The sequence below is a fragment of the Hermetia illucens genome, chromosome 4 (genome assembly GCF_905115235.1).
Source record: "Hermetia illucens chromosome 4, iHerIll2.2.curated.20191125, whole genome shotgun sequence".
NCBI classification, from domain to species: domain Eukaryota; kingdom Metazoa; phylum Arthropoda; class Insecta; order Diptera; family Stratiomyidae; genus Hermetia; species Hermetia illucens.
The window spans coordinates 134526568-135611425 of NC_051852.1; the positions used below are offsets into that span (position 1 = coordinate 134526568).

Below are 1084858 nucleotides of genomic sequence, written 5' to 3' on the forward strand. Positions count from 1 at the left end.
CCTAGAAAAGCCCCTATAATCGATAGTTGCTAACTGACTTCGCCGCGATTAAGTACTTTCAACTCTTTATCAGTTTTTACTGACAATCGACCACTGGCCTAAGTCGCACAGCAACGCTTGGGCACGGCCTCGTCCAGGCATCCCCGCCCTGCAGCACCAGGTAGTCTTTATGTTTGCCAAGGGAATGAACAACCGGGTAGCGGGCGGCCTTCTGCGTATGCGCGCCCTGCATATGCCCTCAACAGTCAATGCGGAAGTCGTCGTTGAAGCTCAAGCGAGCGACGACAAATACAGCATTTACTCTGAAACCTCCAGGATGTCACAGCAGATATTTTACCTAAAAAAAAAAATAGGATTCATAGTAGCTGTATTTATTTAATTGTAAATTATTCAGGTTCAGAGCTTCGGGGAACGTCCGATCTCCCTTTTATCTTGTGATGTGTAATCCTTCCTCCCTATATATCTGCCGTGAAAGGCGCGATTTCCAGAATTACTCCAAATGTAAAATTTATCAACATTATTCGATCATTCAATGAGGATATTCGTTTTTATATTTCAATCCTATATCACATATGGTTCCGAAAGGTGTGAAACCTGCTTAGGTGGGTGATGTAAAATAGATTTCTTTAAGCGTACTGTACTCGAAGCACACTTTTCGCACGTTGAATGGTCCATTTTCCTCCAATAAAATATAGAAATTAATCGTTCCCTTGCCAAAGTAGATTTATCTATTTTTAATGGAAACTTTGTCCCCTGTTGCGTTGTGTTTTCGAACCACGACAACCATTTTACTTGATGTTATATGTCTCACGTCCACAGAGCCTGCTATTCATGCCCCATTTACTTCCAAGCTGAGAACTTTGTGGATGAATGAAGACGACCACATCTATAATAATCTGAGTAGCTCCAACTAAAGTCAAACGTCATTAGGTAAAACTCTTCAAAAGAATTTCAAAGATATCTTGAACTGCTGATTGGGTTCTTTCTCTCTTCTTTCAGGCATCGAATAGAATTAAGTAATCAACTTCTGACTCAGCACATAACTAAATTTCGACGCTTGGAAAAAAGACGAAAAAATTACTGTCATTAATACTGATTGTTTTTAAATATATTATATTACTCTCAAATATTATATAATATACATTCCATGATTAGTAAAAAACCGACACAGAATACGATAAATACAAAACTCGATCATTACACAAACCATCATCCTATTGCTTGCAAATTCTACTTAAGTTTAATACAAGGTTTACTAGATAATAAGTATAAATATACTGCAATATCCCTTGAGATTTTCGATATAATAACAAATGTTGTAAATTGTCTTCTAAAACCCTGACAATTGGAGTCATCTTTTCAATATCACTATGAAATCTTTGTATGGCTATCATATAGTTTAATTTTCTTTGTATGGGTAAAATACGGAGTATAACTTTCCAAAACTCCGGGTAGGTTTGACATACTGGTGAACTTAAATTTTCTATACGCATTCAGAACATATCTGTAGTTGCTACTAGTTACCATATTGCTGTGGGAAATCACGTTTCCATTGAGCGTCTTTTCACTTTGATTCTAGTTGTAATACTGTCATACCTTTCCATACAGAATTCAACGAGAACATAAAGGGTTTTTTAAGCAAATGGACGTAATATCATTAATTAAATACTTGATTTTGAAATTAATCTTAAATGATATACACTTTGTCGAGAAAACTTGAAACCACGTAATTTTTCAAAGTTGTACCTGTAGCAGTTGCGTAGCTATAATAATTCTTTTCGTTACGGCAAAAATAAACATTGATTTGCTGATAGAACACATCTACGTCTAGAGAAATTGATGGTTTTCGCCAAATAATGTTAAGGCTTCAAGTTAGCGCACTTGTTCCCTAGTTATTTGGCCGGCAAGATATACCGCGATATATATCACCAGAATTTTTCGCGATTGGATCAAAGCCTAAAGTATGATTAAAAGAGTAAGACTTAAAGCACTTCTAAGTTTAGCAAAAAAGATGCAAAGCTACTGAATATTAAATGATAAAGTTGTTACTGTTTTAAATGTGTTTGATAGCGATTTTCCAAAGTGAATTTGTAAATTAGAATAAGAAAAAAAAAAAATTAAAAGAATATCTAAATGTTTTTCGATCTGCTCCTTCAACGGGTAATAGCAAACATTTTGTTTACTTTTAGTTTCCATTAAAAACCATTGAAAAGTTACGTGGTCTTAACCTTTTCTATAAAAAGTAGTTTGCAAGAGCATATATACTTAAAGCTATTAAAGGAAATAAATACAATATCAAAAATCAGGTGCTGAGATTCTGTTGTAGTGAGTTCGTTTCAATATTTTTGAGATGCATCTTCGCCTTACGTTCAAAATGACTATTATGATGATCGCAATAACAATCCAAATTAAGTACAATGCCAGAAATATGAAGCGGCTCAGAGTCCAAAGAACTGTATAGCGCAGAACGTTGCCATTATCTGTAAAGATATATTTTTGAAATAAATATTTTCAAAATGCAGTATATGTATATTAAGGGGGAAACACTAGGAGATTTCCAGAATCGACTTTTTTATTATCTATGTAATTTAGCTCCAGATTTTTATAAAATTACCAATATGAACCAATATTTGGGATGATATAAATTCCCCTGTCCCTGTTCCAAGTATGATATCAAAATCATACTTGAAGATTTCAACAGTCAAGTAGGTACCTGGTTTGCGCGGAAAGCAGTCCACAAACATAAGTCGGCCTCCCCAGACGGGATCACTTTCAACCAAATTGACCACGTGCTGATTAAACGCCGCCACCTTTCACCTGATGAATGTCAGAACATATAGGGGGGCCAATATAGACTCGGATCACTATCTCGTTGGCATAGTGCTCCGGGCTCGAATCACAACACCAACTACAATTCCCTCTGATAATCAGGTGGGATCGAATACTGAACCCATTCACAACACAGAGATGCCTCCGTAACACCTAAAAGGAGAAAATGGATGCCGCAATAACCACAGCTAACAGATGCGTTATCATTGATACGGCCACAAACATACTTGGCCCCAGCCGCAAGAAGGTCGGAACGGCTGGTTCGGCAATGAATACAAAGTAGCAACGAAACGGAAGAATGCTGCATACCGAGTAATGTTGCATTCTCAAAGAACGCGGGCACGTGCGGAGACTTACCACGAACTCCGGCGAGCGGAGAAGCGAATTTCATCATCATCATCCTCAACGGCGCAACAACCGCTATCCGATCTAGGCCTGTCTTAATAAGGAACTCCAGACATCCCGGTTTTGCGCCGAGGTCCACCAATTCAATATCCCCAAAAGCTGTCTGGCGTCCTGGCCTACGCCATCGCTCCATTTTAGGCAGAGTCTGCCTCATCTTCTTTTTCTACCATAGATATTGCCCTCATAGACTTTCCGGGCTGGATCATCCTCATCCATACGGATTAAGTGACCCGCCCACCGTAACCTATTGAGCCGGATTTTATCCACAACCGAACGGTCATGGTATCGCTCATAGATTTCGTCATTGTGTAGGCTATGGAATCGTCCATCCTCATGTAGGGGACCAAAAGTTCTTCGGAGGATTCTTCTCTTGAACGCGGCCAAGAGTTAGCAATTTTTGTTGCTAAGAACCCAAGTTTCCGAGGAATACATGAGGACTGACAAGATCATAGTCTTGTACAGTAACAGTTTCGACCCTATGATGAAACGTTTCGAGCGAAACAGTTTTTGTAAGCTGAAAAAGGCTCTGTTGGCTGCCAACAACCGTGCGCGGATTTCATCATCGTAGCTGTCATCGGTCGTAATTTTCGACCCTAGATAGGAGAAATTATCAACGGTCTCAAAATTGTAGTCTCCTATCTTTATTCTCCACGTTTGACCAATGCAGTTTGATGTTGTTGGTTGGTCGGTTTTTGGTGCTGACGTTGCCACCATATACTTTAGTCTTGCCTTCACTGATGTGCAGCCCAAGATCTCGCACTGCCTGCTCGATCTGGATGAAGGTAGACCGCACATCTCGGGTTATTCTTCCCATAATGTCATATCGTCAGCGTAGGCCAATAGTTGAGTGGACTTGAATTTGCTTTTAGTTTCTTTTTAGTTTTCTTCAACAGTTGAATTATCCTTCTTAAAATTTCATTCATTCATTTTATGAATGGTTAACCAGTTGTTGAGGTCAATTTCTCGCATTATAGTAATTTATTTTTGTACACTTACCACACGTGTGCGTGATAATGCATTGTTACATTAATGATGGTCGGATATGCTTCACTACCACTGGCCAAGACTCTGCAGGCTACAGTACAAGCTCTAACATTGTGCCTTCAGTGTTCGCTGTTGAAATGATAATTGTGATTGCTTAGCACAATTACACACACAGTGGTGGTTTTGACATTCCGACATTCACGTTCTTTTTCAATGGTATGCCTGCATCATGGTACAATAGCGCTGATTAAAAAGGACGATCGTTTTCCCTATAGACAAACTAAGTCGAGTCTATTAGTATGACGACAGTAGAATCTTGAACATTTTGAACCTATCATTTACCAAAATTCTTTATAGAGTTCAAATGGACTAGGTCAAATGTTAGACTTGATGCTAGAACTACATAAATAAGTTCAGTGAAAAAGACAGCTTTCGCTGTAAAGTAGTGGTGAGAACTGGAAGGCAGAAATTAAACGTATCCGTATACAAGGACCTAGAACAGGGCAGTTTGCAGGATGATATTCTCGTCATCTGCGAAGGACAATTTGAACCTCGAGTAAGCCATAGAAGGCCTACCGAGGGATACAGACCGTTGTTATAAAAGAGATCTAAAGAGATGCTTTAGATGCCTCGAACTCGACCACATCAGCGGTTAAGACAAGTTTCTCCGCACTTCCGCAACTTTTCGCCATACTTAATACTGTGCAGTATAAAGAAACTGAAGTAGTCTCACTGAAAATGAAAAATAAAGGAAAAAATAATACGAAAGAAGAGGTTGTGTGAATACTCTGGAGAGATAAATTAGGTTATGTCGCCATATGATTATGTGGAAAATAGGTTTTTAAGGAAACCATGGTGCTCAAAGCGGCAGTCAACGGCGATTAAATTTACTGCAAAAATTACATAATAGATACAACGAAATTTGCGATTAAAACAAATTGTTGGCAATTCTAGGGGAAGGGCTAAGGCTCAATTATTAATCTAATCTACATCAATGTCTTCTTGATTGGGAACTGGACTGAGCACTACACTTCAACATCGGCGGCGGAAAAATTGACAACGGAAGGCGTTCCTCAAATAAGAGAGACAGGGTACCTAGTTGATTTGTGGAGAGTTTTGAAAAGAATGTATTCCTGTTGACTTTGCAAGAAGGTGATGTCCCGAATGACGACAGATTGCCTTCACGCGGAGTCTAGGTGTGGAAAACAAATCCCAACTTTTCGTTCCCTCCTTAGCCAGAAATTGATTTAGTGACGAATCGGAAAATTGTGAAGTTAAAGTCGCATTGTTTCTGAGCGGAAACTCTTTCCAAAGGACAGAAAGAAGTTGGATCACCAGGAGCTTGATCAAGAACATTAGGACTACTGAGGTAATCTTAATCGGACCATAGGGAGGAGGAACACAAATCGGTGGGGCGCTGCCTACAAAGGTGCGTGAGCAAAAAGAGCATCAAGTGACTTATTCGTTGCTCTTCTTGAAAATAATAATTCCCAGTTTTCCGCAGAATGAGAAAGATGAACCTCAGGACGGGATATTTGATGTATTGGGGCAACAACTAGTACTTTTAATGTTTCTGGTCATAAACCAGTGAAAAAGACAAAAGTTAAACTTACTCTGTCATTAAGACACGATGGCAACGATAATATAATAGGCAACCCTCATTCGTCCGACAATTGTTGAGTTGGTGCTACAATTTCTAGCACGAGACGTGATGGCCTTCGGCATGTGATGCTAAGGGGAGATAGTAGACATTAAATTGCGTTTAGTTATCTCTCGGAGAATCCCCTGCAACGATAGGGTGATAAGGGGCCCAAGGAGATCATTGTGATGGCAGAAGTTCCTTAAAATTCTGTATTGGTGTTGCTTTGACGGAATGCAATGTTTGACGGAATGGTCAATTCCGGCGTTTCAGAAGATACAACAATGATCAGAGCACACCGAGAACTAAGAGCTTTACCCAAGTGAAACCATTCATACTATAAAATTATCGTCTCGAACGGTCAAATTGCATCTGGCTGAGGGAGTGTTTACCACCAACTTTACAAATACTGTTGAGGTTGAAGACAACGAGGATATCTAGAAATTCATGACTAAGTACCTCGTGACGTAATCAATGTTAGATTGAGATTCCAAGGATATTTGACATGACAATGTCTAAAATCAAATGATCGAGATGCAATCGTAGGCTGTTCGCGGTCAGTTCAGCATATCTTCTTATCGGTTTCAGAATGCAGTGCACTTAGAATCATGTCGGGTAAGGCGTTGTGCGTCATTGGGCAAATTAGCCTTATACTATTGACTATTGAGGCACAGTAATTTTACGGGAGAAGGGGAACAAATCCATCCGGCGTGATTGTGAAATTCCGAAGATTCACTAGGAAATAGTTGTACCGCAGATGTCAGCTAAGGTGCGATAGCTCTGAAAAATGAAAATCAAATGGAACAGGGAGAAAAAAAAATAAGGATACGTATAGCCTAAGGATGCCTTACATTATATAAAGGCGATACAGAATCTGTTGCAAAACGCAAAAAACATGTGCGACGTTCTGACACTGTCCGATCTGCAGAATTTATTCAAAAAGTGCAAATGATTATTGACAAGGACCCTTCAAAATCTCTTCAAAGGCCAACCGCAGAAATGACAGATGGCTCTGTTACGATCGTACAGAGGTTCCTGTTGTCATGCACACGAAGTTTCCAGCTACTTATGGTTTTGAGTGTTGTGAGCAACAAAGGACATGTCATGCCACCTCATTTCTTCGCTCAAGGACTTTGAGTGAATTTTGCTGCATACATCGAGGTTCTAGAGACAGTAGTGAAACCCTGGATTGATAGTGTTCGCGGTAGCAGCCAATATATGTCAGCAAGACTCTGCTTCTTCACGCAAAGCGATGGCGACACAAGATTGGATGGCTGACCACATAACACCGAACTTATGGCCGCCTAGCTCCCCACCGCAGTTGAGCGTGAAACCAGCAAACATCCTCATAACACAATTTCTTCTCTGAAGGCTACAATTAATACCGTTATGGTCAATATGAACAAGGAGCATTTGATTCGAGCATGCCATCGTTTCCGGACCCGGATCGAGGAGGTTATTGCAGCTAATGGAAATTTTATTGAATGAGTTTATCGACATATTGTGTAAAAAATTTGTCAAGTTTCATTCATTCATGTTCAAACTAAAAGCTAATTAGTTTTACTCTCAAGTTGTCCTCAAATACCGTACGCACCCTGTATAAGACTTAAGAAAATAAACTTTATACGTGATCTACAAACTTACCTATAACAGCAAATCCATATCCGATCCTTAGTTTTCCCATTCGATAAGAAGATGTTGGTACAGCAATTTCTAAATATTCTTGACGCGATTTAAATGAATCTAACGCAAAATATTCAACACGCCTCTCATAGAAGTGACTAGAACCTGGACTAGATGACGGATAAATGTAAATTCGAGAATCATGCCAATGGGCGGAAAATATAACATGCGGATCGATGTCTTTTAACACATTACGCAATACTGGGCCGCCAGCCCAAAGTATGGGCATATGCGAAACGGCAATACGTAAGCGATCCTTGTTTGTTTCAACTTGTGGATTCGAAATATCCAACAACATGCGATTTATCTTAAAAAAACGTATTCGATCTTGATAATCAAAAATATCGTTGTTCATGAATTCGATTTCGAAGCGACGAATGTTTGAATTTGATATATATTCGCCATTCTCACCACCGATGTCGTTGTCGCCAGGAATGTGAACAAACTGAAAGGGCAGGAATCATTTATTATTTCCTTCATTACATTGATTTCATATAACATTTGATATACCTTTATATTGTCATCGATGTGGAAAATTGAATTGAACCTATCCACATAATTTTTAAATTGGTCATTAGTTGCAACACTTCCTTCATCTAGTAAATCTCCCAGAAAGCATACTATATCGGGTTTCGCAAATTTCAAGGCTCGCTTGTATGTCATTCTTACGTACCTGCAGAAATATGGAATATAATGTCTAACAGATCTTTTAAATTTTAGCATTTAATATGCAATGATAATATAGGAATGAGGACATTTTTTGAAACAAGTCGGGAAACCGGAAGCTGGGCGCTTCAGGTATGAAAGGTTTTGTTTGCTTCTTCTGTGAGTATATTTGAGTGTAGAACTATTACATTTATACGTAGCCCGTTATGTATTTGCATTTAACATGTCTGACTACCCACTTTAATGTGATATTGATATTTAGTTGCAGTAAATTTACAGGGGAGAGTCAACATTGAGCTACTGTAACTTTGTTAGTAATAGTATGATTTTGATCAAATTTGGGGATAATATGCTTCATATTATAGTTTATACTACTACCAATTTTTATAACTCTGGGATAAACTTAAGGGGAATTTACTCAATTTCTCAAAAATATGGTAATATACTATTATTGGAGAGTATTTTGTGGCCTGGACACCTGATGTTCTGAGCGTATGGGCCTAAACGACCTAGCAAGATAGCGGACAATATTTTATAGATGGTACTCAGCAATGTGATACCTCTATAATTGCTGCACTACGTGACATCTTATTTTTTATGTAGGAGATAGATAATGTCTCTTTGCCAGTCGTCAGGCATTGATTCGCTGTCCCACAACTTGAGCACAAGTTGATGAACCACTTGCTGTAATTGGTCGCCTCTATATTTTACCAATTCGGTTGTAATTCCATCGGCTCCTGATTTTTAAGCCGATGAATTGCACGAACTGTTTCTTCTATACTTGGTGGTGGCAGTATTTGTCCGCCGTCTTCAGTTGGCGGGACCTCCAACTCGCCGATGTTCTGGTTGTTCAGCTGTTGATCAAAGTACTCAACCCATCGCTCTAATATGCCCATTCTGTCGGAAATCAGATTTCCCTCTTTGTCTCGTCAGGATCAACATCGAGGTGTGTAAGGCTTCATCCTGCTGACTTTGTTGGTAAAACTTCCGCGCCTGGTGCGGTTGCTCCTTGTAATTTTCGAGTTCCTACACCTGTTGGTTTTCCCAGGCTTTTTCCGTCTGTGAAGTCGCTTCTCCGCTCGCCGGAGTTCGTGATAAGTCTTCGCGCGTGTCCGCGTCCTTTGAGAATTCAACATTACTCGGTATGCAGCATCCTTCCGTTCCGTTGCTAGCTTGCATTCATCGTCAAACCAGTCGTTCCGACTCTTTTTGGGGCTGGGGCCAAGTATGTTTGTGGCCATATTTATGATAACGGTCTTCAGGTGATTGTGAAGATCAGTTGTTGATGCTCCATTTCCAGGATCTCTGTTGACTGCGGTTATTGTGGCATCCATTTCCTTCTTATAGATGTTGCGGAAGGCTGTGTTGTGGATGGCTTGTTAACGTGTTAACTCTCACCTGATTGTCAGAGCGGTTTGTAGGTGGCGTTGTAATTCGAGCCCGGACCGCTATGCCAATGAGATTGTGATCCGAGTCTATATTGGCCCCCCTATGTGTTCTGACATTCATCAAGGCTGAGAGGTGGCGGCGTTTGATCAACACGTGGTCAATTTGGTTGAAAGTGGTCCCGTCTGGAGAGGACCACGTATATTTGTGGACCGCTTTCCGGGTAAACCAGATACTTCCAACAACTATTTCGTGTGAAACTGCTAATTGAATAATCCGCAGTCCGTTATCATTTGTATTTTGATGTAAGCTATGAGAGCCAACGTATCGCCTGAATACGGGCTCCGTGCGTACTTGGCTGTTAAAATCCCCAAGTATGATTTTGATATCATATCTGGGACAGGCTTCGAGCGTTCGTTTTACTGCCTCGTAGAAGGTATCCTTCTCCGACTCTGCAGTCTCCTTTGTAGGGGCGTGAACGTTAATGAGGCTTATATTTCTAAATTTGCCTCGCAAGCGCAGAGTGGACAGCCGTTCGCTTATGTTTTCAAAGCCAATAACAGCAGGTTTCATTTTTTGGCTGACTAAGAAACCTACTTCGAGCACATGGTTTACTGGATGGCCGCTATAATACATGGTGTAGCGACTCTTCTCCAGGAAACCGGTTCCTGTCCAACGCATCCCCTGTAACGCTGTTACATCAGCCCTATATTGCAACAGGGTATCGGCTAGCTGCTTGGTATTTGCATCTCTGTACAGGGAGCGGACGTTCCATGAGAAAATGAGCAAATCGTTATTCTTTTGTCGTTGTGTTATCCATTCAGTCCGAGGCCCGTTTTTAGGCCGGGAGACTTGCCTTCATCCTAAAATATATGGTGTCTAATATTTATGGCCAAAGCATCTAATCATCATCCAGTTGTGGAACGCCAAGTGGCGCCAATGCGTGAAGCAATTTCATAGCGCAGTTCTCCATTGGCTGATAGTATTGATCCGAAATATTTAAATTGCACGGTTCTGGGTAGGTCACTGCAATTGACAATGATAGTGCTTGTTTCATGGGGATCGGTTGTTAAAAATTCATTTTTATTCATATTCAATATGCAACCGTGTGACATGAGGTGATCATATATTTTTGGATAAGTTGTTTGAGAGACGCCAGGAAAACAGCATCTACATGAAGCAGTGTATAGGGCGCTGGGCGTTGGATGTCTCATGTGGCAGTGTCTATAACCAGAATAAAGAGGAGTGGAGGGAAGGCGCTTTTGGAATATATTAGGTTGGTCTTAAGTAATTGATACTGAGATACAAATAACTAAAAAAAAAACTTACGACCCGCCGCTCATATGAGTTCACTTTGTATGATGATGATATCATACACGTCATTCTAAGACTCGTGAAATAGCAAACTTTGATCATCTTTAGCTTTGTTAATAATGGTTGGATTCGCTTCAAGTGGGAGTGATGGTCATATTCAGTGGAAAAACATTTTGCACTCCCTTTAAACTCAACCGAAACCGGCCCCACTTGCTATATATAAAGGGATTTGTAATGTTATTAGTGGAATAGGAGATCAGGTCGATCATCCTGAGTGGCCGATAACGACCTAGAGGGCAGAGCTATCCCAAAAATCTAGACAAATTGGCTAAATTGACCGTGAAGGTCCGCCCACAAAGATTGAAGCTCCATCAAAGTGCTCGGTCGACACGTTCTTGCACGCCTCTGTGCTAGCCAGGCTCGGGAATGTGGGGGGGGGGGGTCCTTTGAGCGCTTTGATCCCTCACGCTTCATTACTCAAAACAACGTGCCTTTTCCGATTCGTGGGTCCGCACCGGATTCTAAATTTGACATTACGACGGATTTCGCGACGGCCTATCGAAGGACAAACAGAACGCGAACTAAAGTTGGAAATAAAAAAAAACCGGCTCGACCGCGCGCGTGGAGCCGTAAGTCTCCGGACCCGAGTGCCGCGATCAAGGAGGGGAAGATCCACGACGGATCACCGTCTCAATTGGTGTCTCTTCCGCCTCAGATCTTGTATGAGGCGCGGCCTCTGAGGGTCCCACCCTTTCTCGACATCCTCAGGCCACTCAGGATGATCGACCTGATCTCCTATTTCCACTAATAACATTACAAATGGCGCCCAACGTGGGGCACAACATTTCCTGGATTCAAGCCTAATTTATTATTATTTACAAATTTCCTGAATCAAGTGGAAGATAGCCTATTCCGGCTCACAACTTCGTTTGATGGTGTCGGATAGAGAATCAATAGATTCTTAATATTGTTCCCGGCTAGGCTCCACGTAGACTTGCCTTCAGATTTCTAGTTTTAGGTTTCACGCCTTTTCCCCGGAAGCAAGTGTTCCTAAGCCTCAGTTTCCTTTCCCACCTTGTAACGTAGAGTTTCCTGCCCTATCCTTGGTAGAATACCATAAGAGCTAGTCGTTTGTTGTTTTTGTCTTGAGACATCTCGTAGGTGATTGCCTTCCAGAAGCCTCTGGATCTACGGGCCTTTGCGGCTATAAGCTGAAAGGTATTGCCGTCCGAGCTTCTGAGGAGTGTCCTTCCCTACCTTTATGTGAAATGGCTATCTCTTCGTTTCAGATTTGAAGAAAATTAAATATTCTTTCTTCTTCGTAGGGATGAAGTGACGGGTGAGATGGATCCTTGATGGAATACGGAGGTATTCGGCTATATGCTGTACCGTTCCGTCCTCAATGATTCATCTTCACTTTGATCTCTAACTCCAGACGAGGAAGATTGAATTCTCGCGATCCTTTTTTTTTTTGCTTGTTCTTTTTATCTAATATTCTGCGACGGGGAGCAGCTCGATTGTTGTCTCTTCTTGGAAAAACACTGTGTGTGGAAGTTTTCTGCACACAGATGAAAAAAAATTTATGAGGTTGGGATGGCTTTTTGGTCATCCGGAAGTTCTGCGGGAGTTGAATATGGAGTGACAATTTGGAGAGAGAGGAGTCCTCGTAATTAATTTTTCTTTTTTTTTATCGCGAATGTATGATTAATTGGTTCGATTTACATTATTAGATTTAATTTCTTTTAATTTCCTTTCCCTTGCCTTATTTTTTTTTTTCTTCTTTTCATTTCTTCTTTTCGCTTGATTTGATTTTTTTTTTTAATCCTGTTTATATATATTTCGTTTCTTTTTCCAATTTATCCCTTCTTTTCGCCTTTGAATTTTGCTTCTTTTTTTTTATTGGACTTCCTTTTGGTCGTTTCCAATTTTATTTTATTTTTTTTAAATTTTAATAACGATATGTCAACGAGATCACGGGTCTCGCGACCTTTATCGCCTTCCTTCCACGCTACCTCCAGGTCAATGGAGCTCAGCTGAGCTTGACCTGCCAACATGCCGTGACGACTGACGGTGGCGTGAGGCGGCGAGGAGAGATCCTGTGGGTTGGGTTGATCCTTCCACGCGGAATTTCTAAAAGGGACATCCTCAAAGTGAATAACTGGCCTGAGGATGTCGAGGAAGGGTGGGAACCTCAGAGGCCGCGCCTCATACAAGATCTGAGGCGGAAGAGACAGCAATTGAGACGGTGATCCGTCGTGGATCTTCCCCTCCTTGATCGCGGCACTCGGGTCCGGAGACTTACGGCTCCACGCGCGCGGTCGAGCCGGTTTTTTTTCTCTTTTCTATTTTCCAATTTAGTTCTCGTTCTGTTTTTCATTCGATAGGCCGTCGCGAAATCCTAATTAGTGTCAAAGCGCTCAAAGGATCCCCCCCCCCCCCCCTCACATTTCCGAGCCTGGCTAGCACAGAGGCGTGCAAGAACGTGTCGACCGAGCACTTTGATAGACCTTCAATCTTTGTGGGCGGACCCTCACGGTCAATTTAGCCAATTTGTTTAGATTTTTGGGATAGCTCTGCCCTCTAGGTCGTTATCGGCCACTCAGGATGATCGACCTGATCTCCTATTTCCTCTATTATCATTACAGATTAACAGACTACAAGTTCACATCAAATTTCGTGATAAATAATAATTCTTTCTGTTTTGAGTCAATTGGTTGTGACAGACAGACAGACATTGATTAGATTTTAATAATGTTTTGTTTCACACAAATAAGATTTCTGAAAATAGTTGCAACTAAAATTAGCTAGAGGAACCCTGAAAACCATTTCATCAACAAAGCATTGTTAGTTACTCATTTATATTTGGAAATTTTCACTTTCAGGGAAGAATTACTTCCTCATCGGTAAAAGTGCTGATTATCCACAAATTACTTTTATCAGTGTTGATAAACGTGTGGTTGTTCACATAAAGAAATTCTGTTTATATTTCTTATCTTTGCAATGACTATTACTTTTACTTGTTTAACACTTACCGATCCGAATCAGCAGTCTCAATCCATTTGTAGATGGACTTATCAAAATTTTCTCCGAGAAGTTGAGGATCTGCTACGAGTAGTATTCGGGTGCAGTTTCCTTAACACAGAAATGGGGTTTTCAATAAAGTAGACATATTTTGAAATTAACACCTCACCTGAATTACACTCGATGGATTTCCAAAATAGTTTATGCAGTTCATATACGAAAAGTTCATTCCAAGCTATTAAAACAATCGTCACAGTAATTAATAACCTAACCAGCGTTCTGGAAGAAGCAAAAGAACATTTATCATTTGGGAAAAATCTATTAGCTTCTATATGTGAAGATAATTATAGAAAAATAAACAGTTTTTATAGTAACCTTGTGGAACACAATCGCGCACAAAATCCCTTACAGCTAATTATCACTTTTTTGATTGTGTTCATTTTGAATAGTCATTTATCTTCACCGTGTGAAAATTCAACTTTTTTTAGTGGCTAAATATGGAAAGTTTCTTAAGAACTAACAACCTCACTTTCACTTAGTATTGATACGTTCATGGAGCTCTACTGAATAAGAATCACTATTAAGGCCAGAAAAATCTTCCGAGCCGATTACGACCACAATTTTACAACATTAAATATTGGTATACACCAGGTTGCAACTAGTTTGGTTCAGATGATGAGATGGGTGCTTTTTCTAAATAAAAGAAAACCAGCGAGAAATTTTCGAAAATTTAAAGAGATTTTTCCATTGGCGCGGTTATGTTCCTTTTCAGTAAATGAATAAATTTTGTAGCGCAAAATTTATCCGCTATCTTGCTTCATTCATTATATGGATCTGACTAAGACGTTGTCACCCTCGGGATTGTAAAATGATCAATCTAGATAACGTTTGGATTTGTATTAGAAAATCTAGAAATAGATTCTCGATACGATATGCGAAAATCCACCAAAGACTGTTAAAAATCGACTGTGGGCTTTGCATAATATACATTTGGGAAGCAGCTTTTGGAAAGATAGTCTGGTAGTAGATTGTAATCAAAATTCTTGTCCCTTTAAATTGATAATCAACTGATACTTTTTTTCTTGACAACGTTCAATGAATTGAAGATTACATTTTTGTCTCAGCTGGTGGACAGTGAGAACATTTAATATTTAGAGATGATTTCTTGACTTCATTTACATTATCATTTCGCACCACAGATGTTTGGTGAACACCAGGTTGCAACTGGTTCAATTCAGTTGATGATACGAATGGTTCGTTTCCAAGAGAAGAATTCGAATCATTAATATACTGTTATCTGTTATCAATAATGTTTTGTGTGGAAAGTTTGTACTAATTATAGTTACAATTAGAACGTTACAAATATTATACTATGTGGCCTAATATTTTCCCTTGGCGCGTGATTTACACTAAATTCCTACAACAATGTGAGAGATTGTTTTCAATTATGTAGTGAATTTAGATAGAATATCCTAGACAAAGTTCCGGATTGAAGGGGGGAAAGGTGACTTTTACCTCACTACGACCTGATCTAGTTGTGCTGCATCGAGTTACATATGTACATATTCGAGAGCTTGACGCTTCAAATATGAAAGGTTTTCTGTTTTTATTGTTGTGTTTCTTGTGTATTCAGCAGTAGATTTAGGATTTGCCTTCTGGATGTGTGCAACAAGAGAGGGGCTAACATCAGCGTCGAAGGGACCACCATTTTATGGTTGCTTACGTTCGCTTGCGTGGTGCGTTTGCCACTTCTCGACACCCCTCAGTTCAGCATGGATCACTTGTATGATCCAACTGTCATTAGACCGTGGGAGAGCTAATCTTCCTGATCGGACGGCACATACCCTGAGTAATCCGCTTGATCAAACCGATGAGCATTGGGCCGCCATCAAAAATGCTCTTTTTTCGGGTGCCCCGGAGGTGATGGGCCATGTCCTGAAAGGGCGTCACAAAAGCTGGCTGACTGTGGAATCGTGGAAACGGATTGATGAGCGGAAGGGATTGGATACTTTATTGACTACTGCGAGTGATGGCAGGCGTATAGCGATTGAACTCCAATACCGTGCAAAAACCCGGGAAGTTCAATGTAGTATGCGCCCTGATAGAAGAAAATTTCTCATTGCGCTGGTTGTGGAAGTGAAAGATGCCGCAAAACGCAATGATTTCAGAAGTGTATACCACATTACGAAGGAACTTACATGTGATTGCAAACTTTTCGATGGTCCTGCGAAGGATGTTATCGAGAGAGTTGAAGAAGGGAATGATCGTTAAGATTCCAAAGAAAGGCACCTGTTTTGAATATGACAATGGGAGCTAAATAATCCTGGAACACATCAAAGAAAACCTTGAAAACTGAATCGACAGAGAGCAGGCTAGTTTCCAATCCGGATCCTTCTGCATTGACAATATCAAGACTCTACGAAACATTTTGGAACAGTGCGCAGAGTTCAGCTCTTCGTTTCACTTGCTCTTCATCGATTTCGAGGAGTTTCCGACAACGTCGCGGGAAGTATATTTGGCGTGATTTTCGCAGCACCAGTGTTCCGGAGAAACTAATAGCTATTGGAAGAGTGATATGGCGTAAAATATCACGTGCTGCATCGAGGTAGAATTTCAGAGGATATTTAAGTCTAAAGCGGGGTCCGCCAGGGTTACATCTTGTTACCGATATTATTTTCTCCGTTGTCGGTCATATTCTTCATGCTGCCTTGTCCGGAGGACCTGGAGGATTTTAATGGACTATGACATTTTGCCTCAACCACCTCGACTACGCTGATGACATCTGCTTGTTCTCAGCCGATCATGGTCCTTGACCAAATGGCTATGGATTTGGAAAGAGAGGCAAATAGAGTCAGACTGAAGATAAACACCACCAAAACCAAAGTTCTCAGTCTGACGGTTCATCGCACTCTCCCTATCTGCATTAATGTGCAGAGTATCAAAGGCGTGTCGCTTTCACTACTTGGTCTAAAGTCTGGAAATGCAGTTATCTCAACACTAAGATCAGTTTGAGACTGTTCTGTGCTAGTGTTCTTTCTGTGTTGCAATATGGGAGTAGCACATGAAAAGTAAAAGCTAGTGTTACTCAAAAGCACCAAGCTTTCGTGAACACCTGTCTGCGTCGCATCATCGGAGTACCCTGGCCTGATACTCTCGTAAATATAATACTTGGTCGGCACACATGCCCGACACTCGAACGCACTGTGATCTGAAGGCGGAAGTGGCAGTGGATAGGAAACACACTTAAAGAAGGGCGACTATGGAATTGCGCGCGACGCCATACAGTGACTGATTTGTGGGTCGTCCTAAGGACACTTAGTGCAGAGCAGTGGAGATGTGGGAAGTCGTGGGAGAGCTGAAGGGCATTTCAGGCCAGCACGAACGATGACGTGTAGGTGTAACTGACGCGCGATACCCCACCAAGAGGTAAATGGCAACCATATGTATCTTGAAACTTTGCTGAAGGACTAGAATTACAAGTGGAACTGGAATCAAATAACCGTCAAATTCAAATGTGGAATTGCTAAGAATTATGTGGCATGGAATCTTCAGCAAATGAAGCTTCGTGTTACGAGTCAGAACATAGAACATTTTCGGACATCTTAGAGGCACCTTTCATGCACAGAGCGCAATTAGTAGTGTTTTTAATTTGTGATTTCTCAGAAATGATTTAGCATATTATATGGTTGCCATTCACTCCTTGGTGGGGTATAGTGCGTCAACGAACCTACGAGCCATCGTTCGCGGTTACCTGAAATGCTCTTTAGCACGCCTTCCATGCTCTACAAACAGATAAACGCGGTTTTAATTAAAAGCATATATCGGTTAAAAAAATGAATTTTGGCAGCTTTTAAAAAATTAAATTTCAAAATCGTCATCATTTTTTTTTGGCTAAAACAACCAATAAGTTGGAATACTGGAAGCTGGACGGTTCGGGTATAACGGTTTTGTGTTCATCTTATGTAAGAAATTTTCTATGCACATTTTTCCATTCGTGCATAGCCAAAAATATTCCTTGATATATCCAACTCCGGCGTTTATATGAGTTCACTTTATATGATCATGACGTCATACATGTCGTAGATTGCGATAAATCCACGTGAAATCCAAAATTGTTAATGATGGTTGTAATTTGATAACCGGCTAATGAAACTCACCATTATATCAACTGATTGCACTATTCACTTTTTAACCGCGTACGCACCACAGACAGGTCGACCTGATGCCGAGAAAGATGCCTTCTGACAACTTCTCATGCAAAGATTTGAAACATGCCTGCTGATAACTATATCATTGTCGGGTACTTTAATGGTCATGTGGGTAAAAAAGCAGACGGTGATAGATACCATTGGGGAAAGGGGTTTGAAGCGCGCAATGAGGGTAACGAGCGTATAATCGATTTTACGGACACCCATGACCTTGTACTTATGAATACATAGTTCATCAAACGATTGTCTCATTTTCCTACATTTTATAACGGGAATAGTAAAACGTAAATCGACTATATTCTAATAAGACGCCGACATTTATTCCCATCACTGATTGCAAAGCCTATGAGACCATCGCATTTCAATATCGGCCGTTGATTGCCGTCCTGTGAATCGAGCCACCGATAAAACAGCGCGAGGAACGCGCATTAAATGGTGGCGATTTCGTGAGAAGAAAGAGGAAATGATCTCACTTACGACATTACCAACCATTACGATTGTGGAAGAATCGTGGAACCAAGTTTAACACACCATTCACAAAGCGGCCTTTGCAACCGCCAGGCTCACTAAGCCAGGTAAGCGATACATCAACCGAGATATTCGGCTTTGGAATGACGATGTTAAAATGAAGGTCTGCGAAAAGAAACGCCTCTATTATAAGTTTCTCGACTATAAAACGCTCGCCAATTGGCAAATTTATAAAAATGCCAAACGGGAAGCAAAGAAAGCGGTCGCTGTCACACGAGCGGTCCAGTACAAAGATACTGGCGAGAGAGATCTGTATCGACTTGCCAAAAGCCGAAACGAACGCACCCAGGATATCGACCACTTCTGTTGCCTTAATGACAAGAACGGTACTTTGCTTATCGAACGCTGAGCCGCGACGGACAGATGCGAGAATGTTTCGAGCAGATCTCAACTGAAGAATTTGTTCATCCTCCACTTCCACAATCATTGCTGATATTTGGAACGGTTTCACCTATCAGCGCAACTGAAGTCGACGAAGCAATTAAACGAATGTAATCGGGGAAAGCCACAGGACCTGAGGACATCGCATATGAGCTCTGGAAAGCGAAGAACTGTGACCCAACACTCTGGCTCAGTGAATTCTTTAATCGAGTTATTCAAAAAGGTAGAACACCATCTCACTGGCAAGAAAGTACCACAGTTTCAAAATGGAAAAAGAAAGGGAGTCCAGCAGAATGTTCAAATTAACGAAATAACCGTGAATCAAGCCGGATTTGTCAAGAACTGCGGAACTATTGACGTAATACACGCTGCGCGGTTACTCATGGAGAAACACCGCGAGAAGCATCGTCCTCTTTGCATTGCATTTCTGGATCTAAAGAAAGCTTTTGACCGTGTGCCACACGAACTCATCTGGTATGGTCTGCGACAACACTTAGAGCCAGAAGAACTCGTGCCCTGGGTCCAATTGCTCTACCACGATCCGAAAAGTAAAGTTCGAAGTTTGGCGGGTGTATCAAAATAGCTTCGTGTCTCTGTTGGTGTTCATCAAGGCAGCGGCCTCTCACCTCTCCTCTTTGTTCTCATTACACGGGAGATCCAACGTCCAGCGTCATATACACTGCTTTATGCAGATGATGTTTTCCTAGCATCTAGTAGCAAAAATGATCGTGAGTAACTTGTCCAAAAATGGAATGATCGCCTAATGCAATACGGTCTCAGATTGTATCTAAATAAAACTGAATTTTTAACGACCGATCCCCAAGAAACAGACACAATCACTGTCAGCGGCGGTGACCTGCCCAGAACTGAGCAATTTAAATATTTCGGGTCAACGGTATCAGCCAATGGAGAATTGCGTTATGAAATTGATCCACGAGTTAACGCAACCTCACATCCGAAGTGATCGGTGATCGATATGGAGTTGCACCGATCGTGAAAAAATTGCGAGAATTTATTCGTCAAGATTGGTCTGAACATTAAAGTTGCTGGTAAGCGACCAAAAGGCCGGCCGGAACAACGATGGATTGATACGATGGATGGCGATTTAAAAGCCTCGCGATTGCATTTGATAGAAGAAGAAAGAGACACCGTTTCAGTGCGGGTTAAAGTTGCGAGATATTAAGAATTTTAGTCCGCCAGATTCAGGATGAGATGAGTTAACTTTTGAGGATTTTGTTCACGTTGACGATGACATCGGTGTCTACGATGCCCTAAGCGAAGCTGAATTGTTTTGATCAACCTGTCAAGATGAGGATGAAGAAGATGACGAAGAGGAACATATTCCAAATGTAATCACATTAAACGGGGCAAGATCATCTATCCATACCCAACGGACCTATGCCTTCAGAACGGAAAGAAGATATGGATTCTTTTCAGCTGTCATTACCATCGAAAATTCGCGGGACAATGCTAGATCCCTTGAGTCTCAAATTATCGAGAGTTTGAAGTTCGATTTCCTTCAAATTTTCCATAATTGTAATATTATCGTTTATCCTTGAATGAGCTTAAGGGAGTTTGTCGGGTAAATTTCGAAAATATGGTAATATGTCATTATTACCTTATTTAAGAGGGTAATACAGTGTAGAAGATCAAAAAAATCTTCATTTCTTCCTGAACAAAACGCGGGCACTCCGAACGCTGCATTCAAAAAAAAAAAATCGCGCCGTTACAGTCATTGTTTGCAAGCGCGCGTCGTCTGTTTTGAACTTTCTGCTTGTCGGCTGATCCGCTGGCAGCCACTCGTTTTCCTTGAGTAGGGGAGAAAAGGACGGGACCTTTCCTGCATGGTGGGGGTTGTACCCCTTTTATAAAAACTAACCGAACTAGGTGTTCGTGCTATTTATTAAAAGGCTGCTGTTTGGTTGGGCCGTTTACGTTTGTGAAGTACCACCGTTTTGGAAAATTTTTATTAATTCGCAAATAATAAAAATGTCCGAAGTTCGTTCGATCGATCGGAAAGGAACTAAAACATGCTCCAAAAAAGAAAATTCTACGGGAATCAATATTCCAAGGACGAGGAGGAAACTAGCTAAGCTGAAACTACACCGTCTGCAAGAAAGCTTCAACTTGAAAGCAACGCAAGCTAGGCCGGATAGTCCCATACGCTCAGAACATCATTGGCCCATACCAAAGAGGTTTCACGTCAGGCAAATCAGCAACGGTCAGATTTTCTCTCTGCTACAAGCGATGGAAAAGCTGTTGGAATATGGACAACAGTTGCACCATCTTTTTATCGACTTTAAAGTTGCCTATGATAGCATAGCCAGGGTAAAACTGTACACGGCCATGAGAAAATTCCGTATTCCGACGAAATTGATAAGACTGACCCTGATCAATGTGCGAGGCCATATAAAAAGAGGAGGATCACTCTCAAGACCATTCAACATCAACAACGTGCGTCCGGGCCCTTGAGAAACCGATCCGTGATGCTGAGGTGAATGCAAGAGGTACGACCCTCTTTAAGTCCACCCAACTACTGGCCTATACTGACGATATCGACATCATGAGGAGAACCACCCAAGACGTACAAACTGCCTTCATCCAGATCGAGCAGGCGGCGCGAGATCTTGGACTGTACATCAATGAAGGCAAGACAAAGTATATGGTGGCAACGTCAGCACCGAGGACGAACCAACCAACAACATCAAACCGCACTGGTCAAACAGGAAGAATAAGGATAGGAGAATACAATTTTGAGACCGTTGACAATTTCTCCTGTCTAGGTTCGAAACTCACAATCGATAACAGCTACGACGATGAAATCCGCGCACAGTTGTTGTCAGCCAACAGAGCCTATTTCAGGTTACAAAAACTGTTTCGCTCGAAACGTGTCAGCATAGGATCAAAGCTCTTACTGTACAAGACTATGATTTTGCCAGTCCTCATGTATTCCTCGGAGAGCTGGGTTCTTAGCAAGAAAAATTACGAACTCTTAGCCGCGTTCGAGAGAAGAATTCTCCGAAGGTTTTTCGGCCCCCTACATGAGGATGGACGATTTCGTAGCCTACATAACGACGAAATCTATGAGCGATACCATGACCATCAGGTTGTGGGTCACTTAATACGTATGGATGAGGATGATCCAGCCCGAAAAGTCTATAAGGGTAATATCTATGGTAGAAAAAGAAGACGAGGTAGACCCTGCCTGAGATGGAGCGATGGCGTAGGTCAGGCCGCCAGACAGCTTTTAGGGATATCGAATTTGTGGACCTCGGCGTAAAACCGGGTTATCTGGAGTTCCTTATTAAGGCAGGCCTAGACCGGATACCGGTTGTTGCGCCGTTGATGAATAGAGACTTGTTACATTTTTCGGGGTACACATTTTGAGCGCTTACTCCCTAATGTTTCACCCATTTTCAGAAATAATATCAGTTTAACTAATCGAACGCTTTCATTTGATGCCCTACATGACTATATACTACCCCGCTTCGTATGTATGGGGAGCCCCTGAAATCTTTATTCCTAAAATCACATGATGAGTGAATAGATGACCGAAATAATTTGACGTTATTCCTGAATTAAATTCCCCGTAGAGAATATTTTCCTAGAAACCGCACGAGCTTCTTTAATTTTCGGCATTAAAAGTATACAATTTGATTTTGATAAGATATATCACATGTGTAATCACAATTTCAAATTGTCTTGCAGTGTATGCCTCTTCTTTTAGTGAAAAAGAAAATGTTTCACTGAGCAAACATTTCACGGTTATTTCCGGAGTCATAAAGCGCTTTTTTTATCCCACACGAAAGCGAAATTTATTGCATTCAATCTTGTTTCGTTCGGATTCCTTATCTGCGTAAGTACTTGGAATCATAAAAATTACAATCGAAAGACAATTTTCAGGACAATAATCGCAAACTAAAAACAGTTTCCGCGAAGATACAATCTCATCCAAATAGATATCAAGAACATTTTTATGATTCCAAGTCTGCGAATTTTCTCTTGAAAGTGATAGTGGCTAACAGCCTTTAATGATAATAATGGAATTAGCAACAAAGTCTATTGCTCCACGTAAGTGGTCGAACGTCTGGTCTTGCATGTATCATTTTATATGCTTGAGAAAGGTAAAAATAGCTCGGCCAACTGAGGCGCCACAGACCTTCACCGGCAACTTGAACCTAAATTCGAATTAGATTTTCTACAAATGCCACACTTTAACGATCCTCTTAGGCATGCTGCCGAAATAATATAATTCAATAAAACCACGGGAATGAATAAAAACTCCATTTGGAATAAAATCGAACAATTACCTGTGCAGGAATCGTGTGATGACCATGGTTCCGACCGACGAGAAACATCCACTTCCATACTTACATTGAGACTGTTGTTATTTTAAGATACAAGCCGCGATGAACATAAATAATTCTGAAGCAATTGAACATCTGAATAAAAAAATCTTTGTAGTTGTTGTTGATATGGGCTTGGGGTTGCACGGGGACTGTTACCTCAAAAGCGCTCCATCCGCGGATGATATCAACTTTCCTGGGTAATTGCGTGTGAACCGTACACGAGAACTTTGCCAATTGTACTCATTTGGGTGAGGTGGAGTAAGCGATTCACCTTAATTGGAGTTAATTCAATTAGAAATGCGCTAACAGCTCACTAATTCGTTCGCGCCCATTGGGGCTTATTGCTTCCTCACGTCGTTTGTTTACAAATAAAGAAATGACAAGTGTGGGCATTGTGTAGTTTAGTTTGATGCTAAGCAGTGGTGAATATTAGGTGGTGGCTTTTGTGTTGGAAATTGAAGAGCGGGCATTTGAATGGAAGAAGAATATGGAAATTCGGCATTAAAAGGATTCTAGGATATAAGCTAATTATTCAATACGCAGATTGCAAATAATGTCAATAATGGTCTTTGTGAGTCCGAACTCATACTTAATTGCGAAGTAGAAGTGAGCATGCAAAATATATTGCTTTAATTCCTATTGCGACAAGGATTTTGCGTTAAAAACTTCAATATACAAAGTAAAGCTTATAAAATTTGTAACTTCAAAATGAATCCTGCTGCTTAGAGTGTCGATGGTGAGAACTTTGCAGATTAAAGCATTAGTTGCACAAATGACATCTATTCGCTTCTCAGTATATCGAAAATTGAATGTCTTCTACGCTTTATATAGCGGAGGTAGGTAGGTATCAGTGGCCGCTCCGAGGAACCTAATTAGCGCTGTAGTGCGCCGTCTTGATGCCACAAACTTCTAAGACCGTGACTGCTGCTGTAGGGAGGCAGAATCGAGCCAGTTCAGATCTTCAGAGCCAGCCCGTAGCATTCACGAAATAAAGCAGCTCGCCCACCTTGCAGCTAGAAATTCTTCTGAGGTCCCCAAGGCTGTTGGTCAGAATGGCTATGTTACGCTTAGGGCTCGGATCATGCTCTAGCTATCGGCAGACTTCCAGTATTGCTAGTGCCTCCACTGGGAATTCACTGGTGAAACCTAGGAGGCCATACAACTCGAATACACTGTGTGTTTGAGAAAATCCCTGCACCGACTCTACAGACCATCTTTGATCCATCGGTGAAGAATACTGTGTCATAACCTTGCAGCACGTTGTCGGACTTTCACTCTGCCCTGATTGGAAAGTCAACAGCAAACTTTCTCGTGAAGTTCAGCTTGTGTGTGGTTTAGCCGGTGGGGAATGCCCAGATTCTCTGAGGTACTCTGTCTAGGATGTTATTGTGGTCGTATGGCTTTGCTGTCCAGCATCCGGATTCACGTAGTCTGACACTCAAAGCACTGAGTGCTTTGAGCCTCGCGGATAGTCCAACCAAGACCGCCACTTGGCCGACTTGGACTTCTTCAGGCAGTCCTTCATTCAGACCTACATTCCACCACGGTGGCAGTGTCTTCCTACTGTATTTAGCAGGGAGCGAGATTTTAAAGGCAGTATCGAATGCCACACATCACATTTTTCCATTCGTACATAGCTAAGAATGGAAAATATTCTGTCATATATTGCCCAATAAAATATGCGTATGTACATGCAAATTAAAGGCAAAATTGGTCTAACGCATATTCACGGATTTCCACTTTACTCTGTGCACCAAAGCATGCATACATATACGTCCATCTTATTGAACATAACCAAGAAATTTTATTAACATATACGTATGCACACACATGCCTGTCTCTAGTAATTGGTGTGATATCCAAATAACTATTATAAACAAGTCGGGAAACCGGAAGCTTGGCGCTTCCAGTATAAAAGCTTTTGTGTTTCCCTATGTGAGGAGCATAACGTAGTTTTCCATTGACTTATAGCATTGACTCGAGATATTTAAATCGCTCAGTTCTGGGTAGGTTACCACCATTGCCAGAACTCAGCGATTTAAATATCTGGAGGGGCAGATTACTGCCATTGAAAGAACTGAGCGATTTAAATATCTCGAGTCAATGCTACCAGCCAATGGAGAACTGCGTAATGAAATGTTTCAAGCATTAACGCCACCTGGATGAAGTGACATTCCGCAACTGGTGTTCTTTGTGATCGACGTATCAGCGCACGTCCCAAATCTAAAATTTACTGCACTGTCGTCCGTCTGTAGCTCTCTATAGTTTGAGTGTTGACTATAAAGGACAATGAACGGCGTCTTGCGGTAATGGGGACGAAGATGTTGCATTGCACTGGTGGCGTGACACGTTTTAATCACGTCTGAAATGAGAATATCCGCGATCGATATGGGTTTGAACCTATCGTGGAAAAACTGCAAGAGAGGCGTTTTCGATGGTATGGTCACGTAATTCACGCTAACGAGAATTCAACAACCAGTACTGATCAGAACATCGAAAGCAATGGTAAGCAACCAAAAAGACGGCCAAAATAATGGTGCCTTGATACGCTGGATGGGGATTTAAAGGTCTCGCGATTACATCCTGATCAGGCATTTGATAAAATAAAATGACGACATCGATCATCACGAGCCGACCCCACTTGTGAAGGCTGAAGAAAAAGAAAAAGATGTGAGGAGCGACGAGTGCACGACAGCTCCGTGTAATATAGCTAAAAATTCCATTGCTCTCTATTTTCTAGAAAGCGATTTAAATAAATCATTTGATGGAAAGCCCCGTGTTGATAATGGTCAACCTCATACGCTTCACGCTCTCAGTTTAATATTATTAGCGAATGAAAACAATTTAACCAACATCAAATATAAAAAAGGGCTAGGGAGAATTAGATTTTTCTTGAATGGAATTTTAATATTTCACTCGAATTTCAATTATTCTCGTTAATTATGACGTCAGCATCTTATTTGTATGGCTTAGGATGCTGTTAATTAGCACGAAATTGATAAGTTTGAACTGCTATAACTTTCCCACTAATAGTTGGATTTTCATGAAACCTGGCATGTGTATGCACGAGGCTGTCCTCTATGTCGGTGCAAAATTTAGTACATTTAGGATGAACTTAAGGGGAGTTTTTTAGTCTATTTCTAAAAGTTGATAATATACTATTAGTAAATTTTTTCAGCAGATACCGGAATGGGACATCTCTTGAAGATTAGATTTCACATAAGTGTTTTACACAAAACCTTAAAAAGGGCTGCAGATAAATAGATTCTTCATAAATGTGACTTTAATATTCCACGCGAATGTCAATTATTCCGGGTAATTATGACGTCAGCATCTGATTTGCATGGCTTTGGAAGCAGTAAACTCGCGCGAAATTGCTAAGTGAAGTAATTAACGCCAAAGTTATAGCAGTTCAACTTTGGCGTTAATTACCTGATTTCCATGAAATTTAGCACATATATACGAAATATTGTCCCCTATGCTGATACAAAATTTGGAAGTCCTAGGATGAATTTAAGAAGGATTTTTCAGTAAATTTCTAAAAAGTAGTAATATACTATTAGTAAGTTTATTTGAGCAGATATGGGAATGGGACATATTTTGAGGCCTAGATTTCATCTAGGCGCACCACCCTGATTTTTTTCGGGTTTTTAGGTTGGGTAGTTTCCGAAAATGAGTCCTGTCTCACTTCAAGTGCGTACATTTTGACTCCTTACGCACTTTGCAATTTATGCCGACACTAATGTCAGTTTCGGAAAGTACAAATCGAGACCTTTCGTTTGATACCCTACACAACTATATCCGGTGAAAAAAATTTTTGAATCCCCCTTTGCATGTATGGAGAGCCCCCCTTTAAACTCCACTTAAATTTATGCCACTCGCTGTATGCGTGGGATTTCATAGTTCCCATCTGTCCACCAAATTTCGTTCGGATCGGTTTAGCCGTTTTGGAGAAAAATGCGTGTGACAGACAGACAGACATTGAATCGATTTTAATAAGGTTTTGTTTTACACAAAACCTTAAAAAGCTAAAAAAAAAGCGAAAGTGTCTCCAATGACCCCGCCGTTCACGTAAGTTCACTTTATACATATGATGATGACCTCACACGCCTCCAAGAATGCTATAAATTTACATGAAATGCAATATTTTGACTTTCAATAATTTTGTTAATAATAGTTGGATTGCATTCAAACTTTCTAGAGTTATGTCCTATATTATCGCCTAAACTTTGTACTTCTAGAATGAACTTAAAGGGTTTTCTGGTAAATTTCCAAAATATGGTTATAGTTGTTGTCAATTTTATTTGTGCAGGTATCGATGTATTTTGAGGCCTAGATTTCATATAGGTGCAGCGCTGTGAGTTTTTTAGATTTTTCGGCTCGATAGGTTCTGAGAACGAAACCTGTTTCACCTTTTGGGGCACAAATATTGAGCCCTCATTCCCCTCGGCATATAATGCTACAAGTGATTTGGATCTGGAGAAGGAGGCATTCAAGCGAAGTACGACTTGACCGACCGGTAACAAGACCAAACAAAGAATTGAAGATCGTTGGACGACAAAAACCGTGATAACACCCACCGCATATGTTCAATATGCGCGACAGTAGGAGGTACTCCAGAACCAAGAACGGAATCCATTCAAAAGAAGTTCGTCAACTATGAGATCTCCAAGAATGTCAAAGAAGGTAAAGGGTAAGGTGCAGGCAAGGTCAATAAGCACCCAAAGTGAAGGAGCGTATAAAAGGAGTAACCCTGTCGGGGCTTATGGAGAGCAGGGTCCCGATCCGGAATTACCCTTTACCCAGCTTGGGGCAAAAATAGTTGAGTTGTCCGAATTTATCAAGGACCAGCACAACGCGCACCAAGCAATAAAGAATATGGTGAGGGCTATTAGAGTCCTTTAAAATAGATCGCGGATGGAGGAAAATAATACTAAGGATACGTCGAACCATGCTGCGCCAATAGTGTCACAAGCAACCCGAGTGACGCCTAACTGTACTACCGTCGAATCACGGTGAAATAAACTATAATGAGCAGGCGTCTAAGGGAAAAAAAGGCGGATAGGACATTCTGAAAACCAGCACCAATAGCAACGATTGTAGGAAAGTCGATCAGCGTTGCAAAGCCCAAGGCGAACGAAAACGATGGATGGACTAAAGTTACCAGCAAAAAGCGAAAGGAAAACCAAAGTGCGAACTCGTCTAGATGCGATTGTTATCTCCAGTAAGGGCAATCTGTCCTACGCGGAGATGCTCAGAACGGTCAAAGCTCATTCGGACCAAAAAGGTCTGAGCGAAAATGTGAACAGAATTCGAAGAACCCAGAAAGGGGATCTCATGTTCGAGCTGAAAAGATCCAGCGTATGTAAAACTGATGGCTTTCACACGCATGTCAAAATCTCACTTGGGGAGAATGCCGCAGTGCATGAGATCTACATTGTATGTCAGGATCTCGATGAAGTGACATCGAAAGGAGAAATTTGTACTGCTCTGAAGGAGCAATTCAAGTTGGAAGGATTTACCGAGGAATCTGTTGTGGGTGTACGAAATGCTTATGCGGTACTTAAAGGACCACAATACGAGTACCAGTGGAAAAAGCGCAAATGTTGTTGGCTGCTGGAAAAGTTCGGTTTGGATGCGTTGTCTGCCGTTTAAGAGAACAAACTTTACTAAAGACGAAAATAAGTAGTATATATGTATACAGCTGCTACGCCCCACCAAGTATGACACTGGCTGAATTTAAGGATTATGCTTGATAATTTTATTCTCAACGCAAGGGGATAAAGTCCAAAGGTGATTGCTGGTGATTCCAACGCTTGAGCCCTAGAGTAGTATTAGAAGCTTTTGCGCAGATGGACATAGTTTTGGCTGACGAAGGTGCTGTAAACACTTTTTAGAAAGGGGGGTCAGGTTCTGTTGTAGACCTGACCTTTGCCAGCCTTGCGCTGGCGCGTGGTATGTCCTGGTACGTCAGCGAACGCTATACCCAAAGCAATCACCAGACAATCTTCTTTGAGATATGAGTCTAGCCACCGTGCCCGAAACCGAGAAAGATTTCAACTTTGGATGAGCAGGCCTTTATACAGGTGTGGGTAAATAGACTTGATATAACAGGCGCCTCTAGGGAAAGAGCCGTCCATGTGGCCCAATGCATCGCCAAAGCATCTGACGCGTCCATGCCTAGGAGGTGCTATACGCAGTAGAAGACCAAATTACTGGTGGAATGGTCAACTGGCCGCCCTTTGATCAGCCTGCCACCGAGCAAGAAGAGCGGCTCAGAGGGCGGTAGTAAAGCCGATCAGGACAAAAAGAGCGCGCCTATAAGGCTGCCCGCAAAACCCTCAAGCTCGCCATCCAGCGAAACAAGAGCAAATGCTTTAAGGAGCTCTGCTCAGAAGCGGATGTTAACCCGTGGGGTAGTGCTTATAGAATCGTGATGGGACGATTCAGACCCGTTCATTTCTGCAGATCACGTGTCCTACCCCCTTTTGAAGATCATCTCCCAGCAAGAGGAGGGCATCGACACATTCCGATCACCTCTGAATGTGAGCTGTTGGAGATCTGCGGTAGAATAGGAGACAATAAAGCGCTGGACGAAATACCGCATAAGGCCCTTAAGCTTGCTTAAGCTCCAGACCGGGCATGTTCGCTGAGTTGTTTGAAGCGTGCATGTCCGAGGAGATATTTCCAGCGGCATGGAAACGGCAGAAGTTGGTACTAAGCCTGGTAAATCTCCAAGTTAACCATTCTCATACAGACCCATATGTCTTTTGGACACTGTGGGGAAAATAATGTTGTTGTTCAGAGTCAAGGCGACCTTTCAGATCGTCAGTATGGGTTCCGTAAAACCAGATCAACCATTGATGTCATCAAATTGGTTACTGGCTTGGCCGAAAATGCAATCCACGGAAAGAGTAGTACCAGCAAATACTCCGTGGTTTTAACTTTGGACGTGAAAAACGTATTCAATTCGGCCAATTGGAATCTAATATGCAAATCTCTAGCGAAGGTTGGTATTCCCGCCTATCTCGCTGCTATCGTCGATAGTTATGTAACTGAAAAGAGGCTCTGGTATGACACCGGTGACTGTTATGCCATCGGTGTAGAAGACCTCCGTGAATCTCGCCATGCATTCCTCTGGGTCTACCCAGTTCTTTCTATGTTTCAGGGTAATTTCATATCTTCAGATCAGATGGGAAATACATCAGAATCAGAAGTCATTGTAAGAACTGAATTTCAATGCTCTTTGCCCTCACGTGCAGTGCTTTGAATAAATAAATCCAAGGGTTGTAAATTGAGTAATGTATTTAGTTCTGCGCCGCATGTCCTGCTCATGGTACCGGTAATACCCTGACAGGAATTTCCACGCTTGTAAGCGTGTTGGTTTTCATTTAGTGGGTGTGACGCTCAACCAGCCACTTCAGATATTTCAGTGGAAATGATGTTTTTGGATTTAGATAGTCATCTTTCCCAGCCTTAGATATGAAGACTACCTTAATCTTGTCTTAAGCGTAGCCTAGAGCAGGACATCCACGAAAAATATTTTTTCGAAGTTGCTCTATGAGGTCTATACCCTCCTTTAGCGTCGCGGGATAGATGCTATCATGCCAGGTGCTTTGAACTCTTCAAAGGAAGTTATAGCAGCTCTCGTCTTTTCATTGGTAACAACAACTTTCAACTCCGGGTGGTGGACTTCCAAAAGAGTCTGCATGGATTCAACTCTGGAGTTCGTGAAAGTTCTATCCGGTTTTTTGAGAGAGTTCAACTTGGCTCATCCTTTTTAAGGACTCCGCACAGCCTGGAGGTCTCTCTTTCTCCTTCTAGTTCTTCACAGTACGCTCTAAAGGAGTTTTGCTTCAAACGTTTTATGAGCTTCTTACATTCACGTTGCAAGTTCCGGAAGTTTAACCAACCTTTATTCTTATTGCGTTTATAAGCACGATTCAGAAGGCTTTCAGTTGTTTTCCTGATTCGTCTAACAAATTCGGAGGGCAGATTGTTGAGTCGATTACTTCACCTATTTTTGACCTCATGAACGTACTTTACATTGGGGATCATCAGACCAGCTGCAGTGATGAAATCATCCTTTTCTCTAGGATTATATTCGCTACTGCCCCAACAAATATGCTAAGTGTTTGCACCATAATCTGTTAACAGTTCAAGGCCATCAGATTTTGCATACGCTCGATCCCTTAGTTCTTGCGTTGGTGGAGGACGCAAAAAATGATAGGGTAAGTAAGCAGAGACAACTATGATGTTTCTCCTCTTGCCATTAACCTGATATTGTAAGTTGACAGGAACTAGGTCCTGGAAACAGAAATGTCTCACGTAGGTTCTCCGTCTCGAGGATCTCTCATGGAAGAAGATCATAGCTTGTTCACTGATGCTGCACCACATATTTTGTACCAGAAATATATAAGAACAGTTCTGCAGTCAGTAGATAGGAATGTGAAAACTGGCACTAACTGAAAAGTCTGCTTGGCCAGTGTGGGTCTCACTGGGGTTACCAGCCTGTCCCCAACTTCCGCCAAAAGTCCTGCTTTCTCGGGTTCAATTTCTCTGGATATTCCTACACTTAGCGGTGTAGCAATACCCATGCTCCCATTCCCAACAAGTTTCGCCTTCTTTCGCAGTACCATTCGTTGTCGTGGGCTGGAAGCTTTCCCAGGTCCACGGTGTACGGGCTGCATGGATAAGTTTCCACATATCGGTATTAGACCAGTCGTGTCCATATCACCAGGTTCGCTTTCTTTTGCTTTTCCTGGTAAAGGCGAAAAAGAAGGTTCTGATAAGCCCTCCTTTGCGACTGAACAGAGAAGAATTACTCAACGGTGTCACTGGCAGGTCGGCCGTTAAGGGAGTTGCTGTATTCTCTTTTCTAGCTGACTGCGCCGTAGACATTGGGTGTAGGCTTTCCACTTAAGGGCAGAGCATGCCTTCCACAGATTTCTCCGATGGGAGACATGAATTTGGTGTGGACTCCAACATCCGTGACTCGGCAGCGACTTTGTTGTTCAAAATCGCGGGTGGCTTCGAAGTCCGTGTCTCTTTATCACTTGGAGAGTTCCAGTCCGTTGCTTCCATCTTCATGTGACTCGGACCCCTTTGTGCAGTAGTAAAATACTATTGGTTCCTCCTACCAAAAGAAGGTGGCGTCTGTGGGGGCGCGAAGCGAGGGAGACTGTTGATTGTAGTTTGTTCAGAAGTGTGTGTATAATTGTACGATAGGTAGGATAAGGAGAACTAGAATTTCGAGTTTGGGAGGTGAACCTATTAAAGCTCTGAATTTGCAAGAAAGGCAAGGCCGGATACAGTTACTAACTTGTACGGAGTATGTAATGCCGAAGGGATCTTTCTAGATAGAAGTGGCAGAAGTCTATGGTGGTACTTAGAGCTGATAAACTTCCAGGTGAGCCATCATCTCACTGTCCTATACACCTTTTTAGCATTATAGGGAAAGTGCTGAAGCAATATATTGTATAATATTTGATGCCAGTGGAAACTTTTCAGATTGACAGTGACAATTAAATCGTTCTTCTTATTTGTTGAGAAGTCAAGTTGTTATTTTACCCATTGCAAGTTTCATCCCTTTTTTTTTGGAAATGCGCCCATTGACAATATGGAATACCAATTCCATTGGTTAGGTCTGCATTTTTCTCCGAAAATACCTTTCAGGAAATTAGATTTGATTCACACTATCGATATATGTATGTTCGCACATTTAGGGTAGTTTTGCAGTGACCAATAACGCAAGGATGTTTTGATAGCTAAAGGTACACACCAACTTTTCAAACTTTTCGGCAACGCTCTTTATTACAAACATGAGGACAACCTTCGGAAGCCATCCTTGATGCCTTCGTGCAGTACACATTTAACCACTACTGATTGACCAAGCACAGTTCCCTTCAGGGACGGTCATTGGCGGTTAGAAGTATCCCTCGAACGAGATTCAAATGAAAGGTGAAATGGTCATTTCTAAGGTGTGATGTGCATTTGGAAAGGGGATAATTTCGAGGGGAGTTAAGCGGAATAGTCACCCATTTCTGAGCCTCTTTTGTCGGCATATATGTTCGCATTTCAGATACTCCATATACAAATCAATATTGCATTTGGTTCAAGGGATTATAAGCTTAGGAGTAAGTGGTTGTCGTGGAATCCATAGAGTCGGCAGCGAAATTTGGTATGTTGATGTGTAGATTTTGGTTTCACTATTTGAGCGTTAGGATTCGATGAGTAGTGCGGAACAGAAAAGGATCTAGTGCTGTTCATGGTGCTTAGTGCAAACAGCAGACGGATATGTTTTGAAAATGTTAGCCCAATTGAAGAGCCTTGTAAACAAAATGCCGGCATTGTTGACAGAAATTCGGTTCACGACCTGGAATTAATGAAACGTTGCAGTCGGAAATATTTCATCAGAATGGTAGGAAGTTCAGTGCAACAGCTTTGTTGAAAGTTTGCAATATTTCTAGAGTTTTAATTGAGTGTCAGGATGGGTTTCATGGCTGTTATTTAACTAGACATTTTTATAAATGTATTCAGTTCCGTTTTTGAGGACCATCGATGTGAATTTTCTCTTACAAAATGTAGTTTTGAAGTGCAGATTATACCATATAGCTGAATTGTGAGGGACACAGATGATCGATTGGAGTCGTTTCATTTTCAATAAATTCTCCTTTCGTAGCTTTAATCAGAGGCTGAAGGGTATCGAGTCAGGTGGATTTAAGGATATTACGAAATATGTTGCATGGATATCCCTAGCGGAAAAATTTAGCTCTAATGTTGAACAAGAAGAGTGGTATCTGTGTTTAGTCGTAACTGCGATACTATATACATCTACATATACCGTGGGCCAAAAAGTTCGTAGTCTAACACACAGATGGCTACTAGTATTAAATCTGTATGATCTTTAGTTAACACTAACCTCCAAAAGACACATGTACAAATTTGACAGACTATTAGTTTGAGGGATAGAGCATTTTGAGTGAAACAACTTTTGTTAGTTTGAGGAAAATAGATAAAAAGAAATTTAGTGTGTTAATAAAGCATTGCTTTTTGGCGAAAAAAAATATTGTTGAAGCCAAGGCTTAGCTTGGTAAACATTATTCGCATTTTGCATCAGGAAATATAAAAGCTGAGAAGTGGTTTGCTAAATTCAAACCAGGCGAAATGAGCACCGAGAACGGAGTGGACGCTCTAAAGGGGCTGTTACCAACGAAAATATTAAAAAAGTCCACAAAATAATTTTTGATGACCGCAAAGTGACGCTGATTGAGATAGCTGACGCTCTAAAGATATCAAAGGAACGTGTTGCACATATAGTACTTGAATATTTGGGTAGGCGTGTTCAAAGTGGGTATCGCGCGAGCTCACAATCGACCAAAAACAGAAATAAGTTGGCAATTCTGAGCATTGTTTGAGGCTCTTTCTCCATAAAAAACCCGAATTTATACGTCGACATGTGGTAACGGACGAAACATGGCTCCATTGTTTCACAAAAATGATTGCTATCTGAGTGGATTGCACGTGGAGAATCGACTCCTAAGAGTGTAAAGACGCGACAATCGGATGGCAAGGCTATGGCATTGGTATTTTGGGATGCGCATAGTATAATATTCATTGACTATCTTGAGAAGGGAAAAACTATCAACAGCCATCAACAGTATAACTGGAGCGTTAAAAGGATGAAATCAGGGAATTTCATGGCAATAGGTGCAACCGTTTCTGAGAAAAGTGCCGGTGACAGGCAGATAGAGCTGTGAGTAGTTCCCAGGCCTTCCATCAGGCGTGACCCCAGCATACCTATTGATTCTTTTTAGACTATGCATGGAGACGTATTTGCTTATCTCTCGTGCGTGGACCAAAATGGCTATGAGAAGGATACCTAGAACATAAGACCAACATGGAAGATGAGAGAAGATATTAAGTTGCAATGCAGGGGCTCAGAACACGTGTACCGGCGGTTTTTGAGAGTGGGCTCCCGGCAGTCGATATCTCTCGACCGCAGTGTCTCAATGGTGGGAAACTTGGCCACCGCGACATCTAATGCTGCAAATGTCTTAGATTTGGAGAAGGAAGTGGTCAAATGAAGCATCCAGAACACAAAGGCGAAGAATGATGGGATGAGAAGAGATGGCTAGGCGAAGAAAGCTTAAAAGGTACCTCAGGATAGGGAAACGTTCCCATGCACCCATTCAGAAGAAGCTCATCAATTTTAAGATCTCATCCGATGTTAAAAATCGTAAAAGAAAAAGGTCATGGAGGCTTAGTAAATGATAAAGGTAGCATCTATAAAAGGAGTAATCCGGGCAAGATTAATCAAGAAGAGAGAACTGATCCGAAAGAACTGCCTTTTATGCAGCTTGAAGCTAAAATATATGAGCTGTCCAAATTTATCGAGGACAAACACAACGTGCACCAAGATATAAAGAACATGGTGAGAACCATGAGCGTATTTGATAAAAGTTGAAGTTTGCTGTTATAACAATGCTGCAGGCGACCCAAATGGCATCAAATAGCACCGTCATCGACCTTTCGCTAAGAATAGAAATGAGAGCAAAGATGGAAAATTTCTAGAGAATCAGCAAGTGCCTAAAAGTAGAAAAGGTATCCTGACCGATCCAACACAGCAAAAAGTTTGGAAGGAGGAAAACATGTGCCCCAAGTCGGAACGTCGGCTAACGAAGCGGGCCTGAGGGTAAATAAAAACCGTGAATGGTTTCGGATAAAAAGAGGAAGAAGAAGTCCAAGGAGTGAATTTGCCTAGAGGCAGTGTGGAGACATTGAGAAAGGTCAAAGTTTATCCCGACCTAAAAGATCGAGGGTCTGCTTAGGGAGAATATAATCGTACGATATGGTACCTAAAAAAATAAGGTCTATATATAATGCAAGGATTTCGCTGAAGTGACATCCAAATGAGAAATTTGCACTGCCTCGGAACAACAATTCAAGTTGGAGGTACTCAAATGGCCACAATGCGACTGCCAGTGAAGGCAGCGCAGAAATTGGAAGGTCTAATTAGAGGGATTTTTGCCAGCATTGGTCGGTTCGATCGAAACCGAAGATGTGGGGAGTAAGAACATATTTCCAAGGAATGAAATAGGGATCTCAAACCTCGATCATTGCTGAATCGTATAGAATTTGCTTGCTCAGACAATCTATGAGTCCGAGATGGTGTCATCATAAGTGAACCCTACAAAAACTTCAACGGTGGTGTATGGGTCACAGATTCGATGGTTGGAACGGCGATATGGCCGTGCGGTCTGCCATAAGTCAGGCGACTAGTGGCTGTGTATGGGCAAATATCTGAGGGAATCTTTCTTCCAGTATGAAATTTTTAGAAGCTGGAATTCTTCCTTAAGACTGGTATACCTCCAGGTGAACCATCCTCCTATAGACCCATATGTCTTCCAGACACTATGGGGAAAATGTTGAAGCGCGTAACTTAAAATAGATTACTCCCGGTTGTCAAGAACCAAGGAAGCCTTTCAAATTGGCAGTATGGGTTCCGCAAACTTAGAACAACCATCGATATCATCAATTTGGTTACTGCCTTGGCTGAAAATGCAAATCATGGAAAGGATAGTGTCATTAAATACAGTCTGTAGTCTCAGTTTGGGGAACTGTTCTGCATGTTTTACGTGACGGACATAAGATGAGTGCATCTCGGGTGACGCGGCGTTGATTAACCAGAGAATGATGCCGATTGACTTTTTCTTAAACGAGATGAAGGAGGTCCGTCTCTCCTTTATTGCAGGTGAAAATAGCCAAAAGGGAAATATTTTTAAGTAGATGGCGTTAGCAATGGGATCACTCAGTAAGGGTCGTTGGTTGATCTTTAAAACAGTTGGACCTTAAAACCGTTGGTTGTTGGTTTGATCTTTAAAATCGGAGAGTGCCTGGAGAGAAAAATAGCCGTCAATGCCTGTACAAGTTTCCACTGCCAACTGCTAAAGCGTGTCGTCCCGGAGGATCCAGCACACGTGCTCTTCCAATGCCCAAGATTCGTGGAAGAAAGAATTAGTTTAGAAGAAACTCTTAAGTCCATGATCGCAACAATCCAGAGTAAATTGCGAAAAGCGGAAAAAGCCAGGAAGGCGCAGTTACGAATATTAGGAATAAGGAATTTCATTCTTGAACGTTGAGTACTAGACCAGCCTTAGACGCTGAAAAATAGACTTAGAGGAAGACACGACCAGAACATCATCCAAATAAACGAAAGAAAAGTAAAGGTTTCGTGGACAGAGTGGATGCATTTTTGAAAGGTTTGCGCCGCATTACATAGCTCAAAAGTCAACCTAGTGAACTCGAATAGTCCGAAAAGTGTAAAAATACGGCAGACTGTGATAGAGTGCATAAAATCGTGGATGAGTTCAATGGGGTATCGGTCTTTTAGACGCCTGTAATCGCTATTCTCCACTGAATGCCTCAAGGTCTGCAAATATCTTGCTTAAGAAGTTCTTCGAATTTTTTCAACTGCTGGCTTCTAGTGTCGTAGGTCCAGTAGCACATGCTATACATCCACTAACAGTTCTATATTGCAGATTATGTCAGGGACCTCAATCGTTACTCCATAGTGGAACTACTAACTGACAAGATTAACTTCTCCTAATTCTTTATAGAAGTCACAATTCGATGTAAAGTAATGAAGAGGATCATAAGTTGTTGCCGAAATACGTACGTGTTTGAAAGATTAAAAAATTTTAATAAAGTTAGGTAGGTAGATAGGGAAATTATACGAGTCTAGGATGAAAATTATGCGGATCCACAATTATCCTCTTTGTCCATTGAAATTTCTGTGCTGGGCCACCAAGAAAATTCCGAGCCAAGAGGAATCCCCATCTTTTTCCACTCACCCTTGTCAGGTCTAGTTTTTCAAGTTTTGGTCCGGTTCTAATACACTGGCAAGATGACGACTTGTGGGAACTTTATAAATGGTGGAAGAGGAACTGGAGTGCCCAAAAGGACCCTTCCCACAATCTTGAGGCACGTGTGCTAGTCAACGTGTCGACGTGATACTTCAATCACCTGCAAGGACAACTCAGCCACATTTCTTTAGGTTTCTGAGGTAGCTCAGCTCTCGGGGTTTGCCATGGAAAATCTTCATGGTCAATTTGACTATCTCCAACTTTACAGTTCGTTACAAACCGGAGGGGTGTTTACGTTCCTCCTGATGTTGCATAGATTAGCTAAAACATTCTTGGAAGACATTAGACAGCATATCGAAAACTTGATCAACAGAGAAGAAGTTGGTATACACTCCCCCTCTACCGACCAAATTGACATCCTTCGAATCATTCATCTGCTCTTCATCGAATGCGAAAAAGCTGTCGACAGCGTCAATAGGTAGCGTATTTGAAATGTTCTAAGGAAGAGGAGTGTTGTGTAGGAACTGACAGTAGTTATCAGAGCGACATGCGATCGACGGCAATGGCATAGCGGTTTACGCCGACCAACACTTCCCCCAATTACTACTATTTTGGAATGTTTGCCTTTCGGGAAAGTATATAGTAATCGTCCACTTGTGAGTGGATCTTATAGTTTTCCGTCTCTTTCCTATTGCTACATATGTATGTAACAGTAATCTAAAGGATTTGATTTTCATTCAGAAATTTGTTTGAATTTACTTTCAAACCACATCTGCTTCATTGTATACATATCCGTTGTCTTAAAATCGTGTCCTACCTTCTGTTTGCAATGTTATGTTCACTATCAAAATCTGTGACATTATCTCACTCTGCTCTAGTAACGAGCATATCAAACAATTCAATCTGCTTGAATACGAGTAGTTCCAACCGTCGGATATCGTCCCAGATTATGTTCAGTGTTCAAACAATGACATTGTCGACCTGTTCTACTCGTGCCTCCTTCTCATCCTGGAGCACCGTCATCGCTTTAAATTGATCCATTTATCTTTTCGATAACATCACTTCATGTTGAATTATAAAATTACTCGTATTTTATGATAAAATCTAATTAGGATTTAATTTTATGGATAGCTTGTCGGATAGGCACTTATCCAGGCTTAGTAGCTGTTACGCTGTCCTCCAGGTACATGAAGTCGGTACCTGTCTTATTGTGTTGACATGACATTGTGTCCCATCGATGTTGTTTACTCTGAAATTAAGTTAAGATTTTATCGACTTATATCCAGCTAAATGGTATGAAACACAGAATCAGACTTACACGGCTGCGGTAGTTAGGAGCGCCATTTCCATGTTGTTAAGTGAACAGAACTAAATGCTGGTAAAGTTTCGTTCAATATTATGGAGAATAATCGTAGAATAAGATGTACATGCGATTAAGCGATTCCAATGGTTAAAACTGAAAGGGTGTTTCCTTATTAGTGTTGACAACTACTTGTACTAATGGCTCATTTAGCGAGGAAAGAAGTACTTAGAATTAAGCTTGATGATGCCATTGAGAAAGTATTCCAGGATAGTGTGGAGAAACGCATTTTGAAAATATTGACGTTAGGCAAAATTCTAAGTAATGGCAGTAAGCCACAGCGCATATGTTGCATGACAGCAGGGCGAGTATTTAGTATTGATTCAAAAGAACTGTTTGCAGTTTTTTACCCCCCCCCCTTCGCTTATATGGGGACCTCTTCTTAACCTTCAAACAAAAGCGTGCCTTTCATAAAATGCGTAAGATTTCATAGCCTACGTATCAATAGTTGTAATTGATCCCGAGGTAGATAGAGAAAGACACATAAAGGCTGATCAGATCGACAAGTCAGGTACAGTCAAATCAACTATTGACCCTACTAAATTCGTAACAGGCTTGGCTAAAAACGCAACGCACCGAAAGTTTTGTACAAATAACTATCTCGCAGCGATTATCCTTGATATGCAAAGCACATTCAAGTCAGTCAATTGGAACGTAGTAAGGAGTTCTTTTTTGATTCTTGCTTGAAAACGTCACGTGAATGTGGAGTTGATTTTTTCGTGCGGCTCTTAAAGCGACCGGTCCGGTGAAGGAAAATTCGTTGGATCAAGCGGTGAGGCTGCACCACTAGGTCTGACTACAAAGCAGCCTTCCTTTTCATTGACCAGTGCAGACGGGTTTTGGTTGTCCTTCATTAACAAAATAGATTTCATTGTCGTTATATGTGACAACGTGGACGCTTAATTATTTTCATAAAATTTGAATCCTTCATAGAGGATAGATTTTCGTCTGCTACTTGTAGTCCAGCCCAAAATTAATAGATAAGGGGTAGCTTCCTCCAAACTACGATTTTTAGTTTTAAACGTAAATATATATTTCGGGGGCAACTTACTCCTTTCTAAAAGCTAGCTTTGTACTGAAGAAGGGGGTAAATTGCTCCCGAAATATATATTTAAGTTTAAAACCAAAAATTGAAGTTTGGAGAAAGCTACCCTTTGTCTATTAATTCTTTCATTTACAAAGTCTCTCAATTTAAAACCGAGTGAGCACTACAGTGGTGACCCCAAAGAAGATCGTACCCTGCGGAACCCAAGTCATCGTGCTCAATCATCCTGGGTAAACCTCTAGTGGCTGCACCCCAGCGTTGGATTGTCACATCGCCAGCAAGTTCTACTACTTCTACGGGAGCGAAGAAATCAGTTGCTTAGGGAAATGAAGCAGCTGGCTGAGGACACGGTGAGAACGGCTCTGTTGCAATCTTTGCTGGCGACAACCGCCGACAAAATCCATAAAGCGCGGCCCATGGTTTATGAGGTGTTGAATAATGCGCTGGACTACAACTACAACTACAACTTCAATGGTCGCATTAGCAACTACTGTAGCAAAATTAGCCGACACCGTTGCTGCTCTCCATCCGGGAGGAAGCTCGCGAAACAGGTCAAGATCCGTTCCTCGAAATAGGTGCTTGGGTAGTAGGTCGCCAGAACCCTCGACAGCTACCGGGCTACGTTGGTACCACTGAACGTTCGCGGAAAGGCCACAAAATGTACCACCTATTGCGCTTTTGCAGCAAAAAAGTAAACCTGTTGGTAGTCCTGGCGACAGCTACCCGAAGCAAAACACCACGTCGCTTTTCCGTTTACAATCCGCTGAACAGACGCAACTGATTGATATAGGCGCTGACGTTTCGGTTCTCCCTGTATCCAAGTACCATCGATCAACGCCTAAGGCTTTAAAATTGGCGGCAGCAGATTCATCGTCGATCCGCACTTATGGCTACAGGCAAGTGGACCTTTAGTTTGGGCGCACGTATTCATGGCATTTCATTATAGCGGACGTTAGCACTCCCATTTTGAGTACATACTTCCTGTGCTACTATGGTTTGTTAGTGGGTCTGTAACACCAGTTCCTCATTGATCCCACAACCAACCTTACGCCATCAGGGACAATCTCCACCTGCTCATCGGGCACTCTATCTATCATTTTTCAAGACATTACCAACCCCTGCGTTCGTGCACTTCTTCAAAAATATCGCTACATAGCTACTGAGCGTAGCCTCTCCGAGTCAGTAAAACATCATGATCAGAACCACATCAACACCACTGGTTTTCCTATGTTCTCTAAGGTGCGTCCACTACCACCACAGAAGCTTGCTGTTGCACGAAAAGAGTTTGAAGCAGGGTAAATGCAGACCTTCAAATAGCCGTAGGTCTTCGTCACTCCACATGGCCTCTAAACCAAACGGCGGATGGAGATCTTGTGGTGACTATAGACGTCTAAATGCTCAGGCTATTCCGGACCGATATCCCATACCACTCATCCGTGACTTTGCGCATTTTCTCGCTGGTAGCCGTATTTTTTCTATCTTGGATCTAGCCAAGGCTTACCACCAACTCTCTGTAGCTCCTGAAGACATTCCGGAAACGGCAATATGCACACCTTTCGAACTCTTTGAGTTCACCAGGATAATTTTTGGGCTGTGTAATGTGGCGCAAAAGTTTCAGAGATCCATCCACTCTGTTCTACGAAACTTTTATTTCGTTTACATGAGTGATGTTCTGGTCGGCTCCAGGTCGCAGGTGAGATTTCTCGACTACACACCTAATGACATCCAACTGGACCCGAACAAGGTGCAAGCAATCGCGAGTTTCCCGCTTCCTAACTGAGAAGGTCCTTGGGCATGCTAAACTTCTACCGCCGTTTCCGTTCAGGGGCGCCCATCATCAATTGATCCTTAACAACCATATGTTCGGGCCGAACACCAAAGACATTCAACTGATTGAGTGGTCCATACCGCTTATCCAGGCATTTGAGTCAACCAAACAACAGCTGGTGGGCGCCCCGCTTCTGCCATTTTCTCAACCAGATGCACTCCTAGCTGTTTTCATCAATCTCCCAGATATCGCCATAGGTGCTGCTCTTCACCAAAAGGTGAGCTAGCAACCGTTGAGCTTCTTCTTGAAATATTTGAACCTTTCGCTTTCGTATTTACGACCGTGTTAGCGTATACCTCGCAATAAAATAGTTTCGCTATTCTCCAAGATTTCTGCCACAATCGATTTCACGGCAATTGCGAAGGTGCTGAAGGACGACGTCTGAGGAGTAACTCCAAGTACACTTTCAGGAAGGTCTCCTTTTTCGGCTCGACTTCTACATTATACTGTGAGACCTTATAACAGGGACCATACATTCCGGCCGCTTTACACAAGTGAGTATTTAAAGCCGTTCATCTGGAACACCCAGGCATCCGGACAACGAACCGGTTAACCACAGCGAAATATTTCTGGTCTCCATGAACAAGGACATCAATTAGCCCAAGACAGTGTGGCCTGAGGTGATTCCCCTGAAAGACATTACGGCATAATAATTTGCCAAGGCCATCAGTCGAGAGCAAATTCTACGCTTTGGTATGCCGGCGATTATCATCACTGAATCCTCTCTTTTCTCGGAGTTAGGCAAACTCCTAGTTGCCACCGGGCAACTGCCTACCACCCTCAGTCTAACGGGGTGCTCGGAAGATGGCATAAGACGCTAAAGGCCGCTATAATGGCGCATGACCATCCCTCCGTCGCAAGTCCTGCCTCTTGATCTTTTTGCGTTGGATAATCAGCCGCGAGGAAATTTGTGCAAGCTCGCAGAAGAATTAATATGTTAAAAAGCTCTGATACATAATTGGTTGAATTTCAAATTCATTCCGAAAAAGGTCCTTCGAATCCAGCGGGATCATATATGGTACACAATAAATGTCAGTTTCCTCTTTCTGACCACTAATGCAAAAGTAAGGAAATCCTTTTTAAACCCCATTATTGCCATGATGGTATTCCCATTATAGTTGGGTAAACTGTAGATTATGGCTATAATAGCAGGGACGTGACAAACTGCTTTTAAAAGAAATTAAATTTCATCTCATCTCATTTTCCATGACCAAATAATTTCGAATCATCTACCAGACGAGTTTTGGATGCCAGGAATACAATTGTAATTTCAGGTGTGACTGATGCGGTTTATCACTGATATGCAAATAACATTATGCTTCCTACTACCTTTCTCTGAACTCAAAGGTAATTCTGGGATTAACACACAGTGACCAGTCATAAAATTATTTGTGAGATTCAGTAGCTCATAAAATGGAAAAGATTTATCCCCTCATGGAATGATTCATATGTGATTGCTTCCGATGTTGTTGATGCATTACACTTTTAGCATAATTTCATGGTGCATATTCGGGATATGGTGCTATCAATGCACTGTGGAGTTTTGTGAACTTGTGAGATAATTTTATTTAAGGATAATATTTTGAATTGGTCTCGTTTTCAAAAGTATATGAAATCACTACATTAATTTAATAACAATTTGGAATTGAATGAAAGGTTTCATAGATCTTTTATGTAAGGATATTTCGGTGAATGACAGTTAAATTTGTGCATTCATAGTTCGTAGTATATATGCATTAAGCATGTCAGACTAAACACTCAACATGAATCTGATTTTCAATACATGCCGTAGGTTGCAGCAAATTTACATCAAAGAGATAATTTTAACCTACTATAGTTTTGGTAATAATGGTAGTGTTTCTACCAAACTTTTCAATAACGAACGACATACAATAGAACGTGCTATACTATTGTTTAGTTTCATGATTTTAGGGTGAACTTATGCGAGGAAATAAAGTCATATAGTATTATTGACTTTATGTGAGTAGTTATCGAATTGGGGAGCATTTTGAGGAAATTATGTCATGTCAGATTTTTTTTTGGCTGGGTATAGACCCTTGGCTTTCCCCCTTTAAAAACTAGCAGCTCAAACCAAACAAACTCAAGAGATAGCGTCAGGAAAAGTAAGGTTGTGAAGAAAAGGAACCCCGTTACAACTTTCAGGACTTTTCTCCAAGTGGAGCAAGTAACTCCAAATACAAACAAGGGTCCAGCGTTTCAACATCTTGCCTACTTTATAGTATCTGAGTATCAAAAACTATTGCATAAAAATGATGCTGGTATTTAACAAACTGTATGATAGCCACGAGCACCTAGTTATTTCAGACGAGATACAGTACATCAGAGTTATGACAGAAAAGTTGAACAACTTTCGTGCTTTTTATGGGAAATCCCAATGGTAGGGATCTTGCAAAGGATAGTTAACTCTAAGGATGGCGCTACCAGATTTTACAATTTAAACAACATCGACATTGTTCCCCTGCAAGAAACCTATGACATTTACTTGTCTCCGGTTTTCAAGGTTATAACAGGATTTTATTTAGTGTCCAGATTGAGAGATGATGGTTATGGCGGAAATAGAAAACTTAATTTTGACACTGAACATGAAATACTGCAGAAATACTAAATTTTATTAAAACGTCGCCTTCAGACAAACTCCAAACTACGAAAATTCCTCAGGACCAAATATGCAACTAAATGATGGAAGGAGGAAATCAAGAGGGCAAAAGAAACTCATCAGGAAGAGTCCAGACAACTTACATCATGAGATAAAGACAAGAAACAAAAATTTCTCACAGAAATAGAAGGTAACTATGGTAAAAGATCTGTTCCCCTCAGACACAACACGTTAAGCCACCTATTGCTATTCGCTTTTTACGGAGCATTGCTCTGCGTACAGAAAAGGGAAATCGACCACGACGTGCTTGAACGACCTGTTGCTGAAAATACTTGTAGCCAAGAGTAAAGGCAGATTGGTGAAAGCGGTGTCTTTTCACATCAGTAAACCGTACGGAAGAGTGGACTTACTCCTTCTTGCCGAAACTATGAGAGAGAAAAACATGTCATCTGACATACCCTTGGACCCTGCGCTTTCTGAAAAACAGGGAACTGAAGCTGGATGAGTGGTCGTGCTCGGTAAATAGTGGCTTACTCTGAGTGTTTTAAGCCCCGCACTTTTCAGTATGTATACCACCTCGTTTCACTTCAAACTTGGTGACTCAACTGACATCTACAAATACTGACCTTATCATCCTTGCTGTGGGGATAGGAGATGATCAGGTGGATAGGCTACTGCAAAAACAGGTGGACCTTTTTGTGAATAAATGTAACTCTTTGAAACTCCCAGTGAACAGAGATAAGTCTAAGTCATTGCTTTTAGGAGAATTAATGGCAAACCATGTAAAATTTTAGTACATCAGTCCGCTTTAAAACAGGTACCGGAGATAAAATTTTTGGACAGGACAATTACGAAATCCCCATCCCTGAAAGAAGATGTCAATAATACAATCATAAAGGCGAAACAGGCTTCCCATGGGGATTAAAACCTGAGAGAGCCGTAAACCTGTTTAGGACCAGCTTGATTATGCTGTTGCCTCCACGCTCTTGATGCCTAAATACCTCGGCAAGAGAATAGCCACGATTGGGGAGTCTCAGGTGAAAATATGCTTAGGTTTAACTAAGTTCTTCATGTGGATCATGCTCTGGCTGGCGAACTCAAATCAAAAATCAAGCTTGACTATGCGTCCAATCTCGCGTCTGATTTCATATTTCTTTTACCTTGTTTTTTGTGAGAAAGTGCTTCTGCTTTGGGAGCTCCATCACTGTAAGTCGGAGCCAGATATTGGTTGATCCCCTTTCAACCTTTCGTGTAAAACCTAACTTTAATAAAATTAACCCGACTGTCTGTTTGTCCATCTGTGTTTTTTTTTTTGAGGAGACGGAAATTTGAAAAGACACTGTTGTGGACACGTTAGTACTTATGCATTGCAATTTGGGCAATTAGTTTTAAAATATACTGGCGATATCCTTCATGCTGAATCTGGGACAGTAGAAAACCATTTGCCTTGGGTCTTCCGGGGGTCCAACAAGATGATGAATGCTACATAATCTGAGACGGCAGAGCACATCCATAGAACAATTTTTATATGTTGTATTAGATATGTAACACCGTTCCCTAAACTGAACTCTTCGCTAATAGAAGCAGCCTTTAAGTATATCGTAGCCCTCATACGTTCGACATTATTTCTGTCACTCGTAGAGGGAATGTATTTCGTTGGTCCTTCATCGATATCATATCAAAGCCTCCATTAGTGTAAGTAGCTATCAACAATTGTATCTAGATAACTGGGAGAAATCATCGCTATAAGAAACTCCCGTATAATGTTCCATTTGGCAGAACTGAAATCATTTGAGGAAACTCTTAGTCGTCTTTCTTTTGCGTACTTGGGTGGTATGCCCCAAACGAGGGGTCTGTAGACCATCAAAAGTGAGAATAAGTTGCTCTTCATTTGGTCCGGTCCAACATCAAGTAGATGTGGACTTAACATCTCTCTTATCTCATACTGAAATCAATTTTTACCTTCAGGGCTAGCACCACACAATATTAGCTGATATTTTCCTTTCTATGAATCGTGTCAATTTGTTGGTACAAATGATTCATCCAGATTCACCGATCAGAAAGACCACCAATTGGAAAAATTCAGTTGTAGATCAACTTCCCCAAGAATTTCCATAAGTGTAGTATTGAGAAGATATAGGGGTCTATGGGAGGACGGCACGGCTGGGAATTTACCAAACTTTTCTATCTCTACGGGTTGACTGACGTTCATCGAGCAGAGTCCCTTAAAGCGCCTTTTCTCGCTTCGCTGGATAACCATACCTTTGTGGGCTCCCTGGGTTCTTTATTATGGGTACTTGAGTATTACTACCTGCTTTTCTTAAATTTACAATGGATTCTTCACCAAGCTCCTCTAATTTAAACTGTTCTACAATATTCTCCTCGAGTGAGTTGGGGTTTGATTTTGAGTTCCTTTTCCGAGTCTTTCGGAATTTGTTGATATTTTTGCCTAGGTCGTGGGGTCTTGTCTTGCCTTTTTCAGTATCTTGGCGTAGAACAGATTGCCTTTGCTAGGGATGACAATTGCTTCAGGCCGAATTCGCAACTTCGCTTTCTTCGTTGTTTCTTTGTTTAGGGCTCCCCTTGGCTTTCTTTATGTTTGCTGGCGGTCGCAATTAGAACAATCTCTCCTGCCATCCGAATTTTTAGTGCTAGTTTTCTTAAAGCTGCGGTATATCTTTTGGATTTTTGGGCAGCTGCTGAATACCTGGAGGACCACCACTATTCTCTCGGCCGTAAGTCGGTGGTTACTTGAGTCGCCTGTTTTGGCTTTTTCTTTGCACCTCTTTCTTTCACCTGTGATCTACTATGAAGGATCCCTCATTGTGTTTTTTTGTTTTTACGTGTTGTACTGCTCCTTAAGACAGTGGTCCTCAGACGTGCTGAAAAAGCAGACGAGGCAGCAACCCTGCCTACTGATTCAACACAAATGGCCAAAAGGGAACCTGGTGGCGCCAGGAAAACTGCATTTACTTCGACATAATCTTCGTGATGAAGTAGGGGAGTGCCTTGAGACCTATTAGGACGATCAGAGTAGAATCTGCATGGAAATCGTCTGTACCTCTTGTCACGAGGCTCCACTCAGGGGATAGCCCTCTGAGATCGTATGTTTCAGGCGAATTCCTGGAAGATGTGTTCCCTGTCTGGTTATTTGTGGTTGGCTTCTTAGGGGGAGTTTAATGGTGGCTGTAGTTGATGGCCTGAGCCTGCACTCAGTTTAAATCAGTACGGTTGCACCAGTTACGGTGGTTCTCTGATTGTTTTCTCAAAGTCAATCCGTGTCTGAAGAAGACCATGGGGTTAGCTCGAAAAGGTAGGTACTCACGTTAAATCACCGAGACCAGATCCACTTTGACAATTTTTGCTTTAAGCTGCACCTATTACTTATTTTAGACACCCCTCTATACAAAAAGAGCGCTTAAAATAGTTTTTCACCAAATATAGGTTTGTGCGGTATCGAATGAAAGGTGTCGATTAGTACGCATTTTACTTTCGATAGGTAGCTGCAAACTTTGGTGGAGGGGTAAGTAAAAGCTAAATTAAATTCCGGGAAATTCTCAGATGGCTTGATGATGCCTCTATATCTCTATGCATATATATAGTCTCGATTTCATAATAACCTTCGTAGCGATATCTGCTGAAATAAAGTATCTTTTCTTGAACTTTTTATCAGTTCAGTAGCAGGGTCAGTCCTAATTGAAATTGTATTTATTTATTTTTCAAAAAATATATTTCGTCGAAAATTATAATTTGGTTTTGACGGTTGCGATCGCAGGGCAGAGGCGATCTCATTACCCTGCCTGGTTAGAACCTAAACTGGTTTAAGCTAAAAAAATGACAATTTTTTGTTTGGGATGAGTTGTCCTGAACCCACCATCTACTTGATGGCGGGCTGCACATATTTGAGAAGCAACTTACTTCTGCTATTCGTAAATTGGAACCAGGTATTGGTTGCCTCCTTTGTATTGTATATTCACAAAGATTCCATTATGGCGAATTATATGGGAAAAGAAATTCCTTGGTTCGGGCCCAAACTCGCCAATGAAGAATTGGTTTTTTGAGGATTGATGGCGTCCTAGGACCTTATCTTTTGATGATGGATCGTATTAATTGGAGTGAAAGTGTCGCCAATGTTTACCAAATAAGTGATAACAGCTTTCAGAAGATTTAGGATAATTAGGATTGGACCTAGTATTCCAGTCCAAATAAAATTTGCACCAATTCTTTAGGGTATGGACATGTTATATGCTATGCACATATGCGTTCATTCCTACATCCTTGCTTCAACTAATTTACATTTATTTGCAAAGTTTTTATCTTTATGTAGCAAGTTTGAAAAAACAGTAAATTTGAAGTGTTTCTGGTTATCTGATGCTTCCCATTGGACTTATCCTACAAATATTCCTGAATGTCCATTTCCCTATAGATCTCGTGGTCGATATCATTTTGAAACAACCATAAAAAAATTCATTAAATTCTCATTGCAAAACATCCACATTACTTTCACCTCAAACAATGGTAAAAAGTGATCAAACCCAATGAATTAATAGCAAGGAGCAAACATTAGAGAACGGAGACGCTAACAATATAACATAATGGAACTAAACAGGAAAAAAGCCTCTCCTGGCAGGGAGAAATCAACCAGAAGGCAATTTTCTCTAGGTAACGACACCCTGATAGTCGCCCATAATAGCCGTAACAACTTCGATTCGCTGCCGACAGAAATGGGTCAAATTAAACCCTTGAAGCAAAAGACATCCTATTAATGCTGCGTGAAACCAATTGCCCAGAAATTTATTGCCGGCCCAAGGATAAATGAATTCTTAAGTGGAAAAGGTCGTCAGGACGCTGAGGAATTGGTCCGGTCGATAAACTTTCAAACTTCTTCATAAAAGTGTATAGAGAAAACACGATAATTTTCATGAAAACGTACAAACGGAGGGTTGGGGATGCGGACGATGTTGATATTGGCTATATGACGATGCTGCAACTTCTTCGTTTATCCTTTAATTGATAGACGGTTCCGATGAAAAGCAACATTCCATATATGTCCAAGTATATTTTCAGAATATATTCATTAGGAGGCTATCCTTAATCAACAAATTTATCGTAAACTGGTTTTTCCTAAAGAATATTGTCGCCTCCTTATGGACGATAGTGTTTTGGACTTTGTGCTGATGCTGCAAATATGGAGATTCCAAAAATCACTAATGAACCAAAACAAATATTTCCAGGGAGAAGGGTAATTATGATATTTCTGGTAATGACTTTTCGAAATATATTTAATAAATGATAAAATGTTACAACTCGGCATCCAGGATGACGCCAGTCATGTAGAGGAGATGAGAAGTGTTTCCAAAATTTCATGGGTTAGACAAAAATTTATTTTTTTTGTACTAAAATATAAAGTGTGCGCGCAATATTCTCATATGTATTTTGAGAAAATTATGTTGACTGGCGGGAACCACTCAGTTGTTATATTAACGAACTAAGAAGTTTCCATCCTTCCGTTAATAACTTGTTTCCTCTTGGTTAACTCATGATGGAAGCAACTTGCTGACTACTTTTTGTTTACAGTGGATACTGTTCAGAAGTTATTAAATGAGGACTACAACAAATCAACCTCAATGTTGCTTGGAAGTTACAAGCTTTCGTCAAAAGGGAGAACTTGGCCCGCTAGGTAGCTGTGGACGTGGGATAATAAGCTGGAAGAGGCAGTGGATAGGTAACATGTACAGAAAGGGTGACAACTCCATTGTGGGTTATGCCATGCAACGGAGCGCACTATTCTGGGGTTGCTGGCGAGTGCGTCACCTTAGAACTACGTGGCCTAGAACAGTGGGAGGGCTGATGGCTTCCTTCTGGCTTCTCTCTGATCTGTCCGTGTATACTTTGTTATGGGGGTGCGTAAAATTTTGAAAGTTTTAGTAGAGTTTTTGGCTTTTCGTTAATTTTGTCCTTGGTGCTGTTTCCCAACATTTATTGCCAGTAATGGTACTGACTGGTTGTCAAAGGGTAGTATTGGTCCACGGGGAAACGTGGATTGGTACTCACGGTGGAGTATAAAACCCGAGAAATGCCTGCTGCACCTACACCAACAGCTCTACTACCAAACCTTATCTCCACCGCCAAGCGGTGACCGCTGGAAACTCTTTCTTAAAGAAAAGCTGCAGACGGAGAAGAACGAAGGCGAGTCTCCCGCATCTAAAGCAGAACAAATTGTACCAATTACTCCTCAAGGTTGGGGGTGCCCTACCCCACCCCTAAAACCCTACATGGAAAACAACTTGTTACGAAACCACAAAGGGAGCTTCGGACTGGATTGGCAACACAATGACGAACCCGGAAATGTAAACGGAATAACGATATGCGCATTTTCTCAGTAGAACGAACCCTTGAAGCCTGTCCCAGATATGATAGTAAAATCATACTTGGGGATTTTAACAGCCAAGTAGGGAAGGAGCCCGTATTCAGGCGATACGCTGGTTCCCATAGCTTACACCAAAATACAAATGATAACGGACTGCGGATTATTCAATTAGCGGGGTCACACGAAATGGTTGTTGGAAGTAACTGGTTTGCGCGGAAAGCGGTCCACAAACATACGTGGGCCTCTCCAGACGGGACCACTTTCAACCAAAATGACCACGTCTCAACCTTGATCAATGTCAGAACATATAGGGGTGTTAATATAGACTCGGATAACTATCTCGTTGGCATGGTGTTCCGAGCTCGAATAACAACACCATCCAGAATCCCCTTTGACAATCAGAGTAGAGTTAACACTGAAGCCATCCACAACACAACCCTCCGAAACACCTACAAGAGGGAAATGGATGCCGCAATAGCCGCAGTCAACAGAAGACCTGGAGATGAAGCATCAACAAATGATCTTCACAACCACCTGAAGAACGTTATCATTGATCCCCCCACAAACATACTTGGCCCCAGCCGCAAAAGGAGTCGGAACGGCTGCTTTGACGATGAATGTAAGCTAGCAACGGAACGGAAGAATGCTGCATACCGGGTAATGTTGCATTCTCAAAGAACGCGGGCACGCGCAGAGACTTATCACGAACTCTGTCGAGCGGAGAAGCGACTTCATAGACGGAAAAAGGAAGCCTGCGAGAACCAACAAGTCTGTAAACTAGAAAAGTACAGGGAGTAACCGCACCAGGCGCGGAAGTTTTATCAACAAGTCAGCAGGATGAAGCCTTATACACCTCGATGCTCATCCTGCCGAAACAAAGAGGGAAATCTGATTTCCGACAGAATGGACATATTGGAGCGATGGGTTGAGTACTTTGATGAACTGTTCAACAACCAGAACATCGGCGAGTTGGAGGTCCCGCCAACTGAAGACGACGGACAAATATTGCCACCACCAAGTAGAGAAGAAACAGTCCGTGCAATTCATCGGCTTAAAAACCATAAGTCGACAGGAGCCGATGGAATTGCAGCCGAATTGGTTCATCAGCTTATGTAGAAGATGTGGGCCCTTATCGAGGCATTATCTGTCCCATACATAAAAAGGGGGATATCACGCAATTTAGGAATTATAAAGGTATAACGTTGATGAATACCATCTATAAGATATTCTCCACTATCTTGGTAGGTCAGATAGCCCCATACGCTCAGAACGTCATTGGCCCATACCAAAGAGGCTTCACTCCAGGGAAATCAGCAACAGATCAGATTTTCTCTCTGCGGCAAACGATAGAAAAACTGTTGGAATATGGATATCAGTTGCACCATTTTTCCATCGACTTTAAAGCCGCCTATGATAGTATAGCCAGAGTAAAATTGTACATGGCCATGAGAGAATTCGATATATTAACGAAATTGATAAGACTGACTAGGCTGACCCTAACCAATCTGCGAGGCCAGATATAAGTAGCAGGATCAATCTGGAGACCATTCAACATCAACAATGGACTAAGATAAGTCCTGGAAAAAGTGATCCGTGATGCTGAGGTAAATGTGAGCGGTACGATCCTCTTTGAGTCCATCCAACTACTGCATTTGCTTACGATATTGACATCATATTAAGAACGACCCGAGATGTACAAACTACCTTCATCCAGATTGAGCAGGCGGCGCGAGGTATTAGGCTGCACATCAATGAAGGTAAGCCAAGATATATGGTGGCAACGACAGCACCAAAAACCAACTAACGAACAACGTCAAACCACACTGGTCAAACGGAAGGAAAAACATTGGAGATTTCAATTTTGAGATCGTTGATAATTTCTCCTATCTAAGGTCGAAAATCACAACCGATAACAAATCCGCGCACAGTTTTTGGCAGCCAACAGAGCCGGTGGGGGGGTCACTTGATCCGTATGGATGAGGATGATCCAGCCCGGAAAGTCTACAAGAGCCATATCTATGGTAGAAAAAGAAGATGAGGCAGACCTTGCCTGAGATGGTGCAATGGCGTAGGTCAGGACGCCAGACAGTTTTTAGGGATATCGAATTGGTGGACCTCGGCGTAAAAACCGAGATTTCTGGTGTTCCTTATTAAGGCAGGCCTAGAGCGGATACCGGTTGTTGTGCCGTTGATGATGATGAAGATACTTGAGACGATATCGCCTACTGAACACAAAGGAGAAGATGTGTAATGGCTTAATGGATTTGGGAGTCAAAAAACTATAAATTCGGCAATATTGATCGTGAAGGTCAGCTTGGAATCTGAAAAGCAAACAAACGACGGGATATCGCGGATACCTATCGGAAGTAAACACATGCGCTAAGCTTGAAAATGGAACAAAAAAGATTAACGGTCTGATCGCGCGTGGAGACGTTAAGTAGGGGACCCCAATGCCGCGATCGAGAGAGAAAATTTACGACGGATCACATTCTCAATCGATGCTTCGCTGAAGCGGCATCTTCCAATATTATGGTTTGAGGATGCCAAGAAAGGTTGGGACGCGCCTCAACTGAGGAGGGAAAAGTATCGATTGAGGATGTGATCCGCCGTGGATCTTCCTTTTCGATCGCGGCGCTCGGATTCAGATTTTTACTGTTTCATACGCACGATCGAGTCGTTATCTCCAGCTTTAGTTTGCGTGTTTACTTTCTATAGGTGCGCGCATGTTTGTTTGATTTTCAGGTTCCGGTGTTAACCCACGCATCGGTTCCAGGACACGTGGAACACATTCCTGAGCCTGACGAGCAAATACGTATCGAACTTCAATATTTGTAGGCGGACCTTCAAGGCAATTTCCACTCTTGGTTGCCCCGGCCACTCAGAATGGTCCCCTGACCATCAATCAAACCAACTTAGTCATTACAGATGGTATTTCCAGATATATTAAATAATATATTAAATAATCGGTGGGCTCACTACACGATGAATCCAATAAGTATAAGCTATTACTGTGTCATGATCGAAAACATGAAAATATGGTCTAATTTACAAAATGGTAACAAATCGAAGTTGAGTTGTCTGAAATAAGTATTCAAGTGGTAAGGTTGATTGAGAATTTTCTTTTGGGGAGGATACCTGATGTAGTACGAACGATAAACTTAGGGATTCTTCGTGGCAGTGGGGTACTACAGGATTTGGTACTAGGTCTCTGCTGTGGACTACAGTGTCCGCGGCTTCTTAGCATCCGCATCATTTTGTGCTCCCTGCCCTGTGGTGAGCGGATTAGAGATTAATTTCCTTGTATGTAGCATATTTTCTTTTGTCCTGCTTGACTTCCTTCAACACCTTCTTTTTAATTTTAACTTCCAACAAAACCCTCAATTGTTGTTAGTATCTCCGGAATACCTTTTTTGTGGAAAGCACCCCAGATATACCTCCTGTTGACGTTGTCCGAAGTTTGCTAGAAATTTACGAAAAGCAGGCGGGGTGGGGATTAAAAACTGCGCACATTGCTTCACAATGATTCAGGGGGTGTTGATGTGGTCAGTTCAGAAGTGTCCAGAGTGGAATCAATTAAGTGCTGTTTGATGCGTTTCAGGATTATTCTAGCTATTATTCGTGCGACTATTACACGACTAATGTAAGGACTTGGGTATGTCAAGATTTTTTTTTTGTATCTTAACTAACCGGGGATTAGAAAATGTTGAGGATTTTCCCGGAATAGCTTCAGAGTTAAGGCAGGTCCAAATATTGTTAGAGTTTTAGGTGAGGTTTACCCCTAACGTGCCGATATGCCTCATGTTGACTTTTCTAATTTGGAAGCTCCGTAGCTTTTCCGTCGTCCTTTTTCTAATCCAGCACAAGCGTATACATATGGAGTTGATTAGCTCAACCGAAGATCCATTTCGAGTAGGAATATCTCCGAATCAACCATACGTTTATATATCAATGACTGTTTGCGATCCCGCTTAAGTAGTACTTTAGCAGAATTCAGTCTTTCTAGTGATGGTTCATAATCCTTGAGAGTCGAAAACTAGGAGGTTACTCCTCCGACTAAGAGTGCAACTACAATTTTCAACATGTGCTTCTAGTGGAACTATTTCTCAAATTGGTATGAGCCTTTGGCAATTTTCTGCATAACTCAATCTACTGATTCTATTTCAGAACATTTCTGATAGATGTCAAGTTTGTTAGGATATTTTGCCCAAGGAGCAAGGCCTCTAAAACTATCCGGATGTTAGCACATGTGTCATTCTCATTATGCACCACTTCCAGATAACTGAATAGCTATATGTTCGTGGATATGCTGGCCAGAATGTTTGCTTCCACTTCTAATTGTGTATTCAGGTCCACACTTTGTCGCCTTAATTAAAATTCCTTGCGAAGGCGTGAAGTGTCAAGTTTGTATTAATTTGCATATTTATATACACACGCACAGTATGGCTTCCTGTATCTACTTGGTGTATCTTATGTTCACTCCTGATAGAAATTCAATGCTGCTAATGTCGAACTCGATGATTTTGAAGAGTACATGGCCAGATAATGTCGTGTGGCATGTCTCAATTTTGTACCTTCTTTGGAATCAATACTATGCATGTAGTACAGTATTTCGAGAAGGAGGCCGTTTTCATCAAATATTCTTGTATCTTTCAAATATTGTGTTGTAATTATTCTGTACAAATTACCCTGACGGATACAAAACGAATGTAACCTTGTTTGGTACTAAGGAAACCACTAAGGTAAAACAATACTGTTGCAAAATTAAACGAAACCGAAATTGTTTCCACTCGATATCTAACCGTTTTGGGATAAAATCCTGTCTTGATCCTGAAGTTCGTTGGAATGAAATTTTGGATTTGAATCATATTGCGAAAATGTCGAGCTTGGATTTCTTCACAAGCGCGAATTCTTGGGAATTCGGCCACTTTATATTCAAATATCATCTAATGTGTTAAACGCTTTCGGTGTATGTCAACAAAAAAAAGGTGGGATGATCATAGCAAGCTGGAAAAGCTTGCTTTAAGTGAAAAAGTAGGGGTGGAGTGAACCTTAATATATTTTATTGAACTAAATTTCATTCAACATCACAGTAGACCCTTTGAAGACGAAAAGAGTATAGGTTGAATGTACAACTCTAATCCCGGCAGGGGTGGAAAGTTTATGAAGGAGGAGTGGAGGTCCCGCTATTTAAACCCTTAAAAAGTTATGAACCCTCAAAGTAAAGTTTGAAAATTTAACCCTACTCCGTGAAAGGGGAGGATGGGGAGTATATGAAGGAAAAAGCAGGAGATCTTCTCCCGCCAACCTTGTTAGAAAATCGTGTCGGCCACATCATTCCTTTAAAAAGTTATGGTGCTGTAATTGGGAAGTATTTTGATATCATCATGTTAAAGTTTGATTTACCAACTCCTCCCTGTTAGAGGAAGCAAAAGGGTCTGGGTTTTTACCTCCACTAGAAATCTATAACGGTCACTGCTTCTTAAAAAGTTACTGTGCCCCGAAAGTGGACTATTTTCGTGTCATTGATGAGCATACCCCCTCCATACCTGCGCGGATGCGAGAAGGAGCAGAAGGGCAGGCCTCCTCTGTAACCCCTCATGCACATTGACCGATCAACGACCGACCGACGATTACCGATCAACTTATTAATGATATGAAAATAGCTTCATTTGGGACCCTACAACCTTTCAGCGGGGGATGACCGCCACAATTCTTTAACGGTGTTAGAAAGGCGCTTCTTCTTCTTCCTGCGTACCCTCGTTATCTCGTCCCTCTCCGAGGCTGACCCTGGCAAATCAAACTTTGGCACGGTGATATCAAAATATTCCCAATTTTAAAGTTAAGCCTGGGGGTATCCATCCTGATTTTTCAACGGGGTTTAATATAAAAGATCTCGCGCTTCTCTCTCCATACCCTCCTTTCCGCCTGCGGGGATGGGGTTTAAAGTTAACCCTACCGTTTTGAGATGAAAATGATCCCACTTTGAGATGCCACGACTTTTTAAGGGTGGATGGTTGTCGTAACTTTCCAAAAGGGTTAGAGAGGGGCATTCCCTTTTCTCTTCCATACCCCCTTTACTTGATAAGGTTGAAAATTCAAATTTTAACATGATGATATAAACAAGTCGGAATACCGGAAGCTCGCGCTTCGGGTATAAAGGTTTTGTGTTCATCTTATGTAAGAGACGCACATTTCTCTGTCCGTATATAGCTACAAATCCAACATAATCCTTCATATTTTTCCAAACTACGAGACATACGTACATATTAGAGCCATAGATATCACGCTCACCCTAAACAAACAAACTGCCTATTACCTGCTGTACACATATATGCACGTATCTAAATTTATCGTACCCATATTTCCGATTTACGTCTTATATCTATCTGAATTAGGCACTAGCCGCAAAGTTCATTAGCACGCATATATTATATACCTACATATACACATGTCTGGTTGACAAATAACTAAAAAACTAAAACAAAATAATTGTCTGCGACCCAATTCATAAGAATTCATTTCGTTGTGGAATTCACGAATTGATATGTGATGATGACGTCATGCGGGTTGTAAAGTGCACGAAATTCACAAAAAATTGTAAAGTTTCACCCCCAATAACTTTGTTAATAATAGTTGGATTTTCTTCAAACTTGACCAAACTGTGCATTATACTCTTCGTTACACTCATACCAAATTTTGTATTTCTGGGATGAACATAAGGGGGGGTGCCGGGTAAATTTCTAAAATGTGGAAATATACTATTATTAACTTTATTTGTGCAGATATCGGAACCGGATATATTTTGAGGCCTAGATTTCGTAGAGATGCACCACTGTGATTTTTTCCAGATTTTTCGGTTGGATAGGTTCTGAGAACGAGACCTGTTACACTTTTTGTGGGTCATATTTTCAACCCTTACTCCCCTATGTTTCATCTAATATCAAATATTGAACCAGATTCGAAAAGTACTAGTTGAGACCTTTCATTTGATACCCTACTTGGCTACATTCTGAGAAAAAAAAATTTGCACCCTCCATTCACATGTACGGAGAGCCCCCCTTAAACTTAACGTAAGATGGCGCCACTTACTGCATGTAAAGGGATCACCAGATTACATACTCTCACCAATTTTCGTGACAATCGGTCCAGCCGTTTCTGAATAAATCGGGTGTGACAGACAGACAGACAGACAGACAGACAGACAGACAGACAGACAGACGGACAGACGGACAGACAGACACCGTCACCATTCTAATAAGGTTTTGTTTCACACAAAACCTTAAAAAGTCATTCTCAGGGGCTATAACTTTTTAAGGGGGGGGGGGGGTGACCTCCTGGAGTTTCCATATGAATTAGAGAGGAGGCACTTCACCCCTCCCCTTCAATGAACTCCTCGTATCCTCTTGGGATGAGGTTGAAAATTTAACCATTATCAATAAAGAACTAAAAAGCGGCCAACTGGTTGCTTCAAAAATAGTAATGCCTTCTTTGGCAGTCAAAGGGTCTTAAGGTCGTCAGCATAGAGCAAACAGGGACAAGTAAGGGGGGGCGGTTTGAAGCTCGTTAAAAAAAATAAAAATAACAAAGGGCCCAGAATAGATCCCTGTGGCACGCCAGAGGAGGGGGAGAAGGAGCGGGAAGTGCAGCCGCCAAAAGAGGCGCGGAAGGATTGTTTGGAAAAGTAAGAAGCAAGCCTTAAAACAAGTGGTATGGGAACGCTTAACGACGAGCGTTTGGATAGAAGTATCTTGTGATTTACTGTGTCGAAGGCTTTAGCGAAATCAGTGTAAATGGTATGTACTCTTGCCGTGAATTTAGACATTTGGCGACAAAATTGGTAAAATCGAGCAGGTTGGAGGAAGTGGACCTACGGCTAACGAAGCCGTGTTGCTCTTTCACTATGTGGTGGCCAAAGTGGGCGGACAACCAGTCGCTGACATATCTTTCCAGGATTTTGGAACAGCAGGAGAGGAGGCAAATGGGACGATAATTCTCGGCAAGCACATGATCGCTGCTTTTGTGTTTGGGGACGATGAGAGCCTCTTTCCACAAGCCGGGAAAATGATTCTCTTCGAGGCTTTTGTTGAAAATAAGATATAGAGGAGGAGAGATGGACTTACCAATTTTGACCAAAAAGAGGCTTGGAAGACCATCGTAGCCAGGACCGACATTGGCATCAAGTTTGCCAATGAGGTACTCGACAAGGATAGGGGTAAGAGGAGGAATGGTAGGCGATGCGGGGCAGGCTACATCCACTATCGGGAGGGATTCGGAGGAAGAGGGGGGAATATAGACTGAGGAAAAGTTGCGGCAGAGTAAATCACAAGATAGTTGGGGGGAGTTAAGTGAGGAGGCAGAGAATTTAATGGACGGAGGGGATAACTGGGCAGGAAAGCGGGAGTTTCGAATGTGGGACCAGAAACGTTTGAGGTTTCCGAGCTTTAGTGAGTCTTCCGCACTGTTCAAATATTCGTTTCTGAACTTACGCATTAAGGATTTGACCGAGGAACGTACAGATTTGAAAAAAACTAATTTAGCATAGTTTCCAGCAGTCTGTTTTTGACGTAGTTTTTTGGTGAACTTCAGTGGTGAAACAGACGGGGTAAGAGGGTAAGCATTTAGGAGAGGAAAGAACGTAACAAGGAAGAAGATTAGATAAAATGGTATTGAAGGTGTTGAGTGCTTGGTTACACGTAAATGGCGAGAGAAGGGGGACCCAGTTGATTTCCGCCAGGGCTGAGTTCGCCATACGAAAGTTGAACCTGGTACGCTTGCGAGCGACAGGCGAGTGGAGTTGGGATATCTGAACATCAAACTCGAGAGCAGGATGATGGGCGCCAGGGGCAACGTAAGACGGGCCATGAAGGGATTGGGAAAGGTAACGCATAGGAAGATTAGAGAGGATAAGGTCAAGAGTGCAATCTAAGTTGTTTCTAGAGAGGCTAACTTGGAGGGTGCTACAAGTGTACATGAAAGTGGATAGAGGAAGGGAAGGGTGGGTGGATTTATTAGGGAGGGAAGGAAAGCTAGGAGTAGTGGGCCAGGAGAGTATGGGAAGATTAAAGTCTCAACAGAGGATGATGTTTCTAGAGAGGCTAAACTGGAGGGCGCTACAAGTGTACATGAAAGTCGATAGAGGAAGGGAAGGGTGGGTGGATTTATTAGGGAGGGAAGGAAGGCTAGGAGTAGTGGGCCAGGAGAGCATGGGAAGATTAAAGTCTCAACAGAGGATGAACGGAAGTGCTGAAGTGAGGGAAACAAAATTATTAAGACCTCTGATAATCTGTCGTACAGAGAAGGCGGGCTGAGGCTGGGAAAATATACACCCGATATGATAAAGAGCATACGTTTGGCGGAATGACTCGTATGGTGACAGAGTCGTAGGTGGAGGAGGAGGAAAAGATGATTTCGGCACGAAAAGGGGACTTAACAGCTATTAGGGCACCTCCGCCAGTTGTTTTGCCAAGCGCAGTGCAGTCTCTGTTACAACGAAAGACAAAGTAACTTTCGAGGAGGTCAGAATTTAAAATCCTGTCATTCAACCAGGTTTCAGAAATGCAGATGACATGATGTTGGAATGCTAAGGCAGACAGTTTGAAATCCGACAGCTTGGTTCTTAGATCCCCTATATTTTGATAAAAGAGTGTATAGTTGTCGGAATCATTTAAGTTCGGCGAGGCAGGCAGGTGGCCCGGAAATTTTCAAGAAGCTTAGTCCTTTGATAAGGCTTGACGAAGACCCCCCGTGGCCAAAAGCAAGATTGGGCGATAGCTTCGAAGTCGTGGGGATATGTAATTTTGAAGGAAGCTATCACTCGGTCAGGAGAGCCATTCTTCGTCAGCTTCACACATGAAAGAGGTGACAAAGTTGAGTTGGCTTTGGTTCTAATATAGGCCAGAATTTCGTCGGATCTGGTGGAGTACGCTCGCTTTGCCACGAACAGCTGTTTCGGCGGCGAGGCGACGTTCAATTGGGGCCGCTCGAGCGACATGAGGTGGGACAGGCCAGCGGTTCAGCGGTGCCGGGCGTTGATGATGCACAAGAGGAAGCGTGTGGTGGTGCTAATGCAGCGACAGTAGAGCAATCGCCAGAAGTGCGTAGCGCAGCCGATGCTGAGTAGGGAAATGTCCCTTGGATGGAGGACGATTTTTCAGTTGGCTAGCGGACGTCGTCAATCTTTTATAGACGCACTGGAATAGTGCGTGGCAGCTAGAGGCAGAGAATTAGTCGACCGGGGCGACGCCAATATTGTTGGCCGCCGTCGTCGCCAGGGTATAAGCAGAGCCAGTCAGCGGCGTCGCAGGAGCTGAGGCTGCGCTGGTGCTCGATGAAGAAGCAGCTTAAGGGAGCAGAATTGACGGTGATTTTAAAACAGAATCGACGCCAAAGTCGCCGTGTTTTGATGCAGCAGTTGAATTGCATCAGATAGGAATATATTATAATATTATAACTTGAATTCCTTTTGGCCTACTTTCCTGATTAATGGGATGAAGTTTTATTGAACTTTCAATCCTCTGCTGGAAACATCGGAATCGAGCAGGTAGGGTTTATTTCTAATTTGGTATATGCATTTTGACTATTGTTATTCTTTAGATGATTTTTCTTGGAAAATCGGTCTCGGAGTTGTTATAAAAAACATTGAGGCGTTCCTCCTCTGGGGATCCTTGCTAGTCGCATTTTCGCATTATTTCCGTAGTAATATTTGAATAGCGTTGAACATTAAATATATTACGAAAATTCTGATATGAGAATCTGCAAAATTTTTGTTTCCACACGTTGTTCATGTGAGCACCATTACACTCGAGTGCATGATTCACTCATTACAACAGATAATAAGCAAGGAATGCCTACAATGAGAAAGCATGCGGATATAAAATTACAATAATAAAGCTTATTTTGCACACTCCAATACATACATATGTGAACTCTTGAAGCATCATTACTCAACTTTTTGTTGGTGTTTACTTGGAAATTAACTTTATTGGATCATTCAAGCGGCACTAATGCAATTTATATATTGTATTTTCCACTTGCGAACATTCGAATTGTTGAGGAAAAACTTTTAACTCATAACAGATACATTTGATAAGATAACACTTTGATATCTCTTTTACTACTTTCAACTGCTATTGAAAGAACTTTACACGCTTCCATTGTCTTCACAGTTTCTCCGACATGGAAAAACATTTAATATCTGCAATCATAGTCATTTCCCTTGCCCAAATTGGGTACAGTGCAACAGGTGACTGCTACGGAAGCATTCTAATTTACTTCCCCTGTTCTTGTGAAATGTAATTGTAAATTTGTGAAACTGTATATTGCAGATAGTTCCAATCAGGACCAGCCGGATTATCTGCTGTACCCATATTGTTTCCGGTTTACGTGGCTTGGACCCAAGTACGATGGAAACAGCATCATAGGCAACGCTACTTGTAGCACAATCTTGGAGGACGCTAAGGATATTCCATGCAAACTGCCCTTGATTGCCACAAGTAAGGTGTTATTGTGTTCTTTCGCAGGAAGCATATAAAAGCAAATAAGGAACCACATTTCCTCATTAATCTCAGATAATAGCAACCTTCCTGATACTGACTGGCTGTGGGAGAATCATAAGTCAAAGCCCACGGAGATAGCTTGTCGTTTATCTCGCGGGGATGTTTGCGTGAAGTATTCGTACATTTATAACAGTGCTGGTAAGTGTTTTTTGTCCAAAATACAAAGAATATCAGAATTTAATTCCAAGAACGTTAAAAATTCTTAAATTCATTCCAATTCCAGTTCAAAACATAACCTATATGTGCACAAAAGTAACTATCGACGGAGAAGGGGCAGCTAAAGTTGGAACTTGCTATTCACAGATTGAAAATGGAAAGGAAGTAGAAGTCTGTGTTTGTGAATCAACGGTCGGCTCCAAGCCATGTAATCACTCAATCAAAAGTTGTTACGTGAATTTTCTTCTCGTAATTTTCTCAAGTTTTCTGATAACGACTGGAAGTGACCTAGTATGGAACAAAAGTAGATATGGAACTTAAAATATATAATGTGACAGTGATAAAATCATAATATTAAAACACTCCCCTAAATTATTTCCAGTTTTTCAGCACCATGTATTATTTTCATAGATATATAGCGCTGGATTATATAGCATTAAAAAATACTGTAGAGAAAATTATTCATTTCATAATTACCCATATTGATAGAATTCGATCCCTTTCATTCTTCTGGAATATTTTTAAAGTTACTTAGATTTAAGAGTAAGCCTGTCTTATCAACCAAGTACGCGACAGTTCAAATCGGACCTTGGTCTCCAGAATACATTGCTTCCAAAAATCTCGACCGACTGATTATCATTGTCATTATCAACGAAGTAACAACCGGTATCCGGTCTAGCTCTGCCTTAGTAAGAAACTACAGGTACCCCGGTTTTGCGCCGAGGTTCATCAATTCGATATCTCTGAAAGTTGTGTGGCGTCTTAGCCTACACCATCAATCTATCTGAGGCAGCGTCTGCCGCGTTTTCTTTTGCTACCCTTATAGACTTTCCGGGCTGGATCAGGGTCACCCATACGGATTGTATGACCCTCCCACCGCGACTTATTAAGCCGGATTTTATCTACAGAGTGGGATTTTATCTACAGAGGGCCAACAAATTTTTCGGAGGATTCTTCTCTGGAACTTGCCCGGAACCCAGGTCTCCGAGGAATACAAAAGGACTGGCAAGCTCATAGTCTTGTACAGTAAGAGCTTTGACCCTATGGTGAGACGTTTCGAGTGAAACAGAAATATGCTCTGTTGGCTGCTAACAACCGTGGGTGGATTTCATCGTCATAGCTTTTATCGGTTGTGATTTTCGGATAGGAAAAATTTTCAATGGTCTCAAAGTTGTAGTCTCCTATTTTCATTGTTTTCGTTTGACCAGTGCGGTTGTGTGGTTTTTGGAGCTAACGTTGCCACCATGTACTTCGACTCGATCTCGCACCGCCTGGTCGATCCGTATGAAGGTAGGCTGTGCATCTCGGGTTGTTCTTCCGTAGGCTAGTAGTTGACTGGTTTTGAGGAGGATGGTGCCTTTCGCATTGACATCTGCATCGCGAACCACTTTCTCCAGGGTCAAGTAAAAGAGAACATATGATAGGGCATCTATTTGTCTTGGACCGTTCGTGATATTGAATTGTCTCGAGAGTGATCCTGCTGTTTTTATTGGGTCTCGCACATTGGTCAGAGTCAGCCTAGTCAGTCTCATCAATTTCGTTAGGAATTCTCTCATGGCCGTGTACAGTTTTACCCTGGCTATGCTGTCATAAGCGGCTTTAAAGTCGATGAAAAGATGGTGCAATCGATGTCCATATTCCAGCAGTTTTTCCATCGCTTGCCGCGGAGAGAAAATCTGATCTGTTGCTGATTTGCCTGGAGTGAAGCGTCTTTGGTATGGGCCAATGATGTTTTGCGTATGGGGTTATCCGGCCTAGCAAGATAGTGAAGAATATCTTATAGATGGTACTCAGCAACGTGATACCTCTATAATTGCTGCACTGTGAGATATCTTCCTTTTTAAGGTTTTTGTAAAAAAAACCTTATTAAAATCGATTCAATGTCTGTCTATCTGTCTGTCACACGCATTTTTCTCCAAAACGGCCAAACCGATCCGAACGAAATTTTGTGGACAGATGGGAACTATGAAATCCCACGCATACAGCGGGTGGCATAAATTTACGTGGAGTTTAAAGGGAGGCTCCCCATACATGCAAAAGGGGAGATTCAAAATTTTTTTTTATAGCAGTTCAATTTCGCGCGAATTTACTGCTTCCAAAGCCATGCAAATAAGGTTCGCCTGAAATATTAAAGTCGCATTTATGAAGTCTGTGTCATGTTAGCTTGACGTTTCAGCATATGATATTTAAATCGCTGAATTCTGGCAACGACAGTAACCTGCCCAGAACTGAGCGATTTCAATATCTCGGGTCAATGATATAGACCAATGGAAAACTACGTCATGCTCCTCACATAGGGAAACACAAAACCTTTTATACCTGAAGCGTCGAGCTTCCGGTTTCCCGACTTGTTTTATGTATGGGACAGATAATGCCTTGTTGCCAGTCTTCAGGCATTGCTTCGCTATTCCACACCTTGAGCATAAGTTGATGAATCGCTTGGTGTAGTTGGTCGCCTCCATATTTAACCAATTCGGCTGTAATTCCTTCGTGACTTATAGTTTTTAAGCCAGTGGATTGCAGGGAATGTTTCTTCTATACTTGGTGGTGACAGCATTTGTCCGTGGTCTTCAGTTGGCGGGACTTCCAACTCGCCGATGTTCTGGTTGTTCAGTGGTTCATCAAAGCACTCAACCCAACGCTCTAATATGCCCATTAGTCTCGGCAGGATGAACATCGAGGTGTGTAAGGCTTCACCCTGCTGACTTGTTGGTAAAACTTCCGCGCCTGGTACGGTTGCTCCCTGTACTTTTTGAGTTAGCAGATCTGTTGCTTCTCCCAGGCTTTCTTTTCCGTCTGTGAAGTCGCTTCTCCGCTCGACGGACTTTGTGATAAGTTTCTATGCGTGTCCGCGTTCTTTAAAAATGCAACATTACTCGGTATGTAGTATTTTTTCGCTCCGTACCTGACATTCATGGTCGGACCAGCTGTTCCGACTTTTTTTGCGGCTGGTGCCAAGTATGTTTGTGGCCGTATCAATGATAACGCCGTTCAGGTGGTTGTGAAGATCATTTGTTGATGCTTCATCTCCAGCACATCTGTTGACTGTGGTTGTTGCGGGATCCATTTCCCCTTTATAGGTGTTACAGAGGGTTGTGCTGTGGATGGCTTCAGTATTCACTCTCACCTGATTGTCAGAGCGCTTTGTTGGTGGCGTTGTAATTCGAGCCCAGACCACTACACCAATGAAATTGTAATCCAAGCCTATAGTGGCCGCACTATATGTTCTTACATTCATCAAGGCTGAGAGGTGGCGGCGTTCGATCAGCACGTGGTCAAGTTGGTTGAAAGTGAGAGGCCCACGTGTTTTTGTGGATCGCTTTTCGCGCAAACCAGGTACTTCCAACAAACATTTCGTGCGATACTGATAACTGAACCATCCGCAGTCCTTTATCACTGGTATCTCTGTACAAGCTATGGAATTCAACGTATCGCCTGAATACGCACTCCGTCCCTACTTGACTGTTGAAATCTCCAAGTATGATTTTGATATCATACTTGGGACAGGCTTCGAGGGTCCGCTCAACTGCCTCGTAGAAGGTATCCTTCTCCGACTCTACAGTCTCCTCTGTAGGGGCGTGCACGTTTATGAGGTTTATATTTCTGAAATTGCCTCGCAAACGCGGAGTGCATATCTTTTCGCTTATATTTTCAAAGCCGATAACAGAAGCGTTCATTTTTTGACTGACTAAGAAACCTACTCAGAGCACATGATTTACTGGATGGCCACTATAATATATGGTGTAGTGGCTCTTCTCCAGGAAATCGGTCCCTGTCCATGGCAACTCTTGCAACGCTGTTACATCAGCCTTATATTGGGACAGGGTATCGACTAGCCGCTTGGCAGCTCTATCTCTGTACAGGGAGCGCACGTTCCATGGGAAAATGCGCCAACCGTTACTCCGTTGTCGTTGCTGAGTTCGTCGTTTTAAAGTCCATCCTGTCCGAGGGTCTTTCTGTGGTCGGTTTTCCGTGTAGGGACCCCCAACCTGGAGGACCAGTTGGTACAATTTGTCCCATTTTTAGGCGCGGGAGACTCGTCTTCATCCTTCTCCGTCTTCAGTTTTCCATTAAGAAAGGACTCCCAGCAGTCACTACGTGGAGGTAGAGATAGGCTCTGGTAGCGGAGCTATTGGTATTGGTTCAGCAGGCGTTTCCCAGGTTTCGTACTCCACCGTTCATGCCAATTCACTTTTCTCCCTGGGACCTATACTCCCCTTTGCCCGCCATTTTGAATTTACTAAGTCATAACGGTTTAGAGTTCATCTAGTTGGACCTAAACACCTGAATGTTGGTTAGGATTGCAATATTCTGTTCCATATAGTTCCTTGGGAAGTTAAAGCAGGCACGTTTATTTATGGTGTATACTGTAACCTGAAACATATTAGAATACTTAGGAAGTATATGTTCTTTGAGCTAATGATTTCTATGTCTTCTCCCTCTGGTGTGAGCGACCCATCAGTGTACCAGTCCAGGCTTAAGTCGTAGTCGCCATGATTTCCCAATCTATTGCTCCATCTTGTTTCAGATTTCCTATCGAAATGAAACATCATTGCCATTCTGTCCTTCCATATTAGGAATTCAGGATACTGCCTAACAAGAATGTCAGCCTCTTTGTTTCACACAAAACCCTATTGAAATCGGTTTACTGTCTGTCTGTCAGTCCGTGAAAAGCATTTTTCTCAGAGACGGTTGTAGCGGTTAAAATCTCACTCGTGCAGTGGAATTTGTATCGTGATTTGACGTCGGATACCAGTCGACTCAGCTGTGAATGAGTACTTGAGTCTGAGTATCTACTCGGATCGTGAGGAGTTTGCCTTCGGACTTTCCTTTGGTTCTGAATACTCTGAAGTTATAATTCGCAAAACACGACAAGGGTGCAAAGTATATTCAACGTAAATCCGCCCACAGTTCAGACCAAAGCTTGGCCGGAGCTAGACAACTTTTTTAGGGATTGGAGAATCCTATGTCCGTATCCACTTGATGCCGGATCGGACCAAATGGAGAGCTCCCACTTTTGATATTCCATAATGGTTATAAAAGGGAGCGCATAACAGCTGCGAGCCGTTTCGGCCACGCTGCTCCCAGGGCAGAGGTGAGGCAGCGTCTGAAGAGTAGCTTCTGTCCTGGTAAGAAAGAGGACTTAGGATTCTCCAATCCATAAAAAAGCTATTACACTTAATTGAATGCATTGTTTGGGCAAATTGCTCCCGGGAAAAGGCGAATAGAATACCGCTCCTACCGCTAAGTCGCGGACACAAGGTGAAACCTGCGTTTCTCGCATGAAATTGCCACATGACACTTGCACTTGCACTTTCTCCATTACTGCTCTAATATTGGACAAAATAATCTCCGTGTCCGATTCCCGATATTTTGGAATAAGTAGTGCTTCTTACTACGTTATAAAAACACCCATAGACTATGTATATTGCCCTGGTTTCGTGCTGCTACTTTCTTCCCTTAGTTAACTTTTGAGTCGCTTACTTAAAGAATCCTAAATGCCCACCATCAAGCCATTCTTCAATAGATGCTCCTTCTGAACGCGTTTAACAATCTATTCTATGAACGAGCATGTATCTAATTGAAACAGAGGCGCCCCGCCATTAATGACATAAATTGGAGGAGTCAAAACTCTCTAAACGCGATTTGAATAATGCCATTAAACTTCATGGGTTATGTTCTGTGAATATATTTGTTCATAAGATTATCATCCTTGATCCTGTACAATACCCCACGAAGAAGTTTCTCACAACTCATATTACATTTCTGCGGAGCAAAGCCTCCTTAGTCTCGAGTACGTAAGCAACAAAGGCCCCTTTATTCACGCCATCGCAATATTAACACTAACACACTTCCATCGTATTACTTCTACTAAGTAATCTAATCACAGTATTTAATTAAAGCAACGTAGTGAGTTATTTTAATTACGAACCATACAAATAGAATCTTAAAAGCTTTAAACCTCTCCATTTTTGGTATAGGAAAATATAAGATACTTACAGAGATATGTAGATACATTCACCCGGAGAATCCCTAAGGAAGAGGAAGATGAATATGTGCTCTTATAGCAATCACTACAATAAATTTTAATATTTAATGACTTCAAATTATGTGTGGTTCGTTTTGGATCAATTATAATACTTCAGGCGTGCAAGTTCTAGGTTCATTGTTCTTGGGAATTAAACCGTGGGGAGGGCATCTTTGAATTAGTTGGACGCGCTTTCCACGCGCTATTATTTGGCGGATTTTTAAGCGACTTCCAAAGGATCATAATAGTCAAGTCCAAGTTCCGAGTGTATTTTCAGCACCGGAATCCTGAAATAATTACGGACAATTAACAATTGGTTTCTTGAAGTGAATACCAATCTCAAAATTCCACTTTTGTCCATGAGTTTCCAGCTGAAAATAATTTTCGAGGTTTCTGTCCAGTTCAGTTCTCCGCTTCTGATATTATGAGCCGGATCCTGGGATTCAGTGCATTTTTGTGAAATCTCATAAACGATATCCAACGTGCATATCTACACCGACCCTTCTAATCTACAGTGCCATAAAGGATACAACAAGGGTATAAGATTGACTGGAGAGGAATGGTCCACAAAGACGGTCGGGGGAGACTACGAGCCGAGTAGAAAGGCAGCAATTTCCGCATCCAGTAACATGTTTAATTCAAACGACAATACGGAAAGGCTTTTGTAAGGCGAGGAGCGAAAATTCAGTCTCCGAACACATTATGTTCAAATGGAACGACAATTATGGCGGAAACTGCTCTCTGTTAACAATACAAAATTATGTTTAATGCCCTAATGAAATTGCACTTAAATTTTATCATATATAAACAATCGGAACAATTAGAAGCATAGATGTCCCTGTGGTGGTGAAATGGGATTTCCAAACGCTGCTGGAAGGAAGGAAATTAAGGACCGAAAGATGTGCTTGAGTAAGTCGTGTTGTATAGGACATAAAAAGTCAGACCTCAATTTTAGTGGGAGATTTAAATTTTGAATTGGAGTGAACGTTGTAAAAGGCATAACTATAAGGATATATCTTTTCTATATGAAGAATGATAGATCACATACTCTTCATGAGTTATTTTTTACGTTCCGTCAATCTGTCGAAATTTAGTAAAACTTAGTTAATTGCTAATTTGAGGATGAAGGAAATATTTGAGAAAAGTGTACGAAACCGTTCCTTTGTTAATAGAAAACAAAGTTTTTTTCCAAAAACTTTTTATGAATGGGTAGTATAGAGTGTAACACGGACTGGTACTCATTTCGAGCATGAAACCTAGGTAAAGTGTGTTGAACCAATAACAAATCCTATCTCCACGTGGTAGCCGCTAGGAGTTCTTCCTTAATGAAAAATAGCAGACGGAGAAGGATAACGGCGAGTCCCCTGCGGGACAAATTGTACCAACTGGTCAATTGACAACCCTACGTGGAAAACTAACCCTACGGAGCCACGAAAGGAGACTCGGACTGGACGAATTCTACAACCCCGACCGGCAACGAAAATGAGCGATCGATTTGCCCATTTTCTCATGGAACGTGTGCTGCCTGTATGGAAAGAGAGCTGACAAGCAGCTAGCCGAAATCCTGTCCGTATATAAAATTGACGTCGCAGTATTACAAAAGATGCACTGGACAGGGACCGGTTTCCTGGAGATGAGCCACTACTTCATATATTATTGTGGCCATCCAGTAGATCATGTGCTTGGAATAGGTTTCCTAGTCAGCAAGAAAATAGATTTTCGTGTTATCGAGTTTGATAACATAAGCGAACGGCTATGGACTTTGTGTTTGCGAGGTAAATTTCGAAAGGTAAGCTTCATTAACGTTCACACCCCAACAAAGAAGACTGCAGAGTAGGATAAGGATACCTTCTACGAGGTAGGGTAGCGGGTTTTAAGGACCCACCCCAGATATGATATCAATATCATACTTGGTGATTTTAACACCCAAGTAGGGACGGATCTTTCAGTTAGAAGTTTCGCTCGATATGTGTTGGAATTACCTGCTTTGTTTGTTTCTGCAGCTGCTCTGATGACTGCGAACGTAGGCTGGGCCCAAAAAGGAGTGAAGTAATTGACCTAAAAGTTTGCACTTCAAAGTTGTTAGAATTGATTAGAGATCAATGAGCAGAATCTTTAATAAGGATGTGTCAGCCAAGTTGGACTCTCTTAGAAAACCAGATGGTACTTTCACGAACTCCAGAGTTGAGTCTATACAGACTCTCTTGGATTTAGACCACCCGAGAGAATAGGTTGAACGTATTCCAAGGGGAATCGGGTCACTGCGAGAATGGTTGTTACCATTAAAAGGCAAGAGTTGCTATACTATCCTTTGAATACTTGAGACCACCTGGTATTGATGGTATCTATTCAGCGAGGGTGTAGAGCAGCTTCTAAGAAACATTTTTCGAGGATGTCTCGCTTTGGGCTACGTGGATTCTTCTTGGCGGATGGTTAAGTTAGTTCTCATACCTAAGCCTGGGAAAGATGGGAGAGATGAATTTCCGATGAAATCTCTGGAGAGACTGTTTGAGCGTCACATTCGGGAGAAGGCGCTAAGGTCGCACACACTAAAGGACGTGGAGCGCTGTGTGCTGAAATGGGTGTTGATTGCTACTTAATAGCGGAAGTGACGAAAGGCTGGCCTCATGGAGATGTGCTATCTGTGGAGTATGTCGACGGACTCACTACTATACGAACTGAAAAAGCTGCCAATACACGCTCAAGCTTATGCGGATGACGTGGCTGTGCTAATTGTTAATCGAAATCTCGGAACGGTGTGTTGAAATACGCAACGGGTCGTTGATTTGATTGACAGTTGGTACCTCAGGTATTATTTACAAAAAAGAGGAAACTGGATGGTCATTGTCTCCCAGAGATGAGGGGTACAACCCTTCAACTCACCGAAGAAGTGAAATATCTGGAAGTTATTCTAGATAAGAAGCTTCTCTGAAGAGAGGTAAAAATGAAACCAGCTTATAAGTTGTGTAGGCGGACCTTTGCCTCCACGTGGGCCTCATGGAGTAATTTGGATATATGCACCGCAATCTGTAGCGATAGTTAAGCTTCATTGAGGGCGTTGGGCAGTCTTTAATTACTTCAAAAATCGTTCAGGAATGTAGAAATCGATTGAACTCTGTTTTTAGATTCAATACGGTGGGGCTCCCTATATAGATTGAATGCTGCCTAGCAGATAGCCGATATCATGTTCCAATATAGCGTTATAATAGATGCGTTGGACAGAAATCGGCTTTCTGGAATGTAGTGGTCATCCATTAACCCACGTGCTCAGAGTAAGTTTGTTAGTCAGTCAAGAAATGAAACCTGTTGTTATGGGATTTGAAAACATAAGCAAAACGCTATGCACTCTACGCTTGCAAGGTTCGAAGTCTGCCCCAGCTTTCATATAAAAGTCATGCTTGGAGATTTTAACAGCCAAGTAGGGACGGAGCCCGTATAAAGGCGATAGGTTGGCTTCTATAACTTATATAAAAATACCAAAGATAACGGATCGCGGATTATTCAATAAGTAGTTTCGTACGAAATGGTTATTGGAAGTACCTGGTTTGCGCGGAATGCACTCAATTAACAGACGTGGGGCCCTCCAGACGGGGCCACTTCAACCAAATTGACCACGTGTTAATTCGACTTTGATGAATGCCAGCCGCAGAAAAAGCTGAAACGGTTCAGCTACAGGGAGCAACCGCACCAATCGCGAAAGTTTTAAAAGCAAGTCAGCAGAATGAAGTTTTATACACCTCGATGCTAATCCTGCCGAGACAAAGAGGGAAATCTGATTTACGACGAAATGGGTATATCAGATCGATGGGTTGAGTATTTTGGTGAACTGCTCAACAACCAAAATATCGACAGGTTGGAGGTCCCGTCAACTGACGACGATGAACAAATGCTGCCACCACCAACTATGGAAGGGACAGTTGGGACAATTCATCAGTTTAAAATTCATAAGTCGCTAGGAGCCGAAGGAATTACAGGCGAACTAGTTAAATATGGAGACAACCAACTATACCCAGTGGTTCATCAACTTATAGTCAAGGTAGGGGATAGCGAATCAATGCTTGATGGCTGGCAAAGAGGTATAATTTGCCCTTTACATAAAAGGGATGATATCACCTAGTGTAGCAATTATAAAATTATCATGTTGCTGAGTACCATCTATAAGATATTCTATGCTATCTTGATGGGCCGGATAGCCCCATATGCCCAGAACATCATCGGCCCTACCAAAGAGGCTGCAATCCAGGCAAATCAGCAACAAATCCGATCTTATCTCTGCGGCAAGCGATGAAAAAACATTTGGAATCTAGCCATCAGTTACACCATCTTTTCATCGATGATGAAAAAGATGTTATGGTGGCGACGTCAGCACCAAAAACGAAAGAACAAACAACATCAAATCGTACTGGTCAAATGAGAACAATAAAAATAGGAGACCACAACTTTGAGATCGTTGATAATTTCTCCAATCTAGGGTCGAAAGCCACGACGACAAAATCGTCGCACGGTTCCCGACAACCGTGCAGAGCCTATTTCAGCTTACAAAAACTGTTCCGCCCCTAAGCGTCTCACCATAGGGTCAAAGCTCTTACTGTACAAGACTATGATCTTGCCAGTCCTCATGTATTCCTCGGAAACTTGGGTTCTTAGCAAGAAAAATTGCGAATTCTTAATAGCATTCGAGAGAAGGATTCGCCGAAGAATTATTGGCCTCCTACATTGGGATGGACGATTCCGTAATCGATATAACGCTGAAATTTATGAGCGACACCATGGCCGTCTGGTTGCGGATAAAATCCGTATGGGGCGATGGCGTATGGGGGAGAATGATCTAGCTCGGAAAGTCGATAAGGACAATTTTCATGGTAAAAAAAGGAGGTAGCAGACCTTGCTTGAGATGGAGCGATGGCGTAGATCTTGACGCCAGACAGCTTTTAGGGATATCGAATTGGTGGACCTCGGACCAAAGTAGGGATATCTGAAGTTCCTTACTAAGGCAAGCTTAAATCAGATATCTGACGTTGCACTGTTGGTGATGATGATGATAGGTCATATGCTGAGTATTACAAAAGGGAGACACAGAACCCTTTCATATCTAAAACGTCCAAATTTCAGTTTCTCGATTGTGAAGAATAAAGTCCAATTGTTCAAAATCGGACTGGCTGACGGATTGCTGAAGGCAATTGTCCCAGTTCCAGGTTAGGCTACCTTCCAGTGTATGCGCCTAAGGAGAAATCAGAGAAGTAGCCTTTTGGAGAGGCTCTTAAAGGAGGTTGCCAAAGTAATTAAGTACCGATTGCTTCAGACTTCTCAGAACAGCTTCTCGTAATATGGTTGCCTTTATCTATATTTTAGAAGTGAGGCATGATGCAGAATGTGTTTAGCTCCCAGCAAGTTTTCCTGAGAAGTTTGAATACATAATACGAAACTAGGACTACCCCAGGGTGTTATTTGTAGATGTTTTCGGCTTTCCAATTTGACATATTCCTTAGAATTAGAAAACGGTAAAAGACTGAGCGGGCCGAGCGCCTCTATAATCTGGAAAAATGTAAATGGGGTCACTATGAAGGTTAACTTTATCGGACTTCAAGAGTCAGCGATAAAAACGATACGGAAATTCTACGTTATTAGTTTTAGTACGGTTATTAGTCTACCAGTGGAGGGTCCTTGAAGTGTGTTAGATCACTTCATTCAAAACCGTAACGGTACACTACAGTAACACTGTAGGAGGCAATGTGGTCAGCATTGCCTTTCGCCCTGATTTAACTCAGGTACTCATTCAAAACTGAGTCGACTTGTATCTGACGTCAAATCACGATACAAATCCTACTGTCACCAGAGAGATTTGAACCGCGACCTTCTGTACGACAGCCTTGTGCTGTAACGACTCAGCTATCCGGACGCATTGAAACGGTACTTTAAATACCTTGGCTTCAGTCACATCGCGAAGAGATGTAACAGAGTGACTGACAGCGCGAAGTACAGTTAGACATGTGTAGCAGGAGATCACATAAGCAAAGACTATGGAGCTGGCTCAAATTGTCCACTGTGGAAAAGGAAGGGGACTGCACGACAAGCATGTTATGGACAACAGCAGGTGCTCGGAAGAGGAAAAGGCGTCGCAGAATTCACTCTCGCAAACCATCCGCGAAAAAGATATCAATGCTCCGATAATTAATGAGTTAATTCTAAGTGCTTTGGTTCTAGAAGTGAGAGGACGTTGAAGTGAATGAAGTGAGCCAGAAGAGTTGCTTGATAAGTTAGTGAAGATTACACTCACAGAGACTACCTGGTAATCTTCGTGGAGATCAAGGGAGAATCGAGCTCCAAAAGTAGCGCTTGCAGAGTGTTGGGTTATCCGAATGGACGGGAGAACCTTTCGAAGGGGAAATTTTTTCTGCGGCGCTCGAGCCTGACACGGTCGTAGGAAAATTCACCCAGATCAACCAATGGGAAACGAGAGCTTGCGATACTATTATGCCCAGAAGGCGGCAGTTTCCCAATAACAATAAATCGTAACTTTTGCGAGGGATATGTTTCGGGGTAAGTGTCCGGATGGCTTAAGTGGTTAGAGCGCTGGGCTAGCGTAGCGGAAGGTCGCGGTTCAAATCTCGCTGGGGGCAGAGGAATTTATTATCGTGATTGGATGTCGGACACCAGTCGACTCAGCTGTGAATGAGTACCTGAGTCAAATCAGGGTAATAATCTCGGGCGAGCGCAATGCTGACCACATTGCCTCCCACAGTGTACTGTGGTGTACCGTTACGGTCTTGAATGAAGTGCTCTAACACACTTCAAGGCCTTGATCCAATATGGATTGTTGCGCCAACGATTATTATTATTATTATTATTATGTTTCGGGGTAAGGAGGTTTTACCAGGGACCTAAATAAAAACATGGTAGCCACAGTCGACAGGAGAAACACAAACAACTGTTGGGTCGCTTAAAAGAGGCGATTCGCAAAAGCAAAAAGAACTGTTTCAAACAGTTGTGTGGGCTTATAGAGTGGTAACGAAAAGGCTGCAAAGATCACTCCAAGTGACCTGTCCGCGCCTTATGAAAGCAGTTGTAGCCACCCTGTTTCCTTACCACCAAAACCACGAAAGGCAAACAGTGTCCACCTCAACGAGTGTTAAGCCTTCAATAAAGGGAAATGTTAGTAAAATCAGGAACAACAAGGACCGAGGGTTGAATGGCATCCATACCGGAGCTTTTAACCTGGTAGAGAAGACTAAGCTCAACCTTTCGCTAAAATCTTCAAGGCGGACCTAAAGGAAGGAATATTCCCTGCTCAGTAGAAGAAACAAAAAGTTTGTGCAGCTTCCCAAACCCAATAAGCAACCTGAATACAATAGAAAATGATGGAGAGAGCCATTAACAACAAATTGCTACCCTTTATCGGAAGCGGTGCATTAGGCAGTATGGGTTCCGGCGCGTCCACTCAACGGTGGAGGCCATAAGGTGGTGAGTTTGGCAAACGACGCACTGAATTCCAGCGGTTGTTGTCCCATGTTGGCACTGGATGCTAAAAACGCATTCAGTTCCCTCAACTGGAGACGAATTAAAGGTCCATTGGCTGGCATAGGTGTTCTTGGATATTTGGCGAGGCTGGTGAAGAATTACCTCCCAGAGAGGACCAAGGACTGTTGAGGGTTCCAAAGAGTGTATCTTGACCATGATAGGTGTTACATGGCTCGGTACTGAATCCCCTGCTGTTAAATGCCATGTATGGAGTGCTTGTGATTCCTGTCTCAGAGGAGGCTGCGATTGTTGACATTGCGGATGATCGGATTATAGTTGTTGTAGCAAAGCACTCGGTGCGGAAGTTTACGTGACGGAAAGAGTGAGAGCGATGGCCGTAGAGCAAACAGAAACGATCTCCATAACGAACTGATGGTTATGAAGGTTGACACTTTTAAAACCAGACTAGAAGAGGTCTGATCCGAGTTGATATTCTTGCAAAAGAAATGAGGTTGCTGCACCATACGTGACATATGAGGGGGCGCACAGAACCCAGGAATGTAACGAGATCAGAGTCGTGTGGTCTCTGGCAAAGCAGGTGCAGCGAGTTTTCGAATGGTCAATGAATGCTTGGGCTCACTCTCAAAATTAGGATGGGGCTTCCACACGGGACACGGTGGTTGCTACAAGCAGTATCTGCACCAATTTGAGCTGGATGATTCGCCGAATTACACTTTATGCAGTCTCTCAATGGAGGATGCAGAACATTTTACGTTTCATTGCCCAAGGTTCGCGATGGAGAGACGGAACTTGAACCAAGCGTTGGGAAAGTACATGAGTGGGGAGTATAGTTGGGGAGATCCTGGAGAACTTGTTTATGGTTTCCTGTGCAATGGTAAGTGTGTAGAACGAATTGCTGGAGGTAGCAACGAGTAGGAAAGCTCCAAGGATGAGAAGTACGAGTGTCTGAAGTCACCGCGAGGTAATACTTAAATGGTAGTCCCGCGGGGCTGGAGCTGGAGAGACCGGGGCTGGGGCTTCCACTCTATCTCAGACGGTTACATGTCTTTCGATGATTTTTACACTTCTGGTGAATGCGGCGCACATTTCCTTTAATAATTAATAGAGTACAGACATTTACAATTCGATCGATATTATAAATAGCGAACTTTCCTTGAGAAACTTTTTGCGGTAATGAAAAGGGGTTTTGTATCATTTGTCTGGAAGTTAAGATTTGTTTTGAGTCCTGTGGGAATCCATATTCAGTGATAAGAAATTCAGTGTCTGAACAGAAGAAAGCTGCTGGTGGAGTTAAGTCTCTGGACTTCCTTGGGTTTTACTCTTATGGAGTAAACATAACAAACGGCAAAAAAGGTAACTTCAATTTTTACTGAAGCTAGAATAAAAGGGGAGGAAAGTTTGCAACAATAATAATCAGGCTTAAAATCAAGTGAAGCCATGTATGGAGAGATGTAGTTACCTTCTTTTTTCAAGGAGATACTCACTCTATCCTTCATTATTTCTTATTCATTATATTTATCTATTCTCCAAGCTTTAGGGATTATTCCTTTTACCAAGAACGATTGTTATGGGCACATCAAGGATAGAGATGATTATAAACTCGGCGCCAATCATATTTGAGTTGTGCAAGACATTAAGGCTCACTTACTCACTAGGTCGAACAAGACTTTCGGCTTGGATATTTGTATTTTCCACTAATCATGGAGTTAATCCATTTCCAAAATCCAGGACATTTGGCACTAGATAAAAGATTTATATTGTTTTTTCCATATCATAAACCACGAAAAACTTTGCACTTGGTCTCATAAAGCGAATTAAAGAGACTGGACCGTGCTAAGGTATCTGATTACGCTTCTAATTCAAAGATTTCTTAATTATGTCCTTGCGATATAACTTATATTACTTTCAAAAAGCAAAAAAGTTTTTTTTATTATTATCATTTATTGCAGTCCTGATAAGATTTTATTTGCTTTTGCTCCTCTTTAAAAAGTAGACGACGAGGAAACTTGTAATGAAAAACTGCGGGACGATGAAATAGCATCCTGAAATAATTTATTAAGGAAGTCCTTTCCAACTCCGATTTCTTTTTGACTTTGGTATCTTCTTTATTTTCGGTTTTCTCGTTTGGCAATTTTAATTTTCTGCTGAGTAATTTCTAGGAGCCATTATGGCCGTACTGTAGTGTACAAGTACAAGTTGCGGTTGTCGGGCGAGGGATTAGAGTCGTATTTGACTCCATTATTTAATGTTTAATTATTATTGTCTATTTAGTCCGAATGAGGGTGGCTCGACATGAAATTGGAACTTTATGTCTGGTTCTATTTATAGAAATTTATGGTATTGGGAATACTTAGTACTCTGACAAATCGATTGGTTCGCTCTTTGTGAAGAGCCTCTTGTACTATTTTTGGCTTTTGGGAACGAATGGCTGTGCAAGATTTTGTATGTGTGTACAATGTGTGTAGGCGATTTTAGAAAGTTAGAATGCCAAAGACGTGCTTTTTGCCTATTTAATAGCAACTTTCGGTAAACTGACTCAGTTTTTGTCCGTCTTAGATATGAAACTGAAGACGAGACCAGTGGAATGGTATTTATTCTAATTTTACTTCACAAAGAAAATTGGCTAGAATTTTTCTAGTTGAAAAGGACATTTCATGATAACCTTGTCCACACGCCTTTATTGTGATGTTACTGGGGACTGGGAATTAGCACAAACTTGAATGGTGGAGGTTGGTTCTTTATTGGACGAATCAACCTGAGAAGGATTCTTAATAAATATGAACAATAATAATAAGAGCAAGTTGGTTGTTCCTCTGGACCCTCCTGCAGCGCCCGAGTGAATACTCTGGAAATTATTGTGTAGTTGTGTATGCTGTTTTGATCTTCTCTTCACCTGCTCTTCGTCGTTCTCGAGAAGACTTTCGACAACCTAACTAGGGAATGTATCTGAAATAATAAAAAAACTTGTTGTTTCTTTTCCGATGGTGTTGCAAATACCGATATTTCGGGAACCGCTTGTTCCCTTCATCAGTGCTAACAAGTCCCTGTTACCTGAAATAATAAAAAACTTGTTGTTTCCTTTTCATTGGTGTTGATATCTATTCTTGCAAATACCGATATTTCGGGAACCACTTGTTCCCTTCATCAACAACAAAGACTGGTTAGCACTGATGAAGGGAACAAGTGGTTCCCGAAATATCGAACACGGACTTGTTAGCATTGATGAAGGGAACAAGTGGTTCCCGAAATATCGTTATTTGCAAGAATAAATGAATATAATTAATCGTTGGAAACACCAGGCAACAACAGATAGGGAATGTATCTGGAGTGCTCTATCAGAACGATATCTGATGGAATAAAACGTCAGGTGCTGTATCAAGGCAAAATTTCAGAAAAATTTGGAGTCCAAAGTATAGTCGGGAAAAGTATTTTCTCGTCGGGAATAGTTGCTATTCCAGACGTTCTTCATCTTACCTTGCAGAGGGTTCAATGGATCATGAGATCCTTCCTCAAAAGCATTGACTTTTTCTCCTTCTTCAGCCTTGTCCCGTTCAGAAAGGGAGTTCATTCGTCTTGATCGGTTGCATCCTTTTTGTTGCGTCAATGGCCTGATGTCGATGCAGTCGCGAGGCTATGAAATCACCATCCAGTCTATCAAGTCATCGTTATTTCGGCTGGTTCTTTTCTCACCGACTTCAATGTTCTAATTAACAATTGAGTTTTTATCAGCATGGCCATGCTATCGAAGACGTCATTGGACTAGCGCAATGCTATATCTTTGTCTCCATTACCGTGAGGCGGTCTTTGCCCTTGATACCCGACCAGCATTCAGAAACATTGAAGGCGACAGGGGGAGCGACGTTGCGGCAAATTTTGGAACTGAGACATTCGTTGATGAGTCGATCAAAAAGAGCGCCAGTTGTTGAAACCTACTTTATCCAAGTTACGCTGGTGCATAAAACTATTGGTTCACCATTGGCTGATAGCATTGATCCGATATATTTAATTTGCTCAGTTCTGGTCAGGTCACTGCCATTGATAGTGCTATTGAATGTTTCATTTGCGTCGGTCGTCGAAAGCTTTGCTTGAGGCGATCATTACATTTTTGGATAAGTTACTCGAGATCAGTTTTGTCATAAGTCGCTAAGAAAACATCATTTGCGCTGAAGTGGTGAGACGGCGCTTAGTGGATGAACACCGACAGAAAAACGAAGACGATTTGATATATCCGCCACACTTTGTACTTTACTTTTCGGATCATGGTGGAGCAATTAGACCTAGCGCACCAGTTTTTCTGACACTTGGTGTTGCTGCAGAGTATATCAGATGAGAAGTGCAATGGACGATGCTTCTCACAGTGTTTCTCCATGAGTAACCGTGCAGCGGGTATTACGTCAGTAGTTTCGCAATTGAAGAATGTGATTGTCAAGAATGTGTTCAACAATCCTCACGATATGAGACACTACCCGGATCGGACGGAACTTTAAACATTCTGTTTGAACGGTGGTGCTTTTTTTCCAGCCAGGTGGTGTTTCGCCGTTCTCAATAACCCGATTGAAAAAGTCACTGAGAAACACTGTTGGGTCCCAGCTCTTCGCCGTCCAGAGTTCAGATACATGTTTTCAGATCCTTTTGTTTTCCTTGATTTCATTCATTCGGTTGCTTTCTCGTTTTCAGTGACAGCTGACTGTTACTTCCTGGTGGTTTAATGTGAATACTCGCCGTGTTGGTCTAACGCTACCGTTGTCTGTTCTAAAGCCTCGCTGTGAAAAGCTCAATGCAGTTTACACTAAGTCAAGGTTCAGCATTTATGTGGTGGATGCAAGACCTACCTAAAGCCTCTAATTAAGAACTGCCCAAGTTGTACAGGGCAACATTACACTTGAGACCTGAAGGATTCTATCCGGCGTGTTGACTTAACCACAACCACCATAAAACTCCCACTAGGAGCCTACCGCAAATGATCGGTCCGAGAACACATGCCTCAGAAAAGCGCTTGCTTCAAATGTTGACAGCGTTTCTAGAAGTCGAGGATGAACAAATTCTTCAGTTAATATCTGCTCCCATCATCTATCTATTGCCGCTCGTCGATCGGTAGGCAAACTACCGTTCTTGTCATTAATGCAACAGAAGTGTTCGATATTCCGTGTGCATTGGTGTCGGTTTTCGAGAAGAGATCTCTCTCACCGTCCCGAATGCCCAGTTTATGGTAAAGTTTTTTGTAATGGACTGTTCGGGTGACAGCAATAACTTTCTTTGCTTCGCAGTTGGCATTCTTGTAAATTTGCAAATTCGGCAGCGTTTTATCGTTGTGATAGAGATATTTCTTTTCACAGACCTTCATTTGTATATCGTCATTCTGGAGCCAAATATCTGGATTGATGAACAGTCTACCAGACTTGGTAACCGCTTTGTAGATCGTGTTCTTAACTTAGTTCGACGATTCTTCGATAGTCGTAATGGCTGGCAATCGCCATGTGATGGTCTCGTAGGGACCGCCTTTGCAGTTAGTGACGATGATAAAATACCGGCGTGTTACGAAGATAAGTCGATCTCCCTTTTACTACTATAAAATGTAGGAAGATGAGATAATCATTTGATAAACCATGTTTTGGCAAGTACAAGGTCATGAGCGTTCGTAAAATCGACTATACGCTCGTCACCCTCATTGCCTGTTTCAAACCCTTTCCTTCCATGGCATCTGTTGAGTCTGCTTTTTCACTGTAATGGCGGTATACTCATTGGCAGGCACGTTACAGGTATCTTTCTCGGCATCAGGTCAACCTCTCTGTGGTACGTATATGGTGTAGAAGTGAATCTTGCTATCCGTTAGTTTAATGGTAAACTTCATCGAAGATGGTGATACCCACGCACTCACGTGGGCTACCAAAATAGGGAAGTTTATATCCATTTTTATCACGTTCGCGTTTTATGTCGTAGCTGTTGGCACCATGGTATTGAGTTTCTTGTAGAACGCAAATATCAATGCACCTTTTTCCGATGAGGTCTTGTGAAAATATTGAAATGCAACTTCTTCAATATCAACATCCAATTAAGGTTGCGTTACGCAGTTAAATTCACTATTCCGGGGTGGCCGGTGAGGAGATCGAACTTGGAATACATGGCGCAGAATAGGAGTGGAGGAGTGTAGGTTTCTGGGCAGGATCTGGAGGAGCTGAAGCATATTTTGTCGAACCGGCAAAGATGGCGTGTACGCGTGGTGAACGCTCCATGTAGAGGATATTGGCCACTATCTTTCTTTTCCACCAGTTAAAAAATACGCTGCAGTTTCCTAATTTTACTGAATTTAAATCTTCCCATGAAAAGTGGGTTATCATATGATGATTGTGCTTGAGCACATTCACGCTCTTTTGTGCAATTTGAACAGCAAGCTGAAACCATAATATTTAGCATTTATGGAGCTACAATTCATGCTATTCATCAAGCACACGAACGATGTCCCCTGTCTTCCTTTGCGGACTGCGTATCCAACATCTAATAGCTTCGACGGCTTCACTCATTTAGTCATTTCCTTACACGTCGTTCCTATTGCGGCAGGAACCGCGGAAGATCTGTTGCTCTCACACTTTTTGTGTCTATTGCTGCTGCCCGAAGAATCTGCTACATTTGACGTTAGTTTCCCCGGGGTTGTTAGGTTGTTCTCACTTTCCGCCGAAGGTTTCGCTTCCTCTATTCCTAAGCAGCTGCCCTCCCTTTCGTAGTGTGTTCCTTTGTCATCGGCTGGGAATATTCGCAGGTTCCATGTGTCAACTCTGCATGGATTACTTTTATACATCAGCTTTAGACCAGTTGTGTCCACATTATCAATTTTCTTTATTTGGCTTTTCCTGATAGTGGTGGAGGAGAAGGTTCTGACAAGCAAGGTTTGACCTGTAGTTCCCTTCTTTTGTTGTGTCTTCTTCTTCATTTTATTGAAGATTTAGGCAATAGTGCTGCAGATGGGACGGTTTTAACGGGGTTTCCAATGCCTTCCATCATGGGAATCATAGTAGCGAGTATGTCTTCCAAAGATTACTCCGTGGAGGAATATGAATCTATTGAGACCTCCAAAATCTGTGCCCCATACTGAATTAATTATTTATAATCGCGGATGGATTTTGCAGTTTCTTACTACTTGGAAAGTCTATATCCTTAGCTTCAATATTCATTTTTTGGTTATTTTTAGTGTAGTAGTGATCAATTATAGGCCACCGAAAGACATCAAAGTTGTGTCGAAGAGAAGATGACACATGTTATTATTTTTGAAGTGTTATTCGCAAAGCTACTTCTATTTCCAGGTGCTTGGTCTTCTGACTTTATCTTTTGCTTGCTTGATGCAGAGAAGTGGAAAAAAATTAATTTAATTTAAATTTAAAATGCATTCCCTGTAGCAAGAAGCACTGCTCAAGTCACGTCAAGTGGATGGACAGTAGAAAGATCACCAAATCTGGGTTGAAAGATAAGGTCTTACGTTGTGCAGGCGTAATATTCATGTTGGTCAATGCGAGGATTATCGGACGTCTTCGCAACAATTGAGGAGTTCGTCTTTGTAAAGCCTAATTCACATATCATGCCCAAAAGGGTTCTGTCAGCGATATAGGGGCAACCAAAATTATCATAATCGGTCTGAAGCTTTTCTGCAGCGTATTCTCTCAGAGGGCATCTTGGTCCCCATGGTACCAGATAAGTCTCTAGTGAAACTTCTTCGCACTTGCCATTTCGAATAAGCCCTTTATTGACTCGGATTCGTTCGCCTTTTTTGAGAGTTTGGGCGAAGAGAAAAGTGAAAAAGGACGGTTTGAAGAGTTCTTTATAAAGATGTAGCAAAACCGGTTCGTTGGTGGAAGGGGGGCGGGGGGGGGGGGGGGGGGGTAGTATATCCCAAGCTCAAGCTGTGTCAAAGAAAAGTGAGTTACGGCGAATAGCTGCACCTCGGGAGCTGACTGCTACCGAAAAATATGGTGCATTTTATCATAAGCGTTGTTAATTGCGTCAAGTTGAAGTGCAAGCCCGTGGAGCATGCAAGTTCTAAAATGATCGTCTAGTTCATTTTTGAGAGCTAAAAAAGTCCAACCATTTTCAGGTTAACTTTTTCGTGCCACAAATCATGTAGCCAACTCTTAAGCCGTAACTATAATGAGCATATTATTATGTCAAAAGTTTATCGAACATAAATTAGAAATCTGTCAAAATTCATTCTCACCCATAATGGCATTGACTCTCTTGAATTCTTGTCGTTTCGAGTTGACGTTTCGAACATGTCACTTCTCACTAGTTTACACCACTTCGCAAAAACAAATTTTCAATAACATTTCCTGTGACATTTCTTTGATATTCCTATGCTGAATTCGGTTGTTATCGAGACAGACTCAGCTTAACGGAAGTTTAACGAAACTATCGGAGAGGCCAAAAACTGTTCCGCTCGAAACGTCTCACCATAGGGTCAAAGCTCTTACTGTACAAGACTATGATCTTGACAGTCCTCATGTATTCCTCGGAAACTTGGGTTCTTAGCTAGAAAAATTTCGAACTCTTGGCCGCGTTCGAGAGAAGAATTCTCCGAAGAATTTTTGGCCCCCTACATGAGGATGGACGATTCTGTAGCCTACATAACGGCGAAATCTATGAGCGATACCATGACCGTCCGGTTGTGGATAAAATCCGGCTCAATAGGTTACGGTGGGCGGGTCACTTAATCCGTATGGATTAGGATGATCCCACCCGGAAAGTCTATAAGTGCAATATCTATGGTAGAAAAAGAATACGAGGCAGACCCTGCCTAAGATGGAGCGATGGCGTAGGCCAGGACGCCAGATAGCTTTTACGGATATCAAATTGGCGGACCTCGGCGCAAAACCGGAATGTCTGGAGTTCCTTATTAAGGCAGGCCTAGACCGGATACCGGTTGTTGCGCCGTCGATGATGATGATGAGGATCGGAGAGGAACATTTCACGACATACGTCGAATATAGGCAATCATATTCAATTCTCATTGAGGGATCGCTGCATATGATTATTTTAGTTTTGGTCTTAGACTATAGGTGCTGGTGGGAGATTTTGGTTACCCTTTAATCGGCTGATTCATTACGAGTATCTTACCTTGGAAGCTATTATTAATTCATCCTTTTGGACGTGGCTTGAGGTCTCTCAGGAAGTACTTTTAATCTTAATTGCACAGAATGGAATGGAATATAAACTCTTGCCCCATCGATGCTTCAAAAACTAAATGGACACCATTGTTTGCATTTCATGGCTTACATTCGTGTTTCTGTTCATCTGTAAGTATGTTTATGCTAAATAAGTTGACCTACTTCCTACGAAAAACGTTAAATACTAAACCGAATCCTTTCGAAACAATTTCGAAACGACACTGTTAGCAAAGTTCAAGAGACAATGCAAAAGAGGAACGCTTGAGTTTTAGAAATACAACCACCATTTGGATCTAACTCCAGTGACACGCTACATGCACGGCTGAAAACGAGAAAGGACACTGCAAAGACATATCTCCTGGCGCTTTGCCATTTATTGAAGTTACGGTTACGTAAAATTTAAGATTGTAACGTATCTGGAACAGTTCGTTTTTGTTGTCTAAGATTATAACTTTTAACTGTTTTTAGGTTTCGCTATTCGGAATGTTGCCAAAAATGCCTTGTTTACTAGGAAATGCAATTGAGAGGGAGGCAAAGTGTAGGCTAAAGGGCATCAAGTTGGAATTTCGGCGACAAATACTTACGAGGACATGTTCTTTACATTTGTAGATTGTTTAGGGAGGCATTGAAAAGTCAGATTATTAGTTTGATCATATATCAATTCTGAGACAAGTGGTGGTTTTTAGTGAAAATGTCGATGCACTCAGAGAGAGTCTAAAATGAACCACAATGAAGGATTTTTTGCGTGGTATTCGTTTGCTTCGGTTAGCAGTTCCGTAACAACTATTTACCAGCAGTGACAGCTGAAATGGGGTAATTACATTCCTTGATTCATGACCGTTTCAATTACATCTCGAATATTTCAGTATTCAGGTTTTAATTTTTCACCAATTACCCCGTCTTTCATTATTCCTATTAGGACGAATTTAAATGCATGACTGGACCTTCAATTATTTAGGACAGTCAATAATAAATAAATTTGCAATCAGTATCAGGACTTAGAGGCAATTTTTCGAGGAAAATTGTAATGAATAATTTGATTTATTGGGTTTTTAGTGTTGGTTGCTAATGAGTTACTGGAAAATTATCCTTAAACATTATCAAGATGGGGGATGAGGCCTTTGCTAAGAAAAGTTCCATTCCAATTCTAGATGATGAATTTAAGTCAGTGAGAAAGAATGTGAAACATTTCGGTGCAACATCGGGGTTGTAGGACTACAAAATTTCTATATTTTGTTCCTATCAGAAGGGGTGTTTTCGATACCGACGAATTCTTTATTTTTTAGGTTGGTTGTCAAGCTAGGGCAAATATTGGAAACTCAATGAACATGTGAAATTTCCATTATATTTCCTTTTTTCAACTGAAGAGTAAATTTCACTTACATCTAGTTCCGTAATGTCTAATAGATGGAGAAATGGCTACATGAAAATTTACATGACTCATTGCACGAAAAATGTTATCTGGAAATGGTTGAATTCTTCTCGGTGAAGCAACATCCGGACAGTTAGAAGGTCTACTGGAAGACTAAGGCGTGGACGGGCTGTCAAACCTGTCAGATTTTCGTCAAGAACAACTGACTCTTGCACCGTTGAATTTTTGCATAGATATCCAGCAAAGACCCACAAATACGGGATACATATGGAGGCAAATACTCAATGAATTTGTTTAACGCGGATTCTCGAAAAGTGCTCAGAAGATCATTAAAAAAAACTAATTAAACACGAAGAAGAATAAAGATAGGAGGATACAACTTTGAGACCGTTGATAATTTCTCCTATCTAGGGTCGAAAATCACAACCGATAACAGCTACGGTGATGAAATCCGCGCACAGTTGTTGTCAGCCAACAGAGCCTATTTCAGCTTACAAAGACTGTTCCGCTCGAAACGTCTCACCAGGGTCAAAGCTCTTACTGTACAAGAATATGATCTTGACAGTCCTCATATATTCCTCGGAAACTTGGGTTCTTAGTAAGAAAAATTGCGAACCCTTGGCCGCGTTCGAGAAAAGAATCCTCCGAAGAATTTTTGGCCCCTTACATGAGGATGGACGATTCCGTAGCCTACACAATGACGAAATCTATGAGCGATACCATGACCGTCCGGTTGTGTATAAAATCCGGCTGAATATGTTACGGTGGGCGGGTCACTTAATCCGTATGGATGAGGATGATCCTACTGATTCGAAAGCCCAGTAAAGCTTCCAGTATACAGAACGATAATGCTCTGCTACGGATGTGAAATATGGACCCTAACATAAACTTCCGAAAAACTTGTCAATACTTTCGAGAGGAGGGTCTTGAGGACTATAATAGAGATTAAACGAGAGAACAACTAATGGCGAATCAGATACAAGCATGAGTTGTACCAAATATTTGACGACCCCGAAGTATCCAAATTAATAAAATTGCCGAAGTTGTTATGGGCTGGCCACGTTTAATATAATGACGACATTCGGATACCTAAAAGGGCATTCGGAGGGCAGAAGGACGAGGACCGGTGGAAAAGCACCGAAAGCGCTAGGCTGATTCTGCTGACGAAGACAGTTCACTGGTCGGATTTCAAAATTGGGAGGAAGCAGCCGATGGATCGAGACTGTTGGAGGAAGGACAGCCTGAAGACCAAGCCCCGAAACGGGCGGTAGTGCCTCGACGACGGCGACAAATATTATTTAAGGATTGGCTATTGTGGATGGAATGCTGTAGCATTTGTCCATTACCTTCGTATTTCGATATGAGCAATTAATCTGAAAAAAATTGCCAATCAACAAACAGTCAAGGAAAGACACTTTCCACAAGCTTAGATAGGAAAAAACTTTTGAACTTTAATTGGGTTGAGTAAGATACTGCTGTTGGAAACTATTTGTGATGAACATCCCTTGATGAGTTATTCAAAAAACCATCTCCAGTTACCCGTGCTTGTCACGTTCGTAGACCTGGAGCAGCATAGGTATGGACTTCTGATTAATAATGGTTAACTAAAAAAAACACAACGATGAACCCGGCAAAGGCAACGGAATAACGATTTGCGCATTTTCTTATGGAATGTGCGGTTCCTGTACAGAGACGGCGCTACCAAGCAGCTAGCCGATACCCCGTCCCAATATAGGGCTGATGTAACAGCGTTACAGGAGATCCGTTGGACAGGGACCAGTTTTCCGGAGAAGAGTCGCTACACCATATATTATAGTACCCATCCAGTAAACCATGTGCTCGGAGTAGGTTTCTTAGTCAGCCAAAAAATGAAACCTGCTGTTGTCGGCATTGGAACCATAAGCAAACGGCTATCGGGAGCATTTTACCCCTTTTATCAGTACAAAGTTAGTTTTCTACTGATGAAGGGAGTAAGTTGCTCCCGAAATATATATCTTCACTGAAAAATAAAAATTGTAGTTTGGAGTAAGCTACTGGTCTATCAATTTTAGGCTAGCTGACGCAGAGGTTGCAATGAATAGTGCTCTGACCATGGCACTCGAATCTGTTCTAAATTTACTCCCAATCTATTTGGAAGTAAAACGGAAAGCAGCTAACGACGCATATAGATTTCATACTATTTACGCGTGGAGAGGCGGCCAATCATAAGGTCATGTGTCCATCTGGAAATTTCTTGGCAAACATCAGGTAGCTCTGATGCTCGCCGATCATATGGTTTCCAGATTCGCCTACGAAAAGACATATTCCATCGTAATCACCAAAAGAGAAGAATGGTCCATAAATGGCCATGATTATTTTGGGATTACAGACTTAATAATCGTCACGGATGAATCTGTCATGGAAAATGGATCGGACGCAGGGTTGTTTTCGGGAAATCGGATTATGAAGCTGGCTAACCCTCTCGAAAAAATGACGACCATATTCCAGGCAAAGATATATTCCATTTTGATGGCAGCAGAAGAATGTTTACGGCAAAAATTGAAGGGTCGGACCATTCGAATATGTACCGACAGTCGGGCAGCATTTTCAGCACTAAACAGTAACAGTATATCGAATCAGTTGGTGTGGAGTTGTTATCAGGTGCTGCTGAAACTTGGCCGACTGAACGAAACGTTCCTGATGTGGGTGCCAGGGCACTCAAACATCGTTGGTAATAAGGAAGCTGATAGACTGGCTCGCCAAGGTTTTGAATCTATAATAGTGGGGTCAGAACCAGCTATTGACATCCGGCCATCTACTGTCAAGTCTACTCTGAAGAAGGAAATTACAAGGATTCACGCAGCCGAATGGAGAAATTTGATCTTCTGTCGGCAGGTGAAATCTTTGTGAAGGAATCCGAGGCTGCTAGACCGACATTTTTCTTGTGCCTTAAGAAGTGGGTCATGAAAACCCTAGTAGGGCTTTTGACGAGACATTGCCCCTTAAATTTCCACTTGGAAATCGGAGTGATGGTCTCGGCTATATGCAGGCGAGAGAAGAGACGGTACTACACTGCGTATGGAACTGTCCGGCCTCCTCAGACCTCAGACAAAGATACCTTGGTAAGGTTTTCTTCGCCGAAGAATCTGCGTATTCTCGGTCTCTGAAGAATGTTCTCAGATTTACGAAAGCCTGCGACGAGAGGCCAATAAATAAGCAATCTTCGGCGATAGTACAACGGGCCTAGCAAAGGGCTGAATGCTTGGAGCTAAGGCTTCTCCTACTAAAATAACCAACTACATCTTGATCATGGCAAGGACATCATTATAGTATCATGCCCAGCATGTTGGGATTATTTTGTCCCTTTCCTTCCATTTTTCTAAGTAGGGAAGAAAGAGGGTTACGACTCCTGAGGTTGCCTTTAAAATGTCCCTCTGAAAGGTTCCGTTCATACACAGAGTGGCCAATTTCATATATTGGCGAAGCTCTTTCTACTATTCAGACCAACCCTCTTCAGGAGTTTTTCTTCCAGGTAGTACAGTGATGTTAGGAAATAGGCTTGAGATGTTCATCCTTAGAATTCTAAACTCATTGCAATTCCTGAAATACTAAACGATCCAACAATGGGGTTTTCGCTGATTGCAAATCGTTCATGCCTTTCTGCTTATTTGTGTCCTTTGTGAAAATGATTTTATTTAATAAATATAAATATAATATTTCGGTATTTAATTATTCTATTCTTCAGTGTCTTTCTTCTTTTTTATAACCACCATGTATTGTTATGTCATGTCATCGTATCTCGAAAAAGAAAAACCTTTTCTGTTTTCATAATTTTGAAATATTGGCTACCAAACTACTCTAAAATGCAAAATGTGGTGTCCTTCGTTTAGGGTAAATTAAAATGTAGAATATCCCGTCCATTTTCGGACACTCGGACGGCTATAGAAACGGCATTCACCATTTCCATTCCATTTTTTTCCGTGTTGAATGTCCGATTTGATTAACCGATGCCAATCAAACCATTTGTCCTTTCTCACACAATCCACCGCAATTCATTAAATAGAATCAAAATTACAAAGTGGTAAAATTTTAAAATCCTATTATTTAATTACGGCAAATACTTCAAAACGAATCAAATTAAAAATTTTTATTTCACCGAGAGAAAATCCATCAATTTTCCTTCCAGTCCCCCCTTGAAATTTTAATCCTTTCCAAAACATTATAAGCTTAGTGGATTCGGATATCACATGAGCAGGAGCTTAGTTCAATCGGCTATAACAACTTATTGTTATCGATGGCTGGTGCGGTGTATATCTACCTTCGTATCGGACGTACTATAGATACGTAGGTAGCCATCTAGGCTATATTGGCACATTTCTGTAAACAAATCGTGTGATATGGCCATAATAACAACAAAGCCATTGCTCGAATTGCAGTGGGTAAATCACAAACCGATTCAATATAGATTAAAATCGGTCCATTGATCTAATCGTTTATATCCAGTCACGAGATTTAGTCCCCTTTGCTTCGTTTACTGCGTCCTGTATAGGAGAGATCAGTGGACCATGGACATGCGTTTTTAAATCATAATCCCTGTCGAGTTGCCGGAAAGAATGTGCAGATATGCATGTGATTAATTCGATTATCTATGGGCGGTACTTGCATGTAAAGCCAGGCTACGAACAATTGGATAACGCACAGGATTTAGAAGGAACTGAATCATGAATCGCAATGCCAAAATGAATGACAAAATTGGCAAATAGCTATCTTATTCGGAACAGTACGTATGTTGCCTTTGGGGGCACATCAATATGATTTGTATGATTGAATAGGAAATCTGATAATTCGCTATTATTGAAAAATTGGAAACCAGTAGTTGTTCCTTGGTGGTTGCGGTTACGCGAGGCGTACGCTTTTCAACAGAGAATAGCTGCCCAGTTCCTGATCCTATCCTGATAGACGAAACGTTGCTCAATCACGTGGACTTTAGAATGTATACAAAGGAAGAGTTAATGCATTGAGTGGATTAAAACTTTTAGGGACGAATGTTGTATCCAGTGTAGGCTTACAAGGTCCCATCGGCAAACATAGCCTCCATTTTTGCTTCCTCCCATATCTCACTAAAATATTCCCATTGCGACTTCCAGTTGCGGATTGATGTTATTTTTGAGAACCACACACTCATATACGACTGCACACATGGATGCTGTACACACTCCTAATGGTGGACCACTCAAGCCTAGAGAAGATTATTGATAGTATTTTGATAGTCCAAAGATATCGATGGTATCCACTATTTGAATGACCTCAGGCAAGAAGTGCAAATATCGGGTAGTCCTCACTCAATGTTTGCATATCCCATTTTGTATATGAGATTGAGTTTATGCAATCTATTATTAATCCTGGAGCGTAATCAACCGGTTGTGTAAACGTCCAAAACCATGCTATTTCACGCACTTTGAATGCTATCATTAAATTAATGAGTTCGTGATGACACTGAAGTCCTACCTGGCAAATACATCCCGGCTAACGTAATGTTATTATATTTGGGTCTAGAATCGATTTCCAAACAATTCACTGTCTCCTGTTTCGTAACCGAAAAGTTATTCAGTAGAATTCGTTACGATAATGCAGTGGTTGCATGGATGCAATACCATAGAGGCAACGTACAGATAGTGGAATACATTGTATCCGTAACTGCAATTTAAATCTGCATAAAATTGTGGGTAATCCGCATTCACCACTTTCAGATAAATATCTCTTGAGTGCACTATCGGAACATGCATAGAACAACCATTTCTTCATGGGAGACATAATAAATATTCTGGCGTTCATCAATAAATGGAAATTTATTATTTTGTAAATTGTTCAATGGTCCATTCGAGATAAAAATTGAAAACGCTGAATTTTGCATTTTTTTCAAACGTCCGATTGGGGAGAACAAAGCACACCCACTAGAAAAAATGTGTGAATGCAGTCAACTGGAAAAGTAGCATAAACAACGAAAAGCGAAAAATATGTAGATGTTAACTCCACCATTGAAACTCCTATATGCGATCAATGTTCAGGAAAACTAATTGAACTTTTCAAATGCAGAATTATCATTTTTGAAATATATTTATCGCCGACATATAAAAATATATATATATATTGATTTATATCTGCTTTAGTTATTTTGTATACCGTTAAGGAGAAGCTGGTTACTTGGCAGTAGCTTTTAATCGACAGCCAGCCGGTGATTGTGGCTATATACTCATTGGCGGCATCCTCCGGGCTGGTGGGGAAATGCAAGGAAGCGCTGGACAGCCTTGACAGTACACCTAAAGGGAGCCTCTTCTAAGTCCCTGGTCATAAAAACATAAACGAAAAGGGGCTGCTGGATTCTCCTGCACTTTCCCCTCTCACAGCAGTTGCGATTTTAGGATGCATCAAAGTGCTAATTGTGCCCCTCATGGCGACTACTGATAATTACCTACCTATCAAGTCCACTTATAGGCTCTTTCCGTATCCTGTTAACAGGAGGTTTTTCCGGGCAGGGTTGCGAGCCTTACCCGATACTCAACTTGGAAGATCAGTTGAATAATTTGTCTCATTTTTAGGCGTAGGAGACTCAGCTTGATTATTCTCCACCTACGATTTTTCGTTTGGTAGAAGAACGACGAACCCAGCAACGACTTGCGCATTTTCTCATGGAACGTGCGCTCCCTGTACAGACCGCATGCTGCTAATGTAATAGCGTTACAAGAGAAGAGATGGACAGGGACCGGTTTCTTGGAGAAGAGCCGCTACACCATATATTATACCGGCCATCCAGTAAACCATGTGCTCGGAGTAGGTTTCTTAGTCAGCCAAAAAATTAAGGCTTCTGTTATCGGCTTCGAAAATATAAGCGAAAGGCTATGCACTCTGCGTTTGCGAGGCAAGTTTAAAAATATAAGCCACATTAACGTTCACGCCCCTACAGAGGAGACTGCAGAGTCGGAGAAGGATGCCTTCTACGAGGCAGTTGAACGGATCCTCGAAGCCTGTCCCAAGTATGATATCAAAATCATTTCAACAGTCAAGGAGGGACGGTGCCCGTATTCAGACGATACGTCGGCTCCCATAGCTTACATAGGGATACCAATGATGACGGATTGCGCATTATCCAGTTAGCAGTATCACACGAAATGGTTGTTGGAAGTACCTGGTTTGCGCGGAAAGCAGTTCACAAACATACGTGGGCCTCTCCAGACGGGACCACTTTCAACCAAATTGACCACGTGCTGATTGAACCTATCAGCCTTGATGAATGTCCGAACATATGGGGGAGCCAATATAGACTTGGACCACTATCTCGTTAGGATAGTGCTCCGAGCTCCAATTACGACACCACCTACAATCCCCTCTGACAATCAGGTGAGAGTGTATACTGAAGCCATCCACAAAACAGCCCTCCGCGACACCTAAAGAGGGAAATGGATGACGCAATAACCGCACTCAACAGAGGTCCTGGAGATAAAGCATCAACAAATGATCTTCACAACCACCTGAAGAACGCTACCATTGATATGGCCACAAACATGGCCACAGATGCAAAAAGAGTCGGAACAGCTGGTTTGACGATGAAAATAAGCTAGCAACGGAACGGAAGATTGCCGCATACCGAGTAATGTTGCATTCTCAAAGAACGCGGGCATGCGCGGAGACTTATCACGAACTCCGTCGAGCGGAGAAGCGACTTCACAGACGGAAAATGAAAGCCTGGGAGAATCAACAAGTCTGTGAACTAGAAAAGTACAGGTAGCGACCGCACCAGGCGCGGAAGTTTTACCAACACGTCAGCAGGATGAAGCCTTGTACACCTCGATGCTCATCCTGCCGAGACAAAGAGGGAAATCTGATTTCCGACAGAATGGGCATATTGAAGCGATGGGTTGAGTACTTTGATGAGCTACTGAACAACCAGAACATCGGCGAGTTGGAGGTCCCGCCAACTGAAGACGACGGACAAATACTGCCACCACCAAGTTTAGGAGAAACAGTCCGTGCAATTGATCGGCTTAAAAATCGTAAGTCGCCAGGAGCCGATGGAATTACAACCGAATTGGTTAAATATGGAGGCGACCAGTTACACCAAGTGGTTCATCAACTTGTGCTCAAGGTATGGGACAGCGAATCGATGCCTGGCGATTGGTAACGAGGCATTGTCTGTCTCATACATAAAAATGGAGATATCACACAGTGCAGCAATTATAGAGGTATCACGTTGCTGAGTACCATCTATAAGATAGTCTCCGCTATCTTGCTAGGCCGGATAACCCCATACGCTCAGAACATCATTGGCCCGTACCAAAGAGGCTTTACGCCAGACAAATCAACAACAGATCAGATTTTCTCTCTACGGCAAGCGATGGAAAAACTGTTGGAATATGGACGTCAGTTGCACCATCTTTTCATCGACTTTAAAGCCGCCTATGATAGCATAGCCAGAGTAAAACTGTACATGGCCATGAGAGAATTCGGTATCCCGATGAAACTAATAAGACTGACTAGGCTGACCCTGACCAATGTGCGAGGCCAGATAAAAGCAGCAGGATCACTGTCAAGACCATTCGACATCAACAACGGTCTACGGCAAGGGGATGCCCTATCATGCATCCTCCTTAACCTGGCCCTCGAGAAAGTGATACGTGATGCTGATGTAAATGAAAGAGGTACGATCCTCTTTAAGTCCACCCAACTACTGGCCTATGCTGACGATATCGACATCATGGGAAGAACCACCCGAGACGTACAAACTGCCTTCATCCGGTACACTAGGAGGCAATGTGGTCAGCATTGCGCTCGACCGAGATTATTACCCTGATTTGACTCAGGTACTCATTGACAGCTGAGTCGACTGGTGTCCGACGTCAAATCACGATACAAATCCCACTGGCTGGCTGTTAAAATTCCCAAGTATAATTTTGATATCATATTTGGGACAGGCTTCGCGGGTTCGTTCTACTGCCTCCGACTCTGCAGTCTCATCTGTAGGGGCGTGAATATTAATGAGGCTTATATCTCTAAATTTGCGTCGCAAGCGCAGCCTGCATAGTAGTTCGCTTATGTTTTCAAAGCCGATAACAGCAGGTTTCATTTTTTCGCTGACTAAGAAACTTACTTCGAGCACATGGTTTACTGGATGGCTGGTCTAATATATGGTGTAGTGGCTCTTCTTCAGGAAACCGGTCCCTGTGCATTGCATCTCTTCCAACGCTGTTACATCAACCTTATATTGGGACAGGGTATTGGCTAGCTGCTTGTCAGTTCCATCTCTGTACAGGGAGCGCACGTTCTATGAGAAAATGCGCACATCATTATTCCGTTGTCGTTGCCTAGTTCGTCGTTTTAAAATCCATCCTGCACGAAGCCCCTTCTGTGGCTTCGTAACAAGTTCCTTTCCGCTTTCTGTGTCCTACCCAGCTTCCAACCTGAATGACCAGTTTGTGGAATTTGTCCCGTTTATGCTCCATCACGGGTTTCGACCTGGGACCTACACTGCCCTTTGACCACTAAGTATCCCTGTTTGCCACAACAGGTGACTAAAGTGAAAAGGGGATAGCAATCCTCAAATTTCAGTTTTTTTCCTGCTAAAGAAATAATCCAGCAAGTCCCGGGCGGGCGTTATGCGACTTTCATCTTTCGATGGTTCTATCAGGTACGTTAACAGTTAAAGTGCTGGAAGGATCATTTCACAAGGGTTCTCCATATAATATCGGATGAAGTTCTACTTTTTATGGATGGTTCTCGTAATGCGTGATCTCAGAAGTGACTGCGCAGGGCAACAATATACTGTACATCTATCAGCGAGTGGCACTGTTGGCGTGTCTTCTTGAGTGTGTGAATTATGGTGGGGTTCCCCAACAGCCAACAGAATCAGGACCTTTTCTACAAACGGATCTGGTTAGTGCTGAACAGGTAGCAGGGTTAGGACTGCCGCGCGGCATCATTTGTGAATTTTATTATTGGGTCTTTCAATATCTTCGATAATAAGAAGTCCAGATTCTTTTTTTAATAACGGTTGGTCCGCCCAAGACCTACTGCACGAATTCTTCAAGAAGGTATTAAATGCAAATTTGATGGAAACTTATAATTTGTTCGTAATATTTTTTTTGGGATCGCATTTCTGTATAATACATACAAACATATTCTGGTGGTAATATGATTACAAAACGCGAAAACAAAAGTCTTAATGCAGAATCATTCCACATAACGTAAGGGAACTGTTGAGTAAAGGAATCAATAAGTTAAATATGAATCGCATGCCATCGAATCATCTGCATATTACTCTGATTCTGCCACCCTAACTGGAGCGAACTTTCTCTGTAGCTTTCCCGAAAAAAAAAAAACAAAATGCAAAAAGGATGAATTATAAATTTGCACCCCCAGCTTGGGATGAAACGCCCTTTCAAAGTATACTTCTTCCCTAGCATCAATTATGTCAACACAACATTACAAACCATTCCACACATGTTTTGTCCTAAATTGCGAATCTTTGCTTGAAAATAAGATATATCCTTTATCTCGCGAATTCCTCCGTGTGATGTGCTAACTGCGCTTTTATGTTAATTCAAATTGTTCAAGGCAATAGCATTGCTAATGCCGCAGGCAGTATTTCAGGGGGTGTTCAGTGCACAGTTGGCTCCCCGCATATACTATACCCTATATGAATCGACGTCCTATGTATCCGTCCATCTGTACAATACATTGCTCCTAGTGAATTTTGGCTCTTGAATGATCCGAGTGGCTGGTTTCAGTTCTGAAAGGCGCTTATAAAACATGTATCCTTGTCTTATTTGTATATCGTGAATTCTAAACTTATTTTTGAAGAGGGGGTGGAGGTATGATGATATTTATGTGATTTCGTTTCAGATTATGATAATCGAATATTGTCGTTTCTGCGAAAATTGTGTCTACAGGAAAGATACAGTTTCCATTTTGGAGAATTTTTGGTGAAAATTGGATACTGTTAGCCGAGAAATATGATTCTGAGACCTCACTTTTCTGTCGAAGAATGAATAATAAAGAAACTAAATAAGGCGTTATCTCCTAACAATATCTGAGAATGTCAAGTAAAATATGGAAAAGAGAAAAATTTCATTATCAATAGATATTATAATCTTGGATTGTTTTTGTGTAAATAAAGAAAGCGAATTTATTCGGGGATTGACTTTTGTGAAGAGAAGTGTGTAAGTGTACTTGAGTTGCGGCTGACACGCGCTATTGTTTGCTGTTTTCAAGTCAAATTTGGAAGTTTCCAACAACCAAATTCACGTGCCTGAAATACTGACAACACTGAAAGTGTGACTATTCAAAGTAAACTCCAACAAAGTAATCCCCGTATAGAATATAAGAGTACGCTGTTGAGTAAATACTTTGGTTTCCCAGAAGTCGCTCAAGCTCCCCCACGAGTACTGAGTTCTTTGAATCCTGGCCACGGGAGACGCATGATAAAATGACCTTAAATGGTTGGAAAACCAAATGTAGACAGGATTGAACGGCACGTTTGGGGCTCGATGTCGGTTTGAAACCACACATTTCACAAAATTCTAGTTAAATTTTTCAAATAGCTTAATTTCGGTTGCTGTAATTCACTATTGATTTCAATGATGAATTGAAGTGATAAAAGTGAATTTTCAATCCCATCAATCCTCTTTACTCCGATTAAGGCGACCTCTCCACTTGAAAAATTATGGCGCCTGAAAGTGATTATCTTTTATGTAAGAATTGTAAGGTTTGAAATTTCAATCTTCAGAGCAGGTGGTGGATTGGATGGGAAGGGTACGTAGGAGGAATTCGTGGAAAATTGTCGCGGTCACCACACTTGAAAAGTTATGGTGCCTCAATTTATTTAAACCTAAGGAGGGGGCATGGGAGAAATAAAAAGTCCCCTCTTTTCAACTCCAACGAAAAATTGGCAGTTATACCTTCTTAAAAATTTATGGAGGCTCAAAGCAGGGTTATTTCGATATCATCATGATGAAGTTTGAGTTCCTAACACCGTTTCGGAGGTAAGAGTGGTGGAGGGGTATGCAGATGGCAAAAGAAGTATCTTCCTTTCTAACCCCGCTGAAAAATTGTAGCAGTCACGCGCTCTCGAAAGTAAAGACCGACAAGAACGCCGGTCATTGGAAACGGGCTAAGAAGCCATGCATATTCTCAGCAAGGTTGCTAAGAATAAGGAGGCGGCAGTGTCGACGAGCGGGATGAAAAAGACCTCGCTAAATACTAGACGATTGATGGGGAACATTACAGCAAGCGCCTGGCGCTTCCGTTAAGAAGAATTAATGATTCGCCGTAATTTTATGTTGAGTTTAAGGAGGCTTCTCTGTAGGTTTGAAAACGGGGAGTATAACTAAGTGAGGCACCAAATGAAACGTTCTCCCTTGACCATTACTTACCTGGTCGTAGTGAGAAAGCTTAGTAAGGAGGATCTTCTACGGAATCAGAGGTGACACTCTGACGATAAACAGTAATAAAAACGCTAAGACATAGTGTGACTGCCATGCCGAGGGTTGAATGATCACATCACAGGGGTTAAGATATGGTTGCGAAAAGTTAACTCTGGGTACCGGATGTCCCCAGTTTCAACTAGCTTCGTCTAGACCAAAAGCGGCTCTGCCGAAATCGATAAAACTAAGGCAATGGACACTTACTATGAAAAACTTCAAAACATAAAACTTAAACCCTGAAGGAGCAACTCTTAGCTCATCGATGAGGACTGAGCTTAGATTCAGATTCTCCACTTATTCAAATGAAAATAAATATAATTACCCTCAATGGACAAGTCGAAACAGGCGCCTTTTGGTAGCACTCCTGATCCCGGGCTCTAGTTGGCGCTACCTGTTGAGGCTGACTACTCAGATAGAAAACAGCCCTCGGGCAAACCGGTTTCCGGCACAACAATGAATGCCCCCGGGCAAACTGCCTTCGCGCAATTCGCTTACTGGTGTACTTCAGCCAAGGTTGAGCGGAAACAAGGAAAGGCGGCAAAAGGACTCGGCCAGTAACAGCTTTTTTTTTTTCTGCAGCCAGGGCTATCAAAGCCGGTGGATGAATTTTGTATGATGGCACCAATTCATCCGCTTCAGTATCGGAAGTAGCGTGAAGAACTTAGGAGAAAACTCCTTCTGGCTGTACGGACTGCATTCCCGCATTGTATTAAACTTTACTTTGAATCAGGAGGTGTATACCGTATTACTGCTCCTTTCCCAATGATTTGTAGGGAGGTGCAAGACTAACCCTGAAGAGGATTTCTGAGCCGCCATCGTTCAAAAAGTGCTTTCTCTGTATTTAGAACAGAATCGTAATGGTATTGAAGTCCAGGAACAACTTGGTATCCAGTTCTGCCTCTACCTGGATGCTGCTAGGCAGCAAAGCAAGAGAAAGATCCGATAGGGGGAGAACTTTCCTTACTATCGGCATTTCGGAACCAAATATTTTGACTATAGAAAGTCAACAGGGAGATGGCGCATTGATTTGATAATGGACATGGATCTACCTCCAACCACTTCGTTTCGGAATTTGCGGATGTTAGATTGGGCGACGTAAAAAATGAAACTGAGTGCCGACTTACGATTTTTGGGAGGTGCATCAAATCCAATGATGGAATTGTGGAAAAACCCAGATGATCACAACAAGCGTGGGGGAAGCTATCGAAAAGGGCTGTTTCTCATTCAAAATGTCGAAGAAGGGTAAAACATCATGGTGGAACCCGGATTTGTCAAAACAGTGGAGAACGGCAAGGATGCTTCTCAACCGAGCTCTAAACTCTAATTCAGCCACTTGTTGGCACAAAAGGGCTGAGAAAGCTCTAAAAAAGAGCATAACGTGAAAACACGATTATCATGAAGACTTAATCTCAAAGCAGCTAGGTTATCTACCATCACAGAGTAGGAGGTATGCAGAAACTGATTAAGAAACGGCAAATCATTAGCTTAAAGTGCACTTCCCAAGTGGCATTTAAAATCTCGTCTGAGAGTTGACAGGTGCCTGCAACCCTCAACCTAGACTGGACTCTGGCATGCAAAGTAGTATCACTGGAGCGAGTAAAATGAACATTTAACTCGTTCCATAGATACAAGTTTGCAGATTCGGATGGAGTTATTCGTGTTCTGGTAATAAACTGAGTGAATATCCTGGGTTTACATATTCGGAATATATTTGTATATCGTGCATGCTTTTCATACTATCATATATAATAATAATAATCGTTGGCGCAACAATCCATATTGGATCAGGGCTTTGAAGTGTGTTAGAGCACTTCATTCAAGACCGTAATGGTATACTACAGTACACTGTAGGAGGCAATGTGGTCAGCATGCCGCTCGCTCCAGATTATTATCCTGATTTGACTCAGGTACTCATTCACAGCTGAGTCGACTGGTATCCGACGTCAAATCACGATACAAATCCCACTGCCACCAGTGGAATTTGAACCGCGACCTTCCGTATGATAGCCCTGTGTTCTAACCACTTAGTTATCCGGACACATCATTATCATCAACGGCGCAACAACCGGTATCCGGTCTAGGCCTGCCTTAATAAGGAACTCCAGACATCCCGGTTTTGCGCCGAGGTCCAACAATTCGATATCCCTAAAAGCTGTCTGGCGTCCTGACCTACGCCATCGCTCCATCTAAGGCAGGGTTTGCCTCGTCTTCTTTTTCTACCATAAATATTGCCCTTATAGACTTTCCGGGCGGGATCATCCTCATCCATACGGATTAAGTGACCCGCCCACCGTAACCTATTGAGCCGGATTTTATCCACAACCGGACGGTCATGGTATCGCTCATAGATTTCGTCATTGTGTAGGCTACGGAATCGTCCATCCTCATGTAGGGGGCTAAAAATTCTTCGGAGGATTCTTCTCTCGAACGCGGTCAAGAGTTCGCAATTTTTCTAGCTATGAACCCGAGTTTCCGAGGAATACATGAGAACTGGCAAGATCATAGTCTTGTACAGTAAGAGCTTTGACCCTATGGTGAGACGTTTCGAGCGGAACAGTCTTTGTAAGCTGAAATAGGCTCTGTTGGCTGACAACAACCGTGCGCGGATTTCATCATCGTAGTTGTTATCGGTTGTGATTTTCGACCCTAGATAGGAGAAATTGTCAACGGTCTCAAAGTTGTATTCTCCTATCCTTATTGTTCTTCGTGTTTGTGTTTGACCAGTGCGGTTTGATGTTGTTGGTTGATTCGTCTTCGGTGCTGAGGTTGCCACCATATATGATATTTTGTCTTGCCTTCACTGATGTGCAGCCCAAGATCTCGCGCCGCCTGCTCGATCTAGATGAAGGTAGTTTGTACGTCTCGGGTGATTCTTCCCATGATGTCGATATCGTCAGCATAGGCCAGTAGTTGGGTGGACTTGAAGAGGATCGTACCTCTTGCATTTACCTCAGCATCACGGATCACTTTCTTAAGGGCCAGGTTAAAGAGGACGCATGATAGCGCATCCCCTTGTCGTAGACCGTTGTTGATGTCGAATGGTCTTGACAGTGATCCTGCTGCTTTTATCTGGCCTCGCACATTGGTCAGGGTCAGCCTAGTCAGTCTTATTAGTTTCATCGGGATACCGAATTCTCTCATGGCCATGTACAGTTTTACTCTGGCTATGCTATCATAGGCGGCTTTAAAGTCGATGAAAAGATGGTGCAACTGACGTCCATATTCCAACAGTTTTTCCATCGCTTGCCGTAGAGAGAAAATCTGATCTGTTGTTGATTTGTCTGGCGTAAAGCCTCTTTGGTACGGGCCAATGATGTTCTGAGCGTATGGGGTTATCCGGCCTAGCAAGATAGCGGAGACTATCTTATAGATGGTACTCAGCAACGTGATACCTCTATAATTGCTGCACTGTGTGATATCTCCATTTTTATGTATGAGACAGACAATGCCTCGTTACCAATCGCCAGGCATCGATTCGCTGTCCCATACCTTGAGCACAAGTTGATGAACCACTTGGTGTAACTGGTGGCCTCCATATTTAACCAATTCGGCTGTAATTCCATCGGCTCCTGGCGACTTATGATTTTTAAGCCAATGAATTGCACGGACTGTTTCTCCTAAACTTGGTGGTGGCAGTATTTGTCCGTCGTCTTCAGTTGGCGGGACCTCCAACTCACCGATGTTCCGGTTGTTCAGTAGCTCATCAAAGTACTCAACCCATCGCTCCAATATGCCCATTCTGTCGGAAATCAGATTTCCTTCTTTGTCTCGGCAGGATGAGCATCGAGGTGTACAAGGCTTCATCCTGACACATACTATATCCTTATGATACAATACATTCCAATTAAATTGCGCGATGTGAAGTTTACATTCCTCAACTAGAAAACTCACCTATATGAGGCACAAAGCTTCCGACTGACCACTATAACTTCCTTTCTATTAAAAGGACTGGTACCCACTTCACTCTAGGCAACATCCCTTCCAGAAAGATTCACTGTAGCCAATATCCTTACCAGAAATGCAAACTCAAGGAGACTGCACTCCTTGAGATCACAATGAAAATTGAGGAGACGATGTACGAACAAGAATACACCTGAGGAAATGGAAAGCGCCTCATTCCCAGGGACTTGTGATAAGGTAGTAATACTTAGGGGCTGCCCACAAAGATAGGTTCCCTCAATTGCATCATGGGTCCTTGTTATGAATACCCTGATATTGTTCCTAGAGGACATAAAGGCCTTTACAGAATCATTTGTGGACGATCTAGCTGTCATAATTATCAACAGGTTTGTGGGCACAGAATGTGACCGCTTGAATCCTCGTAATCCACAGTCGTAAGGAACTCACGCTAAACGCTAGGGAGACTTCACAAGTCATGTTCATTAAGAATATTAGGTGGAGCAGGTACAGGTTACCCACCTTGTCAGGGGCGAGAATGCTGCTGGTGCAAACAGTGAAGTACAGGAGTACATCTCGACGTTAAGGTAACATGGAGGTTCGATATTCAGGAACAATATCAGAAAACCTTGAGATTTCCTTAGTGCTGTAGGATAGCAATACATAACATTTAACATCCATAATAAAACCTATTTTGATCTGTGCATTCACCGTCCGGTGGCGGAGGCAGAACTTTGCTGCCAGTAGGAAGCGCAGAGTCAAAGGTTCGGTTGTTTAGGTATTATCGGAGCAATGAGTACTTCGTCGACCGCGGCATTCCAAGCGGTTCTAAATCTGCTGCTGAAACTGGATCGACTGAACAAAACATTCTTGATGTTGGTGCCAGGGTCCAGGCATCCACTGTTAAGTTTACCACTGAACGACGGGGCTGTAACAGTTCACGCGGCTGAATGGAGAATTTACAATTCTTGGCGTTAGGCGAAAATCTTACTGAACAAAATCCAGGACTCCTAGAGTAGCATTTTTATTGCCCTGAAGAAGGGATGAAAGAGAACCCTGGTAGGACTTTTAAAGGAATACTGTTCTTCTAACTACCGCATGGAAAAAATGGGATGGTGGTCTCAGTTATATGCAGCCAATGTAAGGAGGAGGAGGAGACGGCCCTGTATTTCCGAAGCAATTGCCGGGGCTCCTAACGCCTCCAAGGAAGATACTTTGGTAAGGTTTTCTTCAAGGAAGAGTTTGTACTCTTTCTGTCTTTGCAGAATATTTTTTGGTTTGTCAGTGAATAGGCGATCTCCGGGGCCTAACAAAACGCTTGAGTGCTCGGAGCTGCGGCCCCTCCCACTAAAACTAAACCAACTTATGAAAAGTTGATGATAGAATAGAGGAGGGAGGTTTGGAGTATGGTATTTGAAAAAAACTATTTACCACTTCCTGTTTTTTTATGAAACTAAACGTGCCAGCTGCTGAACTAGCCTAAGCGTCTTCCAAACTATTGTTAAGACTCTAATATAAGCCATCAAACAATTTTGATTGTAGGAATAATTAACAATATATGAGCCGTCTGTAATCAAACTCAGCAACCTAAAATCCGTGCAATTTAAGTACTTTGAAACAGAATCCCATTAATGTCGTTCCCTTGTTCATTCAATTAATAAATGTTTCCCTTGGAATGGAGCGTTCCCATTTTATGCGACACTTTAATCTTAAATTGAATCCTCATTATATCGCGCTCGTAGGCAATTTTATGTTATGCCTTTTGTGGTTGAATTGCCTCAAATATTGAAGCCTCGTTAATTGTTTGATCGATATTTTGTTTCCAGCCGTGTCGGCATTAATGACCCCCATCATCCCCACTATTTAAATTAATTTCGCAGATATTATGTGGTTTAAAAGTTTTTTATTATTGTTTTAATACCTGATTGTTTTGGCCAATGGTGTGGGACTTTTTTCGGATTTATGTGGGATTTTCTAGGGTTCGGCAGCCGAGGAGAGGAAGGCTAGCGAGAAAATCAATTTAAATATTGTCCCTATTGATCCCGGAATAAATAATTTACTATGATCAAATAATTGACTTGAAAGTTTTTATTGCCACAGGATTGAGTGATTGAGGCTTGAACCGCTGTTGAAAACGTTTTAAAATGACTTCGATGAAGTGTCACCCTTGCTGTTGTGGGTGTCTGGGCAGATGTTAAACTTGTGCATTAAATTATGATTTCGACGGCTTATTTGCCGTAATTGACAGCGTATTCCATGCAGACTCTGCCAAAACGCTCCGTATCGATTATGTAGCTCCGCTCCTTGCTGCAGATTAGTTGGTTCAAACAACGGGATTTGGTGAAAGTAAGTCTCCTAATGTACCATTTAACTCCCTCGGCAGTTTGGAGCGTATTCTACTGAAGTACCCCCACCCCTCGGCGGTTCGCTGTCTTCGTCGCTCACATTTAATTGGAGCGAAAGTTACTCCTCGTGTGACACTTAATCCACTTTGTTCATGTTAACAACTTTAGACAGAATGTATGCCATGCTGTGGCAGTGTTGAAGGAGTCAATAGGAGATCAATCATTGTCGACATCAAGTATAGGGTAAAATGTTTTAACACAAATCCCAATGATGGATGATGGGCATCTCTTACAGTTTCGCTTCTCTCTGTCATTTCCGTAGTATCGTTATTTCCTCTTTAGTATATACATGCGGTTCTTGTGTATTCCGGAGGCGAATTCGATGAGATGGGGAGGGCTCAATGAAGTCCTGGTATTTTGTAAAATGTCAAAAGAATGGAACCAATTTCTGCAACATAGTCAGGCTCGTATGCGAAGAGAAGTTAAGAGGCAATACGTGTTTACTCAATTGGGTTAATATCGTAAATTAAAGGAGACCCGGATGCCGGGCTATGGGTTGTTAAGCGTTTTAGCAAATTTACTATATACAGATGTTGTAGGAGCTGTGTGTTAGCGCAGGTGTTCCCTTTGGCTTCCGTACATACAAGCTTCAGTGATAAATGCTGGCACACTGGAGGGAATCGGGGATTCCTCGGATCATAACCTTTCAAGTATGTCTAATGAGGATTTCCAAGTAATGTAAACACAGCAGTTAATCAATCTTGCTTGTCATTCAATACGATGTGATGGCATTTTCTATAACAAGGACAATTAACGCAAATTATATGTTTGAATGTTCACGTTTACACTGGGTCATCTAATTTATTTCAGTTGCTGACACGTTTGAGAGAAAGGATATATAGGCAATTCCATTGAAACCATTTGACCTCAATTTAAAATCAATTGTTATTAGCAGGACACGTAAATTATGTAGGGGCATTGACTCGAAATTTATGACTAGCTAAGAAACTCAACGGAATAAAGGATATTTCATTAATAGGATGAAATCGGATAACTATTCTCATCTAGTTTATTTATTTCTCAGATTGTGATTGGTTACAATGGTTTTGGAACTACTATTTTGAGGTTGCTTTTCATGGTTCTGCAGGGGGTCAACCAGTGCACTGCAGGTTAGACTGACGCGGAACATAGCTCCTTGAGGCCAACCTATCTCTCTCCGAGGATGAGCTGTCTCTCCTCTGGAGCGGTGCGTGGCTTTTCAGGGGCCAAGCCTCTCGTCTACCAAGACCGTTAGTGAGTGGTGATAGCCACACCCTGTAGGAGGTGACCCTACTATTAACAAAACGCTACGGATCTAGACTGGGTAGTCGAAAAACACCTCCCCCAATCCAGGGTGTCATGTGAACCGTGCCCATTGGATAATTTGCAACCGGGGGGTAACTGACTGTATTCGAACGGAGCCTCATTGATACCTGGTCGCCTCAGTGAGTAAGTTAGATCTTACCGTGCTATGGGGGGCTATGGCACGGTGGACCTCCTAACTCCCATACTCGTGGGAATCAATTGAGTGCAAAAAAAGAAAAGAAAACGAAAACCAACAAAGCGGGGCCCCATACCGCACAAAAAGTGGTTAATTAGGCGGAGGCACATCTCCGAATTACTGAGAGCCTGGTGATTACACCTAAGAATGGAGAAGTTGGGACGTCAAGCAGTGGATCCAAGGTTATCATTGGTATACTGCGTGGACGACAGCCAACAAACGCCACTGCTTAAAGAGCAGGGACCAGCAAAAGCATGTCTGAGGTAAATATAACAGACGTCAGGAAGGAGACAGGTCTCAGTGACGCCGGTGTTAAATGACACCTGCGCTATCTGACGGAAGGCCTGAAACCAGAAGAGGCCCTTAAGAAAGCTCAGGATAGACCTAAGCCATCTCTACCGGAGCCGAGAAAGCGGGGAGCAGCAGAGATCAGCCCGGATGAAGGGAATGCTTCCAAAAAATCCAAACCTGAACCAAAGGGGGGGGGGGGAACCAGGGCAGATCACCAAAATATCGATATCTGCAAATAAAAACCATAGGGTTGTCCCGAATCAAAAACCAATCTTTTCGTTACATTGAAACTCAGTATAACCAAAAAGTTCAAAGTTCAAAGTTAAACCAAGATATAATATGTTTTATCTTAGCCACAACCCTTCTGAGGATACTATTCGGTGATATCATCATCATTATCATCAATGGCGCAACAACCGGTATCCGGTCTAAGCCTGCCTTAATAAGGAACTCCAGACATCCCGGTTTTGCGCCGAGGTCCACCAATTCGATATCCCTAAAAGCTGTCTAGCGTCCTGGCCCACGCCATCGCTCCATCTTAGGCAGGGTCTGCCTCGTCTTCTTTTTCTACCATAGATATTGCCCTTATAGACTTTCCGGGTGGGATCATCCTCATCCATACGGATTAAGTGACCCGCCCACCGTAACCTATTGAGCAGGATTTTATCCACAACCGGACGGTCATGGTATCGCTCATAGATTTCGTCATTGTGTAGGCTACGGAATCGTCCATCCTCATGTAGGGGGCCAAAAATTCTTCGGAGGATTCTTCTCTCGAACGCGGCCAAGAGTTCGCAATTTTTCTTGCTAAGAACCCAAGTTTCCGAGGAATACATGAGGACTGGCAAGATCATACTCTTGTACAGTAAGAGCTTTGACCCTATGGTGAGACGTTTCGAGCGGAACAGTCTTTGTAAGCTGAAATAGGCTCTGTTGGCTGACAACAACCGTGCGCGGATTTCATCATCGTAGTTGTTATCGGTTGTGATTTTCGACCCTAGATAGGAGAAATTGTCAACGGTCTCAAAGTTGTATTCTCCTATCCTTATTCTTGTTCGTGTTTGTGTTTGACCAGTGCGGTTTGATGTTGTTGGTTGATTCGTCTTCGGTGCTGACGTTGCCACCATATATTTTGTCTTGCCTTCATTGATGTGCAGCCCAAGATCTCGCGCCGCCTGCTCGATCTGGATGAAGGCAGTTTGTACGTCTCGGGTGGTTCTTCCCATGATGTCGATATCGTCAGCATAGGCCAGTAGTTGGGTGGACTTGAAGAGGATCGTACCTCTTGCATTCACCTCAGCATCACGGACCACTTTCTCGAGGGCCAGGTTAAAGAGGACGCATGATAGCGCATCCCCTTGTCGTAGACCGTTGTTGATGTCGAATGGTCTTGAGAGTGATCCTGCTGCTTTTATCTGGCCTCGCACATTGGTCAGGGTCAGCCTAGTCAGTCTTATTAATTTCGTCGGGATATCGAATTCTCTCATGGCCGTGTACAGTTTTACTCTGGCTATGCTATCATAGGCGGCTTTAAAGTCGATGAACAGATGGTGCAACTATTGTCCATATTCCAACAGTTTTTCTATCGCCTGCCGCAGAGAGAAAATCTGATCTGTCGTTGATTTGCCTGGAGTGAAGCCTCTTTGATATGGGCCAATGATGTTCTGGGCGTATGTGGCTATCCGGCCTAGCAAGATAGCGGAGAATATCCTATAGATGGTACTCAGCAACGTGATACCTCTATAATTGCTGCACTGTGTGATATCTCCCTTTTTATGTATGAGACAGATAATGCCTCGTTGCCAATCGTCAGGCATTGATTCGCTGTCCCATACCTTGAGCACAAGTTGATGAACCACTTGATGTAACTGGTCGCCTCCATATTTAACCAATTCGGCTGTAATTCCATCAGCTCCTGGCGACTTATGATTTTTTAGCCGATGAATTGCACGGACTGTTTCTCCTTAACTTGGTGGTGGCAGTATTTGTCCGCCGTCTTCAGTTGGCGGGACCTCCAACTCACCGATGTTCTGGTTGTTCAGTAGCTCATCAAAGTACTCAACCCATCGCTCTAATATGCCCATTCTGTCGGAAATCAGATTTCCCTCTTTGTCTGGGCAGGATGAGCATCGAGGTGTATAAGGCTTCATCCTGCTGACTTGTTGGTAAAACTTCCGCGCCTGGTGCGGTTGCTCCCTGTACTTTTCTAGTTCACAGACTTGTTGGTTCTCCCAGGCTTCCTTTTTCCGTCTGTGAAGTCGCTTCTCCGCTCGACGGAGTTCGTGATAAGTCTCCGCGCATGCCCGCGTTCTTTGAGAATGCAACATTACTCGGTATGCGGCATTCTTCCGTTCCGTTGCTAGCTTACATTCATCGTCAAACCAGCCGTTCCGACTCCTTTTGCGGCTGGGGCCAAGTATATTTGTGGCCGTATCCATGATAACGTTCTTCAGGTGGTTGTGAAGATCATTTGTTGATGCTTCATCTCCAGGTCCTCTGTTGAGTGCGGTTATTGCGGCATCCATTTCCCTCTTATAGGTGTCGCGGAGGGTTGTGTTGTGGATGGCTTCAGTGTTCACTCTCACCTGATTGTCAGAGGGGATTCTAGGTGGTATTGTTACTCGGGCTCGGAGCACCATGCCAACGAGAAAGTGGTCCGAGTCTATATTGGCCTCCCTATATGTTCTGACATTCATCAAGGCTGAGAGGTGGCGGCGTTCGATCAACACGTGGTCAATTTGGTTGAAAGTGGTCCCGTCTGGAGAGGCCCACGTATGTTTGTGGACCGCTTTCCGTGCAAACCAGGTACTTCCAACAACCATTTCGTGTGACTAATTGAATAGTCCGCAGTCCGTTATCATTTGTGTTTTCGTGTAAGCTATGGGAGCCAACGTATCGCCTGAATACCTGCTCCTTGCCTACTTGGCTGTTAAAATCCCCAAGTATGATTTTGATATCATATCTGGGACAGGCTTCGAGGGTTCGTTCTACTGCCTCGTAGAAGGTATCCTTCTCCGACTCTGCAGTCTCCTCTGTAGGGGCGTGAACGTTTATGAGGCTTATATTTCTAAACTTGCCTCGCAAGCGCAGAGTGCATAGCCGTTCGCTTATGTTTTCAAGGCCGATAACAGCAGGTTTCATTTTTTGGCTGACTAAGAAACCTACTCCGAGCACATGGTTTACTGGATGACCGCTATAATATATGGTGTAGTGGCTCTTCTCCAGGAAACCGGTCCCTGTCCATCGCATCTCTTGCAACGCTGTTATATCAGCCCTATATTGGGACAGGGTATCGGCTAGCTGCTCATCAGCTTCATCTCTGTACAGGGAGCGCACGTTCCATGAGAAAATACGCAAATCGTTGTTCCTTTGTCGTTGCCGGGTCCGTCGTTTTAAAATCCGTCCTGTCCGAGGCTCCTGTTGTGGCTTCGTAACGAGTTGTTTTCCGTGTAGGGTTGTCAGCCCTACCCAACCCCCAACCTGGAGGACCAGTTGGTACAATTTGTCCCGTTTTTAGGCGCGGGAGACTCGCCTTCATCCTTCTCCGTCTGCAGCTTTTCGTCAAGAAAGAGCTCCCAGCGGTCACCACGTGGAGGTGGAGATAGGGTTTGGTAGTAGAGCTGTTGGTGTTGGTTCAGCAGGCATTTCCCAGGTTTTGTGCTCCATCGTGGGTACCAATCCACGTTTCGCCCCGGGACCTATAGTACCCTTTGACCACTGATATCATACCGAAGACAAACAAGATTCGAAATTACAGGTGATATTTTTGATTTGTTAATTACAGTTTCGAATGGGGCTGGCTTACTTAGCTGATAGTTTATATTTTCAAATGCTGAAAGCAGGTTTTAAGACTCTATAAGGATAAGCAGAGGACACGGGAAGGAGTAGTGCTTTCAAGTTGTGCCGCTATTTTTATCATGTGAGCAATTAGTTGATATCTAACGTAAATTTTGTCGCAAAATGTTATAGTCACTATTCAACACATATGTAGATACTGATGTGAGCAAATAAATCGAATAATAATCCATGAGTTGAATATCTTTTATTTGAACAAATGTTCTTAAATTGAGTTGTTTTCAAATATCTTAACACACCAAACGTAGCATTGTCTACATTAATATAAAGCGGAATACAGTCGAGTTTATCACCTCAGTCTGGTTAGAAAAGGTCAAGATATTGCCAACTCGTTAATATTATAAAATTGTAATGAAAATATTACTATTCTTTGCGTTGATTTCTATAATTGTCTGTACTTTTGTGGACGCGCAATTAGTTTCTGGATTCGCTGGAGGAATTTTCAAAGGTTCAGGATCTCGTGGAAGCCCTGTAAAGGGCATATATACTGGAAGTAATGGAATAGTTTTCAGTCGATCCTCGAGTAACCCTTTCTTAAGTTTGATGAGGTTGAATGCTAACCGGAAAGGAAGTGGCTAATTAGTGTCTGATGATGACTTGTAATTTGGTGGAATAAATTATATTTAATCAGAAATTTGTTTGGTTTCTAGTCAAAATGTAGTTTTTGAAATGATTCCCTTTGAATACTTTTTAAAGATTGTTCTTGGAGAAAAAAAAAGATGTTTTAGTGAGCAATTTTGTGTTGTACGCTGAATTAACGTAACTATTTTTGTGTGTACGTCAAAAGGTTTGCCTTGCGTGAGAAATTAGAATTTGTCGAAGTTTCGTACAATTTATTGAAGTAAATGGTCACACTTGAAAGAGGAGCGTTTTTCGGGGAGTTATCTTACTGAAATATTGACGTTACTTTTGCTGTATTACGGCCCTTGCCACCGTTTCGGCTTCTGCACACAAAATTGTGATACCACATGTTATTATCTCTACATAATTATGGTCTTGCCCTCCTTTATCGGTACTCCTAAGTTCGAGCCACGTTGTAGGTATCGTCCGTAAGGGAGGTAAAGAAAAGATCTTTGAGCCATTGCTTTGTGCATCCTAGGAATTAACACCGTCGATTAGAATTTGATTTCAAAGGTAAAGATAGTTATGATTAACTAGAGTCAACTACATGCTAGGAGCTCCAGGTAAAGTCAGGCTTGGCGCCAAAGAATGGAGGATGGAGATGGGTTGGGTATAGCACAATCCTTGCTATATGGACTCCGCTATGTTATTTGCATAGCATATTGTTCCCAAGACCAGATAAAAGAGGAGGGTTTGAGGCAACGTGAGGGTTGTATTATTCTCATTGAAACAAAACTAAAATGCTGAGATCGGGAAAGGAGACAAGTAAAGTAAAGATAGTAGAACTATTCCATTATTTTAAATTCTACCTGATCTCTCTTGGTGTCAACTTCCATGATAGACTGACCAAGAAAATCCATCCAATATCGTTCAAAACGGTCGTGTTGAGAGATCTGCCTTCGCGGCGGGATAGACCCCGGTCCGGTCGTAGAATGGTCAAGAGTTCTCGACGCATCAGGACGAAAGTAAGTTAGTCCGAGCAAACCACGTATCTGCATGCTCACTGTAGAGACGGAGGAACTCGCAAGACCACTTCGGAAAAAGTACAATCATGGTTGTGCTCTACAAGAAATGGTGTGATGCGAATGGTTAGAAATTTCTCTGTTTTGGTAGCCCCTAATGAACCTGATGAAGCTCACACTTATATCAGTTGATAGCACTATTCACTTCTTCATCGCATACGCATAACAAACAGATCAAACTGGTGCCGAGAAAGATGCCTTCTGGCAAGTTCTAGATGGGACGATCTGTAACCTAGCTGCTGATGACTATATCATCATTGTATCATCATCAACGGCGCAGTAACCGGTATTCGGTCTAAGCCTGCCTTAGTAAGGAACTCCACACATCCCGGTTTTGCGCCGAGGTCCACCAATTCGATATCCCTAAAAGCTGTCTGGCGTCCTGACCTACGCCATTGCTCTATCTCAGGCAGGGTCTGCCTCGTCTCCTTTTTCTACCATAGTTATTGCCCTTATAGACTTTCCGGGCCGGATCATCCTCATCATACGGATTAAGTGACCCGCTCACCGTAACCTATTGAGCCGGATTTTACCCACAACTTGACAGTCATTTTCAGATTTTTTCGTTATGTAGACTACGGAATCGTCCATCCTCATGTAGGAGGCCAAAAATTCTTCGGAGGATTCTTCTCTCGAACGCGGCCAAGAGTTCGCAATTTTTCTTGTTAAGAACCCAAGTCTCCGAGAAATACATGAGGACTGGCAAGATCATTGTTTTGTACAGTAAGAGCTTTGACCCTATGCTGAGACGTTTTGACCGGAGTAGTTTTTGTAAACTGAAATGGGCTCTATTGGCTGCCAACAACTGTGCCCGGATTTCATCATCGTAGCTGCTACCGGTTGTGATTTTCGACACTAGATAAGAGAATGATCAACTGGTCTCAAAGTTGTAGTCTCTTATCTTTATTCTTTATGGTTGGTTCGTCTTCGGTGCTGACGTTGCCACCATTTATTTTGATCGTACCCCTGGAATTTAACTCAGCATCATGGATCACTTTCTTGAGGGTCAGGTTGAAGAGGACGCATGATAGGGCACCCCCTTGACGTAGACCGTTGTTGATGTCGAATGGTCTTGAGAGTGAACCTGTCTGCCGACGCAGTCTTCTCCCCGGTCCAGCTGAGGTTTTCGTTGAGGTTCAGGACGAATTCCAAAGAGCGTGTATAGAATTCTCGGAAGTGGGTCCCTTGCATACACCATGTATTCCCAGGCTCTATGCATTTCCTGCAACTCCGAGAATTCTATCTTAAATCAGTGATGAGATTGCATCTCGACTATGTGCTGATATGTCTCTGCTGCAACTACAGTCACTGCGGGACTGCGGGGATCACCTACTTTATCCCTAAGAACTACACGGTGTAGGACCCCGCAGACACAAGAACGATTATTTGCTTACCAAGCCTCTACAAATCATTGGGTCCATTATTAGAGGAAGGGTTAATGCGCACCTCGAGACCAATTACATTCTGTCCGAGGAGCAGAAGGGCTGCCGAGTTGGGTCAAAAGGTTGCAAAGAACAACTTATTATCGACTCGGTAGGCCAAAGAAATCTCCTTAGTTGCTATATCGATTATGCCAAGATTTTCGATAGCGTTCCGCATACCTGGCTAATCGAGGTCCTATATTGGTATCGCATTGATCCTAAACTAATAAAATTGTTGGCGATAGTCCATCTTCCAGCAGGATTCGTTGTGTCCCCTATGGTTTTGTATGGCACTCAACCCCCTTTCATGGCTACTGAATGATGCTAGAGGGCATGGTTTTGCAATAGAGTATGGTCTACGTGCTAAGTGCGAACTGACACACTTGATGTACTTAGATGACATCGAGTTGTATGGTATTGACGACCATCTTAAAAGTCTGTTGCGAATAGTAGAAATGTTCAGCCGTGATATTCGGATGGAGTTTGGATTAGACAAGTGTTGAATCCAAGCCATCCGCGAGCCGCATGTCGGACATAGCATTGGTGACCTCCACATCGAAACTATGACCGAGACAGACTTCTAGAAGTGTCTAGGAATTCAGCAAGGAATCCATGCTCGAGTTGGTAATCTGAATGACGCTTTGCTGTCCGAATTCCTGCGACGTGTAAAGCTGGTGCTGACACCGCATCTCTCGGAGAAGAATAAAATAAGCGCGTTGAATGTGTTCGCTATCCCTTCACTGGCTTGTGCATTCGGAATATTGTCGTGGACGAAGACCGATTTGGAAAACGTCCAGCGGCGGATACGGACAACTATGTCCAAATTGCGAATGCATCAGCCAAAGTCTGCCGGAGAGCTGATGAACCTGCCTCGTGACATCGGGGGTAGGGGCGTGGTTGACGTGACGGCATAACATTATCGCCGAGCCGACTCGCTGCGGGTTTATTTTTACACCAAAGATCAGGCGAGTCCCTTGCATGCGGTTGTCTGTAAGAAAGACTGTGGTCTGACTCCACTTAACGTGAAGGATCGATCTTTTAATCCTTTGAGTGGGATGAAGTCGGACCAAGACCGGATGGATGAATGGAAGTCGAAGGTAATGCACGGTAAACACATGAATTGTCTTTGGCAGCCATTTGTCGATTTGCATTTGTCGAATAGATGGCTGAGACGGAGAGGTTTATGTGTGCCATTCAGGACAGCGTGGTCGCCACCCGAGCTTATAAAAAGCTCATTATGAAAGAATGGGTGGAAAACGACCAGTGCAGAATGTGTGGTTCGGCTTTACTACTACTTTAAAACTACTTAACGTAGAGAAGTTAACAGGACCAAACTGTTCTGTTAAAAAAAGTGCATAGATCCAGATAGGATCTACGCCGTTGTAGGAAGGGAAGGTTCAGAAAGCAGAGGCGGGAGGGGTAATCCACACGAGGGAAGCTTTTCTTAAAGAAGAGGGAATAGGTGAATTTTCGTTGCACATTTTGGAGGGCAAGACAATCACAGTTACGGGAGGGTGACCAGATCACGGAGCAATACTCAAGGGTATTCCTCACGGGGGAATTAAAGAGAGCTAAGGAGCGTTGGATGGAGTCAAAATCAGAGGAGGAGCGAAGTACAAAGCCTGTCAATTTTGCTGCTCGATTGATGACATCGAGGCAATGGGTATCAAAGTGGAGCTTATTGTCGAAAGTGACTCCGAGGTTTTGAGTGGAATTTAGCAGGATAAGGAATGTCCGTTAAGAGAGTAGGAGAAAGAAGTGGGTGAGGATTTTAGGGAGTAGCAAATAGAGAGACACTTTCTGACGTTCAGCGCTAAACCATTAGTCGCGCATTAACGAACCAGAGTGCCCGGGTTAGATTGAAGGGAAACACAGTCCATATGCGACGATTTAGCGGAAAACAGCTTAAGGTCGTCTGCATAGAGCAACCAGAGACAAGTAAGGAGGGGAGGAAGGTCGTTAATAAAAAATAAAAATCACAAGGGACCCAGAATAGATCCCTGTGGGACGGCAGAGGAGGGATGAAGGAGCGAGAAGTACAGCCGTCAAAAGAGACACGGCAGGATCGGTTGGAAAAGTAAGAGGCAAACCGTAAAACAAATGGTATGGGAAAAAGACTAGATTTTGGATAGAAGTATCTTGTGATTTACAGTGTCGAAGGCTTTAGCGAAGTCAGTGTAAATGGTACGTACTTCTATCCGTGAATTTAGACATTTGGCGACAAAGTTGGTAAAGTCAAGCAGGTTGGAGGCAGTGGACCTACGTTTAAGCCATGTTTCTCTTTCACTGTGTGTTGGCGAAAGTGGGCGGGCAATCAGTCGTTGACACATCTTTCCAGGATTTTGGATCAGGAGGAGAGGAAATGGGACGGTAGTTCTCGGCAAGCATACGATCACCACTTTTGTGTAAGGGGATGATGAGAGCCTCTTTCCACAAACTGGGAAAATGATTCTCTTCGAGGCTTTTGTTGAAAATAAGAGATAGGGGAAGAGAGATGAACTTACCAATTTTGAGCAAAAAGAGGTTTGGAAGACCATCGTAGCCAGGTCAGACATTGACACCAAGTTTGCCAACGAGGTATTGGACAAGGATGGGGTAAGAAGGGAACTGGTAGGCGAGGCGGGGCAGGCTACATTCACTATCGGGAGGGATTCGAAGGAAGGAGGTGGAACATACACTGAAGAAAAGTAGCGGCAGAGTAAATCACAAGATAGTCGGGGGGAAGTAAGCTGAGAAGCCAGAAAATTTAATGGACGGAGGGGATAACTGGGCAGGGCAGCGGGAGTTGCGAATGTGGGACCAGAAAGGTTCGAGGTTTTCGCGCATTAATGAGTCTTCCACACTGGCCAAATATTCGTTTCTGGACTTACCGAGGAACGTACAGATTTGAAAAAAACTAAGTCAGCATCGTTTCTAGAAGTCAGGAACTTCTTCCTTGCAGTCTGTTTTTGACGTAGTTTTTTGTGAACTTCAGTGGTGAACCAGACGGGGTAAGAGCGTAAGCACTTAGGAGAGGAGGGAACGTAACAGGGAAGAAGATCAGATAAAATGGTATAGAAGGTGTTGAGCGCTTGGTCATACGTAAATGGAGAGAGGAGGGGGACCCAGTTGATTGACGCTAGGGCTGAGTTCAGACCTTCGAAGTTCTCCTTACGAAAATTGAACTTGGTAGGCTTACGAGGGACAGGACAGTGGAGTCGGTATATCTGAACATCGAATTCGAGAGAAGGATGATGGGTGCCAGGGGCAACATAACACGGAGCATGAAGGGATTGGGAAGACTACGCACAGGAAGGTTAGAGGGGACGGTCAAAAGTGCGATCTAAATGGTTTCTACAAAAGTTAATCTGGAGGACGCCACAGGTGTACATGAAAGTGGATAGAGGAAGGGAAGGGTGGGTGGAGTTATTAGGGAGGGAGGGAAGGCCAGGAGTAATGGGGCAGGAGAGCATAGGAAGTTTAAAATCGCAACAGAGGATGAGAGGAAGTGAGGGAAACAAAACGATTACGACCTTTGATAATTTTTCGAAGAAATCCTCGTAGAGAGAAGGCGGGCTTAGGCAGGGAAAATATACACACGATATGGTAAAGGGACATACGTTTGGCGGAAAGACTCGTATGGTGACAGAATCATAAGAGGAGGAGGAAAAGATGATTTCGGCACGGAGAGGGGACTTAACAGTTATTAGGACTCCTCCGCCAGTTGTATTGCCAACCGAAGCGCAGTCTCTGTCATAACGAAAGACAGAGTAACCTTCGAGGAGCTTAGAATCTAAAATCCTGTCATCCAGCCAGGTTTCAGGAATGCAGATGACATGATGTTGTAATGCTAAGGCAGACAGTTTGAAATTCGACAGCTTGGCCCTTAGACCCCTTACATTTTGATAAAAGAGTGTATAGTTGTCATTCAAGTGCGGCGAGGCAGGCGGGCGGGCCGGAAATTTTCTCGAACCTCAGCCCTCTGATCCGAATAGCTCAGTGGTTAGAGCACTGACTTGTCATACGGAAGGCCGCGGTTCAAATCTCGCTGGTGACAGTAGGATTTGTATCGTGACTTGACGTCGAATACCAGTCGACTCAGCTGTGAATGAGCACCTGAGTCAAATCAGGGTAATAATCTCGGGCGAGCGCAATGCTGACCACATTGCCTCCTACAGTATACTGTAGTGTACCGTTACGGTCATCAATGAAGTGCTCTAACACACTTCAAGGCCCTGATCCAATATAGATTGTTACGCCAACGATTATTATTATTATTAGTCCTCTGATAAGACTTGACGAAGACCCCCTGTAGCCGAAAGGAAGATTAGACGATAGCATCGAAGTCCCACCCAGAGCTACCACTCGGTCAGGAGAGCCATCCTTCGTCAGCTTCACAGATGAGAGAGGTGACAAAGTTGAGTTGGTTTTGCTTCTGATATATGCCAGAATTTCATCGGGCCTGGTGGAGTACACTAGCCTTGACAGGAACAGTTGCTTCGACGGTGAGGCGACGTTCAATTGGGGGCCGCTCGGGCGACATGAGTTCGGATAGCCCTGCGGTTCAGCGGTGTCGGGCGTCGATGATACACAGGAGGAAGAGTGTGGTGGTGCTAATGCAGCGACGGTAGGACAATCGCCAGAAGTGCGTATGGCAGCCGATGCTGAGTAGGGAAGATGCCCCTTGGATGGAGGACGATTTTTCAGTTGGCTAGCGGACGTCATCGGGTTGATACAATCTTTTATAGACGTACTGGAATTAGTCGACGGGGGCCACTTAGGTATGGCGTCAGTATTGTTGGCCGCAGTCGCCGGCAAGGTAAAGCAGAGCCAGTCAGCGGCATCTCAGGATCTGAGGCTACGCTGATGCTCGATGAAGCAGCAGCTTGTGGGGGCAGAATTGTCGGCGATGTTGAGGCACCAAAGTCGCCGTGTGTTGATGCAGCAGTTGAATTGCATCAGATAGCGTGGTAACGCAGCAGGCGTTACAACGATAGGTAACGTTCGGAGAGAATTTTGCGCGAATATCTATAAACGCAGAGGGAATACCCAAACATTTGGCGAGGAAGGTCGCACCACAGTACCCATGGCAGTCTAAAAATTTGATGCGAATAGATTCCGGCTCCTTACAAATGACGCACAGAGTACCATAAATCGGCGAGGAAGGAATTGCGGCAACTTGAAGGAAAATCCAGTCTACTTTCCATTGCGTATGCTTTTTTTGAAGGGTGATAATACAGTTACCAACAAAGACTGTCTACGCAGTGTTTGGCTGTTGGAAAAATGCTGCACATTGGTATGGCTGTGTCAGGTAGGCAAAGCTAGACAAAACCTTAAAAATGGAATTCGAATCCAATGCAATCAATTATCCATATTTGAAGGTTCGACGTCTGGCACTGAGTCCTGATGCTTTCAAAAAGCTATAAACATAAAATTGCACTTATTTTAATATTCCCGGCCTTCAATTGCATTCTTGCCACATATCACTGTGTCACTATGCCGGAATGCATCTCGCGTTGCAGATACGGAATCCTCTCCTGAAATTTACTGAACTAGGGAAAACATAAATTATGACTTCATTAAAAAATTTTGTAACATTGTGGTCTTGTAATTACGGGGAAATAAATCCGGCGCTACTTATCCACTTCCCTAGTTGCGCAAATATTCGCGAGAAGGAGCGGGCCCTTATCGCAGACAGCCCCGAGTATGGAGTAGTGCACTTGGTGTTTTGTTGCTATTCGTATTTTAAGTGGTAATTAAAAGTTTTATGGCGACCAACCCTTTAAGGGAGCGGATAAAATAAAAAATAGGGGAAAGCGAACGTGTCTGCGGCGAGCGTGAACATTGTATGATGCAGTACCACCGCATTTTGTGTTTTATAGTCGAGTCAAGAAATTTCCGTACCACCGTCCAGGATATTATGCCAGGACTCAAATACCGATTTGCGCTGGAAATTTCAATATTAGTTTACTACCCCCTCTTGGGGCAGACTCAAGTGGTTGTTGGCTGATTTTTAATTGCATGTATGCTCTTGAATGTTGATTAAGCACGGCAATATTGCAATGAACGTTATTTTGTAAGGGAAATTTGCCATCTATCCAGTGAAATTTCGAAAACAAGTAAATAACCGCAACAAAAACGGAAAACGATTCAGCTCAGTTAACGAGTTAATAAAGTTTTCGCTTCCACGGCTCGGGCGATCCTGGTTGCTGAAATATTTTTGAATAATAGTGCTTCACTGATGTGCACATCTTTGTGAGATTTTTAGGATCAACAAACCACTTAATTAATTTGGTCGGTTTGATTCCAGTATTACAAAAGTAGTAGCGAAACTGCTGATATTCGGTCTATTAACCAAAAATGGAAAAATACTCCGAGAAGTGGAAAAGGACCCTAATTGTTTTCCCAAAAGTAATCATGAACCAGTCGGGGGACCGGAAGTTGACGCTCCAGGCATGAAAGGCTTAGTGTATTTCCTTTCTAAAGACAGTTAAGTGTGAATTTGTCCCATTAGTACGTAACACGTAATATACGCATATTTTATGTGAACGCCTTTCAAACAAATGTCAAAACTAAGAAAAACTTCGGAAAGTACTAATCAATACCTTTCATTTAATACCCCACATGACTATATTTGGTGAAAAAAAATTACACCCCCTTTTTGCATATGTGGGGACCTCCCCTTAATTTCGACGTAATAGGATGTAACTTACTGTATACGTCAGCGTTCATAGTTCCCACCTTTCCACCAAATTTGGTGTCAATCGCTGCTACATTCTTCGAGAAAAATGGGTGTGACGGACAGACAGACAGACAGACAGGCAGAGAGTAAACCGATTTTAACAAGGTTTTGTTTTACACCAAACCCTGAAAAACAGGCTATATATGTTAACTGTTATAAAGACATTTTCATTAGCGCATCAGAGCTTTGGCTGCTACATTTTGCCTGTTAATGCGCTCGGAATTTTCGACCCATGCTATACAGGCTTTGTAGGGTGCTCCTAATCTTCATCTAGAGGCAGTCGGGTGTGCCACGGCCTACACAATCAGGTGGGGCGTATCTTTGCTGCAAGTCAATTTAGATGATGCTGCCTTCCGACGAAGCACGGAATTCCTTGACGCTTCATTATTGAAATATGATGGACGAATGACCATAGTGGCCGGGGTGGACAGCTACCAGTCTCGTGTGTTTTGTATTAGTGTTGTCTGGTGACGTCTTATGTGTTGTATTGTACGCAGAGCAGCAGTTGACTGGTCGAAAGGTTTCGTTGTGGTTCTCCGCGCCGAGTTGATTCCTTGCCCACGTACACGAGGAGAGGGATCAGACCTGAGTTTGCAAGGGCTGAAGTGGCTTACGCGCTTACGAAGCCTCACCATCGCGTGCGGAGCTCCTCGTGAGCTCAAGAATAGAGTTGTGCTATACAACCCGGGCGCCGTATCCCTTAGTTGGGGCAGAGGTGTTAGATAGGCCTCGTATCCACTGGTATGAATGATGAGCCTGTGCTAGTCATGGCGTTGTGCAATCTGGTCTCAAAATTAATCCGTATCCGGAAAGGACTGTGGGATTATGCCTACACGATAAGTAATCACGTTCGACCCCCAGAACCCAGAACACAATAGAACCGTACGTTAGAATGGGATTGACTATGGCTATGTAAATCCAGACCACGATCTCCGACTAAAGATCTCATTTCCTTACAAAGTCCCCCTTGCAGGCGTAGAAGGCTATACAGACCTTCTTAATCCTTAGTTCTATGTTCTCCTTTTAGTTTAAGTGAGGACTTAGCATCACGACAAGATATTTTACATTGGAGGGAAAAAAACAATCATTGTTCCTTTAGCCATCATCATCAACGGCGCAATAACCGGTATTCGGTCTAAGCCTGCCTTAATAAGGAACTCCATACATCGTGGTTTTGCACCGACGTCTACCAATTCGATATCCCTAAAAGTTGTCTGGCATCCTGACCCACGCCATCGTTCCATCTCAGGCAGGGTCTGCCTCGTCTTCTGTTCCTACCATAAATATGGCTCTTATAGACTTTCCAGGCTGGATCATCCTCATTCATACGGATTAAGCGACCCGCCCATCGTAACCTTTTGAGCCGGATTTTATCCACAACCGGACGGTCATGGTATTGCTCATAGGTTTCGTCGTTATGTAGGTTACGGAATCGTCCATCCTCATTTTGGGGGCCAATAATTCTTCGGAGGATTCTTTTCTCGAACGCGGCCAAGAGTTCGCAATTTTTCTTGCGAAGAACCCAAGTCTCCGAGGAATACTTGAGGACTGGCAAGATCATTGGCTTGTACAGTAAGAGCTTTGACCCTGTGGTGATACGATTCGAGAGGAACAGTTTTTGTAAGCTGAAATAGGTTCTGTTGGCTGACAACAACCGTACGCGGATTTCATCGTCATAGCTATTATCGGTTGTGATTTTCGACCCTAGATAGGGTCTGAACGTTGCAGTCTCCTATCCTTATTCCACCCTTTTGACCAGTGCGGTTTGATGTTGTTCGTTGGTTGGTTTTTGGTGCTGACGTTGCCACCATTTATTTTACCTTGCTTTCATTGATGTACAGCCGAAGATCTCGCGCCAATCACTGCCTGCTCGATCTGGATGAAGGCAGTTTGTACGTCTCGGGTCGTTCTTCCCATGATGTCGATATCGTCAGCATAGACTAGAAGTTGGGTGGACTTAAAGAGGATCGTACCCCTCGCATTTAAATCAGCATCATGGATCACTTTCTCGAGGGCCAGGTTAAAGAGGACGCATGATAGGGCATCCCCTTGTCGTAGACCGTTGTTGATGTCGAATGGTATTGAGAGTGATCCTGGTGCTTTTATCTGTCAGTCTTACCAATTAGCAGTTTCGTCGGGATGACGGTGTACAGCTTTACTCTGGCTATGCTATCATAGGCGGCTTTAAAGTCGATGAATAGATGGTGCAACTGTTGTCCATATTCCGACAGTTTTTCCATCGTTTGCCGCACAGAGAAAATCTGATCTGTTGCTGATTTGCCTGGAGTAAAGCCTCTTTGGTATGGGCCAATGATGTTCTGGGCGTATGGGGCTATCCGACTTAACAAGATAGCGGAGAATATCTTATAGATGGTACTCAGCAACGTGATACCCTTATAATTGCTGCACTGTGTGATTTCTCCCTTTTTATGTATGAGACAGATAATGCCCTGTTGCCGATCGTCAGGCATTGATTCGCTGTACCATACCTTGAACACAAGTTGATGAACCACTTGGTGTTTCTGGTCGTCTCCATATTTAACTAATTCGGCTGTAATTCCATCGGCTCCTGGCGACTTAAGAATTTTGGGCCGGTGAATTGCACTGACTGTTTCTCCTATACTTGGTGGTGGCAGTATTTGCTCGTCCTCTTCAGTTGGTTGTGAAGATCATTTGCTAATGCTTCATCTCCAGGACTTCTGTTGATTGCGGTTATTGCTGTATCCATTTCCCTCATATAGGTATCGCGGAGGGCTGTGTTGTGGATGGCTTCAGTGTTAACTCTCACTTGATTTTCAGAGGGGCGGTGGCGGTGTTGTTATTCGTGCTCGGAGCACTATGCCAACGAGATAGTGATCCGAGTCTATATTGGCCTCCCTATATTTTCTGACATTCATCAAGGCTGAGAGGTGGCGGCGTTCGATCAACACGTGGTCAATTTGGTTGAAAGTGGTCTCATCTGGAGAAGCCCATGTATGTTTGTGGACCGCTTTCCGCGCAAACCAGGTACTTCCAACAACCGTTTCGTGTGACAATGCTAATTGAATGATCCGCAGTCCGTTATCATTTGTATGTTAATGTAAGCTATGGGAGCCAACGTATCGCCTGAATACCGGCTTATTCCCTACTTGACTGTTAAAATGCCCTACTCCGAACATATGGTTTACTGGATGGCCACTATAATATATGATGTAGCGACTCTTCTCCAGGAAACCGGTCCCTGTCCAACGCATCTCCTGTAACGCTGTTACATCAGCCCTATATTGGGGCAGGGTATCGGCTAGCTGCTTAGCAGCTTCATCTCTGTACAGGGAGCGCACGTTCCATGAGAAAATGTGCAAATCGTTGTGTGTAATCCGTCCAGTCCGAGACTCCTGCTGTGGCTTCGTAACAAGTTGTTTTCCATGTAGGGTTGTCTGCCCTTCCAAACCCAAAACCTGGAGGGCCAGTTGGTACAATTTGCCCAGTTTTTAAGCGCAGGAGACTCGCTTTCATCCTTCTCCGTCTGCAGCTTTTCGTTAAGAAAGAGCTCCCAGCGGTCACCACGTGGAGGTGGAGATAGGGTTTAGTAGTAGAGCTGTTTGTGTTGGTTCAGCAGGCGTTTCCCAGGTTTTATGCTCCATCGTGGGTACCAATCCACGTTTCGCGCTGAGACCTATATTACGCTTTGACCACCGCTCCCGTTGTTAAGTAACAGTCAACACCCGCTTCAGTACACAACAATCTCTGCTTTAGCATAGTGTATATCAACTTAAATAAAGTTTCATCAACCCCATGTTGTGGCGGCATCACAGAGCTTTTGGAAGGGTGCACAGTCAAAAACCCCCTCAATGTCCAGGAACAGCCTCATCGCGTACTCGCCTTTCAGAGCTGCGTCCTCTATCTTTAAAACCAAAGAGTGAAGAGCAGACTCACTGGGCTTTCCAGGTTATAGTTATAGTCATGCTTATTAAGAAGGTGATCTGGAGTAATAAAGATTATGTCGCTCGCGGTGCCCCGGGCCACCATCACATGGCTCCGATACTGGCGGATCAGATAATTACCAGATTTGTCTCTGAGGAGACATAACTTGCTGTAGCCATCAAAAGTTAAGTTCAGGACATACTATAAAAATTTTCACTAAGTGGAAGGAGGATCACTATCAAGGGTGTTTTCTCAGAAGGCCCACTAACAAATTGCCTCATGTCGGTGAAAAAATGTGGACCATGTTCTAGTCGGAGATATACAGGGCTTGCCTGGCATTAGAAAAATCGGCGTTATCAGCATTAAATGGCAACGCTGTATCAAGCCGATCGCCATGGAGCTGTCACCAGTTGCTCCTTTCTGACCGGTGTACCAGTCTACTCGAGTATCATGAAGAAGCCGATAGTCTGGCTCGCAAGTAGTGGGGCTTGACACTGGTGCGACCCATGCAGACTTTCGGTACCAAGTCTGTCACCAGTAAGTTTTGAAAGGTTTACCTACGCATTGCAGTGACAAAACCGGAGATTTTTGTTTATTTATTTATTTAACGGACAAAAAACATTATTGTCCTTAGGAGGTGGAAGAGCGATACTCTTATCCTATGCTTAGAACTACTTAAAGAGAAGTCAAAAGGACCAAGTCTAGGTATCGGGGAATCGAAGTAGACTTCGAGTTCTGTGAAGGGCACATTGAAAATGTCTGCGTTACGAGCGTTCAAAGACGGAGGACGACAGGTGATGTAGTTAGAGGCAGAGCAGTCCATCAGATCCGAGGAAAGTTTCAAAAATGTGCATAAATCCAGATAGGATCTACGCTGTTGTAGGAAGGGAAGGTTCAGAAAGCGGATGCGGGAGGAGTAGTCCACACGATGAGTGTTTTTATTAAAGAAGAGGGAACGGGTAAATTTACTTCGCATATTTTTAAGGCAAGACAATCACAGTTAGAGGAAGGCGACCAGATCACGAAGTAGTATCCGAGAGTATTTCTTACGAGGGAATTGAAGAGAGCTAAGGGGGGTTAGATGGCGTCAAAATCAGAGGAGGAGCGAAGTATAAAGTCTGATAATTTTGCTGCTCGATTGGTGATTTTGAGGCAATGGGTGTCGAAGTAGAGCTTATTGTCGAAAGTGACTCTGAGGTCTTGGGTCGTATTTAGGTATGATAAGGAATGTCCATTAAAAGAGTAGGAGAAGGAAGTGGGTGAGGATTTAAGGGAGTAGCACATAAAGTGACACTTTCTGACGTTTAGCGCAAAACCATCAACGGACTAGAGTTAGATTGAAGGGAAACACAGTCCTTAGGCGATGACATAGCACCAAACCCCTTAAGGACGTCGGCATAGACGAACAGGGACAAGTAAGCGGGGGGAAGGTCGCTGATAAAAAATAATAAAGAATTCAGAATAGATCCCTGCGGGACATCATAGTAGTGGGCGAAGGAGCGGGATGTGCAGCCGCAAAAGTGATGCGGCAGTATGGATTGGAAAAGTAAGAAGCAAACCACAAAACAAGTGGCATGGGAACGCTTAGAGCCGACAGTTTGGATAGAAGTATCTTGTGATTTACAGTGTTGAAGGCTTTAGTAAAGTTAATGCAAATGGTACGCACTTCTTGCCGTAAATTTAGACATTTGGCGACAAAGTTGGTAAAGTCGAGCAAGTTGGAGGCACTGGACCTGTGCTTAACAAAGCCTTGTTGCTTTTTCCCTATGCGGTGGCCAAAGTGGGCGTACAAGCAATCGCTGACATATCTTTCTACTTTTGCTACTTTTGTGAACGGGGGAAATGATTCTCTTCGTGGCTTTTGTTGAAAATAAGGGTTAGGGGAAGGGACATGGAGTGGTCAGTTTTCAGCAAAAAGAGGTTTCAAAGACTATCTTAGCCAGGGCCGACATTGGCATGAAATGAGGTACTTGACAAGAAGGGGGATGGCAGGCGTTGGGGGCAGGCTGCATCCACTAGCCGAAGGGAAGAAAAGTAGCGGCAGAGTAAATCTCAAGATAGTTGAGGAGTCAGAGAATGTAATGGACTTTGGGGTAGCTTGGCAGGATAGTGGCAGTTGCGAATATGGAACCAGAAAAATTTGAGGTCCGCGCTTGAGTCTTCAACACTGGTCAGATATTCGTTTCTGGACTTATGTATTAGGGATTTGATCGAGGAACGCAGAGTTTCGAAAAAAACTAAGACAGCATAGATTCTAGAAGACAGGAACTTCTTCCTCGCAGTGCGTTTTTGACGAAGTTTTTTTGTGGACTTCAGTGGTGAATCAGACAGGGTAAGAGTGTAAGAACCTAGAAGAGGAGGGGACGTAACGGAGAAGAAGATCAGATAAAATGGTATTGAAGGTGTTGAGTGCTTAGTCACACGTTAAGGGAGAGGGGAAGGGAACCCAGTTGATTGCCGTTAGGGCTGAGTTCAGACCTTCGAAGTTCGCCTTACAAAAGTTAAATTTGGTAGGCTTGCGCGCTACAGGAGAGAGGAGTCGGGATATAAGAGGATCCAACTCGAGAGCAGGATGAAATTTTTTGTGTGAAATTTCACTAGTATTATTCATGTCTATGTGTTGTCTATGAACCGTTTGAGAACGTTAATTAATTAATTAGTTTAAAGGGACACCTGTCTAATCAAACGTTGCATTTCTGATCTACAAAAAAATACCAAAAAAAGCATTTGTGGTATGGTGGTTTCCAAAGATTTTTACTTTCGCAAAGTTTTGTCCCGAAACTATATTTTTCATATGATAGAAGATGTATATAAGCTCATCCCTAGAAACTAGATACTCCTTGCATAATTGGACCAGTAAGTTTCAATTTAATTCGATTTCAACATCAATAAGACTAAAGAGATGAGAAAATTTACTAAACCCAGTCGACTTTATTTCCCATCCCTAAATGTTTCCCCCTCTCTATCTGTCCAACACAAGAGCGTCATAAGTACGGATGATAGGGATTGAAAATTTGTTTTTACTATATCCCAATCAAAATGTCATTATAAAAACACTCATAAATTCATATACAGATAATCCAATTTACCACAAAATACCATCATATTCCGTGCCCATGACTTCGCGTCTGTTTCCTTGAGCATTGACCTCTCCCCAGAGGACGACATGTTGAAGAGAGGCAACACAACACTCGATAATTTTCTATATGAGACCCATTCAGTTGCCGAAGCCTTCACGAGAGGACACACAGGAGAAGAATGGAGTAATGATGACATGAAATTGCTACCGGATTTACTACATCCTTGTTCGTTTTGGGAATGGCACTTGGTTTGTAATGTGCAGTAGAACTAGAGTGTGCACTGCTGCGTTGAATGGATGGAGCTCTCTCAGTGACGACTGGACCGTGTCCCAATCAGTAAATACAATTTAGATCTAATTCCTGCAGTGATAATGCAAGCGAAACAGTGCATTATTCCTTTTTTTCGCTCGACCATCCATTCACAATCCATGTATTATCCTAACGATGGGTGTTTGGCTCGACGTTCAGATACTATGCCTCAGGGGTTCATGTCCTGACATTGGGTGAGGCAGCCGCTTGCCACAAAGAGCATTTTGTGGGATTTGCGCGAGCGTATTGTTGAATGGAAAGAAAAGCCAACGAAAAAACTTGTGTGGGTGATAACAATAGTGGAATTCAAATGTAACTCCGGGAAAAACAGAAACCATGACTACGAGAAACCGGGTGTGTGTGTATGATCAGGACGAAAGTCAACTACCCTCAATTTACTGAGGTTGCCCGCGTCACATGTCACAACAAATCACTCATCCCCTCGTGCTTGTATTGTTTGCAAAATTGTGATTCTCGTGTTAGCTGTTCGGCTTGCAGGTTTGCGCAGCATCCCTTAATGGAGCCGAATTGTTTCTCTTTGGATAAGAGAAACTTGATGAGGACTTTTTGCGGAAAAGTTTGTTCTTAAGTATTGTAAAGTTCTCTTATCTGATATTCTGACAGCGCATTGTGGAGCAGAGCCAAAAACGAAGGAACGATGGTGTTTCATGGCGAAAACATCTGATTGCTGAGGGTGGTCATATTGAGGGAATTTTCTACTATTAGCATCCATATAAAGTGGAAGGTATGTTGGAATACTTCTCAAAATTAATTTTATGATTTCATAGCATAGGGGTCCTGAAGGTATGATACCTGTCGTATGATACGGTTGGATACCGCAAAGGAATCTACATTTTTGAATTGGGTTTTTACATCAGACTGACTAAAATTATTTCTGCACCTTATCGAACTTATAATTTATTCTGACTTGACGTGTCCTCTTCAATCTTTGAATGGTTTGGTATTAATTCAGACAATCATGACTTTCTAGTTCTCTTACTAGCGATATCTTTTGTAGGATAAGGTTGGAATAAATAAAACGAAATTCTGTAAGAAATTGAGATGAAAGCAATGCTCTGCCTTTTTTAGGAAAGAACTCAAGTGACTCAAGTGAAAGAAGAAACTAATTTGAACAGGTGGACCTATCCTATATGTTTTTTTTGAGCAAAATGTGTTAGATTTGTTTAAGCACTCAGAAGTTTTATTGATGTTTATTTATTTATTCATTTATAATATTTACTTATTTATTTTATGAGGACAATACACAGAAAACAAATTCCTTATTATTATACATATTGTTCTAAGAGGGAGGAGCAAGTGAATGGCTTGTTTTACGCTTAAAGCTAGAGCGGGAAATAGAGTCAAAGGACCCAAGCTGTAGGGCATTGTAGGACTGGCATAGCCTTGGCATCGGAGAGTGGAAGTTAATCTCGAGCTCCGCGAAGGGTACTTCAAAAATGTCCGTACTACGTGTGTTATGAGACGAGGCGATACGGAAAGTAATATCCGAGTTTGGGGAGCAGTCCATCAGACAATTGCAGAGTTTGAAAGGAGTGCACATATCAAGGAAGATACGGCGTTGCTGTAGGGAGGGGAGATTGAGAGAGTTGCTGTAGGGAGGGGAGATTGAGGGTCGTGACGGATAATCAACCCGTGGAAGGTTCTTTTCGTAAAAGAGGGTCCGGGTTGCGTTGCACAACTTAAAGGGCGGGGCCGTCATGGATGCGGAAGGGGGACCAGACTACACAGCAATATTCAATGATGTTTCTGAAAAGGGAATAGAAGAGTGTTAAGGAGGGCTGGATTGATTTGAAGTCGGAGGAGGAACGTAGGATAAAACCAGGTATTTTGGAAGCTCTACTGAGTACAAGTAAGTTAGTTTTATTGCATTAGACCTAAGTAAATGCATAATTGTTAGGAAGTAAGAATAAGGAAAAGATGTGTATTTTATTGCTTGCATTGTGACCCTTGAAAAGGACATGCAACTGCAAGCAAAGGGTGCACTCTTATTCAAGATATTAAAGTGGAGAGTTACATTTGAAATTATTTGTTTTGCAAAGGTGGATCACGGTCGGAAACTCGTGATCATAACTAGGGTTTAAGGGAATAGCGAATCCAGTGGCATTTGTTGACATTCAGTGTTAGCTTGTTGACCAAACACCAACGGACTAAATTATCAAGGTTGGACTGTAACAGAACACAGTCCAACGGAGACGAAACAGAGGCAAACAATTTAAGGTCGTCTGCGTATAGCAAATACTGGCAGGTGAGGATGGATAAAAAACGGGAAGAGTAGCGGGCCAAATATAGAGCCTTGGGGAACACCAGAGGAAGGAGAGAGGGAACGAGACGAGTAACCATGAAAAGAAACTTTGCAGGACCGGTATGAGAGATAGGAGGAAAGCCAGTAGATGACTGAGGGAGGGAAGTCTAGTAGTGAAAGTTCAGAGAGGAGAATGTTATCGTCAATGGTATCAAAGGCTTTGGAGAAATCGGTATAAATAGCATATACCTCCTGGGGGTCAAGCAGTGTACTGCAGGATAGACTGATGCGGAACATAGCTCCCTGAGGCCAACCTATCTTTGTCTAAGGATGAGTTGTCTCTCCTCTGGGACGGTGTGTGCCTTTTCAGGGGCCAAGCCTCTCGTCTACCAAGACCGTTAGTGAGTGGTGATAGCCACACCCTGTACGAGGTGACCCTACTATTAACAAAACGCTACGGATCTAGACTGGGGAGTCGAAAAACACCTCCCCCAATCCAGGGTGTCATGCGAACCGTGCCCATTGGATAGTTTGCAGTCGGGGGTAACTGACTGTATTCGAACGGAGCCTCACTGATACCTGGTCGCCTCAGTGAGTAAGTTAGATCTTACCGTGCTACGGGGGGCTATGGCACGGCGGACCTCTTAACCCCCATACTCGTGGGAATCAAATGAGTACTAAATTAGAAAGAAAAACAAAAACCAAAAAAGCGGGGCCCCGTACCGCACCAAAACTGGTTAATCAGGTGGAGGCACGTCTCCGAATTACTGAAAGCCAGGTGACTACACCCAAGAAGGGAGAAGTTGGGACGTCAAGCAGTGGATCCAAGGTGAGCATTGGTATACTGCATGGACTACAGCCAACGAACACCACTGCTCAAAGAGCAGGGACCAGCAAAAGCACGTCTGAGATAAATATAACAGACGTCAGGAAGGAGACAGGTCTCAGTGGCGCCGGGGTTAAATGGTACCTGCGCTATCTGAAGGAAGGCCTGAAACCAGAAGAGGCCCTTAAGAAGGCTCAGGACAGACCTAAGCCATCTCTACCGGAGCCGAGAAAGCGGGGAGCAGCAGAGATCAGCCCGCATGAAGGGAATGCCCCCAAAAAACCCAGACCTGAACCCACTGGAGGAGAAAACCCGGGCAGGTCAGGAGTGAAGGCAGGACCCAGGAAGCCCGGCATTAGCTATGCTAGTGCGGTCAAGGGCATTCGACTGGCCATACTGCCAAAAAGGTTTCCCGAGCAAATACTCACTCGGGAGGAACAGGAAACCATTGAAGAACTTGTCGTCAAGCAGATGATTAAGGGATGGACGTCGAAACTGGTGTTCACCGGGATACGCTTTCGACCAGGCCTTATACTGGTGGACTGCGCGACGGAAGGTACCGCAGAATGGGTCAGAACCATAATTCCTAGATTGCCAGACTGGGAAGGGGTGGAACTGTCAACATGTGCTGGAGATGATATACCAGCCCACATGGTGACAGTTTTTCTCCCAAAGGCCGCGGCAGTAGTAACAGAAGACTTCATGAGACTCCTAATTGCTCAGAACGAAGATCTCCATACTCGACTATGGAGAGTCTTCAGAAGTAAGGTGGGGGGAAAGGGTAAACTCCTCACGATCGGGGTAGACGACCGATCCCTAGAGGCAATTAAACGTCGGAGTTGTCATATCAACTACCGATTTGGCAACATACCCGTGCATGTGCACAAGGAAAAGCCAAGGAAAGAGACCTCGGAGGAGGCATCGGGTGGAAAACTTACCGATGTCCCTGAAGAAGTCGCGGAAGCGATAGAGGCGGAAAGAACGGGATCAACCAGGGAAATAGACCTGCTGCCCAGTGAAGAGCAGAAGCTGGACGACCTAGACCTAGGACTGCTAGGGCTCGGGGTGGACAGCGACGCGCAGGAAAGCGCCATGTCGGAGGAGGAGGGTGACACTCCGACAGTGGAGAAGAGCTCCAAACAATGACGGAGCCAATGGCCAGCACTAGGATAGCCCAGATAAACCTCCACCATGCGAGAGCTGCATCTGCAGTGATTGCAAGGGCAAATTCCAAGGAGAACATTGGAATAGTGCTGGCTCAGGAGCCCTGGGTGTACCGGGGGCAGATTCGCGGTCTGCAAGGAGGAGACATGCAGGTAATTTGGGACTCGTCTTGTGAAAAACCAAGAGCTTGCATAATTCTCAAACGTAATCTAAAATACATATGTCTTTCAGAGTTCTTAACCGGGGACCTTGTGGCTATCCAAGTCTCATTGGAAGCCGGGAGGAGCACTCGAAAGGTAGTGGTAGCATCGGGATACTTCCCAGGAGACGAGAGCCGGGCTCCACCGGAACAAGTCGCAAAGCTGACGGAGTATTGCGAGGAGAGGGCGTTACCACTTCTTCTCGGCTGCGATGCCAACGCCCACCACGTAGTGTGGGGAAGCAGTGACACTAATCGTAGAGGTGAGTACCTTCTCGAATTTATTCTTAGTAATAAGTTAGAAATATACAACGTAGGGAACACTCCAACATTTGTGACCAGCACCAGACAAGAGGTACTAGATATAACTCTAGGAAATACCCTAATGAACGGGATGGTCAGGAATTGGAGGGTGTCGGATGAACCCTCAATGTCTGATCACAGGATAATCAGATTCGACATTGAGGGTAACTCCGAAATAAAAAGAATAATAAGGAATCCCAAGAGAACGGATTGGGAATCCTACACAATGCACCTGAGCAACAACAAGGGAGCGGTGACATCAGGAGCGAATTAGAATTAGAAACGGTGGTGGAAGACCTCAACACAATCGTCATTGACGCATATGAGGCCAGCTGTCCTGCCAAGACAGTCAAGTCATCAAGGGATGTACCATGGTGGAACAGAAACTTAGCCAGAATGAGAACGGAGGTACGAAAACTCTTTAACCGGGCAAAACGAACCGGGGACTGGCGGAGGTATAAAAATGCACTGACTGCGTATAGCAACGCCATCAGGGAAGCGAAACGGAACAGCTTTAGGGAATTCTGTGAAGGGATTGAAAAGATCACAGAAGCAACTAGGCTGTACAAGGCTGTAGCCAAAGACGGGAGAATATCCTCTGTCTGCTTGAAAAAGGAAGATGGGACATTCACCGAGAATGAGGAGGACAGAGTACACCTGCTTCTCAGAACTCATTTCCCGGGGTCCTACCCCTCAGCGGCAGGCGACAATAATCTGCCTGACACCCCAACAACGAATAAAAGGGGAAGGAAAGAGAGCTGGAAACTAGCAAAAGAGGTATGCTCAGAAGCTAGGCTAAGATGGGCAGTGGGAACCTTTCAACCAATGAAATCTCCCGGAGCAGATGGCATTTTCCCTGCACTTATCCAGAGAGGCCTAGGAATTATCCTAGAGTCTCTTCTGAGGGTGGTAAGGGGGAGCATAGCACTGGGTTACATACCAAGGGCATGGAGACGGGCAAAAGTGGTCTTTATTCCGAAGGCGGGTAAAAAGGATCCTTTTCACCCTAAATCTTTCAGACCAATCTGCCTAACATCGTTCGTACTCAAAACGGTGGAGAAGGTCATAGACAACTATATTAGAACTAACGTTCTAAAGCGTAATCCCTTACATCACTGTCAACACGCTTACCGGGCAGGAAGGTCAACTGAAACTGCTCTGTATCAGCTGACAGAGGTACTACGGGACGCCATTGAAACAAAAGAAATTGCACTGTGCGCGTTTTTGGATATCGAAGGAGCATTCGACAACACATCGCACACAGAGATACAGGATGCCCTGAGCCGCAAAGGAGTGGGAAACACCCTGGCACTCTGGATGGGCAAAATGCTAGAAAGCAGACAAATAGAGGTACAAACAGGTACAAATTCTATTATCATGAACACCACTCAAGGCTGTCCACAGGGCGGATTACTATCGCCGCTGATGTGGAGTATGGTAGTGGATGAACTCCTGGACGTGTTAACTAATACTGGAATACAAGTCCAGGGCTACGCGGACGACATTGTTCTAATCTGTAGGGGCAAATATGAAGATACCCTATGTGATAGAATCCAAACTGGATTAAGGGTTACTAGTGCCTGGTGCAGGAAGGTGGGACTGCGGATCAACCCAACCAAAACCACCATAGTACCATTCACTAGGAGGCGTAAGCTGGATCACCTGAAAGCCATAACATTACATGATATGGAGGTGAAACGAGAAACAGAGGTCAAATACTTGGGAATCACGCTAGACCAAAAATTACTCTGGAAGACACATGTCGGAAACACTTGTCGGAAAGCCACGAGGGCTCTGATGACTTGCAGATCCATAGCAGGAAAAAAAATGGGGTTGTAGCCCGAAGATACTACTTTGGATATATACTGCAATAGTAAGACCAATGATTACCTATGGAGCAGTAATCTGGGCAGAAAGAACCCAACTCAGCACACAAGACAGGGAATTACATAAGCTCCAAAGGCTGGCTTGCGTGTGTATCAGTGGGGCAATGAGGACATGCCCAACGGCATCCCTGGAGGTCCTTCTGGGATTAACCCCTCTCCATCTGCACATACAGATGCAGGCAAGGAGATCAATATTCAGGATGGCCGGTAGCATGAGTGAGGCGGGGAGCTGCCTAAATCGAAGGAAGATTGATATCCTTTCTAGGCGGTATCCCGAATTACTGATACCGAGGGACAACATGACAACGAGGTTTCACTTCGATAAGAAGTTTGAAACACGTTGGAGTAACAAGACAAACTGGGAAAGCGTGGCTGCGACATACGGCTTAAACCAGCAACTGATTACTTGGTACACTGACGGATCCCTCACAGCAGAGGGAGCGGGTGCCGGTGTCATTGGTCCAAGGAAAATGTACTTTGAGCCAATGGGCAGGTACACTAGCATATTCCAGGCGGAAATTTACGCCATAGACAAATGTGCCTCCTTTAATCTGCAAAGGAACTACAGGGGCAGAACATAGCTATTCTCACCGATAGCCAAGCAGCGATCAAGGCACTTAGGTCCAACCAGGTGAACTCTAAACTGGTATGGGAATGCCTTGAGAGACTGAATACACTTGGCTCGTCCAACAAGGTCTGGATACTTTGGGTTCCAGGCCATGCTGGGCTGGAAGGCAATGAGGCAGCGGATGAACTAGCCAAGAAGGGAGCAGGGATGCCTTTATACGGGCCAGAACCCTTCTGTGGAATCGGAAACGGTTTCATGGCTATGAATCTAAGAAACGAAGAAAAACGGCTGAGGGAACTATATTGGGCGGGCCTACCAGGGATGGAGCAGTCCAGGGTGCTTATTGGGGGGTACGAACCCATGCGCACAAAGGATTGCTTAAACCTCACCAAAAAGAACCTCCGAATCATAGTGGGAATTCTCACTGGTCATTGTCGGCTGAACTACCACCTAGGGAAGCTAGGGATATCTACGGACACTGCCTGCAGGTTCTGTGAGGAGGAGGACGAAACCTCTATGCACGTCCTGGGACAGTGTCCAGCACTTGTGCAAAGTAGGTCGATACATCTGGGAGAACACTTAATACCAGATGCAAAGCTGAAACTTCTGGAAGTGGGGAACATACTAAAGTTCCTAACGGTTACTGGCCTGCTTGAGATACTATGATCAACGGGTACACTATAACCAGTAAAAGGGGCACAATAGTTCTTCAAGGACGCGGTGCGACTTTCCCTTAACAAATAATAATAATAATAATAATATACCTCCTGTCGTGAATTAAGCATTTAGCAACAAAGTTGATAAAGACCAGAAGGTTTGAAGCCGCAGATCTATGTTTCACGAAACCATGCTGTCCTTTGACAATGACGTGACGGTTTGTCTTTTATTTTGTCTTATCAACTGATGCTGTAGAATCTGGCTTCATCATATGATTTGATTAATCCGGATGCGTTTTGATCCTAGTCACCTTACAGTAGGCTGAGCCTTAAAGTTGTTTTACCATAGATGTATAGCACGTTTACAGTTTACGCGTTTGCAGAACACACGACATCAATTGCGTTGATGCTCCTCTGTCGTATTGTTATTATATTTCTTTTAATTTCATTTGAGATCAGACGTTTCGGTATTATTATCATAGCACTTAATGCTGGATAAACGATAAACCCAAATTAGCGGGGTGGTCCCGCGATTCTAACCCAGAACGTGAGAATGAGAGGCTGACACCCAACGAATTCCTATCACCGGTCGTGACTTGTATTATATTGGTCATATGTTCCTGAAAGTTGAGGCTCGCCGTGGACGGTGAAGCTATGATTGATTTCCCTTTCCCGTTTCTTATTGTTGTTTTGAAAGCGCTGCATACTCTTTGCGTCTCCAACTGGTAGACCAATCTTCTAACGATTATTCTCAATAGTATATCATCGCCTTTCGAAATAAGTTTAGCACCATTTCTATGACCGTAGAAAAACTTGGTACCGTTCCAAAACGCTATCCCTGCATCCTGTTAGCCGAAAGTCTATTGTAAATAACTTCTATCTTGCGGGTAAAGATTAGCTGGTTTGGTAATGAGACTTCAGGCTGCTTATTAGGCATAGGTAGCAAAAGTTCTGGTGCGTTGGGCCTGTTGAAATTCACCCAAAGAGTGGTTTGTTCGTTGAAATCCGGTCTCCCTCTGACTCGCTAGTAAAGCCCTATTACTCGAAACCATTTTGGTAATAGTATGATAATTCCGAGTTTGGTTGCTTGGCTATGCGTGCTTCCACCTTGAGCTACATTTTCTATAACCTCTGGGAGAACTTCAGCAAATGTTTTTATGGACAGACACAACACTTCTTCTACGGCTTCTGTCGTATGTCTATAGTTTAGATACTTTTACGGCGCTAGTAAAGTTCAGTGCAAGGAAGCCTTGCCTAGCATTTGTTTGCTTCCTTGTACTGAACTTTACTAGTGATCGAAAACGAGTCTTTATTTAATTAGAGGAACAACTTGTTCCCGAAATACTAGTAGTAGGAAACGAGGTCTACAATTAAATTTATTTAATTTTTTTAACTAGAAGCACAGGACATTCACATTAGTAGTTGGGGAAGATTTTCTGGCACCCGCTAGGCGTAGTCCGAATAACTTACTAGTCCATCCCTATCACCAATATAATATTTATCAATTTTAAGCATGAGTTTCCTTCTCAGAAAGTGGGAGTATTTTCGGAGTTTGCGAGAACTATGTTCAGGTTCGTGATATAATTAAATAATCGTTCTCGATTGGGGCCTTCAAATGATTTATAGCATTTTATGCATGACCGTAAAGTAATTCTGCTTGCCTGTGATTATTATTCTAATTTGATTTAGGTACACGTGGAGCTCCGCCATTCCCTGGATGACTTCATTTTCATATGCCTTACCAGTCATATTTTTTGCTTAACCCTTACAGTTGTTGTTGTTGTCTGGAGACTATGCCGATGCCTTTTTAGCAGATGATTTACGAAAGGGCTCACCGTTTGGGTAGGCTTTATCAATGGCTGTTACATGGCCTGAAGATCCCCTATCTTATGGCTTCTAGTCCAACTTATTATCTAGCGGATTTCGCCACCCTTGCAGAGGAAATTGTCTGCTAACTTGTCGGGGTAGTTCTTCGGGTCCAGCATCAAAGCTTTCTTTGGAGAAAGTTTGATTCGACTGGCATTGTCTCCAACGCTGGATTGGTTTTGTCCTCATGGATAAGAGATTAGATATTGTCTGCTATTTGTAGTCTAGCCTAGGGTTCCGTGCCTGAAGCACCAAATTTTTGGTTGTCTATATGGTCCACTGTATAAAGGCTCGTGGAGACGATGACCTTCTATGAATGGTTGCCTGTTGACAGTGATTAGACATTTTTCAACTTTTCAGAATTTTTCCTTACCCGGTTGGTCTTCATTATAGATAGCACCGCAGTGTTTGTTTTTAATTGGTAAATGACACCATTATGGTCTTCGATGTGAATGATTTGATGTTTTCACAGTCCTCTCACATCAGACAGCTTTCATCTCACTTTTGGGGTCTTGAGCAATAAGTCTCTCGGTACATAGTTTGACTATCACCGCTTTCAAATAATGTGTTGGTGGTTGATGGATTATTTTATTTTTCAAACTTTCTTATGTAAGTTATTTCTAGTAAATCTACGCTTGACATTTGCTGTTTTATTGGATATTACCTTCCAATTAGTTTAGCATCTATCAAGGTCAGTAAATAATAGCTAGATTTCATCAGGTTCGCCTGAAATTTAAAGAATTTCTGGGCAAAAGCACTTTCATCAGTTTAGTTTCTATTGAAGAGTATTGAGTCCTGGATTGGATTAAATATGACGGCCAAAAAGAAGAAAGAAACTAAAAGAGACCTAGGGTCAGGCCTCCTAGGCCAGAAAGGGATGCCACCGGAGGAGCTATAGAATTAGCGTCTTTTATCAGAGAGAGGAAGGACACCTTGCCGATAGCTTGCGTAGCCAATACAAGGCACATACTGAAAGGTAACTAGTAAATCAAGACCGCGGTAAATCTCCTTTCGTTATTAGGACTAACTTATCGGTGTACAACAGGGGCAGTATGCAAACTTTCTGCTTTCGAAGGTTATGGAATTCTAAGGGCTAGAGATATTGATATTACTTTATTACTGACTGAAACTCGGATACTTCTGATTTTCGTGCTTGTGGTAGCGAATACCAAACCATTCAAGGATTCTAGAAAGGCTTACTGAAAAAAGTTTCGGTTAGGAACATTCCCCGCGTAGACAATCTGCAATTAAAGGGAAGACAATATAAGTCGTATTTAAAATCTCATACCCAGCCCACCATGATGATGAAATTAAGATCTGTTTTACTTCAAGAAGATACTGAAGATACCCCTAATCTTCAGCCATTCCAGAAATGCCAGAAATTGTATAAGAGTATCATTAGGACTTCCAAGAGGCGGTCGGCCCTATCTGAACTATTCTCAAAATACTGATAGTAATTTTTAAAGAATTAAGGATGTTCTGACTAAAAAATAGGTGCAGTCATTCATTCCGGTGAATGCAAGAGCTACCTAAATTTCTACAGTGTAACTCCTCTCCAGAGAGATTCGGTTGGCGATTTGGACGCAATCACATCCCCCATGAAAGTCTCATTAGTGGACCAACTGCAAATAACCGGGCCGAGAACATATGCCCCTGAGACATATGCACTCGGAGGGCCATCTCTCTTCCCATGGTACTAGATAAACTCTGGTAAGGCTTCGTGACTGAAGCTACTCTAGATGAGTCTCCGTGCACACTTGGGTCTGATCGCCCAAGGCCTTGGAGCATTCGCCTACTGCATGGCATGACATGTAAATACAGCGTTTTTCTGTAGAGGTTTTCCTTGGCCACTTGGTGTTGATTCAGTCGGCAGGGTTGCTGTCCCGTCTACCTACTCGACGTCCCAGAGCCCCATTCTGTGGTTGGTGGAAATCTGCTTATATACCACTCAGATACGTACTGCACATTTAGTATGGGTAGTTTTGGTACTTGACATGGACAACCATTTCTCCTGTGTTGAAAACTTTAGAGTATGTCTTAGACATCAACTTAAAGACGACTATGGAAGAATCGCATCTTTCCAATTCCTATCATCTACGAAGATTATTTTTCACGAGGTATTTAGTACAACTGAACGGTATGATATCACAAGCAATAAACCTTAGCCTACCTTCCTGGATATAAGAGGAGCATTCAACAACATTACCAACAAAGTCATCTGGGAGTACCTAACTAGAATAGGCTTCGGATGATTTCTTACTCATGGGATAGAATCTATGCTTAGAGTAAGGATAATTAGATCTGGGAACCAGCAATTTAGTGAGGACCTTGAACAGAGATACACTTTATGGCGACGCCACCTCCCTGGTGCCTTGGTTGATAGTTATGGATGAAATCCTGAGGAATCCCGAATGGATAAAATGAAAATGATTGTGTATGCCAACGATGTGGCGATACTTATGTATGACAGGAATATTTCCATCGATATTAGTGAGATTTTGCAGGCTACATAAATTCGGTCCAAACTGATGTTTACCCGAGTCCCATTTCCGGGGAGTGAATAGACAAATATTGCCATTTTCTTTAAATGTAAATTAACCTGGAAGAAGTGGCGTTACCTAGCTGGTGTTCTTTGTGATCGACGTTTCTACGAACGTCTGAAATTCAAAATTGGCGGCCGTGTCGTCCGCCCTATCTTCCTTGAAAGGTGTGCTCCGTTGGTTGACTATAAAAAATAATGAAAGGCGCCTCGCGGTAACAGGGACGAAGATGTTGCATTAGACGAGTGACGTAATACGCCTTGATCACATCCGAAATAAGGATATTCGCGATCGATATTGGGTTGCGCCAGTTGTAGTAAAATTGAGAGAAGTGACTTCGATGGTATGATCACGTGATTCCTTAACGGGAACTCACTTGATAAGATTGATTTGAATATCGAAGCTGATGGGAAACGACCAAAAGGTCGGCCGAGACAATGGTGGATTAATACGCTGAATGATGATTGACGACTGCATCCAAATCAGCTGCAAAAGATCAAAATGAGCCGATGCTTTTGAACGGGACAAAGGCTAAAGAAGAAGACTTTGGTGCGACCATGAATGTGAATTTATTTTGGCGACTAAATGTAAAACTACGAGTAAAGAAGGCTTGCATAAGTTTAGATGCTTTCAAAACCGTTAGTGAAAAGTTGGGCTTGGTTCGAAATTGGGTTCATGGACATACACAGCCGTCGTTCGTCCGATCTTCCACCTATTTTTTCGTCGTGTCATAGCCATCGTTGAGCAATGAACAAATAAAAATAAAACTAGATAGCTTGCTCCTACTACAATATATTTTAATAATTAGTAAATACGTATTTCGAAAGCTACTTACTCTCTTCCTCAGTACTTAAGCAAACTAGAGCGCTAGCTGGGTAGCTTAAGTACGGAGGAAGAGAGTAAGTAGCTTTCAAAATACAGCTTTACTAACTATTAAAATATATTGTAGTAGGAGCAAGCTATCTAGTTTTCTTTTTATTTAGAAGAACTACAAGCATCGGAACGATAACTATTTCAATGAACAAACTAGAACCAACCATAGTGGGCACTAATGGGGCTACGTAGCCTTGCTCAACAAACGCCAACACAGCCCTGTCTTGTAGCTATGGTAACATCATGGACATGTAAAAGGAGGACGTCTGGCATCTCCAACAGACTATGTTACATGTAGGTTAAACTTCGGAAGAAACTTCGCTACGGGATTTCCATTTTCACTGCTGGATCTAAAATGGTCAGTGCCCTTTGGTCCGCTGAAACATATTCCATATTTTAGTAGCCAAATCATATGAACTCGGAGGCTGTTAGATGGTATTCTTAGGGCGTTTGGTAGAAAATTTGCGGATAATGAGGCCATTTGATGACAATGCATTATAATGGTGTCAAATCTACCAGGAGGATATATAATATTTAGCACGACATCACTTCCACAACGGAGGCGCCGATGCTGAAATTTGGAAGGTGTGCCTGCAACAGATATGGCAAACTAACAACGAAGGAAAAGAGGAGTTGAATCGGAACTGTGGGAGTGCGCATGGCCTTAATTCTGTTTTTCAACATTGTGCTATGATCATTTTGATCGATAAGCCAACGTCACCTCATTGCTTATGAGTTAGCCCAGATATGAACTGAAGTGCCTGTGTAACTCGCTCAAAATCTTTCTAGTTTGGGATCACGGAAAAAGGAATATAGAGAGGCACAATTTGCATGATGATTTGGTCAGAAAGGATCCGATCTCGACTTTAGCCAATGAACGCAGTTTGCTTTCTGCTAACAATGATTCGGAGCGGAATCTACTCATACTATTTGCTGTTGACTCTAGACGATCCATGCTCAATATCTGTTCTAAATTCGAGGAAAATTTAGCGTTTTAAAGACAAAGTTTGAACGTGGTACTTGTCGTGGTCCTGATATATCTTCCAGAAAATACGGTGGAAAAGGCGAGATACTCATTCAAGGAAACTTGAAAGAAGTTTTGTGCAGGTAGCCTAAAGTTTAGAGCCACACAAATTTGACTCCTTCTTTCTTATAAGGTCACTGTCTCAGGTGTTGTGACATTAAATGGCACGCCACAAGGCTAACGGTGTTCCACTTCCCGGAGTGAGCACTTTTAGTTATCTATCTCCCATTATTTGATATAAGAAATGGGACATTAAAATTTTAATTATCGTAATTTAATTTCATTGCTTAAATAACGGAAATTCCTATGTCATATTATAGGAAAATTGAAAACATTCTGTCCTACTCCTTAAAATAAAAAAAAATTTCATGCGTATCTATCGCCCAATGGTCGATCCCTACTTGCCAAAGAGAGAATTTCAAGGTCGTATAAAAATAGCCCCATGAGTTGCCCATCTCAGAAAATTCCAAAATAATCCAAATGAAATGAATCTTGCATGTGAATTCACTTCCTTTGAATAATTCACGGGCGAATTGGCTGTGATAGGGTGAATGATGATTTGGCGCCAGAAATGACACCACCATGGAAACGTATCCCGATGAAGAGTTGACAGCAATTTGGCTCGGCTTATGCACGAAGGGACTAATAAGATCCACTGAAACAACTTCGACAAGAGTCCAAGTGCTAAGGACTATGAGCGAAATTGTGTCAGGGAGTTCCGATTGACGACATCCTCGTGCCACGGGTTGTGGAGTGGATGAGTGCTCGCACGCGTACGAAAATGTCCTGCAAAACACATGCCATCCAGGGAGGGGTGTTTAAATGCAAGGATGAACCCGGTCAAAATCGAGACGGAACAATCGGATGGAGGGTGGATAAATCACCTCACGATGGCTGGTCTATGTCTTTGCAGTCCCTCCCAAAGAGATTGAAAGACAGCGAAGAGAGATTTGAAATATTCGTGAAATTTGTGAGAGAATGCAAGGATTCAGTGGGATATTTGCACAGTGTATGTTCCATTTAGCTTCCGTCGAGCTTCTCGTGTAAGGACTCGATTCAGTTTTAGAGTCGCGTTCATTCGGAAAGGAGGTAATCGTGTGATTGCGCGTCGCGTTTTATGAGCTTGATACCGATCCTTTTTGGTGTCCAATTTAGACAGTAGGTCCCCTCCCTTTTGTTTAGAGATGTGGAAACTTTAAAAGAAAGCTAGGATCGAATAGAATTCAGAAAAGTTGGGAGATATTTCAATTGACGGAAAGCGAAAGCATTGATGGACAAGGATGCTGACATTAGCTAATAATGAGTGAATAATGTATTGTCATTCCCTTGCTCGGTGTTTGGTTACGTGAAGAAATTCCATTTGTGATTTGGTTCGCAGGAACAGCATCCGCTTCTTGAGTTAAAATTTCCTGTAAATCGAAGAATTGTTCGTAGAAATGAAGTGTCCTGGCTGAAAGTGTGAACCTGGGGATTTGTTCCGTAGTTTGGAGTATTGATAGCCACGTGTCCGGTCTGGTCTTCAGAGCTCTGCCGTGAACCCATGATTTGTGTTTGAGTCGCCGCTCGCGGTTTTGTACGTAATTAATGAGGAATGATAGTGTTTTTCTGTACATCCTTCATGTTACGAAAATTTGTCCTGTTATCACCATTGCGTTGTCTGACAGTTGATCCTGATATGGATGTGATGACATAATTGCGCTGCAGAACAGATACTACTCTCAATTCTCCCTTTCACAAATAATTTTCTTTAGCGCTACTAAACTCCTATCGTGTGTGTGTCCTTTTCCGACTTTTCTCCCTTGTCCTGTCGATCATAATTCTAATCTCGCACTTGTTTACACTTCCTCGCGTGTGCACGTGTAAAGTATCGTCTAGTGATAACTTCCTTCCGGGAAGTGTTATTAAAAGGCTCTGTTGTGCTCCTGTGTAAAAGTGCTTCATCTTTCACTGTTAGCCATCTTATCAGGAAGCTATCTCCCGAATGTCCTGTCGATTCGTTTAGTATCGGTGCCACGTCAGTGTCGATAACGTTCAACGCAGTCTTGCTTCCGAGGTACATAAAAAACATATCCTTCAAATTTCATACTCAACGCTTTTCAGTTCTTAATATATTTTAGATACAAATATTATTCAAGTTTGCTCGAATGTGTAATTGTTTACAATTGTATGGAAGACGTACGTGCATACATGTATGTTCATATATGTGCGCTTTATTCAAATGTACTCAAGGGGAACAAATATCCTTCACAATGCGAGGAAGTGAACCGGGTGAGGAAGGGAAGCCTTCAATATGTCCAAGTTAATGGAATTCTTTTCAGAGTTTATAGTATTTTGCCCCTTCGAGTCGGGAATACATTTGGTGTCCTGACAACGTATTCGTCCTTTTCATCTCGCAAAATAGTAAATATATTTGAAATGTTTTTACGACCCGGTACATACCGTGGGAATTTAATTGAATTTTATGTTTTCATAATATCGTAAGAATATTTGCTGAACAATTTTGAATGCGGAAGGACATTCAGGGGGACACCTGTTGAATATAAACAAACAAACATTTGGTGAAAGAATTTAGGATATGTTTTCGATAGGAAGTTAGGAATCAGATATTGGGTGCTAACGAGTAATCAACTGCTTAAGAAACTACCGATGTACGTGTGAAGAAAATGGTTTGCGAAAATGGTTCAAACTTACGCAGTTTCTTTCTTCATATTAATTTATGTGAAGAACTGAGATTCGCCTATATCACGAGTAATTATTCGTTCTATAATATGTCATTCCTGCTGATGAATTTTACGATGCTATAAATGCGTGGTATAGACAATCTTTTCCTGGATGTGTAGGACAGTCCTTCGTAAGACTGCATACTTCTCTTGATTTTGCTTTTCGAAAGTTCGGATTATTAAGTCAAAGTGAAAAACGCGTTTATTAGGATTTTTCGAAAAGTTTGCGTTGCTTTTCAAGTATTCAGTGCCAGGTATTTCTGATGAAACAGACTTTCTGGCGTTGTCCACTAGCATCTAACCTATGAAGATTTTACTAATTTTATTAAACCCGAATAGTTAAAAGAAACGAACAACTGAACGATACTTCAAGTTCCTTGTTTCTCTTTTGAGTAGATATGAAAATGTTAAAGTAAGATGGGTGCCATCTCAAGGTGGCGTTTGCGGAGAAATAATACATTTGTCTTCTAACACTTGTAACTGAACAGTCGATTGTCAACAGCAAAAGCAATAGCACCTGGATAGGTGAGATACATTGCTAATTATCTTAGTTCTTTTTGTAGGTTCTAACATCATGATCGATTTTAAGGTTTCATAAGAGTGCAAGCAGGAATAATCTGCCCTTGAACAAATATATCACCATCCTTTGAATATTTTTATGATCAGACAAAAAATATCTGCAAAGGGTCAAAGGAGCCGAAACCCCCATTCTTCTATGTATTTGAAATTTTACGTCCAGAATTAGCTAGGCGAAGGTATACTTCTCGGGAACATTTACAAAACAAAATACAACAATCGGTGAGGTTGGGCGGCCTTTACCAACGATTAGAAAATTTTGCGAGATCTGTGAGGTAAAGAGTCCCCATAACTGTCAGTGAAAAATTTACAATCGAGATGGAAAATCTCACCCGGCTCCAGGGTTCCCTGATAGGAGCATCGAGAAGATTCCATCAAATTTTAAGAAAGATTTAAAATCTGGACAAATTATTTAAATGATTGAATCGAAAATAAGTCGGCTAGATTTTAAGGGCAGTTGGCCAGATCCTGTTGACTAAAAACTACAGCAGTAGAAGAACAGCCAAATCAGGAATATTTCAAAGGGAAATATTATTGGTTGCTTAAAGGTGTCTATGAGGAAGCATCTGATAAACTATGGATTCCAACATATTATCATTTATTTTAATGTCATTAAGTTTGCTGAAGTCGTGGCGTTACCATTTTCGTCCGACCGATGACCGGATTTACGAGCCTAGTGGGTTGAACAAATGGGCTACATCGGCTAAAATCGCTCTCTTCGTGACGTCTTTGTATTTACCTGAGTGTAATTACGCGGTATTTCTCGCGATTACATTACTTGAAATAATAGTTTAGCCTTCATAAATATGTTTAAATCATCCAGAGTTAATAGAGGGAATATCAAAGGAATGTAAAGAATTTGGGCCAAAATGATGGGACTCGTAATTCGTAAATTCGGCCATCGTTCGAGCGAAATTGGTATTATGAAAGTTGTAGAAGACCTAACGACGTTAAAATACATCGACATATATTAATAAATGATCACGATAATATTATAGGTATGACAAAGTGTGCCACGAAGATTTGATTTTTAAAATAAAAAAGGGCGACATACAAAAGCTGACTAATGTGCGAGGCCAGATAAAAGCAGCAGGATCAGTCTCAAGACCATTCGACATCAACAACGATCTACGACAAGGGGATGCGCTATCATGCGTCCTCTTTAACCTGGCCTTTAAGAAAGTGATCCGTGATGCTGAGGTAAATGCAAGAGGTACGATCCTCTTTAAGTCCAACCAACTACTGGCCTATGCTGACGATATCGACATCATGGGAAGAACCACCCGAGATGTACAAACTGCCTTCATCCAGATCGAGCAGGCGGCGCGAGATCTTGGGCTGCACATCAATGAAGGCAAGACAAAATATATGGTGGCAACGTCAGCACCGAAGACGAATCAACCAACAACATCAAAACCGCACTGGTCAAACACAAACACGAAGAAGAATAAGGATAGGAGAATACAACTTTGAGATCGTTGACAATTTCTCCTATCTAGGATCAAAGATCACAACCGATAACAACTACGATGATGAAATTTGCGCACGGTTGTTGTCAGCCAACAGAGCCTATTTCAGCTTACAAAGACTGTTCCGCTCGAAACGTCTCACCATACGGTCAAAGCTCTTACTGTACAAGACTATGATCTTGCCAGTCCTCATGTATTCCTCGGAAACTTGGGTTCTTAGCAAGAAAAATTGCGAACTCTTGGCCGCGTTCGAGGGAAGAATCCTCCGAAGAATTTTTGGCCCCCTACATGAGGATGGACGATTCCGTAGCCTACACAATGACGAAATCTATGAGCGATACCATGACCGTCTGGTTGTGGATAAAATCCGGCTCCATGGGTTACGGTGGGCGGATCACTTAATCCGTATGGATGAGGATGATCCCACCCGGAAAGTCTATAAGGGCAATATCTATGGTAGAAAAAGAAGACGAGGCAGACCCTGCCTAAGATGGAGCGATGGCGTAGGTCAGGACGCCAGACAGCTTTTAGGGATATCGAATTGGTGGATCTCGGCGCAAAACCGGGATGTCTGGAGTTCCTTATTAAGGCAGGCCTAGACCGGATACCGGTTGTTGCGCCGTTGATGATGATGATGATACAAAAGCTTCACATCTCGGGAGTATAATATCCAAGTTGGAGCCTCACAAGCCAGTGTCCTTCGACCCACACTCTACCTCATCTATACCTTGGATCCACCAACTGATCCTAACCAGATGCAGATGATATTACCAATTTAACTATCGACATCGATTTTTAGTTGCATCAAAAAACTTACAAATTCATCTAAGACGAACTCAAAAGTGGCTTTCAAAATGAAAAATTTGCCTGAGCGAAAATAGATGCTGTCACATCGCTTTGACCCTGAACCGACATAATTGCGCTAAGGTCTTAATTAATGATCTTGCAACAAATGAAGTAAAGTACCTTGGTTTACACCAGAAGATTAAATAGAACAAAAAATGTATATTGACTTCAAAATAAAAACTCTAAGCTGGGAGTGCAAACGCCTTCTCTACGATATGGACTAAGGAAATTCAGCTGTAGGGTTCAGCGTGCACATCTAACATCGAGTCGGTACAGAGAGCCCCGTTCAGGATACGACGGATGATCACTGGTGCACCTTGGTATATGGAAAATGAAAACATCCACGGACACGTTCAAATTGCGACTGTAAGGAAGACTAGCTTATCGTCCTAATTCTTGAGCCAGGAGATTGCCACGTATACAGTATTGTAAATCAAAGAGCATAGGGATGGATAAAAATGATAGTGAAGGAACAATAAATTGGAGTAATCACCAACGACAATACCGATAAGGATCACTTCAGGTATAGAGTAAATCACGGGAACTTATTTAGTATTTATGGCGCGTAGTTGGGTATATATACAGCGTGCGGCAGCATAACTTCCTTTTTTCAAAACTCAATAAAAACTATTGTATGCATCAGAAAATATTTATTTATTTTTTATAATGTAGGTACATGTCTAAAGTTTTTATTTACATTGTTTTGAAGATCAAATCTGTTAGGTGACGTCCCCCATTCTCCATACATTGTGTAAACCGATTTCTGGCGTTTGTCATGACTCTTGTTAGCATTGCAGGTGTTATGTTGGCAATTTGTTCTTGGATGTTGGTCTTCAAATCTTGTAGGGTTCTTGGACGGTCCCCATAAACACGGGATTTCAAAAAACCCCCTAGAAAAAAATCACAAGGGGACAGATCGGAAGAGCATGCCGGCGATTCCAAATCGCCTCTAATTGAGATAAGGCGCTCTGGAAAGTGTTCGCTCAAAACAGCCATCGATGCTCTTGAAGTGTGTGCTGTTGCACCGTCTTGTTGGAACCAAGTGTCCCCCAAATCCAAATTTCCTAGCCGTGGGAAAAAAAAATTCTGTAGCATGTTTACATACCGGTCCGAATTCACTGTCACTGTAACCTCATTTTCCTAAAAAAACCAGGGACCAATAATTCCAGCTGAGGAAATTGCACACCACACTATGATTTTGGGTAAATGCAAAGGCTTTTGATGCAATTCTCGAGGGTGATTTGCGGTCTGGGACGGGAGCCAACGGGGCTAAATTAAAGCGATTCCGAAATGCACGCTGTGTTGCAATAACCGAACATCCGCTTGAAAAGTAAACCTCAACGGCAAAGGCACGCTCCTCACTATTCCAACGCATGATGGCGACTGAACCGTGTCGGGACAAAACTTTACAGTATCCCCTCTTGAACGAGACTACTAGCGCTCCGCTATGACATCAACTAACTGAGTGGCGCGCATTTTAAAAAAGGAAGTTATGCTGCCGCACCGTGTATTACCCAGATTGATAGGGCCAAATGGCGAAACCGATCATGACCGACCCCGCTTGTAAACGGGACAAAGGCTGAAGAAAAAGAAGAAGAATTTGGGTGTATATATTATTAGTTCACGGAGAAAATAAATACTCCTTTCTCACTGACAATTTATTGTCAGAAGAAGTGTGATACTACCGATCACATTTATATGTTATAATTAGTGGTAAATTTTTTCGTCGACAAGGACGGGGAGGGAGTAGATTCAGGATTCTTTGAGTCACCGAGGTGTTTCAGCTGCCTGTACCTATTAGCGTTATGTTAAGTGGTACGAGCTTGGGCGAGAGTATCGTGTGATTAAGGGCGTCAAAGAGCCGAAAAATTCGCGTCGGTAAGCTGTACTTTCTGCTGAGAATTTAGACATTTGGTCACGGATCTGGAGAAGTCTAGAAGGTTGGTAGCAGTGGACTAATGTTTCACTGCTGCTCTTTAGCTGTAAGGTGGTCAAAGTGAGCAGTCATCAACTAAGGAGATAATTCTCGGAGAATACATGATCACTATTTGTGTGTATAGGGAAAATGAGAGCGTCTTTCCATAAACCAGGGAAACGAAATATTTTCAGGGATTTTATAGAAAAATATATAAAGAGGGAAGTAAATAGATTGGTGGTTCGTTTGGTAAAAAGTGATAAGAAAGGCCTTTAAGACTGGGACTTACAATGGCCATTGCCAATGATGTACTCAATAAGAAAGGAGGAAGGAGGGATATTGATATAATGCGTTGCACCGAAACGGGGGGAGACAAGAAGGGATAGGAGAGAAGTTATATACCCATAAAAGTTAGTTACAAATTAAGTCACACGATGATTGTAGCGAATCGCAAAGAAGTTCGGAAAGTTGATGAGTGGGTAAAACCAGAAACGCTTGAAGTTATCGCATGTCTAGCTTCCTGGACTTAATTATCAGTGAATTTACTGAAGTTAGCAGAGCCAGTAATGATTTGCGCATGACTTTCAGAACACTTTTGCTTTGCTGCGTATTTCAAATGGGGCTTCTGAAGGGCTTCAGTCGCGAACCAGAATGAGTAAGAGCGCTTGAACCTGGGGAAAGAAGGGACGTAGCAAGGATAGTTTAGATAGAATGGTATAAGAGAAGTCGAGAGCTTGGTCATATGATAAGGGAGTGAGGATGACACCCTAGTTGATAGTTGGCAGGGTTAATTTTAGAATTGGGCGAAACAACATACAAACCGCTTGGAAAAGACGAAATCGAGGGTGTGGTTCTTCTGATGAACGTTGGGCGCAGGTATTCATGAAGGTGCATAAAGGAAGAGAAACATGAACGGAATTACTAGAGAGTGGTGGAGGACCGGCGTTAAGCCAGATCCGCATAGAGAGATTAAAATCACTACAAACAATAACTGGTTGAGAGGGAAAAACTATAGTTAGGATTCCCGTAAACTGTCGAACATTTCCTCATATAGGTGATAGGGGCTAAGGCAAGGAAAAAATTAACGCCGCTGTTGCACTCATGATAACGATGAACAAGCCAGTCAAGTCAAATAATACCTATCGACGTTGTTCTGTATCTAATAGTAGAAATGAGTGGTTGAGTTTTGTGCGTACTGTTAGCAACCCATCTTTGTACAAAAATGGATGGAGAGATAACAGCTTACTGGTCCCGCTTAATTCTTTCATGAAATTCCTTCTATTGCAAAATTATGACTGTGGGATTTTCTGCAGAATTTATTTCATCTACGTTTGAACAATCGCATTTTTGCGATTGGTTGGTTGTGATAGCGAATATTTTCTTTCCGCTTACTGCTTCGTGTTTCATAGATGGGCTGTCCTTGATTGAGTTCCGAATTTGGGAGTGTTTCTTGAGAAGTGTTAGTATATCTCTGATTGAAGCCATTTTTTCGTTAGATTGAGATTCTCTCTAGGCTTTTATTATTCAGCTTTTGTATCACTAAACAAGTCACGATTGGGCCCACTCATTTGCTTGATATTGGTAACTCTTCATGGCCTCCAGAGTGTCCGCGATTGTGTCGTGGAGCGCTATGATGTTCTTAGATGAGCGGGAAGGTAGTGCGTTTTTTCGAGATTCTGGGTTTTGAGCAATTCCTCGGTGACCATCCTTTCGCAAAAGTGGAAGCGCAAGGGTATGGATCACTGAATAAAGCTTGAATAGTTGGATTTTTCAGTATATGAACTCGATGGTTAGAAGACGGAATCTTCGTATTGTTATTATAAAATTGTGGCTAACCAGCATCTGACTGGTGAAAAAAATTTCAGCATATAATTACTTAAATCTCGAAATTCCGTGATTACAGGATCACCGATAGATTAAGTTTGCGCACTAGATTTCTTACCTTTATTACTAGTTCAGGCATTATTTTGAGGTTGTGCACATAACAACTATAGTAGGCGCAGGAACATGTTTCAAGCTTGTGAAAAATTGCATAAAGGGTAGAAAAATCTTTGCAACTTGAAATATCTCCTCAAAATTTTGGTTAAAAATCTGATAAGAGGAATGGGCCTGCGTAATGCCAGAATTACAGGCAATTTGGTCACACAAGAACATATTGCAAAATACCGAGTGTTTGTGTAATCTGGGGAGATTTGCACAATATTCAGCTGCCTGCATTAAAAACAAGAAAGATTCAAGTGCCAAATCTTGCAGTAACTGTGGAGGACCACATACTGATACTATAGAGCTTATTTAGTGTACATGGATATTTAGCAGAAGTTGCGACCCCAGCTACGTCAGCAACCCATTAATAGACATGAAACAACCAAATTATCTTCTTAAGAACTGTGCAGATGTCAGTCAAAACACCTAACAATCAACTCGTCGTTAGTTATGTAACTGTTCTTAAATCTACTTCCCAAGATCAAGCACCAGTGAATCCCGCTTCGCAAAGTTTAGAGGGATTTCTTGTCATGTTGACGTAAACTATGACACAATTCATGGCATCAATACAGGTCATGTTTCAGGAGATGACGCCTAACCAATCACAAATTCTACAAGTCTAAATCGGTAACAAATGATCGCGCTGAAAATCTGTCATTGGAATGCCGACGGCATCAGTCAACACAAACTTGAGCTGTGTAGATTTTTAATCGGCAATTCTATATATTGCCCTCCATGGTTTCAAACTACGCCACAACAGTTTACTGATTTCTTTACCATTCTTGGAAAGAAATTTTTAGCGGCCGGGGACTGTAATACACACCCACTGGGGATCGAGAATAATCTCTCCGAAAGGGAGAAAAGTGTTCGACACCATAACCAAGTGCAAAGGGCTTGATGTCATTTCTACAGCACAGCCTACATATTGACCCACTGGCCTATGCAAAGTTCATGATCTTATCAAGTTTGGGGTTACAAAAAGCATTCGTCGAGACCGCATTTGCGCCACAGCCAATTTTGACTTATCTTCGGATCACGCCCTTGCTATAATCACTATCACTAGCCAAGCAATAAATTCATACAGACCCGATAAACCAAAAAATAAGAAGACAACTTGCATGAAGTACAAAAAATGCATCAGGGCTCATCTCTACACGGGGGTTCCACTGAAAACGACATTGACAGTGCTGTCGAGTAATTTAGTCAATGCATCATGGCAGCAGCTCGACACAATTCTGGTGGGTTCAGGAAAATATCGTGGACAGAAATCCAACAGTTGATAAGGAGTAGACGAAATTTGAGGCGGAAGTGGCAGGAACATTGACCCCCGAGACAGAAGCCGGAGATCGCAAAAGCCACCAAGAAGCTAAGGAAATGCTTTGAAAGTAGAAACAGAAGGTCACTTCCAACACTTCATGATCAGTCTCAGTCCCTACCACACCAAAGGCTACTCTTTCTATAGAAGGCAATCAAAAAGCCAAAGCGACCGGTGTAGACTGAGCCACCATTAAGCTTACTAATGAAAACTGGACGAAGAGTGATGTCTATAAAGGAGCAGTGTTTGCGACTTATCTACAGAGTGTTTTTCAACCAAATTCCCTGGGCAGTGACCCACTCTTACCCAGATCCGCAATTTCGTACTGCAGAAAATTAATCCGAAGAAGGCTCCTGGTCTTGACAACATTACCGGCAAAATGGCCAAAGAGTTGACAACTATCGCTATCAAGTATCTTACCCAGTTATTTAATATGTTTGCTTTGGTCGGTTACTCCTCTCCCTTCTACATTTGCGGATGATACTTCCTTTCCGGTCACCTATGCGAATCTCGATTAGCATCTTGCGTCCTATACCCTCCATCCTGTTCAAATAAAGTTAATAGTATTATATTACTATAATTTCTAGTAATTGACTGCAAAGACCCCTTAATCGAGAATCACGAATCAATGCAGCAGTGTAGTCTATATCATAGAGCATGATCCTTCTAAGTTTGGTGGAAATCGCACTATTACTAACAAAGTTATAATGAGTCAAAGTTGTCGCTTCTGTGTAAATGCAACACTTTGAATGCCAGTATCACCTGAAAGTGGTTATTCTCACATAATATATGCACATTACGTGCTAGATACTAATGGGACAAATATCCACTCAAATGTTTTTATAAAAGAAATACACAAAACCTCTCATGCCTGAAAGCCCAAATTAACTTTTTTTGAAATCACGGTTATTTTCGATATAATGCTTCAGCCATCAAAGAAAATCCAAATGATCATAAACATCACAAATTCACGACAAATCCGTTCAATAGACCTGGTTAAATTTTTGAACAACGACGATCCTGTCCATATTTCAAGAGAGATTTTCAAAAAACTCAGAGCAGGATCTGAAAGGAAGAGAAAGCTGCGAAGAAAAGAAGCAGTGGCCCGATAGGTAAAATTACATCTGCTGACGTTAATAACCTTGTAAGAAAACCGAAAATAAAAATGGTTTCTTTCCCTCCTTAAAAGGCAGTAAAGTAGTAGTAACAGATGATAACGATTTTCTGGGATTATCGACTTCTGTAACCTTTGTCAATATAGAGTACAGTATTAGCAATTTTGTGGAAACCCCGTTGCAAATTCGGCTAATCGGAGAAAAGATATAAAATATGGAGTTTCGATTTCAAACTGAAGACCCGTCACTTCAGCGAATCGCAAAACGGGAGAAAATATTAATATCAACATGATGGCATGCCAATAACTCTGTCAGCTATAAAAAAATTGAGGGAATGTGAATACCCCATCTTTATCGCGGTACACAATTTTCCAATACGGAGTATCTTTCGGGTAAAGCACTTCGCAAATATGCCAATACATTTTCGTTTTGCATCGCTAACTTATTCGAATAGAGTTGACCTAAAAAACCCTCATAGCTCACCTGAAAACCGCCGGAAAATTCTTCAAAGCTGTGCTGGACTCCGCAGCAATGGAACACCAAAAATAACCACCACTTTGCGTATAAAATCTGCCCGGAATATATTTTCTATTCATTCTATTCAAGTCCAGTAGATATGATGGTGACCTATATCATTGCACACCTGAAATTATTCCCATCATGACTTTCCAGCAGCGGAAGTTCTCCCCTCGTGCCACGCTGAAAGGCATCCATCAAACGGGCATCCCATGAAGTTATCAATATACACACCTTTCGAAATGATTGATACAAATCGTAAACTTCACCTTTCGCAATCACGGTTTTCTCACATCAAAAATGGACTCTTTGCTCCGTTCGTTATTCGTTACATATGAATGGGTTGGTTCACTTTTAGTGTGCCAAAAAAAAGAAGAAAGCAATCATCAATCACTATCCAATATGTCCGTGTTTTTTGTGGGTCCTTTTTTCTGCCCTCAATTTTACGATCCGCAACAGAACCCATCCTTGGACCAACTAACAATGGCAATTTTTGGAGGAAAAACCAAAACTTCATGCCCAATAACAACCGGTCGGTCACTATTCGATGAATATCAAACTTGTCCCTAGTAAAAATGCAAGGGACATTGTCCTAGTGCTGGTTCCGGTTGACACCACCCACCCTTGTTAAGTTGCAATACAGCTCGCATTGCACAACAAGCCGGTTTTGGGGTTTCCGTTTGTGTATCTAGGGGTGAAAGTTCGCTCCGTGTTTTAGATAAAACTTTGGCACTAGAGAAGGGTTGTGTGCAGGAACTACCCGTATTGAGTAATATTATGATTGTCCCCATTGCATAATGCAATTATGCATTAGATTCGACTTTCACCCCGCTATGGTTAGACCGCATGAAACGGTCACACAACCTATCCACCACTAGCCCCGCTTTTTTGCCGTATTGCATCCCGAATATCCTGGCGTTTTGTTGCACATGGATCGTGGGGTTGATGCAGCTCGCATCCTGCACTTCTCATAAATTTACAGGAGGCCAAGGGCAAAAGCATAAATTTTCGATAAAAAGAATTAATGGGTCGGCGGTGGGTCACTCGTGTTTTTAATGGGAATCTCGCTAAAAGAAAAACATAAACAGAGGCTGATGGTTATTGTTATGCCCTACGGTCCACGGATGTTGTCCTGGCCTAGCCACGGATTCAACGCGATGGGGCAAATTGCTTGGTTAAGGGGGCAACGACTCGTTAGGGTTGAAGCAGATGCGGTTGCCAACAACTGAACGCCAAGCGAAACTTTTAAATTGCGAACAGACATTTATTTTTGATTTATTACCGACGCGATTCGCCCCTCGTACAACAACTTTTAATGAGAACCGACAATCGTTTCGCGATTTGCAATTTACCCATGAAACACCACTAAGTCTGATAATTGGTAATATTTGATAGGCTTGACCTTTTCGATTGTGGAGGTGGGGAGACTTTTAGGTTAATAGGTTTGACGTCTTATCAAATGATGATTAGTTATCTTCTGATAATGAGTATCTGTCTATTAGCTTCAGCGTTTATGGTGATTAGCTGAGACCTAAATCAGTAGTGGAAGCTCTAGGATTGGCTAGCAAAGCATTGAAAAACCGGAACTTCTTCTTTGATATTTCTTAGATCTTCCTATATAGATTGTAAGAATTAAGAAAGAGAGCAAAAGGTTCCCGAAATATCGACATCTGCAAATAATCCCTAAAAAAGGACTAACGGTTTCGTCCATGACAGAGGCAACTCATCAGACGCTGCTTCATGCAGACGCAACAGAGCGGTAGCGTTGAGTCCCGACCTGATGTCGAGAACAGGGTCGCTTGTGAATCTCAGATTCTCCCCGTATACCAGCTTTATGGGCCTTGCAGCAAATTCTTCACGATTGGCTGTTCGGAGGCCGAAAAGAACGAGGATCTGCGACCAACTAGGGCCGTCTTGGGCAATTATAGCGGTCTTCAGCGTCCTGTGCCATCTTTCGAGCATCGCATTGGACTGTGGTCGGTAAACGGTTGTCAGGTGGCGTTTAAAGCCGAGGAGTTTGCCCAACACTGAGAAAAACGACGACTCAAACTGCATTCCTTAGTCGGTGATTATAACTGCCGGCACACCAAAGCGTGGAATCCGTTCTCGACAGAGGGTCTCTACACAAGATTCTGTAGTAATGTCTTTCAGAGATATTGTTTCAAGTATTGCGTGAACCTATCGATGATTGTCAGGCAATACCTGAAACCGTGCGAGTCTCGCAAAGTTCCAATGATGTCGAAGTGGATTGTTTGGAAACGGTCGGTGGATCAAGGGAACACCCCTACCTCTTTTCTCACATGCTTCGTTGTTTTGCACTCTTGGCATGGGATGCACTGACTGGTATAAGAATTATTGTCCTTGTTTATGGAGAGCTAGAAATACTTTGCGGTGAATAACCGATTCGTTGTCCGAATGCCCGGATGCGCTAGATCGTGAATGGCGTGAAATACTTCATTTTGGAAATTGGCTGGAATATATGGCCTTGGCCCGTTGTCTGAGGTCTCTCAGTATATACTGATTGTTGAGTCGAAGATAGGAAACTCCTTAAATATGTATTCGGAGTTGGTGCTTAATCTCTGAAGAACTGTGTCGTCCCCTGCGCCATGGCGGTTGCCGGAAAATCGACGGTCGTGGCGATCTGGACCTGTGAAACACATGAAAAAGCGTCAGCTACCACGTTCTCTTTTCCAGACACGTGTAGAATGTTGGCAGGGAACTCGCTGGTACAGCTCAAGTGCTGAAGTTGGCAAGGGGGACACTATGTTAGGGTTTTTGTTTTAAATCAAAAGTGATGGCCAATACGACTAGGGAGGAATCTTGCTGATGGAATGCCAGAAGTGTAGCATCCACCAGCTTTTGCTTGATGGTCTCTGGGAATCACATAATCTGACAGCAGTCTTTGCTTTTCGGCACAAACAACAAGGCGTGAAGGATCGATTGATGGTGGGCGGCCTTGGGCAAGAAACGACGGGAGAACTTTAACATGCTGAGGAATTTTCTCAGATCCTTAACAGTTTTTGGAAGCGGGAAGCTCGAAACAGCTTGCATCTTGACTGGCTCCGGTTGGATGCCTTGAGGAGTAATCAAGTGACCGAGCAATCGCAGCTGCAATTGTAGAAATTTGCACTTTTAAATGTTGGGTACTCGACCGGCCTGAAGGACATGCTGAAAACTGCACTCGTAGTGCTTTAAATACGCGGTCTCAGAGGAAGACTCAACAAGAACATCATCCAAATGTACGAAACGGAAGTTGAGGTTTCGCAACACAGAGTGGATGAATCTCTGAAAGGTTTACGCCACGTGGCACAGTCGAAAAGCCATCTTAGTGAACTCGAAGAGTTCAAAAGTCCAAGGTCGAGAAGTCGAGAAAATGCGGCAGTTTGCGATGAAGTGCGGAAAATTGTAGATCAGCAGGTGGGGTATCGGTGTGGGATGATGTGAGCATTCAGACGTCTGTAATTGCCATAAGGTCTCTGTTCGCCATTGGATTTAGGGGCCATATGAAGTGGCGAAGACCCACAATAACTGCAAATACCCTGCTTAAGAAGTTCTTCGAACTGTTTTCGCGCAACTGCGAGTTTCTGCAGTGGTACACACACCTTAGAGAAAAAGGAATTTTAGTATATTCCCTACATCCAAATCTTTCGACTTTGCTTCGGGTATTAAATGTTCTCCCAGGTGCCTCGACCTCATCATCATCAACGGCGCAACAACCGGTATCCGGTCTACGCCTGCCTGAATAAGGAATTCTAGACATCCCGGTTTTGTACAGAGGTCCACCAATTCGATATCCCTAAAAGCTGTTTGGCGTCCTGACCTGCGCCATCGCTCCATCTCAGGCAGGGTCTGCCTCGTCTTCTTTTTCTACCATAGGACCGTGCCCCCTCTGCATCTGTTGAGCCGGGTTTTATCTACAACCGGACGGTCGTGGTATCGATCATAGATTTCGTCGTTATGAAGGTTACGGAATCGTTCATCGTCATGCAGGTGACCAGCAATTCTTCGGAGGATTCTTCTCTCGAACGTGGCCAAGAGTTCGTAATTTGTTTGCTAGGAACCCAGGTTTTCCAGGAAAACATGAGGACTGGCAAGATCATTGTCTTGTACAGGAAGAGCTTTGACCCTATGGTGAGACGTTTCGAGTGAAATAGTTTTTGGAAGCTGAAATAGGATTTGTTGGCATCCAAAAAGCGTCCGCGCATTTCATCGTCATAGCTGTTATTGGTTGTGATCTTCGACCCTAGATAGGAGAAATTTTCACTGGTCTCAAAGTTGTACTTTCCAATTTATATTCTTTTCGTTTGATCAGCGCGATTTGATTTTATCGGTTCTTTGGTTTTTGGCACTGAGGTTACCACCATGTACTTCATCTTGCCTTCATTAATGTGCACTCCAAGATCAGCCAGCTAAATCTGGATGAAGGTAGGCTGTATATCTCGGGCAGTTCTTCCCATAATGTTAATATCATCAGCATAGGCCAGTAGTTGGGTGGACTTAAAGATAATGTTTCCTCTCGAATTTGCATCTGCATCGCGAATCAGTTTCTCGGGGGCCAAGAGGACGCATGATAGGGCATCCCCTTGTCGTAGACCGTTGGTGATGTTGAATTGTCTGGAGAGTGATCCTGCTGCTTATATCTGGTCTCGCACATTTGTCAGAGTCAGCCTAGTCAGTCATATCAATTTTGTTAGGATACTGAATTCTCTCATGGCCGTGTACAGTTTTGCCCTGGCTACGTTATCATAGGCGGCCTTAAAGTTGATGAAAAGATGGTGCAACTGATGTTCATATTCCAACAGTTTTTCCATCGCTTGGCGCAGAGAGAAAATCTGATCTGTTGCTGATTTGCCTGGAATGAAGCATTTTGGTATGGACCAGAAATGTTCGGGGGGTGTGGGTCTATCCGACCTAGCATGATAGAGGAGAATATCTGATAGATGGTACTCAGCAGCGTGATACCTCTATAATTGATTAACTGCATGATATCCTTTTATGTATGAGACAGATAAAGCTTCTTTCCCAGTCGTCAAGCAGTGATTTGCTGTCCCACAGCTTGAACACAATTTGATGAACCGCTTGGTGGTCGCTTCCATATTGACCCAATTCGGCTGTAATTCCACTTATGGTTTTAAAGCCGATGAATTGCACACTGTGGTGGCAGTAAGGTCCAATTCGCCGATGTTTTGGTTGTTGAGTAGTTCATAAAAATACTTAACCCATCGCTCCAATATGCCCATTCTGTTGAAAATTACATTTCCCTCTTTGTCTAGGCAGGATGAGCATCCATTTCCACCCATAGGTGTGTGTTGTGGAGGGCTGTGCTGTGAATGGCTTCAGTGTTAACTCTCAACTGATTGTCAGAGGGGATTCTGGGCGCACCATGCCCACGAGATAGTGATTCTACTCTATATGTTCTGACAATAAGCATCCACTGTTCGTTCTGCTGTCTCGTAGAAGGTATTCTTTTCCGACTCTGCAGTCTCCTTTCGGGTTCGTCGTTGTATTGTCAGTCCAGTCCGAGGCTCCTTGCGTGGATTCGCAAGAGGTTGTTTTTCGTGTAGGGTTGTCAGCTCTACCCAACCTCCAACCTGGAGGTCCAGTTGGTACAATTTGTCCCGTTTTTAGGCGCGGGAGACTCGCCTTCATCCTTCTTCGTCTGCAGCTTTAAGTTAAGGAAGTGTTCCCAGCGGTCACCGTGTGCAAGTGGAAATAGGGTTTGGTAGTAGAGCTGTTGCTGTTGGTTTAGCAGGCGTTTCCCGGGTTTTATGTTCCACGGTGGGCCTATGTTTGGCCCTGGGACCTATACTACCCTTTGATGAAGCCATAATAAGTATAAATTTAAGCTCAGGCACGGAAGCTGAAAGGTGTCAGTGTTATTTCACTCTTATTCGTTAATTTGCACTTTTATATTGCGTTGCTTTTCGCTTGTTCAGTGGAAGAAAACACAGGTGAAAATAGCTTTGAGGTCAGATCAGCACATTCTTCCGTCAGTTTGACATGATGATGGTCATGAAGATTCCACTACTTCATGATTAATGTAATCGTAACAACTGACAAGTGCAGAGGTCATTCAGTTTTCCACGAGTTCACATTGCCATATTATTGCTTCCTTAAAACGAAGAGACATGCTGTGGGGGTGTTATTATATTTAATATATGCTTCAGAGATTTACATGAAGGCTTCTTTCAAGTTCATTGTAAGAAGTAACAAATTATTCCATTTTGGTGGGAGGAAATCTATAATTAGCTGAATTTGAAGACTGGCTGAATCCAAAAGCTGGCCCCAGTCCAATTACTAAGGTTAAGCGTTGTTGGTAAGGGGTAGTATTTAGATCGGGGACCAAATAGCTTATCTAAAATAGCTCAAATCCCACATGCACTTAACTATAAAGCATAGTTTACTACTTACCTAATATTTCTTGTGATAAACCTGGGGTTGCGATAAATCTGATTTCAAGACTCATAAATGGTTGATCTTTGTGCTAACTATAGTCCGAATTCCAAATCACGTCCTTTCTACCTAAATAGTGACTATGTATATTAAGATATATTTTAATTCTACGAAGGAGTTAACATAATAATTCCCAACAAATATGTAGTTTCGAACTTCATAACGAATTTTCCCAAAAGCTTCTTCAAATTCCATCATTACTTGAGGCTAATTTAGCAATTTATCTCTCCGAGGTTGAAAGAACAAACGAAATAATTCGCGCAATACTTCAAATAACATAACAAGCATAACCAACAATCATTATCCATTCAATTGAATAACCAATAGAAGGATAATTTCATCTACATCTGTACATTTATAATGGATACGCCAAACAAATTGGTTGGAAAAGTGGAGGAAAATGAACCTTTTCCTTGCTTAATGAGGCCAAAGCAGAATGAATCCGCTGCTTTTCTTGGATGCGCGCTTGTCAAATATAGATTTCTGCAGTGCTGGGGGTGTAGGATTGCACTTCACGTGAAAGGAACTTACATAACATAAGTATTGTATGTATGTACTTCTAGCTTGTCGTACATATCAAGCTTGCAAATGGTTTCGTAGCAATTGAGTCTCAAATCAATGGCAACCACTTGAAATCGTATTGAATTTCTCTCGATGATTTGAGGATGGGTCTGTAGCGTGCCGAGGATAATTTGTGTTTTAAAAGATTTAATGGTGGAATACTTGTTATACCAGAATAACTTTGGAATACTTTCGTGGGAAAAATATTGATTGAAGCATCGGAACTTCCCAGGGATTGGGAATGGAGGACGTGATGGAGGATTTGCACGTGAAACTTTTTTGTTTTTTTACTTTTCATCTTTGAGAGCAAGAGTAAGGTAATTTTTGAGAACTTGTGAAGTTATTTTTGGAGTTGATTGGAAAGGTATGGTTTGTTGATGAGTATGGATCAGTGGAACCCACGCTACTAACTGAATGTTGCTAACTTTCCGAAAATATATGTATCTTCAGTAGGTTTTTGATATTTATTCGTGTTGTGAATGCCAAACTACGCTGTTGTCATGAAGATGCCACTTCAATTAGCATTCTCACAGAAAGATTGTGTACTTTTTCGTCCCGCTTGTTCTTTTTATGCATATTATGACTAGAACCGCAAAGTATCAAATGTGGGATTTTGGATTTCTCATGAAATAAAGGCTATGCAAGGATATCTGGGTTTCACCACTGAGTAGATTGATGGTTAGTACCGCCGCCCAGGAGGCAACCACAAACAATTGTTTGATCAAAACCTTATTAAATTCGGTTGAAACCTTTGTGCTGCTGCCACGAAGTGCTCCAGAGTACAAAGGAAGAGTACTGCAAATGGGAGAGGGATTCTCTCCAGAGCCCCACCATCTCACTTCGTTTAGTCCCAAAATGTCTAGCTTATATAGCGGGAAAGTGATGAAAACGAGCACTCTGGAGTCCTCGATACTACTGTCGAAGAGTATGGTGGCATACCAGGTGCCAAAGGTCGTAGCCGTGATCGCGGTACCTCTCCTAGAAGCGTTTCGATAGCAGGAAAGTTTGTATCAGGAGGGGGGAACAGTAAAACCTCTGAGCACTCAGAACATCCCCCGTCGAACGAAATATTCCAGATTCGTTGATATATCGCAGTATCTCCGCTAGTGGATGTGGTCCTACCCGCGGAAACTGGAGCACATTAGCATCAAGCATTGGGTTGGAAATTGAATTTTCTTTTGGACCGTTCATGTCTGCTAGGCTTAGTGAAATATAAAAGCATAGCGCAGAGTAGTGCTCTTCAGAGGCTTGCCGTCTATTTTCTTTCTTTATCTCTTTCAATAATGTTATCGAGGCGTTTGGGCACCTTTAAAAGACAATCAGAGTTCGTTTTGGATAGCGGAAAATATGATAATTTTTGATGCTCAAAATTAGCACTCGGGTTGACCTTAACCAGCAAAAAGCTATCTTAAAATTAGAGCGCTTCAAATGGGACTTGACTTTTGTGGTGTCCCAAAAGCAGCTATTTCCGTTCCATTAATAAACTTATTGGTAGGACAATCATTGTCACGATGTGCAAGAGGGGTTACAAAGAGAAGTCGCTCCCTTGCCTCTTTACTCCTAACTGTGCCCACATGGGAGGAGAGGGGTGGTGGGACAAGGAAGAGGCCCTTGCCGGTCATCCGTGCTCATATGATCTTTTTAAATTCAGAAATCCAATGTTTGAAAATGCTTCTCTGTTTTCTCGATTTCCAAATTCACAACTGAGCCGCCTGCTTCAATAAGCCTCTGAACGAATACTAGCAGGGCAATCAATCTGAAAGATTGTATGCAAACAAGTTCGGATTAAACTTACAGAACCGTAAAAAATTAAGCCTTCTGGCGGCACCTCTTAATCAGAGATACAGGATTTATTGCATTGACTATAACATAGGAAAATTATGGCATTAACTATAGTAGAAAACATACAAATTTTATCCACATGAATATGCAGCCTGTAACTACATTGCGAACTTTCAGTTTCAAGTATGAACCTTACCCTGGTGGTCGGTGTAGTCAGGATAGATATTTTTCGTGAACTACACGTGGGACAACCCAGCAATAAAAAAACAGAGGATAGAGGCGCATCGTTGGAGGAAGGGCTGTTCCTATCAATTTAGGAGACAGTAGCCATCCAGGCAGTATAGTGGGTGGTGGCGGTAGCACAAATATGCTGAAACCAAATACAGGGATCTTCAAAAAATCACTGTTGTCGCAGCAAGTACTAGCCATAATACTCCTAACCTCAAATCGTCAACGTTGGCGGTCGTATTAAAAGCAACGGTTGTCAAGAATGTCGGCCACCGGATGGCAGCAAAGAAGCGGAGTTCCACTTCAGTCTTGCTCAAGAGTCAGCCTCTTGGACGGTAAAGTCTAACAGATGGGATGTACCAGTGCTTTAGTTTCTCCCAGGTGGCCCGTGGGTTCCATATCTAAGGTTACGGGGGATTAGTTCTCAAGGGACTTTGTTGGTTCGTGCGTCGGTAAGATTGCTCAGTTCATCCCAAATAACAAGTATGGTTTGCAGTAAGAAAAGTAAACCGGACGACGGAGGAGATGAAGATCGACGGTCTATCTACCATACTTAAGGACAATTATGGAGAGAACGCCTTTCTCTTGGTGTGAGCACACCTACCTCAAAGGCAAACGCTCAGAAACTATAGCTGTGTTCCTCAATATAGAAGAAGCATCCAACAACGTTAGTATCAGTGCCAAAAAGGAAGTCCTAACCGAAATAGGATATCTTGGTTATTGAGTAATATTCATGCTAAGCTCCAGTATAACCCAGTGTGATTTGGGAAGTAGCCACTTGACCAAAGATGTGAGCAGAAGTACGCCCAGGGTGATGTCACCTCTCTGGTGCTTTCTACCAGCCAACTGCCTCTCTGCATACAATACAACATATAAGACGTCAGAAGACAACACTAACACAAAACACACGAGACTGGTGGCTGTCCATCACGCCCACTATGGTCATTCGCCCATCATATTACAGATGAAGAACCGTTGAGGAACTCAGTCCTTCGTCGGAAAGTTGCAGGCTAAAATCAAAGATGAACGCCCATGTTGTATAAATTACGGATGTAACAGAACTTTGGATAGACACAGAGGATATGAAACCAATTCTCTTCAAGTCAGCCCCTCAAAGAATACAACCCTGCCTGAAAGAAAGATTCCGCGAGAAGAGAAACTCGTTTAAGCTACAATGCCCACTCAGGCGCCCATATCAAGTCCAAAGTCCACGACAGAATTTCTTTTGGCAGACACACTTTTAACGTACTCATATGTGACCCGGCCTTTCCTACATTCGTTCCATATAAGCTACCACTTAGATACTAGAGTCTCGTCCATCAACTTTTCTGATGTGCACCATTTAAATTGGCTTGTAGCCACCTCCTGGTCCTGTGGAGCATTGCGCGCCAGACTGCCTCTAGATGAAGAGGAGGAATACTCAACAAAGCCTGCATGGCGTCGGTCGGAATAGTGCGACATACAGGAAGATACGCTAACAACGCAACTCACTGGGAGTTGTAGACTAGTTTCCAGCCCTGCACCGTCATCGTAAACTCATACAACAGAGGAACCCGTACCTAGAATATTCAAGGAACTGTCCTACATATATGAATCTAGCAGTTCTCCTGCTTAAACCCCATTCACCTCTCATCACACGCGTCAGCATTTACACCAATTTAGTTAAACGCGCTCTGAGCTCGATTAGGTGTGGGTGTAAGCCCATGTGGGCTTTTCCGGTCAATAGGAATTAGGAGATCATCCGCGTAAGCAATGCATTCAACAATCAAACTTAGCTCATTTAATAGTACATCCATTATTAGGTTCCATAAAAATGGACCTGCGATATATCCCTGCGGGCAGTCGCGCTTCACATTCACTCATACACCCTCGTTGGTCCCTTGGACGAATGTTTTCCTACCATGGAAATATCTTTTCCACAGAGCTAATTCTTGGCAGCAACACTGATGGGTTGGCCAGGCGAAGCGGAATTTTCTCGTAACACTTAGCAGCCGCTGACTTCAAATGGCGAAGGCTCAACACCTGCGTCAAGTTGAGAAAGATTTGGCCCGCCTATAAGAAGACTCGATCGCTGCTTCTGCGCAACTAAGTTTTCGGGCTCATGCTCTTGCCCTGCTTTAGATTCCTCCTATCCATTGGAAACTTTGGGTAGTGAAACATCACATGTTCTGGATTCTCCGGCATGCCACCGTATCTAGGACAATTTAGTGAATCATGTAACCCAAAGGGATGCAGATACTGCCTTTAGTAACCATCGTGTAGCGTGAGGAACTGGGTAATGTGGTAGTTTATCTCCTCAGGTTCTCGCTCAAGCCACACCCTAATGTGAGCCCGTTCTTTGGTCGACCCTCCATACACTTGCCCCATCTGTGTTGCGAGAGATCATTTGACTGTGACCTTGTCACATTCCTAGCGTCTGTGTGCCCCTCCATATGTTTTGTATGGTATTTCTTTCCACAGAATGTCGACAGGGATCGTACCCGCTACCACTAGCACGGCCTCATCTAATGTGTAAGCTCTCAAAGCCATTAGCCGGTAAGCCGAATTTACTTTCTTCCGTCTCTGAGAGTTTACACTCGGCCCACACAAATGACGAGTAAAGCAGGATGGACGGTACCACTTCGGCTAGAAGCAACCTTCGTTACGGCCCACCAATATTCGGGACCATTTTTGCAAGTGCCCGGCGATACTGGCTGCCATTTGGTATGCAAATTTTAGATGCCCTCTACAGCTCAGTTTGGAGTCATTTACCATTCCCAGGCATTTGTTAGCCGGTTTTGACACGACCGTATGTTCAGACTTCCTTTTTCACAGTGTTCTTTTCTCTTCGTTATTTTCGTGGTGAGGAAACAAAGTGGTGACAATCGCTTCTAGGAGGTGCGGATAGGTCACCTAGGGTGATCTCCACAGCCTTTTCATTACTACCCTATAGGCCTCGCCCTAGGGGTTCATATTTTGAAAGTGGCCAAGTAGTTACGCGCGTGTCTCCTCTCGATCGTCGCTACCGAACTTTTTCTGAGCCTCTAGTTAAGCCTCCTTGCCTGAAAACATCCGGCTCACACGCTTGCGATTTGGTTGTTAGACTAGTAGTTAGGTTGCCTATAAGGGAGCAGTCGCCTTCTGGGCATAGTAGCATCGCATGCTTCCCATCACCCATCGGGTGATTTCTTTCTCTTTGGCCGTATCATTTAGGAATATTTTGGGTTTGAGGGCCGCAGAATACATGTCACCCTCAAAAGCTTAGGCAAACTACAAGGCATTCAACGAGCACTTTTTCCGACTTGATTTGCTCTTGATTTTCATGCAGATTGCTTGGTAGTTACTGTGAGTATAGTCTACTGGCTAATGTGGCGCTGACGTATGTCAGGTTCCCTATAGATCCCAAGTTCCTTCCATTTGCGAGTACCACGTCTACCTTCGCGAATGCTTCGTGGAAAATGCGTCCTGTCACATTCATTGTCCGGCTGCCCCATTCAAGAGGCCCACGCATTAAAATCACCTACTCTGATTATCGGCCATCTTCCTCTTACATGTAAAGCCAGCATCTACTCATTTTCGGCAAGAGTAGCGCTGAGCATGTAGATGTCCGCTCCATTATTTCCTAGAAGGTTTGTTTTCCATAAGCCCATAGCGCTGTTTTGGGTCGTTTGCTCTTTCACCTAAATACCACCACCATGTTTTCGGTATGGCTCACCATCATTTCAGTGCCACCTGCTAACATTTTCAGTGCTGCCTCTACTGACAGGCTTATGATTGTGGTTTGCGCTCTCTTAGCGGTTTTGCCGCTGACTCTTGAGTTCCCCGAAACTTCGCGAACCTCCTCCGAGGTGATCTCATTTATATCTTCAGTTAGTTAGTGTAGTTTAGTGGTGAAGTCGAAGGTCCAAGAACTCAAACTTTTGTTAGGCGAATATATTCTCCAGAGACCGAGAATGCGCAGACTCTTCTTTGAAAAAAACCTTACCAAGCTAGCTTCGTCGGAGGTGTGAGGAAGCTGGGCAGCTGCATACAAAGTGCAGGGCCATCTCTTCCTTCTCCTTACATTGGCTCTAACAGAGGTGAGAGAACCCCTCCCTGTGGGCAACCCTTAAGACATCCTGCTCAATAGACTTCTGTCCGACCAATATGCGGATTTTTGTGTGTGATGTGAAGGATAATAATAATAATAATCGTTGGTGCAACAATCCATATTGGATCAGGGCCTTGAAGTGTGTTAGAGCACTTCATTCAAGACCGTAACGGTACACTACAGAACACTGTAGGAGGCAATGTGGTCAGCATTGCGCTCGCCCGAGATTATTACCCTGATTTGACTCAGGTACTCATTCACAGCTGAGTCGACTGGTATCCGACATCAAATCACGATGCAAATTCCACTGCCACCAGTGAGATTTGAACCGCGACCTTCCGTATGACAGCCTAGTGCTCTAACCACTGAGCTATCCGGACACATGTGAAGGATCCAACTGATTAACAGCGGATCGATTCCATGCAATTTTGCCGCGTAAAGTAGCGACCTAAGGACGTATGTATCCGTTATCAACCGATCTACTGGCCTTTCCAGTCCTTTTAGCAGAAAGGAAGTTAGACTGTTCGACCGGAAGCTTTTTGCGTCTGTGTAGGTAGGTTTCCATGGTTTGGAAATAAATATTACCGTCACATCACGCCAGTTAGTTGGAATATAAGCGTGTGCTAGGTAAGCACGGTATATATTTTCCCGAATGAATAGACCCAGGGTGATATTATTTTGCATGCCAGAGTCCAATCTTTCGGTTGAGGGCTGTATTTATCTGTTGGCTTCGAGATGAGGTTTTGGATGCTGGGAAGTGCACTTCAAGCAAATGGTTTGCCGTTTTTTCATTGCTTTCTTTGTACCTCCCCCTCTGTAAACGCAGATATCCTATCCACTACCTATATTCTTTGACAAGGATCCGCTTTAGCTTTGAAGTTGGAGAGAGTTAGTCTCTTCGCAAAAGTGTCTTCGTTATGATTGTTTAGTCGACCTTAGAGCTTTAGAGCTTTTTGAGCCTCTTTGTACCGTTTCCAGCCAGCAACAGAATCAGACTTTTGATCTCGGTTGAGGGGTATCCTTGTTCTTTTCTGTTTCGTCAAAACCGAGTTCCACCTTGTTGTTTTACCCTTCTTTCGTATCATGAGTTGACAACTCTCTCCAAAAGCTTCTCTCATGCCAGTTGTGATCATCTAGGTCGTTTTCTCAACTCCAGCAATGGATTTGGTGCTTCTCAGAGGGATCGTGACTCGGGCGCTCAGTTCTGTCTTGTACGACGCCTAATCTTACGTGGGTTTTGAACTAGAGTGGGTGGAGGTGGATCTATGTGCACTGCGGAATTAATGCGCCTGTAATCCGAGAGTGTGATATCGTTTGATACTCCACCAGCAACTTTTTGGTATGAGTATATACAGAGAAAACATTTTTTAAACGATGGTTGCTTGAAAACCCTCCTCAGGGTCAGTTATGCACCCTCCCACATATCTTTGAAGGAGGAGTAGTACTATCTGAGCGACTCGTTCGTGCTGGCAGATTATAGTGATCTCCGGCCTGCTACCTCTCATGTCGGTTCTAACGACTTTCCAATTTGACTGAAGAATTTGTGCGCGGTTAAATCCTTTGATTTCTTGAGCTCTAGCATAACCTCGCTTTTGTGGGACCGGTTGACATTGTCTCCCGAATTCGAAGTTCGGGGTCTGCCCTTACCCTCCCGTGAATGTCAACGAAAGCCTTTCCACCACGTTTAGAAATGATGACGCGGTCCTTTCCTTTTCCAGGCGCTGCTTTTCTCTAGGTTTTTGCATCAGTCTTGAAAGATCCACTTTTTTTTCCCGGAGTCGCAGCTACGTTAGCTTAGCCCGCAATTTCAAATGACGCCCTAATGTGCTCCGCTTTCTTGGAATTTGAGTTCTTCTTTATTTTCGGGGTTTGCTGGCCCGTTGATTCATTCAACCTTTCGCGCACGTATCTCCCGTTTCATATTTTGAACAGGTGTTATTTGTGCCGTCAGGCTCACTTTTTCATTTGACGTTTTTACCCCCTTTTCATCTTGAGCCTTGCCGTATGCCAAATAGATGCCTATTATCATGATATGCATGAATAGTCAAACGCTCCTTTATGAATTCACACAGTTCGATGATATTGATTGATTGGACGCTGCCTCCAATATCGCTGCGAAGGATCAAACTTCGTCTGAACGTGACCATTGATGGAGCCTGTTTCACCCGCCTTGCACGGTTGGAACATTAGATGCCACAGTAGTCAAGGTTCCCACTGCTGAGGTACTGCGGTCGTTGGATATTGACGCCTGGGAGTCCGCTTGTCTAATCGTAAAAATAGCCGGTGCTGGGTTTCTGAAACCGTGCATCTTACTGACAATCTTAAATAGCGTAATCAACTGTGGTAGGACAGTTCTGAAGACTACATTCCACCCGTCTTCATTTTTGATTTTCAAGTTAAAATTTTTTGAGTTGTTATTCAAAAGCAGACTGTTAAAGATTGATCCAATTAGCAATTTTTTGTAAAATCCTGCCATGAAACAATTTCTCGAAACATCCTTATTTGATTCCATCCTCCTATCCTGTCAGTGCGCAATCCCCTCCAACAATTACATAGGCCAATAAAAATCAAATAAAAAAGTTAACCAAAAACTTTGAAATAAGTCCGCGTGGGACCTTCCAAAGGTGATTTGTTTTCTGTTTGCCTTTCAATAAGGACATGGAAACGAAAAGAATTTTTTTTCATGTTAAGCAATATCACTCAATTGATCCTTATCTTTGAAAGAAATTACAAAGTTGGCCGACAGAGACGAGTCCCTTGACAGCATTCACTCACTTTAGAAAGAGGCTATCTATCATTGGAATCCGGTCAGTGTTGTATTGTTGATTGTCGTCTTGATGCCACCAATTCTGAGAGAAAGGATAACGGATAAATTTCATTGGAGTCCATTAGTCAATGATTGATGAATGATTGAGGGCGCAATATTTTTTTTCCTCGTTGGAAAATCGATTAATTTTGTGGCAAGCGTATTCGTTGGTTTTTGTTTAGTAACGGATTGGTTGTCGGAGGGAATTATGTTGAAATTCGATGTTGCTGAAAGTTAGTATCCTTCATGGATAGACCCCACCGGTGAAATGCAGAAGAAAGCTTGTTTTCAATGTAATTAATTTCGAGAGACTGCTTTTCTACAACATCCGTTTGAATATAAATATGAACAAGTTGGTACCCGAACGCTCTAGGATTATTCTAAAGTCTCCTATTTACTACAAAATCTCCTTCCTTGTATCAACAGATTGATTCTACCATACAGTACAAAATTACTTAAAATCTTAGGCACCTAACGTGAGAATCTGTAATTGCAACTGGTCTCATTCTTTGGCTTCCATTTGGTCTGTCGTTCGACAGGAAGGAAGCTTACTTAATACTTCAATCAACCCAACGATGCTTCAAGTTGAAGGCATTAGTGTTTTGTGTAGTCATTCGCTCTGTGAAATCCAATAACTTTAATGTTTCTCATATCAGACGATCAATTTGTCAAGGAGTGTAATCCAAACGGATTACATTACAGTAAACACTTATTCGGGTAAAACCAGAGTTCAGTTTCAAGCGAGTAACTCCTTGTATTCCTTGGTCTTGAGTCTTACTCTTGCAGTAGATAGTGCCGAGGTACCTTTCTGCAGGGAAGCTAAGGACGATATATATTTGCTTGTGTCCACTTGAACACATCTCATCGTCTCATGCAAATATTGGATAGTATGCATCTCCGGAAAATCCTTGACAAAGTAATTGTATCGCTTGTAGCTGAGATATTTGTCGTAGAAGTTGTTGTCCTTTGGTTACAACTTGTTGATGGTCAGTGACTATCTGACGAAATCTATGATATTTCAGCTTTTAGGGTTGTCGGGGTATATTCGATAGAGCAGAGGGAAGTTCCTTACCCTCAGGATAGTTATCGCATGTAATCATTGAAAGTACTTAAGTCAATATGCTTCGAAGATTAAGGAAGCTCCTTTCGGATAGTGCTTTTGAATTAAATCGATGAACTGCCAAGTCAACACCAGGAATATCCTTTCCGCCAAGATGCCGCGAGCCTTGCGACGGCAATACCGGTCAGACAGTTTGATTTTCTCCAGTACAACCGTTGCTTGTTGTGCTATTTGTCGGGAAGTACTAACTTTGGAATACTCAATATTGAATCCTGTTTTGATAAATGAGCTTTCCTGTTCTTCGCTGTACCAACTTTAACTTGAACTCAAGGCTGTCGCCTTGGCGCTTCCCTTCAATATGATTGTGGAAGCAAATTCATACCTTTTAGCGTTTCATATCGTATTTGCTTATTTATCCTGACTTTCTTTTTCCATCTTTCGTTTCAGATAATCTTATTGCCGCCGCTCCTATCGCTGCTGTTACGAGTTACTAAGCATACAACTTTCTTGCGAAAATGTACCAGATTTTCAGGCGTGTTTGCTCAAACCATTTGAATTTCATCTGAACACGAGAAAAATATTTTTTTCCAAAAGATATTAAAAATATAAAAGGAAGAGAAGCTTATCTCTGTGGTGAGAGTAGGCGCAAGACAATATTTATTCATTGAATCTTGTGCGGAGATTTGGTATTGCGGAGAAGTGAGAGATTCCGGGTACGCGTGTCTTACAACGCAGTAATCATAAAAGGATAACTTACAACTGAAGTGATGACGTCATGAGACCGACATTTGATCGACGCCTTTGGATATTACTGCTGTATTGTAACTTCTTATTAGTAAAATGTGAGTATTTACTTATTGTAGTCATAGGAAATTGGGAAAAATAAACATAAAATTTAGATGAAACTCATTCCATTTTGGAATGGAATGGATGAAAATTTAAAAGACAACTCAATACACATATGTATATAGCTACTCCAGTGGAGATGTGAATCATTTCTTTAGAAAACGATTTTCTTTGTCCTTTGAAAAATAAATCTAATTATTGGATTTGATTTGAGTATGATTTGACTTGACGAATCGTCAAACGTTAGGGGGTAATTATCGCTCGATATCTTTTTGCTTCTTAATTGGAATAAAGAAAGATTAGTCATGAAATTTGTCAGTATAAGAGGGAGTACTTCCAAGATATCCTTCAATAAAAGCTCAAACAAAAAGCCTCGTTCTGCATTGAGGAATTGAAATAAATTAAGCAGGTGTTTAGTAGGAAATTTACATGGGAAACATCGGTACCACATGCCTCAAATACTAACGGCAACATACTCTGTAAAAGATGGAAAAAGATATATGAGTTCCTGAAATGCCAGCAAACCTCAGAGAGGGGAAACCTATTCAAAAAACAAAACTGGGTAAGGGAAAATATTAATATCTGCGGAAGTCGGTAATACGGAAAAGCTCTGTCCAAAAAATTAGACCGATTTTTGATTTAAATTTCCCAGGTTAATTGCGTTATTTTATTTATTTTCTTAAAGCGAGTTGATAGCACTGTGTTGACATCTTTGCAAATTTCTTATCATAAATGTCATTAGTTGCCGAGATAAGTTTGCTTTTGTAAGACAAAAAGGTTACTACGTCGATTTATATAATGCCTGAATTAGTTGAGCAGAGATCTTGTATTATAGTTGTGCGCGGAAACGTCCAGGATGTTAAACTAGGCCCCCAGGGAGCAGACAATGTCGACAAGGAACGTCTACAAGTGGTATACACATTTCAAAGATGGACAAACTTGTTGAAGACAAAGCGCGTCCCGGTCGACCATCGACGTCAACTGACGATGTCCATGTCAAAAAAAATAAAAAGATTAGTGCTCGCAAATCGTCGAATAACAACTAGAGACCTTGCCGAGAGACAACTCTTGGTTTTGCATCACGATAATGCACTATCGCATATGGTCAAGATTTTTCGTGAGTTTCTCTCCAACTTCTCTTCTCTCAACCAATATCTTTCCTCAGCCACCATATTTGACTGATTTAGCTACGTGCGACTTTTGAATATTCCCTCAACTGAACTCAAAAGGCTGCTTCGGGGAAATCGTTTTGACTCGATTGAAGAGATCCAAGGTCGACCTGCGCCCTGAAAGCTATACCTGAGAGTGACTATCTGGCATGCATTGAAGGCTGAAAAAACCGTAGTGTCTGGAGGTGATTACTTTGAAGGGGACGAAATCGATTTGGAAGAAAAAATACAAACTTTTTTAGAAAAATTGAAATTGGTTTTATTTATCCGTTGGTGAATAAGATACATTCCTGAACAAATCGGGAAATTGGAGGCTGAGGTATTAAAGACTTTGGTTTCTTATAAAAGATATTTGAGTGGACATTTGCCCCATTTGAATCTTGCTTGGGATATTTATGCATTTAGTTTGCTAGACTAATCATTTTAGTATGATGCTGCCGTTCACAATCTTAGATTGTAATAAATTTGCGTAGAAGAGACAGCTTTGACCTGTTATAACTTTGCCAGTAATGCTGCGATTTTCATTAAACTTGGTATAGCTCATATTACTGCGAAACTTGATGATTCTAGGATAAACATAAGGGAGGTTTCCAATTTCTAAGAAATTAGTATATTTCTAATACATATTAACTTTGTTTAAACAAATATCAGTAAGGAGAGTATTTTGAGGCCAAGACTCCTAATAGTGACAGCTTTGAGATATTTCGGTTGAGTAGTTTCTGAGAACGGCTCTCCCGTTCTTGCCTCGAATGTCAAAAGTTAGGCCAGCTTTGGAAAGTACTAACTCTTTTGCATGTATAAAGACCCCCTTTAAACTTAACGTAGAACAATGTTACTCACTGTATGCGAGGGATTTCACAGTTCCAACCTTTTCTGAGACAGTAAACCGATTTTAATAAGGTCTTGTTTCCCACAAAACCTTAAAAAGAAGCATATCGATATCCTCTGAAAAGAGAAAGGGAGATCAGGACTTGGTCAAAAGTCTGAGTTGCGTCAGTTAAACCAGCAAAATCAGGATAAAGTTCCTGCACGGAATCAGAGGGAAAGTGTGGGTCAAATTCACGGGAAAACTCGCAAGAGGAAAATGTATAGAGTTAGATGAGGTCTCCTCCCAGGAAAACGTTTCCTTTGACTTTAGTTGTAATGCTAAATCCTGCCTGATTCTTTCTAGTGATAGATCCCGCAATTGACTTTCGGTCGATCTGTCGCATTGATAGGTAGGGAGGTACAGTGGCCGCTCCGAGGAAGATTCAGGAGAGCAAAATTTATCCGGCTTAGATCGTAGAGTCAGCCAGTCGCATTTACGAAGGATAACAGCTCTGTCCGCAGTCTGACTTTCGCTAGAGCTGGATAATCGTAAAGGAAGTGTCTGAGGGTTTCCCCTTCCTCCTTGTAACTTCGACAACACGAATTGTAGTGTATTCCGAATTGGCCAGCAAAGTCCTCTATTAACCAGTACCACGTGGTAACTGCCGTAAATCCTGGATTACGGATATGCAAGGGTCTGACCCAAACACAACGCATTGATTGTCGTTGCAAAAAAATGAGGAAAATATCAATCCTAACGATAAACTAGATAGAGTCCTTGACGAATGGGCGACAGTAGCGAAAATTAGTTCGAGCCTTACAAATCCGTGCCTCAACTCTAAATATTGACAATGAATACTCTCAGTGGTAAGATGGAGGGACCTGATAGAACTCTTCGAAAGAGCATATCGATATCTGCGCTCTCCCAAAAACTCGATGGTATGCCGTTAAGAGCTGTGGTGTTAAACCTGGCCGCACCAAAATGGCTACCAAGTTTCTCCACGTTTTTCGGCTACGCACTCAACATGGTGTAGACACTCTCATTTCTTAGAGGAGTTTTCGTAACGTTGTTAAGGAAGTCAAGCGATTTGATGACAGTCTGATGACTTAGCTGAACTTATTATCTCAGTTGATAGCAACGAAAATGTGATCTTAATGGCCATGTCAGTAAAAAGACAGGATTTTGTCATCTATTGTGCTTGTAAATGCGTGTTTTGTTAAAAGGTTGTCTTATTCTCTACTTTACAGTGGAAATAGTAAGATCCAAATTGACTTTATTCTCGTAAGACGTTAGCATTTTTTCATCGCCATTGACAACAAAATCGTTCTTTATGAGGCCCTCGCACTTCAACATCGACCGTTGGTTGCTGTCTTGCATGAGGTCTAAAAGAAAGTATGTTAGTTGGAACGCCTCTATCAGCTTATGCTCTCCAACACGGCGAGAGAGAGAACTCTGCATGTAGACCTATGCAAGGGAAGTAAGTGAATGTCAGATGATCATCACATCATTACCTTTTTATAAGGCGCATCAGAAGACAACTTCTAAATCTACTGCTGATGGCAATGTGCTCGGTCGGAGTGATCATATGTTGTCGATCATTGAAAACCCAACTGATCTTGTAGTAGGTTCCCTGATTGACACATGAGCCATTACTGAAAAGTCGGTGAAAATTGCCGAAATCAACCTTTCGCCGCTATTGTTGGGGTCACTAAGACCGTGTTTCTTCTTTGGATGTCCCAGTTAGCTATTGTCATAGTCGACATTGGCATGCAGATCATCCATCGTGATCACAAAGATATCACCTTTAGGTAGCGTCTCTTCGACTCCATTTATTTTCTCATAGAAAGCATCCTCATCCACTACATTGGAAATTTCTGCTAGTGCGTAGCAGTTTGTTATTGAAATATTGCTCATTGCATATTCAGTCCAAAATCGGCTGTAAAGTAATTAAGGCGCCTTGCTGTTGTCATAAACATTAATCCGCAGTTGCATCCATCTTGTTAGAAACGGTGTAGTCAAAAGAATAGACGACTTGTGGTTTCGTCGATAGCGCAAGTCTTCAATCTCCTTTGCAACCAGAAGAACTCAAATGCTATGCACAGCATGCCTCCATCTGTCTTCATTCCATAGTATGTAACTGACATTGTACGGGGAGAGTTCCCTTGTGTCTATAAAAAGTTCCCGACGAATCCCAGTCATCTTTCAACGCGAAAAAATATATGATCTGCGTTGTTCACCACTCAGTTGCAAAGCATATGTATAGTCAGGAAATCGTGCCTTGCCAATTTTGTGTAGATAAGACTGGAAGACAGGGAACTTTTATACCAGCTTAAAAGTTAGTTAAGGGATTAATCAATCTCACCACGCTTTCGATCCAAACATGGGTCTAATTTTCTGATGAGTTCCGCCGTTCATTTGCTTGTTGATTTTTTTTCCCAAAAGAGGTGCCACTCATTTAGTGTATACCGTCGTTCGTTATGAGCAATCACCTCGCTTTGCTCCTCTCCATTGCGTTTATAGCGGATTTTGCGTTACTTAGAAAGAAGGAGATCACTGCAGCGATCGCTATCAAAGTCGGCTCTGCGAGACAACTGCATAACTGATTAACCCTGATTCAGCGGCAATGATGAGTATTCGCATCAATCCCTAAGTTAATCTCGGCGTGACCTCCATCCATTGCTGGCCTTCCAGCGTCGCATGGAGTAGGGAGTGGTCATTCAGATAATTTTTCAGTAGCTACAGGAGGTAGCTTGTTACATGGAATGAATTCTGTAATGCGCCAAGCACATCTGCCCATCTTATGGAATTGAACGCATTTCTGATATCAAGCGCTACTAGGAGCAATACTCGTCCGCAGTTTGGTGAACCGCATTCATGACCTCCATTCGATGAGTTTTTCAAGCGTAAAAATAAAACTAGGTAGCTTGCTCCTACTACAATATATTTTAATAGTTAGTAAATACGTATTTCGAAAGCTACTTACTCTCTTCCTCAATACTTAAGCTACTTTTCAAAACTGTATCAAGCATATGAAGTGGTTAGTAAGCAGACCGCAGCTCAGGGCCTCCTTTTAATTTAATTATTAGGCACCTTCTGGTGGCAAGAGAAACTATTCCCCTTTAGGCAAGTGTTTAATGCGACGATCAGTAGATTCGGGTGACGGAAGACAAGTTTATATATTTCTGACGGGATAAAGCCCGTCGTCGAGGCTTTCTGCCTCTTTATTGAGTGAACTACCTCTTTAACCTCTCTCTTTTGTCATTGAGTGAACAATGTTTCCGTGGAGTTTCCATTTGCGAGGTGATCAATTTATAATGACAGATTCCCAGCCACCTCGTCAACTGGCTTCTGTCAGCAACGAGTTTTGCTTTTATTTATCGAGTTGTGGAATATCCTTTAGCCGATATTCATTGGCTGTCGTTATCAGGCACAAAACTGAATCTAGGACCATTGCCGCAGGCAAATTCTTCATTTTCCGGAATGTCCTCCAACGCGACTCTGCTTGCTTCAACCGATTTGATGAATTTCCCGATGGTTACCTTTGCGAAGTTCTATGGGCAAGGAGATTGCTGAGCTGGTGCATACCGAAAAATAGCGTTAACTACTTCAAACGATATGTGTTGATGGTCACTTGCTGAAAAATCGTCCAGAGCTCGTTGTTCCTCCACCGAAGAGGCCAGTAACTCCGACGCGGAGGTAGCGCCGGAATGTTAGCGTGTATGCTATATGGCGCAGCTCCATTCTGGCCGCCATTTAGAGGATGTTTTTCCTGGCATCCTCCAGAGTATCAAGCCAGCGTCGAAACCTTGGCATCCCCTCACTCGGTGCTAGATAAACGTTAAAAATGTCTACGGAATGTGGTCCTCCTAAAGGATTAGACGCCTGTAGCATTTGGTGAGGACTGTCCACATTCGTACCCTACGTCTATACATTCAATTTCCCGCTACTAAGGTGTTTCCAGTCGCATTGTTGGGCAACTGCAACGACATTGAGTTTCTGGCCTCGAGAATTCATTAAGGTGATACCTACCCGGGCATTAGTGGTCTCCGGACAGGATCTTGGATTTCAAAAGAGGAATAGGCTCTGGATTAGAAACCAGAATTTTCTCTTCCTGTAGTCCTTTGACGCTCTGGTATTTCTTCGTGACCTCGTTTTTCCGTTGGTGAGCAATTCAACAAGATACATAGTTAAAAATGACAGCAATCTGCGTATCCACGGTTCTTGATGAATACAATTTTGACTACAGTAAAAGGAGAGTGTCCCTCATCCAATTGTTCAACATGACGTCTCTCGGAATCTGTGGTTATTGAGGAGGAATTATGAGGGATCCGCGGATATACTACAGATTAATGGGTTTCGGGATTAGACGGGATTCCGAACCAGTCTTCTAAGTTGGCTTTTATGGACAGGCTCGAGTGTTTTACAATAACATTTGAATGATGCATAGTGGAAGGAATGTTTCTGCCCAGTGGAAGAGGCCAATGTTAGCATAGTTTCGCGACTGAAGTCCCTAAGACAACCGTCAAAGTTTAATTATGCCGATCTATCTGCCTTTTAGACGCTAAGGAAAATATGTTGTGATGTTTAATTTACCGGTGGTCTACCAGGTCGAATGAATTTTAGCGAGGCAGTTATTCCTTGATACGATAGCAATAGTCGTGCATGTGTTTAGGCCGCCCGCGAGCAAGTGTTGCCCGATGGTACCGCACGACGTCAAGAACGCATTCACTTCAAACATCCAGAATTTCATTAAAGGAACCCTCCCAGAACTATGTGTCGCTGGTTATTTGCCCGACTAATCGGGGGTTACCTTTTGGATAACGTGTCAAAACAGTGCATTCCAACCACAGCTGCTCCTTAACTTTCCGTGTTGTGGTGTTTGCTCGGAAACTTCATGCATGATCGGGGGATTGAGTTTCGCGTACCAGGGGAGGCGACGTTGATTGGTTTAGCTGACGGCTTAACAGGGCGTTGTAGTTGTAAAACTATGCATGCCATAAAATAATGGTTGGATAATTTGGACCTGGATAAAAACTCGGAGGCGGTCCTCATTATCAACCACAGGGAAAATAATTCTGTTAACATCCGCCTTGGTGGTTACGAGGTCGTCTCATTGTGCTAGAGGTGGAGAGATAGATCAAGTATCAGAGAAAGAAGGTAAATTCATCCAAGGTGAGTGCGGACTTCCAAACGTTAGGATGGTTTAGAAAATCGTTGTATTACATGTCTTGAGAAATGCGTCGAGCGAAGGCACAGAGAATTGAATTATTATCTAACACAGTGCCGTTCGGGATACATGTTTCTAGGAAGTACTTGCATCGCTTCTGAATTCACATTTTTCTTGACTGGCGCGCATGCGGCTCTACCCCCGATCATACGGAGCACAATTTATTCTATTGATGTTCCTGGTGGAGTGAACGTAAACCTCGAACCACACAACCTTTTAGGACGTAACGTTAAGGTGGAGCAAAACTGGATTGCAGTAAATTCAGTAATAGTCACTATCCAAAGGTAACTACGACAACTGGAACTAGCTAAAAAAGCGCATCTGACGAATGGCCTAAATGTGCTGGTGTAGATCAAAGCCCTCCCCCCATAAGTGATACTTCTCAGAGGTCCTTGGATATGGGCTGATGAGTGGAAGTAGTCTCAGTGGGTACAAATTTTACACACTGCTAGAACCTGGCGCAGTAGGATCTTTTCTAAATTGACCTCCATCCATATAGGTATTTATGACGTGATTAGTAGAATCAATTTGATATGTGGTTTACCTTGCTCATTGAGTAAGCTCAGGGCCACATGATCATAAGGAGCAGCCGCCAGATCAGATTATATTTTTTTCTAACTCAAGAATTTGGGCCATATTTCAGTACCGTGTTCGGGACGTGTTTCCAGATGGAGAGACTAATTGACAAGTGCATTTGTTCTAAAAATTGTCCGTGGTTTTCATCGATCATTGATGCTCGTGGTATTATTATTACTCAGCTGATGTCTACAAAAGGCCGAATGAAGAAGAAAGGTAGCGCTTTTAATAGTATTTTAGGATATTAAAGATTACAGGGAAACTCTGGATGCAAGTTTTCTGGCTTCATGTGTGCAGTCAGGCTGTCGTTTTTTGGTTTCCCCATTTAACTTTACGAGAGCCTGTCGTAAATTTTCGAATGAGAGCGACTAAGGTATACAAAAGGACCTAGTCCTATCCCCACCAATCCAAAGCCTGGCTAGCACAAATGTGAGCAAGTGTATGTCGACGTGATATTTGCGTGGGATGCACCTAGGGGTTGGCGGGCCTGCACGGTTACCTTTCGCTACTTTTCTTTAACTTCTTTAAGGGGGTCATTCAGTGTGTCGGATTCGCGGAATCGATTTTTTTTGGCATGGATTATATCTAGATATAGTGTAGAATATATGGGTAAAGTGATTTTTTGATATTCGAAGTCGTTCGGAAATTATAGTGTTAAACACGTGATAAGTCACATGTTAGATTTACGTCGGTCGCCATAATAAAGTTCGTATTTATCGGCCCGAATGACGTTCGAATGACTTCGTTAAAAAGACAAGAATTGAAGCCAAGGCCGTACTTGTATTTCTACAAGAAACCTAAGGTTTATGGACTAGGTATAGCTATTAACATAGTATGCTGGTCCCAAGCCCAGGTAAAGGTGGAGGGTTTGAGGCACCGTACTCTGTACTATCCTTAGTAAAACAAAAATAAAATGCTGAGATCAGGGAAAGAGATAAATAGAGTATAGTTGGAGTTATTCTACTATGCTAAATCCTACCTGATCTCTTTTGGTGACAGGCCCCGCGACAGGTCGACCAAGAAAATGCATAGAATGTCGTTACAAACATGATGATCGGATTGAGTCACAAGCCTCGGAGAAATGCTAGGGCGTCCACCTCAGTCGACGCGGCAGGACGGGCCCCGGTCCTGTCGAGAAATGCGCAAGGGTTCTTGACGCATGGACGGCGTCAGGACGTAAGCAAGTTAGTCCGCACACAACGAACAAAACAAATACGTGACTGCACGCTAAATGTTCGTACCCTAACTGGAAAGACGGAGGAACTCGCAAGAGCCTTTCGGAAAAGGTGCATTGACATCTGCGCTCTGCAAGAAACCCGATGGTCTGGTGCCAAAAGCTGCGACATTGAACGCGAACGCGATAAAAATGGCTACAAACTTCTCTATTTTGGTAACCCACACACTCAATATGGTGTTGGCATTGCCATCTCAGAGGGTTTCCGTGATGCCATTAAAGAAGTCGAACGATTTGATGATCGGCTGATGAAGCTCACCATTATATCAGCTGATCGCACTAGTCACTTCTTCACCGCGTATGCACCACAAACAGGTCGACCTGATGCCGAGAAAGATGCCTTCTGGCAACTTCTCGATGAAAAGACTTGCCACGTGCCTGCTGACGATTACATAATCATTGCCGGCGACCTTAATGGTCATGTGGGTGAAAAGGTAGACGGTAACAGGTGCCATGGGGGAAAGGGGTTCGGAGCGCGCAATGAAGGTGGCGAGCATATAATCGATTTTGCGGACACCCATGACCTTGTACTTATAAATACATGGTTCATCAAACGATTGTCTCACCTTCCCACATTTTATAGTGGGAACAATAAAACGCAAATCGACTATATTCTCATAAGACGCCAACATTTTACCACTGTCACTGATTGCAAAGTGGTTCCCTATGAGACTGTCGCACCTCAACATCGGCCGTTGATTGCCGTCCTGCGAATTAAGCCACCGATAAAACAGCGTGAGGAACGCACTGGCCCGCCGCGCATTAAATGGTGGCGGTTTGGTGAGGAGAAAGAAGAAACGGTCTCACTCATACGATTGCCAACCATTACGAATGTGGAAGAATCATGGAACCAAATGAAAGACACGATCCACAAAGCGGCCTCTGCAACCCTCGGGGTCACCAAGCCGGGTAAGCGGTACATCAACCGAGATACTTGGCTTTGGAATGATGATGTTGAAATGAAGGTCCGTGAAAAGAAACGCCTCTACCACAAATTTCTCGACGATAAAACGCCTACTAATTGGCAAATTTATAAGAATGCCAACCGGGAAGCAAAGAAAGCGGTCGCTGTCACCCGAGCGAACCATTTCAAAAATCTTTACGATAAAGTGGACACTCGGGATGGCGAGAGAGATCTGTATCGACTTGCTAAAAGCCGTGATGAACGCACACAGGATATGGAACACTTCTGTTGCGTTAATGACAAGAACGGTACTTTGCTTACCAACCGTCGAGCCGCAACGGATAGATGGCGAGAATACTTCGAGCAGATTTCAACTCAAGAATTTGCTCATCCTCCACTTCCACAATCATTGCCGACATTTGGAGCAGTTCCACCAGCCAGCGCAACTGAAGTCGAGGAGGCAATAAAACAAATGAAATCGGGGAAAGCAACAGGACCTGACGACATCGCATCTGAGTTCTGGAAAGCGAAGAGCTGGGACCCAACACTGTGGCTCAGTGAATTCTTTAATCGGGTTATTCAGGAAGGAAGAACACCATCTGACTGGCAAGAAAGTACCACTGTCCCAATATGGAAAAAGAAAGGTAACCCAGCAGAATGGTCAAATTACCGTCCGATCCGGTTACTTTCCCATATCATGAAGATTTTTGAACGCATTTTTGACAACCGTATTCGCGAAATTGTTGAAATAACCGTGAATCAAGCCGGATTTGTCAAGAACTGCGGAACTACTGACGCAATACACGCTGCGCGGTTACTCATGGAGAAACACCGTGAGAAGCATCGCCCTCTTTACATCGCATTTCTGAATCTAGAGAAAGCGTTTGATCGTGTGCCACACGAACTCATCTAGTATGCTCTACGACAAAACTTAGTGCCAGAAGAACCCGTGCGCTGGGTTCAATTGCTCTTCCACGGTCCGAAAAGTAAAGTTCGAAGTATGGCGGGTGTAATAAACCGCTTCGTGTCTCTGTTGGTGTTCATCAAGGAAGCGCCCTCTCACCACTCCTCTTTGTTCTTGTTATAGACACCGTCACACGGGATATCCAACGTCCAGCGCCCTACACACTGCTTTATGCAGATGATGTTTTCCTAGCATCTGATAGCAAAAATGATCTCGAGCAACTTGTTCAAAAATGGAATGATCGCCTCATGCAACACGATCTCAGATTGAATTTAAACAAAACTGAATTTTTGACGACCGATCCCCATGAAACAGGCACAATCACTGTCAGCGGCAGTGATCTGCCCAGAACTGAGCGATTTAAATACCTCGGGTCAACGCTATCAGCCAATGGAGAACTGCGTTATGAAATTGCTTCACGCATTAACGCAACCTGGATGAAGTGGCGTTCCACAACTCCTTTGTGATCGACGTATCAACGAACGCCTCAAATCTAAAATTTACCGCAATGTCGTCCGTCCAGTCGCTTTCTATGGTTCGGAGTGTTGGCCAACCATAAAAGACAATGAACGGCGTCTTGCGGTAATGGAGACGAAGATGCTACGTTGGACTAGTGGCGTCACACGTTTAGATCACATCCGAAATGAGGATATCCGCGATCGTTATGGGGTTGCACCGATCGTGGAAAAGTTGCGAGAGAGGCGTCTTCGATGGTATGGTCACGCAATTCGTGCAAACGAGAATTCACTTGCCAAGATTGGTCTGAACATCGAAGTCGATGGTAAACGACCAAAAGGCAGCAACGGTGGCTTGATACGCTGGATGAGGATTTGAAAGCCTCGAGATTGCACCCAGATCAGGCATTCGATAGAGCCAAATGGCGAAGCCGATCACGACGAGCCGACCCCGCTTGTGAACGGGACAAAGGCTGAAGAAAAAGAAGTATAGCAGATTAATGGTCAGTTAAGGTTTAAGGCTAAAAATCGCATTTTATTTTTTAAATGCGTTTTTCTCGAAACTGTATGTTGAAAGTCGGCTGCCACCATAGCCCAAAATCTATCTAACGAAATTCTTTGAAATGTTCATGACTTATTCAGAACATATTTCTGCGGTCCGCAAATTAGGATAATTGCGATTCATTCAGTAGTTTTTTTTTATTCATTGAAAAAGCCGTAAAAAAACACCAAAATTAAAAAAAAAAAGTTTAACACGGCACCAAAAATTTAGTTTTTAATATTTTTTAATAATTTTAGTTTGCGGACTATAGTTAAGTCTGTACGTTAAAATGTAGTTTACTTTTCCCTCTAAGATGATCGCAGCGCCCTCTACCGTGGCAGTAGAAAAACACCTTTTTTTGGAGATGGGTGTATAAATTGCTCTGTATTTCAATAACGAACTATGTGATCGGGCTGAAATTACTATGCACGGTCGAGATATTAATAAATCTATGGTGAAAAATTCGTATTTGCATCTTTATCCAGTTCGTCACAAAAAATTTCTAAAAAAGGCCAAAAAACACGGCCTTCACACGGGATGACCCCCTTAAGTGAGATAACTCTCTGTTTAAGGGCGACCATAAGGGATCAGGCTGGTCCTTTTGGACATATGCTAATTCAGTGCTAATTCAGCTAATTCAGAATTCTGGTTTCGGCAATAGAGTTTAAGTTTGTCCTTATTTTTGTAACAATGCTGTGGGTAAGTATGGGGATGTCTGAGCCCAGTAGAGGGATTTATAGGATATTTAATTTGAGAAATATCGCAATAATTTCCGCTAATCAAGGGAAATATTTAGGTTATACGAATATATTGAGTTCCTTTCTTTCCTCCAGAAGACACAAATCAAACTCTTATCAAGAGAAACTCTGATAAAAAGCTTTTCCTATTCGAGAGCCAATCGTAGAAAAATGAATTTTTCGAGTTTAACCGGAGTAGCAAATTAAAACGTCATGAATCGTATCAATATTTTCAACAAAGGTCCTTTCTTATATCATTCAAACTAGAGTAACTCGAATCCTCATACGTACCACGCACTTTCCTAGAAATAAACGAAAAAATAAGACGGAAATATTTCAAGAAATTCATTTCGTATACGTACGCATTCTCCAAGCATTCAGACCCTTCTCTAATGAAATTTTCGAAAGTTTCCCTTTCTTCTGAAAGCAGGAAGACAGCGGTACAGCAAAAAATGTACGTTTTACTTTGAAAAATCATCGAGTTGAGAACAAAAGGCATCCAAAACTTCTATTTTATTAATTGGCCCAATAAGAAGCAATTTGTCCTTTTTGTCGTTCTTAACTCACTTTAAAACTTTGAATGGTAAAGATGTGTCCTCTTTCGTCACAGTCATCATCATCATCGTCGTCGTTGTCGTCGTTGTCAACATCATTCTCGTCTTTTGCGTTGCAGTGCCCGCTGTTCTCCTCCACGAGGACCGTGTTCCTCTCAGGACGATATAGACGTCAACGTCTTTTGATGTTTTTGTCTACTCTTCCAAAAACTTTGTGCGCTCAAACCCCACCATCAAGCGTTCCACTTTTCCTGCAATTCTTTGTGCTTCCCAGCTTACCAGATTCTTAGTAATGTATTTTTCCAAGGAGTTTTCATGAAATGGAAAGGTATACTTGTGTCTTGGCTAACATGTACTCGTGTGCATATATACAGTGAGTGTCAAATTGGAAGATACATCGGAATCTCCTGTATGAAGTCCAAAGACAGGTGAACAATTATATTCCACATTAATATGAAAGGAAATTACAGAATTCTTTGGAAGAAGACGAAGGAATTCGAGTTGATTTGAAATTTTCCAGCTCCGTAATTGGCTCCCTTGCTCTTTGTTCGAATGAGGTACTTTCACATACTGGGATTGTCGGAAATTTTTGATTGTTCTTAAGATTGAGGGCTTAATTTCAGGGAAGTGTCCTCCATTTACTTCCATGAGTGGAAGCATATGCAGATGGTACTTGGTTTGCTAATTGCCTGAAAAGATTTTCAATCTTATCTGGTACTCGATTGAAAAAAAATCGGGACCACTTCTTGGGACAATTAACCGTCGAATGTCCTCTGATTTTCCACAACCATTGTGCGCCCCATCAATCTCGTACATCTCACTCCAGATTTCTACTGGAATATGGTACTTCCTCAAGGAGTATCGCCGCCCGCCTTTCATCAAACTCCAATTGTATCTAAAGCTAAATACTTAGGTTCTTGTTGTTTCCGACGTTGTCATTTAATAATGTCGCTCCCGTTGAAGCTACCCCGTTCTCTACGTTGCTTTCGTGATTGCTTGCTTCCGTCGCCTCAACTGCTCATAAAGTGCGTCAGGTACTTAAATATTAATGCTATTATTGTCACTGTTCTACTGCTCTCTAATCCTACTCCCTGCACTGGCGTCCTTTTGTACGCTTTTGTGTTGAGTACAAAGATTGTAGAACGGATGAACCTTTCACTTGGCTTCTCACTAGGCTCTAACTACACAAAGGAACAGAAAAATTGGCATGAAATTGGGTTACGACAATGTTTCTTCTATATTTCCATTAAAATTTCTTTGGCACTCACCTTCCACCACCACTTGTCGTCAACATTTAAAGTAGATTATTGTTTGGGAAAGTATTTGCATTTTCCTAATTGTTGTGAATAATGGGAGAGCCCGAAAGATTTGTGAGAGGGAATTTTAAATTGAAGTCAAAGCGTGAAGTCGGAAGATCATAGAACTTTGCATCCTTAAAGTATTTTAACTGTCGCTCAGGACATTAAATATGAAATGTGATGATCTACTTCCTTTGAGTGAAGGGAAGGCAAGTGAAGCTTTAGTCCATTTGAGGAAAGAGGAATGCTTTGAATTTGGTTGGGAATATCGAGGTGTGAATTTATGTAGACCTACATTTCTGTATATATTTTCACACCCACCTGAAAATAATACTTTTCGGTTCCGGTTCTCTGGTGCTTTTGCTGATTTTAAGCTCATAAAATAAGGTCAAGCTGGGTCTTTCGAGTTATTTCCTGAAGGAGGACTTTTCTTTGGTCCGGATTTTAAAACTGATTTGAAATAGGGAGAGAATATTATTTCACAACAACAGATACCCTAGTGTCCTATATATTAGAGCTTACTGTGCAGCCATATTTATATAATACTTCAAACTTATTAGCTGAAGGCTTTCCGAAAACGAATACTAGCTTTAAAAAGTGCTTCTTGTCTTTTCTTCATATGAGGAGTTCTTATCCTTTGGGGCTGAACAAAAACGAAAACGCTTCCTTTGCGAGATGCATTTCATAATACACATGCTTTTCAAGATTCATGGAAATCAGTTTAAATATCAAATAAAATCAGAGGGATAAATTAGATTTACATTCCCCACCGATCGCTTAGAAGTAAACTGTAGACTAAGGCTTTTCATACTGCATAGGAGGGCTTGTTTGCGGAAATCGGGATACATCAGACCGAAGTTGGTTGAATTAAATTTTGCGAGAAGGAGGAGAGGGATACCCCGGAGAAGCCAGGACAGTTGAGATCCTTTCTCAATTGAAGAACCGGGCAGAATTGCTTTCGGGGAGACCTAAGGACTGCTAGATGTCATTTGGGGTAGTCCCTTCCCCCATTCTTTGGAAAAGGTCTAAAGGTCTCGGATTTCAAGGATGCCATGTAAAACTCTGCCGGAAGATCGTCAAGCCCAGCGGCTTTACTCCGTTTGTGTGCATTGATAGCCATAGCAGTTCCTATCCACATCATCATCATCAACGGCGCAACAACCGGTATCCGGTTTAGGCCTGCCTTAATAAGGAACTCCAGACATCCCCGTTTTACGCTGAAGTTCACCAATTCGATATCCCTAAAAGCTGTCTGGCGTCCTGACCTACGCTATGACCTGGAGCATCTTAGGCAGGGTCCGCCTCGTCTTCTTTTTCTACCATAAATATTGCCCTTAAGACTTTCCGGGCTGGATCATCCTCATCCATACGGATTAAGTGACCCGCCCACCGTGACCTATTGAGCCGGATTTTATCCACAACCGGACGGTCATGGTATCGCTCATATATTTCGTCGTTATGTAGGCTACGGAATCGTCAATCTTCATGTAGGGGGCCAAAAATTCTTCGGAGGATTCTTCTCTCGAACGCAGCCAAGAGTTCGCAATTCTTCTTGCTAAGAACCCAAGTCTCCAAAGAATACATTAGGACTGGCAAGATCATTGTCTTTTACAGTAAGAGGTTTGACCCTATGGTGAGACGTTTCGAGCCGAACAGTTTTTGTAAGCTGAAATAGGCTTTATTGGCTGACAACAACCTATCTACATATTACGATGATTATTCATTTCATCCACAGGAGACAGAACCTCACCGGATATGATAGGTTAAGAATCGTGGTGAAGTGTTCTTTCCACCTCCGTACTTTCGTCATTGTGAATAAGGAGTCAACCGTTAACGTTCTTGACAGAACCAGCACAAGATTTGTGACCACATGCCTCCTCATTCATAATTCCGCATACGTTTATGAAATCATTGCGTCCTGTGGCATCTTCCGCTTTTCCGATTAGCGTAATTACCAGCTTCTCTCGCACTTCTCACGCAGTGATTAATAGCCACCAATCCTTTCCGTGGTCCCAGGGCGAAACGTGGATTGGTAGGCACGATGGAGCATAAAACCTGGGAAACGCCTGCTGAACCAACACTAACAGCTCTACTACCAAACCCTATCTCCACCTCCAGGCGGTGATCGTTGGGAGTTCTTTCTTTATGAAATACTGCAGACGGAGAAGGCGAGTCTCCCGCGCCTAACAACTTGACAAAATGTACCAACTGGGAGTCCAGGTTGAGAGGCTCATAAGCATATTTTAGTTGTTCGTGGTGAAACGAGTGTTTTTCCCTTAGTGACCCTTCCCTTAGTAGACCCAGAAGTTGGTCTTAGCAAAGCTCCAAAAGCCACCTAGCAAGCCTTTTTCATCTCATATCTGTCTTTTATACATCAAGGCGTTGGAAAAGATGAAACACAATATTCTGTTTCCCTTCATCGAGCTTACAAGTGGTTTATAAGAGTGGCGACATAATTTACTTAACAGAGAAAGCAATCCAGGTTGGTTTTAAAAGAAGGCCTGACAGTGATCCTTCCCTACTTGTCGCAAGATGTGAATAAAAGGGATAGAAATTTGTGGGCTTAGAACCTAAAAACTTTGAAACTTGTTAACGTGAATAGGGCCTCAGATAGGGATTGACCTCACGACAACGACCTTAAGTTATCAAAAAAGATCACCATCTAATGATCGCTTACATTCCCGTGCGTGTTGTGTCCGCTACTTCTCACAGAGTTGAAGAGCTGCGACAACTTAAGTCCAACATCGACCGCTTGTAGAACCCAGCTGCCGCTAGACAGTGGAAGCGGCATCTTGCTGACCGAGCGACAGTAGCGAAAAATGCTCTTTTCTTGTGTTGTACAGGTCATCGGTCATGTCCCGAAGGGGTGTCATAAGATCTAGCTGACTTCGGAGTCGTGGAAGCGGATCGATGAACGGTAGACTTGACGCGCTCGAATTGCGATATCGATCAAAATTCCGAGAAATTCAGCGCAGCGTCCGCCGTGACAAGAGAGAATTTGCTATTGCGCTGGCCGCTGTAAGTAAGGGAAGATCACGAAAGACCTTGCATGTGGTCGTAAATCTTTCGATGGTCTTGTGAAGGACTTCAGCGATCAACTTCTCACCCAAAATAATGAACAACTGAAGAGGTGGAAAAAACACTTCATCATGGTTCTTAACCGTGTTATAATCGGTGAGGTTCCATTCTTGTGGATGAATGAAGTGTTCCTCCAAGCTTAGGAGAAACCATTTCGGCCAGCAATGCACTCAAATGAAGTTAAGTCGCTGGGCTTGACGATCTCCCCGCAGAATTATTTATCGCAGCATCTGCAGTTACTGCAGATCTGCTGCTTTTACTTGAACTGAACTCTTGCGAATCCGAGAACGTTCCTGGAGAGAGGAAGAGGGGGATCGTCAAGATCCCAAAGAAGGGAACCGGTTTTGAATGTGACAATTAGAGGTGTATCTGCGTGCTCTCTACCGTTGTAAAGATAACAGCTAAAATATTCCTGTAACACATTAAAAAACATCTCGAAAGCTTGATCGACAGAGAGCAGGTTGGTTTCCGTTCCGGACCCTCTTGCATTGACCACATCAACACCCTATGGATTATTTTGGAACAGTGCGCAGAATATAGATCTTCGCAGCACCAGCACTTGGTCAATTTCGAGAAGGCTTTCGCCAGCGTGAACAGGGAGTGCATCTGGAGTGCTTTATGCAGAAGTGGCGGAGATACTATTAGCTATTTTCAGAGCGACATATGAAGCGCAAAATGTCACGTGCTTCACCGAGGTAGAATCTCAGAGGATTTTGAGGTCGCGGAGTCCGCCTGGTTGCATTCTGTCATCGGAATAATTTCTTTTTGTTATTGGTGACGTTCTTCATGCTGCCTTGTCCGGAAGACGTGGAGGAGTCCAATGGACTCTGTCATGGACTGTCATGGACAGTCATTTTTCCTCAAATACCTCGACTATGATGATGACATCTGTTTGCTCTCTCACCGGGTCATGGAGTTTGGCCAAATGGCTCTCAATTTGTAAAGAGAGGCTAGTACAGTTCGATGTAAGATAAATACCAACAAAGCCAAGGTTCTCAGTCTGATGGGTTAACACACTTTTTCTGTTTGCATTAATGGGCAGAGCATCGATGGTGTCGATCAATTTCTATATCTAGGAAGCGTGGTTTCTGCGGGCGGAGGCACCAAACTGGATGTTGCTCGACGCATTAACAGCGCTAGATTCACTTTCGCTGCTCTGTCTAGAATCTGGAAATGCAGCTATCTCAACACCAACATCAATTTGGGACTGTTCTCTGCTACTGTTCTTATCGTGTTGCTATATTGGAGTAGCACATGGAAAGTGAACTCCACTGTTACCTGAAAGCTCGATGCTGGTCTGACAGCTTGGTCGGCGCGCAGGCTTGGCACTCATACGCGATGTGATAGGAAAACGGAAGTGCCAGTCGATAAGTCGCACATTGAGGAGGGACGACAATTGCATTACGGGCCACGCCATGCAGTGGAGTTTAGTATCCAAAGCTGGCCGACGAGTGGGTCGCCTCAAGGGCACTTGGACTAGAACTGTAGAGGAGGAGTGCGACTGTCTCGGGAAGTTCTGGGGGGACCTGAAGCGCATTTCAGGTAACCGCGAGCGATAGCGCGTAGGTGTGGTTGATGCGTTATACCCCACAAAGGGGTGAAGGGCAACCATATATGACAGTGATTGTGGAGCACTCCGGGTCGTGAAACTGGAGCCGTTTGTGCCTTCAAGTCATAATTACTCAACTGGACATGGTGAACCAAGTGAAAGGGTTTGTTTGTATTACCGAGAGTAGGAATAATAATACTGCGGGGCTGTTTCAAAATCCAGTTTTGGGGGGATAATGATAAAGTTGCGAGGGTATTTAGCGCGGAGACTGGGAATCGCTGGTAAGCGAGGAACCCCCGCCAACTGAAAGCTAACGCAGAGGTATTCAAGCTGGAAGTGAGACTTTTGGAGATGATAGTTCTCCATTTGCTAGATCATTCCTCATTGGCGGTTTCACTCAACCCAGATCAATCGGAGAGGTAGAGAGCCCTAGCAAAAGAGTCTTTCTAATGAGCGTATCCACTCTAGGCATTAAAATCGCCATCGCTGAAGACTGTGCAACATTTGAAATGTGCTTCAGCAAACCTGTTGTTGTTTCTTTCGAAAGAAAACGTTTTCATCGAACTTTTCCAGACGCTCTGGATCATCTTCAAGGGACGGCATTTGAATCTCTTCTTTAATCAACACAGCATAGGCAATCCTAGGATATGCGTTCTAGCGAGGAAGCACTTGAATGATTTTCTGGGCCCCGACCTGTTTACCAACGATAAAACTATTAGTAAGCTACAATCTAATACAGAAGAACGTCTGGTTGCCTCGTTGGATTATAGCAGGAGATAGACGATTTTAGAGATGTCTCTAATAACAAAATCTCAGAAATCTTAGCTAATCTGCATGTTACCAATTTGATCTGAAGTTCATAGCCCTGGTGATGTTGCTTATAGACTTCGAGCCAACACATTGCATTTGACACGACGGTCTCACCGGTTTGAGATTTCAAAACCGTACACGCTGCGCTAATTGAGCCTGCATAAGAAATTTAATCAATTAATTCTTTCTTTTGAAAACATTCGGGAGATTTTTTGGGGAAGTTTGTATCTAAGATAGATGAATTAATTCTCAGCGGTCACCGTGGAGAGAAATGTGGTGACGCGTTCAAGCAAATAGCGTCAATTTTTCAACTGCTCCTATGATTCTACCCCGGGGAATGCTTGAGCTGCTTAAGTTCCCGTGGGATTTTACATTATAATGAATTACTTTTACCAACTGAGTTTGAAACCGTCCTTAATGTGATTAGCCGTGACTTTAAAGCCAAATCATGATTCTAATCAAGATTTGGGGCAAGGACAAGGGTCAGTTAGAAATAGGACTACTTGCGAGCTTCGATGAGAAAATTTTCTTAGAAAGGTATCGGAACTCTGCCTCTATTGAAGAATTAATATAAAATAATCTATAAAGCGTGAAGGACACTGGAGTGTTCTAGTTTTTTATTTCAGAACCAGATTTAAGTTACAAAATTACTACTGCTGGCGTACGGGGGAAATTCCTTGCGCGATTTTACAAGCAGAGCCCTCAAGGAATGTGCGCCTATTTCAGAGGATAAGTCCTTTTCTTTTCTTTCGAAATACACCCAGAGGGAATTGGGCTCTATACAGATACCGGTTTATACAGTTACGAAAGCCTGTTCTCTTATTCTATCTAAGAATCTTTATTGGAGAAATCATAGTGTCATCATTATGAGCAATATTCAACGAAAGGAGAGGCGAAATAGAGCACGCTCCGTATATAAGCTTACAAATTGTCCTTGAAACTGTCGCTTACAGACCTCAATCTGTTATCCAGCTTTGTGGCTTTTTTCTTTTTCTTTCTTCCCAAATCATGTCTTACGGTGAATTGTCTGCCGGCCTGCAGCAAGGGCAACTTGAGGGATCCTTACTTTTCTTGTCGTTCTCTCCGCAGGAGCAACCTTGGCAGCTCGTGAAAGTGAGCATAGAATGCAAAGAAAACGGATAAGTTCTCATGAATGCCACTAAGTCTGTCGTTTTATCACTTTGAGATGTCATTAAAAAAGTTTGACATCAATTAAAGTTTTAGAAAAGCATTGTAAAATTAAAAAGTTGCAGGAATAATAATAGAACTGAGAAAAAACCCCTGCAAACATGACAGGATGGGATGTTCACGTGACAGAGGGAAGTTAAATTGATTTTCACTTGAAAATCAACGTCACAACGGGGGTACGGGCCGAGAATAATGAAAACAAACAACTATGTACGTACGTAGAGCAAGTTTGTCCTGAAATTTACATTTTTCGTTTTTTTGCGGTGCGCCAGCTCTGTCATTTTGCTTCTATTCATCGTGCAAATTCAGCTTTTTGTGTTGTGCCAGAAAAATAGAGATAATGATAAAAAAATGAAGACCAGGTCCGACATAATATTCATGATTTGTTCCTTGGTTATCGCAACTGCATTTTTCGGTTCAAAGATTTTACCGCTCTTCCGCTGCATAGATACTCTACTCCGCCAGATAAGGGTGAAGAAAAGCTTGTTAAATTCTTAAAGTAAATTACTGTTTAAGAGACAAAAGGGGGCCGAATGTGGTTTTTAACAGTTGAAAAGTAGAAAGGAACTTCGCTGCAAGACGACAATATACAGTAACTTACATTACAAACGATGGTGACGTCTTATCAGACTCAAGGCTCTTTAAATAAGGATGTATCTACTTTTTTCTCGGTGAGGCCATTGAAGAGATACTGTTCAACCACCCCATGCTTCGTCCTTCTTCAAGTTTCCGCGCTTCTGATCCGACATTGTTGTTGCCGCTACGACATTTCATCTGGGTCGTAAGTTCTTCAAGATGGAAAAACGACATTAAAAAACAATTTTCCTTGGGAAGTAGATAAGCTTCGGAGAGAATGTTCGGATGTTTGTGCTAGATTTTTTCCTTACATTGGGCGAACGACCGAACTTGCCTAACCCGGTCTTTCGTAAACCAAATTTTATATCTTTCTTGTTGAGTGGGTGGATGTGTCTGTTACAGTGTACCACGAGAGAATTAGTTTTCCGAGTATTAAATTTACTTATATGTATATAGAGAGAGCGGAATACCTTTTTTTCTGGGATTGGAGAAATTTATAACTTTCCACGAAACACTTTGAACATTCAAAGTAGAATTGTTCTAAAACAAGCATTCTTATTTCTGAGAAATCAGAATCTGAATACCTTGTTATCCTTCAAACCTCCGACTTGTTTCTTGCAGCTCACACACAGTACTTTTACTGTCTATTAAAAGTATTTTTGCTCGATAAATATGTGAATTTTCCAAACATTTTCCAGAACGGAGCACCCATGGTGGCTTAGGCGTAGACTACCTTCTCGAAAGCTCTTAGACTTTTGAAAACTTCTCATCTTATACAGTGTATTTCCTTTCTTTCCATCAATTTACCTTGAATTTGGAATATTTCTAGATGATCAATTTCTTTTTCCTTTTGCTTACCCTTCTCGTCTGAAGAGATGATTGGATATTTTTGAAGGTTTTGTGTGAAACAAAATATGTTTACTGTCTCTCTGTTTGTTTGTTACATGCAATTTTCTCAGAAACAGTTGTAAGGATTGACACCAAATTTAGTGGGAAGGTGGGAACTGTGAACGCTGGTGCATGCAGTGAGTTACATGGTTCTATGTGGAGCCAAAGGGCTTTTTTTTACCTAACATAGTCATATGTATAATCATAACTACCGGCCATTAGCATTAACTTCAATTCTGTCAAAAGTTTTTGAAAAACTTAACAACTCTAAATTAATGACCTATCTTGATTCAAACCAACTTATCAACGACAAGCAATACCGATTTCGTTCTATGCGCTCGGCCGGTGATCTGATGAAAAAATACAATCATTGTCTTTATAATCACGGCGAGACTAAAGTTGCTGCCCTTGATATTTCGAAGGCTCTTGACAGTGTATGACAACCTGCCCCTGCTAAACTTCGCACATTTGATCTTGATGACAAGCTCGTCAAATAGATTGAAAGCTTCCTCAATGGCCGTTCCATTGGAGTTGTGTTGGACGATGTGGAATCAGAACTTCATGCCCGAAATGCCGGGGTACCTCAAGGTATTGTTCTGTCACCCACCCTCTTTCTCATCTTCGTTAATGACCTCTTAAGTAGCACTTTCAATTTAATCTTTGCTGATGACAGCACCCTTGACTTCCAGTATTCGTTGGCCAACTCTCGTCGTTGAACATTGCGTGTCAACCGGGAGCGCATGTTTAAGTCATTGAATGAGGATATATCGTCTATTATTGCTTGGGGCAAAGCAAATCGGGTTCAGTTCAATGCTTCTAAAACCTAATGCTTTCTCATTTCGAATAAACCATGTGGTCCCCTCTGTCTATTCTTCTCTCACTCAACATACAGGGTATTAACAGCTCTAGTAAGCTCAGTTGGACTGACCACATCTTCGGCATTAGAAAAAATTCGTTGAAATGTTTGGAGTTTCTGAATCGTTGCAAAAAATATTTTTCATCATTCGACTCAGCGAAGATAAGGAAGACTCACATTAGACCTAGACTAGAATACAACTCTCACATTTAGGCGGGTGCAGGTATAACTGCACTGTCTGCTCTTGATAAAGTGCAAAGAAGAGTAAAAAATTAATAGACCATTAGCTTAATCCCAACTACAATTTTATTTTATTATGTATATATATATATTTCGGGAGCAACTTACTCCCTTCATCAGTACAAAGCTAAACTCATCGGTGATGTGAGCATTACATCGCAAATTGAGCCCCTTAAGCACAAACGAAATGTTGGGTGTTTTTCTTTCCTCTATCGTTATTATAACGCCACTGCTCCCTAGAAGCATCAGGTCTTATCTCTAGTAGAGCTTCAAACCGAAATCAAACCGAAAAATCTGAAACAAATTGCGAAGCTGCCACTATACAGTATCTAGGCTCCGAAACACCCTCCTTACCGATATCTGCTCAAATAAAGTTAATAATAGTATTTAACTACAATGTTTAGTATTTGATTGCAAAATCCCCCTTACGTTTGTCCGAGAATCATGGTTATGGTTATGTAGGTTGTAATATAGTATAATACATGATCCTACAAAGTTTGGTGGAAATCGCGTTATTATTAACAAAGTTATAGTAGGTTAAAGTTGTCACTTCAGTGTGAATTCTAACACTTTGGATGCTAGTATCGAGGTAATATAAGTATTCTGACATACTATATTCTTATATGTTACCTTACGTGGTAGGTGCAAATGAAGAAAATATCGACTCAAATATTTTTATATAAGAAATACACAAAACCTTTCATACCTAAAGCGTCCAGATTCCGGTCTCTCGACTTTAATTTACTTAAAATTTCCTCAAGTTTGCAGTGCGGTTTTCAGTCGTGCTTGTGCTGTCGACGTGGACATGTTGGCAAAAAATATTGGGTGGTAACTGTGGCGAAACTGCTGCGCATATAGTGGAAAAATAATTTTGTTTAGTGAAAATTGGAATGAAAAGTATTTTGTAATATCTAAGTAATATTGTGTTTGGTTTTGACAGGAACCACCCCTACACGCCATCGCTTGCGGTCACCTAAAATGTGCTTCAGCTCCTCCAGGACTTGGAGAAACGCCTGTACTCCCTTTTTACGGTTCTGCGCCAAGTAGAGAGAGAGCGTCGTTGACAATCTTGGGAGAGTGTATTTCATTGAATGAAATGGACAGCAATGCAGAGCCTTTTGGCCTATAATACCCGGTGAGAAAGCAAACAGGTGTCATTGGCATAGTCAAGATGTTTGAGAAAAGATGCCATCGTCCATTGAACTCCCTCACGTCCTCTGGACAAAGCAGCATGAAATAATATCGGTGATATGATGCAACCCTGGCGAACTCCGTTTTGGACCTCATGGATTCCCAAGATTGCTGTACTAGTGTAAGTAGCAGATCTGCTGTAACTGCGGGTGTAGCGATAAATAACTTTTCGGTGAGACCATCCAGCCCAGCAGCTGTACTCCGTTTGAGTGTATTTATGGCCGAAATGATTTCTCTTCTGCTTGGATGAACAGTCCGTATTCACTTGTTATGGTGTCTAGCCCTTTCATTCACAAGATTCGGAACTTCAGCGGATGTGGCAGGATTAAAAAGAAGAAGTTTTCCTTCCACTTCTTCGACTGCTCATCATTGTGGAGGAGTTCATCGTTAACGTTCTTCACAAGGCCATCGAAAGTGTTGTAAGTTTATGCTGGTACACACTTCTTAAATCATTGCGTTCAGCGGAATCTTTAGTTTTCCCCACTAGCGTAATAACAAATTGCCTTTTTTCATGGCGCGGTTTATGCTGAACTTCCCGGGATTTTGTGCGGTATGCGAGATCGAGCGCATCACACCCATCATCACTCGCAGCGGTCAACAGAATATTCAACCCTTTCCATTAATCGATCCGCTTCCACGATGTCGGGGTCAGCCAGGTATTTTAACGCATCGAAAAGAGCATTTTCGACGGTGGTCAATGCTAACCGATATTTTGAGCCTGGTTATTCAGTATATCTGCTGTCCGATCAACTAGATAGCTCTGCTACTGTCGAGCGAAAGCTGGATCATACATGCGGTCGATGTTGAGCTTAGAGGATACAGCTCCCAACCCCGTAAGAAGTGACGGACGCAATACGTAAGCGATTATGAAGTGGTGATCCTTTTCAAGGCCGATGTCAGCGCTTCTCTTGTTATGCACATCCAAGAGACAAGTCCTATATATATATTGATACTCAATTGCCCACTAATGACGACGTGGTTGAAGTTGCAGGAATTCACAAACCTTCCACCATTATCGTTACTTTCGCCAAAATTATGGTTCGCCATCACATGTCCGAGCAAGGTACTGTCAGAACCTACCTTGGCATACAAATCACTCAACACGACCGCAATGTCACCTTTAGGAAGCTTCTCCTGAACTTATTCAATTATTCCGGAAGTCTCCGTTGGAGCAAAAGTACAAAAGTGCGCTTCCCTAAGTGTGGCAAGATGGAAATGAGTATTTTCCAGAGATCAGGGAGCTTACTTCGTTTAGGCCTAGAACGTTTTGCATATATCGTTGGAATTTCTGCTCGAGTTGAAGAGAACGAGCATTTTGGGGGCCTTCATTACCGTCGTTGCGGAGCGTGTACATATTCCAGAGGCCAATCATAGTCCGTTTTCGACAGGTCTCTGACGAGAAGTAGGGAAGATTTTGAATGTATTCTTAAGCTTCAACTCCGGCAGTAACAGTTTGATGTATCTACCGGCATAGGCTGTATCACTTGCACTCTCGGAAGTTTAATTAGTTTTGTCTTTATATGCTTATGGGCCAATGCAATGTATTGACGCTCCAGCAGCTAGTTTCCGTCTCGGTATGGAAGGGGCATCTGAGAGTAGTTCCACTGTATTAACTTTAGAAATACATAGAGTACAAACGTTTTCTATATTCCTGGAGTCCAAAGACTGCTTATCGCCCTCAGGGCTGCTTGACTATTACTGCAGATCGCTTGCTACTCACCCAGATTGCAACCTTTGGGTTAGGATAGCGGTTTTATTTGGACTTATTGAAAGCCCAGGATTAAGGTACCAACTCTTAATGAAATCATTAACATAATCAATGATTGTATATTTCCGTTTCGAGATCCCGATCAACATATATCAACAGCATAAGCTTAGGCGTTGCCTGGCAGATTTTGTAGTTCGCGTATTAGCCTCTAAGAATTGCGTCCTATATCTTAAAAGTCAAGGAATGAAGGGGAGATTCACCGGGATTCCCACACTCGTTAGCATGTTGGTTTTCGATTAGCATCAACTTTAACACTTTCTTGCTTTCTTAAATGGTATTAAGCTGACCTGTTTGAAGTTATTCGGGTTTGAATAGCGATCTTTCCCAGGCTTCGGTATGAGGATTACCTCCAGTTTCTACCTAGTGGTAAACATGTAGCCCGGAGCAAGATATGCTGGAAAAGTATTTCGACATAAGTACTCTATACGTTCCTTCAGCAGCTTTGCATCGATGCCATTCATGTCAGATCTTCAAATGGTAGAATAATAATTCTATATTTTTCCCTGATAAGTGTTTCAGTTCCCATTGCAACACTTTCATTTGCAGTAGCTACTGCACTCTCTCCCGCTTCTACCATCTGTTAGTTCAAATGAAGTAGCTCCAGCAACCATTGACTCAACTCTGGATTTCGTTAATATGCAATCCGGTTTTCCCACATTGGTCGACCCTTGAATTCCCATTTTCACTTTCGAATTTCTCACAATAAGTTCTAAAAGAGTCTCGCTTTGAAGTTTTTACGAACCTCTTATACTCACACTTGAAGTTTCAGAATTTCACCCATGCGTGATTCAGAAGTCGTTTGGTAGGTGTCGTGAGTTTCGACAGCTCTTGGTTTTACTGTGGAACCGTTTTACCGGGTAATAAGGCAAGTCTTTTCGAAATCTGCTAGGAGTAAGCGATTTAGACTTTCCAATTGAGTTTCTACCGCCAAGAGTCCTTAGTCGGCTAGGAAGTTGCACTTTATTGTTAAGAAGTTTATTGAACTTTTCGCGATCGATTTGTGTTAGAGTCAGTCAGCTCGCAATAGTTAGATTTAATTCTAGTACCGATGTCTTGACAGTGGTACTTCTTCTAGCACAAGCCCATCTCTAATCAACTCTAACATTTTTGAAGAACAAATTAACTAAGGCCGGCCCGAGGAACTTTAGAGAACCCATCATGTTGGCAGTCACGATGGTCGTATGAAATTATGAAAGCAAATAGCTTTCTTCGTTTAGGCTTTTATTTGCTGCTTTCTCACCAAATATGTTGAACGTTCGTACCAGAACCTATGAAGAAGAACCTCTTATTCTGTACATGCTACCCTTAGGTCTTACAATATACTTCAATGCATTTATCACCTTTCTTGTTTTACCATTAACCTGCTATTGTAAGATAATTGCAGCTAGGTCGCGTGTACAAAATTATTTCATGGAAACAAGTTGGAGATTCTAGTCTACTTAATTGATCCAATATCACAACTGGGCCCATGGTTCTTTTACCAGAAAGACATAAGTGCAGTGCTGTAACTTTGTCACCTGCGAAAGAGTTCCATGACATCTAGGGAGGCTGCGAGGGCTCTAGTTGCAATACCATTAGCTGACAATGTTGCTGAAACTACCACGACTCTCTGGAGATGACAAATTTCTTCGATTTCCCGAGCCAGTGCTTCATAGTTCACCTTCCTCTTCATGTTGTTATTATGAGGGATCGCAGCATCAATAATATACGCGGAGCCACCCGTCTTATCAACTAATGGTACATCAGACTTGTTGTGTGGTATATGGCGATCAGTTAAAATTTGCCAGTACCAATATATGCCATAAGTACAACTATCGAGTACTGGGTGATCATCGCCAACGCTTTGGCTCGTGATCATTCTTGCGGATTGTTTGGATCTACAAACATCATTCAACAGTCATGAAAGGGGGCTAATTGTCATAAAAAAACAAAGAGGCCTCGGCCGTCTAATAAGTTGATTTATGCTATGTGCCAACCGACCGTATATGCTGGCCAAATTTTTTAACTAGAAATTCTACACCTGATCCAGACGAGGGCCAGTTCTTTGAACCGTTTATGACTCCTCGGAACTCATCTTCGGTACAATCCGCATAATTCTTGCCCTGGAGTGTGGCATTGCGGTTGCCTTCTGGGCAATCCAATTGTTATGCTGAGCGACTGACCACCAACATTCTTTTGTGTTCGTTACCGCAAACAGTACTGCTACTGGAGAACTGACAGTTCCCTTCCTCCTCTCCCCTCCCGTTGGTGAAAGGAATTCCCTGATTTGAAGGCTCCGCAAAGCGGGAGAGTTCGGGGACTAGCCCGAAGTAATGTGACAAACGGTTCCAGGCTAACTCTCTGACGATGGGGAGGTGTTTAGTTGGTAGTCCGAATCGGGCGTCCAACACTCTGTGCGTAAATGCGCAAATGCATGCAAAAAACTGCTACTGGATGCTCTATTGGTATTCGTTGATTGATCTTGAAAAGAACCCTGCGGGTTCCTCGTATACTCTGCATTCTGAGCACGTCTGGAGTAACTTTCGCTGTATCATGCCACCGACTGCATACGACAGAAAGTTTCTGCTTTAGTGTGCTCTGAATTTCAACAACGCGTGTTTCACTGATGATGGCATAGTTTCGGTAAACCCTTTGCATTTTATTCTGTACCCGTCTGCTGGCACAGCCAGTGCTGATTTCGGTCAACCTAGCAATATCCTCCCTTAATAAGTCACGTTGACGATCCATGGTGGTTCTCTTCGGTCAGTCAAACCAGCAACACAAAAGCGAATGTTCTCACCTTGCAACTGCTCCACAATAGAGAAGCGACTGCAGTTGCAATAGCGGTATATCAGTAGACACTCGAGACGCAATCTCATGATGGATTTGATATAGAATTCCCGTAGTTGTTGGAGATGCATGGAATGAGTATACCTGCTCCACGTAAAACTATTTTCAAAAATATTGTACACGTTCATTGGAATTCGTCCTGAACCTCAAAGAGAGTCAGTCGAACAATGAAGACGAGTGCTTCGGCGAGTATTGAAGCTGTTACGTGCAGTGGGGTGGGGTGTTGCTGATATATGTAGCTACTTCTGCTCGCATTGACTTTTGGTCACCAGTTTCCGCGATAGCTTCAAGTCGAACACGCTCCTTGATGTCCCGTCGGGATGTGTCGTTGCGAGTAGCGGCACTGGTCTGAAACTCGCATTTTGTCAAACACTTGACGAATCTTTGGTACAATAACGGGCTGTAGGATTTTGTACCTGTCCTACCGTTGTTATTATAAGAGGAGCGGATGATAAAGGAGTACATTTCCTTAATCCGCTTCATCCGCAACACATGCGAATGTGTTGAAGTGGTCACCATAGATTTCAGCGAGGCAGCTACAGTATGCAAAATTCGTATTCGTACACCCTATATTTTGCGGGTTTTTGGGTTATTTCTGAGAAATGATAGAAAATTCATTCAATCTTATATAACAATTTTTTACATAAATATGTATGTAGTTGTTATAGAACATTAATCTTAAATTTTATTTACATCCGTTTGTTCAAGAGAACAATTTCCAAATTCAATCGAAGCAAAATTCGTATTCGTACACCCCGACTAGCGGCTTGAACTCAATCCCTGTACGATATTAATCATTTTGCACTGTAAAATTCTAACGGTAAATTCTTGAAAAAGTGTGGTTGACAGTTCGAGCTAAAGTGTTTTGGGAATTACAAATAAAGAGTTAATTCTTTAACAAATTTTCCAAATGAGTCGAAAAGGTAGTGAATTTTCGATCAGTGATCGTAAGATAGTGATACAGCTATACAAGGATGGTAAATCCTTGAGACAAATTGCAAAAATTATGCATAGGAGTCACTCGACAATTCAATCTGTAGTAAAGATTTACAATTCATCTGGTAGAATCGCGAAGAAAAAAAGAAATGGAAACAGATTAATTTTGTCAAGGAGACACCAATCCTTTGTTCGGCGTGTTGTTCGACAGGATAACACGATAAGTGCAGTGAAATTAGCAGGACTTTTGCAAAACCAGTTCCAAATTAAAATTACACCCCAAAGTGTTCGGAATTATTGGCGTAGATTCGGTATACAGAGCCGGACTGCCGCTTCTAAGCCATTTATCAATAATGTCAATAGAAGAAAACGGTTACACTTTGCAAAAAGATATCTAAACAAGGATTTTCGTTATTGGAAACGAGTAATTTTTTCAGACGAGTGCAAAATTAATCTAAAGTTGTCGGACGGACGGGTTCGTATATGGCGAGAAAAAAATACGAGGCTATATCCAAAAAACATGCTTCCTACATTTAAGCATGGAGGTGGTTCGTTGATGATTTGGGGATGTTTTGCAGCTTCTGGTGTTGGAAACTTGCATTTTATTGATGGAATAATGAACGCGAAGCAATATGTGCAAATTCTTAAAACTAATTTACATCAGAGTGCACAAAATTTAGGAATTCGTAGGAAGTATATATTTCAACAGGACAATGATCCGAAGCATACGGCACTTCACACGCGGCTTTGGCTACTCTACAATTGTCGAAAGTGTTTAAACACGCCTCCACAGAGTCCTGACGTTAACCCAATAGAAAATTTATGGTCTATTTTCAAGAAGAATCTAAAAAATTACAGTATTAGGAATAAAGAAGACCTGAAAACTGCCTTGCAGACCGAATGGCAAAATATTTCACCGAACTTAACCCAAAAGTTAGTTCAATCAATGCCAAATAGGCTTAGAGCAATAATAAAACAAAAAGGATTTCCCACGAAGTACTAAAACTATATTTCTAGCACATTTTTTGAAGTCTGTAGGTGTACGAATACGAATTTTGTTTTGAGTTTTATATGAATTACTGTTTTTATTATTAAGTTTAAAATATATTTTATACTTGTTATTATGTACATGAGTTAACCTCTTCATTTGCTATAATAATATACAATTTATTTATCTCTTAATGTTATATTTGACTTAAAAATAACAAATAATAGGTAAAAAAATGGGTGTACGAATACGAATTTTGCATACTGTATATCAAGCGGAGCCATTCTCCTAGACGTCGAACCGCTCCACGATTACGCGTTTCGATGCTGTACTGTCCATGGCGGGGATGCGAATAAGTCAGCCGACTTCTGCCTGTTATTAAACTTTAAGTTTTCCTTCACCTTGTTTGATGAATTTGCATTTTATCTCTCCGCTGACTGTATCCCAATTTTCTTAGCTTGGCAGTATTCGCTGCAGCTAGGACTAGCACTTTACTTTATCCTTCAGGTTTTTCCTCTAGTAAATTGTGCTCTGCGCCCACCGGGACTCTACAGTTTGGACAACTGGGTGAAGTGGCTAATTCAAAACTGTCGAGGTACGGTTAATATACTCCATCCCTAGTGAGAAATCGTGTGAGATTTTAGCTCAATCCTCCATGCTATCCCACCAATCACTCTTTGATGGTTGGGACCAGTCTGCCTATCCCTAACGGTTGACTGAGGATTTTTAACACTACTGCTGCCTATTTATACATCTTTCTCTTTCTACCTTCTTCGTCTACGATAAAGAGTAAAAAGACTTCTTGTATATGTTTGCTAATTCATTTACCATTGGATTGCACTGAAGTTTTGTGCGTTGGGCGCAGTTCTCCAAACTAGGGTTGTATATAGCCAGATGGAACCCACCAATAATATAGTTCCTGCGTTCGGCATCTCCGTCTGTCTGCCACTTTGCTCGGAAACAATTTCACTGCAACTGGGAACGTTCGCACATGCAGCGAGGGACATAATTCTACCTTGAATTTAAGGGGTTGTCAATGAGTTTTCACGGAATATTGGGTAGCAAATGCAAGATCTCGATTAATACTTTCGGAAAATGGTGTTGTCTAGACATTTTTAGCAATGAGGCAGGTAGGGGGTTAAAAATGCACCCTTAAATCAAGGAGTCTTACTTTGGAACTATTAAATCGAAAAAAAAAAATATCATTTTTGCATTAATTATAAATATGAATTTCATATATGTTGTAATTGTCAATTATATGCACATTGTAATTAAGAACGAATACAGCTTTTTAATTAATTATTCCTTAGGATTCCCAGTCCCAGCTAGACATTTTTGTCAGTCTTCACTTTTTTCTACTTAAAATATGACATCTGTCGTCACCTACATGGCACTCTGCTTTTCATTCCTGAAGCGAGGTCTAAACTGAGTGGAGAGCGCCGGTGACGTCATCTGTCCGCTGGTATTCGCAACGTTCGAAATAAATTTCGAATACCGCGAATCCTTCCGCGCCACATCACTCCGCCCCCAGATGAAACCGAGGGGTTTCAGCGACCGAATCCGGAACTGTGCTCCTCAGTAGTCCTTGAAGCGAACGCGCCGTTGTTTAGGGGGCACACGGGCTTCAGCCTGGACAGGGAGACCGCCTTTTTGTGTCCACCAATCTCGAGCTGGAAAAACTGTTCTTCCCGCTTGAGAACGCGGTACGGGCCTTCATAAGGCGGCTGCAGCGGCTTCCGGACCATCCGTGCTGACCAGGACGTGCATACACGTGTCCAGTTCCTTGGGCACACAGACAGGTGCGGACGAGTGTTGGGTGGGAGGAGTGGCCTTGATGCGTCGGAGATTGTCTCTCAGCAGACGCACCAACCCGACTCTGTGAGACCCGATCTCTTGTCGAAGACCGGATTACTTGGGAGTCTCGGGTTCTCCCCGTATACCAGCTCCGCGGGGCTGGCAGCAAATTCCTCTCTGCGTGTTGTACGTAGGCCGAGTAGGACGAGAGGCAAGGCTTGGGTCCAGAATGGATCGTCGCGTGCCATAATGGCGGCTTTCAGCGTCCGGTGCCAATGTTTTAACATCCCATTGGATTGTGGGTGGTATGCAGTAGTCCACTGGCGTTTAAACCCTAGAAGTTTGCTTAACTCCGAGAAAACAGTGGATTCAAATTGCATTCCCTGGTCAGTGATGACCACTGCAGGGACGCCAAACCCAGGTATCCACTCTCGACAGAGGGCTTCGGCACAAGATTGCGCCTTAATGTCTTTCACAGGTATTGCCTCAGGAAACCGCGTAAACCTGTCGATGATTGTGAGACAATACCTATAACCGTGCGAGTCTCGCAAAGGCCCTACTATGTCGAGGTGTATTGTGTGGAACCGCTTGGTAGTGCGGGGGAATGAGCCCACTTCTTTCCTTACATGCCTGGTGCCTTTACACTTTTGGCATGCGATGCACTCCTCAGGCCCAGCAATTGACATCCTTGTTCATGGAGGGCCAGAAGTATTTATCGGTGACTAACCGATTTGTTGACCTGATGCCTGGATGCGCTAAGTCGTGAACCGCGTGGAACACTTCCTTGCGAAAGGTGGCCGGAATGTAAGGCCGAGGTCCCTTTTCCGAGTCTTCGCAGCACAGTGAGAGGTTCGAGCCGAAGATGGGCAACTCACGAAATTTGTATTTGGGGTGGGATTTGAGGCTCTGAAGTACTGCATCATCCTCCTGCGCCTTGGCAATAGCCGAGAAGTCGAGTGAGGCGGGATTCTAACCTCGGAGACACGAGACAAAGCCTCAGGAACTATGTTGTCCTTGCTGGACGCGTGCTGGATGTCTGACGTAAACTTATAAAGCTCAGATTTCGAAGCTGACGAGGGGACGCTTTGTCGGGCTTTTGTTTCAAAGCATATGTGAGAGGCTTATGGTCCGTGAACACTGTGAATGGCCTGCCTTCTAGAGAGAAACGGAAGTATTTGATGCTCAAGTACGCGGCGAGCAGTTTACGATCGTAGGTACTGCAGTTCCGTTGAGCGGAGTTCAACTGCCTAGAGAAGAAGCTCAACGGACGAGGAATCTCACCTGTGTTTGAAGGAACTTACATTTCTCAAAGTTTAGGACTAACCCGGCCTCAAGGAGAAGTTGAAAAATGCACTCGAGATGGGCTAAGTGCTCAGACTCTGAGGAAGAAGCGACCTAAATATCATCCAAATATACGAAACAGAATTCGAAGTTTCGCAGAACCGAGTGGATGAACCTTTGAAAGTTTTGCGCCGCATTGGACAATCCGAAAGTCATCCGGGTGAACTCGAAGAGTCCAAAGGGTGTGCATATTGCCGTTTTTGGAATGTCTTCTGGAGCTACAGAGATTTCATGATAAGAGCTGGTTAAGTCCAAGGTCGAAAAGATGCGGCAATTCGCGAAGTGATGCGCAAAGTCGTGGATGAGTGGAATTGGATATCGGCGAGGAACAGTCTGTGTATTTAGCCTTCTGTAATCCCCACATGGGCGCCATTCGCCGTTTGGCTTAGGGACCATATGCAGTGGGGAAGACCATCAGCTGTTCGAGGGCCTGCAGATACCCTGTTGAACGAGTTGTTCAAATTCTTTCTGCGCAATAGCCAGTTTCTGGGATATCTTAATTGCAATATTCCTTAGGATTCCCAGTCCCAGCTAGACATTTTTGTCAGTCTTCACTTTTTTCTACTTAAAATATGACATCTGTCGTCACCTACATGGCACTTTGCTCTTCACTCCTGTAGCGAGGTCTAAACTGAGTGGAGAGCGCCGGTGACGTCATCTGTCCGCTGGTATTCGCAGCATTTGAAATAAATTTCGAATGCCGCGGATCCTGCCGCGCCACACCCTCACATTACATAGAATTACAGGGCACAATATATTACATTACTAGATATTGGCAGAATGTATTTAACTGAAGATTGGTTGATAGGGCGAAGATTGTTCGATCATGGAGGTTAAGCATTATTGGGTCTGGTAGGAGTAAGGTGGGGAACCGATCCTGAAATTGTTTAGAAAATTTGGAATTTTGGTTCTGATCTTCTGGTTTTGCGTTTTTTAATCAAGCTCTATGATGCTGGGAGAATACGTCAAGAGAAACATGAGAAGAGGGAAAATCAGAATAGAATTAATTCTTATCGAATTTAACATCAAAATGCAGAATGCGTCTTATTACCTTACAAAATGCAGGTGGAGTACAAATTTTAGTTCTGTACATTATTCTGGTAAAATATGCTAGATGTTTACAAGGTTAGCACAGAAAGATCCATAGCAGGCTTCTTCAGGTGTAAGGACTCACAAATATTTCTTCATTCCCAACTCATCTTAGGATCCTAGAATGAAGGTGTTCAGCAAATTTAGGTACTGCCGAGACTACCTGGAATCCGTTTCCTTCCCTTCGCTCTAGGGGTAGGCCGCATTTCGTTGCTCAATACAGATTATTGACCGACTTAAGTTTAGCTTTGATGCAATAAAGGGAGACGTCCTTCTTGTCTTGATTTGTAGGATGAAAAGTTTAGCTGGCCATTTTTGCTTATTATTCCAGGATATGAACGACCGTAGGGTTAAGCCCGCTAGGTTCAGTTGTTTTTTGGACTTGGACTGCAGTTGGGAGATGCTTTAGTGCCATAGTCAGATGCGCTTTGTTACTGCCTCGTGAATTAGCTTTACCTTTCAAATGCTCCAGAAAATGTTATATTGTCATTGTGGTAAATAGTTGCTTATACTGAAAAGGGTTACCTGTACCCATTGTCGAGAACAATACCTCCGGCTTGTTTATACCAGATAACAAATCTTGTGTGTACGATATTCAATGAGAAACATCTATTTTTTGCATATTTCCTATGAAGATGTTACGTAAGCCTGTTTTTTTCAAAGTTCTATTTATTCCTGAAGCTAATCCGTGAACTTTATACTTTTCAAAGGTTTCACATTTTCTCAAAGGAAGAAAAGCCAAATGAATAAACATCAACGAGCTAAACTGTTATCCAGTTTTGAATTTTTGTTAACATTTGCCAAACGTTTACCACAGAACGATGTCAGTGTTAGTAGTGCACTGGCCTCGTCCAAGGATATCTTCCAGAAGAATCATAAAAACGGGAAAGCAGCAGTAACCTAGAAACGTGCCGAACTTGTATAAGAGTATTTAGAAAGTGCCAAATTAACCATATCACTCGAGCATAAACGGGAACATTTATATAAGCCAAATTAGGTCACATCGCCATTTTCGCTAGACGAAAGGAACAGGGACGGAAGACATTTCTTCCTTTTTGTTGGTTTCCGACGTTTTTTCTTTCGCCCGCTAAAAGAAGTTCTTCAGGATGAGAAATGATGGTCTTTGGAAAAGCAATGTTTGCGCGACGCGAAACTAGTTCTTTGGTTTTTCAGCAAAAATAATGGAACATTGCACGTTTCAGTGCTATCGGATGATAGCAGAGAAATTTTCCGGAAATTTCCCAGAGGGACTGAAACTGTCTAAATTCTGTTTCGACGTTGTTATGTGCAGGTTGTGCTGGAGCAATGCAATATAGACGGATAAATTGAACGAGGTGGGACTAGTTTAATGTTTTCAACAATTTCTTGGGAAATTTGGATTAAAAAGTTAGAATTATTAATTTTTAGGTTGTGTTGCTGGGTTTTGTTGAAATTTGTCTTTTAATTATTTTGAAGTTCTTGACGAGCCTGAGAGAATATGATGACAATTAATTTAAACTAACAATCTATCTTGCCTAGTGAAATAGCTAACTTAGATGTGGTCAATCGCCGATATTATCAATTAGAATTCCGTGCATTTACTAAAGTGATGAATATTGGTCCTTTTGGGCTTTACCTTAATGGAACTTTCAGAATTCGCAGAACGTTTACCTGTGTACACCGCTTTCGTACATTTTCCAGAAATCAATGCAGTGAGAGAAAAGGATGGATGCTAACCAATAAATATGGTGTCATGCAATGTCATGCAATAAATAAATTGCAACCCTCAGTAGAACTAGTGATTGGGGAAAGTGAGAAAAAACTAGAAGCGGACGTCCAGCGATAACTTCACCATACTGCATTCAACTTGATCGCACCCATTCGAACAGTTGATACCACGGAAACGACTGCGGAAAAGAATGAATAACTACGCTCTTTGAACCTGGAGAGATTACTAAACAAATCTACTGCTACCAAAGACCTACTTCAAGCAGCTAGCAAGTGCAAGGTCAGTGTTCTAGCAGTCGGAGAAACCAATTGGAATTGCAAATAATTGACATGAGGTCACACACTATCCTCAAAAGTGGGAAGTTATCAGGAAGACAGGAGTTTGATGGCGTTTTCCTCGTGAATAGAGACTTCTAATCAAACTTTATCGTCATATACACGGAAGATTATCCCGTGGAACCACCTTTAGGTATTACACCACGGGGCGGAGTTAGCTTACTTTAGTTAGGTCTCCTTCCGTCTTCCCGCGGGGTTCGTAAATGTGCCTTCCTTACTTCTTCTGTTTATCGCAGTTTATCCTGGATTACTGCCATCATGGAATTGATCGCATCCTAGTTTTCCTGATAAGCTACCATTCTCCGGACAAAATTTTCCCTTGATAGCAATCACCTAGAGTTTTCTCTAGGTTTCTACTTTGTTCCACGAACCTCGGACATTGGAAGAAAACGTACGCTGGGTCCTCTGGGGCCCCGTCGCAGTTTGGACAATCAGGGGGGTGTCCAATTTAAACCTGTACAGGTATTGACGATATCCTCCATGGCCGGTGAGAAACTGGGTGAGATTATAATTGATCTCCCCGTGCTTTCTTCCCCTGATGGAAGGGATCAACCTGTAAGTCCAACGACCCTTTTCAGACTCGCGTTTCCGACTTCGTAGAGTCGAAATTCTAGCATTTCCTGAATCTGCGTCGCCTTCCCTTTCCAACGAGGTATCTCCGATAATAATCCCACAATTTTGCATTTTTTGTCGGTTATTCGACCCGGGTATCGTCAGAATTTTCAATTTTCCTCGATTTTGACTAGGGCTCGCTAACCCCACATTTTCGCCCATATCTTGCGTTTCCGACTTCGTAGCGTCAAAATTCTTGCATTTCCTGAATCTGCGTCGCCTCCCCTTTCCAACGAGGTATCTCCGACACTGATACTACGATTTTGCATTTTTTGTCGGATTTCGGACCCGGATATCGTCAGAATTTTCAATTTTCCTCGATTTTGGCCAGGGCTCGCTAACCCCACATTTTCACCCATATCTCGCGTTTCCGACTTCGTAGTGTCGAAATTCTTGCATTTCCTGAATCTGCGTCGCCTCCCCTTTCCAGCGAGGTATCTCCTACAATAATCCCACGATTTTGCATTTTTCACGGGGTTTCCGACCCGGGTATCGTCAGAATTTTCAATTTTCCTCGATTTTGGCCAGAGCCCGCTAACCCAACATTTTCGTCCATATCTCGCGTTTCCGACTTCGTAGCGTCGAATTTTTGCATTTCGTGAATCTGCGTCGCCTCCCCTTTCCAACGAGGTATCTCCGACAATAATCCCACGATTTTGCATTTTTCGTCGGTTTTTCGACCCAGGTATCGTTAGAATTTTCAATTTTCCTCGATTTTGACCAGGGCTCACCAACCCCACATTTTTGCCCATATCTCGCGTTTCCGACTTCGTAGCGGCGAAATTCTTGCATTTCTTGAATCTGCGTCGCCTCCCCTTTCGAACGAGGTATCTCCGACAATAATCCCACGATTTTGCATTTTTCGTCGGTTTTCCGACCCGGGTATCGTCAGAATTTTCAATTTTCCTCGATTTTGACCAGGGCTCGCTAACCCCACATTTTCGCCCATATCTCGCGTTTCCGACGTGATAGCGATTCTAGGTAAGTGATGGTAGCATTTCTTCACTTGTCACTTGGGAGAAGCTTGTGGTCTTATTTTTTGTGAAAGTTCAATTCTCGTCGGAGTTTAATAGTCAATACAGGCTGGTCAGACGTTTCAAATCTTTTTCCCAAGTTCTTTCTTATTGCCCCACACCAGTGACGTTAGGACCACTACCAAATATAATCGCATGGTGAAAATTCCGTGGGAAAACCGGGCGAGTAGTGGAAGTTTGTCGGTATCTTTATTATCTCTTTATTTCATTGAATTCATTCTGAAAAAACTCGAGGTTAGCGGTGAATACGCTCCTCCTGGATGAAAACCCACAAGCCAATTTGGAATACGAAAATCAGGCTTGAAAGTTTGAAGGTTTATTATATCTCTTAGTGTTCTAGTCCGACGTAAGTTAGTAAAATTTGATGGCGGTAAACGAGTCTGAGTCCACTAGGAGCTTCGAAAATGAAGTACATCACGTTTATGGTTAAGTATAAGGTTTACCCCCGCATGGTTTTAGGTTTTAATGCATACCACACACATCATTTCCCATGCATTATCGCTACTAAATATTCTCGAAATTTTAAGTGATGACGTGCCCAGAATCCCTGGTATTTTCGATTCGGTGCCAATCAACAATCGAAAGAACTTCATTCAGGTTCACTGTACTTCACCTACACAATTTTAATTGACATATTATTAAGATGCTAAAATCCTCTTTAAAGCCATAAGCAATCTACGGTTCACCGCGAATAACCTCGTTAACAGCTTTTATGACAATGCCATAACATGGCATCCTCATCTCTCAAGCTTCTCACCTTTTCACAGGTACTCCTGCAGGTTTCGCCGTGTGTCAATAGCAGCCGCTCTCGTTCCTATGATGATGCGGGCCATATCGTTCAGCCAGAGCTATTCATTTCAGCTTTCTTAATAAGCGCGACAACTGAGATTTTATATATAAACTTTAGAGGCGTAACGATAGCGATAACAACGCAAACGATGACACATCGTCTTCCGCGATGCTAACCTCCACTAAATATCCACCTTTCTTGGCTCATTTAGGTGTACGTGGAGAAGACAGTGGAATACACTCTGAGCCTTGTGCGAGAGAATTCATCGAAATTTTGGAAATTTTGATGAAAGCGCGTGTAGAGTAGGCGTGGGTCAAAATGGTAGCTTGTCAGGGTTGTTTGGACTTTTGCTTTGAAAGATGGAATTCTGATCAGTGTCAGTTATGAGGTCATGCTGAGTATCTGATATTGAACATCTGGCATCTTCAAAAGATGTTGGTTTTGACCTTTCTTTGTGGAATTACAACATTAACAACCTCAAGAAAATTAGGCTCCCAGGTTTTTTCATTGAATCGACGGAAAAAATACGGTATCTATTGAGTTCAAGGACGTCATTGCCGGGATTTGTGGAACGTTTCACCCAGTCCTCCCCAAATCAATTCGGAATATCCCCATCGCAAAATAAGGTCTATACGATAATTTGCAATGAAACGACATCCATTCTGATTGCACAGGCAATGTCTATATAAATGCCTCCGTTAAAAGTCCATGAAATTCAAATACTACCATTATCATTGTCATCATCATCATCTTCGTTGTCGTTGTCATCATACTCATCGTCATCGTGCTTGTAGAAATCTGTAAAGAAATTCGTGTTGCTTCCATCTTCACTCCTTAGTGTTCCTTAACAGGAGTAATACATGAAAGGAAGCACACGATGATGTTCTTACCTGAGCGCGCGAATACGGCGACAACAACGACATAACATTTTTTACCTCCACTTGCTTCCATCATCATTCCAGCACCGCATCGTCCTGGTCCTGGGCTCTGTTTTCATTTCACTGTTCTGTCTCCGCCATTGTATAGGGTGAACGGAAATAAAAGAGATCCTTTTCAAATGTTTTCACCTCGGAAAATGCAAATCGGTGAAGGATATATAAAGCTGGGACAGGGCCATTAAATTACAAAACACTCACCGGCAGGATTTAGAGTGCCGAGTGCCGGGTATTTGGAGCTAGGTGAGAAGGGTCGTTTGATCTGAGCGAAAGGGGAGTCCGGGCTACGGCAAACAAAAACGTTTTCATCTTGAAATATTAATTAAAGGACTCCAGTGGAGATGAGTATTGTAGCTGGCATTGTGCGCCGGATAGCTGTGATGAGTGATATGGGGAGGAAAATTTGTTTAAAAATTCATATTCAATCATTTGGGCATCATTCAATTGGTTTGTGCTGTGACCGGTGCTGTGGTGTTATGGGCCTTATTCCAGGGAGTAAGAGAATGAGGGTTGGTGTAACAATACAATCGTTATCTGAATTTCATTCATTGCCAGGAGCACATATCACAATTAGTTTCCACACCTTCCTCTTCAATTATTCACTCAGTGATTTGGAATGTCTAACACGAATTTTTGATGAAATTGGTAGTCGGAGCGGAGCTGTTCGTAGATTACTTAAATTAATTTGACAGGGAGTCATTTTGTCACAAAATGCATAAACACCGCGCATTAAAAATTATTCAAAGCTGTTCTGATTTTATTTTGTCTCGATTCCTTGTTTGCTTCAATAAATATTTAACGACAGATAAAATCGACGACCCTTACTTCAGGGCGGAATTGAAAATATCTTTCTGTTGTATGAATTATTGAGGCATGTCTAAATTATTTAAGTGCTACCAATTGTTGAAGGCGCGAAATCTTTGAGAATTGACATTCTTGAGGGTTAACACTTCGTTCTATTCGTGCGAATTCAGGTCTCTATTCCTCCACGGAGAAAAGGTAAAGCTTTTCATCGTAGTTTCAGAGATAATCCTGTACTGTCGTAGGAATTTCTGAATATCTGCCTGGTAAAACTGCTGAATGGCTCAAGGGAACGGAAATATTCGTTTGTCAATTTCTAGAAACAAATGGAGTTGCATTGTTGGAATCGATAAGTTAGATTCATTTTTTGAGAAATAGGGAGGAATGGCGTAGTTAATTATGGAATTGACGGTGCTCAAAAAGAACATCCAAGACTATTCAGCTTCTGCAAAAGTGGTGAGTTTTTATCAGGCAGGACTCCTAATACCTGAATCCGGCTTCAACAGCGTATCCGTTTGCATACACTTGCTTATCTGTTTATTAGCCTATTCAGGACATCATTACTTAAAATTCACATATTTTAAACTAGATGCATTTGGGATTTACAGCCAACAAAAGATATGCATTGGATGTAAAAAAAAAAACAAGTCGGTAAACCGAAAGCTGGACGCTTAAATTTGTAAGGAAGCGACAGCTTTGACCTATTATACTTTTGTTAGTAATAGTGCGATTTCCATGAAACTTGGTAGGATCATGCTATCTGTTATAATCTACATCACACTGTAGTGCTAAGATGAACTAGAGGGGAGTTTTGCAATCAAAAAAATTATAGTAATATATTATTATTAACTTTATTTGAACAGATATCGGATAGCGGATATGCAAGGTATTTCGGAGCCCAGGCACCATATAGTGGCAGTCTCATGATTTTTTTTCAAATTTTTTGGTTGAGTAGTTTCTGAGAATGGGTTCTTTAAAGAAATGATCATTTTCAACCTCCGCACTCCCTAGCGTTCCAACAAATGTCAAAACCCATATTTGGAAGGTACTAATCGAGACTTTTCATTTGATACCCCTCATGACTATATTGGGTGAAACAAATTACAACCCCCTTTTGTACGTATGGGAATCTTCCCTTAAATTCGACATAAAAGGACGTAACTTACTGTATACGTTCACAGTTCCCACCGTTCCGCCAAATTTGGTGTCAATCGCTGCAACAGTCTTCGAGGAAAATTCGTGTGACAGACAGAGAGACAGTAAACCGATTTTAATAAAATGTTATTTTATACAAAACCTTAAAACGCGAGGAAACTTTACGATTCACCCGCTTGCGTGGGGTCGAATTGCACGCTAACCCGGATACCCCAATCGAGAGAATGAACATCCACACGGGATTACATTCTCGTCGGATACTTCTCCAGTCTCAGTTCTTAATTAGGGTCCGAGTGGAGTTCCCCACCCTTCCTGAGCTTGGAACATCTCATATGATTTTTAAGTTATTGGTTCGTACCGCTACCTGGCTGATAATAGTCCAGTGGAATATTAATTTTGAGCATTTCCATCTACAGCTTTTAGGGATATCGAGTTGGTGGACCTCGGCGCAAAACCGGGATGTCTGGAACCGGATACCGGTTGTTGCACCGTTGATGATGATGATGATGATGATGATGATGATGATTTTCACCTACGTGGGTTTTTGCAAATTGCGCCCAACGTGGGGCTCTGATATCGTTTGGATACACAGAATTGAACTTTAGGTGATGGTTCATTTCTGCTCTGGTTAGGTATCAGTGGCTGCTCAAAGAGTCCAGTTAGTACTATGCTCGGGTTCATTTTGCTTCTTCAAGCTCATAAGACCATAACTGCTGTGGTAAAAGCAAGGGGTAAAAGTCCAGCCAGATCAGATCTTAGAGCCAGCCCGTAGCATTCACGAAGGAAAGCAGCTTTCCTAGGTTGCAGCTAGAGATTTCTCTCTTCTCCGCAACTCCCGTTCGTCCGGCGAAAGAGCTCTCGAGATGGGGTTTTGTTGTAAGCGGGCCTCAGGGGATGGTGACCTTGAGCGTGACGGCTAGACTGCCGCAACAGCCTGGAGGATGTAGTCGTTAAGGACAGGGCCCTAATCAACGCATGGCTGTCGGTCAGAATGGCTGTGTTACCCATGGGGCTCAAATCATGCCTCAGCTTTCAGTATCGCCAGTACTTCCGCTTGTAACATACTGGTGATGCTTGGGAGACCATACGACTCGGATGCACTGTGTATATCCGAGAAAACTGGCGCACCGATTCCACGGACCATCTTAGATCCGTCGGTGAAAAATACTGTGTCATAGTCATCGGTCTTCTACTCGGCCCTAGTTGGAAAGTCTATGGTGAAATTTGGCTTAGGCGTTCCCGGGGCGCTTCATCTAAGATGTACTGTGGCGGTAGAGCTTCGTTGTCCAACATTCGGCCTCACGTAGTCTGCCAGCGCTGCATACTACAGTGTATTTAATTTGGAGGTCCAGGGCAGGAATACATTGAGAGCATTTGCCGGGCAGAACTGCAGAGCCGCGATAGCATCAGCACTCGTGGTTCTTTGACTCCTGTTAAGCTCCTTTTTATTATACTTTTTGGTCAGCGCCTGCAGCACATAATAGAATCGTGCGATAGGATAGGACGTACCATGGCTGTGTACATCCAGAGAACCATCCTCGGACAGAGACTCTATTTGCTCACAAGGATCTTCTTGTAGGCATAGAAGGCTGTACAGGTCTTTTTAACCCTTAGTTCTATGTTGCATATCCTATTCAGCTTTGGATCCAGGAATACGTTCAGATATTTTATATTAGAGGAAAGAACCAATCTTTATTCATTCAGCTGCTGGAGGTTGAATTCGGGTACCTTTGTTTTGGTGGTGAATAGCATCAATTCAGTTTTGCCTGGATTTTTGGCAGGTCCGTATCTTGCAGCCCGCAGACACACCATTTTCAACTCTCCTTTTATGATGCCATTCAGAATGGAGGGAAATATTCCTGACACTAATATCACCAAGTCGTCGATATAGGCCACCACCTTCACCACGCTCCTGTCCAATATCCGTAGAATTTCATCTCTCACTATTAACCAGAACACTGGAGAGATGGTGCCTCCCTGGAGGTACCTCTACTCACAACTCTAGTGAAGTGGTTGCCGCCCAGATTAGATTGGATTATCATAGTTCTCAGGATGGATATTACCTAACGCAGATGATACCTCCCCAATCCAATACTGGATAATGCTTCCTTGATGGCTTTGGTGCTAACGTTGTTGAATGTTCACTGTACATACAGAGACGTAGCTAGAGTGTACTACTTGCTGGTGGCGAGCGGTTTCTGTGGATTTGTCGTTGAAGTGGGCGTGCTGGGACTTAGAGAAAGACGTTCTCCCTATAATTGTCTTTAAGTGTTCAGGACGCGCTCTAGGTTCTTCAGCACGAAAGAGATGAGGCTGATTGGTCGATTGTGTTCCGCAGACTCACGGTCACGCCTGAACATTTTCGATATGAAAATTGCGCGTGAGCGTCCTCTAGTGTGTGGTCCGTACCCAAAAAGATACAGTTCCGGTAAATCTCGGCAAGACATGGCTTAATCTTTTCTTGCTGCTCTGTAGAATGACTGACATTATGCCATTTGGGCCACAGTTGCTCCTATTCGATGAGGACAACCATATCCTTCGTTGATCTGTTTAAATATTTCCGCAGTTAACAAGACCTTGAGACCGATCTTCGGGGCGTGACCAATAGTCAGGGATGAAGACGGCGACGGGTTCTTCCACAGCAGAAGCAATGCATCAGACCCTGGCTCACTTCTTTGTTGGAAGCAGCGTGACCGAAGCGATTTACATTTACACCTTTTCCTCTTTTTTCATCTGTATCAGAAGGCACTGTTGGTGAGTAATACTGTACTATTGAGGTGTTTCTTATCCTAGACAGGAAATTCGCAGGCTATCTTCTCTGATACCGGCTTTCATTGCATGGGGGTGCACTTTGCAGTTGCAATAAGCTCTATTCTGGTACCGGATTCATTTTTATTTACACTGATAGATTTTTGAGAAACGTGAAATTTGCACAATTTATTATACAGTTCTCTTCCAGATAATCGCGCCAGGTAGAGGTCTTTGTCTTTCATATTGAAAATTAGAAAGTCCTTAGGAATCTCTTTCATTATTGACAATTAAGAGCGTACATCTAAAGGGAAACAACTGTAATGAACTGAAAGGTGGTCAAATAACCATCCTGAGTGGCCGAAGACCACCCAGGGGGAAGGGATCCTAAAACCTAAAAGAAACTGGCGAATTGACCGTGAAGCTCTGTCCGCAAATACTGAAGCTCCATCAAAGCACTCGGCTGACACGTTCTTGCACGCCTCTGTGCTAACCAGGATCGGGAATGTGGGGAGCTTCCTTTGAGCGCTTCGATTCCTCACGTGCCATTTTTACAAAATTAACGTACCTATGCGTAGGTCCGCACCTGGCAAATAAAAGAGAACGGCTCGACCGGGTGGCGGGTGGAGCCGTGAGTCTCCGGACCCGAGTATCGCAATCGAGGAAAGGAAATCGACGACGGATCACAGCCTCAATCATTGTTTCCTCTGCCTCAGATTTTTAATGAGGCGCAGCCCCTGAGGTTCCCTCCCATTCTTGATGTTCTTTGTTCATTATTCCATTATCCTCCGGAGACTCACGGCTCCATGCTCGCGATCGAGCCATTGTTTTTACTTTCCAGGCTTAGCTTGCGTTTTGGTTTATCATGTTAGGCCGTCGTGAATTCTCTAGTTCGTTAGGTCATTTTTAGACCCGGTGCGGACCCACGCATCGGTATAGACACTTTGATTTTGTAGAATGACACGTGAGGGATTGAAGCGCTCAAAGGACTGCTCCCCCGCCTAGTTAGCCACTGAAGCGTGCAAGAGCGTGCTAACCGAGCGCTTCGATGGAGCTTCGATACTTCCAGCAGACCTTCACGGTCACTTCGCTTCGCTTAGGTTTTGGGATAACTCTTTCTTCTCGGTCGTCTTCGGCTATTCAGGACGGTTATTTGACCACCCTAATACACGAGAGTTCATTACAAACTGATATTACTGTCTCCAATTAGACCAAAGAACATCCTAAAAAACAAAACGTTATGGAATTTTGCCTTACGGGCATACCAGAAAATTATCCTTATAAGGTTTAGATAAAAGCACGCTCACACCTAAAGCTTCCACTTTCAATTTCCACTTCATTACGCTGATGAGAAAGTTTACACAATGCCAGACAATTTCATCGTCCGTCAGTAACACCTTGTCTTTGTGTGAAAACTGGCAACACCCATCATAAAACTCGGATGTATCTTACCAAATTGGAAATGCTATTACAGTTATCTATTCCAGATTTGTTTGTACATGTAGAGTATTTAGGCGTTATATATTGTGGGGATGAGAACCACCCTCTCAACGTTTCGCAGTTCCGACGAATTCGTCGTAGTTTTCTCATCCTCGTCATCCTGGTCTAAATTTAAGACGTTCGAAACTGTCTTCAGAGGGAAGATAAACATCCAAACGTACTTACGAAAATTCCCAACCCCTCATCGATGTGTACTTTTACCTGAGCGAAATTTCTAGAATCCGTCCCGTATCTTCCTGGTTTTGGAAAACGTTTTAAATCCGTGAGACTTAATTAAATGTAAATTTATGGTTTTCTTGAGATTTACTTTTGTGAATAGTGCTCGAGCATCTCCAGCGATAATTTGTTAATTTCCTTTTGAAATTAATTTCTATGCTTGCTGGTAACGTGGCAGATACTATGAATTTCAAATTGATTTTTGCATTCCTTTGAGTCTGCAGTCGGCCTACTGTGCGTTCGATCCTTAATTGGAATTAAAGTTCTTTGAACTTGGACAGATTAGAAATTTTCAAATGTTTGCTAATGACTGTAATGAAGAATTGAATATTTTATAAATCTACCCATTTTCAGATAAAAGATGGATGTCAGGACTCTTAACATAGGACAGATTGTCAGCATGCTCTTCCTTTCTATTAGCTGTAAATAGACCCAGAGAGGTTTGCAAAACAGAGATATTTTGTCTATCTTTAAGTAAACCCACCTGAGATACATTTCATGGTGCATCAACTTTCACCATTAGATACTGCACTATTGCTGCCTAGCCCCCAGCTGACTCGCCTTTCTACCGCATGAAATTATTCCGCCCTTCTGGATTCGGGGATTTTCAAGGGGGATTCATTCAATAATCAAAGCTCCTATTTGGAGTTGTTCGAAGATATTGGAAAGTTTTCGGGAGAGTTTGCTTGCTTAAGGAACTTTCAATAAATCGCTTTACATGTGCAAACTAGACCATCCGAATATTTGCGGATTATCTTGGAGTTTTCATTTACTTTGGATGACCACCAGCATGCATCAAAAGTTTGATATTGCTTTTTGCTCGAACCTACACACAACAACTTCGACGATGAAAGTTTCGCTAAATTGAAACTTGTAAGTAAATAGGGAGTGTGTGCAAATATGAGAGTGTATATTGAAATGCTCCTGTGTATGCCTGAACGTAATATAAATAAGTAATGAAGTGCATTGACTGGGGAAGTATGGGGGTCAAGTGTTTACATAATACTTCTAACTTCAATTATTGTTTGCTTCAATACATACAAAAACCAGGTGGCCTGAAAAGTTCGTAGGCTAACACACAGATGCCGCTACTAGTCTTAAATCCATATAATTTCTAGTTAACCATCCAATACCACGTATACAAATTTGACAGCTGTCAGACTATTAGTTTGTGGCATTGAGCATTGTGACTGAAGCAACTTCTGTTAGTTTGAAGAAAATGGATAAAAAGGAATTTCGTGTGTTAATAGAGCACATGCTTTTTAGCAAAAAAAATGCTGTTGAAGTCAAGGCTTGTCTTGACGAACATTATTCGGACTTTGCACCGGAAAAATCAACCGTTGAGAAGTGTTTTGATAAGTTTAAACGGGGCGAAATGAGCAGAGAGAGCCTGTTATCGACGAAAACATAAAAATAGTCCATAAAATAATTTGCATGGGCGCAAAGTGAAGTTGATCGAGATGGCTGTTATGCTACCGATGAGAACATCCAAAAAGTCTGAAAAAAAAATTTGGATGACTGCAAAGTGAAGTTGCTCGAGATAGCTGAGGCTTTTAAAATATCAAAGGAACATGCTGGACATATCGTCTATGAATTTTTGGGTATACGAAAGCCCTGTTCAAAGTGGGTGCCGGGCGATCTCACAATCGACCAAAAACAGCTGCATGTTGACGATTCTGAGCAGTGTTTGAAGCTCTTCCTCCACAAAAAACCCGAATTTCAGCGCCGATATGTGACAATGGACGAAACATGGTTCCTTTAATCTTTCTTTTCCTATTTCCTTTACCAGAATCAAAACGATCGTCATCTGAGTTAATTGCACGTGGTGAATCGACTTCAAAGCTCGCAAAGATGCAACAGTCGGCTGGCAAGGTTATGGCATCAGTATTTTGGGATGGGCATCGTATAACATTCATCGACTCTCTTGAGAAGGGAAAAACCATTAACAGTGACCATTACATATGTAGCAATCACCATATTTTCCAGATTTGACCCCCTGTTCTCAGACCTCAAGAGAATGCTTTAGCGCGAATGAAGCGGTAATCGCTGAAACTGAGAACTATTTTGAGGCTAAAGACAAATCGTACTATAAAAATGGTATAAAAAAATTGTATGACCGCTATAATCGTTGTATCGCCCTTAAAGGCAATTATATTGAATAATAAAATCAAATTTGATAAAAACCAGTTTTCTATGTTAGCTTAGGAACTTTTCAGTCTATCTGGTATTTATATATTATATTTATGACCGCGTATGTTATGCAAAGATTACTGTCCTTGACTATATTTGGATAAACCCATAATGCTTAAAGAACCAACTTGCCTTCTTTTATCGTTTCTCAGAAGTTACCTTAGTCTTTCTGCAGGTGACACTTATGCTACGTTACCTGACATTCGCAGGAATCTCTTAAGACTAGTTTTCCTATCACTGTTCCTCAGACTGTTCATTCTCTGTACCTTGAACGAAAGAACCAGCGGTATCAGCTAACAATCTGAATTATCTATTGACTATGATGGACATAACTATGATGGACATTGTGGGATATCCTTCCACCCTAAGTGTTTAGGCCATTCCGCAGTTAGCACTGTTACGCTTGGTGCGGTACTATGCTCCCATACCATCCAGCTGTTGCATCAATAAACCGTGGCATTAGCAAGGATCCGCCAGACAGTTGATATGGTCCTTCTCATTTTGCAGTTGCTGGGAGTCTCCTTCGGTACATAACTGTTCTTGGCTTTTGTTCTGGTTTTCCCGCCACCCCAGCGAAAGTTACTGTGGATATTGCCTATCTAAATCGCTTCGGGTCTCTAATCCAACGCACTGGCCTGATCTGAATGGTATCCGTGAATACCCAAATACCGCTACTAATCTAATAGTTCCTTTAAACCAAGCCTCATCTAGCTTCTGTACTTTGTTAGTAGAGCACGATCTTCAACCAACGAAACTTGTGTAGAACTACAGTTGAACCGCCTCCAAAGCGCTTCTTTTCCAATGTCGCACAGACAGAAGCAGCACAAAAATCTTCATCTACCATAATTTCGGACTCCTTTTCCACTTTATCGACCCGCTGCTGCAAGTCGGTTTATGACTTAAGTAAATCTTTACATCCAGGCTGGCTGATTCTACTCCTCTGACAACATACTTGCTTACGTCAGAAAAAAATCAGCTCATTTCTGACGCCTTTCTTTAAAGTGACGTATTCCTACGACCTCGATTCCATTGTCTAACGTTACTTTTAGCCTTATCAAAGCTTGGCTTTTTAGCGTTACTTTATATGTATTTCTAAAACCTAGGTGGATGATAATGAATTGAATTGAATTGAATTGAATTGAATTGAATTCTGAGCTCTCTCGAAGTCTATACGGTTTTTCGCTATACGAGAGACCGCACTGTTTAAGGTAGTTAACTGGTTCATCTTTGCTACCTCCTCATCTCTTTATCAGTGTGTTACCCAATGTATGTTTCCATCCAACTTTAGTTTGTTGGTCATTTTATGTGTATAGTTTCTCTGTCTTAGCTCTTGTACCTATGGAAGCTATTCTTCGAAGATTATTGGAAATTCGAAGCATAGTTTGTCCCCTTCGCCCCTTCTTTGTTTAATTTTCCTATGCTCTCTTGGCTTAATATGTCCGGCCCTCCACCTCTTTCCACTGTCCTTGTTTTCCCACCCTTATCTCCTTAGAAGCACCTTTATGAACACTTGTGCCGCTCTTCAGTTCAACCGTTCGTCCAATCTGCCTCCGCGCTGCATTTCCCAATCTTCTCTTGTTCCTCTTTATATCGCTCCTGATGCTCATTATCCTGCACTCGAATTTGATGTATGAATCGCTCGTTTCAGCTCTCGTGTTGCGGACAAGCCTGCTGAGTTAAACTTTACAAAGACCAATTTCGAAGGTTTAAATTCAACTTTTGCGAGTAATGACTGGGATGTCATCCTCTGCCCTGTTAATAACTCTTTTGTTTACCGAAGTTCCTTCAGTTTTATATATTTTGATTCGTCATTGAAATCAATATAAAGCTTCGTCTGAAACTCAAAGTATAAATTCAAGCCTTTCGGAAACCAGGATGATGTCACTCACTTAAAAGATTCGAGGCCTTCAGCAAAGTCCCTGATAATTAAGTTCAGAAAGGAATATCTTATGAGTGTCGAGACCGTATTGGTGGGCGGAAGTTTCAAATCCTTCTGGTACCATATCCGTAATACGCAACCTCAATTTTCATTAAGTTCGCCTGCTCCACTAATTTGTGTAACTTACCCTGCAATTGCTCTCACTCAGTGTATAGTTCCTCTTCCTCTTCTCTCTGCCGAATGTGTCCAGAATATCCCCGCATCCTCAGAGTACCCCTTCTTAATAATTTTATTCGTTGATGTGATCATCCAAGGATCTGGGCCTTGGAGCTTGTTAGAGCACTTCATTGATTCAAAACTGCCATCGTCCGTGATTATTAATTAACCTGATTTGACACACAACTGAGTTGACTGGTATTCGACATCTAGTCACGATACAAATCGATACTAATCACTAGTAAGATTTGAATCGCCATCTTCGCCATCTTGCAATAGCCTAGCGTTCTAATTACTGAGCCATTCAGGGGTATCTGGGTCCACTATCTATACTTCACAGCGACTTTCTCTGTCTTTTCACTGTTCTATGATCTATGAGTACGCCGATGGCTTTAAACTTTTTTCCTCAGCAGCTTCTCCAATATACTGAACATAGACCCTCTATTTCGGTGGTGTTACGTTGACATGTCGATGTAAGCTTCGAACATAATTGCAGCTTCGATAGCCGCTGCTTCTATAATACCTTTACACTGGTTAATCCCTCTTCATATCCTTCAATCCTCTCGTCTGAAGCATCCATGGGGATTACTCCGTGATCTGGTCCCCTTCCTCCCCGTTCTCCTTTACTTCACAAAAATTACCACTATGTTTACGGTACCTGAAAATCTTTCAGAAATCAGAAGAGGAGGCATGGCAGAAAAGGAAACTTCACCCACTAACAAGGGGGGGGGGGGGGGGGGGGGGTAACATAAAAAAGGAAATCTGGTGGTTAAATTGCAGCCAGTTGGATACAGACGTCTGAAACCGGACTCATATAAACTGGCGACTGTGAACTTGGTAAGGCTCCTAGAGGAGAGCACTGTGAAATAAACCGAAGCTTATCGAGAATGAGGACATGGACTTGGCAGTGCGTGTGGCAATATCGAAAGATATGACAAGAAAAGAAGCACAACCTTCGGCAGAAGGTGAGGCAATCTGCTAGTCTTTCTGAAATATTAATTGGACGGAGAAGACTCTTTGCTTAGTGGAAACGTGGCTAAAAAGTGTAATACCAACACAGCGGTCTACGTTTTGAAATGCTCTGTACCGGGATCTCCTTCTACAGTTTTTGCTGGGTTTTGAACCCATATGTTGGTCGCTGTCATGAAAGGTTTTTTCCGATGAGGTGTGTCTGTAAAAAAAATGCTGGACCCTGGAAAGAGGCAAAGGTTTGATAAATAAAATTTTTGTGATAGGCTCCTAGATTTGGAGTTCTGTGATGAGGCTACCTCAAAGGGCTTCAGCAGATGATTGCAGGGATAAATTCTGGCCGCTAACTTAATTTCATCATTGTGCATCGCGAACTGAGTAAGGCGGAACATCCGTGATGCTGGATACTAGATCTTTGAAAGACGGCAGGGGATATCCCCTGTAAAATAGGTAATGAGAACGTAGGCACAGATTTTGGGCGCTGGAGGGAAAACCCTATGAGCGCAAAAATAAGAGGTATACAGTTGTGAAATGTTTCAGCTTCTTGTTGACCAAAAATATTTGAGGATATTCAAAGACTGTCACGCCCGTCGTATTCAAGGATATTTGGAAACTGTAGGGCTTTATGTTTCTCCAAGGTCTTCTATGGTATAAGCAAGAGGAAGAAGAACTTTGGGGACAGAACTGGCTTGATGCAATAGAGAAGAGATGTTTGTTCGAAAAGGAGAATGCATTGCTTGAAAAGTTGAGACTTGTTGTGAATGAGGACATGGGCACTACTGTATCATCACAGAGCAGTCGAACGCAAGGTGTCAGAATTTTTGACAGTAGACCGTTAAGGAAACCTGGTGACACTAAAGATGACTGCAGCGTGCTTTTCTATTCCTCAGCACGTATAACACTTCAATTATCTCAACATACATAAAGGATAATTTTCATTTACACGGAACTCGTTCATTCACAACAAAGTCTTCACAATGCTATGTAGATTATTATGGATAGATTTTTGTACCAGTAGTCAAGTGCGAGACTATCAGAACCTTAGAGGCACCGGCAACTGACAGAGGACTCGATGATGACCGTTTGTGTAGAGAAAGGGATTTGTAAACATCGAACCTCGAGAATATATGACGGTTAGTCAAGAACGGTTAAACGGCGACAAAGACCGTTTACTTCAAGCATAAGCTCTCTGAATTCATAAAGTCAACTTAGCTCTGGCTTAACCCAGGCGGTTTTCGCTCAAAATAATTATCTAATTCTCTTCATTGATATTGTAGTATATTCGGGGGGTTATCCGCAGGGATGAATGTTTTGGAACAACGTCTATTTAAATATCCTTAAATATTCGCACGGTCCCAAGATACCTTATTCCTCTACTTCAGATGTCTTCTGTTCACTAGTGAAATCTACTCTTTTTGTAAATTTAAGGAATATTTTCAATGAATTTTCCTCATTTTACTGTTTGAGCTTGACTGTGTGTCCTTAGGAAAGCTCATTATATCACTTATTTGGTGAGGACTTGAACAAATTCCTGGAAGAATTCATTTGTCATACGCAAATATTATTTATGGCTCATGTCTGAGACTTGTCTGAAGTTCAGTCCTTACAACTTGAAGCTGTGGATGATTTGCACTGTAGGCGCTTATTTTCAATCCTCTTAGGGTGTTCAATCATATTTGTTTCAAAGGAATTCGGCACCGAATCCAGACAACCTTGACGCGACGACGGCCAATATAGTTATTTGAAAAGGAAATTGATTTTCAGTAGCAGAAACTCGAGATAATCATGGGAGAGTGGTTGAGGCAGGACTATTTGAGTCCTGAAACGAACTGAAGATAATATTTCAACATGAAAATCAATAATTTATAAACAAAGCCCGAGAAAGATTGTCTAGAGTTGGATACTCGGCTCCCACTCTTATATTCTCATGCCTTTCACGAAACCTACAACATGGAATTAAACTTTCGCCGACCATACAATTCATAATATTTAATCCTTCCATTGTGATCCGGCCGCCATACATCACAATAGGAATAAGTCCGATTATCTCCCACATCATATTCATAATGCCCTTTTTTACCGAGCGCAGCGGCAATGTCACATAAATTTGATTTACTACCCAGTGGATCCCCATTTTTTCGCTCACAGATGACACCGCATAATCCTATTGATTTATCAATGATATCCTTAGTGCTTCGTTCTTTTGCTCCTTTGCCAGCCTTGGCAAATTTCTTATCCCGTTTCCTGTCTACAGGATACGGAGAACTGCTCGAATTCGATATTCGCAATTCTTGAAAACTGGTCATGTTAACAGGATTCCAAAGGCGGGTGTATAGGGTAACAACTGGAATGTCCATGTTCTCTGTCTGAAATGCATGTTATCAGTGGAATCGACTAAATAGTTCTCTTCCAGGGTTTATGGCAGCCGAAGAGCTTGGACTAATGTAATTTTATTCCCAGTGACTGACAGAAAATTTAATAACATGTCGCCCGGGAACGTTTATGTGTATTTTGTAGTCGTAGAAACATGTCGTCGACAGTGGTGCTTCTTCCTTTTTCCCTATGCACGTGCATATATAGTTGCTCGTAAACGTGGGTGTGTGTTTGTTGTCATTCAATCAGATGCGGCGATAACTTCTTCCTCCTAGCAACCGGCCGAGATGGAAACCGTGCTAGGACCCAGGATCTGCTCTAAAGGGAGCATGAAACACAAAAACGAAAACGCTGAGAGGAAAAAAGCTCCGATTGTAAAAAGATCCTGTATCGCTTGTGAATTTGATTTTAGAAGCTATGAAAACATTTTTATGGATGTCTATGTGAAATTTAATTTTATTTGCCAGTGAGCCATGTCTCCGTGTCGTCCTCGTTCGCTGCAGATAACTCTATACAGGCTTATTTCGCTTTCGAGGATGGACCGTAAAGAACTTTACATGTTCCGCAAATAATGCACTGGGAGCTCGTCGACGGAATAGTAAAATTCCCATTATTTAACCAGACAGGATTTAAGTGGATGAAATTGCATTAGAATTATTGACACAACGACCAAGGACGCTACGTTTATGTTCTGCTGGGAGTTATTTGTGGTCATTGGTCTTAAAACAATATAGCTCCCACTGCTGCCTTTTAAAATTAAAACTGAGCTCCTTTAAATGAATTTCAACTTTTAAATAGACTCCTAATCCTGCATGATTGTACTATGTCAATGGATATAAGGACTCTTTTCAGAAATAGTTCACAATTTTTATTCACTTTTCATGTCTTACTTGTCTATGTTTTTCTTCTCGAGGTGAAAAACTTCAAAAGTCATATTTTCATGATTCTAGGATGAACTTAAGGGGAGTTTTGTACTCAATTACTAAAAATTATTGTAATATACTATTTTTAACTTTATTTGAGTAGATATCGGCTGGAGGAGCCTAGGCACCATATTGTAGTGGCAGCTTCCTGATTTTTTTTTCTAAGAATGGGGCTATTGAGAACTGATCATTTCGGATCCTCCGCACTCCTCATCATTCCAACAAATGTCAAAACTAAGATCGGCTTCGGAAAGGACTAAAAGAAGCTTTTCATTTGATATTCGGCGAAAAAAAAATTACAGGAGGACCCCCTTAAATTTGACGTAGAATGACGTAACTCACTGTATGCGTGAGTGTTCAACGTTCGCACATTTCCAGCAAATTTGGTGTCAATCGCTATAACCAGTTCCGAGAAAATATGTACGACAGAAACCGTGATGGTGGTGTCTGGGTCGTAGACTCGACTGGTGGAGTGGCGATATGGGTATGCGGTAGCTAAGCTATACAATGCTCCATGAGTCGGACAGTAATTTCGTGTGGGTGAAAATAAGCGGTGTCTACGTATACAGCTGCTACTCTCCACGCAGTCTCTCATTGTTTAAATTTGAAGACATGTTAGACAACCTTGTTCGCGGTGCAAGAGGACGAAGTTCAAAGGTGATTGCCGGCGACCGCAACGTTTGGGCCCTCGAGTGGGGAAGCAGGGAGAGTAGCGCAAGGGGTCGAAATCTATTAGAGGCTTTTGCTCAATTGGATTTAGTTTTGGCCAATGAAGATAATGCAAGCAAAAGGGGGTCTTCCTCAATCGTAGACCTGACCTTTGTCAGCCATGCACTGATACGTGGTATGTCCTGGCATGTTAGCAAGGACTATACGAACAGCGATCACTAGGCAATTATCTATGAAATGAGGAGGGAGAAACAGGTTACCTAAAGATGAGAAGGACATCCGGCTGGTCTCAAAAAGCACTGGACCAACCTACTAAGCAGGCGGTTCGATGGAGATAGCTTTCTATGTCACACAATGCATCGCTATGTGCTCATTAACCAGTAGAAAACTCAACTACTGGAGGAGTAGTGAATTGATCAGCTTGCCACCAAACCAGATGAACGTCTCAGGTAGGTAGGAGTGGTCAGGGACAAAAAGAGTCTACTTACAAGGTAGCCCGCAAAAACTTCAAACTTGCCATTCAGTGGAGCCAGAGGAAATGTTTTTTAGTAGCTCTGCGCCTATAGGACTGTGATGGGATGATTGAGAGGCCGGTCATTCCCGCAGAACACGTGTCCCACTCTCTTATTTAAAATCATCCAGGGGTTATTCCCCCAGCAAGAGAGGGGCACCGACACATTTCATAGATCTCTGAATGTGACGGCAATTCCAGCAGAACTTTTGGATATCTGCAGCATAATAGGTAATAAAGCTCCGGGCCTGGACCGCATATCGAACAGAGCCCTTAAGCTCGCGTAAAATCCATACCAGACATCTCTCTGCATTGTCGGACCAGGCCATCTTGTATCTCTGTGTGCGATGTATTATCGAATGCTTTTTAGATATCCAAACGCACTTTTGTTTCTATAGCATCCTATAGTACATCCGTCAGCTGGTACAGAGCAGTTTCAGTTGACCGCCCTGCCTGGTAAGCGTGTTGACACTGATGTAGGGAATTACGCTTTAGAACGTTAGTTCTAATATAGTTGTCTATGACCTTCTCCACCGTTTTCAGTACGAACGATTTTAAGCAAACTGGATTGCAGATTTAGGATGAAAAGGATCCTTTTTACCCGATTCCATAATAAAGACCACTTTTGCCCGCGTCCATGTCTTTGGTATATATCCTAGGGCTATGCTGCTCCTTACCACTCTCAGAAGAGCTTCTAAGATGGCTTCTAGGCCTTTTTGGATTAGCGTTGGGAAGATGCCATCTACTCCAGACGATCTCAGTAGTTTAAAAGTTCCCACTACCCACCTTACCCTAGCTTCCAAGCATACCTCTTTTGCTAATTCCCAGTTCTCCTTTCTTCCCCATTTATTCGTTGTTGTGGTATCAGGCACATTGTCGCCTGCCATCGTAGGGTATTACCCCCTGAAATGAGTTCTGAGAAGCAGGTAAACTATGTCTTCCTCATTGCTGGTAAATTGTCTATCCTCCTTCTTCAAATAGACAGAAGATATTGCTTCGTCTTTAGCTACAGCTTTGTAAAGCCTGGTTTATGCGATCCCTTGACAGGGATTCCTGAGGCGGTTCCGTTTTGCTTCCCTGATCGCATTGCTATACGCCCGGTTTGTTTTGCTCGGTTGAAGAGTTTTCGTACCTCTGTTCCCATTCAAACTAAGTTCCTATTCCACCAGTGTACATTCCTTGATGACTTAACTGTTTTAGGCAGACAGCTGGCCTCATACGCATCAATGACTGTATTGAGGTTTTCCACCACTATTTCGAGTTCCAGTTCGCTCTTGATGTTGCCACCCTTTCAAGGTGAGCCGTATTGTAGCGCAAGTTTGTTGGATAGAAATCCCAATCCGTTTTCCTGGGATTCTTTATTATTCTTTTTATTTCGGAGTTGCCCTCAATGTCGAATCTGATTAATCTGCGATCACACATAGAGGGCTAGGGCTCATCCAATTTTGCGATCCAATTCTGCGACCAGCCCGTTCAACAGAGTATTTCCTAGAGTTATGTCCAGTACCTCTTGTCTAGTGCTGGTCATGAATGTTGGAAGGTTCCCTATGTTATAAATTTTTAACTTATTGCTAAGAATAAAGAATAAATTCAAGGAGGCACTTTTTGATTCGCGTCGCTGCTTTCCCAGACTTCGTGATGGTCGTTGGCATTGCAGCCGCCCTCTTTTCACAGCGCTTCACCAGTTTAGCGGCTAGTTCCGGTGGGACCCGGATGTCTTCCCGTGAGAATTAGCCCGATTAAAAACATATATATTTTAAATTACGTTTAAGAATTTGCAAGCTCTTGGGGTTTCGCAGGAGGAGTCCCAAATAACCTGCATGCTTCCTCCTTGCAGAACTCTCCACGATCGCGTATCTATTGCTGCATTCTGGGGAAAAACTGTCACCATATGTGCTCCTGGTGACACATGTCGATAGTTCTGCTCCTTCCCAGCCTGGCAATTTAGGAAGTATGTCTTAAGCCACTCTGCAGTGTCCTCCGCAGTGCACTAGTATGTGACATGGTCGAAAGCGTATTTTTAGTCCATCCTTTGCATGTCTGTCTCCCGACAAGGTCTTCTACAGTTTCCTGCTTCTCATGAGTGAGTATTTGCTCAGGAAATAACTTTGGTCAGTTGAATACCCTTGACCGCATAAGCATAGCCAATGGCGGGTTTCCTGATTTCTGCCTTCACTCTTGACCTAACCGGATTTTCTCCTCTCTTAGGTTCTGGTTTGCATTTTTCGTGTGCATCCTCCTCATGCACGCAAATTTTCGCTGCTTCCCGCTTTCTTGGCTCCCATAGAGATGGTCTGTCCTGAGCTTTCTTAAGGGCCTCTTCTGGTTTCAGGCCGTCCTTCAGATAACGGAGGTATCGTTTAGTACTTGCGCCACTGAGACCTGCCTCCTTCCTGACGTCTGATATATTGATCTCAGACGTATCTTTGCTTGTCCCTAATTTTTGAGCAGTGGTCTTTGTTGGTTGTTGTAGTACACCCACGTTGACCTTGGATCTACTGCTTGACACCCCAACCTCCCTCTTCTTGGGTGTAATCACCTGGCTCTCAGTATTTCGTAGATGTGCCTTCGCCTAGTTGACCAGTACGCGTGCAGTACAGGGTCCCGCTTGTTTGGGTGTAGTTTTCTTTATTTTTATAATGTTACTCATGGGGGTTAAGAAGTTTGCGTTCCATAGCCCCCCCTAGCACGGAAAGGTGAAACTTACTCACTGAGGCAACCTGTCAATAGTAGGGTCACCTCGTACAGGGTTCGGCTTGGCCTCTGGAAAAACGCACATCACCCTAGAAGAGAGGCAGCTCACTCGCAGAGAGAAACAGGTTGACCCCAGGGGGCTATCTTTCGCGTCAGTCGATCCTGCAGTGCATTGCTTGACCCCTTGATCGAACGATGAATAAAGATTCTTCTTCAACAAAGGAGATAGCTTTATAGTCGCGACTGCCATCACCGTTATCATCGCCAACGGCGCAACAACCGGTATTCGGTATAATCCTGATCTAATAAGGAACTCTAGATATACTGATTTTGAGTCGAGGTCACCAATTTGAAAAAATTGTCCGGTGTCCTGGCCTACTCCATCGCTCTACCTGAGGGAAGAATATATATGTACATATTAGCCCGTCTTTTTATTGACAAAAGCTTGGGGCGGAATTTTCAATGTCGGAGGTTATAAATTTGAATCACTAAAGTGCGGGGTTATTTCTCAACACTCTCGGATTCCAAAGGTTCCTAACTATCTTGCATCAAATAATTCCTAGAAAGGTTTATATATCTCATTGAAAAATATAATCCCCAGATTTTTCCTTTTATTGAAGGAAAATTATTATTTTCTATCAAGCATTTTTTTTCTAGACAAAACAAATTAAATATAATATAATCCATATTCTGAACATATTTTTTATCTTCAATAAATCTCAGCAATATGCTCCCATTTTAGTTGATTTTCATGTCCCAGAAAAAATTGCTTTTCATGATTATTTGATATATGTATGTATTTCTTCTATTATTATTCTGATTTTTCCCTGCCTTTCGTAAAGATTCATCTGAAATTTTCCATTGTGTTTAACGAACCATAATGTTTTTACGAATATATGCATATGAAACCGTATATAACATTTCCATTTATCTGCACGTGTTATAGATACATACGGGTACATGTATTGCAGTCTGCCATGTGATCATAAAAATTTGAATATTTGCATTGTCGTTTTTCGCTGACATACAATTCACGATACTCGAGCTCCAAAGAGATTCCTTTTATTCAGAAATGCGGGCTTACGAATCTTAAAACATGGATGATCTCCTGAGCCAGTGTGGTTCCCTCAATTGTCGTGAACTGGATTAGAATTGCAATCGTAGCTGTACAGGGCTTTAAAAATTCATTCTTAGAAGAGTAAAGTAGGGTTTGAAGATAGAACTATGCAGTAAAAGGTTTTTCCTCAAAATTGCCCGAATTCTAGGAATCCATGCAGTTAGGATTTATCTATGCATTTCCGCTGTCATCTTTTTAAAGGGGAGCGATGGTATCCGTTCAGCAATAAAGCGTATCTTAAAATTTGTTCAAGAAATCTCATCTGTTCCTAAAGCAAACGACATTTTCGCAACCTAGAAAACCCAAAGACACAAATCGTAAAATATAGCCAGGATACGAGACCTACATTAAGAAAAATATTACTTTAATCTCTCAAACATCTATGCTATAAAACAGGGATGATATCTTGTGTCCATATTTCAATGAATGTCGAGAAGGGATAGAAATCCATATCAAAACTGTATCTACTTGAAAATTGAATTCTTTCAATTTATCACTGATAAGGCATGGAGACTTGGTTAGTTTTCTAGATTCGATTTTTTTCCTATTTTTCCTGTCCTTTTCTCATCTCCCTTCATACCCACACAGAGGGTATTTTCGTTGTACTCCTCCACAATTCAGTCCTTTCTTATATTTTATACTATTTTTTACATGGATTTGAATATAAAGCTCGACGTTTGTATTGGAGTACCGAGGCCTGCACAAAATACATAAGTCGACAAAAGTCATAATGTTAGGATTTCTGAAGGCAGACGTACTTAAGGGTTTTATCCAATCTCAATCTATTAGGTTTTGGGTCAAGGAAAAATTTAAGATCGCTACTTAAAATTTTGAACAACGAACGGTTCAAAGGACCAGAGCATTTGGAATATATTCGTCCCCAATATTCTATTATATTAACCGTGGATAGTATAGACAAGTGGTTCCTTTTGGTAAAATTTTCAAGAAGTTGTCGCTTTAATACAACGAAGTCTTTTTCGGAATCAGTCTATGTAATTGTGTCGAAAGTGACGAATGTCCTTTGCTGTGTAGAAACCGACGTAATATTGTTTGTCGACCTCTTGAAGATATTCTCCTTGTTCCTTCCATATTCGAAATAAGCTGACATACCAATTTCCCTATCTTCTTCGAGGGCGTTATTACATTTATATTTTCCCCTTTCTCTTTTACAGGATAAAGGTATTCCTTCCAGCTATAATCCTTTTACTATAAGCCCTTTTGTTCTCCAATATAATTGCTTCTTTTGAAACCGAAATCGCATGTACGAGTGTATATGTGAATAGGTGCTTTTTTGAGATAAAAAATAGAGCCTGGAATGAGGACAGTGTTAGATACTTGACAAGGTGCATATTGTCAATTAAGAAGTTCAAAGTTGAGTGTTTGGCGTTTGGAATGCGATCAACTGCAACTTGGTGTTTGTCCTTGACTCCCTTTCTTTACTTAGGTGTGTGTATATTTGAAGTGGGGGAGTAACAAAGCCTCTGAGTACTTAGACCTTAGTGGTCCATTCTATTCAATTCCCCCGTATAACGAAATATCCCGGATTCGTTTATGTATCGCAGGATTTTCGTTAGTGGATTGGATGGTGCCCGTTGCGGTTGTAGCACATTAGCACCAAAATCTGATGTCTGATGCGTCCATAGGCGGGAAATTTACATAGAAAATGTTCCGTGGATTCTGCTTGTCCATTACAGGTTGGACACGGATCATCTTGAAGAGTTCCTATTCTGAACATATGCCCAGCTAGTGAACTATGGCCAGTCAGAATGCCCCCATTACTTCTGCAAGTCTTTCCGCGTTTCGACAGTATGCTCTGTAGTTTGGCTCTGACAGGAAAAGTAGAAAAGCAGCATTAAGGCTCACCTGTCATTATGAGAAGTTTGTTCTAGGTTTTGATAACAGCATTAGTCAATGCTACTGATACCCTAATTGCTGGTTCCATTCCGCAGTGCTCTGAATAAACAAATCTAAGGGCTGCAAATTGAGTAAAGCATTCAGAGCTGCGCCGGATGTCGTGCTCATAGCCAGTTTACAACGAAAAGCCTTCTGTTTCACTTTAACGCACCACATTACGGATGCATAAGCGAACATCGGCTTAATGATACCAACATATATCCCGGCCTAAATCGCAATGTCGAGGTAAAGGTCCGCCCACACAGCTCATAAGCTCCTTTCATCTCTACCTCTACATGTTCACGCTTGAGGTATAAAGGTTCAGTGTTTATGTTAGTGAGAAACTGTCTATGCACAATTTTCTATTCGCACATAGCTAAGAATACAAAATTTTCCTTCATATTTTGCCAAACTCCAAGACACATGCATATCAAAGACATAAATATTGTGATCATCCTAAATAAGCAAACATTGCTCATTAACTCCGCCATCGTACCTATAGTTCGGTCTATCAGTTACGCCTCAATAGTCCGCATTTGACAGGTGGCCGTAACGTGGATTAGAGGTTCTGGCTTGTCAGATTAGACCCTTCAAGCGGCCATTGCGGCCAAACATATTTGTTTAGAATGTTTGCGAGGATTTCTTGTTTGTTTAGGATGTGGACCCGGATGGCTCAAGTGGTTAAAGCACTGGGCTATCGTAGCAGAAATTTATCATCATTACCATCAACGGCGCAACAACCGGTATCCGATCTAGGCCTGCCTTAGTAAGGAATTCCAGACATCCCGGTTTTGCGCCGATTTTACTAATTCGATATCCCTAAAAGCTTTATGGTGTCCTGACCTATGCCATCGCTCTATCTTAAGCAAGGCCTGCCTCGTCTTCTTTTTCTACCATAGATATTGCCCTTATAGACTTTCCGGGCTGGATCATCCCCATCCATACGGATTAAGTGACCCGGCCACCGCAACCTATTGCGCCCGATTTCATTCACAACCAGACAGTCGTAGTATCGCTCATAGATTTCGTGTTGGTTTCCCCAGCTGTCTTGTTCAGCCCATTCCAGACTTCCAGCCTTTTAGTTGAGCAATGACCCTCGTGTGATACCATAAGGTCAACTTCCTTGGAACTATATACTTTTGAGAGGCCATTGTTGGCAGACGGGTTTTCTGTCATTAGTTTATAAGAGGATGGAGAAGTTCTTCTAAGGTTTTTTTTTTTAAATTTGTGTGGGGGTTCATTTGCAAGGGCATGGCCAACGTGGAAGGTGCTGATTTGGTTACCACCAGGCACTTTTCCAACTGGGTGGGAACTACAGAATCTACTGATCCAACAGTATAAGTAGCAGCGAAAAACGGTCTAACCAATGCTTGGACCAGTTTAACTGCTTTTTTAGGCTTGATGCGCCAGGAGAAGCCCACAGAGAAGTTGACAATTCTTGCCGCTTTTATTGCCTTTCCAATCATATTGGTGGTGTGATTTTTAATTGACAGAGAGGCAGTTATTGTCTTACCCAAAAAAGTGATTTCCTTATTTTGCCTAAGCAGGGTTCGACCAAAATGCGACATGGCGCGATTCTGCTTTTTTTGAAAGTTAATACGCTGGACTTGTCAAGATTAACCGGTAAGCTAAGCGCACCGCATTCATTAAGGAAATTTTGACTTCGTCCTGTAGAGGTTAGTCGACACCCTGATTATCTTTAAGCGGTGCTAGTAACAGAAAGTCATCAGCATATTGGTAGATACGTACTGATTTGTATATTTTGTTATGGACAGTGGTTGTGTATAAATTGAAGAGTGTTGGGCTCAGAACGCTTCCTTGGGGTAAGCCATTTCTAATTGTTTCAGACCACAAAAACAAAAACAAAAAACAAAAAACGAAAACTAAAATTTTCCCATAGACGTCGTCGTTCATATAAGTTTGCTTTATATTATATGATGATGACGCCATACACGTCTTAGAGTTAAATAAATTTACCTGAAATGCAAAATTTGGGCTTTCTATACCTTTGTTAATAATAGTTGGATTGCATTCACACTTTTCAAAATTATGTTTTATATTATCTATATTGATGCCAGATTTTATACTTCTAAGATCACCTTAAGGGGGGCTTTCCGGTAAATTTGTAAAACATGGCAATATACTATTATTAGCTTTATTTGTACAGACATTGGAGTGGGATGTATTTTGAGGGCTAGATTTCATATAGATGTGTGAGATGTGTTTTTTTTCCAGATTTTTCAGTTGAATAGGCTCTGAAAACGAGACTGTTTCACAATCTGGGGTACACATTTTGAGTCCTCCCTCCTCTATGCTTCACTCAACATCGGAAATATGATCATTTTCGAAAAGTACTAATCTACTTCGTTTTATACTTTACACAGCCATATTCATGTATGGCGAGGGCCCCGTTCGAAGCTAACACAAAACAGCGTCGCTTGCAATATGTAAAAGAATTCACAGACCACATCTTTCCACCAACCAGACAGACATTGAATCGATATTAATAAGGTTTTGTTCTACATGGGCGGGGGGATATAATGGTGAATGAACTGTCTAATACAGGAGCAGATCTAAGTGATTGGTTGTTGGCTAGTTACAAACGGTCGCCGATTGCAGATGTGGTTTCAATCTGGCTGACAGATTACAATCAATATATTGGTATGCAAGGTTTCTGATTTACCAACAAGCAGGATATATATAACATCAATAATATTGTGAAAAGCATAATATCATAATCATAAATGCACATTCAGTAGAACTCAGAATTGGATTTGGTGTAATTTGGGTTTTCATCTTACGGTCTCAAATCTTGGGCGGCAGTCGAGGGGTATCCCTTACATATTTATATATGAGATCCTATACTTCACAAAGAAGTCGATTGGCTGATATAGATGCTCGGATGTCTTGCGATTTGTAAGGTATCAAATGAAGGGTCTCGAATAGTACTTTTCGAAGCAGGTGTTAGTTTTGAGATCGGCTGTAAGCGGGAGGAAAGCGGGGTTCGTGTAAATTGCGTTAGTTTTGGGATCCATTCTCAGAAACTAAATACCTAAAGAAGAATCTGAAAAAAAAATATGGAGGTCCATGAATGTAGTCTCTAAACCCCACAATATCCTTCGTTACGATATCTACTCAAATAAGTTAACAACAGTATATTTTAACTTTAGTAAATTTCTGTGATATCGCATCTGAGCTCTGGAAAGCGAAGAGCTGGGACCCAACACTGTGCCTCAGTGAATTCTTTAATCGGGTTGTTAAAGAAGGTTGAACACCATCTGATTGGCAAGAAAGTACCACAGTTCCAATATGGAAAAAGAAAGGTAGTCCAGCAGAATGTTCAAATTACCGTCCGATCCTGTTACTGAAAACGCGTATCGTTGAAATAACCGTGAATTAAGCAAGATATGTCAAAAATTGAGGAACTACTCACGCAATACACGCTGCGCGGTTACCCATGGAGAAACACCGTGAGAAGCATCGCCCTCTTTACGTTACATTTCTGGATCTAGAGAAAGCGCGGTAATGGAGACGAAGATATTGCGTTTGATTAGTAGCGTGACATGTTTTGATCACATCCGAAACAAAATCGTGGAAAAATTTCGAGAGAGGCGTCTCCGATGGTATGATCACGCAATTCACGCTAACTAGAATTCACTTGCCATTTTTGCTCTGAAAGTATATGGTAAACGACCAAAAGGTCGGGTGAAACAACCGTGGTTTGGTAAGTTGGATGGGGATTTGGGCATCCAGATCAGGCATTTGATAGAGCTAAATGGGAAAACCGATCACGACGAGCCAACCTCGCTTGTAAACGAGACAAAGGCTGAAGAAAAAGTATCTTCTTCTTTTTAAATTTTCTGTGAACCCCATAACTCAATTCTAGACTCAAAAGGCAGTATACCTTTTAGCATCATTCACAAAGTTATAGTGGGTCAAAGTTACATCTTTCTCGTCAAATTACAGCCTCCTAAGAGATAAAAAGTCAGTATCACATCGAATTATCGATAAGCTATGTATAAATGAAACCATCGTGCACCCAAATATGCTAGCATAAAACGTAAACGTGAACAAATACATGCGAAGTCTACTCGGGAGGTGAGTTGAGATATTAATCGTATCTCTATTTGCCAATGTAAAAAAAAATAATTCTGGAGCCGGAATGGAGCCCAATTAGGGCTTTGGTGCGCCGTTTTGATGCCACAAACTATTAAGACCGTGACTGTTGTTATGGGAGCAGGGAAGCAGAGTCCAGCCGGCTCGGATCTTCAGAGCCAGCCTGTAGCATTCACGAAGAAAGCAGCTCTCCGACCCTGCAGCTAGAAATCTCTCTGAGGTCCCCAAAGAATGGTTTACCCAGTGTCCGCAGCCTGACTCTAGCCAGAGCTGGGCAGTCGCAGAGAAAGTGCATGAGGGTTTCCCTTCCTTCTCCGCAGCTTCGGCAATGCGAGTTGTAGGGTATGCCGAACCTAGCAGCATGGTCCCTTATGGGCCAGTGCCCCATGCAGACCGCCGTATTTTTGAATGCATTTGCACGCGTCTGGCACAGGAGCTCTCGTGATCGGGCTATGTTATAAGCGGGCTAAATTCTCCTTGACTTGGCGCAGCTTGTAAGCCTTCGCCATCTCAGGCCGCGACTGCTAGGTAGTGCGAGTAAACTCGACTCCCGACAACCGCCAGCGGAACACCGACTGTATTCGCCGAGGGACTGCCAAGAGCAGAGCCTTGCCTGGCCAATCTGCCAGCCCGCTCATTGCGCTCTATTTTCCTATGCCCGGGAACCCAGAGGAGAGTGACCTTGAGTATGCCGCCCAGATGGTTCAGCACGTCTCTGCACTGCCCCACCAGCCGGGAAGATGTCTTCGTTGAGTACAAGGCCTTGATGGCCGCTTGGCTGTCGGTCAGAATGACTATGTTACGCTTGGGGTTCGAATCATGCTCCAGCCATCGACAGACTTCCAATATCGCCAGTACTTCCGCCTGGAATACACTGGCGAAACCTGGGAGACCATACGACTTGGAGCCGGAATGAGTTATTCTAATAGTTAATAGAATACTCGAGAACTTGCAGTTTAAGCTCCCCACGTTGGGCGCCGTTTTAAGAATTATAAATGTTAGGCGTCTCCACCTCACCGAGTTATCAGAAACTGTATTTCGAAACTTTGAGGTAAAGCAACCCTTTTCTAGCTTGCATCTTGTCTTGAAAGCTGACATTCTTCTCTAGTTTATACCAAAATAGATTGATCTAAATATCAGGGGAGAAATATACGGGTGAAACGCGAGGAAGATCTTACAGCTTGTCACTGGATTTTCCAAATTTCATTTTCCATTGATTAAGCTTCTCGTAAACCAGTTCCGATTCTATATACATAGTCACTATACATGTTGATGAAGCTATTTCAACACTGAAGCCAACGGATTTATCCAAGTAGCAGCAAGTGTAACCTCACTTCACAAATCTTTCTTCGTCTCGACGTTAACAGGCGCTCTTGAACGTAACCCCGGTACCAATCCTTATCTGCCAACATACGTACGGCCAAATCTTACACCAGATTTCTTTCATTACATTTCATTTCATTCACAAAGAAAAAAGTTATATAGCTGGTTCGGATTCCCCATTTCCATTTTCATCGTCTGATGCGAGGATTAATTACAAGATGTATGTTCACATTACCACTTACACTAAAGCCAACAAGCTTATTCTTAAAGTTTCTCGTTTCCATTCAGCGAAATTGGTGGAGGGGATGAAAGCTAACAAGGATTTGTTGAACATTTTCTTTATATAATGAAGGTTTCCTCTAAGCCAACCACAAACTGGCTGATTTATTTCAATGACAATGGGGGGAGTTGGAGTAAATTTCCGTTCTCATGATTACACCCGGCATCGTATTCTTGCAGATTCTTCGGAATTGCTTATGTTGCTAGATGGATCCATAATTGATATTAGCGAAGTCAAAGACCCATATTATATTGACGTGTGACGTGGAGACGGTTGGGGCCAGCAACTACGTTATGAACAGAGAATCAGCTCGGTAAGTTGAGATGAGAATGCTTTTAGCCATAGTATCGTATTGCGAGCTCTGTTATTGTTGGTAAGGAAAATGTCATGAATGGAAGCAATATGGATTGAGGTTTTAAAGATAATGTTAAACACAATAGTGGAAATCTTAGACAAGTGCTGATGTTCTCGATCGGGATGAAAAAAGAATAATACCCAAACTAACACTTGAGCTGGGCTGAGCTTAGCCTACTTTTGGAGAAAATTTTTCATATTCGACAGCTCCGAAAAATTGTCGAATTGTTCATACTATGAGGTAAAGTATCGAGATTAGCAGTAGCTTTAGGTATCTGCTTTCGCAGTAGGTTACAGTTCTCATTTTCGAAGATTTCCATATACTCGTGTAAACCTTGAGTTTTTAGTTTGTTTGGTGTCAGACACTTTAGTTTGCAAAAACTGAAGTACATTAGGTTCATTAATTTCGCCGTAATAGTACCAATTTCTACTCTTTTCTTACCTCTAAGGTATTTGTGTAAAACAAAACCTTATTAAAATCGGTTTACTGTCTGTCTGTCTGTCTGTCTTTTGTTTTTAATGGTAGATGTAAAGCTTCAAAAGCTACCACCGACTTCTGTCATACGGTTATGTAGACTTTTGCCCACTAGAACCACCTCCTTTTCCATCCACTCTCCCCGCGGGACTGCAATATGGTTTTAGCTCGGAGGTTAGATCAGTATTAAACTGTTATTCGTGATGGTGATCCTGTTTCCCTCTTTCTTACTTGTAAATTCCTCCTGTTGTATTATTCTGTAGATATTCCTCATTGCTTGTTCCATCCTTTCCATAATTCAATGGAATTCAATATATTCTCCTCGATGTTTTCCGCTGATGAGTGGATATTGGCTATCGCCCCCATTTCCCTTCTATATGATGCGAACCTTGGGGAGTGGAAGAACGCATGCTCCGCATCCTCCGTTACGTTCCCGCAAATTGCGTAGTCCAGGGAATCATCATGACTAATCCTCCATCTTGACCGATGAAGGTCACCCGAATAACCACCATGTCCGCCCAGAAAGTGTGTCCAGTTGTAGCCCACGTTGATATGGTTCCGTTTAGTCCAGTTTTCGACATTGGGTATCAATCTATGAGTCCAACGTCCTTACTTGCTTCCGTCCCATCGCTTCTGCCATTTTACCAGTGATAGATAGTTTCACCAGTTTCGTGAAAGCTTTTAATCGGTATGATACCAATAGGCACCACACCAGCTATTATACTTATATCCTGCGCCGTCGGATGTTGTACGGTAGCAACATTTTTGGAGGACACCAAGTCGATAAGCTGCTGTTATTTTTCCTCTACTGTTGACATTACCTAGGCCGAAGTAACCAGTCTTGAAATACGTTGACGCCTTTGTAGCTGCATATTGCAGAAAATCACCCCGAGATATTTGAGTGCAAACTGGGAATGTATAAGAAATTTGGTCTCCCACTTTAATCTTTATAGACGTACTCTTCCTGCTCTTAGTGATCAGCACTAATTCTGTTTAATAATACCAATCAGCATAATCAGGTTGACCTTTGAATATATCTTGGGAATATACAGTTCTGCTATTCTGCCTGTCAACTACAGGGAACCACTTGTCGTTTAGGCATGTTGGCACCGTGGCCCACCGGTTGAGTTGAATGGCTATCTCCGCAGCAGTGTTGTTTGGGTTTACTATATACCAATTACGAAGGTTTTAGAAACTTTGCCTTCTTTCGTAGTCCAATTTTGTAGACCTTAAATTGACGCATGGCCTACGCTAGTTTCAGTATCACGAATTTGAGTTTGAGCGGTATCAGTATGTGCTGAATCCTGTAATCACAGTAGTGGCAATACTCATTGTAGGGTTCTGTAGTGAGCTCATCGCTGTCTCATTCAATGATTATCTCGTGCTTCTAACCTATATTTCGTTACTCTGGCCCAGGAGTTTTACTTTCAGTTATGGCATAAAGCTTCGGTTTTTTTCAAAGTTGACGATCTCCTGCTCCGCTTTAAGCTTCTAGATAATGACGGCAAATGTTCCCTCCAATCGCTTGGAGATATGACTATCTTCGCATCCTTTCTTCCTTTTTTATTTTCCATCATCTATATATTCCGTTCAAAGTTTCCAAGAACATCCTTTTCGCCTGTTTCGTTTTCTTCGGGGCTGGAACTGGAGTTCTTATCACTTGTGGGATCGCCCAATCGATATATTTAACAGTTCGCGATTTTTGTGCATGTTATCTCTAATCATCCACGTTTCTCCTCACCTTCCCGACGCAGCTCCATTATTTTATCATAAAAGAGAAGGTGGAGAAACATCTAGTTTGCAGTTCAGTCGATATAAAGTTTGAGAGAGGGGATGAGGAACTTCTTTCTCGCCTTATTGGTGTCAGACAATTCAGCATGTTATATTAGGAAATTCATTCTTTTCCTAGCGAGTATTCCGTGCTCAGCTATAAATCCGTTAGCGATGGGATGGTTAGGATCCTTTAGGAGATCTTGGTTCCGCTATTAACGAGCAGATTGTATTTGCTAAGCAGATCTACCCCGATAATAATTTCAAATATATCAGGTACCACAATTCTTCGAAAAAATATGATACAAGATCGAGGGAGGCAGTTTGAATTTTCTAGGTAGCAAACCTCTTTTGCTTGAATTGGGCTGGCAGATAAGCAAGTGCCGGTATCTTAGAGAAATTGGTACTCCAAGCTTAATTCATGACGAAAAGTTATCGTCCGGACGAGTAGGATCATAAGCTCCTATTGGTGTATCCAATTTCAGTCCAGAAGCCCCTGGTGACACCCCTTTAGGGCTGCAATTCTTTGATTCTCTTGATATGTTCAAAAAGATAGGCAAGCATTCTGACTATGGGGTCTGATTTTGCCTGAAATTTTGCCACTGAAGTCAAGCCATGTTGAAGGATTTTCAGGGCGACCACTGGTTTAAGTCCTTCGCTTGTTTCACTAATTTAATATGCTGGACGGGAAGCTGTTTTCAGCATGTATATAGCTTAATGCTAAGAGGTCAAAAAAGGTCTAACTTTATGATGAGCCCTGGAACATATATTTCAGTTAACCGATCTTTGAGTTGTAGTCACTTTGCTAAATTGACGCATCATTCGCGTCGAGCATCAAAATAGTGTAGCATTTGCTGGAGCTGATTTCATTCCATGCCAGACAAGGCGTGTATTGAATTCATTGTGGAAAATGTATCAGATTTTATCGTGTATTTCCTTCCTCTTCTTGAATTTATTGAGCTTCATTATTTTGTCACCAAGTCGGTGGTATTTAGATATTTCGGTATACACTCCGAGAGAACTTAGGCATCGAAATGATATCCAGCTTAATTTCTACTAATCTTTCTTCACCTTGGATAGGGAAGGTTGTTGCATTGTGTGTAGACATTGGAGGTATCTAGGGAATTTTGAGCTCATTTTTGTATAGGTCCGCCTTTGAGTCCCCTCTTTTTCTTTCTTCTATGTGACTGATTTATTTTCTGGGTTCTTGTAGCTACTTAGGTTCATGGCGTATTCTCACCAACGCGGTCCCCACAGTGTGCCGATGCTTGCACATATTTGGATATGAACAGGTTGTTAAGTGTTTATCAGTGATCTTCCCCGATTACTATGATGTAAAATATTCTTCTATTGGACTTTGTGACTGAAGTGACCTCAGTTTAATCCTTGCAGATTTGGGTTTGATTGCCTTCTTCGAGCGTTTGGACGTCACCTCCGGACGGCTTTAATAAAATTTAATCAGTACACGGCGGGGATGAAACATGGGTCATTTAACTTGTGTTCTTTCACGGGCATGTCGAAGTACAATGAGGGTTTGTGGTGTACCGTAGAGCCAGGCTGCGGAATTCAAGAAAGGTAATAATTTTGTTACATTGCTATTAAAACTCCCTTTGAGGTCAGGAAAGAGCAATTTAGTTGGTGTCCATTGCCTGGCTTTCGCTCTTTTTTACAAGACTCCTGTATAGCTTGTATCTCTACCTAGCAAACGCTGGCACACACTCGAAACCTCTGCAATTCTGATATGACGTGTGTATTCGACAGAACTCCGTCTCCAATTCCTCAGCTGATTTATGATCCGACTAAGAAAAACATGGGGTTATAATCGTGCCATACATCATTTTTCCTGAAACCCATTATTCTGGTCCTGTTGAGTTTCCGTAGGCTTTGATCCGTGACTGTTACCTTAAGTACTGAAGAAATGAAGCCTGAGGTCTCCCTCTACTCCCGATCCTGGTTAAGTAGCTGTTTTCAAGATCTCATTGGACTATCTAGGTTTCCAGTACAGATTTTAGTCAACTAGAAGATAAGCAGTGTTAAATGCTTTTTTTAATGACAAGAAGCAGCTGTCTATGGCGTAATGTCCATTCAAACGAACTAATAACCTTTCCCTTTGTGGCAAGCATGTTAAGATATGGAAGCAGGTGATCTCTGCATTATCCTTCCTAAATGGTTGTCTAGGATACGCTCTGGAAGTTCTTCGAGGGCTTTTAAATTTTCTCATCTTCGGATCTCCCGAATATACCTATACCAGCCACATATAAACCCGATCCTGCGCCTTCTACGGTCTAGCTCGTATCATCTGGGCAAGGAAATTTTCTGACGACCGAAACTAGGGAACCTTCTAACAGGGTTCTTGTGAACAACCATCTTCGCTTGGGGGAAAGTATGTCTAAACTAATAATTTTAGAGTTTCGCAAAACGATTTCGTGCGATAGTTGTCATTTTTTTAAAGAAAGCATGATTTCCTACGTTCTTTGGTTTGGATATAGCAGCAGTGTTGGTGGTGTTTTCAATATTTCGATAGCAGTCTAGCCACGATCATTCCTTTGTTGCCAGACCTAACTTATACCTCTGGTAGTATTTAAGCTTCTGACAAATATCTTTCTGATATTTGGCAGATCTTTATTACACTATGGTGGTAATGCCTTTTTACCACATCTTATTGGGCACGAGGCTGTAAAGGTGACATCCATTGACATCCCCAAACTCTTGACATCAGTTCATTTATGGTGCGAATGTTATCAATAGGAGTCCTGGAGAGTTTAGCCTTACTAACCGATCTAGGGATCCAGGGTCTCTGAATGGTTTGAGAATCTCTACCACATGGTTTAGATTAAAGGTCTAGTAGCACAGCTAAAGGTTCATACTAATAATAAAATCAAAAAGGGACCAGTCTCGTTAATTTTTGAGCTGATTTCTAGTGTGGATTTCTTTGCTGATATAAAGGGAGCTACATAAGTGCTGTAGTTCTTTTGGTAGTCGTAGGCTTTGTAAGTCGAGCAAGTTTGCTCTTATCGATTCCAGTTTACCTACGGTTAAATCGCTGGAACCTAAGTTACGACACTGAGAAGTTACATACTAGCTGTTTTAGGCAAAGACACAAGGTACCTCGATCCTTCAAATAAATCGTAAAATCGTAGTTTTTAGTTCGCCTTGGACTGTACATCGGTTGGATTACGCTTAGCTTCAGTTAGTTGTGTCTTTCGCAGATTCTCCCGGCGTTCGTAGTTGTATTCTACAACCATCGTCAGTTACTGAACCATGTTCTCTTTAGCTGGCTGATTAACAATGCCGGTTTCTTCTTCTTTGGCAATGTTGCGTGGTCTTTGCAATGGTCTTCTGACACTGTGTTTTGAGGAGGAATCTTGCGGACTTCTGTTTTTTTTCGAGGTTTTTGTTTGCGAGAGCTAGCGTTCTTTCCCCTGTTAGTTTGCAGTGGAACTCTCAACGTTAAAGGGGTGTACCATGTTATTCAAGTGAAATTTAACTGAATGCGTTCCACTTCACCATTAGCGATCCTTGAAACCGAACGTGTCTATTCGTTCTATAAACTAAAGACCAACCTCTTCGGTGACCATGTAGCACTCGCCAGAAACATGACTAGTAGCCAAGTGCAATTTCACCTTCTCCGTGAACCTACTTGCAGGCCGTCCCAACACACTCTTGGCCTACAGTACAGTTTCCAGTCGCCATCCTTGAAGAAAGCTTAATTTCCATTGGTTAAATTTTTGATGTATTTATCCCAGCACTAAGTGAAGTTCAAAGTATTTTTAAGTGTGTGGAGTTATTTCCCCCTTTTTCTCTCGCCACAACCGAGCTTTGTATCACATCATCCAACAGTAGTACAATAGCTTCTTTCTCAGCTATTCATGCTTCTTTGGGTAAGAAATCTTCTTGGACGAATCTGTTGTTTTGATTTAATGATTTTCACTCCAGCGGGGTTCTACCAAAATGGGGCGCACAATTTACTAGGTCAAGGAAAAGGGTTTGGTTTAAATCCGTCCAGTGGACCATCTATTTGTTTTTCCTTTCGCCAAACGCCAAGTTTTTTTTAGAGTCTTCCTTTTTTAGAATCTTTCCACTATCTCTAAACCGTTTTCCAAACCATTACTTTTTCTACCGGTTCCTTTGTTTATTCCCTTTCCTTAAAGTTGCACAGAAAATAAATGGTAGGGAATTGTAGATAGCTGCAACTGCATATTTCTCCTAAATTTTTTTCACTACCACTTTTTCTGCTTTATCTCTAGTCTCGTAACATTCAGCATTCTATCTCTTGGCTGAAGTTTTAATTTCGCTTTCGCACCACGAACGGTTCCAACGTACCTAACCCCCGTTGCTATCCAATCTCACACACAATGACCACCGCAATGCCACACAGGAACTTTTCGTAACAGTTCTAAACAAAAACGGAACACGAAGTGATGTAGATTTAAATTTTAGCTTGTACCCCACTTCCAGCTCAGTGCTTTAACTTCACCGTCATATCCAAGGATACAGGAATCTGTTTAAATGAGAACAATTGGTCGAAAACCTATTACAGAGGGAATCCGCATAATATCGCAAGGGACATGTAATTGGAATTAAAACATAGAACCGAAATAGGAAAACGGGATGACATCGGTGGAAAGGTGAATATGTCGTATTGTCCTGGGAGTTTGTGGCTGCAGGAAGTAGGAACTAGTAACTAGGACCCGACATTGGGTTCCGTTTGGACGGCGAAAAGTGATGACTGGAAGATGGTTTGGGATGGAGTCACAAAAAATGAATCTTTGGATGAAGTTTTTCAACGTGGACAGAATACTAAATTCCTATCTGTCATTGGTATTTGCTCCGGTTTTGATGATCAATTAGAACTGATGGTGGGAGGCGAACTTATGAGAAGGAACAGCGATTCCTGCAGGTCAGAAGTAGCATATTCATGACCCCAAAGAATACCTGACTCTCCGCTTCGTTAAGCATATCCAGACAGTAGTGGATACCGAACTCAGTGGCTCGGTTCCTTGTCTTACGTGTTGAAACCTCAGATCCTCACATCGGAGAAGTTCATAGCTCTGATACCATTTCCTTCATTTCCGCTGCATTTTGCTTTCAAACTTCTTTTCCTCACATGAACAAATCCGTTCTGGTCAAAGAGAACTTACTTTGCTTCAGAATCAGGAACTTCACGACAATGCCAACTGTATATCCTTTTTCGTAAAACCAATACCAAATGAATTTCAAAGTTGAAAATGGAAACATACACTTGTGTGTTACCCACAAAAGCGGTGAGAACAAGGTAAAGTCAACTTGGGAAAACCCCCAAACCTAAAACACAAAACGGAAAAATGTTTTTTCCTAACTTTTCGTGTTTTCCTGTTTCCCTCAATTTAATTCTCTTCCTGACGTTTTACAAGGAAAACTTTTCTATTCTACATTACGACCGAATGGACCACATAGTGTTCTAGTTTGAAATGTCTCGTCCAAACACTAAGAACTGCATGTATTCCGGGATATTAGTGGTGCACGCTGGCGGTGGAGCTGCAATTCAGCACGGAGCCATTGCTGGAGCTGTTGTTAATTCGGTGTGCGGAAATTGTCGCGTATGTGCCACTTGAAAATGTTGTTTTGGGAATAAGGTTTTGTATGAATTTCAATTTATGTTTTCCAGCAAAAACGTTTATGGGTAGTTCAATTCTGTTGAAATTATTTCAAGGATTTGATGTGGACTTTTCAGTATTTTTGTGTTTTATTCGGAGCCCATGGAAACTCTTGGGAAATGAGTGAAGTAGTTTTTTTTCGATTTTTTTGGACCTCACTTCTATGTTTTCAGCCATAACAACCGTAGTTACACATCTAAACTAGTTACAGATATAATCGTTGCATTTTTCAAGGCTGTATCCTGCATCCTGGTGATTGCAGATTGACCTTTCTAACAATTAGAGTAGCTTGCTTTGAGTAGTTCGTCGCGCGAGAGTGAATTGTATTAATATAAGGGTTTGAACGCTAACAATGTCGTTTCTTTATTAAGTAAAAAGTGTTTTATTTGGTTCGCCAAAGCATAAACAATCTTATCAGACGCTACTTCATCTCTGCCCTGCAGCGTTCCACTATCAAGTAGATGGTAGACTCTGAATCTCTTAATTTCTAAAAAATAGAGTCTTCATGTAGATTTCTGTGAAAAAGAGAGAAATTTATGATGTCTAGTTGAGAGGCGAAAAAATATCTTCATGCGGTGCATAATATAATCGATCATATATATGTATATTAGCCGACAAATTCAGATCAAAACTTTGTAGATATTATAAACGTTGAGCGAAATTCGAGGGGAAGAAGGGGAACTTGCGGTTATAGGGGAAAATACCTCAACAATGGTATGCAACTTGGGGGTTGAAAAGATAGTTTTAGTCAGGAATCTGGACAGCTTGTAGGTATGTAACATTTCCTGCCAGCACCGAACTATTGCATCCTTGAGGTCCTGAACGTTTATCATTGCTAACTATCGAAAAAAGAGATCCTGACAAATTACCCCAAGCTTTTTCGTTGATGTTTATAAGGGGTTCCAACTGACCTAGTTGAATACATTTTATACATTAAAGGTAATCACTGCGTAATACTTGGTAGTGCGACCTCTCCTAGCATGCATTAAACAACTCTACAAGTACGCCTGGTTTCGACTTAACAGCCAGCTTAAAGGCTTTGTTTGGTATACTGTCAAGGCGCGGGGTTTTCTTGCTTCCTAGTTTATTGCAAATCTTCAGCACCTCTTACTTCTTTACTGAGGGTATTGCAGATACATCGGAAGAACTATGGATAATGCTACCGTGCTCGTGCTCTCCTTTGAAAACAACATCTGAATAATTTTCACAAGGAGATTGGGATACGTAATTTGTGGAGCCCTTGTAGGCGTGTTTCCATGGGTCTACATTCGTTTCTGTCCAGAGTTGCTTGAAGCCGTCTCTTTTGCTTTACTGTATAGCTAGCCCAATGGCACGCCAACCGAAGATCAGACAGTTCACTATTCCAGCTGCAGTTGAGCTTTCTACTGGGCTAAGTATAACGTCTACGCATCGATGAGTCGGAAGTCGTCGCGAAGCCCTCCATGATTTTCTTGTCCAACCATGCATGAATAGTTCGTCAATTCTACTGTTGTGGATGTCGTTTTGTTGGCCTTGTGTCCAGTAACAATAAAAAAACAAAGAGAAAATACCAAATTCTTCCTGAAATGCGGAATAACTCAATGAGGAAGAGGATAACTGGTCCTTGAAAGATCGGTATATGAGAAATATAAATTCTTGAAGTAATAAAAACTTGTTGTTTCTTTTTCGTTGGTGTGGGTATTTTATTCTTGCAAATACCGATATTTCGGGAACCACTTGTTCCCTTCATCAGTGCAAACAAGTTGCAAACAAGAACTTGTTTGCACTGATGAAGGGAACAAGTGGTTCCCGAAATATCGGTATTTGCAAGAATAAAATACCCACACCAACGAAAAAGAAACAACAAGTTTTTATTACTTCAATTAATTAATCGTTGGAAACACCGCATAATTTCACTCTGATATAAATTCTTATTCATGGTCCAGGAAAAATTTGGTCTTTTCTTTTCGTTTGTTCATCAATTGCCTTCGCAGACCAACCTCAGGTTCTCTTAATTCTTGGATGAGCAGGTCTTCAAACGCTTCGCTAGTTGTTCAAGTCAAAGACGATTGTCTGGTGTTCACTGACGGTCTAGGACATGACTCGAGCTAGTGAAGAACTAACGAAACTCAAATTCACAACCGAACTCGACGTCTTTTTTGGAAAAGTATTAACCTGTGAACGGGTCAAAGGCTGGAGAAAAAGAAGAAGATTAACCTGACTATTGTTAGCCAATATAAAGTCTAACTGTGCGAAAGACTCCGAGGGACAACGCTCTCTTGCATTCATCAGCGAACTTCTTCATTCTGGGCCCATGCATTGAAGCCACCGGCGATTAATTTTGGTTGCCGTCGTTTTGCGTCCAAAACCAATCTGGCCAACATGCCCTAGAATTCAGCAAACCTCAATTTTGAACGAGGATAGCAGCTATAGACATATATGCCATCTATTTCTGCCTACATGAACCGAAAACCGACTCATCTGTGGAATCGGCTACCAGTACAATATTGTGAGGGTCTCAATAGGGTTTGCTTATTGCAGCCACTTGTGCATGCGGTTTATAGGTCGTTTGCGAGAGCAAGACTTAGGCGTCCCTACAGTGATTGTTATTCCCACTCCATTTAGCACCCTTTTGAACTCAGGACACCAGCCACTTCCGGCAATATGCCCGCTTTACAGCCCTTCCTTTTCATCGCACACCATGCATTTGTGATCCTTCCATATGACCCATTTCCCTACACCATCTGCATCCGTCAGGCTGACCAACCACGCTTGCGCTAATTGAACTTTATCCCTACAAGAAACACTTGGAGCACCTTTGATTCCTTGATGCACATTGTGTTTGTCTTAATTTCGAGAGCTCAACAAATTTTGCCGCAAAAAAAAAGATCCCTCTTTCAGGTCGGACATTTCCTTCACAGTCCTTTCCTGCAGAGGGGCCTCCATTCTTCGTTTCGCACATTTTGGAGCATTGGATACTGGAGTAGGCCTCATAATCGTTAAGATTCTGCTGAATGGATCCGACTTTCGATCTTGATATGGTTCTGCTTGCCCCCTACGCTCGGATGCGTTTGGTCCCCCACGGCTTTTGGCGCCCACCGTTCTCCTTTGGTCCCATCCTTCTGCGTTTTTGTTATGGTTGTTCTGGGGAGCGCCGTTCTCGGTTTAAAATTTCGTTGTCTAAGCTGATTTTAACATTAAATGATAAGTGCTGTGGTCGAGGGATGTCGACGACTGGGAACCTGTTTTCCCACTTCAGAAAACCGCCAGAATTAGGGTCTATATTGGTTTATTTTGCTGGGTGACCTTTCCATAGTCCATGGACAAAAATTCACAGGTTGGTGTTTTCTTCCCAACTACCGGACCTGCTCATAATCCGCCGAGCATTCCTTTGTCCGCACGAAGGGACGCGCTTGATGGGAGACCTAGCAGCCGTTTGCCTGTCGTACGTACTTTTTTCAGAGACGGTTACTCCTATTGAAGTACGTTTGAATGGGGAAGTGAGAACTGTGAATTCTCTCGCATGCCGTGAGCATACAAGTGAAAAGAGGGTGAACATTTTTTTGCCTGCGAATATAGTCATGTGGGATATCAAAAGAAAGATCTTGATTAATACTTTTCGTTGTTTTTTTACATTTCAGTCCCTCTTGCGTCATTAGAAACTTTATTACGTGTATTTTAGTAAGTGCATGGGGCTGCATCAGAACCGATAACGTCAATCAATCGATGTTTCTCCTACATTAAATCTTAATGTGGGGCAGTCTTTCGGTTCCGCTCCCTATCTGGGCAGATTCTGCGAGTTAGGAGACGGAAAAGAAGGAATGCTGAAAGAATTATCCAGTCGAATTCATAATCAGATTTAGATAAAACAGAAACAGAAATCCAAGGTTGATAATAACTTAATAATTTAGAAACTTATAATGAAACCACTGTAGCCGGTTCCAATCCCTATTGTGAAAGGAGGAGGAATGGATAGCATCAGTTTGAATGGCTGTAGGTGAGGAAAGTGCAGGAATTTTGTAGTTTTGCACATTGCTCACTAATGAAGTTGTTATCACACCTGGCAGTTAGGTATAAAATGCAAATCCTTCAATTGATGAGGTGGAGGAACCTAAGGTCTGGTACGGGATAACCGGAGGGAGTCGTTTGACTCGGTACCTAGGTCGGGATCGATAGGACGGTGTGAAAGTGGCTAATCGTAGGGCAGCTTGAAATTGAGGCGAAATGATGACCAACAGTATGATTTGGCCTACGACCACTTCAGCAGCTTCGCGTAGGCCTCAATTCCTACTACTTATGAAATAAAATCGGCGGGGCAGCTATAACATCTTATCACCCATTGTTGCACCAAGGATTCATCGAGCCTTTTCGCAATATGCATACCAGCGGCGATTAGCACTGAGGTTCGGGCAAATTTCAGGTAACTGGAGATCAAAGAAAAGTCTTTCTCGATATAGCATTGATCCGAAACTAATAAAAAGTTTTTGGTGACAGTCATGGAAGGGTGGCATACCACCTTCTCAATGCAGTGTGAGTATTAACACCTTAAAGCCGTATACATCCAAGGGCATTAACTGAGTACATTTTGGTTTGGTGGCTATTGAATGATGCTATAGGGCATGGTTCTGCAAACAGATATGGCATACGTGCTAAGTGCAAGCTAACATACTTGGTGCCGAACGTTTTGCACTTTTAGTTCGACCAGCACAGGTTTTTTCGGAAATTCCGCATATTTGGTTGCCATTGCGCACAGCGCGTCAACCGCGCCAACACGCTCCTAAGGCGACGGGAATTGTCGCCCTTCCTTAATGTGTGACCTATCCACAATCACTTTCGCTCGACGTTCTGATAAACTCGTTCACGAATAACTGGCTTGAGAGCCGACCACGTCGTGCGGTCGAAATTATATTAATCCCGAAGACACATCGCAGGTAGCGTTTTGAGTAACAGTGGTAATGATTATCCATGTGTTGTTATAAATGCATTCTCAGAGTTTAGACAAAGCAGCAAAGACGGATCTAAATGTGAAGAGCGACATCTTGTTCAGTGATACTGCCGACAAAAAATCCGCTTGTTAAATATTAATCAAGGCCTTCAATGCTCTTCCTACTGATGCAGACAGGAAGAGTGCGATAACCCGTCAGACTGGAAATCTGAGGAATGGCACGCCGAATCTAGAGCCATGAGCTCAGTTTTTGCGTCTTCCGGACAATGCAGCATGAAGAAATTGCTGTAATCCTGACGGACTCCGCTGTAGAACTCAAATTTCATTTTTGATAGCCAGAGGCAACCCGAGGCGTTGTTAAAGTTTTGGCAGCAGTCAAGTTTCAAAATTTGCTGGTTGCTACCCACAAATGTCTCGATTTTAGTTGCCTTTTACGATATTCAGGGAATACTTTGAGTGGATTCTTACATCCTAACCCAAGTGGAGAAATTCTGGCTGAACATACGATGAATAAGATTACACTTTGGTGTAAAATAAAAGGATACGGCTGTCAAATATTGACACTTTCATGAATGTTGTCTTTATTGCTCAGAAAGTGATTTCTGTAAAAAAAGAACGAAAAAGTTGACTGACGGTTTCGTCCAGGGCAGACGCAACCCATCCAACGTTGCCTCACCTCTGCCCTGGAAGCAGCGTGACCGAAAGTAACGACAAATGGTAATCGCACCATTTAAATATAATCGGAAACACGTAATCGGTACGCATTATATTCAAGTGAAATCCGTCATAAGTCCAGACCTAAACCAGGCTGAAGTAAATTTTTTGTTGAGGTCGCTGAGAGTCCTGAGTCCGTACCCACTTGGTGACGGACTGGACCACTTCGGATTTCTGTAGTTGTACTATCTTTCTAATTGGTGTTAAAGCCCTACGGATATTAAATTTTTCGTCGAAATTACAGAGATTCCCATGTTGGAAAAACAAAGAAACAATCTGACGAGATCCGTATATACCAACTTCCTTCCACGACCAAGCCGTTCTTTTTCCAAAGAGTCTTGCTTCTGAAGTCGGAAGCGTGTCTTCCATTGCCCAAATGATCGGCCAGTTGCCTCCAAAAATCATAAACAACAATAATAATTTCAGACCGGCTTTTTGCTACCGCAGCGAAAGCAAAAGATTTACTTTACTGTTTTTCGTATTCTAACACGGAAATTCGCAGCTTCGCACACTCTACATAACGAAATTTATGCATTGCTTGCCGTCGATTCGTTAGGTAAAATACATTAAATCGCATGCAGGCATGATTGTGTACATAGCGTTGTGATGTCAATTGACTGTTAGGAACAAGAGTCAATGATAATTTCAAGTCTAAACGTGTACATAATTACATGATTTATAAACAGGATCACCGGTTTCGACAAATTTTAGTTCTGAAGGGTTTTTGGTGAAACTAATTAACATTATCAGTTCAGGTGAATGCCTATAGGAGGTTAAATTTTAGTATAGTGGGATGGACATGCAATGCAGAAAATTCCAAGTGGGGCGGTGAACATAGTAAAACAAGTCGGGAAACCGGAAGCTAGACGCTTCAGGTATGAAAGGTTTTGTGTATTTCTTTTATAAAGAGATTTGAGTGTGCATTTCTCCCATTAACATGTAGCACGTAAAATATGCATATATTATGTGAAAATATCCCCTTTCAAGTGATATTGACATTCATAGTCTTGAATTTGCAGTGGAGCGACAGATTTGACCTAGTATAACTTTGCTAGTAATAGTGTGATTTTCACCAAATTTGGCAGGATCTTGGTCCATACTATAACCTACATTATTGCAATATTTTGTGATTCTAGGGTGTACTTAAGGTGGGTTTTCCTGTCAATTACTAAAAATTATAGTAATATACTATTATTAACTTCATTTGAACAGGTATGGAGGGTATGGAGGGTATTTCGGAGCCTAGGCACCATATAGTGGCAGCCCCCTGATTTTTTTCAGATTTTTCGGTTTGGTAGTTCCTGAGAATGGGTTCGTTAAAAAAATGACCACTTTCAACCCCCCGCACTCCCCACCTTTTCAACGAAAGTCGAAACTAAGACTGGCTTCAAAAAGTACTAACCGAGACCTTTAATTGGATACCCCACTATATGCATGAGCGTTCACAGTTCCCACCTTTCTATCAAATTTGTTGTCAATCGCTATAACCGTCTCCGAGAAAAATGCGTGTGACGGAGAGACAGACAGACGGATAGACAGACAGACAGTAAACCGATTTTAATAAGGTTTTGTGTTTACACAAAACCTTAAAAAGCAGTGCAGTACGGAAAGGGAGGATGTTTAAAATCGAATGAGTCGCAAGTCGCGAAACCTACACATACATACTACAGAGATTTTCCCTAAACTGCTTGTAGTTACTCATTAGAAAAGATCCTTTTCTACTATGTATACCGAAAATCTCCGTTGGTGCGCAACACAACATAATCGTGATGCTCTTCAATTTAAACCGGAATCTCGTAGGTAACATCCTGGCGGAAACCGGCCCCATTTCGTTTGCAAGAGGCTGTCTAATACCACTTGGCTTTCTAGAGTATCAAAGCACAGTACCGCAAGAGGGAGAGGAGTACTCTCCAGAGTTCCATTATTTCATTTCGCTTACGCCTAGAATATCCACTTTATATCGATGCGGATTTCACTGAAATTGGAGAACTCCAGCATTTTGAAGGCGTCATTCTTGAAACCAAGCATAAACCGTTATCGATAGCTAATGGTTGATTGGCCCCCAGAACCTTTTTGTAGTTCCGCCAATTGAAAACATGTTTATTGTCAGCCGTGATGGATCCTTGTGCAAACAATTTGAATTAATTAGGTATTATCGTCGATTTGACTCCTTTTTTTTCCTTGTTTGACTATTAAGATATCCTTTTCAACAGTTGCCTTTTATTGTAATTTAAACGGGAAGAGTGAGTTTTTTTCTTTTTGTGTCTTAAACCATTAGCTGCAAGATGATCTATCGCCAAATATTCTCTCCCCCTGATCTAACTGCTGCCACCCGCCACATCTTGACAACAACATGAGATAAACAACTGACAATATCTATTCGACTACCACCGAAATCGATTCTGCCAAACCTTTTCCCAACATAAACTAAACTACTATAGTACAATATCTTCCAGGAGTACTCCGATGGTGCCTAAGGTATCAACATAAATCCTTGACGGCATTCTACTTACAGTGCGGGTATTGTTCCCGATTTGCTTGCAACCCTCGTATACCTTTTCCGTAGTGGCAATATTGACAATTTATCAAAATGTATTGCACATTCTTATCTCTCAGCCATCCTCTCGTTACACTGCGGAACTCGTGCAGTGATTTAGTTGCGAAAACAAAAAAGCATTATTAACACGTGTCTCCCAATGATATATCATTAGTTCGAGAAGGAAGGGAATGAGCGGCCATAAGGACGACCTTCTGCTTCGGCAAGGGATGAATACACGATTGCAATAGAACCCTCCTTTGTGGTTCACTGGATGAAAGTTTCGCTTTGAGGAAACTAAAATGGAAAGACATACAGGACTATTGATAGATTTTTCCACTACGAGATGGCAGAGAATCTTCTCAAAAATCTGTTTGAGAAAATAATATAAGACGAATTTTTGTTGTCAAAGTTTCATCTTCTAAGGGAAAATAATAACTTATTGTTGCCATAGTGGCCATGAACTTACCATTATGTGGCTGCCTGAATCGTCCTTGTTTTTAACAGAATATCTCATTGTTCCTCGAAGAGAATGAAGTATCTAAGAAGCTCTGTGTAGACGGCACTGTGAAAGTAGTGGTCCTTTGCTTCTCACACAGACTTTATCTCATATGCATAATACAAAGCAGTTCCTACTCGAGACCCCATTTCAGCGTGTCCTTATTATTGTCCTTATCCGGTTAGATGATGTTTACCTACATCAGTAGATCTATGATAAATGGATAAAAAGTATCGGAAGGTCCCTATCAGAAATTCACATATAAGCACCGACCAAGGAACAAACGACAATTTGGGAGAGAAAAAAGGAATGAACCGTCGTCCTGTCATACCTCCGTTATTGTCACCAATGTAACAAACGAGTTCGTACTGTATTAGTTCCCTGGTCGGTAACAAAAAAGGAGAACAACTATTGGACTGGCGAGGAGCTAAGCAACAATATAAGTGAGCCATTCTTCGATGATGGCTATAGCTCACTCTCAGCGTAAAGTATACGATGGTGACGACAATGAGAATGGTTTCATGGGCGAATAAAGAGTGTCCTTTCATTGCACGGGGTAAAAGTTGTGTCCTCGAATCAACCCCATTGTAAATCTTCGAGAGTAGTGATTACCGCCTGCTGTGCTGTTAGAGAATTGACTTAATGAAAATGGGGAGTCCCTCGATCGTTAGTGGCATGTTGTTTGACGAGATGAAACGAACAAAAGAGAATGTCGGGGTTTTGTTACATTGTTGTGTGAATGTATGTCGAACTAAATGTCGATTAACGCGATGATGAGTTTATAAAATTATAGCTTGAAAGGATATGAGTGGTACTTGACTGGTTTTTGCATGAGTGGTGTTAATTTTATACGATGAATTGAAGTGCCAGGAACCAAATTGGGGTTTTTGAATTGTCGTTTTGATTCAGATTATTTGGGTTACTATGGAGACATTCATGTTGAATGTAGCTCGTATCCTTTCTTCACTTTATTGGGAATATAATTGAATCCCTCAAGTTTTTCTAGAGTTTCAGTACTCTTTCAATAAAAGCTAAAAGGAGTTGATTTAGGAAAATGTAGAAAATCGTTCAGGAAATTTTGGAGAAGACATATATGTAGCAGTTACCTTTCTCCATTCATGAAGGACTGCCAAATACATTAAATATTATCATCAACGGCCCAACAGCTGGTATCCGGTCCAGGCCTGCCTTAATAAGGAACTCCAGACCTATGCCATCGCTCCATCTCAGGAAGGGTCTGCCTTGTTTTGTTTTTCTCTTTATATTTTTTTTTATATTTATATTTTTTCTTAAATATAATTTGATAATATATTTGTTATGAAGCAACAAAACAACAATTTAGTTGAAGACAATAATTTGACAGAAACCTCTTTTTAAATAAAGCAAAACTTGACATAATAATAACATTTTATGCGTTCAGAATTTGTGATACTTTAGAAAGAGTCATAGTAGAATGAGGCCTTCCATTTTTTGGTCACTCTAACTTAGGTAATGATGTTCATCATCATTACCTAAGTTAGAAACGAAAAAGTATCGAAATCTTTTCATCGACGGGGCGAATTCGAGCATAGCGAATTTCAAGATTGGGACCGCTGTCAATTAAAGCGCCAATAGACAGGGGGCCACGCGAAAAAGCAGAGGAAAAGGCAAACGTGATCGAGAGCAGCCGTCTGGGATACACGAAAGATAAGGAGGCAGCTTCTACCTAGTGAAAGATGTTCTATGACCAATTCAAAGATAAAGATCTTGCAAACCCTTTAACTGCCTCGTCTAAAGTTTGAATCAGAAAATGATATGATAATCAACCCCTTCCTCAAAGTCAGTCGATAATAAGTCGCTTCGTATTTCCTGTTAACTCCTTAGTGCATTATAGGGCATCCGCATAGTCAGACTGCCCTTCAGTTTCACCATCATGGCACTTAACGCTGTGCAAGTGATATGCTCGCAGCAGCGAGACAAACACAGGATGAACACAGACACCCATGACGACTGGGATTTGAAGCAAGAGCAGTAATATTGCGAGGCTGACCGTCAACCCCTTCAACAATCGCGCATTCACTGGATATCCTGCGCTATTTATATTTCCACTCCAGTGCAGCAGTGTTGTTTTCACTCCCGAAATGTCAGCAATTACATAACAATCTCCAATATTTATCAAGAAAAGGTTGTTGAATGAGCACACAGAACGCAGCAATACTAGAACGTCAACATCATCAATATCAACGCTTGTATCACATTCAGGAGCAGGTCTGGAACTAGCACAGAAACAGGAGGATCAAATGTGGGGCACGAAGAATAAAATCCCCAGAGAGCAGGCACCGCATTAAACATGAGCAGCAGGCATGAGCAATATGTAACAGCGTAGCGTTCCTTGATTCTGAAGCAACCGAATGTTCCTTTAACAGAGACTTCGAACTGAGGAGAGCTGAGAAAGTAAAGAGTTTTATAACGATTCAGACCGTTAAAAGTTTCTAGTTTCTACAAACACAAAAGATGAAATCTAACTCCTGAGGAATATCATTGACAAGGTAATCGCCACCAATGTAAAGTAGATATTCACCGTTCTAGAACTTGAGCGTAAAATCTTGTTTGTAAGAGAGTTTGAAATCAATTATGTCTGAGTCCTTAGAATAGACATAACACAGCCATGAAAGAAGATCAAGTACTCGTAGTCGCTATGAAAGGGGACACGTAACTATATAAATTAAATTTCGGAAGCTGATCATATCATATCGCAGAACCGCGCACCTGACCTTCCAGGAAGGTAAAAACCAGAAGAACCGAACGGAAGGAGTGAAGATATATATGAGGCACATGTAGAGAGAATTATATAGATATTACGTTGAGGAAAACCAGGTCCTAATCTGCACAATAAGCAGAGGGAACAAACGACCCATCCACTGTAAATTATGCGTTGCGATATCCTTGGTTCTGCCAGTTTCAACCCACATGATTCCAAGAAAGAAGCGATCACAATACTTCCACGAACTTCACAGCAACGTATGTTGCTATATAGTCGAAGATAGTCTCAAGTCCCAAACGTTCCTATATTCCACACTGCCTACCTTTAACGTGAAATCCGGCCGTTTTTAATATGGCCATGGTGGGGAGGGGGATATCTTTCAGCAGATATCAAGGAATTCTTTAAAACCACAGAAATTTACGATGGAAGATAAGCCAAAGTTTCATATTTAAACTCACTAAGGTAAAGGATAACTGGTCTTCAAAATATCGGTAAATGGGAAATAAAATATCTTTTTGGGTAATACAGAAAAAAATCGTCTTTTTAAGAACAATCTTATCTATTTTAATACTAATCTTTACTATAACATTTAAAAGTGGCTCCTTTTAAGCAAATGATAATATCCCAACGGTTAATTCATTTTTCCATTCACTCCTTGTAAATTTCCACCGGGAGGGCCTTTAGTTCCTCGTTATCCCCTAGATTGTCGAGAAGTTTCCTCGTCACATCTATAAACCCCCTAATGTTGGGTCATTAGCTATGTTGGAGAACATTTCTTTTACGACCACAACCTTTTTTTTCACAAAAATTAGTCCTTTCGGAACAAGTCTGACGGTAACCCGCTTCTTGTTAAAACCCTCTGCTATATCTCAAATGTGAAAATGACGAATTTCGGGAAAAATTTCTTTAATTTTTTTGTGACTCGATAGAGTTCATTTCTCAAAATACTTCTGCGACATTTTCAATAATTCCGTAACAGTAATTTCACTGGAAAGGCTGAATTTCAAAGAAGGTGGTTCTTTAGCTCCTTTTTGCATAGTAAAAATCGCCAGGCAAATTTTTCGCCCCATAAACAAAAGGATGCCAAACGTACACTAACTAACGTATCCCGGTCAAGCTTCACACGAACGTCGCAGAAAAATCCGATTTAAATGGACAAGTCTAGTTCCAATTCGATTAGATTGGTAGAAAGGAACTTTACATCTCTCCTTTGCATGCGTGGCAGCACATCGGAGGAGAGCACCTGAACGCCATTGTGAATTCACCTCTGCCGCTGCATTTGACAAGAATGACCTCCGGCACTCTAATCTTGTCTGCCGGCCAACTGTAATAAAATTCTAGAAAATATCAATTGTAACTAAATATAAATTAAAAAGATATCCGTGATATTTTAATTAATGAATTCTTTTGTAATAAAACGCAGGTGGAATGAAAAACATAACTTTCAATTGATTGGGGAAAACTGTTCGCCAAACGTATATAAGGATACCATTTAAACTTAATGTAAAATATCATTGACCAGAGGGTCCACAGTTCCAACAGCCGTACCAAATTTTAGGTCGATAGGTGAAACAGTTTCGAAAAAATAGTAGGTGGAGGTGTCAGCGGATCCCAAAGATTGAATGATTAAGGCGGAACCATATGGAAGCGAAATAAATTATCAGTTCATGCAGTTCTGCATTGGTCAGGCCAGTTACATGAGCTATTTACACCGATTACAAAGAAGTTACCGCCGGTGAGGGTCCAGATGCTTAGGCGAACCCAGAGCATATCTTATTCTGTTCCCAGAGGTTTGTGGAAGTGACAGAAAAACTCTGGATTGAGTGGTACACTGAGAAATAAGTTTAGATGATGATGGTGTTGAGACGTTTCTAAATAAACGTTTACCTTGGGAAGCCATAATTGCTTTGGTTTGCCTGTGGCTCATTTTCCACTCCAACTGTAACGTTAAGGCAAGTCTTAGCTATCTACGTGTAATCTCTAGCTATTAAATTATTTGCAATAATTAGACGCTTTTTGCTTTTTCGCTCTTATTTTTTATTTTATTCGCATGTTCCGATATTTCAGGTACCACTTGTTTCCTTCATCAGTGCTAGTCTCAGATGTATCTAATTATTGCAGAGTCTTAGTTAGTGAGCTACCATCAGACCTGATGAATGACTGTACCATAGTAGGATAGTCCACACTAGGAAGGTTCTTTTTGAAAAAAGAAAGTCTGAGAGAGTGCCTTGTACAGTTTCAAGAGCGCGACCGTCCAGGGGGGACCAGACCACACAACAAATTCAAGGGTGTTTTCTGCAACGAAGTTGAAAAGTCTTAAGGAGGGCTGGATTGAGATAAAATCGGAGCGGGAACGTTGAATAAAACAAGAAGCGCGATTGCTGATATCAGCAAAGCAAGAATTGAAACGAATGTTGCTATCGAAGGACTTGAAAGGAGGTTAGTAGCACAGTTAGTAGCACAGTCCAGGGTAGGCGAAACGGAGGCAAATTATTCAAGACCATAAGCGTAAGGCAAACTCGGACAGGTGAGGGTGGGGAAGCTGTCATTGATGAAAAATGGGAATAGTAGGGGACCAACTATGGAGCCATGAAAAACCAGAGGAAAAAACGAAGGAACTCTGCAGGAATGGTAGGAGAAAAGACAAGAGATGATTCAGGAGAAGAAGTTAAGTAGAGAGAGTTTGAAGAGGAGAATGGTGAGGTCAACGGTGTCAAAGGCTTCGGAGAAATTTGTGTAAATAATGTGTAACTTCTGTCGAGAATTTAAGTATTTAGCAAAGAAGTTGGTAACGACTAGAAGGTTTGAAGCCAGGTCGATGCTTCACGAAACCATGCAGCGTTTTTACATCAGGTGATCAAAGTGCGTGGTCAGCTAGACGTTGCCATATCTCTCAAGGATTTGGAACTAAGAGGAGAGAAGAGATGTGCGACGATAGTTCACAGCTGGGGAAGGATCTCCGCCCCTGAGAATAGGGGAGTTAACGGTCTCTTTACAAAGTTGAGGAAAGTAGCATTCTTTCAGACTTTTGTTCAAGATTATACACAAAGGGAGTAAAATGTATTGTTTACATTTAGCAGGGAACATATTTAAAAGCCTGTCGGGACCAGGTCCGACATTAGTGTCAAGATTATCAATGATTAACTCAGCTTAGGAAGGCGTAAGGAGAGGAATGACCGGCGGTTCGGAGCAGTCCGTATCTAGAAGAGGCGTAGAAGGCGTAGTGATCGAGGGAGCAAACACGGAGGCTAAGTTAGAAGAGAGAAGATGTGAAGTTGGCAGTGAAGTTAGAAAATTAACGGAAGAAGAGACGATTTATAATCATAGACATTACAGTCGAGCCACCTACCCTTGAGATCAGCAAGCTTGGCGGTATTCTTAGAAGCTACAAACTTCTTCGGCAATAAACGCTTTAGGCGGATATTACTATAGATCTCCATGATGAACGCAGCCAAGTAGCAGAAGGAAGGACATAACAGGAGAGGAGATCGGACAGGATATTGTTAAAGGTGCTAAGAGCTGGATCATACATGGAGTTAGATAATACGTGATCGTAGTTGATTGATGCTTAGGCTAACACCATCAAAATTGCCTTCCCACAGATAGAACTTATCGATTTTTCAGGTTGAAATGGAGAGTTGTGCTTGAAATTCAAGCGGGGCAATGGTGATGAATGAATGAAGTAAAGATTGGTGGCTTTCGAGGAGGTTGGAAGCGAGGAGATCGGGAGTGCGGCCCAAGGACTTTTTGGTGGTGTTGTAATACAGGGCAGAAGAAGTGTGCACAATAGACGAACGTAAAAGGAAATAGTGGGAAAGTTTGCAGCGGAAAAAGGAGTACTCTTCGGGGACTCCACAGTTTAATATATAATCGTTCAGCCAGCTTTCAGGAATACAGATGGTATGGTGATGCTGAGCCAGCGCAGATAGATTGAAGGTCCCGAGCTTAAGCCATTAACGTTAGGATAGAACAGGTGGACAGTGAACACGAATTCAGTTACATTGGCAGAGAGGCGGTCGGTATTAAACTTTTCACACGAACCAGGATTGCCGAATAAGTCAAATTTAGGCGAAGAAGCCACCTTTAATTCGGGGTTACTGGCACGGTTAATTGTGTAAACTCGGGTTTCCTTAGTTTGGACAAGTTTATATACGTCCTGACGCTACTGTTGCTAATTTTTCGGAAGAATCTAAATCTGCCTTGCCACGCTTATTCTTGGGCTATTCAAGCATAACTCCGAGAAATTCCATTCCATTCCAATGGCATGTCCATCTGAATTATATATTATATTGAATTATAATATAGAAGTGAGTATGGTATATTGAGTTGAACTGAACGGTTGAATTCGCAAAAATATGGGGCTATTATCACTCTTCAATTAAAGTAAACAGTCTGAAACTTCCAATCAAATTCATACTCATGTTTTTGAGCTAAGAATTACTACCATGTCCATAAATTCATCAATCAATGCTAGGAAGAGAAAATGCTATCTTTGCACTTTCAATTCATTTCAATAGTCAGGTTTGAAAAATATAACAAAAATAATTAATTGTTGAGCATATTTCTTTCAGTTGGTAATTTTGTTATTATCATCGCTAATCCCTTGGTGCCCTCAATACCTAACTGCACAAAACTTAAAGGGATCCTTCCCGGAATAATACTTTTAAGAAACCATATTTCAAAAAAATTACAAAACTCACTCAGGTATAGCTTCCAAGCGGCTTTAATTTGATATTTTTCAATTTCGCAAATACTATATGAATGAAGTCCTCTTACCAGGATTTTCGTAATGCAAACCGTTGCAACCCTCGAGATACTATAACATTGTTTAGGCAATTTACTGGAATAGAAATAATAAATTCTGTCAAGCAGAAAAAATGTGGTGAAGGGATCAAGCGGAACCGAATGAGGGTAAATACATTGATTCCAGACGATATCCTTGCATATATGGTTGTTTTTAACAGAAGGGATGAAATTTCAAAGTGCCAACATGAAAGGGGATAAATACCTTATTGGTCGACCAAAGTATACCGATTTTATGGAGATGAAAAAAAGTATCTGATTATTTGATTTCACATATGTTCAATTTAGAGTTTTGTTTTTTGCTTTTTTTGGGGAGTTCAAGCACGTTATGAAGCAACCGACGCATTGCTTATAGGGTTTAACGTTTCAAGCGTTGTTAATTCATTTGGTATTTGAAAATAATATATCTCTATTCGTTTTAAAATGATTTTAGATGTCCACTTTGGTAAACTTTCCCGTAATATGAAAATTGAAGTAGATAACTATTTTCAAAAAGCAAAAGTAGTTTAGGGACATTAACGTCAAATTTTTATTGTGTTTTTTGTAAGGAGGTTTTGAACTGCCTTGTAGTGATAACAGGTGGTGCACCGCCTATTCCGGGAAAATGTTCCTTGCAAAGAAAAACAGAGGCTTGCCTAGGATATAACCGCTGCAATATGGGCTGGAGTTATACTTCTGTATCGGATTCTCCGGACAATTGGCAAAACTTAATCTTAGATTCCCATTTTAGAGTTTTTCATGAACTCAATGCGTACAATTGGTCTTTCAACTAGATAGACGGTATCCTTTGGTTCTAGATAAGCCTCCAATCCACTGGTGTGGATAACGATGCTTTACTCCTTGTGAACCAAGAGTCTTGCGCTGTATGGCTTTGATTGCAGTAAAAATCTACAATAATATGCTTAGCAGAATATTTGGGCTTTAACTACATCTATATAATATCTATTTGCTAGAGGACGTTTTACATAATTCAATATTTATAAATCGATGATTACTACAATTAATTTTTCTCTTTTTCATTTCAGGTGAGTCAAGCCAAAGATTAGATAAAATGTATACACAAATATTGTTATACATTGGCAGTAAGTACTAAAATAGCCTGCCAAAGTGCTTAACTTTTTAATGGATTCATTTTTATTGAAAAAAAAAATCAGAATAAGATATCCCAGAAAAGAGGACGCAAATTTATAATTGATTTACTGATCACTGATAGTAGTGTGGTATTGCTAGCTTTCCTCCTATGCACCATATCTTCTATTTCTCTCTTAAATTTTTCCATCAGACAATGGGATGCTACTGATATTAACGACGTTTGCTATCCTGAAGGCAATACAAATTTACTGAAAGATGAAAACCAGTAATATTTCCCACAAAAGTCCCTTGGATAGATAGAAAAGTAGTGTCGTTCAAAATTGACGGTAAACTTCATGTCTTTTCTCATTCGGGTGGGTAGTCTTCTAGAACCAAACTTTTTCGAAATTCTCTTCCAGGGCCCGTTTATTGTTAACATTTTGGGATTTTTATGCACAAACTGGCGGATAACGTCCTTTGAGATTAGTGTGAAATTTTGTTTTTTCCCAACCGGGTGAAGGTACCAGGGGTTAGATAGGTATTATTTGGCATGTATCGGTACTTAAGGTAAGAAGACTGATAGACAAAGGATTTTCTCACAACCAGTGGAATTAGGTCCTTTGGTCAGCGTTCAACCAAAATCATCTTTGCTATCTGTGAAAGTGGAACATTCGCTCCAAATGCCAGTGTTCTACTAACATCAACTTCGTGGGGCTCACGAGCTTTGTCAGAAAATAGCTCAGTGCTATAAGAGCTAACAAATGGGTGGTGAATCATGGGCGCCTTTGAACTTTATGTGGGGTATAGCGTAACTACCACGCCTGCGCCCTATCGTTGTCAGTCGCTAGCATTGTATTCTAACTCCTTTGAGGGCTTCCTACAATGCTTATGCTCCTCTTCAATTGGTCTGACCTTCGGATTTTCGGATTGGTTTACCGATTGGGATGCTTAAATTCTACTTCCGTTTTATACGGTAAGCTGTCACAGCTTTTCGTTATTGAATGTGTCTGACTGACTAGAGTGCCAGTACCACAGAGCAGAGTTGGTCCCAAGTCCTTTCGAAAGAGGAAGGAGACAAAAAATCGCTATAGTCGGTATGATAATGTAATACCTAGACATCTCAGGATACGATCACTATGGTAAGCCAAGGGATTGGATATCACTTAAGTAGACTCCACTACGAGTTGAGGATTACGAATTCACCGAAAGTACTACCTACTTGTTGTAAAGGGAAACAAAAAGAGATTGAGATTTGCGGCCTAACAACCTGTAAAGCTCAAAGTTAATTTCTGCCTGAACTTGGCCGGGAATTTTAGCGCTTTGAGCAGAAATATTAGGTTTAAATGAGGTAAGGTTATTATACCTTGAAAGTCAAGCATGATTGCAATGTCAAATTACTGCTAATTCACATCGCAAAGTATACTTTCATGCTCGGTGTCAGACATAATATTGATTGCGAGATTCCAGTTCAAAGTCCGAAATATCCCTGCTGCTGCTAGCGGAAACTTCCGTTATAGAGGAAGAATGGGGATTTCTATATGTAACTGCATGCGCTCCAATGGAAACTTTCTAAAGGTGACATTGCGGCTATGATAGGTGATCTGAATACTAAGGTGATATTTGGTAACACCTTGCTGGGGCATGCGATGGGGAAGTAGGGTGTTGAGGACTGACTGTTAAAATAGTGACAAGTTTTCTGTGGATTATAACGCCTTACGAAGCCAGTCATACGGGTAGTTTTACTTCAGTTAGATCGACCACATTACGATCAGCAGTAGATTCAGGAGTGATTTTGTGGATGTGTATAACAAAGGAGGCCCCGAACAGAGATTATCACTCGATGGCTATTTATTATGCTCTTGTATTACGTCCTCGTTGAATCACAGGAGGTCCTAGTCTAAACGAGGGGAACATCCATCCGTAAACTCAACATGGCCCGTTTTTGTGATCGCTGGCGCGCAGCTGGCTTGTTCTATAGATCAACGGCGATTGCCTAGTGATCGCTATGGGTATAATGTTCGTTGACGTTTCTCAATCTCGCCAAGGTCCGTCTGTTTGTTTGTCTGTCCGTTACGCGTATTATTATCGGAGACGGTTGTAACGATTCACTCTAAATTTGGTGGAAAGGTGAGAACAGTGAACGCTCACGCATACAGTGAGTCAAATAATTCTATATTCTACATACATGCTACATACATTTTTTTTGCATCAGATATAGTCATGTGGGGTATCAAATGAAAGGTTTCGGTTAGTTCTATTTGAAGCTGGTCTTTTGTTGGAAAGGTGGGGAGTGCGGGGATAGAAAGTGATAATTACTTTAACGGACCCATTCTCAGAAACTACTCAACCAAAAAATTTGAAAAAAATCAGGGGGCTGCCACTATATGGTGCCTAGGCTCCGAAATGCCCTACATACCGATCTGTTTTAAAAATAATAATAATAGTATATTACTATAATTTTTAGCAATTGGCTGCAGAACCCCCCTTAAGTTCAACCTAGCACCATGAAACGATCCAGAAATGGGCTAGAATATAGAGCATGACCCTAATAAGTTTGATGGAAATCGCATTATTAATAACAAATTGTCGCTTCTTTGCAAATTCAAGACTGAATGTGGGTATTCTCACATGATATATGCATATATTAGGTGCAAATGCACACTCAAATGATATATTATTATAAAATAAATACACCAAATTTTTCATACCTGAAGCAGCAAACTTCCGGTTTCCCGAATTGTTTTTTGTTCAACCACAGTCACCGTTAGGTTTTTTTGATATGGCATTCTCTCCCTTGCTGCGATAATGTTTCATGCTGCCACCTGTCGAGGTTTCGGCTCCCTTCCTCAAAGTGGACGGTGCGCCTTTTTTTTGAATACCTGCTTTAACGTCTTCTAACTTATAACTGTTAGACCAATTATTTCAGTTCTTCATGGCGAACTTTTAAGCACCCAGTCATGAGACCAGCTGTAGTGGGCACCATATAGCTTTTCTCTTTTAGGATTACATTTGCAATTTACCCAACAAACTATTAAGAGTTGGTCCACTTGATTCTGTACACACTAGGGTAGATACACCGGAGCAACTATGACGATCCCCTATTACGATTACGAAGACTTGTAAGATGATCGCTGCAAGGCACAAAATTCTCCATGCCTCATTCATAAGGAGTCTCAATTTTTCAAAAAAGCATTATTTTGTTTTCAGTTGACGTTGCTTCCCACGTCCCGTTAGCACAAGACCGATCCCCCAAACGTCACTAATTTTCCTCTACTCCGGTACTTTCCTTGAAGTTCTGATTGGAAAAGGTTCTAACAGGTAGGGTTTACCTTGTAGTTCCTCCACTAATGTGAACCTCCGAACAGGGGTTATGCCAATGTATGTTCACTTTTCTGCGGGTAGACCCTTGGAGGAACCCACTGAAGATGTTGCAGTTTGCTACAGCTTCCAATGCACGCGTTTTGGTCACCAAGCTTGCAGAAACTTCGACGGCCTGGCATGTCTTAACCGATGATAGACTTAGGTCAGCCGACGGTGCCGATTGTTGGGATAACGTGCTGTCGCCATTATAAGGAACCCACCACGAAGCGCTTGGTTATTAAATCATGCCTTTAACCGAGGATATATCATTTTTCTCTCAAATACTTTTCAGGACAATAAATTATCCCTCTGACATTCTACTATCGGTTGATAACGATCAAAAGGCGAGGCTGCCGCTTGCGTATATATCCTTTTTTTTGCTTTCTTTCTCGTTGATTTGCTGCGGAAATCTCTTACATTTTGACGTGCGTTGCCGCTGACCGAAAAGTCTACTGTCTCCAGCTTGGGTCGACTTCTCTGAATATTTTCACATTGTGGAACAGAAACGCCCGTGCCTTTATTTACAAGCAGCCTTTCCTCGTTTCGCAGTATATTCCTTCGTTGTCCTTGCCGGGTTAACTGTGGACTCGTTTTTACATACTGGTATCAACTCAGTTGTTGGCTTATCATTAGTTTCTTCCTTTTTTTTTCGTTTTTCCTGGTTTGGCCGGAAGATGAGGTTCTACAAGGTAGATTTAGCCTACAGTATTCCTTTCCTCTTTAGCGGCTGAAGCTTACTTCTGCTGTGCTTTCCTCTTCCATTTTGTGGAAAATTTAATTAACAAGGCTTTAGGCGGCCAGCAGTAGTCGGCCGATTTCTCCCAATATAGGAGTGGCTGTACTTCCCCGTCAGTCTTTGAGGCATTAAGTGTAGGTCTATTGAAGTACAGTTGATTTCTCGGCGTGTGTCCCTTAACAGGCTTTAAAATGGCATTTTTGGTCCTTTAACTTATCTCTGCGTAGCCTCCTGAAACTTATACATCTGATTTCCTTTTATGCAGCCTTCAAAAGAAAAGTTTCTTCTGTTCTTTAAGATGTTTTCTATATATGGATGTATATCTTTATTGAAGAAGTTTCTTGCACTTGTAATTCTCAACATTAAATCGCCTGCCGAGCAAGCTAATTTTCCTTATTATGTTGCCTGGGTTTTTTTTTTTCAATTTCCGTGAGTTTTCCTGCTTTCTCCGCAACCTTTAAATCACTTTGATCTCTTCCAAGCTTGTGCATGAATAATTAAATTATAAATAAATGACCTATTAACTTTCTAATTCCTACTTTAGGCCAAATTTACAATGAATCTTTAATGAAGTGGTGCGTCTCCTGACTAGAATATCGAATACGCTTGATTGAACTAATTCCCGATAAAAAAAAAAATAATTGACTTTCCCAAAGTATAATAACAAGAACTTTTGGCAATAAACTTTGGAATCCCATGCGATGCCGATGTCCAAAACAACGGAATGAACGGACGATAGCGGACGACATGACTACAACAGGCGACCGTGATGAGAGGAAAATGGAATTTTTTAATGAAATTTTTCACAAACTGTTTTGAAGTGAAGTTTTCATTAAAACGAAAATGTCTTTGAGATATTGAAGTTGAAGAGATTGAAGCGAAACGAAGTGAAGATAGAAAGATAAAGGGAAACGGGAACAGTAGACTAATGGATTGCAGATTAATTACAATCGAATGGTGATTTTCCAATCACTGATAGACATTTCTCGTCCATAAAGTCCTCTTGGCAGACACACATAAATGCATTTTCCAGAATCCTTGCGAGTGGCGCAGGAATGACGGATGAGAGTGATTGGAAAATGCTTTGTCATTCTGATCATGTCTCAGTGTAATATGTGAGTGATATGAATATCCTAATACGCAAAAAGACACGAGGGTTGGACCTGCAGCGCTGTGAAATTGCTTTCGGGATTTACGCATCTCAGCGAAATTAAGAAAGCAGAGGATTACAGCCGGAATCCTCCACCGTCGGAGGTTATTCACCCTATTCAAAGTGGATCCTGTCTATTGAACTGAGAAATACTTTTTGACAAATGATGATATCATCTGATTAAACTTGCGGAACTGGCTTTTAGATTTTATTTTTTCCGACACACGTTTTCGTCCCCTTTCGAAACTAAGGAAACCGAAACATCATCCGTTCACCCCCTTTCCGAAACTTCCTCAGCTGAGAAAAGACAAAAGGTTTTCGTTTCGTTCGGATTTTGGGCAGGGTAGCCGATATCAAAGGACAAACGTCCTCGAAAACTCATTGTTGGGAGGATAGATTGTGAAGGAGCGCATACCGCAACAACAACCATGGGCGCCGTAATTTTCCTCAGCGGAAATTGAAGGTTCATGTGTTTAGCAACAACATTTTTTCCTGGAGTCATAATAAAGTCATAATGTCCCCTTTCCTTTGTTCGAAGGAAGCTCGTCGGCAACCCTCTTTGGAACGGAAGGAAGATGCCAAGATGCCAAGGTAGAATGGATGGTTGAGACAAGGTTGGCAACGTACAATAAAGTCACTGCAAATTGGCTGTAGCCGTCAATTAGGAGCTCTAAAATTATAGAGGATTTAGTTTTGACAGGATGAAGGAGATGCTGGGATGCGACGGAAAAAATGAGATATTTTCAACAATTGGAAAATGTTAACTTGGACTCATTGTCAGCAGGATATATTGCTCTCCTCCTGAACCGCCCTCGGCTAAAACTGTCCGCCTACCGACAATCGTCTGCCATCTATCAGGGTGAAAGTTAGAAATTTGATGTTATATTACAGCATGATGATGCCGTTGTGACAGGGGCATGAGTGGCAGGGATTTAGGGTCGATTTGCAATAATTTCGCTACGAGATAAATTACGCTAGATTTTTTACGGCTACTGTGTTTTTTTTACACGAAATTAGTATGCAAAGTGAGGGTAAGATGAGATTGTAAATTTATGCGGCTCTGAAAGACGAGACTAACTTTTCCCTCGGTCGTGGTGCGTTATATGGTGGTGCTACTCCACTAGCTCCACAAAACAATCTCGGCTAGAAGCATGTAAATTTCTGGAGAGTGTGACTGGCCTGGGGACCTGCAAGAGGGTAAAAATGAGGGCTTAATGATAGTCGAATTAAAAGTTTTCGGTCGCTACCGTTTTTAAGGCACACGGATAAGCATTTATTGAGGTTTTTGGGTATTTACGGATTTACATAAAGATTCCCTGAGTCGACTTCATAATCAAGCACGAAGCTTTCTGGTTTTCAAAGAATGAGTATTTTTTCATGGCTGATTATGTGCTTTGAAAGAATAGATTGCATGTACGTTGTAAAAGCTAAATATGGAATCCAGGATGGTCGTCGAGGGGAGCCACTTACGTATAAAGCCATGTCTACGTAAAAAGAAATTTGAAATTTTTTTCGAAATTTTATGCTGACGGGAACATCTTTCATTACTTCTATTAAATGAATTTTTCCAGAATGTGAACACTGGATAACGCGTTCTTATATGATGACCTATGCATATGAATCTGTTCCGCTAGGGTCATTGGCAGACCCATTTAAGAGAAGAGGAGCAAAGAGCACTATACCCGTGGTAGGTAGCAATTGGAGCAAACTCCACTCGAACCAATAATATTTGATATGTATTAAGTCGGGAAGTCAGTGCCCTGCTGATTTCAATTAAAGTTTTCACTGCTCTCTCGCTTATGACGCCCTTCTTTTGTACTATGGCGAGCTTGCTAGAAGCAAGCTTGAATATGGTGACGGTTTGATGCTTTTCACATCTACTAGGCGCGCCCTCATGTTCCAGGAAGTCGTGTCGGATAGAATGATAACAGCGAAATTCCATCCCATCAATGGGTAATACCACAATAATTCAATGTTATGCATCAGATGTGACCTCCGATTCGGAGGAGAAGTGTGCTTTCTATGAGCAACACAATGAGGCCCAGGAGGGATTTCCAGCAGCGAGAGAGACCAACCTGATAGGTTGCGACCCCAATGCGAGTCATACGCTTTGGAACAGTTCCGAAATTAACGAAATAGGTGACGTTATTATTAACACAGACCTAAAAGTGTGTAACACCACCTTCAATTTTCCCAGCTCGGATAATTGTGATGTAACCCTATTAAGTGCCGTTGAGACTCTGGATGGAGAACTGAAGAGTATCTGATCAGAATACAGCGAGATCATTTTCAGAATACAGTTTGATGCTTTTGAGTCTACATCTCATTTTAAAGGAGAATCGGCGAGAGGAAATTTGACAAAGTTATCAGGCACAGACACTCAGAATGGCATGAAATGGCATTTGAAATTGCCTCTAAAGTCTCGTCGCCCGCAGGATATAGCAAAAAGGCATTGTTACCGTGATGGGATGAAGATCAGTCCAATTTCAAGAAGCTGACCAGGGACAAGACATCATATAGACACAAATACTGAGAGCCATATCAGGACTGCCTGAAGAGATACAAGCCGTTTTTCGAGACTGCCAGAGAGCGGTTCTGTCTAGACTATTCTCAGAACATTGAAAAGCATCAGCGTGTCTCCGAGACTTAGTGAAATTCTAGCCAAGGAACACAGGAGCACATTCTTTCTTGAAAATTCGTTCGAATGTGACCTGAGCTATAAACGACTTCTCTGCATATAAACCTCCGGGTTCAAATTGCATAATACGAATCATCCTCCAGAAATAGCAGCAATAGCTTGTAGAGATAGTAAATATCCTGTCAACCAATAAAATATTTTTATGAATACCGAAGCGAACGATATTAAAAAAAAGGAGCTAATAATATATTTTGAACTACCTCAAAATGATTGGGTGTCATCATAAAACCTCGTTTGCAGGGATCAGATGTGTCGAGGTATCCAAAAATCTAAAAAAAAATAAAGCTGTGATAAAGTTGAGATTAAGGAGCTGCGGTGGTTGCAAGAAGACTGTATACGGAATTGAATATGCAAAACCCTACGCCCTGTCCGTAATTTTATAGTAGAGAAAAATGATTACAAATCTTCAACCGCGACGGTAATTGCGGAGTAAGTTCTAGAGTTAGTGCCGCTTATGTGATGTATTGAGTTGCTGGGCTACGGGCATGGGGCATTGCACAGCTCTTTATGTCTTATCACACTAGACAGGGAAATGCATTAGAACAGCATCTAAGCGCCATCGATACACCTACCAACAATACGTTAACCACTTGCGTCACGGACTAGTTACTTACCTTTTTCCTACCCCAAAGATGCATAACGACATTCCGTGCCTCTTTGCGGCTGGATTAGCTCCTCTCTTCAGCCTTTGTTCTGTTCAGGAGCGGGATCGGTTCGGAAATTGTCTATATTACTATATCACGAGTATTTGAAGTTCACCTGCTCTAACCAATTGGTCTTTCTCCTGGGGGTTAGGTAGCCTCGGTCGTTGAAGAACTTTGATTTGGTAATCATCGCTGCATTTAAATCTCTGTGTCCACAGGACATAAACTAGTCATGCTCCGAAAACAGTAAGAGAGGATTGTGTGGTGGTTCTTAGAGTTTCATTCGGGCTGTCTTTCGTCCCGATGTGTATCACACTCCTGGAGACGCACTCGCGTGGTTTTCATATCGAAAAGGGGCAGGCGCGACCATGAGTTTGTACTTTCGCCCAATCAGCCTCATGTGTTGCTTAATGAAAACCCTAGAGTACAATCTGGACATCCACTTAAGAACAATCATGGTGACGACCTCCTCTCCAAATTCCAGCAAGTCCACCTCAAAAGTAAATCTACAAAAACTGCTTTTCACAAGGTTCAGAACGGTTGATCGCTTGCTCTTCTTCTTTTTCTTCAGCCTTTGTCCCGTTCACAAGCGGAGTCGGCTATACTATATAATATATTCTCATTATTTTCTTGGATATTTTTTTTTTGGGAGTCGGGTAGATGAGTGTGGTGTGGACTTCCGTAACAGTACGTCGTTAGACTACCAACTTAACACCTCTGTGTTACCGGAGGACAAGCCTGGAACCATTTGACACATTACTTCGGGCTAGCCCTCCCGCTCTGCTGGCTTTGGAAGCCTTCAAGTCAGGGATTCCCTTTCACCAACAGGAAGGGAGGATAGGAAAGGAGTTGTTAGTCCAGGGAACGCCTTGTCATCCGATCCTTCTTTCGGTCGAGTTCAATCTTCTTCGCAATAAGAAGAACTAGAACATAATGGCCAACGGGACTCCATCTGCCAATGCACCTCAGCATCTCTCTGACAATATTGTGGAGAAAGCTTTCCTGCGTCTACACAAGGCTGCTAATGAAAGCCGCCCCATTATTCAGAAAAGGATAACGTATGTTCAGGGTCGTCCGTCACATGGAAGCTGGATAAGGAAGTAATCAATCTCACCACGCGTTCGGTTCAGCCACAGATCTAAATTGTCGATGAGCCGCAAAGTCCATTTGCCACTTGGCTCATTTTGTCAAAAGATTTGCCACTCGGTAAGGGGTCGTTGACGTTCTTCATGGGCAACCACCTCTCTTAAGTTTTCGCCCTTGGATATACAGGGAGCATTTATCAATGTGAACCATCAAGAAGGCTTTAACCAGAATAGGATTTGATGTGTGTTTAACGCATTCGATAGCATCCATGCTGAAAAATAAGATAATCCCATCTGATCTGCGACCAAGGCTGTGAGTAGAAGGGCGTCCCACGGTGACGTCGTCTCTCCGGTAGTTTTGGTTGATAGCAACAGATGAAATTGAACTATTTAGGTGTGATTCTAGAATTTAAGTTGCATTGGAGCCTTAACATAGAACTGAGGAATAAGAACGCATGTTAAGCGCTCTGCAAAAGGACATTTGAGAGTACATGGGGTCTTCGGCCGAGGATCGTTATCTGGATGTACACATTTGTGGTGCGTCCTATCATAAGGCACGGTGCAATTATGTGATGTGATTGAAGGAACCGTTTGTACAGAGCTCCACAGTCTTGTTCAAAAGATATTCTGAATCTATTTCTGCACATTCTCTTTCCGGATATCCACATTAAATACGATGTAGCATGCAGCACTGTGAGACTATGCGAGCGCGGGTATAATAACATCCTAAACAAAAACCTAGGGAACCCTGAGTGTTCCTAACGGATTATGTTACATCCTGTTGATCTTCAATAGGAATGTTGCTATAGGCTTTCCAAACAGGGCTCAGTAAAAGACCGAAGACATGTTGCAAGTTTACGATACAATATCTTTCCCCGATGCGGAAGTTTTCTCAGATACACACCGCGGTTGAGTTGTACGGTCTTCCGAGACTCGATAGTGTATTCTAAGTGGAGGTATTGATAACACTCGAAGTCTGTCGATGGCTGGGGCATGTTCCTAGCTCCAAGCATAACAAAATCATTCTGAGCGACAGCAAGGCGGCAATTAAGACTTTCTACCCTGTGAGGACATCAAGCAGTACAGGGATGCTGTTAGGAGACTTGGCGGCAGTCTCAAAGTCGCCCTATTCTGGGTTCCCGGCCATAGGAAGATAATAATATTATCGTTGGTACAACAATCTAATTGGATCAGGGTTTTCAAGTATATTAGAGTAATGGTGCACTACAGGATTAGAGCATGTGGTCATCATTACGCTCGCCCGAGATTATTACCCTGATTTGATTCAGGTACTCGTTCACAGCTGAGTCGACTGGTATCCGATATCCAATCATGATAACATATCCCTCTACCACCTGTGAGATTTGAACCGCGACCTTCGCTACGAGTTCTCAGCCCTCTAACCACTTGAACCATCCAGACTCCCATAGGAATATACAAGGGAATATTCGTAGGCAAGCAACAGGGCTCCGTTCTTGGCAGTATTTTAGTGGTTGCAGTCTGCTTTCCCCTGGCGACTGCGAAGGGTCAAATCTCCACGCACTGCTTAACAGCCACTGACTTCAGAAGGAGAATGCTCGCCGTCCGGCAGTTTGAGCAAGTCACTGACGTATAGAAGACTATGCCATCACACTCGGCATCCCTCTGGAAATGACGGGGAAGAGGAAGAAACTCTCTCTCTCTAGCTAGAGCTAGGCAGCGACCAGTAGGTAAAGAATTCTTTGGGACGCTCAAAAGGGTCTTTATTTGCACGGTGAGGAACTGCTATCCTTCATAAATGCTACGGGCTGCTTGTGTAAGTCTGGGTCCGCTAGATTCTGGATTCCTAGCTACTCCCATAGCAGTCACAAACTTTAGGACAGCATCGTAGTGCTCTTCGGAGCGGCCTTTTACATCTGATGACTTACACATTGTGACATTTTGGTCGTGATGGGTGGGGTTAATGTCAGGATGGATTTTGATAATACCTTGCTAACGATACTGGTACGAGATTTAGGGCTTGCTGCAGCTTCGATCGCCTTGCCATTGGGGCATACTTTGGAGCATAGTGTCTATACTAATATCAGGTAGGTGATTGTATTAACATCGGCCTTGAGCGAAATAATTACTTGATGGCAGTGGGGAAACTATCTTTCTGACCAAAGGATAAATATCCTAGGGATATTGATTAGCATTGCGTCGCTATTAAAAGTTTTCTTTGGCGCAAGTGAAATTACCCATACCACTTGAAGGAGCATGAATAGATTCGACTGTAAAAGCATGGAGAAGAATCAACGGATCACCGACCGTAAGAAAAGGAAGGCTCCTACTGTCGGCCGCGAGTGGGGTGAATTTTATACCCTTGCGCTCCGGTTTTCTTTTTCTAAGGCAGTAAAGTTCCGTGTCGATACTTTGCATCCCGAAGTTTTTGTCAACGTTGTTCTCTGTCGAGCGATTGTTTGTCCTTATTTTGGAACTGGCGTTGTCTACAGAGTCATCCCATATTTGGGTGTTTTCCAAGGGATTTTTTACGTTCAATCTTCATTTGTGCCTGTGAATTCTTCTGAAGTCATACGCTATGTATGTCCTGCCTGTAGGAGAAATCTAAATATGGAGGGGGTTTCTGGTTTGTTTAATTCATTGTTGCATCTAATTCGTCATCCGCTGTCCACCCTCGTTGTTCCAAAGATTCAAGAGATGACTCAATGATCCCAAGTATTAATTTTTTTGCTTTCCAGCCTTATTCGTCATCCACTTCCCATCTCCGTAACACAGGATAAGCCCAGTACCAGTTTTATATATTGTAACCTTTGTTTTCCTGTGAACATTTTTATTTTTAAAATTGGCAGTACGGCGTAAAATGTTTCCCTGGCAAACGTGATCTGGTGGTATTGATTTCGTCTGAGAGCAATCGGTTCATATCGCGTTGACGTTTTTTCCTTTCTCGTCACATGATTATGATCTTCTCTTTGCTTATTTTTAGGCCAATTTCACTTGCAACTTCGTCAAGCTTTATTGACGCTTTCCTTCAGTTGTGTCTGGCTATTTATATCATCCACGTATGCAGCATTCTGGGATAATTTATATGGTTGCGTACCATTTAGATCCACTGGCACTATCGGGTTATATACCTCAGTGTGGTGTTAAATAAAGCTGAGGCTACTCCATCACCTTGCTTTAGTCAGGACTCTGTGCCTAAGCATCTTGTTGGTGTTGTATCTGTACTTAAGTGTTAGACCGTTCATTGTCATTTTGATGAGTCTAGTCAGTTAGTATAGCTATCTACTATACTGTGTTGTTTCTAAGCGTTTTTAGCGCATTCTCCAATCGAGGGTAGGTAGTGGGATAGGAACTGTACGGGCTTTGCTCTTTTATTATACGGAGATTAGTTTGTTTCATTGAGTAGTCTCTCGAAATATTGAGTTTATCAATTTTTTAGCTGTGGCATGTCTCCGATAAGATTCCCCGCTGTGAATGTGGGCCTCGGTTGAAATCCTGCTGTCATTATGTCTTGTGGTCGTTCCTGATATTGTTTATATGCAGCGTTTTTCTTATCGATTACTTGTTGGTACACTTCGTCGGTTCATTCATTCTGTAATGCGCTTAAGTTGGGGGCCCAAAGGCTTCCCCTTCGAACTTGAAACAAAGAGTGGAAGTAGGGGTTGATAGCCAAAATCCTAAAAAGGGGTATCCGTTTTGAATGTAAAAATTGAATTAGTTGTAGCTGGTTCTCTGGCGTCGCAAAGATAGTAACTAAAATTATCCTAGAAGAAGATGGAGAGCAGGTCACGACCCGCTCTGGATCTTCTGCCCTAACCATAGCACCTTTGGATCATTGTGGAACAGTGTTCGATGTTCAGACTGCCGATTCATCTGCTCTACATCGATTTCGACAATATGAATAGTGAGTGTATCTGCATTCTGCTGAAAACTTATTCTGGGGAAACTAATAGACATTATCAGGGCGACTTATGATGACACAAAATGTCAAGTGATGATGTAGAATCTCAGAGAAAATCGAAATCGAAGGCGAAATTCGCCAAGGTTGCGATTTGGCAAGATTCATCTCTTAATCGGTGACGTCCTTTATTCTATTTCGACTGGAGAACCGAGTCATGGACCTTGCCTAAATTACTGTGGCTTTTGAGAAGGAGACTCGTAAATTTAAACTAAAGACAAGCATCCACAAAGCTAAAGCTGTCAATCCGACTGGACATCAAACTCGCCCTACGTGCATCAATGGACAAAACATAGGAAGCTCTATCAGTTTGAATGCCTTGTTGTTTCTATTGGCGGTGGCACAGGTGTTGATATTACCGGATGCATTAACAGCCCTAGATTCGCCTTCACTGTTTTGTTTGAAATCTTGTAATGTAGATGCCTCAACATCAATATTAAGTTCAGGCTATTTCGTGCCAATATTCTCTCTTCGCTCTTATATGGGAGCAGCACATGGAAATTGATCATCACTGTCACTTGAAAGCTCCAAGTCTTTGTTGAAAGATGCCTCTGTCGAATGAAAAACTGAAGCATACGGTCTAAGTATCGGTGGACGCCTTGATGACAAGGCGGAAGTGTCAGTGGATAGGCGCGACAGTTAAAAATGGTAAAAACTTTGTTGGTAGTTATGCCATGTAATCGAATCCGCTATTCCAAAGTGACCGAAGATTAGGTACCCCTTGAAGTACATGGTGCAGAACAGTCCAAGAGGAGTGTAGGGCTTTCGGGAAAACGATGACGTTTAGAATGGTTAGCGCCCCATTTAGGAGACATTGGCAAAGAGATACGCATATGAACGTGCTGATGTAGAAATACTGAAATTGTCGAATCCAGTTTGAATTCACTTTTTTCCTAATCAGGAGTCAAAATAGTCATTTAATTTTTGAAATTAATTTTCCCCTTGCCCTACCATTCGAGTGCATACAGTCCAGTCCATCTGATTGTCAACCGTTACCCGCATCATTTATTGTAAGAGCGTTTTGTACTATCCCACGGAAATATTTCCAATGGCTGTCCTGAAACTAATATTGATTTCCAGTTCATTGAAACCATATTGATGAACGTTTCGAGAATTAAGTGAATCACGACTTGTGGGATAATTTCGCTGAAACCGCTGCCAACATTTCCATGCTGATTTTCAACCGCATTGGCAGCATTTTGTCAAATTATTATCGGCCAGAATCTGTGAAATTGTTGGAGCCGAAATCAAATTAAATTGAAAGCGTATATGTTTCATTATTAAGGACACACAAGGGAGCACTTTGAAGTTATTGTAATTTTAACTGTATTAAATGTAAAGGAATCCTAGAATTTGGTTCAATCAGAATTCATTTTATATAAAATTGATTTGTCATGTGTGCTGGAAATAAGTGTCAGATATTGCCTTATTATGTGTTTCATAAATATATCCACTAAATTTGCTAATGATTTTGCAATGAATTGAGGACGAATAGAACACTGAAATATATACAGAAAATAATGGTATAAATTAGGACATAGGAATGATCACCGTTTTCAAGCCAGAATGTAATTTTTCGATTGGCCTTGTTTTAAGGACGTCAGTTTTCCTGATATGTTGTGCACTGGGAGTGACCCCAATGTCATCTGAAAAACCAATGACGGTCACCACTTTGAGGAGCTGAGATGACCAATAACCGATCCTTGTGGAGTCCCACAGGTTGTCTGATACGTTTTAGATCGAGTATTCAAATTGTATGACAATCGCTTCACCAGTTAGAAATGGATAACGTATGTTCAGGGGTGGCTAATTTGGCTGAAGCTTGACAGGTGGGGTTGATCCCTTGATTTCATTACCCCGGGTTGAAATCCCGGTCGTCTTGGGTGTTTGTTTTGTATCCGTGTTGTCCCGCTGCTGTAGGCTTACAACTTGCACAGCATTAAGTGTGATGATAATGAAATTGAAGCACAGCCTCATTGACACCTGCAACTGTTTGAATGCCCTATACTCCACAAAGGATTGAATAGGGGAGGTACATTACACTCAATTATTTTGCGCCACCTTGCGGAAATGAAGTCGTTTCTTATATCGATAGTTATGAAGAAGTAGTATAGTTATGAAGTGCTAGTATTCCGCATTCCGCATTTACCGGAAGCCAATTTTTGAAGGAAATAAAAACCATGTCCAACGGAAAATTGCTTCGCAGTTGGCCGCGAATTCTTCGAAGAGCTTGGGTTTGCTAAAGTGAACTTGTGACTCACTCTCGTACCGTTCGTTATATGGCATGTCCTTCTGTTTTTTTGGGTCGATTTCATCAAACTTGGGATGCCCTAGAAACCAAAAGCCTGATCCTTTGGATCTGAAAGGTTTCGTTATCCTGCATGTAGGGAATTGTGCACATTTTCCAGGTGCGCATAATTGAGACTGATTTAAAATTCAATAAAAAGCAAAATGAAAATGTTCCTGAAAAAAAGGTCCCCTATAAGCATATATAGTATATGGTCTCACCAATTTACTGTAAAATAGACATATATTTTAGGTAAAATGTCCCTCCCTCTATATGTTTTAACTTTCTGCAGGTTTGAGAGATGACGTTGTTCGACTAATACTTGGTTAATATTGTTGGAAGCGATTTATTGATAATCTTATGATTATCCTTTCGCGCAAAACAGGATAGTTTGTAATCCAAACTTGATTATTTCATGCAGGCTATGGAGATAGAGAAAGGAACTAGCACTTTTTCCATCTTGCCGTGAAAGTCAGTCAGACCAGGCTTTGATTACCTATTTTACCTTCTCAAAAGGCATCATCATATAAAAACATGAAGCTTAATGAAGCTAATATTGCGGAGTTTGCTTTTTAAGATTTTGCTTGTAAAAATCGGTTGAATGTCTGTCTGTTCGTCTCTCTGTCTGTCTGTCACACACATTTTTCTCAGAAACGGCTATCCCGATTGACATGAAATTTGGTAAAAAGGTGAATGATATGCACTGAGTTACATCTTTCTACATTGAGATTAAGGGGAGCCCTCATACATGCAAACGGGGAGTGTACATTTTTTTTTCACCGAATATAGTCATGTTATGTATCAAATGAAAGGTCAGGTTTCGATTAGTACTTTTCGATACCGGTCTTAGTTTTGACATTCCTTGGAAAGGCGGGAAGTTCGGTGGTCGAAAGTGATGATTTTTTTAACGGACCCATTCTCAAAAACTATCCAACCGAAAAATCAAATAAAAATCATAATGCTGCCTCCATGCAGTGTCCAGACCTGAAAATACTTTTTATATCGATATCTGTTCGAATTAAATTAATAATAGTATGTAATTATATTTTCGAGGGAATTGATTAGGAACCGCCCTTATGTTTATCCCAAGGTTATACGAATTTGCAGCAATATAGATTATGGTGTGAAGCATGTTATCTCTCACGTTTAAAGTTGCTAACGACATTCTTAACTTTTTGTTGACTAAAAAGCTTGCTCTAATCTTTAGCCGTATGCAGGCTGGTTGATGTGTTAGTTCGTCCACTGAATTTCTGGATCTTTAGCACTACTAGGTTTTACTAATGGCGTCGTTGCTACATGTCAATCATACACTTGGTTTTGACACACAAAATCCTTGCGCCCGAACTCCCAACTAGGATATATAAATGCATTGCCAGGGTGTCATGATGAGGACGTGTTAGGGAGGGCTTTAGTTTTTGAGTTTGTATTCTTCTACGCTTCTTCGCTATCAAAACGAAGTAACTGAGCTATTTATGGCATATGTCAAGTTAAATAGTTCCTAACTAGATAACCTTCTCCTAATCCCCGTCAAATTTTATTTTCAATTAAATTTGCCCGTCGTGAAAAACATGGACCAGATTTTGGAGTAGTGATGTGTAATCAAATTTTTGGATAAAACTTGGTAAAACAGATAGGGAAGACTCGAAATGCTACGGAAGGCCTACGGCGACGAAGCAATGCAAAAGAGCCAAGCTTCGACGAAAGTTCATCAACGACGACGACCGCCTGAGACGCGCGTCGACATCAAAATTGGAGGACTTGGTACAAGAAGTGCGTCCCGGTACCCAAAGGCCTGACGAGTGAAATGAAAGAGCAGCGTTTATTGAAGTGTTCGGAACTTCATGAACGCTTCAAAACGGATTTGAATTAAAGAGAAATTTGCAACAATTGAATATTGCACCATGGTGGGACCACGCTGTCCCAGCCGCCGTACAGCTCCAGTCCTTGTTCCCAAGGATTAAAAGAACTTGGAAAGGAACTTGGTGTGGCACAATGGAGGCTGTAAAAGTAGCTACGACAAGCACACTAAATGAGATTCCTGGTGTCGACTTCCAGGGGACTTCAAAGAATTGGGTGAAGTGTTGGGAATGAAGCATCAAAAAAGGGGGATAATGCTAAACCCTGAACAGTTTGCAAACTTACATTGAATAAACGATTTTTTTAAATCGTTCTGATAACTATTTGGACAGATCCTGTACAAATATCTGCCAACTTTCGACCATTGACTAGCCCTCTATTTCTCAGCTCTACTATTCTGTTGGGAGTCGGTCACGCTCATTATTTTAGTAGGAGGTACAGTTCGAATCAACAGCTTTTATTCGGTTTAGCATTTCATCCCCGAAAACTTTGTATGAGGACTAGAACACTTAATACTGCATAAGTCACAATCCTACAGCAGCAGGACAGCCTGAAGATGGGTACAAACATCCACGTCCAAGCCGGATTCGCACTTTGGGAATGAGATCGAGAAGCTGCTCAGTCAACTTGACTATCCCGCCATATGATGGAAATAATTATTACTTCGGATAATTTCTAGTTGTGCAATCTAGACTTTGATCAACTTTCTTTGGTAATCCCCTGGGTTTTGTAGTGAATAAAATATGAAGGGGTACGGTAGGTAGCGCTATTGTAAGCTATTTTTATATCGCGAACTCGTGAGATCGCCTACGGCTGCTGTGCCAAGGACGAGGAAAAAGGAATCGAACCGGATTTTTAGAGTCAGCTCTTGGTGTTCACGACGGATAACAACTCCTCTACGATGTAACCAAATACCTCTTTTAAGTTACCGAAGAATTTTTTACCTATTGTCCGTAGCTTGGGTTTAGTTAGAGCTATGAAATTGCAGGGGACATGGCTGAGGGTATCCCTCTGCTGTTCGTGACTTACACCATGGGAACTGGGATGTATGTCCAGTCGGCCAGTGTCCCTTGCAAACCGCTGTAATCCTGTACGCATTTGCTCGCGTCTGAATTACTCGTAAAAGCTCCTTTGACCGAGTTTTTTAGAAGGGCCAGATCCTCCTTTATTTGGTGCAGGTGGTAAGTCTTTGGTATTTGCAGTCATCCATTGTCAAGTAATGCCGAATTTATCTTACGCCAATGGGGCACAGACTGCGCTGAATGAAGGAATCCCAGGAGAGGAGCCTTGCCTGGTCGACCCGTGCGTCGGCCCATTTATTTCCTTCCACAGATCAGGGATCGACATGAGGCTGAGTTTGAATGTGGTTTGCAGACTGTCTAGTGCGTCCTTTCATTTAGTATATTACTACGGTCGTAGGGTTTCGCTGTCCAACATTCTGAGGTCACTGCGCAATGCAACATAATCATATGAATCCCAGGAAGAGAAGATGTGTGAGTATGTATATTAAAGCTCTATGTTGGAAAGGATTACAGCGCCCCAATAGAGTCTGGACACGTGGTTCATAAATGTATTAAGCTTGTTTTCATTGTTTCGCATTCCATGCCGACCACTACACCATAGAACCGAACATGAGAATGGGATCACGAACCACGGCTGTATACACTTTAAAAACTATCCTCGGCCAGAGACGTCATTTTTTTACAAATGTCGTTTTGAAGGTGTTGAGGGTTATACAGGCCTCCTTCACCCTTAGTTCTATGTTAAGTCTCCAATTTAACTTAGGATCCGGGATTACACTCCAATAATTAACATTAGAGGAAAGTGACAACTTTTGTATGTTTAGTTATAGTAGGTGAAATTTGGGTATCCTTACCCTGCTGGTAATTAAAGTTACCATCTTTATTGGATTTATAACAAGTTCGCATATTTAGGAAAACATTTCCCACACCGTCCCAACATCAAACTGTCTAGTATTCATACACGTCATCACTATCAACCAGAGTACTAAAGCTTGGACCCCACCTTGAGGCGTCTTTCAAGTCATAGCGCTGGTCAGGTGGTAACCTTCCAGATCGGATTGAATTAATTTAGCCTTTAGCATAGGTACTATCCGCTGAGTGGAGCCTACTTTATAGCTTTTGTGGTGACAATCCTATCTCCTCAGGATTTACTTTTGGGGCAGGGGTGCTAAGGGCGAATTCTTCATGTTCCAGGACCTTTTTGACCAAAGTGTTGAGGTTGATTGTTTGAGAGTCCTTCGCGAGCTCATGGTCGCATCTCGTTGCATTTGTTATGAAAACTACACCGGCGTATCTATAGGAATGGACTAAATATATGAGTGAAAAACTTCTCTCCATAGATCATGAAACAAACCTTTCTTACTATTTCTTTAGCACCGATATTATACCGCTTAGTCCCGAGATTTATTTATGGGGGGCTGTTTATGGTCCAGTTGGTTTTATCCTTAGTCATTCCTGATTCAATATTTTCAAACGATTGGATCTTCTTAACTTCTAAGCGGAATTCTGACTCACAGTCCTCCTCGCTGGAGGGAAAGTGCGTCTGGACTAGCAATCCCATAGTCTCACCAGAAGATTGCATCCATGAGTATCATTGTCAGTATCTCTAACCCTGTGGATTAAATGGTAAAAATTTGTTTGAAGCCCTTTGATGATTTGACCGCCTCTGATCCAGGGCACCTATATTACTACTATATCGATGTATTCCTCCTGGAGGATGACCCGCAGATTAACCGAGGCGCACTTCAAGTACCTGACACAAATGGATTTTAGCTTTCCGCAGCTCTTTACTTTTAGCTTCTCCCCAACTCAGATCTGATCCGACGGCATCTAGGCATTTTGAGAAAATTTAGAATGTAATATTAGCACTTTTTAAGGTTTTGGGTAAAACAGAACCTTATTGAGATCGGTTTACTGTCTGTCTGCCACACGCATTTTTCTCGGAAATGGTCACACATTACATTACTTTAAATATGATGCGAAGGTGGGAACTGTGAACACTCTTGCATACAGTGAGTTACATCATTCTACATCGAATATAGAAGGGGGGGACCTATGCATGCAAAAATGATGGGGTAAATATAACCATATGGGGTATCAAATGAAAGGCCTCGATTAATACTTTTCGAAGCGGTTTTAGATTTGGCATTTATTGGAAAGGTGGGGAGTGCGGGGGGTCGAAATTGATCATTTCTTTCACGGATTCTTCTCCACCTGAAAAATCTGGAAGAGATCAAGAGGCTGCGATTATATGGCCCCTAGGCTACGAAATGCCCTCTATATCGAAATCAGTTCAAATAAAGTTAATAGTAGCGTATTAATAATATTTTTAGTAATTAACGGCAAAACCAACCTTAAGTTTATCCCAGAAACACGAAATTTTGCAGCAATGTAGGATATAACGTAGAGCATTTTGCCAAGTTTGATACAATTCGCACTATTACTAACAAAGTTATAATAGGCAAAGTTGGCACTTCTGTCCAAATTCAAGACTTTAAATATCAGTATCACTCAAAAGTGGATATTCTCTCATAATATATGCATATATATCGTGCTAGGTACTGAGGGGACAAATGTCCACTCAAATATTTATCTAAAAGAAATCCACCAAACCCTTGCATACCTGAAGCGTCCAGCTTCCGGTTTCTCGACTTGTGTCTAATATGATTTCATTGGCTTTTCGACATACTCCATCGCATTGCTTCAATAAGCCTAAAAACATTTAACTGGTTAGGAGGGTATCTTTCCTCCTTAAATATGGAGGTTGTGTCATTTGAACAAATTTAATAGATAGCCAAAAGTTTTTAAAAGTCGTAGATAAGGCAGGATAATAAGAATTTGGTCCTACTTCTGTGCTATATGAAATTGTTCTTAACTAGGATCTTATATTTTACTGGAAATATGACATAATTTGTGTATTCATATATTTACGCTTGCACAGGGATCAGTGTAGGCAGATACGTTCGTAAAAAGATTGCTAACAGAAGATTCCCATTCGACACACTCGACGATATTCATATAAAACTTTTCGCTTTCATTAGAGTCCAAGTCCACACTCAAGCGCAAGCAGACCGTAAAGCCAGGGGATTTTAAGACTCACTTCCGATATCTGGTGTACAATTTTAATATCATTAGCAGCATCCATAAAGTTCTTCCGCTGCACAGAGCCCAGAGAAGTGACAGGAACACAGGTTACGTCAGCATAATTTCATAGATATGTCTCCAGTTCAGATGCCTCCTACGGTACCGAGAAAGACTGGACCAAGTGAAACTGGGGAACCACAGGCTGTTTAGATGGTATTTTCTTCAAGTAGTAACCGGACATGGTCTTATATGTTGACTAACTAATGCAAATAAAAGAAGAAATTTGATTAGTTCGTTACGTCTAACTTTCTAAAAGATTCTTCCTGAAATTTTAATAAGCAACATCCTCAAAGCAAATTTAACTTAAGGTACTAGCCCGGGATTCCTCTACTATTTTCATCCTGACGAACGATGATGTGATATGTGCATGTCCCCCTGCACTTTTAAATCTCCCCACAGCGTTCCCAAAGACATTTGTTCCCATATCGACATATAAGGGATATACGTAGATGCAGCCGTAATCCTTTCCTGCCTGAAAGTGTCTGCTTTTTTGCGCATAGGAATTTTTCGCTTCCCACCAGGCCAGAAGCTTGGTCCTTCACCCGTTGGTGATATCAACGTCTATTTATTTATTTTCTCTATTTGCCTCGCTTTGTCGTCGTATGCTAATTTCGAATGACCGGCAATGAAACGAGGATTAAATCCTGAAGTAGATGAATGCAGCACTAGATCCCTTTGATGCGGGGACTGACACATTCATTAGATTTTTTCGCTACAATGCGGAATTTTGGAATACGAGCAACATGTTTCGGTTGCTGCACAAAAAAAGTTTGACTTTTGTGTGAAATTTTCCACAGGAAATAGTACAATTTCGGAAATTGAAGTTTATGCTATTCAGCCTGGTTGGAAGAACCGCAGGATATCACGCAATGGTTATGACGGCTGCAATCGTATGCGGTGAGTAACACACAGACAAGGCACTATCGATTTATGGTTAGTACAATTTTGCGCTATCAAAAACTAGACTACATTAGGAAAATTAAAGGATTGACTTATGCTCGCAGACTGGCCCTGGGTAAATGAAAAGTTTTTAAATGTTTGTTCTAGGGATGGATTGGGGTTCTTAATGCAAGGATAATGCAAGCTTGCACAAGCAGAAAGTTAGATTATTTTAAAGTTGGGATAATTCACAGAATTATGGAAACGGTGAAAGTTTTTGTCTTATCTTTGAACGAATAGTTAGTATCCTTCCTAGTTGAATGAGGATTCTAGATATGTGAATTAGCATAGCATATTCTAGTAAAAACAATTCGTGTCAGAAAAAAAATCCATTCTTTATCACATTTTTGGAACTGAGCTTAATAGTTTCATTTTAGGAAAGTTATGGTTGAAGTGGTGTAACTACCATGAAGTAAATTGGGGTTGGCAACGTATTCTTTTATCATTTTTCAAAGAAAAACCCTTCTGAAGGTTTGATTTTCTTGGAATTATATGAGTAGGATTGCTGCTGAATATATTGAGGCAATAGTGCTTCATGGAATGATCATCAACTGAGGGGTCGCGGCTTGGGTAATAAAAATCATACACTTTCCCTCTACCTATCTATAGGTAGGATTGGCCCCATAAGCGACTAAGGGCAACTGTTTTTTCACATCCGCTCTAGCCATCTTCAGCTACCTCATCCCATCGATGCATCGTTTAACAGAATATCCTGGATTCGTATACGTATTTCGTTAGTTGATGTGATGCTTCCCGCTATAACTACAGTATATTACTACCAAAACCACATGGGAAGTGTTCCTTGGATTCCAGTTCTTGTTTAAAGGATGAAGATATATCTTTTAAAATTCCTATTTCGCACTGAACCTAAATCTAGGATTCAAATGGGTCTGCTTAGTCACCGATGACGAGAAGACAACGACCGCAAGTGCTCCGATGTGCCCAGTGTTCTTAGTTTAAGTATATTTACAGTTTGAATTTCATTTTTTTCTGGTATTTCATTCATTCACTAAATCATTATTGAAGTAAAACACGCCAGGCTGCAAGAGTCGGTGATACCTCTTTCTTTTGACGGTGTCGTGGTCGATGGTCTAGGTTTGTGCCCGCTCTCTTTTGGCTTTCTTCTGATGAAAGTTGGTAGGTGTTGCTCGCCTGCAGTACTTCTGCTAAACAATTGATTGATAAGGTCGCACAAGGGAAAAGATGTCGCGGGGCCGTCTGCTGCCCTAAGCGCCTTTCCGGTTAGAGAGCTACCGTTTTGACGGCGGAACTAGAAAGCGTAGTTCCTCCACCAAACGCATTGGTCGGCCTGGACGAATAATTCGCCGCACTCGTCGCCGACATTCTGAGCGACTGCTACTACGCCCGTCGGAAGGACCAGCTGACCAAGCGATAAGTCAGACAGTGAAGCTGGATCATTTAGTGACGGATCTAACGCTTGGTGATCGCACACCCAGCCAACTGCTTCGAGAAATGAAGCTAGCTGGGTGGGGACAAGGTTGCCTTGGAGTTCCTTGTGACTTCAGTGACTGCCGGAGGGTAGGTGGACACTCCTAGCGTCTACTGATGGCCGTTCTCTGGACGAGGTTCACACGTTTGAGAGAGCGGGCGCGAACTCGTTCGACAACCACCGGGAGAAATGGGCGTTCGGAAAGCTGTGCGCTGCGGTCTGCACCAAACTCCAGCGTGTGCTGGTACCATAGGTTCGCTGACCAAGCACAAAATGTTCCAGCACATGCACTTTTCTCGCGACTGCAAAAAAATTAGTTCGCTGGGGGCGCACGGCGACGCCTACTCGAATTACAGCAACACGGCTCCATACAGTGTATGACCCCTTTAGTAGGCGTGATTATCTAGTAGACATACGCGCGGAAATCTCGGTTCTCCTCGTCTCCAGACCCAACAAGCTATTGCCTCATCATCTGAAATTAGCGGCAACTTATGGCTACAGGCAAGCAGACGTAAGTTTTGGCTTGCGTTGTAGCTTTTCGTGCCACTTCACTAGATATGCAACATTGGTCGTTGATAGATCCCATAGCCTCTCTTCGATCGTCAATGAAAATTTCAACCTGTTCGAACAACAATTTTTTTTATCATTTTCGACGACTTGCTGATCCACGCATTCGAGCACTCCTACCAAAATATTGCAACATCAATACCGAATGTGGTTTCAACAATACTGGTTCCCCAATTTTCTCGAAGGTGCGTCCTCTATCATCCCAGAAACTCGCTGTTGTGAAAAAAAAGAACTACGACATAAGCAGATATTCCAGCTGCAGTTGGTCATCTACACTCCATTTGGTCCCCAAAACCAATAGCGAATGGCAACCTTGTGGAGATTATAGACGCCTCAATGCTCAAACCATTTCAGACCGGTAACTCATTCTACTCATCCAAGATTTTGCATATTATTTAGAAAACTGTGGTGTTTTGTCGACCTTGGATCTCGCCATCAGCTGTAGCTTCCGAAGATATTAGAAGGAAAGCAACTGGCACACCTTTTGGACTCACAAGAATGACTTTTGGCCTGTGCAATGCGGCGCAGACTTTCCAGAGGCTCATCCACTCTGAACTACGAAACCTCTGTGTAGTCTATTGGGGGCGACAATTTGGTCGCATCTTCCATCCGGTCCAAGCATTTGGCGCATCACGAGCACACGCCTTCTTGCAAGTGGACTTATCCCCAACGTTGACAAATTCTCCTGCGGCAGGTGAAAGTTGGTTAAGCCATTCTATCACCCGTGATGGCATTCAAACCGACCCAGATAAGAAGCAGGCGATCGTGAGCTTTCCGCTGCTAAAAAAGGGTCAAAGAGCTTAGAAGGTTCCCGGGCATGGTAAACTTCTACCGTTGTTTCCTGCTAAAAGCCGTTAACCAACTGGCATTACTCAACACCTTCCTATCTAGTCCTAACGCCAAAAATTCGCGGGAGGTGGTGTGGTCTTTCAAAATCGTCCAAGCATTTGAGACCACCAAATAGATGCTGGTGGACGCTACACTTTTGACATTTCTTCAACATGACGTACTTCTGGCCGTGATTGCCGATACCTCAGACACAGCACTAGGCACTGCTTTTCAACAGAGGTTGATTAAAAGCTAGCAACCGTTGTGATCCTTCTCAAAACAGTCGAATGAATTTACAGCGCCTGTGATCGTGAATTAGCCACGTATCTGAGTATCAAGTACTTCTGATATTCCTTGGAAGGCAGGTCGTTCACCTTGATCACGGATCATAAGCCTCTGACTTTTGTCGTAAGGATAAAGCGTCGCTCCGAAAACTTTGGCACGTAACCTACATCAGCAAGTTCACATTGGACATCCCACATGTGTCCGGTAAAGACAACTTAGTCGTTGACGTTTCGTCCTGGATCACCGGGATTAACATCAGAGAATCAGTCGATTTTTCGAGAATCAATATGGCCTAGAAGGATGACGCAGTTCTACTGAGCTGTCAGTCGGACTTTAAATAGAAGTTCAAGGAGTTCCTTATCTTCGATTCACATTTGTCTATCTACTGCGGGTTCTCTGAAAACCAACCTAGCCCATATATTCCGGCCACTTTTCGTAAGGAAGCGTTTCGTTTGGTGCATGATTTTGAGCACCCTGGCATTTGGACAATGATCTGTGAATGCTTGGCCAGAGAGTGCGTCGCATGCCAACAAAGTAAACTCACTAGACATACTAGGAAGGAAGTAAATGTACTCCCTCGGACAAAGCCCTTCCACACTTTATCGCACGACTTTATAGGCCCTTGCGAGACTTGCATGGCTAAAAGTATACCCTTACGATCATTGATCGGTTTACACGGTGGCCTGAGGCAGTACCTCTGAACCACATGATAACACAGGCCTTCTGACGAGAATAGATACCGCGTTTTGGTGTTCCCGCTGTAATCATCACAGACTAGGTAATTCAATTCAAATCTACTTTTTTCTGGGAGCTCGGAAAGCTGTACGGATTCAATCAACAAGAGAAACGGCCTTGGAGAAATCGAATTGTTGCATCTGCGATGAGGGGCCGTTCTTTGATAAAAGCCACCTCCGCCATCTTATCACACAAAGCCGGCGATCCACATCTCTAGGGAACTCGAAGTTTGTGCCCACGTTTGGCAGCATTTCCGTTTAAAAGTTTATAGAAATCGCTCATTCTCTCTCTTAAAATTGTGTCATTTCTCTTCCCAGATGGTATTCTTCCAAGCAAGAGGAGCTAGTGAAAGTCTAGTTTATTCCCTGAGTTTTTGCAGTTCTCGGTTCTGTCAGTGGGTAATAGGGAAAACTTTTTCAAAGCACTATATACTTGTGCGTTTCAGAAACTGCAATTGAGTTCCTAACTCCAACGGAGCACCTTACTGCCAAGGATTTTATTGAACTTTGCCCAATGCGTTTCGCTAAAGGAAGCAACGCTCATATTCTCATCCACCAAGGGTTTTGTCTCTAGTCAGTTTTGAAGTAGGGGTATTAATCTCCATTGATTTGAGTCTAATAGGAAGGGATGGAATGACTGAATAATCGTTCCGCATGAGGTAACACGCTGGTGGTTGAGAGGAGACAAGGGTGGAACTACACGATCGCTCGGAAGCCTTCAATCTCGGAATTTTTGTCGGATTCGAATAACTTTAGCATTAGGGCTTAAATAAATTAGGAAGCTTATACCTATCACAGAAGGTGCTCTTTTCCGTCATGTACTTCTGGTAGCTATGCCCTATTTAATTACAGTTTCAACAATGGATCACATGTACAGCTTTTAACGTTCCCGAAGCACCATACTTTGCACGTTTTTGTCTCAACTTATCATGCCAAACATGGCGCTTTGTAGCTGGACTCACAGATACTTTACGTGAAGATAAGTCCTATTGATTTTCGGCTTTACCTATAGATCCTCCAATCCCGATTTATCACAGACAAAACATGTACGTGGAGAAGTGCCTTCATTAGGTAAGAATCCAAGCTTCAACGTGAAGTTTCCACCAGTTTCGCTGACCTTGTTTCGAGGGCTGAGTATCCAACATGCGACATATTCTGTCCTGCACAACTTGATGTTCGCAATGGTGCGCTGGGGCCGACGCCCAGAACTAGAAACTAGGATTGATTGCTGGAGCTACTCCAAGACAGCCTCTTACGTGCACCACAAACAGCAGAGCCCACCACGAAAACCTTGATTATCAAACATTATCCAAAATTTTTCCCTTGCGTCCTATTTTTTTGGACATTACCATACTTGGTGATGCAGCCATGTCTATGTCCTCATCTCAAAAGAGCTTCGCCTTTTCCGCGATGCCTTCCTCTGCCGCCGATTGGCCTCTCTAGGTTCACCGTGTCTGGTTCGTATGACGACATTTTCATATAACGGCGTTACACTATGTAGTTGCTTCCACTTCAACAGTTTCCCTCCCTTCCGTTTCAACAGTTTCCCTCTCTTCCGGGAGCAGGATAGGATTCTGATAGGCAGGATTTTCCCTTCTTAGCGGCTAAAGGTTGCTCTTGTCGAACTTTCCTCTTCCGCTTTCCAGTCGATTTTTGCCGTTGACCGTGCAGTGGGATTTCCAGTTTAACTCGAAGGGAGAGTATCCATGCTCTCCTTTCTGACGGGCTGTGCCATAGGCGCGAAATACAAGCTTCCCATTGAAGTGAAGAGCATGCCTTCCACAGCTTTTTCCATATGAATTTGGTGAAGCCTCCAGAATACGAACCACAGCCGCGTCAGAGGGGCTTATTCTCGATTAATGATGTTTTTTTTAGTTATTCGGAAAGTGCCCAATGTGCCACCACTTCATATCTTATCTTTCACATTTGCTCCCTCTGAGAAAATCCATTTTTTCGTGATGTTCTTGTGGACTCCTAGTACTCTAGAGACGTAGCCGTCGCTGAACCCAAGCTGATGCTTCCTTTGAATTTCCACTACTCGCTCACAGTAGGAACACATGTAAAGTTAATGGAAGTTAGGTCAATAATGGAATTAGCCAATAGAATGTTTGAATGTCTAACATGATCACATTCGAGACCAGGTTGCCCAGTATGCTCATAAACTCGTCAAAACGAGTTCTTACCGCCGATGACATTAAGATGGACGCAGCATCATATTGACAGCGAACACCCTGAGGTCGGATGTTATTATAGTGAGTTATGCCACTAATCTAGGACGGAGTTGGCAGTCTTCGGTGACCACCGAGCAATGAGATCCATATATACAGGTCCGGCACTTCGACAGATTTTGAATTTAGTCGGGCAACATCGAGAATAAAAGTAAGCGTGGAACCTTTCGCAAATAGTCCATTCATTCCTACATAGCATTAAAATTTCAGCCAACTTGAAGTTACTATAAAATTCAACTAATCGAAAACACAGTAACTACGGAGGCAAATCGTTCTCAATTTTTGGATGAATCTAATAAATCGCCAAGTATTCCTATTGCGTATATCTTATGATATTGCCATATTGCACTGGATACAAATGGCAGCTGTTGACATAAATAATCTAGAAAATAAGGCTGCTATGACATCTTAAAATCATATCGTTCCTATTGAAAAGTGGTGGATTTTTTTAATATCAGAAAACAGGAGAGTCATTTCGACCTCCTTCGGTTATTCTCTATAGCACTTGAGCTCAATTCCACAGATTTATAGACCCAATATGAAGATGCTCAATATCTCCCGAAAACCTCATTCCAACCCAACCAATATTCGAGCATATCATCTTTAAGTTTTTAACTCTTATCTGAAAATGCTTCTATGCCTCGTAACGCCCAAAGTTCGAAATGCTTCTTTCATAATTTATGGCTTGATAGCAGTCTGGCTGATATCATATCTCATCTTGATGTTCTCCTTTCGTCGCGCATAATGACAAAATGAACTATTCACCAAACATAGGATAACGCCTGCACGCTCATTATTTATTCCTGAGTCTGCCAACAAGGAGCATAGTCAGACAATCAACATCCTCCAAAGAAGCTATCAGAAAACAATTAATCATTGCAAATCTCCCGTCTTGCCGATAATGAACTCCACATCTTGCTTTTATGTGTTTATTAATATGTCAAGGATGTTACTTGCGCCTGTTGAAAGGATACTAACGTGCACGAAACGTTGCTGCTCTTCGTCAGAGGATGTATCATATGGAAACAAGCTTTTCTTCGATATTTTTCTTTGTTAGCCGCAAATTTTCTATAAAGGTTTTCCACAAAAATTAGTTTTCCGGCTGTCCTTGCGTTTGCCTTCATCTGGCCCATTGTGAAAGTCAAGCTAAACCATGGAATTATCTAATTCAGCAAGAATTTTTTTGTGGGTATCTTTTACTTTGGCCATATCAACGCCATGCTCATATTTACACGAGGGCATCCTATATCCGTGTTGGCTTCTCAGTTTCTGCCGATCCTTGCGAACGAGACACATACATGGAATGTTGCTTATGTGCTCTAGATTTCCAAGGAAACATAATTACGACGACGTGTATATCCTGCAGAATTAGATTCCATATAAATGTGTATGCGGGGATGGGGGAATCACCGGTAAAACTTTCTCGGTGCCGATATTTTATGTTTTCTCCTGTTGTCGTGGTGTCTTTTTTGTGGTGTAGACATATGTGTTTCTAAGAAGGACAGTCATCCGTGGAAGTACTGGATCAGTACCTTAATTTTTCTAAACGAAAACAATTTAATTTTAATGGAAAATGATACGGAATGATATTTATTTAATTTCAACGTTGAAAATGTGAAACTGTAGCGAACTCTTGGTAAACTTCGTGCCTGTTGGCTCTTATAGGGTAATCTGCGAAATCGTCCAAGTGCCGTGAACCATCTGGGATTCTGTCTATTGGTATACTCAATAATAACATCTTTTTGAAGGAATAATTGATAAACTGAAGTATTTTGGTCTTTCCCAATCCCACTTAGACCTTGGGCAGCCGCGTATATACAACTGAGTTGCCAAACTATTCCCTCTGAGTGAGAAAGTCTGTGTTGTGTTTTAACCGCTTTTAAGATTGGTGGATAAGATCGAATGAGCCCATTGAACTCTCCTGACAGTCGAAGTTCTTTGAGTTGGTACTGTTGTCAAGTCGGCTGCATATGTCGCACGCTGTGTCTTGATGTCACCCTTGTAATTGTTCCACTCTTCAGGTGGGAAATACATTCGTCCTTGCTGGGCTTTTTGCAGCATATTAACGACTGATTGATCCCCTTACGGGTTTTCCTTTCGATTTGTTAGGGCTTGAAAAAGGCGAACTCGAACTGCGTACCTTACAGAACGCTGCTGAAATGAGTGCTGACGTTTCATTCGACAGTGGTAATGGTTTGCGCCAATTTGAGTACCATCTCTTCATTGTTAAGCAGCATCTGAAATCATTAGAAGGAATCATTGGGCTATATTCTCTATGTACACATGCACAAAACTGTCTGACAATAGGAACGGTTGAATTATATGTCTTCTGATTTTGAACCATAAGCAGGATAGACGATACCCAGCCCGGCATCCTAATCCAAAGGAATTTTCGTGTTTTACACGTTGCGTGTTTGCAGGGTCGAAATTGGTTCATGAAAGGTATCGAAAAGTTGTCTTCAAAAGGCTCTTGGAGTAAAAGGTCGGAATAGTCCCAGAGGAGTATAGCAAACTAACTAACTGATTAAAAATTGGAAGGGGGTCAAGCTTCAGCGACATCCTGCTTGATTAGAGCAACTCCTGAAGATCAGAATTCGCCTATTGTTCGCTGATGAAGTCTCCACCATTGGTCACGGCGGGTAAACTGATTGTCTCTAATCGCGACTTCATTTTTGGTCACTTCGAATATGTAATATATTGTTAAATATATGAAGCTTAGCTACTGGGCTTAATGCGATATTTCTTTTTCGAATTTTTTTATGGAAAGCGTACGCAAGAGGCATGTGATCCTTACGGACTGGGAAACTTCTATCTTCCAGATAATGACTAAAGTGTCATTGCGGACGTAAAGGGCAATTAGAGCCGAGTTTATTTTAAAATTGTTGTAGGACTGAATCAAATGCGATGACCAATATGTCCGTTATAAACGAGAAAGATTGGTTCTTCCAATAGTGAACGAGAAGAGTTGTTTTTGTAATTTCTTCACAGTCTGACTTAGGCGTCTATTTTATATTTTTTTACGTTGGTCAAACACTCTTTCAAATGGGCTTGGACATGTGCTGCATTCTGTAGAAGACATCTATAGAAGTTGAGTATTTTGAGAAATTATCAATATCCTTTGAAATCCTTTTGGGCTTATGTCATCTTTGTTTATTGTGTATCCTAGGCACTTTATTTTTTCGAGACCAAGAACACAAAAACATCCGTTTCTACATATATAACGTTTACAAAGTGGTTAGAAGGGTTCGTATTTATTTCAGATGCGCTCGAAAGCGATATGATGTGATTGAAATGTCTTCCATATGATACCAATAGAAATTAAGTTCTTCATAGCCCTTCAGAAACGACTAATCGGAAACCACAGGCCATTACAACCAACCTACTTCTTTGGAGCCAAATATATGGGGCTCCAGGATTCATGACAGTAGTAAGAGCGTCATGTTAAATACAGATGGTTTCGACTTAGGTTAGGTTAGGAATAGTTTCTTACTAGGTCGGGAAATTTGCTGATAATTGCACGCATGTACTGATAAAAAAACGTAATTTGCACCTGTTGTTTCAGCGGTTTTCTAACTTTCCCGACTGTTGGTAGTTCCTTTCTGTGGCTCCAAAGAGTGAGTACATAATTAGCAAGTTGTGCTAGCACATTTGTTACCGCTTAAATTCCTTCATGACGAAAATCTACACATAGGTCAGCTATTTGGTCCGCTAAAGCATCGTGAGATTGTTGATCCTCTGGTATTTCTAGCTGGCGTTTTCTGACTTGGTTTCAGTCGAGTTTGCGATGGAGTTTGAGACCTGCTTTTTGTGGGCTGTAGTCACTGAGTCGTTGGATTGTTCTGAGAACCTACTGGAAATGCGAACCGTAATGGCATTGGAATGGTAGGTTTCTCTGTCAACCTTGCCTTGTAAATAAATTTTTGCAAAATCTGAATGAAATGTCTATCAGTGCAATGATATTTGCACACTTCTTTCAATTGTGTTAGGACGTCAGTAAGATGCTTCAAACTGTCTTTGAACCATTCTCCCGCCGTGTCGAATCAGAGCAGGACCATTTTTCTCATATCTCCACGGAATCATCGTCAAATATTACTTTGTGGGAGGAGCTCCGGTCGACACCAGCATGTTTAAGTCACGTATTCGTGTGTCAGCCTCCCTTCAATTTACTTTTGAACTTAGTACCTCCTCTTCGAGACTGTTGACGCTGATGGTTACATTGAGGGCGTCGTTTAATCACCTGTTAGAAGTTATCCTTTGAAAAGATATCATGATCATCCACCCAGGTGTTGAAAGTATTGTTTTTCCTGTAATGGGGAAGAGAAGGTGGGACACTTGCGCCCTTTCATCCGGAGGACCCCGTTTGACTACTCGTGACGATCATTTGAGTTAGTGGGTTCACTCTATATAATTCCACGTCTTCGGGGTGCTTTGCAAGCACTGCACTGCATGGTCTTCTGCAGAACATTTCAATATTTCTTCCTCTAGCGTCCGACAGCCAACTACACCATTATACATAATCTTCTCCAAATAAGGTCCCAATACAGAATCCTTGGCGGAAACCTACTCTCAGAATGTATTTCTTTGGTCTCTCATCCGTACCGTACCAAGTAAATCTCATTGAAGTTGAGGACAATGGGACCTAGTTAGTTCCGATGGGATGACAATACTATGGACCCTACATTTCTCACTGCTTATTTTCATTATCTTCGTTTTCATGACCACGCGTTCTTTGTCATTAATGGTTGTGAAGCATTTTAAGGCACAAAGAGTGACAAAATGAACCAGGTTGGCTTGCCTTAATAAGTAATTCCACGACGCTGTTCAATTGTAATCCGTTTCAAATTTGAGCAAGTTTTTCTGGATAGGTTTTATCATGAGAGGTCAAGAAAGACCATTTGCACATGGTAAATAAGAGGGTTACGTCCTGATGACTATCCGTCGGTTAGACCTAACCTCACGGTTTTCTTAAGACACGGGTTGATTTTGTGACGAAAAACAGATCCCCACTGCAACAAGCAACAAAGATATCAGTCTATACTGAATACATGGCTCAAGATTCATACTGGTGTATAAAGATCTATCTAAGTCTGTACCGAACTAAGGAGTACGGTACCCAACTTTTAAACGCAACTCCACGTTTGAGGTCCGATGGTCTCTTGTCCGCTTGAACGTAACCATAACCCCATGATACTGCTCAGTGTTGTCAGAAGTGGGAAAATTATGGTACTGAAAATGTGGTATATGTGTGTGGTATATGAGCTTACCTAAGTTCAAGCAAAAAGAAAAGATTTTCAAGTCTGCTGTTCTTGGCCCGGCGGGTCTCTCGTTTTGGCAGTTCTTTGGCGGGACAGTCAGTCGGTGTCTCACTTGCGTTTGTCAGCAGCTAAATCTACTCGCTCTTCTTAGCAGCCCCGCGCCTTAGATGGCGAAGGCTAGGGACACTGATTAAATCATGCTTTGGGGACCTCAAAGTGGTTTCTAACTACAGGTTAGGAGAGGTGCTAGGGGCTGGCTCTGAAGATATGAGGCGGCTTTCATAACAGCAGTCCCGGTCTTAGGAGTTTGTGGCATCAAAACGGCGCAGCACAGCTCTAATTGGGCTCATCGGAGTGGCCTCTGATACCTACCTACTCCTCTTCTTTTTGTATTATTAAATTAATAATAATTAAATTGAAAACCAACGAAATTCGAACTTCAGTTTTAATGTTATGTAGGCGGTTATAATTGTAAAACAACAATGAATCATATCATAGAGTACATTCCTTAAAAGATTTTTGGAAGAGATGTGTCGTGTATGAACTTGGAATTCGAGCAAATGCTATAGATGTTTAGCTAGGTTAAGGGTTACCAATTTGGGAGGCATAATTAAAAGTTGTAAGTTTAGAGCTTCGTATTGGTTTACCTATAAAATCCTGATTTTACTTTTGCCGACCTAATACTCGGGATTTTGATAACACTATTTCAGAGAGGCAACCTGTTTTCGCGTATGAATAGTTTTCTCTGGTCGGGCGACTATAAAACTTCGCTACCCACAATACTTTGTGTATGCTTTAGAAGTAAATCTGTCCACCAATGTTATTGCGACATCTCCCCATCTCGTGGCGCCTTTGAACCCACTTTCATGAGAATGTCCAATGACGTCGCATTGTTTTTGAATTGCTAGCTTCCGTAGTGGGTTGTTCCCCTTTTTGTCCAACTTAGTGGATTATTCAATGCCTCTTATATTGTGATGGATTATATTCACCGAAATCGCTATTTTATTTTTGGCATTTCAAGGATTATTTTACATATATCATGAAGCGACGACAGGCAGCAAAAAGTTACCAGTTCAAATATTAACTTTTATTCAGTTTCGGTTGAAAAGCATACAAAGGTACGTAGTTGATTATAAAAGTACTTAAACCGAGAAAATGAATTTCAAAATGTACTAAATTTAGCACTTTTGGTACTCAACACTGAAGTCAACCGCTAATAGCCGAGATGAGAACACATGCTCCAACAATTCTCGTAAGACATATGAACTCGGGGGACTATACCAATTTTCGAGGTACCCAGTAGCCTCTGGTGAAGTTTCGTTGTCGAAGCTACTTCGGATGAGCCCCCGCTCAGACTCAGGTCTGGTCGCCCTAATTAAGCCTCAGATCATTCGCCTACTGCATCACGGTCAGCAAGTCGTAGTGAAGAGGTTTTTTTCCGGTACCACCACGTGGAGGTTTTCCTCGGCTAATTGGTTTTGATTCGGCCGATAGGGTTGCTGGCTCCTTTTCTTCCTCGCAACCTTAAAGCACCGGTAAATAAGTGAGTAGAGCATTGGGGAATCTTCCGCATGATACAGCTCATGAGAATCGAAGGGAAGGCACTTTTTTGGTGAACGTCAACGAATGTGCAGAGCAGTTTTGATACACGGGCCATATTTGGAGCTTTGGTCTTTAGATTACAGATTAAAATTATACAGCATATACTTGGGGATTGTATCTTCAATTTCATATCCTTGCTAATCGATGATAACAGTTAGATTTCAGAGGCAGTAGATCAGTTAGTGGCTACATTCATCAAGAAAGTCTGTGTTGTACTTGGATAATTCGACTACATGAGGTATCTTTGCCAAATTTCAACGAACTTTCTCTGCTTTCAATGTTATGTAAGATAGCCATTTGTTGTTATAAAAGGTATCTTTATCCCTTTAGGTCAGCAGGTCCCGAGTACAAGGTCACCACTTCATAACTACATAAACCGTAGACGAACACGTCAAAATTTTTTTCTTTATAAGCGGCACAGTACTTTCGAGTAATAGTGTTATAGATGTCTGCTTTCATTTCAAGAGAACGGCAAAGTTTCCCAGCCAAAATTTACACCAGAGAAATATTTAAGAACAATTTCTATCCTGCCCTGTTTCGATGGAGAAAAAAATTCCTTTTTCTCTCTCACGATTTTCATGAAATCCAAACGAAATTTTAGAACCACCAGCAATAGGATCTCTTTTTATCTAGATATGTAATACGAACAGAAAATACACTTATCAAATATTATCGTCATCGAGAAGAATATTTTTCCTTTGCTTTTCGTGTTCCCATGTTTCGTTCTCCTATCTTGGCTCCTAGCGAAACACATCTTGAATTCATCTCGAAGAAATTAGATGGGTCTTATATGAAGGGGAGAAGGGTGGGCGGCATAGATGAGGTGGCAATAAGTGGGATGGGACAGTTTGGAGTGGAAAATATTTATTTATCATAGTTCAAGACGTATATGTCTGTGACACATGTCCTTTCTGCTTCTAAGTATGTTTGTGTTTGTCATAAATGAGAAACAGGAAAAAATACGAAGAAAGGAACAGAAAAAAATGGAAAAAATCCCAAATTGACATGTTTATTGCCGACACGAAATCTGGTAGTGGGAACATCTTCGACGCGCTATGCCTGTCACTCCCACTAGGGGAAACATTCTGTATACATATATCCATTAGTGTTGCCTGTAGTACGATCTTGTTCATGTTATCTTAAATCTTAGGAGTTTTCCCAAAGAAGATTTATAAGTTCAAAGTTTTAAAAAAACAGTCCCTTTTAGCTTTTATTGTTCGCTAAGGAATTTTCTCAGTTGACGGAGCTCACTATGACGTTGAGGCAAATGTAGCAAACCCGTTTCTTTGCGGTCCTTTGAGTACAAAGGCGAAAGTGAACCAACACACTTTCATAGAAATTGAAAGCCAACAGCAGGAAGTAAGCAGTAACTTATATCCTGACCTAGAATTAGCTGGGATATGATTGAACTTTTAAGACTTTTACTTTTCACTACAGTTGAAAATGTTGTTAATTTCACAGCGTGTCCGACAACACTCTTGCTTTTCATTACCCTTACAACTAGATCGAGGAAATGAGAAGATTTTCCTATCTTCCACTTTTACTTTACACTTGGCTTCCTCCCCAACCACTCCCAGAACCGTACTTATGCTTTCACCTTCGAAGGGCGGCTTATTGCCTTCAGTTGCAGCTTTTTTCTCCATACTTTCGTTGAAAATCTTTTATTTGCCGTATTCGGTTCGGCACGAGAGATAAAAAGATGGATATATGAGCGGTAGTGCAGGGGACACTCGAGGAGATGGCCTAGCTTTAAGCCCGAAGCTCCTCTTCACGTCAAGGGCTATTTGTTTTGTGATTATGCCAGTGGCATGACCACAAAGATGCTTTGTGCCATTGACACAGGCTTAAGGAGAATACAGTTCGGCCTCTTCGCGCTACTTTAGACTTGACACGATTGTTGTCCTGAGAAAACTTCCTTCCTACTTAACGTTATCAAGCCGCTATAACTTTCAGAACTTTTTCCCTTTTGTACTTTGAGTGGCTACCAAGTTGTCAGATTGAAGCGTCTATTAAGACTTTGTTGATTTGTTATAAGATTGACTTGGATGATTGCAAATGAGAGAAAAATTAAGGCGACGAACCCTTTAGTTATATATTCTGGATAATTCTATTCTTTTCAATTGTACGTTCAAAATAACTTTTGTCGCGCTTTGTACGTATCAAAGACTCGTATTCAAAGTTTTGTTTTCCTGCGGAGATATATCTTCTCTTTATATGTACCAAATGCCCTCAAAAATGAACACGTCGTTAAAGACAATCCCTGTACCACGGAAGCAGGACATTACATCACGGAAACGTTTCCAATGAAGCATTATACACACTTAAATCTCATCACATTCCCGCCAACAGATCTAGGCTGCCATTAAAGTTTCAGAGGCTTCCCCATTCCTATCGTCCTGGGTTTTTATTCTGAAGAAATTTAGCATCCTCCCAGATATCATTCAGTCCGAAACAAAAGATACGAAAAGAAGAAGGAAACTTTTCCAATTACAATTTTAATGTAGTCTCATTATGAAGAAGTCGTGGTGTGTTCAAGTCATTTTACTGAGGCAAAGAAAGAAGTACAAAGAGATCTTCTCGACGAAGGCAAATGAGGCGAAGAATCCAAAGGATAATGGTTACAATCTGCTTAATATAATTCTTAAATAGCTTATTTTTTCTTGAGAATAAATTATAGCAATTAATCTGAAGCAAAACTAATGTGAGGAAGAAGTGGACGGGGTAAGCTGCGTTTTTGTGACGTTAATGCAACTCTTTCTGAAAACGGGTGTTTTCTTTTCTCGATGGGAAATCTTGGAGTACTGCGACGTTGGGGCAAGCCTGGACATCTAAGAAAAAATATGTAAGTGAATAGTTGAAGTTGACATAGTCCTATTGTTATACCTCCAGGGGTTAGAGCTTGGCACACACCCACAATAGTTCCATACCGTCATAAATTGTCGTTGAAAGAAGTGAAAAATTTATCCTTTACAAATGAATGGACTCGAAAATTCTGCTTTTGTAAAATTGAACAGATATGAACTGATTTTTCGGTTATGAAAATATCAGTCTTTCCCTTTGTTCATTATTTAAAAAGGTTTAAAATGTGAACGTGTTATGTCGGTTGCAAGGAGCCTAGCATGAATCTGTTTTCCTTTTTGTACCCAGCATGTAAAGTGTGAAACCTCATCATCATCATCATCAAGGGCGCAACAGTCGGCATCCGGTCTAGGCCTGCCTTAATAAGGAACTCCAGACATCCCGGTTTTGCGCCGAGGTCCACCAATTCGATAACTCTAAAAGCTGTCTGGCGTCCTGGCCTACGCCATCGCTCCATCTTAGGCCTCGTCTTCTTTTCCTACCATAGATATTGCCCTTATAGACTTTCCGGGCTGGATCATCCTCATCCATACGGAATAACTGACCCGCCCACCGTAACCTATTGAGCCGGAATCCGGAGCCGGATCGTACCTCTTGCATTTACCTCAGCATCACGGATCACTATCTCGAAGGCCAAGTTAAAGAGGACGCATGATAGAGCATCCCCTTGCCGTAGACCGTTGTTGATGTCGAATGGTCTTGAGAGTGATCCTGCTGCTTTTATCTGGCCTCGCACATTGGTCAGGGTCAGCCTAGTCAGTCTTATTAATTTCGTCGGGATACCGAATTCTCTCATGGCCGTGTACAGTTTTACCCTGGCTATGCTATCATAGGCGGCTTTAAAGTCGATGAATAGATGGTGCAACTGTTGTCCATATTCCAACAGTTTTTCCATCGCTTGCCGCAGAGAGAAAATCTGATCTGTTACTGATTTGCGTGGAGTAAAGCCTCTTTGATATAGGCCAATGATGTTCTGAGCTTATGGGGCTATCCTTACTAGCAAGATAGAGGAAAATATCTTATAGATAGTACTCAGCGACGTGCTTATTAACTAACTCGGCTGTAATTCCATCGGCTCCTGGCGACTTATGATTTCTAAGCCGATGAATTGCACGGACTGTTTCTCCTATACTTGGTGGTGGCAGTAATTGTCCGTCGTCTTCAGCTGGCGGGACTTCCAACTGGTCGATGTTCTAGTTGTTCAGTAGCTCATCGAAGTACTCAATATTCCCATTCTGTCGGAAATCAGATTTCCCTATTTGTCTCAGCAGGATGGGCATCGTGATGAATAAGGCTTCATCCTGCTGACTGGTTGATTTTCCCAGGCTTCCTTTTTCCGTTTGTGAAGTCGCTTCTCCGCTCGACGGAGTTCGTGATAAGTCTCCGCGCGTGCCCGCTTTCTTTGAGAATGCAACGTTACCGGTGTGCAATATTCTTTCGTTCCGTTGCTAGCTTATATTCATCGTCAAACCAGCCGTTCCGACTCTTTTTGCGGCTGGGGCCAAGTATGTTTGTCGCTCATATCAATGATAACCTTTTTCAGGTGGTTGTAAAGATCATTTGTTGATGCTTCATCTCCAGGATTTCTGTTGACTGCGGTTATTGCGGCATCCATTTCCCTCTTATAGGTGTCGCGGAGTCTATATTGCCCCCCCTCCCTAATTGTTCTGACATTCATCAAGCCTGAGAGGTGGCGGCGTTCAGTCAGCACGTGGTCAATTTGATTGAAAGTGGTCCCGTCTGGAGTGGCCCACGTATGGTTGTGTTAAAATCTCCAAGTATGATTTTGATATCATACTTCAACTGCGTTGTAGAAGGTATCTTTCTTCGACTCTGCAGTCTCCTCTGTAGGGGCGTGAACGTTTATGAGGCTTGTACTTCAAGCAGAGTGGATGGCCTTTCGCTTATATTTTCGAAGCCGATAACAGCAGGTTCCATTTTTTTGGCTGACTAAGAAACCTGGCTCCTTGTCTGCTTAAGCGTAGAGTAGCACTGTACCACTCGGGTGCTATACTCTGTAGTTGCAGAGCACTCAGCAGCCTGGACTCAGTATAAACCAGTACCACTGTTATAGTTAAGGTGGGGCTCTGATAGTGGTCCTTGAATCAATCCGTGCCCGAAGAGGACTGTGGGATTATACCTATACGACAGGTGCTCACATTAAACCCTCAGGACTTTCACCCGACAGATGCAGTGACTCCCCTGTGAGTTCAGTATTGAGAATTCGCTGGAAGTAGTTCCTGTTTGTTGTAAAAGACGATTTCAAGTGGGGTTTGTGGGCTAGTAACCTGCAATTTCTGAATTAACTTGTGTTTTAGAAAGGCTGTCGTACGAAAGGTCGCGGTTCAAATCTCACTGGTGGTAGTGGGATTTGTATCGTCATTTGTCGTCGGATACCAGTCGACTCAGCTCTGTATGATTACCTGAGTCAAATCAGGATAATAATCTCGGGCGAGCGCAATGTTGATCACATTGCCTCCTACAGTGTACTATAGTGTACCGTTACGGTCTTGAATGAAATGTTGTAACATACTTCAAGGTCCTGATCCAATATGGATTGTTGCGCCAACGATTAGTATTATTATTTAGAAAGGGCTGTCAAGCCTCGGAGTGAAATCCAATTTTTTGCTTTCATTGTTGGCTTTTGATTGGTTTCTAAATTGTATGAATATTCCTTCACGATATTTTCGAGTCCCCGAATCCCCACATCGCGGTCGAAGTTACCTTCTCAATGTGAAATAGGAGAGGCGATGGCCGACTTGATAAGCGCGATGATCACTTTATGGTTTGCCTTCGTTTGCGTATTTCGCATCTTGCTCAATGATTCGGCTGCCGTTGGTTGGAATAAAACAACCAATGCGGCGTCGTTGATGAACAACTGAAGAGCGCTTCATCCTGTCCGTAACTGTATAACTGTTAGTTTTCATGGATAAAATCTGCTCCTACAAATAGAATCAAAAGTATCCTAGCCATCAATGCTTTCAAAAGAGATAAGGGCATGTGGTTTGACGTTCTTCTAACGGAATTGAGGTCTTTCCCAGGGAGTGAATGATATCATACAAATAGTTCGTTCATATTAGTCCTAGGAGCATCATTGTTGGTTCGGTGGTGATGATTTGATTTAAAACAATATCTTAAAGACAAATTCCAAGTTCATCTGTAGGATACATAATTATAAAAATGTAAGCTTAGCCAAAAGTAAAGTGAACGGGAATCTTGAGATTACTATACTGCTGTTATACTGTTTAAGGTCTTCAGGCGGCATTGTTATCGTCGTTGGGATACCAATGTGAATTGAGGTACCAAGTAAACTAATCTGAAATGTCTTTGGCCCAGAAGCTTCTCAAGAGGTTATCTGGTACCATGGGAACGAGGATAGCGTTAATATATCTCAGGCGAATCCTTGGGGCATTTGTTCTTGGCCCGGTTATTTGCGGTTGGCCCTCAAGTCGTAGTTTCATGGGGGTTGTAGTTATGTCTGCATCGCGGGCTTTCCAAGAGTGACGTTGTACTTACAATTAGAATGGTCTACTTCTAAGTTCAGTAAAGGCTTTGGGTAGGTCTTGCATCCACCGGTATGAATGTTGAATCTAGTATAAACTGATACCGTCGGGCTTGTTACCACGGGGCTCTGATTGTGGTGTTTTAAGAAGGTTAGGCCTTAATCGTCAATCTTAAAGCTATCGCACTTAAAACTATAACAACATCGGGGTCGGATGAGAAAGAATTTTTGACAAAGTCAAGTTAATGGAGTTGAAGTTTGGGATTGTCCTGTCTCATTGATAAGCAATTCAAAAAATGGGAGCTCAACGCTTCAGGTATGGAAGGTTTTTTGTATTTTTGTGCAAGTATATTTGAGTATCAGGATAGCTGAGTGGCTAGAGCACAAGGCTGTCATACGGAAGGTCGCGGTTCAAATCTCATTGGTGACAGTGGGATTTGTATCGTGATTTGACATCAGATACCAGTCGACTCAGCTGTGAATCAGTACCTGAGTCAAATCGGCGTAATAATCTTGGTCGAGCGCAATGCTGACCACATTGCCTCATACAGTGTACTGTAGTGTACCGTTACGGTCTTGATTGAAGTGCTCTAATACACTTCAAGGCCCTGATCGCTTATTATTATATTTCAATGCAGAAGTATTCCATTTGTTCCTATGTATATACCTGCATTTAGCATGTTAGAGTACTCAGTTTAGTGTGATATTGACAAACAATGTTTTTGGTTGTAGTAAATTTATACGGGGGAGACAACTTTGAGCTGCTGTAACTTTGTCAGTAATGGGTCGATTTTGACTAAACTTAAAGATGTCGCACTTTACACTATAGTTTATGGCACTACGAAGCTTCATGACTCTCGGTTAAACTTAAATTTCCCTAAAACATAGTAATATACTATTATCAACCCCTAAACACCGATTAGATGCAGCTTCATTCTTCAGATTTTTCTATTGGATAGCTTCTGAGAATGGGTCCTTGAATGAAATGATCACCCTATAACCTCCGCGCTCCCCACCTTTCCAACAAATGCCAAAAGTAATACCGGTTTAGGTTAGTAACGGGACCTTTTGTTTGATAATCCCCTGATACAGGACTATATTTTGTGAAAAGAAAAACATGTTGCACCCGCCTTTTGCATGTAAACTCGACGTAGCAGGATGAACCTCACTTTATGTGTGGCCGATTAAAGTTCCCACCAAATTTCGTGTCAATCGGTAAAGCTCTCTCTAAGAAAAGTGGGTGTCACCGATTTTAAAAAAGTTTCGTTTTATACAAAACTTTAAAAGGGGGATATATTTTGGTGCAACAATTATAGAAGTATAGTGTCGCTGAATACCATCTATAAGGTATTCTCCACTCTCATGTTAGACTGGATAGCCCCATACGCCTATGACGCCCTCAAGCCATACCAAAAGGACTCATCAATAGATTAGATTTTCTCTCTGCCGCAGTCGATGGAAAAACTGTGGTATATGTCTATCAGTATTACCATCTTTTCATTGACTTCAAGGGTGAAATGGTTATGCCATGATAACCAGGGTAAAATTGTTCAAGGCCATGGAAGTCGACACCTTGACTAATGAATCAGATTGACCTTCTATGGGAATATGGACAATTCCGTAGCCTATACAAGGACCAAATTTATGAGCGATACCACCACCACCGTTTGGTTGTAGATATCTGCCTTAGTACGCCGCAGTGGGTCGATCACCAAATTGATATGGTAGGCATAATGTAGCTCTTTATGGCCAATATTAGTGTTAGAAAGGGACCTATTAGAAACATTGAAGTTACTCAGTTGACGAGGTGAAAGTCTTAAGCTGTTACCTGTTCGCTTGCGTTAGTCACCAGCCTAGGATCCAGCCATTGATCGACTCATATTCATAAGCACACTGAAAGCATATTTAGAATCGAGTGGTTAATATTATAGAATACTTCTTTGTGGATCCACATGACAAGCTGGCTATTATTGTTACTGCTGCGATGACCCACACCAAATTTTCGCTTCTCGAATGTATCTTTACGAACAATCCTGGTCTAATTACAGCATCCATCAATTCGAGATCCTTAAGAACAGCCCAAGTTTTCTTGGGTTCTACCTTGGATTTAGTGGATTCTGGTCGGAATTGCATAGTAGAATAAACTATGTTAGTATATTGTGGATTTCTAGTCTGATTTTCCTGTGGATCTTCTTTGACTTCAGATTGGGGGAAGATTATTGGTGAATACCCGAGACGCTGGCACTCCTTCTCTACTGTTCTGCGCTAAGTGATCCACTCGTCGGCCATTTCGGGAGAATGGATTCGACTGCATGGCGTAGCCAGCAATGCAATTGTCGCGCCTCCTTCCTTATTTCGATCATAAAATCACACCTAAAACGGGTGCCCTTCTTTGGGATCTTCAGGATCATCCCTTTTTTCCACTTCTTGGGAATAGTTTCGAATTCTCGAGATTTCCATATGAGTGCCGTGGAAACAGCAGACCTCTAGTAGTTGCAGGTGTCAAGCCCAGTGGCTATATTCCGTTTAAGTGCATTAATGGCCGAAATGATTTTTCTTCTGGTTGGAGGAACAGCTCCTATGCCCATATGACGGTGACCAGCCATTTCATCCATAAGAGGAGGAACTTCCCCGGATGTGATAGGGTAAGAAACCATTGGAAAGAGTTCTTTCCACCCCTTTAATTTTTCATCATCTTGGATGAGAAGTCGATCCTTAACGTCCTTCACAGAACCATAGAAAGATTTACGACCACATGTAAGCTATTTTGTGATTAGAGATACATTTCTGAAATCATTTCGATGTGTGGCATCTTCCGCTTCTTTGACTAGCGCAATAGCAAATTCTCTCTTTTCATGGTGTACACCACGCTGAACTTCTCGGGATTTCAATTGGTATCGAAGTTTGAGCGGGTCACACCCGCCATCACTTTTAGTGGTCAGTAGAGCCTTTAACCTCTTCCATAGATTGATCCGATTCCGCGGACAACAAGATCTTAACACCCTAGAAAAGAGCATTTTTGATGACGTCCCAATGCTCAACGATGTTCTCATGCAGGTTACTCAATATATCTGCCGTTCGATCAGCAAGATAGCTCTCCCACTGTGGAGCGACAGCTGGGTCATACAAGTGGTCGATGTTGAACTTAGACATTTGCGCCTCCTCACCTCTACGAGAAGTGTCGGAGGCAACACGGAAGCGAACGTAAGAGACGACCAGATGGTGATGCCTTTCGCGGTTGATGTCAGTGCCTCTCTTGTTACGCACTCCAGGAGACAACTCCTAAACCTACTTCTGATCGCGAAGTGGTCGATCTTATTGCTCGTACGGCGTCGGTCCAACTGACCTTTGACACGTTCTGTGATGGAAAAATGTGCCACCAATGTTGAGACTCTCGAAGTTGCCAAAATCCAACAAACCGGACGTCTCCGTCGGTGGGTATCACTGTACAATTGTGATGCTTCTTAACCTGGACCAGAATCTTGCAGTTAGAAGTCTTTCAGAGACTGGCCTTGCGGTAACCATCAGAAATAATCCGTCATCAGATTCGCATCTGCTACCAAGAGAGGGAGTAGTACTCTCCAGAATGTCCAACTTATATGGATAGAGCTTCGCTCCATTTGGAGAAGGCGAGCATGGAGACCCTCGTTATTCTTGTTGCGGTGACATCTGCACTTTCCAACCAATCAGTTACATTACATGGAGAAGTAATTGTCTCTCTAGTGGCATTCCAGTTAACCCGTTGGGGAGTTCCGTCCCCACGTACTCGAGGAGGGCGATCAGACCCGAGTCTGCAAGGGACTCATCTGATGTGGCTCTGCCACGAAGCCTCACTGGAGGTTATCGGGTACCATGGGAACCGGGATGGCCCTCTGAGAGCATATGCTCCAGGAGAATTGCTGGAGGATGTGTTCTCGGCCCGGTTATTTGCGGTTGGCCCCCTAGTGGGAGTTTCATGGTGGTTGTGGCTATGCCTACATCGCGGGCAGAGCTCCTCGGAGCTCGAGCGTGGAGTTGCGCTGTACAACTCGGGTGCCGTACTCCTTAGTTGCGGCAGAGGTGTTAGATAGGCCTCGCATCCACTGGTATGAATGCTGAGCCTGCACTCAGTATAAACCAGGACGGCTGTGCTTGCATGGCGGGGCTCTGATTGTGGTCCCAAAATCAATCCGTGTCCGAAGAGGACCTCGGGATTATGCCTTCACGGCAGGTACTCACGTTAAACCCCCAGGACTTTCATGTCTCTCTAGTGGTAAATATTCAGTAATCATGGTCAAGAACTCTCTACTTTGATTTTCTTTGCTACAAATGCAAGGGTAATACCTTTAGATGTTTTCCTAAATAATCCTTGACATTAGATGATTGATTCTCAAAAAATCTATTTTATAATTTTTTCCTGCCGAGCTAATTTATACATGGAAATTGTCACAAAGGATAAACGATTATTCAGAGAATAAAAACATCCCATTCCAGTGCACCTTGAAGTGGCTCTTTTTATTTGGAAGCTACTTCGCTCCCTTTTCCTTAGGTATCATAAGCTTTAAAGCAAAACAATGTAGCTCATAATAAAATGACGTGATTCGCAAGGGTCAGCGGTATTTATATATTTGTTTTTTCAAGATTAGCAATCAGATACCCTGAGAGCCTTACCAAGTCTATTGTTTCAAAATGTCGCCGAAACAAACATGTCCCCGTTCACTAAATAATTAATACTCTGTAATGGCCTAGGAATATAATCCAAACAACGATGTTTTCTCAGGTCTCCATTTATTTCTATTTGCTTGGTATTGATCTTCCCTGCACCGAGGTATTACCATGAAAAAGTTCATAAAGCGATTTTTACAACAAGCAAATAAATCACCGAGAACTGTTACAAGACAATCCTCTTGGGAACTTCGCACAGGGACAAGAAACACTGCATTAAATACTAACAGCGCAAATACCAGCCTACGTGCAGAGAACTTGTCGTAGGATAATGTAGCATTACTGGTTCGTGACTCCTTTCAAAATGTCACCATCGCTACCGACCCCTTTTCATGTGCGAAAAGGATTAATGCAAAACTCGTTGCTTTGATTTTTCGTTTCGAATGCATTTAATTGGCACGTGCGTAGTGAATTATTAACAGTTAAAAGAGTTTTTAAATATGGACATATATGTATAATATATATGTACGCTTACGTGCAGGTCTATAGATGGTCTTTACCCTCATCCGGTTATATGTGTCCATTTTAACTTCAAAGTGCAACTGAAAATAATGAGGGAACTCGAAACTTATGATGGCATCAGGAAATTTACTTGAAGTCTTTCAACTCAAACCAGCATCCTTAATGTGTTATTCATTTTTAAGGACCGGTTAAACATACAAAAGGAAATTCTAACAATAATAGCTGAGAGCCTGGTTTAGTTTGTGTAAGTGGGTATCATTTTGCTTTGAAAATGATTTCCTACACGCTGCATATCCTTACAGATATACATACATACCAAGGAATCTTAAGATACCTTTGAGAAAGTTAAAGCTTTGGATAAGGATCATTGTAAACAAGTATAAAAATATTGCTTTTTGCATGTTCACAGCTATAAAAATCAACTAAAATTAAAGGTAAGGACTCTTCATAAATAATTCAGGATAAATTCTATGTATATCTTGAAAAGGGAATGGATTTACTTCTGATTGATCGCTCGCTACTCATCGTAATAAAAGGTTTTATTGTAGACATATGTATGTATCTTTTCGAGGCAGGAAAAAAAGAAAAACTGAGGATATTTTACATTTCTATTACGGTATTGCTTGGTGTCAGGCTGCTGGAAAAATTTGTCGGACTGTTCGCAACATTTTACTTTTCTTACTACATAGCATGTTTATCATTTTCGTCACTCTATTTCCAATTGCATCCTCGGTTGCTTCCCAACTACTCAATACTAAAAAAGAGGTAAACTTAAACTGATCATATTAGGAGTTTTACCTCAAAATTTTCGCCCAAAACCTTCTGCAACCTTAAATGTTATATAATCATAAAACAGTTATCTTTAAAGAAAATATCATTAAACCTTAGATACCTTAGCAGCTTTGCTATGTACACTTTTATGCCCATGCACAATTGAATGTATTTTGCCTAAGCGAGCGGCACATTCAGATTCTGTGCTCATGGTTGTCTGTCGGGAGTGCTTCCACTTTTCGCATATAGAAGCAGCGGCTTTTATTTTTGTTGTTGCAGTTAGAGTGCGTCGACGTGCGAATGTGTATTCGGAAGAAGCGCAGCTGGTTCTCTTGTTTGGGGCAATCAGGTCACCTAAGTATTTCAAGAAGTTGGTTTTCCGGCGATAACAAAGGGACACTTTTCAGGAACCGCATTTCGAGTATAATATTCAATCGTTTTGTTTCAGCAGTTATCAAACTTACTAATGACATTCACCCTAGAAAATATTCATTAAACTTTGTCCTTTCAGCATGGATCGCTCCCCGCTTGCAAAAACTCCTTTTCAGCTGTAATACAAAAATTGAATTTTGTCGTGAACTTCATAATGCTTCAGTACCCAGGCAATTTGTCGCACCGTGGAAAAATTAAAACATAGGTGCAGGCTTTTGGAGCAATGAACCACACAGAGATTGGCGCGAAGTGAAAAAAACCCCAGAAGCCATTATCTAAACAGGTTCAAAAATGCCGATTCGGCTCTGATCAGTTGAATTGGGCATAACCAGGAAGTCAACCCGGCTGACCTACTGGTTGAATTTAGGTATACATCCTTATGAGATTATGCTGACGTAAGAATTGAAGCCATTGACAGCACAATGAGTTTGGCAATTGAGTACTAGAACTGTTGGCCTGAAATTCGGATTTTGGCACAAAAAGTCATCTTCTCAGATCAGGCTATTTCTGGGTCAGCGGCTATGTAAACAAACAAAATTACCATTGCATCCACAAAGATTGACGTATTGATGTGGTTTCTGGCATGGTGGCTTCATCAGACCTTGTTCTTTGGAAGCGAGGAAGGGGACGAGGGGGGCGAAGGGGTTTCTGTGAGGGTTTGACTGCGTGATTTACTAAGTGTAGTCTGTATACCGAAGTAGGTGTATCTACCAATTTTTATAGAAGTCTATGTAACTGGAATTAACTTTCGACATGGGCTAAATTGCCTAGTGATGTGATATAATTGATTAACTTGTTACACCAATTGAACTGAAGAAATTTCTACATGAATATCGCCACAGGAGCCAGGTCGAATTCACATATTGAAGGCAAGCCCGATCTCCCTACTAGAAATTTATAGAGCGTGGCTATCAGCATAAGTGTGAAGAATGATAAAAGACGCTACCTCCTCAATCACACTTAATGTGGGAACTAATGGTATCAAAACCTATGGAAGTTACACGGAAATCTCGGCATGATCTGGAAGTAATTCATGGTCGCTGGAACCCACATCAGAGCACCAGTTTTTGGATGAGACTTCAGCGTTTCCTGGCCAATAGACTATGCTATTTTCATTTGGACGTGAAAGGCTAACTTTTTCTGAGTCTAAAATAGCTCTGCTCTTCTGGTCAATCGTACTCAACCCAAATGGTAACCTTCGACATCTACGCCTATTACGCACAAGCAGCCATGGTGTCGTTTAGAAACATAAAATTGACTACACAATAATTCTGAGACATTGAGGATGAGCTGACTATAATAGCCTTCAGATGCTCTATGAACTAAGTGCTAATCAAACGGTACGGATTATCCTGATATTGTGATGGATTATAATTTGTTCTTCGCAACAATCAGATACTGGTATAAAATTGGATTTAGGAGCGATATTTAAAAACGCCAGTGAAGTGAAAAAAACCACAGAAGATGATAAGACGGGACCACAAGGAGGATGTCTTAGTTCTTACTTATTGGCAAAATGGTAACTTGAGAAGTTTGTTGAATTCGGTGTATAGTTGCCATGAATAAGAATGACAATTCCTACAGATTGCGTTTCATGCCGATAGACTGAAAAGATACCATTTTCGCGGTACCTAGAAGTTCACACAAAGAATTTGGCAGGCAATTCAGATGGCCTGGTCATTGCCGTCACCGGGTTTTTTAACCTCTGCTTCCCCGTTTTGATGCTGGCATATTACAGTGTACCTGACTTACGACATAGGTTACCATTTGATTGCAAGTTACTTAGAGAGTAAGTTAGAATCGTTTGAAGGGTCGTCAGGAAATGATCCTTAGACAGCAGATGAGGGACCAATCTAGCGTATGCTTTTCAATATTTCAAGTCCTGTGTTATGATCTGCAGGGCCTTCTAATAACTTATTTTGGATCTCCCAGGATTTCACGAAAACTTATGCGACTTTTTTCCTTTCATGAGAGTTTGGCTACCTTAACATTGGCCTGGATCACACTTACGGATTAGTAGTGATCATGACTACTGAGACTGAGTTTTCGACCCTGGCTAGTCTTCTACATATTATGACAACATGAAATTTTTTGCGGTTTTTAGAAATTTAATATTATTCTCTGATCCATTGGAATGGTAACATATTTCTTGCTCATGATATGGTTAATATTAAAAGCCCCAAGGTATTTGTGGTCACTTTTAACCCTGTTTGGTATTGATTACCATTTAATTCCTTCATTTATTGTCCAATATGACCAAAATTTAATAGGGAACACTTTGCGTCACTTTGTATACTCTAACGTTTATAGGGAGCGCAACGTCTCCATCAAAGCAGATTCATCATGGCAAAAGTGGACTCTGTGGTTTTAGCTGTTTCGCTATTTCTATACTGTGAGCTTCCATTTTAAGTGTGAGATTTCAACGCTTTAAGGAATGGGACAGCCGAAATTGAATGTGATCAAACATAATTGATGCTTTCACTTTCTAAGAAGGACGATATACTGATTTAAGAACTCAATGCTCCGGCTCTCAATTTTGCATCCCGGATTCGAATTCTGGTTGCGATCACGTGGGGAATATCCCCAGATCATGCAATGAGTAATCGCGAAAGAGGAGGAAAAGAGGAATACAAGAGGATGATTCGTCCAGTTTTTCAACTGCCAGAATCGAAATTAATATATATAATAGTATAGTTTTCACTCTGGATTTTCTACAAAATTTTAATCGTCTGCGCGGATTTTCTCTTCACGCCTGTCGCTTCAGACCATTTTTGCACCTTTATATACGTAACATATTAGCCGTTAGTAATTTTTACAATCCCGGAAGGCAGTGGGGTTTTTTTTTGTATAACAATTAAGAGGTCTATGTGAAATTTCATGGCAACCAATTCGTGGATATACTTCGCTTCCACGACAACTATATTAAGGTATCCAACGTTTGACAGCTCGCTTTTGAACTGTCTTTTAGAGAGAAGTGGCGCTTCTATATTTCAAACTTCATCAGCCAGAATCAAAGCCTTCCTCACAAAGCAGAAAACCGATAGGCGAGGCGAGGCTAACGACATAATTTTATTCAAGCCCCGCTGATTCAGAAATTCCTTCCATCTCAGGGAGGGTCTGCCTCGGTTTCTTTTTCTACCATAGATATTGTCTTTATAAATTTTCCGGGGAAGATCATCCTCACCCATACAGATTAGGTGATCCGGCCATCGTAACCTATTCAGACCGATTTTATCATTCATAGATTTAGTCGTAAATCCTCATGTAGGGAGTCAATTTTCTTGCTTGTCTCCGAGGAAAACATGAGGACAGGCAAGACCCTATGGTTAGACGTTCTGAGCGGAACAGTTACTGTGAGTTTAAATATGCTCTGTTGGCAGCCAATAACCGTGCGCGGATTTCATGGTCGCAGCTGTTATCGGTTGTGATTTTCCACCCTAGGTAGGAGAACTTATTAACGGTATCACTTTAGGGTGTTTTAAATCATAGGACGTGATCCTTTGATACAGAACCTGTATTTATCGTTTAGGTGTTTCATTGTTATTAAGAAAACATTGCATTGCTCGCCCCAGTAAAACTAAACTAACTAACTAGTCGTAAACATGACAAACAGACTCATAGATTAACACCGAATTGACCATGGGAGGGAGGGTCAGACCAAAGAGTATTCTAAACCCCCTCCACTCTAATTAAATCAGTACCTGACAAAACGGATCACTAGTAGCACAAGAAGTATAAGAAGCTGTTCTGGAGCTATCGCCAATTGTTGTTTAAACTCAGGCGAAGGTACTCAAGCATCGATGGCAATGGAACGGCCAAAAATACTGCTTTTCCAGATGTTGGGCTCCATGATGGTGAGAACCAGAGCCTACCATCTGCATAAGGCCGTTCACCGGTAAATTTGCTCCGGGGTGCGAAGTTGTTACGATTCACACATCATATGGGAAAATTTGAACTCATGCTGGTAGGTAGAAACTGTTGGTCAATGAGCCGGACGCCAAGAGAGTAGCATTCATTTTGCCCTTCCGAAAGGAACACATAAAAATCCCCGTTAAGTGGCAAGGAGAGAACGATATGGCCCCGCTTTAAATAGTCTTTCAAGCTCTTCAGATTTCAGACAAAGGTTTCTCGGAAGGGACTTCTTTAATGAGGAATTCTTGTTTTGACAGGTGTTCTCAGATTCGCAAAAGCCCGAAAGTGTGGAAGGCAGGAGACGACTGAATAAGTTACTAGGGGGTAGTACAATGTGCCTAATATATGTATGTGACCTGAATGCTTGGATTGCCTACTATCTGTACCTCGTTAGCCAACCTCAACCTCAAGCAGTAGCGGAAAAAAATGTGAGGAACCCTAACGAACAATCCGAAGACATCTCTTTGTGCATTATGCTGTGCAATATTCAGTGAGGCGGCAACAGAGATAAGGACTTCAGAGATCACCTCTCTGAACGGCCTAACTTAATCGCTTATAAAAAAGGTCGAAAACAGAAGAATGCTCGATTTAGACTACGTAAAAGAATAGAAATATGTACAACATTTAGGTTAAGAACCATACTATCGTTTCAAAGCCCGCTCCCAAGTGCCTAGGCTTAAATCACCCTACAAGATCTTCACAGCACAGCTGAAGTACGATTGATTCTCCTGCGCAAAATACGAAAAATCGAAAAGCCCTAAATTATAGTCAGTTGAAAGGTAGGAAGTTGGCTTAGCCGTAATTTTGGTAATAATTTTGACGCCGTATTGAGAACTCATTTTGATTTGGGCTACTACTAACTAAAAATAGGGACTAACGGTTTCATCCGCTACTACTTCTAACTATTCAGTTTGTGTAATTACTTAACAAACTATAGAATTATGTCATGCAATATGCAACACTGTGGTCGATACATAAGATAACCTAACAAATATACCACAGAAATACAAAAATTCTGAAATACTGAGGCTTCACATATAAAGTGAGAATACAGGAGGAGCTTCAGAGGGGCAAACAGCTAAAGGATGTCGCTATCGGTCAGAATAGCTGTGGTACGTTTGGAGTTTGGATTATCCCGCAACCATCGACAGGCTTCTAATATCGTCAGTACCTCCGCTTGGAATACACTGGTGTATTCTGGAGGACCGTATCATTTAGTTAGAACTACTCTTGCTCGGCAGGAGCATCCTTGATCAGTCGGAAAAAAATACGGTATCGTAATCCATAATACATCATTAGTTTTACACTCTGCTCTGATTGGGAAATCAATGCAAAATTCCCTTTGAGAATGCCCAGAGTTCCCGTGGAACTTCCTGTAGGATATGGCAATGCCCGTCGGGTCGTAGGTATCACTATTAGCAGTTGTTTTAAAATATCGTTGGTGGCTACAGGAAATCATAACCACAATGTGCACAATTTCGACGCACTATTGAATTCCTCCAAATAAAGGAAGGATACAGGAAAGGATAGTTCCCGTGTTATTTCAAACGTAACCGCAACAGATTTTCAAAGTTAACGAACATCATTTGAAGGAATGAATAGTCTCAATATAGTACAACTTTTATGTATTAGGGTTGTTGCAAATGAAATGTCGGATTTTTCAATGAAGTGAAGTTAGTTATGATTTTAATGTTTAAAACTGCCGCAAGGTGACTCTGGTGGTATGGGATAATTAAGTATAAATAGTCGTTCGTTCGATCAAGGAGTCATTTCAGTTTCAATCGTCATTGAAGTTCCAAGTAAAACTCAAAGAAAAAAGCATGGAAGGGAGTCAAAAACGTCTACTTTTTCTATATGAATTTAAACTTGGTCACAACGCAGCGGAGGCAACCAGAAACATTTGCAGAGCATTTGGAGCTGACGCAGCAAACGAACGAACGACACAGCGGTGGTTCGAAAAATTCCGATCAGGCGACATGACCCTCCAAAGTGAACCTCGTGGACACCCAGGACCATCGATCGACAACGACGAGTTGCGTTTGACAGTGGAATCTGATCCCGATCATCGATTCGTGACATTGCAGAGAAAATAGGCGTACACTATTCGACAGTATCTCGGCACTTACAACAGCTTGGAAAGGTGAAGAAGCTTGATAAGTGGGTTCCGCATGAACTCAACGAGCAAAACATGGCGCTGCGAATGGAAATATCCAGTTCTCTACTCAACCGCAACAGGAACAATCCCTTTTTGCGCAGAATAGTGACATGCGATGAAAAGTGGATATTGTACGACAACCGTCGCAGATCAGCGCAATGGCTAGATGCCGATCAGCCTCCACAACACATACCAAAACCGAGCCTTCAACCCGAAGAAGGTAATGGTAACTGTTTGGTGGTCTGCATCTGGAATTATTCGTTTTTGGAGCGTGGTGAAACAATTAATGCAGAGAAATATTGTGCCCAACTTGATGAAATGCACGAGAAATACGTGTTCAGCGGCCTAGATTGGTCAACAGAGATGGAGTGATACTGCTCCATGATAACGCCCGACCTCATGTTTCCAGAATGACGGTCCAAAAATTAAATGAATTACGATATGAGACTCTTCCTCATCCACCATATTCACCCGACCTCTCGCCACCGACTACCACTTTTTTAAGCATTTGGATCACTTTTGGCGGGGAAACAATTCAGCAATAAAGTAGCTGTCAAAAGTGCCTTTGAAGAATTTCTTAGCTCTAGAAACCCAGACTTTTACGAAACTGGAATAAATGCCCTTGTATCTCGTTGGGAGAAGTGCATTGAAGCTGCTGGTTTTTATTTTGACTAATAAAATTAATTTTCATAAAAGTTATAGTTTTTTGAAATTTTACTCAAATATCCGACATTTCATTTGCAACAACCTAATATTTCCAAGACTTCCTAGAAACCGTATTTATTCGTATACATTACGAAAAGTATCAGATCGATCCCTTTGCTTAATTGCACTGTACAAAAACAGCTGAATCAACCGTAAAATACCATTACAGGGAACAGTGAATCTCTGATTTTACAGATTCATATTAGTTCTTGATTGGATGGCAAAGATTCATTCAATATGAAAGTCCTTCACCGCAACATGTCTAAATCCATGTAGGTGGAAGGTCTGTACACCTATTCATTCAAATATGTAACGTATGCGTGTTCATGAATGCATGGAACATGCTATATAATTACATACTCTCTAAAGGGCTGTAAAGTTTTAGCGAGTTTTATTTTGGGGTTGAAAATGTCACAACATGCAGCAGGGGTTGTTTATTGGCAACCGGTTCTTGTGCTCACGAGGATTCATATGCATGTAAATACCCAAGGGTTATGTATCAACACAAAAAACCTGGAATTGTATTTTAATTGTGATGGTAACATCACAACGGATGGTAATTTACATAACTGTTAGGAGCATTTATTTTTCTATTCTTCATGTTAAATTGCTTCTTTTGTTAAAATTATCGATGGGTGCGAAATGTATTGTTCACTTAGCTTCTTGCCTATTGTTACCTTAACCTGGTTTCCTTTGTATTTTATTATGGAAAAGTGAAGACTGAATTATTTGCTAAAACCCCTGGTTATTCCGTTAATACAATTAACTGCAATAGGTTTAGGAGTTGCTGTTGATTAATTCAAGGACATTCTGGTGTACCTTGGTTTCACTATGACACTACATTTATGACTTCGAATTCATCTCTCTCGAGCCCTTACTACTTAAGCGTTGAAGGATCAGTTACTTTACCCGCTTTATGTGCAGATCTTTCGACAAAAAGCTTAAATCTAAAAGAGGACCCGCAGACCTTAAAAGGTGCCTTACCGCAAAATGATTAAGTAGCTCCTCACTTTTGCTACCCTCCACCTAGTTTATGTACATGTATGCTAATGTGGCTAAAAGATATTGACCATAAATGGTTAAACGAAACGAATACGAAGAGTGCTTTACGATTCAATTGGGAGTATCTCAGGTTCATGTGTATCAGATGCAAGTTGGACCAGGATTTGAGCGTTGAAGAAAATGAGAATTCTGCTACTTATGTACGAAGGGTTTCCCCAAGCTGGATTTCATTTGAGTATTCGTTTTTGTACTGAACCTGCTCAGGAAGAAATGGAGTCCTAATATGTTGTACTCCGAGAGCGAAGTTTTCGTTTTGTGTGCGGCCAGAGCAAGTCTCGAAAATCCGACTACAGTACAGTATCCTCCGATTTCACGATACGTGAACAATTCCTTGGCCTTTTCTTATCTTGAGTTAGGCTATTGGGAATACTCATTTGATTATTCGCAGCGTTTCCCTTTTTTTACTACATATCATTTTTACCACCTCTATATCCCATCTGGACCCCACAACAAATAATTAAAAAATATTTATTTTCAAATGATCATGCTAATTTCACTCCGAAATTTCTTCCCAACACCCAATTATTGGAAATTACATACAGTTCAAACAAAAGTGATTATTGCGCATTTTTACTATAATTAACATTACATTGCTATGTATATATTCGTTTAGAGGGCAATTAAATGCATTCGCCTAACCGCTTTTGCACAAGTGATATAGAAATATTGATATAGGTAGGTAGGTGAGCCAAGTACATCAAGTGTTCACCAGTATGCCGAGAAAAGCCCAGCTGATATATAGTCCATTGGTGACCATTGGATCGCTATTGCTTGTTTAATGAACATTTAGTTCTCGAAAATCGAACGGAGTAATGCCTCCTTGATCAGGGTGCGACGCGGCGAAAAGTTGCTGTATCCTCCGGTTTGTGTTTTCTCTTGCACGTGATTTCATTTGAACTATTAAAAATTTGATTCCAAGCCGTCGCCTCTAGCAATAGGAGAAATCTAGTCTCGATTCCATCAGAGATCATTGTCATGGAACGGCATAAACTTCCGTTTCAATCGAGTAGCGTTATTTCTGGGGGACGAGTTCGCATCTGAAGATATGAGAAAGGGTGTGTTCGCGTTGTATTGTGCCGCGCAGCGATTTGAAAAAGGATCGTTGAATTGTACAACGCTTCGCTAGATACCGCTGTTCGTTTTTCGTTGCGACTATGCGGAGTCGACCAGAACTTTATGCACCAGAAATGTAGGTCAACGAACCATACGAGTACTCAGCTGATTTTATTGAAAAAGTGTCAGAAAGTGGCTCTAACAACGCAAACAAAACGTTATTAAAATTGATTCACTGTCTTTCTGTTTGTCTGTCACACGCACTTTTCTCCAAAACGGCTAAACCGATCCGAACGAAATTTGGTGGACATATAGGAACTATACACGTGCCGGGATATTTAAATCGCTCAGTTCTGGTCAGGTTACTGCCATTGACAGAACTGAGCGATTTAAATATCTGGAGTCAACGCTATCAGCCAAAGACAATGGAGAACTGCGTTATGCTCCTTACATAGAGAAACACAAAACCTTTTATACCTTAAGCGTCAAGCTTCCGGTTTGCCGACATATTTTTTGTCTATAAATATGGCTAGTGAAGTGCCGAACCTCCAATATAATTTCGTCGGCCTAAAGAGTGCGCTAATTAGTCTTGGTCTTAATAGTTGCGCGCGCTGTAGCATTGAGTAGGTGTGGTTCTCTCTCTAGGCCCCATATCGGGGTTTATCGCAACTGCATATTGGTTATACCCATTGGTTAATTTTTTCCACGTGTCCAATAAGATTTCCCGCTACGTCCTTGCAAAATATAGCTCAGGGCTGGACTCTTGCTGTCATCTCTTTGTCACGCTGTAAGCGCAAGTTAATTATATCTTTTAAAACTATCGTTCAGTCTGCAGATCTCGCCATTTAATTATATACTTGTTTATCTTCTTTCTGCAGATCTTCTTAGCGGGTACGTCTTGATTCTATGAATTTATATCAGTTAGTTCCTGTGGTCGCTTCTGATATTGTAAGTGTTGATTTTCCGCGGTTAGTTTGACCGTTTTAGTGTCCCATCACATAGGTCGTTGACTTGGACGCCTCTTGAAACAACCGTGCAGGAGCATATGGGAAGTCTAAACGCTGTTACTGATACTGTAGTTGCCGCTTTAAAATGCTGCAAATTACTTGGAAATTGTGGTACCCATCTATGTCTCAGATGAATATCCGGTTTAGGAACGCCGGTAGTAACGAAAGTTCCAGGCCTATCGGCTTCCCTGCTGCCTAACAACATTGGCAGCCCAGAGACCTCTTTGGGGTTAGTCTCGTACCCTACCATACATCACCAAGGGAAGAGCAGTACTGTCTTAGCTTGTCCGTGTTTTGAAGTTCAGGCGGTTCATTTTACGGTATGCACCTATCCACTCAAAGCGAATCTTAATGCCTTGCAAGGATAAAAAGCTAGGAGGAGTTTCCTTCAACGCTGTTTGCTCAGTATCGTAAGTGAATGAACTGCTCTTATCATACAAACCTATCCATCGACTTCAACAGCCTTGGCTGCAAATGAAGAGTTAGCCGTTTCCGGCCGAGCCTTCTTCGCTGTCTTTTGGGCTGGGTATTTGAGATCTTCAGAGGACCGCTGCCGCTTCGGTTTGCCCTGAGTCTCGGATACTCTAGAAGATCCTTTTCCTCAACTTTGGCGCACCCTATTGTTCTACTTAGCTCGAAGGCATTTTGCCTGGAGGCTCTTTATCTGGTGGTGGTTTGTCCGAAGACGGTTTTCCAGGAGATATTGATTGCCAGGCGGTTGGACAGAGGCTTTTGTCTACCCGAAGAAAAGAATGTTCACGTGTGAATATGGCTTTAGCAGGTGGCGCATGACTGTAGTTCAAGGTGAACTCTGCTGATAGAAGGGGCCTGCTTTGGTTCGTCCGCTAAGGATTGGTGTTCAATCGGATTGGTCCCCAAGCTTAGAGCTGAATTGTCAGGATAAAAATTTAAATTTGGTTTTTGTTTTATGCTTTTAGATTTTAAATAGTTGACTGCTTGACTGTTTTACCGCGAAAAGTAAGATGATCTCGGTAGTGCACCTTTTTTGGCGAGACAAGGCTAGTTGAAACTGGGAGTCGTCTAGTACCTAAAGTTCATCCTTCACAGTCACATCCCAACCCGTGTGACTACGAAGCACTCAACATGGTAGTCACTCCACTCCCCACCCTAGCGAATCACCCTTACTGAGTTCTCCCACCAGGATATGATAGGCATCATCGAGGGAGAAGATCGCGCTAACAATGCTATAGATAACAAGTCGCTGGCTTTGGCTTGGGCTACTTATATTTGGAAACACTCCCACCAGTAATCTACTCATTCCAGTTGCTTTCGTTACTAAACACCCGAAATTTCACTTTAGTTTAGTTTTTGGTCAACTATAACTTGTAGGTATTTGAGCCTCTCCAGGAGGATTTCTATTGCGGTTTGTGCCAGATATTTGGTAATGCCTAATTTTGCTTTAGCGGGCGTATTATCTATTGGTCATTTTGAAGCTCTATGAATGCCAGTAGATGGCAGACCGTGGTAAATTTGTTTTAATTGATTGAATTTTGGATTCTTCATTTCATCCTTTCTAATTTTAACAAAATGATGAATTTTGATTTCCTGTTGAATTTTTCTTGATTTGGTTCTATGTTTATTTGAAAAGGGTCTTCGATTTTGCTTTAAAATATGAGAAAGAATGTACATCGCTTGGATCCTATATGTCCCTATCTTCCATATTTAAGATGTTCAAACATGAGATCATGCCAGCAAAATACTGCCAATAAGACGACAAGCCTCATCTCTTTAGCTTGCAGACCTCCAGCACTGAGAAAGGGGCAAGTTGCCCTCACAATATTAATATTATAATATTATAATACAAAATTAATATATTAGCGAAAGAACACGTCTTTTACACTTGTCAACAGTCATACAGGAAATTAATGCGGAAGTGTTGATGGGAGGGCGAAGGTGGCAATGATTAGTTTAGTTTGGTGGGAGAACGCCGCATGTCCTACTTCTTAAAAGATAATGCCCCCGGGGTCTTTCCAACAGATTTTTGCCTGCTGGTATAACTCAAATTTTTCTATTTCGCTGCGTGAGTCGTTGCAACTTTACCCATCGGTTCAGGTTTACGATAACTTTGAGCCTGCGATCGGCGTAGTACTCATTTGTCGACCAATACTTAGGTAACCAAGGTTTTTAATCTGCGCTAGCAGGTCCCTCCTATTAATTTATTTCAAGATCGGCCATCAAAAAAATGGATGCGTGCATCAAAATGGGCTTTGGTATGGATATGTACATCCAGGGACCGCAGAGAGGAAATCCGAACTCAGGGTGAAAATTATGCGGAAAAACGGAGCCCGGTGAAAATTATGTGGGTCTCTTCTATTTTGGACCGCCGAAAACACGTCGGTCCCAGGGAGAATTTCCCTCTCTCCACCTCCCTCTCATCAAGCCTATGTAAATTCCTAAAATCCTATGTAATGGAAGCCCCCTCGAGTCTTGCTTATTGCAGACGTACAGCACCAGAGCAATCTGCGGAATTTCTTGTGTGGTTTCTGGAAATGATGATGGATTTTCGCACCCGATAAGATGGTTAGCGTGTGGTCCTAGTGAAGATAATTAGTCCAGTCTTCCTGCCGTTCACCGTGGGTCAATCATGGAGGCAGCAACTGTGAATAATCTATAGAGTTACAAATGATTCATACTGTGTCCGCGAACTTCCCGATAATTAGTACTGCTATATTGTCCGCAAATACTTACGCCCAGACCTTTGTGTCCTCTAAGAGTCATAGCAAGATTGTCCAATACCAGGAGTTATAACACACAAACTTCTGTCTGACGCAACAACCCATATTGGATCACGGCCAGTGTGTTAGAGCACTTCATTCAAGGCCGTAAAGGTACACTATAGGAGGCAACGTGGTTAGCATTGCGGTTGCCGGAGATTATTAGACTGGTATCCGACATCCAATTCTGATAACAAACCCCTCTGCCACTAGTGAGATTTGAACCGCGACCTTCAGCTATGACAGCCCAGTGCCCTAACCACTTGCGCCATCTGGACACTTTCTCCTTTGTTTTACCAAATCCGAGTTCCACGGGTGTTTACCTCTCTTTGGATTATTTTGTGGACAGTTCTCTTCGAAAACTTCACAGAAGTTGAGATCATTTCGGAAGTTTTATTCTTTTTAGGAGTGGATTGGCGGCGCCTCTTAGAGAACGTAACTTGAACGCTCAGTTTTGTTTTGTACGTCGCCTAATCTGTTTTCTGCGGATCCCGTAATGGCGCGGTTAAAGGTGAATCCATGCCCGTTTCAAAATCAACGTCCTCCTGTGTCTGAAGGCGTGATATCATTCGATACTCGCTGCGACAGCAACCTCCATGTCGGGGCATACCATCGTGATGTCGATGATCTCTTGCTTAACCGCAACGAAGAAAGTGGGGTAATTTCCCAAGTTGATGAGCTACAGTTCGATTCTTACCAGAATAGTCTCAATCTCATGTTGATGTTAGAGCAACTTCAACAGATGTGGTGGACGTTAAAATTGCATTACTCTCATGCTTTTACTATTGGTATATTGGATACCTTGAATGTTGCACTGAGAACTTCATTATAGGGAAAATAAACAGAGCCCCAGAGAATCTCCTTATTTCCTTGATGATTTCTTATCATGAACTTGACGGACGGGGTACCGCCATCATATCGGTTGTTAACCAGAATAACTTGGATATATTTATAACCACTAATGCAGGAGCGGGGTCTATCCCTTCCAGCGGCATACAGGTCAGCATGTTGGAAGTGGAGCACCGATTTCCTCACTAACAACTCATGGTTTCTATACTACTAATTAGTTAAGTGGCCTCTTTACAATGCTCAAATTTATTTGCGAAACATGGCGGCTCATCTATTCTCCGAATGAGAGTGTTGTGGGGTGCACGTCCTCTTCATAGCCTTAGGAGCTGACACTTCTAATGTGACAGTCCTAAGATCATCAGGATGAATCCGAAATGTGGACCTATGCCTTCTCAAATGTGCCTGTGATTTGCATCCACGTTATGAAGCCAGGGAAATGAGGCGTTCTTTCAGCGATAAAAGCAGCTTAGACGTACCCTAAAGGAGATTTCGTTTGATTTCATATTCAGAATATTTCAACTACTTCTAAGAACTCATCCAATTTATCATAATTTGATTGCAAACCGGAGAAACTGTTTTTTTTGTACCCGAAGCAACGTGTACCTCCACTTACAAAAAATTTGAAAAATTCCAGGAATTTTCTCCGTGAAACACGAATAAAGGATTCAAACCTCGTCGGCACTTGTCCGTCTCGATTTTGCTATGCAGATGCACAAATTATTTCATTTTCCTCGACAATTCGTCCTCATTACGGCAAATGACTTTAGGAAACTTTGATGATGTGCACCCAAGGGACTTTTCACCCACGTTGATGCAACCACTTGCACTATTCGCGTCCTGGAATGATAGTCTAACACTTTCCTTGCACTGATAATAGGCGAGGCGCACGGATACAAGAATTTCTGGAACGCAGAGCGGTGTGGTTGCGAAATTTCATTAGTGAAATGGACTGACCAGGATGCACTTTTTTCCTGTTGTAGGGGAGGATAAAGTCAAAGGGAACATTCGACAAAGGAGTTGTTTGGTTTCCGTTTCGTTTGTAGGTGCATTGTTCAATTGCCATTTGTAAAATTACACTCGGCACCGTAGAAGGTCTTTGGAGTTGTTCATGCAGAAAGAAAGTTTCAACGCTCGTTACTCCTGCATTTTTCTATTCTTCCGAGCGAAATAAGAATGATGGGGTAAAAGTGAACATTGTGGTATTTGAAAGAGTTGTACAAAATATCCCAGCTGAAATGTGTTTCAAATGGAAGACTTTCCTTGTTGACAGACCTACGAAAGATGCAGTGTCTTCCTCACAAAGCTAAGTTGCAAGACTGAATTCTACCGAGTTTAAATGGAGTTTAGTGAATAAAACTTGCAATGATACAAATGTGACCAAGCAAGGATTAGAACCCCAGAAGCATATCCTTACTTTTTCATCACAAGGTATGCTTTTCCCTTCTTTGCCGATTGGATAAGACGTTGTACACTTTACCAAGATAAAGACCACCAGCTTCCCGTATCTCTAACCCAGCGCTCACTGTAATTCCGTTGAGGAGTATTTGAAGTCCGCCGTTCATTAGTTTCCTGGTGCACTACGAAACAGGCTGATTGGGTATTCGTACACTTATTTTGCCTTGCATAAATTTCATCAGGATCTCATACACGCGGTGTTTTATCTTCTTCATGCGCCAACAAGGACTACATATTACATATTCGCCTGGTACATGCTTTTATGCAAATACATGCAATTCACTAACAAATGTTATTACGACCCTCCGCAAGATTTATGGAGAACAGGAGATGGATTTTCATCCCCCACGGTCAGAGCTGTTAGTTTGGTGAAAATACATAAATCAATGCCATCAGAAAAAATTCAAGTGACCGCTAGAGATAAATCACTAGAGACACCATTGATTTGTAAATGTTGTGGTAACGGTTATGATTGATTGTAATGTAGAAATAAATATAGATTTTGCCCAAACTTTTTCTAAAGGGCTGCATTGCTAACTTTATATTCATGAGGGACCACTTCAATAAAAAGCCCGCGAATATAGAAATCACAATGGGAAGGCAAACGCTTTATAATTTATGCAGCAATGCAATCAAAGATATTGAGTTGAGTAAAAAATCATTGCGCTTTTTGTATGCTTTCAAAGTCATTTCAATAAAGAACAAAGGTCACGATGCGTTTTTTCGTTTTGTTTGATGCCTTTTACTACCTTTCGGTAAACTTCATAAATTCGAGCTCGCAGTAGAAAGTGTGTTTATTGGCGAAAAACTGAGGAAGGCGCTGGTTTTCCTTTTCATCTCCTTTTAACGCTGCTCCATTCAAAGAGTTTAGAATAGAGTGAAACAAGTGGAAGCTTGACAGCGCAAGGTCTGGCAAATATACGCATCCCTTCCAAACTCCTCCCCCTCGGACTTCCTTTATGATTGACAAGTTCCAAATAATGGAAAGATGTATTCAAGCTGTTCAATTGACGGCAGTACTTTTCGGAACTGATCATTCGGTTCCTTGGTAAGAGGTCAGAAGCACCACATCCCCTCGATTCCACTACACTGAGAGCATACTCTTTCTATGATGAAGTCCTGCCTTTGGAATCGCTTGAGGTGGATTTTCACGTCTGGGTCAAGGCCGTTTCTGTTGCACGTTCCTGTAAATGATCCACTTCCATCACCAGTTACCATCCTTTTTGCAAATTCTTTTCTTGGTGTTTCAGTGACATATCCCACCGTCAAATGAACCTCTTTATTTCATGGCGAATTCAAAATGAGCTTGTTGCATACCAAAGCTTCTGTAAGTGAACACTTTTTTGACTAACCTTCTACGTTTCTGCAATGCCTGGCGTCATATAAAGTGTGGGCCACCGTGACCAGCAGCCCAATATTTCCCCAAAATTTTGAACTAATATCGAAGTATCCAGAAGTAGATATACCAACAGGGTGAAACTTCCGCCCTGCTTAAAAATACATTTAAAGTCTTTCCTGCTTGACAAAAACAGTGACAAAAAGGTATATAAATTTGTGGGCTAGTAACCTATAAATTTTGAAACGTTACTGCTACCGAAATCTCAACGACACCACAGATATGCATGCAACGACCTTTGTCTATCAAAAACGGACAATGATTCTTTTCTGGAATGTGTTCATCGTCAATGGTGGGTGTTCTGACTGCATGGCTAGGTATGCTATCAACGGAAGCTTTCGATATAGTGGAGAAGGATGCTTTCTAAGGGCAGTTCAAGGGAGGATTCCCAAAGATGATATTGTTATGGTGATGGATTATCTGAATACCAAAGCGAGCTCTGACAACACCTTGCTCGGGTATGTGATGGGAAAGCACAGTCTTGATGACCGTATATGATCTAGATTGTACTTGTACACTTGTATGATCTAGATATCACTCGACAATGGTAGACCTATTTTGCTGGTTGGACAGTAGGTACTCTAAGTAAGCTGTCTGTGAATATCAGTGAGCGTTGTACCGACATAAAAAATGCTCTTTGCTCGAGTGCTACACAGGTTGTCGGTCGAGTTCCGAAGATATGGTATTAGATCTTGTTGACCGCGAAATCGTGGAAGCAGATCGAAAAACGGGAAGTGTTGAAGGCTGTACTGACCGCTACGAATGAAAGCGGGCGTAATGCATTCGAATACCGTTTTTATTATTGCGTTGGTCAGGGAAGCGGAATATTTCACAGAAGGTAAAGATTTGAGAAGTATCTACCACATCACGTAAGTAGTCGAAAATCTTTGGATGACATTAACGGTCGACTGTTCATCCACGATAAGGAGCAATTGAAAAGAACACTTCGCCACTTCCTAACCGCATCACATCCGGTGAAGTTCCGCCTCCTTTGGATGTAATGGCTAGTCACTGTAACATACGATATGGATTATTTTTTCAAGCGTTTCGGCCATTAAAACACTCAAATGGAGTAAAGCCGCTGGACTGAAGTCATTTATCACTACATCTGCAGTTTCTTGCTATTCCGCAAGTACAGAAATCTCGGGAATCCGAGACCTTTCCCAGAGACTGGAAGAAAGGGATGATGGTTAAGATGGCAATGAAGGGTACCCATTATGAGTGTGACAATAGGAGAGGTATCTACATCTTGCTCCCTTCCGTCTGGAGCCTTCTGAGTGATCGCATCAACACCCTGCGGATTATTTTGGAACAGTGTGCGGAGTTAAGACCTTTATTCGCTTTATTCGCTCTCCATCGATGTCGAGAAGGCTTTTGATAGAGTTAACATGGAGCAGATCTGAGATGCTCTAGGCAAGAGGGGCATTTCGGAAAATTAATAGCAACCAGCAGAGCATATCTGATGCGGAGAATGTCCCTTGCTGTGCAGAATGTCACGTGCTGCGCAGAACTAAAATCTGAAGGCAAAGGGTTGCATCTTGCCATTGGTATTAGTTTTTAAGGTTTTGTGTAAACACAAAAACCTTATTAAAATCGGTTTACTGTCTGTCTGACTGTCTGTCTGTCTGTCCGTCCGTCTGTCTGTCTGTCTGTCTGTCTGTCCGTCACACGCATTTTCTCGGAGACGGTTGTAGTGATTGACACCAAATTTGGTGGTAAGCTGGGAACTGTGAACGCTCACGCATACAGTGAATTACATCCTTTAATGGCGAATTTAAGAGGGGGTCCCCATACATGCAAAAGGGGGGTGTAAATTTTTTTTTCATCAAATATAGTCATGTGGGGTATCAAATTAAAGGTCTCGGTTAGTACTTTTCGAAGACGGTCTTAGTTTTGACATTTGTTGAAAAGGTGGGGAGGGCGGGGGGGTGAAAATGACCATTCCTTTACGGGGGCCATTCTCAGAAACTACCCAACCGAAAAATCTGAAAAAAATCAGGAGGCTGCCACTATATGGTGGGCTCAGAAATACCTTCCACACTGATATCTGCACAAATAAGTTAATAATAGTATATTGCTATAATTTTTAGTAATTCGCTGCAAGACCCCCCTTAAGTTGATGCTAGGACCACGAAATTTCGCAACAATATAGGATATAACATAGAGCATGATCTTACCAAGCTTGTGGAAATCGCACTATTACTAACAAAATTATAATACGTCAAAGTTGTCGCTTCTTTGCAAATTCAAGACTATGAATGTCAATATCATCCGAAAGTGAATATTCTCACATAATATATGCATATATTACCTGCTACGTACTAAGAAATACACAAACCTTTCGTACCTGAAGCGTCCAGCTTCCGGTTTCCTGACTTGTTTTCTGTTGTTGGCGACGTTCTTCTTGCTGCTCTGTTCGTAGGATGTGGAAATTTGAATAGAAGATGACATCTTCCTTGAAATAGCTCGACTAGGCTGATGATATCTGTTTGCTCTCTCACTAGTCATTGGACTTGGCCAAATGGCTCTAGATTGGGAAAGAGTGACACCACCAAACACCAACAAAAAAATGTTATTAAACTGGCAAACTGGCGACTTACCACACTTTTTCTATTTGCATTAATGAGCAGTACATCGAAGCCGTCGAAACGATTTATATATCCAGGAAATGTGGTTTCTACCGACAGCGGTACCGAATTAGATGTTGTCCGATGCATTAATGGTGGTAGATCCGCTTTCGCTGCCTTGTCTAAAGTCTGCAAAGGAGTCATCTCAACACTAAGATCAAGTTGCGACTGTTACTCGAAAACACCAAGCCCTCGTCAACACTTATCTGCGTCGTATCAACGATGTCCGTTGGCCTCACATTATTAAAAACGACGAACTTGGCTGGCGCGCAGCCTGGCACCCGTAGGCATTGTGATCGGAAGTGGAAGTGGTAGTGGACAGGTTACACATTAGGGAGGGGCGATAATTGCATTGTTGGCTACGTCACGCAGTTGACTGCACTCTACCAAGGCGACCGACGAATGGGTCACCATAAGGGCACTCACCGCAGAATAGTAGAGAAGGAGTACAGGCGTCTCAGAAAGCCGTGGGGGAGTTGAGGCGCATTTGGGGTAATACCGAACGATGATTTTCTCTTTCTTCTAGTTAGCCTCCATACGGAGAGTGATTGAACAATGAAGATCCCCTGTGGCCTAGATTTTTCTGCATATCACTTTTATTTCAAAAGTCTTCACGCGAAATAGGAAAAATTAGCGCAAAAACAAATACAAAACCTCTTCCTCCTACTCATGAATCGAGATTCAAAACAAATAATGATGTCTGAGAGACCGAAGCACGATGGTCCGACTCACTTTCCTAAACCGGTTAGAAAAGAGGCGAGCATGACAGCCACATTTAGTTTGAAGCTGGCCTAAGCGGTCGGAGTTGCCTACTTTTGTGAAAGGTGCTCTTGTCTTCTATTTGAATTCCCCAACCTTTCGTTTCATTACAAAGAAAACAATTGATACTCAGGAAAGAGGATGTAAAGTCTATTTCATATCGGCCTCTGGTTCGAAGAAGCCGTATTTGCATGCTGAGCTCAAAGAGTTTACCTAAATTATTTACTGTAATAATGAGGATACCACTAGCCCGAGACTTTTGCAAAGATTGATTCCCAGAGGGCTACGTGTTTAATATAAAACGGTATGAACCTGACCTTGATGTTGCATTTCTCAATTATGGACAAAGCAGGAAAATGAGTATCAACCGCTATGAATGCGTCCAGGGACATCAAGTAAACCCGCTAGACTCACTTCCGAAATTAGCTTAGATTAGAAACGAATAAGCAGCAATAAGCAGTCATAGGCTTGCCTTGGCAAGGAACTCCAGAAGACACTTCGGTTTTGCACCCAGGTCCACCAATTCGATATCTCTAAAAGCTGTCTAGCGTCCTGACTTATATCATCGCTCCATCTAAGGCAGGGTCCGTCTCGTCTTCTTTTTCTACCTTTGATATTGCTTTTATAGACTTTTAGGCTGCATCACCCTCATCCATACGTTTAGTCAGATTTCATCTACAAAAAAAATTTTCGGAGGATATTTCTCTCGAACGCGGACAACAGTTCGCAATTTTTCCGCGGAATACATTAGGATTGGTAAGATCATTGTCCTGAATAGTAAGAGTTTTCAACCCTATGATGCTTCGCCTTCCCTTCATTAATATAATATCCAAGATCTCGCGTCGAATTGCACCAGCTCGATTTGAATAAACGTGGATTGTACACTTCGGCTTGTTCTTCTCATAATGCCAATATTGAAGAGGGTGCTGCCTTTCGCAATAAAATGTGCATCACAGACCGCTTTTGTAGGTCCAAATTAAAAAGGAAGCATGATAGGGCATTTCCTTGTAGACCGTCGTTGATGCTGAATGGTCTCCAGAAAAATTCTGTTGTTTTTATTTGGTCTTGTACATTAGTCAGGGTCAGCCTAGTTAGTCTAATCAACTTCGGCGGGATACTGAATTTTATCATGACCTTGTGCAGTTTTGCCCTGGCTATGCTGCCATAGGCGGCTATAAAGTCGATGAAAAGATGGTGCAACTGATGGCCATATTCGAACAGTTTGCCCCTCGATTGCCACAGAGAGAAAATCTGATTTGTTGTTCATTTGCCTGGAGTGGTCCTCTTTGGTATGGATAGATGAAGTTCTGAACGTATGGAGCTATCCGCCCTATCAAGATAGCGGAGAATATCTTATAGATATGCAACGTGATTCCTCTATAATTCAGGTATTGATTCGCTGTCTCACACCTTGGGTATCAGGAAAGAACTGCTTGGTGTAGTTGGTCGTCACCTTTTTTAACCAGTTTGACTGCAATTCCATCGGCTCCTGGCGACTTCTAGGCCGATGAATTGCACTTAACGTGTCTTCCAGATTTGGGGGTGGTAGCATTTATCCATCGTCTTCAGTTGGCGGGATCTCCAATCCGCTGATATTTTGGTTGTTGAGCAGTTCATCAAAGTAATCAACCCAGTACTCCAATATGCCCATTCGGTTGGAAATCAGATTTGTTTCTTTGTGTCGGTTTTGTTGCTGGGAACTAAGTAAGAACTTAGTTCAGGTGAGTCAGGATCTAACGGCTCGAAATTGGAGAGTTTTCTAAAAGACGTTACCATTCTACTTATGTAGTGGAGAACGGTCAACTTGGATGAAAATGTAAACATCATATAATCAGCATATATCCAGCAAATTTCATCTCAACAAATGTAGCCGCTTTCGGGAAAAGTGCATGTGTGACAGAAAGATAGGCAGAGGGGAAGACGATCATACTTAAGCTCCGGCGAGATCACTCCTATGGCAAAAACAGGGCCACTGCTTAGTAAAGCAGTTTTTGTTGGAATGCTTTCAAGAGGCATCAATTTTTAGCCTCAGAAAAGTACACACATATCTTGAATATCCGACTACCAGCAGGGGTATCACATAAGCTGATGAATCTGTTGCCTCAGAGATCAGATAATTTTAAAAGGATACTTTAAATATCGTTTGTAAGGATATCTGGTGAGACCATTCATAAGTCTTGCAGAAGTTTTTGACCTATGGGGGCTGTTCGGAGAAAACGCTCATTCCTGGGGAATGTGACTAAGACCCCAAGGGTTTGATGTGGTATGGAAAGGGGGCATACATAGTGTGGTTACTATCGGAAATGATAACTTTGAATCCAGAATAAACGGACCACAGAAGGAGAAAGTTAATTGACGAATGCAAGAGGGTTTCATTTTTTAGAGGTCTTCGCGCAGTTCGATATAATATTGACTAACGATGGTCAGGTCAATGCATACTGGGAAGGAGCGTCTGGTTCAGTTTTCATTAGTTCTTCATTAGGTCGCAGAATGTCCTGGAATGTAAAGGAGCATTATAGTCTCAGCGATGACTAGACACTTGTTTTCGATCTAAGGAACAAGCCAATCGGTTGGAAGCCAATGGGTACAAGAATGAGGAACACTTCAGACTAGTCGGCGGAATCAATTGACGAGTAAGCATTTATGGAGCCATAGTTGCATCAAGACTCTATACCAGGCACACTCTCGCTGTTGAAATGTTACACATTTCCCAGTAGAAAGCTCAGCTACTGGAGGAATAGTGAACTATCTGATTTACGCCGGCATGTCGTTGGACCAGACGAGCGGCGCATAGGGCAATAGATAGGAAACACATATAGAGTGGTAATGGGAAGATTCAACAGCAGTTATTTCCACAAATTACATGTCCCCTTTCTCCTTTATTTCCCCCAAAAAACAGGCCTGGCAACAATCTCTAGAGTTTTGTAGATTCAATAGTAATACTTGGAGTAATGACTAAAGAAGTGCCGAAGATTTTCAGCATACTGGAGAATAACAAGTGCTAAATCTTGGTGGTTTACTAGACAAAGCCTTTAAGCTGGTCTCACTTTCTAGCAGCATTAAGGCGTTTAATGTTAGCATGGTACTGGCAAGGATAATGCTAAATATTGGAGGGGTACACGATGCACTGCCAGTTTGCGGAACAGAATTGGCAATGCTGAAAAGATGAGTATGACTCCCATTACGACTATGCTCTGGCTTAATAATCGTCTGACACAAAGAGCTTGACGGTAGCCTGAATGATGCCGATCGACATTTTGGTGCATGATATGATTGGCCCGCTTCTTCTTCTGATCCGTATGTGAAAAATTACCAAGGAGAGGAACCGGGCTGATGAACCGATAGAGCAAAGAGAGAATGTGGAGAAGGGACCACTTTATGATGGGGCGTAGCAGTTATTTTAAGTACCTTTGTAGGTTTGAACGTAGGATTCGGAGCACGTTCTCTTCCATTGTCCTAGATTCACAGTGAAACAGAAGAGAAGACGTTGCGAAGGATAGTAGCATCGGGAAGTATAATTGGAGGAATGCTTGTGTGGCATTGGAAGTGTAATCACAGGGGGTGAATTCAGTATAAGCTGAGAGAGGTAGAAGAGGCGGGAAAGGGTTGCTGGTGAATGCAATCGCTGGAGAAGGGAAAGTAGCTAACAGAGGATTATTTTCAGCACCACAACGCCTGTTTTTTCATGACCGCTTCCTAACCTTGAGTTGGGATAGAATAAGAGAAGTGTCTTCAGTAAAATTTGATTTCTCCAGAAGTTTTGCAATCTCCTCTGAGTAATGCCGAAATTTTCACCATCTTTAATTTCCTTTAAAAATAGAGGAAAACCCGTAAAGAGAAAACATTTTGAAAAAGATGAATTTATATTAAGCACATTCCATTCCTTTAGTACGTACGTCTCCCAAAGCTAAGGAGAGCATTTGAACTAGGTTAGACTGTTTAATATGCGAATGAAAAGTCATATATGTGTGTCCAATTACATGTTTGAATAAATAACTGTTACGGGTTCGCTGGATAGAAGCTTGAGATTTTTCTTCCACGTAAAAAAAATGAAGCCACTGAGTTGCAACCAACCATTTTTCGACATTCACACTATTTGCAGCTCTGGTAAAAATGACGTTCCCGTTGAATTCCTTCATTTAGGTCATGGAAATGAGAAACGGGGATGAAAAGGATAATAAGGGAATAGAGCTTGCATGTCATAGGAAGTGAAAAGGAAATGTTTACGGAGTCCGCCGTAGTTTGAAGTGGAAGAGCTCAATTTTTTTCTGAGAAAATACGGGTGCATGTGAAGTAGCGTTGATGCAGGTATGTATAATTTGTAAATAAGCCATGATAATCAAAAAGTGTAGTACATTTTTGGTGAGTTGTCCTAAATACTTGTGTGAATGTCTGCCTTGCAGACAAATAGAGGTTGCTTTGAAAACCCCATAACATGTGAAGTCATCCAGAATGTTTAAGCGCTATAAGAGTTGTGAAATATTTACCTGTGTCTAATTCCGGTGAAAAACATTCAAAGCGGCTGTTATGGAGGATAATCTACAACCTAATAAAGGAGCGTATGATGCTTGCTCAAATCATAAAGTAATCATGGCACCGAGGTCCCATCACACTCAAATATTCTCTAAAATAGACTAGCGGGTTAATTTCATCGAAATGAAGCGAGCACCAAACTGGTGTATTCCTATTTCATTAAACCCTTTAATTAAATTTCTAAATCTGTTTTTAATCTTCCGTACAATCGCGCCCAAGATATATGCTCAGCGATATGCTGAACGCGTTTTCCTCCGGACGACTTAACATCACCATCCAGGGAATAGAACCTACATACATTCATAATAATCATCGCGGGATTTATTCCATTTATGCTATGAATCCTGTACTTGGGTGGTTGCCTGAACAGTCAGCACATTCCATGAATTTATCTCTCATGATAAAATTCTGAATTTGCACCACAGTTGGCATACGAACTGGATCCAAAAAGAGAGAAATTTCGCAGCTCATGACTAGATTTGTTACATAGCCGCCATACATAGGCACACACTTTTTTCACCATCAATGCGCAAGGGTTGAAATTAAAGTCAGATAAAAGTTAATCCATAAAAATTCACTTAATGACTTTTTGTTCCAATGCCATAGCGAACGATAGTACTGGCTGTGCTGAAAGATTGCGCTTTATAGATACGAAGCCTGGGTTGAGGGGTAGTAATGGAGAATTGAAACAATAATTGCAAGTTCCAAGATTTACTGTAATTTGGCTTGCGCAATTTACATTGGGAAGGGGGGTGTGGATTTCGCGGTTGTGGTCCTCATAAAAAATTTGATTTAATACTGTTCCAAGCAGATTTCAGATAGCAATTTATGAAATCTTCACTAGTAATTAGGATGAAATCTTAAATATGCCTTAGCGTACATTTCGCTGCAATATCAGTTGCTATTACTTTATCCAGAAGGGCTCCTCAAACGTTTGCCAGCTGGCGAAAGCAGACACACTCTAACTTCTAAATCTGATCCTTAGATCGTGATGAAGTTCTACAAGTTTATGAGCTTTTCCAGACAGAATCGAACGCATTGGCCAGGGATAGTAGGGTGGACGCCTCCTCACTCTCTCCCCCTGAAGCCACTTGGAATTCTTGTGGATTGAGCAGAGCAGGATTTCGAGAAGTGCTTCAATATCGCCTCATACAGAAGTGAAAATCGCTTCTCATGTAGACACCCACACAGTATCTGAATCGAAACCTCATCTGGAGTGAGAATAGCGCCTAATATAATACTACGAAGGCGGCTAAAGTTATCTGGTTATCATAAATATAAAATTTTTCGAAGAGAATCCATAGAAATCTCGAATTTGGCTGGGTTTTAATGTCTACTCTCTCTCGAATCTGTCGTTACCATTCCTGTCCTGTGCAATCCAAGAAATTATATCGACAGATGCGAATACGAAAAATCGTTCAGCGTAAATCTTTGCCAAAAACCTATTATCGAAAGTCGTTAGATTTTATTGTTCTTTTTAAGGAAGAAGAACTTTTGAACGTTTTACGACATGAGGGCGTACAGTTAAACTCCCTTTCGAATGTCTTTAATCGGCCATTTTGTATATGTGCATACGTACCATGGAGAAAGTTTAAGGCTATTTAGCATAATGAAAACTCTTCAGGATAGCATTTGTGTAATGTTCTTTTGTGAATGTTTCTAATATGTTTTCATTTTATTCTACTTGCAGGTAAGGATCACGCATTATATTATTGGCAAAATGACAATAAACCAGATAAGTATGAATATATTGTGTTTCGTTACTTGTCTTTTTGGGGATGGTTTAGAAACTGCTTACCAATTTCTAGCAGATTTATTTGTTAGGAAATTATTGTAGCATTTGCGGGGCCTGTTTAAAAACAGTCTATGATAAGGAAGATACTTTTGTACGAGGCATCGATAACTGTGTGGTGTATTTCCTAGTATCTTCCGCTTCACACAGCTTATGCTCAGAAACTCCATCACAGTTTAGACAATTGGGTGAATTCATCATCATCATTATCAACGGCGTAACAACCGGAATCCCGTCTAGGCCTGCCTTAATAAGGAACTCCAGACATCCCGGTTTTGCGCCAAGGTTCACCAATTCGACATCCCTAAAAGCTGCCCGGCGTCCTGACCTATGCCATCGCTCCATCTTAGGCAGGGTCTGCCTCCTCTTCTTTTTCTACCATAGATATTGCCCTTATAGACTTTCCGGCCCGGATCATCCTCATTCATACTGATTAAGTACCCGCCCACCGTAATCTATTAAGCCGGATTTTATCTACAATCTGAAGGTCATGGTATCGCTCATAGATTTCGTCGTAATGTAGGCTACGGAATCGTCCATCCTCATGTCGGTGGCCGAAAATTCTTCGGAGGATTCTTCTCTCGAACGCGGCCAAGAGTTCACAATTTTTCTTGCTTAGAACCCAAATCTCCAAGAAATACATGAGGACTGACAAGATCATAGTCTTGTACAGTAAGAGCTTTGACCCTGTGGTGAATTAATAATATAATAATAATAATCGTTGGCACAACAATCCATATTGGATCAAGGCCTTGAAGTGTGTTAGAGCACTTCATTCAAGACCGTAACGGTACACTACATTAGACTGTAGGAGACAATGTGGTCAGCATTGCGCTCGCCCGAGATTATTACCCTGATTTGACTCAGGTACTTATTCAGTCGATTGGAGAGAGAAATAAATTAATAAATATATAATATATATCTAAGTATAATCTCGTGGTGTTTCTAGCGATGAAATTTTTTGAAACAATTAAGATTGGTCTTTGCTTCCCAAATACCTGAGTACCTAGTATTGAATGAAAGGAAAGAGAAAGCCTGAACCCTTCGGCAACGAAAACTGGAAAGACCCCTTTAGAACTTGGTGCTCCCCTGCTAGAATGGAAGCATTCGCCATCAACGGCGCAACAACCGCTATCAGGTCTAGGCTTGCCTTAGTAAGAAACTCTGGTTTGCGTCGAGGTTCATCAATTCGATATCCCTAAAAGTGACCAGGTACCCAGGGTAGTTCCACCATATTGAATCTAGAGATGAGGTTCGAGGTGATCAAACGACTACTCAACGCCCTCAATGCATCCTGACTATCATTGTAGATTGCGATGCGTCTGCCTTTTAACCGCCTGTCAATCACACAGTTTGCCGCCCTTAGGGTAGCATATACACCTTGAAAAACCGTTACATATTGTTCTAAAGGGAAAGCCCACTTCTCGTTTTTATCCGACAGGCAGATCCCGGCTCCAGAGCCCTGTTCTGTTTTTGAGCAGTCAGTGTATATCCCGCCACGCATTCCTCTGGGGCCTCCCAGTTCTCTCTACTTTTCAGGGTAAATTAATATCTTCTAAACAGATGTATGAGAACCCTTTCCCTGTAACTGCTCTGTGCCCCCATGACCGCTTTTTCCCCATAGAGCTAATTTAATTAGTATATGAATTGCTCTCGTTGTAGTATTTTGAATAAATATATCCAGGGGCTGCGAAATGAGTAATGCATTTAGAGCTGCACCGGATGTCGCACTATGGCACCGGTGATACCCAGATACACAGTTCTTTGCAGTGCGACTAGTTTACGGTGAAAACCTTTTTGTTTCACCTTAACCCACCACACTACGGATGTATAAGTGAACATTGGCCTAATGATAGCAATGTATATCCTTATTACCACATGAGGCCTGAGTCCTCATGTCGAGGCAAAAGTCCGTCTGCACAGCCTATAAGTTGTGAGAGCTCGCTTCATCTTTACCTCCACATGCTTGTTCCAAAGAAGCTTTTTATCTAGAGTGACTCCCAGATATTCCACCTCTTCGGAGAGTTTAAGGGTAGTACCCCTCATCTCATGGGCGTAAAATTATCACGTTATCAGCATAAGTTTAAGCGTGTATTGGCAAATTTTGCGGCTCGCATAGTAGCGATTCGATCAGCATACTCCACGGAAGGGGCGAGAGCGCACCTGTTATGTAGGGATCGACACCCATCTCAGTACACAGAAATCTCTGCGTTAGCATAGCATGGATCCACTTAATCACACCATCATCAGCATCATACGCTCCGGCGGCATCACAAATTGTTTGAAAAGGTGCACAGTCAACCGCCCCTTCAATGTCCACGAACACCCCCATCGCATACTCACCCTTCAGAGTTGCATCCTCTAACATATCTTTTTAACCAAAGAATGAAGAGCAGACTCATAAGGCTTTCCACGCTGGTAAGCGTGTTGGTTCTCATTAAGCGGGTGCGACCTAAGTGCGTTATCACGAATGTGACGCTCAACCAGTCTTTCCAAACCTTTCAGCAAGAATGAAATGAAGCTGATCTGTCTGAAGATCTTTGGATTAGAATAGTCGTCTTTCCCAGGTTTCGGTATGAAGACTACTTTGCCCTTTTGCCAAGAGGTAGGCACGTAGTCCAGAGCAATACATCCCCGAAAAATATTGTAAGTGCTCCATACCCTCCTTTAGCATTGCTGGATAGATGCCATCCATGTCAGGTGCTGCTGCTGAAATGTTCAAAGGATAGTATGGCAGCTCCCACCTTTTCATGGGTAACAACAGCTTTCGCAATGTTGCAGCTCCCCTTGCAGCACTTGCGTGTTGAAGGGGTTGCAAGGACCGTCAACTCTCCCTCTACCACTTCTTACCCGTTCTTCCGGATGGTGTACTTCGGGGAGGGCCTGGAGCTCGAGAAAGTATCATACCATCGGGTTTTCGAAGAGAGTCCAACTTGGGCGACTCATCCCTTTAAAGGACTCTGCACAGTCTTCAAGTCTCTCTTTTGCCTTCCAGTTCCTCACAGTACGCTCTCAAGGAGTCTCGTTTCGAACACCTAACGGGTCTCTTATATTCACGCTGTGTGTTCCGGAAGTTTAATCAGTCTTCGTCCTTAATACTTTTGCAAGCACAATTCATAAGTCGCCTGGTTGATTTCCTAAGTTTTTGCAGTTCCCGGTTCTACCAAGGAACCGTTTTACTGCTTTGACCTCGGGAAATAGGACAAGCCTCTTCATAGCACTCTAAAAGTGTGTAATTCAGAGTTTCAAATTCATCTTCCAACGCCAAAGAGGTCCTTAGTCGCCTAGGGAACTGCACCTTATTGTCAAGAAGTTTATTGAAGTTTGTCCAATCCGCTTTCCAGGGGTCCATCTTGGTACTGCAGACTGTTTGCCCGCAATAAATTGAACTCTACGTATTGCCGATCTGATAGTGAGATCTCGTCTTGCGCCCGCCGGTGCGCAATCAACGACAGCACTTTTGAGGCACAGATTGTTAAGTCAATTATTTCGCTTCTTCTTGGTCCCGCGAACGTAGGGGCGCATCCTAAGTTTGCAGTCATAAGATTAGCTTAAGTGATGAAATCAAACAGCTTCACCCCTTTTGGATGCCCATTCGCTACCAGATCCTTTAGTTCTTATGTCGGTCGAGGATGGTGATGCTTTTCCTCTCGCCATTAATCTGATATTGTACGATGATGTCCTGGGAACGGAACTGTCTTAGCATGACACAAGCTATCGGTCTTATGGATCTTCCATCGTAGTAGTTTCTAGCCCCATTTACTGATCCAATGCCATAGATTTCATTAAATTGAACACCTGGTTTTTGCCCCACAAAAATGTGGGGGCAGTCCTGCAGCTTTTTCGGGATTGTTGCCAACAGATTGGGGGAGGGTTTGGCATGCTGCAGATTAATTTGGTTTATGGTTTTCGACATAAACTTAGTCTAATGTGTTATGGAAAACATTTAGAAGCGTATGCAGAAGTCCGCGTATGATGGGGTTTCCCCCATACCGTACCATCAGAGACTCGATCAATTCATGTTTGATTTCTCTGAGAAAAGCCGCACTTGGAGGTATCCAGTTCCCATGTCCCCATCTTGAAAAAGTCTCATCTCATCTCACAGAGCATTCGTCTGTTTTCCACTTAGCACATTAACTGGTATGCAGTGTCCGGTTTGCATAGATTCGATCACTCGCACTGGCATCAAGTCAGTTCCGTTGAAGCCTATAGCTTCCCTTTCTTCCGTCTGTTCCTTGAAAGGTGTAGGAGAAGTTACTAGCAGGTAGGATTCACTCTGTAGTCCTTTCACCAGTGCGAACCTACATACGAGGGTTTCGCCACTGTATGCACTATCCTCCGCGAGCAGCTCCATTGTCGGAGAGCGCACCGAAGATGCTGCAATTTGCTCTATAGTGTGTGAGTCGAAAACCATCATTGTTCTTTGCTCTCAAAATGGAGATAATGCCTTACAGTTTCCTGATATGATTGAATTTCAGTCTATCTAGGAAAAAGTGGTGACTTTCCCTGACCACATTCAGACTTTTTTGGTCCAGTTCGAATACCAAGTTGAAATCCTTCACGTTTGTAGATTTGTCCTTCCTGGCATTTATGAACTTTAGCCTTCAGTACCCAAAGCCCATGCCCTGGTTGTGTTCACCCAGCATGCGGACTATGTCCTCTGCGAGGGCCCGGTAACCAACTTGGGCAGTCGGCTAGAACTCAAAACCCGGATTACCTGCTGGAATCACTTTAAGATAGCCTCGTCAGTGCATTCCAAATAGAGAAGCTCATCGCGAAACCCTTGATTGTTAAATCGTGGCTTCATTCCAGGCTCCAGCATTTTTTGCCACAGGCATTCCCGGAGGATGGTAAATTGTCCCTCAGATATTTTGCCATCCTTCGAGGAAACTCTCACCGCAGCGGTCAGAACTGAGGCTGTTGTTTGCGCATATATTCTCTTCCTTCCTGCCTTCGTGTCCGTATTCCTAAGGAAGGGAGCAGCTTCGTTGAGATATCTCTCGATGATTTGATCACCTCCCGGCACACCGATCCTATTCCTCGCGGGACATGTGGATGTAAGCCCTGGTGCAGAGCACAATAAAGCGTTTGCCACAACAGATGTGTAGGTCTTACGCTTCTTGCGCGCATTGCCGCTGACAGAAGAATCTGGTGAGTCCATTCTGGATCTTACCGGGGCTACCAATTTATCCCTACCTTCTACCGATTTCTCTGGCCGTTTCCGCACCTAGTGACACAGCCACGTTCATGCCCTCATCCCCAAGATGCTTTGCAGTGCCCTCTTCTGCCACCAGCTTGAGGCCTTTTCAGGTTCACGGTATCCGGGCTGCTAGGATCCATTTCCACATACCGGTGTTAAACGAGTAGCGGCCACATCACAAGCTTCCCTTTCTTTCCCTATTCCCGGTAAGAGTGAAGGAGAAGGTTCTGACAGGTAGGACTCCCCCCTCCTTAGTGCGCCAAGCCTTTCTCTTCCGTTTGCGGGTAGATTTGGACTGTAGCCGGAGTTCAGTTTCTCCTAAGTTGAGAGTTTCCGTAATTTCCTTTCTTGTTAGCTTCGCCGTAGGCATTGAGGCACTGAGTCGGAAAGTACGCTTCTAAAGATGTATCTATAGGGGGATATGAATGTGGTGAGACCTTCAAAATCCGCGCCTCGGCCGCGACATGATTGCTCATTTTCGCAGGTGGATTTGAAGTCTGTTACTTCTTACCATTTGGAGAGTTTAAATCGTTCGTTTCTATAATATATTCATGTTTTTGGCACCCTTAGTTCCCTTTACCTTTAGTTCTCAAAAAGACTTCAATAATATTTAGTTTTCCAAAAAGTTAAAATTTAGATTTCCACTTTACTACCTAAACGGGGCATAGGTTATTCACTACCCAGGATGCCTAAGTGTTTTTTCACAATTTAGATTTTAGTGACTCAACTCTCCTCCTTCTTCACATATCGCATAAGAGATGTAGAACTTTCGATATTGCTCCTAGAGGTGGTGTACCCACGACAGTTTGGGCTACTCAAATTATTACCCCCTATAAAATGGTTATGATGTTATTACGCCATTTAACGTTCTCAGATAGCTTAAGGAGTCTAGTCCAATTATCTTTTAAATAATTGTAATTTTTCATCACTTCAGTTTTTCCCAGAACCAGGGTAGACTAAAAAACAACAAAAGCGGAAAGGACAAACAGTGCCAGCACGTATTTCGATCATAAATCTCATATATTTAAATAGGGTTTCCCTACAATTAACGTTCAAAATTTCAACTTCCCTTACGCAGAAAGGACCTCCAATAGAAATTCGATATCCAAAGGAATGCCAAAACCAGTAATAATTTTCGTTACATCTAATGAATGAGGCACAAATGAACCGGGAAGATGAAAGGAAGGAATATTTAGAGGAACAGGGTATCATCCAATTTTATAAAATCGCGACACTTCCAAACCATAGCGCATATGGTATCTGCAAGAATCCTCATCTTCTTCCAAGCGAAATTCAACATAAATCATACGAGGAAAAAACGTAGAGAATAACGACCGAATCATATTTTTGGCATCCGATACTGCCATTTTTCATCTCCTGGCTGCTTCTCGGTATCGTTCGGTACATCCCCCTTGTGCGAATCCCATTTATTTTCGTGACTATTTCAAGCGCAAGATAAAAACTGTGTCATGAGGAGCAAAGCCCGACGGAAGAAACGGAACATCACTAACAGGTCTGTGGTTATTTCCTATTTCTATTAGAAAGTTCTGGAATTCAGCCAAAAAATAGCTTTTCCAAATTCATTCAGTCCCGTTGGATACAAGTCTTATCAAAAACGCTGACTGACGTTAGGCGAATCCTCCTGGTGGGATACTTTGCAAAAAGTCATTTTTGTAGTAATACAGCTGCTACCTTGAGGGAAACTGGAGGCGAGAAGGAGGAGTTGCCAGAAAGGATAATAAAATAAAGGTAAATTGCTTAAGCTGTTTTCCTGCCTCAAGAAGCTAGATAGCTGGCATTCATGTCAAAGAAAATTCCCACCGTAAGCTCAACTATCTCCTCAAAAATGGATTCAGATTGCATATTATGATAACCCAAATTTAAGCTCTTGCCTAACCTCAAGACCTCTTTTCACATCACTTTTTATTGGCCAGTATTCAATGCATCATCAACAGTAAAAGGAACTGAATAGCTGCCTGGAATATTGTACAATTCTCTTCTGTGTGAACGAAATATCTTAGACAAAGACAGGATAAAGGGAAAAGGTAAAAAAATAATCTTGATCGGATGCCATTTACTCACTTACAATGAAAATCGTATTCCCAACGAGGGGGAAATAAATGTGGCGCCCAGAGGCTAGTCCATTTTACATTCAGAGTGAAGGGATAACACGGAGGGGATCCTTTAACGGTCAGCACGAAGCTTGTTTTTCAGTTGGGAAAAATAGCGTTTTATCTGATTCCCCTTGTAACTGAATGACTTTTCGGAGCAGAGAAAAAAAAATAGAACGGATACTATGGCAACTAATGTGGTTGCGTTCATGATGAATTACTGGGGGAGAAAATGGGAAAAGATAGCTTCATATATATTTTAATAAAGTTTCATAGCGGCGGATGCGGAAACCACTTTTCTCAAGTAAAATGAAAGTTGTTGCCATGTGTTCGCTGATTGTAGGTAATTTGTATTGGATTTGTTGACTAATAAATTAGCACTAGTTTGACAGTATCATTGAAAATTAGGAAATTGGATAATTGAATCAAAAGGATCCATAATTGCCACTAAAAAATCCCTGATTTGTCATGAAATTAAAAAAAAAAATAAAAAAATATGTGGTCTCACTGGCTGTCTCTATTCTTTCCTGAGGTTGTGAATGGCGTTCGTCAGGATTCGTCTTTGTCAGAGAATCTCGGTGTCACAAAGATTAAATATATGTGGTTAAGCTATGGGTTTTCTACTATCCTCAAGGCATGATAGAATGTTAAATGACATTTTATTTTCAACAGAAACTTGGAATGTTTATTGCATCTTTATAGTTATATCCTCGCCCATCCTGCTGCTCGAGCATCAGATCTTTGCTAGCTAGTGTCAAAGGCAAAGAGCGATGGCTTTGCGGTTAACTCATTTTGCCAGTTATTTGATTTTTAGAAGAAGAAGTACTTAATTAGACTTTAGGTTAAAGATCGTCTATCAAGAAACCTCGGATTGAAAAAAATACTGTCTTAAATGCATAAGTAACATAATTAAGTTTTTCTTCGGACAGTCCTTATAACTACGGAATGACAACTGAATATTATTTTATTGAGAAAACTCTGGGTTAAAACGGAGCACGCGCTCTCCTTTGTACCGTCAATATGGTTTCGTTTTCCATCATCCAGTTCTCCTAGTTTCCTTAACCCTCCCTGAATAATAGATCATTGAGCGTTCCGGGCTCTTTAGTGTAGCAATGCATTCAGAACATTCGAGGGGCTCACCTAAGGGAATTCCGGAGATGCCTTATACCTCCCATAAGAAATTGTATAAAGTGGTAGAATATTATTCATTACTTTTGGTTTTGCTTCAGTGCATGAGATCAAAGTATGGGTCCACCTTCTTCTGTACACATCGGATAGATCCGCCTTCCTTTTCTCATAAATGCAAGGTACCTCAGTCGAGTTTGATATGGCTCCGTGGTTATCAATATATTCTTCTTGCCATTGGTGGTGGAGAACAGTTTCCGTTTTTTCCACAAGCAGGTCTAGTTTGACCATTTAAAACCATGTTTTGATAATATCAATGGTTGTCTTTGTATATAGCTCCAAGTTTTAGATGTACTTCCCGGCTGCAATCGTCGCCAAATAGTCTTTAAAATTGATAACCGTTGTCTCCTGCAAGACACAAGAGCTGCGCAGTCATACATTTTTATCCAACATCGGAGGTCTCAATACGCAACGGTATGTCGTCGGATTACCATCTAAACACCTCTCTACTATTCAGAGAGCTAGCTTGGAACTGTTTGTTACATTACTTCCAGCTAGTCTCCCAAACTCTCCCGCTTTGCGGAGCCTTCAAATCAGGGAATTCCTTTCACTAACGGGAGGGGGAAAGAGGAAGGGAACTGACAGTTCAAGAAACCCCCTGCCATAAGACTCCTCCAACGGTCAGGCTCCATCTCTTTGCAACGGAAGGAATAGATAAAACGGATTCACCTGTCAGTGCTCCTCAGCATTTCCTCGACAATGTTATCTGGAGAGAGATCCGCTGTGTTTAAATAGAGCTGCTGACGAATCCCTTCTCACCTTCCGTAAGAAAAAAAATTGTGATTTGCAGATCCCTCCCTTTCCAGTCTTGTGCAGGTAATACTGAAAACCTCCATGTCCCCTTAAGAACTGGGTAAGGAAATAGTCAGTCATACCATACTTCCGATTCAGCCACGCACCTAAGTTGCCAATGAGCCGCGCAGTCTATCTGCCTCTAACTTAATTTTGCCAAGAGAGTTGCCACTCATCTAGGGTGGGTTGCCGTTCTTCACGAGGAACAACCTCCCTTGGATCTCCGCCCTTGCGCTTGTATATGGCTTGACGCTCCTTAGCAAAAAGGGTAACGGGGATCACTCCCGCGACCACCATCACGGCCTCTTTGGATACAATGCAGTACGAAGATGCCGCCCACAAAGTTCGCCGTCTCTGCCTTTCGTTGCCAAGAGCATCAGCCCGTACCTCTGCACCATAGAGCAGGACAGACTGCGTTGAATTCATCAGGAGACGTCGCCTGCTAGACTTAGGACCCTCAATGTTTGCCAATAGCCTGCTTAATGCCGAAACTCTAGCTGCAGCCTTGTTCGCTGCTGCTTCGATGTGCTTCAAAATGCTAATTTTTGAGTTAAGAGTGAGTCGAAGGTACTTTACCGTTGTTTTTGACTCGATTGTCGACTCACCGAACGATATGGGATGCAGGATCGGAATTCTCTGACCACTTCGCAGTTTTCCAGTGCAAGGGTGAAACCATGAATAGTCATCCATCCGCTTACCACCACTATAGCACTCGATGGAAGCCACTATATACCATAATTCCTGCTCGGCTACTTGGACTAGAGGCTGAGAGCCTTTACCATTTTAGTTGTTATTATTTTAAAGAATTTTAAGGATTTTGTTCGCCTTAAAATACACTTTCAGGTAGCATTCCTGCTAGCGACTCTATTTATGGCTTATATAAGATAACTTCGGAAATTTCTGCATTCCTGCTCTCCATGCGGATCTACTACACATCCCGCATGTGTTTTCACAACTTTCTTCTCACTTGGGGGCCTACAACCTTTCAAGCTCGGTTTTCTACTAGATTGTAAACGTCATTTGGGCTGGTTGAAATCGCCAGCAGTTATTTAGGGATTGGGATCTATAGACCCTAAGATCACGCTATCGAACAGTTTAGTGCTTATCGGTATTGCTTTACTAGCAAAAACAAGGTATCTTGATGCGGCTGATTCTTGTCCTCAACAAATCAGCTGTCAGAAGTGCCATGGTTTTCTAAGTGACTTACCCTAACAATTTTAGGGTGTTTGTTCCTAAAGGACTTACTCTGACTTTGAATAGGAGGTAAGTCTTGAGAGTTCGCGGTTCGTTATATTGCTGTATTTTGTATATTCCGCGTGCTTCAGTTAGACCAGTGATTGAGGAACATTAAAATAGATCGATATTATTCTTTGAGGAGCTCAAACCAACTAATAAAGTGCTGTCTACTGGTAACGTTACGATATCAGTCCGGAAATTCAGTACGAAATCATCAAGCTACTGTTCATTAGTAGAGTTTCGTTCTAAGGGCCCAACGCTTAGGGCTAATTTTGAGCCGGAACCTTAAAACCTTAAATTTTAACACCCAGCAATCGCCAATTAATTCCCAAGCATTAAGTTCCCTCACGTCAGCATAGCAGAACGCTCCATGACCAATCTCCTCCTCAAGCAAAAAACATATCCCTTTTCACATCTCCCGCTCATCAGCTGTCTCTTGCATCAGCCGGTCCCGATAAACCTGGCCTTGAATTTCGAAGTTCATATCGGCTCAGTGATAGAAACAACACAAGCTCCGTTCAGAAGCCAAAGAACGCTAAAGCAGGCATTCAATAACATGGTGATCAGTTCGCTATACGGAAACGTTGCGTTGCGAAAACACAACACATCCAAAACTATGTAGGTGCAGCAACTGAGGTGAGTGCAAGTTATCACCTTTCAATATTGGCTACCATTTGAGAAATTAAAATAAAATTTGGAATTATGCAAATGTAAATTAATTCTTGGTTTTAGGGGCAAGAAACCAGTTACTGTTTTTTTTATAAAATAAATAAAATTACACAATTTAAAGGTTGCATGCTGAAGTAATAATTTCCTTGAAGAGAACTTTAACTAGACATTCTTAATTTATTGCGCGTCATCATCTCCACGGTCCATATCGAAAGTGGCCCCGTATCAGCTTCGCACCGGCTTACTACACTATCTCAAACACCTCAGAGATCGTTGTGGTTAACTCGTCAAGTTTTCAAGCCGCGTACAGGAGAAAGATTTATATTTTTATTATACCGGAAATATTTGAATACGAAACGCATTGACGAGCAAAAATAAATACAATTTGCCGAACCGATCCTCTCGCTACATTTCGAACATTCCCGCTAAGCCGCTGATCATTACAAACATTGTTACTTATTTACTTTATTTAGATTCGTATCACTGGATTACGTATCACTAGACAAAAAAGCCGTTCTATAACTTTATATTAAAGTTAGTTAGTTATATTAAAGAATACTAAATTATACAATCATATTGCACAATTAATTATGCAACAATTCCTTCAACTAAAGACACAATTTTATTATTGTTTAAGACTTGGGGCTAACAGATGAAAAACACATTAACAGAAGACAGACAGAACGCAGGACTTAACGTACTAAAACTTATCTAAGAGCCATTGTTCCCAGATGTCCTTGGAATTGGACAAGGCTGGGAGAGACTTTTAAGCAGGCGGTTAAGTTCCGCAGGCTATACTTAAAAAGTTCCTGCGCCTTGTTATTAATGACCTCATGAGCCCTCCTTCTGTGATTTACGGCAAGTGACCCACTTCATACACCTATAGAGCATGCTACAAATGACCGCAGCTTGGCCGATCCGTTGGCAGTTTTTACACTGCGTCAACTCCTTGTTTCGAGCAGACTCGAATTTAACAAGCGTGTTCAAGAGGGCTTTGACTCAGGCGAGCGTTGTCGCGGAGAAGCCTGGCAGGAAAGTGAGTAGCCAGAGATCGAGGGAACGATTTTGTCCTAAAAAGTGCTTCACCGCGTATTCTCTAACGTCAGTGGCCTCGGATAAGCCGGTCTGCGCAATGGCCATCATGTCGTCGATTCTTGGGTGGGACCCATGTAAGCCGTGGATAACCATATTAACCGGTTTCAGGCTCTTCGTAGTATATGAGAAGATGCCCTTCTCCTTCTTAGCCTGGTATTGTGAAAGTCAGCGATAGAATTCACTAGCACTTTCCTTTCTTCACCACTTTTTTTTAAGAGTATATTTGCCAGGGAGTCACTCGAGGTGCTCTGAAATTATGCCGGGAAGCTCCGCTTCATTTCTCCAAAGAATGATAGGCAGGAATTTTTAATTTTGTGTTGAAGGCCGACGCTGATGAATTCGGTAGCGGCACTCACGACGGGGCGTTCGCCGTTTTAGATGTAGAGGGCGCGTTGTGAACGGGTCCAACGGTTGATAGAGTTATTTGTGCCCTCTCCATTTGCTCGATCTGCTTGCGTAGTTATAGAATTGTCAAGTTATGGCGTTGAACGTGGGGCAACACAAACTGCATTTTCAATTCCTGGTCGTTCTGGTCTGTCGTATTCGCGGAGTCGATGGCCTCCGAAGAATTTTTTCCAGGTGGTGCAGTAGAGCGCTTCTTATGCTTGACCCAGTTTGACATCTTGGGGATGCGATTTTCACCTCTGGAGAAATACAAGAACAGGAAAGTTACCCGTCCGATTAACTAGGACCGGTTAAATTAAGCTGAATGTGAAACATTTGTCACGCATAATTTTCCCAAAGTGATTTTCGTTACAATATATATAATTATTTTTTCGCCAAACAGAGCCATATGGTGTACCAAATTAAATTGAGAAGCTGCTGAAAAACTATCCAAATGGAATATCTAAGAAAAGTGCTGATGATGCTTCTATATGAAACCTAGGTGTAAGGGTACCCCCACCCTAATATTTGCTCAAAGAGTATATTGTTACATTGGGTAAACTTACTGAAAGCCGCAGGGAGTCCGCCTTAAAAGTATAGTTTGCAGTAATATAGCCCATAAGCACAACACGGGGGAAGTTTGGTGGAAGTTCTACTATTATTAAGAAAGTTATAATAAGTCGAAATTTGGTGCACTCTATTACCTCGCAGGTCATGTTTAGTGATACCACGGCCAAGTCAGTAGCTGCTGCTTCGATTTACATATTGTATATCTTATTGAGATATCAAATAGTGAAAATATTGTTGTGCCAATTATATTAACGTGAAGACCATCTTGCGCTCGGACCTGAACTAGGCTTTAGTTCTTTATCCTTCAAAGTTTTCAAGAAGTTGGTCATTGTTTAAACTAATAGCTTAAATCACGTTTAGTCTCACCAGATTCTTCTATCTTCTAGGAATATTTAATTTGTCAAATGCGTTCAAAAAGCCTTCTAAAGTGCAAGTCGCTTAGGCATCGGTAAACAGCTAACATGTCTTACCACAAATCACTATCAGCACTCCAGCTTACAAGGAAATCCTCTGCAACAAACCAGAAACATTTTATGGGGTTGTGCCTTTATTCGTTCTCGTTATTCTTTTTTTTCACTCCACGATAAACAAAGGATTCTTAACTGCAATTTATTTTGATAAAAGCCTGACGACTTTGCCGTATACATTGCTTGGTGCAAAGAAGCCAATTTTCTGTGCTGCCCAAATAACTCTATTGCCGCAGGACTTTTTTTATGTGCACTGACGGAACTTACCCTAATGCAATACTCGTGTTTCTTTCTTTCCCGCAACTTTTGCTGGAATTACACGAAAGACTTTTTCTTCAATAGATCTCCCAAAAATAGATGTATGTTTCTTGTGCAGACCCAGGACGACTACCATCATGTTCCGTTTATATCCTTCCGTGAAGTTTTCGATGTTTGTGAATCTGCTGAACGCAATAAATGCGTCCAATATAAATAACTGTGATATGTATCGGAACAATCCAACTAAATGCTATGGCGAGAAGATACAGATACATTCGTCCGCCTACCACAGAAAAAGGATTTTCTTTTTTTCCTGTTTTTGTCATTTGTTCGTTTTTAAATGGCCTAGAAAATGTGGTGAAACTCGTCTGCACTAACAACATTCAAAATCGTTACGTTTTATAGAATGAATCTATCTGATGAATGAAATGGCGGTGGTATCTTTGTAAAGTAAACAGGCTCATAAATCTGTCTCCACTAAGGCTGGGATCTGTACGAAACGAGGAGACATAATCAAATTAAGGAAGGCCGAAATTTCGGGAATTCTGTCACTGTTATTTTTGGTATTCTTTCAGATCCAATAGGATAAAAAATAGAGCAGAACGAAAGGCAAACCGGAAAGGAGGACTCGAAAGACTTGTCCCGAATAGGGACAGGAGCTTTGGAGTCGTTTTTCTCGGGAAATACAAAGTGGGAAAAAACAATTTACTTTGGTTGTTAGGGATTTTCGAAAGTTTTGCGACCATGAATTTGCGTTTCGTTACTGTCCGTTTAATTCAGAAGCAAAACATATTTGAGTTTCAGAAAAAGGAAGAACACAGTAGGAAGGAGATTGGATTGTACAGAAGCGTTACTGTCATGGTCCGGTAGTGAATTTGGTACGATTTAAGCAGACCATCATCAGTATCTTTCTAATATTTGCATGGAACTTCCGATCAGCGGAGCTCTATGATTGATTGAGCTCTTCAACAAATCAGACGACCATCCAGAGGTCATGCAAATATCCAGAGCTTCACCTCCATTCAAGTAACCGTCGTCATGATAATCGATCTGAAACTGTCCTGTATGAATGTGATATACTGTACTGAATTATTACTTGGGAGAGTTGGGAGACGGCAGATGCCAAACGGTAAGGAGACCCAAGCGAATTCTTTCCGGGACAAGGCGAGTGCAGGACATCGCAGCCATCTAATATGGTTGGGCCAGATAGAAGATAGTCTCTCGTCCCGGGTAGAGTCGTATATCTGATTGGAAATGTTAAACGATTATATCCTCCAGCATCTTGATGATTCCTTCTCCAAAACATTTTTCCGTAGAATTCAGTGGTATCTTGTCTCTTGTCGACGGTCGTATAGACCTTTCGTCTCAACGAAATTGAATTTAAGCAATCGAAATGAGATCTTTCGATTTGGCTGAGTGAACAGAAAAGTTGGATTGAATATTTACCCAAGAAAAAAAGAGTAAGAATTTTCGCTATTTTGAATTCATTTATTTCGTTTGTCACTTTTCGCAAATCTCCCATATACAACGAGCGTTTGCTCAAGTCGTCCTGCGGCTTCCGCCATAGCGACAGCTGCACAAAAAACCGGGATGATGCAGGCCACTGTGACACAGTATTCGTTAAAGTACGTTTGATCCTTAGTATAAACACTTTTGCGTAAATTGTACATTTCTCGAAAGCTCTTTGTGATAAGATCCTGAAATCTATCCAAGGATTTGATTACTTTTTAAGACGAAGGCAAACATTTTTTTACGAGTTGCGCGTTGGGAGATAGAGATGAAAGAAAACTAGGTCCTCGGCACGAGTCTTCTATCCACCTCATGCTGGGAAAAATTTGTGTGACAGCATCATGGGAAAGTTGAACCAGCTTTTTTCGCTTAGGCAGCACTTTCTTCCTTTTTTATAGCCACACTAAAGAATGCTTTTTATTTTGCTTTCAAAATAACCAAATGTCATTGAACGTACGAAGTATTTTATGGTATGTATTGTAAACAAGAAGAGGTTGGGCTCCTCAAGTAGAGAGATAGATAAATTCCGGTGAAACGACTGAGCAAATTTATTTTCGTTTTACGTAGATTGTATGGAGAATCGTAATATACTTACATTCGTAAGGATTCGCTATTGTCTAGGTGGAACCAGGGAGTCGTTACTTTCGCAAAATAGATTTTATAAGCTTGTTTATGTAACCTAATAATGAACCCTCTTGAATGGGACATTAGGCAGTTAGAGTTCGTGGGAGTTCTTTTGGAAAAAATTTGGTTTTTTAGGTTTTTCGGATGAGCCCTTAATAGTCCAACCATGAGGAAATTATTTGCGTTGATGGTTAGTTTCGATGAGGAACTCAATTTTTGAGGAAAACCACCTTTCAGAGCTGTGAACATTTTATAAAGTATTTGCTATCGTTAGCTACGACCTTCTCCCATCATTGCGGTAAATTTCCTTTACTTGGCTGAAAGAGTTCTTCATTTTGAAGTGATAGTCGATCCAATTTCCTTTGCAATTCTTCGTATGAATTTGAATATTATTAAAGTCCTTGCGGAATCGAGCAAAACAATTAGTAATCAGAAGAAATCACATTTCACTATCATGTGGTACGGCTATTTGAATGATTTCTCACCTGTGACGCTCCCCCAAAGGCAAGAAGCGTCATGTTTCCTCATCGGAGAAGGAAGCAGTGCATGGCAGTCTCCTCTTTATCCTCAGATGGGGTACATATAGCCGACCTAACATCTCCGATTTCCTCCAGGGGTTCCTTAATTCGTTCTGGTTAGAACCTTTGGAGGTTTTCATACCACCCTTTTGAGAAAACAATCAGAACGCTACTTTAGGGCTCTCAGGTGACTATACAGGCATCTGGCTCAGGCAAACTCTAATATACCTTCAGCTTATTTATTACGTTATGTGCCTCTCTTGGGCTGGTAAGAAAGTTTCAGGGCCGAGCAAAATTGCGTTCTTTACCGTTCCCCTCCTCAGGCCTTAACTACTTACCAATATACCGAATGTCTCTAATGGTAGCACATTCCCTGTACTGTTCGCGGCTCAGCGACGGGAGCGAGATCTCATTCACCATTTTCGGGATCGACTTGACAAAATAATGTACTCGATAATGTGCAATAGCCGCTCTATCCTCACATTTTTCCCTACCCCTTTAGTTTTCCCCGTTTATCTTTCTTTAATTCACAATTCCCATCCTTTTTTAAATTAAATTTAAAAAACACATTTCAATTAATTAAACTTCTGCATTTTATTATAACAATCCCACAACTGGTCCGTTTTCTCTACATTTCAAAGTCCAGTTCAATATATTATTTTGTAAAATTCCCATGAGTGCAAGCAAGAATTGACCCTCATGGCTTGCCCATATTGCATACTATCGAATGCAGCCGAATTGATCATGGTTGAGGGGAATGAGCTCCCGCGCTCTTCAACACAACTGTGTACGTTGCTGTTGATGTTGAGGGGCATGAACTTCGAGGTTCAAGTTCAGGTCTACCGGAACCGGTTAACCGAATGACAGCTGATAAGCTGATTTACTAGACCGATGGCGGCACTTTTGTAGGGAGTCGGTCTGTAATCATCGAGGGGTTCGCGTGTAAAATGTAATGAGAAATTCGGCTTTGCGTGCAATTTCAGCACTTTCTTAACCACATTTATTCGGATGTCTTGAAGCTAGTGCCAGCCGCAGCATCGAAAAGAAAAGGAGTGGATTGCATCCTCTTCACCGCTGGAGCACAGCCATCTCTACAGCATTAGTGTCCCTGGAACTCCACGCATAAAAATCCGGGTACACCTGTTCTCCTGGTTTTCCTGACGTGCTTCCGTGGATCAGATCAGATTTGTCTTCATTGCAGCAGGTGCTGTGTTGGTGTCCTTCAAAGAAAACGTGGAGTGGAGAAAATTGTTGGAGGGCTCTGCAGCGCCATTGCAATGACCATTTATAGTTAGACGTCAATTGTCGAGTTCTTCAATCTGAACTTGTTCTCCGTTCTTCTGGGTTGCATACGATGATGTCGGTTTGCCAAATTGGTCATCGCCGTTGATACTATCTGATCCAAGTGGTCAGCAATTTGTTTGGAGGTTGACCATATCAATTGCGAAGATTTGGGAGTAGGATGGCAGAACTTCTTTAAAAAACTACTTGAGTTTAATTCCAATTTCTTCCGCTCAACAACTTCGTGTAAATTTAACGTTTTTTTTTGACTACCTAACTGCTGAAAGTGAATATTGAATTATATGTCAAGAAATTGGATCAAGAGTTTGCCGCAGGTTCTAATCATTGTTATGTTGTTTCCAGTCCAGCTGAGGCTACTTGACAAATCTTTAGCTGCGGTGTTGGAATATGGTCCATCATTTGCATGACAAAATATGCAGGATATCTTACAAATTTTTGATTTCAGTCGTAAAAAAGGAAAATATTGAAATCGACAAAATTATTATTTTATTTTTCTATGTCGAATTTTCTTTCATATTATAATATATGATGATACTTAGTTTCTGTAATGGGTTATCTTACATTTAAAAAAAATGTTGTCCCTATTTCGAATATATTTAGGTAAAATGGCATCAAGATAAACTTTCTTTGATTTAAGGACTCCCTTCTTCTCTCCTCCTCCTTAGCCCCACAAAACTCACACACGATCGACATCCTCAAAATAATGGCCTGAGGAGTCAAGGTTGGGCGGAAACCTCAGAGGTCGCAACTCATTAAACATCTAAGTCCTGAGGAACAATGATCGAGGATGTGATTCGTCGTGGATCCTCCCTTTCGATCACGGCACTTGGGTCCCGAGATTTACGGCTCCTCGCGCGCGGTCGAGCCGTCGTCTTTTTATTATTATTTTTTTAATTTTTAGGTTTTATCTTGAGTGTTCTTTATTTCGTTAGGTTCGCGCGAATCCCCAGGTTTGCGTGTTCGTTTTGCAGGATATGGTGCGGGTCCAACCATCGGTATGGACACCTGAATTTTGTAAAATAAGAAGTGGGGGGTCGAGCGCTCTGCATCCTGGAGGTAGCTAGTACAGAGGCGTGCAAGCACATGTTGACGGAATGCTTCGCTGGAGGTTCAGTATTTGCGGACAAACCCTCAGAGTCAGCTTAGCCAATTTCTTTTAGGTTTTGGCATAGCTCCTACCTTAGGTCGCCTCCGGCCACTTAGGATGGTTGTCTGACCATCGACAACTTCATAGTTCATTACACCCCACCTGGATCTTAGTGTCGTCGTTTTGCAACGAGTGTAATAGAGGAAAATTTTCCATTATCCATTCGTGAACGCTATGATCCCAATGTTAATGAAAACTTTCTTTCCCTTACAATACTTGATATTTATGTGCACGGTTTTTTCTGCCCGAGACCAATGCTGTTTTTGGCGTTATTGACTAATTTAACTTGTTGGATTGGTATTCAGTTTAAACCTGCCTTAATAAGGAAGTACAGACATTCCATTTCTGGTAGGCCCGCCCAAGAATGTTTCCTCAACCTTTCCTCATAATTTTCTAACGTCATAGCCATGAGCCCCTTTCCGAATCCACTGAAGGGGTAAAGACGCCCTGCTCCCTTCTTAGCTAGTTCGTCCGCGCCTCATTACCTTCCAACCCAACATGGTCTGGAACTCACAGTATTCTTATTGAGCAAGCCGAGTGTATCCAGTGTTTCAAGACATTCCCATTCCAGTTTAGATTTCACCAGGTTGGATGGAGAGGGGTTAATTTCAGAAGGACCTCCTGAGATGCCGTTGGGCATGTCCTTATTGCCCCACTGATACAAGGCGAGCCAGTCTTTAGAGTATGTGTAACTCACTGGCTTGTGATGAGTTTAGTTGTTTCTGCTCAGATTATCGCCCTATAGGTCTTACTACTGCAGTGCATATCGAAAATAGTATTTTCGGGTCATTAGAGCTCTTGTAGCTTTCCAACAAGTATTTCCGACGTTGCGTCTTCCACAGCAATTTTTGGTCTAGCGTAATTTCCAAATATTTGACCTCTGTTTCTCGTTTCACCTTCATGTCATGTAACCTTATGGCTGTTAAGTGATCAAGTTTACGTTTCCTAGTGAATTGTACAATGTGGTTTTGGCTGGATTGAATGCAGTCTCGCCTTCCTGCATCATGCACTAGTAAGTTTTAATCCAGTTTGGATTCTATCACATAGGGTAGAGATTAAAACAATGTTGCCTGCGTAATCCTGGACCTGTATTTCAGTATTTGTTAGCTCTACTTTGAGTAGTATCCATGACAATAGAATTTGTACTTGTTAGTATTTGCCTACTCCCTGACATTTTGCCCATCAAGAAAGCCACTCTCTTGCGGCTCAGGGTATTTTGTATCTCTGTGTGCGATGTGTTATCGAATGCTCCTTCGATATCCAAAAACGCACAGTGGTATTTCAGTCAGTCAATTGGCACAGAGCAATTTCGGTTGACCGTCCTGACCGGTAAGCGTGTTGACAGTGATGTAAGAGATTGCACTTTAGTTCTAGTATAGTTGTCTATGACTTTCTCCACCGTTTTGATTACGAACGATGTTAGGCAAGTTGGTCTGAAAGATTCAGGGTGAAGAGGATCCTTTTTACCCACTTTCGAAGTAAAGACCCTTTTTGTCCGCCGCCATGCCTTGGTATATATCACAAGGCTATGTGCCCCTTACAACCCTTAGAATAGACTCTAAGACGATTTCTAGGCCTCTCTGGACTGCCATCTAGTCCGCGCAATTTCAGTGGTTCAAAAGTTCATATTGTCCACCTTATCGTTGCTTCCGAGCATAACTCTTTCGCTAGCTTCCAATTCGCCTTTCTTCCCCCTCTATTCGTGGTTGGTGTATTAACCAGAATATTGTCGCCTTCCGTCGTGGGTAGGATCCCGGGAAATGAGTTCTGAGAAGCAGGTGCCCTTCTCATTCTCGGTAAATGCCTATCTCCTTTCTTCAAATAGACAGAAGATATTGCCCCGTTTTGGCTATAGCCTTGTAAAGCCTGGTTGCTTCTGTAATTTGTTCGATCCCTTCACAGAATTCCCTGAATCTCTTCCGTTTTGCTTCCCTGATCGCGTTGTAATACGCAATCAGTGCAGCCCTCGGTTTGTTTTGCCCGGTTGAAGAGTTTTCGTACCTCTGTTCTCATTTTGGCTAGGTTCCTATTCCACCAGTGTACATCTCTTGATGATTTGACTGTCTCAGCCGGCCTCATATGCGTCAATGACGACTGTGTTGAGGTTTTCCACCACTGTTGACAGATCCAGTTTACTCCTAATATCACTTCCCCCTTGAAGGTGAGTCATGTTGCCACTTAGGTGCGTTGCATTGGAATCCCAATCCGTTTTCCTAGGACTCATTATTCTTTCAGAGTTGTCCTTAATGTCGAATCTGATTATTCTGTAATCCGACATAGAGGGTACATTCGACATCCTCCAATTCCTGATCAGCCCGTACGTTAGAGTATTTCCTAAAGTTATGCCTAGTACCTCTTGTCTAGTGGTGGTCACAAATGTTGGGGTGTTCCCTATGTTATATGGCGGAGATTTATCTTAATGCTGGCGATTGTCTCCCTTATTGTTGGGAGCTCTTCTCCACTGTCGGAGAATCACTCTCCTCCTCCGACATGGCACCATCCTGCGTATCGCTGTCTACTCTAAGCCCTAGAAGATCTATGTCTAGATCGTCCAGCTGCTCTTCATTGGGCAGTAGGTCTATTTCCTTAACTGATCCAGTTCTTTCGGCCTCTATGGTTTCCGAGGTATGTTGCCAAATCTATAGTTGATGTGGCAACTTCTACGTTTGATTGTCTCCATGGATCGGTCATCTACCCCAATCGTAAGGGTCTAACCTTGCCCTCCACCTTGCTTCTGAAGACTCCATAATCGCGTATGGAATTTCTCATTCTGAGCGATAAGGAGTTTCATGTGATCTTCCGTCTCTATTGTTGCGGCTTTTGGAAGAAACACTGTCGCCATGTGTTCTCCTGGTATATCATCCCCAGCACATGTTAGCAGTTCTGCTCCTTCTCAGCCTGGTATAATATGAATTATGATCTTAAGACACTCTGCAGTATCCTCCGTCGTGCAGTCACAGTATATGTCACCTGATCGAAAGCGATACGCTTTCGAAGAACACAAGTTCTCTGATAGTTTCCTGTTGCTCAAGAGTGAATATTTGCTCGGGAAGCATTTTTGGTAGTATGGCTAGTCGAATGGCGTTGACCGCATTAGCATAACTAAGGTGGGCTTCCTGATTCCCGTCTTCACCTCTGACTTACCCGCGTTTTCTCCCCTATTAGGCTCAGGTTTGAATTTTTTGGGATCATTCCCCTCATGCGGGCTAATCTCCGCTGCTCCCCGCTTTTTTAATAATAATAATCATAATAATCGTTGGCACAACAATCCATATTGGATCAGGGCCTTGAAGTATATTAGAGCACTTCATTCAAGACCGTAACGGTACACTACAGAACACTGTAGGAGGCAATGTGGTCAGCATTACGCTCGCCCGAGATTATTACCTTGATTTGACTCAGGTACTCATTCACAGCTGAGTCGACTGGTATCCGATGTCAAATCACGATACAAATCCCACTGCCGCCAGCGAGACTGAACCGCGACCATCCATACGACAGCCTTGTGCTCTAACCACTCAGCTATCCGGACACGCTTTCTTGGCTCCCATAAAGATGGCTTACGTTTGCCCTAAGCATTGTTAAGGGCTTCTTCTGGTTTCAGGTCTTCCTTCAAATAACGAAAGTACCATTTAGCACCTGCGCTACTAAGACCTGTCTCCTTCCTGACGTCTGATATATTGATCTCAGACGTGCTTTTGCTTGTCCCTGCTTTTTAAGTAATCACCTGGCTCTCAGTATTTCGGAGATGTGCCTCCGTCTGGTTATCCAGTTTATGTGCGATATAAGGTCCTGCTTGTTTTGTTGTAGTTTTTTTTACTTTTGTAACTTTACTCATTTGATTCCCACGAGTACGGGGGTTGTGGGATCGGCCGTACCATATCCCGAAGTAGCACGGTAAGGTCGAGATTACTCACTGAGGCTACCAGGCATCAGTGAGGTTCCGTTTGAATACAGCCAGTTACACCCCAACTGTAAACTATTAAATAGGCCCGGTTTGCATGCAACTTGAATTGGGGGAGGTGTTTTTCGACTTCCCAGTCTAGATCCGTAGCGTTTTGTTAATTATAGGGTCATCTCGGATAGAGTGTGGTTGCCACCACTCACTAATGGTCTTGGTAGATGGGTGGTTTGCCCCTGGAAAGCTATACATCAGCCTAGAGGAGAGACAGCTCACTCTCCGAGAGAGGTAGGTTGGCCACAGGGAGCTATATTCCACGTCAGCTTTTCCTGTAATGCATAGCTTGACCCCTAAGGCGATAATACTGGAGGTGGCAATTCGAAATGTCCGACCTGAAGCTCTTTTTGTGCTACAGAATGTGCTTGTTAATTGTCTGCCCGAAAAGGACTAAAGTGCAATTGACCAGTGTAATTAGAGCATCTCTAAAAAGGCGACCCGGCACATTTTCAGTTTTCATCATAATAAAGGCTACACGGATTGAATGCTGGAGATGTTTGAGTTTAATTTGTTTCCTCAGGGATCTTCGGCATGAAGTAGGTTTCATCGAAACTACGAATAGCTAATGTTGGTTTGCCTGAAGAGATCTGTCTGAAAGACTGTCCTGAAACCAACGGTGACCAGTTTCCCCATCGTTTTATCTTTTAGCAGATGGTAAAAAGGGGGACTATAAACGGCTGCTCATTTCAGTTAAATTCGCTGTTATAGGATGAAAAACCTTCAAACCAGAAAATGATTCAGAATTTCTGATGGAACATAGAAAAATAAGGAAATGGGTGTGAGTACCGGCAGATGGGTCAATAAGTATGAAGAGACAGCCATTATCGTGAGGAAGGAAGGAGGGAACAATGTGAATGACGATGAGTTGCCTTACGAGGCAACCCTTTGAATGGCTTTCAATGTATAATTTGATGTGATTGAAACGAGCCAAAGGTATTCTGGTCCTGTGTAGTACCAATTATCGGTCCATGTGCTGTGAAAGAAAAAACTGCAATAGGTCCAAGAAAACATCGGTCATGATTGGGCCAGAGATATTTTCACGACTAAGTCGCCTTTTGGGCTCTTTACAATGGTGAAATATCTATGGCCTAATGAACGAAATATTTTCCAATCCCATAGAACATGCTGCGGTCCTTTATCATGAATGCCTCTCGTCAGAATGTCTTGAATAGTTAATTTCGTACTGCGAAATCTTAATTTGTTAAAACCTGCTGAAAATTTGCATGCCGATAGAACTCTCTTTCCACACACATATAACAAAATGATGAAAATAGGATTAGCTGAATTTGCTCGCCCCTCTAATCACCAGGTCCAACGGAAAGGGCTTGGTCTTTAAAGAAGCCTGGGAGCGCCTATCTTTATATTCAATCTCTCTTAAAATAAATAGCGGTAATACAGTAAACGCCGGGATTCTTATATTGGCATTAAATTATCTAAATCAGTAGCTGGTAAGGCTCCTATCGGGGAATATATTTATAGAATTCACTACACGAAAGAACTTACTGAACCCCACAATAGAGGTCTGGCTACTGTCACGTCTTAACTCCAGCTTTTCCAACTTCTTAATAACGCCCTGAATTTCCAACTTGTTTTCTTCAATGTCAACGCACTAATCCCACCTTAGAATTCCCTGAACGTCTCATAATATCTCTAAATATCTATCCCGGCTACATTAAGTTCTCTGTCTGATACGAATAGATTTACAATTTTAACTATTCCACCCGGTCCCGCGTCTTCGCAGCTTCGTCTGTCGTTATCCTGGCTTTCGTTCACGTATTCCAAATTTCCATTAATGATTCAACTCATATTTATTTAAAAGGAAAATCCTTGGCCTCCGGGAGCGAATTTTCCCATGGTGTAAATGAAGTGAAACAGGTCTTTGAAACTAACTTAATCGGTAAATCTACGGGAGCCCGTGAGTGCCAGACTTTTAATGCTGGAAACGGCAGCATTTTGCCAGAATCTGACTGGCATGAAAGGAATTTAGTAAGGCATGACACCAATGCGGATTACGTTCATATCTTCGTGCATACTTACTCCGGCGTATCCATATGGAGGATGATGTCTGCAGGAGCGATCCAGTGCCACAAAAGTGTAATTGCTCCAATTTTCGTGAATAGAATCTGGTTTGCATGCTGAGTACACACCGAAGCACAGTTTCTGTATGTTTGTACAAGATGATAGATATTTGTAACTGTATTAACCCTACAGACACACACACTATTGAAGCATTTAATCTCCGTCTGGCGAAAGTCCTCAAGGAGTGCTATTAGGGTCTGGCGACGCTCTTTAAAGTTAGATGTATATCGACAAGTGTTAGATCTCCCAGAAGAGAACTTCATTCAATTGGAATATGCAAAGTATTTCAAAGATTTATGCTAATTAGGCTCACTGAAATTTGTCCTATAGCAGCTTTTCCACACCCTGGGTTCCTTCTTCGTACCACTTTCTGTGCGGTAGATTTACGCATCGCGAATACACTATACAGCTGCATGCAGTTGCTTACGTTTACTGCTATGGAAAGCCTTTTATCACCACATCCAACACTATCCTCCCGCATCATCCCCTATCCTTTAGGGTTAAGCAGAATTGACTGAACCAACTCTTCCAGAAATTTCACTTTTCAGAAATTCGTATTCCTTGTACAAAGCCATTCATTCATTTCATTTGAATATGAAATCATTAGGGCTTCCGAGTATCCTCAAAGTAGTTAAGTTGCCCTCTGACAAAAGGATCAATACTAGTCTCGGTAATTGGGATAATGCTAAGCGAAAGGTTAAAACAGGACGTGATCAAAATTCATAAGGAGTACGGCACTTTAACCATTCGAATGGGCTTGAATGGCTTGAAATCGTTTTCAATAGCTTCCGACGGGATAAGGTCGGTGGTGGTGGCGGCGATGGTGGTGGATTATTGCGTGTTGAAATGTAAATAGTTCGGAGTGTCCACAATTTCTCGCATGACCTAGAACCTCTCCTCATATTAAGGATCATCCATTCGAATTCCATGAAATCGACATTATTAAGGACCATGAGCGTCTTGGTGGTAAGTTGACCATATCCGAGCGACTTTAATGTTTGTCCAAATGTGTGTGAAGAGATTGTTAATGTGATGAAGGGAAATAATATAAATCCTGTGATTGAATTGAGATGGAGCTTGAGGGTCAGGTTTGTTTGCTTTGTATGGTTAAAGTGCTTTCATTGTTGATGGAAGTGCAGGTTTACCAGTTGATGTGAGGTAGAGCAGATGTTATTAAAAATGGATGTAACAGCTTCGAAATTGAGTCTTTAAGCTTAAAGTGGATGGTCCTGGATTGCACTCATTTAAGTTGGCTCATTTACGGGCGCAGTCGTCTTTAATTTTACCTATATGTATATGAAATTAGTATACGTAACTTGAATGAGAAGTTCTTTGTTTCCACTAGTGCAGTACTAGGGGTTCTTAGATGGGGCATCTGATGGATGGAGGCTAGAGCTAAGCATCGGACTTCCGAATCTTGGCAAGAGGAAGTGGAAGAGGCCTGGGGTCTTAATGGTTATAATATACATAAGCATCGCTTTAGTTGAAGAGTTGCTTGACAACTTAGTCAGGACTACACTCACAGTGACTGCCGTACGGAGATCAAGGGCTAATGAGTTCCAAAAACAGCTATCATAGAGTGCTGGGTTCTCTGCTACCCTTGAACACGATATCTCGCTGATTGGTGCGACCATAGAAAATGTCATCAACATCACCCAGTGTGTGACAGTAGCCCAGGAGGCAATTGCTTCCCCTGTACCCAACTATTGGTAGGACAACGAAATCACAAGTTCGCAAGCTACATACTTCCAAACAAACAGGCTTAGGGAAGACCCGGTAGTGATGATCCTTTAAAGAAACGTTTCGGAAAGCAAAAGGAACTGCTTCAAACAGTTGTGCGAAGATGCCGATATCAACCCTTAGAGTGGAATCTAAACAAAGTAAAATTGAATTATTTCTTCCGGAAACGGGATATATAATTAATATCATTCGACGTGGAGACCTTGTTTTCAACTACTCCAGTGAAGAAGACGTTTTGTATCTGGAGGAGTGGCTACTGAGTAAAAGTCTCACGTCCTTAGCATGTAAAAGCGAAACAGTGATGCTCATGAAACTTCCGGAGGTATGCATATCGGAGAGGTATCTGACATTCAGAGGAAAGTTCTAAAAAGGAACCAGAGGGGTGCCAATGGGAAATCCCCTTTCACCATTATCCAAGGTAAAGAGGAGGGGTTACGACAGGCGGGTCACTTAATGCGTATGGATGAGGATGATCCCACCCGGAAAGTCTATAAGGGCAATATCTATGGTAGAAAAAGAAGACGAGGCAGACCCTGCCTAAGATGGAGCGATGGCGTAGGTCAGGACGCCAGACAGCTTTTAGGGATATCGAATTGGGGGACCTCGGCGAAAAACCGGGATGTCTGGAGTTCCTTTTTAAGGCAGGCCTAGACCGGATACCGGTTGTTGCGCCATTGATGATGATGATGATGAATGAGAAAAAACCAAAACGGCAGGAAATAGGGACAATGACATCCCTCGTTAATAACTTGGAAGGGAAGGAAGGATAGGGGTCACGGGCTTTGCGGCTTCGTCGAAACTTATAAAAACGACGAAAGGGCTAAATATCGATCTGGTACCATCGAGTAGGATTTACCAGCTCAAAAGCTGGCGGGTATCCTTCAAGGACCACAAATTAAAGTGACATGTCCAGATTGTGGGAAGTGCTACATAATAATAATAATCGTTGGCGCAACAATCCATGTTGGATCAGGGCCTTGAAGTGTGTTAGAGCACTTCATTCAAGACCGTAACGGTACACTAGGCTGCAATGTGGTCAGCATTGCGCTCGCCCGAGATTATTACCCTGATTTGACCTTCCGTACGATAGCCTTGCGCTCTAACCACTCAGCTATCCGAACTGTGCTAGATAGGAAAAACTAAAAAAACTGATTTCGGCGCGCGGGGGAGAGCACGAGAGAGAAGCGGAAACGATCAGGAGAAAGAATAAGAAGAGCATAACGCTGAAGCCAAGGAATTAATATCTTAATTGATCCGGTACTTAAGAAGGACATGACTTGTGCCCGTTTAGATTATATTAGAAAGCGTGGATAGAAGCGACAAAATTGATACCTACCTTAGGGTGAAATTTACAGGGTGGTAATGAAAAGGCTACGAAGATCAATCTAGGCAACCTAGGCTCGCCTTCTGAAATAAATTGTTGCAACTTTATTTCCTCACCACCAACAACCAAAATGCGTTGTTTCGGTCAACGAGTGGGTGATACTGCTAGTTACCGAAAAGAAGCTGCGGAAAATATGTGGTAGGTACGGTGATGATAAGGCCCCAGATTTGGATAGCATCCTTAGCAGAGCTTTGAAGTTGGCAGTGAAAAGCAGCCCTGACATTTTCACCAAGAGCTTCACGTCATGCCTAAAAGAAAAAATGTTCTCTGCTCAGTGGAAAAACCAAAGGTTCCTGTTGTCGCCAGATCATTCCAGGTTATCCATCTTCGAAACAGTAATAGCCTATCGAAACCCCAATAAGGTGGAGCTTGAGAAAATGCGTACTGAACTGGTTCAATAATAATTTTAATAAAGAACCGTAGAAAGAAAAACACTATGAGGGCGGAAGTGACGGCCATCTCTAACCCGGCTATCAAATATCTGGGGCTGACAGTTGACGAGAAATTCAGCTCCACCGCGACACTTGAAAAAATGTTGTCGGCGGGCCGCAGATCGCTTTTGATCGGAGTGGTGCGATCCTTTTTGCTTTTTCAGTCATGTCAAAGAAAAAGCTTGTGAAATCGGTTTAGCGTCTGGTGGTTCTGACGGTTTGCAATACGTTTAGAGCCATGTCAGATGAAGCAGTACTGATGGTCGGGGGTATGATCGCAACCGATATTTCGGAGAAAAACCTGAGTATGCTTACCTACGCTTCATATGCTCATTCCTAACACTAGGCTATGGCTTCAGAGGAAATACGGGGAATCCAGCTGCCATATTACTCAGTTTCTCCCGGGATACGGTGATTGCTACTGGCAATGTTTGTACGGCTGAATGATTCGCCGAATTATCGTGTATGCATTGTCACAGTGGACGATGCAGAGCAAGTGATGTTCCGCTGCCTAAGTTTCGCGATTAAGAAAAGGAACCTGAATTAAGCGCAGGGAAGGAGTGTGAGCCCAAAGAGTGTAGTTGAGGAGGTGCCGAGGTCGAAAGAGAATTGGCTTACGGTTTTCTCTGTAACTACAAAAATACAGAACAAACTGGCGAAGAGAGTAAGGAGGAAGGAAACTCAAAGGACGAGAAGCACAAATGCCTGAAGTCAGACCTGCCCCGCAGTAATACCTAATGGTAGTTGCGGGGCAAGAGAGACCGGGGGGATTTTTAGTGGGTGCAAATCCGACACCTGTCCGCTCTCACTGATGTGGCCAAGCTGGAGCCGATCTGTTTTCCTTAAATTTTTATGCGTGCGTGTATGTTTAACTTTCTTTACAGTTAATTCCTATGAGAATTATTAAGCCAAACATTGTGAACATGAATCATTTTAATAGAATTTCTTTAAGTGAACTTTGATCAATTGCATGCGCGTAATATTTAGACTTTTATATTTTAACTTTTTTATTTTGTGTCACCGTATGCTCGTTAGAGGCAGAAGAGACTCTCGCTTCATGTGTTTCTTTTCTGCCCCTAACTCATGGCACACTTTTCTTGCCGGTCCTCCACTCCCGTGGCGAGCTCCGCAAAGTGGATAGATCCGCGCCATCTATTCGTTCGCATTCGCAACATTCGAAATAAATTTCGAATGCTGCGAATCCTGCCGCGCCACATCACTCCGCCCCCAGATGAAACCTAGGGGTTTCGGCGACTGATCCCGGAACTTCGTTCGCCGTCAATCCACAAAACGGACACGACGCTGCTTCGGGGCGGACACGGGTTTCAGCCTGGACAGAGAGACCGCCTTCCTGCGTCCACCGACCTCGAGCTGGAAGAAATGTTCTCCCCGCTAGAGAACGCGGTACGGGCCCTCGTATGGAGGCTGCAGCGGCTTCCGGACGGTATCCGTCCTGATCAGCACGTGCGTGCATGTGTCCAGTTCCTTGGGCGAACAAGCAGGTATGGACGAGTGTCGAGTGGGTGGTGGCGCTTTGATGCGTCGGAGATTGTCCCTCAGCAGACGCACCAACCCCGACTCCGTGAGATCCGATCTCTTGTCGAAGACCGGATCGCTTGGGAGTCTTGGGTTCTCCCCGTATACCAGCTCTGCGGGGCCGGCAGCAAATTCCTCTCGTCGGGTTGTACGCAGGCCGAGTAGGACGAGAGGCAAGACTTGGGACCAGGACGGATCGTCACGTGCCATAATGGCGGCTTTCAGCGTCCGGTGCCAACGTTCTAGCATCCCATTGGATTGCGGGTGGTATGCAGTAGTCCGCTGGCGTTTAAAACCAAGGAGTTTGCCTAACTCGGAGAAAAGGGTGGACTCAAATTGCATTCCCTGGTCAGTGATGACCACTGCAGGGACGCCAAAGCGAGGTATCCACTCTCGACAGAGGGCTTCAGCACATGATTGCGCCGTAATGTCTTTCAGAGGTATTGCCTCAGGCCACCGCGTAAACCTGTCGATGATTGTGAGACAATACCTATAACCGTGCGAGTCTCGCAAAGGCCCTACTATGTCGAGGTGTATCGTGTGGAAACGCTTGGTAGTGCGGGGGAATGAGCCCACTTCTTTCCTTACATGCCTGGAGACTTTATACTTTTGGCATGCGATGCACTCTCTGGCCCAGGAATTGATATCCTTGTTCATGGAGGGCCAGAAGTATTTTCCGGTGACTAACCGGTTTGTTGTCCTGATGCCGGGATGCGCCAAGTCGTGAACTGCGTGTAACACTTCCTTGCGAAATGTGGCCGGAATGTATGGCTGAGGTCCCTTTTCCGAGTCTTCGCAGCAGAGAGAGAGGTTTGAGCCGAAGATGGGCAACTCCCGAAATTTGTATTTGGGGTTGGATTTGAGGCTCTGAAATGCTACGTCATCCTCCTGCGCCTTGGCAATAGCCGAGAAATCGAGTGAGGCGGGGATTTTAACCTCGGAGACACGAGACAAAGCGTCAGCAACTATGTTGTCCTTGCCGGACACGTGCTGGATGTCTGACGTAAACTGGCTTATAAAGCTCAGATGACGAAGCTGACGAGGGGACGCTTTGTCGGGCTTCTGTTTCAAAGCATACGTGAGAGGCTTATGGTCCGTGAACACTGTGAACGGCCTGCCTTCTAGGGAGAAACGGAAGTATTTGATGCTCAAATACGCGGCGAGCAGTTCGCGATCGTAGGTACTGTAGTTCCGTTGAGCGGAATTCAACTGCTTCGAGAAGAAGCTCAACGGCTGCCAAACTTGATCCACCTTTTGGTGAAGGGCAGTACCTACTGCGATGTCAGAGGCATCAACAAAAACGGCTAGGGGTGCATCTTGCAGAGGGAATGCCAAGAGTGTAGCGTCGGCCAATTGTTGACGGGATTTGTCAAACACGCAGATAGCCTCTTCAGACCACACGATCTCTCGTGTGTCCTTAGTTTTGGGGCCAGACAAGTACGCGTTCAAAATGGACTGGTGATGGGCGGCCTTGGGCAGGAAATGACGGTAGAAGTTCAGCATGCCCAAGAACCTCCTCAACTCCCTCACTGTCTTTGGACGCGGGAAGCTTGTTATCGCTTGCACCTTGTCTGGGTCGGGCTGTATTCCTTCAGGGGAAATGAAATGGCCGAGGAATCTCACTTGTTTTTGGAGAAATTTGCATTTCTCAACGTTTAGGACTAAACCGGCCTCAAGGAGACGTTGAAAAATGCACTCGAGATGGGCTAAGTGCTCAGACTCAGTGGAAGAAGTGACCAAAACATCATCCAAATATACGAAACAGAACTCGAGGTTTCGCAGGACTGAGTGAATGAACCTTTGAAAGGTTTGCGCCGCATTGCACAATCCGAAAGTCATCCGGGTGAACTCGAAGAGTCCAAAGGGTGTGCATATTGCCGTCTTTGGAATGTCTTCAGGAGCTACTGGGATTTGGTGATAAGCCTTGGTTAAGTCCAAGGTCGAAAAGATGCGGCAATTCGCGAGGTGATGCGCAAAGTCGTGGATGAGTGGAATTGGATATCGGTCAGGAACAGTCTGTGCATTTAACCTTCTGTAATCCCCACATGGGCGCCATTCGCCGTTTGGCTTAGGGACCATATGCAGTGGGGAAGACCAACAGCTGTTTGAGGGCCTGCAGATACCCTGTTGAACTAGTTGTTCAAACTCTTTCCGTGCAATAGCCAGTTTCTGGGATGGTAGAGGACGCACCTTCGAGAAGATCGGGGAACCAGTAGTGATAATGTGGTGCTGCACATTGTGCTTCACTGGTTTGGAGAGACTACACTTGGTAGTAATCTGGCTGAACTTTTGGAGAAGTGCCCGAACACGAGAGTCGGTAATGTCTTCTAAAAGAACGGAAAGATTATTGCCTGGGTGAGATACCATATGTCCCGACGAATTAAGGTTGGTCGTGGAATCTATAAGCGACTTGTTTTGCAAGTCCACCAGCAATCCACAGTGACACAGGAAGTCTGCGCCTAGTATGGGGAAGCTGACATCCGCCAGGATGAAACGCCACGAAAACGTCCTACGCAAGCCAAGACTCACGTCCACTTGCCTATACCCGTACGTGTTTATGCGGGAGGAATTTGCTGCCGCAAGTTTGAGCGGTTGTGGGAAAAGTTGATGTTGCCGAGGTACGGGAAGAACCGAAACCTCCGCACCAGTATCGATGAGGTAGCTGCGCCCGCTGAGGGGGTCGAAAATAGTTAGGCGACGTGGCGCTGCGTTCTGGGTGGCCGTCGCCAAGACCCCCCGCGGACCTAGTTTTTTGCGGTAGGAGAGAATCTACACGGTAGCGTACATCTTATCGCTTTATCCCCGAATCTGCGGTGGTACCAGCAAATCCCTCGGTCCGCGGACTGTCCTGACGACCTGCTACCTGATCGCCCTTTTCGGGTGGCAGACCGCGAGCGTGCTCGCGATCTGGCGCCCGAACGCTGAGCGTCCAACGTCGCCCGCATCTCGGCCACACTGGCTGTTAAAGCGGCTATCTCGCGCCTCAAGTCACCCACCTCATCCGACGGTGGTTGAACGGCCGCCAAGGTTGGGCGTACGTACACCTCCTGCACCTGGTCGGCCGTCACTGCCAGTTCCTCCAAGGAACCGGAGACGCAAGCGAGGATCGCCTGGGTGCCCTCCGGGAGCCGTCGCAGCCAGAGCGACTTGATCAGGTCATCGCCAATCTTGCTCCCACCCAATTGCCTCATTTCACGAAGCAATTGGCTGGGAGTTCGATCACCCAACATTAAACCCGCCAGCAAGTGGTCTAATTTTGCCGACAGGCGCCTGATCAACTCGCTCTTGAGCTGTGAGTACGATGCCGACTTGACTACGTCGGACACCAGAAGTATGGACTCCTCGTCCAGGCCGACCACCGCGTAGTTGAAGCGGGTCGCGTCCGATGTGATGCCGGACATTTGGAACTGCGCTTCCAAATGCACGAACCACAGCTCGGGGTTCCGCCGCCAAAACGGAGGAACGCGTACGGCGAGGGCGGTCACTTGCGGGTCCGATGGGCCTGCCGCGTCTTTGCTATCAAACGACATCTTGTTTCACGAAAAATACGAGTTGTAATGCAGACGCGGTGAATTTATAACGAAACGCGGTGAATTTTATTCCGACACGGCAGGCCGCACCCACAAATGCACGCACGAACAGAGAAATGACGACCGAAGCGGACGCTCTCCAGCGCAGACCAAAAACAACACCAAAGAAATGGAGAACCCGCGATGCGAAACACCTAACGCCGTCTCTTGCAGCGATTTCAATTTTTATTACCACTTTTTAACTTTTACTAATATTATTAACAATTAGCGCGAAAATTTCTAAAAATTTCAATTAAAATTACTAAGAAATTTCAAAACTAATGACAATAAAATGATAATTAAATTTGATGCTTGATATCCTCTTGGGATGAACGTGATCGGACGAGAACTGGTGGATCGTTGTGTATGGCCGTTGGCTTTCCTGCGTAACTCCTTGCGTGTGCTACTTTCTAGCCGAGCTGGCTGGACCCGGAGACGAACGGAGATTTATGCGCCTTCGACGAAAATTGAAGCGAAGAAAGTTTACTCGAAGTGCCTGCCTGTGCCCGTTGTAGAGTGCTGATGGGTTGCGATGCGGCGTTGTTTACGTCGTCGGCTCGTAGCACTGATGGGATTTTGTATGCTTCCGCCGTTGCTGCGTTGTCTATGTTGAAAGGTGGTCGCGCTCGTTGAATTGATGGTGGCTGCGGTGCTGGCGTCTGGGGCTGTGGTGCTGATGTTTGGTTAACTTTGGCTGAACAAGTACGTGCCCTGGCTCTGCTGGTGGTGTTGCCGCGACTGTTGCGGCTGCTGCTGTTATTGTTGGGGGATGACTTTCACTACCTTGATTGTGCCGGTAATCACATTTGGAGTTTGCGACGGAATAGCCAGTGGAACGATAGTCGCGGAGGAGGCAATGTTCACGTTTTGTGCGATGATCTGCCCGCTTGATTGGTGCACGCTGACGATTGGCGTTATAGACTGCGGAGCGGGGCTGGACACGCTGGCTCCTTGCTGCGTTGTTCGCTCCGTGGTCACCAATTTCACTTTCTTTACAGTTAATTCCTATGAGAATTATTAAGCCAAACATTGTGAACATGAATCATTTTAATAGAATTTCTTTAAGTGAACTTTGATCAATTGCATGCGCGTAATATTTAGACTTTTATATTTTAACTTTTTTATTTTGTGTCACCGTATGCTCGTTAGAGGCAGAAGAGACTCTCGCTTCATGTGTTTCTTTTCTGCCCCTAACTCATGGCACACTTTTCTCGCCGGTCCTCCACTCCCGTGGCGAGCTCCGCAAAGTGGATAGATCCGCGCCATCTATTCGTTCGCATTCGCAACATTCGAAATAAATTTCGAATGCTGCGAATCCTGCCACGCCACATATGTATTAAAAGAAATTGGGTTAGACTGTGGAGAGGGATAGTGAAACTCTAGACACTATTTATCCCATCTCACACCACCGCGTTTCTTCAATCCGTAAAACCTTGCCTTAGTAGAAGCGGATACGGTATTGGACCGATGCTGATAGTTACTGCAAACGCGTTCCCATGAACTGGGGGCCTGTTTCTAACAGGAGCTTGACCGCGACAATGCTTTCTGCTATCAACTGCACGCAGTTCATGGAATTTACCTTCTGCATGTGCACAGCGGAAGGAGCGTAAAGCTCAACCATTATTTGATGGTCCTAAAAAGCCGTCGCAACACCTCGCTGACTGTGGAAACGTGGAAGTAGATTGATGAACATAAGCTACTAAATGCTCAGTAGTAGTCGTACGTCTTTCGATGTTTCTGACATGGAACTCAATGATAGGATTCTCCCTCACGCTGATTAACAGCTGAAGATGTGTATCGAGCACTTTACTATGATTCGTACACAATTTCTGCTCTTTCCACTCCTTCAGCACGAGAGGAACAAGAACAGCCTTCTTCATGGCATTCCATTTATAAAAGATACATTATCCGTATCGCATCAAAGTATTTTTTTTTTGTGAAATGTGGCTGAAATTGAATGTTTAGCTTAACTAAGGAAGTGGTCGTAGTTCTCGATATCCTGTTCACGTTGTCAACTCATCACCTCTCAAGCTAACTTCAGTACTTCGGTCTCCCTTCGGAAGCAGACTATGCTGAGTGTAGATAAACATGGATTTCTCTGAGTACGCCTCAGCTTATCTCCGAAGATAAGACGTCGACATATCATTACCCCAGAAGCTTTGGATCCGAGGAAGCTGAATTATCAAAAGAGTCTAAAGCAACTATTACAATTCATTTTAAAGTAAAAATTACACCGATCGAGTCAGTGAAGTTCTGGCGATTTAACGTGAGTTGATTTTGTGCCCTCGCCAAGACAAGCATAAGGGTACCATTTTAGACTGACTGCATGGCTCAAAATTCATATTGATGGATGCAAGACCTACCTAAGCCTGTACCGAATTTCTGGAGTACGGCACCCGTGTTGGAATGCAACACAAGGTTTCAAGCGCAAAGGTCTCTTGTCCGCTTGGACGTAACCAGAACCACACCATGACATGAACAACATGACTAGGGGGTCAACCGCTACAACTGAGCTGAAAGTACATGAAGCAGGAATTCTCCTGAGAAATAGAAATTTAGAAGGCTATCCCGATTCCTATGGTACCAGTATGCTCCTTGAAAGGTTTGGTGACCGAAGCTATTTCAGATGAGTCTCCGTGCAGGCTAGGGTTAGAACAGCTATATAAGCCGTGAGCATTCGCCTACTGCATTACGACCAGCAAGTCATAATGATTAGAGCGTTTCCCGGTGCCAGTACGCGGAGTTTCTCCACGGCCACTTGCTTTTGGCCTGGCAACAAGGCTGCTGCCCCATCTTCCTCGCTGCCACCTCAGAGCATCACTGACGGATAGCGACCATAGCGTGTAGTCTCGCCACGAATAGCGTGTGTGACTTTCTGCGTATGGATCTGAGGTGGATCTCAGAAACTGGAGCAAGCGACAATGGATAACGTATATATCTCCTCTGCTTACTTGCCTCACAACTGATCAACATCATCAGAAGAATTGTAACATGTGACTGCTAATAATCATATCGAGGATTTTTGATAGTTGCGATATTAATGCGGGGAAGTCAACCAAAGAAGTGAGTCTCCCCTCAACATTTCATTTGCCCAGCTTGTGAAACTAGAATGATGTGCTTGATGGTAATGACACTGTCATGGTAGAAAACTGGATAGCGTCTGATCAGAGACCCTTCACGGATTACACACTTTTCAGTCTGAATCTCATATAGGAGATTCGGTTGGGTTGTTAAGACCATAATCTCCGCTGTCTCAATGGTCACTCTTGCATGACAAAAAACTGGGGACAAAAGCCAGGACCTTGAAGAGGACATTCAAAATCGTCTTTAGAGTCTAATGTCCGGCAAAGTACATCAAAAAGGAATTGCCACATTCGCTTAACAAAGATGTGCGCAATTTCTGGAAACTGACCTGGGAGTTCTTAAAAAATATTGATAGCAATACAATGCCTGAAGAGCTATAAGTCGGCTACCATAGTTACCAAGAAGCGGTTCCTTCGTGAGGAAGACCTTACAGCTTCTTTTGGACGTTCACTTGACAACGATAATGGAGAGGTCGCCTTTCTCCAAATCTCGTATCAAAACCATCATAAAGGGTCTACAAAAATAAGATCAGAAGGGTGCCTTATACAATGGCTGGAATTCATGCTAAGAATTAAGGTTGGTCATTTGGTCAGAGGTGTGACTCTCCATTGTATTCTAGTGGATAGTTAGAGATGAAATTCTACAGATATTGGTTAGGAGCGTGGTGAGGGTGGTGGCGCTCCATTACGATTGAGATTCTCGAGGTCGCATTAGGTAAGATCTGAACTCAGCATAAGTTCAACTGCTATTGCTATTTGCTGAACGAAGATCGATACCTTCCTCCAATGTATCAAATATATCTGGGCTCGATACCGGATTCTAGGTAAAATTTCAGATTAAATGTGCATAGGAGGCCTGAATAGCCTTCTACGACTGCCAAAGGACTTTCGTAAACAAATAAAGATTCCGGCCGAGGATAGTTCTTTGTATGTACGCAACCGTGATTCGTCTTATCATACTGTACGGTGTTGTGTGCCAGCCAGTGTCGAGCTAAAAATATATTACAACTAAGACTAGAAGGATCCGCTGCAGGGCCCTTGTGCAAGTGCTACTAGGGCTCTGCAGTCTTGCCCAGCAGCTGTATTGAATATATTCCCGCACATCCTCCCCCAGACTTCTTTATTAAATAGGCTTTGCACGATACAGACATGCGCTAACCGACCATATTTGAATTGTATTAACATGAATGGTATCGGGTAGACGCAATTAAAGCCTTTCAGATTTGTCAGAAGGGGTTCCAATTTGTAGTCTGGCATGCACACTTTGGCAGTTTACTCAGCTAACACTCATTGAAAAGCTTATGTAATGCTAAGTCAATCCAGTGTAGAAAATGAGTTTGAGGATATAGGATGACCTCAGATCCTATCTTTACCAAATATCGTTTTAGCGTCTTTTATTTAATAGTCCTTATCGGCCTTACTTCTCCTGCGTGCATCGTTTTATCTCAATATCCAAAAACAGGACCGCTTCCAACTCACTAAATAATGTTTTTTTGTCAAGAGAAATCGCCTGGCAAGTTCAAAGCCTATTACCGAGACGGTTTCGGAAGCATCATCCCAATTTCGAGAACACTTCATCTCCGTCAAGCTTCCTCCCCGGTCATGTTATTCCTGCTGAATGCGCAGAGTATGGGATGCCATTCACTCTTTGACTTTATAATAAAGTGATTTTGACATGTAAATTCGGGGTCAGAATAAATTTTCATCCTTTGCCCCTATTGCCCCGCTTCCTTTTGGTCCTTGTTGCCATTCGTCTTTCTTTCTTGCAAAAACCTATTTCAATATTCAAACTATGTCCATTTTGATTTTTCGAGTTTTCTTGTTTTCTCAAAATATGTACGTTCCCGCGTCTTGTGACGGAAACTGCTTCGAATTGGAAATCACTCGAATAAGCTAACAATCCGTTTTCGTGAGATTATTTTCGATTATGGCGATTGAAAAGGCAGCAAGGACGATGACAATGCCGACGGCGGACCGGGACAGGGAACGGGCGGGCTCTTTGTGTTGGAGTCATGAGTTGTTTTGGTCTTGTCATGGCCCAGTTTTCTATCTCAGGCGTTTCGCATCTATTGTTCATTGTCGAACGGTGAAAAGCGACTAAGCAAGTTTACAAATGACTCTCAAAGGACACTTCCATTTTACGACAATAGAATTGTTTCATTCAACATACACAACTGGAGCGATTCAGAAAAGAATGACGTTCAGAGAAAAGTGAGACGTTGAAAGCAGGAAAAATTATACTGAATAAAGTGTTAGCCTTTCAAGGATGACAATGAGAGTGGGGGTGGAAGGGAGCGGTACAATGCACTGTAAAATATGATCCTGGCGTGGAGAAGTTGAATGGGTGCAATGCATACTCAGGACCTCAAGCGGGTATGGATATTTCAATTCATGGGTGGACAATTATTCTCAAGTTTCAACTATTGACCTTGGTATACAACTAAAATCGTAAGTAAGTTTCGGTTTGGACAATGTCAATATGGTTTAGTTGTAAGGGTTTCTGTACTGTTCACTAATGTATGCCTTGGAAACTAAAGCAACTTATCATTTTTACAGCAAAGTGCAGTTTACAGCAGCACCAATAGCGATACTGGCAACAAAGGGACAATAGAATTGTAATTTCCTAACGAAGTGTTTCAAACGGGAGGTGAGCAAATAAAAAATCGTCTCCTGTGCCGAACTCGACCTATCCTTCCGAGCCGGATCGTTTTGTTTGCGTAACGAGTATTTAACCAACTCTAAATCCTCTCAAGCCGAACGGGCGATGAACAATGGTGTCCATTGGATCCGAGACGTAGTCATTGCTACCATGGCATAGTCATGAGCTCCAGAAGACAGTTTATGAGCAACACTGCAGCGCCGGTTATAACACAATCGATACTGATTGTTCGCCTTCCTTTGTATCGAGCTCCATAACAACCGTCCGTTCGCCTTTTGGACCTTGACCAGTTAATTGATGAGGCATCTCATAAAACGGCATGGGTAGCTATTCCGTAGTTGCACATGTTCGCACTTTTCCATTATCCTTCTCGAGGCAAAGAGGAGGTAGACCGGGTCGAGTGATATGAATCCGAAACCTCGTAGAACAATATACAATATACGCTCCTTTACACGTCAGACAGATAAAGTTAAAAGGCCTTGTGGGCCGACTGGAAGAAAATTGCCTGTTGGTACGTTTCATCATCCTTTCGATAGATCCTTGGAGGATATTATGTTGGATAGCTGAGGTTAGTAGTTGTGAGTCGGTGGCTATAAAATGTCCTATACGTATACGAAACCGGATCGGATATATTAGCCTACGCACGCAGGTGGTTAATTTGATGTTTGGCTTGGGGCTAAGATTCCATTTTACCCATGAGACTAGTTCGAAGGTATGCGACCATTAGAAAATCTCGTGAACTTGGATCACTTTGCTATTCGAGAGTGGTGAAGATTGTACTGCAATATGCGCAATTTATTTTTTTTCTCCATAATAATAATCATAAGTGGTTTTCCTTGCAATAAGTGGAATGGCTAGTGTTCTAGGCCCACTCATTTTTGCAAAGGAACTAAATGGTAGCCCCAACTTACTCGCTTGTTTGGCCAAAAAGTTCATAGGATGTCATGAATGCCTGGTAGTTATATGTAGTATTAGCTGCCTGTCTACTGCTGCGAGAAAGGAATACCATAACAATGGCGGACTAATCCATGTTCTGTATCCTGCTGATGTTGGTATCCTGATTTTGTTCGTTATTCGGGCGGATATCAATGATTCTGATCTAGTTGAAGGAAAAGTATGTCAATCTCCTATATAATGATATAAGATTGAGAAAAGAAGGCTGTTGGTCGCATGGCAACAAGAAGCCAACCTATTATCGATAATTGAAAAATAAGAAGCTAGAAGTCAAAGAAATTTGCTTAGTTCCTGAAACCAGTTTAGATTTGACAGGGTTCTGTACACCTGACTAATTAACGTCCTTCGTCTCTTCCGCGTAGATCCGAAACTAGTAAAGTTTTTGGCGACAGATATAGCCGCGCATAGTGAATCAGTGCTTCGACAGGAACTCATTGATCGCTCAGGACACTGAACCTTCATTCCATTCCGAAACTACCTTACTACCACATCCCACGGATAGAGACTGACTCTGCGGTTTCAATCTGTCTGCTGAAAATTATTTTTGACTGGTTTCAGGGATGGGCCCACGCTCTTTGGAAATGGAATCGAGTCCCCGCAAGAATTCAAGCATTATATCGTTCGACTTCTGGAAAACTTAGTGGTAGTAAATGCGAATTCAGTGTCCGACTGGTGCTAGAAGCTACTGCAAGGCGGGCAGAGCTTTGTCATCGGCGGCACCTTATTCCACCATAGGGCTTGTTGTATAAACTACAGAATTAATCCGCCCAAAAATATCTTTGGCTGCCGGGAAATTATTTACAACATCCCAAGAGGGCGTTAAAAAACCTGACTCACTTGGAAAGCTTTGGGGCGGATCGCTGAACTTATGGAGCTGATAGCATACCTACTACGGGAAGTGCAGCGTAGTGTTCTCTGTAACAAAAAAAAATTCGGCACTGCGCTGGTAAGAAAGCAATGGTTGCCTCAAATGGCAATATTTTGCCTCTATATGTTGTATCAAGCTAGACCGTAAGCATTTCGATGGCCCTGTGGGAAGTATAAACTTGCACCTTCTCCTAGAGGATGAGGACCTGTTGAAGGGGTAGAAATAGCATTTTTCTCTGTAAAGTTGTTACTCCCATTCATTCATGAATTCTAGGAATCGAAGATATCTTCTAAGTAAAGAAGATGGTGTTTGTTGAGATTCCAAAAGAGCCACCCGTTTCGGGTATGATAAGTGGAGGAGCTATTTTCCCGAAACAGGCCAAGCAACACATAGAAAGTTTAATCAAGAGAGAGAGAAGGCTGGTTTGCATCTGGGTCCTCCTGTAGCGACCACATTAAAACCCTCTCATCATTGTGCAGCAATGTGCCAAGTTTAGATCACCATACCATCTCTTATCCAAATATTTCACGAAAACAGTCGATAGCGTGAACAGGCAGACTATTTGGAGTGCTATATGCGGGGGGGGGGGGGGTATTCTGACAACACTAATAGCTATTATCAATATCACATATGACGGTGCTAGATATCACGCGCTGCATTCAGGTAAAATTTCAGAGGAATGTCGAATCCAAGGCGGCGCGCCCACCAGAGTGGCACTTTTTCTTCTCGTTACCGGTTTCATAGAGGGCGTGAACTGATTCAGTGGATTATGCCATTTTTCCTCAAATACCTCAACTACAGTGATGACATCTGTTTACTGTCAAGAGCCATTGAACTTGACTAAATCAGTTTGGGTTTGGAGAAGGAGGCAATCGGAGTCGAACTGAAGACAAAGCCAAGGTTTTCGGTCTGACGGGTCACCGCTCTCTTTCTGTCTCCATTATTATTCAGAGTATTCAGAGCGTCGAACAATTTCTAAAATATATCTCGACTGTGTTATTTTGGCGACGGTAGTACCGAACTTTATGTCTTTTGACGCATTAGTAACTCTCAGTGCACTATCGTTGTTTTGTCCAAAATCTGGAAATGCAGATGCTTCAAGTTATGTGCAATTTCTATGTACTACTCTCATTTTTAGTTAGATCCTACAAGCTTTCATCAATTCATGCCGGTATTGTGTCGTTGAGATATTTTGGCCTGTAACAATAAGAAATGAAGAGCTTCGTTGGCATATCGCTTATCCCAGTACGGTTGGCGAATGGGTCGCCCTAGAATTACTTGGTTTACAACATTGGAAGAAGAGTCCAACCTTCTCGGAGAATCGAGGAGCAAGTTGTTTACATCTGGCATGATGAACTGATCAGGGAAACATGCTTGCTATATTCAAATATACTACAAGAAATACTCACTAGTTCTGATTGTGGTTTGTATTTGGAACGGAAAACTATGCGTGACGGATGGATTATAAAGTGAAGACAGACCAGCAGCTAAAACACCCCCTTGAGCTTCCAGGACTCTTGCGGAACCATTTGGCCCATTATCTCAGGCCAGGCCAATTCAGTATAGGCGCAAAACCCCGTGGATTCAGGAAGCATCAGCTGCCGTGACATCTCTCTTATCCATCCCTCTATTTTTCGCCTTAAGAATGCCTTGAGCGTGACGCGCTACTTCGGGACCCAAGACACCCTTCCAACGAAAGGCGTTGGCTTCCGATTGAACCACGGCCTCTCGTCTTTTATGAGATACGCGGTTCATCTACCTCTCGATTCTCCCCCCCCCCCTCCCCTCTTTTTGTGTAGATTTCCAGCTTTTGAAGGTGGTATAAGATTTCATGTCCATCATCCCCCCTGTTTAGTGATTTAGTTTCCAGAATTCCAGAGTTTGCACCCGGTGACCTGTTCGAGGTGGATGCTTATCGCTAGCGGATTTCAAGCATCACCCATCCCAGGATCCAAGAAAATAGTTCAACATCCGTTTGTGTGGTGATTAGACTTTCTTTATTTTGGCTTTACATAAAAATGGTTAATCCATTCTGAGACGTGTTTTCCGGTTTCGTGGCGAGAAAGTAATTACAGAGAGGGCTGATGTCCCCTTGATGGTAGGCCAGAATATAATATCTTGCGCCCGGTAATACCCCCGTTAGCGTTTTCTTGCTGGCATCGCGGAAAGTTGACAATTCATTTTGTCTGCCCCATTTTTCTTCTTCCTATAATCTTTCTTTACAGCGTTTCATGAGTTGTGAATAATCCGTGTATTCTGAAACTGCTACTTCGACTTATGCTGAATTCAAATGTTTTTCTATCAAAGTCACCAAGCATTTCGTTTAGCAAGGCTTCCAGGTTTTTGCGAACCTGAGAACGTCTGGCAGTAGTAGAGAATGCATGAATCCATTGCTGAAGAATAATTTTCCGATTTATCTTCATTTGTGGTATCAGGAGACCAGATAGCTGGATATAAAATGTAAGGCACTCTTATCATTACCTCAATTTTTTTTCAAAATGGTCGTTCTTTTTCCAAAAAAGACGCCAGTTCCACAATTAGGTTTTCCGAAAATATCTCTTAGGCAGATTCGCCGCTTATGGTTGACCCGAAGACTATTACTTGCATAATCCCCAACGACCAGGAATCATCTGACAATCAATCTGCTCTTTTGGAGATTAATCTTAAATTTTTCTAGGTGCTTTCAAATGGACGAATGGTCATACATTGATTGCCTTTTCCATGCGTAGTATTACGTCTGTATGCTTCATTGGGTGATTTTTGCTGAGCTGTAGCTTTCAGTGCCGAGAAGAGTGTAGCCTTCGGGGCTTCAGTGATGTTTAAGAAAGGAGCCAGTAAACACCAAAATCTCTGCAAATGGCAGCTATATTACCGCGCTTTTTGGAAGACGTTATTTATTTTCCTTTTCTTTATGTATCGCAACCAAAATAATTGCCGTGATGGTTGACATAAACCATAACCGCAGCACCTGGTGGGATTGGAGGCAGCAGATTTTAGTGAATATCTATCCAAAGAGCCCATGAAAGATCTACCAAAGGGAAAGGAGAAGCGTTAGTTAGCATCCTTTCATACCAAATAATTGGGCTAAAAGAGACTTTCTGACAAGTCGACTACCATAAGGCCATAATTTGCATCCTTTTAGATCAGATCTCCTGTTGTATGCCAACCGAATCTCGTTCGATTGAGCACTTGAGAACCAGGAGAGGGCACGCTCTACTGCGATAATATTGAACTCCTTAGTTATGGCAGATACGCCGCATAGACTGGGTACCGGGTTTATCGTTAATATTGGACGGGCATTTTTTTTCTTGTAAAGAGTTTTACAGAGAATCTTCCGATTATAACATTGTCGGCCAAATAGACTACATTTCTTACACCTGCTCAAACGGTTAAGGGGCTCTACTGAAGTCAGTAGCTAAATTTGCTGCACCTAGCTCGTTATAGTGAAACTACTCTGCTATTGACGGTGACTATATGGAATGCTTTCTGGTGATTTGTGAAAATTGACAAGGGGAGGAGGCTATCTAGCTAAATTTATGTACAAAGTAACTTGAACTAATCTCTTTTGCTCCAAGCGGGTTTTCAGATTTCTTATCGTTTTTTTAAGGTTTTGTGTAAAACAAAACCTTATTAAAGTCGGTTTGTTGTCTGTCTGTCCGTCACACGTTTTTTTCTCGGAGACTGTAGCAGCGATTGACACCAAATTTGGTGGAAAGGTGGGAACTGTGAACGCTCACGCATATAGCGAGTTATATCTTTTTACGTCAAATTTGAGGGGAGGTCTCCATATATACAAAAGGAAGGTGTAATTTTTTTTTGCCAAATATAGTCATGTGGGGTATCAAATGAAAGGTCTCGGTTAGTACTTTCCGAAGCTGGACTTAGTTTTGACATTTGTTGGAAAGACGGGGAGTTCGGGGGATCGAAAGTGGTCATTTATTTAACGAGGCCATTCTCAAAAACTGCCCAACCGAAAAATCTGAAAAAAATCAAGAGGCTGTCACTACCCTCCATATCGATATCCCTTCAAGTAAAATTAATAATAGTAGATTACTATAATTTTCAGTAATTGGCTGCAGAACCCCCCTTAAGCTCATGCTAATACCACGAAATTCCAGCAATGTAGGCTATACTATATAGCTTGATTCTGCCAAGTTTGGTCGAAATCGCACTATTACTAACAAATTTATAATAGGCCAAATTTGTCACTTCTTTGGAAACTCAAGATTTGGAATGTCAGTAACACCCGAAACTGGATATTGTCACATAATATATGCGTACATTACGTGTTACGTACTAATGGGACAAATTCACACTCAAATGTCTTTATAAAAGAAATACACAAAACCTTTTCAACTTCCGGTTTCCCGACTTGTTTTCAATTTTACCCGGGGATATACCAGCTATTGATTCATTTCTCTTCCCAATGCGCCTCTTTTCTTAAGGAGTTTCTATCCTTCTGGCATTGGTTAGTTGGACGCCCACGTAATGTATGCGGTCATGCAAGGAAATCTGCTTCTTAATGTGATCAGCGTTAGTCTAGCTAAGCCTTCATGTAGGTTTGCTCGTTTATCACTTTTGCAACCTACGTTTGTCCTTATTTCCTGTCGTGTGGGTTTCTCACACTTTCTGTTTTGATTGTCAACGGTATCCCCGAATTCGGTTAACATGAGGTTTGAGGGGGTGTTTCCAGCTACACATGTATATGAAGCGTAATTGTTCCGAAATAAATTCACTTGTGGGTGTCTTATGTACTTCTATTTCTATACTGCAGTACTGACAGTCGACTCAGTGATTCATAGAATACATTTTTGTCGAGTTTGTTTTTTGCAGTGTCGGTTTAATATGAAAATTTCCACCTACAACTGAGTAAGCAATCTGCGAACGTAAAGGCAGCCCTGTATCCTCGTGAGTTTTTCTGCAGCTCATCCTTTTTAATTAAGCCTCTTTTTTCCGTTTCCTAATTATTGAATGTTATCCTTTTGTTATTGATAAGCCTTTTATTGCTCAGCTATACGATTTTTTTTACACTTCTTCCTTAAAACACGCTTTTTTTAACTGGTGCTGTCCTTTACGCATATCAACTATCAGTAAGCCGCTGGTACTAGAGTTATGAATCTGAGGGACTCTGAGTTGATTTCAAATGGATTCTGCTTCATACAAAACTCTGGAATGATTGGGTTGAATAAAGGAGCATGAATCGATGTCAGATTCATATTATGGACATACTTTCTATTGGAAGTATTTTTTCGAAAGAAAAATCATGCATGGATAAAAGCAGATCTGGAACCAGTCCATACCATAGAAATCAATCTGAGTACCTCTTTAAGGAAACAACTTAGACGGACCAGATTCTGCTGCCCCTCACTATGCATACTTAGATGATTTTCTTCTCGATACAGTATTTTCCCAAAAGGACTTTAGCAAATAAACCTTATAGCATAATTTAGCTATATGGTATATTCCACCCTTTCTCGACTCACACAAACCATTTTATGCCCACATATATCAACATGTATGCATGCACGTACGTATCTTACAGGATATGAATGGTTCTTGTGTACATAATCTGTTCTACTCAAATATCGAAATGTTGGAACATTTTCCACCCCCTATAACATGAAGAGGTTAGGTTGACAGACAGGTAGCATCCTATCAGCTACCAGGTGGATTGGGTAGGCAAGAAAATCATTTCGAATTTCCTGCGGATTTATCCATCAAAGCGTTGAGAGGTTGTAATAAAATTACGTTGCCAATTACATTACCTTTTGTGCGATTGCTATTTTTTCGACAATTTTGCTTCTGTCTTGAAGATTTTAATCTTCCCAGTTGATTCTTGGAGATGGTGAAGAGGATTTCTTTTTGGTAGTTGCGTGCATGTGTGTTTGTATAAAATGTTTGGTGAGTCTTGATATGAGATTTATGGATTTTAAATGGATTTAAAACACGTGTGGGCTATTAGGAACGATTGGATGGATATAGGAGAGTTCCAATGAGGTTAGCTTTTCATCGCAATATGTACGCCCACTGAATTCGAGGAATGAATCATGCCTTGGGATATCCGGTTATTGATGTGTATAATAGTAATACGGAATACAGTCGTCTTTTCGTTGGATTAGGAAAAATTATTTTATAGACGTTTTCTTTGTATAACGCATATATGATTGCTATATAAATTCGAAGCGTACCGCAACATGGTCAAAATCTAACGATAAATCCGGCCTATCTGCTGGGTCGCCCTTAAGAAATGAGATGAGGCTATTCTGACAGAACGAAAATCTGTTTTAACTTTTCCTTAGCTTAAGTTAGTTTTCCATCAAAGAGAAAAATAACATCTGTATTTTGAAAGTTTCATTTATTGTTTTGATCCACAATTGTCTTCTTTGCTTCCCTGCAGCATATTTATGTATTTTCAATAGAAATAGCCTTCGATGCACCTTTGCATCATGAAGTGATAACGAGCATCACTGTGTTTTATTCGTTTGTAAGTTTTAGGACGTATTTGACTCTGATTGTCATTTGGAGCTTCAGCGCCTCCCCAATCAATTTGCCCTGCCACAGACGTCTTTCACTCCTTTGTTACTACCATGTATTCGGACTCCGTTGTTTATAATGTCACCTACTATTGCGGCATTGAATCTCATGAAACCGATCATTCGTTTAGCATTGTGATGTCTAACGCCTCTGTATCACTAGCGTGGTCCGCATCACGCCATGTCATCAGCTTCGCCGCCCCTTCGTAATAAATTGTGCCGTTGATGTATGCCAATATCCAATAGGATCACTCTCGAGACCATTTGACATCAACAACGGTCTAAGACAAGGGGATGCCCTATCATGCGTTCTCTTTAATCTGGCACTGGAGATTGTCGCCCGCGATGCAGATGTAAATGCGAGAGGCGCCATCCTTTTTAAGTCCCTACAACTACTAGCCTCCGCTGACGATATTGACATCATGGGAAGAACAACTCGAGATGTACAATCTACCTTCATCCAGATCGAACAGGCGTCAATTGGTGCGAGATCTTTTGCTGACAATTTAAGGAAGGTAAGACGAAGTACATGGTGGCAGCGTCAACGCCCAGAACCAAAGAATGAACAACATCGAATCAACTAATCCGTATGGATGAGGATGATCCAGCCCGGAAAGTCTATCCGGCCCAGAAAGTCTGTAAGAGCAATATCTATGGTGGAAAACGAAGACGAGGCAGACCCTGCCTGGGATGAAGCGGTGGCATAGATCAGGACGCCAGACAGCTTTCGGGGACATCGAATTGGTGGACCTCGGCACAAAACCGGGATATCTGGAGTTCCTTATTAAGGTAGGCCTAGACCGGATACCGGTTGTTGCGCCGTTGATGATGTTGATGATGATGAATCACGCAATCAACCTTCAAGGATGTTCTCCTGCTTAACAAACACAACCCTCTTTGAAAACCGGTGATGATATTTCAGTTTCCTCTGACTAATTATTGGATTCATCACTGACGCTTTTTTTTTTCTTTGTTGATAGGTCTCCCTCTCGCCATGTTCATTCTATACCATTTTAAGAAAGATCTTCAATTTGTCGACTACTTGCGACTTTCGTTACAGATACTAAATAAAACAACAAAACAAAAAAAAAAATCGGAAAATCTATCAACATAAAAAAGTTCCAGGCTTTGTTAACTGGTTCTGTAAGCATTGGTTTACATGCATGATTTTGCCGCATTCGCGTTGCGTTTTCCATCATCGTCGTCATTATGCCACTTCGTTTCAAAAATGTTCGAGCATGCCAATCTTTCAGCATTTCATTTTTATCATTCGATAATTTATCAGGCAAACTTAATTGCCTGATAACTTATCGCCTGAAACGTCATGCTGAAAAACTTTTCTTCACTTCAACTGACACTTTCTGGTATCTGTCCATTTCATATGTCCCTGAAAATAGACCGCTTCGGAGTTCAGGAACATACAACCCACTAAACCCCTTTTATACCACTTCTAATTTCAACCAGCGAAAATAAAAATGTTGATTGAGCCACCAGGGTGTCATTATCCACGATTGTCACCAGATTTAGTTCTTAAAATTGCAGATTTAGTTCTTCAAATTCATTGGAACACTGTCTCAATGATTCACTCGCATTTTTATCCAAGCCTTCGGATTTGTCTCCTTGCCTGATAAATTCGCCTACGATTTGTCCTCTCCTCTTCATTTCTTGACATTTTTTTTTCAAAATGTCAAAAGTTGTGACTTTCAAAACATTTGATAGGACTTTTTTGATTTTCGCCCTAGTGTCCGATAAATGAATCAGGGTACGCAGAATCATACAACGCCTCAGTAGTCTCGTGATATTTCGGATGCGCTCTCTTGTCGCAACCTGTATCAGCGAGGTTTCCTTTTTTAAACGTGCACATGCACATGTTGAATCCGGTAAAATTCCGCTGCTCATCATCGCTCCATCTCAGCAGGGTCTGCCTTGTATTCGTTTTTTACCAATAGATATTGCCCTTATAGACATTCCCGGCTGGATCATTCTTACCCATACGGATTAAGCGACCCGCCCACCGCAACCTATTGAGCCGAATATTATCTTCAACTAGACGGTCATGGTTTCGCTACGGAATCGTCCATCCTCATTTAGGGGGCCAAAAATTCTTCGGATGATTTTTCTATAGGAACGTGAACGTTAATGAGGATTATGTTTTAAAAATTTACCGAGCACAGGGTTTGCCGGGTACCCACTATAATATATGGTGTAGGTTCTTCAGGAAGCCATTCTCTGTGCAATGCATCTCTTGAAACGTTATTACATAAGTCCTAAATTGGGATAGGGTATGGACTACCTGCTTTGCTGTGCAGAGATCAAACATTCCATGAGAAAATGCGCAAATCGGTAGTCGGTTTTCATTGCCAGGTTCGTCGTTGTTTAGACAATCCACTTCGAAGCTCCTTTTGTGGCTCCATAACTTTGATTCTTCGGGGTACCCCGGAGGACCAGCTGCCACAATTTGTGCTGTTTTCATTCATTCTTCTTAGTGTGCAGTTTTTCATTAAGAAAGCAAGGGGATAGGATTTGGCTGTAGAGCTGTTGGTATTGGTTTAGCAGGCGTTTCCCAGGTTTGATGCTTCGCCATACGAGCATATACCAACCCGCTTTTCATCGCAGGAGCTATACAACCCCTTAACCGCGCTACTAACTACTAGAATAGTACTAGGCGGAGGGGGAGAGGGTTTCGGGGAAGAGAGCAGCAAGGGGGTTGAAACATTGTTTAAGGGGGTCATCCTGTGTAAAGGTCGTTTTTTTCCGCCTTTTTTAGAAATTTTTTGTGACGAACTGAATAAAGGTACAAATATGAATTTTTCGCTATCTATTTACTAATGTCTTGAGCATGCGCAGTAATTTTTTCAGCATGATAACATCGTCCGTTATTGAAATATAGAGCAACACATACACCCATTTCCAAAAAAAGGTGTTCTCTTGCTGCCACGCTAGATGGCGCTGTGATTATCTTAAAGAAAAAATGTAAATAGCATTTTAACGTGCGGACTTAACCACAGTCTAAACTGGGACTATTAAAAAATATTGAAAGCCGAATTGTTGGTGCCTTTTTAAACTTCAGAAAAACGCATTTAAAAAGTAGAACGTAATTTTCAACCATAAAATCTCGTCTGACCGTTAATCTGCTATACATAGTCCACAAACCTTAGCTTTTTTGAAGAAACACATGAAAGGCCTTGGTTTCATTTCTTAGGATTTTAGCGAAGTCATTCGAACGTTATTTGGACCGATAAATACGCGCTTTCTTACCGCGATCGTCATAAACCTGTCATGTGACATTTTACCTGTTTAACACTGTAATTTCCGAACAACTCCGAATATAAAAAAATCACTTGGCCTATATATTTTACACAATATCTAGATATAATTGATGCAAAAGAAAATCGATTCCTCGGATCCGGCACATAAGATGATCCCCCTTAAAGAATAGGCCCAGCATGGGTCCGCTGACTTTTGTGTTAATGTGACCAAAAACTTCATATTTGAACGAAATGGATTGACGCTCCTTAGTTGAGCCCAGCGGGCATGGACCCTAGCCAGGAACATAGTTCAGACACTGATATTTCTATTTGACAAACTGAATGCTAATTTGAAACGGGGTAGACTATCGTCCAGAAGTTCACTGTCGTGATACTGAACGAACTATCGGATCCCACGTTGGGCGCCAGTTTGTAATATGGAGTACCAGATGGCCAAGATTACCATCGTCCAACAGTATTGCTGGCTATTCCGTGTATGCCATTTTATTAAAGAGAGGCGGGGGCACATATATGGCTCTTCCATGAAGCCAGTTTGACATTTTTTATTAAGAGTTTTTGTAAAACAAAAAAAAAATCGATTCACTGCCTGTTTGTTTGTCTGTCTGCCATACCCACTTATCTCCAAAACGGCTAAACCGATCCAAAAAACATTTGGTGGACATATGGGAAGTATGAAATCCCACGCATACAGTGAGTGATATAAATTTACGTGTAGTTTAAAGAGGACTCACCATGCATGCAAAGCGGGAATGTAAAAATTTGTTTCACCGAATATGGTCATGCAGGGTATCATGAAAGGTCTTGGTTAGTACTTTCAGAAACTGATATTGGTATTTTTTTTTGTTGAGTATGCTGAGAGTCCTGGGTCCGCATCCACTTGATGAGGGGCCGGACCACTTGGGAAGCAATTTACTTCCTCTCTTGTGGTCCACGGACTCCTCTTTTTGGGCTAAACACCTAAGTGAAAAAAAAACCTTGACTGACGGTTTCGTGTCACGTGTCGTGTTTGCGATGATATATAAATGAAGCAATGACCATCTGTCGCCACTTTCGATCACGTTGCTCCCAGGGCAGAGGACGAAACCGTCAGACAATATTTTTTCTTTTCTGATATTAGTTTTGGCGTGAATTGTAAATTGGCAAGGAGCCGAAATGTGCACACTGAAAGTGAGGCAGGACTCATTTTTACTAACTTCCCAACTGCACTTATATGAAATCAGTGGCGATTAGGACGCTCAGTCCTGATAATCTAAGGCTTGCCTGACCATATCTCACTGCTCCTTTGCATACCAGCCCTGAACTACGCAAGATTAATTCTATTTCTTTATACTACGAAATTGTATTATTAAAAATCTGTATTCTCTTTTCAGGTAAGTTAAAAAATCGTCAACTTAATAGGGTACCGCAGTAATAAATGTATGTATGTTTTCTTTTAAATACTAGCAGTAAATGTTGCTAATAATCTACGTAATTACGTATGTAAGTCTTCGAAGGACATAGGACATATTTCGCACTATAATTTATCGAGGTTTAAAGGAAACTGTTACATTGGCCACTGCTAGCAATGATAACACCGACGTGTTACCTTAGCGAGACGTTGGGTAAGGTGTTGTGCGATTAGGATTCCCGCTCTCAAATCAAGATAGTATCGGAAGGATAGTTGCGGAAATTAAACATTCTAGTGGCTAAAAATTTGAAACCAATGCCATTACAAAGGGCAGGTCCTCCTCATATTGGAGATACACTGAAGAATGAGAATCGGAAGCTTACGAAAAATAAGGACTGAAAGGAATTCATAAAATTCTCGGGAAAGTCATCAGATTGGGTTGGGTACGCATTAGTGTGTGCTTAGACCAAAAAGTGGCAGTATGTAGTTAAGGGTCGTATTCGATGGGTCGGCAAAGGCTTCTGCAAACGTCCCCAGGAATGATGTATTGCAGGCTTCCACCTTCATTTGGTGGTAGGAGTATTCAAACTTTATCTTGAAATTTTATGAATTTTGTACTCTCTTTTATATAAATGAGTTGATGGGCAGTGCAAACAGCCTCATAGCCGTCAAATAAATCTAAAGCAACTAGTAGCGTTCCTGCCAAGGGAGGTCAGCTTCGGAAATACAGTTCTAATTTTAAAAACTGCTGCATAATGACAGCGACGACGCGTCAATAATGTTCTAGGGCTGATATAGCTTAGCAAATCCGATGTATTCCAGATTCACTGGGTCTTGTGGTACTGGTTGCTAAACTGTTTCTCCACGACGTCTGCGGGGATGTTCGGAATGCTGCTATTCCATTCGAGTTGCAGCCACGGTGGTTCACGGTTATTCATATCGAGGAGGCGTGTAGAAGCTAGACAAGGTGAAAGTGAAAACATATCCCTTCGGTTAAGGGATCCTGTCAGATCCTCAGAGTGCTCTTTAGAAGTATTTTCAGGCTTTATCGGCGCCGATTCACCATCATTCATTCATTCGTATAAAAGACCGGTGTCGAGAAAAAGGGGTAGGAAGCAAGCTCTGTTCGTTGATATATCATGTTAAGAACAGTACTGTTTCGAAAACGGGGAAAGATAACTGATGGTTGATAAAATCATTTGTCAGGGCGTGTCGCAGCAAGGAGAAAGGGCGGGGGTTAGTTTCATAAGCAAAGTAAACATTCATTTGGACAACTTCAAACCTTCGTTGCGAAAGTTGTTGCTTGGGAATGTAAGGGCTCCTCACGTTTGCTTCAAGCGATGCGTGGTTCTGCGTCGGATCCTGAAAAATCAAATGAGCCCAGGACTTCACGTGCAACTAACGAATATTTAACAGGCGAACCAAATTGGGATTAAAATAAATGTAGCTCAAACGTGGAGCTTTAAAACTCCGGACTTGAGCACGGCAATCGAAAGAGCAGGATCGCAACCTCAATCAATACTCCATTTACCTCAGATGTGCTATGTGGTGGCGCGTTCGACGTTTCCTCCCTACCTTAGAATCTTCAAGCCATTACATTGCAGGATGTCCCTTAAGATTAATTAATAATTTTTTCCTGCCGAACTAATTTCTTGTTATAAAAACTTCCACTACCGACCGGACGAATTAATATCCGAGAACACTTCCCCAACCGACAAAATGATCTTCAATCGATTCCTCACCCTCCCAAAGATAACAAGTCGGGAAACCGGAAGCTTGACGCTTCAGGTATAAAAGGTTTTGTGTTTCCCTATGTGAGGAGCATAACGTAGTTCTCCATTGGCTTATAGCATTGACCCGAGGTATTTAAATCGCTCAGTTCTGGGCAGGTTACCGCCATTGCCAGAACTCAGCGATTTAAATATCTGGAGGGGCAGATTACTGCCATTGAAAGAACTGAGCGATTTAAATATCTCGAGTCAATGCTACCAGCCAATAAAGAACTGCGTAATGAAATGTTTCAAGCATTAACGCCACCTGGATGAAGTGACATTCCGCAACTAGTGTTCTTTGTGATCGACGTATCAGCGCACGTCCCAAATCTAAAATTTACTGCAATGTTGTCCGTCTGTCGCTCTCTATAGTTTGAGTGTTGACTATAAAGGACAATGAACGGCGTCTTGCGGTAATGGGGACAGAAATGTTGCATTACGCTGGTGCGTGACACGTTTTGATCACGTCTGAAATGAGAATATCCGCGATCGATATGGGTTTGCACCGATCGTGGAAAAACTGCAAGAGAGGCGTTTTCGATGGTGTGGTCACGTAATTCACGCTGACGAGAATTCAACAACCAGTATTGGTGAGAACATCGAAGTCAATGGTAAGCAACTAAAAAGCCGGCCAAAACAATGGTCGCATGATACACTGGATGGGGATTTAAAGGTCTCGCGATTACATCCTGATCAGGCATTTGATAAAATAAAATGACGAAACCGATCACGACGAGCCGACCCCGCTTGTGAACTGAAGGCTGAAGAAAAAGAAGAAGATGTGAGGAGCGGTGAGCCTGACAGTTCCGTGTCACATAGTTAAACATTCTATTGGCATCTATTCTTTAGAAAGTAATTTAAATAAATCATTTGATGGAAAGCCCTGTATTGAAATAGTCAACCTCATACGCTTCACACTCTGAGTTTAATATTATTAGCAAATGCCAACAATTTAACCAACATCAAATATAAAAAAGGGCTAGGGAGAATTAGATTCTTCTTGAATGGAATTTTAATATTTCACTCGAATTTCAATTATTTTCATTAATTATGACGTCAGCATCTTATTTGTATGGCTTAGAATGCTGTTAATTAGCACGAAATTGATAAGTTTGAACTGCTATAACTTTCCCAATAATAGTTGGATTTTCATGAAACCTGACATGTGTATGCACGAGGCTGTCCTCTATGTCGGTGCAAAATTTAGTACACTTAGGATGAACTTAAGGAGAGTTTTTTAGTCTATTTCTAAAAGTTGCTAATATACTATTAGTAAATTTTTTGAGCACATACCGGAATGGGACATCTCTCGAAGATTAGATTTCAAATAAGTGTTTTACAAAAAACCTTAAAAAGGGCTGCAATTAAATAGATTTTTCATAAATGTGGCTTTAATATTCCACGCGAATGTCAATTATTCCGGGTAATTATGACGTCAGCATGTGATTTGCATGGCTTTGGAAGCAGTAAATTCGCGCAAAATTGCTAAGTTTGAGCTGCTATAACTTTGGCGTTAATTGCCAGATTTCTACGAAATTTAGCATGTATATAGGAAATATTATCCTCTATGCTGGTACAAAACTCGGAAGTCCTAGGATGAATTTAAGGGGGGCTTTTCAGTAACTTTCTAAAAAGTAGTAATATACTATTAGTAAGTTTATTTGAGCAGATATCGGAATGGGACATATTTTGAGGCCTAGATTTCATCTAGACGCACCACCCCGATTTTTTTCGGATTTTTAGGTTGGGTAGTTTCCGAAAATGAGTCCTGTCTCACTTCAAATGCGTACATTTTGACTCCTTACTCACGCACTTTGCAATTTATGCCAAAACTAATATCAGTCTCGGAAAGTATAAATCGAGACCTTTCATTTGATACCCTACACAGCTATATCCGCTGAAAAAATTTTTGAATGCCCCCTTTGCATGTATGGGAGGCCCCCTTTAAACTCCACCTAAATTGATGCCACTCACTGTATGCGTGGGATTTCATAGTTTCCATCCGTCCACCAAATTTCGTTCGGATCGGTTTAGCCGTTTTGGAGAAAAATGCGTGTGACAGACAGACAGACAGACACTGAATCGATTTTAATAAGGTTTTGTTTTACACAAAACCTTAAAAATGATCTCCTCGCCGAATCTAGTTGATCATTTTCGTATCCGTGTCCCACCAATTCTTACTTTTGCTCACTCTGACCATGAGCTTCAAATTTAAAGTCCGCACAGCGGAAGCATTTACGTTCGCCTCAACTTGAGCAAAACGTTAGGTTTACGTTCAATAATATGTAACTTGGGCAGTTTTGTATGCAAGCGGAAAAGTCAACGTACATTTTGCCCGGTCAATGTTCTGCTTGCAATATTAGAAAATTTTTATTATATACAAATTGGGTTTTTTTTAAAGGGATGGGTTTTAGGGTTTAAGGATACCAATTATTAGGCTTTCTAAAATAAATAAAACTAATCATTTTAAATATAAAATGTTGGATAAATGAATGTTGGGATGGAAATTAGGAAATTGAAAGGAGTAATTAGGGAAACTAAGGGGTACCAGATGGAAAAGGAAGCCTGGGAGAATCAACAGGTCTGTTAACTCGAAAAGTGCAGGGAGCAACTGCACCAGGCGCGGAAGTTTTACCACAAAGTCATCAGGATGAAACCTTATACACCTCGATGCTCATCCTGCCGAGACAAAGAGAGAAATCTGATTTCCGACCGAATGGGCATATTGAAGCGATGGGTTGAGTACTTTGATGAGATACTGAACAACCGAAATATCGGCGAATTGTAGGTCCCGCCAACTGAAGACGACGGACAAATACTGCCACCACCAAGCATAGAGGAACAGTGCGTGCAATTCATCGGCTTAAAAACTATAAGTTGCTAGGAGCCGATGGAATTACAGCCGAATTGGTTAAATATAGAGGCGACTAATTAAACCAAGTGGTTCATCAACTTATGCTCAAGGTATGGGACAGCGAATCAATGCCTGACGATTGGCAACGAGGCATTATCTGTCTCATATATAAAAAGGGAAATATCACACAGTGCAGCAATTGTAGAGGTATCACGTTGCTGAGTACCATCTATAAGATATTCTCCGCTATCTTGCTAGGCCGGATAGCCCCATACGCCCAGAACATCATTGGCCCATACCAAGAGGCTTCACTTCAGGCAAGTCAGCAACAGATCAGATTTTCTCTCTGCGACAAGCGATGGAAAAACTGTTGTAATACGGACAACAGTTGCACCATCTGTTCATCGATTTTAAAGCCGCCTATGATAGCATAGCCAGGGTAAAACTGTATACGGCCATGGGAGAAGTCGGTATCCCAACGAAATTAATAAGACTGACTAGGCTGACCCTGACAAATGTGCGAGGCCAGATAAAAGCAGCAGGATCACTCTCAAGACCATTTTTGGCCCCCTACATGAGGATGGAACGATTCCGTAGCCTACATAACACAACGTCAGCCTGTGGAAAAAATCCGGCTAAATAGGTTACGGTGGGCGGGTCACTTAATCCGTATGGATGAGGATGATCCAGCCCAGAAAGTCTATAAGGGCAATATCTATGGTAGAAAAAGAAGACGAGTCAGACCCCACCTAAGATGGAGCGATGGCGAAGGTCAGGACGCCAAACAGCTTTTAGGGATATCGAATTGGTAGACCTCGGTGCAAGACCGGGATGTCTGGAGTTCCTTATTAAGGCAGGCCTAGACCGGATACCGGTTGTTGCGCCGTTGATGATGATGATGTTGAAGGAGTACCAACACTTTTCTCACGAAACATTGTATATTACTAAATGCCCCTAGACGATGTAATGTCGCATATGTCGTAAAGCCGTGGACACTATGACCCCACTGTAAATTTTACGGATTGGGTTGATCTTTGAATGCAATCTATAAATGCTTATTTTTGAGAGAGTTTCATGGTAATGAAGCGCGGGATTTTTATCAGTGGCAGTAAATCCTATCATGAATATTCTTCTGTTGAAACCTATCAGAAACGAATTTCTACAAATTTTTACCTAACAGGAAGTAAACAAAATCCGGAATAGCATTATAGGTATCCCGGTTATTTATTGAACTTGAGCACCAGAACTAGCTTTCACTTCTTCGATCGAGCGAAGAAAGCTCCTTCCGCTATGCATACGTCAAAACACGCTAATTAACGAGTCACGTTAGTCTTGATACCGAGCATAAGAACTATGTTGGAAACGGCTCTTTAATGGAATTTTTACTATATTATCATTGTCCTTTCAGTCGCTATAGACGAGGTGAAGATATTATATTTTTTTAATTCCCTTTTTGTGGAAGAAGGAGAACCGTCACTATCTTCACAAGAAAGTAAAGAGATAAACTGTGCTGTGGTGTTCGCTCACTCAAAGTCTTCATAACAACCCAGTACCCTGACTATTTTCTATAGATATGTTGCTGGAATCAAATCTACAAAAATGCTCATCTGTGGGATAACATATATCCTTTTCATTGCTTGATTGATTTTTGTGTCCTTTTCTGTGTTCTTGTCTACTCTTCAATAAAGACATGTTTCCTTACTCATATGAAGTAGTGATTAGATTCGCATGTTGCACCACTAAACCTTCAAACATTTGAAGTGTTTATGTCAGCCCTTTTGAATTGAAATCTGGTTTACTAAGTCGGGTCTGTAGGTAGAAATTCTGATGTAAGGAGCACCTGAAGTTTTCAATTGGGTTCGTACATGCTGCCGTATTATTAAGATATTATCGGCTTTCATTTACTACGTCACGAAGTCGTTGCTATCCTAATGTCCTTTCTTTTCTGGTTGTTGGTCGCATTGAACTCCCCTTGAACAACTTTTACTTAGCAGGCAATAAATCAACTAATCGTTTTATTGTTCTATCAAAATTAGTTTTATTTGTTCGTTCCGTCGAAAGATTGGTCTTGTCCCTTCCTACCGAAGCTGTCATAGTAAACGTGGGGTAATGGGAGATTAAATTCCAATGACTGAACTTGTTCATTCCTTGTTTACGTTGCCCTCGTCCTGCGAATCCTATGGCTGATTTGCGGATTTTGTGATAGTTGATTTGTTTTTAAGGAGCAGTTCAATATGGCTTTGTTTCCTGGAAAGAATAACTCTTGCCCATCCTTCCTAATTTATGGCGGAAATCTACTCAACCAATAACCATGTATATGGAAAAAGAAATGGATAATGTCCAGTAGTGCTATTATTGACAAATTTCAAATTATCCTTCGACCGCTGCCCTAATTATAGATTTTATCGTTAATTTTTTAAATAAATCCATTTTGATGTTGACTTTGGAATATAATTTGTCATCATTAACGCGATCCAGTGGAAAAGGCTGACGAGATAATCGCAATATTTGAATTACAGGATGGGGCTAGGACGGGGTTGTATTATTATTGTTTAACATTTTCATAGTTGAATAAATTTGGTAATTTTTCATCACCGCATGGATCACAAATATCACCGTGATATCATCATTAAAAATTAGCTTAACCTACAAAACAAAAACTATAAATTCGATAACAAATGATTGGTGAATTTTTCCTCATCAATTTAAATTGAAATTTCCAACCCAAATAGCTGAAATTGCATTTGGCTTCCGGGTTCAAATTGGGTATTAAGTGTTGTTAGTTTTCTCTTCGCTTATTAAACATCCAACTGACCTGAAAACCATTTCCCCCCAAAAAACCAATGTATCTCTGTATTACGTAATAGATTTATGTGTATGTGTGAATTAGAGGGCTGCATGAACCCATTGAAACCCATACACACTGGGGGTTGCGATTTTGGGAAAAACTTTCGTTCTATTTTCAGTATTATTCCTGGAGGCGGAGGAAGGGTAGCACATGATCACAAAGTGGTCGGTGTTGTTGCCGGTTGTAATGGCAGAGAAACACAGAGGGAAACTCATCGTGTTGGGTACAGGATTCAGAGGGAAAACATAACCGTGCAACTATTAAACTTTGGTTGCCCCTGGTCATACATGTGAATGAGGAACGTGCAAAAAATTGCCCGGCGGTCATGGATCTAAATAACGAGGCTATGAACTTGCATGTAACAATTTTATATTTTTAATTTGCTTCCGTCTTCCGGGTCACTTATGTCATTAAGGGTGCTTTTTGGATGATTATTTGCATCAGGGCCAAGGCATTTGATGATGCTCTTGCTCAACTGGATATGTGGAAAACTAGGAAAAGCAGTGGTATATTTTCACTTGAAGTGTTCGTACCGTTGGAAATATTTTCGATTTTTCGAATGAACCCGTTGGCCGTGGTTGATGGGAAAATTCTTCCAGAGTGCCCAGCAGTAGTTTAGGGTCTAATTAATCAGTGGTTAGACTACATGAAGTGAATACCGGAAAGCTTAATATATGTATATGTTATACATACATATGTATATAGGAATCTGGTTCACTGGCAGGCTGGGTAGTCAGTGGTTATATGATCTGCTAACCAGGCTTTTCTATTGTGTGAAACGCTGCCATCCGATAAGTTCCTCATTATAAATATACCGTTTGAATGTACACCTAGGTAAAGGAAAACTGTAAGGAGGGGTCCCAATCCCCTAAAAAGAGGAGTGCAGATTATCTTTTACCGAATAGAGCAATGCAGGCTGTCAAATTGAAAGTCTCGATTAGTATTTTGCCAAGCAGTTTTGACATTGGTTTTAAAGGAAAGGAGGATGGGGATCCGAAAAGGGTACTTCAAGGACTCTCCCTCAAACTCCCTATCAGAAACATTTGAAAAAAATGTTGTCCTGCATTCCTCGTCACACGCATATTGCACTTGTTGTTTAAAACTTACCTTCGTATAAATCATCCCTCCCAAGTGTTTGATGGAAGGCTTAGAAGTGATGATATCATTCCCAATTTTAATGCGGGCATAATTTCCGTTTATGGCACTTGCTGATGAGGACAGCTTCCGTTTTCTCTCCGCAAGTGTCAGACCAGAGCTCTCTAGCCAACCCTTAGCAGCACTGATTGCCTCGCTTGAGTATAACTCAGCATGTTTGAGATGCATTGCGACAAGAATCAGCGTTTCTTCCGGATGAGGAAAATTAAGTATATATATCGTTGTACATGATGTTTCACAGCAGCGAGCCCAGTACACCCGCAGAGACAACGTACTCCTGGGGTCCGTCATGAGTATCATACCAGAGTCTCCGTTCTTGTAAATAGCTGTTGACAATAGCTACAAGATAGCTAGGAATACCAATCTTCGCGAGAGATTCCCGTATTCGGTTCCAATTAGCCGAAATGAGTACATTACTCACGCCTAAAGTCACCACCATGCAATATTTGCTAATACTACCCTTTCCGTGGATAGCATTTTCGGCCAAGCCAGTAAACATTTTGATGGCATCAATGGTTAATCTGCCTTTACGGAACCCATACTGCCGATCTGGGAGATCTCCTTAGCTCTCAACAACTGGGAATAATCTATTGAAGATTACTCGCTCTAAAATTTTCTCCACAGTGTTCACAAGGCATAGGTCTATAGGAAGTTGGCTCACCCGGAGGTTTACCAACCTTAGGTAGTGGGACTAACTTCAGTCTCTTCCATGATGCAGGAAATATCTCCTCGAACATCTATGCTTCGAGTAACTCAGCGAACATGTCCAGTCTGAATTTTACGGCAAGCTTAAGGGCCCTATTCAGCACGTCATCTAGGCCTGGAGCTTTGTTATCTCCTATTCTAGCGCACATTTCCAGCAGTTCGTCTATGGTGACTGGCGGTATTGCCGTCACATTCAGAGATCGCTGAAAGCTGTCAGTGCCTTCCTCTTGTTGCGAAAATAACCTCTTGATAATTTTTACCAACAGTGAAGAGCACGTGATCTGCGGAAATGAACGGCCTCTGAATCGCCCCATTAAGATTCTATAGGCACTCTCCTACGGGGTTACGTCCGCTTCCGAACAAAGGTCCTCAAAGCATTCCTTCTTGCTCCGTTGGATGGCGAGCTTGAGGGTTTTGCGGGCTTTTCGAATACGGATCTTGTCAGACTTGGTAGGGGGTAACAGCTTTCCACATGTAACCCGTTTATTTTTGCCCATACAAAACCGCTGGCTGTCCGACTGCCAGTACATTGTATGGTTTGTCGACCACATGCCCATATCCCTGTTCCACCATTCAAATCTCGATTTCGATAGGGTTCACAAATGACCGCAATTTCCACCTTGGATTCGTAGGTGGTTTTGGTATTTGAATAAATCTTTTCATTGAATTCAGCTCTTTCCTAATCCGGGTATTTGCCACTTCCGGCAATATGCGGGTAGTCCCGTTCCTCCCTTCCTTCGCACAATAAGCATTTGTGGTCCCTATTGCACTCTTTAGGAACATGGTCTTTGATAATAATAAAAACTTGTTTCTTCTTTTCGCTGGTATAGATATTTATTCTTGCAAATACCGGTATTTCGGGAACCACTCGCCTTCGCGAAATGATCAAACATGAGACACTTGAAGCACCTCTTTAGAGAAATCTGCTCTCTTATACGGTAAACACTGCGTGGCGTCCACTGTTAATCGTAGTGTGGTCGTTTGAGTACTGCCATTTTTCCTTTGGATGTTACTTCATCGAGATCCTTGCGCTGTATATAGAGCTCATGTTTTTGAGACCGTACTCACCAAGTGAGTTCTTAACTTGAGTCAGGGAGCCATCAGTTGCTCCTAAGCTGGATTTTTTCAGCTCACACATGAGTTCACCCTTCTGAGTCCTTTAAATCTTGCTGATATTTCCGTCTAGATCTTTTAGGTCGGAGTGAGTTTTGCCCTTTTTCAATATCTTCGCATAGGACACATTTCCCTTCCGGCAGATCACAATCGCTTTTGGGAAAATTTGCACTTTTGTTTGTTTCACATTGCCTTTTTATTAACTACCTTGGCCTATTTACCGTTTTCTTTCCCCTTGGATTTTGCCGATTACCTTTTTCCTCTTAGGCGCCTACCGATTTCCCAGAGAATCCACGTCTTTTTCCCGCACTCTCTTGTCTAGTGTTTGGTTGATTGTAATACGATTAGGTGTCACTTGGGTCGCCTGTGACACCGTTGGGGCAGCAGATTTCGACTTGTCCTTTGAACTTCGTTCCTCCTGCTGCAATTTGTTGTAGAGGACTCTAATAACTCTTACCGAAATTTTTCCGGGTTGGTGCACGTTGTGCTTGTCCTTGATGAACTCGGATAGCTGAACTATATTTTTCACTAAGCTGTGTGAAGGGTAATTCCTCTGGGTCAGAGCTTTGCCCTCCATGAGTCCTAACCGGATTACCACTTTTAAATAGTCCTTCACATTTGGTATTCATTGACTTCTCTCCGTTTTTTCTTTTATGATGTTTGGCATTGGCGGAGATCTGAAAGTTGACGAGCTTCTTCAGAATGAGTCCTTTTTCTGGTCCTGGAGTACCTCCTACTGTCAATCCTCTCGAATAGGTGCGGTCGGAGTCGAGGGATGTCAGCGATCGGGAGCCCGTTTGCTCACTTGCAAAAGCCGCCGGTGCTGGGGTTCCAAGCTCCTGCATCGTAAGTTTCCTCCTTCTCACGTCTTTCATAGTGGTTTTATGTTCTGGGTATCCTTACCATAGCCATTCTGGTCTGCGCACCAAAGATGAGCAAATACCAGACTATGCACAGTCGGAAAAGAAAAGTGCATGAACACATATTTATACATCAATAGGTATGTCCCAATCCGCCAGCTAGGGTCGCGCCTGCTGGGAGATCTGGTCACTGCTTTGTCTGTCTGTCTGTCATACGTATTTTTTTTCGGAAATGGTAATAGCGTGTGACCCCAAATTTTGTGGAAAGGAGGGAGCTGTGAACGCTTACGCATGCAGTTACATCATTCTACACGCATGCAAAAGGAAGGGGTAAATTTTTTTTCACGAAAGATAGTCATGTGGGGTATCAACTGGAAGATTTTGGTTAGTACTTTCCGAATCCAGTCTTAGTTTTGACATTTGTTGAAAAGGTGAAGAGTGCGGGTGGTGGAACGTGATCACTTCTTTCACGGATCCATTCTCAGAAACAACCCAAGAGAAAAATGTCGAGAAAATCAAGAGGCTACCACTGTATGGTGCCTAGGCGCCTAAATACCCTCCATGCCGATGTCCGTTCATATAAAGTTAATTATAGTGTGCTACTATAATTTTTAGTAATTGGCTGTAAAACCCCTCTTACGTTCATCCTAGATTCATAAAAGCATGCAGTAATGTAGGCTTATAGCCTATAGCCTATTATATGTGGATCATGATTCTACCGAGTTTGGTGGAAATCGCACTATCATTAACAAAGTTATAATAGGTTACATTTGTCGCTAATGTACAAATTCCAGAATTTGAATGTCAGTATAACGCGAAAGGGAATATTCTTTCATAATATATGCCGTGTGTCCGGATAACGTACGGAAGGTCGCGGTTCAAATCTCACTGGTTGCAGTGGGGTTTGTATAGAGATTTGACGTCAGATACCAGTCAACTCAGCTGTGAATGAGTACCTGAGTTAAATCAGGATAATAATCTCGGGTGAGCGCAATGCTTATCACATTGTCTCCTAGAGGGTATTATAATCCTGTAGTGTATCCGTTTTAGGAATGATGGGGTCCTAAGTCGGCATCAACTTAATGCAGGACCGGACCAAATGGGAAGCAACTTACTCCCTCTTTCCTGGTCCACGGACCCCTCGCTTAGGGCTTGCACCCAAACTTCTCAAAAAAGTGAAGCGATGGCGGCTTTACGGTTTCTTACCAGGGTTTCTTACCTCTGCAGAGGTGAGGCAGCGTCTGACGATTTGCCTCTGCCCTGGTAAGAAACCGTAAACTCTGCAGAGGTGAGGCAGCGTCTGACGATTTGCCTCAGCCCTGGTAAGAAACCGTAAAGCCGCCATCGCTTCACTTTTTTCTGTAGTGTATCGTTACGGTCTTGAATGAAGTGCTCTAACACACTTCAAGGCCCTGATCCAATTGGATTGTTACGTCAACGATTATTATTATTACCAATATGTGCATATATTACGTACTGGGTATTAATGGGACAAATGTCGACTCAAATATTTTTATAAAAGAAATACACAAAACCTTTCATACATGAAGCGGTTAGCTTCCGGTTTCCCGACTTGTTTTAATGGCTTGACGTTAAAATTGTTAGAAAGATAATGCTGCGCCAGGTTGCTACATAACGTTGGATTCTCACCTACTAAAACTATCTGCAATTTCTCCTTCTCCCTTCCTCAAAGAACCACCGTAATAATAACGACCATTATTTCCGATTTTCCAGGTCAGCTTGCATGCTCCGCTTGCCAAGCTTCGCTTGGATTCCCCTTTTTAGGTGGTTGACTATACATCAGTTCCCTCTGACTTCAGCATTTCCTCGATATCGAGTTGTGGGCTTTTGTTAACTTTCGAAAAATCGTGGAAAGTATAACGAGACATAGGTTCCATCCTTGCCTTGCTGCTTTGTTACGCAGTAGGTCACGCATACCCTTCTCATTCCCCCAGGCCGGTGTTGCGTTGATAGGTGAGAGCAAATTACTCCGGCGATGACTAATCTGCAGATGTATTTGAAATCACTAATCTCTTCTTTTTCTTCAGCCTTTGTCCCGTTTACAAGCGGGGTTGGCTCGTCGTGATCGGTTTCCCCATTTGGCTCTATCGGCTTTTTGGTCGATTATCATTGACTTCGTTGTTCAGAACAATCTTGGCAACTAAATTTTCGTTAGCGCGAATTCCGTAACTACACCATGGAAGACGCCTCTCTCGCAATTTTTCCACGATCGGTGCAATCCGATATGTATCGCGGATATCCTCATTTTGGATGTGATCAAAACGTCACGCCACTAGTCCAACGCAAGACGCCGTTCATTGTCTTTTATAGTCGGCCAACACTCAGAACTATAGAGAGTGACAGGACGGACGACATTGCGGTAAATTTTAGATTTGTGACGTTCGTTGATACTTTGTTCACAAAGAACACCAGTTGTGGAACGCCACTTCGTCCGGGTTGCACTAATTCGTGAAGCAATTTCATAAAGCAGTTTAAATCGCTCAGTTCTGGGCAGATTACTGCCGTTACTGTTTCATGGGAATCGCTCATCAAAAATTCAGTTTTGTTTAGATTCAATGTGAGACCGTGTTACCTGAGGCGATCATTCCATTTTTGAACAAGTTGCTCGAGACCATTTTTGCTATTAGATGCTATTAAAACATCATCTGCATAAAGCAGTGTATAGGGCGCTGGACATTGGATGTCCCGTGTGATGTTGTCCATAACAAGAACAAACAGGAGTGGTGAGAGGACGCTTCCTTGATGAACACCAACAGAGACACGAAGCGGTTTTGACACAGGCATTATACTTCGAACTTTATTTTTCGGATCGTGGTAGAGCAATTGAACCCAGCGCACGAGTTCTCCCGGCACTAAGTGTTGTCTTGGAGCATACACATGAGTTCGTGTCACGCACGGTCAAACGCTTTCTCCAGATCCAGAAATGCAATATAAAGAGGGCAATGCTTCTCACGGTGTTTCTCTATGAGTAACCGCGCAGCAGTTTTTGACAAATCCGGTTTGATTCACGGTTATTTCAACGATTTTGCGAATACGGTTGGCAAGAATACGTTCAAAAATCATCATGATATGCGAAAGTAACCGGACAGGACGGTAATTTGAATATTCTGCTGGACTACCTTTCTTTTTCCATATTGGAACAGTGATATTTTCTTGCCAGTCAGATGGTGTTCCTCCTTCCTGAATAACCCGATTAAAGAATTCACCGGACAACAGTGTTCGGTACCAGCTCTTCGCTTTCCAGAGCTCAGGTGCAATGTCGTCAGGTCCTGTGGCTTTCCCCGATTTCATTTGTTTTATTGCCTCCTCGACTTCAGTTACACTGACAGGTGGAACTGATCCAAATGTCGGCAATGATTGAAAGTGGAGGATGAGCAAATTCTTCATATGAAATCTGTTCAAAGTATTCTCGCCATCTATCCGTTGCGGCTTGACGGTTAGTAAGCAAACTACCGTTCTTGTATTCGATATCCTGTGTACGGTCGTTACGGCTTTTAGCAAGTCGATACAGATCTCTCTTGTCATCCCGAGTGTCCAGTTTATCGTAAAGATTTTTGTAATGGTTCGTTCGGGTGACAGCGACCGCTTTCTTTGCTTCCCGGTTGGTATTCTTATAAATTTACCAATTAGCAGGCGTTTTATCGTCCAGAAATTTGTGGTTCATTTCAACATCGTCATTCCAAAGCCAAGTATCTCGGTTGATGTACCGCTTACTCGGCTTGGTAACCCCGAGGGTTGCAGAGGCCGCATTGTGGATCGTGTCTTTCATTTGGTTCCACAATTTTTCCACATTCGTAATCGTCGGTAGTCGTATGAGTGAGGTCATTTCTTCTTTGTTCTCATGAAATCGCCACCATTTAATGCGTCGTGGGGCAGTACGTTTCTCAGGCTGTTTTATCAGTGGCTTAATTTGCAGGACGGCAATCTACGACCGATGTTGAGGTGCGATGGTTGACTTGGTGCGATGGAACGACTTTACAATCAGTGACAGTGGTAAAATGTCGGCGTCTTATGAGAATATAATTGATTTGCGTTTTATTGCTCCCACTATAAAATTAAGGAAGATAAGACAATCGTTTGATGAACCATGTATTCACAAGGATACGGTCATGGGTGTCCGCAAAATCAATTATACGCTCGCCACCAATGTTGGTCATAATTCGGTTGGCGATACGCAAGTAGATATGTGTTTGCCAAACAGAAAAAGGATATCAGGCCTGACAAGTGACAAACCAAAGATTTTTTAAATGATAATGACCACACTTAATACAAAACACTTTGAAGCCCAATTTAATATTTCCTAGGACATTGCGTTTATTATAATACAGAACCCTGAAACAATCCTTCCGATACAATCTCAACCACATAAATCATTCAAAGGCCATCAAGATTTCATCAATTGATAGGAAGGATTGCGGTTTAAAATGTGGGTGATGTTAGGTGGCTGAGTGGTGGATAGCAACCATAAATAATTTATTTACATGCTGTTATTACGTACAGCATTGTGGGGCATTGCGGTGGATAGCTTGTGGTTCACTTACATCATTTCTGAAGATCAATGACATTCCTCGATGATATATGTGACGTCCCTGAGAATATATGATTTCGGTCCTCATAGAGTCATTTGATGGCAATATGATAGAATTTATGAAGGATACTGCAACGATTTGGACGTTGTTTACAATACTAAATAGTGTGGGTACCGTATTTCATCTCACAGAGCCAACGTATATTGGAAATGTATCCTTCTGGCTGTGGTAACATTGCTGCTCACTTTTTATATATCCCATTTAAAAAAAATTACTTACACAGCCTAAAGGTATCTCCCTTCATAAGCTTCCACCTTGAAATCGGATAAAAACCCTACATTCATGCCAATGATATTTTTTCCTCCTCATTCATGTTGAATGTACTTTCTCAAATTTTTCTTGGAATTCTGGATACTCTATTAACATCGATTGTTTCACAGCAGGCTCAGGTCGCATTTAGTCGCCTTATTGACATTGGAGGCAATTCACTCCAAACAAGAATGGGAAAATCCTCTTAGCACCGTAGGTGTGTTGTAGCTTGCTAAGCCTCTTAATGGTCATTATGACGCAATGATAATGATGTGAAAATTATATCATAATGAGGTGAAAACTCATATACATATCAGAAAAATAACATGAGGTGCGTGACTTGAAAGTTTTTGTTGTTTCCTGGGTATAATAAAAATCCTAAATAATCAGGAAATGGACTGGATTTTTTTTCGAAAGGATTTGGGATAGAAGCTCTAATTAATCAACCATTTCCATGGCCAGCTGTTGGCAGCAGCTGCTGGCTTCAACTAGTTTTCCAGCATAGGTGATAACACTTTTATATAATCAGCAAATAATGGAAATAATACCATGACGGCCGGGATTTTAATGATAATTTGGTTATAAATTTCAATTAGCATTTGTAAAGTCACCTAAGCGGGAAAAATATTTTCAGAGATCTATGTCGGCGAGAGGGGTTAAAGGGTGAAAGATATATGATTACGATTCGTGGCACAATTAATAATTTATGGCATTTTTTAAGGCTTTATGAGAAAAAAACCTCATTAGAATCGAGTCGATGTCTGTCTGTCTGCCTTTTTTTTGTCGATGGAAGGCAGAAAGCTTCAAAAGCTACCGCTAGCTCCTGCCACATGGTTATGTGGGACTCTTACCCACTAAAACCAACGCCTTCTCCTTTCACTCTTTCCGTGGGACTTCCATTTGGTATTACGTCGGGGGATTGGATCGGGATTTGTTCGTGTTTCTCTCACGTTCATTCTGCCGGCTGACTTCTTCCTGCCGAAACTTCTTAGCGATGGCTGCAATTACCTTTTCGACTTCGGTCAATATCCCCTTTGCTTTCACTATATGCTCCATTATATTTTCGGGTGTGAAGTGCTCCCCGGTTGTAGGTTCCAATGTAGCCCTTTGGGTTGCGAATCTCGGCCAATGAAAAAAAAAACGTGTTCTGCGTCCTTTGCAACATTTGGGCTTTTGAGCAATATGGCGAATCATCATGCCCAAATCGATGCGCTCGATAGTCTCCGTGTCAGAATTGAGTTAGGCCCAAACCTACTTCGCCGTAAAGTTACTCGATCCATTTCCGGATATCCACCTTTGTCCGACTCGCCCCACTTCTGTTACCATATACTACTCGTATAGCACAAACAGAACATTTGTGCAGAGCAGGCCCGCCTTGATGTAGGTGGTAAGGTAGCTGCAGTTCCCGATTTTGAACGAAACAGCAAAAGCGGATTTCATGGTGTTACTAAATTTAGCATCGTCAAGCTCGTTGCCGCCATCGGGAAAAGTTCTTAGATATACAAATTGGTTGACGCCTTCAATACTCTTTCCATTAATACAAATACAAAGAGTACGATGACCAGGCAGATTGAGAATCGTGGAAGGGTTTAGAGCTGAAAACAACCTACTCTGGATCGATCAAGCTTTCAAGGCCTTCTAGCATTATTTCAGATATGGTTTTACGAGGGCAGGAAGCACCCAAGTGTTACTTCAACTGCCGTGTTTACGTCGGGTCTCCTTTTCAGAAATATAAACGATCATCCCCTTCATTCACTCACTGGGAAAGTTTTCGGATATCCAGAATTTACGGGTAAGTTGGACTTTTAGCTCTGCAGAAACTGCAGAGGCTATAGTTCCATGAGTGTTAAGACCCGTGGCTTTACTCCGTTTCAGTGTGTAGGCGAAGTGCTCTTTGTACACTTTGAGCTGCTCGTCATCGTCGCCTTTGACCAGGCTATTGAACGCCTTGTGACCATCTTCACGTTTTCTTGTCATGCGGAATACGATCTTAAAGATTTCATTATTCATCATCATTATCAACGGCGGAAAAACCCTCCCGGTCTACGCCTGCCTTAATAAGGAATTCCAGGCACCCCAGTTTTTGCGTCAAGGTCCACCAGTTGATATCCTTAAAAGCTATCTAGCGTAGTGGCCCACGCCATCGCTCCAAATCAAGCAGGGTCTACCTCGTCTTCTTTTTCTATCATGGATATTACTCTTATAGGCTCTCCGGGCTGAATCATCCTCTTCCATACGGGTTAAGTGATACGCCCACCGCAACCAATTAACCTGATTTTATCCACAACCTGACGGTCATGCTATCGCTCATAGATTTCGTCGTTATGTAAGCTACGGAATTGCCCGTGCTTTATCATTATCATCTTCGATGTCACTGCGCACGATATGTTGTATTTTCTGAAATTTACCGCTGGTTTTTCTTCATTCACAAAGTAAATAGGCACTTTAAGTTTCTTATACTCCTCGATCCGCTTCTAGGTTTCCGCAGTCAGCAAACTAATTGACTTGCGCCAGAAGAAAAAACATTTCTAATAGCAGCCAAGTGCTCACCAGTATTCTCTTCTTCTTTTTCTTCAGCCTTTGTCCCGTTCACAAGCGGGGTCGGCTCGTCGTGATCGGCTTCGCTATTTGGCTCTATCGAATGCCTGATCTGGGTGCAATCTCGAGGCTTTCAAATCCCCATCCAGCGTATCAAGCCACCGTTGCTTAGGTCTGCCTTTTGGTCGTTTACCATCGACTTCGATGTTCAGACCAATCTTTGCAAGTGAATTCTCGTCTGCACGAATTGCGTGACCATACCATCAAGTTGTTTATGATGTCTGTCATTTGGTCGAAGGTCAATGTCTGCATAGGCTCCTTAAATCTCTCCGTGCACACATTTAGAAGAAAACTTCTAGCTCTACTACTGATTCCTACGATTGGTGGATGTTTCTAAATGATCGTCGTTTTTCAGTTGAAACAAAATTGACCTTATGGTCTGGATTTGAACAGAATGCCATCAATGACGTGCCAGTGGAAGGTACAGAAAAGTACGAAGATCCCCTCGAAGGCAACCGTTGGTTCAACACTGGATTCACGACTACTTCCGATAGGCTTTCCAGAGTATAATAATACAAGAGAGAGAATAACACTCCTAAGAGTACTGCCACTTTACATCACCAAATTCCAGAATGCTCATCCTGTACAATAGATATTTTTGCTGAAGTTAGGACAAACGAGTATTTTTAGAGTATTTCTAGAATTGAACCATTCGTTAGCAATGGAAAAGGCAGTAACCGAAAAATCGGCCGAGGTTGCTAGCATCTATTCCTGGAGCATAAATAAGATTTGCAATTTGGAAGTGGTTAACCTCTGTCTATTAAGTTCTTGCTTTTTTGCGACAAGGAGGGAGTACTTTGAAAGAATCCTCAGTCCTTCGGTTACAAAGGAATTTGCGGCCCAAGGGGGTTCTCAACTTCTCGATTTAATAGTCCTAGTGAAATCTATTCCACTTACACACTGCGACCACTGTCACACAGTCAAGCAGTCCAAATTAACTGGTCCTTCTCCTCTCACAAACAGGCTTGGAACCTTCTGTCTCAGTCAATAGTGGTTCACCCCCCTGAACGTTTGTCAGCATGCCATCAAAGAGGTTTCAAAAGAAATATAACAAGTCGGGAAACCGGAAGCTGGACGCTTCAGTTACGAAAGGTTTTGTGCATTTCTTAGTACGTAGCATGTAATATATTCATATACAATATTATGTGAGAATATCCACTTTCAGATGATATTGACATTTATAGCCTTGAATTTGGAAAGAAGCGACAACTTTGACGTATTATAACTTTGTTAGCAATAGTGCGATTTCCACCAAACTTGGTAACATCATGCTCTATGTTACACCCTATATTGTTGCGAAATTTCGTCGTCCTAGCATGAACTTAAGGGGGGTTTTGCAGCGAATTACTAAAAATTATAGTAATATACTATTATTAACTTTATTTGTGCAGATATCAGTGTGGAAGGTATTTCGGAGCCCAGGCACCATATAGTGGCAGCCTCTTGATTTTTTTCAGATTTTTCGGTTGGGTAGTTTCTGAGAATGGCCCCCGTAAAGGAAAGGTCACTTTCAACACCCCGCACTCCCCACCTTTCCAACAAATGGCAAAACTAAGTCCGTTTTCGAAAAGTACTAACCGAGACCTTTAATTTGATACCCCACATGACTATATTTGAAGAAAAAAAAATTACACCCCCCTTTTGCATGTATGGGGACCCCCCCTTAAATTCGACGTAAGAGGATGTAACTCACTGTATGCGTGAGCGTTCACAGTTCCCACCTTTCTACCAAATTTGGTGTCAATCGGTATAACCGTTTCCGAGAAAAATGCGTGTGACGGACAGACAGACAGACAGACAGACGGTAAACCGATTTTAATAAGGTTTTGTGTTTACACAAAACCTTAAAAATGATAATATTTTATGGTATGCTGCGGAAGATGAGATATGAATCTCTTCGTTGAGAGGTCTGATAGAAAATTAAAGCTGAATTTCACCCCTTGTCAACCACACTTACGCGCCATCGTCCCCAGTCTAAATAAATGCGCGTCAGCTGCCGAAAGGCTATCGTAGACTTCCGTACACCTCCTCTACTGTTTTGCGCGAAAGGGTCCTCAAATGCCCCGTACGCATTGGCAACTTGGACCGGCAATGGAATTTTCGCGCCTCCTTAATGTATGAAAAGGCTGGTTCCACCTCTATTTGGCAACTAAAACTAAGTTTAGGAACAGAATGGCTTATGCGCAAGGGTTTCGCTTTTTTTTTTGAGGATGATGGGAGTTCTGAGCCCGCACCCACTTGGTGACGGACTGCACCACTTAGGAAGCAATTTACTTCGTCTTTTGTAGTCCACGGACTCCTCTTTTTTGGGTTAAATAACCAAGTTTTCAAAAAAGAACGAGAAACTTGACCGACGATTTCGTTCACGATAGAGGCAACTTATCAGTGGCTGCCTCACCTCTGCACTGGGAGTAGCGTAACCAAAAGTAACGACAAATGGTAAACTTGGATGTTTAACCCAAGAAAGAGGAGTCCGTGGACTATAAAAGAGAAAGTAAGTTGCTTCCCAAGTAGTCCGGTCCGTCACCAAGTGGGTGGGGACTCAGGACTCCCAGCATCATCAACAAAATAATTTACTTCGGCCTGGTTTAGGTCTGGATTTATAACGGATTTCACTTGAATATAATTCGTACCCATTAAGTGTTTGCGATTATATTTAAATAGAGCGATTACCATCTGTCGTTACTTTCGGTCACGCTGCTTCGAGGGCGGAGGTGAGGTAGCGTCTGATGAGTTCCCTCTGCCCTGGCTGAAACCGTCAGTCAATTTTTTCGTTTTTTTTGAAAACTTTTCGTTTTTTTTCGTATTTGTGTTACTGTTGTGGACCGAATATAAGATGCCTTTCATAACGAACACTAAGTTTAATCAATTGTCAGCCATAAGCAGAAAATTGGATCTTTCAGGTATGTCTGTCATTAAGTGGAGCTCTATCAAAGTAACGGGATCTGGATTACTTCTTCTTTGTTTATAAGATACTCTGTATATTAATTTCTTATATCAGATATTAAAAAAATGGAATTCAAGTTGATATTCCGTATCATATCTATTTCCTTGCTCAAATTCAGATCCACAGCCAAATTATATAACGATTTCAGGAAGGATAGCAAATTGGAACTTGACTTTCAAGAAGATACATTGGCGAGTTTTTCCACTGAGAAGAATATTATGTTCCGTTACCAACAATTTCTAAAAGTTTGCAACATGGAACTTGCGAAAAGTCAACTCAAACGATGGACAAACTACAGCTAACAAGTTTCAATCTAATTATGATCTTCATGTTTCGAATACTTAATAAATCCCCAGAAAAAGATTCTTCTTTCCTGGTCTAAGCCACCGCCGGTGCCGATTCCATGCTGGCATGACAAAAAGTGGCAAAATCAATAGTTGCAAAGACTTTCGAATACCAGGTTCATTAGTGAACGGCAAACTGAAGAGCAAATAGATATTCGGAAATTTCATTCATAAGCACAGGCCATGGAAGCCACACAACTATGGTTTCATGGAAAGGCGGAGCTGGAAAGACTCGTATCGAAACATTGTCTCCGAAAAGTAGCCTAAAAGTGCATTATCTAGGATTTGGTCAATACGATGAATCATTGGCAGACCATCTATACAATCACGTAGAGCTATAACTCAAACATTTGCACCTTTCAGTTGCATGGCACGATTCCGGCACTGGGACTAGACTAAGAGCCAACGCTAGCCAAATGGCATTCGGATCCAGCTGTCGCCATAAACGTGAATATAAAAACCAGGATCTAGGGACGAAGGCTTTAGTACCTTTTACTATCGCGTCGTTCGTAATCCAAGAGCACTTGATATTTCCTCGCTGAAGTTTGCAGACTAAGCGCATCATCGAAAATTTACTTTCGTCACGTATTGCACTGTTGGAGTCTGGACCCGGCACCTTGCTGTCCGGAAATTTGTGCTAAAGAGCAAGGATTCCATACACTGGCCAGTGCTAGTGTTTGTACGAGGGCTTCCCTCCTCGAGATTTTCAAGATTCTATTGATTCTTTTCATTTCATTGATACTCTTCAACTGGTTTCCGAAAGGTAACGAATCATAATTGGAGAACTGTAATTTTTCCTTGACCAGGAACACACGTCCATTTGAAAAGCTCTTGAAGTCAATGAGAAAGGATCATGAATTTGCGCAGACAGCTGATATCTAACTAGCTTCTCAAAACATCCTGCATGAATCAAAGGTTGTTGCACTGTATGGGCCAACCAACAGCATCACAGTCCCCGATGCAATCGCTAACGAAGTTCTGGATCTCGAAAAGGACCCCAATAATATCCACGTGAAAACGAATGCTCTTCCAGGATCCGTCTCGCCTAGTCTGTTATATGAAATATGCTCTCGAATATATTCAGCTTATGGATCCTTCCCAGAATAAATGACTGAGACGTGAATTTTGTGTCGAATAGTGGCGAAATTTCAGGAAAATTATTGCAAAATAGCGACGTACACGGAAGAGAGGTTGAGTGTCGACCATGAATGCCAGCTCGTAGATATGGAGCTGCTTATTTCGAACTTTAGTCCACCATCCCTTACTATGGCTGTGAATGGTGGTCGTCGCATATCGATGTGAAGCTACGGTAATGCGATTATCCAATTTTATTTAAACACCAGAAGGGGATGCAAGAGTTTCCCAACCGTAAAGAACTTTGAAGTTTAATTTCAATAGATGGAGTTTAATTTAATTAGAGGGATCCATTCCGAGGGACGAAATCATTGCCGGCGACTTCTTTCCGATGATTCCGAATATTTCATCGAAGCTGACAGGTTTCAGAATAATTAAGCGTAATAAGACTTTTAACTTGGCTTCAATTATGTAGACTCCAACAATTGTCTATTCGCTGTTCTAATTCCGTATTCTGGTGAATTTCTAATTGGAGAAAGATACACTTCATACCGTTTTCTTGCTCTCTAAGTACAGAAATTTTCAACATCCCTTGAGCAAGCCTAGCGAAGATTTTCGTAGATGTCAGAGGTAAGGATTGAATTTACTTACATCAAAGTCAATCAAATGATATCAAGGGAACTTCTTCGCTGGTAACTTTAAAAGACCTCCTTCCTCCCATCGAAAGTAATAAATATTTGTTGTAATTCAAGGACTTCATTTGAAAAAATAGGAAAATTCTGTTCATCTTTCCTTTGATTGATTAAGTTCATGGGAAAATTTCAGTAATTTTTATTTCGAATAAAAAGTTAATTTAGATACGCAGTAGTTATGAGACGTTTCTAAGAACTTTGGAATTTGTTCCAAGAAAATATCCTGTTCCTCTTTTAGAGAATTTTTTAACTTACCTCGCAAGTAGCAAGCCTTACTTGACTGTTTGAGCTACAGCTGGTCGGCATAGTGGGTATATTTAATTGCGGATGTTCTTCCATCTGCAATAATCAGCAACCAAATCTAGTGGATACAGCCTAGTGAAATGAGACTATCAGCGGCGCGTCCACTCGTGGCCGGAAACGAACTTTTCAAAGGCAAAGGCAATTTTCAAGGTTCACCAGAGTGCTTCCACTCACCAGTTGATAGCAGAAATAGCCCCAGAAGTAAAAGCTGATCTAGTGCTAATCACTGAACAGTACTGAAACAAGGACTCAGCTTTGTGGGATTTCTCCTCACACAGTATCTTTACTTCACAGTATGAACTACCTCTACGATCTGAGTTCGGAACAGCAAGCGACTTCGGGCTTTTGCCAATAACCGGGGGATGGCTTTTACGATGCCATACTTCTAACGAAGGTTCATTCTCTCGAGGATGCTGTCTTGGGTTCAGAGGAGCAAATTCTGGCTATTCAAATTATGGTGAGAATGGAGTGCGTAGATCTAAACACCGAATTCACGCGATCGTTCCGGCACCCAGACTGTGGAGTAAGCATTCTCGAAGTAATCTTGGGGTAGAAATCACTAGCAAGGTTGGTGAAAGGTCTCCAGTTTTGAAAGACGTTTCTGTAAACGACAATTAATACATAACATTTGAAGTGGCTTACGCTATTTATCGGTATGCAACAACCCGTTGCTCTCTCTGTGCGTTGAGCGTTGCAATGGTGAACGTTGAAATATTCGTCGAGCTCTTGAAATAGGTAAAGCCGAAATGGAGGACATATCTGGGGGAGGTCAGCGGCCGCTGCCACTGTCGTGAATTGAGTTACCAGTAAACCTTTCATGCATTGATGGCCACTATTCCGTGGACATCCCATACGAGTTGTTGTCAACACTGAGGACGGCGCCTTGATGCTGAGGATTTTTTAGACAGTTCTTTTTTAGGTCAGGGAGATCCTCAATGGATCTCTGGAACAATACTTCCGATAATTTCCTAAAGCCTTCAATATGTACATGCGGTTGGAAATCAGATCATCATCATTACTTTGTATCAACAGGATGAACATCGAGGTGTATAAGGCTTCATCTTGCTGATTAGCTGGTAAAACTTGCGTGCCTGGTGCAGTTGCTCCCGGTACTCTTCGAGTACACACATCTGTTCGTAATCCTAATCTTCCTTTTCCGTCTGTGAAGTCATTTCTACATTTGACGAAGTTTCGGATAGGTTTCTGCGGTTGACCACGTTCCTTGACGGTATCGACGATAATATTCTTCAGGTGGTTGTACAGATCATTTCTCGATGCTTAATCTTTAGGGCATCTGTTCGCTGTGGTTATCGAGGCATCCATTTCCCCTTTACAGATATTACGGAGGGTTTCGTCGTGGATGCCTTCAGTGCTCACTCTCACCTGATTGTCAGAAGGGTACTAGGCGCAGTTGTTATTCGAACTCCGAGTACCATGCCAATGAAATTGTGATCCGAGTCTATATTGCTTCCCCCGTAGGCTGGGGTGAGAGGTGGCAGCGTTCAATTAACACATGGTCAATTTGTTTGAAAGTGGTCCTATCCACTTTTCCACTTTTGTTTGCGAATCGCTTTCAGCGCAAACCAGGCTCTTCCAACAACCGTTTCGTGCGGCTCTGCTAATTGAATTATCCGCAGTCTGTTACCATTGGTGTTTTTGTGTAAGCTATGGGAGCCAACGTATCGTCGGAATTTGGACTCCGTCCCTACTTGGCTGCTAAAATCTTCATTTCCAATCTCAATTTGGTTTTGATATCATACAGGCTCCGAAGGTCCGCTCAACTGCTTCGTAGAAGGCATTCTTCTCCGACTCTGTAGTATCCTTTGTAAGAGCATAAACATTAATGAGGCTAATCTTTCGAAATTTGCCTCGCAAACGCAAAGTGCATAGCCTTTCGTTTTTGTTTTCAAAGCCCAAGTTTTAACCTACCCCGTGGGCATGCATAGCCATTATAATATTAAACATGGTTTAGTGGCTCTTCTCTAGGAAATCGGTTTCCTGTTCAGCGTATCTCTTGTGACGGTGTTACATCAGCCTTATATTGGGACAGTTGCGTCTCTCTGGTTTTGCGTGAATACCTGTCTAATTGACTTAATACTACGGTCTTCTTAAGACACGGATTGATTTTGGATTAGAACCCCACTGAGACAAGCACAATGGTATCAATTTCTACTGAGTGTATGGCTTAGTTTATTCGTACTGGTGGATGCAGGACGTACTTAAATCTCTACCGAACTAAGGAGTACGGCATCCATGTTGAAACGCAACACGACGCCCGAAGCTCTGTTCGCTTGAACGTAACCACAACTCCTATGAAACTCCCACTAGGGGACCAACCCCTATAACCGAGCTGGACACATACGAGACTGGAATTCTTCTAAGACATGTGAATTCAGGGGCTATCCCGGTTTCCATGGCGCCAGTTTACCTCTGGTAAGGTTTCGTGACTTATTACGACTTCAGATGAGTCCCCGTGCTGATTTGGGACTGTCCGCCCTAACTAGGCCTTTGGAGCATGTGCAGCAATCTACGTTTTCACCCTAGGGCTTTTACTACCCTTTCATTGCCCTCGTAGTTCCAACCTTACTGGCAAAAACCAAAATAACTACTCGATTCGACGATAAGATTTTTCGAGAAAATCAAAGCAGGTTGAGCTCGACTAAAATGCGGCAGGAGGAGTTTCCGCTTTAAGCACGTGACACTTTTAACGAGTGCAATAAAGTCCATCCTGGACTACAAGCGGAGGTATGGACTGATGCTCAAAGAAGGTGTTTGGTAAGCGCCTTGCATAAATACAGAGACCCAAAGATTTGCAGATTGTGTTTGTCCATTGCACTCTTTGAGAACTACGATGGTGATCATGCGATTGATTCCCATTCACCCCCCCCCTCTTGCTAACGAGGCACACCAGCATATTTCAGGGGAAAATATACCTCAAAGGGAGCTATAGGTAGCGGAACATTGCAAGGCACTTAGGTTCTACCAGGTAAGTTCCACAGATCAGAATCGTACTGAGAAATCTGAAAGGAGTTCATGACTACGATGCTGCAAAACAAGAGGAACAGCTGAGGAAATTGTAATGGGCGAACTTAACAGGAATGGAACAGTCCAGGATTCTTAAGTAGCGATATGATCTCAAGCGCTCGAATGATTGTTTAAACCTGACCAAGAAGAGCCTTTGGACCATAGGAGAAAATCGCTTGGACTGCATGATAAATTATCATATAGGGAAGCTAGGAATATCTAGGGAAACTGTCGGCAGATCTCGTGAGGAGAGTGATGAAATCTTCACGCATCTTCTGGAACATTATCAGGTATTCATGCAAAATAGTTTGAGGTACCTACGAGAAAACTCAATACCTGATGCCAGGTTGATTATATTATAAAGTTCCTTTCGTTTATCTGCTTGACTGACATGCTATAGTTAATAGCTGTACTATAACTAGTAAAGGGGCACAACAGTTTTTCCCTCGATGCAGTGCGGCTCAGATCGATCGATGCACTAAAAGCATGGTAAGATTTATTATTTCTTTACATCGCTTCTAAACAAGTCAGGTTCGTTAGCAATTCTAGGCAGACACATGGGACAATATTGTCAAATAGATACTAAAGAGCGCTGGCAGTTAGAACCGCTTTGTATATTGCGTTTGAGTTCTTTTTACAGAGAAAATGCGGCCTAACCGTGGAGAGAACGGATGGCAAAGGGCTACATGAACTAATAATTTTGCCCTCCCTCTTCGTCAGTGAAGGGGATTCCCTGACTTGAAAGCTCTCTGAGGTGGTAGGGGTAGCCCGAAGTAATGTTTTAAGTGGCTCCAGGCTAGTTCTTTGATGACAGAGACGCGTTTAGTTGGTAGTACGACAATGTACCATTTTGGGCGTCCAGCACTCTGCGCGGAAACGCATTCATTTGTTGTACTCCCAAAAGTCAGTTTTCAAGGTTCCAATTTGCCTAGATGTCGAGAATAAAGTTTACCAGTTAGTGTGCCCCATTTGCTGTCAACCCTATACGGTGAGCATCAAACTTTCTCTCAACCATGGGTCACTGGTCGTTATGTCGATTTTATTTTCATGATTAAGGTATCTTTCCGGATTGAACAACATACAGAAGATAGAATTTATGTATTTCGTCCACACACCTACCTACGTGTTTTCGAGAAGCCTACACCCCTCCTTTAATGTTCTGCACAATACGCTTCTGAGGGGAACCCATTGATCGGCCACTTTGGGATACTGGATTCCATTGCTTGGCAAAGCAATGAGGCTATTCGCTGCATTTTCTAAAAGTGGGAACTATCCGCTGCCACTTCCGTCTTCCAGTTATCACAGCTACCGGTACCTAGCCCGCTCACGAACTCATCTCATTGTTCGAGATTTTCTAAGGTACAGTGATGACACGGAGGAGGGAGATGGTAATGAATACTTGGAGTTTTTGAGTGACAACGGTGGTCTCTCATGTACGGCACAGCACAGAGTGAAATGACATAAAGTTGATTTTGGTGCTCAGGTATTTGCATTTTCAAATTTTATATAAAACAGTGAAGGCGGGTGTATGTATTAATGTGGCCAGTATAGGAGGATCCAAAGCTGAACTCAGCCACCTCTCTGTCGATCAAGCTTGCAATATGTTCTCTAATGCGATTCTTAATAATTTTATCTAAATTCTTTGTTTTAGCAGGGAGCGCACAAGTACCCAATTGTAGCACAAAACGGCTACACTTCTTCGGAGTTTAATGATCATGTCTTTCTTTTTCTTAGAACAGATCGCACTTGCTACTCTGTGCCTTATAAGCTGTCACAAAAAGCGGTACATTCAAAAAAAAACCAATGATGCCGCTGGGATGCGAACTCGTGGTAGACAAAGAAACTTGTCCTCATCCACCTCATCCTTCGAATCTAGCATATTTGGTCGCATGATTTTGTGGAATAATTTATGCTCTGACAGTAGATTCCAGATTTTTTATTGAGCAAAGAAATCAGAGACGAATTATTGGATATCTGCATATTTAAGGTTTCCATTTTTGACAAATAACAGCTCCAGTGAGCAACGCAATATCTTTCCTTCATAAATCAGCTAGCAGAAATTTGTTTCGATTGAAGCTTTGAGTCCTGATTAAGACTTTTGTCTACTTTTTAAGGTTTTGTGTAAACACAAAAGCTTATTAAAATCGGTTTACTGTCTGTCTGTCTGTCTGTCCGTCTGTCTGTCTGTCTATCCGTCACACGCATTTTTCTCGGAGACGGTTATAGCGATTGACACCAAATTTGGTAGAAAGGTGGGAACTTTGAACGCTCACGCATACAGTGAATTACATCCTTTTACGTCGAATTTAAGGGGGGGGGGTCCCCATACAAAAATTAAATTTTTTTTCATCAAATATAGTCATATGGGGTATCAAATTAAGGTCTCAATTAGTACTTTTTCAGCCGATCTTAGTTTTAACATTCATTGGAAGGCTAGTGAGCGCGGGGGGTTGAAAGTGATCACTTCTTTAAGGAGGCCATTCTCAGAAACTACCAAACTGAAAAATCTGAAAAAAATCAGGAGGCTGCCACTATATGGTGCCTGGGCTCCGAAATACCTTCCATGCCGATATCTCTTTAAATAAAGTTAATAATAGTATCTTACTACAATTTTTTATAATTGGTTAGAAACCCCCCTTAAGTTCATCCTAGTACCATGAAGTGCATGCAGTGATATAGGCTATAATATAGAGCATGATCTTACCAAGTTTGGTGGAAATCGCACTATTACTAACAAAGTTATAATACCTCAAATTTGTTGCTTCTTTGAAAATTGAAGACTATGAATGTCAATATCACCCGAAAGTGGATACTCTCACATAATATATGGATATATTACGTGCTACGTACTAAGAAATACACAAAACCTTTCGTATCTGAAGCGTCCAACTTCCGGTTTCCCGACTTGTTTTTATATGTCATTTGTCTTCTGAAAGTTCCTTGGTCAAACTGTCAACAGTTGAGAAGAAGTTGAGCAGTAGGACGCCTCTGCAAGTTTCACGCTGTAGTTGGTTGGTTACTTGGTTGGGTAAATCCTTGGATATACCGGTTAACTCAGTTTTGGGTTAATTCTCGCAAATTCCTGATGGCAGGGGGTCGATTTCTTTTCTGCCACTTACTTTTTTCCTTAATAATAAGTCTGACCCGCGAGTGATGAAAGTCGCATATCACCTCTACCCAACTCATTTAATCCTCCGTGAGAGGATTAGGCTTGGAATAATTTTTTGTCTTACTTTGGATAACTTCCCAGACATTTCTTCATAATCTTGACAGAAAATCATTAGTGAAAGCTTTTTCCAACCCTTTTTGCAAGACTTCTCAACTCACCCTAAGGCTACATTTCATTTTAATGCAAGAACAGATAATTACACGGAAATTCTCAAAAGCAACTTCCTATCTTCTAACAAAGCCATCTTTTGGTGTGATATAATTATAATAATTCTCCTTAGCCTACTTTTCGTGAAAAAAAATCGAGAAAAACCCGGGGAATACCCATTACCAAACAACTTTTGACATAATATTTCACCCGAAAACTTTCTGGTTTGAGTAGCTAATCGCCTGCCACTTGTACTTTCCAGAACTTTGACCAGTAACATTTGTATTCCTTAAAACTGGAAAATTACGCCTCATAAAAAAAGAGATTTTCCAGCTACAGAACTGAAAAGTTTTCTTTCATTTTATATTTAGCATATTTCACATTTTGCCACTTGCCATCGTTAAGAGCCTGAAAAGATTGTTAGGCCACTAGGCTTGGTCTCATCAATGAAAAGCATTAGCCCCATCCCCAGTTGCTTCAGTTGGTCTTTTTCTGTTTTTGTGGTGAATAAACACGAACAGAAAGGAACAAAAGGATCCTGAGTAAATCTCGAAAGAAATGAAATTAAAATAAAACGCGTTCAGGCTTGGCATTAACGGATTTACGCATATCCTAGCCTTGGAACTTGAAGTCAGACACTTAAGCAAATTAAGCAGTCAGAGAAGAACTTATTCCTGGACAAATATAGACAAGGGCAATAATGGCAAAGTCTTTTCCTTCTTGGCACGCTATCATTTGTTAGAGAAGTTCAGGTCAGTTCAAGTTGCCTGAATCGTGTTGGGTGCTGGTTGACTCGAGAAGGAGGGTCGTCTTGCAAACAGCGAGGAGAAAAAGTATTTGCACTACGTCCATCTTCTTTCGAAAATATAATAATTTATTGTACACGAAAAAAACGGACTTCTTTCTGGGCGAAAATGCATAGGAGATCAAACAGAATACATAACTACAGTACCTTTTTTGAGATTCCGTTAATATATCCAAGCAAGAACATCTTCTTTTGATTCCAAAACTACCTTGTCAATGGCAGCTCAGTTCTTTCTGGAGATCATGAACTTTTCGTCCTCTCAGAACTATGGCAAAACCCAGAGATATTTTTCTAGTTCCTAAAGAATGGTTTGCCGTCCTTGGATTTCCCAAGAGAAGTTGTCAAGTCTTTCTTAGCAAGAGCTCGCAATCCCTAAGAAAACGCCTTCCCTTCAGTGTCTCGTGCAGGCCGTGATCCTGTACCGGCCCTCATATCTCTGGCTCATAACTTCACTTGTCCGGGTTTTTTGTAGGAGAGACAAATATTTACCGATTTAGCACAGGCAGGTAGCGCCCAATCTGGAGTCAGCAACTGACAAATAGTAGAAGCAGATTCCACTCTTTGTGGTACCCAGTCGAGTGTAGAATATTCCCTCCGAAGGGCAGTCAAGAGTGCAATCTCCCCTGGTTAGATCATCATTCCATCCTGCTTGGAAAATACGGCCGCCAAAGTTGCCCTTCAACCCAATCTCTTATGTACCTAACCACCCTGTTCGTTTCCTATAGTTAATTTGACCGTTGTGGTCTTACCATCACATAGGTCGTTAACCAAGATAGCTTGGAGGATCATTGGCATACCGCAAGTCAGCATGTCGGAAGTTTAAGCCCATAATTTCCCCACCAATAACCCATGGTTCTTGTATGAGGTATATAAATGTCTTGAAGCTATTGATCCGACGACTGATAAGAACAGCCGCCGCTTTACAATGCTGCAAATTTATCTGAGAGATATGGTAACACATATACGATTCAGATGAAGATTGGACTGCACCTCTCCTTCGGCCGTTTAAGGAGCCCACACTTTTAATGTGACGCTCCCAAGCCCGTAGTAGAGCCGGTAGCCCGTTTGTTCGCGAACGTTCTTAACATCCGGTTCAGGAACGCCCATAGTGGGCAAAGTTCCAGGCCTATCGGCTCTTCCCCCTACTTTGCTACCTAGTAGCATCTAGGTGAAGGTGTTGAGGTTATTCTGAACTCCCAAGTTGTTCGAGGACCTCACCATCATTACTCCTCCTCTGGAAGCCAGAGAAAACACTTTTTAAACGATGATAGCTCGGAAATCCTCTTCAAGGTCAGTCGCGCACCCTCCCAAATACCGTTGATGGAGGAGCAGTACTGTCTAAGCCACTCGTTCGCACTTTTGTCGGCAAAGTTTATCCATTCTATTTTACGGCATACAGTTACTGACTTAAATCGTAGTGTAATATCTTGCAAGGATGCAGTCCTTACGGTTAGGAGGAGTTTCTCCAAGCACACTGCTCTGTATTGTAACTGGAAGAATTGGTGTTGTCATATAAAAGGCTTCGAGAGCCTTGGCTGTAAATGAAGACTTGGCCATTGCTGGCCGAGCTTTCTTTGCAGTCATTTGAGCCGAGGAGTTGCGTTCGTCTTAAGACCGCTGCCGCTTCGTTTTGCGCATAGCTGCCGATGCCCCAGACGATCGTTTCCCTTCAATATTAGCACAACTGGGAGGTGGTGTTTTGCCCGAAGGCAGTTTGCCCGAAAGTGGTTTGCCAGAAGGCGGTTTGCCCGAAGGCGATTCGCCCCAAGACTTTTTGGCCCAGTTCTATGTTTAGTTTTCGATTTAGTTCTTATTCAAAACCATCCTAAAATATTACAACGCTTGGATAGTGGCAGTCTTAGTTCTTGCAATTGAGGAACGTAGAATCGGGGCATATTTGGGTTAGTGCGGAAAAATATCAGATAAGTTTTGGCTCCATTAAACGAATGTTGGCCAATTATTCCCCCGATTTTCGCAAGGAAATATTTCAGGCAGTACACGATTTTACGCATCCAGGCATCAGAACCACGAACCGGTTAGTCACTGCGAAATACTTCCGGTCGTCCATGAATTAGGAGGTAAACTTTTGGACCAGATAGTGCATCGCGTGCAGAAGTGTAAGATCAACAAGCACGTAAGAAAGGAAGTAGGCGTATTCTCTCGGGCATCCAATCCACAATCCACCTTGGCTTGGTCCTTTGCGATACACCCACGGATACAAGTATTGCCTCATAATCATCGATAGGTTTACGCGGTAGCATGAAGCAATGCCTCTGACTGGCATTACGGCACCACCACTCCGCCGAGAATGGATCCCGCGCTTTGGTGTACCGGCCGTAATCATGACGCACTAGGGAATCTTGAATTTGAGTTGACTCTTACTCGGAATTAGGCAACCTCTTTGGTTTCAAACGCCACAGGACCACTGCATACTATCCGCAGTCCCATGGTTTGCTGGAACGTTGGCACTGGAAACTAAACACCGCCTTACTGGCTCGCGACGATCCGTCGTGGTTGCGGTCCTAGCCTTCGGTTTCTTCGCCCTTTGCACAGCTCACCGGGAGGAGTTCACGGTCAGATGGTGTACGGGGAGAATCTGCGGATCGCCGCTGACCCTGCCCTCAATATCAGAGCGGGGTTAAGTGACTCCAGCATTCTGCGCCTGCTCAAGGACGCGGTTTTGAAATTGCGGCCGACTCCACCTTCTCCCAGGGATCTCGAGACATGCCCACAAGTGTTCATTAGTGTGGATGCTCCTCGGAGGCTACTGCACCCATCACACGAGTGCCACTTTAAAGTCCTGAAGCGACGGGAGCACTCCTCCAAGTGCTACGTTCGGGTCGGGGCCAAATGGGTCTTCTTGTAGAGGCTGAAAGTCCTCACCAAACCGGGGAACGATCCAACAAAGCGTCCGCGAAGCGTCAGGTTCGCCCGGTAAACCCGTTGGCGGGATCAGCTTCGGGGTCCCTCCGCTGAACCCGCGGTTTCAGCTGGGACGGAGTTATGTGGCGGCACATCGGAGGCAAGAACTATGACTGCATAGCCGGTGGTGTATTCGCCTCCGCCCACGCATTGCACTTCCGCCGACGCAGATAGCAGCCTGGCACGAGCCTGGCGAGTGAATGTCCTGCCTTCTTGTTCGAACTGCGGGCGCAACTGGACCAGGCTTTAAAAGAAAGTTTTCTGGAAATCTCATACATCTCATTATAGATTTCTGGTGTCTACAGCGATCCCTTTTCTGGAAATTTCTTTCATAGATATCTAGAGTCAACAACAACTGCGATTGACATTGGATTTGACTACTTGCAGCTTCCAAATCATCATAGTTAACACCCCACCAAACCATCCCTGGTACAGAACAGCGATCTTGCTGAAGCCTCGATGCTAGTTTAGTGGGTTCTTCTGACGATCGCGAATAAACTCTGTCATTCTGCTCAGTGTCCGGATAGCTGAGTGGTTAGAGCACAAGGCTATCGTACGGAAGGTCGCGGTTCAAATCTCGCTGGAAGCAGTGGGGTTTGTATCGTGATTTAACGTCGGATACCAGTCGACTCAGCTGTGAATGAGTACCTGAGTCAAAGCACGGTAATAATCTCGGGCGAGCGTAATGCTGACCACATTGCCTCCTACAGTGTACTGTAGTGTACCGTTACGGTCTTGAATGAAGTGCTCTAACACACTTCAAGGCCCTGGATCCAATATGGATTGTTATGCCAACGATTATTATTATTATTATTATTCTGCTCAGTAAACGACTCCTCTACTGCAAAATTTTTTGCATAAAAAAGGATTTCACTCCATTGCGAAACAATAGAAACCGCAAAAGCGATGTACTAGTTCAAATAATTCCAGACGTGACTGACAAAAGCCTAACTGTCAAAATCTGACAGCTATAAAATTTTATCGAATTTATGGGGGGGGGGGGGGTATTTATAATTGTAACAATATATGTGGGAGTACTAGGTAGTATCTCCGCAGTCTTGGGAAGAGAAATTATTGCTCTACCGTTATAGTAAGGTCGCCTATCTATTCTAACTTGACGGTTTTAGTAGAAATGCTCTGAGGCATTATGCTGTATCTTTCGTTGAGGCCTCCCAGTTCTTAGTTTCGCCCTTGAATTACCTCGGACTTCTTCCTTACTAGATTGAGATGTTCTCTTCTTTTCTTTTTGGGAGATGATCCTCTTCTTCTATGGCTCTATTTAAACAGGCTTAGCACCTTCTTCAATATTCCTTATGGTCTGCTTTGGCGTAATTTCATCTTTTAGGTAGTGGGGAAATCCTGAAAGACAGCGTGTCTTCCTTTTTAGGTCTGATATCTCTAGTTCCGGTCTAAAAATCCAGCTTGATTGCGATGTAAGGTTTTACTTGTTTGTTGTCCTCGATGTTCTGCTACTCATTTGTCCTTTTAATTTTTATTTTCACGAATGCGAGGGTCAAAGCTCCCGTCGTAACACACAATGTCTGAAAATCTTTAGAAAAGGTTCGTGATATTGGGTGGAGGGTTTAAAAAAGCGGAGCCCTTAATTTTAATTGAAAGTTGCAGCGGTATGCAGAGGTCTAGTTTGCCGAGTTTATGTTGCCTCGAGATTTACTGAGGTATTCTATTTTTTCACGTTATTGTCTTGTATGAAATGCTTCGAACAATTCAAACTTTCATGCTCGGCCGACCCGATATGCGCTTTTACTGGAAAACTCCTCAAGATTTTCTTCCTAACACTGTACCATACACATATAGAAGCCTAGCGTAGAAACTGCAGAAATAAACTCGTCCGTCTATTCGTAATAGTCTTTCTGTGGTATGCTAAGGACAAACGAATACTCCCAAGGCTATGCAGAAGTTTGGTGCCCCATCTCAATAATGTTGACGAACTGAACACGCTGGAGGAATTAGAAAACCGTAGAAGAAGTTTTCTTTTCACCATCATCCCCAGCACGCCCGGCATTCTACAAACACATTACTCGCTACTGAGCTCGATTAATCCACCCTTAAAAGTACACATAACACCCCGAACTCGATGCTAGGGTAAAGTCTTCAGCTTTGTTGTATTTTATTGTTATTGCTCCAAGGAATTTTCCTAAGAGTTATGGTGAGTTTATTCATAGAGAATTTCCAGATCTTGCGTCCGCGCGCCATAACGCTGAACCGGGCCATTGCCATACGATACGCTTCGTCTGCATCTTCTTATTTTAATTTCAACGTTCATCTCTGCGAATGTGTATAGTTTCTGCTGGCTGTCTTTCGGAATTCTTAAATTAAGGAAAATTATTTCGCCTTCATATTCTTTGCATTCGTTATTCCTTTCGTTTGGTTGTTGTTTTTTTCTCCGGAGCGAATAAGTTAATGGCATAGCTGGGTGGGAGATGCTCCTATGCTTTATATGTTTCCCTGAATGAACCGCGTCTGGCTGTCTATCTGACGGGAGACGAGATCTATGGAAGCATGCTGGAGTCAATTCCAGTGGCTCGGAAGAGGATAATAATTTGTTATGGGACCACTTTAACTGAGTGGATCAACAAGGAAGGATAATAGTTACTCTTTCCATGCTGTCGTTAATGGCGCAAAAGATATAAGCGCAGTTGAAGCTTGAAATTTCCAATTTGCATTTTAGAAATCTATTTGATGGCTACCCCCTTTAATTCTGTTCTTTCTCATGAAGGGAAGAAGAAAGGGATCCATGGGGACAGGTTCATTCTATTCTATTTCCATTGCTGAAGCTCAATCGTTTGAAATACGGCTCCACTATTTCTGCTGCGTCATTAGGGAACTTGCTCTGCAAATACAATCAGCCTTCAAACCAGGAAACATGCTGTGGAACTGAAAGGTTGAGAACCGCTCACGTATTATTCCTAGACAGCACCGCCTGTTATTATCTTTGGGAACCGATTATTCCCATTGAATGGAGTTATTTGTCGCAGCACTTGACTGCTTCCACAATCTGCAGAGCTTCCTTGCTCGTCCTTTGTGTACCGTACGTACTCCACAGATACTGACCGTTAATATGTACACATAAGACAGACGTTTTCAAGCAGAAATCGCAAAGAAATGGCAGTTCCGTTGAAATAGGCGTAAGATAATAACAGGAAAAAATTGAAAGGAGAACAAACCAGCGTACGTATGTGGGCAAAAGGATTTTCCATTCTTTTTTGTTGCCGCTAACTCTGTCTGCTACGTCTGAGGATAATGAAAGGAAAATGATAAAAATCAGTCTGTTGTGAAGTGATAGAAGTCTGATGAAACGAAAGAACGCAAAATGTTGTGTTTACGCCTGCCATATTTGCCACGTTGCTATTTTCTAGCCGCCTCAACAATAATTCCTCTGATAAGGAAACAAACAGACAAATGAATTTCCCGTTGAATGTTTTGAAAAGATACAGATTTGAGTTTTATTGTTGAGATATAAAAGCGAAAAGAATCTTTTTCATGGCTCCGAAAAGCTAAAAACAGCGGTACAGGCGATATGACTTCAAGCATTCCGGACAGTAGATTGGGAAATCGTCGGTGAAAGTGACGTGTATGGAGACGCAGTGGGGAGTGGTTGGTCTGTAAGTGTCGGAAAGATGAAAGCAGGCTTCAATTGCGGAGTAACATATTCCAAAAATATACCTAGGAGTTCAACGGAATGCTAAATTCGTCAGTCGCAAACAATGAGCAGAAAGTAATCAGTTTGCTTTAAGCTTGCGTCACAAGGATGATGACCAAAATTAAATTTTGTTTTTCCGGGACTGACAGAGGGCGTTTGCCTTAATAATACAATTGAACTGTTTTGTGGAAATTACTCCAAAATGGAATGTATAAAATGGAAATTATTGCCATTGGGTAACCTTTTTCTATCATAAAATGCATTACTTTGATCCTCGTTATTCTGAACGGGAGACACTCCAGTCAAGAATCCCTTCGTTCATCCCTTGGTTTACATGAAAGCCCTACTCTATGTTATTGCAGAGTGTGCAATCCACGTTTGCATATTAAGAGTTTAGAAGGATGGTTCCCCACTGCCACCAGGGACACTCTATTATTCCAAATGAAGAATATTTCACTGAACTTTATTTAGCCCTGGGTAGGATGAGGTCCTTACTATGAAAGTGGGTGCGCCGAAATGGAGTGGACTAGCAGCTTTTGAAGTGCTTCTTGCTCTGCGAAGTATATTCGCATTAAACCCACGTCGTGGATGTTTTGTGTAATGACTAAATTTTACACGTTCATATATTACGTCCTACGTATGTGCACGTATATGTAGTTCCGGACTGTATAACTTTCCAAGAACAACGCGATCAAACTAAGATACGATTCGCAAAAGGAAGCGCCGAAACGTAGGAAAATGAATAGCTTGTTTGTGTATAAACAGAAGTGCATTTACTAGAACACGACGGCAGCTTACGTCCCATGTTTTCCTTTTGTATAAGCATGTGGAAAATGGAAGAGTTCTGAAATTCTCCCCCGGGGTGTTTGCTTGTTTTCCGCTTTTCTGCTGTTTTTTCCCTTTCGTTCGACTAACTCGATCCCATCAGTTGGCTTCTAATCGATGCTTAGGTGAAGCTTTTCGACAGTAAATACGTAAAATACTCCCGGTACACCTACACGACCACTCGCATGTATCAACACTAATATAACAATATATATGACCGGCAACCCTTATCTGATGCCGAAACATAGCATTTCGTATTCATAGGAGCATAAAAGTGAGATAAAGAGGTATTTACAGAAAATAAATACCCTCACTTTTCGTCCTTTTGTTTTTCTTTCGTCGGATAACATGGCAAATAGTTTGTCTTCTTTCAGAGGATCTTTTGGCTCTTACATTGGATTGAATGACTTTGTTTTCACATCCCCAACTAGGCGATTTGTACGAATGCGATTCGAATTGATTGGATTCAATGGAATTGGAAAGAATAATTTGTTTACTTTATGCCGTGGAAAAAGGAAAAAGGTGCATGAAAGGAAGTGGGTATGTACATAAGCCTTTGAAATGGTAAGTTCGTCAGAAAATTACAAGGAAAGTTCGTTAAGCTGCTCCACAAACAACCCCCATAATACGTAATATACCCAAATGTACAAAATTCGAACGTATCTACTTCTAATTAGTTAAATGGCGAATACTTGGAACGCTGAACCATCGAACTAAGGTCGTTTCTAGGCTATTGGAATCATTTGGGGCAGAGTTATCCCAAAACAAAACCTGCAAACCTGCGAAAACTGACTATGCAGGAACGCTTAGTGCAGCTCTGGTATCCCGGTGCAGGTATCCCGGACGCACTCACTAGCACACCTGTTGTATGCCAGGGCTCGGAAAGATGGGTCGCGCTGTGGTGCGCCGTTTTGATGCCACAAATTCTTAAGACCGTCATTGCTGTTATGAGAACAGGGAGGCAGGGTCCAGCTGGCTCGGATCTTCAGAGCCAGCCTGTCACTTTCATGAAGGAAAGCAGCTCTTCCACCCTGCAGCTAAAAATTTCCCTGAGGTCCCCAAAGAATGGTTTACCCAGGGTCCTTGACTTGGCACATCTAAGGCGCGGCTGCTAAGTAGCGCGAGTAGATTTCGCCTTGAGAGCCGCCAGGGGGACACCAACTGTACCCGCCGAAGGACTGCCTAGAGTAAAGCCAATCCGTCTGCTCGCTCGTTCGCCTCTATTTTCCTATGCCCGGGAACCCAGAGAGGGGTGACCATGAGCGTGCCGTCTAGACTCATTATCATCAACGGCGCAACAACCGGTATCCGGTCTAGGCCTGCCTTAATAAGGAACTCCAGACATCCCGGTTTTGCGCCGAGGTCCACCAATTCGATATCCCTAAAAGCTGTCTGGCGTCCTGGCCCACGCCATCGCTCCATCTTAGGCAGGGTCTGCCTCGTCTTCTTTTCCTACCATAGATATTGCCCTTATAGACTTTCCGGGTGGGATCATCTTCATCCATACGGATTAAGTGACCCGCCCACCGTAACCTATTCAGCCGGATTTTATCCACAACCGGACGGTCATGGTATCGCTCATAGATTTCGTCATTGTGTAGGCTACGAAATCGTCCATCCTCATGTAGGGGGCCAAAAATTCTTCGGAGGATTCTTCTCTCGAACGCGGCCAAGAGTTCACAATTTTTCTTGCTAAGAACCCAAGTTTCCGAAGAATACATGAGGACTGGCAAGATCATAGCCTTGTACAGTAAGAGCTTTGACCCTATGGTGAGACGTTTCGAGCGGAACAGTCTTTGTAAGCTGAAATAGGCTCTGTTGGCTGACAACAACCGTGCGCGGATTTCATCATCGTAGTTCTTATTGGTTGTGATTTTCGACCCTAGATAGGAGAAATTGTCAACGGTCTCAAAGTTGTATTCTCCTATCCTTATTCTTGTTCGTGTTTGACCAGTGCGGTTTGATGTTGTTGGTTGATTCGTCTTCGGTGCTGACGTTGCCACCATATATTTTGTCTTGCCTTCATATATGTGCAGCCCAAGATCTCGCGCCGCCTGCTCGATCTGGATGAAAACAGTTTTTACGTCTCGGGTGGTTCTTCCCATGATGTCGATATCGTCAGCATAGGCCAGTAGTTGGGTGGACTTGAAGAGGATCGTACCTCTTGCATTCACCTCGGCATCACGGATCACTTTCTCGAGGGCCAGGCTAAAGAGGACGCATGATAGGGCATCCCCTTGTCGTAGACCGTTGTTGATGTCGAATGGTGTTGAGAGTGATCCTGCTGCTTTTATCTGGCCTCGCACATTGGTCAGGGTCAGCCTAGTCAGTCTTATTAATTTCGTCGGGATACCGTATTCTCTCATGGCCGTGTACAGTTTTACCCTGGCTATGCTATCATAGGCGGCTTTAAAGTCGATGAACAGATGGTGCAACTGTTGTCCATATTCCAACAGTTTTTCCATCGCTTGCCGCAGAGAGAAAATCTGATCTGTTGCTGATTTGCCTGGAGTGAAGCCTCTTTGGTATGAGCCAATGAAGCCGATGAATTGAACGGACTGTTTCTCCTAAACTTGGTGGTGGCAGTATTTGTCCGTCGTCTTCAGTTGGCGGGACCTCCAACTCGCCGATGTTCTGGTTGTTCAGTAGCTCATCAAAGTACTCAACCCATCGCTCTAATATGCCCATTCTGTCGGAAATCAGATTTCCCTCTTTGTCTCGGCAGGATGAGCATCGAGGTGTATAAGGCTTCATCCTCCTGACTTGTTGGTAAAACTTGCGCGCCTGGTGCGGTTGCTCCCTGTACTTTTCTAGTTCACAGACTTGTTGGTTCTCCCAGGCTTCCTTTTTCCGTCTGTGAAGTCGCTTCTCCGCTCGACGGAGTTCGTGATAAGTCTCTGCGCGTGCCCGCGTTCTTTGAGAATGCAACATTACTCGGTATGCGGCATTCTTCCGTTCGGTTGCTAGCTTACATTCATCGTCAAACCAGCCGTTCCGACTCCTTTTGCAGCTGGGGCCAAGTATATTTGTGGCCGTATCCATGATAGCGTTCTTCAGGTGGTTGTGAAGATCATTAGTTGATGCTTCATCTCCAGGTCCTCTGTTGACTGCAGTTATTGCGGGATCCATTTCCCTCTTGTAGGTGTCGCGGAGGGTTGTGTTGTGGATGGCTTCAGTGTTCACTCTCACCTGATTGTCAGAGGGGATTCGAGGTGGTATTGTTATTCGAGCTCGGAGCACCATGCCAACGAGATAGTGATCCGAGTCTATATTGGCCCCCCTATATGCTCTTTCATCAAGGCTGAGAGGTGGCGGCGTTCGATCAACACGTGGTCAATTTGGTTGAAAGTGGTCCCGTCTGGAGAGGCCCACGTATGTTTGTGGACCGCTTTCCGCGCAAACCAGGTACTTCCAATAACCATTTCGTGCGACCCTGCTAATTGAATAGTCCGCAGTTCGTTATCATTTGTTTTTTCGTGTAAGCTATGGGAGCCAACGTATCGCCTGAATACGGGCTCCTTCCCTACTTGGCTGTTAAAATCCCCAAGTATGATTTTGATATCATATCTGGGACAGGCTTCGAGGGTTCTTTCTACTGCCTCGTAGAAGGTATCCTTCTCCGACTCTGCAGTCTCCTCTGTAGGGGCGTGAACGTTAATGAGGCTTATATTTCTAAACTTGCCTCGCAAGCGCAGAGTGCATAGCCGTTTGCTTATGCTTTCAAAGCCGATAACAGCAGGTTTCATTTTTTGGCTGACTAAGAAACCTACTCCGAGCACATGGTTTACTGGATGACCGCTATAATATATGGTGTAGTGGCTCTTCTCCAGGAAACCGGTCCCTGTCCATCGCATCTCTTGCAACGCCAAGCGGCCATCAAAGCCTTGTACTCAGCGACGACATCCTCCAAGCTGGTGGAACAGTACCGAAAACGCTGAACAGTCTAGACGGCACGCTCATGGTCACCCCAAGCTGTCGGTCAGAATGGCTATGTTATACTTGAAGCTCGAATCTCGCTCCAGACATCTATAGACTTTCAATATCGCCTGTACTTCCGCTTGAAATACACTGGCGAAACCTGGGAGGCCATACAACTTGGATACACTGTGCGTATTCGAGAAAACCATCTTTGATCAGTCGGTTAAAAATACTGAGTCATAACCTTGCAACATGCAGCCGGTCTTCTACTTTGGACTGGTTGGAAAGTCAACAGCAAAGTTTCTTCTGAAGTTCAGTTTGCGTGTGGTATAGTCCGTGGGGAATGCCCAGATTTCCCGAGGTACATCGTCTAGGATATTACTGTGGCCGTAGGACTTCACTGTCTAGCAACCAGACTCACGTAGTCTGACGGCACTGCACACTGCAACGTATTTAATGTGGAGGTCTAGGGGAGGAAATGCAGGAGTACATTGAGGACATCTGCCGGGCAGGAGTGCAGAGCCCCAGCAGCACCTGCACACGCGGTTCTTTGAATCCAATCATTCGTTCGATTGTATTTTTTGCTCAAAACCTGTCCCCATACAACAGAGGCGTACGTTAGCATTGGAAGCACCACAGCGGCGTACACCCTGGAAACCATCCTCATCCGCGCTTCTGTTTGAATGATAGTTGAATTGATGGGTAGGTTCATTGTGTAGGATCGGATTGTGCGACCTGATACTGTGAAGCTTATGGGCTTACTAGGTGTCCCACCAAAGTCTGCTTAAGTGAATATCTTCAGAATTCTTAGATCAGTGTTGGTTTTCCTCAGGTAGTGTACCTACATCGTGTTATTGCAGGAAGGTCTTGAACGTTTCACGTGAGTATCTATCGTATAGTCATAATCCCATGAATTCGGAACGCAATTGAAACCTGTTTATATTGAGTGCAGATTTAGAATTCAGGTGACTGGATCTAAGGCCTATCACTACTGCCGTAATTGAGGGGTACACCCTTTTAGTTGTAACGCTTCACTCCGAGAACTAGGCCTAAAAGAAATACGATCTGGGCCTAACCACAACCACCATGAAACTCCCACGAGACGTCCAATTGCAAAAAAAAACGACGCCGAGAGCCCATTTTCCAGTAATTCCCTGCACCTAATTCTATGGTACCAGATAGCCTTCGAGGATTTTATTGCAAGGACCATTTCAGATGAGCCCCTTGCAGAGTGCGGGCAGATAATCCTTCTCGACGAAGTGCAGAGTCTTATACAATCTGATATGACATGACAGCCTGCTTCAACCTCCTCACTGGAGGACAATAGTTGATCAATTCGTTCATGTCAGATTGTTTGTCTCGCGCAAAGATAATCGGTGGAACTAATTATATCGCCATCATCAAAGAGGTAACCCCGAACCGTTTGTCAAATTTCTTCGGGCTATAGTTGCCTCTCCCCACCTTGGGGAGTGTACAGTGTCCAAGCCCCCCTCTACGGCCACTTGAAAAAATTTTCCCATAATAAGAATACTGACATCATCAGCCCACCGCTGGGTACAATACCATCGCCGCTCACTTGAGACGAGGTCCCCTGCGTACAATGGCGTACATGATCTTAGCAGCGTCCTTCACCGTGGCTTTTGGCGCTTCCAGGTGTCATTAACATAGGCTCAAAGGAGGCATAATCGAAAGCTCTTACTAATACTCTTGGAATATATATTGTTAAAGCGCTTTCAGTACGAAGACTGAGTGAAGGCAACCTATTATACCCAATTTCCTTGCTTGGTAAAATTGCTGTTTGAGGTGTAGAGGACTAGGAGACTTCAATCCTTTTGTGTTTCAGAAACAATTCCTCTAAAGGATTGTCAATGAAGGAGGGAAAAGGATTGAAATAAGACTGATTGGTCAGTCGGACTAGATTCGGTCTTGTCATAGTTTTACTAGCAAAACGATTAAAACCTCCACGCAGTCATTATGTAGTTCAGTGCGAGATTGGCTCCACATTTGTTTTCTAGTTACTGTGCCCTAAGAAGAATTCCTCCCTGTAGGATCATAGGGTAGTTTCCCCCTAAACCAGGTGATTTCTAGGGCTCAAATGAATTGACAGTAAAATTCATCTTATTCCCAGTTAGGATCGAGTTTGCTCATTTCCAGTTACCCTTGTTTTCTCTGTCGCGTAGAATCAGGTCAATTAAATGGATTTTGCCACTCGCTCTTATTTCTCCAAGACAAGTCAAGGTGAAGTTTTTAGCACCTGTTTTCAAACGCGTTTAGTATAATATTGTCGGTTCTTAGAATGTATCTCATTTCATATCTCTCATCTTTGGAACCCTTGGAACTTATTAGGTTTCGAGCTAGGTTGGTAGCTTTTCCACACTACGTTGTTCATCTTAACCACCTTTCTGGGTTTCCCAGCTCGCAATATGCAGCATTCTACGGTGCAACAAGCGCTTTCGTGACCAGTGATCAATTCTTAGTCTGCCGATTCGATTCGCGAAGGTTATGATTAAGTTCCTTTTTCCAAAGCATTTGCTCGCTAGAATCCTGTAACAGAATACCTCACTAGAGTGCTTACCTTGGTCCAGTACTCATTGAGTCCAACTACTATTTATGAGGGTTGAGTACTTGATGCCCTCTTCTCTGTTCGACCGTGCCACCTGTCGTCTGTCCTGTCTAGATACGCAAATCTATTGTAAGCCATAAAGTAAGCTGAGTTAGGAGTGTCACTTCTATCTAACGATTCAAAGATGAAATGCGAAGTTCGAATAAGCTATTTGAAGATTGAAATTTAGAGTGTAGGGTTCCACTCTGAGCATTGTTTGTAGTATATCTGAAGTTTGGGATTAAACACAGTTGGAAATTGTCAACCATGAAAACTACAGAAAAAGCCTCGAAGGGTGGCAAATAACCACTGCTCAAGTTTTCCGTACGTAGTCATATCTTCACTGATGTACCGGGAACGGCGCAGATACCCAAACTGACAAGCAACAAGGCAAGAAAGAACCTGTCGATAGTTACCTTGGGGGAGCTGTACTTAAGATGAGAGAACCTCAACGGTGAAATTTTGTCATCCTTAATTTTCTACAGGTTTTCCATCATTAACAAAACTTCGCTATTGAAACGAGAAGCAAAGAAAAAAGAGGAAACCCGAACAGATTGCTCCGTTGATGTTACCCAGAGAGTTTTATTATCCAGTAGATGTTCACCGTGTTGTAAAGGAGTAGGTGCACCCAATCAAAATGGAGACGTGCAACTAATTTACGAAACATTGAGGAAGACTTCAGCATAAGAGAGTTCACTAGGACAAGAGCACAGAAGCCTCATGTTGTTTTTCCGGTAATTTTATTACCATTTGACACCTTGGTAGTGACCCTTTATTGTGATTTATATATGTCTTTCTAGTATCGCACAGTAAAATTCCGGAGAATCGAGTAAATCGCGTCTCTTCAGAGGTCCTTAAATGGAGTCCTTTCACATCCTTTCACTCCACAAACGAGGCTTTTAGAAGCTCCCCGAGCGTAAACGTAAACGGAATTGTCGCTTTCTGGGGCCCGGATGGAGATAACGCTCATATTAGACCAGGGCTTAGTCTCTCCCGTAGAGTTTCTACTGTTGCATTAAAAGAACTAGCTTTAGACACTTTGGCGGTATTCTTGATTTCAAAATTTGGTAAGCGATCAGAACTGGCCCTTGATAGATAGACCTTGGCGGCATTCTAGATGTCAAGATTTGATAAGCGATCAGAACTGGTCCCTGATAGATTCTGCCTCTTCTAACCAACCAGCATCTCTAACGAAGTGAGGGTGTTGCCAGTACTGGTCTGTTCTGTCTGCGTTTGGAGGATTAAAGTTCTCTTCTGGGATAGATTAAGTCAAGGTTTCAACAGTAGTTAACAAGCCGGGAAACCGAAAGCTGGACGCTTCAGGTATGAAAGGTTTTGTGTAGTAATTTTATAACAACATTTGAGTGTGCATTTGTTCCATTAGTAGTAGAGCCGAATATATGCATATATGATGTGAGAATATCTACTTTTGCCTGATATTGATACCTAAAGTCTTGAATTTGCAAAGAAGCGACAAATTTGACCCATTATAACTTTTGTTAGAGATAGTCCGATTTCCACCAAATTTGGTAAATTGGTTTTAAATTTCGTGGTGCTAGGATGAACTTAGGGGCAGTTTTGTAGCCAATTACTAAAAATGATAGCAATATACTGTTATTAAGAACAGATATCGGTATTTAGGGTATTTCGGAGCGTAGGTGAGATTTTTCGTTAGAGTAGTTTCTGAGAATAGATCCGTTAAAGAAATGTACCTCCGCACTCCCCACCTTTCAAACAAATGTCAAAACCAAAACCGGCTTCGTAAAGTACCAACCGAGACCTTTCATTTGACACCCTATATTTGACTATATTTGGTGAAAAAATGTACACCTCACTTTTGCACGTATGGGGACCCCCCTTGAATTCGACGTAGAATGATGTAACTAAAAACTAAAATTTGGTGTCAATCGCTATAACCGTCTTCGGAAAAAATGCGTACGACAGGTAGACAGATGGACAGAGAGACAGTAAACCGATTTCAATAAGGTCTTGTTCTACACAAAACCTTAAATATCGGTCCATTGACAGAGAGTCGTCAATTTTAGGCGCCATGAATGCAAACTTTTATCCGACCTTAGGAAGAGGTGAATCGGTAACCTGCTTGAGGGTAACTAGCATGCGATGAAGAAAGCTCCACTGCTGTTGGTACGGGACTACATGAGAGGTTCCTTGACTGTTGTCTCGAAGCACTTTCTTGAAGAGTAATACTAGCCGCGACATCAAGGGAACTTTTAAACACGTAAAGGAACCGGTAATGGCTTGGATTTGAATAAAAGTCAATCATAGATTGGACACTCCTGGAAGACATCGAGCTTGAAAATTCTCCACCTAAATAATTTGTAAATGTTCATTGATGAAGAACTACACGGGGGTCCTAATTAGATTTCCATGAAGACGAAGTGCTGGTCTCTCCAAAGGTCCAATCCACAGAATAGGATGAATTTAGCCCGTAAAGGTGATTGTCAGAAACTAATACCATCGATGAGAATGTATGACGGATGCTCTATTTCGTCTTTATTTCTGCATTCTCTTTTTGATGACTTAGGCGAACGAGAGACAAGAACTGTTTATGCATTCTACAAATTCTTGGCTCTTTTAGAGTAACTCAATGTGGACTCTTTACAAAGTTGTCCGCCCAACCTGTAACCTCATATTAAATTCTTCCGTAGCTTGATATCATGTTAATTGCTTCCTTCTTTAGCACATTGTTATCATCAAAAAGTTGAAATATTAACGCAACCACTACGGTAGACAACAACCTAACCGGATGAGGCTGTATATCTGTGTAGTAGCTCTCAAGCACCCAGGGAAAAGTCAAATTAACTCCAATTTCCACAAAGGAGCGTTTCCAAGGAAACTTGTATGAGATCTGAACTCGAATCCCACTCCACCTGTTTATGCCCATTAGCTAAATAATTCTTGGCGCCTTGCTTTGCATTTGCTCCTTTTCTCTTGCCGATCCTTTCATTTCCTTCCATACATTTGCCCATTTTAATATTCCAACCCATTCGTTGAGGGAATTTAATATTTTGTCAACGACAAAAGGTTATTTATGGGCCGCCGTCATTGCCCTTTATACCCCCAACGAACAACATTCACCCATGTACGAACATGTGTTTAGTGTAGTGGATGAATAAAGAAAATGAGGCCCTAATACCGGGAATTCAAGTACTAGAATTGCAGGTGGTTATGGGCTGGAGCTAACTTGAATGGATGGCAAGGTCATCAACGCCGTTGATTGCGGGGGTGTTGTCAATTTGCACTTAGGCCCGAGGTTTTATTCATGGAAAAAGCTAAAGGTGATTTTTCCGATTTGAGAAACCTTGATAGCTGCACGGGAGGGTAAAAGACAAAATCGGATCTTGTTTTTCCATTTCACGCCTATTTTATTTTTGACTGTGCCTGACTACCTTCCCAATTCTGAAGAAGTAAATTTGTTTTCATGACAATCGCGTTTTCATGACAATCGTGTTTTTCTCAGTACCTGACACTTTTCTTTATCATTATCGGCTTTACAACTCGGCAATTTTTTTGCTGTGGTGTTAATAAAAGATGTCCTTTCGCATTTTGAAATCCTAAAATCAGATTCCACGAATTTTTCGAGATCCTCTGTAATTTTAGCCCAAAAAATATTGGCAACCCTTGAACTAAATTTTCGGCGAAAATAGAAATTTGCATTACTCACATCGTGGCGCGCGTCCTGGAAAATCCAAAGGCAACCTTAACGAAGGGTACGTCAGAGTTTTCATTGCGGATGCCTGGAACGTCGGCAGCAATTCGCCTTTGCAAATGGATGTGCTGACACAATGACTGATTGGATATTATTATGGAAAGGCTGGCAAGGAACATTTGCGTATAGAACATGCACGCCGAACACGAAAAAGGATGCATGAATTGCGCTCGAATGGAATATGTGTGTTATGAGTGCTAACCATTCACCCCAGACTCACATCCCACGCCTCATGAGTGGACTGGCTGCCGAGCACTTGAAAACTCCCAAAGTAATTTTCTCGAGAATAGAAGTGCTTTCACAAGGACATCACCCAGATTTGAATCTATCAAATTGACTTTATGCGAATTGGCAGCGCTTAAAGAGATTTACGGAAAGCTGTCACCGAGAGCCCCAGAAGATGACTAGCAGAAAGGACGCAATGTGACTGGATGATGGAGTGATGGCGTTTTTCTGCTCACTTTCCATCAACCGAATTGGCTCGCTAGATGGATGCCGGCCCGTCGGGTTCATGCTCGTCCTGGCTGAGTGAATGCGTTCGATGATGACGAGATGCGAACCTGCAAAGGCAATTTTCAAGTATTTTAGTTTGTAATGATGTCAGCTGAGTGAGTATGTAGGCGATCGGTTTTAGCTGAACCGTGATCGCATGTGGGACGAAAGTTCTTGTGAAATCCTTGGTGAAAACGGAGCACTGTAACATCTTCCCAAGTTTTACATACGAGAATATGGGATATTCATTTGTTTATCTGGAATAGGAGGCCAATCACATTATAATCTAAATCAAATGCCAAAAGAAGGCAAATTGAAATTTTCTTATCAGTCAAAGCTCAAGTGGGAGGAATGCCTACTCGTCTGCTGAAAACAACTTTCTAGTGAAAAGGAAATCATTCAATCAATTCAAATAGAAGATTATTACAGCAACTTATTGGGTAGGATCTTATTATTTAGAAGAAGTGTGGTGACGTCCTGGATTAACATTTGAGGATACTGAAGGCTCCGCTACCAAAAGGGTACAATTATTTCCAGGTTTGAAAAGAAACTGGTCAGAATGTGGCCACCAAAGCTAAGATCAAAGTGAGCTGCGCGCGAGGCGGAGATAGTTTAGGAGGCAGCTTCCCGGCCTCAATCTCGTTCATCGGGTTTGACCTAGGACGGCAGGAGAAATGAATGTTTCGTATATCCGAAACTTCTTTCTTTCAATCTTTCCTGGACTGGAAGTTTCCGTCTTTGCTCCCAAACATTCGAGAAATATCATCTTTTTGTCTCGGTCACAATCCGATATATGTAGGTGTCAATTCTATAATATTTGTGTCGAATTTTTCAGTAGAGTTTTTCGAGTAGTAACCGGAATTTTCTCTACGGCCGGTGTGCCCTAAGACAAGGCTGAAAGCAGTGGGAGTCAATCCATTGTCTTTTTTCACGTTTGCGTCAGTTGAGAGGCATTCAGTAAGGTCGCGATTAATTTCGACTTGAGATTGTGTCTTTGTCATTCCTAGCGTTATCCTCCGAACTAGATTTGCAGGAATTGCAAAGGTAACCACCATTTTGATTATTACCACGGAGATCCGGCGCATGTCGGTGTCCTATTCCCAGCATATTTCTAGCAACTCTTTCATTTGGGTATTAGGGATACTGGGCACTCGTAGATCGTCCGCTTCGTAAACGAGCAGCATATTCTGCCATGATTTTTTCGTAAGTTACGATTCTTTGCTGACTGATTTTTGTCGGACCTCAGTAGGAGGTAGATCGACATCTCTCTGCGATAGTTTTTACACTGCACACTTTTCTCCAAAAATTTTGGTAGAGTTAGAGCACATTGCCCCATCCCCAGGAATGGCCGCTGGGAAATTGGTGTTCACTCTAAAACATGCCAGAACAAGCTGCAAAATGAAAACACCGTGAAATAATAGTGGTGCCTCGCGACTGTTGTCTCTGGTAGGTGCCCATATCCTGCACTGTGAATACTTCATCAGCATATTGGCAAGTTGTTTACGAGCGAAATTCGAAGGCTCCCTTTTTACCGACAAGTATCAGTATTATTCTAGTATGTCGGGCTGGTGACCAGTCTAAAAAACTGATTGAAAAAAGCTTTGGGAGACAAAAGGATTTACTCGAGAATATCGATGAGCATAGGGCCGCCATTATAAGTGCCTTTGCTTCTAATGTGGGTAAAGCAGTCGGGCACGACCGCAAAGGACGTTATAAAACCTGGCTGGTTGCAGAAATGGGGATGTTATGATCCCAAAAAGTTGAGAGCTCTTTTGACGTCTGCGAGTGAGGTAGAGCACGACTTTCTGGAGGTTCGTTATCATCAAAATGTGCAGGAAATTAAGCCATCAAATGGAACCATTATTGGAAGCAGAAGCACCGTACCGTATATCGTATCACGAAGGAGTTTGCATGTAAGCAGTATAGGGACATTTTACCACTGCTGCTCCAATCAGAAGCAAAAGTATCTTTGCTATTAGCACATTCAGGGGAGTAAAGTCGCTAGCCTTGATGACCTTCCTCTGAAACTTTTCAGTTTAGTCCTTGAAGTTTCTATAGAATTTTTTCACTCATTTGTAAATTCTGAGACCTCACCCACTGATGGGAAAAATTGGATGATCATTAAGATTTCGGAAAACGGGATCTGTCTTGGGTGCTTGACAGGCCTGGACAGAGCATCTCGAAAGTTTGATCAACAGAGAGCAGGCTGGTTTTCATTCTGCATTCTCCTGCATTGACGTCATTAGTACCCTCCGGATCATTCTGGAAAGGGGTGAAAAATTTAAATAGATATAGATAAGAAATTGGAATACTCTACGGTGGGGTGAGGAATTTCGGAAAAAGTAAAGGCGATTATCAGAACAACAAATGATGATGCATCATAAAACGTGCTCAATCGAGGTGAAACCTTAGAGAAATTTAAAGTCGAGATTGGAGTCCTTTAAGATTATATCTTGTTGCCGGTAGGTTTGCTATTGTGCTGTTTTGGCTAGAAGGTAAGTAGAGGTTCAATGGACGATGATTGCTTGCTCTTCCATCAGGTAATGGACTTTGCTGAAATAGCCCTCAATTTGGAGAAGGAAGCAAGTTAAGTCTGGCTGAAGATAAATGCCAACGAAAATAAGGTTCACTGTCTGATTGATCCTCGCCCTCATCTTATTTGCTTGAATCGGCAGATTAAAAGGTCACAGTAAATTTAATGTTGCCCGATGCATTAACAGCGGTAAATCCGCTTTCACAGTTCTGGCCGAAATCCGGAATTAGGCAGTCAATGTCAACACCAGGTTGAGGTCGTTTCGTGCCAATTTTCCTCTGAGTTAGTATATGGGAGTAGCACATGTAAAGTGACCCCCATTCTCACTCAGAAACTTCAACAATTCATGGGCGCATCTGTCCTGCGCATTTTGTCTGAACATATTGAGAAAGGTCGGCAACTGTTTTGGCGCCATGCAGTGGAAGGATCTATCACGGTATGGCCGATGAGTGGGGGACCCTAGAACAATATAGCGTAGGGTCGTGGAGGAGGAGTACCAACTTTTTGGAAAATTGTAGAGGAAGTTGAAGCAAATTGCCAAGAACCGACAATAGAGACTGGCTGCCAACAGAAAAAAATATCCTTCGCTGACTCGAGGATTCAATAAGGAATGCTTTCCGTTTTTCTCCGAGCATGCATTTCTCTCATAGCCAACCCAATTTCAATTCATTATGCATTATGTTCGGGCTCTTCTTATTGCGAAGTATATTGAACTCGACCGGCGGAGGGATCGGACGGTAAAGGGTTTCCTGAAGTAACAACAACTCCCTTTCTCTACTCCCCTCCCGTTGGTGAAATGAATTCCCTGACTTGAAGGCTCCCAAAGCCGGGAGAGCGGGAGGGCTAGCCCGAAGTAATGTGTCAAACGGTTCCAGGCTAGTTCTCTGATGATAGGGAGGTGTTTAGTTGTGCTGTTGCGGGAGTCCAATACTCTGTGCGTAAACGCATTCACCTACTCTACTTCAAAAAAGAAAGAAAACTCAATTTCAATCGTGTGTTGGTTCTGTCTCTCGGATTGAACATTGTTACACGATTCAACGTTAGATTCTCTAAGCTAAATTAAACACAAATCCTAATTTTTTGGAGGCGGTCTCAGACTTGGATTATATAATCATAACAGTAGTAAGACAGGCAGAATTCGAACTAAGAAATGAATGAATTCAATTATCGAGCTGTTTTCGTGATACTAATAAATCCCGAATTATAGTTTCCACTTTTCTTAGAGGATCCTCTTCTTTCCACGATGTTCGATCTCCTGGAGGAGCTTCGTTTCTAAAATTACGACTTCTCTGAATGTTGCGCCGGAAGGATGATAAGGATAAAAAGCAGCTGCGAGCTGAAGAGGCATAAGTTCCGGAATGCAATCTGTCATGAATTTTTTTTCTGGTCGAGGCTCCATGTCTACGAGAAATTGGCTCCATGGACGGTCAAGCTTCTCTTTGGTTGATGATCCACGTTTCTCGTACAGTCATTGTCTTTAACATTTTCAGGCAAGAATCCAACGTACTATGTAAAAGATACATAGTGTTATTCATGATATGTTAAGGACTGAAACCCCTGGCTAGGGCCCTCAAGCCGTGTCAAGGGGGTATTTTAACTCTGGTGTTGGGGGTTTGCACGGTAAAGTTTTGCTTCTAGTCGAACGTCTATTTGTCTGTATCAGGGCAATACAGGATAACCAAAAGTGGGCCCACTTCATAGTCGATAAGCTATTTTCGGTTTTCGTTTGTGTTTTCATTCAAAAATGGGAATCATCGTTTTCGTGTCCTTCGTGACTAATCTTTCCTGTTCACTCTTAAGTAGAGTGTAGACATCCACACAGTCTCCAATGAAACTGCTTACACTTAGGTGACAAACTCACAGCAGCGAAACAAACATTAGACAAAAATAGACATCCATGACGACAGGGATTAGAACCCGGAGTAACGAGGCTGAGAGGCTGACGCTCTTCCCCTTAAAACCACAAAGCGTAATTTATCTCCTCGGAATTGTATAAGAGGTAACAACGAGTGGGATTGCTCCGTCGACGGAAATTTCGAGTGGTGGCCACTCTGATGTGTTGGAGAGACAACCGGCAGAATCGCGACGGGTTTTTGCTAAGGCCTTGGCAGTGGAAGTTTCTCTCAAATGGTCAGGCAGCGTTGAGGATTTTTTCAGTACCAAGTTTGCAGGTTGCAGCGGTTATTATAAAGCTTGGTTGGGAAGTACATGCTTTGCATTGCTTTTCTGCACACATGCACCACTCCATGTGTCTTAATTCTCGTTGCGTTCTAATGGCCTCCCTCGGATTGTAGCTTGAGGATCTCGAACCCACTTGCCATTATTTGTAGCCATTTCTTTGAAAAAAAATCACTAACCGCCACATCCCCGCGAATGAACCTGTATCTGAGATCCATATTTTTGTCGCGTTCCTTCGTATCTTCGCGTCAACATCACAACTACCAACCCCACTGTCGCAGATGTCGTTATAGTAGGAAAGTACTACATAGGCCACATGCCATCACTGTGACAGTTCTATTCAGCAGACTTTCTAGTTCGCCTTCCACTTTCTAATTGTTTTCGAAATGTCAATTGTTTATATACTAAAAAAAGTGCATTAAAGAGTCAGATAATGTTTCTTTTTATTTGAGAATTGAGGGAGTCCTAAGTTCGCATCCAGTTGATATCCCACCGGACCAATTGGAAAGAAAGTTTCTTGATTTGTACGCCACAGACCTCTCTTTTTGAGGTAAATATCTAAATTTTCAAAAAAAATTTTACCAATATTGTTATCAAATTTCCTCAGATTAATTTTGTCCTTTATTTTTAAGGCGTTAAAGTCATGGTGGATAGTAGTAGTCTCTGATGTGTCACGGTAAGAAAATAATCGCTCTCAATATTTGCATTCTTTGAAGGATTTAGACATTGGATGTGCTAGCACATCCTTAAAGTTATGCACCATAAGCCCAGGTTGGCTTTATCGTTGCTTACCTTTGGGTAAGCTCGCTTTTTTTATTTAAGAATAAGTCTCTTACCCGTCAGATAAGGCTCGAGAATTTTGGGTGTATTTGTAGAAAGCTTTTCCCAAATTTTGTAGATGAGGGCTTCATGCCTGACCCAGTTTCTCCACAATCGGTGCAACCCCGCGATTGATATGGGGTTGCACCGAGCGTGCAAAAACTGCGAGAGAGATGTCCTTGATGGTATGGCCACGTAATTCGCGCTAACGAGAATTTACTTGCCAAGATTGGTCTGAACATCGAAGTCGATGGTAAGCGACCGAAAGGTCGGCCTAAAAAATGGTGGCTAGATTAGGCATTTGATAAAATAAAATGGCGAAACCGATCACGATGAGCCGACCCCGCTTGTCAACGGGACAAAGGCTGAAGAAAAAGAAGATGTCCGACCTTGTTAACAGCTTGTGCAACATGAAGAAATACGGCAGCTGCGGCTTTGGTTGAAAAACGCCTCCCGGCATTAATCCTTGCCTAGCTGCCGTCTGATAATCGGATTGGTGATTCGCTTAGGATAGATCTATTAGGCTGCTTCACCGCTCTCCAAAGAGAAGAATTTGTGGTCAAAAAAGGTGTTAGATTTTCAAAGAAGTGCTTTAGATCCTAATGTTTCTTCCCTTTCAATGCTTCTTGAAGCTCCTTTTTAGCTGCTTCTTTTTCGAATTTGACGATCTAAGCTGTTGCCATTCACGGCTCAGACAGCTGATGGGCAGGAGTCTTACGAGAACAAAGGGAACAATCAACCTAAGAAAGCGGAACAATAGAGACTGTGGATTAAAGTCTTGAATATTGTGAAGTGGGGAATTAAGAAAATGAAGAGGAGAATTTCGGAAACGGATTTAAAGAGTGTTTTATTCAATTATCTTCTTTTGGGTATGTTAACCGTTAAGTTCTCGGCCGAAAATTTTTAATTAGATTCTCGATTTTATTCAGGAAGATTATCTGTGAGTGTATCTTAGGAGTTGAGAAGGCAAATCTGAAATAAGACAGGTTGCGATAATTGTTCGACATTTTCATCCGCGCTCACGGAAAGTGATGCAATGCCATCTCCAGTGAACGTACTCACGGATTTTTCTTCATTTTTTTTTCTGGAGTGAAATATGTGAGTTAATTTATAGCTCGCAATTGGTAACCAAGTAAGAAGAATTGAGGAATTCGCCAGCATTCAGCAGGGTTGGCTTGACTGTAGCATTAGTCGATTGCAGTTATTGTATTTGATATTTAAGCGACTCCGTGCTCACTCAATATCTTGGGAATCTTATCGCTTTCTCCGGTAATCGAGTTGCCCACGAGTATTGCGTGCATGAACAGAATTTCAAGAAAATAACGAATTTTCCTTTAGCGTTCTGACTTTATTGTTCAGTGAACGTCAGTTCTCGCCGTTGATTAGGACAGTCGTCGCGTTTCCCCGCAGTGTTTGTTATTCTTCAGCGGAGAATTTACACGAAAACCAACCTTTGCACAACTTAGACCCCGAATCTAAACCAATCCTGATTCAGTATTTGACTTCTTCATCCTTCCAATTTCCGTCGAGGGTGAAAGCTTTGTACAGGCTTTTTGAACAATTCCGTTACATCTATCGCAACTCTTGAAAGGACTTCCTTAGTCCCTATAAAGCTCTCACAATTAGAGACATCCTGAGGATGTCAAGGAAGGGAGCCGCCTGAAGAAGAAGAAACACTGGGATCGAGAGGTTTACGACCGTACGCGCACGGTCAAGCCTTTGTTTTCTTTATTTTCATTTTTCAGGTTTTAGCTCGCATTTTGGTTTGCTTACTTTGATTACTTTCAAGATCCGGTGCGGAACCATGCACTGGTATAGACACATGAAATTTGTATAATGAGACGTCGGGGATCGTAGCGTTCAAAGGGTCCCCCCACATTCCCGACCCTGGCTAACACAGACGCATGCAAGCACGTGTCGACTAAGCGCTCCGATGGAGCTTCAGTATTTGCGGGTGGATCTTCACTGTCAAGTTCGCCAAGTTCTTAGGTTTTTGGGGTAGCTCTCTCCTCTAGGGTGTCTTTGGTTACTGAGGATGTCGTTTGACCATCACAATCCCATCAGTATGTTACATCCAACTGGCAGAAGCTTGGCCGATTTAGCATTCTCAGCAGAATGTCCAGTATCTTCATTCTCAGTAGAATGTCGACTGTGTTCATTGCGAAGGTTGCTGGATCGATTCTGTGAGGCGTTGCTAGCCAATAATGACTTAGGGCTACTCATGTGTTTGGAGGTGACTGGGATGTACCTATTTAGCCCTCTGTACTTTTCGCAGATGGTCTTCGCCAGCCTTGATTTGCGCTTTGGCTAAAGGTTCAATATTCATATTATTATGGGATTTTGGGTTGCCATCGGTGGTGTTTGTCGACATACTTGGGCTCTCCAAGTATGTCTCTTTGGCAGTTTGAATGTGGAGCTAATATAGACTAGAGTACCTCCGCACTTGTTCAAACGGTAAGGTTAGATGTGTGACAGACATTCTAGCATTATGCAAGGAAAGAAGTCTTTTGAATGCTTTGTAAGTTAGGATTTGTTCAAGCGGTGCACCGAATTGACTCCTTGAGGTGTACCACCGAGGAAGAGTGCAACGAGGAACTACTTTTCTAAACAACACCGGGTAATCTTACACCTTCTTCCAGCAAGGAAAGCAAACCAACTTGGGCTTATAGTAGCAGCAACTCACCATGTTAACACTCCAGCAACTCCAATTTACCTTCAAATCAAACTTCGTCGTAGCGGCTATAATCGTCTTCCTGGTTTTAATGAAGTTATAACAAAGACAAATTATTTCGATTGTGTTGCCTCCAACGCGTATCGCTTCATCTCTGAAATTTGTTTTTATTCATGGTCTAACAATAAAAGTCCGCAATCTATTATCCAGCTTTGGCGATACAGTAAACAATATGACAATCGCAGAGGAACTATCTTGGACTGAATCCATTTCGTCCTAATGGTGACAATGACACAAAAGCATTTCCCGTAATTTCTATTATATTGTACAATAATTGTGATAAGTTCCCTTTCTCGCGTTCTTCATCAGCGTCCACGATTGCTGCCGTTCCGTGTACAATCCTATCACTTTATTAATCATCTTTTGATAGTCTCCGCGTATAGAGTGGGAGATGGAGTTGAAGGCAGATAATAGATGTCAACGGTCGACCGAGATATAAATCATTCGCAAACTTAGACAAGGCGCGGTAGAATGGCGGTGAAAGTAACAATTGTAGCACATGTTCCGCGATGAATCCCCCATTTGCTATAATGAATGGAATCCAAAGGGAATTTGAGAAGAATAGAGTGAAATGGGGTAGTCAAAGTAAATGAATCCGAAGCAGGAAAGGGGTACGTCATGTTAATGAAGAGTAGCAGTTAGTGGCGTTCAAGATGCCTTACCTCATTGCGGCCGAGCCTACATATGGAGCACGTGAAAGTGACATGTGAATGAGCTACGGCATGTTGCCGTCAGGATGGCTTGCGCCTGTGGTTGATTCTGAAAAATGATTGTACAAACCAGGGGAATTTCAACTGGTGGGTGGAAAGGGGTGCACTTGCGTTTAGCGTACTTAAAGCGGTGGTACATGCCCTTTAAAGTTTACCAAGCCTGTAGTCATCATGAGTGCTGTCATGTAGATAATAATCGTTTCTGGTTGACGGGCCAGTGTTCGCTTAGCCACGTTAATTTTAGATTCTGTAATCTACTGAATATCCACGTTATTGAATTTCAAACAAATGCACTGAAATGTCCGGTGCATGTGAAGTCATCGAGGCTCCCAATTACGATTCAGCTTGTTCGCGGCTTCAATGTGTTACATTGTTGATATTGTAGCGAAAGCCAGTTGTAATGTTACTTCCGAAATCCGTTGCTGCGCCGTGATTGAGTACTACTCCCATCTAGGCTCGAGCCTCCCGAGTGCATTATAATCCATTCATTGAATCGATGGTCATCATCGTCATCATGCACATATGGACTTTTCAATAGCCAGCCAACCAGCCAGGCAGTAACTTGCAGTGATGAGTCCTTGTTGGCAATCAACAACTAAATGGTATTTTCCATGGTATTTCCATTTTGCAGAATGTCGACTATAATCCATATTACACTACAGTACACAATGGCCCCGTTTCATGGACTCAAGAGACCATGATGTCCAACATGGTAACATTATATAAGTGTGGTATGATCAATAAATTCTCATCAAAACCAAACATCCTGTGCGACAGTCTCTTCAAGTGTAATTAATATTCGGTCATGTATACTGTATCGTTGTATTGAACGTTCTGGTAATTTCGAAGGGTAGCTGGCCGGAAAAAGCAAAAATCAACTCAGTAGGATCTGAACTTTAGTTTGGTGTGTTCGTCCTTGGAGATCATTACTCATGGTTTGGAGGCTGGGATTGCCTATCACTATCCTGGACCGGCACGGAGTATCAAATCTCAGTTCATAAGGTTCCTCCTAGACGTTCATCCGTTGTCCCTACTGCCATTGATACTTCAGTCTTTTAGATGTGTACGAGCATCTGAAAATCGACTAACCCTTATGCTGATCAACCTTTAGGACTTTAATTATTCCTGGGTATCGTTCTCTTTACCCCCGAGTTGATAAAACCCCTCAAATTGCCTTAAAATAGTTCCAAAGACTGTCCAAATGAACTACTACCCTTCATTCAACCTTCTGCTATTCTCTGCAAATAGATTTCCAATCGTTCTATGTCTGTAATCACTTGCCATGTTGAACCGAATAATTGTTTAACCGTACAAAGGACATTTATCACATGCCCGTCACAACTTCCAGATTGCTGACATTGAGTTTTTCATCAGGTGAATTTTCAGCAGAAGGACTCATAAAACACAATACGAACGGGAACATGTAAATTTATAGCTGAGTGATGATGGTATCAGGAGGCGAAACCGCCTCTCATTACTCCTTGACTAGCTGTCGACTCAGAGAGGTTATATGATTAGATTACATCATCATAGAGTTTAGGAACTTGAAATCCGAAAGCTGTGGAACGACTACATTGTTGGATTGTTGACGTCTAATTAAGGTAATATGACTTAACTACCGGAGCAATTCAGGTACGAATTTGAAGTTGGAAGTGTGACAATGATTGGGGAGGGTGTACGAATTCTATACCCAATTGAATTTTGAACTATGTTACTAACCAATTTCTAATTTAGTTCCTAGTTTTCATATTTGTATTTTCTCAGTGAAAATTCAGTCTGAAATGTGTGCTGCTAGGAAAGGATAATAAATAAATTCAGCTAACTTAGAAGAAAGTGTTGAAAATTCAGAATATCCTTTAATGCCTTGAATGATCAAATTTTTTACGAAAGGAAAGTTAATTAGTGGTATTTTAGGAAGGTAAAAAGGCAGGACCTGGACAATAAAAGCAAAAGGTTACTATGTAAGCGGGAGAAAATTTCTGACCAAGTTACACAATGATTTAAAGAGGTATCATCTCTTTCATGCCTTTAGGTTTCTAATGACTTTTAGGGACACTGGCCTGGAATAAGAATTTGCTGTTTGACCAGGTGATCTTCTTTAAGAGATCACTTAATTGCTAGAAGGTTTGATATTTTGGTAGAGGACCAATCTACTTCAAATTCTTATATTGTGAACATCTGAATGCTTTGCTTTTGTGTTTCTACTCGGAGGTATAAAAATCTTAGCAAGACATGTCCGCTCCAGCTCCGCTGGGAGGGGTGAGGGGGGGGGGAGCTGGCAAGTTAGAGCGAGCGCGTGTCGGACCCACTAAAATTCGTCCTTCAGAAAGTCCTTATGTATTTTTACGATTATGGAGGGAACCGTAAGTCAGTTATCCTTCCACTTCATCATCTCCGTAACTATATTCTCCGGACCCACGGTCCTGCCCAGCGTTAGGGTCATATTCATCATCATTAACGGCGCAACAACCGGTATCCGGTCTAGGCCTACCTTATTAAGGAACTCCAGACATCCCGGTTTGACGCCGAGGTCCACCAATTCGATTTCCATAAAACCAGACGGTCATGGTATCGCTCACAGATTTCGTCGTTATGTAGGCTACAGAATTGTCCATTCTCATGTTGGTTGGTTCATATTCCTTCTCTTTGCTGCGAACTTTGGTCAGTTAAATATGATATGTTCCGGATTCTTAGATATGACGCCGTGTTTAGGACAATTTGGTGAATCGTCCAATCCAAAGCGATGCAGGTACCGCCTGTGGCAACCAACGGGATCCGTGACGAAATGGGTAATGTGGTAGTCGGTTTCACCATGTTTTCGATCAATTTACAACCTAATGTTAAGAATGAGCCTGTATATTCACCGACTTTTCGAAGAGTTGCCCCATCTGAGATCGTTTGACTCTGACATTACCGCATCTCTCCGTTCCTTATTTCCCTCTTTACGCCTTGTATGGTACAGCAGACTCGTTCTTCTTCCCAGAATATCGACCAGGGTCATGCATCTACCGCATCTGATCTAAAAGTGCTAAAAAACCTGCAATCCGAATACGCTGCTCACATAGGTGAAGCAGAATGGATCGGACCACTCCGACTAGAAGCAACCTCCGACAGTGTTTTGGCCCGCCAATGTTTGGCAACATTTTTTAAAGTACTACACTGCACTGGCGCTACAGGAGATGCATTGTATAGGGACCGGTTTCCTGGAGAAGAGTCGCTACACCATATATTATAGTGGCCATCCAGAAAACCAAGTGCTCGGAGTGGATTTCTTCATCATCATCAACGGCGCAACAACCGGTATCCGGTCTAGGCCTGCCTTAATAAGGAACTCCAGACATCCCGGTTTTGCGCCGAGGTCCACCAATTCGATATCCCTAAAAGCTGTCTGGCGTCCTGGCCCACACCATCGCTCCATCTTAGGCAGGGTCTGCCTCGTCTTCTTTTTCTATCATAGATATTGCCCTTATAGACTTTCCGGGTGGGATCATCCTCATCCATACGGATTAAGTCACCCGCCCACCGTAACCTATTGAGCCGGATTTTATCCACAACCGGACGGTCATGGTATCGCTCATAGATTTCGTCATTGTGTAGGCTACGGAAACGTCCATCCTCATGTAGGAGGCCAAAAATTCTTCGGAGGATTCTTCTCTCGAACGCGGTCAATAGTTCGCAATTTTTCTTGCTAAGAACCCAAGTTTCCGAGGAATACATGAGGACTGGCAAGATCATAGTCTTGTACAGTAAGAGCTTTGACCCTATGGTGAGACGTTTCGAGCGGAACAGTCTTTGTAAGCTGAAATAGGCTCTGTTGGCTGACAACAACCGTGCGCGGATTTCATCATCGTAGTTGTTATCGGTTGTGATTTTCGACCCTAGATAGGAAAAATTGTCAACGGTCTCAAAGTTGTATTCTCCTATCCTTATTCTTCTTCGTGTTTGTGTTTGACCAGTGCGTTTTGATGTTGTTGGTTGATTCGTCTTCGGTGCTGACGTTGCCACCATATATTTTGTCTTGCCTTCATTGATGTGCAGCCCAAGATCTCGCGCCGCCTGCTCGATCTGGATGAAGGCAGTTTGTACGTCTCGGGTGGTTCTTCCCATGATGTCGATATCGTCAGCATAGGCCAGTAGTTGGGTGGACTTGAAGAGGATCGTACCTCTTGCATTCACCTCAGCATCACGGATCACTTTCTCGAGGGCCAGGTCAAAGAGGACGCATGATAGCGCATCCCCTTGTCGTAGACCGTTGTTGATGTCGAATGGTCTTGAGAGTGATCCTGCTGCTTTTATCTGGCCTCGCACATTGGTCAGGGTGAGCCTAGTCAGTCTTATCAATTTCGTCGGGATACCGAATTCTCTCATGGCCGTGTTTTACCCTGGCTATGCTATCATAGGCGGCTTTAAAGTCGATGAACAGATGGTGCAACTGTTGTCCATATTCCAACAGTTTTTCCATCGCCTGCCGCAGAGAGAAAATCTGATCTGTCGCTGATTTGCCTGGAGTGAAACCTCTTTGGTATGGGCCAATGATGTTCTGGGCGTATGGGGCTATCCGGCCTAGCAAGATAGTGGAGAATATCTTATAGATGGTACTCAGCAACGTGATACCTCTATAATTGCTGCACTGTGTGATATCTCCCTTTTTATGTATGAGACAGATAATGCCTCGTTGCCAATCGTCAGGCATTGATTCGCTGTCCCATACCTTGAGCACAAGTTGATGAACCACTTGGTGTAACTGGTCGCCTCCATATTTAACCAATTCGGCTGTAATTCCATCGGCTCCTGGCGACTTATGATTTTTTAGCCGATGAATTGCACGACTGTTTTTCCTAAACTTGGTGGTGGCAGTATTTGTCCGTCGTCTTCAGTTGGCGGGACCTCCAACTCGCCGATGTTCTGGTTGTTCAGTAGCTCATCAAAGTACTCAACCCATCGCTCTAATATGCCCATTCTGTCGGAAATCAAATTTCCCTCTTTGTCTCAGCAGGATGAGCATCGAGGTGTATAAGGCTTCATCCTGCTGACTTGTTGGTAAAACTTCCGCGCCTGGTGCGGTTGCTCCCTGTACTTTTCTAGTTCACAGACTTGTTGGTTCTCCCAAGCTTCCTTTTTCCGTCTGTGAAGTCGCTTCTCCGCTCGACGGAGTTCGTGATAAGTCTCTGCGCGTGCCCGCGTTCTTTGAGAATGTAACATTACTCGGTATGCGGCATTCTTCCGTTCCGTTGCTAGCTTACATTCATCGTCAAACCAGCCGTTCCGACTCCTTTCACGGCTGGGGCCAAGTATATTTGTGGCCGTATCCATGATAACGTTCTTCAGGTGATTGTGAAGATCATTAGTTGATGCTTCATCTCCAGGTCCTCTGTTGACTGCGGTTATTGCGGCATCCATTTCCCTCTTATAGGTGTCGCGGAGGGTTGTGTTGTGGATGGCTTCAGTGTTCACTCTCACCTGATTGTCAGAGGAGATTATAGGTGGTATTGTTATTCGAGCTCGGAGCACCATGCCAACGAGATAGTGATCCGAGTGTATATTGGCCCCCCTATATGTTCTGACATTCATCAAGGCTGAGAGGTGGCGGCGTTCGATCAACACGTGGTCAATTTGGTTGAAAGTGGTCCCGTCTGGAGGGGCCCACGTATGTTTGTGGACCGCTTTCCGCGCAAACCAGGTACTTCCATTTCCATTTCGTGTGACCCTGCTAATTGAATAGTCCGCAGTCCGTTATCATTTGTGTTTTCGTGTAAGCTATGGGAGCCAACGTATCGCCTGAATACGGGCTCCTTCCCTACTTGGCTGTTAAAATCCCCAAGTATGATTTTGATATCATATCTGGGACAGGCTTCGAGGGTTCGTTCTACTGCCTCGTAGAAGGTATCCGTCTCCGACTCTGCAGTCTCCTCTGTAGGGGCGTGAACGTTTATGAGGCTTATATTTCTAAACTTGCCTCGCAAGCGCAGAGTGCATAGCCGTTCGCTTATGTTTTCAAAGCCGATAACAACAGGTTTCATTTTATGGCTGACTAAGAAACCTACTCCGAGCACATGGTTTACTGGATGACCACTATAATATATGGTGTAGTGGCTCTTCTCCAGGAAACCGGTCTCTGTCCATCGCATCTCTTGCAACGCTGTTATATCAGCCCTATATTGGGACAGGGTATCGGCTAGCTGCTCATCAGCTTCATCTCTGTACAGGGAGCGCACGTTCCATGAGAAAATACGCAAATCGTTGTTCCTTTGTCGTTGCCGGGTCCGTCGTTTTAAAATCCGTCCCGTCCGAGGCTCCTGTTGTGGCTTCGTAACGAGTTGTTTTCCGTGTAGGGTTGTCAGCCCTACCCAACCCCCAACCTGGAGGACCAGTTGGTACAATTTGTCCCGTTTTTAGGCGCGGGAGACTCGCCTTCATCCTTCTCCGTCTGCAGCTTTTCGTCAAGAAAGAGCTCCCAGCGGTCACCACGTGGAGGTGGAGATAGGGTTTGGTAGTAGAGCTGTTGGTGTTGGTCCAGCAGGCGTTTCCCAGGTTTTATGCTCCATCGTGGGTACCAATCCACGTTTCGCCCTGGGACCTATACTACCCTTTGACCACCAGTGGATTTCTTAGTCAGCCAAAAAATGAATCCTGTTGTTATCGGCTTTGAAAACATAAGCGAACGGCTATGCACTCTGCGCTTACGAGGCAAGTTTAGAAATATAAGCCTCATTAACGTTCACGCCCCTACAGAGGAGATTGTAGAGCCGGAGAAGAATACCTTCTACGAGGCAGTAGAACGAACCCTCGAAGCCTGCTCCAGATATGATATCAAAATCATACTTGGGGATTTTAACAGCCAAGTAAGGACGGAGCTAGTATTCAGGCGATAGGTTGGCTCCCATAGCTTACACCAAAATACAAATGATAACGGACTGCGGATATTTAAATTAGCAGTGTCACACGAAATGGTTGCTGGAAGTACCTGGTTTGCGCGGAAATCGTTCCAAAAACATACGTGGGCCAGTCCAGATGAGATCACTTTCAACCAAATTGTGTTGATCGAACGCCGCCATCTCTTAGCCTTGATGAATGTTAGAAAGTATAGGGGCGCCAATATAGACTCGGATCACTATCTCGTTGGCATGGTGCTCCGAGCTCGAAAAACAACACCACCCAGAATCTCCTCTGACAATCAGATGATAGTTAAACACTGAAGCGATCCACAACACAGCCCTTCGCAACAACTATAAGAGGGAAATGAATGCCGTAATAACCACAGTCAACAGAGATCCTAGAGATGAAGCATCAACAAATGATCTTCACAATCACCTGAAGAACGTTATCATGGATACGGCCACGAACATACTTGCCCTCAGCCGCGAAAAGAGTCGGAACGGCTGATTTGATGATGAATGTAAGTTAGCAACGGAACGGAAGAATGCCGCATATCGAGTAATGTTGCATTCTCAAAGAACGTGGGCACGCGCAGAGACTTATCACGAACTCCGTCGAGCGGAGAAGCGACTTCACAGACGGAAAAAGGAAGCTTGGGAGAACCAACAAGTCTGTGATCTCAAAAAGTACAGGGAGCAACCGCACCAGGCGCGGAACTTTTACCAACAAGTCAGCAGGATGAAGCCTTACACACCTCGATGTTCATCCTGCCGAGACAAAGAGGGAAATCTGATTTCCGACAGAATGGACGATGGGTTGAGTACTTTGATGAACTACAGAACAACCAGAATATCGACGAGTTGGAGATTTCGCCAACTGAAGACGACGAACAAATACTGCCCCCACCAAGTATAGAAGGAACAGTCCATGCAATCATCGGCTTAAAAATCATTAGTCGCCAGGAGCCGATGGAATTACAGCCGAATTGGTTAAATATGGAGGCAACCAATTGACCAAGTGGTTCACCAACTTATGCTCAAAGTGTGGGACAGCGAATCAATGCCTGACGGCTTGCAAAGTGGCATTATCTGTCTCATACATAAAAGGGGAGACATCACACAGTGCAGCAATTATAGAGGTATCACGTTGCTGAGTACCATCTATAAGATATTCTCCACTATCTTGCTAGGCCGGATAGCCCCATATGTCCAGAACATCATTGGCCCATACCAAAGAGGCTTCACTCCAGGCAAATCAGCAACAGATCAGATTTTCCCTGTGCGGCAAGTAACGGAGAAATTGTTGGAACATGGACAACAGTTACACCATCTTTTCGTCGACTTTAACGCCGCCTATGATAGCATAGCCAGGGTATAAATGTGGCCATGAGAGAATTCGGTATCCCGACGAAATTGATAAGACTGACTAGGCTCACCCTGACCAATGTGCGAGGCCAGATAAAAGCAGCAGGATCACTCTCAAGACCATTTGATATCAACAATGGTCTACGACAAGGGGATGCCCTATAATGTGTTCTTTTTAACCTAGCCCTGGAAAAAGTGATCCATGATGCTGAGGTAAATGCGAGGGGTACGATCTTCTTTAAGTTCACTCAATTACTGGCGTATGCTGACAATATCGACATCATGGGAAGGACGACCCAGGATGAACAGTCTACCTTCATCACAAACTGCCTGCATCCAGATCGAGCAGGCGTCGATCGGAGCGAGATCTTGCGCTGCACATCAATGAAGGCCAGACAAAATATGTGCTGCAACGTCAGGAGTAGGGAAGATTAAAGATAGGAGACTACAACTTTGAGACCGTTGAAAATTTCTCTTATCTAAGGTCGCAAATCACATTCAATAACAGTTATGACGATGAAATCCGCGCACGGTTGTTGGCACCCAACAGAATCTATTTCAGCTTACAAAAACTGTTTCACTCGAAGCGTCTTACCATAGGGTCAAAGCTCTTACTGTACAAGACTGTGATCTTGCCAGACGTTATGGATTCCTCTGAAACTTGGGTTCTTAGCAGAAAATTGCACTTTTGGGCGTGTTCGAGAGAAGAAGTCTGCGAAGAATTTTTGGCCCCCTACATGAGGATGGACAATTCCGTAGCCTATATAACAGCAAAATCAATGAGCGATACCATGACTCTCCGGTTGTGGATAAAATCCGGCTCAACAGGTTGCAGTGGGCGGGCCATTTAATCCGTATGGATGAGGATGATCCAGCCCGGAAAGTCTATAGGGGCCTGCCTAAGATGGAGCGATGACGTAGGTCAGGACGCTAGACAACTTTTAGGGATATCGAATTGGTGGACCTCGGCGCAAAATCGGGATGTCTGGATTTCCTTTTTAAGGCAGGCCTAGACCGGATACCGGTTGTTGCGTCGTTGATGATGATGATATTGCCTTTAGTGTTTCCTGTTCACTCCTTGGTGAAGTATAGGAAATCCACACAGTGAGATTGTGCTTTAGTTGCACTATTATTATACTACACTGTGCAAGTGATAAGCTCATACCAGCTAGAGAAACACAAGACGAGCACAGACATCCATGGCGATTCGTATTCAAACCTAAAGCAGCGGGATTGGGAGGCTGAGGCTCTACTCCCTCAACCAACGCGCCGTCAACTACAGGTAGCAACTATAAAATGTTTTACAGCCGGTCTTCTACAGCAAACTGGTCTCTGTTAGGTGCACTTCTGTGAGTATATTAATATTAGCCCTACATGGGGGCAGGGTGCCAATAAGAAAGAAAGGAAGAAAGAAGTAACTGCATATGTAGATACTTGTATGAAACAAAGGAGACTTACTTTCTTCTGATTTCAAATTAAATTAGTAGTAATAGACTTTTTCTCGGTTTCTGGTACACTAATGGAGTTTAAAAAAAGCGAAAGGTATATTTTTCTAAAATGTTGCAGTTCGGAGCCTTGTCGAAACAATTAAAGTGAGCTTAGCTTACCATTACCTGTGGAAATCTATTTGAACTGTCAGTCTTCGCGGTTTATCCAGTCAGTGATGGGGGCTATTTGAGCCTACTTCAACCTAGTACGTGCAGACAAACAGTATGTTATTATTTCTATTTCTGATGGAAAAATTAATTATTAAAGAACTAAATATAGGAGGGTATAACTGAACTTAATAAAAGTAAGCAAAATTCTGTACAATTTAAGTCATAAATATGATCAGTGCCCCTTCACAAATTTCACCTACCATCCTTAGGTGTTAAAGAACAACGAGTGCTGTTGTAGAATGGAGTCTTACCTACTATTTGATATTATTTAAACATTTGAAATTGTATAAATTTACATTTACCACTCAACCTCAAGGGAAGTTAGTAACCACCACCAATAAACGTGGTCCCACCGAGTAACTTTTACCTAGGAATTATCTTTGAATCTACCACATCCACATAGCCCACAAAGGGTTAAACCACCAACTGACCCTTCCACAAAATAAAGCATTACACTTAGCACCATCAAGGACTAAGCCGAAAGTGATAGTGAAATTCCATTTGTCCTGAAGAAAGATAGAATAAAGACTTATCCTTGACAACTCGACTTAATGGAGAGGCATAAAGGAGATCTTATCAACGAATTATTTCTGGATTTTATTCTTCCCGGAGGACTTGAAAGTAGATGCGACATACAATTCAAATAGAGACAGACACTCGAAATGTGCGGGACTACCCAAGTACTTCCAACAGATATTTCGACATTCAAGGACTTGGCGGAATAATGGGAAAGATACTCCTTTAAGGATTCTCATTTTCTCTTGGAGCTTAATGTTATTTCTTTTGAATCTTTTGCTTTTGCCATTTTTCCACACCCCTTCGAGGCGTGTAGATGTATATATTTATGTATGTAATTGGTTGCGTTGTCGCCCGCTTTTGGGTTTTACTACAACAATGGGGGCAATTTAAATGACGCGCTAAGGAAATTTTAAGAGATTTTATCTGCAGACACTTTAACCTAAATTGGCAATCTACAATTTCTATTTTACGAACGCAACTATTATATTGTGGGTGGATGCGTATCCCATTTGAAATGAAAAGAAATCTGCATATTTGGAAGATGAGATATTTTTATATCAAGGGTGGATTCCTAGCAACGTTTTCCCATGGTAGAAGTACTTACAGATAAACAGAATCATATCTTCAGATAAGATATGTGAAAGATTGCTTTGTAAAGGCTTTTCGTCAACTCTTGATCTTTGTTTCAACTTATTCGAGCAAATAAAATATATAAAAGAAATGAAATTCTAAGCAGATAGGACTAAGGGTCGAAAGCTTTTTTCTGTGAAATAGAAATTGGGAACAGGCGTCCTACTTGCAGAGTATACCGGACTTTTAGAAAATTTGGGAGCAATAAAATTATTTTGAATTGAAACCGAACGCTTTACTCACACTTATCTATGGATTATTGCTTTAGGTCAAGCTTATCTTCGTGCACAGGACTATCAAAAGGAAATTTATTTCTTGAGTCACCTTTTCATCCAAATACGCTCAGTTCTAATAAGTGAAAGCGGCATTCAATTACTCCCGTGGTTTCCAAGAATTCGGCTTGAAATTCACCGATCTGGTTGCTGGAATAAATGTCAAATATTGCAATCCTATAAGATGAAAGACGAAGATTTCACAATAGTTAAGAAACTCGTGCGGAATTTTTTTTTTTTTAAAGTCTGGTAAGGGCAGTTAGAAGAAACAAAAGAAACGAGGTATAAGTCATCTTGTGAACTGTCATCCCGGTTTCAACTTTGGAAGTACCTGTCTGTTGCACTTTTCCCAAAAACGGGGTATAGCTATTGTAAATTCGACGTCTAGGTTTGTACTGTGAAGCCACAAGCATACAGTGAATGGAATTGTTCTGAATAAGCAAAAGGGGTGGAATTTTTCTTCACAGAAAGTTTCCCACATGGAGTAGAAAATAAAATGATTTGATTATTGCTTTACATAGCAGTTTCGATATCAATATTAAAATAAGGGAGTGAGGACTTAGAATGGAATCACTTTTACTCGTATTATGGGGCTATTCTTCCTTTCAAGAAAGATTCTTGGTTCTGTTATGTTCCCAACGTACTCTATATGTATAAGACATTCGAAGTTGTATACATGACAGAAGGGAAACTGAAGTGGACAAAAACATTTCTGTGCAGCACCGAGCCTGGCTAGCACAGAGGTCTAAAAGCATGTGTCAACGGAGTATTGCAACGGTCTGTATCTTCGGGATAATTCTGACATCACAATTGACCATACGTCATCCTTGATGCCCTTCTTTTGATACCGTATGTGACTATGCTTGTTGTTAACTCTCCATCAGCATTTGAAGGGAGTAGCCCTTGAATTTCAAATAATATGGTCTTCTTTTTTTCTTCAGCCTTGGTCCCGTTCACAAGGGGGGTCGGCTCGTCGTGGTTGGTTTCGCCATTTCGCTCTATCGAATGCCTGACCTGGGTGCAATCTCGAGGCTTTTAAATCTCCATCCAGCGTATCAAGCCATCGTTGTTTCGACCTGCCTTTTGGTCGTTTACCGTTGACTTCGATGTTCAGACCAATCCCGGCAAGCGAATTTTCGTTAGCACGAATTACGTGACTAAACCATCAAAGACGTCTCTCTCGCAATTTTTCTAGGATCGGTGATCAAAACGTGTCACGCCATTAGCCCAACGCAACATCTTCGTCTCGATTACCGCAAGAAGCCGGTCATTGTTTTTTATAGTCGGCCAACATTCAGAATCATAGAGAGCGACAGGATGGGCGACATTGGTATAAATTGAGACTTTCGTTGATACGACGATCACAAAGAACACCAGTTGTGGAATGCCACTTCATCCAGGTTGCACTAATGCGTGAAACAATTTCATAACGCAGTTCTCCAGCGATAGCGTTGATCCGAGGTATTTAAATCGCTCAGTTCTGGGCAGATCACTGCCGCTGATGATGATTGTGCCTGTTTTATGGGAATCGCTTATCAAAAATTCAGTTTTGTTTAGATTCAATGTGAGACCCTGTTACATGAGGCGATCATTCCATTTTTGGCCAAGCTGCTCGAGATCATTTTGCTATTAGATGTTAGGAAAACATCATCTGCATAAAGCAGTGTATAGGGCGCTGGAAGTTGGATGTCCCGTGTGACGTTGCCCATAACAAGAACAAAGAGGAGTGGTGATAGGGCACTTCCTTGATGAACATCCACAGAGACACGAAGCGGTTTTGATACACCCGCCATACTTCGAACTTTACTTTTCGGATCGTGGTAGAGCGATTGAACCCAGCGCACGAGTTCTTCTGGTTCTAACTATTGTCGTAAAGCATACCAGATGAGTTCGTGTGGCACACGGTCAAACGCTTTCTCGAGATCCAGAAATGCAATGTAAAGGGGGCGATGCTTCCCACGGTGTTTCTCCATGAGTAGCCGCGCAGCGTGTATTGTGTCAGTAATTCCGCAGTTTTTGACAAATCGTTTGATGAACCATGTATTCATAAGTACAAGGTCATGTGTGTCCGGAAAATCGATTATACGCTCGCTACCCTCATTGCGCGCTCCGAACCCCTTTCCCCATGGCACCTGTTACCGTTTGCCTTTTCACCCACGTGATCGTTAAGGTCGCCGGTAATGATAATATAGCTGTTAACAGGCACAGGACAAGTCTTTTCATCGAGAAGTTGCCAGAAGGCATCTTTCTCGTCGTCAGGTCGACCTGTCTGTGGTGCGAACGCGGCGAGGAAGTGAATGGTGCGATCAGCTGATATAATGATGAGTTTCATCAGCCGATCATCAAATCGTTCGACTTCATTAATGGCATCACGGAATCCCCTTTGGGGATATTATTGAGATTGTGGGCTACCAAAATAGAAAATTGTATAACCATTTTTACCGCGTTCGCGTTCAATATCGCAGCGTTTGGCACCAGACCATCGGGTTTCTTGCAAAGTGCCGATATCAATGCGCCTTTTCCGAAGGGCTCTTCCGAGTTCCTCGGCCTTTCCAGTTAGGGTACCAACATTTAGCGTGCAGACACGTATTTGTTTTGTTTGTTTTGTTCGGACTAACTTGCTTACTTCCTGTCGCTGTCCATGCGTCAAGAACCCTTGACCATTTCTCAACAGGACCGGAGCCTGTTCTGCCGCGTCGACTCGGGTGGACGCCCTAGCATTTCTCCGAGGCTTGTGACTCAATCCGATCATCATGTTTGTAACGACATTGTATGCATTTTATTGGTAGACCTGTTGGGGGACCTGTCACCTAGAGAGATCTGGTAGGATTCAGCATAGTGGAATAACACCAACTATACTCTATTTATCTCTTTTCCGTATCTCAGCATTTTATTTTTGTCTTACTGAGGATAGTACAGAGTACGTTGCCTCAAACCCTTCTCCTTTACCTGGGCTTGGGATCAGCATACTATGTTAAAAGCAGGGCGAAGTTAGTTGAATTCGGCATGATAGGTGTATATTTCTCAATGCTGAATTGTGTTTGATGTATCTTTGTCTTCCAGGAGGCTAACAAAACACTGACCTGGTCCTCTTATTTGAAGCTTGGTTGACGAACCAATGACTGCAGAAAAATGGCTATTCAGAAGCCTAATAAATGGCCTAAGATTAGAATCACACGACATCAAGGATCATGCAAAAACCTGGATTATTCTACTAGGGCTTGGTGTGTGCATTTCCTACATAGGCCAGCTGCAAAAGAAGCCCTACTGCAATGGGAGAAAACGTTTTTGATGAAGTATTTCTCCGGTTCAGGAAACGAGGGTCCTTGGTAGGGAATTTAAGCATGTGGAAAAACATCGATTTATGATAGTACTGAAAGGAAATTAACATTAACAAACAATTTTGTGCGCACCCGATAATGCCAAATGGCCCCTCGTTGGTTTTGCATGTAACAGAAATAGGGTCATTGGCTAGATTTACTACCTGCGCAAAGGAAGGCAAATACGATAACATAAGGTAGAAAGGCAACAAGAAAGACGTTAGAAAACGAGACACTTTAACTAGACTCTGGGAGGCAATGACTTTGTGACAGATGAACATTTAAAGGAGTGAGAGCACTTCAAGGTGATTTTCCCGCAAAAATTGGCTATGTAGCGACATGAGTGGAAACATTATCAGAGGGAGTGATTGGATAAACAAAGGATGCCCATCCTACTTCCTCGGAAATTTAAAACCCCTCCAGCTGATCAACAGCAAAGTTTGAATTTTCATTGAAACCTGAATACTACATCTCTGCCGCTAATCTACTGCCCGCAGAAGTAGTGGATGTTACCACGGAACTCCAGAAAGGTGCTTATCCAACGAATGTGAACCGTATAGAAACTACTGGATGATTGGTGGAAAAGCATACCTTATCTTGGCAAGAAGAGAAACGACAAATTGCGAAAACTATGGATTCCTTTCGCTACTATGAACCATTCACCAAAATTTTCGAGGAGATACTCAGATCTAGAGGCACTGAAAACTGGATTGTCGTTGTTTAGGGCGAGTTGGTCTTCTTGATTTTTCCATTTAGTACTCTAGCATGTATTCAGAGAACGCCTGATTGGGGCCAGGGGCACATCACTATTTGAATCTGATAATAGAATATGTTCACATTTTGTTCCGATTTTTCTCGTTGCAAAAAGGTTGTTCATAGACTTTTACATTGTAGCAAAGAAGTCAGACTTAGCACAAATGAAAGCAAAAGAAAAATTATGAGTCAAACTAGGAAAAACAACACCATCTAGACAGAATATTACCATTTCTGCCACAATTTTTAAAATGCTAACTATTTTACATGTGTCTGGATAGCTGAGGGGTTAGAGCACAAGGCTGTCATATGGAAGATCGCGGTTTAAATCTCACTGGTGGCAGTGGGATTTGTATCGTGATTTGATATCGGATACCAGTCGACTCAGCTGTGAATGAGTACCTGAGTCAAATCAGGGTAATAATCTCGGCAGGCGCATGATAAGCCAGAAATGTCGACCATGATACGACTACGAAGTCTCCATCAAGTTGGTCATCCACAGTACTGGGAAGGCGCGAAAGTACCCAAAAAGGTATTCAAGGGGAAAATTGACGGAAAGAGCCAGTTGGAAAACTGGCGGAAGACGCAATCGTCGTCGATGGTGGTATGTGATCGGAGGTGAAAAATTGAACGGCGTGGTCATTGAACCGAAACAGTTGGGGCGAATGTTGAAGGAAACCAAGGCTTAAAACAAGATGTAATGCTGTGAAGAGGAGGAACTAGTGAAATCTAAAGACTGTTGTTATGTTAATTTACGTATACCAAAATTACGTATATTAAAATTACTATCACCACATTGGGCGCCATATTAAAAAAGTAAATATGAGTCCTTACAACTGATTGAAGTTAGTAGTTCTCCTTGTCTTTAATAGCAAAAGCATTTCTCTTTCTAGCTGAAAGGCCAAGTTTTATTCAGCTTGTAATTTATTTTTTTCGGCTAGGTCAGCTTAGAAATATAAAATGAACTTGGAGGTTGAGGGCTGTAAGGATGATTAATCCGAGACGGTTCTTGTCAACCATGGAGGAGGATTTGTACCTCACTGTGAGAAATTAGCGATTGCGATCGCTCAGGTCCACTAATACCGAAGTGTAGCCTCATAAAATTGTTCATCGAAAAGCGCTGGGTTACTCTCACACGTTATTTTACAATATTCGTGAGTTGCATGCTATGCACATCGGGACTTGCATCTCGATGGAACTTACAACCCTGACTCCAAAGAGACCCTGACTCCAAAGAGATCCTGGTAAAACAACACGATGCCATCTAATAATGTCACAAAAGTATACAAAAGTAGACGCCGCGGTCACATGCATGGAGCTGAACATCTCACAAATCCCGATGACTCCAATGAAACTCCGTAGTCTTTGGGATTCCCATCCTTCCTCGACAACTCCCAAATTCCCGCGCTTATAAAAGGTGCTAATTTCGAATGAATATGGTAAATTCAAGTGAAAAGCTATCGCGGCAGATTTCCGTCCGCTACATCTATTCCTGGCAATAATTGAAGCATAAAATTTGACCGCCGCTGTCATTCATCCCATTTTGCAAAATTAATGACTGCATATATTTGTTTTTTTTTCTTTTTACTTTTTGGCGAGACCATACACTTCTCCCTGCCTGCAAAATTTTATAACATTTATTGACACTTGTACCTCAACAGGCTCCCGAAACTTGGCTGTTTGTGGTAAATATTCACGCCTGACATGTTCATATAAAAATCAATTCCATGAAAAGCATTAATTATTACCACGATTAATATTTTCCAACAAAAGCTATCCAGACTCCTCACCTACCCCCACTCATACGAGTATGCATCATCTATCCCTGCAGGAATCAAATTATAGCATTTTTGCTGATTGTGTGCTTTTTGATTTGGAATGAAATTGATTGAAGGTCGGTTCAGTCTTCGTGCATTCGCTCGTTCATTCATTTGTGCAGATTTCCATGAACGAAGCGAGCGCTGGAAAATCAAAGTGAAACCTCCTATTTGTGTTGTGAAATGAAAAGTGTGTGCTCCTTTGTGCCGGTGTATGGGTAGAATATCGAGGTTGATGCTTTGATGCCGGAGTTGAAAATGAGACTGATGACGGGATAGTTGGAATGGGTGGAGTCGGTCCGTGTAGCGACATGGTGTACGCCGTACTTCGATTAAATTTATTTTTTCCACTCGGTTAGGAAATGCTGTTGGCTTTATTGTTTTCCCGGACTTTTCCTCATCCCCATGAGCCTAACGTCGCCCGTTTGTTGGGAAGCTAGCTTTCAGTTCTCTTTCGACTTCTCATTTTTCTCATCATGTTTTCATAACTTTTTTTTATCGTGTTTTCCCGGAGAAAAGTTTCTCGAGTACCTCATTTACCAACGCCAACATCGATCAACATTTCCATTATGCAGCAATAGATGGGGTTCAGATTATACAATGCCGGCGAGTCTCGATGCTGTAGTGGAAAAAGTACCCTACAGGTGCTCAAAGTTCTCATGGCGGCGTTTTATCCGTGGCATTCAATTTTTCACTGCCGTCAAGTGTCCCGTGAACTTTCAATTGACTTATTGCCGCGTCGGGGGAGGGTGAAGGTTATCGTGCAAAGATGTCATAACATTAATGTGTCATTTTTTTTGTTCACAATTCCAGTTTTATGTATGCGATTGAAGCCTTTTTGTCTCAAGATGCTATAATCGTTCAATTTATCTGAAATGGGTCGGAAGTATATATTTTGTTTAATGTAATAAGAATTCCCCATAGCGTATAGTGATTACTTATTACGGACATCTTCTTCCTTAGAGCTGAAATTGTATTGCATTCCCCCATTTTCTGGTCCTGTTTCTCATTTTTGGTGGCGAGCCTTTATCATACAGGTATTAAGAATGAGGTGCCCTAAAAGGAAAAACTATTATATTTAACTATCTATGCCATAGTAATATGGCAGAAGGGTTATAAAAGTTGTTACCCTTCTGCCATATTCACTCATTGATTGCCCAGTTAATTGACTGGTTTGTTCCAACTAAAAGGATTAGCTCCATTCTAATTTAAGCATTGACTTTTGTTGCACGCAAGCTAATGTAATCTTCCTGTTTGGTGAGAAGTGAATATTGAGACCTTTGCCTATCCCTTCCAACCGGTACCTGATTTTGATTTTAAACAGCTTTGTCTTATGTTTGACTTTATATTTTGCGAATGCAATCCAAACTAATGGAATTAGGTACCGAGATTGCATGATGCATCTAGTTGCACAGATATTTTCGTGCTGACCAAAGTCGATGAACTAAGACTTAGTCGGATCTCTTAGGTTTATACCCCCGGCTGACAAGTTAAAGTTAATCATGCCCGGTATCAACATCAAACCTCACTTGAAAAGCCAAATGAAAATGTCAATAGCAGTGGAAGCGAATCGAAATTCAAATCCCCAGTACCAATGAAAGGTCTAACCCTTGTTCTAAGTTATAGAAGTTCATATACAACACATCAATTTGGGTGAGAAGGAGACTAACAGGTAGAAGGATTCAAAGGCTGATATTCTCTTGTCACAAATCTTAATTACGATTTAGAAGTGGTTGGGAATGAGACCGTTCAAAATTATCCTTTACATGTTGCCTATGGAATGATAGCCATGTGACAAGGGCGCGGTTTGAACACTTAAAAAAAAGTATATGCAGATAAAAGATAAAAGACTATATTATATGAAATCATAATGTTAGTTTCCGCCGAGGGCGAGGTGGACGGTGTCAGACAGGATCTGCGCGACTTCGTATGAAGAAACTATTAAATCGGTAATTACCGAGGATAAAATCGGCTGGGCTCTAAGCAGCTTCTCCGCATATAAATCTCCGAACTCAGATGGCATAATGCTAACCAAGATACAGAAGCAATAAGAAACGGTTGATGGACGGTGATGGACGAAATTTTACCGAGACTCGACAGAAGCGGGGTGAAAATGGTGGCGTATGTCGACGATTTGGGGATATTGTCGTCAGGGAAGTTTCCTTCCATTATGAGTGTCATCATGGAAGAAGTGTTGAAAAAGATGCGCTGCAGGCCGCAGGATGCAAACTCGGCATTAATCCAACCAAAACAGAACTAATGCTACTTACCACCAAATAAAGGTACTCGAATTCCACCGCCCGTTGCGGAATGAACAAACATTGGTCCTTTCCTCCAATGTAAAGTATCTGTGTGTAATCCTGGCTCGGAAGCTAAGTTTGAGATTGAACATAGAACTGAGAGTTAACCTCTTAACCTTAACCTTAACGTCTTCTACATTCGAGGATGGTTCTCTGGATGTACACAGCTGTGGTACGTCCCATTCTAACGTACGGCTCTATTGTATGGTGATAGACTTTGGGAACTTGCAGCGCTATGACTGGCATTCTAAAGATAGTGAGGTTGAGGCTTTTGTTCATTTGGAAACGATACGATGTAAAGTTTACTAAATATATGTACATAATGCTGGCTCAATATGAGCTTTGCTTTAGATACTTCATCCCTAAAAAGTGAATTGGGATCTTCCGGGACAAGCGAATTCTCCACATTGGTATGCAAGACCGAGGGCAAAATGCTAAGAGATTAGAGAACGGGGCAGAGAGTCGTAATTTCTAGCACTCGCTTTACTGTTCCACTACTTTCATAGGCCTTTGCGAATATATAAATGGCTTCCATAGGCAGATAGTGCACAAATATTTCATTGAAGAAAAGCGGCCCGAGCTATCTTTGTCTAGGTTCTAAAGAGGGCGGACAGGTACATATGAAATCTAGCATCATCTCCTCCTTTTCCTCACGTTAGCTGTATGCAGCCAAGACCACCAACACAATTTCTTTCACGTGTCCTAATAGGGTTTTCATGTCTTCTTTTTGAGGGACAATGAAAATGCCATTCGAGAAGCCTCGGTTTTTCTGTCACGAAAATTTTGTAATTGCACCCTTGTAACTTCGTCTAACTCTAACCTTCATAGAAGACTTGAGGGTGATAGGCCAAACGGCAAATGCTGCCTCCCGTGCTACCATTGTGAAACAATACCCTTGGTACACCAGTCGATGGTAAGTGACCAAAAGGCTGGCCGAAACAACGGTGGCCTGATACGCTGGATAGGGAGCCTCGCGATTGCATCCAGATCAGACATTTAATAGAAACAAATGGCGAAACCGATCACGACCCCGCTTGTGAACTGGACGAAGACTGAAGAAAAAGAAGACTTTTGATTACCTTGTCACTCATAACAGAGATGCTTCGTTTACCGCTTTTTGAACTTCAAAACAAATTAGAATGATCCCACCTCCGCATTTTTGTTGCGAACCTCCTTCTTCCGCTAATAAAATGACAGATACCTTCACCTGAAATATGGTTGTCACTTTTCTGAGAGGTCGAAACACTTAAATTTCCACATCCCTCGGTATACTTTCCTTGACTTTGGTGCAAATTATTATACCTATAACCACATGTTGAGCATTCCTCTTTTTAAGGTTTTGTGTGAAACAAAACCTTATTAGAATCGATTCGATGTCTGTCTGTCCGTCTGTCTGTCTGTCTGTCTGTCTGTCTGTCTGTCTGTCTGTCTGTCTGTCTGTCTGTCACACCCGATTTATTCGGAAACGGCTGAACCGATTGTCACGAAAAGTGGTAGAAGTATGTAATCTGCCGTTCCCTTTACATGCAGAAACTGACGCCATTTTGTGTTAAGTTTAAGGGGGGGCTCCCCATACATGTGAAAGGAGGCTGCAAAATTTTTTTTCATAAAATGTGGCCATGTGGGGTATCAAATGAAAAGTCTCAATTAGTACTTTTCGAAACTGGTTCAATATTTGATATTGGGTGAAACATAGGGGAGTGAGGGCTCAAAATATGCCCCCCAAAAAGTGTAACAGGTCTCGTTCTCAGAACCTATCCAACCGAAAAATCTGAAAAAAATCTCAATAGTGCATCTCTACGAAATCTAGGCCTCAAAATATATCCGGTTCCGACATCTCCACAAATAAAGTTAATAATAGTATATTTCCACATTTTAGAAATTTACCCGGCAACCCCCCTTATATTCATCCCAGAAGTACAAAATTCGGCACGCATAGAGTAAAGAGCATAGTGCACAAGCTAGTCAAGTTTGAAGAAAATCCAACTATTATTGACAAAGTTATAGGGGGTAACACTTTACCATTTTTTGTGAATTTCGGGCACTCCTCATGCATGACGTCATCATCACATATCAATTCGTCAATACCACAACCAAATGAGTTCTTATGAATGGGGTCCCAAAGAATTATTTTGTTTTAGTTTTTTAGTCATTTGTATGTGAATATCAACTGGGTATGTAGGTATATAGTATATGCGTGCTAATGAACTTTGTGGGTAGTGCCTATTCAGATAGATATAAGAAGTAAATCGGAAATATGGGTAGGATCAATTTATATACGTGCATATATGTGTACGGTATTCGGAAATAGGCAGCTTGTTTGTTTAGGGTGAGCGTAATATCTATGGCTGTAATATGTACGTATGTCTCGTAGTTTGGAAAAATATGAAGCAATATGTTGGGTTTGTAGCTATATACGGATAGAAAAATGTGCGTTGAAATGTCTTACATAAGATGAACACAAAACCTTTATACCTGAAGCGCGAGCTTCCGGTATTCCGACTTGTTTGGTCATTAAAACCTGCCTTCTCAAAAGCAAATCTGGAAACTATACCATTTGCAGGCATCAAAGCCACTTGATGTCGCCGCCTTTTCACGCGTCAGTTTCCGTTTCGCCCGCAGAGAATTAAGCTAGTTTCAAGTCCTTATTGCTAGATTTATACTTAGCCAAACAACCATTTGGACCCACGTCATCAGTTTTCTGCTGTTAGCAAAGCAAAGCTGGACGCACACATGAAAGTTTACTGAATCCAATTTATATTTGAATCAGTGTACTTTTGAAATGTTGACTTTAATGGTTAGTTTGGCTGTTATCGTGTCGTCATTATGTTGGTCGTTAACCAAGGAAATCTGGAGGTCTTTGAAAACCACCATGTAGAAAAGGAGCTCAGTGACTCCGTTGGTTTACAATAGATCAGCATGCATGAAAGAAGTTAATATACGAAAATGTGACTGATTTGTATGAAGGTTTAATGCCTTAGATGAAAATGCCGTGGGCTGCCCATTCCATTCGCTGGTCGTAGGAACTAATACTTGACGGGATGGGTCGAAGCTCGTAGTAACGCAGCACATTTATATTGGAGGTTTCTTTTCATTCAGTTCAGCCCCGCCGATAGAACAGAAAGTGCCCGGCCTACCAGCTACTTTCCTTGCTCTTCTACCTATCACCATTCAGATGGTGGTTTTTAGGTGGTGGTAGTTTCGCCATATCATCCTTCAGCATCAATGAAGTCATCTTCTGAAAGCCAGAGGAAACACTTATTGATTGATAGCAGCTTAGAGATTCCCTTAAGGACTCGTCGTACATTTTTGCACACATCATTGAGATAGGACTAGTTCTGCCCGATCCAATCGTTCAAACTGCAAATTTCACCCATATCATTTTTCGGTATACACTTGCAGACTCAAAGACTCTCTTGATGTCTTGCTTCAATGCTGACCTTACAGCTAAGAGGAGTCTCTTCCTAACCTGTTCGCACCGCCCACTATCGCAGCTTGATGGGTTGGTAACGTCATGTTCATCTCGCCCATTGGCCTTGATAACTCTAGTTTCTTTACTTCCGCTTAGATTGACGGAGTGGAGTCGTCAGATGACTGCTGGCGTTTTGGTTTTACCTGTAGCCACCAATACCCTGGACGATTCTTTCCCCCAAGCTTGTTGCAACTCGAGCATTGTAGCTTGCCCAAAAGTGACTTGCCCGAAGATGTTTTGCTCTGAGGCAGTTGTCCGGAGGCAATGGTTTTTTGCGCGAGGTGAATGCTTACCCTTGGGTTAGACTTTGGCCCTAGTAGATGGCGCCGATTCTAGCTTAAGTTCAGCAGTATTGACAGAATAAGCTTGCTTGAATTCGTCCAGTGAAGACACGGACAAAAGTGGCTTGAGTTTGCGTGAACATGTTTCTCACATCGCAAGCTATATCTGAAGCTTCCTGTCAGGACGAAACAACCTTGACAGTCCAGGAGTTTTTCCCTATCTCTTTTATCAGTTTGTAATCACCAATTCGAGACACAAAAGCAGCAGAGCACTTCTTTCGTCATGCAAATGGATCTGAGGAAAAAGTTCTCCAAACCTGTTATTTAAAGCAATGCTTATAAACTTTTCCATACAAGACGTCACTTGCAGAATTTTACTTTATCTTGAATCGTAATGTAGCAGCGCAGCGCGGTAAGATGAACTGACTCTTCTCTCGATCGCATTTTATGCATCTGCAGCGCTGTTACTCCATTTTCCATATTGGTTAAAACCTTGCCTGCAATTTCGGTAGCTTACCAATTCAAACCAAAATATCATAAATTACCCATTGCGAAATTTCCCGAACCTTATATGAGCGTTTCCCACGTTCTTTTTCCCTCAGGCGGCCCATCGTTCATTGGCGGGCACTTTGGAGTGAAAAAAAACATCACGAACTGAAATAGGAACCTTAAAGGTGCCCACTTTAAAAATTCTGATATAATCTGTTAGGAGAATAAAATTCATCAGGAGGCACATAGTTGCCATATTTACCTACTTCCTTTCATCGTTGCTGAATTGAAACACCAAAGAAACAGGCTGCCATTTGAGTCCTGTTCAGTCTTAATAGCCGTGGAAAACATTGATCTCTCAGGGAGTACATGAGGAAAAGCCCACTCAGCTAATGGTATGTTATATTTAGACTATTTTATTTTTATTTAGATGGGAAGTCGTTTATCCCGTTGTGGAGGTGCTCAGAGCTGGCGAAGAAGCAGACGGGGCAGCAACTCTGTTCACCGACTCTATGCCGAGTGGGTAAGCAGAATCTCCGGGTGGTGGCGCAGTGAAACATTGTAGTCACATTGACTTGCTGGTTTGGAAAATCCGATGCTGGACGGGTATTCATCTGAAGTGGCATTGGCCAAGAAACTTCACCAGCGGCCATCTAGCACCATGGGAACCGAGGTAGATGTCCGAGCTTATATGTCTGAGGAAAATGTCTGGGACCTGTGTTCTTGGCCCGATTATTTGTAGTTGGCCTCCTAGTAAGAGTTTCATGGGGTTTGTGGTTAAATCCGCACCGTGAACAGAGCAACTTTTGGGTTCCAACGTGTAGTTGCACTATGCAACTCGGGCGTCGTACTTCTTAATTTGGAATGTACTTTAAGTAGGTCTTGCATACACCAGTACGTATGCTGGGCTTGCACTCAGTATAAACTGGTACCGTTGAAGTTGTCACAACTGCGCTCTGATTGTGGTCCCATACTTCTGCGTAGTACAGCAAAACAGACCGGGCATAAAATGTTTGGCACTGAACGACTTAAGTTCGAAACTCCAACTGTAGCCTTGTTCGCTGTTGCTTTGATTTGCTCGAAAAAAGTTCATCCTTTTAGCGAGCGTCAGTCACAATCCTCTTTTCAGTCAGGATCTACAATTAAACCAGACACCTCTTTCCGATGCAAATGCTTTTAATAAACTGCATACCCTTTCGTTAGTCTTCCTGCTGCTCACTCGAGGATCCACGAATAGAAGTCAGACAGTATGAGGTTCGGAGTGACGTGGCACGTGTACTCCAATATTATTTTTACCCATAAAACGTGACTAGCCAATATACCGAGTGACCAGCGGAATATTGTATCACCACTTCTCCAGTCGAACTTGTGATAGATATACCACCGTCAAGGTTTCTGTAGGCTTTACTTATCATGGGAATCTCCATATTGGATTCGTAAGTGTTCGGCGCAAGCAACTTCTCAGCGACCCTGCATCAATTGACTTTCATTAGAATTGGTTTAAATGTTCATAGCATTTGAAGCCTTTTTACATTTCCAAACAGAAATGGTACCTTTCTGATAATATGCCGTTTGTCGCGAGCCTCCTTTTCTTCACAAAAGATAGACCATGTCCTGTTTCCCCACATGTTTGCATCGATGGAACCTATCAATGTCCCTAGTGTATACATTTGCAAAATGTCCAGAAATAAGCCATTTCAAGCACCTCTGAGACTTCTCCCATTATAAAGTAAACAACCCATCTACAACAGTAACCACTTCGGCGCTGCCTCCTGTGGCAGTTGCATTGTGGCAGCGACAAGCTTTTTCCAGACCTACGATTGATTCCTCTCCAAATTCTCCCAGCTTAAGTTATTGTTTTAAGGTAATTCAGAATTATTCTCTGAATGTCACCTCATCGTCATCGTTCGATCTTATAATTTTGGGAGTGTTCCACGACATTCTCCGCAAGCATATTTCTGATTTGATTACAAAAGCCATCAGTTTCTCAGTTTTGCTCTGCGTAAACAGATTTTCCTGATATTCTTCCCTAAATCTCTTAGGTCGGGGTCAGCTTTAAATTTTCCTAGTATCTCTACGTATGATTCCCTTGTTGGAGATTACAGTTGCATCCGGGCTAATTTGCTCCTTTGGTTTCTTCGTTGCTCTTTTATTCACGACCTTGGTCCATCGCCGTTTTTATTTTCTTTGGAGTTGCTCCTTTAGCCGATGTGTCGTGGAAGGACATGATTCCCCTCTTCCCAACTTTTGGGTTCTTTTCAGAATGCCTTGTTTCCCTTTAGTCGTCAGTTGACTCCCTACAGGCTCCTCGTCTTTCTCTCGCCTTTTTTGGCAGCCGGCTGTTTGCTGTGCAATTTGGTGCCACTTAGGATTCCTTAACTTTGTCGACCCTTTACGACCCATTATAAAAGACCCTTACAGTTTACACCATATTTTGAGCATGGTGGCGGTACATGTTATGCTTGTTCTTGATAAACTCACATAGCTCAACTATTTCTGCTCCAGATGTAATTTTTTTGTATAATTAGATGTCACGGTAGCCAAATTGTTCACCTCCGAAGCCCTACGATCGAATGATATTGATGGCCGGAAGTTCACTTGCTCAGTCCCAAAAACTACAATGGATACGCATTTATTATCGGGGATGCGGATTCTTCCTTCTTTATTTGAGCTGGTATCAGTATGGAGGTTATTTCGGAGCCCAGAGATTACTCCGGGATTGTTTTTCAGATTTTTGAGTTGGATCGCTTCTGATAATGGGTCATGGGTCCGTGAAAGGAATGGTCACTTTTCATCCCCGCACTCCCTGTGCCTTCAAAAGATATCAGAACTAACGCTGAGCTTTGAAAAGTACTAATCGGAGCCTTTTCTTTGACGCCGCCGAATTTCATATCAATAGCAGTAACCGGTTCTGAGAAAAGTCCGTGTGCGAGACAGACAGGCATTAAATCGACTTTACACAAAATCTAAAATAAAACTGTAGATACATGACTTTACTATACTAATTGTAGAATGTTAACCATAATCAATATAACCTCGCCCGCAACTATAAATAGTCTCTTTTGCAACCAAAACCAATTGAATATAATTTCCAAATTCAATTAGTCAAATTAATGGAATTTGTGGCCATGAATACAAAGAGGACCAAACCGTAGAGATCAATTTTATTTTGCCAACCCCTTTTGTAGCAAAAAGGATTTAGTGGAATTTTCCTAGTCAGTATTGAAAGGCAAATCCCCGCTAATGTCTGCATTTACAACCAAGAGTGGAAAACTGCAATTACTATTATTTGGCAAGGCTTAAGATATAAAAGATGAAGGCTGCTATCAACAGTTCTATTTTCTTTCAACCATTACGTGTAGTTTTTCCCCACAGAGTCATTTTACCAGGGAAGATTTCAAACTGCCATTCCTGCTATTAAATTCAACTAATTATTCTGCTAACCCTCGATTCAAGCTTTTTCCGCGGGTTAATTGCAATGAGCACAGAAATCCTTTTTGCCTCGCCCAGTAATCTTAGTATGCTAAATTGTAATTACGCTAATTGAAACTTTTCCGACATTTGCTTTGAACTGTCCTATTCCGGCCTTGTTCAGACCATTTCGTTCAATTATCTCGCAATGTAATTCTGAAGGTTTTTTTTTCTTTTGTATTTTGCAGGCATAAAACCAACAGATCAACAAATCATCACACAAACCTTCTACGGCGTCGAACAAAAAACCCGGGTATTAGCTGATACAAGCCAACAATCGGGGCTGGGTAAAATTACAAACTCTTTGGAAATACATCAAGGAAGTGGGGATGGTGATGGGAGCTCCACAGAGAATGACTATTCAGCCAACTATAAATCAGAAAATCATGGCATGTTCCACAGGCAATATCAGGAGGATGAGGAGGAATCGTTTGAACAGCAAGTAGAGAAGCCTCATCATCAACACTATCAACAGCACAATTTACTTGGCGAGCCACAGGTAAACAGTATCATTGGCAAACATGACTCCCGCCACAAAGCAAACGTTCGAATTGACAGTGATTCAGTGAATGAGTCCCTGAAAGGTCATCATCATAGTAGCAACCATAATTTCGTTACGAAGTACCCGGTGCAGTCCCCAGCCACCCCACATCAAGCTGTCGAGGACATTACTATACCTTCTGAATTATCTGCGGATGTCGCCAATCGGGCTGGTGGAGTCATACCACGGTCGAGGACTGCGGCACCTGAAGGGCGCCACAACAAAGATACCTCGGCTCTGTCGATATCAAGTGATCTAGAAAGGAGCACATCTTCCGATGCAAAAACTGTCCTGAAAACCACTGAAAGTGAGGACGACACCGGTAATCGTGTTCGGCGTAGCGTCACCTCAGACGCGTCTAGCTATGACACCGCCGCCCTGGGACGCCCGTCGTCATCATCATCACAAACTAAGTATAATAGTGTTAAAACAATGGCAGCTGTGAATGGAACTTTTGCTGCTGCTATCAAACTACATTCTAGTAATGATGTTAGCAAAGACAAAGACCGAAGTGTCGCGTTTAGTTCAGGTGATATTAGCAAAAGTGATATTAGATATAACAACAATAACAGTACACTCTTAACTCACTCTCACTACTCGAAAACTTCCTCTGTTCCTTCTATGTCTCAATCTCAAACTTCATCTCTATCATTGTCCTCATCGCATTCCGCGGGCATGGCATCATCATTGTCGGATTCACAAAATGGAGGTGATGTCTCGTTAGTGAGTTTAGTGTCATCCCCGTCAGAATCGCGGCCACTATCTCGCGGTGGCGTGTCAGAGAATATTTCGAATTCCAACTATCGAAGGAGTCGTAATAAAGATGAAATTAATGATGCCAAATTGATGTCGGAAGAGCAAATTATTATCATCGATGATGGCGGTGAGGAGTTTCAAACGAACCGCCTAGAGGTGGATAGTAGTGATATGGATAGTACGAGTGCGAATGATTATGTTCATGATGAGCCACGAGCTTTACCGTTGAGGCCAATCATTCGGGGTCCTTATGATGATGAGAGTGGTGAAGAAATGACTATTCAATACGCAGAGCAACATTCGGAAATCAAAATGCTGTGCGAAGTGGACCTGGATACGACTGCGAGTATTTGGTTTAAGAATGGACAGGTAAGCATTACTTTTCATGTTGGTTTATGTGACTTAAGGCTTAGTAATTAGGAATTATTAGATGAGGTGGTGAGGCCAAGTAATTCAACAATTTATTTCCCATTTAAGTGATTGGTAATTATATTCATAGTTCTTCATAGTTGAATTCAGAAAGGATGAAACTTTTGGAAGGGAAGCATACAGTTCCGCGATGGCATCGACCATCACTTCAAAAATTATAATTTCATTGACTTCATAATTTGATTTATATCAAAAGTTGGTAGACCTTTGTACGCGCAAAAAAAAATTTTGGTTATCATTTACGTTCTCCACCTATATATAGGAAGGATTCCTTGAATTCTACTTGAATTGTCTCGCACATAGCGATCTACTCTTTTCAGAGCTTTAATAGCCAAACAACTGTCGAACTTTTCCAATCCCAATTTCTCATCAGCATCATCCTCTCTCAATGGCGTCTCCCCAAGCGATCCAGCCATCGGTGTCCATTTTCTCTGCAATTGTAGCAGTCTTACTTATTAAATACCTCATTTTAAAACAACATTTTTGATGATCCTGACGTGATCAATCACAGCATCATTAAATGCTTGAATCAAACACAACGCAGAACTTCAAGAAGTGAAGTTGTCTTAGCTAATCATGGAGGCATTACAGAAGAAGGTCAACAGCATGTGACTGGTCAAAACGCATCTTTAGCAACTACCGGAAGGACCCAGCAATTCGGAAGCCCGGGGACTACCTTGTGGTGCGATTAAAGCGACTTGAGTAGATATGGACAGTACTTTCAGCAAGAAATTATGAACCCAAATAGTTGGCGCATTAGTTTCTAGAGCGCCCATATTTCGGAAAACAATACTTTTCGATGATGCAACGCGAGTATAACAGCAGTCCAGCGACTTCAGGACTTAGAAGACACGTCGAAACAGAATACTGAATTTGGTGTACCAACTTCGGTCATATTAGATACCAAGGCTATGCAACCAGTAAACAATGGTCAGCCCGCTCCTCCCAACAATCTCGTCGTGCTAATACTGCAGCAAGAATGGAAGATACTAGGTGTGGGACATGTCATCAGCGGTATTGACACATTTGAGCTAGCGCGACCCAAATTATATTCATAATAATCATCAACGGCGCAACAACCGGTATCCGGTCTAGGCCTGCCTTAATAAGGAACTCCAGACATCCTGGTTCTGCGCCGAGGTCCACCAATTCTATATCCCTAAAAGCTGTCTGGCGTCCTGACCTACGCCAACGCTCCATCTTAGGCAGGGTCTGTCTCGTCTTTTTTTTTCTACCATAGATATTGCCCTTATAGACTTTCCGGGTGGGATCATCCTCATCCATACGGATTAAGTGACCCACCCACCGTCATGGTATCGCTCATAGATTTCGTGGTCATGTCGCTACGGAATCGTCCATCCTCCTGTAGGGGGCCAAAACTTCTTCGGAGGATTCTTCTCTCGAACGCGGCCAAGAGTTCGCAATTTTTCTTGCTAAGAACCCAAGTTTCCAAGGAATACATGAGGACTGACAAGATTATAGTCTTGTACAGTAAGAGCTTTGACCCTATGGTGAGACGTTTCGAGTGGAACAGTCTTTGTAAGCTGAAATAGGCTCTGTTGGCTGAGAACAACCGTGCGCGGATTTCATCATCGTAGTTGTTATCGGTTGTGCTTTTCGACCCTAGATAGGAGAAATTGTCAAATTATATTACGGGCTGAAATCGGCTACGCTCTCCAAATATTGCGAGGATTTGCATCAAAGGCATGACAACATATGGCGATTCTACAGCGATCCAAAGGGTTTATGATCATCATCGAAGAGCGGATTTAAGACACTGGCAACTATGCACAATGGCGAGTCTAAGAAGGAGACTTATTCCTTCAGATGATTTACGAGACGCAGATGGCGAGTACTTGAAAAATGTGGTACTCGAAGAGCAATCTATAGGGTGAAGCAGAGCGACTTGTACATCATCTTTCCATCAGTAACGAAAATTATGACTGATGATATCGACGCTATTGGATAGGCTAGCTCAGCAACCTATGATTACTTCAGAATCCTCCAGTGCCTTAAGAAATGATGTTACGAGGGAATGTTTATCGGGTTTCGAGATCTTTATCGTCTTCCTGCAAAGACACTTCCAATCTTTAGAAGCTGTGTGTAGTGAGATGAACATACTTGCGAGCAATGGAATGAATCCATGCATGTCAAACCTTCCGGTAATTAACCGCCTGGGGTCGAATAGCTAAAATTTAGCATCTGAGATTATGCTTGAGTTACCTACACGAAGGCATCGAAGTGCGCACAGTAGCAGAGGCCAGTCCTGCGTACTGCGATGCCAATCATTCCACTGCATCAACTGAGATATCTGCACCAAAGGGGCCTCTTGTCCTGCTAGCTACCGCACTCAGCCCTATCTGGAAAGGAAAATCAATAGAAAGGCGAGCCTTGCTGGAATGTGGCTCCCAAAACAACAGAGACTACAGAAACCGCCGTGAAGAAACTGGATTTACAGTTTACCATTTGTGTGTATGAATGTGGTGAGGGAGAAGTTACAGCTTCTGAGCACTCAGGCTGTGTTGGCCCATTGTACTCTCCACCCCGATCTAATGGAATATTGCGGATTCGTTTATGTATCGGAGAATTTCCGTTAGTGGATGTGATGCTTCCCGTCGCAACTGGGGAACATCGACACCAAAGATCTGAGGGCTCATGCCTCCATAGGCGGGGCATTCACATAGAAAATACTTCGTAGATTCCGCTTCCTCATTATAGGAGAGACACGTATCATCTTGAGTATTCCTATTCTGGACATATGCCCAGCTAGTGAATTTTGCCCTATCATAATGCCCACAATACTCCTGCAAGTCCTCCTGCTTTTCGACAGGATAAACTTTGCGATGTTGATGTTGTAAACTAGTCGTTCTATCTTCGCCGAGAGGCTTCGCTGCATAATTAAAATCTCGGCTCATCTATTGAACTCTAATTTCGTCTTTCAACCAATAGAGCTCTAAATGATACTTAGGGATTTATTTGTAATGGGCCCATACATTCGCCAACCGCAGCTTGTGCTGTGGAGGGTGACAAACTATCCACCAGAATTAGTCAGAAGCGTCCCGGAATTATTCCCACATTTTCTTCCAAAGTGAAAATACATTTGCCCCTTCTTCGTTGGGGGGTACGGGGAATGACAACGACCTTTACTTAATCATTTAAAGTTACATACATGTATGTTATATAAAAAAACTGAAAAAAATTAAAGTGCAAGGCTAAAGGGGCCACATAAAACTTGACGACTATATTTACTGTCCAATAACTCCCTAAAACGAACGCCAAGCCGATCGAACTGCATTCGGAAAATGTAACGAACTTCTCGTATTCGATAATTCGACTTTTGCTCCGATTGCTTACGAAATAAGCATCTAATTGCGCATTAAGATGGAAATATGCATAGCGTTGCAAAACAATCTTATTCATTCTACACAATTGTTTACTTCGGACGCTCGTCCAGAAAGTAAGTGTGCCCAATTTGTGTAAGCTTAAGAAGACTTACTTAAAAATAATTTAGAATTATATTTGCATATATGTAAGTTATGTTTGCTCATAGTTGAAATACATTTCGGTACAGATGATAAGGCGGGGCATAATTTTTTTTCATATCTCTTTTTTTCTACCCATGTGAGTGGTTTAAAATATGCCATCGAAACGTGTGCAAGGTTTGGAATTGTTGTGCAGCCGGCAACATGGCCCCCATTTTATTCCAAGTCATACTTTTTAATTTTTTTCAAATTTTTGTTCCAAGATTTCACAGTATCTTGGTATTTGCTGGTGCCTCACTAAGAAAGGTTTTCGATCAAAATTATACCTTTATGGTCACAAAACACGGACGCAATGATTTTTTGTTTGAAACTGTAGTCTTTAATTTTTTTGGGGAAGGGTGAGATGGTGTGACGTCAATTTTGAGGCTATGTTTTGGTTTCAGGCATTTAATTGGTAACACTTATAAACAGGTTTAACCTGATTAGAAATCTTAACTGTAATTTTCCCCTTCACAAGGAAGTAGTAGATGACGGCGTAGGATTTGCGCTTGGCGGGTAATTGAATCGATATTTTATTCAAAAGATAGCGGTCAGTCAGGAGTTTTGAACATGGTAACCTCAAATTGGTCTTATCTTGAAAAGGGAGAGTCAAGCTACATGGCGGTATTCTCAACATGTAACAAAATATCGCTTCGACCGTAAGGGCCCAAAGACATTTACTTTCTGAACATGCCTCGTATTATTATTACGGTTGCGTAAAGTTTGAAGGCAAATGGGATTGGATGAAAATCTTGAGATGAAACTATCAAAATTATAAAAATCTTTGGCGCAACAATCCATATTGGATCAGGATCGTGAAGTGTGTTAGAGCACTTCATTCAAGACCGTAACGGACACTACAATACTGCACTGTAGCCGGCAATGTGGTCAGCATTGCCCTCGCCCGGATTATTAACCCTGATTTGACTCAGGTACTCATTCACAGGTGAGTCTACTGGTATCCGGCGTCAAATCATGATACAAATTCGACTGCCACTAGTGAGATTTGAACCGCCACCTTCCGCACGAAAATGTTGTGCTTTAACCACTCAGCGGTCCGAACACTATTATTAAACTATTATAATCATCTAAAATAAATATTTACAGTCAGGAAGCGAAGAAAGCGGTCGTTGTTACCCGGGCGGTTCATCGCAAAGATCTTTATCACAAACTGAACACTCGAGACGGTGACAGAGCTCTGTATCGCCATGTCAGAAGCCAACACCAGCGCATACAGGATGTTGAACACTTTTGTTGCGGTAATGACAAGAATTCGGTACCCGGCGAAATTGATAAGACTGATTAGGCTGACCCTGACCAATTTGCGAGGCCAGATAAAAGCAGCAGGATCAGTCTCAAGACCATTCGACATTAACAACGGTCTACGACACGGGGATGCCCTATCATGCGTCCTCTTTAACCTGGCCCTCCAGAAAGTGATCCGTGATGCTGAGGTAAATGCAAGAGGTACGATCCTCTTTAAGTCTACCCAACTACTGTCCTATGCTGACGATATCGACATCATGGGAAGAACTACCCAAAACGTACAAACTGCCTTCATCCAGGCGCGGGATCTTGGGCTGTACATCAATGAAGGCAAGACAAAGTATATGGTGACAAAGGCAGCACCGAAAACCAACCAATCAACAACATCTAACCGCACTAGTCAAACGGGCAGAATAAAGATAGGAGACTACAACTTTGAGACCGTTGATAATTTCTCCTATCTAGGGTCGAAAATCACAACCGATAACAGCTACGATGATGAAATCCGCGCACGGTTGTTGTCAGCCAACAGAGCCTATTTCATCTTACAAAACCTGTTCCGCTCGAAACGTCCCACCATAGGGTCAAAGCTCTTACTGAACAAGACAATGATCTTGCCAGTCCTCATGTATTCCTCTGAAACTTCTTAGCAAGAAAAATTGCGAACTCTTGGTCGCGTTCGGAACACGAATCCTCCGAAGAATATTTGATCCCCTACATGAGGATGGACGATTCCGTAGCCTACATAACGACGAAATCTATGAGCGATACCATGACCGTCAACTTGTGGATAAAATGTGGCTCAATAGGTTACGGTGGGCGGGTCATTTAATCCGTATGGATGAGGATGATCCCACCCAGGACGTCTATAAGGGCAATATTTGTGGTAGGAAAAGAAGACGAAGCAGACCCTGCCTGAGATGGAGTGATGGTGTAGGTGAAGACGCCAGACAGCTTATGGGTATCGAATTGGTGGACCTCGACGCAAAACCAGGATGTCTGGAGTTCCTTATTAAGGCAGGCCTAGACGGGATACCGGTTGTTGCGCCTGTGATGATGGTGAATGACAAGAATGGTACTTTGTTTGCCAGTCCACAAGCAGCGACGGGTAGATGTTGAGAGTATTTCGAACAGATTTCAACGGAAGAATTGGTTCATCTTCCACTTCCAAAAGTACTGCCGACATTTGCAACAATTAAACCTGTCAGCGTTACTGATGTCGAGGAAGCAATTAAACACTAGGACTGATTGAATTCTTGAATCGAGTTACCGAGGAAGGTGAAAACCACCTGACGGGCAAGATAGCATGACCGTTGCAATATGGGAAAGGAATGGTAATCCAGCAGAGTGTTCAAATTACTTTTCGATCCATTCTTGGCAACCACATTTGCGAAATCGTTTAAATAACCGTCAATCAAGTCAGGTTTGTCATGAACTGCGGAACTACTGACGTAATACACGCTGCGCGGTTACTCATGCAGAAACACCTCGAGAACCTTCGCCCTCTTTACATTGCATTTCTGGATCTAGAGAAGCCGTTTGACCATGTGCAACATGAATTCATCTGGTATGCTCCACGGTGGCACCTAGCAAAAGAAGAATTCTTACGCTGGGTTAAATTGATCTACCACGATCCGAAAAGTAAAGTGTGGCACTGTCACACGATACATGCAACGTTTAGCGCCGTATACACTGTTTTATGCAGATATAAGGTAAACCTGTCTATTTGACCGCTTTGTCTAATAATGAAAATGCTCAATTGTGTTACAAAATAGAATCCTGTTTAGAACGAGGAAAACAACTTTTTAATCCGTTTATTATACACTGACTCTTAATCTAAACAATTTTCGTTTATATACATTTTGGACTAAGCTCTAAATAATGTGATTGTTCCTATCGTATTCTATGCTTCTGATTGCTAGACTACAAAAGACAATGAACGGCACCTCACGGTAATGGAGACGATGTAACGTTGGAATAAAGGAGCAACCCGCCATGATCACATTCGGAATGAGGACATCCGCGATTGATATGGGGTTGCACCGATAGTAAAAAAATTGTGAGAGAACTGTCCTCGATAATTCTTGCTCACAAGCATTCACTTGCAAACATTGGTCTGACCATCGAAGTCGATGGGAAAAGGCCAAAAGACCGGCCGAAACAGCGATGGCCAACGTGATTTTAAAGCCTCGCGACTGCATCCAAAACTGGCCTTTGGCATAACAAAATGGCGCAACCGATCAAGACGAGCCGACCTCGGTTCTGAACGGGACAAAAGCTGAAGAGGAGGAAGGTAATTTTACTACTACGAGGTCGGGAAGGGATACAGGAAGCTTCGAACTGGAATTGGAAAGGCGCCCTGAGCTGATTAGTCATGAATGAAGTTGGATAGTCCTCCTAAATATCAGTGTAACTTGTTGTTCCTTGATTAGCACAGACTAATAACCGCATTCTTACCAGTTTCGTGATTTTTATGTTTCATACTTCTGAACTGGTTCAAAGTATCGAGCGGATATTTTTCTGCTACATACGTTATCCCAGATAGATTTTCTTTTCGAATGATGCTACCTGATTTGAGATAGATGGTAATCAGGGTTAGTTAATCAATGAATCGACATGACTCCAATTGAATTTCGCTTGTTTACCCATTCCCAATGGTTGAAAACAAACTATGGTATCTATCGCGGGATATATTTATATTTTCTCACTTTGAACCTCCCCAAACACGAGTGTTTCATTTCTATATGTCAAGCATAAAGTGATTTCGCTATCACTGTCTCCCAATGGCTCCGTACAATGCCCTCTGTTAATAGCCATTTTATAGTTAATCAATTCCGTCATTTCATTTGAGTGACGATTTCCATCGTTTGAAAGCATAAATCTCAACATCATAAATTTACAATTGACTGGCTTCATAAAATCACCGAGCATTGGAAAACTGGTCCGAACAGCATCCATAAAATTCGCCGCTCCAATGGGTAATGTTATCTGGCGCATTAACCTATATCATGAAGTAGAACATCACCCTGCTCATCCAGCACATTCAAACGGTACATGGTGGTAAAATGGCACCCCGGATATTCGCTGATTAGTGACCCAAAATGGTTGAAACATACAAAGGATTCCTCGAGAACTTTTCCAAATAAACAGGAAATATCGCTATTGATTTGAGAAGTGGTTCGCTCACCTGGATAACTCGGTCCACTTCAATAGCCTCGAGTCCTCCAAGAAAATGGAATTCTACTTCACAGGGCAGGATCAGAGTCGTGGAAATAAATTGTCAAAAAAACGGCAGCAGGACTTTCTTTTCATGTTGCAGAAGCAGAGACGCAATGCGACAGTCTCATAATTTCTTGCTGAAATAATAGCAAAGTCCACAATTACCAAGAAGAGCTCTCCAAACTCATTCAGATTAAGGATGGAAAGCAGAATGCAATTATAAATAGAATTTGTATCAAAAGGAGAAAACAGAACAGTTGTGAAGGGAAAAAAGCGGAAAACAATTCCAGAAAGTTCCTCTTTCTTAGCTAGAACAAAGGACGAAGACCGAACAAGGAACTACCGAAGCAAATCGATTGGAAACTTAAATCGGATTAACAACAAAAGGCGAACTCTTGAAGATGACGATCCTGTGTATAAACAAAAAAGAATTCAAATTACTATGGAAGAAAAATGTAATTAGGTCTTAGCATGTACTTTTTGTTGGTATCTCATTTTGGAATCTAGTTGCGCTTTGCTGGTATCTTCGACAGAAAGTTTCACCCCAGTGTTGGAAATATTGGGGAGGGAATTCTTTATGCCAATCAATCAGGGAGGTTTGATTAAATCTTTAAATGGAAGTTAGTAATTTGATGATGTCCAGTTATAAGGAGGGGGATAATACTTTCAATTGGCTTTTAATCGAGGTCACAAGTGCAGATGCATTATTCATTGGACTGAATGGAGATGAGAGGGGACTCGGTCCTGTATTATATGCTAACGCTATCCCCAAATTAAGGAAATGGATTTTCCTGCGAACTGAATGAAATAAAATAAAATTAAATTAAGAAACCTTTCCATTCAATTTGATTTGCAGTGGTCAATCAAAAAGTATTTGGCTCAAAATATATAACATAACAGAATAAGTGAATGGAATGCAGCTTACTCAAAACCTCCGCTGACTTGAAATCTCCTTCCCTCTAAGCTTTCCTAGTATATCTTATTTATCACCAAAAAAATAGTTTCCAATATACGAGCCTCAACTTTTTTTGGGCCCACTTCCGCATTCGCCAGTCAAGCCAGCCGAGATCCACCAATTTGATATCTCATCGCTGCATCTAAGGCAGGGTCTGTCTCGTCTTCTTTTTCTACCATAGATATTCCCCTTGGAGACTTTTCGGGCTGGATCATCCTCACCCATACTCATTAGGTGACCCGCCCACCGTAACCTGTTGAGCCGGATTTTATCCACAACCAGACGGTCGTGGTATCGCTCATAGATTTCGTCGTTGTGTAAGCTACAGAATCGTGCATCCCCATGTAGGGGGCTAAAAATTCTTCGGAGGATTCTTCTCTCGAACGCGGCCAAAAATTCGCAGTTTTCCTTGAAAAGAATCCAGGTCTCCGAGAAATACACAAGGACTCTAGGGTGAGACATTTCGAGGGAAACCGTTTTTGTAAACTGAAATAAGTTCCGTTAGCAGCCAACAACCGCGCAACATGAGATCTCACGCCCCCTGCTCGATCTGGATAAAGGTAGACTGTACATCTCGGGATGTTCTTCCCATAATGTCAATATCGGCAGCATAGGCCAGTAGTTGGGTGGACTTGAAGAGAATGGTGTCTCTTGCATTAACATCTGCATCGCGAATCACTTGTGTGTGTGTGGTGGGGAGAAGCTACTGCTTCTGAGCACTCAGGCCGTGTTGGCCCATTGTACTCGAATCACTTTCTCCAGGGCCAAGTAAAAGGAGATGCATGATAGAGAATCCCTTGTTGATGTTGAATGGTCTCGAGAGTGATCCTGCTGCTTTTATCTGGCCTCGCACATTGGTCAGGGCCAGCCTAGTCAGTCTTATCAATTTCGTCGGGATACCGAATTCTCTCATGGCCGTGTATAGTTTTACCCTGGCTATTCTATTAAAGGTGGCTTTAAAGTGTATAAAAACCTTGTGCAACAGATGTCGATATTCCAACAGTTTTTCGATCACTTGCCGCATAGAGAACATCTGGTCTGTTGCTGATTTGCTTGGAGTGAAGCCTCTTTGGTATGGGCCAATGATGTTCTGGGCGTATGGGGCTATCCGGCTTAGCAAAGTAACGGAGAATATCTTATAGATGGTACTCAGAAGTGAAACCTCTCTAATTGTTGAACTGTGTGATGTCTCCCTTTTAATGTATTGGACACATAATGCCTCATTGCCGGTCGTGAGGCAATGATTCGCTGTCCCACAGTTTGAGCATCAGCAGAGGAACCACTTGGTTTAATTGGTCGCCTCCATATTCAACCAATTCGGCTGTAATTTTAACGACTCCTGGCGACTTGTGATCTTTATGCCGATGGATTGCAGAAACTGTCTCTTCCATGCTTGGTGGTGGCAGCATTTCTCCATCGTCTTCGGTTGGCGGGCTCCTCAAATCGCCAATAATCTGGTTGGCAAGCAGTTCACCAAAATTCGCAACCCATCGCTCGAATATCGAATATCGGATTTTCGTCTTTCTCTCGGCAGGATGAGCATCGAGGTGTATAAGGCTTCATTCTGCTGACTTGTTGGTAAATCTTTCGCGCCTTGTGCGATTGCCCCATGTACTTTTCGAGTTCACAGATCTGTTGGTTTTCACAGGCTTTCTTTTCTGTCTGTTAAGTCGCTTCTCCAGCCGATGAAATTCGTGATAGGTCTCTGCGTATGCCCGTATTCTTTGAGAATGCAACATTACTCGGTATGCAGCATTCGTTAGTAATTTACATTCATCATTGAGCCAGCCGTTCCGCCTCTTTTTGCGGCCGGGGCCAAGTATGTTTGTAGCCGTATCAATTTTAACGCACTTCAGGATCATTTGTTGATGCACCATCTCCAGGACATCTGTTAGCTGCGGCTATTGCGGCATCCATTTCCCCATTATAGGTGTTACGGAGGGCTGTGTTATGAATGACTTCAGTATTCACTCTCACTTGATTGTCAGAGGGGATTGTAGGTGGTATTGTAATTCGAGCCTAGAGAACCATGCCAACTATATAGTGAATTTCAGTCTATATTGACACCCTATATGTTTTGATATTCATCAAGGCTAAGAGATGGAGGCGTTCAATGAGCACGTTGTCAATTTGGTTGAAAGTGGTATCGTCCGGAGAGGCCCACGCAAACCAGGTACTTCCAATAACCATTTCGTGCGATACTGCTATCTGAATAATCCGAAGTCCATTGTCATTGGCATCTTTATGTAAGCTATGGAAGCCGACGTATCATCTGAATACGGGATCCGTCCCTTCTTGACTGTTAAAATATCCGAATATGATTTTGATATCATACTTGGGACTGGCTTCGAAGGTCCACTCAACTGCCTCGTAGAAGGTATCCTTCTCCGACTCTGCAGTCTCCTCTCTAGGGACGTGAACGTTAATGAGGCTTATATTTCTAAATTTGCCTCGCAAGCGCAGAAGGCATAGCCGTTCACTTATGTCTTCAAAGCGGATAACAGCAGGTTTCATTTTTTGGCTGACTACGGTACCTAATCCGAGCACATGGCTTACTGGATGGCCATTATAATATATGGTGTAGCGGCCCTTCTGCAGGAAACCGGTCCCTGTCCAGCGCATATCTTGCAACACTGTTACATCAGCCTTATATTGGCATAGGGTATCGTCTAGCTACTGAGCAGCATTCGGTTTGTACAGGGAGCGCCCGTACCATGAGAAAATGCGAACATCATTATTCCGTTGTCGTTACCGGGTTTGTCGTTTTGAAATCCATCCTGTCCGAGGCTCCTGCCGTGGGTTCGTAACTTTGGTTTTCCGTGTAGAGTCGTTAGCCCTACCCAACTCCCAATCTGGAGGACCAGTTGGTACATTTTGTCCCGTTTTTAGGCGCAGGAGACTCGCTTTCGTCCTTCTCCGTCTGCAGTTTAACATGAAGAAAGAACTACAGGCAATCACCACATGGAGGTGGAGATATGGTTTGGTAGTAGAGCTGTTGGTGTTAGTTAAGTAGGCGTTTCCCATGTTTTTTGCTCCATCGTGGGTACCAATCCATGTTTCCCCCTGGGACCTATACTACCCTTTGACCACCTTTTGACTTTAAAAAAGTGGGATGGGAAAATTAGGGTCAGGAACCGTTGCTTCAGAGCAAATTTGAAGTCAAGTGCCCGTGCAGTGTGGTCGGGAACAAAGTTAAGGAACTGTTGTCATCCTATCCGACACACCAAGATGGAGTTGGGCATCGATATGGAATATGTTTTGCTTGTTTATTATAATGAAACTTTACGACGTTAAGACTATCACATTCATTGCCTCTTCTTTTTTTCGTGGGTTCAGTAATGAGTTTTCGTTTCCGCGGACAGTTTATTTACCAATAACTGATGATGACGTTTTCCAAAGACGATAACAAATTGATCTAGCCTGATAAATTCCTTTTTCTTCAGTCTGTGTCCCGTTCACAAGCGTCCGATTGTGTGGATCTTAAAGGCTGTCCAGGCGTTTGAGACCACCAAGCAACAGCTGGTAGATGCTACACTTATGGCATTCCCTCAGCAAGATGCACCCTAAGCTATATTCGTCGATGCCTCAGAGATTGCCGCAAGCGCCGCTCTTCACCAAAAGGTGAACCAAATCTGCCAGCTGTTGAACTTCTTCTCCAAATAGCTGAATCCCATTCAACGGAACTACAACACTTATGATCGTGAGAAATTCGCCGCGTATCTCCCAATTAAATGCTTTCGGTACGTTCACGAGCCATAAGCCACTCACATTTGCTTTAAAACAAAATCGCAACAAGGCGTCAACTTGTCAAATTGCCCACTTGAGCCTTATCAGCCAGTTCACTTCCGACATTCAACACGTGTCTGGAAGAGATAACGCGTCAGCGTGCTGCCGAAGCCAAGATCTCCGCCAGCGTCAATTTCCTGGCAAGGGCCGAGGCGTAAAAGGACAACGCAGTTCTTCAGAGTTTCAGGACCAACTACAAATATATATTTAGGGAGTTTCCTATCTTCGGCTCAACATCCTGTATATACTGCGAGACCTCAGACAAGGAACGAAGGCTATATATTCTGGCCAATTTCCGAAAGGAAGTATTCAACGCCGTTCATGATCTGGCGCACCAAGGCAATCGGACAACGAATCGATTAGTAACCGCGAAGTATTTCTGACCGTCCATGAAGAAGGACGTTAACTTTTGGGATAGACAGTGCATCGCATGCAAGAAGTGAAAACTACTCAAGGACGCAATGAGTCACCACCCACCAACTACTCAAAAACCATGGCTGACGAGCCCAGAGATCTCGAATCCTGCACTCATGTCCTAATTAGGACGGACGCTCCTCGGTAGCCGCTGTATCCACCTTATGAAGGCGCCCAGCGAACCCGACATCATTTTAGTCTCAACGCAGTGGCACATTCAAACGAGTCTCCTTGGCTCGACTAAAGCCCTTCGTCTAGCAAGAAAACGCGACCGGGGCGAGAGGTGCGCGACGCCCCCGTTTTGACTTGCCCCAGCCGAGTTGAGGGAGCCGTGCGTTTGGTTCTCTTAATCGATTTAATAATAAACTTAAATTTAAGAATTTAAAAAGAAAATTTATTAGCATTATAAAGGATAATCTTATTTATCCGATAATACTATTGAAGATTCCTTTCTAGCAATTTTTCCACGATCGGTGCGACCCCAGATACTCATTTCGGATGTGATCAAAACGTGTCATCCCACTAGCCCACGCAGCATCTTCGTTCCCCTTATCGCAAGACGCCGTTCATTGTCTTTTATAATCGGCCAACGCCCAAAACCATAGAGGACGGCAGGACGGACGACATCGCGGTAAAATTTTAGATTTGAGACGTTGATACGTCACAAAAAAAAACACCAGTTGTTGTACGCCATTTCGTCCAGGTTGCGATAATCAGTGAAGCAATTTCACAACACATTTCTCCACTGGTAGCATTGACCCGAGGTATTTAAATCGCGCAGTTCTGGGCAGGTCGCTGCCATTGACAGTGATTGTGCCTGTTTCATGGGGATCGGCCGGCAAAAATTCAGTTTTATGCAGATTCAATCTGAGACTGTGTTATATGAGGCGTTCATTCCATTTTTGGACAAGTTATTCGATTACGTTTTTGCTAGGACAACATCATGCATCATCAAGCATTGCGCGGGACGTTGGATGTCCCGTGTGATGGTGTCCACAAGAAGAACAAAGAGGAGAAAGCCCTTTTGATATACCCGTCGCACTTCAATCAATTTCTTACTGCTTAAAAGATGCCGCTTCTTCAGATACTGATACTACCGGCTAGCAATAATATTAGCCCTAAGGCAAACGCTTCACCTCAGAAGTGTCTCGAATTCAAAAGTGTTATTCGACCCTTAAGTAGAACACTGAAAAATTCATAACTAAAATTAGCTCCTGTCAGAGCATGGAGATTTTTGGGTACTCACTTTGACCAAAATCACTGTCTGGATTTTCATTTCTTATGCAATTAAAGTTGTTCGTCACTACGAACGAGGGATAGTTTAATTTAACCCGGTTCTCGGCTCCCTTTCAGAAAGGCAGAAAAACCTTGAAAAGTTGATATGACCAAATACGAACTTCATGTCCATCTAATACTTTTCCGTCACTCCCTTAAGAATGAGCGCAGCAGTATAACCTTTGATGTTTAATTGCTTTCTGAGTAGCAGGTACAATTAACTACCTCCTTTCAACAACTTTACGCAATATCCCAGCCTTTCCCACATAAACTCGATCTATTCGTTACATTTGAAAGATACTCCACTGACATCTTCACCAGGAAAGAAATCAGGACATTCATAATTATTTCTGAAAAATTAATGACTTCACCCTATCAGCCGCATGCAATATGAAAGCAACCTTCAGCAAACTCCTCTCCATCCACATACGCCCAAATGGAAGCTAAATGTCGCAGAAGCCTTGTGCGCTTTTCATTCTAGAGAAAAGTCGACACTTTTAATATCACTTTGCTCTTTCACCCCCATTTTAATTAAAATCTTCTGATTATTATTCATGGCGACTAAAAATTATAAACTTTTAATTGCAACTGAATTCCCCGAGTTGGCATTCAAATGCGGGCCGGAATTTACAATTGACAGGAACTACGGTCCACTAATTATTGTAAAGTGTTTGCCGGGGGATGTTGCTGCCATGCCAATTCCGCTTCTATAACCCTGCGGTGTATGGCTTCCAAGCACTGGAACATAGCATTTTGGATACTAAAACGAGTGGCATCTATTTTACTTTCCGAGTGAACGGGCTCGGCATTTTGGCCACCACCACGTTATGGCCATGTCGAATGACCCTTAATTACGTACGTGCTAGGGAAAATAACACGAACAAGAAAATGAAAATGGAGAAAATTCGTTAACTAGGCGGATACGTAATGAGACTGCTGTCTCGGAAGTTTTCACAGGTAAACAGAGTTGTTGCAAAATCCTATTCCGGCGAGTTTGAGTTTCTTTTCGTCGACAAGTTTATAGGATTCTCTCCCTCGAGACTTTTCGGCAGGATGTGTACAAATGCTTGGATGATTCCATTTTTGGAAATTCGTGAAAGTTTAGTGTCTGACAGTTTGTAACATCGATTTCGAAACAACCCTTTTGTTTGCTTGTCAGGATGAAAAGTTTACAGCAAGATCACAGAAGGGAGCCACGCTGATTGTGACTTTTATGTACTAGCTAGAGGTAAGCAAGGATTATTCGAAATGAAGTGAAAAATACAGGATGTCTAGGACAAAATACTTATGACTAAGTTTCAGAGGAAATGAATTTCGTACCTTTTGCATACTCCAATGAGCCGCTTTTCTCCAAATTGTAAACTAAATGAAATTCGGCGTCTCAGAAGTTTCGAGGACTGCCAGGACTGTTTTCAGCAGCAAAATCACTTCTACTCCGAAACAAATCTTATAGTCGGGGTCCTAATTTTATGAATGAGTAGTGTTAAATTCAGAATATAACGCTTTCCACCTCAGGCTCAGTGACATTCGGAAGTGCCTTTATACCAATGTCAATGATTGATGAACAGTGAAACCAAACCACTGTTTTCTTCTGCAACCCCTAACAAAACCCTAACAAGTGGAGAATCCTCGAGTAATGATTGGTTTTCTCGTTTCATTTATTTTTTATCGATTTCGAGACTCCATCCACTGGTGACATTTCAACCATTCTATCATATTTTCAAGCACACCCTTTAAAAGTGTCCTCGGAAAATGTATCCATCCCTGCGCTAAAATTGTTATAAACTATGTATCGAGACCACCAATCATTCTCCGAATCTGAATTGACACTTTGAATGAGGCATCTGATTTGTTTGCGTTGGACCCTTTTCGGTTTCGTGTTATGTCCATACGAGTGAGTGCGGTGGATTGCAATAGGGTTGGTTTTGTTCCAACGATAATAGAAAGTTTGTATTTTGTTTGGAAGGAGTTGTTTGTTTTAGTTGATGGATTTTTTTAATTACAGGAAAATTGATCAGGAATTGGATTGAGTTATGCAGACCCAATTGTTTTCCATTCAATTTGAAGTTTCGAAAAAAATCGAAACGGACTATGGAGAAATATTTAAAGGTCGGTATCACCCAGTCGCGAGCCCTTGCTTGGATGGGTGGACATTCCGGGAATGATGACCCGTGATCCAAGAATTTAGTGTCTCATTTCCAAACAGAAGAGAGAATACATTACCACGATTTCCCTCTGAAAACGCTTATCTCTATCAGGAGAATCAACGATACTTTTCCTTATCATTATTCTTCCAGCACCAATCGTTCTCAACTATTGCATCAACCCTAGCCTCCAAAGTAACTTTTCCCTAATACAAGCGAATAGTCAAATCCGGTTTCGACAATTTATTTGATCAAGTTTTACTCCCAATATAAATCCGAATCAAATGTCAAGCATCCTGCTATCGTGAAATGTCCCCGAGGAGCGATTTCTCAAAAATTGTTGTTCTGCATTGGCTTCAATACTCAAACGCTATCACGGGAACGATATATCTACATGACGAAGAGGACGACCGACAATACCGTTGTCGACGACAATGTCAATTCCCAATGAAATTGCCTCGTAAGGACTCGTTCGTCTCTTTAGAGCAGGATTCAGTTCTCGGTTACTTACACCAATCTAAAGATCTATTGTCTTAGGAAATTGCACTGCAACGGCTTACTGGAAGCATGAGTTCGCTTGTTTTGTGGTTTGGCTGTAAAAGAGAAATGCGATTAAGAAGTGTCCTGTCTAGTGTTTCGGCCATTAACTAAGGAACGAACGCGCTACGACATATTTAATTAGATTGAAGGAAAGATACTGGAAATAGTTCCTACGAAAATGTTTAATGGTTTTGCCATAGTTAGACGAGAAGTTCGGGTAGTTCTTCCCCTGATCCTGTTTACGGCTGCTATAAAGAAATTCAAGGTAGAGATACTGGAATGATGTAACAATCCATGTGTAACTCAATGTCAAATCCATTGAGATAGCAACTCGTAACAATGTATGGGAGTGAAGACATATATCCATGGAATGCTGTATCATATCAAAGGCCCAACATCAAAGGCTCATATAACCCATTTACGAGTTGCCTGACTACCATGGCAATTTCCTACCCCATATTGGCAAATGTTGTTCATTAAACACTATCCTACGTGCTACTCATTTCTAGAACGCATTTATTTGGAGTAGGTGCATGCCTCAATAGAGTACACAGGTTCACTTTGATGAACGAAATAAAGAGTACAGTTAAATTCCCTTTTAGATATGTTTCGTAACGGATGACGGATTTAAAAGAACATGCGGTTTGCCTGCCGCTGTGGGAAATTATGTAAAATAATAAATAGTGTATTTTGACATGCTATGAATATTACATGGTGTCCACGGATACGCGCTGTATATTTCGGTTTCTGGTAATGTGTTTAAGCAAAATCGCACTGTCAGATCACCGATACCTAGAATTTAATCTGACTATCGCGGGCGAAGCCGAGGCAGATCCTGCCTGAGATGGAGCGATAGCGTAGGCCAGGATGCGCAAAACCGGGATGTCTGGAGTTCCTTATTAAGGCAGGCATAGACCGGATACCGGTTGTTGCGCCGTTGATGATAATGATGATTGTGGGCGACCAGTTTGCAGTATAAAGGCAGAACCGTTGGAAAACGAATTAGATAAAGTTCAATGAACTTCTTGGCAATAAAGTATAGTTCCCTAGGCGACTAAGGTCTCCTTTGGCGCTGGAAGATGGATTCGAAACTTTGAACTGCCCACTTTTAGCGTGCTATGAAGAGGCTTGCCCTATTTAACGAGACCAAAACGGTAAAACGGCTCCTTGGTGGAACCAGGAACTGAAGAAACTCAGGAAATCAACCAGGCGACTTCTGAACCGTGGTTACAAAAGTAATAAGAATGAAGACTGGTTAAATTTCAGGAAGTTGCAGCGTGAATATAAGAGGACCGTTAGGTGTTCGAAACGGGACTCCTTTAAAGGGTACTGTGAGGAACTGGAAGGTTAAAGAGAGACTTCAAGGCTATGCAAAGTCCTTAAAAGGGATGAGTCAGTCAAGTTGGACACTCTTAGAAAACCCCCCAGACCGTCCTGGAAGTACACCACCCGGGAGAACGGACGAGCGAAGTGGTAGGGGGAGAGTTGACGGCTCTTGCAACCCCTTCAACACACAAGTGCTGCAAGGGGAACTGGACCACCACGAAAGCGGTTGTTACCTATAAAAAGGTGAGAGCTACTATACTATCTTTTCAACATTTCAAAGCACCTGGCATAGATGGCATCTATCCAGTGATGCTATAGGAGCGTATAGAGCACTTAGAGCGACCTTTAACAAATATTTTTCGAGGATGACTCGCTATAGGCTACGTGCCTTCTTCTTGGCAAAAGGTTAAGGTAGTCTTCACACCAGAACCTCTGAAAGATGACTATTTTAACACAAAGAACTTCAGATAGATCAGCTTGAATTCTTCTTGAAAAGTTTGGAGAGACTGGTGGAGCGTCACGTTCGTGGAAACGCGCTTAAGTGACACCCACTTAATGAAAACCAACATGCTTACCAACGTGGAAAGTCTTGTGAGTCTGCTTTTCATTCTTTGGTTACAAAGATAGAGGATGGAACTGTGAATGGTGAGTACGCGATGGGAGTGTTCGTGGACATTGAAGGGACATTTGACTGTACGCCTTTTCAATAACTTTGTGATGCCGCTAGAGCGCATGGTATTGATGATGCTTTAATTAAGCGGATCCATGCTACGCTAACGCTGTGCGCTGAGGTGGGTGTTGATTGCTATCTAACAGCAGAAGCAATGAAAGGCTGCCCCCAAGGAGGTGTGCTTTCACCACTTCTGTGGAGTATGCTGATCGACTCACTATTATGCGCTCGAAGTTATGCTAATAACGTGGCTGTGCTTGCAGTTAATCGGGACCTTGGAACGGTGTGAAGAAATATGCAATGCGATGTTGATTTGGTAGACAGTTGGAGCCCCGGACATGGTCTTTCAGTTAATCCAAATAAAACTACAATAGTATTATTCACAAAAACGAGAAAAATGAATAGACTTTGCCTTCCTAAGATGAAGGGTACTACCTTTCAACTCTCCGAAGAAGTGAAATATCTGGGAGTCCCTCTAGATAAGAAATTTCTTTGGAACAAACATGTAGAGGTAAACAGCTTATGGGTTATCAAGACGGTCCTTTGCCTCGACATGGGGAATCAGGCCTCATGTGGTAATGTGGATATAGTAGTATGGTGGGTTAAGGGGAGACAAAAAGGTTTTCACCGTAAACTAGCCGCACTGCAAAGAACTGTACATTACCGGTGCCATGAGCATGACATCCGGCACATCTCTAAATGCATTACTCAATTTGCAGCCCCTGTGTATATTTATTCAAAGCACTGCAATGAGAGCAACTCATAGACTAATTCGATTAGATCTATGGGGACACAACGGATGTGGGGGGCACAGAGCATTGGAAGAGTTACTGGGAGGACTGATCCCAGTTCTTACAATACCTTCCGATCCTCGTGTCCCCACACGTCTGTTTGGTGGAAGATATGAAGTTACCCTGAAGCGTAGAGAGAACTGGGAACTCCCACAATAATGGGTGCCGGGATATACGGAACTATTCTACACCGATGACTCTAAAACAGAACAGCGTTCAGGAGCCGGAGTTTACTTCTCGAATAAAAACGAGAAGTGTGCTTTTCTTTTGGGGCAATATGCAACGGTATTTCAAACTGAAGTTTATGCGACCCTAAGAGTGGCAAACTGGGTGATTGACGAGCGGTTAAAGACCAAGCGCATCGCAATCTGCAGTGATAACCAAGCTGCATTGAGGGTGTTGAGTAATCCTTTGATCACCTCGAAAATCGTTCAGGAATGCAGAAACCGTTTAAACTCTATCTCTAGATTCAATATGTTGATACTACTCTGGGTACCTGGCCACTGCCACGTAGAAGGAAATGAAATTTCGGATGCTTTAGCGAAAGAAGGGTCAATTTCCCCTATGCCCGGACCGGAACCAGCATTGGAGTATCAGTAGCATTGGCTAAGTCTGTATTCAAAAACTGGGAACAAGCTTGCTACAATGACAGGTGGCAGAGCCTAAATGCTGCTCGACATACCAAACTTTTCCTGCCAGAACCGAACATGCGTACCGCAAAGTTTATCCTGTCGAAAAGCAGGAGGACTTGCAGGAGTATTATGGGCATTCTATAATAATAATAATCGTTGGCACAACAATCCATATTGGATCAGGGCCTTGAAGTGTGTTAGAGCACTTCATTCAAGACCGCAACGGTACACCACAGTAGACTGTAGGAGGCAATGTGGTCAGCATTGCGCTCGCCCGAGATTATTACCCTGATTTGACTCAGGTACTCATTCACAGCTGAGTCGACTGGTATCCGACGTCAAATCACGATACAAATCCCACTGCCGCCAGCGAGATTTGAACCGCGACCTTCCGTACGACAGCCTTGTGCTCTAACCACTCAGCTATCCGGACATTCTGTGGGCATTCTGATATACCATAATTCACTAGCTGGGCGTAGCCTACCATTCTTATCTACTGTAATTCTCACGAAGGCTGCTCTTGACGAGGTCATTAGTAACTTCCAGATGCATATTATACCATAAATAATGCACCTCAGTTTCTTATGTAGATGCAGAAGGAGCATCCGGCGATATTGGTACTAAAGCCATCTAGAAGTTTCTAGCCAAAATATGGTTGAAGAGACGACTTAGATACTATCTGGTATTTAAGCTAGAAGCTAGGAAAATCCAACCCAAGGGATACCCAGTGCAACGTCATCTGCGGCATTTTAGTTTATAGTTATGGATGAAATTCTAATGAAAAGCGACAAGAGCGGAATGAAGGTGGTAGCGAATTCCAAGCACGTAGTTATATTTGTATCGGGCGTGGTTCCCTTTCTAATCATGAGGCTTTGAAGTGGATTCCGGAAGAAAGGGACCAAATCTGATACCCAGATTTAACCTCCCCAGCTAAGCGATCAAATACTGTCACTTGTTTCCAATGTAAAGTATCTTGTTGTTGCTCTGTATGCGAAGCCTGTTGGGTCTGCTCTTTATATTATCCTGCGCCAGAAGGTTCAAACGGACTTCCACTTGCAAGTTGCTTCAAATAAGACAATAAAAGTACTTCAATTTATAGTCAACCTCTAAGTAACTTTCACTCCGGATGTTTGCATTTAGAGTAATTTCCAGTTTAGCGCGTTAGTTAGCAAAACAGAAAATGAAATCAGTGGGAAATCCATTCAGCTAAAAGAACACGAATAAAACGTGAGAATGCGAGTAGCGTGCAGACCACAACTGATTTGGAAGCGTCTTAATAGCTCAGGATGAACTGCGAAAACCAAATTCAATTTTTGTTCTTTGTTTTAATCTTGCCTTTAATTTAATTTAATATTTTTAGCCTTTTTTAGGATTACATAAGTTTAATTAAAACAAAGCACCGAAACCGATCAAGAAGACACGTCTGCTTACACCGCCGCGGTTGGAACACAAGAGACCGACTTATTTCCATGCGGTCCTTACTGTCCCAACCAACGGCATATTTTTCGCCGCTAATTCTCCACTCCCCCGGTGCGTTCGGAAAATGAGTGAGTGGAGAGTTCGCCATCTACCCGTCCGCATCCGCAACATTCGAAATAAATTTCGAATGCCGCAGATCCTGCCGCGCCACATCACTCCGCCCCCAGACGAAACCTAGGGGGTTTCGGCGACGGATCCCCGAACTTCGTTCGCCGTTAATCCACAAAGCGGACACGACGCTGCTTCGGGGCGCACACGGGTTTCAGCCTGAACAAAGAGACCGCCTTTTTGTGACCACCGATCTCGAGCTGAAAGAAATGCTCTCCCCTCTCGAGAACGCGGTACGGGCCCTCATATGGAGGCTGCAGCGGCTTCCGGACGGCATCCGTCCTGATCAGCACGTGCGTGCATGTGTCCAGTTCCTTGGGCGAACAAGCAGGTATGGACGAGTGTCGAGTGGGTGGTGGCGCTTTGAGACGTCGGAGATTGTCCCTCAGCAGACGCACCAACCCCGACTCCGTGAGACCCGATCTCTTGTCGAAGACCGGATCGCTTGGGAGTCTTGGATTCTCCCCGTATACCAGCTCCGCGGGGCTGGCAGCAAATTCCTCTCGGCGGGTTGTACGAAGGCCGAGTAGGACGAGAGGCAAGACTTGAGTCCAGGACGGGTCGTCGCGTGCCATAATGGCGGCTTTCAGCGTCCGGTGCCAACGTTCTAGCATCCCATTGGACTGCGGGTGGTATGCAGTAGTCCGCTGGCGTTTAAAACCCAGGAGTTTGCCTAACTCGGAGAAAAGGGTGGACTCAAATTGCATTCCCTGGTCAGTGATGACCACTGCAGGGACGCCAAAGCGAGGTATCCACTCTCGGCAGAGGGCTTCGGCACAAGATTGCGCCGTAATGTCCTTCAGAGGTATTGCTTCAGGCCACCGCGTGAACCTGTCGATGATTGTGAGGCAATACTTGTAACCGTGCGAGTCTCGCAAAGGCCCTATTATGTCGAGGTGTATGGTGTGGAAACGCTTGGTAGTGCGGGGGAATGAGCCCACTTCTTTCCTTACATGCCTGGAGACTTTACACTTCTGGCATGCGATGCACTCTCTGGCCCAGGAATTGATATCCTTGTTCATGGAGGGCCAGAAGTATTTTCCGGTGACTAACCGGTTTGTTGTCCTGATGCCGGGGTGCGCCAAGTCGTGAACTGCGTGGAACACTTCCTTGCGAAATGTGGCCGGAATGTATGGCCGAGGTCCCTTTTCCGAGTCTTCGCAGCAGAGCGAGAGGTTTGAGCCGAAGATGGGCAACTCCCGAAATTTGTATTTGGGGTTGGACTTGAGGCTCTGAAGTGCCGCGCCACATCACTCCGCCCCCAGACGAAACCTAGGGGGTTTCGGCGACGGATCCCCGAACTTCGTTCGCCGTTAATCCACAAAGCGGACACGACGCTGCTTCGGGGCGCACACGGGTTTCAGCCTGGACAAAGAGACCGCCTTTTTGTGACCACCGATCTCGAGCTGGAAGAAATGCTCTCCCCTCTCGAGAACGCGGTACGGGCCCTCATATGGAGGCTGCAGCGGCTTCCGGACGGCATCCGTCCTGATCAGTTCGTGCGTGCATTTGTGGGTACGGCCTGCCGTGTCGGTGTAAATTTCACCGCGTTTCAGTATAAACTCACCGCGTCTGCATCACAAACTCGTACTTTTCGGTAAGAAAAATGTCGTTTGACAATAAAGACGCGGCAGGCCCATCGGACCCACAAGTGACCGCCCTCGCCGTACGCGTTCCTCCGTTTTGGCGGCGGAACCCCGAGCTGTGGTTCGTGCATTTGGAAGCGCAGTTCCAAATGTCCGGCATCACATCGGACGCGACCCGTTTCAACTACGCGGTGGTCGGCCTGGACGAAGAGTCCATACTTCTGGTGTCCGACGTAGTGAAGTCGGCATCGTACTCGCAGCTCAAGAGCGAGTTGATCAGGCGCCTGTCGGCAAGCGAGTCGGCAAAATTAGACCACTTGCTGGCGGGTTTAACGTTGGGTGATCGAACTCCCAGCCAATTGCTTCGTGAAATGAGGCAATTGGGTGGGAGCAAGATCGGCGACGATCTGATGAAGTCGCTCTGGCTGCGTCGGCTCCCGGAGGGCACCCAGGCGATCCTAGCCTGCGTCTCCGGTTCCTTGGAGGAACTAGCAGCGACGGCCGACCAGGTACAGGAGGTGTACGTTCGCTCAACCATAGCGGCCGTTCAACCACCGTCGGATGAGGTGAGCGACGATGTGGCGCGGCACAAGCCTACGCCGAGCAGGCAGTATAATAGACCCTATCATAGTAAAATACAAAGGACGCCTTCAAGACATTGCTGTATTTCCTTTCGCTGGACCATCGTATCAAGCACATTGTATCGTGCAGTGCTTTCAGGCCACGAGAATTAAGATACTGGCTCGGAAGGTCGTCGGAAGCAACATTTAGGACCTATTACCAAGAGGAGTTTTGGTATCTCCAACAAATAACGTCATCGTATAGGCCAGGTTTCAAAACAGCCTTCGCTATGGGATTCGCACCAGAGAGGAGTGAAAGGTCAGCAATGGGTTGCAAGGCTATGACAACAAACGAGTATTTTCCACCAACGAATCAAAAATTGACTGTGTAGTTCAAATGCTAATTTTCTCGAATATGCAGAATATATCTGATTCGTGCATTTTTCTAGGACATTTCAGTTTCTTGCGGGTTGAGTAATCAACTATAGAGGAGGCTTTCCAGCGGACAGTAAGTTAATCAACTTTCAGACGAAATATGACTATTTTCACTGCAGTGAAGCCAGCTTTAAATTCACCGTTGACCCCTTCCAAACTGGTGAATCAATGCAAGAACAAACTGGAGAAAACCCTTCTCCGATCTCCCAGTTATAAAGACATAGAGGGAGCGGGCCGGTGAATTGGCCAGAATGAGTTCCAGCAGTTCAGCTCACCAGGGGGTCTGCGTCTCACAGATTGTGATAAGAAATGAAGTCTACTCGTACTACGTGTCGGTTGTTGAGTTTAGATGGCTTACGCCCCCCATTTTTGCTTAATCGAGGAAAATTTGGCCTTCCTACGAAGCAATAGGGTACCATTCCACCACACTCGTCATACACTCTAATGCGCACTGTCGAAGTTGCCTCATCGCAATCAGATTTTTATGGGGTTCTTTGTGGTAACCCAGCTGAAGTTAGAGCCAAGCAGTTGTAAGATGTTAAGTTATTTTTCGCAAACTCCGCGGGTAGGTCTTGATATTCACAGCCCTCCAGAATTTATCCATTCTGGCGATTATAGTCATGTTACTTGTGACATTAAACTAGGTCACCACAGTTTTTGTTTTTGTTTTTAAAATCATTTTTATTTTTAAGAAATAGGTAACAATAGTATTAATTACAAATTTTACCTACTCACATACCTCTCTACCTATTTACTGTTTTCTCCCGTGTCTTTAAGGTCGAGAGACTCGTCGGTCGTGCTGGATCGCAGCATAATTTCCAAGAAACATAATGGAAATCTGAGCTGATGTAGGTTTGGAACTTCTTTCATCCATGTGCTGATGACGATAATCGTCTTCTTATTCCTTCCATGTTGACCCATTTAGGTCGAACTCGCCACTCTTATCGGTCATAGGCTAGGCCGTGGTGGAATTGAGGGGCCTATACCTATAAACTATAGTATGGCGTCTAAACTCATAACTGATAAGAATTTTATTATTTTCCTTACGTTCAAGTGCAGTTGTCATGAATGCTACTCAAAGCTGTCCACAAGGCGGGGTATTATCACCGATCATGTGGAATATCGTAGTGGACGAACTTCTAGACAAGCTAGCGGATACTGGATTACGAGTCTCGGGTTACGCTGACGACACTGTTTTAATATGTAGGGACAAATTTGAGCATACCCTATGCGATAGAATCTAAACTGGATTAAGGGTTACTAGTGCGACGTTCAGAAAGACGAGGCTGCGTATGAATCTAGCCAAAACCACCATAGTACCATTCACTAGGAAATATAAGTCTGATCACCTGAGAGTCATAAGGTTACATGACATGGAGGTGAAACAAGAAACAGAGGTCAAACTTTTGGGAATTACGCTACACCAAAAATTACTCACTTGCACTTGTCGGAAAGCTACGAGGGCTTCGGTGACAGCAGGTTCATAGCAGGAAAAAATGGGGTTGCAGCCCGAAGATATTACATTGGATATACATTGCAATAGTACGGCCAATGGTTACCTATGGAGCGGTAATCTGGGCAGAAAGAACTGAACTCAACAAACAGAGAGTTACACAAATTCCAAAAACTGGTTGGTGTGTGTATCAGTGGGGCAATGAGGACATGCTCAACGGGTCCCCTGTAGGTCCTTTTGGGATTACTTATAGATGGAGGCAATGAGGGAAATCTTCAGGGTTGCTGGGAGTATCAGTAACGCGGGGCCAACGAGGTTTCACTTTGATAAGAAGTTTGAAGCACGTTGGGGTAACCAGCAACTGATTACTTGGCACACTGACGAATCCGTCGTCCGCCGGTGCCCGGATCAATATTCCAAGGAAAATGCACTTGGAGCCAATGGGTAAACACACTAGCATATTTCAGGCGGAAAATAGGCAATAGACAGGTGCCTTTAATCTCCAAAGTAACTACAACATGCAGAACATTACTATTCGAATTGACAGCCAAGCAGCGATCAAGGTACTTAGGTCTAACCAGGTGAGCTCTAAACTGCTATAGGAATTCCTTGAGAGAATGAACCCGCTCGGCTCGCACAATAAGGTCTGGATACTCTGGGTTCCGGGCCCTGTTGAGTTGGCAGGCAATGAGATAATGGACGAATTGTCTAAGAAGGGAGCAGGGATGCCTTTACAACCTTCAGTGGAAACGGAAACCTATTGAGGGCAATGAACCAGGAAAACTAAACTATTACCTGGGGAAGCTTGGGATATCTACGGACAATGCCTGCAGGTTGTATGCTGAGTGTATTGAAATCTCTATACACGTTTTGGGACAGTATCCAGCACTTGTGGAAAGTAGGTCGAGGCACCTCGGAGAACACTTAATACCAGATGCAAAAATACACTTATTTGAAATACTATAGCTAATAAGTAGACTATAACCAATAAAAGGGGCACAATAGTGCTTTAAGGATACACTGCGAGTTCCCCTTTAACAGAATAATCATAATAATACTTCCAAGTGTTTTAATCTGGCTTCTGGTTTTAAGTATTCTCCCAGGTGCCTGAACCAACTTCGAACAATTGCTGGAAACCGTCTCAGGGCATGTGTAGAGGTTTCGTCTGTCTCCTCACAGAATCTACAGACAGTGTTCGCAGATATGCCTAGTTTCCCCAGGTTATAGTGCAGTAACTCGTCCTATGATCTGGAGGCTCGTTTGGATTCGTATCCTCCCATGAGCATCCTGGACTATTCCATTACTGGTAAGTTCGCCCAGTGAAGTTTCTCCAGCCATTCCATTTCATTTTTCAAATTTGTAGCCATAAACCTATTTCCTACTCCACATTACAGCTCTGACCCGTATAGAGGCGTCGCTGCTCCTTTCCTCACTAGCTCGTCCGCTGCCTCATTGAACGAGCCAAGCCTGGCCTGTTTGTTGTATTGTTATACCAGTTTGGAATTCCGCTGGTAGGAACTAATTGCACTGATAGCAACTTGGTTATCGAATAGAATAGCAATGTCCTACCCTATATAATTTCCGTTAAGGTTGAAGGAGGCACATCTGCATATGGCGTATATTTCCACCTGAAATATGCTAGTATGCTTACCCAGAATTCATCCTAATAAGGGGAGTAAAGTTTCTAGTTAAAATGTCTAAGAGGTTCATTGTTAGCATTGCTGCGTATACTGTTTTCATCTGTTTACATCCTCATCGTTTATGAGGGGATTTTGAACTGTTACCTTTTGTAGTCTGTGGCCTTTTCGTGTGATTTTATCCGAATCAATGCGTTTACTAAATGATGCTGCTCATATCTGTACTTCGCATGTTTATACGAAATGTGAATTTGGTGTTATAGTAGATTATTTATACTTGGAAGGATCAATGTTGTCTTATATATGCTTTGATGTGAAAACAGATTTAAACCCACTTTCAGTACATGGTTACCATATAGCCTACTCACCAAATTTTCATTATCGTTCTCGTTGCTGATTGTGTACCTTTTTACAACATTCTCAAACTTGAAATTGTCGGCTCCTACCTCGGGTTTGAAGTCATCAACATATTAAATGGAGAGATAATCTGTGCCCAGTTTGGGCGTACGACCAGTAGAAAATCCAGATCGTTACTGCTAAAAAATTCTAGCCGTCCACTGCTCCACTAGAGGCCAGGCTTACCTGTATAGACTTTTCGGACAGGGTCTCCCTCGTTCGCTCAAATTACTAGTCCCGGTGACCGCAACCTATTGAGCTTCACTTTATTCATGGTGCGGTTACATTATTAGTTTACCATCGACTTTCGTTTCTAAAATTTAGAACTCAACAGAATGAATGTTAAACAGCCCATTGAGGTGTTTTGCGTTTCGTTATTATGTTCCTATATAGCTGAAGATCAGCTTTATCTCATTCCCACAACAGAAAGTGTAACGTGGTGAACATTGCAGGGTCCACCCCTAATTCGATTTGGGTCAATTATTGATCGGGCTTTGTGGATGTGTCCAATGGTTACAGCGCTAGGCTGTCCTAATGGAAGGTCGCGGTTCAAATCATTGGTATTAGGGTCTGTATCGTGACTCTACACTAGTCGAGTCACAGGCGACCGCACTGCTGACCCAGGTTACTGCAATCCTGTAGTGTACCGCTAAGCTTTGGAATGAAGTGCTCGAACACACTTCAGGTCCGATTGGATTGGGTTGTCTCCAACGATTATTATTATATGCTCACCTTAACAACTTGAGAAGACATGTGCCATCGAGACTTCGCCTTGGCCCAAAGATTTACTGTCTCCTATTCCACTGAAAGTTACCTGTAGCTCATCTTCAATTGTTGCCGGAATTACTATTGCACCCAAAACCCCTTTGAAGGCAGCTAAAACTTCTCCCTTGCTAATAATACCATTTGGATAATTTAAGAAGTATATTAAGGTATCTGACTTACGAGGATGGTGGCGTGTCTAGAGATACTCCTCCACGAGTTTACATCCGCTTTTGAGCAAAGTTCCTTGAGCGTTATGCAGGCTTCCTTGTTGATCTCCTCTTATTCTCTTATTCTGTTCGATCCTAGCATTATCAAACATTACAACATCACCTAACATCACTGCATTACCTAACACCACCGCTTGTTCTACCTACTACCTCTCAGTCTCTCTTTAGAAATTTATTGGGAAACCTCCCTTAATTTCACTGCAGGTACATGTAATTAACAAAGTTATTGTAGGGCAAAGCCCCCCTCTGTATATAAACAGATATAACATAAAGACTATCTCTACTTAACTCAGATATCCAGCTTAATTAATTTGCCAGCTAGCTAAAGTCATTTGTTGATAAGTATGAATTGGGGAAACGATTTCCAGAAGCGTCCTAATTTGATAAGGCAAATTTGTTTTCATTGCATATTAGAAAACAGTTTTGTTGGATATCCTTTGGTTCTTTCAAGAAGTTATAATTTTCATCGATTGAAGTTTCCTTAACTTAGTTCCGAAATTAAGTTGTTATCCATATGTAATCACAGCGTTCCCTTAACACATAAAATAGCTTGTTTCGAGTAATTATATTATCAGATACCTTTTCTAACCTACATGAATATTTCCAACTAATAAAACTAACAAAAATTGGCTCTGAAGTCCTTCCATAAATGCAAAACGGGGCAATAAATATTAAAATTAGGTCACCACAGTCGCTCGACTATCCTAACTAGAAATTAATACTCACTTCGTCACACTTTTGCATAGGACAAAGTATCTCTTTGTCAATGTTAGCTTCTGTCGTCACTTGAGATAAGGAGGAATGACTTTATACGTGACTGCCACCGATATTAAACTTGACTATACCATAAATTGTCACAGTAGCATGGTAACTTGCCGGTGACTATGTAGGTAAGCCACGGGAAACTACTAAAATTCTTTTCTCCCCCATGGTCTTGGCACGGATCGAAATGGAAACTTGCTCTCGTAAACACTTTCTGGATAAGGATGTGAAGGAAATATTCAGATAAAAGTGCCAGGTACACATTTTTATGACCACATTATCCACACTATAACAAGCCTAATAAAGTGACCACATAGTAAACTAATGGCACATTTCGACTTAAACAGGACCTATTCTCACTTAGCTAATTACTTTATGTGCGAGGATGGGTTGTAGCCAGTTTATGCTGGTGGTGTAGAGATGGCAGGGGTACTAAACTTTGCGGTTAAAAAGTAATCAAGGAATCTGGCGTTTTTTGAGCGGAGCAGAGAATCTAATTTAAGAAGCCTTTCAAATAGACCAATTTCTACATTTTTAGTGTTATGAAAATTTTGTGATTCTAATTAAAAATGCTTATAATAGTCGTAGAATACATATTAAGGTTTATGAGAATAAGTGCACCAAGTATAAAGGCCATGATTTAGTTTCAACATCAAGTGGAAATTGAAGGAGAAAGGGAGTTTAACGAGCCACTTAAATGAAGGGACCATTCTTCGCGAGGAGGGCTCTAGTATATATCAGAGCGTTTAAGTCACACATCCGTCGCGTTTTAAGCTCGATCCTGTGTCTTTCCGTGTATCACAGTTACTCTAACCTTTAATATACTCAAATTTGCCAAGAGATTATGGGGTCCGATGACCGGCATCGTTTAGCCTCCGCCTTTCGTCCGCGAATCTCGGATAAAGAAGATAATAGGCTCCGGTTCTTCGGGGGTAGCGGTGCTTTCGGGACAGTTTTGGGACTCGTCCAATCCGAAGCAATTCGGTAACTCCCTGTACACACCGTGCCCCATAAGGAACTGTGCTAAGTGGTAATTCAATTCTCCGTTTCTTCACTTAATCCACCTGTCAATACATGAGATCAGTTTTTGGGTTCAGCGGTCTTTTTGGGAATTCTCTCATCGTTGGTGCCATCTCTTATATAGCTCCTTCCTAGTAGCCTTTTGGAAAATAGCGCTCACTTCGGCCGGATTCGTTCTATTTCACTGGTAGAGACAGTGTGGCCCATTCCCTAGAAAATCCAGGGGAATTATCCCAGCGATGACACACAGCGCCCCACCTTGCTCTCGTTCACCGTGTTGTCCAGTGCTCCCCCCCCCAGACAAGAGTGGCGTACCTCAAGATGGATTTCACCACCGCTGCGATAAGCAGCAGATTTTGGCCCTCCAATGTTAGAAATTATCCTTGCTAGTGGTGGGTTAGATTTTATTGCTTTTCCGCGAGCGTAATCCAGGTGCTCCTTGAAGCCCAACTTGACATAGATCATTACCCCCAGCTACCTAATGATCGATTTTGAAATGGCCTCGTGATTACCAACGCGGATTTTGACAGTATTGTTTCTCATGCGATTGGTAATAAGGACCGCCTCTTATCTTTCGCCAGGTCCGGTTTCACCATTTGGAGCCATGCTTTGATGGCATGAATGGTTCCACTTCCATACAGTTGCAGATCTCGAGAGTGTTTCACGATTACTACCGCGGTAAGATCGTCCTGAGATCCTGCGTCACCATTGCGCCGCACACGATCGTTGCTATTGTATCGGCAGTAGAACGTGCTCTGCTAAACCCATGCTCCTGCTCCGATAGGCCAACCTCTAGCTCTTCGTACGGAAGCAGCCTGTTGTACATCACCTTCTCCACCATCTTCCTCACTGTGTCTAAAAGACAGATAGAGCAATATGAAGAGGGTACCCCAGGTGATTCTTGCGCTTCGGTAGCAGAACCAACCCCTGCCACCTCTACTGAGTGAGAAATACTTCCTTCACCATGCACGAATCAAATATGCTTACGAATCACTAGGGCCTGTTTTAGAAGCAAACTTGAGGGCGTTGTTCGGAATCCCGTCCAACCCCGTTGCCATATTATGCCAAATTTGTAAACAGATTAATCGTACTTCCTCCCCGACCACACCGGGGATTGAGAAGACGTCGTATTGAAACATTGCTTGAAGTCCACTTTCTTCCTATTGTAGGAAAGGAATTTCGATTATTTTGAACAAAAGTCGCGTGCACGTCACCTGGGGTCATTTTAGCCCACGGATCTTGTTCATTCACGTCACATCAGATCAACCTTTTAAGCAGCACCCCACGGGTTCGTATTTGCCTTAAGATACAGCTGCTTGTACGAATTATGTAGGTGTAGCCTTCTTAAGGTAACTTCGAAAATCACAGTATTCTTTTTTGTCTGTCAATGTTCTGGCTTCCCTCTTGTCCTGTGGCAAATCCTCCTCACTCGAAGGCACGATGATTTCAACAATGGGATTAGTTTGGTTTCCTAACAAGCCAGCTATCCGAATATCTCCACTTTCGTTGCGCATTTAACTGTCGTCTTCTCTGTTTCTAATGGCGAAAAGATATCCTGTTGGTCACTGTGGGTGTAGTGTTCACCCCTGCCTCGGAAGGCACGCATCTAACTTTCGCTAGTACGATGTCCAGCTCCACGAAGTTTTCAAGCAGGATTTGGCCCTGGTGTTCGTCACTCAACTTCTTAAGTCCAAGGCCCAGGCGCTGAAATTACCGACAATAATTTGGGGGCTGTAGTCTCTAGCGTCCAATACTAAGCCATCTAGCATCTCCGTATATTGCGCTAATGTTGTACTAGGAGGAGCGTAGCAGCTGTAAATATAACGTTTGCTTACAAAGCCGGCTCCACCATTGTTTCTTGAATGGCTTGTCGTCCGCATGACCATATGGCCGTGTTTTCAGATGAGTCTTTCACCCACTTAGCATTACCGTAATTTCCGCAACACCAAATTCGACTCTCGAAAGTTTTGGGGACAAGTCTTGAGTTGCCTCGCAATGGTTAAAGTTGAATCGTTCTTGTCATTAATATAACTGGGGTGTTGGATATACAGTGTGCATTCGTGTCGGCTTTTAGGAAGTCCCGAGTGTCCAGTTTATCGTAAAGATCTTTGTAATGGGCCGTTCAGGTGAGAACGGTCGCTTTTTTCTTCTCTGTTAGCATTCTTGTAAATTTGCCGATTGCTTTGAGGTTTATCATTGTGAAACTTGTGGTAGAGGCGTTTCTTTTCACGGACCTTTATTTCAACATCGTCATATCAAGCCAGGTATATCGGTTCACTTACCCGCCTTGGTGACCCCACTGTCCGTCCTACCGAGTTGTCTGAGGTGAACGCCCTTTTGATCCCTTTATTTGATTTCAGAATTTTATGTTTATTTTACTGAGGGTAGCACAAAATACGTTGCCTCAAACCTTCCAGCTTTACCTGAGCTCAATCGGACATTGTCCATAACTCGGTGAAAGACCAAAAAGACACCATCAGCGTAGTCGAGGCGTTCGAAGGAAGATGTCATGGTCCATTGAAGTCATCCACATACTCCAGTCAAGAAAACATGAAAAATGTCGCAGATAACAAGAACAAATAACATCGGTGACAAGATTCAACCCTGGCGGGCTTCGCTTTGAACCGCGAATTCCGCTGCTTCGGTGCAGCACGTGACATTTTGCCCCATCATATATTGCTCTGGTAATAGTAAATCATTTCTCCGGAAAGTCATTCCTTCGTAGGGCACCCCAGCTGCATCTCATGTCAACGATGTCCAAAATTAATTCGTAGGGAGATGATGTGGTCAATGCAGTAGAATGTAGAATGATAACCAGTCTATTCTCTGTCGACCCAGCCTTCGAAATGTACTTTCATTCGAGGTGTACTTCAGGTTATCAACCTCCACTGGGGTGCCTATTTCTATATAAAGGGAAGCAGCAGATCTGCAGAAAGTGGACTAGCGATGAAAGGACGTCGAGCCTCGAATGTTTACTCCGTTTGAGTGCATTGATGGTAGAAATGATTTCTATTCCACTTGGAGGATCAGTCCGTATTTGTATATTACGGTAATTAGTTATTTAATTCAGAAGAGCGGGAACCAGATATGATACGGTTAAGAAACGCAGTGAAGCCTTTTTTCCCTCGACATCAGATTCGCGTCTGGTACCATCGACTTTCCCCGGTGCAAACGCGCATTGCCATACGGAGGAGAGGAGCACTTTCCAGGGTCCCACTTTATTTCGCCTAGACCCAACATGTCAGGCTTACATCGTTGAAATTCTCGCTCCAGCGAACATTCTGTGGATTCTCGATACCGTTGTAGGAAACCGGGCTCACATTATAGCAACCAATCATAAGTTGTTTTCCGTAGCCAAAGTACGTAGCTGTGAGGTTAGTTCTGTTCTGAGGCTTGGCTGACGTTTCGGTATCAGTGAAGGTTGCTAGCCCACAAATTTCTATTCCTTTGAATCGCTTTTTACAGCAATCAGGGAATACTTAAAGTAAATTCTGATACACTAATTCAAACTGGTGGCGAAATAGCTCGGGTCTTATGATAGACATGAAAATGAGCTTCTGCCAACAGATTTGGAACACCGAAGGCAAAGTTATAAGTATTACATTTGCGATTTGCCGGCTGGTGGCCAATGTCAGCGGTCCCTTATCCAGTAGGCGGCGTTTAATTATGATTGTGGTTCTATTTGTCATTCTTTACGCTTCTGAATTATGGACTGACGCCCTTAGTAACCATCGCAAGTGCCTAGTGCTTAGCGGCGAGGAGGTTTGCGGGTTGGGTGCGCCTATGATACCATTTCGTAGCCCGCAATGGTAGTGATAGTAAGATCTACTTTTCATGCTCCAGAGTAAGAAACTATGTTTCTCAGAAGAGGTGATGAAAATAAGGAAGCCGTCCGTTGCGAAGGAAATGGTAGATGGACTGCGCATCTCATTAAAGACGTGTGGCGTGTTCAATTGAAAGCACGATGAAGTTGGCTATTACCTAAACTAGTTGTTCAAAGAACACATGTATTTTCAGCCTAACCTGCATACAATCGAGAAATCATGGTCATGAGCATTGTAAGAAATCGGTGGGTGATAACTATCACAAATTTTATTCTGGAGAAGGTGAAGGCAAGGTGCCAAGTAACTTCGGATACCATAATTGAGGCCATGCTTAAGGCCAAAAAACGGATAGAATTAGGAGAAGAGACGGTAGGGAGGCTGTTTAGGCCTGACCTGTCGTAACACGCCAAACGTTTCCGGGTTAGTGCTCTAGACGCCACAGGTGTTACTTTAGCTCGTATATGAGACAGGAGTCCTGTACCTTGTGCATAAATGCATTTCACAACACTGCCCCCTAATTTTATTTATTCAGGCACCTTTTTAATTCTCAGCCTTGAAAAGTATTCTGAAGCCTCCCCCCTCTCTGAAAGGCACTGGAAGTAATACTGGGTATGTCCTCCAAATATGAGTCTATTCAAGTTCAGTACTCATCTTGATATATCGAACAACGGATCGGAAGTTTTATCCTGGGTACCGTGGATTGTCTAGAGTACACGTTTTGTGAGTCAGACTTCGGCTACAAATTCTGAACAACCGAGGACTGAAGTATCCGAGTACAATAGCAGAGAGTAGAGACGAACCTTGCTGTGCAGATTTCATGCTTGTTCAATATTTCAGAACAATACTACACGTACGCAGAAGTTTTTTTCCTACTATTTCAAACAAGCTAGTGAACTATAAAACCATTTGCCATTTGCCAATGGCAAAACAGCGACGATAAAGTGGGCAACGCCTCACCCATTCGAATCAGCAACTGACGCTGCTGCTTCCAATTTACACCAAAAACTGACATACCTATCTTATCCGTTGCAAGTACTTCAAGCACTTATACGATGCTCAAAATATTTTCATCCTCAGCATTATTATTTGTAAAGGAGGAACTACATAATTGTAAGTAGCTTTTTCAACACATTCTAGTTTGGAATCACTGTATCCACGCAACACCCTAGTGGCTGTATCTGGCTAGAATTTTTGCTCTTTTTATCTATCCAGCCGTATCCCATTGGGACGAAAGCCGCATCGAATTTTGTTAAGTCTAAACGATTTCCGCTCACCAGGTTACGATGAAAACCAAGATTCGATAGATTCCTGAGACAAAGTGCTGGGTAATTTCGTTATATATTATCCTTACCGGAGATGGTTTTTAGAGCAAGTTTAGAGACTTTGTTTTGCGTTTGACGATATTCTCAGCCGGCATAGGATTGGAATAACTTGCTCTTGACCGAATAAAAGGGGAAGAAGTGTGTCGACCCAACAAGGACTAGCAAAGCGGACACTACTGTGTGTCGAGTGGAAGATGAGTGGTCTATTGGAAAACTTTTGTCTTGCATACAAAGTAGTGCATGCCCGAAATGCATGCGAGGACTTTCACAATGGCTCTTGGGTGCAGCCATGAGGCATTGAAGAACTACAAAGTACTGAAATTAGTCGACATGAAATTTGTTCAGATTTTACGAGCCCATTTTGCACATTTTCCTTTCCGCTGTACCTGAAAGACTTTTAAGTGGTACTTTGCAGTTTCGACAGGGCAGGTTCCGGTTAAATGCAATAGATAAAAACAAAGCATGGTACTGGATGGATCAGTAAAAGGAAACGAGAAGGGTTAGTATGGAGTTGTTTTTTTTTTGGGAAATGCCAACATTCGTTAATGGTAATGTTCCTGGGAAAGCCCTCAATCCTCTGGAGCTGTAAATCCAATCTCCAAAGTGAGTGCTATGAACCAAAATTCAAATTCAGAGAGGATCCACTTGTCCATTAATGAATTACCCAAGGCCTGAAAGCAGTAGTTTAATAACTGTAGAGAGGACTATCGTCGTCTCGATAATTGCTCTGTCTCTCAAAGGGAAAGCTTAATAATTCCTATCATGAGTAACTATTCGAGACTACAAAATAGACAGACAGACAACATTGCGTATATGATCAATTCGCTTTAACTTATTTCAAATTTAGAAATGCTAAATTCTTATTTGAACAAAAAGATACAAACGACTGTAGTTTCAAATGATAAGTTGCCTCTGGCTCTACCCTGGAAGCAGCTTGACCGAAATGGCTATAAGATGTTGTTCGCTCCCCTATATCAATCCGCAAGCACGTCATGGCTGCAAATTACATTTATCCATAAGAAAAACCACCTAGTATTTTTGGCGTAAGCCGGCCGAAGCTGAAATAATTTTAGTTTAGAATTGGGGAAGCTATGAGTCCGCTATCCCCTTGAAGGAGGACCAGACCAATTGGAGAGAAACTTTCTCCTACTTTTCGGGGCTATGGCCTACTATTTCTGGGCCAACACCGAAAGTTAAAAAATAACAGATGACAGTGTCGTCCTTATTTAAACAATATTTTATAAACGTATTTCATATACCTCGATTTCCACAGTCCTTTTCCCTTAACATGGAAAATTATTTAACTAATTTCCCTTCGTATGCAAAAGTCCGCGATTACCTCAACAAACGACCGCGATAATCTGTTTAGTTACATAAAACATGCACACACAATAGACAAAATTTGCAAAGTATGGTTGCATAATGTATTCGTCTGATTAGCTGATTAACGATGTTGAGCTGCTCAAAAGGAAGCAACCATTCTCTCCGTGTCAAACGAAAGCGATCCTGGTATTAATAGTAGTGACAGTGAAAGAGAGTGAATTGGACTTGCAAAGACAATTTGCTCGTTTTTAATTGGGACTCGTAACCAGGACTCTTCAATTTCATTGTAGTTTTCCATCCTTTTGTTTTTACTCCTCTATAGAAAATGGGGGCTTTTGTTATATAAACAGCCACTTTGTTGAATGTTATTGGGGAAATGAATGTTTTGTGTTTTTGGATTGGAAGTTTTTACTGCATTAGCTTGAAAAAATGGGAATCCTTTTTGACAATTGCATCGTTAATTATAGTGACGTGTGATTGCATGGGAGTTGAATTTCACTTGACAGATTATATGTATTATCGGGTCATCCTGCGTGATAATTTTATATTCAATCAACAGATATTCCATTCAATTTAGTTTGACTTTTTGCCTTCAGTTGCACTTAAGTAATTGAAAGATTTCACAAAGCGGTAAGGTAACGATTGGGGTCAAGCAGTGCACTGCAGGATAGACTGACGCGGAGCATAGCTCCCTGAGGCCAAGGTAACGATTCCCCGCCATTGGCAAGAGCACTTTATTATTCGGCCTTTTCCTCTTAATATTGGCAACGATAAAAGAAAAAAAAATGTCCATAAGGTATGATATTAAGAGGTCTTCTGCAGGCGAGTTTCCCGCGCCTAAAAGCTGATACTGCAGGTTGGCGGCTGTGTAGGACTGACAACCCTACACGGAAAATCGAAGTTACGAAGCCACAGAAGCAGCTTCGGGCAGGATGGAATTCAAAACGACGAACCCGGCAACGACAACGGAATAACGATTTGCGCATTTTCTCACGGAACTTGCGCCCTCTATACAGAGCGAATGCTGCTGAGCAGCTAGCCAATACCCTGTCCGAATATGAGGCTGATGTAACAGCGTTGCAAGAGATGGGCTGGACAGGGACCGGTTTCCTGGAGAAGAGCCACTACACCATATATTATAGTGGCCGTCCAGTAAAACATGTGCTCGGAGTAGATTTCTCAGTCAGCCAAAAAATGAAACCTGCTGTTATCGGCTTTGAAAACATAAGCGAACGGCTATGCACTCTACGCTTGCGAGGCACATTTAGAAATATAAGCCTCATTGACGTTCACGCCCCTACAGAGGAGACTGCAGGGTCTGGTTGTGCCGTTGATGCCGTCTTAGTACGGGACGCCATTTACCTATCCTTCGTTTGACTGTCTTCACCATAAATCCGGGGGTGCTCTGGCTTTTAATAAGGAAGCTCAAACGGCAGTATGTAGGTTACATTTGAAGAAAGGGTGACAAACCCATTGCTGGAGATGCCATGCGTTCCAATTCGTTATTTTAGTGTGCCCGGGATGTAGATCATTATAATACCTCATGTAGGTTTGAATTCCCTGAAGATGGATACAGAACTCAGATACGAGGCGCGTCCAGAAAGTAAGTGTACCAAATATGTGTAGGTTTGCAACAAAGTTGGTTTAAAAAAAAAGAATAAGTCAGGATACCGGAAGCTACAGTAAAAGGTTGGTATGACTTTCTATTCGTACATAGCAAAAAATGGAAAAATATTCCTTCATTAATTAGTAAAATTTAGATATACATATGTATATACATATCAAAGATATCAGTATTTTGCTAATCCTAAATAAAGAAACGTTGCCTATCCAAATTGATCTGAAGCGTCTTCACGTATTTTCACTTTACCCCGTGAACAAAATCATACAAGTATATACTTACAATAAATACCACTGGTACTAACGTACACACAAGACTATCCTATTGGACGCTGCCCGCAAACTTAATTAGCACATACATATGCATACAAATAAGTGTCCCGAGTAATTGATATTGATATTCAAATAACTAGAAAAAAGGAAAATTAAAATGTACCCATGAACTCCGCCGTTCATATAATTCCCCTTTATATGATGATGACGTCATACACCTTTTAGAGGGCAATAAATTCTCATGAAATGCAGAAATTTCAACGCCAATAACTTTGTTAATAATAGTTGGATTTCATTCAAACTTCCCAAAGTTATATGTCTTATATTATTCCTTATACCAATGACAAATCTTGTACTTCCAGAATGAATTCTTTATTTGAGTAGATATAGAATGGGACGTACTTTGAGGTCCAGATTCCGTATAGATGCACCATTGTGATTTTTTTCGTATTTTTCGGCTGACTAGGTTCTGAGAATAAGACCTGTTTCACTTTTTGAGGTACACAATTTGACCGCTTACTTCCCTATGTTTCACGTAATATCAGAAATAGGATCAGTTTCGGATAGTACTAATCGAGCCCTTTGATTTGGTATCCCACAGGACCATATTAGATGAAAAAAAAATTACACCCCCCTTTCGCATGTATGCCCTACCTTGCCTTATGAAAAGGGGTCCACAGACCATACCTTCTGACCAAATTGACAACTACTGGTTCAGTTGTTTCCGAGTAAATCGGAGGTGACCGACAGATAGACAGACATTGAATCGATTTCGTTTCACACAGAACCTTAAAAACACATCTTTATTGATGTAGCCTGTTTCGATACAGGCAGTAAGCTTGGCGATCAATTTTTTAATGTCTCCAAGGAAGTGAACAGATAGTAGTCTAAAGGTGTTTCGTCCAAAAGAATCGAGGCGTTACTTACTGGCGTTGGCCGTGTGAAGCTTCGCCCTTTAAATAAGCATGTAGTATTTCCCGAATCATCGCTCTGGTGTTATATGCCTTGGTTGCTATACGCTTCACCTGTAATTTGAAGTTTAGCCAATGGTCGATCATTACGCCCAAATACTTGAACGCAGGCTGGAAATGTATTGTTCCGGTCTAGCTTTGATCATCATAGACCTGCACTTTCCGGGCTTGGTGATAAATAATCGGTTTTATGTTCTGCGAAGGACATGCTAGCGTTCTCCATCCTGAAATTAATATTGTTAATATTGCGTTCTGGGTTCGTTTTGATTAAAAACACTATTTTCCGTTTTATTTACACACACACTTTATTTTACTAATTCAATTTGATTGCGGTTATACTAATTTCGCACTCTCGGCAACACCTTTCGCACATACCATACTCTCGCCCACGATTTCGTTTTTTATTCTTTTATTTTTTTTGTAGCAGGCTCGCGTTCGGCTTGTTATACTTCGCCGAATGTGTGCGAGACTGTCCTCCGCTTTTCGGGAGCACTTACATCACCGTGTATATCTGGTCTCGAATATTCGCCGGATTTTTTCGCAGTCGGTGGAACCTGTTAGTGTGGAACTTGTCAAACTTGTCAGTGTCCATTCGATTTGTCAGTTTAGCGTGTTTACGACAATATTATAAATTGCTTCATTCTCACAAAGCTCATCATGATTCCAATGTTGCTTGCGAAATCAATGGAGGCCACACCAGTAGCAAAAGTCTAACATTAGTACTCCGTTATTTAGAATTGTCCACAAGAATGGTTGTAGGATGCACTTTTGTCGGATTTCGCATGTCGTTCGATATGTTTTCAGTCTTCGTCTGTTTCGTAGCACAAAAGCGTATCGATTTGAAAATCGGCAATGATAAACCACCGACTAAGAACTACTTTGCCCCATCTCGTGAAATTAAAGGCGTTCTTTACATCTAGCACTATGTGGGAAATGCTTCTTCCTTAAGATATGTGAGAAACGCCTTGGCAAATATATTTAGATTGAGTTCCCCCAAAAGTTCGGAACTAGGTCAATGTTTTGTTAATCTACTTGATGAGGAGGTCTGATAATATAGGATTTTGAGTTTTATAGCCCACCGCATTGCTATTTCTAGATGGAGTCCAGGGGCATGATCTCCGTAGAAAAAAGATCTCCTCATTTTCATTATCGATTAGTAAAACATTATCATGCGTTGCTGACCACTTCCATGCAAGTTGTCTGCGGGTCGATACAGTTATCCTAAGACGTTCAAAATGAAGGTATAAATTCCATCTACTTTCACAATTGGGATTGAAATAGGCCAAGATAGTACTATTCTGTTTTTAACTATGAAAGTCTAAACAAGTGTCATAACCAGGAGTGAATTATTTTTCCCTATTAGTATCAAGAAATACAGAATACGATTATATGGTAATTAGTCCCAAGTCCGATTGTGAACGAAAGTGGATTGAATTTGAATAATCGACACATCACTGCAATATCTGTTGATGTTAAGATAATCAAGGTGATTGAACGTCAACTTAACGTCCCTGCTTAGACAAGGTATTACTAGGGCTTATGCATCACAAGCAAGTCTAAGATGGGCCTTCGATGATACCATGGTACACCATTGAAGCAGCAGTGATTGGTGACGACTGCAAACTGATGACCGCTAACAACCTCTTTTTTAGCACTAGTGCTAATCATTTATGTGAGCAAAGCAAGCAGACCAAACAAAGATCAAAAAACTCTTCAACCGGGCAAAACAACTTGGAGACTAGTCAAGGTACAAAAGCGCACTGACGGCGTGTAGCAACGCAATTTGGAAAGCAAAACGAAACAACTTCAGGAAATGGTGTCAAGGGATCAAATAGACTATAGAAGTATGCAGACTATACAAAGCTATAGCCAAAGACAGGCAACCTTATCAGTCGTGTTCTGAATTTTCGGCTGCACCTTCGCACGTAGGACATTCGGGCGATTCATCTAGACTGAGCCTATAGAGGTAATTCCTGTACCCACCGTATCCGGTTAAGAACTGAGTTAGATCGTAGTTCGTCTCACCGTGGTTCCGCATGGTCCACATACGCACATATGTCTGGGATAAGTCTGCGTGTCAACCGGCCATTCTCCGCCTGGTCCCATATTGTTTGTCATTCAGCCAATGACCGCATACGCTCACTTTGTTTGTTTAGGCTAGTTTCCTGATTCTTGCACAGACGACTTGCCTCATCGGTTAGAGTATCCACCGGGACCATCACCGCAATCGGAGAGCGCTTAACCGATAGGCTGCTTGAAGCTTCCTGCGATTTTCTCCGATTTTTATCTAGTGCCGTGTATGAAAATACATCGTCGACTGTTTTTCGGGCCACCTACATTTAGAAGCATCGTTGCCAATGTTAAGCCGATAGTCGCCGCTTTCTGCCCAGTAAGCTTTAAGTGGGGTTTAAAGCTCAGTTTGGAGTCGAATATTACTCCCAGGTATTTCAGCGATGGCTGAGAGCTAACAACATGCGCCCCCATGCAAATTTTAATAGTTTTCAGTTTCCGCCGCTTTGTAAAGAGCACCAACTCCGTCTAGTGTTCAGCAAGTCCCAGCCCGTGGTCTTTAAGCCAAGACTTGATCATCAGTATAGTCTCGTTCGTATATATCTGTACTTCGTCGGAGTGATTGGGTGTTATGACCACTCAAACGTCATCTGCGAATCCGACGACAAAGGCTTGTTTAGCTACTGGGAGCCGTAAAATGTCATCATACATTAAGTTCCATAGAAGAGGATTACCACAGCTTTTCCACTTATGTCTGTTTCCCAAACGCCTTGATGGAGACTTTTATATTGTTCGCAGACAATAACAACATCGATTTCCTTTTCATACGCTTTCTGTGCTAGCAGGTCTTGGACGGCAGCCCGTCTGTCTGTATATTCGTCTGCCCGCCTATCTGTCTGTCTGTCACAGACACTTTTATCAGAAACGGTTATACCTGTTGACACAGAATTCGGTAGAAAGATTGGAAGAGTGAGCCCCTATACACCTAAAAGAGGGCTGTCAAATTATTTTACATGGAATACATCCATGTGAGGTACCAACTGAAAGGTCTCGATTAGTACTTTCCGAAACACTTACTAATTTTGTTGCAAAGAGGAGGAGAGCGGGGGTCCAAAAAGGGTCAATTACTTCGAGGATGCCGATTCAGAATCCAGCCAAACGAAAATTCTGACGAAAATTATGGTAGCCTATGCGCATGGTATCTAAGCCCCGAAATACTGCCCGTTATGATACCCGCTTAAATAAAGTTAATAATGGCATAGTTAATAATAGTCGATAATAGTATATTATCATTTTTTGAAAATTTTCTGCGAACGCATCATCGGTTTCAATATGAAGCAACATACTGGAAATTTTCTTGAAAATCCTACTATTATTGCATGAAGCTGTTCCCTAAGAGATAAAATACCAGTACCACATCGAACACTACGAGCTATATATAAAAGGAACCATCGTGCTTCCAAATATTCTTATGTGATGCGGCGAGTTTCTGGGTTTCGACGGGTATTGTAAAGCGAATACATGCGAGACGGAGAATCGGGCACAATGTGTTACGAACTCTTCCTATCTTGTGATGAACCAGCAGCTCTGGCCAGCCTAAGTCGAACTCGTTCATCAGCCATTTGAGTAAAACATGGTCAAATCTGCATATTGCTTCACCCGCTGTGAAACATTCCTGTTTAGAGACAGTCTAGTTTCGCGGAGCCCTAATATGTTTCTTCAACACATACACTATAGTAACTTGATATCTCTTCCCTGTCTTTTGCATCAGAGTGGGTCCTATACCATATAATTTACATCACGCTGGATGGGGAAATCTTAAGAGAATTCAGAACTACTCAAAATCGTAGTAGAAGAGAGATTAGTTTTTACAGGGTCGAAGACCAAAACTTCCTCTAAAGCATGTCTGACAATGGTGAAGTGACCGAAGTGTTATATGGCACAAATCGCTGACGCTACCCTTCGTCGTCCTCGTCACTTATCAATGATGTATCGAAGTATTGAACTTCTTCATTACAAATTCGTTCTTCTGGATAATTACTTGGCCATCCCGTAATACAAGAGCCACTATAAAATACAAAAATAGAAAGATATACCTCAGATATGTGTTGCAAGTGTAAGTGCTCAAATAGTGGTCAAAAAAGACCCCTATAAGTACTATAAAATTAGAAGTGATATTTAACCAAATCAATTGAGTATACTAATAGATTTATATCTAACTACTTTTTTCATTTCAGATTGTTGAAACTGTCGATCGAAATTCACGCCCAACCGACTATCGCTTCATAAAAGAACCTCTCGGCGGGTTGACTATTCGAAATGTTATGTTGGAAGACGATGGAAAGTGGCAGTGTCGGGCGTCAAACACGAACGGATATGAGGAAGACGCCCGACCTGTGAAACTTATAGTTCTGGGTAAGTACTGCATAGTGTTCAACAAAACTCACTGCTTGGAGCAAGGAACTCTCTCTTTTTGCATCAAGTCAAGCGTGGTGACAGCACCTCATTAGTTAAGGCACGGCAGCTGAAATCTTCAGCATTAAAATCCAACTTTTTAAAATATATACTAATATTCCTCCTATTCATAAACTTTCTGAGCGCGCTGATTCGTTTTTTTTATTTCCATTAGAATCACTGAATTCCTTTCCTCTCCACTCACCTAGAACAATTTCCACAACTTTTCGCCTTTTTATTACGCTCTGATGGATGGCACTCCTTGCAGTTGCACTTAACTTTCTTAGTTTTCTACAAAACGGTACAGTGTAAAGTACAGGACTGCTGAGTAAAATATAGAAATTGCTGCGATTTACAGCATTACTTTCTAACAAGTACTTGTACTTTTTTCAGTCAGCAGAAATGGTCGCACCGCTGGCTTTCTCAAGTGGAAAACTATGGGCAAAGAGAAATCGTTTTCTTGTTGCTTTAACTTTCCTTTAAGTATCTTCAACTTTGGCAGTTATGTAACGGCAACGAGGGACGAAACACTACAACTGTAACCCAGTTGACTTTCTCGAATTGTACCTTCTAGCATTGAACTTTTTGTATGGTTATTCTTTCTGCGCAAGGGGCGAGACTAGAATAAACCGAGAGCGAGCTGAGTATTGTGGCAGAAAATTCAACCATTTCGTTTTCAGTTGAAACTTTTAAGTCTGGGGAATTTTCCTTTAATTTCAACAAAGCGAAACCCTCCATGAAACTAAAATTCGAAACCTATAGTTTCATGCGGACGGTAATGGAATAACTTTTATCGATATTTCCTTTGTTCACTACCATTTGATTGATATTTCTGAGGTTGTGGAGGATATTTTTAAGCACTCATACACGAGGGCATCGACCAGCCTTGATGAAGTACTCGTTTCATCAATCTTTCGTAGGGACGGATTTAACGCGGTTTTAGGTTTCATGCTTATAGATTTACTGCACTGCTTTTAACAAGCTCCATCATTGATAGTAAAGTATCCCTTGGCTATCTCGTTATTTTCAGAAGTTTCTCTACTTCGCTTTGCCACTTGTATCTATTCATGAGAGGAGCAGGCATAACTCCGTTTTTAGTGTAAATAAATTCTGGAAATTCCACTGAGAAAGTATAGTTTGTAGATAGTCAATTTCATCTTTTAATTAGTGTTGTTTTCCCTATCACGTACTCCGAGTCGCCTATACATTCGACAAAAAAAGCTTGTCTATAACTGTGATGTGCTGGTCGAACTATTCCGCCTAGTCGTAGTCGAGTATTTAATTACAAGTTGCCGAAGGAATCCTTCTCCTAAGTACTTTCCGCAGAAACAAGCAGGTATTACACAAAATTGAATACAGGTGAAATCTCAGGTATTACACAAAATTGAACGCACACATATAGGACTATTTTCTAAAGGGCAAACTTTTTAATAATTCGATTATTTCCACCAAAGTAAAAACGGATGTTTCTACAAAATTATTCCAAATAAATAGAAAAATAATTTATTTTCTTGGTTACACTTACTTTACTTCAATTTGTCTATTGTGTAACTAATTGAAGTTGTGAGGTATGGGACTACATACACAATCGCGCGGAGGGTTTTTGTCGATTGGAACAGCTCTTCCACTGGGGTTGAAAAATCTTAGGGAGTCCGCACTGATTACAAAAGATACCCCTCTATACCATACAATCCTGCTTGCCATGTTCTACTCGTCGGCAATTCTAACAGCGGAATGAGTGTACTATAGTACCCCTGTGCTTTCGGGACGGCATACTCTGATTGCTGCGGTTTGAAGCTGCCAGAATTCAACTTGAATGAATTTTAAGTTGAAGTATAAGATGCTCTGCAGGTTGAAAGGCAGTCCTGTTGACTCTCAACCATGCGAAACAGTCACAGGTGAGACCTGCACGGCGACCAATGCTGTCATTAGAATCACACACAAGACACAATTCATGACCCAAATTTTCCACCTGTTTCATTTCTCTGGGTCGTTGTTGGAGTCTAGCCACCAAAGAAGCGGACCTACCACTAATAGTCTACAATGCCTCTTGATAGTTCTGAAGTCTGGTTTCAGATACGCTCCCAAGGATTGACGTCAGATAATCGATATCGAAATTACTCGCGGAGGGCTTCCCGGAACCCCGGCCGAACTCACAAAGCCTATCGGATCTATTTCTTGCCTAGCAATTGAAGACTTCCCTGGAATAGAGCGGGTTAAGGTCTCCGCCGAATACAATAATCGCCAATGCGATGGCGTTTTTATCCCGGTAAATTGTAAAACACAAGAGTTTGATATTTTGGTTACTCTACCAATCTGTACCTTGGTGCGCTCGTTGGCTAGAGGGTGATCTGGGTGAGTTGCAGGAGTGATCAATGAATTAAGAAAACCTTAACTGGGCCTCGAATTTACTGAGGGATGTCCTTGAAAAGTAGAAGACTGCTGCTTCCTAGAAAGTCTCTGGCCTTGGAACTCCAAAAACTGGATGTCGAAAGCAAAAGTTAACAATTAGGTTCTAACAACTGCCAATATAGAAGCCAAAAAGGAATCAACATTTTGAATGCCTTACAAGGAAAGGAGGGGGCAAGTTTTCGCTCAAGTTCTATTTGTTTCAAAAACTAAAGCAAGGTGTGTGGAACAAGCGAATGTCTAATGTCGCTCAAATATTCGTTGTTGGCAAAAAAACTGAGTAGCTAGTAAAAAAATAGCGCTAACCAAAATTGTACTTGCTTAATGGAAACAGAGAGGTAAGAGAGTCAAATAAAACTAGAAGAATTTTGAAAATACACAACCGATAGAATTCGCAGCTGACAACGTGCTATTTTAACTCCAAAATTTAATGGCAATCGCACTGAAAAATTCACGAGCAGAGTGCAATATTAAAGGAGAAACACAGCAGTCAACAGGAAGTCGCGAGAATTGAATCCTTGTCCTTTGGAAACGGAGAACAACATGGGAAAGGCAGACGAGGTGCAGCTTAAGGAAACCACATCAGTATTCCATCAAGGTTTCATCGTTGCTCTCAACGAAGAAGAAGAATGTAAATAATTAACTTCGTACACAGTAGGGAAAGACCCTCCTGAGAAGTTCAGATGGTAATGCATATCAGGTTACAGCACGAAAGATCCGTGAATCCAGGGACTTCGGGAAGGCGGTCACCTATGATGCCATAAGGCTCGAAACGAACACGAAAATTACGTGCTTTTCAAGTATGCTAACGGAGAAGCTGGAAGAAAAACTCTATCTATTAGGTATGATGGGTTTAAAGTTTAGGAGCACTTCCTTCACAAAAAAATGAACTCTTCACCTGGGGCTGGAAAGATTGTTTTCCACCTGAAACCTAACGGATGTTGGACCCCACGTTGGGCAGCATTTGTAATGAGTCCACATGGTGGCCAAAGTAACCATCGTCACTAAGCATTGCTAAGCCAGATGGTCAGTTTGTCCGTCTCCTATGTGTTCGAGTTGTTATAAATATCAAGCCGTCGATTCTGTTTAACTTTGATATACCAAACATGACCGAAGATCTTCATTTCATCATCAACATCAACGGCGGAAAAGCCTAGAAATAACCGATCTAGACCTGCCTTAATAAGGAACTTCAGACACTCTGGTTTTGTCCCGAGGTGCACCAATTCGATATCTCTAAAAGCTGCTTGGCGTCCTGATCCATGCCATTGCTTCATCTCAGGTAGGGTCTGCCACATCGTTTTTTCCTATCACAGGTATTGCCCTTATAGACTTGCTGCACTAAGGCAGATTATGTGGCCCACTCACCCTAACATATGGAGATGATCTTATCGACAGCCAGATGGTTGCGGTGCCGCTCATAAATTTCGTCGTTATCCAGGTTACGGAATCATCCATTCTTTTGTAAAGTACCAAAAAGTCTTCTTCCATCAATCGCAGCTGAGACCTCGCATTTTTTTTGCTAAGCACCCAATGGCAGGGCGAAAACGATGGTTGATACTTACAATGGATCAAAAAACCTAGGATACGTTTGCAGGACTAAAAACAATAGCTGTACCTCCCAAAACTTATCTCCAACTCCACGTGCTGATCGCTGGGAGTTCTTTCTTTGTGAAAAGCTGCAAATAGAGAAAACGGGATAAATGGTGCTAGGTTGGCGTTTGGGACCTCGCAACGAAAATGGACAAACGATTTGCGCATTTTCTCACGGATCGTGCGTTCCATGTACAAAAAAGGATCTGTCAAGCAGTTAGCCGATAACTTATGCTAATTTAATGCTGATGCCATAACTTTACAAAATCATGAGGGGTTGTACCGTTTGTGGAAAAGTTGCGAGAGAGGCGTTGTTAGGGGTATGGTCATGTAATTTGTATTGATGGGAGCTCACTTGCCAAGATTGGTCTGAAAAACGAAGTTGATGGAAAACGACCAAAAGCCCGGCCGAAACAACAATAGCTGGGAACACTAGATAGTGATTTAAGAGCCTCCCGATTCATTTAGACTAAACCGAGGAAAATGGCGTAATCGATCAAGACTAGCCGACTGGGCTCGTGAATACAGCAAGTGAGAACCCCAGTAGCTCTAGAGCTTAAGTGGAAAACGCTTAGCTTATATGTTTTGGTATTCCTAAGCACTTGAAGCAAAGATTGATTTAGTTTGGCAGGCATTGACTTAGTCTAGTAAAGGGTTGTAATTAATAGAATAAAAGCCGACTGGGATATGAGTTGAGAATACGGAGGTGAGTGAGGAGCAGTGTGGACCAATTATCCTGCTTGTAACGATATATTTAGTTAGGAAGGAGTGTTCTAAATAATATCGAGAATCGGTGTGAGAAGAGGGAATTCCCCTCTATGTCTTCACTGATTTCAGTATCCCAAAGTCAGCAGCTAAGAGTTAGGTTGAGACTGGCAGCTTTCAAGGTATTTCGCAGCACGATCAGCTGGTGCAAAGTGACGAAGGATGTGCATTTCCTTTTTTGCTTATAACAAAAAATCTTCACGGTGGAAACGGATTGCTAAGGAAAGAATAGAGCATATTTATGTGAAATTAGATACTTATTCAATTTCTTTTTAGGGATTGAGGAGTCCCATCCATTTAATGTCGGACCGGACCAAATGGAGAGCAACTTGCTCCCAGCGCATAGATTCTTATTGACGTGAAGGACATTGGATAGGTTTGGGTTTATGGCAACCGGTAGATCACTTGCTTCACTATGGGAAGTCTGGATTCTTGTGAATTGGTTTCTGGTACTGAAAGCCGTTTTTGTATAATAAACTGAGGACCTGTTTATACATGGTGTAGTACAGGGATAGTGAGGATAGAGAGGATAGCTAATCGTTGGGACCACGAGGACTGAACGATTTCAATTAATGCATCGACTTCCGCTTCACAGTTTATTGAAGCATGGGAAAAGTATGTGCACAGGAATTGGTACATGAATCACCAAGTGGTGTTCCTGTAATCCGATAGTCGAAAAATGGCTAGAATAAGACATCGAGAGCGCTTTTAAGGAAAGGGAATGCATTTAGATTGGACGTTAGGCTGACATTACTTATTGTCAAGAAGTAGTCAAAGTACGAATGGCTCCTGTTAACATAGAAGGGTATGTTAACCTGAAGGTATGGAACCGATAACAGTTTACGTAAATTTGCTCCTTCACACCCCCTCGCAGCCGACCAGAGGGCAGTTTATCGCGAACAATTGCATCTGGAAAGTGTTGGTGAAACCTTCAGTGTCCTCTGCACAGAAGAGCTGGGATGAAAACCACGAAAAATCACCGAAATTGCCTTCTTCGATGGCAGAGTATATGTGGAGAACTTCGCCCAGTTGAAAATATTCTTTTGAGAAGTGTGGGGTCCTAAGTCTGCATCTACTTAATACCGGACTGGACCAAATGGGGAGCAACTTACTCCCTCTTTTTTGGTCCTTATTATATAAAGGAGCACTTAACATCTGCGAGCCGCTTCGCTGCTGGTAAGAAACCGTAAAGCCTTCATCGCCTAACATTTCGCCCAGTTCCTCGCAAAGTAGTCCTTCTTGTTTTTGGCGAAAATTTAGTGGATCGATATTCTTGATTATCTGACCAGAAAATTTCAAGCAGTTGGTGGGCCTGTAATTTTTCACAATCGTGCCTACAACAACAAACATAATGGTGTTTTTATAGACACCGGTTTTCTTTGTTATATTTTCTGCTCGGGGTTAACTGAAGCGTTTCCCGATGCGGTTTTCGGATTCGCTGGGTGGGGTGGGGTTATTGCGTATGCGCCCCTTTCCGTGGTAGGGGTATTGTCGGATTGTTAATTCACTTGGGGCAATACCCCTCCAAAATTGTTCTACGAAGTTGAAACTTGTCTCAATCGAGGACTGTCGTTAGTTTACGGAAGAAGGTCCTGTTCTGTTGCAGAAAACTTCGACCTGTTGGATCTCATTAACCGAAATCAATACGATATCCGTGATGATATCGTTGGGTTTACATCTAATTCGAAATTCGCTGCCCAGAATAGATAGAATAACTCACTTGCAGTTACTCTTTCCTACCCCGATTCCATTTTTTTCACCACGAACGCATGGGACGCATAAATAATCTTTCCCCATTTTTGCGTGTTGTTAGTCTGCAAAGAAGCAACGGATCTTGACGGATGTCTTCTTCCTCTCCCCCAAATCGGGGTGGTGAATCTTTTCGCTCCTTTTTAACTTCAAACTACATATGACGCTTCTCTGCCTCCCTAGCGGAGTTTGGTTCCCTTCTTGGATGCTTTCTTCAATATGGTATAATAGAGGTAGTAGCCTCCAAGACTGTTTTTCCCATTTTTGAATTTTGTCGAAATTGTTCAGCCCCACAAACTGATCCCGAATTTCGGCCAATTTCCTACAATTTTGCTCATGGAGATATCTGGGTTTGAAATTTTTGAAAGTTTTCCTGACCATTTCACTTTATCCGCAATATTCCACCGTACGACCTCTAAACTTTTTCCTGGCCTCTTTGTTAGAAATTAAAAATGACAAAACTGCTTTTCGCGTATTTATGATGACATCGGCATTTAAAGCTTTTATCTGCTCTCCCACTTTTCCTCGCAATTTTCAATTCCATATTTCATCAGATTTACTTCTTTTTTGTTTTTTTCCGTAAGCCGTCAGCCGCACAACAGTTTGACTAAGCTTTCCTTTTTCCTTTTTGTCGGAATTCATTAAACCTACGCAGATATCGGGGCTATAAAGTTTTTCATTTGATTTCGGCATTTATTCTCACGACATTTCTAACCACAGAACCTATACGAGTCTTCGATCCCACGCTAATCCTTTCTATATTAACGAAAGACAAAAGTCCTGACACTTTTGTTTCCGGCAACTTTGGTTCCTTTACGAGTTATATGTATGAATATAAGGTTCACACTGTTGAAATGAACGTAGCAACCTTTATTATATACAATTCTACACTTCTATGAAAGGGACATTTCTCTCGTTTTTGGGCTACTGATCAGGACTAAGCTTGGTGATCGTTTCCCGTTGAGGAGTCTGTTGATAAAATTGTTAATGTCAGTCAGACAATCAGTGTCGCCTCGTATCCAAAGGTTCCGTATAAATTTCCAGGTCCAATGTAATTTAAGGTCTAAGAATGAATTCGTTATTTGCATATAGTCTATTCAGAAAGGTGAATGTCTTGTCGACGTCTCTCCTGATGATTTTCTAAATTTTGGCTTGAGACCGGCCAAAGTTAGCTTCTTTTTCAGTTCGGTAGATTTCACTGATGAAGAGGGAGAGTTGATTACCCATCGTGGCCCTTCAAGTTGCCTGATTAAACCAAACTGAAGCAATAGGACAACTGTTTTCTATCCACTAATGCTATCATCGGTGATAAGTTTTCTCCTTCTCTATACTGGAAACTCCGTTGGTGCGTAGCAGCACTGTACTATTTTGATACACCCCAATTTATTCAGGTTTGATCTGGAATTGATTTCTAGCTTATGTGAGTACACCATTTTCGTCTCCTGGTTAGAAGGTGTGAATTTAGATATGCTCCGCATACTGGTCCCGCATAAAAACATGGACCTGCCAGGGTTAATCAAACGACCTTCCCGATTGACTATTACCAACGGTGAGGAAAGAGCCACACCCCGCTTTGGTAAAGTTGGTGATAATTAAATGCTTAGGCCTGCCAGAACGTAGCATTTTTATTAATTGTGTCCTGCATTTAATTACAATACGTTCACACTTTAGGAACTATTCCAATTTCAAACCTGTGTAAAAGGAAACATGACACGTTGTTTACATATGAAAAGTATGTGCCCCAAAATTAGCATGAATCCAGGATAAAGACAGACTGACCCTTAATTCAAGTAGTTTTTATTATTCTCCCTCCAGAGAAATTTGAATACAATAATTCTCTAAAAAACGTCAGAACATCAAAAAAAGCTGAAAAAAATGCAATGATTAAATTTCTTCCCTCTCAACGGATTGCACTACACAGACTCAACTTCCTTTCTAATTTCCATCCTCGTCATTGACTAAAAAAGTTTCGACTGGAAAATTTGCATATTTATTAAGTCGAGATATTGATGAATCGATATCTTCCTCTTGAATCCTGAACACAAAAAAAAATACGAGACCATACCATTCAAAATTGCCGAATGGAGCTCTTTAGCGAACGCAAGCCACCAGGTTGCAAATTTCATCGCTTCAGTCGAAACTTTAGTTATCCTCTGGTAGTTTAGGTTGACATACACACACAGATGGGAGATACACAGGAAAAGGATCTCATCAAAAGTTTTCATCTGATCAAAGTTTGAAAATTTACTATTGATATTCGAACGAGTATCCTGCCTTCGAATGCTATACGTGACTCACAATGCTTGCTCGGTCTGTTGGAGAGTTGAATAGGGTGTGGTCAAGGGTGTGATACCTGGAAGGTACATTTGTGAATTTCTGGTTACGGTTCAGAGATTTTTGGGAATATTCGATACTTGTTGATGTTATATATACTTCTGGGACCATGTAGGCAGAAAGGAGGTGAATATAGAAGCGCTGTGCACAAAATTCATCCTGATACTAAGGACATTTCGTGGATGAATTTAGAAGGATAGTTGAGTTATATCTGGAGCTGTGCAGATATTTCGGGTGAGCAGGTAATGGTTATGAGTAACCACCCTCCATAGGGTGCAAGAGTTTTCCATGGTTCAGTAACTGACATTGTAATTTGGAATTTGATTGCAAAATGTGTCGAGCAAATTTCAGAAAGTAGTTTTTGAGGACATTACGTGAAACACGGTGTGGTTTAGCTTTTATACCTGTACACAACCGAAATGGAATGAATTAAGTTTCGCGAGTAAATTATAGTAGAAGCAGAAACCTTATATGAAGTCCTGTCTGCGATGTAATGAATCAAATCCTCGGCAACAACGTTTGCCAACATTAGAATATCATTTAAAACAAACTCTGTTGCCGAATCGACACTGAATACGCGTAATTTCAATTTCACTTCATTCTGTCGGCTATAAACTATAGGGACCACACGGTATAGCATTTTCCTTCGTTAGCGTACCATAGCTAAGTATATTCAATCCATATTCCCTACAAGTTTTTGGACAGCGATCCAGACTGCGATTGCCAAACACCGCCGCCTGGCTCCATTTATATCCTGTCAACAACTGCGGCCAACAATACTGTTCCAGTACGTCTATAAATGTTCGTTCCAGCCCGAGGATATCTGCCAGCCAACGTAACAATCGGCCTCCATCTGAGGGGCATGTTCCCTACTCAGCATTGGTTGTCCTACTGCCGCTGCATTAGCGCTACCGCACGCTTTCTCCTACGCATCATCGATGCCCGCCACCACTGAACTGCAGGCCACACCTGCGATCTTTTCGATATCATGTCGCCCGAGCGGCCCCCTGCTGAACGTTACCTTCCCACCGAATCAACTGTTCATGTCGAGGCTAGCGTACTCCACTACTTAATGAAATCCTGGCCTACTTCAGAAGCATGGCCAACTCAATTCTGTCACCTCTCTCACGTGTGAAGCTGATAAAGGATGGCTCTCCTAACCTAGTGATAACTTCCTTCAAAGTGACGTAGCATCACGACTTCAATGCTATCGTCCAATCTTCCGTTTGGCCACAAAGGGTCTTCATGAAACCTTATCAGGAGACTAAGCTTCGAGAAAATTTCCGGCTCACCCGCCTGTCTCCCCGAACTTAAATGATTCTCACAACTTCAGAATGTTTTATCAGAATGTAATGTCTTAGGACCAAGGTGTCGGATTTCAAGCTGCCTGCCTTAGCATTCCAACATCTCATCTTCTGGATTTCTGAGACCTGGTTGCATGACAAGATTTTAGATTCCGAGTTCCTCGAAAGTTACTCTGTCTTTCGTTATTGCAGAGACTGCGCTGCGCTTGGCAAGATAACCGGCGAAGTTGCTCTAATAGCTGTTAAGACCCCTCTTTGGGGCGAAATCTTTTTTTCCTCCTCCTCCTTCACCTACGATTCTATCACCTTACGGGGCATTGCGCCAAACCTATGTCCCTTTTAAAAATTTTTAAATATTGGCTATACGGTTTCGATCACAGGGCAGAGGCGATCTCATCAGACGCTGCCTCAGCGCCTCTACCCTGCGGAGCAGCGTGACCGAAAGCGGCAACAGGTGGCAATCGCATTTGTTTGAACCTACAACTGGTTAGAGCTAATAAAAATGAAATGCGATTTCGGTCGTTGTAATTCATACCCTTGGCGGGTTTTGAATTGCATATAAACAAGCCAATTGCCACCTGTTGCCGCTTTCGGTCACGCTGCTCCGCAGGGTAGAGGCGCTGAGGCAGCGTCTGATGAGATCGCCTCTGTCCTGCGATCGAAACCGTATAGCCAATATTTAAAAATTTTTAAAAGTACTGGGCGCTCGTCCACGAAAGAGTATTCCGCGCACTGAATAGAAGAAGTAAGTTTCTTCTCAAATATGTGCAGCCCGCCATCAAGTAGATGGTGGGCTACGGACAAGCTCATCCCAAAACAAAATTCTTTTTTATGTCCCTTTATCAAATCCTATATTTTTGCTGCCTCAGTCCCCATTCTCGTAAGTCGTAATCGTTTCGTATCCCTCACTTCCTTTCATCCTCTGCGGTGACTTTAATCTTCCTATGCTTTCCTGCGCAATGCTGACCACATTGCCCCATAGTGTACCGTTACGGTCTTGAATGAAGTACTCTAACACACTTCAAGGCCCTGATCCAACATGGATTGTTGCGCCAACGATTATTATATATTATTATGCTCTCCTGCCTACTACTTCCGGCCTTGCCTCCCTCCCTAATAACTCACCTTTCCCTTCCGTTATCCACTTTCAACTACCTGCCGCCCTCCAATTTAACCTTTCTTGAAACCACTTGGATCGGACTCTTGATCTTATCCTCTCTACCCTTCCTGTGTGTTGCCTTTCCCAATCCCCTCATATCCCCGCTTACGTTGCTTCTGATGCCCATCATCCTCGATGCTCAGATATCCCGATTCCACTCCCCTGTCGTGCGCAAGCCTACCAAGTTTAACTTCCTGTCGGCAACCAACTCGGTTCCCTTCCTCTCTGCATTAACGTGTGGTGAAGCACTCAACACCTTCTATACCACTTTATCTGATCTTCCTCCCTGTTACGATCTCTCTTCTCCTAAGTGCTTGCGGTTTTACCTTGTCTAGTTCACCACTGGAGTCCTCAAAAAACTTCGTCAAAAACACAATGGGAGGAAGAAGTTTCTGACCTCAAGAACCTATGCTGACTTATTTTTTTTCAAAACTTTGCATTGCTCGGTCAAATCCTTAATACGTAAGTTCAGAAACGAATATCTGACCAGTGTTGGCGACTCACTGAAGTGCGAAAACCTCAAATCTTTCTGGTCCTACATTCGCAAATCCCGCTGTCCGGCCCAGCTATTCCATCCATCTATAAATTATCTGGCTCTTCAGCTAACTTCCCTCAATTATCTTGTAATTTACTCTGCGGCTACTTTTTCTCAGTCTATGTTCCCTCTTCTTCTTCACTTTCCTTCCCATTAGAGGGTATAGCTTGCCCCACATCGCCTACCATTCCACTCCTTACTCCTCTCCTTGTCAAGTACCTCATAGGCAAACTTGATGGCAATGTCGGCCTAGGCTACAACGCTACAAGGCTCTTCCAAACCTCTTTTTGCTTTAAACTGTTCAGTTCATCTCCCTTTCCTTTTCCCCTATTTTTAACAAAAGCCTCAAAGACAATCGTTTTCGCGGTTTATGGAAAAAGGCTCTCATCATCCCCATTCACGAAACTGACTATCGTACGCTTGCCAAGAATTAATGTCACATTTCCCGCCTCTTTTCATGTTCCAAAATCTTGGAAAGATTGTGGTTGCTCGCAAACTTTGGCCACAACACGCTGAACTTTACCAACTTTGTCGGTAAATGTATAAATTACATCAGGAAGTGCATGCTATTTACATTGCCTTTGCTAAAGCCTTCGACACTGTAAATCACAAGATACTTGTATCCAAAATCTCGTCTCTAAGTGATCCATACCACTTGTTGCATGGCTTGCCTCTTACCTTTCGAACCGACCTTGCAGCGTCTTCTTTGATGGGTGCACTTCCCACTCCTTCTCCTCCTTCCCTGGCTACCCATGCGGATCTATTATTTGTATTTTTCCTCCTCCTTGTCCCTGTTTGGTCTATGCGACGACCTTAAGCCGTTATATTGCCGCCTATGGACTCTGTTTTCCTAGACTTCCAAGGCACTCTGGTTCGTTGGTGCTCTGCTAATGGTTTAGCACTAAACGTCAGAAAGCGTCACTCTATGTGCTACTCGCATGATTCCTCACCGACTTCCTTCTTCTACTCTCTTGACGGACATTCCTCATCATATTTACATTCCGCACAAGATCTCGGAGTCGCTTTCGACAATAAGCTCCGCTTCGACACCCATTGCCTCGAAGTCACCAATCGAACAGCAAAATTGTCAGGCTTTATACTTCGCCCCACCTCTGATTTTGACCCCATACCTTAGCTCTCTTGAATTCCCTCGTGAGGAGTACTTCCCCGTGATCTGGTCACCTTCCCGGAGCTGTGATTTTCTTGTTTTTGGAAATGGGCAACCTAAATTCACCCGTTCCCTCTTTTTTAAGAAAAACTTTATTCGTGTGGACTACTCCTCCCGGCTCCGTGTTCTGAACCTCTCCTTCTTACAATAGCGTAGATATTTTCGATATCTAGGGGATAGGTATAGGATTTCTCTCCAGGTTATTATAATTGTATACGTCAGAATAGAATTTATAAGGCGAAAACTCTCCGATTAGGTTACTTGAAAAAACGGCGACACCTGTTTCCTCTTAACATTTGACATATGGATATCTAGAATGGATTCCTTGCAGGAAATCCGGAGCAATCAACTGAATTACCTGCTCCTTAAAACATTTGCGTAATATGCAAATTTGTAGATAATTCGAAATGAAATTTTCTGCTGCATCTTTCATCTAGCTAATTTTTTTCTCAATATTAAAGGTCAGCCGCTGGTGATCAAAATTTTTATCTATAATAAATAAGTTAGACATGTCTTAATTACTCACCAAAGATTTTCTTTATTCGTTTCATTTCAGACCGTCCAAAAGCTCCGTATTTGTTGATAGATTCACGTCGACTGGATGCGGGAAATATTTTTGTACCTGTGAAAGAAAATTCTGAATTAAATTTGGCTTGTATAAGTGAAGGTGGAAATCCTAAGCCCACATTGACATGGGAAGTGCTTTTAAGTCCTGGCGTGGACCATCACGCACAGAAAGTTGCTGCAGAGGTTCTGGAGCTGGAGGAAGTCAAAAATGATAAGGTAGGAAACTAACTAGGAACTAATTTTGATTTTTCTGATGAACCCTAAAATTTAGAATAATGCACAATCAAAAGTTTTCAATTGAGCGTTGAGATACTGTCAGGCCAGCGTGTTCCGATGATAATATGTAGACAGCTATTGAGAGAAGCTTGGAGCTCTTGACTAACAGTGCAGTTCACTTTCCACGTGCTACTCCCATATAGCAACGCAGAAAAAACGCAAGTACAGGACAGTCTCAACTTGATCTTAGTGTTACTGAATTTCCAGATTTTAGATAGGGCAGCAAAAGCGGATCTAGTGCTGCTAATGCGTCGGGCAACATCCAGTTCAGTACCACCGTCAGAAGAAAACACGCTTCCTAGATATACAAATTGGTTGACACCTTCGATGCTCTCCCCATTATTGTAGATAGGGAGAGTTCGACGACCCTTCGGACTGAGAACCTCGACTCTGTCGGGGTTTGTCTCCAGTCCAACTCTACTTGCCTCTCTTTCTAACTCCAGATCCACTTGACCTGGGGACATGTCATCAGCGTAGTCAAGTTTTTTGATAAAAGATACCATAGTCTATTGAGATTTTACCTCGTTGCAACACATGACATCTTGCCCCATCGTACCTCGCTCTGATAATAGCTATTCAGGAATGTCATTCCTGCGAAACGCCATCCAGATACACTCTCCGTTTCCACTATCGAAAGGTTTCTTGAAGTCAATGAAAAGCAGTTTAAAGGAAAAGCTAAACTCCCCACTATGCTTCAAAATGATCCGTAGGGTTTTGATGTTGTCAATGCAGGAGAATCCAAGGCGGAAACCAACTTACTCTCAGTCAATCAAACTTTCGAGATGTTCTTTGATACGTTCTAAAACTATTTTATTTATTATCTTTGCAACAGCTGCAATCACAAAAATACCCCTCTAATTGTCACATTCAAAGAGGATGGAATTTGTTTGGGAAAAGTCTTCGATTTTCTGGATTTCCATATGAGTAGAAGTAGCAAATCTGCCGAAACTGCAGGTGCAGCCATAAATGATGCCCCGGGGAGAAGTCGTTAAGCCCAGCGACTTTACTCCGTTTGAGTCCATTGATCGCCGAAATGATTTCTCTTCTGCTCTGAGGGACAGTCCGTATCGCTATGTCGCAGTGACTTGTTATTTCATCCACAAGTAGGGGAACTTCATCGGATATGATACGGTTAGGAACCATGGTGTGTTCTTTCCTCCTCTGCAGTTGTTCGTCATCGCCGATGAGAAGTTGGCCATTAACGTCCTTCACAGGGCCATCAAATGATCTGCGACCACATGCAAACCCTTTCGTGATTTGGTATACACTTCTGAAATTATCTGCCGTGTCTTTTGCTTCTCTGACCAACTCAATAGCAAAATCAATCTTACTACAAACTACGCTGAACTTCTCGGAATTTTGCTCCCTTCGTTCACCGATCCTTTTCAGTGACTTCTCAGCCAGCCGAATCTTATGACGCCCTTCGGGCCGACGAACGTTGTTCGTTGATATTTTCAGGCGGGTTACTCAGTAGATCTACCGTCCGATCAGCAAGATAGCTTTCCCATTGTCGAGCGATAGCTGGTCATGCAAGGGGTCGATGTTGAATTTGGGGAATCACAGTTTCCCAAACCTGCCGGAAGTGACGGACGTAAGAAGCAAGCGAGCATCAGATGGTGATCCCTTTCAAGGTTAGCGCCTCTCTTGTTGCGTCTATCCAGGAGACAATTCCTGAATCTTCTGCTGATCGTGAAGTGGTCGATCTGACCTTATGGCAAGCTCTGTGCTGGAACAATGTGCTACCAATGACCGTGCGGTCGCCAAGACGGTGCTTGCCTATCAAATATCCGAGCAAGATGTTGTTAGATCCCATCTTGGCCTTCAGATAACCCACCACGTTCACAATGCTTAATTGCTCGTAGAAAGCATCCTTTTCCACTATATCGGAAGTCTCCGTAGGTGTGCAGCATTGTACAATTGTAATTCTCTTTAATTTGGACCGAAATATTGTAGTTAGAAGTTTGTGAGAAACTGACTCGCAGGCCCCCCTGCCTTGTGCTAAAAGTCAAAAGCAACCCGACACCAGATTTGCGTCTGCTACCACTTTCCAGAGTACAAAAGCACATTGCCGCAAGAGGGAGAAGAGCACTCTCCAGAGTCCCACCATATTACTTCGTTTAGGCCTAGAATGTCCAGTTTGCATCGCCGGAATTTCCGCTCAAGTTGGAGAAAGCGACCACCCTGAGGACCTTTGATACGGTTGCCGAGGAGCATGCACACATTCCAGAAGCCAATCATAGTCCGTTTTCGGTAGCCAAAGTTCGTCGCCATGAGGTCAGTTCCAACGCGAGTCGTTGTTGACGTTTTGATAGCAATAAAATTTCAAAATATGCAGGTTCCTAGCCCATAAATTACTGTCCCTTAGTCGCCTCTTACGACAAGCAGGGAAGACTTTTAATGCATTGTTCAGCTCCAGCTCGCAGTGCTGGGGACTGCCATGTGCTTTGGTGAAACTTTTATTCACTAGAACCTCCTTCTCGCGGGACTGCACTAAAGGTTCGCGCCACGGAGCTCGATCAGTTTTTAATGTGGGTTTGTTGTGTTTTTTTTCGATAATTGCTCTAACAGTTTATTTTGATTCGAAAATAGCCCTTTTTAGGAGTGCCGGAATTTTAAGAGAAGTGGAAAGTAGGGACATTTTTTTCCTTCTATATCTTCTCTTTACACTCTTGCTTTCGGGGGTATGGTTGGTAAACCCAACTTTACCATGATGATATCAAAATACCCCTTGTTAGACGGAGGGAATCTAAGAGAGAGGACATCCTTTATCACTGCGGAAATAGAGCTCAAAATTAAACCCTATCGTTTAAAGGGATGGTGATCGCCGCTGTCCTTTACCGAGGTTAGAAAAAAAAACCTTTCTCCCCTGTCCTCCTCGCGGGATAACCTTGAAAATTCTACCTGGTGATGCTGATGTAAAACGGACCGCGCTTTGAATGGTCATAACATTGTAAGGGCGACGGGCGCATCGAGTTTCCCATTCTTCTCTATAAACTTTCCACCCCTTCCGGAGATGAGGCTGAAATGTTACCTTTACGAAAATAACAAACTTTTCCATCACCACATAAGAAAAATCCGCTTTGAAGGGCCATAACTTTCTAAGGGTGATGACCGCCACAGGCTTTCACGAGGATTGCCCCTCTCCCTCTGCATAAGTTCCTCACCTCCTACGAGAATAGGATTGAAAATTCAACTTTTACCCCAATTTTCATGGCGATTCGGTTGAATCATTTCGGAGTCTATCTCATGAAGGGTATACCAACTTCTATTACATAAAAGATAATAGGTCCTTTGAGATGCTTTGGTGGGAACTGAAGCATATAAAAAAGTACCTATGTCCTCAAATGAGTTGTTAGAAGTCGTCCCACCGATCTCGGATCTGACATTAATAGATAAAAAACCAAAGAAACTTTCTTAGAATTTCAACCCCCGGGCACAGAATTTAAAGAATAGTGTTTGGGATGCAACATGCACGTTCATAATTCACTTTATTTGGCCACATTTCTAAACGAGTCAGCTTGGCTTCATTGTAACTTCAGTTCCATGCAATGTAAAACATGCATTCCTTGTTGTAAATATTTCCACAAATGAATTAAAAGTATCTAATAAATGCATACCTCTTACAACAAAGATAGTATGCATGCACAGTAACTCAACGTATCCTTCTGAACATTATTCTCATGCAAGAGAAACTTTGTGTTCAAATTTAGTTCCTTTTGTAACTTTTATCTATAATTTTCCACAAAGTAATAATTTTCTAGTTAAATTTCAAAAGTGTAACCATAGTTTAATACGATACTATGATACCACTTCACGTGAATATTTGATTACGAAACGACCTTTCCTAGTGCAGATAAAACGGTCGGGGTAGGTTGCCCCTTTACAGCTTGTGTGCACTTACTCGTATACCCACATAGTATCTTCTGAATGTTTCCGAGCTGCGTCTTACCAATGTGATATGCATAAAGCCATTGCAACTATGTTTCTGCAGGGGTACACCTTTCGTAACCGAGGTATTGACACTTGAGCAGCTACGAAATGGGTTTGATTTCGTGAGCCTTTCTACCACGTAAAGCATCCCGAATATGTGAATTTCAGAACTATTTATTTTAAAGAAACGATACGTTCCCAAAATTTTCTTTCAGCTGTCCTAATGAAGCATAATTGAAAGACTCGAATAGAAGCTGAAAGCCTTCCCAATGTGATGGTATACAGATCATAAAATCGACCCACAGCTATCAAAGTTTAATCAACAACCCTGCATATGTATAGCGTGTGTGCATCCTTTATAGTAACCATTTCCCAGGAGTACAGACTTGGAGTTTGTTTCTGACGACATCAGTTGCAGCAGTTGCCAATAAAACAGGGAAACACTGTCCTAATTGGAATCATTTACGTGAGGTACTGGGTCAATGGGATGCCGAGATTGCTGAGTGCAACTTTAATTGTAGTATTGAACGAATGGGTTCGGAATGGGAGCAGTTGGACGGTCGGATCGAGACCTGGCATGGCATAGTAATTGAACTAAGTTAGTTGGTAGCCACAAATTGCTACTTGAGGTGCAACATTAAAACGATTGATTGGAGTGCACCTTTGATGCCTGCTAATGGCCTATTATTGACACCATGCACTAATTAATGTTCTAAGTAAATTGCACAACCTCCAATGGCATTTAAATTAGTTGGAAGATCGGCTTTTGCTCAGGATGTAATGTGGTAGCAGCGGCTACATGCCAATATAAATGGACAAGTGGTTTAAAATGAATAGGAACAGGAATCGATAGATATCTGGCCCAGGATGGCATTATTATCATTGATAGGTTCACCAATCAAATATGCAAGTGAACATGAAACGGTTCCAATATAAGACAAATAGGACTCTCGGGACATTGCCGAATTATTTCGCATGTAATTGGGGTGAATGTTACATGATTTCCAATTAGTGAAGAAATCGTTTCTATTATTTGGTAGATTTGATCGACAGAAACAACAGTTTTCTGAATGGAGTATTATTGGAAACGCCGAAGCTAAGGGTATTGCTAGTAATTTTTTAGGGCTCTTGTTTTTTGGCTACTTTGTTTCCGTTATGTTAAAGATCTCGACTCGCTCCACCCAAGCAGTACTATTACGGTTTTAGTATACCTAAATATAGCAAGTCGAATCCCCGCAAAAGACCTTCCTGGACTATTTTATTTCTGGTAGGTTTGATCATAATAGTTCCTCAGCCGTTCCATTTCAGTGCTTAGTGTCATAGCCATAAATCGCTCTCCGATTCCACAAAAGGGATATGTCCTAAACCGAGCTTATTCAGTCTTCTTTTTTTATGGGTGGAGGTGGACATTTTGAAAAGACGTTGCTGCGCTAGGTTGCAGCAGTTTGTGGGATTCTCACTCAATAAAACCATCCCCACTTCTCCGCTCATATCCCCGCGGGACCACCATGAATTATAACTTCGTAAGGAGGGCTCTGGTTTACACCAGCAAAACTAAGTCACACCTCCGTCGCCCTTTCCGGGCTCGATCCAGTCACTGCAGCTTTTCTTGTATAGCAGTTACTGTTGCGTTTATCGTATACCAATTTCCTTCAGATTTCAGCATCTCCTCCACGAAATTGTGGATTCCGATGACTGCATTAAGGGCGTCGTTTAACTTTCCTCTTTCATTCATGAATCTCGAACAATGGAACATAACATGCTCCGGATCTTCGGGTATAGCGGCGCATTCGGGACAATTTGAGGTGTATGGGTCCAGCGGCCTTTCTCGAAATTATCCCACCGTTACTGTTATATACTGTCCCTTTCCGGAAGCCCGCAGTCACTTCGGCCGGATTCGCCTTCCTTCTTCAGTGAAGACAGCGGTCCTCATTCGCTAGAAGATTCAAAGGAATCATCCCCGCGATGACACACACTGGCTCACCGGATACTCTCCTATATGCACTGCACACACTCAGCGCAACTGACCGATATGTAAAACTTGCCCTTCCGTGGTTCACTGGTTTATCTAGTGCGCACGCTCAGACAGGAGCCGCGTATAGCAGGATGGATTTCATCACCCCTGCAATAAGCAACTCGCGACTAGTTTTTGGCCTTCCAATATTAGGCATCATCCTTGGTAGAAATGAACTAGTCTCTGCTGCCTTTTCGTGCATAAACCAGGTAACTCTTCAAGCTCAATTTGATGTTTAATGATCGATTTTGAAACGACCTTGTGATTACTATGAGCGATACCATGACCGTCCGGTTGTGGATAAAATCCGGCTCAATAGGTTACGGTTGGCGGGTCACTTAATCCGTATGGATGAGGATGATCCCTCCCGGAGAGTCTATAAGGGCAATATCTATGGTAGAAAAAGAAGACGAGGCAGACCCTGCCTAAGATGGAGCGATGGCGTAAGTGAGGACGCCAGACAGCTTTTAGGGATATCGAATTGGTGGACCTCGGCGCAAAACCGGGATGTCTGGAGTTCCTTATTAAAATCAGGCCTAGACCGGATACCGGTTGTTGCGCCGTTGATGATGATGATTGTGATTACTGGATTTTGATAGTGTTGTTTTTCCTGCGATGTGTAATGAGGACCGCCTACGTCTTATCTGACACTTGGTCCAGTTTCACCATTTGGCGCCACGCTTCGATGAAATGAATAATTTCACTTCTATGCAGTTTCACGTCCTGGGAGTGTTTCCCAACTACTATCACCAGGCCGTTTACAAAACCAATCAATGTTGCCTCAGCCAATGCCAAGCATTTCGTCATACATTATGTTTCACAACATGGGAACCAGTACAAAGTCTTGGGGAACATCTGCTGTCACAATGTATTCCCTCAGCCCGTCCTCCGTCTCATACCAAAGAAATTTCTCCGAGGGGTTGCTCTCGATTATCCGAACTAAGCAACCAGGGACACCCAGTTTAGCCAGGGTGCCCTCAATCCAACCCCAATTGGCTGATTCATTCATTTCTGACAACCGGCACTTACCGGCAGCCGATGCATCCCAGTTGCACTATCGTTGCTATTGCATCGGCAGTGGACCGTGCTCTGCGAAATTCACACTGCTGCTCCCATAGACCACCCGCTGGCTCGACGAAAGGAAGCAGCATGTTGTATATCACCCTCTCCAACATCTTTCCTATAGTGTCTAAAAGACAGACAGAGCGATATGAAAAGGGTGCACCGGGTGATTTTTGACGCTTCGATGCCTTTTCGGCTGGGCAGGAAACACTCCCTCTACCATGCGCAATTCAAATGTGTTTATGAACCATGCTGGCTTGATTTTAGCAACCAACTTCATGGCTTTGTCCAGAATCCTATTCAATCTTGGAGACTTATTATCTCAAATTCGTGCAGAAGTCCTTGTAGTTCCTCTTCAGCCACCTCGGAGATGGTGAAGATGTCTTATTGCACCGTTGGATCAGGTTCACTTTCTTTCTGTTGGGGGAGAAGGATTGCGATTATTTTGAACAAGAGTCGCGGGCACGTCGCTTGGGGTGATTTCTTCCCACGAATCTTGTTCATACCAACCTTGTACGCAGCGCCTCACGGGTTCGTATTTGCCTCAAGGCACCACTCCTTGTAGCAGCTCCGCTTACTTTTCCGTATAGTCTTTCTCCGAGTGCCAATGTTCTGGTTTCCCGCTGGTCCTTAGGCAAAGCCTGCTCGCTCGCGGAGAGGATGGCTTCAACAGCGCCATTTCTTGGTTCCACCTGTAGTTTGGTTTCGTATTGTGGGGGAACTTCCGTCGCGGTATTATAGAGCCGCATACCTCCGTTACCTGCTGATATAGCTAGCTCACTTTTTCAAGTGCCGACCCCTTTGGATCATGATCTCCTTTCTCCCAAGAAAGCTATCTTGGTTTTTCCGCCTCCCCCGTTCCTGATGTCGAGAAAGATGGATCGGTGGTCACTTTGGGTGTAGTGGTCACTCACCCGCCAGGGGGCTATGATCTCTAGTATCCAACACCAAGCCGTCTAGCCTCTCCTCATATTCGCACTCGGAGCTGTAGACATGAACGCCGTTGACTTTTTCCCTTAAAAAACCCGCTCCCTGGAGTGTCATAGTTTCTTGAATGGCTTGCCGTCCCCATACCCATATCGCCGCGTTTCTAGGTAAGTCTTTTACCCACGTAGCATTACCGTAATTCCGGGAAGGTTTACATGTTACCGCCATGCCCATATTCGACCCTCGAATGGTTTGCGAAAGTAAGTGTTGAGCTGCCTCGCAGTGGCTGAGGTTAATTTGTATCAACCTCATTTAGTCCTACGATTCAACTTCTTCCTGTATGCCGGGCACCTGCCACCACCTGCAACATGCCGATCGTCCACTCACTCTTTCTCATTGCACAACATGCATCGCGAATCTGCAGTTTTTAATAAGATGGTCTTCATTTCCACACTTCCTGGACCTCCTCGAACTATCGTGCTCACTAGTACATGCTGCTGCAAAGCGATCAGAATCGAAGTATCTCAAACATCTCTTCAGAGATATTTGTTCCTTGTGCCGGTACACGATCCAGCCCATTTTTGAATGATAGCGACCTGTGTGTCTTCATACGCTTTCATCATTCTCTTTATCGCGCTTTTTTTCTGTTGTGCTAAGGTTGAATTGTTCCCTTAGCTCAGCAGAGATATCCTCTCGTGGTTTGACTTCGTCTAGGTCTTTACACTCTATTACTATTTGTTGCATTCGACCTTTCACTTCAGATTACTCACCTGGTACATTTTCCACGTGGCCACGAAAACTATCCGCAGTCTTCACGCTGAGTTTGTTTAGCTTCAACTTGAGATCGAGACCTCGCGAAAAACTCTGATGTCTGGAATTCCTTATTAAGGCAAGCCTAGACCGGATACCGGTGGTTGCGCCGTTGATGAAGACGGGCCAGTCATGCAGGACGGGTCGGCCGCAGGAGTGTTTTCAGATAATCCGATTATCGAACTAGCCCGACCCCTTGGAAAAATGACGACCATATTCCATGCGGCGGTATATACCATTTTATTGCCAGCACAAGAATTCGTGCACAAAAATGGCGAGGTCCCGCCATTCGGATCTCTTCCAACAATCGGGCAGCGTTATCAGCACTGAACAGGAACAGCATATCCAACCAGGTGGTGTGGAGTTGCCACCAGTTGCTGCGGAAACTTGGTTGACTTGGTTGAAACATTCCTGATGTTAATGACAGTGAACTCAGACATCGTTGGTAATGAGGAAGCTGGCAGATTGGCTCGCCAAGGATCTGGATCCACAATGGTGAGACCAGAACCAGCTTTTGGCATCCTTCCATCCATTGGCAGGTCTAGTTTGAGGGGTGAAATTGCGATGATTCACGTATGCACGAGTGGAGAATATTGAAGTCTTGGCGGCAGACGAAAATCCTTATAAAAGAACCCGAGCTCACCTAGAGCGGCATTTTTGTTGTCTCTCAAGAAGTGGTACCTGAAAACCCTAGTAGGACTACTCACGGAACACTGTTCTTAACTGCTGGAAAAATCATATGGAAAAAAATTGTGGTGGTGGTTTCGGTTATATGCAGCGAATGTGAGCAGACCAAGGAGACAGTCCTGTGTTTCAAATGCAGCTTCAACGGAAAAACAATCTGCGCACTCTCTGCGGCTCCCCCAATAATTAATCTGACCACTGCTTCTAAAAGACATCGTATAAATTGGCCGAAGCATGAAAATCCCTGAACTTGATACCTTTCAATCTAACAGAGTTCACCCTGTTCAACCGGTCTCAGTTTGTACAATTGCCAATGTAAAATGTATCTTTTCCCAAAACGCGTAAAATCAACTTTAAGTCTAACATAGCGTGTCAAATTCTGATAGAGTAAATATTATATGGGTTATATTGATGCCTTTCGTTTTCGGTTACTAATTTTAGTTAGTTTTCCGATGGAGGTACACGTTTTGACCAATTGGGTAGTCCATGGGTACATAGGTTTTAATTAGAAGCCATGTACTTCTTAGCACATTTGATGTGAGGGTAGGGACAATGGGTGATTGTACATATGTATTACACACTATGTTGGAGAAGCTGATTTTCTAAAGGTATGAAGTGACAAACCGTGAAAGACTGGCTAAATTTTCCAATTTGGAAAACGGTGGCATCTTGAAAACGCGGTCTTAGTGCCAAAATTATTTGTTTTCAGCCACGAACATTATATAAGGATCAGTTCTGATTTATCTAGTACCTCTGAATTTCTGACAAAATTAGTTTAAGTGATGTAGGAGTAAACCCTTTTGCTTCATTAACTTTGCTCCGTGGCTAATGTTTCGGAATAACTTCGAAACCTTCCTTTTTTTACGGCGTCATTTTCTGGAATCTGAACTTTGGAATACTTATTTACCTATGTATTGAACAGCCATTTAATTTTCCAAAACAGTAATTAAGACCTTTCTTCTATTTCCAGGACAAGGGCATATACAAAATAAATAGTGGAGCGAAAAGTGAAGCCCGCCTACCCGCCGTATACCGAGCTCACCACAATGCTCGGATTCTCTGTGTTATGGAGCACCCAACATTGAAAATGCGACAGAATGCGTCCCTCCTGCTGGATGTACAATGTAAGTATACACATGACGATTTCATGCCCTATTTCGCTTGGCAGAGTATAACCTCCAGGATCCCAGATATGCTAATGATGTGAAAACTACTTTACTAACAACAAAGGAATCAAGTCACGAAGCGCAACGAGGCTAGAACGCTCCACCTCAAATAGCGCATACGAAATTAAAACCTGCGAAGAGATGCACTAAAAGCCATGATAAACGCTAAATCATCATTATACCTATTGTAACAAACTGCCTCCTCTGAGCGAATCCCGAGTGCTCCAACAAAAAGCCCTTATACCGCTATCATGCCGTTCTTCTGCAGATTGCAATACCGATGATGACCGTACAACAATTGGAGCATGAAAAAATCCCGAATAGCAATAGTGACTTTTAGTTGTCTTTTATAGATTGGAAATGACATGAAAAGCGAAAACACTACAGTGGAAAATAAGGGATGGAAAAAGTGCTGTATGTAGTGTAGAACAAAAGGCATTCGATTTATAGCATTTCGCTTGTGTCATTCGGTGGACAATGGACCATTGTATTGTGCTCATCGAACAGCAAGCCTTCCAGCAAATGCAAAAGTTTTTATTGCTGGGGTGAAATTGAATTTCCCCTTGCCCCTAAAAGGACCCTGAATCCTGAGTGGGTGATGCAAGTGAAATATATTCCTTGCTGATGCCATCACTGCAGTGCCATTGTTGTTGCCGTTGTGAGTGCCGCTGTCTGAGGCATCCTTTTTCGTTTTTTTCAGGTCAGTGAAATGCACTGTGCTATTTTCAAGCTGAAGGTTTACCTTTCCATTCGTTATTTAAATATTTTCTTAATACCTGCATTGTGGCTCTTGGATAATAGACTAATTCATGTGGTCAGCCTTTTATCTGAACTTCTTTTGTTTTTTTAGGAATATGAAAGTAGTTTTTCATTCGAGAAAATACTGCAGAGATTTCGACAGTTGCCCACGGAAGCGACAATGCCCTAAGTTATTCAAAGGCACATCGTAATGTCGCTGTTTTAGAGCCTTGAGCTGGATGGCCTTCCACTGAAAATGACAACTTCATTTCAGCTTATATGAATTACTTACACAAATGAGCTCAAGTCCTTCTTCAAATTTTTTTACAAGGATAATGAGAGACACAAGCAATTTGGGGAGAAGCTTGTTATCATTTTAAGTGGGTTATCAAAAGGTAGATAAATAGTGTTCCCCCGAGGATATAAGATTTCTTGATTCACCTTTGATGATAAAGACGAGCCGAACAAGCCCACATTCTTCCACTGTATCGCGTCTCGCTTACTTATGGTACAAACACTGAGGAAAATTTCAGTTTGTGAATGGTTTTAAGTGAAAGTATTCGCATCCCACATACGTTATAAGATAGTGAATAAGATAGAACATTCAAAGTGGTCTAGATTATAAAGTTCATCCTCCTTTGCCGATGCTGCCAATAAAGGATAACTTTTACTTTCAGTTGTCGTGGACAAGTCACTTACAGTGACTTTTGCTCACGCAACCCTGTATAGCATGCGGGTTCATATTCATTCTGTATGGAAATCCCCTTATTCTTTCTTCGGATGATGGTAATTTAAGGTCTCGTTTGCCCTTTCCTGCTGGGAAGTATGATGATTTCAACGTCTCAACTTCCTGAATACATTCAAACACGGTAACATCGTACATCTTGGTAACGTATTGAAAGTTTACCCCTCTCTTTTTGGTTTTAACCTCCTTCCAAGGTCCGTTGAAAAGTGCCTTAAACTCCTCTCTTAGCATTCCAAAGGCGTTTACCTCAATAACTCATTCAACCATCTGTTGAATTTGCCGATCATTTATTGCTAATTGCAACCTGCAGTCAGTCAAACCTTCCAATTCTATATAAAGAATGAATCGTAGCCTTCCATTGTAGCCACCATGCACCTTGGCAAGGCGTGCCTCTTTTGCGCCTATTTGATTTGTCATAGCATCAAATTCAGTGCATCTAGATCACCTACTGTGAGATGTTTACGGCATAAGCCTTCAGACGACTCAGCCTGTTTGCAGCTTACGTGATGTTATCAATTAAGCGCTGAGTCCCCTGGAGGGCTGATAATCCCGACGTGTCCTCACCTATATACCTACCTCATTCATGCCTGTTATGCAGCTTCCTTCCTGCTTTGTAGAAGGCTGAATTGTTCTTCGAATGGCACAAGAATATTTTTCTGCTCTCTATTTTCTTGCCCTCAATCTCTTACCGAATACCGCTTCTCCTTCAAGGCGAAAATTATAAACTGTTTTTTGACTGGGCTCATCAGATTCCAACCTCTGACAACTTGCCTTAGCATTGTAACTCTAGATTAGGAGTGTCTGTGTGTCTGTATTGTTTTAGAGGTGGTGCTAACCCACCCTCCTCCATATCCATTATCGGCGTTGTCAGACAATAGTTTACAGGATGAGCAAGATCCTTAGAAACTCAAATCTTTGGTATCAGCCTTGCTTTCTGCTATGCCTGTTTACTTTGTCAGGTAATCAGAGTTAGGTTATACTTTAATATGCGACGTTTCTAAAAAAATCCGTCGCTTAATTCTCTGGGTTCATCTCGATCTTGACGTCTCTTATGCAGCACCGATTGCATTTCCCGACCTCGTCCTCAGCGGTACACCGTAGCAAACAATGCTCCATAAGAAGGTCTCTCTAATGTTTCAAAAATTAGTGCCGTAAACAATAATTCTGAGGCAACCGTTTAAACTGGAATAAGTATCTAGATTCCTTTGGTCCACCTGTATTTGACATGATGCATGAGGTCTGACCTTTACGGTTCCTAACCTTAACGGACATTCCCCATTTTTATGACCAGGAAATGCCAAGAAAGGAAACGAACCCCAAAGGTCGTGCCTCTTGTGGATCTGAGGCAGGGAAGACACTTGGACTTTCCCTCTCCTGTGCGGCACTCAGGCCCCGAGTTTTTCCACGCTCGTGGTCCAGTGGGTATTTTTTTATTCCTAAATTTGGCTTCGCAAACAATTTCCCACCCATCCGCTAAATGAAGCATCATGCCAAGGTAAATGGCACATGATGGGCCAAAGAGTCAAAGAAGAACCACCACGTTTCTAAGCTTGTATTCCATAAAGGCATGCAATCGCGGAGTTTCAATATTTTCGAACGGACTTTGATGGTAAATTTCGCATTCTTTTCAAGTTTTTGGAGTACCTGTCTACTCTAGTTCGACTTCGATGAACGAGGATGCTCTCCTGATCATCGCCCAGTCTATTAAGTCATAACTTTCAACTTAAAGAACACAAACATCCATGACGGGCCGAGATTCAACAGGCAGGCGTTCAATCAACTCGGCTGTCATTGAATGCCATTTTTTCTCTTTTGTTGCTCACAAAAATATAGAGTTCTGAATCTACCGATACTGCCCACCAGCAGACAGGCTCATTGGTTCTTAGCTTGCAATCACAACCAGCGTTATGTCGTCACCCTAACTTAACTCCATCGCCACCTCTGAAACAGAGAGTTAAGTACTACAGTAGTAATTCAATAACCAGTCCTGTTGGACTCCCCGAGAAACAATATATTCCTTAATTTTGCTATCAGTTTCCTATTAGAATAACATATTTATGAGCAACCGTAGCGAGATAGGCACAAACGCCAGTCACTACCGTAGACTTTCATATAAGACTCCAATAGGCGAAATTGAACGTCCTCCTCATTTTTCGACGTATAGGTCCTCAACCGCTTGGCTTATTCTTCAGGTCAAAGACTAACTTTCCAGGACATATCGCAAACTTGGAGTTTCATAACAACTATATGCAGCCCATACGAACCTGATTTAGTCCCGAAGTAGAAATTTCATACTTTTGAGCATCTACCGCAGCATTTTTACCAAGTTAATTATTGAGTTCGCTGCGAAATCCTATGGCTTTGCTCTCATCGGACTTTTCGAACTCAAGCACTCTCAATCCCTCTTTTGGTTTCTTAGATCTTGCTGACATTTTCCCAAGACTTTAAGGTCGTGACCATTTTTCACCTTTCCTAGTATGTCTACGTAGGAGTGTTAGAAATGATAATCACCTTGGGGTAGCCTGGTTTAGCCTGGTTCTCTCAACTCTCACGTTGCTTTTGATTGTATACCGGTTCCCTTACTGGCGCTAGCATTTTGGCACTATTTCCCTTTCTAACGGGTTTTACTCCTCTTCCTCAAAATTGGTGGTACGCCTTTTTGTTTTTTGAGAACCCTGGGTATTCCTCTTTCCTTTTTTGTGCCGTCTAGTTTCTCTATATATATATATGCGAGTATACGGCCGAGTGTCGTAACGCCAAAGTAGTAGTTTTAGGACTATCCTTCTACTCCTTCTCATCTTTCCCCGATTTATTGTGCACAATCCTGATGACTCTCACCATATTTTTGATTAAATGCCCGTGCATGAGACCCCCTATCAATCAAACCAATGGCCGATTGTATATTTCTACACACCGTTTCGTGATCCCAATATACAACTAGCACAGCAAGTTCATTAGCATAAGCTTGGGCGTGTCCTAGCAAATTTTACAGTACGCATAGTAGCGAGGCGAGAAACTTACTCTACAGAAATGGCGGTAGGACACCCCCTTGAGGGGCAGCCTTTCATTGCTTCCGTTGTTACGTAGCGATCAGCGATCACTTAGTTTTTGGAACGGCAAACATTCAAAGGTCCCTTCAATATCCACGAATACCTCCCATCGCGTATCCACTTTTCAGAGTTGCTTCCTCTATATTTGAAACCAAAGAATGGGGAGAAGACTTACAGGAACTTCCACGTAGGTAAGCAGCATTCATTTCATTTGGTGGGTGCGACCTTATCGCCTTCCCACGAACGAGTATCTTAAATCACTTCAGCGAGAATGATATCAACCTCATGTCTCTGAAGTTCTTTTGATTTCAGTAGTCATCTTTCCCGGGCTTAGGGATGAAGACAACTTTAACTTTCTAGCATGAGAGAGACACGCAGCCCAAAGCGGGAGTTGCTAAAAAAATGTTTCTTTGGAGTCGACTTTACTCCCTCCTTTAGCAGTGTAGTGCCATCCGGCTTTCTACTAGAGTCCATCTTGGTCAAATCATCCTTTTAAAGACGCTGCACATCCTTAAAGGCTCTCTTTCGCTTTCAAGGTCCTTACAGAAAGGAATCGTTTTACGAGCGCTATGAGTTTTGGACATCATTCTTGTTACTTCTACATTCCTGATTTAGAAGTTGTCTGAATGATTTCCCGAGTTTTTGTAGCTTTTGGCTCCACCAAGGAATCGTTTTACACCGTTTGCCTCGATAAATAGAATATAATAAGCTTGTACATAACACTCTAAAAGCGTGCGATTCAGAGTTCCCAATTCATCTTCTATCATCCTTAGTTACCTAGGAAGCTTCCTTCCCAAGGAGTATATTGAACTTTGCCAAATTCGCTTTCCCAGGGCTCCGTCTTTGTAACATAGACTGTTGGCATGAAATAATCAGACTGAATTCTAGGTATCGGTGATTTGACAGGAAAACTTCATCTAACACCTGCCAGTCTGTAATCAACTGCAACACCTTTGAGGTGCATACTGTTAGGTCGATTACTTCACTTCTTCTTAGAGAGTGGAGAAATCAAACAGGTTCTCTCCTCTACGATTGCATTTGCTACTCTCCCAGCAAATATCTTGAGTGTTTACTCCGCAACCTATTAAGGGTTCGAGACTACCTGATTTTGCATATGTAACCACAGCCCTTAGTTCTATGATGTTTTTCCTCTCACCATTAATCTGTTTTTTAAAGATGATCGTAACTAGGTCCTGGGAACAAAACTGTCTCTACATAAGTCAAAAAACCAAAAAAGGACTAACGGTTGCGTCCAGGGCAGAGGCAACTTTTCAGGCGCTGCCTCACCTCTGCCCTGGGAGCAGCGTGACCGAAAGTGGCAACAGGTGGAAAACGCACGTTTATATCATCGCAAAACCCCGATAAGGTTGCAAATTATATTGAACTAGATCGCCAGTTGTTTTAGTCTAAGCTAGACTAAAGCTGGGTAGTTGTTTAGGATATGCGGGATCCTATGTCCACATCTATATGATGGTGGACCGAACCTGTAGAGACCGTAGTTGCCTCTAACCATTTTGACATCAACACACAAGCTATTGGTCTTAGGGATATTTCATTTACGTTTTTTTTACGGGCACTTCCAGAGGATGGTAAATTTTCCCTCTGATATGTTGCTATTCGTGGCGGAAATTCCAACGGCGTCCGTCAGAAATGAAGCTGTCGCTTGCGCGTATGTCTTCCTCTTTCCCGTCTTCGCAACCATATTCCTAAGGGAGGGACTAGCTGAGATTTCTCTCGCTGATTTGACCACCAGCATGGATATAGGTCCTAGTGCAGAGGATTATAGCTGACAGAAGAGTTTTCTGCATCTAGTGTGGGTTTTAATAGTCTGTTCCCACCTTTCGCTAAAGATTTCGCTTCCTTACGCCCGAATTTTCTGGACATTACCGCATCTGGTTTCGGACGTTCACGGTGTCCGGGCCTCTTAGCTTCTTTGACACACACCGGCGTTAAACCAGTAGCGTCCATGTCACCGATTTCGCTTTCTTCCGCTCTTCCTGGTAAGCGTGAAGGGTGAGGTTCTGACAGGTAGGATTTAGCCTGTGGTTCCCCCTTAGTGGTTGAAGTTTCCTTCTGCCGAGCCGTCCTCTTCCACTTACGGTTAGATTTGTTCAGTAGTCCCGCTGACGGGCCGACCGTAGTCAGATTGCCAGTTTTTCCCAAGATGAGAGTTGTTATACTGTCCTTTCTGGCTGGCTGCGCTGTAGGTACCAAATGCAAGCTTTCTATTTTTCAAAAATCGTGGGTATCCACTGTTCAGTTCACTAGGGGTCCCTTTCAATTTGTTCTCTTACTAATTTCATATTTTCGCCAGTAACCCTAATTTAGGAGGCTTCTTATAACCATTTGTGAAGAATTTCGTTATTAAAATCCTAAAATCCTGCCAAACATATACCTTCGAGTATTCACGTGACAGTATCCATTAAACTATCGTTAACATTTCATAACAGACTATGCGTTTCCCCAAAGCCTTCTTGACATTTTTCCAGTGAATCCAAGAAATATGACCCATAATTGACTACCGAACTTCATCCTTTATCCCATCTTATGTATATATGGACGATTCAGGTTGAAGTTTGAAAGAACTTTTGGATCAAAGAATTTATGCATTTTAGATTTCACATTCAACTTGAAAATTTGTTCCATGTCCCGATCCAAAAGGATCATTGAGCAAATAGGGTAAAACCTGAATATTTGCATTTAAAAGTCATCGAAAAATATAAATCTGCTCAGCGGACATTTCGTGAGAACTTCAATTGTATGCCGAAAAACGTGCCAAGAAATCACGTAGCTGGGCTACGGATAACTTATCTTCTGTTACGTAACGGAAACCACCGTAAACACAGGAATAAGAAGAAAGACTGGTGCCTAGCCAGAAAAAGAAGGGGGATGAAAACTTCTTTTCCGGTCTGAGAGAATAGTAATAGTTGTGAGCTGTAAGTCCTGGACTATCCGCATCAACTTAACCGCGCCAATTGCACTGTGCAGTTCGCTCACACAAGGACTGAGGACTGAGAGACAATGCTCGGATATCTGGGGGTGAAAAAATGGAGGATCACACTTGAAATTCCATGTGGAATCAACAACAGACTTCAACTTTATTATTCAATGCACAACACGCTTTTTGTTTAGCCCCATAATCCATGCAAAAACTTTCTTCTATTTTCGATTTTTCATGGAGATTTTACCCCATAGCGAGGCATTGCCAGAACGACTTGACTTTGGTCGCACTATTTGCACCCCTTTCAATCTGTCCCTCAATATGATTCACCAGAGTCCGCTACATGCAGTAATCTTTTCGCAACCCAATCGTTCTTTGTTTGTTAGTATGCAGGCCCAGGAGTCCACTTGGCCATGTCATGGAAATAGTTGGGCGTGAATAGTGGGAGAAAAAAAAACTTTTGCCGCTTTTAGGATAACACTGGATATACTGGGGTAGTGCGAAATATGAAGATACATTTCCAGAGATATATGTATGTATGTCCGCATATTCTGGCCTGGTTTGCATTCCCAATACTCAGTATTAGTATAGTTTGCGAGGTTTCAATACGCTTTGAATACTTGAAAGGTTTTATGAGTGCCGTCATGTTGTATAATTGCTGGGATAGCCATGCCATGCACGTACTCACAGGAAAGGGTGGGAGATTTTCATGTTTGCGGATTAGCTTCTGCAGGAAATTCGAAAAATTTGCGAATATTTTTCAGTGAGGTGTCTATATATAGAGGAGCTAGGATATTAGATAAATTCTGTGCTTGTTTGAATTATTTGCGATGCAGCAGAAATGCATTCATTGAAAATATTGATTTGCAGGGAGCATCTGTGCTGTTCCAATTCCTTGATTCAATCAAACATAATTTCAGAGAGAATTGAATGGCGGAATCCATTTCAACTCAGAATTAGGTTCAGATGGGCTCTTTTCAATTCTAATGTTCGATGCGCTACATCATACATAAAATATCCGTAGCTAAGGGTATTTAAATGAGGAGCGCATTATTTCTCTCTTTCATGGAGTCGATGAAAGTATAATTTGAGTACTTTGCAGTTGCCTAATTGAAAAGGACCCATACGTATTTTCGGATCAAAAGCACACACTTAAAAGGATGTGCTCAAAATGAAAATATTTCTATATTGAAAATAAATGCTGTTAGAACGCAATCGTAAAATTTACGAGTGTAGTTGATTGAATAACCGAATTTAATTCTATCAAATAAAATTCGATAAATTTTCCCCTAATTTCGTCCTAGAGATTTGCCATGAACTTAATGTAATTTACCAAGTTAAAATCTAAGTCAATTATTTTCTGTGGAGCAATTATTTTTGAATTGCCTTTGGAAGGTCATAAATTTTCAAGGGTCCTCCGCTTTATAGGCGCTTCTTCCCTTCTTTGCTTTCTTTCAACTGAATAGAGACGTTCGCAATATTGGAAATCTTTTTTGATTCAATTCCAACTGGGTGCTCCACACTCAGGACTATGCTTCCACCATTTCCAGTTTTCCTGACGTTGCCTGAAATCTAATGAAAACATTTTATTTTACATCGATTTTTTCAAGCATAAAATTGGAAAACGAAATATTAACTTTGAGATGTTTATTGGAAAAAGGTGTATTACTTGTGTTGTATGTCAGAGACGAATAGTGAGGAATACGTTCACACCATATTTGTATTATATACGTACATATATGAGAAAACATTCCATTATGAATAACGTGGCCTTCTCAATGGTCTGTAAAGGACGTTTAGTGCCGGGTATAATCATGACAAATCCGGATGTAAGGATATTACATCCTGATCTGACAGTGTTTATTTTTCCAATAAGTTTGGTAGCGAAAACCGTCTAAAAATCAAGAGAAGCGTCTAGATACTTTATGACGGTGTGCACTAAATCTCCCAATATTTTGATGATTTCAATGGAATAGGTACAGAATTTAGACTTTTGATTTTGAATCCAAAACAGACCTAACACTTGGTAGAATGCACATCCTTTTGTTAAAGATAAAATCGACCAGGTGTGTGTGTGTTTGAGGTGGGGGAAAGGCAAAGCCTCTGAGGACTTAGACCTTAGTGGTCCATCGTACTCGATTCCCCCGTCTAACTGAATATCCCGGATTCGTTTATGTATCTCAGGATTTCCTTTAGTGGATATGATGCTACCCGCTACAGTTGGAGCACATCAGCACCAAAAATCTGATGTCTGATGCGTCCATAGGTGGAGCACTCACGTAGAAAATGTTCCGTGGATTCCGCTTCCGCATTACAGGATGGACACGTATCATCTTGAATAATTCCTATTCTGAACATATGCCCAGCTAGTGAACTATGGCCTGTCAGAATGCTCACAATACTTCCGAAAGTCTTCCTCCTTTTCGACAGGATAAACTTTGTAGTATGTTTATTTGGTTCTGACAGGAAAGGTGTCTAGCAGCATTAAATCGTCGCCACCTGTCATTATGGGAACCTTGTTCCCAATTTTTGATAGCAGCATCAGTCAATGCTACTGAGACCCCAATTGCAGGTTCCGGTCCGGGTGTGGGGGAAGTTGACGCCTCTTTTGTTAAGGCATCCGGGATTTCATTTCCCTCTACACCATAATGACCAGGTACCCACAGTAAATCCACCGTATTGAGTCTAGAAACAAATTTCAATCGGTTTCTACATTCCTAAACGATTTTTGAAGTGATCAAAATACTACTCAACGCCCTCAATGCAGTTTGACTATCGCCACAGATTGAGAGGCGCCTGCCCTTCAACCGCTCGTCAATCATCCAGGTTGCCGCCCTTAAGATCGCAAACACTTTAGCCAAAAAGACCGCTGTGCACTGTCCCAAAGGAAAAACCCACTTCTCGTTTTTACTCGAAAGGTAGACTCCTGGTCCAGAACCATTTTCTCATTTGAGCCATCGATGTAGAAGACGCCAGTATATCCTGGCACACATTCTTCTAGTTCGTCCCAGTTTTCTGTTCTTTTGAACATCACATCACATCACATCACATCTTCTACCAAACACCACCTACCATTGCGAAAACTGGATTCAGTTCTCCCAATGACTCTTCCAGTGCTCTGTGCTCCCCATGTGTTTTCCCATAGTTCTAATTGAATTAGTCTATGAGCTGCAAATCTACAAATCCAAGGGCTGCAAATTGAGTAATGCATTGAGAGCTGCGCCGGATGTGGTGTCCATGACACCGGTGGTACCCAGACATTGTTCTTTGCACTTAAACCCACCACACTACGGATGCATAAGCGAACATCGGCCTAATGATAGCAACATATAAGTTCCCATGTCAAGGCAAAGGTTCGCCTACGCAGCCCATAAGCTATGCGAGCTCGTTTCATCTTTATCTATATATGTTTGCTGCAAAGAAGCTTCTTGTTTAAAATAACTCCCAGATATTTTACTTCTTCGGAGAGTTAAAGGGTTGTACCCCTCATCTCTGAAAGGCAAAGGCCGTTCTGTTTCTTCCTTTTTGTAAATAACACCATTGTATCCAACTGCCAACAAATCAACGGCGCGGTGTGTATTTCTACACACCATTCCGAGATCTCGACACATCTGCATATGCTTGAACATACGAGTATATTGGCAAATTTTGAATTTCACCTAGTAGTGAGTCGATCAGCACACTCCACACAAGTGGCGATAGGGAAGGTCTTCTATCGCTTCCTTTGTTAGGTAGCGATCAACACCCACTTCAGTGCACAGCAATCTCTGCGTTAGCATAGCGTAGATCCACTTTATTAGAATTCCGTCAACACCATTCTCTCCGGCGGCATCACAGAAGGGCACATACTCAAGAGCCCCTTCAATGTTCACAAACACCACCATCGCGTACTCACCCTTCAGTGTTGCATCCTCTGCCTTTGAAACCAAAGAGCGAAGAGCAGACTAACAGGACTCTCCACATTGTTAAGCATGGTGGTTTTCATTTAGTGGGTGTGACGTTAGCGCCTTCTCGCAAATGTGGTGCTCAACCAGTTTCTCCAGACATTTCAGCGAAAAAGATATGAAGCTGATTTGCCTGAAATTCTTTGGATTTGAATAGTTATCTTTCCCAGACTTTGTAATGAAGAGTACCTTCAGCTTCTGCCAAGAGGAAGGCGCGTAGCCCAAAGCAAGACCTCCTCGAAAAATATTTTTTAGAAGTTGCACGAAGTGCTCTATATGCCAGGTGCTTTGAAGTGTTCAAATAATAGTATAGCAGCTCTCGTCTTTTCATTGGTAACAACTGTTCTTGCAGCGTCCCAATATCCCTTTTAACACCTTCGTTGAAAAGTTTGCAGAAATCGACAATTCACTTCTTCCCGCTTATGAGATCTATTCTCCCAGGTGGTGTACTTCCAGAAAAGTCTGTATAGGCTCAACTCTGGAGCTCGTGAAAGTACCATCCGGGTTTCTAAGAGAGTTCAACTTGGCTGACTAATCCTTGCTAAGGATTCTACACAGCCTGAAAGTCTCTCTTTCACCTTCTAGTTCCTCACAGTATGCTCTAAAAGAGTCTCTTTTGAAACGTTTTACAAGCCTCTTATATTCACGCTGTGAGTCCCGGAAGTTTAGCCAGTCTTCATCTTCATTGCCTTTGCAAGCACGATTTAGAAGTCGTTCGGTTGATTTTCTGAGTCTTTGCAGTTTTCGGTTCCACCATGGAATCATTTTACCACGTTGGCCTCGGGAAATAGGAAAACCCTCTTCAAAGCGCTCTAAAAGTGTGCGATTCAGAGTTTTCAATTGATCTTCTATCGCCAAAGGAGTCTTTAGTCGCCTAGGGAGCTCAACTTTGTCGTCAAAAAGTTCACAGAACTTCATCCAATCCGTTTTCCTAGGATTCCTTCTTTCTATTACAGGCTGTTCGCCTGTAATAGACTAGACTGTCAGACTAAATTCTAAGTAACGGTGATCTGAGAGTGCGACTTCATCTAGCACTCGCCAGTTTCTAATCAGTTCTAACAACTTTGAAGTTCAGATTGTTAGGTCAATTACTTTACTTATTTTTGGCCCAACGAACATAGAGGCACACCCTAGGTTCGTGGCCATTAGACCAGCTGAAGTGATAAAATCAAATATGCTGAGAGTTCGCATCACAACCTATTAAAAGTTCAAGGCAATTTGATTCTATGAGTCTACGAAAAACGCCCACTTCTTTCGTTTTGGAAGCAATAACCATCATGGATTCTCTCTTCGGAATGATAATGGATTGTATTGAGCGAATCCCCCTCTGGTATTCTGGTTCATAGTTATGAGTACAAGACTGGAGCAGGATACAAATCAACCTCAACCACTCCTAGCCCACTTAAAACCTACTCTCACAAGCCATTCGAATATCGAATATGGCGGTAATCGCGGTAGTATTACATGGATGAAAGGTTCGTCTAGAAACGCGACGATATTAGCATCTGAAAGACGAATCATGCAAGGAACAATGGTATTCCCGAGAACCGACTTGTTATGGATAATGTCGACGACGTACATATCTACATCTGTAATGCCCCTCCCAGTGCAACAATAGCGCAATATGCGGGAATGTTAGACAGCTTGATATTGGGCGCTAGATAACAGCGCTAAAATTATTCTTGGCGATTGGTTGGCAAACATCATTATCAACGGCGCAACAACCGGTACCCAGTCAAGACCTGCCTTAATAAGGAACTCCAGACACCCTTCACCTTCTTGTCCAGGTGCGCCGAGGTCCACCAATTCGATACCCCTAAAAGCTCTCTGGCGTTCTGACCTACGCCATTGTTCCATCTCAGGCAGGGTCTGCCCCGTTTTATTTTTCTACCATAGATATTGCCCTTATAGACTTTCCAGGCTGCATCATCCTTACCCATACGGCTTAATGACAGCTTACTTATGTGATTACCCGGAATGAGGGGCATTGGGGTAGAAATATAGATGCCAAATGGAATGTTTAACTCTTCTTATGAGGAAGTCTAAGGGTTTCCATATTTCAATCTGCAGAAATGTTAACCACATGATATTCTACGCACGTGTTGATATTAGTTATTCAATTGCAATTGCTCTATTGTCCGGACAAATACGGTGCTGTAAAGGTCACAGTTTCTCATAAAAGCAAGTGCATTCCATCCCTAATTATACTCTGACACTTACCTACCTAGGAAGTTAGGAAAAATTCCAGGAAGACCCTGTGTGAAGTGTTACTTCACGATGAGCATTCTGATCTATTCTAGAACATCTATGTCGTCGTTCGCCCCACCTCGGACGTGCTCTGGTGGCTTTTTTGTTCCTGCACTCTTGCGGCGTTAAATATGGTCTGACTTTGACACCTCCTTGAATAAATTAAGGAGTGGTATATCTACATTCCTGGCGTTCGTAAATCTGGGGCAATACGTTCTGGATAGTCGGAGGATTCATCCAACCAGGAATGATTCCAGTCAACCCTTTCCCCAGTACGTAAACGTTTTCCCAGTGTTGGGGCCGACAATTGTTTCCTAGTGATTTTCCTAATTACCATAGTTAGCCCGGAAAGATTCGTTATTTTGCTCTTATAAACATAGTACACTTCACCCACTTAAAGGCTCCTTGAAATGATTGCCGCGGCAACGTAGCTTCTCTGAATCTTGCCCTAAATATACTATACACTCCGACCATAAGCACCTTGCGGCTGTATTGGATACTATTCTTACTAGAGATGGTGATACTTGCCACTATTTCTTGCATATATTCTAGTCGACTTTGATTCATCGTGTCGAATTTTGGACGATGCATTATTCTCGGGCAGACTTCAGAAAATAGAGGTGTGATAGGTTTCACTCGGTACTCCTTTTTTGTAAATATAGCCAGACGACTCTGATCTCCCTATTTTTTGCATGCAGGACCAAAAATATTCGTACCCGCTTAGTGGCCGTGTTAAATAAGAATTCAGTCTCGCGATGGTCTCAGCTAAATCATAGCCAGGTACCTTTAATGAATTGTGCATGGGTTTGCTCCCCCAAAATTGTTACTATGCACTAAGCTTGAGAGTGTGCTTTTCGTAAGTGACTGCTTTTTTGCCTTCCTTCCTTATTCTTAGATTTTATCGAGCCCGATTCGCAATAGAACAACTTCTATCATCATCAATACCATTGGCTTCGAAGGAGAGCGGTAGACGTATACTATAATAGTTACAAAGCTTCTCGTCGTTGAACTTGTTCTATGCCCTTCCAATACCTATGCTTACTGAGTGCACCAGGCCATATTTAACATACCTACCGGGACCACCGACATTGGTCAGCAGCCGCACTTTTACTCTTTGACAAGACAACTGCTTCGATATTTTACGGAGTTAGCGTGAATCCGGGCTCATGCATCCATTTGCGTATATATACACCAACTCATCAGTTCAATCACCACGAGTAGATCTGCGAACTACCTCCCGTGGGACTTCCATTCGCCGTTGTCCTTCGTACATATATAAGAAGTAATTTCTTCTCCAGCCGTTGTCCCGTTCAGAAGCGGGGTCGATTCGTCTAGATCGATTGCCCAATTTGGTTCTTTTGGTATTTTCCCATCTTGTTCGATCCTCACAACAATACTGGCAAGTGAATTCTCGTTAGCGCGAATTACATGATCATACCATCGAAGATCGGTGCAATCGCATATCAATCGCGGATATCATCATTTCGAACGTGATCGCGGCGTATTACGCTACTCGCGTCCATTACCGCGGGGCACCGTTCATTGCCTTTCATAGTCGGACAACACCCAAAATCATAAAGGGTGACAGGGCGGACGACACTGCGGAACATTTTCAATTAGAGGGGTTTGCTTATATGTCGATTATAAACAACGCCAGTGCTAGAATGCCATTTCATGCGTGAAGCAATTTCATAATGCAGTTTACCATTGCCTGATAGCATTGACGTGAAATATTAGATTCGCTCAGTTCTGGGTAGATAACTACCTGCTACACTCCAAACATAACTTTTTGGACCCTGGTAGAGTAAATTAACCCAGCGCACGAATTCCTTTGATACTAAGTGTTGCTGCAGAGCATACCGGAGGAGTCCATGTATGATAGCTTACATGCAAACGTCTTCTCTAGATCTAGCAATGCAATATAAAGAGGGCGATGGTTCTCACAAGTAACCAAGTTCCTTTCTCCATGAGTAACCAGGCAGCGTATATTGCGTCAGTAGTTCCGCAGTTCTTGACAAACAAGATGATTTACGGTTGTTTGAATGATGTGGGGAATATGGTTACAAAAAATGTGTTGAATAATCTTCATGGTATGGGACAGCAACTGGTTCGTACGACAATTTGAACATTCTACTGGACTGCTTTCTTTTGCATATTGGAACGGTGGTGCTTTCTTGCTAGTCAAATAGTGTTCTACCTTCATCAATAATATGGTAGTGTTGGGTCCCAGCTTTTCGCTTTCCAGAGTTTAGATGCGATGTGGTTCGGTTCTGTTGCTTTCTCCGATTTAATTCGTTTGATTGCTTACTCGACTTCAGTGGCACTGGCAAGTAGAATTCCTATCAGAAGTGCTTGTGAAAGTGAAGGAGGGCAATTAGAGGTAATTTCTTATTTGGGGACGGTTTACCAACGGCTGAATTGTGTCAGCGCACCACACAGTATTGAAAATGTTCCGTCCTCGAAACGACCGAAGGGGTAGGCAAGTTGACCTATTTTGGGAAAGCAGACTTTCCGCTATTTCAAATGTCGAGGGATTCTCCCCGTCCTCGCTGTAGGCATAGCGTTCATATACATGCCAGATTTCCCTTTTCCACAAAGTGTCCAAAATTGAGCATAACTCTAAACCAGCTATAGATAGCCTTTCACTGGTAAAATTTTATGCATGCAAAATCTGATGATCAAATTTAATCAAGCATGCACGAAACCTTTTTCTACAGTCTATTGAATTCCTAAAGCGTCACCGGAACATATCAATGCAAACAATCTGCCCCCTTAAACTTTGAATCGACTAACTCTTCGGCATTGTTGTCGAAGTGCATCCTATGTATGTAGACCTAACCCTTCATTCGAATTTTCACTTTGGAAAAATATTCTATGTATTCATTCCATTCCAAAAGGCGTTGTTCCCTTCCAGGGTAAATATTCCGAGGAAGTACCATTTCTCGTGAACCAACTTAAATGTCGATAGCAAACCGCCACGGTCTTACCAGTCCCTAATTTATGGAGAAATACCAATCTTAATGAACTTTCGGTACGGCAGAGATTCTGTTGAAGTGCCAGAACGTTATTCGACTGCGAAATATATTAATTTTTTAGTAAAAAGTTAAGAAGCTCGAATACATTGCAAGGCTGTGTCGTGCTAGGGGAAGAACTAAGCAATGATTTCAACCTCTGCGCCTAATTCCACCCTGACTGCTTGGCGCTTTCTAGCCGAAGATATCGAAGAAAAATCAATGATTCTCATCGACTTCGACCTTCAAATATAATGGGAATTGCTTACTCTTCCCTCTGTCTATAAACAAACAACTCATTACAACTTTCATCCAAATTTGGAGTGGCTTGTTCCTTCAATCCCTTCAATCGAGTCGCTATTATCCCATCTCATGTTATCTGCTCGTCATTACTGTCTGATTTCCTTCCCCCTTGTGCTATTGACAGGGGTGAATTGACGTTTTTGCATTGTGAACGAGGATAACAATAATGAAAGAAAAAAAACTGGACTAGCATTCATCAAAAATCCATGGGAACCTCTTTACGAATCGAAAAAGTTAAGCACTTTTCAGTACCCTAGCGTCGAAGTTTCTTTCATTACTCCCTCTGTTCTTAGCACTTGTTGTTTGACGTAGGCCTTTCCTACACCTTCTCCTTCCTGGCTATCCTATCGAGGTAATTACCCAATGTTTATTTTCACCCATGAATTTTTTATCAAAACAACTCTTGTGTTTTATTTTTTTCAACCCCCAGTTGTCTCGACTTGTTGTTGGGTCTTTGTGCCTGACCGTTCTTAGGTGAACACCGCGCCTTTTCAATGGGAGAATCCGTCAATGTTTTAGTCAAAGATACCCTGCCCTTCCCCCCGCTCAGGGAATAAAGTGTCAGTTGTACCTGATTCTTAAAGACTTATGAATCCTTCCAAACATAAACCCACCCTTCTATGTATAGCGGAGCCAACAAACATTTGTCTGAGGATGATATTTTGATTAATAATTGACGAGGTGATATTTTTCAATAAAAAGTTTGGGTTCGTGGATAATGGAGGGAGTGTTAAAAGGCTACGGTACGTGGGAGAAAAACACAGAAGTTTGGATTAGCTTGCAAGGGAATAAAATTGGGACAAAGGATTTATTTAGAAAGAACGGTAGAAGTTTTAGAAGAACCATAACAGGATTAAAATTTGGTTGCCATGTAATTAGCGAGAACGATTTGTCAGAAAAACATGGTAAGGACGAGAAAGGACTATAAGTTATATCATTGCCTTACCTTGGTTAAAGTGAAGCTATATTGATTTTCCCGAAGACAATTGAGTAAAGTGGCATTTGATGAAGTGAGAAAACTATATCTTCAGAGAAAAAAAATCTAATTTCAAATACGGTGTGTCAAGTGCTATGTGTACTCATAATCACTTAGCATAGCCTTAGAAGCTCCACTAATGGGGCCCTATTAGCATTCATTGTTTATACTATGCCATTCATGCGAGATACTCCTGTTGGAGAAAATAAGTTGCTATTCATGTGCCGGGTTCATCTAGGAATAATCCAATGTTCAGTCAGATTTCAATTCACACTCTAAATTAGCAGAAACTGACAATATGATTGTCAGAAGAGTGTTGAAGCTATTCATTCTCACCTGGGTCATAATTCAACCTTCGAAAGCGTTTTAGTAACTAGATTTTTACCTGACCCGCAAAAAGTTACAAAACATTCATCTTGATCCTGCTGATTCGATTTCAAGGCAATGACAATTGTTAAACTATTTCGTATTATTACGGGTGAAGAATGATAATTGAAGCAGAATGGCGTCACCCATGTAATGCATATCAAATCGAAGTTTGGTATCAAATTTTACATCAATTTGACTATAGAGGTAGCTCGTTAAGAACCGATTATTTTTTTTTTATATAGCCGTATCAATAATTCGGGAATCATGATGGAGGTCCATAATATAACAAAGAAAGCAAGAGTGGGCCGAGTATGAAGCCTTACGAAACTCCTGAAAAAGGAAAAGGTTGCCGAAAAGTAATTATTGATAATCACCCAATGTATTTTGTTAGATAAATAAAGTCTATTCTAGGAGAGGACAACCAAAGGCAAACCATATATCCAAGAAGCAAGACGCTGTTCCCTTATTCCCTTTCTTTAGCCTTTCTACTGTTTCAGCATGTTCCATTCATCAAAACCAGATTCGCCCTTTCTCGATCATAGGCTTAGTTACGGGAAAGATGAAGAAGCTCTCAAATCATCATTTAGCGTGCCAACCTATCGCTGTTTCGGAGGGCCTCTTGTTCGTTTCCCTTCAATGATTAAACCAACCTTTGCCGGATTTCAGGGTCTTAGGGTCGAAGATAACCACCGCTGAATTTTTTCATAAGAAATGCAAATGTCTTTATGTCCCAACTTTGATTCCATTGGGGCGAAGCGACGTTTTTTGTCTTTCGTAACCGGCCGGTATTCGGAACCATAATGAGCGATATGGCCAAATAATATCAGATGAAATACATTCAACTACTTCTGATACGCGAGTAAATGCAGAAAAAGTATCAAACACAATTGAAAAATGACACGAAGATGCTCGGAGATGGACTGATTTAGAAATTAGCTAATCAAATTTCTGATAAAAATTTTTCCAAACTGGCTCTATTAATTTTTGATGAAAAATAGGGGACTTAGGGCTTAAAATTTTTGCCGCGAAAGTGTAACAGTTCTCATTCACAGAACCTATCCAACCGAAAAATCTGAAAAATATCACAATGTTGCACCTGTACCAAATCTAGGCCTCAAACTGCATCCTATTCCAATGCGTACTCAAATCAAAATAGTAATAGTATAATATAATACTCTATTTTAGAAATTTATCCGAAAACCCCCCTTAAATCCATCCTGGAGGTACAGAATTCAGTGCCATTATAGTCAATAATGTAATACATCATTTTGGAAAGTTTGAAGGAATTCTAACTATTATTAACAAATAATAATAATAGTTGGCGAGCGTCATGGTAGGGTGGCATACCACCTTATCAGTGTGCTCTTCTGAGGGTGCTAATATCTCAGAACCTATCCACATACGGAGAGGCATTTTCCAGGGGGATTCTTTGAGCACCCTTTCGTTTTTGCATGGCACTGAACTACTGAATGATACTAGAGGGCGTGGTTTTGCAATAAAATATGGCCTACATGCTGAGTGTGAGCTGACAAGCTTGATGTACTTAAAGGACATCAAGTTGTAAGCTGGGACTGATATTCGGATGGAATTTGGAACAGACAAGTGTCGAATCTAAGCCATCCGCAAACCTCCACATCCAGGCTATGACCGAGACAGACTTCTACTTATACCCAGGAATTTTGGAAGGAACCCATGCTCGAGTAGGTGATCAAAGGGATGCTGTGCTGTTCGAATTTCTCCGATGTATAAAAGCTCGTATTGAAATCGCATCTCCCGAGGAAGAATAAAATAAACGCATTGAATGTATTCGCTATCCCTTCACTGGCTTATGCATTCGGAATATTGCCGTGGGCGTAAACTGATCTGGAAAACTTCCAGCGGCAAATACGGACTACCAAATTCCGAATGCCGTTAGATCATCTCATTTCTCAATGCAATACACAAGCAGAATGCTGTATGTAAGGTGATTCACCAAAACCTTGCATACAAACATGGGCTGATCACGAGAACATGTCCGGTTTACCGGTATGAGTCGCAAGCTGATAGTTCTACTTAGAACATGTATAGAGACCTACAAGTTCTAACTGATCGCCATACACCACACAAGAAGCCTGGCATGCTGTTAATTGACAAAACGGACCGCTCCGCGCATATTATTGATGTTACTATTCCCCATAATAGCAAGAATGAACGGCAATACGTGGAGAAGAAAATGAACTATGAGCCACTGGCTGGGGAAATCAAAGAAATTTTGCGTCTCGAGAGGGCGATTGTAGACTACAGTACACTGTAAGAGGTCACAATTGCGCTCGCCCGTAATTACTACCCTGATTTGGCTCAGCTACAATTGACAGCTGAGTAAACTCGTATCATACATCCAATCACGATAACAAATTCCTCATACAAGACGACCACAAAGCCTTTATACCCGAAGCGACTTGCGAGAGGCCTACGTACCAAGCTGTCGTCTTTCAATACTTCTGCCCTGGCTTTCCAACACTATCTAATTTGTGTCATTGAAACGTGCCTGGATGATGGAATTTTAAGCTCTGAGTTCCTCGAACGGTTCTCTGCCTTTCTCTGCGACAGATAAGTCAGCTGGTCGAGGTTCCTTGATTGCGGTTAAATCCTCCCTGCGAGCCGAACCCATCTTTTCTTCATCTTCTACTCCTCTTCTATGATTGTATCACCTTATGTGTTTTCCCTCCCAGTGCCGGTCCTTTTGTTATATGTTCCGTAGACTTCCCTTGTCTCAGCCCCTCCTATCTGTATGATGAATTCTTCGATAGTCTTTCAGAAGTCCTTACTACAACTTTCCCCTCTCTTGCCTTCATTGTCGGTGGTGACTTTAACCTCCCTTTGCTCTCCTGGCCTAACATTCCCAGCCTATCACAACTTACAATTTATTCCTCTCATCCGTCTCTCCCTTTATTCACTTTCAAGGACACTTGTGCTGCTCTTTGGTTCAACCGTACTAAAAATAGTCTAAATCATACTCTCGATCTAGTCTTCTCCAAGATGCCAGAACAGCTCCTTTCTCAGTTTGATCTTGCTCTTCCCTATGTTGCTCCCGATGCCCATCATCCTGCTCTTGAGTTCGTGGTACGAAGTGCGAGGGGCAAGCTCTCTAAGACCAACTTTCGTAAGGGCAACTTAACTAACTTAGCTCTAGCGTCAATCAACTGGGCTCTCATTCTCTCACCATTAACCTGTGACCAAGCCCTCCTCTCCTTTTATTTCATTCTGTCTGACCTTTTTCCTAGTTATGTTTCTTCCTCCCCAGAAAGTTTTTATCCACCGGAAGCCATGCAGATCTGATTATTTCAACGCTCTAAGATCTTCACTTAAGTCGTTTATAGTTAAGTCTAGGAAGGATTATCTGAACAGTGTTGAAATCGAATTGGCGTGTGGTAACTTGAAGCCTTTCAGGACTCACATCCTCAACGCCCGCAGTGCTTCCCAGTCCCCTCCTACTTCCATCAAATCCTCTGGCTCCACTGCCACTTCTCCTCAGCTATCCTGTGATTTACTTTGCGGTTACTTCTCCTTGGTGCATAACTCCTCTCCCTATTCTTCCTCTCTCCCCCTCCTAAGCGCAGCTTCCTCCGAATTTCATGCCATTCCTCTCCTTACTCTCTCTTTGATGGAGTACTTCACTGACAACCTTGATACCAATGTCAGATCCGACCCCGATGGTATTCCTAACCACTTCCTGATTAAATCCTCTGAGTTCATTCGCTGCCCTCTCTGCATTATTTTCAATAAGAGCTGCGAAGAGTGTCATTTTCCTAGCCTGTGGAAAAAAGCCCCCTCTCTCAACATTCCTCCATCACTTATTACATGGCTTGCCTCCTACCTCTCCTTCCGATCCTGCAGCGTTTCCTTCGTTGGTTGAACTTCTAGTCTTCTTTCCCCTCATTTGGTGTGCCACAAGAATCCATTCTAGGACCTCTTTTATTTTTATTCCTTATTAACGACTATCCATACTTGTCCTTGTTTATTATACGCCAATGACATAAAGCTGTTTTCGTCTGTTCCATCCCCAATGGATTGCGCATCATTGCAGGCAAATCTGGATACTTTGGTTCATTGGTGCACAGTTAATAATTTGGCTCTTAATGTCAGCAAATGTCACTCGCTATGTTACTCTCTTAAAACTTCTCCCACTCCTTTCTCCTCTGCTGGTGGTGGCTCTCTGTCCTATCTGAACTCTATCCTCTACCTGGGCGTAACCTTCGACGATAAATTCCGTTTTGACAGACACTACTTCGATATCACTAATCATGGTTCAAAAATGTCAGGTTTCATACTATGTTCCTGCACTGGTTTCACCTCGGTCCAACCATCCATAATTCTTTTTAACTCTGTAATGGACTTATCGGAAATAGGAGGATCAGACTGGAGCTACACCAGAAACCTAAAATGTTTGCCAAATTGACCGTGAAGGTCCCCAAAGACTGAAGCTCCATCAAAGTGATCGGATGGCACGTTCTTGCACGCCTCTGTGCTAGCCAGGCCCGGGACTGAGGGGTGCTCCTTTGAGCGCTTTGATCCCTCACGTGTCATTAATACAAAATTAACGTGTCTATACCGATGCGTGGGCCCGCACTGGATTTAAGAATAGACAACAAACGAAGGAATTCGCGACGGCCTAACGAATAAAAACCGGAACGCGAGCTAAAACTGGAAAGTAAAAAAACAATTCTACCGCGCGCGTGGAGCCGTAAGTCTCCGAACCCGAGAACCGCGATTGAGAGGGAAGATCCACGACGGATCACAATCCCATGGTTTCTTCTGCGTCAGATAGTTCCCTCCCTTCCTTGACATCCTGAGGCCATTATTTCAGAGGATGCCCCTAATAGGGTTTTGCGGAGTCAAGGAGGAAGAGAGAGAGAGAGAAGTCCTCAAATCAAAAAAATTATTTACAATTCATGATATATTCATCCACCCCAAACAAAAAAAAATAAATATATAAAAAGTAAAAGGAAATTGAAAAGTAACAATATATAAACGAAAAGAAAAAGGAAATTAAATCAAAGAAAACAAATTCAAAAACAATAATTGTGATTCAATGAAAAAAAATAACATTTACACGATTCACTCCGAGCTCGGCGTGGTGTGTATTTATGGTTGTCCTGATTCTGTTTGTAGATAAAAATATTTAGACCATTAAAATACGAATTTCATAATCTACTATTTCCGTTTTCTTGGAGATCTCAAAAGTCGACTGAATTTTTCTTTCAAAGTCACTTTGAGAATTCGTGGTTCTTTCTCGGGCTGGTTTTCGATGAGTCGCGTTGGGTACGGTTAGCAATGAACCACGCTTCTTACTCTACCAAACTCTTAACCAAAATCTCTTAAATCACTCGCTGTCCGCGGAACGGCTTCAGATCAAAACCGCTTCAGCCTTCTTCTCGCTCCATCCTTAGCCTTCACACCTTCTGTGCCAGCTTCTTGGATGCGCACTGTGATTTTCTCAAGATCGGGCTGCGAAAACGACACTTTTGGTTTGCATTATGTTATCACCGGAATGCTTGTAACACCAGAATGTCCACCGATCACCGGAATATCAACGGTATTCACGTCAACTTTACATGAATCTGAAATAAATTTACGAGCACGGACAATATCCAAAGTTTAAACACTAAAGAGACCAAGGGGATAGTACTTTCCTTTGGTTTTTAGAGCTTCTGCGACAATGAGTACACTTGAGTTCACAGGATTTGTAATAATCGCAATTAAAGGCTTTGGACAATTGCCCGCAATGGCAGAAGTGAAATCGCGAACGATACCAGCATTGGTGTTGAACAAATCATCTTGAGTCCTTTCAGGTTTACGTGGCACGCCCGTTGGGATAACAACTCCATCGGCGCCTTTAAAACAATCAGCAACTTGCTCTGCCCCAGCGTATCCCTTTGCACTCCTGGCTGTGTCGATGTGGGAAAGATCGGCTTCAAGAATCAGGACAGGGGCTGCTCGATACCACCGGATGCTTCAACGAAAATTCTTCGATCATTACCTCTCGTCATCACGGCTGCGTCCGGTGCCAATCCAAACCTTTTTCCTATCTCAACGGCCAGTCCAGCTGTTCAACCAAGAACCGGTCGCCATGCCGCTACGCTCCGAGAGTTCATGTTGTAGCAACATACGCGTGCGCCTACGGATGCGGCAAATGCATTGGGTAATTACACATTATGAAATGCATTATTTGAGCAAATTAATTCAGAAAGAGGCGAATGAGATTCCGCTCCCGTCGCGAAGCCGCGGTCACTACAACTCCCTCATAGGAAATATCCTTGAGTATTATTCAGTAATCCTTGAAAACCGTCTTTGAAAAGACATACACTGTCGTATTCACCGAAAGAAAAGAACAGTCGACAAGTGGCCATGAGTCTTTTCAGCTTGCAGACCTAATAATCTTCACCGACAGGTCAGTCATGGAGAATGGATCGGGCGCAGGGGTGTTCTCGGAGAATCCGATTATAGAACTGGCCCCACCCTGGGAAAAATGACGACCATATTTCAGGCGGATATATATGCCATTTCACCCATTTCACTGCCACCAGAAGAATGTCTGCCACAAAAATGGAGGGGTCGGACCATTTGAATCTGTTCCAACAGTCGGGCGGAATTATCAGCACTAAATGGCAACGATATATCAAGCCAGTTGGTGCGGAGTTGTCATCAGGTGCTGCTGAAACTTGGCCGACTGAACGAAACATTCCTGATGTGGGTGCCGGGGCTCTAACATCCCCGGTAATGAGGAGGCTGACAGACTGGCTCGCCGAGGGTCTGGATCCATAATGGTGGGGCCAGAACCAGTTCTTGGAATCCGACCATCTACTATCAAGTCTACTCTGAAGGGTGAAATTGCAAGGATTCACGCAACCCAGTGGAGAAATTTGGACTCTTGCCGGCAAGCGAAAATCCTTGTGAAAGAGCCTAGGGTCACTAGAGTGGCATTTTTCTTGTCCCTTAAAAAGTGGGACATGAAAACCCTAATAGGGCGTTTAACGGGACACTGCTCCTTAAACTACCATATGGAAAAGATTGGAGTAGTGGTTTCGGCTGTGTGCAGCCAATGTAGGGAGGAGGGAGAGACAGCCCTGCACTTTTTATGCAGCTGCCCGGCATCCTCAGATCTCAGACGAAGACACCTTGGCAAGGTTTTCTTCAATGAAGAATCTGCACACTCTCTGCCTCTGGAGAATGTTTTCAGATTCGCTAAAGCCTGCGAAGCCCGTAGGCGGGAAGCCATTGAATAGGCAATTTGCGGGGATAGTATGATACAATGGGCCTAACAATGGCCTGAGTGCTCGGAGGTGCGGCTCCCCCTAGTAAACTAAACTAACTAACTATTGTTCGGTGATCTGGGCCCCCTTCCGTAATTGTGTTTGTCTTGTCCTAGAGAAGATACAGCAGAAATTAACCCGCTCGCTGTTCTTCAATATGCACCTCCTTACTACCCCGCCTGCCTTTCGTCTCCCTTACCACCAATAAAGTGGAACCTTCCTCGATCTTTACACTCTCTTCTAACTCTCTTCCTGTCTAATGGACTGATCCGCCTCTGCTGATATCACTCTTCGTAATGCGTCATACATCACGCGTAACGCTGACTTTTTCGGTGTTCGCGGAGCTCGAAGTCTTTTTCCATTCCCCGATCCCGAGACTATGTCGGAGTTATAATGCACTACAGCTTGGTCCCGTGCACTCCTTTTCGCACTTTAGTTTTAAGTTTAAACTACGATCTTTGCTTTTTCATCCTTCTGAGGGCAATATTTAATTGGAATTTTGTTCTGTTTATTGTCCGTTCACATTGGTATAAAAGAGAACTGTTGGAAATCGCCATAAGATGCAAGCTCCCAAAAAGTTTAAAAAAGTTGTTCACCAAACAAGGATCTAATTTGGGCACTGAATACGACAAGTCATAATAACATAAAATCGTGGTACAATCATTAGCGCAAACAATGAGTACTTTATTAGCTCTCGTCTCATAAGTAACAACAGAATCGTGTCGAGTGCACTCTCCTTAAATTGTTGCATTGATCGCTTGTGCATCTCAATTCTTCCAATTATGCAATAGAACAGAAGAGCCACTTGTCTTTCCATCCATTATCTGTGCTGTGTTGTGTGTCGGGTAATCCTTGACAATGTGAATTCTTCTCGATTCCTGCTCGATTTAAGAAGCTAACGAGCTAAGGGTCGCCGATTCAAAACACGAGTAGGTTTGAATAAAGCAACTCATCCGAGCTAGAATAAAGCGTATCTCTTCAAACCCAGACGCGGTTCTTTTTCGAGTCAAATTAAAGGATGCACTCAACCCGAAGAATTCGGAGTGAAAGCAGCAGAAACTGAGGAGTAGGGAAAATAGAAAAAGAGCAGAGAGATGAAATGAAAAGAAAATAGGGACTGAATACTTGCGATGGGAATTTCTTGAAGTAATATGGAATTGATGGATCAATTGGTTTAGTCCCTTTTGTGTATCTTGTGCACCACACCCTACATTTTTTAGGACTTATCCCTTCAATGTGATATGAATTTTCTTTTCTCTATCTTCACATTGAATCAACCAGTATAATCGTTCTACGCGGGTCGTCTTAGTGCCATTTTACCCTTCGTCGTCTTTTCGTCATTGCACAGGAATTTCTTTAATCGAAATTCATGCGCCCAATTTCGTCTGTCACGAAACGATTGCGACTTTCAGACGAATTCTAATCGACAACAGGCAGACAGGCAAAACGTTATTTCCTCGATAACATGAAGGACAGCAGGTTCTTTATTGTCCCTCCACCGAAAATTCATTTCCATCTGCAACCAAGAGAAGGGGTGGGCCGGCCAGAATAGATGTCAATAGGGATTGATGGAAAGAAGCTTATTTTAACCTCCCTTGCCGCGTTAAAATATTTAGAAATTTAATTCAAATTACTCACGTAATTATAGTGCTGAGGTAGCTCCGTGTTTGATATGAGCTTGCGAGACTTGCGGCAACTGGGGAATTCATCTCCAGGTCCTGTGATACTTCGACACATTTTCATGGAGAAAGCTCCCAAAAATTGAATTTGCTCTTGTGTATAAATATACATAAAACTTCGGCTATAGAAGGGCGCTTAGGGAGGAGGTGCTCGTGGGTGTCTGCGTAATTTAAATTGAAAAATTGCCGTCTATGGACAACAAGGGGTTAGAGTATGTACATATGTATATTGGTGTTATCTATTTGAATTGAAAATCCCCGCTTATGCTTTATTGGACGGTTTCAGAATGTTTGGCAACAGTAATGGAGCTCCAACTTAATTTGATTTCTATCAAACATGGCGTTGATTCCTGTTTCAATGGAATATCATCCCTTTCCGTTCAATAAAATCGCAATAAATGGTGTTTGGAAAACTTTTCAAGCGTTCATCAAGTGGATTGTGTAATTTAAAAATTAATTTTGTACTGCAAATGAATCACATTGACAGCAGTCCCTTGAATTTTTTTTTAATTGTTACACATAATCAAAACTACCCCTTGCAATTCAACTTTAACAAGGAACGATTTTAAGGACCGAATCGTAGGTCTTTTGGCTAGTTTTGTTTTCCTTTTTCAACTACAGTCATATCTTTTCTTTCTAAAATTTATCTGCTTATCTCAGTCCAGGATTTATACGTCATCTTCCTTATACTGTCAGTTTAACTGTTTCCTAAAGATAAGTTCTTCCCTAATGTCTGTTCCCACCATTATTCAAGACAGGATTTCCAACAATTGAAAAAGCGTATCGTCAACATTCTCGGATACCATTGTGGGTTAGCTCTGGGCAAATTGCGCGGTTATTCCCAATAGGCTCTATGTTCCGTCATAATTATTCAAATAATTTGAATTAAATCCCGAAAACGATTTGTGTTGTCTTTATATTTACATTGAATCCCTAAAGTCTCTGTCAGTACATACTTTATAAACGTTTAAATACAATTACGTGCCTCAATGGTCAATCCGGTCCTTTAGACAAAGCCGTAGATAATACATACAAAGTTTCACATAAGTAGGTCCATTTCTTTTCGGGTGACTATTCTCCCGCATTGTCGCCACGCTTATTAACTGTAAATCGCCACTTGCTCCTTCAGAAATTAGCACTGAGTAAATTTTTATTGAACTAGTTGCCTTAGGAGGACTTCATTTACTACTATATTTTACCCCAAAGCTGGAAAGTAGAGGCTGCAAGCGTCGTTTAAAAAAACGTCTTAACATCTCTCGCTTTTTACCAGCTATAGCAAAGCTAATTCTGTTTTTGTTTCAACTCTGATGCAGGTTTGTCATTTAAGGGTAGCAATCCTTCATATCCATACTAAACTGGAATACTGAAGCATTTTCACATTTTCATTTTTAACCTCCCTCCCTTGCCCGAATTCCAACATCAAATTAATAAACAACAACCAGTATCAAGCGCACAACATACGAAAAACCTAGAAACCTAGTCTTGGAAAGTATCCTTGGAGAACTCCTACCTAGATCCTATAGTCATGAGATATGAAGCTTTTGTATTTCACCCTGAATTATAGCTCCAAGATAAAATTGCATGAACCTCTTGTTGGGTCCCGCCTCGGGTGAAGGGTGCTAATTGCTGACGCCTGCATGATTTTGGGTAATACTGATTCCTTAGCATTCTCGGGGATCCCGTCCAACAGCTATGCCCCAATTGTTGGAAGTCCATTTTCCAAGATTGAAACCGCCTTAATAACTCCGTCGTTTGCTGGATTAGGATCTTTGCTCTTTTAGTCGATTCAGCGCCGCACAACATATTGTCTGCCTAGTAGTTTTCCTTTAAAGGTCTGACTGCAAGAGGATACCTTGCCATTTCATCATACCCCAATTAATGTAAGGTTCGGACGGATAAATGCGAAGCTGGGGTATCCCCAAATGACATTGTCGTGAGCACGTATTCTTCAACCGACATATTCCTGGTGGGCCTGTACAAAACCTGCTGAAAATTTGTATGACAGGCCTGCATTTTCACGATTTGGAACAACTTTTCCATATCCGCTGAGACTGCGAACTCCCATTTCCTTTACTTGAACAGGATCTATGCCAAATTTCTCCTGTAATTTAAATCCAATATATAGCTTGGAATTTAGGCTCACCTCGATTGATCGTGAAGCTTTTCAACTTCATCACCGGTTGATTCTTTTTTTGTACAGAGTTGGAAAGCATCGAAAGGCATAGTGCCGGACTTTAGCCCACTAAACCCACCTTTCCTCAGCCACTATGCGCCACGGAATTATCTTTGTCAGAGAGTAGGTTACTCCCTCCTGTTTTTTCGTAAGCGCTCTACCTTCGGAGCTCTTCCTGAATACAGCTTATGGTGTCACTAACTGCATTCCATACTTCTTAGGATTCGAGCATTTGCGGAATGATCGTCTCCTCAAGAGGAGTTTAAGCTGCTTAAGCTCACAAATTTCGGGCATATGAAAAGAATGTGCTCTGGGTCCTCATACTCACCTGCACATTCAGCTTAGAAAGGGGAATCGTCATGTCCAAAATTATGTACCTATCGGCCATATCCGTCATGCCCGGTCAGAAACTGGGTCAATTTGCGATATATTCCGGACAAGTTTCTCTTATTCACCTTAATACCAAGGGCCTTCGTCCAAATTGGCGCTGCGTACAACAGGCTAGCAACAGTCTCCTCGATAGTTTGGGCTGCCCTATAACTTTCCCTGCTTTCTTGCTCGCGTGGGTCAAGTATTTTTTCAAGACTAATCGATGATAAAACACAATACCGAGATATTTGATGGATATCTTGGACTTAGTCACATGCAACTGCTCACTAGTATGGCCTCAGTCTTATGTTCCGCCAACCCTAACCAAGGTTATATCAGCCATTCCTTGGTAAGCCTGACCAATGTCTCACATACTCAGGCAATATCCACAAAGTGTTGTTAGCTGAATTTACGTGGATACATTCATCTGGCTTAAGGTCTTATAATATGCTGCCATTTCGCAGAATTGAAGGCATTCCTCACATTAGGTGTAGTGATAGCACAGTGTTTTTTGCAACTGCTTCATCTGTCAGATTGGCCAATGAATTTATAGCGTGTAATGATATGAGTGGAGTAGGAGATCAAGTCGATCATCCTGAGTGGCCGATAACGACCTAGAGGGCAGAGCTATCCAAAAAAAACTAAACAAATTAGCAAAATTGACCGTAAAGGTCTGCCCACAAAGATTGAAGCTCCATCAAAGTGCTCGGTCGACACGTTCTTGCACGCCTCTGTGCTAGCCAGGCTCGGGAATGTGGGGGGGGGGGGTCCTTTGAGCGCTTTGATCCCTCACGCTTCATTACCTAAAACAACGTGCCTTTTCCGATGCGTGGGTCCGCACCGGATTTTAAATTTGACTTTACCAGGGATTTCGCGACGGCCTATAGAATGAAAACCAGAACGCGAGCTAAATTGGAAATAAAAAAAAACCGGCTCGACCGCGCGCGTGGAGCCGTAAGTCTCCGGACCCGAGTGCCGCGATCAAGGAGGGGAAGATCCACGACGGATCGCCGTCTCGATTGCCGTCTCTTCCGCCTCAGATCTTGTACGAGGCGCGGCCTGTGAGGTTCCCACCCTTCCTCGACATCCTCCGGCCAGTTATTCGATTAGAGGATGTCCCTTTCTATAGGAATTCCGCGGGGAGGGAAAGGAGGATTAGAAAAGGAGGAAGTCCTCAAACTACGATAGTATTATTCAATCTTCATTATTTATCAGAGTTCATTTATCATAACAATAAAAAAATAAAATGAAAAAAATATGGTAAAATTCAAAGAGAACTTAACTAATAATAATAAAAAAACAAAAAAAAAGAAAAAATAAATGAAAGGAAAATAATAACCAGGACTCACCCAGGTCGTCCCTCCGAGCTCGGTTGGCGGCTGGTGTAACAGATTCTAAAAAAATTTTCATAAAAAAAACAATTAAGTACAATTAATCATTAATATATATATATGTGTGTATATGTGTTAATATATATATATGTAACACTTGTCATCCAGCAGGCGTATTGCTTAAACTCTTACTGAAACGATGATTATATTATGCTCGAATTCGCACGTTTCCTAGCTGTTCAAAATCTGTCTTTTTCTATTAATGAAAATTTTTCCGGAATTTATCCCCAACGTTTGAAAATGAACCAATCCCGTCACACAACGCAAAGCACTTTACTTTCTTGCCCTAAATCACTGTGCATTTATCATTTGTTACCGATTGAACGATTTGTCCATGATTTGAAATTATTCACGGAATTTTCTTTCGCTCGCGAAAACCTTCACATCTTCCGGATCTTCTTCTCTCCTCTCCAAGACTTTAAAAAATTCACTTTTTTGTTCCTCTTTTTCTTCTCGTCTCCTTTCCTTCTCCAAGTCCACCAGACCTCCTCAAGATCAAAAACCTCACTCCTCAAGATCAAAAACCTCACTCCTACACTCACCCAGCAACATTCCTGTGCTTTGTTCGTGCACCGCTTCTATTCCCGCTACATAGCCTTTCTCACTCGGCAATGTTGCGGCAACATGCGCATGCGCCTGCAGATGCGGCAAATCATTCGCCTCCTATCAAGATCAATTCGCTCGAATGCATTGAATAAAGTGCAATCTGCGGCGAACATTAAGGCAATTGCACACTATTAAATGCATTGTTTAAGCAAATTAATTAAGAAAGAGCCGAATGAAATTTCGCTCCCGTCGCGCAGCCGTGGTCACTACAAGCGTCCACGGTAGATTGGCCGGCACGAAAACCATACTGTCATGTGGAAATGCCTACTGCTTCCTCTAAAATTGGGACGATACGTCGTTGACTCAGATGGTTTGGCACTCTTTGGTAGCAGCACCAGCATCTGCTTTTTCCATTGAATCTGGAGGATACTTTCTTCCAAACAGATATTAAAAGCGGAAACAGACCACTCCAGTCTTACTTTTATCGCCGTCTTCCAAGCCGCATTCGGTATTTCGTGCAACTCGGGTCCTTATTAGCCCCTAACTTTTCGCAGACAATGGCAAGCTCTTCCTCCGCTATACTTGGGATATGCTTGGGGGTCTCAGCGAATATTTCAACGTCAAACAGCTTTGACTTCCACAGCTTCGCCCGACATGAATTTGTATCTATTGAATACTCCATTCTGGTCTCCTCCTCTGGTCTCCATTACACTAAACAGTATAGGCTCATGGCCGCTATGCGTGGAGTGTTTATTAACTCTATGTGATGTTCCTTACGGACTGCTGATATATTAGATAAAACTGTTCCAAATTAGTTTATCTGAGCTCGCACCTGTAGTGGTAATATCCAGGCTAGGTTCGCTTCCTCTGCTAAGATTTTTCTTCTTGATGCCTCGTCCTCCTCAAAATCCTTGTCTTTATTCGGCCCCAACTTATTTGTCACTTTTAATAATATAAAGGAAGTTTGTATTCCGCGGTATATGTAAAGTGTAACGTTTTCTTGATCCTTGTCGGTGGTCTTCATCGATGCTTTTGCCAAACCGCCCCTAGGAGGTTGCTGCTTACTGACGATAGCAGCTTTTATGTCCTTTTTGAAGTTGAGCAAAGTATGGTTATGCAGACAATACTGACAAAGTTTTTCTGTTTCACAACCTGATGCTTTGCATCCACAAAAAGTTCCTTCAAAGTCTCGCAAGCGCATATTGAATGATCCCCTTTGCAGTAGGAACAGACCTCTTTTGACAGTGCCCTTAAAGATTTTTTCTTGGGATCTGAGGTGATATCGGCTGGTGATTGGTGACTATGAGAAATATTGTGTCAGCAAAAAGGTACAACATTAATCCGCCGAGGAGAAATCCTTGATGTTCTCCATGTACTCCTCAAACATGCACAGGGAAACATGTTCTGAGTTTTTTTGTCAAATTCGCTCATTGTTATGCATATAACGATCGGATCTCAGTTCTTTGTGAGGAATGCCAAATTGCGGAGGCCAGCTAGACAGATCCGAATTGTTGTATATATATGTCGTCGTCGTTATTAGTTTGCCTATAGTCCAACTTATTCACCCCGATAATCGCGTGCACATACTCTGTCGTAGTTGGAGCGCTCCTGCAGGATAGTTAATGCAGCTTCATAGTGCTACAGGTTAATTCCAGAAGTGACGCCGACTCCTTGGCGGAGCCTTGCAAGTACCCAAGCAAGTACTGAATTTTTGTTAAAGTTACCCAATGTACGGTTTCAGCGAATGGCTGAAATATTTCTGTCTGGTTCCCTGCGTCCGGAGCTACATAGCCAGTGAGATTTGCTTGATCCTTCTGTATTGGTACATCATTATAGCCAGAAAAAGCCACCGTTTGGTTTGCTTTATGAGCCAGTGGAAGCATTGGTCCATATGCATATATTGATAGTTAGAACATTACAGCCAACGGTGAACGCTACTGCTTATTAACTTTCGGTGGCCCAATTATAGGGTAATAATGTTGCTGACATGTGGTTTCAACAAAACGGTGCCACATTACGCAGGATCCCAGATCTATCGAGTGAAAGATTTGACGAACTACTATTATAATTCTACCTCTTCACTGACCACCTCATCCTTGTGATTTGACTCCTTTAGATTCCTTTTTCTGAACGTATGTAAGGGCTCATCCTTATGCCGATAAAACAAAAACAATTGAGTACTCGGAAGTCAATATACGAATCATGAATGCAACTTTACTTACTGCGAAAAATGTGTGAAAATATGTGATACTAAAAAAATTATTCTGTGTAGTATTTCCATTTAAAAATTTTCCACCAAAAAGAACGCCTTATGTTTATAAATTCAATAGATCCTTTATCAACAGAGTGCACTCAAGATGTACAGGAATTCTAATCTAACATATATTCTTTCATTTACAGATACTCCATCCTTTGCTATTTCCCGTATTCCTGGTTTCGGATATCCTCTTCGGGAAGGAATTGAAGTTTCACTGAAATGTGATGTCGACTCGAATCCTCCGAGTACTCCAATTTGGCAAAAGGATGATGGTGAAACACCGGTAAGTACTTTTGAAATTACATTCAAAGCTTGAATATTTTGGATTCAAGCGATATCTGTGTTATAGAAAATGCTTGTATTTTTTGCATGAAATGTATTTAGTTAACTTGAGTTTTGCTACCATTGGTGGACATGATTAGCAGTTACTCCTAAATGGGCGTGATCCATCAACCACATGTACGTGGCATCGCTTACGGTGTACTGAAATGCTTTTCATCTGCCTCTAGGGCTTCCCGAGAAGTTTGTGCTCTCCTTCTACTGTTCTACGACATGTGTTTCTGGGCCAACCCACACGTGGGCAATCTTCGGATAGCGGGTCCCATTGCATGGCAGCACATCAAGCGACATCAAGGTTGATGCCACCACCACAGCCGCGAAAAATGTTTCCCAGAGCGCAATTTGATCAACGTCTTCAATGTTCTGCCCATTGATACAAAAAGGAAGAGTGCAATGAAAAGCCAGACTGAGAATCTCGGTTTTGTTAGTTTATATTTTCAGCCCAACTCTGCTTGCCCTATGTTCGAGATCCAGAGGAATTTTGGCAAGGCCTATCACTATGTGGGAAAACAAGCATATGTCGAGGTATTTGAGGAAAGATGCCATGGTCTGTTCAAGCCCTCCACGTTCTCCGGACAAAGCACCAATAACGAGAAAAAAGGCATCTGTGACAAGATGCAACTCTGTCGAACTGCCATGTCGACTTCAAATTCCTTCAAGATATTACCTTAATGAAGCACGTATTTTACTCTCTAATAATATCCATTAGCTCCGCTCACCCATGATACCCTCCTTGTTCTCGCCTACGAAAGCCTTTTCAAAAGGCAGATGAAAAAGGATCTAGAGCAAAAACCAACTGTTTTTGTGCTTTTCAAACTTTCGAGAAGTTCCTTGATCTGTTTCAAGATGATTATAGCTAATGCGTTTACGACAGCAAAAATCATGGGAAGGTAAGTCGCCACCAGATGATGGTTCGTTTTGAGGTCGATGTGAGCAGCCCATTTCTTACACACATGAAAGTGGCAAACGCCGCAAACCCTTTGCGGCTATTTTCACGTCCACCAATACCACAGCTCTCCATCACATGTCAGAGCTAAATGTTGTCAGAGTCCAACTTCCAACATTCTGGTCAACCATTATCACTATAGTGTCCTAACCTCTCCTGAACTACGTGTTGCTCATAAACGGTATCCTTCGCTTGTGCGCAATTATTATCTTCCTTAACTTCAACCGGAATCAGTCAGAAATTCTAGGTTTTCTAGAGTACAAACATCAAACATCTACGTAAGGGACATTAAATGGCCTCACATTAGAGTACTGGAAAAGCAAAAATTCCATGTGCTACGATAAAATAAGAGAAAAGTGGGAGTTCGAAGTACTGATGGTGCCAGTGAGCCTTGGGGGTTCCAGCAAGCTGACAAGAGAAAAAACTTGAAAGAATCCAACACTGGGTGGACCGAACAATGGATAAAAGTGAGCAGTAAAAAGAGGAAATAAACAGGAGGAAGAATCGCCAGAAAACAGTAACTACTTCCAGGAAGGCAGATATTTTCCAAGCCTAGGGGGAGGTGAAAACGGTGTTAAGGTATCAGGTTAGAGCCAGAGAGCAAGAAATAATAGTGGAATGCAAAGACCTAGACGAGGTTACTTCACGGAAAGGTATCGGCGCTGCATTGAAAGATCGATTTAATTGATGCGGCAAAAATAGGGATAGACTCAATAATACGAAGACTATTTAGGGACGGAGGGATACGTTAAGCAATATCTCAATGTGTGTATGGGGGAGGCAAGCCAAGGTATAGATATTGGACTATTTGAAGTAATTGCCTTCAATTTCAACTTTCCACGCCTTGACAGGGGAAGCTTAGTGACGAGTACCATAAGACTTATCTCAACGGATGATTTCCGGAGCTATCCAACATAAGGTATGTACTATAGGCGACCTCACATACATCAGTACCCTAAGGATGATTGTCTGACAGATGAATCAACACTACCTATCTTTTGCAACAGTGGAAACGAACAAAGTGCGCTGGAATTAACACTTCTAAGGTGGATGGCTGGCTTCCTGGAGCTTTCAAGTAGAAATCATTTGAGGCAATGGTCAGAAGCCCAAGCGGAACAACCATCGAAATGGTTTGCCAGCATTTAACAAAAGCATGCTGGGGAGCAGAGCCAAGATAATGCTTACACTGCCATAGGAAGCTGAATTACTAGTGAAACCAGAAAACCATAAAGGGGACATTGAGATTATCGTTCTTTACCAGCAAGGAGAATCTTCCAAAGGCAAGAGGAGATCTTGAACATCGAGAGTTGAAGGAAAAGTACCGGGGTCTTCGAAGCAATGTTAAAAGATGAAAGATATGAGAAAGCAAACGGTGGGCCCGTTTTTCAGTTAAAGCGTCCCCATGGTCGTACATTTGGCTCGGGAAATGATATTGGTTGGTAAGGGCGTTAGATGCCAGGAATGCCGTTAATTTGGCCAACTGGGGTTTGCTTAGGAATGCTTTGAATAACTGAGTATGCCCGGCCACATGGTTTGGTTAAATGAGAGTTCCCGAAGAGGTTTCTATTTTACAAGACGGACGACCATCCACAGGAATGCGCCGTCAAATTAGCTGTTCCTCAAGGTTCTGGATTGAATACCTAGCTGCGGAAGATTACGTATGATCGAAGACCCGGCTTTTATGTTCCGGAGAAGCAAATTTTGATTAGTTGCTCAAACCCGTGGTTTTAATTAAAAAATACTGTATGAAAGCGAAATCAAATCAAGCTGGATTTGGCGGCCAAAAAGCGAAGGCGGTCCTCGTTACTAATTGCAGGCAAAGCAACACTGTCAACAACCGGGCTGGTGACCTCGAGCTTGTCTCAAACTCATTTAATAATACTTCGTGGAAAGAACCAATGTCAAACCGAGCTTCAAAGAGTATTTGAAAGATTCGCGAGAAAAAACTGCAAACGATAGTACATCTCTAGCAAAACTCAAACCTAATATCAGAGGATCAAAATGCAATGCAGTTGTTTGATGAAATCTCTCCTGGTATATGCAGTTTCTGTCTGGGCGAAGGCATTAAAAAATACTGAGAACCGGGAAAAGAGAGTTTGGCAACTAGCCAATTACCCCGAGGGTGTGCAGCTCATGCTGTCCTGTCGAGCTAGCGTGTATCATCGCGATAATGATCCTGGAGAACAGCTGCACAGGAGATAGCTGTAACGGTGGTGAGGTCCGAAGAGAACTGTTGAACACATATGTGTTCTCAAAAATGGGTCCAGCGGGTCCCAACTATCCTGAATGCGTCAATATACCCTGACTACTTGATATTTCAATATCTGAGGTTCATGGAAGAGTGTAGAAGGTTGAGTGACCCCTTCAAAGTAGATATCCCCGTTAGACAGAAGTTGAAGTCAGTATATTAGATCGCTGTAAATGCCACAATGGTTGAGTCGACAAGTGACTATAGATCCGCATCAACTTAATATCGGAACGCACCGCATGCAAGCCAACTTGTTCCGGATTAAAGAAGAGTTCCGGATTGAGGAAGAGCTCTTTCCGAGCTTGGCATCCAAGTGTTGCAAAATAAAAGACGAAGGTGGCTTCCAGAGTAGAGATAATCCGCCAGACGTAGGTTCACTCTGCCCAGAGAGCAGCGGTTCGCAGGTGTTAATGTTCCTTTTTATAATTCGTGGAATACAACGTGAATCAGACCAAAACTTTGCAGAAACTTAATTTGTTTGATTAGAGGTTGGCAAGTGAGGATCACACTTTCACGTCCATTACCTGCAAAACCTGAGAGCTCTTTCAGGTTTTATGCCTACCTTGTGAAGCTACTGAAGCTCAGGGTACAGAGTTTCGGTGACAAAAACATTCCAATCAATACTCTTTCTAGCTTCATGAGATACTAAGGTACCCTAGGTAAGAAGGGAAATTCACTCTGTCCCTCATTTCAGGCCATTTACGGCATGATGGACAATTCACTAGTCTGTATAACTGTATGGTTGTAGATGAAATCTGATTCAATAGTCTGCAGTAGGGAGGTCACGTGGTTCATATAGATAATCCACCCCGAGGTATACATAGCGCGGTACCTACGGTAGAAACAAAAGGCGTGGCAGCATCTACCTCAGATGGAGTGATGGCGTAGATCTGGAGACTAGAATGTCGTTAGCAGTTTCGAATCGGTGGACCTCAGCGCAAAATTCCTCACTAAGGCCGGTCTAGAGCGGGCACCGATTATTACCCCTTAGGTGATGATGAACACTTCGCAGCTGACCTAACTTCGTTAGTCATAAATTCATACTTCCGTAATGTTGGAGCGATTTGCAGATTGATTGCCTTTAGCGCAAGGCTGGTTTAGGGATGGGTTAATGCTAAAGCAAATCTCGCAAGAAGATACAGTCCCAAAGTTAAATGTGAGATTGAACATAGTGCTGAAAGCAGTCGCAATTCATCTCATCCTAACGTACGGTTTTTTATTTATTTATTTATTAAACGGACAATAAACAGAAAAAATGTCCAATTACATATTGCCCTTAAAAGGAGGAAAAAGCAAAGATAGTAGTTTAAACTTAAAACTAAAGTGCGAAAAAAGGTCCACGGGACCAAGCTGTAGTGCATTATAACTCTGATATAGTCTCGGGATCGGGTAATGGGAAAAGGCTTCGAGGACCGCGAAGGGCACACCGAAAAAGGCAGCGCTCCGCGTTTGGTATGATGCATTGACGCATCAGCAGGGGCGGAGCAGCCCATTAGATCGGTAGAGAGTTTGAAGAGGATGCAAAGATCGAAGAAGATTCTACGTTGTTGGAGGTAAGGGAGACGAAAGTTACGGAGGCGGCGGGGTAGTCAATACGGGGAAGGTTCATCTTGAGGAAGAGCAAACGGGTGAATTTACGCTGTATCTTCTCTAGGGCAAGAGAATCCAAAAAATAATCAACGATACTTCTCCCGAGAGAGTTAAAAAGCATATTCGAGGGTTAAACCGAGGTAAAATCATTACAGGAACGCAGAATGAAAGCTGACATTTTGCAAGCACGGTTGCTGTGATCGAAGCAGTGGTCAAAACGGAGTTTATCGTCGAAAGTTGCGCCCAGATCCATAATACAGTTCAGATAGGACAGAGAGCAACCACCAAGAGAGTAGGAGTAAGGGGTGGGTGAGGTTTTAAGCGAGTAACATACCGAATGGCATTTCCTGACATTATGAGCGAACTTATTAACTGTACATTAATGGGCCAAAGTATCCGGATTTGCCTGCAGGGAAGCGCAATCGGTTCGGGACGAAACAGAGGAAAACAGCTAGAGGTCATTTGCAATTAACAAGCAAAGACAAGTAAGGATAGAGGGGAGGTCGCAAATAAAGAATAAAAATAAAAGAGATCCTGGAATTGATCCTTGTTGCACACCAGAAGAAGGGAAGAACTAGAGGTGCATTCATCAAACGCTACAGAATCGGAAGGAGAGATAGGAGGCAATCCATGTAACAAGTGATGGAGGAATGTTGAGAAAGGCGAGTTTGGGCAATAGCAACTCGTGGTTAACGGAATCGAAGGCCTTAGAAAAGTCCGTGTAAATGACGTGGACTTCCTGCCGAGAGGATTTGGCCACAAAGTTGGTGAAGTCCAGAACATTGGTAGCACTGGATCGACGTTTTATGAAGCCGTACTGCTCCTTAGCTACAACGTGGCCAACCAGTCAATGACGTACCTCTCGAAGATTTTGGAGCAGGATGAGAGGAGCGAAATGGGGCAGTAATTCTCAGCAAGAGTATGGTTACCGCCTTTGTGTATGGGATAAATAAGGGCTTCTTTGCACAGGCTGGGAAAATGACACTCTTCGAAGCTATTATTGAAGATAATGCAGAGAGGACAGGAAATGAACGGAGGAAGTTTTCATCAGGAAGAGATTGGGAAGGCATCATGGCCGGGTCCGACATTGACACCAAGGTTGTCAATGAGGTACTTCACTAAAGAGGATGTAAGAAGAGGAATAGCAGGAGATTCGGAGGAAGCTGTTCTCAGAAGGGGGAGAGAAGAAGAAGAGGGAGAGAAGTTATGCACCGAGGAGAAGTAACTGCAAAGTAAATCACAGGATAGCTGAGGATAGGTAGCAGTGGAGCCAAAGAGTTTTATGAAAGTGGGAAGTGACTAGGAAACATTGCGGGTGTTAGGATGGGAGTCCAGAAAGGCTTCAAGCTACAAAGCGCCAATTCAATTTGAACACTATGCACTATACTATACAACACTATAATCCTACCTAAACTTAACCATCACACTACCTGAACATAACTGAAGATCGCAGAGCGCTGAAATGGTCAAAGTCTGCACGTCTTTCAGTGGATAAAAGCTTTTTCCTCACAGCTTGCTTCAGACTAAGTATTTTATGGATTTCAGTGGTGAAACATAATCGGTAGGAGTTCAGGGATTTCGGGAAGGAAGGAACGTAAGTAGGAAGGAGGTCAAACAGAATTGAATAAGAGGAGATTATGTGACGGCAAGAAGTACAATAGAACGAAGCTTTCTTCTGCAGATACTATCGGGACTCTGCAGTCCTAGTTGGCCAATCCTCTCAATGTACTGCTACACGACCTCCCTCTAGACCTAGTACATTAAAAACGGTATAGCCTCAGTAACATCCTAAATGAAGTACCCCAGGAACTTGAGGGATTCCCTGTAGACTCTGCCACACGCAAGCTGAACTTCACAGTTTATTGTGGATTTTCCAACCAAGGCAGAGTGGAACACTGGCGTGTTGTCAGGCTATGGCACATTATTCTGCAGTGGATGTCTTGTTGACGATTGATGAGAGTGGAATCTATTCGCGCTATTTATCAACCGCGGACCTTATATGGCGAAGGCACGCCACATGAGGGAGGTTTCGCCCTTCGACCTGTTCCCATGAGCTAGACGTATGTGAATACAGTCACGATTACTGAGATATGCAGAGGGCACTGGTCTATAGGAGAGCATGCCACCAGACTTAGCATACCGTAGATTTCGCATTACTAAAGTTGCGCCGAAGATGGGGAAGGTACTTCTTTTGCGATTGTCCAACTTCAGCTAGAGTCAGGCTATGGATGCTTGGTACACCATTCTTTAAGGACTTCAGGGAAATCTCGAGCTGCAGGGTGACAGAGCTGCTTTCCTTTGCTAATGCTGGCTCTGAAGATCCGATCCGACTGGACTTTGTCCTTTTGCTCTTACCACAGCACTAATACGACTCCTTGAGTCACTGATACCACCTACCCAGCACATGAAGCTCACATTTATTTAGTCAAATTTTTCGTTCCTTTTGTGGAATCCACAGAGAGTACAAAAGCATTAAATATTTATCGCAACTTATATATAATAAAAAAGAACAGAACTATAAATAAATAAGTGCAGGAGATACCTATGTACACGCCGTGTCACAATTTTGAGATCGGATCTGGGAGTAGAAATACAACTACAAGAAGACCGTATTCAATTTTCACTGGATGGTGTTTATCTTCACTGAATTCTTCCCTATCAAGCATCCAGCGTCAGTCCCTATGTAGTGTGGATTATATACTAAGCATATATGAGATTTGTGTACATACAAAATCCGTTCTTATTGAATTTATCTGATTTGTATCGTCATTTCAACACAATTCTGACAAAAGTGCCAACAAACTTTGTCTTGTGGAAGCTGCTTAGAAATGATTTTGGGGAAAATCGAAAGACCCATATGTGTGTGTGTGAAGATGGAAAGATAAATTGCTGGTGTACTTAAAGTTTCACCGTAAATGAGATTGTGGCTATGTATGATAGATTCAAGTGGAAAATGGAAAATTCGTTAGCGATGAAACCCCCTCTGGGCTGTGTGTGCTCGAATGTGGGCATGTATTTATTAAGCGTAAGTTTCTCTGGAATAGAAATTCATATTTATTGAATATGATGAAATCCAGCTTAGTATGTTTGCACGAGTAGCTAACGACTTAAGAGTCTAATGCTGCCTTTCAAACAAGCTTCATTCTAATTTTATTGAAACTATTTCGAAATGGATCGTTGACTATTTACCATTGGGATTACGAGAAACGAAGAAGTGTACATGTTTCTTTAGTTCTGACTGCACAGCCACCAGCAACGAGCGAGGATTTCTAGGAATTAAAGGGAATATCTGGAAGTATGGCTTCGAAGAAAATGTAGAACTGGTGGTGGACAATCACCTGATAATCAGAACTCAAACATTTCAACGTCCATAAAAATACCAAAAGTTCCAAAATGTTGCTTGCATTTCGGCTTACTCTAGGATCTACCCGTAGTTGTTTGCAAATCAGAATCCGAAAAGGTACATAAAGATATGGCCTCAAGTGTAGCAAATATTATACCTTGAATTTCTCCCCATCCCCCTCCAGACAATCTGTCCAACACTTCAGCAGCAACTTCCAGACATCTGACTATTTACGCAACTATTCAAAATTTCATTTTGGTAATGCACCCCAAATTTTTCCAGTGATTTTTCCAAGGATCCACCTGCCGGAAAATTGCATATGACACGTGATGATATCCGTCCTGGCTCACATCTCTACATTTCCGTCAGCCACTTAGTCCCTTTATGCGGAAGCACACAAATGAGGTTTCCTAAGCAGAAAGATTGGTTGGCCTGTCTCTCCTTTGAATACGTCCTGTCCGTTTACCGTCTGTGCGCTCCTTGCCCATACAATATGTCTCTATACACATGCATGTTAGTGTTGTGCTGTTGTTTTAGATTGTTACGTGAGTATATTTTCAGATGCCATCAACAATTATTTATACATGAATTCAAATCTACTTTCAGGTGCCACAAACGGGCGATGGGTTTCTAAACTTCACGTCAATCCGAAGGGAGCACTCGGGCTGGTACAAGTGCTCTTCACGTCATTTGAACTTTCAGTACTCGAGCATTGGTTACTACCTCAGCGTCAGGTGTAAGTATTAGTTAAACGAGTGTTTGGGGTATGTTTTGCTTGATTCCTCCCAAAATGGTTAACGTTCGTCGCCATTTTCATTTTATGTGGAGCTTGTTTCGGGAGCATAGGTATTAAAGTCTACTGCAATGGTTGCTTCGCTCGCCAGGTTTAAGGGAAGGACACCCTTCCAAGGGTGTTTATCCGTTCAACTGTCCATTCACATTCCCATCCACTTAGGTTCGCCTCTCGCCGATGGTTTAACTGCCGTCGTCAGCGTCACCGTTACGGAGTTTCCTCAGCTTAACAAGCCTACAAACTCGACGGTACAGTTTTGCATAGGCCAGAGGGAAGCTGAGAGGAGGAAGTATCCCTGCACGAATTCGATTCTCCAGAACCAGGAACGGAACGAAGGAATTTTATTAAATTATGTTGGCGGTAGGTAGTGTGTACGTGTGAAAGAGTCCTGTCTTAACCAATTTCCGACCCCTAAAATGTTTCTGGAAAATGTTAATGGTATCCTTGGGGGCAACAAGGAAAATGGTGGATAATTCGGTTGAGGTTTTCTTTGGTTGTGTTGTTGATAAAATTGTGTTTGCGCTCAAAACGAATGTTTAGAAAGCCAAATTTTCACTTTCATGTGCTTTACATTTGAAGTAGTACTCTGACATGGAAGCTTGGGTCTCGGAGACATCCACGTATACATGCACACTTCTTTTTCATTCTTTCCGTACATACCAATTGGGTACTTTGGGGGATGGTATGCGGAGGTAGCCCACGCTATTACGTGACTGCAGATATTTTTTGTTAAGTTCTAGTTCAATCGCATGTACCTGCGGATGTTGATACAGATTTACGTTTGTATCGTTCGTGAGATTTCATGTGAAAGTCGTAAACTTCATGCATGGATATTAGCAAAACATTTTGCCGTATGGGTCGTGAGGTTGTGCAAATTTGACATGAAAGATGTTGCTAGTATGTGGAAAATTTCCTTCTTCAACGTCTGATTTTCGACTTCACAGTCATTTCAAGTTAGGGGACCATTGTTTTACCTACATAGATGGCGATGTAAAAGTTATGAAAGAACAAATACATGTTTGCCAAAGCGATAAAAAGTGTAGTATGTTCTTTAGAAAGTTGATAAGTCGTGCACGTAGTCCATAGACTTAATATAACCGCTTTGAAAATAAAATGGGTATTATGCCTCAGCGTTCTTTCAAAAATATCGACTTCTATCTTGGCTTTCACATTAGTGCTTTTGGAAAATAGTTAATAAGGACCTGTCCGGATAGCTCAGTGGTTAGAGCACTAGGCTGTCATACGGAAGGTCGCGGTTCAAATCTCACTGGTGGCAGTGGAATTTGCATCGTGATTTGACGTCGGATACCAGTCGACTCAGCTGTGAATGAGTACCTGAGTCAAATCAGGGTAATAATCTCGGGCGAGCGCAATGCTGACCACATTGCCTCCTAGTGTACCGTTACGGTCTTGAATGAAGTGCTCTAACACACTTCAAGGCCCTGATCCAATATGGATTGTTGCGCCAACGATTATTATTATTATTATTATTTCACATTATAATTTAACGCCATACGAAAGGATGTCCTTTCGTCTGCAGGCATCACTTGAGTGTGAAAGGGGGGGAGGTAGGCTCGTTGTCCTTCCAAATGTCGGGTCAATATCGTAGATTTACTTCTATATAATCTGTAATCGTGCTGATAGCTGAACCCTTTCTAGGGCTGTCTAAGCGCCATTTTAACGTCGTAAATTACTCATTGTACAGAGAATAAAAAGAAGACATAAACCCCTATGACGTGTTATCAAGCGCACCTATGCAACATCGCCTTCGGCTTTCCAAAATGTACTCCCGTTGCCCCACATACTATGCCACAGTTTTCCAAAAAGCTTGCTCACCTCCTCCATTGTTCTTTGCCACATCGTCGTGCATGCAAAACCCACAATGGATTTGTCGCTATTACTTAATGTGTGACCTACTCACTGTCATTTTCCCTTTCCTTTTCCCAAACAACTACGTCTGTCTTAAGCCAGGATGACTCAGATATAAATTGATGAAAGCTTGATAATTTTAAGTAACAGCAGTTATTACATTCCATTTACTATTCAAGAGTAGTAGGACAAAAAAAAAACTGTGGAACAGAATAGGACCATTCCGGTTTCAACTGCGAAAGCGACAAGTAGTTCATTTTGCAAGTGTTCAATTGTACGTACTTAAATTCTTATTTTAGTATACCGTTACAAAGTGAATTCTTTTCATTTTTAATCAAAGATTTCACATTCTTCCGGAAAATAAGTTTATCTACAACTAATAAAAAAAGGGAGGTTGAATACAACCTCCCAGAAAACATGTTCCTAAGGGATAAGCTTAAAAGACGTAAACTGAACCCAAAAGCGGAAAAATTCAGCACGCCATCGATGGTCAAAGAACCTAGTACTAGTGAAAATTACTACAATGAATTAGCCGAACAAGACGAAAACATGGATGAAGGTGAACAAAGTGCAACCAGTGAAGCTCCTAACCCAGCTAGCTCGACTAAACAGATAATGAAGGTAAAAGTCCCACCTATAACGTTTCCTTCGCTTCCGCGTGAAAACATCATTAAAATAATGGGAAACCTTAAAATTGAGGATTTTAACATTAAATTGATGTCTATCGGGCAAAGACTTTTGCTTAACAATATGGCTGATTATTCTAAAACCTACGATCATTTAAAAGCAATTAACGCTCACTTCTTCACTCATCGCCGAGCCGACGAAAGACCAGTTAAAATCATTTTATCGGGACTGCATAAAATGCCGCCCAATGAATTGAAATATCTGCTTATAAACGAATATCAGTTGGCAGTACTTGACGTGAAGCAGTTCGACACTGATAAAGCAGGTCGGTTTAACTCATACTATCTTATTTTCTTCGAACGAGGCACAAAGCTCAGTAAATTACGAATGATCAAGTCTATATATCATACTATGGTATATTGGAACTATCACACACGCAGAAAATCTGGCCCAACTCAATGTCGTAACTGCCAGCTTTACGGTCACGGATCATCTCATTGCCATTTACCACCTAAATGTCTTATCTGCAGTGGCGATCACTTAGTCTCAAAGTACGAGGTTAAGGAAACTGAATCGAATCGAGTACAGTGTGCAAATTGTAAGCAACAACATTTGGCAGACGAATATGACTGTCCTAAGCGAAAAGAATACATTGCGTCAAAAAATCGAATTTCTAACCGTTCGCAACCGAATAAACGACAACCAGTTGCTGATTATAATCTCTCGCAAGCTAATTTTCCACAGTTAGTATTATATCTACAGCTGTAGCTCCTCATAATCGATCAAATCAATTTTCTAGACCCTTGCCTTCATATAGTAGTGTAGTTAGAAATAATCTGAACTCAAATCGTAACAATGCTAGCATCAATGTACAAACAGACTTATTTTCTCCTCAAGAAATAATGGAGCTTACTAACGAATTAATTGTAAAACTTGCACAGTGTAATTCCAGAGCTGATCAGTTTAGTGTTATTGTCGACTTACCAGTAAAATTCCTGTACGGTTAATGTCTTCACTAAAATTGGTATACTGGAATGCACAAAGCATCAAAAACAAATTATTTGAAACTATGGATTTCATAGATTCTATTAGAACTGATATTTTTGTAGTTACAGAGTCTTGGCTAAAAGCAAAAGATAAGTTCTTTCATTTAAATTACTTAGTATACAGAAAAGATAGAGAAGGTGCAACTGGTGGTGGCGTCGCGATTTGTCTTAGGAAAAATATTAAGCATTCCGTTGTACCAGATATTAAGACTCAAATAATCGAGACAATATCAATCAAAATCGAGGGCTGCGGAGTGATAGTTACTGCTGTCTACTTTCCAGGAACAAGATTAAATGCTGACAAATTTAAAATGTTTGAAATAGATATTAAACTATTAACATCCAAGAACAATTATATCATTTGTGGTGATTTAAATGCTAGACATGCGTACTGGAATTGTGCGAGATCTAATAAGACTGGAAAAATACTTTTTGATATGATGTCAAGAAGGAATTTTCTTATTTACTCTCCGGATGAACCTACATTTTATCCATCTAAAGGCAGAAATTCTGTGTTAGATATACTCTTAACTGATGGGAAAGTTAGTATCTCAGAACCGCATATTCTTCATGCTTTGTCATCTCCACATTTACCCGTTTCAGTGTCCATTAATGAGGTGCAAATAGAACAATCACCAAAAATTGAAACCTTTTGTTTTAAGAAGACGAACTGGGTAACTTTCAGGCAAGTACAGATAGAAGCTTTGGGAAAAGTCAAGGTTCCAAACCTTGAAGATATTGAAGGTAAAAACCAAATTGACGATTTAATATTTGATCTGAATAATGCAATCTGGGAAGGTATAGAAATAAGTACTCCTAAGCTTACAAAGCAAGATGCGTGCTCACCCTTACTAGATGAAAAAACATTAGGGATAATTCGGAGAAAGAATGACGTCAGACGACAATGGCAAAGGTCCAAGGACCCTTCATTGAAGACCCAGGTAAATCGTTTAGGTAAACAAACTAAAGAAAGAATTTTTAAACTGAGAAACATAAAATGGAATCGAACTCTTTCAAGTTTAAAACAAAGTTCTGAAGTCTGGAAATTTCACAAATTGTTTAAAAAGGGTAACAAAAATAAAATTCCTCCGTTAGCAGCTGAAAATGGCCAACTGATATACGCCGACATTTCGAAGGCTGAATTAATTGCTAAAAATTTTCAATTGGCGCATGCTATCTCCAAAGATATGGGAAATCCTTTAAATGACGCGATCGTTGCTAACAGTACTAAAAACATTCCAAGCACGTTTGAAGTTCCAAAAGACGCTTACTGTAAAATAAAAGAGATTAAGAAGTTAGTTAAAAAGCTTAAGAATAGAAAAGCTCCTGGAGTCGACCAGTTACCGGCAGTTGCATTCAAAAATCTTCCTAAGAAAGCATTTCCCATAATTCAATTAATTTTTAACGCATGTTTAAAAGTGGCTTACTTTCCAGTAGCGTGGAAGTATGCTATTGTTATACCCATTTTGAAAAGAGGTAAAAATCCGAACTGTGTTAAAAGCTATCGGCCCATTAGTTTGTTAACGGTTCTATCAAAACTGTTCGAAAAAATCATTAAAGTCCGAATTGATCGCTTTCTGCAAAGCACAAATTTGATACCCAAGGAACAATTTGGGTTTAGAAATGGCCATTCAACCGTCCATCAGCTTTACAGAGTTTCGAGGGACATAACACAAGCTTTAAGTTCAAAGAACTCCGTCGGTATGATCACATTGGACATCGAAAAAGCTTTTGATGCCGTGTGGCATGACGGTTTGATATTCAAACTTTTCACTTTCGGTTTTCCATTATACCTTGTCAAATTGATTCGGTCCTTTCTTACAAATCGCTATTTTTCCGTTAAAGTTAATCTTACAATATCTTCACGCAGAATTATTCCAGCAGGTGTTCCTCAGGGTTCGCCATTAAGCCCGACTCTTTTTAATATTTACACATCTGATATCCCAGTGGACAACACCTGTCAGCTTGCCATTTTTGCGGACGATACCGGCTTATATGTCGCCAGTGTCGACCCTTCCATTATAATTATGACTTTAGAGCGAAAGTTAGAAACTCTATATCAATACTACCATAGATGGCGAATTAAAGTCAATATGAACAAAACGAATGCAATTTTCTTTACCCGTAAAAGAAAACGCTCCAGCCTACCTTCTCGCGATATAAACTTCCTTGGATCCAGCATCTCGTGGGGGGATAGTATTAAATATTTAGGAATGACCCTAGATAGAAAAATGACATTTAAACCCCATACTGAAGATGTTTGTATGAAAGTCTCCAAGTGTATCCACGCATTATACTCATTAATTAATAGGAAATCGCAATTATCGCAATTCAATAAGCTGCTTATTTTTAAAGTAGCTATGCAACCGATTCTACTGTACGCGGCTCCAGTCTGGAATCATTGCGCTAAATGCCACAAGTCCAAACTTCAGATCTCCCAAAATAAAGCTTTGAAATTAGTTCTGGATAAACCTTGGTACTCTTCAACTCAGCGGCTACATCAAATCGCGAATATTAACAGAATATCATAGCTTGCAGAGAAAAGAACGAGAGCTTTTCTACGCAGATGTAAGTCGGTAAAGAATCCGCTAATTGCATCTTTCTCTAATTATTGCTAAGGTATACTTTATTAGAGTTAGTTTAGGCTAGTAATAGGTATAAGTTTAGGTCGTAAGTTGCAAGCTAGGTTTTTTTAAATTTTCCTAGGGAATCTTGAGAATTGAAGCGATTGCACTTATTAAGATTGTTTATACTGCACAACTTACCATAGCTGAAAAGACTTAGTCTGTATCACTTAAATATTGATTGTATCTGTACATGAATTGATTTACACTAATAAAGCTATCTATCTATCTATCTATCAGAATAGGACCAATATACTATTAACTTTGAAATAGATACTTTCCTAAATTTAACTTTGAGGAAAACAGTTAAATTGAAAACCTTAGTTTTGTTGATGCGTTTCTCTGTCGCATCTTTTTGTATCCCCTTCAAATTCAGATCCATTTAGCCAAAGGACCATAGCTCGATGGGAGTAAATAGATGTAATCAGCGTATTTTAGAAAAGAAATAATAGTCCACCGAAGTTCTCAACATTCTCCCGACAAGAGGAAAAAGCGCCGGTGACAAAATATAACCCTAGTGGATTTCCGTTTGGACTTCTTGCTCCTTGATTATTTCCACGATGCTTTTAGATAATATCTTAACGACAGCAGGAAGCCAACAAACACCCCTGTAGTTGTCGCAATCAAAACAGGTTCACTTCTTCCGAATCATAACGATCATTTCCTTCTACAAAGTGGGGCAAAAGTAATCACTCTATTGTAAAACGCTATAACTATTGCAAATCTCGCCAATTGTCAGTTCGGTTTAGACATTTGTGACGTAAAGAAACTCGGAATACCAATCGACAAGCCAGTAATCGGTTTACTTCACAAGAACGCGGAATAGTTGTTTCCATTTTTTTGCGCAACAATACGTCGGTTGTGTTTACGTAGCGTGAATTTCCTCGCAGATTTTCTGGCTGTCCGACAAGTGCTCAGAAGTGGTAGTGAGGAAGATTGGGCGGCGACACTGTGGGCCGAACCAAAACCAAGTGACCGAGGAAAACCTCCATAGAGGGGTACCGGGAGACGCTGTGGTTTGCCGGCCATGATACAGTACGCGAATGCTCCAAACGCCTAATTAGGGCGATCAGACCTGAGTCTGCACGGGGACTCATCTGAAGTGGCAACAAGTCACGAAACCTTACCAGGGGTATACTGGTACCATGGGAACCGAACATTTGAATTCACATACCTTAGAAGACCTGAATTCACATACTTCACAAGAATTCCTGTTGTATGCATTTTCAGCTCGGTTGTTGCGGTTGGCCCCCTAATTGGAGCTTTATGGGCGTTGTGATTATGTTCAAGCGAACAGAGACCTTCGGGCTTCGACGTGGTGTTGCATTCAACACGGGAGGCGTACTCCTTAGTTTGGTAGAGATTTTGGTAGGTCTTGCATTCACCAGTATGAATGCTGAGTTATGCACTCTGTATAGGCTGATACCGTTGTAGCTTAACGCAGCGGGGCTCTGATTGTGATCACAAAATTAATCCGTGTCCTAAGAAGATCGCCGGATCAGGTCCCCGAGGCAGGTACCCACGTAAAACCATAGGGACGAGACTAGCCGTCTGACACCAACTGGACAAACACTGCGACGTGTGCCATTCATCTCCAATGCCATCCACCTATTACCCCCGGTCGCATAACAACTTGAATTGCATTTTCTATTGTCATTTGACTTTGGAGCACTCCACAGTTTTCAGGAGGGCAACCGCGAATATCGCGCAAAGTAGGTAATTATAGAGAGAAGGTATCTATATCATAAATCGTGTTCATAGTTCCAAAGTTTGGTACTTCCTTCTGTCCACCTTCCCCTTACACTAGTTTTGTACTGCCTACTTGTGCAATCAAAAGGTTTCGCAATATCAATGTACGCCTCTTGTCTTACTACTTCCAGATATCGCAGAACCCCGCGACTACAGCTAAAAGATTCACCTATCAGATTTCACTGAATAAGACCCGAATTAATTATAATCCTAACATTATTATTTATTTCGTGATGTCTCCAACTCCTTAATCTCGCTTGTTAAGGTTCTGTGTCAAACAAAACATTATTAAAATGGATTTACTGTCGATCACACATACTTTTCTCAGAAATAGTTATATCCATTGGCACGAAATCTAGTGGGAAGGTGGGAATTGTGAACACATAAACATGCAGTGAGTTACATCGTTCTATGTGGAACTTACGGGGGTGTCTCCATACATGAAAAACGGGGGTGTGCAATTTTTTCCACCGAATATAATATAATGAAAGGTCTCGATTAGTACTTTTCAATGCTGTCTTCAGCTCTGACATTTAATGCACAAGGGGGGAGGGCGGGGGTTAAAAAGTGGTTGTTTCCTTGACGGACCCATTTTCGGAAACTACCCAACCGAAGAATCTGAAAAAAATCATACCGATATCTGTGGAGATAAAGTAGGCAATAGTATATTATAATAATTTTTAGTAATTCACTACAAGACCCCTCCCCTCTTAGTTCATCCTAGAATCATGAAATTTTACAGTAATATTGACTAAAGGCAGTGGTATAAACTACTGACATAAAGCATGATCCTACCAAGCTTGGTGGAAATCGCACTATTATTAACAAAGTTGTAGTAGGTCAAAATTGTCACTTTAGGGCAAATAATAAAACTTTCAATGTCAACATCTCGTTAAAGTTAATATTCTGACATAATGGCATGTATCCAATGAAATATTTCTATAAAAGAAATAAACAAAACTTTTCATACCTGAGGCGTTCAGCTTCCGGTTCCTCGACTTGTTTATCAACTGAGACTACAGCACATTTCACTACCAAAGAAAACTTGCCCCAGATGTAAGGCCTTATTGTGACAATTCTCGTTCGCCTATTTGTCCCTTCTCTACGGTTCCCTCGATTTCAAAAACCAACGCCTTTTAGTCCCTCGCAGCCTCTAATGGTCAAGTGTCTTTCAATCATGTGCACCAAAGAAAACAGATCAATTATAACGATGCGACTTTTTTACTAGCGCAACGATGACCTCATTCAAAACCGGGTATTGACGAAAAAGGAAATAATTTCACTAGCAATGAAGAAAACGTACATCTAGCTGATCCCCTTGATAGCATTTTTACGATAATAATATCTACGCATCAAGTTATGAAACCGCTAGTTTGAGTAAGTCTTCACTCGAGTCTGGTCATCGAGTAGAAGACAGGAAGCGCCCTAAAATTGGTTTTAATTTTAGCAATCCGCATGAAATTATAAAAATTAAAAATAAGAACACGAAACCGAGTGCTCTTCGGTAACAATTGCCTGTTGAGATCATAAGGGTGCAAATCCATTAATGCTTCTGTTAGAACTCCAGCCTGCCTAAGTCTGAAGGAATGCTATATCAATAGCTGCCCAGTATCCTTCCAACCCATTTGTAAGACAAATGACGAGACTAATTAACTAAATTTTTGAGGCTGATTGATACTGTTCACATCCGATCTGGGTATATGTAATAACGTGTCTGTCTCATGCAGTGTCAAGAATTGCATTTGCTAGGAAACCGTAAAACCAGTCGATCTACTTCTCTTTCCTTTAAAAATATCGGCGTCCCTATATGGACAGGAATATAATGTCAGCTCAACATCATTCACTTTCCAATTCCGTATAACAAAAAACAAGAAGAATGCACATCAGCAAACATCTATGATTTTTTTGTCGTGAGGCTTCACTTATTTATGTATACCCCTAAACAACAATCATCCCCTAACCTACAGTCAGAACATATACCCACGTTGATAGCGAATGAATAGCCAACGCTGGTGACAAAATAAGCTCCTAGAAACCACTATTGCCTCTACATTGGGGTACATCCCCCCAAATATCGGAGCTAAAAGATTCAACATTGTGTCTAGGGGGTGTGCATATACACATATACTTTGCTCTGATGAAACCAATAAAGCATCAAAATAGGAACATCCTTGGGCACAGATTCCAATCAAGGATGAAAACTGGGAAGCGCCGAGTTGAAATTTCCACACGACCGTATAAAACTACCCTATCGTAGAAGCAGCCCGGTCGCTCTACGATACAATATCTAATCATACATTTGTCACTCATAATGGAGTTTGATGTATGCACGGAAATTTATTTTTGTCAGTGTATAGAATAATTCTTGATTATGGATGACATTTGATATATTTGTTTACGATTTTGTCATGCCGGGATCGTAAAAGGCATCCAATCTTCCTACATAGACACCACACGAGAAGCTGGAATACTCTGATTTTTCTTTGCAATCTATCATGGAGTGAAGACCAGCAAAGCCAGAGATGGTGAGGCATCATCACTTTGGGGACGTATGAATTTGTTCGTTTGATTTAATGGCTAGCAAATTTCGTCTCGTTCACCTTTCTAGTGGTGGAGTGGTAGCTGATGGCTGTTTCCATTTCTGCCGAGGCAAATCAAATACCATAAAATTTTGTGGTGAAAAATGGCATTTTCCTGCCTTGTATTTGCCCCTTGTGTTCCCATTAAAATTACAATCATACACAATGGGGGTGAATAATGTAGTCCTTTGATATTGAGCAAGGGATGCCTGGTAGAGAACAGACATGGCGAACGGAGTGTAATTAAGTCTAGATACATAAAATGGGGGTGAATTTTCTGGGCTAGTGTCAATAAAAGAAAAACCAATTTCTATGATCTTTTTAGGATGATATGTTTAAATTAAATAAGAAATTAGCAGATGTTCGATGAAAATAAAGTCTCATACTGCTTTGGATTCATTTGCGATAAAGTTTAAAACTGCGTCAGGACTCAATGATGTGCTCTATATTACTAATTGTTGCTTGTATAATACTAAAATTTCTAGCGATTTGAGTCAACGATAAAATTCACAGATTAACTTCGTGTAAACATTCATTGCGAATAATCAAATTAATTTCACTTCAGAATTTTTACCGAAAAACATCGCATTCCTTACATACCGTCAACCTTAGATAACATTAGATAGACTTCAAATGAAAATTGTGCATTTTTCTCCTAATTGCCTGCCGTCGGATGCACTTTGCCTAGCGGCTTCATATAAGCGATTGAGAAATTTTTGCATATCCACGAGGAGGATCATTTGATCGGAGCGGCATTGGAGAGACTTTTTCGCAATCGTTCAATTAACAGATTGTAATTTATTAGGTTGCTGCAAATGAAATGGCCATTTTGGTATTAAAATTTGAAACGACTATAAAGCTTATAAAAATTTAATTATTTAATCAAAATAGGTGCCAATCGATTCAAAACACTCCTCCCAGCGAGATTCAAGAGCATGTATGCCAGTTTCGTAGAAGTCCAACTGTCGGGTGTTGATAAATTCCTCGAAGGCAATTTCGACAGCCTCCTCGTTCCTAAATTGTTTTTCCGCTAAAAAGTGATCCAAATGTTTAAAAAAGTGATAGTTGGTTGGCGAAAGGTCCGGTGAATATGGTGGATGAGGCAGTCTCATACTGCAATTCATTCAACTTTTGAACCGTTGTTCTGGAAACATGAGGTCGTGCATTGTCGTGAAGGAATATCGCACCGTCTCTGTTGACTAATATCGGCCGTTGAATACTCAATTTTTGGTGCATTTCCTCGAGTTGGGCACAGTATTTCTGTGCATTTATCGTTTCTCCAGGTCAAAAAAGAATAGTGGATAACGCCAGCTGTAGACCACCAAACAGTCGCCATTACCTTCTTCGGGTGGAGGCTCGGTTTCGGCATATGCTTCGGTAGTTCATCAGCATCTAGCTATTGTGCTGATCCGCGACGATTGTCGTATAATATCCACTTTTCATCACATGCCACTATTCTGTGCAAAAATAGATCGCTTCTGTTGCGGGAGAGTTAAGAACTGAAAATTTCCATTTGAAACGCTATGTCTTTTTTCCGTAAGGGCTTGTGAAACCTATTTGTCGAGCTTTTTCACCTTTCCAAGTTATTGGAAGTGCCGGGAAGCTATCGAATAGTGTAGTGTTTCTCTTCAATGTCTCCCTCAGATTGACGTGTGTCGGATTCGGCTAGCAAACGCAGCTCGTCGTTGTCAATCGATTTTTCTGGATGTGCACGTGGGTCACTTTGAAGGTTTACGTCATCATCATCATCATCAACGGCGCAACAACCGGTATCCGGTCTAGGCCTGCCTTAATAAGGAACTCCAGACATCCCGGTTTTGCGCCGAGGTCCACCAATTCGATATCCCTAAAAGCTGTCTGGCGTCCTGGCCTACGCCATCGCTCCATCTTAGGCAGGGTCTGCCTCGTCTTCTTTTCCTACCATAGATATTGCCCTTATAGACTTTCCGGGTGGGATCATCTTCATCCATACGGATTAAGTGACCCGCCCACCGTAACCTATTGAGCCGGATTTTATCCACAACCGGACGGTCATGGTATCGCTCATAGATTTCGTCATTGTGTAGGCCACGGAAACGTCCATCCTCATGTAGGGGGCCAAAAATTCTTCGGAAGATTCTTCTCTCGAACGCGGTCAAGAGTTCGCAATTTTTCTTCCTAAGAACCCAAGTTTCCGAGGAATACATGAGGACTGGCAAGATCATAGTCTTGTACAGTAAGAGCTTTGACCCTATGGTGAGACGATTCGAGCGGAACAGTCTTTGTAAGCTGAAATAGGCTCTGTTGGCTGACAACAACCGTGCGCGGATTTCATCATCGTAGTTGTTATCGGTTGTGATTTTCGACCCTAGATAGGAGAAATTATCAACGGTCTCAAAGTTGTATTCTCCTATCCTTATTCTTCTTCGTGTTTGTATTTGACCAGTGCGGTTTGATGTTGTTGGTTGATTCGTCTTCGGTGCTGACGTTACCACCATATATTTGGTCTTGCCTTCATTGATGTGCAGCCCAAGATCTCGCGCCGCCTGCTCGATCTGGATGAAGGCAGTTTGTACGTCTCGGGTCGTTCTTCCCATGATGTCGATATCGTCAGCATAGGCCAGTAGTTGGGTGGACTTGAAGAGGATCGTACCTCTTGCATTCACCTCAGCATCACGGATCACCTTCTCGAGGGCCAGGTTATAGAGGACGCATGATAGCGCATCCCCTTGTCGTAGACCGTTGTTGATGTCGAATGGTCTTGAGAGTGATCCTGCTGCTTTTATCTGACCTCGCACATTGGTCAGGGTCAGCCTAGTCAGTCTTATTAATTTCGTCGGGATACCGAATTCTCCCATGGCCGTGTACAGTTTAGGTGCAACTGTTGTCCATATTCCAACAGTTTTTCCATCGCCTGCCGCAGAGAGAAAATCTGATCTGTCGCTGATTTGCCTGGAGTGAAGCCTCTTTGGTATGGGCCAATGATGTTCTGGGCGTATGGGGCTATCCGGCCTAGCAAGATAGTGGAGAATATCTTATAGATGGTACTCAGCAACGTGATACCAAGGTTTACGTCACCTGACCGGAATTTTTCGAACTACCGCCATGTTTTTCGTTCGCTTACCGTATCAGCTCCACTTGTGCTGCGACCAGGAAGGTCGCCTGCGCTACTTTATGACCAAGTTTAACCTCATACAGAAAACGTATACGTTCTTGGCTCTTTTCCATCCTTTTTTCCTTTTTATTTACTGTTATCACGACGACTGAACTGAAATGACTACTTGATTAAATGTAGGATTATTAATACTTTATTATCCGGCACTAACAGCGCCAACTGGTGGTGGTTTGATACAGCAAAATCGCAACTAACCTCACTTGATTGCCAAATCGGCCCTTTCATGTGCAAGAAACTAATACATCGTAAATTTCAATTTTTTCAGGCTGTCAGTGCTACGGTTGAGAAAAGTGAAGAGTATCGGACAAAAGATATATTTGTATCAAAACCCCATATTTCTAACTCGAAAAAAATTCATTTTTAAGTAACCATATTCAAATGGGTTTACGGGCTATCTGTCCTTCTGTCAAACGCGTTTTCCCCCCCACCAACTTGCTGAGATGAAATTTGGTAGAAATATGAAAGCTAGAGAATCTTACCCATACAGAGAAAATCATGATTTTGTGGGGAATATCAGGGAGGCCCCCTTACAAGTGAAAAGGAAGTGCAAAATCCGCTTTCTGTGAAGATGACCATATGGGATATTAAGCGAAAGGTCCATGCTATCACTTCATGAAAGGCGTCTCAGGTTAAACATGGCTGCAAAGTAGAGGACTGAGAGGTTAAAAATAAAGAATAGTTTAACATACTGAATTCATATAACTGCTATGCTTTGGGTAAAACAAAATTTGATTAAAATTGGTTTACTGTGTGCCAGGAGATTTTTTAATTTACGAATCCTTTTGAGCATGCAATCTGCCGCGCCGTCTTAATCGTGACACTCGGATCACAAGTTTTCTAGTTCTAAGTTTTCCACACCCATTTTTGAGCTTCATCTCCGTTTCGATAATTCCATTTTATATTTCGGGTGCTTGTGGGATCTCAAGCATCGGATAAGAACAAGCGATCTTTTAGCACGAAAGAGTGTCAAACGAGCAGTAGCGTTTCTATTGACACTCAATATTCTACTATCTCAGAAGTTTCAGCCCCTAATACATAAACAAGTCACCTATCTCTATTGTCCTCTTTAGATCAGAGCGATTCGATGTTGTTGTTTTTGGACACTGACGTTGCCACCATGTACTTCTTTTTGCCTTCCTTAATGAAGGCAGTTTGTACGTATCGAGTCGTTCTTGCCATGATGCCATCTTCAGCATAGTTCAGTGTTTGAGTGGACTTACAGAGGATGGTACCTCTCGCATTTACCTCAACATCTCGCATCAATTTTTTTAGGGTCAGGTTGAAGAGGACGCATGATAGGGCATCTCACTTATCTTGGACTGTTGTTGCTGCCAAATGGTCTCAAGAATGATCTTGTAGTTTTTATCTGGCCTCGTACATTCTTAATTCTCATTTTCGTCGGGATACCGACTTCGTGGCCGTGTACAGTTTAACCCTAGATATTCTATTACACGCGGTCTTAAAGTCGATGAAAAGCCCAACTGATAATCATATTCGGCGGGCGGTACTGCTAACTGAATAATCCGCAGTGCATGAAAAGGGACTGGTAATCTTATGTCAGCTATAGGAGCTGACGTATCGCCTGAATACGGACGCCGTCCTGTTGTTGATATCATACGTAGGACAGGCTTCGAGGGTTCGCTCAATTACCCCGTAGAAGGTATTCTTCTCTGAATTTGCAGTCTTCTCCATTAGGACGTGCATGTTAATGAGGCTTATTTTTATTAATTTGCCTTGCAGACGCAGAGTGCATAGCCTTTCGCTTATATTTTCGAAGCCAAAAACAGCAGGTTTCTTTTTTTAGCTGAACAGGAAACGTACTTCAAGCACATGTTTCACTGGATGGCGGCTATAATGTATGGTGTAGTGCCAGGAAGCAGATCGCTGTCCAACGCATTTCTTGCAATGCTGTTACATCAGTCTTATATTGGGACAGTATATCGGCTAGCTCATGAGCAGCATTCCGTCTGTACAGGGAGCCCACGTTCCATGAGAAAATGTGGAAATCATTCGTCCATTTTCGTTGTCGTGTTCGTCGGTCTAAAATTCATCCTGCTCGAGGTTCCTTTCTTGGCTTTGTAGCGTGGGTTTCCCATGTAGGGTTGTCAGCCCTACCCAACGTCCAACCTGGAGGAGCAGTTGGTACAATTTGTCTCGTTCTTAGGCCCGAGAGGCTCGCCTTCATCCTTCTCCGTCTGCAGTTTTTCATCAAGAAAGAACTCCCAGCGATCATCACCTGCTTATTTGTTACCGATCATTTATTAGCCCTCTGTCCCGATCGACTGCCTTTGTTACCGATGATTTATCAGCCCTTTCTCCCGATCTACTGCCTAGTACAATGCAGGTGGCAATGTGGAGATTAGCTTCGGCAAACGATTCTAGGACTTCGAAGCTCCACATCAGAAATCCCAACTGCACTTATTGAACGATGTCAACCCAGCAGACGTTTTTAGGTTAAACCACGAAGCCTGGGATGCGTCACTGATAGAAGATGAGTATTACCTTTGCGACTCATTTAACTGCATTATTTTCCAGTCTACAAACACCAACTTGAAATAAAAGTTGGGACCTTGCAATGATGTAGTTGTAACACTTAATAGGAGTTAGATCTTAAACTGATCGTGCTTTCATTGGCTTTTTATCTATTACTTTTCATTGTGAATGGAGTCTTATCCATTGTTAGGATCAGCCAAGTTTTTTTTGGGGCCTATTCAAGTCACTAGCTGCGATCGTTTGTGATCATTGCCATCGATACGATCCGTGGGTTGTAGATTGACTGGTTGTTTCTTTTGCTAGATTACGGTTCTTTTATTGACGGTAGATACTTTCCTACAGATGAACTTTTGGTAGCAGCAGATGATGCCAATTGGGGGTTCGTGTCAGCAATTCAAGCCTAAAAGACCTTCTACCGTTAGAGTCTCCATCAAGAAGCTCAAAATTGCACAGATTCAGTATTAAATCGGACTCACGCATCGGTTTTGGCATGCAATTTAAGCTCGTATTGTCAAAAAGTACCCGCACTTATTGTTCTCCAACGAAGGAGGATTCTAATGACGTATTTTGAGTTGGACGATGGTCAAAAGAACATCTTGACTGGCCGAAGACGGTTTAAACCTAAAACGAGGAAAATTGTCAAAATTGACGTGAAGGCCCGCCCGCAAATACTGAAGTTCCATGGAAATTTTCCAACGACACATGGTTGCTTTCCTCTATGCTAACCAGACTCGGAAATGTAGGGGTTTCTTTGAATACTTCGAGCTAGCAGAAAACTTCACTTTTCGTTAATCGATGCGTTAATTCGCACCGGAACCTGCAATTCGCACAAACGTAGAAATTTGCACGAGCCTACTGAAAGATCAAGGTGCGACCTAAGCCTGTAAATGAACCCAAAAAAATAACTGCCCGACCGTAACCGTAATCATGGCTATAGTGGTGTTACACCCTGGTCAACGAGAGGTCCAACGCGTTCTTTACGGATAAGACTGTTTGCACTTTCACATGCAATGGGGGCAACTTTCTGCATCTATTGTGTCGCGAAATAGCAGACGGGTTGACTATGGTTAACGAGGAGGGGCAAATCGTCCCAAAAATAGAAGTATCGGAGATAGTTGACCGCCCAGGTCTGCTCGAAGCTCTTCTTTTTCTTCAGCCTTTGTCCCGTTCACAAGCGGGGTCGGCTCGTCGTGATCGGCTTCGCCATTTGGCTCTATCGAATGCCTGATCTGGGTGCAATCTCGAGGCTTTCAAATCCCCATCCAGCGTATCAAGCCACCGTTGCTTAGGTCTGCCTTTTGGTCGTTTACCATCGACTTCGATGTTCAGACCAATCTTGGCAAGTGAATTCTAGTTTGCACGAATTGCGTGACCATACCATCGAAGACGCCTCTCTCGCAACTTTTCCACGATCGGTGCAACCCCATAACGGTCGCGGATATCCTCATCTCGGATGTGATCTAAACGTGTCACGCCACTAGTCCAACGTAACATCTTCGTCTCCATTACCGCAAGACGCCGTTCATTGTCTTTTATGGTCGGCCAACACTCAGAACCATAGAGAGCGACTGGACGGACGACATTGCGGTAAATTTTAGATTTGAGACGTTCGTTGATATGTCGATCACAAAGAACACCAATTGTGGAACGCCACTTCATCCAGGTTGCGTTAATGCGTGAAGCAATTTCATAACGCAGTTCTTCATTGGCTGGGCGGATCACTGCCGCTGACAGTGATTGTACCTGTGTCATGGGGATCGGTCGTCAAAAATTCAGTTTTATTCAGATTCAATCTGAGACCGTGTTGCATGAGGCGATCATTCCATTTTTGAACAAGTTGCTTGAGATCATTTTTGCTATCAGATGCTAGGAAAACATCATCTGCATAAAGCAGTGTGTAGGGCGCTGGACGTTGGATATCCCGTGCGACGGTGTCCATAACAAGGACAAAGAGGAGTGGTGAGAGGGCACTTCCTTGATGAACTCCAACAGAGACACGCGCAATTGAACCCAGCGCACGAGTTCTTCTGGCACGAAGTGTTGTCGTAAAGCATACCAGATGAGTTCGTGTGGTACACGGTCAAACGCTTTCTTTAGATTCAGAAAGGCAATGTAAAGAGGGCGATGCTTCTCACGGTGTTTCTCCATGAGTAACCGCGCAGCGTGTATTGCGTCAGTAGTTCCGCAGTTCTTGACAAATCCGGCTTGATTCACGGTTATTTCAACGATTTCGCGAATACGGTTGTCAAGAATGCGTTCAAAAATCTTCATGGTATGGGAAAGTAACCGGATCGGACGGTAATTTGAACATTCTGCTGGGCTACCTTTCTTTTTCCATATTGGAACAGTGGTATTATACTTTCTTGCCAGTCAGATGGTGTTCTTCCTTCCTGAATAACCCGATTAAAGAATTCACTGAGCCACAGTGTTGGGTTCCAGCTCTTCGCTTTCCAGAGCTCAGATGCGATGTCGTCAGGTCCTGTTGCTTTCCCCGATTTAATTTGTTTTATTGCCTCCTCGACTTCAGTTGCGCTGACTGGTGGAACTGCTCCAAATGTCAGCAATGATTGTGGAAGTGAAGGATGAGCAAATTCTTCAGTTGAAATCTGCTGGAAGTATTCTCGCCATCTATCCGTTGCGGCTCCACGGTTGGTAAGCAAAGTACTTTTCTTGTCATTAACACAACAGAAGTGTTCGATATCCTGTGTGCGTTCATCACGGCTTTTAGCAAGTCGATACAGATCTCTCTCGCCATCCCGTGTGTCCAGTTTATCGTAAAGATTTTTGAAATGGTTCGCTCGGGTGACAGCGACCGCTTTCTTTGCTTCCCGGTTGGCATTCTTATAAATTTGCCAATTAGCAGGCGTTTTATCGTCGAGAAATTTGTAGTAGAGGCGTTTCTTTTCACGGACCTTAATTTCAACATCATCATTCCAAAGCCAAGTATCTCGGTTGATGTACCGCTTATCCGGCTTGGTGACCCCGAGGGTTGCAGAGGCCGCTTTGTGGATCGTGTCTTTCATTTGGTTCCATGATTCTTCCACATTCGTAATGGTTGGCAATCGTATGAGTGAGACCGTTTCTTCTTTCTCCTCACCAAATCGCCACCATTTAATGCGCGGCGGGCCAGTGCGTTCCTCACGCTGTTTTATCGGTGGCTTAATTCGCAGGACGGCAATCAACGGCCGATGTTGAGGTGCGATGGTCTCATAGGGAACGACTTTGCAATCAGTGACAGTGGTAAAATGTTGGCGTCTTATGAGAATATAGTCGATTTGCGTTTTATTGTTCCCACTATAATATGTGGGAAGATGAGACAATCGTTTGATGAACCATGTATTCATAAGTACAAGGTCATGGATGTCCGCAAAATCGATTATACGCTCGCCACCTTCATTGCGCACTCCGAACCCCTTTCCCCCATGGCACCTGTTACCGTCTGCCTTTTCACCCACATGACCATTAAGGTCGCCGGCAATGATTATGTAATCGTCAGCAGGCACGTGACAAGTCTTTTCATCGAGAAGTTGCCAGAAGGCATCTTTCTCGGCATCAGGTCGACCTGTTTGTGGTGCATACGCGGTGAAGAAGTGAATAGTGCGATCAGCTGATATAATGGTGAGCTTCATCAGCCGATCATCAAATCGTTCGACTTCTTTAATGGCATCACGGAAACCCTCTGAGATGGCAATGCCAACACCATATTGAGTGTGTGGGTTACCAAAAGAGAGAAGTTTGTAACCATTGTTACCGCGTTCGCGTTCAATGTCGCAGCTTTTGGCACCAGACCATCGGGTTTCTTGCAGAGCGCAGATGTCAATGCACCTTTTCCGAAGGGCTCTTGCGAGTTCCTCCGTCTTTCCAGTTAGGGTACCAACATTTAGCGTGCAGACACGTATTTGTTTTGTTCGTTGTGTGCGGACTAACTTGCTTACGTCCTGACGCCGTCCATGCGTCAAGAACCCTTGCCCATTTCTCGGCAGGACCGGGGCCCGTCCTGCCGCGTCGACTGAGGTGGACGCCCTAGCATTTCTCCGAGGCTTGTGACTCAATCCGATCATCATGTTTGTAACGACATTCTATGCATTTTCTTGGCCGACCTGTCGCGGGGCCTGCCACCAAGAGAGATCAGTTTGGATTTAGCATAGTAGAATAACTCCAACTATACTCTCCAACTATAGATCTCTTTCCCTGATCTCAGCATTTTATTTTTGTTTTACTGAGGATAGTACAGAGTATGTTGCCTCAAACCCTCCTCCTTTACCTGGGCTTGGGACCAGCATACTATGTTAATAGCATGGCGGAGTTCGTCTGCTCGTCTGCTCGAAGATGATTACATTTAATACATATATTTCAGCATTGCCGTGCTATATAAAATTTCCTGCTAGCACGCAATTAAATGCATTGTACCCAAGGGGGCCGGCGCAGGCAAAGAGAAATATTTATGCACGTAGTGTTATTAAATAGAAATGCGCTATTCCTATACAGGTAAGTGCAGCCTGGATATTTCTGCTTTTGAGTGCATGAGCCTGAAAGTTCAATTACTTCAGGCAAATAATGGTCAGTTCTTTGTCTGGAATCTCTGGATCTGGATCGACCGAGAGAAGAAAGTTCGGGACTAGAACGGGGAGGACACTGACTAAAACATCTGAAACAAACGGAAGCAGCACATGGAAAGTCAAAGAATGGGAAGCCTTCGTCAAGTTTTCCTTATAATGATTTATCAGGAGATTTCAAAACGAATCTTATCACATTTACTGTACATAATTCTTCCGACTAACATGTGTACCTTCTGTACAAACAAACAGGATTTTTTCCCATTTATTCATGACACACAGCTTCGCCCAGACAAAAGTGTCTAGTAAGTTTGTCCTTATTAAACTTTGCGTCATCACTTTCGTTTCACATCTTTTGCGATGATCCAGCACAATCTTTTTTTATCTCAACCATAACAACTCCATCACTCCACCAGCTTAATATCTTTTTAATGCAACAATAAAACTCCCGTTTACAATCGACTAATCCACTTATCTCAAATGGGCAAAACGCAATCGTGTCAGAGGAAGAACCTCCGTATTGCCATTTCATTCTGGAAACCATCATTCGCTATGATTTGGAAAATGGTTTCCTAAACGAGCGATAGTGGAGGGTTGCACCTCACCCCACACTGTCGGTCGAGGTAACCGAAGGCCGCAAGGGTCAACGTTAGTTCATAATGAAGCATGTGTAGACTAGGGCATTGGTGGGGTCGGTGGTGTGTTATTTCGTCAGTGATAGTTGAACAAGCAATGGACAAATGTGACATCGTGCATTTTGATGGCTAATTGCAGATAAAGCTAAATTAAGTGGACAACTTAGATTTCATGACAGATGTTTAATAAACGCTGCTCAATTACAACATCGACTGACTCCGCACAGACTGAACTGGACGGTGTGGGGTTGTTTGCATGATGGCTGGAGACTGTCAAATATTCGTGTTACATGCAATCGCATATCGCATATCGCATAGCCTTTTAAATGAATTCCATGGTGCGGAAATAGCCACCGCATGCATATTGGAATGAATACAACAAATTTCACTTAGGCGTAATGATAACCTGCTTAGATTGCTATAAGCGCATTCGAAATATGTCATGTACCTATGCGTTTCCTTTGAATCAATGTTGGGATGAGGTTGTTCCGTTATTAATTATTCCTGCAACCTGCAGATTTGAAACTGCAGGGCATCCGAATAAATCCCAAGTTTATTCCTAGGAGCCATAATATGAACATTATCCTGATGTAACTTCAATAACTGGAACTTCCATGGAATGCAAGAGAGCTTACAATCCGACCGTCGTGGGTGGAAAGCATCACCTTTGCCATTCTCCACCAAACAAAAAGGACCAAATCAGAAAAACTAGGACTGCACATGGTAGCATTGAGAGCATGTAATTACGCCCGTTGACTCTATATTTTCCGTCATTCCACTGAACGCAATGAGTGAGGGTTTCGGTGCCCGTAATGAGGCGACACATTTATGCTTCGTGCAAATGGAAAACCTTGAAAGGTTCTATGCTACAATGGAGCCTTCCGTATGAAATCCTTCTATGTCTAAATGGAGATGTCATATTATTAAATTTCACTTTACAGCGATCTCAGTTCTTGGTGGTATGCGTGACCTACATACCTGGATTTTCATGCAACCCTGAAGAAAATAAGGTGCTTAGTAAGTTGCTATGGATAAGGAGATTTCTCCCTGATTTTCGTTTGAATTATTTCAAGAGTTGACCTCAGGGATTTTAATGTGGGTATTGTGTGCGCTTGATCTTTAGTTTGATGGGTTAAAATGATGAATGTGACAGAACAATGAATTATCAGTTGAAGATATTAGTCAAGATTCGAATTGTTGGCTGTCACTTCACATGTGTGGTATCCACACTGTCTCTTTTGCTGCTTATCAATTAGACACAACTTACAAAATTGAACAGGGAATGGAAAGGCGGAATATCACTCTCAGATCGGAAGATGTTCGTCCAATGCTGAAAAATGCAGTGTTTATTCGGCTGTTACCCTGAATGACTTTGGTCCACAGGCCAACCAAAAGTTGACGGTTTATAACCAAGTCATTACCTACATCAAGGAAATTAAAGCAACATGTAATACATATGTATATCGCTAACGCTCCTTGTCTACTTTAATTCTTCAATTCAATAAAATTACTACAGCACAAAAACTGCGAACGAAGAAGTATCCAGGTAAGCCTCCCGCGCCCAAAATCGCATGAAATTATAGATAAAAGTTCCTGGGTTGGACGGAGAGTGATTGAAATACAAACATTGATCACGTAGGATGATAAAATTTTCAATTGAATCGACTACGTGTTGATCGAACAACGCTCTGTTGAATATCAAAACATTATCATAAGGGGCTAATACCATATAGATGTGGATTCCTATCTGTTGGCTGGTTGCTCTGAGCTCGAGTAAAGCGACACCAATTCAAACCCGCCCTAACAATAAAGTGATGATGAACTCAGAAGCCTTCCGTGAGATTATAAGTGGAAGTGCATGTCCAAACTGCAGGACTGCAGCTATATTCTTCTGATGCAAGAGCCATGACTTCTATTTAATAGAATCTGTGGCATTGGATTACTAAAGGGCTACGATGAGAGATCCATAGGAAAAAGACCTTTTGCCCTGATGTCAAGACGGTTAGAGGCAACCATGCTGAGGTAGTTTTGCTTTGTTACGGTCATCGTATTGTACAATACCGGATTAATGGCCTCCGCCATTTACCCTATGATTCTTTGTATCCTCCACTAAAGCAGGAACCAAGAGATCTGGTATGCACAATCAAACGGTCTCGAACTCAATAGGTTCGATGCGAACGCTCAACATATTTGCTGGCAAATGTAGCAAACGCAATCCAAGCGGAGAGAAACTATTTGATTTCATCACTTCAGTTGGTCTCACGACCGCAAACGCAGGGTGCGCCTCTACGTTCGTTAGACCGAGAAGAAGAAGGCTCCCTAGGCGACTAGACACTTGAAGATGAATGGGAATCTCCGAGTTGCAGACTTTAAGAGTGTTATGAAGAGGCTTGTCCTATTTCCTGAGGCAAGATGGAACCGGGAACTGCAAAAACTTAGGAAATCAACCAGGCGACTCTAAACCGTGTTTGCAAAAGCAATAAAAACGAAGACTGGTTAAACTTCCGGAACTCACAGTGTAAATATAAGAGGCTCGTTGAGTGTTCGAAATGAAACTCCTTAAGAGCATTCTGTGAGAGACTGGAAGGCAAAAGAGGGACTTCAAGGCTATGCAGAGTCCTAAAAAGGGATGAGTCGGTCAAGCTGGGCTCTCTTGCAAAACCTGGTGGTCCTTTCACAAGCTCCAGACTGGAATCTGTACTACTTCTCTTGGAAGTACACCATCCGGGAGAACTCGTTAGAGAAGGGCTAGGGAGATTTGACGGTTTTTGCAACCCCTTTAACACGCAAGTGCTGCAAAGGGAAATGAAAGACTGCGAAAGCGGTTGTTGCCTATGAAAAGATGAGTGCTGCCATACTGTCCTTTGAACACTTCAAAGTACCTGCCATGGATGGCATATATCCAGCAATGCTAAGGAAGGTATGGAGCACTTAGAGTGATTCCTAAGAACTATTTTTCTAGCATGCCTTGCTTTAGGCTAGCGGCTTTATATTAGTTAAGTACCAGTCCCAGCAGAATTTGGGGAAGACTACTGAGGTCGGCGCAGACTATGGTGGTCTTTGGGTGACTACGATAATAAGTCAAGAAAAACACTAGATAAGATTGCATGCGGCAGATTATCTCTAGTATGAAGGATATAAAATGTCGTTCTTCGTCAATTCTTGTTCCCCTTATAAGGGCAATAAATATTGGTCTTCAGCCAACTTTGCTTGCGGAATTTTGTATTTTATTATCTTATTTACATTTACTAGTTAATCAAATTTAAAATTTTCCGCTGTGTCGTTTGCCCAGTTGTCCACTATGTATTGCCAACTACCAAAATCAATCAACACCACCTCACGCAAATGGACAGGAAGATCTTACACTGAATTAGTAGCAACCAGTAATGCTCATGTCTGAGATAGCATTCCATGTTTACGATTAGTTGAGGCTACTCGAATTGATAGCCAAGGAGTCATCCTCCTTCGTTTTCGTTTCTCGAAAATGTTGGCTCCAATCTTCGCGGTTTAATGACTGCATACGACAATTTCTTATACCCAACAATGAAACGCATCTAAGGAGTTCCCACATCGTTTTCAATCCTTCCCAAAGGATATGGATCCATCCATCCATCGGTATCATCGACCTACCCATTCGCTCAAAGATAGAGGATGCAACTCTGAAGGTGAGTACACGATGGGGGTGTCCGTGGGTCTATTCTATGGTAACGCAGAGATTGCTATGTGTTAAAGTGGGTGTCGATCGCTACCTAACAGCCGAGGCAACGAAGAGCTACGCTTCAGGAGGTGTGGTATCGTCACCTCTGTGGTGCCATGAGCACTACTTTAGGCGCAGCTCTAAATGCACGGTATTTAACCTGACAAAAGAGCACTGATTTCTGACGGCTGCTGGCCGTGTTGTTGTTGCTGAGTGTCAAAAACGCATTCAACTCGGCCAACCGGAATAGAATTAAAGGGACGTTGGCTGAATTGGTGGAAAACTAGCTCTCCGAGAGGACTCTCGGACCTTCCTGTCCTAGAGGGAACTACGATTATCGGCTTTGCTGATGACCTAGCTGTGGTTGTTACAGCAAAACACCTAGGTCGCATTGAAGCCGGCTGTCGGATACCTGGGGGCAATCATTGACGCCAAATTGAGCTTTAGGGAACCCCTAGCATATGCACACCAAAAGACAGCGAATGCCACCGCGGACTTGCAAAAATGTTGCCGAATATTGGTGGGCCGAAACACTGTCGCAAGATACTTCTAGCCGGAGTGGTGCATTCCACCCTGCTCCACTCGTCACCTGTGTGGGCAGAAGTGCTTGCAAACTCTCAAAGGCGGAAGCAGGTGAACTCGCTTTGGGTTTGAGGGTTTAGAACCACATCAGATGGGGCGGTATTGTTGGTGGCAGGCATGATCCCTATCGGTATTCTGGCGAAAGAACTGAGTGTTCTTTACCATGTAAGACGTATGGAAGGCCACACAGAGCGTAGAAATTCGGCAAGGTCCGAGTGGCATGACCTCTGGCAGCGCAGATGGGACGAGCCTCCGAAGGGTCGGTAGACGTACAAGCTTCAGGCTTATTCCCAACGTTCGGGTATGGCTTGAGCGGAAACATGGGAGACAAACTACCACGTTACCCAGTTCCCCACGGGACACGGCCGTTGCTACAGGCGGTATTTGCACCGCTTTGGGTTGGATGATTTTCCGAATTGTCCTAGATACGTTGGCATACCAGAAGATCCAGAGCATGTGATGTTTCACTACCCAAGATTTAGATTTGTAATGAAGTGGAGAGTGTAAACCAGGTGTTGGACAGGGGTGTGATCCCTGTGAACTTAGTTACGGAGGTGCTGAGGTCCAAAGAGAACTGGCTTATGGGTTGTTCCGCAATCGTGAAAATACAGAAGGAGTTGCTGGAGGAGCAAAGAAGGAGGAGGAGGAGTCGAGAGGAGGAGAAGGACGAGTGCTTAAGGGCAAACCTACTCCGCGGAGTAATACCTAAATGGTGAACCCGCTGGGCTGGAGCTAGAGAGAGGGGGGGGGGGTTTTAGTGGGTGCGAATCCCACACGCGCCAGCTGTAACTTCGGCGGAGCTGGGACGGACGTGCCTTTCAAAGATTTTCCACTTCCGTGTACGAACAAAAAAAACATATCTATATCTCGACGTTGTGACAGATATCCCTCACCGAAGTAGTGCTACCACAATTAAGAATGATTTCTGAGCTGCCTCCCAACAATTGAGCTGTGCGGCTTACTTCATTTCTATTTGACCTGACAGGCTCTACAAAGTTCCAGTTGTCAACATTCTTTTGTTTCTTCCACACCATAGAAGTGCCCTCTCCCGATTTTTTACCCTACTTCAACCTATCATCAACAGTTATATATATACAATCCTTGAACAAAGGACTGGACTTTGGTATAGCAGTGGGAGCGAATTTAATGGTCATTCCACTTGTTTTGTTGGGAACATTATATTTATTCACATACCTATATACCCACGACAGTGGGTGTTCATTGGGCTTGAAAGATCAGTCGGATCGGTTCATAGAGGATATTGTTATTCCCAGGTGGCCCCCAGGGACTTTTAACGCAACGGCACATATGTATAGCTTTGATTCCATTGGTGTGTGGAAATGCCACCAAAAATGTGGTCTATACCTGGAAATCCTTGCCAAACATCAGGTGCTTCAATTTGCTTTGGAGGAAACATATTCACTAGCCACAAGTCTTCTAGGATTATAGACACAATAATTTTCATTGATGGGCCACTATATGGAAGATGGATCGGATTCGGGGGTGTTCTGGAAAACCCGATTAAGGGAATGGCTCGATCCTTTAAAATATTGCTCCCATATTTAAGGCGAAGGAATATTTTATTTTCTTGACAACAGGAGAAAGGCTGCACGAAAATACCGGAGCTAAACCATTCCACCGTCAACACTCAAGCAGCGTTACTAGCACTAAAAAGCAACACCATATCAAGTGACTCCGCCGCAAGAGACGACGTTCTTTCGGATCTAGGCTGGGGCTGCTGTCCTGGTGCTCGGCAGCAGTTCTAAAGGCTAAAGGTGTTGTCGTCATTAGGGCCAATGAATTTCTTGCTGTTAAATCAGTTTGTATCGGGATCACCAATTTCGGAATAAATACATTTTACCATTTATAATATTAATTATTTTATCTAAACTTCCTTTTTCCCAATTAAAATTTAACATAAATTGGGAATCATCTCTCTCCTCTGACTAGTTTTGTCTCGAACTACGCTCGTCCCACTTACGCGTTCTTTCTCTTGGGTTGTTCGCTTTCACTAAACGTTAACCTCCAGAATAGAGGGAAGTGCCGCGATAACTACCGTGACCGTACGGATGTCGCCGTTTTGGCGCAGGAGCCCGGCAGCATGATTCCTACAACTCGAGGCCCAATCCACTTTGGTCGGCGTCACAGCATATGCAATTCGTTTCAATTGAGCGCTGGTCGGGCTGGATGAGGAGGCGGTTGAGCTTCTCTGCGACGTACTCGAGGACTACTCTTACAGGCAATTAAAAGAGCAGCTCATAAAACGACTGTCAGTAGGTGAGACGGCTAAATTTCACCACTTACTGACAGAGCGAGTGGTAGGTAACCGTGCGCCAAGTCAACTGCTGTGTGAAATAAAGTAGTTAGGTAGTGACAAAGTTGGCAGCAAGCTTCTACAATCTTTATGGCTATAGAGGCTTGTGGAGAGCACACAGGCAATCTGGATACGTTATTCGGCATCGCGGACAAAGTTTATAAGGTCTACGTGCGACCTACGGTTGGTGAGGTGTCTCGCGGTGACTCAAGCCAGGTGGCCCATTTCATGGTCGCAGTATTACCAGCTACCGTCTCTGAGTTGGCAGAGGCCATCAGAGCTTTGCGTTTGGAGAGTAGGACTAGATTAAGGTAAAGATGCCCCTCTCGAAATGGCAATCAGTTAGTAGGACGTCGAGGTCTTCCGCAAGAACCGGGGCATGCTGGTATCATCGTAGATTCGCTGAAAAGACTAAAAAATGTACCAGCCCTTGCAATTTCACGCCAAACAGATCAGGCTTGCCGGGAGTGCTGGCGACCGCTACCGGAAATGTAGCACGACGCGCCTTACAATCTAAGACCCCTTGAACCGACGCAACTACCTGGTCGATACAGGCGCTGCAGTTCCGGTTCCTCCCGTATCCCGGCAAAACAATTTAATACCGCAATCAACGAAACTCGCGACAGTAAATTTTTCATCGATCCGCACGTATGGCTACCGGCAAAACTTCCTAAGCAGGGTATTTGTAGACCTTCACACAACTGCTGGTTTTTGCCACTTCACATGGTCCTGAAATTCAATGGCGAATGGAGACTACAGACGTCTAAATACTCAGACGATTCTAGACCCTTAACCCATCCCACTCATCCACGATTTTGCGCACTCTATCGCAAACTGCAATATGCACACCTTTTGGACTCTTCAAGTTCACTATGATGACTGTTCGACTGTTCAACGCGGCGCAAACCTTTGAGAGATTCATTCATTCTGTACTGCGAAACCTCAATTTCTGTTTTGTAAACTTGGATGATGTTCTGCTGGCGTCTTCCTCTAAGTCCGAGCATTTAGAGTACTTCGACTGCATTTTTCAATGTCTCCTTGAGGCCGGTCTAGTTTTTAACGTTCAGAAGTGCAAATTTCTACAATCGCAGGTGAGATTTCTCGGCCACCTGATTACCCCTGAAAGCATCCTAACGGACCCAAACAAAGTGCAAGCATTTTCGAGCTTCATATTTCCCAAAACTGTTAAGGATCTGAGTAGGCTCTTGGGCGCGTTAAAATTCTATCGTCGTTTCTTGTCCAAGACCGTCCACCATCAATTGATCCTTAACGCCTTCTGTCTGGGCCTAAAACCGAAGACTCTTGTCCGATTGTGTGGTTCCAAGAGGCTGCCCAGGCGTTTGAGGGCAGTTGAGATGCTACACTTCTGGCATTCTCTCATCAAGATGCACCCCTAGCCGCATTCGGCGATGCCTCAGACGAAAGTGAATTCAATCTGGCAGCTGTTGGGCTTCTTCTCCAAGCAGCTGAATCCCACTCATCAGAACTACAGCATCTATGATCGTGAGTTATTCGCCGCGTACCTCGCAGTTAAATACGTCCGGTATTCCCTTCAACGCAGGCCGTTCACATTATTCACGTACTATAAGCGACTTACTTTTGTTTTAAAATAAAAGCCAAACAATTTTTGACAGCGAAAGTTGTTTTCGATCTCAAGTCAGTTCGAGACAAGACGAGAGGAGAGAGGTGACTCCTCTCTATTTAATTTATGTCATAATTTTAATTAAGGAAGAAGGAGATTTAAATAAAATACTTAATATTATAAATGGTTGAATTTATTTACCCCACAAAGTCATCCACTGTTAAATGTACTCTGAAGTGTGAAAGAGTCCGATTCTTTTAAACTTGAAAGTACGGTTTTTACCGGGCTGCTTAAATTACTGCATGGAAAAAATTGGGATGGTGATCTCGACTACACTGGGCCTAATTATGGCACCTGACTGCTTGGACCTGCGATTCCTCACAACTGGCAATCCAACCTCACCTTACCTTAACCTATCATATTGACTGGTGAATGTTACTACAAAGTGACCAAACTAAAGGACCTGAGCGAGCTCAGATGTCATGCATTATGTTGATGATACATACCGTGCGTCCGTCATGAATCACTGGATTTTCTGTAACTTTGTATCTAAATTTGCCTTTATCTGAACCGTCAAGCTAATTTGTATTAATAGAACTATCATACCATATGTATGTATCTACTGTCCTGTATTGAAGAAACCCTCTGTGTATTTCAGCTACGCTCATTTTTCGACGTGCAATATTATCGATAATTATAACGCCCTGTCCCGACACAGTCATAGTCGATTACAAAAGAAAGTGCTTAGTCGGTTAAATAACATTTTCCATGAATGCTCCAGTAACTTTGAAAAGAGTGGCATGTTCCATCATTTTAGACTGGAATTTGTTCCAAGAGCCCGTATGTGTCGCAACGTATGAAGCTTTCGAATTTGAATTCATCAAAAACACCGTCTTCGACACCATCATAAGTAGCTTCGCTTCTCAGACGGTGAAGCAATTTTCCCAGAATGAGGACGACATTGTGTTGAACGTGAAACAGGTCATGGAACATACAAGATTCCATTTTCTAGCCTGCTCCCTTGTTTCTTTCGCCACACTGGAGACATTTCCCATATGCCCTTCCTCTTACCTATTTACGGTTCTGGTGTGAGAACTCAAGACATTAAACTCCTAGACGTCGTAATCCATGCGTTCACTTTCCCAACACAATACTGCAATACTTTTACGTCAATTTCGTGTGACATGTTTCGGGTCATATCTCAAAGGAAGCTGAAGTGTGGGGGAGATTTTTAAATTTGCATCATAACCACCACCCCACAAATGGAAAATTCCTTAGACGGTAGGAGAGGTACCGAAGCCCATGATAATTCTTGTTTATCGGTTTTTTCTTCGCCTTTTGATGTGAGGTGATAGTGACTGTGTTGCCAAATATTGAAAATCGAATGATGAACCTCGTCTGAAAATAGCTCAGAGTCGGCAAAATTAAGCTGAAGCTTCCTCTCCTTTTACTCCCAAGATAGAATAAGGAAACTCTATGAAAGCGTTTATTGGGATATCTTGCCGAATATGCTTTTTATACAAAACATATGTACCTCTTTCTCAATTCTGATGGAAAATACCATTTAACCGGTACCACTACCCCAAGTTTCTCATGCACTTAATCTCGCCAGGAAAACTGCCATGTCATATAAACAGCCCTTGATTCCACCAACTTCGCGGCACGGAAGCGGCTGCTTTAAGTCGGGCTCGATAAGGTAAAATATGGGTGGGTGTGACAAAGCTGTCATACAGTCCTCCATGCAAAACATTTCAACCCAAAGATTTTGATTTAAAGCTTTTAAGTATGTGCGACGAGTGCACTTAGGACTCGACTCCTTCATCCCTTGACACCGACTTGTGATCATTTACATCATCGCCGGCATCGCCGTTTCGTTTCCGAGTCCAACCCCCATCGCCAATGCCGGGATAATAATTTATTCAGCCCTTTTGCCATTTCGGAAAATGTTTTCATAATAAATTACGCGTTTTACGTTTTCCCGTTTTTTTTCGCTGTTTCCAGGGACGATCTGCGAAATTGTCGTCTTTGGATGTGGTTAGTCTAATTTTTAAATTGAAAGAGAAGGGAGCGGAACAAGTATGAAAATTGCAACCCATTTGGTGGAGTTAAATCATTTCAAATTTATATTCAAAACGACAAGTGTACTTTGCGTGAAGAATGCTTAAATGATGATTGTGCGGTGCGAATGGTGTCACACTTCCATGAAAAGTTGGAGAGGACATGACTTATGTATCCATTGCCACGCAATCAAGCATGTTGTGCTCCGTCGGTTGGGGTTGCATGCACTTTCAATGTAAAGGGAGGCAGTAGAGGGGCTAATTGACTTCATTCACAATTTATGAAATGGTTAAGTGATTTAATCAGGCTTTTTTCTTCAATTGATAGATGATTCGGTGGATGTGACATCTGAGCCCGATGATCAGGAAGTTTCTGTTGCTGCATCGCATAACCCGAATAAAGGACAGCTAGAGGTGCAGCTTGGAGGAGCTGTAACATTGCAATGTCCACAAGGTAAGTTTGTTCCGAATATATTAACTAAATTTAGATACATAAGCTCCAACGTGTCCTCAGAAAATTTCATTAGACGATGCTAAATGATGCTCCTAAGGGTCCTCCAATTTTTTGCACTCAGATGTACTATAATTGTACTGGTCAATTATATGGGGGAGGCATAATTCTGAAGTGATCAAATTATTCTCCCATTTAGAGGCAAAAGTCTATCATTTAAAGTGTCAGTTCTTATGTATTATTCGCACAATTGAATCGTAAATCAACAAAGTTCGTGAATTCTCAGCTCCGTTTCCGGAGAAGGATTCTTCGCAGAATCTTCGGTGTGCCATATGATATATATATATGGTTGCCATGTACCGTTTGGCCTGGTAGAACGCGTCAAACACACCCTATGCGACCTCGCTCATGGTTTGCTGAAATAGGTTTCAGCTCGCCATAGGACTTCCGGATACGTCCCCTGTTCTGCACCACTTTCTATGTGTTACTTCCACGCACAGAAAGAGCGTTAGAGTAGAACAGTCTGAGAACCTTGGTTCGTGAATATTTATCGTTGGAATGAATCCCCGATACCCCGAACTATACTTGCCCCTTTTTCAAAATCCAGAGCCATTTGGGCAAGATTCATGGCCCGGTGAGAGAGCAAACTGATGTTATAAGCGTAGTCTAGGTATTTGAGGAATGATGCCGTAGTGCATGCAACTCCTGCACGTCCTCCTAAGAAGGCAGTATGAGAAACTTCACCGATAACAATATGAAATATCAGTGACAAGATTTAACCTTTTCGGACTCCGTTTTTTATCTCAAATTCCTCTGAGATTGTACCTTGATGCGACACGCCATAATTTGCACCATTATATGTCACTCTCATTGGTCTCAATTGGTCTCTTCGGAATGCCCTGGTGTGTCGAGCACTCCAGATACATTCCCTGTTCACACTATCGAACATTTAAACCCTGCATTCTGTTCCCAAATGATCCATAGGGTATTGGTGTGTTCAATGTAGAAGGATAGATAGCGGAAACCAGTACAAGGGTTGCTTTAGCTATTCTTTTTGTGAGAGCAGCGAGCGCGCAGATATCGCTTTATGCCTTTTTTTGGACTGTTAATGACCATCCGCTTCTTCTCTCTGGGAAAGGTCTCCGATTCCTTGAATTTCCGTAAACGTGGACGTAGCAGAACTGCAGGTTCAGTTATGAATAATTCTGCAGGGAGCGGCTTAATTCTACGACTCTACTACCAATGGCCAAGATGACTTCTCTTCTGTTTAGAAAAACAGTCCGTATCCTACAATTACTAGACATTTCATCCCCAAGAGGAAGGACTTCATTGGATGTGATGCAGGTAAGAACGACGGTGAAGTGTTGTTTCCACCTCTTCAGCTGCTCGTCATTGGGGATGAGATGTCGATCATTAACGTTCTTCAGAGGACCATTGAAAGATTTGCGACCACATGCAAATTCTTTTGTAATGCGGTATACACCTCTGAAACCATTGCGTTCTGTGGTATCTTCCGCTTCCCTGACCACCGCAACGGCAAATTCTCTTTTGTCACGTCCTACACTACTTTGAACTTCTCAGATTTTCCTCGGTGTAGGAGTTGAAGCACGTCACATCCGCCATAACTCGCAGCGGTTAATAGAGCGCTTCCGTTCACTGATACGCTTCTAGGATTCCGCAGTCTGCCAGACGTTATAATATCCATTCGGGACGTGACCGACGAACTCCTTAACACCTGAGAGAGAAACATTTTTTATGGCGACTCGATGCTCGATGCGTCGATTTTCTCAGGCGGGTTAAATGTTGTACCCGCCCTCCAATTAGCAAGATAACCCTTCTTCCACTGCCGAGCGACAGCTGGATCATACAAGAGGTCGATGTCGAAGCGGTTGCAGCTCTCCAACCCTGCGAGGCTCTGTGCTTTAATAATGTGTAAGCAATGATGAGGCAATGGAAGCTGCAGAAGTTCACAAACCTTACTGCTACGATCACGAAGACTGTGCTTCCTCATTACAGATCCAAGAAAGTTGTTGTCATAGCCCACCTTAGCATTCAATTCAGAAAGAAAGCATCCTTCTTCACTATTTCGGTAATCTCCGTTGGTGCATAGTACTGTACAATTGTGATGCTCCTTAACCTGGACCGGAATGTAGCAGTCAGAAGTATGTTATCAGCCGACTCCCAGGTTAAGAGAACGCGCTTTGCGGTTGCTGTCAGAAACGAGCCGACGCCGGAGTCTCGTGTGCTACCACTTGACTACCATACTGGTGTGCCTTAGTGCGAAGTAGGTCGATACATCTGGGAGAACACTTAATACCAGATGCAAAGCTGAAACATCTGGAAGTAGGGAACATACTAAAGTTCCTAACGGTTACAGGCCTGCCAGTAAAAGGGGCACAATAGTTCTTCAAGGACGCGGTGCGATTTTCCCTTAACAGAATATTAATAATAGATAAAGGAAATTTAGTACATGAAACTTCATATGGAGAAAACGGTTTCTCCAAAGTTGGTGATCCCGACGTGATCGAAATTGAACGTGATCGACATTTGAACATTGCTGGCTCGCCAAATTTGAATTCCCGCCGCTAGACAAAAATATTTGCGGCATTATTATTATGCTGTAAGAAGTGCGACATGCAGAGCCTGGTAGAGATTTTGACGGGATCCTGCTCGTTGAACTTATGAAAAAAATTAACTTGGTAGTCTTTCCTATATGCAGTGAAAGTAAAGTAGAAAGTAGAAAAACCCCGCAATTAATATGCGGCTGCCAGGCTTCCTCAGGCCTCAGATGAAGGCACTCTGGAAAAGTGCTCTCTAACGAAGAATCTGCGCATTCTTACTAGTGGTAATGGTGAAAGTATTTGAGCGGGGTATATTACAATAGATCGCTTTCGTTTTGTGAGCGAAGGAGGCCTTTCAGATCGACAAATATTGGGTAGCGGTGACCTTGTGCTTAAGAAATGCGTTCAATTTGGCTTTATGCGGAAGGCCCTGCGGCAGCTGATACTCTTATCTGTTATTGCCGTTGCTATTTAGAAAAAAAGTCTTTGGTGTCATACCGATCACAGCTCCACGGGAATAACCTGAATTGACAGGTAGGATGAGAAACACAAATCCATCCCCCGTTTATCGTAAACCAAAAAGTCAAAGAGAGAGGAATATAAATAGATGAAAACAGCATACACAGCTTGATACCTGCACGGTGAGTACTTACAAAAAAACCATGGTAACATTACTCAGTTTCCCATATGATATAATTTGGACATTTCACCTGATTGACGGAGTTCACGAGAGAGTAGGTAAACACTTTTCTGCAAGAATCTCTAGTTAAAGCAGAGCATCTGACGCGAAGAGTACCAACATACCACAAAGACTAGGGTGTTGCGAATTCCATAGTCAAATCCATCTAACGGAAACCGCAAAAAGGGAGAGACAGAAAGTAAGGTAGTTATGAGTGATCTGTGTCCTCTACAATGCTCGGGCACTTTGGACAATATGACGAGCTATCATTCCCTAATCGATAGAGGTATATGGATAACCTCAGTGTGCGCTCAAACCAAATATCCCGTATGATTCTGTGGGTCCTTAAGACCTGCCTCTAAGCTGTGCCACCTCTCCTACCATTGGACGATAGTTTCAGCCCATGTGGACTGCCACCGACAAGCAGATAGTTCTTCGGTGAGATTCACTTGATCATAAAGGCGTTGCCCTTTTCTTGCCAGAATATCAAATGGGATGATCGCTGCTATTACATAGGCGGCTGCGTCGGATATTGTTCGATAGATGCAACATATTTGGAGTGCAGTTAGACGATATAGAGCTCTCAGTTTTCGTCTGCTTACTTTCTTTTCCACTGCATCCGCCCACACTGGGGCTGCATATAGTAGCTCGAAGCTGATTACCTTTCAAACAAGAAGGCGATGGCTCGGCGTTGGGCTACCTATATTCGGTATCATTCTCGCCAGCAGTATTTCGATGTTATATGCCCTAGTTCCTGCATCCTTCACATATAATTTGAAATTTAGCCGTTGAACGATCATTCCGCCTAAATACTTGAGCGCAGGCTGGGAATGTAGAATGAAGAATGTTCTAAATAGAGAGTACTCTTCCTTCGCTTAGTGACAAGCACTACTTCACTTTTATGCTCTGTTAATGATAGGCCTGTGTTCTCCAATCAGGACTTAACGTTGTAAGAAGATCTAGGGTCAGCACTGCGTTATACAGAATTATCCACAAGAGTGGTCCTAAAATGGACTCTTGTAGAACTCCACATGATATTTGGTATGATTTAGGATTTTTATCTGAATCGAACGGAACGTAAGAATGCCGCATACCGAGTAATGTTGCATTCTCAAAGAACGCGGGCACGCGCAGAGACTTATCACGAACTCCGTCGAGCGGAGAAGCGACTTCACAGACGGAAAAAGGAGGCCTGGGAGAACCAACAAGTCTGTGAACTAGAAAAGTACAGGGAGCAACCGCACCAGGCGCGGAAGTTTTACCAACAAGTCAGCAGGATGAAGCCTTATACACCTTGATGCTCATCCTGCCGAGACAAAGAGGGAAATCTGATTTCCGATAGAACGGGCATATTAGAGCGATGGGTTGAGTACTTTGATGAGCTACTGAACAACCAGAACATCGGCGAGTTGGAGGTCCCGCCAACTGAAGACGACGGACAAATACTGCCACCACCAAGTTTAGGAGAAACAGTCCGTGCAATTCATCGGCTAAAAAATCATAAGTCGCCAGGAGCCGATGGAATTACAGCCGAATTGGTTAAATATGGAGGCGACCAGTTACACCAAGTGGTTCATCAACTTGTGCTCAAGGTATGGGACAGCGAATCAATGCCTGACGATTGGCAGCGAGGCATAATCTGTCTCATACATAAAAAGGGAGATATCACACAGTGCAGCAATTATAGAGGTATCACGTTGCTGAGTACCATCTATAAGATATTCTCCACTATCTTGCTAGGCCGGATAGCCCCATACGCCCAGAACATCATTGGCCCATACCAAAGAGGCTTCACTCCAGGCAAATCAGCAACAGATCAGATTTTCTCTCTGCGGCAGGCGATGGAAAAACTGTTGGAATATGGACAACAGTTGCACCATCTGTTCATCGACTTTAAAGCCGCCTATGATAGCATAGCCAGGGTAAAACTGTACACGGCCATGAGGGAATTCGGTATCCCGACGAAATTAATAAGACTGACTAGGCTGACCCTGACCAATGTGCGAGGCCAGATAAAAGCAGCAGGATCACTCTCAAGACCATTTGACATCAACAACGGTCTACGACAAGGGGATGCGCTATCATGCGTCCTCTTTAACCTGGCCCTCGAGAAGGTGATCCGTGATGCTGAGGTGAATGCAAGAGGTACGATCCTCTTCAAGTCCACCCAACTACTGGCCTATGCTGACGATATCGACATCATGGGAAGAACCACCCGAGACGTTCAAACTGCCTTCATCCAGATCGAGCAGGCGGCGCGAGATCTTGGGCTGCACATCAATGAAGGCAAGACAAAATACATGGTGGCAACGTCAGCACCGAAGACGAATCAACCAACAACATCAAACCGCACTGGTCAAACACAAGCACGAACAAGAATAAGGATAGGGGAATACAACTTTGAGACCGTTGACAATTTCTCCTATCTAGGGTCGAAAATCACAACCGATAACAACTACGATGATGAAATCCGCGCACGGTTGTTGTCAGCCAACAGAGCCTACTTCAGCTTACAAAGACTGTTCCGCTCGAAACGTCTCACCATAGGGTCAAAGCTCTTACTGTACAAGACTATGATCTTGCCAGTCCTCATGTATTCCTCGGAAACTTGGGTTCTTAGCAAGAAAAATTGCGAACTCTTGGCCGCGTTCGAGAGAAGAATCCTCCGAAGAATTTTTGGCCCCCTACATGAGGATGGACGATTCCGTGGCCTACACAATGACGAAATCTATGAGCGATACCATGACCGTCCGGTTGTGGATAAAATCCGGCTCAATAGGTTACGGTGGGCGGGTCACTTAATCCGTATGGATGAAGATGATCCCACCCGGAAAGTCTATAAGGGCAATATCTATGGTAGGAAAAGAAGACGAGGCAGACCCTGCCTAAGATGGAGCGATGGCGTGGGCCAGGACGCCAGACAGCTTTTAGGGATATCGAATTGGTGGACCTCGGCGCAAAACCGGGATGTCTGGAGTTCCTTATTAAGGCAGGCCTAGACCGGATACCGGTTGTTGCGCCGTTGATGATGATGATCTGAATCGAAACACAGAAGTCTATCGATTAAAAAGTTATTACGATGCGTACCAATTACTTCGCCTCTCCCAATTTTATTAGCACCTCTAATATTTTGCTTCATCTCGCGGAATGCAGGCATTCTTCATGTCTTGTGTTATCACTGCACAGAATTTGTCCTTGTTGAGGCCGGCTTTAGCTATGTTAGCTGCTAGGCTAACCATATCGGTCATAGACCTTTTCTTTCGAAATCCGAAATCGACAATGGGAAGTAATTCGTTTTGGATAATTCGTTCAAATAATTTTCCAGCATTATTTAGGAGGCACTCAGAGGCGTGTCTGGCTTGGTAATGATAATTAGCCTCGGTCTTTTCTACTCAGCGGGAAATACTCCTTGCTTAAGATAAACATATTTGGCTCTATATTTACTGCTGCCTTTAGAAGCTTTGTTGGGGATGGGAACAAGATTTAAACCAGAAAAGGTTTTAGTAATAGACGGCCTCTGGTGTCCATTTCTCGGCTGCCCTATCCTTCAGCCCATGCATTGAAGTCGCCGGCTATTATTTTGGTATTACGGCTTGCATCGAAGGATAGTTTCTCAAGCAATGACGTGAATGTTTTTATCGTGAGGCTCGGCAATGCGAAACAGCTGTAGATGTGTATACCTCTACCTATCTTGGCATGTGTGAATCCATGCTCTGGGTGTTGGTTTGCGTCTCCTATAGCTCGACTTCCACAGCTCCGTATGGCCGCTTCACTGTTTCTAACTGCTATCCATACTGCGCTACGCAGATTTTCATTTTGTTAGCACCCATTGGTTACATCGGCATTGCTTTCGACTGTTCGCTTGTCTATCTGCTATACGCATTTTTCTGAAAAATCGTTACACCTATTGAAATGAAATTTGGTGAAAAAGTGGTAAATGTCTCCGCGTGCAGTAAGTTACGTTGAATTTAAAGATTGGGGAGGTGTACAATTGTTTTTCACCGATGATAGTAATGTGGGGTATCAACTGAAGGGTCTCGATTATTACTTGACGACTCAGGTCTTAGTTTTGAAACTGGTTGCGAAACGGGCGAGTGAGGGGGTCACATAAATTAAGGGGCCAATCTCAGAAATCAACCACAAGAAAAGGAAAAGATACCGACGCCTTTCTATGACATGTAGGCCCCCAAATTTTCAAAAAATTTTTGGTGATCGTTCCGTTTGCTAGGGCAAAGGCGAAATTCCATTAGATCCCTAAATAAAAACAGAGCTGTTCTTTCGATTCAAAGCAATCAAGATTTCAAACCGACGGTTTTCACTCGTTATAACGCATACCCATGTTCGGTTTTTGCATTAATATTTTGGAGCTAACAACACTTTTGACTGCTTTCAGTGACACTACTCTACAGGGCGGAGGAAGTTAAGTAGCATCTCATGAGTTTGACTCGGCCCTGGCGAATAAAGCAAACATTTTTTTTTACATTTGAATGGCTTCCTGTTTGAGACAACGTGATTTTCCCATTGCTTCCAGTTTCTGCTCTTAATTGGTTTCCTCCTGTTTAAATATAAAACTTGAAATGTCAGAATTTACGAAAAATCAATTGCAGGTGCCTTTATTCCTGTTCTGATTTCAGTAATCCTAAGAGAACAAAATTAATTACCCATTCACAATTTTCTACGATAAAATAGGATTTAAACGCATCCATGCTACTGAAAACTGTCAAATCAAGCTATAAAAGCAAAATTAAGATTAAATCCCATAACCACAAGAAATCTAATTTATTATATTTTCACTGTATTTGCAGGATCCTTAGGTTGTTGGTCTCATCTCGATCCAGTGACTGCAAGACTTCGCGGCCTGGGTGTAGGTCTGAATACACCCACGGGGCAGTTCTCTTTGAAAGATGTTGTTTATCAGGACGCCGGGACTTATAAGTGCATCGGACAGTCACCCACTAACAAAAAGAAGCTTGAAGTCCTCCAGACCATCGGACTGTACGTCAAGGGTGAGTTATTTTTTTCCTTGCTTCAATATCTAATATCCGGTACGTTGGCTTGCTGAACTGACATCAAGACTCATCGTTTGAGATGCGATATTTTTGTACATAAATATATTTAAATGAAGCCGTGATGCATGTTGGACTACAATCTTACTCGTTTCTCGTCCCTCTTGAAACGTCCATGGAAATTTGATAGATTTTTCTTTTGACGAAAATTTGTATGAACACTACTCGGAATCGTAAGGGGGAGAGAACTTGAATGCGAGGACCTTGGACTTTTCCTTGCAGAAGTTTTTCATCCAATGTAAGATGAATTTGGACATGAATCGTAGAAACTGAATGAGATAAAGATTGCAATGTGACCTACTAGACGGTAACGAATATCATATTACTTTGAGTTTATCCGGAATAAATCAGCTCAACTTCGCAGTACAAATTCAATCAAGGAGTGAAATTTAGTGGAAAATTTTATTAAAAAATGGTTTTTAGGGCGAGCGTCCCTGCTAATATGTGTACTATTTTGTCAAAGTGACACGGGAAACTATGCGTATTTTACATTGAAAATAATTTTTGGGTAATGCCTGGAAAATTTTTCCACACGCACTCAGAACTTATTTTCTTTCAACTTGAAATAGCCCCGCGCCAATATAAAGCTTGTCTGACTCGGGGCGGAGAATAAAAGGATCATAATCGTCATTTAGATATGATTCCCATTACAATTGGATCGGATCAGAAGAAATGACTTAAGATGCCAACTTCAGAGATTACCATCCCACTCAATATATGTACAATGCAGACATATTGTCTGCACCTTTTACTGAATCCCACTCCCCTTTACGTTAATTTGAAAGGATGTATCCTTAACTTGAGTTCCTCGGGCTATTGCATTTCATTCGATATGTGAAAACGTCTTGATGTCGTTGTTTTATTCGAAGGAGGGGAGTACTTTCTTTTTCGAAATGTATTACAGTAACGATGCCAGCTTTCTTCTCTTGACTGAGTGAAAAGAACTCTATAGAACCATGACCACGTTAGGATGTTTTCGATAATATGTGTTTTGCCTTATTTTCGTTTTCCTTTTCCCTTTTTGATGTGGATAAGGATTTCCATACGAAATCTTGTAATTTATTGAATATTAATGTATTTTCTTTGAATTGTACTTGGTATGTAAAATACATGTAATAAATATGACCCTAAGGCGATCGAATATACTACGTCGATGCGAGAATGTATTTTCTGATGATGTTTGTGGGGAATACTTTGTGTTGATTTTGTATTGAATATAAAAAGGAATATTAAAAGTCTTTTTTATGAAGCCAATAAAGCCCCTTTTGCAGGTTATTGTTTTTGAATGAATGGTAAAATGCTTATTCTTCAGTTGAACGCTTGAATAACGTGCGTAGTTTCAAGAGGGAGACGTTTACGCGAGATTGAAAAGGAGGATGTATGGTTTCAGGTCCCAAGTTTGATGCTAACGGTTTCAATATAAAAACAGCAACTTACACATTAATAGCGCTACAGTGCCACCTTCTTGCCAAAAAGCATTGCCTCTCGAGCCAAGTCCACCACTCTTCCCACCGCGCCAGCAGTAAAGCCAGCTTTCCGGAAACCATATTGTTTACCCGCGAGACCATTCCCGTCTTGCACGATTGGGAGCAATCTATTGTAGATGATGCGCTCGAACATCTTCCCCATAGTGTCCAACAAACAGATAGGCCGATAGGATGCTGGGTCCCCCGGTGGCTTGTCGAGTTTGGGCAACAACACCAGTTTTTGCCTTTTCCACTGTGGAGGAAATATGCCTTCCGCCATGCAGGCCTCGAAGATATTTCTGAACCAATCAGGTCTGGTCCCCACCGCCAACTTCAGCGTTTTATTAGGGAGGCTATCCAAACCCGGAGCGTCGCCATCGCCGATCCTTCCGCAGACCTCCCGAAGTTCCTCCTTGGTAACGCCAGGTATTGCATCCACCTCTAATTAATACCTGCTCCCCGTATGGTGAGGAAAGAGGGTAGTTTTTGTAGAAGCCGTGTACAGGTCACCTGGGGCGGTCTTTGCCCCTGCAATTTCTTCATTACCAGCCTGTAGGTCATGTCCCAAGGGTTTCTCTTTTGCTCTTACGAATGGCCTTCTTCATTCTGCCACGCAACGTCCTATAATTTCGTTGGCGCTCCTCGTGATTGCGTCTTCGCCTGGATCGCTGGAACTGCCTTCTTGCTCGATGCTATGCCGATCTTAGCTCCGCGATTTCGCTGTTCCACCAATAGTTTGGCTGTTTGCTTACAAACTCTCACCTCCGGGGCATAGCAGCGTCGTTTTCGATGCCATTTCGGTCTTCGTGCCATTCAGATCGTCATGATCCGCCAAAGCTTCAGAGAACGTATTCTGCTCGAACGCCCTCGTCGTCCAGCCCTGCATCCTTACTCGCTTTCTGCGAGCATTCAACCCGTCACTTGGCCCACAGCAACTTTAATAAAGATCGCCTGGTGGTCGCTCAGGGTGTAATGCTCACTAAAATACCAGGTAGCTCCCCTTGCCAATGCGGTGCTCACGTACGTGAGGTCGACGATAGGGCCCAGGCCTTTTCCTCTGAACATAAATGGGTTCCCAACATTGGCAAGCACAACATCCAACTCGGCAAATGCCTCGAGCAGTATACGTCCGCTCCCGTTTGTCCTTCGGCTACCCCACTCACAGGTCAGGCATTGAAGTCACTCGCTATGATTTTCGGGGTATGACTCCTTGCATCCAGCACCAAATGATGCAGTATCTCCTTGTACTGCGCTCGCGTTACGGGGCGTAACAGCCATAAATATGAATCCCGCCCATCTTTGCTCTCACGAAACTAGCTTCCGGACGTTGCATAACTTCCTGAATGGCCTTCCCGCCAAACGCCCATATCGCTGCCTTATCAGTCTGGTCTCTAGTCCAGACATCATCACCGTAGTTGCGATAGGGTTCACAAATAATGACAACGTCAATTCCCTTCTCTCGGATGGTCTGTGAATCAATGTCATTTGGGCCTTGTATTTAGCGCTCTCCTGAACACTGGACATCTGCTACTGCCAGTAATACGTCGGTTGTCGATGTTCTCCTTCCACACAGCATACATTTCGGGTCACCCCCTCCATTTGTGTTGCAATTATATATATATATATATATATCATACTATATGTATCAAGGAATTTCCAGATGGACACATAACCGTATGATTGGCTGGCTTTCCACGTAGTATCAAACCTATATGCCTCGTTAGCTGCTTTCCGTTTCACTTTCAAATGAATCGGGGGTAGATTTAGGATAGGTTCGAGTGCCATGGTTGCTGTACTACTCATTGCTCCAGTAATACTTAAGCAAGCGAACCTCTGAATTTGCGTTAGCAGCTTCCTGCTGTTGGCAAGGTTCAGTCTCGGCCACCTGACAATGCATGCATACGAAAACGCTTTTATTATGGATGTATACACTTAATGAATCTGTTTTGATGAAATACCCCGGGTTTTGCGTATCACAAATAGCAGAAATCTTCGGGATTTTTTGGTAATATTCCTGGATATGGTGCTTGGAGTCGAGATATACTCCTAAATATTTGACTGTTTGTACCATCAGGATTTTCGCCCCTGCTAACGTGCGTCGCTTGTCCCATCTGACGTTTCTAGTGAGCATAACTAGTCCAGTCTTCCTAGCATTACATATAGTATTGCATTCAAGTGGTCACATTGAATGCCCTCAAGCTCGTTCGATAATTTTTACCGCTAGATTGTCCGCAAATGCTTTTGCGAAGACCTTTGTGCCCACCAGGAGCCGTAGCAAGGTGTCCATAACGAGGACCCATAGCAGAGGAGAAAGAACCCCTCTTGGTGGGAACCCTGAAGATATCTTATTTCAATAGACTTATATCCGACCTATCTCTGGATCTTTCTCCTTTCTAGCATGTGAAGAATCTAATTGATTAACAGCGGATCGATCAAATATCGCCTTCTTAACTTTGGTCGTTAGCTCATGGAGTGCTTTCTCCGTGCATTTGCCTCTTTTTTGCGCATGTTGCATACAGTGAAGTGAAGCCACCAAGGGACTTATGTATCCCTTATGAATCGATCTGCTGGTGTTTCCAGTCCTTTTATCTTTTTTGATCCGTACTTGCTTCATACTTAGTTTTGATGATATTATCAATAGTCTCAAGTCATCCCAAAACTTTCGGGCAAGATTCGATTGTTTCTCGAGTAATGGTAGTGTTCTATGTTCTCTGGACTCCTTCCTGTAGTTGTTACGTTGATGGAAAATCTCCTAGTCGACTTCCAGTTATTTCTTAGTTAATTCGTCGAATGACGTGGTGAAAAAAATGTCGGCGTCACCGTAAGACTACTAGGTGATTTAAATAGCATCTACTTTTTCGGTGTCTCCCATTTCAAATGTCAGGTCCCGCTTTTAGCGTTCCCAGTTTAAGTCAAATGGGTTGGAATATAATTCTTTGGATTATCGTTTTTACCAGTTTCCATGGGAATGTACATATGATCTGGGAGGTAGGGCTAATAAAATACATGCCGTGAAAGCACATTGGAAACGCGCTGCGCAGTGATTAATTACAATTGTTTTTCGTTTCTATAGGGGGCCAGAGTACAAATATGCAGTCGTCACTAAGTAGTCCCCCCACTGCCATCCGCCCGTGCTATCTTAATAGGCGTTGCCACTAAGTCAAAAGAAATAAAACCATTTCTTCGCAGTATTTGACCTTGCATGCCCCGAACTTTCCAGTAGATATGTTATACATCCCTTAGTACTACATCCAGATCTTCGACTTTAATTGGTTACAATTTCTTGCCGCAATGGTTTCCAGCATGTTTTATCTGTTAGCAGTTTGCTTATATTTTCGAAAGTTAGCTGGCACAAATGACGATAATTTTTCCTGTCTCTGTCTTTCAGTACCTTCGAACTTTCATTCGTAAGAGCCACCATCCTCAGTTTTGAGATCATCGTTTTGAAGTTTCAGTTTGGCGAGTAGCATTTCAGTATTCAGTGTCTCTGCATTCAGGATCTAGCCTACTATTTTGCCTATTTCGACTATGTTCCTAGAGCCGCCAAACTGCAAAATGGCACCATTGTACGGTTCGACAAATACTGTGTCCTGTAGTTAATCACAAGCCTGCTGATTTCTTTAGGTCAAAATTAAGGCACATCTGCTCAAACAGCTACTCCTTAATTAAGACCCAGGCTTCATACCTCCACAGAATAGCCCTTTGTCCCATCTTACTCGGATCTAACTTCTATGACATTTCTTTCCTTGAGTTGTTAGAACAAATTTTGAAACCCTTAGCCACTGTCGCTATTGTCTTTTATTCCAACCGTTCCCTAAATATGTGAAATAGGTGACAGTTGTCGAAAAGGGAAACACTAAAATATTTCTCCATCGCTAGTGTGATATTCATTTAGCAAATATGAATATTTAATAAATCCAAATCTAACCCATGGTTTCATTGCGAATTTTTTGACAATCGTTTTGCCATTCTACATTTTTTTTTCTCGGAATAAAGGTGGGTCCGCTAAAGATAGTTTACTAATTTTCCGACCCCGTTTCCAATGATTTAGCGGTGATTCGGGAGGATAATGAGCGATGAACTGGTAGCCAAGATCGCTATTCCCTAGCGATTCTATCCTAGAGTATTTACTCTGAAATCATTGGTGATGAATGTATAGCCAACGCTAAATCCGCCCATCCTTGCATATGTCATCATCATCATTTCGCATTTCGGGAACCAGTTGTTTCATAATAGCACCTGAATCAATTTATCGATTTTCAGGAGAGATATTAATTAAAAGGTAGCGGAAATTTGTTTTGAGTTTTTTAATGTCGAAAATATGTATGTCAAGGAAAATATACACATAGAAGCGTTTTCACATTTGAGGCGGCTTCGCTCTTGTTCACAATATTATCCTGCAATTTGCTCATTTATGCATGAATCCTTATTTCTGCTGAAACCTATTTATTAGAGTACACTCGTGTATTCATTTCTCATTTTCATTATATTAGCTCCATTTTCAATCACGTAAGAATGCACTTATCCTGAATTCAAACCAAGGACAACATTAAACATAAGATAATTCTGCTCATACTTGTCTCAACAACACGCATATATTGCAATGCAAATAATACAAGAACGTCCGCAAGAAAACATGACAAACTTCCCCGGGTCCCAGGATAACGAAATTATGCTGGCACAATTGGATCGTTTTCGAGAAAATCTAATTATGCATGTCCGCCTTTTCCATACGTATCTTTTCCCTAGCCTTCTTTCATTATGCATGAGTGTTATTTCTTCGGGAAACGTTTCTCAGAACTTGACGAAAAATCCAATAAAATCCTTGAAGAATGTTTAAAAGTTGGTATGTGTGTTCCTTATGTTTCTTATTAATGGGGTGTATGTCATCATTGCAACAAACATATCTTAAACTTTTTAAGTCCTTGAACAAGAGATGCAGGAATGTAGAATTGTCTCGTGTGTGTTTGTTTCAGGGAGAATATATGAGGGTGGTTCGTACTTTTCGTAAATCTTTCTGAAAAGTTTTCTTTCGGCAATGGTGGTGGATATTTGCACACTTGAAGGGGGAGATTATGGGTAGCTATTGGAAAAATCCATCCCTCAATTCGATCAATAGAATGGATAAGTGGTGACGTCAAAGCCTTCTTGGCTAGTGACATGAATTCCTGGATTGTGTAATATTATGTGCCGAATATTTATTTTCTTGTGGAAAGTTTGGGGCGGAAATTGTATTCAGCGGAAGAAGGGAATTAAGGGCATTAGCTTGGAGCAAATCAATCAACTTTTACTTGAAATAATAATAAGTTTTTATTTGTTGGTGTAAGTACTTGCACCGTAGCGATGAAAACCACATGCTCCAGTATCTTTTTCATCCCCCATTTTATATAATGTCGTTTTTGATCCAATAACATCAATTTTCATTTTATCGAAAAAGTAGAGCACTTGAACTTTGCAGTTGTTTCATTTATTAAATTGAACCGGCGGCAGTGACCATGGGATGATTGAAAGGCTTTTTTGCTTGTAGAGTCTTTAATCTTCTATTACACCCCATAAAGGGTATCAAAAAGAGAATAAATATATGAATAACAATTAGGCGCGACTCGCTATGTAAAAGCGGTTTTCTGGTGCCTCTCTTTGGAATTTGACGCCTGATCATATGATCATATGTTTCCAAATGTTTGTTGACGAAAGCATTTCAGTGGGGAAGGTACTAGCGGGATCGTATTCATAGTCATGAATTCATACAAGATTTTTGCGGGAATTTTAATGGTAATTATTTGAAATTTGCGTGCTACTTAATAAGTCGAATTGCAGTAAAACTCTTAAAGTTGTTTGTATCTGTCTCCATTTGAGTCAATCCTCCAAAATACCAACCAAATTGAATTTTGTCAACCGCAAGAGCGGAAGAATTCGTCAATCCAAAAAGCGATATAGTTTGATCACTCACATCCGCCTGCACTTAATTGTGCCTCTAGCTAAGTATTCAGTTTTTTAAAGAGGATCGTGTCCTGAATATCTGTTTTAAACCTGAAGTGGGGGAATTTGTACCAGGTGAGACTTACAAATAAATCATCCACCGTTATCGCGTACCATTTGATACGTCGAGGCTGGAAAATGTGCAAAGGGGTGAGGTGGTTCGGCAATCCTCTGCTTCTGTGCTCACTATAGCTTCTTCCAGCTCAATACTTTGTTTTTGAATTGAATGATAGATACGGTAGTAGGGTAGGTAGGTAGGTATCAATGGCCGCTCCGAGGAGCCCAATTAGCGCTGTGGTGCCCCGTTTTGATGCCACAAACTTCTAAGACCGTGACTGCTGCTATGGGAGCAGGGAGACAGAGTCTAGCCGGCTCGGATCTTCAGAGCCAGCCCGTAGCATTCTCGAAGGAAAGCAGGTTTCCCACCCTGCAGCTAGAAATCTCTCTGAGGTCCCCATAGAATGGTTTACCCAGTGTCCGTAGCCTGACTCTAGCTAGAGCTGGGCAATCGCAGAGAAAATTCATGAGGGTTGCAGAGAAGCAGCTTCGGCAATGCGAATTGTAGGGTATGCCGAGCCTGGCGGCATGGTCTCCTATGGGCCAGTGGTATCATCTCATCTTTTTTTCCGGTGCGGCTTGTTTCACTTTCACAACTTTATTCGTTTTACTAAACAGGGGAGACCACAGGTCATATATTATTCACTTTCGCGTAATACTGACATTCAGAGTCTTGAATTTGCACAGAAGCGACAAATTTGACCTGGTATAACTTTATTACTAATAGTGCAAATTTCCTCCAAATTTTGTTTGATCATGCTTTTTGTTATAGCCTATATTGCCGCAAAATTTCCTGATTCTAGGATGAACTTAGAGGGGTTTTGCAGTCAATTCTTCTTCTTTTGCTTCAGCCTTTGTCCTGTTCACAAACGGGGTCGGCTCGTCGTGATCGGTTTCGCCATTTGGCTCTATCGAATGTCTGAGTTGGGTGCAATCTCGAGGCTTTTAAAGCCCTATTCAGCGTATCAAGCCGTTGTTCGACTTGCCTTTTGGTCGTTCACCATCGACTTCGATGTTCAGACCAATCTTGGCAAGTGAATTCTTATTAGCACGAATTGAGTGACCGTAACATCGAAGACGCCATTGTGACGGTGTCCATAACAAGAACAAAGAGGAATGGTTCCTTGATGACCACCAACAGAGACACGAAGCGGTTTTGATACCCCCTCCATACTCCGAGCTTTACTTTTCGGATCGTGGTAGAGCAATCGAACCCAGCGTGTGAGTTGTTTTGGCACTAAGTGTTGTCGTAAAGCATACCAGATGAGTGTGACACTGTAAAGAGGACGATGCTTCTGACAGTGTTTCTCCATGAGTAACCGCGCAGCGTGTATTGTGTCAGTAGTTCCGCAGTTTTTGACAAATCCGGTTTGATTCACGGTTATTTCAATGATTTCGCGAATACGGTTGTCAAGAATGCGTTCAAAAATCTTCATGGTATTGGGAAGTAATCGGATCGGATGATAATTTGAACATTCATTATTTCGACCTCCCGCACTCCCCACCTTTCCAACAAATTTTAAAACTAAGACCGACTTCGGAAAGTACTAACCGAGACCTTAATATGCCACATGACTATATTTTGAGAAACAAAATTTACACTCATGTTTTGTATGTAGGTCGTACAACCAAATGCTTGCTCTCAGAATGGCCCAAGAGGTATGGTATCCCTAATGGCTTCCGACCGTAATGAGCTTGATCGCAAGTGATTTGATCACTATTATTGCGATGATATGTTCATCTTTATCTTAACTTACCTATGAAATCTAATCTACGAAATCCCTGTTACCACTTCCGAAGTCCCTGTTACCACTTATTAATTTGTCATCTTATTTGCTCTCCTAAGCTTTTTGCCAGCTGATTTACCACCCATATTTCTCCTGCTGCTGGCCTCAAAAAACTATGTGCCTTCCACCACTACGTGATCTTCCGCTACGGCGTCGAACCACCCTTCTTGGGATGAGTCGGTGTTTTCGTTTCTTTTACCTTCATGTTGGCGTCCCTTACGTCTTAGGATGCGCATTTTACAGAAACGTATTTGTTTGAATTTGATTTTTAGTTTTTCTTGGACTGAATCAGAATGGATGAATCGGATGTGGATGAATCGCTTGATGAGGCTGAGGTTGAATCACTTAATGAATCCGAACTTGAATCAGTCGATGAATTTGAGCTAGAATCGCTTGAAGAATTTCAGGTTGGATCACTTGAGGAATCTTAGCTTGAATCACTTGATGAGTCTGAGCTCGAGTCTGAACTCGAATAGGACGAATCGCTTTATGAGTCTGAGGACGGATCACTTGATGAATCTGAACTTGAGTCTGGGCATGAATCGCTTGATGAGTCTGAAGATGAATCAATGGACGAGTCACTGCTGGAACCTTGCCGGCGAACCATGCTCAAAAGCTTGCTATCTGGTGAATATTCGACCTCTGTAAAAGGAATTTGACAGTAGAATTTTGTTCAAAGTTTACTTGAAATAGAACTCAACCACTTACATGTATCCTCCTGGTCAGAAGCATACCTAGTCCGTGTGAGTGGGACTTATATCGCACAGGCCACTATTAATATCGGTAGAAATTTCATTACGTCTACAGACTGCTAGACTAACAAGACTTGTTAGCACCACACCACTCCATTTCAGCGGAAAACCTACACTCGATGTCTACGGCATGGTCAGCCAGAAAGGATAGTACAATAACCTTCTTAATGAGAGAAATTGGAAACCTTACTACGATCGGCCTTTCGGTGATGCTGTTGCCTAACTCTTCTAAAAACGGGAAAAGAATGCTCGGCAGAGGGAAACCTTAGGCATAAAGGAGAAGGGACTACAAGGTTGCCTGTCAGAACTTCTTCCGCTTCTACCCGGAAAAACGGAAGAAAGGCAAGCTGGTAATGTGGACGCAACTGGTATAACGCGGGTATGTAAAACAGATCCATGCAGCCCAGACACCATGAATCTGGGAGGGCTTCTAGCCCACGACAACGGAAGGCACTGCGAAAGAAGCGAAGTTTCTTGGGAATGAGGACATGGACGCTGCTATACTCACAAGTGTGGCGATATTTAGACAAATCGGACGCAAGAAAGCGGAACTTTCGAGAAAAGGTAAGGCCAAGCTGGTAGCCCCGTTGATATCCATACTGAACGCAACAGACTTTTCAGTTAGCTGCGGCTTCCATATTAGATTGCACTTACTGCTATAAACATAAAAGTTAGTCAAATTAACCTGTAGCATGCAAAAGCCTTTTCCTATCTGTTGGCAGTGTGTCTGACAAAGCTGCAGGTCTGCCCCTACAATCTGTGGTATTGGATCAGCCTAGGGGACTAGGATCTTCTTTGATAATAGATCCTCGAGGTCGAGGGTTTGTGTTCTGATGTCAAAATTGTTAGAGGCAACCATGCTGAGACAATTCTGTTGCCAAGACTTTGTTGTGGTCAATTTACAATACCAAGATAATGATAAGAAGAGAAACGTCACAGTTGCTTTTTTTTTATTTACCTTATCATTCTGTTTGCTCTATGCCGACGTAACAACTAAGGGATCTGGCAGTGCATTTAGAATCAAGTGGCCTTGAACTTTTAATTAGTTGTGATGCGAACGCTCTGCATATTTCTTCGAGCAGTAGCAAATGCAATCCTAGAGGAGAGAGGCTGTTTGATTTGATCAATTCAGCTGACCGCAAACGAAGGGTGCGCCCTAGGTTCGTGGGGAAAAGGAAAAGTGAAGTAATTGACCTAAAAACCTGCACTTCAAAGTTGTTAGAGTTTATTAGAAACTGGAGAGTGCTAGAGGAAGTCTCACTTTCAGATCACCGTTAGTTAGAATTTAGTCTAATTATATAAAGATGGGATCCTAGGAAAACGGATTGCACGAAGTTCAATGAACTTCTTCGCGACAAAGTTGAGCTTCCTAGGTTGCCAAGGATTTCTTTGGTGATAGAAGATCTATTAGAAATTCTGAATCGCACACTTTTAGAATGTAGTGATTCCAGCTAGCAAGTCACCGCATAATTCAAATGGGCTTATCCTTTTTCCCGAGGCCAACGTGGTAGAACGATTCCATGGTGGAACCGAGAACTGTAGGGACTCAGGAAATCAACCAGACGAGTTAAAAATCGTGCTTGCAAAAGCAATAAAGATGTAGACTGGCTATACTCCCGGAACTCACAGGGTGAATATAAGAGGCTCGTAAAACATTCGAAACGAGACTTTCAGAGCACATTGTGAGAAACTGAAAAATGAGAGGGAGACTTCCAAGTTGTGCAGAGTCCTTAATATGAATGAAAACCGGATGGTAATTTCACGAACTCCAGAATTGATTCTGTACAGACTCTCTTGGAAGTACACCATCCGCGAAAACGGGTGTTAGAAGTAGAAAGAAGAGAATTCGCGGTTTCTGCAAACCCGTCAACAAGAAAGTGTTAGAAGGGGAATTGGGACGCGAGAGCTGCTATACTATCATATGAACACTTTAAAGTACATGGCATGATTGGCATTTAAAGCAGCTTCTATGAAATGTTTTTCGAGGATGTCTTGACCTGGTACCTTTGGTATAAACTTGTAGAGATAAAGATGAAACGAGCTCTCACAGCTTATGGGCTGTGTAGGCGAACCTCTGACCCGACATGAGGATTTAGGCCTCAGGTAGTAATGTGGATATATGTTGCTATTATTAGGCCGATGTTCGCTTATGTATCCGTTGTGTGGTGTGTTAAGGTGAAACAAAAGGGTTTCCGCTGTAAACTAGCCAAACTACAAAGAACTGTGTGGTTGAGTATCATCAGTGCCATCAGCACCACATCCGGCGCAGCTCTGAATGCATTACTTAATTTCCCACCCCAGGATTTGTTTATTTAAAGCACTGTAATGAGAGCAGCTCATAGACTAATTCGATTAAGTCTATCGACACAGAACATTGGAAGAGTTATTGAGAGAACTGAATCCAGTTTTCGCAATGCCTTCCGAATCTCAGATCCTTATGCATCTGTTTGGTAGAAGATATGATCTTATTTTGAAGCGAAGAGAAAACTGGGACGAACTGGAAGAATGCGTGTCTGGATATACTAACGTCTTCTACACCGATGGCTGAAAACAGAACAGAGTTCTGGAGCAGGAGTGTACCTCTCGAATAAAAGCGAGAAGTGGGCTTTTCCTTTGGGACAATATACAACGATCTTTCAGGCTGAAATGTATGCGATCCTAAGAGATGCAACTTGGATGATTGTCGGGCGGTTGAAAGACAGGCGTATCGCAGTCTGTAGCGATAGTAAAGCTGCTTTAAGGGCGTTAGTTAGTACTATGATCACTTCAAAAATCGCTCAGGAATATAGAAACCGATTGAACTCCCTTTCTAGATTCAATACGGTGGAATTACTCTGGGTACCTGGTCATTGTGGTGTAGAGGGGAAGCAAGCAAAAAAGGCTTCAACTTCTTCAATAGCATTGGTTAATGCTGCTATCAAAAACTGGGAACAAGCTTCCCATAATGACAGGTGGCGAAACCTTAATGCTGCCTGGCAGACCAAATTTTTCCTGTCAAAACTCAACAAATATACTGCAAAGTTTATCCTGTCGAAAAGCAGGAAAACTTGCAGAATTATTGTGGGTATTCTGACTGGCCATAATTTACCAGCGTGGCATGTGTTCAGAATAGGAATTATTCAAGATAAAACGTGTCCATCCTGTAATGAGGAAACAGAGTCTGTGGAACATTTTCTATGTGAGTTCCGCGCCTATGGATGCATAAGATATTAGATTTTTGGTGCTGATGTGCTCCAACTACAGCGGGTGACATCACATCCACTAACGAAAATCCTGAGATACATAAAAGAATCCGGGATATTCCGTTAGACGGGGGAATCGAGTATAATGGATCACTAAGGTCTGAGTGCTCTGAAGCTTTATTTCTCCCCTATCTCAAACACACACACACAGGAGGAAGGTGGATTTCGGTCAACGTTTCGCTAGGACGTCTTCTTGATCCTCGGGGTTAGTGAGGGGGAACTGCGATTGATCCGTGGACGTACTGAAGAAGGCGAGGCTCCGAAATTGGGTGGTCAAGTTAGCTGTTAAGACCATACAGTGCATTTAGTCTGTAGGTGTTGGCTATTAGTAAGTGCTGCACGAAAGTGACGTTTAATGTCAGAAATTCTTTTAATTCGCCTAAATCGAGTTGAATTAAAGAGACTTTAGTTAAACTAGGTTTGCCTGGTTGCTTGGTTTGGTTAATTTCGAGTTACTTCTCAAAGAGGCTTCTCTGGTGCGAAGCGGGCGACAGGTCGAACGAATACATTGTGACTTCAATTATTCTTCAAGGTTCAGACTCTAAACCGGCTTTGGTCTACCTAAATTAATTTTGCCATGTTCTCTAACTAACACCAAGTGTAAAGTGTTGAGGAGAGATTTTCCTTGTACCGAAACATCAGAATCTTTTACCGTTACTTTTGCGGTAGTAATGAGTACAAAATTTCATGGAAAAGAAAGAACAACGTACTTGGAACTACTTTACTATTTGAGATTCAAGCAAATTTATTGAGACAGTTAAGGGGGTACTATTCACTATTAACAAATCAACAAACCTACGCTGAAGGGCTTCCTGAAAGGATTGGTTGAAATTTTTCTCATTCGATGCTGTGCATTCCACATTCAACCCCTCAAAAATACCATACCAAACGAATGGAACGAATAGTTGCTGGTACCGCACTCATAACAATTCAATACAAAATACGGCACTTAACCTAAAGCACCATATTCTTTTGACAACATTATATACAGCTTTTCCCCACTTGTCCCGCACAGCATCGAAACCTTCTTTTTTTCCTTCGATAAACTCATATTCTAGAATCGAAATATATCAACACATTTCTATGCTCCCCAACGGGAGCGCATATATCTTAAACTGCTGAACAGCATTGTTTACAATATTTTCGATTATCCCCTGTCTATCGGTACCATCCAACTTTTTTTCGCTTCCATATTTTTGCCATTCGGTTCCACATTATTTTTCGTTTTCTTTTTGAAAATGGAAGCGGAGCGAGCGGGGAATGTGTATCCAAGAAAGATAAATATTGTGAAAGATGTTAAAACTGAAATAAATGCCAAATGTTGCAGAAAACTATAAAATTTATAGAACATTGGCAAGGGAAAATGCCAAGTTTGGAGGGGTTTTCGGAGGGTGTATTTACCCGTCTGGCTGCTGTCTTGAGATATAGAACGTTTAGTCCTTGGTATCCGATTCGCATTTGCCGTTCATCCTTACTTAAAGATACGTAGCACAACGCACATTCTGTAGGCCTATAAATTTTTATCGTGGCATAAATCATAAATGGTAATCCGATCTGTTTGTATACCATTTGTTAAGGGCCTATTAAGGATCTCCTATAGTTGGTAAGGAGCCTGATGGCCTACTGAGTGCTTAGCGTTTTTCTTCTTAAGAAAGGCCTATTGAATTTTAGTAGGGTGTTGCCGATGGAATTTTCAATTTGGTGAAGCGTGTAGGTGCTAGCCTTGTATTTAACACTAAATCCCATCGAGGATTCCGGTTGATACGAAGGAAGGTTGGGTGCAATGGAGGGGAATGTGGTCATATGATTTGTGGTGGAAGTAAGTGTAATTTGTGTAAGAGCTTGATAAGGGCTTGTGTCCCAGAAACTTCAAATTTCGGAAAAAGGCATACGATAACAGACTACCTTAAATTCAATATTGTTGGGAGAGTCTCCCTTCGAAATAAGCCTTCAACTTGATCTGTTTTTTGTTAGCCCTGCTGTACATAGTGGAATAAACGCCAACTTGGTAAACAAAACTAATTTCAAGGCTCTTATTGAAAATTAAGATTAATGAGAGTAGAAATCTCTTGTCCGTAGACCTCCACGGACGACGGCATTATAATCCGTCCATTTTTGCCTCGCCTCTTGTCCACTACTCCTGTTTCCGCCGGTATGACTCGGATGATAATGGGTGGGTGCAAAATACTCCATTTAATTATATTAGAAGAGCATCTTCAACTTAAACTGCAGAAAATCTTGTTAGTCGCTAAAGCAACCAGACATAATCCTTGCGATGAAGAGCAAGTCAAATAGTAAAGCCATAAGGATGAGTTAATCTTAAATACATGGCTAAGAATAAATTTCTGAGAACCCTCATAAGGGATAATGCCCATATATTAAACACGACCAGATAATGTTTGCATTCTAATAATTCCAATTAAAAACGCCACCCTCAAAGTGATTTCGTCAATCGACGTCTGCAAGGACATACCTAATCTAAATCCGACAAATAGCCGAGCCATGTCGGTTGTCGTATTCCCCTAATGGTCATTTTCCGATAAATAAATTTTGTGCAATGTTCGCAGATTTTTCTGCTTGTCCTGGTTGAATGTGACCGAGTGTGTGCAATTTTCCTACATTCCTCTCACTTGAAGCCACTTGTAGGACACGGGTGAAAGTAATGGGGGTTGGTACTAGAGCTGGTGTTGGTCTGTCCGCGTAGCTATGAATATTGACCACATTTTCTTTTACGCACATGTGGGCTCTCTGATATACACGTGCTGCCAATTTATGATGCTATTGTCGTCCCTTCATGTGCGTATCCTGTGTCCTGTGTGTAGCTACTGTTCAGCCAGTTTGCAAGCAGGGATTTTCTCTTCTGGTGATTTTCATTTCTATTTTATTCTGCAATTTTTCTTTTTTACCTCGTTACTGATATCGAGGTTGAGCAAACGCCTGATGTTCGGAGCTCTGGGCTAGTCTGACAATTCCTTGTAGTGAGTTGTGTCTTTGGATTCAGTGTTGTCAATTCTTTCCTAGATGAAGTCAGTAACTCAGTTTTACTGGGAGTAAATTAGATTTTGTCAGAATGTCTATTGGTCTTTTGAGGAAAATTGAGCCTTTCATGCAATATATTCTGAATAAATAGCTTTCTCACGTATCTGATTGTTACGTCAAGAAGGTGCTTCCGCAGTTAAATCAGATGAGTGCTCAACGAATTGGATTTACTCAATTGAAAATCGTGCTGCAGCTAACTGTGTCAAGCAGAATTAGAATTTCTTAGTATGAAATAATAATAGGAAACAGGCAATAAATGAATTTAGGACTTGTTGAGATGGAAAGGAGAGAGACTGGTTCAATGGGCGAGAAAACATATTGGTATTACGGAGTAGTTGGTTAAACACATCTTGTTTTGCCTCCCAGCTTGCTATTGACTCTATGGCAAGAGTTCTAAGCAGGAAATGTCGGAGGTGAAAGACCTGAAAATTGAATATGCCGTTGTTTCCTAGAAGCTTCTGAGAAAACTTGCAGGTAACCAACCTTAAAGTGAGGAAATGTGCCACTTTGTGTCAGTGGGTACTGATTTGTCGACCACAATTATCAGCTATCGAGCTTGGATTTAGAACTCATTTCTCGTGATATACAGGTTTCCTAACAACTTATCCTCTAATATGATTGTAATATTGTGTTTATGATGCTTTCCGTCGATGAGTATTTCATAACCGAGAAACTTACCTCGCATAGCATTCCGTCAATAAAATTTCAGTTGCGCTCGCCGGTAATTATTGCCTTGATTTGACTCAAGTACACATTTGCGTCCGATATTGAGTCACGATAGCAATTTCTCCGCCAACAATGAGATTTGAATCCCGGGCTCCGATTGTGACAGCCCATTGCTCTAAACACTAAGCCACGATGACACGCGAAAGTAGGCGAAAAGATATGCCCATGAAGTGACAAAAAAACTAAATTAACTGACATCATTCCGCATGACCAAATAGGATTCCGAGATGGTAAAACGACCATCCCGAGTGACTAGGGACGACCGAGAGGTGAGAGCTATCCCACGAACTTAAAAAAATGGCGAAATTGACTGTGAAGGCCCGCGAATATTGAAGTTCCCGCGAATATTGAAGTTCCACCGAAGTGTAAGCTAGCAGGCTCCGAAAAGTTGGGGGGGTATCCTTCGAACATTTCGATCTCTCACATATCATTGTACAAAAAGTTACGTGTTCTTTCCAATGCCCAGGGCACGACATAAAACTGAAAATTCAAATTAAATCACATCCTCAATCGATGTTTCTTTTCAGGTTCCCTCCCTACCTTGGCATCCTCATTATATTGGAGGATGCCCTTTATAGAGTGAGAGTTATTGGATTAGGGAGAAATATGTGGGGATGAAGTCCTCAAATTAAATAGATTTACCTCGGATTCATCATGCTATAATCCATACTAAAATTCAAGCAGTGTCTTGTAACTCGGTAGGACAAGCAACTAGAGGCCAAAGAATCCTTTTTAGTTTTATTATATCCATTATGCCAAGGCTTTCGATAGCGTCCCGCATACCTGGCTAATCGCATAGGTGGCATATCACCTTACCAGTGTGCTAATACCTCTGAGCCTATCCGTATACGAAGATGCATCTACCAAGGGGATTCGTTGAGTCCCCTTTTGTTTTGCGTGGCACTGAAGCCCTTTCATGGCTACTAAAAGATTCTTGAGGACATGGTTTTGCAATAAAGTATGGCCTACGTGCAAAGTGTGAGCTGACATACTTGATGTACTTAGATGGCATCAAGCTGTATGCTCGTACTAATGATCATCTTAGAAGTCTGTTGCGAATAGTAGACATGTTCAGCTGTGATATTCGGATGAAATTTGCATGCCGAATGTAGCATTGGCGACCTCCACATCCAAGCTATGACCAGGACAGACTTCTACAAATACCTAGAAATTCTGCAAGTAACCCATGCTCGAGTTGGTGATCTGAAGGATGCTCTGCTGTCCGAATTCTTGCGACTTGTAAAGCCAGTACTGAAATCGCATCTCTCGGGGAAGAATAAGATAAACGCATTGAATGTATTCGCTATCCCTTCACTGGCTTATGCATTCCGAATATTGCCGTGGATGAAGACGTTTTACAGATTGTAAAACGTCCTGGGGCGGATGCGGACTATTATGTCGAAATTCCGAATGCATCATCCAAACATTGCAGTGGACCGGATAAACTTGCCTCGTGATATCGGAGGTTGGGGTTTGGTTGACGTGGTAACACAACATCATTGCCAAGTCGACTCGCTGCGCGCTTATTTTTACACCAAAGAGCAGGCGAGTACCATGCATGCCGCTGTCTGTAAGGCAGACGCGGAACTTTAAGGATCGATCTTTCAATCCTCTGAGTGGGGCGAAGACAGACTAAAAGGTAATCGTTGAATGGAAATCGAAGGCAATGCACTGTAAACACGTGAATTGTCTTTGGTAGCCATTTGTCGATGCGCATTTGTGAGACATGTGTCATGTATCCCATTCAGGACGGCGTGGCCGCTCATCATGAAAGAGAGAATGGAGAACCACCAGTGCAGAATGTGCGGTTTGGCTTTGAAAACGTTGGGCCATCTCATTTCTGGCTGCACTACCATGGCACCGATGTAATTCACGAACAGGCAAAATGCTGTATGTAAGGTAATCCATCAAAGCCTTTTTGTTGAAATATAGCAACCAATGCACCTGTCATTCAAGGTAACTTGATGCGGCCACAATGCTGAGTCGCAAGAAATATCCCCCAATTTTTCGACCACTTTCAGGGTAGAAAGCAAATAAGGTGACGGGCCGCACCAAACATTGTGTGAACATCGAGAAAACAACTTCAAAGAACAAAGGTTGAGTCGATGAACACGAATATCAATACACCAGAGGCAGTTAGCTTTCAATTATTTCCAGATTTCTACAAATTAACCAATTCTGCCACTAAGTCCGGTAGGGGACGAACAAAATTCACAGAATCCAAAGAAAACTACTCGCATTACACGGAACACTTCCTTTCAGGCACATAATTGTAAGAATGGATTTATTTTGATTTCAAGTACCAGACATTTTCTGATAATTGTCACGATTCTGAATGAAAAACCTTAACACCTTGATGCCAGCCATCAGCAATTAATTCGATAGAAGTCAGCTCTGCCACGTCACCACAGCAGGAAGTCCCGCGACCACCTTTTTGAAATGCCAAAGACCATCCCCTATGTCCAGCTGATCAACTGTCCTTCCAATCAGCCGGTCCCGGTTCCGCGAAACACGGCCTCGAACTTCAAAACCCATGCCGGCTCAGTAACAACAATAGTTCCAACCTATTGTGTTGTATTATGCCGCAAATTCCTCCCAATAACGGTCAATCGCCTGCCTGCATCCAGTAATACATAAATTGATCAAATTTATGAGGGTCAACGAACGATTCAACCGGTCAATTTTTGCTTGCGCCATTAGAAAATAATAAAAAAATAACATTTGGAATTGTTCAAATGAAACTGGGTTCTTAAATTTAGCGACCAGTTGTTAAATTCTTGTTTCGAACTCAGCCAAGAGTTCGCAATTTTTCTTGTCAAGAAAACATGTCTCCCAAGAATACATAAAAATTGGTAATTTCATTTGCTTCTACAGTAAGAGCCTATATGGTGAGATGTTTCCAGTTTTTTGTAAGCTGAAAAAGGCTCTCTTTGCTGTCAACAACCATGCGCGGATTTCATCGTCCTAGCTTTTATCGGTTGTGATTTTCCACCTTTGATAGGAAAAATTATCAATGGTTTCAAAGTTATATTTTTCTCTCTTTATCGTCCTGAGTTGACTAATGCTATTTAAAGTTGTTTTTTTTTTTCATTTCTGATGCTGACATTGCTACCATATTTCCGTCTTGCCTTTGTTAATGCGCAACGCAAAGTCCATGCCGATGGCCGCCTCCTGGATGAAGGCAGTTCTTTCATAATGTCGACATCATCAGAATAGGTCCGTAGTTTGATAGAGTTGAAGAGGACCACTTTTTCCAGGATCAGGTTTAAAGGATACATGATAGGGCGTCTTAGACCAATGTGGATTGTTACTGGTATTGAGAGTGATCCGGTTTTTATTTGGCCTCATTGGTCATGGTGGGTACTGGCCGAACGGATACGAACGGCTTCCTAAAATGCATCACTATCCTTTTCAACTGGATCTTCACAAAGCGTTATACAACCACCGGTCCTTTTCGCTATCCTCTGGCAAATAATTCCTTTTATCCTACCTAGAAATAAGTCGCCCTCTAAATTCTTTTCATTCTAGATTAGTTTTGAAGCCATTAAGTCTCTTTAATAAGGTTTACCCTTCGGTTTTCTGTGATTGTTGCCCTAAGAAAGAACAATTTTCGGAAATATAGACAGTATCCTTCCGGGAATTTTTGCTTATTTTTCCATTTGTCCTCGAAGTCTATCCATATCCTTTGACCATACTCTTTCTAGCTATTCAAGCTCGTTCGGGTTGCTACTAAGATGTTTTTTATCGATGCTGTACGGCTTAGGACTTCCCTGACTCTCGGTCTTCTTTAGCATCGTTGGGATCAATCATTTGCCCCGCATTTTTTTATCCCTCCGTCTTCTTATGCCGATTGTTTAATCATCTTTATATTCTCACTGTAGGTAGCTTAATCTTCTCCTATATCTTCTGGAGGCTTTTCTTATTCTTAAGGAAGGCTTTAATATGACTATGTATACAATGAACCGGAGAATTGGGAAAGAAGAAGATTATTAGGTACGTCCTGCTCTATATCCTTTTGACGGACGACTAACACTATCTTTCTTTTGCTTGACTGCTTTTACAAATTTGATTCCTGCATCTTTCTTTTCTATTAGACCAGGTTTTAACAAGTTGTCTATCTGTTAGTCGACTTCTTTCTAAGTAATGTCGCGGTGGCCAAATTAGCCAGTACCGAAGCATTAAGTTCGAATAATACTTATCATCGAGATCCCTTTCGCATAGTTCCCATTCGTATTCAGGCTATCCTTTTCGTAGTCGTTTGGGTCTACGAAATAAGGTACGTATCCATACATACAAAGTACGTGTCCATACATCCTGCAACGAGCGCAAATGTTTAGAAATCAAGAATTAATCAGGAAATGATATTTTGCATTCTTCCACCCGAGAGCTGCAGTTGGTAGTCTGCATATTGATGGTCCTCCTTTTTAGTTCGGCAATGGTGATCAACCACAAGGAATGATAACTCCTCATTGGTCAGTTTATCTTTCTTCTTTTTTTTCTTTAGCTTTTGCTCCGGTCAAAAGCGGGTTCGACTCTTATTGATCGGTTGCGCCATTTTGTTCTATCAAAGGCCTGATCTGGATGCAGTTGCAAGGTTTTAAATCAGCGTCGGGCGTATCAAGCCACCATCGTTTTGGCCGGCCTTTTCGTCGCTTACCATTGACTTCGATGTTCAAACCAATCTTGGCAAGAGAGTTCTTGTTAACGCGAATTACGTGACCATACCATCAAAGACGCCTATAATTTTTCCACGAACGTTGTAACCCCATATTGATCGCGGATATCCTCATTTTGGATGTGGTTAAGGCATGTTACGCCACTAGTCCAACATACATAATATCCTCGTCTCCATTACCACAAGACGAGGTTCATTGTGTTTTATAGTTGGCCAGGACATAGAACCATAGAGGACCACAGGGCGGACAACACTGCGGTTAATTTCAAATTTGAGACGTTCGTTAATATGTCGATGACAAAGAACACGAGTTCATCTAGGTTCTGCTAATGCGTGAAGTAATTTCATAATTGGCGGATAGCATTGACCCGAGATATTTGAATCGCTCAGATGTAAATAGGTCACTGCCATTAACAGTGATAGTGCCTGTTTCATTACGATCGGTTGAAAATAATTCTGTTTTATCCAGATTGTGTTGTGTGTATGTGGAAAAAGTGAATAGTATGGTCATCATCATCATCAACGGCGCAACAACCGGTATCCGGTCTAAGCCTGCTTTAATAAGGAACTCCAGACATCCCGGTTTTGCGCCTAGGTCCACCAATTCGATATCCCTAAAAGCTGTCTGGCGTCCTGACCTACGCCATCGCTCCATCTTAGGCAGGGTCTGCCTCTTCTTCTTTTCCTACCATAGATATTGCCCTTATAGACTTTCCGGGTGGGATCATCCTCATCCATTCGGATTAAGTGACCCGCCCACCGTAACCTATTGAGCCGGATTTTATCCACAACCGGACGGTCATGGTATCGCTCATAGATTTCGTCATTGTGTAGGCTACGGAATCGTCCATCCTCATGTAGGGGGCCAAAAATTCTTCGGAGGATTCTTCTCTCGAACGCGGCCAAGAGGTCGCAATTTTTATTGCTAATAACCCAAGTTTCCGAGGAATACATGAGGACTGGCAAGATCATAGTCTTGTACAGTAAGCGCTTTGACCCTATGGTGAGACGTTTCGAGCGGAACAGTCTTTGTAAGCTGAAATAGGCTCTGTTGGCTAACAACAACTGTGCGCGGATTTCATCATCGTAGTTGTTATCGGTTGTGATTTTCGACCCTAGATAGGAGAAATTGTCAACGGTCTCAAAGTTGTATTCTCCTATCCTTATTCTTCTTCGTGTTTGGCCAGTGCGGTTTGATGTTGTTGGTTGATTCGTCTTCGGTGCTGATAGAATAGTGTCCTTCATCAGCCGATCATTAAATCGCTGGACTATTTTAATGGTATCACAGAAACCCTCTGAGATAGCAATGCCAACAGCGAATAAAGTGTGTGAGCTGCCAAACCAGAGGAGTTTGAAGTCATTTTTACCGCGTTTGCGTTTTATGTCGCAACTTTTGACCCCAGGCCATCGGGTTTCTTGGAAAGCACCAAAATCTAGCGTGAAAACACGTATTTATTTTATTCAGATTAGTTTATCTACGTCCTGATGCCGTCAATGCCTCAAAATTCTTTGCTCATTACTTGACAGGACCGGGCAGAAATTCCAATTTCACCATAATGACATAAAAAAATCCTTTTTTGAGGCCACATAAATTGTTAAGTGTTATAGGCAGCAGGTTTTTCCCTCTATAACATCCTGACTCTCCGCGGGAAAGCGTTGAAAATTCAACCTTGAATTTGGTTTCTGACCTACCTGCGTTTTGCGTTTTGGTTATCTGGAAAAAATGGGGATTATTGCTTTCAGCAAACACGTAGGAGTCATTTGTGTGACCTTTACACTCTCTCTTTTCGAAGACCACAATCCTACATGTATTTAAATTTTGAAAAGAATTCTTAAAAAACGCATTTGTTCCTTGTTCTCAAAAAAGCTGATGACATTCATTAACGCCCAAACATTTCTTTTCCAAATTAACACACAATTTGATGGGGGGTAGTTATTTTCCTTTGAACTTTCGCCTGAGTAGATATCTTGGACTTTATGCAACCATCACACAGTGAATATACAGAAAATTGACTACGGAATGAGATCTATCTCTACGAAGAATCAGCAGCAGTCATAATCGAGTGGAGTAAGGCTGAAGTTCCTGTGAAAATGTAACTTGCTCAGTCCGATTGAATTCAAATCTGTTCCTAGCACCCAAAACTCGATACAAACTTCTAAATCCAACACTCGCCAACCCTTGTCCACCGTGTGGGATAGTGGACAACTGTAGAAGCAGAAGTTGACCGATGTCTGCTGAAATGCCATTTGGTGTAAATACATGGGTTTGCGGCGACCTCGTGCTATATCGTTTTGCATATCTCACTGTCCACTAGCGTCCATCCTGTAGAAAGTGGCATGGCACCGAGGCCTTCTTCCATTTAGGCTTTCTCTGTTCCATGAATATCTTTTTGCGTCTTTTGTTTTAAAATTTATTATACCAAAAAAGACTTCAGGCCTCCAAATGCTACTCTAGCACGCTATCTTCATGCCTGCATAGACATATACGCCAGAATAATAGCTAAGGATAATGCAAGACTAGAGTCAGTCCATAGATAGGTTCCAACGATGACGAGGGAACCTCTCGTTCAATTCTACAGTACAAAACGCGGACAAAATTGTTTTAAGTTTATTTTTCTTGGAAAGCAAAATGCTGCAAGTGTTGTTCATGTCAGGATGTTAAATGGTCGAGGATAAATTAAAATTTTTGTTCGTTCCCATCCAGATCCGGACGTAGGTTTCCAGCTGACTGTGGATAGATTATGTGCTTAATAAACTTCCTCAAAATGTTGTTGCAAAGCGAAAAGGGGGTAGCGATGAATGAGGAGGGTTTCTGGGAGCATCATAGGTTTGAAATTTGTGTACTTGTAACATATCGCTCATGTTGAGCTCATGCAATTTATTTTAATGATTCGCCGAGGTTGGGATGGCTTTGAGGTGGGACTAAAGCGGAAATTTATTTCATGGATAAGTGATAATTAAGTAAGAATTTTCTTACATAACATACAATATAGACTGGAAAATCTACAAAAACAATCAACATGAAGCTGCGCTAAGATACTCGTCTAGGATGGATATTCGACCTTCTATAGATACTTCGAGCTAATCTGAATTCGGGGAGACTAAAGCCGGTCTTTCAGGAACCTTTTCCCATTAAATGCCATCATCTGCAAAAGTCGAAAAGTGGACAAAAAAGTGGAAATTCAATTACCATTTTATCTGCAAGCGACCAAACAATTAATTCATCAGCATTTTTGTGATAAATTGTCAGAATATCCAAAACGGCTTTAGCATGGAGTTATGAACGCCCAAATTTTTTTCAGGTAAGTGGTTAGCGTGAACAAATGGGCTCAGGACTGCCTGGCCACCGAATATTTAAACGGACAGTCCAAACCACAATCGACTTCATAAAGGATGATTCGCAAACGAGGGTACCTGCCATATGAAACAAAGGGTCTTTAGTGGCTAACTCAATAAGCTGTCATACAAATAGACTCGCCACAGAGCCAATAAAAATGTCATCAACCTGCACGTTATGGGATAATAGCGCTAACATAAATTTGATTTTGAAACGGAATTGAGTCAGCTCGCATTGTTCGCGTGGCAAACGGCAGCCAGGGGCCCTTTTCAAAAATAATAGATTTCCAGTAGAACGTGTCGAAAAGCCAGAGGGCCTGTGAGCAATGAGCGAGCGATAGATAGGGCGATGCATTGGAATAATCCTTGAGTGCTGAAAAATGATTACGCCGGAAAGAATAAAATTCAGGTATGAAGAGAGTAGGTAGATACTTCCTCTTACTTCTAGTTAGATAGTGAAATAGGAAGTTACAAATGCCGATATACAATCTCGGAAAATATGTTTTTTTGATATTCTATTGGATTAACTTTGAGTATACTAAACGATTGATGTTAAATCACACCATTGTCACCACCTGCACTTGATACGAACCTACGGAAGTCATTTTTAAGATTCCATCGGAAACAAAACTTCGTTCAAATAAGTCTACCTCGTTGGGATAATGGAGCGCCATCACCAGATCAAAGGCGGATAAGGAAATAGAAAAAGCACTCCCAGTCCAAAACTCTACCGAGACATAATCTGTCATGTCCAGGTATGAAAATACTCTTTATCAAAGTACGATTTACCCATCTACAAGTCACGTCGTCTAATCAACACGTCTACAAATTTTTGTTCCGACCATCTACACAGTTTTTCGTTTGAAATTTTATCAGGCTAGTACTAATAGCAGCGTACAAAGCAAGGAGAGAGACTAGGTCTTTGGAGCGTTCGAGTAACAGTGGCACTTACCATCCACTTGCTTTTCGCAAAGATATCCTCAGGCGTAACAACCTCAATTTGGCTTTGTTATTCTGGTGCTTCTAGAGTCAGATTTGGTACAAAATAGCAGGTAGGACTAAGTACTGTGGATGTTCCGAGAAACATTGGGTTCGATGCCATCGTCACCAGGGAACAAAGCAGATTTGACACCTTCAGTGCTCTCTCCATCGATGCAAATAAGAAGATTGCAATCATCTCTTAAAATGAGAGCGATTGGTCTCTTCTTGCTTTGCTCTTGAAGTTCAAAGTGATTAACTCTCCATATGATACACTAAATTCCAAAGAAGCGCTATCGGGATTCAGCACACGAAGTTTTCTATCACTATATGTCCCTATATTTACAGCTAATACAAGTAGTTTGCCAGAAATGTTTGTCGCAGCAATCTCTATTAATGCTGTCCCGCAGCTTTCAAGAAATCAGTAAGAAGCCGGTGGAGTAGGGACTTCAACTCCACTGGCTTTTCCACAATGATCCGGAGGGTATTTATTGATTCTAACGATATTAAAGTAAGGAGAAATAGCAATCAGAGGGGTTGCCAAGAACATTTGTGGGGCGATATCGTCAAGGCGGTATATCGACCATTTTGGATGTATTAATGGCAGAGATTATTTCGCTTCTGTTTGTACGTGCAGGTTGATATACCATTTATGAGCAATTGAAACTCACCGAAGGTTATAATGTTATAAAATTAGTGTTCAAATCTAACTGGTGACATTGGAATTTGTATCGTGACTTGACATCGAATACCAGTCGACTCAGCTGTGAATGAGTACCTCAGTCAAATCTGGTTTATAAATTTAGGCGAGCCCAACGCTGATCACATTGCCTTCTATAGGGCATTGCAATCCTGGAGTGTTCCGTTACGGTCTTCAATGAAGTGCTTTAACACACTTCAAAGCCCTAATCCTATTGTATTGTTGCGCCAGCGATTATTATTATTATTTTCGAGATGTCACAATCTCGCCAGATACCGAATTTTACCTCATACTAGCACTAAATGTCAAGTATTAAGGCTCGGACGATCCTACCTACTTAAAATATAAAGAAGTGCTGGTGGTGGAGGCTGGTGGTGGAGGCTGGTGGTAGGTTAGTAGGAGAATCTGTCAAGAACTCCCCGGAACATCGAGCACATATGCAGAATGGTGTACCTTTGCATGGTACGTGAGGTACGTGAGGGATTTAGGTACAATACCTGTAGTTGACAATATTATGGAAACTACAGCCACCTGCTCAAGACGCCAAATTTCTTTGATTTCTAGTGGCTCATAGTTCACCTTTTCCTTCACGTATTTGCGTTCGATGTTGCTATTATGGGGGATAGCAACATCAATAATATACGCAGAGGGAGTTGTCTTGTCAACGTTATGCTTGTTATGTGGCATGCCCCGATTAGTTAGAACTTGCCGGTTGCAATACATGCTGTAAACAGAACTATCAAGTACTACTTGCGGCTCATATCGGTAAACCGGACATGTTCCCGTGATCAGCCCATGCTTGTATGTAAGATTTTGACGAATCACATTATATATAGCATTATGCCTGTTTGCACCCGTGCCATAGCAGTGCAGTCAGAACTGAGATCTCCGTCTCACCAAAGAGCTCACCAGCTCACAGTCATCTGTTAGATAAATGCGTATCGACAAATGACTACCGAAGACAGTTCACGTGTTTACCGTGCATTCATCGATCGATCGATCCTTGAAGTTAAGTGGAATGCAAAGGACTCGCCTGCTCTTTGCTATAAACATAAACGCGCCGCGAATCGACTTTGCAGTGATGTTGCGCCACCATGCCAACCACTCCCCTCACGAGGCCGCCGCTGAACGCTTTCCAGATCGGTTTTCGTCCATAGCAACATTGAAGGGATAGATGATATTATTTTATTCTTCCCCGAGAGATGTGGCACTTGTCTAATCCAAATTCTATCAGAATACCACGGCTAAAAATGTCCACTATTTGCGACAGATTTCCAAGGTTGCTGTCATGTAAGTACATCAAGTGTGTCAGCTCACAATTAGCACGTAGGCAATATTTGATTGCGAAATTATGCCCTCTAGCGTCATTCAGTAGTTATGAAAAGGGTTCAGTGCTTTGCAAAACCAAAGGGGAGTGAACGAATCCTCCTGGAAGATGCCTGGTATAGACGTAGAACATCGATTAGCCAGGTATGCGGGACTCTGTCAAAAGCCTTGGCATAATCGATATACCACTTTGGCCTCTAGTTCCTTGTCCTACAACTGCCGAGTCTATTATGAATTGCTCTCTACAACTCCTTGACCTAACTCGGCAGCCCTTCTGCTCCGCGGACAGAATGTTGTTCGTCTTGAAGTGCGGATTAACTCTTCCACTAATAATGGACATTATGAATTTGTAGAGGGTTGGTAAGCAAGTAATCGGTCTTGTGTCTGTTTGGTCCTGCACCGTGTCTTTTTACGGATAAGGTAGGTAATTCCCACAGTGAGCAGTGAAAGGTGGAAATTTCTCCGGCCGACTAATAACCTGATTTATCCTATGTGCTAACCGACTGTGTACACTGGTAAATTATTATTATTAAAGTGAAGTAGGACTCATCATCATGGATAAGAAGCCTGCAGTTAACATCTCTTATAGGACTGGCGACGCTTTTACTTCCCCGACAAGTGCAATCGTGAATCCTCTTCTTTATGTTACGCCGCGCTCAGAATTTGGCGAACTCCTTCGTCGCAGCAAGCTGCTGTTCCGATCATTAAAGCTTTTATGACGCCACTCTAAAATGCAGCGGATAACTTCGCTTGTGCCGGAAGTAATATCAATATTTCCCTTCTGATTCTCCAGTAGATCTGCTGACCGATCAGCTTGGTAATTTTACAACAGTATGTGAAAACAGATTTTCTTTTGCTTGGGAGGGGGAAGCTCCATTTATGCGCAGTGAAGACAAGCGATTGTCAAGTGATAATCACTGCTGATAACGTTTGAATTTCCACCACTAGTCAGTTAAAACTCAGCTGATATTTGAACAATTGTGTCACTAATGACGAGGCAGCGAAAGCTACAGAAACCTACAAATCTCTCACCGAATTTTTGTTCTCACCGTTCTTGTTGAGTTGTTTTTCCTCATCCTACAATGAAAATGTTATCAAAACCCACTTTACGTTCTGATCACCCATTCTAATGATGAAGCCACCTTGGGAAGTCGCTCCTGAATTTCATTAAGCTTTGGGGGGTTCACTGTATTATTAAAATGCACTTCTCTACCAGCATCACGTAGTCAATATTGTGTCTGGAATTAATTCAAGGTTATAAGGGCGCGCTTTTTAGATGCACGGGCAGGATCAGTTACGAACTGCGGCTCGAGTTGTTTTTTGATACTTGCTTGCGAAGTTCTTCGTTCCTCATTAATTTTTCCACCGCCCTTCAAGCTGTTTCAGTGGTTAGTATGACGATATTTTCGGATGGAAATGACGCCTCGGCATCAATTCTCGTCTCCCCTCTGTATGCAGCGAACCCCGTGCAAGTAAAAAAGATATGCTTCGAATCGTCTGGAATCATCTCGTATATCGAGCAATATGGGGAGTCATCACCCCCGGAACGATAAAGGTATGCACCGTGCCCTTCGTGTCCGCTTAGGAATTGATTTAAGTCGTAGCTAACATATGTGTTGTGTGTGTTTTCGTTTGATCCATTTGAAGACATCTGAAATAATCCTATGAGTCATGCATCCCATCTTTACTTTTTCGTCAATCCAGAATAGAGGCGTCGATCCAGTATGTCGATGGTACCATGTCTGCTATCGCATATACTCCTTTTCCTGATGTTGTACGGTAAGCGGACGTCGCTCGCAATGAACCAATTGGTATGGGGCAGCGATTTTTCTCCTTTCCCCTAATTGCTTCAAGCTTCAATGCCGATACCCAGACTGAAGCTGCATAAAGCAAGACGACAACCCTCGAAATAAGGAGTGGACGACTTTTCCTAAGGCCTTACGAACAACGTAGCCTTTGTTGCTGAATTTTCACGATATGTGATTGTTCCAATGAAACGAAAAGATTGATTTTTGATTAGGGATAAACTTATTGTATTTATTTGCAAATAACGGTACTTTAGGAGCCAGTTGCTCCCTTCCTCAGCGCTTACAATCTGAGATTAACTATCGTGGCACAAGATGTTGAGGAGATCGGGGTCCTTACAAATAAGGCAGTCTTCGAAATCAGATCTTGACTAGAAGACGCTGGTCTGATTCCCGCAGAGCATAAAACCAATATTTCGGAAGCTAGTTGCTTCCACGATGCTTACAGACTAGTATCTTCTAGCCAAGATCTGATTTGAAAAATTGCTTCATTTGTTAGGACCTCGAACTTCTCAGTATCTTGTGTCACGATAGTCACTCCAATGTCGTCCGCGAAGTCAATGATTGTCATTCTTTTGGACAGTTGCAACTTCAAACTTCCGTCATATTTTATTACCGACGGCTGATCCTTCGCAGTATGGATGGGCAATCTTTACATCGGGAGTAACAACCGCGCAATATATATTTATATTGGTCCCTCTGTCTGTTTACTCCGAGACAGCCGGAGCTATCCTCACGAAATTGAGTGAGAATATGTGATCTGTGAGCCGCTAGGCACGCAATAAGTTGCATCATTTCGAATTGGGTTTAAGAGAGAAGCAAATCTTTTTCATCTCGAATAACCTTTTCCTAATTGCGAGCCTCCTTCGATGTAAGATGCATTATCAATGCGCCAGATATATTATACATAGTCCAAACACTTCTTACAGTTCACGTCATTCATTCCCCCGGCTATTGGATTGTGTTACCATTAATCACGTTATCACCCCAAAAACGCATTACTGTCACCTGCTTTTGCACAAAATGGAGAAGAATCTCGGTATACATTACGTTTCATGGGCTAAGATCTAACAACGAGCATTGCGGAACTCCTACCGTGATGTTGGAATAACAATAATAACCAACAGAGTTTGCTGTGCGTCTTGAAAAACTAGGGTGCTAGTTATGAATGCTGGTGAAATCCAGCAATATCATCACTCGTCTGAGACTCACAGTCCCCCTTGAACCTTAACAGTTCAGGAGATTATATTAGGTTTTCCAACTGATGTTTATGAGTATCCTCCTCTGGTTTTCCTTATCTAGATGTGAACCGAGATATTTCAATGCAACCTCTAGAGACCGGTCAATTTAAGGACAATATCCTAAGCCATGCGAACTCTTGGCCGCGTTCGAGAGAAGAATCCTCCGAAGAATTTTTGGCCCCCTACATGAGGATGGACGATTCCGTAGCTTACACAATGACGAAATCTATGAGCGATACCATGACCGTCCGGTTGTGGATAAAATCCGGCTCAATGGGTTACGGTGGGCGGGTCACTTAACCCGCATGGATGAGGATGATCCAGCCCGGAAAGTCTATAAGGGCAATATCTATGGTAGAAAATGAAGACGAGGCAGACTCTGCCTAAGATGGAGCGATGGCATAGGCCAGGACGCCAGACAGCTTTTAGGGTTATCGAATTGGTGGACCTCTTTGCAAAACCGGAGTTCCTTATTAAGGCAGGCCTATACCGGATAGCGGTTGTTGCGCCGTTGATGATGATGATGATCCTAAGCTATTCTGCTTTGTTATATATTGTGCAGTGCACCACTCCAGTATGAGCGAAACTATATAGAATAGCCTTGCGGTCGATCCCTTACACAGCTGCCGAACGATAAGCTTTTTAATTTTTTCCCCCTCCAATGGCTGGTGTAATTCTTCGGGACCGCGCCTGGTCCCTCTCACTTACCCGAAGCTTCTTCACTCTTAGACTCATTCACCTTTTCGGATCTTCGCCTCTTTCCCCTTCTTTGATTGTGTAGCATGGAAGCATAAGTCTATTCTGAGCCCTGCTTTAGATGGAACATATACCATTTAATTCCTTCCCCACTGAGGTCTGTAGTCCTAATGTCGACACACCAACTTTACATACCATGTACTTTTACTGATCCCCTCTTTTGATGACTAACATTTCCTGTAAAACTTTTCAGCTATTCTTTTCCTGGATGTTATCAATTTAACGGGAATTTACCGTCACCTAATTCGCCAGTTTACGTACGATAAAGAATCCGAATTGTTTGTTTTATTCTTCTTCTTCTTTATTCGTCAGTATATTCATTTTATTCTCCTGAGCATGGAACGTTGGACAACGGGCCGTGGTGTCAAAAGGCGCAGTAGCGCAGTGCGGCTCCTTTCAAACTACAATTCTCCAATGGACATGGTTGATATAACAGCCTGTATGAGGGAGGATGTTTTCCGACTAATCAGTCTAGATCGGTAGCGTTTTATTCATAGTAGAGTCACATCCTAGGAAATGTCCATTGTTGTCACGCACTAATAAGTTTGATAAACGAGAAGCCTGGTCTCAGTGAACTACATTTTGTTTCAGCTTTCTCTGCAGTCAACTACTCGACCCCAAAAATAGTGAAATTGTTTGGTCCATCCTTAGATCTCTAACAGATCTTGCTTCGATAAAATGTTTGATCGGTTTAGCTAAGTAAATAGAGATGCATGTTTGGACCTGAATTGAACGAGGTCTACCAAACCAAACTTCTTGGTGGTTACTTTTGGCTTTTTTGTTGTTAACTACAATAAATATCACGTTAAAACACTTAAATTTGTTAATCGTCCAACTTGGATATGTCAATCTGAATCGCTGCGAGTTCACTCTCGGAGGATGCTTCAATATTTCTTTTCTTTTCTTCTTTTTTGCTTGAATAGGCACTTTTGGATTATTTATGAATTAATTGAAAATACGCTTCCGTTGAGCACGTACCTGTCTTGGTCCTGGACGGAGCCGAGGACGGATTTTCCTGGGCATGGAACAGCACACTAAATGTATTTACATATAAACAGGCGAAGGCACAGCTTATCCCACTGCACACTCTGGAGTGTGGAAGCCTAGCGAATCTGCGCTCTTACTTGCCACTAAACTCCGCGCGCGGAGCTCCTTCCGTTAACAGGAATCGGGAAAGAAAACTCAATATGAATGCATAAAGTTGCAGCGCACGTAATCCCCCTCAATGGGCCTTTCTCGGATTACATTTGATGTTCACTAATCATCGGCAATAAAAATTAAACCGTATTATAAGCGAACTAAGAATTTTTTTTCATTTCTTCAATTCTAAATCAACTCATTCAGCCCTTCTGTGTAGTGTCCTTTGACGGAGTTATTACCGGCAACGGACTGTTCGAATACGAAATTATATGATCAAAAAATTTAACCGTATGGTCCGCTACGCACTAAATCTTTGATGACAGGTTCTAAATCAGCCAATTCGGTACGTAACACCTAAGTACCGCTGGATGATATGTAAATCAGTAGCACCATGATAGCACTAGCTGCAACGATACCATGTTCATTGGAGATGATTTACCAGAACTAATCTGCGCATTAACCGCTAGAATCAGTCCTTTTAACTCACGCATTTATTTTTACCAAATTACCCGTTCTCAAATAACGCGCACTCTTTCTGTGAAATCACAACTGCAATATACAATACTATTATAGCTTACCAATTGACGACAGCCGATCCAGTTCATCAGCTGTCCCTCTAAACAGCCGGTCCTTGGTTTCGTCAATCTCTGCAAAAAATGCATTCTCATTCGCCTTAGCCAGACCAACTGTTAGACCTGCATTTCGACATTTATAAACCGGTCGATGCTCCCTTTTGATCGGTCAAGCAATATTCGAACATTGACAATTTGTATGTAATTATAATTTTTAGGGAAATGTAACAATTGGTAGATCTTGATTAATAACAAATAGGAAAGATTAATTTTTAAAATTTTAACTGTTAAATGTAGAAAAATGTAAAATGTATGTCAGGGAAGGGAAAATGGAAATTGAGGGAAGCATATTGCGAAAGGTAAGGGGTGTTAAAAATTGAAGAAAAGGGGAGAATGTTGCATATCAGTAGATGCATCCCCTTTTTGATTATCTCAGGAAAAGGCGAAGGCAGGACTACATCTGTCGCATAGACGCGGAGGCTACAACTTTAGTGTAACACTATTATTCCATCTTAGATTGCACTAAATCTGCTCAAGAGAGGCAAATTTAGCCCGGCTTGAAGAGAGGGGTGGTAACGGGCAAGATTATTCCAGGGCCTGGAGTTTTCTCGGGAGCCCGAAATAGAAATTCCAATGAAAAGAAAAGCTAAGTGGCGTGCCCGAATCATTTTATCCCCAAGTCCGTATAATTTTCACTCCGGGTCCCATTTTCCACATCATTTTCACCCGGCCCTGGATTTTCTCTGACATATGTACATATGGTCAATGGAAAAACTGAACCTCATCTCCGATTTTATTTATCTATTGTCTATACTGCTATGAAAGCCTCATTTCATTTCAACATTTTTTCTTTACTCCCAATTCGCGTATCATATTCTTTCCTCCAGGATAACATGATTGTTTGAGTTACGTGGAATGGAATAATTAGGGCTGACAATAAGAGCAATTCAAAGCAATTTCCACGCAATTATTTGAAATTCGTTCCTGGAGTCATTTTCTTGTCGGTTGACTATGACGTTTAAGGTTTTCCTCAGCATTTACGTATCTTGCGAATTTCCAGCTTTCTCCTCTTCAACCACAATCTGATACACGGACTTAGAATTGTCCTTGATTAGGCATGTGATTGTATGGATGATGTTCAAGGAAGCATGTAAAGCCTCTCGAACTCCACTTGTCAGCTTTTTGGAATTCAAAAGAATTGGGGTTCTTTGAAAGTGATTCACAAGCCCTAGTAAAGGGAGGAGTGATTAAGCCAATCGTGCAAACGTTTACCACTTAAAAACTTATCCCTCTATGAACCCTCCACTAGATTAGCGCCAATATTGATTTCTTGTCCACTTTTCTGCTGCGCTACGAATAAAGAGGGGAAATCAAATGAAACTAGCGAGCCTTAAAACTGAAGAAAAATTTCGAACAGCCCATCCCATGTGCCTACCACATACCCCTAATATGAAATACCAAAGGACTCCATGCACCCCAGGCAACTAGCTGCGATGACAACTGCAGAATATTTTCATATCACTAATGCAATTATCCTCATTATCGTTTGACATGGCGAACTTCTGCTCTCGAACCCTACCACTTTCTGCCATATCAAGCGAAATAATAAGCCCCCGTAAAGGGTAGTTTTGTTCATCGACTGCCGCGTAATTACCACGGTAGGAAATTTGATTTGGTCTGCGCTCGCAGCTGAGATCTGGTTTGAAATTCATCGAAGCAATTCAGAAAATAGACCTGTCAATGGTATGGGAAATCGTCTACGTGGTCGGGTAATCCACATTTTCCAATCTACCACTGCACGCTGCGGAAAAATTTATGGAAAAACCATGACCGAGTGAAAAGGTCAATTTAGGTTCAATGCAAAATGGGCCCGGCATGGTATTTATGAAATTGGTTCGAGTATAACAGAGAAATTGCTCATTAAATACGCGCTGAGGGAATTACGTTGAGGGTTAGAGCTGTTTGCATTCGTGACGTACCGAATGACTAAGAAATGAAGTACCATCAACCCCCCAAAGTGTACGGGATTAGAATTTTTAACATTCAATTATGCGGCAAAGCATTCGCTGCGTTTAGAGGAATTAGGTTAAGCGGAACGGCCCGTATATAGAGGAGGGATGCAAATGCGATGCGAGAAACCAACGAGGACGTACAATAATATTTCGCTTTGATCGAGCTTAATTGTTAAGGGTGACTTCTCATCCAATTGGTAGTTCATAGTTCGTCAAGTCGTTATTCGCTACAAACCAACTCTTTCAGAAATGCCTCTTTTAATAACGGGGAAGTTTTCTGTCACGGCAAATTTTTAAATAAGTACGACTTTAACTCATAGCGTTTAGGTGCAGACCAATTAGTACCCTTTCAATCTGCTTTCTTCTTCCTTGCTCTACTTTTCGATTGATAGCAATTTAATCTGCTTAAATATTTAACGTTGAATTCCTTATTGTTCAAAATCAAGGAGGATTGTTCCTACTTCCAATGTTTATACCCCGAGCAGCCACCCCCTTAGCAATGCACACACGTACAGGTTGCTTATGTCGCTTTTGAACAAGAAACAAATCCATTTGCCCAGATACTTCGTCGTCTTCGGTTATATTAAGTCACTTTATTACTTTGTAGTCAGCAAGTTGATTACTCAAAATGGGGGCTTCATTCTTGCTTCTATCCCTTAATGGAAGTAATAAAATACTCCGATGTCAAAATTGCTGTCAAAGGGATGATAATCAGAAAACGTAAATACAACGACAATCTCGGAGATTTTAAAAGGGAACAAGTATCTCTTTCTCCGAGGAGCAAAGTTACTTGGTCACAATAGAATGAGCTGCTAATATTCCGAAGGCAGCCAGCTCTCTTATACGAAATTATCTGTCGTTGTTTGCTCTAAATGTTTCATCATCGAGCAAGTTGCCGACTCAGGGTTGAGTGGGAGAAGAGACAATGCCATGAAATGGTTCTTCTGCTAAGTAATATGTCAATGCTCATGTTGATAGTCTCAAATTGAGTTAATGACGTCTTTATTCTCGAATTACATATTAGACTGGGAAATATTCTTTGAAAGGGTTCTCTCGAGGGGAACAAATTAGGAATCTGGAAAGTTTGATTATGAATTGAAAACACTGACATTTTGCGGAGTATAAAGCAAATTTAGCAGGAAAAGAGTTAACTTAAATGAAGCAATAAATGCATGCAGTTTTTAAAAGGTATTACTGCAAATATGTCAAGGAGTAGTCATTGAACTAGGAAATGTTGCCTTTCTTTGTTTCTGTATTCATGTAGCCAACACCCGCACCCACATACCGATACCCCCGGATTCGTACTTGGTAGATGTCCACCAGATACTCCAGCCGCCAAGCCTGATGCTGATTCGTGTTGTCGAATCAGTTGTCTTAGTCTCATCAATGAAGTGGGCACATTAATGAGCAGGTCGACGATCCTCGTGACTTAAAAATGTCAAATGTAAACCCAATGACTTGAAAAGATAACCTCAGCGACTTAAGAGGGTTCTCCATGTACTCCCTAACGTGGTTTACATCTAATGTAATATCCGCTCTTCTCTTCTCTATTCAAGAACATTATACACAGAAAGAGCAAATCAAGCAAATCATAGGTAGCTAACTGGCTAGCAATCCCAGCACACCAGAGTAAAAGCGCGAAATTTTTCCCGCGACGGTGATCGAAGGAGCCTCGAACATGTGCAATTATTTCCTTCCACCATACAAATTCAAGCAATGCGACAGGTGACGAATCTCCTGTGTGTAGTCTTCTTGGGTATATTATTCCGCCCATGAAAATAGGCCGATTCGATTCTACAGCCATTCGTGTTGGTGGTGGAATGGGGCTATAAACTCTAGTGTTGTCTATTATTTGTTGATGGAATTTTTCCGTGAAGAAGATGGCTTTGTGCCAGGGCAAGGTAAGACGCCTTGTTTTGATTTGCATTTCTTTCCCATAGTCGAAAAAGTACCCCTTTTTTTCCTTAAAATCCCATTTAAGACGTTTTTTTTTACCATGGTTCAAGATTTCCTCTTTTATTCAATCTCTTTATTCCTGAGTTGAATTCGCCCTATTTGGTTTCAGGTCTCAATGTTATCTTGCGATTTAGATGGGCGCTGACTGAAAAGAGCCAGATTCATACTGCTTCCGCGATGGCTTATATCGGTATACTGGTGAATCTCCTAAATGTGGTTCCCTCTTGTATTCGACAATGTAATCTTCTCTTTAATGATCAATGTATAGATTTCCTTTTGAAGACTGCTTTTGCATGGAGCCGCAGTGGTTGGTGTGGCTGTTTCCCATACAGCGTACATATCAACCTGCTAATCGGAAAAGCAGGCTTTCTCATCCGGAAACAGGATTGCGATCACTTCCTCACCTCTGGTTAGTTATACGCCAGGATATCTAAGTAATGCCTTTCTAAAGAGTGAGAGCTTAAGAAAAAAGATTTCCGAGTTCGGATGCAAAGGGAGCGTTATCAAGAAATCACTTGAAAGGGATTGAAGGCTCTATTGACCGGTGCTAATGATAGTCGGCATGACGCGCTCGAAATTCACCGTGACAAAAGGGAATATATTATTGCGCTAGTAAGGAAGACGGAAGATCCCGCAGAGTGCAATGATTTCATAAGTGTATACCGCATCACGAGGGAACATGCATGTGCTCGCGAGTCTTATATTGGCTCTGTGAAGGACGTCATCCACGATGACGAGTAGCTGAAGAGGTGCAAGGAACACTTCTTCACGGTTCTTAATCGCATCAAATCCGGTGAAGTTCCTCCTCTTGTAGATGAAATGGCTAGCCACGTAACATATGGTTACGGATATTTACTCCAAGCAGAAGAGAAATAATTTCATTCATCAATGCACTCAAAAGAAATAAAGCCGCTGGGCTTGACAGTCTCCTGCAGAGTTACTTATCACTGCAACTACAGTTACTGCAGATCTACTGCTTCCACTAGCACGGGAATCGTGAGAAACCGACTCCTTCCCCAAAGAGTAGAAAAGGGAATGATCGTTAAAATTCCAAAGCGAGGCACCTGTTTTGAGTGTTATAATATGAGCGGCATCTGCTTGCTCCCTACCGTTGCAAAGATAATAGCTAAAATAATCCTAGAACGCATCAAAGAACATTTCAAAGGCTGGATCGGTAGATTTTCGCTTCACTTGCTCTTCATCAATTTCGGGAAAACTTTCGATCGCGTGTATGTGGAGTGCTCTACGCAGAAGGGACATTCCATGGAAGTTAGTAGTTATTATTAGAGCAACATATCATGGCGCAAAATGTCACGTGTTGCATCAATATAAAGTCCGGAGTTCGAATGGGAAAGTTCAATCAACTGTGGCATCTCTCCTGCTACACCATGACTACGCCGATAAGATTAGTTTGCTCTTTGCCTTAAACCAGAGGACGGGAACAAAGGCATAGGATATGCTATCATCAAAAGTGACGCGACAAAAACTGTGGAAGAGGTAAGAGCGAGCCGTGTAATGATTGATAGGAAAAATACCGTGTAGTTAACAGAATAGACGGTACCTTTATGCGCTTGCTAGCCTATATGTCTGCTTTTTATCTTTAACACTATTCAATTTGATTAAAAGACTTGCCGATAGCTTTAGGACCGCCTGGTGCGGCTAACATTTCTTCCAAATTTTCGAGTTGTGGATATGCCTTCGATTTTGTAAAGATGTGAGCTATGTCACTTCTACTCCTTTGATGCTAATCATTGATTCCGGCAGAATCCTACTCGTTTCTTTATTTTTCTTAGGTGGCACCTTCTTTCAGACTTGCACTCCTCCTTGTGGGATCTATTCTTTTTATAAAGACCATCAAATATATAATCCTATTCCATTTTTTAGGAGTTCCTTTTCCACCCTTAGGTGGTTGCTGTCCTGTTGTTCCGATCAACCGTTCGCTCAGCCGTTTCCCTGGTTTCACCTGCTTTTTATTTTAAATAAGCCTGCATGGTCCACCTTTTCGTTCAACATTTCTACGTATCTTGCGTCCTGCACCTTATTGTATGCCACCGTGATGTCACTTATCATGACCCTTATGTTCGGGTGAATTCTCCAACATTCTTTCGTTCGCGATTGGTCATTGTCTCTAGCTTCCTCACGTTTCCTCATCAAAGGATGTACTTTCAATCTGAGGACTGTTGCTCTCTGACTCTTCTGAACGGGTCCCTTCAATGAGAAACGATCTACTCCCTCTTGCGAGTCTGCAGCATTGGATATCACGCCAATCAGATTACCACTTCTGGGGCACTACGATCGTTGCCTGTCGACGGCCAGGCGATCGAATGTCACTTCTCGATGTTAGGTTTTTGTAGCCCCCGCCGTTACTTTTTGATATGTCTACCCCCAATATTCGTTTTTATCCCTGGGTGTTTTTCGCTTGCATAATTTTTATTTATAGGTGTCCGTTTGGAAGTTTCAATCTTCCCGTATAAATGCTTCATCAGTCAATTTCCAAAGAAATATGGTATAATATAAGGTGTGCAACTTTGTTTCGGCCGTTTTTTTTTTCAAAATTTAAGGCATTATTTTCAAAAATTTTTAGTACGTTATCCATTGTTATTATCCATCGCTTGCCACTATTTTTCCCCGTTTAACCGGCGACAAACGAATCCCGTCTCGAGGCGATCCACGTATCAATCCAATTCTTCCCTGCATCGTAAGAACCAAATGCTGATGGCCCAGGTCGTGTGGCATTGATTGGGTAAGGTGGTAATCAGATGGAGCAATGTCAGGAGAATACGGCGGGTTAGTTAGAACTCCGTTTCCAAGTACGTTTTCATCGGTCAGGCCATATTTGGGCGAGCATTGTCATGCAGCAAAATCACTTTGTCGTGCCTTTCCTTGAACTCAGGCCGCTTTTCCTTCAGTGCCCGTCTCAAACGCGTTAGTTCGTTCGTTGAGTTCGATATCATTCGGCTGTAATGGTTTCACTCGGTTTTATAAGCTCATAGTAAACTACACCGAGCTGGTCCCACTAAATTCAAAGCACAACTTTGGAGCCGTGAATATTGGGTCTGGCTGTCAATGTGGAAGCATGGCCGGGCAAACGTCAAGTATTTGGGGTTATCGTAGTGAACCCACTTTTCGTCCCCAGTCACGAAACGGTTTAGAAAGCTCCATCGTTGGTGCCTTTGAAGCATCTGTTCACAAGCAAACAAACGCCTTTCAACGTCCCTCGGCTTCAACTCGAACGGCACACAATTTCCTTGCTTCTGAATCATTCCCAGGGCTTTGAGGCGCTTTAAAATGGCTGGCTAAGTCGCATGCAATGATTCCGCCAACTCTTCCTGGGTTTGGCACGAGTCTTCGTCGGGTAAAATCGTCAACTTGTCATCTTCAAACACCTTTTTTCTTCTACCGCCATGCCGGTTTTCGACGTTGAAATCACGATTCCTGAAGTGTTAAAACCATTCATAACACGTTCTCTCACTAATAGCTGCCTCGCCATGCGTATCCGAGTGCATTCGGTGAGCCTCAGCTGCAGATTTATTTTGAATTAAAAGCGTAAACTAAAACTTCCTGAGACGAGAAAGACGAGAATTTGGCCCGTAAACTGACATTTTAAAGCGTTTAAAAATATATGAAGCAAGTAAAAATCTAAAAAATGTTTGGAAGTGGTGCTTTCGACAGACATATAAAGTTGCCAAATGACACTTTAGACCCGACAGTTTTATTCACCATGTATCTATAAAGCTATACTTTATTCGAAGAGATATCGCGAAGGAGGGTATTTTGGGGTCTCATCTGGGGCCAACTTTTTGAGTTTTTTAAGACTTCTGTGTTGAATGATTTCTGAGAATGGGTCCATGAAATAATGATAAATTTATAATCCCTTACCACTTCCTTTGGAGATTAAAGTAGGCACATCTGTCTTTGGCTTATATTTCCGTCTGGAATATACTAGTGTGCTTACCCATTGGCCAATGACACCAGCACTCACTCGCTCTGTTGTGAGGGATCCGTCAGTGTACCAAGTAATCAGTTGCTGGTTTAAGGCACAGTCAAGCTCTCCCAGTTTGCCTTGTTACTCCAACGTATTTCAAACTTCTTGTCGAAGTGAAACCTCGTTGTCATGTTATATTTTGGTATCATTAATTCGGGTTACTGCCTGGAAAGGATATCAATCTTGCTTCGATTTAGGCAGCTTCACGCCTCACTGATACTCTCAGCCATCCTTAAGATTGCCCTCCTTGCCTGCATCTCTATGCGCAGATGGAGGCGAGTTAATCCCAGAAGGACTCCGTTGACCCCGAAGGCCGTTGGGCATATCCTCATTGCCCCACTGATACACACGCAAGCCAGTCTTTGGAGTTTGTGTAACTCCCTGGCTTGTGTGCTGAGTTCAGTTTTTTCTGCCATCAGTTCTTACCGCCCCGTAGGTAATAATTCGCCTTAATATTCCAGCGTATATCCAAATGAGGTTGCAGCCCGAAGATACTTGGGCTGTAACTCCATTTTTTTCTGCTATCAACCTACAAGTCATCAAAGAACTAGTAGCTTTATGACAACTGTTTCCAACATGCGTCTTCCAGAATAATTTTTGGTCTAGCCTAATTCCCAAAAGTTTGACCTCTGTTTCTCGTTTCAAGGGTAGGATACATGACACCTTATGGCTCTTGGGTGACCAAGATTACTTTTTCTTGCGAATGGTACTTTGGTGATTTTGCTGAATTGATGCGCAGTGTCACGTTCCTGCACCAGCACTAGTAACCCTTAGTCCAGTTTGGATTGTATCACATAGGATATCGTCATATTTGTCCCTACAGATTAGGATATTGGCATCCGCGGAACTGTAGACCTGTATTCCAGTATTTGTTAGCACGTCCAGGAGTTCGTCCACTACCATACTCCACAAAAGCGGTGATAGTATCTCGCCTTGTGGACAACGTTGAGTAGTATTCATGACAATGGATTTGCACCTATCAGTACTTCTATTTGCCTACTCTCTAGCACTTTGCCGATTTAGATAGTCAGAGTTTCACCCACTCCTTCGCAGCTCAGAGCATCTTGTGTCTCTGTGTTCGATATGTTATCGTACGCGGTACGGGATTACGCTTCAGAACTTTAGTTCTAATATAGTTGTATATAACCTTCTCCACCGTTTTGAGTACGAACGATGTTAGGTAAATTAGTCTGAAAGATTTCGGGTGAAAAGGATCCTTTTTACTCGCTTTCGGAATAAAGACCACTTTTTGCCCTTCGTTTAAATCTCATGGCTATGCTGTCCCTTACCACCATCAGAAGAGACTCTAAGATGATTTCAGGGCCTCTCTGGATTAGTGCTAGGAAAATGCCATCTACTCCGGGTGATTTCAATGGTTTAAAAGTTCCCACTGCCCACCTTACTCTAGCTACCAAGCATACCTCTTTTGCTAGCTTCAAGCTCTCCTTTCTTTCCCTTTTATTCGTTGTTGGGGTGTCAGGCGGAATGTTATCGCCTACCGCCGTACTCTGTCCTCCTTATTCTCGGTAAATGTCCTATCTTCATTCCTCAAACAGATAGAAGATATTGCCCCGTCTTTGGTTACAGCTTTGTAAAACTTGGCTGCTTCTGTGGTTTGTTCGATTCTTCCACTGAATTCCCTGAAGCTGTTCCGTTTTGCTTCCTTGATCGCGTTGCAACACGCTTTCAGTGCATTTTTGCACCTCGACCAACCTCCGGTTTGTTTTGCCCGGTTGAAGATTTTTGGTGCCTCCGTTTTCATTCTGGCTTGGTTTCTGTTCCACCAGGACTTAACTGTCTTAGTCGGACAGCTGGTCTCAATGACAACTGTATTGAGGTTTTCCATCACTGTTTCTAGTTCCAGTTCGCTCCTGATGTCACCGCCCGCTTGAAAGTGCGCCATGTTGTTGCTCAGCTGCGTTGTATAGGAATCCATGGGATTCCTTAATATTCTGTTTATTTCGCTCTTAATGTCAAATCTGATTAATCTGATATTCTGTGATCACAGAGGGTTCATCCGACACCCTCCAAACCCTGATCAGCTCGTTCAGTAGAGTATTTCCTAGAGTTATGTCTAGTACCCCTTGACCAGTACTGGTCACAAATGTTTAAGTGTTCTTTCATTGAGTAGGATCGGTTCTAAGAAAAGGACTTGTGGTAGACAGATACTAAGGCAGGCAATGAACCGATTTTATTTGGGTTTTTTAGTTTTACTAATAAATCTTGAGAATTATGGACATTTTTGACAAAATACTACACCTGCTATATATGCATCCAATAATGCCATATTTCGACCTGATGAACTAGTAAAAGATTCATTTTTCTACAAACTATTTAAAGATATTTCCTATGTTACTTTCCACGAATTATTTAAGTACGTACTACAATTCAGTGCACAGAGGAAGAAACGAAACCAATTAAAAGAAAACTTAACGCAACAATCTACAATTCTATAACATAAACAACCAATTGCTTGCACACTTCACGAATTCAAATAGAAAGTTTCAAACAAACCTAATATGGAGGAAGAGAAAAATGTAAGGACGCTCGGTACCATATTGAAAGTCTACAAAGTTTATCAGTATTTCGCTATACTTCTTACTGACTGTATGTCTTCCTTGTAGACGACAAACTAAGTTGGTTGTTAACGCATAAGTACAGTGTTACAGGAAATATTGACGAACAGGCGATTTTCGAAAACGCGAGTGTGTAGGATATCCGCTGGGAACCTTGGGAGCGGGAGCTGTTAAATGTTGTAAATTGTTCTTGGAAGCATAGAATATGAAAATTGTATGAAACGGATAGTGCAACCCCTAAATGGGTTCTGAATTCTTTCAAAATTGTGGTTCTTATTGATGGTATTATCGCTCATAAAGAAATAGAATGTAGTAAAACTGATCTCTTTGTACCTCTTTCTTCGAGGTAGTGTAGTTTGTGGGATATGCGAATCCTTTTGAAACGTCATCTCGTGTATCTTAATTTCCAACCTGCACTGTTTCCTAGTAAGCAGTATGGGGATTTCCGCTAGACACACATCCGCTTACGAGCATACATGTGAAGGAAACGTAGAGCAAACTTTTCAAAAAAGTGCAAAAAAGTACACAAGAAGCAACTAAAGCATTTGCCCTTAAATTTTCATTCAAATAAATTGAGTAAGACGTCTTCATGCATTTTAAATGAAATTTCGCCTGAGTGAATGCTGCGTTCTCTGTTGTTACATCATTACAGCGCGTTCTCCTATCGCGAACACGCTATTGGTTTCCCTAAAAGCATGTACCGGCGGGAATTCGCCACCATGCCTTACTTTCATCAGCAAACGGAGGACTCACATCTACTCTCCGCTCCTATCTAGCCTTTTCGGCTTCCTAGCCACCTTGCTCCCATTACATGATAACTTGTGGTTTCACATCACCACCACGCCGCGATGATAGGAAATATTTCAGAATTAGGGTATAAGGTACAATGAGATAGATATGTTTATGCTGTACGTTTGATCCTCATCCGTTTTCTTAGCTTCGCCCTGTTCGGAACAGGAAGACCCGCACGACACTCTTGCAAGACTTCCTCGCACCACACTCCGAGGCGTTGTCTAGCGCCCGCGCTCACTTTCACAAATGTTTTAAGCACATAAAAGATAATTTTACATTTATTTAGGGCTTCCCAGATAACCTCCGGTTGAAAAAGTAACATTTCGTATCCGATAATGGTGTCTTAGGATGACGCCAGGAAAGGAGAATTTTTCATATGACGGAGAGATAAGTAATTCTTCGTGAAAAATGTGCTGTTCGCGGTAAGTAGCTCATTTGGCGAGGGGATGAGAGCCTGACGACGAATAAGAGTTTCGTGCATAGCAAGGATACTGAATAGAATAGAAGGCAGTGGCCCTTTGCAAGGAGTTAATTTATGGCCGACTTTATAAGTGTAAGAGTACAAGTTTTGATAAGTAAAAGATGATTGAGAGCAAGAGAATCAATGCAATTATTTATACTACATGGAGGCGACACAAGTCACGAAGCGAACATAAATTCAGAAATATTGCTTGGATTATCCTCAACGAGAATTTATCTTTAAATCGAGATAGCGCATGATATTTATTTCATAAAAATTCACAGGTTCATAGTAAACCCTTCTTTACGTCATCCTCCTTCATGAAATATTAGCGACTCTATCTCTTTTGTCTGATACCAAAATATATCCGTTTTTTCGGGTCTCAAAATTGATAATAAGAAAGATGAACATCTGATGAAATCAATCATAGATTTCATCCCCACTCTTATTTTTCTGATAACTTTTCTGACAAGCGGTGACCCAGAATAGGAAGAGCTAAATTTTGGTTGTGGTCTGGTGGTGTTGCTTTCCTTCGGAACCTTATCCATTTGTCCTATTGCCAGTAAATCAACCTTGACAAAGTTTCAAAAAGCGGATCCTCCATTGAAGGCTAACATCAATCAAAACGTCGACTACTTTTGTTTAATATGAAAAGTGAAAAGATATATTGTTTCTGTTCAAGCGGTAGTGCCATTGGTTTTCGTATCTTTCGGCGCAAAATATTGCTCAACCGTGGTCGCCCCAAGCCTTGAAATGTAGTAGCCTCAACATCGGTGTTCAAGGGAAGCTATTTTGTTTGAATGATATATTACTGCCACTAGGAAACTATGACATATAATGAGCGGCCGATTTGGTTAACACCAAGCTTCCTGTGGCAGAAGTAAATAAAGAGCGGATCAGTGGATCCCCCTAGGATTATCTGACCTACGACAAATGAAGAGAAGTCCAAAGCTCAGGGAATACGTTCGGTTAGTGAAGATTGGAAAATATAGCAAGAAATAAAAGCATCTTATTTAAAAATCCCAAATGTCTTGAGTCCGTAGGACTTGATGATAAGCCAGCCAAAAAAGAAAAGAAATTTTCTAGAACTTGTTTCTGTTGGGAACACCGTTTTGATTTGGCCAAGCTCAAGCCTGAAAAAGCCGCCTTTCACCCTTGTTAAAAGTCCCACCCATATCGCGTTTGTGTATACTTTACAAGGGAACTTTCCGGAACGCTGCCCTCAGGATGGAGATGAGGAAGCGCCTGGTGAATTACCTCTGCCTTGGCCGAAATCGTCAGTGGTTCTTTTTTCAATTAGAGGTAAATTACTTGAAATCTGCCTAACCAAGAGCATTCCAGGATTTTTCCACGAAACAATCACTCAGGTATTTATTGTTTTTAAACAAGCGGAGTATAGCGGACAGGGGGCAGAGGAAAGAAGAAAAGCGCCATAGGGCATAGGATATTGAACAGAGTATAGGGACAGAGGATAGAGGAGGGTGGATAGAGGACAAAGAACAGAGGACGGAGGACAGAGAACAGAGGACAGAGGACTGAGGGCGCAGGATAGAGGACAGAGTAGAAGGGACAGAAGGCAGAGGATTGAGGATAGAAGATAGAAGGCAGAGGAGAGTGGATAGAGGTCATGGGCCAGAGGGCAGTGACCAAAGAACACAAGACAGAGGACAGAGACACAGAAAACAGAGAACACAGGACAAAGAGTACAGGGTAGGAGGACGAAGAACAGATCACAGAGAACGCAGGACAAACATGATTTTATTTTGAAAAAAGTTGGTAGCTTTTCACAACTAAGTAATAATAATTCCGGAAATGAATCTTAATGGAATGCATTACTCAATATTCAAATCGAGGCGCTTGCATCTGGAAATATACTGTAGAGTTTTAGGGTTTTAAGAGAGCGTGAACTTAAGGGGGTTTCCGGCTAAATTTCTAGAATTTACTTATATACTATTATTGACGTATTTTGAGGCCTAGATATCGTAGAAATGTACCACTGTTATTTTCTTCAGATCTTTCTGAGAACGAAACCTGTTACACTTTTTGGGGGTCATATTTTGAGCCTTCACTCCCCTATGTTTCACCCGATATTAAATATGACCAGTTTCGAAAAGTATCAATTGAAGCCTTTCATTTGATACCCCACGTGGTCATATTCGCATGTATGAAGAGCCAACCCCCCCTTAAACTCAAAACAAAATGGCGCCACTTCCTATTTGTAAAGGGCACAGGCCACATGTTGTCACCAAATTTTGTGATAATCGGTCCAGCCGTTCCTGAATAAATCGGGTGTAACAGACGGACAGGCAAACAGCGATTCGGTTCTAAAAAGGTATGAAACAAAACCTTCAAACTGGTTTTATTTTGTATGAGAGAATTCAACTAAAAAGGAAGGTATCCAACGTGCAAAGTGACGGCGTTTTTAAAAAAGCTTCTAAATCTAAATCTAAATCAGAAAATATTTTTTTAACTCCTAAAAAATCATAATTAAATTAATATATCAAAATTTCAGAACGATCAATGGAGTAGTTTTTCTAATATTTTATACCGCCCTTTTAAGCAGAATTTATTTTTAAGGCAAAGGTTTAATTTTCAACCCAATCCCCAGAGGTGGTGGCAAGCTTATGTAGGGGGAGGTCTCCCCTGTTCAAACCCGGTGAAAAGCACTTCTTAAAAAGTTACATTGGACCCATTTTGTTATCATTAATGGGCTAATTGGTGGAGCAATCATCGTTGCGATGTGCAAGGCCCCCCCCCCCCCCACTGTTCCCCTCGTCTTGCACATCGGGGCGATGATTGCCTTACCAATAAGCTTTTTATATTTAACGCTGTGGGGTTGAAAATTTAAACTTCACTATGGTATAAAATAAAACACATTTTGAGGGGCCATAATTCCCCTTCCATAAAGTTTCACAGCCTCCCCACCTCGCCCCTGATCCTCCTTGAGGCAAGGAGGCGACGGCTCGACCTTGGATCGCCTATGTTCGGTAGCATTTTGGCCAGGAATGTCCGCTGTTATATGCTCTAGTTGCGGCACCCTCCACAGTAATTTGAAATTTAGCCTCTGGTCGACCATGTAGTATCTGTGTCTCAACTTTGATCTTCGTTGACGTACTGCTTCCGCTTGATGTTCTGGGAGCGATAGGCCTGCATTCTCCAGTCAGGACTTAATGTAGCAAACTGTGCCACTGGTGTAAATATCGAATTCTTCGAGGAGGCGTCCAACAACCGTCAGCCCAATGTCGTCCGCAAAGTCGATGGTGGCCACGCCGGTAGGGAGATCTAACGTCAGCACACCGTTATACACAACTATCCACAAAAGTGATCCTAGGACAGACCCTTATGGAATTCCGCATATTGTCTAGTAAGATTACATGACCACATCATCGGAAATGGCCTTCCCGGACATGATCGTATCATGTTTTACCCATAACCCAAGGCGAGGTCTTCGTCTCCATTACCGCAAAGGATTACCGTTCTTTCAGTGAAATGTCGTGAACCAGAGCGCAGTGGTGCTTTCTTAGGCGAGATTTCGTGGTCATCTGTCATGCAAATAGTTTCAAATCAAATATGCAAAATATCAGGTTTCATTTCAGCTGTTTAGCAATGTCGCCAGTGGGGTATATTAAAAAATATAATGTAGGGAAGAGAATAAAAACTATTCATGGGCTTATCATTGAATTTACCTATCACCACCACCTACCAAACTGGTTCGAATACTATATATGAATATTACATTGAAGCCAGGAATTTACAGGTAACTAGAAGTAAAGTTAGTTTATAAGATGGGATACTCTTCATTGTGCTAATGCTAGGCAGAAATACCAAAAAATGAAAATTTCGTCAGTGATAAGGGTAGAGTTATACATAATGGAAGGAAGTACGACTGCATCAATGTGCCGCTCCCCAAAAATGCCCGTTTTCATATGCTTGCATCCCGCTGTGCTAGCCACTTTGGAATGCTGAACGAAGACATTAGCATTTCTGTCCCTCAAAATCACAAAAGTCAATTTGTCCAAAAGCGTTGCCTTTGAGCTTGGAAAAGTAATAGTTTTTCAAACGTCGGAACAGCTAAAATTGTGAAAATATATCTATCTGTAAGCAAAAAATAAAACAAATAGACGCTGGGTGTTTCAAATATGAATGTATTATTTTTGACTATTTACATTGAAACTGAATCTGGCCTAAACTGAAAATGAATTTTCCCTTTTGGTCCCCCATCTAGGTGTTCATAATTCCAACAACGCTTAACGTCGATTGATTGGACGAGAATGGTTGTTTTTGTCCAACAACTCTTTGGATGTACTTAGTTGTTAATCTAATGTAAGGTTATGTTATTTAATGTTGTGCCAATAGTGTTTGCAATCGGAAGGCATGTAGATGCTCAGATCTTCATGACATTTATTGTTCTTTTTTGGATAGGTTTTTTGAATGAAACCTTTGATATTTTATGGTGCGCATATGTGTACAGTATGTAGCACTAACCTTCCCTATATTCCAAAATTTGGCTAGCCAATTAAAATGCGTCCGCCTCAAAATTCGCGCATCAGTTAAGAATCCTCATTGTCTTACTGTGGGAACGCCCTCTCTAACCTGACAGACACCCTGCTCGTCAATGACGCACTGATATACGTTAGGTCAAAAATCGAGCAGAACTTTCTTTCTTTGAAGATGGTCATGTTACCGATCATGTTTAACTCCGTGAAATCTTTAAATAGAGTTTACTTCTTGGTGCCTCCTTGCCTTAGTCTTCCATGGTTCTATTGTAAAGGATATTTAAAGCGCCTTTTTATCCAAATTCGTTTGCCAGACACCCAACTTACAACATCTTCTCCTTGCCGGTCTTAACAAGTTTAAGTATTCCGCTGGTATGCTAAAGATAATTGTCTATATTTCTCTTTTTCCATCCGCATTATTTGTACTCTGCATAGCCTGGCCTATGCCGGCTTAACTTTTCTTTGAATACAGGGAAGATATCATTTTAATAGGTGGACTTCGATGAGTTTAGATTTTGTCTACAACAGCGTCAAACGCCGTTAATGAATTCACCAAATACGATTTTATGGAATATCAAAGGTTTGCATGTTTCCTGTGTTCTTACTTTTTCAGTTTTTTCCTCTTTCCTAACTGTCATCTTTCCTTTCCCCTTCCACTGAGTATGCCAATGTTAATTCGCTGACTACCCATGTTTTTCGCCAAATACCATGACGAATGTCGAGTAACGAGCCTCTCGTCGGGTGACGAGAGGCATCGCTGTTGTTGGTGTCATCTAAGTATGGAACTATTGTTTACTCAAGTTCCAATCTTCCAAGATCTCTAGTACTAGATACTACACACCCAATATTCGATATCGACGCCCGAGAATCCCATGGAATGGTCTCCGTTCTTGTAGGTCTTAGAACACTAGCTGAGAATTTCCGTTCTCTCGGGCGGAACCTCTTTATTTGGAATGGCGTGGCTATCAGACCAGAAGTTGTGGCGGAAAAATTTAATCTTGGAAATGTTTTCTGGCCATGTGTATGAAAATTAAATGTGTTGTTGGATTTCAACTTCAATTTCCAGCCATCTAGGAAACTTCGAATTAGCTTACGGGGTTGCTAATGACAGCCGGCGAGCTTAAAAACGAGTCGATATTGCCACACCGAGTCGAAAGCTTTTCTTAGGTCTAGGAGACAGGCTGTGGTTAGCGTCTTCTGGTTAATACCGAGAAGAATGTCTATTTCAAGGGCAAGAAGCACGCGCTCAACTGATTGTGAAACTAGTTTCTAGAACTATGGGCGGGGTTCGAGGCCCGCCGATTTTTTATTGGACGACACAATCGACGCTGTCATGTTGTTCGGTATGAAAAAATGGATGTACCGTATGTTTTGTGTGGATAAGTTGCGGTCTAAAATTGGAATCGATTGGAGCCGGTTTCTAGAACCTGATCCCGGATGTGTAGGATGGAATGTTGTATTTCGAGATAATGTCTTACTAGAAAGTTAGCCCTTTTTGGTAAGGAGATGGTTTGAGGTAGGATTGGATTTTTTGGGGGCTTTTAGGCGAGGGTTCCATTCGAGAGGCGTCAATGAAGGTAGTCAGTACATTCTTTAAGGTAGGTAAGAGGTAAGAGGACTCCGGATAGCATCTATTTCTAAAATAACCGTCTTCTCCTTCTAGGCACTTCGCACCTAGCAGTAAAAATTCTCCCTCGTATTTTTCCCATTTTTTTTCCATTATCCCGAAACATATGTCTAGGTTTCACTACTTCTCAAACGCAATCTGCAGACATCCTCTGTAGGTATCCTTCGATATCTCCAGCTCGACAGAGGAACTTTGAGTTTATCGGTTATGATCCTAAGGCTATTCTTAGTAAAGTTTCAATGATCTTGCGAATGGATTGGTTTGCTCTTATACTCCTCTTATACATAAGTTTCCTTTTAATACACCATTCCTGGCTAGTTCGTCCAGCATAGTTTCCTAAATTGCTCGCTATTTCCCTGAATATCATGATCCTCGATCCTTGCCTGTCACAGGAACCCCAACAAAAACTTTTTCTATTCGTAACAAATTCATTGGGTGATTCATTGCCCTTTAATTCAGTATTGCCTGGAATGAAGAGTAGCCAGTAATTAGTTACAGACTGCTTTCCGCTCTGGATCCTCCTGCTTGGATCACACCAGCTTATCAGTGGATAAGTATGTGAAGTTTAGATTAACACTCCACGTGCTGTTATTTATTATTTCGTGGATATCAAGGCTAGAATGTAAGTTGAAGCTTAGATTTTTCTGGCTGGCTATTTTCTGGCTGGCTATTTTCTGGTGTTATTTTTTACTCAGCACTTTTTAATCCTTTCGGTCTTCTCTTTAGCAACTAGTAACCATTCCTATTTACTTCTTCCTTACGTCCAGGACTATATTTTCAGCTATTGAACTTTAACTTGTTCAGGAGGAACCCTTAAAGGGTTCTTAAGCAACACATTAGGTACAACCTCCTCGTTGTTAAATCACTAGCTTCACAACGGTCAGTCATCAGGTGACTTGTCTATGAATTCTATAAGTGATACTCGTTAACGAAGTAAGAACTCATATAGCTCCAGGTAATTCCTGAAATTTGGCTTAAGAATTCTTGCGGGCATACGAGCTGTTCGGAATGTTATTTTCTAATAAAATATCCTACATAAATCGAGTGGATGCAAAGTGACAGCTGGCTGCGGTCATGCTACTCACAGTACAGCAGAGAGATAACGCTCAGTATGTTTGGGGTATAGTAAACCAAACTGAACCCCACACAATTTTTTTCTTCAAGCCCACAATTCTTCAAATTGCTCTGTTTTCCATTGTTTTTAAGGTTTTGTGTAAAACAAAACCTTATTAAAATCGATTCAATGTCTGTCTGTCTGTCTGTCTGTCTGTCACACGCATTTTTCTCCAAAACGGCTAAACCGATCCGAACGAAATTTGGTGGACAGATGGGAACTATGAAATCCAGCGCATACAGTGGGTGGCATAAATTTAGGCGGAGTTCAAAGGGGGCTTCCCATACATGCAAAGGGGGGATTCAAAAATTTTTTTCACCGGATATGGTTGTATAGGGTATCAAATGAAAGGTCCCAATTTGTACTTTCCGAAACTGACATTAGTTTTGGCATAAATTGCAAAGTGCGTGAGTAAGGAGTCAAAATGTACGCACTTGAAGTGAGACAGGACTCATTTTTGGAAACTACCCAACCTAAAAACCCGAAAAAAATCAGGGTAATTGACATTCGCGTAGAATATTAAAGTCGCATTTATGAAGAATCTATTTATCTGGAGCTTTTTTCAGGTTTTGTGTGAAATCTAATCTTCGAGAGATGTCCCATTTTGGTATCTGCTCAAATAAATTTACTAATAGTATATTATCAACTTTTAGAAATAAAAAACTCCCCTTAAGTTCATCCTAAGTGTACCAAATTTTGCACCGGCATAGAGGACAGCCTCGTGCATACACATGCCAAGTTTCATGAAAATCCAACTATTATTGGGGGGTCACAAGCATTTTTCTCGGAGACGGTTATAGCGATTGACATCAAATTTGGTAGAAAGGTGGGAACTGTGAACGCTCACGCATACAGTGAATTACATCCTTCTACGTCGAATTTAAGGGGGGGGGTCCCCATACATGCAAAAGGGGAGTGTAAAGTTTTTTTTCATCAAATATAGTCATGTGGGGTATCAAATTAAAGGTCTCGATTAGTACTTTTCAAAGCCGATCTTAGTTTTGACATTCATTGGAAGGATGGGGAGCGCGGGGGGTTGAAAGTGATCACTTCTTTAAGGGGGTCATTCTCAGAAACTACCAAACCGAAAAATCTGAAAAAAATCAGGAGGCTGCCACTATATGGTGCCTGGGCTCCGAAATACCTTCCATGCCGATATCTGTTTAAATAAAGTTAATAATAGTATATTACTACAATTTTTTGTAATTGGTTAGAAAGTTCATCCTAGTACCATGAAATGTTGCAGTGATATAGGCTATAATATAGAGCATGATCTTACCAAGTTTGGTGGAAATTGCACTATTACTAACAAAGTTATAATACCTTAAATGTGTTGCTTCTTTGAAAATTGAAGACTATGAATGTCAATATCACCCGAAAGTGGATACTCTCACATAATATATGGATATATGACGTGCTACGTACTAAGAAATACACAAAACCTTTCGTACCTGAAGCGTCCAGCTTCCGGTTTCCCGACTTGTTTTCACCTTAATTAGCTCATGAGTAGTTTCATTTAGACAAATTAACTTGTTTACATGAAATATCTTATTCAGTAGAAACGATTTGACAAATCACTCCTCACACCTACGAAGTCTTTGTTTTCGCTAAAAAAGCTTGTTTTCATTCCAACGTCCAGTGGCCTATTTTTCACCTAAATTGACATCTATTTCCGACAACCTAATTCTAGATAATTTCCTTACAAATCATTTCCTTCTTCGTTAACTTTTCCAATTCGAATCTTATCTCAAACCTATTCCACAGTCCATTGTTGTCAGAAGGAAAGGGAAAAACTTCCGCTAATAACAAGAGATAAAATGAAAAATTGAATGGCGAAAGCCCAAATCCATCAGACAACAAGCTATGAAGCATAATATCATCGTGGCACCAGCTACCAATCATACAAGTTGCTTCCCAGGAATATTCCGCTGTATCTAACCCATATTTCCAGTTTGTGAAATGGATGGGAACCAGCCCGATCGTTTCTGAAAGAATGAAATTAAATGAAGTGCGAACTATTGACAAGTCATGCGATGAATTGAAAACGACGTCACCAAAGTAAATCAGGTGGAACTAAAAGGGCTCCTTCTTTGCTCGGGCTTTTGAAAGTATCTTTAAAACTTTTCCGGCAACAAGATGGAGGAATGCAGGGAAATGGGTTGAGTAGTTATGAACTCGGTGCCCAGATGCAGTAGTGTGCAACGAATTTATCAATGAAGTGGGGAATTTTGTTCTGGAATGCAACTGAACTGCATCAGAGGTCAATGTGATTTGCTAGGGTGCATAAATAAGTGCGCTAGCTCCTGCAAATATATGTACGTATACACTACGACCTTACTTTTCAGCTAAACATTGAATCTATTGGAAACAGGAATGGATTTCACCTAGATAATTCACTTCAATTCTGCTTTTAAATTGAGCATTCGTAGCTAACGACTGCGCACATAATGCACCTGAATGCAGTATTCATGCATTTTTGGTTGAAAGGAAAGAGATTAGACTGAATGACAGCTTTCGACCAAGATACTTTAGGAGATTAGAATTATAAGTCACAGACGCGTACTAAAAGTGGTTTCTTAGGAGAGGCATTCCAATTTAGTGACTGGAAACTTTAAATGTACATAATAGGTACTTCTTACAATATTACCGTCTTTTTAAGGTTTTGTTTGTGAAACAAAACCTTATTAAAATCGGTTTACTGTCTGTCTGTCCGTCTCTCTGTCTGTCTGTCTGTCTGTTTGTCTGACTGTCTGTCTGTCCGTCACACGCATTTTTCTCGGAGACGGTTGTAGCGATTGGCACCAAATTTGGTAGAAAGGTGGGAACTGTGAACGCTCACGCGTATAGTGAGTTACATCCTTTTACGTCGAATTTAAGGGGGGTCCCCATACATGCAAAGGGAGGGTGTACATTTTTTTTTCATTAAATATAGTCATGTGGGGTATCAAATTAAAGGTCTCGATTAGTACTTTTCGAAGCCGGTCTTAATTTTGACATTTGTTGAAAAGGTGGGGGGTGCGGGGGGTTGAAAGTGGTCATTTTTTTAACGAACCCATTCTCAGAAACTACCAAACCCAAAAATCTGAAAAAAATTAGGGGGCTGTCACTATATGGTGCCTAGGCTCCGAAATACCCTCCATACCGATGCCTGTTCAAATAAAGTTAATAATAGTACATTACTATTTTTTTTAGTAATTGACAGGAAATTTTGCAACAATATAGGCTACAGCATAGAGCATGATCCTGCCAAATTTGGTGAAAATCGCACTATTACTAACAAAGTAATACTAAGTCAAAGCTGTCGCTTCTCTGCAAATTCGAGAATATGAATGTCAATATCACTTGAAAGTGGCTATTTTCACATAATATATGCGTCTAGCTTCCGGTTTCCCGACTTGTTTCAAAATAATTTCTCATAGCATACAATTTTTGGAACTCCTTGAAAAAAGGTATTCTACGGTGTACATGGAGTCTCGTGATTAGGGCATATAGAATACGGGGTTCTGTGTCATGCCAACTATCTGCTTCTTATTGTCTTTTTTCGAGCCGCGCAAAAGCCATCAAATCACATGCAACATTTCGCCCCGTATTTCTAGAGCGATTTACTCGTGGGTCACTATGCGATGGTGGCTACTGTCGCTTTTTTCAAAGTATGACCTGCCCACTGCCGTTTCCGTCTTCTTATTAAAATGTGTACCGGAACCTAGTTTGTACGCCAACATAGATCTTCATCCTCGATTGTGTCTAATCAAAGTAACCTGATTACACGGTTCAGACAAGTGTTGACAAAGACTAACAGTGGCAGTCATTTTCCATGCACTGCAATCTTGTTCACAGACGGACCACTGCGACGGATTAACCCCAATCCAATGTTGTTGGTGTTGAGGTCTCCGCATTTGCACAATTTAGACAACACTTGCGAATGTGTACCTGGCTCGAGTAACACCGAGTTCGGTGTCATTATAATCAGAAACAATCGTACCAATATTGACGCTCTCGATGTTCTACCCATTAATGCAGAAAGGAATAGTGTGATAACCTGCCTGGCTAAGAACCTTGGCTTTGTTGTTGTTGATTTTCAAACAGACTTTGCTTGCATCCTTCCTCAATACCAGAAGCATTTGGCTAAATCAGGTGTCAGCAATGTAGCAGAGATGTTTAAGAAAGGACGGCACCGTCGAACCCCTTCACGCTAGCCAGATAGGACAGCAGGAAGAGCGTCAACAATAACGCGAAGGAAAAAGTGACAAAAGACAACTATGGCGAACTCAATTTAGGATCTTAAAATTTCACCTATATGCAGTGGTCCGGATGGCTCAAGTGGTTAGAGCGCTGGGCTGTCGTAGCGGAAGGTCGCGGTTCAAATCTCGCTGGGGGCAGAGGAATTTGTTATCGTGATTGGATGTCGGACACCAGTCGACTCAGCTGTGAATGAGTACCTGAGTCAAATCAGGGTAATAATCTCGGGCGAGCGCAATGCTGACCACATTGCCTCCCACAGTGTACTGTGGTGTACCGTTACGGTCTTGAATGAAGTGCTCTAACACACTTCAAGGCCCTGATCCAATATGGATTGTTGCGCCAACGATTATTATTATTATTATATGCAGCACGACACAAGCCGTTTTGATAATAGCTATTGGCTTTTACGGAATCCCTCTATTACACAAAGCGCTATTGGCGCTTTCGAAAGCCATTTCGTAATTGATGAAAACTAGGAACGGAAGACTGGACATTGCAGATGCGGTTGATGTAGGAGGATCTCGATCCAGCAAGTTTTCGATGTGTACTTAAATAAGTCCCACAATAATTTCAGCTATTATCTTTGCGATGGCGGTGTATAAGGAAACACTCCTTCCATTGTTGCACTCAAGATGGATCTGCAGAGTGTTATCAATCATGATCTGAATTGAATTGAGTTTATAACTAATTGGAAGTTGCAACCACAGGGGCTGTGCCAGTTTCGTAGTGAGACCATCAAGAGCGATACTTTGGTCCACATGAGCGCATTGATGACAGAAAGGACTTCACTACTGTTTAGTCGAATAGTCCGTTGAATGGTTTGCAATACAGAACCTTGGTCGAATGTTCCTTCCACCTCTGAAGCGGCTTTTCACCATTAACCAGGAGCGTTCCGTAAATGCCTCACATGGGACCATGGGACCTCATCGGATCATTGAAATATTTTTTCTGTTGAAGTTTTTGCTTCTCCGACCAAGGGAATGATTCATTTTCTTTTGTCAAGTCTGCTATGCCACACCTTATGGGATATACCACGGTATTGAAGCTGAAGTGGGTGACGCTCTTCTCGTCTCGCAGCAGCAGATCCTCCAACTCTTTATGGTCACTGATCTACATCCCTTTCGAACTTAGGGTTATTGGAACCGTGGAAATGATCAGCAAATTATTACGCATTATTACGCATTGACGGATCTTTCACATAAGATTGAGCGAACGCAGTGGTTATTAGTCTAATGAAAGCCTACTTCCAACCGATGGCCAAGCATACCAACATACTGGTGGTGGTCTAGCGAAAAACAGTAACTACAATTGTAGAGACAATTTCCGTTCCAGGCAATATAAATCTCGAATACGCTAGTATTTCGAGAAAAATTTGCTTTCTTTTTCAGTGTAAGGTCTCCTTAAACCTTTACTCACAATGAGGAAAGGAAGAATTTGTTCCCAAAATACTAGTATTTATATACTTATAAAAAAAACTTTACTACCGACGAAGAAATATTTCTGGTAGCAATGTACGCCGTGAAAGGCTTGCCTAGTTTGATTTTTAAAGGCATTATTTTGGGTGGAATGTGGAGATTCTAAACCACAACTAGGTTGTTATCATGGCCCTCAGTTACAATCAAATAAACTCTCAACTGATATGGGAATGCCTCAGTAAATTAAATGTGCTTGGCTCACACAATAGGGCATGTATACTCTGCGTTTTGGGCCATTTTGAGTTAGAACGCAATAAGACAACGGATAAGCTGGTCAGGGAAAGAGCAAAACTAGGGATTCATGGTCATGTCAATGAAGGTTGAAAAGTAATGTTTGAGAGAACAATACTGAACGAACTTACCGAAGATGTGAGTCAACGCCCACGCAGGATTGTATAAGCCTCACCAGAAGAGCCTTAGTGGCATAGTGGGAATGCTTAGTGGTAACGGCAGGGTAAACTTACAACTGGGTAAGTCAGAGATATCTGCGGAGATTGTTTGCAAATTCTGTGGGAGAGAGACACGAAACTCCCGCACCCCGATCGTGGAAAAATTACGAGACAAGCATTTTCGATGGTTATAAAAAACGAAACCTTATTAAAATCGGTGTCTGTCTGTCTTTTTGTTTGGCTTTGAAAGGGGGAAAGGTTCAAAACCTACCGCTAGCTACTATCATACGGTCATATGAGACTTTTACTCACTTAAAGCACCTCCTCCTCCTTTGTTTACTCCGCAGCATTGCCATTTCGAAATTATGTCGCGGGGTAGGATCAGTTGCGAACTTCAGCCCTTGTCGTTTGCTACTTTCCTTCGAAGCTCCTCCTTCCTCAACAGATTGTGGATCGTCTTCATATATCTTTCCACCGCCTTCCAAGTTTTTTCAGAGGCTAACATTTCATCCATGCTATTTTAGGGTGACAACCGCCCCCCGGCTTAAATTTCCGCCTCCGCTCTGTGCGCGGCGAACCTCGGGCAGTTAAAAACAACATGCTCTGCATCCTCCGGAGTCATCTTGCATGCCGGGCAATATGGGGAGTCGTCACGACCGAAGCGATAAAGGTGTCGATGGGGACCATGCCTGCTAACGCACACGCTGCTTCGTCTGATGTTCTACGGTAAACGCACGACATTCGCAATGCACTCAATTCATATGGGGCTGAATTTTCTTTTTATTTGCTTCTAGCTTTAGTACCGATGCCTAGACTGGAGCCGCGAAAAGCAAGATGGAGTTAATAACTTTCGAGATAAGGAGTCAGGGGCTCTGCCTAGTACCACCTACATTTGTTAACAACCAACAATGTAGCAACCACGGAAGCCGTTTGCCTGCTAAATTCTCAACATGGACTTGAATTTCAGCTTTTGATCAACCATGATTCCTAGATATTTGAGCGTTGGTTGCGAATGTATTATGTGTTCGATATGCATTGCATTATTATCCACAGGAGAGGATCGAGGACAGATTCTTGTGGAATCCCGCAGGTAGTTCTATATGTCTTAGGTCCATCGTCCGAATCGTAACATAATTGCCTCTCCCAGAGGAATTCTTGACTATATCCACCAGATATTTCGGAGCGCCCAATTTGGCTAAATCCGCAATGATTTTGCTCCATTTTGCAATATTGAAGACATCCTTCACGTCGAGTGTATTGCGCAAGATTTATTGGCCTCTTCTGCTTCCTCAGCAATTTTTGTCACCGTACTAATCGCATTGACAGTAGATCTTATCTTTCGGAAACCGAACTGTCTATCTGTGAACGGTACAAGACTATTGTAGACGACTTGCTCGAAAAGTTTGCCAACGCCGTTTAATAAGTATATAGGCCTTTAAGACGAAGGATTACCGAAAGGTTTATTTCGCTTCGGGATTAGGATAAGCTTCTGTTTCCTAAAGTTTCCCAGGAAAACTCTTCTTTGAGGCACGACGTCTGTCTGTCTGTCTCTCACACACATTTTTCTCCGAGACGGTTATAGCGATCATAGAAACTGTGAACGTCCACTCATACAGTGAGAATTTAAGGGGCGGGGGATCCCCAAGCATGCAAAAGAGGAGTGTACATTTTTTTGGACAAAATATTTTCATATGGGGTATCCAATTAAAGGTATCGGTTAGTGCTTTCTGAAACCGGTCTTAGTTTTAGCATTTGTTATAAAGCTGGGGAGTGCAGACTTGTTGTCTTTGTAACCTTCTTACTAGTACTGGTGCTCTTCTCAACAGCCTGGGTTGTGCCGAATGCTGACAATTTTTCCCGATCAGTGAAGGGAATTGATGTGTTGAATTGATCAGCACAGTTCATGGATCCCCTCTATGATCATGGGGAAGAAAAATTTAGGTTAGTTTAAGAAGAATATGAAAACGGTCCACGGGTGATAAATTCAGAAAATCATTGCCCACAAATCGTTGGTCCTCCACTTTACACATTGTCCCGAGGTCCACAGATCCATCAATTACGACCAACTTTCATTGCAATGGTAATAATGAAACCTTGTTTAATGTTTTATTTCGGTTTCTAGGTCCACCTCCTCCTGCTTTGGTACCTAGTTAAGTTAAAACGGTAATTATAAAATAAGATTTTTATTAAATTATTCAAGGTAGATTTTAATACATAAGCCACCTGATATCTTGTTACACTAATGGGACAGACAAAACTTAGTCTTCGGTTTCACTTGCAGAACTCAATAATTTGTAAAAATATTCCCTTCTTCCGAATTACGAGAGTCTGGAACCCGAAAGGTTACCGAAGTTTTATCTTATCTACCTATTCATGCGGAAATACTAAGAATTCTGCTCCAAATATAGCAGCATGAGTTGAAGGACCAGATTATATTGAATGCCTTGAGCTAAAATGTGCTTTCGTATTATCTCTAATCATCATGGCAGTATCTACGAAAAAAGCTCGAAGATAGATCAAGTTTCCATTTTAAAATCTGTAAAATGATATTTTTTTTGTGTCTTCAGGATAGAATGCAATATCTAGTGTGTTATTATATTTTGAGCACCTGTGTCAATTGAAGGTCTTTCTATATTGGTCCTTTGAAAACGTACATCCTTGGAATTTTCAATTCAAGCAAATTATCTTGCTTCTGTGAATACAATGCATATTAAGATCCAGGAAATAACAGTTCATTTTTAGACTTTGGCCGTCGCACCGTTTATTTTTAATCTGTTTGTCGATTCGTCTAGGGAAGTCAATACTTAGTAAGGGAACTTTATCAGGATTGGCAGAGTATAGATGTAGATATTATTATGAACTGACTTCCATCACTTTGAACATTTATCTTCACCCCGCCTTATCGCATCTTTTGTTCTACTTTCGCTTAGCGCAGCTCTTTCATTCGGAAAAGTAAAAGGAACGAGAAACGGCAGAAAGGATCCGTGAGAAGAAAACTTTCCAAGGGAAAAATATGTATATCAAAGGAACCTTGAATCGAATGCCAGCCAGCCAATATATGTACATATAAATTGAAATTTTCCCGCCTTTTTAAAAACTTCATTCAGCAGCCACGCTGGAATTCGCATTCTTGATGGTTGAAATGTTCGAAGCAGATCCTTTGAATAACTGCAGTTTTCCGAGAATGTTGAGTTCAGTAATGAATATCTTGAAAGACACTCAGCAGAAAATTTCTTCCTTTTATGGTTTTAGTTTTGATGCGATTATTCATAAAATAAGCTGCTTTGCAAAATATATTCCGATAAATGAATATATTATTTAGGATGTTTGAGGAATAAAAGATGATTTTAACGGCATTTGAGGTTGTGAAATCAATTGTGTGGGTGAAACGTTTTCAATGAAATAGGAAGAGTTATTCCTACGTCGATGCGATCCTCCTTTAGTACTTTATTTTCCTTTATTATGTGTGTTGAGATGTTTGCATAAAAGTAATAGATTTTGTCTTTGAATATCAACCCCCCCCCCCCACATGTTGGTCTGCATATATAGAAAAAACAACTTAGCGTCTCAGGTATACGAGTTTATTCCATTCGTATGACAAATATACTTTTATTTTTTTTTTGTAATACAAATTAAAATCGGTTCAATTTCTGTCTCTCTGTCACAGGCATTTCTCCCAGAAACGTTTATACCGATTGACACGAAATTTGGTAAGAAGATGGGAACTGTGAACACCCAGATATGCAGTGAGTTATGTCTTTCAACGTTGAAAATAGGGGGGGGGGGGTGCGGATGGGTGCAGAAGGGAGTGTAACATTTTTTTCCACCGAATATAGATATGTTGGGTATGAAATGAAAGGTCTTGACTAGAACTTTTTGGCAGTCTTAGTTTTGACATTTGTGAGAAGGGCAGCGATTGCGAGGGGTCGACAGGGACGATATCTGCAGGTACACTCTGTAGACCGTAGCTGCATGGTACTTATGGCCAAGATTGACAAGTATACCTTTGAAAATCACCACAGTATAAATTAGGTGTTAGCCTCCAGAATACATAGCCGGTCGCCAGAAAGCGTCCTTAAAATTTCAGCGTCCTCTTGTCCCCCCCCCCACCTCTTTCCAATGATACCATGTTTCACTTTTATTAGCATCACATTTAATGCAGACCATGAGGACCGGGATTCGATCCTAGGGCTGTGACATCAAGTGCTTGCGAAATTTAACTAAAATGGATACAGCTGGATCGCGAAAAATTTCGTTCAACCCTGCACTGGCCTGATTCTCCACTTTGATCCCTATCATATCTTGCTCAGTATGTTTCACAGGTCTCTCCATTGGAAAATGTGTCAGTTCAATTTCAGATGCTTTTGTCATGGTCCAACATTCACAGCCAAACAAAGTCACAGGTCTGATAATCGTCTTGTATATTTGGAATTTGCTCTTCTTGCGTGTCTGTTATAGGCTAGAATTATTCACCCCGAATTTCAATGCCTTCGTTTCCCATGTTTGTTCCAAAGTATATGAAACTATCTATACTCCTGAAATCGAAATGATGATGGTAACATCATCGATGGATGATACTAGCTGGGTTGATTTTACCAGCAGTGTCCCTTTAGTGTCGATAAAAATTTTTTGATGATGCATTTGAGACCTATATTAAAGAGAGTGAGACGGATATTATCCCCTAGCTTCAATCCGGAAATCCGTGGTCAGTTTCGTTATTCGTATCGGATTCAGTTGGATTTTGAGATCAAACAATTTTGAGGTCAAACGTTGTCTGTTGTAAACCCATTTCTCATTTCTTTCGCTTTGTCTTGCGCCGAGCTGATGAGAAGATTCAGTTGGTTTTACGCAATATTTCTCTTTTCCGTCCTACCTAGCATCCTTTAGCCTACCCACATAAAACATATTAAGGTACTTTATATAATTTATTAAAATTTTAATCACGAAAACGTCTTATGTCTCAAATTTCCCAAAACTTAGAAACACATTTAGATATTGACAATTTTGAACGTAATATAGAAATTTTTAACATTCAAAAACGATCATTAACCTCTTTTTTGTTGTTGTTATCTCACTGATTTTATCTACATCCCATCCGGGGGTTAGCAAATGCATTTTTTAATGTTTGTCTCGGTCTGATGTGAAACTAGCATTAGTATGTAAGTATTGCAGGGAAACCATTTGGCATTTTCGGGTTTTTGGATATGAGAGGTGGTCAGTCCATTTAAAGTGCAATTTTTGCTTGAGGCTTTGTTCTCTAGTTCAGGTTGTTTGTTCGAGGAGTTGGAACAGAGGCTTTTCTTTATTTTTGGAAATCGTGGAGTTGAAAGTCAGGTGTAATGGACGGAAGTGATCGTTCGCTGGGTTGATTTATTTTTGTTAGTTTTAAATAGAAATAAAAGTAAATAAACTTATCTCCATTTCCAGCACGTTTATACGGTAAAGTTAATAGTAAATGTCTTTCAAGTCCTAATTTTTATTTTTCTGAAATTGTTGCTTTCCCTTTTCATTCGAGAAAATTTCCTGGCCATCCTTCTGCTGCTAATTCACTGGTGTCTTCACTGTTCGTTCTATTGGAAAATTCATTTCTAAACTCCAGTAATACGTGCAACTCATTTACTGGAGCGAACGCAGGATCGCCATGGGATCGGGGTGGTTGCGTTTCCTAACGGTATCCATTGCATATATTTGGCTCGGATCACTCTAAGCGTTCACAGGACGGACGAGGCAAATCAGACACCCCGCTGCCTGCAAAGAAGTCCTTTTCAGTCTCTCGCGGAATTGGTGTCTTAATCGAAGTAACCGGTATACCATTACGTGCTCTGTTCATCGCTGACTTCCCACCTGGTAAGAATCTTGGTCTTCTCCTTCATGGTCAATTTTGCCAATTTTTTTTAGGCTTACGCATATAACAAGGGTCCAAAATATATCTTTTATTTTCAAATATGGAAATTAAATTAGAGCCACCTCTTAATAATGATATCGCCCGATTTAAAGTGTTCATTTTCCGCCGTGGGAACAAAGACTGCATTGAATGATGGTTCCCAGGTATATTCTTATATTTGTCCGAAGGCATTTGCCAGATGGAAGAGAGCATACCATTCAAACTCTTGAATATGTTATAGTGAAGTGGCTCTTGTTACCAGGAAAACATTGAGTCCACTGCAAGTTGTTGAACGTGTACTTCACCGATTTTTGCGGTGTCTCTACTGGGGATCAGATCGTTCGGTGCTGTTGGCTATCATGTAAGCACGTTTGAATTGATTGAGGCGGTTTCTTCGGAACCTAGCGATAGTTGAAAATATCGTGTCGACTTTGTTTGACTGCACATATTATTTGGAAACACCGTCTTAGTTTGGAGGAGTTAGACGTGCTTTTGCTCTCTGTAGGAATAAATGGTCAATGAAATGCAATGTTTGTGACAACTTATTGCTTCTTTGAAAACGTTCGACCATACCACTAGCCACAGATGCTAGCTTGTGGTTCTGATATGGTGAGGGCCCGCCAGCTCGCTGAGTCTCTAAAACACTCTCGATTCAAGTAGCGTTGCTTGATTTCACGTGAGCCGAAGTGGTATGTTAGATCTGGGAATCCATAGGTTGAGGAGGAGCTCTGGCAGTTACAGCGACCTCTTGACAGGTTAGTGATGCTATTCCCAACGAACGTGAAAAACGGCTTTGCCATGTTTAGGTAGTGGTGTTGACTCCCCCAGCAAGGTATAAGGATAGACGAGCTCGAATATGAATGATTGTGAAACGAGTGTTCCAACTGGCGGGGTTACATGACGAGTCACTTTTCATCTCTAATAATTATTGTAATGTGTCCAATTCCCGCAGTCGATTTTCACATATATTTGGTAGTCATAGTGACTAGGGCTTACTTCTAAATATGTAAAATAGTTAAACGAACACTGGTACCTTGCTTGAAAGTCTATAATACACTGGTGGCTTGGATAATGGCTGCAAGAATATGCGAGAGTGACACATTTTCATTTTCTTGGGAGCTAGTAGATTCAAAGGAGCCTTTGGATGAAACGGAATGAGTCTCACAGAAAACTCTTCTGAAGTTCTATTCTATCTCTTGGCTCTTCTGCAACATAGTTGCATGGCAACTTACTGACTGAAATCCTACTTTTATGGTCTTGCTGTTCTTACTGATACAGTATGTAAAATATTTCCTCTGGCCCAACTTTAGTCTGTAGCGACCTATGATCCCAAGCTTCTTCCTGGTGTCGACTAATTAATCTTTCCAGTACTTTGCTCCCATCACATATACATGACAAAATAAGCATCAAAAACGAAAGAAGCATCAACATCAAATACTACTGATCAACTGAGAACAATAAAGATAGAGAAATACAATCGTACCACGACCCGTGGACGGGTCATGAATGGCTCGATTGATATCGATATGGGTCAGGATGATCCAGCCTTTTCTTTTCTGCGTCTTGTGGCTACGGGCCCCTTGCGGACTCTACGAAAGGGTCCTGGTATTCCTGCTTGCTCTCTCATTATTACCTAATATGGCCTAAAAAGTTCCTTCGGATGTTACTCATCAACCTATGGGGTATATTTTCCCCTGAAATGCTGGCATGCTTATCCAATGGGTGCAAATAGTTTTTTCTTAAATCGACTCCTGCAATCACTCCTTCTGTTGTGAGGGTTCCGCCTGTATACCAAGTAATCAGTTCTTGGTTTAAACAGCACGTCAATGCTATACTTTTTTTAACTCCGTCTTGTTGCTCATCCGTGTTCCAAATTTTTTATCGAACTGAAATATTATTGTCATACTATTTCGCGGTATCAGTAATTCGATATACCACCAAGAAATAATGTCAATCTTCCATCAGTTTTGGCAGCTATTCGCCTCGTCCATTTCTTGTAACACGAATTTTATGTGAAGATGAAAACATTAAAAGTTCCTCAGAGATACCGTTGTTGTGATCTTATAGGCTCAATTATGACGCGCATAAAAGTTTTTGAGACGAAGCTTCACCCCAGGCAAATCAGGCGCTGATCAGATTTTCTTTCTGCGGTAAACGATGGAAAAACTGTTGGAATATGGCCATCAGTTACACCATCTTTTCATCACCTTGAAGGTCGCCTACAATACCGTAGCTAGGGTAAAGCTAAATACGACCATGAGAGAATTCAATATTCCGTTGAAATTGATAAGGCTGACTAGGCAGACACTGATCAATGTGCGAAACAGCAGGTTCACTCTCGAGACCATTCGACGTCAACAACGGTCTAACAAAAGGAGATGCCCTATCGTGTACCACTTGTTCAGCCTGGCTCTGGGAAAAGTAATTCGTGGTGCTGACAAAATTGCGGGAAGTACCATCCCCTTTAAGTGCACTTAACTACTGGCCTATGTTAACGATATTGACATTATGGGAAGAACAACCAGAGGTGTGCACACTCCACAGATCCAGCAGGCGGCACGAGGTCTTGGGCTGGACATTAACGTAGGCAGGACGAAGTATACGGTGGTAACGTCAGCATCAAAAGCTAACGAGACAACAACATAAAACATCACTGGTAAAAAAGAACAATAAAAATAGGAAACTACAACTTTAAGACCGGTCTTGCCAGTCCTCATATATTTCTCGAAGACCTGTGTTCATAGCAAGAAAAAATGCAAATTCTTAATCGCTTTCGAGAGAAGAATCCTCCGAAGAATTTTTGGCCCCTTCATAAAAAGATTGGCGATTCCGAAGCCTGGTCTCGTTGTGGATAGAATCCGGCTAAACGGGTTGCGGTGCGCGGTTCACTTAATCTGTATGGATGAGAATGATCCAGGTCTGAAAGTTTATAAGGGCAAAATGGAAGAATTGGCAGACTTTGTCTCACTTGGAGCGATAACGTAAGCTTTTTAGGATATTGAAAACGAGATATCCGGAGTTCTTTATTAAGGCAGGACTAGAACGGATATCGGTTGTTACCCCGATGATGACGATAATGAAGTTTTTATAATTTTCTCACTATTGTATCATGTGGCCTAATGGCTATTTAATGATCAATTTTGAACCTCTTGATGAATGATAAAGGCAGTCTTGGCTAGTTTGACGTTAAGCACTCAGTTACTTATAGCAATGGTCAGCTCCTATTGAATTTCACCAAATAATCTCGGGCGAGCGCAGTAGAGACCGCATTGCCTCTTACAGTGTTCTGTTGTGTCGGTCTTGAATGAAGTGCTCTACCATACTTCAAGGCCCTGATTCAGTATAGATTTTTACGTTAACGATTTTTATTATTATATTTTTTCGTGGCAGGACATGAATCTGCGCTCAGTACTCCTAGCCAGATTCTAATGTCGACGTTCAGCTTAAAATTGACATTGCAATTACTGCAAACAACGTTTTGGCTTGGTGAAAGTCTACTTGGGTTGTGTTAGTACTGATCATTCATTCCATTAAGGATTGGAGCTCTTCTTCAATACCGTCCAACTCCTCTGACATGGCGCTAACTTGTCCACCATCAGCCTTAGTAGGTCTTCTTAGATAGGCAGGCACTCAACTTCCTCACTCGCTTCTGTCCTTTAGGTATTCATCCTGTTTTCATGAGGATTTCTCTCGAAATTTCGCTCACCCGATGTGTACTTCAAAGCATCGTTCGTCTGTTTCGTTTTGTGTACGTGGAGCTGGATATTACTGAATCTGTAGTTGCTTCTGCGCTATTTGCTCTTGTTTGCCTTATGCACGTCGGCGCTTCTGTTCCCTTCCAAGCTGTCAATTCAATTACTGAGGCCCTGAACCACTTCATCGTGTCTTTCGTATCGCACTTCACCGGCGTCTGCCTGCTATCGATTGTATCCTGCTCCTTACAAATGAGTATTTGTTCCGACTATGATCTCATAAGTATATCTAAGGTCTTCTAGATACAACCTAACTTAACCGAGGTTTTTCTCTCTCTTGGGATCGCGTCAGGTTTCGTGGAAGCATTTTTGTGGCAAACCTCCACTGTCCCCTTCTTTTCCGGTTCTGGCGTTGGTACCGATTTCAATCTCAGTCGTTCGCTGCTGCCTTTTGAACATTACTTTTTTGGTTATGGCTTTTCCGGCTAGCCAATGCTGAATTCACTTCCGATGTCTAACATTGCAATTTCTTCCTATGCTTTCTTGATATCAGTAGAGCTCCATCGTGTTTGTTGTATTACTTGTTATTGTTTGAACTACTCGGTTGAACCCTATGACTATCGAGGTCAGGATATGCCGCGTGCCATAGTCCCCGTATTGCGGTAAGTTCAAGCTTACTCATTGAAGTAATCAGGTAGCAATGAGGTTCTGTTCGAATACGATCAGTTAACCTTGACTGCGAACTATCTAATCAACTTGGTTCACATAGCACCCTGAATTGGGGGAAGTATTTTTTGACTTTTTAGTATAGATGAACTGCATTTTCTTAATGTTTGGATTTGTTTGTATCTCAACTGGATGCGTTTTCTCAACAAATGCATTTGGGCGTATTTTAAGATATTTCGGACGTGGCATTTTTTGGCAATCAGTACAGAATGATCTTGCAGATCTAGTGGATATCTAAATCGAAAATCTAGTCATTTGGGGGCCGAACTTATTTGTTCTGCTTCAAGAATGCTCGTTCTTGGGAACTGTTTTCTGAAAGTAATTTTGACAAGAAATTATGATTTCTGAGAAAAGTTTTCCGATAATATTGTTTTCAAATGCCAACTCAAATAAAAAGTTTTCTCGAAATCCTTGAGTAAGTTATTCCATCATTACAAAATTACTCAGTCTAAATAAACTAAGATACCATAACTTTCGTTTGTGTTATCATCCCCCTGTTAGCAAACTACAAGAACACGAGTTTGAGTTTTAAGAAGTTGATGTCAAAGACCTGCAGAATGCTTTGAACATTTCGAGGTAATGAGTAGAAAATATCCTATTTCAAAGAGGAGAAATCCAACGTTTTTCCCTGCTCAGTGCAATACGTACATGAGAACACACGGAAACAGACAGCACCCTCCAACAAGAAGAACTTTTCCGCATGGAAAACTCTTCATGGTATCGCTTCTCCGACAAACGTAAAAAGGTGCCCGAAATTAGACAATAATTTGATAAAAGTCATCTCCTTGCAACGTTTCAGAACGTTACGGTGACGTGGTGGCAACCATGGCGGCAGGACTTGGGATGCTTTTAAATACCTTCGTAATGTTCCGTTTAGTTCGCCATTAATGAAGGCCAATTATATCCGTTTTTCAGCGCTAAGTATGCAGTTTCAGTTTCTTGTGGTGCAGGAGCAGAAGCAAACTTTGGCTTTAATGTGGCTCGACATAACTACCCCCGCCATGTCTTCTTTTTCTCATGGGCGGAGAACAAACCGACATGATAGCAACGATGGTAGCGGACACCGTCAAGAGTTTAGCACGAATTTCTGATGCTATTTTAATCTGACAAAATCCTAATTGGAGTGGTTTTTCTACTTCATTTTAACGTTTCTTCTGACTACGCTAACCATCCTGGCGAGCATCGCGGCCGACTTTTTAATGGAGATATCAAAGGATTTTTTTCCTTGTGCTTCAGAGGCGTCTTTCGCATTTATTAAATTTTATGGAGAGAAGAAATTCAGAAATTTAATTTCTGCCATTAGTTAAACAATACGGGCTGGAGGCTTTTGACTTTGGGATGGTTACAAAGGCTTCGGCGAAACGTAATTAGCGAAGGAACCTTTTCATGTTATATGTTGTATGATATGGTGTGCGTCTGATTTGCATGACGTGTCCCTGAATAGTTTTCCTTTTCCTGCTATCTGTACCTATTGTTTTAGCAAACGTACGAAGAAGAAATACCGTCAGATTGTTAGGTATCATATATGTCGCCTTTGGTTGAAAAAATATTCGAGGAGCAACCTTTTTAATACACATACATGGTCGCATTGAAACCTATGTTGGACGTAACGCCTCATATACACCTAAACGCCAATGTTGCCGGATTCTGGAAATGGGTTGCGTTCCTCTAAGACTTTATACCTGTACCTGTACCTCACACCCTTCTTCTAACGTTCTACTTTAGACAGTTTTGAGCGACCCTCTGGTCGATCGTGTACTGAAATCCACTATTTTACTGCATGATATAGTCACCGATGAAGTTGTTACCTTTTCGTCGGTTGTCTCCTATCATGTTCTGGCTCCACTTCCTGACCAACGCGTCTATAGGCATCTGGTCCATTTGCCCCCACAGTTTTTCGTTGAAGATTTTATTTGGCCAGATGGGGGCAGGTATTGGGTGAGGTCTGAGGAATTTGGGCAGAACTGGCCGTCACTGTCTATTTAATGCTTTAGCAGAAACATCGGAAATTCCTTGATGCTGGTGATGATATTATGAATGATGCAATCAAGCAGGATTTAATATTGTTAAGGGTCCGGGTAACGTCTAGATATATAAATAGAGAAATAATAAATTCTTTGCTCACTCATGCAGATAAGAAGTGTGTAATGACTTGCCAAATTGAAAAACCTGGTTCTTCTCCAAATTTAGAGCGATTTAGTCAAGGTCAATGACTCGGTGATCCGTAGGTATCATCAGGAAATTATCGGATAGCGAGTCAAATTAAATGTTTTACGACAGTGAGTCTAGCACGAAACATTGTGGGACACTCATAAAGGCAACAAACTATTGGGTTCCGTCACCACTGTCGTGACATTACACACGACAACTAACAGCTGCACGATGAATCAGAAATCGGACCTGAGGCAAAGAGATGAAGAAAGTACTGTAAATAAATTTGAAAAAAATTCTCGTGTTTGACCCATCTATCAGTAGATACCCTATGATCAGCTCCCCCATTTAGGGACTGCCTTAAAGCGACTTTACGTGGAAGGAGTATACCCATAATTGGACACCCATCCTCCGAACGAGGGCAGAAGATGGTTGGGGGGGTTGGGGGGATGAATGGTTCGTGACCAGTATTTGCCTAATAAATATATATTTAGAGGGTACAGCAAGGTAAAGTTCATGAGTACCAAGAAGGAGAAATCCACAAATATGAAGGTTTTCAGCTGTCAAATTGAACTGGAAAAGGTCTACAGATCTCCAAGGACGCTCACAGGTTGACATATATTTGATTCAAGGAGCGACAATCCGAATGGTTGACAAGCAATTGAAAGACAGACGTATCGTAATATGTAGCATTAACTAAGTAGTTTTGATAGTGTTGAACGGTCTCTTCATCACCTCAGAAATCTCATGAGAATCCAAAACTCGTTTGAAAATAATACAGTAAAATTGGGTGCTTGGTCACTGTGACGAAGAGGAAAATCAAATATCGTTTGCGATAGGAAATGAAAGTTTGCTTTCTCCTACGCCGCGACCGGAATTAGTAATTGTCGTTAGTCTTTGCAAACGGTATTATCAACACCTGGAAACACGCTTTCTATAAATACAACTACTGGCGACTAAGTACCGCTAGACTCTTCAAACTGTCCGATCCGAACATATTGAACAATTTGTCCTGCGGAAAGGTGGGAGAATATGCGGAAGTATTTTGGCTTATCTGTCTCGTCATGACTCACTAGATGGATAAGGTTAATCAGATCACCGTATTTAAATTCTACGAGTCGTAAACGAATCAAGTATATTCCTAGGATGTTTCAAGAACAAAGGCCTACTTCAGTTCGAGTGCTGAGGGGTTACGTTTCTCCTTCTTCCCTCCCTCACACATCCTACTTTTACAGATTGCACTTTCGGCGAAATCAATCTGGTTATCCGAGGATTATAATGTCAGTTCAAAGAACTTTTAGGCCGTCACAGTAGGGTGTATCCGAGGATGTCACAGTCCCGTCCAAAAGGAGATGGTTCACCCAGAGGTTTAACAAATTATCTACCAGTGCTAGCCTCTGCCGTTTCCATAATGTATGGAAGATCCAGTGACTTGACGCTGGGGACCTTTGACCTAGGGACTGCTTCCCACCGGAGATCTTTGTCTTTCCAAAAACACCGCCAACGACAAAGGTAGCGTGGGTAGAAAGAATGCTTGCTTTCTCCAACTCAAGCAGGAATTCCAACGATATAAGCTACACACTCTTGGCCTAAACGAAGTAAGATGACGGGACTCTGGAAAGTACTCGGCACCCTTTTGCCACAATTATGGCAATGAGCTTTTGTACTCTGTCGGGTTGCTTCTAACGGCTACCGCAAAGAGCGCTTTTTTAATCTGAGAGCTGACTTCTGATGAACTTCTGACTGTAAGATTCCGATCTAGGTTACGGAGTATCACAATTGTACAGTAATATGCACTAACTTAGACTTCCGTTATAGTGGCGATGGATGCTATCTATGAGAAAATTCAGGAAAGGCTTTGACATTTTGATCGTAACGAGGGATCTGAATGCCAAGGTCGCTTTGATAACAACTTGGTCGGAAATATGATTGGGAACCAGGGTCTTGGGGATCATAATGATAATGGCGGGAGGTTCGTAGGTTCCCATAATTTCCAACGCCCGACATTGGTGGCACATTGTGCGAGCACAGAACCTGCGATAAATTCAGTTGGGTTTCAACTGACCAACATCGTACGCATTCAAACGAAGTAAAGCCATTGGGTTTGGCAGTTTCCCCGCAACTGTAATTACTGCTAAAATGCTGGTTCCACTCGTAAGGAAATCTTGGTAATTCGAGGCTTTGTTCAGAAATGGAAGAAAGGATGACGGTTAACAATCGAAAGAAGGATACTCGTTTTTAGTGTGACAATTGGAGCGGTGTCTACATGCTGTATGCGGTGCAAAGATAATGGCTAAAATAATCCGGCAACGCATCGAAGAACAACTCGAAAGTTTGATCGACAGGGAGTAGTCTGGTTTCCGCCACGGATCCTCCTGCATTGACCACATCAACACCCTACGGATCATTTTGAAGCAGTGTGTTGAGCTTAGATCGCTTAGATTCGTTTCATCTGCTCTTCATCGATTTCGAGACAATTGTCGATGGCGTGAACAGCGATTGAATCTGGTATGCTCTACGCAAGAAGGACATCGCAGAGAAACTGATAACCATTATCAGAGCGGCATATGATGGCATAAAATGTCACGCACGGCACCGAGGTAAAATCTCGGAGGATTTTGCCCTACTTCTGTGCTACTATATAGCAGTAGCACATTGAAAGTGAGCCCCTACTGTTATTCAAAAGCTCCAAGTCTTCGTTAACATCTGTCTGCGTTGAATCATCGGAGTACGCTGGTCTGATACGATTACAAACGAAGAATTTGGTAGACGCACGGACCCCGCGCTTGTAGGCACTGTGATCGGAAGGCGAAAGTGGCAGTGGATCGGTAATACTTTAAGGAGGGGCGACAATTGCACTGCTGGCTACGCGATCCAGTGGAACCCACTTTCCTAAAATGACTGACGAGTGGGTTGCCCTAAGGTACTCGGCGCAGAGCAGTGGAGGAGGAGCGCTGGCGTCGCGGAAAATTGTGGAAGGAGTTCGCGCCGTTGACACCTTGTACCCCACCACATTTGGGACATCCCATCTCAACTCTGTAGGCAGTCCTCTAGACTATATGTTCTGTCTCTGAGTATGCAATTCCTTAAGGCATTCCCCATTTATTCCGTGGATAGCTACTTTGAGGTGTCTGCCGATTTTTCATTAAGACTTTATGGTTTTCTGATCAGCCCTACTCACTGCGTGCTACTTTTCTGCTTCAGTGAAGATACACCCATCCACTACTCCACCATAAGTTGATTTTTTACATGTGCATCTTTCGGGATGCGTTGTGCTATATAAAAAGTTTTCACCTTGGAGACGAATGTTCATGAAGCTAGTCTACCTAAACTCCTGTGAAGGTCTACATATTATATCCGCATTTTCATACCAATCTATCATTTTTTCCGCTTGGCAGTTAGCAAGTCTATTGTCTTTCCTGTCAGTTTAAAGATTATTGAGCATGTAATCCTCGAAAACACACCAGGCCATATGTGTCAGTACGATGATGCCAATGGTAAGATGCATAGCTGAGCTAGTCCGGTTTTTCCGATAGACACTTACTTACTTACATTCCTTTTGTTAGTCAGGATCACGCCCTATTGTTCAGCAGCTTTTCCGATCCTTTTTGGGCGTTCCATGCTGTGTGGGGTATGGCTCCATAAACTGGCGTTAAGGTCCTTCTGTAAACTAACTCATTTTTCGGAGATTGCATGAGATAAATGTACAACTCCATAAATTGGTGTTGCGTGGAAATACATGATGAGTATATCTTAGGTTTCTACCATTTGGCAACATCATTGCCAGAACTATGCGAGCTGGTACTTGGTAGCTGGTTTTGTATGTTGATTCTCGAATGCATCTCCTTAGAATTCTTTGTGATTAACACTATGAGTCCCAGACTAACAACCATTGTTTGATGCCTACGATTGTTCCGGATGAGCACAGTTACATATTCGCCGAATCTAATCTACTGCGCTCAGTGGTCTTGGCACGCAGTTGCCATGCCCACTTTCCTAAGAGAATATATGTACCCCATAGAAGTGTGTGTCTTTTGAGTCTCGCTATTACGACTGTATAGCCATTTGGGATCCGCCTTTTCCACAGAGTTGCCTGGGCTCTTTCTGAAAATTTATCTGGTATCACATTCTAGTCTGGACAAACATCCATAAGTGTTAAATTATTGTGCAAGTCCGCAATCGCTTGGTTTGTTTTTTAACAACGAATTTGATTCCTTTGTGATCTTTGCGGATGTAATCCGTCGCGCGCAAATGCTTACAAGATTACAGCAGTCTGCACAACTGCACCGGTCAATAGGAGACCATGTCACCAGACTCGGCATACCTTACAATTCGCAGTGCGGGAGTTGCGGATAAGCTAGAGTTTAGATGCGGACATTAGGTAAACCATTCTTTGAGAACCTTAGGGGGATCTCTAGTTACAGGGTGGGAGAGATGCTTCCTTTTGTTAATTCTATGGGCTCGCCTGAAAATTTGACCCAGCTGATGTTTGCCCCCTTACTGTTACGACAGTGGTCATGGTCTTATTAGTTTCCTGTATAGCTCAATTATTCTACTTCCAAACGCTACTTTACTTGCTATGCCGGCTACCCTTATTGTTGCGATTTTGGGGTGCCCTCATTATTGCGATTTTTTAGTCCTTGCTAGGAATTTTCATTATAATGACACTTTATTGATTGTTGTTATTTTGATAACCTTATTTCATTGCTTCTATTAACTTTCCTTCACAAGGTGTGCATATAGATCTTTTTGGTATCGAAACCAACCCGATTCAAGGACTGTTACTGGTTAAAGTTGACTGAAGCTCGTTTTGTAAATGTCGTTGAAACCAAAAATTATCGCCCTCTATAGTTCTGAGCGCTGACTGAGAAAAGAAGACATTGAACGACGTCTCGCGGTAATGGGACCGAAAATGTGGCGTCGGACCACTGGCGTAACAGACCATACAAATTAGGATATCGGCGATTGGTATGGGGTTGCACCGATCGTGGAGAAATTGTGAGAGAGGCTTCTTCGATGCTATGGCCACGTAACCTCGCCGAAATAACGGTGGCTTGATACGCTGGTTGGTGATGTGAACATCTCGTGATAGCATCCAGATTGAGCTTTCAACAGAGCGTAATAGCGTAACCAATCAAGACTAGCTAACCCTGCTTTCGAACGGGACAAAGACTGAAGAAGAAAAAGATGAAGTAAAATCAGTTCTATAATTCGGTAGACCACCCATTCAATGTAGACTTTTCTAGCGGCGAGCAATGTCTGTGTTGCTTCGGCTAGTAGTAGCATTGTGCTCGTTTCATTACAACCATATTTCTTTCTGAAATTCAAAGTTGATCGCAAGTTTGTAGTTGAGAATGTGAGGGAGTCATGAGTTTGCCATCTACTTGATGACAAATAGGGCCAATTGAGAAAAACTTTCTCCTGACTGTTTCTGATCTACAAACGGCTTTCTTTGTATTTATACAAAAATGTACGGCGACTACTTCCAACGTAGAGGCAACTCATCAGACAATGCATCACCTCTGCCGTGGGAGCAGCGTGATCGGTGCACCATCCAGTGAGTGGCGGACTCTGAACTGCTTCATATCCTTAAACACAAACTTAGACCTACCTCGTCAGTCTAAGCCTGTTTTCACTAGGCGGTTTTTGTCTTGAATATAATGCACAGCTACGTAGAGATATGAATTCCATATGGGGGGGGGGGGGGTAAAAGACACCTAGTATCCACCTCGGTCACGCTGCGCCCAGGATAGCAATCATTTTGGCTGCGCAGACTCCAGATAATGACAACATCCAGGTCCTTACATTCTGTGCGGATTACATATTTTCCAACACGTAGTGCGGCGTCTTTCTTTAACCGCTCAAGATCTTTTGAGCTCGAAAATGGGATCTTCTGAATTGACCAGATGCAAGTGATATTTGGGCTTACGCCCTTTAAATCTGAATTAGCACTGGGAATAGCAGCCTCTAAGCAAATTTCAATCTTTGCTATCCCTGTCTGTTCGTCTTTTTGTTTGAACTGGAATTACTTGTGGACACCGACTTATAACCTTCTAAATCTTTCACTTCTGGTGCAACCCACCTGCCTTTTTCCCCCTTTCAGGCCCTCATTGGTTGCCCAAATATCGGGAGCAGTATGTTTAGGTGTCACCTATTAGGGTGTAATTTAAATTGCCTGTTATCTTTCGCGGTGTGCAGGGATCACTTTCAACCTTATTTTTAGAGGGCTTTGACATTGGGTTAGATCTCAGAATAGAAATGCTTGTCCCTTCTTGTAACTGTTCTGCTTTTGTGTGTATTCTTAGAAAGGTTGCACTTCTTTTGAGAGCCCTCTCCGCTAAATCACTGTGGGTATTGAATGCACAGCGGTCAAATTACCCACCAAAAAAGACACGCTTTCTCATAATGGTGCTAGAGATCTACTTCTTCCCCCTTTTATTTGGGTTTTGAATTTTGGGGGCCTCTCACATAGCCACTGTAGTCCATGTACAGCCCATGAGAAGCAGAAGTGTTAAAAACTTGGCCCTGTTAACGACAGACACTTCTTATTCATCCCTGGTTAGTCCTTACTACTAAGCGTGAATTGCAGCTGATAGCTGCTCTCTCCATTAAATTCACAAGATGCTGCGAAAATGCAACAATGTCGACCCCAATTTGAACCCCTTGATAACATACCAGCATTCAATGATAAACGATATATGTATGTTAATAGATTTCTGGATTTTGAATTTTGTTGTACATAGTGTATAGTACACAGCTACATATATTCCAGCAATTTTTAAATGTATCGATGGGAAGACTTGCAAGTTATTGTTGATTACATTGTTACCTTCCCTGATTTCACCGTTCGTTTTCTAATGTACTTCAGAAATAGACTACTTCGTGCTTTATTCAATCACAGATCATTTTTCACATTCTATTTCTTATTTTGCCCTGGGAATCCAAACAATTTTCATTGAATGATTCCTTGATTGAAACGTGCACATACACACGCACAACAATAGCGTTGGGCGCGAGAAAAGGGGTGGTTTTTTGCATTCAATTCAGAATACTGTAATATATTTTGTGAGACTTGGTGGCAGTCAATATTGGTTCTATGACGTGGCGGGTTATATTTGCCGTCAGAAAGGAGGAACGATGTTGATTTAGGGAAATGAAGTCGTAACACAAAAAAAAAATCTGGAAGAGATCTCATCATCACTCCATTTCATTATTTTCTCGTTTCTCCGATAAGAATCAATTTATATTTTTCTAAAGAAAATCATGACCACAGCACGTTTTCCGGTCCCTGTGTACAATGAACATTGTGGGTCTCACACATCCTTGCAAACACAAGAGGAAAGGCTGAATGAGTTGTAACGGTTGGGCTCTTAGTGCTGCGGATGCCATACAATGCACCTTTCAATTGGGTTTCTGGAAGGTGGGAAATTGATTTCCTTGTGAAAAGTAGAGTGTCTTAATTCGGGATACCTGAGAAAAATCACAAACTAAGTTGGATACCACAATCGCTTCATAATTGCAGAATAGTTGGAGCGATTTTTAGTTGCTCCTTGAAGGAGGTTATAGCCCGTAAATTCGGTACAGTTGACTGAGAGCCATTACTGTGCCCCCAGAAGGAGATTAAAGAAATCAAACCCCATTGTTTAGGGTACTCAGAAAGTTACTCAACTTCCAGGAACTAATTAGGAAGTAAAGTGAATAGGAAGAAAAAATCCAATTGATAGGTGATATCATGAAGTGAATCGAAGTTGACAAGTCAAACATATTCCATCAGCTGCAATTATCTGTGATAATGGAAGTTCAATCTTTCAAGGAAGAGCTATTATACAATTAAGCGTATCCCAATTTGAAGACAGGTTGTGAGTAATTAGAGGGGACATTCTCTTTTTTTTTGAGTGAAGGACCTCCGAGCCTGTATCTAGTTAGCGAAAGACCGCACCATCCAAGAGAGAAAGTGTTTCCTATGTTTTCGAACCCCTGTTTTTGAGGGAAATGCATCAGTTTTGCAAATTCCACTAGGGTTTCGACAAAGGCAGCAGGAAGCTCATCCAAGGCTACCGCACATTTCAAGATATGTAAGGTGCTTGGGTGTAATTCATTGGAGATAGGATTTGGTTCCATGATCTTAGTGCCTCTAAATCACTTGCGCAAGGTATAGTGAGTTGGGGCGGGGGAGGGGCGATCTTTTGCGCTTGGAATTTTTCTTCGCGATGTGGTATCGCTATCTCTATAGGAGGATAGACTATTCCGTAGTCTATATAACAAAGAATTTTATATTATACATGACTGGGGTCTGGAAGAAGAAGAAAAGGTGAGAAATCCTACCTTAGATGGGGCGATTATGTAGGCCAGAAGACGCCAAAGATATCGGATTGGAACACTTTGTCGCAAAACCAGGATATTTGGGGCCCCTTTCGAAGGAAGGTATGATGGTGGTGATGACAATAGTGTGATATTGGATGTAGGATCGAGCTCGATGTTTAGCAAGTGCTAAACATTTCTCCAGACAGCATAGCGCTAACTAAATTGGAGCAAAAAAAGCAAATTTGCTCCTTTGTTGATCAGCCAGCTCAGTTGGACCATGATGTGCAATATATGCTGAAATTGCCCGTGGAATAGTCAGTGTGGTTTCCGTTCAAAAAGAGCCTCCAGGAGGCTTTAAATGTTTCATGTTTATTCATCGGTATATATTTGTCTATCGACACTTTTGGGAACTAGGTTAGAGCTCTTACTTCGGACTCCAAACTCTAGGTATGGTTTAAATATAGCTTAGTAGCAGCAATAGGCGTATGTGTGATGATTAGTGCTTCGGGATGTAAGTCAAGTTTGGGGAAACCGCTGTCAGCGCAATCAAACTACCTTATCGTGTTTACTCATAATATTTTGTTTTAGACAATATAAAAAAAATTGAAAAGATTTCGAAGATTTCCCAAAATAGATAGATAAACCCGAGATCTCCGAAATCGCATTAGATCGCCGCGAAAAAACTTACAGCTGGTCACAAATCTTTTGATGGTCGGTTCAGAGACGCCAACGGTCGACTCATCACTCACGATGATAAGCCACTAAAAATTCGGAGCAGGTGCTTCACCGCGATTCTTCAGTAAAGTTCCATCTCTGGATGAAATGACCCCAATATGTGAATGCAGACCGCGCGTTCAAATAAAACTGAACCCATCTTTGCTATCAACGCACTCAAAGAGAATAAAACTGCTTGACTCGAGGGTCACTCCGCAGAATAATTCGTTGCTGTCCAGGCGGTGCAAAGTTGCTACTTCCACTTCTGCGGAAACCCTAGGAATGTGATATCTTTCCCAATTACTGGAAGGAAGGGATCGTTAGAATCCCGAAAAGGGCACTCACCTTCAGTGCAACCATTGGTGAGGTATTTGCGTACTACCTTCGGTCTCAGAGGCATGATTGATAGTCTTGACCTGGGCTAATTACCGCTCTTGATCGCTCTGTATCGACCACATAAACACCTGCTGAATTATTATGGAATAGGGAGCCAAGTTCAGATCACCGCTTTACTTGCTCATTGTTGATTTTGAAGAAGTTTCTGATGACAGAGAGAGTATATCTGAGAGCCTCAAGGCAGGAGGGGAATTCTGGACGAAAGAATGGCTTTTATCATAGCGACATATGGTGACACGAAATGTCACATGCTGCTCGGAGGCAAAGGAAAAAGAAATTTGATGCCTAAAACGGAGTCCGCTGACAGCTTTCTTCATGCTGCCTTTATCTAGCTGACGTGGAGGACTTCCTTTTGCTTTGCCGGCAAGTCGTGGACTTGAGGCAAATGGCTTTAGATTTGGAGGTAGACGCAGGTAGTGTCGGACTGGAGATTACCACCAACAAAACCAATGCAGTCTGACTAGTTATCAGCTTTCTGGCTGAATATCGAAGGCATTGATCACTTTGTATATCCCGGAAGCGCCATTTCTACCGACGACTGCACCTAACTTGATTCTTTCGAAACTTGCTTGATCCACCTCCGATGGTTCCTGGCCAACTATACCAGTGGTAACACTAATTTGAGACTGTCCTGTGCTTAAGTGTTTTTTCTATCCAGCTGTAATGGAATAACATGTAGAAAGTAGGCACCATATTTACTGAAAAGCTCCAATCCTTCGTCAAACATTGTCTTCGATGTGTCATCGAGGCACACTGGCTCGATATATTTTCGAATAAATTTCGTCAGTGCGCAGGTCAGTTACCCGTGGATATATTGATCAGAAGATGGCAGTAGCACATCAAGTAAAGGTGACTCCGTCGCTAGCTATGCGATGCAGTGGAATCCTCTACCCCAAGGTAGCTGACGGGTTGGTTGCCCCAGAAACACATGGCGCAGAACAGTGGAGGAATGCAAGCTTCTGTGGAAATTCTGAGAGGAACTAAGACACATTTTTGCTATCGTCGGCCAAGGCACTTTCGCATAGTTCAGTCCCTATGTCTCACTCCACCGTATTTGAACCATGAATAATCACTGATATTTTATATACATATATAAACTCAAGTTACTGACAATTGTTGTTACGAAAATAATCCAAAAATCGTTCGAACGCAAATGTTTGCAAAAGTGTATTACACCATTCTTCTGAAAGTGCTTCCGTAAGGCAATCACCATTCCAACGCAAACCAACATTTTCTCCAAATCCTGCAGGTTTCTCAAAAGCTATTTACAGGACACAATTTGGCGCTTACACCGTTCCTTAAGGAACTGACTACATTCCTCCGCACCTACCCTCACATATCTCTATACATATGACTGAAAGTCCCATGTACAAGGCTTCATTCTGTTCTTGTGGATTCAAATCCAAAATTTATGGCAGAAAAGAGATTTTCTTTTTCGCCACAAGCATTCCGTTCATCTGTCGTCTACGAACAAACGACATGGCTGACTACAGCGCAAACAGACTACACGAACGGATATGGGCGATGCAGAACGGACGAACAGGAAACGCCTTGGAGAACATGTGCGAAGTCAGTGAGAAAAGATCCCTCTCACAGATAATTATTTCTTAGTTATCCTCGTGATTATTATCAAAATTTACATATCCCAGCCATTTCATTGTCTGCTTGTCTGGAACTACTTCTCGGTTATTGCCCGCCACACCATCCTTCAGATTACTACTTCCTTCCTTTGCTATTCTGCCACGGTAACCACTGTACTCTTGATTGTGGTTCTTCGATGTCGTACATCCGATTTTGAACGTGCTTGTCTCCTTTCTCTGGTATAGTTGCTGGATGAAGGTGGAGTCAAAAAGGATGGGGTGTTAAAATTGGAATTGCTAGTAAAGCATATGCATACCATGCGGAAAGTTTGCCGTTTTTTTCGATTGAGGATTCTTTTTGGCCGAATTTTATTTTTTTTGAATGCATTGATGTTGATATTCTGCACAAAGTAACATCCTTCATATCCTGAATGGTATGTTTCAATGACTCAGGGCTGTCACATACAACCTACATTTAGTTAATTCATGCGATGGAATCCAATCAAAACCCGTTAATAAATTCAAATTTCTTGTAATTTGTGCAGATTGGGATATACATAATGCCAAGTGTTTACCGAAGTGGAAATACTATACATATTTCACAACGACTGATCTGTCCTGGTTAATACGCAGCTTTCACTTTTCCTGAAGACCGGCGGAACATAGCCCTCAGCATCAGTTTTGCATTTAGTTTGTTTTGCATAATTCCTCGAAGCTAAGCTTCACTTACGCTTCTACCCATCCTTCAAGGATGGCGCAGGATACCTTGAGCCAGGAGAATTATGCGAATGGAACAAATGCCTTCAGTTTCTTTATTCATCCGACCCCCTTGTACGCTGTCACCCTTCTTGATCGCTGAGCTCAGAAGACAGGCTCCCCTTCTGCCCGCTTATATGTAGCTACGCCCACAAGTGTAGGAATACAAAGGTGAATGTAGACAAATGCGAATATCAAGAAGATTTCACCCTCCATGTTTTAGTTTCCGTCTCGAAAGGAAAACTGGTTCCGCTCTCCTAGTGCGAAAGTTCCTACACAATGCTCTGGAGTTATTCATTATTTACGAACACTAAGTACTTGTATTTCTTATTCGCATTTGAAATAGCGGAAGTCTGCATGGGGAGCGTAGTGGATACTGCACACTGCAAGGAGCAGATAAGTTTAGCGTAGAATATTCATTTGTAGCATGAATGATGGAAGAGAATAGCATGCCCTGGGATAGGCATTCTTTTCTAAACTGATGATGCACTAATGGAAACATATTCAAGTCTATGAAGTTACATAGCCCCGGCTGAAGCTATCGAACAAAAAACTTCCTAATCGCATTTCATCCATGAATAAACCCTGCATGGCCCGAATACAGAGAAGAAGTCTGCATTACACAAGTGAATCTCATTTCTACAATCCTACATAGCATGTTAGACCATAACTCCAACCGAGCGATGGTCTAATAATTCATATGGGAAATGGCAGAGCTTTTGATTTGATGGGACAAATAATTAGATTTTTCGCAATTATGGTATCCAAAATAAATTTCAGGATCCCACCTTTCCCCGCTGTCTGGATGGCCCTAATTCGGATAAACGATGTTTTGGGTAAAATGGCTGGAACGTTCTCCTTTTCATATTTTTGAACGGATGTATCTTGGGCAGCAGCCTGGACTCATATGGATACATCCTCATTCCGCTTTCTTCCATGGAAAGAACGTCAGCAAGGGATTTGTGCTCATGTGTGTTGGACGATAATCCTTTATTGAAGTAATTTCATTATCCAGGCAACAGCATGTTGATACGGCTATATATAGACATTTGTTTACATCGATTGAGGGCAGTATGGAGAGCAAGTGCAGATAATTTTGGGTGTATTTTCTGGAAATTGAAAATACGAAAATAAAGGGAAATTAAGTGAAGGTGGAGAAAATGATCCATTCCTCTGCATTTCTTTGAAGTAGATTTTGTTTTCATTGGCTCCATATTGGCATTTGCTCTGGTAATTCCTTGATATTCTAAAATCATAAAACCCATTTTCTTTGTAATTTTACCTGAATCTGTTTCCCTTCTCTGTACTGTCCTTACCTAAAGTCAACATCCTGCCAAGCGTTTAAAATGAAAATGGCTTATATCTGACAATTTCCAGTTTTCGGGTGAACATATCTTGAGAATGTTCAGGTACAAGGAAATCCCTTGGGATAGACTATCTGCCTAAAGGTCGACACTTCCGAAGAGGAAATGGCTCAATAACGGCTCGAGAAATGCATTTCAGAAAGGAACATTTTCACTTCAGGATCTACCTCCATCTAAGGAATTAGAAGTGGAGCAGGTGTAACAGGGTAAAGGAGCAAGAGAGGTGACTTGGTACCTGTAAAATTCAAACCGGCAACTTCCTCAGATCTAAATATGGCTGCGGTTTTAATTCAAGGGTGTTATGGCATCTGGCCTCCAAGAGTGCTTGACTTAATTGCTTTCGGATGGCACGGCATGATTGTGGTACTTGTGACTTTAATTTGTTGGTAATCATGTGATGAAATTATCGTTCCATTTATATTTCAAGTTGAAGATTTATCTTATTTATTTGGTCATTTGCAGAGTTATATTTTCCTTCGTGGGGGTGGAGTTATGAAAGCGGATTTATTAGGATCTAATTTATTTATAACTGAACCTCATTTCAGAAAGAAAGCATCACTCCTTGCCAAAAGCCACGTGATTTTTAAATGATCTAAAGCTTACGTAACACATCCATAGCCAAGAGAAGAATTGCGTCAAACAGCTGGCAGTGCGTGATGCAATTCCTTACCATCCTTGAATATTTATTATTTGTGATGCACAACCTGTACACAATATAATACTCCTTAAAAGGTTGAATCGTTATTTATGGAAGCACAACCAATAGATAAAAAATAGACAAAAAAAGGTATCGAAACTAGCAATGTCGTATCTAGCTGGACTTAAAGCTATATAAGAAACCACGATCCGAAAAAAATACTTTTTCTTAAGGTTTTGTTTATTTCGTTGGAAGGTGGAAAGGTCCAAAGCCTACCACTTTCGTTCGAAGCTCCTTCTTCCTCAGCAGATTGTGGGTCGCCTCGATGAATTTTTCCACCCCTTCTAAGTTGTTTCCGAGGCTAGCATGTGATCTATGATATTCTCGGATAAGAACAAAACCCCGGCGTCAATTTCTAGCAGTTAAAAACGAAATGCTCCCCATTCTCCGAAATGTATCATGATCATAGAAACCATGTTGCTGTTTTCTCCAGAAAATACCTAATATCGGCCTCGAAAGGGAGCATCATGGCAGTGTTGCATCCGCTAACAGGTGAAGAGAGCATATAATCACCAGGTAGATGGGCACTGCAAGCGGAGATGAATGCAGCAATTTCTTCACTGTGTACCGATAGAGCTTGCGTGTGCCGCCCGTCAATGGTCCTATTTTCTCTGTTTTACGAAGAAACCTCTAAAAAATTAACCCCAAAACTCACGTGCCTTGAGATTGTGGGACTTTTGCTCATTAAATCCATCTCTGGCAGCAGCCAAGCTTCGACTGATGGAGAGCTTCTTTTGCATAGTACAGCATACACCCTCAGCATTTTGGTTGGTTTAGTTATGGAACTGGCTATTCCTCAAAAGTTACGCAGTTCGTCCTTTATGATAGTAAATCATTTGTCTATACTTTTTTAGTTGACTCCTTAGACTTGTGATATGCTCTTTGATGATGTCACTAACCATTTGTTTCCAGTCTTCGATGCAGATCCTCATGAAGTAATATACAATGAATGCTTTTTGGAACTTTATTTTAGAAAGGTTTTACGATTTTCAAGTTAGTGTTTTTTGTCCAGCCACAAAGCAGTATGGTGTACGTCCATATGGGCTTTAGCATCTACTTGTAAATTAGTAACTTATGGTATCAGCACTTGGCATTTAAGTCTTCCTTCTTCTTAAGGATGTGTCTTTTCCAGCTGAATTTAGTATGTAGTATCATACTTAAATATTTAACTTCATTCGTCTGGCCAGGGCGGGGAAGATATTTTTACCTTAGAAGCGAATAGCATCGCATCAGTTTGAATTTCGCATATTTTGACCTCTAGAATCCCCTTTTCTACCACTCTCACACAAATCCTGATGGTAACAATACGCAATATCCCCGATGCCAAAAAATGAAACCACCACGCCAGCTATTTTATTCGGCCCCTGTTAAATTTTCCCCATCTATAGACCTTGGGGAGAATACAAGAGAAGTCGCAGTGCCTAAGCTGCTTTTGAACTGTCGTTACAGCATTTTTCTACACTTTCTACTGATGGACAAGTCACATGTTTGTAGCAATCTTTGCCATCACCTTCACACTGGTAATATCTCGCTCCTCGCTATTCCCACACATTTTAGGTTCATCCTTGAATTTTCCTGAGTGGCACTGGGACGGACGCATTGACAACCTCTTGTATTTCAATGTAATGAAATTGTGTGTTTAGTAACTTCCCAATATCTGTATTTAGCCCACTGGTTTTCAATCTGATCCTATTCTTTTCGCTGCATAGTTGGTATTTGGCTGTTATGCCCAAGAATGATGCCTCAGGTGATGCAATGCGACATAAAAGATATTTCACCTTAGGTGTCTTGAGATCCCCGACAGAAAATTGTATCGTTTGCAAAGAAAATCTTAAAAATGGCTTCTTTTCAATTCTGCTTGAAGTACATTTGCTGGGATATTACTCCTGCTACGTGAAAGACCCAAATAGTTGCGTCTGAATAAACAAAAGAATGCCACGTGTACTTTCATTGTTGTTTACTAGTAGATCATCCAATACTATGATAGGAGATATTATTTATGGAGCCGTCCTAAAGTATACCAAATGCTAGGAAGTTCGGTATTTACTTCCTTTCAGCAGCCTAGCGATCATGACCTGCATGAACGCAAGATAATCTCTGCTTTTGCATAGCTGAGGTTCCCTCCACTGAAGTACGTCATCATGCTCTCGGACAGCAACGCAAAGTTTTTGGAAAGGCGTATATCCAAAAAATGCCTTTCCGAGAAACCCCCAATCCGTACTTATTTCTAAAAGTTGCCTCCTCTATATTGCCAATAAAGAAATTGGAAGCAGACTCGCAGGCGTTTTCACGCAGATAAACGTGTCGGCTTTCATTCAACCTGAGCCCTTTCTCACGAATGTGACCACTAAGCAGTCCGGACATTTCATCTTCTGAATTTCTATGTATTTGAATTGCCCGAAGTTCTTTAAGTTTGAAGAGTCATCCTTACCAGAGTTTATTTTGACCTTAACCTTCCACCAAGAGGTCGACACGTAGGACTGAGCAAGACGTGGTAGGAAAATATTTGTTATAAATCACTCTAGGTGCTCTATACTCTCCTTTAGGGGAACTAGTGGTTCTTTACAGTATGTGCTATCGGATTTTCACCTCCATCTCCATGTTAGTCTTTCATATTCACTCTGCGAGTTCCTGAAATTTAACTAGTCCTAATTTTTTAAAAATCATCTAGCTGATTTCCTGAGATTTTTCAGCCCTTATTTCCCTTGAGGAATCGTTTTATCGCATATGATGGAGGTGGTAAGACAAGCCTCTTTCAAGCACTTTCTAAAGTGTGCGATTCAGAGTTTCCAATTGAGCCACTATCAGCAAAATAACTCTTTGCTGGCTAGGTAGCTGCATTTTATTACCAAGAAGCTCACCCATCCGTTTTCCTAATATTTTTTCTATGTACTGCAATATGTTCGCCTGCAGTTGTCAGACTAAGTTCTTTGTAACGATCGTACGATCGTGAAACTTCCCCTAGCAACCGTTGGTCTCTAATCAATTTTATCATCTTTGCGTGTCAGATGTAGATTGTTAGGTTTATTACTTCAATCCTTCTGGGTCTGATAAACGCAGCGGCATGCCCCACGCTTCCAGTCATGAGACCAGCAGAAGTGACGAAAGTACATATAAATAGTTTTCCTAAATTAAGCATGTGTCACCTTCTTCCTCAGCAATTGTGTTGAGCGTTCGCATGATAACCTAATAAGATTTCAACCACTCGAATTTGCATACGTTACAAGATTCTTGGGTTCTTGCATCGGCGGAGGATACAGAGAGTCAATGGGGAAGTATACAAAACCAACTGTGACATTTATCCTCTTGGTATTGTGACTTGACCGTAGCTATATCCTGGGTACAAAATTATCTCAGCGTGGTTGCTTCAAACAAATTCTACATGAGGTCACAGACTGTCGGTCTTGCGGATCTTTCAAAATCCTAGTCCCCTTAACTAATTCAATACAACAAATTTTGTTCAACGGAATCTATGGTTCTTGTGCCAGAAATATATAAAAGCAGCAATAGAACTTTGTCAGCCTTGCTGCCAGTAACAAGGAATCGTCTTGAAGAAGTTCGCAACTTTTCTCAAAAGCACAATTTAAGAAAATGAACAAACAAACTTCTAGACAAAATAGGAAACATTTATTATCAATTATCCTTTTCTGAGAGGCAAGAAATGTCCCAAAAAGATAAAGTCCAATATTTGGATGTTGATGTGCAGTTATCAAATTGCTGTGAAAATGCGGCTCTCATGTGATTTTTGTATATGTCTGACCAGAGATCACGAGCAAAGCAATTATACCACAAAAGTAACCTAATTCAGAAATTGATCTGCAGTTCCACAGTTGTTGACAAACACAACTTGGTTCATGGTTATTAGAACCATATCTCAAATTTTTTTGTGAAAAATTGTTCAAAAATCTTCATGATATGGATCATCATTCGGATCGGAAGGTAGTTTGAACATTATGCGGGGCTTGCTTTGATTTTCCATATTAGAATAGTTGTGCTTCCTCGCCAGTAAATGATGTTCTACGCTCCTCAGTCACTCGATTGAAGAACTCACTAAACCACAGTGTTGGATTTCAACAATTCGCTTTCCAGAGCTCAGTTCAGTTGCAATCGAAAAGTATTTGAAAGGACGCACAGTGATCATCATCATCATCAACGGCGCTACAACCGGTATCCGGTCTAGGCCTGCTTTAAAAAGGAACTCCAGACATCCCGGTTTTGCGCCGAGGTCCACCAATTCGATATCCCTAAAAGCTGTCTGGCGTCCTGACCTACTCTATCGCTCCATCTTAGGCAGGGTCTGCCTCGTCCTCTTTTTCTACCATAGATATTTCCCTTATAGACTTTCCGGGTGGGATCATCCTCATCCATACGGATTAAGTGACCCACACACCGTAACCTATTGAGCCGGATTTTATTCGGTCATGGTATCGCTCATAGATTTCGTCAGTGTGTAAGCTACGAAATCGTCCATCCTCATGTAGGGGGCCAAAAATTCTTCGGTGGATTCTTCTCTCGAACGCGGCCAAGAGTTCGCAATTTTTCTTGCTAAGAACCCAAGTTTCCGAGGAATACATCAGGACTGGCCAGATCATAGTCTTGTACAGTAAGAGCTTTGACCCTATGGTGAGACGCTTCGAGTGGAACAGTTTTTGTAAGCTGAAATCGGCTCTGTTGGCTGACAACAACCGTGCGCGGATTTCATCATCGTAGTTGTTATCGGTTGTGACTTTCGACCCTAAATCGGAGAAATTGTCAACGGTCTAAAAGTTGTATTCTCCTATCCTTATTCTTCTCCGTGTTTGACCAGTGCGGTTTGATGTTGTTGATTGATTCGTCTTCGGTGCTGACATTGCCACCATATATTTTGTCTTGCCTTCATTGATGTACAGCCCAAGATCTCGCGCCGATTACCCCCTGTTCGATCTTGTACGTCTCGGGTGGTTCTTCCCATGATGTCGATATCGTCAGCATAGGCCAGTAGTTGGGTGGACTTGAAGAGGATCGTACCTCTTGCAGTTACCTCAGCATCACGGATCACTTTCTCGAGGGCCAGATTAAAGAGGACGCATGATAGGACATCCCCTTGTCGTAGACCGTTGTTGATGTCGAATGGTCTTGAGAGTGATCCTGCTGCTTTTATCTGGCCTCGCACATTGGTCAGGGTCAGCCTAGTCAGTCTAATTAATTTCGTCGGGATGCCGAATTCTCCCATGGCCGTGTACAATTTTTCCCTGGCTATGCTATCATATGCGGCTTTAAAGTCGATAAACAAATGGTGCAACTGTTGTCCATATTCCAACAGTTTCTCCATCGCTTGCCGTAGAGAGAAAATCTGATCTGTTGCTGATTTGCCTGGAGTGAAGCCTCTTTGGTATGGGCCAATGATGTTCTGGGCGTATGGGCCTATCCGGCCTAGTAAGATAGTGGAGAATATCTTATAGATGGTACTCAGCAACGTGATACCTCTATAATTGCTGCACTGTGTGATATCTCCATTTTTATGTATGAGACAGATAATGCCTCGTTGCCTATCGTCAGGCAATTATTTGCTGTCCCATACCTTGAGCACAAGTTGATGAACCACTTGGTGTAACTGGTCGCCTTCATATTTGACAAATTCGGCTGTAATTCCATCGGCTCCTGGCGACTTATGATTTTTTAGCCGATGAATTGCACGGACTGTTTCTCCTAAACTTGGTGGTGGCAGTATTTGTCCGTCGTCTTCAGTTGGCGGGACCTCCAACTCGCCGATGTTCTGGTTGTTCAGTAGTTCATCAAAGTACTCAACCTATCGCTCTAGTATGCCCATTCTGTCGGAAATCATATTTCCCTCTTTGTTTCGGCAGGATGATCATCGAGGTGTATAAGGCTTCATCCTACTGACTTGTTGGTAAAACTTGCGCGCCTGGTGCGGTTGCTCCCTGTACTTTTCCAGTTCACAGACTTGTTGGTTCTCCCGGGCTTCCTTTTTCCGTCTGTGAGGTCGCTTCTCTGCTCGAGGGAGTTCGTGGTAAGTCTCTGTGCGTGCCCGCGTTCTTTGAGAATGCAACATTACTCGGTATGCGGCATTCTTCCATTCCGTTGCTAGCTTACATTCATCGTCAAACCAGCCATTCCGACTCCTTTTGCGGCTGGGGCCAAGTATGTTTATGGCCGTATCCATGATAACGTTCTTCAGGTGATTGTGAAGATCATTTGTTGATGCTTCATCTCCAGGTCCTCTGTTGACTGCGGTTATTGCGGCATCCATTTCCCTCTTATAGGTGTCGCAGAGGGTTGTGTTGTGGATGGCTTCAGTGTTCACTCTCACCTGATTGTCAGAGGGGATTCCGGGTGGTGTTGTTATTCGAGCTCGGAGCACCATGCCAACGAGATAGTGATCCGAGTCTATATTAGCCCCCCCATTTTGTTCTGACATTCATCAAGGCTGAGAGGTGGCGGCGTTCGATCAACACGTGGTCAATTTGGTTGAAAGTGGCCCCGTCTGGAGAGGCCCATGTACGTTTGTGGACCGCTTTCCAAACCAGGTACTGCCAACAACCATTTCGTGTGACCCTGCTAATCGAATAATCCGCAGTCCGTTATCATTTGTTTTCTCGTGTAAGCTATGGGAGCCAACGTATCGCTTGAAAATGGGCTCCGTCTCTACTTGGCTGTTAAAATCCCCAAGTATGATTTTGATATCACATCTGGGACAGGCTTCGAGGGTTCGTTCTACTGCCTCGTAGAAGGTATCCTTCTCCGACTCTGCCGTCTCCTCTGTAGGGGCGTGAACGTTGATGAGGCTTATATTTCTAAACTTGCCTCGCAAGCGCAGAGTGCGTAGCCTTGCGCTTATTTTTCAAAGCCGATAACAGCAAGTTTCATTTTTTGGCTGACTAAGAAACCTACTCCGAGCACATGGTTTACTACCGCTATAATATATGGTGTAGTGGCTCTTCTCCAGGAAACCGGTCCCTGTCCATCCCATCTCTTGCATCGGTGTTATATCAACCCTATATTGGGACAGGGTATCGGCTAGTTGCTTAACAGCTTCATCTCTGTACAGGGAGCGAACGTTCCATGAGAAAATGCGCAAATCATTGATCCGTTGTCGTTGCCGGGTCCGTCCTGTCCGAGGCTCCTTTCGTGGCTTCGTAACATCGGTTTTCCGTGTAGGGTTGTCAGCCCTACCCAACCCCCAACCTGGAGGACCAGTTGGTACAATTTGTCCCGTTTTTAGGCGCGGGGGACTCGCCTTCATCCTTCTCCGTTTGCAGCTTTTCATTAAGAAAGAGCTCCCAGCGGTCACCACGTGGAAGTGGAGATAGGGTTTGGTAGTAGAGCTGTTGGTGTTGTTTCAGCAGGCATTTCCCAGGTTTTATGCTCCATCGTGGGTACCAATCCACGTTTCGCCCTGGGACCTATACTACCCTTTGACCGCACAGTCAAAAGCTCCTTCAATGTCAGTCCGCTCCTTACGTATCCGTCTCCACCGCGACCTCATTGTTCAGAGTTGCGTATTCTATCTTATAAATCAAGCACTTGAGAGGAGATTCATTGGACTATCCACTCTGGTAAGCATGCTTTATTTCATTGAATGACTACGACCAAAGAACACTACATGTTGTCAACAGTGATCGTAAGCTAGTTTGTCTGAAGTGCTTTGGGTTTAAAGGGGCATGTTTCCAAGCTTTTACTATGAAGACTAGCTTAACCTTCTATCAAGAGGTTGGCACGTAGTCTAGAGCAAGACATGTTACAAAAATAGTCGCTCTAGGTGGTCTATACCCTAGTATCTCTCGATAGATGACACCTATGTCAGGTGTTCCCAAATGAGAAGAGATTCTATGGCCTAGTCGTTCCTTGCAGTAAGTGCTAAAGGATTTTCATATTCACTCTGCGAGTTTCTAAAGTGGAACTTGTCCTCATTCTCATTTCTTTTGAAAACATAACTCTAGTTGACATCCTCCATTCTTGTTTCTGGTAGGGAATCGTTTTATCGCATCTTCCAAGCACTTTTAGAAGTGTGCGATTCAGAGTTTGCAATTGAGCTTCTACCAGCAAAGTAATTTGAGCCGGCTAGTCAGCTAAATTTTATTGTCAAGACGTGCACTGAACGTTGTTCCATCTGCTTTTACAAGATTCTGTCTATTCATTGTAGTCTATTCGTCCGCAGTTGTCAGGTTTAATTGTACGTAACGATAATCTAACCGTGAGATTTCGTCTAGCAGTCTCTAGTTAACTCTATCATCTTCGAAATACCGATTGTTAGGTTAGTTAATTGATCCCTTCTGGGTACGATGAACGCGGGGGCCCGCTCGACGTCCCAGTCATGAGAGTATCTGAAGTGATGAAAGTAAATAGTTTCTTTCCTCTAAAGATGCATTAAGAGTTCAAGACCTTTCGATTAGGCGTGCGTTACCAGATCTTTGAGAACATGACGAATCCCAGGGTAAGTACACAGAGCGAAGTACGACATTTCTCCTCTTGGCATTAACCTAATATTGGAAGTTTTTCGTAGCCAGACCCTGGGTACAGAATTGTCCCTGCATGTTTCCTTCTAGCAAATTCTAAATGAAGACACATGCCTTCGATCTTGGGGATCTTTCGGGATTTTGTTAGATCGGATCCAAGGTTCTTAGACCAGATAGATATAAAGGCAGTCCTGGAACTTTGTCAGTAAGGCTGAGAAAGTTCCAAGGGAGGAAGCCTCTTGAAGAGGAGCGTAGCTGTTTCAAAAAGGCATAATGTAAGAAAATGGACAATTGTACTGGAAAGATAAAATCTAATATTTGGATGCCGTGCAGATATTAGTGAGTGTAATTGATTACCAAATTGCTATAAAAACGTAGCCCACATGTGAATTTTGTGTATGTCTGAACAGGGATCAGGGGAATTAAACCCCGAAAATGACCTAATTCATAAATTGACCTGGTGCGTGACGTCCAAGGATATTCATTTTAGTTGCGGTTTCCGTATATTACCTGCGCGTAATTCGAATCTGGAAAATCTGTGCAGTATTTTAACTATAGATTCTACAACAGAGAGAGGAATTTTTGTTTTCAGGTCATTCGATATTGGTCCATTTCATCAAATTCCGGAAATATTCCGTTATTAGATTTCACTCATTCAAAATGGGTATTATGTAGTTTTTCATATCCTGGCTGCTAGCCAGTTCGTATACGAATCAACTGGAAACAGTCTTTTTAATTCGCAACCAAAACCAGGTCATGTATGCATCCACAAAGCAAATCCCAATGCAAACATTCTATGGTTTCTATTGTGAAAAATGTATTCAAAACTATTAAAAAAGTAAAGGCTGCTATTTTATCTTTTCTATTTCCAGGAGCACCCACTGCAGTAGCGAGAAATGCCACACCTGTGGCTTATCCCGGATCACCACTGCATTTGTCGGTCGAATTTTGTGCTAATCCACCCGCACACGCAGCTCGTTGGCTCCATGGGGATCGAGTTTACACACCCGGCAACCAATACGGGAGCACAGTCCTGGCATATGGTGTCACGGTAAGTACAAGCTGAAATACGAATTTTTTATCTTCCTGAAATAGGAAGATAAATTTTTTTACGATTTATTCCCGCTACTCAACTACCATCAAAAAATAGGAGCGAAGAAAAATGAAAAACGATGAAAAAAAAGACGACAACTAACTTTATCTTCTATCTCTTGTCCTTTCTAGGATCTTCCGACACCTTTTTGCAAGGAAGCTCGCTTGACGTACGTTAGTATGCACGAACGGGTGCCACGTACATTTTATTTTATCGTATCGTCGCCAGGTGGTGTAGCCGAGGCAATGTTCAAGGTGAATTTTACATTACGCTACAAGACTATGACCAATTCCGTGGACGAGGAGGAGGAGGAGTTGAGTGAACCCGAAGAAATTCATTTTCCTGTATTCGGCTCATCATCGAATCCCGTTAGTAGGATTGTTTTGGTATCCTTCCATCTGAATCTACTGCTGATAACCTTTTCGTGTATCATGTTCGTCTCTCAAAATGTACTTCTGTAGCCAAAGATATTACTAGCTGGGGATGTTGTGGTGGATGTGGTCTTTATATTTTCCTTGACTGCTTCTTCTGTTCAACCCCTTTTTATACACATATTGTAAAAGGCCCACTTATGATAAATATATTATATACGCATATGTTCACGATGACTTCTGTACGGAGGGGTTTAGAGCGGAATTTGGAAGTTGCTGACGGACTTGAAATGAGCTTCTGGCTAGAATCCTTAGAAATGTTGTATTTTTTCAAGCAATTCATGAAAATTAATAATTTTGCAGAGAAAACCTTCATGTGCTCTGCACAGGGTATGTAAATGATAAACTAGGTTGAGCCGAGAAACGGCTTTAGTTTTCGAGGGTTTAAAAAATTGGACCTTCATAGATCCAGTAAACATATATCCTAAAACGCTCATTATCTGAGAGTGAATATAAATTTTACTTTCCAGATTTCTTATCTTTTCATCTTTTTCGGTTCAAGAAATTCAGTGACAACGGAAACCTCCAAATTCCACTTTAAATCGCTACATCCTTGCGAATATATTTTCAATTCTCAATACTTTGTACAGATAAAATGTATTGTGTCCGAGCAGATGAAACGTCAAAAGATAAGTTTCTGAAAAATGCAATTTCCCAAGAAATGAAAAGTGTTAACCCAAAGGGATAATAATTTTTTATATGAATTTATACGTATACACACTAGGATATTAAACAAACATTAAATAGAAAACATATAAATGATATGAATATGAAATATAACCAAAATTTAACATTAGACTGTAAACATTAGGGATTATTGGTTAAATTTGTATAAAACGATGATAAAATTAAGAGAACACAATTAAATTAGCGTTGCAACAACAAAGCAAGACACACGGGGCTCAGTGTGTCGATTTCCTGGTTCTTTTATGGCTTCTATAACCCAATCCCACCAACAGAACGTTGTATTATCCACAAACTTGTTCGAATTAACACTTTAATGTTCAGCCATTAGATTTAGTTAATTTTTAATTCTTACGCAGGAAGAAGATACATGGACTAACTAGGGTGCATGTCAGCTTTATTTTTATGTATCTCAAATAGTTTCTAATCTAGATCTAATGAAAAAAAAATGAATAGGACTTTTTTCCTGACATGCACACTATTTAGCTTATAATTTATCCGAGGTGTTGATTTTTCGAGGGTTTTGAAAGGTTGAGTAGATTCTGTATAAGAAGGGAACAAAACAGTTTGAGGTCCAGGGAGCTTACATGGAGTCCCGGCTTCATCATTTTTATGGAACACCAATTAAAGAGCACAGTTCTGTGGTTAGTGTAGATGAATTTACGAGTAATGCTCGCAGTAGGCACCATGCCTAGTCAAGAAAGTCTTCATAAAGGATATAGCCTGCAACGTTTCATCTCGGGAATCGACCGTCATCTTTGGAAACATAAGAGAAGATTTTGCTATTCAAATCCATTCAAATTTTCGCAGACTCGGACTGGTACATGGTTCCTGAAGTTGACCGACAGAGAAAGACATTGCTTAACAAATAAAGCTGCTGATACTAACCACAACCCTTATTAAGATTCCAAATTATGATCTATTATCCTGTGGTGGAAACCTATTTTTGCTAATTTACTGACTAATTGTCAAGATGATCTCTGTGCGAAAGACGCCTGACCTGAATTTATATAGGACAACTTGTTAATCTACGTATTTCGGGTGAACCTAAACCAAGAGGATACTTTTTGTTAAACACTTAAAAAAAATTGAATTTAGTAAGCTTTTTTTGAATTTTTTATTTATATAAATATTTAAAAAAATAGCAAACTTTTCAAATCGACGCTAGTGCAAACACCTTTCCGAGGTACAAGAAGTCAACTCTTTTCAGCCGCTTAAATTTTCGATGAGACAAAGTTCTCTCAGCTATAGTGTTGGGGTAACTCCTTTGTCTGGTTTTTTTTTTTTGGGGTAGCGTAGGTGAATGCATTTACGCACACAGTGTTGGACTCCCGATTCGGTACGTCGTCGGACTACCAACTAAACACCTCCCCATCGTCAGAGAGCTAGCCTGGAACCGTTTGTCACATTACTTCGGGCCAGCCCCCGAACTCTCCCGCCTTGCGGAGCCTTCAAATCAGGGAATTCTTTTCACCAACGGGAGGGGAGAGGAGGAAGGGAACTGTCAGTTCAAGGAACCCCCTGTCATCCGGCTCCTCCATCGGTCGAGTTCTATCTTCTTAGCAACGAGAAGGGCCCGAACGTAATGGGCAACACGGTTCCAGCTGTCAGCAGACGTCAGCATCTCTTCCACAATGTTGTCTGGAGAGAGATCCCCTGTTTAAATAGAGCTGGTGACGAACCCCATCCCACCTTCCACAAGAAAAAAAAGTGTGGTGGGCATCGTCCACAACTCCATTGCAAAACACACAATCCGGAGAACGCGCCTTTCCAATCGTGTGCAGGTAAGACTGAAAACTTCCATGCCCACTTAAAAATTGGGTAAGGAAATAGTCAGTCTCACCATGCTTCCGATTCAGCCACGCACCTAAGCTGCCGATGAGCCGCGCAGTCCATCTGCCTCTAGTTTCATTTTGCCAAGAGAGCTGCCACTCGTCTAGAGTGTGTTGCCGTTCTTCGCGAGCAACCACCTCCCTTGGCTCATCTCCCTTGCGCTTGTATATGGCCTGACGCTCCCTAGCAAGAAAGGCAACGGGGATAACTCCCGTGATCACCATCACGGCCGGTTCAGAGACTGTGCGGTATGCAGACGCCACCCGTAAAGCTGCCCGTCTCTGTACTTGCGCGAGGCGTCTACGATATACCTCCTTGTTAAGAGCGCCAGCCCATACCTGTGCGTCGTAGAGTAGGGCAGACTGCGTTGAGCTCATCAGGAGACGTTGCCTACTAGACGTAGGACCCCCAATGTTTGCCATTAGCCTACTTAACGCCGAAACTCCACCCGCAGCCTTGTTCGCTGCTGCTTGGATTTGCTCAGAAAAACTCATCTTTGAGTCAAGAGTCAACCCGAGGTTGGCGTAGCCAACCAGGCGCGACTCTTCTGGCATGTCGAGTTTAAGCAGACTGTCATAGGTAGCGCTCCAGAGGTCCGGCCCTAGGATGGATCCCTGTGCTACCCCCGATGTGACCTCCATCCACCTTTGACCCTCTATTGTTTCATAGATCAGGGAGCGGTTCCTCAGATAGTCCCTCAAAATCCGTAAGAGATAGTTCGGCACGTTGAAGGTATTGTCTAGTGTGCCTAGAATGTCTTTCCATCTTACGGAATTGAAGGCGTTTCTGGCGTCTAGCGTTGCGAGGAACACCACCCGTCGAGTTCGGCGGCTATGTGCCTCTGCTCGTCGAACGGCGTCCACGACCTGCATGACAGCATCAATTGTCGATCTCCCTGCCCTAAAGCCAAACTGCCGGGGAGATAAATCTCCGGCAGCGCGTATCGCTTCAGCGAGTCTACTTCAGATGAGCTTTTCGAGCACTTTCCCAGCAGTATCAAGCATACATAGTGGGCGGTAAGAAGACGGCAGTTCGGGATCGCCTTTCCCTTTAGAGATCAGCGCAAGCCTCGCAACTTTCCAACGAGTAGGGAAAATGCCCTCTTTCAGGCAAGCGTTGAATGCGCCGAGCAGTAGGTCTGGCCGATGTTGGAATACCAGTTTGTACACCTCTGCTGGGATACCATCGGGTCCTGGCGCCTTCTTGTTTTTCATAGAGAGGACTGCCTGTTCCAACTCTTTTACGGAGAAAAGTGGACAGTCCTCTGCGCTCTCCGCGCCGACGTCACCATCCCATACAGGGTGTGCAGGGAAGAGTGCCCTCACAATGCGGTCCATCTGCTCGGTCTTAAGTGAACAGGGTTTCCGCAGAGCCCAGATCGTCTCGTCGATCAGATCTTGCCAGCAGCGAGCTTTGCTCTTGTTTATTGCGCTGCGGAGTCTCCTTTTGGCTGATTTGTACTCCATCATTATGGTACATGCTTCCTCCCGGTCGCCTAGACGTTGTGTTAAGCGGCGGAGCCTGTGATATTCCTTCCGGAGCTCTGCGATTTCCACTGTCCACCAATACATGGAAGGTTTGCCGCGCCTCGATGTCTTCCTGGGCATAGAGGCTCCGCAGACCGTCGTTATCAGGTTCTTTGTCTGGTTAAGCATTTATTAGCGGAACACTCAATTTCTTCCCCTTTTGTCCTGGTCTGTAAGTCTTTATGAAGATCAACGCTGCGGAAATACCAGGGAGTACCGGACATGCATCTCAGAATTTTAGACTGAGATCGCTGAGCAAGTTAATGCTAGATGGTTTGACAGAATCCCATAAGCCCATACAGGCCTAAGCCCTTTATAAATCAACAAATCACAGTCCAGAGAAAACGGTGATTTTTTGTGAACTATCCCCAAAATATGTTTGAACCTTGATTTGAGTTGTTGATTTTGCGTCAGTCTCCTATCGAGGTACAGCCCTAGGGTATTTAACATACCCGTATGATTGGGTACAACGATGATGTTTGTGGCGAAATTGCGAGGGAGGCGTCTTCGATGGTATGTTCATGTAAACCGCGCTATCGAAAATTCACTTGCGAGATAGGTCTGAACAATGAATTCGATGGTAAGCCACCAAAAGATTGGCCGAAAAAAACGTTGGCTTGAACCACTGGATGGTGACCTGAAGGCCCTGCAACTACATCCAGATCAGGCCTTTGATAAAATTAAGTGGCGCAACAGATCACGACTATCCGGCCGCACGTGTCAAAGGGACAAATGCTAAAGAAAAAGAAGATGTTGTTGATTTTCACGTAGGGACAACTTCCTTTAAGCAAAGTGAAAGTCACTTGCACACACTTTGACTTGTTAAGTCAATTTCTTACTTCCTTTAGATGTCATTGCAGTTGTAGAGAAGCTAGTTTAGGGTCTTCGTGTGAACTTAAGATTGTGGTGCCGTCCGCAAAGGTAGCTGTCGTAATTAAACCGCTAGTAGGAAAATCTGCCTTATAGATAAGGTATAGTACGAGTACACTCCCCTCGAGAATTCTTGCTCTGATGTTATGTTGTTCACTGAGAATATCTTTGTATTTCACATGGCATCTACGTTTGGATGAGCACCATATTATTGGATTGGAAACAACCAGGGGGTAGTCGTTTGACTTTACTTATAAGACCAGCATGCGAAAATTTATCGAATGCTTGCGGCACATCTAGAAATACTGCTATGCAATATCGTCTTCCTATCCATGCCCCTTAATTTTCTTCTCGACCTTTTGTAGAAGGGTTTATTCTCAACCACTCTTTTCTATATAGTTTTAAATTCGTTCGTCAGTGCTTTAGATGTCCTCGTCGAGCCGATTAGAGATTTTTTGTAGTATTGGATTCAGCCGTTTTCCAGCTACGCTCTATACTCTTTGACTACTGCCCCGTTTTGCAGGCTTTTATTCCTTATGCCCTCGACATACGACACCTGTATAGGTTTTGAACCTAGTTAACCTGGTAATGTTCTGATTCGCAGTTCTCTCCCCCATATGATCCTATTTGCAGAATGTTAGAGGACTATCTTTTCTGGATGAAAATATCAATACAAAAGTTGTTTTTCATCTGGGTATATGGCTTGATGTGTGGTGGTGGTGAGGTAATCTACTTCTGCACAAATGTATTTAGTTTATTTTCGTATGGAATTTCCTCAAAACTATGAACTGTCCTCATGATTGACCACTTGTTTACTATCTTTACTTTGGTTTGCCTCGGCCTTAAAGGTTTTCGTTTGTTGATGGTGAATTAACAGCTGGAAGAATAATCAATATATACCAAAAATTCACGTGCATAGCCCTACGATTTTCTCAATATCCCAACAGGCACTGTTGGCAGTGAATGCTTCACTAAGATTTCTGCAGTTAAGGGCAAATTCAGAATAATCTTCTCCTCCATGTGCTTATAGGGGTCTGTCTTCAGAATGAACAAATTCAACCTCAAAGTTACCACACATCTACATTTTGTACTTCCGATTTGAAAGAAGTAAACACGTATTCCCTTGACTTCTCAAGCACATAGTACTTTCTCGAAATTTATTAGTCACAGAGAAATGATCGAGAAATATCGTATATCAATCAGGATAGTTTTTTCAGCAAAAACCCATTTTAAGGCTTTGAAATGTAAAATTTGAAAATTTGCTAGAGAACCCAGTTCATTTCAGCAGCGTCAATTTTAGCAAAAAGCAAAACTGTTATATCGTTACTGGAAAGCCTGCCGCAAGCCGTACTGTTTTTCACATACGCATCTTAAAATTTCATAGATAATATCGATCAGTTCGCTATCCCTTCTGGTAGTCTCCTCCTAGTAAAATCGCGCTGATGGTCCAGCATGTTTTTACCATGGTTTGATTTGAGTTCATACAACTACATCAGCCTAATAGTCTTTTTATCTAGCACGCCAACGGTTCCAACAGTCTTATGCCGAGCTACTATTACCCGATGTGTGAGACCTCAAGGCAACCAACTGCTGCATCCACGACCAACAGGACTTTCGTGGTGCCACCCCATGAAAGTTCCCCTTTGGCCGTTTTCGTGCTGACTCAGTAGAGAGGCCCGCTGCTCCTTCTGACTTCTGGCGATGACATGGAGAGCTTTTGATGTACCGGCTATTCATTCTAGAGACAGTATTGTCACAGTCGATAAAGCACTTGTTGGCCTTCGTGTTACTAAGTTATATAAATAAATCCCTTTTTGCACGAAATCCACAGTAGATTCTCAGTGGGGAAACATTTTCACATTTTTCTTTTCTTTTCGTCAAGAGCCGTTTGATGCCTAGTAGCGCTAACAACAAGGAATATAATCAGTTTACGCCTTACTGGAGCCGCTACAGATTTTTGAACATGGTAGATTTGATACCCCGCTGTCGTTTATTGTACCTCTACCCGGAATGGAACGCTCATGATTGATTTTCCTATTACTCTCTCCAGCTTTTCCACTTACGAAACACTGTCACAAACGAACGGAAAGTTGTTACACATAAATGCGCCAAAATAAAGACGAACGTTTTGGCTTAGGGTAGAGGCAAACCACCAGAAGCTCCCTCATTTCTGGGAATAGTGCAACCAACATTCATTTCCAGGTGTTATCGCTTTATATAGATCCACAAGCTCGACGTGACGGTGACTCATATTCAGGACAAAAACAGCCTATTACAGGCCTGGGTCGATAGAACCAGAATTAGCTTTTGTTTAAGAATTGAGGAAGTGCTAAGTTACATCTACTTGATGATGGTCCAGACCGATTAGGAAGAAATTCTCTCCTACTTTTTAGGCCATAGTCCTCTCGTTTTTGGACGAAGAGCCCACTCTTCTAAAAAGGCAATGGTTTCGTTGCGAACAGAGATAACTCATGAGATGGTTCCTCATCTCTGTCATGGAAACCGCGTGGCCAAAGGTCTTCTCCGACTCTCATGAAATAATAAAAACTTCCGTGGTTTGGACACAGGTAATGTAAGCACAAATGCCAAATTCCTAATCGCATATTAATGAGCGCACTATAAAGGAAAGACAAAAGAAGTGAGCACTCAAATTAGGTGGACAAGAGATCACTTTTTAGACCGTTCAACTAGTGGACACAATTGCTGAATTGAAAGAACTGGAGAAGGAACATCTTGGTGGTTAAAGGTCAGTTTGGTTTGCTGATCCCTATAAGTTAAAAAAAAAATAGTCAATTACTACGTTTTCGTCATTCAGTAGTGTAATATCCCGAATAATTCTATGTTAGTTGCAGTATTATTATTATTTTGTTAAGGGAAATCGCACCGCGTCCTTGAAGAACTATTGTGCCCCTTTTACTGGTTATAGTGTACCTGTTGATCATAGTATCTCAAGCAGGCCAGTAACCGCAGTAACAATAGTAACAACTTAGCCAAGAGCGAACTGATTTGATAGACTACGAATATAGGAGGAGGAGGAGGAATATAAGACGCCGCAGTTGGAAGCAATTGTGCTCATAAATACATTCTTGTATTCTTGTTTTACCCTGCTTTTGAAGCTAGAAAGCTTTCATAACTTTTATGATATCTCTTAAAGACAGTGAGTGCGAGGATTCTTCGCGGAGAAGATATCTGGAGACAGTATATGATATCCAAGAAAGAGTTGGTCCCCCCCTCCGATTTGCTGCAGTTAGCTAAGTACAACTTCCCGATTTTATCCTTTTGAATGTCCTGCTTAAGTTTCCCGATTCCCTTTATTAAGGGCAGCGAAAGTAAAATCTTGTGATTTCACCTTAAAAGCTGATTTGGTATTATACACTGGTTGACTGGTTTGGCCGTCGTTGGGCCAACGTCAGGAACTTTTCATTCAGTTGATCAAATTTGAACGATAACGACTGTCTGGTAGAATACATTCGAATGATGCTACCCCGTCAGATTTGTCGCAGGCATACTTCTGGTTCCAATGAAATGGCGTATATGCCATTTTGCTGCATTACAAATTGCTACGAATGTCCGTAAATGAGAGTAACTTCAATGCTCATGAAGGCAGCTAAAACGATTTCTTTTTCGGATATGTTTTTTCCTACCTTTGCCAGTAACCAATTGAGTGCTGTCACCATAGATTTAGTTTTCTGGTAGCCATGTATGCACTGAGAACAGCAGCAATTTCAATGTAGGCTAGGCATGCAATATAATATACTATCCTTGGATGGCCGATATGTGAATAGCGCAGGAGCAAAGGAAGGTACAACCTCCACGGTAAATTTTAAGCGTTTGTGCCTGGGTATTCTTGACACGCTCTGGCCCACATATACGATTCTACAGGCAGGCCCAGGACATTACTTCTATTATTGGGGCTGAAATGGTGAATGAGTTCCACTCTGGATGATAATTTTGGCCGCTCCGTAAGAAATATAATACAACTAGGTGACGTGTCATTTTCTCGTCGCTTTCAGTACATCGCTCACTGAGTAATGATAGGTTTCCCAGTTGCTGGCCTCGCTTTTAAAGTAGATTCAGTCTTAATTTGGAGGCTGCTTCGAGCAAATTTGCTTCTTCTGGATAACGTTTTCATGATGGCGTTTGGCAATTTGGGTCTCTTTTTATCAATCAAATCCTTCAACTCAGTCGACTTGCTCAATGCTTCGGTTGAGGATTGCGTTTGCAACTCTTCTCTACATTATCGAATTCACCATGGTTCCCTTCTCTATGTTTTCAAGAGCTTGCAATCACCTTGCCCAATGGTAGTTTGTCTTGCATGGATTTCGAACGGGCCGGCTGAAGGTGGCGCCATGTCCTTTGCCAGATTTATGCACCTTTGATTTAAGAGTGTAATATCGTTCGCTCTACAACAAGAACCATTGTAATAAGATGTGCCCCATTCATTCCAATGACATCGCATTGGCGGAAGTGATTACATTACCTAAGTTGACAATCTGGAGTTCTTTTTCTACAAGTTATTTTAGTAGATTAGATAATCATCTGATAGTTAAAAAATACCAGTTATTCGTCTACTTGCTGCCCAGTAATATTCACATAATTGCGTTTTAGTTATTTTAAACAGAAAGTCTTTTCAGAAGCTAGCTGCTCCTAATCCGAAGACCAAAAGAAGCACTTATCGTTTGGCAATCCTTTTCCGGATTAGTATTGTATTTTCAAGATTCATTAGTTTGATTTCACCAGGCTCGATATCAAATGTTGTCTTAGTCATTGCCAGCCAAGCCTTCTTTGCGGCGGTTTGTGTTGACGAGTAAAGACTGCCAGAAGATCGCTGTCCCTTCGATACATATATGGCCGCAGGATCTTCTCCATCTGCCCTGGGTTAATCCGAGGGTAGTGATGTTACCGAAAACGGTTTGTTTGGAGGCGGTTTTCCTTAAGATGTTGTTTTGTCGGAGACAGATACTCGGTTTTAGGTAAGAGCAGATAGTGCCGTTTGAAACCTTGTGTTAGCAATGCTAGCAGGAAGGACTTGTTTTCCCTAGCCTATTGAGAACTGTTCAATACCATGAGAGGCATTAGTCCTCGAGCGAATGTGTAAGAAAGTTGAGTCCGGATTTGAAATTTGATTTTCATGTCACTGTATTTTTAAGATTCCCTGATTGACATTTATTTTAGCAGGGAAAGTAAGTCCGTTTTCGCAAAGTCTCATTTTGCTGATACAAAGCTGGTTGAAACTACATAGCGTCTGGTTGGAAAAGTTCGCCAGTCATGGTCACATTTTACCCCTGCGGCCACTTTCGGCACAGTAGTCATCTCTTGGCATGGGCTTCGAATATAGTTGGCATTGATCATAAGTCAGGCCTTTCGATTCTTAATTATGCGTTTTGAGTCTTGCCAGTACTAGCTAAGGTTATTCTGCGTTATGTAATCTTATTTCGAACCTAAACTGTTTAAATTCGTTAGTATCACTACTAACCGAATCAGACACGCACTTTCCAGCCTTGAAAAGTGTAGTTTGTTTTCTATCGTCATAACCGTTGCCCATTTTTTTAAGCAGGTCAAGATTCAATTTGATTTTTCTACACGGTTCGAGAACAGTTCGTATATTAGGTCAGATGATTGTTAAATAGGGTCGTACCTACTCTCTTAACTTAAAACAATTATTCAAGGATGATCGGAATTTGATACCGTCTGAAAAGTTTACCGATTTATGGCAACCAAGCCACACACAATTATGAATTTACAAGGTCTGATATCCGCTACGAAAAATTCCACGAAATATGCATAACATTGGGCAAACTCCCCAAAAATCCGGTTGATAAACATATGCAAAACTTTTTCAATCTTTTTGGGTCATTGAATGTCTGTGAAGAAAATCTTTTTGTAGCACTCCGTAAAAAGTTTTTCATCCGTAGTAAAGAAGCTAGGATTCACGAGCTACTGATTAATTTCTGATGAGGGTTTCTACTTTGTATCTTGATTTTGAGATATTATTCATGAAGTACAGCTGACATAAATATTTGGTGACTTCTGTACCTTTCCTGTGTCAGGGAATCCGTTTTAAAAGTTTTTAGGAAGTTAGTTATTTTGCGTAGTCGTATTTTTCCGGTATAAGCATTTACTTCAGGTACTACACTTGCTTTAGTTCAAACTCAATTCGGAAGGTATTAGTATTCAGGGGACGAGACAAGCGACTCTCTGTCGCTTCAAGGTGAAACATTTAAAAGGCGCTTATCATACCGGATTAGATCGGGATGAAAAATTCACTTTCAAATGCTTCCCTTCGGCTAGAATGAAATCTCTAACACTGCGACGAGGATGATGCGAATAAATAGGTCTACGGAATACGTACTTATAGAAAAGAGGCAGAATATATTATGTCGTTTCGGCCAGATACATTCCGACGTGATTTGAATGCATTATTTTCTAGTATTTGAAGAAATCTTGACGCATGTAGAGTCTGAAAAAGGGAGTATTATAAGGAAAAGATTTTTCATACAAGTCTCTTGAAATCTTTACTACGCCATAGGAACTTTGTAAGTGGAACGCATTGGATACTATCCTGGGAAAAAATCAAATATTAAGAACATGTTAGATATTCTAAGCGATCCCCTGGGCTGTCCCTGAACCCATCTGGCCCTCCACATATGCTGCAATCTACGAAGCCTCTCCTTGTAAATAGCTAACTTGTAACTCGAGTGATTTCTAATAGGTCCCGAAACAAAGTTTCTTTTAGTTTAAGTTTTAGAAGCAAACCGTTACCGTACTTTAAACGACTGATTTACAAAATATTCGAGACGTTGTAAAATGATGCCAAAAACATATGTAAACCAAAAAGAAAAAAAATTAATTAAAACACAAAAATAGTAGTGAAAATATTTTTTCGTATTGTAATGTTAATGAGACAAAATATAGATGTATAGATAAAAACCGTAACAAGAGCTATATTTAAGGTTATATTTAGATATTGCCTAGAGATCCACAATGAGAAGAAAATTATGTTAACTAAACTATTTGAACGATAGAAGCTCATTACTTACAAAGATGAATATGAATGCCTAGTTGGAGGTGCTCTTATGAAAGCGTCTCATTTTCAAACTAAGAGGAAATTACCTAAAACCCAGATCAAAACAAATGAATATCTAAATAATTATCTCCTTCGAAAATGGGACATATTTTGCCAATTAACTAACAACTAATGTAACAAACGAATTATTTAAAATTAAAGTAATTTTTTATGATTAATGAAACATATTAATAAATAATATCCCCCACAAACCATGGAAGTAATGCGAAATTAAAGAAAAAAAATTAACACCAATTACTCAATATTTCATATGAACTGAAAAAAAAAATGAATTAATAATGGAACACAGGATTAAGTAAGTAATAAAAGAAAATGCTGTAAAATAAACGCATTAAAAAGATCCTTAAATAAACATGAATGTTAAAATGTTGAAAAATAAGAAATGTTTGTTTAATTTGACAAATAAAAATAATCTTTCAGTTAAAAGTTAACAAAATTACTAGAAATTGTGACGACAAGCGTCCGAAATGCTCAACTAGGTTTGTAAATGAATCTGTAAGTACGTCTAGTTATATTTTATTTTGTATCCTATTATTGTAAAAAGATTTAACAGATAAGCTTAGAAAGAAAGCTTAAAATAAATGCATCGAGAAGAAAATGATTATTTTCTGAAAATGAAAAGAGAAGCTACCAAGTACTAAACAAAACTATTCCAAATTGCAACAAACGCAATTCTTTTAAATGTTTTGATCATTTGACAGATAGATCTGCTATCAAAACTATCTAAAATACCCAATGATCTGGTTGCAAGCTCTTCATTTTTGTTCGGATTTAACTATGTAGTTTCGTAGTTTTGTTTTTTTATAATGATGCTACGGTAATATAACCTTCACCCCAAACAACTTTAACTATACTGTGCATCTATCGAAAAACCTTGGAAGCGATTGACTCCTTCCATCTTATCCGTAGATTTCCCTTTGATTAGTTTCCTTGTACTCTCCTCTATATACCTTGATCCTTCTGTGTTCACTCTACGGGACAGGGTCATTAAAGATTGCGAGCTCTGAATTAGGAAGACTTTAATAGGTTTGCAAGCAACTGGTAAAACTATTGCATGTATCCCTACTCTGTACATTTTTCAAAGAATCTTCCCCACAAATGAGTCGACCCATTTTTCCTGCGTTTCTCCATTTTTTTGTTTCCAACTACCGACACCGTGGATATATAAGTATTTTGTAGAACTGCTAAAATACCTGATGAGTAGCGTGATCCGTCGCAGAATTTTTCTTGAAAAGTACAGCTTGACCAGTGAGAATTCCTAATATGATTCGGGGGTTCTTGTTGGTGAGGTTTAAGCAATCCGTTGTGCGCCTGGTTTCGTATCCCCCAATAAGTACCCTCGACTGCTTCATTCCTGGTAGGCCCGCCCAGTCCCTCAATTGTTCCTTTTCATTTTTTAATGTAGTAGTCATAAAACCGTTTCCGATTCCACAGAACGGTTCTTGACCGTGTAAAGGCATCTCTAGTCCCTTCTTGGCTAGTTCGTCCACTCTCTGATTGCCTTCCAACCCAACATGGTCTGGAGCCCAGAGTATCCAGACCTTGTTGAACGAGCCGAGCGTATTCAGTCGCTCAAGGCATTCCCATACTGGTTTAGAGTCCACCTGGTTGGACCTAAGTGCTTTGATCGCTGCTTGACTGTCAGTCGGAATAGCAATGTTCTGTCCCCTATAGCTCCTTTAGAGATTAACAGAGGCACGTCCCTCCATGATGTATATTTGCCCTAGAACATACTAGGGTACTTACCCATTGTATCCAAGTACATTTTCCTTGGATCTATGACACCGGCACCCACTTTCTTTGTTCTGAGGGATCCGTCAGTGTACCTAGTAATCAGTTGCTGGTTTAAGCCGTATGTCACAGCCACGCTTTCCCAGTCTGCCTTGTTACTCCAACGTGTTTCAAATTTCTTATCGAGGTGAAAACTCGTTGTCAAGTTACCCCTTGGTATCAGTAATTCGGGTACCGCCTTGAACGATTATCAATCATCCTTCGATTTAGTCAGTTCCCCGCCTCACTGATATTCCCGGCCATCCTGAAAATTGCCCTTCTTGTCTGCATCTGTTAGTACAGATTGAGAGGGGTTAATCCCAGAACGACCTGTCTGCTGAGTTCAGTTCTTTCTGCAAAGATTACCGCCCCATAGGCAATCATTTGCCTTACTATTGCAGTGTATATCCAAAGTAGTATCTTCGGGTTGGAACCCCATTTTTTTCCTGCTATAAATTTACAAGTCATTAGAGCCTTTGTAGCTTTCCGACAAGTGTTTCCGATATGTGTCTTCCGGAGTGATTTTTGGTCTAGCATAATTTCCAATTATTTGACCTCTGTTTCACGTTTCACCTCCATGTCATGTTACGTTTCCTACTGAATGGTACTATGGTGGTTTTGACTGGATTAATACGCAGTCCCACCCTCCTGTGCCAGACACTAGTAACTCTTAATCCAGTTTGGATTCTTTCACATGGGGTATCCTCATATTTGCCCTCTACAGATTAAAAAAATGTCGTTCGCGTAACACTGGGCCTGTATTCCAGTATTTATTAGCACGTCCAGAAGTTCGTCCACTACCATACTCTACATAATCATACATAGTATCTCGTCCTGGGGATAACCTTGAGTAGTATTCATGACAATAGAATCTGCACCTGTCGTTACTTCAATTTGCCTACTCTCTATCCCTTTGCCCATCAAGACAGCCTGTGTGTTTCACGCTCCCTTGAGGCTCAGGGCATCTTGTATCTCTGTGTGCGATGTGTTATCGAATGCTCCTTCGATGATATTCAAAAACACAAAGTGCTATTTGTTTTGTTTCTACGTTCCATCTTCCTTCTTCAAGCAAACAGAAAATCTTACCCCGTCTTCGGCTACAGCTTTGTAAAGTCAGGTTGCTTCTGTGATTTGTTTAATCCCTTTACAGAATTCCTTGAAGCTTTTCCGTTTTGCTTTCGTGATCGCGTTGACGTAGTCAGCGTATTTTTCAACCTCGGCCATTCTCGGGTTTGTTTTGCCCGGTTGAAGAGTTTTAAGTCTAGTTCCACTTGTTTAGTGTTCGTCACACATGTTGGAGTGTTCCCTATATTATACAATATATTTCTAACTTTCCGCTAAGAAAACCTCTTCGATTGGGGTCGCTGCTTCCTCACACTTCGTGATGGGCGCTGGCATTGCAGCCGAGGAAAAGTGTCAATGCCCTCATCTCACACTAATTAACCAGTTTAGCGACTAGCTTCGTTGAAACCCGGATGTCGTCTCCTAGGATTTGCCCGATGCTACGAGTGTCTCTCGAGGGCTCTCTCGGTTTTGAGTGGGACTTGGATAGCCACAAGGTTCTCGCTCAGGAACTCTCAAAGAAATATATATTTTAAATTACGCTTAAGAATTATGCAAGCTCTTGGTTTTTACAAGAGGAGTCCCAAATTATCGGCATCCTTCCTCCTTACAGACCGCCAATCTGCCCCAGTACACCCAATGCTTCTGAGGCAGCACTAGTCTAATGTTCTCACCGCAGATGCAGCTCTCGCATGGTGGTATCTGGGCTATCTTAGTGCTGACTGAGTTCTGCTCCCTCCCACCCTGTCAATTTAGGAACTGTTGTCCTAGTTAAGTAACAACACTTAGTGTGTATTTGTTACACAGTTGTTTCTGTTAGTACTTCCGTACTGTGATATAGAAACAAGACTATTGTAATATCGAAACAAGACTGAGGTTCCTTCTCGGTCACCTCGTATTTATATTTCCTTAAAATTATTTACATAATATACATATGCTCCTTATCTTCTACGAAACTATCTAATACATAACACATATTAACATATGGTTCTTATCTACGTAAAATTCTATCCTTTTATTAGGGTAATTTTGTGCAGCGAAGATGCGCAAATGCATCTTCGTTTATTATTCAACAACAGGACATGTTGTCAAAGAAAACATTTGACCTGAGCCGGGTATGACGAGATATGGAAAATGATAAAGACCGCAATATTTATAAGGGTCATACGGAGGAAAGAAGATGCGCAGATGCATCTTCGTTTATTATTATTTAGAACCGGGATTTATGCTGGTCGTTAAAAGATGCCGACGGTGCGGACGGTTTCATAGCTGTCCTAAGTCATTCTGCAGTGTCTTCCGTCGCGCAGTCCACCAGCATGTGACCTCGTCGAAAGCGTATCCCAGTCAACACAAGTTTCGCACTCCATCCCTTGCAAGTCTGCCTGACGATAAGGTCTTCGATAGTTTCCTGCTCCTCAGGAGTGAGTATTTACTCGGGAAACATTTTTGGCAGTGTGGCCGGTCGAATGCCGTTAACCGCACTTGCATAGCAAATGGCAACCTTGCTGATTCCTGTCTTCACCCTTGTCCTACCCGGGTTTTCTCCTCTCTTGGGTTCAGGTTTGAGAGCATTCCCCTCATGCGAGCTAGTCTCTATTGCGAACCACTTTCTTGGCTGCGATAAAGATGGCTTAGGTCTATTCTGGTTTTGGGCCGAGGCCCACTAATTTGATATCCCGAAGAGTTATCTAGCTACCTAGCCTACGCCATCGTTCCATCTCAGGTTGGGGTGCCCCGTTTTCTTTTTCTTTTGCTACCATAGATATTGCCCTTATAGACTTTATAGGCTGGATCATCCTTGTCCATACGAATTAAGTGACCCGCCCATCGCAACCTATTGAACCGGATTTTATCCACAACCTGACGGTCATGGTATTGCTCATAGATTTCGTAGATTTATGTCGGCTAAGGAATCGCCAATCCTCATTTAAGGTGCTAAAAATTCCTCGGAGGATTCTTCTCTCGGCCTGGAGTTCGCTATTTTTCTTGCTAAGCACCCAGATTTCCAAGGAATACATGAGGACTGGCGAGATCATTATCTTGTACAGTAAGAGTTTTGACCCTATGCTGAGACATTTCGAGTGGAACAGTTTTTGTAAGCTGAAATAGGCTCTGCTGGCTGCCAACAATCGTACGCGGATTATAGTTATAGTTTTCTTTATTTTTATAATGTTAACCATTTGATTAGCACCAGCATGACGATTAGGACGTCCGCCATGCCATAACCTCCCGTAGCACAGTAAAGTCAAACTTACTCACACGAACTTATCAGGTGTCAATGAGGCTCCGTTCGAATACAGCCAGTTACCCTTGACTGTAAACTATCCCTGGATTGGGGGAGGTGATTTTCGACTCCCCAGTCTGGATCCATAGCGTTTTGTTAACAGAAGGGTCATCTTGTACAGGGCGTGATTATCACCACTCACTATCGGTTGACAAGAGGCTTGGCCCCTGGAAAGCCACACATCACCTTAGAGGAAAGACAGCTCATTCTCAGAGAGAGCGCATCAGTCTATCCTGCAGTACTCTGCTTGACTGCCAGCTTTTAGATAGGAGAACTAGTCTTTCTACTCGAAATTGTATTCACCCAACGTGATGTTCTGCTTCTCTGCATTTAGGTCATGTACTTGGTATTCGATTCTTTAGTTTAGTGTTACTTCATTTGCTGTTGAACGCCACTCTTGTCACACTTGCTTTGCACGGGACATCGGCCGTTCCTAAATACCCACTTCATCAACTAATTGTGGCACTTGTTTGGGGACTAAAGTGGATAACACAAACGCGCAACCATCTCAGGGTTAAGTCCTGAATTCGCTGGCGTACTTTGTGTTTGTCCATTTAAGAGTTTTCCATCACGGCTTTCAAAAGCCAAACTGCTTTCTCTGTGGTTCTTACTTCGAATATAATTCTGTAAAGTGCTTTATTATCGATACGAACGTAAGATTGTTAAAAAGCAATCAGGTAATGTGAGACTCATCTCATCATCATACCGTCAATAATTGTTAATTTTATTTCGGTGATATTCCCCATTACATAGTTAATAATCTCATTCGGTCGTCATCCGACCTGTTTTTTTTTACTTTGTAGCATAAGGACAACGGTGAAGCTGTTCAGCCGTGGCCATCAAAAAATTACCATTGCCAACCCATTGAAATTTCCGGATTTTGTCTTGTGTTGATTTTAGTGGGTCATCAAATACTTCATACAATTCATAATTGTATCTGATTCGCCAGACATCTTTTTCCTTTGCGGCTCCGAAAATCTTTTGATGCTTGGGCACCTGAGAGTTATTAGATGATACAATTTTATTGAAAAAGTTCTTTAGGAATGTCTTTTGGTCTCGTCAAAGAGGTGACAGCCCAATTTGATGCAAAAAATGCAGATAGTCCTTTAAGGTTTCCCATTCTGCAACTGGCGCAAAATCTTTTGAAAAAAAAAACCACCGCGTGTGGCACATAAAGAGAGCAATGTAGGGGTAGCATTTACAAAAAAATTATCCCATGATGGTATTTTTATAACCAGACCTTACATCAGCCTACACTGGGCTGTAGTCTAAGATAACCCTGTTGGAAACCACTACTCGATACCGTTTTCTATTTTGTCTGACTTCTACAGCCCTCTGAACCAAATCATCATCACCGGCGCAACAATTGGTACCGGGTCTAGGTTTGCCTTAATAAGCAACTCTAGACATCCCGGTTTTACGTCGAGGTCCACCAATTCGATACCCCTCAAAGCCGTCTGGCGCCCTGGCCTACGTCATCCTTCCATCTCAGGCAGGGTCTGCCTCGTCTCTTTCTATGCCATAGATATTGCCCTTATAGACTTTTCGGGCTGAATCATCCTCACAGATACGGATTAGGTGACTCGCCCCTGTTGACCCGGATTTTATCTGTAACCAGACGGTCGTAGTACTGCTCATTTATTTCATCGTTATGTAGACTGCGGAATCATCCAGCCTCATGTAGCGGACCAAAAATTCTTCGGAGGATTCTTCTCACGAATGCGGCCAAGAGTTCACAATTTATCTTGTTAAGAACATGAGGACTGGTAAGATCATTGTCTTGTACACTAAGAGCTTTGACCCTATGTGAGACGTTTCGAGCGAAACATTTTTGTAAGCTGAAATAGGCTCTGTTGGCTGTCAACAATCGTGCGTGGATTTCATCGTCATAGCTGTTATCGGTTGTGTTTTTCAACTATAGATAGGAGAAATTATCAACGGTCTCAAAGTTCTTGTTGTTGGTTTGTTGATTTTGGGTGCTGACGCTACCATCATATATTTCGTCTTGAGTTCATTGATGTGCAGCCCAAGATTTCGCACCGCCTGCTGGATCTGGATGAAGGCAGTTTGTACGCCTCGGATTGTTCATCCCATAATGTCGTTATCGTCAGCATAGGCGAGGGTTAACTTAAAGAGGATCGCACCACCGGTGGCTTGTGGTGGTCAGGTTAAAGAGGATGCATCCCCTAGTCTAACGCTGTTGTTGATGTCGAATGGTCTCGAGAGTACTCCTGCTGCTTTTATCAGGCCTCGTACATTGGTCAGTTTTGTCCTGGCTATGCTATCATAGGCGGCCTTAAAGTCGATGAAAAGATGGTGCAATTGATGTCCATAAATCTTATCCAGAAAATTTGATCTGTTGCTGATTTGGCTGGAGTGAAGCCTGTTTGGTATGGGTCAATGATGTTGTGGGCATATAGGGCTACCCGGCGGAAAATATCTTATAGGTGGTACTCAGCGACGTGATACCTCTATAAGTGCTGCACTGCCTTCTTATGTATGGTACAGATAATGCCTCTTTGCCAGTGGTCAGACATTGATTCGCTGTCTCGCATAAAATGTTGATTGATTTGCTGTTCAGCATAAAATGATGAACTGCTTGATATAATTGCTCGCCTCCATGTTTTACCAGTTCGGCTGTAATTCCTTCTGCCCCTAGCGATTTTTATGCTGATGAATAGTACAGACTTTTTCTTCTATACATGGTGGTGGCGGTATTTGTCCGATGTCTTCAGTTGGCGGAACCTCCAACTTGCCGAGGTTCTAGTTGTTCAGCAGTTTGTTAATGTACTCAGCCTATCGCTCCAATATGTCCATTCTGTTGGAAATCAGTTCTCCCTCTTTGTCTGTCTTGGCAGGATGAGCATAGGGGTGGTACAAGGCTTCATCCTGCTGACTTGTTGTTGTTGTACTCTTCGAGTCCACAGACGAGTTGGTTCTCCCAGTCTTCCTTTTTATGTCTGCGAAGTCGTTCCTCTACTCGATTGAGTTCGTGATAAGACTTTGCGCGTGCCCGCATCCTTTGAGAATACAACATTACTCGATATGGAGCATTCTTCCGATCCGTTGCTAGCGTACATTCATCGGCGAACCAACCGTTTTGACTTTTTGCGACTGGGGCCAAGTACGTTTGCCGCCGAAACAATGATAACTTTCTTCAGGTGATTCTGAAGATTATTTGTCGATGCATCACCTCCAGGACTCATTTCCGACTGCGATGATCTCCCTTATGGTACGAATCACATTTTAGTAAAGGCATACGTAGAATCGGTTTGATACAGGTTTAGTCCTATCAGAAACCTCTGAACGTAATCATTTTTTTCTGGGTAATCAATGTTGTATCGCGCTATGGATTAGGTGCCAGAAATAGCGAGATGTCATTCGCGGAGTATTTTTGTTTTTTTCACCTTCGGAATGTAAAAATAGGGTGGAGCCATCTCATCAGATGCCTCATCTTCTCACTGGGGGATATTAACTAGAGGAAAACACTTCCGAATATTCTAAATCAAAGGAGTTAATTCTATGCTTTGAAAGCTTTTCAGTGTACTTGGGGTACAAGTAGATAATAAAGAAAAGAAACAGAAAAATAAAGAGAGGAAACATTCAAGTTCCCTAGTTTCGCTACCCTTCTTATCATTCATTGTTCCTCTCATTCCTTGAGAACGTCTCCCATCATTACACAACTTTTCCCAAACAATTCCAGTTGTTATCAGAAAACGGATGACTCGAATTATATAGTATGTATTAATCAACCAAAAATACTCATCATCATCATCAACGGCGCAACAACCGGTATCCGGTCTAGGCCTGCCTTAAGAAGGAACTCCCGACATCCCGGTTTTGCGACGAGGTCCACCGATTCGATATACCTAAAAGATGTGTGGCGTCCTGACCTACGCCATCGCTCGATCTTAGGCAGGGTCTGCTTCGTCTTCTTTTTCTACCATAGATATTTCCCTTATAGAATTTCCGGGCTGGATCATCCTCATCCAAACGGATTAAGTGACTCGCCCACCGTAACCTATTGAGCCGGATTTTATCCACAACCTGACGGTCATGATATCGCTCATAGATTTCGTCGTTACCAAAAATACTGGTATACCAAAATTAGCAGCCCACTCACACCCACCAGGGTGAATTTTAAGTATGCAATATTCATCACTTCAGGATCAATGTTAAGCTATGCTGGTATTATCTGTTCCTTAACTTTTAGATTTTTCACTAAAGAATGAGGAGTAGTTCCTGATAATTATAGCACTGGGTTGTTTGTGATCTCACAGGAATCCGGAACTAGTCCGTATACTATTGGCAAAGAAGGACATTTATTTCAGGATATTCTGAACGTTAGCATATACAGCACAATCCATATAACTTTTGCATATTCTCGGAAAAATCTTGCTTGCATTCAGCATTCAAGGAAGAGCCTTACAATGGCGTTGTGTAAATATAAAAGTAATTAAATGGTCAATTTGACAACAAATAAATTAATTCAATAAATCACATCTCTTGATGAAACTGCAAATATACAATACAATACAATACGTTCTCTGTCCTCTGCATTCCGATTGAGCCTGCACCCTTATTTGCATGAATGATATCGAAGCCATACAGAATAAATGATGCGAAAGGAGCCTAATGAGATATAAACCTGAAATTTAAAATAAAGACACAACCGCATGCATACAAACATAGTGCCGCACACCCATTCGAATTTAATGCATAAAATAAATTTAATAAAATCACATTCGGAAATTTAAAAAGCAAATTAAAGGACGCATCCTCCCCACGTACATGCACTTGTATGCTCACATCCATTTTCCTTTTTTTAGGGGTAGCTCCATGTTTTGCCGAATGCAAGCCTTGGACAATGTTTCCTTGCTTATCGAGCCATTAAACTAGCTCACCCGGCCTGCCCCAACTGTTGCAATACATCGCTTCCGCGTATCCTCTCTCGTCCTCCAAATTATGCAGTTTTTGTTCCAATTTTAAGGATTGATTTGTGCCGGCAATTTTAATTGAAAACTGATTTTTTCTTGTTACTCGTGTTTACCTTGTTATATCGTATCATGTCCGCTGAATTGGATCAATAGGATGCCTTCATTGTGTTCTTCGAATCGAATTAGTTTACTGAACTAAATTTAATATGAGGAAATGTGTAAATGCATTTGCATACATGCACGTATGAATTTTTCGCTCCATTTCTAGTCATAAGTTTGAACGACGATTACTGCACTTTCACATTTATTATTCACAACTCATGAAATTCATATATCAAGTGAAAAATACATTACAATTCTCTGAAAAAAGGATAATTGGATCCAAGGTTCCTGGAGTAATATGTGCAAGGACGCTATTAAATTTCTTCATTCTTTTAAACTGTCATGATTGTACGAGGTAGCTCTCTTTAGAAAGGATCAATAAATGAGAATTTTGAAAAGATATTTTGTAAAATTGGATGAATTTATCGTAGTATACTGCAGACCCTTATAAGCCCTCCAAATTTAAGAATAACAATTAAATAAAATTGAATTGAAATGAAAAATATTTTTAATATTTGACCATATTGCCATACTTTAAATTGACACCGTTCAAAACCCTACAAGGCATAATGGGAGAACCTAGAACTTATGAAAAGGAAGCCATGAACCAAAAATCGATCAAAATTAAATAAGTCGATCCGATGCTCTTTGAAACATGACTTAAAAATAGATAAACACAGAGTTAAATGTGAAAATTAAACATGTACCATACAAGGATATACATAGTGACTACATAAATCAAAATGATTGTAATGACGATGAAAACACAGACAACGCAGAAAACTATTAAATAAGGACAAAATATAAAATTACGTAAAAAGAAAGATTGTTTGATTTCAAGTCGGTGAATAGCCAGATATTGCAATTGGTAGGAAATTTATTCTAGCATTTTTGATCCTCCATGACTAAAACTTCGATGGCTAGTGGTAACTTTTCAGGCTGGTTGAAATACAATTCGTTCGTATACAGAACTTTCGAAAAACACGTTTGCTCCATCTCAGCCGCACGGACGTCAAAGGTAGAGGGATTCGCGTGGGATTCGCACCCACTAAAAAAACTCCTTCTAGCCCCAGCCCCGCGGGACTACTATTTAGATGTTACTTTGTAAAACTGTAAACCTCTTGACATTAGCACCTCCCCATCTGCATTCTCCAGGTCCATGCTTCCTCCTGGCGTTTGGCTCCCTCTATCACGAACCTTGAAGCCAGTGAGACATCACATTCTCTGCATCCTCCGGTATAACACTGCATACAGGACAATTCGGTGAGTTAAGCCCAAAGCGTTACAATTACTCCCTGACGCAATCCTGGTGCAAATTAGCTCAGATAGTAGGGCCAGGGACTCGAGCGGCATCAGGTCTCTGAATTGTCAAGTAGTGCCCTTTGAGCGCTTGCAAAAAAGTGAGGTGATCCAATGTCGGCGCTGCCAGCGCTACGGATACTCGACAGCCAACTGCCAACTGCGTATTTGTGTTGCGTTAAGTGCGGGGGAATACACGCCGCGGCTGAATGCACTCTTAATGAAGAAGATGGGAATGAGAAAACCTTCTGCGTAAATTACGGAAGTAGTGGACATCCAGCGTTGTATCGTGGATGCCCCGCTTATCGTAACACAAAGATCAGAAGAAAGCAGACGACGAAAATGCCTCAAGAGTCGCCATTGGACGTCGACATTGAAAATAAATACTCCTGCTGGACAGCTAATTCCAGGACTCGCATTCGCGGACGTCGTCTGCCATGGGAATGCCGAGAAGCCACGACCAGTGACGGAGGGCAGTATTGAATCCATGATGATGACGACGCCTAGATCGTGTAAAAATCTGCAAAAGCAAATGCGTTCGCATGCGACTCAAATTAACAGCTCTACAAAAGCACACAGCACGGCCACCGCTAGCTCTGCGACGACAATCGTAACGCAGAATGATCGCGGTTCAGATCTCACTGGTGGCAGTGGAATTTGTATCGTGATTTGACTTTGGATACCAGTCGACTCAGTCTGAGTCAAATTAGAGTGTCCCGCGCCTAAAAACGGGACAAATTGTACCAACTGGTCCTCCGGGGGTTGGGTAGGGCTGACAACCCTACACGGAAAACAACTTGTTAGGAAGCCACAAAAGGAGCCTCGGACTGGACAGGTTACATAATGACGAACCCGGCAACGACAAAGGAATAACGACGCGCACTTTCTCATGGAACTTCCGCTCGCTATACAGAGATGAAGCTGCTGAGCAGCTAGGCAATACCCTATCCCAATACAGGGCTGATGTAAGAGCGTTACAAGAGATCCGTTGGACAGGGACCGGTTTCTTGGAGAAGAGCCGCTACACCATATATTATAGTGGCCATCCTTACTGGATGTGCTCGGAGTAGGTTTCTTAGTCAGCCAAAAAATGAAACCTGCTGTTATCGGCTTTGAAAACATAAGCGAACGGCTATGCACTCTGCGCTTGCGAGGTAAGTTTAGAAATATAAACCTCATTAACGTCCACGCCCCTACGGAGGAGAGTGCTTAGTCAGAGAAGGACACCTTCTACGAGGCAGTAGAACGAACCCTCGAAGCCTGCCCAGATATGATAACAAAACCATACTTCGGGATTTTAACAGCCAAGTAGGGAACGAGCCCGTATTCAGACGATATGTTGGCTCCCATAGTTTACACGAAAATAGAAATGATAACGGACTGCGGATTATTCAATTAGCAGTGTCACACCAAATGGTTGTTGGAAGTACCTGGTTTACGCGGAAAGCAATTCACAAACATACGTAGGTCTCTCCAGACGGGACCACTTTCAACCAAATTGACCACATGTTGATTGAACCCCACCACCTCTCAGCCTTGATGAATGTCAAAATATATAGGGGACCGATATAGACTCAGATCACTATCCCATTTGCATGGTGCTCCGAGCTCGAATAACAATACCACCTAGAATTCCCCCCTGGTGATGAAGCATCAACAAATGATCTCCACAATAACCTGAAGAACGTTATCATGGATACGCCCACAAACATACTTGGCCCCAGTCGCAAAAAGAGTCGGAACGGCTGGTTTGACGATGAATGTAAGCTAGCAACGGAACGGAAGAATGCTGCATACCGAGTAATGTTGCATTCTCAAAGAACGCGGGCACGCGCAGAGACTTACCACGAACTCTGTCGAGCAGAGAAGCGACTTCACAGACGGAAAGGAACCAAAAGTCTGTGAACTAGAAAAGTGCAAGGAGCAATCGCACCAGGCGCGGAAGTTTTACCAACAAGTCAGCAGGATGAAGCCTTACACCCCTCGATGGTCATCGTGCCGAGACAAAGATGGAAATATGATTTCCGACAGAATGGGCATATTGGAGCGATGGGTTGAATACTTTGTGAACTTCTGAACAACCAGAACATCGGCGAGTAGGAGGCCCCGCCAACTGAAGACGACGGACAAATACTGCCACCACCAAGTATAGGAGAAACAGTCCGTGCAATTCATCGGCTAAAAAATCATAAGTCGATGGGAGCCGATGGAATTACAGCCGAATTGGTTAAATACGGAGGCGACCAATTACGCCAAGTGGTTCATTAACCTGTGCTCAAGGTATGGGACAGCGAATTAATGCCTGACGATTGGCAATGAGGCATTATCTGCCTCATACATAAAAAGGGAGATATCACGCTGTACAGCAATTATAGGGGCATGACGTTGCTGACTACCATCTATAAGATATTATCCTCTATCTTCCTAGGCCGGATAGCCCCATACGTCCAGAACATCATTGGCCCATACCAAAGAGGCTTTACTCCAGGCAAATCAGCAACACATCAGATTTTCTCTCTTCGGCAAGCGATGGAAAAACTGTTGGAATATGGACAACAGTTGCACCATCTTTTCATCGACTTTAAAACCGCCTAAGATAGCATAGCCAGGGTAAAGTTGTACACGGCTGACCTTTACCAATGTGCGAGGCCAGATAAAAGCAGCAGGATCACTCTCAAGACCATTCGACATCAACAGCGGTCTACGACAAGGGGATGCCCTATCATGCGTTCTCTTTAACCTGCCCCTCGAGAAAGTGATCTGTGATGCTGAGGTAAATGCAAGAGGTACGATCCTCTTCAAGTCCACCCAACTACTGGCCTATGATGACGATTTCGACATCATGGGAAGAACTACCCGAGACTTACAAACTGCCTTCAATCAGATTGAGCAGCCGGCAATCGGGGTGAGATCTTGGGCTGAACATCAATGAAGGCAAGACAAAATATATGGTGGAAAGTCTATAAGGACAATATCTATGGTAGAAAAAGAAAACGAGGGAGACCCTGCCTAAGATGGAGCGATGGCGTAAGTCAGTACACTAGACAGCTTTTAGGGATATCGAATGTGTGGACCTCGGCGCAAAACCGGGATGTCTGTTCTTTATTAAGGCAGGCCTAGACCGGATACCGGTTGTTGCGCCGTTGATGATGATGATGGATGACTTTCTCCACCGTTTTTAATACGACTGATGTTAAGTAAGTTGATCTGAAAGATTTAGGGTGAAAAGGATCCCTTTTATGCGCTTTCGGAATGAAGACCTCTTTTGCTGCCTCGATGCGCTTGATGTATATCGCAGGGCTATGCCGCCTCTTACCACGCTGAGAAGAGACCCTGAGATGATTGCTAGATCTCTTGTGAGTAGTGTTGGTAAGGTGGCATCTGCTCCAGTGATTTCAGTGGTCTAAAGCTTCCCACTGCCCCCCTTACTCTTGCTTCCGAGTATACCTGCTTTGCTAGTTTCCTGTGTGTCTGGCAGAATGTTGTCGGCATCCTTAATGCAGTAGGACCTCGGGAAATGAGTTCCAAGAAGTATATGTACTCTGTCCTCCTCATTGTCGGTAAGTGTTCCATATCCCTTCTTCAGGCAGACAGAAGATATTGTCGTGTTTTTGACTATAGCTTTTTATAGCCGGCTTGCTTCTGTGGTTTGTTCTATCCGCCCACAAAATTCCCTGAAGCTATTTTGCTTCTCTGATAGCGTCGCTATACGCAGTCAGTTCACTTTTGTACCTAGGCTTATCTTAACTAATTAGCTTACATGATTGGCGCTCTTTTAAAACCCTTTACTCTCCAATTTGACACCTCATCACCTTCTACTCCCCCTTTTCAGGCAAAATTGAAGTTAGAGGAATGTCATTCACTGCATGTATGTAGATTGACAGTTCTTAAATTTTTACCAAAATCCGTGCCGATAGTTATTACCGCTTCTGTGAAAAGTACATGTGATAGACAGCCATATAGACATATAATGAACCGATTTCAATAAAATTTTGTTTTCTACGTAACATTAAAAATAAGAGACCACGCCTCTATTTGCGTCACTGCCTCCTACCCCTGAAGTATGGTTGACTCAATTTCATAATCTTGTGTTAGTAAATTAGATGCTAAGGAGGGTTTCAACTTTTATTGTTCGGGAATAATTTTTAATTAGGACAATGAAAATCACTTTTATTGATGATTCAAGATAATATTATCTTAGGGGCATTGTATAGATACATCGCAACTAAAAATGTGTTCCAGGAATCTCAGTTTCGTTTCTATAAGGACATTAAGTGTTTCTCTAATAAACCTCCAGTAAACGAGCTTAAAATTTTGGAAACAGCGAAAGGTAATTAAAATATTTACAAGGTTTATCAATAGAAGGAAAATAAATTGTTGAATCGAGGAAAGAATCTCTGGGAAATTATACACTAATTTACCAGGAATTAAATGTGAATTCCGAAATAGCGCAGCACAAGTAAACAAACCACTCTCACATTAATTAGGGAAAACAGTGAATATTTCATCCCTTGCTGGAGCGCCGTGCACATATAGCCTTCATAGTAATCTGTTGAGCAAACATTAATTCTGTTTAAAGTTGCTACTTTATTCTACTAAGTTTTTCCTTGTTATTCCATTTCATCCAGACCCGCTTTCCTCAGGTATTTGATATGGACAAACTAATGCAATTTTGAAAAGGAGCGGATGCATTTCATTCCTTGCTCGCGAATGATCCACAACCCTCTGGATTTAATATTAATTAAATATAGAGGGCGATATTAGTATCAGAATGTGCTCCAAATTGCACTAGCGTGCATGCTGGGTCTATGGATATTAATCATATTCACGTGTGTATGCACAATGAACACGTTTATGCACAATTTTATGTTTGGAAGTCCTTGCCGTTTGGATACGGTCCACTCACTGCTCTCATAAAAAATTGGTTTAATGGTTGATGATTGCGTACTAGAAATTTTTTAGGTCCAGTACCTCCAGCCACTCCTATCATAAAGTTCTCTGAGCGTATCCTAGGGAATTTCGTACAGCACCAGGGGAAAATTAAGTCCTTAAAAAGCAATTACGAGCCATTTCGATAAGAACAAAATAAACTTCCCAAATTCCACCATCACCAAACATGCATTATCTAATTAACTTTAAGATTCCTATCGCCAAATGTATAACTAATTTGCTTTTCTTGTTGATTTATGCAAAATTTTATTATCGACCATAATTCCTGAAACCCATAAGGACCATTAAATCGTCCGACTGCTCTCCGACTCGTAGCCCACCACCATTCAGGCTCGCCTCTGGCCAACATTAAACTCCATTACCCGTGTCCTCATTATTTCTTGAGCCGAGGCATCCTATGCAAGAGATAGTCCGAGCATTGCCTCCGAACTGGGGCGGAGAAATGGAGAATCAATAAACCACAGGATGTACTCAATCAGTAAAGTGAAAGCACAACAACGCTTCGTTCTAGATGCGGTTTTCAATTTACCCGTAATTATCGATTATCTAAAAACCATAACATTTTATTGGTGCTTCCCGTGGAAGACCAAATTCGTCTATAAACAAATTCGAGAGATGCTTCCGCTTCGACCAGGCACTGGAATTCTGATAACTGACTGCGTTTTGTTTTAAAGTTTTATACTTAGGTGGAGAAAGCAAGCAACTGAGCTATTGGTTTTAACAAAAGTAACTTCATTTTGAACTTCTTTCCCGTTCGGAAATGTCGGTGGAGTTGTTTTGTTACAATGAAGGGAAAGCGAGTAGTTTCGAGTTTCGTTTGCATTCCGAAAACTTGGGAGTATCCTAGATAGTCACTGAGCGTATAAATTGCTTGAAAATACACATCCAAGAGCCTTGCAATAATTTTAGATACAAGTGTTGATTAAAATCAAATACAAATGAGTTTTGTAACTGCTTAATTTAAATTGCTTGCATTGCTTTGACTTTATTTAAGCATTTTTGGAGCAAAATTCAGACAGTCCACTAGAATCCGTGCTTCCCGAAGCTCGCTTATTCCGCTTTTCTTTACCAGGGGAAAACTTATTGTTTGAGAATATTGTAAGAATGTTCTGATCCTTCCTTCCTCAAAGAAAACATGAACAAGCTCCTTATGGCCAGATAAAAGGTAGATAGATAGGTATAACTGGCACTCCGAGATCCGCAATTAACATCTTGGTGTGCTATTTTGATGCCGGACACTTATAATACCGTAGTTGCTATGAGAAGGGTGAAGAGAATAGATCCAATCGGCTCAGACCCTTAGAAGTAGCCCTTAGCATTTAAGAAGGACAACTTCCCAAATCTTCCACCAGAGATCTCTTTGACGTCTGCAAAGAATTGTTTACGTAGTGTCCATAGCGTAGCCCTAGCTAAAGCAGCGCAATCATCGTAAAGGAAATGCCTGAGGCTTCCCCCTTCATCTCTGCAAATTCCACAATTCGTACGTAGGTTATGCTGAGTCTGCCGTCATGGTCCTCTATATGTCAGTGTCCCGTGCAAACTGCCATATTCCTGTATGCATTTGCACGCCTCTGGCCCAAAATCTCTAGTGGTTAGGCCTTAATATATAATAGGATGAGTACGATGTTACTATGGCCGTAGCCCTCCTTTGTCCAACATTTGCACTCACGAGGCCAGACGGCACTGCCACTAAGGTGTAAGAGTACACTGAGGGCGTCTGCCGAACTGGACTACACATCCCCAATAGCAGTTGGACATATACTTCATTGAATTCTATTCAGCTTGTATTTCTTGCTCCCTGCCGACTTGCATACAATAGAGCCGCACATTTGGATGCGAAGAGGCACAGCTGTGTACATCCTAAGAGACATCCTCGGTTAGAAACCCCATTTCCATTTCGAAGGTCGTTTTGCTGGTATAGAACATAGAAAAATAGAAATAAGTGTAGAAGGATTCGGGTACTCTTGCCTTGGTGGTACAAAACATCAGCTCCTTTTAACTTAAATTTATGCTGAGTCCCCATCTCGCGGCCCACGGGCACACCTTTCCCAATGTACAATTTCATTCATAACAGAGGAAAACGTACTTCAAACAAGTATTATCAAATGGTCGGCTGTTACCTGCCCCTCGCTCCCAATATCTGTAGAATTTCACACATCACTATGAATGGGAGCACGAGAGAAACGGTGCTACTCTCGGGCCTTCCTCGGTTCGAAACTCTGGTCATGTAATTGCCTGTCAGATCTGAATAGATTATCCTTTCTTGGGAGGCAATAGCCCTAAGGTCTAACCAGAAGATTCGATTTTGGAGCGTCTCGATTTTTTAAGAGGAATGGGATTCTGTGTTCGATCGGCAAATCTTACTGAACCTCGCAGACTTGCAGTGACAATAGTTTACCCTGGACCGCTTCCTAGCAGTCTAGATGGCGGACTTGTAACAAGTGATTTTTAGTCAACTCTTACCTTCAAAAGACCCATGTACAAATTTGACAGCTGTCAGAAAATTGGTTTATAGGATACAGCATTTTGAGTGAAGTAACCTTTGCTTGTTTGATGAAAATAGAAAGGAATTTCCTGTGTTAATAAAGCATTGCTTTTTGACGAAAAAATACAAAAAACATTAAACAACTTAGCACCAGGAAAATCAATAGTTGAAAAGTGGTTTGCTAAGTTTAAACTAGGTCAAATGAACATCAAGGACGATGCGCACTGTAGACGCCCCAAAGAGACTTTTACCGAAGAAAATATAGAAAAGGTCCACAAAATAATTTTGGAAGACCGCAAAGTGAAGTTCATCGAGATTACTGAGGTTCCAAAGATATCAAAGGAATGTGTTGGACATATCATGCATGAATGTTTGGGTATGCGAAAGCTCTGTTCAAAGCGGGTGCTGCACAAGCTTACAATCGATCAAAGACAACAGCTAGTTGATGATTCTGAGTAGGGTTTGAAGCTCTTCCTAAATAAAAAACCCGAATTTATGTGTTGATATGTGATAATGGACGAAATATGGCTCCATTAGCGCCGATTAATTATAATAATCAATAATTAATTCCCGAAACTAAAGCCTATTTTAAGGCTAAAGACAAATCGTACCATAAAAATGGTATCGAAAAATTATATTACCAAATCGTTGCATGGCCCTCGAAGGCAACTCTATTCAATAAGAAAATCAAATTTTATCAACAAAAATTGTTAACCTACGAACTTTTCAGCGTAACTGTTACCTCTTTAGGGAATCCTTGTATGTCTATCAGTATTTGTGTCTATAGCAAATGTTAAAGACCAGAAATTGGACAGGTCTTCATTCCACCACGATGAAAATGCCTTTTTGCTGGTCAAGAAATTTTAAAGACGATTTGGAATGATTGTCATGGAACTCCGACCTGTGACTCTGGTTCATTTGTCGTGCAAATGTTACTCTTTGGAGCACTGCACAGTTTGTTCTTCAGCAGATAGGAGTAGGGGGTCTGCCTCTCAATTTCCTTGCTCTGAGTTCGAATCCCGGCCGCCATGGATGTTTGCAATTGTGTTTGTTTCGCTGACGGAAAAAAATTAAAACATTGTATCCTATATTCCACTAGGGAGCGAATAGAAAATATTATAAGATTGATAATTCGACCCAACTTTGTCCAGCCGGTCTCGGAAAGGGCAGGACACTCCAGCGAAATTTCGGTCGAATAGTATCCAACTGTAATGTAAGAAGGGTCTCCGGGCAGATGCTTTCCAGTTCTTCACCCTGAAAGTGCTATTGCTGGTTAGTATGGTGATATCAAGTAACTCCTCTTGACGGTAGGGAGTTCTCCGAACTGCGAAAATAGTGTGTTGATAATAAATTCAAACAGAGAGTCATCTCTGCTGTGGATTTGCGAGCTGCTCCAAAGCATATGCCTCACTTTGGCGTCGCAACCTATCAACAGGTTGAACTAACCGATGTGATATGCACGTTTTCCATTCCCGTCTGCTCCAATCTGATCAGAACACGGAAAGGCATGCAGGTTTTTCCTGGTGAGAATATATACACTAGGTGTTTTTAAATCAAGGGGGACTAGTGAGTAGCAGAAGCAAACTTCAAGCACTATAGATTTACCTGCGCCATTCTCAGTATAATCTGCCAGCTCAGGGGCATCATCAGTCCCCAATAAGGCTGTCGACGTCCATCTCTTCCAACAGTTGGTTGGTAGCTTCGACTGAGTCAAGGCCATAGTTCAGCTTCGCGGAGCAGAACACTTTCAACTCTGCGTTTGTGCCATTGATCTCCCAGAAGTTCCATCTTATAGCACAACTTGAACTTTGATACTCCCATGAGTAGCGGACCTTAGCGACGCATGACCCGAGAAAGTCTCTCGAGGATTGAATCTCCCATGCTATGACCTGGAAGGAATCAAACTAGGGGATGTATCCCCGCTGTCCGCCTTGTCATCCAAGAGATATTCAATCACCTACTCTGGATAGCCCAGCCATGAGGGTAAGGAGCCTACTTGAAACTGAAGATTCTCATAGTTCGCATAGTCGGTTTTTCGGTCCGGGATCATGTGGATGCGGACCTAGGACTCCTCAATTCCTAAGCAAAAATTTTGTAGCTTCGACTTTATTGAAAAATGTAGGGGGATTTACGCTCAATATAATTCGCACCCGTGTTGTATTTTGAGAATTATAAAAAGGAGCGTATAACACATGCAAAACGCTAGGGGCACCTTGTTCCCAGGGCAGAGATGAGGCAGCATTTGATAAGTCGCCTCTGCCCTAGTATGAAACCGTAAGCCGTCCTCGCCGCATTTTAATTTTTTACCTGACGCTAGATTGGAAAATCATTATGATCCCTTTCTAGATCGTGTCTACGGAGTCCAGTCATAGCCTCTTCATGAAATACTTCACTTTTACAGATAGCCAGAAGCTCAGAGGAGACTGATCATGGCCTTATGACCAGGCGGGGACACCACTGGCATTTATTTTAACTCCAAAAACAGCAGATCGAGAAGCTGTTAAGAGGTCTATCTATTCTCCTTTTGACGGTATTAAGAACATTACTATTCGTGTCAAACAAATTGAGGAGAGTTAATTTTACGTATTTAAGGGAAAGGTGGTTTACACTACGCTGTATCGTTAATACATAACACATAATTTTTCAGAAAGAATCTGAGTTCGCCCTCCACTACAGTGTTTTCCCTCCGCACCATTCTTGAAAATCTCAATTTCAATAATATATAAGTGTTCTTCGACGAAAGTGACCCGGCCCTTGGGCTAACTTTTAGATTGTCCAGCCAGTCTTTTGCTGGTTTTGTAATGCAAAAGCTAATTAGTGCAGTACCAGGGGATGCAATCATTACGTTACGACTTCTGACTTGACGAAAGTGCCCTCATTGTCTAAGTTAAAGATCTAGAGTTCACAAAGCAGCCTACTGCTGCATCCCGAAACACCCTGAACTCTTTGTCAATAACCTGTAGTTCTTGGATGAGGTCTTGTATGAAATAACCCAAACCCTAGCAAGGGCAGGGGCCGCTTTACAAGGCTGAAAATTGATTTCTTAGTTGATATTCCTTATCTACTGCATTCCCCATTTACACTATGTTCTGGGGAACTTTGGCGCTTCTTCCATAATTATAGTATGCCCACCGCAACTATAGTTTATCAATTGGTTTTATAATCAGCAAAATTTCAGGATATCGTCTATTTGGTTAGGGTTTGGTTATGATTAACCAATCCTGCGAGCGCATTATTCAAATAAACATTCTGAACTGTTCCATTCCCGGTAAGCTTGACTTTTTTCCTTCCCTTCTTCTCTTTTTCACGTTTATTAAACGTGGAAACGTGACAGACCCATAGAGCGGAGTTTCTGCTCCGTTCTTAAATTGTTGCTTCAATTTTGCCCACCCCTATATAAACCGGTATAGTTAGTATGCAGACCGTAGTATACAAGCCGAGTACGCTACGTTTACTAAGGTATACCAGCATAGAACTCATTTGACTGGATTTGAGCTTCTTGATGGTCGTCTGATTATCGATTAGAATTGCTTCCTACAATTTCTTCGGAGGTTCAGGTTCCTGTACCTGAAATATACCGGTGTGTTACATTACATATATATATATACATTCTTATTTAACCAGTAGGTTTTTTCTATGTTCCCCCAGTTTTCATTCTTGCACATTTTTGTTTCAAACGCTTTGTCGAAAGGCCCTCACGTCAATCTTTCTTCGATTTAGGTGGCTCCCCCACGGCCTCCGGATATTCTGAAGGTAGCCCTCTGCGCCTCCATCCATCGGTCTGTGGAGACGAAGAAGAGTAAATAATATGAGAACCTCCAAGGATACTGTTGAGTATCTTCTCATCGTCCTAGTGATGTGTAAAGACAGAATCAACCTCTAAGTTCATAGATCGCACTAGCTGATTGTACCCGGTCCCAGTGATACCAACGCAAGCAGGTATTTGGAGTTCGTATAACTGCTTTAATGTTATGTTGGAGTCTGCTCTGTGCTGCTATATTACCGCGGCATTGTCGTGCTATTGTAGTATATATTCATTGTAGTTTTATGGAGTACGTCCCCATTTCTCTTTTGCTAAGGATCTGCAAAACATCAATAATTAGTTTTCTTTCATATACTTACTGGCGAGATGATTCACACCTTTCAGACCTTTGTTTTCGATTTAATTCCAGATATTTAAGCTTACACTTCCCAGTAAATGCCCTGTGGTGGCCTTCGCTGGATTGGTGTTTACTACCATCTGCTGCACCAGTTGATCATAATTCCTAGTTCCACATGGATTCTTTCTACTATTCATCAGCATGAGTCTCGCTTACAATGATTCTCCAGCAGTGTGTATTTATGACCATAGAACTGACAATTTACCAATTTTTTCTTCACTTTCACCATCCATGAAGTCGACTTCTTCATGAATAGTGGATAAGGCCATTCCATACGAAATGCGTTATTGAATGTGCCTTTGATATCTAAAAACACATACAGAACTACCCCTTTCGTATGCGTTGCAGTGTATAGAACCTCTGTCAATAGATACAGAAGTTTCGGTAGATATTCCTGCCCGGTGCACAGACAGGATTACTCATTTGGATATGGTTTCTAATGTGGTAATCCAGAAACTCGTTTCTTCGCAGCAAAAAGGATGGCAAGCGACTTAGCTTGAAAGCTTAAAGATGGAAAGAATCTTGTTTTTCCTCTATCGGAATACAAATAGCCTCTGCGGGGGTCCATACCCTTTGGTATAAATTCCATAGTTAGCCTGCTCCTTACTACTTTCAAAATAATGGCGTAGAATGGCTTTACACAACTTTGGAATGGTATTGAGAAATTTTCATGGATTCCGGGTAATTTCAATGGTTTCAAAATTTCCACTGCCCATCTTACTCTAGTTTCCAAGCATTTTTCTGAGGGTGCGGTAAGTGAATGCATTTACGCACATGTCGGACTACCATCTAAACACATCCCCATCGTCAGAGAGCTAGCATGGAACTGGTTGTCACATTACGTCGGGCTAATCGTCGAACTCTCCCGCTTTGCGGAGCCTTCAAATGAGAGAATTCCTTTCACCAACGGGAGGGGAGAGGAGAAATGGAACTGTCAGTTCAAGGAACCTCCTGCTATCCGGCACTTCCACCGATCGAGCTCTATCTTCTTTGTAACGAGAAGGACCCGAACGTAATGGACAATACGGCTTCACCTGTCAGCACTCCGCAGCATCTCCTCGACAATGTTGTATGGAAAGAGATCACCAGTGTTTTTTAGTTTCCAAGCATACCCCTTTCGCTATTTTCCAACTGTCTGTTTCTAACATAACATTTTCCTCCGAAATTGTCGAAAATGAAGTGCTGACTGTTTTCCTTATTCTCATTGAATGTCCCTCTTTAGTTTTTTTTTGAGCAACAGAAGATATTTTTCTCTGCTTGGCTAAACTCTGAAAGGGCACATAAATTTCCGAGTTTTTTCAATACAGTCACCAAATTTGGTTCTGGGTAGAGGATTGACTCAGGATCGTTGCTTCGAATTAATTTGATATCACAACACGATTTCTCGATCTTGGTGATCTTTCATTATATGTCACCTTTACTGATTCAATACTAAGTATTTTCTTAGACCGACCCCTTAATTTGTTAGCACTGATGAAGGGAATAAGTGGCTCCCGAAATATTGGTATTTGCATAACCAATAAATAACACTAGTGAATAGAAAAAAGCAAGTTTTAATTATTTCAAATAATTTAATCGCTAGAAATACCTCCCAATTACACTTAAACGAACCCTTTGCTCTTCTTCCATTTAACTTCAGCCTTGTAAATCACTGCCAATTGAAAGGTTTTGGCATGCTGAAAGTCAATTTGGCCAGCCTTTTAGTTTTGCGTAATGAGTAGTTCCTTCCTTTGCCGTCGGATGGGAGTCTTCCCAGGGTCAAAGTGTGCCTCCACATTTCCGGCTTACCTTTCTGTGCAGCCTTCCCTGGTAAAGCCGTAGCAGGCAAGATTCAGCCTTTAGCCATCCACCTTAGTGTTAAAATTTTCCATGCCTTCCTTCTTATTGCAGGCAGACCGTGAAGCATTGATAGCAATTTTGAAATGTTGTTTTACATTTCTTCCTTTCATAGCTAATCGTGAATTGCTTCTTAAGCACATAGTCCAGTACATCCATGTTCCTTTATATTCCAATGAGTGCAATAATAAATGTTGCCCTTGTCTATGCCCTACCGAACCAAACCCACCATTCCACCATCCGTATCCTCACTTCAGAAATCATTTCCTTATATTAACTGTTGTTCTCGTTTTCATCGTGAAAACATTTGCGCTCATAATCCGCACAATCTACAACGGTTCCGCTCGAGAATCATTATTAGGTATCTTAAATTTAATTAGCTTTCAGCTTCTCCAAAGTGTAGGCGATTTAGTTACAACGACCCGGCGATTATAATGAACTCGCTTGTTCCACCCCGTTCTACATCTACCCCCGGGTAATGCCCGTAATGCGACGTCAAGGAGATAAAATTAATGTGTCTGCTGATACAGCCTTCCTCGACGAGAGTCCAAGTCCTGCAAAAAAAAGGACCACGACTAGCACGACAAACCCGACGAAGGAAACACTTTCTCGGAGATTTTCCTAGCGAAACCATTATGCACAGCGATGTCTCGAAATGTCCTTATGGCTTTTTGCCGTCTGCGAAAAACAATAGTGTCGAGTCATTAATCAGAATTAATATAATTGTGCAGTGCCATGGCATCACCCTCTGCTTATTGCTTCCCGCTAACCTACATAGTTGCTGGTTGTTCAGTTTGCACTATGACGTGATTTCCGAACTGTCATTGTCTGATGTTCATTAGATCGAGCCGAGGTCGCAGATAACAATTTTCTGTGTCCTCAGCTCAATGCCCATTAATGGGCACACTATCAATTACTCATGTCCGATTTTGTTTTGCTAATGGCAAGGATTACCATAGAGTCGTGTGAATAGAGTGATGGGCACATTTTGCAAGGATAATATTTGTAATTGATGATGATCATATATTCACGTGCAGTGCGGTCATTATTCGGGATGAGTGATGGAATGGGGAGGCAATTTGGAATTGACCCATCAGTGAGTTTCGAAACGATTTGATTCCCACTCCTTTGACCCATTATCCTCTTCCACTGTATATTATGGTCTTCGTTGCCCACCAGAATTCCAGTGTTTATGCAACGATAGCCCTTATCCGATTTTCGATCAATATAAACCTTTCCCTTCATTAACTTTTCTATTTCGACGTGTTGAAATTTTCACTGAATGTGCATAAATTGAATGCATCCTTACACATGACGAACTATCTCTGCTCATCTCGTTTGATTCGTTCGCGGATTCATCAAGCCTACCTATCAATCAATGAGGAATATCTTTCTGTTTGATACAGCCCCTTTGGCGCCATATTTCCATTTCGGCTTTTCCCAATGAACAAAGCAGATAATTCCAATTACCCCACAGACAACTGTTAACTCCCAAAAGAAAGTTGAAATCAGCGGAGTTTCTACCAAAAGCCAGTACAAACATGTGGGCACCATTTAGCTACTAGACATGTAACTACACTAATTACTGATGGTAACTTGCTTTTGCACTTGTAATGGAGCAATTTATTAGTGGCATGTTATGGGGTACATAAAACCTCCTTACTACCAAACGTTTTCAAGTACTTACTCTCGGTAATTAGGTCATAAAAAGAGCTGCGGTCGGAAGGTAGTTAGCACTTTTCACTTTGCTAGAGAATTTCATTAAACCAATCCACAGGCACATTATGAATTCAATCAAACTCAGGGGAGTAATGACCTCCACACGGCCAAACCAGCCATTTATCCATTGAAATGCATCTTCCGATAAGTGTCAAAACAGAGTACATAGCATATACGAGGAAGTGCAGAGACCCCCATTATACATCATTTTGATTAAATTTGCGAATAAATTGCAAAGAGAACGTGTTTTCACATTTTATTATTCTCCTTTGTGACACTTCAAAAACAAAATATGTTATTATGTCAGGAGCCCATTACTATGGCAGAGACCGAAATGTAATTTATAAAATGAGATTTCTCCATTATCAACGGCTGAAAAGATTGAAATTTAAATGAAAATTCAGCGAAAATAATGGAATAATGTTTTATCGAAACGTTAAGGCATTGGTAAGTGGGACGTTGTTGGGAAATCATTGGGATTGAAACAACCAAAACACAATGGTGATTTTTTCCTTCTTTATCCTTGTACCAATCAGATATAATTTCATGCGAAAGGGTTGCTCCAGGGACCATATATTTAAAGCACGCGTTCATCTTCTCCAAAACCTCAACCTTAATAGAAACACGCACAGCTACGTAACAGTTTCTATTTGATGTCCGCTGCTTAAATTGGGAATTTACAAACTAAAACAGCGCGGCATTAACCTATTTTTACATCCCCCAAAGTAGCGGCGTATTAACCAAAGAAAAACCTATAAGGGTAATATAGGCGGAAATAAACGAGAAGATAGGTGTATCTACTATAATTAAGTATTCTCCTAGGTGCCTGAACCTACTTTGTACCAGTGTCGGACTCTGTCCCAGAACATGTGTGGAGGTTTCATCACTCTCCTCACAGAATCTACAGACTATGTCCGTAGATATCCCTGACCTGTGGCGCCTGCAGGGACCCTCCCCTCAGGAGTCATCAACGATTCTTAACGGGTCGCTTACGATACGGGAAGTGACGTCCCCGAGGTGCCCGAGAAAATAGTTCTGACCACCTAGATGGCGTAATGCCTGCGTCCTAGGTAGTAACCTCGAGAAAGTTTCTCTCTTGAAGAGCGAACTGCTAATGACCAATACACGCAGGTACACACTGGAATTCCCCGGAGGCGTTGAAAACTCCTTGTCGACGTCGATGGGGTGATGTGAGCCTAGTTCTGCCAAGGTGGTAGTTGTGGCGTGTGTCAGTAGCAAGCTTCTTCGGGACCCTGGTCGGGTAGTGTGCATTGAACCGGATTTAGTAGGCTGCGTGAGTTCTGGGATCAGCTAATCGTAGGTCAGGTTAAGAAACTGCAATAGGGGCCTTGTCCTCGAGGGTATATCCGTTCATTACTATTGCGGCCCGTTCCCTTGCACACTTTGCGCTAGTAAAAACTGTTCGCCATTTAGAATACAAATATGACGAATACAAATAATACGAACGAGGAGATAGTAGTGGAGAATGAGTTGGCTGCATTTATACGCAGCATAAAAATGTGTCACTCGCCCCAGCATCAAGCGAAGGACCTAACAAGGGTTCTATTTAAACACAGGGACAACATTGCCGAGGAGATGCTGAGGAACGCTAACTGATGAAGCTGTGTTGCGCATTATGTTCGGATTCTTCTCATTGCAAAGAAGATAGAGCTCGACCGATGGAGGAGTCGGATGGTAGGGAGTTTCTTCAACTGACAGTTCCACTCTTCCTCTCGTTTTGCGTTTGTGAAAGGAATTCCCTGATCTGAAGTCTCTACAAGGCGGAAGAGTGGGGGGGCTACTCTAAGGTAATGTAACAAAGGGTTCCAGGCTGTCTCCCTGACGATGAGGAGGTGTTTAGTTGTAAGTCCCGACAAACTACCATTGCGGGGGTGCAACACTCTGCGCGTAAATGAATTTACTTGCCCTACCCCACAAAAAAACAGTGAAAATTCCGACTATGATGGGGGGCTCTTCTTGGTGTGGTTTAAATAATTTTTCGAGCGCTTGGGTTCGTATTCCTGATAAGTTTGCGCAGCAAAGTTCCCTCAGCTGGTCCCTTTCTCTTTCAATGTCGTAGCTGTGAACGCATTTCCGACCCCACAGAGTGACTCTGGCGCACTGCTGTTTTCTTGGCCAGCTTATTTGCTGTTTCATTAGTATCCGAAGTATCCTGTTCAGCCTGTTAAGAGATTGTCATACCAGTTTGGAGTTTACCTGATAGGAATCCCATAATGGCCGCTTGGCTTTCGGTTAGAATAGTAATGTTCTGCCCCTATAGTTCTTTTTGAGTTTAAAAAAGGCATATCAGACCATGGCGTATATTTACATCTGAAATATGCTGGTATGCCTGCACATTCAAAGTACAGTTTCCTTGGACCAATGACCCCAGCGCCTGCTCCTTGCAACAGGTTGCTCCAACGTGTTCCAAACTTCTTGTCGAAGTGGAGTCTCATTGTCATGTTATCCCTTGGTATCAGTAATACGAGATGCCGTCTATAAAGGGTATCCATTTTTCTACGATTTAAGTAGTTCCCCACCTCACTGGTATTCCTGCACATTCTAAAGATCGCCCTCCTTGCCAGTATCTGTATGTGCAGGTGGAGGGAAGCTAATCCCAAGAGGAGTAGTAAGGATGCTGTTGGGCAGGTTCTCTTTGTCCCATTAACGCACATACAAGCTAGTCTTTGAAATTTGTATAACTCCCTGGTAGTTGTGTTGAGTTCAGTTCTGTCTGCTGAGATGCTCGCCTCATAGGTAATCATTGAACCTGCTATTGCAAAGTATATCCAGAGCAGCATTTTCGGGGTTCATCCCCACTTTTTCCTTGCTATGCGCCTGTAAGTCATCAGAGCCCTTCTAACCTTACGACATATGTTTTCAACATGTGTTTTCCAGAGTAGTTTTTGGTCTAGTGTGATCCCCAAATATTGAACTCTGTAACTCATTTCACCTCCATGCCATGTAAACTAATGACTCTTAGGTGATTAAGTTTGCACTTCCTAGTGAATGGTACTTGGCCATGGCCGGATTTATACACAGCCCCTCCGTTTTTCACCAGTTACTAATAGGTATCCTCATATTTGCCCGTGCAAATTAAAATTTAGGTTTAGTGTTAGTGTTTGTTAGCTCTCCTGTGTGTTCATCAGCTACCATACTGCACAGTAATGGTGATAATACCCCACATTGTGGATAACTTTGAGTAGTGTTCATGACAATAGAATTTGTGCCTACTTCTATTAGTGTTATCTCTAACATACTGCCCATCCAGAAAGGCAGGGTGTTTGTGCCACTCCCTTCCGGATCAGGGTATATCGTATCTCAGTGGCTGTGTTATGGAATGCCCCTTCAATGCCCAGAAACGCACCCATCGCTGTTTCCATCGTTTCTTTGGAATCCTGTAATAATCCTGCTCGGTTAGCGTGCTGACATGGATCGAGAGGATGGCGTATTAGAATGCTAGTTCTAATATAGTTGTGTATGACCTTCTCTAGCGCCTTAAATACGAACGATGTCAAACAAATTGGTCTGAAAGATTTAGTGTGAAAAGGATCCATTTCAGTGACTTTCGAAATAAAAACCCCGCTTACCCGCCTCCATGTCCCAATCCCAAAGCTTTGCTGCCCCTTACCACTCTTAGGAGAGATGTTAAGATAATTGTTGGGCCTCTTTCGAGTAGTGCTGGGTAAATGCCATGTTATTTCAGTGGTTTAAAAGTTCCCAATGCCCATCTTACGACTTTTAATTGTCGGCAAGGATCGGTCGCCTCCCCGATGAACAGGTGCTTTTGCTTTCCTCCATGCTTGTAAAAGCTTTCCATAACCACGTGTGGAGATCCGTGTTTTCCAGTCATGAGGAGGTGTGGAAGCTTCCCCGTCTCAATCGCTGCGGCTTTGGAAAGGTAGGCCGTCACTATATGTGCCCCTGGAATATCATCCCCAGCAAATGTCAACTCGATTCCGTTCCTTCGATCGTAGCAGTTTTAGGATGGGATTAAAGCCCTAAACTAGTCCGCCGTGTGCTCCGTCGGGCAATATAAGACTTGGTCGAAAACGTATACAAGTGAATACAAGCTCCTTATTCCACCTCTTATACATTTTCAAAACTATGATATATTCATATTCATAACTCCCCCTCACGAGTGAGTACTTGCTCCGGAAACACATTTATCACCAGTCGAATACTCTTTACCTCATTAGTATAGCTAATGGCGGGTCTTTAAGCTTCCTTCTCTTGGGCTCGGGTTTATGGCTCTTGGGAGCATTCCCCTCTTCTGGGTTTATTTCCGTTTCTCTTTGCTTTCTTGGCTTTGATGCTGGAGGCTTGTGACCTCCTCAGGATTCAGCCCGTCTTTTAAATAACTTAGATACCATTTGGCGCACCCGCCACTGAGGCCTACCTCTTTCCTTATGCTAATGCTGATTTTGGTTCCACTACTTGACCTCTCAACTTCTCTCTTCTTGGATGTGGTCACTTGGCTTTCAGTGTTACGGAGATGCACCTCCGCTTGATGGCGAGACGAGTCCGCTTGTTAATTTTTAGTCTTTTATTTTTGTTTGTGTACTCTTCTGGTTCTCGCGAGTATGACAGTTAGGAGGTCTGCCGTGCAAAAGCCGATCCCAGCAAGGTGCATGCGTTAAAGATTTTCCGTGGCCGAAAACTGTCAAACAGCTACCGCGATTCCTTGATATCGGTGGGTGGTATCCGCACTTTGCGCCAAATTACGACTCGCTGACTACACCGCTGACAAACATGCTTCAGAAGAAGCGGCAGGTTTGCTGGTCTGAGAAAGCCATCTCGCCTTAGCCGCTCTGAAAACGAGTCGCTCTTCGGCTCCGGTTTTTCACAGCCCCGACTTCTTCAAACCTTTCGACACGCAACTCACTATGGCATAGGAGCAATGTTGATGCAGAAGGCAGAGGAGCGAGATGAAGTTCTAATAGCGAAGAAAGTTTATCAGCGGCGGAGGCAGTGTTCAAATTTAGAACGTACATATAAGGCACAACGTTCGAAGTGGTAACTGACCACGCTTCGCTCAAATGCCTGAGCTGTAGACTGGCCAGATGGTCATTGAAACTTCAAGGATTCTCATTCATCATCGATTAGAGAAAAAGTTCACAGTATCTTGTGTCAGATTCTCTATCTTGCGGAGATGGACGCTTTGGAGAGAAAAAGGGAACACCGCGGGCAAAGATTTGGATTCGCCACATTTTTAGTCCGTGGACTATTTGCAACTTATCGAGATCATTAGGGAGAGTTTCAAAAAACTCTTTGATCTGCATGTATGCAATGGATTGGCACACAAGCGAACTAATCATCCTTCAGGAGGAGCTGACGACTGTGTCCTGGAGTAGACTGCGGTGGTGGTTCCATATTTTCATAGGTCAAGAACTACATCCATAATTGTGAAACATGCAAGGCATTAAAGGTTTCCAATCAAGCAGTCTAGCCTCTAAAAGGAACAGCACTCATCTCCGATCGGGCGTTTCAACACTTATATATAGATCTTATCGGCCCACAACAAACATGCACTCTGAATACTTAGAGGGGAGAATCTGTTATGTTTTTGGAATCTCTGAATCGATAGCGTCTGATAACGGACCACAATTTAAATCTGTGGCTTTCAACGGTCTTTTGAACATTTTTACACTGCTTTATAATCCCCGCAGCGCATCGGAGAAAGGAAATCGGTCACTGTCGGCTGTTATCGTGCTTATATCGGTCCTGATTAAAGAGGCTGGGATAACAAACATTTATAAACTGTGCCATTTGTAATGACAAATGTAGAAGAGCGATGGTCAAACGACCATCCTTATGGCCGGAGACGATCAAGATGGCAGAGCTCTCCCCAAAACCTTAAAAGACCACTCGCAAATATTGAAGCTCCATCAAAGAATTCTGTCGGCACGTGTCACCAGGATTTTTATTCTTTTCTTCTGCCTTACTATGCTCGACGTATGCCGCATGCCGGGTAATGTTGGATTCTCAAAGAACGCGAGCATGGGCAGAGATTTATCACGAAATCCGTCGAGCGGAGAAGACACTTCACCGACAGCGAAAGGAAGCCTGGAAGAACCAACAGGTCTCCAAACTCGAAAAGTACAGGGAGCAACCGCACCAGGCACAGAAAGCGTAAGTTTCACCAACAAGTCGGCAGGATGAAGCCCTATACACCACAATGTCCATCCTGCTGGGACAAAGAGGGAAATCTGATTTCCGACAGAATGGACATATTGGAGCGATGGGTTGAGTATTTTGATGAACTAGTCAACAACAAAAATATCGGCAAGTTGGAAGCATGGAGTCCATGCAATCCATCGGTTTAAAAACCATAAGTCGATGGAATTACAACCGAATTGGTTAAATATGGAGGCGACCAACTGCACCAAGCCCTTCATCAATTTATGCTCAAGGTGTGGGATAGTGAATCAATGCCTGACTACTGGCAACGAGGCATTATCCGTCCATACATAAAAAAAGGGATCTCACGCAATACAGTAATTAAAGAGGTATCACGTTGTTGAGTACCATCTATAAGGTATTCTCCGCTATCTTGCTAGGTCGGATAAGCCCATACGCCCAGAACATCATTGGCACATTCCAAGGAGACTTCACTCCAGATAAATCAGCAAAAGATCAGATTTTCTCTCTGCGACAAGGGATTGAAAAACTGTTGGAATATGGCCATCAGTTGCATCGACTTTAAAGCCGCCTATGGCGTCATAGCCAGGGTAAAATTGTACACGGCCATGAGGGAGTTCAGTATCCCAACGAAATTTATAAGACTGTCTATGGTGACCCTGACCAATGTACGAGGCTAGATAAAAGCAGCAGGATCACTATCGAGACCATTCATTCTTTCAACAACGACCTAAGACAAGGGGATGCGCTATAAAACGTTCTCTTTAACCAGCGCCTCTTCAAGTCCACCAACTACTGGCCTACGCTAACGATATTGACAATATGGAAAGAACAACCAACGAGGTGTACAGTACCTTCAGCCAGACCGAACAGGCGGCACGATAATCCGAACCGCACATTAATGAAGGCAAGAGAAGTACATGGTGATATCGTCAGCGTCAAAAAACAAAGAACGAACAAGATGGATTCGCGCTGGTCAAACGAAAATAATAAAAATAGGAGAATACAACATTGAGACCGTTGAAAATTTCGCTTATCTAGGGTCGAAAATCACAACGGATAACAGCCATGACGTTGTTTTCAGCCAACGGAGCTTATTTCAGTTTACAAAAACTGCCTGAAATGGAGCAATGGCGTAGGTCAGGACGCCAGACAGCTTTTAGGGATATCGAATTGGTGGACCTCGGTGCAAAATCGGGGATCTGGAGTTCCTTGCTTAGGCAGGCCTAGACCGGATACCGGTTATTGCGCCAATAATATAAAGCTTATATATAGATATATAGTTCGGGAGCAACTTACCCCCTTCATCAGTACAAAGCTTAGCTTTGGGGGTAAGTTGCTCCCGAAATATATATCTACATTGAAAAATAAAAATTGTAGTTTGGAGGAAGCTTGTCAATTTTAGGCTATCCAAATAGCAGACGATATCTAATCTCTTAGAAATATAAAAGTTCCTGGCAAAATATAAACCTTCCAAATATAAGCATACATACATCTTATAGAAGTATGCCTACCAACTTTGCAAAACTTCAAGTTAATCAGATAAATTTTCTTGTCCTCCCATATTTCCAATTATTTGGAAAATCTTCTCATTCATATTCGTTAATGGAATTCATCTAATCCCCGTAAAATTAGAGCCTATGCAAATTTGCAATACATAAATTGCATTTATTATCTCCGGGTTCAATTTGGAAAGCGGTGCCCGATTAATCGAAAGTGATAATAATTATAATTATGGTGATTATAATTAGCTGCATTATTTGAATTTTGATGCCGTCTAGTGATGACGGCACCATTTCAAATTATATTGTTGCCAATTTGAAGGCAAAATGAACCTACATATAAAATGGGACACTAGGCACTGGGCACAGAACAGATTCGAAACATGGCCAGGTAAATTTGAGGAGAGCAAAATAATTGAACCCTAATTGAGTGAATCGTTTAGCATTTTAATTTCGGGGGGACGGGCAATGCGCCCTTGGGAGAAACCAAATGTGAATTTGCTCTAATTACAAATAATAGCAGGAATGGGATGCGAATGGATTGTAAATGGGTTTCGAATCATTTCAAATGACTGTTGGTGATATCGGGACTTACTCCCAACTAGAAATTATATTCAAAGCACAGTAATTTGTTAAATTTTGTTCAGATTGGATCATTGATTTATTTCGTGCAATGATTTTTTTAATTAGTGGTAGATATTCGCTGACGGATACTATACCTTCTGTGTGGACGCCCATTTTTAAATGGAGAGAAACTTTAAAATTCAACTTGAGAAACATATTCCACACCGAATCCGTATAATATTTATGCCACTGAAAGCCTAATTTAATTGTGCGTTTAATATCTGAATCAGAAGAAACCACTAGAGCCCCTGACCAATCCGGCCATTTATAAAAGTGACAGTGAACACCACGTACATAATTAGGCCCAACAATTTTGGGCCCCCAGGGAGTTGCTCGTGTGAAAAGTAAAAGGTCCGCATCCAGAGATTAAGATTAATTTCTTTAATACCAAGTCATTGAAAGGGAAATCGACATAGGTACAAAAACACATATACACCTGTACGTTGAACTCTGCTTGTTAGTTCTTGTGGTAAAAACACGTTCCTCGGCAGAGCCCAAGGCAACCTAAACGGGCCGGGGCTCGAAGACAAGTTGAATTGAATCACTTATGGAATTTCACATCTCTACATAATTTAATGAACCGATCGCGATTTGGATTAATACGAGTAAATTGTATCTTCAACTCTTACTTTGCCAGAACTGGATCTGGTGTTGACGTTTTTGCAGTACGGAGTGCATTTACCCGGTGTCTACTTGGAATTATATCAGTGGCTGGGGATTTAACTCTCATTGATGGAAGATAAATGGAAGAAGCCTCTAAAATTAACTATTTAATTAAACTTAGTGAGGAATCTCAGGAATTCAAGAAAACTTGATCGTCAATATAAGTAAGAAGAGATCAGAGAAAAGCAATGTGGTTGCACCCAATTAGTTGGCTCAATGGATTATGAGGAAACCAAAGTTCACCTGAATCTTTTATGATGCCTTCATATTTCAGCAGACACAGATTTGTTTCCGTAAAATGACGCATATGAGGCAATCTTTAGGAACATGATAAGATCATACAAAAACCTACTCACGACCACTCTTTGTGTAATAGAGGATCCAATTAAGCAAAGTGCTTTTAATAATGCTTGTGGCTAAGTACCATAAGCCCATCATTTCTTTTTTTGCACAAGTTTAATCTTACTATATTTTGTTCCCATCTAGGAATGAGGAATAGTTTTTCAGCTGAGCTATAAACTAGCATAACACTGTGGAAACCATGCCAATTTGAGATGTTTGAACAGTGGGAATGGGAGGAAAGCATCTTAAATATAATTGAACTCTGGATGGAGTTCTTATGTGACCTTACCGTGGTAGCCTCAAGAAATTGTCGTCTGATAAACCAAGAGTATATTAGGCCGGCTGGGATGTACGATGTTCTATTTAGCTATTTTGTGTTTGTGTGTTTTGTGCATGTGGATGCGAATGGGTTCATTAAAGCAATACCGCCAGAACTGTCCTTCTTGTACCGCGAAATGTGTTGGAAAGACAAGGAGGCAGTTTCTTCTTTAAGATGCGACCTGCGAGTACCCTAGACACCTTCAGTTTCATTTAAAACCTTTTCCCTTTAGCCAGGTGAGACGTATTTCCCAGAACACTTAAACACATAATCAAGCATGGACTCAGCTTTAAAAGCAAAAGAATAGTTTTTGATATAGAAGACGAGAGGTGGTGCTTTCCCTATGTCCTGGAGACAGTGGTTGCACCTACAGTGCAGTAGATACCCGTCACAGCATTTCTGTGCTAAAGCCGATAGCTGTGAAGACCGTCGATAGTGGGACCTAAACTGAACGAAAGCTACTGTCAAAACAGATGCAGCGAGTACTAGCCAAGATGAGTGAAACTCTGCGTAAAAATAACGTAAGAAAGGTAGCCGCATTCGGAAACCTCGGCAGAAACAGAAGTCCGCAGTAGTCCTTCTCAAGCGGCATTATCAGAAGGCCATTCATGTTCTGGGCAAGATTATTACAAATAGATTAGTACAAAAGTGGTGACGGTGCTATCGCCTAGGTATTTCACCAAAGTCAGCAACATAGTTACAGAATCCCACAACAGCTTACCCGATCAATTAATAAAGTGGTTGTGTGCCAACCAGGAGGAGAAAGTGAGACAGCTCGTAGAGCACACATATATGGGTGATAAAAACCCCTACCAGTTTTTCCGCTGCCTGTAGTGTCTCGGCTCCTCTCGTACTACAGTTTCGGAGCCGCTGATTAGAAATCTATGGTTACGAAGATGGCAACATTTCCGTCAAGTATCGCGGAAACAACATTAGATATAAATACATTTTCGCCTTCAGCAGCGGTAGTAGTATGTAGTCCGGTAATTATCAAGTTAATTTGTAGAGGTGTGAAGGGGCGTAAATACCGACACTCTTTTTCGTATTCACAGTGGATATCCAAAAGTTTTCGTCCCTAGGGTGTATGCTGGTATCACTAGAGATTTAATCCCGAACTGGACTTTGGAAAACGCAATCGGGAGCCGTTAAAGATGACAACAAAATGAGAAAATACGGTTCCTCATGGACGCAGGTGCCGATATATCGGCCTATTAGCGCTCCGAATTCCAAGTATCTTGTCGAAAGGCACGGTTCGAGTTTTTGGCTGCCAACGGGACACCAATTACCACATACGGAGTCACTAACCTCACATTCACCCATACCCATTGAGCAGATTTCTTAGTACATTACGGACTCTTTCCAGATCTTCAGCATCTTGTCTTAGCGATTCAAAAAACAATCAATCCCGATCATCAGAACAATTACTTGAGGATCCCATTATCGTAATATCTCACACGAATTTCCAGAAATAACTCGCTCTAACGGAGCCGAAAAAATTACGTTTCATCGAACCATGAATCATATAGTCACAACGCCAGGACCACCAGGTCAGTTTCTTAGAACACTTCCATTGCCAATCAAGGTCAAAGCGACCCAGTCATATCTGAAATCAGCCAATGTAAAGCAGTTCAGAGCATTCTTGGGGGTGTTAAATTTTTACAGAAGGTTCGTACCCAGAGCAGTACAGGCACCACTCAACGAGATTCTTCACGGTGAAATTAAAGGAAATTCACCAATCAGTTTCTGAAGATTCCAAAGCCGCACTGGAACAGGCAACGGTTTCGTGCATCCAAAATTTGACGCCCCTTTAGCCATTTTCTGCGATGCATCTGACTTCGCAATTAGACCAATTCTCCAACAGTGGATGAACTGCTGGCAACCATTGGCTTTTTTCAAAAAAACCGCGGTCCAGCGGAATGTAAATATGAAGTGGGGGAACTACTAGCTATGTACTTAGCGAAAAACACTTTTACGGATCACAGGGTGCTAACCTTCATCTTCCATAAAAGAACGAGTGATCCCTGCCTCAATTTAGCCATCTAGACTATATTAGGCCGCATCTCAGTCCGCGAACGAAGAGCTCAAAATGCCACAAGGAAACACAGGGCTTCGACTGAAGCCATTCCAGGTTCCGGGGGTCAGCTACAAGGTATGGTGTAATGTGCTTCACTCACTCATTCCGAAAAACTGTTTTCAATAACTTACACTACTTATCCCGCCCAGGAACTAACACCACCGTTACACTAGTAACACCGTAACGGTAATAATAATCATTGCCGCGACAATCCAATTGGATCAAGCCTTTGAAGCATGCTAGTGCGCTTTATTCAAGACCGGTATCCGACAACCAGTCACGACCGCAAAATGCCGCTTAGACAGCCCAGCGCTTTAACGACTGAGGCATCCAGATGTTTTTAAGACAAAACCTTATTAAAATCGGTTGAATGTCTGTCTATCTGTCTGCCTTTTTTGGCTGGAGGAAGTCCAACTGGATACGCCTCAAGAATCGCGGACACGCATGCCAGACTTTTACCGACTAAAACCTCCTATATTTTCTCCACACTCTCCCCGCGTGAGCACTGTTCTGGTATTGCTTTGCGGGACTGCTAGGTTTATTAACTGCTCATGTTTCTGCTTTATCTGTTGTTAATTGATGAGAGGTAGAAATGAGCGAGATCAATTAATGAAAACAAGGCGTAAATTATGGCGCAAATGAAGAGACGAATTATATCAGCGATGGACAAGTTTAACTTGGAAAATGTAAACAACTCTATTTATTTTGATGTACAAATAATGGCTTCCTGGGAAGAATAATAGGAGCTAAACGATAGGATTGCCGATGGCGAGTCAGGTACAATAAGGTATTCAAAGGGAGAACACAAGGACAAACACCGGTGGGGAAAACCCGATGGCGATGGACAGATACTATTGACGAAGATAATTGCTCGAAATCACGGTACTTCAAATGTGAAGGGTTTTAAAGAAAAATTTTTAAATATATGGTAGTTCTATTTGTATACACATATCTCATTGTGGATACGCTATTGAGTATATCGGACTATTATAAATTCGACCTGAGGGCGGGCTGAGTCCGTTTAGCAGAAGAATCTTTCAATCTATGAGTAGGCTGTAGTGAGACCAAGAGCGTATTGATGAATGAAAGTTGAAGGCAATGCACGGTAAACACGTGCATTGTGTTTGGCGGCCATTTATCATTCTGCATCTGTCAAACGGAGGGACGTGTGCTCTGCTGTGATGAAGGGATTCATGTGTGCCGTTCAGGATGACGAGATCGCCAGCCGAGCTTATAAAGAGCTCATAATGAAAGAGTGGGTGAAGAGCGACCAGTACAGAATGTGCGAAACGGCGTTACAGACGTTGGACTATATCATTTCTGGCTGCACAATGCTGTATGTAAGGTGATTCCCCAAACGCTTCTATACAAGCATGGGCGGTCACGCGAAGATGCTCGGTTTACCGATATGAGAAGTTCTACTTACAGCATGTATTGGGACCGGCAAGTTTTAACTGATCGCCATATAGCGCGTAATAAACTTAACGTGCTGTTAGTAGACAAAACGCTCCACGTATATTCCCATAATAGCAACATTGAATGGAAATATGTAGAGGAGAAGGTGAACTATAAGCCACTGGCTCGAAAAATCAAAGAATCACCCAATGCTTCGATTCTTTCAAAGGTTATTCTAATTTTTCATTTATATCTTAAGATATTCTTAATTTCACCTACCCAAAACCATCTTGTCTATGAATCAAATCGTTTCTCATCCTTCTTCTTTACTACTTCGCATTTTAATGTTTGGAAACCATCAGACCTATGTGGGTTTTAAGTATAATATCTCCTTATTGTGGGCTCAACATTTCGGTAGTCTTTAAATTTGTTGGTATGGTTTCCTAATCCTGCATCAAAGTGATCATCACTAGCGCGGGCGAAAATATGTAAGTCCTTGCCAATAAGTAGTGCGGCAAATCCTTGATCTTTTCAAAGGTTAATTTCTCTTAAGAAAAGCTCAATTGCACGATTCTCAATAGCGTTCTATCCCCCAGTCAAATCTCTGTTTTATATAGATTCAGTGGAATCTTTTTCAAAGATTTTCTTTTTCATCAGTATCTACTTATGATTTTTATGTCTGAAAGCCGTCAGACATGGATCAGATGGACTTACACAAATCATCGATATAATTGGTTTTCAATAAACAAATTGTTTACGCTCATGTCTCGAGTTCGTCTAATACCTCAACTTTTTATAGCTTGAAGCTCTTGTCAGTTTCAAAAGTGAAGGTTGATTTTGGGTTTTCTTGTTCTTCAATTGAATTTTTTCAATGGAAATGTCGCCCTAAAACCAAGCAGCTTAATAGGCGCCTGTTGCATATGTTTTGATAAGAAATTTCTTTGACTCTATAATAAGCGAAAATTAGAGGTAATCTCTAAGGTGATTTCAAGTCAGGATTTCAAGATCAAAACTTATTTGTATATCCGACAGTTTTCAAAATACAGTAGCTGCTATAAATGGCGAGCTTGTTCTCAATCCTTATGTAAAAACTACGTAATCACCCCGATTTGAGAGAGCAGCTTCTTCCAACGTACGTTTCCTTACTCATGTGGGGATAAGCTTCAAAATTAAACCCTACTGGATTGATATGAATAGCTCAGATTTGGGGGACCAATGCGGTTACCGGCGCAATTCATTCGCAGGATCAGAAAGGCGAGAACTTCTTCTTCCTTCCAAATGTCCTCCCTCCACATACTCTTCTCCTCCCAGGATAAGGTTGAACTTTTAAGGAGGAGAGTCTGACTGCCACGTATTTTCATCGAGTTTGAGGAGGAGGTTCTACCCACTCCCCTCTCAACTCACTTCCACCCTTCGGGGAGGTGGTTAAAGATTATATCTTTACCGCATCGAGAACTGCCACTCAAATGCACTGATGTGATAGAAAGCGCCGGGCAGGTCTAAACTTTTAGTGCGCAATGACTTCTCATAGTCCCATAATAGTCGAGAAGTTTGGAGTGCGTCGATTTTGGCTCCCTTCATAATAGCTCTGTGTTTTCGAGAACCGACGATGCTATTTTATTTACGGTAGTAAAAAAGGCTGGAGTTTGAAGCAGGAGGTGAACGAGTCCTTTAGTACAAATGCAACTAGTAGGCCGACTGAGAAGAATTAATATGTGTAAAAATCTAACACCAGTTAGAGGCTGGACTCCCAAATTATCAACGAGCCCAGGATCGACAGATATCACCAAATCACCCGATAATTGAAACGATTTAATAGCAAAGGATCTGGTGTCACCAGATGCGAATGTAAACGGTATACAAACTTGAGTACTAACCGAACTTGAAGATTTTGAAATTCTGTGGTAGCACAAGACTTAATAAAATTATTTAACTAATGAGGTGATGTATGCAACTAGTTGATTATCAAAAATCAACGCCGTCATTGTGAGATTAATTGAGAACCATATTGTGTGATACCTTGATAAGAGCTCCTCGGATTCAGTACCACTCTTCCTAAAGTATGGGTATTTTGAAGTAATCCTTCTCCACTCTCTCTAAAATATTAGAATATAGGAATGGATTAAATCTGCCAGTGTTCCTGATTTTCGACTTCCGACCGATTTACACAATTCCTAAAAGGCTTTCCAGTAAACTTTGTCTCGGCAAAGGTCCTTCAATACCACGGCTGAAAGGAAGAGATCAGCCTAGGCTAAAGGTCAGCCTGAACTTATCTTCCCAAATGATGACAAAAAAGCTGTTAGTCCGGAAAATTTCCTCCTAATGGTGGTTCAGGGAAAATGAGTTGCCGATATTTCTACGAACTTTGCGCTAGTAAAAGAATTGTGTTACCAAAAACCAATGAGGTGGGGAGATCCAATTCTCCAATGAACAGAGGTCCAACTCACTTAATGAGCGGGACTGGGAACCTGACTATGGCTGGCCTGTCGATGACACTGTTAATTCTTCCAGAAAACAGATGAGGAAGGCTTGGTAGAAGGAAACTTCAGCCGCAGAGAAGAGGAGACTGCAGGCTAAATCTTGCCTGTCAAAACCTTCTTCTCCCCTTCTACCAGAAAAGGCGGAAGAAAGAGAAGCTGGTGATGCGGACGTAAGCGGCCTAATATCGGTACTTGGAAAGAGATCCAGGCAGCCCGAACACTGTGAACCTCGAAAGGTTACCAGCCGATCACAGCCGAGTACTGCGAAATAGGGCGAAGTTTATTGGGAATGAGGAGATGAGGGTTGCTACACCCCTAAGTGTGGCTCCAACCTCAGCTTATCAGGAAGCGATCCGTGCTGTCGAGAACTTACCCCTAAGGCAGTTCACGTTCAGAGCAAGGCGATCCACGAGCATATCCGGTTCATCGAGCTAAGGTGCACAGCCGTTGATCGCAAAAGGACAGTGTTCCTCATGACGCTTGATGTCAGAAATACGCTCTTCCCAAAGCAGACTTGGTATATTGATGCGACGGGTAAGCAGATGGATGACTACTCATGGTTTCAGCCTAGCGCTGGAAAAAAACCGAAGTAGTCGTCTCGTTCAGAAATAGAATCCCGAACCTGCGTCCCATATCGATTGGCGAGTTGACTATAGAGTCAAAACCAGCGGTTAATGCTCGACTCGAAGATGAGCTTCTTCGAGCAAATCAAACCAGCAGCGAACAGGGCTTTAGCTGGAGTCTCGGCCTTGAGTCAGTTAATGGCGAATGTTTAGGGAGGCGTTTTCTTATGGGAGCAATATAGTTTGTTCTGCTCTACGGTCTGGATGTATGAGCTGATGCCATTGACAAGAAGGTGCATCGTAAATGCCTTGCCCAAGTTCAGAGACGGGCAGCTTTGCGGGTGGTATCTGATTATCGCCATGTCTCAGAACCGGTCATGATGGTGATCGCGGGAGTGATCCCCGCTGCCCTTCTTGCTAGGGAACGTGAAGGCATTTACAACCGCCAGAGTGAAGATTTAAAAGTGGTGGTTGCCCGTGAAGAAAGGCAACATACACTTACCGAGTGGCAACTCTCATGGCAAAATAAGTCAAGACAATTTAGATCTGTAGCTTAACCCAAAGCATGGTGAGATTGATTATTTTCTTACCCAACTTCTAATTGGACATGGAGGCTCTTACCTGCACAAAATTGCGAAGGCACTATCTCCTGATTGTGTGGTCTTCATTGCATTGACAGATTTGTTGCGAAGTAAATTTAGCTCGACCGGTGGAGGGACCGGATGGCAAGGGGTTCTGAACTAACAACCGCTTCCTCTTCTTTCCTCCTGTTGATGAAAGGGATTACCTGAGTTTAAGGCTCTTTAAACCGGATATGATTCGGCCGATGTTTGCCGATGCATCAATAATGTGGTTGGTTAAAGTGAAACAAAAGAATTTTCGCTGTAAACTAATCGTACTGGAAAAAAACTGTGTGCCTTATCGGTACCATGAGCAACTCTGAATACATCACCCAATTTCCAGCTGTTGAATTTTTTTACTCAGAGCACTACAATGAGAGCATCTCATAGACTAATTCGATCTGATCCATGGGGAAACAATGGACATGAGAGCCATAGAGCATTGGAAGATTCATTGGGAGAATTGATTCCAATTTTCACAATTTCTTCTGATTCTCGTATCCCCATACATCTATTTGGTAAAAGATATGGAGTTATTCACAAACAAAGAGAAAACTGGGATGAACTAGAAAAATGCGTGGCAGGATATATGGAGGCCTTGAATACCGGTGGCTCAAAACTAAAACTGTTTTCTTTACAGCGCATCTTTCTTATAAAAACGAGAGGTGAACTTTTCTCCTGGGTTAATATGCAGCAATCTTTCGGTGTATGCGATTGATGAGCGGTGTAAAGGCAGACATATTGCAATCTGTAGCGATCGTCAAGTAATGATGGGGTCGAGCAATTCTGCAAATAGTTCAGGAATATATTGTAGAAACCGATTGAAATCTATTTCTAGATTCCATATGGTGGAACTACTCTGAGTACCTGATCACTATGGTATAGAGAGAAATGAAATTTCGGATGGCTTAGTAAAAGGGGTTCAATTTTCGACATCCGCGAACCAGAACCGGCAATTGGCTTATGCGAACAAGCTTTCCAAAAATTTAGGTGGTAGACTCTTACTGTCCTAAACGCACTAAACTTTTCCTGTCAGCACCAAACAAATATATTGCAAAATTTATCCTGTCGAAAAGCAGGAAGATTTGAATGAGTATTGTGAACATTCTGACTAGCCGTAATTCACTATTTGGGCATATGTTCAGAATAGGGATTCTTCAAGATCCTTTTAGAAAACCTGATCTATGGAGCATTTTCTAAGCACCCCGCCTATGGACGCATCAGACATAAGGTCGTTAGTGGATGTGATTACCAACGGAAATCTTGCGATGCCAAACCTAATCCGGGATATTCCGTTCAATAGGGGAATCGAATACCATGAACCACCCAGGGCTGGTTGCTCATCCACCCCAATCACAATCATGCACACGGGTTTTCAGAAACCACTATTATGGAATTAGCCGTTCCCTCAGGAAAACCACGACCAAACTCAGACGTGGAGACATATGGTATTTTATTGGCAGCAGAAGAATATCTGCCACAAAAGTGAGGCGGTAGCACCATCCCAACATATTCCGACACTGAAGCAGCGTTATCAGCAGTAAAAAACAACCCCATGTCGAGATAGTTGGCGAAAATATACAGTAGCATTAGTGTATGCATCCATATCATATCATACCATATCATGTGTTTACTTCAGTGCAAAGGTTAACCTGCCCTTTGTGCAGCCTTAACAGATAAAACTCCTTTCAAAAGCTTGCAGCTTTCATATGCAGTATTACATATCACGCCTGATAAAAATTTTACATCCCTTTCAACGTGGTCATCAAACGAAATAAAGTGATATTCCATCAGAGAATCAATGGACTGTGAAAACTTTCCAAGCGTATTTTCCAAATTTATTCAATTTCCCACTATAGTTAATGATAAGCGTTATTCGCTCTAACAAAGGTGAAAATTTTGCATCTCAGCATCCAACTGCAAAAATTATCCATTTTACAAAGTTCAATTCATTAAGGTACTTTCCGAAATAATTCCTCCGATAAAAGTTCCAATATCACTCCAAAGGTCAACCTCTTTCGTAATTAAACGTTGCATTTGTTCGCAGTATGACTACAATCAACGTCGTTTTAATATCATCTACCATCGTACGCAGAGAAAGGTAAAAGAAATATCTGGATCGGAATTCGAATCTGGATCCAAAACAAACGGAGAGCGACTTATATGCGCTGATATATTATAGTTTATGAAAGCACGGGCAAGGTCTTTTAGCTTCGTTTATGGCGCTAGCATCAACATCTTATTAGCTTTTCCTTTCAGTATGCACTGAGATCATGACTCTTGTTTTCCAACATCTCATCTACCTGGTCTACCTGGTTTATATGAGTTACCTGGGTTGATGGACTCAAACGCCACATGGACGTGGGGACAGTGTTGTTGGTGCTGTTGGGTGATGATTGTCTCCAGGGAAGTGGTATGTAAATTATGTTTCGTAATCGGTGGGACAGTTGTTGCCCCTGTTGGCCAGTTAACTCAGATTGGATCTAGTATTTGGAAGATCCTAGATTCCTGAAATCTTAATAGCGCAAAAGATATCCGGTAAAGACTCCTTGGAGAGGCTTTTGGTAACCCTGGATTAATCATAACCACTAATCCGCCTTGGGAGTTCAGCTTTATGCAGTGTCATTGATTAATGAATGAGCCCGCGAAATAGCTGTAACAGCGGTGGTTCAAGTTGAAGATCAGTGAAAGCCCTTACAAGAGGCACAGGTGTTTTGGCGCCAAAACTGGAGTGCAGTTGTGGAGTTGATCAGCATCTACTCTTCGATATTTTCATGTCCAGCTTTTTTTCAGGGGGGAGCGCTTAAAACCGTTGTTTCAATCACGACACAGGGTTAGTTTCTTAGTCTGGCCATCAGTGATCTCAATAGCCGCCTGTCTTTCTTCTACAACCTTCGTATCTAGTTAACCATATCAGCGGATTAAGGTGCTCAGAAAACCATCTCAGTTACCAAATTGCAGCAATTGGATTGCAATTGTGGCAATTTAAATTAGGTGATATCACTCCACAGGCAAATTTCACTGTTTTCGCCGAAGTGCAATAAAACTCGCGGAAATTTTTCGATAGAAACGAGTACTCGGGAATGAAATGAAAAAGAAAATATAAGAAAGTGAGTTACTAGTTATTAATTCTACTTGAATGTGTCGATAATGATATGCATATGATATGAACGGTTTGCAATTGATCTTATCAAATAAAAATTAAGTGAAATGTTTTTGATTCGAATCCGATATATTCTTATATAAGCTTGCAATTGTGTGAAAGATACTTCCTAATTTTCTAGGTTAATTTGTATGGAAATATATGTGATTTCACATATTAAATGTGTATCGTTCCCCGGAATTAAAATCAAATAACTATCGAGTGAGATTTAACTTTTAAATTTCAATTGTGATTTGGGTTTAATCGAAACACAAAAATCTGTGGAAACTGTAAAGCACCATAATGCAAGCCGTAGGCATCTTGAACAGCTCACATGGTCCTTTTATAGGTATAGAGTGATATCACAGTGTGTTGTATCAGCAAAAAGTTAAGACTGTCAAGGCGTTAATAGTGGAAGATAAAATTTTCTCAAATTTTCTAAATAATCTCAAAAATTACTTTTCCAATTGGTATTCGTATTGAAATTGTTTCAGTTTTCACACTGGATTAAAAATAAGTTATCTTAAATGATAAAATCAGCTGATCCATCGAACATATCCCTTCAGTTGCGCAGTGATAATTTAGGTTGAAATTAGTCGGAAATCCCTTAAGGAATACAAATAATAAATTAAATACTAATTAGCTCGTAACAAACATACTTTAGGACTGATTGTTTCTGCAAATATTTACCCTGACAAGACGGAAACCGGAAACTCTTATACAGAAATTTTTCGGAGCACTAAGATTTTATTTATACAAAGTTCATAGATATTATCAGACCTAAAAATCAAATAAGGGTACTACGATTTTTTCAGCTTTTTCGGTTAGATAGTTTATGAGGATGCGTCCTTTACGTGCCTAGCTTTGAACCATTCTGCTCTGCGTCCTGGCAATATATAATAAAACAATAGACCCTTGTAGAAAGTATTATATTAAGCAAGACGTTTCATTTGAAGTCTCACATGAGTGTATTTGATAAAAAAACAATTTTAAGCACACCCCTCCCCCCAATTGTATGGTGACACATTCCAAAACTTGAAGTAGGATGTGCCAGAAAAATCCCTACCAACTCCCCCTCGGATACGTGGTGGGGGAGCCTGTGGTAGTTCACTACTACATTGGGTGTCCACAAACATCAAGATGGAAACAAAAAAATTGTAACTCTCCAAGTGGTAAGAAGTCACAGACTTCGAATCCACCTGCGACTTTGAGAAATCAGGTAGTGGCAAAGGCACTGTTTTTTGGGACCTCTCCAGATTCATGTTCCCCCACGGAGAAATCTGCAACAGAAACTCCTTTAATGAGAGAAACTGAAAACCTCACTTTGGCCGGCCTGTCGTTGACACTGATGCCTAACTCTTCCAAAAAAAGACAGAGGAAGGCGCGCACAAAGAAACTTCAGTCGCAAAGGAGAAGGGATTACATGTTGCCTGTCAGAACCTTCTGCTCAGTCTCTACCAGGAAAAGCGGAAGAGACGGAAACTGGTGATGTGGACACAACTTGTCTAATTTCGGAAAGTGGAAACGGATCTATGCAGCCCGGACACTGTGAACCGACGACAAGGGAAGACACTGCGGAAGAAGGCTAAATTTCTTTGGAATGAGGACATGGTCGTTGCTACACCAACAAGTGTGGTGATATCCAGAGAAAACGGAAACATGAAAGCGAAATTTTCGCAGAACAAGGACAAGCTGGTCACTCCGATGAGATCCACAAAACAGCCAAAGTTTCAGTCAGAGGCGGTTTTCATATTAGACAGCACTCATGTCAGCAAACTTAAGAGTTAATCAAATTAACCTGCAGCATGCAAAAGCCTATCTACAGGCAGCAAGGCTGGCAAAGTTGCTGGACTCTTCTTCTTTTTCTTCGGCCTTTGTCCCGTTCACAAGCGGGGTCGGCTCGTCGTGATCGGCTTCGCCATTTGGCTCTATCGAATGCGTGATCTGGGTACAATCTAGAGGTTTTCAAATCCCCATCTAGCGTATCAAGCCACCGTTGTTTCGGTCTGCCTTTTGGTCGTTTACCATCGACCTCGATGTTCAGACCAATCTTGGCAAGTGAATTCTCGTTGGCACGAATTGCGTGACCATACCATCGAAGACGCCTCTATCGCAACTTTTCCACGATCGGTGCAACCCCATAAAGATCGCGGATATCCTCATTTCGGATGTGATCTAAACGTGTGACGCCACTAGTCCAACGTAGCAGCTTCGTCTCCAGTACCGCAAGACGGCGTTCATTGTCTTTTATGGTCGCCAACACTCAGAACCATAGAGAGCGATTGGACGGACGACATTGCGGTAAATTTTAGATTTGATACGTCGATCACAAAGAACACCAGTTGTGGAACGCCACTTCTTCCAGGTTGCGTTAATGCGTGAAGCAATTTCATAACGCAGTTCTCCATTGGCTGATAGCGTTGACCCGAGATATTTAAATCGCTCAGTTCTGAGATCACTGCCGCTGACAGTGATTGTCCCTGTTTCATGGGGATCGGTCGTCAAAAATGCAGTTTTGTTTAAATTTGCTGGACTGTGCTTATATATATCAAGTTCAAGAGCCATGGGTTCATTTTAACAAAATCTGTATCTGTAGTATTGGATCAGTAAAGGAGACTAGGATCTTCTTCGATGAGATATCCCCGAGACCGAAGGCCTGCCTTCTGATGTCAATATTGTTGGAGGCACCACGCTGAGACAACTCTGTTCCCAAGACCTTGTTGCAGTCAACTTACAATATCAGGGTAAGAAGAAAACATCATAGTTGCCTCTGCTTACTTACCCTATGGTTTTGTGTTCTCCGCAGACGCAAGAACTAAAGGATTTGGTAGTGTATGGAAAATCAAGTAGCCTTGAACTCTTAATAAGTTGTGATGCGAACGCTCAGCATATTTATTGGGGCGATAGCAAAAGCCTTGAGGAGAGAAGCTATTTGATATTATCGCTTTAGCTGGTCTGATCTCCGCGAACGTAGGGTAGCACCCTACGTTCGTGCGGTCAGGAAGAAATAAAGTAATTGACTTAAAAATCTCAAGTTATTAGAGTTGATTAGATACTTCCGAGTGCTAGATGAGTCAGTTGCAGGCGAACAACCTGTAATGCAAAGACGGGATCCTAGGCGATAAAGTTGAGTTCCCATGGCGACCAAGGACTCCTTTGGCGATAGAAGATCAATTGAAAACTCTGAATCACACACTATTAGAGCACTTTGAAGAGGCTTGTCATTTTTCCCGTAGACCAACGTGGTAAGACGGTTCCATGGTGGAACAGAGAACTGCAGAGACTCAGCAAATCAACCAGATGACTTCTAAATCGTGCTTGCAAAAGCAATAAAGATGAACACTGGCTAAGCTCCCGGAACTCACAGTGTGAATATGAGAGGCTTGTAAAATGTTCCAAATAAGACTCTTTTAGAGCACACTGTGAGAAACTGTAAGTTGAAAAGGAGACTTCCAGGCTATGCAGAGTCCGTAATAAGGACGAACCGGCCACGGACGCCAGAACTGAGTCTATACAGATTCCTTCGGAAGTAGACCACTTGGGGGAACAGGTCCCAGAAGAGGGAAGAAGTGAATCGGCTTCAACACGACGGTGTGGCGCGGGGAATTGAGACGCTGCGAGAGCGGTTGTTATCAAAGCTGCTATAATATCATTTGCGATGCTAAAGGAGGGTATAGAGCACTTATAGCAACTTCTAAGAAATATTTTTCGAGGAGTCTTGATCTGGGCTACGTGCCTTCGTCTTGGCAGACGGTGAAGGTAATCTTCATACCAAAGCGTGGGAAAGATAACTATTCAGATCCGAAGGACTTCAGGCAAATCAGCTAAACATCATTTTCGCTGAAATGTCTGGAGAGACTGGTTGAGCATCACATTTGCAAAAAAGAGCTAAGGTCGCATCCACTAAACGAAAACCAACATCCTTACCAACGTGGAAAGTCCTGTAAGTCTGCTCTTCATTCTTTGGTTTCAAAGATAGGAGATGCAGCTCTGGTGGGGGAGTGCGCGATGGGGTTGTTCGTGGACATTGAAGGAGTTTTTGACTGTGCGCCTTTCCAAAAGCTTTGTGATGCCGCCAGAGAGCATGGTGTTGATGAAACTCTAATAAAGTGTATCTACGCTATGCTATCTCAGAGATTGCTGTGTGCGGAAGCGACGAAAGGCTGCTCTCAATTGGGTGTGCTATCGTCACTTTTATGAAGTATGCTAACTACTATGCGAACTGCAAAATCTGCTAATACACGTTCAAGCTTATTCTGATGATTTGTGCTTGCTGTTGGTCGAGATCTCGGAATGGTGTGTAGAAATACACAACGTGCCGTTTATTTGAATGACAGTTGGAGCCTCAGGCAAGGACTTTCAGTAAATCCAAGTAAAACAACAATGGTATTATTTCCAAAAAGGAGGAAACTGAGTGGTTTTTGCCTCCCAGTGATGAGGGGTACAGCCCTACATCTCTCCGAAGAAGTTAAATATCTGGGGGTCAATCTAGATAAAAAGCTTCTTTGGAACAAACATGTAAAGATAAGGATGGAACGAGGTCGCATAACTTATGGGCTGTGTAGGTGCACTTTTGCCTCGACATGAGGACTTAGGCCTCAAGTAGTAACGTGGATATATGTTTCTATCATTGGCCGATATTTGCTTCTGCGTCCGTAGTGCGGTGGGGTAAGATGAAACAAAAGAGTTTTCGCTGTAAACTAGCCACACTGCAAAGAATTGTATATCTGGGTATCACCGGTGCCATGAGCACCACATCCGGCGCAACTCTAAATGCATTATTCAATTTGTAACCCTTGGATTTGCTTATTCAGAGCACTGCAATGAGAGCAGCTCATAGACTATTATATCTATGGGGAAACAATAAACATGGGGAACACAGAGCATTGGAAGAACTGATTCCAGTTTTCGCAATGCCTGCCGATTTTCAGATCCCTATACATCTGTTTGGAAGAAGATATGATGTTATCTTGAAACGAAGAGAAAACAGGGACGAACCAGGAGAATGCGTGTCAGGATATGCTGACGTCTTCCACACCGATAGCTCAAAAACAGAAAATGGTTCTGGAGCAGGAGCCTACCTCTCGAATAAAATCGAGAAGTGGGCCTTTCCTCTGGGATAATATACAACGGTCTTTCAGGCTGAAGTTTATGTGATTCTAAGGGCGGCAACCTGGATGATTGATGAGCGGTTGAAGGGCAGGCGCATCGCATTGAGTAGTACTTTGATCACTTTAAAACCCTTCCAGGAATGCAGAGACCGATTGAACTCTGTTTCTAGATTCAATGCGGTGGAATTACTCTGGGTACCTGGTCATTGTGGTGTAGAAGGGAAATAAAATCTCGGATGCCTTAGCAAAAGAGACTTCAACTCCCCATGCCTGGACCGAAACCAGCAATTGGAATCTCAGTAGCATTGGCTGATGCTCCTATCAAAAACTGGGAACAAGCTTCCCATAATGCGAAGCTGCTAGATAGACTGAATTTTTCCTGACAGAACCAAACAAACATACTGCAAAGTTTATCCTGCCGAAAAGCAGGAAGATTTCCAGAAGTATTGTGAGCATTCTGACTGACCATAATTCACTAGCTGAGCATATGTTTAGAATCGGAATTATCCAAGATGATACGTGTCCATACTGTTATGAGGAAACGGAATCCATGGAACATTTGCTATGTGAGTGTCCCGCCTATGGATGCATCAAACATATGGTTATCGTCTTTCAGGCATAGGCCGAAATTAATTAATGATTTTCCCGAAGGTGAAATATTGGTGATAACAGCAGTCCTGAACTCAGGTGTGAATGCATCCCAAAGCTAAAAATGGTGTTCATGATTGACAACTCTCGGAGATCTACTCCGGCTGTGAATTCGATTCTTAACAAAATCGATACTGTAATATAAGATTAAATGGATGGGATGACCCCCGGGCCAGACGGGCGCTTTGCAAGTGAAAACTGACCTCAAACCAAAATCTCTAAAGTCTGATTTTACCGTTGGCTGGCATAAGGTTGGTTAAACGATGATCACGGCTATATTTTTGCAAATAGACTAATTCTCGAGAAGCGACCTCAAAGCTTAAGTACATCCTTGACAAGGAGCGTAGTCAGCATCTGAGCGAACTTCGTATATAGACCATTTACAAAACCTCAGTCTAGGACCTACAGGTACATTCAGTGCACAACCGGGAGGCTGAACTTTTACATGCAGAGTAGTATCAATGCAGCGAGTAGAATGGCTCTAGTGATAGAGGAATTGGATGCCTTCGGTTTACTTATACGGAATGTACACCATGCATGCCCAGCACACGCTTATATTCCAATAAACTGGGGTGATGTGAAGGTGATATTTACTTTCAAACCAAGGAAACCCATCTACAAGAACGCAAAAAGCTCCGGCCGATCACCCTAACTTCCTTTCTACTAAAAGGACTGGAAAGACAAGTAGATTGGTTCATAAGGAATACTTACATTCCTAGGTGGCCATTTCGCTATAGACAACACACCTAACAAAAAGGTAAATTCACAGAGAAATTACGCCCGAAACGGATTAGGCCTTAGGCATATTCATGGGCATCGACGTTGCCTTTAATTATGTCTCATTTGTGGCAATTTGCTACGTGACAAAACAACATTCAATCGGTCCGCTGTTGAGAAGTTAGATCCTTCTCATACTAGAGTCGAGAAAGGTCCCCATATTGGTCGGACATTAGGCTGTTTAAGAAGAATGTGGTGTCTGTGATGGCTCCTGAGGACACAAAAGTCTTTGCGAAAGCATTTGCGGACGATGTAGCTGTATAATAATGAGGACGTTTGGGGACACAGTATGTGACTGCTTCAATTCAACTCAGCATAAAGTCTACAGTTGGTACCTTAGTAAGGAACTCACGATGAATGCTAGGAAGACTAGATTAGTTATGTTCACTAGGAACGTTAGAAGGGCAGCTACATATAACCACCTTATCAGGGGAGGGCATCTAGCTGGTGCACGTATCAAGTATTGGTTTCAAGCTAACATGGAAGTATCATATCCAAGAAAAATATGAGAAATCCTGCAGATTGATCTGGTGCGATACAACTGCGATAGGTTAGGTTTGAGGATTTTGACCATAACGAATTCATTGAACATATACGGAACAACCATATTTGGAGGTATGGATGTGTCGTTTGGTGGCTGAAACTGAAATTTCCTAACTGCAGGACGAGTTGCTGGCTCAGACTCAAGGGAGCGGCTGCTTAAGTATTACTCGAGTAAGTACTACGCGACCGTTTCACTCGAACCTATTATAAATCTCCCCCTTCCATTTAACGGTGAACCGGAAAGCAACTTACGACGCATGTAGGCTTGATACCATTTGCGGTTGGAAAGGCGGCCAATAAAAAGATCGCGTGTCCAATTGAAAATTCGTCAGGTGGCTCTGATACCCACCAATTATATGGTTTCCAGATTCCTCTTTGAAAAGACATACTCCATCGTAATCATCAAAAGAGAAGGATGGCCGCGTTATTGGAATTACAAGCCCTAATAATCTTTACTGGCGGGAAAGCCATGGAAAATGGATGGAAAATGCAATTCTGGAACTAACCCAACCTTTCGGAAGAATGGCGACTATATTCCAGATGGAGATATATGCATTTTATTGGTAGCAGAAGAATGATTGCTACAGAAATGGCAGAGCCCCATCATTCAAATCCATTTTACCAATGAGACAACGTTATTAGCACTAAATGTTAACGACCTACCAAGCTAGTAGTTGGAGAGTTGCCATCAGTTGCTGTTGAAGCTTGGCCGGATTGAACGAAGCATTCCTGATGTGGGTGCTAGAACACGCGAACACTGCTGGTAATCCCAAAGCTGCTAGATTGACTTACCAAGGGTCACGAAACTGACACGTTAATCATATCGGCCATTGCACGCTAGTGGGGCTTTAACGGGGCGTTTCTGCTTAAGCTACTCCATGAACAAAATCGTAATGGTACCCTGAGCTTTATTTGAGGAGGAGGAAGAGAAGACCCTACACTTCATATGCAGCTATCCGGGCTCCTTAGACCTCTAACAGAGATACTTTGGGAAGGCTTTCTTCAACCAAGATCTGCCCACTCTCTACCTCTGAAGATTGTTCTCAGATTCACGAAGGCCGCACGTGGAAGGCCACTGAATAAGCGCGCGCTAGTACTGTGGCGGAGCGATATTGCAGTCAGCTTCATAAACCTGACTACGGCGAGCAATAAACGCAACCGGGGATACACCGATAACTCGCTATGTGCCCGTCGAACACGCTGATAACTAGAAAAGGTGTGTAAACAGCGATGACGTCGGAGAAAAAGCGAGGCTGTGCCGAGTCGAACGGAATCTCTGGATTAAGAAAGTTGATCCGATGATCTCCTCCTCGTCAGTACGATGGGCCTACCAAAAGCCTTAAGTACTTAGGGCTGCCGCTTCCCTATTAAATTAACTAACTTCCTGTATGGCTTACTATATATGTCCAGTCAGTGTTGCTTACGATACACGGGGGATATTTAAACACTTTAGAATTTTACAGAGATAAAGTCTAGAATATGAAGGTTATAACAGTATCTAGTAAGATGTAGAGCGCAAATGCATGAGGCTACACCTTATCTATGGCAAATTTTGGAACACCTTGGGTTCTGTAGGAGAAGAAAAGTTACCCCCGATATTGATTTCGGAATATTATTGACCGCTTTTATGTATTTGTCGAAATTTCACAATTTAGGTGCAACCCAGTCTGGATTCTAAATATTGACCGCCAGTCTGTGTGTATTTTTTGTATTCTACTACTAATTAGTATTTACATAGCTTAATTGACGGTTTATATATTGGATACATTACTTGCTAATAAACCTGACCCACTACTATACGCTCCTAGTTCCAGTTCCTTTCTCAGCATTTGATCTCATCAAGTAGTTGGTAAAACCAATCTGGAATCCTAAGCAATTACACACCAACAACATAAAATCCCAAACCAAGAGGTAGTACGAATCAAGATCCTATTACCCAAGCAATCAGTGTTTTCCTCTATTGAAAGGAGTCATGTCGATTCCTTTCCACCCATTTAGAAGTCACTCAGCAACTATGTAGCTAGCCCGAAAGCACGAAAATGGATTCTTTTCTCAACTGAGTGCAACTTTTCCGATTATATCGCTCAACTAAAATTCAAGACCGTCATTGGAAAAGTTTATTGTTTGTTGCCTGCACAGATACGGATCCCATCCGAACAGTTAGAGGAAAACTCATGGAGAAAAAAATAGAAAGCAGCCAAGAAAGAGCCGAAAAAGAAAAGTACTAGATACTTGCCGGAAAAGCCATAAAAACTTTCTCGCGTTACATCCTTATGACAACGACGAGCGTTGCGCAAGAGACAGAACAAAACAATATTTGAGACGAGTAGGACATACAAGACATTATTGTGTCGAACATACAACAACGAAACTCCCTTCTGAAATGAGATCACGGCTATCTCGGCGAGATGGAGGCGAATATACAAGGCAGCTGAAAATGGAAAAATAAAATGAAAACGTACATAGAGAAATCAGAGCGAAGAAAGCTAAACTAGACTCCCCCATCCGCGACTAGCACAAGACCGTGTAAAACAAGAATTCTTGAAAACTTGGCATTGAGCCTTGAGGAGATGAATGAAAGGATAAACCAGTAGAGGTGAAAGCTAAGGGGTGCAGGATATCCTTGGGAAACTTCGCTTTATTAAATGTCTATTATATCAAAAGTCGTTTCACCCCTAAGATAATCATAGGCGAGGCTGTGTGGGGGAATATATGCAAGTTTTCCCTACTTCTAAGACGAAATAAAAAACTTCTCTTCACATTCCGAGAGGCAGAAATATTGTGTTCACTCACTTTTGTGCTCAAGAAAGTAGAGTAGATTGGTTAGAAATTTAAGGAGGGCTGGGTCATTTAATGTACGAGTTTCTTTGCAGCGTATCGGTCGAATCTACAAACACTGAGGAAAATGGTGCAAGTCATGAGCAAGCAGCCTAACTGTTTTGTCGCTATATTTCGTGACGAAAAATAACTAACTAGATCTGGTTTATATTAATCAGATACAAGCAGCAGATAATTAAATCAAGCATATTTGAGAATTGAGGGACCAGGCGGACCGGACCATTTGGAAAGCAACATATTTCCACGGTTGTAGTCCACGGACCCCTCATTCTTGGACAAGTACCCAAGTTGCAAAAAGTATATGACTTATATATGACGGTTTCGCCATCAAGTGGATGGTGGACTTAGGAATCCCTCGATTCTCAAACAAAACTCTAGTTTCGTTTCGGCTGGCTTATAATTCACACACATGTCATGTTTTTGAATTGATATAAGCGAGCAAATGTCACCTTCTAACCATTTCGGTCACACTACTTGCAGGGAAGAGGTGCGATAATGTCTGATGAGTTGCCTCTGTCCTGGACGAAACCGTAAGTCATATACTTAATCAAGCATGCTTTGAAGCACTATTTAAAATATTAACTTCAACTCCAGCTCTCCGAAAACGTTTTTCCAAAAATGATTTAAGGCACAAACTGGTCATAACACAGACTGCATAGATAGTGACAGTTTTTGTTCTTGGCTATGAATTTCAAATGGTATTGGACAGATTCACAGAGGTCCACCAATTCGATATGCCTAAAAGCTGTCTGGCGTCCTGACCTACGCCATCGCTCCATCTTAGGCAGGGTCTGACTCGTCTTCTTCTCTTACCATAGATATTGTCCTTATAGACTTTCCGGGCTGGATCTTCCTCACTCATACGGATTAAGCGAACCGCACATCGTAACCTATTGAGCCGGATTTTATCCACAACCGGACGGTCATGGTATCGCTCACAGTTTTCGTCGTTATGACTAGGCTACGGAATCGTCCATCCTCATGTAGGGGGTCAAAAATTCTTCGGAGGATTCTTCCCTCGAACGCGGCCAAGAGTTCGCAATTTTTCTTGCTAAGAACCCAAGTCTCCGCGGAATACATGAGGACCGGAAAGATCATTGTCTTGTACAGTAAGACCTTTGACCTTATGGTGAGACAGTTCGAGCGGAACAAATTTTGTAAGATGAAATAGGCTCTGTTGGCTGATAACAACCGTGCGCGGATTTCCTCATCGTGGCTGTTATCGGTTGTGATTTTCGGCCCTAGATAGGAGAAATTATCAACGGTCTCAAAGTTGTATTCTTCCCGTTTGACCAGTGCGGTTTGACGTTGTTAGTTGGTTGGTTTTCGGTGCTGACGTTGCCACCATATATTTTGTCTTTCCTTCATTGATGTGCAGCCCAAGATCTCGCCTCAACCGCCGCCTGCTCGATCTGGATGAAGACAGTTTGTACGTCTCTGTTCTTTCCATGATGTCGATATCGTCAGCATAGGCCAGTAGTTGGGTGGACTTAAAGAGGATCGTACCTCTTGTATTTACCTCAGCATCACGGATCACTTTCTCCAGGGCCAGGTTAAAGAGGACGCATGATAGGGCATCCCCTTCGTCGTAGACCGTTGTTGATATCGAATGGTCTTGAGAGTGATCCTGCTGCTTTTATCTGGCCTCCCACATTGGTCAGGGTGAGCCTAGTCAGTCTTATCAATTTCGTCGGGATACCGAATTCTCTCATGGCCGTGTACAGTTTTACCCTGGCTATGCTATCATAGGCGGCTTTAAAGTCGATGAACAGATGATGCAACTGTTGTCCATATTCCAACAGTTTTTCCATCGCTTGCCGCAGAGAGAAAATCTGATGTGTTGCTGATTTTCCTGGAGTGAAGCCTCTTTGGTATGGGCCAATGATGTTTTGAGGTTATAGGGCTACCTGACCTAGCGAGATAGCGGAGAATATCTTATAGATGCTGCTCAGTAACGTGATACCTCTATAATTGCTGCACTGTATGATATCTCCCTTTTTATGTATGAGACAGATAATGCCTCTTTGCCAGTCGTCGGGGACTGATTCGCTGTCCCACACCTTGAGCACTTCACTATTTCTATTTCAGCGGACGCTACTCTTACCAATCTGGTGAAATACTTCGCTCTACGTCATTCTTGTTGCTTACTTGTTGATTGTTGCTGCATGTCCATGTCCTGCTAGTCAGTCATCGGCAAAATCTTCCCTGCCCAGTTTAAGGTACACTGCAATTGCGAATTGCTATGCTCGAAGGAAGTTCGGGATATCGTATAAAAAGAGATAACCAATTAAAAAGTTACGTTAAGTAACGTTAAGTTACGTACTTAAGGTCCAAGTTGAACTGAATGTGAACTGATCATTGTTTCAGAATTGGCGTTAACCTTTACAGCACGTGTGTAAGACAGAAGACGGATTTGGTGGATGAGTGACTATTATGTTAGCTGCATATACTAAGCAGGAGCATGTAATAGTTGAGAAAGAACCGTACATACTAGCTACCGCAAAGAGCCTACAGTGAGAGGCATTTTGGCGTTAAAGTTATTAATTTTGCCAGGTCAGGGCCCTAGAGGTGAGACTCTAAGAAGTAACATAAGCGCAAAAGTAGGGCCCGGGGTAAAAATTATGCCGTCCCTTTATTATTCCTTTCTTTCAATGAAATTTATTTTCTTCCTGATTGGCGCTGGTAGTTGATCTATATGATACTCGTTCCGACTTTAGAAGTTTTTCAGGACATATGCGCCATAAAATGTCTCTGTTTCCTTCACTGCTGGTTGTACTTTTCTGCTATAACATGACAATCTTCTTTTTTTTCTTCAGTCTTTGTCCCATTCATAAACGATGTCAGATCGTCGTGATTGGTTATGCCACTTTGCATTATCAAAAGCCCGATATCAAACTACTGTTGTTCCGGCCGGCCTTTTGGTCGCTTACAATGGACCTCAATACTCAGACCAATCTTGGCAAATGAATTCTCGTTAGTGCGAATTCCGTGACCATACCATCGAAGACGCCTCAATCGCAATTTTTCCACGATCGGTGCAACCCCATATTGGTCGCGGATGTCTTCATCTCGGATGGGATCTAAGCGTCTGATAGCACTAATACAACGCAACATCTTCATATCCATTCCTGCGAGACGTCGTTCATTGTTTTTTCTAGTCGATCAACACTCCGAACCATGGAAGTCGACTGGGCGGACGACATTGCCGTAAATTTTACAATATTGCGAAGAATGCGTTCAAAAATCATTATGGAATGGGACAGCACCCGGATCGAACGATAATTCGAAAATTGTATTGGACTACCTTTATTTTTCCATGTTGGAACTATGGTGCTTTCTTACAAGTGAGATGGTATTCACCTTTTCTGGATAACAGGATTAAAGAATTCACTGAGCCGCAGTGTTGGGTCCTAGCTTTCTTCGATTTCATTCATTTTATTGCCTCTTCGACTTCAGTGGCACAGACTGGCAGTATTGTTCCAAACGTCGGCAACGCCTGTGGAAGTGGAGGATGAACAAATTCTTCCCCTAAGATCTGCCCGACATATTCTCGACACCTATCCGTCGCAGCTCGCCAATTGATAAGCTGCATACCGTTTTTGTCATTAATGCAACAGAAAATTTTAATATTCTGTGTAAGTTGGTGTTGGTTTTTGACAAGTCGATACAGATCTCTCGCGCCATCCTAAGTATCCAGTTTATTGTAAAGGTCTTTGTAATGGACTCGGATAATAGCGATCGCTGGTTGACAATGCTGGCCAATTAGCAAACTTATAATGTTAATCGGTCAGCGTTTTATCGTCGATAAATTTGTGATAGAAGTGTTTATTTTCATGGACTTTAATTTGAACATTTGGTTGGTAATCGCCTAAGTGAGATCATTTCTTCTTTCATCTGACGAAGTCGCCAACATTTGATGTGTGATGGGCCAGGGCGTTGGTCACTCTATTTTATCGGTGACTTAATTCGCAAGGCAGCAATCATCGGCCGATGTTGAGGTGCGATGATCTCATAGAAAATGGCTTTGCAATCAGTGGCACTGGTCGAATGTCAGCGTCTTATGAGATTTACGTTTTACTGTTTCCGCTATAAAATGTAGGGAGATGAGACAATCTTTTAATAAAGATGAGAAGTACAGAAGACATCAGTACAAAGTCATGAGTGTTCGTAAAACCGACTATACTCGAAATCGTTTCCCTCATGGCACTTGTTGCCCTCTGCTTTTTCACCCGCATGACCATTAAGGTCGCCTGTCGTGATGATTAAGTTGTCAGAGGACATTTTTCTAGGCATCAACTCGACCTGTCTGTGATGCCTATGGGGGGAAATGAATAGTGCGATCGGCTGATGGAATGATGAGCTTCATCAGCCGGTCATCAAATCGTTCAACTTTGTTACTGGTGTCACGGAAACCCTCACGAGTGTGTGGGTCGCCAAAATAGACAAGCTTGTAGTAATTTTTACCACTTTCGAGTTCTATGTCGTTGCTTAGCACCAGACCAACGAGTTTCTTGTTGAATGCGGATATCAATGATTTTTATGCGAAGGGCTCTTGCTAGTTTCTTGGCCCTTCCATCGAAGATGCCAATATTTAGCGTAGAGATACGTACTTGTTTTCCCAGACTAATTGACTTGCGCTCTGACGTCGACCATCCGTCAAGAACCCTTGCCCATTTCTCAATAGGACTGGGGCTCGTCCTGTTGCGTCGATTGAGGTGAACGTCCAAGCATTTCCCCGCGGTTTAGGATCTCACACGATCATTTTGTTTCTAACGACATTTTCTTGGTCGATCTGTTGCGGAACTTGCCACTAAGAGAGATCAGTTAGGATTTAGCATAGTTGAGTAAATTAAAAGAGGGACGAAGACGGCAACGGTTTCATACCAGGGCAGAGGCAACTCTTCAAATGCTGCTTCACCTCTGCCCTGAGAGGAGCGTGGCCGAAACGGCTCGCAGATGTTATGCGCTTGCTTTTATAATTCCCAAAAGACGACGATGGTGCGAATTATATTTTACGTAAATCCGCCTACAGTTCAGACCAACAGCTTGGCCGGAGCTAAACAATTTCTTTTTTTAGGGATTGGGGAGTCCTAAGGTGTTAAAAAGAGAAATCAATGGACCATCAAGAGTGGGAGCAAGTTGTTCTCTATTTGGTCCGGTCCGGCATCAAGTCGATGCGGACTTAGGACTCCCCAATCCCTAAAAAAAGAAATAGTTGAGTAATTCCAATTATACTTTATTTATCTTTTTCCGTGATCTCAGCTTTTTTTTATTGTTTCAATTAGAATAGTACAAAGTACGTTGCCTCAAACCCTCCTCTTTTACTTGGGCTTGGGGCCAACATGGCGAAGTTACCTCCGTGTCTAAAAATATTGCAATGAAATCTAGAATCGCCAGAAGGGAAGAAATAAGTCGAATTTATTTTTGAACAGTTTCATAAATTGCAATGTTAACTAACAAAAAGGATTTGTATAAACAAGTTACTTTCTTAATTAATAGTAGTAAGTTAAGTATTATTTGTACTTTAACCATGTATTTAACTCGGTTTCTCTTACAGAACTCAGGAATAATGAAAACGAATGTGTTACCATTGATTTTGATTGTACAAATTTATGGATCAACTGTGCATTCAAATTTAGTGGACGCTGCCTACAGGAATAAGGTTTTATAAAAATTCAATGCAACTACAAGATCAAATAAATTTGTATCCTTCAAGGGTAATGGCCGTTACAATTACGGCTACTCGATAAAATTCGACCGAAGAAATGCATCACAAGGTCATGTCGAACAAAGAAATGGGGGCCAAACGCTAGGAAATTTCTTTGTAAATTTACCAAATTCTGCAGCCCACTCTGAAGTTGACTACATTGCCAACAAGCGAGGTTTCCATCCAATTGTCAGGTGTAGTAATATAACTCATCTTTAAACTTTTGATAATCCTTTTTACATTTCTTTCAGAATAAATACAAAAGATGCTCATAGTCAGGTTTCAAGCCACTTCGCTCTAGGGAAGGAAGCTGTTGAAGTCCTGAAAGAACTGAATGAACATTCAAAGAGCCCAGAATTGGCCCCCAATAAATTGCTAACGAATGAGGTTTTGCAGGAACAGCCTACCCTTTATGTTACAGCTCCTGTGACTGAAGAAGAAAGCACCACTAAGCCAATAGACAACGAAAGGATTTCAAAACTAGTTACCAGCACCTACAACTTGGTTTCAAATGAGGATGTCTTTGATATAAATGGGGCTGCTGAGGAGTATTTCGATGACATCAGTGATGACCGATTGAAGAAAGTCAATTTCGTTGATAAACGCATAAATGATGGTTTCGCTCATTTCGCACGACCTATTGTCGTTGAAGAAATAATAACAAATAATTTACCCCGAACTGCAGCAAGATCGTTAAGGTCTGATGAACAGGAAATTGTCATCTCTCCTACGAAGAACAACGTATCTCTGGTATCACATGCAGCTTCTACAGGGAACATCAACATCGAAGTTCTGGACGAGAACAGCGAATTCCGGAACTTTGGTGATAGAATCAGCCCGAAACAATCGAATGTAACCTCCGTGGTAAACGTGATGTACACGGTAAGTGTACATGATCCATCAGCTAACGGAAAACAACTTGATCAAGAAGTAGCGGAAAATTCGAAAGTCTTAGAATTCAACGAAACTAGAAATGATCTCGAAGCAACTTCGACTGTAGGCTTATCAGAGTCGTTTTTGGCCCCACTACAAGCCGGTTTGCTACTTCTTAATGATCAGACAGACGTAAAAGCGTCTGAAGAATTTGAAGACAATATCCTTTCAGATTCTATTCAAAATAACCAACAAGTTCCTAATAATATTGAAACTTTAAGCGAACCTCCTCCGGTTGACGAAAAAGAGTTAGATTTTGAAGAAGAAAGAGACACAATACTGCCCCCAACCACATTAGTTGAGTCCTACCGTTCAGCTCCTGTCATTGAGATAATCGAAAAAGGGGTGGAAAACAATGCATCTACCAAAGTGAGCGATCAAACTTACATCCATGCTGTCGAAACTCATGAAGATAATGAAAGCATTTTCAAGGATAATATCAATACAGAAACTGGAATAAAAGGTGATTTCAATGCCTCACTAAATAGCCCAGAAGGTCCTACCGGCATTTTCAAACCAAGCATTCGCACGGAGGATGCTGAGCGGCTATCACAAATCAGAGAAAACGTTTTTCGACCAATGCGACCACATAATCCTCCACCCTATCAATTTGGAGGTGGTGTCACCATCTTTCCCCCAATACCTATTGTACCCCTGCCAGTCCCGATTTCTTTTCGGGTTCCAGGCAATTCCTACCATTTCGTCCAAACCCACCACTATCCACCGAATTTTGTTCAAAATGAGGTTAGTACACGAATTGAATAATCTTATGCAACTATTATATATATTTCCATATATGTATACGTACATTATCCTTAGAACTGTGTGAATTGCTTACACAAAGTTGTTAAAGATGACTACTACGGACCAGTGCCACCAATAAACGAATACTCTCTTTGGAATACTGTGAATTCTCGTCACCAAAGGCAGCTCACATCGGGGAACCATCCGAAAATGGAATATGGATTTAAGCCTCCTTTGAGACCATCTATAGAAATTAATGAACAAGGGTTACCTCTTGTTAAAAATCACCATTAGTTTTACATTTAACCAGATTGATTTAATTTATTGTAAGATCCATCATTTTTCGTTGACTAATGCTAGGCTAATCATACTTTAAACTAATAAAACGAATTTAAGACGACGACATTTATGTATTTCGAAATCTTATAATGCTCGGTGGAATTGAGGATGCCTAGAATCACCATCTGAGTTGACTATGATCAACCACGAGGGCTGAATTATTGCAAAACCGCAGGCAGCTAAGCGCGGCTCTTCTGAAGTATCCAGTCGACATGCGCTTGCACGCCTCCATGCTAGCCAGGCTCGGGAATATGAATTGTCACTTTCCAATCTTGACATCTTCTGGAACCTGACAGAGATGTGACCTCCTTGATGACAATACTAGAAAAATAAGTTTTTTTGCCTACACCCCTTGCCTTAGCATCATCTAGTCCTTGTAATTAAATACCTCTCTTAGGAGAAAGGGAGTACCCCAGAGACTGTGCGGTACAAATTAAGTAGGGAAGACATCGGATGAGAATACAATCAGTCGTGGATTTTGTCTCCTTAATTGCAGCACCCGGAAAGCAAGGAGTTCCGGGTCTACGTTCCAATTCTGACCTGTGAATTTTTTATGTAATTTCACACGTCATTCCACCGTTTGTACTTCAGGTTCTGGTGCGGACCAAACACCCCAACTGAAGGGAACGTGAAAACTGTGTGTGTCGAAAGAAGTGGGAAAACTAATGGCTCACGTTGGAAAACTTGTTAAGTTTTTTTTGTATTGCAATTTTGGTTATAACGATTTAAGAGATCGGGCGAAGGCCAAAAGACCATCCTAGTTGTCCGAAATTAACTCATTTGACAAAGCCGTCCGAAAGACCTAAAAAGTTGTCGAAATTGAGTAAAGGTCCAGATACTGAAGCTTCATTAAAGCGTGGCATCAGCACATTTGTGCTAGCCACCGGCGGAAATCTGGAGAGGGCTTTTCACACACGTCAGTCATGTATCATTAACGAAAATTGTACGTGCCCTTTAACCTGATCGGTTCGACCGGATCCGAACCACAAATATTAGAAACTGTCTCAGATATTCACTTCTCGCCATTAATCTGGTATTGTACGATGAACTGTCTCAGCATGGCTGCCTTTAATCGTCTTGACATTAGGACACAAGCTCTCGGTCTTACGGATTTTTCATCGTAGAAGATCCTAGTCCCATTTACTGATCCAATGCCACAGATTTTATTAAATCGAACCCAGTTCTGCAGCTTTGTGAAACGATGCTCTACAGTTTCCTGAAATGATTGAATTTCGATCTATCTAGGAAAAAGTCGAGCACATTCAGACTCTTTTGGTCCAGTTCAAATACAGAGCCCTCCACGTTTGTGGATTTGCCCTTTCTGGCGGTCGTGAACTTTACCCTCCATCTATCAACGTCCTGTGCAGCTCAGTGCTCACAATAGTGAACTCGGCCGAACGCCAGAACTCAAAGCCCGGATTTGTTGGGGCCACTTCAAGGCAGCTTCATCAGCGCACTCCAAATAGAGAAGCCCACGGCGGAAACCTTGATTGTTAAGTCTTGGCTTTGTTCCAGACTCCAGCATCCACAGGCGTTCCCGGAGGATGGTAAATTGTCCCTCTCACATTTTCCCATCCTTGGAGGAAACTACCACGGCAGCAGTCAGAACTGAGGTTGCAGCTTGCGCATACGTCCTCTTCCTTCCCACCTTTTCGTATCCGTATTCCTATGGGAGGGACAAACTACTTTGAGATCTATTTCTCTGATATGATCACCTCCCGGCACACCGGTCCTAATCCCCGTGGGACCCGTGGATGTAGGCACTGATGCGGAGGGCAATAAAGCATAAAGATGTGTTGGTCTTACGCTTGCTGTGCGCATTACCGCTGACAGAAGAGTCTGGTGCATCGAGTGTGGGTCACAACGAGGTTACCAGTTTATCCACCGAAGATTTCGCTTCCTTGCGTCCGATTTCTCTGGACATTAGACTTAGTGAAACAGCCACGTCCATGCCCTCATTACCAAGGTGCTTCATGTTCCTGTGCTTTCTTCTGTCCATTTCCGCATACTGGAGTTAAACCAATAGCGCCCACGTCACAAGCTTGCCTTTCTTCCGCCCCTCTCGGTAAGGGTGAAGGAGAAGATTCTGACAGGCAGGATTCAGCCGGTAGTCCCCTCCCCCCCGATTTCCAGTTTTCCCCAAGTTGAGATTTGCCGTACTTCCCTTTCTGGCTAGCTTCACCGTAGGCACTGAACGCAGGGTTTCCATTGAGTCGGAAAACATGCCGTCTACAGATTTATCCGTATGGAATGGGTGAGGCTTCCAAAATTCGCGCCTTGGTCGCGACAAAATTGCTCGTAATCGGGGGTGGATTCGAAGTCTGTGACTTCTTACCACTTGGAGAGTTAAAATCCCTAGTTTCCATATTCATGTTTGGACACCCTTAGAATAGTATTAAACTACTGTAGGTTCCCCACCACGACAAGGTGGTGTCCGAGAGGGAGACTAATTACACTCAGTTGCAAGTCAAGAAGTCATTTTGGCGCTCAAATTGAAATACAGAAACAACTAACAAGATCAAAAAATCAAAAAATGACTGACGGTTTCGTCCAGGGCAGAGCCAACTCATCAGACGCTGCCTCACTTCTGCCCTGGGAGCAGCGTGACCGAAAGTGGCAACAGGTAGAAAACGCCCCTGTATATATTCGCAAAAAACCGATAAGGTTGGGAATTATATCCAAATTAAACCGCCAATTGTTTCAGCCTAAGCCAGGCTAAAGCTGGATTATTATTTGGGGTAATTAGGGATCCTAAGTTCACATCCACTTGATGTTGGACCAGGCCAACTGAAGAACAACTTACTCCCACGTTTTTTAGTCCATAGACCGCTCGTTTGAAGCATAGCACCCAAGCATTCCAAAATAAGGGCTAACGGTTTCGTCCAGGGCAGAGGCAACTCATAAGACGCTGCGTCACCTCTGCCCTGGGAGCAGCCAAAAAACAACCATTTTCCGAAAAACAACATTTTTTTTTTATTTTCTAAAAAGATGGAAATAAACTTATAAATAACTTAAGGACTACCTTAACACTTAAACTTAATCTAAGGTATATAATAAAGCCTAACTTACCTTATCACTAAAGAAATATATGTGAATAATATTTGCAAGCCATTTTGGAGGAGAAGTCGAAAAAAACCTCCACTTCTTTCGGTGGGAACGGGAAGGAAAAAGCAATGGGGTAGGATGCGTGACATGCGGGAGAGGAATGGGAATTAAAAGCGCTAATGATGGATAGGTTTAAAAAATTGGAAGTCGGAGAAATTGCCTGTGTAGAAGACTACTCTACTTTGGGGATCAAAAGGACGGTTCTGTGATTAGAGGGATAAGAGGATCGGGGGAAATAGATGAGTCCGAAGAAGGTTATTTTCAACGATCTCCGGATCTGCATGGCTTTGGAGACAAGAGGATTAGAATGGGATTGACACTCAACCAGGAAGTTGAAAGCATGTCGAGCAAGGAAGACATCGATACGTGGGGTTAGGTAGGACTCGTAGAGGATCAGGTTGGAAATGTACTTGGAGCGTTCTTCATTTTTAAAAATGTTGGCGCAAAAGATTCTGCGCCTTTTAAAGGGCGGAGTCGTTCCATTTGGGATGGGGAGCAATCAGACCAGAAAATGAAGCCGAAAATCAGGAGTGGACGGATAACCTGCTTATAACATTGTATTTAAAGATAGGATACAAGGACCTGAAAGCACTAGTTGCGCGGCCTAGTGCCTTCGTTGTATGAGGAACGTGGGAGAGGCGGGAATTCATTGTCATTCCGAGGTAAGTGATTTCTTTTACAGTAGGGATGGGATCGTCATGGATTGTGAGTGACAAAGACTTAGTGTCACTCCACATTTTCAGAATTAAGTCATCCGCCTATTGAAGGATTCGGATAGGACACGGGTGAGGATTTCGTTTGGGGATATCAGCGGTGAACAGAGAGAAAAGAATTCCAGAAAGGACGGAACCCAGGGGAATTTCGGCGGGTCAAGTGTGCGACGAGGAAAGGTGCTGTTGGATGTTCACTAAGGATTTCCGCTCATCTAAAAAAGTAAGAATTAGCTTAGAGAGGTGTGGATGAAAATTGAGGATTTCGGAAAGCTTACATGCGAGTCCATATTGCCATATAAAATCGAAAGCCTGCCTTAGACCAAGGTGACAGGCTATGATGGGTGTCTTCCGATTGATACCTAGAAGGATATCAGCCTTGAGGGCAAGAAGTGCGTGCTGAACCGAATGCTTAGTTGGGTTGGCGAATTGGAATTCAGGAAAGCCCTGGAAGCAGCCAAACAATTATTTAGCTTTAGCTTGGATTAGGCTCAAACAATTGACGGTTCAATTTGCTTATAATTCGCGCCCTTGTCGTGTTTTTGCGAATATATAAAGGGACGTTTTTCGCTTATTGCCACTTTCGAGTACGCTGCTCCTAGAGCAGAGGTGAGGCAGCGCCTGATGAGTTCCCTCTGCCCTTGACGAAACTGTTAGCTCCTGTTTCTGGTGCTTGGATAGTACGTCGTTACTAAATCTGCCAACCACTGCTTTTGCAATACCAAGGATACTTTTTTTTATCCAACCGCCTTTCAGCAAACATGTTTTTCGTTCGAAGGTGCATATTTTCAATTTAGACTGAAGTCTAGTCACGTGTAACCTTCCTCGTATATATTTCTGATTTTTCGTGAGCAAAATGTCAATGATTTTCATTAACTTATTTCAACATTTTCATTCAGGCCCAAGGAAACGAGCAATTTATCGAGAGTGTGGTCCTTCCAAATGTAAGAATTCCCAACATTCTCAAATTCAGAGTTAAACACTCTCCTTCTCTCTTTTCTGGATATGAAAGATATTATTAAAATCCACCAATAAATTAATATTTTCGGCCAAAAAAGTTTAAATATGAAGCCATGTCCTTGCCAAGAAACCTTACTGGACGGTAATCAAATTATTTCTGGACGAAACTAACTTAAAGTTCCCTTAAACATGCCAGAAATATTTCAAGCACTGTTCGAATAAAGTTTCTCGTCCTTCCCACCCATAATCTACAAAAGGGCGTGTTGGACCATTTTATTAAGGAAGAATTCTGCTCGGACTTTTTTTTTCATTTTCACAATGAGCTTATCGCATTTATTCTCCTAATCTGCAACTTTCACAACAAGACATAATTTACGGCAAAAATTAATAACACTTGGGGTGAATAATTTCCAAAAGGAAAAAGGCAGAAAAGAAAGGAAACGAAGGAATAGCCAGGGCTTGGCTTCCATATCTCGTGCTGTCTTGCACGCCGCTACCATACACTAATTAATTTATCTTGGCACTTGAGCTCAAGAAGTGGTCCCGTCACCATCGTTTGTCGTCTTTTCCGGATGCCAGACGCCCGCACTCCATTCCGAGTATGGTCAGTACGTTTTCACGCACTCGAACTGAATGGAAAATGGACATAATCTTAAGGACTCGTGTGGGAACGGCAACAAGAATAACAAATTCTTATTGTGATTTGCGTAGTGTGAAGGGCGCCTTTCGTGTTACATAAAACGCCTTTTACTCGAAGACTTGGTTTTTATCTTTACTCGCCCTGACTTACGGTCACGACCAATTTTCACAGGAGTAGCCAGCAAGCCAAGAGGATATTCTTCTGCTTTAAGAAGGACCACAGTGGCGATTGAAAAACACAAGCTTCCGCCGCGGTTTATTCAAGTCTTTCAACGAGACGTCCTGTAAGTTTCCGGAACGCCGATATGAAGGGTTGCATATTGGACTATTGAAAAAATAATTAAGGGTGCTTCAGCGCTAGATACGTTTCGCATTAGATAAGCATGGGTCCCAATAACTTGAGAAGGTACGTAATTACGAAGCAAATTGGAGACTATCCACCAGATCCCCTTAGCAATATGGAAGAGGAGTGGATCTAATTTCTACCCTATTCAAATGAGTACCAATTTATGCCTCAATACTTACCTTCGCTACTGTCTAAGTGGCGTTCACTTTATTAAAGTCCGTATCTGATAGTCGTCAATGGAATTATATATGAATGTGTGGGAAAATTGTTGGCAGGGTAGATAGTACTAGCACCGTGTCTTGTTAGCACAATAAAAACCAAAAGATTTATATGACAGGCTATAAATTAGACCATTCCGTTCTCTTTCGTTCGCCTTCAGCCCTCATCTATCGAAATGAACTGTTTACGACTGCCCATTTTATATGGGCTTAAACGTGACGTACTTCAGCCCCATCCATACAAAGCAACTGCTGCATTTGGCTTGAAGGAAGTGCTCCTCCGACAAGGCCCCTACGAAAGTCTCATGTGCGGGCAACATTAAAGGACGCCATCCGTTACCCGGAAAAGATGGAAACGCTATCCTTTTGCCTCGGAAAGGAGAGAAAAAATCACGCAAGCAACTCATGCCACTTTCGCCTTAACGGAGAGTATAAATTTGTTTAACAAGAGATTTTAGATTTTACGGCAATAAGAAAAATCAGGATGAAATTCAAATTAGGATGTGTTGAACAAATTTAATACACAAACTTTCCCAATATTTTTAGTGTAATGCATTGTAAAAGGATATTTATAGTGGTTGGAAATTCATTTCGGGATTCCTGATCCCTTATAAAATTATGCGAGGATGTGCATTTTATGGTAATACGCTTAGGAATTCCTTTGCAGGATAGTCGGGCAAAGGTTGTTATTTTACATTTTATGCTTGATGTGCAAAGGCAATTAATCTGATTAGAAGTGAACACGACGAGGGGCACATGTATCTTCTTCGAAGCTTCAGGATATATTGGTTTGTGTAGAAAGAGATTTATTCAAAAAACATTCATTTTCCAAATGAAAGAATTTAATTAAATACGCATGTTTCCACATGGTTCACTTTATTAAATGCAAACAACCTGAGGTTAACCAAATAAAGATGGGAGGAATGCCAAGCAGCGCTAGTTTCAACGAGCACAAGTGATCACCACGTCAACGAATGTATCTGAAATAATATGAACATAACATATGTGTAATGAGTACCCTTTTTAAGATGGTCACCTGAGCAGAATTAGATATCCATGAAAAATGTTATTTGCCGGGAGAGTATCTATTTCATACATGTACACAAACGAAAAGAAAACCATTACATTTGCAGCATTTAGAAATCGAAGATGGTGGTAGAAAGCTTAAAAAATGCTGCTGTGCGTAGTTGCTTAACTTTGGTCTCTCCTTCATGAACCTCTATCGATAGAACGCAATGCAACGTCACGTTCGTTTTCGGAACCATCTCACCATTGCTACCATCTCCTATACAGTTCCATCTTAGTCGACCATTTCCAGTAGAACACACACTTCACATCCTCCGACCGATTCGTCAGTATTGGCTCCTCGATAATAAGCATCATTCCCGTTCAAGATGAACTAGCATTTACAGCTTTCTTTTGCACGTAAATAAGGTGCTTCTTGAAAGTTATTTTGAGAGAACCTCGTAATCACCAACTCCGATGTTAATAGTAATATCTTTCTTGCGGCTTGCCAGCTTTCGGAAGCAACACCAACTTTTGGTTTTGCACTGGGCAGGGAATATTCCTTCTTTTAGGCACGCCTCGAAGGTGTTGACGAAAAGGTCAGGCCTAGTCACTACCAGTTTCAAAGCTCAGTTAGAGATACCATCCAAACCTAGTTGTCACCGATCCTACTACTTGTTTCTCGCAGCTCCTCGACAGTTACTGGGGGTATTATGCCCTCATTTAGATGGACAACAATTTGCCTTACCCTATTTTCGTGGTGAGGGAACAGAGTGGTAACACTCTGTTTCAGGTGGCGCGAACAGATCACCTGAGGTGATCATCGCAGCCTTTTCATTACCACTCTGTAGGCCTCACCCCAAGGGTTTATGTCGGCGTGGTCACACAGCTTTTTAAAAGATTCTTTTTGCTCCTCCGAATTCCTTCTTCTAGGCGCCACACAGTTGTCTCTGTGCCTCCTCTCGACCGTCGCTGCCGGGCTTTCCCCTGAGCCTCTGGCAAAGCTTCTTTGCCCGGAAACATGCGGCTCGCAAGCTTACGATTTCGTTGTCCCACCAGTAGTTCGGTTGCCTACTGGGAAGTAATCGTCTTCTGAGCATAGTAGCATCGCATGCTTCCGTCACTCATCGGGTGATTTGATGGCTTTTTCTATAGCCGTGCCATTCAAGGATATGCCGGGTTTGAGCGTTGCGGAAAATGTGTCCCCTCGAAAGCTTTCGTTGTCCAGGCGGGCACACCAACCGGGATTCTTCGAGAACTCTTTTTCGAGCCCAATCTGCCCTTTATTTCTATGCAACATGCCTGGAGGTCCCTGTGAGTATAGTCCTCACTGATATGCCAAGCAACTCAACTGGCTAAAGTGGCGCTCACGTATGTCAGGCCCACTATAGACCCCAGGCCCCTTCCCCGTAAACCCCCCAACATTCGCAGTACTACGTGTAGATCCCCGAATGCTTAGAGGAGAGCACGTCCCCTCACCTCAGTTGTCCGGCTGCCCCATTCAACAGCGCACGCATTAAAATCGCCTGCTATTATTGTCGGCCAACGTCCTCTTGCATCCAAAACCAGAGCGGCAAACATCTGCTCATACTCGGTGAGTGTAGCGCAACTGTAGATGTGAACGCCTTTCACCTTCGCTCTGATGAAACTTTCCTGCGGGTGCTCCATTAGCGCTGCTTGGTCCGTTTGGTCTCTGTCCCAAATGCTACCACCGTGGTTTCGATATAGTTCACTTAATATGGCCACATCGATGTGTTTCTCGCGGATGGTTTACGAGAGTAGATCCTGCGCCTCGCAGTGGTTGAGGTTGATACAAATCATCTGCGATTTGTGTTAAGTGCTCTCCTGTATTCCGGGCACCTACTACAACGTGCCGATGATCCTCATCCTCCTTTCCTTTGCACAGTAGGCAATTTCGATCAGCTCCGCAGTCCTTGCTGATATGGTCTTTCACTCCTCGGTTGCTTCGACCTATTATTTGGACTAGTGCATACCTTTGCAATGTGACTGAAGCCAAGGCATCTAATATGATTTTCGGCCTGCTAGCCCTTATGTTGGCTTCCTGTGGTGAGTTCGGGGTGTGCCTTCACCCTCCTGAGAATGTCGGCGAATGGCGCTTCACCGCGTTTGAAAATAATAATCACCTACAGTCTTATCTTCCTCCGATCATTTCTTTTTCAAGGTTACACTTTCCTCGAAGCTCCCGCATTCGCCTTTGAAGGTCCGGTTGCTTTTCTCGAGGTCGCCGCTGCAATAGTTTCACTGGCAGCTTCAGTCGTGGTTCTCATGAGCGCCGCTTTTTTGGGAGTTGAATCCATTTTTCTTTTTGGGGTTCGCTGTCCTGTTGAGTTGTTCAGCTTTTCGCCCAGCCTCTTCCCCGATTTCTCTCCTTCTGTATTTACTTACTTACATTACTTGAGTTGCCTCGTTCATTTTTTCAACCGACGGCTTTCCCCTTCGTTCGTCCTGGGCCTTACCGTACGCCAAAGAGATACCTCTTATCATGGCCCTTATCTTCTAACCAATGTTTCTGCGCTCCTTTATGAATTCACACAGCTCCATGATCGCCGCCTAAAACATTGCTCGGGTGATTCGGCGTCAAAGATTCTTCCTCATCGAAGACTCTCGGTACGCACTTCCCACGGGGGGCAGCGATTGCGGGAGCTCGTGCCCGTGTGGGAGGGGATCGGCGAAGAATCGAGCTCCTTCTGAACGGGGTGGATATCGACGGCCAGGAGCCCACTTGCTAACTCCCAAAAACCGCCGGTACTGAATTTCCGAAGTCATGCACCGTAACTTTATTCTCCTTCTGTTCTTCCACGTATGGTTTCATTTCTGGGTATTCTTGCCACGGGAGGGCGTTTACTTCCCACCTACCCACATCTCCGGATCCGTGCATGTGTGTGCCCATGTCACATTTGCCGCATTCCCTTATCCACAAGAAGGGACGCGCCTGATGCGAGATTTGGCAACTCCATACAGGTTTATATGACATCTAGGTCTAGTGTAAAAAGAGACTAATAGTATATTACATTGTTAAGTACTATGAAGTCCATTAAGTTTATCCTAGAATTATTTTTTTTCCAAGAATATGTAAAGGATATAATACCGGACGTAACACTGGTAATTTATTATTATATTATCAGAGTTACATTAGGTTAAAGTTGTGTTTTACGCGTGAAATTATAGCATTCTAGGACAAAAGATAAAAATGGCAATATTATATTAAAGACCCAGCGTCGTATACGGACATCGTCAGGATTTCCTTCGGACTTTTTGGCTAGGGTGCCTCTGAGAATAGTTCTTGACTTAAGTGTATAACATTGTGACGCAGTGGGGTTAACAACATTCGAAATTTATTTCTTTAGTTACCAAATGTACGCTCCCTTGTAAATTCGTGCTTGGCGGATGTCAGCTTCCCCATTTTAGGCGCAGATTTATTGAGTCACTATGGGTTGCTGATGGGCTTGCAGAATAGGTCCCTTATAGACTCCATGACCAACCTTAATTCGTCAGGCAGAATCTCATCTCTTCCCAACAACAATCTTTCCGTACTTTAAGAGGACATTAATGACTCTCGTGTTCTGGCACTCCTCCAAAAATTCAGCCAGATTACTACCGAATATAGTCTCTCTAAACCAGTGAAGCACAATGTGCAGCACCATATTAACACTACTGGTTCCCCTACCTTCTTGAAGATGCGTCCCCTACCACCCCAGAAGCTGGCTATTGCACGGAAAGAGCTCGAACAATTTATGCAACAGGGTATCTGCAGACCTTTGGACAGCGGTTGGTCTTCCCCACTTCATATGGTCCCTAAGTCAAATGGCGAATGGCGCCCCTGTGGGGATTACAGACGGCTAAACGTACAAACTGTTCCAGACAGATATCCTATTTCGCTAGTTCTTGAGCATGCTAAACTTCTATCGTCGTTTTCTGCCCAAGGCCGCCCAACACCAGCCCGTTTTAAACGCGTACTTCTCTGTCCCCAAAACAAAGGACACACGAGAGATTGTGTGGTCTGAAGAGGTTTTCCGCGTGTTTGACAAACCTGGACAGCAACTGGTTGGATGCTGCACTCTTAACAAGATGCATCCCTAGCCGTTTTTTGTTGATGTCTCTGACATTGCAGTAGGTGCTGCCCTTCAACAAAAGGTGGATCAAGTCTGGCAGCCGCAGGAGCTTCTTCTCTAGACAGTTGAACCCCGCTCAACAGAACTACAGCACTTACGATCGACAACTGCTCGCCACATAATTGAGCATTAAATACTTCCATTTCTCCCTAGAAGGCAGACCATTTACAGTGTTCACGAACCATAAGCATCTCACCTATGCTTTGAAACAAAAGCCCGACATAGCATCCCCTCGTCAGCTTCGACATCTGAGCTTAATATGCCAGATCACGCCCGACATACAGCACGTGTCCGGCAAGGACAACATAGTTGCTGACGTTTTGTCTCGTTTCTCTGATGCTAACATCCCCGCCTCACTCGACTTCTCGGCAATTGCTAAGGTGCAGGAGGATGACGCAGTACTTCAGAGCCTCAAATTCAAACCCAAATATAAATTTTCGGGAGTTGCCCATCTGCGGCTCAAACCTCTCTCTCTGCTGCGAATACTCGGAAAAGGGTCCCCGGCCATACATTCCGGACACCTTTCACAAGGAAGTGTTCCACGCGGTTCACGACTTAGCGCATCCAGGCTTCAGGACGACAAATCGGTTAGTCACTGAGAAATACGTCTGGCCTTTCATGAATATGGACTTCAACTCCTGGGCCAGAGAATGCACCACAGGCCAGAAGTATAAGGTCACCAGGCATGTAAGAAAAGAAATGCACTCATTTCCCGGCACTACCAAGCGGTTCCACACCTTACACCTCGTAATCGTAGGCCCCTTACGAGACTCGCACTGTTTCAGGTATTGCCTCACAATCATCGACAGGTTTACGCGGTGGCTGAGGCAATACCTCGTGATCATCACTGACCAGGGAATGCAATTTGAGTCCACCGTTTTCTCGGAGTTAGGCAAACTCCTGGAATTCAAACGCCAGCGGGCTGCGGCATACCACCCGCAATCCAATGGGATGCTAGAGCATTGGCACCGGATGATGAAAGCCGGCGGCCGCGACGATCCGTCCTGGACTCAGGTCTTGCCTCTCGTCCTACTTGGCCTCCGAATAACCCGCCGAGATGAATTTGCTGCCAGCCCCGCGGAGCTGGTATCCGGGGAAAACCTAAGGCTCCCAAGTGATCCGGTGTTCGACAAAAGATCGAATCTCACAGATTCGGGATTGCTGCGTCTGCTGAAAGACAACCTCCACCGCCTTAAAACTACACCTCCCACCCGATACACATCCGTACCTGCCTGCGCTCCCAAGGAGCTGGACATGAGCACGCACGTCCTGGTTAGGCGGATGCTGTCCGGAAGCCGCTGCAGCCTCCATACGAAGGCCCGTACCGTGTTCTCGAGCGGGGAGAGCATTTCTTCCAGCTCGAGATCGGGGGACTTAAAAATGCTGTCTCCTTATCCAGACTAAAGCCCGTTTGCGCCCCAAATCATCGCGTTCACTTCGCCGAATGATGGGGAACGCAGGTTTCATCTGGGATTAACAAAATTCGAAATTTATTTTAATTAATATAAGGGAGCACAGTCACACTGAGTTGCCTCTGCCCTTGACGAAACCGCAAGTCATATCCATGAAAACTTTAAACTCAATTTTATTAAGACGGGAATTGATGCAGATCGCGTGCAAGAACGGCCGAGAAGAAATTTCAATAAGTATTACTAACAAACTTGTTCCAAAACCGAAGGATTGAGATTAATCAGGTAATGATTGTGAAGGACTGAAAAAGATAATAATAATAATCGTTGGCGCAACAATCCATGTTGGATCAGGGCCTTGAGGTGTGTTAGAGCACTTCATTCAAGACCGTAACGGTACACTAGGAGGCAATGTGGTCAGCATTGCGCTCGCCCGAGATTATTACCCTGATTTGACTCAGGTACTCATTCACAGCTGAGTCGACTGGTGTCCGACGTCAAATCACGATACAAATTCCACTGCCACCAGCGAGATATGAACCGCGACCTTCCGTACGACAGCCTTGCGCTCTAACCACTCAGCTATCCGGACATTGAAAAAGATATTACAACGTAATCTCGCGAAGCTAGGTGTTGCGGAAACGAAGGAACTTTCCGACAACTACCCGCTAGCTGTCGTCATTACTTATTCCCAATTGCAAGTTCACTGCATTAAAATGGAAATCAAATTTATTCTAGTATTCCTTGCGTTACGGTCATATCTTTAATTCCAATAATCATAGGGCAGTTAACTTTTTGTTTGAACTAACTAACATCCTATTATCCCCTCCGTCCTACTTCGGCTTCATCTCATCACACAAACATATGTATATAATGTTAAATCAAGGCAAATAACGATAAGTCTTCCCAATAGCCACTAACTACCCTTCTAGCTTGACTCTCCCTCATCGAGTTCATATCATCGTATATTCTTTAATCCACAGATTAATTATATAAATCTCCATGGTGAAACCATAAAGTACCAAAAACGAGGTCACATTTCATTTTTTTCTAAACGCTTGACCTATTTCAACTCTTACGCTATCATTTCCAAGTCTAAATAAAAACTTGGGGATCAAAAACGTTATAAAATGGGCTTTAATGAAAAATTCATAAAGTCATAGATACAACTGGGAGTATGTGAAGTTATGCTTGGATTCTATTCAAGCGTGGGATTACGATGAAATGGTCACATAAATATAAAGCCAGTCACCACACTTAGATGACTTGCCCGAATTAATCCAAAAGTAAAACAGTCGTAACATTTAACTGGAACAGACAAAGCCAATCTCGCACTAAGGAAACTGGGAATGTAATTCCCACAATGGAAAGATACAAGAGTGTGGAGTTTCCAGGACAGAAATATTCATAAACAAATTAGCAATCACGGAAATTTTAGCAACTGTGGGTTTTGGATTCTGCCATGTAAAAATCGATCGACTCCAGTTGACACTTTTAGCCCTAAAATATCAAGGATGAAATGCCTTATTATTGCTATCAATTATTTCGATTCACATACAATTTACCGATTCGAGTTTGGTATCCTTGTAATACACAAACTTCAGGAGGTCCTTCTCTTTTAGTGACATGTTATATGTTTACCCATAGAAGCCACCCATATTGATACTTTTCGTAGTTAAAGTTTTCGAGGACTTATATAGATATAGAGTCTGAAGCTGAAGCACATCAGTTTAGATCAACAAGACCTCTTGGTGAAAATCGTCGTGGAAATCCTCTCTACAAGCACTCCCTTGACAGAAACCATACAAGCTATAAGGACGGTAAACCCCGGGATGAAAGAGAACAACAACGCTTTCTTCTTAACTTCAGTAAAAACTTTACAAACTACCCAGCTACAAGCCAACTGCGGAGTCATCCGTTGGGAGTTGCATTTCTTCGCACTACCAGTGACAACCTTCATGCTGTCTTGGCTGGAGAACGTAGAAGGGTTCAATGGACTATTTTCCCCCAAAACATCTGCTTTTTCTTTCACCTAGTCATGAAACTTGTTCAACAGGCTCTGGATTTAAATAGGATTCAAAGATAATCGGGCCGAAGATAAACACACATGCAGTTATCTTAACATCAGCATTAATTTGGGGCTCTTCCGTGCTCATATTTCTTCGTTGCTCTTACATGGAAGCTGCACATGGGAACTGACCTCCCTCGTAAAATCTAAGCCTCCATTAACTCATGTCTGCGTTGTGCCATTGGACTTTTCTGACTTGAGGCAAAAACAATTAAAGAATTTACCCAGTGTATCACCGCATTTCCATAGTCGTGATGATCAGAAAGAAAGAGCATCATTGGGTCCAATATCAACGGCGCAACAATTTCGGTCTAGATTTGCCTTAGTAAGGAACTCCAGATATCCTGCTTTTAGGGCGAGGCCCACGAATTCCACTCCTTAATCGTGGGCGAATTTTGTCATCGTAGTTGCCTTCCGTAATGCTTTTCGACCCTAGATAAGAGCGATTATCAAAGTTGTACTCTACCATCTTTTTTATTTTCAGTGTTGTGGTGGTATTTGATGTTATCGTTGCTTTCATGTTTTGCTGCATGGATGTATCTTGGATTGGGCATTAATTAAGCCAATACGAAGTATATAGTAGTAATATATACTTCGTCTTGACTTAAGTAATGCTCAACCCAAGATACCCCCAACCACCGTCTGCTCCAGTTGGTAGACCCCCGGTTTGTCGATACTCGGGTCGTTGAACAATCCCCAAAAGTACTCTATCCATTGATCCAATTTATCAATATGTTCGGAAATCGATTTTCTTTTTTTGCCTTGCAGTATGAGCTTCGAAGCATATATATTCCTGATTTTTTGGTAAACTGTCCGTGTCTGGTGGGAACGCTCCTTGCACTTCTGCTGTTCATGGGCCGCTTCTCCGCTTGACGGAGTTTGTGGTAAGTCTCTGCATTTGCTCGTGTTCCTGAAAATTTTTGCATCGTCCAGTACGCAGCATTCTTCCGTTCCCGTGCTACTTTACTCTCATCATCGAACTAGTGATTCCGATCTTTCTTTTGAAGCTGGAACCAAAGATGTATGCCTGGTACGACCTATGATGACGTTCTTCAGTGTGCACTCCCCCATGATAGTCAGAGGGGATTCTATGCGGTGTTGTTTTTCGACCGCAGAGCACCATGCCAACGAGATAGTGATCCGAGTGTGTATTAGCCCCCTCTATATGTTATGACATTCATCAAGGTTGGGAGTCGGCGACGTTCAATTAATACATGGTCAATTTTGTTGAAGGTGTTTCCGTTTGAAGACGCCCATTCAAGAACACCATACCAGGACCAGGACTAGGTGATTCAAGTCCCAGCGTTCCGTTGCCTCATAAATGGTATTCTACTCCGACACTATAGTCTTTTCTGCTGGAGTTTGAATGCTAAACTGCTTTATTTTTCAAAATTTGCTTCATAACCGCTGAGTACATAGCCGTTCGTCAATGTTTTGCAGGCAAATAACAGCAAATTTAAGGTATTTAATTTTTTTTTTTCATTTTTTTTTATTTTCGAAATTCAATCCGTAATATCTGAAGAATATTGTGTTGTGTGTTTCAAGTCAATTGGAGCAAAATTGACGAAGTTATGAGTATTTTTATACCTGCCGGATTTTTGTACCTATACCCGAACCAACCCCAACGCCCCGACCCGAGCGCGCTATTGTTACCCGGCAGGTGTTTCACTCTCTATTAATGTAGTACCTTACCTCCCAGTTCCATCTATTGAAATTTCAAGGCAAGGACAAACGGGTTTATACCTGATCTGTATACTTTGTCAGTGTGGTGTACAAAATTCAGTTAGCAGAAAATATCCTATCGAGTAGACGTATCCACGTGTTCTTATTTTCGCATAATTTCACCTCCGTTTTCATTCATTTTTGTTGTTAAATTATTACAAAAATGCCCAAAAAAATTGGAAGATCTGATAGACAATCAACTGGTTCGAGATTATATCGACCCAAACAAATTTTACCTCCCCACAAGCGGAAAAGCGAAGACATTACGACAAGAAGCGCGTCAGCTAAAAAAATAAAAATGACCGTTGAAGATCAAATTAGGGAGGATCTTGAACGACATTATAGGGTAATTGATTTTTTATTGGTCTTTGCAACAATTGCTACGCTAGTGAAGTGTGTGAAGTGTGATGGAAAAGTAAATTTTCATTCGACTAAGAAAGAAGGTCTTAGATTTCACATCAAAGTGTCGTGCGAAAGTTGTAAACAAATTACAAACGTTCCGTCTAGTGCTCGAATAAACTCTGGTATTTACGAAGTGATCCGAAGTGAGTCCGGATAGCTGAGTGGTTAGAGCGCAAGGCTGTCGTACGGAAGGTCGCGGTTCAAATCTCACTGGTGGCAGTGGAATTTGTATCGTGATTTGACGTCGGACACCAGTCGACTCAGCTGTGAATGAGTACCTGAGTCAAATCAGGGTAATAATCTCGGTCGAGCGCAATGCTGACCACATTGCCTCCTAGTGTACCGTTACGGTCTTGAATGAAGTGCTCTAACACACTTCAAGGCCCTGATCCAACATGGATTGTTGCGCCAACGATTATTATTATTATTATTTACGAAGTGAATTATCGGTTTGTCTTCGTGATGAGAATATTAGGCCTTGGATTAGTTGGCTGTGATAAGTTCTGCAGCTTGATGGATTTGTCTAGTTCATTTTTATCAAGACCGACTTACAATAATTACGTGACGAAAATGTGCTCGACTATAAGAGAAGTAGCGAATCGGTTTTTTTCATCTGCTACAAAAGAAGAAAGAGCAGCAACAGCCGAAGAAAAAAAAACTGAAGATGCCGACGAACTCAGTGTATCAGGCGACGGAACATGGAAAAAAAGAGGCTACTCATCTTTATTCGGCGTCACCTCGCTAATCGGTTACATTACTGGTAAAGTGCTTGACATTCTCGTCAAAAGTTCATACTGCCACGAATGTAAAATTTGGGAACACAAATTGAACTCTGCCGAATACGAAGAATAGCATGAAGCTCATGTAGATACTGGAAACTGTCGGGCAAATCATACTGGTGCATCTGGAAATATGGAGGTCGAAGCGATAAAAACAATGTTTCAACGCTCGGTAAATAATGGTGTACGATATCGCAACTATATCGGCGACGGTGACTCCAAAGCTTACTCCGGGTTAGTGAATTCTAAACCTTATGGTGATGATTTTTCAATAGTAAAAAAAGAATGTGTAGGGCATATTCAAAAAAGAATGGGCACTCGTCTACGTGAAATAGTCAAAAAGACCGTTGTAGATACCGAAACTAAGGCTGGAAAGAAAATCAAAAGAAAGAGTCTGTCTGGTAAAGGGAAGCTTACGGCCAAAATTATCGATAAATTTACGGTATACTACGGATTGGTTATCAGACGTCCCTCTGATTCCGTAGAAAATATGAAGAACGCTATCTGGGCAACGTTCTTTCACTACAGTTCGACGGACGAGAATCCACAGCACGAAAAATGCCCGAGCGGCGCGGACTCCTGGTGCGAATGGCAAAAAGCTGCAGCTGCTAATGCATTGGATTCGTTCAAACACACGTATTGTGCTCTTCCCAAGGATGTTTTGGATGCAATCAAGCCTATCTACGAAGATCTGAGCAAAGATGCCCTCCTGGAACGATGTGTCGGAGGCTGCACGCAGAACAACAATGAGAGTTTGAACCAACTTATTTGGAAAATCTCACCGAAGCACTTGAGTGGAACCTCTGTCGTCGTTGAAATTGCAGCTTATGTGGCAGCCAGTGTCTTCAATGAAGGTTCGTTTGCTTTACTCACCTTCATGCAAGACATGGAAATCAGTTGTGGATCAAGCGCTCATAACTGGGCGCGATCCACTGACTCCATACGCATAAGCCGAGCAGAGCAGGAAGCTGAACGACAAACCAAAAAAGGCAGGATTCTTCGTAGGCAGGAGCAAAAAGATGCATTAGACATCATCGATGATAGCAACATCCTCTATGGACCTGGCATTGATGACTCAGTGTGAGGTATATCGATAAAATTCGCTTATAAACGTTTTAACTAGATTTTTTTGTGATTAAAACTTTAAAGCGTTTTTCCCACAACTCACGTTTTCAAAGTCGGTGCCCCTGATAACTCCAAAACTACTGCACCGATCCTTTTGAAATTTTAAACACTATTTCTGTACATCATTTACGAGGTAACGCTGTCGAGTTTTTTTTTTTTTTTATTCATAATTTTGATTTTGCAATAACAAATTAGCCGATTTTTTTCCACAAAATTGTGTTTTTCACTTTAAAGTGTTCGAAAAAATGAAAAAAATTTGGGGAAAAAAAAAACTCGACAGCGTTACCTGGGGAAACCTATTATCTAACGAATGAACTTTGATTTTTTGATTTCAGATGATCCAGCACCAAGTGATGAGGGGCACCGCAATTCAACTTTTTTTCGAGACACGTCCGAACAATTGCTGCCATTGCCGTATTTTTTAATATTTCTTTGTAAAAATTTGATGAAACATTCTTCGAATGTCATACTTTAATGTACCATTGGTTGAGTAAATAAATTTTAACTGTGTCGTTAGAAAAAAAATCACAAAAACATGGCTTTTTTTGTACGATTTTACCTTACCCCCCCCCCTTTAGGCACTTAGATCGAAGTTGTTTGGTAATGTCAATTATGATGTTCGAGGACGCAAGACACCCTCCCATCGACAGGTGATGGTCATGGCACTCCCACTTTTCGCAGAAGAAAATGGGTTGCAGGCATGACCCATCACATCCTCTGTGTGCAGGTAAGATTGAAAATACTCATGTCTGCTGAGTAGCTGCTCCATTTATTTACCTCTCGAATCTATTTCTCAACATTGCTGACATGTGCAGGGAGTATGCGATATCTCTTCACAAGCAACAGCTTCCAAATTTCCCTCGCCGTTTCTAAAATATAAAAGTCTTCGCTTGGTAGCATGGATAGCGGTCGGAATAACTCCCGTTATCAATATTGCTGCTGGCTCCGAGACGGTGCGATAGGCGGACACAACTTGCAGAGCCCCTAGATTTGTACTTGCGCTAGGTGCTAACAATAATGAGAGAAGTAGCACATACTTCGAAAGATTAAGGAGAATGGGCTGAACCACACTAATCAGCAAGAAGCCTGCTGGACAAGGAACCTCCAACTTGGACATCACCCTGCAAAGTGCTGGGGCCTGCCCCTTTTAAGCCTCTTCTATCTGTCCGTATGCCCAGCACTTTAAACAACGGGTTGGCCCTGGCCTTCTCTTTATTCGGCAAATAATTCACCCGATCTTTATTCCTCCGCAATGGAGAAGTTGGCTCTTTGTTTCCTAAAGAAAGTGACAATGGTCAATTTTTGTCCTCTGGAGTTGACAAACGTAACTCCCATCTTGAGGTTGCTCACATCTGCGTAATCTCTTTTTATTACTTCTTTCACCTCTTTTTATTAGTGAGACAATCCAGATCTCTTATTTGGAGGATACACACGGGTTCTTGGCTGGAAACCACCGTTTTTGAACATAGACTGTCTCGCAGAACGTACTCTTCTAATCGGCGCTGAATGGATTTAACATCTACACTGGAGCCACTGCCGTCGCTATTCTACTTAGCTTATTTTGTTTAGTTATTTCCTTTTTTTGATACTGCTTGATCCGCTTGGATACCACCTCGGGGAATTCATTTTGTGGCGTCCTCGTCGGCAGGTTCATGCCTTATTCCCCTCGGCTCCCTTTATCGATTGGTTGTTACTCCGGTCTGTGAGCACTACGTTTTGTGCAATTAGGGACTGAACTAGCGATGCGCTTTTTCCTCAGCTCTTCTTCGGTGTGTAAGAAGGCCAAGCAGTGTCCATTATGCTTTTTTTGACGCCCATGGAGATGTTTCGCTGGAGGATGGTAGCAGCCTTCACGCCCGCACTCCTTGAGTAGTATTTTTTCTTCTACCCTTATCTTTCGGATGAGGCCATTCTGTCCGGTGAAATGACTTCCATATCCGCTAGTTGGGGAGTTCGTCCCCCTTTTTTCCCGACGTAGGAATATGACGTGATTCGGAGTTTGCCATCTTTTCTCGGGACCCATTTTTGGAACTCGAATTTGATAGCGTCTCTCCTTTTCGGACGCCAGAACTCTTAGCCTTTACGGTGTCACTTCGTTTTTCATTTCCAGTCGCCTTCACCATTGGGACAGTGGGGCTTTCTCCTCTCTCAGTAGGCAGCCGCCATAACTTCGCGCTTCTTGCAAAGGGATTTACAGTGGAATCTGCCTTTTTAGTTACCATAAGCGGTGAGCGTGGTATATTATTTCTCCTTCTAAAAATTTTGGCTATTGCCAGCTGCGTTATCGTATTTGCTGTTGTTGTTTTTGTTCGTATTGTCACTTTAATGTGGATCCCAGCTGCAAGGTGCTTGAAAGTGCAGTCGTCTTAAATAATCCACGTGATTGTCTATGCAAGCATGGAGGTCACGTTTGAGTTGACCTAATTCCTTATGTGAGCCCGGCGCTTAGATCAAGCGCTAGTCAGGAGTCCATCTCATCTGAGCCTGCACTGTCAACTTAATGGTGGTGCCATAGCTTTGAACGTGCTTGCAGCCCCGCCAAGGTTATTATCCGGACAGGGGCAGCTGTAATACAATATTAACCTGAAAGTCGTTTCCCCGAGATATCACTATCGTATACTGACGTAACAGAATGCTACAGATATTAGGTAATGTGCAACCTATTCCACATTGTTTGCTAAATCATAAATCAGTGCTATGCCGGATCGTCGCCGTTGCTAAATATTAGTTCACTACCAGGTTGACTAGTGGTTATCCGGGGCTAACAAGGGGGCGGTGTAAGTCGGCATGGTTCAAAAATAACAAGGATTGTCGCCATCCAGCAACTTTGCCCTGTCTGGCCGAATCTGTTTCGCCCCAAGCTCCATTAAACCCATCCCTTCTAGTTACTCCAATTTTTAGCCCTTGAAAATCTGGACCATAGAAAAAGGATCTTGAATTAACTCTTTTCTCATTAGCCAGGTGTTTCATAAGCAGCAATACCTTAAGCTTCATCAATGAATATGTAAATTCACGTTGACTTGAAACTTAAATCCGAATGTTCGCGTCCTTGAATTGGTTATCAACTTTGGAGAATTTATACTTAAAGTCGAATTGTTTGTGCCCGATGCTACCACAGCCGACTCGAACAAAACAATTGTTATTATCGCTATTCATTGTGCATATGAATGTATGGAGCATCGCATTTGGTCGAACATTGGGAAATGTATTATTTTCTTAGTATTAAGAGCCATCGCCCAATAAATTTGTGGCTCCTTTTATGACGAAATGTCGTATTTCACATTTTTCCGTGAAAATACACCGATTTGCGCTATTTCGCCAATTCTCATATAAGAGAATCATCACTACATGTCCTCGTCGTTACTAAGCTTAGATTGATATAGACCACGAGTGTATATGCACGGGAAAATTCAAATAAGACATAAAATAAGATAAATTAAGTGGTCTTATCCCCAAGACTTTTCGGCAAATACCATTCATTCAACCCAACCCCTTAGTCTCTGTTAACCCTGTCGGCATGGATATATGTATGTACGTACACAACCCAGACAACTGAGATTCTACGATTCCTGGAGCCAGATAGAAGTAATCAACGCTATCGTTTCAACGTTACATGATACCGTCCTTGTACTATTTGCTAATATACGATCACACATTTGGTATTCTGTTACACATTTCATGACCCCACATTCAACGTATCCCTGGAATGTAGTGTTCCGTATAAAGGGATTGATAATTAAAAGGATACCCAACCCAATTCAGCAAGCCTCCGTTTCTCATATCATTTCACTGATTACACTCGCACTTAATCCTTTTTTATTGTTCCCGTATGGCCTTCAAATCACTTTTTCCCCAAAGGATTAAAGACTGAATGGATGGAAGGTGGGAGTAGGTGCCCTTGCACTGCTCTCTATGTACTTATTTAATGACGAACAGAAAAAAATATTCCGTATGTCTTATTCGTGGGATATCTTCGGGCAAGTTACTAATTGCAAACTTCCTATTACGAAACCGAGCGACAATTCGTGTTCGGAGCAGAATAAGAGAAGGATGTCTCACCCCCTTTTCCTCGGTGTACATGGTAAAGGCCGACTCATATGTTGCATTGGAATTTCTAGGACATATCAGGCGATTTCAAACCCATTAGAAATACTAGGATCTGTAATTTATTAATGGTGAATGGAAAAGATGCAACCTGTATTTTGAGGATATAGTTGTAAAGGACTTTCTCAACATATATAATCTCAGGTATACTAACCCGTGGTGTGGATTACAATGTTATCTAAAAGAATCACTGCTTCCTGTCGTTACAGTTCACCTAGATGATAAGCGATATTCTCCAAACTTTTTGTCCAACTCGTGTGATATCACCTTAAGGCTAGCTTATCCTATTGTCTCAACCACCACATGGATGTGAATGTGAACTAGTGATATTGTACACATTATACTTTACCTTGAACTCAATGTCAGATTAAGATTCATTTCTGGTTTGAATGTTCAGGCGACATAATATTTCTAGGAGAACATTCGCATCTTACGAGACCAGAAGCAATTTAATTTGTTTCTAAAACTGTTCAAATCTCCCTGGCCTCATCATCAAGAGAGTTTTTCGTTGTTACATTGAAAGTACGTACGAGAATAGAAAACGTTGTTGCAATGGAGACATATATATTCAATTAGAGCCGTAAATCCCACACATGAGATTAAAGACTTGAAAAAATGGAAAATAATGGGATCGAGGCTTTTGAAAACATGGTCCTTAATTTGATATCATTTGATGTGAGCTTTTAACTGTTTTAGCAAAAGTTTCACTATTTATGGAATTTTTTAAAGAAGAACTAAAGTTAGCCTAAAAGATTAAAAGATGTAAAAATGCAAATGGAACATCTTTTCTGAAGCCAGCAGAGATAGTGCATGATAGGGAATCTAAATACCATATAGCATGTTAAAGCGTCGCTACGGGCAGTGGCGCAATGAAGCAAAATGATGTCGAAATATTATTTCCAGATTGTTTTTCCCATTTCGAAAATGAGGTAAGAGTGAAGAAACAACAAGAAGATGCGATGGGAAGGATATTGAGCATAGCGAACCACTAACTTTAAAAACTTGATGTAAAATGTTCCCAAGCGGTTGCCCATCTAAGCCCTAACAACTTCATACAACGCTTAACTTTAGTAGTAGCAATTACAGAACGGTTGCAGTGGTTGCGGCAGTTGCTGGCAATGTGAACCCGAGAAGTTCTAGTGGAACCGGTTGATCGAGAAACGGCTGATGGGCTGATGGGCCGAAGAAATCATTTTTGGCGCAGATTTCGGACTTACTGGAAGCGAGTTGACAGTTGTTCTGTTCTTTGTGCCGACAAACTTAGGAGAAGGATGTTGACCACGGGAAATCAACTTGAAAGTGAAGGAAGTGGATCAAGATCGCGAGATTTTATTGAGAGATAACTTAGTGATTGGTGGGATTCGTCGAACATTGTCCGGACGAATCTAAACTGCTAAATTGCTGTAAAAGCAGATATTTATTTCGGATCGCTAAGGAGCAGTTAGGTCACCATACTTTGTGAAGTTGAGCTTTCGGATTTCTAGGGGTGTCACAATAGAAAGGAGAGTGTGAATTTTTCGCAACGGATTTACATCGAGCGGAAGGACTGCTGTTGGTTTTTCGCGATTTTCTTTTTTCAATGAAGGAAATTTATCTAAAAAGATTATATCTTAGAGGACTTTTTGATACTTAATTGTTTCGTGCATTTTTTTTTTTTTGAATTTTGGTAGATTTTATATCCTGAAAACTTGCAAAGTCAGCAAGCGAGCGTAGTGAAAATACACAATTTTTGCCTATATGGAGTGAAAAATTTGAATCACAAAAAGGCCATTTACACTGTTGAGTTTCTTTCCTATGTCAGTTTCGCTGAAATTGTTTGAAATGGAGGGTAGGCACTTGAGAAATTACTCATAATTTGGAAAGAGTTTTGGGTTCGGCGTAGAGCAGATGCTATGCTAGTTTCGACTTCAAGTGTTTTTGTTGTTTTTTTTTTCGATTTTTCTGCATCGTTGTACGATTCTGATGAAATAGTGTTCGCGAAAGAGTGTTGGCTAGACTGTATCATTGGCCGATTGTAGTTAATATATAAGCGACTCCGTGCTCACTCAATAATTTGGGAATCTTATCGCTCGGTCCGGTAATCGAGCTGGGAACAGAATTTCAAAAAAACTAAGGAAATGAGGGTAGCCCTGAAAGTCCACCCGAGTATTCTTTCGCTTCCGTTACCGAAAACTGTGCTGTCTGGACGCTCTGTTGAGAATCCTTGAAAGATCTGAGAAAGCTTCGCTGGTTCCTCGCGTATGTTGCATTCTAGATACATCTGGAGTGATTTTCGCCATACCGTCGTAACCGACTGCATATGACAGAAAGTTTCTGTTTTAGTGTGTCCAGATTTTCAATTACGATTGACTCACTGGGGATGGCATATTTCCTGTAAACCCGCTGCAGTGCCAGTGCTGATTTGAATCAGTCAAGCAATGTCTAGCCTTAATAAGTCACTCAAACCAATAACGCGAAAGTGAATCTTCCTACCATGTAATTTGGCAGCCGTAACTGCACCACAATACACAAGTGATTCTAGTTGCAGCAGCGACTTATCAGCAGTCGAGATGTAATCTCATCATTGATTTGAGATAGAATTCTCGGAGCTGTGGAAGATGGATAGAGCCTGGGAATACCTGGTCTATGAAAAAGGATCCATTTCCGAGAATTCTATACACGCTCTTTGCAATCCGTCCCGAACCTCAGCGGAAACCTCAGCTGGACTTTGGAGGAGATTGCTTCGGCGAGTACTGAAACTATTGCCTACAGTGCGGCGTGATATTGTTGATGCCGCCACCTCTGCCCCCATCGACTCTTGGTCACCAGTTTCCCCGGTGACCTCGAGTCGAACACGCTCCCTAATGACGGCCTGGGTTGTGTCACTGAGAGTTATAAAGCGGTACTGGTCTGCGACTTGCTGCACAGTCACGAAACCAAAAACTCGCTTTTTTTTGGAAGTTGCTGAGCAATACGCGAACTCTTTAGAATCAGTTGGGTAGTATGTAAGATGCTGGGATCTGACAAGAGAACAACATGCCGTAGATGCTACTACAAAGCGAATACTCGCAACAAAGAGGAGTATTCTCTGCACGAATCTTGGCACCCGTATTGAAAGTGTTACCCATTCTTCGGGCTCGGGCGGTGTCCAGTTTTTAGGGCATAATTCGGAAGGGCTAGAATGCGGCTAATATGATGCGACGTAAATTGTCGAGCTCCGGAAGGAGAGAGAAGGAGATTCTTAGCACCTAACACAAATTATTTTACGTGCAAGGCTATTTCTTACGGATATTGTGGAACTATCTGAGATACTGTTCTCTGTACGACGAGATGCTAGCCATCTGGAACGATACGACAAGCCAAACGAAACGCGCCTGGTCGGTTATGCAGATGATGTTTTAGTATTTCTGGCAGGACGAATTATTGAACAGGCAAAACAGACTTGGCAGAATGATGCGCAGATAAGAAGAAAATCGAAATCTGCAGTTAAGTATCTTGGATTGGTGTTCGACTCAAAGATGAGCTTTCTGGAGTAAATTAAAGGGACAGTGGAAAAGGCTCTAGCTTGAGTTTCGGCCTTAGGTCGGCTAATGACAAACATTGGGGGATCCTACATTTGGCAGAAGACGTCTTCTAATGAGTTACCTGCACAAGACTGGAAGAAACGACTGTTCTGACAACGTCAATCACACCATTATTTCTAGACGAAAGTTGAATAAGATTTCTCAATAATATTATATAAATAAAGGGGAACTTTCTCGAGAAAACATTAACAGAGCGATGCTGAAAAATGCTGACAGATGGAGTTGTGAGGCGCATTACTTTCGGGCTCTTCTTGTGGCAAATAAAATAGAACTTCACCGCTGGAGGGATTGGATGGTAGGGGACTTTTGAACTAGCAGTTCCTTTTCTCCGCTCCCCTCCCATAGCTGTAAGGAATTCGTCGATTTGAAATTCCCGAAACCAAAGTAATGTATCAAATGGTTCCAGACTAGTTCTCTGATGACGGGTAGGTGATTGGTTGAGAATTTGCTTGTTAGCTCAAAACAGAGAGTTCTGTGGTCCAACAATTGCGGAAGAAAGTTTCGCCTCAATTGGTTCAATCCGCCATCAAGTGGTTGGGGAACTTAGGACTCCCGAAAATGCCTAACCAAAAATTTACCCCCGGAAATATGTTATCACCGTTAGAGCGTGTGCAGTCCAATAAGTTCTGGGAGGATGTTTTGTCGTCATCATTGTAGACCTTGCATATTGAGTCTTCATTATAAATTGTTATCGTGTGTAGATATTTTCATAGCGTACACGACTGGTTATTAAACTGATCATTCTCTTCATTTTAAGCTGGCTTAGTTTCAGATTTCCAGTTATTTTAATCCGTTTTTCATCTTGTAGTTTTTGTTATACCGGAGGACAGCCTCTCAATATCATTACCGATTAATTCAAACACCTGTCTTACTGCTGTGAGTTTGTTGCTTTCACAATATTACAGTCTCATTGAAAATGAAAACCATTGGGGAAAAATTTTAATAACAACTGTGTAGATTCACTATACTCCACAAAGGAGCCGAAAAGTGACATAGTCGAAATCGATTAAAACCTTTAGGAATGGTTTTTGGGTTTATATTGGTAATCTTGGTGTGCCCCTAAACCACAGTTGATCATATACCGTTCAGCTGTGGGATAAAATGTCAATTGCCAGGATTCATTGAAGTGCTCCTAGTTTATACTACGTGGGTTTAATATGCATTTTCTAAGTTATTGGGTTTTACCGATTTCCATGTGAATGTATCTGTGCTTTCAGAGTGAGGGGTCATGAAACACATTGCACCGAAGCACATTTAAATAATCCAAGAAGTTGAAAAGGTCGAATTAACTATCTATTTTTGACCTCTTGGAACTAAGTTTGATCAGTGACCCTGCTTTGTATTATTAAATGATAAATGCCTAATAATTCATTTATATGAGTGTCCTCCCCTCCTCATGGGTAGCACGACCTCTTGGTATTACAGGAAATTGTTCTGAGCATTCAAAATAGTTATCAGTTTCCCTAAACTGTCAGCACCTAGGATGTTGGCATTCAGGCAGCCATTTTATTGGTTTTAACCACCTACCTGGGTTCGCCAATTCGTAGCATCGTACCACCCCAGGGAGGAATAAGCAGTACCGTGATCTAGATTTAATCTATAATTCACTAAGCAAATTGTGTACAAAAACTAAAACACCTACACAACATAGACGGAATTGTTCTTTGCACAGTTTGGCTTTCTTCAGCGCTCAATTTTCTTATCGGCTGCTTTGCTAACACCAAGACCACCTTCAAAGCTGCTAGCGGGTCACTCCTTAGGTGTTGTGGATCCATCAGCTTTTACCTCCGAGAGATTTCCGTTCATCAATCGAATGAAAGGAATTTTAGAATGGTTACCGCTTGCACCTTTGATTCCGACCTCCTCTTTTCCCTTTGTTTAGTGTTTCTTTGCCAGGTCCAGTGATCAGCGAGAAATGGATTCACCTACGCAGTTGCATAGGTTCCTTTTTTCCGTTGCTTTTCTGTGGCCCTTATTAACTTCTGGCTTGCAGATAGCGGTAATTTACACTTATCGGAAAAGTGGAAAAAACGTGGAGGAAAGGGTCATATATTTAGGAAGTACAAAGCCAACCATGAATTTGTGTTTTCAAAGGGGAAGCAATGTGTCAACCACCGACATATCACAGGTACCACTGATTCCAGGGTTCAGAAGCCTTGAATTTAATGAGAAAATGAGGATGATACAAATCAGCCTAAACCATGACAAGGCAGAGCAAAACCTACTCTGTTTACCTTATCCATACATGGTTCAAGTGAAGTTTCCTAAGCCAAAGACGACACGAAATGAAGCCAGTCAAAAAATTAGTCCGTGCAAAAGAAGCTTTCAATCAAAATAAGAATTTCTGTGCTCCATCTATGGTAAGGATGACACGATACCAGGTACCTTGGTTTCTGGTTCAGGAATCATCACATCCAACGATATTTTCGATCGAGCTATGACACTCGAGATGCTTGGGGTATCGCTTGGCCATGGAAAGTAAGGCGTTTTCTTGGTTAATATGTAAAGTAGACTACGATCTGGGTGGTGTGCCTTCGAGGAAAATAGTTCAAACAGCAAGACTCATACGTCCATCTTATATGTAATACTTGCATACAATATTTCCCCGAATTTTACACAGAGACGAACTTGAACTATGGAGACCAGCGTTTAGGATTGTTATGAACAGCTGAGAGGAAAAGGAAGATCAGAACTGACCTTTCATCACTACAGCAGGCCTCCCTGATTATTTACTAGCTGGTCTACAGCTACCTCTCTGGAAGACTACTATATATGAGAAGGTATTAAGGAGTAGACGGTCATGGCGGTCACTGAGCTCGGTGTTGTAATATACAATATCGTTTTTGAGCTTCCTGCGGCAAAGGAGGCTGTATTAGAATGTGCTGTGAATGACTTGACTAATTTCTTACCACCTACCTTTGTCACCCCCACGACCAGTATACCGATTCAGATCTACATATTGTCCCGCCATACATTGCTGATTAGGGATTTGCTGGATTCCAGAGAATCCCCCATAGTAAAGAATAAAGCATTTTATCAAATGGTAAATTTTTCCAAATCTCAGGGGAATTTGAAGTCCATGTCGCGTCTTGTCACAGGTATTTTTTCTTCTCCTTATTGGCGAAGGTTCTTCATACTGCCTTGGCTAGATGCGAGTGTAAAATTCTTGGAAATTCGCCAGTGAAAACACATTACCAGGTGACATCGTCATGCATGCATATCTTTGTCGTACTATGCCCCACATAGGGGATTATGGCAACCATATTTAATTGTATTCTAATTTGGTTTGAACACTCCACTTTACACTATAGTGAAGTAGGTATTCAAATGGATTTCCAGTTCATTTATTTTACTATTTTACTTTTAGGCAAACTCCTTCCTTCTGGAGAGAAACTTTCTTAAAGGATCGACTTAGCTCCACATTGCCATCACTAGATACAGTTCAGCAGATTGTTTGGAACACATGCTTTAATTTCCAACACATTAACTACGCATTGAAGCTAGAGAACTATGATAAAAACAAGAGAAGAAAACAACGAGAACCCTCGAGTTGTTTCCAGAGCGACAGTGCTGGAGACCCAAAAGAAGCAAGTTTGAAGATACTTTGAAGAGTAGTCCAACTCCCCAAAATCTTATCAAAGGAAAGTTGGCTGTCAGTTGGAAGTGAGCTTCGTAGTGGTCAGTATGCAGGCGGGGCTTCTCAAAATGAATGCTTCAAAGAAATTTGCGGAAAGCGGAAACATGATCTTCTTTCTCACACAGTTTCGCACGAAAATAGCTTTTATTTTTAAAGAGCAGAAATAAATGACACTAAGGCTTCCTCACCTAAATTGACCGGCGTTCCTAGCGCCGCCTTTTCCAAATCTCTCCAGCTCGAATTTTTCGACTTTCACCAGCGGTACAAAAAACAGATAAGTTACATTTATAATCTTTTTCTGATATTAACATGCAAGGTTCAAGGTTTTCCAATCATCTGAGAAGATGAAATTAAAATGCTGTACTACATGTTGCTTTCCTTTCGAAAGTATCTTTAAAGGCAGATCTACATTAACCCAAAATATTGAACATGATAATGCTTGCGGATTCTTTGTATCTGAATTCTTTTCATTCATTATTGAATGCGAAATAATCGGTAATTAACGAATACCCAACAACTCAATCGATCAGCCGTTGCTTTCCATAAAGTTTTCACCTTCACTTTAAGCGACACACAACAAATATGAAGTTTTACGGATTCCAGTACTACAATATATGGAAATTAACCATACTCGCTGTTACGCTAAATTATCTTTTATTGAAAGTGGACAATCGAGTACTTTTTACCATAAATTCTCTTACATAAAGTAAATGACTTTGTGGCCGCTGAATGAATCAAATGAACAAACCGTTGCATACCTTTTACCGTCTACGTGAAGATTTTAAAATTTATAGACAGCATCTATCTCTGAGTATTCCGCGGTTGATTTACCCAATTGCAAAGTATCTAAAGTGCGGAAATCTGAAAAACTACTTTTATCGGACTTGCATTAATGATTTACTAGAAAGTAATAAAGTGATAATCTTGTTGATCCATTGAGATGCTGATCCATGCACATTTACTGTGTATATAATCGGTATGTAGGTGGTCATACCAATTATCTGAAATATTAACTTCCTATTCAGTCTGTCCGAAATAAAAATTCCGACACAAGACAGTTTCAAAGTTTCGTCTGAAACAAAATCTTTTTAAGGTCGATTTACTATTTGTTTCAGGTATTGATGAAAGCTTGTAGCTTTTAAGTAACAGTGGGGGTCACCATATTTTACTCCCATATACAAGCAAAGAAGGAACAATAGCACAGGACACCCCAACTTGATCTTGGTGTTGGGATAATTGCATTTGCAGATTCTAGACACGTCAGCGAAAACGGGACTAGCGCTGTTAATGCGTCGAACAACATCGAACAGGGTGCACCGTCGAAAGAAACCACGCTTCCAAGATATACAAATTGATCGAATCCTTCGATGCTCTGCCCATTAAAGCAGATAGGGAGAGTGCATGACCCGTCAAGCTGAGAATGTAGGTTTTGTTGATGTTTATCTTCAGTCCAACTCTACTTGCTTCTCTTTTCAAAGCCAGAGGCATTTGACCAAGGTCCATGGCTCGGCGAGAAAGCAAGCAGGTGTGATCAGCGTAGCCTAGATGTTTGAGAAAAGATGTTATAGTCCATTGAGATCCTCCACTTCCTCCGGACAAGGCGGTATAAACAACGTCACCGATAACAAGAAGGAATAATATCGATGACAAGATGCAAAGTTGGTGGACTCGGCCTTGAAGTTAACAATCCCCTACAATTTTACCTCGGTGAAGCAAATGACATTTTACGCCATTATATGTCACTCTGATAAGAGCTCCTAGCTTCGTCGGAATGCCACTCCTGCATAGAGTGAAATGCACTCCCTGTTCACGCTATAGAAAACTTTCTTGAAATCGATGAAAAGCAGGTGCAGCGAAGAACTAAACTCCGCGTACTGTTTCGAAATGATCCGTAGGGTGTTGATGTGGCCAATGCAAGATGATATAGGAAAACATGAGGAGCGAGAACCAGCCTGCTCTCTGTCAATGAAGCTTTCGAGATGTTATTTTTTGCGTTTTAGCCATTATCTTTGCGTCACATTCAAAACGGTTCCCCTTCTTTGGGATCTTGACGATAATCACCTTCTTCCACTCTTTGGGAAAAGTTTCGTATTTCCAAGAGTTTCGAATAAGTGGAAGTAGCAAATCTTCAGTAGCTGCAGGTGCAGCGATAAATACCTCTGCGGGGACTGTCAAGCCCAGCGGCTTTGACTGCATTGATGGTCATGCTACGGTTGCCAGCCATTTCATTTACAAGAGGAGTTTTCCGTCTCCTCAATTGCTCGTTGTCGAGGGTGAAAAGTTGACCGTTGACGTCTTTCATAGAAAAATCTGCACCATATACAAGCTCTTTCGTGATGCGGTCTACGATTCTAAAATCATTTCGTTCTACCCCGTCTTCCACTTCACTAATTTCATTCAACATGGGACTCCGTGCGCGTTACGCCCATTATCGTTCGCTATGGTCAATGGAGCTTTCAACCTCTTCCGTTCATCGGTCCGCGATTCTGCAATCGACTGGATGTTCTGACGTCTCTTCGAGACGTGGAGACGACCTGTGTAGCATCCGAGAAAAGAGGATTTTCTATGGAAGCCCAATGCACATCGATATTCTCAGGCGGGTAGCTGGATCGTAGAAGCGGTCAATGTTGACCTTAAAGGGTTGCAGCTCCCTAACCCTGCAGAAAGTGACTGCCAGTTCAAACTCAACTGACCTTATGGCAGGCTCTGTACTCGAACAATGTGCTGCCAATAACTAGGCGGTGAAAGCAGTCTCGGTTGATGCCTTGCACTCTAAAATTGTAATATTCTTTAACGTGGACCGGAATGGTGCAGTTTGTTATCAAAACGACTTCCGTTTTCTCATCCGGCAGGGTCAACAGAGTCTTTTCAATCCAAGTCTTTACCGCTCTCATCGTCTTTACTGCTCTCCAAGTTTTGCTTTTTCTACTGGACAGGGAATATTCCTTCTTTTAGGCAGAAAGGTCGGAATTAGTTTTCACTGTCAGTTTGTGTTAAGGATGCTATGCAATCTTCGTCTAATTTTCATCGATCCTACCTAGAAGTATCACATACCCGTTGACCTGGCCTACCGTTTGCCATCCGCTGTTGCCGCATTTTCTTCTAAGCCATTGGTAAAGCCTCCTTGCTCGGAATCATACGGCTAGCGAACTTGTGATTTCGTTGTTACACCAGTAGCTGACTTACCTCCTGGGAACCAGTTACCTTCTGGGCGTAGTGGAATTCCGTCACCCATCGGGGTGGTCTTACTGAATCTTTCTATAATCGTACTATTCAGGGGTACGTCAGGCTGAAGGACTACAAAGAGCATGTCCTCCTCAACAGCTTTCGCCGCCAAAGACGGTAGGTCACCTGACGCTCTTTTTGGAGCTCGATAGACATTTTTTATGGACGTATCATTGAGGAATACATCCAGTTCAACCGCCGCAGTGAACGTGTCTTTCTCGACAGTTTTCGCCGCCCAACACGTCGCCTCGCAGCACTCTGTGCGAGCTTATTTCGAAGTTCCTTCCGTCCTCGATTTCCATCCAGATTGAATGATCGTCAGTGCGAGTATAGTTTCACTAGCTTGCCAAGCAACTACTGTGACCGAAGCGGCGCTCATGTATCTCAGGTCCACAAAAGACCCCAGACCCCTTTCTCTGAAAGTGTATGAGGTCCCTACATTCGCAAGTATCACGTCTAGCTTCACGAATGCGTCGTGCAAAACACGTTCTCTCACATTCGTTGTCCGGCTATTTAAAAGCCCACGCATTAAAATTATCTTTTATGCTTATCGGCCAACGCCTTCGTTCAACATTTGCTTATACTCGTCGAGGGTAGCGATAAGTAGAGCATAGGAGCCGCATATGTGAATTCCTTTCAATTTCGCTCGAATGGAGCCTTCCTCCGGGTGCTGCATTATTTCCTGAAAGGCCTGTTCTTCGTAAGCCCATAGCGCTGTTTGGCCCATTTGATTCTTGACCCAAATATTACCACCATAGTTTCAATATGACTCATTAATTATGGCCACATCGATACCTTTCTCACTGATGTTTTGTAGTAGTAAATCCTGCGCCGCCTAGCAGAGGTTGAGGTTGATTTTTATCTCATCTGCAATTTGCATTGAGGGCGCCCCAGTATCTCGGGTACCCATAGCAGCCTGCAATGTGCCGATGATCCACATCCTCCTTCCATTTGCGCCGTGGGCAATTTGGGTTCGCTCCAGAGTCCTTGCTGATGTGGCCCCCCGCTCCGTATCCCCTGCATTGCTTCGACCTGTCATCCGCATTGGACCAAGCCATTGCGATGTGACCGAACCAAGGCATCTAAAGCATCGTTTCAATGTCACTTGGCCTCTAAGATCACTCATAAACCAGGCTATTCCTACTCTCCTTGCTGCCAACTGTTTGAATGCCGCTTTCACCCGTAGACTGATGATGACGGTTTGCGCCCTACCGTAGGCTTTCCGAAGCTTTCTTACAGCCAAATCGAATTGAAGTTGAATTAGGCCGAACTGCTTTTTTTAGGAAAACCTCACAGACTACCACACTCACAGATTTCCCGCCTGCTAGCCCTAATTTTAGTGCGCCGTCCTAAGGACTTTCCGATTTCAATGAAGAAATTGTCCGCCGTTATGTCCTTAGATACCTTGTGCTGCGGCTAGGAATATCTTCTAGATCAGTCAGTTCTTCTTCCGCCTTCGCTATTCTAAGAATGTCTGCGTATGACCATTCGCTTCGTTTGGAAATGAGTCCATATCCTCTTTCCGGGAGGTTGGCTACGTGAACAGCTTCAGTCGTCCTCCATATCTGCTCCACCTTGTCATAAGTTAAACCATTTGTTTTCCTAGAAGTTTGCTGCCGTTTTGATTTTTTCAATCCTTCAGGCAGCCTCTTCCCCGGTTTCTCCTCTCCAAAGTTTAAAGTGGGCGTCACTCGCCCGATGCTTTTACTCCTCCTTCATCTTGCGCTTTACCGTATGCCAACCTGAAGCCTCTAATGATGGCCCTGATATTTTAATTAATATTCCGGCGTTTCAAAATAAGTTGGGGAAGCTCGACAACTTTATTATTCAGTGCGATAAATGTAGCACCCGATTGGTAGTTACATTTTACGTCGCTCGGGGGATTTTCTTTTCCACACAATGGAACAACTCCCTTCCGTGTACATTTGATGCAATAGGAGCCAAGGTTTCCACTGAGGTACTGCCGTGTGTGCTCACTCCCAAAAATGCCGGGGCTGGGTTTTCGAGGCCCTGTACCGCCTCACCTATTCTATTAATTATTCGGTTTTTCTCCCGAGTGTTAGCTTATCCGCATGAAGTGATATGCCCAATGAGGGATCTAGCAACTCCGTATAGCCCCTGTAGTAGTTGCGCTTGATTTGTATCAGCCTCATATATGATTTGCACTAAGGGCTCCCCTGTATTCCCAACACCCCTGCTGCATGCTATATACCAATGCTCCTTACTGTTCTTCCCTTCGCATAGCGTGCAATTTGTGTGATCTCCCCGATATTTACATCTTTACTGATGTGGTCCTCTGCTCCACAAACTGTGTATTGCTTGGACCTGTCACTTGCCTTGGCACATAAGGTTTCCTTCCTGGGGCTGTTTGAGTTGATTATTTCTGAACTCAATTTCACTTTTCTAAGAATGTTGGATGTTGGCGTTTGAAGATAATGATCGCCTCCAGTCAGACTTTCAAATCCTCTCTGTGGGGCTCACTCTCTTTCTCAGACACTGTGGCTATATTCGAGATTCCTTAACATGTGAGCCCCTTTATATATATATACGGTTACCATTTAACCCCTGGTGGGGTGTAGCGTGTCAACCACACCTATTCACTATCGCTCGCGGTTGCCTGAAATACGCTTCAACTCACCTCACGACTTTCCGAGATGCGATTTATCTCTAATAGGTTACCTCAATTGTTAAGATCCTTGTTCCTTGTTGACAGTGCAATCATTTCGCGGTGTTGGCAACAGAGGTAATAAACATATGCCTTTCATTCCAAAATTCCAATAGAACACGATGTAAAGTGCATACCGTAAACCTTAAAAAATTCTGTAACATGAATATACGAGCACGAGCCAAGCTACATTAAGGATCTTAACTTGCACTACAGAATTTTCCGCATCCCTAATCTCAAACTAAAACGCTGACCCTCGACGTCCCATGTCAAACTCCACTCACCACTTGCAATCAGCTACGATTGATGAAGTACGTGTTAATCAGCACCTGTGCCTCTTAATTTGCTGCTTCCAGAGCTGGCAAAAAATCTTTGCCACTTCCTGATTTGCTTTTCATTACTACCGAACACAAACCCGCCGCCTGTTTAGTTAGGATGAATTTTACATCAGCTCTAGTCTGTGATTTCCAGCAGGTGGATTATGGCCATAAGGTTGGAAAATAAAGCAACAGATGGTTCATTAATTATTTATACTAAAAACGGAACGGAAGGCGAAATACCAAACATACCTCCAGATTCAGAGTTGAGTTCCACTTTTCCTAAGTTTGTGCAAATCCTTGGTGTTATACTGTAGGCTTTTTGCCTTTTTCATTTCACATGCTTATCCCATTTGCCATAAGTATACATTCACTATGCTGGCAAGTAGTCTGAAACTTTGTACAAGCTCGTTATAGAGTTTCTCCAGAAAGACTCGGAAGAAGGGTAGCTCCAGGAGAAAGGGAAATAGTCTCAGATGTAGTGCCAAGCGACGCGGTTTTGAGACAACGGCAGAAGGATCCTCATGACTTGTTTATCCGATGACACTTTTGTGCAAATGCCTCTGTGCCACGGTATATGGCGTGTCTTGAGATCCCAAAAAGAGAATTATAAGAATTGCACAGACGGAGCGTCTCTTGTTTTATGAATATGACACTGCACGTTTAGTCCTTTTTAAGTAGATTATCACTTCACCTCAAGACATGGAAAGGGTTCACAACCTTTCATGAGGATTTAAACCACTAAAGAAGTTACCTTTAAATTATTAAGAAGGCAGAATTTAAATACGTTTTAAATTCAGTTAAGTTTTAGTGTGCAGAATACCTCCTTACTAGCCTTGTCCAATGGTGAACGTAATTTTCATTATCCTGATATACGGGTACAGTAATATTGCGTCGATTTCGCAGCAGTTGCATGCACTTCTACGCTCCTATCAAATAAGGATAATAAATTCGCGTTATCCCTTTATCAATCCTAACACACTCATCTACGACTCCGCTTTCAAAATCAAACATAATTCAAGACTCCCAGCCCCAGCATCATCCTCATCATTATTTCAATTTCTAAAAGACCTTACATCCCTGGAGTCACTCATCCTTTAATCGGAAGACTCATTAGCTGATGCAGTTGCTCATTTGTTTGCGTCACATTTGATTTTACGGTCTCATGGTATCCGACGAATGCAAGGATTATCAAGCAAACTACTGACACGACATCACCAGGCTTAATTGAATTCCCACGAACAAGGAGTCAAGTGATTGAGAGGTGATACACGCTAGAGCCTAATTAAATTCAAACGATTAATCAATGGATCGGAGAGTTTGCTTAATCAAGTTCATTTTGATTTTATATGGAATTTATACCTGCAGTCTGCAGTTCGTTAGGAATCATGATCACGATAGTACGGAGTGGATAGTGCACGATGAGGAAATCATGCCTGAAGCTGATTAGTATGTCCGTTGCTAGCATTGTCATAAGGAAATTCATTCTCCCATCCCTTACTGACCCTAAGATCCAGCTGATACTGTTGAGCAGATCTTGGACGGTTCTTCATTAAGAATTCTCCTTTAAAGTATAGGATAACTTCAAAACAGTTTGGAATTGACTTTTAAGACTTTACGTGAAACAAACCTTTATTAAAGTCACCTTTCTCTTTAAATTTTTTTAAGGGATTATTAGCAACTTATCTGATTTTTACACACTTCGGAGCCATCTCCGATTGCCTGAACTCTTTCTCGAAGAGCTGACGTAAAATATCACATCGGGAGCAGATTTTAATCTAATTATCTCTCTTCTCGCCATCTTAGGCTTTTCCGCTGCCCTTACCTTATATGCTTCCAACCAAATGGCTAACTAGGAGCCTCTTGTCCATTCCCAAAAATAGCCAGAACTGAAGTTTCAAATCTTTGTCTCGCAATCAATACGTGTTCGCCGTATTTCTAGTAAAAAGTTTTTAGGAATTAAAATTCAATACCGTCTCCGTTGCTAGTAGAGAGATACTTACTGACCCACGAATTAAATTCAGAACAAGTCGGGAAACCGGAAGCTAGACGCTTCAGGTATGAAAGGTTTTGTGTATTTCTTTTATAAAGAGATTTGGGTGTGCATTTGTCCCATTAGCATGTAGCACGTAAAATATGCATATATTATGTGAAAATAGCCACTTTCAAGTGATATTGACATTCATAGTCTAGAATTTGCAGAGGAGTGCAGATTTGACCTAGTATAACTTTGTTAGTAATAGTGCGATTTCACCAAATTTGGCAGGATCATGATCTATACTATAGCCTACATTGCTGCAAAATTTTGTGATTCTAGGGTGAACTTAAGGGGGGTTTTCCTGTCAATTACTAAAAATTATAGTAATATACTATTATTAACTTTATTTGAACAGGTATCGATATGGAGGGTATTTCGGAGCCTAGGCACCATATAGTGGCAGCCCCCTGATTTTTTCCAGATTTTTCGGTTGGGTAGTTCCTGAGAATGGGTTCGTTAAAAAAATGACCATTTTCAACCCCCCGCACTCCCCACCTTTTCAGCAAAAGTCAAAACTAATACCGGCTTCGAAAAGTACTAACCGAGACCTTTAATTTGATACCCCACACGACTATATTTGATGAAAAAAAAATTTACACCCCCCTTTTGCATGTATGGGGACCCCCCTTAAATTCGTCGTAAGAGGATGTAACTCACTATATGCGTGAGCGTTCACAGTTCCCACCTTTCTACCAAATTTGGTGTCAATCGCTATAACCGTCTCTGAGAAAAATGAGTGTGACGGACAGACAGACAGACAGACAGACGGACAGACAGACAGACAGTAAACCGATTTTAATAAGGTTTTGTTTTACAAACAAAACCTTAAAAAGGGAACCACATGAACCCGGCCGCCCTTATAAGTCATATTATTTGTCCTCACACGGTCGCACTTTTCTTAGTATTTTCCATTACTAACTTTGGACAATGCATTGAGCCAGAGTGTTTGACCCTAACTGTTCGCGTTCTAGATCTTAGTAGTCTGGAGGACAAGTGTCTCAAGGGAGAACATCTTTCCGGAGAACATCCATCGGAAGGACAAGGAAAAGTACGTCCCAAAATGGGGATTCGACGTAGGGTCGAGAAATGTCGACCCATTTAGGAGAACCTCCCTGATCCTGCATCTCCGTCAAAGCCAAAGTCGATGAAGGTGGAAGCCAGAGAAAGTCCAGGTAAGCAAATAAATTCGGAAGTGCGTAGGTGGAAAACCAAGCGTCGGAACAGTGCCCGAATATGGACATATCATCGTTTGTTTTGGTTTGAGGGAAAATAATAGAAATCATGAAAGGCAAGCACAATGATGATCGGACGAATAGAAAACATGGTCAGAGCTATTAGGTTTCTATACAACAGTTTCAAGTTACAAATCTACGAAGAAAGCAAACGTCACTCAGGCAACACAGGATGTCATGCTTCCTGGAGACCAAAAGAGGGGTAAATTCCAAAAAAGGAATACACAGGACGCTAAAAGCCAAAAGCGCCTCTCACCGGAAAAAGAAAAACCCAACAAAATAACGAAAACAGGGGAAAAAGCGGTTTCAGCTTCAATCTACAATCAACATCAATGGAAGGTAACGCCCCAAAAAGGAATCACCAAAGCATGGACTCTCCAAAAAAAACACGGAAGGATAGGCCAAGGTCAATGCGAAGAAAAAGGTGACACTCAAAAAAAATCAAGGTCCAAATTGATCATCACCTCTAAAAACGTTAACATGGCATACGCCGATATTCTCAGATAGGGCAAATCCAATCCGGAATTAATGGATCTCGGAGAGAACGTGAGCCGAATAAGACGTTCCTAGAATGGAGATTTGAAGTTGGAATTGAAGAAGTCTCCGGGTGAAATGGCTGAAAATTGCTACGGCGAGCTGGAGAAGTGTCTAGAGAAGAGGCCCAAGTGCAGACCAGATGCAGGAGGTTGTTCTGCAATGTAAAGACATTGATCAAGTTAAGACCAAGGAGGATATTGACGTAAACATAGTACCATTCCGTTCGCAATTAGCGGACTCAGAAAGGCGTATGGAAGCACGCAAGCGACTACTATCAGTGGACTGACTGAACCAGTGGTGCTGAATTAAAATAGGCTGGGGATTGTAAAAAAATCCAAAAAGTGGATCTTCCTCAAGGTCTCTTTCAGATGTCTTGAATTTAGCTACATAGCGGTGGTATACACTGGTGATAGGTAAAAAAAATACAGGAAATATAAAGTAGAAAGTCATCTATTCTAGGTGTGCAACGCTGATCCCGAATGTATGCTTTGCAAAGGAAAAGAGTTAACCCACAATCTGCATGCCGGAGGAAGCAGCAGGGGCCTAGTATTCCTAAATCCTAAGTTGTGGGCACAATGAACAAATGGGGTTGGTATAAATCAATCTGAATCATGGCGGGCAGATTTGCTGTCGCAGAAGGGAGTCCAAGTGGTCGTAATCAGCGAAGTTTATAGCTACAATATTAGTGGGGGTTGCCCTGAGGATATTACTGACAAGCTGGCAATATGGCCATGCGGAAATCAACCTCTTAAGAAATTATAGTTTCCTAAAATTGAATTTTTGAGGTCAGAATCTGGGGGCTTTTACATATACGGTTACTATGCTGTGGTATAATACGAAGAAATTTTAGGTATATATGTTGGTTTCGGATGAAGTTCCTGGGGGTTTAACGTGAGTACTTGTCGTGTAGACATAATCCCACGGTCCTCTTCGGACACGGATTGATTTAGAGACGAGCCGCGCCATGACTGTCACAGCGGTACTGGTTTATACTGAGTGACGGCTCAGCATTTATACCAGCGGATGTGAGCTCTATCTAGCTCCTTTGCAGCGACTAAGGGGTAGCGTGCACAGCGCAACTCCACACTTGAGTTCACAAGTAGCTCTACCCGCGATGTAGACATAACCACAACCACCATGAAACTTCTACAAGGGAGTCAACCGCAGATAACAAGGCCGAGAGCACATCCTACAAGAATTGTCCTAGAACATATGCTCTGAAAAACCTATCCCGGCTCCCATGGTACCAGATAGCCTCCAGTGAGGCTTCATGGCAAGAACCACTCCAGGTGAGTCCCTTGCAGAATCGGGTCTGATCGCCCTTCTGACTGGTGTTGGTTTCGTTTGGGCTAGTCGAATTACTAATATCACGGGCCGTATTCTGCTCGATGCTTTTTCGAAGTTGAAATTGATTCATGTGAGCTCCAGAAATGTGTCCACTTGGGAGATGGGGATTCTGCTTGGGACTTGGGCGCAGCTAGATTTGATGCATGCCCTGCTAGTAGCGGGCATGATCCCGATGGCGCGACTTCAGAAAATGTAGTACATATAACGATTCACGTAACGATAATATGCGATGCTGCCATGATGAAGGAGCGATTCCTCGACAACAAGCCGCCAGATTTCAGCAAGAAACGGCAAGTATACATGAACCTTGGAGGTTTTAGTACACTTTATGTACTTGTAAGCGGGAATGCTTTAAATAATTTGACAGGGAACAGGGTGCAGGGTATGGTGAAGATGAGGAAATGAAAGCCACAAGCCGCTCTTTCCCACGCATAAGGGAGAGCATAAAAGCTATAAAAAGCGTTGGACGCCTACACGATATCGGGGAAGAAACTTGCGGAAATTCACGGAGAATAGGTAATAATAGAGCTATCAGCTTGGATGATGTTCCAAATAGAACCCTTGAACTCCATGGTAAGAACAAACCCACTTACTCATCACTGTATGAGAGGAATGCTTGTTAGAAGAGGAGACCAGAAAAGATCATCTATAATGGACTTTTCCCTATCATAGCATGTAGCAATTGCGAATCGGAGTATAAACTCAGTTTTCGTGAAGCTAATTTAGCGACAGATACCATGGATGTGCCTTTGAAACTAGTCTGATACACGATGTCCTGATGTGCCATAGTGACTTCAGATGTCAACAGTTCGATCAATTCACCCATGCAAAGGGAGCTAAGCGGTACTCTGTCATAATAAGAATACTACCGAGCTCAGTTCTGGCTCCTCATTTTCGAAGCATGATATAAACTGAGGCCCTTGCGGACGATAATCGGTTTCGCGAATAATGTGGCTACGGTTTTCATCGTAAAACTACCTGAACATTGTAATTTTTTGATAGATTGGAGGATAGTCAAAGGCCATTTTATTTGGGCGAAGCTGACCCAGAGAAAGTAGCTGTGCCAAAAAGAGAAACCTAAAAAAATACCAAAATTGACCGTGAAGGTCTGCCCGCAGATACTGAAGTTCCATTGAAGTGCCCCTTCGACACGCGCTTGAACAATTCTTTGTTAGTCAGGTTTGAAAATGTGGAGGTTCTTTTAGCCTCTTCAGTTCTTATTACCAAAACAATACGAAATCTTTTAAGCGATGCATAGGCTCGCACCGGAATCGGAAAAACAAACCGAGAATATCACGTGAACCTAACGAAAAACACACAAAACTAAAACTGCAAAAATGAGGAGAAAAAATACCGGCTCGTCCATGCAAGTGAAGCCGTAAAACGTGATCGAAAAGGAAGATCTACAACAGACCACACCTTCAATCGATATTTTTCATGCCTTAGATCTTGAGGAGGCATGGGGTCTGGGATTCCAACCCTTCCTTGGCATCCTCGGGCCATAAAAATAGAGGTTGCCCATTTGATTGATAATGGAGGTGCTAAGAGATACTAAATAGAAGAAAAAAGGAAAAGCACTGTTTACAAGCAAATAAAACTTTTCGCCAGCTGGTTCACAAGATGAAAAGTATACCGATGGTTGCCTTAAAGGCGTAGCTAGAGGTAGTTCACCTTGACCTTGCTGGACAAAGGACGGAGGCGGTCTTTATTACTAGCAGTTGGAAAAGAAATAGTAGGATTTCTGTTGGTTGCCACATCTTCACCTCAAAGTCGGTTATGACATACTTGCGATACCAAGCCTGTGTGAAAGAGAGAAATACAAGCCTATGGTAGCGGTAGTGCCGAGCATTCGAGACGCGAAAGACTACCGCAGGACACTTGTAGTCGCAGTAGTTGATTTTATAGTAAAAGTGAGGTACTGCTTAACTGCACTACGGGTTGGTAGTGGATTCAAGATAATCTCAAGTAAGGCAGCGTTTTTCTTTGAATAGATCCGAAGAGCAAGTCAGGCACGCTGTCTCTATAAGAAAAGGAGAATGAGTCTATCTAAAAACGATACTGAATAACGAACAACGGCAAGTCGGAAGTCACTGCAAAAGTGGCGGTAACGGTGCGAGGACACGCAGAGGGATCACTCAACTTAAGCACTGGTTGCCCATATTCCATATGAGAAATAGAATCAGCGATGAGATGGCGAAATTTACTACCACCTGACTTACTATCATGGCATAGGGGTTACTGGAGACTCGGGTTGGATGATTCTTCCTTTGGCCCTGAATGTGAACCCAGAGCAAGTCATGCTCTACTGGCGATGATTTTACTCAAATGGGAAGAGTCGGGAAGACTTCCTTAAAGTTACCTTATACCCGTGGGGTATCATCATGGAAATGCTCAAGAGAGGAAAATTGGCGCGGCAAACTCAATCAGGGAGATCTGGGAGGAATTTGGGAAAGCGGAGCACGGAATAAAGGCTAGAACAGCGGAGGTTTAGGTACTTAAAGCCATCCTTGATAATAAATACTTTTGGTTCGCTTCCGCGGAGGAAAAATTAGAAAGTGTGGGTGGTTTTAGTGGGTGAGAATTCCAAGCACTTCTACTGCCTGGCGCAGCATTGTCTTTCTAATATTTTCACCACAAAACTGGTACAAGTTAAAAATTTAAACTTGGTACACAAATTAAAATATAGTATATCGTCTGAGTTATCTTAACTTTCATGTTATATGTATATACATCTATTTTATCAATCGGCAATGTCTAGTTCTTAACATGCGCCACATTCTCCTCCAAGATGTGTATTCCGCGAAGCTTGTTCTGACCTATTCGACCCTGTGAGTTGAGGTTTAAGAAAACACTGAAAATATTCCCTTATTATCGTCATAGGCGACTGAAAGAGGTAGACTGGGGTAGGCTAGCTACCTGAAAATTTCGAAATGTTATTACTGTTGAAGGTCACGGAGAGGGATTGACCTCATGGCACTGATTTTTAACTATCGAAAAGAGCTCCTCAACAATGGTATTGAGGGCCCCCTAGGCAATATAAGCTGGACATTCCAGGCCTAAGCCAAATAAAATGGTAGAACTCTTCTTCCTCTTGTGCCAACGTGCTTGTGCATATTGGAAAGCCAAGTGGTAGCTGACGCAAAACCGGTTATGTGGTTTTAGTGACGGCTATCGCAAGGCGGGTTCAGTTAACCTAGGAGCCGGTTTCTGACAGGATCTTTACTGCTCGATTCCGATCCAAGTTAAAAAGCATCGCATTTGTAGGGCGCTTTGCAGTGACGGAGATTTCCGAAACTTTTCCCAGAGAGTGGGAGAATGAGATGCTGGTTAAGATTCCAATAAAGGGGAGCGTGCTGAATGCGACTATTGGAAAGATATTTGCGGGTTGGTGGGTTTTCCTGCATTGGTCACATCAACCCTCTGTGGATCATTTTGCAATAGTACGGGGAGTTCAGATCTCCGCTTCACTTGATTTCCATCGATCTCGAGAGGGCTCGTTCATTAAGCAAGGCTGGCTACGCATGTAGGAGGAGGGCAGACATCCCGAGAAGTCCTGGGGGAGCTAAAGCGAATTTCAGTGAACCCAGTACGATAGCAGGTAGGAATAATTGACGCGCTATGCACCATTAAGGATTGAAAGGTAACCATATAATATTCGTGGTACTATGTAAAACAAGACAGTTTCCTCAGAATTCTATGCCAGTATACTCTTTAACGTTGCTTGCACTAGAAAGCAAGTGCATTCCTATGAGATTGGATATTGATAGACCAGTAGCTTGCTCCAAACTACAATTTTTATTTTTCATGATATGTATTTCGGCAGCAACTTACCCCATAGCTAGTAGCTAATAGCTTTGTACTGATGAAGAGGGTAACTTGCTCCCGAAATACATATCATGAAAAATAAAAATTGTAGTTCAGAGGAAGCTACTGGTCTATGCATTCCTATATAAAGAAGTATGCAATGACCGTTGGCAGTCGAATTCGCCCGTTCAAACCAGAGTGACTTAGTTATTGTCTACTGGGCGTTTGCCCAAGATCTAGGAAACTACTACACGATCCTTCCTGAGATGATAATCCTACATATATAATATTGTTCATACATACGGATATGGACAGAAAAAAGAAATCTATATAATTTTTACTTCATCAATCAGCCAAATATCGAGGGGAGGTAAACTTCGTTTGCAAATGAACACGCCCCGTTTTAACCGATGAATGTTAATTTAATTGTACGTTTTAACAGCCATATCAGACGGTTTATTATTTCTAAATTAATTTCCACAAATGCGTATATTTACCATAAAATTTAGACATCAAATCATAATAAAGTTGAAGCTATCGAATCGTTTGAGTTAATATTAATTACATACAATTCGAATTGAAAGTTTCAGCTTATCTATTTACTCTAGCTACTCTATCTTTTTCTCAAATTCACGGAATCTATCGACTCAGCATTAATGAAAACAAGCAGTAGATTAATGATGTTCAAAATTCATTAACCAGCACCTGACTCCACGGGTCGCGATGTTCAAGATGCCAAATGTGGACATAGTGAAAATCCCGTAGAAATTATTGAAGATGTCGATACGTGATGATGCCTCCAGTGATAAGTCAGGGACGTCAAGATGGAAATATACACATGGAGCACACATCTTCAGACCAACATGACGAGGTAAGTTGGCTACTATTTTGTTGCATCGGGAATTGTTATGTTATGCGTCTTCAAATCTGAGTCCATTGAAAGAAATCAACAAACAAAAATACACAACTTGAATATTACCAATTCAGTTTGCCTGAAGACTCTTAACCGTAAAGATCATCAACAACTCCTTATTGGTAGTTGAAGTTGGTTCGCGTTGGAATTCAAGTGTCGCGGCTAGACGAGTTCGCAGTTGCACTGTATCTAGTGAAATCGAAAGGGACGAGATTTTTTTTCGTCCAGGTTTATGAACCCCGGTGTGAACTTGAACCAGATCGAAAGTTGCATGTGAACGTAGGTTTCGAGGAAAAGGAAAATCAAGGGCCGGTGACATGAAGTTCTTCATTGTGAGTTTTTAAGTGTTTTTGATTTTAAGTGCTTATTGGAAGTCTAGTACGCTCTATAATGTCATCTATATTACCCAAACAATTATATCAGCAGTGACACTTACATAAACTATGGTGGATAAGGATCAAACTCGTACCATGAGTGGTGTCATTAGCTTTAGCAATTAAACTTTGGTGGCAAAGAAAACACCATTCATCTATACTTTATTAAAATATGTTTTATTCAAATTCAGCAATTGTTAAAATTCAGCAAATCTGTGTTGACTAAAGAGCACTCCCAAGGCCCTCATTTACATTAAAAAGAAATTGATGAAAACAATTGATTCGTCTATTAGTTTATACCAGCAACTGTTGCCTTACCAATTCTAACAACTATGGTAGCACCAAGACCCAAAATCCTTGTAGAGCCAGAAAGTGAACTACTCCTTATTACTTCTTCCTTCCGTTCCATATCACATGCAAAACATCAAAAATGGCAAACGCATTTACGTTTCTTTGCCTCCAACCTGCGAACCTACTCGAATTTGGTGACCCGAATTCTTCGCTCCTAATCAGGCAGGATGCCTCCAAACATTCACATTCCATCCAAGGCAAGCGGGCATTTTCTCCTTTCGGATGGAATTAAGAGCAAACAGATTAAAACAGCGGAATAAGGGTTGATGGAAAATTTATAAGACGAACATTTCAACGTAGCTCATGCACTTTCCTGGAATAGAAAAGTGGAGCAATCAACTCAACTGTCGTTTAATTAGTGCAAGCGATTTTACCTGATTCAACGGAAAATTATTGGTAAATTAATTGCAACTAATAAAGATAATACCTTACCGATCTACAAGGAGTCATAACATGTGGAGAGAGGACAATTTTGGAATTCACGCTGAATTTAATCTTTATTAGAGTGTGAAGATGACAAGAATAACTCGTAACTACGAAGAAAATTCTAAATAGCTTGCTGAGTAACTTCAATATGGATAAAGATAAAAAATGTTGGTTCACTTTGTTCAATGAACTTTGGTAAATTTTAGGTACCAATTCAGTTACAAGGATGAAGCCCAAGAAGAGGGTTGAAGGGAAATAGTATAATAAAAGATGCATATTTAAAATAGGCTATAATACAATTTTTAAGGCTTTGTTTTGCAAAAGAAAACCTTATTAAAATCGGTTCAATGTCTGTCCGTCTGTCTGTCTGTCTGTCTGCCTGCCTTTCTTTTATGGATTGAGGTGGAAATCTTACAAAGACCCTGCCGCGCCAGGTTGCAGCAGCGTGTGGGATTCTCACTCACTAAAGCCACCCCCACTTTCTTCTTCTTCCTTCCCCGCGGAACCGCCGCAAACCATTACTTTGCGGGGTGGACTGCGCTTTGAGCGACCAAGCCTTCCGTTCTTCGCGTCGTCCTTGCGCGCTCCGCTCTTCCAAGTTCCTCCTGCATTCTTTTGATTACGGAATTCACCGCACACCAGTTTCCCTCCGACTTCAACATTTCCCCGATGCTGTTATGCGGGCTTAGGTTGGTTTTCAGGGAGAAGGGAGAAGGGAGAATCATCCAGTCTGAATTGTTGCAGATACTTTCTGTAACCACCATGTCCTGACAGGAATTGCGTCAGATGGTAGTTAATCTCGCCATGTCGTCGCAGGATCCACTACTCAACACGGGGGATCAAAGTGTGAGTCCAGCGACCCCTCTGCGAGTCGTCCCACCATTTTTGCCACTTCTCCAGCAACTCTCGCCTTGCCGCCTTTCGGTATTCTGCATTCTTTTCAAGAGTATTAATTTTCCTTTTCTCGTACACTCACTTGTCAGAATGTCTATCGGGATCATTCCCGCAATAACATACGCTGCTTCGCCTGATATTGTTCTGAAGGCGCTGGACACCCTTAGCGCCACCAAGCGATAAGTCATATTTACCCTCCTCCGGTTAATCTGACACGCTAATGCTTCCTCGCAAACTGGTGCCGGGTATAATAGTGTGAAGCGAACCACTCCGGCCACAAGTAATCTGCGACTGTATCTTGGGCCTCCAATGTTAGCCATCATCCGCGCTAATAATACGCTGGTATTTGCCGCTTTTTCACAGGCAAAGTCCAGGTGTCCCTTGAAATTGATTTTAGCGTCAATCATCACCCCTAGGTATTTGATAACCGGTTTCGAAGTGATGACGTGACCATCAACACGAATATTAACCGTATTTCTCTTCTTACGATTGGTAATCAAGACCGCCTCTGTCTTTTGTTCCGCAAAAGTCAAGCTGTACCATCTCCAGCCAATGCTTTTATGGCGCTAATGGTTTCGTTAGCGTACATTTCAACGTCTTCAGGTTGTTTCGCGACGACAACCACAGCTAAATCATCTTTGAAACCGATTATCGTGACCTCCTTTGGCACAGGAAGGACAAGGACCCCAATCTATCCAGTGACCTCACAGGAGAGGACCCAACACTGAGCCCTGTGGTACTCCTGCGGTGACGGTGTATTGCTTGGATCCCTCATCCGTGTCGTACCAAAAGTGTCCTCTCCGAAAGGTAACTGTTGAGGAGCTTATTCAAATAACTAGGGACACCCGTTTTAGCCAGTGAGCTTTTTATCTACTCCCAATTTGCGGAATTGAACGCATTTCTTATGTCCAATTTTTTAGACGACATCGCGTCTTGAGCCAGATTCAGCGTCTATGGCGTCGATCGTTGAGTGGGCTTGACGAAATCCAAATTGTCGCTCCGATAGTCCATCCTTATATTCAATGATAGGGAGCAGTCTGTTGTAAATGATCCTTTCGAGCATCTTTCCTGCCGTGTCGATGAGGCAAGTCGGTCGGTAAAATGATGGGTGTCCTGGGTGCTTATACGGCTTCGAGAGCAAAACTAGTTTTTGCCTCTATCATCGGTCGGGGGAAACTCCTTCTATCATGCATGTTTCAAAAACGCCGATAAACCAGTCGGGTTTGGTCTTAACAGCGAGTTTAAGGGCTCTATTCGCAACAGCATTCAGACCGGGTGCTTTGTTATCACCAATTCTCCGGAAAATTTGCGCAAGTTCCTCCCCAGTTACCGCAGGTATGGTGTAGACGTCCAATGCTTGCTTGTGTTGTTTGCGCTCCCCTTTATCCGGGAGAAAGAGCGTCATCACGATATTGAGCAGAAGGTTCGGGCAAATCCGTTGTGGTGTTCGCCCTCTCTTCATCTTCATAACCATCCTGTATGCTGTTCCCCAGGAGCTTTGGTCTGCCTCTGCGCAAAGTTCCTTGAAGCATTCTCGCTGCTGGTCCGTATAGCCTGTTTAAGCCTACCTCGAAGGTTCACATATACTTGCCGTTTCTCGTCGAAGTCCGGTCTTTCTCTAGATCGTTGGCAGATCCTTCTAGTTCGCCCTTTTTACAAGAACTCGTCGCCTCGGCATAGCAGCGTCGCATGCTCTCGTTATGCGTCCCATCATTTGCTCTACGTTTTCTGTAACCGCACCACCGGGATTTTGGCCTCCCAATAGCATCTCTATGAATGCATCCCCTTAAAACTTTTTCACGGACTAGCCCTGGTTTCCAGCTTCACGAGAACGCACATCAACGCATGGCCCTTATTCAATCTGGAGAAAAATCGCCTGGTGGTCACTGTGAGTATAATGCTCACTAAAAAAACATGCTCTCCTCGCCAATGTGGTACTCACATATTTCAGACCGACTACTGAGCCCGACCCTGCCCCACGAAACGTGGAAACATTTCCCGTATTGGCAAGGACCAAGTCTAGCTCTTCGAAAGCCTCGAACAGGATACGGCCCCTGGTGTTCGTAGTGCGACTGCCCCAATCCACGGCCCACACGTTGAAATCACCCGCTGTTTGTCTGTCAGACGCACTTTTCTCAGAAACGGCTATACCGATTGACACGAAATTTGGTGAGAAGATGGGAACTGTGAACGCCCAGACATGCAGTGAGTGATATCCTTGTACACTGAGGTTTAGGCGAATCCCCATACATGTAAAAGGAAGTTGTACAAAATTTTTTCCCCGAATATAGTCACGTTGGGTATCAAATGAAAGGCCCCGATTAGTACTTTTCGAAGCCGGTCTTAGTTTTGAGGTTTGTTAGAAAGGCGGGGAGTGGAAGGGGTGGAAAGTGAAGGTTTTTTTTACAGGACCCATTCTCAAAAACTACAAAACCGAAAAATTTCAAAAAAATCATGAAGCTTTCTCTATATGATGCCCAGGCCTCAAAATACTCTCCATATTGATATCCGTTCAAATTAAGTTAATACTAGTATATTACCATATTTTTGGGGAAATTGAGTAAAACCCCCCTTAAGTTTATCCCAGCGTTATAAAAGTTGGTAGTAGTTTAAAGTATAATAGTTTGATCAAAATCATACTATTAGTAACAAAGTTACAGTAGCTCAAAGTTAACTTTGTCGTGTAAATTTACTGCAACTAAATATTAATATCACACTAAAGTGGGTCGTCAGACATGCTAAATGCATATACATAACGGGCTACGTACAAATGGGATAGTTCTACACTCAAATATACTCACAGAAGAAGCAAACAAAACCTTTCATAGCTGAAGCGCACGGCTTCCGGTTTCTCGACTTGTTTGGCTAGATCTTTTCTGCTTATATTGAACGATGAGTTGACATACTGTTCCACGTGCCACTTGCGAATAAATCTTCTACTTACTTCAACAATTTCTAAACGGAATGTTATTAACTAAACCGACTCAGGAGTTAATCAATCCTTCCAGCCTGGGTTCGATTTCTAGTTCGACAATGGCTGTCCTTTGACTGTTTGCATTTTTTTTGCAACTATTAACTTATTTCTTGCGCTTGAACCCTAATTTCACCTACAATGAAAGTGACAAACATTAAGAAGAAAAGTGATAGATATTACGTCCAATCAGTATTAGTAAGAATGGAAAGTAGATTATTGGATCTACTTCTCATAAATTAACAATATCCTAAGAAATCATAATCCTACGTATTTACACTATCATCATAAAATCTGTACTATCATATTATGTATACCTATGTTAGTAGTTGTGAATTTTATCCACCTATTTCCACTACTTCTGACTTTTTAGGGTTTTGTGCAAAATAAAACTGTATTAAAATTGTTGCTTTCTCTCTTTTCCCTTTGCCTCCCCATCTATCTTTTTTTCTCCAAAAAACACTGATACATATGTTCCGGCGTGTGGAATTTTTACCCACTCAAAACACCCTTTAATTCGGCCTTCCCTTCGTTCATCAATTCTATTCACAACCGTTAGTATTAACCTTTTCAATGTACAGCATTTTCAACTAAACTAGCCATCACTTTGATGCCGTCGACGGTTGATCTGGCCGGGCAGAAGTCGAATTGTCGGTTTGATAAACCTTCTCCACAGGGAGAAGTTACCAACTACAAATTATTCACTCCACCATTTCCCTCTTAGTGTCTAATAGACGTATAGGTCCGTAGGAGGATGGCTCTCCAAGAGGTTTACCAGCTTTAGGCGTTTCAATACCTTAGTGAAGATCCCATGCACCAAGCATGCTTCAAACAGCTTACAACAAATATGTGCGAGAGTGACTTAACTTCCAGGTTAAGGACTTTGTTTGGTTACCGTAATTTTTTTCAATTAGCAAAACCTCGTTTGTGTTGAAAAGTCAGTCTCAGAAGCTTCCCAACCGAAAAATTTGAAAAATTTGAAATACTCTCCATCTCGATACCTGCTCAAATAAAATTAATAATAATATTCAACCATATGTTGAAAATTATCCTTGAAACTTTCCTTGAGCACCATAAACTCATATAGGACATGATATGAGACACGACAAAGGAAAGTGGAAGGTGCAAATTCTGTTATTACCATAATAAAATATATCAAAATTGTGAACAGTCTGACATATTTAATGGTTTCATACTACGCACTAAGTACAGAGCCATCATGCACCTAAATTTTCTTATACGAGATCGAAAGTTGCATGTGCGACTTTCCCTTAACAGAATAATAATAATACTGAAAACAACGAACGATTGCTGCAACCACTAAGCATGCAAGAAATTATCCGTGTAATTAGTCGACTTAAGACAGCGAACGGAAGTCGATGGAATTACAGCCGTACTGGTTAAATATGATGGCGACTACTCAGATCATCAACTAATATACACGTCAGATAGTCACATGTGCTCAGAATGTTATGGGCCCATACCAAAAAAGCTTCACTTCAGCAGGCTGTCTGGCAGTCGATGAAAAAACTTTCGGAATATGGCCGTCGGCTACACTAATTTTTCATCAACTTCAACCTTTGAAAGAATTAGTATCTTGATAAGGCTAACTAGGCTAATTCTAATCAATATGCGAAGCCAGGTAGAAACAGCAGAGAAGCTTTCAGGGCTTGTTACCACCAACAATGTTGTCCTTTAAACGATCTAAGAAATTATGATCGGCTATGCTGAGGAGAACGCAAGAGACGCTTTACTCTTCAACTTCACGAAACTGCTGGCCCATGTTGCTCATTAATGAAAGCAAGACGAAATGCATGGTGACGCTCCACTACCATAAAGACTACAAATTTGTAATTGTTGAAACACTTTTTTTTAAATTCAAATACACGAGAAGCACGTGTAGCCAACAAAGCCCATCTCGAATTACAGAAACTGGGTCAAATCAAAGATCATACAATACAGGGCAATGAAATTGAAATTGCAGTCCTAATGTATTATTCGGAGACTTGGGTTCATAATAAGCAAAATGTGTTCGATAGGAGAGTTCTGCGATTAATTTTTGTCCCCCTACAGGACGTTTCTATAGCCTATAGGCTGACGAAATGAGCCACATCATAACCCTTTTACTATGGATAAAATCCAGGAAAAACCTACCCCAAATGGGCGGAGATATTAGAAAAGAAGACCTAGCAGATCTTGGCTGAGATGAAATGGTGCCTACAATAGAATGTCAAGTAACAGCTGGCATTAGTGGACTTCAGTGCAAAACTAAGGCATTTATAGCTCCTTAGACCGGACATCAACCACTGCGCCAATGAACTTAGTGATACTGATACCTCCGCAAACGTGTTGACCTTTTAGTACCAAAATTACTAAATTTAGTACATTTTGGAGCTCATCTATACTTTAGTACTTCTTCCCATTTTTCCGTACTTTTCTAGTTAAATAATAATTCAGTTCTTTTCACCGAACCGAAATGAAGTTAATATTTGGTAATATCACGTCGTCACTTCGTTAAATAGGTCAAAATTTCTGTGAAATCGCAAAAACAAAAGGATTGTTTCGGTGAATGCAGTCCAATACATCATAGGAGGTATGAAATAACCCATTGAATTGGATATAAATTGGAACGATTCCTTGCAAAAGCTAGCCGTTCGGCAACAACGCGACGTCACTCGCAATTCACAAAAATTTAATTGAGTACTTTCAGAACGATTATTATAGAAATATATTTATAATGAATTATACCTAGACACTTCTGATCTGATCCTTCCCCCTTCTCCAATGTCATGGCCAGAGGATGTCAAGGCAGGGTGGGCACCTCAAAGGTCGCGCCTCACAATATATCTGAGGCAGAAGGAACATTGATCGTGGATGTGATCTGTTGTGGATCCTTCCTTTCGATCACGGCTCTCGAATCCGGAGTTTTGCGGCTCGCACGCGGTCCAGCCGTTTTTTAAGGTTTTTCGTAAAACAAAACCTTATTAAAATCGATTCACTGTCTGTATGTCGGCCAGTCACATGCACTTTTCTCCAAAAAATTTGGTGGACAGGTGGTGACTATGAAATCCCACGCATACAGCCAGTGACATAAATTTATATGGAGTTTAAAGGAGGGCTCACCATACATGCGAAGTGAGTAAGGAGTCAAAATGTACACAGTTAAATTGGGACAGGACTTATTTTCGGAAACTACCCAACACAACGAACAAAATCAGGGTGGTGCGCTCAGATGAAGTAGAGGCCTCAAAATCTGTGCTATTTCAATATCTGCCCAAATAAACTTATTAATAGTTTATTATCAACTTTTAGAAATTGACTGAAAACCGCCCTTCAGTCCATCCTAGATGTACTAAATTTAATGGACTAGCATAGAAGACAAAATCCTGCATATGTATGCCAAGTTTCATGAAAATCCGGCTATTAGTCTCAAAATTATAGCAGTTCAAACAAATAAGATCCTGACGTGATAGTTAACGAGAATAATTGACATTCGACTAAAATATTAAAATTCCATTCCCGAAGAATTTACTTTTCACTAACCCTTTTTAAGGTTTTGTGTAAAACAAAACCTTATTAAAATCGGTTTGCTGTCTGTCGCACGCGTGTTTCTCGGAAACGTTTATAGCAATTGATACCAAATTTGATGGAAAGGTGGGAACTGTGAACGCTCACGCATACAGTGATTTACCTCATTCTATGTACAATTTAGGGGGCGGGTCCCCAAACATGCAAAACGGGGGTGGGAATTGTTTTCATAAAATATAGACATATGGGATATCAAATGAAAGGTCTCAGTTAGTTCCTTTCGAAGCCGGATTTAGTTTTGACATTTTCTGGAAAGTTGGGGAGTGCGGAGGGTTGAAAGTGATCATTTCTTTAACGGACCCATTCTCAGCAACTACCAAACTAAAAAAATCTGAAAATAATCAGGAGGCTGCCAGTATACGAAATCTGTTCAAATAAAGTTAATAATATTAATTTAATAATGAAGTATATTACTATAATTTTTAGGTCCCAAAAGTTGGGGGAACTTTTCGATGAATCTATTGTGAGTTGTGTCCGGATAGCTGAGTGGTTAGATCGCAAGGCTGTCGTACGGAAGATCGCGGTTCAAATCTCATTGGTGACAGTGGAATTTGTATCGTGATATGATGTCGGATACCAGTCGACTCAGCTGCGAATGAGTACCTGAGTCAAATCAGGGTAATAATCTCGGGCGAGCGCAATTATGACCACATTGCCTCCTACAGTGTACAGTAGTGTACCGTTACCGTCTTGAATGAAGTGCTCTAACACACTTCAAGGCCCTGATCCAATATGGATTGTTGCGCCAACGATTATTATTATTAGTAATTGGCTGGAAAACCCCCCTTAAGGTCATCCTAGCATCACGATGCAGCAATATAGTCTATAATAAGAGCGTGATCCATCCAAATTTGGTAGAAATCGCATTTTTATTAACAAAGTCAAAGTTGACGCTTCTTTGCAAATTCAAGGCTTTGAATGTCAATAACACATAAAAGTGGGTATTTTCACATAATATATGTGTATATTACGTGCTCCGTACCAATGGCGCAAATGCACACTCAAATCTCTTTATAAAAGAAATACACAAAAGCGGTCATACCTGACCGGTTTCCCGACGTGTTTATTTTTATTTTCAGATTTAGATCGGGTGTTTTTAATTCGATAGGTGCACGCGAATTTCCGTGTTTGTGTTTATTTTTTAGGTCCCCAAAGGACACGTGAATTTTGGCGCAATGACGCGTGAGTGATCGAAATGCTCAAAGGACCCCCCCCCCAACACCCCCGAGCTTGGCATGGCGTGCAAGCACGTGTGGTTAGAGCGCTTCGATGGGGCTTCAATATTTGCAGGGGGACCTTCACGGTCAATTTCGCCATCTTTTGAGGTTTTTGGGATAGCTCCACCCTCTTGATCCTCTCTGGCCACTCAGGACGGTTTTTTGACCATCGACAATCCTTATTGCTATTACGATCTTCCCGACATAGTGGGATTGGTCGTCGAAGACTGAGTTTTTTCGGACTTATCCACCAGAGGTAGCTAACAGCCCTTGCTGTTTCAGAGACAAAACTCTTCTTCTTTTTCTTCGGCCTTTGTCCCGTCCACAAGTAGGGCCGACTCATCGTGATTGGTTTCGCCATTTGGCCCTATCAAATGCCTGATCTGGATGCTATTACGTTGATAGTGACCACGTCATTAATACTGATGAAAACATGCTAGTTAAGATTGGACCTAGTATCGTTAGTTGAAAAACGATTAAAAGCCAACCCAACTGGAGATGATTTTATAAATAAACAAGTATACTCTAAAAATTGATTTGAAAACGTCTTTTCCCACTCGGCGCAAACTTATGCCCGAAAGAAATATGGACACCAATCTAAATTCAATCCCTCCACAAAACAGGTCAAAGACTAAAGAAGAAATTGTCGGTCTCCTAGATTGCAGTAGAGTCGAACAAAATACCATGTAATTGCTAAAATTTTCCATTGACTTTACTGACAGCCCATTTGCAATGGGAAATAAAACTTTCTTGACATTAAATGAACCAATCAAACTCAGGCAATCAAGAGCAGAAAGCTTAGTGAAACTTTTGTAGAATCTCTTCAAGATATGAGGTCCCTTACCGATTCAAGCGTTACATTCGACCCGATTGTTCTTTTCAACGTTTTGTAGAAAATACGACGATCTTACTCCAAACATAAAGTATCTATAGGATATGTTTGCAAGATTTAATTGCCGAAATTAGTAGAGATCGACAAGGGATTACGCAGCAGCCTCTCCGTTGACCCATTAATTAGACGAGGTGAAGAATTAGTGAATCATAGTAATTTAAATTCCAACCCATCAACAAGACACGCGTTCACATCCACGGCTCTTTTTCATAGTTAATCCACACTTAATGAGAAGTCTGCAAATTTCTTGTGAATACCTAATACTTAAGATGTGATCGTTATGCCTGCAAAAGATTATCGAAAAATCTCCAAACATTCTGCAAGTGCTGGAGCCTCTTACGGCAAGTTTTTTTTAGCGCTATTATCCCAGACTCTTAATCCATCTCGCACATAATACTGAAGATATTTTTAAGCAGTCTCGGTAATATCGAAAATCGGTTAAGAGAAAAATCCAAAAAGATTTATTTCGCATCATAATATTAGCGGCTACGAAAAACACTTCAGCCACTTCGTTTTAATGGTTTCCAATTCTTCGAAAGTAATTTTCTTAAATTGTGCATAAAATTATGTAATATTCTTTCGGAAATATCATAATTGCCACTCGATATTTGGGGCAATAAGTATCAATGCAATATATTACGTGGGGCGGCGTGAGTTTGGAGGAAAGTCGGAGGTGCTTGCGCAATAGTATCTCGATTTTTTGGATCTCACTTTTGTGGCTTCTGCTGGATTTCATTGATTATCGTAGATATTTGTTGGTTTGACAATTAGAAAAAGTAGCTCTGGGTATTTGATTCATTGTGAATTCAATAGACAATCAAGTTATTAACATACATAAGTATCTATACAAAAGATTCATTAACTGAACAGTGCCTTTGTTCAGAAAAATTGGGGTGAGAAAAAAATTTCCCATACCAAAATTTGTAAACATGTTTTTCATTTTATAAAAGGATCAGTTTCGTCATCCTATTCTTCCCAAAATTGGGAGTCTGAGGGCCGGGTCAATTTCACTACTTGAATGGAGTGAATAGATCCATTTTATTTCCAATTGATTACCTCATGTTGTATTTCAAAAACTAATCTCGGCTTGCATTATTGTAACAAATGCTCCGATAAGCATTGGTGGATGCATTGGGGTGAGGCCCGAAAACTACATGGTATTTGGTTACTTTCAATTATGTTTTGGGATTGCGGGCGATGTTACCTCGATAAAAACGTGTGAACGTAATTTTCTGGACATGCATCCAGTAACTTACACAATTCCTGAATAGAAGGTTTAAATTTTTAGATTGACTTTTGTAAGAGTTGATTAACGGCATCACTGAGCATTTCCGCGTTAAATCGTGGCTTAGAATGTGCACTGAAAGTGATAGTTTATGATTACAACGATTTGCTACGCTCACCTTAGTCTGGTCATAAATATCGTCTGTGCATATAAATATGTGCATAGTGTCCATGTTATCCGAGCATACAAAAACTTTCAATCGGTATCCAATTAAATCCGTGAAAATCGCAATGTCGCGGAAGGTATAATACACCTGAGCGGTCTCTGCGCGTCGGCTAACACTCAGGTTCAATGTCCACCGCCAGGTTGGAATCCACCTCGCAGGTAATCGTTGTACAACTGCGATAATATACTCCGGGCACAGAAAAACGTCCATAGAGCCATTATCGTGACAAAAACTGCAGACTGGTTGCTATATGAGTACGGCATGGCTTGAGGTGCTGCGCCAGGTGAGAGTGATGCTGGACATGGACCCGACACGATTCCGCTGCAAGGCAGCCATTTCACTGATTACTACTGCTAACACCGCAGTGTCAATGATGGCTCGTCCACGTCAAATAAAAACTATTATTCGAAAATTAAATTGTTAGGTGAGTGCTGCCGACAGTTACGTAGGAATACTTGCAAATTGATGAACATTGAAAACTCCATTTGAATACACTCAGAAATCCAATAAAATGAACGACTCCCACCGTGAGCCAGCTCCTAGTGTATTTTTGAAAATTACATGTGGAAACCGCTGGGAAGCTTGTACGTACTTAGCATGTATGCGGGTTTTGCCAGTTCGCAATTTCTCAGAGTTAGGTATCTCCAATGGCGAATTGATTGAATCAAATAGGAAGCAGATTTCATCTGCATTGCTACATAGGTACCAGCTAGAAAATTCGCTGGTCTTTCTTCTACCTATCCATGTAAAAGGCACATTTGAAATTATATTGATGATTGCGGTATGTTTCTATGAATTATCATAATTCACCATTCATTTTTGCATATGTTTAATAAGTAATCAACTTTAAGCTTTCATATGATAGATTTTAACGATGCAAAAGACCCACCATCTCTAAGTGCTACATGAACTTGCACTTGTGAAAACCACGCTCGTAATTAAAAAATAGACAGTTCTAGCTGTTGCTCAGTAAATGAAATGATTACATGATTAAGGATAAGTAGTAAAATATCACTTTACGAACTGGACATATTAGTGAAAAGCGAAAGTGAACCTTTTAACTTTGCCAGAATTTTGCAAATATTGATGCATTGAACAACTCGCATCTTTCTGACCATGCAGTCATGGTGCCGATTTACTCCGTCAATTTTCTAAACTTGCGACTTTCCTCCTTCACAGGCGCTGCAGCTCGTTTGCGATCCTTGGTTCCCTTCGACATTTGCCTTCAACTATCTCGGCCCAGGGGCTTTTAATGTTTTGTGGTAAACAGAACTTTATTAGTTCACTGACTATCCGTTTGTCTGTCTGACTGCAATGTGGGTATTTAATTCACTAAAACCACCTCTGACGGCGCGATGATTGAGGGAGTAGAGCATCAGTCTGAGTTCGAATCCCAGTCGTCATCGGGGTCTGTGTTTGTCTTGTGTTGGTCTCACTGCTGTGAGCTTATCAGTTGCACAGTGTTAAGTGTGATGATAGTGGAACTGATGCAATATCTGACTGTGTGGATGTCCTAGACTCCACCATGGAATGAACAGGAAATATATGTATCTAAAACCACTTCCCCTCACCCACTATGCCCTGATGAACTTTCTATAGAGATTTGATCGTGGTTCGGCGTACTCCTATGTTAAATTTATCCTTTCCCTGCCGCTTTTCGTAGGCGGTCTAACCTTCGTTTATGGTACCACCAATTGCATTCCATACTTCTTGGAATTCTAGCATTTTCGGAATGATTACACTTGCAAAAGTCTCCTCTAGAGAAGTTGCATCCGCTCCCTCTCATTTCAGGAACACGAACATAACGTGCTGCAAGTCTTCATATTCACTTCAGGGCGTCATGTCCAAAACGATATAAATTCCTGCGGTATCCACTATCACCGGTCAGAACCTCAGTCAAGTGTTAATGGACATCTCTATGGTTTGTATCCTCCAATGTTGGGCGTCATGTCAGTTAGCGCAACCATAACATGCTTGAAGTTTAACTGATCCATCATAACATCGAGGTATAGATAAAGGACTTGGACTCTATTACATGCTGTCCCACACAAAACCTTAGAATTTCTTTCAACTTTCCACTGCTGACTAGTAGAACCTGAGTGTTATATTCCGCCAAATCTAACCAATGTGATTCCAACTATTCCGTGATCTCATCTCATGCCCAGCCAGCATCCTCAAGGTTTTTTACTTCTAACACAATTGCGATATCGTTAGCAAAGCCAAAAAGTTGGAGGCATAACGCATGGTCTTACCTCAAGTTTCAGAGTAATTGGCCTAGTCCTGATCCTTTAGGCACTCCATCGGTTACCCTATATTCAACTAGGCCTACGTCGCTGTTATAGAGTAACTTTCTTTTTCCGAAATAGTCCAGCTGGATCTTATAACATGCTGTCATTGACAAATACTCTGTCTCACATCGTGAGTGATGAAAGCATGGTATATTTAAGTACCGTCCTGCCACTTTATACCTGTAATTTCCTTCTCTGTCAGATTGACTACTGATCATTGATCTCACTACTGTGTAGACATGCCTTCTGCTTCCTTCACATTTGTTAGCAGCCTGTTGATTATAATGCGCTCCCTCAACTTTGTCATACTGTCCATTAAACAAATGTGATACTGGGTGGTCTCACCAGATGGTTTGCCACTTTGTTGGTAGCAGCAACAGAATCCGCTTTCCGTTGACTTGGAAAGATAGCCTCGTCCAAACGGGTATTAATGGTGGAAATAAACCAGAACAATTTTGCTTTTATTGTCGCTTTCAAAGCCATGTTTTGCTTTTTAGCCAAGCCCGGATTCTCTGTTAGTCCCTAATTGTTCATAGGCAAGCTCATCCTCTATTCTATCAGAAATATTCTTTGGGGGATATGCTCGCAATAGTGTATTTGTGTTGATGCGAAAACAGAGTGATCACTGTCTTTCGTAATAAAAACTGAGTATTTGATCTACTGGGTCGTGATACCTTTCAGCTGAGCCATTTCCGCTCTATAGGTTCCTCTCCACGAGTCGACCTTCACTATTCTGGACAGTTCACTAAACAAATGTTGTTTGCTCAAGTGGATTACCTTCTGCAACTCTCTCCGACAAGCTTTGTATTTCGCCATTTTCAGTACAATTTCCTACATGTCATTTGGACGTTTCCTTCCTTTTCGCTTGCAGGCGCATTCAGCAGGCAATTGCTTGATTTTATCACACCGCCAGCCTTTCGATAACCTTTGGGCATTTTTTTGTTTGGGATATGAGGGAGCCTATGTCCACATCTACGAGTACTTGATGTTGGACCAGACTAGAAGGAGAGTTTTTTTGTCCATAGAACCCTTATTTTGGGCAGAGCACGCAAACATTCCAAAAAGCAAGAAAGACGACTAACGGTTTTGTCTAGGCCAGAAGCGGTTCATTAGACGCTGCCTTATCTTTGCCCTGGGAGCAGCGTGACCAAAAATGGCAACTGATTTAAATCCCTCCTTTTTATACAATCGCATAGACGGCAACGGTGCGAATTATATCCAACTTAAAACCGCCAGTACTTTAAACCCAAACCAGGCCAACCAGGCATAGAGTCATCACAGGGTACTACCATCTTGCTGATATTTTGTTCAGATTTTGCCTTTCCCCGAACTTATTGGGGTGAAACTTTCCTTGAATATACCAGCAATCATAACTCCCCAAAACATCCTCGGACACCACTGTTTTGTCTCACATGACCTCGTGTCTTTGTCCTTCTCCATTCTCCTGCTCTTCATTACACTAAACAGTATACCTGGAAGTTCGCTATATGTGTAGTGTTGCCAAAGTTGGTATCTAGCACTGAGTCTACCAAATCCTTTCCGAAAGGTGTAGGTACTTTCGATATTAATAAGGACAATGTCTAGCGTTGAAAAGGTTTCCTGAAAAAGCAGTCTCTTATTATCTGAAACTTTGCTTCCCCACTGGATAGACAAGGCGTCAAGGCCCTTGCGATGAGAACGCAGATCGTGCGCTTGTGTCTAACACTAATTAATGAAACAGTTTCTCATATTCCGTGCTTGACAAAGCATAGTAACTGTAGACTTAACCCCCGTTGATCTAAGGTTTCTACAAATTTATTACCAGATCTACCGTTTAATCAGATCAACTACATTGCATTCAGCAACCGATTTAAGAGTCGTCTTCTGGGTGGCAGATCAAGAGGGACGCCTTGAACGGGAAATCACTGAATCAAAAGTTTTTTACAGGCGAATGCAGTTTCGTCCAGAGCTGTAGTAGTCGTATTAGTAGTATTAATCTGCAATGCGACATGAGTGCTAATTATATCGAAGGGAAAAACCTAGTACTTCCGACCAAAGCCGGACGAACCTGAGCTCCCTATTGTTTGGAATTGAAATAGCCCTTAGTACCCCATCCACTTGATCGGAACAATTGGAGAGAAACTGCCTTTCACTTTTCTGATCTATGAGCTCCTCCTTTTGGGGCTACACCCCAAGCTGAAGGAAAAATGATAAGCGTTGGGCCGCCACGGAACTCAATTTGTTGGTCGCATCCCGAGAGGGAACGAGCGTGACATAGTTGAACACCCTTGTCGCAGTAAATCTCGGGAAGTGCAGCGCAATGAGCCTGGTCGCCAAGGGGGATTTAATATTACGTTGTCCAGGGAGGCAGAACTGGTTACTAAAGCAATTATTTCAATGCCTTTACCGCATCACAAAAAACCTTAAAGGTAGTTGCAAGTTTTTCGATGGTCTGATGAAGGACGGTGAAGGTAGCGTCTCCATTGTCGCCGACGAGCGGCATGAGAGATGGAGGAACTATTTCGCCATGGTTTTTCAGCCATTTAACATCCGATGAACGTTAACCTCTCATGGAGTTGCCGAGTTGCTTCTTGCAGTTATCCATAAATGGGAACCTGAGATATTTCCAAGGGAGAGAACTATGGTGACTGTCGTTAAAATTCGGAGGGTATCCACGTCCTTTTTGCTGCGGCAAAGATAACAGCTGTGCATCAAATAACACTCGCACAAATAGATCCTCCTTTATCGACCACATCAATACTCTTCAAATCATTGTGGAGTATCATGCAGAGGATTTAGATCTCCACTTTATATACTCTTTATCAATTTCGGGGAGGCGAGGGATGGCATGAATAGGCAATGTATCTAAACCACTCTGTGCTTCCCGTGTGTTCCAGAGAAAATAGTAGCTATTATCAGAGCGATATATGACATAAAATGTCACATGCTGCATCGATGTCAAGTTTCAGAGGAATCTGAATTTCAAAGTAGATTGCTTCAGGGCTGCGTTTTGCCACCGATATTACTCCTTGGTGACATGCTTAACTCTACCTTGTTCAGAGGAAGAAGAGGCGTTCAATGGACCGTGTCATCATTCCTTAAATATTACTTTATCACCTAGGCATGAGCCTTGGCTAGATTACTCCGTATCTGAAGAACGATAAATAACAACAAAATCAAGGTTATCAATCTGGTCATCGCACTCTTCATATCTGCACCAATGATAGGAGGAGTATTGTAAGCGTTGACTAATATATCTATTTGCCTTTCGTCTTCCTGCTGAACTAGATCTTACTCGATGCATGAATAGCGCTAGATCTGCTTTTGGTATTTTGTTCAAAATTTGACCAGACATCAACACCAACATTTGGTTGAACTTGTTTCTTGCCAACTGTCTCACCGTACTTCTATATAGGCAGGAATGTTGCTGAAAAAACTCCAAACCTTCGTTAGCATTTTTGGCTTTCGCATACAATGGAATGCACCATAGCCGAATAGCTGACATGTAGGCCACCTTGGAAACACGTGGCCCAGCACAATGCAGGAGAAGTGCAAGCTCCTCGAGAAAGACCCGGGGGATCTGAAGCATTTTGACAGGAACCAACAGTGATGGCGTGTCGGTGTGATTGTATGCAAGCTAAATTGACAACCTCATAATAGAAGAGCAACCTGTGAAGTTGATGAAAATGGGGGAGAACTAGGTGATGCTGAGAGGGTGATGGAAGTTGAACCAGCAGAGCTTAAAATTTCTGTGCGCTACCATGACCTCATTACTGACCAAATATTCTTTTCTGGATTTATTATTAGTGACGTTAACGGGGATCGAAGGGCTTTGGAATGAACAAAGTAAGCTTGGCTTGCCTGAATTTGTTTGCGCGCTACCTAATTCGGATGAGATTTTTGATAGATATCAGTAGTGAAACGTATTGGTAACAATGCTAGGGAACATCGCAAGAAAGTCGAATGAATGATAATGTCTGGATTTGATTTACTTGTTTGAGTATCATTACAGTGTGCTGTTGCCAATTTCTTTCTTATAAAGTAATTACATCAAATTTACTAAACATAGACTTGAGTAAACCTTTCTATTTTTTTTTATCTTGTTCACTATTTGTAGTAAAATAAAACGTTTGAATTTTCTTATTTTAGAGCGCAATTATTTTTGCCTTATATGCTGTAAATCCTACAATCTCTGATCAAACCACTGACGATGCAGCATTACCATCAGCAGATCCTCTGGAAAACTTAAAGGTAAAACATTTTCTTCTATTTTGACTTCTCTTTTTCATCATGAATATTTTAGGATACGCAAAAGTACATCAGCGACAGCATCGAAGACAAAGATAATCTTGATTCATACCTATTCGCATATAACCGTGCGAAGGCCATTGGTCATGAGAAAGCATTAACCCATAAACGTGTAAAACGCACCGAACCTCAATTTATAAAGTTTGAGTTATCCGATGCAAAGGAACCAGATGAAATGACGAAGAAATTCCTGAAACGGGTACGACAACAAAGGCAACTGGAATTCGAAACATTGAAGGTCGAACCAAAGGTGGATAGGAGTGATGAAGTGCTTACAGAACCGAGAGCGACGAGGAAGAGTGGGGATCAAATTATCGATGAAAGTGAAGCTATTCAAATCTACACTCCAAACGGTCAGCAAGTGGTGAATATGCGTCTAATGCCAATTCCTGTACGAAAAGCAATTGAGAGTATAGTACAGAAAAGAAGTTTATATGAAAATCCTCCCGCAAAGAGATACGCAGCATCTCTTGATATTGCAAACACTGGGAATAGTATAGCTCCTCTATATGGCGATATTCCCTACAACTTTGACAACACTCTTTATAAAGGGAACATCAACTTGGATTTTGCCAATCAAATCCCTTATATTCCAGCGCTTTTCCCGTCACATAATCTAGTAACTATCCCCGAACCTATAATAACTCCCGTTGCTCTTCCTCTATCTGACCCTAAACATCAGGTTCAACCGGCTAAAGAAAAACCTAAATTGAAATATGTCCATTTTGCGAAGCCTCTACTTCGACCAGCCCCAGCTAAATTTGAAGCGTCTTCATCGCCTTCTCAACCGCATAATAATGTGAACATAAACCTTCCGCCGGGAGAGAAAAAAATCGAAATCAACTTCGATAACATAGGAGTTGACATTCTAAAGAATGGTGTTGACGAAACTGGCCCAGCTGAGGAGAAACTCATCGCTTATCCAAAGTTTGCAATTCCTGGCAACGCAGAGGCAATGAGCAAAGCACTGACGGACTTAATATCTAAAACGCCAACAGAACAATTGAAAGAATTAAGACAGCTATTAACCAACAAACCAGTGGCACAAAAACTACAATTGAATGCAGAGGAGAATACAGCGCCAATCCTGTTCCCACCAGTCAAGCCTGCAAATTCATCGCCAAAAGCAGTTGGAGGTAGCTTTGAAGACAATTTTGAGCATTTGGCGCCTGTGACAGATGCACCCAGGGACTATACTCCTATTACTGAGCAATTAGACGATGTTACCCCTGAACCTTTTGCGCACTATATTCCCATAAAAACGCATTCAATTGCCTTCGGTCCTACGACTCCAGCTACACCGCTTTTGTTACCAACGCCAACTTCTTTCAAAGAAGTAAATTTGGATCTATCTCCAAACTATCACGCAGTCGAGTTTACCCAGCATGACAGCAGAAAGGTAAGGCGGACAATTTTGTTTTTATCTCAGAATTTTTTTAAGTATATCATCACGAAATTTCCCATTTTATTATAGTATCTAATTGACAAAAAGTCATCTTTTCTTTAATCTCTTCCATCGAAACTCTCTCAATCTCTGCAAATATATGCAAAGATCCTTGAAAAGGATCATAATGAAAAGCCCGCAAATCCCATTTTACACATCCAGTCCGCTAAAGCACAGGTGGCATTCAGGACAGCATCGTAAACACAAGTACCCCAAATTAAATGCAAAAATGTGGAGCAACCTGTTGACATTGCCAGGCTGCAGGTCCTCCCTCGCCCCCCCTCCCGTTCCACCTCACATCACTTTCGCTCGGCACCGTGCTCATTAAGCATTTTCGTCCTTGTATGTATGTATCATCCAAATAATTTGAAAAATGACGAGAAGAATTGGAAACATGATGTAAATATGGGGCCCTTTCATGACGAGGCGTTGCACTCGGCTTTCACTGGAAACTCGTGCAAGCGTGGAGCCGTGGGGGATGATGGCGATGATTCCTGCTATTAAAATTCTTTTTAGCATTACTCGCTCGGATGTTTTGCATTTTTGATTCTCACTTGAGGTTCGAGTCGTGATTGCAACATTCGGGGAGGTAATTGATTTTATTGTATAATACTTGAGATAGAGTATAGACATGAGAAGGGATAGAGTCTACTATCAGGACCTGAAGGAAATGGGGAGATTAATGCAGCTAATAAAATTCCAAGCATTCGGGACATTATTGTGTTCTCAGATTTCAGAGCATAAATACATAATTTTTTTCTACGTAAATAATTTTTTGGTGGATATATGCATATATGATAGTAGCAGACTTCTTCAGTATCTATTTAAGTGAATTGATGATTTTTTTGAGGAGAAAACTCCCTGCCCCATGAAATCATCATAAGTTATTATATCACGAGGTGGAGTTACTTAACTTCAGCTGGTCTCTGTTCTATACGCGTCCGCTTTCGTGATGTCCTGCCTCGTACAGTTTGCTTTAGATAGATGCGATCATGGAGTTGACCCTATACCAATCTTACTGACATGCTAACATTCTTCGTTTCCCCTTTTTTCCTTTCTTCTACGAATCTTACACACTGGAAGAATATGTGCTTGGGCTCCTCTAAACTCCTCTGGATCCCACCACCCTGGCTATAAATAACTTAAAAGTACACCGTGGTCTTCCTAAGTTGGGAATCATCCTTGCGGGAGCCATACTTAAAATGGATTGTGTCTCACAAGCAAACTGCACGTGTTGCTTATAGCTGAACTTCGTATTGGTCATCACTCTGGAAGTGGACCTTGACTCTCAACAACCAGGAGCAATATATTTTAGATTACTTGTTCTACCATTTTCCCCATTTGTCTTGAAGAGATATGCTTCACCTAGAGGCTTATCAACTTTAGTCAGTAGTACCAGATTCTACTGTTTCCACGCTGCAGGAAGTTTCCGCCCCGGGCAAGCTTCGAATAACTCAGCAAATATATCAGGTCTGAATTGCACAGTGAGCTTAAGGGCATTTTTCGCTATGTCGTTCAGACTCGGGGCTTTACTATCGCCTATTCTACCGCAGCTCCTCGTCTCTATTGACTAGCGGAATTGATGTCACATTCTGTGGCCGCTGGGAGCCGTCAGTACCCTTCTCTTCCTGGGGGAATAATTCTGGGATAATTTTGAACAAGGTGAGCAAAGCTCCTTAAAAAATTTCCTCTTACTCCGCTGTATCGCAAACTTGAGCGTTTCACTCCCTTATAAGTGTGCTCTTTTTTCCCCTGATCGATCCAACCTACCACCCTCTGAGTCATACCTCCGGCTCTGTAGTAAACTAATTCAATTCACTATTTCACCAGAAATTAAGTCTTCTGCTGGGAAATGTTTTAGGGATGCATTGGAGAGATGGAGAGCTCTATCCGTAGAGGCACCAATTTTATTAGACGACTCAATCCACACCTCTATGAAGGTTTGCATATCTAAAGCTGTTGCACCCCAGCCTGAAATCTTTTTCCGTTTCGAGCATTCTGGTGCTCCGCCTGTGGCTCTAATGTAACCCTACTGACGCACCAGGACATACCCCGCGCCTATGTAAGTGTACAACCGGGCCAGACTCCCAATCTACATCACTTTCATTGGACAAGACTATATTCAACTCCGCAAAAGCTTCTAATAGACTGCACCTATTTAAATTTGCTTCTCTGCGACCCCAGTCGAGGGTCCAAGCGCTTCGTCCTCTTGTTTCGAGAACACAATTGTCAAAAATTTAATTGAATTATACGTTGCTGAGTACCATATATAAGATATTCTCCGCTATCTTGCTAGGCCGGATAGCCCCATATGCTCAAAACATGATTTGTCCATACCAAAAAAGCTTCACTCCAGGCAATCCAGCACCAGATCAGATTTTCTCTCTGCGGCAAGTGATGGAAAAACCGTTGGAATATGGACATCAGTTGCACCATCTTTTCATTGACTTTAAAGCCGCCTATGATAGCATAGCCAGGGTACAATTCTACACGGCCATGAGAGAATTCGGTATCCTGACGAAATTGATAAGACTAACTAGACTGACCCTGAATGTGTGAGGCCAGATAAAAACAGCAGGATCACTATCGAGACCATTCGACATCAACAACGTCTACGACAAGGGGATATCCTATCATACGTCCTCTTTAACCTGGCCCTAGTAAAAATGGTCCGTGATGCCGTGATGCAAGGGGTACACTCGCCCTTAAGTTCACCCAACTACGGGCTTATGCTGACGATATTGACATCATGGGAAGAACAAACCGAGACGTACAGACTGCCTTCTTCCAGATCGAGCAGGCGGCGATTGAGGCGATATCTTGGGCTGCACAGACAAGTATATGGTAGCAACGTCAGCACCAAAAACCAACCAACCAACAACATCAAACCGCACTGTTCAAGCACCTCCCAGTGATGGACGCGTCACATGCTTTGGCGATGCAATGAGCTGTAGACGTGCCTATTTTATCAGGTTGATCTAACCACACTTCTATGAAGTTCTGCTCATCCAAAGCTTTTGCAGACCAGTTTGAAATATTTCCCGGTTTCGAGCATGATTGGTATTTGCCCTGTGGCTCGACACATCTCTAAAAGAAGATTGCTAGTGATCGCTGTAGGTGTAGTGTTTGCTGACGCACCAAGGCACACCACGCGTCAAAGGTCAGGTCTACAACCGAACCTGACCCCCCTATCTGAAAATTGTTCACAGCACGTTCGTTAGCCAAAACTATCTCCATCTGTGCAAAAGTTTCTAATAAACTGCCCCCTGGAATTTGATTCTCTGGTACCCCACTCTAGGGCGCAAGCCTTTAAATCACCAGGAATCGCCTTTGGACTTCGTCCCCTTGCATCGAAAACAAGATTATTAAGCATTTCCTCGAATTCAGACAGTGTCAAACTTGGTGGGGCGTAGCAGCGGTATACATATACACCACTTATTTTCCCCCACACAAAGCCACTAGCTGCCCGAATTCCAGTACATTGTATGGCCCGGCGACCGCAAGCCCATATCGCCGCTTCTCCAGTCCAATCTGTGACGCATATACCACCGTGACGGTTTCTTTACGGTTCACTTATGATGGCGATTTCCATTTCAGATTCGAACGTGGTCTGCTCAAGTAAATCCTGAGCGACCCTACAATGATTGAGATTTATTCGAATAAACCTCACTTTCTCATTGCAGTGAGCGCCTTCCTAAATTCCGGACATTTACCATTTCCGGCAATATGTCGGTTATCCTGTCCCTCTTTTACTTCGTACAGTAGGCATTTGGGGTTCCTATTGCACTCCCTGGAAATATGGCCTTCCTCCACACACCTTCTGCATAGATCGGATCAATCAATGTTGCAAGTGCATACCTTCGCGAAGTGCTCAAACATGAGGCATTTATAGCACCTGTTTAGTGAAGTTTATTCTCTTAAACGGCAGACAACCCATCCAATCCGAACTTTTCCGGCAGCCAACAACATCTTCGCAACTTCCGCTGGTACTCGTATTGTGTCCGTTTGAGTACCGCCATAAGCTTTCCGTAAACCCACAACAAACTCCTCGGTAAGTTCTTCCAACTTGAATTACTCCTTCAGAGCAGTACAAGTGCTTTCGATGTCACTTCATCGTGATCCTTACATTGTATATAGATCTCATGTTTTTGGGCACGCACTGCGGCATTCTCCCCAAGTGAGCTTTTCACTTGAGTGCCAAAGTCATCAGTGCGCCTACACTGGATCTTTTCAGTTCGAACATGAGATCCCTTTCTGGGTTTTTCGGATTCACATTTCCGCTCAGATCTTTTAGATCGGGATCAGCTTTGACCTTTCTGAGTATCTCCGCGTAGGACAGATTGCCTTTACTGGAAATAACAATCGCATCTGGCCGAGTTCGCACTTTTGCTTTTCCTTTTGCTTTTTTGCTGGTAACTTTAGTCCATCCATCGTTTTCATTCGTCTTGGGGTTCACTGGCCGGCTTTCCTACATTCGCTCTATGCTTTCCTCCTTCCGTGCTGGTCTTTAGAATTGCCTGCCCGCCTTTTTAAGGTTTTGTGTGAAACAAAACCTTATTAGAATCGATTCGATGTCTGTCTGTCCGTCTGTCTGTCTGTCTGTCTGTCTGTCTGTCTTTTTTTTTTTTTTTTTTTTTTTTTTTTTTTGTTGAGGAGGTGGAAATCTTCAAAAAGACACTGGTCTGGACACACCAGCGTGTGGGATTTTTACCCACTAAAACCACCCCCGACTCCCTCCCTGCCCCGCGAAACCACCATAAGGTATTACATCACGGGGCGGAGTCAGCTCACTCTAGCTTTGTCACCTTTCTTCTATACGCGGCGCACGTGACCGCGCTTTTCTCCTTTCCTCTGCCTTTCGCAATTTATCTTGAATAGATGCGATCATGGAGTTCACCGCATCCCAATTCTCTTGATGTGCTAGCATTTTCGGTACCAGATTTTCTGGTACCAGCACCTCTCCTAGAGTCTCCTCTAGATTCCTCCTTTCTTCCACAAATCTCGGACAGTGGAAGAATACATGCTCTGGGTCCTCTGGGACTCCATTGCAATTTGGACAATCGGGTGAGGTCTCCAATTTAAACCTGTGAAGGTATTGGAGATATCCTCCGTGTCCCGTGAGAAACTGGGTGAGATTATAATTAATTTCACCGTGTCGTCTCTCCAACCACTCCTTGATGGCAGGAATGAGCCTGTGAGTCCACAGGCCCTTTCCCGAGCGTTCCCACCGCTCTTGCCATCTATTTATGGATCTCTCCCTCTCAGCGTTCTTCGTCCGCGATGAGGAAGAGGTTGGTTTTGCATTGTATATATTCGCCATCTCATCTGCCAAGATGTCAATCGGCATCATTCCAGAGATGACGAATGCTGCATCATCTGAGACAGTCCTGAAGGCAGAGCATACCCTCAGAGCTGTCCTCCTGTAGACTGCATTCAGTTTGCTAGTGTTAACTGACATCCGCAACGCCTCGCTCCAAACTGGGGTCGCATAGAGCATGATTGAGGTCACCACCCTGGCTATAAGCAACCTAGAGGTATGCCGTGGTCCTCCCACGTTCGGCATCATCCTCGCCAGGGCCATACTGGCAGTGGATGATTTATCACAAACATACTGTAAGTGTTGCTTATAGCTGAGCTTCCCGTCTATCACCACCCCCAAGTATTTGATGGTCGGCTTGGAAGTGATAATATGATTCCCGATTCTAACACAGGCGTAATTTCTCTTCCGGCGCTTCGTGATGAGGACCGCTTCTGTTTTCTCCTCCGCAAGCGTCAAACCAGAGCTCTCCAACCAGCATTTGACAGCACTGATTGCCTCGCTTGAGTATAACTCAGCATCTTCAAGATGCTTTGCGACAACAACCAGTGCTATGTCGTCAGCGTAACCCACCACTGTGGCTTCCTCCGGAAGGGGAAGATTAAGTACATCGTTGTACATGATGTTCCACAGTAGTGGGCCCAATACGGAGCCCTGTGGGACACCGGCGGAAACAACATACTCCTGGGGTCCGCCATCAGTATCATACCATAGCCTCCTTTCAGTTAAGTAACTATCGACGATAGCAGCGAGATAGGCGGGAATATCAGTCTTCGCTAGGGATTTGCGTATTAGATTCCAATTGGCCGAATTGAATGCATTTTTCACGTCCAGGGTTACTACCACGCAATATTTGCTGGTACTACCCTCTCCGTGAATTGCATCTTCGGCCAAGCCAGTAACCAATTTGATGGCATCAATGGTTGATCTGGCTTTTCGGAACCCATACTGCCGATCTGAAAGGCCGCCTTGGCCCTCAACAACCGGGAGTAATCTATTATAGATTACCCGCTCTAACATTTTCCCCACCGTGTCCAAAAGACATATGGGTCGGTATGACGATGGTTCACCTGGAGGTTTACCAGGCTTAGGCAGAAGTACCAACTTCTGTCGCTTCCAAGCCGCTGGAAATATTCCTTCGGACATGCACGCTTCGAACAACTCAACGAACATGTCCGGCCTGGATTTCACGGCAAGCTTAAGGGCCTTATTCGGCACTCCGTCCAGGCCCGGCGCTTTATTGTCTCCTATTCTGCCGCAGATCTCCAGCAGCTCGTCTCTGGTGACTGGAGGAATTGCCGTCACATTCAGAGGTCGTTGGAATATGTCGGTGCTCTCCTCTTGCTGGGGGAATAACCCCTGGATGATTTTCAGCAAGAGGGTGGGACACGTGATCTGCGGAGAGGAGCGGCCTCTGAATCGTCCCATCACTATTCTATAAGCACTCCCCCACGGGTTGATGTCCGCTTCTGAGCAGAGCTCCTTAAAGCATTTTCTCTTGCTTCGCTGGATGGCGAGCTTGAGGGTTTTGCGGGCTGCCTTATAGGCGCACTCTTTCTGCCCCTGATCGACTCTACCTACCGCCCTCTGAACCGCTCTTCTGGCTCGGTGGCAGGCTGATCGAAGACCGGTCAGTTCATCATTCCACCAGTAGTTTGGTCTTCTACTGGGGAATGAGCACCTCCTAGGCATAGACGCGTCACATGCTTTGGCGATGCATTGAGCCAGATGGACGGCTCTTTCCGTAGAGGCGCCTGCTATATCAGGTTGATCCAACCACACCTCTAAGAAGCTCTGCTCATCCAAAGATTTGGCAGACCAGCCTGGAACCTTTTTCGGTTTTGGGCATGATAGCTCTTTGCCCTGTGGCTCGACACATGTTTCAAAGAAGATTGCCTGGTGATCGCTGTGGGTGTAGCGTTCGCTGACGCACCAGGACATACCACGCGCCAGCGCAGGGCTGATAAAGGTCAGGTCTACAACCGAGCCTGACCCCCCTTTCTGAAAGGTGTTTACGGCACCTTCATTAGCCAAAACCATGTCCAGCTGCGCAAAAGCCTCTAATAGACTGCGCCCCTTAGCATTTGATTCTCTGCTACCCCACTCCAGGGCCCAAGCATTGAAATCACCAGCAATCACCTTTGGACTTCGTCCCCTTGCGTCGAGAACAAGATTATCAAACATTTGCTCGAATTCAGGCAGTGTCAAACTTGGTGGGGCGTAGCAGCTGTATACATATACACCGCTTATTTTCACCCACACAAAGCCACTGGCTGCCTGACTTGCAGTACATTGTATGGCTTGTCGACCACAAGCCCATATCGCCGCTCCACCAGTCGAATCTGTGACCCATACGCCACCGTGGCGGTTTCTGTACGGTTCACTTATGATGGCAACCTCCATCTTAGATTCGAACGTGGTCTGCTCAAGTAAATCCTGAGCGACCCTGCAATGATTGAGGTTTATTTGAATAAACCTCATTTTCTCATTGCAGTGAGCGCCTTCCTAAATTCCGGACATTTGGCACTTCCGGCAATGTGCCGGTTATCCTGTCCCTCTTTGGCTACGCACAATAGGCATTTGGGGTCCCTATTGCACTCTCTGGCAATATGGCCTTTCTCCCCACACCTTCTGCATCGATCGGACCGATCAATGTTGCTGGTGCATGCCTTCGCGAAGTGCCCAAACATGAGGCATTTAAAGCACCTCTTTAGTGAAGTTTGCTCCCTTAAACGGCAAACAACCCATCCAATCCGAACCCTTCCGGCAGCTAACAACATCTGCGCTGCCTCCGCTGGCACTCGTATGGTGGCCGTTTGAGTGCCACCATAGGCTTTCCGTAGACCGACAACAGACTCCTCTGTAAGTTCTTTCAACTTGAATTGCTCCTTCAGAGCAGTACAAATTTCTCCTTTCGATGTAACTTCATCGAGATCCTTACATTGAAGGTAGATCTCATGTTTTTGGGCACGCACTGCGGCATTCTCCCCAAGTGAGTTTTTCACTTGAGTGCGAAAGTCATCAGTTTTGCCACCGCTGGATCTTTTCAGCTCGAACATGAGATCCCCTTTCTGGGTTCTTCGGATTCTGTTCACATTTCCGCTCAGATCTTTTAGGTCGGGATCAGCTTTGACCTTTTTGAGTATCTCCGCGTAGGACAGATTGCCCTTACTGGAGATAACAATCGCATCTGGACGAGTTCGCACTTTTGCTTTTCGTTTCGCGTTTTTGTTGGTTACTTTAGTCCATCCATCGTTTTCGTTCGTCTTGGGCTTCGCAACGCTGGTCGAGTTTCCTATATTCGCTGTATGCTTTGCTCCTTCTGAACTGTTGGTGTTGATTTTCAGGATGTCCTGTCCGCTTTTTTTCCTCTTAGGTGCCTGCTGATTATTTAAAGGATCTCCCTCTTTTTCACGTACTCGCTTATTTCGCTGGGATTCGATGGTAGTACGGTTAGGCGTCACTTGGGTCGCTTGTGATACTGTTGGCACAGCGGGGTTCGGCGTGTTGTTATTATTCTTCTCCTCCATCTGTGATCTATTATAGAGGACTCTAATGGCCCTCACCATATTCTTTATGGCTTGGTGCACGTTGTGCTTGTCCTTGATAAACTCGGACAGCTCAACTATCTTTGCCCCAAGCTGGGTGAAGGGTAATTCCTCCGGATCGGGACTCCGCTCCTTATAAGCCCCGACAGGGTTACTCCTTTTATACGCTGTTTCACTTTTGCCAGTCATTGATCTTGCCTGTACTTTTTCCTTCATCGCCTTTAGCATTGGTGGAGATCTCAAAGTTGATGAGCTTCTTTTGAATGGATCCTTGTCTTGTTCCTGGAGCACCTCTTGCTGTCGTGCATCTTGAACATATGCTGTGGGTGTTGTTACAGTTTTTGTCGTCCAACGATCCATCTTCAGTTCATCCTTGGTTGTTCTTGCTACTGGTGTTCTCGGTAAGGTCGTACTTCGCTTGAACACTTCCTTCTCCAGATCCAAATCACTTGTAACATTATATGCCAAGGTGGCCAAGTTGTCCACCACCGAGGCACTGCGGTCGAGGGATATCGACGGCCGGGAGCCCGCTTGCTCACTCCCAAAAGCCGCCGGTACTGGGGTTCCGAGCCCCTGCACCGTAAGTTCACTCCTTCTCTCGTCTTCCATGGTGGTTTTATGTTCTGGGTATCCTTCCCATAGCCATTTTGGTCCACGCACCAGAGATGAGCAAACACTAGCCCATACACAGTCAGAAAAGAAAAGTGCATGAACACATATTTACACATCAATAGGTATGCCCCTATCCGCCACCTGGGGTCGCGCCTGATGGGAGATCTGGCAACTCCTCACAGGTCTGTCTGTCTGTCTGTCCGTCTGTCTGTCTGTCTGTCTGTCTGTCTGTCTGTCTGTCACAGCCGATTTATTCAGAAACGGCTGAACCGATTGTCACGAAAATTGGTAGGAGTATGTAATCTGCCGTTCCCTTTACATACAGCAACTGACGCCATTTTGTGTTAAGTTTAAGGGGGGGCTCCCCATACATGTGAGAGGAGGGTGCAAAATTTTTTTCATAAAATGTGGCCATGTGGGGTATCAAATGGAAGGTCTCAATTAGTACTTTTTCAAACTGGTTCAATATTTGATATTGGGTGAAACATAGCGGAGTGAGGGCTCAAAATATGACCCCAAAAAAGTGTAACAGGTCTCGTTCTCAGAACCTATCCAACCGAAAAATCTGAAAAAAATCTCAGTAGTGCATCTCTACGAAATCTAGGCCTCAAAATATATCCGGGTCCGATATCTGCACAAATAAAGTTAATAATAGTATATTTCCACATTTTAGAAATTTACCCGGCACCCCCCTTATGTTCATCCCAGAAGTACAAAATTTGGCATGCGCATTACGAAGAACATAGTGCACAATTTGGTCAAGTTTGAAGAAAATCAAACTATTATTAACACAGTTATGGGGGGTAAAACTTTAAAATTTTTTGTGAATTTTGTGCACTCTACAACCTGAATGACGTCATCATCACATATCAATTCGTCAATACCACAACGAAGTAAGTTCGTATGAATTGCGTGGAAAAGAATTGCTTTAGCTTTTTAGTCATTCATATAATATCAATTATTCCAATGAGACATGTCTGTATGTAGGTATATAGTATAATATATGCGTGCTAATGGACTTTGCGGGTAATGCCTAATTCAGATAGATATAAGAAAAATTGGAAATATGGGTACGATTAATTTATATACGTGCCTATATGTGTACAGTATTCGAAAATAGGCTGTTTGTTTGTATAGGGTGAGCGTAACATCTACGGCTGTAATATGTACGTATGTCTCGTAGTTTTGTAGCTGTATACGGGTAGAAAAATGGGCGTTGAAATTTCTTAGATAAGATGAACACAAAACCTTTATACCCGAAGCACGAGCTTCCGGTATTCCGACTTCTTTCTCTTAGGCACCTGCTGATTATCAAGATCCATCTGTGATTTATTATAAAGGACTCTAATAACCCTCACCATATTCTTTATAGCTTAGTGCACGTTGTGCTTGTTCTTGATAAACTCGGACAGGTTAACTATTTTCGCCCCAAGCTGGGTAAAGGGTAATTCCTTTGGAAGGGGACTCTCTATAAGCCCCGACAAGGTTACTCCTTTTGTACGCTCCTTCACTTTTGGCGTTTATTGCCCTTGCCTGTACCTTATCCTTTACCGTCTTTGACATTGGTGGAGATCTCATAATTGACGAGCTTCTTCGTGCTGCAATACCTCCTGCACTTGCGCATCGCGCACATATGCGGTGGGTGTTATCACAGGTTTATCGTCCTTAAGTTCATCCTTATTCGGTCTTGTTACCGGTGTTCTCGGTAAGGTCGTACTTCGCTTGAACACCTTCTCCATATCCAACTCACTTGTAACATTATATGTCAAGGCAGCCAAGTTGTCCACCACCGAGGCACTGCGGTCGAGGGATATCGACGACCGGAAGCCCGCTTGCTCATTTTCAAAAGCCGCCGGTACTGGGGTTCCGAGCCCCCGCAGCATAAGTTTCCTCCTTCTCTCGTCTTCCATGGTGGTTTTATGTTCTGGGTATCCTTCCCATAGCCATTCTGGTCCACGCACCAGAGATGAGCAAACACTAGCCCATACACAGTCAGAAAAGAAAGTGCATGAACACATATTTACACATCAACAGGTATGCCCCTATCCGCCAACTGGGGTCGCGCCTGATGGGAGATCTGGTAACTCCTCACAAGGGACAGTCACGGTATCGCTCATAGATTTCATCGTTATGTAGGCAACGGAATTGTTCATCCTCATGTAGGGGGCCAAAAATTCTTAGGAGGATTTTTATCTTAAATGCGACAATGAGGAATACATAAGGACTGGGAAGAGCATTGTCTTGTACAGTAAGAACTTTGACGCTATGGTGAGATGTTTCTTGCGAAACAGCAAACTGAAATAGGCTCCGCTGGCAGCCAACAACCGTGCTGGGATTTCGGCGTCATGGCTGTTATCGGTTGTGATTTTCGACCCTAGATAGGAGAAATTTTAAACGGTTTCAAAGTTGTAATCTTCTATCTTTATTGTTTTCGTTAGACCAGTGCGATTCGATGTTGTTGGTTCTTTGTTCTTTGGCGCTGACGTTGCCACTATGTACTTCGACTTGCCTTCATTAATGTGCAGCCCGATCTGAATGAAGATAGACGGTACATCTCCGATTGTTCGTCCCATAACATCAATATCGTCAACGTAGGTAGGTAGTTGGGTGGACTTGAAGAGGATGGTGCCTCCTGCATTGAAGTCTGCATCGCGAATCACTTTCTTTAGAGTCAGATCAATGAGGATCACGGTGATATCGCAACCCAAATTCAAATAGTGCAGTTATTTGCCAGTAGCTGAGCCTTCAACTAGAATATCAATTGCCTGATAACGACTGCGGAGGTACACTTCACTGAGTTCAAGGGCGACTACATATTGCGAACGAAAGTAGCACAAGTAAAAACCTACTTATAACCAAATCAGACTATCTTTTCCTGTAGCTATTCAAAGTATCTTTGTTGTCAAATATAATGAAAGCTCATATTCGAAGAAACTAGATGGTACGGAATACCAAGTCTTTAAGATCTCTCTTATTTTGTTTTCAGCGGTAGATTATAATATGGTAGGAATCCATTGATTGGAACTTTTCTCAGAAACGGCGATGCAGATTGACAGGAAATTTGGTGATAAGGTTGAAACTGTGATCCTTCATGCACACAGTGTGTATGTATTTATGAGCTGAGGACAAACAAATCCGTTGAGCATTCAGACCCTATTAATCCATTGTACTCAATTTCACTATATGCACACAGTAATTAACATCGTTCTGTGTTGAATTGAGGATTGTCCATGTAAAAGAGAGGTGTAGACTTTTTTTACCGAATTCAGCCGTGGGGGTATCAAATGGAAGGTCTGGAATAATATTTATCGAAACAGGTTCTGGCGTGAAGGCGGTCGCTGAAAAACTACCCGAAAAATCTGATGTCACTATATGGTATCTAGGCCTTAAAATACCCTCTCCCTTAGAGAAAACTTCGCAAAAAAATGTCAGGCGATGACGGCTTTACGGTTTTAGGGCAGAGGCAAATCGTCAGTCGCTGCCTCACCTCTGCCCTGGGAGCAGCGTGACCGAAGCGGCTCGCAGATGTTAAGTGCTCCTTTATATAATTCGCAGAACACAACGTGACTACGAATTATATTGGAGATATATGTTTCCTTGAAAATGAAAACGCACGATTTTACTTATTAATATAATTTTATTTTTGTTTCGAGAAACTCAACTCTAACAATTCAACTGCTCGTTCCATGTCTTTTTGGTGTCCTTATATGTGGACAACATTATCTTAAGATCAACCTTTGAACTATTGACTAGATAAGAAAAATGAAACGCTTATTAGAGTTATCTGAAATACATTATCGCGTCGACTCATTAAAATGCATCTTTCTGCTCATACGCATTTTAAGCCTAATCAGAAAATTGATTCTCGCGTCTCAAATTTATCTCTATTTGTCGTTATCGTTTCATTTTTCTTATCTGGAGTGGTCTGGTTTATGACTTTGGACGCAAATCCGCCTTATTGACCAGAGCTTTGCAAGAGCTGTAAATATTTTTTTTGAGAATTGTGGGATCCTAAGACCCCACAATTCTCAAAAAAATATTCGCAAGTAAATTAATTATAATATGTTGAGGATGCTGAGAGTCCTGAGTCCGCACCCACTTGATGATGGGAAGCACCTTATTTCCTCTCTTTTAGTCCATGGACTCCTCTTTTTTGGGTTAAACACCCAAATTTTCCAAAAAAGTTGTCCACGGCAGAGGCATAAATGAAGCGATTATCACCTGCCGCTACTTTCGGTCACGCTGCGCCCAAGGCAGAAGTGAGGCAACGTCTGATGAGTTGCCTCTGACTTGGACCAAACAGTCCGTCAACTTTTTTAATTATAGCATATATTATAGTTTAGTAATTTATTACAAACCACTCTTAAGTTCTTGCTGGAAGTAGCAAAGCTACAGTAAAATAGATCGCCACATCAAGCATCATATTCATCAAAGTTTGGTGGACATTCTATTATTATTAACAAAGTTATAGCAGGGCAAATTTCGTTCTTTTCGTAAATTTCCGTACCTTAACACATCATATACATAACACATGTATATAGTATGTACGTAAAATTTCAGTAGCACATTCAGCACGTGTTTTGTCCAAATGAAACTGAACGGAACCCTAATATTCCTACATGAAAAATACACAAAAGTTTTCACACTTTAAGCGGCTGGTTTCGGGTTTCCGGCTTCTGATTTGTTTCATTTAATACAAATTTGGACTTCTAAGAATAATGCCTTTTAGTCACCTTTAAGCAGTTGAAAACAAGGCAACTATAATTATAGCGCACCCCAATAGTATACTTTTAGGTGAATTTCTTTTCACATTTTGCATATATTCCGACGCAAGCTCTTATACTGTTATCAAAGTTTTGTACAAATATATAATATTTCTATATTCAATTAAGATTATTCAGTTGCGGCTAGAGAAATGAAAATTATACTTGGAAAATTTGAAAAGCTATGAAACACAGTTTGCGTCCTAAGAGACCATTTTCTGCAATTATTAAAAATAAACTTCTCTGGTTTTATCTATTATTTAACTTTAGCTTTAGGTTTTCGCCTGCCATTTAATTTATATTTATTTAGGTTATTATTTATGGAGTTGGAAATTTCACTTAAAAGCAGTTAGCGAAGATACAAAAATGATATGATAGTAGAATAGTATTTAGTTGAGATACTTGATTAAAAGTGGATCAAATGCCAGTAAGGTGTTCCAATGTTAAAGTAATTTCTACCAAAGTATTCACCCAATTATGAGGAGTGATTGAAAACGTACGAAGGGGCCAAGGTCGGCCTTAAGATATACTCCAGTTATAAAAACAGAACACTACGTCTTGGGTAATAAATATAAGTCATAATTGATTAATTTTGGGTTAACTTTGTATAAATATTATAGAACAGATTTTACAAATATACTGTCCGCTGCTTCCATGGTCTACAAAAGATTCATCGTTCAGGGGCTATTGCAACATTTTTCAAGATGACGAGCAAACCATTAAGATTCCGTCTGAGAAAATTGCTAATGTACACGTGGTTCTTTCATCGTACTGAAAACTCACAAACGAAGACGTGGTATTGTTGTTTGGGTACATCAGAATGATATATCCCCAGTCATTTTCGGTAAAATGTTGTGTTGTACAAAACAAGTCTGTATTCAATAAGATTTCAGACAGAATTTCTTTGAATTTAACAGTTCGTACTAATTGGAGCCATCTGACTTTCTAACTAACGAAACTTCAAGTCTTTCATATCTGGTGTGTATGGCAGAAGATAACCTATAGAGTCATGCCTGCTCGGCAATCTTTTCAACTCATGCTTATATACAAGTTTCTGATGAATCCTTTTTATCCATACACTGCACCTGCAATGACCTGGTTTAACGTTTCTAACTTCACCGTTCCGTAAAATCTGCATAGTTCGTTTTTCCCCATCTTTCTATTAATTTGAGCCGCGATTGGGACCATCCTGGTGCAAAACGATCTTTAACTAGTACAATATTCCAAATGCGTATGGCAGTGAAAGGGTAGCGAAGATATTCAATGCGATTTCACAGTAGGTAGTAGTAGTTTTTCAAATCATCAACTGATTACAACAATCTCAACTTTCACTTCTTCGCAAAACCACTGTAAAGTGTTACTTTGCGGAGGAGCTCTGGATTACACCAGCTCGTTCAAATCACGCATCCGTTGCTCTTCCCGGGCTCAATTTAGTTACTGGAGCTTCTTTTCGATCGCGGCTTCTATTACGTTTGGCGCACCACAATCTGACTCTGACTTTAGTATTTTTGCCACAAAATTATGGAGTCCGATTACTACGTTTAATGCGTCGCTCAACCTTCTTTTCTCCCCAAATAATAATAATAATCGTCAAGACCGTAGCGGTACACTACAGGATTACAGTACCCTGTAGGAGGCAATGTGGTCAGCGTTGCGCTCGCCCGAGATTGTTACCTTGATTTGACTCATTCACAGCTGAGTTGACTGTGAACCGACGTCAAATTACGATACAAATCCCACTGCCACCAGTGAGATTTGAACCGCGATCTTCCGTATGACAGCCTTGTGGTCTAAAAACTCAGCTATCCGAATATCCCCGAAATCTCGGATATAATGTATACGGGTGTAGCACCCGGGACGTTTACTTAAGCTGTCCGGTATATGGTACACACCCTCATCATGATTGCTCATCATCAACGGCGCAACAGCCGTATCCGCTTTAGGCTTGCAATAATAAGGAACTCTAGATACCTCGGTTTTGTGCCGAGGTCCACCAATTCAATATCCCTAAAAGCTGTCACGATTGGTCGGTACGGAAACTTCACCCTAAATGGTTTAACAGCGTTGTCCAATGCTTAAATTCCATGTAAATCCACTTCCCCGGCTGGCTTTTCAAGTGCACTCATCACCAAGTTGTTTGTAAAGCCAATCCACAGTGTCCCTTTTTCAGTACTTGAAGACGAAACACTATACCATAGAATCATGTTCTAAAGCGGAGATTCCAATATGGATCCTTAGAGAACAGTTACTGTCACGATATATATATTTTTTCGGCTCGTTTTTCCTCTTCTACCTAGAAAGCGTCTTCAAGAAGCAAATCCCTTTTAACCATAATATTTACAATAGCTAAATTTCCTTTAATTCATTGCCAGTTGATCGAATTAAATCATCACCTCCGGGGGATATTTACTCCTCCCGAGTCACAATCACGATCATCGTTATTGCAGCGATCGTGGAAGGTGTTCGCGAATCCATATTGTCGCTACCTCGGTGAGTTGTATATCATTTTCTTCAGCAACTCCCCATATCACAAACAAATAGGGTGATAGGAAGAGAATATGCAATAGCAGAACTAACTTCTGTCTGTTCCTCCTGGCGGAACTTGGGTCTGGTCTTAGCAACGACATTGAGAAAGCTATTCGGAGTTTCGCATAATGCTAGAGCATTGCTGCCCTCAGTATTTGTACAAATCATTCAAAGTTCCTCCTCTACAACCCCTTGGATCAAGAAGACGCGCTGTGAACGCCAGAACACTCCTTCTGATAGTTGTAATTATTGTCGAGAAGGAGCCCACGTGGGTCACTTAGGGTAAATTTCGTCCACGTATCTAGTTTATTACAACTTTGTTGGCAGCAATTAGTTTCAATGCGGTGTGCAGCAATCTTGTCAATCTTTTCATATGATCGCCTTAAGATTACATTGGACATAATACCAATGTCAAAAATTCCAGTTTCTACCAGCAATTTATTTGAATACTGTTGTGTTACATGCTCCAGTAACTCGTGGACACAACTGACCCACCCTAATTTAAAGCCTGTAATGCCTTCTCCTGAAAAGCGGAGGTGGAGTTCCCAACTATCGCTCTTTTATCATTTTGAGTATATCTTGACTTTTCCCTTTCATCGTTTCCAGTGGCGACAAAGATGACTTGGTGGTCACTATGGGTGAGAGTTCACTTATTTGTTAGAAACTATGCCATCTCAACATCTCTTTAGAGTTGCTTGCTCAATGAATTTGCACATGACCCAACACATATTTACCTTGGCTGCGATATTGTATTTAATCACTACTTCCGTCGACAAATTAATAAAAGCGGTCTGTCCACTTCCTTACGATTATATTTGATTGTTTCACAAGGTGTCACCTGCATTTCTTGCGTGACTTATCGCTTGAGCATTCTCCTTCTCGAAGGCCTTAGTATAAGACAACTTAACGTAACTTGCCAGGGGCCGGATGTTTCGATGAATACTCCGCCTCCCTTAAATAAACTCACAAAGTCCATTAATGAGTTTCCCAAGTGCAAGATATGCCATTTCGGTTCTCCCGTTCTGCATTCACGCTTCACCCATCTGTGTTCCTTTCCAAGTCTCGCAACAAATTTCCATGAAGCCCGCAATGGCGACCTTATAAGCCTGAAACTCTCCAACTCCACTACTTTCTCTTGTAGCAGTGGCCAAGGTTCCCGCCGCTGGAAATTTTCCTTCATCATTATCAACGGTGTAACAACCGGTATCCGGTGTAGGTTTGCTTTAATTAGGAACTCCAGACAACCGGTTTAGCGCCGAGGTCTACCAATTCGATATCCCTAAAAGCTGTCTGGTTTCTATACCTATGCCATTGCTCCATCTCAGGCAGGATCTGCCTCGTCTTCTTTTCCTACTATATATATTGCCCATATAGACTTTCCGGGCTGCATTATCCTCGTTCATACGGATTAAGTGAACCGCCCACCGCAACCTGTTGAGTCCAATTTTCTCCGCAACCTGACGGTCATGGTATCGCTCATAAATTTCGCCGTTATTTAAGTTACGGAATTGTCCATTATCATGTAGGGGGCCAAACATTCTTCGGAGGATTCTTCTCTCGAATGTGGCCAAGAGTTCGCAATTTTTCTTGCTAAGAACCTAAGTCTCCGAGGACTACATAAGAACTGCAAAGATCATTGTCTTGTATAGTAAGTGCTTTGACCCTATAGTGAGACGTTTTGAGCGAAACAGTTTTCGTAAACTGAAATAGGCTTTGGTGGGTGCCAACAATCGTGCGCGGATTTCATCGTCGTAGCTGTTATCGGTTGTGATTTTCGACGCTAGATAGGAGAAATTATCAACGGTCTCCTATCTTTATTCTTCTCGTTTGAACAGTGCGACTTGATGTTGTTCGTTCTTTGGTTTTTGGCGCTGATGTTGCCACCATGAATTTCGTCTTGCCTTCATTAATGTGCAGCCCAAGATCTCGCGTCGCCTGCTCGATCTGGTTGAAGGTAGATTGTTCATCTTGAGTTACTCTTCCAATAATATCGTTCTCCCAGGCTTCCTTTCTCCGTCTGTGAAGTCGCTTCCCCGCTCGCCGGAGTTCGTGATAAGTCTCCACGCGTGCCCGCAGCATTCCTCCGTTCCGTTTCTAGCTTACATTTATCATCGAACCAGCCAGAGGATAATTTCGCGATGAAAAGTCTCAATATGATGTTGGTATTGAAATAATCGCATTTCCAGATATTCCACAAAAGAAAGAAAATGGATTTAGCACTGTTGTTACGCCAAGTTTGATGTCGCCGTTGGCAGAAACCACGCCTCCTAGATATAAAGTTTTTACGATGCCTTTGACGTTCTGCCCATAAACACAAATAAGAAGAGTACGATGGCCAGTCAGACTGTGAACCTTGGTTTTGCTAATGCTGATCTTCAGCTCGAATCAACTTATCTATTTTGTCAAACCCAGAACCATTTGGCTAAAATCTATGATTCCGTCAACAGCTAGTACATGTCCGTCAACAGCGAGTACATGCCACTTGAATGTGTGAACTCCTCCATTTTCTTTAGCTAAAGCAACATCAATCACAAGAAGAAAATTATTGATGGTCTAAACTACACACACTGTTCCACTATGATCCGAAGGGTGTGTTAGTAGTAGGTACTGGAGAATCCACGGCTGAAACCAGCCTATTTTCTATCAGTTAAATTCTCGAGATCTTTGTTGCACTTCTTCCAGTATCAAGGAAAGACCTTTTCAGCTGCTCATCATCTTGTGCGGGAAGCCTATTGTTAATATCCCTTACCTCTCTTACTTTTGCACAGTAATGGAGCTGCAACGCATCACACTCATCTCTGGCCGTACACATCAACAGAGCTCTAAGTTTCTTACGTTCTTCGATTTGCCTCCACGTTTCTGCAGCTACCTAGTTGTTGTAATGTCTGTAATGGGTCGGGCGAGTTGTTGATTGTTTGTATCTTTTCCGCAGTAGGAAAGACAACTCCTAAATATACAATTGATCGCGATGTGGTCGACCTGATGTGATATTCGCTACCGGTTAGAAATTCTCTCTTTCAAACAGTGTTTCAGTGATAAAGGGGCGGTGAAAATTTAAAAAATCTGCAGACCTCTTACCGTTGTCATTACGATCACAGAGACCATGCAACTTCATTATATGTGTGAAGAAGATATTGTCATAGTCCACTTTGACATTCAGATTTTCCATCATGATCACAATGTTGCGTTTAGAAAGTCTATCCTGAACTGCTTGCGGTTCTCATAGAACATAGAATGAAGAGGGCTTCACTATATCGAAACAGCCCAATTGTGATGTTACTTTATCTGGACGCGAATCTTACAGTGAAGCTTTTGTCAGAAACCAGATCTCAGATCAAGAGAGCGCGTCTTGCGGTAGTCATCAGCAATGGTCCGACACAGGTTTCGCGTCTGCCACCACTGTGCTCTCCACAGTACAAAAGGGTACTTCCTCAAGAAAGGGACGAGTACTCTCCACTCCAATTCCACCATTTGAATGGATGCGTGCATTCAAAAGGAAAATCACAATAAACCATTCCTGATAGTCAAAGGTCGTACTCATGAAGTCAATCTCTATCGCCTTTCACGATAAGGGGGGAATAATTGGAATTTATTCTTAAACCCCAGCTCAAAGGGCAAAATCATATAAATTTTCTGACAGATTTTCCGGAAATTGTATTGTGGGCAAAATCAAAGAAATGTACTGTAACCTTTTCGTTCTTCCTTCTCGTTCTTAATTAGATAATCTTTCCCTAACTTCACCGAACATCGCTTGTATCAATGCGAAAATCCTTTATAGAAATCGCTTATCAAATAACGAAAAGTTCACTTGAAAGAAACTACAAAAATAGTATCCAGACAAAGTAACGTTAGTCCTCCCTCGCCTTACCTGCAACATCAATGCCTTCAGGGTAGCAGGCGAAATTTATTTGTATCCCTGCCTGTCTCAAACGTGGGCGCAGATTGAATGCCGAAACAGAAAAGCAATTTGTATTAAAATGAGTAGGCAATTTGAAGGAGCTAAACAATCAACTATTAATTTTAGCACCCTCTGGAAACGCAGACACAACCTCAAGGAAATCGATCTATTATTTTGTAATTGCTATTTACAGAACTGTTTTCCCTCTGAAAACTGCTAAAGGGTAGACTGTAAACAATCCCGACGTTAGTTCCTATCAGCTCGACAGCAAACGAGTGCTATCAATTGCCAGCTTTAGTGTTTGCATCAGGATTCAGGACGTCTCATTATGGCGTCCACTTTGCTTGTTAATATCATGTTCATCTAGCTCGAATCGATTCCTAAACGGTATGGCCATTTTACTCAGTTTCTGGCAGGGAAAGCCCATGCCCGAATGCCGTTCTTATTCTGTTGCTCTTTCCTAACACTATTGCATTCTACAGGCAACACACCAACAAATAAATTCATAATCAGAGGATTAAATCGCCTAAAGGGATGTGGTGTTTTGTGGACTCCAGTATTTCCGTTTCTGTGATGGAGTAATTGCTTCATCACACCACGTTGATTGCAAGTTCCGGAAAAGTGGATGCCTGGCTGTTTCGGTACCTTGTGTAACCCGTTTTGAAAACACTGAGCCAACACCATTTGAGGATATATAATTAAGTCCTGGATTGAGAGATGATACCCTTGATCCTTGGGGTGGGACATGGAGTTGTCATTTCAAGACGAAGAAAGAATCATTAATCCTTTCCATGAGAATAGAGTCGAGAGCCAGAAGTGATTTAGTTCTCATCTTCCTTTGGGAGACTTTGATTTTCCTGCTCCCATCTCCATGTGGACTTTCAGTCACAGAATGGTTTCATAAAACATATTTTGAAGAACAGACAAACGCTGAGAGGAACTGAAGACGTCTTCCCTAATAGTGCTAATAGTGCAAAATCACTGCAGAGACGTAACCCCGGTAAACAATAATCACTGGCAACTCTAATACAAATAAGTGCATGAATCTGACGGTCCGCTCTCTATCGCTTCAACTAAATCCCAAACGAATCCTTTGTTGTTTGTTTTTCCAGCAGATGATTGTTTTCCTTATTCTCGCTGAAAACGAAGTGATTAAGCGACGAACAAAACTAGACGACAGGGACGCAGACAAGCAACTATTTTCCACCCTTGGGGAGACGAGAATTTTATTTTGCTGTCGTCAAGTCCTACCAGAGCACCTTATCCCTAGACTGGTCTGTGCTTTGTCATTGGACGCCCATATCTGGAGAAGTTTCAAATGCGCTGCAGCACTCACGGATCTGCTGCAAAACAAGTTAAGCAGGTAATTGACTCGTTTGGTTGCAGTTTAGCAAGTGATTGCTAGTCGTCCTGCTCCTTGGCCAACGCAAGGGTGTCATTCGACCCGTGTATGCTCGCCGTATCAATGTAGATTGCGTTTAGAAGGATTGCGGAACGACAAGCTCCAGACACCAGGATACGGAACACGATAAGCAATGATTTGCGTTTGTTCTCCGCATAATCCTTTTGCGAGATTAATTAATTGGCCCATTGGACTGGAACATGGTCAGAAAGCAATTTCGTTGAGAGTAATTAAAAAGATAGTAGTGGAGAGGATGGTTGAATTGAATTCTGATTGCACTTGGAGTGGGCATCTATTGTTGCGCTCTTATCAAATCTGCCGTCACATTTTCCGTCGATCCTCATGGCAACTCGATAGAGGGTATTCTATGCCGGATAACGAGTCAGGTCGTTGGTTTAGTCGGAATCCAGAACGAATAATCTTTAGGCGGCTATAACAGGCTCTTATGAAGAAATAGAACCAAATATCCAATTGCAAAGTGGACTCATTTTGTGTTCATCCTTGCCCCTCGTCTAAATTAATAAACGTCCTGCCTATGTAGCTACATATCATCCCATCAAACCCTACTCGTTCATGGTATTCCCAGGAATCAATCAGCACTAAACTAGTTTTAAACTCTTCTCTGGAACAGACAGTTTTCAATATATATATATTTGTGCAAATACACTTTCTGCTTTCAGATCTTATATATAAAGTATATCCTGCTTAAAGTATTTCCGAAGATTATCGGATAAGATAGTTGACGATGTCTAGCTTCCTTGGGAGCTAAAACCAGTGGTATACGAACTATACCCAGAAAGAAGACGTAAACGAAGACTGTACCTTGAATTTGAGATATAGTTTGTTTACCGAGGCATCAAAACTAGTGACAAACGCAAGGGATAAGTCCGCAAACGACAGGATTTTACATTGATAGCAGAGCGGCAATGTCACAAGAGTTCCGTTCACTACTGCTCTTGGATCTCAGAATTTTTCCTTCTACGTGGAATTATATTGATTTCCGCTAAACTCATTACAAGGTTTTCTTTTTCCTCTTGGCATTCACTGATACATGAAAACGAGCAAGTAATTGAATTCCGAAGGTAACGGAGGAATAAATTCCCAGCGTACTTTTAAGTGGATTCGATCTGCTTGTGCTTTTATGGTTTCTACTCCATCCGTTTCTTGTTCTTAGTTGACTTTCTTAGTCAAGGACTTCACTGTGGCCAAAACCAATTGAGTCCTTCTTATATTTATTTCGGTTTGGTACAGATGTCATCAGTTTTTTTCTGCTGATACAGTATTTGATAATAGTTTTAGTATCGAAGATAGCGGTGCAGGTACGTAAAGGGGATGAATCCGTGGTTTGAAAGATTGTGTGGAAAATATAGCCTTTTTAAAATCGACACAATTCTGGAGGTGCTGTAGTGTGGAGTCTTTTAGCAGAAATTCGCCCGAGCTCCACACTAGGTTAGCGAAACTCACCACTCCTGGAAAGTCACCCACCTACCGGTAGACAGGAGATTGGCAGCCGCGAGGTTATGTTTGGAGTTACAGCGGCGGCTACCCAGAACCCAACTCTTCGCTGCATAACAATATACGATCCCTTGAGCGAGTGCCATTACCTGGTCGACACAGACGTAGATGTCTCAGTTCTCCCGCTATCGCGGAATCACAAATTGATTCTGTAACAACTTAAACTAACGGCGACCAATACCTTAACCATATGCACTTACGGCTATAGGTTCATGGTGTTTTGTTGTAGCGGACATCAGTAGTCCCATATTAGGCGCAGGTTTTCTAAGCCACTATGGATTGCTAGTGGATCTGCAGAATTGGTCTCTTATAGATTCCGTAACTTGGCTCAGGTCTTTAGGAAAACTTACCATCTGCTCTACTGTCAGCCTTTCAATTATTTTTGAAGAAGCAGCCAATCCTCGCAAGCATTAAAAATTGAAAAAATCAAAAATGACTGACAGTTTCGTCCAGGGCAGAGGCAACTCATCAGACGCTGCCTCACCTCTGCTCTGGGAGCAGCGTGACCGAAAGTGCCAACAGGTGGAAAGACGTTCCCTTTTATCATCGCAAAAAAACGAGAAGGTTGCGAGTTATATTGGACTTAAAACGCCAGTCGTTGTAGTCTAAGCTAGACTAAGGCTAAAGCTAGGTTGTTGTTTAGGATCTGCGGGATCCTAAGTACCGAAACTAATTTCTCGCAGCTAGCTAAGCATGATGCACAACTCAACATCCGCACTACTGGTTCTCATATCTTCTCAAAGGTGCATCCATTATCACCCCAGAAGCTCGCTGTTGCTAAGAGAGAATTCGACACACTTTTAAAGCATGGTATTTGCAGACCATCAAATAGTTGTTGGTCTTCTCCACTGCACATGGTTCCGGTGAATGCAGACCATGTGGCGATTACAGACGTCTGAGTGCTCCGACCGTTCCAGACCACTATCCCACACCACTCATCCATGACTTTGCGCACAACCTCGCTAACTGTCGTGTTTTTACCACCTCGGACCATCAAATCTCTGTAGCTCCAGAAAGTATTCCGAAAACCGCAACATACACACCTTTCAGACTCTTCTAGTTCATACGTCCTGCGAAACCTTAACTTTTGTTTCGTGTATTTGGATGGTGTTTTGGTGGCCTCTTCTTCGGAGTCTGGTGATTTGGAACCTCTCGAATGCATTTTTCAACGCTTCTTTAAGGCCGGTCTTCTGGTTAACGTTGAAAAGTGCAAATTCCTTCAACAGCAGAAGAAGTTTTTAGGCTACATGATGAGGGAAGCCAACCGGATACAGACAAGTTTCATGCCATATACTTCCCACAACTTAAAAACGGTCAAGGATCTGCGAAGGCTTTTGTGCATGTTAAACTTCTATCGTCGTTGTTTACCAAAATCAATCAACATCAAGCGATCCTCAATGACTACTTGTCTGGACCCAAGACCAAAGACTCGCGCGTGATTGCGTGGTCTACAGAGACCGTCCAGACATTTGAGTTAGCCAAACTGCAGCTGAAGGATGCTACACTTCTGGCATTCTCTCAATTAGATGCACCCCTAGCCGTTTTCGTCGATGCCTCAGATATGGCGTAGGTGCTGCCCTTAACCAAAAGGTGAACCAAATCTGGTAGCCATTGAGCTTCTTTCGTAAGAAATTGAATACAGCTCAACAGAACTTCAGCACCTACGACGGTGAGCTATTAACCGCATACATTGTGATAAAATACTTTCGATACTCCCTAGAAAGCAGTCCGTTCACAGCGTTCAGGGAGCATAAGCCTCTTACTTTCGTTTTTAAGCGGAAGCCTGAAAAAGCGTCTCCTCGCCAACTCCGGGACCTAAACTTCATAAGCCAATTTACTTCGGAAATCCAAAACGTGTCCGGCAAAGACAATGTACTTACTGATGCTTTGTCACACATTTCAGAGATTAAAATTCCTGCCACGCTCGATTTTTCGGTAATCGCCGAGGCACAGTAGGATGACGCAGTGCTTCAGAGCCTCAGGAAGAACTCCAAACACAAATTTCGAGAGTTTCCCCTCTTCGGCTCAACCTCCATGCAGTACACGATCTTGCACATCCAGGCATTCACACAACGAATCGGCTAGTCACGAGCAAATATTACTGGTCATCAATGAATAAGGATGTTAACTCCTGGGCCAGGCAGTGCATTACGGGAAGTGTAAAGTCATCAAGCATGTACAGGAAGAAGTAGGCTCATTCGCTGGGTCTACAAAGTGTTTTCATACGATCCATTTCGCTTGGCTTCAAGTATTGTCTTAAAATCATCAATAAGTTCACTTGGTAGCCTGAATCAATACCTCTGGCCGACATTTCCGCACAATTATGCGCCGAGGACCTTTTGTCGTGAATGGATCCCATGCTTTGGAGTTCTAATCGAAGTTATTAATGACTAGGGAATGCAGTTCGAGATTACCCTGTTCTTGTAGTTAGGCACGCTTCTAAACTTCAAACGACATCGGACGGCTGCGTCCCGCCCGTAACCCAATGGGATGCTGGAACGCTGGCATAGGATTCCGAAGCCCGCTATAATAGCACATGATGACTCTTCGTGATCGGAAGTTCTGCATTTCGTTTTACTTGGGCTATGGACAGCTCATCGGGAGGAGTTTGCCGCCAGCTCCGTCGAGTTAGTATACGGGGAGAATTTGAGACTCGTCAGCGACCCTGTGCTCAATACCAGGCCAGCCCTTTCCCCTAGTGGGCTTTTGCGTTTGCTCCGAGACACCGTGCCCAAGTTAAAATCAATTTCGTCATCCCGACTGTCTGCGATGAAGGCTAACACCCCCAAGGAACTGGACGCCTGCACACGTCTTGGTTAACATTGATGCTTCCCTGAAGTGCTTGCAACCACCAGTAGTACTTCTCTCCATGTCCCGGCTAAAGCCTTTTGTCCTCGGGCAGAGGTCTCCAAGAAGGAACGTGCACGACGTGTGAGAACCCAATTTCAGCCGCGTCCCATAAAACCATCTTGAGATGTTACATCATGATGCGGAGTTAGCTCTTTAGCTAATTCTCCCTTGACCATGCTTTACCAAACTCCATCTGCTTGTGCAATGTCCGTTCTGGTTTTCTCACCAAAGTTTTCATTACTAGGAGAGATAGAGTTGTCTTTGCAAAAGTTCGTTATCTAATCTGCTAGGTGTCAATGAGTCTGTATTATCAGCCCTTGGGATTATCCTTTTGTAAGACGCACTCAGTTTGTGTGAATTGCTACAAATATGTAACGTATGTCTGATAGCTTTTGCACAGCCTCCACTGACAGTCGCCACAATTGTTTGAGTATCATAATAATCTTCCCTCAAACTCATACAGATTTTTGTTAAACTTCCTCCAAATTAAATTGTCTTTGCCATATGCACGTCATTTTATCGAAATTCTTGCGTTGAAAATAGATTTCACGTTTTCTGGCACGAACTCTGCCAACTTGACTGTGAAAACCGAATATAAGGTCAACTTTCTGGGCCTTTTCGATCCTACTCACGATTCCGCCTAGGATATTTTAGATTAGGCTGATTTTTGTTTTTTTTTCAAAATCTGCTAGTATGAAAAATTGGTCTTGCCTCCGCTCCGTTTTGGTAGGTTTGGGGGGGTAGGTTTCGGCTGTTCCTCGGGGGCTCTTTTTAAGGTTTCGTGTAAACACAACATTTGCATTTCTGACTCTGAATATAAACAGGATAAGGCACCTGAATTTAGGAAAATGGCGCAAGAGATGGGATTGAGAAAATTACACTCACCTTCTTGGCTGCCTCTGTTTAGTGGTATTGCTCATAGGAACTAATGCAGAGGTATTGAATATTTCCGTGACCACTAAGTATCCTACCTCACTGTCAACCCCTCAGTCAATGGCAAGCAAACACAGGTAATACGATACGATTCAAAGCGCACCAGGTGGTTTTCGTCCAATGCAGGTACATAATTCGTCCTCATGTCGTGTTTGCGATTAGCGAAAAATCCTGGCATCCACTTTTCACCACCACTTCTTTTGGAAACTGGGAATTTTGTCCAAAACAAGCGGTTCTTGATTCAAAAAAAGTGGGGAACAGGCTTTCCCTAATTTACTATCAACTGCATGCTAACTCAGACTTTCCTCAATCGAAAAACAAAGTCATGATATTTGTTTTCTTTGATGGATGCCAACCTAAGTAAAATAACCAACCTTTCCTTAAAGCGATGATACTCGGTAGCACGTGGTCATCAGCTGGTCTAGATGGAAGGGTTGTTAGCTTTGGCACACGAATCTCTGAACTGCACGAGAGCCAGGACATAACTTCCTGTCAATTCCATTACGCTGTGGCTCGCTGAACGATGTCATAAGTCAATTAAAGAAGGCCTAGAGGAGATCACAGACGATCCCTTGGGTGGATGCCCACTACACTCCCAAATTAATGAAAATGAGATGGGTGCACATGACCAACGGTCGAATCTTCTTTTGATAGCAAAACAGTTGAAACATAGAAAAACGACACGACGATTATAGCGGCCATACAATTTTTCGATACCACTTTTAGAATACGATTTGTCTTTAGCCTCAAAATAGGCCTCAGTTTCGATGATTACTTCTTCATCGGCGCTAAATCCTTTCCAGCGAGTATTTTCTCGAAGTCTGAGAAAAGGAAACAGTCGCTGGGGGCCAGATTTAGAGAATGCGATGGATACGGAAGCAATTCGAAGTCTAATTCATGCAATTTTACCATTGTTTTCATTGATGAATATTACACCATGCGTATCCCAAAATATTAAAACCTTAGCCTTTCCAGTCGACTGCTGCGTCTTTGCACGCTTTGGAGTCAGTTCAACATGGGCATTCCATTCAAATGGTGCGAAATAATGGAGTCATGTTTCGTCCACCATGACATATCGATGTACAAATTCAGGTATTTTATGGCGAAAAAGCTTCAAACATTGTTCAGAATCATCAGCTCGTTGTTGTTTTTGGTCGATCGTGAGCTCGCGAGGCGGCCTTGGACAGAGCTTTCGCATATCCAAATATTCATGCACGATATATCCAACACGCCTCTATAATATCTTTGGAGCCTCAGCTACCTCGATCAACATCACTTTGCGGTCCTCCAAAATTATTTTGTGGACTTTTTTAATGTTTTCGTCGGTAGCAGACTCTTTGGGACATTCACTGTATGCATTGTTTTCGGTACTCATTTCACCTCGTTAAGTACGGATGATTTTCTTAGTGCAATGTTTAATTAACACACGAAATTCTTTTTTATCCATTTTTTTCAAACTAGCCGCAGATGCTTCTCTCGACATGCTATATCCCACGAACTAATAGTTTGACATCTGTCAAATTTTTACACGTGTCTTTTGAAGGTTAGGGTTAACTAAAAATCATATGGATTTAATATCCAATAGCGCCATCTGTGTGTTAGCTTACGAACTTGTAATGTATGGATTTTGATTTTTATTTCTCGAATTCCGGTCAAGATAAACGTTAGAGCTTCAGTTTCGAACGTCGGTCTCTGTGTAACTCAACCGACCTTAAAGTAAGTTCGAATCAGGAGCAATACGCGGTCACCCCTTTGTGGGGTATAGAACAGTACTAATTTTTCTTTATTAATTTTTTTGGGTATTTTTCGCTTCCACTAGACTTGTTGTTGGAAATGATATGCCTACACCTTCGAGACAGGTACTGAATCGCTGCATGCATTTGATGGGAAGTAATTGAGAAATTTTGACAGAGGGATATGGATCTTCTCAGAAAAAAGGGACTCTAGAGAAGAATAGTTTCCGAAGAAGGATTAGAAGGAAAATCATTTCATACTCAAAACAAGGACTACAATTTGTGAAAAGTTTAAGTACCTAAGATAAGCAAGAAGTGAGTAATACGGCATTACTTTTACACACGTATTCTTACAATAAAACAAGTAAGGCTGCAGTACATTGCTGCAGTCACATCCCTTTCTCTCCAACATAGATTCGTGTCCAAATTTGATTACCGAATACTGTACGGAACAAAGTATGCAAAGAAAGTAAAAATCTTGACATTATTCTTCTTGAAGATGTAGTTCTGCAACGTCTTTTGTGGCTACATTGTAACTTCGTGAAATTTATATTTTATTGAGTGCACGTGGAATCCTGAGTGGCAGCCAAGCTCTGTCGTTCCGAAGTAACGACATCAAAGGATAAACACAAACGTACATAACTAGAAATATGGTGAAAAAGCGAAGGGAAGTGCTCAGGACGTTCACAGAGAATGTTTGACAAAGTTGAAGCGTTTATGGCATTTGTCGATCTATCTATGAAGAATCCGGCGTTTGTTTGCAAGCTCCCTTCCTAATGTTCTTAGGATTGAATCGATGGCATGCATGCTTTTGCATATCTAGGGACATTTTTACACTTTGAGAAAGGATGTAAGAAGGATGGAAAGGATGCTTCTCTGCATGTATATAAAATATACTAGCATATGAAGATAGAAATTTGTTAACTTTGCTTCGAAAGTGATATTGAGAATTTTTGTGAAAAGTGGTATTTGACGAATGAGTGGTGTAGTTTTGGAGTTTGCTTAGTCTTTGCTCACGGGACCTAAAATAGATTTATTTATTTTAAGAATATATAGTAAAGGACCCTCGCCATTAGCAAATACCAAGGTAAATATTGTATTTGGTCATTCGTAAAAATGTACCTTACAATAGCCATACTCCAGGCGCCAGGTTGATTGTGTCCTCATTAAGAAATGAGCTGAACCTAACATCCTTGACATGTGTTCATACCGCAACAAATTACGATAGCGATCGCTGTCTCTTCATAGTAATATATCGATGGTGGATAATAAATAATGGGAGGCAGTAGCTCACTTCAGTTAACAAGTTTGATATTAAAAAGCTCCAGAACGAAGAAATGAAAACGAAAGAATGAGTCCTGCATACGCGAGACTCATACCAAAACGTCGATACCATTGGAGTTAATTGGAGAACACAATCATCAAATAAATTTGATACAAATGGAATGAGCAGGGTGACGATCAATGTCAGCTTATTGTACACATGGAGCAAATTAAAAAGCGACGGCCCCAATATTTGGAGGAGCTACCCAATGTCACGACACAATCTCTTGACATAAAATGAGCAGAAGTTACACGGGTACCTGTCTCATCACCCATTCTTAAAGAAGTCAAGGCTGCACTTAAAATATGTGAAACGCTCAGAAACAGCAAGCGCGGAATACCTATGGAGCTACTAAAAGCCAGGAATATGGGGATGCGACCAAGTTTCATGAGCTGTTAAACACAGCTTGGACTGATGAAACTACGCGGCGGGATTGGCTCAAAATAGGGATTTTGTTTATTAATAATAAAGGTGTTACCTTTTGATAGGAGATCAATAAAAGGACATCTCTCCATGTTACAATACAGTGAAGTAGATGTTGAAGTAAGAGAGCACCTTATCGGCAACTATGGAAAACCTGCCGATAGCTTCCCTTAGACATCACCTTCTCATCGTTAGGGGGCCTGTAGTAGTTTATGGAAAATGAATTAGAAGCTTTGAATTTGAACTCTCCAAGTAGTAAGAAGCTACCGGCGCTGATTTTGGAGGCCTCACCAAATTCATGTTCCGCTATGGAGAAATCTGAACCCAATAGAAAGCTTGCATTTAGTGCCTAAGGCTCAGGCAGCCAGAAAGGAAAGTACAGCAGCTCTCACCTTGGGTAAACTGGAAATCCGGCAACAATCGGCCCGCTTGGAGCACTACTCCTGATTTTAGCCGTTAGCGGAAGAAGAAGGCTCGAGAGAAGGAAGCTTAATTCATTAACGAGGAAGAAATTTAGGCTGAATCCTCTCCGTCAGAACCTTCTCGTTCACCCTTACCAGAAAAAGCGGAAGAAAACAGAGCTGGTGGCGTGGAAGCTACTGATTTAGCGTGTGTGTATGGTGGGGGAGAAGCTACAGCTTCTGAGCACTCAGGCCGCGTTGGCCCATTGTACTCGCTACTGATTTAGCGCTAATATGTGAAAATGGAGTGAAGCACCCGGACAGGTGAGGACAATCTGACTCTTTGGTCAGCAGTAATGCGCGCAAACAGCGTAAGACCAACACATCTGTGGAGGAAAAAGCTTTAGTGCGAGTACTAGGATTGGCGTGCAGGGAGGTGATTAAATCAGCGGAAGAGATCTCAACGAAGTTCGTGCCTCCTATAATAACAGGATATGGAGGTGTAAAGAAAGGAGTTTCCACCTAGGGTGGCAAAATATCAAAGGGGCAGTTTAGCGTCCTTCGGGAGGGTTTCTGTGAATCAAGGATTTCGCGATGAGCTTCTCCATTTGTATTGCACTGATAAAGCTGCCTTGAAGTGGTTCCAAACAGGTATTCCCTGCTTTGAGTTCTGGCGACCAGCCCAAATTTATCATTGTGAATACTAAGCTGTGCAGAACAGAATATGTCGGTGTTCGATTGTTTCCCTAGAAGGGACAAGTCAAGGGACATCATTCGCATGCCGGGTGAAGAGAACCCGGGCATTGATTTCGCACACTGGAGTAAAGCTTTTGGGTGCTAGGAAAGTCAAATCTGGCAAACAAGGAGGGGGGCATTCGAACTGGACCAAAAGGGTGTCTTGGTTGTCTCTGCTTACTTGCCATATGGTTTTTTGTGTCCTTCGCCTACGACTAGCGGTAGCGTATGAAGAATGAAGTGGTGCCGAACTCTTAATAGGGTACGATTCGAACGCTCAACATATTTGTTGGGGGAGTACCAAATGCCATCCTATTTAATTTCAACACTTCAGTTGGACTCATGACTACAAATGCAGGGTGGACCCCTACGTTCATAGGATCAGGAAGAAGGAAAGTAATTAACCTAACAATTTGCACTTCAAAGCTGTTAGAGTTGATTACAAACTGGCCGGTGCTGTATGCAATGAGTCTTCCACTTTCATGAGGAGGCGCTAAGTTAGTATCCACTAAATGAAGATTAATATACTTACCAACGTGCAAAGTCCTGTGAATCTGCTCTTCATTCTTTGGAGGAAGAAACAGTGAAAAGGGAAGTACGCGGTGGGGATATTTGTGGACATTAAAGGAGCTTTTGATTGTGCGCCGTTCCGAATACTTCGTGATGCCGGTTAAGAGCATGATATCGATGACACTTTAATTAAGGAGTATGATAACCCAGAGATTGGCATATGCTGAAGTGAGTGTCATTCGCTACCTTCCAGTAGAAGCAAGGAATGACTGCTAGGGGGGAATGCTATCGAGTGAAGAGGAAAAGGAAAAGGGTATACAGGCAGTTCCGAGAAGCGGAACTAAAAGTTCAGAAGGGAGGAACGCACAAACCCAAGGGGAACAAAAGCCAAAGATGGATCAAAGTTACAGTGAAAAGAAAAGTAAAAGTGTGAATTCGCCCAGTAACTTTTATCTCCGGCAAGGGCAATTTGTCCTACGTGGATATATTCAAAAAGGTCAAAGTTGATCTCGACCTCTCTTGTTCAAGCGCAACAGATCTTGCGTGGGCAAAACTGACGGCTTTCGCGCTCAAGTTAAATGCTAACTTTAGGAGAATACCACAGTGCGTGTCCAAAAACATGAGATCTATATAATAGTAGTGTAAGGATGTTGATGTGACATCGAAAGGGAAAATCGGTACTGTCTTGAAAGAACAATTCAAGCTGGAGAATATTGAAGAGAGATCCTTCCTGACTATGAAAAACGCATGTGGCGATACTCAAACAGTTACAATACGATTACCACTGGAGGCAGCACAGAAGTTACTGATGGCTGGAAAAGTTCGTATTGAATGGGTAGTCGGTCGTTTTTAAGAACAGGTTCCACGAAAGACGTGCTTTAAATGCCGCAGGTTTGAGCACTTCGCGAAGCCATATATTGGGGAATTGATCGGTCTGATGGAAGTTGAATATATTTGAAGAGGAGACATATTGCCAGGTAGTGCAATGGGGAACAAATGCATATTGTGCAAAGAAAAGCAGGGAAAGGGTAGGTGGCATGTTATTGGAAGTGGTAAATGTCCCAAATTGATGATAGTGCTGACTGAAAAGAGAAAATGGGTTTATTTAAGTGAACCTCAATTATTGCGGACCAGCGGACCATCAACCACTCCGAAATGAAAATTGCGATCATAAGCAAACCTTATAAAAACTGTCACGGTAGCGTATAAATCATAGATTCGACAGGTGGGCTATGTGACATCGGCATGCAGCCATCAAATGTACTGCGAATCAGGAAGACAGTATATGTGCTCAGTTTCTAGGTTTCACCACATCTGACACTGTCTGAGAAAATGCTTGACAACCTTGTCCTTGATGCAAGGTAGGGAATTCAAAGGTAATTGCCGGTGACTTCAATGCTTGGCCCGTAATTGAGGTAACAGAGAAACAAATTCAAATGAGCGCAGTCTATCAGATTTGCGGAGTTGGATATAGTTATGGTCAACGAAGGTGGTGTAAACACCTTTGGAAAAGGCGTTCTCCCCAATCGTAGACCTGTCCTTTGCCGGCGTTTACCAGGCAATCTTCTTTGAACTGTAGGTTTCAGGCTGGTCTACAAAAGCCATGGAATAATAAGACTAAGCTATTCAAATAGGCGCCTCTACGGAAAAAGTTCTCAATATGACACAATGCATGGCAAAATCATGTGATGCGCCCATGCCTAGGAGAGGCACATTCCTCGGTAGAAAACTGAACTGCTCGTGCAATAGTTATCTAGCCAACTTTCAATTTGCCTGCCACCAAGTCTCACGCCCGCAATCCAGCGGAGCGAAAGGGAATGTTTTAGTTCTGCGCGGAAGCGCCTCTAAAATCATGATGGGACGATTCAGAGGATAAATTGCCAGTCGTCAGAGACGAGCCGTTTAAGAATAGAAAAAGCATGACCCCTTATAGGATCAGACGTCGAATTTAAATCAATCAATCAATCAAACAATCAATGCCCCATCTGTCGTATATATCAATTGCACGATTTTGCTCGGTCATGTGCCAGATATGGATGGAGTTGAGAGACTTTCAAATTACCATATAGAGCATCACACCAATGTTGTTTTCGCCGACCGTTTGGTCATTCCCGATGCTCCGACCAAATCACTTTCCATTAGCGCGTATTACAGGTCCACAGCACTGAAGACGCCTTCCTCACAACTTCTCTACGATCTGATATCCTCATTTCTGATATTGATCGTGGTGTATTATTCCGTTTGTCCAACGCAATATATTTGTTTTCACTCCTACAAGGGGGCCGTTCGTTGTCTTTTATAGTCAGACAACAATCAGAACCATGGAGGGCGACAGGGCGGATGACACTGGGATAAATTTCAGGTTTGAAATTTTCGTTGATATCTCGATCACAAAGAATTCCTGTTGTGGAACGCCTCTTCATCGCTAATGAGTGGAGCAGTATCACAGTGACCTGTGCCTTTTGACCGCCTCAAATGATGTAGCTTTCGCCGAATGATGCTGATTGGGAAGTTTATCGCCGACGAAGAAAGCTGAAGAGCGGAGATTTTCAAATAGATGAGAAGATCATTGGGAACGCTTGGGAGAGGGGAGGAAACTTTACAAGCTGTAGGGGACACGTCATGTGGATCACATGGGCGGCGTTTGAATGCCAAGTGCATGCTAAAAAGGGAGGAAATGAAAACCACCAAAAAGATGGGAGAGCACGATATACGACTAAATCCGGACCCTGTTAGGATTTGGCAACTGGAGAACGCGGGCAGGGGGCGAAGATTTTCTAAGGCAATATGTTTTGAAAGGCTTGATTTGAGCTGCCATCCCATCGATGATGATGACTATGCTGCTTCATTTTCCACCAGATGAACCAACTCCCAAATGAGCAGAGCATATTGCCTTACAGCGATCTGAAGACCTGCAAATGAAAACAATATACATTTTACCCAGAAAAGGAGGAGGGACAAGAGAGATATAAAGTAGAATAAGGGACTGAATGCTACATTGAATTCGATTCGGCGGAAGACTGAGAAAGATGTACAAATAATTAAGGATCACCTTAAAGCCGTGGCCTAACGTTCTTTTGAAGGAGGGTGCCATTTATTTTCTCTCTACATACCCATAGAATAATCCCGGTAGTCCGCCAAATACTTCAAGTACAAACACTCAAGCCAGAAATTATGTGGGGGAAACCAAGAAGAGAGGGTGACATTCGTCAATTCTAACGGAACCACCGGCATTGAGCAGTCAATACCGCAAGAAATTAGGCACCATACCAAAGCTTCGCACCATTAGATTAAGCCGAACTACAAAATGAGAGAGCACGGCATCACATCTGCTACCTCCAGGCGTACCACGATGCTCCTTGAAGAAATTCCCAACATCGCAGTTTACCATTTAAATAATATATTTGGCGAGCAATTGTCGATATATCTCATCATTAAGTTATATGTCGCGTTAACTGCTCTTTATCTTTTACTAACATTTTTAAAGGAAGTTTCAGTGCTGTGCAGTGCTTGAGATTTCCCTTTTAACCAAGTTTGGTTTACATACACCAGACACCATAATCAACTCAATTTTCTCCTTTCCTTGCCATTGTTTTGTTTTTCTTTCATAAAAATGAAAATTTACGCCATATCAAGACGTCGAATTTAATATTAATGGATTCGGAACGTGTTGTAAACCAGGTGAGCTTAAAAATAAAATAAAGACGGAAATACAAAGGAAGTTCATAAGTCATTGCCTATAACTTACAGGCGAGAGTGCAGAGTATCGTTGTTGAGTTAAAAGAATGGCGTAGCGACGATGTCAAGGCATTTTTTAATAACCTACACGCTCCAAGGATCCAAAAGGATGATAAATTTTCAGGACATGCATTGTTCAACAATGTCACAACCTTCTGTGCTCTATTCGCACGTACGTTCTCAACGTTGAATTAAACGTTGATAAAGTACCAAAAATAAAGAACAAATTTATTGATTTTAGAGGAAAAAAGTTGTTCCATAACATTTTGTTACATTTTTTCGGTTTTTTTGTTGGAATTTCACTTGTTTACTTATTTGTAACACTTGAACGTAATGGATATTTGGGAAAAGCTTCCAAAAAGTCACTAAATACTGTGGAATGATATGTAAGAAAACATTAATGTCGGGGGTCGCTAGCACTAGCACTTTTCAAAAAGCGAAGACACGTTAAGAGATCTAAGCTGAAAAATACAGTTTCACAAGTAACTTTTCTTTTCTTATAGCCTATGTCAAGTAATTGGTCTTTCAGCTTCATCGTAGTGAGATCCTACCCTTCGAAAACTTATCAAAGCACTTGATATATTCTTCCAGAAAGGACTGTGTGGGCTACTGAAAAACATTCGTCATCCTCTTGTCAGGCTTAGCTTCTGCTTTGAATTTTTCAGGAGCATACTATAGTTTACATACATTTTGTGATGTTTTCCACTTTAGGGTTGTTAACTAGGGCGGCCACTGGTGGCCGCTCACAGAAGTTAAATTAACACGATGTCTGCTGTAATAAAAACAAGGACCAGAGTCCAGCCGGCTCAATATTCAAAGCCAACACGTAGCTTTTATGAAAGAAAGCTGATATCCTGCCCTGCAGCTAGAGATCTTTCTGAGGTCCCCAAAGAATGGTTCACGTAGTGTCCGTAGCCTGGAGGTGTGGATTTGCCTTAGAGGTGGGCGTGCTGGTACTTGGAGAAGGGTTCTTGGTTCTCTTCACAATCATCCTTAAGCTGATGTCCAAGACTCTAGGGTTTCCAATACGAAAAAGGTAAGACTGATTGATCGAAGGTCCTTTTGGTGCGAAAACCGCGCCCACATTTTGCTGTGGTACTTGTCCCAGAAAGATACAGCTCTGATAAATCCCGATAAGTCACGGCACAACCTGACTGACATTATGCTATCTGGGCCTGAAAAGTTTTGTGCGACGAAGCTGTTTACAATGCAGCCTATTTTATCCACCGTGATTACCGATTCCAAGCAAGGCTCTGACTCACCGTCCTCCCTGATAGCGGGGAAGAAGTCTAAATCAGCAGCTGCAGGGTTTTACCAGAAGGTTCCGTCCAGTAGCCCTTCCATTTTCTAAGAAAGTATGGGCTCCTTATATTTCTTGCATAGAATCTCTCGAATTACACAGATTCGCTAGCGCTTTCCAATCTAAACAGGAATCTTACTGACCGAGTTTTGCTTCTTCAGCCAGTCCTTGTATGGCTGCCTATCAGCTTTCTAAGGATGGACAGATTTTCATTCTACCGCAGTACCTTAGCAAAATAGGGTTCAATTTCCCCCATGCCGGGACTGGAATCAGTAATTGGGGTGTAAATAGCATTGGCTAATGTTGCTATCAAAAACTGGGAACAAGCTTAATACACCACACTTTTCCTGTCAGAACCAAACAAACATACTGCAAAGTTGATCCCGTCGAAAAGCAGGAACACCTGCAGAAGTATTGTGGGCATTCTGACAGGCCAAAACTGACTAGCTGGGCATATATTCAGACATCAGGTTTTGGGTGTTGCAGCTAAAGCACTAACATCCGGGATATTTCGTTAGACGGGAGATCAATCGAGTACTAGGATCTGAGTGCTCAGAGACTTTGCCTCTCCCCCAACTCAAACACACACATACAAACTACCACAGTGAAAATGGCAATGTTTTCTTGTTTTATTTAGCAGGGCACGAGAGTTTGAAGGCGGTTTCGAATGCCTTTTCCAAAGCCTCGACCTTTGACTCCAGTCCGTGTATCATACCAATTTTAACAATTTCAACACCGTCAAGTTCGCTCTTTATAACTTAACCAAACTTCCTCCAGTCGATACTACTCAGGTCTCTGAAAGGGTTGCAAACCTTTACAGCATAATCTGACTGAAAAGCGTCCAACTGTGTCCGTCGTTAGTAGTGATTATTTACATCCGTGCACTGAAGAAGGGAACAAGTTGTTCCCAAAATATCAATATTTGCTTAATAAAATAATCACTACTAGCGACGGAGACTATGTTACGTTTTAATTTTCTTAAACCCTTTCGCTAGAAACACCGCGCATCACACATTGATTATCCAACTTTGGTCTGAGAAGTATCTCTGGGCAGACGCTATACAGCTCTACCCTAAAAGTCCCATTGTCGGTTAGTAAAGTAATATCAAATAATTCTTCCCAAGCATAACACTTCTCCGAGCTGGCAAACTGGAAGTTTGATATATTGACTGACAGATTTGTGTTTATGGTAAAATCAAAGAGAGATTTACTTTTCCGTTGATTACCAAGCTGCCTCAAAGCATGTGCCTTGCGTCGCAACCTATCAAAAGGTTGCCCTTTTTCGCTGTGTTGATCGGTTGGGAGCTATGTAAGTCAAAGAGATAAACACGTTCTTTGCGGCTTCATCTCCTCTAACAGCTCTCGTTTTTGGCGTCCACTTGATTCAGATCGTCATCCGGGTTTGCGGAACGGAACACTTTCCCCTTTGCGTTCCTTACTCCGGACCGCCTTTTCTAGCGCCTTCAAGCACTCTCCATTTACGCCGAGCAGAAACGTTTGGCCTTCAAGCACTCTCCATTTATGCCGAGCAGAAACGTTTGGCTGTTCGCCTGTGGTTCCTTGTCCCTGAATCTCTCAGTCGTCCATTTGAATCCCGGGGTCTTAAATCATAAGGATTGGACGAGTTTGCCTTTATTCATACGAATCCTCGGCAACCAAATATGAGCAACTGGCTTCCTGGGAAACTCGTGGTATGGAATGACCGGGACCTGTACCTCCACTTAGGCGTCGCTGATCTTTGCGACGCATGAATCGAAAAAGTCTTTATATGATTGGTTCTTCCATGATATGACATAGATCCTACGGACCATCTATGCAGAATCAAAGCAGGGGATGAATCTACTTGTTTTCCCTTTCAAAAGATGCTTGGTAACTTTCTCCGACCGCCTGACTTCGACACTGGTCCCCACCTTCGACGCCAGTTTGCCGTCAGTGGAATTACCATCTATCAGTGCGCACGTAAGTGACTCCTGACCGCGTCACTGAAGGGTTTCGCAGTTGGTTCTCTGGTCGGCTGGTTGTTGCTGCTTACCTGCTTGCAGAGGTTGCTTGGGGTCCGAACCCTTCCACACTCCTTCCACTCGAGTTGCTATTCGACCTCATCTTAAGATCGATTGTGTTTGAAGGCGGAGGGCTTCGCCTTTTACTGGTTTCCCAGGCGTTTGTTGTAATATTCTTTAACAATCGCTTGATATTTAGTATTTTCTTCCCACTCGTCGACAGTACTGACCTCCTTATTTTTTTGCAATCTTGCCCAGAGTATGTATGGTCTTCCCGTACTGGCTTTTGGGCATAATTCCAATGGATCTCAGGTTCCTTGCTGTTCCCTGCCCCCGACGTTGACGGTTTCGTGTGAGGGTAAAAATGGCTAGTACTCGCTGCCCCAGCTCGACGGCAGCGGTTTGCAAGCTGAAAACGGCTAGTCCGTCTACCGCCTTGCTCTTGGAGGTCCCTGTTGTTAGTTGCAGCACACTGGTGCTACGACTAGCACAAACTGTACTACTTTTGACTGCTGCATGCCAGCAGTTCTTCCTCTGACGATGCGCCTGGTGTTACCATTTCCGGTCCTTTAATCGTCTATTTAATCGTTTTTTGAAGAAATATCTTGGTGCCACGAGCAAACCTGGCTAGCCCGACCGCCAGGGAAAGGGTCTTACTTCAAACTGCAGTTGCCCAAAGTATTTAGAGTTTGTATAATAAAGAAGAAGCTCCCCATTGACCACAGTCCTGAGTGTACGCTTATCGTCTTATTAGCGCCTGCAGTCAGAAAACTGCTCCCTGGTCAAGGCAAAGCGCCTTGCGATAGACCTCAGAAGCAACCCACCACCTGATCCGCACCTGCTAGCACTTGGCTTTCTACACATTGCCACAAAAAAGAGGGAAGCACTCTCCAGAGTCCTACCATCTTAGGTCACTTGGGCCTAGAATGTCAGTTAGAGAAAGCAAGCATTCTGAGGATCCTGGCTACCGTTGTCGAAGAGCGTGTGCACATTCCATTCCATTCGGTCCCTATGTTAGGCGTTGTTAACATTTCGGTACCAATAAAGTTTCAAAATTTGCAGGTTGCTAACTCACAAATTTCTATCCCTTTTAGTCGCCCCTTGCGACAAGCAAAGAAGACTTTGGGCGCATACTTAAGCCCCAATTCACAGGTTACATAGGGCTTATTTATTTGCTGATCATCCATTGTCTATAGAGAAACCCTACCTATCTGTAATGACAAAATGCGAGTGGGTGATAGTGGTCATAGGCAACAAAAGAGGAGAGCTATTCCAAAACCTATAAAAAAATTGGCAAAAGTGAAGACCCACTTGCAATAATTGAAGCTCCATCGAAGTGTTCCATTGACACGCACCTGCTTACCTTTTTGTTAGCCCGGCTCCGGAATGTGCTGCGGTTTTGAACGAAAATGAATAACAATAATAATAATAAATATCAATAAGATCCCAGAAGTTGTTTTCTATTTATGTCCCCGGAAAGCCAAACAATCATTCGGACAATGCACTCCAGCAAGATTCACAATTTTAATGATTTCTCTTGCGAAAACATATACAAATGTGCATCGACCAAGTATCAATCCATTTCGAATCTGCAAATACCACCCGATCTTGAACAATTCTCTGATCACTATTCCACCCTCCTCATTCGTTCCAGATTACGCTCATTAAACTTAAAATTCAACATCGGTGACAATAGCTCAGACAACTGTCTCGAATTTTTCCCAATACTTCTGATCGTTCTATTGCAAAAACAAATTCCCATTCACTCCGATAAGGAACAAACGTTGGAAACGCACTTAATAATATACAACATGAGCATGCCTATGTGAAGCAAGAGAGAGAATTGCATTATTTAAATGGAAATGGGTTTTAAAAGTTTTTGGGAAAGGTGTTGGGTCCTGTACACAAAATAACGAAAAGGAAAGTTGAATAAATTATTTTAAAAATTCAGTTTCTAATATAAGTAAATGTCGGAGTGGGATTAGGAAATTGGAAAGAGTATATTGAAGAAGCTAAGGGAAGCTAAAACGTGAGCGAATGCGTTCTCCCATCAGCATGCCACCAGACCAGGAGAACGGAATGTTGCCTATGCCGCAAAGCCGTGGATACTACGTGTCTTCAGTTCATTTTTGAGGAGTTGGTTGAAGAAAATATTACCCTGAGATTTCGAATGTTCTTCCTAGATTATGTTCCAACACCTATCAGCTTGAAATCTATGGATAAAGATATACATCTCAAGTTTTAATATTTATATGCGGTACGCACTGGTTGCTACCTAGGAACAATTTTATTTCATTGATGAAGCCTAACTTTTTGAGGAACCTAATAGAGTTGCTTGATACACTCTGACACCTCCCCATTACCGCTTCTGACTCAATAAAAATTCCAAACACCAAAGAATATTCCAGGCTGTTTGAAGGTTCCTTTACTGTTTGCGCAAGGATTCCATATTTCCTTGAAAGGATTCTAAATTATCATCCAAACACAACACAGCAAAACACGAAAAGGAAAAGCCAATAATCCTCAAAGCAGATGATGAGTTTCCTCCAAAATTTACCCAATTTTCCTTCTTTGTGAATTTTATTGAATTTCCTCTATTCAAAAATTGTCTTAAATTCGACTGGATCAAACCGAGAACGGGTTGGTCCTGTGAAATTCAAAGGAATCCTCATGTACTCGTATATTTTGCTGGAGAGCAACTTTCACCACTTTATCTTGGGAAATGATAACGTGGGTGCTTGGAGCAATGAAAAACCATCTGAAAATTATGTTGGCGTTTTGTCTATGCAAACATCGGCGATAATGCGCCAGTCTATCTGCCACCCTGGGCTCCTCCTAAAAATAATGCTTTGCTCCAAAGTTGGCGCCTTATTGTTGCTAACAGTTAAGGGGATCGCAATGTTGGGAGGAAGGAATCGAAATTTAATTTGAGTTTTCGAGTTGTAGGTTCTCCTTTGTGGATGTTCCTTATCAAAGACATATAATTGTTAGCTGATAATATGCCAAAAAGGAAGTCGTATGGTATTCCATTTCTGGAGACTGATTAAATAGCGGAAGAACGCTCCTTGAACGTGGTTTCAAGTGCAGAAAGTTGTTTTAATAGTACAATTGCGTACTTAAGCTTTGATCCGCATTGTTGAACTTTAGCTTCTAGCCAGGCTACATACATTCATATATAAACATATGCTCCACTATGTCATATTTAAGGAGCGTCAGGCTCGAATTAATAAATTATTACAAAACGCCCGTTCACGTGAGATTCTCCAGTGAAACTTTACTCGTCTAGGATGGTCGCTAAGCTCCACAGCATGGACGCATATTTTCATCTATTTTGCGTCCCCCTTAAAGTCAGGGTGCCAGAGAGCGAGGACATCGAAATTGTGTGAAAACAAATGCTTCCAAACATATGGCGTGCGACAATTTCCACTCCTTTCCGAGCCCATTTCGAGCGATATCACGCTAGAAAACGGACATTTAGCGGGCAGGATATAAATGTTCCGCATCCGGGTTTTATTAAAATCTGACGTAGGATGAGAATGAGATTTGCTGCAAGTATAATAAAATAGAAAAGGAGCAAGGGGAAATCATATATTAAAATGGCTGGAATGTGGATGTGCCGGCCACTTATTGCAGACTAGACGCTTACATAGACGATATATCCAGGATCTCGAAACGCTTGGCCCAGGAGAGCTTGCAATAGTTACGTTGTGGGACTTCTTGAATTTCCCGCGTAGTATTCTTGTCATGTAGACAGTTTTCCGGCATGAAATGAACACGGAAAAACGTGACTTCGTTCCAAATACGGCCAGGTGAGGCAGGATTTGACGGCTGCATTATTTTCTTTATAAATAAATAGTTTCATTCTCAGTACGAAATGGTGAGATTAGGTTCGATATGTTGCCAGTCGGCAGATGTTCGTAAACCGTAAAGATAAAATGTTATACGTGAGTATGACGCTCATATCATGCAAATTTAAATGAATGGATACGTCTTGTTAGAAGGCAAAAACATGGTCTGCATTCGACGGAGATTTGTTTGGTATGGCGTTTTCCGACCTGACTCACCCTTCGCCACAAGGGCAACCCTACTTGGAAAGGATGCACTTACTCTGTGTATATTTGTAAAATTTTAAATTCAGAGTTCATTTCTGCATTGTTTGGAAAAGGAGTGAATAGTAGATGACTCTAAATAGAACTTTCCCTTATTCGACACTCCAACAACAAAATATTCAATTTAAAATAAACTCCTCCAGTGAATTTACCATTATTTTTCAATTTTCAGTTACAGTACGCATCGAAATACAATTTCGGGTACAGAATTCGTGACTTCCACACGGGAAATGATTTTGGCCACACGGAGAAACGTGACGATGACGGAGTAACCAGAGGACAATATCACATCCTGCTTCCCGACGGGCGAGTGCAGAATGTTGAGTATCATGTGGATGACACCGGCTACCACGCTGACGTTACTTACCAGAGTGTTCACTAGAGTACTTTTTCATATTCCACACGAGTAACTTTATATTATCAATTTAGGAATTTAATCTGCCCCTTTGGGTTATTTTCAGCCCCGAGGACTCATTGCTCGTTAGTATTAACTCATATGTGTTTCTTCATTTTGTAGTCTTGGGAAAAGTGCAATATTTTTACCATACACCTGCATACATACCTTCATACATAAAACTCATTTACAACATGCACATCCTTCTTCCTTTCATCCCATTGTTTACATTAATAGATTTAGGTTTTGTTGCTCTAAGTTATTAGTTCTTGTTGTTGTTATTGAAATGTTTTTGTTCTCAATAAATTTCGATCTTGTTTTCAAAAATATGCAAAAGATACTTTCAGTGTTTTGGTTTAGTCTTCCATACAGTGGTTCACATGAAGTGTAATTTATAGGGTTACGTGATGGGATATGATTGAAATTCCCTATCTCGAAGGATATATGTACGTATGTTGATTGTTATTGATAAAACCGGCTTGTTCAGAAAACACCAATATATAATTAACAGCACGAATTAAATAGTGCTGAAATTGCGGCAATTGAAACACATATAATTTGATGACGTACAACTCCCTCAAAATCCTTTCTGCAAGCGACATCGATAGTTGTACTGTCGACTCCTATCTTTACGTCTGCAAAGATATACGCATCTTGTTATCACCGACGACTATTAACGAAAGTTCCAAATAGAGAAAGATGCGGATGAGGTCTCTCCGCCATAAATCAGAAACTCTAAACAGTTTCAAGCATGAGAAAACACTCATATTGGATCATATTAAGCACCCAATCGTTGGAAACCAGGGTCCTGTTGAAATAAGCTGCTTTGACAACGAAAATTGGAATAGTCCTTTGTAACTTGTAGTGCTGGAACGTCAAAAACAATGGGGGCACTGAAATAGCTCCTATCAGGAACCAGAGGTAAAGGCCGAAGTAGAGTATTTAAAAGCGAAGCCGCTCAAAAGGAGGTTAAAAGGAAGGGTAAGATTTCCTAGAACGAGCAGAAACTCAAATTCGGAAAGGAGATGAAGGGAAGTCTAGAATCCGTAGCATCAGTGTAAAAAAAAACTTCTAAAACGATAAAACCTCGGCTATCGACGCTCGTAAAAAGCAACTGAAAAGCAAGGTGTAATACAGGGTGCGGCAGCATAACTTCCTTTTTTAAAATGCGCGCCACTCAGTTAGTTGATGTCATAGCGGAGCGCTAGTGGTCTCGTTCAAGAGGGGATACTGTAAAGTTTTGTCCCGACACGGTTCAGTGGCCATCATGCGTTGAAATAGTGAGGAGCGTGCCTTTGCCCTTGAGGTTTACTTTTCAAGCGGATGTTCGGTTATTACAACACAGCGTGCATTTCGGAATCGCTTTAATTTAGCCCCGTTGGCTCCCGTCCCAGACCGCAAATCAATTGTTACATGGGTCACTACATTCAGACAAACTGCAAGTGCGACAAAAGGAAGATCACCTGAGAACGTTGAAGCAGTGAGAGCGTCAATGTTGCGATCGCCACGGCGTTCTGCGTGCAAACACACATCTGCCCTTGGACTATCCGATCGTTCTGTGAGAAGAATTCTTCGTGATGATCTTCATTTTCATCCCTGTAAGATGGCGATAGTGTAGGAACTTTCAGAACGTGACTTCAATTCTCGGATGAACGCGTGTGAGCTTCTTCTTGATGTCGTTCCCGAGGGTGCTATTGTTTTTTTAGCGATGAAGCCCATTTTCATTTGTGTGGGTCGGTTAACAAAGAAAACATGCGCTACTGGGCTAACACCAACCCTCGAGAATTGCATCAAAAGCCTTTGCATTCACCCAAAGTCACAGTGTGGTGTGCAATTTCCTCAGCTGGAATTATTGGTCCCTGGTTTTTTGAGGAAAATGAGGTTAAAGTGACAGTGAATTCGGATTGGTATGTAAACATGCTACAGAATTTTTTTTTCCCACGGCTAGAAAATTTGGATTTTGGGAACACTTGGTTCCAACAAGACGGTGCAACAGCACACACTTTAAGAGCATCGATGGCTGTTTTGAGTGAATACTTTCCAGGGCGCCTTATCTCAATTAGGGGCGACTTGGAATGGCCGGCACGCTCTCCCGATCTGTCCCCTTGTGATTTTTTCCATGGGGTTTTTTGAAATCCCGTGTTTATGTGAACCGTCTAAGAACCCTACAAGATTTGAAGACCAACATCCAAGAAGAAATTGCCAACATAACACCTGCTATGCTAACAAGAGTCATGACAAACGCCAGAAATCGGTTTACGCAATGTATGGAGAATGGCGAACGTCACCTAACAGATTTGATCTTCAAAATAATGTAAATAAAAACTTTAGACATGTACCAACATTATAAAAAATAAATAAATATTTTCCGATGCATACAATAGTTTTTATTGAATTTTGAAAAAAGAAAGTTATGCTGCCGCACCCTGTATATGAATATAATTTCACTGTAGCCGGTTCCAAGCCATGTCGTGAAGGGAGCAGGGATGCATAGCTTTAATTCTAGGCCACCGCAGCGGGGTCTGTAAAGAAAGTGCAGGAACTTTGTAATCTTACATATTGCTCTCAGGTATAAAAAACACATGCATTAGATGAGGGAAAAAAGAAATGTCTAGTGCGGTACGGATAACCGGCGGGAGTTATCTCAGCACGGCGTCGAAACCATTAATCGTGGGGCGGTTCGACGTCGACTCGTCACAATGGTCTTGCCTTAGCCTGCTGCAATTGTTTCGCTCCAATCTATGGCGCCCATTTCAGCCGGCTCAGCGAATGAAACAGGCTGAGTATATAAACCTCTTTATCATCCGGTCTTACTACGAAATTACAAAGACGGCTTACAGGTACAACATCTTACCGCGCAACCAGGAATACGTGCAATTGACCGTGCATCGAGCTGCAGACCAGTACTGCTTCATTACTCCAAGCGACACCATCCCGGCCGTCATCAAGGATCGTGTTCGACTTGAGGCTGTCGCGAAAACTGACGACCAAGAGTGGAGGGGGCAAAGGCGCTGGCATCAATAATACCACGGTGCACTTCTGGCAACAGCTCAAGTACTCACCGAAGCACTCTTCTTCGCCGGCCAGCAGAAGTCCCCGCTCAGGTTCTGGATGAATTCCAAAGAGTGCACAAAGAATTTCTGGAAAGAATCTCTTACATAGACTAGGTATTTCCAGGCTCAATGCATCTCCAGCAACTCCGAGAATTAATTAAGAATCTCAAATCAATTATTAGATTACATTCCGGCCGTGTCGTTGCTGCAACTACAATCGCTTGTGTATTATAATGCAGTTGCGGCTATCAGATTGCACGGTCAGAAGATTCATTTCCACGATATTGGTCTGAGTAACTGTAGAGGTGCACCATAGAAAATTCGTCTAGAATGTCGGCGTGGCTCATTGCGGCTTATTCAAATCTGCACTGGTGGTACCAGCAGACAGCAGAAAAATAAAGTCCAGAGGATCTACCGCAACTATGGTATTGCCCGCAAGTCAGGGTAGTTGAAATTCTGGACACATTTAAGGAAGAACTTTCTGTCATATGCAGTAGGCTTAGCGTTTTCAGATTGCAACGTGCGCGAAGAACCGCCAGCGCCTTTTCAGATCACTCAGCGAATCCAATTCTCCACAATTTTTTATAACTGAAGCAAAAGGGTATTAAAGTGAACTTTGGGGGATTACTCGCACAGCAAGCTGACCATACTGAACGGATTACCGCTGAAGACACACGCCGTGTCACTATGCCTAGCATAATTTTGCGGAAGTTACTGAAGAAGAGGTTCGAAGAGCCATAAATAACCCGAAGTACTGGAGGGGTCCTGGTTTGGTTCGGGTAAAGAACTTCTGGTACATATTTCTCAGTCGAAGAAATTTCCACCCTTCCTCACTGCGGGAATTACATACCTACTTTATCCCTAAAAAGAACACGGTACAGAATCCCACAGACACAAGATCGATTACTTGCTTACCAGCTCTCGACAAATTCGTAACGTCCATTATTAATGGAAGAGTCAATGCTCACTTCGTGATGAATAACATTCATGAGTAGAAGGTATACTGAGTCGGTCGGTAGTTATAGGGCAGGCAGAGAAATGATGGGTTAGGCAAGTGTTGAATCCAAGCCATCCGCAAAGGTCATGACGAGCCGCAAGGCCGACAAAGCATTCTTGACCTTCACATCCAAGCTCTGACCGAGACAGACTTTTACAAATACCTAGAAATTCTGTAACAAACCCATGCTCGAGTTGGTGATCTGATGGATGCTCTGCCATCCGAATTCCTGCGATGTGTTCAGCTGGTACTGAAATCACATCTCTCGAGGAAAAATAAAATAAGTCCATTGAATGTATTCTCTATGCATTCAGAATATTGCAGTGAACCGGGTGGTAAAACCTACATGGAAATCGTCCAGCGGCGAATAGGGACTACTATGATCAAATTCTGAACGCATCATCCAAAGTCTGTCGTGGAGCGGATGAAACTGCATTTGAGGTAGGGCCGTGGTTGACGGGACGACACAACATCACCATCAAGTCGACTCGCTACGCGCTTATTTGGCAGCAAACAGTAGCCGAGTCCCCTGAATGTTGCTGTTAGTAATTCAGAATTTCAGATTTCAGAATTTTACTTAATTCGAAGGATCGATCTTTCAATCCTCTGAATGGGGTGAAATTAGACCAGGTGCACAGCAAACACGTGAATTGCCTTTGCCTGCCATTTTTAGATTTGCATTTGTCGAGTAGATGGCTGTGTGCTGGGGAGCTCTTTGCTGAGACGGAGGGATTTATGTGCCCCATTGAGGACGGCGTGGTTGCCAGCCGAGCTTATAAAAAGCTCGTAATGAAAGAGCGGATAGAGAACAACCAGTGTAGAACTTGCAGTTTGTCTGTGTAGGACCATCTCATTTCCTGGTTGCACTTTTATGGCGACGGAGCAACACACGAACAGGTAGTACTGGATAGTCCTGCTTGCAGCATGTATTGGGACCGGCAAGTTCTAACCGTTCGCCACATACCACATAACAAGCCTGACATGCTGTTGGTTGGCGAGGCGGATTGCTCCGCGTATATTATTGATGTTACTATCCCCAATAATAATAATATTGAACGCAAATATGTACGTGAAGAAGAAGGTGAACTATGAGCCATCGGCTTGGAAAATCGAAGAAGTCTGTCATTTCGAGAATGCTCTCGGAACAGAGATAGCGTTCCAAGAGCATATGTCCCAGGCAAAATTCTCGTGGATGTGTTTGGTCCCAGTTATTTGCAGTTGGTCCCTTGCAGCAATTTGATGGTGATTGTGCCCATATCACTCAAGATCAATCATACAACCTGGGCACTGTACTTTTTAGTTGCAGAAGAGGTATTAGATAAGCTTCGCATTGACTGGTATGATTGCTGAACCTGCACTCGGTATAAACCAGTACCGTTGTGCCAGTCATGGCGGGGCTCAGATTGTGATCTCCAAATCAGTCCATATAAGAAGAGAATCGTACTCAAGTTAAACCATCAGAACTTTCATGTCAACGTTACCGAAGTTGAGGAACCAATAAAACGAATGAAATCGAGGTAGCAATAAGATCAGAAGGTATCACAGCTAAGCTCTGGAAAGTGAAGAGTTGAGACCGGTTATTATTGTTCAGTGAATTGAAGAGGATAGAACACGATTTAACTGGAAACAGAGCACAATCATTCTAAGATGGAAATAGAAAGGCTCTATATTTTACTTCTGGATCTGGAAGGGAAGTTTGAATGTGCCAAACGAACTCAGCTGGTATGCTATGCGCCAAAACCTCGTGCCGGTGGAACTCGTGCCCATTATGGACACTGTTATAAAGTCCAGCGCCCTTCATACTAGAGAGGTGTTCTTTCCCTAGCGGGTTATAATAAAGTTGATCTCTAGGAGTGGAATGATTGCTTCATACAATGGAATGCTGGATCATTTTTGAGAAAGGTGATCATTTCTCTTATCCAGGGTTGAAAATCACAACCGATGGCGATAGCGTTGGCGGCGAAATCTACTCACGGTTGTTAGTATCTGATTATTTTAGTTTGCAAAAACTGTGGAGCCCGGAATTATAAGGTCAACGCTCTTACTTTAGAAAATAGTTTTCCACGGGAACTTGAGTTCTTTGCTAGAAAAATTGCGAACTCACAACCGCCTTCAAGAGGAGAATCCACCGAAGAGTCTTGGGGGCTCTCACAGGATTTAGATTATTAATGATAGGGTACGTCCCTATATAGCGATGAAATTTATGCGCGATACAATTATCGTCTGGTTTTGGATGAAATTAGGTTGAAGTGAAGAGTGTTGAAGGTGATCCAGCCCGAAAACTCTATAAGTCTTCTATGGAAGAAGAAAAAGAAGTTTCAGACCCTGTCATATGGAGCAATGGCGTAGATTAGGATGCTAGAGATATCGAATTGGTGGACTTCGACACAAAACTGGGATGCTTACATTTACTTACTAAAGCAAGTCTAGACCGAATAGCGAAGTTAAAATGGTATAGCATTGTGTAAAAAAATATAGAAAAGAAAATAAGAATGTCGTAGGGACTGCTAAACGGTGAAAAAGAAAAATACCGCATATTCGCTAATGAATAATCTCATCAGCTTGTTAAAGGACAAAACGAACAAAATGTTGCATATACCGCGGTGCCGCGGACACTGCACGTACTCTAGGTGTCCTGGAGCCTCCACATTGTATCTGCCAATTCAGGTGGGGTATTCAATATCGAAATTACCACGGTAATTAGCAATAACATTCTTGATGTTTTGCCCTATTGCATAATAGGGACTTTATATTGAGGACCTGTTCGCCTGGTTCTTTGTCTTATTATCCGCTAATTCCAAACCCTGAATCACACAATTCCTCCTACATTAGAACTATTATAGTTTTATATAATTCTCAGAAAGTACGAATTTAAGTCCAGTTCTTCAGCTAGAGTGACCGGGCCGTTAAGTACTACTTTATCATGGGAAATATATCAGTCTCTACTCATCGTAAAGCAATTGGCCCAGGATGGGGGGATCCCATCGGTACCTAATGATCATGTTTTCCTCTGCAAGATTTCAGAATTACTCCAGATGCAATGACGGACTGTCACCACCACCACATTTACATACATGTTGCACAGGTTCTCGATATACCAAATCGGTAAATCTCTAAATGCCCTGCATGTAAGGATTCAATGAAACACTTACGCTATTAGAATGTAAAGTTCGGCCCCTTTTCAAAGCAATGGCAGCACATTACAAAACAAATAATAAGCTATGGGGCAACTATTTACAACAGTAACGAAAACAATGCCCCTGGTAAGTGAACCAATCATTTAAACACCAATATCTTTTGATATTAGATACTCAACTACTCTCTGCTTTGAGCAATTGAACACTAAGTTGAAAGCTTATAGGCGCTCACTTTTCTTGATGGCCAGTGATGGCATGACAATTAAATCGTTCACACTAGCCACAGCCAGAAAATACCTGCCAGCTATCAAATTTATCAATTACTTTGACCCAGAAAGTGCGCATCCATTGTGAATCAATTAGATTAGGAGATAATCCCCATATCCAATAACAGCATTACACTAATCACAGATTGTTTACCTTTGGGCATCGCATCACGGAAACAGCTATCATTGCGCTTATCATAGGAAAACGTTGCTCTTTGATCATCACGCCGAAGGTGAAAATTGAATTTAAATTGTTGCAATCAAACGTAAATATTTGATTGACCCAATAGTCAACGGTTGGGGGTTCATGTCGAAGTGCTGCGTGCATAAAATTCTTCACGATGCCTGTAATGAATCATGAATGCCATCGATTAACACCCGAACGACCTTTTTACCTTCAAATCTCGGTAAATGCTGGTGGTTGGGCTTAGAAAAGACAAATTCGTGCAAATGTGGTGCTGGGCACAAACAGATATTTCATTCGCCATGTCGCCAAGAAGTATCTGGAAACTGCTGTAGTCAGTGTACCACAATATCGGATCATACCCATATATCATCACCTTTTAGGTACCTGAGCGAGAACACTTTACAAGGGGAGTGTTCCGCTGTTCCGTGAATCAAATTCCTTGCGGCCGGCAGGCTTGATTTGCGTTCGTAGGAAAAGTTTTTGCTGTATCGGCTGCATCGTGGTGCATTTTGCTTTGATCTTGTGATGAGTTGCCATTTTCAGTGAGGGATTATTGAGCAAAATAGATAGTTTACTTCCATAATCAAGGGATTTATCACAATGTCCTTGTTTAGAGGATATTATTCGAAAAATGTTAACCCCAAATTTTAATCCCACCTGCTCCTGTTCCCATGGAAAAGCTACAGTAGCTTTTTGATGCACAGGACAAGGTATTTTTTAAGATGTCATTTAGGCTTTGTAACAAGGACCTAGGATCTTTTCAAAAATAAAAAAAACTGTAATGTTTTAATGACAACGAATATTGGGAAATTAGCCGCAGCATAACACGTCAATCACACCAACTTTATTTCACAGTCCACGAATTTTAATTCTCACCAGGACTTGCCAAGGAGTCCACAATAATATGCAAGGGTTTTTTACCACGTTGTGTCTGGGCGCCAAATTTGATGCTTTGTTATTATAACCGGAGTTTAAGATCGCACTCAAAGCATATCTTGTTTGCGGTAAAAGACAATTAAAAGGGATGAAAGTTTGTTAATTGGCAACCTGCATATTTCGAAACGTATTTGCAACCTGTATATCAACAAAACCTAGAAATGAGACTGACCTTACGGCTTTGGCTTTTGGTCATCGAAAATAGCTAATGATTAGTTTCTGTAAAGTGCAAACGCTCCTTGAAAACGGTGAGCCCTTAACACCGCGTTCGCTTTGTCCATCCTGAACGGGAAGTTGGATATTCTGGGCCCAACCTAAGAAACATTTTCGAACTCCAGAAAGTGCTCCTTTCCCTCGTGCGTACTCTTGAAAGCCTCATGCTAGTAAATAGGAATTCGGTGTTAGACAGCTATTGATGCCTATTGCTTTTTGAAAGTTCTGTGACGGTAATGGTAGGAATCTCGTGGAGGTTAATGAGCAGTTGAAAGATCGGATGGGAAATTTCAACACGATTGCAAATTCTATCATCCAATGAAGTTCTCTTCACGTGGGTATTATGAGAAGTCACCGTAACATATGGACAGGGTCTACTGCTGTCTTTGCCATCAAAGCCATGAACGGCCGACGACATCGCTGCGGAGTTATTCCGTGTAGTTTCCCCACTGTATTCTTTTGAAGTCCACTCTTCAAATTTTGGAATTTGGAACAGCGTGCCGAGTTTACATGCTCTTCTTCCTTTCCGAGAAGGTTTTCGACAGCGCAAACAGACTTTTTTATTATTTCAAAAAGGGTATGTATCTGCAGGATATTCTATGCAAAAAGAGCATTCTGGTTTGGAGCTAATCAAGAACATCACGGGCATATCAGCTGGAAATTCTCCAGGGTTTCCTGAAAAAATTGTGAATCGTAAAATCAGAGGCCGGACGGGCAGGACTGAACAAAGGAATAAAACTACTATCTGCTGCCTATAGAGGAAGAAAAGTTGGACATTGTCGAGCTAGATTTTCTAAGGCTTAAGATGGACAGTAAAATATAGGCGATTACCATATTAGTGGAGGCTATTGCATTCCGGACAAAAGCTGCTATCATTATTGCGCCGAAATGTGAAGCACTACGGTCATAGTAACATTCCAGATGAAGTACCTCGGGAAATCTTGGCATTTCCCACACACTATGCCACACACAAGCTGAACGAGAAGCTTTGATGTAGGTCAGTGTATTCCACGTGGAAGTATTGGCGATACTGGAAGCTTGTCGATGGCTAGGGCGTAATCCAAGCCCCAAGCGTAACATTGCCATTCTGATAGACAGCCTGAAGCTCTGAGTTGGCTGGACTCTGCATCCTTGTGGCATCAAAATGACGCACCACAGCGCTAGTTGAGCTCCTCGGAACGGCCACTGATACCTTTCTTGCGCTGAACGGCGTGCGTTAAAATAACCCATGTAAATCTATACCTGATAAAACTTGTGTCTGCAGTAATTAGAACAATTTCTAAGGATGACATTGAAATATTGTTGGCTCAAGCGTTTAAGTAGCCATGAGCCAGGTCAATAATTTGTAAGTAACATGCAGATAATTTGGAACACTAAAACCTAAATTATATATGTCTTTTGGAATTTATGCCGGTAGTTAGAAGTTGGAAAATGGGAAAGGGAGTGAGAACCGACTTGAATTTAGAAATGCAAGAAATACACCTACATTCGTGAGAAGTACCAGGCAAGAGATTGTAAACTTAACCCTAGAGAATGCTTTTATAAGTCAACTGATTATGAAGAGACGTTGAGAACAATTCTGAAATAGATAGAATGATAAGCAATCCCTTTAAGTAATATCATGGCTTATTTAATGGTGGGCTATGACATCGGAAACTAGAAGCATTTGACACCAGCTGTATGATCTCAACAATCATCTTACCAGGGAAGTACCCCCATAGAATGAGAACCTAGTCAGGATGACGGCAGAAACCCGAGAACGCATCAATCAGACAAAACAGACAGCGGACTGACAATTTATAATAATTCAGCCAAGGAAGCAAGATTTTTCAGGAATTTAGTAATATTCGCGGTCTGCCACTATGCCCGCTTTCTTGGTTGCGAGGTATCATCATGTGAGAAAATGGAAAGGATTCAATTCCAGAAAGATCTGCGGCGATACTGTTAAACGCTTTTAATCTTTATGTTCTCAGGTGACAGTTAAGGTTCCTATCGGGTGGTACAATGGTGGCCTGAATTGGATTGAAGTGTTACTCCATCTTCTCAGTCCAATTTGGATTCTATCACCTAGAGTACTTCCATGTTTGTCACTACAGATTAATATTCTATTGACAACATAATCCGGGACGTACATTCTAAAATTTGTTAGCTCCCGGCGTTAGTTAACTACTGTACTACGTATTAGCGGTGATAGTATCCCACCCTGTGGATAACTTTTAATAGTGTTCAACAAAATTTGTACCTGTCGGTATTCCCACTTTCCTGCTTTCTAATATACTGCCCACCCAGAGGGCTGAGGCGTTTCCGATTCTCTTGCGGGTTCAAGCAACTTGAATCTCTGCATGTGATATGTTACCGGAAGCAACTTCAATGTCCAATGTGTCAAAGATGCAAACAATTCTATTTCTTTCATTTCTGTAGCATCGCGTAATACATCCTTCAGCTGCTACATGGTACTTGCTACATACCTTTCGTGGACGTCTCAACGTTATACTTACCAGCTTTAGTAAAAATCCTAGGATAACTTCTAGGCCCCGCGAAAGTAGTGGTGAGAAAATGTCATCCACTTCGGATAATTTCAATGGTTTAAAGGTTCCCACTCTCACCTTAATCCAGCTTCGTAAGCTATATTTTTGCTCAGGCGACTTATACTTCTGGGACTGCTTCTTTCTACTCGAGAGTCGCCTTCACTGTCAAGCCTTATTATTCTTTAATCCGCCATAGAGGGCTCATTCGACACCTTCTAATTGTTGCCAAGCCCATTGGTAACAGTGCGCCCTAGCGTTATGTCTATTACTTCCAGCCTGGTGATTGGCGTGTACTTTACATTATCTAGTGCTAGCCTATTGCCTCTGATAAATTCAAGAAGATACCCACCTCTTCGAATGATGTCACTTTTTCGCAGATCTCGTTATAGGCGTTGGCGTCGCAGTGAAGGAGAGGTAGCTCCGAATGCCTTGCCCCCCCCCCCCCCCCCCCTTCGGCTTGGACAACCTCGGTGTCAGTATTGTGAAGATATTTTTCCGCATGGTGGCCCAGTTTGTATGCGGTAATTGCTTCTTGTTTTTCTTTATTCCTGTTAATTACCCATTTGTTTGGCTTCAAGGAACACGCGAGGTAGCAGATTCGCCGTGCCCTAGCCCCATAAAACGATAAAGTCAAACTTATACTGAAGTGACTAAATATTAGTGAAGCTTCGTTCGAAAACATTAATTTACCCATGACTACAAATTAGGCACTGAGTTCACATAACACTTAATATTGGGGGAGGAATTTTTCGGTTCCGCAATTTAGATATGTGCCCTTTTGTTAATAGTAGGGTCATTAACGGACTTGGTAGACGAGAGATGCAAATAAACCCCAGAGGGTGATAGGTTGGTTTCCAGTAAGCTATACTCAGCATCAGTCTATCCTGCAGTCTACTTTTATAGGGAAGGTTGCGGTTCAAGTCTCAGTGGTGACAGTAGAATTTAGGCAATAATCTCGGGCGAGCGCAATGCTGACCACACTGCTTCCTACAAGGTACTGTAATCATGTAGTGTATCGTTATGATTTGAATGAAGTGTTCTAACCCACTTCAAGGACCTGATCCAATTGGATTGTTCGTAAGAATAACCAAAATTTTATTTTGGAAGGAGTAGCGAGATTTCAAAGGTATCCGTGAAAAACGAACTACTACGAACTACCAAACTAAGACAACTAAGACAGAGAGTGAGTGCAGTAAAAGTTCTGAGTCATCATCAACGGCGCAACAACCGATATCCGGTGAAGGCATGCCTCAGTAAGGAACTTCAGGCATCCCGGTTTCCAATTCAATATTCCTAAAAGCTGTCTGGTGTCCTCGCCTACAACATCACACTATCTTAGGCTTTTTTACCATAGGCATTGCCCTTATAGACATTTCGGGCTGGATCATTCTCATCCATATAAACTAAGTGCACTCTTGAGCCGGATTTTGTCCACAGCCAGACGGTCATGACATCCCTCATAGATTTCGTTATTATCCAGACTATGGAGTCGTCCATCCTCTTGTAGGGGACCAAATATTCTTTAGCGGATTCTTCTCTTAAACACGCCAAGAGTTCGCAGTTTTTCCACCTATATCATTGCCTTGCACAGTAAGAGCTTTGACCTTATGATGAGACATTTTGAGTAAAACAGATTTTGCAAGCTGAAATAGGCTCTGTTAGCAGCCAAGAACCGTGCGTGAATTTCATCGTCGAAGCTGTTACCGATTATGATTTTCGACTCCAGGTAAGCGAAATTATCAACGGTCTCAAACTATCTTTATTGTTCTCATTTCACCGTCGCTAGTTGACTGAACTGAACTGCGTGATAGCTCCCTTTTTATGTATGCGATAGGTAATGTGTCTTTACTAGTCTTCAGGCATTGATTCGCTATCGCACACCTTGCGGATCAGTTTATGAACCGGTTATCGTAATTGGTCGCCTGCATATTTAGCCATTTTCTCTGTAATTCCATTGGCATCTGGCGACTTTTTGTTTTTAAGTTGATAAATTGTGGAAATGTTTCTTGTATACTTAGTGGTGGCAGTATTTATCCGTTATTTTGAGTTGACGAGACCTATAACTCGCTGATATTCTGATTGGTGTTCATCAAAATACTCAACCCATCGCTCTAATATGTCCAGTCTTTGGAAAATCAGATTCGCCTCTTTGTCTCGGCAGGATGTGCATCGCGGTGTATAAGGCTTCATTCTGCTCACTGGATAGTGGTTCCCAGTTTCTTTAAACTGGGGCCAAATATGTTGAGTGCGGTTATTGAGACAGCCACTTCCCACTTCTAGGTGTTACAGAGGGCTGTGTCGTGGATGACTTCAAGATTAACTCTCACCTGATTGTCAGAGAAGATGCTAAGCGATAATGTTTATTTATTTATTTATTTTGCTGCAGGGAGGAGAGATTGAGGATGCGGAGTCGTGATGGGTAATCAACCCGTGGAAAGTTCTTTTTGTAAGAGAGGGTCCGGGTGAATTTGCGCTGTATAACTTCAAAGGCGCAACAGTCACAAATTCGGAAGGGGGACCAGACTACACAACAATATTCAACCATGTTTTTGACAAGGGAATAGAAGTATGTTAAGCAAGGCTGAATTGAGGTAAAGTCGGGGAGGAACGTAGGATAAAATCAGACATTTTGGAAGCTCTGTTGATGATGATGAAGTGGAAATTGAAACGAAGTTTGTCGTCGAATATTAAACCCAGGCCTTTGAAGGAGGTCAGTAGTGAAAGGGAGGGTTTAAGCGAATAGCACATCCAGTGGCATTTGTTGACATTTAGTGTTAGCTTGTTGACCGAACACCAACGGACTAAATTATCAAGGATGGACTGTAAGAGAGCACAGTCCAGCGGAAACGAAACAGAGGCAAATAATTTAAGGTCGTCTGTGTAAAGCAAAGTCAAGTACACAGCCTTGGGGAACACCACAGGAAGGAGAGAAGGAACGAGGTGAGTACCCATGAAAAGAAACTTTGCGGGAACGATATGAGAGATAGTCGGAAAGTCAGGAGATGTCTGAGGGAGAGAAGTCTAATAATGAAAGTTTAGAGAGGGGAATGTTATGGCCAACGGTATCAAAGCCAGAGAAATCAGAGAAATCGGTATAAATAGCATGCACCTCCGGTCGTGAATTAAAGCATTTGGCAACGAAGTTGGTAAAGACCAGAAGGTTCGAAGCCGTAGATCAATGTTTCACGAAACCATGCTGCTCTTTGATAATGAGGTGACCGAAGCGCGAACCAGTCGTTGATGTATCTTTCCAGGATTTTGGAGGAAGAGGAGAGAAGAGAAATGGGGCGGTAGTTTACAGCAAAGGAAGAATCTCCGCGCTTGGCGATAGGGACGATAAGGGCCTCTTTCCAGAGATGGGGAAAGTAACATTCTTCTAGACTTTTGTTGTAAATTATACTCAGGGGGAGGGAAATGTCTTTTCTACAGTTAAGGAGGAAGAGGTTAGGAAGCTTATTGAGGCCAGGTCCGACATTGGTGTCAAGATTATCAGTGAGGAATTCAGCCAAGGAAGGAGTAAGGAGAGGAATGGCCAGAGATTCGGAGCAGTATGCAGTTATGAGAGGTGTAGTGGGTGGAGGGCTCGATGGAGAAAACACTGAAAAGAAGGTCGCAGGATTGTTGGCAAGTGGAGTCAGTAAAACTGATAGAAGAAGGAAGGTGGAATTACGAGAATTGTGAGACCAAAACGGTTTTAAGTTACCGCGGGCAAGGGCGGCTTCGACGCTCAATAAGTACCTTCTACACGTTTTTCTAAACATTGACTTCACAGTAAAGCGTATAGTCTTAAAATGAGCAAGGTCGGCGTCATTCTTGGAAGCCCCACACTTCTGCCGCAGTGATTGTTTCCGGCGAATGTTATTAAGAATTTCCGTTCATCAATACAAAACTACTAAGTAGCTTACCGATGAAGGAGGTAAGTTGCTCCCGAAATACATTGAAAAATAAAAATTGTAGTTTGGAGGAAGGTACTAATCTATCAATTTTAGGTTAAACTAAAAATAGCAGACGATATCTAATCTATTAATTTCCGTTGTGAACCAAGTTAGGTACGAACATAGACAGGCAGGGGAAGAAGGGACTTAACAAGAGAGGAGAACGGACAGGATATTGTAAAAGGTGTTTAGAGCTTGATCGATGAGTTGCTTAATATATACACTCAATTGAAAGACGCTAAAGCTGAGTTCGAGCCCGGAGTATCATGCCTACGGGATAGTGATCCGAGCCTACATTGGCTCCCCTATATATTCAGATATTCATTAATATTCAGATGTTCATTATTACTCAGACTCTGAAGAAGTAAAGGCTTCGCAGGACAGGAGTGGATGAACCTTTGAAAAATTTGCGCCGCATTAAACAAACCAAAAGCCATCCGTGTGGACTCGAAGAGTCCGTAGGTTGGGCATATTGCTGTTCTCTCAATATCTTAATAGTACGTCTGCAGCTTTTCGTTAGGAAAGAATTCCCAGCGGTCACCACGTGGAAGTGAGGACAGGGTTTGGTAATAGAGCTGTCAGTTTTGGTTCAACAGGCCCCTTCCAGGTTTTATCAACTGTCTGTACCTATCCATGTTTCGAGCTGGAACCTATACTACCTTTTAACCACGCTATGTATACCCTTCCCTGAATGGTTCGTTTGACATTTCTTGTAAACACATGGCCTTCCAGGAAACCCACTCTTTATACATAAAAAAACTGAAAAGAAAGAATATTTCTCCGCATGGGAGGCGTAAGTCCAATCCATCAAAGATTTGCAGTCCTACTGTTCTCAGTGACTTCAACATGGATGGAAAAATATGTTTTGGACTAAAAACTTGAAACATGTTTTGTTCATGCAATTTTAGGTTGGGTGTTCTAGCAAGAGCATCTGAAGGTTTTCGTGTCTCAGTACTTGCATCACTATAATCGTCAATCAATTTCTGATTATATTTTTCTGTGACATCCAGCATCTCCAGTCGGTAACTCTCTTCCCAGTTGACAGTATCGGAAAATTGTTAGGGGTAATATCGCGCAATATAAATATCAAGGTGAAGTAATTGCGAGCAATGAGACCACGAGCTCACGGCACATCATACATGGGGCCTGGAATGGTTAATGTTAAACTTTAAGGAAATGGAAGATCAATTGTCGTGTCGCTTGTGTGTAATTGGAATTTCACGGCTCCAATTGTTTATTTTTCCATTTCTACGGTTACCTTGAGAGATGTGCTCCCGCAACAGTACTGCGCGACTCCGCACTCTTCGGGTATCGACAACATGACACCGACGTGCACTTTGTTGTGTACCTGTGAGCTAAGTTCACCTGTTCGCTTCGAAGGAAGGTGATAAATGTCAACGTGCAAGTTTCGAATTCCATTTGCTAAACGAGGTCGAAGTCGAAATTTCTGTGTCCTCCTGCCATAGTTTGCTCGTTTCTGCTCGTTAAATCCCCAACTTAATTACGACGGTATATCAGTTGAGAGCACCACGTCGTCGCCGCTGAGTGGTTCCCACTTGCTGAAAAAACTTCAGCAAATTGATCGTACAATTTGTAATTAATTTACTTGTATGTACCCGGGGTACAGTTTCGTTCTCGAGCTTTTTTGTTTCGGGACTTAAAATAAACCTTAACGTATGCATAACTCTCTGATAACTTTTTTGCAAAAGTACCACTTTTGAAACATTTCCTATTCATCACTTAATTGTTGAATTATCTTTCCGGCATGCTTGAATCTTCAGATACTTCTCGCGGTAGAGGCAATAAACCAACACGGAAACTATAGGGGCTTCTTTCCATAAGAATTCATAAACGATTAGGCAGATTCCAAGTGCATCACTAACAAAATTCTGACTCGTCACTTTATCAATTTATAATTACTTTTCTAAAATTTCTGGGATCCGATCAAAAAAATTCATGAAGAATCAATTTGACTTCGCATTTTTTTTATGTCAGTTGATTCCTGCTTGAGCCGCGACTGATGTTATTAATCAAAATTTATGATTTCTAATGATAAACTCTTCAGGGTATGTTATTACTCTAAGTGATTACGGAGGCAAGTAAATTGGAATACGCCCGGGGCATGGATTTCAGGTGTAATCGGATAATAATTTTCTTATCTATGCTTTGAAGGGTTACTCACCTGAGGCTAATTACATTACTTGGAAGTGTTAGGCATACTTTATTGATTTTTTCACAACGGAAAATCATTAGGTGTTTTTATAGAAAAACAATTTTCCAAAATTTGTTTAAGAGCTGTAGAGTTAAAGTGATTTACCAAATATCTACTAATGAACACATTGGGAAATGACAAACTGAAGTAGGAATTCATCATTAAGTAATTCATATAATTTTTATGCTTTGTGCAATTAAATAGAATTAGATTAATGTGAAAATATTTGTAAACAAGTCGGAAAACCGGACGCTAGGCGCTTCAGGTATGAAAGGTTTTGTTTGCTTCTTGGGTGAGTATATTTGAGTGTAGAACTATCCCACTTGTACGTAGCCCGTTAAGAATATGCATTTAGCATGTCGGATTTAGTACTTCGGGTTGTAAATTTACACGGTAAAAACAACTTTGAGCTACTGTAACTTTGTTACTAATAGTATGATTTTGATCAAACTTGGAGGAAATATGCTTCATATTATATTTTATACTACTGCCAACTTTTATAACTCTGAGATAAACTTAAGGGGGATTTTACTCAATTTTCCCAAAAATATGGTAAAATACTATTATTAACTTAATTTGAACAGATATCGATATGAAGAGTATTTCGAGGCCTGGGTACCATAGAGAGGCAGCTGCATGATTTTTTTCAGATTTTTCGGTTGGGTAGTTTCTGAGAATGGGTCCGTTAAAAAATCATCAATTTCCACCCCTCCCACATCCCACCTTTTTAAAAAAATCTCAAAACTAAGAGCGAAAGTACTAATTAAGAGCTTTCATTTGATTCCCCACGTGACTATATTCGGGGAAAAAAATTTTTACACCCCCCGTTTACATGTATGGGGACCTCGCAAATTCAGTGATGAATCTGATAATGACGGCGTGTGAGGCTTCCATGCCCCGGAGAGGCCCCAGGCGCGACAAGCCTTCTATGTACTGGTGCACGGCAATAATTGCCGACCTACGGAAGGAGTGTCATAAGCTCCCCTGTTTGGCACAACGTTTGTAGGCCAACGAGGAGGCATGTGCCATAAAGGCACAATATAGATCAGCAACAAGTCGGGAAACCGGATGCTCAGCGCTTCAGGTATGAAAGGTTTTGTGTATTTCCTTTATAAAGAGATTTGAGTGTGCATTCGTCCCATTAGCATGTAGCACGTAAAATATGCATATATTCTGTGAAAATTTCCACTTTCAAGTAATATTTACATTCATAGTCTTGAATTTGCAGAGAAGTGACAGTTTTGACCTAGTATAACTTTGTTAGTAATTGTTTGATTTTCACCAAATGGCAGGATCATGCTCTATGCTGTAGCCTACATTGCTGCAAAATTTTGTGATTCTAGAGTGAACTTAAGGGGGGTTTTCCTGTCAATTACTAAAAATTCTAGTAATGTACTATTATTAATTCTATTTTAACAGGTATCGGTATGGAGGGTATTTCGAAGCCTAGGCACCATAGAGTGACAGCCCCCTAATTTTTTTCAGATTTTTCGGTTGGGTAGTTGCTGAGAATGGGTTCGTTAAAGAAATGACCACTTTCAACCTCCCGCACTCCCTACCTTTTCAATAAATGTCAAAACTAAGACCGGCTTCGAGAAGTACTAACCGAGACCTTTAATTTGATACCCCACATGACTATATTTGATGAAAAAAAATTTACACCTCCCTTTTGCATGTATGGGGACCCCCCCTTAAATTCGACGTAAAAGGATGTAACTCACTATATACGTGAGCGTTCACAGTTTCCACCTTCCTACCAAATTTGGTGCCAATCGCTATAACCGTCCCTGAGAAAAATGCGTGTGACGGACAGACAGACAGACAGTAAACCGATTTTAATAAGGTTTTGTGTTCACACAAAACCTTAAAAAGGAGACTCCGCAGCGCTATAAATAAAAGCAAAGCTCACGGCTGGCAGAGTCTTGTTAATGAGGTGAACGAGGACCCGTGGGGACTTGGCTATAAGCTTGTCACTTGGTAAATAGGGGCTCTGCGGAAGCCCTACCTACTGAGCACCGACCAGATGGACCGCACTGTGCGGGCATTGTTCCCCAGACACCCTGTGCGGGTTGATGTAAATAGCGCGGAAAGCGTCATTGATTGCCCCCTTTTCACAATGAGAGAGCTCGAAGAAGCGATCCAGGTCCTGATGGCATCCCGGTGGAAGCTTACAAACTGGTGTTCCGCCAACGGCCAGAAATGCTGCATGAAGTGTTCAACACGTGCTTGAAGGAGAGCATTTTTCCTTGTCGCTGGAAAGTGGCCAGACTCGCGTTGATCAATAAGAGACCCGGAGCTCCCGTCTGCATACCGACCGCTGTGTATGCTTGACACGGCCGGAAAAGTGCTCGAGAAGCTCATCAGGGGTAGACTCGCTGAAGCGATCCGTGCTGCCGGGGACTTATCCGCAAGGCAGTTCGGGTTTAGAACAGGAAAATCTACAGTGGATGCTGTTATGGAGGTCGTAAATGCGTTTTATCGAGCCGGGGCAAACAGCCGCCGATTTCGACGGATAGTGCTCCTCATAACGCTTAATGTCAGAAATGCGTTCAATTCCGTTAGATGGACAGATATGCTAGGCACACTAGAGAACTCCTTCCACGTGCCAATCTATCTCTTGCGGATTATCTGAAAGACCGCTCCCTCCTCTATGAGACACAAGAGGGCCAGAGGAGGATGGAAATCACGTCGGGAGTAGCACAGGGATCCATCCTAGGGCCGGACCTCTGGAACGCTTCCTACGATAGTCTGCTGAGACTCGATATGCCCGAAGAGTCGCGCCTGGTCGGTTATGCAAGCGACGTTGCGGCACTTGTTGCCGGACGCACTGTTGAACAGACGCAAAGCAGACTTGGCATATTGATGCGACGGGTAAGCGGATGGATGACTGCTCATGGTTTCAACCTTGCGCTGGAAAAAACCGAAGTAGTCTTCCTGACCAAAAGGAGAATCCCGACCTTCCGTCCCATATCGATCGGCGAGTTGACTATAGAGTCAAAACCAGCGATTAAATACCTTAGTTTAATGCTCGACTCAAAGATGAGCTTCTTCGAGCAAATCAAAGCAGCAGCGGACAGGGCTGCAGCTGAAGTCGTGGCCTTGAGTCGGCTAATGGCGAATGTTAGGGGCCCTATATCAACTAGGAAACGTCTCCTCATGGGCGCAACGCAGTCCGTCCTTCTCTATGGTGCAGAGGTATGGGCTGATGCCCTTGGCAAGGAGGTGCATCGTAAACGCCTCGCTCAAGTGCAGAGGCGGGGAGCTTTGCGAGTGGCGTCTGCTTATCGCACCGTCTGGGAACCGGCTGTGATGGTGATTGCGGGAGTGATCCCCGTTGCCCTCCTTGCCAAGGAGCGCAAAGCTATCTATCGCCGTAAGGGCGAAAACTTAAGCCCCGTGAAGAACGTCAACGCACCCTTAGCGAGTGGCAACTTTTTTGGCACAATGAGCCAAGGAGCAAGTGGACTGCGCGGCTCATCGACAAATTAGACTTATGGTTGAACAGAAAGCACGGTGAGGTTGATTACTTCCTTACCCAACTTTTGAGTGGGCATGGAGGTTTTCAGTCTTACCTGGACAGGATTGGGAAGGCGCGATCTCCTGATTGTGTGTTCTGCAATAGAGTGGCGGATGACGCTGAACACACCTTTTTCTCTTGCGAGAGGTGGGACGGCCTCCGCCAGCAGCTTTATGTAGACACAGGGGAGCTCTCTCCAGACAACATTGTCAGAGAGATGCTGAAGAGCGCTGGGAGGTGGAATCGTATTGCGCATTATGTTCGGGCTCTTCTTATTACGAAGAAGATTTAACTCGACCGGCAGAGGGATCGGACGGTAGGGGGTTCCCTGAACTAACAACAATTCCCTTCCTCCCCTCCCCTCCCGTTGGTGAAAGGAATTCCCTGACTTGAAGGCTCCCAAAGCCGGGAGAGCGGGAGGGCTAGCCCGAAGTAATGTGTCAAACGGGTCCAGGCTAGTTCTCTGATGACAGGGAGGTGCTTAGTTGGTAGTCCGCCAGCGTGCTGTTGCGGGAGTCTAACACTCTGTGCGTAAACGCATTCACCTACCCTACTCCCAAAAAAAAAAAAAAATGGGGATACTCCAGATGGCCAGATCTCAACGTACGAGGATGTTACTGACTGCATGTCTGGGGGTCCACAGGTCCCACCTTCTCACCAAATTTCTTGTCAACCGATATAAGCGTTTCTGAGAAAAGTGCCTGTGACAGTCAGACAGACAGACATTGAACCGAAAACCTTAAAAATATTCAGTAACTATTGCATGATGTCATTGGAAAACAGGTAAAAAAATATTCTTGATATAGCAAAGATAAAAGCAGGTAGTATCCTTGGAACCTTTTGATTTTAAGCGATGAGGAGACAGAATTGGATAAAAGCCTCTGCACGCGACATGTGTAATTATGTACCGAATACAAGGACCATAGGAATCTGAATTTCCGAGCAACTGCTAGGCTCTGCGAAGCGCTGGACTCCATGTTTAATTTCAGAAGACATCCAGGCTTGATTAACGACTTACGTAATAATGAAACCAAACAATCAGGAAACCATAGAGTATTTTGAGGCCTAGATACCTGAACCAGCGTAATTTTTCTAACTTTTTGGATTAAAGGGGTTTTCCTATGTGACGATTTGAAAAATTGATTTTTTGTTTCATATATGCTTTGAAAGCGGAATGTGTTGCGAATATAACCCAGATATTTCAGGTCGAAATTGAAAATATTTACCACATTATAGCAAATAGAAGAGTACGAACCATGTAACGTGCATGCAAAATGAAAATTTGAAATGCGCTTTCTCAAAACTTCCAATGAAAACTGAGCCCGATTTTTGAAAGTGTTATTTTTTATTGAATATTTAATAAGGAAAATGGATGCTGGTCAAAGGGAAATATCCCCAAGGAAAGGTCCCAGGGCGAAACGTGGATTGGAACATAAAACCTGGAAAACGCCTGCCGAACCAACACCAACATCTCCACTACCAAACCCCATCTCCGCCTCCACGTGGTGACCGCAGGGAGTTCTTTCTTAACGAGCTGCAGACGGGGAAGAATGGAGGCGAGCCTCCTGTGCGTAAAAACGGTACATATTATACCGGCTGAGGGTTGGATAAGGCTGATAAAACCACTCGAAAAACGGAGGTTACAACAATGAACCCTGCAACGAAAACAGAATAACAATTTGCGCATTTTTTTATCGAACGTGCTCTCCCTGTACAGATCGAATGCTGCCCAGTAGCTAGCCAATATCCAGCCTCGGTATATGATGTAACCGTGTCACAAGAGATGCGTTGGACATGAACTGGATTCCCCGAGAAGGGCCACTACACCATATATTATAGCGGCCACTCAGTAAACCATGTGCTCGGAGTAGGTTTCCTAGTTAGCCAAAAAAATTAAACCTGCTGTTATCGGCTTCGAAACCATGACTGAAAGGTTTTGCACTCTACGCTTCCGAGGGAAATTTAGAAACCTAAACCTCATTAAAGTTCACGGTCCTACAGAGGTGAGTCGGAGCCTCACCCAGGTATGATATCAGAATCATGTTTGGAGATTTTAACGATTAAGTCGAGTCAGAGCCCGGATCAAAAGGGAATGCTTTAATGAGCTTTCTCGTCAGGAAGCGCCTATAGAATCGCGATGGGACGATTCGGAGTCCGGGGGGATATTTCCTGCGACATGGAAGCAGCAGAAGTTAGCACTGCTGCCTAAGACTGGTAATCAAGTTGGTTGCTGGCTTGGCCGAAGATACAATTCATAGAAAGTAAGAGCAAATATTGCGTGGTAGTAACTCTGGGTGTGAAAATGCATTCGATTCGTCTAGTTGGAATCTAATATGGAATTAGAATCTTGCAGGTATTATCAACCGCTATTTACAAGAACGGGTGGGTTGGGACGCATGACTCTGTCGGGAAGGGTATCAACGATTACGGCATCATGGCAGCTGATAGAAGGGACAGTTTCCAAAACAGTAACGCAAAGTATTAAGATGGTTAGTCCCCATCTCAATAATGTTAGCGATGATGCTGAAATGGTCCAGATAGGAGTGATAAAAACCTTTATTCAAGTTAGGAAGGGCTGAGCTAAAGTGGGACAGGTTGACGCCTTCGCGAGCGGTTGTGAGAAACCGATAAAGCCTCTTTCCATTCCGCGCATCGAACCAGGTGGCTGGCATTGAGATCTTCACCTATTATTAGGTACCAGGCTTTACTTTGTAATTTTGTCTGGGAGGCGCAGGAGGAGTGGAACTATTGCAAGTCATGGGTGTCAATAGACTAATTAGTGCATAAGACGGCAGCAATGAGGCTGGGAAGAAGTGGGTTCCAAAGGAGATTAGAAAGACTTAGCTATTTAAAACAACTGGCAGACGGGAATCATTTATGAGACAGGACCACCACCTATGGAGTGAGGTTTAGATTGTGGGCCGTTGGTGTGGAAAACCTTCAAATTCGGGAAGCTAGGTTTGTTCTTATAATGCAATCTTATTTAACACGGCAGCCCTATGTTGGACTATTGTTCGGAAAGAAGTAGCTTGAACTCGTGCTTGCTAATAATGAAGTTTAGGTTGATTTCGATGATTGCGGATGGAAGGACGTTTCGAAGGGCTTGATGTTGATGACACTGGAAGCTCCTTGGGTCTTCAGATCTTCCTGCGGGGTAGGATGAATTTATTCCTGGGAAGATAAGGCTGGTTGTTTTTTGAAAGGTTAGGTTGTATGTAAAGAACTTGTTGCTGCTGTCCTCGAAGACTTTCTTAGCGGTAGAATGGCCTTCCACCATCTTTGTTATAATAATCTGGTACGAGTCGTCAGATTTTTTTCACTGTGCAGTTATTCGGTAAGGACTGGGAAATATTATTCTTGATTTGGCTCAATGAAGAAATCCCCGCTAGATTTTCCGACTTCCTTTGGATTTTTATTTGCGGTTGATGCTGGTATCTCCATTTTTGCTTACAGTAGTTTTTGCCTAGCTTTTTTTGTTTGATTTGCCGGCTTCTTCGGGTCTGTTATTGGTTGGTTTGTTGCCCGTATTGGAGCTGGATGTTTGGCAACGGTCTATTTGAGCGAGCTTCAGGCGGGCCTTTGCTCCATGTGTTCTTATTGTGTTTGGAGTTGATGGTCGCTTGAGGGACCATATAGTCGCCTAAAATCACGTTGTGGTTGCTTTTAGTTCTCGAATTAGCCCTTCCTGGGAACGGCTCTCCATCACTGCTTCCTCAAGTTTGCTCATGAGACGTAATTTGTACTTCTTGAGGCTATCCATTTCATTTTCCGGACCAGATGCAGCGTCCTAAATGGTTTCTTATAAGTCGCTAGCTAATTCAAACTCATTGCCCTTTGGTACAGCAGGCTCTGACGACATCACCTCCTCAAACTCAGATTCAAGTACTTCGGTTGGCGTGCTTGCTCTCTGGGGATGTGATCATTTTTGCGCTATGTACAGCTTTTTGCTCCCCTGTGCCCGCATAGAGTTGCTGATGAAAGCCGTCCCGTCTTTCACAAGATAAATAGGTATGTTCGACATCATCCGCTCCAAACAGGAAACTTCCATACCCACTTAGAAGTTGGGTAAGGAAGTAATCAATTTCACCATGCAGGGCCTATAGTAGACCTGACATACGTGAGTGCCGCTTTAGTCGGTTCAGTCGCTTTATAAGTAAATGAAACTTATACTCACAGTGCCAACCAGACAATCTGCATACAATTCAATTGCGAATCGAGCTCGAAAAAAGTGCCTCTTAGAGAGGATTTTCTAGTACGAGGCCCAAAGCGCACATCGTCACAAGATGTAGTACCACAGGGCCTGGTACTGGGTCCCTTTCGGTGGAAACCCATGTATAATAACGAACCGTAGAAAGAAGAAAACTGTGAAAGTGGAATTCGGTGGATACACGATCATTTTAAAACCGACTATCAAATCCATGGGGTGTTGATTAATGCCAAGCTGAATTTTAGAGAGCAGTAAAAAGGCAGCTAGAGTGCCTGCGTTGGCAGAGGTACTTTCAAACTCCCAGAAATGGAAGTAGGCGAATTTGGTCTACCGGCTGATGACTTTGAAGGTTTGCAGGCCTCTGCCAACGTAGATGAGAGGAGTCTACGAAAGATAGCTGGAGGCATAGACTCAATCCTAGCATTGGGATGTGATATGAATGCAAATGTGGGAAGACCTACTACCACATTACCCAGTCCTTTGTTGGTTGTTACAAGTAATATCTGCATCGCTTTTGTTTGGATAATATACCAAATTATCTTAAATGCGGTTGCATACCGGAGGATATCGAAGGTTCCCAATTGAGAATAGGAATATAATTGCAGAGATGCTGAGGTAGAAGCAGAACTGGCTTACCGTTTTTCTCCGCGGTTATAAAAATACAGAAGGATCAGAAGGACGAATGGCTAAATGCAAACACCCCCTGTGAAGTAAAACGCAAACGGTGGCCACACAGGGCTAGGCCTGAAGAGAGTTGGGTGGTCTTTAGTTAGCTGTGTCCTTATATTTTGCTAATGAGTTGAGAGACCCAAAAAGAGCCTGGCTGAATATCGTCGCTCCACTTTAGTGAAGCTGTGTCACTTGCGGGTGAACCTTCCCAGCCGAATCCAACATGGATTTTTTGGCTTTATCGTAGCCATTGGGATCTACTCTCATACATCTCAAATATTGCTAATGACATCTGCTAACAACGATCCATGGACCTTGACCTGGGCATGGAAAAGAAGGAAAGTAGAGTCGAGCTGAAGTTCCGATAAAAAAAACCAAGGGTCTCAGTATAATGAGTAACCGCACTCTTCCTATCTGCATCGATGGATACAAGATTTCGGTGTTGATCCATTTGCATATCTAGCAAGCATGGACGAGAAAATCAAAGTAGCAGTGGGTAGGTCACGCATTATTACAATTCCATTGCTGGCCATGTTCGATTTAAAGGTAAATGGCAATCATGTTTTCGGATATGTCCTATTTAGAGGCTGTTACCATTCACCCATAAATGGGCCGACGTTTTGCTGGACATCTTTCTAATGTGTAATTTCCTCCAAGGGGACCGTTTTGTCTCCCCTACCCTGCTTGCAGGCCTATGCGCATATATCGCTAAATGTTCACATCTGCATGTCCATAATGGATCCGCAACCAGAGAAAGGATTTAGAGCGATCATATTCGAGTCTATATTGGTAATATCTGGAGTAGAAATGGAAGACATGGTAGATCCTTTTTCAGATGGAGCGAAGGCCAGAACGGCAAGGACACGAAGGAAGAAACTACCACAAAGACGGATCGAATAGAATTCAAAAGAACATTGCTAGTTTCCCCAGGGGTTCTCAGATGACCTTATTACTCTATCAAGTCATGTAGCGAAAATATCGAAAACAAATTGAAAAAGATTTGATTTAATGGGATTGAAAGGCATTGCATTATTCATCCTTTGTTTGTTTATTGGTTGAAATGATTAAGATTTCGATATATGGAGAGGGTTTCGAAACCTTTAATTTATGTTAATGTTAATTAATCGAATTTATAAAGAATGAATAAATGCCTTTAACAGTAATTACTTATAGCATTTTACTATGGTTTATGAAAAGAATCATTACATTTACGAGTTTGTATACAACACCGAAACACAAGGACTCGCAGACCGAATTAAAGCTCATACATAGACGTAACATAAACGCGGGGAGGTAATTTCATGCTCCAAGAATTTGCTTGACCTTTAAAAGTACTTTATCACTCGCCCACAACACTTCTTTCACGTTTCTTCTTGGCTGCTGGTTCAACCTGTCCCGGGCGATGTAGCAACTCCCTCGACAACAAAAGCATTTACGACACGGCATCAACGTTTTTTCATAAAATCTGAGGCAAATTTGATTGACAGCTAACGTGTTATCATAGCATGAGATGCAGAAACACGTTGGGAATTTGTCGGGCTTCTTGCAGAAAGCCAAGTCGAACGTTGATTGCAAAAAGAACCATGGACGCGTGCATGCTATAAAGTGAGATGGTTCAAATGATGTTTCGTTAGACAAGTCAAGGCTGGCCTAATAAGATTCTCGGTATTGGAGCAGCTACGTATCTGCTGCTTTGAGCACATTGCGAGATACCATTTAGGCCACTACATATGATTGAAAATAGCCTTTCATACCTTTTCAAGCGAACCACTCAAATTTGGAATTCAGAAGGTTGATTTTTATCTGGAATTGTGTGCCAGATTTCTGTCAGTACATTTGAAAACAGGATTCCCTGCTTCAATGAATTTGTAATATTAGATACTCGGCTGATGCTTGGATGTTTTTTTAGTTATCCCTCAGCTATCTTTATGCAAATATAGATTTTTCCAAAGAAAAAGTGAACTATGCAGTTAGATAGGCAAGTATAAACTCTATATTAGGAGTCATTCTACGGCTTTACAATTCCCCCTCAATGCAATTTGACGTACTATGAACGCACTCGTCCTACACAACTCTAGGAATGCTACGAATTACGCAACAATTTTGTTTGAAAAAGTTTCGAAAGAACCAAAACCTGACAGTGAAGGCTCCGGTTCTACTGCACTTTCTGCTCATATCCAAAATTAACCCAAAAACTTGGAATGAAAATATGCTGTATTTAGCAGAATACTTTTGAGATTAATTCAGTACGATCCCGAGGAAAATTCAGTCTGATTCGGGGCTAATCCTACTTCAACACTGGGAAAAACTTTTCGCCTCGAGGATTGTGTGCAGTCTATGTCCTTGCGTTGCGTGAGCAGAACTTGGTAATTTACCATAATTTAATTTTTTCGTGCTTGGTGTAATGAGCTTGCACGTATGCACCACATATCTTGCCATCTATAGATACAGATACATATAACTTTTGAAAGAATTCGTACCTCCTCGAGGTGCCTCCAGCAACAATGAAATGTGCAACAATAGGCTCCCGGAGTTCTTTGGAAATTGGGAAACGATACATGTAATCAGACACCGTATTTGCAGTTGAATTTCATGCTCAAGTGTCACAAAAAATGTCTAAACCCACCCACAACTCTGACACGGGTCCATTGTCTGAAAACGTTCTTTTGCTGTTCACGAAATCTTAGACAAAACACTCGTGCCCTTGATGTCTGCACAAGGTCGCGTTAGTCAAGCAACAAAAGGAATTCATCTTCATGTGACGCCGTGCAAACGTAATACGGCCGAAGCGAATTTTCCAATGCAGAGGAATCGTGCTATTTCTCTGGCACTGTCAAGGACGCCGATGAAGAGGAATAGCGTGTCGAATGTCATGTCATGTCTTCATTGGATCTGTGGTTATAGCTTACAAATTAGGCAAAGTGTTCGGCATGAAGTTCAATTTGTTCATGGTTTCGTTTCAGCTTTATTATTTCCTTAACAAGTAGATACTACCGAAATGTGGGATTGGTTGAGTTCAGGTAAAAAACCACGTTGCGGTCTATTTGGGGAACGTTTTAATTTGGAAAAGATCATGGTTAGTTTTAATGGAGTTAATATGTAAAACCTCGCATTTCGTCAAAGGTATTTCATGGAGGTGTTGATTTAAATTAAAATTTCAAAGAACATGCACCATCGATTTTTTTCCGCATTCTTTTGTCATTAAAATGAAAGATTTCGGATGGATTTTTTATCTTAATGTTGCAGAAAAAGTTTTTTCTGTGTGCTCGGTAGATTAATGAATAAATTGATCGAGCGCACCTAAGGCCAATCTCCGCAGCTTGCGTCTTCTTCAACAATTATCTACATTTCCCTTATACGTACATACTTCCAATCTATAGAACCCATAATACCTATGAGTTCCTCCAACCCAGTTTGAAGGAAGATGGACAAAGTTATTGGCCTCAGGACATTGACGTTACTTTTTAAAAAGGAACCAAATGGGGAAAGAAGACTATAATTTCAAAAATAAAATGAAAACCTTTGGTAAAGGTTGAAATATTAATCCCAATCGCGGAGAACGTCGGGGGTTGATGGAGAGAGGAGGAAGTGCTTCCCCTTCTTCAACCCCAATGAAAACTCGTGGCGGTCGCTCCCTTAAATGGTTATGGCACTTCAAAGTGTTTTTCTGTATCATAATGGTAACATTTGAATGTTCTACCCTATCCCCGACGGGAGGAGATGAGGGAGGATAACGCTATTAGATAATTGTCGCAGTTTTCCCCTTAAGCAGTTACGGCAACTCAAAGTGGAATTATTTTGAGGTAAAAGCGACATGATTTAACTTTTAATTGGACTCCCGAGGAGGGTAACGGAGGTGCGAAAAAAAGCAAAACCTTATTAAAATCGGTTCACGATCTGTCTGTTCGCTTGTCTATTTGTCACACACACTTTTCTCGTAAAAGGTTACAACACCCATGCTGGGGAAGTTCCAACATCAACGCGTGAGGATCGAGACTACTGCATAGTCTGAATTGCAGATCCTCAATTCAGGTAATGAACCCATATTTTTCAATGTGGTCAGACAAGAGGTCATCGACATCACGGTGGTATCCCTTGACATTGCGGCTCTTGTCAGAGAATGGAGAGCATCAAACGATATAACGCTCTCGGAACACAAGCGCTCTGACTGTTGAAATCGATGATCACTACCTGCATGGTTTGCACCAGAAGCTTTCGAAAAGTGCTGTCCACTCATAATGCCAAAGAACGGTAAGACACCATGGTAGAACTCGGATTTGACGAAACAGAAGAAAACGGCAACCGAGCTCTAAAGTCTGATTCAGCCCCTTGCTGGATTCTGTACAAAAAGGCTCAAAAAGCATAAGTTCGGCCAAACGATGATCATGGAGACCCTTTTGTGAAGATACCAGTACTCTTGAGGCAACCTAGAAGCTAAAGCGGATCCTTGTCACAGAACGAAGCCAGGAGTTGGGTTAACCATGTTCACAGAGCAGAATGTACCCAAAAAGCGATGAGGAAGCGCAAGACAGCATGGAATCGATTTGATGTTAATCAGTTGCATCCTTCTCATGCTAGAGTGGAGAAAGCTCCACATATTGGTCGGGCAGAAGTCTACTAAGGCAGGGTGTCTTAAAGCTTGCTCAAAGGGAGGGATTCTCTCTCCTCTGTTATGGCTCTTGGTAAGTGACACCTTGCTATGGCTCCTTTAGGGTACAAAGTTCTTTGCACAAGCATTTGCGGATGAACTAGCCGTAATAATTATCGGCAAGTTTCTGGGCACAGTATGTGCCCGCCTGAATGCAACACTGCATGTAATCCACAGTTGGTAGCTCCATAATGGACTCACGGTGAACGCTTGGAAGACTGGACTAGTTATGTTCACTAAGAACGTCATTTGGAATAGTTACACGCTATTCACTTTAGCAGGAGCGGAAATTCAGCTGGTACAAAGAGTCAAATTTTAGTTAACGTGGAAGCACCATATCCAGGAATAATACCAAAGATCCTGCAGATTGCTCATTGGATGTATACATCCACAATAAAACCCATTTTGATGCATGCGTATATCTTCTGGTGGCCGAAACTGAACTTTGCCAACAACAGGAAGCTGTTGATGCAGATTTAGAGGCTCGATTGCCTAAGTATTACTGGGGCAATGAGCAGAATGAGAGAAAAATTTTCGATAAATGGCCATGAATTTTTTGAGATTACAGACTTACTAATCTTCACCAACGGGTCAGTCATGGAAAACGGATCGGGCGCAGGGGTGTTCTCGGGAAAACCGATTATGAAGCTAGCTCCACCTCTCGAAAAAATGACGACCATATTCCAGGCGGAGATATATGTCATTTTATTAACAGAAGAATATTTGCGGCAAAAATGGAAGGATCGCATCATTCGAATCTGTTCCGACAAGGGGCAGAATTATCAGTACTAAACAACAACGATATATCAAGCCACTTGATGTGGAGTTGTCATCAGATACTGCTGAGGAAGTTGACAGATTGGCTCATCAAGGTTTTAAATTCACAATGGTGGGACCGGAACCAGCTTTTGGCATCTACTGTCAAGTCTACCCGGGACCGCTAGAGCGTTTTTGTTCACCCTTAAGAAGTTGGACATAAAAACCCCAGTAGGGCTTTTAACAGGACACTACTCCTTAAACTACCACATGTAAAAAACTAAGTGGTAGTCTCGGTCATGCGAGGAGAAAGAACAAACGACTCTGCACTCCGCAGACCTCAGACGTTCTTGGCGTTCGTAACGTTAACGGTGAATGATTTGATTTGCAATTTAGGAATTATTTTCTGGGTGTGCGCAACCAAAAAGGTGATGAAATTCGCCTCGAAACGAATTATCATCTAAAAGTCGCTGGATGACGATTTCTAAAGTGACTACGTCTCACAAAACGGCTCAGGTCAGGGTCGAAAATAGCCGATAGATGCGTTTGAGACAAACATGAATACCTACTGTTCTGGCATTGGGCCAGGTTATCCAAAATTACCGTGGACACAAAAGGCACACTGCTGTAGAGGTCCTGTCAAATAAACACCATGGCCCGATCTCTCACATTAGCCAAAGAGCTTTTTATAAACCTCCACAAAACAAAGAACGAAGTTGGTCAATGTATGAAAACAAGGCGAAATTTATTACGCAGACAAGCAAAATGACGTCATCCCGCAAAATATAATGACTGACGAGTAAAACTAGGCTAGGCTAAATATAGGCAACTTTATATAATTGGGCGTACAGCTGACTCAAAAAGGTAAATGAAATTCGATGAAACAAAACGACGAATTCAGATTCAAAACAGAGTCTTCTACTCGGTCCTGCCGATTTTAAAAGCCGACCACGAAAATGCACCCAATGTCGTTAGAAACAAGATGACCGGATCGAGTAAGAAGCCTTGGAAAAATGCAGGACATCTCGCTCAGTCGACGCGGTAGGACGGGCCCTGTTGAGAAACAGGCAAGGGTTCTTGAGCATGGACGGCGTCAGGACGTAAGTAAGATAGTCCGAGCAAAACAAATCGGTGTCTCCACGCTAAATATTACCACCTAAATAGAAAGACTGTGGAACCTAAAAGAGCCCTTTGGCGCATTGATATTTGCCCTCTGCAAGAAACCCGATGGTCTGATCCCAAAAGCTCCGACATTGCATGCGAACCCGGTAAAAATGACTATAAACTTCTGCATTTTGGTAGCCCACACACTCAATATGGTGTTGGCATTGCCATCTCAGAGGGTTTCCATGATCCCATTAAAGAAGTGGAACGATTTGATGAAGCTCACCATTATATCAGCTGATTGCACTATTCACTTCTACCCCGCGTACGCACCACAGACAGGTAGACCTGATGCCGAGAAAGATGCTTGCTGGCAACTTCTCGCCAAAAAGACCTGCAAATCATCATTTCCGGTGACCTTAATGCCCATATGATTGAAAAGGCAGACGGTAACAGGTGGATGGGAGATAGAGGTTTGGAGCACGCAATGAGGGTGGCTAGTGTATAATCGATTTTGCGGACACCCATAACCTTGTACTTATGAGTACATGGTTCATCAAACGATTGTCTCATCTTCCCACATTTTATAGTGGGAACAGTAAAACGCAAATCGACTATGCTCTCATAAGACGCCGACATTTTACCACCGTCACTGATTGCAAAGCCGTTCCCTATGACACCATCGCACCTCACTGGTAGGCTCTATGAGAACACTTAGTGCCAGACGAACTTATACTTTGGGTACAATTACTCTACCAGGATCCGGAAAGTAAAGTTCAAGGTGTGGCGGGTGTATCAAAACCGCTTCGTGTCTCTGTTGGTCTTCATTAAGGAAGAACCCTCTCACCATACCTCTTTATTGTTGTTATGGACACGGTCATACGGGACATCCAACGTCCAACGCCCAATGCTTTATGTAGATGCTATTTTCCTAGTGTCTGATAGCAAAAATTATCTCGAGCATCTTGTCCAAAAATGGAATGATCGCCTCATGCAACACGGTCTCAGATTGATTTCGAATAAAACTGAGTTTTTGACGACCGATGCCCACGAAGATGTTGCGTTGGACTAGTAGCGTGACACGTTGTGGTCACATCCGAAATGAAAATATTCGCGATCGATAGGGGTTGCATCAATCGTGGGAAAATTGCGAGAGAGGCGTCTTCGATGGTATAGTCACGTAATTCTCGCTAACGCGAATCCACTTGCCAAGATTGGTCTCAACATCGAAATCTATAGTATACGACCAAAAGGCCGGCCGAAACAACGGTGCCTTGATACGTTGGATGGGGATTTAAAAGCCTCGCGATTACATCCAGATCAGGCATTTGATAAAACTAAATGGCGAAACCGATCACGATGAGTCGACCCCGCTTGTGAACGGGACAAAGGCTGAAGAAAAAGGAGACGAAGCAGCAAACTCCGAAGATGCTAGGCAGATTCTGTTGACGAGCACAGCTCCCTGCTCGGATTTCAAAGTTACTGGCCAAGGCCCGAAATGGGCTGCAGAGCCTCGACGATCACGACAGCATTATTCTACACTTCAGTAGTCCTAGTCCGGTCCACGATTATGTATTTTGGATAATAATTTCTTATTTTTATTCTGAATTTTTACTGAAAAATTGATGCGATTTTTGAAGATTTCAATTTACAATTTACAATATTTAGTAAGATAAAATTTTAATCGTGGTTCAGACAAGAAGGCAGAGAATAAAAATTTATTTGAATTTTAGGTTCTAGATCACTGCCAACCAGACATTAAGCAATATATAGAAGATACAATGTTTGCTAGGATACTTACATAGGTATAAAAGAATCTGTTGTCGCACCAACAATAATTACGAAATACTCTGCTACATTCAGAAAATCACATGAAAAAAATGCAAAAAATGTAAAAACGTTACCTTCCCTCCCTTAGGCAAGGTTCCATCTGGGATAATACATTTCAAAGAATGTTTTGCGGATGCCTTCAAAGAATGCTGCACTGAAGAATATGCTGATTCTTCTCACGTCACATTATTCCAGCTCGTTAAGGGTAAATGAAATGGGTCGCCTATTGATACGAAGAAATTGAAAAACGATTCTGTTGTCCACAATTTCTTGAGATGAGCAGACAGATCCTCTGAAAGTAGGCGGAAATGAGCTGCGAATGTCTTGGGGTTGCTGCGGTGATGGCTACCCTGCTGTGGCTCCTGGAGGAAAAAAAAGTCTTCGCGCTAGCATTTGCGGATGACCTAGCCGTAATAATTACCGGCAAATTTGCGGACACAGTATGTGACCGCTTAAATGCAACTTTGCATGTAATCCACAGCTGGTGCCTCCGCAATGGACTCACGGTGAACGCTAGGAAGGCTGGACTAGTTATGTTCACTAGGAACGTCAGGTGGGGCAACTATACGCTACCCACCTTAGCAGGGCGGAAATCCAGCTGGCACCAACAGTCAAGTGCTGAGAGTACATTTCGACTCCAAGTTAACGTGGAAGCATCATATCCAGGAACAATATCAGAAATCTTGCAGATTGCTCTGGTGCTGTAGGAATGCGACAGGTAAGACCTGGGGACTTTCACCCAAACGGATATACTGGATGCATACATCCATAATAAAACCCATTTTGATGTATGCATGCATCGTCTGGTGGCCAAGACTGAACTTTGCTAACAACAAGAAGCTGCTAACGCAGATTCAGAGACTTGGTTGCCTAAATATTACTGGAGAAATGAGTACTACGCCGACTGCGGCACTTGAAGCTATCCTAAATTTACCCCCATTCACTTGGAGGTGAAACGGAAAGCGGCCAACGACGCATATAGGCTCGATACCGTTGGGGCGTGGAAAGGCGGCCAATTAAACGGTCATGCGTCAATCTGGAAATTCCTTGAAAAACATCCGGTAGCCCTGATGCCGACCGATCATATGGTTTCCAGATTCGTCTTTGGAAAGGCATACACTGTCGTAATCACCGAAAGAGAAGAATGGAATAATCTTCACCGACAGGTCAGTCATTGAGATGGCTCCGGGGCAGGGGTGTTCTCGGAGAATCCGATTATAGAACTGGCCCGACCCCTCGGAAAAATGACCACTATATTCCAGGCGGATGATATGCCATTTCATTGGGAGCAGAAGAATGTCTGCGACAAAAATGGAGGGGTCGCACCATTCGAATCTGTTCCGACAGTCGGGCGGCATTATCAGCACTAAATGACAACGACATATCAAGCCAGTTGGTGTGGAATTGTCATCAAGTGCTGATGAAACCTGGCGACTGAACGAAACATTCCTGATGTGGGTACCGGGGCACTCTAACATAGCCGGTAATGAGGAGGCTGACAGACTGGCTCGCCGAGGGTCTGGATCCACAATGGCGGCGCCAGAACCAGCTCTTGGAATCCGACCATTTACTGTCAAGTTTACTCTGAAGGGTGAAATTGCAAGGATTCACGCAACCGAGTGGAGAAATTTGGACTCTTGTCGGCAAGCAAAAATCCTTGTGAAGGATCCTAGGGCCACTAGAGCGGCATTTTTGTTGTCCCTTAAGAAGTGGGACCTGAAAACTCTAGTAGGGCTTTTGACGGGACACTGCCCCTTAAACTACGATATGGAAAAGATTGGGGTAGTGGTTTCGGCTATGTGCAGCCAATGTGAGGAGGAGGAGGAGGAGACGGCCCTGCACTTTTTATGCAGCTGCCCGGCATCCTCAGATCTCAGACGAAGACACCTTGGCAAGGTTTTCTTCAACGAAGAATCAATCTGCACACTCCCTGCCTCTGGAGAATGTTCTAAGATTCGCTAAAGCCTGGGAACACCGTAGGCGGGAAGCCATTGAATAGGCAACTTACGGGGGTAGTACAATGGGCCTAACAATGGCCTGAGTGTTCGGAGCTGCGACTCCCCCCAGTTAACTAAACTATGGTTGCTGCGAGGAATTCAGGGCAGAGTCGAAATGCATGTGTTATTCCAGAAGAACTAACCAACCAATAAACAGGACAATAGACTGTCACGGATACGACCTTCAAAACATTGGATCGTATTATATAAGTTTCTTTATATCTTTTCTGGCATACACATGGGAATATCAATTATTGATCTAATTTGAGTACCCTTTACGGTGTCGCCGGTGTTGAATTGTATTGCTCATTTTAAGGCAAACTACGACCATCCCACATTTTGCAAATTCGCATGTAAAACATTCTGTCAATGTTACATAAATGCTGATTTTATCTAAATAACTTTCACACATTCCACGCGAATATTTCGCAAAACGCATTTTCTCAACGAATCAAATTAATAGTTTAAGCCTAACTCTTCAAGTGTTCATTATCAAATCCAACAATAAGCAATTAATTACTGAATCGCTTTACAGATGACCAGCTGAAAACAACGAAAACATTAATCGAGGGTATTAGCTTGCAGCTATGTGGGCACACAAAAGTAAACATTATGCGCAATATCGGCAGAAGTAATTAAACCACATTTTTGAAGAATGGCCAATATATCTTTCCACCGCAAGGACTGCATTTGTTGCAGGCTTTGTGCAAGCTCCATATTAATTTAGGTAGTCCACGCTTGGGACGCTCTGAAATCTTAATCATCACGTTTTCGACAAAATGATATTAGCTCCAATGCGATGGCGAAGGCCACTTTATGGAGGATTGTGTTTGAGAATGAGAGGCGAACTATAATTTGCTATTGTCTCAAAGTGTTCAAAAATGTTCGCTATTAACCTCCTCCGTCGATTACAAACATATGAACCCTTGCTTCAGCGTCTTCTATCATTAATCATTTTAACGGCAGAGGCTTTTAATCTTTTACTGGAATGGAATGTGACGGTTTTGGAGAAAGAACCGAAATCTAAAAGATATGGAAGGATGATCCAAAAATAGACAGATTTTTTACAAGTGTCCTTTTAGGCGTACAATATTCTAAATAATTATAGTCTTGAAATGATACATGTACGTTTTCCTAACCTTTAGTGACATCACCACTTACATAGTTTCCTTTCCAGATAATAAATTTACTGGATCGCAAGCCAAGTTTCGGTGTAGCACCTCAAATCAGTAGTGATTGACCTTTGTAAGTAAGCCTACATATGTACATACATACGCTGCTGAGATCAATTATTGGGAAAGATTTTCTCAATAGCATCAAATTATTTGTTTGTATAAATCGGTAAAAAATGGATTTTTCGCTATTGATAGTTTTCACAACACAATGCTCTGATGTACCACTGTTCAGTAACATAAATAGTTCCTGATACCAATCACTTGGTGAGTGTTATTATTTGAAGATACACCATTCGGTAGCACATATTCTTTTGATGGAGCACATGTAACATGAGCTGAGCTCCAAGCAAGGTCAGTGCAGATTATTCACGCAAACCCATTTTTAATGGATTTTATTTTTCATTTTTGAGTAATCCTCGTGGTACCATATGAGGTGTTTCATTGAAAAATGATTGAATGATTATTGTTATTTATTATTGCTATGCATATTATAATTCGTCTATTCAAAGATCTAGAAAAATGCAATAATCAGTGGAATAGAGGTCCATCTTCAGCCTGAACAAAAAACAGCATGAACATTCAAGGATTGTCCTTCGAAATGACAAGGGGTGATTAAATCAAGATGTTTCATGGGCTTGAATTCAGAGCTGTTTACACTAGCCTCCACCGAGTTATGATATTGGCGTCAATAACAATTTACATCTAATAATGGGACGGAAATTAAATTATCTAACCTCCAAGATTGAAACTAATTTGATCCTGCAATACGTTTTTAATTTCACGGTGCATCCGCTTTCAACAAACTTAATGTTGAGGATAGGAATTAACATTTCAGAAACTTAACAATGGTGCCTTCTGAAATCTTGTAGTTTATATATATGTAACTGGCAGCATATATAAAATCAAGGCTATTTCTTGAAGTTTGCTATTAAACGAATTTACTTTCTTCCTTGGAACAACCGATAGTAACATTAGCAACAGATCTGATGCTAGTCCTCTTCGTCTTCCTTCCCATCCTTGCTGCCCTCAAAGGTAAATGACACTACTCCTACTTCCAAGGTTGTTTTCCTCCATCGTCATATTTTGTCGTGTTGGTGTAGATATTTTTGTTTGGGTCATAAATTTTGTTTTGATTTCATTTCATAATCTAACTTCCGTTGCTACAAACTTCAGATACATGTATGGGCTACAGAATGGGAAAATTCGGCATGACAAATGCAAGAGGGTGTTGTTTTTGGAGCATTTCATGCAGTGGCTAGCGATGGCCAGGTACTTGCCGTAAAAGGTGTTCCGGTTCGGTTGTAGATCTGATTTTGTTAATCCTTCTCTAGCTTGCAACATTTGCTGGAACATCAATGAACAATACATGCACAGTGCTCACTGGGCAATCCTTTTTGACCTGAAATGCAAGCCAAACGTTGGAGACATGCTCGTCAAAAAATGAGGACAACGTCAGTTTGGTCTGCGAAAGCAATTAATGAACAAACATTCATAGATATGTGGTTCGATCAGGGCACTATACCGGGCCAACCCCACCCCCTAAGAGCCTTCCATTCTAGGGAGTGCATCCAGATGGCATGCGACTCATCGATAACGAGACGTTATAGACCCAACTGCCGGTGGAATTGTGAACTGTCTAATTTTCGCTCAGCCTGTTATGGGGCCTGCCATTTGGGCGAGAAAGTCATGGATAAGACTGACCAGCGAAGCTCGAAGGAACCCAAAGATATAGAGTGAAGCAAGACAGACTGCTTCAAACAACTCTGCGCAGAGGCGGATGTAGACCCATGGGGAAGCCCTAATAGGGTTGCAATGAGGGGATTCAAAGGTCTCCTACTGAAAGATGTTCAGCGTGTCTTCCTCAGGAACACACGAGCGTTAACATTATCCAGAGGCCCTTAGATTATTTTTGGTAAGGATAAAACGAGTCGGGAAACCGGAAACTAGGCGCTTCAGGTACGAAAGGTTTTGTGTATTTCTTTTATAAAGAGATTTGAGTGTGCATTTGCCCCATTAGTATGTTGCATGTAATATATGCATATATTATGTGAAAATATCCACTTTCAATCGATATTGACATTCAAAGTCTTGAATTTGTACAGAAGCGATAAATTTGACGTATTATAACTTTATTAGTAATAGTGCGATTTTCACCAAATTTGGTGAAATCACCCTCTTTACTGTAGCCTATATTGCTACAAAATTTCATGATTCTAAGATGAACTTAAAGGGGGTTTTCCTGCCAATTACTAAAAATTATAGTAATGTACTATTATTAACTTTATTTGAGCAGGTATCCGTATGGAGCCTAGGCACCATACAGTGGCAGCCTCCTGATTTTTTTCAGATTTTTCGGTTTGGTAGTTTCTGAGAACGGGTTCGTTAAAGAAATGGTCACTTTCAACCCCCCTCACTCCCCACCTTTCCAACAAATGTCAAATTCAAGGTCGGCACTAATCGAGACCTTTAATTTGATACCCCACTTGACTATATTTGATGAAAAAAAATGAACACCCTCCTTTTACATGTATGGGGACCCCCCTTAAATTCGACATAAAAGGATGTAACTCACTGTATGCGTGAGCGTTCACAGTTCCCCCCTTTCTACCAAATTTGGTGTCAATCACTACAACTGTTTCCGAGAAAAATGCGTGTGACGGACAGACAGACAGACGGACAGGCAGACAGACAGTAAACCGATTTTAATAAGGTTTTGTGTTTACACAAAAAAATAAAGTGGTTAAGTTGGCTGTTATGGCTGGACCAGACATATTTGTAGAGTTGTATGACGCATGCTTGGTGAGGTTAATGTTGTTGCCTAAACCTGGTAAGCTTCCAGGTGAATCATCTTCAGATCGACAATTCGACTGCTGGCCAAATTAACCGTCTGCCGACGCCATTAAACTCAACACTGACTTAGCTGAAAATGCGAATCGTAGAATGAGTAATACTAGCAAGTATTGTGCAGTGATTGCCTTAGATGTGCAAAATGCATTTAACTCGGCCAGCTGGAACCTTATAAGGAGGCCTTTGGAAGCGATTGTTGTTCTCAGTTACTCAGCACAAATTGTCGGCAGGTATTCAACAGGGTTTTGTGCTGGAACCTATATTGTGGAACATCACGTATTATACAATGACATTTTTAACCTCCCAGTTGCTAGTGAGGCAACAATAGTAAGTTACGCCAATGACATTGGTGCGATTGTTGTTATAAAACATTCCGCGGATATGGGTAAAGTTGTATTCCTCCGAATCAATCATTTCAATTCGCGCTAACGATAATTCACTTACCAAGATTGGTCTGAACATCGAAGCCGATGGTAAACGACCAAAAGACAGGCCGAAACACGGCGGCTTGATACGCTGTATGGGGATTTAAAAGCCTCGAGATTGCATACAGTTCAGGTATTTGATAGAGTCAAATGGCGAAGCCGATCACGACAAAAAAATAAAAAAACTAAATGAAAAGCGAAACAATAATCAGTAAGCGAGGACTCCACTTTTTATGCTTACGTTCGACAATAGTAAAGACCCAAATAAAATCCACAACTTCAGAGATATCCTTAATCATCATCATCAATCGCGCAAAAACCAGTATCCGGTCTAGGCCTGTCTTAATTAGGAACTCCAGACAACCCGGTTTTGTGTCAAGGTCCACCAATTCGCTATCCTTAAATATTGTCTGGCGTCCTGGAAGACGTCACCGCTCTATCTCAGGCAGGGTCTGTCTCGTCTTCTTTTTCTATCGTAGATATTGCCCTTATACTTTTTGGGCCTTTTCCTTACTCATACCGATTAAGTGACCCGCTCGTCGCCGGGTCGTTCTTCCTATAATGTCGATATCGTCAACATAGGCCAGTAGTTGGACGGGCTTAAATAGGATGATGCCTCTCGCATTTACTTCAGCAAAACGGATCACTTTTGAAAGGGCCAGATTAAAGAGGACGCATGGTAGGGCATCCCCCTGTCTTAGACCGTTGTTGATGTTGAATGGTCTCATTTTATCTATTTTGTCGAGATACGGAATTCTCTCATGGTCATGTACACCTGGTTATGCTATCATAGGCGGCTTTAAAGTCGATAAAAAGAGGATGTAACTGATGTCCGTATTCCAACAGTTTTCCATCGCTTATCACAGAGAGAAAATCTGATCTGTTGCTCCGCATATGGGGCTATCCGACTTAGCAAGATAACGAAGAATATATTATAGATGGTAATTAGCAACGTGATACTTCTATAATTGCTGCACTCTATGATATCTCTAATGCTTTGTTGCTAGTCGCCAGGCAGTGGTTCGCCTCTATATTTAACCAATTCGACTGTAATTCCATCGGCTCCTGGCGTCTTATAATTTTAAGCCGATGAATTGCACGGACTGTTTATTTTATACTTGGCGGTGGCAGTATTTGTCCGTCATTTTCAGTTGGCGGGACCTCCAACTCGCCAAAGTTTTGGTTGTTCAACGGTTCCTCAAAATACTCAGCCCACCCCTCCAATATCAAATCACATTTCCCTCTTTGTCTCGGCAGGATGAGCATAAGACTTCACCCTACTGACTTGTTGGCAAAACTTGAAGGCACTTCTCCGCTCGCCGGAGCTCGTGATAGACCTCTGCACGTACCCGCGTTCTTTGAAAATGCAACGTTCGGTATGAAGCATTCTTATTAACCTGAAGAATGGCTCAAAATATAACTTTCTGCGGAACAGCTAGTTCATCAGCAATCCAACCAAAATGCTAGGGAAGACTACAGAGTCTTCTCACAATCAAAACGAAATATGCAAAGAAAACTGCTGCATGGCAAACCTAAATCGTAGCTTGGCGAGAGGTGATTTTATTTGGTGAAAATCCCACCCTTCCAGAGATCGTCAACCCTGAAGTTGGAAGTGTTCAGCTCTGAACTGGTTGCCACCATCGGTCGGTTCGCTCTCTGAATAGAGATGGAGCTGCCAAACAGCTAGCAGATACCCTGTCCCAATATACAGCGTTGCAGGATATGCGTTGGACAGGGACCGGTTTCCTGAAGAAGAGTCATCATCATCATCAACGGTGCAACAACCGGTATCCGGTCTAGGCCTGCCTTAATAAGGAACTCCAGACATCCCGGTTTTGCGCCGAGGTCCACCAATTTGCTATCCCTAAAAACTATCTGGCGTCCTGACCTACGCCATCGCTCCATCTTAGGCAGGGTCTGCCTCGTCTTTTTTTTCTACCATCCTCATCCATACGGATTAAGTGACCTGCCCCCCGTAACCTATTGAGCCGGATTTTATCCACAACCTGACGGTCATGGTATCGCTCATAGATTTCGTTGTCATGTAGGCTACGGAATCGTCCATCCTCACGTAGGGGGCCAAACATTTTTCGGACCATAGCTATTGCCCTTATAGAGTATTAAGTATTAAGTGGCCCGCCCACCAAGCTATTTAGCCGGATTTTATCCACAATCGGACGGTCATGGTATCGCTCATGGATTTCGTCATTGTGTAGGCTACGGAATCGTCCATCCTCATGTAGGGGGCCAAAAATTCTTCGGAGGATTCTCTTCTCGAACGCGGCCAAGAGTTGCTAAGAACCCAAGTCTCCGAGGAATACATGAGGACTGGCAAGATCATTGTCTTGTACAGTAAGAGTTTTGACCCTACGGTGAGACGTTTCGAGCGGAACAGTTTTTGTAAGCTGAAATAGACTCTGTTGGCTGACAACAACCGTGCGCAGATTTCATTATCGTAGCTGTTATCGGTTGTGGTTTTCGACCCTAGATAGGAGAAATTATCAACAGTTTCAAAGTTGTATTCTCCTATCTTCGTGTTTGACTAGTGCGGTATGATGCTGTCGATTGGTTGGTTTTCGATGCTGACGTTGCCACCATATATTTTGTCTTGCCTTCATTGATGTGCAGCCCAAGATCTCGCGGAGAAGAGTCGTTACACCATTTATTATAGTGGCCAGCCAGTAAACCATGTGCCGTTATCGGCTTTGAAAACATAAGCGAAAGGCTATGCACTCTGCGCTTGCGAGGGAAATTTAGAAATATAAACCTCATTAACGTTCTCGCCCCTGCAGAAGAGTCGAAGAAGGATACTTTGAAATTGACCATATGTTGATCTCTCAGCCTTGATGAATGTTAGAACATATAGGGGAGACAATATAGGCTCGGGTCACTATCCGGTAGGGATGATTCTCCGGGCTCCTCGAATAACAACACCACCTAGAATACCCTTTGACAATCAGGTAAGAGTTAACAGTGGCCATCTACAACACAACCCTCCGTAACACCTAGAAGAGGGAAATGGATTCCGCAATAACCGCAGTGAACAGAGATCCTGGAAATGAACAAATGATATTCACAATCACCTGCAGAACAGAGTCGGAACGGCTGGTTTGACGATGAATGTAACTTAGCAATGCAGCAATTATAGAGGTATGACGTTGCTGAGTTCCATCTATAAGATATTCTCCGCTATCTTGCTAGGCCGGATAACCCCAATATCATTCGCCCATACCAAAGAGGCTTCACTCCAGGCAAATCAGCAGCAGATCAGTTTTTCTCTCTGCGACAAGCAATGGAAAAACTATTGGAATGTGGACATCAGTTGCACCATCTTTTCATCGACTTTAAAGCCGCCTATGATAGCATAGCCAGGGTAAAACTGCACACGACCGTGAGAGAATTCCGTATCCCGACTAACCGGCCGTGATGGTGATCGCGGGAGTTATCCCCGTTGCCCTTCTTGCTAGGGAGCGTCAGGCCATATACAAGCGCAAGGGAGATGGCAAAATGAAACTAGAGGCAGATGGACTGCGCGGCTCATCGGCAACTTAGGTGCGTGGCTGAATCGGAAGCATGCTGAGACTGATTATTTCCTTACCCAATTTTTAAGTGGGCATGGAAGTTTTCAGTATTACCTGCACAAGATTGGAAAGGCGCGTTCTCCGAATTGTGTGTTTTGCAATGGAGTTGTGGACGATGCCCACCACACTTTTTTTTCTTGTGGAAGGTGGGATGGGGTTCGTCAGCAGCTCTATTTAAACACAGGGGATCTCTCTCCAGACAACATTGTGGAAGAGATGCTGAGGACTGCTGACAGCTGGAACCGTGTTGCCCATTACGTTCGGGCCCTTCTCGTTGCTAAGAAGATAGAACTCGACCGGTGGAGGAGCCGGATGGCAGGGGGTTCCTTGAACTGACAGTTCCCTTCCTCCTCTCCCCTCCCGTTGGTGAAAAGAATTCCCTGATTTGAAGGCTCCGCAAGGCGGGAAAGTTCGGGGGCTGGCCCGAAGTAATGTGACAAACGGTTCCAGGCTAGCTCTCTGACGATGGGGAGGTGTTTAGTTGGTAGTCCGACCACGTACCGAATCGGGAGTCCAACACTGTGTGCGTAAATGCATTCACCTACACTACCCCAAAAAAAAAAAAAAAAGAAATCCCGACTAAATTGATAAGACTGACTAGGCTGACCCTGGCCATTATCAGCAGTATCACTCTGAAGATCATTTAACATCAATAATGGTCTACGACAAGGGGATGTCCTATCATGCGTCCTCTTTAACCTGGCCCTGGAGTAAGCTATCCGTGGTGCCGAGGTAAACGCGAGGGACCCGATTTCGGAGCCACGTCACTACTGGCCTACGACCCGAGACGTACAAACTGCCACCATCCAGATCGAGCAGCCGTTGCGAGATCTTGGGCTGCACATCAATGAGAAGAAGATGTCTGGAGTTCCTTATTAAGGCAGGCTTAGACCGGGTACCGGTTGTTGCACCGTTAATGATAATGATGAGATCAATGTTAACTTCGGTGGTAAGTGTCTATTAAGAGATCAATGGATAGATACTGCTTTTGGGCGCAACGGGAAATTGTATCCCAACGAATTAGTTCTTTTGACACTAGAGTCTGTTTCGGTATATTGAATGAGCTTGTGTAGTACTCAATTCACGTCTTTACTTCTAGGTCTATATTGGCTGCTAATCCCCTTGGCTGGGTATAACACATCAACTACACCTTTGCACCATCGCACCCGGCCCACTAGCCTATATTTTCTTGCAGTGGCGTGAAATCCTTTGAAGTTAATAAACACTTTTTAAATGCTATTTTCTTGTTGAATTTTCCTTTCTGGTCCTTTAATATACTTAATATCTACCATCGTCTGCAATAGCCAACGCTTTATTTAAGTGATTTTAGGTAGCTACAATTTTATGCTAGTACAATTGTCGTTTTGGAGGTTTTTCATGTTCTATGTTTCTTAGCATATAATACACTCAAAGTACATGAATTTTCTGTTCATATGCCTGCACATCTTTTTTATATTTGCCAATTACATAGATTATAAGCGAAAGAGACTTGTTACGAGATATCAGTCCAAATGAAATTAAAAATCGTTCATTTTCCACCACAAAAACCAAGCAAAGCGGTAATGTAATTGCTCCACTGTCAACGTTGATTCTGATCTCCTTTTTAATCAATTTCTTAACCATCTGAATGGTTTCGTCCCTAATAACTTTTAATTTCGAAACCTCTCCTTTTCATTCAATAAATTTCGTCAACCCAGTGGGCCCCATCTTGTCCGGTCTTTAGAGTGCAAATATTTGACGTAGTGAAAATGAAGGAAAGAATTTAAATAAAATGATCCAAAAGTTAAACACAACTAAATGTGATATCGCATGAGCGTAGTTACTGGGATTTCTGTCCTTTCCGGGGATGACCAAAGTGAAAGGACTAAGACGTTTCGTTCCAACTGCATGGATTCTATTTGAGCTCTGTCCGGAATAATTTTACTTTTGCTATACTTCATCGCCGTGATCCTTTGGCAGAGCGTAACTATGAAGGTTGAAGGTTGTATTTGTATTAAGTCCATTTGTTTCAGTTTTATTAATGCAGTTGAGACGGTAAATGAAGATATAACTTCAGAGAAGTTCTTACCTTTGGACCGTTTTACATTTCGGGCTCTCGTCCTTGAGTTGCGATATTCGGGAAGGAAAGTTGACTTGAAATTTGGAGTTAGAGATTTTGTCTCATTCTCTGTCGTTGAAAGCTCATTATGAGATTTCCTGGAAATATTTGGTTGATAATTAATAATAGTGTGTGTCGACCAAATTTCTCAAAGTTTAATGAATTTACCATCAAAGAAATTATGCAAAACGATTACAAAAGATTAATTTAATAATTTAATTTATTTATGTACATATATCGCAAGCTCTTAATGAACGCTCTCCTTAATATATTTTAAGAAATTTATAAAAAGATAGCCTGCTTCGTCTGAGATTGCATTCCTGGAGTATTCTTTTGTTCAGCGTAAAAGCATTAGGAGGCGCACCTCCGATTGTTATGTCCATTCCTTCTTCTAAATGCAGCCAAAAAGTTTCTGTTGGTAGGATTTCATAATGAGATAAAGAACAATTCCTCAAAAACCGAAAGAGCCTCGCTGAGATAACCAAGTTCCGAGGCGCTTCATTATACTTCTACGCCGAAATTAGGAGGGAGGGGGGAGACACCTAGAATATGCGTGTCAAAAGATATCTGGTGCCATCGGATAACTGCAGAAATAATATGCTCATTTCCAACGTTGGGGTATCATTTGAGCGGAAACACGGCTAAATTGCTCAGGTCCCGAGGGCGAGGTGGTTGCCATACTCAGTATCTGCACCACTTTGGATTAGATGATTCTCTAAATTGTCCTGAATGCAGTATCATGCCGGATGATTGCGATCCTGAACCTTGAAAGTATAGTTGCCTAAGGGCAAACTCACGCCGCGGTGTATCGAAATGGTAGCGCCAACCCGCGGATCTGAAGATACGTTTTCGCTTGTCCTCCCTCCCTCCCTTTTTAATACACTAAATACAAGTTTTAACCCGAACTAGAAACAAAAATTTTTGATACCAATAATAATTTATATTTATCAACCCCAACATTTCACAGTGGATTCAGAGAGCTCATTTCCTTATTCAAACGTTTTTGCAAACCTTTCAGGTCCTCAAACTTTTAGTAGTCTTGCATTTGACTTTCAAGCATACTAGTAGCCGGGTCGAAAAACCAAAGTACCTAAAGACTATAGCTACATATATATGGTCAATTCATGTGAGCGTAGTTAATGCTTACTGGCCTAAACTGGGAGCTCTACACGAACTATCACACCAATTGAACTCCAAGTAGAGGAGAAAGTATTCTTTTAGTTTTATTCAGAAGTTATGTCCTTTGCTTACTTCTACAGGATATGTCGCCACTCTTCTCTTGGTTCCAGGACCGCGACCCCCAATATGAAGATCTTTGCGAAAACTACCTGAGGTCTTCAAACGAATTCTCGCATGCGTGGTTTTCTGTTGTTCCGTTGATTATTTTTATATGCTTCTTTAAAGTATGCTTGAGTAATTTAATATCCCTTATCTCTCTCTTTCAGAAAACTATTATATAAAAGCAGTCATTTATCGTTCCTTTTTCTTACCTGCTATGTGGTACTGGTTGCTCTACCAAATGTCAAGAAGTTTAATTTTCCGCCGGTTCACACACTTTCTCTCAAGTAAGAAATGAATATCTTGAACGCCGATATCATCGGCAAAGATTAGATCTTATACTGCTGATCTTCTCTATTAGTTAACAACAATTTTTGACTTGGGGAGTTTCTGAGAATAGGCCGTTAAAGAAACTATCAATTTCAACCCCTCGCATTCCTCGTCTCATCAAAAGTGCTAAAACTAAGGCTGGCTTGGAAAAGTACTAATCGAGATCTTTCATTTGAATCCATATATACGTGTCAGAGAAAAGTGCGTGTGATAGACAAGCAGACAAGTGATGCCCCATCAAAATCCTAAAGGCGATAAGTTTGAAAAGAGGAGTGCGAACGATTCTTTTGGATCCTCGCAGGACTCGAAAACGCAAAAGCGAGGCCTTTTGAATGAGAAAGCAAACCAAGTGACCAAAATCGTGGAAACAGCAGCGCCAGCTCCAATAGACCCAAGGGAGGTAAAGCCCCAAAATGGAAGCAATGTTGCGGAAAAAAAAAAATGCGACACTTAAAAGAAGATTTCGTCCAAAATTAATTTATCATCTCGAAAGATGGTGATACGGCATACGCTGATATCCCCGGGAAGGTCAAATCCGATCCGGAGCCGACGGACCTTAGAGAAAGTGCTAGCCGAATCACACGCGAAGATTTGATGAGGGATCTGTAGAAGTCTCCGGGCAAAACGGCTGAAAACCTCCTCGACAAGGTAGAAAAATCCTTAACGCAGGAGGCGCAAGTACGGCCAGAAAACAGGAGATTACGATATAATGTAAAGATATTGATGAAATCAGCACCAAGGAGCATATCCGCGAGGCTCTGGAAAAACAGTTCGGACCACTTGGTTTGCAAGATTCCACAATTAGAGGACTGAGGAAGGCATATGGAGGGATGCAAACTTCAACTATAAGCTGAAGTAAAGTTCAAACTGCTGGCGGTTGTAAAGTAAAAATACGTTGCGCCATTTGCCGACTCTGGGAGCAAGTGTCTCTCAGGCGCTGCTTTAGATACCTTAAATTTAGCCACATTGCGGCGAAATTCACCGGTAATTGTGACTAATGAAAGAGATGCAGAAAATGTAGAGAAGATGTTCAGGGAGGGCAAGGATGAACCTGAATATATATTTTGCAGCCTACTCTCCATACGCTGCATGCAGCAGTAGGTGCCCGGTGTATCGGAGCGCCTTCGAGCAGTAAAGAACTGAGTTTTTGTACAAATCAACCTCCACCACTACGAAGTAGCGCAAGACCTTCTCGCACAGACGATCTATGAGATGGGAATCGAAGTTGCCATAATCAGTGAGCCTTATCCCAAGAGCGGTGGCTGTACTACAGATGCAACTGGCATTGTCGAGTGGAAATCAACTCATTCAAAAATTAATGGATTTTTTAAAAGTAGGATTAGTCGAGGCAAAAATAGCTAGCATCTGCATATATAGTTCCTAGGTTTCACCAAGCGCGACGATAGCAGAATTCCAGGAAATGGTAGGTGTATTGGTCTTAGATGCAGGAAGTCGAAACCCCCAGATAAGACCGGGTGATTTCAATGCGGGCTGCGGATTGCGGTAGTCGTACTATAAACACCAGGGGCTGTATCCTGCTCAAGGTTTCCGCGGGGCTAGACTTGGACTTGGTGCTTGCAAATACAGGAAAGGTATTACCGTTTCGCCCGAAAGGCCCAACTACAATAGACTTGTCTCTATCTTAGAATATAAGGAAAGTTATCTCTCGGAAAGGACATTTTGGCACGATACGGATAGAGGATCGAAGCAGTACATCGTCAAAGCAGGAGTACCACATTGCTCAAAGTTGGGTCCTCTTCTGTGGCATGTTATGTATAATGGGGTCCTTGTCCTTCCCGTGCCAAAGGAGGCCACGATAATCGGTTTAGCAGATGATCTATTCATGTTGGGGATCACATTTTCATTTCGAAGCCAGTTGTCACATACCTGGGGGTGACGATTGATGCTAAGATCAATTTCAAGGGACACCTGGTCTATGCTTATGAGAAAGTGGCATACACCATAGTGTAGTTAGCGCGGATGATGCCTAACATTAGAAGTCCAAGATACAATCGCATATTACTTGTGGCCGGAGTAGTTTGCTCTACACTATTATATGCGGCAGCCCTTTGGGAAGAAGCATTAGCGTTTAGTGACACTAAGGTTGTGCAGCACTTTCAGAAAAATCTCAGGCAAGGCAGCACGTGCTATTGCGGGAATGATCCCGATGGACATTCTGACGTTATCCAAATCCTCTCAGAGCATGATTTTTACAGGAAGTATCTTTACCAATTCAACCTGCAACCTGGCCTGGCCTGCCACCTATTTGGGTCTAGAGGTCGATTAACACAGAATTGTTCTGGAAGGAAGACGCAACAGTCATATCGATCACTTCATTGGAAAATTAATTCCCAAGAAAGGGTTATTAATTTTGAAGCGATTCTGTGGTTGATTGAATAGCCGAGAGTCTATCCTACCTGCTGATAACTTTGGCTTCCATTTAACATGTATGCAGATATCCAGATGACATAGTTGGTGATAAGAGTCGATTGCCATTTATAATTTTCGGTTCAGAGCGAGCATTATTTTTTACAAAACAACAGAGGTGGATTTAGTATTGCTAGTGTGTACTACCACCAACAGAAAAGCATTACCCAAGTATTTATAATAAGTCGAGCGATGTGTCTGAAAAAGTAAAACTTGGCATAAGCAAGGGCAAAAGAGAAGAGAATTGAGCCAGCAATCACAGATTTTGACGTGATGAAGATGTCAACTTGAATTTCAACTTGTTTAAGGCACTCATTTCCAGTGTGGCTCTCTAAAATAGTGTTTTCTGTTCACTTCTTAGTGAAGTATATTGCAGCTATACAGTTTCTGACACTGCTTTGGTTTCGTTATCATCACACTTAAGGCTGTGCAAGTTATAACCTCACGGCAGCACAAAGCAAACACAGCCATCCATGGCGACTTGGATTCGAACCGAAAGCAACAACATTGGGAGGCTAACGCTCTGCACAATCAACGATCGCACCGCCCTGACAAGAATTGCGTAAATTATCGGGGCCAAGTGATACGCTCCAAGGCTGCTGTAGTTAGTGTGCTGCTAGTTGGGGAAACTAAACTGCAATATCCGAATGAGGATCATACGGTTCGCATAATGTCTTCAGAATCGCATGATGCAGCACACGCGGCAGCTGAAATAATTCAAATCTACTTTCTACCGATTATCATAGCGATAATATCTATTCCATTCTGTGAAATTGCACTCCTGCGACGGGCAGGCTCGATACACTTCCTGGCGACGTTATCGAGGGGACGTTAATTCCGCATACTGTTCCAAAATGGTCCGCAGGGTATTGATACAGTCAGTGTAGGAAAATCCAGTGTGGAAACCAGCCTGCCTTCGAGATGTTCTTTAATACGTTCCAGGATTATCTTTGCGACGGCAAAGAGCACGCAGATACCCTTCTAATTGTCCCCGTCAAGATGAGCATCCTTTTTCAGGATCTTAACGATCATCCTCCGCCTCCACTATCTGGAAAGCATCTCGGATTAGCGGGACTTTTGCAGCTTTGCTTGCTTTGAAGGAGCATGTTAAGTATATTTCGTCCACCAAAAACCCAAACTTCGCCTACGTCTTCAGCTGTTCATCATCGCAGATGGAGGCTCAATGGTTAACGTCCCTCACAGGACCATCGAAAGACTACTATAAGAAGCTCCTGCTACCCTCACCACCACAATAGCAGATTCCCAATTATCACGGCGCAGTCTCTTCGGTTCATCAATTCGCTTTTATGATTTTGAAGCCTGCTAAATTGTGTGGCGACTTTTGAGGCGTTGGCGATGACCGGCGTAGTACACGGAAAAAGAGCATTTGTGTTGGCCGTCAAAATTCTCAGGTGGGTAATTCAAGATATCAAGATGACCAGCGTAGTTCAAAGGGAAAATAGCATTTGTGCTTGCCGTCAATATTCTCAGGTGGGTAATTCAAGATATCTACCGTTTGATCAGCAAAATTGCTCTTCCACTGTCGAACCACAGATGCAACATATAAGCGGCCAACGTGGATATTTAAGGCTTGTAGCTCTCCACGCAAACAAACACAAACGACCATTAGATAGGAATCCCTGATGGCAAGCGCCTATTGTTTGTTACGCACACCCAGAAGACAATTCCTAAATCTACTGCTGACCGGAAAGTGTTCTATTTCATTGCCTTCACGAAATCCTCGCTCGCACGGTCAGTTGGCCAAATAATTTTTAATTCGATCACCGCTCGCCTAAACAATCAAAATCGACAGACCAATTGCATCCCATCCATGTTACGGTCACTGGTCAATTTTGGACTATTCAGACTGAGTAACTGACAGGCATAACTGTACGGCGGGCTTAAAGAAGCCACTCCTGAACTATTTATAATTGGTCATATCGAGAATCTCCGTTGATGGATGACACAAAACAATTGTGATGCTCCTTAACCTGGACTGAAATCTTGCAGTCAATATCCTGTCAAATAAAGGCTTCCAGGCGAAAATAGTGTACTTTAAGGTAGTCATCATCAATAGCCTGATACTGGATTAGCTTCGACAGCATAACGCCGCAGAGGGTGACCAGTGCTCTCCACAATCGCTCCATCCCACTTCACTGGGGCCCAGAATGTCCACCTTATATCGACGGAATTATCACTCGCCTTAAAGAAACTAAGCATTCTGTGGGCTGTTGGCACCATTATCGAGGATCGTACCCACATTCTTGAAACCAATCATAAGCCGGTTAAGGTTAGGCAAGCACCGCGAGTTTTGAATAGAGTTTGGTGATACATAACTTCTTCATCGATAGAGTTAGGAATTCACACTTTAACGTGGTGATACGAAAAAATGCACCATTAACAATGAGTATCAGCTCTGTAATTGAAGGAAATATATGCTTTTCTGCCGGCATATATGTATGTACATACTACTACTTTGCACTTTCCTCCTAGACACTGAGTTCCACGCGAATGAATCCCATCTAAATATGCAAATTTTCTTTCAGTTTCTTGATTCCCTTCTTGACTTGAAAGCAATTTTCGGACATATTTCCTGAAATTCACGTTACTCCTTATCATCTTTTTGCATTTAATCACTATCAACATGTCTCGAAAGTTTCACAGGAAAAACATGAAAAGTCATTGGAATCGCTGACGTGGCACTAATACGGAAGAGTGACGACTTCAGTCATCAATCATGCATCAAAAACAAAACTTGGAAATTTCTCTTCATTTTCTCGTAGATTCCTGTTTTTCCTTGAAAGTGAGAATGTATCACCATAACGGCACGCTTTCCCATCTGGAAGAGAAAGAATTTTCAAGAAAATGTGCATCCTGTGCAGGAGAATAGCGAATGAAGTTTTTGGAGATTAGCTTCTTGCATGTTCACTTGACTTCGATCATTTATTTAACGAGCTCTCATGAAACATAATAAATTACTATCACTCGGTGGAAAAGGCGAGGAAAACTGCTGTGACAGTTCAATATCTTCAGAGTTAATTAATTGGAATAAATGGAAAAACTGATGGGAAACTAGAGTGTACAAGTAGCACCCGCTAGATAAGGTTTGATGAGCTAAAAATTGAAATTTCATGTTTAAAAAGGGTAATATTCATGGTTTTATCAGCGTCAACTTAAGAGAGTGAGGTTTCAGCTAAGTAAAGGTGGAATGAAATTTTCAAAGCCATCCCCGGAGGTGCAGGAGAAGAAGCAAAGGAAAAGTCCTCTCTTTGACCCTATATGGCTTCCCAAAGTGACATTTTTTATATCATTATGGTAGAGTTTTGAATTTTAATCCTACGCCCAGAGAAACCCTCACTGTGTTCAGTGCGTCGGCTACCAAAAGTTTAAAGCCATTTTACTGCGTTCGCTTCTGAAACCACACCATCGAGTTTCTTGTAGACCGCCAATATCAAGGTGTCTCCTCTGAGTTCCTCTGTCTTTCCAGTATGAGTACGTAGTGTCCGCGTCTGTGCGACAGGTGCAGTTCTTCCTATGGCTTTCCTAGAGACAATCAAACAGGGAGTGCATCTGCTAATGTACAAAATTCCTCCCTTTTCTTCCATTTTTAACACCCCTTGCCTTTCACAATATACTTCTCCCAATCTCCTTTTTCCCTTTTCCGACGGTCATTTACATCAATCATGTAAAATTTAAAAAATCAATCCGTTTATTTTCAAAACCTTTCACCTGTTACCTCTCTCTTTAAAAATTTTGAAACTCATTTATATATTTTTATTCAAAATTGTCAATAACAATAATCCATAACAATGATCGAATGAACGGTCAAAAGGGAACATCGACTTTGCATTTGGCTGTAACCGGTTCATGTATTTCGGAATGCAGGCCTAACGGTTGGTCTGGTTGAGGCGAATGAGGAGGCATTTTTTGCACAGATGGGTGGGACCGGTGACTGGCTGATTGGAGCGATTGCTGATGCGCTGGACTGGCAGTCTTGAATTTGTATGAAAGTCTCGCACAGCAAAGTTATGTCTTTAGAGCGAGAAAAGAAAAATCGCGAACGATAGAATCAGGAGTTTGTGCCGTATGAATCGAAAAGAACTTTCAGTTTATTGGGCTGCGATTCGCTTTGATTGTTTTATTACCTGTGATTCGTGAATACCAGATGTGATCCGAGGGAGGCCCATCGAAGAGGATTACGTGCGCTGCGAGCGGGTGCATCCATTTAGACTTTTGATTGGTAGGTTAATGGGAGAATCCGTCAAGAACTCCCGCAACATCGAATACGTATACAGAATGGTATACTTTTGCATGGTTTGAACCAGGCTGTGTGAGAGTCCCAAGACATCAAGGTTAGTCATATTATGGGAACTAGATATGGGGATTATGGTAAGTCAATATTATGGGAACTAGAATCTCTTCTCGAGACGCCAAATTTCTTTGATTTCACAAGTCAGTGGCTCATAATTCGCATTTTTTTCCACGTACTTCCGTTCAATGTTGCTATTATGGCCACAAATGCCCTTGTTGTCACTTCGCCCCACTAAGAAGATTGAAAAATCGATCCTTGAAGTAAAGTGGGGTCATCTCACAGTATGGCTTACAAACATCTGCATGCAAGGGACCTTCCTGTTCTTTGCTGAAAAAATAAGCGCACAGCGAGTCGACCTAGCGCCAAGTCAACTATGCCCCTACCTCCGCTGTCATGAAACAGTTTAATCCGCTCCACGGCAGAGTTTGGATGGCGCATTCGTAATGTGAACATAGAAATCTGTTTGTCCGCGGCTGGACATTTCCCAGATCGGTTTTCCTCCACGGCAATATTCCGAATACATAAGCCAGTGAACGCATAGCGAGCACATTCAATGCGGTTATTTAATTCTTCCACGAGAGATGCAGGAATTCGGACAGCAAAACATTCTTCAGATCATCAAATCGGGCATGGGTTTCTTGCAGAATTCCTCGATATTTGTAGAAGTCTTCCTCGGTCATAGCTTGGATGTGGAAGTCACCAATGCTATGTTTGGCATACGGCTCGCAATGACCTTTGCGGATAGCTTGGATTCAACACTTGTCTAATCCAAATTTCACGGCTGAACATGTCTACTATTCGCAAAAGATTTCGAAGATGGTCAACTGTACAGCATGCAACGTGATGTCATCGAAGGCCATACCTGAATTCGAAACCAAACCCTCTAGCATCATTCAGTAGCCACGAAAGGGGGTTCAGTGCCATACGAAACTGAAGGGGACTCATAGAACATACTCCTCCGTGCATTGATAGGTATCGGCACTGTCAGAAGAACGCACTAATACGGTGGTATGCTACCCTTCCATGCCTGTCGCCGAAAACTTATTATAGTTTGTGATCAATGCGATACAGATGTAGGACGTCGATCAGCCAGGTAAGTGATTGCTGTCGAAAGCCTTGCATAATGATATAGCAAGTAAAAAGTTTTCTTTGGCCTTTAGTTGCTTACCCGACAACTACCGAGTCGATAATGAGTTGCTCTTTGTAACCCCTTGACCCGAATTGGCAGCCCTTTTGATCCTCCGACAGAATGTTGCTAGTCTCGAGTTGCACATTAACCTTTCCAATGATAATGGACGTTATGCATTTGTAGAGGATTGATATGCAAGCAATCGGTCTTATGTGGGTCCTGTACCGTGTCATTTTTAGGGACAAACTAGGTAATTCCTGCATTGAGGAAGGGTGGAAATTCCTCCGGCTGATTAATGACCCGATGTGCCAACCGACTGTGTATACTGGTAAATGTCTAATACCAGTAGTTCTGCAACCGATCCAGAGCCTTTTCGTAGAGCTGCCTACGGCTCGTCAAACCTCCTCTTCAGTAACAGCCGCAAAACTCATGCCAGGCGTAGTGGCATGCCGGGTACTTTCAGCGTTGATCCACTCAGTGTGCTCAGCATACTGGGCAAGTAACTCTCAAAATCCACCCCTGTATTCTTTCGCTTCTGTCACCGAAAACTCTACTCTCTGGACACTGTGCTGGGATTCGGTGAGAGATCTGAAAAAACTCCGCTGAATACGTCTGAAACAGCTGCAGCAGGCGGAGCAATGCGCCTCGCCGTCGTGGGGCCTAGACGTCGAACCGCCGAGTCACCAAGTCAAACGACTCCCGCCGGTTATCCATACCGGACCTCTACTTGTCATTTTTGTGTTTGCATTTTATGTCTAACTGCCTGATGTGGTGATAGCGTACTCAGTGAGTAATCTGCAGGACTGCAAAGTTCCTGCACTTTCTTCACATACCCCCTGAGATGCTGCGGTGGTGTACAGCTATTCAGACTCAAGTCTCCTCCTTTCACTACTACGGCTACGGTGGAGTTTTATTTTATTTTTATTTATTTTAATTTTGATCAATTTACTGTATTTTTCATTCAGATTTGTTTTATAGAATTTATTCATATTTTTTTTTTTGATTTTTTTGATTTTATTTTTTTCGCTTGTGAACGGGACAAAGGCTGAAGAAAAAGAAGAAGGAGATAGAATTCAGGTCATGCACCCTATACTAATTTATTTGATGAATATGAGTTTGATTATGAATGTTCACTAATTTTCTCTTCAATTTGAGGACTCTCCCCTCCCCTCCTCCTCCTTAACAACGCAAAACTTTTATTACAAAAGGGACATCCTCCAATATAATGGCCTGAAGATTTGTGTGAAACAAAACCTTATTAGAATCGATTCGATGTCTATCTGTCTGTCTGTCCGTCTTTTTTTTTCTTTTTTTTTTTGAGGAGGTGACACTGGTTTGGATACACCAGCGTGTGGGATTTTTACCCACTAAAACCCCAACTCCCTCCCTGCCCCGCGGAACCACCATAAGGTATTACATCACGGGGCGGAGTCAGCTCACTCTAGCTTAATCCCATTTCATCTAGACGCGGCGCACGTGACCGCGCTTTTCTCCTTTCCTCTGCCTTTCGCAATTTATCTTGAATAGATGCGATCATGGAGTTGGCCGCATCCCAATTCTCTTGATGTGCTAGCATTTCCGGCACCAGATTTTCTGGTACCAGCACCTCTCCAAGAATCTCCTCTAGATTCCTCCTTTCTTCCACAAATCTCGGACAGTGGAAGAATACATGCTCTGGGTCCTCTGGGACTCCCTCACAATTTGGACAGTCAGGTGAGGTCTCCAATTTAAACCTGTGAAGGTATTGGTGATATCCTCCATGTCCCGTGAGAAACTGGGTGAGATTATAATTAATCTCACCGTGTCGTCTCTCCAACCACTCCTTGATGGCAGGAATGAGCCTGTGAGTCCACCGAGCCTTTCCCGAGCGTTCCCACCGCTCTTGCCATCTATTTATGTATCTCTCCCTCTCAGCGTTCTTCGTCTGCGATGAGGAAGAGATTGGCTTCGCATGGCATATATTCGCCATCTCAGCTGCCAAGATGTCAATCGGCATCATTCCAGAGATGACGAATGCTGCGTCATCTGAGACAGTCCTGAAGGCAGAGCATACCCTCAGAGCTGTCCTCCTGTAGACTGCATTCAGTTTGCTAGTGTTAACTGACATCCGCAATGCCTCGCTCCAAACTGGGGTCGCATAGAGCATGATTGAGGTCACCACTCTGGCTATAAGCAACCTAGAGGTATGCCGTGGCCCTCCCACGTTCGGCATCATCCTCGCCAGGGCCATACTAGCAGTGGATGATTTATCACAAACATACTGTACGTGTTGCTTATAGCTGAGCTTCCTGTCTATCACCACCCCCAAGTATTTGATGGTCGGCTAGAAAGTGATGATATGATTCCTGATTCTAACACAGGCGTAATTTCTCTTCCGGTGCTTCGTGATGAGGACCGCTTCTGTTTTTTCCTCCGCAAGCATCAAACCAGAGCTCTCCAACCAGAACTTGACAGCACTGATTGCCTCGCTTAAGTATAACTCAGCATCTTCAAGATGCTTTGCGACAACAACCAGTGCTATGTCGTCAGCGTAACCCACCACTGTGACTTCCTCCGGAAGGGGAAGATTAAGTACATCGTTATACATGATGTTACACAGTAGTGGGCCCAAAACGGAGCCCTGCGGGACACCCGCAGAAACAACGTACTTCTGCGGTCCGTCATCAGTGTCATACCAGAGCCTCCTTTCAGTTAAGTAACTATCGACGATAGCAGCGAGATAGGCAGGAATACCAACCTTCGCTAGGGATTTGCGTATTAGATTCCAATTGGCCGAATTGAATGCATTTTTCACGTCCAGGGTTACTACCACGCAATATTTGCTGGTACTACCCTTTCCGTGGATTGCATCTTCGACCAAGCCAGTAACCAATTTGATGGCATCAATGGTTGATCTAGCTTTTCGGAACTCATACTGCCAATCTGAAAGGCCGCCTTGGCTCTCAACTACCGGGAGAAATCTATTATAGATTACCCGCTCTAACATTTTCCCCACCGTGTCCAAAAGACATATGGGTCGGTATGAGGATGGTTCACCTGGAGGTTTACCAGGCTTAGGCAGAAGTACCAACTTCTGTCGCTTCCAAGCCGCCGGGAATATTCCTTCGGACATGCACGCTTCGAACAACTCAGCGAACATGTCCGGCCTGGATTTCACGGCAAGCTTAAGGGCTTTATTCGGTACTCCGTCCAGGCCCGGCGCTTTATTGTCTCCTATTCTGCCGCAGATCTCCAGCAGTTCGTCTCTGGTGCCTGGAGGAATTGCCGCCACATTCAAAGGCGGTTGGAATGTGTCGGAGCTCTCCTCTTGCTGGGGGAATAACCCCTGGATGATTTTTAGCAAGAGGGTGGGACACGTGATCTGCGGAGATGAACGGCCTCTGAATCGTCCCATCACGATTCTGTAGGCATTCCCCCACGGGTTTATGTTCGCTTCTGAGCAGAGCTCCTTAAAACACTCCCTCTTGCTTCGCTGGATGGCGAGCTTGAGGTTTTTGCGGGCTGCCTTATAGGCGCGCTCTTTTTGCCCCTGTTCGACTCTACCTACCGCCCTCTGACCCACTCTTCTGGCTCGGTGGCAGGCTGATCGAAGGCCGGTCAGTTCATCATTCCACCAGTAGTTTGGTCTTCTACTGGGGAATGCGCACCTCCTAGCCATGGACGCGTCACATGCTTTGGCGATGCATTGAGCCAGATGGACGGCTCTTTCCGTAGAGGCGCCTACTTTATCAGGTTGATCTAACCACACCTGTATGAAGGTCTGCTCATCCAAAGATGTCTGTCTGTCTGTCACACCCGATTTATTCGAAAACGGCTGGACCGATTGTCACGAAAATTGGTAAGGGTATGTGATCTGCCGTTTCCTTTACATGCAGCAACTGGCGCCATTATGTGTTAAGTTTAAGGGGGGGCTCCCCATACAGGTGAAAGGAGGCTGCAAAATTTTTTTCACAGAATGTAGCCATGTGGGATATCAAATGAAAGGCCTCAGTTAGTACTTTTCGAAACTGGTTCAATATTTGATATTGGGTGAAACATAAGGGAGTGAGGGCTCAAAATATGACCATCAAAAAGTGTAACAGGTCTCGTTCTCAGAACCTATCCAACCGAAAAATCCGAAAAAAATCACAGTAGTGCATCTCTATGAAATCTAGGCCTCAAAATATATCCGGTTCCGATATCTGCACAAATAAAGTTAATAATAGTATGTTTCCACATTTTAGAAATTTACCCGGCATTCCCCTTATGTTCATCACAGAAGTACAAAATTTAGCACAGATGTAATGAAGAACAGGATGCACAATTTGGTCAAGTTTGAAGAAAATCCAACTATTATTAACAAAGTTATAGTGGGTGAAACTTTACAATTTTTTGTGAATTTCGTGCACTCTACAACCTGCATGACGTCACATGTCAATTCGTCAATACCACAACGAAGTAAGTTCGTATGAATTGGGTGGAAAAGTATTATTTTGTTTTAGTCATTTGTATATAAATATCAACTATTGCAACGAGACATGTGTGTATGTATGTAGGTATATAGTATATACATGCTAATGGGCTTTGCGGGTAGTGCCTAATTCAGATAGATATAAGAAGTAAATCGGAAATATGGGTACGATCAATTTATATACGTGCCTATATGTGTACAGTATTCTGCAAAAGGCAGTTTGTTTGTTTAGGGTGAGCGTAATATCTATGGCTGTAATATGGACGTATGTCTCGTAGTTTGGAAAAATATGAAGGAGTAGTGGATTTGTAGCTATATACGGATAGAAAAATGTGCGTTGAAATTTCTTAGATAAGATGAACACAAAACTTTTATACCCGAAGCGCGAGCTTCCGGTATTCCGACTTGTTTTTTTTTTGGTTTTTGGCATAGCTCTTCCCTCTTGGTCGTCTTCGCCAATTCAGGATGGTCGTTTGATTGTAAAATTTTTATTTTTTGATGTATTTCAACAATTTTTTTTTTTTTTTTGTGTTGAAGCTTTCTGTATATTTTTTCGCAATGCTGTCAATTTAAATGTTTAACCGGTCAACACTTCGGAAACTTTTTTTAATTTGAATATACATTCTCATCAACGGCGCAACAACCGGTATCCGGTCTAGGCCTGCCTTAATAAGGAACTCCAGACATCCCGGTTTTGCGCCGAGGTCCACCAATTCGACATCCCTAAAAGCTGTCGGGCGTCCTAACCTACGCCATCGCTTCATCTCAGACAGGGTCCGTCTCGTCTTCTTTTCTACCATAGATATTGCCCTTATAGACTTTCCGGGCTGGATCATCCTCATCCATACGGATAAGCTGACCCACCCACCGTAACCTGTTGAGCCGGATTTTATCCACAGCCAAACCGTCATGGTATCGCTCATAGATTTTGTCGTGATATAGGTTACGAAATCGTCCATCCTCATGTAGGGGGCCAACAATTCTTCGGAGGATACTTCTCTTGAATACGACCAAGAGTTCGCAGTCATTTTTTGCTAAGAACGCAAGTCTTTGAGGAATACATGAGGACTGGCAAGATCATAGCCTTGTACAGTAAGAGCTTTGACCCTATGCTGAGACGTTTCGAGCGAAACAGTTTTCGTGAGTTGAAATAGGCTCTGCTGGCTGCCAACAACCGTGCGTGGATTTCATTGTCGTAGCTGCTATCGGTTGTGATTTTCGACCCAACGCTCTCAAAGTTGTAGTCTCCTATCTTCATTGTTTTCGTTTGACCAGTGCGATTCGATGCTGTTCGTTCTTTCCGTTTTGCTTTTGATGCTGACGTTGCCACCATGTACTTCGTCTTGCCTTCATTAATGTCCAGACCGAGATCTCGCGCCAATCGCGACCTGCTCGATCTGGATGAAGGTAGACTGTACATCTCGGGTTGTTCTTTCCATGACTTCGAAATAGTCAGCATAAACCAGTAGTTGGGTGGACTTGAAGAGGATTGTGCCTCTCGCATTTACATCGACATCGGGAACCACTTTCTCCAGAGCCAGGTTGAAGAGGACGCATGATAAGGCATCCCCTTGTCTTATACTGTTGTTGATGTTGAATGGTCTTGAGAGTGATCCTGCTGCTTTTATCTGGCCTCGCACATTGGTCAGGGTCAGCCTAGTCAGTCTTATTAACTTGGTCGGGATATCGAATTCTTGCATAGGCGTGTACAGTTTTACCCTGGCTATGCTGTCATAGGCAGCTTTAAAGTCGATGAAAAGATGCAACTGATGTCTATATTCCAACAGTTTTTCCATCGCTTGCCGCACCGAGACAATCTGATCTGTTGCTGATCTGCGTGGAGTGAAGTCTCTTTGGCATGGTGCAATAATGTTCTGGGCGTATGGGGATAGCCGATGAATTGCACGGACTATTTCTTCTATGGGTGGTGGTAGCAGCATTTGTTCGTCGTCTTCAGTTGGCGGGACCTCCAACTCGCCGATATTTTGGGTGTTGAGCAGATCATCAAAATAGTCAACCCATCGCTCCAATATGCCCATTCTGTCGGAAATCAGATTTCCCATTTTTCTTCGGCATGATTAACATCGAGGTGGCTTCATCCTGCTGACTTGTTTGTAAAACTTCCGCGCCTGGTGCGGTTGCTCCCTGTTCTTTTCGAGTTCACAGACCTGTTGGTTCTGCCAGGCTTCCTTTTTCCGTATGTGAAGTGGCTTCTCCACTCGATGGAGCTCGTGATAAGTCTTTGCACGTGCCCGGATTCATTGAGAATTCAACATTACTCGGTATGCGGCATTCTTCCGTTCCGTAGCTAGCTTACATTCATCGTCAAATCAGCCGTTCCGTTCCGTTTCTTGCGAGTGGGACTAAGTATGGATGTGGGCGTATCAATGATAACGTTTCTCAGGTGGTTGTGAAGATCATTTGTTGATGCTTCATCTCCAGGTTCTCTGTTGGCTGCAGTTATTGCCGCATCCATTTCCCTCTTATAGGTGCCGCGGAGGGCTGTGCTGTGAATGGCTTCAGTATTCTCATCTGATTGTCAGAGGGGATTGTAGGTGGTGTCGGAATTTGAACTCGGAGCACTATGCCAACGAGATAGTGATCCGGGTCTGTATTGGCCCCCCTATATGTTCTGACGTTCATCAGTGCTGAGAGGTGGCAGCATTCAATTAATCAGATCAGGTACTCCCAACAACCATTTCTTGCGATACTGCTAACTGAATAATCCTTAGTCCGTTATCATTGGAATCCCTATGTAAACTATGGGAGCCGACGTATCGCCTGAATACCGGCTCCGCCCCTACTTGACTGTTGAAATCTCTAGAGTCCGCTCAACTGCCTCGTAGAAGGTATCCTTTTCTGACTCTGCAGTCTCCTCTGTATGGGCGTGGACGTTTATGAGGCTTATATTTCTAAACGCAGAGTGTATAGCCTTTCGCTTATAGTTTCAAATCCGGTAATGGCAGGCTTCACACTACTCCGAACACATGGTTTACTGGATGGCAGCCATAATATATGGTGTAGTGGCTCTTCTCCAGGAAACCGGTCCCTGTCCATCGTATCTCTTGCAACCAAGACCAACTGTCTGTTACATCAGGGTAATATTGGGGCAGGATATCGGCTAGCTGCTCACCAGCATTTGGTTTGTACAGGGAGCGCACATTCCATGAGAAAATGCGCAAATCGTTAATCCGTTGTTGTTGCCGGGTTCGTTGTGGTAAAATCCATCCTGTCCTCCTTCTGAGGCTTCGTAACATCGGTTTTCCATTTGGGGTTGTCAGCCCTACCCAATCCCTAACCTGGACGACTAGTTGGTACATCCTTCATCCTTCTCCGTCTGCAGTTTTTTATGAAGAAAGAACTCCCAGCGATTACTACGTGAAGGTAGAGATAGGCTTTGGTAGTAGAGCTATTGGTGTTGGTTCAGCAGGCGTTTCCCAGGTTTTATGCTCCATCGTGGGTCGCCCTGGGACCTGTACTACCCTTTGACCGCTGAACGTTTGATATTACAGTTTTTGAAAGATGCCTCGTACTAAAACACTTTCAAACGAGATAAGAGAACTAATGATAAGCGCAATCTGCGCTATTGAGAGTCCATGAAAAACGGAAGGAAACGGCTAGGGGGGCTTAACACCAGACAATCTGCACAAAAATAGTGCACATGTTCGAAAGAAACGGCTGAATTTTACAATGTTTAAATATCGGCACCAGCTGTTTAGCGTTTGCGTTGTAAAACAATTGATTTTTACTAATATGGCCTAATTAAAATAACTGTTAGTAAAAATAGACTAATGGGATAAGGGTCGTCAAAAAACCTTGGATTTCGAAGAAAATTATGAAAAATAGACAAAAACTTTGCGGAAACTCATAAAGATTGATCAGTCGGTGATTGAGGTCGCGTTTTGTGGAGCAACGAAAGCAAGCTTAATCTGTTTGGTACTGATGGAATTAGATATGTTCGCCATCCAGATGGAACTTGCAACGATCCCAATCTTATTGAGCATCTTTGAGAAGAATTAGACTGACGCATTTGAGATCAAAACTTTTCTAAAACAGTTGAACTAATGGCTGCTCTTCAACAAATAGTTCGCCATTCTAGTTGATAATGAACTTAGTTGAATCTATTCCGCGAAAACGTGAAGAGGAAAGACTAGAGCCTATTGAACAAGATGTAAGAAAAAATTACTCCTTTTTTCACATTATTATTGTTGTAAACTGCTTCTAAGACAAAAGTTTCCAAAATTGTGACGGATTGAAAAAATGGCCACTTTAATTTTTTAACCCAAATTTTTTTGTTTTTATTATAAATTAACAGTAATCATATTTAATTGTAAAAGGATAAAATAAAGGCCCACTATAAAAAAAAATGCTTAAAAAATCGAAAAATAAAAATTTTACAAGTATTTGATTCATTTTAAATGAATTTCCAAAGTTTTGACAACTACTGTATGTATTTGCTTTCCTCGGATTAATTTACTTACGTTCTGATGCCGTCCAAATTCAAGAACCTGTGCTCATTTTTCGACAGGACCTGTCGATTTCATCATTTTATATGTATTTTAGTTATAAATTCTCCTTTTTTAAAGAGCTGAAAAACCCACTAAAACTACATCTCGCCAATCTACAGCTGAAATTTTCTCATCCAGCAGCTATAGTACTTTTGAGAAGACTCCGTGGTCAATCCTAACGCCTTAGTTGGCTGTTCGTTAAAACCTTATGTCCTTAGGTAGGTTGTCCTTTATGTTAATAGATCATTTGGTTTTACTATTTTCCGTCTTCTCATCATACTTGAGAAATTTGTCAATTTCTGGATTTCGATATTTTAATGAGTACGGAATCGTTCGCTATGCTTAATAACGTGCTGTTTGATGACTTCACTAACCAATGGCATTCTCAGCTCTCTGTGCAGATCCTGATTATAAATAAAACAGCAAAGTTTTGTCCACTGATGATAGTGAAGTAAACCAACTTTATGTAAAGTACATTCACTTATTTCAGATGCATCCAGATACACTAACCCGTGGTGTGTAGCACACGAACTTTCGATAATTGCAATTAAAATAAATTTTCCAACAACTTCTTGGCGGCACATCAACTCTGCCTCACATGGCTTAATTTCGAAACATTACAATCATTTCCATAACAATTTTCCGCTTGAATAATGACATATTTGCAAACTGAGCTGTTATTACTCGAGCACGATGACGGCGGAAATAAATTATAGGCTCATTAGCAAATAGCTCCCATTATAAGGGTTCAAGTGCTTACAAAATATGGACTCCCATTTGACTTGTAAATTAATCTCTAAATATTTATCACGGCTTCCAATCAATATTTGCATTGCATAACGAATCAAAGATTGTGCTGTCAAATCCGAATAGATACTTAAGATAAAGTGAACTTTTGCAATAAAATCCACACCGAGGAAAAAGTGCAGAAACTTGGCTCCTTTGGTACAAAGATCCCAACTTGGGTACAGTAAAAAACGTGTTAAAACATGAATTAATTAAATCGAAGTTACTTTTTTTCCCGTCGAGACGAAGACGAGCAGGGCTCACTAGAGTCAACCCAAATACCATGTCTGCCGTTGTCTGCACGGTTCAATAGATCTGTGCCATCCAAACTAGCATCTAAGGTAATCCCAGAACAATGGATACTATGCGATGGATGGTCAGAAAGCAGACTCCAAGACGAGCATTGCTCGCGAGATGACTCTTAATAATCTACAAACAATGGGTTGCGATTTGTACATAGTTATCGAGCAGGTCTGGAGTGGGTCCTAGGCTGTCATGTACTTCGGAACAGTTCGAAGTTGAAACCAGACAATTGTCTTCACACTCTTCACTTTCTGCCAATTCATTTGTAACGATCCATGAGGGAACAGGAGGACACTGAGCTTTGTATCAAAATTCCTTGAGAATCTGTTGTGAGTTCTACTCGTACTCTGGATTTGAGAGCCCGTTTGTGACTATAGACGCAGACACTACTTTTACCTTGAAAATATTGCCCCAAAACAAAGCTCACATATTCTTAAAATTTCTCCTCGCTTCCATATGAATGCAACAGTGCTCCACCTTCCAAGTATCTATTCCTTTCAAATTCGATAGGATTCCCTTAAATCTCTTCACAATCGAGAAATGTATCACTCCCACTATGGCCTTTTTTCCAACTGGCGGATTCTATAGTATTCCAGTGCCAGTAAAGTACGGCAACATCTTGATTTCGCAATCTGAAATTGAAGCAGATCAACCTGCGCTAAGATACTGCCTCTTTGGGCTACACCTGGGGGCAACCTCACGAATATTAATTCATTTTTATTGCCGAGCTGTGCGGGTTTTTTGAAATATAAGTTCTGCACTGCGATAGCAACAATGAAATACGATACATTCCCATATTTCTGAAACTTATTGCATTGTGATTGTGATTAATCGCCATTCCGCTCATTATCATGAGATAAAAAGATTCAGTACGTCATTATGCTAGCGTGAGAGGGGTTGCGATTCATTCTGATCCATATACGAGCTTAAGAATTGTTATGGTAAACGATTACATTGTCATTGCGAGAACCATCGACTTACGTAAGTGTGTATCTCGGTTTGATCTTCTTTAGATTTAGCGAGAAGAGTAAGAACATTTTTCTTACGAAAAGGTTTAAATGAAATTGGATCTAAATTTGTAATATTTCGTGGAGTTTTGATTGCTGAGACTTCTTGCACGATGATTTATCACCCTGAGATTTATGGTTTTTAACCGTACCATGCATAATGAGGCAATAATTCAGTGGAGATGAGAAAATCGCCCGAAGTCCTCAGGGTTTCAGGTTTTTGCAATTGGATCTTTCAGCTTGCTGGAGAAAGCAAAAGTAAAGGGAAGAGGGTGCGGAACAGGCTCTCGATACCTCATTTGATGGTATTACCCAGTTAAAGAATAAAGACCATTTAAAGAACACGAGCCTTTTTTCCTAGGGAGATTGCGAAATGCTAAAGTGAATACACATGAAATTATAACAGTGCTATTTGAGTAAACTTTTTTGGAGTGCATTGAATGTATACCGGCAATTACCCGCTAAATACCTCCTTCAGCCTTGTGCTGGTGAGACTGAAGACTGAAGTGATGGGAATAATCAATCTTACCATGCTTTCGATTCATCCACCGACATAAGCTACTAATGAGCCGCGCAGTCCGTTTGTAATTTTACTCGTGTAAAATAATTTTCACTCATTCAGTATATATTTCCGTACTTTATGAGCTACCACTTCCCTTGAGTTCTTTTCTTTACGGTTCTAGGCGGTTTTGTGCTGGAAGCCAAGGGAATCACTTCCACAATCATCATCACAGCCGGTTCTGAGACAGGCAGACGGCACTCCCAAAGATTCCCGTTTCTGCACTCAGAAGGCACCTACGAACATCTCCTTGCCGAGAGCATCAGTCCAGACCTTTGCACCTTAAAGTAGAACTGACAGTGACCTCATGAGAAGACATCTCCTACTGGAAAAGGCACCTCCATCGTCTGCTGTTATCCAAGTTAAGGCTGAAACTCCTGCTGCAACCATGTTTGCTGCTGCTTTAATTATCATCGAGTCAGGTGTCAATCCAAGGTATATTACACTTACGAGTCGAAGTATTCGTCGCTTCGACGAGATGCTCTTCACTAGTTTTTTGGCATTTTACGGGCTGTGTTATATATACACAGTGCCTGGCATGCATACGGTAGCGCAAGATCTCCTTCTCCTCACCCCCGCAACGTTCTAATCGCAGGAATACCGTCGGGCTCGTGCATGCCTGCAGTTAGCAACGACGTATTAATGGTCACTTGGCGAGAAGTCTTCCAGAATACGCCACCCTCCTACCGTCAACACCAGTGATTCCGACGCTAAGATTACGTCGGAAATGCTTTCTCCTCCTCCTTTCCCTTTATCCTAGCCTTTTCTAGTTCTGACTTAAAGACTCCACCCCTCGTCGGCCTCGTCGTAGAGTAAACGATTCCTCTTTCCAGGTCTTTGCTTCGTGATCTACTAGTCGGCATCTACGGTATACTGCCCTCCTATTAGATCCCCGCTTCAGAACTTTCACCAGAACGAGATTTTGACCTGGGAAATTGAGGTGATGCCCATCCGAGCACTGGTTGCCTCTAGGCATTCGTGCTTGATTTCTTCTTCTACTTCGGCCTCTTCTCTTTCATAGGCTCTCGGCTTTTTTTCATAGTGGTCCTTTTGTCCCCTAACCGAACATACATCTTCTTCTTTTTCTTCAGCCTTTTTCCCGTTCACAAGCGGGGTCAGCTCGTCGTGATTGGTTTCGCCACTTGGCTCTATCGAATGCCTGATCTGGGTGCAATCTCGAGGCTTTCAAATCGCCATCCAGCGTATCAAGCCACCGTTGCTTAAGTCTGCCTTCTGGTCGTTTACCATCGACTTCGATGTCCAGACCGACGGTGTGGAAGGTTGTTGGTTATTGTCTTTTCTTGCGCTCTTTTGTGGAGTCTAGAAACTACTTGGATGGGGCCTCCTTCAGATGCCTGTTCCCTTTTGAAGTTGGCTCTCCAACGAACCATCCGCTTTCCCCGAACAGGCAGCCGCATCGCGTTGGAAAACATCCTCTGTTTTAACCGTACGCATCATAGAGTCTCACTGGGCGTTTCAGACATTGATACTTTCTTTCCTGAATGCTACAATAGGCAACGCATTTTCGTCCTGCGTCCAAACGCAGCCAACTATAGCTCCTTTCCTTCTTCTTTGATATAGTGTTTTCACTCTCCATTGAAATTATATGCTCATCGCGTGGAAGGAAGCCATCTCAATAATCAGTTGTTGGTATGCCCTCGAGGACAAAACCCCAGTTTCTTTGGGACTGACCTATGCATAACTGATCCTGGAACTCACAGACGGATTAGTGCTCGCTCGAGGGGATGAAACCCACAGAAAACCAAGTTAATCCACACTACACGACGAGGGTCCAACCACCTATGTAAACCCAGGCTGACGTCAACCCATCAACGTTGACATGGAGTGGTCGACTGCTTCGGGGGGTTGTGAGCGTGAAATAGGCACTTGAATACTCCCAATTTATGCTGACTTCCTTAGCTTCCTCCTTTATAGTATGTGTAGGCTAAACAAGAATTTCGATGTTGATTCGAGCAGGCAACAAGAAATTCAAAATTCAATCATCGTTCGTAATCAATAAGTTTAGTTGAAGTTGATGCAAAAAACTGAATGCAGCGAAAAATAAGCTTTTCAATAAGTAGAGATACTCAGTCAAGTAGAAATTCCCTGAAGCTGGCTAAAGATTATGGACCAGTGAACGAAAAAACCTAAAAATCATGTAACTTAGACAAGTAACGAAAACGAATGACTGCAATCATGTCAGGCCGACGAAAGGATTGTGCGTTTACTAACTATCCTCAATAGAATCGCCGTAAATCCAGCTTTGTTTTAGTTGAAAAACAAAGAGCATCAAAATCTAGTGTCCCCAAATGGTCAACATCGAAAGGGTAAACCTGGCCTCTGCCTTTTGTCCTTATGGAAAACTTGTTCCCAGCTTTTGATAGCAACATTAGTCAATGCTACTAGCAGTCCAATTGCTGGTTCCGGTCCCGGTTCCGATAAGGGAAAATTGATTCACTTTGTTAAGGCACAGTGAGGGGATACGACGGATGTGTAGTTTCAACAGATCGAATCCAGATGTAGAATTCAACCGATTTTCACATTCCTGAATGATTTTTGAGGAGACCACTCAACGCCCTTAGCCGGCTAGGTTACCACTGCAAATTGCGATGTGCTTGTTTTCTTGCTTCAATTGTCCAAGTGGTTGACTAAGAACTCAGGCCTTCTGATATGCCCATGTTACTATCTTCTAAAATCACTTATTCATTATCCTTTCGCCTGTAGTGTCCGCAAGCTTTCGAACCTTCCTGGAACAAACGGTGCCCAGATTCCTCGTTGAAGGACACCTTACCAAAGTATTTCCGTTTGAGATCTGAAGAGGCTGGGAGCTACATATAAAGTGCAGGGCAATCTCCATCTCTTCCTCACATTGATTACATATAGCCAAGAGTACCATCCCAATTTTTTCCATGTTGTAGTTTAAGGAGCGATGTCCTGTCAAAAGCTGTTTTCATGTCACACTTGTTAAGGAACAACAAAAATTTCTGCCTAGTGGCCCAGGGTCGTTTTAAAAAACTTTCTCCTACCAGCGGGAATTTCTCCATTCAACTAAATAAGTCGTTACAATTTTATCCTTCAGAGTATACCTGACAGATGGTCAAATGTTGGCTCTTGTCCTACGATTATAGATCCAGATTCTTGGAGAATTAGCCGACCAGTTTCCAAATTACCTCATTATTGTCCTGGCACAAACATCAGGAATATTTGTACCAGTTGAATTTTCCCTCCTGGTTTGTACGTAACGTGCAGCTTCCCCACTTAACTTTCTTAGGGAACAAGACTTCCTGTCCTTGTTATAAAAAACCTTAGACCTCTACGCAAAACCGGGATTTTTGGAGTTCCTCCTCCTCCTCTGCTGTCATCAACGGTACAACAACTTAGGTTCTTGTGGAAGTGGGTTGCACTCTATCAGATATCCGCGGTATCCGGTTCATGAAAGTTTTTTGCAAATGGCTGGGATTCGACACTTGTCTGAGCTGAATACCCTTCGAATATCACGATTGAACAAGTATGTCAAATGCTTATCAGTACCAGTGTTCAAATTGATGTCATCTATGTATATCACGTGTGTCAGCTCTCACTTAAGACGTAAGTTATATTTGATTCCGAAACTATGCCCTCTAGCATCATTCAATAACCAAGGAGGGTAATTAATGCTATACAAAACTAGAAACGACTCAAGAAATCCGCTCGGAAGGTCAGTCTCCGTATAGAGCTGTAAAGTTTTCTGTTCTTAGATGAGTACCCTGGCAAGGCGAAATTCCGCTCTTTCATGATTGTCCTCAGGAACTTAGATAGTTTCGGATACCAACTGAGGGTGTACATTGGTATATTTCTGGTACTGAAAATTCTGTGCTAATCCGACTTAAGGTGTCTCCATTTGTTTGAGCCGTTTATGACTATTTGGACTGTTTACGTAGGAACATTCACAAAATTTCATGCCAGAACTATCAGAATGATGGATGCCTTCATTGGCAATCGATTCAGTTTGCTGGTCACGCAGCATTATATTGCTTATGCTACCGAAAATTTGACTGGGTGAACGTCCTTCAGCTTTTTTAGTTTGGGTATGAAATTATAATCTTATTTTCTTTGGCTTACCTCTGATGGACCCCCTTTCCCTAAAAAAAGACATTAAGAATGTCCATAATGAATTTCCCCTTAACTCTCCATGAAAGTGACACTCTATTCAAGAGACATCTCGATAGGCTCCGACTCCAGGTGCACGGTCAAGCCAATATTTCCCATTTAATATTTCCAGCGGGCTCTGATTCACCGGATTAAAAACACGTAAAACTTATTGTACGTGGCCTTAGAGGGATCGAAGTCTCTAAAGGAACCCACCTACTACATTTCTGAATCAGGCCGGTGTTAACAAGGTACGGTTAACTTTTCTTTAACTTTTGAGATAGATCTGAGCCTAGATGACTCCAGATTGCTTGTTCGGCGGTATCATCGATTTTTCGTTGGCGGGCCAATGAAACTCGAAATAGGCTACAAGGTGTGAGTCAATTCTAAATAAATCCCTTAAAAGTATAAACAATTCACTAATAAGGAAGAACAAATAAATATAATTTACAGTGGAATGAGAATGGAGACACATTCTTATTCATTTATCTCTAGACTTGCCTTGACATTCATATAAAAAGCTATCTTTTTTAAAATAAACCAAAATAATACAAAAATGCCTGTTAATGGTCCCGACATTTCTCATAAAGCTGGGGCTCAAGGACAAATGGTAAACGTCAGCATTATCAAACTAAAAATAATATTTACCAACAGTTTCAATCTTAAGTGAATTCAGGTGCAACCAAATTCATATAATTTGCAAAATTTTAAGCAACAATATAATTACGAAACAGATAATCTTCTAAAATTACCTGAAACACGTTCCGGCGTCATTTAACCCATCAATTTCGGACACGATATTTTCACATTACCGGCAGCATCACTTAGAATTGTTTGCTGATTAAAAATGTAGTTGAAATTTTGACCCTTATTAGGCCTATTCATCGGGCCATTGGCAATGGCAGAGAAAATTTCAATGCAAACAGAAATTACGTTTTCGTTGTGGTCCAAAAATTACCCAATCTTGACAAATAGCTTAAAACCACATTATTCGCATGATAATCAGTTTTTTACGCTTCCAATGTGTAATTGGCGATGAAAATTAAGGATTTGTATTTGTGTGAAAACTGAACGTGGGTGGAAAGTATCGATCGAAGCTGACATTTGAATTCCACTTTTCTGGCTTGATTACCAAGAGAAACTTTCAATTTGTATCTACTTTGAATGCAGAGATCATCTATCCATCGATTTCAAAACTATCTGACTTTAATAGAAAGGTCCTCCGCAGGGTTTCTCAAGAAATAGACCGTCTAGACTCACAACTGCAACATTTTATCTAAAAAGTATCTTTTGATCGAGGCAGCAATTAACCGATACTTCAACTAAAATTCACTCCCCACGTCAATCAACCCTCGCACCAGAGCTTCAAATTAGTTTATCAATTTGAAATTTCAAAATTCTCCAATTCCTCAAGCCTACGAGTATTAAATCTGACCCTAGTGCGGTGATGAGAAAGAAGCCATTGAATGGAAATAGATATTGCGTAAGGTTCGTTCTGCAATTATGTTACTTGACTACATGAAAAATTGGAAAATCTTAAATATCCAACTTGAAACGTGATTTTATTGTTGCGCGCTAATACTAATGCTGATTGAAATTTCAAATGCATAATTATGAAATGTTAGACTCATAAAAGTTCAATAAGAGCTGAAGTGATAGCAGATTAGAGGATAATCCCAACACGGATCTGCTAATAGTAACATCATTGAACCCATAAGTTTTAGTGGTGGTGCATCCATGGTTTTTGTTGTGAATAAAAAGAAAATTTAGAAATAAGGAAGAAGATGCTTGAAATTGAAATTTTATTGTTCCACCTGCATGTAATATCTTGTGAAATTTAGGATATCTGAACACTCGTTTTCAAATCCCAAAGTAAAGTATCTATGTATGTCATATTGGCTAACTTCAATTGCAGATGAAAGCCGCTTAAAAAATTTGAAAACTGTAAGTGAATGATATGATCATCAATGGTGTCACAGCCCAAATGGAGCGTTGGCCACCAAAAATCTAAGTCTAATGATCACATCCTTCAATTGCAAAATCCTAACACCCACCTGTTGTAGTTGTATATTATATATACAACATCCCATCTTTTTCTTGGTTGTCCTTGTAGTTATATGCCTCTAATTTCACCCTTCAGAGTGCCCTTGAGAATTCTTGCGTGGTCCATCTACTTCACAAGGCTTGTCCCTTCAACCTGCATTGTACCTGACCCTTCGGTTTGATTCCTTCAATATCGAAGCAAGTATGTGTCGCAGGATTCATTTTTATACGCATGGTCCAAGACTTGGAACTGTAATGAATCTGGAGCTGGTGTTCGACACCTTTGCTCCCCTTTTCGCTGTGGACATTGTTGTCCATCTTTACTCTGGTTGGTTATCGTTCCTCTTTTTTTTTTTTCCAAAACGTTATAAAACTTATATCTTATACTAGTTATAAATTACTTACAATACTAATAATAATAATAATTTTATCTTATCTTAACTAATAATATTAACAATATTACTTTATAATAACAATATTACTTTATAATACTAATTAACTTAAAATACTATACATTCTTACAATACTAATGCCCTTAAGCTAGGATAAGTTTCTTTTTTCTGTTTTTCTGTTTTTAAAATATTTAGAGTTTTATTCTTGTGGGAATCAATTTTTTGGAATAATTTCAGGGCTTTATCTTTAATATACTTATCTATGGTTTCTAATCTTAGATCGCTATATATATCTAGGTTTCTTATATAATGCGGGACATTGAAAATTTTTCTTACAGCTATATTCTGACATATTTGCAGTTGTTTTTTATATGTCTTACATGTTTGGTAAAAAATACTGCTCCCGTATAGCAGAGATGGGCGAATTAATTGTTTATAAATTAAAAGTCTATTCTTAATGTTTAGTTTCTTAGATCTAATTAAAGGGTAAAGGGATTTCAGCGTACCTGTACATGCATCTCTTTTCAACTTTATGTGTTTTCTCCAATTTAGTCTGCTGTCGAAAGTCAGTCCTAAATATTTCGCTGTTGGTTTCCAATCGATGGGCTGATTTTCGATTTGGATTTTCCCCGGTTTCTGTTCTCTCTTTCTTGTGATGAAGATTGCCTGGGTCTTCTCCGGGTTTATTTTTATCTTCCACTTTTTGAAGTATTCCAACATTGTGTTGGTTGCCTTCTGAAGATTGCTTGTGATGAGGCGTGCCTGTTTCGATGTGTGGAAGAGGCATGTGTCGTCCGCGAATAAGGAGATCCCTGTGAAGCGGTTAAATTGTCTGGGAATGTCCGCCGTGAATACTGTGTATAACAGCGGGGAAAGCGGCGATCCTTGGGGTACTCCTGCCTCTATTCTTTTTTCCGTTGATTGGTGCCCCTCCAGTGCCACCCTAAAACTTCGATCTGCAATAAAGGATTGGATCAGTCTTATCATAGAATCAGATATTTTAAATTTCTTTAGTTTGGCTACGAGCCCTGCGTGCCAGACTTTATCGAAAGCTTTCGATATATCGAACATTATTAGTCCGGTCGATTTCCGCTTGTTCAAACCACTGCGAATGTGCTGGACTACTCTGGCCAGTTGAAGCTCGTATGAATGATCTCGTTGGAATCCGTATTGTTTCTCTGGGATGATGTTGAGCTCGTTGAGCTGATCCTGCAGTCTGCTCCGTATTACCCTTTCTGCAATTTTTCCAATTGTTGGAAGTAGGCTGATGGATCTCCAGTTTTGTGGGAAGGTTGGGTTCTTTCCCGGCTTCGGCAGAAGGATGATGATTGAGTTTTTCCATGCTTTTGGATATGTTCTGAGACGGAGTACTGCGTACTGCGGTGATTGATTCGGCGATGTTATTCGGTGCATTCTTGATGCATTCGTTTGTAAGCATATCCCATCCTGGGGCTTTTTTGCTGCTTAGTCCATGGATGATGGTTTGGACTTCCACCTGATCTGTTTGCAGTTCCCAGTCTTCTCTTTGTGTTGAGTCATCTTGTGTCTCTGTTTCTGACTCGTACTCTTCTTCAGATTCGTCGTCGGATGCGGTGTTCTCCCTGGACTGGAGTTCGAGTGAGTCCGCGAACGCTTCGGCCTTTCCCTCTTTATAAAATTCAAGGCCATTGGGACCATGAAATGTAAGCATTTGCCGCCAGAAGTTGTTGCTTCCCGGCTCTAGATTTTGGAGAAAGTATTCCCATTGTTCGTTTCTGAATCGGTCAATGTCATCTCTGATAACGTTAGTGAGCCGATTCGCTTCTCTTTTCAGATTGGGATCTCCTGTCATTCTTCCTCTTTTTCTGATGCGATTTCTCTCCCTTATTCTTTCTTTAATATTTCTTGGGAGCCGGAAGTATTGTTGGTCGTTTACTTCTGTCTCCGTTGAGCTCTCCTGCTTGGCAGAAGTTAGTTGGGCGGTTAGGTTTTGAATCTCTATCTCTACCTGCTCCGAAGTTTCTAGTTTTGAGGTTGTGGTGTATTGTCTTAGAATATGGCGGTAGGTGTCCCAGTTGGTGGTTTTTATCATTTTCGGCGGATTTTCAATATATATGTTGTATATTGAAAATAACACCGGTTTGTGGTCCGACGAGAGGTCGTCCAACACGTTGATTGTGATGTGGTTGCTGTAATTCTTTGTAATAGCCACATCGATATGGTGCCGGTCGTGCTGCGTCCATAATGTGTTGGTTCCTCTGGTGCGTGAATAGTTGCTCCGTTTCCGTTTAGGAAAGCGAGCAGTTCTCTCCCCGCTTTGGTGTTTCGGGTTGCTCCCCAGTCTCGATGACGCGCGTTCAGATCTCCGGCGAGAAAAGTTGGTTTGTCCTCGTTGAGTAGCAGTTGAAGGTCCTCTGAAAAATTATCTGCTGATGGTGGACGGTAGGCTGATATAATTTTTATATCAGCTGGTCCTGTCCTTGCCTCGATGACTGTAGCTTCCATTCCAGTGATGAGTGGAGTTTCCAGGCGGTGATGCTCGATGCTTCTCTTAATGAGGACTGTGGTTCCTCCTCCACGGTCGTTTCTATATATGTCGTAGTTGGGTACTTTAAGTGGGTCTGTTTGTTTGAGGAACGTTTCCTGGATGAGTAGTATATCTACTTCTGCCTCGTAAAGGAATTCTATCAATTCTCCCATTTTTCCTTTTACGGAATTTGCGTTCCATGAGATAATGTTAAGCTTAATGCTTACCATGGTGGATCTTAGTTGGGTTGCCTAGAGGGATCTGAGAGCTAAACAGGTTTTGGATCATTTTAGTCATCATTGACTAATTGCTCAGCACTTGATCCATTTGCACAGGCTTCGGGTTCGCTGAGGAAGAGGGAGTTTTCGGTGCTGTTGGAGTTTTTCCTGTCGGTTTGTTGATTGGTTATGTTACCTGTGATACCTGTGGAGAAGAATTAGATTTCGCCATCTGGGCGAAGGTTTTTTTAATATTTTTAGGGTTTTTTGGACATCCGCCGTAGCTGGCTGGATGATCCCCTTTGCAGTTGGTGCAGGTTGCCTTCTGCTCCTGCTTCCTCTCGCATTTGGAAAAGTGATGCGAACCCTCGCATTTAACGCAACGTGCGTCAGTGAAACAGTTGTTCGCAGAGTGTCCAAACTGCTGACAGTTATGGCACTGCGATTGGGAAGTCCTCGGTTTTTGGGACTCGATTTTCACGATCAGGTGGCAGATCGATTTGACATTGTATATGCCGGTTTCGTTTTTCGGCATTAACACCTTTAGTAGTCTGGAGGGCCCGTTCTTCATTTTTATGAAGAAGCACTCTATAGGATAGAAGCCCTGATCCTCAAGGTCTTCCTTTACATCTTCGGGCGCTATTCCCTCGAGCCCCCGGATTATAATGTTGATGTTCTTCTCTTCTGGGAGAAGATATGTGTGGAATTGAATTTCACTTTCTCTAAAGAATTTGGTGATCTTCCGGTGGTCGCTCGGCTGCTCTGGAGTTATTCTCACTCCCAGGTGAATCCTCCTCGCGTGAAGGATATTAATTTTCCTTTTCCGCAACTCTTTCTCAATGGCTGGCCATTTTGATGGCTGCCTTAAAATCACGGGTACCGTGCCCTTTTCGGCTTCTTTAGCCTTAGGACTTTCTTGTCCTGAAGGCTTTGGCTTTTGCGGTGACTTCACTACAGTTTTTTTAAAAAAAGTGGGCGGAAGAGTTGGCACTGGTTTCGGTGGCGGCAGAGGTGGAAAGTTCACATCTTCCTCCTCCTCGGTGGCGGTGTTGTCCGTGTTGTCGGTGGACATCTCCTCTTCCGATGAGGAGTTACTTTCAGAGTCCGACACTTGTGGACTCTCGATACGCAAACGCTTGCCGTTTTCTTTCTTTTCCCTGTTTTGCAGGTCTATTGACTCCTGCAAGCTCTTAATGCTTCCGCTGCTCCTCTATCTCAATATTCGCAGCGGCTAGCTGTTTATTAATTTCATCCAGACTGCGTTGCAGACTGGCGATTAGCTTTTCTTGGGATTGGTCCGATAGTAATCGGACCTCTGGGGCTTTCTGGGCCCTCGTCTCCATAACGATTTCTGCTGAAAATTCTTCAAAAAACAAAAACTATTTTCTACCCACAAAAACTTAACACTATCCACGCTTATCACTAAAGGGTACCTAAAAGATAACCACTCCTGAAAAAAGAAAATAATCTTGTAATTTAGAAATTCTCAAAAACTTTTACCACTGCTGCTGTCCAAGGACGTCTGCTGCATTCGGCTGAACTCTCAAGAATGCATGGTCCAAGTTCCATAGTCAAACTTATATTTGTTCTGAAGACAGATAGTGTATATGCAGAATTTATTCTTCGTGCATACCTTTCTTACTTCAAAATAGGTCGGCCGAGTAAAAACTCTTATTTCTTACACGGATTCGGTTCCGAACTTTGCTGTCCTTGTGAGAGTCTTTTCTCAAAACTCCGTCATGCTATTAACATGATATGTTGGTCCCAAGCCCAGGTAAAAGACAAGGGTTTGAGGCAACGTACTCTGTACTATCCTCAGCAAGACAAAAATAAAATGCTGAGATCAAAGAAAGAGATAAATAGAGTATAGTTGGGGTTATTCCAGTATGCTAAATCCTACCTGACCTCTCTTGGTTACAGGTCCACGGCAGGCCGGCCAAGAAAATGCACCCAATGTCGTTACAAACAAGATGATCGGATTGAGTCACAAGCCTCGGCGAAATGCTAGGGCGTCCACCTTAGTCGACGCGGCAGGGCGGGCCCCGGTCCTGTCGAGAAATGGGCAAGGGTTCTGAACGCATAGACGGCGTTAGGACGTAAGCAAGTTAGTCCGCACACAACGAACAAAACAAATATTTGTCTGCACGCTAAATGTTGGTACCCTAACTGGAAAGACGGAGGAACTCGCAAGAGCCCTTCGGAAAAGACGCATTGATATCTGCGCTCTGCAAGAAACCCGATGGCCTGATGCCAAAAGCTGCGACATTGAACGCGAACGCGGTAAAAATGGCTGTAAACTTCTCTCTTTCGGTAACCCACACACTCAATATGGTGTTGGCATTGCCATCTCAGAGGGTTTCCGTGATGCCATTAAAGAAGTCGAACGATTTTGTAATCGGCTGATGAAGCTCACCATTATATCAGCTGATCGCACTATTCATTTTTTCACCGCGTACGCACCAGGCCGACCTGATGCCGAGAAAGATACGTTCTGGCAACTTCTCGATGAAAAGACTTGTCACGCGCCTGCTGACAACTATATTATCATTGCCGGCGACCTTAATGATCATGCGGGTGAAAAGGCAGACGGTAACAGGTGCCACGGGGGAAAGGGGTCCGGAGCGCGCAATGAGGGTGGCGAGAGTGTAATCGATTTTGCGGACACCCATGACATTGTACTTATGGATACATGGTGGATCTTCATCTTTATAGTGGGAGCAGTAAATCGACTATATTCTCATAAGACGCCGACATTCTACCACTGTTACTGATTGTAAAGTCATTCCCTATGAGACCATCGCATCTCGACATCGGCCATTGATTGGCGTTCTGCGAATTAAACCACCGATAAAACAGCGTGAGGGACGCACTGGCCCGCCGCGAATTAAATGGTGGCGATTTCGCGAGAAAAAAGAAGAAACGATTTCACTCACAAAATTATCGACAATTAAGAATGTGCAAGAATTACGAATGAAAGACACGATCCACAAAGCGGCCTCTGCAACCCTCGGGGTCACCAAGTCGGGTAAGCGGTACATCCACCGAAATAATTGGCTTTGGAATGATGAAACGCCTCTACCGCAAATTTGACGACGATAAAACGCCTGTTAATTGGTAAATTTATAAGAATGCCAACCGGGAAGCAAAGAAAGCAGTCGTTGTCAACCGAGCGGACTATTACAAAAATCTTGACGATAAACTGGATACTCGGGATAGTGAAAGAGATCTGTATCGACTTGCTAAAAGCCGTTACGAACGTATACAGGATATCGAACACTTCTGTTGCGTTAATGACAAGACAATCCGCGACGGATAGATGGGGAGAATACTTCGAGCAGATTTCAACGGAAGAATTTGCTCATCCTCCACTTCCACAATCATTGCCGGCATTTGGACCAGTTCCACCTGTCAGCGCAACTGATGCTCAGAAGTGGCGGCGAGGAAGATGGGGCGCAACCCTATCTTCCAAACCAAAACCAAGTAGCCGAGGAGAACCTCCATAGTGGTGGCACCGGGAGACGCTGTAATCACTTTGGTTTGCCGGCCGTGATTCAGTAGGCGAATGCTCCAAAGGCCTAATCAGGGTGATCAGACCCGAGTCTGCACGGGGACTCATCTGAAGTGGCAAATTGGTCACGAAACCTTACCAGGGGTAAACTGGTACCATGGGAACCGGGAAAGCCCCTTGACTCACATACTTCGGGTGAACTCCCGTTGTATGTGAGGACAGCTCGGTTATTTGCGGTTGGCCCCCCTAGTGGGAGTTTCATGGTGGTTGTGGTTATGCTCAAGTGAGAAGAGACCTTCGGGCCTCGACGTGGTGTTGCGTACCAACACGGGTGCCGTACTCCATAGTTCGGTAGAGATTTAGGTAATTCTTGCATCCACCAGTATGAATGCTAAGCGATGCACTTGGTATAGACTGGTACCGTTGTTGCTTGTCTCAGCGGGGCTCTGATTGTGGTCACAAAATCAATCCGTGTCTGAAGAAGACCGTAGGATTAAGTCTCATGACAGGTGCCTACGTAAAACACCATGGGCTTCACTGTCAGCGCAACTGATGCTCAGAGGTGCCGGTGAGGAAGACGGGACGGCAACCCTGCCGGCCAAATCAAAATCAAGCAGCCGAGGAGAACCTCCATAGTGGTGGCACCGGGAGACGCTGTGTTCATTTTGGCTTTCCGGCCGTGATGCAGTAGGCGAATGCTCCAAAGGCCTAATCAAGGCGATCAGACCCGAGTCTGCACGGGGACTCATCTGAAGTGGCAAATTGGTCACGAAACCTTACCAGGGGTATACTGGTACCATGGGAACCGGGATAGCCCCTGGACTCTCATACTTCGGGTGAACTCCCGTTGTATGTGAGTACAGCTCGGTCATTTGCAGTAGGCCCCCTAGTGGGAGTTTCATGGGGGTTGTGGTTATGCTCATGCCAGAAGAGACTTTCGGGCCTCGGCGTGGTGTTGCGTTTCAACACGGGTGCCGTACTCCTTAGTCCGCTAGAGATTTAGGTATGTCTTGCATCCACCAGTATGAATGCTAAGCCATGCACTTGGTATAGACTGGTACCGTTGTTGCTTGTCTTAGCGGGGCTCTGATTGTGGTCACAAAATCAATCCGTGGCTTAAGAAGACCGTGAGATTAAGTCGCAAGACAGACGCTCGCGTAAAACCCTCAACGACTTAACTGTCAGCGCAACTTAATTTGAGGAGGTAATAAAACGAATGAAATTGGGGAAAGCCACAAGACCTGACGACATCGCATCTGAGCTCTGGAAAGCGAAGAGCTGGGACCCAACAATGTGGCTCAGTAAATTCTTTAATCGGGTTATTTAGGAAGGTAGAACAACAACTGACTGGCAAGAAAGCACCACAGTTCCAATATGGAAAAAGAAAAATAGTCCAATAGAATGTTTAAATTATCCTCAGATCCGGTTACTTTCCCATACCATGAAGATTTTTGAACGCATTCTTGACAACCGTATTCGCGAAATCGTTGAAATAACCGTGAACTAAGCCGGATTTGTCAAGAACTTTGGAACTACTGACGCAATACACGCTGCACGGTTACTCATGGAGAAATATCGTGTGAAGCATTGCCCTTTTTACATTGCCTTTCTGGATCTAGAGAAAGTTTTTGACCGTGTGCCACACGAACCCATCTGGTATGCTTTACGACAACACTTAGTGCCAGAAGAACTCGTGCGCTGGGTTCAATTGCTCTAGCATGATCCGAAAAATAAAGTTCGAAGTATGGCGGGTGTATCAGAACCGCTTTGTGTCTCTGTTGGTCTTCATCAAGGTAGCGCCCTCTCACCACTCCACGTTGTTCTTGTTATGGACACCGTCACACGGGATATCCAACGTCCAGTGTCCTACACACTGCCTTATGCAGATGATGTTTTCCTAGCATCTGATAGAAAAAATGATCTCGAGCAACTTGTCCAAAAATGGTATGATCGCCTCATGCAACACGGTCTCAGATTGAATCTAAACAAAACTGAATTTCTGACGACCAATCCCCATGAAACAGGCACAATCACTGTCAACGGCAGTGATCTGACCAGAACCGACCGATTTAAATAGCTCGGATACACACTATTAGCCAATGGAGAACTGCGTTATGAAATTGCTTCACGCATTAACGCAACCTGGATGAAGTGGCGTTTCACAACTGGTGTTCTTTGTGATCGACATATCGATGAACGTCTCAAATCTAAAATTTACCGCAATGTGCTCCGTTCTGTCGCTCTCTGTGGTTCTGAGTATTGGCCGACTATAAAAGACAATGAACGGCGTCTTACGATAATGGAGACGAAAATGTTACGTTGGACTAGTGGCGTCACACGTTTTGATCGCATCCGAAATGAGGATATTCGCGATCGTTATGGGGTTGCACCGATCGAAGTTGCCAGAGAGGCGTCTTCGATGCTATGGTCGCGCAATTCGTGCTAACGAGAGTTCACTAGCCAAGGTTGGTCTGATCATCGAAGTCAATGGTAAATGACCAAAAGGCAGGCCTAAACAACGGTAGCTTGATACGCTGGATGGGGCTTTAAAAGCCTCGAGGTTGCACCCAGATCAGACATTCGACAGAGCTAAATGTGAAACCGATTACGACGAGCCGACCCCACTTGTGAACGGGACAAAGGCTGAAGAAAAAAAGGGATCCAATGTCTACAGGCAACGTCTCTTGATGGTGAACAGTTTCTTCAGGTTTACGGTGCAGAGGTATGACCTGACGCTCTTGGCAAGGAGGCATATCGTAAGCGTCTCGCGTAAGTACCGAGACGGGAAGCTTTGCGAGTGGTGTCTCCGAACCGCATTGTCTCTGAACCGGCCGTGATGGTGATCGCGTGAGAGATCCCCGTTGGACTTCCTGCTAAGGAGCCTTAAACCATATACAAATACAACTCTATTGGCGAAATGAGACTTGAAGCAGATGGACTGTGCGGCTCATTGGAAACTTAAGTGCGTGGTCGAACTGGAAGCATGACGAGACTGACTATTTCCTTACCCAATTCTTAAGTGGGCATGGAGATTTTCAGTCCTACCTACCCAAGATTGGAAAGGTGCGATCTCCAGATTGTGTGTTTTGCAATGGAGTTATGGATGACGCCCATCGCACTTTTTTTTCTTATGAAAAGTGGGATGGGATTCGTCAGCAACTCTATTTAAATACAGGGCATCTCTTTCCATACAACATTGTCGAGGAGATGCTGAGGACCTCTGAGTGGTGGGTGGAGTCATGTTGCCCATTACTTTTGGGTCCTCCTCATTGCAAATAAGATAGAGCTCGACCGGTGGAGGAGTCGGATAGTACGGGGTTCTTTGAGCTGACAGTTCCCCTCTCCCCTCCCCTTCTTCTGTCTCCTCCCCGCTGGTGAAAGGAATTCTCTGATTTGAAGGCTCCCAAGGCGACAGAGTTAGGGGATTAGCCAGAAGTAATGTGACAAACGATTTCTGGCTAACTCTCTAAAGATGGGGAGTTATTTAGTTGGTAGTACGACGACGTACCGTTGCGGGAGTCCAACACTCTATGCATTCCCCTCTCACCTACCCTACCAAAAACGAAAAGTGAATCACTAGCCTAAAGGGGACCATGCGACCAGATTGAGGATTTGTAGGGTATGCTTATTCTGGCGGCATTCAATTTGCCGAAGCTGCCGAACCCGCCTTTGCGATTGCCCAGCTCTGGCTGGAGGCAGACTACGGGCACTAGATAATCTATTTTTTGAGCATTTCAATGAGATCCCTAGTGGCAGCTGCTTAGTGAATGCTTTGTGGATGCCACTGCCTGGCTCCGAACATGTAAGCCAACTAAAGTTTACCCCTTTGCTCTTACCACAGCAGTCTTAAGCTTCCCACCGCAAAAAAGTTTCAATGTGGGTCTAATTTCACTTAAATACGACGCATCAGCAAGTATAAAACCATTTAACCATTTCCAAATTATAAAAAAAAATGCTAAATAATCAATTTTCAGAGACAGAACCATTCATAGCTAAATTTTAAAGATTTCATTTCTGCACCTGCTAATTTCAAGCAGGATTTGCTTCCTTCCTCAACGGATATTGCGCTAAAATCTACCTTCTCAATCTCAGAGAAATCATTCTAAAAATTTTAATTAACTGCATTCGCTGTTCATCTCTCATTTTTCGAAATAAATGCAAAGTTTCAATTATCTCGGCAAAGGAACTCATCGCAGAGCATTTGCCAGATTGTTTCGTTTGTCTGTCCTAGCTTTCAACTCATCTGCACTTTGTTCAGATCCAATTTTTTGTCCTTTCAAGAACCGCGGAAGGCTCGTTTCATACCACGAACGATGCTGCATGGTACACAGAATGTCTGCATGACAAAGACTGCGGGTACCGGTATCGACGTTGCTTTTTTTATTTGTTATTCGGGAAATTCCGTAGTCTACTTTCGATTTCTTTGAAACAGTTGCTACTTTCTTCTCACGCTATCCAGTTTCCTAAATCCTGGAAGATTTTTCCACTCAGCTTTCTTCTTTCCTTGGAAACCGAACGAGATTTGCTTGGGCGGGTGAGGGTATGGAGGTGCATGAATGGAGCCTGAAAGCCAAAACTCATTACGAGGTTTCTTATGATGATTAAGGATTCTACGTGAATGAATTGGTTTTAATTATAGAGTTACAGAAAAATGGGAAGAAACTGCTCACTCACATAAGATTTGCTTTAGGCTCAACCATTCGTTCCACTTTTCGAAGTAGTCAAATGTGATATCCCTTAGTGGGAGATGAAAAGTCAGTGGAGTTTTCAACAGTATTTTCCGAGACTGTGTTGCTATCGATTTAACACGTTAAATTTTCTAACTCCATTTGTGCTCCCTCTTAAAAGTTCAAATCATATTTGAGCTCTGGGGCTGCATCCTACTTTGGAATTGGAACAACACTTGAGGTTATCGCTCTGAAGGTGAATATTGAAGTTTGATTTTAGGCTAAACTAAACTATTCCAACTAATTGTGTCATTTGGTGACTATGATATCTTCAGACGCATAAAGTTGGCTTTTCCTCATTATATCCAATGCATCTTCCCGCACCTGCGCTTATCTTATCTAGTTCATTCAAGACAGTTTCGTACAAATTGTGCTTTTCCATATAATTGAATCTAACATCCCCGAATATTTCCCCCTCATTAGGAAACCTCAATAAGTGCATCTATCATAACTTTATCGTGGCGCATCTCCTTCAACTTCTCATATTAAGTCCTTAGTTGTTATCTTTCGCAGAAGAGGAACTTTTTGCGACACAAATCGTGAGATGAAATGCAAAAATGGTTCGCGAAGACAAAACGAAGAAGAGGAAAACTTTCCGCAAACTTAACTCGGAACGCTGCAAAAGTTTCCTCCCTAATGCTATCACTCCTTCACGCTCAAGGAGATACCAAGTCCGTGGTATCGACACATTCTGAATATATAGACACCCCGTGGTCATTAGTAAAAATGCTTGAACCGATAAACGGCTTAACTATCCAACTTGAATGGAATAAAATTTCCGGTAATTATGAACGTACGGAACAGGACTGCGGCTCCTACGATAGAAGTTTGCAATTGAATTACCGGAAATGGATGAATGGATTGAGGGCAGCTGGAGGGTCATCCTGCCGAGTAAATGATTCACTGAAGACAAATTCAATTTTAGGATACTTCCCCATCAATGTAGTGGATTATTGCAATGGTGAATTTCACAGCTGGCCAGGGTAGTGTGTAATGGGGATGCTGCGGTTAATGAAGCAAATTGTTCCTCGTCAAGAGGAAAAGTTAGATTTTCTGCAAAATATAATAATTTTGCTTCCGAAGTGGAAAGCTTTGTTGTGAAATTTAGTTGGAGGAGAACGAAATTGAATGGCTGGATTCATTGTGATAAGTTTCCCACTTTGGTTGTATTGAGAGAAGCAAGGATTGCTCGGAACTTCCAAGATTTCTGCAGGTAACAAACTGTTATAATTTAATAGGAACCCATAAGTTGTAGGATTTTACATCCGAAAAGTAATCCGAAACACTTTCATGTGAACAATACTGCTCAATGAATTCAGCAGTCAAATGAAAAATAAGGACAATTTGGTTATTTTGGTAACAATGTCTCTTCTGCTTTATTTATTTGATTTCGGGATTGTTCGTGTCATAATGGCACGGTGCGACGATGATAGTAGTTAATGACCATTGACTTTGACATGGACCGCTGTGAAAATGCAACGCCCTGGTCAAAGTATGAGTTAAATCCTCACAGGGGCAGAGAGAGAGAAAAAAGGGACTCAATATTGACCTCGGTCAAGTCCCTACTTCTTAGGAATTTTAAAAAAGGTTTTTTCTTTAGAAAGTATTTTTCATATTTCTCCTTTCGTGTTTGTCTATCTTCCCGAGTTAGGATGCATAGTAATGGATACTCTTAGGGAGTTATCTAGGAGGGAAACTGAAAGCTAAGTAGTAATCCAACCCCAATACAAAGTGGCGATACAAGCCGTCCATTACGGTTAAATGGGTCATTATGCGTAAACTACATCTACGCGCCATCGTTGTCGTTTCACCGTAATGCACTCTAACTCCTTCCAGTGGTTCCCGAAAGCTTACATTCTTTCTCTAATTTTGTGGGCCAAGTATTTCTAGGAGGATTCACTAATCGTCAACTTTGGGATAGTCGATTTCATTGCGCGACATATCCACAATAGGATTGTCACGCTTTCTTAAAATGCAACCAATCCCCCGCTACTTCCGCCTTTTTATCATCATCATCATCAACGGCGCAACAACCGGTACCCGGTCTAGGCCTGCCTTAATAAGGAACTCCAGACATCCCGGTTTTGCGCCGAGGTCCACCAATTTGATATCCCTAAAAGCTGTCTGGCGTCCTGACCCACGCCATCGCTCCATCTTAGGCAGGCTCTGCCTCGTCTTCTTTTTCTACCATAGATATAGACTTTCCGGGTGGGATCATCCTCATCCATACGGATTAAGTGACCCGCCCACCGTAACCTATTGAGCCGGATTTTATCCAAAACCGGACGGTCATGGTATCGCTCATAGATTTCGTCATTGTGTAGGCTACGGAATCGTCCATCCTCATGTAGGGGGCCAAAAATTCTTCGGAGGATTCTTTTCTCGAACGCGGCCAAGAGTTCGCAATTTTTCTTGCTAAGAACCCAAGTTTCCGAGGAATACATGAGGACTGGCAAGATCATAGTCTTGTACAGTAAGAGCTTTGACCCTATGGTGTAAGCTGAAATAGGGTCTGTTGGTTGACAACCGTGCGCGGATTTCATCATCGTAGTTGTTATCGGTTGTGATTTTTGACCCTAGATAGGAGAAATTGTCAACGGTCTCAAAGTTGTATTCTCCTATCCTTATTCTTGTTCATGTTTGACCAGTGCGGTTTGATGTTGTTGGTTGATTCGTCTTCGGTGCTGACGTTGCCACCATATATTTTGTCTTGCTTTCATTGATGTGCAGCCCAAGATCTCGCGCCGCCTGCTCGATCTGGATGAAGGCAGTTTGTACATCTCGGGTGGTTCTTCCCATGAGGTCGATATCGTCAGCATAGGCCAGTAGTTGGCTGGACTTGAAGAGGATCGTACCTCTTGCATTTACCTCAGCATCATGGATCACTTTCTCGAGGGCCAGGTTAAAGAGGACGCATGATAGGGCATCCCCTTGTCGTAGACCGTTGTTGATGTCTAATGGTCTTGAGAGTGATCCTGCTGTTTTTATCTGGCCTCGCACATTGGTCAGGGTCAGCCTAGTCAGTCTTATTAATTTCGTCGGGATACCGAATTCTCTCATGGCCGTGTGCAGTTTTACCCTGGCTATGCTATCATACGCGGCTTTAAAGTCGATGAACAGATGGTGCAAATGTTGTCCATATTCCAACAGTTTTTCCATCGCTTGCCGCAGAGTGAAAATCTGATCTGTTGCTGATTTGCCTGGAGTGAAGCCTCTTTGGTATGGGCCAATGATGTTCTGGGCGTATGGGGCTATCCGGCCTAGCAAGATAGTGGAAAATATCTTATAGATGGTACTCAGCAACGTGATACCTCTATAATTGCTGCACTGTGTGATATCTCCCTTTTTATGTATGAGACAGATAATGTCTCGTTGCCAATCGTCAGGCATTGATTCGCTGTCCCATACTTTGAGCACAAGTTGATGAACCACTTGGTGTAACTGGTCGCCTCCATATTTAACCAATTCGGCTGTAATTCCATCGGCTCCTGGCGACTTATGATTTTTTAGCCGATGAATTGCACGGACTGTTTCTCCTAAATTTGGTGGTGGCAGTATTTGTCCGTCGTCTTCAGTTGGCGGGACCTCCAACTCGCCGATGTTCTGGTTGTTCAGTAGCTCATCAAAGTACTCAACCCATCGCTCTAATATGCCCATTCTGTCGGAAATCAGATTTCCCTCTTTGTCTCGGCAGGATGTGCATCGAGGTGTATAAGGTTTCATCCTGCAGACTTGTTGGTAAAACTTCCGCGCCTGGTGCGGTTGCTCCCTGTACTTTTCTAGCTCATAGACTTGTTGGTTCTCCCAGGCTTCCTTTTTCCGTCTGTGAAGTCGCTTCTCCACTCGACGGAGTTCGTGATAAGTCTCTGCGCGTGCCCGCGTTCTTTGAGAATGCAACATTACTCGGTATGCGGCATTCTTCCATTCCGTTGCTAGCTTACATTCATCGTCAAACCAACCGTTCCGACTCCTTTTGCGGCTGGGGCCAAGTATGTTTGTGGCCGTATCCATGATAACGTTCTTCAGGTGATTGTGAAGAACATTTGTTGATGCTTCATCTCCAGGTCCTCTGATGACTGCGGTTATTGCGGCATCCATTTCCCTCTTATAGGTGTCGCGGAGGGTTGTGTTGTGGATGGCTTCAGTGTTCACTCTCACCTGATTGTCAGAGGGGATTCTAGGTGGTATTGTTATTCGGGCTCGGAGAACCATGCCAACGAGAAAGTGGTCCGAGTCTATATTGGCCCCCCTATATGTTCTGAGATTCATCAAGGCTGAGAGGTGGCGGCGTTCGATCAACACGAGGTCAATTTGGTTGAAAGTAGTCCCGTCTGGAGAGGCCCACGTATGTTTGTGGACCGCTTTCCGCGCAAACCAGGTACTTCCAACAACCATTTCGTGTGACCCTGCTAATTGAATAATCCGCAGTCCGTTATCATTTGTTTTTTCGTGTAAGCTATGGGAGCCAACGTATCGCCTGAATACGGGCTCCTTCCCTACTTGGCTGTTAAAATGCCCAAGTATGATTTTTATCAATGTGGGGATCTAATCCGTACGTCGACCAAGTTCTTCGTTCGACATTGTGTTAAGTCATTGTACCATAATGAAACTTCACAAAGTAATTTGCATAGCAAGCTCATTCCAAGCCTAAATAAAGGAGGAGGGTTTGAGGTAACCTACTTTTCACCATAACTAGTAAAGTAAAAATAACATGCTTTGATCATGGAAAAAGATAATTAAAGTATACTAGGAGTTACTGCACTATATTAAATCCTTCCTGATCCCTCTTGGTGATAGGTCCCGTGAGAGGCGGACCAAGAAAAGGCATTCAATATCGTTGAAAACGAAAATGGTCGTTTTAAATACAAAGTCTACTAGGGCGTTCATGTCAGTTGACCCGGCAGTACGAGAACCGGTCCTCTCGAGAAATGGGTAGATAAACGAATTCAAGACGTAAGTAAATTAGTCCGAGCAAAATAATTAACTGTCTGGTTTCCGTGATGCTATTAAGGGAATCGACTGATTTGACGACCGGCTAATGAATCTCACTATTACACCAGGTAATCGCACATTTTACTCCTTCGCCACATACGTACTGCAGACAGGTCGACCTGATGCCGAAAAAGATGCCTTCTAGCAACTTCTCGACTCAAAGTCCTGTAACGTGCTTCCCGATGAACACGTCGTCATGAAGAGCGATTTTAATGATTATGTAGGCGAACGGAGACCAAGTTGCCGAGGAGAACTTCCATGTGGGGGCATCGGGAACTACTGTACTTACTTTGACTTGCTGATCGTGATGCAGTAGGCGAATGCTCCAAGGCTTAATTAGGACGATCAGAACCGAGTCTGCATGGGCACATATAAGTGGTTTCCCCTATGAAAAATCACCAGAGGTTTCTGGTACCATGGAAACCGGGATAGCCGTCTGAGTTCACATGTCTCAGGACAATTTCTGAGGCATGTGTTTTCAGTTCGGTTATTGGCGTTGAGATTCACGTAGGCATTGCAGCACTTATGCTGGTGAATGCTGAGGATTGCACTCAGTATACAATAATACCGTTGCTTCCCTTCACAGCGGAGTTCTTATTGCGGTCACGGATGTTTTAAGAAGACCGTAGGGTTAGGTCTATGCGGCGGGTGTGTGTGCGTTTGAGGTGGAGAGAGGCAACGCCCTGAATATTCAGACCGTAGTGGTTCATTGTACTCCATTCCCTGGTCTAAAGAAAAACCCTGGATTCGTTTATGTATCACAGGATCAGCACCAAAAATCTGATGTCTGATGCGTCCATAAACGGGGCAGTCACATAGAAAATGTTCCGTGTATTCCATTTCCTCATTATAGGATGGACACGCAGATTCCTAATCTGAACATATGTCCAGCTAGTGAATTATGGCCAATCAGAATGCCCAAAATGTTGCTGCAAGGCTTCCTGCTTTTTAACAGGATAAACTTTGCAGTATGTTTGTTTGGTTCTGACAGGAAATGGGGGAAATTGAACCTTATTTTACACAAGACTGCGAGATTTCATTTCCTTCTACAATACAATGACGGGGTACCCAGAGTAGTTCCATCATATTGAATTTAGAAACAAAGTTCAATTGATTTCTACATCCCTAACCGATTTTGAAAGTAATGAGAGGGCTGCTCAATGCTTTCAATGCAGCTTGACCATCGCTACAGATTGCGGTGCGCCTGCCGTTCAACCGCTCTTCAATAATACAGCTTGCCGCCCTTTGGATCGCATACACTTCAGCTAGAAAGACCGTAATATATTGTCCCAAGAGAAAAGCCTTTTTCATTCGAGAGGCAGACTCCCACTCCAGAACCCTGCTCTGTTTTTGAGCCATCGGTGTAGAAGACGTCAGTGTATCCTGACACGCATTTTTCGGGTTCTTTTCAATTTTTCGCCGTTTCATATCTTCTACCAAACAAATATTTGGGGATCCGAAAATCAGAAAGTATTGCGAAAGCTGGATTCAGTTCTTCCAAAAACTCTTCCAATTCAGTTTAAGGGTTATAAACTTCATGTTTGGAAGGCAAAGACCATTCAGTTTTCTCCTTTTTGTAATAATGGTATGTAGTTTTATTTGGATGTACTAAAAGTCCATGCCTGAGGCGCGTTTTGCATTTCTACACACCATTCCGTAATCTTTTCCTTTTTTTACTAAGCAGGGGGAAATTTTTAAACGACTCTGGCCTGGGCCAGAGCTTACTTTAGCTAGATCTCCTTCCGTCTACCCGCACCTTCCTCATTTCTTCTGTTTTTCGCAGTTTATCCTGGATTACTGCGATCATGGAAGGAATCAACCTGTAAGTCCAACGACCCTTTTCTGACTGGTCCCATCGCTGTTGCCATCTGCTTATGGATCTCTCCCTTTCGGCTTTTTTCACCTGCAATAAGGGAGAGATGGATCAGTTCTTATAAATATTCATCATTTCGGTTGCCAGGATGTCAATCGGCATCATTCCCAAGATGACGAACGCTGCATCGTCTGAGACGGTCCTGAAGGCAGAACACACCCTTAAGGCTGTTCTTCTGTAAACCTTACCCAGTTTATGTGCATTGCCTAATATCTGCAGCGCTTTTCCCCAAACTGGGACTGCATACAACATGATAGAACTTATCACCCTGGCTATAAGCAGGTATTATACCAGAGTGTCCATTGTTGCAAGTAGCTATCGATAATCGTCGGCAGGGACTTTCGCATAAGGTTCCAATCGGCCGAATTCATTCCTCACACTACACAATATTTGCTGGTGCAACCAATTCCGAGAATTGAATTTTCAGCCGAGCCAGTAACAATTTTGATGGCATCAATAGTTGATCTGGCTTTACGGAACCCATACTGCCTATCTGAAAGGCTCTCGACGCCTGGGAGTAATCTATTATAAAATACCCGCTCCAATATTTTCCTTCATAGTGTCTAGAAGACATATGGGTCTATAGGATGACAGTTCCCCTGGAGGTTTGCCAGCTTTAGGCAGCAGCACCAGCTTCTGCCGTTTCCATGGTGCAAGAAAGATACCCTCGGACATTCACGTTTCGAACAGCTACGCAAACATATCATCTATTTGACGGCAAGTTTGAGGGCCTTATTCCTATTCGACTGCAGATCTCCAGCAGCTCGTCTCTGGTGACTCACATTCAATATCAGTACCCCCCTTTTGCTGGGGAAACAACAAGAGCATAGGGCACGTGATCTATGGAGATGATCGGCCTCTGAATCGTCCTGTCACAATTTTATAGGCGCTACCCAACGGATTAGGTTCCGTTATTAGGTAGCGATCAACACCCACTTCAGCACACAGCAATCTCTGGGTTAACATAGTGTAGATCCACTTAATTAAAGTTTCGTCAACACCATGCTATCTGGCAACATTACACAGTTTTTGGGAGGTAGTTCAGTCAAACGCCCCTTCAATGTTCACGAACACCCCATCAAAGTGAAGAGCAAACTCACAGGACTTTCCACGTTGGTAAGCATATTGGTTTTCACTTAGTGGGTGCGACCTCAACCAATCTCTCTAGATAATTGAGCAAAAAGGATGCTGAGCTGATTTGTCTTAAGTTCTTTGTATTTGGAAAGTCATCATTCCCAGGTTTAGGTATGAAAACCAACTTAACCTTCTGCCAAGAGGTAGGCACATAGCCCAGAGCAAGACATCATCGAAAAATATTTCTTAGAAGTTGCTCTAAGTGCTCTACACCCTCTTTTAGCATCGCTGGGTAGATCCCATGCATGCCAGGTGCTTTGAAGTGTTCAAATGATAGTAAGGCAGCTCTCGCCCATATTGGTAACCACGTTTTCGCAGTGTCCTAATTCCCCTTAAAACACCTTCGTGCTGAAAGGCGGATATTCACGTTAAACCGCAAGGATGTTACTGTCAGCCCCACCAAATCAAACGAATGAAATCAGGAAACAACATTTCGCAGCTGAGCTCTGCAGAGCGAAGAGTTGAGTTCCGACATTGTGGCCCAGGAAGTTCTTCAATCGGGTTATTGAGGAGAGTAGAACATCATTTCGCTGGCAAGAAAGCACGACTTCTCCTGTATGGAAAGAGGAAGGCAATCCAAGCACAATGCTTAAATTACCGTCTGATCCATTTGCTCCCCCAAACCATAACGATATTTGAATGCATTCTTGACAACCGTATTCGACATCGTTCAAGTAACCGTGAATTAAGCTGGGTTTGTCAACAACTGCGAAACTACTGAGAGATTATACGTGGGGGGGGGGGGGATTATTCAGGGGGAAACACCCAGGGAAGCATCGACCTCTGTGGGTTGCATTCCTGGAACTAGGAAAGACGATTAATAGTTTGCTTCACAAACTCATCTAGTATGCTTTGCAGCACTCGCCTGTTGACATTGTCAAATTCCTCTGCTGCGATCCGAAGAGACACGTTCAAAGAGTGGCAGGTATATCAAAATTCCTCCGTATCTTTTGGTATTCATCATGAAAGTGTCGTCTAGCCACCTGTCTTGGTTCTTGTTATGAACACACACACCGAGTGTCGAGCAAGATGTTATCAAAGCCCACCCAACACACTTAGATGACAGATCATAATCGCGCTGCCAATATCTCAGATAGCGTTAATCACGGAAAACCTTCTTCCCATCTGTATCAATATTCTCTGCTTGTGTCATCTGACATATTCCTCATTCCCGAAATTCTCGGTGAAGTTGGAACAAGTAAGCATTCTGAGGAGCAAGTCATAAATTTTGCAAGTTGGGTGCTTGCGCAAGGATGTGGGTCCCGTAGACCACAACCGTGAAAGCATGTTACTTTCCAACTGGTTCGGTTCGCCATTAAGTGGATGGCGGACTTAGGAATTCTTCGATTCTTAATTAAAATTTTAGTTTAGCCTCGGCCAACTTAGATTTGTGCTCGTTTTAATTCATACACTAACAGGCCTTATTTATGCGTTTCTGTTTACGAATCAGGTATGTAAAGAAAGAAACATAATCCTCATTAGCACTTCCTCCTGCTTCCTCCTTTTATCAGCGAAAAGATGCTAAAGCGGAATAGAGAGAAAATTTCTCGATAGGAACCTTAGAGGTCTACAAAAAGAATAAAAGAGAAGCGAGAAGATTTCTCGATAGGAACCCTAAAGGTCTACAAAAGGAGCAAAAAGCGAATATACAGCCCGGACCGTAGGTTCACCAGATTAATAACTAAAGCATGCCTTCTCCAGACGCAAGCTGTCAGATCTCACTATGCCATCCAGAAGTCTCTACTGAACCTCATGTAGTCACTTATAGAAGGCGTCCTCCATTAGTATGTGAGCTGCACAATTCTGATGTTTCTTACCCAGGACCCGAATCTAAAAGTCAAAATTCTGTCCCACACTATTCTGAGGGAATGGGGCACCCCCTACGAATACCGTTAGCATTAATTCGAAATTTTCGCTCAACTTGGAAAGGGGAGCATTCTGAGAGTTTTAATACCAATATCAGAGATCGTAAAGTCGTTTTAGATAGCTATAGACTATAGTCATCCACGAGGGCGAAGTTATCACAAAAACCAAAAGAAAAATAACGAAGTTGACGGTATAATTTTGTCAGCATCTAAGTGCAGCTCCAGTCAAGTGCTCTACAAATACGCGATTGCTTGTCTCAGTGCTTCTCAGGCTCGGGAATCGTGGAGTCATTTTGGACACTTCAGTCCCTCGCACCTCATCTACAAAAGCCAGGTAACCTTAATCCAAACCTGAAAATCTACATAAATAAGAAATCGGAAACGGAGAATGGAGAGTAATTTGAGGGTTAGATGGTATAGGTATCACCATGCCTTGTTCAGATTTTCCATTTAGGTAGTTTCTAAGAATGATAAGTTAATTTAACTAACCTTTTTCAGGTCTCCCATCCAACCCCTTTACAACCTATTTCAAAGCTAAAACCTGAAATAGTCCCAAACCACAGGTTTTATTTTCACAAAACCTTAAAAAGAATGTGAAATAGGGACTAAAAATTAGATGATCCTGAGCCGCAACTCTTGACGGATTGCATGCTTGAGGACCTTCTTTCCCAATGCTTATTATTATTATGGCGCCACCTGTGAGACTCCACGCATTCTTGACATTTTCTGACTGCCGTTTTGAAAGATGTCTCAGAAAGCTAAGTCCAAAAGAGAGAGTTCGCTAAAGGCCCGAGTCTGCTGAAGACCGGCTTCCCTTGTGTTGCTCCTAAACACTTAATTTATAATTCGACATATCAAGCTAAACTATTCTGAACACTAGATATGACCGGAAATTCCGAATCGCGAATGTGCGTCTATTGACCGCGACCATTCAGTATCCGCTCGGCCTTTGATTCTTATGTGCAGCTTCATGGACGTATAGAGATATTAATCTGAAGGTGCTGGGTTAGAGAAATGCGTAGGATGGTGCAGGTCATCCCATTTGAACGAGGTCAGCAGTTCTTTGGTGGCATTGACTGTGTGTGGTCTGGCGTTGCAATGCAACATGCAGACTCCCGTTGTCAGCATGCTTCCGCAACTTTTTTAGGATCTCAAAGTATATTGCAGTGTTAATGTTCTCTTTAGTCATATATTCAATTAAAATTAGTCCCAAAAACCCAGATGCCATGATTTTCTTGTCTGAAATTGTGGTTTTGAACATTTTGGCGCAGGGTGAAAAAATGTGATGCCACTGTTGAGACAGTCTTTGGGTTTCAGGCGTCTATTATATAAACCACGATTCATTTCTAGTAATGATGGAACTGAGAAATTGGTCTCCATGGAGTCTGTAGCGCTTCAAAAACTCTTGTGCAGCCTCCACCTAATTCAGCTTATGATGGTATGCCAATTATTTTGGAACCCACATTGCGGACAGTTTCCGATATCCATGATGATTTCCTGTAGTAGAGACCTGGAGATTTGCGAAACATCGCAGGAAGTTCATCCACACACAATCTCCGATCGTTACGGAACGTACTTTCGCTTTCTTCCACAGTTTTGACATAATTGAAGGTCTTCCGCTCCTGCTAAACTCACGACACTACTTATAAACACTCGTACGATGCATAGCTTTATCGCCATATGCAGGTTTCACCTCGTTAAGAACCTCATTTTTACATTCTAAAGGAAATAATGGATGACGCCGCGTATTGTACACTTGCCGTGAGATTGGTTTGACATTTTTCACGAAACGTGCGACAACAATAGTCAACGTATTGACCTCGAACCTCATTGCGTAGGGGAGGTGTCAGGCTACACAGCAGTGTATCCAACATATCGAAAATAAAATCCCTCCGACCGTGAGGGGCTCAGTACACTTTCTTTCTGGATATGTCTCGCATAATTTGAAGCAATAAATCCGCGGATACTTCATACCTTTTTCAGTAATATTAAAGAATTTGCCATCCTAGACCTGCATTGCGTAAGAGGCATCAATCACAGCTGAAGCACATATCTAAGCGTAACCATGCGGTGTTTGAAATAATTAAGACTTGCTTTTTTATACTCGCTGGTGTTATTGGTTGGCCGTGCCAATACCGATATTTCGGCAACCAGTTGTTCCCTTCATCAGGGCTAACAAGCCTGGGGGGGGGGGGGGAGATTTGCTAGCGCTGATGAATGGAACAAGTGGTTCCCGAAATATCGGTATTTACAAGACCAATAAATAGCACTGGCGAGTATAAAAAAGCAAGCTTATTTCAAATAATTTAATCGCTGGAAATACCGCGAAATCACATAATAATTCGACTGTTTTTCTGCTAGTATTATTTATTATTATTGCATATACCGATATTTCGGTAACCACTTGTTCCCTAAATATCAAAACACACACAAGAAAAGCAAAAACAGCCGAATTATTTCAAATGAAGCCCATAGTGAAGAAATGGTAGAGAAGGCATATAGTCTTATTTGCGAAACTTCGTTAAACTCGGTATAGTCAATACATACTTTGTAGATATAAATATATCTGTTGATTTAGCAATTCTATTTCTATGCAAAATTATGATCTTGAATAATCAATCAGGCATTTCCCAATATCAATCGATTACTTACTCCGTGATTACAGATTTCAAAATTTCGTATATTTTGTTCAAGATCTGGTTCAAGAGCCACAGCAGATACACATATATCTGAAGATTTTCAATATTCTATCTAACAAAGTGAAACATGCATTTTTGAATTTCATTATTTTTTCATGCAAAATGCAGCAGGCATCGTAAAAATGCTATTTAACCGCACGCTGGGTTCGATTTGAGGCAATTTTTAATGAGCCCGGACTTACATGTAACAAAGATAACTTCGTAATGAACGCACGTATGTACATTCAATGGTAATTTTAATAATTGGAAAAAGAACTTCGGTCTCTGAATTATTATTTTCACCTTGTCTAGTGATTATACATACTTCAGGTACCCAGAGTCATGTGCACTTACATTAGTAGATGGGTGAATGGACAATGCAACATTTAACACTCTTTATAGTGCAATTATCAAAAACAGTATTATACACGGCATAACAGTAAATCAGTGTAAAATTAAAGGTTACGATGTAGCAGAAAAGTTGCGAAATTCTGTTTTATGATTCGGATAAAAAGATAAAATTTAAATGTCCTGTAAATTAAACTTAATCACTTAGTGATTCTTTTCAAATAGGAGTCAAAAGATATTTTGCGCGTCTTTGAAATGCTGTTTGTTGCTATGGAATAACAATTCAGAAATGTATAGGCGGGAATCTATGTATATTCTTATATACTTATATACTCATGGTGATAGAAAACAAGTCGGGAAACCGGAAGCTGGACGCTTTAACAATTAAGGTTTTCATGAATTTGTGTGCATTTCCACACATATGCATATATTATGTCAGAATATTCACTTTTGGGTGCTATTGACATTCAAACTCTTAGAATATGCACTGAAACGACTTTGATCTATTATCACTTGGTTATTAGTAGTGCGATTTTCACCAAACTTGGTTGGATCATGCTCTATATCATAGCTTATATTACTGCAATTTCATGATTCTAGGATGGATTTAAAAGGGGTTTTGCAGTCAATTACTAAAAATAATTACAATATATTATTGTTAACTTTATTAGAATAGATATCAGTATGATGGGTATTTCAGAGCCTAGGCAATATAAGGTGGCAGCTGTGTGATCATTTTCAGATTCTTCGGGTGGGTAAATTCTGAGAATGACCCTGTGAAAGAAATGAGCCCCGCCCTCTCCCGTGTGGACTAGGTACCAAAACTGAGACCAGTTTTGAAAAGTAATAATTGAGACCTTCCACTTGATGCCCCACATGACTATATTTGGTGAAACATTCTTCTTCTTTAAATTCCACGTAGCAGGATGTAGCTCACAGTATGCGTGTGCATTCATAGTTCCTACCACTAAATTTGGTGTCAATCACTATAAACGTTTCTGAGCAAAATGCGTGTGACAGATAGACGGATAGAAAAACAGACAGATAGTAAACCCCAGACAGAATTTTGTTGCTCTGGAGGTACACATTAACCCTTCCACTAATAATGGACTTTATGAATTTGTAGAGGGTTGGTAAGCAAGTAATCGGTATTGAGTCTGCGGGTTTCTGTACCGTGTCCTTCTTAGGGATAAGGTAGGTAATCCCCGCAGTGAGGAAGGGTGAAAATTCCTCCACCTGTGACCATGTATACTAGTGAACCAACCAAAAGTTCTGCACCCGATCCAGACCTGGGACACTCCAGTTCTTCGAGCTGTTTATGGCTCGTCGAACTTCCTCTTCGGTAACATTCGCAAAATTCATGGCAGACATGTTGACATGGTGGGTGCCTTCGGCGATGATCCACTCAGCATGCTAAGCATTCTGGGCAGGTTACCCCCAAAGTTCACCGCAGTATTGTTTCGCTTCCGTTACCAAAAACTGTGCTGTCTGGACGTTGTGTTGGGATTCATTGAGAGATCTGAAAAAGCTCTGCTGGTTCCTCGTGTATGTTGCATTCTCGACACGTCTGGAGTGACTTTCGCCACACTGTCGTAACCGACTGCATAAGACAGAAAGTCTCTGCTTTAGTGTGTCCAGAATTTCAACTACGGGTGTCTGCTGACATTGCCAGAGCTGAATTGAGTCAGCTTACCAAAGTCCTGCCTTAGTGAGTCCCGTCGACGTTCCAGATGAATTTGCCATGGTGGATCTCTTCCATCACTCAAACCAATAACGGGAAAGCGAATCTTCTAACCGTCTAGCAGCCGTAACTGCACCACAATTCACAAGTGATTATAGTCGCAACAGTGACATATCAACACACAATCAAGATGCAACCCCATTATTGATTTAAGATAGAATTCTCGGAGTTAGTGAATATGCCTAATAAAGGATCCATATCCGAGAATTCTATACACGCTCTTTGGAATTCGTGGAGAAGAGTGCTTCAGCGAATACTAAAACTGTTGCCTGCAGTACGGCGTAGTGTTGTTGATATCACCGTCTCTGCCCCCATCGACTCTTGGTGACCAGTTTCTGGCACAACGTCAAGTCGAACAACTTCCCGACGATGTCCGGAATTGTGTCGCTGCGAATAATAAAGCGGTACTGGTCTGCGACTCGCTGCACAGCTACCTGCGAAAATTGTGGGAAACGCCATTTATTTTTATGGTAACATTATTATTTTGTTTATTATATTTTTTTTTTGTTACTGCCGGGGGGAATTTCTCGGTTTTTTTTTATCTTTGTTTCCGCCGGTCTTTGCCTGACTGTTTTCCGCATGGTTCCGGAAATTGTTGCGTCGGTGGCTAGCGCAGACTCTGGATCGCTAGAGGTGTTGCCCGCCCCGGCTGACAAGGTACACGAGGTGTACCCGCGGCCCGCTGTAGTGGAAGTTTCGCGATAGACAACTGGGGAATTGGTGGAGCTTAAGTCTATCGTGACGACACACGCCGACGTCGTCACAAAGCTCGCTGCGACGGTTGGTACTATGCGTTTGGGAGGTAAATCTCGATCGCAATCACGGTCGAAGTCTGTTTCCCGAAAAGGACATTCAGGTATTCATACACCGGGACCCCCATCGGCCTCGACGGTTTGTTGGTACCATTGGAAATACGACGCTCAAGAGACTACATCTACCACCGGATGCACATTTAACGCAACAACGAGCTAGGCTCGCTGGCTGCCTCGGCGACGGCTACCCGAAACGCAGTATCAATTCGCCTTACAATCTTCTATTCCCTAAGCAGACATTGCTTCCTGGTCGATAGGGGCGCTGAGGTGTTGGTTTTCCCAGCACCCCGTCTTTATACCTGATATGGTATCTGCGAAGGTTCTTTAGCATGCTAAACTTCAATCGTCGTTACTTGCCCAAGGCCGCTCATCATCAAGCGATCGTAAATGCCTACTTGTCTGAGCCCGAAACCAAAGACTCTCGCGAGGTTGCATGGTCTACTGAGGCCGTTCAGGGTTTTGAAGCAGTCAAACAACAGCTTGCTGATGCTACACAACTGGCATATCCTCAGTCAGATGGATGCACGCCTAGCTGTGTTCTTTAATGCTTCAGACACAGCGGAAGGCCTCCCTTCCATCAAAGGGTGAATCAAATCTGACTACCATGCAGCTTCTTTTCGAAAAAAAAAACAAACCAAACCCAACATAACCACGATCGTGAGCCACTCGCCGCGTACCTCTCCATCAAATACTTCCGTTTCTCCTTTGATAGCTCAAACGTCTATTTACTCTGCGAGACCATAGATACGGCACCCAGGCCATTCATTCCTGTCGATTGCCGCAAGGAAATATTTCGCGCAATACACGATTTTGTGCACCCGGCAATCAGGCCGATGAAGCGGTTAATCACTGAAAAATACTTCCGGCCGTTCGTGAACAAGGACGTAAACTCTTGGGCCAGAGAGTACATTGCGTGCCAGAAATAAACAAGCACGTACGAAAGAAGTACTCCTATTCCCTAGGTCAACCAAGCGCTTGCTCACCATCCATCTCAACATCATCGGCCCTTTGCAGTACTCGCACAGATTCAGGTATTGCCTCGCAATCATGGACAGCATTACGCGGTGGCCTGAAGCAATAACTATGTCTGACATTACGGCCCAATCATGTGCCGAAGCCCTCCGTCGAGATTGGATTCCGTGCTTTGATATACCAGCCGTAATTATCACGGGCCAGGGAATGCAATTCGAATTCGAGTTAGGCAAACTGCTTGGCTTCAACCGGCATAGCACTACTGCATAGAATCCACGGTTCAATGGTGTACTGCAACGTTGGCATCGGACGTTGAAGGCCGCCTTAATGGTTCGCGACGATCCGTCGTGGTTACGTCCTTGTTTTTCGTCTGCCTTGGCCTCCACACAGCTTAACAAGGGAGTTCACGGCCAGCCCCATAGAGATGGTGTATAAGGAGAGTCTGCGCCTCCCCGCCTACCCTGTGCTAGACATCAGAGCAGGGTTAAGCGACTCAGGAGTGCTACGTCTGCTCAAAGACGCGGTTTCGAAACTACAGCCAAATCCACGGTCCCGACACGCGACATCACAATCCCCCCCAGGGATATTGAAGCATGCACACAGGTCCTCATTAGGGTGGACACTCTTAGGACACCACTGCAACCACCATACGAGGGCCCCTTGTAAAACTCTCACTGAAGGTTTACCTACTATGAGATGGTTCCATGATGTGCCAAACCAGCGTAACATACAGATACGGACGTGGGTGATTGTGGGGATCATCGCTCCATCTGCTTTTCATCGATTTCGAGAAAGTTTGCAACAACGTAAGCAGGGAGTGTATCTTAAATGCTTTACGCAGAAGGCAGTTTTTAGAAAATCTGGTAGCTCTCTTCAGACCGACGTGATATCACAAAATTTCCCGTAATGCGTCAAGGAAAAATCTCAAAGGAATTTTAAGTGCAGAGCAAAGTCCGGCAGGATTTCATCTTGTCACCGATACATTTTTTTCTCCATTTCCGTGACGTTTTTCACGGTACTGGATGTCGTGGTGGGGTTTAGTTGGACGATGTGAACTCAGCACACCTTCATAAATCCCTGGGAAACGCAGCTATCTACTAATAAGACACGCGGGCTATTATCACTAACATGCGAAAAGCTTTGCGGGGTGCACTCTCTTGGCAGATCAAAAACCACCGAGCACAGGTTGTACGACATTGCACTCAGTCCAGGTACTGACACGGAGAATGGTGTCATCAGAACGGATTAGCTGTGCCTTTAACTGGTTAACAACAAAAGCTCTCAAGACGATATCCAAAAATAGATGCACTCTGGGATCATTCATGGATCTCAAAGGTTACACACAGGCATGTATAGACCCAATAAATATATGTGTAGTAACATATAAGTATTTGCAACTATTGTTCCCTCATTTCTTCGAACTAACATAACCAATTGACAATTTGTTGGAACGTCTCCTTTATTCCACTAATATAGCTATGTCTGACCTTTATTTGTTACAAATCTTCAAAAATTTCATATTGGTTTCCAAAGGGCTCGGTTAAGCACTCTGAGTTCAGAATTCTACATTCTTTGTAATATGGGCTTCCATCGTGGGCTGATCGTTGCGACTGTTACATAAGGATTACTCATTACCAAGCTTTTCAATTTATCATCACCTTATTACGATATTAGTCGATAAGGTATTCTGATTTATGAGTAAATAACAAAATGAGTGCCGTCAATGTATGTACGTAAATGCTCCACTTATGGAAGTACAAAAACGTTCCTAGCTCAGGAGAACCGCCTGAACTTTATACTCCCAATTTGCAACAAGTCTCACAATACCAAAGAAAGTGTTTCATGGATCTACTGTTTAAGAAATCTAGTTCTTCTTCGCCGCATTTTACGAGAGCCGAAAACTATCATTAACCCCTCAAATGAGCCCGAACTTCGCCCAGGCGGGTCATGCCTCATGTGGTCAGCGTACATGAAAACGCTGAACCATCATCAACACCAATTAGCATATGTAATGCCACTGAAAGATAGGCGTGAAAGATATGCGTGCCCCATGTTGCGGATCGTTTGAACTCCGGCCGGGTGCCGGCATACTCCACACGCTGGAAGGTACCATGCAGCGTTCAAGAAACTACCAACTTTGATATCAATCTTAATCGAGTGCCACACGGCAGCCATTTCTAGTTAGCACCATTAAATCTGATTATCTTTTCGAAACCTTCAAAAATCAAAATTTAAGACAAATTAAGAAGTTAAATGATGATTAGGAAGATTGTAGAGCGTAATTGCGCCAACTAAGCGCCAAGAAGACGAGCTGGGTACTTACTCAAACAGGTCAGTGGGTTGCAATGTCGCAACCTCAGACCAGACATATTCCAAGTGTTGGTTTTCAGCGAGTAATTTTCGACAGTAGCCACTTTTCGACCTTATTGCGAGCAAAGATCTGTTTGTTTACAGATGGGGTCCAAGCAAGGTTAATCACCGTGAATTATCTTTGATTATGTTTTCAATAATCCACGTGAAAGATTTGGTGGTGCGGATGAACTGCAATTGAAACCGGACGATCGTGGATTGGTTGTTTTCTTTTCATAATTGCTTCATTCAGACATATGCAGCTAAATATACTTGTAACATTGGTTCAAAGGATGGGTATGGGATTCATCTATGTAGTTACTTTAAGAAAAACCGTCAAAATACGACTGAAAAATGAATGGAGGAAACTCTCAAATTCCAACCTAATCATGATCTTGATACCGCTTTAGTGATTTTTTCGGAAGTGACCACTACCATCAGCGAAATCAATTTGGAGTTAATTTATATTTTCATTTTCTGGAGACCTTGTCAAGTAAACAAGAAAGGTAACTGAAGAGGAATGTCTGCAAAATTGTACCATGCACCTTATTGCCTAACTCCGCTCAAGGTTCTAATACAGTGAGCTAGGTCGAAACACCATTTTGTGTAATGAATGCGAAAATTTTCAATTCCCCGGAGTAAACCAGCGACATTTCAAAAGTTAATTACAAAATCTGATGTAAATAGTGCTTTTTACTAATTAGCAACTTCATTTTGACCAAGTCTACTTCCTTCTCGCCAAGAAGAAGCTGAATATCACGAGTACCAAGCCACTTGCTACCTTACATTTTCACTTGAAACTTTTGTGATGGAGGTGTTACGAGCCAAATACCAAATCAATGACTGAGACCACTTAAGACAAAGCAGCAATTAACTTCGTAAATTAGTTTTGCATCGTTACATAACAGGCAACAGCCAGTAAGACGTTGCAAGTACTGGGATCTTACAATTCAGTGAAATTAAAGTTCATCATAATTACTGCTGACAGATTTAAGTTACAAAGTTAGATTAATGGTCTGTAGCTTGTAAAGGGATTTCTTCTGTCTTCTATGTCTTTAGTATTGCTGGAATTCGACATAAATCTTACTTCATGCTTTGAACCTGCATCAACAGTACTTGATTGATAAGAGCCCACATGGGGATCACCTACTCTCCGGTTCTTGGTGCATGGGCCTTTCACTTAGTGGTCCCGCCTCTTCTTTGTTAAAACCAAAAATTACACGTTTTCGTCCAATTTACGCGCTACATCTTAGAAAATTATCGTTTAACTGAGCCTTATAGGATAAAGTGGAAATAACCATGCCTCGAATGCAGGCAATATTGAAAAGGTCATAGAAGGATTAGTTTTAGATCCAGACCTACGCACTCTCCCAATCGGTTTTTGATTCTGTGAACCAGTGCACCCACTCAAAAAAGACGATAGACAAAGCTTAACGAAAAAGTTACGAAATTTTTAGTATTTTATGGCCATTAAAGCGAACATTTGCAAAGCTCTGAATATAAGAGAAAAGAATTCTGATAAGGTAGGTTGGACGCTTCAGGTATGAAGTCTTACATACCTTTTTTCGGATAGAGATGGAAATCTTAAAAGGATGCTACTGTGGAAATTGTAGTAGTCTATCAAATTCGTACGCACTAAAACGAACCCCCAACTTGGTTTCAACCCTCCTTTGACTCCAGTAAGAACTCCACAATATTTTCGGGTGTTAAGTTTCTGTCTGCGATCGCCTCCAATGTAGTTCGGTGCGCCGTAAACCTGGGAGAATCAAATACAACATGCCTCGCAGTCTCGGACACGTTACCACATCTTGGGCAGCATGGAGATTTGTTGTGACCAATTGGATGTAGACAAGTACGATAACCTCCATGTCCACAAACTGCATTAGCTCATTATGATTTCTTTCAATCCATCTTTAAATGTCCGGAAAGATGTGATATGTCCAACTAACAGTTTGTGACTCGTAACATTCTACGACAGATTCCGCCGTCCCAACTGCCGTCGAAATATGCTATATTCTCCGCTACCATATATTTTATCGAAGAGTCGCCGGCCTTCATTTGCCAAGATCCCCATGTGAAGCATCCCTGCTAGTACATATGCTGCTTCTCCTGATGTTATCCAATAAGCGTGGCATACCAGAATGTCCGAGCATCATTATCAACGGCGCCACAACCGTCTAGGACTGCCTTAGTAAGGAACTCCAACCATCCCGGTTTTGCCCTGGAAACCAACAATTCGACCTCCCTAAAAGCTGTCTGGCGTCCTGACCTATGCCATCGCTCTATCTCAGGCAGGGTCTGCCTCATCTTTTTTTGAACCATAGATATTGCCCTTATAGACTTTCCATCCATACGGAATAGATGGCCCGCCCACCACAATCTGTTGAGCCTGATTTCATCATCAACCAGACGGTCGTGATATCGTTCATAAATTTCATCGTTATGTAGACTACGGAATCGTCCATCCTCATGTAAAGGGGCCAAAAAGGAGGATTCTTCTCTCGAAAGCGGCCAAGAATTCTCAATTTTTTTGCTATGCACCCAGATCTCCGAGGGATACATAAGGGCTGGTAAGGTCATAGTCTTGTACAGTAAGAGACTAGTACAGGATTTGTAAGCTGAAATAGGGCCTGTTGGCAGCCAAAAATCTTGCGCGAATTTCATCGTCATAGCTTTTATCGGTTGTAATTTTACACCCTAGATAGGAGAAATTTTCAATGGTCTGCGATTCCAAGTTGGTTCTTTGGTTTCTGGGGCTGACGTTGATACCAAGTACTTCGTCATGTTTTCATTAATGTGCAGCCATAGATCTCGCGCTAATTTCCATCTGCCAGTAGCTGGGTGGACTTGAAGTGGATGGTGCCTCTTGCATTAACATCTTCATAGCGAATCACTTTCTCGAGGGCCCGGTTGAAGAGGACGCATGATAGGGAATTCCCCTTTCTTAGACCGTTGTTGATGTTGAATAGTTTCGAGATCCTGCTGCTGACATTGGCTCGGCCTAGCCAGTCTTATCAATTTCGTTGGGATATCAAATTCTCTCATGACCGTGTACAGTTTTCCCCTGGGTATACTATCATACGCGGCTTTAAAGTTGATGAATAGACGGTGTAACTATTGTCCATATTCCAACAGTTTTTCTATCGTTTGCCGCACAGAGAAAATCTGATCTGTTGCTGATTTGTCTGGAGTGAAGCCTCTTTGGTATGGGCAAATGATACTCTGGGCGTATGGGGCTAACCGGCCTAGATAGAGGAGAGTATCTTATAGATGGTACTCAGCAACGTGGTACCTCTATAATTGCTGCACTGTGTTATATCTCCCTCTTTATGTATGAGACAGATAATGCCTCTTTGCCAATCGTCAGGCATTGATTCGCTGTCCCATACCTTCAGCACAAGTTGGTGAACCACTTGGTGTAACTGGTCGCCCTCATATTTGACCAATTCGGCTGTAATTCATAGGCTCCTGGCAACTTATGATTTTTAAGCCGATGAATTACACAGACTGTTTCTCCTGTACTTGGTGGTGGCAGTATTTACCTCTATAATTGCTGCACTGCGTGACATCTTCCTTTTTATGTATGAGGCAGATTGCTGCATTGATTCGCTGTCCCATACCTTGAGTAACAGTTGATGAACTGCTTGGTGGGCTCCTGGCGACTTATGCGTTTTAAGCCGGTGAATTGCATGAACTCTTTCTTCTATGCTTAGTGGTGGCAGCATTTGTCATATTCAGTTGGGGGACCCTTCAACCCGCGGATATTTTGGTTGTTGAGCAGTTCATCAAAATACTGAACCAATCGCTCCAATATGCCCATTCTGTCAGAAATCAGATTTCCCTCTTTGTCTAGGCGAGGTGTATAGGGCTTCATCCTGCTGAATTGTTGGTAAAACTTCCATGCCTGGTGCGGTTGTTCCCTGTACTTTTCAAGTTCACAGATCTTCTGGTCTTCCTCGGCTTCCTTTTTCCGTCTGTGAAGTCGCTTCTCCACTCGTCGGAGTTGGTGATAAGTCTCTGTGCGTACCCGCGCCCTTTGAGAATGCAACATTACTCGGTATGCAGCATTCTTCCGTTCCGTTGCTAGCTTACATTCATCGTCAAACCAGCCGTTTCGACTTTTTTTGCGGCTGGGGCTAAGTATCTTTGTGGCCGTATCAATGATAACGTTCTTCAGGTGGTTGTGAAGATCAATTGTTGATTCTTCATCTCCAGGATCTCCGTTGACTGCGGTTATTGCGGCATCCATTTCCCTCTTATAGGTGTCGCCGAGGGCTGTGTTGTAGATGGTTTCAGTATTCACTCCCACCTGATTGTCAGAGGGGATTGTAGGTGGTGTCGTAATTCGAGCTCGGAGCACCATACCAACGAGATAGTGATCCGAGTCTTTTTCCCCCCTATATATTCTGACATTCATCAAGGCTGAGAGGTGGCGGCGTCCAATCAGCACGTGGTCAATTTGGTTGAAAGTGTTCTCGTCTGGAGAGGCCCACGTATGTTTGTGAACCGCTTTCCGCGCAAACCAGGTACTTTCAACAACCATTTCCAGTTATAATGCTAAGTGGATAATGCGCAATCCGTTATCATTGGTATCCCTATGTAAGCTATAGGAGCCAACGAATCGCCTGAATACGGGCTCCGTCTCTACTTGACTGTTGAAATCTCCAAGTATGATTTTGATACCATACTTGGGACAGGCTTCGAGGGACCGCTCAACTGCCCCGTAGAAGGTATCCTTCTCCGACTCTGCAGTCTACTCTGTAGGGGTGTGAACGTTTATGACGCTTATATTTCTAAATTTGGCTCGCAAACGCAGAGTGCGTAGCCTTTCGCTTATATTTTCAAAGCCGATAACAGTAGGTTTCATTTTTTGGCTGACTAAGAAACCTATTCCAAGCACATGGTTTACTGGATGGCCGTTATAATATATAGTGTAACGGCTCTTTTCCAGGAAACCGGTCCCTGTACATCGCATCTCTTGTAACGCTGTTACATCAGCCTTATAGTGGGGCAGGGTATCGGCTAGCTGCTCAGCAGCATTCGGTCTGTACAGGGAGCGCACGAGAGAAAATGCGCAAATCGTTAATCCGTTGTTGTTGTCGGGTTCGTCGTTGTAAGATCCATCCTGTTCTGAGGCTCCTGTTGTGGCTTCGTAACATCGGTTTTCCGTGTAGGGTTGTCAGCCCTACTCAACCCCCAACCTGGAGGACCAGTTGGTACATTTTATCCCGTTTTTAGGCGCGGGAGACTCGCCTTCACCCTTCTCCCTCCCTCACCTTTTTCATAAAGAAAGAACTCCCAGCGATCACCACGTGGAGGTGGAGACAGGGTTTAGTAACAGAGCTGTTGGTGTTAGTTTAGCAGGCGTTTCCCAGGTTTTATGCTCCGTCGTGGGTACCAATTCACGCTTCACCCTGGGACCAATACTACCCGTTGACCGCTGAAGTTTTTAGGGAAAGTTCCAAACTAAGAGGTACAATGAAAGAAAACTCAGATAAATTTTTCCGAAGGGTTGTCGCAGCTTGTGATGCCTTTATGTCAGGGCGCAGAAATAAAGACCAGAGATTACCGTAATCCTGGTGGAGTGATGAATTTAGGCAATTGCGTGCCACAAAAAAGAATTATCAAAATGCGAATGATTAATAGGAAGCCATACAGAGAAAGATAAGGTACAATGCTTGCCAGAGATAGTTGCGAAAGACAATTCGAGCGCAAATGGATTTTTTTAAGGAAAGGCCAATATCAACCCGAGAAGCCTATAGAGTAATGGCTAAACTGAAAGGAAGCAGGCCCCGTAGATCAAGTGCACGATTTTAATACGAAGAGTGGTGATCACTCTGTTGCCAAAGCAAAGCAAATCCACTATTACGAACGAAAGGGAGCATCTCTCAAAGGATATTCCAATTGGAACAAAAAATTAGTTTACCATTGCCGGCGGAAAGTTATGAGCTTAAAAAAGACCCGAGTTGGATGGATTAACCAACGTGGCTACGAAGACGGTGATAATAGCAAGACCGGAGTGGTTCATTTCCACTTTTAACACCTATTTCGAAGAGGGCATGATCCTGAATCAGTGGAAAAAGCAAATATTACTTTTGATACCAAAGAGTGGTAATCCACCTGGCGAGCCATCGTCATATCATCGCATTTGTTTGCTAGTCAGTGTGAAAATATTGTTGGGGCGCATTGTATGCAACAGATTGCAGGTAAAAGATGGTAGGTCGGCACCAAGCTATACTGTGCTATCATTACTCCCATTTGCTAGCAGAATGTACCCACGCCTATTTAGCTAATCATCAGAGTATATTTCGCAGATAAAAAGATCCTCTATGACGTGGACATAGGACAGTTGCTTATTTGGTTACCGACGGAGTGTCTCAAGGATCGGGGCTGGACACACTACTCTGCAATGTGATGTATGACCATGTCCTACGCATCAAATTCCAGCGAAAAGATATCGTTATTGAACATGCTGACGACATTGCAATGGTGATAGTGGAAAAACATTTTGAGGAAGTTGTCTCGGCATCGGTCAGGTTGCTCAAGGTATAGCTAGTATCACCTGGGTTAGAATTGGTGGAACACAAGACTGAGGCTGGACTAGTCAACGGGAGTAGTGGGAACGCTTCAAAGTTTTGGTATTGATTTTAAAATGCCCAAGTGTTCCTCGTCCCTTCATACTATAAAGCCCCATCTCTTCGTCTTTTCCGAGCGTTCCACCTCATTGCTTTTCAAATAAGACCAACTCTATGGCGACGTATGTACAGACAGGACAGGATTTAAGAATTTTTAAAATGAATCCAATTGAAAAATATTCACGTCATCACTCCATTCATTCAAGTGGAGAGGCTTTAATCGAATTATTCTCTTTTAGTGGACTGCTTTGTAATTAAAACTTGGAGGCAGGGGAAAGCTTTTCTCCACTCTCATGCTGAATAACTGATGAAAGTGATGGCCGTTCGCTCGATGGTTAGGTAGTCTCTATTTAAAGGCAAAGCAACTATAAATTCACGACAGTGTCGCTAAATAAATCTAAAATCGCGTCATATATACGAGTTTAGATTGGAAAAGATGTAGCATAGAAAGCGAAAATATTGTTTTGGAGTCCTAATTTTTCGAAAGCCCATGACTTTCCATTTCGATTGTAACTATAACACTTACCTCCTATCCAATCAAATGCTTTCACAAAAATGCAAAATTACGTTAGCAAGAATTGTTTCCTGAATGTTGAATAATCTTCCCACGCTCATCCCATCTTTAGATAAATAACGTAAAAACTGATAGTTTCAGTATCGAAGAACCCAAATGCGCCTCTCAGCATAAAACGCAACTGCAAATGTCAGCCTTTCCCTCTGATATATTCACTCTTCCACGTAAGGGTCGTTTTCCAAATGAAACAGTTCAAACGATCCTCGAAAATTCAAATGAGCTATCCTCCTCCAAGGATCCAAGGAACTTATGCTGATACATAATATTTGATAGACGACTTGAAAAGAAGGAAACTATATCCTCCGTTGCGGAAATAAGTGTGTGCATAACTAGGCGAGCTATCAAACTGCGAATTTATCTCATGGCCAAAGACAAATTTCATAAATATTAAAATGTGCAAATTATTATGTATGAGTTCCTTTTGTAGGCGATTCCCCGTTTTTGCTGTAGGTGTATCTCCCTGCCATGTTCACCGCTCATTCGCTAGGACATGACTTTCAGGCAGCCAGGCAATGGCATGGCGATATCATATTCATGCTATCAATGATATTTTTTTCTGGTTCGATATTCCGCAAAAGGACATCATTTGCAATTTTTTGTCCGTGCAAAGTATGACCCATATGGTAATTGGAACCGTATGCGTGAAAATTATTATGGTTCGTGCAGATGATTCTATGTGACAATGGGGAAGTGATGGCGCTGTGTAATGTCAAATTTTTTTTTAGCATCATCAACCGAGAATGGATATATTTTTGCTTGAACCTGCACGTAATGAATGCCTTAGAGGGAAACATATAATAATTTGTCGGTAATTGTCCCAGCGGAGCTTGGTAAAATAAAACAATGTGGTCTCTTTGTCTTCCTCCATAACAGTTTATATTTGCAATTACTGAATATACATAGTCGACTATATATCGCTTTAAAACGAAAATAAGAGCAAAAGCAACTAATGTTTGAATTTCATTACTCAAAATATTACGAGATTTTCAACAACGGTCCCAAAAAACACCAGAAAAAAAACAGCTTTTCCAGACCCCTTCAAATATAAAATAGTAATCTCTTTCAAACATTGAGTAAGAAAAAATAATATATTCCCCATTTTGGGCAAATATTCAAATGATACTGGCACTACTTTTATTAGTGTATTGCAGTTCGTCCTCTTAATTCAGATGCAATTACCTTTGAGGCCTCTAACTTTGTTCTTGCACTAGAATCAGCTTCTTAAAGTTTTTGCACAGCTTTTGCACAAGTCAAGGGAATTCTTCTGCTTCTTTGGCCTTTGTCTCGTTCGGTAACAGGATCGGTTTATCTAGATACGGATAGGCAACTTTTCTCGGTCAGAGGTTTGGCTACTTAGACGTACACAATTTTCGTTGATTGTATTTTAACCGAAAGCGATCTATGATTGCAACTACTCCTAAGATGCTTCTTGTCTTCCTTTGCACAATCTTTCCAGTGTTTTGGTTTTTAAGTTCCCATAAACGTCTTAGGCTAGACTATCATTCCTAGCAGGTTTTTCCAGTAAGATTATATAGCCTGCTCTCCCGTTTTTTGAGTTTCATGCCCAGGGATCCTTTCAAAATTCCTCAGAAAGGTCTTGGCCTATAGGGTAGCTTTCTGCTTCTTCGTTCACTAGTTTGTCTTCTGCTTCGCAGCCTTCTATCCCAATATGACCCGGAACACAAGATATAAAGATTTTATTCTACAGGTATGTTAACACACTTTGATAATAGTTTAGCTGGTTGAATTTAAATGACTTGATGGCTGCAGGGTTGTCCTCTATAGTGAGTATATTCCCGCCTAAAATATGCCCCTGGGTTAAACCACTGGCTCAAAGTAATTTTCCTTAAAGTCAAAAACTTGGCTTGGACTTATTTTCTTCTCTCTAAGGGCCCTGTCTGTATATTAGTCTATGCAGTTTTGCTTTAGATTGTCGGTTTTAACCATACTTTCCAAACCGTACATTCGAGTTTCACATCTCCTGTCCAGGATCAGCATTTTAAAGGATGACGATATCAAGCTTTTCAAAATCACCCTTCCCGTCTGTACCTTTAGGTGAACGTGCATTGCGCATGTTCTCCTGATGCTATGAGAACTAACTCAAATTAATCCTTGAATTTGACATTTTTGAATAAAACTTTCATCTTTTACCTGAAATGAATCTCGAGTTTCACCTGCCAAAAACCATTTCCAAAGTCTTGCCCTTTTGCTAACAAAACCACCGCAGAGTATTATACCCCAGGATGGACTTATCTCTATTGTATTATAGTTTTCCTGTCACAGAGGCACCTTAAATAGACTTTTTGACGCAACCGTCTTTCCCAAATTCTTTTAAATACTCTTTCTTTCCACCTTGATTCCAGTTCAGTGAAAAAAAATTGCTCCGGATTCTCCAGCTGCTTCCTTGGTACGTACCTTCTTCCCCCTCCATTTCCCAGATTTTATCCGTTCTGATTCATGACTAAGATCCATTAGAAACCCGATATGAATCTCACAGCAAAGGAAAAATATGCCTCCGGGAAGCCACAATGATTTTCCTCACCTTGAAGTTTTGCGAACTTCAATAAAGTTAGGATGGCATTTGCATCTAAACCGGCAAACTTTTCTGGTCCTACATCCACAGTACCGGCAACGCCACCCCGACTTCTCCCACTTTCATCAAATTTGCAGGCCTCCCTGATGACACATCTCAATTATCATCTGACTTATTTTTAAACTAGCTCCTATCCCTCTTCCTTTTTTCGTCTCTAATGGATGCAATCTGCCCTACATTTTGCGCAATATCAGACCTTACCATTTCGTTAATCGAGTTCATCACTTGCAACCTGACGGTAGTCTCGGTCCTTACCTTCACTTGATCCCCATCGCGCACGGTTCTAAGGTAGTGCGATAAACAGACGCTACTCGCAAAGTCCCCGTTTCTGCACTCAAGCAAGGCACTTAGAATACAGCTTCATTCCAAGGACATTAGCCCATAAAACCGCACCCTAGAACGGACTGCGTTGATTTCATAAAAAGACATCTCCTAGTAGATAAAGGGCCCCTACATTCGGCATTAGCCGATTCAAGGCAGAGAAGTTAGATGTTGTCTTCTATTTGTAGTTAAGTCTAAAATTGATAGACCAGTAGCTTAGGTGTACCCGCGCCCCGTGGTCGCGGAGGTTTCACGAGACGTGACTTGGGACGTTAAAAGGCTCAAGGCAATGCTATATGCTACTTTCCGTTCTGAGAGTATATCTCGATCGCAATCACGGTCGAGATCTACTTCCCGAAATTGTCGCCCGGATAACCGCACGCATTTGGTCTTTAAGCTAAACGGTGAATGGCGGCCATGCGCAGATTATAGACGTCTGAATGCTCGAACAGTTCCAGACCTATACCCCATTCCACTCATCCATGTTTTTGCACACTCGCTCACGAACTGCCCTATCTTAACGACCTTAGATCCAGCCAAAGCGTATGACCAAATCCTTGTCGCTCCCAAAGACATTCCGAAAACAGCTATCTGCATACCTTTCGGACTCTTCGGGTGCACGAGGATGATTTTTAGCTTATGCGACGCTGCGCAGACGTTCCAGAGGTTCGTCCACTTTGTCCTATGAAACTCAAACTTTTGTTTCGTATACCATCTCGAGTGCATCTTTCAACGTCTCATTCAGACCGGAACGTTGCTTTGAACGTTGAAAAATTGAAAGCTATCCCCTGCCAACCACGGTGAAGGATCTGCGAAGGTTCTTGGACATGTTAAACTTCGTTGGTCGTTTCTTGCCCAAGAGCGATCATCACCAAGCGATCCTTAACGCCTACATGTCTGAGCCCAAAACAAAGACCCCCACAATATTTTGTGGTCTACTGAAGCCATCCAGCCGTTTGAGATTATCAAACAACAGCTTGTTGATACAGCATTGCTGGCATTTCCTTAGTCAGATGCACCGCTAGCTGCGTTCATCGATGCCTTAGATACAGCGATAGGCGTCGCTCTTCACCGCAATCGTTGAACTTCTTTTCGATGAAACTCAACCCAGTTCAACGTAACTACAGCGCCTACAGTCATGAGCTACTTACCACGTACGCCGCAATAAAATACTGCTAATTCTCCCTGGAAGATGAGCCATTCACCGTGTTCAAGGACCACAAGCCCCCTACTTTCGCACTAAGACAAAAGCCCGACAAAGCGCCCCCTCGCTAACTTCGACACTTGAATTATATCAGCCAGTTGACTTCTAATATCCAACACGTGTCTGGAAAAGACAATGATGTTGCAGACGCTTTGTCTCGAATCTCGGAGGTAACAATCCCCGCCACGGCCGATCATGCAACAATCGCCGAGGCACAAGAAGACGACGCAGAGCTTCAGAGCCTGAAGGCAAACTCCAAATACATCTTCAAGGAGTTTCCTATTTTCGGTTCAAACTTAGGGACCCAGACCACTCATTTCAGCCGATTTTCGTAAGGAAGCATTTCACGCAATACACGATCTTGCGCACCCAGACATCAGGACGACAAACCGGTTAACCACTGGGAGGCGTCCATTAACAAGAGTATAGTGCGTCGCGTGGAAGAAGTGCAAGGTTAACAAGCACATACGAAAGGAAGTAGGTGTTTTCGCTAGGTCGACCAAATGTCCATCTTGACATCATTGACCCTTTGCGAGGCTGGCAGAGTTACAAGTATTGCCTCACAATTATCTTGGTGCAATACCTCTGACTGACATTATGGCACAATCATGTGCCGAAGCTCTCTGTCGAGAATGGATTCAGCGCTTTGCCGTAATCATCACGGACCAACGAACACAATTCGAATCTACTGTTTTCGCGGAGTTAGGTAAGCTCCTGGGTTTCAAATGGCATAAGACTACTGCATACTATCCACGGCCCACTGATATGCTAGAGCTTTGGCACCAGACGCTAAAGGTCACCTTAACGGCTTGCGACGATCCGTCGTGGGCGCGGTCCTTGCCTTTCGTCCTCCTGGGCTTCAGTACAGCCCACCGAGAGGAGTTCACGGCTAGTCCCGCGAAAATGGTGTGCGGGCAGAATCTGCGCCTCCCTGCTGCGTCTCCTCAGACAAGCATTTTCGAAGTAGCGTTCGACTCCATCTTCCCGACTCGCGACACCGGAAGTCAACACCCCAAGGGACCTTGAGACGTGTTTACAGATCCTCATTCGGGTCGACGCTCCTCGTAGACCGCTACAACCACCATACGAGGTCCGCTATAGAGTTGTGAAGCGAAGCGAGTACTCACTCAAGCTCGTCATTCGGGGCGAGCCCAAGTGGTCTTTTTGTCGGGAATGAAAGCATTCGACGAGCCAACGACCGTTTCATGAAAAACGAGAATTTGCCGTGGAATCAGCTCCTGCCAGGCGGACAGGAGATTGGGGTAATAAATGTCAAGAGTGACATTCCGAACGAGACTCTACTCTTGTTGGCCAGCCCGTCGACAGCTTTAACGAATTAAACAGAAACTGAATTGTTACAGTCTACAATTAAAATACATGGGATATATTAGAAGGAATATTAGGCGATGACGGCTTTATGGTTTCTTACCAGGGCAGAGGCAAATCGTCAGACGCTACCTCACCTCTGCCCTGGGAGCAGCGTGACTGAAGCGGCTCGCTAAGCCCTAAACGAGGGGGCTGTGGACCAAAAAACGAGGGAGTAAGTTGCTCCCCGGACCTAGGAGCCCACAATTCTCAAAAAAGAAACAATATTAGAAGCTGCCTCTAGTACAATTTTATGGAGTTATGGAATTTTGGAATTTTTTCTCTTGAAGCGCAAATCCAGGATGAAATATAAGAGTTTTAGCTCTCGCAACATCCAAACTGGCATCTTCAAGGCAGCGTTCTTGAAACGATACTCTACCTCCTCAATACCTAGGATCTACCAACTGGCCCTAATCTCATAACCTCAAGGTCTGCAGATGATACTTTCATTTTAAGTATCCACAGCGATCCCCAGGTTGCATCAAAAACTTACAAATCCACTTAAGACGAATTGAAAAGGGACTTAAAAAAATGGAAAATCCTCGTGAGCACAGCCAATTCCTGTCATAAGACTTCCTCTATGAACTGACAAAACTACGCCAAGGTCTCAATCAATGGTGTAATTATCCCTCAATAGAATGAGGTAAAGTACCGCGGTTTGCATCTGGATGGATGATTGACATGGAGAAAACATGTTGGGTTCTAAATAAGAGCTCTAAACTGGGATTCTAGTACAAACACCTGCTCTATAAAGCCGTAATACTGCCAATATGACTTACGGAATTCAGCTGTGGGTTTCAGCGTCCACATCTAATATCGAATTACTACAGAGAGCCCAGTCCAGAATGCTACGGATGATCGCCGATTCACCTTGGTACATAAAAAATGAAAACATCGACAAAGACTTTAAAATTACGACAGTAAGAGAAGAGATCTCATGGCAGGTGGCGAAATATAAAAGAAGGTTAGCTTACCACCCTAACCCTGCAACAGCCGAGCATTATTCGATTATAAAAATTAATGTTCTAAATTGTAAATAAAGGACAAAAACGTTGTATATGTAGATACCACATAATTTCAATTTTTTAATGTGGTCTGAAGCACTGGCGAGGAGTACACCGAAGTTTACCTCCAAGATTTTAATATTTATTGTTAGTTTCTATTCTGGAAAAATCCAATAAAACAAATATGTCGTTAACAAAAAAACCAACATCACATATTAATATTGAAAGATAGATTATAGAATTACTCGGTGATATTTGATGTAAACATTACTTATCACAAGAGCATTAACATTTCTCTACCCCGTGGTCATGTTGTGATATTTTGATGCGTGGCGTGTGGCGAAGTTGTTACGATAAGTGATATATTGATGTATGGTGATGATTAAATCGCGCTCGGTGATATTAATGTAAGGTTACAATTTAGGGTGATATCACTTTTGTGATTTTCGAGCAGACAGAAAAGGATATTACATACATCATGTACCCATTTTTACTAAGAGCAATACGATGCCACTATATCTCCAATCAAGATCTTATACCTGGCTACGGTTATCGTATTCCACATAGAGGACTTGCCGCTCGTCAAACTTTCTTGCTTCTGATCATGTTAACTTGGAAAAAATATACTGTTAGCGAAATATAAATATCTACTAGCACAGAAGTATTAAAACAACATGATTAATAATGAGGTTGTGGTCTGGTCCATATTTTCTAGCAAATGCAAGATTCTACCCCCAATAAAGCATGCTCATCCCTGCGTTAAAGTTACAGGTAACCTCTCACCCTATCACCGGCATAACTCCCAAAATATCTCTGCAAAACTGTCTCCAAGCGATAAGAACAGAATTTTTATTAAATGTGGCGTTAAATACTGTTATAGCTTGGCTGGCCAAAAGTAATGTGCTAAAGTCCTCAACTTTCACGCCCACCTAGCTCTCGGCTGAAGATACTTTCCAATTATTATCAGACCCTCCCATTATTAACAATAATATACTACTATCTACTTCCACATTGACTTTGTTAATAGTTTAGTCCCTTATTTGCCTTAGAAAAGATTTTCCATTTAACTTTTCCCATAAATTACCTAACATCTAAGCGAAAATAGGACGGAAAAGCGTTCACAATTCGGAGCCATAATATTCGGCAAAGTTCCAAAAAACTACGAGTTAAATGAAAAAAGAGGAATAATATGAAATTCGCGAATTTCTTCATTTTACGGTTTGCGTAATAAATTGGATGAAGAACTTTTGCGAGAGCTACTTCACAGTGAATGGAGCAAACATGCAAGGGAGCCGGCGAAATCTGTGACTGAAATGCGAGAAGTATCCACAAGATACAAGTTGGAGTATGTTTACCCAACTTCCATTATACATTGGGATGAAATCCATTACACTATGCAAATAGCTGTCATTTATTATTTCCATCCGAGGCGAAACGTTTACAAAGGTCAGAAATGAGTGCGATGAAATTGCAATTCATCTTGCGTTCGTCTCGAAAAATATTCCCAGGAATCTATTTCAAGTGAGTAGTTCGTCAGCACATTCGCCCGCAAAATGGGAGTTAGGCGTCAAGTAGATACGTAGCTGGAGGAAAATGGGATTTCTCGGAAACGGAGGAGCTTGCGAATTTTTATGAGAAAGAAGCTCCTATTTATGGTTCCGGGAAAACAAAATCAAAGTTGTCAGGCCCAGAATAAATTTGGAGAGAAATAAGGATGCAGACTGGATACTTCTTCCAAGTAAATATTGGAAAATATCTGTGAGAAAAACAATCTCTGATTAGGCTATAATTTTGCCCCGAACTTCTGTGACGGCACGTTATGTCTATATAGAGAGAGTCTCTTTATGGGGTACGTCCTCTGTGCTTCTTTGGACAACTTGAATGGATACTATTCATCGACTTTTAAAGTTATATAATTGATAACTCCCATGCTAACTAGATTCCTCTAGGTCGATGGAATCGCGCCGTTGGCGTTATTTAACATTAGCCTGCATTGGCGGTGAAGAGTTGCGATCGACACCCACTTTTCGATGCCGGGACCGGCTCCGATTGTTTTTTCCAGTTCTGTTCCGCTTTAAGGCCAAATCGACGGTAGAAAACGTGAGGTTGCGCCCATTTATTTACCGCTCTTCAGCCTCTAGCACTAGACTTTATAGCAACAGCATATTTGGCTAAGATACTTTAGTGAACAACTTAAGATAGATATAACGTAGATGTACTTTGCGTACCTCGTCCCATGCTAGACTTTTTTCTTTCCCAAGAATTTGTTATATAAGACCGTCTGTTAACATTTTCCTAGTCGCACTGGAATTTGATTTGAAGGTGATTTGATTTAAAAATCTGGCACCAAATCTTCTCTGCCCTATGCGGATAGTCCCAGTGATGATGTTCTTCACTGGCTCCTTTTACTTTCAAAGACAATGGGGTTAATGTTGTAGGATTGAACAGAGTTTATGAAGAGCTACGTTCTTTTCTAAACTTTGCCAATATGGCACGGATAAGAAAGGAAATCATCATCGAACGTTCATGAAACTTTCTTGAAAATGGCTTAATGTATTATATAATACATAACAAAATCAAGGGAAGATTTTCCCGTTGTTGGGCTCGCCTTCAGATCTTTAGAATAATCGCGAGTTCACCTGTTATTCGTAGAGGTTATTGAAGTTCTCATCAGGTGGTGATGTCTTCTACAGTTCAAAGTTTTCTACCATTCTGTCACAAGATTTCGTGTCCTTATGTATTGCAAAACATCATTAAAATGCATGGCATTATCACAATGGCATTCTGTTTGACCGAATCTTGGACAAGTTGCTGCAATGTACTTAGCGAGATTAAGATATCTTCGTTGTTAGGACGTTATGCGATTGGTGCGAAGCATATCAATTTCTGGAGTCAAGCAGTGCACTGCAGGATAGACTGATGCGGAAAATAGCTCCCTATCTCTCTTTGAGGGTGAGTTGCCACACACTCTAGGGTGATGTGTGGCTTTCCAGGGGCCAAGCCCCTCATCTACCCAGGCTGTTAATGAGTGGTGCTACCCACACCCTGTAGGAGGTGACCTTACTATTAACAAAACACTACGGATCTAGACTGGGTCGAAAAAACCTCCCCCAATCCATGGTGTCATGCGAACCATGCCCATTGGATAGTTTGCAGTCGGAGGTAGCTGACTGTATTCGAACGAAGCTTCACTGATACCTGGTCACCTCAGTGAGTAAGTTTGACCTTACCGTGTTACGTGGGGCTATGGCACGGCGGACCTCGTAAGCCTCATACTCGTGGAAATCAAATGAGAAACATTACAAAAATAAAAAAACCAACAACAAAACAAGCGGAACGCGGACCACCTGGTCAACCACGCGAAGGCATATCTCCCAAATAATGAGAGCCAGGTGATTACACCCACGAAGGGGGAAGTCAAGCAGTGGATTCAAGGTCAATATTTGTATACTGCGAGGATAACAACCAACAAAAACCATAGCTCAAAAAGCAGGAACAAGCAAAAGCACGTCTTAGATCAATACATCAGACGTCAAGAAGGAGACAGGTCTCAGTGGTGCAGCTGCTAAATCGTACCTGTGTTATCTGAAGGAAGACCTAAAACCATAAAAGACCCGTAAAAAGGCTCACGACAGACCTGAACCATCTTTATCGGAGCCAGAAAACCGCAAAGCAGAGGAAATTAGCCTACATGAGGGGAGCGCTCCCGAAAAACCTCAAACCTAAACGCAAGCGAGGATGAAACCCGCGTAAGTCAGGGGTGAAGGCAGAAATCAGGAAGCTCGATATTAGGTAAGTTAGCGCGGTCAAGGACATTCGACTCACCGTACTGCCAAAAACGTTTCCCGAGCAAATACTCAGTCGTGAGGAGCAGATAACAATTGAGGAGCAGGTAACAATTAAAGACCTTGTCGTCAGGCAGATGTGCAAGGAATGGACTGCGAAGCTTGCGTTTACCGGGATATGCTTTCGATCAGGCCATCTTCTGGTGGGCTGCGCGACGGAGGACACAGCAGATTGGCTTAAGACCATAGTTCCAAAATTGCCAGGCTGGGAAGGAGCAGAACTGTCAACATATACTGAGGATGATATACCAGGAGCACACATGCTAACAGTGCTTCTTCCTAAAGCCTAAGAAAGAAGACAATTGTGGAGAGTCTTCAGAAGAAAGGCGGAGGGCAAGGATAGGCTCCTCACGATCGGTATGTAGCCACGGATTGGCAACATACCTGTGCACGTGCACAGGGAAAAGCCGAAGAAGACACTTCGGAGGAGCCATCTTGTGGAAAACTTACTGAGGCCCCGAAGGAATCGTGTAGACCATAGAGCCGGAAAGGGCTGGATCAATCAGGGAGGTAGACTTGCTGTCCAGTGAAGAGCAAAAGCTAGACAACCTAGATTTAGATATTTTAGGGCTTAAGGTCGACAGCGATACGCATGAAAGCGGTTTGTCGGAGAAGGAGGGTAATACTGGTAATACTCCGACCGTGGAGAAGAGCTCCAGACAATAACGGAGCCAATGGCCAGCACTAAGATAGGTCAGACAAACCTCTACCATACGAAATCAGCATCCATGGTCCATGGTAATTGCAAGAGCCAGTTCCAAGGAGAACATTGGAATAGTGCTGGCTCAGGAGCCCTCGGTATACGGAAGGCAGATTCGCGGTTTGCAAGGAGGAAGCATGCAGGTAATTTGGGACACCTTTCGCGAAAATCCAAGAGCTTGCTTCAGTCTTACACATAATTTAAAATATACATGTCTTTCAGAGTTTCTGACCGGGGACCTTGTTGCTATTCAAGACTCACTGGGATGCCTATATAACGCACTTCAAAGGGGCGGTGATATTAGGAGCGAAATGGGACTAGAAACAGTAGTGAAAAACCTCAACAAAGTCGCCAATGACGTATATGAAGCCAGCGGTCGGACTAAGATAGTCAAGTTATCAAGAGATGCACCCTTGTGGAGTAAGAACCTAGCAAGAATGAGAACAGAGGTACGAAAACTCTTCAACAGGGCTAACCAAATCGGAGATTGGCCGAGGTACAAAAATTCACTGACTCCGTATAGCGAGGCGATCAGAGAAGCAAAAAGGAACAGCTTCAGGGAATCCTGTGAGAGGATCGAACAAACCACAGAAACAACGAGGCTATACAAAGCTATAGCCAAAGGCAGGGCAATGTCGTCTGTCTGTCTGAAGAAGCAGGATGGAACATTTGCCGAGAATGAGGAGACCACATTACACCTGCATCTCAGAACTCATTTCCCGGGGTTCCACCCCACGGCGGAAAGTGACAACTTTCTGCTTGGCACCCCAACAATGAATAGAAGGGGTAGAAAGAAGAACTGAAAACTAACAAAAAAATTATGCTCGGAAGCTAGGGTAAGGTGCGCCAAACTGAAACAACCCAGAGTAGATGGCATCTTCCCAGCACTAATCCAGAGAGAGGCCTAAAAATTATCATAGAGTCTATTCTAAGGGTGGTAAGGAACAGCATAGCCCTGGCATGGAGGTGGTCAAAAGTGGCCTTTATTCCGAAAGTGGGCAAAAAAGAATCATTTTCACGCTTGATCTTCCAAACCAATTTCCCTAACATCGTTCGTACTCAAAACGATGGAGAAGCTCATAGACAACTATATTAGAACTCACATTCGAATGCGTAATCTACATCAGCATCAACATGCTTACCGGGGCAGGACGGTCAATCGAAGCTGCCCTGTATCTGCTGACGGATGTATTATGGCTTCGGCCGGCTTTTTGCTGGCTTACCATCGACTTTGATGAATTCTCGTTAGCGGGAATTATGTGGCCATCGAAGACACCTCTCATGAAAGTTTTCCACTATCGATGCATCCCCATATATCGATCGCGAATATCTTCATTTCGGGTGTGATCAAAATGTAAAAAGGCGCACGAGTTTTTTTGGTACTAGGTGTTGTGGTAGAGCACACCAGATGAGTTAGATTCTGAAATGTAATGTAAAGGGGGCGATGCTTCTCAAGGTGTTTCTCCATGAGTAACCGCGCAGCGTGTATTGCGTCAGTAATTCCGCAGTTCCTGATAGATTCAAGATTATTTCAACGATTTCGCGAATATGATTGCCATGAATGCCTTCAAAAATCTTCATGGTGTGGAAAAGTAACATGATCTTCCTTTTTCCGTACTAGAATTATGGTACTTTCTTCCTAGTCAGATGATGTTCTACCTTCCTCAATGACCTGATTGAAGAATTCACTGAGCCACAGTGCTGGCTTCCAGCTCTTCGCTTTCCAGAGCCCAGATGGGATGTCGTCAGGTCTTGTGGCTTTCGCCGATTATCCATTTTATCGTAAAGATCTTTATAATGGGCCGCTCGGGTGACAGCGATCGCTTTCTTTGCTTCCCGGTTAGCATTCTTATAAATTAGCCAATTGGTGATCGTTTTATCATCGAGAAACTTGTCGTAGAGGCGTTTGTTTTCACAGACCTTCATTTGATTATCGTCGTTTCAAAGCCAAGTATCTCGAGTGATGAACATCTTACCTGGCTTGATGACCACGAGGATTGTAGAGGCCGCTTTATGAATCATGTCTTTAATTTGGTTCCACAATTCCTTCACATTCGTAGCGGTTGGTAATCGCATAATTTAGATAATTTCTTCACCATTTAATACGCGGCGGGCTAGTACGTTCCTCACGTTGTTTCATCGAAAATTGTACGGCTAGTGATGCTGGTCCTTAAGTATCAAATCTTTTTCCTTACAAATTTACTCTTCCGGCTGTTTTGTATCAGTTCATTACACTTAATATATAGGAACTGTGGAGATTGCTTTTCTTCTTGACGCATCCAATTGAAAAGAACACATGTTTCAAGTCAGGATTGTGATCAATCTAGCCTTCGGGAAATGCTTACAAATCCATTCGATGAGAAGTAGAAGATAAGCGTTCTTCACTTTATACGTATCAAGGCAGAAAACTGCCAACAACGCGCCGAAACTTAGTTACCGGCTAATAGCTAATTTTTGATATCCTCTACATTTTGAATTGAACAAACGCAAGATGCAATCACGCGGAACTGTGAATTTTTTATTAACGGCAGGGTAAGGAGGTGTGACATCAGTTTCATCCGATTATGGACCGAGGTGTTAGCCTACATTCGATTACAATGGGGCGAATCCCATTGATGATGCTATAGATACCGCTCGCTAAGATGTTACAATCACCATCATCATGTCCATGCTAATAGCATGGCCATAACGTTTCTGCAAATTTTAGACGCCAAAACTGTTGAGGCGGCTACTATTTTGGTGCCTGAAGTGGGTGCATGATCGGATTTAGAGATTAGGAGGCTGACAACCAGCATCGATGTCTTCGCATGTGTGAAGAATACAGCGAAATAAGACTCCGGGCGGAGAAGATACGCATCCATCCATGGGACAGTCGCGGCTGCCGCAGCAACAACAAACCTGAAAATTTTAGATAAAAACGTCAAATTGAGATTATCTGTTAAAATTTCAATTATTGCGCGCTGCTTCCCCTTATTCATATGCAATTTAGCTTCTCACACGTCCAAAACTCCCACGCAGACCTCCCACAAATCTCCCAGCCTTACACGACGCAGCAGAACAGCAACGCATTCAAATCGTAGATCCTCCTCTAAAGTTTCGATTTGTGAGGAATCTGCTTGCGATTGCTTGCACTGCGCTATCCTTTCAACACTCTCTGGACTCCCCCCATCCGGTGCCACTTCAAACACTGAAGCCCCTACTACGTTTGGTGTTTCTGGTGTAAGGATCCCAATGCCGCTAATGTCGGAGGAATAACAATGCTTACGAAGAATAAAGAGAACTTCCTCTGGTCGTAAAAGAATACGTTTATAGATAAATTGAACTGTTCGACAGTCCAATTAGAGGGCACTAAATACCTTTTCTTACCTAACTCATCAATTCTCGCTTTCTGGTAAAGATGTGGGAATGTATCCTTTGTCCACTTTTTATGCAAAAACACAACTTGATTCATCCACGGTATTAGCTATTCCTCAATAAAATTTGAAAAATTCTGAAGTTTATGTTTAATGAATTCACCACCGCCCGATATTTTATAAAAATCCATGTCAACGTTTAACTCCGTTCAAGGCAAATCATCAACTCAGTTCCAGCTGTTCTGTTGTCAATCGATCTGCCGGTTCTGGTTCCCTGAGCCACGATTAGTCGTTTGCCAGCAGCCAATACTGTGCAATATGGGCAAGTTTATGGGGATCAACAACCGGTTGGCCTGACTTGCGCCATTGATAATCTATAAAAAAAATGGAAATTGTTCAATTGAAATTCGACTATGAAATTTAAGGGAAAGGGACCAGTTGTTGGATTGTTGTAAAAAGTAAGAAAAATTATTTAGTTGAAATATTAAGTATTGTACTTAAATGAAGGGCGGGATGGGATTGTGAAATAAAGAGGGATAATTGGGGAAACTAAAGGAGCAGAAAAAATGTGAGGATAAAGAGACTGTTACAAATTATTGAATGCATTTTTTAATTAAATCGACCCTGGAAAAAGCGCATGAAATACCGCTCCTGTCGCTAAGTCGTGTTCACTGCGCACGTTTTTCATTAAGATGCGAATTCAGGACTCCAATTTAGAATAAAATCTACCTTGATTTTACCAACTTGTATTCTACCATTCTCTTGGGGTTTTTAAGCTTGAATCTGTTCTCTTGAGTTTTGCTTCTCCAATTTTGGGGAGTTCACCCCAGTAAATAAAGTTAAATTGCTGAATATAGTTTGCCCTCATCTGTTATTGACCCTTAGGTTCATCTTACTTTCCATGAAATCATTATATAATAATATAAAACCAAACAAAAGTTATGTGATTATTTTAAATTAATTACTGTTTTATTCATTAGTAAATCATTCCCCAAAATTTATACAAATTCATCGTACCTTCTTCATAGGTTTCATTATGAATAGTGAATATTTGTAATTGCATTAGTAATTCACTTTTAACTCAGGAAGCGCACTTAGTTCTTCGCTCTGATGGAGAGCGTAATGGGTGATGGTTTTTTTCTCTGAATAGTTATTAGATTAAATGGTTTCCATTACATCTGAGTGAGTTCAATGCATCTAAAAAACCAGGAATATCTTTTTCTTTTTGAAATGAGTGCTCAAACTATTGTTGATGCATTTTGATTGCTCAGTTCACCGACGCAAATAAATAGAATATTAAGAAACTTCATCGACGCCAATTTTCGAGATATTTATTGAACGTCATGTCCTAGGTTAAAATCTCACATAGTTTTAAGTGTATTAATGTGTAAATAATGAACTTCAATCAAGAGTGGATACTTTCTTATATTATTAGCAAGTCAAATTGATTTAAAACTAAAAGAGGAAAAAGATTAATTTTTCAGCCAGCCAGCTTGAAAGTGAAAACATGAAAACAGAATTGAATAAAAATTTTGAAGAGTAAAATTTCAAATGTAAATACTCGTCTTGTATTTGTTCAAAATATAAGAAACCATGTAGACTCGAACCACTCAAAAAAGTCTATCAAATTTTATCTGAGATACAGAGTCCGCCAACATACATAACAATGCAGTCTGGCCGGCTGCTTTGGCATAATATCATGAATATTCAGGGAGGGCGTCGAACTCATTTCAAGTAATTAATCAAATATATGCTGAGCACCTCGAATTACTTTATTTGTGTTGTCTATCAAATCCGTATAATATGTAAATTTGTGAGAAAAATGCACTTATCGCCCTTCGGGAGTAAACATGGGAGAGTGAACGCAGGCTATCTAGCTGAATCGACGTTTTATATTTTGGACGATTACATGACTCTCATACCTATCAATTCCATTACAAAGTGAGATTGTAGATACAAAGATAAAATGCTTCAAATACAAACGAAAAGCCGACCGAATATCCAAATATCTGACATTCCCAGCAAACGCAACAAAATAGAAAATTGCGAAAATTCGGGGAAATAGTATTGTTAAATATCCGTTGGGCGATTATATTCGAATTTCAGATAAAACGTTTCGCTGTCCTATAAACGCTGACAATTATGAAAATTGCAGAGCTCAGAATCCCACTGCAAATGAGTTCTGTAGTACAGACTGGGAATGCGAAGGACACAATTATGTCATGCATTCGAACGAACAGGAAAGAGTTTTATCCTGGATGGGATATATAATATTTGTATGAATATCCTGACTGGATGGACGAGGATACAAATTTGCAACGAAACGAGCTTCCAATCAGGTAGGTGTCGTTCATTTTATGAATGCGACAAGACCGAAAAGTACTTTCTGGGTACGTGGATGTAGCCGGGGACATGTCGCCCTCACCCGAAGTGACACTTGCATTAAATTCGTGCGGAAAAACAAATCTGAATGCAAACCAAAAATTTCAATGGTCATGTGTCTGCAGGAATGGTAAGAGCTTTGTTGATTTTCCGAGAAAGGACAAATGTTTCAAAGAATCAGTATTAATTTGTATTTCAAATTTAAAGTTCAACACGCTTGTTATCCCCGCCCCAGCAGATCAACGTAATGTAGCAGATCAACGTAATGTAGTCTCTCAGTATTGTTCCAAAGCATTATAAATCTCAGTTCCATATTTTAAGTCCCAGAACCGTCTGCATAGTTGAATCGATGTTACTAATCGATACTGCGCCCCACCCGCCTTATGGAAGCAAGAATAATCTGATCCGATTCATACAGCACAGGCAGAAGGCGATTCGAAACGGGTCGGCTCCAGATTATCTGATTTCCATGGGAGGGCCAATTTGGCTGCATTCAGATGCAACGCTCACTGAATAGTTTAATTTTGTTTTTCTTTCGCAATGATTTCCATATTCGGGGGAACCACTGCTCGCAGAATGGATGGGATATACACGAGAGCATGGAAAACAGTCATTTGTCCCAGATAAGCACTTGTTGAAAACAACTGATATTTATATCATCGAATGACGTGAAAAATTATATTGGGAATGATACGAAATTTAAAAATTAGAAATTCGTGTAAGCAGAAAGAAGAGAGAGAGGCTCATCCAGCAAGGAATAAAATACGTATCTCGGGGAGTGCTGATGAAAAGGGATGGAAATCTCTTCCCATTTTTTTAAAATATTCGGTGGTTAGTGATGAAGAATCTGGTCTAACCTATATAATGAACTTAAGAGATTTAGATGGTCAAATGACCATTGTGAATGGCCAAAATGGTCTAGAGAGAAGAGCTATCCCAAAACCTAAAAGAAATTGACTAAGCGGACCATGAAGGATGTTCTGCAAATACTGAAACTTCATTAAAGCGTTCGGTTGACACGTTCTTGCATGCCTCTGTTCTAGCCAGGCTCAGGAATGTGGAAGGTCCTTTGAGTGCTTCGATCCCCCATGTGTCATACAAAGTTAACGTGTCTTTACTGATTCGTGAGTCCGCACCGGATCTGAAAATTACCAAGCAAACAAGGGAATTCGTGACGGCCTAACCAGTGAAAACAGGACCTGAGCTAAACTTGAAAAGTAAAAACAAGTCGGGAAACCGGAAGCTCGGCGCTTCAAATATGAAAGGTTTTGTTTGCTTCTTCTGTGAGAATATTTAAGTGAAGAACTGTCCCATTTGTACGTACCCCATTATGTATATGAAATTAGCATGTCACTCACTTCAGTGTGATATTGATATTTAGTTGCAATAAGTTTATACGGTAAAGTCAACTTTGAGCTACTGTAACTTTGTTAGTAACATAACATGCTTCCTATTATGTACTATAGTAGTACAAACTTCCATGACTGGGATAAGCTTAAGGAGGTTTTTATTCAATTTTCCTAAAAATATGGTAATATACTATTATTAACTTAATTTGAGCAGATATCGGTATGGAGAGTATTTCGAGGGCTAGACACCATATAGAGGCAGATTCATGATTTTATTCAGATTTTTCGGTTGGGTAGTTTCTGAGAATTGGTCCGTTAAAGAAATCATTACTTTCCACCCCTCCCACTCCCCGCCTTTCCAACAAATGTTAAAACTAAGACCAGCCTCGGAAAGTACTAATCGGGACCTGTCATTTGATACCCAACATGACTATGCTCGGTGGAAAAAAATTGTACACCCCCCTCTTGCATGTATGGGGACTCCCCCTGAATCTCAACGTAGAAGGATATCACTCACTGCATGTCTGGGCGTTCATAATTCCCACCTTCTCATCAAATTTCGTGTTAATCGGTATGGCCGTTTCTGAGAAAAGCGCGTGTGACAGACAGACAGACTACACTCCTACAGCTAAACCTGAACTATTGCCAGGCGGCTCAGGACCTGCTCTCCCAGACAGTGTTGGAAAACAAAATCGACGTTTCTATTATCTGGGAGCAGTACAAAAACCTAGACAGCGGAGTCTGTGTCGCGGATAAGAGCGGAAAAGCAGCGATATTGGCATGCGGAAATCGGACCATAGAAGGAACCACGAAGATTCTCGAGAGTGGCTTCACTAGAGCAAAAATAGGCGGAATATCTACCTACAGCTGTTATGCGGCTCCGAACCCATCGAGAGAGGAGTTCCATTCCTTGGTGGAGAGGCTAGCAATGGATGGAAACTACCATAGCCCTAAGATAGTGGCTGGTGATTTTAACGCATGGGCTGTAGAATTGAGCAGCCAAGAAACGAGCGCAAGAGGACGTATATTACTCAAAGCTCTTTCTCGTCTGAATCTTGAACCTCACTGGGTGCGTGAACACTTTCCGAAGGAGAGAAATGGGGTCCGTGATAGATGTCACTTTTGTTAGCGATGTCTTACCTGCAGTGGTATGTCAGTGGAGAATATACACATAGCAACCACCAGACCATTATTTTTGAAATCAGGTATGTTAAACGAATGAAATGGTCTCGGACTAGACCTGAAAGGTGGGCAGCTGATAAGTTTGACGAGGAAATTTTCAAAGAAGTTCTGCAAAAAATACAGCGCTTGAAGGAAGCACAGAGAATAAAGCTTTACAGATCGGTGAAAAGTTGCAGCGAGTTCCAAACCTTTGGTGGAATTCTGAAATCGGAGAAGGCCTGCCTCAAGGCCAGAACGCGCAGTCAGCGAAATAGAAACCGATCTGAATACGAGCAATTACATGAAGAATACAAAAACGCTCGGAAAAAATTGCGTGTGACCATAATAAAAAGTAAAAGCGAACACTTTAAACGACTGTGTAATGAAGCTGACACGAACCTCTGGGGTGGCGCCTATAAAACAATAATATCAAAAGTCAAAGGTAAACGCCCCCCACCAATTTCTTGCCCTACTCTGCTTAATGAAGTTCCCGTGGTAAGTGAAAAGGAGGTCCTCGGACCTGCGGATCAAATTGTTGGAAATAAAGCACCTGGCTCTGATAGCATCCCCAATAAAGCTCTCAAGGCAGTAGTCAAATTAGCTCAGAATATGTTTACCGAAGCGTTCACCACATACCTTAAAGAAGGAGCAATTCCTACAAAATGGAAGAAGCAGAAATTAACACTATTCCCCAAACGAAACAAACCTTTGGGTGAAGCTTCGTCCTACAGGCCGATATGCCTTCTAAATATAATAATACTGGGAAACTATTCGAACGAGTAATCCACAACAGATTACTTCGAATTGCCGAAAAGGATGGCGGTCTTTCCGAGAATCAGTTCAGTTTTCGAAAGAGGAGGTCTACAATGGATGCACTTGTCCTAGTAGCTAAAACAGCTAAGACCACACTTGACGAGGGCAAATGTTGTGCAGTGATTACACTTGATGTGAAGAATGCCTTCAATTTCGCTAGATGGAGCAAGATACTTGAGTCCCTAATCTACTTAGGTGTGGCGAAGTACCTGGTGCGTAAGTCGATAGGATTCTGTGTTGCGAATCAGATGAAGGAATGAAATCATACCAAACGATATGCGGAGTTCCACAAGGGTCCGTCCTAGGGCCACTCTTGTGGATTATTATGTATAACGGAGTATTGACCCTAGACCTTCCTACTGGTGTGGCCTCCGTTGGTTTGGCGGACGATATTGATGTGACGGTTGTTGCACGCCTACTCGAAGAAGTCGAGCTTTATGCAAATGAAGCAGTGTATGAGATTAAATCCTGGTTAGAGGATGCTGGTCTACAACTCGCAGAGCATAAGACGGAAGTAGTATTTATTACCAAGCGGAGAAAGTTCACTTTCATGACGATCAAAGTTGGAACGCAAACAATTCATTCCAAGCCTGCACTTAATTACTTAGGTGTAATGATTGATCAGAGGTTAAACTTTAGATTGCATGTGGAGGGTGCAGCAACCAAGGCATATAACATCAGAGCGCTGGTTGCGAGAATGCTACCAAATATAGGTGGTCCAAGGCTGAGCCTTCGACTCTTTATTTCGAAAGAAAGTGGTCAGTTCGATCCTACTGTATGCGGCCTGCATAGACAGATGCATTGAAAAATATAGCAAATAAGAGAAAGATTGGAGCTGCGTATCGCATAAGTGTACTCCGAACATGTTGCGCTTACAGAACAATATCCAATGAAGCAGCTTGCGCGACCCCACGGCGAAATAAGTTTCGACCTAACTCAATTCTTGAGCGGACACGGAGGCTATCGAGCATATCTACATCGATTTGGCCATGATGATTCGTCATATTGCCCAAATATTGCAGAGGACGCAGAGCATTTCTTTTTTCATTGCCCCAGATTAGAAGCCCAAAGGGCTACATTAGAAGCTGCAACCGAGGAGCACTTTACAACCGAAAATATAATGGGACTTATGGTGAAAGCGAAGGGAATATGGACTGAAGGCGAAAAAGTGATTGCAGCCATCGGAAAGAAGCTTAGGCAGGAAGAAGTCATCCGAAAGAATGAGTGCGAAAGAAACCCGAATTTTAACATGAGCGCAGAATAAATTCTGATCCAGCCCCGCGACGTAATACCAAATGGGAGTCCCGTGGGGAGATTGGAAGGAGAAGAAGGTGGTTTTAGTGGGCAAGAGTCCCACATAACCGTGTGGCAGGAGCCTGCGGTAGCTTTTGAAGCTTTCCACCTTCCATCGACAAAAAAGAACAGACAGACAGATATTGAACCGATTTTAATAAGGTTTTGTTTTGCAAACAAAACTTCAAAAAGGCTCGACGGCGCACACGAAGCCGTAAACCAACGGACCTGAGTTGCTCTCGAAATATATATCTACACTGTAAAATAAAAATTCTAGATTGGAATAAGCTACTAGTGTGGTATTCCCGAATATTGGGCGACTCCGAATGCCTAATCCTGCGCTTCTAAGAGTCAGATGTCAACCGAAAATCCACAAGGAATGGGGTGAGATGCGAGAAATTATTGCGGACTCGAACTCATCGACGTACAACATCGCCAAGTGGCTAATTAATGAGCGCCAAACCCTTGGGAGGACGAATAGTAAGTACTCAGTTGCTAACTCCCATGAACTAATCCAGAAGCTGCAACGTATTGAGAGAATGGGTGAGGATGACGTGATGGTGTCGTTTGATGTGAAGGTATTGTTTGCCAAAACGCCAGTGAAAGAGTCAATTTTAGATTTCGAGAGATAGCTGAGCCAGTTTGGATCTGGGCTGGAATACAGAAGAAAAGTTCGTATCTATGCAAACCTTGCCAGGCTCTGCATGAACGAAAACTATACAGCAACGCAGAGAACGATACCAGCAATTTCACACTATGCATTTTACCAAAAAATGACAGCCTATAATTGCATGATTCACCGACTAATTACATACCCTCTTCCAAAATACTGTTTCAATAAGGAACGACAACAAATTATTGACATCGCAATTAGGAATGTGTATAATCCTCCGACTATAATCGATCGCAAGGAAAATCAAGCAACACAATAGGCATGCCTATCCAACACTTTTTTCGCTGCACAAGAAGGCAACCACGAGACGGATAAGTATCCCGTATTCCTACCTATTTAGCAATATTAGGTATTGGTTAGTTTCAACTGGAAGTCGTAGGCTCGAGCCGATCGTCCACTTTGCGGATTTTACTGGGAAGCGTCAAGGATCCTTTGGCAGCGGAGGAAAAAAGCGGGATTTACCGAATAACGTGCAGCGGCTATAATAAAATATACATAGGGCCAACTAAATGCCTGATAACGACTAGATTTAATGAACACATCAAGGAAGCGGTAAGTGGCAGCGCACATAGTCGAAGAAGCTCATACCATTCAACGCGAAAATCTTGAGCTCTTGCATCATATAAACCGAACGACAACCTTGGACCCTTGAGAAAATCTAGAAGTTTTGAGAGAAGACGCAAAGTGGTTATTATTGCCCCTCAAAATTAATAAATTTCGCCGCGGTAATTAGGTTAATAATTAATTTTTTTTTAAGTAATTTGGTTAATTAGTGTTTAATTATAAAGTAGCATTGTAATGACGAAGGGGCTAAGTTGCTCCCGAAATATCATATATATCTACACTGTAAAATAAAAATTGTGGTTTGGAGTAAGCTACTGGTTTATCAATCAAAGAATTGTGTTTAAGAAAAAGCATTTGTAAATAAAGAACCTGCGCCACAGCACATTTCATTTGCTCAATATAGCTTCTAACCTTCTGCTGGAATAACATTGGTCGGGCCAGGGCGCCAGCGCTTTTCGCTGCACAGGAAGTCGAAGTATGGTCCTCTCTACGTTACCAGCGCTCCTGATTATTCCTGATTATTCTGGATATCGAATGACAGCTTTTTAAGCTGTTCGCTCCTGTTGGCTCCCTTCAGAAACCTCTACCGACCCAAGTAGTATAAGAGCCCATCCTTCCTTAGAAACATCGGAAAAGATCTTGCAGCCAAACTAAGGAGTTTCTGGTTCAGGCACATTTTGCTGCAAGTAAATTGTGAACTCGAATTTCATTTTAAGTTTATACAGTTCCGGTCACCAAAGAACATCGGATCAGTTTTCTGTTAGGAAAGAATCAACTCGGCAATAAACACCTTCGCATCATAGAAATCTCTTGGTACAGATAATATAGTACCAATTATAAGGAAGAAGCTGAAAAATAGCGTTATTTCGTGACTAGTATCACTAGAATTCCACTGAACTCAAGCACTTACGCATACGGCTGATTTCCAGACCAACAAGTCGGGAAACCGGAAGCTGAGCACTTGAAGTATGTTTATTTATCATATAAACATATTTGAATTGTCAGTTGTCCCATTTGTATTTAGCTCATAATGTTTATGCACATAGTTTATCAGATCACTCACTTTAGTGTGACATTGACACTCAAAACCTTATAATTCAGAGAATTTGCACAAACCTGGCAACTTTGACCTATTATGAGTCTGTTACTAATAGTACGATTTCCATAAATTGGTAGTATCATGCTTGATAGTATATATACACAATATTACTGCGATGATTCTAGGATATACTTAACGGAGGGGGAGTTCCGAGTCAATATCTAAAAAATATGCTTATAATAAATACGTTAATATACTATTATTAGCTTATTTCAACAGGTACCGAAATGAAGAGTATTATGAGGCCTAGATACCATGTGCATGGACCACCATATTTCTTTCAGATAGTTACGTTGGGCAGTCTTCGAGAATGGATCATTGAAGTAACCGCCCCTTTTTGAACCCTCATACTGTCCCCCTGTCACTACAAACATCCGCTTCGTAAAGTACTTATCGAGTTTTTGCATTTGATACCCCACATGACTACACGCGGTGAAAAAAAATACCCCCCCCCCCCTTTTGCGTGCCTTAAACTCAACGTAGAACAAAACCTTAAAAGTGGGGAGTCGTCGCCCTGAAAAAGATTTAAGGCCCATCTGTCTTAATGTTTTTTGTATTAAAAAAACTAGTGCGTGGCCTGGATATCTTCACCAGACAACATACTTTAGCTGTCTTCCTGGACATAGAAAGATCCTTCAATTATACCAGTTGGAAAAACCATTCTAGTGGCTCTAGTTAGAACGGGGTTGGGCGGGTGTCTTTCACATTGAATAGCAACTATGCTAAGATTTAGCAGCCATTCAGTTATGAAAGGCCTCCTTAACTAGCTATCTGAGCAGATCCCTGGGGAGGCGTTATCTATCTGGTACTGAATGTAACACTTGAATAGATCTTCTCCGAAACTGACTCTAGGAATCGCCTAACTCATCCGGTCATCATCTAAGATTCCACTGTTTGATGACCTTCGCTGAGTGCGGCAATACTGAGGCTATGGGGTCTTACTGAACGGATATGTCTGACGTATCCCTGCATCTCCATATCGAATATAGTGAAATAAAGTACTATAAGTACTGTCAGGCTTTGAAAATTACTGTACAGCACAATCTTTTTACTAAAAAATTGCTGATGGTTTTGTCATCGGACCGACGGTTGAATAATAGTTGACGCTCACTGTCTTTATGAAACAACTTAATTCATGAAAAATTCAGCAACACAAAGAATGGTAGCTATACGAAATCAATTTGAAATCGAGAGTTACAAGTTGCTAAATAGAACATATACTTCGAAACAAAGGACGCGACAAAAGATGGATGAATGAACCTACTTCATGTAGCCTATAGTTGAGGTATACTAGAAAAATATAGGTAATTAATTTTATACAAAGATAATAAACTACCGTCCATTAACTGAAACAAAGTAGAAGGCAAGTAGGTCAACTATTGTATATTCTTGTCCCAGTAAGGCTCACTTGAATGGCGTGTCTTGAACAGTAAAAATGGCTACAAAATCGAAGTTGAAGAATAGTACTCAAGGGTTACTGGCTCTCAGTGTAGTAATAAATTGATTCACTCCAATAACGGATAACGTTAAAAATTGAATATGTTACTCTCAATTAAGCTGAAAGAACGAGTATATTGGTGACTCGAAAATTTGTAAGAAAGATGCATTGTCTAGAGGCGTAATAAGCGCTGTACTATACATTTTGAGATCCAAAACCAATTATGCATTTAGTTTTGAAAACAATCGGCAATTAGACACCAAACCAATGCATGAATATAAACTCAGTTGCAACCTTTAACCATTTGATTGAATATATTTACACGCAACAATTAGTCCTTCTTTTAATCCAGACTTCTTTCTTGGTGTTAAAATGGACGACCGAACACAACACTTATTATAACACTAGATTAAACTACTTATATTTAAAAAAGATGGAATAGATAAAAAACAAAAATAGTCAAACCTCATTCCACCAAGATAGCAAAATGTTTAAATACTACAAAAGTAGTGGCTCAAAATCATCTTCAGTCGTTATCCTTAAATCCATTACTCACTGTCCAATACACCAGGGAATGACGAAATACAAAGTTTCCAGAGGCTGTTGAATTAATTTTCGATGTAAAAACAACTACTAATTGGCATTGGCGATGATAGTGCACTTCTTGTTACTTACACTTGACATAAATTCGAACAATAAATTTTTGAAAATGAATTTAAGCCATTCAACCCGCGCCACTTAGTTAAAGAGCAGCCACTGGAGCCATTCATAAATAATTCTAAGAGAATCATCCATAACAAGATGCCAAGTAGATGTCTCGAGGCCATGAGAAACTGTACAGCCGAATATCTTCCACATTTCCAAGCAACTCAATTTTAATTCACTAATTAAAACTGAATACAGTACACATAATTTCAGATACATTTCAGAGCTTTCGATAGTGCAATCGATTGATGATGGCGGGTCTGAAAGCTACAAACAACCTGAAATACAAGAAGTGCAACCAGGCGTATGTAATCAGCATTCAAAATAATTAGGAACTGATTTACTTAAAAAGGAAAACAAAGATACATCTTTTATGGGAGGTCAACTATTGTACAAAAGATCGAGATGATGCGGCTATGATCAATGATGGTAAGAGTGCGCGAACCGGTATGAGGTCGCGGCTTCTATTAATTGATTTCGACCTTTTCATATCCATGACGGATACTTTTGGTATTTTCAATCAATTAAAAATTACAATGTATGCTTTTCAAGTAGCTGAGATTCAATTAGATGAGACATCTAAACTCATTATGCTGGCTGAAGAGTTGATAGGTGTAAGGAAGGTCTTGCGTTGGACAAGACTTCTATGTGCATGTTATTGGATAATCGGCTTCATACGTAATACGGTTGCTATCGTAAAATGAATAATTGCGCGGTAGTTTATTATTTAATCAGGTGATTATACGGAGAATCTTGTAAATTTATGCAGTCATGCTTCTGCTCATTGAAACTGGTATAAAGCAAACAAACCAGTGCAAAGCTTAATTTCAAACTATCCAAGTGGGCGAGAGACGTCATCTAAAAACTGAATACACTTTTCCCTCACCATGTTCCTTCAAGAATTCCGGCAGTAATTCCAACACACTTTCGTTGAATTCACTCCTGAATATGGCGAATGAATTTCTGGATTCAGCGACCCTGCGAATGACCCCACTGTTGTTGTTTCTTTTTCAAAGACTTGCCGGTATTCGGTTATCCGTTTACATTTTTCAAACGGATTCATTTTCTTTTCTCTTACGAAAAATGCACTACACCTATCCGGAAATCCATCGCAGCTTCTCCTAAAACAACATGTGTTACTCTTCGTCACCTCACTAGCCGTGGCGTCACTCAGCGGCAGCTCAGATTTACCTGATTAATCAAACATCAAGGTATCAAGCAGAGAACTGCAGGATAGGCTCCAACCCCCTTATTATCCTATTAACAAACAAACGGGACCCCTTATCGCACACAAACTGGTCCATTTGGCACTGGTACACCTCCGCAATACTAACAACCTGGTGTCTACACTCAAATAGGTAGAAACTCAGAAGTCAAGCGGAGGAATGAAGCTCAACATTGGTCTAATGAGAAGATCGCTGTTAACAAACGTCCATGCTTAGAACGCAAGGATCAGCACAAGTACATCTGACGGAAGGATATCAGACGTTAGGAAGCTGTGTTTCCGGTATCAAATGGCATCTAAAAGGAATCCTGGAATCAAACAAGTCCGGAAACCGGAAGCAGCACGCTTCAGGTATGCAAGGTTTTGTGTATTTCTTTTATAAAGACATTTGAGTGTGAATTTGTCCCATTAGAATGTAACACATAATACACGCATATATTATGTGAGAATATCCACTTTCGGGTGATATTTACCTTCAAAATCTTGAATTTCCAAAGAAGTGCCAAGTTTGACCTATTATAACTTTGTTAGTAATAGTGTGACTTCCACCATCAAGCTCTATACTATAGCCTACATTGCTGCAAAATTTCGTGGTACTAGAATGAACCTAAGGGGGGTTTTTCAGCCAATTTCCGAAAATTATAGTAACATACTGTTATTAACTTTATTGGAAGGGATATCGGTATGGAAGATATTTCGGAGCCTAGCCACCATATAGTAGCAACCTCCTGATTTTTTTCAGATTTTTCGGTTGGGCAGTTGAAAATAGCTTCATTAAATAAATGATCACTTTCGACCCCCGAACTCCCCCGCCTTTCCAATAAATGTCAAAACTAAGAGCAGCTTCGGAAAGTACTAACCGAGACCTTTCATTTGATATCCCACATGATTATATTTGGTGAAAAAAAATATACACCCCCATTTTGCATATATGGGGGCCTGCCCTTAAATTCGACGTAACAGGATGTAACTCAGTGTATACATTTGGTGTCAATTGCTGCTACAGTCTCCGAGAAAAATGCGTGGGACGGACTGACAAACAGATAGACAGATAGACAGACAGACGGTGGGAAATGCACGAGAAAAGGTGGCGCAGATCTTTGAAAAGTTACAAAAAGCGTGTGACACTTCCACATCCCGCCGTACGGTACTCAAAAACCGAATGCCCAACTTCTGGCGGAATGCCGAAATCGAAGAACTTCATAAAGTTTGCCTTAAAGCCAGAAGACACAGCCAACGTAGCTGAAACCGGCCTGAGTCTGAAGAGTTGCACAACCAATATAAGAAGGCCAGGAAAGAATTGCAAGCAGCCAATTCTTGAAGTAAAACTCAACACTTCAAAAGGTTATGCAAGGAAGCGGACTTCGACCAATGGGGAGGTGCATACAAGGCAGTTAGGGCAACAATCAAGGAAAAGCGCTCACCGCTGATCACCAACCCTGATTTGCTGCGGGATATCATTAGCACTCTCTTCCCAGAAGTTTCAAGTGAATCGAACCTACCCACTGTCCAGATAGATCCCGGTGAAATTCCCGAGGTAACCACGAAAGAAGTCCTGGAAGTCGGGAAGAAGATTGCCGAAAATAAAGCCCCAGGTTTAGACGGCATCCCGAATAAAGCACTGCCAGTGGCCTTCGAAACAGATCCAAAGTGGTTCGCTGTAACATTTACGACGTGCCTCATAGATTGGATTTTCCCGGAAGAGTGTAGGAAACAGAAGCTTGTGCTAATCCCGAATCCAAATAACCCTTTGGGTGATCCTTCGTCTTATAGACCTATATGTCTGCTAAACGGCATCGGCAAACTTTTCAAACGGGTCATCTTCAATAGGATTGTACCAATCACATCCGAAAGGCAAGATCTAGTGTCAATGACATCAGCACGGTGACGCAAATTCCAGAAAAAGCAATGGAGGCCAATAAATCTTACGCGGTAGTTACTCTCGACGTGAAGAATGTTTTTAATACGCGAAATGGAGCAAAATAATTGCGGGAGAGAATATTGTATTATGATTTCGACGATGGACCTAAGACGTATAGAGCAACCTGCGGGGTTCCACAAGGATCAGTCCTCTGTCCTCTCCCGTGGATAATAAGGTATGACGGAATTTTAAATTTGCAGCTACCCAAAGAAATGACAATCATTGGCTTCGCAAACGATATCGGGGTAACCATCGTGGCACAAGATATTGATGAGATGGAGGTACTCACAAACGAGGCAATTCTTGAAGTACAGTCTTGGCTAGAAGAAGCTGGTGTGACTCTCGCGGAGCATAAAATCGAGGTAGTCTTGATTACCAAGCGAAAGAAGCAAACGTCGATAAAGATCAGGATTGGTGAACACATCATACAGTCGCAGCCATCTTTAAAATTTAGCAACCAAGGCTTCCGGAGTGGCTACATTGTTGGCAAGAATGTTACCAAATATAGGTGGTCCTAGGTAAAACCATCGGCTCTTGATCTCGAGAGTTGTTAGTTCCATCTTGCTTTATGCAGCTCCAGTCCGGGTACCGTCTTTGAAGGTGGAAGCAAATAGAAGAAAAATCGCAGCCCCATCCCGATTGAGTGCATTGCGGACGTCATGCGCTTACCGTACGACTAAATGGATCAAACGAAGGCACGGTGAGGTTAGTTACCACCTACCTTAATTCCTAAGCGGACACGGAGGATACCGTGCATACCTTTATCGCTTCGGGCATGACGATTCCCCGCATTGATATGCGAAGCATGTTGTTTTTAACTACCCTTGGTTCAACGAACACAGAGGGGAGGCGGAAATTGACGCGGAGACACAGTTGACACTCGAGAATATCGTGGACCACATGCTAGCCTCTGAAACATCTTGGAGGGAAGTGGCAAAATTAATGAAGGCGATCCACAATCTTCTGAGGAGGAGGAGCTTCGGAGGAAAGTTACAAATAACGACAAAAGCCGCAGTTCATAACTGATCCTGCCCCGCGATGCAATACTGAAATGGCAGTCCCGCGGGGTAAGCGGAGGAGAAGGAGATGGCTTTAGTGAGTAAAAGTCTCACATAGCCGTATAGCAGGAGCCAGCGGTAGGTTTTGTCCAACGTATAAAAAAAAAGTCAGGCAGACGGGCAAACAGGCTGGCAGCTGTATGCGTTCTGTAAAGCCCAGACCACCCATCGATACCATCAAAATTGTTACTGGCTTGGCCGAAAATGCAAGCCCCACAGGGCTCTGTACGGGGCCTACTACTGTCTCGAGGATGCTGAGTTGTACTCAAGCGAGGCAATCAGTGTTGTTAAGACTTCGTTAGAGAGTGCTAGATTGGCACTCGCGGGGGAAAAGAGGGAAGCGGTCCTCATCACTAAGCGCCGCAAGGGAAATTACGCCTGCATTAGAATCGGGAATCGTATCATCACTTCCAAGCCGGCCATTAAATACTTGGAGGTGATAATAGACGGAAAACTCAATTTTAAGCAGCACAAAGAGCACGATGCCAATCGTAGGTGCACCGCGGCATACTTGCAGACTGCTCATAGCCAGGGTGGTGAGTACTATCATACTGTGTGCAGGCCCAGTTTGGGAAAAAGCGTTGCATGTTTTAGGCAATGCACATAAACTGAGTACGGTTTACAGAAGAACAACCTTAAGGGTGTGTTCTTCCTACAGGACTGTCTCAGACGGTGCAGCGTTCGTCATCTCGAGAGTGATGCCGATTGACACATTGGCAACCGAAATGATGAACATTTATGACACCAGGTTCATCTCTCCCTTATCGCAGGTGAAAAAAGGCGAAAGGGGAGATCCATAAGCAGATGGCAACAGCGAGAGAGTCTTTTGGAGATTTCCACCTCCTTAAAAAAAGACAGACAGACAATAAACCGATTTTAATAAGGTTTTGTTTTAAACACAACCTTAAAAAGGACCCCAAAAAGGTTCAGGATAGACCTGAGCCCTCATAGATGGACCCACGGAAGAGCAGCATAACGAAAATCAGCCTACAAGAGGATAATGCTACCGAACCCAAGAGAGAACAAATAAGGTGTCGGCTAGGAGTAAAGGCAGGACCCAAGCTCGACGTTGGTTGTACTAGTGCGGTCAGGGGCGTTCGACTGACCATGCTGCCGAAAATATTTCGGATGTAAAGACTCACTCGCAAGGAACAATAACTTACCGAAGGCATTGACGTCAAGTAGATGTGCAATTAACAGAGTGCAAAGCTCGTGTACATGGGCATACGCTTTCGAGTCTCATACTATTGAACTGCACAATGAAGGACACGACAAAATCGCTTACGATCATAGTACCGAAATTTCCAGGCTGGAGGGAGCAGATGTCGACATGTGACAGAGATAATATAGAAGGGGCATACATGGTAACAGTGTATCTAGAGACCACTAGAGACGTAGGAACTTATGGGCCTCCTAATTGCTGAAAATAATGACATCCTCACTCTTTAATGTAAAGCTTTCAGAACCAAATTTGAGGGCGAAGGCAAACTTCTCACCATCGTGAGATGGCTGTTTCTGTGCGACAATCAAACAACGAAACTGTCTAGTCAATTATCGACTTGGCATCGTACCAGTGCTTGTGCACAGGGAGCAGCCAAGAAAGGATACTTTGGATGGAAAACTTCATCGCCAAGTCCGTCTTGTCAACGTCCAGAATAAATTTAATCTTAAGGTTTCTTGTTAATTCGAAGAACTTCCTCATTTTTCTGACATTCTCGAGTATGACTTTATCTACCAGCATTTGGTTCGGTTGGTGGCTTTCCCAAAACTTCGGAAAGTTTCCTTTCGGAATTAGGTATTATTTTTTTTTTTAGTCAATGTGGGGTTGGACTTGGGCTGTTTGTGGGTGTGGAATACGGATTGGTTCATCTTCTTGGCCATCTCGCTCCTAGGCTTCACCATTAGGAAGTCAGATTCCTATAGAGAGAAGAGACTCACCCCGGCTTCATTCGTTTTCGCCCTCCCGGAAACGCCCCCTACTTCCACGCCGCGGGACAAAACCTCACATTCCCCATCGGCCGAAGGCTGCATGAGTCGCGGAATGGGGCAGAAGCGAGACCAAAAAGCAGGTGAGGAAATAGGAAAAAATGTAGCGACAGAAGGAAGAGACAATAAAAAACATCGAAGATTAATGGGAAGTCTTACCGAAATGTATAGTGAAACCTGGACCTGCCCAATATTTTGTAAAAAGCACAGAGAGAAGCTTCAAAGGTGCAATGCCTGCAGACCCACACATGTAGTCCCTTCAGCAGGACGCCAAGCGTGCCGAAACATGTGCTTAAGCATCTTATTATATTATATATTGTCCACAGATCCCGTTTGACAACATAAAAATACGGACATAGGAACACACAAGCAGGAACTGGACACACACTGTATAAGACCAAAAAACCCGCTTAACCAAAAATGTCAAAACGCGATGACAGATGAGAGTCGGCTATTGTAGGTAAAAATGCTGAAAACGTATTTTACAAGCTCTTTTGTAGTATTTCACCATGATCGCCAATTTCAAGGACATATCTTAAAATTTGAGTGGGTGCTTTTTACGCTTCTTAACTACCAAAGGCATGGGGTAGTGTTCAGAATATTCGCTCCATTCAGTTAGGGTCGTTATGGTCAAATATGTTACCACCGAATTAATGAGTCCTTATAAGAAAACCTTATTTTTATGGATACATAAAAACAAACATAACAAAGCAATATTATAAAATTTAGACACCATGGGCCGTCCTATCGGTAATAACTGCTTTGCCACTTTCGCATCCTTATTAAAACTCCATATATCCCCAGTAACTGCATTATACACTGTCAGAGATGCATGCATGCATTAATTTTTAGTCGTAAAGCTTCAGCACTTAAAGATAGCAACAAATTATGGTTATTGTCGATACCACAGCCGAAATAGCTGAAATTTTCCGAACAACGGCTACGTATTTAATTAAATTTTCTCGCCTGCGACTGGAGCACGCTTTTAGTGCAGATCCTTCATTCGCGCGCATGCAGAAATACGAGTCGCTAGACAGCAAAATAATTAGACTCATTGCATCCTCTCGCATCCTTTACCACGATTTATTAGATTATCTGTGGTAATTAGAAAAGCGAGAAGCTATTAAATTCAAGGTTTCAGATCGAAGTGAGAGGAGTATCCATGCAAAGGGTAATACTGCATTTGCTCGAAATAGATGAAATGCATCAAATGCGGCGATAATAATAGCAGGATTAGATACTTACAGGCTGAAAACGGATCCAATATTGTTAATTTCTATCGGGGAAAGGGGCACCAGAACTTTTAGTATTTTGTGAAGAGACCTAATTATTCCGAAGGGCTACCTTCATCCCAGTCCAATTTTCCTGACCTTTTCAGTAAGCATCCTTCATTCCCCATAAAAATGGTTTTAGTAATTGGATTTAAGCCTGAATCCCGTGCAAGATTTGTACTGCGGAAATACTAACAAATGTTATGATAGAATCAATAGAAAAAGCGTCAGAAGTCAATCAATTCAGCTGTTTATCAAACACACAAGAAAAAAAACTTCTCATACGTGACATCCTGCGGCAAACACTAAGTCTGACTTGATAGACAATTACAACAATATTCTGGACTACGCCACGAATATGAACTCCTTGAATTAACTTCAATATGAGCGGCACATACATAGTACGTGCTTTTGTATTATTTTGCAGCAGGTAGGACCCTTGGGCATGAAAATGGATGGAGTTACCAACAAGAGGGAAAAATAATCAAAATTGAATATAGCAATTTAGAAGGTCTGGAAGCATTGATTACAAAGTGTAACCAAGGGAATGAGATACTACATATGAATATACGCACATGCATACTATCAAACGAGCTCGTCCTTTCAGTATGGAGATTTAATTCCGAAACACAAAGTTTGCAATTCTATCATCAGTTACGGAGTTGCAAACTAACTAACAGCCGACTTCCCAGACATATATGATTATCAAACTTCTTTTGCCACATTTAGATTATCAGGTTAAAAGTTATATGATATCCTGGGAGTCTCGAGATACCAGCAGTAGAAGTTTCCTTCGCGAAATTCGGGAGTCTTTATGTCATGACAATCTGTTTCGTAATAGCAAAGTAAAACAATGAACGCTTAGGGTTGTCAAATTAAGGAACGACTTTGGCTGCCCATTTTGCTTGATGGAAAGAAATACTAGTCAGGAAGCTTGACGTGGATTGCTAAATGTTCTTACTTATTTTTCTAGTTGCATCGTCGTTTACTGGAGTTTGCATAAATCGCAATCCAATTACAACCGAATCTGCCGCAGCGTATCATAGGAATTTTCACCCGCTCTTATTTCCTGGGAAACATATTATTTTAAAGCAATTACCTCGATCACTGAATTTTCCTCCAGGCTAGTTAGTTAGACTATAAGCATGGTTCCAGTTTGAATAGCTCAATTTTACGTTGTCCCTGGCTCCCATCCCATATCAGAAATCAGAAGGGAAGAAGACTGTAAACCCCACTTAAGCTAATAGTATTTACTATACCCCCTCTGAAGAATTAACCCCCCTTTGAGTTTGATATCGAAAATCCACTTAAAGTATTCCCCGTCTGTTGTTAAAATTGTAGTGATTTGCGGGCCTCGCTGAAAGTCTGGAATTGTTTTATGCTTCAGAGACTTTTTGGGTACGACCTTCTAGTTTCGTCAAAGGTTTATAATCGGATTCTGGTATGTACACACAGTCGTCGAAGGCAGCATTCATGACCCAGATGTTAGCTTTTTCCAACTCTAGGATTAACGGAGATAATATTGTGGAACTACGGAGAACACCCCCCTCCTACTTGCTGCACTGACATACTGCTCACTGATAAGCTTGTCCAAAGTAAACTCGAATCAACCTGAGCCGACTAAATGATGACTGTATCCTCAATTCGCGCAAACTTAGAAGTCGTGTTTAGCACACAGCAAAGAGAGAGGCACTCTCATTGATCTTGAGTAAAATCACCACGTGATGGTCGTACATATCAGCATCAATTCGCAGACGCGGAGAGCACTCGTGTTCAACCGTAGGGGGGAAATTATTCTTCTCACCGAACGGTCAATCGGAAGATCTTCAAGAACAATATATTGGTGAATATTTATGAGCACTGCGCTGTCATCGAAAATGGCACGTCTCAAAGAATAAGGACTCTTATGACGCTGCGATACCGTAGCGAATCTCGGGATGTACTGCGCAACGTGCCCTGTGAAAAAAAACAATTTGTTATCACGCTGGTGTACTGTTCAAGAAATCAGAAGCTGACGCAAACAGTATATTTAGTATCGGATCATAACAGAACTTACATGAACGATAGGATAGACATCCGCAATAAGCAACAACTTAACAGGTGAAGGAAGCACTTCATCATATTTCTCAACTATGTACAAACCGGCGAAATTCCATTGCTCGTTGATAAGTTGGGGGGTCCCTGTAACATGCCTTGTGACGTACGCAACAACTGTGAACCCACGTTGGGTGTTACATCACCGTGACACCAATACGGTTCCCAAGGCTGTGAGCCACCCAAATTCCCCTAAAAGGTTTGCCAGTCATGGACCGAAATGCACATGCTGGAGCTATCTCGAATGCTAGCATTTCGGCAAGATGAGGGTCGAGATTCTTGGTTCTCAAATATTACCTCCCTGTCAGGACACAAAGATTTTATCACGTGCCTTGACTCAATAGTCAAAGAAAACTAAACTCACCCGAAATAAACTACTCTAATAGAGACGTGAAGTCTCGAGGCGGGTTGATACCACTGAAAATTTCAATCCCAAAATGAACTACATTGCCAAACGGCATAATACGTGAGTGGACAAAATCACAAAGAAAACTAGCCCGCGCGGGATAGACGGGAAAGAAGTAACCTTGAGCCGATTTTGGCACGACCACGATGAGTGGCCACCGTCCTCCTTTCCTCTCCATGGAGGACCAGATGACATGGTCGCCATGCAGTTGGTAATTGCTGCAGATCAATTCACCGAACCACTGAAAGATTTCTGCAAAGTATGTGCGGCAACACAAATTCACCACTTCCATTTCCATCATTTTAAAAGCATCGGCTTTCAGAATTTCGTTCTGGTGTAGTGGATGTCGAAGGTACACCCCGTACTGGTAGGCCAATCGTAGTAGAAACCGATAAAATCGTCGAAATCCTCCAAGTAGATCGGCATGTGAGCATTTGCTCGATTGGCCAGAAACTGGGTGTAGACCATAAAACCGTTTGTAACCATTTGCAGAAGATTGGATGCTAAATAAAGCTGGATGTTTGGGTGCCACACGACATGATACAAAAAAATCTCTTGGACCGAATCAACGCCTGCAATGCATTGGTGAAACGGAACGAATTCGACCCATTTTTGGAGCAGATGGTGACTGATGATGAAAAGTGGATCACGTACGACAACCTCAAGCGAAAAAGATCGTGGTCGAAGCGCGGCGAGCCGGCCCAAACCATCCCCAAGCTCGGATTGACGGCCAGGAAGGTTTTGTTGTGTGTTTGGTGGGAGTGGAAGGAAATCATCCACTATGAGCTGTTCAACTATGGCCAGATCCTCAACTCGGTCCTCTACTGTGAGCAACTCGACCGTTTGAAGCAAGCGATTGACCAGAAGCGGCCAGAATTGGTCAATAAGAATGGTGTTGTGTTCACCAGGGCAACGCTCAGCCTCACACATCTTTGATGACCCGCCAGAAGCAAAGGAAACTCGGATGGGATGTCCTATCGCACCCACCGCATAGTCCGGACCTGGTACCAAGTGATTACCATCTCTTCCGGTTTTTAGCAAATAAGGAGGGGGTTTTATAAGGGGGGATAATGAAGTTGCCTTCTAAATGGCAACAAGTCTGCGAACAAAACGGCGCATATTTGACTTAAATCGGATAATTCTAAGTATTTTAAATAAAGCGTCAAATTTGGATCATAAATACGACATTTCTGCTTCCCCAAGCCAATATATGGTATAAAAATTTGGTGAAATTGGCCGTGAAGGTCTGCCTGCAAATATACAATCTCCATCAAAGTGCTCGGTTGATATGTGCTTGCACACCTCATTGGTCACCAGGCGGAAGAATATGGTGGAGAGGCCCTTTCAACAATTCGATCTCTCAGATATCACTTTACCTACGTTCACGTATCCATTTCCCCATCTTTAAAGTTATTGGGATAGCTTTACCCTTTTGGTCGTCTTCGGCCACTTAAGATGGTCTGTAGGACAATGCAATGATATTTAGTCATTAAAGTCATTAGCTCCACGTTGGGCGCCATTTGTAGTGGCTAATTGAAATTGGTTACGGTCGAAAGACCCATTTGAAGTGGCCGGAGTCGACCAAGAGGAGAGAGCTATCCCAAATATCTAAAAAGATGGCGAAATTGACCGTGAAAACCGGCCAAAAATACCAAAGCTCCATGGAAGTGCTCCATCAACGCGTCCTTGCACGCCCTTGTACTAACTAGGCTCGAGGATGTGTGGAGAGGGGGGGGCGTCCTTTAAACACTTCAATCCATCACGTGGATCATCCCTTTCGCTTGCGGCACTTGGGTCCGGAATTTTACGGCTCCAGTCGTTATTTTGTTGCGTTTTTATCGTCATTGTGTTTATTTTTTCAGGGTCCAGTGGAGACCCGTGTACCGGAGAGAACACGTGAATTTTGGTATAATGACACGTGGGGCATCGAATTCTCAAAGGACTCCCCTCCCCCCCACATTCTCGGGTCCAGCAAGCACAGAGGCGTGGAAGTACGCGTCAACGGAACACCTCGCGGAGCTTCAGTATTTGTGGGTGAGCTCTAACTGTCAATTTCGTCATCTTTTTAGGTTATCGAGATAGTTCTCCCCTGGCTTGGTCATCTCGGGTTAGTCAGGATGGTTCTTTTGACCATCACGAATCTCAATAAGTCAATACAATGTGCATATGATTATCATTCACGCTTAAAATAGCCTGTCAACCACATCCACACCCCATCGTTGCCAGTTAGCTAAAACGCGTTTCAGCTCCCATCAGGATTACCCAAGATTCCTCCACTCTCTCTTGCGCCATTTGTTTCTACCGCGGTGCACTCGTCGACCAGTTTGAGATAGTGGTTTCTATTATCTACTGCCACTACCACTATCAGCACTCCCACTTTCTGATAATGTGTCGAGTAAAATTAAGACCAAATGAGCATTCTGGAAAATCCTTGGGTATGATGACTTTCGAGGAGCGTAAGCACATTACAAAAGCCAATTTGTGTTCTTACACGATAGTTAGATGTAGTAGCCATGAGATCAGCTGAGAACGTTACGGAGCCTCTGCTTAGATAATTTGTTATACAAAGCAATGTGAGATGAACAAAAATCAAATGCTGAATCCGATAAGACACTATTAGATCAACTAGGTGAACTCTAGGCTGGTTTGGGAATGTTTTGCTAAATAAGATACGTTTAGGACGTACAATAAGGTCATATTCGGTTAGAGAATAATGAGGCAGTGGATGAGCTGGCCAATGAGGGAGCATGGACGCCACTCTACGGACAAGACCCTTTCTGTCGAACCGGGAAGGGTTTGAAACCATGATATTCAGCAAAGAAGAGGAACGGCTGATATAACTTACCACGAATAGAAGAGTCTGGGGTGCATTTGGAAAAATATGACACAAAGCACTGACAGGATTACTTAGATCTCATCAAAAAGAATCTTAGGATCATAGTAGGGATATCATAGATCACTACAGGCGTAACTACCACCTAGAGAAGCTCCAAATTCTGTCTGCAGAATCTTATTATTAAGTAAAGAAATATGAAAACAAAATACGCTAAATCACATATAAGGATACTCTTATTGAAGCCCCTTTCTGACCTGCACATTTCCAGTTGACCCTATAAATCATGCAAGGTTAGGATTTGGAATAGGTATTATGCCACGCATCCCTCAAACTACAAGGCAGTATACAAAGACAGCGGAGTGTAGACCTTGCATCCATTGACGTATTTCTCGGCCTTGAATTTACTTATGTGAATCCCCAGTAAATTGCCCGAAGAGAGCGACACTTCCATTCTAAGATAACAAGGCACTGATGGGTGTCTCCATTTCATTGGTGGTAGAGCTAGGTTTCTTGGACACACAATGGCAATACTATTATCGAAAGCTGCTGGAATATTAAGGTCATCCGCAAGTCCAACAATTCGCAGTATTGAAATAATGTACGTTTAACAGATTCTAAACCAAATTTCAATAAGGTGGCTTCAATCCAGTAAGTACGTTTCAATTACTTGTTGGCATTAATTACACTGATCTGAGTCAGACTGTAAATACTCTGGCTTTAGTCTACTTTTTACTCAAACTGTGTTAGGTATCATCAGTAACAAAAATGGTTTATCATTGCATAGTCGGTTTGCAGTCTTGCTTCATAAGATAATACTGAACCATGTCAAAAAGAAATGAAAAAATTCAAACTTCTTCCTTGAAATATGAGAATAAAAAAAGAAGCAACAGAAAGGGCAGATCCTCAGCTTATTACCTCCGTCTTCCATCAATAACATAAATTCACGTGTCATTTCATCTTAGCAAAAAAGGATATTTGTGAAGTTTCTAATCAATTGACATTATAAATTGTCATTTAAAACAGGGATAAGGATAGACATTTTCAGAACCTGAACGGCAATTTTTTTCAGCATATAGCCAGCAAAAACCATGTTTTCAGACATTTCTCCAAGATGGTCACTTACGTGATCTCCCGAGAGGAAGCAAAAGTAACCAGCTTCCTATCGTATGCTAACCATGGGGCCACAGTGCAGAATGAGGATCCTAGCGAAAGGCGCATAATCGACAACATGAAGATGTAGCGAAGTATATGTATGTGGGGCCTACCTAGAAGGCGAGAAGGCATGTTTATCTTTTCTGGCCAAAAAGCCAAATTTTGATCGTTTCCCCACAATTTGCTTCAAGAACTTACCAAATACAAAACCCCACGTTGGGCGTCATTTTTAGTTTTTGGTTTGCTAGATGGAGGAGACAACAGCATGTTAAGGGGGTCATCCCGTGTGAAGACCGTTTTTTTGCCTTTTTTTGAAAAATTATTTTAGAGGACTGGATAAAGATAGAAACCATATGTTTATTGATATCTGTTCAAACCTCCCGCTTCTCATCTCATCTTATCTCTGCATTAGCGCTGACTGTTTGTGTAAATTTACAGCGATTCTCTGTCAACATCTCCGCTTGACGTCTATCTCATCATTTTTCTCGCGCAATTCGCTGTCGACTGTTTTTATCGTTCTCGTTTTCGTTTACGTTTCCTTTCTCTCATCCTGCTTTGTGCGGGCAATAAAATTAATCAATTAACACTAATCTTTCGTTTTGTTTGTTATACCATCTCGTTCTCACCCAACCGTGAATTTGGTTGAATGTCGAAAGAAGTCCGGTCCCAGTATTTTCTTAGAACACGTTTTTCAAACATTGTATTTGAAGCGTTTCTCGAACAATATCTCTAGTATATGTGATAAATTTTTCATCTTGATATTGTAGCTAGTTTTCGAAATACGTGTCAATTTATGCACCCATCTCCAAAAAAAGGTGTTTTTCTGCTGCCACGCTGGAGGGCGCTGTGTTCATCTGAGGGAAAAAGACTAAACGGCATTTTAATGTGGACAATATTCCACGGTCCGCAAACTAGGATAATTAGAAAATATTAAAAGATAAATTTTTGGTGAGCTTTTAAACTTAATTTTTTGGATTTTGGTGTTTTTTTACAGCTTTTTTTATGAATAAGAAAAAACGACCCGTCCGATTGCAATTATCCTAGTTTACGGACCGTAGAAATATATATTAAAGAAGTCGTAAAAATTTCAAAGAATTTGTTAGGATAGATTTTGGGCTATGGTAGCAGCCGATTTTCAAGATGCAGTTTCGAGAAACACGCATTTGAAGATTTAAATGTGATTATCAACAGTAAAATTTTAACTTACCATTAATCTGCTATACCTGGTCCATAGAGAGCACCTTCCGTTTCTTCAAAAATGTCTTGCAAGTCCGATTGTTGCTCTCTGGTTGCAATTCTGGCTCTTTTGGCGCGGTCAGCCGACCGTCGTTCGGACCACCAAATTCGCGCTTCATTACGGCGGGCGACATAAACCTGACATATGTGACCAACTTGACATCCCATTGTCACTAGGATTTTAAGAATGCCATTGAATCTTTCATTGAAAATAATTACAGCCAGAAAAGTGGCTATTTCTACGACCTTGGCCCCAGAATGGGGGTATTGATGAGCGAAAGTCCACATCAATGCATAATATGCATCAATGCATATTGTTATTCTGGGTCTCTGCTCCTAAACATCTGTTCAAGAGATCATCTCGCGACAAATCTTCGTAGATTGGTTTGATGACTGTTTGAACTTCTACAGTCAAAGGTGCTTTCTCGTGGTGGAAACTATTCAGTTCTCCTTTAGCTTCCGCTTCGCGCCATTTGCACCAACTGGCCTCGCCTGCTGGACAATTTTGATGCTGAGGATTTTCGTCTGTAGAACATTTATGGAAGAAAGTTGCCCAAATTTCTTGCTTCATTCCTTCTATCGAATTTGCGTGTCGACGAATAGCTAGCCCACAAAATGTAGTGAGGTCGTTAATAACCTTATCAGTAAATTTTCCAGCCCCTTTTCCACCAATGCCTTTGTGATTCTTCTTTGCATTTCTAAGCCGCGTTCCCATTCTTTTCTCGACATGTCCTACGCATTCCTTTTTTACTACTACGTATCTTTTATTATTTAGGGAAATTTGCAGAAATACCAGAGAAAACTCCAGCAAAATCCAATATACAATATACAAAACTTGTCGCAATTGGAACCTCCATGTTCATGCTTGCTAAAATTTTTTTTACTTTACGTTGAACATTAAAGCGATCTCCCTTCATACGATCCATTTAAAAAAATCATTGAACACACAAACAGCACAATTCTTACAACAAAATATAACTGAGTATAGCTTGAAAGTCTTTCAGTGCCCACTCTAGACTGGATTATCCTTTTTATTCCAAACAGCTAACAAGTTTAGGCAATTGATTGGTTTTCCATCTTTTTATATTTATACCTGTGTTCAAATTTAAACTCCGCCATGCTATTAACATAGTATGCTGGTCCCAAGCCCAGGTAAAGGAGGAGGGTTTGAGGCAACGTACTCTGTACTATCCTCAGTAAAAACAAAAAAAAAATAAAATGCTGAGATCAGGGAAAGAGATAAATAGAGTATAGTTGAAGTTATTCTACTATGCTAAATCCTACCTGATCTCTCTTGGTGACAGGCCCCGCGACAGGTCGACCAAGAAAATGCATAGAATGTCGCTACAAACAACAAACCTGTGTTCAAATTTAGAACGCTCAGGTAAAAAACTAACAGGTAAAAAAGGATTCGATGCTCTTTCTCATCGAGTACTCTAGCCGCGGTTGCAAACTCCTTACCTGGAACACTGTAATTTCTGAACGACTCGGAATATCGGAAAATCCATTTGCCCACATATTCTCCACTATATATAGATACAATTCATGCAAAAAAAAAATCGATTTCTCCAACCCGACACACGGGATGACCCCCTTAATTTACATCTTTGAAGCTCTCGTATTAGCATTGTCTGGATCTATACCTATGTAATTTGACCCTTTTAAATTGGAATTTCAATTTGATACTCCTTTCATCATTAATCCTACTTTTGATTAGAGTGCACTTCAGCTCGATTTTCATATTAACTAGTACTCCAAGTGTCGTTGAGATTCAAGAAATCTAACCTGTTCACAGCTACATTTCTGTCCCCTTTCAATCGAAAGAAAACTGCAACTCCAATTTGAACCCACGTACACATTTCTTAAGGCCACCAATAGAAACTTCATCACTCGCCAACCCTGATTGATAATCATAATCAAAAAGGATGAGAGCATCCCGAATTCGGACACGTATCACGTTTCGGTCCTTTTTCGTGAACATCACGTCAAATATTGGATTTCATCGACCTTTCAATATTCGTCTATTTCGTTTGTATGTCATATTTTCCCTGGGCGAGTCGTTATTTCGACTTTATATTTCAAAACCTAAGAATCTCAAGATGAAGAGATGGTTGGGATGTGGTGGAGTATTTATTTACGGAAGTGTCAGTTATGGAATGCATGACTTCTCATCGCCCTGGAAAACTGGCTACTCTGTTCAAGCTTATATTTGCTTTTCGTGGGTATGTACGTCACGTCGCTTATGAAATCTTAAAGACATGACAGTCAGTACGTATCCCACCGTAGAAGTTTATCTAATTAAAAATGTGATTAAATTTTGCACCTTTAAAGATGCATCTTAAGCCCCGAAATACAGGAAGTGAATGAGCTGTTATATGCTTATAATACACATCTAAAGCAGTCTCACTTCAAAGCCTTGACCCCTAGTGGCTATCTTTTTTCCATTAACTTTCTGGCCTTGCAGTTTGCTCCCATGCATCATCTTCGCAGGATTTATTGCACTTCACACTACAAATTTACGATTTACATTCTAAATGATATTCTGATCACAGATACCAAGCTGCATCCGCCTTACAACTCCGCGTGGGTACAATAATTGCTGTTTACAGTAATTGCAGTTCCCTGCATTACTGATACACCTTGTCTAGTAACCACAGTGAAACTGTTCAGAAAGACGCTGGTAAATTGTCACCTAAGTGAATTCATTTCTCATTAAATCAGATAAATTTCTTGCTCACTTCAGAATATCCAATCGAGCAATTAAGGCTGAAATTCAAACGGGTATGCAAAAAATTTTTTCCAATGAGCGTTTTCCTTTCATGTTCGTATATATGCACTCCGGGCACGCTTGATTTGCATATTTACGCATCTTTCTAAGAATGCGCCATGAACGCTGTAATCTTTGCAACAAATTGTATGCACATTGTTCGTGAGGTGCAAACAATACAACAGCAAAGTGAAGTCTAACAACAAATATCAAACGAATTCAAATGAATCTTAAAATGTCACGATATCTATAAGTCATCTGATAATAGAGGAAGAAAAATACCATCTTCGCGAAACGTTCTAATTTAAATTTTATAATTAAGTCGATTTGTGTGTTTCTCTGTTCGATTTTAAATATCTTGAATACCAGGTTTTTATCTCAACTATTATTAGTAGAGGAATGTCAGCGACGTTATATGTAGGTATGTAGAAGCTAGGGGAAAATCACCACAGATATGAGCTGTGAGAGCTGTGATCACTCTGAACATTTAATATACAGCTGCGCGCTTCATATATATACGAAACATATCTGGGCTTTCTCATGTAAAATTACGCTAATAAATTTTGATAGCTACTAGCAGTTACTTTCCCTTTAGTCTTACGCAATGGTACCTCCCCAATGCAACTTAATACTGTGATAGTGTTCTATGCTATTAACATAGTATGCTGGTCCCAAGGCCAGGTAAAGGAGGAGGGTTTAAGGCAACGCACTTTGTACTATCCTCAGTAAAACAAAAATAAAATGCTGAAATCAGGGAAAGAGATAAATAGAGTATAGTTGGAGTTATTTCAGTATGCTAAATCCTACCTGACCTCTCTTGGTGACAGGTCCCGCGACAGGCGATGGGCCCCGATCCTGTCGAGAAATGGGCAAGGGTTCTTGACGCATGGACGGCGTCAAGACGTAAGCAAGTTAGTCCGAACAAAATGAACAAAACAAATACGTGTCTGCACGCTAAATGTTGGTATCCTAACTGGAGAGACCGAGGAACTCGCAAGAACCCTTCGAAAAACGCGCACTGAAATCTGCGCTCTGCAAGAAACCCATTGGTCTGGTGCCAAAAGATGCGACATTGAACGCGGACGCGGCTATAAACTTCTCTGTTTTGGTAGCCACACACTCAATATGGAGTTGGCATTGCCATCTCGGAGGGTTTCCGTGATGCCATTAAAGAAATCGAACGATTTGATTATCGGCTGATGAAGTTCACCATTATATTAGCTGATCGCACTATTCACTTCTTCACCGCGTACGCACCACAGACAGGTCAACCTGATGCCGATAAAGATGCCTTCTGGCAACTTCTCGATGAAAAGACCTGTGACGTGCCTGATGACGGCTATATCATGATTGTCGGCTACCTTAATGGTGATGTGGGTGAAAAGGCAGACGGTAACAGGTGCCATAGGGAAAAGGCGTTCGGAGCGCACAATGAGGTTGGTGAGTATAATCGATTTTGCGGACACCGATTACCTTGTACTTATGAATACATTGTTTATCAAACGATTGTCTCATCTTCCTACATTTTATTGTGGGAACAGTAAAATGCAAATTGACTATATTCCTATAAGACGCCGAAATTTTACCAATGTCACTGATTGCAAAGCCGTCCCCTATGAGACCATCGCACCTCAACATCGGCCACTGATTGCCATCCTGCAAATTAAGCCACCGATAAAACATCGTGAGGAACGCAATGACCCGCCGCGCATTAAATGGTGGTGATTTCGTGAGAAGAAAGAAGAAAGGATCTCACTAACACGATTACCAACCATTACGAATGTGGGAGAATCGTGGAACCAAATTGAAGACACGATCCACAAAGCGGCCTCTACAACTATCGGGGTCACCAAGCCGGGTAAGCGATACATCAACCGAGATACTTGATGTTGAAATAAAGGTCCGTGAAAAGAAACGACTCTACCATAAATTTCTCGACAATAAAACGCTGGCCAATTGGCAAATGTATAAGAATGTCAACCGCGAAGCAAAGAAAGCAGTCGCTGTCACCCGAGCGGACCATAACAAAAATCTTTACGATAAACTGGACACTCGGGATGGTGAGAGAGTTGTATCAACATGCTAAAAGCCGTAATGAACGTAGACAGGATATCAAATACTTCTGTTGCGTTAATGACAAGAACGGTAGTTTGCTTACCAACCGTCGAGCCGCAAGGGATAGATGGCGAGAATATTTCGAGCAGATTTCAACTGAAGAATTTGCTCATCCTCCACTTCCACAATCATTGCCGACATTTCAAGCAGTTCTACCTGTCAGCGCAACTGGTGCTCAGAGGTGGCGGCGAGGAAGATGGGGCGGCAACCCTATCGGCCAAACCAAAACCAAGTGGCCGAGGAGAACCTCCATAGTGGTGGCACCGGGAGACGCTGTAATCACTTTGGTTTGCCGGCCGTAATTCAGTAGGCGAATGCTCCAAAGGCCTAATCAGGGCGATCAGACCCGAGTCTGCACGGGGACTCATCTGAAGTGGAAAATTGGTCACGAAACCTTGCCAGGGGTATACTGGTACCATGGGAACCGGGAAAGCCCCTGGACTCACATACTTCGGGTGAACTCCTGTTGTATGTGAGGACAGCTCGGTTATTTGCGGTTGGCCCCTCTAGTGGGAGTTTCATGGTGGTTGTGGTTGCGCTCAAGCGAAGAAGAGACCTTCGGGCCTCGATGCTGCTAAGCAATGCACTTGGTATAGACTGGTACCGTTGTTGCTTGTCTCAGCGGGGCTCTGATTGTGGTCACAAAATCAATCCGTGTCTGAAGAGGACCGTAGGATTAAGTCTCACGACAGGTGCCTACGTAAAACACCATGGGCTTCACTGTCAGCGCAACTGAAGTCGAGGAAGCAATAAAACGAATGAAATCGGGGAAAGCCACAGGACATGACGACATCGCATCTGAGCTCTGGAAAGCCAAGAGCTTAAACCCGACACTGTGACTCAGTGAATTCTTTAATCGGGTTATTCAGGAAGGAAGAGGAAGGTAGTCCAACAAAATGTTCAAATTACCGTCCGACCCGGTTACTTTCCCATACCATGAAAATTTTTGAACGCATTCTTCACAGGCGTATTCTTGAAATTATTAAAATAACCGTGAATCAAAACGGATTTGTCAAAAACTGCAGAACTACTGACGCAATACATGCTGCGCAGTTCTCGCTACCTTTCTTGTGTGGCGCTACGTTGTGCGACCCATTTTTGTCTACTCCTCCTCTTTCCCTACCATTTCATCAATTTTATCAGTTTCATTATTTATATTCTCCATGGAAATCCTGTGAATGCATCGCATACAAGGGAGCGTGCCGTAATAGGCAGAAACGTGTGCACCCGCTGGGATAAAGCTCCTACACCAGTTCCTTGGAACCTGTCATACGCTTAGCTGATCCCAGAAATCACAAACCGATCAGCACTCACTTGGGGTAGCGCGGTCTACAAATATCGATTCAATGCATACTACCCCCAGGGATTTTGCTCCTGATATACGCCACAGCTGCCACCTTTGCAGAGCTAAGATCAAATCACCTAGGAGGAGCCCCAGTGGATCCTGTTTACGTTTGGCTCTTCACGCAGAGACTTTCTACCTAAGACGCATGTATACTGCCAGCTATATGATCAAAACTTCTTAATCGGACATTTATGGGTGCGGTAGCTAACGGTCAAGGATAATCCTATTCAGACTAAATGGTCTAGACTTGCGAATGTATTGGGGAAGCTTATCCGCAGGTATTGTAGGTGCGAAACCACAGGTAGACACTGCTATATGTTTAGGACCACATGGTGTGTACGGATAAGCGTCTCTAATACATTCGCAAGTCCAGATCATTTAGTGTAAATACTGCCTATTAGATGTACTGTGTCCACGGCCTTGAGGGGAAATTCAATATCCCAATAAAATCGAATTGACTAACTAGGTTTACTGTAATCGGTTCATTGGACCTGACCAAAACAGTCGAACCACGGTCAGCGGCATTCACTATTACTATCAACCAGCGAGACAACAGCGACAAGGCTTACTGAGCAGCTTCAGATATATATATATATATATTTGGTTACCATTCACCCCTTGGTGATGTATAGCGCGTCAACCACGCCTACGCGCCATCGCTCGCGATTACCTGAAATGCCCTTCAGCTCCGCCCATGACTTAACGAGACGCTCGCACTCCTCCTCCTGTTCTGCGTCAAGTGCCCTTGGCGCAATCCATTGGTCGGCCATCTTCGCAGAGTGAATTCCACACCATAACGTACCCCGCAATGAAATTCTTGCTCCTTTTGCAATGTGCTACTCCCAACGGTTTCAACTAACTGTATTTCCAGATTTTAAACCATAGCATCATCAACGGCGCAACAACCGGTATCCGGTCTAGGCCTGCCTCAATAAGGAACTCTAGACATCCCGGTTTTGCGCCGAGGTCCACCAATTCGATATTCCTAAAAGCTGTCTGGCGTCCTGACCTACGCCATCGCTCCACCTTAGGCAGGGTCTGCCTCGTCTTCTTTTTCTACCATAGATATTGCCCTTATAGACTTTCCGGGTGGGATCATCCTCATCCATACGGATTAAGTGACCCGCCCACCGTAACCTATTGAACCGGATTTTATTCACAACCGGACGGTCATCGTATCGCTCACAGATTTCGTCATTGTGTAGGCTACGGAATCGGAAATTTTAAACCAAGCAGCGAAAATTGATCTTGTGCTGTTAATGAATCCGGCAATATTCTGTTTGGTGACACCGTCCGCAGAAACTACGCTTCCTTTCTTTCGATGTCCTGCCCATTAATGCAGATAAGGAGAGAGTGTTAACCGTTAGACTGAGAACCTTGGTTTTGTTAGTGTTTATCTTCAATCCAACTCTACTTGCTTCTCTTTCAAATCCAGAGTCATTTGGCAAAGGTCCGTGACCCACTGATAGAGCAAACAGATGTCATCAGCGAAGTCGAGGTGTTTGAGGAAAGATGACACTGTCCATTGATGATCCATGATAACAAAAAGAAAAAATAGCGGTGACTGAATGCAACCCGAGCAGAGTCCGGTTTTCACCCCAAAATCTTCCGAGATTTTACCCTGATGCAACACGCGACATTTTGCCCCATCATGTGTCGCTCTTATAATAGTTATTAGTTTCTCAGCAATACCCCTCCTAAGTAGAGCACCCCAGATACACTCCCTCTTCACGCTACCGTAACATACCCAAAATCGACGAAGAGCAGGTGAAGCGAAAATCTAAACACGGCGCACTGTTCCAAAATTATCCGTAGGTTATTAATATGGTCAATACAAAAGGATCTGGAGCGGAAACCAGCCTGCTCTATGTCGGTCAAGCTTTCAAGATGTTCTTTGATGTGTTCCAAGTTACTTTAGCTACTATCTTTGCGACGGCAGGGAGCACGCAGACATCCCTCCAATTCTCACACTCAAAACGAGTCCCCTTCTTTGGGATCCTGACGATCATCCCCTTCTTCCACTCTCTGCGGAAGGTCTCGGATTCCTAAGATTTCTGTATGAGCGGAAACACATCACCCGTAACTGATAAACAGCTCTGCTTCGTTCATCGATCCTTTTCCACGATTCAGCAGTCACCTGGATTTTATGACGCCCCTTCGGAACGTGGCCGATGACATGTGTAGCACCCGAGAAAAAAGCATTTTTAATGGCGGCCCAATGCTCATCGATATTTTAAGGCGGTTTACTCAGTATATCTGCTATCTGCGGGATGTGGCGGACGCAACACGCAAGCGAACGTATGCAACCACCAAGTGGTGATCCCCTTCGTGGCCGATATCGTCGTCCCTCTTGTTACGCATATCTACCCGACAACTTCTAAGTCTATTGCTGATCACAAAGTAGTTGATATTATTGCTTGTGTGGCGTCGGTCAATCGAAACTCACCTTATGTCAGACTCTATGCTCAAAAAATGTGCCACCAATGACGAGACGGTGTAAGTTGCGGAAATCCACGAACCTCCCACCACTACCGTTCCGGTCGCCAAGACCGTGTTTCCCCATCTCTTGTCCATTGAAGGTGTTATCAGATTCCATCTTGACATTCAAATCAACCACCACAATCACAATGTCACTTTTAGAAAGCATTGCGCGTCGCATCCTTCTCCACTATATCGGAAATCTCCGTTGGTGCGTAGCATTGTACCATTGTGATGCTATTTAATTTAGAGCGCAATTTGCCAGTTAGAAGTCTGTCAGAAACCGGCTCGCAGGTCAAGAGAGCGCGCTTCGCGGTAAAAATCAGAACAACCCGACACCGGATTCGCTTCTTGGCTTTCCAGAGTACAAAAGCACATTGCCGCGAGAGGGTGAGGAATACTCTTCAGAGTCCCTCCTCCATTTTACTTCACTTAGGCTCAGAATGTCCAACTTATATTGCTGGAATTCCCGATCAAATTGGAGAAACCGAGCATTTCGTTATCGAAAAAGTCATATTGTTTTTCTATCTGAGATCAAAACCCACAGGAACGAGGAAAACTGGACACGACGGCAGGAGAATCTTTAGTTCATCTAATTCTTTTCCCATAAAAACAGGAGATACTATTTGAAAACCAAGAGCCCCAGCCCTCATCTCGCCGAATTGCTAGCATTCAGCATGCGCCGTCTGATTTCACATATTATCTAGCGCAGTCAGTGTTACAACTGTCAAACCTGCTAGACGAGTTTGGTTGGTTGGCGATCGTGTTGTTACCAAGGTGGTGCAACGCCTGCTCTCATTGTAATATATTTGAAATAGTTCCTTCAGGATCCCGAAACTTAGGAATCTTTTGTACAGATCTGACAATCTACAAAGAACTGATGGACGACGATGCCACACTCCGAATATTATTCTATCATTCTTCGATTGGGAATTTTGATATGATATAGATGTTCCAGTTTTTAAATTCTCTAAGCACTTAGGACCTATGAACATAACGGAGATTTACCTACTTAATCATCACACAAGGTTTCCAATCGTTTATGTGGGAAGAATTTTCGGCCACCATTATTCGCTGCTTGATTTTAGTCTTTTAACTACCATCCTTCGTTATGCATTTTCTAAATTAAAATCCATGGTCAACCTTTGTCGTTTGTGTCATGAATTTGACTTCCTTATCATTTATTCTTCAGCCGACTTGTGCTGGGGTTAAAAGTACCATAATATTAACATTGTCGGCGAATCCAACGGTTAGCAGAGATTTTCAAAACCATTTTTAATAAGAACCTCGCTGACGAACATACGAGAACATTGTAATGATATGAGTGGAGATAGGAGATCAGGTCGATCATCCTGAGTGGCCGATAACGACCTAGAGGGCAGAGCTATCCCAAAAATCTAAACAAATTGGCTAAATGGACCGTGAAGGTCCGCCCACAAAGATTGAAGCTCTATCAAAGTGCTCGGTCGACACGTTCTTGCACACCTCTGTGCTAGCCAGGCTCGGGAATGTGGGGGGGGGGTCCTTTGAGCGCTTTGATTCCTCACGCTTCATTACTAAAAACCAACGTATCTTTTCCGATGCGTGGGTCCGCACCGGATTTTAAATTTGACACTACGACGGATTTCGCGACGGCCTATCGAAGGACAAACAGAACGCTAACTAAAGTTGGAAATAAAAAAAAACCGGCTCGACCGCGCGCGTGGAGCCGTAAGTCTCCGGACCCGAGTGCCGCGATCAAGGAGGGGAAGATCCACGACGGATCACCGTCTCAATTGCTGTCTCTTCCACCTCAGATCTTGTATGAGGCGCGGCCTCTGAGGTTCCCACCCTTCCTCGACGTCCTCAGGCCAGTTATTCACTTTGAGGATGTCCCTTTATTAGAAATTCCGCGGGAGTAAGGAGGAACGAAAGGGATGAAGTCCTCAAACTACGATAGGATTATTCAATCAACATGGTTCTTGTTCAAGCATTGAATAATTATTACAAAAAAAAAATTATTACAAAAAAAAAAGAAAATGAAAATAAAGATAAACACAATGTAAATTTAAAAAAAAAGTGAAAATAAAAATAAACGAAAGTTTAAAGAAAAAAATGAAAATAAAATCATAAAAAAAAGAAAATGGAGAAGAAAATAAACAAACAACTTACCCAGATGTCACTCCGAGCTCGGACTGATGCTTCTGGTACTTATTTCCTTTTTACAATTCAATAATATGAATAATAAAAAAAATATATAGTCCTTAGAAAAAACTAACGTTAATTCACTTTCTCTCTATAATTTCGTACTTCACGTTTTATGTGTTTGTTTTGGTTTATACACAGCGCGGGAATTCCGACACTTTACTTCTGCAGCTAAATATTAACTTCATTCATTTGATATTTCAATTATCTGTCTTTTCAATTGTTTTTCTCCTTTTTGCTTTAAATCACTGTGCATTTATCATTTGTTAACGATTGAACGAGTTGTCAACGATTTGAACTTATTGTCGGAATCTTCGTTTAAAATACACTTGCGTTAGCATTTAGCACGATATGGTGTTAGTTTTTTCCTGGTCGAATTCTTTTATTTTGCTCGGGAAAATCTTCACACCTTCGGATTATTGATCCCCTTCTGTTCTCCAAGACTTTCTCTCCTCTTCCTCGATTCCAAAAAAAACCACAGCTCCTTCTTTCCTCCTGTCCTACAACCAAGACCAAGCAACCCTCCCCGCGTTCCTTCTTCGTGCACCGCTTCTATTCCCGCTACATAGCCTTTCTCACTCGCTAGGCAATATTGCGGCAACATGCGCATGCGCCTGCGGATGCGGCAAATCATTCACCTCTTGTCAAGATCAATTCGCTCGAATGCATTCAATAATGTGCAATCTGCGGCGAACATTAAGGCAATTGCTTACTATTAAATGCATTGTTTCAGCAAATTAATTAAGAAAGAGCCGAATGAGATTCCGCTCCCGTCACGCAGCCGCGGTCACTACAACATCCTTTCTTGAAAAGTCGAAGTACTCTTGGACGAAATTGTCTGGTGAAACCCTGGAGCTGCTAGTCCACATGCCTCAAAAGGGGTTACGATGGTTAGCTTCACGTATGACATGCTGTAGCTGTTCAGCAAAGTCACCAGAGGATCTGGAGGGCCTGGAGAGCTGATTAAAATGAGCCTAACTAATGGTGGCGGATGAGAAAAAGGAAGTGGTCTTAATATCGAGCCGTAGAAAGAAAATGATTGTAAAAGCAGAAATCGGTGGGCAATCGGTCGCCTCAAAGCCAGCTATTAAATACCTGGGGACAATGATTGATTCCGGACTGTGCTTTAGGAAACACCTACAGGACGCTTGTTAAAAAACTATTAGTGCCACAGCCGGATGCTGTTGAATGTTGGCTGACCTAAATATTGGCAGAGCTTGCTTTAAGTCATAAGGCGAGTCGATCGATTCGAGCCATTTTGCTTTACGTGTCATCGGTTTTGGCAGAGGCGCTTGCAAACTCTCCGAGAAGGAAGCAGGCGAATTCCGTTTACCGGCTGATTGCTTTGCAGTGCTTTAACAGTCTGGCAAAAGAATTACTACCTTATACAATTTCTCAAGGAGATGTTTCTGCATTGCATTGAACTTGACGATTCGCCGAATTGTCGAGGATATGGTACATGTTATGTCTCACTGCGCAAGACTCGCAATGAAGAAGAGAAACTTACGCTGGGCAAGAGTGTAAACCGGAACAATATAGTTGCGGAGATGCTAAGGTTAAAGTAAGGTTTCCTCCGCAATATAAAAAACTACTGAAAGAGTTGCTGATGGAAAAAGAATAGGAAAGGCGGAAAACAGATCATCATCATCATCAACGGCGCAACAACCGATATCCGGTCTAGGTCTGCCTTAATACGGAACTCCAGACATCCCGGTTTTGCGCCGAGGTCCACCAATTCGATATCCCTAAAAGCTGTTTGGCTGGAAAACAGATAGGAGCGGAAACACGAGCGTCTAAAGTTAAACGTATCCCCCGAAATAACACCTAAATGGTAATCCCAAGGGGCTGGGGCTGGAGAAGTGCGAATCCCACACACGCCTGGCCTGAATCTGACGTTCGGACGTCGGAATGCTTGAGTTGTCTTCCCTAGATTTTAGACCAACGTGTACGAAAACAAAAATATAATAACCACTGGTCCCAGATAAGATAATGCCAGTTATGCTTCAAAAATGGACGATTCCGTAGCCTACACAATGACGAAATCTATGAGCGATACCATGACCGTCCGGTTGTGGATAAAATCCGGCTCAATAGGTTATGGTGGGCGGGTCACTTAATCCGTATGGATGAGGATGATCCCGCCCGGAAAGTCTATAAGGGAAATATCTATGGTAGAAAAAGAAGACGAGGCAGACTCTGCCTAAGATGGAGCGATGGCATGGGTCAGGACGCCAGACAGCTTTTAGGGATATCGAATTGGTGGACCTCGGCGCAAAACCGGGATGTCTGGAGTTCCTTATTAAGGCAGGCCTAGACCGGATACCGGTTGTTGCGCCGTTGATGATGATGATGCTTCAGAAATAGTAAGAAAGCGTTATTCCCTTCTTTTAAAGGTTCGGCGAAGCTGTATTTTATTCAGATATATACCGCATTCCTGAAAACACGCATACGTGATTTTCACACTGAAGGCAAGTAGGCGCGGCAATGAATCCACCAAGGATTTTTGGTCGATGAGTCTCATCTCCTTCGAATTGAAAACTCTAAAGCGCATCTTAGATATTTGCTTAAAGACTACTCTACAACTATCAACACTTAATCTTAAATCTTAAATGTGAATTCAAATTTTAGGAATATAAGATGGTGGATGCATGAGTGTTTAGTATCGATTCATAATGGTTCCCAAGTTAACCAACACGACCTCACCTAGCAGATGTCCTTTCACAATATTGACGCTGAAGACCACACTTGAGTTCCTTTTCTCTCTCTATTTCGCTTTTTCCTTTCCTTTTTGTCTTCTACTTCAATACCATACCAATAACCTAGTAATTGCACACAGCAAAACACTCCTTAATGCCCACAAATCACACTCTTTCTCTCCCTTTCCAACCACGGTAACATCCACTTCTTCAGTCTTCTTGTCTCTACTCGCCCACACCATAGGCAAACTGAATAATAAAAAGCCCATACAAGTTCCAAATATCGGATAAATCCTTTGCTCTTCGAAGCCACTCCTCTTTCTGAAAGAAACGTAAAATCAGCTGGCTCACTGACGAAAGAGTATGGCCTTGAAATGAAGCCCGATAGAGATCGGGAAAAATCGCGCCAACCCTTTCTGTATTTTTTTCTAATCCTTTTTAAGGTTTTGCGTAAAACAAAACCTTATTAAAATCGGTTTACCGTCTGTCTGTCCGTCACATGGACTTTTCTCGGAGACGGTTATAGCAATTGACACCGAATTTGGTGGTTTCAAAGTATTAAGTGTTTCCTTCCCTACAAGTTTGCTGGTATGTGTTGAATTTAGAACAAAGGGACGGAGAGCAGAAAGATAAAAGCTGTGAAATGGAAGCGTTCGGGGTTGATTTCCCACTCTGTGAGGAAGCTGGTAAGATCAGCCAAATCCGAATCCGCCTTTCAAAAAGAATACCACCAGAAAGCCAAATTTCTTCCTCCATTCGTATTGGTTCCTGCGTTCGCCTATATAGGGGTTTAACTGTTTAGGATTTCAGCCTTATAATGTGCTCTGAAAGGGGAAGGAGACGAGAAACCAGGCCCTGCGAAGAATATCTCGAAATTCTTCTGGAAATGAGTTTCCTATTGATCATGAAGTTTTTTATACACTTCATCCCACTCTCGGATTTGTCTGAAAAACACTCACTGATCTACCACCCCTAAGTGCAGTCTTATAGAAGTCTCCACTGTGCCTGGGGTGCCTTAGGATAACCTTTAGAAGACAAAATTTCTCACTCACTCGATTGTGAATCATTATCTAACTTTGGAAACTTTGGAAACTCTTAGCCGCGTTCAAGAGGGGGATCCTCCGCAGAATCTTTGACCTCGAGATGAAGCTAGACTTAAGTTTGTAAAGCGATGAACTTTTGAGAGATATCGCGATATGCAACTATACATATAAGTAAGGATGGCTGTAGTCCGCGTTTAGCTTGTTGACGAGGACAAGAACCTCATCTACATATTTTACATATTTTACATGGGTAGTTTAATCTAGTTTAGTTCTTTCTTTTATTGGGATCTGAGAGCCTGTTTTTTATTTCTTCAATAATTCTTCTTCCAAATGACAAAGCACCTCTTTGACCGGGATACTACGAAAAAGTACTTTCACGTCAAAAGACACTGTTTGCCCTTCAATTTATTTCTGCAAAGTACCAAAGTAGATATTTAAACGAACTACAAAAATCCAAACAAAATTGTAAGGAAAAATTCAGCTCTATTTACTTTTAGGAAATTTATAAATTTAAACCAAATCAAATTTGTTAATTACCGTGAAATGTGAAAATAATTCCCGTATATAATCGGATACTCTCCCCTAAGCTGCACATTAAAGCGTGTGCATTAAAATGTTCAATTTTAATCCCAGTAACGGTCGGCATACATAATGATAAGCACTCTTAGATCCAAATGCAAAATCCCGTCTAGGTAATACTCGTATTAAAACCGCAAGTCACATGCAATGAAGGTCGTTCTAAAATACTTTCACTGAACGATGAATCTTGCAGATACAAATCTCTGAAATTCTATAGAGTCTAAGTCTGATTCCGAGTAGTCATCACATCAGGCGGTATCGTCTGTAGTTGGAATACAGGTAGATATATAGACGAACATATATGGGTAAATTTATCCGTTACATCATAAGGCAGGCATATATACACTTGCTGGAGAATTCACAGGCTCCCAGTCATAATGAAAGAACATATGAACACGAAGGTGTACATATGGTTGTAGCGTATGTTACAGGGCCACACTTGTAAACCAACTCGGAAGCAGACCTCACAGAATTAGGCGTCCTTTATAGTGAATTATATGAAATTGCACCGAAATTAAAAGTTAGTTCTTCTTTCTAGTCACCGCAATTACTTGATAACACCTCAGTAGAACCACTAGAGTACCCCGATATACACCACTAGAGGAGAATGGTTGAGAAATCGCGGACAGCAGTAAAGAAAAGATGTATAAAACCTTAAAGGCCATTCGAAATTAACTCACATTCAGCGGAAATCTTAGTAGCGAAGATAGACTCATTGTCAGATGGAAAAGCATATTGTTCGCTGTAATGCTTGAGGCTTGCAGTGTGGAGCCTAAAAGATGGTCCAACTTTTCTCATCTGTGGCGCGAATCCATCTAAACAATGTTTATGTTCACACAATGCAACAGGTAAGTAACGAACATGGAACAAGTACACAATAGATACTCAACATGAGAACTAGTGCCACTATGGTACAGTCCGAAGCAAAATAGAAACGTACGTAGTTGAAGTTTAGTGCTGACTTGAGTTACTTTTTAATTATTTACGAGGAGGTATACTGTAATATTATATCTTCCTCTTTAAAGAGAGATAAAGCCAGAGATCAATCTGCAAGGTTTAGTTTACAGCGATCTCCAACTTCCAAAAGCAGTTAATCTTTTTTTCAGTGGAACTAACTGGCATAAACTTTACTATGATGATACAAGCGTTGTCAAGTTCTTTTTATCACAACCTGGTTTCAATAATAAATTTTCATATCATTATCTAAATGTCAGATAGCAAATTTTTAAATTAATACAAATATTTAATACCTAAAAAATTTCAGAATCTACTCTTACTTTATTGATTTGCGTAGTCGGTGCTTAAGGAATAATGAACTTTCTTTTTTAGTCCAAAAATTGAATTTTGACAAGTTCGTTCATTAGAACAATAAATATAATAATATAATAATAAAAAAATGTTTCTCCCCTCCTTTTACAAAAGTGGCTTTATCAAGATATCAGTAGCTTGATTACCAGTGGTTCGCCAAATTCCGAGCTCGTCTTGAATGATCTATTGTCTAATGCAGAAATGCTTCAAGACGATATCATTGCAACTTCGAAAAAGTTATATCCTGACTTGAATCTAGAGTGAAAAACCACGGACAATTACAACATGAATGAAACAATTCTCACACAACCATTTTCAGGCAGCAGGATCCACTTTAGTTCATCAAATCCTTTTCGCAGAGAATATCCCTCCATAAGGTAAAATTGCTCACTGTATGTGACCACCCTCTTGCCAATCGTAATATAACCTTCGGAAACTTGGGTCATAGGCAAACAAAATTTCGATCTTTTAGCCACATTGCTGAGGAGGGTCCTTCGGAAAGCTTCAACCTTGACATGAGGCTAGAATGATCCTTGTATAGCGACGAACTTTTTAAGCGCTATCGTAGTTACGTAGTCCTAAATAAAGTTAGGCTCAGCAGGCTGTGATATGCAGCTATACATATAATAAAGGATGGCTGTGGTCTCTTTTGAAAATTT

The 1084858-nt window shown here is 42.3% G+C and overlaps 5 protein-coding genes and 1 pseudogene across 6 annotated transcripts; 4 read left to right on the top strand and 2 right to left on the bottom strand.

Moving 5' to 3' along the window:
• Positions 1–1077: 1077 nt before the first annotated feature.
• On the bottom strand, positions 1078–23760 carry LOC119655367 (metallophosphoesterase 1 homolog). Of its 2 annotated transcripts, XM_038061229.1 has the most exons (7): positions 23550–23760; positions 23355–23486; positions 14097–14206; positions 13939–14038; positions 8051–8213; positions 7502–7985; positions 1078–2480 (listed from the first exon to the last, which is right to left on the bottom strand). In XM_038061229.1, the coding sequence occupies exons 2-7, from the start codon at positions 23378–23380 to the stop codon at positions 2296–2298; spliced, it is 1068 nt and encodes a 355-aa protein (XP_037917157.1). In that variant the 5' UTR covers positions 23381–23486; positions 23550–23760; the 3' UTR covers positions 1078–2295. The 2 variants fall into 2 exon arrangements, with proteins under 2 accessions (XP_037917157.1, XP_037917156.1); XM_038061228.1 differs by lacking the exons at positions 23355–23486; positions 23550–23760 and adding an exon at positions 14303–14695.
• A 38805-nt stretch (positions 23761–62565) lies between these two features.
• On the top strand, positions 62566–63634 carry LOC119654812. Its single transcript, XM_038060368.1, has 4 exons — positions 62566–62719; positions 62802–62969; positions 63045–63170; positions 63256–63634. Exons 1-4 carry the CDS (start codon positions 62653–62655, stop codon positions 63507–63509), a joined length of 615 nt encoding a protein of 204 aa, XP_037916296.1. The 5' UTR covers positions 62566–62652; the 3' UTR covers positions 63510–63634.
• Positions 63635–172719: 109085 nt separating this feature from the next.
• On the top strand, positions 172720–731339 carry LOC119656106. Its single transcript, XM_038062421.1, has 11 exons — positions 172720–173100; positions 480100–481577; positions 526185–526362; positions 539974–540200; positions 550658–550811; positions 585028–585167; positions 593957–594086; positions 626036–626161; positions 634204–634404; positions 728758–728936; positions 729110–731339. Exons 1-11 carry the CDS (start codon positions 173034–173036, stop codon positions 729437–729439), a joined length of 3210 nt encoding a protein of 1069 aa, XP_037918349.1. The 5' UTR covers positions 172720–173033; the 3' UTR covers positions 729440–731339.
• LOC119656170 lies at positions 574569–575206 on the bottom strand (annotated as a pseudogene).
• A 55797-nt stretch (positions 731340–787136) lies between the features above and the next one.
• LOC119654849 lies at positions 787137–805582 on the top strand. Its single transcript, XM_038060429.1, has 5 exons — positions 787137–787149; positions 803353–803457; positions 803512–803696; positions 803754–805179; positions 805255–805582. The coding sequence occupies exons 2-5, from the start codon at positions 803365–803367 to the stop codon at positions 805471–805473; spliced, it is 1923 nt and encodes a 640-aa protein (XP_037916357.1). The 5' UTR covers positions 787137–787149; positions 803353–803364; the 3' UTR covers positions 805474–805582.
• A 46028-nt stretch (positions 805583–851610) lies between these two features.
• On the top strand, positions 851611–916075 carry LOC119655069. Its single transcript, XM_038060765.1, has 4 exons — positions 851611–851853; positions 870102–870203; positions 870256–871659; positions 915514–916075. The coding sequence occupies exons 1-4, from the start codon at positions 851839–851841 to the stop codon at positions 915721–915723; spliced, it is 1731 nt and encodes a 576-aa protein (XP_037916693.1). The 5' UTR covers positions 851611–851838; the 3' UTR covers positions 915724–916075.
• Positions 916076–1084858: the final 168783 nt, after the last annotated feature.

Excerpts from the sequence above, each read along its gene's own strand:
- LOC119654812 (XM_038060368.1), top strand. The coding sequence starts at position 62,653 with ATGGAAAAACATTTAATATCTGCAATCATAGTCATTTCCCTTGCCCAA. Across the intron at positions 62,970-63,044 it reads ACTGCCCTTGATTGCCACAA|ATAATAGCAACCTTCCTGAT; the intron begins GTAAGGTGTTAT and ends CATTAATCTCAG. Across the intron at positions 63,171-63,255 it reads GTACATTTATAACAGTGCTG|TTCAAAACATAACCTATATG; the intron begins GTAAGTGTTTTT and ends TTCCAATTCCAG.
- LOC119656106 (XM_038062421.1), top strand. The coding sequence starts at position 173,034 with ATGAGACCGACATTTGATCGACGCCTTTGGATATTACTGCTGTATTGT. Across the intron at positions 481,578-526,184 it reads TTTGGTTTAAGAATGGACAG|ATTGTTGAAACTGTCGATCG; the intron begins GTAAGCATTACT and ends TTTTCATTTCAG. Across the intron at positions 540,201-550,657 it reads AGGAAGTCAAAAATGATAAG|GACAAGGGCATATACAAAAT; the intron begins GTAGGAAACTAA and ends TTCTATTTCCAG.
- LOC119655367 (XM_038061228.1), bottom strand. The coding sequence starts at position 14,367 with ATGAACACAATCAAAAAAGTGATAATTAGCTGTAAGGGATTTTGTGCG. Across the intron at positions 14,207-14,302 it reads GCGCGATTGTGTTCCACAAG|AACGCTGGTTAGGTTATTAA; the intron begins GTTACTATAAAA and ends TGCTTCTTCCAG. Across the intron at positions 14,039-14,096 it reads ATCCATCGAGTGTAATTCAG|GAAACTGCACCCGAATACTA; the intron begins GTGAGGTGTTAA and ends TTCTGTGTTAAG.
- LOC119654849 (XM_038060429.1), top strand. The coding sequence starts at position 803,365 with ATGAAAACGAATGTGTTACCATTGATTTTGATTGTACAAATTTATGGA. Across the intron at positions 803,697-803,753 it reads GGTTTCCATCCAATTGTCAG|AATAAATACAAAAGATGCTC; the intron begins GTGTAGTAATAT and ends CATTTCTTTCAG. Across the intron at positions 805,180-805,254 it reads CGAATTTTGTTCAAAATGAG|AACTGTGTGAATTGCTTACA; the intron begins GTTAGTACACGA and ends CATTATCCTTAG.
- LOC119655069 (XM_038060765.1), top strand. Across the intron at positions 870,204-870,255 it reads ATCCTCTGGAAAACTTAAAG|GATACGCAAAAGTACATCAG; the intron begins GTAAAACATTTT and ends TGAATATTTTAG. Across the intron at positions 871,660-915,513 it reads CCCAGCATGACAGCAGAAAG|TTACAGTACGCATCGAAATA; the intron begins GTAAGGCGGACA and ends TTCAATTTTCAG.